We start from the raw sequence: 898,041 nt of genomic DNA, 5'->3' as shown, positions 1-898,041 counted from the left end.
TAACACGTTCGGCGGCACGCAAGGTACGATTTTTTGTTGCTAACACATTCGGCGGCACGCAAGGTACGATTTTATGTTGCTAACACGTTACGCGGCACGCAAGGTACGATTTTATGTTGCTAACACGTTCGGTGGCACGCAAGGTACGATTTTATGTTGCTAACACGTTCGGCGGCACGCAAGGTACGATTTTATGTTGCTAACACGTTACGCGGCACGCAAGGTACGATTTTATGTTGCTAACACGTTACGCGGCACGCAATGCACGATTTAATGTTGCTAACACGTTCGGCGGCACGCAAGGTACGATTTTATGTTGCTAACACGTTCGGCGGCACGCAAGGTACGATTTTATGTTGCTAACACGTTCGGCGGCACGCAAGGTACGATTTTATGTTGCTAACACGTTCGGCGGCACGCAAGGTACGATTTTATGTTGCTAACACGTTACGCGGCACGCAATGTACGATTTTATGTTGCTTACACATTCGGCGGCACGCAAGGTAGGATTTTATGTTGCTTACACGTTACGCGGCACGCAAGGTACGATTTTATGTTGCTAACACGTTCGGCGGCACGCAAGGTACGATTTTATGTTGCTAACACGTTACGAGGCACGCAATGTACGATTTTATGTTGCTAACACGTTCGGTGGCACGCAAGGTACGATTTTATGTTGCTAACACGTTACGCGGCACGCAAGGTACGATTTTATGTTGCTAACACATTCGGCGGCACGCAAGGTACGATTTTATGTTGCTAACACGTTACGCGGCACGCAATGCACGATTTTATGTTGCTAACACGTTCGGCGGCACGCAAGGTACGATTTTATGTTGCTAACACGTTCGGCGGCATGCAAGGTACGATTTTATGTTGCTAACACGTTACGCGGCACGCAAGGTACGATTTTATGTTGCTAACACGTTACGCGGCACGCAATGTACGATTTTATGTTGCTTACACATTCGGCGGCACGCAAGGTACGATTTTATGTTGCTAACACGTTCGGCGGCACGCAAGGTACGATTTTATGTTGCTAACACGTTACGCGGCACGCCATGTACGATTTTATGTTGCTTACACATTCGGCGGCACGCAAGGTACGATTTTATGTTGCTAACACGTTCGGCGGCACGCAAGGTACGATTTTATGTTGCTAACACGTTCGGCGGCACGCAAGGTACGATTTTATGTTGCTAACACGTTACGCGGCACGCAATGCATGATTTTATGTTGCTAACACGTTACGCGGCACGCAAGGTACGATTTTATGTTGCTAACACGTTACGCGGCACGCAATGTACGATTTTATGTTGCTTACACATTCGGCGGCACGCAAGGTACGATTTTATGTTGCTAACACGTTCGGCGGCACGCAAGGTACGATTTTATGTTGCTAACACGTTACGCGGCACGCCATGTACGATTTTATGTTGCTTACACATTCGGCGGCACGCAAGGTACGATTTTATGTTGCTAACACGTTCGGCGGCACGCAAGGTACGATTTTATGTTGCTAACACGTTCGGCGGCACGCAAGGTACGATTTTATGTTGCTAACACGTTCGGCGGCACGCAAGGTACGATTTTATGTTGCTAACACGTTACGCGGCACGCAATGCATGATTTTATGTTGCTAACACGTTACGCGGCACGCAAGGTACGATTTTATGTTGCTAACACGTTACGCGGCACGCAAGGTACGATTTTATGTTGCTAACACGTTACGCGGCACGCAATGCACGATTTAATGTTGCTAACACGTTCGGCGGCACGCAAGGTACGATTTTATGTTGCTAACACGTTACGCGGCACGCAATGTACGATTTTATGTTGCTAACACGTTCGGCGGCACGCAAGGTACGATTTTATGTTGCTAACACGTTACGCGGCACGCAATGTACGATTTTATGTTGCTTACACATTCGGCGGCACGCAAGGTAGGATTTTATGTTGCTTACACGTTACGCGGCACGCAAGGTACGATTTTATGTTGCTAACACGTTCGGCGGCACGCAAGGTACGATTTTATGTTGCTAACACGTTACGAGGCACGCAATGTACGATTTTATGTTGCTAACACGTTCGGTGGCACGCAAGGTACGATTTTATGTTGCTAACACGTTACGCGGCACGCAAGGTACGATTTTATGTTGCTAACACATTCGGCGGCACGCAAGGTACGATTTTATGTTGCTAACACGTTACGCGGCACGCAATGCACGATTTTATGTTGCTAACACGTTCGGCGGCACGCAAGGTACGATTTTATGTTGCTAACACGTTCGGCGGCATGCAAGGTACGATTTTATGTTGCTAACACGTTACGCGGCACGCAAGGTACGATTTTATGTTGCTAACACGTTACGCGGCACGCAATGTACGATTTTATGTTGCTTACACATTCGGCGGCACGCAAGGTACGATTTTATGTTGCTAACACGTTCGGCGGCACGCAAGGTACGATTTTATGTTGCTAACACGTTACGCGGCACGCCATGTACGATTTTATGTTGCTTACACATTCGGCGGCACGCAAGGTACGATTTTATGTTGCTAACACGTTCGGCGGCACGCAAGGTACGATTTTATGTTGCTAACACGTTCGGCGGCACGCAAGGTACGATTTTATGTTGCTAACACGTTCGGCGGCACGCAAGGTACGATTTTTTGTTGCTAACACATTCGGCGGCACGCAAGGTACGATTTTATGTTGCTAACACGTTACGCGGCACGCAAGGTACGATTTTATGTTGCTAACACGTTCGGCGGCACGCAAGGTACGATTTTATGTTGCTAACACGTTCGGCGGCACGCAAGGTACGATTTTATGTTGCTAACACGTTACGCGGCACGCAATGCATGATTTTATGTTGCTAACACGTTACGCGGCACGCAAGGTACGATTTTATGTTGCTAACACGTTACGCGGCACGCAAGGTACGATTTTATGTTGCTAACACGTTACGCGGCACGCAATGCACGATTTAATGTTGCTAACACGTTCGGCGGCACGCAAGGTACGATTTTATGTTGCTAACACGTTCGGTGGCACGCAAGGTACGATTTTATGTTGCTAACACGTTCGGCGGCACGCAAGGTACGATTTTATGTTGCTAACACGTTCGGCGGCACGCAAGGTACGATTTTATGTTGCTAACACGTTACGCGGCACGCAATGTACGATTTTATGTTGCTTACACATTCGGCGGCACGCAAGGTAGGATTTTATGTTGCTTACACGTTACGCGGCACGCAAGGTACGATTTTATGTTGCTAACACGTTGGGCGGCACGCAAGGTACGATTTGATGTTGCTAACACGTTACGAGGCACGCAATGTACGATTTTATGTTGCTAACACGTTCGGTGGCACGCAAGGTACGATTTTATGTTGCTAACACGTTACGCGGCACGCACTGTACGATTTTATGTTGTTCACACATTCGGCGGCATGCAAGGTACGATTTTATGTTGCTAACACGTTCGGCGGCACGCAAGGTACGATTTTATGTTGCTAACACGTTCGGCGGCACGCAAGGTACGATTTTTTGTTGCTAACACGTTACGCGGCACGCCATGTACGATTTTATGTTGCTAACACATTCGGCTGCACGCAAGGTACGATTTTATGTTGCTAACACGTTACGCGGCACGCAAGGTACGATTTTATGTTGCTTACACATTCGGCGGCACGCAAGGTACGATTTTATGTTGCTAACACGTTCGGCGGCACGCAAGGTACGATTTTATGTTGCTAACACGTTACGCGGCACGCAATGTACGATTTTATGTTGCTAACACGTTCGGAGGCACGCAAGGTACGATTTTATGTTGCTAACACGTTCGGCGGCACGCAAGGTACGATTTTATGTTGCTAACACGTTACGCGGCATGCAGTGTACGATTTTATGTTGCTAACACGTTCGGCGGCACGCAAGGTACGATTTTATGTTGCTAACACGTTCGGCGGCACACAAGGTACGATTTTATGTTGCTAACACGTTACGCGGCACGCAATGTACGATTTTATGTTGCTTACACATTCGGCGGCATGCAAGCTACGATTTTATGTTGCTAACACGTTCGGCGGCACGCAAGGTACGATTTTATGTTGCTAACACGTTACGCGGCACGCAAGGTACGATTTTATGTTGCTAACACATTCGGCGGCACGCAAGGTACGATTTTATGTTGCTAACACGTTACGCGGCACGCAAGGTACGATTTTATGTTGCTAACACGTTACGCGGCACGCAATGTACGATTTTATGTTGCTTACACATTCGGCGGCACTCAAGGTACGATTTTATATTGCTAACACGTTCGGCGGCACGCAAGGTACGATTTTATGTTGCTAACACGTTCGGCGGCACGCAAGGTACGATTTTATATTGCTAACACGTTCGGCGGCACGCGAGGTACGATTTTTGTTGCTAACACGTTACGCGGCACGCAAGGTACGATTTTATGTTGCTTACACGTTACGCGGCACGCAATGTACGATTTTATGTTGCTTACACATTCGGCGGCACGCAAGGTACGATTTTATGTTGCTAACACGTTCGGCGGCACGCAAGGTACGATTTTATGTTGTTAACACGTTCGGCGGCACGCAAGGTACGATTTTATATTGCTAACACGTTCGGCGGCACGCGAGGTACGATTTTTGTTGCTTACAAGTTACGCGGCACGCAAGGTACGATTTTATGTTGCTAACACGTTCGGCGGCACGCAAGGTACGATTTTATGTTGCTAACACGTTCGGCGGCACGCAAGGTACGATTTTTTGTTGCTAACACGTTACGCGGCACGCCATGTACGATTTTATGTTGCTTACACATTCGGCGGCACGCAAGGTACGATTTTATGTTGCTAACACGTTCGGCGGCACGCAAGGTACGATTTTATGTTGCTAACACGTTCGGCGGCACGCAAGGTACGATTTTATGTTGCTAACACGTTACGCGGCACGCAATGTACGATTTTGTGTTGCTAACACATTCGGCGGCACGCAAGGTACGATTTTATGTTGCTAACACGTTACGCGGCACGCAAGGTACGATTTTATGTTGCTAACACGTTCGGCGGCACGCAAGGTACGATTTTATGTTGCTAACACGTTCGGCGGCACGCAAGGTACGATTTTATGTTGCTAACACGTTCGGCGGCACGCAAGGCACGATTTAATGTTGCTAACACGTTCGGCGGCACGCAAGGTACGATTTTATGTTGCTTACACGTTCGACGGCACGCAAGGTACGATTTTATATTGCTAACACGTTCGGCGGCACGCAAGGTACGATTTTATGTTGCTAACACGTTACGCGGCACGCAATGTACGATTTTATGATGCTAACACGTTCGGTGGCACGCAAGGTACGATTTTATATTGCTTACACGTTACGCGGCACGCAATGTACGATTTTATGTTGCTAACACATTCGGCGGCACGCAAGGTACGATTTTATGTTGCTCACACGTTCGGCGGCACGCAAGGTACGATTTTATGTTGCTTTCACGTTTGGCGGCACGCAAGATACGATTTTATGTTGCTAACACGTTCGGCGGCACGCAAGGTACGATTTTATGTTGCTAACACGTTCGGCGGCACGCAAGGTACGATTTTATGTTGCTAACACGTTACGCGGCACGCAATGTCCGATTTTATGTTGCTTACACGTTCGGCGGCACGCAAGGTACGATTTTATGTTGCTAACACGTTACGTGGCACGCAATGTACGATTTTATGTTGCTAACACGTTCGACGGCACGCAAGGTACGATTTTATGTTGCTAACACGTTACGCGGCACGCAATGTACAATTTTATGTTGCTTACACGTTCGGCGGCACGCAAGGTACGATTTTATGTTGCTAACACGTTACGCGGCACGCAAGGTACGATTTTATGTTGCTAACACGTTCGGCGGCACGCAAGGTACGATTTTATGTTGCTAACACGTTACGCGGCACGCAAGGTACGGTTTTATGCTGCTAACACGTTTGGCGGCACGCAAGGTACGATTTTATGTTGCTAACACGTTCGGCGGCACGCAAGGTACGATTTTATGTTGTTAACACGTTCGGCGGCACGCAAGGTACGATTTTATGTTGCTAACACGTTACGCGGCACGCAATGCACGATTTTATGTTGCTAACACGTTCGGCGGCACGCAAGGTACGATTTTATGTTGCTAACACGTTACGCGGCACGCAATGTACGGTTTTATGTTGCTTACACATTCGGCGGCACGCAAGGTACGATTTTATGTTGCCAACACGTTACGCGGCACGCAAGGTACGATTTTATGTTGCTTACACGTTCGGCGGCACGCAAGGTACGATTTAATGTTGCTTACACGTTCGGCGGCACGCAAGGTACGATTTTATGTTAATAACACGTTACGCGACACGCAATGTACGATTTTATGTTGCTAACACGTTCGGCGGCACACAAGGTACGATTTTATGTTGCTAACACCTTCGGCGGCACGCAAGGTACGATTTTATGTTGCTAACACGTTACGCGGCACGCAAGGTACGATTTTATGTTGCTAACACGTTACGCGGCACGCAAGGTACGATTTTATGTTGCTAACACGTTTGGCGGCACGCAAGGTACGATTTTATGTTGCTAAGTGACATATCACACTAGCGGATTGCGAGCGGTTTCAAAGCGGAGCGGGTGCGCAACGAATACGTTGCGGGCGCGCAACGAACACGCCGCGGTTGCGCAGCGAATTCGTTGCGGACGCGTCATTTTGTATACTCTCGCACAAAAGCCAGCCCTTCCGCCTTGCCTAACTTCCATTCAATATTTCCATCGTTTCTGTAGCACTCAATTTTTTAACCGTACTGTGGAAATGCACTTACTTAACAGTTAACTAAAGATGTAATAACAACTGGAGTTGTTAGAAAAAGGTGCTATAAAATTGAATTACTAGGACTTTTAGAATGTACCATACATTCCAAAAGTATGTAACGACTGACCAGTATAATCTCTCCCATAGCAACGTATGTTATAAAGAGATTTTGTGAACCTAATTATGAGCAAAGTGATAGTGAGTTGCTGGTTGCTTGATAAAATTTTCTATTCACTGCTATTTATCTAATAATAAGATAGCCCTGTTTTAGTTAAGGAGCTTTAACATTTATTTCACTAATGAACTTTCTTAATGAGCAATTAAGTTATCTGATTGCATTTCGACCAAGATTTAATAGATAAAACAATACCCTAAACATTAACATGTTATGAAACTCGTAAAAATTAATGATCTCATAATTATTATACTATCACAAGTTATAAGTAACAACCAGCACGGATTCCATTTTGTTAATGAGTGTACATGACTGCGACGTAAACGTTGCGCATCTGCCACGCGTCCGCAACGAATTCGCTGCGCAACCGCAACGTATTCGTTGCGCACCCGCTCCGCTTTGAAACCGCTCGCAATCCGCTAGTGTGATATGTCACTAACACGTTCGGCGGCACGCAAGGTACGATTTTATGTTGCTAACACGTTCGGCGGCACGCAATGTACGATTTTATGTTGCTAACACGTTCGGCGGCTTGCAAGGTACGATTTTATGTTGCTTACACGTTACGCGGCACGCAATGTACAATTTTATGTTGCTTACACATTCGGTGGCACGCAAGGTACGATTTTATGTTGCTGACACGTTCGGCGGCACGCAAGGTACGATTTTATGTTGCTAACACGTTACGCGGCACGTAATGTACGATTTTATGTTGCTAACAGGTTCGGTGGCACGCAATGTACGATTTTATGTTGCTGACACGTTCGGCGGCACGCAAGGTACGATTTTATGTTGCTAACACGTTACGCGGCACGCAATGTACGATTTTATGTTGCTAACAGGTTCGGTGGCACGCAAGGTACGATTTTATGTTGCTAACACGTTACGCGGCACGCAATGTACGATTTTATGTTGCTTACACATTCGGCGGCACGCAAGGTACGATTTTATGTTGCTAACACGTTACGCGGCACGCAAGGTACGATTTTATGTTGCTGACACGTTCGGCGGCACGCAAGGTACGATTTTATGTTGCTAACACGTTACGCGACACGCAATGTACGATTTTATGTTGCTTACACATTCGGGGGCACGCAAGGTAGGATTTTATGTTGCTTACACGTTACGCGGCACGCAAGGTACGATTTTATTTTGCTTACACGTTCGGCGGCACGCAAGGTACGATTTTATGTTGCTAACACGTTCGGCGGCACGCAAGGTACGATTTTATGTTGCTAACACGTTCGGCGGCACGCAAGGTACGATTTTATGTTGCTAACACGTTCGGCGGCACGCAAGGTACGATTTTATGTTGCTAACACGTTCGGCGGCACGCAAGGTACGATTTTATGTTGCTAACACGTTACGCGGCACGCAAGGTACGATTTTATGTTGCTTACACGTTAAGCGGCACGCAAGGTACGATTTTATGTTGCTAACACGTTCGGCGGCACGCAAGGTACGATTTTATGTTGCTAACACGTTACGCGTCACGCAATGTCCGATTTTATGTTGCTTACACATTCGGCGGCACGCAAGGTACGATTTTATGTTGCTAACACGTTTGGCGGCACGCAAGGTACGATTTAATGTTGCTAACACGTTCGGCGGCACGCAAGGTACGATTTTATGTTGCTAACACGTTACGCGGCACGCAATGTACGATTTTATGTTGCTAACACGTTCGGCGGCACGCAAGGTAGGATTTTATGTTGCTTACACGTTACGCGGCACGCAAGGTACGATTTTATGCTGCTAACACGTTCGGCGGCACGCAAGGTACGATTTTATGTTGCTAACACGTTCGGCGGCACGCAAGGTACGATTTTATGTTGCTAACACGTTACGTGGCACGCAATGTACGATTTTATGTTGCTAACACGTTCGGCGGCACGCAAGGTACGATTTTATGTTGCTAACACGTTACGCGGCACGCAATGTACAATTTTATGTTGCTAACACGTTCGGTGGCACGCAAGGTACGATTTTATGTTGCTTACACGTTACGCGGCACGCAATGTACGATTTTATGTTGCTAACACATTCGGCGGCACGCAAGGTACGATTTTATGTTGATTACACGTTACGCGGCACGCAAGGTACGATTTTATGTTGCTTACACGTTCGGCGGCACGCAAGGTACGATTTTATGTTGCTAACACGTTCGGCGGCACGCAAGGTACGATTTTATGTTGCTAACACGTTACGCGACACGCAGTGTACGATTTTATGTTGCTAACGCGTTCGGCGGCACGCAAGGTACGATTTTATGTTGCTAACACGTTCGGCGGCACGCAAGGTACGATTTTATATTGCTTACACGTTCGGCGGCACGCAAGGTACGATTTTATATTGCTAACACGTTCGGCGGCACGCGAGGTACGATTTTTGTTGCTAACACGTTACGCGGCACGCAAGGTACGATTTTATGTTGCTTACACGTTACGCGGCACGCAATGTACGATTTTATGTTGCTTACACATTCGGCGGCACGCAAGGTACGATTTTATGTTGCTAACACGTTCGGCGGCACGCAAGGTACGATTTTATGTTGTTAACACGTTCGGCGGCACGCAAGGTACGATTTTATGTTGCTAACACGTTCGGCGGCACGCAAGGTACGATTTTATATTGCTAACACGTTCGGCGGCACGCGAGGTACGATTTTTGTTGTCAACACGTTACGCGGCACGCAAGGTACGATTTTATGTTGCTTACACGTTACGCGGCACGCAATGTACGATTTTATGTTGCTTACACATTCGGCGGCACGCAAGGTACGATTTTATGTTGCTAACACGTTCGGCGGCACGCAAGGTACGATTTTATGTTGCTAACACGTTACGCGGCACGCAAGGTACGATTTTATGTTGCTAACACGTTACGCGGCACGCAAGGTACGATTTTATGTTGCTAACACGTTCGGCGGCACGCAAGGTACGATTTTATGTTGCTAACACGTTACGCGGCACGCAAGGTACGATTTTATGTTGCTAACACGTTACGCGGCACGCAAGGTACGATTTTATGTTGCTAACACATTCGGCGGCACGCAAGGTACGATTTTATGTTGCTTACACGTTACGCGGCACGCAAGGTATGATTTTATGTTGCTAACACGTTCGGCGGCACGCAAGGTACGATTTTATGTTGCTAACACGTTCGGCGGCACGCAAGGTACGATTTTATGTTGCTAACACGTTACGCGTCACGCAATGTACGATTTTATGTTGCTTACACATTCGGCGGCACGCAAGGTACGATTTTATGTTGCTAACACGTTACGCGGCACGCAAGGTAAGATTTTATGTTGTGTAAGCAACATAAAATCGTACCTTGCGTGCCGCCGAACGTGTTAGCAACATTAAATCGTACATTTTATATTGCTTACACGTTCGGCGGCACGCAAGGTACGATTTTATGTTGCTTACACGTTACGAGGCACGCAAGGTACGATTTTATGTTGCTAACAGTTTACGCGGCACGCAAGGTACGATTTTATGTTGCTAACACGTTCGGCGGCACGCAAGGTACGATTTTATGTTGCTAACACGTTCGGCGGCACGCAAGGTACGATTTTATGTTGCTAACACGTTACGCGGCACGCAATGCATGATTTTATGTTGCTAACACGTTACGCGGCACGCAAGGTACGATTTTATGTTGCTAACACGTTACGCGGCACGCAAGGTACGATTTTATGTTGCTAACACGTTACGCGGCACGCAATGCACGATTTAATGTTGCTAACACGTTCGGCGGCACGCAAGGTACGATTTTATGTTGCTAACACGTTCGGTGGCACGCAAGGTACGATTTTATGTTGCTAACACGTTCGGCGGCACGCAAGGTACGATTTTATGTTGCTAACACGTTCGGCGGCACGCAAGGTACGATTTTATGTTGCTAACACGTTACGCGGCACGCAATGTACGATTTTATGTTGCTTACACATTCGGCGGCACGCAAGGTAGGATTTTATGTTGCTTACACGTTACGCGGCACGCAAGGTACGATTTTATGTTGCTAACACGTTGGGCGGCACGCAAGGTACGATTTGATGTTGCTAACACGTTACGAGGCACGCAATGTACGATTTTATGTTGCTAACACGTTCGGTGGCACGCAAGGTACGATTTTATGTTGCTAACACGTTACGCGGCACGCACTGTACGATTTTATGTTGTTCACACATTCGGCGGCATGCAAGGTACGATTTTATGTTGCTAACACGTTCGGCGGCACGCAAGGTACGATTTTATGTTGCTAACACGTTCGGCGGCACGCAAGGTACGATTTTTTGTTGCTAACACGTTACGCGGCACGCCATGTACGATTTTATGTTGCTAACACATTCGGCTGCACGCAAGGTACGATTTTATGTTGCTAACACGTTACGCGGCACGCAAGGTACGATTTTATGTTGCTTACACATTCTGCGGCACGCAAGGTACGATTTTATGTTGCTCACACGTTCGGCGGCACGCAAGGTACGATTTTATGTTGCTAACACGTTACGCGGCACGCAATGTACGATTTTATGTTGCTAACACGTTCGGAGGCACGCAAGGTACGATTTTATGTTGCTAACACGTTCGGCGGCACGCAAGGTACGATTTTATGTTGCTAACACGTTACGCGGCATGCAGTGTACGATTTTATGTTGCTAACACGTTCGGCGGCACGCAAGGTACGATTTTATGTTGCTAACACGTTCGGCGGCACACAAGGTACGATTTTATGTTGCTAACACGTTACGCGGCACGCAATGTACGATTTTATGTTGCTAACACATTCGGCGGCATGCAAGCTACGATTTTATGTTGCTAACACGTTCGGCGGCACGCAAGGTACGATTTTATGTTGCTAACACGTTACGCGGCACGCAAGGTACGATTTTATGTTGCTAACACATTCGGCGGCACGCAAGGTACGATTTTATGTTGCTAACACGTTACGCGGCACGCAAGGTACGATTTTATGTTGCTAACACGTTACGCGGCACGCAATGTACGATTTTATGTTGCTTACACATTCGGCGGCACTCAAGGTACGATTTTATATTGCTAACACGTTCGGCGGCACGCAAGGTACGATTTTATGTTGCTAACACGTTCGGCGGCACGCAAGGTACGATTTTATATTGCTAACACGTTCGGCGGCACGCGAGGTACGATTTTTGTTGCTAACACGTTACGCGGCACGCAAGGTACGATTTTATGTTGCTTACACGTTACGCGGCACGCAATGTACGATTTTATGTTGCTTACACATTCGGCGGCACGCAAGGTACGATTTTATGTTGCTAACACGTTCGGCGGCACGCAAGGTACGATTTTATGTTGTTAACACGTTCGGCGGCACGCAAGGTACGATTTTATGTTGCTAACACGTTCGGCGGCACGCAAGGTACGATTTTATATTGCTAACACGTTCGGCGGCACGCGAGGTACGATTTTTGTTGTCAACACGTTACGCGGCACGCAAGGTACGATTTTATGTTGCTTACACGTTACGCGGCACGCAATGTACGATTTTATGTTGCTTACACATTCGGCGGCACGCAAGGTACGATTTTATGTTGCTAACACGTTCGGCGGCACGCAAGGTACGATTTTATATTGCTAACACGTTCGGCGGCACGCAAGGTACGATTTTATGTTGCTAACACGTTCGGCGGCACGCAAGGTACGATTTTATATTGCTAACACGTTCGGCGGCACGCGAGGTACGATTTTTGTTGCTAACACGTTACGCGGCACGCAAGGTACGATTTTATGTTGCTTACACGTTACGCGGCACGCAATGTACGATTTTATGTTGCTTACACATTCGGCGGCACGCAAGGTACGATTTTATGTTGCTAACACGTTCGGCGGCACGCAAGGTACGATTTTATGTTGTTAACACGTTCGGCGGCACGCAAGGTACGATTTTATATTGCTAACACGTTCGGCGGCACGCGAGGTACGATTTTTGTTGCTTACAAGTTACGCGGCACGCAAGGTACGATTTTATGTCACACGTTCGGCGGCACGCAAGGTACGATTTTATGTTGCTTTCACGTTTGGCGGCACGCAAGATACGATTTTATGTTGCTAACACGTTCGGCGGCACGCAAGGTACGATTTTATGTTGCTAACACGTTCGGCGGCACGCAAGGTACGATTTTATGTTGCTAACACGTTACGCGGCACGCAATGTCCGATTTTATGTTGCTTACACGTTCGGCGGCACGCAAGGTACGATTTTATGTTGCTAACACGTTACGTGGCACGCAATGTACGATTTTATGTTGCTAACACGTTCGACGGCACGCAAGGTACGATTTTATGTTGCTAACACGTTACGCGGCACGCAATGTACAATTTTATGTTGCTTACACGTTCGGCGGCACGCAAGGTACGATTTTATGTTGCTAACACGTTACGCGGCACGCAAGGTACGATTTTATGTTGCTAACACGTTCGGCGGCACGCAAGGTACGATTTTATGTTGCTAACACGTTACGCGGCACGCAAGGTACGGTTTTATGCTGCTAACACGTTTGGCGGCACGCAAGGTACGATTTTATGTTGCTAACACGTTCGGCGGCACGCAAGGTACGATTTTATGTTGTTAACACGTTCGGCGGCACGCAAGGTACGATTTTATGTTGCTAACACGTTACGCGGCACGCAATGCACGATTTTATGTTGCTAACACGTTCGGCGGCACGCAAGGTACGATTTTATGTTGCTAACACGTTACGCGGCACGCAATGTACGGTTTTATGTTGCTTACACATTCGGCGGCACGCAAGGTACGATTTTATGTTGCCAACACGTTACGCGGCACGCAAGGTACGATTTTATGTTGCTTACACGTTCGGCGGCACGCAAGGTACGATTTAATGTTGCTTACACGTTCGGCGGCACGCAAGGTACGATTTTATGTTAATAACACGTTACGCGACACGCAATGTACGATTTTATGTTGCTAACACGTTCGGCGGCACACAAGGTACGATTTTATGTTGCTAACACCTTCGGCGGCACGCAAGGTACGATTTTATGTTGCTAACACGTTACGCGGCACGCAAGGTACGATTTTATGTTGCTAACACGTTACGCGGCACGCAAGGTACGATTTTATGTTGCTAACACGTTTGGCGGCACGCAAGGTACGATTTTATGTTGCTAAGTGACATATCACACTAGCGGATTGCGAGCGGTTTCAAAGCGGAGCGGGTGCGCAACGAATACGTTGCGGGCGCGCAACGAACACGCCGCGGTTGCGCAGCGAATTCGTTGCGGACGCGTCATTTTGTATACTCTCGCACAAAAGCCAGCCCTTCCGCCTTGCCTAACTTCCATTCAATATTTCCATCGTTTCTGTAGCACTCAATTTTTTAACCGTACTGTGGAAATGCACTTACTTAACAGTTAACTAAAGATGTAATAACAACTGGAGTTGTTAGAAAAAGGTGCTATAAAATTGAATTACTAGGACTTTTAGAATGTACCATACATTCCAAAAGTATGTAACGACTGACCAGTATAATCTCTCCCATAGCAACGTATGTTATAAAGAGATTTTGTGAACCTAATTATGAGCAAAGTGATAGTGAGTTGCTGGTTGCTTGATAAAATTTTCTATTCACTGCTATTTATCTAATAATAAGATAGCCCTGTTTTAGTTAAGGAGCTTTAACATTTATTTCACTAATGAACTTTCTTAATGAGCAATTAAGTTATCTGATTGCATTTCGACCAAGATTTAATAGATAAAACAATACCCTAAACATTAACATGTTATGAAACTCGTAAAAATTAATGATCTCATAATTATTATACTATCACAAGTTATAAGTAACAACCAGCACGGATTCCATTTTGTTAATGAGTGTACATGACTGCGACGTAAACGTTGCGCATCTGCCACGCGTCCGCAACGAATTCGCTGCGCAACCGCAACGTATTCGTTGCGCACCCGCTCCGCTTTGAAACCGCTCGCAATCCGCTAGTGTGATATGTCACTAACACGTTCGGCGGCACGCAAGGTACGATTTTATGTTGCTAACACGTTCGGCGGCACGCAATGTACGATTTTATGTTGCTAACACGTTCGGCGGCTTGCAAGGTACGATTTTATGTTGCTTACACGTTACGCGGCACGCAATGTACAATTTTATGTTGCTTACACATTCGGTGGCACGCAAGGTACGATTTTATGTTGCTGACACGTTCGGCGGCACGCAAGGTACGATTTTATGTTGCTAACACGTTACGCGGCACGTAATGTACGATTTTATGTTGCTAACAGGTTCGGTGGCACGCAATGTACGATTTTATGTTGCTGACACGTTCGGCGGCACGCAAGGTACGATTTTATGTTGCTAACACGTTACGCGGCACGCAATGTACGATTTTATGTTGCTAACAGGTTCGGTGGCACGCAAGGTACGATTTTATGTTGCTAACACGTTACGCGGCACGCAATGTACGATTTTATGTTGCTTACACATTCGGCGGCACGCAAGGTACGATTTTATGTTGCTAACACGTTACGCGGCACGCAAGGTACGATTTTATGTTGCTGACACGTTCGGCGGCACGCAAGGTACGATTTTATGTTGCTAACACGTTACGCGACACGCAATGTACGATTTTATGTTGCTTACACATTCGGGGGCACGCAAGGTAGGATTTTATGTTGCTTACACGTTACGCGGCACGCAAGGTACGATTTTATTTTGCTTACACGTTCGGCGGCACGCAAGGTACGATTTTATGTTGCTAACACGTTCGGCGGCACGCAAGGTACGATTTTATGTTGCTAACACGTTCGGCGGCACGCAAGGTACGATTTTATGTTGCTAACACGTTCGGCGGCACGCAAGGTACGATTTTATGTTGCTAACACGTTCGGCGGCACGCAAGGTACGATTTTATGTTGCTAACACGTTACGCGGCACGCAAGGTACGATTTTATGTTGCTTACACGTTAAGCGGCACGCAAGGTACGATTTTATGTTGCTAACACGTTCGGCGGCACGCAAGGTACGATTTTATGTTGCTAACACGTTACGCGTCACGCAATGTCCGATTTTATGTTGCTTACACATTCGGCGGCACGCAAGGTACGATTTTATGTTGCTAACACGTTTGGCGGCACGCAAGGTACGATTTAATGTTGCTAACACGTTCGGCGGCACGCAAGGTACGATTTTATGTTGCTAACACGTTACGCGGCACGCAATGTACGATTTTATGTTGCTAACACGTTCGGCGGCACGCAAGGTAGGATTTTATGTTGCTTACACGTTACGCGGCACGCAAGGTACGATTTTATGCTGCTAACACGTTCGGCGGCACGCAAGGTACGATTTTATGTTGCTAACACGTTCGGCGGCACGCAAGGTACGATTTTATGTTGCTAACACGTTACGTGGCACGCAATGTACGATTTTATGTTGCTAACACGTTCGGCGGCACGCAAGGTACGATTTTATGTTGCTAACACGTTACGCGGCACGCAATGTACAATTTTATGTTGCTAACACGTTCGGTGGCACGCAAGGTACGATTTTATGTTGCTTACACGTTACGCGGCACGCAATGTACGATTTTATGTTGCTAACACATTCGGCGGCACGCAAGGTACGATTTTATGTTGATTACACGTTACGCGGCACGCAAGGTACGATTTTATGTTGCTTACACGTTACGCGGCACGCAATGTACGATTTTATGTTGCTTACACATTCGGCGGCACGCAAGGTACGATTTTATGTTGCTAACACGTTCGGCGGCACGCAAGGTACGATTTTATGTTGTTAACACGTTCGCACAGTATTTTTTTGACCCTTCTTTTGCGACAGCCTAATTTTATTGAATGAATGTATGGATATATACATGACAAACGCAAGAGTAAAACTCCCATGAAGCTCACTATCATACTTTTCGAAAAAATTCAATCTGAATAAAAAGTACCGGTATTTTATATAATTCAATTTTAATTTTTTATTAATTTTTCTACCATTATAACACATTTTTTTGCATTGCGAGCGTCAAGGCTAGCCATAGGGCCAATTTTCGATCCATTCGGGGAAGAGCTGTGACTTCGCAATTTCGAGATAATCGCATAAATAACAAAATTTCATTTCTTTTTTTGTGACTGAACTTTTAAGAATAGGCAAATTATTTTTACTTCAAAACATAGTTATATGTATGGACTACTTCCACAAAAAAAACCGATCGCGAAAAGAGCGGGATTCGCGAGATATTAATTTCTGAAAAAGTACCGGTTCTTTAACGATTTTTTTGTATAAAATCCTAAATCACACTTTATCAATATTTTTATTTCATACTTTCATATAAAGGTAAGTAGGTACCCCAATTACTATTTCTTTTCTTTATTTATATACTTATACCACATTATACTATGAAGAGGATTACATAAATTTGTAAGTTTCCTTGTTTGTAAAATTATTAAAATAAACTTGACCTTGGATTTGGCAGGAAAAAATATGTAGCTAAGGGAGTGAAATGAAATGTGAAAATGTCTAAACTAAAAATACGTCATTTTCATTTGTTAGAATGAGTGAACTGTCTTCAATTTCAGTACAATATGATTCTTCTTCGTTGTGTTCATCTTCTTCTTCATTAAATTGAAATGGTTTCAACATTTCGATAACAGCAGAGGGCAAAGGCAATTTTTTCATACTGTTTTGGCGCATACTCAAACGTGTATTCGATATAACTGGATCGGACGATTCCAATGCCCTATGAAATAAGTCTTCCATTGTGTGTTTTCTGTCGTCTTTTCGGCTGTGATGTTCGCGGTCATATCGCCAATATTTATTTCTGGACTCTCCAGCTTGTTCGGATAAAACACCTACGGGCAGTACCGAGTTTTCTATAATTTCTTGGCCGTGAATAAGGATTTTGTGCATTGTCGTCGTCATGGGGTGCCAGTTGTAATTAGCTACATATTTTTTGGCTAAATTTCTGCAAAAAATTCCGAACTTCGTTGAGTCTACCGGTAGACCGCAGTTAATTGCCACTAAAATTACGTGTATGTCATCTACAAGCCATCTACTTATTCCTAATATGTCTGCAAATATGCCGCGACTTTCCTCATTAGCGAAAACTCTTCGAGCAGTATTTCCGTCATTAGTTGTTCCAGAGTTCGGACGTACAACATCTACTAGTATACCCAGACGATCCCGTATTTGCGCCTGAATTGTTTTTTTTCGGTCTTCAGTAATTATGCCCGCAGGTGACAACTTTGAGACTCGCCACTGTCTTACTCGGGGGTCATTTTTGTATCCCAAGTGGAGTAAGAACTCTAGAAATCTTATAAATGCATGAAGAGGGCTCAGACCATTTTTTATAGCTTCTTTATTAATTTGTGTAGAGAACGCCAAATCCAGGTCATTGAATTTAGTTGCTGTCAACCCGCAAATTGGACACCTTAGTTGAGAAAAGGTATTGTTGATGATATTGTACACCTTGCCATCTATTATACTTAATGTAAGATTACAAATAGTTTTTACTATGAAGCCTTTTGATGTGGCTGCTGCGATAGGGGACAAATTTTTTAATTGTTGTTCAACGTACTGTTTTTCTCTGAGAATAAGAGACTTTGACTCTTTTCTATATTGAATATGTAGAGGCCTGCAAGAGCGATATGATTGAGGTGTTGGATTTACCCAGAGAATTTGACTGCTGCACGTTTCCATGACCTTTAATGGTACGAAGGTTGTGGCAAATATAGTATTTTCATCATACAAAGGATCTTGGGGTGCCTTCTGCTTATATAATGATTGGCCTGTGCTGCCGTCAAAGCCCCAAGAGCCTTCAAATTTACAAGACAATTCGTCCAAATCCATTCGTTCGCAATACGCATTAATGACATCATCACAGAGACTTACAATTCTTTTAAATGTGTGTGCAAGCAGACCTTGTAGCGAAACAGAAGCTTCAACTTCATTTGCCAAGACTCCATCCTCTGGGTAACACTCCAGTTTTGCTTTTGCTACAAGTCTGTACGGTGGAAAAGCTTTAAAACCTCTTTTATTTAAATCTTGTTGTAAAAATTTATATGTTTCGACACTATATTTTCGGTCAATAAGTATACCAAGCGCTTCTTCTGGAGAGTATGGATTACTGTACTGATTTATTTTTGCCAACACTTCAGTTGATTTATTTGCAGACTCCAAACATATCTTTATCACAGCTTCTAAGTCATGGGCACTTTTTTTGCTTAGTTTTTTGTTGTCATGAGATTTAATGACTTTAGTAAATGATGAAATCAGTTTGCTGATGGTTCATTCTGAATCAATAATTCTAGTGATTTTTGTTTTCTAAGTTGCGTTCGTTTATGAAGTTTTGCATATTCTTCATCTTTATTACAACAGGCAATTTCACGCAAGACCAAGCGATGAGGATCGGGAACTATTGGGTGTTCATCGGCTACCTCAGATGGCACGTCCAAAACCATAGGCGATACATCCAAGACGGCAGGTGGTACATTCACAACCTCAGAAGGTTTCGAAATGACATCTTGAGGAAGATCATTTATAAAAGGCTTATTCAACCAAGCGTTATTTTTTTTTCGAAATTGTGACAAAATTCTGTTGCTATCGTTATATCTTTTCTCAACTTTGTTGATAAAACGGTTTATAGCAATGTTAAAATTTTTCTCCTGTGGTTCTGAAAGGGGTGTATTTAATATAGTTGCAAAAATCGATTTTACAAAAATATTCCTTTCCGATTTGGATAAGTCAAACGGTTTTCCATAGCGACCATGGAGTTTTTTACTCTCTTGATCCAGATATATGTATATATCATATCGAGTTAGTGTATGGCAGCCTGTTTCTACATCTAGCCTGTATGAGGCCACCTCCGAAGGATAAGAGGTTCCAGCTACAGCGTTATCCATAGCCTTTACGTATACAAAACTGTATGAATGGCAGTGAAAGTATTTAATCAAATAAAATAATTGGATTAAAGAAATTAAAAAACAAAGTAAAAAAGAAAAGTCAAAAATCAACAACCAATAAATGGCTTTACAAAACGAAATAGAAGATTTAATTAGGGTTTTGACCCACAACCAACCAACTGAAACGGTTGGACCGATAAAACCAACCGATTTTTCGTTTAAAGCGGATAAAACGCTAATTCAACCAACCTTACTTTTCAAACTACCAACTTTACTTTTTTTTACTTATTTCTCCAAACCAATTAACCCAACTCATGGAAATCAGCTTACATCTTATATGTAACTAACAAAACATTTCAATAGCGCGATTCAGCGCGCAAAAGCGCCCTCTAGTCTGGATTGCGAAAACTCCACACACCCCGATAATGTCAACTAATAAGTTGAAATAAATAGTCGTAATCTTGATATCTAGTGCCTAGAGAAAGCAATTTCAATTGATGGATGAGTTGAATAAAAAAAATTTGAACTATTTATTTTTATTTATCTAATTAAATGTCATCCGACCAAACAAATAGAGAATTTATTGAAAGTCTTTTAAAGCAAAAACATTTTTATTATAACACCTTATGTCGCGATAAACGCTAAATAACATCAATAAAAAAATAATTAAGATTAATTTGTAAATGATGTAATTTTACTGCATAAAGAAATTTTGTTTAATTTTAACTCAATTTTTTTTATAACTTTTTTATTTTTTATATTTTGTTATAGACACTTCAATTTACTAACAATATGTCTCATCAAATTTTCTGTAGTATTCCGTCATCTGAGAAACGCAACTCTATATAAGTTCAATTTATATTGTGGATTTTATACAAAAAATTCGTTAAAGAACCGGTACTTTTTCAGAAATTAATATCTCGCGAATCCCGCTCTTTTCGCGATCGGTTTTTTTTGTGGAAGTAGTCCATACATATAACTATGTTTTGAAGTAAAAATAATTTGCCTATTCTTAAAAGTTCAGTCACAAAAAAAGAAATGAAATTTTGTTATTTATGCGATTATCTCGAAATTGCGAAGTCACAGCTCTTCCCCGAATGGATCGAAAATTGGCCCTATGGCTAGCCTTGACGCTCGCAATGCAAAAAAATGTGTTATAATGGTAGAAAAATTAATAAAAAATTAAAATTGAATTATATAAAATACCGGTACTTTTTATTCAGATTGAATTTTTTCGAAAAGTATGATAGTGAGCTTCATGGGAGTTTTACTCTTGCGTTTGTCATGTATATATCCATACATTCATTCAATAAAATTAGGCTGTCGCAAAAGAAGGGTCAAAAAAATACTGTGGTTCGGCGGCACGCAAGGTACGATTTTATGTTGCTAACACGTTCGGCGGCACGCAAGGTACGATTTTATATTGCTAACACGTTCGGCGGCACGCGAGGTACGATTTTTGTTGTCAACACGTTACGCGGCACGCAAGGTACGATTTTATGTTGCTTACACGTTACGCGGCACGCAATGTACGATTTTATGTTGCTTACACATTCGGCGGCACGCAAGGTACGATTTTATGTTGCTAACACGTTCGGCGGCACGCAAGGTACGATTTTATATTGCTAACACGTTCGGCGGCACGCAAGGTACGATTTTATGTTGCTAACACGTTCGGCGGCACGCAAGGTACGATTTTATATTGCTAACACGTTCGGCGGCACGCGAGGTACGATTTTTGTTGCTAACACGTTACGCGGCACGCAAGGTACGATTTTATGTTGCTTACACGTTACGCGGCACGCAATGTACGATTTTATGTTGCTTACACATTCGGCGGCACGCAAGGTACGATTTTATGTTGCTAACACGTTCGGCGGCACGCAAGGTACGATTTTATGTTGTTAACACGTTCGGCGGCACGCAAGGTAAGATTTTATATTGCTAACACGTTCGGCGGCACGCGAGGTACGATTTTTGTTGCTTACAAGTTACGCGGCACGCAAGGTACGATTTTATGTTGCTAACACGTTCGGCGGCACGCAAGGTACGATTTTATGTTGCTAACACGTTCGGCGGCACGCAAGGTACGATTTTTTGTTGCTAACACGTTACGCGGCACGCCATGTACGATTTTATGTTGCTTACACATTCGGCGGCACGCAAGGTACGATTTTATGTTGCTAACACGTTCGGCGGCACGCAAGGTACGATTTTATGTTGCTAACACGTTCGGCGGCACGCAAGGTACGATTTTATGTTGCTAACACGTTACGCGGCACGCAATGTACGATTTTATGTTGCTAACACATTCGGCGGCACGCAAGGTACGATTTTATGTTGCTAACACGTTACGCGGCACGCAAGGTACGATTTTATGTTGCTAACACGTTCGTCGGCACGCAAGGTACGATTTTATGTTGCTAACACGTTCGGCGGCACGCAAGGTACGATTTTATGTTGCTAACACGTTCGGCGGCACGCAAGGCACGATTTAATGTTGCTAACACGTTCGGCGGCACGCAAGGTACGATTTTATGTTGCTTACACGTTCGACGGCACGCAAGGTACGATTTTATATTGCTAACACGTTCGGCGGCACGCAAGGTACGATTTTATGTTGCTAACACGTTACGCGGCACGCAATGTACGATTTTATGATGCTAACACGTTCGGTGGCACGCAAGGTACGATTTTATATTGCTTACACGTTACGCGGCACGCAATGTACGATTTTATGTTGCTAACACATTCGGCGGCACGCAAGGTACGATTTTATGTTGCTCACACGTTCGGCGGCACGCAAGGTACGATTTTATGTTGCTTTCACGTTTGGCGGCACGCAAGATACGATTTTATGTTGCTAACACGTTCGGCGGCACGCAAGGTACGATTTTATGTTGCTAACACGTTCGGCGGCACGCAAGGTACGATTTTATGTTGCTAACACGTTACGCGGCACGCAATGTCCGATTTTATGTTGCTTACACGTTCGGCGGCACGCAAGGTACGATTTTATGTTGCTAACACGTTACGTGGCACGCAATGTACGATTTTATGTTGCTAACACGTTCGACGGCACGCAAGGTACGATTTTATGTTGCTAACACGTTACGCGGCACGCAATGTACAATTTTATGTTGCTTACACGTTCGGCGGCACGCAAGGTACGATTTTATGTTGCTAACACGTTACGCGGCACGCAAGGTACGATTTTATGTTGCTAACACGTTCGGCGGCACGCAAGGTACGATTTTATGTTGCTAACACGTTACGCGGCACGCCATGTACGATTTTATGTTGCTTACACATTCGGCGGCACGCAAGGTACGATTTTATGTTGCTAACACGTTCGGCGGCACGCAAGGTACGATTTTATGTTGCTAACACGTTCGGCGGCACGCAAGGTACGATTTTATGTTGCTAACACGTTCGGCGGCACGCAAGGTACGATTTTATGTTGCTAACACGTTACGCGGCACGCAATGCATGATTTTATGTTGCTAACACGTTACGCGGCACGCAAGGTACGATTTTATGTTGCTAACACGTTACGCGGCACGCAAGGTACGATTTTATGTTGCTAACACGTTACGCGGCACGCAATGCACGATTTTATGTTGCTTACACGTTACGCGGCACGCAATGTACGATTTTATGTTGCTTACACATTCGGCGGCACGCAAGGTACGATTTTATGTTGCTAACACGTTCGGCGGCACGCAAGGTACGATTTTATGTTGTTAACACGTTCGGCGGCACGCAAGGTACGATTTTATGTTGCTAACACGTTCGGCGGCACGCAAGGTACGATTTTATATTGCTAACACGTTCGGCGGCACGCGAGGTACGATTTTTGTTGCTAACACGTTACGCGGCACGCAAGGTACGATTTTATGTTGCTTACACGTTACGCGGCACGCAATGTACGATTTTATGTTGCTTACACATTCGGCGGCACGCAAGGTACGATTTTATGTTGCTAACACGTTCGGCGGCACGCAAGGTACGATTTTATATTGCTAACACGTTCGGCGGCACGCAAGGTACGATTTTATGTTGCTAACACGTTCGGCGGCACGCAAGGTACGATTTTATGTTGCTTACACGTTACGCGGCACGCAATGTACGATTTTATGTTGCTTACACATTCGGCGGCACGCAAGGTACGATTTTATGTTGCTAACACGTTCGGCGGCACGCAAGGTACGATTTTATGTTGTTAACACGTTCGGCGGCACGCAAGGTACGATTTTATATTGCTAACACGTTCGGCGGCACGCGAGGTACGATTTTTGTTGCTTACAAGTTACGCGGCACGCAAGGTACGATTTTATGTTGCTAACACGTTCGGCGGCACGCAAGGTACGATTTTATGTTGCTAACACGTTCGGCGGCACGCAAGGTACGATTTTTTGTTGCTAACACGTTACGCGGCACGCCATGTACGATTTTATGTTGCTTACACATTCGGCGGCACGCAAGGTACGATTTTATGTTGCTAACACGTTCGGCGGCACGCAAGGTACGATTTTATGTTGCTAACACGTTCGGCGGCACGCAAGGTACGATTTTATGTTGCTAACACGTTACGCGGCACGCAATGTACGATTTTATGTTGCTAACACATTCGGCGGCACGCAAGGTACGATTTTATGTTGCTAACACGTTACGCGGCACGCAAGGTACGATTTTATGTTGCTAACACGTTCGTCGGCACGCAAGGTACGATTTTATGTTGCTAACACGTTCGGCGGCACGCAAGGTACGATTTTATGTTGCTAACACGTTCGGCGGCACGCAAGGCACGATTTAATGTTGCTAACACGTTCGGCGGCACGCAAGGTACGATTTTATGTTGCTTACACGTTCGACGGCACGCAAGGTACGATTTTATATTGCTAACACGTTCGGCGGCACGCAAGGTACGATTTTATGTTGCTAACACGTTACGCGGCACGCAATGTACGATTTTATGATGCTAACACGTTCGGTGGCACGCAAGGTACGATTTTATATTGCTTACACGTTACGCGGCACGCAATGTACGATTTTATGTTGCTAACACATTCGGCGGCACGCAAGGTACGATTTTATGTTGCTCACACGTTCGGCGGCACGCAAGGTACGATTTTATGTTGCTTTCACGTTTGGCGGCACGCAAGATACGATTTTATGTTGCTAACACGTTCGGCGGCACGCAAGGTACGATTTTATGTTGCTAACACGTTCGGCGGCACGCAAGGTACGATTTTATGTTGCTAACACGTTACGAGGCACGCAATGTACGATTTTATGTTGCTAACACGTTCGGTGGCACGCAAGGTACGATTTTATGTTGCTAACACGTTACGCGGCACGCAAGGTACGATTTTATGTTGCTAACACATTCGGCGGCACGCAAGGTACGATTTTATGTTGCTAACACGTTACGCGGCACGCAATGCACGATTTTATGTTGCTAACACGTTCGGCGGCACGCAAGGTACGATTTTATGTTGCTAACACGTTCGGCGGCATGCAAGGTACGATTTTATGTTGCTAACACGTTACGCGGCACGCAAGGTACGATTTTATGTTGCTAACACGTTACGCGGCACGCAATGTACGATTTTATGTTGCTTACACATTCGGCGGCACGCAAGGTACGATTTTATGTTGCTAACACGTTCGGCGGCACGCAAGGTACGATTTTATGTTGCTAACACGTTACGCGGCACGCCATGTACGATTTTATGTTGCTTACACATTCGGCGGCACGCAAGGTACGATTTTATGTTGCTAACACGTTCGGCGGCACGCAAGGTACGATTTTATGTTGCTAACACGTTCGGCGGCACGCAAGGTACGATTTTATGTTGCTAACACGTTACGCGGCACGCAATGCATGATTTTATGTTGCTAACACGTTACGCGGCACGCAAGGTACGATTTTATGTTGCTAACACGTTACGCGGCACGCAATGTACGATTTTATGTTGCTTACACATTCGGCGGCACGCAAGGTACGATTTTATGTTGCTAACACGTTCGGCGGCACGCAAGGTACGATTTTATGTTGCTAACACGTTACGCGGCACGCCATGTACGATTTTATGTTGCTTACACATTCGGCGGCACGCAAGGTACGATTTTATGTTGCTAACACGTTCGGCGGCACGCAAGGTACGATTTTATGTTGCTAACACGTTCGGCGGCACGCAAGGTACGATTTTATGTTGCTAACACGTTCGGCGGCACGCAAGGTACGATTTTATGTTGCTAACACGTTACGCGGCACGCAATGCATGATTTTATGTTGCTAACACGTTACGCGGCACGCAAGGTACGATTTTATGTTGCTAACACGTTACGCGGCACGCAAGGTACGATTTTATGTTGCTAACACGTTACGCGGCACGCAATGCACGATTTAATGTTGCTAACACGTTCGGCGGCACGCAAGGTACGATTTTATGTTGCTAACACGTTACGCGGCACGCAATGTACGATTTTGTTGCTAACACGTTCGGCGGCACGCAAGGTACGATTTTATGTTGTTAACACGTTCGGCGGCACGCAAGGTACGATTTTATGTTGCTTACACATTCGGCGGCACGCAAGGTAGGATTTTATGTTGCTTACACGTTACGCGGCACGCAAGGTACGATTTTATGTTGCTAACACGTTACGCGGCACGCAAGGTACGATTTTATGTTGCTTACACGTTACGCGGCACGCAATGTACGATTTTATGTTGCTTACACATTCGGCGGCACGCAAGGTACGATTTTATGTTGCTAACACGTTCGGCGGCACGCAAGGTACGATTTTATATTGCTAACACGTTCGGCGGCACGCAAGGTACGATTTTATGTTGCTAACACGTTCGGCGGCACGCAAGGTACGATTTTATATTGCTAACACGTTCGGCGGCACGCGAGGTACGATTTTTGTTGCTAACACGTTACGCGGCACGCAAGGTACGATTTTATGTTGCTTACACGTTACGCGGCACGCAATGTACGATTTTATGTTGCTTACACATTCGGCGGCACGCAAGGTACGATTTTATGTTGCTAACACGTTCGGCGGCACGCAAGGTACGATTTTATGTTGTTAACACGTTCGGCGGCACGCAAGGTACGATTTTATATTGCTAACACGTTCGGCGGCACGCGAGGTACGATTTTTGTTGCTTACAAGTTACGCGGCACGCAAGGTACGATTTTATGTTGCTAACACGTTCGGCGGCACGCAAGGTACGATTTTATGTTGCTAACACGTTCGGCGGCACGCAAGGTACGATTTTTTGTTGCTAACACGTTACGCGGCACGCCATGTACGATTTTATGTTGCTTACACATTCGGCGGCACGCAAGGTACGATTTTATGTTGCTAACACGTTCGGCGGCACGCAAGGTACGATTTTATGTTGCTAACACGTTCGGCGGCACGCAAGGTACGATTTTATGTTGCTAACACGTTACGCGGCACGCAATGTACGATTTTATGTTGCTAACACATTCGGCGGCACGCAAGGTACGATTTTATGTTGCTAACACGTTACGCGGCACGCAAGGTACGATTTTATGTTGCTAACACGTTCGTCGGCACGCAAGGTACGATTTTATGTTGCTAACACGTTCGGCGGCACGCAAGGTACGATTTTATGTTGCTAACACGTTCGGCGGCACGCAAGGCACGATTTAATGTTGCTAACACGTTCGGCGGCACGCAAGGTACGATTTTATGTTGCTTACACGTTCGACGGCACGCAAGGTACGATTTTATATTGCTAACACGTTCGGCGGCACGCAAGGTACGATTTTATGTTGCTAACACGTTACGCGGCACGCAATGTACGATTTTATGATGCTAACACGTTCGGTGGCACGCAAGGTACGATTTTATATTGCTTACACGTTACGCGGCACGCAATGTACGATTTTATGTTGCTAACACATTCGGCGGCACGCAAGGTACGATTTTATGTTGCTCACACGTTCGGCGGCACGCAAGGTACGATTTTATGTTGCTTTCACGTTTGGCGGCACGCAAGATACGATTTTATGTTGCTAACACGTTCGGCGGCACGCAAGGTACGATTTTATGTTGCTAACACGTTCGGCGGCACGCAAGGTACGATTTTATGTTGCTAACACGTTACGCGGCACGCAATGTCCGATTTTATGTTGCTTACACGTTCGGCGGCACGCAAGGTACGATTTTATGTTGCTAACACGTTACGTGGCACGCAATGTACGATTTTATGTTGCTAACACGTTCGACGGCACGCAAGGTACGATTTTATGTTGCTAACACGTTACGCGGCACGCAATGTACAATTTTATGTTGCTTACACGTTCGGCGGCACGCAAGGTACGATTTTATGTTGCTAACACGTTACGCGGCACGCAAGGTACGATTTTATGTTGCTAACACGTTCGGCGGCACGCAAGGTACGATTTTATGTTGCTAACACGTTACGCGGCACGCAAGGTACGGTTTTATGCTGCTAACACGTTTGGCGGCACGCAAGGTACGATTTTATGTTGCTAACACGTTCGGCGGCACGCAAGGTACGATTTTATGTTGTTAACACGTTCGGCGGCACGCAAGGTACGATTTTATGTTGCTAACACGTTACGCGGCACGCAATGCACGATTTTATGTTGCTAACACGTTCGGCGGCACGCAAGGTACGATTTTATGTTGCTAACACGTTACGCGGCACGCAATGTACGGTTTTATGTTGCTTACACATTCGGCGGCACGCAAGGTACGATTTTATGTTGCCAACACGTTACGCGGCACGCAAGGTACGATTTTATGTTGCTTACACGTTCGGCGGCACGCAAGGTACGATTTAATGTTGCTTACACGTTCGGCGGCACGCAAGGTACGATTTTATGTTAATAACACGTTACGCGACACGCAATGTACGATTTTATGTTGCTTACACGTTCGGCGGCACACAAGGTACGATTTTATGTTGCTAACACCTTCGGCGGCACGCAAGGTACGATTTTATGTTGCTAACACGTTACGCGGCACGCAAGGTACGATTTTATGTTGCTAACACGTTACGCGGCACGCAAGGTACGATTTTATGTTGCTAACACGTTTGGCGGCACGCAAGGTACGATTTTATGTTGCTAAGTGACATATCACACTAGCGGATTGCGAGCGGTTTCAAAGCGGAGCGGGTGCGCAACGAATACGTTGCGGGCGCGCAACGAACACGCCGCGGTTGCGCAGCGAATTCGTTGCGGACGCGTCATTTTGTATACTCATTTTGTATATTAACATGTTATGAAACTCGTAAAAATTAATGATCTCATAATTATTATACTATCACAAGTTATAAGTAACAACCAGCACGGATTCCATTTTGTTAATGAGTGTACATGACTGCGACGTAAACGTTGCGCATCTGCCACGCGTCCGCAACGAATTCGCTGCGCAACCGCAACGTATTCGTTGCGCACCCGCTCCGCTTTGAAACCGCTCGCAATCCGCTAGTGTGATATGTCACTAACACGTTCGGCGGCACGCAAGGTACGATTTTATGTTGCTAACACGTTCGGCGGCACGCAATGTACGATTTTATGTTGCTAACACGTTCGGCGGCTTGCAAGGTACGATTTTATGTTGCTTACACGTTACGCGGCACGCAATGTACAATTTTATGTTGCTTACACATTCGGTGGCACGCAAGGTACGATTTTATGTTGCTGACACGTTCGGCGGCACGCAAGGTACGATTTTATGTTGCTAACACGTTACGCGGCACGTAATGTACGATTTTATGTTGCTAACAGGTTCGGTGGCACGCAATGTACGATTTTATGTTGCTGACACGTTCGGCGGCACGCAAGGTACGATTTTATGTTGCTAACACGTTACGCGGCACGCAATGTACGATTTTATGTTGCTAACAGGTTCGGTGGCACGCAAGGTACGATTTTATGTTGCTAACACGTTACGCGGCACGCAATGTACGATTTTATGTTGCTTACACATTCGGCGGCACGCAAGGTACGATTTTATGTTGCTAACACGTTACGCGGCACGCAAGGTACGATTTTATGTTGCTGACACGTTCGGCGGCACGCAAGGTACGATTTTATGTTGCTAACACGTTACGCGACACGCAATGTACGATTTTATGTTGCTTACACATTCGGGGGCACGCAAGGTAGGATTTTATGTTGCTTACACGTTACGCGGCACGCAAGGTACGATTTTATTTTGCTTACACGTTCGGCGGCACGCAAGGTACGATTTTATGTTGCTAACACGTTCGGCGGCACGCAAGGTACGATTTTATGTTGCTAACACGTTCGGCGGCACGCAAGGTACGATTTTATGTTGCTAACACGTTCGGCGGCACGCAAGGTACGATTTTATGTTGCTAACACGTTCGGCGGCACGCAAGGTACGATTTTATGTTGCTAACACGTTACGCGGCACGCAAGGTACGATTTTATGTTGCTTACACGTTAAGCGGCACGCAAGGTACGATTTTATGTTGCTAACACGTTCGGCGGCACGCAAGGTACGATTTTATGTTGCTAACACGTTACGCGTCACGCAATGTCCGATTTTATGTTGCTTACACATTCGGCGGCACGCAAGGTACGATTTTATGTTGCTAACACGTTTGGCGGCACGCAAGGTACGATTTAATGTTGCTAACACGTTCGGCGGCACGCAAGGTACGATTTTATGTTGCTAACACGTTACGCGGCACGCAATGTACGATTTTATGTTGCTAACACGTTCGGCGGCACGCAAGGTAGGATTTTATGTTGCTTACACGTTACGCGGCACGCAAGGTACGATTTTATGCTGCTAACACGTTCGGCGGCACGCAAGGTACGATTTTATGTTGCTAACACGTTCGGCGGCACGCAAGGTACGATTTTATGTTGCTAACACGTTACGTGGCACGCAATGTACGATTTTATGTTGCTAACACGTTCGGCGGCACGCAAGGTACGATTTTATGTTGCTAACACGTTACGCGGCACGCAATGTACAATTTTATGTTGCTAACACGTTCGGTGGCACGCAAGGTACGATTTTATGTTGCTTACACGTTACGCGGCACGCAATGTACGATTTTATGTTGCTAACACATTCGGCGGCACGCAAGGTACGATTTTATGTTGATTACACGTTACGCGGCACGCAAGGTACGATTTTATGTTGCTTACACGTTCGGCGGCACGCAAGGTACGATTTTATGTTGCTAACACGTTCGGCGGCACGCAAGGTACGATTTTATGTTGCTAACACGTTACGCGACACGCAGTGTACGATTTTATGTTGCTAACGCGTTCGGCGGCACGCAAGGTACGATTTTATGTTGCTAACACGTTCGGCGGCACGCAAGGTACGATTTTATATTGCTTACACGTTCGGCGGCACGCAAGGTACGATTTTATGTTGCTTACACGTTACGAGGCACGCAAGGTACGATTTTATGTTGCTAACAGTTTACGCGGCACGCAAGGTACGATTTTATGTTGCTAACACGTTTTGCGGCACGCAAGGTACGATTTAATGTTGCTAACACGTTCGGCGGCACGCAAGGTACGATTTTATGTTGCTAACACGTTACGCGACACGCAATGTACGATTTAATGTTGCTAACACGTTCGGCGGCACGCAAGGTACGATTTTATGTTGCTAACACGTTCGGCGGCACGCAAGGTACGATTTTATGTTGCTAACACGTTACGCGGCACGCAATGTACGGTTTTATGTTGCTAACACATTCGGCGGCACGCAAGGTACGATTTTATGTTGCCAACACGTTATGCGGCACGCAAGGTACGATTTTATGTTGCTAACACGTTCGGCGGCACGCAAGGTACGATTTTATGTTGCTAACACGTTCGGCGGCACGCAAGGTACGATTTTATGTTGCTAACACGTTACGCGGCACGCAAGGTACGATTTTATGTTGCTAACACGTTACGCGGCACGCAAGGTACGATTTTATGTTGCTAACACGTTACGCGGCACGCAATGTACGATTTTATTTTGCTTACACGTTCGGCGGCTTGCAAGGTACGATTTTATGTTGCTTACACGTTACGCGGCACGCAATGTACGATTTTATGTTGCTTACACATTCGGCGGCACACAAGGTACGATTTTATGTTGCTCACACGTTCGGCGGCACGCAAGGTACGATTTTATGTTGCTAACACGTTACGCGGCACGCAATGTACGATTTTATGTTGCTTACACGTTCGGCGGCTTGCAAGGTACGATTTTATGTTGCTTACACGTTACGCGGCACGCAATGTACGATTTTATGTTGCTTACACATTCGGCGGCACACAAGGTACGATTTTATGTTGCTCACACGTTCGGCGGCACGCAAGGTACGATTTTATATTGCTAACACGTTCGGCGGCACGCAAGGTACGATTTTATGTTGCTAACACGTTCGGCGGCACGCAAGGTACGATTTTATGTTGCTTAACCTTCGGCGGCACGCAAGGTACGATTTTATGTTGCCAACACGTTACGCGGCACGCAAGGTACGATTTTATGTTGCTAACACGTTACGCGGCACGCAAGGTACGATTTTATGTTGCTAACACGTTACGCGGCACGCAAGGTACGATTTTATGTTGCTAACACATTCGGCGGCACGCAAGGTACGATTTTATGTTGCTTACACGTTACGCGGCACGAAAGGTATGATTTTATGTTGCTAACACGTTCGGCGGCACGCAAGGTACGATTTTATGTTGCTAACACGTTCGGCGGCACGCAAGGTACGGTTTTATGTTGCTAACACGTTCGGCGGCACGCAAGGTACGATTTTATGTTGCTAACACGTTCGGAGGCACGCAAGGTACGATTTTATGTTGCTAACACGTTACGCGTCACGCAATGTACGATTTTATGTTGCTTACACATTCGGCGGCACGCAAGGTACGATTTTATGTTGCTAACACGTTACGCGGCACGCAAGGTAAGATTTTATGTTGCTAACACGTTTGGCGGCACGCAAGGTACGATTTTATGTTGCTAACACCTTCGGCGGCACGCAAGGTACGATTTCATGTTGCTAACACGTCACGCGGCACGCAAGGTACGATTTTATGTTGCTAACACGTTTGGCGGCACGCAAGGTACGATTTAATGTTGCTTACACGTTCGGTGGCACGCAAGGTACGATTTTATGTTGCTAACAGTTTACGCGGCACGCAAGGTACGATTTTATGTTGCTAACACGTTTGGCGGCACGCAAGGTACGATTTTATGTTGCTAACACGTTCGGCGGCACGCAAGGTACGATTTTATGTTGCTAACACGTTACGCGGCACGCAAGGTACGATTTTATGTTGCTAACACGTTACGCGGCACGCAAGGTACGATTTTATGTTGCTTACACAATCGGCGGCACGCAAGGTACGATTTTATGTTGCTTACACGTTACGCGGCACGCAAGGTATGATTTTATGTTGCTTACACGTTCGGCGGCACGCAAGGTACGATTTTATGTTGCTAACACGTTCGGCGGCACGCAAGGTACGATTTTATGTTGCTAACACGTTACGCGTCACGCAATGTACGATTTTATGTTGCTTACACATTCGGCGGCACGCAAGGTACGATTTTATGTTGCTAACACGTTACGCGGCACGCCAGGTAAGATTTTATGTTGCTAACACGTTTGGCGGCACGCAAGGTACGATTTTATGTTGCTAACACGTTCGGCGGCACGCAAGGTACGATTTTATGTTGCTAACACGTTACGCGGCACGCAATGTACGATTTTATGTTGCTTACACGTTCGGCGGCTTGCAAGGTACGATTTTATGTTGCTTACACGTTACGCGGCACGCAATGTACGATTTTATGTTGCTTACACATTCGGCGGCACACAAGGTACGATTTTATGTTGCTCACACGTTCGGCGGCACGCAAGGTACGATTTTATATTGCTAACACGTTCGGCGGCACGCAAGGTACGATTTTATGTTGCTAACACGTTCGGCGGCACGCAAGGTACGATTTTATGTTGCTTAACCTTCGGCGGCACGCAAGGTACGATTTTATGTTGCCAACACGTTACGCGGCACGCAAGGTACGATTTTATATTGCTAACACGTTACGCGGCACGCCAGGTACGATTTTATGTTGCTAACACGTTACGCGGCACGCAAGGTACGATTTTATGTTGCTAACACATTCGGCGGCACGCAAGGTACGATTTTATGTTGCTTACACGTTACGCGGCACGCAAGGTATGATTTTATGTTGCTAACACGTTCGGCGGCACGCAAGGTACGATTTTATGTTGCTAACACGTTCGGTGGCACGCAAGGTACGATTTTATGTTGCTAACACGTTCGGCGGCACGCAAGGTACGATTTTATGTTGCTAACACGTTCGGAGGCACGCAAGGTACGATTTTATGTTGCTAACACGTTACGCGTCACGCAATGTACGATTTTATGTTGCTTACACATTCGGCGGCACGCAAGGTACGATTTTATGTTGCTAACACGTTACGCGGCACGCAAGGTAAGATTTTATGTTGCTAACACGTTTGGCGGCACGCAAGGTACGATTTTATGTTGCTAACACGTTCGGCGGCACGCAAGGTACGATTTCATGTTGCTAACACGTCACGCGGCACGCAAGGTACGATTTTATGTTGCTAACACGTTTGGCGGCACGCAAGGTACGATTTAATGTTGCTTACACGTTCGGCGGCACGCAAGGTACGATTTTATGTTGCTCACACGTTCGGCGGCACGCAAGGTACGATTTTATGTTGCTAACACCTTCGGCGGCACGCAAGGTACGATTTTATGTTGCTTAACCTTCGGCGGCACGCAAGGTACGATTTTATGTTGCCAACACGTTACGCGGCACGCAAGGTACGATTTTATGTTGCTAACACGTTACGCGGCACGCAAGGTACGATTTTATGTTGCTAACACGTTACGCGGCACGCAAGGTACGATTTTATGTTGCTAACACATTCGGCGGCACGCAAGGTACGATTTTATGTTGCTTACACGTTACGCGGCACGCAAGGTATGATTTTATGTTGCTAACACGTTCGGCGGCACGCAAGGTACGATTTTATGTTGCTAACACGTTCGGCGGCACGCAAGGTACGATTTTATGTTGCTAACACGTTACGCGTCACGCAATGTACGATTTTATGTTGCTTTCACATTCGGCGGCACGCAAGGTACGATTTTATGTTGCTAACACGTTACGCGACACGCAATGTACGATTTAATGTTGCTTACACGTTCGGCGGCACGCAAGGTACGATTTTATGTTGCTAACACGTTCGGCGGCACGCAAGGTACGATTTTATGTTGCTAACACGTTACGCGGCACGCAATGTACGGTTTTATGTTGCTTACACATTCGGCGGCACGCAAGGTACGATTTTATGTTGCCAACACGTTACGCGGCACGCAAGGTACGATTTTATGTTGCTAACACGTTCGGCGGCACGCAAGGTACGATTTAATGTTGCTTACACGTTCGGCGGCACGCAAGGTACGATTTTATGTTAATAACACGTTACGCGACACGCAATGTACGATTTTATGTTGCTAACACGTTCGGCGGCACACAAGGTACGATTTTATGTTGCTAACACCTTCGGCGGCACGCAAGGTACGATTTTATGTTGCTAACAAGTTACGCGGCACGCAAGGTACGATTTTATGTTGCTAACACGTTACGCGGCACGCAAGGTACGATTTTATGTTGCTAACACGTTTGGCGGCACGCAAGGTACGATTTTATGTTGCTAACACGTTCGGCGGCACGCAAGGTACGATTTTATGTTGCTAACACGTTCGGCGGCACGCAATGTACGATTTTATGTTGCTAACACGTTCGGCGGCTTGCAAGGTACGATTTTATGTTGCTTACACGTTACGCGGCACGCAATGTACAATTTTATGTTGCTTACACATTCGGTGGCACGCAAGGTACGATTTTATGTTGCTGACACGTTCGGCGGCACGCAAGGTACGATTTTATGTTGCTAACACGTTACGCGACACGCAATGTACGATTTTATGTTGCTTACACATTCGGGGGCACGCAAGGTAGGATTTTATGTTGCTTACACGTTACGCGGCACGCAAGGTACGATTTTATTTTGCTTACACGTTCGGCGGCACGCAAGGTACGATTTTATGTTGCTAACACGTTCGGCGGCACGCAAGGTACGATTTTATGTTGCTAACACGTTCGGCGGCACGCAAGGTACGATTTAATGTTGCTAACACGTTCGGCGGCACGCAAGGTACGATTTAATGTTGCTTACACGTTCGGCGGCACGCAAGGTACGATTTTATGTTGCTAACACGTTACGCGGCACGCAAGGTACGATTTTATGTTGCTAACACGTTCGGCGGCACGCAAGGTACGATTTTATGTTGCTAACACCTTCGGCGGCACGCAAGGTACGATTTTATGTTGCCAACACGTTCGGCGGCACGCAAGGTACGATTTTATGTTGCTAACACGTTCGGCGGCACGCAATGTACGGTTTTATGTTGCTAACACATTCGGCGGCACGCAAGGTACGATTTTATGTTGCTAACACGTTACGCGGCACGCAAGGTACGATTTTATGTTGCTAACACGTTTGGCGGCACGCAAGGTACGATTTAATGTTGCTTACACGTTCGGCGGCACGCAAGGTACGATTTTATGTTGCTAACACGTTACGCGACACGCAATGTACGATTTAATGTTGCTAACACGTTCGGCGGCACGCAAGGTACGATTTTATGTTGCTAACACGTTCGGCGGCACGCAAGGTACGATTTTATGTTGCTAACACGTTCGGCGGCACGCAAGGTACGATTTTATGTTGCTTAACCTTCGGCGGCACGCAAGGTACGATTTTATGTTGCCAACACGTTACGCGGCACGCAAGGTACGATTTTATGTTGCTAACACGTTACGCGGCACGCAAGGTACGATTTTATGTTGCTAACACGTTACGCGGCACGCAAGGTACGATTTTATGTTGCTAACACATTCGGCGGCACGCAAGGTACGATTTTATGTTGCTTACACGTTACGCGGCACGCAAGGTATGATTTTATGTTGCTAACACGTTCGGCGGCACGCAAGGTACGATTTTATGTTGCTAACACGTTCGGCGGCACGCAAGGTACGATTTTATGTTGCTTACACGTTACGCGTCACGCAATGTACGATTTTATGTTGCTTTCACATTCGGCGGCACGCAAGGTACGATTTTATGTTGCTAACACGTTACGCGACACGCAATGTACGATTTAATGTTGCTTACACGTTCGGCGGCACGCAAGGTACGATTTTATGTTGCTAACACGTTCGGCGGCACGCAAGGTACGATTTTATGTTGCTAACACGTTACGCGGCACGCAATGTACGGTTTTATGTTGCTTACACATTCGGCGGCACGCAAGGTACGATTTTATGTTGCCAACACGTTACGCGGCACGCAAGGTACGATTTTATGTTGCTAACACGTTCGGCGGCACGCAAGGTACGATTTAATGTTGCTTACACGTTCGGCGGCACGCAAGGTACGATTTTATGTTAATAACACGTTACGCGACACGCAATGTACGATTTTATGTTGCTAACACGTTCGGCGGCACACAAGGTACGATTTTATGTTGCTAACACCTTCGGCGGCACGCAAGGTACGATTTTATGTTGCTAACACGTTACGCGGCACGCAAGGTACGATTTTATGTTGCTAACACGTTACGCGGCACGCAAGGTACGATTTTATGTTGCTAACACGTTTGGCGGCACGCAAGGTACGATTTTATGTTGCTAACACGTTCGGCGGCACGCAAGGTACGATTTTATGTTGCTAACACGTTCGGCGGCACGCAATGTACGATTTTATGTTGCTTACACGTTCGGCGGCTTGCAAGGTACGATTTAATGTTGCTTACACGTTACGCGGCACGCAATGTACAATTTTATGTTGCTTACACATTCGGTGGCACGCAAGGTACGATTTTATGTTGCTGACACGTTCGGCGGCACGCAAGGTACGATTTTATGTTGCTAACACGTTACGCGACACGCAATGTACGATTTTATGTTGCTTACACATTCGGGGGCACGCAAGGTAGGATTTTATGTTGCTTACACGTTACGCGGCACGCAAGGTACGATTTTATTTTGCTTACACGTTCGGCGGCACGCAAGGTACGATTTTATGTTGCTAACACGTTCGGCGGCACGCAAGGTACGATTTTATGTTGCTAACACGTTCGGCGGCACGCAAGGTACGATTTTATGTTGCTAACACGTTCGGCGGCACGCAAGGTACGATTTAATGTTGCTTACACGTTCGGCGGCACGCAAGGTACGATTTTATGTTGCTAACACGTTACGCGGCACGCAAGGTACGATTTTATGTTGCTAACACGTTCGGCGGCACGCAAGGTACGATTTTATGTTGCTAACACCTTCGGCGGCACGCAAGGTACGATTTTATGTTGCCAACACGTTCGGCGGCACGCAAGGTACGATTTTATGTTGCTAACACGTTCGGCGGCACGCAAGGTACGATTTTATGTTGCTAACACGTTCGGCGGCACGCAAGGTACGATTTTATGTTGCTAACACGTTACGCGGCACGCAAGGTACGATTTTATGTTGCTAACACGTTACGCGTCACGCAATGTACGGTTTTATGTTGCTAACACATTCGGCGGCACGCAAGGTACGATTTTATGTTGCTAACACGTTACGCGGCACGCAAGGTACGATTTTATGTTGCTAACACGTTCGGCGGCACGCAAGGTACGATTTTATGTTGCTAACACGTTACGCGGCACGCAATGTACGATTTTATGTTGCTTACACGTTCGGCGGCTTGCAAGGTACGATTTTATGTTGCTTACACGTTACGCGGCACGCAATGTACGATTTTATGTTGCTTACACATTCGGCGGCACGCAAGGTACGATTTTATGTTGCTCACACGTTCGGCGGCACGCAAGGTACGATTTTATGTTGCTAACACGTTCGGCGGCACGCAAGGTACGATTTTATGTTGCTAACACGTTCGGCGGCACGCAAGGTACGATTTTATGTTGCTTAACCTTCGGCGGCACGCAAGGTACGATTTTATGTTGCCAACACGTTACGCGGCACGCAAGGTACGATTTTATGTTGCTAACACGTTACGCGGCACGCAAGGTACGATTTTATGTTGCTAACACGTTACGCGGCACGCAAGGTACGATTTTATGTTGCTAACACATTCGGCGGCACGCAAGGTACGATTTTATGTTGCTTACACGTTACGCGGCACGCAAGGTATGATTTTATGTTGCTAACACGTTCGGCGGCACGCAAGGTACGATTTTATGTTGCTAACACGTTCGGCGGCACGCAAGGTACGATTTTATGTTGCTAACACGTTACGCGTCACGCAATGTACGATTTTATGTTGCTTTCACATTCGGCGGCACGCAAGGTACGATTTTATGTTGCTAACACGTTACGCGACACGCAATGTACGATTTAATGTTGCTTACACGTTCGGCGGCACGCAAGGTACGATTTTATGTTGCTAACACGTTCGGCGGCACGCAAGGTACGATTTTATGTTGCTAACACGTTACGCGGCACGCAATGTACGGTTTTATGTTGCTTACACATTCGGCGGCACGCAAGGTACGATTTTATGTTGCCAACACGTTACGCGGCACGCAAGGTACGATTTTATGTTGCTAACACGTTCGGCGGCACGCAAGGTACGATTTAATGTTGCTTACACGTTCGGCGGCACGCAAGGTACGATTTTATGTTAATAACACGTTACGCGACACGCAATGTACGATTTTATGTTGCTAACACGTTCGGCGGCACACAAGGTACGATTTTATGTTGCTAACACCTTCGGCGGCACGCAAGGTACGATTTTATGTTGCTAACACGTTACGCGGCACGCAAGGTACGATTTTATGTTGCTAACACGTTACGCGGCACGCAAGGTACGATTTTATGTTGCTAACACGTTTGGCGGCACGCAAGGTACGATTTTATGTTGCTAACACGTTCGGCGGCACGCAAGGTACGATTTTATGTTGCTAACACGTTCGGCGGCTTGCAAGGTACGATTTAATGTTGCTTACACGTTACGCGGCACGCAATGTACAATTTTATGTTGCTTACACATTCGGTGGCACGCAAGGTACGATTTTATGTTGCTGACACGTTCGGCGGCACGCAAGGTACGATTTTATGTTGCTAACACGTTACGCGACACGCAATGTACGATTTTATGTTGCTTACACATTCGGGGGCACGCAAGGTAGGATTTTATGTTGCTTACACGTTACGCGGCACGCAAGGTACGATTTTATTTTGCTTACACGTTCGGCGGCACGCAAGGTACGATTTTATGTTGCTTACACGTTCGGCGGCACGCAAGGTACGATTTTATGTTGCTAACACGTTCGGCGGCACGCAAGGTACGATTTTATGTTGCTAACACGTTCGGCGGCACGCAAGGTACGATTTAATGTTGCTTACACGTTCGGCGGCACGCAAGGTACGATTTTATGTTGCTAACACGTTACGCGGCACGCAAGGTACGATTTTATGTTGCTAACACGTTCGGCGGCACGCAAGGTACGATTTTATGTTGCTAACACCTTCGGCGGCACGCAAGGTACGATTTTATGTTGCCAACACGTTCGGCGGCACGCAAGGTACGATTTTATGTTGCTAACACGTTCGGCGGCACGCAAGGTACGATTTTATGTTGCTAACACGTTCGGCGGCACGCAAGGTACGATTTTATGTTGCTAACACGTTACGCGGCACGCAAGGTACGATTTTATGTTGCTAACACGTTACGCGTCACGCAATGTACGGTTTTATGTTGCTAACACATTCGGCGGCACGCAAGGTACGATTTTATGTTGCTAACACGTTACGCGGCACGCAAGGTACGATTTTATGTTGCTAACACGTTTGGCGGCACGCAAGGTACGATTTAATGTTGCTTACACGTTCGGCGGCACGCAAGGTACGATTTTATGTTGCTAACACGTTACGCGACACGCAATGTACGATTTAATGTTGCTAACACGTTCGGCGGCACGCAAGGTACGATTTTATGTTGCTAACACGTTACGCGGCACGCAATGTACGATTTTATGTTGCTAACACGTTCGGCGGCACGCAAGGTACGATTTTATGTTGCTAACACGTTACGCGGCACGCAAGGTACGATTTTATGTTGCTAACACGTTCGGCGGCACGCAAGGTACGATTTTATGTTGCTAACACCTTCGGCGGCACGCAAGGTACGATTTTATGTTGCCAACACGTTACGCGGCACGCAAGGTACGATTTTATGTTGCTAACACGTTACGCGGCACGCAAGGTACGATTTTATGTTGCTAACACGTTACGCGGCACGCAAGGTACGATTTTATGTTGCTAAAACATTCGGCGGCACGCAAGGTACGATTTTATGTTGCTAACACGTTACGCGGCACGCAAGGTACGATTTTATGTTGCTTACACGTTACGCGGCACGCAAGGTACGATTTTATGTTGCTAACACGTTTGGCGGCACGCAAGGTACGATTTTATGTTGCTAACACGTTCGGCGGCACGCAAGGTACGATTTTATGTTGCTAACACGTTACGCGGCACGCAAGGTACGATTTTATGTTGCTTACACGTTACGCGGCACGCAAGGTATGATTTTATGTTGCTAACACGTTCGGCGGCACGCAAGGTACGATTTTATGTTGCTAACACGTTCGGCGGCACGCAAGGTACGATTTTATGTTGCTTACACATTCGGCGGCACGCAAGGTACGATTTTATTTTGCTAACACGTTACGCGGCACGCAAGGTAAGATTTTATGTTGCTAACACGTTTGGCGGCACGCAAGGTACGATTTTATGTTGCTAACACGTTCGGCGGCACGCAAGGTACGATTTTATGTTGCTAAGACGTTACGCGGCACGCAATGTACGATTTTATGTTGCTAACACGTTCGGCGGCTTGCAAGGTACGATTTTATGTTGCTTACACGTTACGCGGCACGCAATGTACGATTTTATGTTGCTTACACATTCGGCGGCACGCAAGGTACGATTTTATGTTGCTCACACGTTCGGCGGCACGCAAGGTACGATTTTATGTTGCTAACACGTTCGGCGGCACGCAAGGTACGATTTTATGTTGCTTACACGTTCGGCGGCACGCAAGGTACGATTTTATGTTGCTAACACCTTCGGCGGCACGCAAGGTACGATTTTATGTTGCCAACACGTTACGCGGCACGCAAGGTACGATTTTATGTTGCTCACACGTTACGCGGCACGCAAGGTACGATTTTATGTTGCTAACACGTTACGCGGCACGCAAGGTACGATTTTATGTTGCTAACACATTCGGCGGCACGCAAGGTACGATTTTATGTTGCTTACACGTTACGCGGCACGCAAGGTATGATTTTATGTTGCTAACACGTTCGGCGGCACGCAAGGTACGATTTTATGTTGCTAACACGTTACGCGTCACGCAATGTACGATTTTATGTTGCTTACACATTCGGCGGCACGCAAGGTACGATTTTATGTTGCTAACAGTTTACGCGGCACGCAAGGTACGATTTTATGTTGCTAACACGTTTGGCGGCACGCAAGGTACGATTTAATGTTGCTAACACGTTCGGCGGCACGCAAGGTACGATTTTATGTTGCTAACACGTTACGCGACACGCAATGTACGATTTAATGTTGCTAACACGTTCGGCGGCACGCAAGGTACGATTTTATGTTGCTAACACCTTCGGCGGCACGCAAGGTACGATTTTATGTTGCCAACACGTTACGCGGCACGCAAGGTACGATTTTATGTTGCTAACACGTTACGCGGCACGCAAGGTACGATTTTATGTTGCTAACACGTTACGCGGCACGCAAGGTACGATTTTATGTTGCTAAAACATTCGGCGGCACGCAAGGTACGATTTTATGTTGCTAACACGTTACGCGGCACGCAAGGTACGATTTTATGTTGCTTACACGTTACGCGGCACGCAAGGTACGATTTTATGTTGCTAACACGTTTGGCGGCACGCAAGGTACGATTTTATGTTGCTAACACGTTCGGCGGCACGCAAGGTACGATTTTATGTTGCTAACACGTTACGCGGCACGCAAGGTACGATTTTATGTTGCTTACACGTTACGCGGCACGCAAGGTATGATTTTATGTTGCTAACACGTTCGGCGGCACGCAAGGTACGATTTTATGTTGCTAACACGTTCGGCGGCACGCAAGGTACGATTTTATGTTGCTTACACATTCGGCGGCACGCAAGGTACGATTTTATTTTGCTAACACGTTACGCGGCACGCAAGGTAAGATTTTATGTTGCTAACACGTTTGGCGGCACGCAAGGTACGATTTTATGTTGCTAACACGTTCGGCGGCACGCAAGGTACGATTTTATGTTGCTAAGACGTTACGCGGCACGCAATGTACGATTTTATGTTGCTAACACGTTCGGCGGCTTGCAAGGTACGATTTTATGTTGCTTACACGTTACGCGGCACGCAATGTACGATTTTATGTTGCTTACACATTCGGCGGCACGCAAGGTACGATTTTATGTTGCTCACACGTTCGGCGGCACGCAAGGTACGATTTTATGTTGCTAACACGTTCGGCGGCACGCAAGGTACGATTTTATGTTGCTTACACGTTCGGCGGCACGCAAGGTACGATTTTATGTTGCTTACACCTTCGGCGGCACGCAAGGTACGATTTTATGTTGCCAACACGTTACGCGGCACGCAAGGTACGATTTTATGTTGCTAACACGTTACGCGGCACGCAAGGTACGATTTTATGTTGCTAACACGTTACGCGGCACGCAAGGTACGATTTTATGTTGCTAACACATTCGGCGGCACGCAAGGTACGATTTTATGTTGCTTACACGTTACGCGGCACGCAAGGTATGATTTTATGTTGCTAACACGTTCGGCGGCACGCAAGGTACGATTTTATGTTGCTAAGACGTTACGCGGCACGCAATGTACGATTTTATGTTGCTAACACGTTCGGCGGCTTGCAAGGTACGATTTTATGTTGCTTACACGTTACGCGGCACGCAATGTACGATTTTATGTTGCTTACACATTCGGCGGCACGCAAGGTACGATTTTATGTTGCTCACACGTTCGGCGGCACGCAAGGTACGATTTTATGTTGCTAACACGTTCGGCGGCACGCAAGGTACGATTTTATGTTGCTTACACGTTCGGCGGCACGCAAGGTACGATTTTATGTTGCTAACACGTTACGCGGCACGCAAGGTACGATTTTATGTTGCTAACACGTTCGGCGGCACGCAAGATACGATTTTATGTTGCTAACACGTTCGGCGGCACGCAAGGTACGATTTTATGTTGCTTACACGTTACGCGGCACGCAATGTACGATTTTATGTTGCTTACACATTCGGCGGCACGCAAGGTACGATTTTATGTTGCTCACACGTTCGGCGGCACGCAAGGTACGATTTTATGTTGCTAACACGTTCGGCGGCACGCAAGGTACGATTTTATGTTGCTTACACGTTACGCGGCACGCAAGGTACGATTTTATGTTGCTAACACGTTCGGCGGCACGCAAGATACGATTTTATGTTGCTAACACGTTCGGCGGCACGCAAGGTACGATTTTATGTTGCTAACACGTTACGCGGCACGCAATGTACGGTTTTATGTTGCTAACACATTCGGCGGCACGCAAGGTACGATTTTATATTGCTAACACGTTTGGCGGCACGCAAGGTACGATTTTATGTTGCTAACACGTTCGGCGGCACGCAAGGTACGATTTTATGTTGCTTACACGTGTGGCGGCACGCATGGTACGATTTTATGTTGCTAACACGTGTGGCGGCACGCATGGTACGATTTTATGTTGCTAACACGTTCGACGACCCGCAAGGAACGATTTTATATCAATTGCGGGAATAATATTGTTTGTGATCGTTTTTTTTTGTCTAGTTGTGTTATGTCAAGTTATTTATTTATCTGTATTTTTGTGCAGGAAATAATAGCGTCGGTCCGCGCTCGGGCCTGCAGTACTTGAACGCGTTCAAGGTGACCGGCGTTCGGCCATGTGGCCACTGGGAAGGGGGTTGTTTTGGAAAAAAGGGGGACGAAATAAAGAAATTTGAATTTGACGCCACGTTGTAGTTTCTGGGAACGGGGAAACGTCACTGAGTCGGTGTTGGAAAAGTGGGGACGCATCACTCTCCTCTCTCATCCTTACACAGGAAGTGTAATTGTGTACTTCCTGGAGAAATGGGGATAGGAGAGTGCGTCACTGTATAGTCACTGTATGGTTACTGGTTACAAGTAGGGGAAAGCGGGAGCTTCCCTGTCGTTATTGGAAAAAATTAAATATGTATATATTTATTTATTTTGTTTTATTCAGTAAAAAGCGTAAGATAAAATCAAGTATTAGTTTGTAAAAGAACAAAGATGATCCCATTGTAATCATTGTTAACTATAATGAATATGATAATATTACTTACTTACTACTTATTTAATAAATTTATTAAAAAATTACATGTTAGTTTATTTTTTGTTAAGGTCCCCTTGTCCCGAAAGTTTAGGCATTTTAGGCACTGAAAAGGCTCGCGTTGCGTTGCGCAGGGCTGGCGCGACATGAACTCCGGTGACCTTTGGGGCCGGCGAGCACGCTACAGTATAAATAAATCAGTAGTTTGGTTGGACTCTGGCGGCACTGGAATGGTGCGCGCGAGTACGTTTTTATAATATTTTATATAGAAAAAAAATAAGCACCCAATTATAAATTTATCCAATAATATCCGTTAAACCTGATTAGAAGATGAAATGTAAAATTTTCATAAAAATAGCGTTCCCGTATTTCACATAACTGAAAATGCTTGAAAATCTATGTTACTTCTGATTTTTTTTATCGAGTTAAATTATATAATAGTCCATTGAATGAGTCCCTCCAAGGGGGGTCTAGAGTGCGTGAGTTAGTAACGTAAGATGTTTCTTCGGAAACATGTCAAGAGTCCCTAGGTAATAAACATACTAAAACCCCGGGCCACTAGGAGGAGCCCCGGAGTGGGGGGAGGGGGGAAATGGGTCCATTTTTTCATTTTTCGCTTAAATCTCAAAAACGGTACATGTTAGAGAAAAACTTTCAAGGAAAAATTGAAAGGCCATAAAATTATCTACAAGTTGTACCTGAATCATTTTTTCCTATATCCTACCGTTTCTGAGTTATACGCAGTAAAACATGATTTTGGCTCAAACAATTTCAACATCAATCGATCAAAAAGTATTTCTTTCTTCCAAAAAACTCAAATGTGCAACTTGTGACCAGTACTGATAGATTGCTCTTAATTAGTTCTATAATTGGTAAAATAAACACATTCCTCCATGGAAGCCTTTAGGAGGAATCGATTGTCAAAATATTATATTAGGGCAGTTTGAGTTACTGAACTTGATCTTTTTATTTTTTTCTTCCAAAAAACTCAAAAGTGCAACTTGTGACCGGTACAGATAGATTGCTCATAATTAGGTCTATCATTGCTAAAAATACCAGATTCCACCACGGAGGCGTTTACGGGGAATTGAATTTTATCAGGGTAGTTACGATACATGAACTTTTTATTTTTTTCTTCCAAAAAGCTCAAAAGTGCAACTTGTGACCGGTACAGATAGATTGCTCATAATTAGGTCCATCATTGATAAAAATACCAGATTCCACCATGGAGGCGTTTACGGGGAATTGAATTTTATTAGGGTAGTTAGTTAAAAAGTTCATGTATCGTACTACCCTAATAAAATTCAATACCTCCTAAAGGCCTCCATGGTGGAATCTGGTTTTTTTATCAATGATAGACCTAATTATGAGCAATCTATCGGTACCGGTCACAAGTTGCACTTTTGAGTTTTTTTGGAAGAAAAAAAATAAAAAGTTCAAGTATCGTATCTACCCTAATAAAATTCAATTCCCCGTAAACGCCTCCATGGTGGAATCTAGTATTTTTATCAATGATAGACCTAATTATGAGCAATCTATCTGTACCGGTCACAAGTTGCACTTTTGAGTTTTTTGGAAGAAAAAAATAAAAAGATCAAGTTCAGTAACTCAAACTACCCTAATATAGTATTTTGACAATCGATTCCTCCTAAAGGCTTCCATGGAGGAATGTGTTTATTTTACCAATTATAGACCTAATTAAGAGCAATCTAACAGTACCAGTCACAAGTTGCACTTTTGAGTTTTTTGGAAGAAAAAAATAAAAAGATCAAGTTCAGTAACTCAAACTACCCTAATATAGTATTTTGAAAATCGATTCCTCCTAAAGGCTTCCATGGAGGAATGTGTTTATTTTACTAATTATAGACCTAATTAAGAGCAATCTATCAGTATCGGTCACAAGTTGCACTTTTGAGTTTTTTTGGAGAAAAAAAATAAAAAGTTCAAGTATCGTAACTACCCTAATAAAATTCAATTCCCCGTAAACGCCTCCGTGTTGGAATCTGGTATTTTTATCAATGATAGACCCAATTATGAGAAATCTATCTGTACCGGTCACAAGTTGCACTTATGAGTTTTTTGGAAGAAAAAAATAAAAAGATCAAGTTCAGTAACTCAAACTACCATAATATAATATTTTGACAATCGATTCCTCCTAAAGGCTTCCATGGAGGAATGTGTTTATTTTACCAATTATAGACCTAATTAAGAGCAATCTATCAGTACCGGTCACAAGTTGCACTTTTGAGTTTTTTGGAAGAAAGAAATATTTTTTGATCGATTGATGTGGAAATTGTTTGAGCCAAAATCATGTTTTACTGCGTATAACTCAGAAACGGTAGGATATAGGAAAAAATGATTCAGGTACAACTTGTAGATAATTTTATGGCCTTTCAACTTTTCCTTGAAAGTTTTTCTCTAACATGTACCGTTTTTGAGATTTAAGCGAAAAATGAAAAAATGGACCCATTTTCCCCCTCCCCCCACTCCGGGGCTCCTCCTAGTGGCCCGGGGTTTTAGTATGTTTATTACCTAGGGACTCTTGACATGTTTCCGAAGAAACATCTTACGTTACTAACTCACGCACTCTAGAACTTTTTATTCAATGGACTATGGGTATATTTCGATTGTATAAAACCGCAATGATGGCTAACAATTGTGAGGAGGAGGAATAAGGTGGATTATTCGGCCGTATTTAGCATTTATACGGCGCAGTCGGGGCTCGGGCCGATGGCCAATTGAATTTATGGCGTTACGGAATAAACTCGTCCACCATCCGTAGATATAGTCCATTGAATGAGTCCCTCCAAGGGGGGTCTAGAGTGCGTGAGTTAGTAACGTAAGATGTTTTTTCGGAAACATGTCAAGAGTCCCTAGGTAATAAACATACTAAAACCCCGGGACACTAGGAGGAGCCCCGGAGTGGGGGGAGGGGGGAAATGGGTCCATTTTTTCATTTTTCGCTTAAATCTCAAAAACGGTACATGTTAGAGAAAAACTTTCAAGGAAAAGTTGAAAGGCCATAAAATTATCTACAAGTTGTACCTCAATCATTTTTTCCTATATCCTACCGTTTCTGAGTTATACGCAATAAAAAATGATTTTGGCTCAAACAATTTCCCCATACTTACACATCTATCGATCAAAAAATATTTCTTTCTTGCAAAAAACTCAAATGTGCAACTTGTGACCGGTACTGATAGATTGCTCTTAATTAGTTTTATAATTGGTAAAATAAACAGATTCCTCCATGGAAGCCTTTAGGAGGAATCGATTGTAAAAATATTATATTAGGGTAGTTTGAGTTACTGAACTTGATCTTTTTATTTTTTTCTTCCAAAAAACTCAAAAGTGCAACTTGTGACCGTTACAGATAGATTGCTCATAATTAGGTCTATCATTGATAAAAATACTAGATTCCACCACGGAGGCGTTTACGGGGAATTGAATTTTATTAGGGTAGTTACGATACTTGAACTTTTTATTTTTTTTCTTCGGAAAAACTCAAAAGTGCAACTTGTGACCGACACCGATAGATTGCTCTTAATTAGGTCTATCATTGATAAAAAAACCAGATTCCACCTTGGAGGCGTTTAGGAGGTATTGAATTTTATTAGGGTAGTTACGATACTTGAACTTTTTAACTAACTACACTAATAAAATTCAATTCCCCGTAAACGCCTCCATGGTGGAATCTGGTTTTTTTATCAATGATAGACCTAATTATGAGCAATCTATTGGTACCGGTCACAAGTTGCACTTTTGAGTTTTTTGGAAGAAAAAAAAATAAAGGGTTCAAGTATCGTAACTACCCTAATAAAATTCAATTCCCCGTAAACGCCTCCGTGGTGGAATCTAGTATTTTTATCAATGATAGACCTAATTATGAGCAATCTATCTGTAACGGTCACAAGTTGCACTTTTGAGTTTTTTGGAAGAAAAAAATAAAAAGATCAAGTTCAGTAACTCAAACTACCCTAATATAATATTTTGACAATCGATTCCTCCTAAAGGCTTCCATGGAGGAATGTGTTTATTTTACCAATTATAGACCTAATTAAGAGCAATCTATCAGTACCGGTCACAAGTTGCACTTTTGAGTTTTTTGGAAGAAAAAAATAAAAAGATCAAGTTCAGTAACTCAAACTACCCTTATATAATATTTTAACAATCGATTCCTCCTAAAGGCTTCCATGGAGGAATGTGTTTATTTTACCAATTATAGACCTAATTAAGAGTAATCTATCAGTACCGGTCACAAGTTGCACTTTTGAGTTTTTTGGAAGAAAAAAATAAAAAGATCAAGTTCAGTAACTACCCTAATCAAAATTCAATTCCCCGTAAACGCCTCCGTCGTGGAATCTGGTATTTTTATCAATGATAGACCTAATTATGAGCAATCTATCTGTACTGGTCACAAGTTGCACTTTTGAGTTTTTTGGAAGAAAAAAATAAAAAGATCAAGTTCAGTAACTCAAACTACCCTAATATAATATTTTGACAATCGATTCCTCCTAAAGGCTTCCATGGAGGAATGTGTTTATTTTACCAATTATAGACCTAATTAAGAGCAATCTATCAGTACCGGTCACAAGTTGCACATTTGAGTTTTTTGGAAGAAAGAAATATTTTTTGATCGATTGATGTGTACTATGGGGAAATTGTTTGAGCGAAAATCATTTTTTACTGCGTATAACTCAGAAACGGTAGGATATAGGAAAAAATGATTTAGGTACAACTTGTAGATAATTTTATGGCCTTTCAACTTTTCCTTGAAAGTTTTTCTCTAACATGTACCGTTTTTGAGATTTAAGCGAAAAATGAAAAAATGGTCCCATTTTCCCCCTCCCCCCACTCCGGGGCTCCTCCTAGTGTCCCGGGGTTTTAGTATGTTTATTACCTAGGTACTCTTGACATGTTTCCGAAAAAACATCTTACGTTACTAACTCACGCACTCTAGAACTTTTTATTCAATGGACTATAATATATTTTGTTTTTATCCAAAAAAAAGTCAATAGATCAGACGTTTCTGTACTGTATATTTTTTTAGGATTTTAAATATTTCTCTGAAAACAACATGATTCAGAAACATACATTTGGGAAAACGGGCCCTTTCAACGCATGAAGCCGATCTATTATGTATTACCAACCTACAAGTTGGATCGGCGAAAATACTTATTACTAACCTATCTGAAACTGATTTTATACACGACACACAATCTTTCGTGTTATTAATAATTATTATATAAATAATTCCAAAATCTGCATATAAGTGTACAATACTGGCTCCGGCTCACGCAAAAACTACTGTACAGATTTTGATTTAATTATTTATGTACATATCTAGTTGTCCTCGACAACATATAAAAGTCTTAAAAATTATAATTTTATATAGCACGAAACTTTCCTCGATAAATGGGAAATCCAACACCGAAATAATTTTTCAAATCAGATCAGTGGACCAGTGGTTCCTGAGATTAGCGCGTTCAATCGTATAGATGTAGATTATTTAGTTAATGTACCTACTATTATGTTATGTAATAGCACAGACTAATAATAATACATACTACGTATACCAGTAATAGGGAAACTTTGAAATATTAAGGTCTAAAAATCAATCTACCTCAGAATATGTAACATTTTTTTTTATGTAACATTTTTTGAAACTAATAAAGAAATTTTTCATTTTTTTTCATTTTTTTTCATATAATATGAAATTATATTATATATAATATTTCATATAAGTACTACGCACAGAAGGTTCACACGAAATAAAACACAGATTGTACTGAATACACTTTAATTTATTCTATACTAATATTATAAAGAGGAAAGGTTTGTAATTATGTATGTATGTATGGTTTCCACGCATAAACTACTGGACCGATTTCAAAAATTCTTTCACCATTAGAAAGCTGCAGCTTCACTGAGCAACATAGGCTAGGTTTTATCCAGGAAATCCCACGGGAACGGGAACTATGCGGGTTTTTCTTTGAAAACGCGGGCGAAGCCGCAGGCGGAAAGCTAGTTTTAAATAAAAAGACGTGTGGCACTCGGGGACTGCCGCGGTAAACCTATTGCATAGCATGCCTTCAAGCCACACCTCCGTGCCCGTCGGAGTGCGGAGCGTGAGGTTATTTTCGTTACGGAATTTCTGGATTCGGTCCCCGCGCTCAAGGCCCGCGATAGAAGCTATGCAATAGCTTAAAATATGATACTTAATATTATTATGTGTTCATGTTATAGAATTTGTAACATTATAATTATTGCACGATTTATTCGTGATATAATGACGAACGTCCAAGTTTGCATTTATTCTTTATGGGACGTGCATAAAAAAACTAGCCCACAATATTGTTGTCGCGGAAGAATTCCAACCAATACCCGCGGCCCTATCATTAAAGCGGCTCGACGGAACACAGTGGGGTTTTAGTCGGTACGAAATAAGAATCCGACATAACCCACTGCTCTTCCCCGGGGGCCGTGGGTATCTTTGGAAGATTTCCCCACAAAAAAAGGCCACACTTGTTATAGTGTTTCATAAATAAAAGGGTAAGTAGGAAAATAAATGTAGAAACTATTCAATTTACTAGTCTATGATATATCTAAGGTATACTAGTGGTACTTGTGGTGGCTTCGCCCGTGGTACATATTTAGTATCCTATGTCCTTCTCCTGGCTCTAAACTACCTCCCTGCCAATTTTCAGCTAAATCGGCTCAGCCGTTCTTGAGTTATAAGTGGAGTAACTAACACGACTTTCTTTTATTTATATAGACTAGCTTCCGCCCACGACTTTGTACGTGCATCCCCGTTTTTCCCCGTTCCCGCAAGAATTTCGGGAAATCCTTTCTTAGCGGATGCCTACGTCCTAACATCTACCTGCATGCCAAATTTCAGCAAATTTCAACGTCCAGTGGTTTGGGCTGTGCGTTGATAGATCACTATATCAGTCACCTTTGAGTTTTATATATATAGATTATGTATAGCTGTAATTAGTATAATTATTGTGTAATAATTATTATTTAGATTTCTATGGTACCTACTTATAATTAAATGTGATCCTTGCAAAGCTTGCAGCAATACAATCCCTGTTTAAATTTATGAACCTTTACAAATAGACTCAATATAAAATATATATAAAATTATAACCGAACCTAGAATACTCGCATATTTGTTATATTAACTAACCTACTTCAAAAAAAAAGAGGAGGTTATCAATTCGGCCAGTATGTTTATTTTTTTTATTCCATTTTACTACGTTTAACATACATTACAACATTTATTAATAGCTAACCTATTGTATTCTCTGTCTACGATTGTATTCCATTTGGATTTGTTTTTTTCTCTACTAAATACCTGCCATGTCAAAATTTAAAAGAATGAGAGTTGAGACCTATAAACACAATGTAACATAATATGAATATTCTAGTAAAAAAGTACGTGTAAAGTATGTACCTATAAGGCTTTCTGTTGTTAATAGCACTTCAGTGCAATCTAGAGATAAACTACGATAACATGGCGCGCCCCTCCAAAATTCAAAACGTTTGAAAGTATTTGTGAAAGTATTTACAATGCACCACCAAGATTCACAACGCATGTGTGCGTAATGAGACGGCCGTCAAACAAAAACAAATCCACGGATTTGTTGCTCGACTAGTCACGCTCTAATCGCTCATTATTAGGGTGCACTCACACACATCAGTCACCGTCAAGTCACCGATGACTGATCGGTGACGGTTTGTGTACGTATCCACAAACACCAGTCACCGTCATGTTGTCCGTCAGTCACGTCGCCGGTTTGACTGAATCATTGAACACATACATCAGGTTAGTGAGTGATTAGACGTGTGTCACGCTAGAGAACATGTAGCAATTGACGGTAGCACGACGCTGACTGAACTGAGACGTGACGGCACCGGGTGAGTGGGGATAAAAGTATGATACATGTATGGAAAGATTATTTGACGTGCCTGACCGGGGACGTCACTGATAGATTTCGTGCCGGCGACTGTCGTGTGGGAACAGAGTCATACTAGAACTATTGATACATATTTTTTTTTAATCCTGTCCGGTGACGTGCCGTGACGGTGACTGATGTGTGTGAGTGCACCCTTATTAGTAATGGCGCTGCACTGACGTATTCTATGAAAACGACACGTGCGTTGTCTTGGGCGCTCGGCAACTTATGACACAGAACACTATTACTCCTAGCGGAGCAAATGCAATATCTATCCGCCTGCCGCCATTGCATTTGCGTCTGGCGACTGAAAAATGAAAATTCAATGATGGCGGCTAAAATGGCGATTGGCGTTCGAACTTCAAAATGTCAAATTAATGTTGCCATATTCCTATATCTATTTTTATCTGTGATTTTTATGTTATATATTATAGTCTGGCCGAAAGATGAGACTGGAAAAATGCGGCAAATACAAAAAATCATCCTATTATTGCAACTTAGGTTTTAGTTGGAAATATAGTTTCGATACTTTTATTTATTATTTTCTCGTACGAGTAAAAAAAAAAACAACAAACTCTTTAATATTATTATGCTATAAGTAATATAATACAGTTAAGTGATACAAAAAAAAATAAATAAATAAAAATACAATTAAATTTTATTTAATCAATATAATCATAATTAAATATGAAAATTCAGCCGCGAACGAAGAGTAAGAATCACTATCGTTATCTCTGATTCTTATTATAAACTCTTCCATTTATGCAGTTATTCCATCTCGTTTTTTGTACTGCTCTTCAACATGAATAACATGTTAGGGTCATAGAAGAAATCTCGTCAAGATACTGATTTTGTGTCTTTAAACATTCTCTTTGGAACAGATCATATTTTAATTTTTCAATCTTTACGAACACTTAAAAAGAACACAGGACCTCACATCGCATTAAGACATTCATATTAAATTTTAAGTAAAAATTACCGACAATGTAGGTAAAATAATGTGAATGCTGACAACACTGATTATGCCTAATTAATTTTTTGGAAAAAAAATGGCCAATTTTAGTCAAAATCTATTAAAGTTTTCTGAAAAACTTTTTTTTTTCTGTTATGGCAAGAAGGTAAAACTATTTGCCAGTGTCAAGTAAAAGGTAGGGAATCCATACACGGGAAAATAGGATAGGACGATATTTTGCAAGGTGATGAAGAGTTAGGCCACAAATAATACAAGTTACATTATAATATTACATATTATTTACATAAACTAAATAGAAACTAAAGAACTTTACAATCTGACGTTATTCATAAATATAAACTAGATATTATATTATTATTAAAATACTAGCTTTCCGCAGCAGTTTCGCGCAGCGCAGTCAAAGAAAACCCGCATAGTTCCCGATCCCGTGGGATTTCCGGGATAAAACCTATCCCATGTCCCGGGGTAAAAAGTAGCCTATGTCCTTTCTCGGGTATCAAAATATCTCTATACCAAATTTCATGCAAATTGGTTCAGTTCAGTAGTTAAGGCGTGATTGAGTAACAGACAGACAGAGTTATCTACTTTCGCATTTATAATATTAATAGTATAGATTTTTTAGGATACATAAATAGATATGACATACGAGTAGGAAGATCCTAAATATCCAAGTTCCGTGGTGAAAAAAAATTAACATTTTTAAGGAAAATAAAAAAATATATATGAAATGTTTTTATTTTTTACTAGCGCCGCCCCGGCTACGCCCTTCACCCTTGGTACATATTTACGTTTTCCGGGATAAAATATAGCCTATGCCCTATACGGATTCGGAAGAATCCCTCTAAGTAACGGTAAAAGAAATTTTGAAATCGGTCCAGTAGTTTTTGAGCCTATTCAATACATACATACAAAAATACAAAGGTTTCCTCTTTATAATATTAGTATAGACGTAGTATATTATTATAAGTCTGTGGTATAGATTAAAGACCTTTTAATATACTATAACTCTACCATTAATTAAAATATCACAAAATTCTCAATAGATTTTGAGATATACCTATTTTTGATGCAATGCCAAATATTATCCCTGGACTTTGTTGATGTCCTAACAATGTTTAAACGTGGGGTAAATTTAGCGCGAACAATGATTTATTTTAAGTAAAAAGGGGTAGTTGAATAAAAAAATTTGAACTTGATAGTATGATTGGTAAACAGCGTAATATATCCAACAATGCTTCTTTAAATCTTGAACTACTGAATCAGCATTTTTCGAATTCCCCATCCGTTCTTAATAACTTAAATAAGCAACTTACATTAAAATCGGTTTCAGAAACACCTGCACCAAACTATCCACCTTTTGTGTTTAAATGTTTTAGCGAGAATGATGTTAGGTGGGGTGTATTATCCATTGCATCGAATGCTGTTGGCAGCGACTGTATTGGCCGTAAAATGATTCTACCCATCCTAGATCTCATAATCCCGGTTATAACTCACATCCTTAACCATTCCCTATCCACTAGTACTTTTCCTAAGTCCTGGAAAGACTCCCATCTTATCCCTTTACCTAAGAAAATAAATCCATCTTCCTTGTCCGATTATCGTCCTATTTCTATCCTGCCTTTCCTATCTAAAATCATTGAAAAGTTAGTATATGAACAACTGCATAGATTCTTAAACCTACACGATCTCCTTAATCCCTTCCAGTCCGGTTTCCGATCCGGTCATAGTACGGCCACTGCACTTGTTAAAATAACCGAAGATATTCGTCATGGAATGGATAATAAAAAGCTCACGATTCTAACATTATTGGACTTCAGCAATGCATTTAACACTGTCGACTTTGATATACTGCTGAGCATATTAAGTTCTTTAAATATGTCGGCTTCAGTAAATGACTGGTTCTACAGTTACTTACATGGGCGTCGTCAGCGTATACGTATAGACGAGGTTGAGTCGTCATGGTGTGATGTTGGTGCTGGTGTCCCGCATGGCGGAGTCCTGTCTCCGTTGTTATTTTCAATATTTATTAACACTATCTCAAACAGGTTAACGTGCGACTACCACATGTATGCCGACGATCTCCAAATCTATACACAATCTGCCCTTGATGATTTACCCCAGGCAATCGTTTCGGTCAACAAGGACTTGAGCAGCATTGTAACTTGGAGTTCGGATTACGGTCTTCATGTGAATCCCTTAAAAACTCAAGTTATCATTGTTGGCAGCCCTTCCTTGATTGCAAGGGTTAACTGGGTGAATCTCCCTCCTATTTTAGTCGACGGCACACCTATTCCTTATAGTGAAGCTGTAAGGAACCTTGGAGTCTACTTAGACAACACTCTCTCGTGGGGCTGTCATATTAAGGAGGTATGTAAGAAAGTCTACGCAACTGCTGGATCACTCCGTCGTCTTCAAAATTTTCTTCCCATCCCAACCAAAATTCTGCTAGCACAATCCCTCCTTTTACCCATACTTGACTACGCCGATGTAAGTTATGTTGATATTTCCGTAGACCAATTAAACAAGCTCGAACGTCTCCAAAATCTTTGTATCCGCTTCATATTTGGTCTGCGGAAATATGACCACGTCTCTGAGTTTCGTTCTCAGCTTAAGTGGCTACCCATTCGTTTTCGCCGGGATGCTCATGTGCTGCAACTACTATATCAAGTTTTGTTTAACCCCAAAACACCAAAATATCTCAAGGAAAATTTTGTGTTCAGAGGAGAAAACGGAGACTCTGTCCGCTCATCGGAAATGCTCCGGTTAAGAATGCCAGCTCATCATACAGGCTTTCTGGGTAACTCCTTCACTGTTCGTGCGATTAAATTATGGAACGCATTGCCGGAACCAATCAAGAAGGCGCAATCTTTGAATATTTTTAAAAATATGGTTCGTGATCATTATTTTTCTCAGTTACCCTAGTATATAGTGGTGGACGTTTAATTAGAAACACGTAATACGATGAAGTAGTCATCAAATTCATTTAACATTTACATATTAACGTAATAGAGATTAAGTATTATTTCGTATGTAATAGAACACCCGTTTATCTAGTTTTATAAGAAAATGCTTTATTTTAATCAAACATTAGCTTAAATTAATAAAAATAAACAACATTAAGTGAAATATGATTTCTGAGTATTTTCAGTCTGGACAACAAATTAGAAACAGGATGCTTCGAGTGATCCAAAATCAAAACCTGTTGAAATGCCGCCAATATTCTTTCTTCTACAAATATTTTCACCGTTCTTTAAACATTCTAATCTAAAAGTTTCTGAAAATTAATTTGCTTTACAGTATAAATGGTTAAAGGTAAGATTTGTGACCCATCAACAAGAAAAATAATTTTAAGTTTACATTTTGACAAAAACTAGAGTTACAGGAAAATTGCAAATCATTTAGAGTGTTCGATAAAAATATATTCAATGGTATAGTTTATTTAAAAGAGCATGGTACTTCCGATCAAGTGCCTAGAAAAGCTCAACCATGAAAAACCGCTGCACGCGAGGATAGGCAAATGATTCTTTTGGCAAAGATGGATCCATTTAAAAGTTCAAATTCTATTATAAAATTAGTTTTTTCCGAAGATGAACCTCACAATGCGTCAATGAGATCGGTTCGCAGGCAGTAAATCGAGGCAAAAATTTTTGGGAGAGACGCCAGGAAAGTACAGCTTCTTACTAGGCAGTACAGGGAACGACGATTTTTCATTTACTAAGAAATTGCTAGTGGAAATTCCGCCAGTGAAAAAGTTTTATTTTGGGATGAAACTAAGATTCATTTAATCAATTTTGATGGCAAAGGATACGCGCGTCGTTCAGTTAACCAGGCCTTAGATAATAAATAAACAGTTCAGCATGGCGGAGGAAACATTATACTATGGGCACGTATGGGGTTGTTTTTAGACTGTTATAATCTTTATAGACAACATCGGCTTTACAACGTCGTGCCTTAGATTGTATGAGATTTTAACACGTTTGCAAAAACATATTTTCTAATAGAATTGACACCTTTGCGATGGATCCATCTTTGCGAAAAGAATTATTTGCCTATGCTCGCGAGCAGTGGTTTTTCATGGTCGAGCTTTTTTAGGCACTTAATCAGAAGTACCATGCTCTTTTAAATGAACTGTAGCATTGAATATATTTTTATCGAACACTCTAAATGATTTTATTTTTTCCTGTAACTCCAGTTTTTGTCAAAATGTAAACTTAAAATTATTTTTCTTGTTGATGGGTCACAGATCTTACTTTTACCCATTTATACTGCAAAGCAAATTAATTTTCAGAAACTTTTCAACGGAATGTTTAAAAAACGGTGCAAATATTTGTAGAAGAAAAAAATATTGGCGGCATTTCAACAGGTTTTGACTTTGGAACACTCGAAGCATGCTGTTTCTAATTTGTTGTCCAGACTGAAAATGCTTGGAAATCAGACTTCACTTAAAGTTGTTTAATTTTATTAATTTAAGCTAACGTTTGATTAAAATTAAACAATTTATTATAAAACTAGATAAACGGGTGTTCTATTAAATATGAAATAATGCTTAATCTCTAATACGTTAATATACAAAAGTAAATAAATTTGATGACTACTTCATCCTGTTACATGTTTCTAATTAAACGTCCACCACGTATATATTATGTGTAATATATTATATATTTATATATTTTATTAGTATATAAGTATATTATATTATTTTTATCTCTTCTCATATGCATGTAATCTATTTGTGTGTATGTATTTTATTTAATCTCTTAATTTTGTGGCTTGTATATTATGCTGTTTTTTACTTTATTTCATTTTTTATAACTCTTCTTCTTTTTATTTTTGTTCATATTTTTATTTATGCTCTGCCCTACTCCTATCCTTTACTTAATTTCTCTCTGTACAACCGGTTGTCTGGAAGAAATCGCTATTTAGCGATAAGGCCGCCGTTTGTTACAATGTATCCTAGATTAAGTCTCAATTTGTAATTTTTAAGAGCAATAAAGTAATAAATAAACGAGAAACGAGGGACGAGAAATAAGTATCTTCTGCTGACCTTTTATTTCCAGACAGTTTACGCGGTGAATTGAACTGACAGGCAAATTCATATTATGATCCCAATAACCAGGCAACCTGCCCTGGTTATTGCGATCATAATATAAATTTGCGAAGCCCAACCGTCAAATTTTTTATTGGCCTTAACCACCTTACCGCCTTGCCTCGGAAAACTACCAATATTTGAACTAGGGCAATATATTTACTATACTAACTAGGTACTTCCAGTGAACATAGTCTTGAAATTTGGTTTAACGCAAGGTCTTTAAAAAATTGCTAAAAACATACATTATAAAGTTACAACCTAATACGAAATAGGTTTGTTGAGAGCCCCCGGGGCGCGAGTCCGACACGTACTTGGTCAGTTTTATTTAAAAAGGAAAATCTTTACCAAGTAACCGGGCGAAGGCAGGAAAAGCGGTTAGTGAATTGTAGGTACATAAAAGAAACAGAAGAAAGAACTAATTTTAGATTTAAAGAACATTGTTCACATTTTTTCGAGAATGTACTTGAATATGTTCTAAATGAATAATTTAATAACATAAGGACGCGTATGGCTTTATCTCTCATACTTCAAAGCCATAAAGCGTCATTGGAAAGGTCTCACTTCAATAGAAGTAGCGAACACAAAAGACGAAAAGAGGGCTAGGTAATGGTAGACACAATGGAAACACTGTTTGGACTAAGACCGCCCTCACAATTGTGAACCGCGAAACTTATTTTATTCTTTACACTCATTTAATATATTATGATAGGTAGATTTTTAGTACTTATGTGGGCGCTATAGAATCTTAGTTTTCTTCACAATAACGACATAACAACGTTAAGTCCTTTTGTTTGTTATTTCACAATAATTATAGAAGATTTGCTATGGTTATACCTACATGGTGTATTTAGAAAATATTTATTTTCAAGACGTAGAGCTTGAAATGTACGAGTCTATCAGGATTCATTAATAAATCAGGCATATTTTTTATTCATATTTCAAAAGCACACTGTAACTAGTACCTGTAAATAACTACTAATAAATTTTTAATAACTCAGGCCCCGGAACCACAGACACAATAGAAAATCAAATCTATTGTGTCTGGGACCGATCGGGCCGCTTGGGGCTCAATGGGTTAATTTGTTAAATGCTACTATTGACATCCGGTGATAGCCAGAAATTATTACTAAAATGCATAATTTCCTTCAGAACTACTTACTTTAATGCAATATAAACATAGAGCACTAATAAGAACATAATATTCCTTTTTGATTTATGGGCTCCTTATGATAAAATTTCCGATAAAAATTTATTGTAATTTTATTGAGGTAAAGCACGACGGTGATTGAATATCTTCAGTGACAGTGAGTACGAATGTACCGAAGTTTGAAAATGATTCAAGAAATATTTAGTTGAAATACCAAACACTTGTACAGTTACAAATTATACATAACATAATATTTTTATTACTAACTTTATTTTTAAATTCCAATTGAATGCAAAGTAACATACATATAGGATATAATTTGTCTCGTAAATCATATACATATCATCAATTTTAACGTAAAACGTTTAAAATGTTTTTCATTTTAAACGTTTTATGGGTAATCAAATAGATGGTGATGATTTTTGGCCCTTATTATAACTGCATAAGGTAGTTAATTGCATGTCAATTTCTTTAAATAGTAAAGTAAATTGGTTATGTTTGTATGTGCAGGCATTGTGCGGGTTGACACAATACAGCGCGAGGCTTTGTGCCGTTCGCGCCATTGTCATCGGACATATTACCTAACATTTTCACATTATATCAAAACCCGCTGGCTTCTTTTCAGACACTTGTCTTGTTTGTTAAACCTTCAGAAGTCTCTTGAACATTTGTACATTTTCTTATAAGAATCCAAAATGAATGCTGAGGGATAGAAAAGAATGTAGAGTCAAGGCTCTACATTTCATATTTACATATAACATTTGGTAAAAACTCTACAAAAATGTAGATTATTAACCCTTGATACGTTAAAAATTAAAATTAACTATATGCACAAAATTTTCTTTGGTTTAAATTAAGTATTTTTTTTTATAAAAAGAAAATCAATAGAAAATTTATTGAATAAGTATGTCGAACGATATGACGTCTTAAAAATCATATGAATATATTATAGACTGGGGTAGAAGCCTTTGAAAATAATGAAAAGATAAAAAAAATCGCAGTCGGATGAAACCCATTAGAAAAGGAGGGGAATATGATAAAAATATAAGGAAAAATAAATTACGGTCAATCCGAGATCGGGAAGCGGGAGGGGGGAGCTTTTAAGAGAAAAAAATGGTTTCTCTCGATTTCCGACAAAACTACAAGTCCTATAGAAAAAAGTTCAATGGCAACGTTGTAGGTAATTAAAAGTTCTACAACTTTGGATTCACAATTTTTTCACATAACCTAAAAATTTAGGTGAAAAATTAAAAAAACCAAGTTTTTGGTCTTTTATTTCTATCTACTTCAAAATTTATTTTTTTTCTACAAAATTTGGTGGAAACTTACTTTATTATGTCCCAAATACACTGTAATTTATTTGATTGAAAATATTTATTTTTTCGCCTTATTTTGAATTAATACCAAAAAAACAACCTAATTTTCAATCGAAAAGTCACCCGTCAAAATATCAGCTTTTTTCAAAAACTTGGGGTGCCTTTTATTCATTGAAATCTCTACTTTCATATGGTGTAAAAAAAAATAAACACCACCATAGTAAATGTTCTCAGGAAATGCATACAAACAGTGTGATAATGAACTTTTACTAAATCAGGCACACTTCTTGAACTCTATATCTTCTCTTGTATCGGCTTTTCGGTAATATTTCAAAAGAAAAATAATTATCTGTTCTAAGTTTAATATTTTACAGCATATTCAAAAGCAAAATGATGTCGATAAAAACATTTCAGGTAGTTCGAGAAGTGTGCCTGATTTAGTAAAAGCTAATTCTCAGACTGTTTGTATGCATTTCCTGAGAACATTTACTATGGTGGTGTTTATTTTTTTTTACACCATATGAAAGTAGAGATTTCAATGAATAAAAGGCACCCCAAGTTTTTGAAAAAAGCTGATATTTTGACGGGTGACTTTTCGATTGAAAATTAGGTTGTTTTTTTGGTATTAATTCAAAATAAGGCGAAAAAATAAATATTTTCAATCAAATAAATTACAGTGTATTTGGGACATAATAAAGTAAGTTTCCACCAAATTTCGTAGAAAAAAAATAAATTTTGAAGTAGATAGAAATAAAAGACCAAAAACTTGGTTTTTTGAATTTTTCACCTAAATTTTTAGGTTATGTGAAAAAATTGTGAATACAAAAGTTGTAGATCTTTTAATTACCTACAACTTTGCGATTGAACTTTTTTCTATAGGACTTGTAGTTTTGTCGGAAATCGAGAGAAACCATTTTTTTCTCTTAAAAGCTCCCCCCTCCCGCTTCCCGAACTCGGATTGACCGTAATTTATTTTTCCTTACATTTTTATCATATTCCCCTCCTTTTCTAATGGGTTTCATCCGACTGCGATTTTTTTTTGTTTCAAAAATTATCTACTCTAGTCTATTAGTATAAAGTATAAACTAGGTTATTTTACGTTTTTCGCAATACTAGACGAGCCAGACTGAACACTTCAGTAAAATGCATAAGAAGTGCATAGATAGGGTGATCTGCGAGGCGCGAAAGCCAAAATGCGAAACCGCGAGGGGCGGCCGCAAAGGGTGTCAGCGAAGCGTAGTGCGCAAGGATTCGGCGCGGCAAAGCAGCAGCACATTCTGCCGGCCGGTAGTTTGACACAGTCGTTCACACAGCGCGCCTGAACAGTCGCGAGGCTGAATGAACTTTTTCGCTCGCACCGATTCCCGCCAAGTTATTCGTTTTTTGAAATTCCCTTTTTTGATCTGTGATTTTTTTTATGTGAGCAACATTGGTGGCGACGTGAGTTTTTAATTTTATTAGTGGTGTTGCTAATTGGAAAATTGGATTGGATTTACGGAGTAATATCGCGGTAAGTTTAAAGATTTACTAATTTATTTATTTCAGATTTTTTATAATGTGTGTATTTTCAGTACTTATTCCTGTTAATATTTCATTTATTCATAATTTAAATATTAATATTTATCCTTATATGATTCAATTAATTATTAAATCAGCAATTATTAAATCATTTTGCGTATTTGTATCATTAAATAATAAATATTATTTCGTGATTATCTACAATCATTGTCCAACTAGAAAATCTTTGGAATTTAAGTTGATATGAGCTTATTTGGCCTTTTTGTGATCAACCACATTAAGTTACTTTTATTAATTTTTAATCTCTTGTAAGAATCAAACTTGTGACTGTTTCTTGGTAATGAACGTAACTTTAGTTGGATTCATTAACTAAGGACGAGGACCAAATTGTTTTACACTGGAAGGTAAGTAAGTGTTTTTGTTAAGTTTTTTTATAAAATATAAATTCAAGTCATCGAGACTTCTTATCTACCTACTTTTTACATTGTACCTGAAATATCGTGAAATAATATCATATTTTCAATATCTAAATCTGAAAAGGGATCATCAAGGATGATGATCCTTGATATCATCATCGAGGTGATGAGGCTCTACATTTTTATTCACCGGCATTCCTATTGGATGTATACAAGAAAATATACAAATGTTCTAGAGACTTCTGAAATCAGAAAAATCTTAACTAAAATATTCGATAATATAAGAAAACTAAATTTCAAAGCAATACATATTTCTTTTTAAAACATCAACAAAGGCGAAAAAAGTACATAGATATACAAATGTTATTTTTGGGGTTAATAAATGAGATTTTAATTGGGCAGATACTATTGCGTACAATGTTGATTTATAATATGTAAAATGAAAAAAAACAATATTTGCTGTTTCGGCTCTTCCACCACCAGCAGCTCGTTTGTCATCTACTTAAAAATAATAGGTAGCAAACAATGCGAACAGTTGCAGTGCGCTGAATGGCGCCAACAGTAGCGATACAAAAGCCGATCGTGATCAAATCGATTGATGCGATAAAGTTACAAACAACAAAATAATAGCAGAGTCGGGGAATTAACGCTTCTATTGTGTTAGTACAATAATCCGCTATCTAGGCCAGGCTCAGTGCTGCAGACGAACCTTTTGTCTTTCATGTTCGCCGTTAATAATGGCGGGCACCGAAACAGCCGCGCACAATACCGCGAAATTTGCGCGTTTTCATTTGCAAGACAAAACGTGCTTTGTTGTATGTCCGCTCAATACTGAATTTATGGCGGGTGGACCAAGCCGTATTGACGGGCCGCTAACGAATGGCCGATGCATTTTGATCGCCATTCGCCCATCTCATAGCGAGAGCTATTAATACTTGCACCATTAACGATCGATGTGCTGCATTTTATATATAAAAAACTGGCCGAGCTTTAGAAAGCTCTTCGTCGACTCGAGACATACAACTTTTCCTAAGAAGGACGATAAAGTAATTCTTCAGTTCTGCTATACAATATTGATAAAGTTTTGCAAAGGATGTGAAAATGTGAATTGCCTTTACTGCCCTCTATTATCGTCAGAGTATTTTCCTTATAATATCCTTTTTTTTCGTAGGCATTTTTATTGATATTTTGCAATTGGGAGCTTATATTCTATTTCAGTATTTGTAAACAGTTGACAAACATATATAGGTCGTCCTTACCTGTAGATAAATATTGCAAAAACAGTAAGGGTAAAGCGATGATTTCAATGCATCAACAGTGTAGGGATTATTTAGAACAATATACATCATTAACTATCTATACCAACAACCAACACAAAGCCCAATCCATTACAAACTATACCTAATCTAATAAAAAATTCTTTATTAGAATTCCAAACAATAGAAACTAAATAGAAACTTAAAATTGGCTATAATAAGCGTGATAAAAGAATCGAGTAACTCAAAGAGCCATTGTAACGTCGTCGTCACTTATTGGAAAATATTCTTATTTAATAGATCCTTACCTAGATCTTATTATATAGAGACGGTTCTTTACATTCGTCCGAAAGACTTCAATAGAAAGGGAGGCGAAGAAACGGAAAGGTAACCGCAAAAGCTTTGCGTTCAGTCGGTTGGTCAGCCAAAGGATTGCTTACTCTTTGGGTTCTTCTAAATATTTTAATATATACTTTATACGTTAAACATTATTTAAAAGGAATGTGGAATGCACGCTTCTATATCTGTAAATTATATGTTTCGTTAGTATTTAAAAGGGTCTTATTTTTCTAGTTTAAGTTGGCAAATGCTTCTATAATTTGTTTAGAATTTAACGATATCACAATGCTTACTACGCTTGTCAACTTATTTCGTAATCCGAAATATTTAAGGTATTTTTATAAATTGCCTGCGCTTTATTTTAAAGTTACCGATTATGTATTCCCATATTTTCCTTTGCTTGAAGGAATTTCTGATAAAAGGTAAGGCTTGGTGATCCCTGTTGTTGGACATCTGTTAAATCTGGTACATTTAAACAAATATAATATTTAGTACAAGAAAACAAATACAATATCATTTCGCCGTTAACGATCTCTACATCTCTATATTGAATCTATAAGGCTAATAAAAGATCCTATATTTACACGCCAACATAAACACGTATCTCCTACATAATGGTTAATTATATTCAGTACTAACTGAATAACCACAGAGAAATCATCAAAACTGAACAGAGGCTTCCCCGCACAAAAGTTACTCTCAAGTCTTCGAGAGGTCGCGTCGCCACAAAAGCGTCGTAATTGGCCCGTACTTTTTCTACTTCCCTGAAGCATTCATAGCCAATGAAACGTGTGCATTTAAATGACGTTCCACAGCTTTGTGGGGGTCACACTAAAGTTGTTCGTGAAACCGCGTATACGACTTTTGTATAGCCCGCGTCGGAGGGACTGGTAAAAAGAACCTGCTCTTTACTTGTTAAGAACTCATTAGTCATGCTTATTTGAAAATGTAATAATGCAGTGTAACTTTGTTCGCTGTAATCTGGATGCAAAATTGAAATCATTAACGCAAAGCTTTCATTTATGTTTTACTTTTATAAACATTACCTACCTACACATATTATATCGAATCTTGTTAAAAAAATATTTTCTTCGTCATAATACAAATTACAACTGCACAAACAAATGATTTGAGTACATTTCTTAAATACCTAGTTTGAAATTCACAAACATCAAGAGTCAAGACATAAAAATATAATATTACATATTATATGAATGCTCCACGAGCTCTTTGTTAAAGCTCAATACCTTCAGGCTTCCACATATAAAAATAAATTTATGATCCATTGTTAGTATGAAGCACTAAATACACTTACGTAACACATCCCTTTTCTGCTATTCAATAGTCATCTCCCACCTCCCACTTCCATTCATTCTTCGTAGCTTTTGTACAAACGCTGAGGCTTTTTGTAACATTCCACTGAGAATATCTCGCTGACGAAATATTGTTACATTCAAATGTACGGGAATCTATCAATATTGAAACAGTATATGGACTAATGAAGTGTACCTATACACTTGTTGCTAACTAATAATATAGTTTCTATAGTAGACCTTAAAATCTCTACATCTCTATGCATACTATAAGTAGGTATTCTGCAAATGTATTTTAATTTTAACATGTATTAAAAAGTAATCGCGTTTATTGATCAATTCAGTCCACACAAAATTATGTTTTATTTATTGTTTCTGCGTCTTATCAAAATAAACATACATATCCAAAAGATGAATACATATGTAATGTGGAGACATAATTGTTAAAAAATCTATCAGGTGGCTACGCGTGTAAACCCACGAGGCGTAGCTATACAATATAAGTTGAAATTCGAATTTCCTTCCACTTCACTAATTCAATTTCGCGATTACATTGTCGCTGCCATCGATAATGTACATAAAAGAAGAGTATTAAAGTAAACAATGGTTAGTCACCTATTCGGGTGGGGAAAGGGGGTTTGGACGATCGGTATTTGGTGCTCGCATTGTCGTTGAATAACTTTTGTCCCTATTGTGTAGCTGAAAGAGCCACAAAGACTCGCGGCGTTGAACGTAAACCGAAATTCATCAGGCTGCCGAACTCCTATCTCTATAGTGTTTGAAGCTCAAGCGTCAAGTTTGTTGAAGGATTTTGTAAAGACCGTTCACGTTTCTTTGTATAATACTTCTATTATGTTATGACCTTTGCTGTATATTGATAATAGGTAGATACGTATCTTACCCATTCAAGTGTCTATACATTTGGAAATAACGCTATTCTTATTTGAATCTTATTAGTAGCTAATTTTCTAGTTTTGCAATATTAATGAATTATGTGATATAAATAACATTGAAACGCCATTATTTATATTTAAATAAAATAAATAAATTTTATATGACCATACCTACCCATTGCATTTTACACATTAACTCAAGTACCCATTCGTTAATGTTTCAAGGTTTTTGTCAATTCTATACAAAAAGATCTCTTGTAACCCTTATGCAAGTCGTGGTTTATCTCGGATTTATTGAACTATAATCTCTTTGTCTGTGATAATATTCCTACGCGTTGTTAATTTAAACTGACCCAATTTAGAAGCGTGTTTATATTGCATTTTGTTGTTCACGTTTAGTTTGTGTCATAATCTAAACATAGAATAGAATTTGTTATTATGATAATTAGGTACAAAATCAACCCTTATTTATAGTATGCCATGCCATCAAATATCTTGAAAAATATATTCGTAAGTACATCAGAATTCCTGAAAAATCGTATTAGATTTTAACAAACAACATCTACAAATGCGATGAGGGGTAAAAGGAAATAAATCACCAATAAACAAACTTAGGTACCTACCTATATTGCTGAAAAAATGACCTCTATTTTTAAGCTATTTAAGTGAAGCCAATGTCTCTAGAATAGCATTCGTGCTATTATAGCCGTAGGGTACGTGCCTACAGGTGGCACGGCAATTAACGTTTCTCCCAAAAATAAGCCCTAGTCTGTGCCCTAGTCAAGTAGCAGAACAAATAGCAATGTCTACCTGTACGTCACGTTTATATTTCCCGATTTTCAAGTCTTCACAAGTGTCACCTATTTTCCATTCTTTGAATGTTGTCCTCATTCTTTACATCTATTGTGTGATCCATAGCGAAGCGACTTCTAAAGTAAAGAATGTAAGAAAACTGAATGTTTGCGTCCGTACCTACTATACAATTTACCTCCATGATATATTATTGACGAAGACTACAATAGTGTTTTCAGAACTTCTATTGATAACATGAATGGTTCATTTGAGTGAAGAAATATACTGACAAATGAACTATTATATCAATATTCATTTAAAATTTTTGCTCTATCATATAAAAAGGACTGGAGAGTAGGTTCTAGTAATTTGGTCTCCAGTTTTTCACAAGAAGCAAAATGTTATTATTAATTTTTCAACGATTGAATACTAATTATAAGTCATGCCACAAGTGCATCTGCATCGTCACCTATTGAACCTGATTTATGAACGTTTTAAAAGATTTGTGAAATAAATTTTATGTATTGATAACATGAGTAACGAGGAACAATAGTACAATAATATGTAGAGAAGATGCAGAGTATTCAATGTTACAGTTATAAAAAGTCCAATCAAGCTCACCCACAAAATTTAGTCACATTACGTGGAATGTGCAATATTGGGCTATTCATGGATGATAATAACTTTGCGTGGGGTGTACGCATATTAACTGGGGGGCACGCGATGGTCACGGTACGTAATTTTACCATTTTTAGTATTATTCCTATTGTCATTTTTGTTTTTTATCTGATATGTTTTCGGTAATATGGTTGGAACTGTAGGACGAGGTGAGTATAGATACAATTTTCTTCTTATAATCGATCGCGTTGTGTATATAAAAGCAATAAAAACAGTCAAGTTTCAGTACCTATACATATTTGTGGGTAGAAAACCTTTTCCGATTAATGAAAAAGTCATAATTCGTATAAATACCAAAAAGGTGGTATAAATACCACCCTGAAAAACACTTGATATTTTCATTTGTAATCTATAAATTAAGTTGAAGCAAGTGACGAGACCCACATTGTTTGGTATCCTTTTTAACAGCTACAGAAAATTCTTATTAACACGAACGAATCTAATAAAAAAGCTTGACACTTCATACAAAAGAATTGCATTATTATAAGATTAGAAGATATCAACGACTGTTAGATGAACTTGATTGTGCACCAATAAATGCTATTAAGACGATGAACTTCACATGAATTCCAGTGTTACCCTTACACGGTTCCCTAGTTGGAAAAACGCCAAAGCTTTTTATCGTATGCCCTAAACAATAGCCATGAGACACAATAGTTGTGAATGGCACGCGATCATAGATTAGTCATGGCACCCTTATACTTCCACAGATTAAGACTTCGGATTTAAATAATAAAAGACGCTATTATTGCATAGATCCTTTAGAATGAAAATGAGTAATGAAAATGGGAAATAGGGTATAGAAGTTGGGAGTTGGGACGCTACAAAGAGCAGATTGATGCATATTTTTGGAGCCAGTGTTTCTATTGAATGTTTGTTTACCCTTTTTAAGACCATATAATTTTGTAATGTTATTATGATATATTCAAGCTATGTTTCGTAAGAACGATGAGGTGAGAGTCTGCATTTATAAAATATAAAAATTAAACGAGATAAAATCTATTAAATTTTGAACTTGTCATTTTCATCGTTTTTGGTTCGACTGTTCGATACACGATTTGGTAAAATTATACAATAATAACATCACTTAAGTATGTGTAGGAGGACGTCATAAGCAAATAGGGTAAATAAAGATGGAAGTCGAGGTAAATGCTTTTTAAGTGAGATCAAATAAAACAACTTCCTATGTCGCTGGAGCCTGAAGGACTTTGCGTATTTCACTTTTACCGATTAAACGCGTAATGGTAGTCGATATCTGTGTCGATATTTTGTAAATAAAAATAAACTTATCTAATATTCTTGATAAATTAGTAAAACCAGATGGTAAGTAAATAAATTTTTAATTGTTTCAACTAGGTATTTAAAAGAGAAGAAAGCAATGTATGGAATATTGTTATACCCTTTGAAGGTTCGTTAATTTATTATTTATTCATTTACAATAAGAACGGAACAAGAATTTGTAAGAAAAGCTACCTACCAGTGGCTTTACAAACGTAATCAAAGAAAGAATGTTTTAAAATTTACGTAAAGATGTTTTACCTCCTATAATACATTGTGCAAACCGAACTGAAAGGCGGGTTTCAGAATACCTGCGCAGTAGACTATATTACACACTTCATTTGTTTCAAGACTTAGCCAAAAGTTAGCATGAGCCAAGCTCTGAACAAAAGCATTTCGCCGCTCTAATTACAACATCCACGTTGTATTACTATATCATATTTGTCGACAATGGCATCCTTTATGTAGCAAACAATCGAGTTGCTGATGAATTTCGGTCTATGTCTGCGCCGTGTCTTTGTGTAAGCCTCCCTTTAGTGGACAACACAATGGAACAAAAGTTGTTCAATAGCGACGCAGCACCTAATACCCAAGCCCTCCCCTCATTGTTTCGGGTAATGTTCGACTTTTATGGATATTTTCAATGGATCGCTATAATCTGGTGAATGAAGTTGCGAACTCTTGGCCATTAATCGTTTCGTCGAGAAGTGGTTTCTGAGGTTTTGTGCTTGCTTATCACAATGCGAGTTTATACGCAATTAAATTATACAAAAAAGGTTAAAGGTTGTTTTAACGATTTCTATTCTTTTTAATGTTAGGTATATCCACATTGAGATACATGTACTACGTAGTACATATTAACTCAATGTATATCCACGACAAAAAAATACGTGGATCTGCGAGTCGAGTACAAAGAATTGTAATGTTCTTATTAATGCATGGAAAACAATGTAGGCTTAATGAAACTGTCGATGGACTTAGTGTGAACTTAGTGTAGGAAGCGTGCAGATTATTTTAGTTGCGTTCGCCGCTCAGATAACTCATAATGCAGTTTGCCGTTGAAAGCCACACTTTCCTCGATCGGATTTTCCACGATAATCGTGACAAAAGAACTTTGCGGACTATATTCTATGAAGTTGTGAGTTAACGCACACAACACACAGCCTATTCATATCGAGGCGACGGATAAGCGCCATAGAATATCGTGTTCATTCGTTTATTAAACAAAAGCGAGTAGATTTGCAGTAAATACACATACAATGAATGATGATAATGGAAATGCTTTGTATGGTGCGTTTGAATTCATAGATTTGTGATTTACGGACAATACTTGATTAACTGTTGTGAATATCACAATACGGATGATAATAACGCCGGTGAATTGATTTGTTAATCACGATTTTCTGATGACCCGCTTGTAAAATGGAAATCAGTATGGAATCGGACAGGTATTATTTGGCCTGATATTTTAACATCGAGGAAAATGTTCGATTTTATTTTTCTGTGCCATTCACTAAAAACTGAATATGTGTGAATTAATGTATAATATGGGGGAGAAATTGTATCTATAGGTATATGTATTGTCATTTGTCACAATATGGGGGTTGATACCGGAAACACTTCAAATGAAGTGCAAAGCAAACAATCAATTAGCGAATCGTTAGGGTGACAAATCAACATCGAGCTATGCTGCGCTGTACTGCGCTGTGCTGTGTTTGGTCAACTCGCTCGTCTAATATTTTAATGAGGATACAAACAAACCATGCTGTGCTGCGCTGTGTGAGGCTACGCTCTGTTTAAAAACGCAGCAGTCTCGAGCGAGGCGCGCTACCCGCCGTGCTGAGCCGCGCTGTGCCGAACTGTGCTATGTTTTTATGGAGCTCTGCCATGCTGCGCTGTGTCGAGCTTATCACTACATAGTATAAAATAAAGTCGCTTTCTCTGTCCCTATGTCCCTATATCCCTTTGTACGCTTAAATCTTTGAAACTACGCAACGGATTTTGATGCAGTTTTTTTTAATAGATAGAGTGATTCAAGAGGAAGGTTTATATGTATAATAACATCCATTAAATAGTGGAGAAGTACTGTTATTTTTGAGGTTTCTAATGTGATGTAAAAAATTACATTTATTCCGCTTAACATTGCAAACGCAGGCTGAACGCCCTACGAGCTTTATCAAAATAATGTACTAAGTATTTATACACATTGAAAAGGTCTACAGAAAAGTCCGCGATGGTATATGTCTATCTCTTATGGATAACCCACAATAACTTATTTTTGTCATTTACTTTTTACGACAAATAATGGCTAATTTTCGAAGCGATTTTAACCAATACAGCATTAATCCTTAACCAATACCTTGAATACATTGTTCATTTAATATATTATGGCCCTTTACACCGTATGATTTAAGTGAATATTTTCGAAGATATTACAGATTTAAAAATTGCGGGACGTAGCGTTTGCGGCGGTACCGGCCGGCCGCCCGGCTAAACTAAACTAAACTAAAAAAAATGTTGTGTGGTTTTATGAAACCACAGTAAAAGTGAAACTGTTCGAACGGTTCCGAACACTGCTTTGTGTAGCGCATGTCGCGTGACGGTCGGCTGCCGAGACCAAAAAGTTTGAGACGATGTAATAAAAGTTTCACTTTAAAAACAGAACTTCTTTTTCAAAACAAAATAAACTTCTAAGTAATAATAATAAACATATCAAAGCACACATTTATCTATGTTTGGCTTAGTTTTGAGCCTTGTCTGTCCATCTTTTCCCAAGTAAAAATCATGGGAACTTCAGATATCTCTTCATTGTCATCGTCTTGCTCGGTTTCGTATGTCTCTTCTTGTATCTCCACGTTGTCTTCCACCTCACTGTCATTTTCGTCTTCATAGCAGAAACAGAACTTGATTCTTCCAGCAACAATCTGATTTGATCATCGTTCATTTTGACATGAAGTATGGCCTAAAAAATTGGTCAAAATGTAATTTAGAGCAACATTCATACATATATTTTACTATACATACTTCATAAAGTATTCAAAGTCTTAAAAATATATAAATGTACAAAATATATAATATTAATACTTACACAAAAACTTGCACCTATACTCGCGTCGGTCTCACGGACCGATTGGCGCCAAATGCTATGACACGTGAACTTCTGCCGACCACGCCGCGACCTGCACTAAAATGAAGTTAGCCCCAAATCCGGAAACTAGCAAGGAACTCGACTTCACAGGATTTACCTGCATAAAAATAATTACGAAAATATGTTTCGTCGGTCTCACAGACCAACGCGCGAGTATAGGAAGGTTAAAAAACGTAGCTTAAGAAACACAGCACAGCACAGCGCAGTACAGCGCAGCATCGTTTAATTGTTAAAAAAACGTAGCTTATGAAACACAGCACAGCACAGCGCAGTACAGCGCAGCATAGCTCGATGTTGATTTGTCACCCTTAAGGAGGAATGATGGCGTAAAATTACACGTTGTTTGCAACAATTATAAATATCTAAGTAGTGTGTATCTAGTGTGTGCGCTGAAAACATGAAAATGAAGTAATTTGTTAAAAAAATCAGAAAATGCATACATTGGCGGATATGAAAGTATATAGGATATAGGATAGCTTTGCATAAATATTTTTTGATATTTTGTGTTGCTTGGTCAAATGCGAACATTTATATTTAAAATCGTCTAGTTGCTTAAATGACAGTAATGTTACTTCTACGATTTTGAAAGGATTAGAGCGAGCGCGCACGAGCAACTTTGTCTCCGCAACTATTTTGTCTCTCCCATCAATTTGTATGGGGAGTTGCGTCGCTACGTGCGCGCACTTTCATACTAGCCCATAGGTGGGAGAGACAAAATAGTTGCGGAGACAAAGTTGCTCGTGCGCGCTCGCTCTTACCTAAATAGTAGGTACCTAAGTGAGAGAAGACCATTGAGATTCTTTGAAGGAATAAAGATCAATATATGAATAATAATGGGAAACTGGTAACAGTGACATTAATGAGTTCATTGAAATCATTACTTATTATTAATACTTATATCAGAGGACTTAAAGCTGCGGATTGTTGAAGATGTAAAAAAAAAATCTAGATGTTTATTTAGATTACGCCTTCTGACTGATGTTCAAAGAAACAATCAAATCTTCTGTTTTTCTCATTAACACAACGAGTATTCGACAGTTTTACATGCTTGAAACTCTTATTGTGTACCATCATGTGAAGAATATGCTTTTCTCCTCCCTATATTCATTTGTAGTAAGCACTATTCAAGAAAAGCAAAACAATAGTGTTGAGCGTGGGCGTGTATGTTAAGAAGCATGTGTTTGTTTCAGTCTATTTACCTTAAGTCAACAATACATTACAGTACATAGTGATTGCGCTACGTTTCAATACACCACGTATCAACATAGATCACATCTCAAAGACAACAGATGCAAGTTAGGTATATTATATGAAATAGTAATGTTATCTAATTAGATCGCGACGGCACCGCGGTCTATTGTGGCAAGGACAATGAGTACTAATTCCTGATCCATGTAACTTGGCATTGTTCTCATGTTGACAGATTTTCCTATTATCATCCCTAACAATGTGCCCACTTGTGGTACATTGATAATTTAGTACGTGACTGATGTATTATCAAGCGCGGATCCAGGGGGGGGGGTCACGGGGTCATGACCCCCCCCTGGGCTAGGTCCACGACCTAAGTTGACCACTAATTTAATATTAACTTTTTTAAATTAACAAATTAATACTGTTCAATATGATGTTTTTATTGAATTTTGAGACATAAAAGTAATATAGAACAATGAAATCAATTACAAACGGTAACGGAAGAGAATATAACAAAAATTATAGAAAAAGTTTATAAGGGTCGACCTGTGGTCGTAATAACAGGTTTTTCGATTTAAAAAAACTATAACTGCGGAATAAAGTGTAATGGTAAAGTTGTATGTAATTAATTTTTTTTCTACAACTTTTGCTGTTACACTTTTCACACCAAACCTCAAATATCGAAATATCCCAGATCGTGGATAAGACATAAAATAGCAATTTTTTTTTCAAATGAACACTATAAAATACAGTCAAATTACAACAAAAAATCGGCCAAGTGCGCGTCGGACTCGTGCACCGAGGACTCCGAGCAAACATATTTTTTCATTATGTTGTACTTATCTTACAATTTTGTTTAAAGGATTTTTTTCTTTATCTGTGCTTGTAAGTGCTTTAAGCGCGTCACACACGGTGAAGATATTTTAATATTTTATCTTAAGATACTGTTATACATATTTTATATTACAGTATCTTAACGCATCCGGTATCAGCGTTCGGACCATCATTTTTCTTTTTGTCATTGCGTACTAAGACTCCTGTTACAAATGACCCACAAAATTTCGCGTCATTTGTAACAGGATGGCAGTTCTACAGGGGTCTTAGTATGCAATGACAAAAAGAAAAATGATGGTCCGAACGCTGATACCGGATGCGTTAAGATACTGTAATATAAAATATAACAGAATCTTAAGATAAAATATTATAGTATCTTCACCGTGTGTGACGCGCTTAAGTCGTTGCTTTTAACCAAATTTCAAGACTGTGTTCACGGGAAGTACCTTGTAGGTTTTGATTGATGATTCCCTTGCAAGTAGTTGCGAATTACAGAATATGCGGCTCTAATTGCTTTTTCTTCAGATTGCGTTGACATAGAATTTGAATTAAATAACAGATTTAAGTTATTATAGACCTGAGTTCTGATGTGAATATCAATTAAATACATGTAGACGTTCATGAGTAAAGGGATTGTAAGTTTAAAATTATTTAAAAATATATTTTTATTTAATTTAATTAAATAATTAGGGTTTTCGCAGTTATTACTACATCTGTGCTATAACACGATACTTTTTACTCAATTTCAAGACTGTGTTTACGGGACAGGGTGCTCCCTGCAGGTATTCATTCCCTTGCTAATGTCGAAATCCTACGGTCTAGGTCCCTTGATGCTGTGAAAATTTCAAACATTTTAGCCAACGCAATCAAAAGATGCAGCTGTAATTGCTGAAATTTTTCGACACTCCCTAAGAAATCAAAACCTACAGGGTATTTCCCGAGTACACAGAGTCATGAAATTTAGTACAATCAAACGTCTTATAACGCAGACTAGCTTACCGCTCGCGGCTTCGCCCGCTTGCTCTAAAACCTTATAAATTATATACTATTCCTCTTGAATCACTCTATCTTTAAAAAAACTGCATCGAAATTTGTTGCGTAGTTTTAAAGATTTAATCATACATAGGGACATAGGCACAGAGACAACGACTTTGTTTAATAATTGCGAAAAGCATGAATTTTTCCTTAGATTATAATATAAAAAAATATTTAAAAAATTTTTTAACTCACAACCCTGTTACTCATGAACGCTGATATGTATTATTATTTATTACGAATCAGAAGATACACCCGTAAATGCCGAAAAATTTCGCAAATTTCGACATTCGCAAGGGAATCAAAACTCAAAACCTACAGGGTACTTTCCGTAAACTCAGAATCTTGAAATTCGGTACAAAGCAACATGTTATAGTACAGATACAGGAATAATTGCAAAAAATATATATTTTTCAAGTTTGTCTGCCTGTGAAGACCCTTTTTCTCAGGAACGCGTGGAGGTATCAATCTGAAATTCATACCGAATACTCAAATCTACCGTTCCTTATAGCTGAACACGCAAGCAAACTTATAAGCCAACGCAATCAAAAGATACAGCCATTTATGCCGTAAATTATCGCAAATTTTGACATTATCGCAAGGGAATCAAAATCTATACGTAATACTTCCTGTGAACACAGAGTTCTGAAATTTGGTTAAAAGCAATGTCAGCACAGATGGAGGAAAAATTGCTAAAACATACATTTCATGCTTATCAAAATTCGCAAGTGTTGCCAGGAATCAAAACCTACAGGGTACTTCCCGTGAACACAGAATCTTGATATTTAATCTTTATTTAATAGAAACTTACGTCTTATAGCACAGATAAAGGAAAAATCGCAAAAGCATAAATTTCATATTAAAACATATAAAAATGTTTGTAAGTACGGAACTCTTGGTTCGCCAATCCGACTCGCACTTGACCATTTTTTTTAAATTTACGTATCAATTAAAATACCAAAATATAGCTTTTGAAAATTGACCACGTCTATGTGACCCCCCCCTGGCACTAAAGCTGGATCCGCCCTTGAACGAATGGGACAGATAATTTTGTGAACGCTTTGTCGTAGGATTTACCTAACTAACGTATTGAATTTGCTGCTTACTATTATTATATTAAAACTAATATCTTAGATATTAGTTTTAGTATAAACTAGAAAAGGAAAGCTCTGAAATCAAGCCTTGATTTGTAAAGGCCATATTGCTAACTAGTTTGGGTTATTTATTTGAAATCAGTTTTACCTACCTAATCTGAAATTTATTTGAAGTCGTGATGGTAATCGAGCTCTTAAGAAATTCGATAGCGCTAAATAATATAAAATGAAAATAAAACCAGATAAAAATAATTTGGAAAATCCAAAAGTGCACGCCTCATAATTTTTTTTTAATAAATATTTATTAATTATTATTTTTGTTTATTTAATAACAATTAAACCACATCGAATCAGACCCTGAAAAATGAAAGGGTTCTATTCCTGAGCATACTCAAGCGTAAGAGAGAAAAAAAGACTCGATTAGTAAAGTATTTCGGTCGCTATCGTGTTAACAAGAAAAAGGATCCGCACATACAGACACACGGACGTCCAAGACAGAACTTTTTTATACTGTTTTTTAACTAGTTTAAATAACAAAAATGACATCAAAAATATCATGAACGTTAAAAATAGTGTTTTTTCTTAATATGTGTGTGTATGTATTATCTTACAAGTGCAATGTATGATACATAAAGACATTTTAAGTTTGAAAAATCAGATGTTTTGCGCGAAGTGACAGTAGTACCCACCTCAACGCTTCGCTTATGAGGCGTGCAAAAAAATCAGATGTTTTGCGCGAAGTGACAGTAGTACCCACCTCAACGCTTCGCTTATGAGGCGTGCAAAACTACTTACTACGTAGGTCTCTTCATGAAAAGAGAGAATAAGAGTTCAATACATTAAGATTCATAACCGGGAGTCTTACAAATTAAATATGAATAGGACGTTAAAAAAAACAACCACCTATTTCAACATTTGTTAAGTACTTCCTGATTTGAAACTTGGTAACTTTATAATTGATTACGCGAGTGCAAATCAACAGCAGAGCGTGAACGATAACACGCCAATAACCAGCGATACATGATGACCCTTATCTATGAAATCCCTCATTGATAGGGTTGCCAAGAATGCTTTATTTGTTGATCTGAATCAATTTTTAAAAATACGAATTATTTTATAATCTGGTACCTAATGTGGTTCTTAAGCTAGTTAAAATATACAAAATATTACTAATTTTAGATTTTTTTTTATATTATTACCTATGTTTAGACTTTAAACTTTTAATACGATCCTGTGTCACACAGTGCTTTATATTATACCTACTCTACTCAATAAGGGTTGTCAACGAGGCAAATATGCCTAAAACCGTCAATACGCATGCCTCTATCAGGATATCTTAACTCTATGTCATGTATTTCCCGCAATTTTCTTCAATATCCGGGTCTTAGAATAAATTCAGTTTTGGATGTCATTGCCACTTGTAGTTCACTGACAGCCCTACGTGGGTCATTTCAATATACCCTCGGATAACAGCACGTATATTTGTTTCCTGACACGAGTACACGATATATCATTGATTCCGCTTTGATTCCGCTACAGGTCTGGTATTGTGACATGTATATGACAAATGGGTAGGTTGGACCTTTGTGTTTTAAATTTTATTATAAGTGTTCCTTGAGTAAAATAATAATAAATATTGCAGAACATTTTTTCAAACACGGCATAATCTGATCCCATACTAAGCTTGTGTTATGGTTTCCTAACAAATAATAAGACAAATGGAACAAATGTTTTTCATTGAGTCGGCACCGCTTGCGGGACCGCTTTTTCGACACCTCTCGAGAAGCTATATCTGAATGGAATTGGATAGATTATTATCATCTCTCTGACGAATAGACAGACTACAGAGGGACCCTTCGACAGTTTTTTGCAAATACTTTCACTAGTCTCGAAATAAATTTATCAAGCACTAAGGGCAGTGGCGTGCATTCCATAAAGACATAAAGACACTGCCTACCCTACCATTTACCAAACTCTGATCAATATTTAATATGCATAAATGAAATTCACAGCGTCATTAAATTTTATTAATTGCGCCATGTAGTTATGAAATAAAAATATATTTCAAATATATTTTAGATCCATCTATCGGTATTTTGGTAGCATTATTATCTAATTTCTATAACACCGGCTCGGCTCAAGTCACTATTCATGCGCTGCACTAGCGCCGCCACAGGACCCAGTACGTCACGGGACGGCAAAGACACAAACTATCCGTGTCTAAGTTTTTATATGTGTGCTCTGCGTGTCTACGCATATTTTATATGTGTGCGTGCCTATAAACACGGCACACTGATGTAATAAAACCACGCACACAAACACACAAGGTAGGCAGTGTCTTTTTACGAAGATATACGAATTAGGTACGAACCGAATTCGGAACTACATCGAAAGTCGAAACTGAAGTTGAATATGCGACCAATTTAAGAAGTGTGATAATGTATACAATTTTGTAGCGGTAAAGACCATCTGCAAATAGTATCATTATTCGTTTGTTTTGTTTTGGAAATAACAAACGTTTACTTTGAGGTTAAATTTGTTTTTTGAGAAAATTAATAATGTTTACTACGACAATTTGCAAGTGAAGTGTTTTGAGAGTAACTAAATAGATTATATATATCATCAGTGTATTTTGTAAGATAATAAGGCATACCTAATTTAACGAAAAATTCTTATTTTTGTTTTATGAATAAACTTTTATCAAACAGAGAGTGATAGGAAAAAGGCCGATCTATAAATGGATCTATACCGGAATTTGTAATACACAAAGGTAAAGTTAATCATTAATTACATAATATAGAATACTAGTTAGGATATCATACCTACTTTGACAATTATTTTATAGATAATATGACCTATGTTCGTGATATGTTTTCCATTATTTTGCGGAAATACTATGTATCTCCAATCAAATATCAGTACTGCAATATGAAATATTAGTTTTTATGACTTATTATCATTGCAATATTTCTGCCTACCCTGTCCAAAAACTCTGTGCACGCCCCTGACTAAGGGAAAGCCAATTTAACATCATCGATGATATTGTACCAGTGTGAGTGATCTAGGTTATCAATAAATTAATACAATATATCACAGATTAGTAACTAGTTACTCCGTAACAATATATTTTGACTTTATTCACTCTGTACCTATTCCTCTTGGCAAACTTAGCATTGCCCTTGGCCACGGTACAACCTGTGAAAAGCGGTTTGGCGTAGTACCACTCCAGGACTTTCAATCCACTACAAGAGTCCTCAGATTCCTGAAATATAACTGGATATACAATTGTTGCAATGTCATTATATTGTTGAATGCTATCCTATGTACCCGCAAGTAACTTCTAAGCAGTTCCGTAAGCCAATATCCTTTCCCTAATAAACTTTTATCATTCCACGATTAGATTAACCAAAGTAGTTGTTATTTTATTGGGCTATTGTGGAAGAAAATAGTAACTAATGAATCCTAACTTTTTTCATACAATAGTTCGGTGGAGCTCAACAGTAGCAGATCGAAGTCCATTGTTGGAGGCGACACCTAAAAGCATTGTGCCAAGCACAATCGCACCATTACCGCCTCTATTGTGACAATGTTAACATATCGTTATCTAGATCAAACGCCATCTATTGTCCGCCGACGGGAACTTTTGTGAAAGAATTCCTTCTTTTAGCGGGAGTTGGATGACTTGATGTGATACCGTACCTCACGACAATCGTCGAACAAGTGTTGACCTTAGGATTGAACTTCAAGATTCAAGAACACAATAGTGAATAGACTGTTCCAAGAAGAAATATACTATATTCGTCTCTGGAGTCAGCACATATGTTTGTATTGAAAGTTCTTTGTATAAAGGTAAGTAGGTACTTTTGTATGATACATACATACAAAAGCACAGCTTATACATTCTATATCCAGCTTATACTGGACACTGTTTTTTATTGTTTGATTTAAATAAAGTAATCATTGTTAGGATAAATATTATAGAAATTATACTTTGTAATGAAACAGATGGGACACCTTACCATAGTGATGGTTTTATTTCACCATAAGGATTTAATTTTATCCACAAAGCAAGTTAATTTAATAATTATCCTTACCTTGGCCAGCCTGGAAGGGAAGCGTAAAAGGTAAGCGATAAGGCCGCCACTATAGTACTGTATCAATCTTAATTTTAACCAAGTGTGGTACCACATTAAATTGTTAAATAAATAAATAAAAATTCAAATGAACCGCACTTCACTCACACTACAGAGACGTGTAGGTACTGTACTGAAATGAGAGTCGTTGGTTGGTGATGAGCATATTCAAGAGATCCAATAAAAAAGTTCGTAAAGCATTAATACCTATTAGGTAAATAAAACGAACCCTAACAATAAACATCGTCTATTGAATTCAAACTTTGGCTTTGAATACATAAAATATAGAAAGAATACCAACTAAACCTGACCCGTAAAATAATTTTAATTTCGAAATGATTTATAACTCCTATAGAGCCGATAGCCTAGCATAATAATCCTTTGTGGCACAAGTATGGAAGGATGACGCGATTGCTTAGGTGCGCGCTGACCACTGCCTTTGTTCACCACCACCACAATGACTCGTTAATGAGATCAGATCCATCCTTACTGGACAAAAGCCACCCCCACCCGTCCCCTTTATTTTATTAATTAATTCATTACAATAGAACCGAACCTGAGCTTCGGGAACTATCAACCTATTGTTCGACTGATAGTGACTTAGCAACACAGATCGCTAGGAATGCTGATACGTAATTGGATAATGAATAAATTGAATATTGTTTAGCTAGTTCTGCGCTTTGTTACCTATAACCTTAGTGTAAAATTGAGTTTCTCATTAATTCATTGGTTATAATTTTAGATAGCACAACTTTAAATACTGTCTGTGAAAATTTGTACGTCTTCTATTTCTTCTTCAAAGGCTCATCACAGGATATTTGCACTCTCAGACCTGGTATAGATATTTTAAATGAAAACTTGATGTAAACGATAAATCTATTTGGCTCTATCTACCTACTGAATTTCATTTAACAAGTTATACATTTAATTAGTTAGACGTATCATAGCAATATCACTACAAAGTATAAAAGAAAGTAGCTTTCTCTGTCCCTATATCCATATAGCTTTAATCCTTAAAAGTTAAAACTATACGCAACAGATTTTGATGCGGTTTTTTTAATAGATAGAGTAATTCAAGAGGAAGGTTTATGTATATAATTTATTGGGTTAATACCTTGTGCTAATGCACAGAATAGTTAATAGTACAGTACAGCCCAGGTATTAGGCACAGCGGGTGAAGCCGGGGGCGGAAAGCTGGTTTATTATACTTTCCTTACTTCGTTTATAATTTTTTTAAATTTAATCTAAATTATAATACATGCGGACAAATCCAATAAATGAAAAATAAAATATTGACTCATGCTGTCTGTACGATATGCTCAATAAACTTAATTTTTTATGTATTTATTTATTTTGCTTCATAGGTAGTGATTATAGACAAGACACACATTTTAACTAAGTGGTAGAGATTGCTTGTAGAGTCAGGGCATGTTAAGTTACATATGATAACTTTTTGGCAGTGAGTGGTGAGCTGATAATATTTGGAGACAGACTTCCTTGAATTATAACCAAATTGAGTATACAGTATACTAATTTGGTATGAGTGGTAATTAATGAAAAATGTAAAACCTTAAAATAGATATAACTACAATAATTAGTAGGTATCCATAATTATGTTAATATAGTGTTAAAATATTATTATAAATTGACGCATTAAAATTTTTATCGAAATTCGTCACGCTAGCATTTTTTTTTCACTTGTTTTTTAGTCTCATACACAGTTGTTCGTACCGCGCTCCAAACATTTGTACTTGCCATTCCTTCGCAATGAAAATGATTAGGAATGTGTAGTTTACATAATCAAAACTGATAGCAAAAACACATAGGTATTATTTTTCAACCAAAAAGCTAGTCCCTACAGGCTACTGCACTGATAAATCAGAAAATGCATTCGAAGCAAAAAGAGGGAAAAATCAAATTTCAATTTGAATATGGCAATGTAATAGTAAAAGATTGAATTTTGATACGTGCCCGCGAGAGCCGGGGCCATTGAAACTCGTCCGAGCGTGGTGGATTCTGCTTTTGGTAATATTTGCTTGAATGTGGTTTGCTTATTTCATTTACATGCAAAATATGTCTAATCTGCATCTTTAGTGAGTGCTTTGGAAATGTGGTTCGTGATTTTAGTCTTATATGGGTCATTGTCAAATTTTGCGCAGGTAAACTTGTCCCTCAAAACTTTTTTACTTCTATACCATTAAAAAGTTAACTGTCACTCAAAACTTTCAGCAAATACAAACTTAATCGCATTACTAATAATATGTTAATAAAATAAAGGCCTATTTTTAATTTTTTATTTTATTTTTTAAAGTAACATTGTGGTTTTTTCTGGTAACAGAAGGGTTTTCCATACAAATTTGACCTGTCCCAAGTAGCACTTCGTTACAGAAAATATAAAATAACTACAATTTCCAATATACCAACCCACATCAATTAAAATATTACTATAAACAGAATATTGTAAATATTTCTAAGAGTAGATTTTAAAACCGATCAGTGCTAAAATTTATTTTATAAAAAAATTTTTAACTTTGTCCCACGTAGTGTTTAGAATCGTGTGCTCTACTATGTTACTAAATAAATAATTACTCAAAATAGAGGTGGCGCTGTTTTCGACTTTCTATTAGCTTGAGCAAGGTTTCTGCAGCCATTGTGGTCGTTCGTTAGGTCGGGGGGAGGGGTACATTGAATTTCAGTCGACCGCATGGCGTTGAGCGTGCCGCGTGTTTTTATTCCGCATCAACATTGTTACCTCCCTATTAACGTAACTAAAACCGTTTTTTTCTATTATTTTACGTTCAATTTGTTGTTTAAGGGGTAATTATGCTCAATTTGAAATAAAAAAATAACTAAATGCATTATTCTATGATTTATGTCTTTTAGAATGTAAAATTTACAACTCTGTTATCATCATTCTGTTACTTAGCTCATGGTAACAGAGTTGAGTAAGCATGTATTCTTTAACTTTTGTTTGAAATTTTATATTTGTAATATTTTTTTTCTTAATAATCGGTTTCCTAAAGTAATTTTGAGTTGTTATATGTAAATAAATCATATATAATTAAATGTAACCTTGAAGATATTGTTACAGGATATTCTGCCGTTATTAACGCCCTTAAAATGCTTCTCACGCTAGCTGAGCAGCAAGCAAGTTAAGAGAAACATATCGCAGTTATTTACAGATTATATAAAATTGAAGTAACAATTACAAACAGTTAACAAGAGATACGAGACGTATTAAAAACAATGCAACAGAGAAAAGCGACAAAAGTCTAAAAATAAGGACGGCAATCCAGTAAATCCAGTAAAAACTATTAAAAAACGCCATGAAAAAGTTAAGAATCGGAAGGAAAAGTATGCTATTGATAAAATATTTGACAAGAAGGCCGTTAAATTCTCTAGGCAGGAAATACAAATTATAAAAGAGTGTCTTGCTGTGGATCAAAGTTTCATATGAAAAAAATCAGCCCACATGTAAGAAAAATGTTTTAAAAACCAAAATCAATCTTTTCGAACGTGAAAACATATCAAGAGTATGCAATTTATTCACTTATAGTACAAAAAGAACAACTAAGTTACTGTGTTACAACTCTGTTATTTTCGTGTCCCGAAGATTAAAGAACAAATTTACGAAATTTTGGAAAAGCTATTCAATATAATACTGCTATATTACAATAGGTTAATTTGCCAGTTAATGAAGCGGTTATATGTTGTAATTAGCTGTTAATTTATAGATATTTCATGGAGTTGTGTAGAATTTAAGGTTTGTTATTATTCATAAAGTAACAGAGTTGACTAAAACTTTAAATGAATTACTGTAAAACTTAAAAAAAGCTTGTACTTCTAATGGTGATTATAAGATATAAGAATGTAATTAATATAAAAACCAAAATATGTGCGACTGGCTTATTTAATTTTATGATAAAAGGTAAAGTATAATGATAACAGAGTTGTATTTTTTCACCACCCTGACGCACTAAATCTGAAATAAATCTTAAATTATTAGCTAAACATCGCGGCCAACTTAAATAAACCCTACTTCAGTTGTTTTAACAGGCACAGGCATAAAGAAAAGTTCAATTTTAAAATATTTTCTTTTTCATATTTTTGAAATCTGCAGTTACGTTTACCTGCGCAAAATTTGACAATGACCCATATATTATATGTAGGTATGTCTATTGTTGTATTGTCTTCATTTGGGAAGTATCTCGAACTATTCTTGATGAACAAATCAATCAAGAGCAATTATTCTGGTTGAAAAATCTGTGTTTTTTTCTGCTTATAGCATTTTATTATGTTAATGACATTTTGCTAACATCAGCAAATCTTGGAGTTGAGATACTTTCGACTTAAACAGAAAATTCTAAATACATACTACATCTGCATTCATAACTAGTACTATAATAAGCACAAAAACCACAAAAAGCTTTCAATTATAATTTTCTAATAAAAATGAACCCTTACATTCTATTAAAATTCATCCCTTTTTAGCCGATAGCACTATAGGATTCATAAGGCGTAAGATCAAACGTTGGTATATCTTTTTGCCCGTAACGAAATGATGCTCCATTCCGCTGGACTGATATGGACAAATAATAAAATATAGTTAGGGTGAATGTAGGTAGGCTTCGAGAATGGACGGTAATAAGTACAATTTTATAATGCCCATTTTGAAAGACACTAATTGACTCCTTAGACGCTTCAAAGATATTTTTTACAAAATATGTTGAGGAATTTCGTGGTAATCCAAACAAAACAATAATAATCCAACAACATAGGTAATAACAATAACTTTATGATGATTAATATTTAATCTATATCACTATGATTTATAATTAGATAGAGCCTATTGAGTAAGAGTTAAGCGACATGTTTATCACATCCTTTCAAAGTTCAAAAATGTGATGGGAACCTCCACTGGAAAAGTGACGAGGTGTAGGAGTAGCAATACACTTAGATGATAGTGCGTTATTTAATACGGACCTTTTTTTCTCGTGGTACCAAATTATAGAGCTGGTAAATTACATTTAAAAATTTATTATGGCTTATTAAATCGGAGTGTCATTATAACTTCCACTGGATAACATCATAGTGTCGTTGCAATCTCGAGCTAGACCACAATACAAGTAAACAAAGTAAATTACATATAATCATGACCCAGTGAGTGCGTTGCGCACAAAGCTCGTCAAGCAAGGCCATCACAGCATGTCAAGTTCGCGTACATATTTCGCTAAAGCGTCGCTACAGTAACAATAATGGCTGAGTTTCCATTGTTTGGGCCCGTGGCACATTACGCTTTTGTCTCTGCCCTCTCCCGTTCCTCACAATGCGGCCAGGAAACAAGTGAGCCTTTATTTCGCCTCTTTTTGTCTCCGAGTATCGCTGCTTATTGTCTTCATTCGATTGTTCGGAGCTCTTCAGAGGGCACATTGTTGTGGACTCCGTTGTTAGTGCTGAGCTTGCGGATGTTCTATGTTCTAAGTGCCGTTTGGATTTTAATATGCCGATAAGTGTGTGTTTACTCCCATATGTGCGGCCCACAGTATGCCCTTGCTGCAATTTGTTATATCCTGTATTAAATTGATATAATGAAGTTGAAGAAGATATAATGAAGAACATTTCTGGTTCTGAAAATATACTGCATAAGTGAAATAAATCTAATATGATATTAATTAGAATTATTTTGTAGCTGCCTTAACATATAAGGTATAATTCTTAGGTACAATTTTATTTTTTACACGTGGTTCCCCTCATCTTTCAACAGCGATACCTATAGCCTAATTATGTGCCATATAATTAGTCAGAAAGTGGTTCTTGGCAAGTGCCGACTGTTGTGTCGATGGTGCCGTCTTTATCTGCGAATGATACAAGCGCCAGCATCTCTAGTTAGCATTGTTCCCGCGGCCCTATTGTATAGGTGGCTTTGTTCAGGCACGCCCCGATTTTTCCTTTTCGCTTTCGCAGCGATGTAGCACTGGAAAACCAAGGGCCACAAGGGTTCCCTGTGATATTTCATGTTCGCAACGAATGTTTGTGGTGTCATTGTATTTGTTATAAATTTTAACAGTACCTACCAATAGTCTAGGTATACTAATTTATAGTTACGCTAGTTATGCTTCATTAACAGGTAAATACTAGTACTTACCTCAAATTAACTTTTGCTGAATATAAGCGTAGGTAATTGTTGGCGCACATTGAATGAAACTTTCAGAAAGCAATTTGCGCTCGCATTTATCACGTAACAAAATGCATAGAATAGAAGCCAAAGCGTCATAATGTCAAACGTTCTAGTGTGAGAATTGTTGAATATTCTCGTTGAGAGCTCTTTAGAAAACCGCCCCATTGCGTGTCCCTTTCCACGAAACTCCATTCATATTCCCCGCGTTTTCCATACACAATATTGCGACTTTGTGAGGCTGCACGCTTCTCAAGTCTCCAAATAGTCCATTGACGAGCGTCGAGCAAATTCGCTATAGCGAATTAACACTATTCACGAGAAGTTTTGAAAGAGGACTACTCTCATACAATTTGGTGGCATTCAAAGATTCACTCCTTAGCTAGCTCGATGAATACCTTTGTGGAAAATGTTCTATATTTTAGTTTGAGCACGAGTGAAGAACTAATTTCAAGAAAATACACGGAATTTTTGATTTTCCAGTTTTATTATAATTCATTTAAATGATGGATGTTTTGAGGGCACGTATTATAAATCATAACGTTGATAACATTTAAGAGATGAGCCTTATTAAATTAAAACATTTGGGTAAATCGTTATATTATTAAGTTCTTTCCTGTAATCATAATTACAAATTCACCTTACGTTAAACGTAAACTATAAATAATTAAACACTCACCATTTAACTTTGAGCAATAGTTTCTTTAAAACCAAATTGATGCCTACCCTCAATGGTGCAGACTCAACACCAAATTACCGAGTCATTAAGTAACCCTCGAGTAGCAAGGAACAATTAACTCCGCGACAATACTGTACCATTGTAAGGCTATCGTTCTAACAGTTGTTGCAGGCTTCTGAAAGAAGGCGAGTTCAGAACAAAAGATGGCCCAATTGTGTTACCAGCCACTTTCTCTCTCTCTCACTCGCTCAATTGGAATTAATACAATGGTAGAGTCAAATATGAATGATTTTTAAGAAATTTTTAACTTTGTACCTACAAAATAAGTTTTTCTGTAGAGATATAGAGTTCTTTTTTATGTGTAACAGACTTGAAAAATTCTAAAGTATTAGGTATGTAGTGTGTAGACTCTACTTTTCTGTATTAAAGAAGACCATTATTTCTTGTAGTTTTCACGTATCAGTCATTATTTTTGGAAAAGTTTAAAGATAGCTCGTATGGAGCTAATCAGCCCCTCGCTAGACATGACGGACAAGTTGGTAAAGGCTTATAATATATGAAACGCTATTGTGCGATTCCAATAGTATGTTACTATTCGCTTCAGATTGTGTAACCTGATGAAAATATTTATGGAAAACCCATGTACGAATAAACATCACTACAATACTGCTTTTCTGTGTGTTTGAGTGTAAAGATCTATAATAAAAATGTATCAATTAAGCCCTTATGAAAACAATATGTTTATCAACCTCTTATTAGCAATTCCGATAGATATCCATTACAATTACAATTATACTAATTATAATCTGTAGACGTTTTGACAATTGGTTGCCAACATCAAATTTGTATCCTTCAAAATTATCATCTGTAATCCGTTGTTGTTATATAAATATTACAATAAATGTTTAATATTTACATGTAAATCGTCGAAAGCGTTGACCATGTATTCAGTATTTGATTGGAACGTGTAGACATGCCTTTTCGTTTTAAAAAACCTCCATGTGAAACCACATATGTAGAGGAGATTGAACCCGATAGTGCTTCGAAGGGCTTGGATATAAAATGTTGCTTGAAAGCAGGAGTTTTCGCAGTCATATTAATAGCTCAGCTTGCTTGCTTCTTTATTTTCTTCTGGCAACGAGGTCCACCATAAACTTTAAAGCATATGCATTTTATATTAAATAGATTGTAATTTATTCGATTTTTATTAATTGATATTATTACAGCATTAGATTGATTATTTTTAGCTCTTCTACAGATCTAGGTCATGCTTGCGTTTTGGGCAGACTTTTCTTATCACTTTCCTGTGTCGGCTAAAGCCGATACTTATAGGCTTTATGGAGTAAGATTGATTTTACGAAAATGACCCGAAACCTAGTAACAGATTAACAGCCACCTTCCACATACTCAGTAAGATTTTTTTAAATTAGCCAAGGATAATTAATATGTTTCAATTTCCTTGTTTTATGTCGCTATTAGCGTTACAAAAAATTTTATATTTCATCAAAACATAAATATAATTGGTCTGCTACTTATTGGTTTATACTCTTAATTAAAGTAGGAATAAGTCAATTTAATAATATGATAGTTTCAACCTCAGGGTTCAACGTTTAGGTAGTTCGCCCGCGTTTTAACCAGATACAACGTACCTAATCTACCCATTATTCCAAGCACTAACTTTAAATTTATTTACCTCCCATCTAATATTAGTCAAGTACATACATACAGTTACGTTTACATAATATAATGATAGTAATAATATGTTTATATTCATGCTAATTGTACGTAGTAGAGTCCACAGATAGAGTCACTTTAATAGATTATTCTTTAGGTAGAGATTTAAATTATTTAGAAATACAATAAATACAGTTCACTAACTGTATTTATTTTATTTATACCCTAACACCCGAAACCGAATACTCTAACACTGAACCAACACTTTCTTTGAAAACGTTGGGAATTCGACATTAAATTTTTTGCAAATTGTGCATGGCATGTACAAAATCCAAAATATACGTGCAAAGAATGTATTATGATGATTAAAATTGATAAAGCTCTTCATAATTTACTCATTTATCCCTATATTTTCCACAAGCAAAGATATATAACTTGATTGTAAATTGAATATTTCTTAACCCTGGTTTCCAATGTGAATCTGATGAGTGCTGTATCAGTCTAATAAGCTCACGAGTTCGATTTTAAGCCTTGAATGTCAATAGGTACGGGAGGAAACGTGGTGTACTTAATCACGCTTGCTTCCAATTTTGCTCTATTCAACCGATCGCGACTCGTATCGAAGACCTATTTTGCTTTACGCAATAACGCGCTTCATTTTTATGGTGGTTGAAGTATGGTATCTAATCAAACATTTGGATAAATAGCTTTGTGGTTGATTAGTGTTATTTGCTTAGGTATTTATTAGTTAGTCGTTAGAAGGCTGTGGAGGAATTAGAGGACGTTTTATTAGGATATCCACGTGTAAATTGTACTTCAAATACTCTCTCTAGTATTCTATCCACGCGAGAAATAACAAAGTTATTGTTTTGAGCGTAAACATTGTTATTTTGGCGGAGGGAAGGTATATATTATGTATTATATAATATGATTGGTAACAATAAAAGAACTTTTACAATATTGTCACATTTCAATACAATAACTATTTCGATTTGTATTTTGTGTTTGATTGAAATGGAAGTGTAGGTATGGCAATTTCCTATTTTATCTCCTATTTTTCCTTATGATCAAAAACGTGATTACGGGCTATTATTATATAAAACGATGTCTTTTTCTACAATGGCAACACTGCGCAACCCGCAATATCTTTGATTCCCGCCTTTTGTACAGCTGATAAAAGCGACACTTCGCGCCCATCTGGTTGAATGCACCCATTATACCAACACAAAAGTGGATATTACAAACAAAACAATCGCTATCATTACCGCGGGGAACAAATGTAAATTTCGCCAACAACATGAAATCGTAATAACATTTTAAAAGTACTTATCTCAATAAATTGAATAGGTACTGTTTTTAGTATGGCTTTAACTAACAAGTACCGAGGTAAATTGCTGTAATAGTCAAATTATTATTATTTTGACTTTATAAAATCCTGGAGGTGGAATTTATTAAATGTAAAGCTGAGTTCAGTTAAGATATTTAAAGGGAAGAATGAAAAGGGAAAAAATTTTACTTTGAAGCCCACTACCTCATCATGGTTCTTTTATACTGAGTACCTATCAATTCTACTTAGGTACAGCTAGAAAATAATTAATAACAAATAAAAAGTGAAGCTTCATAAAGTTCTCAATCATTCAATTACAGTATCATAGATACCCGAACTGTACCAAACTAATTTTCAATAAATTTGTTTGGTTGTAGAATTTAGGAGATTTTTGAGATTAATATTCCAACTGCATATTTTCTTAGGCATATTTACATTTGCTTATTCATTTTTAGTTTTCGTAGAGATTATACATATTTTCACCTAACCATAATATAAAAAATTTAATTGAACATTAATTTGGCTCTACACTCCATGATTATGTATAGGTTTATACATGCAAAATAAATTTAGCCAGATCTATCCATCAGATGTCGCGATATGATTGTGAAATAGAAATCCATCAATCGAGGTATGTTTGAAAATATTGAGTACATTTTGAAATCTTCTATGGCTGATACTAATTATTTACCTAGAAGATACGTACTTTCCTACATCTGTGCTGAAAATGAAAGCTGAATATAGGAAAGCATCTACTAGTGAATACGAAAATAAGGTGGTTGCACAGAATTATCCTTACCGTAGCGTACCGTACCGTACCGTACCGTAGGGTAAACTCAAACTCAAACATTTATTCAATTAGACTTCTTCTAGAAGCACTTTTGAATCGTCATTACATATTTTTTACATTTTACATTTGTGTAAAACTTAATTATTAGCCGTATATTTACTATGTGAAGATTGATATTGAAAATGGTGATATTGTTTAGCGTCGTTTAATAGTTATCAACGAAAAACGAAAATTATACCTTTTCTTCTTATAGTTTTATATACCTATAGTTATAGTTCAGGATCCATCGCCAAGCCATCAAGCTAATTTTCCGTGAGTAGCTTTATTTTGATGAGACGCCCAATAATTTCTTGTACGAAACTCTCGATTGTGCCTTGTGGTAGCTTACAGAGGTAACAAGGATAAAATATTTTTGATTTGATGGTTCTCAAATATTTATTACGCAATTTGTAGGACAATATGTCTGTTGAATTATATAAATATTAAAAATTAAACTACTGAAGTGAAAACAAAAAATTCAGCTGGTTAGTAATCATTTATGATTACCTCGTTATCGATCACATTATCGATACACATTGGAAAGAGGGGACTCTTTGATCAAACCATAGATTTTGTAGCCTGTAGGACAAATATTTTTTCGTATAATTTAGATAATTATCTTGAGATTGAAACAGAAAAAAATCCAATTAGTAATAAATATTTGAGAACCATCAAATCAAAATATTTTATCCTTGTTACCTCTGTAAGCTACCACAATCGAGAGTTTCGTACAAGAAATTATTGGTTGGGCGTCTCATCAAAATAAAGCTACTCACGGAAAATTAGCTTGATAGTAATCAAGTGCAAAAATGGGCGATGGATCCTGAACTATAATAATAGGCATGATAATAGGTATTTAACGATGAAAACTTTGGTCGATGTCACCAGAAGGTCACCAGCGACTTTTCGAGTGCAAAGCTTCCGATTGCCATCATAATATTTTAAGATAATTTTGTATTTTTTGAGTGGAATATCAACTAGCGCCCCGATTGAAATATTTCTATTCATAAAAATTGTTTAGGATCATTGCTTTTATAAAAATTATATTCTATACCTGTACTGAAAAGTCATTCTACTAAATTTGAATTACTAAACTCTTACTACTTACTTAAATTATTTAAAAAATTATCAAACTTCATAGGTATTTAACGAAAAACTGCAAATAAAATAAACTACCTACAAAATTGTAATAAGTAGGTACCTATCTAGTGATCAATTTTTTCTATTCTTTAGATAATAACAAATATTTTTAAATAATATGTACCTTTACCTTTTCATTCTCTTTGCACATTTACCTATATCCTCGTGTCTTTCATCTATACTAATATTATAAAGAGGAATCAGGAAAGGTTTGTATGTATGTATGTATGTATGGTTTTCACGCATAAACTACTGGACCGATTTTGATGAAATTTGGCACAGATAATCTTTAGACCTTGAGAAAGAACATAGGCTACCTTTTATTGCGAAATATGTACCACGGGCATAGCCGGGGCGGACCGCTAGTAAGTAATAATTTTGTAATCTATACATGTCTTTATCTTTATTATTATAAAGCTGAAGAGTTTGTTTGTTTGAACGCGCGCGGTAATCTCGGGAACTACTGGTCCGATTTGAAAAATTCTTTCGGTGTTAGATAGCTCATTTATTGAGGAAGGCTATAGGCTATATATTATATCACGCTACGACCAACAGGTGTGGAGCCACGGGGGTGAACTCTAATAAACTTTATAAATCAACTAGCGAACCCGGCGAACTCCGAGTTTAAATACTAAACGAAATGTTACATAAGGCGCCGTATGTGAAAAATGATTCTCCCGGTTTTCTTTTGAAATGTTTCCTGAATTTTCTTTGCTACAAACCTCACGAAGCCAGAGACCTTTCCAACGAATGCAAATCCGTGGAAATCGGTTCGTGCGTTCTGGAGTTATAGCGTCAGGAAGGAAAACCCGACTTATTTTTATATAGTAGAGAAGATATAAGTCACAGATCACAGAAACTAAATATAAGTACAATTTTTGAATTGGGCTCTTTATCAAGTCATAGCAAAGTTTTTTTTTTTGCAAAGTTAAAACTTAAAAATGTACTTAGTTAGTTAATTAAAATACCTATTTTCCTATTTTTAGTTAAGTAAAAAAACTCTTTCATAAATCATGTTATGCAGTCACCAAGACTTATAAAAAATAATAATACATAATACCAAACAAGATATCATGTGATACAAAAAATAACATTGGCGCCACTTGCCAGTTCCTATACCGAGTACCGACCACCAAACTTGGAGTGCTCAAATCGTGCAAAGCGCCATCTATGTGCAATGGAAGTAAATTACGTTCTGTAAAATACCCTCTCAGATTCGAGTTTCAAACTTCCCTCAATAGATGGCTCTGTACCTCGTTTTATTTCTTAAACTATTTTGCTAGATGGCGGTAGGGTGCGACATGACATAAAAGTTCAAGGCAATTCCAATAGATGGCGGGTTTAAAACAATTCCAGTACTGTAATTCAAGTCTCAAGTGGTCACGGATGAATTCATTATGATTGTATACGTAGTATATTATTATTAGTCTGTGATTATGAGGATCCATAAAAATAATATTATGTTCTAAAAAGAACATTACACCATTTATTTAAATGTTAGTTAGAAATAATTTTATGTTCATTGTTAGGTTATTCAATAATTCTAAAAAGGAAATAGAGACCTAGTAAGAACAAAAGAAGGGTAAGAACTCTACTAAGTACTAGCACAGTACTAGGTAGGTACTTACCTATTATGCGTTTGAAAAAGACATCGATTTTCCTTTTTTCAATTATTTCCACAGGTTTACAATTTCTGCGTTACCGTCAGGCGTCAACGAATCTAAGCTTTTATATTATTACTAGCGACCCGCCCCGGCTTCGCACGGGTGCAATGCTGATACTAAATACACTACAGAAAAACTGTGAACGTTGTATATAAAAACATAGCGGCCCGCTCCGGCTTCGCACGGGTATAAAATATATAGCCGGGCGGCCGGCCGGTACCGCCGCAAACGCTACGTCCCGCAATTTTTAAATCTGTAATATCTTCGAAAATATTCACTTAAATCATATGGTGTAAAGGGCCATATAGATCTATATTAAATGAACAATGTATTCAAGGTATTTAATTGGTTAAGGATTAATGCTGTATTGGTTAAAATCGCTTCGAAAATTAGCCATTATTTGTCGTAAAAAGTAAATGACAAAAAATAGTTATTGTGGGTTATCCATAAGAGATAGACATATACCATCGCGGACTTTTCTGTAGACCTTTTCAATGTGTATAATACTTAGTACATTATTTTGATAAAACTCGTAGGGTTCAGCCTGCGTTTGCAATGTAAGCGGAAAAAATGTAATTTTTTACGACATCACATTAAAAACCTCAAAAATAACAGTACTTCTCCACTATTTAATGGATGTTATTATACATATAAACCTTCCTCTTGAATCACTCTATCTATTAAAAAAAACCGCATCAAAATCCGTTGCGTAGTTTCAAAGATTTAAGCGTACAAAGGGACATAGGGACATAGGGACAGAGAAAGCGACTTTGTTTTATACTATGTAGTGATTAGTCTGTGCTTTTACCTACATATCAAATAACTGAGCCAAAAGTAATTAAGTAGGTAAGTACCTAGGTATGTTTGGAAATTAGACAGTCCAAATCTTGATGACAATATGACAAAATAAATATTGATATTATGAGGTACTTATATATTATGCGAGGTACCTATATGATATTATATACCTATTAACATCATAATATCAAGTAGGTACCTAAGACACACCCCGGACACTCCATACAAATTAATGATCGTTTTGACAGTCACACTGTAGAGACTGCAAATGTGTGTGTTAACGCTTTATGGTTGGCACATTTGTGACTAGCGTAAAAAAAAATTCGCGTTTTTCTGATGAAATACATCCGTAAACAGCACAATATCTAACCATTTTCTACGAAAAACGATAATCACAAATCCAAAATAATAAAATTACTTTGAGTCAATTTGATTAATGTTGTCAAACTTCGTTGCGTATCGTCCTTGCAGAAAAATATGGCCCATTTTATGTCTGATCGCGCGGGGGTGAGGTAAGTTTAATTTTGGCGGGAGGCGGAGAGTGTCCGTTCTGTAGCGTTTAGCTACTATTATGTATTCTGTGCCTAAGATTAAGAATCCTCGGGCTGAAAGCTACCTAGGTATTACGTTTTGCGATTCACAGTGCACAATTAAACATAGGTCATGTCGCATCAGTCAAGACTTGACTTGAATTTCTGCTCTTGACTCTTGAAATTTACCAAATGACATTTTTCTCACATTTTTATTTTATTTTAGAAACAGTTGTCAATATGTAATTACATTACAATATACCAACAATAAGCCAACAATATACACTAATATCCATCGAGATAGTAGATACTATCTCTATGCTTATATCTTATATCCTTCTTATATCCATCAATCATTAAATATTTAAGTAATAGTAATCTGAAACCATAAAAGTGATAAATTCAACTTATACTAAAATGTACCTACCACAAATGTGCATACATTTAAACCTAAAAACAATTAAGTAATTAGTTAATTATTACATATCACCAATATAACAATAATGTTATGAAGGAAAAACAAGAGTGTCGACCATCTTGTGATTAATCGGCACGTATTACGTACACAAGGCCTTGTCGTAAATTCTTAGCGACATATTGTCTGACTGCTAGTTTATTTTTAAACTATATACCACAGCTATATACATTTACTAATGCATATTAAAATAATAAAAGCGGTAATTTAGAACGTTCAAAAATATACACAATCTTCGTTATTCACCCAGAACGTTCATTTTTGGCAGGGTGCCTGTCTTCCCCCCAACGGTCCAGGCCTTGTCGCGGCGGAGGGGCTCAGTAGCTCAGAGTTATGGCCCTCTGAGTGAAGCGAAAATGGACCAGCGAGGGGCTGAACGGCTGGTCTAGAGTCGGGGAGATTCGACCGGCCCGACGGCCAGGGCTAGGTGTGGCCCAGCGGCCGCTGTGTGCGGCGTGGGATGGCGACCAGAGGTCGTGGCTTGGCGGACCCCGTGTCCACTAGGCAAAGGTGGCGCTGAACGGCAGTTGGGGTTGGAAATCCTCGACTGACCCGACGGCAGAGGTCCTGTTTGTGGGCCAGAGATGAGCCGGCTTTTATGCGGCGGTGGATGGCGGCCAGAGGTCGCGACGCGGCGGGCTCGCTGGTTTAGCAAGCCACGCCGTGCAGCGGAGGGCGGGATCCCGACGCGTCATTGTGATGACGCGCGGAGACTCCTGCAGAGAGGTGTGGGGCGGCGGCCACTGTAAAACGGCCGTCTGCCAACTCGTAATCCGGTCCGTGGGGCCGGACCGAGGGCCGCCACCTCTGGTGAGGTGGGGGCTGCGAGGTAATCTCTATAAAAGTGCGCCGGAGGGTCCCCCGACGTGTATTTCACACATCGGAGGACCTTCCGGCGTGCACCCTCCGGCCGGACGGTGATGGGGTCGGGGGTTCGGGGGAACGCGGATGATGGAGCGGGGAAAGATCCATTGTCTGCGCGTTGGTGGCGTAAGCCTTCGTTCCAGCAGCCACCAGCGAGGGGGGTTCTAGTGGTGGGCCTGGAAACGGGCATCTGCTGGGCGGGACACGCGGTAGAGTCGTAACCGTTCCCGCAGTTCCGTCCAAAGCAGCGCGATGGAACAGAGTGGGGTTTTAGTCGGTAGGAATCCGACATAACCACGGCTCCATCCCCGGGAGCCGGGGGTATCTAAGAAGATTTCCCCACTATAAAAAAAAAAAAAAAAAAAAAAAAAAGGGTGCCTGTCTTACATTCAGAAAACGTGACGGTAATCACATGCTTGGCTAAAAAATACAAGTTTATTTCTGTATGTATGTATTTAACAAACAATGTTTGTTTACATTGTGTTGTTATAGACCTATGTGAATCATAATTTATTATGCTAAGTGGATTGCGTAACTGTATGCTTTGATTTACCTTGTATGTAAATATAGTCAGGTATGGTCGGTACATTAAGGGCGACTGCATAATAAAACGACAATGTTTTACATATAAAAATATTTATTAAAAACATTTTGGTAACATTTAATAAGAACACTTAGGTAAAAATAAATCGACCTCAAAATTATTTCAAAAGAACAGCCTGGACTGGAAGTTCACGGAGGAAGCCGGAACAGCAAAAAACTAAAATAAATAAAACAATGATAACACTCTAGGCAGAAGTCTAATTGACAACCAGAATTAAGGCATCGCAAGAATAATTATTTAAGTACGATAAAATACCTACGGCTATTATTATAATTACAACAAATAAAACGCCTAACGTCTATTCGTTCAGTAAGGTCCGCGCGGCGCCGTGCGGAGACCGCGCCGGCGACCTATACAGTCTCTTGGCAGAATTTATCGGAGTATTATTGCCACTAACATTATTTCACTCACGAGACATTTTGCTTGCCACTACGCCGTAATTATACAACTACTAAATACTAAAAACATCCCAATTATACGAAGCTATGTTAAAATTTTACCTAACTAATAATATTAACATCTTCGGCTAATTTGATACTAGAATGATATAACATCCTCTCATATTGTACTCTTAACATTACGCTTGATTAAATAATAAGTGAGGAATTAACATGTTACACATAATATTGCAAGCATTACTGAGATTGTGCATGTTACGTGATTTACAATTTACATGTAATTTGAAACTTAGTGTACAGGATGGAAGTTTGCTTATACTGTAGTTATCGAGGGTGGAAGGACCTCGGCCTAGACCGAGCTCTTACAAAAAGCTACATTAAAGGAACAGTCATAAAGATTAAATTACGAGCATTGGCACTTTCAATATTAAATCTTAATTACACTCTCGAAATAGCACTGCATATTAATCAACTTAAAAACTAAATTCAGATCAGTCATTTATGATATCACATCAAAATAAACAGGGAAAAATACATATGTGATAGTTTGGATATATTATAATATATATTATATTCTTTTTAAAAGAGGTATTAATTTTCTTAAGGGTTACTAAAATATTGAGCTCTGCGTCGCTCGCGACGCACTATATCACCATAATACGAGAACAACATTAAACCAATAAAAGTTTTGGTACTTGGAGTTTGTCTCCTCGTTAATTCTATTTCGCTAAACCTACATAATGCTTATCAGATATATGTAATACCGGCGAAGCGTCTTCTGCCCGCAGGCGACCCGGGGCCGCGTGCAGGCATCCGACACGTTTAGGGCATGCACCCGGGTTTACCCGGTTCCGAAAAACCCGGGTAAACCCGGGTTTTTTGATGATCTTGAGAACCGGGTCTGAATAGTATGAAACCCGGTTCTCCCGGTTCCGACCAAAATATTAAAATATAAAGTATTATTTATATTTTGCTGCATGATTTTAACAAATTTATTGTATCTGGCAACGTCAGACTCACGTGCATCGCGAAATTTCGTGCCACGCCTCAAACGTGGCTCCGATTGGTTGTCTAACTTTAGATGCTATAAGTTTCCTACGGTTGTATTACCAAAAAAAATTAGGCTTCGAAAATGACAAAAATTAGGCTACAGAAATATTTTTATTAGATTTCTCGTGAATTTGAAAAGCTGTTAATTTTACTGATTCATATTTAATGATCCAGTCATGTTTTTGTTTTTGGTATCAAGCTGAAATTTATATCGAATACTCAAGTCGTCGGTCCCTTTTATGTGAAAAAGTCGAACTCACAAGCCAACGCATCAAAAGATACAGCCGTAAATGCTGAAAATTTTCGAAAATTTCGACATTCGCATGGGACTCAAAACCTACAGCTGGGTACTTTTCATGTTTTTATGTGATATTATGATAACAAGAGCGCCGAGACAACCGTCAAAACGCTAAGGAATAGAATACGCTATCGATACAAATTGACATAAGCGTATGATGTTTTGCCTAAGGATTCGGTCACAATACCAACGACGACGACGACCACGAACAAAATTTTCATCCAGTCGAAATTAAATACATTGTGCAAAACTCAATAAAAAAAATTTTTTCGAGATCAATGGATAAAAAAATAGGTTTTTCGTAGAAACGGTAGCTCCTAGGAAAAAATGTATTTAACCTTTTTTATAGATAATTTTATGATGTACAATTTTGGTTCCAGGTGATTGTATGATAGTTAAACTTACCGTCTCGGCGAAAATCGCAAAAAAAAACTATTTTTTTATTAATTGACCTCGAATTAATTTTTTTCCGAGTACCGTAATGACGGGAGATTTAAATATTTTATTTTGAATAAATTTTGGCAAGATTTGAATTTTGGTCGTGGTCGTCATCGTCGTTGGTAGTGTGACCGAACCATTACCAAAATATCATGAGCTTATGTCAATAATTAGCGTTAGCAATTTCTATTCCTCGGCGATACTAACGTTTGACTAAGGACCAAGGTACTTTTATAAGACTGATAAATAAAGAGAAGTATTTAAATTTTGTTTCTTTATTAATTTAATAAAATAAGACACAAGCCGCGTAAAATAAAGGCCTATCAGGTACTTTTACAGTTACTTTTGTTTAATTTCGTATTTTTTCCGAAGTATTATAAAAGAACCGGGTAACCCGGTTCTACCCGGTTCTGAGCTCGATTTGGAACCGGGTTTCAGAAACTTGGAACCGGATCCGGTTCTGCATGCCCTAGACACGTTTCGCCTTCAACCCTTCAATCCCCATACAATTTTCATTATAAAAATACTGTCATTTGACTACAGTTCAAAGAGAAAAAATATTTATCATAAATACAAATGAACAATAGATAAACTACATCACACTATATAATATAATATCATGTATATGATTTGACTAAACAAAATAAAATGCATAAAATTGAAATGATTAAAACATCGTAAAAATATTTGACACTAACAATGGAAGGTACTAAATTTGATTATTACATGAAACAAAAAATAACTCATTCAAATAAATAAATAGCACAACAACCAAAATATTTGGCAATGCGGATAAAATAAACATTAACAACTATTACCCTCGGCTGCTAACTTAACACAAAATTGGAATGCAAATATTGCATCGCACCTTGGCCTCGCTGGGTGTAGGGCTGGGCCTGGCAAGCGGCCGCTCGCTGGGCCGATCATACAACTAACTTAACATCCACTACTAGAGCTACTGTGTAAAATGTGCGTATCGCTCCCAATACATTACTTTGCACTACATTCGATTTAAGTTTTGTCATATAACATTATTTTATTAACTTAAAATATTCTGAATGCAACATCTGATTTACAATATCCATAACGATCGCTTTGTATGCGTGTGACTGAGCAGAAAGCACACTAGATTGACTAAACATACCCAAGCGTTGATTGTATATTGATTGAAGAAAAATGTCATTTGTTAGGCAAATTATATTCATAAGCTGCATTCTGAGATCCATGCTATTATGTTCAGTCGAGAACCACTGAATCATAATTATATTAAAATAAAATTTTGTAAATTATTCACTTATTTGATTACAACTTATTTAGTTCATAGCCCAGCAATAGAAGAGGAAGAAAGTATAATATAATATTGATGACTCAAAACAATAAAAAACGATAATAAAAAGATAAAGCAATTGATAAAATGCAATGTATACTTGGACTGATAAGACGCTGATTTCAAAATGATAACTACTGGAAATAATCATGTTATGATTCAAATAATTATAAATTTTGTGGATGTTGGTCCCTTCCAGAAAATTGCCAAACCTCACAGCGAATTAAACATTATAAAGAAAATTTTTTGAAGACTACAACTGTATTGTCACATATTAACATTTTTTATAAAAATAACTTTGTGTGAAATATGTCAACATTATCATGTACAAATACTCCAGTTCCATTTTAAAGCTGTTCACAACATAGCAGAACCAAAGTTGCACAGAAGGACAGTATCAATTGTTAATAGTTAGTATAAATATGTTACACATTACTTACACATACTTTACGAGACTCACACTATTAAATATCTTGACTAAGTTAAAGAGACCATGGATATTACAATTTATATATGCATTTACATAGAGATATTTACCAGTCTGTTCACGACACTTACTATAATTTCACTAGAACCCAGTATCTGGGCACATCAATGACTTAAAACATTTTAAAACGGTCTGTAACAACTACTAATACCTTAGGACATCTAATCACTGTTTAAATTTGTGATGATATGCACTGATAACCCATTTGACTTTGTTTTATATGGGCTCGTCATATTTTAAATGAGCTGAAGCTTTCACACTGAGTAAATAGGAAGTAGATAGGGAGACATCAAGATTGTATCCACTAAATTATGCGATTACTATTATAATGTAATGCACGGACGGTACAACCAACAAACACCAATAATTAGACCTTAAAATTAACCTACAGCTTGGCTTAAATTCGTGCCTTCTCGTCATATCGTTTATGTTAACGAGAAGCAGACTTTTGGTTTAAACATGTCGATAATATCGAAAATGACTGTGGAATATATCAAATCCATAAATTAGCTCTAGGATACTCTGCAGTGGTACTTACAAAACAATATTTAAATAATAACTATTACGATTTAATGGTGGGAATAGCTCATAAGGAAAGTTTAAAATTTAAATATTGATTCAATAAATCCAACATTTGATTGACCACCTTAAACAATTTGATCTAAGTCACCAATTCATACAAATTGTATATTCCAACAATTTATAGAAAATATAATTTGAAATATTAAATAATTAAATTCTTTGGACAATAAATTATTAAAATTTCTAAGAGGAACTAATGTAGTGTACTAATAGTATAATAAAATTAATTTTCTGTCTTTAAATTAACTTACGATATGGAATTTGAGGTTTGAGTAGTGATCCCTATATGGATCTAAAATGCCGATTTCATATTTGTAGGTATATCATTAACATAATAAATATATAAAATAACCTTAACATTATCACACAATCAATAAGTTAAAACAAAAAAAAAACGAAAACATATATGCATCGTCACGCATTTATAGAATTTGTCAAAAATTGCTTTGTTTAAATTAAGATCACAGTTTTAAGTCACATTTAAAATGTAATTCTACAATTTCACGGACGATAACCATATACATATTCCACAGTCATCCATAGCAGCATAGACTCATCAAGACAACGTTATGGTTTATAATTTAGGAATGTCAAAACCAGCAACTTTAGTTTATGATAAGAAATACTAGTCACAAACATTTACTTAAAATCATAATTATTATAGTCTAGAGGCATTTCCTGGCAAATAGCTAAAGACAGGTCGTCATAGAATAATATTAATAGTTCCAACTAAAATTGCTGGTTCGTTGTCAAAAGGTGGTTGGAGCACCGTTTTGTGACTGCACCAAAAAGTATCTTGATGTGTTCTAGTTGCATTTTGTTCGGAATTTATGCTGACGCATGGTTTTGCTAATCTGTGGCAGCTACGACCCATGAGAAGCCGCAGTCGCGACAGGAGTCTTTTACATACTGTGTGCGTGTCCCATACGGCCCCAGGCGGTGGTATTGAGAGCGATTTGCGAAGAACAGTGCAGGGTTGTTGGGAGGCAGCACTGTCGCGCGGTAGTTCCATCGCGGATCTCTGAGATTGGCCATTAAATTGAGAATGTCACGGCCCCCGGATACTACTTTGACATCCTCTTTTCTTTCTTTTGGACGTGGCTGGGGTTGCACAACCGAATCAAATAATTTCTGAAATGTTGATTAAGTGTTGATTATTCTAATAAAATAAAACGCTTGATCGACAGACAAGAATGAAAACTATATTTTAAAAACCGAACATATCAAAACCTAACACACATCTTGCTACATGTCGCTACTAAATAGTTCGTATATGAGTGATATTGTCGATATAAAATAACACCCCTACTTATCACAATATTCACTAAACAATCATATACAAAATTATTCTATACAAACTATGCCAAGAAGCAACATAAATTTATAATGTTTTGCTGAACATAAACTTTTAGTAAGAATATCAGCTGGCATATCAGCTGTTGGCAAATACAGCACCTTAACAATTTTATCTCTTACTAGATCACGACAAAAATGATATTTAATATCGATATGCTTTGTACGTTTATGAAATGCTGGATTTGCACACAGCTTCTGCGCACCTTGGTTATCATTAAATATGCAAATAGTGTACATCTTATTGGTTATTTCAAATTGTAATTCTTTAAGATATAATGCTTCTCTACATGCTTCAGATAGACCAATATACTCTGATTCAGTGCTAGAGAGGGCTACACATTTCTGTTTTCTACACTCCCATGATATTACACCATCAGATAACAAAAAACACATTCCAGTATATGATCTCCTATCTTCAGAGTTAGAAGCCCAATCAGCATCTACATAGCCTGTTATTTCTGAATTACCTTCTTTACAATATTTTATTCCATAACATTTAGTTCGTTTTAAATACCTTAATACTCTTTTTGCATATTCCCAATGCTCTTTTGTGTGACAATTATTAAACTGACTTAAAAAACTTATAGAGTAACTAATATCTGGCCTAGTTAAGACTGACAAGTACATCAAACTACCAATTAGTTGTTGATAGGGCACATGACTATTTGCCCCTACTGGACCTTTATTTACATTTAATTTGACCTCCATCGGAGTATCAACAGTCTTACAATCACTTAAATTAAATCTGCTTAAAAGTTGATCAATATAAGCTTCCTGACTCAAAGTTACATATCCTTTATCTTTATTGAAGGTTACATTCATTCCAAGACATAATTTAGCTTCACCTAAGTCCTTAATGCTGAAATTATTAGATAAAATCTGTTTCAAGTTATTAGTTTCAATTATATCATTGGAAAATATAAAGAAATCGTCGACATAGACTGTCACAATGGTCTTACAATTATTAATATTCTTTGTATACATACATGGTTCTATTTTTGACCTTTTGTAATCATTACTGATCAAACAATTATCAACCTTTTTATTCCAAGCTCTAGAGGCTTGCTTAAGTCCATAAATGGCCTTTTTAAGTTTCAATACTTTATGATCTGAACTACTACTATTATAACAATCTGGCATTTTCATGTAAATGGTTTCCTCTAAATCACCATTCAAGAAAGCAGTCTTGACATCTAAATGGTGAACATCCATACCTAACTTTACAGACAATGCAAATAATAGTCGAAGGGTTGTATGTCTCACTACAGGCGAAAATGTTTCTGTGTAATCTACACCATATTTTTGGGTGAAGCCCTTTGCGACCAAACGAGCACGATAACGCACATTGTTTTCACTATCGTACTTTTTTCGTAACACCCACTTGCACTGCACTATAGTACCATCTTTTGGTACATCTACGAGTTCCCATGCACTATGATTCTCGAATGACTGTAGCTCATCCTGTACTGCCGCTAACCAATGTTCTTTCTCTGGACCTTCCAAAGCTTCCTGCAAGGATATCTCATCCATGAACATGTTGTCATCTTTTATACAAGCACTTGCAAATCCATATCTGTCTGGCTGCTGCCTACGCCGAGGACCAGATATTATGTTGACATTGTTCAATATAATGGAGTCTTCACTGTCTGTTGTACCAGTCTCAGAGCTATCTAATGTGTCTTCTTCACAAGGTACATATAGTTCACTGCTGTCATCTGTGTTCGAGCTCTCTGATTGTTCAAGTGAATCTTCCTGAGGTGTCAAGTCTTTTTCCTCCACTGGAACCATATTCACTTCATCTGAACAATTTTCCTGTACCTTCAGATCACTCTCTGTCTCCATCTTGACATGACCTAGACGTCGATGCCAAACTTCACTGGACACCATCACTGCAGCCGATGAACAACACTCAGGCATGTTTAGTTTATACACACCATTCAACAGACTCGCTGTAGCCACTAATACTCCTGCTTGGTTGAAAATCTGACATCCATTATTGTTGAATGAAACTTTGTTTCCTTTTGATATAAGTTGACTAACAGACAACAGATTTGTAGTCAACTTCGGCACGCATAATACATCTTCCATTGTAATATCGTATTCACAGGCATGCGTCTTTGTCGTAATCTGCACATCTCCAGTACATACTACTGGTATTTTATCTTTATTTGCCACGACAATTTCTTTGATCATAACATCTCGCGACACATTTGACAACCATTCTTCGTTCGCGGTAAGATGAACACTCGCCCTACTATTTTCAAGGTTATCGCATTGAATTTGTGGCTTGGCGTGGAGGGCATTGCATAAAATTCCTTGTAAAATTATTGTCGATATAAAATAACAATTATTAACATTGTTTATATTAAGTAACCATAAATCACATTGGAATATTTAATTTCAGTAGTTGATAGACGAAATTGGCACTAGCAATTGTTTACGCAAATGGATTAATTATATATTCAATCGTATAAACATATAAATACATCAGCACTTTTATAGTTGATAAAGATAATAAAAAACGTGTCAAACATAACATAAGGTCTTCAAAAATCTTTCCATTATCACACGTCAATTACACACAACATTGATAGCATAAGACGTTCGCCATTACGGAATATTATGAAAATAGAGAGGTCAAGGACAGGACGAACGCAAACAAAAAAGCATAATAATATAATTAGCTCACCTTCTCTGTGGTTTGAGGACTAGATGGCAAAGAGTCGCTGTTTACAGACTCTGATTTGAGCGAAACCAATGAGCCGATACCGCTAGATTCACTGGATACAGACGGGCTGGGGCTCGTTTGAGACTTTGATAGGCCCGCTATGTCTATGATATGGCTGAAGGAATTGAAATTTTCTGTCTCCAATCCCGATAAAGGTAGTGCAACTGACAATGCCATGTCTGGAAGACAAAAATAACAGTTGAATTTCGTTTACACGTGCATTTAACGCCACTGCGTGCTAATACAGCTATGTTGACAGAATCCAACGCGCCAAATTTTTCCGCTCACAATACAGCATTTTAATTATCACATTTAACTCTAATCGTTATGAGTATAAAAATAACAACAATAAACACTACATTACAATAAAAACAATAATTACCGAAAAGCGCAATTCCCAAAACGTACAAGCCTCGACGTAGCGAAAAGAGATCGAACATTTACGAAGTGAAGTTGGTTACATTACAATATTATCTCGCGTTTGCGTGTGCGTGATGTAGTTTAGCGGGCGGCAAACGGAAGTTACCAATGTCGGTAAAACAGTTTATTACGCAGCAAACAAAGAAAATTTCAACTAAATATTAAAAAGTATTTGTAATGTAGTTTTGATTACTGTTTGAAACAAACCATTTAATTTCATGATAATATTAAAAATTATTAATCGATCTGATAAGAAAAAAATGCAATCTTTGCATGTAAGCTAACGCCATCTATTGAAAACAGATAGAACTACAGCTACAACTCTCGTCTGCTCACATCTCTGACATTCCAAGTGAAATCGATGTTCCGTGTGAACACGATAGATGGCGCTTTATAACATAATTAAAAAATATTTTATTTTTAACTTGGTTTTGACAATTATTGTCAAAACCAAGTTAAAAATAAAATATTCAAACCTCGATCTGTGCACCTCATTATTACAGTACGTCTTGTTCTTGTAATATAATTTTACAGGGAAAGCTTGGAAAATATTTGTTTTGAATATAATGGTATCTAATGGGTAGGTATTTATAATTATATTAATTAACGAAATTATTTCGGTATCTTATATTATTATCATTTATATTATAGATGAATAAAATATTAAGGTATTAATAGGTATAATAGGTAGTGTATTTTCAAATAAGTATTTACTTATTCTAGTGTAGAAACCACATTGAAAATATATTTTATGTTTTTCTTAAAATATAATCTATAGGTATCTAGGTATATCGTATACAGTATACTTTACAATTTCAACGTACCTACCTACCTAATGGACAAAATTAAAAAAGCTTATTTATGCGCGTTGAGAGGAAACATTTGGTATCTTTGAATCTTGCCAAAGAAGTTTCTCTTCTTACACGTCGTGTGCTCGGCACACACGCTCTTTGCTTAAAGTTGTCAGAACTAAACTAAGATGATGATTTAGATGGGTTTACATGGCAGTCAACAGTAGATCTATCGTCTGTGGTCAACAGCTTTCAAATAAGTAAGTACTTACCTAAAAAAATAATTATTATCAAAATCCGTTCACCCAGTCAAAAGTTCTGAGGTGAGAAGTCTGTAAAAAAAATATCTATATATGTTCTAAGTATAAAATTTTACAGCATATTCAAAAGCAAAATGATGTCGATAAAAACATTTCAGGTAGTTTGTGAAATTTGCCTGATTTAGATAGCTCATAGTCAGACTGTTTGTATGCATTTCCTGAGAACATTTACTATGGTAATATTTTTTTTACACTATAAGAAAGTAGAGATTTCAATGAACAAAAAGCTCCCCAAGCTTTTGCAAAAAGATCATATTTTACGGGAGAATTTTCGATTCAAAATTAGGTTGTTTTTTTGGTTTTAAGTTGAAATAAGGCGAAAAAATAAATATTTTCAATCAAATAAATTACAGTGTATTTGGGACATAATAAAGTAAGTTTAGCTAGAGTAAGTAGATTCCCATTCAAACAATATTATATTTTATAAGAAGGTTATATAAGAAGGCTCAATTCATAGGCTGGTATTTTCTCAAAGCTCAATTCATGAAAAATATAATTATAAAGTTACCTACTAAGCATTGGCAGACCATTTCACCCGCGTGGTCCGCTCCTGTTGTTCTTAGCGTGATAATATATAGCCTATAGGCCCTATAGCCTTCCTCGGCAAATGGGGTATCTAACACCGAAATAATTTTTCAAATTAGACCAGTAGTTCCCGAGATTAGCACGTTCAAACAAACAAACAAACAAACTCTTCCACTTTATAATAAATACTAGATTTCCGCCCGCAGCTTCGCCCGCGTTTTCAAAGGAAAACCCGCATAGTTCCCGTTCCCGTGGGATTTCCGGGATAAAACCTACCCAATGTGTTAATCCAAGTTACCTTCTATATGTGTGCTAAATTTCATTGTAATCGGTTCAGTAGTATTTGCGTGTAATAGTAACAAACACACACACACACACACACACACACATCCTCACAAACTTTCGCATTTATAATATTAGTAGGGTTAAAACTGCTTTTTACATTATCTCTCTGATTAAATTTTTTAATTTATCTATCAAATTGAATACTTAATTAAATAAATAATAATATTACCTTCACAATCGTCTAACAACGGTTTAGAGCAATCTTTCGTATCCTCTCCCATCTCACGTAACCGTTGTATTAAGTTCTCTTCTGAATGATTTCTGAGAAACACGAAATATAAGGTTATTTAATACTAGCTTTACACCCGCAGCTTCGCCCGCGCATTCAAAGAAAAACCCGCATAGTTCCCGTTCCCGTGGGATTTCCGGGATAAAACCTATCCTATTTCCCGGGGTAAAAAGTAGCCTATGTCCTTTCTCGGGTATCAAAATATCTCTATACCAAATTTCATGCAAATTGGTTCAGTAGTTAAGGGGATTACAAGAGCTAGCTGAAATTGAGTGACTCGCGCACACATTAACACAATCGACGACGGTTAGTGGTTAACAGGCCTCGGCCGGTAGTGTCGGTACACAGGCGGTTCACGCACACATGCGTACGTTTTTGGTTTGGGAATAAGAATTTGCGATTTACACGAAATCTATTGATTGGACTAAAAAAATAAAACGAAGTTTTTTTAGTATGTTGCTTGTAGAATTATTTGCCGTAAAAACAGAATGATTGCATGTAGTTTAGTATGGTTTTTAAGTATCAAAAGATTTTTTTAGAGGTACCTTTGTGATTTTTTTCTATCGAGTAAAATAAGTTGTATTGTGTTTTCAGCACGATATCTAACTAGTATATATCCTGAAGAATATCATATATTTGTCTGAGATTTTTTACTACAGTTAATCATATACTTTAAAGCATTATAAAACTCGAGTTTTGCCTCGTTTAGCTCTTCTAAGCCCCTTAAGGCGTGATTGAGTAACAGACAGACAGACAGAGTTACTTTCGCATTTATAATATTAGTATGGATGCATACCATATTTAAATATAAATTTATTGTTGAATCGTTTCTATCGCCTTAAATACGTATTTAATCATAATTTATCTATAATATTATTTTTTATTGACTTATCGAAATTTTCCTGACTTATAGAAATTTTCCCCACAAAGAGAAATTTTGCCTGACGTATAGAAATTCTCCTGTCTTATCGAAATTTTCCCGACTTATGGATTTTTCCTGACTTATAGAAATTTTTGCAGCAGAGAAATTTTCCTCACGTATAGAAATTTTCCTGGCTTATAGAATTTTTCCTGACGTAAAGAAATTTTCCTGGCGTATATAGTTTTTCCTGACTTATACAAATTTTCCTGACGTATAGAAATTTTCCTGGCTTGTAGAAATTTTCCCGACGCAGATAAATTTTCCTGACGTATACAAATTTTCCTGGCTTATAGAATTTTTCCTGACGTATAGAAATTTTCCGGACTTATATAAATTTTCCCGATTTATGGAATTTTTCCTGACGTATATAAATTTTCCAGACCTATGGAAATTTTCCTTATAGGAATTTTCCTGACTTACCGTAATTTTCCCGACTTATGGAATAAACATTTTTTTGACTAATACAATTTTCCTTATCTATATAAATTTTTCTGACGTATAGGAATTTTCCGGACTTATATAAATTTTGCTGGCTTATAGAAATTTTCCCGACGCATAGAAATTTTCCTGACGTATAGAAATTTTTATGACGGATGGAAATTTTCCTGGCTTATAGAAATTTTCCTCACGTATAAAAATTTTCCTTGTTTATGAAAATTTTCCTTTCTTATGGAAATATTCCAGCTTATAGAAATTTTCCTGGCTAATAAACATTTTCCTGACTTATACAAATTTTCCTTATCTATATAAATTTTTCTGACATCTAGAAATTTTCCGGACTTATAGAAATTTTGCCAGCTTATAGAAATTTTCCCGACGCATAAAAATTTTGCCAGCTTATAGAAATTTTCCCGACGCATAAAAATTTTCCTGACGTATAGAAATTTTCATGATGGATAGAAATTTTCCTGGCTTAGAGAAATTTTCCTCACGTATAGAAATTTTCCTTTCTTATGGAAATTTTCCAGCTTATAGAAATTTTCCCTACTTATGGACATTTTCCTGACTTATACAAATTTTTCCTGACTTATCGTAATTTTCCCGACTTATGGATTTTTTCTGGCGTATAGAAATTTTCCAGACGTACAGAAATTTTCCTGTTTTATCGAAATTTTCCTGGCGTATAGAAATTTTCCTAGGATACGTTTTTAAAAATGGTTTTATACATTATTCGACGAATAAGTTTTAGCCGAGGCCGAGGATTGAAAAATCAGCCCTAAAACGAATAAAGGCACTTTCACATTTATAATATTACTAGAGGTCCGCCCCGGCTTCCATGTTTCGCAATAAAAGGTAGCCTATGTCCTTTCTCGGGTATCAAAATATCTCCATACCAAATTTCATGCAAATTGGTTCAATATACTTTAGGCGTGATTGAGTAACAGACAGACAGACAGAGTTACTTTCGCATTTATAATACCTATTAGAATGGATTAGTATAGATATGTAAAGTGATATATAATAATAGGTAATATTAAAAATCTATTAAGTACCTACCTACATTAAAACAATACCTAAGTACTTATAACCTAAACGGTACGTAAACCTTTCCGGCTCTATGACGAAGCTCTACATAAAGTTTAAGTTGGCAAAGCAATAATACCTAATTCTATATTATGTACTTTATTCTTAGTTAAGTAGGTACCTACTTATAAGTAGACAGTGACATCCATACTAATATTATAAATGCGAAAGTAACTCTGTCTGTCTGTCTGTTACTCAATTACGCCTAAACTACTGAACCAATTTTCATGAAATTTGGTATGGAGATATTTTGATACCCGAGAAAGGACATAGGCTACTTTTTATCCCGGAAATATGACGCAATCCCGGAAATCCGACGGGAACGGGAACTATGCAGCGCGGGCGAAGCCGCGGGCGGAAACCTAGTATTGTATAAATACATATTATGAATAAATTGAAAAACTTGCTACCTACTCATTTTTTTTTGGATTATCTCATCCTCTTTTATTTATTTCATGTTAATTAAGTCAATATTATGTAGATACAAATTTATTATGTAGACAGGTCTTTATAACTTTAACAATACGAGTCTGTGCCTAAAGTTTATTCTGAAACCTACTTAGACTTTCATATGTATTCAAAGCGAATATATTAAATATGTAACAAATCGCCATTTTCAGTATAAATTCCTATCTTAATATAATTCCGAGATAGACTCATGCATGTAAAATGTAATCACGTCGGCGAGCATCTCCGAGCGTCATTATGCAAATGTTTGGTACGAGTCAAAGATCGGAAATTCGGTAATTGCTCATCTCGGTGTTCCGATACGCGAATTCTTATTTCGCCACTTAGTCCGTTCAATAAAATAATAATAGTAAACATCCGTGCAAATGGCCGGCGGGCCGAGGGGCCGGCGAGGCGCGCGGGGTGGGCCGCGCGGGGGGGTGGAGTGAGCTTATCGATTCGCGCCCGCGCGACACACTGTATCTATCCTCTCATCGAAGCCCGTTTGCGGGCCTCACAAAGAAAGAGATAGGTTTCGCCGACTTTGATCCTTTTGTTTTTGGGCAGCGTCCGGCGATGCGGGCGGGGGCTGAAAAATGTGAAGGGGCGCTGATTGGCCGGGCGAGCCCCGCCCCCCGCCCGCTCAGCCTCCGCGAGAGCCTCCGGACCTCGTCTCAGTCAGCTTCAGTCTAAGGCCCTCAGTTCAAGGGCGGTTGTCGCAGTGACGATTTGTTTGGGTTCATCTATTTATAAACTAGCAACTTATAATAATACTTTCAAGGACACCACTAAACGCATTTATGACTATGAATATGCCAATCATAATTTGTATGAATAAATAACTGTGTTTTATTTTTAACAAATCTCTACAGGAGTCCATAAATATTACAATCAAGTCTGCACTCCATAGTCTATTTCCTTGTTCTCTTGCTCCACTTATGTAAAGAAGAAAATGTTATGCGATTTGTGTAGATTAGAATTAAAATTATTGTTATTCATATTGAAATTTGTATTTAAAATATGAATAACATAAAAAAAAATCATACAAAGCTTTATTATTTATCTTTTTATTGTTAGGTATATTTTTTTTGTTAATTCAGCTCTCCCTATTAGGCACTGACTTCCTGAATAAAAAAAATCAACCGCATTATACCTTATTTACTTTAAAGTTAATTATTATCAAGCAGTAAATTGATAAATAATAACACATCTATTTAGAGATTTCATTTGTACCTACATAGAGATATGTAGAGCTCAAATGCAACTTTCTCTGAATACGTAGGTTATATACGCTCTAATACAGTTACCTATAATCTGTTTTTCATGAGCCTATGTTCATATAATTATGACTAAAACATTTTTTGCTCTCATTATTTCTATTAAAACATGTTCTACTAAAATAAATTATTAATTCTTTACACCAATATAAATTATATACGCGCTGATACATTTTCTCTGTTTCTCAGGAGCCTGAATATTTTAGCCAATATGTTTACTGTACCAATCTATATCCTAGTTGTAAATTGGTATAGATATATAACTTTATTTTTGTGAAAATTTTGTTTGTAAAAGTTTGTTGTTGTTTCGGTACCTATGTAGGTTCCTACTTTCACGACATTTGGAAAATTTGTTGTTAAGTAGGTTGTTGGGTTATTTTGAGTGGGATATTTGCTTTATGACAATACATTTTTTTAAATATCTATCTTTTAATTATAGTGATCACAAATTATAATGCACTGATTTAAATAGTAATTAAGAAACAATTAAATAATTTCCAAGCTATTTATTATTTGAGAATTTATTAAATAATGCCAAAAATTGGCGAAAAATTCAAAGAATGGAAATATTCATTTACAATAGGTATCTACATAAAAAAGTTCCACAAGTAGATAGTAAAATACCACTGTCTTCTTAGCTGTTGGAAATTGTTACGTAGGTAATATTTCACAGCCATAATAATAAGCAAGTGTATCGACTGTGTTATACAACGTTAGGATGACATTTAAACTGGCTAGGCATATCGAATGTTTCAGGCTGTGTGATAACAAACGGGCCCCGGTGTCGCGTCGATCATTCCTCGCTTCGATGAAACGGTGTCTTTCCACGGAATTTGTAGATACGGTCCTGGAGTCGGTGCGAAACGCGGCGTTTTTGGAATGGAGAAGCTAATGTAATATTGGAATCGTAGATGAATACCGAATACGTCACTTGGTTTACAAATGAAATTATTTTTCTATCAAAATTTATTCAAACTAAGTAGATAAGCTTCCAATATTTATATCAATATCACAACCCCGAATCTCCAATCTCTCAATTAAACATTAAAATCATTATGATGTACTTATTACATTGTAGGTATTCTAAGTACCTTTTTTTTTTTTTTTTTTTTTTAGTGGGGAAATCTTGCATAGATACCCACGGCCTCCGGGGAAGAGGCCGTGGGTTATGTCGGATTCCTACCGACCAAAACCCCACTGTGTTCCGTCAAGCCGCATCAACGACGGGGCCACGGGTATGTGTAGAATTCATCCGTGACCCCATAGGTATTCTAAGTACCTACTCTACCTAAATAAGATTGTAGAGATACGGCTATTTATATAAAAATAAATAAATATGTGCGTAAACCTATTTTTAGCTGTGTAAAAAAACTCTTAAACTTGTACCGTTGTATTTCGCGTCTATTGTCTTATATGTTTATGAGTTATGACGTAGGCTGTACGGTCACTGATCGAGTTCGGTTCCGTGTTTGTTCACTCTGAGTTGTGAGTCGTGACAGAGTGACAGGTAAATGAACGCGACCATTCGAGACTGCGACATGTCAATATGATGATATATCTCAATGTACGCGATAAAATGTACCCTTTTGTGTCGCAATAGGATTTAAAATGCAATACAGTGAAGAATACGCGTATATCAAACCGTTCTATGATTTCTGACTGAGATTGATTTGTCCATTTTGTTTCGTAGTTCCGGAACGAAAATGCAATCGTTTTCACACAAAAAGAAACATAAGCGGAGTCAGAAATATGGAACTGAAAATTTGAATGTATAATCTTAACGTCGTTAACGTGTAAGGGTATATTTACCTTGTTTCCCTAAGCGACGAAATATTTAAATAGATATCCACGATCCATCCATGGCTATCTTTAGATAAAACGCCCCAATTCACATGCGTGAGCTGTGTGATGGATGAGTCCGACGATCAGTCCCTTGCCCCCCCTCCCTCCGAAATTTGCCTTCCTCACCCCCTCGCCGACAACAACCCGGCCTAAGTCCTGTAGGTGATCCATTACGCTGGCATTTTTGCGTAATCCTCGTTTATAAATATGAAATTGAAGGAAGACCTAGTGATGCTTAATCGACTGGAGGTCGGGGTCATCCCGTCCCTCTGTTGCGAATAATTTATGGCCTGCGGAAAAAATATCGAAAAAATCGTGTCATTTTACACCTCCTTCAGCGAGTGAACGATGAACGATCGAACGATTACTGAAAACAAACGTTTCAGATTACCGCAACGGCAAGGGGCAGTTAATCGGGATGCAAATGATAGTAATTGTAATCAATATATTGTGCAGTGATTATACACAAGGTATGCTCTGATTATAGATAATTATAGTTGGGGGAGGTTGGGGCTGATGAGCGATTTGGGTATTATTTGCGCTTTATTTGGGTATTTAATGCGCTCGAGTGACGACGCAGATATACGTCGGGTTATACAGCGTGTCCCCTGAGGGCTTCACCCTTCGACTGCGCACCGCGGACATTGATTTAGTAATGTTAACAGGGAGCGAATTTAAATATTTTAATAGCTGATTATTGCAAATGATTTGGATTGTAAATATACTTAACTAGTTATCGAATTTAGGGCCGATTTTTCAATGCTTGGATAAAACTTATCCGTCCAATAAAGTATTACACGATAATATTAAAATGTCACGTAAACTGTCAAATACGGGCAATTCGAATACGTTTTTAAAATTGTAGTTTTATACATTATTCGACAAATAAGTTTTAACCATAAGGATTGAAAAATCAGCCCTAAGTTAAAAAGTACACATGCACATTACATCTTATTGCACCAGACATAGGTACAGTTTTATAGTTCAGTTCTATTTTTTTTATAATAATTTAACACTACGTATTTCCTTAGGTTTATTATTTTTTCTTAGCATTATATCCCTGTCTATTTTCTCGTAGACTTAAGCGTTAGGAGTTAGTTAATTATAGGTATTATTTTAATGAGTAAGAAGGAAGTAAGAAGGAAGACATGAATACCTACTATGATGGGAAAAGCGTAGGTATAATCATTTAATTTTTTTTTTAAAACTAACCATCAAATATTCGAAATGCAACACAATCACCTAACGCTTATATACCATAACGATAAATATAAATTAGTCTATACATAATTGAGAACAATACACAGATACTGTTACCCGACCTGAGGCGCATAACAATCAAATTTCCACACGAACGGTCTCATAACAATATCCGACACTAATAAAGGTCTTAATCCTTTGAGCTGTACAATATTGTGTACTCTAATTGGCATTAAAGTCTGTTGAAAGAATTGAGGTAACCCCAAACAGGCGCTTATCACCACATCACCGAACCCTTGTTGCATCACAGATATAAAATATCGCCCCCAGGTATTAACCACTACACACCGCATACCTATTTTGTTTTACGAATTTCAATGTTTATGTGGCTTTAATGTGTATATGGATTGGTTATTTCCATTTGTATTGTATTTAAATACTTCTTACTTGTATAAATAAATGTATACCTAAGTAATCATTTTTGTAGATACTGAAATTCAGCGAATTCAACTTTATACGTAACTCTTTTTGCTAGTGGCTAATTAATGCACGAAGGAAATCATTGACATTTAAATCAATTAACAGTATGTTCAGGATTTTTTTCGAGAAATTAAAAAAAAAAAAACCAAGTCATTAATTAAATACAATAAGCTCTTATCCAGCGCACTGATACTATATTACGACATGAAGTTTCATATCTTTTAGTAAGATTTTTCAAAGCTTTAACTTAACGTTTATATTATAATATCATCGTCAAAAAGCTCCAAAGACACGTTTAATATAAGTACAGTAATCAAAAACAATCACGCTTACCTCTAATAATGTAGTAAATAGATAAAAAAGCTCCGATTTTGAAGTGATTGCGTTATAGCATTGTATTGTGGTACGGAATTGGCGTAATCTTCATAATTGTTTGCGGTGTAGGTACTCGCTCCACTGCGCGTTTCGTAGCAACGCATAAATTGGACTCGATCGCTTTGTTTGCTAAGATGTACACAATTCTCCAATAAATGTATTCGATATTATGGACATTGAATTGTTTCGGAATTAACTGTTTCAAGACGCCAATTAAAGGTTTTTTGAGTGTAACAATTTTCCTTGTAGAACTCTATAAAAACTCTACTATTGAAATTTTAAATTCGTAGTTTGAATTTATTTACGAATTTGAACTACGTTTAGTCAAGCTTAGTAATATTTAATACATCATTTTCGAACCATCATTTTCTGTTCTTACTTAGAGCATAAACGAATAATTTTTTCGTACAATGAGGGAAAAAGAAATCAATTGTATAGGTATCACAAAATGCATTTGTATGAAAGTCTATGAAAAGCTTATTATTGAAATGAGACAATCCATAAAATACATTTAATATTCCAAAACAATTTCTTACATTATACATCACATTCATCAAAACATTAATCTGAGATGATGGATCGTCAATACATTTCGCCCCAAACATGGTTTTTTAACAAGTGCGTATTTCTCACGATGCCGCTATAAAACAGTATGGTTAATTAATTGCATTATTTCGTGTTAGATAAATATTAATGGTTAACTATTAGGGGATGCTGCACCCTTCTAATTATTTACAGAGATCGTTTGTTATATTGTAATGGTTATATGAGTTATTGGATTAATTATCGCTATGATTGCGAGCGAAATTGGCAGCGAAATTTTACGTTTTTGTCTGTAAGATATTTGTAGAATGATTTAATTTATCTATGATTGAATTATTTACTTAATTATATGAAGATGTTTAACTATCCAATAAAATATTTTATTGTTGGGATATATTTTTGCTACATTTATCGAAATCGTATAAAATTGATCAAACAGATCAAAACAAAAAGAAGTTTTACACATACAATACACTTCGTTATTTAACCCGTTTATACGTAACATTTACCAGTGTGCCCGAACGTGACCATTGGAAGGAAGCAAACTAATCTTTTGTTTAGCTTAAACTGATTGTCGTAGAACGATGTAGCAGTCCCCAAGGGGCCTGGCGAGCCGCTGTCCGGGGCGCAGTATTTCACGAGCGGCTGCCCGTCTGACCTTTCCGACTCCGGGGACCGAAATGCCATCATGTTTTCATTTTTTCTGCAACGCTCACTCGACGACACTCGATTAATTTTTCACGGTACGCTTGTCAAAATGTGATTTAATATCGCACGCAAGGGTTGACCGTGCTTTGACGTACGATGCGTGCAGTGTGCACGTCTAGCTGGCTAGCTGCAGTGGCTACGTTTTCGTTGCGAACAACCGATTCTTTTGATAGTGTAGAATTGTAGGTAATAGTGAATGAATTCGCATTTATGATTTTCGGTTACGAGTGGCATTATCAATAACGCCAAAAATAGGTACCGCAATTTCCAATTTGCCGCGTCACTCCGGATTCCAATAGGAAGCGGGGATAAATGGAGTCACATTCCAATATGTCACGAGCGGGGTTCGACCATTTCGCTTTTCGGCATTCGGCATTCGCGGTTTCAGATATTCGCACCGAGGTACATTCGTGGAATAGTGCCCGCGCATTCCGAATCCGCACCCTAATGAGATCCTAAGTCCTAACGCTCAATACACACCGTAATTGCTTTCTCACTTGCTAATTTTATGAGCTAATTTTTTGGTCTGATTGGGAAATTTTTGTAGTACTAATGTGCTGTATTGGAATCTTATAACTTTATTGATCTATTGTCTCTGACAATACATATTTTAATATTCATCATAGCAATATAACGAACTGATTACTTAAGTGATAATTTTGATAAATATGTAAGTTTTTCGGGTAAGCTTGTAGTTTTAAAATTCCTACTCTACAATTCATTCCTCGATTTTCCAATGTAATTCCACTCATACCGTATTCAGCGCACTCATATCAATCTTTTACAAAACACAGACTAAATAAGGTGAAAGGCCCTACGCGACCCTTTCAGGGCCGCATTAGGCAGGCTACACACGAGCGGCATGCATGTCACGTCAATCGTTATTGCCTGTATATCGCCGCCATTGCCCGAACTGATTTGAAATATTTTCACGGAATCACTTATACGCCTCGCAAGCACGTTAAAAGGAGGTGTACGCAGTGCCTTAATATAGTAATGTAATTTGCATTGTTTTGGTATTCATGTGTAGTGCCTCATATTTCTTCAAATGTGTGACCACAGACATGTATATGTCTGTGTGTGTGACTCTACATTGCATACCTCTTGTATAAGTTACTTTATGACACGATCTTTAACATAGAACATTTCAGCTATCTTGTTTTGCCCATTGTGTTTTATTGTTATGAAGATCTAATTAGAGTTTAATGTTGTTCATAAATATATGAATCGAATTGTTACATCCAGTATAGAATTTTACACAATGAGACAACTTTTCGAGTTCCGACCTATGTATACTTGACCTATTCCTTACATTACTTCGTAGATAATTTTTAGTCAACAATGACAATATATAAACAAACACTTTCAATTCATCTATAGCTTCTATTGTTCTATATCTACTTTAACTTTTACCCACTGTATTATAGTGTCAAATTCAGTAAGTTGTATGTATTCGTGTCGCGTACGATCTAATGGGGTTACGATTCGTACCGGCACTTGTAGCAATCAGACCTCGCGTATTACATGTGCCCTTGAAGTGTAGGTGTGTAGGCTTTCTTACGATGTTAATGGTTGTATGTATTGTTTTAAGTGAATGATTTTCAGTAGCTTCTTTAAGGCGTTTCTTTTTAATAGACGCTGGAATATATGAAACTATTAAATTCCGTTGTTTGCTAAGGGAAAGAAAAAAATCGTAATGCCGACTGGGAATCAAAATGATGTACAAATGCGGTCATATTTTAATATCACAGTATACCTACTATCATTTTCATATTATGTTTTTGTTTTTGCATTTATTTCGAGGTTATTTATCAAAAATATTAAATAAATTAAAATAATTCTTTACCCATTGTACACAAACGTGAAATAATTAAAATCTGTATCCGTGTCAAATCCGAAAATATCATAAATGATTTAGGCGTAAATCAGAGAGCAGATGGCAACCGCGGGAGTCCTGTAGATTGGCGCGAAATACCTACAAAACTGTCATCGTTAAAAAATCGATTAAATCTTACGCAAGCCGACAGAGCCTTGAGCAGCTGTGCGCGTGCGCATCACCTGTCCCACGTGGCAAGAGATAATAGCGATCACAAAGCAACCGAAAACTCCTATTGTTATGGTCCTCACGCGCTTTGATTATAAGAAAATGGCAGTTCTATTCTTGGGCGCTGGGACACCTGTCTGGTAAATGGTTCGCTTAAATATTTGCATTTAATTACGTTTAGTAAATACATACTTTAGATTTGGATACTTACCATTCAATTACAACAAGGAAATTTTCAATATTCTTTGCTTTTACAAGGAGATAACTGTTTACATACAGGTATACGTACAACCTTTCCTATCTTTCCCTACTATTAGAAAATACCTACTCATTATCTTCCAATAAACATTTTCTAAAATTATAGAAAGTATTCAATTATGCTGTAGCTATTTTTAAAGGGACTAGGATTTTAAAAATGGCTATACATTCGTCCTAAATAATGTAATATACTTTCGAACTAAACTGGTCTGGAGTAAGTACCTAATATAAAATTTTAATTTATATTAAAAATTAGAACAATAAAGTAGATGCCAATTCCTAAATGTTTTATTTGCTAATTTTATTTCACTTATTATGAAACATACATTATATAATTTTAATAAATATCTATTCTTGAAACGTTTTCTATATGATCATGAGTCAAGTTTTTTATGACCTACACACTTGTAGATTAAACAAACCAGAAAACATCTGTATGTATGCTGTTTATTGTTTATCTTTTTAAACAAAAGGTGTTCGGTGTTCCCCAAAACCACTGAAATAATATATTACACAAGTTGCGTTTGTTACTACCGCTATTAATTCTTTTCATTCATTCATAGATCACGCACCGAGTTGCAAGAAGCTATACCTTTACCTGTACGATTTTTAATTTATAGATATTATTGTTTAACTGAAATTGAACCTTAATGGGTGGTTTTAAAGTTGTTTTATGAATGTTGTTAAGGTGCTAGAGTATTGTCCTGCAGTGCGATCGACAATTGCTTCTCGATTGTCACCGTTGATGTGAGTCGTATTTTAAACATTTTTACGACAGGTCGTATTTTATTAGATCGCCTGTCGAGGTGGCCCGATCTATATTACGGAGAAAAATGTATATAATGTAACTAATTACATTAATCTCTCATCAAATTAACATTAGCAAGGAATTTATAATAAAAACATATGCAAATTTCTATGTATACTATTATACAATGTTCCAGAATATACTTAATAAGCATATTTCCAGTTCACAATATCCATACTAATATTATAAATGCGAAAGTAACTCTGTCTGTCTGTCTGTTACTCAATCACGCCTAAACTGCTGAACCAATTTGCATGAAATCTGGTATGGAGATATTTTGATACCCGAGAAAGGACATAGGCTACCTTTTATTGCGAAATATGTAGTATGTACCACGGGCGAAGCCAGGGCGGACCTCTAGTTTCGTATAAATAGATATGTAGAGATATTTCAATCAATCAATGATAATTGATAAGCTATTTATCAATAATCAATTTAGATTTATTTTACTTATTTGAATTTATAAAAATATATAAGGGAGATTTCTTAATTTCACACAACATAAATTAAGTTGTAGTTTCAGTGGATGCATTTATGTAAAGCTTTTAAATAAATAATAAAAAATAATAATAATTAACATCTTCGAACATGATTTGCAAAGCCGAAGATTATAAAAACCTTTAAAACTTAATATCACTAGTCTTAATTTTTTTCACAATTTTCGTTCAAGTACACGTAATTAATCTTTGGTTACCTGACTTGCGAGCGCACTACGCAGAAACGCACAATGGTCTTTAAATTTTTTTCGGACTTCAAGCGAAGTTTTTCGGCACACATTCCAAAAGGACACCTGGTCGGAAACGAGCCCCGGGGGTCCCTGCCCTGATTGATAGAGGTCCCGTCGAAAACGTGATTTTCGCAACACAATACCAGAAAAATTCATGCTCGCTTGATTTGAAACGGTCGTCGGCGTCGTGGAGTCTGTAAAACAATGAATGATAGAGTTTGTGAATGGTGTGTGAAACAAAGATCCTTTTTCGTCTGGAAGTGGGTGGGCAGGATGGCAGGTGAATTGTTCAGTGCATCGCCAATTGGATCAATGAATGACGTCGCTTTGACAAAGGTTGTAGTAATGTTGGCTAAAATAAGAACATACAGTGTAATACTGCACTAAGTTCGAATTAAAAATATAACTTGATAACTCAATGTTGAAACATAACATAAAATCAACTCGCGTAAAGTTGAAGGCAACTACAATATGTGTAAATAATGACACGCCCCTTTCATAATTTATTCATCTAAACGCATGACACACATTTCTCATTTGCACCCCTTGAATTGAAATTTATGCCCAAGGAAGTAAACAGCAGGGCACCAACGCTACCAACACATTCATGATTGATCTCATAATGAATATGCAGATATGTTAAGTCAAGATAAGATCCCGCAAAATAAAGCTGACTCCCAGAGGAGTGATTGTCGACGCCTGCTGCCTACCTCAGTGCCAACCAGATTTTAATCTCAGATAACTGAAACGAGCTGTGAACATTTTACATAAATTCTAAAGTTACTACCTTGTTAACAAACTGCAGCATTTGATTATGAGATTGTTGATAAATATGCGAATTGTTACTGCTGTGGAAGTTAATTTGACTCTGAAGAATGGAACTGTATATGCCCAAATGTTATTGTATAACGTAATAAATTAAAAATTAATTGAAGTAAGCTTTAATTAATCTAACGAAATTGTTTTAACATAGGTATAACAATTTTAGAATGCACACAATATTAACACATTTCTGATTATTAAACACTTTATATAAACATACCTATTGTTAAAACCAAATTCTGTTACACTCCTAACACTAAATCATTTAAATGAACGCAATATTTAAAACTTAGCAAGATATAATATTTTCAACCCCTTCTAATTAATAGCCATCACTGTCTCTTCCACTCTTGAGGGCTGACAACGCTTTCAAGTTTTTTTAATATGCTTCCTCACCTCCGAGAAACAGAAAGGATAATTGCTTTTTTCCACTAGCAACTCTCAAGTATAGGAGTACTTCAATCTCGTTACAATTATGAACTTTCATATTTGGAGGATATTTAAAGAGTTCGTATTAGCTCTAATTAACGAAACATTTTGGGAAATGCATCGCTTAAGTTCGTACTTGTGTTCCAATTGAATAAAAGCAATTGTGACCGAAATAATTACCAAGAATATATTTTTTTGATTGAATGTCATAAAATTGATGTTATTTTTTACCAAAATTTGTATGTAGGTATGCAATTATAAGTTAATATGCAATTACTGACGTATAATAAAACATATACTTACCTACTACATTTAATATTTTATTGTAATTATATGGAATTATATGGCGTAATAAACTTGTCCTGCGTCTGGATATAAAATAATAAAGAAAAACCGTAAGACGTGGACAATTCTATAGGCTGAAAATTGAATAGTTGGATTACGAGATCTACTAGGGTGGGCTTCATCAGGGTTGACTGTAATATTGTTTTATTAATATAACTATATAATTAATTGTTTGTCAAGTCTGTTTGCTAAATGAAGTTAATCCATACTAATATTATAAATGCGAAAGTAACTCTGTCTGTCTGTCTGTTACTCAATCACGCCTAAACTACTGAACCAATTTGCATGAAATTTGGTATGGAGATATTTTGATACCCGAGAAAGGACATAGGCTACTTTTTACCCCGGGACATAGGATAGGTTTTATCCCGGAAATCCCACGGGAACGGGAATTCTTTGACTGCGCGGGCGAAGCCGCGGGCGGAAAGCTAGTGTTATATAAAATTGTAGGCAACATATTATAATATCGATTCACAAAATTATTTATTCATATTTTGAAATAATTCATTTCATAGTATAGTTATTGTATAAAAATTGCTTGACGATGAAGCAATTAACTAATACACTGTTAAAACAATAAAGCAATGAGTGTTAATTACTGAATATGCACTCGAACAATGTGATCGCTATGAAGTAATTTCCTTTTAAAAAATCTTTCCCCGTTCAACCCTAACGACAACTGCAGGTATTGTAGAAGACTCGCGGCCTGATTACTCCTGCTATTGTGTCTCAGACATAGGACGCAATTAAGTATTAGTCTGATTTTTTGTATACTTTAATACACAGGAAACAAAATATAAACCGAAAAATTTACTATTATACAACTGTTTAACTTGTTTACTTTACAATTACCTAAATACAATAGAACTAATTCTAAAATGAAAAATCGCAGAACCGAATTAGTAAACATTGATAAGTAAAACCGCAGACTTGTTAACAAGTGCAGTACCATTGCACGCCACTTAAGTGGTAAATTTGAGGAAGCTGTCATCTGAACACAGCTCGTCGCGATCGCTGAAGTGGTCTGCTAACGAACACGCGTGTCAAAGCGAAACACTTCATTAGGTGAGCGATGCTCCCCGCCCCCGGCCCGCGGCCCCTCGCCGCTCCTTGCTCCAGCCTCTATTTAGTGGGCGTCTTACCGACTCCGCTGCGCTAATTAGACGACGCCGACTCTCTTCTCATTAGTGGCGAAATTATGCAGTTTGCTGGAATTCGGGTTAAATGTGAGGTCGAGATGTCGAGCGCTCTGAAAAATATAAAATATTTTCAGGCCGAAAGATACCCGATAATAAACATCAAATTCGCTTTTATCTCGGCATTTTTCTGAATACCCAACCCACTAGAAGTGATATGGTACGGCACATAAATTTAATTAGAATAAACAAAAGAACGGCAGCTAATTAAAATGCGGAGCTGAAATGTGTCCGAAAATGCAAACGATAAAATTCCCTCCTCATTTAGGTAAACTGGCGAAAACCAGCATATTTGTAAGGGAACGTCCTCTCGGGCAAACAACGTTTATCTACAGCACATTGGGTTAATGAATAGGGGAGGAAGAATGAGAAGTAGGCATTATTTTAATTAGGAAAAAATGTTGAACATTCCTACGGAACCTAGGGGAACCTCGTGAGCGCGATGAGTAGGCTAGGGTAATGGATGCATCAGTGATGTTGGCTAACTGAGCAAGTTAATAAATTGCGCTCAATTCTGACGGTGCCTCTTTACAGCAAAGAGCTTGCATGCGCTGTGTTTTGGATGTAGGCAAACAGCTAGAAAATAAAGCTTCCGATTCAAGGGGCCGTGCACTAAAAATAAACAGGTGAGTTTAAGCTTAAAGTAATTCGCCATTAGTAAAATGAGGAATGTAAATCGACAACAAAATATTATGATTCGCTTGTTCTCGGTAGCGCTACTACGATGAGTAGAGGTTTTATGTAATTTAATGGAATCGGCTGCTACTATTACCTGTCCATTAGGCACCTAAATAAACACAACAAAGTGAGAAATTTAGCTGTGTTAACACCGCCCCACCCATTTTCTAACAAAATGGAGAGCGCGGTAGCGACAAAAAACGCCGCATCATAGTTAAATCATTTACGAAATATTGACAACAATAAGCGACGAGGACTTTAAAAAATGCCTGTTATTAATATTTGTTTTCTTTGTCCGGGACCACGTGTCCCCACACCTGATCTCTGCGAATGACATTGCCAAATAAAAAATTACAAAAAATATCCGACGCCAGGCGAAAAGAGCAGAGGCGCAAACAGACAACAGGCCGTTTGAATGATTGCTTCCCTGAAAGAGCGAAGTCCATTTTTCACAAGTGCCATTCACCGCTTTCATGTTACCTACGCACTGTGTATTTATGTATTTTTTTATTTATCGGCCTCCCTCCCGCGGCCCTCCGCCAAATTGATATTCCAAATGTGAATTTACGCCGTCCAATTTCTCACTGTTTTATTCATTTAGTGATTTCGCGATGGTAAACTCGCAGGTAGATGTGTTTAATTTCGAAATGAATGTTTATTGGCGCGTTTCCGTTTTGTTTTCCATGCTGTTACGCGATGTATGCGCTGCAGCGGACAGTGTTGGTGTCCGTGTCGTTATTTGTATTGTAACATTGCTATCAATTAATGCTTTACTGGTCAAATTCCTGACGCTAGTTTAATTGCGGAAATCGGACGTCCGAAATATTTGTAAATGTTTCTAGTGGATATAGATATTTCATATTAATTGCTATTTCAATTAGTTTTAGTCTGTATGCTAGGTACTCTAGAACAATAAATTTTTATTTAAAATCAACCTTTTTATAAATAGTTATTTGAAACTACTGTATTACTTTGAAAAAATCATTATATTAATTATATTAATTATATTAATATGTTTTGTGCTCAATTCAAATTATTATAAAAATTCAATAAGTTGTGTATAGGTGTTATAGTCAAAGTCCGATACACAGTCTCTTCGCGGAAGGACTGGTTTATCCTAGGTTTGGTCAAAGCCATCAGGCAATCCCCGAAATACATTTCAATTTCGCCCTTTGCCTGAAGTATTTTTAGTCAAACCCAAGAGCTCCTAACTTTTCAGTCAAACGTCGAAAGTAAATTATTCTGTTTCGGTTTTGGCCTAGTCAATCCTAGAAGCGACTGCAATTCTCGGTCAAACGTTGATCTGAACATGTTTGTCGTGCATGTTATTTGCACTGACAGCACACTTGGCGTAGACTATGAAGGCTTCGGAAGTAAAGTTACATGCATACGTTGTGCGCAGACAGAAAATATTAAAAAAAAAATAAAGAAAAGGCGATAGAAGGTCTTCAAGCTCAGGCTGATATTATGAAACAATTATCTGATCAAAAATTTCCGCCAATCGCGATTGGAAAAACTGTAACCTTACCTATTCCCAGCTTTGACAGAGCCAAAGGAGATGCTCGAAATGTTTTGGGTATCATACAAGATAAAACGGATGATGGTTTATACAGAGTAGGCACGAAACACGGGACAATAAACACACTTTTTTCGAGGAATCAAATAAAAGAATGCAAAGAAAAATTTCTTAAGATCGAAGATGTGCCTGACGTTCGGCTGTCTCTTAGAGAAATCAGTGCAAAGGATTCAAAATTTGGTGGCCAAGGCTTTATAAAATGCCACTGCAATAAAAAATGCTCTTCAAAATTATGCAAATGTAAAAGGTCTATTGTATTGTGCAATTCTAAATGTCATAATGCCTCACCATGCCAGAATAAAGATTAATTTTTCATTTTAATTACCTAAGAAATTATTAAAACAATTAACATTAATGCCTCACCATGTCAGAAAAATGACTAATTTGTCACTTTAATTACCTAAGAAATTATTAAAACAATTAACATTAAAGTTAATGCCTCACCATGTCAGAAAAATGATTAATTTTTCATTTTAATTACTTAAGAAATTATTAAAACAATAAACATCAAAATTTTAAAAATGTTATTTTTTTATACTTAATCTTATACAAACTAACCTCCGTATATTCCAAAGCATTTATTTATTTATTTTATACTTTATTGCACATCGTACAAAAGGCGGGCCTAATGCCACACGGCATTCTCTCAAAGCATCTCAAATATAAAAGTGAAAATCACGTAAGCTGACCAATCAGGTGTCAGAACTGGCAGAGTTAAGCGGTTCTTAAGACTTGAAAGCTACTTAAATGATAAAATGCTTCCAAATATACGAAGATAAGACACTTCATACCTATATCGGAGTTTGACTCGTCAAACCCCGATTTAATAAAATTGTGTTTTGACGTTTGCCTGACCAAATTAGTCTCTCCCAGGTTTGACGAAAATTGTTTAGTCAAAGGCCGAAAATTTACATTTGTTTGGGCTTTGACTAAGTCATTCAGTCTGACCTGAGGATTGACCAGTCCAACCTAGGAGCGCAAGAGCTTCGGAGTTTGCCTATAACATAGGTATAAAATAAACATTTCACGTAGGTTGCATCAGCAGCGTATAATAGTGGCTTATAAAAATCTTAACTGCGGCAAAATCATAGGTACTTCATAAAATATATAATGGATTAAACGTTACTCAATTTTAAAATAAATTATGTCACACATAATATAACCGAATTTTTATAAGCATTTTATGATCTCCAAAAAGCGTATAAGCCACATCTCTGTCCTTTCAGCTCATAATCGATTCATCGCAACCGTAACTCCCTGATCCAGTGTGATGTCTAATGACGTAAAAAGTATGTCCCCACTGTAATACTGAGGCCAATTTATAGATTATTTATTATAAATACGCAGATACAACAATATTTTAATTCGTTTTTGGTAGAGTCGTTTTATGTTAACTGAATTGTACCTATGTGAATTTATAATTAATAAAAATAGCATCTGCGTTTAATTTTCAATACGATATTATTAAGTGATTTTTTAAATAATACTTGCTATTGAATATAAACTAACCTAAAATAAATTTACGCATTATGTTCTTTCAGTGATTTTTGTCCTAAAGAATTTCGACTCTACATTTGCTCTCCTCAATATTTCTCTTTAATATAAAAACATGACAGTAATTTAAAAAGAAAACTTGGTTAAATATGTGTTTGGGTTATTGTTCAACAATGAGGATCCCGGAAATCATGACAAATAAAATGTTGTTTCTACACCTCACATGAACTAAACGTATCACCAAAAAATTAGCTCTCGATTTTAACCAAAAACCCGTTCTGCACTATCTAATCTATGCAGGTTATAGACAAGGCAGGGGTCGCGAAAGCACGCCGTCATCGGTCGGCAATTTGAATGTGGCCGCTTAGCCGCTGGCAGCTATGACTGATGAGGGAAGGGTGAAGATCGCCCGATCGCCTGTCATCCACCCTGTATATAATTTTGCATGTCCCCCCGCACCGAGGTCACGGCATTATATGGCTCAGGTGGATTTATTGACATAATAATGTCGCGCGGGTATGTGTGTTTTTTCGTCAGTAACGGAGTTACTCTAAATAAGTAATCTGTAATGTAGAATTCCATAATTCATTTGCATTGTTTAAATAACAAAAAAAGCGATCAAATAACACTATCGTATCTGTTTATTTCATAATAGAAAGTAAAAAAGTAAAAGTAAAAAATTATTTATTCTTTAAGACACGTACATCAGTCATAATACATACATTATTACATAGTGCTTAATACAGTTTCTTAAAGAAAAACGTTAAAATACAGGAAATAAAATCATTGGTTCCCGCACTAGGCAATGCCTGTCCTGCGGGACCGTGAAATGTTTAACATTAGAATTTTATAAACAGAGCGGCGATTATGTTATGATAATTATATTTAAAATTCAGATTTAAATTTAATACATAAACATAATACAGATTAAAAATTAAATTAGATTAAAAATTCATACAAACAATAATTAAATAAAAGTAAAAATAATATTAAGAATAAAAGGAAGGCCTAATGATATTATAATAATTATCTTATTAGTATTGCACTATGGCTATAGCAAAGGAAGCTTTTACTCATTTTCCTCCATGTTTTATTTACTGAAAGTGAGATTAGATTCCTGTATTTAAATAAAACAACACAAAAAGTGAAAGCCGTAAATGGCAGCGGTCATCATTGCTTCACGTAAATGTCTCGAATCCATTTTGCGATGTCGAACGCGCTTGGCTATGCTAATGCCTTCCCGTTGTGGCATTTACGGCTTATTGCTTAAAAGCAAGGGTGAAAGTAAATAAAATACAATTCATTTAATTGATTTTATTTCTTTATTATCTTTGATACGTTTTGTTTTACATTTCTTATCGTGAAATGTCGCTTAAAATGTTTGTCATAATATGCAAATGCAGTAGTCCGACTAATGTATTCGATATTGGATATAGGATCTGGTAGAGATTGGTAGTGAGAGCTAAAACGGTCGTCCGCATAAACTTTTCAAGATAGAACAAACACGAAAAATATATTCATAATTACGTTCTTCAGGTTTGGCATGTAATCTGCCCTTTTATACGAAATAGCATCTAACCTAAATATATTTATACACTATCCCAATTCATAACATATTTCGTTTTAACTTACAGTTGCTCCAATAACGCAAACTCGACACGATTCCCAAAACACCTAAGATAATGGAATGCACTCGAAGGCGAGGTGGGCAAAGTGAGGTAAATCTAACCACGTCCAAGGTGCAATCACGGCGTAGATTGGCTCCAAATATATAGCCGGGTAAATTTGCGAGCTCAACGTTGAATTGCAATGAGTCGTGGCGTCGACAATCGGGCAGGCCGTTTGCGGCGACGCCAATTCGTATTCATTCATGGCCCATTGGCGCCCGACTCTAGTATTCGACCATAACGTTATGCGAATTTAGAAATGTGTCATACGGTAATGTTTGGTCATCAGTCAAACGTAGATTATTGTTTACAGTTCATGTAGAAATTATGTATTTGTGTGATGTGATTTAGCGTTAATCTAATAAGCACGATATTCAGTGGTTTGATCTGTAATGTTTACAATTTTATTATAGTCACGTACGAAATATGTAAATTGAATATATGAATTTCAATAATTATACTGTATTCATTAAAATATCAAAACACTTGAAAAATTTGTTTTCGTAGATTTGAATAAACTTTTTTGATAATGAAATTAAACATACGGCAAATATGAAATCCTGAAAAGTGCTTACTTCTTATAAAATTAATACATGGCATTCGCTTGTTTCATTACAACACATGTGCATGAAAAACTTAAAACTGTTTCAATTAGCTTTTATTTAAACTCTAATTAGTTGATGCAGTGCACTTTTAACTTTCACTTTTAATTTAATAAATCGTCGCTCCGCTACATGAAAACATTGCAAAACAGACACTACTTCAGCACCGTGCTTACTAAGAAAATTAAGCAGTATACATAAGCAATAATTACCTACAGCTAATTTATTACCTTAAGATGCGATAGCTAATTTTCTCAAAGCGATTTTCCTCGCAACACCAAAGTTATTATCTGACTAAATATTATGATACAGCGCAAAATTTCGCCGTGGAAATAAATTAAAAACGCAACAACAAGGTTGTAACGAGCGGTGAACAAAGCCACCCAATAAATCAAGGCGGGCAGGTGAGGTAGGCGAGTGCTGTTTGTGCATTAAGGCGTGAATCGGGTAGAATGACCTTTTAATACCGAAAATTAACTCTAGTTATAACCGTTTTTCTTCTTAGATTCTTAATGTACATATCTAAAAAAAATGTATATTAAAGTTTCGAATATGATAAAGGGCATGGTTGTTTTAATTTGTTTATTTTACAATCAGGTTTTTTGGAAAAAAATCATGAACTGAGGTAGATTTTTGGACTTTAAACCAAAACGCTAAGTCAATATAACGTCAATTATTGTAGTATTTTTACAGTGTGTTTATGAAATTGAAACACAGGGCATGGTTGTTTTAAATTTTGATTCCATACCCAATTATCATTTTAAATAATTTTTATACGTACTTTTACTACGGTAGATTCGCGCCGGTCCCCCGATCCCGCCTTGTAAATCGTCGTCAAGGTCGCTAGCCCCTATTAACGCCTTAAGAAAGCCTTTCCACACGGCCTTTCTCGGCCCTTTCTTCGCGTTTTAAAAAGCAGTCGACACCCGATATTTTCGCGTAGTCATCGACATCACATAAATATTGGAAATGGGGCGGCCCCTTTTCTTGTCTTGTTCGAATAATTAATGCGCCATTCGTATCTATGTCGCGACTTGTTTTGTTGCCAGCAACGATCGCTGGAAATTGGCCGCACCAACGGGTTGCTTTATTGTTTATGGAGACTAATTTTCGTCTGTGATAAAAAGTCGTGAAGAATGTTTGTTGATATTACTTGTGAAGAAAATAAGTAGAAGAGGAGTTTCTTCATTTGTTTATAAGATATTAATTTTATAACTTATTTATGTTTTAATGTAAAACAATGTTAGCACTCACAAGCAGTAACTTCAGTAGGGATTGGAATAAAAATAAATTTATTTCTACATGTTTTAATCTTCCACTTTTTATGAAATATTGGGTTATAGGGATGTATTTCATAAGTGAAAGTGATACAAAACTTTTTCTTACTTTTACTTAACTCTATTTCTCATTAAAAAAAAGGGAAGCAGGAGTAAAACATGCTTTAAAATGTTTCAGATTCAGGTATTCTATATTAATATGTCCTCAACTTTTCATTAAAAATGCCGTTGCCTGTCACATTGTTAATTTTCTATCAATACCTAGAATTGGGAAATACATTAAATATAATGGTTAAAATTGTTTATTAGGTACGTAAATGTTTTAAAACAAAATAATATGACATTCACATACAAAACAAACGAATCTCTTATCGGCCCTCACGAAAGCGGAACGGAAACCTCAAAAACAAAAGGGCCAAATATATATCAAAGTGTTGTTCGCAAAAAATTGCCTTATCTCACACACGCAATTTGAGCCGACAATTTTCGTCGCTTCCTCTCATTACCCTGCCGTGATATATTTGCGTGTTTATTACTGCAATTACTTAGAGTAAATCTCACGTCCTTCCTCCCCCCCTCCGGCCGGAGGGTCGCGCCCTCCACCGCCATTTTACCCTCTTTCCGGCCGGCCCTGCCCTTAAGTCTTATGTACCTCGTAAGTTTCTTCGCGGACTCGGTAACCGGATTCAAATTGGGGCGAATTTAGTAGCAATTAATTATAGAGCCATGGAAGTGTCGCCAGTACTGGCCGTACCCTCGATTCCCGTTATTAATATAACGATTCTGAATAATTTTATGATTTAGTGACGGAAAAGGTCTATAATAATTACCGGGTTTAGCGACTTTTCTAAAGATTCGATGAGCGTGAAGGAAGTTCTGCTAATGATATGCGTGATTAAAATGAATATTAAATTATTGAAACTTAATTGTAAAATACTTCTTTGTCGTATAAGCCTAGAATATTAATATAGTATGTACCTACTACGAAATTATAAAATATTATTGCACGCCTCATAAGCGAAGCGTTGAGGTGGGTACTACTGTCACTTCGCGCAAAACATCTGATTTTTCAAACTTAAAATGTCTTTATGTATCATACATTGCACTTGTAAGATAATACATACACACACATATTAAGAAAAAACACTATTTTTAACGTTCATGATATTTTTGATGTCATTTTTGTTATTTAAACTAGTTAAAAAACAGTTTAAAAAAGTTCTGTCTTGGACGTCCGTGTGTCTGTATGTGCGGATCCTTTTTCTTGTTAACACGATAGCGACCGAAATACTTTACTAATCGAGTCTTTTTTTTTCTCTTACGCTTGAGTATGCTCAGGAATAGAACCCTTTCATTTTTCAGGGTCTGATTCGATGTGGTTTAATTGTTATTAAATAAACAAAAATAATAATTAATAAATATTTATTAAAAAAAAAATTATGAGGCGTGCACTTTTGGATTTTCCAAATTAATTTATATTTATTTTGGAAAGTGTAGGTATCGACATTGAAATTTATTGCGGAGGCGATGAAGGTAGAGCTTTATAATATGAATAAACACAATTGTTTTTTTATATATGTATTTACTTTAAAAAATTTTTACTATTGGCTTTAGCATAGGCACTTAATTTTATATAAAAATAGTAATTCGAGCCATACCTAGTGGCAATTTATCTAAAATTATTATAAGATTTAATTTAAAGTATATTTCTATTATAAAGTAAATGTGTTCCATATTTAATAATAAACTGACGAAAATTTTCATATATTATAAACGTTATTTCATAATTTTTAATTTACAGATAATACACAATTTCACTTTGATGTCTCCATAGCCAGGTTAAATATTAGATCAAACATTTCCTCCACTGAAACTATTAACTCGCAGTCCTCGAAATCCCTCAAGCATTTTGCACGTTATAAACAGTGACATAACAATTAAAACTGTTAAGTTACAAGTTATTCACAAGAAAATTCAACGCAGCGAGTTAAACCCAGATATTAATCTTTCGACGGCATCCGAGCGCTGGATTCGCCATTTTGCGCCTAAATATGATAAACTTTCCCCCGAATTTCTTCGCCCCCACCCGTTTCTTGGCGAGAAGAATGCCCCCTGTGGGGGGCGATCCCTCCCAAGCCAAGTCTTACGGCCCTGCTTTTAAACTAAGCTCGTTAATTAATTACAGCCAAGTCGACTGCCGAGGGTACTGGCTTACATAGCGTTATGTGCCAGTTTAATATCGCATTGCCTATGTATATGTTATATTGTAAACTAGCTTACCGCCCGCGGCTTCGCCCGCTTCGTCTAAAACCTAATATATTATATACTAAAACCTTCTTCTTGAATCACTCGTTCTATGAAAAAAAACCGCATCAAAATCCGTTGCGTAGTTTTAAAGATTTAAGCATACATAGGGACATAGGGACAGAGAAAGCGACTTTGTTTTATACTATGTAGTGATTAAAGCACAATTTTATCTATTAATTAACATAATTGAAACTCTAATGTGATGTATTTTGGACCTCGCTAACCTACGTATTACATTTACCTAATTACTTTGTCCGATCCGAGTTTAATATAGGTAAGTAATGTACGTAAATTTTCGTAAAATAATTATAACCTAAAAGTATTTTCTTTGTGAAATAATCATAATCATCATAAATTGACCTTGAATAAACCTCTAATAAATTTATAAGGATAGGTAGTTTTATTAAAGTTTAAACATATTCCACTTACGAAATATCCCAAGTTATTAATAAGAAAATTTATAACCTCAGTATTTTCTTCATTCACAACTCAAATACGCTGCTAATTTTAGCGCCATTTTTCACAACCACTTCTGGCACAAAAACTAAAAAAACACTATTGAAATTATGAAAAAACATACTCCGAATGAAAGAATCGTCAAGAAAACCTCCTTATGCAGATTTCTTTTTAATAATTTATGAGGGATTTTTTTATTTTATATTCAGTTTGTGGAGTATCTTAAGCAAGAGTGTTGTCGTTTTGAGGCCGCTGGCGTGATGTAATAATGTACGACTTATGAGTGAGTGTCGAGAGGTACCTACACGTGTACGTACATTGGTACGCACTCCCTCACTTGCTTATTTTAATGAGTACTTATTTTCGTTGGTTTTATTTATATTTCAAGTATTTTGTGCTTACAGAAGAGTTCTATGAAGGTGAGATGTTACTATACTGCATCATGCAGTTACATGGTTTTCAATTTTCATCATTAATTTCATGAAGTTATAAATCTAATTAAATACAACTAGTTGAAAAGCGTTTTTATTTGGTTTAAATTTGATATTTTATAATAGGATATTTTTAAAGAAATAGAACGGAGATGCGATACACACGTATTAAAAAATGAAGTTTCTATCTTTTCATGATTCTGTATTCAGAAGTATCATTTAACAAAAATAATAAAACAGCATCGATAAAAACAAAAGAAGTGATACATGGAAACGTCTGATACAAACCCATTGCTCAAATAAGTCTTAATTTCCTCTGAACGAAGTTCGCAGACGAGCGGCCGTTTCATTAAAACTTGTGTGACGTGTCATTAAGTTCCCGCTCGTGATAATTATTAATATTCAAATCATAATTTCGAGTAAGCGGAGTGAAAAAGCAAAGACGTGTCAGGTTATGAATAAATTAAATAAAAGTTTTCGTTGTGAAGTTGTTTAATCTGTACAAGTATGTTGGGTGTGTTTACATCGCTGTAACATGATCTTTGTGGGTAGTATCGTTTTGTGAACATAGACAGTTACAATGTAACTTTATTTGGCAATTTTAATTCAGGATATTGTCGAACTACTGTAGGTACTGTAATTAGGCAAAGGTAAACTTTTTTCGAAAAATCATGGACTGTGGAAAACCGGGTCTATAGTCAATGCTACATTAATTTAATTATGTTATGACATGCTATTTCTAAGTAATATTTCTAAGTAATATTCATTTCGGATGATAGAATATTTTAGATACAGAAACAATCGATGCAATATAATCGTTTAAAATAATAAGTGTAAAAGTTCATGAAATAGTTACAAACCTATTTCCATACATGCTTAAATTATATTCATATATTGATATTAAATATCGAACTCCAATATAAAAAGGCAATACCAATAAACATTCCACTTTACAACACAAATATCAAATGTTCCCTAATCTATTCACTGGCAATTTACCAAAACAAAACTAAACAGCTCATACAGTACATAAACATGCAATATTAACACGATTCGCGTTCAAGAGAGCGAAAAATAAAATAACACAGGATAGGCGCGGTTTCTCGCCTGGGGGAAGAGGTTTGTAATTTTTCTGGATATTTCATATTTTACTCGTAGACAGCCGCGGGCGTTACTACGACGTAGCGCTACGTCAGCGCGGAATATAATATACGTAGCGGTTTATTTGCGGCGAACATAATTATTGTTAATTGCTTAACTTGTATATAGATTTATTATACGTTATTTCGTTAAAATATTTATTATTCAACTGTCATGTAAGAGGTAGGTACGTTATATGTAGATACAATACGACTGTGCAGTCATAGAGCCAATGGTATTTCATTTCGAAATGTGGGTCAATTTTTATGAAACACGATTTAAATAGCGAGCGAATGAGATCATCAAGATATAGGTCGTGGATTATTTTTTTTACAAAAAGCACACAAAAAATCGATCGAAGAAAAAAGTGTTTCCCTTATATCATAGTTAATTGTATAATAAGATTTTATACATGGATTTTGGACATTTTATGGATGCAAAACATTATTAATCTACCATGATTTTAAATAGAACATAACAAGTAAAGCCTAAATAATGCCTCTTAAAGATTGTAAACGAAATAAATTTTTAACATAATAATATAATTATAAAGCTAAAATAATGCCCATTAAAGATAGTAAGCGAAAGAAAGTCGCTGCCGCGTGCCGTACCCGGGCCGGGTCCGGACTCCGGACGTCGGATCAGGAAAGCTATTACGCCCAAATGAATTCCCCGCCGTTTCCGGACCGCGACAAATCCGACACACCCAAGATCCTTTTTATCAGGGCTACTGTTTCTGAAAAATAATTTGATGGAACAGCTTTGATTGTTTATCTCAAGTCTGTTTTATAAATGTTTGTTTAGTAGATAATTATATTCATCGATATATTTACAGCATGATCTTTTTGCTCGTTACCTTTTGCCGTGGTTGCCTGGAAGAGATCACTACTTAGTGATACGGCCGCCAAGTTAGTTGTACTCTGTTTTTAGCTATAAGTAATTCTAAGGTTTCCTATTTGTACAACTAATTAAGTGTTAAATAAATAAATAAATACAGAATTTGAGATAGTAATTTATTATTACGTTAAAATAAGGTACAAGCTCGAATTCTAGCCGTGGAAAAGAATACAAGACATTACGTACAAGCGATTACGTAAGTTTAATAAAAGCTTGTTTAGATGAAATCTTTGTTGTTAATTGAATCAAATTAAATAAATTAAGAAAGAAAAGAACAATAATAGTCAAAAAAGGAAAATTAGGAAATAATACAGACTTTCAATATTACGTGACACAATAAAATGCAACTGATATGTATAATATGTAAATGAAATGAATAGAAAATATCAAGATTATTAATAGAAGTATCAAAATAATTATCATAAAATAATATCTTACAGTATTCTGGAAAAAATATTAACTTTAATATAAAATGTCAACCCTAAAAATGATCGCCCTCAGATTTGACGAAGCGGAATTTTAATGAAATATCTAGAAATCACTTTCACGTCTTTTGTTATTTATTCAATTCTCGTAACGATTTTCATAAATAAACTGCATTATTTCTTATGTAGAAATAATCATGTATTTTAGTTATTTACGTACCTAATTAAAAAAAAGCATATTGCCTATGAAGAGAATCTACTTTATACATATGTAAAATAAACTGTTGTTTTTACTACACTAAGATTGAAGATGTAATTTACTTAAATATGAAACATCAGCGTATCTAAAATTTCATTTGCTACATACAACAATAATGTTCTATCGTCATTAACAGAAATACTTTAATTAAGCCCATTATATTGTCTTCCATAATTAATTTCCATTTAACAAAAATATTTAAACAAAATTCCTTCCAAAACCAGTTTAAATATATTTGCTTCTGTCGCCATGAATATGGTAAAATGAATAGCCAGTTGCAAGGTAGCGTGTCGCGCGATGACGTCACTGTATTGTTACGCGACTCACAAATCAACATTTCCCTTTCGACCGACGCATCAATCTTGCTGATATGATTTATCGCTACTGTAGTTAAAATACCGCCCTCATTAACTCAACCGAACAGGTAAAAATGTCACATCGTAAAGAATTGCCTCGAAATTTATTGACAATTCCACCGATGTGGACAAGCTTTAATTGATTCGGATATCGCTTATTAAAAAAGGTACTTTTCGACTGGCGAGGATGCGGTCGCCATGGCAACGGAGGGGAGCCTCGTCATATTTATATGTATTTCGTGATAGCTTCCGAACTGAAAACAATTTGTGATAATATAACAGAACATTAACTAACAAGCTTCATTCAACGTTGTTTTTATTTATTTAAGCATAATCTTTTATTTATTTGTTTATTATATTTGTATTATATAATGTGTTTGTATTTTATATTTTGTATATTGGAACTGTTAACACGATATTACATACATAAACAATCTGTTTATACACATATACTTACTATATCAAATATATTTCATGAAAAGCGTGAAGAAATTAAACGGAAAATCAATTCGCGGAAATATAAAAGCCGCTTATTGGCAATCTTCTATTTTAATACAATGCTTATAAAGACTTCAATGAGGAGCGTTAATAGGAAAACTTTGAAGGCGGGTTCTAGCCGATTTCCATAAGCCCGTTCAGCGATCGACAGGTGACAGAAAAATAAATAGCTCTAATAACTTGCAACTCGACGGTTTCTAATTTGTTCTGTATCCAGTGAAAATATAAAATGAGTGGATATATTCGATCGGAGCTTTGGAGCGTTGAAAATTGGTTTTCTATTTGGCCTTCGCGAGCTCGGCTGACGTGGTGCCTATTTTTTCAGTTGTATTTCTTTTCACGAAGCTCTCTCGTTTTATGGGTCATGCGACTATGCGAGACTATTTTTAATGGACGCGTAGATACCAGTTTTCATTTTTCTCCCGGTGATAAATTGACTCCACGTTCACGATGAATGATCATATTTTTGATGCGGTTTCCGCTTTTGATTTTGTTCTCTTCGTTGTGTAATCACAATTCATTCTCGGAATTGCGTTTTCAAAGTAGTTTAATATGAAATGCAGTTTGTTATTTTTCTGTGGGACGTTTAGGAAATATGTTGGTATATTTTAAAGTACCTACTGTGTATTTGATACGTTCTATTTATGTAAGTACTGGTGTACACGTGTAATTAATTAACATTTACAATGTTTTGAAAACACAATTTAAATGTTTTTAACCATATTAAAATATTTTTAACAATTCCTTGCGGTATTAGAAGTAAACACCGCGGAGTGCGTTCGAACAATAGATTGTTAGGAGTCCAGGAAAAAAATTGAAAAAAATCGAACACAAATTCACGTTCAATTTAGCTTGATTTATATGCAGCGATAGTGGAAGCACGTATGCGCCGGCGCTTCCTCCGTGTTATTAGTTTAGCGAGAAGTGATTGGACGGCGCAGCACTCCGGTCGGACGTGACCAGACTCTGCCTAATGGATGGCTATGGAGTGCTTATGTTATCCCCGTAAAAGGGTTTCGTTTAGTCCCACTTCACGTTTAGAATCGAAATTTTTTCCTCAATGACAAATGCGCACGTGTGTTTCATTTCATTGAGTTGGTATTGGGTATGCACGACCTTCTTGTACCCACCTATAAGGAAATTTTATAACGTGGATAATAATATATATGGAATTTAGAATTTTTGAACAAAAAGTTAAGATATTAGAGTGACATTTATTTCTTACTTCACGTTGGTGAAGGAAGAAATAAATTATATTAATATTTATTATATACGAAACCTATAATTGCTTCCCAAAGTGATTCTTCAATTTTCCCATGGGTAATGGGTTATCGAAACATCAAACAAACGATGTACCTACTCTACGAAAAACATTTGTCCATGTTCGACATGTCAGGCAATTGTCGAAGACACTCGCTATCTCAAGCATCATGTCCTGCAAATTGATAAGATCAAGAGAGGGAGGGTCGTGGGCCCCGCAGCTTAGCGCAGCCATTACGCCGCATCTACGATTTGTCTCACAACTTCGTGGTATTATGGCAAATTTATGTCAAGTATTAATAATAATTTACTTCAGTTGTCGCACGGGAAGTTTGCCGGGTTCCGTCGACTTCGAGAACTCCAGACTTTCCACGATTAAATATTTATTCGACTTGCAATAGTAACTCGGCGTTAGCTTGTCAATGTAACTTTCCAAGTTTCGCTTTAATAATACGAAAATTTTTGAGTTAAAAGTGAGTTCGCGAGTTTACACTTTCGATAAGATTTTGAAAAGGATCTGTTCCTGTGGAATGAGATTTTTCTTTAAGGAGTTAGTTTATGTTGTAGCATTCGTTAAATCTTAATAAGATGCTTCTACTGACAACATCCTTCATTCGAAAAAGTCATATATAATATGTTGAATATTATAAGTGGGTTCATATTATTTCAGTTTGTTTATTTTGACCAATTACCTATATCTTACTTAGGTACTTTAAAAAAGTTTTATTCTGTTTAACAATGTGACATTAAAAAGTTCTGATACTTTCTAAAGAAACCAATACCTCAGTTGAATATAATTTTGAAAACGTATGTATTTTATAAAACAATTTAGTTATTTGAGCGTTAGGGATGAATCTCGAAGGGGGTTATTAGCTAAATAAATTTGCTCACCCAATATGCTCGGTAACTCGATTTAATGGCGATAGAATTGATTCATTCAATTATGAGGAATTTTTAGTGCCCCAGTGAGTGTAACTTTGGGGTGCGGAGCGAGGGATAGTTTCTCACGATTTCGTTACGTGCATGTGGATTTGAATAAAGATTTTTCTAATACTGATATATGTTTAATTTGAAATTGTGTGTATAAATATTCTGAATAACTTTGATTTTTATCGTGTTCTAAAAAAAATAAGCTTATTACTTTAGACTTAGACTTTGTAATCGTTAATGTTTATGACCCTCAAATGCCTTAAATACAATAACAGCGTTGCTCAGTCAAAAACTACAAACAATTTTATGTACCTATATCTTTATGTTGCAACTCTATTCAAGTCAGCATCCGGATATTATCAGACATCTTATCCTATATACCTTGTACATACTACACACTAGATTACCCAGCGTCGCCTAAATTTGACATGAATTTATGTGTAAACGTCACCGACCAAAACCATTAGTGCTGCTAATGCCGCCATTACCGGCGGGGGGGCATCTGCCGCTTGTTTTAGTTAATTTATTGCCTGCCTGGAAAGGTGAGCGATGTATATGAATGTGCGTAAAGATGTGTTTCATTGAAATATGGACTTGAAGTAGAGCTTTTGGTATAGGTATGTGTTGTCTGTTTGTTTTTGGTTTGATAAAAATGTTGTATTTACTCAAGATTATTCTTTAGATTGGATATAATATTATGTAGTACCTATATGGTTAGAATGTATTTTCAATTTTAGTATAGCTAAGTAAATTGTGATCGTAGATATTTTGTTTAGATATGGAGCGCATGTTGTGAAGCTGTTGAGAATGTTGTTTGAGATTTGTGTTGCATCTAAATGGCAAAACATGTCATATTTACTTATTTATACTGATGAATTGGACTAAGTATTCAGGGATTTTATTATGTTAAAACACTTATAAAGGCTAAAGTACATTGTCAGTATGTATTTAAAAAAAACCTTTCTATTTATTGCCGCACATTCGAAATGTTTATGTCCCATTTAAAAACCAAAAGAACGTCTTCTAATTAGAACTAACAAGTGGCCCAGTAAATTTTATTTCAATTACGATTGTTAACGGCATAATCAGCAGGCATTTGGTACAATCGTTGGGCAGGCTAATCCAGATTTATAGGAGCAGGGCCGGATTAAGGTGGCGTGAATTACACGTTTATAGGCCATAAAGAGTGATCCAGTGGCGTGCAGGCACTTCAGATTTAGTTACGATTTTGGTGCGCACTGTCTGAATACAGGATGCTAGTTTTTTCAAAGGTTTTAAATTAAATGTTATGTAGTTTTTGGGGATTGTAATTTAATACAAGAAATAATGATCAGATAAGTTTATGTGGGAAATAGGAATGGAATATTTTAGTTCTTAATCGTTTTACTTGTAATAATTAAATTGATTTAAGTACCGTTTTCGGCATGCAATTCCAAATGATTTTCTTAACCTTTAGTTATTATAAAATTTTATATTATGTGTAGAATATAACATAAGACACAACAGTTTTGTCAATAATAGGTAGGTAGGTACTTTTTTATTAAAAATAAGTAAATTTTTATATGGTAACTTCTATAAAATAAATAATAATCTACCTGTATAGTTTGTCCAGTAGTTAGTGGGCACGCATCTCGTTGTTCGCGAGTTATGGCACGCCCACGCTTCGCTCGCGCGCGTATGAATGACCCATTCAATCATTGCTAACTTATTTTTGTTTACTTATGCTGTCCGCTAATTATATGGATGTCTTTGCTACTAGTATAGGAGTTTAGTATTTTAAGGAGTAGGGTTTGAGAAATGGGGAGGAGATAATTAGTTTTAAGTGCTCCATTTAAGAAATATGCTGACAGTTCACTGTTTTTAATATATGGATGTTATTATGGAAGTTTGTAAATTTTTGAAGTTTTTGTAGATTATCTGATCATATTTATTTAATACAATAAGGGAAATGTAGCTCTATTCTTAATGTAGAGTCAATGTAAGTCAATATTCTATGCGTAACGAACATTGCTTCATCTTTAATTATATAATATTTAAAATCCATAGTAAAAGGATTTTTTTAATGAAATAAAGATATCTGTATGACGTCAATCTCATATAATGTTCAACACTACTGAAATAAAGTGTATAAAAAAGATACGTTACACGTGCTACACTTTGAAAAAAATAGTTTTCTGACTAGTTTTACTTCCCAGGTACACAGGAATAAAAAGGAAAAATGTTCGTTTAGCGTCGCTTTAGAAGCAGGATTTGGTATAAAAGCCTTGTGAGACAATGTAGCCGTACTTCATGTTTATGTGCTCATAAACATCAGAGGTCGTCTCACTTTATATGCTCAACATTTTTGCAATTTATTGCCGATTATTTGATATTTTGTTTGTATTTCTTAAATTGCTATCGCTCTTTGTATTTTCATACAAACTTGGTTATCACGATAGGTTTATTCCTGCGATAGGTAATATATAAATATGCCGTGTTTATGCGATATACGGCTTATACTTTCCTTGTGGGATGTCTCATTCACGATGAACAACAATTATTGCAAAATATTCATTCATTTTCAATACATCTTAAACAGATTGTGTCTTTATTTTATTACGAAATCAGTTCGCCAAATCCGTGGGTGGGGGGGCCAAGTAGCACAAATCTCGAGGAAAAATAAAAGAAGTAAAAATGACAAGACGTTATTTGCATCCCGCTAATGGCCGCTACCGTCGTAATGCGGGGGTAGATGAACAAATATTGCTTTATCCAGTCGCACAATTTATTCTTACAGGTTTTTATACGCCATTCCAACGGCTCGAGTCAGGAGGGAAGTCGAGATGGTGGCATTTAGATTTTTAAACGATTCACAAATCATTCCGCTTAATCGAGTGACCTTATTTGTTGTTTGCCTTATTTTTAAACGGTATTAGCTTATTTTGATTGTTTAAGTCGACAACTCTCATTAATTTTTATTAACTAAAATGAATGTTTTAGTTCTGTTCGTAACCCTGTCTACGTTTATACGGCATAGCGTCGCAGCTCTTATCTAAATAAGTACTACGCTTGTGCAATTTTCCTCTTTCACTTTTACGTTTTTGCTGAGGAAGTTTGTCGCGTGAAAATGACTCTTCGTAATCAAGTATACCAATCTGCCGCCTGTAAAATCTCAAATTGACATGGAAACGTTTTGCAAAAACAAAAGCATCCAATGCGTTTTTCGTGAATTATACGAAAAAAAATGCAAATTAAAATAAGTCTCAAATCCCAACTCAACCGTGTCGGAGCTTAATCTGCGAAGTGACAACGGCATTCTGACGAGGCGCCGGAGCTGGGAATTATTAAAACGAACGCCAACTTTTTCACTAAGCCCCGTCGCAAAGCCGTTTCAATTGCGCTGCGCTGAAGATAATTCCGACTGACGTCATCTTTTTTTTCAAATTCTCGACTCGGCTACGTTTCTCTGTGCAGCAATTATAACATTTCCACCGACTAGGAAAACAGAAACACGTGAGAGCGCGTCGAATCGTACCGTTAGTAATTTAAATTTAGATGGAAATTTAATGATGCATTCACAAAGGGCGCTCGTAAAGTCGGTTGCGAGATATTTTTTACGAGGATCTCGCGAACTATTGCGCGCCTAACGACTCCGAAGCAAGATCGCCCTCGCTTTAATGAGCGCCCGATAAACGTGTAAACTGCCTCGACCTTATTTAATGTCGATGTGAAATTGCTGAAAACGGATTCATTACCGCGCGTCAAACTGAACATAGGCTGCGATTGTAGAGTTTTTCTCGCCGCTGTTTTTGGTGTAGTGGGTGTGTAGCTGTGGGTATGTAGTGAATGAACGCTCGGGAAGGTAGACCGTGGCTATGTTTAATATATGAGGGCAGGCGACGCAGCATGGGTAAACACGAGGCAACCTTCGCTCCTGTTGGCCGCTGTTTGCTCACCGTTCTAGTCTCGAGAGAAAATATGTTTGCTCTGCATACCTAACTGCAACATGCTCTGAGCCAGAATATACCTGTTTTTCCTTGACATGTTTTCTTAGACATTTTGTAAATATTGTGGCATATAAGCTGTCGTTATTTTTTTTTATTTGGAAAGCAAAGAATATTGCAAGTGTGAAAAGCACCTATCATTTAACGATTATTTTTTTTGTATTATTTTTTGTGATTTATTTCAAGCGGCTATCAAAATGATATTGTACGAACCATCGAATGCGACTCATCAAATCGTGAACTTCTTTCGATCGATATTAGAAATCATAACCGATGTTTGTTGAAGTGCTGAGCTCCCGGCCATAATCCTCTCCGTAGCTCCACTTAACAAACGTATAAATAATATTCAAGGAGGGAACATATTCAAGGGTAGTGAGGGTAGTTTGACGGCGTAACGAATCGAAAAACCAAATCATCGAGTAGCACCCCTGCTACACCGCTACATGATAGTTTACAATCGAATCCATGGAGTCGATGTTGGTGCTTTTATTTTTATATTTTATTTTATGCATACAAAAATATTGCTCATTGTTAACGATACAACAAGCTATAAAAATCACATTGGTAAAGTATTTATATGTTGTTCTTGGTTGGTGTTTGATAATTTTACATTAAACGAATAAACCGAATTATAGGTAAATGTAATAAAAAATATTGAAAAATTTATAAATATACACTTAACAAATAAAAATAAATAATATTTGCTCATTTCTGTGTTCTGCATTGTGTTAAATAATGTTGAGAAAATTAATTTTTGACGACTCTATCACACTCTTGTTCTCTTAAATCTTTAGGGCTGCCCCTTAGCGGTCTGTTGAGAGTACTCGTAGTAGTTTTTTATATATTTTAATTTTAATTTCATATCGGGCGCTAATGGCGGGGCCGCAGCCCTGCGTGCCGAATCGAGCCAAATGTATTCATGCCGTAATAAAACTTAATGTAGCGGGTGAACTAATATTGTTTTATTCAATATTTAATTTTCAAATAAAAATTTGAGCAATTTTTGCGATTCATAAATTTTATTAAAGTGTTTGATGGGAAAGGGAAAGGCGAGATTTATCGTTCATGTAAGCGGAGTATCCGGCGATCGGCACTAGTTGTTATTGATATTTTGTTTGACATTCGTTTTGGTAAAGGGTAGTTATATTTCATGAATTTTGCTTTTGCGTCGTGAATGTCCATCCGCTATGTTACGATGCATATTGTTGTAGATAAAGTGGAGTAAAGTGGAGCTACATATAGTAGAAATAAATGTTAAATAAATTCTGACTTTTATAAATAAAAAATAATATATTTAGGGAGGACGACTTTTGAGTACTCTTGATACTTGGATATATATCTATATGAGGCTGTTCATAAATTTATCGAATGACGTCAACTTTCGAAACGTTTAAAAAGTCTGCTTTATTTTAAAAGTGGCGATGACCTATCCGTTAACCTCATTGCATACGCATGACATGTTAAACTGATGTAAAGCAGATAGTGTATCAAATAACCTTTAAGCCGTCAACCCTCACGTACTGAGCAAACACTGGAGTCAAATCAGCGCTAAGTTAATCCGTTTAGGTGTGCGAACCCACTTGATTAAGTTTAATTTATTTTAAAAATCAGCGCGGGCCGTACGCCGCCTACGGCACTGGGTCCCTTCGAAATACATTATTCAGTGTTTTAGAATAATTTTCAAATTCGATTACATAGGGCCGACCCTTCGTAAGTGGGTGGGCCGGGCGACGCGGCGGGCGTATTTAGCCAACACGGGGGTCTCGCGCGTGCTATGCTGATTTGAATATACGCCGCACGTGGCTCCGGGCCCGCGGCACCCGAGGGACTCCACTGATCATATTTCAAATGTCACCAGCGATGTCTCACTCAGATACTATCGCGCGATAAACGGCTAGAGACCGGCAAGGGTGGAATAGTGAGGTCTGGGAGCAATTTTTTACTCCGCGATTATCGCCTGCGTTTGACACCTAGATATTACTTTACGCTCAGCGCACTCGTACACTGCGTATAAAGGCATTTTGCGGGTAAGCGTAGTGTGCTTGAAGTTTATTGGCATGGCAATTTTCTTGATAAAAATTTTTCAGCTGAATTGTATATTTTAGCATAAACGAACATATTTTATGTCTAGTGTAATTCAAATAATTTATTAATAGATATTATCCACATTTGGTTTAATATGTACTCGATCCTTCTTCAACTTATGGGATGTTTAATTTTCTTAAATTACATAAAAAACATTTTATTATTTATGTGAATAACATCATGTAAATAAAACCGTGACTAGATTCCATCCATAAATCTAAACAAATGACACAAAGGTACCTAATTTTATACACAAAATATTTTCAAAAAGCACAAATCAATGAAGATAAACGCGATGCTAAAGTTGTGGCACATTTAATTTGCGAAAATTCTCACATGATGGTAGCATATAATCGGTGGGAGTGCACGCGCGAGCGGCGCCGCGGGTCGGCACGTGGCTTGCCACTCCATTACTGCAGCTCATCATAGCTACCGAATATTAAATATTTTTAAGCTTGAGATATTCCTGGGATTTGGTTGTGGTAAATATTAGAACACTTTTAAATTTGATAGAATAGATGGTACATAGTTGATATTTTGTGTCTCTATTATCAGGAAACAACTCATAGTTAAGTAAGTAGTTAAAAATTTCCAAAAATGTTATATCGAATTTTGGAATATCGGTTATATCGAAAAAATAATAAAGTAAAACTAAACCAAAGTGTGGCAACATTAGAGTGCAGGCAGAAATACACAGCAAATACTATTATTGTTATAAAGTAATGTAATATAAACAAATAAACACAAATCAGAATTGTTAAGAAATTCAATAACCGTCTACAATTCTTTGGATTGTCACCCCAATGGGAGAGTCCATGTGCATAATCGTTATTTGAATGCAATAAGGTTCATTTTCGAATAGCAAAGAGGGACAGGAAAATTTTCGTAATTTGGTACAAATCCCTTCGATTGAGGGCTAGCTCCCGATTATTACTTGAATCTCGACCTCGCTACACCATTCGATGTATTGCACTTTATTAAAACAAATACAGTGGAAGAATGTAGCCCTTAGTGGATAGAAACGCAATAGATTTTACGTATTTGTCTCTACATATAGTTTCATTAATATTCATTTAACGATAAAATGTGGGGTAGGTAAAATAAATATATTCGACTGCATATATACGTAATATGATAATGAATTGTGAGATATATTACGATGTTATAATCCGTTCTAAATTCTAAAAAATCATCAAAAGCGGTTCAGCAATTCCACAAAACGAAAATTCGCATTTTCATACACACCATCCAATATTGCACAGAGCTTACCATCCTCCAATCGGCCATATGTTGCGTGGAATTGATTATTTTATTATATTTTTATTTAGCATCCGCGGGGACGAGTGTTTAAGCCGACATTTATGATATTCTCATGTGGTTACAATCAGAGGGGTGTAGATGCGCTATTGTTTTCACCCTACTTCCCAATGATTGATTCATTCACTTTTGTTGCGTAAGTTTAAGACAGACGTTGTTTGATTTGATTTGGGGATATTTGTTTTATACGTTCGAGATGTAATTAAAAACGCTGGTGGTATTCTTTTTGGAATAACAAAAATAATGTTTAATTTGTCGATAATAATCTTTATTCTTGATGAAACAATTTCAGTAAAGTAATATATCAGCCCTTCTAACATAATACAACGAAAGTTCGCAAACAGCGAAACTTGGATATAAATACAAGTTTCTATACGTTTTGTATGTATAATAAAACTTTATAAAAAAGCTTCACCTGATTAGTATTTATTTTTGAAGCGCTCACAAGTTCTATATAAAATACTAATAAAAAACTCTATTTTTTCAATAAGTTGGGTTTTATAACTTTAATCTTATTGTTATGATATGATCGTTGTTAACACCGTAAAGACAGAAATGGAATCAAAACCAACGTCATTCAGCATCTATAAAATCAGTACAATGACGTACTTTCCGTGAAGTACAGTTCAATAACAGTATCGAGTATCGATTTAAAGTATCGATAACGTCGATTCGAATACTAACTCGATGCAATATTTTAAATCGCTCCCCATTGTATAGTTGATAGCAGATGAAAATGCTCGAAAGTGCGCCGATCCCCGTGATCCGCGCTTGCTTCGATATTATTTCCATAGCACAAAGGGACCCATCAAATCACGCATCGACCTCCGGGTACTGAAAAATGAAACTTGTAATCGGAATAGCTGATGACGATATTTTTTTATGCATCATTGGTTTACGTCAGACGGAACGAGGTATGTTATTGCGCAATCAATTAGTTAATTTGTTTCTGGATTGCTTTGATCGCTGATTAATATAGTTTTATTTAAATTCGTAGCTTTCAAATTAAATATTTTTAAAAGTGGTTCATATAACTGTGATGTGGGGATTTTCAGCCATATCGTATTATTATAAGGTACTTAAATCTGATTGAATAATTTTAAACATTGCAAACTTTATGTATGAAATAACGTTGCGTTATATGTCGAGAAGGTATAGATACATAATGTAGAGGCTGAGTGTAGAGACTAGAGGTTCATGCATATTCTATAAACTCAAACAAACTCAAACTCAAACATTTATTTATTCAATTAGACTACTTTTAGTAGCACTTTCGAATCGTCATTACATAAGTATTTTTAACATTTACCACCGATTCGGAAAGCAGTATCTATGGAGAAGAACCGGCAAGAAACTCCATAGTTGCTCTTTTAAAATTATATTGTCAATATTACATAATCTGTAACTTAAATCTAACTACATAATATATCATAATATGCCAAAGAACTGTCCTGTGGTTCTTACGCGACAACCCTCCATGGATTTTCATCTTCCATATATTCCTTAATGCTATAATAGGCTCTCTGAACTAATATATTTTTTACATAAGTTTTAAATTTAGCACTACCAAACTCTTTAATATTATGAGGAATTCTATTGTAAAAGCGTATACCTTGACCCATAAATGAATTTTTAACTTTAGCTAATCGGAAAAATGGCATTTCAATTCTATTTCTGTTCCTTGTGCCATAACAGTGTCTATCTCCTACTCTTGTGTGTACGTCGGCATTTTTGTGTACATGCAAAATATTATTAAATATATACTGTGATGGTACAGTAAGGATACCAGTATTCTTAAAGAGATCTCTTAGTGAGTCCCGAGCACGTAAATTATATATAGAGCGAATGGCTCTTTTCTGTAAGATAAATATAGTTTCTATATCTGCTGCCCTGCCCCATAGTAGAATTCCATAGGACATAATACTATGAAAGTAGCTGAAATAAACCAATCTAGCTGTATCTTCATCGGTGAGATGCCTTACCTTTCGGACTGCATATGCTGCTGAACTGAGCTTACCTGCAGCGGTGTTGACATGGGCTCCCCACTGTAGTTTCTCGTCCAATGTTAACCCAAGAAATACAGTCGATTCTGTAGGGTGTAATACCTCCCCGTTCAAGGTAATATTTCTGCTCAACTTTTTAACGTTAGGTAGTAAAAATTCAACACAAGTTGTTTTTTTGGCATTTAATAATAAATTATTAGCAGTAAACCAGTCGGATATGTGTAAAAGAGTACTGTTCACTTCGTCAACATTTGGGTCATGCCTATCCACATTGAATATTAATGAGGTATCATCTGCAAACAGAACTATTTCACACCTATCCTGTAAATAATAAGGTAGATCATTGATATATACCAAGAACAAGAAGGGTCCTAAAATAGATCCTTGTGGAACACCAATGTTAATTGACGCACCGCTAGAACGTTCTCCATTAACAACTACAGTTTGTATCCTATCATGCAGGTATGAGGCTATGAGGTTCTGAGCTTGTCCTTTAATCCCATAGTGATTAAGTTTACGCAATAATGTACAATGTTCAACGCAGTCAAATGCCTTGGAGAGGTCACAAAATATCCCCAAAGCATTTTTTGAGTTTTCCCATGCCTTATATATATGTGTTAGTAGTGCAACTCCAGCATCTGTGGTTGAGCGCCCCTTTGTGAAACCAAACTGTTTGGTGTGCAGCAAATTATTAGAAGCAAAGTGACTAGTCAATTGGTTTAATATTAACTTTTCGAATACCTTACTTAATGTTGGTAAAATCGAGATAGGTCTATAGTTGTTACAGTCTTCTTGATCGCCTTTCTTAAATAGAGGTATAACTTTACTAAGCTTTAGTAAATTAGGAAATGTACCATAGTCACAACACTTATTAAATATGAAAGCTAAATTGTTTGCAATATTTTCTATTATATTATTAACTAAATTTACGGACATTCCCCAAAGATCACAAGTGTTTTTTAAATTAAGTGTCTTAAATGCTGTAACAATATCATTAGCAGTTACGTGACGCAATTGAAATAATGTACTGCACCCCGCAACATGGTCCCTCAAAAAGGTCTCTGCAAGTACTGAAGACGAGTTTAAATTATTAGTAATGCTAGCAGGGACACTACTAAAGAAATCTTCAAAAGAAAGCGCAACATCAGCATTTTTGTCAATAACCATGCCATTATGTACAAGTTTTATGGTATTACTTGATTTGCTTTTACCCATTTCACCATTAATAATAGACCAAACTGTTTTAACTTTATTATCCGAGTCGCGTATTTTATCTCTGATATACAAACGCTTCGCAGTAAAACAAACAATTTTAAAAGTTTTTGAGTAATTTCTAACATATCTAAGAAAAGATGGGTCTTTATTATATTGCTGTAATTATATTGCTATAAATTCAATTTTGTAAAGACACATTCAACAATCATTGACAAACGATATATCTATCAAAGGCAAATTAAAAAACTATTCATTCATAAGTTTGATCAAATATAATCTTTACCACTAGCCAATAGCCATTTATACAAAAATGTGATAAAAACTGTGTCACCTAATATAAACATAACAAGAATTTGAATAAACACATTCGTCAATATGAAATCGTAGATCTGTCATGTGCAAATTAAAAAAATATTCATTCATAAGTTTGATTGACGGTGGTGCGTCGAGCAGCTCTGCGGGACACCTTAAGGGTTGTTGGGAATGCCACCGACCCGCCTTGTTTCATCATAGTGGGGTAAGACTCACTCGCAGGCGATCTCAATGCTGCCAATTTATTTGGGAGCAATAATATATAGGTACGTTCTTCTTATTATAACTCTATAAATATGGTCAAATAATAGGTAAGTATATTAATAAAATATGGAGTGTAACTGAAGTATAAAGTTGAGATTTAGTTTCGCTTCTTAGATAAATTATAAGCTGTTAATATTATATTGATAAGAAAACAGGGGTCGAAATTAAATCGTATATAAATGATTCAATTGTGTTGTTATATTTATCTACGTGTTTTTTCCTCAACGATATACTACATAATTGCTGGTATTTTTATGAATTTATAAAAACAACTTTAATTCATTATGAGATATAAGTAGAGGTATACACTAGATTTGCCAAGCTCATTAAGCACCTGTACCACCCAGGTACCTGACCACAGACTCAACACCCCGTGTGTTTGCACATGATTTCATTAGATCCCCAAAAATCTTTAGATCGGGTCCCTCTCGGATGAAACTGATAGATAATAGTATGGGGTCCGTTAATAGATGAAGCCTTATTTGAATATTGTCCCCGATTCGCGGGGGGTAGTGTAAATTAAATCGCTAGGTGCCTATTGTACTTATACGTGAATTTTATTAGGAAGAGTAATGAAATTAGATTTGCCCGGTTTGGTTTTCCTTTGATGGTGAGGTACTATGGCTTTACGGGAAATGTTGTTGTTTTTTCTTCGCGATACAAATACGTGGGCAATTTCTTGCAACATTTACAATGGAAATGTTTCAGCTAAAGTTTTCGCATTGTAATGTTACATTTTGAGTGAAGCAATGTTTTAATGTAAAAATATACCAACGTTAATTAAGTCACACAAAGAGGTATCAGTGTTCTGGATAGAATTAAAATTGTTTCTATAGACTTATTTGTAAGAATATTTAATCAAAATTCTAAACAACACACAGTGCAATACTTACCACTCAATAAATAGGTGTATGGGAAATGCAATAAGTGGCGAATTCTCGAATGTATTGTAATGTAGAAATGACATGACTTTTCTTTAAATAGGTAGGTACTCAGTTTTTTTTATATTTTTAACATATTCTAAATTCGTCATAGGTATTTAGGGCGAGTTCTCACAGTTTGAAAAATGAGGTACCTAGCTGTGATAGCGAGCGCGTGGCCACCCGCCTAATGAACTAGAACACGATAGCGTGTGCGCGCACCCTTCTTTATAAATAGAATTTTGAAGTCAAAATTTGATGATATTGTTTTTCCATAGTGTAACTATTTAACAATTTATAGGAGGAATCCAAAAGCATTTGTGTTGCAGTATTAAGATTGTATTACATTACAGTAATAATTGTAAATAAATAAAAAAACAGATCTGGAATATTGTTACTTTTTTGGGAGGTATAAATTACATATTACGTAAGAGGATTTTTCTTGTATTTTTTTTCAGAAATTTTTCTTTGAAAATATGTTATAATAATATGTAATAATAAAAATTACAAGCCCCTTAGTTTTTCCTTACCGTATTGAATTATCTTGTTTCGTCTCATTGTCTAAAATTACAAATGTGAAATATCCAATATGAAACTTATCCAAAATTATACGTAATTATATATTAGCCTTATTACATTATGTCTGACTGACGCACTCTATAGGTTTATTATGTATCTCCATAGGCTCCATATTTCCAAAAAGCAAGCGCAACATCTAATAGATATTAAATCTATATTTGGGCAATATTCTCGGAAGAAATAACAGATTGATGGGATGGAAGGATGTGGAGCGGTCGAGGAAAGAAATTGTCAAAATCCGGGCGCACATGGGCCAATAAGCTAAATTGAAATAGCTTCCAATACGACTCTCAGAGTAATTGGTTGTCGGAGCTTCGTTACGATTAGGGAAGACATTTTACATTTCAAGCGAATACAGGTAATGCGTTTAAATTGTTACTGTATTTGGGTTAGTTTGTCGAACTTATAGGTACGAGGAAGTAACAATAAAATGTTGTACAAAAAGTGAAATAACTTATAACACAATTTTAATAGATGAGTTATTACTTATTATATTTTATTATTCTATAATATAAAACTAAAAACTTCTGGAATTTGAACGAGTTTTCATAATGTAAGAATGAAAAAGAAAAAGTATGTATGAGGTATGTTTTATTAAAGGTAATAATAAATGGGGTTGTGAATCCACTGTAATCTTAATTCTAATATATCATAGTAAATAAGAAGATAAATATGTATGTTGCATTTAAAATTACGTGTGTCGACTAGGTATGCTAAAACGGCTTATTAGAGCAAAAGACCCAATTATATTTATAAATAAAAGAACTAGTAGCATTGTAATCTCAATTACTTCACATCATCATTTCAAAAATAATTTGATTCCAAATAAACTTCCATTACAACTACGTACAAGATGAATATCTAAAATAAATTGGTACACCGATTACATAAAGCATGAACATTTTCTCAAGCAGTGATTTCCTCAAAAAAGGGGCGCTTTCAATACATTAGCAAGGACATCTCAGTGCCGTCCTGCATTCATCTACTAAGTGAAGGCAAACTGCTTTGACGAACATTGCTAAACAGACGATTGAAGCTTGAAAAGGAGTCTAGACTTTTTTTAACTCCTTAAACGATTTGTGACTTTATTGGATTAGTAATGTAGGACAAATTGAATGTTAGAGGGATTGTAGCTGATAGGAATACATTGTCTTTCATAAAGTTAAATGTATATTATAGCACTTCCACAGTATTACATAAAGGAAATAATATTGTAATACTGTGGCACTTCTTAAAAAATAAGCAGTAAAAAGAACACAGTTTACTCTATGGATTTCTTTAGCTACACTTTATTTATAATTACTAGGCAATATTTTTAACTTTTCTATTTATACAGGGTAAGCTACAGGTTCCCTGAGAAATACAAACACGTTATTTCAAAGTAAGACTTCATAGTGAAAAATCTTATACAAGATAAGAATTCTCTTCATAGAGTTAAAGCAGTATATCAAATAGCAAGGCGACATATGGAAGGGTGTGCAATGGTGCATTAGGGTGGTCATAGGAGCCATTGACGTGGCATGTCATGCTTCATCAGATCGCCTGAACGTTGGCTTGTGGACTCACATACGTATTGATTTAAAGTATTATTGATTTACTGTGGTATTAAATGGGTTAACTGTCTATAATCTATATTGATGAAAATGATGAATTAACGATTTTACATTGAATATCGGCTCACAGTTAAAAGACGACAATGCAGACAATTTGCACACGCACAGAATGTATAAAAAATATCTTAAGAATAGGTGAGTCTGATTTTAAGAGTTTGTACTCAGTGACACGATACATAACATATACCTAATACATAATATCATATTAAAAATCAAAACCAAAGACAGCCATTTAAAACTTTTATTCACAGCACATAGTAGTATATTAAGTAGGTAAATAGAGATTTTACAGTTCAATATCCTCATAAAATTCCCATTCTTCGTTCCCAATCATTGAATATTAGGTATTTTTCCCGATTCTGATTAATTCTCGCTAGTAATTATTTCCCGGGCCCGCCCGCGGGGGATTTGTATAATCCTGATTGGCTGAGTGTAGCGAGTCGATGGAGTGTGGCCTCGCACGTGTCCTCCGCGATAGAAATGATCAGCTCATGTTAATTTTCTTTAAACATCACTCGGATAGATTTAATTTGGAGATAGGGATTAGATGCCAATGGGGATTAATAGCTCGTGAGACCTTGGTGATAGTTATATTTGGGACATTTATCTAAGTTTAGTATGACCGTACTACGAGAAATATTTTCAGATATGAGTTTGAGTACAAAACGTTTATTTTTAGTCATGTTTGGAATACATGATTTATAGGGATAGTAAATGATAGTTTCAAGCTTGTGAATCATGCAAAACCAAACTTCTTGCTACTGAAAGTTGTAGGTATTAATAATTAAACTGAAATGGAAAGCTCGGGTTGGTTATTATTGCAAACACTAACTGTAATATGTATTACGTCTCTGCATTAAAGATTTTCCATTTAAGTATTTTTTATAAAAAAAATATTTCAAGATTTCTACTAAATACTAAGTATGCTTAACATTGACTTTCTTCCATAAATCCATAATCTACATAACTCTACAAAAAACATGTTTACAATTACAAAACACGCAATTAACCGAACGCAATGAACTCGTCACGAATGTCTGTACAATATTTAACTGATGAAAACCAAATTAAAAATTCGCTTAGCAGAATGGTATTAAAGTTGCAGTGCAGGCCTGAGGGTTGCCGATAACGCCACAATAGGAATTTACCGTTCGCACCGACCCAGTGTTATTGCTATCCCATAACCCAATTAGTGGTGTATTTCTTAATGAAATTTCCAAATTATTTGTCAATTATTTGTATAAGTACGTTTAGAATGTGGTGCGTTTGGTAGTAGTTAGGTCATTAGATTCTGTTTTAGTGATAAGGTCGTATTTTTTATAGCAGACGTTACAACTTATGAGTTCTATACGTAGACGCAGGAACATTTTACATAGGAAGAGTTCAAAACCAATGTTGGTAGAAACTTTCCCTCTCTATTTTCCTACCCATTAATACGTTAGGTAACATTGCATAATATTAAATGTGGAACTACTCTAATTACTTCAGTAAATTATTGATACATATCTACCTAATATACGAATTGTATACCTACTCAAAGTTTTACTTGTGTTTGTAAATTCTTTTACGTGTACATTAAACTCCACACATTTTAAAAAAGTGAAACATAACATTTTTTGTTGGTTTTTACACAAGCAAGACATCATTTCAATATCCAACAATACTTGATATTAATATAATTATTATATAAGTACTAGGGTCTAGGTGTATGTCAAGTCATGCTCGGTCGGGTCCAAGACACCCCTTCGGTGTTCGCTCGGGTGAAACAAAATCAATTTATTTTTCCTGCACCCACCCCGTTGTTTCTTACCTGTGAGAAATTAATCAAGCCGCTGATAATATATACCTACATTTGATAATATTAGATGAGTTTTGAGTATAATTCCTAGTAAATAGAGTTCGTACTTCGAAAGCTGTTGCTTATCGAGATACACAGGAAGGTGTTTATGATTTACACACACATGGAATAATCTTTACTACTTAATTATTTTTCTTAAGTATTCTTCAAAAACCGTTTTTATTTTGATGAAATTTTTCAGTAATAAGTTAAACAGATGGTTAATACGAACTTTTGGTGATTAAAAGGTAATTAGAAAGAGAGTACAATAATTTATTTCGAAATACACATATAAAGAAACAATAATTAACAATTAATTTTGTTTTTTTCAGTTATAGGTACTCTAGAATAAGAACAAAAAAAATATTGGACGAGCATAAAAAAGTTCAATGAGCTTTATATTCAATATAACTTTAATTAGCTTCATTATTACATTGATAATTTTCTTGCAAATAACTTCACCGGTGATTTTATTCAATAAATAACTTCCGACCAATGAAGACATCCAAGTACCATCGAACGCACTGCAACTAGTAATTAGTTATCAATACCCTCGATCTAATATAACGCGTATTGAATTTAATCTCAGAAAAAAATCAAAGTAGAAATTAATTAATCGTCAAGTGCTCCCGGCGACCAGTAAAATGTTTTCTCATTAACGTCTCCACTAAGATTATTTTGCCATAAGCCCCCGCCGCATTACTAATCACTGCTTCAAACAGCGCCCCCATGCGGCCGTCGGCAGAACCCTCCCTTGGCCGAATTGAAAACGTATAGCACACACGGTATATCAAAGCAGTCGTAAACAAGCTAAGATTTATTTAAATTTAGAAGGGCGCCAACCGAACGCCATTATTGCTCACCCAATATAATTAAGAGGATTGCTCGCTCATTGTTCTATGTTCTGAGTAATTTCAAATTAATTTTTCTCCAATTGTTTGGAGCTCTACGTAGAGTATGAAATATTACATATTTTTATGTAATTATGATTAATTGTTAACACAAGAAGCTAGTCACAATTAAAACATATCTATTGAAAGTGTAGAACTTTCTTTCTGTATTGTTAAAAAGTAAACAGAGTGATCGACTTAATTCTCAATTTCGATTGGTTCGAAAAGCAGCAAAGTGAATTACTTGTACTATTTGCAATCGAAACTACGTACAACTGTACAATAAACGAACGGACGCTTGGAAACATTTTCTTTCGTTTGTTTCCATTCACATTATCGTAGAAGGGGATGGACGTACGGATTCTGCATTTAAAAGCAATATAAAAAACTTGAGCCTTTATTTCGCAGGATGACCTAAGTGGCCGGGCGGACCGTACAAAACCCCTCTTCTTACCTGTGTTTTTCCACTTATTTATCCAGTGTTTTTTTACATCGCCATTTGTTGGTATGCGCTTTGTCCGTTTGGGAAGATCTTGTTTTTTAACGAGTACTTAGGGTCTAATTAAAAGGAAAGCTCCGCACGGACAGCCGAGACCTTTTGATGCCCTCTGTTATAACTCGTATGAATTTAATTTACCTGGAGTTTGGAGTGGCCGTTTTTTATACATTTCGGAATAACATGAGTGGGCTTTAAAGATCTTAAAGATGGTAAATCTTCTGAATGATTATACTTTGAATTTGTTTTATTTGAGACAACATTATATAGGTATATGGACGCGTCCAGTATGTTGATGAGAATATTTTAATTCATCAAATGATATGTATAGATCAATGGTAAGTATGATTTTATATTTCTAATATTTAACATAACTACATATGTGTTGTTTTAAGTAAGCGCGAATTATTTTTTCCATGCATATAAATACACAAGCATCTACACATCAATATAGAAAATAGGTCACCTTCTACGACCTTTCTATAGAGACACTACTCTAGCGATTTTATATATTTCGTGCACCCTCTTATTTTTCTGAGGCATCTAAACAAAACCAAAGGCTTCCTTTGAAACGAACGCTTAATGTCAAGTACATAGACGCGAATGAATGGTTCTAAGTTCAAGGATATTTTTCAAAAGACAGAACTGATCCGAAACGAGCGAACAAGGTCAGTGCGTGTGCTTACATCTCCACACTGTATTAACGTTCGTCACACTTGTGTAGAAAGCTTTCGAAGGTTTTCGTGTCTAATCCACACCTCAGTTTGGTGTATTGTGAGGGACGAGAGATTAATTCGTGGACTAAAGGACAATGCTAGCAACTATATAAATTGTTGGTCATGGTCGCTAGTTATACTAGAATTGAAATGTAGGCCAAGATAGTTGTCGCGGAATTTGTGGTAAGGAATTTGAAGGAAGAATGCAATAATAAACTGAAAAACACATATTTTAACGAAATCTGTTGCATGGGAGATTCCTGCAAATAGTATTTGATAATTTATTCAATGTTGATTATTTTTGAAACAAGAAAATAGTTATGTGTATAAATTGCATCGTACCAAAACACTAATACTTAGGTATACAGAGAATTACACTTCACAAACTTGTCGAATTACATGAACAAAAAAAGGCATCATTTTATACGCACATCATTACCTAATGTTCATCAGGTTTTTATCTTTTGACATGTAATAAATCGGCTGTCGGCTCAGTAATGAGGAAAACATCGGTTTAACATTAACTTATGCCCATCGACACTAAATGTCAAGGAACGAATGACACGAGCCGAGATGACTTCTGACCAATTTCAGTTTTATCTCCAGTATGACAGATGGTGCTATAAAATTTATACATTTGGAATTACAGCGATCCCCGTGTAATGAGATAGCACGTGGCAGTAAGGAAGATAATATGATATTGGTTTGCTTCGAGAATCTTTGATTTATCGCTTGACTTTAGAACGCATTAAATCATCTTTATATGGAACTTAAAAAAACTATTAGCTTATTATTCGCGAACTTCAAGCTTTTGTGAACTGTCTAAGGAACTTTTATTATAGGTACTTTCATGGAAGTTTGCTTTTCATGTGACCACAACGCTACATTCATATTTTTAACTAATGCATATTTTTGTTTATAGATGCGTGAAAATAATCTTTTATTTTTTTACATAGAAAAAGTATATTTTCAACCTAAAAATAATAAAGTTCCCATAAAATTTTAGCACAAATGAAATTTAGAAGGCATAAATTATCGCGTATTAAATTAACACATCGACACCTACCTTTTGTGTAGGAATGCAAAAAGATGAATGGCTTTTAGGAATTTTATTTACGACGACCATTAATTACCTCCGTATCATTTTTTAGAAACAATTTCTGCTATGGATCGTCAACATTCCAAACATTCCAAATTGGGTAGAGTTGTCTAGAGTATCTAAAATTAGTCGATGTTGCATCAAGACTTGAATAGAAATAGTCTTATTCACTTGATTATTTAAAATGTTGTTTTTTACGCGATTGGAAGATTAAAAGAAAAAAAATTCGTTAATTATTGTGGCTCTTTTCAATCAAAGCCTTATTTTTTTTTTAATTCTACCAAATAATTTGAATTTTTAACATAATGGGTATCATCAAATACAAAATACAAATAAAAACATGTTGAAGGTTTATCCTTTACAGCCGATATTCCTACAAAATAAATTAAAATTAAACTACAACCTTACTTTCATATTTCGCGAATCTGGTAGAGCACCCAAAAAATATTTAGGATCTATAAAAAAACAACGCCGCGTGGTGCCACGCTGTCTGGATATAATATCGTGTGGGGTCTTTGATTTTTTTTCGGGCATTCTTTAAAAAGAACGCTATAAAATAACAATTATTAAAATAAAAATTTAAAATGTTAAATCACCCACTTAATTTAACGTACAAATAAATGAAGAAGGTTTTATGTTAAGTATTTATGAATAACGGTGATAATACAATAGTATTTCTTTATATAGCCGTATATAGTTAGTTCTTACTTAAAAGAAATCAAAGTTGTGACAAAAATCTGTAAATATGAGAATGAGATGCATGCTACGGTACTTTTAAAAATCCAATGTAAAGAACACCATAGTCTTAGAAATTCTTCATATTTTTAAGTTTTCCACATATGCCTGATACATGTGTTTTTAAAAATACGAGTGTAGTGGAAGTTTTAACATACCTACCACAATTTACAAAACAATGCTCTTACCATTATCGAAAGCACCTATTATTTTTATAAGAAAGCTTGTTTACTATAAACCAGAACAAGCATGTCACCTACATTAAGGGTACGAAAACAAACCTACTAATATATTGACAACAATTTTAATTGCTCTGTGAATGCGGTGCAATGACCTCACGTACTGCGGCACAACAATGGGCCAGTGTAATGACGCTGTTTACTCGTTTAATGTGTTTTGCTTACGTCTTTCCTATTATGTTTCAATTATTGTACCTGGAAGAGCAACTTTCACTAGTATATTGTAGTTTGAAAGTCCATCTTCCAGTTGGGTATGAGATGTTAAAAATTAAGGTACGTGGATACTATTAACAAATTCTTCAATTATAAGGTTCTACGTTTTAAGTAATTATTCTTCCTGTATATCTAGATCGATTAGATTTTATTTGATTTCTTTTTTTTCGAATTATTTATTTTTCTTTGACAAAAACACAATATTGCCTTTATTACCTCCACCATAAAACATTATGCTCCAAAAAACCCAATCAAAGGGATTTTCATAAAGATAAAATTAACGATTGTATTGACAATATATGATAACACCTCGACGTCGAGTGTATAATTGAAATTAAAAACAAACCATTAAACCATTTTAAACGAGAATCTCTAACAAGGACGCTTCCCTTAACCGGATCGGGAGCACACCTGGGTACTCGAAATTTACCCTAAAAGGTCCCAAACGACAATATGAATTATTATCATAATGTCATATGTGAATAACTTTGTTACAGAAAAATGAATTTTACCTCAGACAACACAGAGCTGTCATTTAGCTGTCAATGTCATAATCTGTAGCAGGGTATGGACATAAGTCATTCCGGAAGCAAGGAGATTCGAGATGGTAGATTTTAAAAATGGAACGTTTGATTTGCATTTGAATGAATGCCCCTGGCGACCCAGGTGCGCCGGTACAGTCAAACACCAAAACTTTTTGTTTATTTCCATGCTAGTTAGCAAAAATTAATATGGATGACTAATTGTAATCGACAGTGTCCGATTAGCATACAAATGTATATTCGACGTTCAGGAATTGAAATTGGGAATGGATATACATTTATTTATGTGTTAAGTATTTCTAAAATCTGAATTTGTCGAAGTGTACAACAAATAATCCACTTTAATTTTTTACAGTGATTGTTGATGTGACTGTACACTTATTATCTTGAGGAGTATGTTATTTTGCACGTAATCTTAAGTTAGGGGTGATGTTATAACACGTGTACAATACGCCTACTTACTTCTACTCATTTAATTCCAAATTTCATTAAGCCTGTGTGAAATAGTCATTCAAGATTTTTAATAATAGAATAATCATATACAAAATTACAAGTACCAAGATTTCAGCTACAATAATTTCGTAGCGGTCGTTGGTCCATATTTATTAGCGCTTAAATATAAAGTTAGTTACGTTATATCTTAATATAATTTAACAGTTTTGTAATAAAGAGGTAGTTATATTTTTATTAAATCTTTTAATTTAGTGTATTAAGTATATTTATTTATTACATCTAACTGACCTTAGTAGGTAGGTACTATATAAAACTCAAGAGAATAATTTCTAAGTCCTCAGTCCTTAAACGGAAACTTACGTATGTAATTTCTTAGATTCAGATTTCATAAACTTTGAACATTACACACATATAGGTACCGTAATTATCTCGCCAGCACGATCTCAAAGTGAGTACATACAAACATTCCGATTTCGCTTGGGAACGTAATAAGAGAAAGACTACACATAATAATTTTTATCTTTCAAGTGGGGCGTGTTGGAGGCGACTCGGTCTCTGTGCCCTCATTGTTTGAGTTTTTATTATTATCGTGAACAAAGCGCGTAAACGGTAGCACAAGTTATCGGTGCCTCTGATCAACCTTATACCACAGATAGTATAATACTGTACTAGTGCGTACTGATTTATTTTTTAGTAAGCCGAGATGCGTTTGTGCGGGCGCGATATGTGATACGAAATGGTTCATTCGTGTTTGATGCTTGAGTGATGTTACTCAAATGCGCCTTTTTGCTCAAGTTAAACTTGTGAAGTTGAGGAATACATATATTAACAGTCGATGAGTTGGTTTGGTTTTTAAACAAAAAGACGAATAGTAGAATGTAGAGAAAATGTAGAGTATACTCGCATGCGGTTATTTTTTTACATATTAATAGAATTTTTTTATTTATTATCTTAGCACACTGTCAATGACACTTCTAGATACATATATGTATTTTATAGTTTTAATCTTTGGCACTTGTTAAAGTTAAAATTCTGTTTGTGGACAACTTATTAATAAAAAACAGTATCCAAATTTTTAGGCTTTCGCTCAAAAACAATTTAGGGACAGTATATCTACTGATATAAGCATTTAAATAAGTATTATCTATAGATTAATTAAAAGTGACCGCATATAATATTATAATGAAAGTTAATGAAAATAATATACATATTTTGTTAAAATATAAATAAGAGAATAAAATTTTTAAATATTAACAAATTTTACATAAGTAAACAGTAAAAAAGAACCTTCATAATTATAAAAGTGTATTTTATAAAATAAGAAATAGATTTAGAAATCTTTTATAAATTAGAAAATAATATTAAGCGCCAAGAGCCCGCATGAGTCCTTTTATAATGAAACATTGTTGCTTTTATAATTACCTGCACAGCCTTATTTCAATAAAGAAAAAATATAAATAAAGAAATCAAACTAATTCTATAAAAATCTTTCGGATGTTATATTTCAGAGCTCTGAAATGGTAAATTATTTATTAATATTGGTTTTTAACTATATGCTATCTTAACATGTATTTTTTTATAAATTTTCCTTTGTAGAGTACATCCCACAAAGTAATAGAGTCAGATGCATTTTATATTTTTTTTTATTAAAGTAGGCATTCGCCTCCAACCTTCACTGTCTAAAGATTTCTCGCCTATAGAACGTATGTGTACGTTATCTCTTTAGCCTTTTGCCTTCTTCGCATAAATAGGTACCTATCTACTGCTATAAGTGGAAAATATCCAACAAATGAATAGGCAATACACCTCAAAATCAAAAAATAACTACATTTTCTAAAGGGAAAAGCGAAGCCAGCGCTGCAATCCCATTACATCGGGATAGACACAGCATCAAAATAACAAATGTTAAAAATAAACACGACGAATAAGTGTGATCTCAACACGGTGAAACTTGTTACTGGGATGCGGACTCTCAACTATTGACCTCGTTAGTTTGAACAAAGCACCACGTAAAACAACCGCGACACTCAACGCTTGCCTTTTCTCAAAAATAACTCATCTCTTGACGAGGTATCATTAAGTCGGGCTTTGCGTCTGCAACCGCTTGCGTTACGTTAATGGCGCACTCAACGATCCTTGTTTTTTTACCTCATTAACAAAACGTTTTAATGTTTTGCTGTAAATGTTAACGCATTAGACTTGTCTAGGCGGTAGGGTTGTTAATTAAACTCTATCGTTTCGCGGAGGCTCCATTGTCGTGAGCTCAGTTCAGCGAGCAGCCACGCTTCAATGGTAATGAAACAACCAATCGCTGGAATTTGTGATATACATCAAGAATCACCTTGTACCCTAATACATGCGTGGGATGGAATATTTTTCCATATCTAATGTTTTGTTTAAAGTTTTTCTATGGGGAAATTTGTAACAATTTATTAAGGCGACTCTATAACAGTTTCTATAACGAAATGATTAATTATGTGAGTATATAAGGTAGAAATATTATACTCAATTCATTATACTCGTAATGGGAAAGGCGAAGTAATAAGAAATTGTATTTATAACGAGCCCGAAAACATTTCTTGGAAAAACGACATAAATATGAACGTTGTTCTCTGAATATTCAAGAGCCATTACATATTAGACGCTGTAAAATTATTTAATAACTACAAATATTATTTCATAACACACATTAGATTAAAGCTAGACAAAGATATTATAACAAGTATTACATTAATAATTACAACTACCAGAATCTCAAAACAAAGCTGCACAGAACGTTCTAGAAAGCAATATTGCATAACTCGCCTAAGAAAATATGTGCGGACAATAATTTTTGATTTTCCCGGCCTCGGCCCTCAAGCCGGCGACCTCCAGCTTTGCTTTTAATTACTGAGGCCGCCTCGAGAAAATATTTAACCACGCGTCCGCACCAACCACCCTTAATTACTAATGAGCTTTTATTTCTCTATTATACTGCATATTACTTCATTATTATTAGAAATTTATGTGTTTTTTTATTATTTGTTATAATTGTACTGGATGATTGATGCCTTATCCTTATTTGCTGGGAAACACACACAATTCAGATTTAAATTAAATTATTATAGAACAAAGATTATTTATAAAACATGTGATAAATTGAATGTAGAGGCATTATATAAAATTGCGATTCTTATCACTGTGATCATATGAATTTAAAACCATTATTAGCAGAGGAATGTACAATAAAAACACAGCACAGACGTGTACACAAAAGCATAAATCCACGACACGAACACACACATAGTCGTTTTCATTTCAAGGAGTACATCTTCGTCGGGCGACGGAAAAATAAGAGGAAACCTCCGGGAGCAAATTAGAGAGGCTCGCTTCCGTAATAAGAGTGGACCCTGGGACCCTATTAACTGAGGCCCATATTGTTGTATTATTTTTTCATCTGCTCATATTCTCCGCTTTTGCATTTGTGTTTTTTAATTTCGTTTCGTAAATGCGCTCTGTTTAAGAACTTCACAAACATTCGCAAATATGCAATGCTATTTTAATCAACGTTACAACAGTTTTCTTTTATTAAACGACGTCGGTTTAGTTAGTTTGTTAGTTTTAAAAGTGTTTGTTGTGAGCGAAGACCATAAATAATATTTTGGGGATATCCAGCATACATATTATAAGAGTTTGCATGCATTTGGTATTGAGTCTAAAGGCCTAAGTACCAATCTTAAATCATAGCAAATTTAGTCTTACTGAAGCTCATATTATATCAAATAGTAAAAGATTAGAATATGTACTTATTTAAACTCTATATACCTACCTTCCTACCTATTGTAGGTAATGTCTGAACGTCTCGATACTCTCCTAAATATTCTTTTATAATATGTACCGTATGTGCGTTAAAATCGTATTTATTTCTTCAATATAGGTAATTAATAAACACTTCTAAATCCATCGTACTTTGTAGGTGATCCTGAGTGGATAGAGAGGGAATATTCGTTTGATCAAACGCCTACCAACTATACTAGCATTATTTCATCTCATTTGGCATTAAATTAATTAGTTATCGCAACCATAGCTCATAGACTGCACTCCCGCTTCGCGTTAATTTCATAGCAATTAATAAATTCGACAATTAATTGGTACAAAAAGAGGCGGGGTGTAGCTTTGGAATCGCAACGGAATCGCGGCGGGATCGCAGTAAATCACATTCGCACAATGCCGGCAGGTGGCGGCAGCGTCGCACGATAATGCTCGCGTTTAATTACGCGGAATAATTAGTGAACGGAATATTTTCCGGGCCCTAACTATCTCCGCCTTCTTCCGGCGATAACTAGGCGGTAATTGCGGATTAACCTCGCATTCAGAATTTAATAGGTGCTCGAATTGAAGCTCCACGCTCCCACTCGTACCCCAATAATGCTATTTGTTTAGTGACGCCGAATTAATCGCACACCACATACGAGATATTATTCACAACATATTCCGAACGCGCCTTAATGGATATCGGTCGCGAAATGTATCGCGTTTGCGATATTAAAAACGTTTCGTACGAGTGCAAGTCAATAGATATCGGGGAAATTTAATATGCGAAAGTGGTGTGTGGATTTGCAATATTTTAAACTGAGCCGCTCGGCACCCAGTGGCGATTGTTTTAGATCGCATCCTGCGGGAGCGGCAGTGTTGCAGGCGGCACGTGCTGGCGATGTAATTTGCGCTTTATGGCACGTGAATAATTCGCGATAATCCCTCACCCGACCCGCCCTCCCACCTTTCACGTAACCACGACGACGTTTGATCTGTGTAATAAAAACTGAAAAATAATAATATAAGCGCATTTGACGCTCACCTGCGACAATTCCTCCGAAGTGTAGTTATTGCCGACCCGGGGGTGGCTAGTTGAGCGTGAACTTTTGATATTGGCGCGAAATATTAATTTCTCAGCGCCAATAAACAGCCGAGCGTACGTAATGCTGGCAAATTAAGCTGAGTGCCTTTAATATTATTTCGTAGAAAATTTTAATTTATGGAACGATATTACCGCGTAGCGACGTCGATGGAATTTATTTTAGAGCTAATTATTTTGTTGTGAAATATTGAGGTGGCTATTTCAATTGTTAACGCTTTTGAATTACCAAAATAAGGCTTGATTTATTACCAGCCATAATGCAAAATGTTTTATAGCGTAATTGTATGTACCTAATTAAATTGCTAATTACAATGTTTAGAATCAATATTAGTGTTTACATGCTAACAATTAATCTCTAAAATATATCATTTACTTATTGGTTTGATGTCAAGTCTAATAAATGTGTTCGCATTGTACTACCTAAAATCTACACTGCTATGTGCGAACACATTGCAAACATTTATTCATCTTCAAACAGGGGTAAGAACTAAGAACAGGTAAAATACTCAAACATTTTTGAGCTACGTACAAAAACTGAATAATATGCAACCTGCTGGCAGTCGATTTGAATAATAAACAAAACGCCCGGTGAATTTCAATTCTGAAAAAGTTTTTGAACGGTACTGTTGTGGGGCAATTACCAATATTACTTAGTACCTAGTCGGGCTTTGAGCGCGCCAGATGGCGTTAGGGTGATGATTTAAAAATCACTGCACATTGTTCAGAGAGCAACTAATTGCAGGGAAAGTGGGGTCGAATGGACTCCGACTAAATCATTTACTAATAGAAACGGGCGGAATGTACGAGATGCGTTTTAGAGTAATCGGATGATTGAATTTGCGCAATATTCGATGTATTCATTTCATTTTGTTTGTTTCAGATTGGATTTGACGAATTGCTATTGGATTTACGTTCATGTAAGTATTGTTTGTGTTTATCATAGATTTCTGTTGAATATGTGTATACAAAAAACAGTATCTTGATATTTTTGATGTTGAACTTCCATGAGTCATGTAATCTTATAAATTGTAGTTTATATTAATGTAGTATTTAGCAATTTGCATGAAATATACCACTGTTTAATTGTAGTAAATCGTGATACTTAATAAACTATTAGGAACATTATTATCAAAGTATGTGTAGTACTATGTATAAGTTATAGTAGAATATTTAAAAAGAAGATGTCTACTGCATGTTAGAATGATTAAAGTACCTATAGGAATACCTGTAATTTACATTAAGTAATTTTGTAGAATTTAGTAGAGCTTGTAGTAATTGATTGTAACTAGTTGTAATATGTATAATATTGTATTATCTGTGCTATTATGTTACAATAGTACCTAGTAGTAGTATGTTAAAATGTAAAATTAACAAGTTAAACAGATCGTCATATCCCACACTAGATTACATAATTTAACAAGAGCAGTTAAAAGTGACCGTGTCGGTTGAATGAACCGAATTGGATCACTGAATAAATCTCCTATTTCCTGTGAATCAGATTCATTTCCTTTTTACTAGGTCGATGTACATTTGTCAATACATTTCGGGTACGAGGCCTGTAATTTGTCGATTGATTTTAATAATGCTAAGTGCACTTGTGTTTTTTGTGTTATGTGTTTTGTCTAGGAGAGAACTGCGAGTATTATGGTTTTGCCTCTTCATTGAATGCTTGATGCAAATTAGACGTATACTTTTATTACTTTAACTAGGTAAATATTATTAAAATTACTTTTTACTAAATATCTTAAGTGAGCTTACCTATAGATTGAAGACACTTAACGAAAGTAGTTGGATGGAAAAATTTTCGGCACGATTGTTGCTTCTCTATTACCTAATGGTCAAAGTAACTTGCACCTATATGTTTCATAACTTATACTGTTAATATTTTTAACTCATTAATATATTGATAGAATAAGTTTAATTCATGAATTAACTATCGATTTTGTTTGTTTAAATTATCATTACTTAAACAATAAAGATACTACAATAATTTAGCACCAATTTTCATGCACCGTCCAGTGAACCTTGAAACTGACGTACCGCTATCGTTCCACTCGATGGAACAGAACCCGCTATCCAGACCTGAAGATTATCTGAGAAATATCCTCAGCTTCCGCGCCATCGCCGTCCGAATGCTTTTTTAGCCAGAGCTTTATCACTTCCGTGGGGACGTGTACGACGGAACATGGACGCAGAGAAACTAGATTGTTTGTACTATTTTGGTTTCAACTTTTAAATAGTTATTGTATTGTATAGAGTAGTACTGTATTGTTAATTGTTTGTTATTAACTTTAATCTAGACTTTGTCGTGCATATAATCTAGAACTTTAAATCTTACTTCGTGTTAGTTATAGTTAATAACCACTGTTAAGTGCTTTTAGTACAGTAATTATGTAGTTCTTGTGTGTATGTCAACGTACTTTTGAATATTTAATGATGTGTGTTGTTTTGATAGTGTGTATGAGATGTACCAGACTTGTGTTGGTATATTTTGTGTACCTAGAACACATAATTGTAGAGTCAGTAAGGGTAAATGTAGTAATAGTAGTTGTAGTAGATTTAGATACTAGGTACTAATTTAACTGAACAATAAACGTAGGTAAATTATGGCACTAGAATATTTCAGATACCTAATCAAAATGATATTCAATTTAAATGCAGGTAAGAAATGGTATCAACTCAGTTCAGTATTTTTAATTTTTATATATTCATTTTCGAAGGTAGATAAAATACCACACTGTGAGATATGTAAAAGTTATAAGGACATAATTTAAATTATATTTAAGATCAAGAAGCTAACCATCTGAGAAAATTGTTATTTTAAAAGCTCATTGAGATTAAATATAACAACTTAATTAATGAAACTTAATACGACACTTAGACTCTACGAATAAAATGTCACATCTAGTAATTCTATCAAATGCTGGCTAGTGCAGAATGCAGGCATTTGATCACTTTTATAGCCGGATGCAGTAAAATAAATGTCGCGGTCCATCGCTGGCCCCGTCTAATGATACCCCACATATTATCTACTTTGTATGTTGGTATAGTAATGGATTGACCAACATACTCACTTGTATTGTTGTTGTTGTGTGATAGATCTGTATGGCTTTTTGATGATTTGAAGTTGTTTTATTCGAAAAAAGAAAATGGGACATATATATATTAAGGCGCTACCCGGCAATTTCGACTATGTTCAACCTCTATAAAGTCTGGTACAACATAAAGCACAATACCGAAAAAAATATATAAAATAGGATGGTCTTTGATCTTTAATTGCTCTCGAGGACTTTTTTCCAAAGTTAATAGATTTCTAGAAAAAAAAATGTGCCGTGGTCATCGATTTTTCCGCAAATACTCTATAAACTTCGTAACCTGCTGACTTAGAGCTCTGAAAATTTTATGTTTAATAAATTATCAGTTATACAACAGTCCCTGACGAGGATTTTTTGTTTCACTGATTAGTATCTTTTTAATTACAAAATGCGAGGAAAAAAGAAGGTGCAGCGGGAGAGGTTTGAGATCCGTCAAGTATCCTCAAGGTTATTAGCGCATGTAAAAGCATTAAAATCTCTTTATCGACAATGTGAAAGTAGTGGTGGTGTGTACTTTGGAATGAATAATTAGAACACTCGTGAAATTTTTTTCATTAACCAGGACCATAGTGTATGATATGACCAATTAGTAGTATGTAAAGTCAGGTTTTAATCACATCATACATCGTATTAATACAGCTAAAATATTATATAACAGTTTCACAGTTAACAATGAAGCAATAAACATGCAAGTTTGATTCAAACATTTGAAATATCAACACTAGCGTGGCTGATGTTCATAGGAAACCTACTTCAGGCAGCTAAACAGGAAATAGTTTAATGTTACGTATAAATCACAATGTACATGTAAATACATTCTTATACATGTTGAACGTGTTTCTATTTTGTGATGTGTAGTGTGGATGATTATATTTTAAACAATTCTTAGGTAATACCTATTCAATTTGTGAAAATATATTCACAAATTGAATTTCACAAATTGTGTGGTTCAAATTCTTTAGATCACAACCTCTTCGTGTATAATTTTACTTACTATGAAATAAATTAAGATTTAATTTTTAATTTGGATAAGGTCAAGATTTAATTTTGGTAAAAAAATACACCATCAGACTACGATTTTCGAAACAGAGCATACACGCTCAACACAGACGAATCAGAAACTAGTTTAGAATAAACATTTCCTTATCAGGCGGGTAGCTGGCGATCGGCAATATATTGCAGATTTCCTGCCCTGCTGGCGAGTAATGTGCTTCCGCCCAGCCCCGCCCTGGCTACGTTACGCACGGCCTGCCTAAACTTAATTTTACAACGGAGTGTAAATATGCTTTGATTTATTAGAATTTAGCTTAAATAAATATGCAATAATATTTTTAAGATAATATTTTCTGGTGAAGAATTCATGGTTTTGTGATACATATTACTTATGTCAATATTTGTTGAAATATAGGAATTTCATTTAACTAATCATATTCGTCTTTTTAATAATTTGTTAAATGTTACAAAACTTAAAATTGAACTCTGCTTTGTAACATTTAATAAATTATATTTTAATCTTTAAATAATTTTTTAATAATAACAATCACCTCTATCGATAGGTACCTATAAATATTATTTCTAGTGCATCATTATCAAGACACACGTTAAGACGAAGCATTTTATGTTTAACTGAACTTATCGTATAACCGTATATAAAACGCTCATATATCTCGGAAAATGTGCATCTTAGAGCGGTCATTTTTCACTGGTCACATTAAGGTCCAAGGCGGAAGTGGCGACCCTAAATAAATATATTCTATGGGTAATCGACGGTGAACTAGCAAGGGGCCATTTGTTACTTGATGAACTATACTGTTTTAATAGAAAATATTGACTGTGAAAATAATGATTGTTGTAGTTGGTACGAATTACATAGAAGTAAGATTGTAAGTATGGTAGAGCTGAAAAGTACAATTGACTATTACTAAAATGTCGATTGATTTTTTACTTGATTATGATTTTAGATATTAATAGATTCAAATAAAAACTACTAAACCGATTTAGTCTAAACTTATAAAACATCTTACAATTCCTGCAATCATTAGTAGAAGATAAGCTACGTTTTTGAGATAATGTTAAGTTGAGTTCGGTGATTTTATAGAGGACAAACGCCAACTTATTCAATACATACACATCAATTGAATTATTATTTAATTGTTTAGTTGAAATTATGTTCATTTAGATTTTATAGAAGTGAAACTTTTCTGCAGACACGCTCGTTTTTTTCATTTCAATTTTAACAGAACATAATAACTAAAAATTATTGAAACAGTTATTACTAACATATTAAAACATGGATAAATGATAAATCAATAAAACAATATTAATAACAAACATTTTGACACAAGTCGGTGTCATTCCGTGCCTCGAGCGTGACTCGTCACGCAATCTGTAATTTCCGCTCACAATTAATCATTTCACCTGATATTACTTTAATAACACTTCAATTCCATAGTTTATACGAAATATAAGTCCAATCAAATAAACAACGGGAATAATTGAAAATCTTGAAAAATTAATACATAAGTATATACTATATCATCATCTTAGAAGAATTATATGAGACTTGAGAGGGATCGGTTTTCATGCACACTTTATATGTACCTATTGCACGGGACTACGGTGAAAATATTAAAAAATACAAAGAATAAATCATTGTTTGTTTCCCAATTTTCAATTCCAAACATGACCAGACTTAATACCTTCCTTTAGTAAATAATTGGTATAAGAAATAATTACGCGCTTCTGTTATTTTTTTCCAGAAACATCAGTTTTTAATTATGTAGAGTAAATAATTTATGCGGATTAGGCCATTCAATCATCGATTGATAATTCTCAATTCGCACTTCCGATACAAGAACAACTCCCAACGTGCAAGACCGTATAAACTAATAAGCACGCACAATTAGTGGTCCCTACCAGGCACCACTGCCACGCGTGCCCTCAAGAACACTCCGCCGGCCACCGACTGCGGTTGCTAATTGCCTTATTGATTCCCTCCGTAACCGTATCGCTTGCTAATTATAACTGGTGCATTGTTATTGGTTAGGTACATTGAAAATTTTTATAGTTAAGGTATCGATTGCATCGAGGGTAATTATACATGATACATCTGAAAATTTCAAATTCATTTTCAATTTCATTCAATTTCATTTTTTAGCTCAAATTAAATAGCAGGAAGTCCTTTAATAACTGTGTAATGTGTATTACTTTTTTACTTTATTCACTATATAAAGGTCTCCGAAAACTTAATTCTAGTGCATCATTTATTAATTGATTTTATGTTGTTTCTTCTTTATCTCAGCGAAGAGTGCCACTGCAAAACAATATCCTGCCCCCCTAGTCAAGTGGCTTTCTGTTAGCGTAGCGTTCAATAGAATAGACTACGAATGTATGAGATTGACGTAACCTGTAGATACGTTTATCTACAGCCTACGTCAATCTCATACATTCGTAGTCTATTCTATTGAACGCTACGCTAACAGAAAGCCACTTGACTAGGGGGGATGAGCGTTATAGATTCTGCTCGACTATCACATCTCAACGGCAATCTTTATTTTAATTATACTAAGTAACTATTTTTAAAAAACACTTATATTTTACCAGATGAAAGATAGACTTACATATTTATATACAAAACAATTCAATGAAGCTATATATAACTTAACATCACTGGAAATTAAAAAATAATTCGTAAAGATCATTTAATTCAACACTTCATCCATTTCAAATCTAAATCAATCTCCGATCATGAACGGATATATTTTCTCTCGATTCGTAACGGGCCAAGAACAAAACGGTGTCTTGCTCTCTATAGTACTAGCATGATTGATAGAACTACGCATGATACCAAAAAACTCTAATAGCTGGCTTTAAAAACATACGATACTCCATAATGGCGGGCTTTAAAAATATACGATAGTCGTCACCTCGGAGAGCTAATGGCGTCGATATGTTACACGCATCAATCCTCTATTCTGTGCATGTCTGCGCGGCGGGATCTAATTAATTATGGTAATTAAACAGCCTGATATAGTGTTGCGGACGTGACAGTTCACTGGGGATTTTGTCCCGCTAGATTTTGGTTTTACAACTGATAAATTGGGTGGTGTTAGAGATTTTTGTGAAGTTTTTTTATGTGGTAGAGTGGTTTTAATATCGCTCTTTTAAAACGTTTTGTGGGAAAGTCGTATCGCATATTTTGCACTCGTAATATTTCCAAGGTGTCTAATATTAATTTTACTTGTTTATCTAAACAATCAAGAAAGTGCAAAGAATAAAAAAACTTAAGCAACTAAACCTAAGAGCCACTGACTATATTATTTACTGAAAGGACTTTGGTTCACGATCTGATTCTGAGATCTTGATGTCTGCTAAAATCTTACATGATTCTAAATTAATATACCTACCTGTATATAATTAATATACAGGCTACAGCTGAGTATTATGTATCGCTATAACAATACATTTATCTTTTAATTTGGAAATTAACAATGTTATAAAGGAAACACAATTTTTATTAACCATAGCACATACAAACATACACATACAAACCGTGGTACACAGTGATGTTATAGCAAGACAGAGTTATTATTCCCTGTCAACACTTAATAAATGAAGATGAAATTATTTCTCAGTACGTCTGCGAATGCAACGTCAATAGCGATCTTTGTACCTCGCATTCGTAGCAGAAAAAGTTCATACGCACGCCTGCGATTCTCCAACTCTGTAATGACGGGACTCAAGTTATAAGTGAAAAGTTTCGATTCTAGCGGAGTATCTTTCTAGTTTCGTAACGTTCATGGATACATGATTGAAGAAGTGTAAGTATAAATATTTCTTTTATGAATGAGCTTTTTCTGTTTTCAAATTCTTGAAACAATGCAAAGTTTTCTAATTTTAAATTAGATATAATATTCCGATGCTGAAATGGGTTATTTAAATAGTTGGTATTCGATTTGAATTTCCGATTTATGAAACCTTACAAAGAACTATTCAAACAAAAATAAAAACATTCGAATATTTTCAGACGTAACTAGTCCATATTTTTGTTTTCCTTACTCATATAATTGATTTAAATTAATTGAATTATGCCAATTTAAAATTTTTGAATAAAAGACACCTAAATATTGATCGGAAGTCTAATACAGTTTCAGCTCCATTTTTCCCAGTTACCCTGGCCATGTAGCGTCGCCTCTGCGCGTCCCTTGTAACATACGAGCACATTCCTGACGAAGAATGATGCTTTCGGCTGCTCGCGAGTAGGTAGTGCTTTGTTCGAGTGATTAAGTACCTCGGGACGGCGTTCCTAAGCCCTTCAGCTAATGAGTTGAAAGTCGGTATTAATCATGATGACGAACCGGACGAGCCCTGACGGATTGTGGGTGGTTTTGTTGACGGCTCTGAACTTGAGATGTTTACGTAAAAAAGTGTGATCAATGATCTTTCTGCGGCGGTGCCTTTTGGACACTTGTGGAATTTCAAATGGATTTACAGCATCTTAATATACATAAAAGTACCTATAGTATTTGAGCTTATTTACGTGACATGATAGGTTGTGATATGTAGGCCTTAATAAATAATCGTGGAGCATTTTCGTTGAGTGATGAGATCTGAAGCATCTTCAGGTATAATTAAATTTTCATAAGGCTTTTTAATTTTTATAAGTATTGAATTAATTTAATAATTCAGTATAGGTAATAATATAAATATCTTAAATAAGGTATCGTCGTTAAGTTATACTTCTCTAAAACAAAACAAAAGCAATCTTTCGAAAAACCAAGTTAACCTTCAGTATAATGAAGTAATTTATGACATAGCTGGTACTGTTTCTATTATAAAAGTATTCTATGGTGTGAGGGTGACTAGTAAGTACGTATTCAAAACATTGAGACGTGTCGCGCGCGAAGACGCGCGGATGACTGAGCCGGCGCGCAAATTAATGTTCTTTTTTAGGAGTTTATTTTTTAAATCACACAAAGGCAACGTGAGTAATGTCTTTTGGTTTTTTAACGGATTAAAATTTTATATTCGTCACAATTTGATCGGGACGTGATGGCATGTGACATTAACATGACAAATTGGCTAATTATTCTTAATCCGACCGAATCCTTTGTGTTACATGAACCGCTATGTGAAGGAAATATATTTTTTACTTCATATACCTATGTATTTATGTCCTATCTAGTTGATTAAAATTGTAAACCCGTATTGAAGTTAAAAAATGTTCCATAATTTAAATAATAGGTAAGGATATAATTTAAAAGGTGCAGAAAGTCCGTCTTTTCATTTATTCGGAGACAAAAGTAGCGTACCTATATGCGTAAAATTGCAAGCTCCGAGAATTTTGTATTCACATTAATGTCGCGTTTTATTATAATAATAACCGGAGACATTACCCGTTTAGTTTGCCACGAATGCGTACATTTTTCGTTGCAACCGATCTGCAGGTAAACCGAGGTCGAATACTTGGACTGACTGTTCTTAATATTATGAAAAAAAATTGAATTAAAATTAGGTTAGAAGGACAATGAAAATATTTTATTAATACCACAAATACACCAATTAACTATATTTCATTTTAAATGGAAAATAATAAATAACAATGAACAGTAAATCTGAATTATATTTCACGGTCACGTAAACATTCATGTATCGTTTTTCATCGTGTAATAATCTATACAACAGACTTCATTGAAATTTTCCATAAATGATTTTTTTTTAAAAGTACCACAAGTATCAAAACCATTTCGTCCTTAACGAACGTGAGCTGACAATAGTCAAGTAACGTGGAAACAGTGGCTGAGATTCCGCGCCATTCCGCGAATCCCGGAAAAACTGACGAATATGTCCCCGCGGATATAAATTAAAGTGAGTGGCGGTTTATGGTAATGCGCTCTTGTCATAGTTTTGTTCCACTGTTTCGTACCGTGGTTTGTTGCTATTTAAAACGGGAATATTTCCATGTAAAATCCACGTATATTGCTACGCTGCATGTGAAAATAACATGCACTTTTAACCTTTATCATGAATGCGCTTCACTCGTGGGTCTGAGCCTCGTGTCTCGTCGATCGATTTTTGTCAATGTTTTAAGCTCGTTTCTGTAAAAGGCATCATAAAAATAAGTCCATAAGCATGTTCGAGCTCAAATCGATATGTTTTCAATTTTATTAAAATACATACTTTCCTATCCTTATATTCATGTTTTTCCATGACTTAAAAGGATCCAATTTCTCTCAGATATACATCTAAAGACATAAAGTGGGAGAAATGGTATTAAAATAGAATACAGTATTACACATCTGTCCTTTGAAAGGGCATTTACTGGGATGGACAATAGGCAGTGCCTGGATCGGCGTCTTGTGAGAGCATACATCATGTATGTAGAACATACATGCCAATGCGCATTCACAATAATAGGTCATATGCTATAGCATTGTGGGCGTCCTGTGTAGATCGTTCTAGACGTTTGCGGGATATAATTAGCGTGAAACGATTAATTCCATATATTATATTTAGCTGGATTAAATGGTGTGTGGTGGTCCTAGAATTATCATTGAATCGGAATACTTATTTTCGTTGTGAATATTTCTAGAAAGATTTGTTTAATCTATTTCTAATATCTACTGAGAGTAGTGTGGTAAATACATAATCAGTAGTGTTTATTGTGATAAATGTGATTTAATAAAGAGTTGAGAGGAACATTGATCTAGTAAAATAACGACTATCACACTATACATATTGTACCTTCTTATAACACGCGAATTATCATCATCGCAAGGTACCCGATATCTCATATTCACAAACGCTATGACGTTCAATAGTCAATGCAAGTGAAACGAATGCTTAGGGCGTTAATTCAGCGGAGACACCCAAACAAGTGCTTTGTGAATCACCTGTTGGTTCAATAGGTCAATGTTACACAAGGAGTTTAGTGAAACAGACTTTTGTGGCTGTTGAATGGTACGCAGTCGCTATTGTGATCGCGGACAAAGGCGTATGCGCGATTGAATCGTTTGGTGCTTGCGTCTCCGGTGAAATTGAGAGTGCCGAAAGATTCGTATTGCTGTTGTATGGGTTGGCAGTGTTTAGTTGCAATTTTAATGGTGTTATGGATGTGTTGGAGTTGATTGTATCGTAATCGTAATTTCGGATAATGTAATTTCATTTTGGTTTGCGACTAATTGCAAATTAGATTATTTGGTAAAAATATATATTAGATAATAATAAATATGTTCATAGACGAAGTACCAACATTTGTCGATTTAAGTGTAGTGTAAAAATAGACAAGTTTGCAATATACCTACCAATCTAAGGTAGGTAGAGTCAATTGATTATTTAATGTATACTGTTTTTAATACTGTAGTTATCGTAAACAGGACTACACTCGATTTAATAAAGCCTTAAAAAATTAAAGAAAAATTTCACATAGTGTTTATTTCGTATCGTACAGGCTAACATATTTTATAGAAACACATACATATATAATCTTTTATATACATAGCGACTATAAATAAAACACATATATATACCTACAGAAAATAAGAATGCATTTTGCAATCGAATACACGATTTCATGCGAACTAGTCTAGTATCCGTCAAACGCGAACGGATTACCGGCATTCGATCCTACAAAAATATCTCACGGGCTGCAATAATATCTACGTAAACACACATTTATTATTCTCGAAAGATAATATTAATAAATACCGGTACCAATTCAAACATTTGCGGAGAAAACACGCTACTGCCCGCCGAACAATGGCTATGAGGTTCCTTCAAAACCACTTAACATGGGGCTGACAGGTTACTTCGATTACTATTATACGCCCTCAGGCAAGCAATTGGAGTTTATTTTTTGTCCATAAAAACATTTTTCTGATTCAGGGAGTTATATCGGTAAGCTGTTCTCACGGCTATATTCGCAGCTTTGATGACGTCAGACCTAGGGTGGACAGTATCAAATATTGCATGTAGATTTTTTATCATGCGTATTTGAACTCTTGACTAGAAGTTTAACAGCTAATATATAAAAACTAAAGAAGAATATTTATTTATAGCGTTGGGGATAAAATAATTTATTTTATCAGGAGAATTTTAAGCATTAACGTAGGAAATTGGAATGAATTATTATAATAATATATTGAATTTCGTTAGCAATATTAATTTGCGAAGATATTTGTAACATAGAGCCTGGCTTAATAACTTTGTGATCATGAGTCGATTCATCGAATGTAATGTCTAATATTGTTTATATTTATTTTAATAATGTTATCGACAAATGAACACAGAGTATAAGGAAAACAACACTACCATGAAGAAAATTTCAATTTTATTGAAGCTTTGTTACAGATAACTATTTTTGGGGTCTGTAATTATTAAATGTTTCGTTATTTAATTAAATGAATTCCTTTTCGTCTATATAAGATACTACAACACTATATAAAAATACACTCCTATCCCTAACGCTTTCAAAGAATTGTCTTATTGTTAGCAGAGATATAAATCCGTACATAACCAGAAGCCAACACCAAAATAGCTCAACGTGATGTAAGTATTGTTTCTAAATTATTACGTGCAAAAACTTCGGAATAAGTTACCGAGGGCTGTTTTGAAATGTAGCGACGTCATAGCTAATCGATCCGACGAACAATGACGTAACGGAGTGGGGGAACGTCCACGGTAAACATTTACTCAGAAATGCTTGGTTTCTTTCCTCCGCTTCATATGTTTTCACTCATAATGGGAGCCGGAGGCGATGTGGACAAATAGGGAATAATTTCGTAGTAATTATGGGTGGTTTAATTTTTTTATCTGGATTCGTGTATGGCATTGTTGTAATATTGGAATTTTTACACACTTAAATGTTACTTATATATTTAACTAAATATTTTAATATAAATAGATAAAACATATAGATGTTATAATTATGACTTAAATTTATATATTTTTTTGTTTTCAGGCTTCTTAAAACCTTTTGTGGTTGAGACGACCACAATTTTATTTCCTAAATACGTAATGATATTTTTTTATTGTAATAAGTACCTACAGGTTTTTCGAAAAGCAGGGATTTCAAAATAAATTAATATATATCTACTTTTTTATTACGATTACGTTTACGTTATCAAATACATTTATGTAGTGAGTGTTTTTATACCTCCAACTACAAGCTCTACAAGCATGTTTAGCAAGATATGGTCTACTAATTATTTTAGATTTAAAAACGCATATTTCTAAAATTTCACTATAAAAAATTGGTGACAAAAAAACTTAAAAAATAGAGGCGATTCTCAGCAGCTTTTCCGAGGGGTGGTACACACAGTTGCAGGTTTAATGAATTGCATTAATATTGCATTACCGGGTTAGTGGCCCCTCCTACGTAAACAATCATTAGTGCGACTGCACTGTTTGCAAACGAGATTTGTTTGCGAATACAAATTGACATTAAGATTTTTATTTGTGCCACTTTAGGATGATTCTTCGAGTGGCTTTGTGATGGTCGATTTGGATTTTGTTAGTTTTGGTATTTCTTATTCATTTTAGTATTTCTTGTATGTATCATCTAAATGGGAAATATATGAACTTCTTTACTTTCACGTATTCTAAGAGGTTCAGTAAATCTCCACGTATTCTAAGAATTTCACTTGTAATACTAAATTAATTATACCTCTCTATTACCTAATATTGTCAATACTAAATTGTTACTGATATATTATAAAGAAAACGTTACAGTTGTTCATCTACTTTCTACATAAACATCGTCATCAATACGTATAGTACCTACGTCATGTAAAACTTTTGTTGTAACATTTTTACTTAAGATGGTGCTGCTGTTATTTTGTACATATCCGGGATACATCGCCCATTTTTGCAAGTGATTACTATCAAGCTAATTTTTCGTGAGTAGCTTTATTTTGATGAGATGCCCAATAATTTCATGTACGAAACTCTCGATTGTGGTAGCTTACAGAGGTAACAAGGATAAAAAATTTTGATTTGACGGTTCTCAAATATTTATTACCTACGCAATTTGTAGGACAATATGTCTGTTGAATTATTTAAGTATTAAATAAGTGAAAATAAAAAAATCAGCTGGTTAGTAATCATTTATGATGACTTCGTTATCGATACACATTGAAAAGGGGGACTCTTTGATCAAACCATAGATTTTGTAGGACAAATATTTTTTCGAATATTTTAGATAATTATCTTGAGATTGAACAAAAAAAACATTCAGTTAGTATTTAATATTTGAGAACCATCAAATCAAAATCTTTTATCCTTGTTTCCTCTGGTAGCTACCACAATCGAGAGTTTCGTACATGAAATTATTGGGCATCTCATCAAAATAAGCTACTCACAAAAAATTAGCTTGATAGTAATCACTTGCAAAAATGGGCGATGTATCCCGGACTATAATCTTTAATCGGATCATTACTTCATCACCATAATATTGCTCGGTATATTATATTCCGTGCGTATAATTCTTCAGAAATAACTACCTGAAAATGTCAGTCATACGCTGCTGTAATATTACATCAACGACATAATTTACGTTCAAAGTCTGTCATTCAACTCATAGCGTTGTCTGACCAACAAATATAGTCTGCAGCCGGAAAATTGGACATCGCCGTCTGCCCAATCACACGCGACACTCCACGCAGATTAGCACTCTCCCCCTAACCAGCTCTGAAATACTATGAAAATTCCCACACGGCCGCTGTCCATTGAACCCTAATTCCGGCGTCACCGAACACCTTCTGCAGATAAAGCCGAATTGTACGTTGTTACGATTATTATTCGACCAAAAGCGATCAGGTATTGTAACCGTATATGGCTTTCCGTGCTTGTCTGAATATTATGAGGCGCGAATATTGACTTTGAAATGTGAAATATGTGAAGTACGTGTTGAATTTGTTCTTTGAATGCCATTCACGGGCGTTTTATGGTTGCAAGGAGATGTTTATGTGTTATTTTTAATGAAATTTAAATATAGTTAGTGAAATTTAAATTTGTTATTACTTATGCAAATCTAAAAAGATGTGGGTAATTTAAGAAATAAAAAGCATAATCTCGATATTCAATTTTTAATCAAAATAAATAGTCAATAAATCAAATAAAGTATAACCTTATCCTTACCATATATGTAATATATGTATGCCAGTACTTTTTGTAGGTACTACATACTTACACAAAGCAATCCCCTTGCCGTATCAACCATAATCGTAAACTGAAGCTTGATTCGATTCGATTCAATTCAGAAAGGAAGTCAAAGCTTGTCCGACTCCGGCTAAAAAACTAACCCACAGACGTGACACGCCTAAGTCGCCATCAGGTTGCGCCGTGCGTCCCGACCCATTGAAATCTTTATTTAGCATTCTAAGTACCGGCGGCTTTAATTTTTACGTTCACTATAACGTCCATACCATATTCACCTCGCGTTCCCACCACACTTACAGGTATGTACCTAGTTAATGGTGGACTGTGCGGAGTGGATCGACCCCGCCGGATTTTATGTGACAAGACGATCAATGGATATTGTGTCCTGCGGTCCAAAAGTTAGAGTTTAAATTTACCCGTCGAAGCTGATGAGTTACGGCGTTTGTTCACGAGACCGCGCCGGGAGAAGTAGTTTGCATAGTTATGTGCGCGTTTATCTAAGCTATATCGGGCGGTAGCGTCGACATGGGCTCGGCATTTGACTGGGCGGATCGACGCTTCATACATGTCTGAAACAATCAATTGTTTTAAGAGTTTATATTTTTTATGTATTTTATTATGATTAAAAATTTGTGTCTGTTTATGCTATGGAGAATGTGGACACAATAAGAATAACAAGTATTTGTATACAACAATAGCATTCTAGAAAGAAACTGTTTTTATTTTTTTTTTTAGGTTTATAAGTAAAGTAAAAAGTATTTTTTTCCTCTTTCTGTTTGATGATGAAGTTACGCATTGTCTGAAGTAGGAATATATTATATAAGATAACTTTAAAAAACTATATAACTATAACAACAAGAATACATTCACTTTTTTTTTCAATTCCCGATCAATACACAATCCAGCATGCAAAATGCAGCACAAATTAGGCAGGTTCTCCGTTGTATTGACTCCATTACCCTGCGAGGCTCGTATCAAGTATTTATAGTGTTTGAGGTGCTTCATAAATATGCAGCAGTAGGCGCTCGCCTTACACACCAGCTATTCAGAAGACGGGTTGCCGCTAGTTGCGAGCGGTAAGCGGGTTTGGTGATTATCGTATCATGTTAATGTTAATTGGGAACGATCATAGAAACAGATAGGTTTCCATAGATAATTAGTGTACAGTTTCTACATGACAAAGTATAAGAACAAGTCATGATGGATCTTAATTCTAAAGTCAAGATTATACCTACATCTTCCAATGGAAATTATATATTATCACTCTTTATATTGCTCTATTTAATATAATTTGAGATTATTATTTTTTATTCCTTCAATCAGTATTCTACCCCATACATGTAAACCTACCTGGAAATTACCGACAGGAATGAATCCACAGTCCCTACTATATATTCAGACTTAAATGTTACATCATATAATTTACAGGAGAACTATAATGATACAAATTTAAACATTAAAAGCTTTTCCATGTTCATAAAAATTCACAATCTTATCTTTGCTATAGATACTATACGATACTAACTTAGATCTAATAGTTTTCCATTGAAAATATGCATAGAATCCTAAAATTAGGACTTGGCTCTAGCTAGAGCAAATTAGTTTTTCCTCAGGTCGCAGATTTTAAACAGGAGATTATTTTTAAATCAAATCAACTTTTTTATAGTTTATAGTTTTATGTATATTTTTCTATAAAAGTATGAAAACGCTGTGCGCTCGTACGTTCCCCCGTTTCCTTAGCGGCACGGTTGGTTAGTTGCAACGCTCCGTGCGTTACCTCACTTTCAACAGAAACTTCGCGATGTATTTTCCTGTGCATTTTTTAGAGGATCGCTTTTGTAGGCTCTACTTGTTTTAATACTAAAGTAGTGTGAGATTTTCTCAATCCTGTTTTTACTAAGCGCTGTTTATTTTTTAACACTCCAACTTGTTAAGAAAACCCCGAGTAAAAGATTAATATAAGTATGTTTATTTTGTGTAAGGCTCCTCGTTTTATAAGGTTTTAATTTAACAAACTCATTAAAGTCGACGTGATTCTTGAGAAATGTTAAAAAAGTATTTAAGTTACGCAAACAAATTTAGCTGAACTGAAATAATCTTAAGATAAAGTTTAAAAAAGCCATGTTGTATAAGAAGGCGTCATAGTGATAAAAATAACAAAGTTATAACCGAGTGCTCTTTGTAATTTAGTGGCGAATAAAAAGTTATATATAACCTAGAGCAATGTGAAAAAATACGATTATGTAGATATTGAATGCCTCAATATTACTCACGACATAAGTCACAGGTATAACATGTTTTATTAACCAAAATACGTAAACATGTACCTGTAGGTTAGATGTTAACAATGGCAGCTATCTTATCAGGCCGCCCCAATACCCACTGATTGTACGCACTCGCGTAACCCCATTCACGCGGTTGACATCTCACCTGTCAGTAACCTCCGACGATAGTTATCGAAAAAACCCATTCCCGAACCACCGATTGTTGGATTTTCAAAGACCGCCCCCGAATTATAAAGGTTTGATAAACATATCAAAGACTCGCCCATTGTACAGTAAGTACAAGTTTTTAAGACATACGACACCTGTTTTTTAACAGTCTCACGGATTCAACGAGTCCTTTGTGTACACACAATCGGGACAAATATCGATTATCAGCATTCAATACGAATCGAACGAGGTTTTTATCGATTATGAGACCTCCCACGAGCGATTATGACTGCACAATCATATTCTGCTATTTCATAAAGAAGTATTTGTAAGAAACTGAAACAATTATAAAAACGGACCTAAATAGAATTTCGTTGTTGTCATTACCTAAATAATTGTAAAAGTTGTTGCTTAGCCCTTACAAATAATTGAAATGAATTTTTGTTTCAAAAGTTGTTTATAAAACAGAAATCTGGCATTCTGAGTTGAAAAGTTACGTCTTACTTCCAACTCCCTTTAATCGGTTACCTAATTTTAGATTCTCTTTGTGAAGGTTTCATAACGTGTCAGAAATACTCGAGACTTAGAAGGTTTGAAAAGTAAGAATATAACGATTCACGTGAATTCGAATCTTACGTAACTTTTATTTCAACGAAGCGAGTTTCTTTTTGGCAATTCTTATTTTGGATTAGGCTTTGGTAACCTTTATGATAACTTAATTATTACGAGTTGGTTTTGAGTTGTAATTTTCCATAGATTGCTGAAAGAGTTATATACTTAAGTAGGTACCTGTTATTTCTGCGTTAGGAAATAAAAAGATTGAGTTACGTTTATATTTGGGAGGTTCAATATGGGTTACAAGACTACCTACGAAACTTATCGCGATCGACGTACCTACATAACAAAGAGTGTATTAATCACAACATCGAAATAAATACATGAAGTTTTATGTTATTGACTGCAATAACTTTTACCTTAAATTGTTCATGGTTGGTCTTGTCGATTTTAACGAATCACTATAGGTACCTATGTTCGAAATAATTTTATTAATGATTATTATCTTATATTATAAATCTAGTTTTGAATTATTCTTCCAAATCTTAAATAACTAATTTTTAATGATTCTTCCAAGTTGTAAATAACTAAACAAATGGCTGTGATAATGAAGTGAACCACAGCAAGGGGTACACCGCAAGCACGTGGCCGAGTGTGCGTGACGGCGACGCGACGTGACGGAGTGCCGATTAGCCTGGCTCTGGTGTTTTGCATAACTAGCTGTATAGGTTGCCGTTTTTCTAGATTGAGAGGTGAATATTTTTTAAGTGATTTTTTTTTTCAAAGATTAATAAAGTTTTACATTGCATTGGCAGGATTGACGATTAGCCATGACTGTATAGGTTGCCGTTTTTATAGATTGAGAGGTGAATATTTTTTTAAAGGTTTAATTCAAAGATTAATAAAATTTTACATTGCATTTTCAGGACTGACGATTAGCCATGCCTCCACTGTATTTTTTGCATAAGAAGCTGTATAGGTTGCCGTTTTTATAGATTGAGAGGTGAATATTTTTTTAAAGGTTTAATTCAAAGATTAATAAAATTTTACATCGCATTGCCAGGACTGACGATTATAGCCATGTCTACGCGGCATATTTTGCATAACTAGCTGTATAGGTTGCCGTTTTTCTAGATTGAGAGGTGAAGATCAAGGATTTTCCTACATTTCATAATCCTGTATATTAATATATTTCCACTTAAAATTATGTCCCGTACAAAACAAAAATATATACGAGATAATATAATCAATATAAATACACCTATACATTATACGGTATCTTACCTATAATATAAAAATGAATCTCAAAATGTGTCCCAAAATCCAAAACTTGAGAACGGCTGAACCGATTTCGATAATTCTTTTTTTATTATATTCCTTGAAGTACGAGGATGGTTCTTATGTAGAGAAAACGTAAATATGTACCACGGGCGAAGCCGGGGCGGACCGCTAGTACCTAAGAAAATCGAATATGTATTTGTGATGGCAACATTTTAGTTACCTTTTAATAATTAAAATACGTTAATTTTTGTTTGGATAAATAAGATAAACAAATGTTATAATTTTTTTATTGTGTACTTAAATAATATTAATTAACAAAATAATAAATCAAAGCCAAATTAGAGGAATAGTTGAATAAAATCGAAACGGCGTCTTTGCAAACTTGAGCGAAACAATCCGCAAACTTGCTAACTCCCAAATAGTTTATCTTCGAACATTGCGGCGCAAACATTGAACAAAACAAGAACTTGTGACACCTACCTACTGTTTTACACAGATTCCTATCCTTAACTACACACTTGAGTGCTCTGTCTCGCTCCCGCTAAGAAAATGAAGCGGACCAATGAGGGGGTGGGGTGACACGCATTTCCGTGCCCGGCTCCAATCATCTGCTAGAACAAAGGAGTCGCGATTGCTACTTACCTACGAGTAGCTACAGCCCAGGGGCTAAGTAAAACTTCATTCCGGTCCTCGTGCGCGAAAAAACACCATGTGTTCTCATGCACACTACGTATTTCAGTGTTGTGTACACTTGTTACGATATATTACTATGTAGGCGTTTTAGTCTAGCGCCCGAGTAGAGTACCTACTTTGACAACGGCAAGGTTTGAAAACATCGCGTTAATTAATATATGTACTTTCATGTTATGCATTTTTAACATACGTTTTAAAACTCTTAATTTTCCTTATAACATGTACCTAAATGACTTAAAATGAACAATTCAATATTTATTATAACTATTGTACTCTCATCTTAGTTGAATATGGCTAAAATGCTAAATTAAAATAGCATTAAGCAAATTGAATATAAATTCGCATCAAGAGACTATTTGTCATAATTATCCTCGTCTGAACGAAACCGAGTACCTATTACACTTTAATTTGTTGAGAATACAAAAGTAAAAGAGGCATTATCCTGAATGACATCCTGTTACGGCTTATTTCGACTTCAGAATCCTCACGTCGTTAAAGGTACATTTTTCTTTCGCAGTGCTCATGTGTCGTACTCGCCGTATCCAAGGACCCTTCCTCCCGATTTTGTAATGCAAATCGAGCCTTATATGTCAGTAACAAAGCTGCAAATGTAATAATTTAATAGCAACGCGCTCGCTAAGACTAGGTACAATTTGACTATCGCGAATTTCCTGCGTGGCTGCAGCTTTAAAATGTTTGATGAGGCGTAGTAATCGCAATGTGAATTGTACTTTATATTTCCGTAAGAAAGTTTAGTTTTCCTTGGAGGTCGTTGAGACGGTGAAAACAAATCTGCGTAAGGTACGGGGTGTCGAGTAACTCGTGTTCTTACCCTCTCGCCTTTGTTCGGGCCGGAAGAGTACGCTAGAATTACATGCTCGAGTCTGATGTGCGCTTATTTTTTACGGCGCTGTATGGTGCTTCGAACTTAGTATAGTTATGCAGTTCAACGACTGAAGAAATAAGGGGGTGGTTGAGTAGGTAAACAAAACATGTTTGCAGTTTTGATTTAGGGAAACGAGAAAGCTATAGCTTTTATGAAAATAGAATAGGAAAGTTTGAATCTTACATCATTCCATTGTTTAAATATAGGGATGGGTTCATATAACATAATTTAACATACGGCTTTTAAATTTTATTAAAAAATTATACTTACCTAGGTATATCGCTTTATAAATAGGTACTAAGTATGTATAGTTATAAGTAGATTTGTAGCTTGAGTAATATTGCGTTTTATCGAAAGTCAAGCAAGACCTTTTTGTTGATTTTCCCGAAGGTCCAGGGTCGATTGGTTTTCATGAGTCGTCGGTACGCGCCGCGCCGCATACTGATATCCGGATTAAATTACTCACCCAACTATTTTACACAAAACCAAGGCCATAATTAAAGTCCGAAGCGAAAATGGGGGGAATCAAACGTCTTATCTGACCAGCGAGAAATAGCGTTTCTTCAGTGAATAGTTTCCGACTCTGCTTGGGAGTGAGCGGAATAAATAATTATTACGGCAATCTAAAGTTGGTGTTAGTTGCTCGAGGAAGCGATAGTTACTGAGATATCTAATGAATGAACTATCCGTTGCTTCTGATATATAATTCAATGGAGGTTGTCGTATTACCGAGAATTATGCTTTGAATACAAACTACGTTACATTTTAAGTCTTGATGCAGATCTGCGAAATTTATAAATTCATAAGAAAAAGGATAGGACAGAGAAAACAAGTTTTTAAGAATCTGATCAATGGAGAAAATCCACAATCTCATTACAAGTTAATTGATTTAAGATCTGTAATTAATTTGAATACATACCCTCGCATAAAATCAATAGGCACAAGGAAATACAATTCAGTATCACAGTGTCTGAAATAAACCATTCTTTGCATTGAAAGGGGAATAATCTCGGCATAGCAGCGGGGGTTTAATCAGAATCCGTGAATTGCTTTAAATCGAGGAAAACGCAGGAAATCTCTTTGTGTCGACAATTTCCCGACATGCGTGCGGATAATGTGTTACCGGCGCGTAATGACTTCCCTTATTAATTCGTAATATTGCCGCGTCTTGCGAGCGCCAAGCTTTCACTTTCCCACTATACTAGCGGTGTGTGGAAACTGAGAGGAGCGAGCTTGTGTCGTCTCAATACAACACGTTGGTTTGACCTTTGACCCTAAATATATATCTGAGATATGTACATTGAATAAGTATATAGCTTCTGACGCTCAACCGTTTTCGTGGTTTATTCTTACTGAAATAGCTAACAAAGACCTTTGTTTTTAAATATTTTTTATAAAGTTCCCTTTTAAAAGTTCGCATTAATTTTAACAAAATATATTGTGTTATACAAAGCTTCTTTGCGTAACACGTAGGTAGGTACAATTTATAATTCGTTATCCTCATCCTCAAATAAACTTTATACAACTTCGTTTGATAACAATTACTGACGCATGTAAACATCTCATAACATTCTGTTTCAAATACGAGATTGTAAAACATGAAAAATCATATAAATCAATACTTTACATAAACGTGTACATAAGTTCGCGAATAAGCGATCTCAAGTAGGAAGAGGGCTCGTCGCCATAGCACCGGAGGCAGTAAGAAGTTATTTTAGGGGAATATTACGCGACATCAGAGGCTTATCTTTACGGCAGGTGTTCCGTCCCCCCAGTGGGACAAATTCACCAAATATGTACCGACTTATGAGGATCATAGTGACGCCTGGGATCTGTTTATGAGATATGCTACATATTTTAGTACTGTCGTTAAAGTGTTCCTGTTCAGGAAAGTTTTATTCATTTTAAAATATGTATGTCCTACTAATATTATAAATGCGAAAGTTTGTGAGGATGTGTGTGTGTGTGTGTGTGTTTGTAACTATTTCACGCAAATACTACTGAACCAATTACAATGAAATTTAGCACACATATAGAGGGTAACTTCGATTAACACATAGGATAGGTTTTATCTCGGAAATCGGGAACGGGAACTATGCGAGTTTTCCTTTGAAAACGCGGGCGAAGCCGCGGGCGGAATTCTAGTATTTTTATAAATATCACCTTCATTTTCACTTCTTTATTAATTATTACCAATGGAAATACCTTCCTACTTTTATTATGAAACCGAAACTTTTTAACGAAAGTAAAAATCTAATTAAGAATTTCTTTTGCAATTTTGTAACTTGTTGTTTTACTCTCATAATGTGTTTAAATAATAAAAACGATTTTCCTTGAGTTGGTAATACCATGAACGTTCTATTTTAAAACATAATTGGACAATCGCGGTTAATATGCGATTAATTATTAGAGCTATAAAGGGGCTTTATTGATGTATATTTTGATATAAATTTGCTCGCACAAGGTAACTTACGTAAGGTACAAGCGATTCTCATGACACGTTCCCCGATCAAAGCTACAAGATTTCTCATTAATTCACGCCACTACACATGTAAGCGAAGTCGCTGCGTTAATAAGCAATTAAATAGATTAATAAAGATATTTACGGTATTCTACCAATTTACTATTCAGCCTTTGATTTGGCGCTTTGATCTTGAGAAGCTGGCACATAAATGATTTGTACGCATTGTTTTATTGTTTCGTGACATTCAACTTAATTCATTGTTGTGGATCTAATATGCTGATATTTGTTTGGTAAATATTACAGGAACCGATTACTTAATAGGTAATTAGGTAACTATTTTTTTAGTATAGAAATCTTCAGAAAATGTTACAACACAAACAAACAACCTAGTTCAGTAGCTTGTGGGTATAATGTACTAATGTACCTAAGAAAAATAATAATCGCTACTGTTTAAAGCGCGTCACACACGGTGAAGATACCTACTATAATATTTTATGTTAAGATTCTCTAATATAAAATATTACAGTATCTTAAGGTATCCGGTATCAGCGTTCTGACCATCATTTTTCTTTTTGTCATTGCGTACTAAGACCCCTGTAGAACCGCCATCCTGTTACAAATGACCCGAAACACTGACACAAAATTTCGTATCTTCACCGTGTGTGACGCGCTTTAAACAGTAGCGATTATTATTTTTCTTTATTAGCATAAACAATTACTTTATTTTCATTGTAACAAGCGCAGCGGTACGCCACGTATTTGTTGCGGTGCCGAGCAGTGAAATTCTAAACGTTTATTCTTTGTTTCATAACAGCATACAAAAGTTTGTGAAACCTAAACATTCAAATAAACTGTTGCGCACGTCAGTTAAATAAAAATTACGCCAGAGACGTCCCCAGGGAGCGGTTTCATTGTGAATGTGTCCACAATGAGCGCGCCTGATTGGCGGAAGGATGTTCTCACTAAATAAAAAATATCGTCGCGTCATTTCGTGCAATTTTCGTCGAATTTTCAAACGATAAAACCTGTCATTTCGCTGTTGACGCGCCTATAAAATATTCATGCAGACGCGAGAGATGAGCGATTTTTTCTTCGATTTACGCGTCGAAATAAGATGTCATTTTCCGTCTCATTAGCGGCGACTTGGAACGTCGTGGCACTATTTATACGCAAATACGATAAAAATGACGCCCGGCCGATCGACTGCTTGACACGCCATTGATAAATTGCGATCTTTTCAAATTTATATCATTTTTTCCGGTACCTTTCTTTCCCATTTGCAATTGATTGCCGTTTTTGGGCTTGTTCAGATATGACAGTTACGCATATTTTATTTACAGCCCTGACGACTCTTTGCATTAAGAGTGATTGCTTTAAAGGACATTTCTTCATAAATAAATATAAGATATCAGTTTCTTTATCATCGAGAAAACTTTTTGTTTATAGAATATGATAATGATTATATCATTTAGTTTATGCATTTGAAATACGACAGGAATATGAAAATCAAAATATAAACTTATCAAAGCTTATAACCGCATAACGATTTAACCGCCCACGAACAGAAGTCGGTTAAAAATTCAGATCTGAAGATGATTATGGATCTCCGTTCCGAATATTGCGTTATTTCACGATAAACATGTTCGGTTAGTAATAAGATGAGTGCAGGTGTCGGCACTCGTACGCTCATAGCAGCAAATTCGATTGGAATAAAACTCAGATAGTGGGAAGTGGGAGCGCTGAGCCATCTCTTTGTGGCGAAATCGGGCGGACTGGTTTATCTCGCCCGCTCACTTGCTCGCTATCGACAAGCAAAGGAATCTAGACTGATAATCTGGAAGCTATGACTGTCTATTGCTGTAATACGATGGGCATAAATGTTGAATACAATGTAGTTGTGGAAGATGTACTTGATTTATACAAAAGAAAAAAGAAAGCTATAAAAGAAAACGCTTGAATATCCTGTAAAAGACAGAAGAAATGTTACTGTGTGAACTGGAATTGTATTTGAAATAAAATATATATCTCTAAGCTTTGATCAGCGAATTGCATGTGTGTCCCTACAATACTAAGACTAACTTCTACAGTTTAATATTAACAACAAAACAATCCTAACTGATTATTGTATATCACGTTTGTCAGAAATCCCAAACATCCAAAGCTTCAAATCAAAATTTTTTACGTAAATATTCACTAAAACTTCAAGTGAAACTATACAAAAAGTGGCCTATTAATAAAATAATATCCACATTCGTATTCCGCAGTGTTTGGGCGGCTTATTACGGCCCCACATCGGGCGCCAGAGCCACGACAATATTGCGCTGCCCGTGTCCCCGACTAATCCGAGGATTCATTTATTTTTGACAACGCAATACGATTTTATCTCACGGCTTCTGATGCTGTTTGCCGTCTGTTATTATGCTCCCACCATATTCGGACTACTTATTTATTTACTTTATCACCCCTTGTTGGGGTTTGACTTTTAATAACCCGCGTTTAGTGGCTGATTCAATTTTGAGATTTCGGAATACTCATTTCGACGTCGCGTGTTGTCAACTTAATCAATATTTCATTACCGTTTGTTTTCATTTGTTGGTTTAAATATTGTGGAAGAATGCATTATGATGGTGTAAATCTAAAACATATCAGTAATAACATCTGAAAAATAATTAAAATTAGCGTAAGGCACTTCATGTTAGGTACCTACGCAGACAAATGGACTTTTTCAAACACAAAAAAAAATTAAATGTGAAAAATCTCTAAAAACTCTCCCATCTAGAGTTCAGAACTACACAAATCAACAATTATTTTAATTATTATATTCCCGAAAATCATCTTCACATATTTTATCCAATACATTGTGATCATGAATAATCTATAACATTTTCGAAAGGAGGCATTGCCTAAACAGCATGTCAGAAATTTGCATACCTTATTAAACTTCTGACGCGGACGTCAAGATAAAAATGAAAATGAGACACCTCAACGGAAGGAACGTCGAAATACTCACGGAACAATAGTTATTTTGGGTGATGAGAAAAAAGCGAAGGTTTTATTATGGAAAATACGGGTAAATACTTTGCATTTTCTTTATTTTCTCTGTCCTCGAGCAAGAGATCTGTTTTTTAATTATCGTGTTTGGCAATTAGTTTCGGGAAACGGCCCTTTTTTCCCTATTTCCTCCCATTCGCAGACAACTTGTCTACGCTTAATGAGGTAATTTATAGTCTAAATACAGCCGCGCCTAACTTCAAATTGGAGTTTTTCTTTTTACAGTGAAATGGATTCGTTTGAACTTAGCAGATACTTTTTTGGTGACCTCGTTAGTTTAAAATATCATTTAAAAGATTAAAACCTGAAATCAAATAAAAGAAATAACGTCCACTTATTTGCATAATATTTGCTTAAACCCTTTCAAGTCTAAATGGAAATAATTACTGTCGCAATTCTAAATAAAAGACAGTTACATCTGCATTTTCGAGAATGATTTTGCTTGACGTTTGGCAAGAGATGTTTTAAATAAATGAAAACATTTAATAAAAAGTATCCATAATGACCACGCTTAAATTGAAAATTCATTCTGTGTTCCACTTTTTGTACTTTTTGGATGTTATGAAATTTCGTTCTTTCAAAACAGTCGTTCCAAAATTTTGATTAATAGGCGTACAAAAAGCTCCCGAGCTCGCTTTAGTGCGGTTATAATTAGGCTTAAAGCGAGAAATTTAGTTCACTGTCGTTTATATTCCTTACTATACAGCTTAAAAAACCTTATCCCAATACATTGAAACCTAATTCATCGGGGAAGCGTGCTTTGAAGTGGGCAAACAAATTGCGAACACTTGACAGGATTCCAACAGCGCTGTTCCCCAAATGACACACCGGCAAGAGTGGGATTATATCGATTGAAGCCGCAAGAATTATGGAAAGTGACCGGATTTTGATTTGATAGTGAATATTGATATATATAATAGCAAGAAGTTTTTGTCGTGTGTTGCTGCATTGCATCATAAGTATGTAAATGTAATATGATTATTTTAATAAAAGTAATTTCAACTGCTTGTCGTGTTTGTTATAATCCTCATAGGTTGGTATAGGTACATTTACGTGACGCAAGTTGATAATTATTGACGTATGATGCATATGTTGCTAAAATTTTTCCTGTTTTCAGGAAATAATTTCGTGTTCCGAGGCTACTTTTAGCATATTACTGATTTTTAATACATAGAATATTACATAATCTTATATATAAAAATGAATCGCAAAATGTGTTGGTAAGCGCATAACTCGAGAACGGCTGAACCGATTTCGATAATTCTTTTTTTATTATATTCCTTGAAGTACGAGGATGGTTCTTATGTAGAGAAAACGTAAACATGTACCACGGGCGAAGCCGGGGCGGACCGCTAGTATATGAATAGAATTCAATCCCTCGGAGTTGTCAAACATAGAAACATGATTAAGAGAACCTAGTTACAACCTCAACAATTCGTATGCAACTGTTTCAACAGATGTCTTACAAGTACCAAATGATGACAATATCCGAACCGCAGTGCCCTTGTTTTTTACGGAGGGTTGCGACTAATCCGCGACGGAGCACCTATCATGTGGAGTAATTCCTACCCCTGTATTAGTGTTCTCGATTTAATGGGGACAGCTATTTGGAGATTTACAAGCTTCTTTATTATTTTCATCTATTTCTATTTCAATGTTTTAATTATTCACTACTACAGGTTTTGATTACGAGGCTTTTGATATTATGATTTAAGTCTGATTTATTTCTATGCTAACAAATTTAAAATAATTCTCTATAAATGAATGAAAGGAAATACCTGTCTTTTATCGTTAACAAATCTAATCATCGCTAACACAATTTTTATAATAATTAAGAAATTCAGGACCATTAAGCGAGGAGCTTTCGTTCATCGACAAGAGTGACTCGAATCAGGGAAATTAAAATTCTCAAACAGAGGGCATTTACACGAAATCCCGGCACTAAAACTCATATATATAGCTCGGCGGGCGTTGTAAAAAATCATTGCCTACCCTCGGCCCCAGCGAGGGGAAAATCTAATCTGTGCATTTTTTGCGGGACCGCGATGCCACAAAGAATTTCATTTCCCACTGTTCATCTATCTCTATTTCACTGACGGCTCAGATTGTTCTTCATCTTCCCTCCCGCCCGCGCCCTCCCGCGTCCTCCTTCCCCGCGAGGCCCTCAGCCGTTTTTTAGACTTCCTCGATCGGAGATAAGGTTAAGCGAACGTCGTCTTATTAGTGTTTTGTACGAGTAGGTATACGACATTCGCAGTCTCGTTTTAATTTATTACGGCTGCATCGCCTGTCTCCAGGTTTTTGTGCTGGTCCTGATTAAATTCCAAACGTCGTGACAACAAATAAAAAACTCAGATTAAATGAACGCAGTTCTTATTCAAATCTTCACAGTAAGTATGTACTCATACACGACTCAAGTATTCATAACAAAATAATGAATGTAAAAGTTTTCAATGCACAGTTTTACCTATGTACAAACATTTAATGCTGTAGCCATTCGTTACTTAAAATACGGAAGCTACCAATCATAAAAATTAAATAAATGATCGATGTCACACGAGTTTATCATAATAATGGATAACAAAGAATTCGATGAGCGAAAGTTAAACTATAATTGTGTTCCTGCCACAATCAAAATGAGCCTCCACGAAAAACAGCATTATACAATTGTATACAATTGACATTCAAATCTGTGGACATTGTCGCTTTGTGCTTTTATTGCCACTTATTGACGCGTAATTGTCAATAAATTCCTACGGGATCGGAACTTAATGTGGGTTTGGGTGAAAAAAGTTATGTTTTATTAATATTTTACGAGAGCGTTTAGGCCCGATAAGATCTGTCGTTGGGAAGTTTTTTCTTTCAATTTCCGTCACGATTTGTAGACTCATTATTGGTGAGGCGATGGGGGCGATAGGGGCACTGGTCGCATGCTATCAGACGCGATGTTATCGTATCTTAGCGACTTTCATCGGGCTTTCGATTGTCCCCGTCTCCTGCTTTATTGTACCTATCAAATGTTATTTTAATGACGATCGCTCGCTTTTTGAAATAAACAATTTTATTTGAAATGGTCTTACCGATCGTTCTGTGGTTCTTGTTTGTTATGTTGCAATTAAATTATCACGTGTTACTTCAAAATTTATTTAAGACATAAACCAAAAACAAGTTTCAACTGCAGTTTTAATGGTTTTTAAATAAACCAGATGATAATTTGCATCATAATTGCGTCGGTGGTAAATGTAAAAATTTAAATTTAATCAATAAAGACATATTATCTTATTCGTTTAAAAGCCAAGAAACATAAACATAATAATAAATTATAACTGCGCTCAAAAAAATAAGCTTTTCTCAATTTTTCCCTGTCACAAGTGTGTGTCTCCTAGCAAAATATTTCTGCCCTTATCTTGGGTATTATATTAACATCCAAAATTCAGTATATTAAAGCGCAATAAGAGAAGATAGTCATATTAGTGTGCGTGTATTGTTGTGACGTCATATGTAAGGATTAATTCAGGGCACGTCGGATGATATCTGATCTTAGGGTCCTGTAGGGGCTCACTGATACCGCGCTTATTATTTACTCGACCATATCATTTCATGATGAAGTTGCCGCTTATTTCAGCAAATTGATCGCTAAATTGTTTTATTATGGTGTAAATTATGTTTTATTTTATTGTTCTGATAATATTGCTGTGCTAGTTCATTTGTTTAATTAAATAAATTACCGTATTATAACTTGCTCTTATTGGTCAAATACAGTAGAGTTAATAGTTAGTAATTATGACATAAAAGTTATAAAATGAGGGTAATATTTTAAAAATTTTAATTTTCGTAATATAGCATGTTTTTGCTAAACAAACATGATTTAAAATTCCATAATTATAGAACTAAAATTAATATACACCGAAAATTTAACATCATTCATTAAACTGAAAGCGTTTCGCGGAATGTAGTGATAAAATTAATATTTTAACTATATTACGGTTCATTATTCGGGCACTCAATTTCGGCTTTAGTTAGAATATAGCACTTAAATATTTTCATGTAAACCTAACAAAAATTACATAACCAAAATGATTTGTACATCAAACAAACGGTTTGGTTGAATGTTGTACGCAGTCGGTACAAGATAAAGCTTATTAACCACGTCGCTCCTGATGACACTATCTACCCTCAATCAGTGCTAGGGCGATGCGTAATAGAAAAATGGTCGTCATTTTGTATTAAAGACTTCTGTCAACTAAAAATTTCGAAACAAAAGACTTCGGTTTCATTGTAAAAGTATATTTCACTAAAATGTTACTACACGTTTATATTTTCTAGGTATTTCCTGGTAATTCGATATTAGACGTTAGCAGAATACTTCATCACGTCAATTACATTGATTGATAGCATTCTTATACGGTACACGCCCACGAAAGGATAAATATATCCGGGTAAAGTTAAAGAGAAACGATGTCATCAAAGTCTGAAAAAACGTAAATAGTTTCAAAGGTTGGTCAAGATCTGCTTTGCTTGTATCGTAAATAGAATGACATCAAACAGCATTTTTTTTTCAATCATCAAATTGATCTATCCGCGTGCCATCTGGCCCGTGAGTAAAATGCTTTCGAGCGCCGTCAGCCGAGGAATTAATTCATATAAAACACATATCGTTTCGTTGAGAGGCCGGTATCACTCGATATACGGTCGATTGCGAGACATTGTTGCTGAAATGTGATGGGTTTTATCATTTTTGGCTGGTCTGTCGAAGTTTGTGAGGAAGGGTTATGTGGTTTAGTTTGAAGTAGATATGTGTTTTAATTAAATTTGTTACTTGTGTTTCCTACTTACTGGGTGAATTAAAAAAGTATAGAAAATATAATAGTGTAGGTACCTACCTACATCAAATTTTCGATGTATTTGTTGCGATAGTATAGAAAATATAATAGTGTAGGTACCTACCTACATCAAATTTTCGATGTATTACAACGTACAAAGAAAAAGTTGTATAGAAATCTCATGTACATTTGTTGAAGAAAAAAATTGTATTGTAGCTTGTGCATTTGTCAACTCTACACTGGTAATTTGAACTTTTTAATGATGCATTAACAAAAAACCAAATGAGACTTTTAAAATAATGAACGCGTATGGTTCGTACGATTTTAAAGCCTGGTCAAAATGCTGCATCAAAAGTTATTGTGCATAAAAATACTACTTTTAGTTAACATATTTTTAACAGAAAGCTACAAAACATTTCCGTATTCTGGCTCTGGAAAATTGTTACTTTTTCCTGGCGCAAGCTCGGGCGTCTGGCGTAACGTAGGGCGTGTACACACGTGCGCTCATCAACTAATGGTCCGTGCGCGCATTTGAACCGAGCCTACATTCACAAAACAACTGGCTGACTATAGTCGCAGGCCCGCTTTCGGCGAAAAATTATAACGTGTAAAACACGGCCTCTCCTTGCATTCCGCGCACGGGATTTTTATGAATAGCGCGATTATTATTCGCATTTTAAACTCGAATGCAGCGCTATTCTCCCCGAGACGTATATAGCAATATTCGTAACGAGTTTTCTCAACGCTGCTACCTAATTTCAGGTCGAGGGCGGCAGCGGGGCGATGAGTGTAGATTGCTATGCGGCGTGCCCCGCTGGCGTCCATTTGCCGTGCGCTGCCGTGCTGCAGGCGGACTATGGAATCAAACGCGATTGCAAATTTATTAACGGCGAGTCGCCGGTCCGCGGGCGCACGTACGCGTACTTGTTTTCACTCTTCGTGTATTTTTTTCTCGACGTGGCTCCGCTCTCCCCTTTTGTTCTCAAGTGGACCAGCTGTCATTATACGCCATGCTACTGTTATTTTTTTCGACGTTTTTATAGAGTTTTGCGTCGAGAGGGCGTTCCGTTCGGAAAAATGTTCGTTTTGCGTGCGTCCTGAAAAGTTTGCGTGCTGAGTGACGTCGACGCCGTCGATTGTAAATGTGTTATGCGATTTCATTTCATATTTAATTCTCGTATAGTTTAAGTGCGCTTTGTTTGTCGACTACAATACACGCTAGAGCCACGTTGAGATATTTTAATACAGTTTAATAACAATTTGTACACTTGAGAGAGAAATCGCGCAACTGATCGTCCAACCCCACAATTACACGACCGAAATGTAACATGTGTCATTGCAGTTTTCAAGTGGTTTCTGTTTGATAATTTAAGCGAACCCTTTCAGCTGTGGGTCCCTCGAGTGTGTAATCAATGAAAGACATAGTTTGCATCTACATTTGCGTAACGAGGATGTTTATAACAGTTCGGCTTGAGTAGGGCACACACGGTCTAATTGAAACCGTTTTAATTTGAGTTCGGCAAGCAAGAAAATTTTCATTTAAATTATATTCAAAACTACTCGAGGACTTTCCAATGCTTATATAATTAACACTTGAAAATATTGAAAATGTTTCCAGATTAAAAAACAATAATGTACTATCATATTTTTTTTTCTGAAACCTACTTACTTCTCAAACAAGAAACTAACTAAACAGAATATCTCTATCATTTACCATTACCTCCAAACTATTTTGCAATACTTTAAAACATTTGATAGTAACGAAAGGATGAGATATGAGACGCTCCATCAAATAATGTTGGCTTTTGTCGAGTCCGTTACTCGTAAGCGGTGTCATCTTTATAAGTAGAACATTATTCGTGAGACTCAGAACATTCCCTTGCATACAAATGACACTGAGTCACGTTTTTCACGGACGACTTATAACTAATTTATGTTAATTATTATACGTGAGTGAGACATAAATATGGGCATCACGTACTCGTGTGGAGTTTCTCGTTGCGAGATGGACAATAATACGAGTGTATATTTCCTTATATTGGTTCTTCAGCAGCTATATTCCGGTTTCAGGAAAATATAATGTACAAGGGATATACTATATATAAATAAAATGGCAAAACTATACTATTTTGATGGATGATAATAAATAAAAATATGGTCAAAGATTTATCATCATTTTACATTTCCATGTCACGAAAACGTGGGCACCTGAAAACGTCAAATCGTATGTTCTTTGTATAGTAATTATATAAACACGAAAAATCCTGTTTATATTATTACTATACAAATAACAGAATACATACACAAAATCAACCTACCTTGCATCTTCATAATCACCAGTCAGTCAGCATATACGCTTATATGAGTCCCAAATAACCTCGTGGGGGTTCATAGACCGCGATACACTTATCTCAATTTAGGGCTCCGAGTTCGTCTCAGACTGTAGTGTCAGAGATACAATGGAGCATTCCCGACGTCTTATCGATCTGCTGGGACGTCATCGATAGCTGGCGCAAAAAGCGTGTCAGTGTGGCGGACAAAGCCTTTGTGGGGCCGGACGCCGCTCGCCGTCAGCTTTGTTTGCGTTCGAAGTGGTGATGGACCTGTGATGAATATTCGTAATTAATAGCAAAAGAATATACAAGTAACAGAATTTGACTGTACCTGTGGAATGTTACGTCTCGTACTTTCTTTATACTTATATTTGCTACAAACTTTCATGAAGTAAGTAAGGCATTATTAAATTATCACAGAAATAAGTTAGGAGGCTATAAATCCTATAAAGTGGACGTGACCTTAGAATCTTTAAGACTCACTAATCTATTTGGGTATTTATAAAAAATGTAGAATCTATCTCCTGGTCATTGTAAAAATGTGTTAGAAAACTTGTTTCTGCGTAATGTAAACCATCGTATTATGTTTTTAACGTATTTGTGTTACTTCTAAAGAGGAAACGGCCTCTACATAAGGAATGATAAATCACAACTAAATTTGTATATGTGTACAGACACCTGAAAACCGATAATATTTATTATTTACTTGACAATTACAAATTTATTTAGCGTAAAATTTCAAGGAAAAATACGTATGTGCCTAGTTAAATATGAAAGCTAACATATTATATAAGTACATAGAGGCGAGAACGCTACCCTATCTAAGCGGGGACAAACTTACTTGAGGCGACGAAACTCCAAGATGTTTTCACTCAAAATAATAACTTCCAAGTAAATTTTTTGCGAAACTCGGTGTAATGGATTGTTGGGAACTTCGATAACTTGCGGAAGTTGCTCTTCGATTTTATTTTGCTAAGGAATTTTTTAGCCAATTTCTCTCGAACTTAGAAATCTTGCAGTCACCCTTCAGTGCCTGGCGCCCCAAGATTTTGTTGGTGGTTATCGTTGGAAAATCTTTTATTATGTACGAGGCTTGTTGTGAGGACGATACTAATTAACTATATTGGTTATAGAATCCAACCTTTTTAGGGTTCCGTAGCCAAAATGGCAAAAACGGAACCCTTATAGTTTCGTCATGTCCGTCTGTCCGTCTGTCCGTCTGTCCGTCTGTCACAGCCGATTTACTCGGAAACTATAAGTACTACAGTGATGAAATTTGATGGGAATATGTGTTGTATGAACCGCTACAAAAATATGACACTAAATAGTAAAAAAAAGAATTGGGGGTGGGGCCCCCCATACATGTAACTGAGGGATGAAATTTTTTTTTTCGATGTACATACCCGTGTGGGGTATCAATGGAAAGGTCTTTTAAAATGATATAAAGTTTTCTAAAAAACATTTTTCTTAAAGTGAACGGTTTTTGAGATATCAGCTCTCAAAGTCGTAAAAAGTATGTCCCCCCCCCTCTATTTTTATAACTACGGGGTATAAAATTCTAAAAAAAATAGAGGTGATGCATGCTAATTAACTCTTTCAACGATTTTTGGTTTGATCAAAGTATCTCTTATAGTTTTTGAGATAGGTTGATTTAACTGTAATTTATTATATTTGCTGCTACGGAACCCTTTGTGCGCGAGCCCGACTCGCACTTGGCCGGTTTTATTTTACAACATTTTTATTTGAAAAAAAAGACTAATGGTTAGTATACACATAATTACAATAAGCTCTGTTTTTTGCAATGCTCTAGCCATCGGCGTAATTGAAACATGTCCAATGGAAATAATATAGTGATTAAAATAACAATTCTTGTCCAAGATAAGATCTCTAAAAACAACAACACTACCTACTACATCAATTAAAGAAAGAAAAAAGTTCAACTCAACACGATAACATAATATTTAATTAACGCAAATGATAAAAGATGGCGGCTGCATTCAAAGAGAACAATAATGACCGCAATTATGAGTTCCAATCACATCATAATGAGCGTTAGATGGCTTGTCAGGTCCAAGCATATTCGTAAATGGAATAACTAACGTTTTCTACCGAGGTCGTAACCCCACAATATCTGTGCTTGGCACATTGATGGCGCGTAAAACAAATACCAATACTGAGCCGCGAGGAGGCGCTGGGGTGCGAAACTTAATAAAATTCATGTATCGGAAACTTATAGCCGTAAAATATTGTTTGCGAGGGCACAACCCTTGGCTTTCTTTTAAGAATGAAATTACGTCAAGATTCTGAAAAGTTGGCTAATAAAATTGACGCTATGACACGGAAAACGAAAACATTTTTATCGCATTTGTCTGTCTGTCAAGTTCTATTATATTCTTTATATTTTGTTCTCAACTTTCAATATCGGTTATTTTAATAATTGATTCATATATTTTGGTTTGATTTGACATCTATCGTCTATAAAACACCATAATAACTCAACACATTCATACCATAAACAAGCAATATAAATTGTAAACTTCGTGCATTAGTCCGGTCCCCAGATTAGCAAGGAAACGAGACACGTTGGCACCGACCACATCAGCATTAAAATAAAAATAAGACTGGTCATAAATAGCCGGTTACAAAGACAAGATATACGGTTATAGCTGGTCGCGCGTGCCCGCCTCCCGTTCCTAGACGTATTAAAAACAATCACTTTTCTATTGCAATCGTATTTTATCTGAACGATCTAATAAAACGTTATTTAAGGCACTGAAGACATTTATTTTATTATTAGAATTCAGATAGGAATTTCACAGAAACCTAACATATGACCTTCCCCTATAAAATGCTTTTCTAGACTATTGATGAAAAATTACGTAATAAAAAACCACTATATATATGTATTTTAAAGTGATTATGAAACCATGTTTAAAAATAGTTTCCAGCGACTTATAGCAAGTTATAGTTGTTGAAAAGTCACGTTACCCGAAGCTATCGGTCATCGTACATCCCTTCAAAAGGTCGTACTTCAGTTTGGTGTAGAGGACCAGAAATAAATAGCTAAGGCTTCAATCGCCGTCAACCCCTTACCCTTTTATAGCCCAGGTGATAGATGAATGTTCTTCATTACGGTTTGATATTTCGACAAAAATATGTGGTGTGAAATATTTTAAAGATTTTATATTGCTTCGTTGTTACGTGTGACGTCATTTCGAAAGTGATACATATTAATTGTGTAAAATGACAATAAGCATTATCATAAAGCTTTCATATATATATTACTATTATTTACCTAAGTATATAAAATTAAGTCTTGTTAGTAGAACCATTAACAACTAAAGATCGGGGGATGGATTTTTTATTTGTCAATTTGTAAAAAATGGTAAACCTGAGAAAAGATTTCGAAGATATCCCTTTAAGATATTGGTCAAATCACCATCAACATACATACGAAGCAATACATAAATTAATTCCAAAATAACATAAAACTCAATCCCAGTAAAGAAAAGCGGAGTAAAATTTAATAATGATCGCGAAAGCTCAACCGAACGGTCCGGAAGCTCGCACTCACGCGACACGACTTACCCATTTATTTTGCTAGAACTGCTTGACGTCGGACTATTTTATACTGTTTGTTTTATGGCAAATCAAGTATTGGACGTATAAATTCAGAGGAATTTACTTTCTTGTTTCTTGAGTTTAACAAAATCTTGCTCAAACCCACCTATGATAAGAGTCCACGTCGAATATTGGAAATGAAGATTGCTTTTAAAATATTTGTAAATTAGTTAACCAGAGACGTATTTAATTTCCGTAAAATGTAATATAACTTGTTTAATAATTTCCAAATGGAACAAATTTATCTGCGTATTTCACTTGTGGTACTTTCGAGAACACCATACCCAAAAATAAACATACAAGCTCCTCACAGTATGAGCACTAAAAATGTTGAGAAAATATTGATAGTAACATTGTGAATATTCAGTAACAATGCAGCTAATGAATTGATCGCGTGCTGGCCGAAGGGACGAATGCATTCGGATGCATTAACGCCGTTTCCGGGGTCGCCCTAACAAACCTACACTTTTTGGGGTCCCACTCATAAAAATGCTAACACAGATATAAATTCTATACAGAAATATTCATGACGTAATTTGCTTACTTAGAAGCTTTAATGATGGCTGAAATGAGATGGTTTTTCCGGAATTAAACAGTTCGCTCTAATGTAACCGAGAAGATTGCATTTTTGATGATGTTGGAATGGTTTTTTTTAAATCTAGGTATAATTTGCAGCAAGCAATTTAATTGAAGACTTTAAATTTAATATATAAAAAGAAACATCTCAAATACGTAAAAATGGCTTTAGTATTGTAGAGTATATTATAGATAACTAGCGACCCGCCCCGGCTTCGCACGGGTGCAATGCTGATACTAAATACACTACAGAAAAATTGTGAACGTTGTATAATATATAGGTATAAAAATATAGCGGCCCGCTCCTGCATCGCACGGGTATAAAATACATAGCCGGGCGGCCGCAAACGCTACGTCCCGCAATTTTTAAATCTGTAATATCTTCGAAAATATTCACTTAAATCATACGGTGTAAAGGGCCATATAGATCTATATTAAATGAACAATGTATCCATGGTATTTAATTGGTTAAAGATTAATGCTGTATTGGTTAAAATCGCTTCGAAAATTAGCCATTATTTGTCGTAAAAAGTAAATGACAAAAAAAAGTTATTGTGGGTTATCCATAAGAGATAGACATATACCATCGCGGACTTTTCTGTAGACCTTTTCAATGTGTATAATACTTAGTACATTATTTTGATAAAACTCGTAGGGTTCAGCCTGCGTTTGCAATGTAAGCGGAATAAATGTAATTTTTTACGACATCACATTAGAAACCTCAAAAATAACAGTACTTCTCCACTACTTAATGGATCTTATTATACATATAAACCTTCCTCTTGAATCACTCTATCTATTAAAAAAAACCGCATCAAAATCCGTTGCGTAGTTTCAAAGATTTAAGCGTACAAAGGGACATAGGGACATAGGGACAGGGAAAGCGACTTTGTTTTATACTATGTAGTGATATTACGACTTACGAATAGACAATATTATGTATCCTTGTGGATGTATATATGTAGTTTCATAATATGAAACTATGTACATGTCATGTTCAGCATATTTTTGAAACAACTGTGACGTAATAAACGCTTTGAAACTTTTAAAATATTTAAAATCGTCTCAAATATTCAATTAGGGCGGCACAAAGTTTGTAACAATTTGTCATTAACATACCCAAAAATACTTTTAAATTCTCGTTCTTGACGCGGGTAGCTTGATAGAAGGGTAGTGTTTCCTTTTCCTGAAAGGGCCGTGGGTGGGAGGGGGAGGGGGGAGCGGTCCTCTTTGTGTTGCGATAACCGGAACCGGAGGGCCCGAAGGACCGAGGGTAATGTCAACCGTGAGGCATTTTTTAAGTTTCTTCCCAAAGTGTTGATTATTCTCGCTGTTGGTTTATGTTTAATGTAATTAGTGTTGCGTGACGGTGTGGTTACGAGTGTTTGTTTACGTAGTAACGTTTCTGTTTATCTGAGGACAATTTCTCTTACTCATCTCACCATCAAATCATTTCCTTATACTTCTTGCATACATTTTTTCAAATTTTAAATTCGAAAAGAAATAAATTGTTAATGGATTGGATGGATAATTTGATAGATTAGGGAATTTGTAATAGAATAAGTTATTTTGTGCAATGAATCAGTTTTAGCTTTTTACTGTTATAGACCAACGACCTCCTGATTATGCTAAAAGTCTAACCAAGAACAAAGGCAAACTTAATTTAAATACGGTCACATATATCTTACTATAATATATGGAATATAACCACAAAACGAACAGCTAAATCAATTATCGCATTTTAAATGCTTTCTGCATTTAAGCAGTAATCGCGTATGAAGGTCCGTCAGCAATTGAGCAAATGGCTACTTTTAGTGGACAATAATATTTTTTAGTTCTGCCGAGTGCCGATAATGGCTACAATTTCCGACTATTAGCCGAACGATGGCTACACTTGTAAACGGCTAATGACTCCTTCAAGTGCACGTCTGACTTTCTATGTGTAACGGTTTCAATTTTGTGTTACTTTAGCCTTTTTGTTGTTGAAATATCAATTAGCAATGTCATGTTTTATGAGTAATCATTAATAAAAGTAAATAATATCACTGTTTTATATCGTAGCAGTGTAAACTTACTGTTACCTTTTTCAATAGATCTTGGAGGTGAAATAATCTATTAACGTACGTTATTTGATAAACTTTATGAAGAATTTATTGTTTTTCAGAAGACATTTGTAACGAGAAACTATTTTAAAACGGAGCGTTCAAGCATTAAATTAAGGTCTTTTGAGTCTATTTTTATTTTTGATGAAGAGAATCGTTCATCGTGACATAGATATAGATAGATTACGAATTAGGGATGAAAGTTAATAGTGCTTTACAGTCTACATTTCAGTTTTAGCCTAGCTCTACAAATGTTTGTCCTTAGTTTAAAAAAATCAATACTCTACATTTTTTATTTTCTTACGTATTGAACAATTTTTGGATGTATTTCCCTTCCATCTCACACTCTATTAAACTCCTCTTTTTCTTTCTTCTGTATCCAGCAATAGGTAAGCTGAAAAGTGAAAACATAAGAGAATCAATTAAATATGCAAATCTTAAAGGTTACACATTTCTTAATTTGACATAACATAATACAGATACCGGTGACTATAATGTTATCAATAACTTAGATTTTCATTTTAACGTGTTTGGGTTTTTAAGTAGATTTTTTTTGTTGTCGTCAAACTAAAAACATGAAAAATTTCCAGTATTTTACTAATCAACCTTTTAAGGCAATATAAAAACACATAAACAAGTGCAGTAATGAAACCTTGAAAAGATTATTTTCAAGTTTTCAATAACCTATGGAATCCACCGTACCCTATAGCTAAAATGACGTCGATTTAACCCGTAACCAAAACTAAAAGTCATATCAACAAAAGCGCCTATCCCCGTGACATCACACCCCGTATCCGAAGCAAAGCCACACTTTGATAAATATTTGCAATTTATTTTATTCCTGAAGCAATTTTTTGAGAACGCGTCGTAAAGAGGCGAAATGGCGTCGCGCGCTGTGATCGCCGAAGCGTCACTGAAGTTTGGCGGGAAAATAAAAACGCGTTTAACTTTGTGTTAATATTATATTGTGCCATTATTACGCCATTTATTATAATCCCGCGGAAGGGATGGGGTTGAGAGTTCGCGTTTAATGGACGTTTTGTTTGGGAAAAAACATTTTTAACGATTTTCAGCAAACCTACCGGAAGGGAATGATTTTCATAGCGATATTTTGTGTTTCATATAATTTGATTTGGGTATTGTTATGATAATTGCTTTTGGTTTCTAATGTTGATTTCAATGTATTTGAATATGAATGGTGTTTGACGTCAAATAGCTCATACCTATGCATGTTAAAGATTTATCATTTGTTTATATTAAAACGTTTCTTATAATATGTATTTCGTTGTTTTTACCTGCCATAAAATATATATACTGACCTAAAATAGGAATTAATGTTTAAAATTTCTTAGAATTTTATTAAGTCCTATTAAATCATAGTCATATATAAACATGCGGTTAGCGTGCTACATTATAACGGTACGATGAACACTTTGTACAAAAATCATTAATTATCATCGCAATCTAACCCTTTATGGCTTTAGCCCCGCGGTTAAGCCCTAAGGACATTCATTATACCTCAAAATGAGGTTAGTAATGAAAATCAGAAAACACTAGATGTATACAAACAAGCCATTGCTTGTACTGACTTTGCGTTTTTGCATATAAATAATTATTTATTTTATCAGTGTAGGTACATATTAGCAATTAATCAACAACACTAGAAATTAGAATAGGTAGGTACAATAACTTTAAATAGGTACAGAAAAATTTATAGTCACCAACTCCATAAAAGAGAAAAAATAAACTGGTTTAGAAAATATTTCATCTCTACAAAATAGAAAAAATTATGAAAGGCGCGAATCGGTTAACATTAAACTATCTCGTCACAAGCCAATTAAGTATAAATTAGCCACCGCTATATGTATACTAGATAACCTTCATAGTATCCGTAGCTGCGACATTGACACGTCTCTTCGCTGGATGGTGCTCAGCATAGCCGCCACTTGAACCTGTCGAGAGCCATCGTTGCACATTCATGCCTACCATGCGCTTCTAGTGGCTATATACCTGGGTTCGTATTAATAACCAAGTTACAATCAATGGGAGATTTGGTCACTGGAAAAAAAATTACAACGTCAAATGGTGCTTATGTAGGTATAAAATAAATCTGCTCTTTTTTCATTCGTATAGGTACAATTATTTATGATCTAAAAAGTCTTTGACATTGTGTAGGTATTTATTTCAATTTTCAACCATGTAAGCTTTTTCCTCTACTTTCATTCGTAGCGACCAAAGTTTATTTATAAGACTTGCTAACTATGTAATCCTTCATAACTAATTTTTTACTAATTTTTAGGTACTTGCCTTATTATTTTCGAGCACCTAATCTTATACTTAGTAGGTAGGTTACCTATATTAAAGTTAAGTATACCTAATTACCAATTTTATTATTAAATATTTTTATAACAAACTTAGGTAGGCACATGAAATATTTGTGACTATAGTTAAAAATCCTACCCTTACATGAATATAAAAATTACCATAGAATATCATAAACCACACATAACCCTACAGGGCATCTCAAGTAGCCGCGCGCCACCCACACCCCGACACCCTTCCCGGCAACCTGCAGAGTCTTTAATTGAATAATCCCATTCATTAATCATTACACCCCGTCTGGAGGTGAGCTTCAATTATTTTCAGTCAATCTACTGGATTGCTTAATACATTCTTATTACTTAGGTACTTACCTAGAAAATTTCAAAAGTTCCTCAAATTTTTATTGTAAGAAATGTCAAAAAAATTTACAAAGTTCAAAATCTTATAAATTGTTAATAAACAACTAGCATTGTGGTTAAAATAATTTATGTCGATGAATTTCTCTTAAATATTTCGATCACTATAATATGTTACATAGGTAATCTGAAAGGGCCGTACCTACATCAAAATCAAGACACCGAACACGTACCTACTCGCCAGTCGCCACATAACACGACCCGTGCCAGCCCACGCCTTACCTACCTTACATGCAGACAGGAAGCTTTACTCCTTAACGCACACAACCAATACTACACTATTAAATCACACGCACACAACTCATCGCCCCTTTGTCTTAGCTAAGTGTCAACCAATAAAAACAAAGGATTCGAAAATGGAACAAAAAGAGTCGTCCAATCGCGCCGCGCGTCACGCATGCTGATGCGCGGCTATTGGCTTGAAAAATCCGTTTAGCTCCGATGACTTTGGCTAGACGCCGAGATTGATCGGAGGAATTTTATATTAATTCTTTCTGCTGATTCTTGCATGTACACATAACTAGTTCATATGCATTGAAACGTTTCTCCGGAAGCAAATTTAATTTTTATGACCTAAAATCTACGAAATGAGAATAAAATATTATATACGTATGGGGGTATCTATAATATTTCTCTACAGCCTTTCTCATTATGTTATCAATATTCGTCACGAGTCCTTCGGCATTCAAGCCGTTATCACATCTCGTTTAAATGCAGACTTATGTAAGTAGACACCCAGAATAAGGAGAATGCCGCGTGTGTTCACGTGTGAACGAGGGCCGGGGAGCGGGGAGGGAGTCTTCGGAGGGTCATTTATCATTCATATCATCTTCGCTCCACTTCGCTCGCCGCACCGCTGTAAATAAATAAGAACAGACTCATCTTTTACAGTCGGAATCGACAATTGGAATAGAAGAAGCACTCTAATCACATGAGGATAGAGACGATAATCATTTGCGATGAACAGTGTCTTATGACGTTACATTAACTAGGTAATATATAGGTAACTATGCGTGTTTTAGACAGTCGTGTATGTTTTGTTGAATATATTTCTGCCAATATTTGTATTGCTTGTGAATCATACAATTAAGATGAAATTAATACTTTATAAATTCTCTCCAATAAAAATTATTTTGATAACTCTTAAGTTTCATAACAAATTGAAATTTTGAAATGGATAAGGTAAAGATGAAAATAAACTCCAGGTTAACATATTGATGTATCCACTGTTAAAATAAGTACCTACACGACTTAGATTTGGACCAGGTATATAATTATTAACCATACAATAAATTGAAAGATTCCAAACCTCAGACCAAATATTGGCTGTCTGTGTTCTTATAATAAACTATTAAATCTAACCTTAGGTGAAAAAGTAATATCCTAAAATAGATGTATTGTCGAATAGCGATGTATTGATAACAATTTGATTTAGTTATACCTTACAACCGTATATCGTGAACAATTGGGAAACCTTCTATTATCTAAGCATATTAGATGCTTACAGTACAAATAATTCCTTTCGCTCGTCTATAAGAAGATTAAGAACGATTGGATGTCCCGACGAGGTCGGTACGACACGATTTCCAACATAATGGTGAGCTATAGGTACTTAGAGAACGGTTCATCAATCTGGGCAGACCACTCTAGATCGATTACTGACCGCCTCGAGCGTCGGCTTAGGAATTGAAACACACCTAACTGTAACACAGACGCAATCACCGCATAAGACAGGACACGTTACATTAGTTGCGTCCCAGTAATTGAAAGGTAGAACGTGTATAAACTCAAATCGTTTGTTTAGTCCGTCATAATTGCTCGGCTGCACCTCTGAGCTGACGAGTCGCCGGCACAAAAACTCCTAAATCCAGTTCATTAGGGCTCTATTCACAGCCCACCCCTGGATGGAGATACGCGGTGATTACTGCAACCGCTCCCGATGGCTCACGAATAAAGACTGCATCATAATTTCACCAGATACACCCTCGGGACGGATAACGGGGAATATAAATCTTAATCCGCGATGTTTAAAGTTTACTTTCGAGCGACTTTCACGCATGCCACTTGCACAATGACATGTAAAAATAATGAACAAACTTACGCTTTCTACGAAGGAAGTTAAGTCTTGGTACGAGAGCGGGAAGAATTATTATCACGTGAGATATGATTTGTAAATTAATAAGAGGTAAAGTTTTGCGGGACGTCGCACCGGCAAGGTTGTCGCAGTTGTGATTCAATTTGGACGCTAATTTAATGACGTTGTCGCGGAGGCAAACAAATTGATATTCATATGGGACCACCGTCGCTTTCATTTTGTTTATATTTTTATTTTATGTCGATTTCCTTGCGTCATTAGTTGGAAAATATGAGCTTTTTTACTTAATGTGATGATTTATTATGTAGGTATTTAATTTTAAGGTGTGTGTACACTGGAGTTATTATAAACATGAATGCTGAATACATTTTTATTTCAAACTAAATATATTTTAATATATGAAAATGAGCATTTCAGCACTTTGCAGAATTAACTTTTCCTGGTGGAAAATAAGAAACCAAAAACCCAAACATTGCGACAAACATGATTCAAGGATTGATATCATACATTACGGTCAATATTCGCACCCCGGAACATGACAGTTCTCAGCTCAACGAGGTAATTGGCCTCGCTGACTGCGTCCGCGCATTGTTGGTGTCGTCTTTATTCAATTCAACAATTGCTGCGCCTTGTTTCGTAGACGTATTGAGGCTAATCTACTTAGCGTCCAAGTCTTGGTACGTCTGACATCATGGTAGACGTTGTTAGGTTTGAAATAATTCTCTTCAGATAGAGTCTTCGAGATCTCCTTTTTGATATCAATATTATATATCTATTATCAATATTATACTCCTTTTAGATATTTTGATATCAATATATATTTTCGATTTGAGTTGAGCATAATTAATATAGAGAGGTATATCATTATAAATACCTAACTCCTGTGTGTCCACCATATTAAATGTGATAATTCTGTCTATGGCCTAAATAAAGACTCAGTCTCATCGAGGGGTACCGGCCACCGGGTAAGAGTCATAACAATTAACACACCACCAAAAATTGCAGTTCCATATGCAATTTTGTTAAAAACGTAATACCCAATACCTATTAGGTAAATCGGCTTACATTGAAGGGGCGCAAGACACTAGGTATCGAGACTGCTAGGTACCCGTAAAACTCGCGCATTCAGAGGGTATTTAGGAGGCTAAGCCGAGCTGTAAGGTGCAGATAAACGCGGCCAAAATAATCCTCTTTGTGTAAAAATGTCCCCTGTCGCCCCCCATCGACACAACTTTATTAAAAAGCAAGTAATCTCCACTACTGGACTGGGTAACGCGATTATACTCTATAACAACTCACTATGAATGATATGAAATTGAATTTTTAAATCCGTTTGGGTTGATGACATTGTAGTTAATTTGGGCATATGTCGGCCCGTTTTTAGTAGGTAGAAACAATTTATTAAATTTAAATAATTGTATATTGAGTTTTACATTTTCTAGTTAGTTACTGCGATCAATTTATTGTGTTTAATACCTAAATTTGATTTCATAAATTACTAGATAACGGATAGATGTAAAAAATATAAAAGTAGGTACACATAATAATTATTATACCTATCTCGTTGTTCTAATACAACGAAAATTAAAAATACTTTATACAAATATCTTTACAAATTTCTATCCATTTTTCATCCAAATTTATATTAAATGCGACCAGTCTGATATTAAATCCTATTAGAAATACCGTCACGTCAATTCCAATAAGAATCACGTCCGAGATTAAAATATACGAATATAACGCATTATATTACGCGATTCAGGAAATAGGGAGGAATATCCTTCATTACGCGCACATCAAACAATCGTACCGTCGCCGCCATCTTAGCGGAAGTGACGTCACTGACGTGCCGCGATCTCTTTGATCTCACAAAAATAACGCTCATTCTCTAATTCTGTCCCTTGAAAGCCTCCGTCAGGTTTGCGTTTTAAATGTAATTGCTTTGCTATCATATAAGTATCCAAGTCATGTGATAAAAAAATAGAATAAACTAACATTTTTTTTAATAATTTTACAAAAATAAAAAGTCAGTAAGAATATCGTGCTCATCACACACAAAAAGCGATAAAAATTAAAAAAAATGACAAAATTTATACTAAGTATCCACCACAGTATCCACGCTACACCGCGACCGTACACGTCACCTTCAAAAGAAAACTCAAAAAATTAATATTCACACCAGTAGCCTAAGTTTACACTGACGAAGATTTGTTAATATTTTTTGTTTATCACCCACATCTCAGGACACCTGTGTAATCCTTTCATCGTACATAATATGGCTTTAATTCTCTTGATACGCCATGACACCTACCGCTTTGTACCACCGGTCCTTCCCTACCACAATTAAGGATATTCCATTGTCTTGATATGACACACTTTTTACTAAAACTGTTTAGAATAAAATGATTTATACGTTTTGTTTAGATTTATTGTAACTAGAGTGTCAAGTTCGCGGCTCCTCGTGTGAAGACGGTTTGGTGGTTGATAAAAAATAGATAAAAGGAACTGATTAAGGTGCTGTTAAAAGCATATAATGATTGAATTTTACGGATAAAATGTTATTGTAAGAGGATTAATAAAAAAAATGTGCTTTTTTTGTTTTATTACGTGACCGTCGTTTCTTATCCCTCACAACATAATATCACTAGTAGTTTTATTTCCAATTTAACACAGTATCTAAATTGCAAAATCTCCGTAGATGTATCCTTATGAAAATTAGAAATTCACACAGTTCCAATGGAAAGAATACAGGAAACCCAGAATTTCGTTATTTATTTTGTTATAATATGTTTGCTCTACATTTTATATTTTATAAAACCTATGTGTTTAAAAAAAATAAAATATGGTACCTTCTATTTCTGTATCATACACTTTTGTAAGACTTTTGTTAACCGATGATCTAGAACTAAAAACTGGATCATTCGTATTGTACATTCGTGTGAAAGTCAAATGTTGACGTTCGATATTTTGCACGTGTAGCGAACCGACCATTAACCTCCATCAAGTAAACTCCACGAATGTCATTTGCGATGCACTTTGTCTAGCATCTCACGTTACATGTCACAGCCACCCATTAGCTCTGACCTCCCTAACTTACCCTATGGAAACTTACCCTCTACGTCTTACCAGAACATTGCGGGGAAACAAAAATCCACCACGACTCAAATATCAAAGCGGTAAGGTCTCATATCTCTCGATGTTTCGTTCCCGAATGTTTGCAAATGAATCCTGACCCATAACTTGTCATTTGCTAGCGATTTCTCGCTATACAGAAATCTTAGTACATTTGACATGTTACATCGGTAGTTATTAGTGAGTGTCGGTTACAGCTTTGATATTATTGACGTTTTGTTTTGAGGAAATACTGATATTTTAGTTAACTAACATGCTCAATTAATGGATGTTGATAATATAAATAAATATCCTTCAAATGATTGCATTAAGAGTATAAATGATTTAGGTATTTATGTATTCTGGAATACACATTTTAAAATTTCTAACGTTACGAAAACATCACAAATTAATGACCGGGCACAAAATTACGTTTCCATAACTCGAGCACTCTTATTTAAATTGCGGAACGCAAACGTCGCGAAAGTGTCGGTGAAAAAATCACGAATTCCTTTACACGACAACTCCACTCTTGTTCAGTGCAATTCGAATAACAATATTATTCGTTCACCGCAGGAAATGACAATTATTTTTGGTCCAATCCTTAAGGACTGAGAGAATGTTTTTTCACACGGGCAAAATACCTTGAAGGACCCCTTTGTATGCGAGTGCACGACACACCGGGACAAAAAATTGTCCATTCACAAAAATAGGTTAGTCGCGAAACTTATACGATGCATCAGTCGCACACAGACTCATGTCAGCGATCGTTCGTCTCAACAATCAGCCTTATTATTATAACAGTAATTTTCAAATTAGTTAAGCACTACGTTCCTTTTAAGCGAGCCGTCTTTAAACTTAATGACATAAATCACGAACGTGTCATGTGAGTCATTGATGAGACTCGAAAGTACCTAACAGGTAAGCAATTTTAGCCGTAAATTGTATCTATAATTTTATCTAATATTCACACTATCGTTAAAACTAATTTATAGATAATCACTGAAGTAATAACCATCATTAGACATGACACCATCGAATTACGACCATAAAGAACATGAGAATCGGTGTTAATAATCTTATTCAAACGGCTAAATGATTAAAATACGTATATAATATAATGATGATGAGAAGTAAAGTTACTAAAGCATTTCATATCGTTTCGGGGCGGTACAGAATTAAAAATAAAAAAAGTACCTACGAAGGAACAATGCCACGCTGTCTGCCGGTGGACAGGTATATGACGGGGCGCATTTTATTGGTTTTCCGAAACATTCTCTTGCCCTATTAATAAATGAGTGGCGGGATAAAAACTCTTAGAATCCATTTGTCAGGAGTTCGGTGATTTATGGGCAAGGACTTTCTGGATTCCTAGAAGAAGACTGTTTTGTTCTATTTACTTACCTGTCACTATGATTTAGAGCGGGACTGGTAACTTTCGGTTTTGCCGCATAAAATACCTATCATTAAAAATTAATGTCGCATGGGTTTTTGATTCCCTATAAATTTAAGTAGTGAAGTTACGTAGAAACTTGTAAGTATATCAAAATTTCCAATATATCGTTGTATCTCTTGCTCACCTTCGATAACAACCGTGCTCAAAATAATTACAATTAAACACAATGATTTAAATGAGATTAAAAACAACCTTCATTTCCGTCAGAATCAATACCATTACCTAATCCAAATAATTTAACAGAAAAATCTGGTTTAAAAATATCGAATGGGACTTTCAATTTCACCGATAACTGTTATCGATTGTACCATAAAAAAGCAAATAACATGTTAGACATAAAACAGCATTCCCTTTCATGAACTGGACAGTTCACGGAGTGTTCGAATTACCGATATCGCATCGTCACGGCGATACCATCGATACGTCGGCGGTATCACACCGCGATCGCGCCGAGAAATGTGCTGACCTCATCTAGGTGTTACTTATCGATATTGGAAATGTTTTAGCATTACTTGCCATCGATTTGTACTTCAAAATTTATGAAAACCTCCAAGTATGCTCTAAATAATCACATTGTCTCTACATGGTCTCTACACATGACAAATAAATGTAAATATTGAACACTAGAGATTACCTCGTTATCGATACGATCAACATACTTTCCCAAGAAGAACTCGATCAGGGCTTATCCTCTCACGCAATACTTCAACACTACCCGGAAGACTATTGTTCAATGGACTCTGAAAATATAGAGATGCGCCAAATCTCTCGTCTAATCGAAAACGGTTCGAATTTTTGCACACACAAAAAATAGCTAATCCGCGGCTCCTTTGATTTAAACATAGACAAGGATGGATGCAGGTTTGTTTCACGGGATATCTTTAAAAAAGTTTCGGATTATCGATTTCTCCGAAGTGGATATGGCTTTGTGCTTTACGGACCGGGAACGAATTACTCGTTGAGGGATAAACTTACATACTTATTATAATTTTCGTACAAATTTTAACAATCTTGTTCCATAATCTGAGCGGTTACCTGCGAATTTAAGACCAGTTTTAGCATCGATGATCAATCTACAATAATTTAGACAGTATGGCTGTGAGGGTATCCGAAATATAGCTGCACAATTAATGATGCAGTCAAAGAGTCCGACTCGGGTGTACGGCGAAGCGTGATCGATCAAAATAATAATTAATAATAGATCGCCTTCGAGTGCTGACTGTGATGGATCCCGCCACTTAGTCATCGTCTTTAATTAAAAATTGTGGCGTAAATTAACGGTTACATTAAAAATTTTGTACTCTTCATTAACGCCTTTCTTTCACTGCTGTCGTACAATAACATTGCGCAATTTGAAATAAATAAGTGGATAGATTTATAATATTATTATAATCATTAATCAAGTTTTGCAAGAGCTAGCCTGAATAATATTGCAGCTTCCAATAGTGTTCCACTCGTTAAAAATGTCGCAAATCACAATTATGTTTGATTGTGAATGATTGCCTTGAGTTTAATTTTAATAGATAGGCAAATCTTTATTTTCGTTTTAATGCACAAAACAGTTTGATGATATTTGAATCTGATTTCCGATGAAAGAAAAGAGACTAGGTGGGTACTCGTAAATTCGAAAATTTCAATTAGTTTAGTTTAAAAGCCATCATAATATGACCTTATTAATTTAAAAGCCATCTTTCTCAAATGTTTTAATTGATGTTTTTATTGGTACATAAAAAGAGGACTACAAAATTGGTCCGAATTACTTTGGCGCAAAAGCTAGGCGTACACACGTAAGCATGAAAGGTTTGCGGTTAATACTAAAGTGCAGAGGTGTTGTAACATAATAAATGAGCGGTTTCCTATCAGCGAATGATCGATCAAAGACAAGTGCGTTAGTTGCAGTTATATAATTGGATTATCTTCGATGGAGTTTAATTGCTGAGCGCGCGCATCGGCTGATGGACGTACGCCGCGGGGCGCTCTCTTGCGACTGCGCCGACCAATTATATCGAGCTAGATATTATGCTTGTGGATAATTCTTTGAGTACAATAATTTTGTTGATACTTTTACTATAATATTATAGTAAGCAAAAATAAAAACACAATAATCTTTAACTCTAGCATAGGTTGCTATTGAACAGAAGTAAAGATCGTAAAATAGCCTTCTCTATATTTGAATGTTTCCCTATTTTGCATATTATCTTTCAAATTGTTATGAAGTCTTGTTTCTATTATGATATTTTTTTTAACTTAAATCTCATTATCTCAAATCAGATTTAATAATCTAAGTTTGAAATATGAGATATCTTACGTTGTTAGGGTGTCCTTTTTGTATTGATTCCGGAATCATGAATCCGGATTTTTTTTGTCTAATACCTAAATATATTCTGCAATGATTACTCTATTAATAGTATTAATATTTAGTTAATGTATAAAAAAATATAGAAATTATGAACTCGTAATTGCGAAGCCTTCCCAAATCACATAAGGTCAGCAAAGTCAAGCTCATCAAGCGTTTATCGCTATTTATAATATGTTACATTAAAAATTAAAATAATCACATAATAATAAAGTGTAATGTCCACAATAATAGAGTGCGCAAAGGCAATCTGCAGAGCGGCGGGAGGTGCCCGATCGAGGTAATGATAACGGTCGATCGGATTATTACATTACAACGGCCACTTCGCACCTTCTAGACGTTTACTATGAACATCGTGACCCTTCAGCATTTTTCTTTTCGATCTGGTCATCGAATCTAGTCATCATTTTAAGTTTTAACGTTTTTCTATCTTAAAATTACATAGGTATATCGTTCAGGATCAGGTTAATAATTAATTACATTACATCTGATTAATGATAAGTTTTCGTAAATTTTCATAGGTTAGCTTTTCTACGTCATTTGATATAAATGTGGCGAATACAGATTATCGTAAATGTTTAAAATTTTCTTCTTAAACTTATTTAGAGAAACCATCCTTTTCTGAGGAGTCAGTGTCACACATTTTCCGTGGAACCTCAAAGAGGTCAAACGGTAATTAGAAAGTCGGAAAACGAGACAATACTAGTTGGAACGCTCTTCCTGCTCAACTCGTTGAACGCTCACGATATAAGCGATCATGATAGACGCAACAATCGGTATCGTGCGATATGAATACTGCGTATTCGAATGGAGCTGATTAGCAGACGCGGCGATGAATGGGCGATCAGGGCGCCGCGGCCGCTGGCCAGGCCGACAAAGGCTCACGCACGGAATCCACAGACAATCCGCCGAGTATCGATCTCCCGCGACCCTTCGAATGAACCGAGCCTAGCACAATGCCGCAGCTCTTTATTATAGCATCTCACATTGTTGTCATTGTTATTATTATGATTCTTTACCGCTTTCCATTGTCGGCTGGCGTTGTGGCGGTGCTTTTTCATGGCCCGCGTTTAGTCTGGGCATTGGGATCGCGACGCTCGCACGCTTAGTCGCGGAAAACGTGTTTTCCATGTGGAAATTTCGATAGTTTTGTGGTTTTTGCTTTGTGTGCGGAATGCGCGCGCAACGCGCTGTGAGGATGGAAGCGATCTGGATGTCGCTCGTCAGCTGATTCTACGCAGAGGACATGTGAAGAGACAACAGATTGGACTATATGTTGCTAGTCAATGACGTTCTACTATTTTTGTATGTTTTCCTATAAATAAATAGTTGCTAGTGTGCCAAACACAAATATGTACCTTTATAAAATGTTAAGAATTTCCAATTAGAAATCTGCGCCAAGTTTCATCTGCCAGGTGTACCTACCTATTTTTCATTGATATTTTTACCATTTGTTTTTACGACTGCTTTATTTCATTCTTGTGTGTGTTGTTACAAGAGAAGTTATACATGGTTATACTTAAATCTATAAAGATTAAAGTCGCTTTCTGGATGTTTAATCAAAACCGCAAAGATCTAGTTTGAGTGATTTATTGATTGTTTTCATCGCTTAATGTATATTTATATTAAACTTTTGAATGTTGCAAAAAACAATAGCATAAATTTGCAATTTTTAAATGCAATGAATCGAGTACCGAACTTATACATAGATTTTAGCTTGTATGTCTATTTTTTACTCTAGGTATGCTATTTACAGTTTCACAATGTATTAATTGAAGCCTTATAAATGTGACCTTTACAAATCCAAATGTACATAACGCTCATAATTATACATTACAATAATGTTAAAGAAATAATTATTTTATTTAAACGTCCATGTATGTAATCGTTGAATGATGTGACCTTATATCTGTCGACTTACGTAGAAGGTCAATTAATTAATCCTGATTATGAATATACAAATGAGAAAATATGTTTTAAGCAATCCATACTAATATTATAAATGCAAAAGTAACTCTGTCTTTCTGTCTGTTACTCAATCACGCCTAAACTACTGAACCAATTTGCATGAAATTTGGTATGGAGATATTTTGATACCCGAGAAAGGACATAGGCTACCTTTTATTGCGAAATATGTACCACGGGCGAAGCCGGGGCGGACCTCTAGTAGAAATAAGAAATATAAATTATGAAGGCGATAGATGAATGATACACTTTTTGTGAAACTAAAGTAAGGAAGAAATACCTAGGTACCTATCCAAAATAACAAAGACTATATATTATATAATCGCTCAGCTTTATAGCAATAATTTCTCCATTTTAGAAAAAAAACATATACCTATACTTAGGTGGGTTTTAAATATAAAATCAAATAGGTATAGATATTATAATATATCATATTACTATATGGTATTCAAGTTCAATATAAGTAACATTTTAAAATAACCACTTACCTTTTCAGGATGTTCATACAATTAACTAAACAAATCAATCTAAAAGTGTAACGTACAGTAAGGAATAAGGACAAAGGATTGTATATATTTATTAAGCTAGGAGCACACGGCACAGGCACAGTTCAATGCATGTCACCATTTAATTTGCGGATGGCTCGCCTCCAAGATAGGCCTGATGAGTCGGAGACAGTGGCCGGAAGGACCCTCCCGCCTCCAACCTCCAGCCGACCCTCCGACGTAGATAATGTATGTACTGAGCTATTCAGACCTTACGCGTCACAAATTCTACTAAATGTTAATAAAACGAAATCATTTCAACATTTAACGCATAAATGACATCTCTTTTTAACCATTATGAAATGACGCTACTAAACCGCTTCGCCTAATTTATTTTAATAGCACCTAAACGATACAAATTTTTCTAATTTCATAAAGTTTTCACTGTACTATAGAAGTATAATTCTTGTTCAAATATACAGGTATAATGCTAAATGTTTTTAAGTAATTTTGACGGTTGTAAAAAGGATGTAAATTGTGAAAGCGAGCGCATATTCAATCAAGCAAATGGATTCAGAACGTTAAATAAAAATGTTATTTTCTATCAAAACATTTTGTATATTAAATGAATATTCTTTAATTTTTGTTAATATATTCTAATCTAAATTAAATGAATGTCTTTTATGTTTCTTTTAGAAAATAAGTCGAAAAGGTTGAAGCTCTTGTACGAAAAGCTATTTCGTAGAGACGCAGTCACTTATTTTATTCAGTAGTTTTGTATGAAAAAGGACAACCCAATTTCTTTATCTACGAATTTATCATGATAACGAATTTACTAAAGGAGACGTAATTCATTAAAGCTTTTGATATGTATTGTGTATCATTCATCGTTTTATTTAACGCATTTATATTGACTTTAATTATGCACCTACTTTTAATTCAGACGCGATTTGAAAAAATAATCAAGTTAAGCATACTAAACAATAATGCATTTCTATGTATTCATAATATAAATATATAGAAATTTTGTATCTAAGTTTTTTGTTAGATCTATGAGGCAGCTAGTCTGTAGAAAGAGGGAGGCACCCCCCTCACAAGGAGCCAAGATAGCACTTACGTATGCGGTCTTGTTTGTGTCCACTGCTCTCCTGTCCAGCCCAATATTAGGCTTTCATTAGCATACGGGTGATTTTCTTGTATAAGAGCGATATTTGTCTTCACAGTTTTATATTATTCATACTATAACGATGTAAAACAAACCTTTATGGTATTGTTTTTCTTCTTTTATGTCTATTAATTAAAATGACATGTACCTGTAAATTGAAGATTTAATTAAAAATAACTCACCTTTAAAAATTTATCCCATATTCACTCAATACCAAATTAGCAGTAAAAATAAAATGGCATCCGCAAGACGTACTTTTTAATTATAAAACCACCGGTAATGAAGAGCTGAAATAAAATTGCAATTAAAACTTAAAATTAGTCATTACGACAAATTGATAATTGGGAAATTAAACCAACGATTCCCGCCAACAATGCACGGCGGCCATATTGCGGCGTCGCGTCACCTCAGTGTTGCCAGGCGTGATAATTATTAATTTGCAGCGACACTCGCGCCACTCGCGGTTGTCATTAGTGACACCTGGCACCAATTAGGACGCCTAGAGTGTTTGATGCTCGCTTTTTATTTAACACCAGCAATTATTGAATGACTCGCGATGCGTTGTCACTAGTGGTTTTCAGTTGTTCGGAGGTGTGAAATTTTATTTTTTGCACCCAACATTCGATATTTTTACTGCACTTAAATTACCGTCGAGTGTGAATGAGCGCTTTTGTAGAATAATGTGATACCTAACTGCGTTTTTATTATAGTTTGACTTTTTTCTCGTTAGGTATCTACAAATATTTAAGTCATAACTAGGTACTTAGTAGAATTTTCTTATGAAAATGACATAAGACAATGCTTATTTAAATGAACAAGGCATTTATTTAATCACGCATTATTTATAACATCTTCTTGAATTTTTAATTAAGTATTTTTTTTGTTTAATGGTAAAAGTTACAAATTAATTAATTACCTTTTTTATATACCTACCGAGTGATAAAAAATAACACCTACCAGTCTTATTTTATTTTCTCGTAGTAGGAACTAGGAACCTACAGTAAACTTTACAATAGACTATCATACACATAGATATATCATACGATATGTCTATGTGTGCCTACTTCTATGTAGGTAGGTACCTATTTACCAAGGAGGTTTATTTATCAAAAAGTATAAGTAATTTTAAAAAAGCTAAAAAAATCATTTTTAATGCTGGTAACAAATCCTATGAAAAAATAAATGTATAAATAATAGGTATTTATAATGAATATTGAATACCTATTTTATTCGGTGCTTTTATAAATAGTGTGTAGGATAACATTGTATTTTTCCTGAAATGTTTTTTATTTAGATACATAATAAACTTAACATGCACTTGTCATGTTCAAATAAATGTTGTTGTATTATTTTTGCATTCACCCAACCACCCTTCCTCCATCCACTCCATACACTCCTAGCAAATATTTCAAATATGTGGTTAAAAGCTACCAACATTCAGGCATTAACCCATAAAAAAATATGTTTTATCTTTGTCTAATGCCTGCAATAAATCGATTACATAGAGCTAACACAGATGTTACAATAACAGTGAAAGTATCAAAACCGCCGACTAATTAATAATTTACAAATGAAGAAATATTTGCCTATTTTAAAACATTATCTCAAATACAGATATCAGTTACGGGAATCGCTTGAAACAATGGGTCCTTCTTGGAGTTAGTAACTCTAGAGAAATTAAACATTCCCAGAATTGTACCTGAGTAACCCGTCTCCTTTGTCTGTCCATTTGTTATGTACCGTTATTTATATACATACCTACAATGTTATGGGATAAATAAAACATTTAGGTAGTTGAATAATTTATGCCAATTGACTTCTGAAGTAAACTGTAGGTACATTTCAAGTGATTGAATTTTTTGAAGCATATATTTTGTATTTAGGTAGTTAGTTGCAAATTGCAATAAATTTCAATATAAGTAGGTATGTACATGCAGGTGTACCTACCAACAAGTTTATCGTATTATTAAAGTGACCCATAATAACATAGGTACCTACCTATGTTGTCTAGGTATTAGTTTCTTTTTTTTATTCATCGCGTTTAATTTTTACCTACCTATAGGTAGGTACATCTTCAATAATAATAGATAGGTAGGTAATACTCGTGGTAGATAGGTATCTTACAAACGCCAAAAAAAAATTTACTAACTACGTGAACATTTATAAAAACTTGTGGCAAATTTATAGACCTAGCTAGGTATACGAGTTTTCTCATAAATAACTCAATAAAATAACATAAAGAGAATTTAAAACTAATAATGTAGGTACATCTAATTCTAATAATCTAATTTAATAGTCAGACAGATTTTAATGTTAACAAAGTTAGTTATAAACAACTCAGTTGTTGCTATGGCAACACAGGTAAAAAAAGGTAGGTACATACCTACATATAACAATGTAAGAAATATAAGTAGATAGGTAGATAATATCCTTGGGCAAACTATTTTAATATTTTTTTTATTTCATTAAAAATAACCTTCTAAGGCAAAAAGTATGTAGTTAGATAGGTACCTACCTGCAGCTACCTACCTAGTCTAGTTGAAAAATTGTTTATTCAGATACTTAGGTATACAATTATACAGAAATGCCAATAGGTAAATCCTCAATTGTTAACTAAAAGAAATGATAAATTCCTTTTTTTCCATCAAGAAAGATTAAAGTTAATTTTCAAAACAGTCACTTATTGTAAGAGTTCAATGCTTTGTCTTGCAAAAATAAAAGATTTCAAATTATTGATTGTTTACATACCTACATTATGCAACAATTGAATGAGTGGCTGAATTGAGTAGTAGTAGCTATTGTCAGATTCTAACAAAGAAGTTTATTGTAAGTGATCATCAATGATTCTCCAAAACAATATAGAGTTTCATTCTTATCATTCTGGTGTTCAGAGCCTTGACCTTAGCCGTGCCAACTGTGTAAACTGTTCTATTGTTATTGAATAACTATTTTATACTTTAATCATGCGATAAGTACATTTATAAATGAAGATCATATTAAATTACTACTTGTCTTTTCAGTTGCTAGCTTATTTAATATCAGTTTTAAACATCTGAAAACATAAATAATGTACAAAAGAGCTCGACTTAGAAATTTCAATTTCAAATCACATACATTCAATAAAGAAAAAGATAACATATTGTTTACATCATAAAACTGAGGTCAAGAAGGATCAAACACCGTCGGCAAACAGAAATTGTGATTTGCATGAGGCGGTGCGGACGAGCCGTACGATCGCCTCGCTCGCCACGCGATTAAAAATGCAGGGCGCGGCGGGTGGGAGCGCGCGGGAGGGGCGGGGCCAGTGGAGCGCCGCCATTGGCGCGCGCGGCTCGCGGGCGGGCCCGGGGCTGCGGCGGGGGGGACTCCGCAGGCACCGCCGCCCGGCCGTCGACCACCTCACAACGCACGTAGCCTTCGCGCCGTACGGTATCGCGACACGTACCCCGACGCGCACCGCCGCGAGTCCATGTGAGCGACCGACAGTTCTCTTGTTGTGTACCGTGAACGAAGGATCGGCAAGCTGTACGCGCCGCAGGAAGACGACATGTTGACGATGGAGACGGATCTCAAAGGCGGCAGCCTGCATGCCACGGTGCCGCCGCATCACGCGCTCCAGCACGGCTACGGCTCGCTGGGCGCGCTCGGAGGCATGATGTCTCTGCCTCAGCAGCAGCCGCTCGGCCAGCACCAGCCGCTGCAGCACCACCAGCACCAGCCGCTGCCCCAGCACCACGCGCAGCCCCAACAACAACACCATCAACCGCCAAACAACAACAACAACACCACCAGTAAGAACTCTAACGCAGAACGGGTCAAGCGACCGATGAACGCGTTCATGGTGTGGTCGCGCGGGCAACGCAGAAAAATGGCTTCCGACAATCCTAAAATGCACAATTCTGAAATATCAAAACGCCTAGGTGCACAGTGGAAAGATTTATCTGAATCTGAGAAGCGACCGTTCATCGACGAAGCTAAGAGATTGCGAGCCGTTCACATGAAGGAACATCCCGATTATAAATATAGACCGAGGCGGAAAACGAAGACCCTCGCCAAAAAACAGGAAAAATATCCGTTAGGAGGTGGAGCGTTATTGGGTGCCAGTGACGCGCAAAGAACGGCTGCCCCGTCGGCGCAACAACCGCGCGACGTTTATCAAATGACTCCAAACGGTTACATGCCCAATGGATACATGATGCACGATCCCAGTGCATATCAACAGCAAGCGTATGGATATCCCCGTTACGACGTATCGCAGATGCAACAAGGCGGATATGGTGGCGGCTACTACGGAGGTGGCCAAGGATCTCCGTACCTCCCGCAGCCGCCCTCGCCCTCGGCGTACGGGCTGGGGCCCGGCTCACCGGGAGGCTATGCGCTGCCGGCGTCCTGCGCCTCGCATTCACCGAGCGGCTCGTCGGCCAAGTCGGAGCCCGTGTCCCCCGGACCGCCGGGGCTCAAGAGAGAGTTCGTAAGCCACGAGCCGACGGCGCAGCTGAAGCGCGAGTACGGGCACGTCCCGCAGGGGCACCCGCACGAGCAGCTGACTATGAAGCGCGAGTACGGGCAGCAGGACCTCAGCCACATCATCAACATGTACCACGTGCCCGACGAACAGCGGTACGCGGCGGCGGGCGAGCGCGCCATGCCGCTCATCTGAGAATCACCCTTCGCGTGCGACATCGACATCCCGCCGCTATGAGCGCGCGTCGCACGCCCAAGTGACTTACAATCGCGTTAGGACAGTGATCGTTAAACCCAGCCGTACATACTTCTAGGTATGTCAATTTATTTGTTTTATAAGTAGCCGGGAACGGCTCCTGTTAGTGTTGCGCGAACTGTTGACTTTAGATATCGGTCCGCCGTCGGCCAAACGTTCAATTTAATGTTGTTGATTAATCTTGTATTATATTACGATTATTGTATTTTTTCATGGTTTAAGTTAAAATATTCTAAGTTGTGTCGTGCGGACGGAAGGCTGCGGAGTGATATTTGCGTGAGAGACGATGTAGTGAAAGAGATTATTTGAATACCAAAAAATTTTTTGATCAAATTGTAAATATAGTGTTAAAGCTAGAGAAGTTGGAGTTAGTGGATAATCGTAGGTAGATAGTATTAAGACGTGCCACGGCGAACACTCGGACCCGTCGTGTATTGTACAAAGTATTTGTTATATCGAATCGAAAGTTATAGAGCCTCGAAAGACTAAAATATTGTAATACGAAAATGTACAGTGAGTGTTATATAGTCAGTGGACACAAAAGTATATTGAAAGAAGATGAAGTTATCAATAAACGACGCGTTAAAATTGTAATATGCTGTTTTGTTCCATTATCCCAAACAATTACCCACACAACAAAAAAATTACCACACACACTATCCATGAGTGATACAAATTTTAAAGTGATGTTATCTTTTAAAATATTTTACAGATAAAAAATGCACTTATCAATCGTATAAAAGATTTCAACGCGTCATACTACTCATTCTTAACATTCTATGATTTTTATTTTGTATGATAATAAAAAGAATAATTTTCCTAAAATCTGTAAATCTGTATTAAATTAAATTGCCTATATTCATGAGTTCTGCTCAATCAATTGCTTAATTTTACCTTTTAAATGCCCCTTTATTACGTTTTTATTGTGAAAATATTTTATATTAAGTATAAACACACAATTTGGAAAATTTAATACATTTAGCAAAAGTGCAATTTATTATAGTAGAGAAAAGAAAAGAAAGAATTCACATTTGAGAAATCTTAAAAGCCTTACAATACAAGTTAAGAAACTGCAATTTATTATTAAAAAAAACTGCGAAATCAATATATTGCATAAATACCTTTTTAATTTTAATACTATTATGATTGACATTATATATTCCTTACAGTATTTAAATTATTATTAACACAAGTTTAATTATCTCTATACTTGCAAACTGGTCAACATAGAAAACTAAATCAAATCGACGTAAGTTAACATGCAAATTTGGTTAAGTAGGGTATTATGTTGAATTCAATATATATCTGTCAACACAAGGGTTGAATTTAATCAAATACCTTCGTACTTGATAGATTCGGTCACTTTTCCTCTGGGAGATAACGCCGCGCCCCAGTGTTCATTCATACTACACACGTCAACAAAGCCTAGGGATATTTTGTGTTTTACAAATTATGCCTGGACTCTGTAGAAAATGTTTTTATTTTGCATAAAAGTAATAAAAAGTAAATAAATAATGAAATAAATAAATGAGCTATAAATCTTCCATTTAGGTACAATTTCACTAAATTATTCACAGATTTTTAGATATTTGTTAAATATAAAATATCCCAAGACTTTGTCGGTGTATTTTCAATTATGTGAATGATTTTGAGGTCTTTTAATGACTCACAAAATATATTAAATCATTTATTAAAATAACTGGTTTGTGGTGGTCTCAACCGGAATTTGTAGTTACCAAACTTATTACCATGACAAGATAAAACAAATAAAGTTATGGGTGTGTTTTACAACCATTTATTAAAATTTTATACAATTTTGGTTAATGTTCTTTTAGAAATTTGAAATGATTCATTTATTGCTTGCTTATCTGCATCAGTAAAATACACATAAGAAGTACACATTGAAAAAACATACAGTTTATTGAAAATAAATATTTTCAGAGCTTTCAAAAAGCTAAATTTATTTCCTATGAACATAGCTTTTTGAACTAATGGTTAATTAATTTTTTCAAGTATTAACGTCACTTGTTATTCAGACAAAATCAACATGTAGGTAATTTATTTTATCTTTTTTTTTTTTCATTTTCATTTATCAAAAATACAAATGATATTGACAATTTTAATTAAAACAAAGATTTACTAGTGCCACAACTTACGTAGTTACCGACAGATATGCATAACATATAAATCATAAATATGTGTTATATATCTTATTATAAGATGTTATAAAAATTACATTGACCGCATTATCATAAAAAATATTTGCCACATCTATGTACATACTATTAACTATATACGTATAGAAGAGTGGATATTATTAACATGATGAGTTATTATTAATTCATGTCTCAAATATCGAAACATAAAAACGAAACCCGGATAAGAACGCATTTCGCACCCCACCGGGCGTCGAACCCGCGGCCGAGGGTGGACAATCACGTTCCCACGGCACTACATTGTTTTCTCTCACGCTTGGCGACATATCACTGATTACTGTTATGCTCTTATCACGCAATGATTGTCAACGTCTTGTGGGTGTTGCCAAATTATAGTTTGAAGTTTGAATTACTACTATTTACTATCTTCATATTAATATACTTAGACTTCGTTATGTACGAAGATGCAACAAAAAAAAACTCATAACTTATAATAAATAAGTAAATATTAAACTTTCAAATCAATTAAACAGCTTATTTGCCTAAATATTGATAATTGATAATATATTTTAATCTACAAGAAAGTTGTTGTAGGCTCAACTTTAAAATAACTATATCTACCTAAACTAAATTATCAATTACTGAAGCTAAATGTATCATAAGCATCCACGCATGAAATTACAGTCAGATGAAATACTATACTAACATCTCTATGAAATATTGGCAATTACAAAAACGTATACTATTTCTCAACTCTACAGATTGAAGTTTCACAGCAAACTTTAACATGCGTATCGGGTTCCAATCTAATCTTAACTGCATCTGTTCGTACATCCGCTGCACATTTGCGTTTTTTTTTTCAATCTAATTTCCCAAACGCCGACGGGCAAACAAACTAGTGTTGTCACGTAATTTGTTCGTCAAACATTCGTATTTGTTCTTTAGAGATTGACACCGTCACCCTTCGTCCCTTTGTTTTTATGTTCCTTGTCAATATTTGGTCTCATTTGTCATTAAGTGGCTTCAAACGATTCGTCGCCAAAGTGAGTGGTGTTTGTATGTTTAACTTATGTGATATGTGATACATGACACCAGTCTTGTCGTATTTAAGGAAGCGTGGGTGGGGTCAAAGTTAGATTGACGCGTGTCCTGATGTAAATAAGATAAAATACTACCAGAGACGATGTTTGATACAAAATATGTTTGTGTGTTGATTGAAATTGTTGTTCGAATATTGGATTAAATTTCTAATAATAGGTACTATGAAAATGTATTCAATAGCTTCATTAATTTAATTAAATATTTCCGTATGTAAATAATTAAAGATTCAGGCACCTAGGTAATACCTATCTAAAAAGAATTAATCAATTTGGTAGTTAAAACAAAGCCTGTTAATGGAAAAATGTAACTATGTAGGTATGTACCGTGTAAATGATTATGCAAACTGCAAGGTATTAGCTGAAAGAATTTTCAATTCCCCGAAGAGTCGGCCATTCTCTATTTACTAAGAATTTGGCCATGTCGCAGTTGCTGTAAGGAAAAAAAATAAATGGAGTTTTAGCTTTAGTGTATGACCTTCTTGGAATCGTTGCTAACGGTACTTACGCCGTCCTATAGGCTACAGGTAGGCTTTTGCTGACCACTGCCGAGGCTTACGTTTTATTATGATGGTTTAAGTTGTTGTTATTAAAAATTTTCACAAACGAGAAAATAACTTGTAGGTTTGCGAAAATTATCTAGGCTTTAGTAATCCAATACATCTAGGCTAAATATTAATAATATTTAAAAATTTGAATATCTATGCGAAAATAGGTACATCGCAATAACTTGTTTGTAAGGAAAAATAAATAAAAGATTTGTAACGAAAATCTAATTAATTCTAATAATTATACTTTCACTGTGTGAAGTCTTAATTTCTTTCTTTCCGCATACCAGCACTATTTCGTCCAATAACCGATGAAAAATTTTGTATCCTATATTATGTTTTCTCAAATATTTATTTATTAGATAATAATCTATACTAATATTATAAAGCTGAAGAGTTTGTTTGTTTGTTTGATTGTTTGTTTGTTTGTTTGAACGCGCTAATCTCGGGAACTACTGGTCCGATTTGAAAAATTCTTTCGGTGTTAGATAGCCCATGTATCGAGGAAGGCTATAGGCTATATATCATCACGCTAAGACCAACAGGAGCGGAGCAGTGCGGGTGAAACCGCGGGGAACAGCTAGTTAATAATATAGGTATATCAGTTTTGAAAAAAATATCATAATAGATTTATTAAAAAGCAGGGTCGATTTAACGGTCTCAATTAGTTATAGATGATTCTCTTCACAAATCACTTTGCTTTGGAATTCCCAAGAAGCAAATGTCGATACACAAGGGTGGTCGAGTATTTTTTCTTTAAAAACGACACAACTTTTATCACACATTGTCTAACACGTTACAGAAAACACCAACAAAAATCAACAGAGGTTGTTCTCTTACGTAGTATTTAGTTTGTTCAAGAATATAAAGTAATACCTACATGTAACAAAAAAAATAATGTAATTAAAAAAATATCATTGATAAATGCTTAATAACAGTATACAATTTCAGCAACATACCTACCTATTACCTATTGATTTTTGATTTTACCATAGATAATATTAAGATAATATTATTAAATCTTGTATTAAAAAAAAGACGTGTGGCACTCGGGGACTGCCGCGGTAAAGCTATTGCATGCTATGCCTTCAAGCCACGCCTCCGTGCCCGTCGGTGTGGGGAGCGTGAGGTTTTTTCGTTACGGAATTTCTGGATTCGGTCCCCGCGCTCAAGGCCCGCGATAGAAGCTATGCAATAGCTTAAAAAATATTTATCAAAGTTATGTTAACAATATTTATACGTACCTAAAGATACCAAATAATCAGATTGATTAGATATCAGATTTACGGCTTCATTAAAATACCAATATTTTTCAAATAAAATTTTGATGATAGACAAATTTCTTATTTAGCCACAAATGTAAAACAGCCCGCGGTAGTCCAACAGAAAAGGGTAATAAAATTGTTTTTTGGAAAGTTTTACGACGGCAAGGGTACCTACGTACCGTGGGGCAGGAATTATAAAACAATTTGACTTTGACCATAAACGCGCCGCCGTGTTTGCCTAACTGTAATCGGTTTTGTTTTCAGAAATTACCATGTCCATGTCACTTTTACGATTTATTAACTAATGGTTGATGCTCTTTGTTTTGACTAAATCCGTTATCGTGCGGTCTGGGAGTACCTACATAATTAGCAATGGAAAAGATATTGCCAGTAAATATTATTAGATAAAAATTTAGTATCAATTGGTATGACACAAAACGGGTATCTGAAACAGAAATTATCATGTTGTCCAATCGCAATTTTAATTGAATGTATAAATTAGGAAGATAACCTAAATAACATAGATATAAAATAGTTTTTTTTTTATAATAATATAGATATAAAAATCTATTTTATATATCTATATTATTTAGGTAGGTATAGGTTTGTACAAAATTTTCAAAATTATCTAATAGGTATAGATTATAATTAGTATAGATGATCTAATCTTATGCATAAAATTCCATACAATACAAGTAAGTACTTATTTTCATAGAAACTCATATATATTCGTTATGTACCTACAAGTAGGTACAAATACCTTACAGTACATAAGTACCGACTTAACTTATGATCATATTATTTTAACATCCAGTACCAATTTTCACAAATTAATATGATGACGAAGAAATATTTATCTTGAAAAATAAATTATCAGTCCCTTGTCATGCAATCTTCAAATTCCTTAACTGGTTAATGAGCAATCAATGTTTATCTGACTGATAAACTTACTAGAAATGATAAGAAGCTTATCAGTGACGATTTCATGTAAGTACTTTATGACTTATAAGCTTACCTTAAAGCTTAAGTATTATTCATATTATTGAGCAATCACTTATGTCGTAGCATCTTTGTGTATAGGTACGAATAATCTATACTAATATTATAAAGCTGAAGAGATTGTTTGTTTGTTTGAAAGCGCTAATCTCAGGAACGACTGGTCCGATTTGAAAAATTATTTCGGTGTTACATAGCCCATTTATCGAGGAAGGCTATCATGCTTAGACCAACAGGAACGGAGCACAGCTTATAGTAAAGTATATTTTTTGTTCTTAACTAAACTAAAATATGAAAATACAAGAATATTTAGGTAATGGGTTATACATTTAAATGTAGGTTCGTACCTACTAAGAAATTTTGTTTTTTAGATAAGTATGTACTAATAATTATTCTGGCTTTCATGAAATTTCTTTATCTAATTTTAGGTGATACTATACGGCACACAAATTTGTCATAAATCATAATATCTTAATCTTTATATTATAATATTGTATTATCATAGTAAAATTTGCTTAATTCTTAAGAGAAGCCCCGATCAAAACTTCATATTCAAAAATCTACAAACTTTATCATGAATATAACGAAATACATAGTTTCCTTATTTAATTAAAACCATTAAAACACTAATTGCCAGAACTGTCAGCATTTTTACAGTGCCATCAATTAGTTGTCATCTTATTAAATAATTTATAGATTCGAATTTAAATTAAATGTTAATATCATTGAAATATGTTAACTTGATGTTGACATCACGTTTACGTAATGTGTATTTTTATGAATGAGAAGTTTATTATTATAGAATTTATATGTTTTACAATACATAATGTAAGACTCAAAAAATCAGCAGCAGCTAAGCTACGTACAGTCATGTGCAGCTACGAGTAACGTTGAAGATATTGCTTTTAACTATCATCACTACATAGTATAAAACAAAGTCACTTTCTCTGTCCCTATATCCCTTTGTATGCTTAAATCTTTAAAACTACGCAACGGATTTTGATACGGTTTTTTGTAATAGATAGAGTTATTCAATAGGAAGGTTTTAGTATATAATTTATTCGGTTTTAGACAAAGCGGGCGAAGCCGCGGGCAGTATGCTAGTTATAAATAAAAACAAATGGCCATATTAGTTTTGATTAAATTGAGCACAAACAAACTCCTTATAACATCAGTATAGATGTTATATTATACATCATCGAAGCAATGAAATTATCAAGACTTCGCTTTGTAATATTATTGGCAAGATCCAAGCTTGTCGAAGGACTACTTAAATACTGCATGTACATTGCTCGGTATTCATAATGCACTGATTGCGTGATCACTACGGAGATGGTAATGAAACACTAAAAGGTTTTCAAACTACCCTCCGATAGCGTAACTTAGGTAATAGCCGGTAGTTTTTAATGAACGGTTCGTACTTTATCATTTAACTTTGTGTTACGATTTTTATGATTTAAATATGTATAGATGTGTTGAGGTTGTTATATAGTATTTTGAATGAATTTGGTGTTTATTTTACCTAATATTATAGTAGAAGAAAACTTTTAAAAGTAGGTAAAGTTATGAACGGGTAACTATGTTCATAAAGTTATTTACAAGGAATGGTATTACCAAAAAAATTCCTGTAAGCCAACTAAACCACTCTATTTTACTACATCATAATCATTAGTTTTTATTTTATTACTGTCGTGGTTAAAATATGTATGCCCAATAACAACATTCACACAATCTGTTCACTAATAAACAATTAAATATTTTGTTTGTTTTTATACAGTTCTTAGGCTAGTCCATCAGGCAGAAACAAAAAACAAAGGGCTTGGGGCCACTCGTAAATCGGCCGATAGAGTCATTATCCAGGGGCGGACTTGAATAATTAAAAACAAATAAACTCGACACGGATTACCTTATCTTGTTCAATCTTGATTTATATTTTCGTTTTCTGATTGTTCACGGATATGACTGTGGTTTGTGTATAATTGATGAAAAGGACGTAGTTAGGTTTTTATGGCGATAATGTCGTTTAGGTCACGCTTGCGTGTCCGACTTTCTGTTGAGTTAATTTTAGTGGGTTTGATTTTTTATATTTTTTTTATATTAAATTCGCATTATAATTCAGTAAATATGTATCCAAGGACGTTTATTTAATCTTTATAAAACTTATATACGTATACAACCATTCAATCGATGTCTTATGTTTGTATTTATCTAGTTAAATGTACCTGCCTATTACAGTATAATAATTCTGAAAGTTTTTGCATAATCGTAAGTATTTTTAAAAATTCATATTCTGCGTCCCACCTCCGCTGCGCCGCGCCGTCTCTGTAAATTATAATTTACCTTCACGATATGCGATGAGTCTTAAAAACTATGTTTATATTTTTTATTAAAACGTTATTAATTCAAACTTGCTACTTTATACCATTACAATCATAATTTATCATCTAGCATCTCGAATAAAATTAATTTTCATATCAAAGAATTAGGTTTATAGGTGGATAAAGTTTGTATGTTTATAAATATATGGCACAACTTTGTCAGTTTTAAGAATACATGATTTACATATATCATCCCATTACACGCTTGTTATAAATAGTAAAAGTTGATCTGAATTTCGACATTCGACCCGCCCACGGCCCACGGCCGGAGCAACAACCAACATAAATCGGCCGAAAAACTCCGACAATGTTATTCTTACTTATCTCCAAATGAACCATAACAAATACGAAGAAAATGTAACGGAATTAAAACAACGCAATAGTTGTGTGTGTGTGTGTCCGAGTGACAGATAAGTGTTTGTTCAATTTATATGTGAAGGGTGCTCCACTCTGAGACGCGCCGGCGCCTTATGGGCTCACGACTGATCAATATTTTTATTATTACAACTATTATTTTACTTATATTATAATCTTTTATTTTATAATGTACAATTTTTTCAATCCTCATGGGTCGTGGTGATCGCCTCATCAGGTCAGACCTCAGCACCAGCTTGGTTTCCCGCAGAAATAAAAAAAAGCTTTATAGAATATTTATTTTTTCAGAGTGGTGAAAAATATTACAAGTTAAATCACTGAAAATTGTCTTTATAATGTGTTAAATTTAAATTTCAGTTTCGCTTCTTCTTGTAGGGTAGAAAAACAAACAAAAAACTGAATTTTAATTGATTGCGTTAGGGCAATAAAATCTATAGTTCCTTAAAAAATTTACATAACCCATTTAGATATTACAAAAGGTTTTAGAGCCTATTACTTGAGTAATATATGTCTGTAGGTATGTATTATTCTAGATACGATTGTATTAATAAACACTTCGTATAGTGTAACAAAATTAATTCACTAAACGGTTTAAGTAACGGTACGCCTGAAGACTCATCTCCTAGTTCCTCTCTCCTCCCAATGCAGTGTCTGTATCGACTAATTCGTCAAGCGATTTACATCTTACACTCTATTAAAATACAGGTGTAAACAGCTTGTATGCATTAAATACGGCAAGCTTGAAATGGTCGACGGTAAATAAACAGTTGATACATACGATACATTATTGCATCAAAGATGCTATCCTGTTTGTGATCAAAATGGCACTCATTGTTGTTATCAATAGAGGTGACAATAGCGTGAATCGATAGAATTTCTTATCGTAGTGGGTTAGTGGGCAAGAGTAGTCGGGTCAAACGTTTAGCAAACAGCTAGAGCCATACGGATTCGTTTTGCAGGCTATTTGTAGTGGCTACAACGAAATGGCTAGAAAAGCACTCGGTCCTTCTAACAATGTTGATCGTGTTTCGTTTCGCTGAAAACCTGGTGAGGTTTCGTTTAGAAAACTCCGTTTACTAGCACTCTGTAACTCCCAGAAGGAAATAACACTTACATTTCAAACTCATTCGACTGTTGCAAAATTAAATGTTTGAAACATTTTAAGAACGTGTGCACCTGACATGCAAATTTAAGTTAACTTCAATAGCTATCTATACATCTATACATATAATAAAATCGTAGGAAAGTCAAAACTGTACATTGAATATTTTTTTAAAAGAATACATAATCCATGATCTATAATCGATATAGAAGCCAAAAACATAGTTTTTAGAATTTTTGTCTGTTTGTCTGTTTGTCTGTTTGTCTGTTTGTCTGTTTGTCTGTATGTTTGTCCAGGCTAATCTCGAAAAGTACTGCATAGATTGACTTCAAATTTTGCATGAATATTACTAACAGGTCGGGTGAGGCTTTTTTAAACATATTATCATGCTATCACCTCCGGGGGAGGAGCTGTGAACCTTTTTTTTTCTTACGTATTCCGTGTATTACGACAGCGTACAATCTAAAGACTCATGTTTAAATGTTGGTTTCGGATAAGCCATGCTATTATCTAGCTTTACACAATAAAAACTATGTCATTTACGTAATTTGGGCAGAGAATCAGTTTAATGAATTTATTAGTATACAAATTTGAAACAGCGCCATCTATGAGATTTCGTAAAAATCAAATCAATTTACATGTTAGCACTACTGAACACAATGTTAAAAATTAATAATTTAAATATAATTATGTTATTTATTTATTTAACTCTTTAACCCATATCTTCCCTTCCCTATAAGGTGCGCTTATAATTCGTGTGAATATACTACATTTTTAAAAGTGAGGGTAGATGTTTATTATTTTACGTCAAACTAGACACCATTTCAGTTAATCTAATATTGATTGTGTTCATTGGTTACATTTTTAAAAATCTTCGTGTTTTAAAAATTCGATAACGAGGCGGGACTCGAACCAGCATTCTTTAGTGGTCGAATTTTATCTATTCTTTATAATACAAAAAGGTTAGTTCGTTGATAATTATTATTCCTTCATCATTTACATGTTGTAACTTTGTAAGTAAAAATATACTTTGACTGTTAATACTTTTGTTCAGTATTTACCTGTATGATTATTGCTTGGTAATTAATATAATATTTTCATGTCGTATACCTAATTAAAAACATAAGTTTGATGTGAAACTAGCTGGATTTATTTTTACACACTCACAGTCTTATATTTTGTGTTAATGTTAAAATAGTATAAATAGTGTATATCATAATATTTTTTCACAATTAAAAATATTTCCTTTTTTTTGATGGTGTTGGCATCGAATTAAACCGCGCTGTCGTTTCGTTCACAAAAAGTGAAGTTATGAGGACCGAATATGTAGCCGCCTCAACTTACGGAAACGAGAGTAACCTGCGTTGTCTGTTAGTTATTGTATAGTCGAATTTAACGTTACATGGAAATTGGAATCTAATTATATGTATACTTATATACTTATATTAAATCTGTAGAGGTCAATTCTGTACATGAAATATATTTCCTAAATAACTATCACGAGGTGATTAGGGATCGACACTGACACCAAAAATTTTTGTCCGTCTGTCTGTCTGTATAACCGTTATAGAAACAAAAACTACTCGACGGATTTAAACGAAACTTGGTACAATTATTTTTCATATTTGTGAGTAGAGCAGTAACTCCATTTTTAAGCTTTCGTCGCGTGTGCAACCTTAAGGGTTAAAGCTACACAGAAATCAAGTATGAAAGAAATGTTCTCCATATTATATAAAAAATATCTCCCGACATCATAAATGTCTATCTTTTATGGTTGAGCTTAGGAGTTCAAAGCTTTCTGATTATATTTGTCTACTAGCTGTGCCCGCGACTTCGTCCGCGTGGAATAGTGACTATGGGACCTATGACCATGGGCTCAGGGTGGGGCAACAATAATTGTTTTTATTTTCATGCTTCCACTCCCACGCCCACTCCCAGGCCCACGCCAACGCCCACGCCCACTCCCCTTCACAATTGGTACCTACCAGATCAAAGCCAGGGTAAGCGCCCCACCCAGCCCCACCGTGGCTACGCCCATGCTGAATTACTACTTAACATACAATTATTGAGTAAATACGTACTACCATAAATAATTAAAAGAATTGTTATTAAAATTTCTTACTAAACTGAGCTAAAAAACTTACGTACCAACCAACTTATTAAAGAAAATCAAGAAATGAAATGCCTAACCTATACCAAATAGTTACTACATAATATTGTAATTAAAAATTATGATTAGTATATAATATCGAAAATCAAAAAAGAAATGCCTAACTAATTCTACGTAAAATTTCTTTTAAATTATGTCATGTTATTTTTTAGGAACCAGGGGGGAGAGGAGCAAATTCTATTTCCTTCCTTTCTTAAATGGATGTTTTTAATAATGTATGGTGTAGCCACTGATCAGCTTAATCGATACTCAATTTTTATCAAATCCAGGAACAAATCCAAATTAGATCTTTCCTGTCTCACGCACGTAACTAAAGGCTGAAGAGAGAGAGAGCACGTAACTAAACCGTTTAGACCAAGAAAAGTGTATAGAAAAAGGAATAAATAATTTCATAAACTTCCCGACGATCTTTAAAAATAAATTATTATATCATTTTTTTCATTCCCACTTTTACCCCTATGTAGGTATAATAAGTGGATGAACCGATTTTGATACAATTTATCTAAGAACCAGCGCGGCGTCGGAAAATATGCTGCCTAACAAAAAAAAAGCCGCATCTAATTCGGTTTACCTGTTAGCCAGCTACGGTGCCATAGACAGACACACACACACACACATAAATACATAGCAGTCAAACACATAACACCCGTCTTTTTGCGTCGGGGGTTAAAAATATAATACGACATAATTTAAAGGACATTTTATGTGGAAAATTTACCTATTAGAAGTTTTGACCCCCCCCCCCTACTACCTCAGCTTACCCCCAAACCCTTGGGGAATTTTGATATGATCATCTGGACATGTAAAGGAATAACTGTAGCGTATAACAGATAAATTGCGTTTTATCGTACACTGTACAGTGTACAATAGAATGCCTTAGCAAATGTTCGCCGTGATTACTTATAAATTGTCATAACTTTTTTATTTATGAACCGATTGACATGAATTAAACACTAAATGTTAAATAAAGATTACCACAATACATTAGTGAAAATCGCATCTAAATCGGATAAGCCGTTTCTGAGATTAGCGTGCACAAACATACAGACAAACAGACAAAAAATTTTTTAACTACAGTTTTGGGTTCAAGATCGATTTAATAATAACACCTGCTAATTTTTTTCTACATATTTTCATTGTACAGACATCGCTTTTCCACAATTTTATTATATGTATTGATGATGATGATGATTGATGATTATAACACTCTCAGTCCGTTTTAACTTAATTTTTATTCACTCGCATCAGTGCCACCTAAAAAATCTTTATATCGAAATTCGAGCAAAGCTAAGAAAATGAGAAATAAGAGTTCTCAAGGATCGTTAGAGGTAAGAGGCTTACTATTGACCGAAAACAACATGTGTTATGCCGAGAACCTGAAACCGCTTCACAACGAGAATTGCGGCTCACAGCTGACCGCGAACGGCATGTACTATCCTGTGAGACCGAAACCTTCACTGAGATCGCAAATGGCATATTTTATCTCGATAATCTGAAACTTTTACTCAATATGAAGACCGTTTGACAAATGATAGGGTGCACCATAATATTATTCGATCTCTTGAAGATGAACATGAGCATAAGCAATGACTAGAGTAGGGACGCGAATATTACCATTATTTGAGACAAGATTATTTGAGACAAGTACGATTAATAAGTTTGTTTAATGAAAGATCAAGAATTAAATCTATTTGGTCTCTTGAAACGGACGAATAGCGAGAGGCCCGTCTTACTGTAGACAGATTTCGACAGTCTTAATGACTTAGAGGTAAACATAGAAGATCAATCTACGAGTTCGGTGGTGTGGTCCGACAAATATAAAAGTGGGTTTGCTTATAACCTCACAATTGATCATCTTCTGTATAGGCGATATTAACGTAGTATGTTCTTTTTGTAATGCTTTAAAGAGGAGTAAGGAGTCGGCTTTCGTTTGAAGATACACCAGAACCTTTGAAATCACTACTTTTAGAGGAACATGTGCAATCTAAACAGTTCTTAGACAATATTCGCTCTTATAGTAGTGCGTTTTAAATGATCCTTTGGTGCTCAACAATTATCAGAGGATCCTTTCATGCTTACTTTTAAGATACAAGGTCAAGTTTATAATTTGATAGGATCCCTTTTGCCTGAAGGCCAACCTAAGTTTCTTCAAATATATTTTGTATTCGACTACAACGAATAGTCGAATACAAGAAATCAATATTTCTCGAATTTAAAATATTACAATTTTTCCTACAGTAGGGCGACGAATGTATTTTCGCATAGTAACGGAGGGGAACTCACGGGGGGTCGAGTGACGCGGGCCACGTACCACAAACATGCTTAGTTTGTTGTACCGAGCGCGAAAGAAAGTCATCGTGTTTTTAGTAAAATTACTATGTAAACTAACGTAATTTAATACTTAGGTACATATTATATAATGATGCGCTCAAACTGTTAATCTACATTTAATTTAGATTATTATTTAAATTACTAAGTAATGTAGAATTTAAATCAAATTCACTCATGTTTTCCTCAGATTTTCGATGTCCTCCGATTTTAAGATTTTCTTATCAGAGTATTCAATTTTAATGTAGTTAATTTTTATAAGAGACAATTAAGAACATTCAAAAATAAAGTGTCACGTATTTTTTTTAAACGACGAATGACGAAAAACGACATAATCGCGGACGAAGTCGCGGGCAACAGCTAGTTACAAAATAACGAAACATCCACGTCGTTAAACAAACAAAAAACAACATCTGATGAATCGAGGATATATAAAGAATCAATAGAAAATTAATCAAACAGCAAACTTTAAAACATCGCTATGTCTTAACCGAGCAACTCGGAAGCATCTTCGGATCACATTCAAAAGTAATCGCCCATCAATCAACCTTCCCAATTCCAACAAAAAACTCTTTGTCGGAACAAAACCGCCAGTAATTGTTGGCGAAAAAACAAAAGTGGGAATTTATAACGAGATGAAACTTCTAAATCATTCCGTTTAGTGCGAAATTATAGTGTTTTAAACTGGACGTTTAGGTGATTTGTGCGTCTGTAATAGTCTTATATTGAGGTAGCGTGCCTCTGCCGAAACTCAATAATGCCGCAATCTATTAGCTGAACAAAAAGTGAGCTTAATTTCACACCTGTTTACCTTTAATTCCATAATAAGCAGGCCTCGAGAGTTTTTACGGATCCTGTAGTGGCTTTTAATTTTCACGGAGGTTTGTTTGCACAGTTTAAATTTCACTGCTTTTTCGATTTATTATTTATGCAGTGTAAATTACATCATATATCATTAATTTTGTGTAAATCGTCCATTTTACTCGAGCGTATTCGTGTCAATTATTGCATGATTGGCACAGTAATTATTGTGATGAAATTAAATGTAGATATAATATTTTAAACCACTATTTTGTACAGGTAATAAAAAATATACTCATATTTATAATGTAACAATAAAGGGAGAACTCAAATATTTAATCATAAATCATAATCACTACAACGATAGATAAATAAGTTGGTAGACACCTCTTAATATAATTGGATAGAAACCTATATGACTTATTCTTCAAGGCAAAGAATTCTAAACGAGTGTCTATTAGGTATTTAACAATATGTTTTTTTTTTTCATCTTACTCGAACAGAAAGATTGCAGAGTTTTTATATTCATCTTCTTAAACAAGATTGAATACCTTTTTCCAATGCCAGTTTGCTATTTATTATCGTCGTGGCAATAAATTACTTAGAGTGTACGAATCAGGAACACCATCTTTTATTAATTAATAATTTCGTATCGGGAGTTACTTAAATTTGGAAATTTATGAGATATATCTCTGTATGTTCTGAATGTTTTTAATACCACATAATAGGTATTATACAATATATGAGATTCAACATCTGAAAGAAAGAAAGAAAATACGTTTATTCGGCAATCAGTAAGACACAATCATCACAAAACATTAATAAAAGCAAAACAAAAACATACAAAAAAGAAATGGAAAACAATAATATAATAAAATAAAACAAAAAATAAATCAATGTAATATGAAAGTGCCCCCGTATCGCCAAAAAGGACCAAGTTCTGTAGCGTGGACCTATATGACACTGCTTCCAAAGATTACCCAGGACAAACAAGCTACCAATAAATTTTCCTGCATCTAATACCTATAGTCTACCATATACAATTGTTGACCGGCGAGTTAAACAACTCTGCTTTCCAAAGATGCCTTCTTGACACAAACCTTTTAAACAGACTTGTGTATCTAATATCTACCCACAGTTTCTCAAGTAATCATCAATTGCTGACCGGCCGCAGGACGCTGACGTCACAGCGTGGGTGCCGACACGTCGTCGTCACGCTCCACAAAGCGCGAGGTTAGCGCAGCCTTGGCGTCGCCTCACATTGCGCACCGGCTTAGAACAACTGTTTTTCAACTGTATGATCGGGCGATCAAGGAATCGGGTCAAGTGGCTTCCTGAAATGGTTACAAAAGGTGTAAATTAGCTTGCCATTTTATCTCCATACGTAAAGTAACAATGTTGTAGAATACCTACCATCAGTCAGTAAACTATGAAAAATCAAAGCAGTTTACTACTTATTAACTATACACACAACAAATCATAATATTAAAAAAAAAACATTCAAGACACCTGGGATAGCGGTAGGTACATAATATTCAATCATCGGGCATACTTGGTATCATCTGGTAAGTAATGCGATAAAGTTTTAATTTAATAGTTTCAACTCATTTGATATACATTATATAATTTTATATTATATACAGAATAAACGATAGAATTCTTGACTTTATTATTATTCTTATTATATTCTTGATCTAAATTGGGATATAAACAATCCAGAAACAAATAATATTAAAATTCACTTAATTAAAGACTCCACAATACCCTAAAACTGTCGCTTTAATAACTTAATTTACTTTTGTCTAAGTAATAACGACTTATTTTCGTCTCAATACACAGCATAACAAGCAGTACATTAAACATTACCTATCACAAAAGAAAATAATTCCAAAGAGAAATAAAATAATTTCACCATGGTCACCTAGAATCAGGTAGTAAAGAACAAAATGGCCAATAAAGTAATAAAGGAAGAGCAATGTCATAAATCGCATGTGTCTCGTCTTGGGCATGTCTAATGACTTGTCGATATTAAGACAATGGCTCAGCGTGATCCTCATAAAACTGGGCCCGTGACGACAGCGTCGTCCAAAATATTTATACGCGTGACAAATGTCCTTTTTGTCTCTAAAGGCCTGTCTCGCCGATTGGACATGGTCTTAGGTGCTCTTCGCTGAAAATATCCGTTCCGTATTAAATTTACTGTGAGGGACGCATGTCATGTTCGAACCTAAATGGTGTTTTTGGGAATCTTCTTTTGATAGTTATTTCAAATATTATTTTAGATTTTCATTAAAAAAATATTTAATTTGTAAAAATAACTCCCGGCTAATGAGAGCCCTGATGATAATTAAAATGTATGACATCTCAACTGTTATAAAAATAAAAGACTAAAAATATGGAAGATAAAATTTATTTTTCAATTCCTCTTAATAAAGATAAGAAACGACTTTGAATGAATATACATAATTGGTAAGTGTAAAACTTTAGCTCTAAAAGGGACAAGCTTTTATACGTTTGTTAAAAACAACAGCGCTGTAATATAAAAAGATTTGTAGCAATAAATATTACTCTTAATCTTGTCTTAATTAAGTCGTAGCACGTGCCAAAGCTCCGAGTATTCACATGTAGGCGTTTTATATAATCTCTGGCATTTGTCGTTTTATTTCGAATTGTAAGTAATAAATTCAGGCGGCGATGACCGATGGCTGTGAAAGTTCACACAATAATTTAAGTTTTTAACACTACGCTGCCACCGGCAGATGGCTCTCATTAGCCGGTAGTGCTAATATGTATCGATACTATAATATTTTGTAGTTGTTTTTCTTTTTGGAGATTGTAAAAACAATGTGTCATCTTTACTTTAAAGTTAAAAGACGTACGAACATAGTCCATACACATTACTACACAAGATAACGTTTACCAGGAATACAAAAAGCTCTATTCTTTTTATATATAAAAATGAATCGCAAAATGTGTTGGTAAGCGCATAACTCGAGAACGGCTGAACCGATTTCGATAATTCTTTTTTTATTATATTCCTTGAAGTACGAGGATGTTTTTTATGTAGAGAAAACGTAAATATGTACCACGGGCGAAGCCGGGGCGGACCGCTAGTACTTAATAAAGTTAATAACAATGAAGCAAAGGTAGAATGTACTGCATGTCTAAATATAATATGTAACTACCCATACTAAATTCGATAATGACTTAATCCCTTTCAAAATCTGACACAGGAAATAATACATTTCCGATACACCTAACAACACGTCACAGATGAGTACAGCTTAAATAATCTAATGATAAACCGAGTTTCGTAAGCGAATATTTTCTATCTAGACTCTTTAAAAAACGACCTCCATCACGAATGTCATTTGCACGGCGTGCCGTTGAAAAAGCAATTATTTCAATAGCCCGCGCCGGCACCCAGCGACAAAAAGTGGGCAGCACGCGCGCCGTGACTGGTCAGTGGTCGACAAGAAAGTTGGGAGACGAAGGACACTGCTGGTTTGGGTAAATACTGTTTAGAGTTACCGTGTACTAGGTGCATCGTGAAGGTAAGTAGAGAAAAGTATTTTGGGTCATATATGTTACAAGGTAAAACTGGAAAAGAGAAACGAATTATGATAACTGATTATATTATCTACCTATTAATCTATACTAATATTATAAAGCTGAAAAGTTTGTTTGTTTGTTTTTTTAGCATTTATCATCTCGCTAAGACCAACAGGAGCGGAGCACTGCGGGTAAAACCGCGGAGCACAGCTAGTGCAAGATGTATTGACAGTAAACATAAGACACTATTTTGTAGGTGTGGGTAAATTCATTTTCTGTGCAAATTGGAATGCAATAAATGTTATGTTATGAATTATGTTAGGTAAGTAATCCTCTATAATCATAAATACGTTAGCAAGATACTCATAAAATCTATCCTGTCTATAGCTATTCAAGACTATAAAATGTATGTCAACAAGTTAATCGATGAAAAATTAAATACAATTTATTCATTACAACAATAGTGCTTATCTTATTTTTAAATTCTCGGCAGCAAAAACTAATTGGCTTTCCACTCTGCTTGGTTTTGATAAACTTCAACAATCGATCGTCTATTTCCGCTCATCAATTAGCCTTTTAACGAATAATATTACAAGGTTAAACTGATTTTATAACATGCTTAACTAGGTATATGATCAAAAAATGTATCCTGTATTTATGGATATTGGAATAAGTGCTCGGTCGCTTAAGTGGCAAACTTTTACGAGTGTCATTGGGATGACAATGCAATAGGCATCGAGTGGCCATTGCCTCTACCACAGCTCACAAGTCACAATCAATGATTTTACTTCGAGTAGCTACGTATTTTATTCGTCCAAATTTAGAACATGTTTTGGACTTAAATAAATATGTTGTACACGTCTTAATGATTGATTGTTTGTTTAATATCATAGAAATTGATCCTAATCTGTCATGAAAATTCAGTTTTAATGTCTGTTCTAAGAACGTTAAAATACATGATTTAAATAAGAAATCACCTTTTTAAATTACATTAAAAACAAAGCAACGGTTGTCGTAACAATAAAAGCAATCGTTCGACAAACCACAAACACCCTTGGCACGGATTGTTACCGGTGTTACGTTGTAATGATCTAAGAAATACTTTTCTTGATACATTTTCAATTATAATATGAATATATTTAGAAATGTGCATTGCATTTGAAAGCATATTTTTGCATTTTCTTGCAGCATTTTAAACTACTTATTGTGTAAGGTAAACTGCGATTGATTTTTTCGCTTTCACGTCATAGTCGTTATCGTTTAGTTATAACTTATAAGTATAATAGCTGGGTCATTTGGTTTATTCCTGCTTGCGATACAGTGAAACAGATGCTCTATTTTCACTTTCTTATTAAGTACCAAGATTTACCTTTATAAGTACCAAGAAATAAAGTCTCCGAATTTAGTATGGTATACCTTATCTTAATTCATAAATATTTTCTACTTTAATGTCAAAAATGTTAAAATTCTTATAATTTATAAAGCTTTCTTGAGAACTACATTCTAAACTTAAGACTGACGTACGAAAAGTAGGTTAGGTAGAGTGTAGACTGATTAAAGGTCAGTTTTCCTTCAATGACCCAGAATTTAATACAAAATTTTTACAGATACGCTTTTTGGCCTTCAGGCAGATTTTTATGATGTGGTTAACTATTTATTTAGTACCACACAGCTGACGACGCCATAGTAATTTCCTGAAAAGATAGGTTTAGTTTCGAGTTAATTACAAAATTACATACCTACTAGGCTACTAAACGTATGGAAGAAGTTAATGCAATAACAAAAGAGGAAACAGCGGCTAGTGAAACAATAATTAAACTTGAAGACTGTTTAGTACGGCCACAACGAGCTAATCCATAGCCGACAACAAATATTTACTTATTTATTTTTATTTCATCTTAAACCTTAAATAAACATTCACTGCACAACAATGATTTCAATCACATCTGTGAAGATAGACTTTTAACTGAGAAAAAAAGCGCGCAAAAACTTTCTACGTTGAATTGTCCCATACCTAATTTCAGTTACAAAGTATATTCGAATTATATTAGGAGGCGACAAATAGAGCGGATTACTGTTATCTCGTGATTAATAGTAGGGCCGTAACGGGACGATGCAAGTGTGTCGCCCGCCAATCACTGCACTCTGCTTGTAAATTCTGTGCCTCCAGTGAATAAGGGAATAACTCAAAAACAGCACTTTTCAGGAGAGACAAAAAACTATATATCAATACTAAATCTTTATTAATTCAAAATTTTAAGCTTGTATGTGTAAGATATGATGTTAGACTATATTTTTACATATGAACACATATTGTAACAACCCCATAAATATACTTTTTTCGTGTTTTTTTGTAGTTGTGGCCTTATGAACAAGTACTTCATGGAATAACTCAATGTAGTCACATAATTTTTTGTTTACTCTTTGCAATATAACGACTTATGCCCATAAGCACTATGTTCATAATCGCACAACACGACTTATATTATTGCCATTTTAGGTTTTATAGAAATGATGTGACTTATTATGCTTGAAATTTGTGTACTTTATGACTCAATTGAGGCATTTTAGTGGAAAAACTATGCACGTAGCTTGAAAAACGAATGAAATCAACGGGTTTTTTTATCGTTATTAGATAATAAAAACAAAACAACATTTAGGTATTTATGCATTTAACCCTAGAAGTCCAATCTACGTAAATTTGACGTATGAACTCTTCTATATTTACCATCGAATCGCTGCAATATCCAGAACCAACTTATTAGCCGTCGAGACCTAGCAGTACATAGTTGGCTCATCCAGGTAAATTCCGCCATTTGGTTGTAAAGAGGATGTTGTGCGTCATTTTGACGTATAATTGGGCTTTTCGTTACTTTTAAAATTGTTTCAAATTTTTATTTTGTGATTTATTTGAATAATTTTTTTCCAAGTCACGTTTCACATGATATCTATAGTATTATACTATAGATTGAGTATAAAATGGGATCCAGACAACTTTATATATATACTAGGACGAAAAACCTTCAATTTTAGTAAATGACGATTATTGTCCCCCGCTGGATTTGGACTTCAAGCAAAGGGCTTGGGTGGCTGAAGATGTTGTCCGGAGTAAAACCGAATATGTTATGGGGTTTTGTTACCCATGTATAATGAAAGTCGTAGATTATAAAATAAACCTTTAATCGGTCTTTCAATAATACAGTACTATGTTGTTAATGCTATACAATGTTTCACCAGTCACCACAATGAGTCTAGTCTGTACAGGTTAGCAGGAGACAATCATTGAGTATTGGTACTAAATACGTATCAACTGCGTATTGCGTTTTGCGTAAGTATTAACTATTGTGTAAGTATTGAAAATTAATCGTCGAATCAATTTAAAATTCGATCAAGTGCGTTCCGTTTCGGAACGCCACAGATAATAAAATATAGATATATATAGTGGTATACATTGAGGATACAAGCACTATAAAGAGATAAGAGAAGCCCGAAAACCATATTCCTGTATGTTCAGTTAATACAGGAAAAGTTATAGGTGGTCAGTGGCGATATTTTACGGCATGATAAAGAATTTTAACAATTTCTATATCATATAATATCAAAATAATGTAGATAAATAAAGAAAAAACAATGAGCCGCAAAGATTGTATGAAATAATTAAGCACATATTTGAAGGTGCCTTGGATGCAAATACGACTTGTGGCACGCACTTTGAAGAGACTCTACGTGACAATAGCCCAATTTTTTCAAAATATGTGGTACCAGAGTATCCATAAAATGTTTACGAAAATGCAGGAACAAAGAAGTATCGATATTGCGGATTTTTTTCCTATAAAAAAAGGCAAATTACCAAAGCACAGTGGCTAAAACGCTATATGCGGAGAAAACAATATTCATAATTGTCAAGACTGGTTATAAATACTTTCTTTTATGCGACTATTATAGACTATAGTATTATTGTCTTGAGTATTGTAGTTAGATATTTTTTTTTAAAGTTTAAAAACGAGTTATTTTTTGAAAACTTACCCAATTATAAGAAGAAAATATAAGTTTAACATTTTTTTTGGCTTTTTTTAGATGATTCAATTATCGTTCTGTATTTATATAAACAAACAGTATAATATCATTAAATGCACTTATTAATGTGTTAACTGTATTTTTAATATCTAAGTATTGCAAAAAATAGTTAATTTCCATAGAAATATATTAGTATCCCAAGTTAACTGATAAATACCTTTTTTAAAAATATAAAGATTTGTTGTTGCAGATTTATTGAAAAAACGAATTAAAAATAATAAGGAATAGTGTGTGTTGTTTCCGTGCAGTATTCAAATAGACCAATAGCAACACGGCATTAATGCCAAACTGTCTCATGTCGTCACTTGAACCCATGACACTAAAAGAGTTGTTCCTTTATGCTCATGTTAGAAAAATGACACAAATGCGTTTATACTAAAATAGTGTTAGGACTGATGGAACAAAATGAATTAAGTCTTTATTCAAAAAGTATAACTACACATACGTCTTTGTGTTCGTGGGTACTTTTGACTCGAGACGAATAGTTCCTTTACGATTGCCTAAAATGATGGATAAGGTATCTTATACCGTTAATCACACCCTACTTATACCGTTTGGGTCATTCGAAAAAATGGGTTAGGACGCAGCTAGAGATATGACCTTTTGATATGTTGTGTATTTTGACGAGCTGAATCCAATGGTGCAATAAAAACCAAAGGGAATAACTCGTCTTACTCCCTTATTCACTGGAGGCACAGAATTATGTTCTGTAGAAAGCACTGGCGCGTCCGTTGACATCGTACATAGTATGTTCTAGAATTTCGTTTTTGTTCGACTTCTTTTGTATTTAAGACGTGAACTGGCAGCTAAGATTTTGTGTTTTTTATATAAAAATGAAATTATCTAAGAAAAAAGAATTAATTGTTTTGTTTTTAAATATCTGTGTATTTTTAATACGCAGTGGGTACTCTAATTGCCGTACGTATTTTAGAGAGTTCTCACTGAGTTTTGTCATGATACATAATATTATTAATTATACGGCTGCCTTCGTGTTAGAATGCAGATTTCTCGAATGTATTTGTTGTATGTAGTTGTTCGAATATTGTCAAGAAAACATTGTAGATTCCTCTCTATCTATTATTTTATTATATTGATGATAGAATTTGTAACTTCTTTGAGTTTATGTCTGAATGATCAAATTAGAAGAACAGAATTCAAACAAAACATAATATGTGCATTGAGCCAAGGCGCAAGTTCTGCGAGGTGTTTTAACTAAGCAATTGAAAGTACCGTCGAACGAAAAAGGTTTTTACTATTAATCAGCATAAAAAAGTCTGATTCATTTATCTCGTAGCGTCATAGACATAAATCTGAAATGCTCTAGACGCCCTCAGCCACGGAGGCTACTTAACACCATGCCAATTGCACGAAAGTGCGCTCTCCATGGCTTTTGCGCCATTCCTACTTGTAAATTATTTGCAAGTACTTTGGGAATATTTTTCTCGAATATCCGTGGAAGTCGTTATGTGGCAATTCAGGTAAAGCTCGATAGGTAGGTCACATAGAACATGCGTTGTCACCTACGGAAGAGAAACGTCACTGAACGTCGAACATGAAATATGATAAATGTTTCTCAGAGGTACGGAGTTGCTACACGCTTGTATAGTACTGGAAGCGGCCTGATGTTCATATAGGTATTCCGAGAGTTGATTGTACAAAGCCGAATGCATTTGAAATATTGATAACATTTTGCATTGATTTATTGATTCACGTACCTACCTACCTACATAGGTTACTGAGTTACTCTGTATAAATTAGCTCAAAGGAATAAAAAAAATCTTAGAATAAGCATATTATATGTATGATGGATTATATCTCATAATATCATAAATTCCTTTGTGTTGTGAACATTTTTTACATAATATGGGACTCAATGAATTTGTGCCCAACTTTCAGATTGGTACGTTAATAGTTTAATTTAATTTTTCCATGAATCATAATGTTAAATTGTTATACTAAAATAAAGTCACTACCCATATAACTATATAACAAACATACCAAACTACCATCACTGTTACCCATACAAACATGTTCACATCCAGTACTCTAACCCACTGGTATGCCAATCAGCTATACCCAATGCAGGTCTGACAGCGAGGTTAGAGCTTGCTGATTCCTTAATTGGCGTGACGTTTTGGTGTCACATTCCACAGTGTAGATGCTACTTAAGACTACCAGTGTGGAAACACCTTTATATTGCTAAATCGCGGTTGAGTGTAACGAAACTAACCTTACTTAATGTATTGGGAAATATAAAATGGTTTATGGATCTACCTAATGTATCGGCAGATTTATTATGTTTGGTTTATGTGATGGGTAAATATTATTTGTGGTTTGGAGCACTGAAGGTAATATGAGGCTTAATAATCTATGGTAATTGAAGGAATGTTACACTTTATACATAATTTTAAATTAATTTATATCTAGGTACTTGAACAATAATTTACAAAGAAAAGGTAAAAAATTGTCTATAAAAAAGCTTTTTAGTAGATAGTCTTGACAATTTGCTACTTCTTAGCCAGAAATAGTATGGTATTTCCCGCAGATTTACTTTTCATTGTTATCCTCTCATAATAAACAGTAAACCTTATTTATTACTCAATCAACATAGCAACGCCTTAACGTGTATTTGGTAAAATCCAAAAATGGACATAACATTGTCACGGTTATGAATCGACAAATGAATAAAACTATTATAACAACATTATTAAGCGTGTCTAAACATTTATTCCGACTGTAAATCCAACGTGCTAAAGAGGGCATGAATAAATTACATCGAAATCTATAAAAAACGTGTTTCAAAACAAAATTATTTGGACGAGGGTATCTCATTCACACATTAGTGACGCTACTCGCCGCGTCCGATGGTAATTATTAAAAAGTTACGTTCAGTTTTTCATTTTTTACGTTTTGTCGTTCGGAAATTTCGTGTGTCGTGAGCGTTAAGTAGTATTTATGCGATATCCAGCAGCGATGAGGTGCAAGGAACTCGGACAGTCTACGCAGACCTGCCTTTGGAGTTATTTTTATTAAAAATCGGAGCAGATATTGATGAAGGTGAAACAACTCTGAGATGTAGTGGCATCTTACAGCGAAATGTTATTAAAGTTGTTTGAAGCATTTTTAGGTTTGGTAACATAAAACTTCCTGATACATATTTTAAAATGATGTTTTGCACAGAACTACATATATCCATAGTTCTGTGATGTTTTGCCAATTCAAAAATGGGCCAAAGAAGTAATGTAACTCTTTGCTTCTAAGTATTGAATAAAGTAGGTATTATATATACGAGTATAGGGTACCAATAATTTCTGTTTTTATTTCAGTGTGTGTATTTATAAGTACAGATTTTTGTACCTATCAAGTAGCTGTTCTATTTTTATGTTCTCCAATTTACGAACAATAAAAAGTACTTACAAAGAATATTTTCAGTAGCAAATACGAAATCCGCCCATAAATCAGAAGCAACGTGTCAAATAGACTTTCCGCTATATAACTTACATTATCTTACCTGCCTCTGCGATATTAAAACATTTTAACTCTTTACCTCCTCGCGGCCCGGCATAAATTCAGCCTGGACACTTCGGAGCGGATCGCCAGGGCTAATTCTGTTTTGATTAATGCTCCTTGCACATTGCCACTCTAGCACACATTTACCAACTTATTATATGCCCCTAATTGTGGATAGATCGAATTTCAACTCTATGACGATGAAATAGAATTTTTAGTTGCAAAGTTCAGGTCTGTGCAGGAAAAAGGAACTTGGCCTGAATAATATGTAGATCCTAAAAGTATCTGGCTACCGAACGCTCGCGTTTCTCACGCAAGAGCCAACAATTAAATAAGCCTGCATGTTATATGATTAAAACAGTGATTGGTCAAGATTTGTGGCCGATACTTCATTTGCAGAATCGCTCCCGGCGGTTTTTTATGCATATTGATTGTTTTTGAGTTCATTCTTACTATTTTTTTTTGTTTCAACCATTTTATATCTCGTTGTTAAGTTACCAAGTTCAAAAATCGTAAAATTTCAAATAAAATTTACTAAAATGACCACCCCGAATTTTTTTTTTATTTTATTGTATATGTACCTAGTGATTGCTTGGCTTGGCTTGGTCTAAAATTTCTTATAATAATTATTTCAAAAGTTGCAAGAACAATAAATCTATTTGACATTATGTAGCTATTTTGTAACAATGACATTTCATTTAATTATCAGCATCAATCACACATTAATTTCGAATCATAATTACAGGTGAAACAATCATAATGTGATATCAATAACTTATATCATGTCTTCAATATTACAGAGCAATTATTCTTAATCCGAGCGACACCAAGGTGATTATTACGCAATCAATCACTCAATCTCGATACGTATCAGAACATTTATCTCTGAAATCGAATGGAAAAGGTATACATTTATCACAAACATCGTACGACATCCCTTGTAGCGTTTCTCGACATAATTTCATATAAATTACTTAAAATCAAAAGGGGAATTAGGAAGGACTAATGCCCGTTTCGCATGTTCACTCTAACCTTTACGTAACTTATTATTTCTAATTTAACCCTGTTTTGTAGTGGGCGGTATACGTTTAACTGTAATACGTCATCGCGCCGGGATGGCTATAATCGTTTAGTTATTATTGGAAGTAAATGACTTTTTCCATTTTGTATAGCCGTGCGACACAATTCACACGCTTGTTTTGGGTTGAGAAGACAGCTGACAAAATTGTATGCGAAACGATGTTTTCTATTTGCTCGCAATAATTTACTCCTTTTGTGTTCAGTTACGCAATAGGTATGACTTTAATGATGTTTGCATCATTTTTTACCGATGTAAATATGAGAAATGTTATAAGATGGATAGTAACTCATAAACTGCCCAATACAATATAGCCGTGCATAATTTGTTACTTTGTCATTAAATTCCAACTATGTATGTATTATGTAGGTGCGGATCACGTAGAGAAAAGATTAATTTAATAAAACGTACCTAATGACTGATACTGGTGTACTTATACCACTTAAAAAGCTTAAGAAATTCGAAATGTGTTGAAAGCATCCTATACAGGGGCCTCAAAGACTTTTTAGGCTTCAGTCTGGATGCATAAGTCACTTATCGATATATCATAATCAATTTTTTTACATTCACGTCATCATCAATACGAAATACCTACATAACGTAATTGACTATTACGGCAACGAGACATATCACATTACATTTTACATCAATACACGTAGTATCGCTTACTCGCAATTAATACCACTTCGCTTATAACTTCACCAGCTCCTAATAACCCCCTTCGATGCGTGATTGACGTTCGGTTTTAGGCAGCTAATGTAATTATATATTATATTTATAACGGAATTTTAATAGATCGCTCAGTACGGAGGCGTCCATGGGTCACGTGTAGCGCTACTTTGGCAAGACATATGTACCTACTTCCTCATTTGAATATTGTACCTATGTAATTTGTTTTTTATACAACGCCGCTAGGTTGGCCTTTATACAGAATATTATTAAAACAGATAAATAATTTCTGTAGTTCTTACCATCGTAGCTATCTTACTTAAAAACAAATGCTTCATTAAAATATATTATGGCATCACAACTAGCTTAATATTTATACATATTAAATCCTTTAAAACCCACTTACCATTCATCAAACGAATGTGCATTCATTCATTCATATGCATTATCAAGAAATTGTTACGTTAATTTTTGCCAATCGGCAACATCAACCAAAAATAAATCATAGGACAAATAAAAATCAAAACTATCCTAATTTGTATGTGAATAGAGTATAATTTTGAAGTACTTATCGCATTGCAATTTGTAACAAAGCTTTTTCAATCGTATACCTGGTGCAATACCTTCCTGGAAACAGTAATAGCGAACGCAGTAATCCTCTTCGACTGAATCTACGATCTGCGAAGGTAAATTGATAATTTTTAACTAGAAACAGCCAACAGGGCTGCTACACGTGTACAATAATCTACTTATAAGAATATTTTATTATTGCAAAGAAATCATGAAGAAATTAGGTCAAAATAAAAATGCGATTATGATATCATGTATCTTTTTCTTATTACCTAATACATTAAGGTTGTGATTCAGACCTAATTGAAATGTATTTAAATAACATTAAAGAAGTAAAAAACGATGCACGAAATTTGTACAAAAGGGGCCCTGCTCCGAAATGTATGTTTCTAAATCATGGTTTTTGGATAGAAATCATCATATTTAAAATCCTAAAAAAATATATAGCACAGATAAACGTTTGATCTAGTGACTTTTTTGGATAAAAACACAATATTAAACATTTGACTCGATCAAAAAAAAATCAGAAGTAACATCGATTTTAAAAGCATAATCAGTTTTATGAGAATTAGGGGAACGCTATGTTTATGAAAATTTGACATTTCATTTACTAATCAGGTTTTACAGGGAAGTTTTTGGATAGATTTTTAATTTAGCCCTTATTTTTTTCTATATAAAATATAATACGTAAAATGCGACTCGCGCGCACCACGTCAGTGCAGCCAGAGTCCAGCCGGACGTTATCGAGGGAGGACCTGTGCTAGTTTTGCTCCCGACCACGTTGCAGTCGCCGTTCGCGTATTAGAACCGAGCGGCGAGTAAAACGGCGAGCATGTCACGGTATAAATAAATCAGTAGTTTGATTTTGTTAGTTATCCTAGGATTATTGTTGTAAATATAAATTAACTTCTTATTCTATACTATTAAACGAACAATATTTGCATATTAATATATTTGTTTGTAAATACAGTGTGGAAATTTTCGATGGGCCCTGGGTGAAAGTACTAGAAATACTGGAGATAGCAAATTTCCTTTATTTTTAAAAAGAAATAGAACTGCATTCAAAGATTTTCAAAAATTTAGAATACACTAACTTACTTATTACATACTTATATTCAATTATTATTTTGCCTTTTTTATTTGTTTTACTTTAAATTATTATTACCAATATTTTCAGAAGAAAATAAATTAATGTATCCAGAACGAGAGTTTCATTTTAAACTTTAAATGTATGTATAAAATAGACCAAAAAATTTTTACGAGAAATTAACAATAAATTATCTTTTATATTGTTTCTATCGATTTGAATAATAAAATAAAATTTGAAAAAGGAATGTTTCTTTTCAGAAAAATTTGCTATCCCTAGTATTTCAAGTACTTTCCATTCAGGGCACATCGAAAATTTCCACACTGTATATATACAAACAAATATACAGGGTGTCCCAAAAAGTAGTGATGAACGGAAGCTGGGAGGTAGAGGACCAAGAGGGCTATCCGAATCACCCCCATGTGTGTTATGCGATTTTTCGTATTTTCGGAGTTATTACATTTTTTTCAATTTTTCATCTATCGCCGAGTACGATGAGATTTTTATTTATGGTGACGTGAATTATTGCGCTAGATGCTTGTTTTTTTTTGTGTGCTAAGCTGAAAGATAGGCCAATTCAGTATGGTAACATTTACTATCGTTAGATCTTCGAATGGAATAAAAAAAAGAATTAAATGCCAAGAAAGATAAAATTACCCAGTATGTTCATAACTTCAAGGGCCCATAAAAAAATAAAATCACATAAAAAAGGTTTTCCATTTGGCTTTTAAAAACTTGCTCTATCGATCAGGTAGCCACCATAAAAATTTCATTTTATTATTCTGAAGGCTTCAATCGAAAAATTGAAATCTAAATGTGGTAAGTGCAAAATTTTTATTAACATGATGATCATTAAAACCAATAAATAGGTGTTTAATTACCAGAATTTTTTTAAATAGCCCCGCTGTTGCTCAGTGCAAGTGCGACATCACCGTAAAAAGTTGTCTTTTAATTGTCTGAATGCTTTTTTATCATTTTTAATGGTTTCTTCTGCTACTATGAATTTCCGGGTTATTTTGTCCAAATTGGGGCATTCTCTCAAGTAGCCGAGGTCTTTTTAGTATCCCCATTGAAAAAAAATCAATGGGGTTTATTCGAGGGACCGTGGAGGCCAGGCTTTAAAGCAGGCGTCACCGGCGCATGCGCAGGCTGCAACGACCAATCCATCTTTCAGGGTATTTTTGCCCTTTAGCCTGGCCTCCACGGTCTCCGGACATAAACCCTATTGAATTTTTTCCGTGGGGATACTACAAAGACGAGAGACTGCCACAATTTGGACGAAATAACCCGGAAATTCATAGTAGCAGAAGAAACCATTAAAAATGATAAAAGAGCATTCAGACATTAAAAAGACAACTTTTTACGGTGATGTCGCACTTGCATTGAGCAACAGCGGGGCTATTTAAAAAAAATTCATTTTTAAACACCTATTTATTGGTTTTAATAATCATCATGTTAATAAAAATTTTGCACTTACCACATTTAGATTTCAATTTTTCGATTGAAGCCTTCAGAATAATAAAATGAAATTTTTAGGGTAGCTACCTGATCGATAGAGCAAGTTTTTAAAAGCCAAATGGAAAACCTTTTTTATGTGATTTTATTTTTTTATGGGCCCTTGAAGTTATGAACATACTGGGTAATTTTATCTTTCATAGCATTTAATTCTTTTTTTTATTCCATTCGAAGATCTAACGATAGTAAATGTTACCATACTGAATTGGCCTATCTTTCAGCTTAGCACACAAAAAAAAACAAGCATCTAGCGCAATAATTCACGTCACCATAAATAAAAATCTCATCGTACTCGGCGATAGATGAAAAATTGAAAAAAAATGTAATAACTCCGAAAATACGAAAAATCGCATAACACACATGGGGGTGATTCGGATAGCCCTCTAAGTCCTCTACCTCCCAGCTTCAGTATATCACTACTTTTTGGGACACCCTGTATAAATATGCAAATATTGCTCGTTTAATGGTATAGGATAAGTAGTAAATTTATATATCAACAACATTCCTACGATAGCAAATAAAATCGAACTACTGATTTATTTATACTGTGGCATAATCACCCGCCTTCATAGGTCACCGGAGTTCATGCCGCGCCGGCTCCTGCGCAACGCGGGCGCGAGCCATCTCAGTGCCTAAAATGCCTAAACTTTCAGTACAAAGGGCTCTTAAGGCTTTAAATACCGTTTTCCATATGTAATTGATAGAAACAGTCAACCCTAGACACCTGGATAATTTACGCGAAGCGATTAGCAATTTCATTTCGGCGTCACAAAGTCTGCCGAAAGCTGGATGCGCCGGAAAGGATTACGTCCACTTTTTGCAGATTAAACAAGGGTACCTGGAGATCAATCATCTATGTGTTTACTGTTTATAAGCCGCTGTTTTATTGCTTCCCCGAAATATGTACAGCTATGTAAATAAACTGAGGTTATTTTCTTAGTTATGTAGGTGTTAGATAAGAGGGATTGTGAAGTTTCCAATTCCGCAAAATACTTTACATAAAAATATTTCCAAGATAAAAAAGTTTAAATTACAAAATAAAAGGCTAATTTACTAGTTTATAAGGAAACAAAACATACATTGTTTGTTAATTATAAATTCATAACACTTTTATAACTGTAAAAGCTGCATTGATAAGTTACTATTCACACATAGATTTTAGGGTTATTTTATTGGTATGCCATGTAAATATTTTACACTGAATTATAGTTACAAAAACAAAGAATTGTTTTGTATGTATAATGGTATAATTTGAACTAGGGAAGAAGTAGAAAGGCCTAAAACATGACACTGCCAGAAAAACAACAAAAACACAAGTAAATTATATTTTGAGTTCCGTATACATTAAATCAATATCCAATAAAACTAATTTAATACTTCTTATTAATATTGCATTACGTTTATGTTGTTTGACATTTTATTACCGCAATAAAATAATATTCAGTAATAACTCACTAGGCCATGTTATGAATAAGTAAATGACTTGATTATGATTTTAATTAAGTGCCAATTATAATGTCGGTGGTCCAATGATATACGTTGTTTAGAACGCAGAAGTTTATCATAAGTTACATAATAAAGTTACAGTATGGTAACTCTTTAGGTATATGAATTCTTTTCATTTTTGGAATGGCATCCCAAGACTATTGACAGATTATTGAACGTGTCAAGGTATCGAATTAAAAGATGATTGTTAACAAATTCCCGCATCCCTCGAATACCGACATCTCACCTCCTTGACAAGACAAAACGTAAAAAGCCACGGTGCATATGACAAGATAGCAACCAATTACTGGTCTGGTGCAGTTGTTTATCGGCCGAGCTTACTCATCTTAGCGTAGGTACAATTCACACCATCATCTCGCAAGTGTCGGGGGTTTTTCGTTTTTTTTGGACACACTTCAATGGACGAGCGAACGTTCTGGAATCGATACGGTTAGTAACTTCTAAATTGTGTACTTTTTAACTAGCTAGATATCTGACGTGATGAAGAGGTGCTCTTACCGATTTGCGTTGTCAAAATTAGCAGCATTGAGGGACATGATTCAAATTATTACATCTATGAAACAAATCTTTTTATCTGTATTTTAATTAAGTATATATAGGTATTTAATTCTACCAAGTGTTTTTAATACCCTACTTTCAGTGCTTTTGGAATGTATCATGCCTTCAGAGTAAAAATATACTTAGGTACCTACTCTAGTTTCGTAAATTTAAGAAAGTTTAAGCTCTAGTCGTAGTTACTATTTTGTAATCTGAGTTATAGTTTACACGCTCTAACTCAATAATTGTACCATCACCACCTCATGGTTTTGTTGCTGATCGAGCGATGTCGAACGTCGGCTGCCTTCAAAGGTTTTGGTCTGCGCCTGCGCCGGTGACTCGGCATTTTGCTCTTGGACGATGTAAACTTTTCCTCAACGCCTATAAAATACTTCTAATTTCAAAATAAAATATCAAGTTTTGATTACCTTTAATCACTTTTAGATGAGTTTATTTATGGAAAATGAACTACAAACATTAACCTTTTAGTGCCGTAGTTAGTTTGGTATTCTACTTCCTAATAATTGCAGAGATATACCTAAAAGTGACAAATTTGTACCATATTAATAAACTTTATTAGCTCTGTCATTTTAAAAAATAAGTATAAGAAACTACTCAAAAAACGCTAAGGACATCTTCAATTACATATAAAGAGTCCCATTCGTCTACCTGATTTCAATTACATCCGTTCGGATATGCTAACAAAATAATCGAGGACTTCCTACCGTTACACCCAAACATACTCAATTTCGTCTGTAAAAAGCAACCACTCATTATACATATATAATCTGTGCAACGGAATGGGTTAAACTTGAGCGGGAGTTTCCGCTCCTTTGTCATTGGGATTAGACTGATCCCGATAGTATAAGATACTGATCAGCCATATTCCGAATTTAAAGACTGCTTTGTTTGTACAAGTCGTTAAGTTTTGCCCAAGTGTTTCCAAGTATCTGACTAAGACTTTTTTTACTTAGGACAAATCGTGAAACGCTTAAAAAATACAAAATCATTTCTCAAATTGCCACTTTATTTCACTATCAAAACTAAAAATTAAAATGAACAAACCCAAAAGGCAACTTTAATTTAGCAGAATTGAAACGCAATTCCGTGAATAACGTAAGTCGTAAGTTCGTAATTCGGCAGCCATTTTGTGTAAAACGTCAAACGTACACGTGCAACTGGTGTAGTCTTTCAGGCAGTAACCTAACCCCGCCTTTCGGTCTCACGGCTGAAGCAAAAAACGTTGGTAACTGAACACCGGCGGGGGTGTGCGATATGTCATGATTTTGGAGGGGGTCTGAATGTACCACGCTATATAGAAATTGTTTGTTTTATACAGGGTGTAATCGTTAAGTGTGCACAAGCGATTATTCCGTAACTATTGCAGATATCAAAAAACTTTAAACTGATATCGAAAGTACTTAACCTAATGAGTAAAATGGCCATAATAAATTTTTAAAAATAAAACGAGAAATAACCAAAAATGTTACATTAAACGCTCCCATACAATTTATTTCCCATACATTTTGTATTCATAGTAGATTTTCGAAGTGACGTCCTTATTGTGCAATACAATGAGGAGGTCTATTTACAGTTTCTAAATGAACTTCCCTCCAAATTTGCGAAGTAATTAAAGCAGAAAACCAAAAAAACAAAAAAAAAGCTAAAATCTTTCATATTAAATGTATAGGTTGATCCAAAAGTAATGATAATTGGGTATTTCCTGTGCACATAAAAATATAAAATAAATGTTTTATGCTTGCTCATGTAATCACTAAGTTATCACAAAAAAATTATATCTACAGGCCACGTTTCCAAGTATTAACATTAATTTTAATGTGAACAGTGCGAGCCAGAATGTTTCCCGACGAAAAGAAGATCAACGATTCGACATTTAGAGGGTGAATTTCTAAATTTTTAATGAGATCAGGATAATTTTTTGTCACGATTTGTGACCATGGGCGTTACCTGGGTTCACCATGTTTATGCTGAAACCAAGAAACAATCAATGGCCTGGATGCGAGCTTCCAAAGTGACGGTGAAGATTTTCAAAGTGAAAATTAGTGGGATAGATTAAAGCCGTAGTTTTTTGGGACGCTGAAGAAATGTGGAATATTTTAAGAAGGTAGCCACTACTACACGGGGCTCTTACTACACAGACCAAATTAAAAGATTGCGGGTAGGTTAGTAAGAAAAAGAGACATGGCAAACTTCGGTCTTGAATGTTGGTTCACCAAGACAACGCACCAGATCACAAAGCGTCAGTTGCGATGGCTGCCAATCAAAAATCGGCTTTAAAAATGCTTGAACACCCACCCTGTTTGTAAGATCTAGCTCCTAGTTAATTCTATCTCTTACCTCGGCACAAGAAACACCGTCGATACAAGAAATTTTAAGACGACAGCGAAGTGATGGCCGATTTTGAGGGGTTTTTGTAGATGAAGTCAAAGTTTTTTTTTCTAAGTTAAGGAAAAAAAATATCGAAGTATATTATCTAGTTAGAAGACTATCTAGAGAAATACATAATTATTTTAACTGTAATGACCTTGTTTAATATTGATTATCATTACTTTTGGATCAACCCATGTACATGGGATATTCATATCTCATACTAAATGTATGGGAGGGTTTAAAGTTAATTTTTTAGATATTTCTCGTATTATTTTTAAAAATTTATTATGGCCATTTTACTCATTAGGTTAAGTACTTTCGATATCAGTTTAAAGTTTTTTGATATCTATAATAGTTACGGAATAATCGCCTGTGCACACTTAACGATTACACCCTGTATAGCAGGGGATTTTAGGCTAAACGTTTCCATGTGAAAGAAAGGACTAAATTATTAATTTCATTAATTATTAAATTTAGTAACTTACAAACGTAGTTTGATTGAACATTATTCAAGGAGGTAATCAAAATATGCATTAGGTACTTTAGGCACGATAAGCAAGAGCCATACGCACCTAAGTAAGTATATATATTTAACAAAACAAAAGGAAAATATAATCAAAAGTTAAACAGAAGCATATCCATTCCACGAAAATCTACGTAACTGAAGTGTTTGAATCAATATTGTTCATTAAAAGCAGACAAATGAAAACAAGACATTGTGCTATAATTCGGGCAATCCCAAACAGTGGCTGTACACAATCACGTGCCAATTGTTATGAATGTTTACCACATAATTACGTTAATCGTCGCACAAAAGACACAACAGACAAAATGTTCGCGACTATTGATATTACAATATCACGCTTTTAAAACCTATCCAACGTAACGCGACCTCCGCGGCTACACTCCTGCGAACAAAAATGGTCCAGGGAAGGGTAAATGAACTGAACATCAAAGGTCTTAATAAAAAGGTTGAATTATAAAGAGCTATCGCGTGAATTGTACACTTGTAAAGTTGCTTTGTTACACGGCGCCTGGCATTGTGAGCTGACAATACAACTTGTAAGGAATGTTTTTTAGAAATACTCCATTCACGAAACTGTTAGATGCGTTGGTTTTGTGGCAAATTTGATAATGTAACCTGTTGCTTTATTCAATGAGAGTGAATTCATTCAAATCATTGACAATGTCGCTTTATTGCCTTTTGAGGTTTATCTAGTTCCGCCTTTATTGGTATTTTTATGTTAATACATTGTATATTGTAGCTATTCATTATTCAAGGAGGTAATCTTTTTGAAATTAACAATTTTAATATATTTGAGTCGCCTTTAACCTTTAAAATAAACACATTTTAGGTTAGGTACCTATATTATTGTAAGATTATTAAATTACGATAAATGAGAAGTCACACCTAGGTATGTTGTCGTCCAATTATTTAATCTGTATAATTATAATCACTTAAAAAACATTTCTGCATATTTTACACATTTTACTTTATTCATATTTTACTTTATTTCCCTTGAAAATAAATACGGGCAATTTTTTACATTTATGTATATTATCTACATTGAATTCTACTTATGTATAATCGTAATACACCAAACTATCATACTCAAGGTTTCACCCTTTTTATCTAAGTCATACATACCTACCTACAGTTTTAAACACATAAATCTACACAAACATCTCGCAATAACCTAAATAAACTCACCTATTTACTACATACATACATACCCACGTGTGTGTGCATGCATGCGTGTGTGTGTGCGTGTTCACGCATGCGCGGTGAGGAAGCTGCGCGTGAGATCCGAGGCGCGCAGCTGCGGCGGCCAGGTGTTCGGAGCCCCTCATGGCAAGTACTATCGTGGTGAGAAAGTGACTTGATTTTGGATGAACAGATTTATTTATGCCGTGTATGTAGAATGAACGAGATAATGTTGTTTTTATAAACTGTTCGATAGGATTTTGCGTTGAAGCGATATGTTGATTAAATAAAAATAAATGAATTAGTAAAATCGCGTGTGTGCTTATTTATTAAGAAGCAATTTTTTTAAGTATCAATTTTTCTAAAAACTATAACTGACACATGGTATATTATTGGTTTACAGTTACTGCATATTTATTAGATAGATGGATATTTTCCTTTTATCTTATTTTGTTTTAAACATGACACTTATGAAGAATAAATACAAGCTACGTGAAGGATAAGCTACGTGATGTTCGGCTTTCTCATAAAAATTTACTGTAAAATATTGAAAACGCACGCTAAACATAATATATAATTCAATACAATCATCATATAATCATATATTCATAATTATGAATACCAATATTTAAAATGGAAATAAAACACAACAACTTCCGATCACGACAGTACCATACAACCCCAACTAAATCTGTGAATGCTTGCGCAAACCCGCTTCCATGACATAAACAGTCCATCAAGTTTAGCATTTATTTCGACCACGCCGGGCCAAAATATACCTTAAAAATCAAATACTTACTCGGAACCCTCGTGGAACCCCGAGCAATTATCCTACATGTTTTTATATCTGATTCTAGTGTATTATTATTCACGGTTTTAGTTAATATGACGGAATTATTCAAATGCATGGAAATTATTTCGATATACTGGACTAGCGACGCTTTGTATGTTGAATTTTCCTACTATATTTAATCATGTTGTTTTGCCGCGCGTTTTAAGGTGATGAATTAATTTTTCTAACATTTACGGCCCTTTTCAAACCTTCGTAATTTTTATATTATTAAAGTTGTCGTGATGAAAATTCTTGACAAGAAAGTTCAATAGTAACACAATACGTCTACCGTTTTAGAAACATGATTCCATGATATTTTCTCGATAGAAAAAAAAAATACAAAGTTCTCATTGTTATTTTTTTTTAATCTCTGGCATCTTCAAAATAACAAACGTAAAGTTACGACTTTTTGGATATTAACTATAAAATATACAACCTATACGTCTACCGTGTTAGAATTTTGAAATATGCGATGGTTTTGAAATAAACAAGAAATACTTGAAATTAGCGCGCGACCAGCCAATATAGCGAGAGCCGCCCTGTACCTTCCTACCCCGATCGCTGCACGAGTCATTCCCGCTACGGCCGTCACACGGGGAACTTGTGTCGCTTGCGCAATCGTAAAAAAGGGTGACAACACGATAAGACAAAATGAGACAAATGGGGACAATAAAGAAAATAAGAAGAAGAAACATAAAGGTTGGAGGAAAAAGAATGCTTACAATTGGAACAAATTAATGAAGTAAGTTGGTTTTATTTTAAATTTGATGATAATTGTATTATAGACGATATTTGATATGTACCCCTGTTTTAAGTACATAACGAATGTGTAAGATTTTTTCATTTATAGCATAAATAATCTTTTCAGAAATCCGGAATCCAGAAGGAAAATAAACCCACTGATTGTTCACAATGTGAACCCACTCCTTCGTAGGTACCTTTATTCAGTCAAAAATGTATGTTATCAACGCTCTACTGGTTTTATCGCATGATTCCATTTTTAGCAAAAAGCAACAAAGTGCAAAGAAATAAAAAATCATGGTGAACTTAGTGGAAGTATGGTGGATGTAATATGGAACAGGAGCTCATTGGAGTAGTATTATATTTAAAAAAATACGAAAAAATTTCAAGAATTACATTTCTTAGTAGGTGGTAGATAAGTATGTTGTATAAAGAATTTGATGTTGATATTTATTTCATTTATACTTACTACACCTGTGCGGGAAATTGCTTAGTACTAAAACAGGTTTATATTCATATTTACATAGTAATGTGAGTTTTCATTTCGAAAAATTTTGTGTAAGTATATTAAATTGAGTTCCTGGGTGATCTGGAAACACAATTGGGCCCGGAAGATGGCGCTGCAGTCACTCCTCCTAATCACATGAACCGATTTGGATGAATATTTGTGTGCACATTGCATTGTTGTGGGATGATTGGTTGATTCGTTTTCACTTTAGCTAATATTATGTATTTTTGTTGTAAACTTAATTTAATGTTTATAATACATTATTTTTGGTATAAATAAGCCAGTGTTCGTCTCACATTGCTGTACCTGCCTACCTACCCTACCAGGGCCTAACTTTGTTCTGGCTATTTTATTTTGATTATTTGTAATGAATAATTACAATTATAATAGAGTGCAAAAAATAAATACTTACATGCGTCAATATATTTTGTGTTTTTTTTAAAACAATTTTTTTATTTAAAAAAATATCATTCCGACCGCGGCTTTGCCCGCGTGGAATTAGGTTATATCGTGAATCCTGTTTTATCCCACAGAAGTGTTCAGTTCGGATAAAAAGTATCCTATGTGTAAATCCAGGCAATTAGCTATATTCTATCAAAATTGGTAATGTAGTCTTGACGTGATTAAGTAACAACTAACAAAAAAATATACAAATTAACATCCAAAGTTTCGCATCAGTTTTACTGTATTAGTGATATCTTCCACTCTTGACTTTGACTGAGAAGAATTAGGGTTTATAACTTCTTTCAGAAATAGTACCTTTCATTTCTGGGCATGATGTAATATCTACGTCAGCATCAAATTCTATCTAAATCAATTCAGTAGTCCGCGTTATTGAGTACCATTTCATTTTTTCAAAGTAACAATATTTTTTGTTATTTTAAAGATTATTTATAACCTGTATTATTTTGTAATAAAGTTAACATTACGAAATAATAATAATTATTAATAATGTCTAAGTAGTTGTTAAAAAGAAGATTATTTGTTTATAAGCAAGAAAATAAAACCAATAAATCAACAATTAAATAAATACAGTATAACAATATTATAACTGTATGACGACTCCATACATGTTTGTCCCGAGTCGGCCAGCGGCAGCGCGGCGAGTTTGCAAGAATGACTTCGCGCACAGTCCGCGTTCGCGATAGCGAGCTATTAGACTCCGCCCGCCAAGCAGTGGATTTTTTTTTGTGTATCGTCTTAACGCGAAGTATTTTTTTAAAGAAATGCTTAGCGTTTTTGCTTTTTTTTACAAAATATAGGTGATGATTTTGTATTTGTATTCTGCATTTGGCTTGGTAAAAAGTTATAGTACCATTTACTAATCTGTGTATTGTGTAGTAATCGTTGTCAATATTGTAGATATTTAAAAATATTGAGAGAAGTCAATCCATAATCACAGACTGAGTTGTAAATATAACTGTAATACATTCTTGTTTTTAATTAAATAATTAGTTCATCCAGTTTATATAAATAGATGTACTTACCAATTTAAAATAATTTATCCTACAACGGTCCTTTACAATACGGCTTCCCCATACAAATTCAGCAAAACCAACAAAGAACAAGGAAATTCAAGAGTATTATTCAATGATTCAGAAAAACAACAACAAATTACGATACGTCATTAGCTCTAAGAACTCTTATTTAACTTATTTGTGGCTCTCATAATATAGATGCCTACAGGACATAAATAACATTAACATAAATTATTATTAGATGCACGTATAATAACTATAGTTCTATGTTTATTTTTAATATCATTTTGGTCTTTCATAATATGTTTAAAAACATTTATTTAGTTTCTTAATCTATTTACGCCTAATCCGTTTAAAACGCAATGTTTTAAAGTAAAACACACCTGTGTAAAACACACATAATAAGGTATATGAAAAAAAGATCATAGTGGTTGGAAATAAGCTTCCACTCTATGGTCGCAAAATCCTTAGAATGTGCTTTTAATTACTTTTTTAAACTGACACATTCTACGTTTAAATAGTCATGTATTTATTCAAAGACATTATTATTCTTGTTATAATTTATTTAAAATATAAAGACTCAGTTGGATCTTTTACGAATTATGAATACATAATTTGATTCATAAAAATTTAAATTCATACTCCATAAAGAGCTAGCCGTGCCTAATTGTATAATTTAAAAGTCCAAATGTTCTGATATTATATGCAAAGAAATTAAAATGCAATAAGATTAAAAGCTCGTTTATTATATTCCGCCTTTTTTCTATTAAGGATTCGCTCTTAAATTATCTAATTTAAAAACCGTTAGTTGAGAAACTCCTTTAACCTTATACAAAATAGATAGTTCATGAATATTTTTTCAATGATACCTACGTAGATATTGTAAGTTAATCAAAAGCTTTAAAGCCTTGTATATTCGACACAGGAATTGTTTCTTTTATTAGCTCTTATTTTATCTACGTAACATGATTAGGTACCTACTTAGCCTATAAAAAGTTGAGCATCCATAAGGAAGTGATAATTATTACCTATTACATATTAATTATTTTTGATTTTGCTTCGTAGAAATTGTATGAATAACCGACGATTATCCGACTTTTAAATTTAAAATCATGTTATTGAATATTCATGTTCATGAAACACTGCTACTGCACTGTAGGTACTTAGTACTGGATCATGGAAACTCTTTGTCTCAACCACAGGTCTCAACATTTTACAACACGCATAGAAATATCTTTGCAATACTAGTTTTTCCTAATAAAATTATATTCACAGCAGTGATGAATCACCCATAAGACACACGTACATTCATAAGATTTAACATGTAAATCTCTAAATAATTCCAGTGCACATTAAAGTCATAATATTGTAATTGCAAAAGTGTGGCGACGTTTTGTCTAATTCCCTGAGCGATTAGGAGCGTGCGAGCTCGACCCGGCCACACATGCTCATCTTTCTTTTGGACTGTATATCATTTATACGGCACGATCACGGTACGATTATGTATTAGTGAATACGCGTGTAGTAAATCTTTATTTATTGATTTTCTCCATAACTTGGAATTAAGTTTTGGGTGCTAGACACTTTCTGTTTCACGTTTTGACATTTTAGATAGTGTTATGTTAAATAGTAAATACTTAACTGTATTCTGATCTTTAAGGATTTGGCTAACAGTCACACAATTATTAATTAAAAAATGAAGAATTAATTGTTAAATGAAGAGGGAACAATTTTAAAGTGAAAGGAATGATGATGTTTCTTCGTAACTAATGCAAATTCGAAAGACATTAAAATATAAAAAAAACTTTCTAATTAAAGACACAACTACTGCTTAAATCATCGTAAAACGATATCAAAAGTATCGTAACATATAAAGCATCGCTAGCGCGTATCGCACGGTATGAGGACCGAAGCGCGAGCGCACGGCGATTTGTCGCATTTCACGGAGGTCACGGCGGCCGCGGCGGGTCACGCCCGCTAATGTCACGAGGAGCTTTCCAAACTCACGACACGCTAAACTCTTCCGATTATTGTTTCCCGTGTCGTCGACAGTTAAGTGCTTTTCCTCATTTCAGATTTATCATGAAGTTTCAAAGCTATTTGTTACGTAAACGTTTTCGTAGCTGCTATATTAAAACAGATCAAAATGAAAGTTTGTCATGCTTTAATATATTATATTATACGAGCTTCATAATTTAGGAGATTAGTAAACCTTAATGTGAATATTGAGGTAAAATATGACGTTAATATGCATAAGTATTCGTTCATTGTTTATCATAAATATCAAGAGAGGAACGCAAAATGGAGGTAGGTATTATACCTACGTGATATGCAATTTTCATAAATCAACATAATTGTTGACGTTAAACATATAATTATTATTAACCCTATCTTATTTATATCACATATTTGTGAAGCCTATAAAAGTTTGTAAGGGTGGATAGAGGCTTGTAAAACTCGAGAAACAAGCACTCTAGAAGGCACAGAGATAGACTATTGCGGGCTATAACATAGCCTCAGATAATATAATAGGTACTATATTGGTACTATAACTAACATTTTACATAGGCCTTTTATCTGACGTCCACGAAACCGCAGGAATAAGCCAATTAAACAACTTTTAATCAAGTCAGTTAAAAAAAACAAATCGAGTCCATCCTCCACACAACGATGATTTTAATTGTATCATGTCGTAACGCGGTGACCAACCTAGTGATTCGACCAGCAACCAGCGCACCCGTGCTTCCGTTTCCGGCGGCGCGGGCGCAGCATCCGCGACCAACAGACCGACACAATCTACGTGTGTGTTAGTTAACATGAATTTTAATGTGGCTATATTTCCTGAAATGGACTTTGACCTTGTGAGTGAACTAGGGAAAAGATAGAAAAAAATATCTATACTAATATTATACAGCTGAAGAGTTTGTTTGTTTGTTTGAATGCGCTAATCTCAGAAACTACTGGTCCGATTTGAAAAATTCTTTCGGTGTTAGATAGAATATTTATCGAGGAAGGCTATAGGCTATATATCATCACGCTAAGACCAACAGGAGCAAAGCAATGCGGGTGAAACCGTGGAGCACAGCTAGTATTCATATATATAACAATTAACATATCGTACAGTTTGCTACAAAATATAAAAAGTGAAACATGAAATCAACACATGCATATCCATCTTAACCTTATCTTAATCTTAATCTTAATACTATTATAAAGGCGAAAGTTTGTAAGGATGTATGGATGTATGGATGTATGGATGTATGGATGTATGGATGTATGGATGTATGGAGGTTTGTTACTCTTTCACGTAAAAACTACTGAACCGATTACAATGAAATTTAGCACACATATAGAGGGTAACTTGGATTAACACATAGGATAGGTTTTATCCCGGAAATCCCACGGGAACGGGAACTATGCGGGTTTTCCTTTGAAAACGCGGGCGAAGCCGCGGGCGGAAATCTAGTAATCCATATAAAATTCGCATGCGTCAGACCGCGTCGGATGGCTGCCCATTACGCCGTCCGTCCGTTTCCGACGCGCGACATCGCGACGGACTGAACAATGTGTGACAATGTGCTGACGTCACACCCTCCTAAATGTGATTTGTTTATGTTTATCACACCTATGTGCGTCAAACGTTACAAAACATGTATGTAGAAACAAAAAAAAATGTTGTGTAGGAAAATAACTAAGCTTGATATATAAAATAATAAAGCTAGACGTACTTAAACATCATTTACACAGAGCTTATGTTAGAGCTTTCAGTTTTAACTTAAACTTAAGTATATTTAATGCTTCATAGAATGATAAATAACGATAATCTGTGATATTACTTATCTTTGAAGATAGATCATCACATCTGTGATGAGGTTTCATTAGAACCATTGATTTAACATTGCAACATCCATGCAATCGGATATAGTACGATCGTCCGGCTAGGCTAAGACAGAACAGGTTTGTAAGGGGATATAGAGGATAGCTGGCATAGCGGGCACGCGCCCGCATCCTGCGCGAGATGAGACGCGTCTTCCGTCGGGCGGTTGCACGCGCGGCCGAGCGCGACGGGGCGACTGGACCGAATGGATGTGTGTATTTTTATATTTTATAGCAATAGCAAATAAAAACTTATATAAAGAGGGAATTGATAAATAACACAGGATCAAGTTTTCAGGTAAATTTAACATACCTAAATGTTTTAAAACATGTATGTGCACTTTTCTTAACGTAATGATGATGTTTGCTGCAGACAAGAAAGTGTTCGAAGCTTTTTGTGTTGACTTAAGTCCAAAACCATTATTTTAACTTGTTCAAATTGAAATTAGGACTAAGTTGACCTAACAAAAAAGTGCTGAGATAGGTACTTGTGTTTACGTTATATAGGTATGTAAAATTTATTCTTATACAAAACTAGTATGTTATACAGTAAAAACGTAAAAAGATGAAATAAACTGAGAATGCCACATTTGTTCTGCAAACATTTCGCATCCGTTTAAGTCAAAGAAATTGAATAGGAAGCCACTAAAGCTTACCTACTCTGAAAATAGTTGTGGAAATAGAAAAATTGCTCCTAGTAAAATATGCCCACGTGATAGATATACATAAATAACGTTCTGAATAAATTTTGTACTTCGTTAAAACTAAAACATAGATAGGTTTGTTCCTTCAACATTTTTTGTTCATTATTTTACTAGAAAATAAAAGAAAATAAATTGATTGACCATTTCACCTCAAGCTCCCCAATAGCTCACATCTGCATCGGTGTAACATTACTAGCCAGCCGCTGGACATCGCGCGCTCACCGTACAATCACAACCATTTGTTAATTATCCAACCATAGGGATGATAATTAGTACAGGTAGGTATCTTATTTTTATAATTCTAGAAGGAATACTACCTAGAGAGAGTTGAGTTCCAATGTGAATGACAAGGTCAAAATCACGTCGATTATCATCTTTGGTACTAGAGAAACAAAAGATTATCTTAATTATCTATTAGAAGTATACACAATCAACCATTATTGTCTAGACTACATTTATTTTAATTTATTTCATAAATTAATTATTGTAAATTGTAATTTAATTAGGATCATGTTTTCTTGTCAATATAAAGAAAAGTTATTTTACAGTGATACCTAGATACATAAATCACCACAAACAGCATTATTGTCGAGTATTCCATTCATATATTCCTTGAATGAAGACGCGCGTTGAAATCTTTTAAAAGTATCCTATTTGGCCCTTTATCATCGATTCCGATTTACATAATATGAAAGTGCTTGCGCTAAACTTTAATATTATATAAATTGGCTATTAAATAAACATTAACTATTGATGTAAAAAATCTCTTATAGTACAATGGACGATCAATGCGGTAGCTTCCAATTCATAGATGATTGCAGTCAATGGATATCAAACTTATTGAGATTATGTAAATTCCTTGACACGCGCTGTAGTCAAAAGTATTCATTTGTATCTTTTTGATGGGGTAGCAATAAACTGTACAATTAATTTGCATAGATATAGGTTTATTGAATATTGATGTATGCGAGATAATGAAAAATGATATGTATTTGTTAAAAGGACTAAAGGTCGGTGTAGTGCAACGGCAAAATTATTTTATTACGTGTAAAGTATCGTAAAACTGGATTACTAATAAACATATAGGCATAAACATATTAAATCATTAGCCACTTGAATATTATACCAAGGTACTCACTTACGATGAAAAGACAATATTGATTTTATTTACCTTCTTAGCTGTAATGTTAAAAACCAAATCTCTTCTATAGTTAACTTTTGTAATATTTTTTAGTGGCGTTACTCGAAATAATATCCAACCAATAAACCCACTTTTAAAGCCAAACATAAATTCAATACTTGAATATCTTTGTAATTGTGTCCCTATTTTCCATATTCGGTCTCTCAGAGGTAATGGATCTATACAAGGTTGTCTCATATAATCGACCTTTACCGCCTATTCTATTATCACCTTAAACTTACACGCCATCTGATAGCATTACGAACAATACATATTTAAATAATTATCAAAACAACTTAACAATGAACAGGTGGAGCAAAAAATTCGGGTTCATTGACACCACATCTATACAAACGTGTCATTTTAAAGTATTGTATTGATGAAAATTTTTAACGCATCGGCACCTCTTGGCTCTTTGTATTCGTATTATTGGCTTAATTGTTTGGCAATTAAGATGGTCATTGGGTCAAAGCCTTTATAGATCTGTTTGTTTATGATTATTCGATTATATTGTAATGAGTTTTTGTAGTGGTTATCTACAATATTAACTGAATCGCTTTCTTTTGGTGTGTTTTATTCTCTAGGTGTTAATGCTTATCTATTTTAAGTCTATGGAAAATAATATATAAGAAAACATATTTTTATTTTCATTTTTTTTATTCTTTATTATAATATCATAAAGAGAAAACCAAATAATATTTTATAACTTTGTACAAAATACATGTATCGTTTAATATTGATTATTTAAACACGTGCACATTCGTATTAGTTCAAACTTGAAATAAATATCGCACAACAAATTATTTCTGCTCTGAATAAATTTTATACGCATTTTAAAATATCTTTTGAATACGAACGTGAGATTTATGGCGGCGAAACCCGTTCGAAGGGTGGCTTTAAGACGAAGGGAGAGTCTCCCTTACCATTTTCTTATATTTTTTTCGCCCTGACAAACCCCAGCTGCTTTAATACATGTTATAAATAAAAATCGCGATTTTGACCCGTCACGCGTGTAAGGATCGCAATATTTCACAAACTTTGATTTACAATATCACCTTCCTTTATTAGCTTGTATTAAAGTTTAAATTTCGATAACAATATTTTTTAACGTGTGTTATTTTTCTTTTGGCGCATTCGGCACAGAACATCCTCTCTGCTTTGTCGTAATTATTATTAGATCAAACCGGAACCGTTTGAAACGGTAAACTAGTGTATTTAAATTGATACTACAACTACTATTTATTCGTAGTGATAAAATTACATAATCATTCCAATCTGCAAAAAAAATATTGGAATGTTATGAAAATTTAAAATCATTATAAAATTAAAATACGTACTATATGTATCCAAATATCTTACACTTAAGCACAATTAAAGAAGAACACATCTTTTATACTTGTAAATATTTTATAGTTCTAGTTGTATCAATAACAAATTTCAATAATAATGTCTGATACTAAGACTTTAAAAACAAACACACGACATCGAGAAGCTTCTTGAGCTATCAATTAGGTTTGCGATAGGCCCTTAATTGCAGTCCCTGATACCGCAGCCTTCCTGCACACCGTGGGAACAACCACCCCTTATAGCTGCAACCCTGGTACCCTTACGACATTGTTACACTCACCTTACAACTGTTTGTATTTAATTAATCGAATTACGCCAAGTTTTTATATCAATTCCGACATGGAAGTTTTTGAAATTAATATTTTAATACACACGATTTATTTTTCAATTTATTCTCATAAAAAATCGCAAATTAAAAAGCATTTGCAATACATGTTTTTGTCGTTCTCTTGTTACCTCATGAATTTTGCAATATCCTCGTAATGAAAACTATAATTTGTGATCGTACGACCGATCGAGTGTGAAATCACATCCACGAAACTAAATTAAACATCAAATGATGTAACTTACCGTCTCTTGATGTGTCTTACTCACTACGCAACGCGATGTCGCGCGTGAATGTACAAACTCACATTGGAGCACTTTGTGTATGAGTCTATATCTAAACCCTGAACAACAGTAAATATTATAAGATTAAGAAAACGCATATTACGCACTGCGGGGTCGTGAACTTTATATTAAAGTTTATGCTATAATCCAACATGCTGGCCGTTCAGATTGACTTAAGATCTATTCAGTTTTTGCATGTTCACCTCGAACATTCGACGGTCTTAACCAGTTAAGGTGGTTCTGCAGTCCAGACTGCAGAACCACCACTGCTCTGTAAAAAGAATAAAACATAGGTTTACGCCATGAGAAGGTAGTTTTTTTGCTGTAGTTGACTACATGTAAGGTTTAGATAAAACATTGCTTGTGAATAAAATATCGTTTGAAATGAATTATGATGCTGTATTAGTAGGGAAAATATAAGGTGCATAACACATTTCTGGATAATTTTAGTGATATTATTTCTAAAGTAAGGTAATAACAGCTATGATGGCGGTGCGGTTAAATGATTTATTATGTTACAGTATAATGCATGTTTTATTTACTATTAGTACATATAATAAATCAATAGAAAGCCACGGACAATAAAACGCACAGTCAGTAAACTACTCGAGCATAAGTTTTAAATATCATAGTAACAAATAACAGCGACTCATAACGAATGAACCAAAAAATAAGCCAGATCGTGACGTATTTTAGATCAATATAACGGTAAACTGTCTCAACTTTACTTTTGCAAAGTTTTTTCGAAAACAACGTTTTACACGCTTAATTTAATTTAATTTTTATTTAACGATCTCGCTTGATGATAATGGGATGTTTTCGTGAAAAAGATAACAATTAGATACCTGACGTTAATCAACAAATACCAACGTCTGCAGGCTTAGCTGTTCAATTTAATTATTTTTCAAAATAATCGGAACAAAAATCTACAAAACACGTGCTTTTTTACTGCTAATAGTGAACCATTTTTCTATATATATATTTGATTGTTTAAGTATTTGAACCGTAGATTTTTCTTATCCTGAATTTTCATGCAAAACATTGGTAGTTCATTAAAATGTTTTTTGGCATGTGTCACTTACATGATAATAATAATGTATAGGTATGTAATATTTTTCCGAGCTTGAGTTCTTACCCAACATTTCAGTATAGGTATCCTGAAATAAAAAACAAAAAATAGACAATTGAATGAATATTATATTCTACTACAGATACGTTATAATTTAGTTACTAGTAGGTATATCTAGTTTATCACATTTCACTCCGTACAACAAAACGGTCGCACACTGTCTCAAAAGCATGCCCTATTACCCAAAAATATTGTAATTTAATAACCCCATCGACCAAGTTCAACTGGTCCCAATCTATTCACTTGTGAAAATCGCACAATTGATCACTTGTCAACCGACACCCATTGTGAACGATCAATGCTATGCAAATTTTTATTATAAGAACTGTTTTCGGTCGTAAATCCGCAGAGAATCGCCAAATGTAGATTCGTATCATAACACGTGGTAATTTATATGGTGATTCCAAGATTCTAATGGCTCATTGCTTAACTAATCGTTTGTTCAGGTTGTAGATAATATCGCCCTACTTTTTAACTTGCTAACTTGTTGCTAAGAAAGGGAGGAACTGTTCCGTACGTTTTAATGGTGTGTTAACAATTGAGGTATGTTTGGCGATCAAGTACTCAAAATGTATGTTGAGTCAAATAAATATGATTGATGATTGAATATAAAACTCGTAAGTAAATGAAAATTAACAAATTATGTAGAATTTAGGTCAATTACTAGTAACTAACAAGGTCCAAAATACAAATCGAATAATTAACACATACCTCAAACATTAAGTACTTAACATTGCGATCTCAGCCTCTTTTTAAGAACATGAACATCCACAATGAGTTACTAAATGACCAATCCATACAATAGGTCCCAATAAAAAGCGATGTGAAGTTCAAGGCCGAATAATCGAACACACGATAGCACAAAGGGTGACCTTGGCGGCTTATCATAATAAAAAAGGTTCATTTACACTGCTGCAACTGTTATTTTGAGGAGCTATTGTGAGAGGACACAGCGCCCACACGGACTAACAGGTGTTGCATTGTTATATGCAAATTACACTTTCGCTCTCAGCCTATATGATTTTTGGGAGTAACGGACACTAGACAATAGCCAATTTTATTCAGTATGATCTTTAAAAGAAAGTAAAACTGATAATGTGTTTTTAATATCGCAGATTTTATTCGGAAATGCGCAATATACATTTTCAATCAATCTTTTAATAAATCGTAATATATTTAAGTACTTAGTAGGTTCATAAAAGTGAGCGTAATTTGACTGGAAAACGAAAGATAATTTATTTAAGTTTCTTATCTTTATGGTCTGTCCTGTAAAGTCTAACAATTTATAGTTCCTGAAGGCATACTTTATCGAGCAGTTAGGTACTGTAACGGATAATAACTTAATTGGCAATTCCGAACAGTATACAACTGAATCTATGAATCTTTTTCGACATTAATTAATGTCTCAGATATTTAATACATTTACATTAAATGTGAATAATGTAGATTTTCACTTGCATATCAATACCTATTAAAAATGTTTTTTTTTTCTGTTTCAGATTCGCGAAATTCGATCAACTGGACAGCAAAGCAACAATTGTACAATAGGTAATTTATCACTTTACATGTAACTAAGTTTAACACCTATAACGGTCAGCGAAACCAGTTGATACCCTCAAATCATAGCGAAATTTAAATTAAAACTAGTTGTGATGGACGGCTTGTTAATCGCCATTGTTGGTCTATGTATCGAGTTAAGGAGTTTACACGCCATTTAATTCGCATAAGATGACAACTGTCTATTAATACAGTATTATGTCTAGAAGGGAAATTTACGGGTAGCCGTAGCGTGGGAATGAGCTATATTTATAGAAGGGTTATTTTTGCACGTAGGTATCTTTATTTAGATATTTTATTTTATTTCGGGTTTATTTTTGTGTTTGTTTGTGAGTTTGTTTTCGCGTAAATGTGACCTTTGTTGCTAAGTCTTTCAAGGTCATGATATTTTCGTATATTTTATAATTAATAACGATCTTCTGTCATCTCGTGCACAAAAAGCTTGAACTTTTTGTAATAGCCTTTAATAATTATACATAAATTAAAAATAATACAAAAGCAATGATTTCTTGTATAGATACTTAACCATCTCATTTTTCAATCAAAAGTAGCAAATCTGAATAAATACTTAAATACACATGATTAAATATGTCCTCTAGATGACGGTGGTTTACAGTTGACACAGGTGCGCTCCAGATACGTACTTCATCTGTGTGTTTATGGCAACGTAACCACTCAAATATGTTGTTTCGTTATACCTACTTGGCAAATATGAGAACCTTATCTATACTAGCTGTGCCCCGCGGATCTACCCGCAGACAAACCTGAATTTCTATAGTTTGTGTTACTCTGGTACATAACTGTAGGTAGCTGCCAAATGCCGTTCATGGAAATTTCCTGGCACATAAGATCTAGATCACTGGCAAATCATCATCAAAATATGTTCAGTGGTTTTTTATCGGACGATAGGGAAGCTTTTGACCACGATGTCACATACTGGTTACCTTAGATTCTATCAATTGTATTTATTTTGCGACGTTACTAAATTGTGAAAGCTTATAAGTGATACCTTCATAATTTTAAATACACGGATACAAAAAAAAAAACATTTCTTCAGGGTACGTACACGTGTACGTTTGAGGTACCTCAAAGAAGAGCAGGTCCATAAACAATATTAATAAAACATACCTACAATAGAGTGATTAACTATTGTTAAAACATATTAAAGCTCATTCTATGTAATGCGAGTAAATTCGAAGTTTTCGTGACAAGTTCATTTTAATTTAATTACTTATTGTTTAAACACATATGCATATTTATTTATTTGTTTATCATTAACATCAATCTATTTAAAACATATTACAATATACAAGTCATAATTAATTTCATTTTTAAAGGGTAAGATGTTGGAAAATTTACAACCATAATGTAACTCGGTAACGTTTTCGCAACAATAAAGCTTTTTTTACATTATACAATGGCTTATTTTTAGAACCTCAGTGAAATTAACAAGAGATGTAATTTATTTTTCTCGACCATGAATTAAACAAAGTAATTTCATCACCTGGGTATTTAGAAGAAATTAAAATTAAAGGCTTCTTAGTAAACTGTTATAAAAATGTAATTGTATATGATTGGAGGCCGTAAGTGATTTCCAAAAAGGATGTAAAGAAAATATAACAATGAAATATAATTTTGTACGTAGGTATGTTAATATTTTGTTTATTATTTTAAGTAAAGTATCTCTAAATTACATATACCTACCTCTTTCCCTTTTTTATAATAAAAAAAAACTTTAACTTTAGAAAACTGCCACTTGAAAGCTAGATTAATCTGGAGTAACCTGGTCAAATACCTAATACAATTTTGATAGGTTCATATTCAATATTCATTTCTATTTTCTTAGCATGCCTAATTCAATGTCACGTTTGTTCGGCAAAAGTAAAAAGGTCATTGCCCAAGGTTTATTCCAATTCTGATACATCAAAGAAATGGTTCACTTATACAATATTTGATGTATGAAATGAGACGTGTCGGGGAAATAGGGAAAATGTGTACCTAATCCAAGTTCTACGAGAAGTTATAATTAAAAATGTTGTTTCTTCCCTTGTATTTTTATTAGGTGTATCTTACGTGTTTAATTAAAAATAATAAAACTTATCTAATATTAATTATTATCACGTTCTAACAATCTCTTGAGATACGAAACAGCACTGCCTTCTAAGTTCTAAATATAACGTTCTGAAAACTTATGGGTGTTAAAACCATTGTTATCTTGTGTGTAGGAATATACGCTCGTCCTTACGTAGTCTTTGTACTGAATGACGCAAGAAAAATGTATCTATTTACAGTTAATTAAATCTGCCCACGCTAAAGTAGAACGTTCGACACGCCTCACGCCGCCGCGGCGCTTAGATAACTTTTAATTAGTGAAAGGATTAACTTTACAATTTCTATTTTGATTCGCTCCATTATACTCTAGTTTCTCCAAAATCTACATATAGAATAAATGACTAGAAATAAATACCACTATTCCAAATCATTACCAAAACAATCCATCCATTTCACTTGAAACTGATAAGTTACTCTGTAGTCTATACAAATCAAATGGGGAAAGCATTTTCTAATCAAATCAAGAAATTAACATCAAATATGGCCAGCACATTATATTAATCTAATGAAAAGTTAGCATTAGAAAGGCAACTGCGAAGGAAATGCAATTTTCAAAGTCTAGCTCTGCGTGCGCGTAACGAGCACTCGTCAACACCTACCGATAGCATCGCTATGACTGGCTGGAAATTATTCCGAATGGTAATTACGGCGATTATTCACGGCCGGCCGGGGGCGGCAGCCATTTTTCAACAGTCACCATTCTTAATTATGAGCCGCGCTGGACGCCTGTCGAAGCTTTGAGCCGCGCCGTCACCTCGGGCCGACTTTTGCTATCGTAAGACGACGACTATTCTCAAATCGGACGATATATTTACGCAAATGTTCAAAATCTGGGTATGATCCTTCCTTACCTACATACATCCTTATATACTCTAACGAAATCACAGCTTTTGGAAAATCCTGGATTAATTTAAGAATACATGTTGTAATTTAATATTTAGTTTTATAGCATTCAATGTACGTTGTAATTTTTATATCTATATAGACATTTATGGAATAAAATTTCAAATAAAGAGTGGTCCATATTCCAAAACATAGAAACGTCTTTTGTAAGAATATACAAAAGTTTTCTTTTTTAACATCTTTATATTTATCTGTACCTTACATAGAAACGCAGCCCTTAAAATTTACTGACGTTTGAATCTCCTACAATTATCGCATACGAAAAGTCACAATGCTCTATGTGTAGAGCGATACAATAATAGCCCTCTTCAGTGAAACTCCACACGAGAACTTGACTAGTGTTTATTTATCGTTTTTGAAGGCTTAAGGAAGACAGATGGAATGTGTTTTTTACATGGACATGAGGTGTAAAATAAGATTTTTAAACGATATGTAAACACTGAACAGACGCGAGATGCAGTCTTTACAAACACTGGAAAGTAGTCCTAAAACAATGCCTTGTCAAAATTTATTTACTCTACATGTTATATTCTTAATTTATTGCTAAAATTGTTTTATTTATTATTTGTAACCAATGGATTAATATTGTGATCTATAAAAAAATACAGCAGTTTCTTTGGATGTTAATTATCAGCTAGACCAAAGATTCATCAAGCCATATCCATAGGCCTGGATAAGACCAAACACGAATGAAAACTTTAATAATGTGATGTAATAGTTAATATGTACTAGCCTGAGAGTATTTTATGTGTTGTGGCAGTAAATTACAAATATACCAATTGGGAATCGGATTCGAATTCGGATCCACAATTTTTTTCTTTTTCTCGTTCAATTTCTAACGGTGTGAATGTGCAGTGAACAGCTTTGGTGTATATCACACTAATCTTCTTATTGTTCTTTAGCATTCTCAAATTCGGTACAGAAACAATTTGTATTTATCAAGTATTCTTAACTTTAAATCTTTCAAAACTGATATATTGCAATTAATGCTACTTATAAGAATTGAAATTAGACACGATATCAATTAATTTGGATACCATTTCGACATATTATAACAATTGAATTCCAAGCCCAAGATGCCCATTATGCATCTTTATGGTATCATCGTAATATTTAACCTTTATTAATTTTGAGTTCATAAATAAAACATTACGTTATAAATGTGTTTTTAATAGCACTTATTTTGTTTAAAATTACTTCAAAAAGTTAAAATTTCACATCTTTTCTGTTTCTGTTTTTCGAGATGTTATCCTTATTTTTTCTTTGTTTCGATTTCTTTTCTTCTTAATGGAATTTTTATTAAAAATATGCTATGGCTTAAATTAGATGTTGACTTTGCCAATTATGAAATGTTACAGCCAAAGAGTGTTATAATCAAAGTTAACTTAAACCTGAACTCAAATCTTTATAAGGTCACACTTTAGTCTAACTTCCATTAGGCCTTACCCAAGTACGCAAATTGTTTTATGCAACGGTAATTTTAATCCAATTTTTTCGAAACTCAAGTTTTTGTTTATTTTACGACATTTATGTCTATATAAAAATGGGATAACAGTGTGATTAAAATTACAACCTCACTGAGAAACGACTTCCAGATAATAATTGAAATTGCCGTTTGGTCACGACCATATCAAGTACAATCGACATCAAAAGTCTATTTCATATTGAACCATCAAATTCCCTATGAATAACATCACAAACACTTTTCTCGAACCTTTTATTCAATTTATAAGATTATGTGAAAGGTCCAATTCTGAGAAATGCTACCCTATGAAGAATACAATTTTATTTAAAAATTGTGAAAATTTTATTGGTAAGACATGGCCAAAAGGTTTATTCTATTCGTTTTATCCAATTTCCATTTTTCATCCATACCCATATACGTTATCCTGGGTCTTTTAATCATCATTGTTCTTGAGAAAAATATATTTTACACAATTGCTCAGTCACGATGCGTCGAATTTGTGAATTTTATTGTATACGTCTTTTGTCCATCCAACATCACTACAATTTTTCGATCATTAAACATCTTACAATTTTTCCACTAAAAACATTTAAAAGGGGAATGCACTTCTCTACACGCGTGTACTCCCCGATTCCCGGGCGTGCTGACGCCGGCGAGTCTAATCGGCGTTTATTGGAGAAAACCGATTACTGGCGACCACGGCCGAAACCGTTTCAACATGTCACCATCACCAGTGACAGGCCACTGAAGAGTAACTATACGGAATACAAATTAATTCTCTCCATACTGGATTTTACGGCGAATTTTGGCGTGGTGAAAAGTTGATAGCTGTCGCATTTTAGTCCTCAATTTTCATATGCAAGATACAATGATCTTTAAGTTCGTTTCAGTTAATTACGGATACTACAAATTACCTACTATGTTGTTATTTGTAGTTAGTAAGAATAGTAATAAGATTAAGAAACTATATTGAAAGTTTATATTGCTAAGCCTATTAAAGTTTTTTTCAATCATCGCCTCCACGGTACAGTGGTCAGTGTATTAGCGAGTTTATAATTGGAGACCTCAATTCGATCTTCTGTGGAGGCTTATAGATAAATAACTTGGTGTAGCAGGGCACAGCTAAAATACTACCTACTATACAACGATTGCAAAAAAAATCATTTGGCTTTTCAAATATTCTTCCTATTTATTGAAAATCCAAAATACATTTTATCCACGAAAAATAGAGATTAATAAATTGCCGGTAGAATCAGAAACAATCAAATTATTAATGAAAGCTCTCGTCACAGCAATAACAAAACTGTAATCATGAGAGGACGTTGACTTGCCGTACTTATAGTTAGTTATGTGGTAACAAAAAGTCGAAAACAAACGCAATGAACATTGTGTAATTGAAACTAACATTTCGATATCGTAACTGGTAATTGATATTGGTTTTGTAAATCATTAAATTGATTGAAAACACTATAATGTAGTGTGCTTGGTGCCTGGCGCAAAACCGGGCCACAACATGCGGAGTCACGGCTTGCTTTCTGGTAAAAACTACAAAAACTAAATTATATTGATGGAATCGACTCCATTTGATTGATGATGAGTGAGCATTTTTTAATTTATTTCGAGTATTTCGGTCCTCACTCCCCGAGGTCGGTGCGGATCGATGTTTTGTTGTATTAGTTTATTTAAGGTTCAGTACACACGTTCTGTATGGAAATTCAGCAGAATGAAAGCTTTATAATATTTTGGTGTAGCAAAAATGGAATGTGTTTATAAAAGGCATTGTTCGGGAAAGGTTTTTGATTAGGCGTTTACTAAGTGATTAAGCGAAAACCAAAACTAGAATTTCTTTATCAGTAATCTTTTAAGAAATACTACTTTATATCAATTCGACACTCTAAATTATCACATAAAGTAATGATACTTAAACTTTAAATTAATTTACAATCGTAACGGATCCCCAATAAAAAGTAAAACAAGAGCCGCGTGGTCTCGGGCGGACGCGCGGTTTTTTCTAACCGAAATTTTGGCTCAGGTGTCTATTAATATTAATTGACGTTTGTGAAATTTGGCCTCTAATATACTAAGAACAATGACGATGCATACTTGCCAATGATTGATAAACGTGAGCTCAATTTCTTTTTAAAAACATTTAATTATATGGCGTTCGCTTCCAGGTTTAATGATATTTTATATATGTAGCTATATTCAAGTCGCATTTATGTGAATATTAGATTCGCTAATTGGATTGATTAGAGAAAGCTACAGCTGCTCATAGTTGAAACGTAAGGTTTTGTTACGTAGACCTTACGTAGTTTTCTTTAATCCTCATTTGTATCTATATATTATGTATGATTAAAAGATACTATAATGTGCAGATATAAAAACAAGATAGTTTTCGATTCCTCCGCGACTGCCTCTTCAGTCGCCTTTACTTGTTTAGGTTTTGCTATCATTCATCAAATACTGATTAAATTGTAGGACAAAATATATAGGCTTCATTGGGGAAGTAAATGTTTTAGTACGTAAATTAAGAACCGAATTTTCACCGGTTTAAAACCTATGACCAGTCTAAAAAATTTCATTTTTATGCCATCAAATGTGGCATATTGTAAATACCTTTACACAAACAAATAAAATTATATTTTTTGTTGTTTGCATCATTTTACAAAGTCTAATCTAACCTTCAAGTATTGAGTTAATGGTCCATACTTACAAATGGCAACTTTAATTGACAGGGTTCAAGTACATTTATAATGAATATCAAGTTTAGATTAAGATTATTATAATTAAATATTAAAAAATCCAATAAAATAACCTCCAATGTCATATCAATTATAAATATTTAAGGGAAATATGACCATTGGGTTTTCATATTTATTCATATCTTTGTGACGCTTTTGGTTACTGGCCTTCGAGTTAAAGAAATAAAAAATATTTAGGAATTCTGTAACAATTGTTTTTTAATCTTTTAGTTATGAAGGTTGTATGGTAGAGGTCGCTAAAAACTGCGTTTTTCACAAACAAAATTATACCTATTATTGCTGTGTCATGTTCGTTTGCATTTTCCATTCATCTTTTCTACTATTGAAGATATCTTAAATATTATTGATAATGTTTAATACTGATAAGTATATTGAACAAATATTATCTAGAACTAAAATACAGATTATTAATATCGTTGATTACGAAATATTTAGACATAATAACAACTCCTACTATTCTAAAACCAGTAAAGGACCACTTGAGGCAGATTGATGTTTTATAAAATAATAATTCGTAGGTATATTCTTCTTATTTTAAAAATATAAATTGTACCTTAAATCTAGGCCAATGAAATATTCAAAAACCTTGTTTATTTCAAATCTCCGTGTTAACTAAGTAGGTTAAAGTATAGAAAACGCGTCTTGATGATAAATCACAACTAATCGCTGGTCTCGTCATCCGTAACGAAAGATATTATTTAGTATTTTTAATTATTTACCCGTCCTTCCAAAAAGTAAACGCAATAGATCATACTGGAAGAGCTAGAAGATTTTTACGATTTTTCCAATTTTGATTGAAGGACCAAAGAAGGATTATAGGCGTCGTGGGAATCATTTGAATCAATGCATTGTCTTTAATCACACAACCTATACATACACTAAACATACATATACTATCAAATATTACTATCATTAGGTAAAACGCTTTAAGTTTGTCATATATTCTTTAACTTCATATCGGAAAGTATTGCACGGTATGAAAAGGCATTAATAAAAAGGGATATTTCACAAAATAGCCTCTTGACCTTGCATGTAATAGGTTTTGTTGTACAATTAAATGAAGGTAGGTATAACATTAAGTAAGGGTACCTAATAATAGGTACAATTTGTAAACAGTACACAACAATATAATTATAAATTCAATAAAAAATGTATTTCCTTGTCCCTTCCAGATGTTTATATCCTCCTCAAGGTAGCTACCGTCCGTGCGTGTTATAATGACTGTAATTTTAACTAGCCCTTGTTTTAATTGAGTTATGGTCACTTTCACGCTTATAATCTCTCCTCCATACCTATCTTATGTCTACAACCACTCATTAATTTTCAAAACTAATATGCAGCGCATCTATTACCCCATTATTCTAATGTGTTATTTTTAGTTGTTTTAGTTATTCTAAACATCAAATGATCTTATGACATAACTACATAATATAAAATAAAGTCGCTTTCGCTGTCCCTATGTCCCTTTGTATGCTTAAATCTCTAAAACTACGCAACGGATTTTGATGCTATTTTTTTTATAGATAGTGATTCTCGACGAAGGTTTTAGTATGTAATTTATTAGGTTTTAGACAAAGCGGGCGAAGCCGCGGACGGAAAACTAGTTGTCTATAATCTAAACTCTCAACTTTTTTACCCAACTGCCAAAATGTCACGGTTGAAATTCCCTTGCTACAATTACTTGCTCATTACCCATTAACCTATTTGTACACGTATCTTTCACATATTCGCCGTAATTCCCGTTAATAAAGCTGATTACATATCACATAAAACAATACGTTCTCACGCCGCGACACATGTATTTTGAACGTAGCTACGTAATAACGTAATGATATCAGTTTTATTATGCACGTGAAAGTGTCCTTCTCATGTTTATTTTGTGATTTTGCATAAATGAAAATCGGCTGTTGGAAATTTGGAGCGATTTCGTTTTAATTTGTGACCCTGTATCTTGTATCTATAATAACAATGTTTACTTTTTAATTTTGTTGTTAATAATAACAACAATTGTTGTATTTTAAAGCCTAGTTATACCTTTGTAATTTAGCAATAATATAGTCGCATTAGTAGGTAGAGCGGTAGTTTCCACGTTAAAACTTTCTTACCAGCATTCACTGTCACAGTGGAAGTAAAATATGAATTACGATAAACAATGATTACGCACAAGGCAGCGTATAGTAAGTAAGGTTTCAGTTACATAATGCCCCAAAATAAGTCTTATTCGATTTAGCTAACAATTTCTTTGTTGTTTGTGAAAAATCGCATATAATCTATTAGCTTCTGACGTTACATCGTGCGTCATAAAACGGAATAGGATACGAATTGAGGATATCATATTTTGGAAAATAGAGTTATAAATTCAAAGGACCGGTTATACATTGGTAGATATATATATAGTCTCTGTGTGACCAATTTATATTTTGTTTGTATAATGAAATTACATCTAAATATATCTATTTCGAAATTCAGACTAAACAAGTAAACAATCACCAAATACGCGTAAAGGAGTCCCAATTAAAAGGCAACAGAATAAATTAGAAGTGAAATATTGGTCGATAGTCGAATAACGAGCGGCGGACTCGCTTCCGAAAACCATCACGCCACGACCACGGCAGAAACAAAAAGACACTCGTCCCCACTGCACTTCCGATTGCTGTGCCAACGCTGAAAAATTACAAGCCAAGTGGAGTTAATATATTACGAACGCTGCAACACAAATCATCTTTTTGTACGAATGTTTATATGGTAATGGGGGTGCAGTGAGATTCAGTTGCAACTTCAATGATGATTACTTTTAAATTCTGTTAAAAACCTAGTATTGGCTGATAATTTTCTATTTCAATTCAATTAAAGATATTCTTCTTTTTCTTTTTTCAAATTTCCCTCTAGTATTTTATTTTTTACTATAGCCATAAAACTTAAACAAACTTATCCAAATTGTATCCAAAAAGGACCAACCGGGCAATGAACTAAAATTAAGATTTAAGAAATTAAGACAAGGACGCCATTACTCACGTCGTTTGATTTGTTTTTAATGCAACAACACGATATATGATGATGAACCGTAATAAACAATGCAATCTGTCATTAAATCTCAAGAAGGACCTAATTTAAAACCGCAAATGTTAATACAGTTGCACTAATTTCGCCCCTACATAACAGAATATGTCCTTCAAACCTTCCGAGAAGCAATGACGCACGGAGATTTTGTAAAAAATACAATTACAACTTTGTTGTTGCGATGGGTCGTTCGTGGAACAAAATACTGTTTTGTTTCCTAGCGATAGCCGCAGCAAATTGACTTGGCGACTTTCAACAATATTTGACGTATTTCTCTTTATAATTGCTGGACCACTTAATGCGTTTATTGCCGTTTATAAATCTTTTAGTATTGCTGCAGTGTAAATGTTTATGGTTAATTTAGATGTCTGCTAGATAGTTATCGACGTCTTAAACTAAGATAAAATCATAAAGAAATGGTTCACTGTTTATTATTTTGACGACCCGATTGGCGCTGATCATCACAACATACGTACAATTTCATTGTACAATATTATAATAGAAGTCATTGTTTTTGTTACGCACATTGCGTACTTAAATAAACTTTTATTTTTTGTAATAATTGACATTAAGGAGGTGGAATTTTTTTTTTCGGAAAGAAAAAAGGAGAACGAGATTTTTCGCCTCCTTATTTGGCCTCCTATATCCAACAAACATAAAAATCATATCATGAATTTGCTGTAACGTGAAATAAAGACAAAGAAACACTTTCGCAATTATAATATTAGGTAAAAGGAATTGAGAAGGTAGTGTACCAGGAAGATAAACACAATTTTAGTGTCACATTTACTCATCTTCCGTATGTACAACTTAGTTAAAACATAACTTGCCTCACAACACCTAACTCGCGGAAGACCTCACAATGTCATTTCAACCATGTTTCAACTAAACAATATTTCGCAATAATTTGTCCTCTGTCAAGTCTGTCATTATTGCCTTCACATATCACTCATCGATACGACATTGTAGCAAGTAAACACACGACTAATGCCCACTATAGCATTTAACAATCAGCCATAACAATCCTGGTTACATTTAATGTCTTCCAATTACAGTCTTCATCGGTTTAACGATTTCGCTGAGCGCTAACTATTCCAATTTTATGTTTGTACCGAAACGCGAATTCCGGGACTGTGTTAAAACATTAATGTTTGCAAATAAATATTCAATATGTAATTATATAAATACTAGCGTTTCCTTTAAGTGCCTATAAAAAACAATTTTAAGATGAAGATTGTTGTTAAATGTTTCTTTCCTCTTGATTTATTTGGTTAAGCTGGTGACTAGACATGGGTAGAATTGAAACGATACGGATAATTGTATCACTAATTTAATTTCATTGACATATTTTATACTACATTTGTCGTAATTAATTAAACTGTGAACTTAATTAATTTCTAAATTTATCTCTATTTTCCTCATTTCCTGGGCATATAATAAGTAAGCCTCAATTTTTAGTATTAAAGGTATTAATTATTAATAACCTGCTCTTTCCAATTAATTTGCCAAAATATTGAAGGTTTAAATTCTCTAGGCATTAAAGTTTTGCATTATAAAATACCGGCACTTTCATACAGATTCCACAATTTCACGTCGCATGGTAAGTACCATGATTTCCCAGGAATTGCATTTAATCCAGATTTGTCAGATCTAAACTGCTTTTGCACTTTTGTCTTGCTCACGGTGACTTACGAATTTTATTATCTATGGCTTAAAATGATATATGGCCGCTCTTAACTGGAGAATCATAAAATATTTTCTGTTTGTAAAATATTTCTGAAGCAATAAAGCAATAATTCACTACGGGACTACGGGAAAGATGGCGAGCTTTATTTGCTGCCATAAACGGCATTTATGGTGTACTTTTTTGCTGGCCGTACCTTGTGCAGATAAAGAGCGGTATAACACTGAAATTAAAGATCTCGTGAAATGCAATTACTTTTTAAATCTAATAATGTTAGCCATTTCCAAAGCTAAACCTTAATGTTTATCGTGGTACAGTGTATTTTACATTTACTTAAGTTAATTAGCTTTGCTCATCATAGGTGAAAAGCATAGGTATTTTCCATACCTAGTAATTTCAAGAAACTATCATCATTGTTATCTTGAAATAAATCAAAACCGACGAGAGGCATCGCTCAGTCGGCGTTCACACTTCGCTTGTGTGAAACTTTGGAAGTGTCGACGGGGGGCTCCATTAGTCAGCGTGATTAGTTCGAGTTATGTTTCAATGAGATGAATAATCGCCGGTAACAGAGACAAATGCGTTATTGCTCGTGCGCACCTGTACCTCTGTACCCTTTCCATCAAACGCACCGCGCTATCACTCAAAGACTGTGGTGTGAGGATGAAGTTGTATTCTCACTTGAAATACTTTCCTAGACTGTTTACTGTAAATAATAATATTATAATACCTAGTATGGAAATGTTAATGCTTAAAATTATGTCCCTTATTTATGTGTAGATACTATCTCTCTCGTGTATAGAGATAACAAAGAGCAAAAATATCGGAAATGATCTAATTATGAAAATAAAATGAAATCAATTTAGTTTCTTCACTATGCTCTTTTAATATGAGAAGCGAAATGTTAAATGAAGGTCGTTTGAGTGATACCATTTTTAAGTCCAATCCTTAACACTGCCCTTTAAAATTACTCCTTTGCTTAAAAAGCGATTAAAAAAGTAATATCGATGTAAGATCGTACATCGTGCGTCGTTTGAACTCGGCCGCTGTGTCCAGAAGATTTACAACAGAGGTAATAGCTACTGTGATAATATTGCACTATCGATATTGCCCTCCCTTCTCAGAATTGATATGTTTCATAGCGATTTTAATATATGCTCTAGATTTTAGATGGAGTTGAGTTAAACTGAATTTCCAAATTAATAGACCTGTCCAATCATAAATTTCCATAGTCGATTTTCCCTTGAGGCTTGATGTGTTTGGGAAAATGTTATAATATGTTATCGTAAACTTTATTATAACCACTATGACCCTAAGGAACTGTGCAGGTCTTCCGAGTTCCATCTTATTAAAAATACTCCTAGAGCCTATGATATTTTCGACTTATAACGGTAAAATCAAGGGCAATAAAAACAATGAAAATCATAAGGTTGAAGAACACCCTGAGGTGATCAAATCAATGTAATTATATCACCGGTAAATCAATTAAATTATCTTACTAGCTATTATACTCCAATTTGTTAACACAAACCAAAATTTTCAAATTAGCGTTTTACGCTTGGATAGTACGTAGTAGAGATCCATTAATGTTATACAACACATTATGATTTTAAAGCAATTAATCAATTTTACTTTTTAAAAAAATACCTCTGAAAATGCTCATCATGTCATTAGCTTCATTTCCTCAAATATATAAAATATGATCAGCATCAAATACTAAAGAGACGTGTTATGTGATGAAGGATACATCACTCAAGAGGTCCAGGTAGGGATGATACAAGCCGACTCATCAATTGAGATGCACCATAAATCATTGCGTTGTGATTAATCAAGTGCCAGCAACATTTAACTATCCAAAAGATATTTATGGGATAAGATATGACTGGTACTTTCTACTGAGGTTTTAAAGTTTAACATGTACTTGGCTTCAAATGCAAATGGAGTACTAATTTTTAGGAAAATCGGTCTATCTTCTACTACTATAATTAATTGTCATTCTTCACATAATGACAGATCGCGGAAGACATAATATATCAGAGAAACTCGAGAGCGAAATAACTTACTGTATCTAGTTATAATTTGTCAAAATATTTTTAATTCCTAAAGACGAAAGGTGAAATCAATATCATTATAACGAAAGTAAATCAAACATAATATTGTAATTTATAAGTTAGGCGACCAACTTCACGTCAAGATGATGTTGCGTTTTCGAGCGTCGGCCTCATTTGTAAAATGGGTTGTTTCTTACCTTTTTTATGTCTATAAATATTTTATGATACATTCCAGACTGCCATTCGATTGTAATCAGATTAATATTCATCGAACGCGATCAAAGGATAAAAAATATTAGGTAGGTACATTGAGTTATTTTAACAACTAAAAACATTCCGATGCTACAAATCACCTTATGATTGGACATTTGGACACATATCTCAAATATTAATGATATTTGTATTCATTTATGCAACTAAGTGCTTAAAATATCTTTGACTAAACTATAATTCCTTCGGATAACGTTGACAGTAACAATATCAGTAGAGAATTATAGTTGAGCCAATTTAATAGGCAACATTTGACGTCTATCAATTTTATCTTCATAGGGTGGTAACCTGCTTAAAAACATCGATTAAAGCGAATTAATCGATACGGACTTGAAACATTTGTCAATCGAACTTGAAACACATGTCAATAATTTATGATGATTTTTATTCCCAAGTAATCAATGCATTCGATTCTAGATGTCAGATTTCGATTTTTAGAGTAACGTCTCTGGTATTTAAAAAGAAAAAAGGTTTATTGACACAAAATTGTAGCGACGTCAGTTCTTTAAATAAGAAAATGTTTATTATGTTTAGAATGGTTAATCAGTAAAATCAAATCCTAAAATTATTTGCATCGGTCATTATTATTATAAATATGTAATCGTAATTGAAAAAAGTTAAGCAAATGTGCAGTTACAACAAAATGAAATATCATGTTATTCTATGTCGTCGTTACGAGGTTACGTTGTTGAATTTTGTTGAACTGTCAAATGTTGCCTATTAAAATGGCTCTACTATAGGTTCGGCTAGATTTATATGCAAAAGTAATAACAAGCACTGGGGTAAGTCCTAAGACGAATTCATCGCCGTATAAAAACTCTACTGAGAGCTTTGTTTCAATATGTGTAGGTCATGGGAATTAATTCCGAAATACGGCACCAATTTGTACGTAAATATCTTTGTAATTTGAAAAACAATGTTTTTTTTATAAATTAACATGTTCAGATTTATTGAGATTCCCTTGATCTGTAGGCTTATCGTGTAGTTTTTGCGCTAATATACATTCATATCGAAAATGAATACTAAATATTAGTCTTTAAAGTTCAAATTCATTTGAAGATAATGTAGATTCCAGTGAGGTTCGAGTGAGTCCATCCACGAATGTCAAAGTTATGACGTGTTAGATTGATTATCGGATGGATGTTAAAATACGTTTTATGACTTTTTATGACGAGCTTTGTGTATAAACTTCTTAGCAGATACGTTCTTGGCCACTATAGGTATATCTGTAGAAATGAGAAAATATTTTATGTTCATATAAAAATAACATAGGTACCATTAAAATAAGCAAAGTTTATGCGCCATTTCAAGTGTGTCTTTTTTTCAACGGTCATTTTATGTACTAAAGTGCGTTTCACGAAAGAGTTCCCCTGCCGTTATGTTGGCATACCTGACTGTCAAAAACGAAAATATTTTTTTTTAATCAAAAATGACAGATAATAATAATAAATAAAAATTTCATTTATTATACAGAGAAAATATTCTCCTTTCTTCCTAGCCTTATCCCGTATCTTATGGGGTCGGCTGCCTAGAAAGGAGAATGTTTTCTCTGTCATTTTTGATTAAAAAAAAATATTTTCATTTTTGACAGTCAGGTAAGCCAACATAACGGCAGGGGAACTCTTTCGTGAAACGCACTCTAGACATATTTTGAGGTCAACCTTGTGGGCAATCGAAAATTATTCAGCCACTAAATAGACAAGATAACTCGCATTTTTATTCTCGACTGTTATTAAAAAAAAAATTCTTGTTTAATTAGACAATTTGTTTGATAAATTTTATTTACTACACGATAGATACATTTTTCTTCGAACTACAATTCCCTGAAAAAAGCGTATCTAGAGTAACATGTCGAACTGACCAACCACATACATTCAACTTGCCTTTAACTTTCAATTACGCACATGTTGATATCTTCTCGCTATTCGTTAATTTATTGCGCAAATTGTCTGATAGCCGGTGGCATGACATGCCTCTACATATCCGGTAAAAATGGGTTCATTGCACGCGACCACCCATCGGCCCGTGACGCCTAAACATACTATCCAGTTTGTGTATCGTTATTTATAGGAGACACAAATCATAAACAAATTGATAAATATACCTGTATACTAACATCCTGGGTCCTTAATGCAAGGGTTTGCCAATTAGATATATTTAATGTATTGGATAGATCATAGAAGGCGCTCGCCTATGTGACTAATGATTTGATGTAGATAAACTCCGGGATAAATTGATCACAGATTCACAGTTAATATTGTGCATCTAGTTATTAGGCTAATCCAAGCCTATAAAATAGGTAGTAATTAGAAGTACTATATCATAAGTACCTTCTTATGCTACGGTGGTCAATGTGACCATTATAAAACTACAGATACTCTTGCTCTCAGCCTCTTCTTCTGTAGTATACAAATATATGTTGTACCATTCCAGATTATAACTTTTTTCTGCGTCAAATTGAAAGGACAACTAGTTAAAAATGATAAAACATCATCAATAGATCAAGTTTATCATTAGTGTAGCACTGAAGTCCAATTTTGGAGTCAGTTACACAAAACAAAATAGACTAAAATTGGACTCAGGAGATTCTTTTTACTTTCAATCTTCTTACTTTCAATCATCATTAACACCATCAAAAAATAAATAACAGATTTAGAGATTTACACTAGATATTTTTACATTAACTTGGAACCGGAAGCTGCTCCTACAGCGTAGTTCCAGTGCGATTCGTAGCGAACGTAAATCTTGTTATCCATTGGTAGGCGATACTTTATTTCTACGCACCTAATAATTAATGATTTTTATTACATGCTCAATATTATATTCTGACAAATTATTTAAATTTAAAGAAATTAACAACAGTTAGCATATCTATATTTATAAAACTCAAAGGTGACTGATATAGTGATCTATCAACGCATAGCCACTGGACGTATAGGGCTGAAATTTGGCATGCAGGTAGATATATGTTAAGACGTAGGCATCCGCTAAGAAAGGATTTCGCGAAATTCTTGCGGGAACGGGGAAAAACGGGGATGCACGTACGAATCATTTGATTCAGTCTTTTTTGTATACTTTACTACTAGCGAAATGGTGTCCTTACATAGATGAGTTTTATAAAATTTTACTAGTCTCTGGTCTAACCCTAACTTTGTCGAATCTTACTTTTGTAAGATTCTATAATCATGCCAAGTTTTCTACTTTCAATTATTATGAACTGCCCTTAAAACACATCTGCAACACATATATTTAAATAATTTATATAGTTAAAGGAAGATATTATTTTCACCGTATAAAAATATTATTTGCAAATCATAATTTGAAGGTATTTCAGTGACATACGTACACATTGAAATTGTTGTTATTTTATTTACATTTAAGATATTCAAAAGTAATAAAATAGTAATATCTTTATTCTGGTATAATGTTATTACAAAGTTGCAAAAAAGCTGGTTAATATCATAGCTTGACGTGGATAAACAGCATTGCCAACTTAACCATGTCACTTCCGGTTTTACCTAACTGTACTTCGTGTTATTTTTATATTTTTGATTTTTTAATCATTACTGAAGTTTTTACTTCGGCATTCGGATATTAAAGAATTTGTAATACCATGATATAACATATTGTTTTGTAATAGTAACGTCAAATTTATTTCGATTTTAAAATGCTGCAACCATTCAGCATAATGCTTTTTTTGTTTCGAACAATTAGTAAATAACTTCAATTTCAAGTTATATGAAACTGTAATGTACTTATGTATAGTACATATATGCTACATGTTATTTATTAAATTGAAACCCGATTTTTCAAATTTTATTCAGACCACGTACCCACTTGACAAGGCTGTCGAAAGTTCAACATTTAACCCATATCTACCCCTAGTATCTACCTTTTTTAATCCGTCATCATAAACGTCTAAAATAGACTAATAAACCGCCGCGGAAGCGTCTAATGACACGAACCACCACGTGCATCCCAATTTACCCTTTACATTATTACATATTAAACATGTTTTACCCCTCATTAGTATCGGTAGCGTGCGATTTAATACAATTTCTTTCACGAAATCATTTCTGGTTAAGGCGCCATTTGGCTAAAAAGGGTGGTTAGATAACACGCGCAATTTTCCTTTAAATAACTCATAACACGATTCCAACCTAATTACGAGCTTCGTGCGATTGGATATTGTTCATTATGGTAATTAGGTCGTTTCTTGCTCGTGAGAGATTCGAGTTATGAAATTGGAGTAAAAAATATGCTCCTTCGGTTTTTGGGAGACGTACAAATGAATTATGTTACGTCATGTCAAGTAACTTACTGTTTCATTGAAAATTCGTAAAGTACTTATGACTATGGGTGTATCAACGTTCACTTTTACTAGGTAGGTAACCAACTACCACCACAGATGTAGCACGTTGTTTCCGGGTCTGCAGTTGTTATTTCCACATTGGAAATGTGAAAAGAGAAACGACTTAGTTTGTCATATTGTTCCGGGGACCCTATTGCGTTTCATGTTAGATCCCCGCGTTCCTGTTATATGTTTTGGGATTATCCATCGTGGAGGCTTAGTGCCATATGCTTTTTCCCCCAAAAGACAGAGTAACCTATTAGATTTCCAATTTCCAAAAAATGTTAACTTTATCATAATATAATATGTTTTTAATACAGTTCAAAACGGTGTTTTACCTTCTATTTCTACCTTTCTAACAAAGGTAAATTATTATCGATACTTTGTACGGTTCTAAAACCTACGTTTGTAGGAGGTACATCGTTCATATCTTACCTGGTTTCCCATGCATCATTTCAAACGACAAAAAATTGTAAACATAAATGTGTCGTATTATGATGAATGGTTGTTCCTGTATTACGTTAAATCGTGGCTAGCTCTCCGCCCGCGACTTCACTCGAGTGCATTTCCGTTGTTCTGCTCTCAACATTTTCCATGCTTAAAAATCGGCATCAAAATTCTTTGCGTAGTTTAATTGATCTAAACATACTTAGGTACAGATAGCGTTAAGCGACTTTTTTATACTAAGTATGTGAGTTATTTTTTTATACATTTCAAGTTTCTGAGGCCGTATATACCTACGTATATACCTTTTATTCCCAGTCAATTTACGCCAACGTGAATTGTAATTCACGGCGTAATCTGTCTGGAAATAAGAGCAGAATTACTTTCAGATTTGATATCTATTCATGTTGGACAGGGAAATTTGTAGTTTGCTTAACAGTACAGCAGCATAAATAAAAGCTTGTTAAAAATGTAAGCAAGCATCTTATCAATATTCGCGTTCTAGAAACAATATCGCTAGACAGTGTGTCTACACGGTGCGCAGGCATGAATGGCCGGTACCCCGCGGCTCGTGAGTTATGCGCGGCCCCCGGGGTGCGCCGCTGCTTTCACACCTCCGCCCGCGTGTGGTCTTGCTTTACGAGACGGGCTCGGCTGCTGCGCGCGCGCGGGATGCTGTGTGCGAGAGTGGAACAGAGTCGATAGAAAATATGCTCATAGATGAATTGGGGATACATTTTTGCATATGTGGATGTTCGACTTAAAAAGACGCGCATCTTTAAGATCAGATAAGATTAACCTTAATGGTTCCCTAATTTTAGATTAATTTGTAACTAATTAAACAAACTGAAGAAGTAAATCAATTAATATCAAAATATAACCTGTTTCAGCTGCGATGAGTAAAAAATATATTTTAAATATTTAGAATTTGCATATAGGTCCCGTAAAATAATAAACCTTTTCTATATCCTTAAATTCAAAGGGTAGTACTGTACACTGCACAAAATTGTTGGTCCATTTATTTCTACAAAAATCACCTCTTGCATACCGCCGTCCAAACCGCACCTAAATCTTGCTGCGTACTACTAGACGTCCAACGCGGCCGATATTATAATATTAGTCGCATTAGTGTGTATACTTCACTTTGAAATTATTTTATTCCTCAGACTTATTACGACCTGCCGGCTCCCCGAGATACGATAGCCGCCGTGCTTTTTATTGGACAGGAAGGAAATTCTTACATTCAATATACTAGTGTTATTTATTCAAATGTCCAGGAATATCGATCCGGTAAATGCGACGCATTTTATAGTAGCCACGAGACATTGGAGATATAATGTTTCAGAGTATAATGTGACGTCTAAATGTGACAGTGGTAGATTCATGGATGAGTTAGGAGTATGACTGAAATCTGAGACAGATTCATTGGTGTTGCACACCATCTAATCTTCCTTAAACCTTTCTTATTATGATTGACTATTTATGCCAAATGCAAATTACTGATTCAAAAGACGATTCGTATAAAAATAAGCTCATAGATGTCCTTGATGGTTTTCTTTATAATATTTTTGAAGTGAAACTTTGAGAGTAAAATTTTAAGGTCGCGTCATGGCAATACCGTCACGTCATGGAGTACGGTGACGTTTTTCTGTATCTTAGAACCTTGCCAAAGAATTTTCACTTCTGACACATGTACTCTGCACCTAAGCTCTTATTTTTATTGGCTATGTAGAATATGATATAGAGATTCCTGGATGCGATTTTATTTGTTTTTGTTAAATATTTCAATTTTAGGGGCTTCTTATAGCTTCTTATACGCTACACTCGACACCAGGAACAGCAGTCTCTATTTTCAATAAATTTGTATAATTTACAATTTCAAAATCGTTCGTCTATTCCCATTTCCCATATCAGGTAGGATACCTGTGCAAAATTCATTCCCCTTCAAATTTCATGAGTTAATTATCTACTGATTATACATTTAACTGGGTACGTGCATATGCATCTTAAGCCTTATATCCACTTGAGCATGCTCAGGCGAATGAGCGGCTCATTTGGCCGAGCCGCTCTAGTGGAGACGCCTGAGCATGCTCGGGCCGCGCGTGCTCAGGCGTCTCCACTTGAGCGGCTCGGCCAAATGAGCCGCTCATTCGCCTGAGCATGCTCAAGTGGATATAAGGCTTTACGGTTTGCGGCTCGGCGGTTGCGTTAAGCCGCCTTATTTATCGCCGTCCCTCTGCCCGCTAGAGATTTATGCGGCCGCGGGAAATCACTGCGATTCTTTTATTGCACGCCTCATAAGCGAAGCGTTGAGGTGGGTACTACTGTCACTTCGCGCAAAACATCTGATTTTTCAAACTTAAAATGTCTTTATGTATCATACATTGCACTTGTAAGATAATACATACACACACATATTAAGAAAAAACACTATTTTTAACGTTCATGATATTTTTGATGTCATTTTTGTTATTTAAACTAGTTAAAAAACAGTTTAAAAAAGTTCTGTCTTAGACGTCCGTGTGTCTGTATGTGCGGATCCTTTTTCTTGTTAACACGATAGCGACCGAAATACTTTACTAATCGAGTCTTTTTTTTTTCTCTTACGCTTGAGTATGCTCAGGAATAGAACCCTTTCATTTTTCAGGGTCTGATTCGATGTGGTTTTATTGTTATTAAATAAACAAAAATAATAATTAATAAATATTTATTAAAAAAAAATTATGAGGCGTGCACTTTTGGATTTTCCAAATTATTTTAATTTTGCACGCCTCATAAGCGAAGCGTTGAGGTGGGTACTACTGTCACTTCGCGCAAAACATCTGATTTTTCAAACTTAAAATGTCTTTATGTATCATACATTGCACTTGTAAGATAATACATACACACACATATTAAGAAAAAACACTATTTTTAACATTCATGATATTTTTGATGTCATTTTTGTTATTTAAACTAGTTAAAAAACAGTTTAAAAAAGTTCTGTCTTGGACGTCCGTGTGTCTGTATGTGCGGAGGATTTTCTTGTTAACACGATAGCGACCGAAATACTTTACTAATCGAGTCTTTTTTGCACGCCTCATAAGCGAAGCGTTGAGGTGGGTACTACTGTCACTTCGCGCAAAACATCTGATTTTTCAAACTTAAAATGTCTTTAAATGTATCATACATTGCACTTGTAAGATAATACATACACACACATATTAAGAAAAAACACTATTTTTAACGTTCATGATATTTTTGATGTCATTTTTGTTATTTAAACTAGTTAAAAAACAGTTTAAAAAAGTTCTGTCTTGGACGTCCGTGTGTCTGTATGTGCGGATCCTTTTTCTTGTTAACACGATAGCGACCGAAATACTTTACTAATCGAGTCTTTTTTTTTTCTCTTACGCTTGAGTATGCTCAGGAATAGAACCCTTTCATTTTTCAGGGTCTGATTCGATGTGGTTTTATTGTTATTAAATAAACAAAAATAATAATTAATAAATATTTATTAAAAAAAAATTATGAGGCGTGCACTTTTGGATTTTCCAAATTATTTTAATTTTGCACGCCTCATAAGCGAAGCGTTGAGGTGGGTACTACTGTCACTTCGCGCAAAACATCTGATTTTTCAAACTTAAAATGTCTTTATGTATCATACATTGCACTTGTAAGATACACATACACACACATATTAAGAAAAAACACTATTTTTAACATTCATGATATTTTTGATGTCATTTTTGTTATTTAAACTAGTTAAAAAACAGTTTAAAAAAGTTCTGTCTTGGACGTCCGTGTGTCTGTATGTGCGGAGGATTTTCTTGTTAACACGATAGCGACCGAAATACTTTACTAATCGAGTCTTTTTTTTCTCTTACGCTTGAGTATGCTCAGGAATAGAACCCTTTCATTTTTCAGGGTCTGATTCAATGTGGTTTAATTGTTATTTAATAAACAAAAATAATAATTAATAAATAATTATTAAAAAAAATTATGAGGCGTGCACTTTTGGATTTTCCAAATTATATTTTTCTCTTACGCTTGAGTATGCTCAGGAATAGAACCCTTTCATTTTTCAGGGTCTGATTCGATGCGGTTTAATTGTTATTAAATAAACAAAAATAATAATTAAAAATAATTATTAAAAAAAAATTATGAGGCGTGCACTTTTGGATTTTCCAAATTATTTTAAATTTCGAATGTTTATTTGGTGGTCACTCTATAGTTTATAGTGCGTATAATAATGTTGGTATAGTATGATAGATAGTTCGCGTATAGAAACAAATAATATGATCACGTTGAACTACACGAGGTACGTTACCTTGAAGCGTTTACAATATTATCAAATTAGTTGGTCGTTTAAAAGCTCTTTTTTTGCTACTTTTATGGTTGCTCATATATTTTTCTGCAATACGTCTTTTATTTTATGTAATATTATTTGAAATCCCAAAAAAATATTTCATCACGCAGAAATAAAAATAAACAATAGCTTGAATAAGTACTTCTTATAAAAAACAAAACTAATGATTTCGCATCCCATTCTTGATATCGTTGGTAATGAATGCGGGAGTGCGGGGGCGTCGAGTGCAGGAGATTTATTGAACGGCTACTTGTATTTACTTATTTAGCATATACAGATAATATATTTTATTTCGGACATTCGAGCCCATACTCGTTCATGTATGCATTATAATTTTTGGAATTTAAATTCCGATCTTTTACTAATAGAATAGTTCTAACGATTATATTATAGTTTCTGCGATTTTCTGGAAGAATCCTATAATTCAGAAGTACATTAGGTATGTACCTATATCTATGAGAGAATAAATACAAATCAATTTGTTAGTAAAGCATGTGTAGTAAGTTCTTAGATTTTTTTTTTCACTGCAGGTATGTAATCGCCAATCCGTACCAACTTACAAGTTACTTTCTTATATACCCTTTAGCCTTCGCTTCTTTGGAATGATGTAGTGTTCATGTAGTCAAATAATTTAAAAAATACGTTAATTTTTAATTTTTATATTTTAATCATAAATCGCACTTTATTAGCAAAGATTATACATACCTACTATGCACACATCTCAAACCATAATTGAACTCCTCAGGCCCAGATATAATATTACAGCAGAGAAGATAGTGGGAAATATTACGAGCATATACAATCGGCGACAGGCGACAGCCAGAGAAATGACAGTGAAAAACGCGAACAACCCAAGCCCAGCAAGATTAAACCCCGTTCGTAGATTTCATTTGCAGATTTCATTCTCTTAGATTAAGTTGCTAGTGCGGCTCTTGGCTCATTGTTCAGTTTTCATGAGAACCTTATTGCATGCTAGTGGGGACGCTACTGTATCATACCTACGGGCTACGGCCAGTGTATAAAAGCAGGCCCTCTAGAGTGCAGCTAGGATATTTTTAATCTTTGCTTAAGGGTTAGCACATTGCGTATGAATGTTGTTATAATAATATGTAGATACTTCCAATTGAGTAGGGATATGAAATATTTAAAATTGCCTTGTTATTTTTCAAAATATTATATGATATATCCAATTTATACTTACAATTGTTATGCCGCAAAAGTTGAATAAGTAAAACCAAAAACTATACACATACCTACATACTTATACTTACGTTTCAAATTTACTCAAATAAAAGTAAAAACTTTAAAAAAATAACATATTTTATTATCATTACTTGCCGGTTTACATTATTGAGATAAACAAGATAATTTACTCATAAGCAAAAATGTTACATGAATATCAATTCAAAGTTCTACCTCACATCAACCACGACCAGAACTAATAATCACAATATCATAGTAGAGCTGAGTATCGATGTAACAGTTCAATACAGGCTGTACTGTTTAAGTGCAAGATTAATTGGGGAGCTATCCTATAATATCTCGCTAATAAGCACCAATATGTTAACGTAGCTGATAACAAGTTCCCCGTAAGCGCGGTAGGCTGGAGTATCGTGTTAAGACATTAAGCTGCTGTATGTAGATCCAATCTCGGTAAACAAATAGCGTCGCGCTCTGTAGGCGATTGAGTTATTACATCTTCCTGTTGGGCTACTTGTTTTTGTAGAATGCTTGTTTTATTAATTACGTGTCATAAATAATAAATATTTTATGTAATGCGATACGCAGGTACGATGCGGGCGATAGGACGCGACTCCATTGTGTCATTAGTCAACTTTTTATCGATGTATTGTTTTTCTTGTGGTCGTTTAATTTTTATTGATTTATTTGAGTGTCTTTGATGTGTTATATTTTTGGAAAATTGTAGCAATTGTAAAAATAGAGTAAATAATAAGGCCTGTTACTTAGTAGGTAGGTACCTATACTGAGTATTTTTATTGATTATATTAGTTACATAATAAGTATGTTTTATAAAAAAGTTTAAATCAGAAATGGCAGAGGATCTACTATAACTAGGTATCCAGCATTTAAACACTAAACCTAAAACCATTGAATTTCAAAGATTTTAAATGTTTCGTAGCTTTTAACTGGATTTTCAAAACTTTCCCTTCTAGATCTTTCTTAGTAACTACAGTGAAATATAGTTATTAAACAAATATGAAACTAAAAGATCTAGAACCGTTATCTTGAGGCAAAGAAAATCTAGCATTTATATTTTAACACTAACGACGCTTCATTACAAGTCATGACTGTGCAGGCGAGGGTCTCGTTATTTCTATCGGGACAAACTTTATTTCGCATTTTATTATGAAACGTCTATTTATATCCAAAAGAAAAATATTTTTTTTATTGTTTTAGAACAATATAGAATATGCTTTAACGTTATAATTTATTTTTTCTTATTAGTGAACAAAGTTACCTACTTACTTACCTACTTTATATTTTTTTCTGTAATCGATTATAATTAGCTCTTATCAAAAGTACTTTGTAATGTTATCGTATTTTCAGTAAAATAAGGAACTTATTCGTACGATAATGTATGTAGAGCACGTTTTGACTTTTTAGTCCGCGGGACTCCGGACTAGGTAGTTTTATAAATTACTAGCGGTCCGCCCCGGCTTCACCCGTGGTACATATGAAAAATAGATGTTGGCCGATTCTCAGACTTACCCGATATGCACAGAAAATTTCATGAGAATCGGTCCACCCGTTTCGGAGGAGTATGCAGACTAACATTGTGACACGAGAATTTTATATATAAGAAGACTAGCGGCCCGCCCCGGCTTCGCCCGTGGTACATATGAAAAATAGATGTTGGCCGATTCTCAGACTTACCCGATATGCACAGAAAATTTCATGAGAATCGGTCCACCCGTTTCGGAGGAGTATGCAGACTAACATTGTGACACGAGAATTTTATATATAAGACTAGCGGTCCGCCCCGGCTTCGCCCGTGGTACATATGAAAAATAGATGTTGGCCGATTCTCAGACTTACCCGATATGCACAGAAAATTTCATGAGAATCGGTCCACCCGTTTCGGAGGAGTATGCAGACTAACATTGTGACACGAGAATTTTATATATAGATAAGATAAGATTACAACTATTGGAGTTAAGCCATATTAATGATACCTAGTTTATATTCTCAATTAACACAGAGTTTCACATTATCTGTTTAAAGGAAAACAGGCGAGTGGCTAGTGAAATTTAAATCACATAACATCGAAATGTGTGAATAAATCATTCCCCGAATATGCCTAAGTGTAACCTGCGGGCTTCCCATACGAAATAAAATAATAATATGTATTGTACAAGTGAAACTCCAAGTTTGTCATTACCCGCCATTACCATTTACCGTCGCTAATATGCCACTGTAACATGACGAAATTATTTCACAAATTCCACACGTATTTTAAAACATACGTGCCTTACATAACTGCGTGAAAGTATGTAATAATTTACGTTTTTCATGTGGTATAAATGCCTCATCTTATTTCACATAATATAGCTATCTACCAACAATAAGTTAGATTTATTTTATTTATTGATTTTTATTGCGATATATTCTCGATTCATATTCTGACATTTTTCTTCTTGACTATAATTAATATGAGTTGCAAAAGCAGAGCATACCTTCTTAAATTCAGTTATGTGTGCTAACATTATTCAGTTAAGAACATTTAATTTTAATTAATTGCTGGTAATTATAGCTAGTAAAATAATATACCATGTACCGTGCAATGGTAACTATTTCATTAATAATTTAATCTGTAGTATTGCTGTATACTAAATCTTAATGTTATTTATGCTACACACTCCTATTCCTATTATACCAATTTATAAAACTCGATTTTATTTAAACTTCTGTTTGATACTTTGAAGTTCAGTCCGAAGAGCCACAAAAAGCGATATTTTGACGCTATTAATCCTAAAATAGTGATGGTTAACATTGATTAGGCACGTCACATTAAGACGGGGGTCTGAATCGCGACGTCCGAACACATGTCGATTTCAATCAGTCGATTAATGAACAACCTCACCACGGGTCCTCGACCGAACTCCTTTGAAATAAATGGATTCCGTTCTTAGCTTATTACTTTAGTTTTGGATATAGGTCATCGATTAGTCATAGCTTAGTATTGTGTTTTTGTTTTTGATTACGAATGTATCAGATTGTAGAGTTTGTGAGCGTACCTGCCTGTACGCTCTACATTGTATGTATACTGTATAGCCTATGTCTAGGAGATATCCGGAATACTTCATTAATAAAAACTGGGAATACTGTCACAATAACATTACAATTAGCTGTATCGATTCGATATATTTTAAGGTTAAATCATGTTTTTGAAAATAATACCAATACCATGGAATTAATAAGATATTTTCCGTTGTTTCAGATATCTCATCGGGTGTGTGACTTCAGCGATCGTTAAGGACAGACAAAAACTAGATATGAAGTTGTAAATTGTATAAAATGTTCAATCAAAAAATTATGTATTACGTTTTAATAATATTTCCATTGTTAATATGTATCATATAGTTTAAGCATTAGGTATTATGAGTTAGACGGATGTAAAACATCTGCATTAGTAAAAATTATAGAGTAGATAAGAAATACATTTAAAATGTGAATCTATAAAATAAATATTTTTATTAAATGTATTGTTTTATTTTGAAAAATATCCCAATGGCTACGTCACATGCGACGGACGTGCATAATAGGTATAACTTAGTCGAAATTTTTTAATAAAAGACAATTATTTTAAATATTATACTATACATATTTATTATTGTCCAAAACAGTGCATTCGCAACAAGAATCATATTCATTCAATAACTTTCGGACCAATCCTCGAAATAATACTCTCAAAAAGGGGTATCTGTATTTTCCAAAACGTCAAACCGAAATCACGAGAATGATTCGTTTCAGTCTCGCTTTGTCTCTATTAATGTGCACACGTCGTCACCCTTAGCATCACATTAAGAATAGATAAAAATGGTCCTGGTCACGCCTGTCTGTGTTATACGTCAAATTAATATTGAATTAATGATAGCTTGTTTTTATTAATTAATAACTTCTGGACTAGTGTTTTCTTTACCGATGCATAAACACAATAAGATTTCATAGAGCAACATGTTGACTACCTTATTCTTAGAAAAACTCCATCCCGAACCAAGCTGCTCGTAAAGAATGTTTGATTTTTTTTAATTTTATTTTACATACAAATACAAAATATTTAAAACTATTTAATTAGGTACATATTTATTTAAACCACATAATATTTTCATAACAGATTGTAAATTAGTGAGAAATTAAACTAAGATGCTTGTAATTTTACACATGTCGCACTCTTCAACAAAAGATCTTATCAAGAGGGCGTAAAAAGGAAACATGACTAATTACTACTAACTACCGCTACTAAACTATATTTTAATTCGCCGTTTTACAAAATTGTGTGTCCGAACAAATGAAACATTTTCATTACACTGCTGCAAATTCAACGCCTATAACTTGTTGTCTTGTTATGAAGCAGCAATGGATGTTGAATATAGTTTATGGTCGTGGCTTCGCTTTTGTATGAATGTTCCTTGCGTGAGTTGTAGGGAACCGATGTTGGTAGTCGACATATGGGCATGACCGCTGTCAGGTGGTTTGGAGGGCACCTGTCAATATTTTGAAATAAATGAAGAACTGACATCTAGACACCCAACGGAGTTCCTTGGGGTCAAATCAACTTGAACTGTAATCTTTATATGTAGCTCATAATCAGACGGTGTACCGACCTATTCACCATTTCTGGAGAAATTATATTTTAACTAGTAGTTAACAACTTAAAATCAAACCAATGTCAACAAGCTGACTATGACTGTACAAAAACTACCTATATGATAAATCTTCTCATTTATAAAGCATTTGAATTCTATAAAACTAAAAATTAAATACTTACCTAAACCCAAAATTAAATGAATCTGAAAATTATGTCTGAAGTAGGTTAGTATTAAAAATTTGTTAAATAGGTCAACACCATATCTATCCCAGCATTAATTCCCCAAGATTTCATATTCGTATCTGAGTCCAACGATCCAAAAAAAACTAGTAAAACCTAAGTAATATTTTCAAACTTCAGACGTGTCTGAGATAAGTGCGTCCTCTCACAGCATTCAATTGTCGCGAACGAATTCATTTCACAAACTCATCTTGTGAGCTCTGACTGGACCATAGATTACAATTCGAAAAACTCATGGAAGTGACTCCATTTTCATCTAAAATTAGATGGCGAATCACGAATTCCATTTTTTTCTATTTGGTGACTTCATAGTAGAATTTAAAATTTGGGACAAATAGTTTTTAATACATTAGTTACATTCTAATGTACGATCTATATTCTATACAGTATCTACACAGTACATTCAAATAATTTTCCTGAAATCGTTTTGCAATAAGAGATTGTTTTTAAAACACATACTTTTACTTTAAGGCTTACCCTTAGTCACTTAACCTTCCAAAAGCCGTCATATGAATCGCATACTGTGTATACAGTGAATTAAAACTGCAAAAGCCATAGTGAACCAAAGCGTGTCCGTTCTAGATGCATCTATTCCAGTGTCAGCGACGGCGGCGACGCGTGCCCGGAAGCGTCACGGCCGCGTGAAGACCGGAAATGGACAGGATGACCGGATCCTATCTCCGCTTGCCTACCTGCCGCCATGTTGTGACGTCACTCACTGTGAGATCGCTGATAGATTTTGGAACCGTTGTGTTGTTGGACACAAATCATTGTGGGGCTTTTGACGACTGAAAAAGGGTGAAATCACTTGACGGACTATTTACTTTTCTGATATTTCCTCGCATATTTTGTTAGAAATAAATAAACAAAACCTCCCCGACATGCGTATACCAATAACTCGTATATAAAATTGCATCAAAATATTTATTTGTACATCATAATGCGTCAGAAGAAAGCACTGAGTGCTTCGCATTGAATGAATGCGAACGTAAGAAGCTTATATTTTCCAGGTAGAATTCCAAGAAGCGGAGATTTTGAAAATCCCCTAAGCTAGGCTCCATTCCGAGACGGTTTGGAGGCAGCATCTACCAGTTATCATTGCGAGAGTATATAATTGTTGGCAATTTTATGTCTCCATTCAACCCATGAATAGCAACCATTAGTCAGAGCACTCACTGCGCCCTCCTCAGCTAATAAGTGCATTTCGCTTTACAGGACTCCTTAGTGCCATTTACCTACGTAGTTTTTAAAATGCCCAGAGAAACCATTCCGCATAAGCTAAATTGTAATACGGATTGTTTAATTGACGCCATTAAGCTATTTTGTTGCTTGAGTAATTAATAAATAGAGCAGTATGGCGCGGCTGTAGCACTGTTAACATTGCCCAATTATGTTTAATTTACAATTAAGGTATTAAGCTTTAAAATGTCTAATTTTTTATACATTTGTATTTTTTTTTAACAATACCTAAGTTATAATTTTAACAAGTAGGTATACCTACTTACATAATTGATTACATAGGTATAATATAAGCTTCTTAATATTCAGCGTTAAGGGAAACCATGCTTTATATTGGCGCTGAAAAAACCTAGATGAAACATGAAATTGAACTATGTACCTAGCTATTAGGTATTCTTGTTTTTTTTTTAATTAATGTTTTAAATCCATATTCATATCTACGCTAATAAGACAACTCTACACAAATAATAAGGACCCGTTAGTTAGTTACCCGCTTTTAAGGGATTGACGATAGGAATAAAGTAATTGTAGGAAAGGTGAGGTAAAGGAAACGGACCTCCATATATGACTAGTTCTGTCATTCTCACATTCTATTTCTTAAAAGAGATATTGAAATTTTAATAAAGTTATGGTACTAATATTATTGCATATTTTTTTTTTATTCTGAGACAAAATACTCGCATTTAAAAAGGTGTGTCCTTGGCAGTTGATACGTGATAGCGATCGTGCGCACCGCCCAGTTGCGGCTTTCTGTGTTTTCTCATTCGTACACCAGCTGCTGTCGATCATTACAAGCTTAATATTTACCGTATCAATAATTACAGTAATCATTCCTTACCGGTAACGATTATCCCCTCTTAGGACCTATAGTTTTACTTACATAAGGTACTTCAAGATTCGTATATTCATATTACTTAGATTACTACGTTAACATATATATTCCAACATACATATATCTAAAAATAACTGGCCAAGCCTGAGAATATTCGGTTAATATAAAATATCGGTTATATCGGTTCTGTGGTTTCAGCTATGAAACTTAGTAAGTATTGTTAGATGAAATCAAGAACGCACATCACTAGTCGCGGACACGTCCCCTCCCTAATGCTGGCAGATGTCAGTCGATTGCACGGGAAGAAAGCAGTGTAACGCGACATTCCTTTTGGCTAGATTAAAAACTATTAATTCATTTATAGTCTTTTTAATTTCCTATTAAAAAGACTATAAATGAATTAAAATTTTCTAGGTCCGTTGAGCTTTCGAAATAGATACCTACATATATAAATTATTAGATACGAAAACAATAACAAAGCGACGTTAACTTTAAGTTCGAATAACTATTGATAACAAAAAGCAACATAACTATTTATAACAGCAGCATAAATTCTAAAATAAATCAACAAAAAAAATGTGTGCGTGTACTAGAGTACACACGTAAGAAGTGAAACTTCTTTATGACCTTATTTTTCAAAAAATAATTTACTATCTACACTAATATTATAAAGAGGAAAACTTTCTTTGTTTGTTTGTTTGATTGATTGTAATGAATAGGCTCATAAACTACTGGACCGATTTTAAAAATTCTTTCACCATTCGAAAGCTACATTATCCACGAGTAATATAGGCTATATATTATCACGCTAAGACCAACAGGAGCATAGCCACGCGGGTGAAACCGCACGGCACAGCTTGTATACAATATTACAGAAATACGTTAGTCTAACACGCTCGTCGCTTCGCTCCTCGCTACCTATTTAAATATTTACACCAGCCGCTGCTGCAACTCGCTCGCTTCGCTCGCTCGGCTCGTGCGGTAGTTCAAAAATCAAAAGTTAACCTAAGATGCTCGTCGCTTCGCTCCTCGCTACCTATTTAAATATTTACACCGGCCGCTGCTGCAACTCGCTCGCTTCGCTCGCTCGGCTCGTGCGGTAGTTCAAAAGTTAACCTAAGATGCTCGTCGCTTCGCTCCTCGCTACCTATTTGAATATTTACGCCGGCCACTGCCGCGACTCGCTCGCTTCGCTCGCTCAGCTCGTGCGGTAGTTCAAAAGACCAAGGGAGACGCCAAAAAATTCGAGTTATATAGAGTTTTCAACTTGTAAAGGATTTCGACTTAGGCGGATTTTGATTGGACATAAAGAGTTTGAGGTTTATTCTTATAAATATTGAATTCACAAAATCATAATTGAACACCAATCAAGCAAACACGTGTTAACGTGAGTCATAGATTTATTATCGTATACTCCTAAAATGTTTTCTAAGAAACAATACTGTACTTACATTGTCGGCAAGGCGGTAACTTATTTTTGTTCGAACAATAGAGGTAATAAATATAAATTCCTAATGTCGAAATCTCGAAACAGTCAGAAATTAATGACGCACATAGTTGATAGTATATACATATTATGACAGAGGTTAAGCTTAAATAACTTGAAAAATAAATAACATGATCTCGCCCACGTGTTGGTGTTTTAAAAAATTCAATCAAAAACTGAGGTTAACTTTAAATACAATTTTAGAAAAATAAATACCACAATCAACATTCAAGTATTAGAAAAAATTGATACCATAATTCCACCCCCGTGTTAGTGTATTGAAAAATACAAACAAAAGTGAGGTTAATCATAAATTATAACTTAGAAAAATAAATACCATTATTACACCTAAGTATTAGAAAAATAGATGTAATTACTTATTTACTTTTTTTAGAAATTCACTGGAATTAGAATTAAAACAAACCCTTTGATTTTGCTGATCACTTTAATATAACATGTATTATAGTCACGACTCACGAGTACGGCGTAACGCAAAAATGTCACGAGTACGGCGTAACGCAAAAATGTCACGCGCGCGGCGTAACGCAAAAATGTTACACAAAATTTTTGTCCACCCCCGATAAAGAAGTTTCACTTCAAAAAGTTACACCTTCTCCTCAGCACATGATCGCGTGACAGTTCAGAGATTACGTAGCTACTTAATTGGCAATTTAACTTACATTGTACGAGTAAATCATTTAAATGATATTCTTCATTATTTCAATGGGTGTTATGCCACACAATGGCGGACCGAGGTAAGTCACGACTTAGTCCCGCGGGTGCCCACCTGTGCTCCCGAAATGAAAATTTAGTTATATTTTCTTAAATTTCAACTCATTATGGGTACACGACGGGATCGTGCATGGAGCGGCGTCTTTGAACATTTTGGAATGCTGAGATTGCAGTATGGTTTTTGAATGGAGATTATTAATTTACGTTCACTGCCTGATGTTACGTATGGTAATGGCAAGTAATGAGTGTTGTTCCGCTGTAGGCGAAGTAAATTAAACATATTTAAATTTCATCACACTTATAATAAAGTGACAGAATCGGGTACATGTATAGCCTCTTGGGCGTTTTCGTGTTCATCTTCACCGCGGCAGTACAGCTTTTTTTCTAGTTTCACAACCTCGCTACGAACCAACATGATCACGTAGAATTGCATTGCTGAAATAAAGACAAGTTTTTTTAATTACATATTATGCCTATTTTGTAATTTTTACTACCTATAAGAACTTATAACTTTTAATAAGTGCTCTACAAGTAGGTAAGTATGTAGGTAGGTACTTATTTACTGACTGATTATTTTCTTAAATACATTGATGTAAAATACATACAAAAAAGAATACAACAAATTATGTTAGCAAAGTAATTGAAAATGCATACCTATAGCGAATAATGAGACAGCACCGTCAATATAAACTCGACGAGATATAAGAAAGAACGTCGGCACCAGAGCGGCCAGGGACGTCGTCACAGCGTAGTAGTTGAACAGACGTAACATTGAGAGATCCTTCTAAAATATACATGTATTTTTTACATATTATTAAGTAGGAAACTACAGTATTCCTGTAGGTTTTATAATTAGTATGGCAATTAAAATTTGAACTGTTATAATAATTTTAAGTACCTATTTATTTTAATTAAATCCTATCCTATCTAGTCCTATCCTTCCTACTAGTAATATTAGAAATGCGAAAGTTTGGGAAGATGGATTTATGTGTATGTATGTATGTTTGTTACTCTCGCAAATACTACTGAACCGATTACAATTAAATTTAGCACACATGTAGAGGGTAACTTGGATTAACACATAGGATAGGTTTTATCCCGGAAATCCCACCAGAACGGGAATAATGCGGGGTTTTTCTTTGAAAACACAAGCGAAGCCGCGGGTGGAATGCTATTAGTTATTAATATATTTTTTTATTAAAAGGGACACTTTACCTTAGATCTGTACCTACCTATTTTGTATATCAGAGTTCTTTTAAACAGAATGTTTAATTATAGAATAAAAAAATATCCATTAATATATTAATAACAAACCTGATAAGCGGCTACTAAAAGTAGAAAGTTAAGAATGACTCCCATCCCGAGTATACTGAACAAGATGGTAGAGGTCAGGACCTCCACTGAAGAATCATTCGTTAGTGTGTACTTCTGCATCTCTGTATTTATTACCAGTACCGCCACCGTTAAGACGAGGAAAATCTAAAAAAATAAAAACCAACTTTTTCACAAATACCTAATAGGTGATTAGAAGTTTCTCGAACTATTCGCAAAAAACATTTCAAATTTTTGCCGCTTAATTACCTAGTTACAAAGAGAAATCAATCAGAAATATATTTTGAAAATCCAGAAAAAAATCAAAAGCTATAAGTAATTCCTATCATCATCATTTTTATTTTTTATAATTGGCAAAGAATACTTACTATATTAATGTATGCAAAAATTATAATACCAGACCGTAATGGAATACAAAAACAACACCTTTTTACATCTGGAACCTTCATTTTTAATTCAGTACAAAATCAATTAAAATCACCGTACACAAACTAATAACAAGTTGAATTAAATACGATTACGCAAATAACACTGTTTGAATTATTAAGACTGTGTACTAAAATATAGTCAAAGTTAGTTGCAAGCGCAAATCAATTTTATTTCTTTGTATTAAGAACTATAATCCAAATTCCGATGTGCAAAGATGACATATAAGATCATAAAATACATGAACCAACTTCAATAACCTTAAACAAAAATAATGTGATAAACGTGCATCAGTTCAATGACACATTAAAATGCAACAATAACTTGCAGACGACACTTATCGCATAACTTAATCCAATTAATATTCACGATTTAATTTTGTATAATACAATATTTTGGATTCCTTGGGTAAAAACAGACATCTTGTATTTCGACTGTTTTTTGAAGTGAAACTTCTTTATCGGGATTGGAAAAAAATTTAGTGTAACATTTTTTCGTTACGCGTGACATTTTTCCGTTACGCGCCATCTTTTTAATATCCCTACCACGCGTGATTCGACGTATTTCTGTAAAGTTGCTTATAGTAAATTATTTTTTGAAAAATAAGGTCATAAGGAGTTTCACTTCTTACGTGTACTAACACGCACACATTTTTGAAGTGAAACTTCTTTATCTGGGTTGGACAAAAATTTAGTGTAACATTTTTGCGTTACGCCGTACGCGTGACATTTTTGCGTTACGCCGTACGCGTGACATTTTTGCGTTACGCCATACTCGTGACATTTTTAAGGTCCTAAAGAAGTTTCACTTCTTACGTGTAGTACACGCATACATTTTTTTTACAATTATTATCTAGGGCCTAGGCCATTAAAATTCAATGCTTTATTTCTTTTTTAACATTAAATGAATAAATTCCATTGATAACTCCACTAATAATTGCCTCACATGTCCTTTCCGTTGATCAACAAATATATAAAAACAATAAAATGTCTCGAAGAAATTACAAGGCATCAGAAGTAATAAGACAATCGGTCCTAATTCAATCGACCGCGGCCAGTGTCTTGACAAGTTTCATAATTCACTTATTAATGTATATTGCATAATTGAGCCACCCATGTTCGACCCTCAACAGACTTGCGCAGATTATCCCCTCATCGTTTGTTTATTTTTCGTTCAATTACCATCTGGTTACTGCTAACGCTAATTCGATTAACAATATGTTTGGGTTAAATATTGCATTGCAATTTTCAGGGGTTATAGAATGCCAATTTGATGCTTGAAATAAATGAGGATTAATAAGATTTCTTTATAATAAACTGGACATAGCTATGTCTATTAGAGTTTTTAGCATTAGAAAGTAGAAACATATGTCTCTATATCCAATACCTACATAATATTGTAGGTCAATGATTAAAATAGTGAACAGTGAACACCTTGTGAACCTTGTGACTGTTATAGGGAAAAAATAATAGCGTCAATAGCGAGAACATTATTCTGCTATTGTAGGTATTTAATAAAATTGAATTGAGCTGGTGGTCGGTTCCCTGATGGAAAACGACCATCACTGCCCATGTACATGAAGCTAATGGGTTGTCGGCTTTTTAAGGAAAAAGGAATCATGATCATTTTAAGGGTTCCGAATCTCAAAAGGAAAAAACGGAACCTATAAAAGATCACTTTGTTGTCTGTCTGTCTGTCTATCAAAACCCTTTTTGTCAGAAACGTGTGGAGGTTATCAAGCTGATATTGATACTCAAGTCTACAGTCCCTTGAAGCTATGAAAAAATAAATTTATTATAGCCGGATTTAACAGCCGTTTATGTTGCAAATTTTCGTAAATTTCGACATTCGCAAGGATATCAAAACCTGGAGGCAAATAAAAAGTATGTATTATCAAAATCTCCTCCTCCAAACTCAAACTCAAACATTTATTTATTCAATAAGACTTCTTCAAGAAGCACTTTTGAAACGTCAATACATATTTTTAACATTTACCACCGATTCGGAAAGCAGTATCTATGGAGAAGAACCGGCAAGGAACTCCATAGTTGCTCTTTTAAATCATCTCCTTTTTTGAAATCGGTTGAAAATGAAATAGGTAGATTATGTTTATAAATAACTAGCGGTCCGCCCCGGCTTTGCCCGTGGTACATATTTACGTTTTCTCTACATAAAAACCATCCTCGTACTTCAAGGAATATAATAAAAAAAGAATTATCGAAATCGGTTCAGCCGTTCTAGGCCGTTCTCGAGTTACCTATGCGCTTACCAACACATTTTGCGATTCATTTTTATATATAAGATTAGGTCTTTTTTCGGTTTTTTACTAAAGTAAATGTCATAAAAAAATGTAGTTTATAGTATATTTCAGGCAAAAAGCTAGTTTTAAAATGAAAAATAATAATGATCAAAACATATTTAAAAAAATTGTATTATAGAATAGGTTTAATTTTTGACAGCTGGTATTAATTATCTACATTCTACACTGCGAGTGATATATTTTTGATATACTCTGTGCGAATTCGGAGTTACAGTTTCTCAATCTTTTTAATTCTTACGTGACTGAGAATAGTGAATTTTAGATTATATTTAGGGAAATATTGATATATTCTACTATAACAAGTTAAAGTTATAAATTACACATAATACAGGTAATAAATTTCGATGTTTTATATTCCAAATAACTTACAAACTTGACTCTAATGCGGTTTTGAGGTTATGTTTCAAAGATTGTAGGAAAAAATTCTACATAAATCTACTACACCCTTGGAATTTCATAATAAATTTAAAATTTCACAATAATTACTGTTTAATTTACTTTAAACAAGTAAAGATCGATTCCATGATAACTTAAATTTATCTACAGCAACGCCGATCAACATCAATATCCAAAAATTCCTTATTTACTTTATCAATCTTCAAATACATTTTCAGAATGGCTGGACAGCTTTTCAATCGCATCGGCCAACTTGGCTTGGGAGTTGCTCTGGTCGGAGGAGTCGTAAATTCAGCTTTATATAATGGTAAAAAATAATAAAAATCTTTCTTAGCTTTTATTCTGAACTAAATAATGGTAATAATCATAATTAAATAAAGGTCACCTATAGAAATAATATTAATGCAGTATGTGCCTACCTGTTTAACAATATTTTTGTTTTAATTTATGCTATAATTTCAATCACTATTCTTTCAGTCGATGGTGGCCACAGAGCAGTTATTTTCGACAGGTTTCAAGGTGTCAAAAACTTGGTAGTCGGTGAAGGTACTCACTTCTTCATACCCTGGATTCAGAGACCAATAACCTTTGACATAAGATCAAGACCTCGTAATGTTCCCACAGTTACAGGAAGCAAAGGTATAGTAAATTAATTTTATCAATATAAATAATTAATTTTATAGCTACTTATGTATTAGGACTACTACTAATGTGTAATCGGTGTAATCGTTAAGTGTGCACAGGCGATTATTCCGTAACTATTACAGATATCAAAAAACTTTAAACTGATATTGAAAGTACTATACCTAATGAGTAAAATGACAATAATAACTTTTTAGAAATAAAACAAGAAATATCCAACAATCTTACATGAAACGCTCTCATACTACTTTCAACTATTACTAGTACTTTCAATATCAGTTTAAAGTTTTATGATATCTGCAATAGTTATGGAATAATCGCCTGTGCACACTCAACAATTACACCCTGTATAGAACAAACTGATAATAAATAGTGTTAAATATACTAGGCCAGTTTTTTTGTAAGAAAACAATATGATTAACAAACACACTTGTACCTATGTAATTAATTTACAAAAAATATATCTATTAATTATCACATTTCAAAAGGGTGCCTTTTGAAAGGTGCCTATTTATCATTAATATCTTTTAATTTAATTACAATTAAATTTTTCAGATCTTCAAAATGTAAACATTACCCTGCGTATCCTGTTCAGACCAGTTCCTGACCAGCTGCCAAAGATCTATACTATTCTTGGTGTTGACTATGATGAGAGGGTGCTCCCATCCATTACAGCTGAAGTCCTAAAGGCTGTGGTTGCGCAGTTTGATGCAGGAGAATTGATTACACAGAGAGAGGTAAGATTTCACAGTTCCACCGCTGGACCACACGCCGTAAAAACCAGTTCCATCCGCACCACCTGGATGGTTGGCGCTCCACCACTGTCCGCTTCACCCGCAACGTCCATCCGCGTACGGTGAAACTGTGGAACGATCTACCACCTCTGGTGTTCCCGAACAACTACAACATTGGGGCCTTCAAGAAAAGAATTTATTTGTCCATAAAAGGCCGGCAAAGCACCTGCAACACTTCTAGTGTTACAAGTGTCTATGGGCGGTGGTGACCACTTAACATCAGGTGGCCCACCTGCCAAAAAAAAAAAAAATTTGCCCGGTCGTACACGGACTGCTTAAGCTGTCGGTTGTTGACTGCGAGCTGTCGCTACAAACCACGCAGTTGATGGCTTGAAGCGGTCGCGACTGCTCGAGCAGTCTTGTGTACGGCCACCCTATCTAACAATTTTCTCAAAAATAAGAGTTTGTCAAGTATTGTATAGGTGGTTAAAAAGGAGAAGGTATATAGATATCGAACAACCTTTAAACTTTAATTCATGAACTGTCAGACACATTACTACACCTTCCTGTTATGGTCATAGTAATTATATGATAATATGTTGAAGTGGGAAAATTCCTTCAAAGTTAATTGTACATTTTCTTTATAAGCATTTTCAATATGTAATATAAAATGTAGAATTAAAGATATGAGAGATCTTCCATAGTCATTTTAATAGAAGTTTACTTTTAATAAAAATATTTATGTACAATTTCTTTTTTTTAATTTCAATAATATATTATGTACAAGTTAAGTTTATGTGTAGTTAATGCTCATGAGAACATTAATTCCATTTTTTAATTTTTATTCATATTTATTTCAGATTGTTTCACAAAAAGTAAACGAGAGCTTAACAGAAAGAGCAGCCCAGTTTGGTCTCATTTTGGATGACATTTCCATTACACATTTAACATTCGGCAAGGAATTCACGCAGGCCGTTGAATTAAAGCAAGTAGCGCAACAAGAAGCTGAGAAGGCTAGGTTCCTCGTAGAGAAGGCGGAACAACAAAAGAAGGCAGCCATTATTACCGCGGAGGGTGACGCTCAAGCCGCTGTGTTATTGGCCAAGTCATTCGGCACTGCCGGTGAAGGTCTCGTAGAGCTTCGACGTATCGAAGCCGCCGAAGACATCGCCTACCAACTAGCCAAATCCCGTAATGTTACTTATTTACCTCAAGGCCAGAACGTCCTGCTTAACCTTCCAACACAAAACTAAATGTGTTCATAACTATAATTCATTACTGGTGTACAATAAGATGTGATTGGCACTGTGCAATTGCATTTGTAATTACTTTATTGATAAGAAAACTGCATTTGGAGATGTTATGGTTACAACAATAGACTGTAGTATGTATTAGCTTTATAAAAATTATAATTACCTATGCAATAAACTATTCTTTGTTGAGCTTTGTTTTTCTTTTGAAACATTTAATACTAGCTTATTTTCGTGTTTAATTATTGTAAGGAAAATTTACCAATTACCAAGAAAGGAAAATCATTATACAATATAGTTTTTTATTTAAACAAAATAGATTACTGCACTTATAGATGATTTAGATTTTATCAAAAAGATATTAATTTTTTCCTTAATATAATATCACAAAAATGCACTCCTTGCTTCTTACTGTAGATAAAAAAAAAATTTAAGATTTTCAATTACATATAGTCTGAAACATCATATTCATTTTCTAGCTCTGCAGATTTTGCATCATCCTTATCTAATAAATAATCTGCTTGTATTTTATTAAAAAATACATTTTCTCGAACACATGCTTCTTTTATATATTCTATTTCTAAGGAATTCATTCCTGCTGGCAAGGTTAACTTGCACAAATCCATATTTTCTTTGAAGTTTTTAATTAAACTATCAACTTCTTTTTTAAAATCGCTGTCCACTGTGTCCCTATCAGCCGGTCTGTTTTCCAATGATATCTTTAGATTATAATCATTACTCATTTTTTCTAGTAAATCAAATTCAACCTTGAGCTCATTATTATTGGGACATAGGTTTATGGCACGTTTGAGTTTTTTCTCAGCTAAGCCAAATTGTCCTATCATTCTCAAAGCTTTAGCATTCTGGTAAAGCACTTTACCGTTATTCCACAAACTTTCCAATCTATTCAGCTCATTACATGCAATGCATACTTTATATGGCTGCTTGGTTATATTATAACATATAGCTAGATTAGTGTATAATTTAATCAACAACTTCTTCTGTATTTCTTCTTCATCCTCATCTGCTAAGCGGCATCTGTGTAACATACTGACACCTTTCCTAAATAGTTGTATTGCAGAGGTATAGTTGTTTAATTTATGCCACTTTAAGCCTGATACATATAACATTTTTACTTCTTTGTGTACTCTTACAAAAGTGTTTGGCTCTGATAGATTAAGTGGTCTGAAAACAAAAAATATCAGCTATATAATTATGTTAACAGTTACCGAAAGTATTGAATGAAGTTAAATAATATTTACCCTTCTATTGGTGTAAGTATACTCTTCATTAATTTTACATAGAAAACACATTTTGCCTTAGGTTTAATTCTAGGAGGCACTCCCAGCTCACCATACATTAATTCATGAGACAAAAGGAATATTGAAGTTTCTCCAACTAACATAGACTTAACTGCGAGTAAAAGCCCAGGCAACAAGCCATTGTCTTTCAGATCTACCACCTGTAATAACAAGTATTAGATTATGTATATATTTTAAAAACAATGAAATTTAGACATGATACCAAAATGGAGGATTTTATAAACATTGATATCTTTTTTTAATAAAAAATTCCTACAAAAACTAACTAATAAGAAATAGAATTACCAACCATTGGTTTACATGGTTTTTGTATATCAAATGGGTCTGGTTCATTTTCCCAATAACCAGAAAATGCTATTGAAACGGTGCATCCTTCATGCAAAGGCATCCCCCCACCTTCTTCCAAAATCTTTTTCTTCACATAGCCTTGTTCATCTACATTCGTTAAATGTTTTTCAATTGTACTGAATGATTTCACTGGTTCACCAATAATATCAAGATCTTTATTTTTAGTGTCTTCATTTACTGTTTTAACATTATGGTCTAAATCATCGTAATCTTCATTTATTTGTAAAACAGATCCAGATGTCAATAACTGCCTAAAAGTATGTAATCAATTCATAATTATTATGTACTATGTTTAAGATAAAATGAAATTGTTACTATTTAAAATTAAAAGTAATTCAATAATATACTAGACTAATGTTTGGAAATCCTTACTTTATATCCAGTCCATTTTCTAAAGCTACAAGAGGCGCCGTTCCGTCCATTTTCATAAAAAAAAGTACCTCCAAGTGAAGAATTAAATCGCCTAAAGTTTCTTCTATAAATGTAAATTCTATCAACAACTGCTTATGAGGTAGGTACGATTAAGATGTGGTTTTGCAATGCAATAAAATGTTTGATGAAATTAAAAAGAGGATATATATATGATAATACTGATTTTACTGGTTTTTGTATATTTATAAGTTATACATACTTTGCAATGTAATGCAAAAATGCAATGCAAATGAGCCAAGTAACATAAAAAGTACTTTAAATATTGCTAAATTGATTCAAATTTCAAATTGGTGACAAGTTTATTTTTTACATGACATTCGCAAGACGCAAATGGACGCATCACGCATGTCGCATCGCATCACTCGCATACTGCAAAGTGACATTTATGCTTTGACATAATAAACGTCACTACGCACACGGCACAAGGTCGCTATGAAAGATGTCCCACGACGATTGACGAACCTTTAAGACCGAGCTTTAAGAACTCTAGCTCTGAGTATGAACTTAATAGTTAATGCTCTGAGTTCTTTCTTTGTTCTGAGCCACCACCGGCCACAACATTGCGACTATGAATTGAACACTAAAAAATTGGATATGATAAAAAATAAATCCCATTCTATACTTGCGCAGCGGTATGACGGCTTCACTCGTGATACATATAATATTATTACTTAAAAGCATTCTCGAATCACGGACAAATCTAAAGGTGATTTTTTTGTTAAAGCCATGGACGTATAAAAAAAGACAGACGGTATATCGCCTAAACATTGAGTGAAGCCTAGTAATGGCGGCGAAACATCCATGTGTGTGTGCCATGTTGCCATGGCAACAGCTGTCCTGATGACATTGGCGGCTGTATTTTTTTCTATAAAATTTGCCGTAATAATTTTGTCATTAAAACATAAAAGAAATAACTTACTTCCCTGTGGAATGTAATCCCTTGTGTTTTGTTATTTAAAATTGTACTGTTGCGACACCATTTAACCACGCAAGACGGCATTTTAAATATTTTTTGTGAAACAGTGACGCAGTTAATCAGTCGGTAGTTCACGACGTAATGGCGGCCGACTAGCTTACTATGGTGAGAGTGTGTGCGTGTTTATTGTCTTTACACGATCGCTAGCTTACTATGGTGGCTTCACGTTGTTTGTTCGTAATACGGCGTCCGTCTTTTTTATACGTCCATGGTTAAAGCATTAACTTTAGGATATTATTAGTACCTATACATAACGTATAGATAATATAAAGCTAATTATATCATTATATACACAACGGCTTAACTTACAACGTACAATTTAGCTGTACCTAACATTTTTAACCCATTATGAAATCAGAGTATAATTATTAAAACACACAAAAAATTACGTAGATATTATTTATTTAATGTTTAAAAATATAATCTGTACAAGATTGTAAATTAAAAAAATAATAATAAATATAAAATATTATTATTGCTTGCGTGTCTTCTGGTTTAATGCTTGTCTCAAAACAGCAATGTATGAAGAAATAAGGTCATCCATTTTATATCCTAAAGATGTTTCACATAATATTTTTGTACCTCGCATAAAACTCCCCATTGTCATATGAAAGAATGTATTCCCTGATGACCAATTCGACAATTGTGAAAATGGATATGTTACAAGTACATCCTGAAAGTAAAGATTTTTTTGATTACATTCAACGAGTTTTTCAACAAGCAATACATATTTAAACAAAATCTATAGATACTATATGCCTAACATTTTTGGATATACCCACCAGATCAGGATATAACCAGTAATAAAAATTTAAAGAGAAGAAGTATTAGTAATCCATTGACTAACCCGTGTTTGTGGGTGAATCACACTAACGCCTTGCTTATTTATACCAATAACAACCATTTCCGGGTACGTTGGATCCGACGTCTGTTTTACTTCAAAAAAAGCTGTACCAAATGTAGGTAATTGATAAATTTTCTTCAAAAATTGTTCTTTAGCCTCATTCTCCGTCATTTGTCCGTGCTTAAAATATGCCGCACTTATCGAAGATTTCCACTGAGAATTCGACATTATTTTTAACATATCTATGGGTACAAATTCTTCTAGCATTTGTGTGATTTGCGGTAATAATGACTGATCATCTCCAAATCTAGATCTGTAAATGAGAGCAGCTAATTCGACTAAATCATGCTTCGTTGTCTTGTGATAGCCACGCAAGTATTTTGGAAGTTCTTGCGGAAAATAAAAAATTTCATCTGCGTTCTTGTCTTTACCAGGAACTGTGTTTATCCACAATTTTTTCATGAAGAATATTTGGTAATTCATTTGTAGTTGGCCACCTTCAAATAAAAATGATATTGATTATAAATATAGCTATACGAAAAGGAGCTTATCAACCAATGATTTAATACATTACCTCCACGAACTGGGCGAGTCTGTTTCATCCATTCAACAAGTTCATGTATAAAATCAAAGAAATAGTAATTTTCTGGAACTGAAAAAACCTTATCCGCTATTTTAACGAATAAACTAAAGCCATCACTATTTCTCAGATTAAGGCGACCAGTTATCTGTTCGCACAAATCTCTCGCTTTTGTCGAAGAGTCAACTTCAAAAGCTTCATCTGTGTCATCAGGGAAATACACCTTATGATAAATTTGCATACTTCTGTGTTGTATAGCTTCCACCTCAACAACATACGGCGAATAAAATCTTGGTCCACCTCTTTGAATTTTAAATACTCGTTTTAAACAATCTTTCGCTATAGGATGTGGTCTTGTCTTTAGAAATTCAACTAATTCTTTCATAAGGGTTTGCCCACAAGCAAAAACACCTGTAGCTAGCCACATTAACTCCCATCCTCTTTCTTCACTCAACTGAATTCGATTATTTGTTAGTTGTTTCATTATTTGGCAGTAAATTTCGTCACGTAATGTAAGATCTTTCATTCCTGGCCTAAAAATGTCATCGGTGTATTCTGTGGTTGACCTCGCTTTCGGAGAAGGCATGTCACCCATATATTTCAAAATAGCAAAGAATGATGAAACTGCAGCCTTACACAATTTTTCGTTATCCATCAGCTTTTTCAATAAAGGCATCCTAATTGGTTCACGCGTGTGAGCCCATAAGTCACCCAATACAGATTTCTTAGCCATAGTGAGCGTTGATTGTTTGGATACTGTAGTTTGTATGTCATAGTTTTCCCTAAAGTGTTCCTTTGCATATTTTTCAAGTGTGTGCATTCTTTTCCGTTGCAGCGTGTTGTATTGAGATGTAACCTTCTTATCATTATTTATATTACCCTTCTTGAAAACTTCTAATATAGAGTTGGACGGTAATGAAAGCGTGGGCAATATATACACCTGTTCTGTGGGGAACAAACCCTCTTTTCCGTTACATAGTCCGTGTCCCCATGTTGCATTCATAAGCGTTTCACCATTAAAGTCTTGTAAGAGCGTAATTAGATCACCTTTTTTGTATTGTAAAAATGAAGCTGCATCACTATAACCTTGTGTATCACTTTGTGCAATGACATATATCGAACGCCTTTTCAGACCATCAATAAGATATATTATAAGTGAGCTCATTTCACTAGCTTCAACGCTTTGGAATACAAATTCTTCCTGTTCTATTGTTTTAATCGTCACTCTTCCAATATTATCATAATCTTTATCATCACTATACGCTACATATGTTACCTCAGCATACGACATTTCTAAAAGAATATGCTCTGATTGATCCACAATATAAATTCCAGTCCAATTGATTGCTACTATGACAATGTCTTTGTTTATTGAATCGCCTTTTAATTTTATGGCCTCAAAGAATCTGGAGAATAGCATAGGCCATTTTATTTTAGCAAATATTACGATGTCTTCTTTACATCGTAAAGGATCTACTTTAGATTGTATACTTTCGTTAGTTTCAAATGCTTTTGTAACGAGATGCTCCCACTTTGTTAACGCTGCATCATTACTTTGAATGAATTGGTTGGGTATATAATTGACAATTACTTTTCTCAGGACGTTTGGTTCAATATGTGGTCCATATTCAATATAATGCTGTTGTGCAGCAATCATAGCTAAGTCTCCTTCAGAACTGCAGCGGTATTCACCGAATTTTACTCCTTTAACAACTTGGTGATATATCAAAGTTGTAGCGACAGGATCGTCGCAAGGATTATGCCAAGGAGTGAACACTTCCTTGCGATAGAACAATCGCCATGGTGCATTCTTTTCTGGTGTACCTTGCTCTTTGGCATATTGTTCACATTGAGAAATTGCATCCATGATATGCTCTCCTTCACTGCCTAAGGACAATACTTTATCATAGAGTGTTATATAAAGCGAAAATCCAAAAGTATCAGTTAAACCAATATTGTCGGCAATTTGCAAGCAAACTTCTTCAGACGTTGTAGCTGAATCGGATTCAATTGTTTTTAATGATTCATCCATAAGTGTGACGGTCAAAAGTATGGGTTTTTTTGATTTTGTAGCTTGCAATTCGAGACAGCTGGGAGGTTGAGTTCTCGCACCATTTTTAAAAGTTCTCATAAGCCGTCCCTCGCAGTAAGGAGCATAACCAGGCGGACCATCCCTGATAAAGGATCTTAAATATTTGACAAATCTTTCTGAAGGTGGGAAACAGCCAACACACAATGATAATAATATCCAACCACGGGCGTAAGATGCTTTTGACGGATTATTTGTAAGCTGTTTACAAAGCTGACAAAATATTTCGTCTCTGAAACATATACATATATTTTAAGTAGTTACTTTAACAAAAAAAAAATAAGTTAACAATATTTACGATTAGTTTTTAATTGTTACCTTAGCTCTTTTCTTATTATTCCGTGACCTATAATGAAATGTAATTTTTCCAGATTAGAGGTACGACGTGAATTTAACCAATTGTTATACATCTCTGAAGTTTGTTCATCATTATATAATGACTTCATAAATTCTTCATCTAATTTTGACTTATTTTTTAGGGTCCTTTGTACTAATTTACTTTTAGTGTCACTGTTATCTTTTAAATATTCCTGAAATATATTAACGTTATTAATAAAAATAATAGTTTCTTTACAATTTTTTGGTGAAACTATAAATGGAAATTCATGAAATACATAATTGTAAAGAAAATATTAGATACTAAAAACCTACCTCAAATTCTTTGCTTTTCTGGAAAGCGCGACCCACCGTGTCGTTCAATTTTGTCATAATTGGTACATTATCTTTCTTATCATCAATATATTTCGGTTCAGCAATATCACCCATAAATCTCAAGATTGTAATCCACAAAGCATGTGACGCTGCCTTATCAACTGGGGACGGTAAATCGAGTAAGGAATGTTTCAGAGGTTTGCGAGAATATTGGTGGCTCATATTTCCCAAGAAATATGTCGCAGCAAACTTCTTGAAGTTAAATTCGTCGAATGGCTCTTCTTCAAACTCTTTCTGTAAGGGAATGTTTATGACGTCCACAATTGAGGGTTTCTCAGTTGTTTCCTGAAATAATATTAACAATTAATAATTCAACAAAATTAAATCTCTCTTGTCTATAAATTGTTTACATTTAATTATATCATTCAAATATTCAGTTCCAAAATAATTAAATGCTTATTTCTTGAAAGAAAGTCAGTAAAATCCGTGATAATCCATCGCCTATAAAATGTATATAAAAGGAACTTACTACACCGAATCCTGTCCCTCTAATCGTCCCCGCTGGCGTCGCAGTATCCTTTAAAAAACCAAACACATCATCAACGTATCTATCATCAATAATTGTTGTATTTTGCGCATTTCCATCCACGCCCAAATCTTTTCCTACCCACACAGCTCTCATAAGATCGGAATACTTTTTCTCATATTCATCCTCTCCCCTACTAGTATTCTGATTGTTTTGTTTTTCATTTTTAAATTCTGCCAGTTTCATTTTAATTAGATGCATCTTATCATTTATCATTCTTCGTACGAGATAACCTTTACATTCAGCTTGGAATTTTGTGAAGAAAACTCTCAAATTTAAGAATGTCTTTCTGAGTTCTCGCGACTTCAATGTAGCCTGTAATCGCAAATAACCGCGTCGCATAGCCAAATATTTACTTCGATATCCGCGCGCTCGGAAATGTTTTTGTACGGTAATCGCTGCGGCACGTAATCGTAAATATCTTCGTCGATAGATAAATCTCCGTCCATTCGTTTGAACCCTTATCACTGCAGCTATGAGTATTTTATGCCTTAATTCTTCTAACATACTATCGTGGTGATCTTTGAGAAACACTTTCGTGTGCCCAAGTCTGAAGTCTTGATCTTTAAGTACTTCTTCGCATATCTTTTTAGCAGCCTGTTTACAATCAGCTTTTTCTACAGGTGGTATCCCTGAAACTACGAGCCGGTAGCGATGTACAAATTCAGCATACGAATATCTAATAGGATATCCAGCTTGTCTTATTTTTGCAGTTTCCATTAACCCGGCGTAACGTAACTGACGAACACAAAGTGGTCGATCAAAAATCTGAAAATAGTTAATGCAGAAAATTAAATTGGTAATTCAAATAAATAGTTATTTATTTATGAATATAAAAAATAATGAAAAATCATACTCTTGGCTTTTTTAATTCATTTGGCTTGATGCAACGAACAAAAAAGGGGTGACATGCGTACAACGTTTTCATCAGCGATTCGAGTGATGCCTTAAATTGGTGACTCAGCGATAAAGTTTTACGACTTCCACTATGTCCAGTCACTGAATCCAAATCAAATATTTTCTTCAAGAATGTATTATTTGAATCTATTAACAGCTCCCGTAAGTCGGTTGTTAGCATGTCTCTATTCTTGTCTAAGAAACCTAAGGAAAGATATAATATATTAGGGGGTATATTTTGTTTTAAATTTCTTAATTTAATGAAGTCATACTAACCTTTAACGTTATAATAAACGTCGCCAGCAAAATGTTTTACACCAAACCTGTGGTCACGTGTTGACTTAGGAGACACATAACATTTTTTACTGCTATGGTTGCTGTTTAATTTGTCCAGTAAAGTTATATCTGTCCCTTTAGGGAACCTGGACTCTTCATCAATCAAAGATAACAAATTCATAGGTTTTATACCAATTACATCGAGGTTTTCTTGATTATCGACATAGTTAATGTTTGTCCATGTTATACCTTCTTTTTGATATTGTTCTTGTTCAAGTTTAAATATATGCCTTACAAAAAATTGTTGAAGGTTTTCATTTGCATAATTAATACAAAGTTGCTCAAAACTATTACTGTCGAAATTTTCAAAGCCAAAAATATCTAATATACCAATTGAGTTATTAGAGAGCCTTTCGTCCTTGTGTAATGTTTTATTTATATTTTCAACGATATAAACGAAAATGTGTCCATAAATTGCTTTAACTAATGCGTCTCTCCCCTCGATTGCAGAGGATACAGATATAGTGGAAACAATTTTTTCCCCATGAGCAATTAATGTTTTCCTTGTCAGGGCCTCGCATAATTGTGCTTTATTTACACCAAGTAAGCTAGCAATTCTGTTCGCATTTACAGCGTCCGCCACTTCTGATGATTCAATATTATTGGTGCTATATGACTTAAATTTTAAATTTCCCATGTGAAGAATACCTGCCAATAAATTGAATACGCCCCAAACTTCCTCATCTGCAAAATTCAATACTTTAAATGCTGATCTGATATCCGAAAACTCTATAGCATCATTTCGACCATCGCACGTTAACATATTTCCGGAATTAAGATATTCATAGTCTTGAGGTCTAGTAAGTTCCAGTTTCTTTTTTTCGTCAGCCGATAAGCCCGTCACAAGTGAGTAGAATATGTGGTAATTTCTCTCCCCTTTGTTTTGTCGGACGATACGAGATTTTTCCAGTAAGTACTGATCAATGTTACCTCCTTCTATCACACCCTCTTTAGTGAAATAAATATTTATATATTTTCCAAATCGGGACGAATTGTCGTTTTTTACCGTCTTTGCATTTCCAAAAGCTTCTAAAATTGGATTGGTCTCTTGAATTTGCTGTTCTATCCAAGAGTGCTTGCCACTTGCTGCTGCCAAATACTGCAGCAACAACTTTGTACTTTCGGTTTTTCCCGCACCACTCTCTCCACTAAAATTAAAATTTTGTTTAACGGTCTATTGATAGTTAACTTACCAATAATTAAATATTATGATGCTTTTGCTAATCAAAAATAAAGTTTATCATTGCAATTATAAGGAGATAATTGCACTGTGATTTAATTAATTCTTAATAATACCTGATAACAACACATTGATTTGAGCCAGATTCAACCAATTCTCTATAGGAATCACTCCCAATTGCGAATATATGCGGCGGCATGTCCCCAATGTTTCGTTCTTGATAAAAATGAATTTGATCCATCGTGTATATGGGCAATATTTCGTAAGGATTGATGGCAATTAACATAGATCCAGTATACGTCTAAAAACAAATAATAATTGTAAGAACAGTCCATAAACGATATTATCATGTTAATTGCAACCCTTGTTGCAACACAAGAACGGCTGAACTGATTATAATGAGTTTTTATTTGTTGGATTTGTATTCGACTGAATGAGGATATAAAGTGAAGTCCCGTGTCCCCGTAGTGGGGTAAGGGGCAGATGCATTATTCATACATCTGTTTCACTGATCGATTTTCTTTAGGGACAAGTAGGTGATCAGCCTTCTGTGTCCTGCCAGACCGAGACATTTTTTTTTCTTCGTCTCCACCGGGAATCGAACCCAGGACCCCTCGGTTCTACGCTCACGCGTCAACCACTGTACCAAGGAGGCGGTCAAAATGAGGATATAATGACTTTTAAAAATTTTAAAAACTTACTTCATACAATTAAGATGGACTACCCGGGTAGTGGCGGGGCAAGCAAAGTGTTAATATAACAAACAGCAAATCAAGAGGTACCTACTTCTATTTCCTACGTGTCAGTCATAGCTAAAATTAATGCGATTAGAATTTACGTACGTTATACGTTAGAATTTAAAATAGCAAACTATGGATAAGTACCTACAGCAATTGGCATTTTGAGCATCACAGTTTTATAAACTGCGTACCTAAATCATATTGATAGTTAATCCAGCTCTGTTTAATACGGTAGTATTAAAAAAAAGATTGAAACAGAAACGGAAACGTAAACATTACACAAATAGCTTTAAATATATATGAAATGAAATGAAATGAAATGAAATGAAATGAAATGAAATGAAATGAAATGAAATGAAATATGTTTATTGTGGATACATAGAAGATACAAATAAAATAAAACAAGAAACTTAAATCTAACTTAAATCTATGTTTGCCACAAAAGGCCTGCCACTCAGTGCGATACACTGATTTTCAGTGGTTGCCTTAGAATGCCCTGCTGACAGCGGATGTATGTTTTGCTCAAAACTGCGTCATGTTATTAAAAAATAAAAAATAAATTTATATATATATATATATATATACATCTATTTTAATATTATGATAATATACATATACTTTAAAATACTATAATTATTAATTTTAATATTATAAATTATAATATATACTTATACTTAGGAAATAAATAATATTTAAACATTAGTAACGAGATTATTGGATAAATACTTAAATAATAAATAAACACATAGGAACATTATTGGGGATGCTAAATTTTTTCTTGTTGACGTTTTTGAAAATCGAGAAGATATGACTTTAATTTTTTTTTTTTAAAAGAAGATAAGCTATATAAATGCTTCTTCAATATTTACGAATAAAGTTCGTAGTCTGTATTATAATCGACACGACTACACAAATTCCGGAAGTGCACCGAGTTAAGGCCGGCGAATAAATAGTACACTGTTACTGTTAAGATAAAAATATAATATACCTATTAGATACTTACATAAATTAGCTGTTCATTATAGCGTATATGCAGATTACGTAAAATTGTAAACTCTTGGAGTTCCCCCAATGTGATCATATCTTCGACGCTTGAGATCGATGTGGCATGTAAAGGTTTGAGAACATTCGACACTTCCGTAACAAATTTGCGTCCATCATCATCCCTCACTTCAAGTTTCCCTCCAGAACTGTTTAAAACCTTCACCGCGAGGGGTATGTCGAATTCGGACTTCCCCTCCGGTTTCAACCAGACCATATCCTACAAACATCATATTATCATAACACAATGCAATATCATGGGAAAATTATTAATTGTGAATTAATACTTACCGATAATTGTATGTGTCCTGCCATTTTGAGGTTTTAAAATATCCTTTTTATGTTAAATTTCATAGTCACCCCAGTACACAACCACCTTACCGCATGATATCACTATAAAAACTGACGTTATATTATCAATGTTCTAGATTACTTATCATTATTGTGTTCATGATAAGTTAAGTTATCGAAAGTATTTCTCGATACTAGATGGCTACCTATTAAAATATCAATGACAATGAAATTATTTTTGTTTTATAAATAATCTATAATTTACACTAGTACAGGATCCACCCAATAATAAAACGAATAAGTTTATTAATTAAATTTATTATTATAATTTGAATTACAAACAAACTTACAACTATTAGTTAATTTAGTTTACTTCTTTTTCTCTTCTTTCTCTTTCTTGTCTCCTTTTGCTTTGTCTTCTGACTTTTTATCATCCTTTTCATCTTTCTTCTCTTTCTTGTCCTTGGCTTCTTCTTTCTTTCCTTCTTCAGCATCTCTATTTGTGATTTTGTTGTTAATAAGGTTGTGCAGGGCAATGATGGATCTCACAAGGGCAGCAAGATATACAACAAGGGATTGGTCATTTGTTTTAATGTAAAGATTGTCAGCGAAGTTATCACTGGCTATATCGGGTAAAAGGTTGAAAATATCTTGCAATTGGTAGATAATTTGATGATTCATTGGGAGAGAGCCTTGGCCAACTTGTACTAGGTAATCTCTAATTTCGCTCAACTGTGAATGAAGACCTCTGAGCCCCAGTAGCTGGTTAGTTATTCGCTGAGATAGACTTCCCACAGTTGTATCCTTAATATCTCTTAATAGGTGCTCAACACCTACTTCTTCAGCCTCTTCCGCACCTATCTCACTTGGCACATGCTCAAATGTGCGTGTAGTAGGACTGCCATCATCATGAACTTCCTCCACTGCTTGGTAAGCCTCGGTTGGCAGGCCTAAGTCTTTTGGTTTGGCATCAATGATGACAAGGACTGAATTTGGACAGTACCGTCTGATCAATTCATTTATAGCAACATCATTTTGATGAAGTTTAGGCCCTGTGTGATACCACCCAACTACTTTCTCTCTTGCATTTACCTTTTTAAACATGCCATACATGTTTTCTAAGTAATCGTGATCCAAGAACCAGACAGATTTATCTTTGTCATCTTCATCAAATGGAACTGAAAACATAAAGTAAATCTTATTTATATATAAAATTCTCGTATTACGATGATAGTTACCATAGTCCTCCATAATTGAGTTAGGTCTACATATAATTATTAATATTGTTAAAAGCTACTTTTATTTGTAGGAAGTGTATGAAAATTCAAATATGTTTCAAACAAAAGATAACCTTTTGGAATATTTTATTATAAATCCATAAGATGTACTGTATATAATTCATACTACAATTAAAAAAAAATAAAACATCACTTATTAAAATATCATGTTTGATATTATGATTTCAGCAAAAGTTCACCAGCCTGTTTGTTTTGTGCAAAGTAACGATCTAAGTTTAAAATTTATTTTATAATTTAACAAACCTGCAAAACTGTTGGACACATCCAGTACTCCTTTTGCTCTCCAACAGCCAAGAAGTACCCCTACAACCCGCTTTTGGTTTCCAATTTTGCCCATACGATTGAAATGGTCAACAACACTAAGTAATACGAGTGGATGGACCACAACTTTAGTGGTTACAACTTCTTGACTAGGCATTGTTATGCTTATTGAATTTAAAACAATAAAAATGAAGTTTCACCGATTATTCTGTACGAATGAGTACCTACTTTTAAAAAATAAATCGGCAAATATTCACGTAAACGAAGATGAAACAGCAAACTAAAATTTGACAGTCATTACAGAAAAAAAAACGGCTTGTTTATGCCACGGCATAGACTAACTTATGTTGCGTACACACAGAATAAAAAAAACAGTTAAGCTGATAAACATGTGATTATTTGACGATTATTTGATATAAGATTGATATTTTCAATAAATGCAATATATAGTTTTCCATTGCTAAGTTGCTTTTTTATGTTAAACTAGCGGTCCGCCCCGGCTTCGCCCGTGGTACATGTTTACGTTTTCTCTACATAAGAACCATCCTCGTCCTTCAAGGAATATAATAAAAAAAGAATTATCGAAATCGGTTCAGCCGTTCTCGAGTTATGCGCTTACATTTTGCGATTCATTTTTATATTTTGTTAAATTAATTAAAGCAATTGCAATCCCAAATGTCACCGTCACCAGTGTATCTTTTATCGTAGTACGTCAATGTCGTTCTAAGTGTCACTGTCACAGCTGATTTTATAGGTTATATTTAATATCATTACCTATATGATCAATCTGCAAGATTTACATATAAAATAAAGTTAAATTCAACTAAATAACTACCATTTCTGGAATTCCCAATAATCTACATGAAAATGTCACATAGAGCCTTGACATTTGTTACGGGAAACATAAAGAAATTAGAAGAGGTTAAGGTTATTTTAGGAAACAATTTCCCTCTTGAAGTAACAAATCATAAATTAGATCTACCAGAATTACAAGGTGAGATCAATGAGGTTTCAATTCAGAAGTGCCGAGAGGCAGCGAGACGTCTTAACAAGCCGGTGATAATTGAAGATACATGCTTATGTTTTAACGCTTTACAAGGTTTACCGGGTCCATATATTAAGTGGTTTTTGGATAAATTGAAACCCGAAGGCCTACATCAACTACTAGCTGGATGGGAGGATAAATCTGCAGAAGCAGTTTGTACATTTGCTTACTCTCCTGGTAATCCTGAAGATGAAGTTATTTTATTTCAAGGAATAACTACAGGCACAATTGTATCTCCTAGGGGAACAAGAGACTTTGGCTGGGATTGTATATTTCAACCAGATGGCTATGATAAGACTTATGCTGAATTACCAAAGGAGGAGAAGAATAAAATCTCTCATAGATTCAAGGCATTAGATAAGTTAAAAACTTATTTTGCTCAAAATAGTAGCTAATTTTAATAAATAAAAGACAATAAAACATAGTTTAATCTATATTAAGGCAGCAATGTTAATGTACAAAGTATAATGCTTAAAATAATATATGGTTTTGATATAACATTTTTTGATGTTCTTGATTTATGTATACCTGGTGCTATGTAGGGTTCTAAATTAGACTTATTATAGTTTTTGAAATACCATTCCTTGTCAGCCTCATGTAGTGATTTAATTTTAGTATTATCAAATTCTGAAAACCTAGTCTTTGCTTCTCTGTTTATAACTGGAGAGTAGGTACTGCGTAAATCATAATGTTCTGCATGGGGCATATTGACTTTAGTTATTGTTGCCGCTCTACTGTTATTCCATTTTAAATCATCATTCTTTGGTAAGAGAACTGCAGATAAAGCTGTAGGCTGACTTTCAATATGCTTCTTCATTTGTGGCTTTGTTATTGAACCAGGAGTTGGTATAGGATTACTAGTTGTATCAAGCCATGTTGGTAGTAACATATCATTACTTGTATCTGTAGTTATAATTCCTTCCTTTTCTGTTACATGAGTTATTGTGAAGTTGGATTCCATCATATTGTATTTGCTTAAATTTGTTGGGTCACTGTTTTGCTCCTCCACATTCTTTGTTCTGTTATATGCTATATGAGTGCTATTATCTTTGTCTAAATAGGCTTGTACTTCATGAACTTCACTTTTTGTTTTCTTGTGTGTTGTGCTATTTTTAACAGTATTCACAGGTGGTTCTTTATCATATGCCATAAAACTTTTATTTACTGTTCCTACATTTGCATAGCTTATTTTACCTCCATCACTTACTACCATTTTCGTAGCATTTACATTTGTAGGATGTGGGATGGGTAGAAATCCACCAGATGTAGGAGGCAGCATAGGTGTGAAACCCCCTGTTTCAAATTTCGGTTGTTCTGTTACAGGATACTTTTTGTAGTGCTCTGGACCTTTTTTATCAGACCAATCTATTTTTCTGCCTGTATTCAATAATTTGCCCATGTCTATAGAAGGTATAGGCAAGCCAAAGAAGGTAAATCCACTATTAGATGTTGTTTCAGGGGGCTTTATGGTACTCGCCTTTTTATCAGTTACGTTATTCATAGCAGCATATAAAGTTGGCGTATTCCCGAATTTCTTTATGTTGTTAGTTTGATTGATATTATTGTAATCAATTAATGTTTCATTGTAAGGATAGTCCACATAGTCATCATAAAAATAATCTGATTCTTCTGGGGAAGGTTTATTGTTTATTTTATTTGCATGATACTTTTTTTCTATATGTGTAGCATAATCCTTTATTTTATCGAGAGAGGAAAACACCTGTGATGTTGCCAAATTTGGAAGTAATGCTTCATTTTCATGAGTCAAACATCTCTTTTCGTCGTTAACTATTGGAATATTTTTGCAGTCATTTCTGTCGAAAGGCATCTGTTTCACGTATGTACCATCCGCACATCTCGGACCTATTGAAGATGACTCAGAGAGCCAAGCTTTGAACCATATAATCCCACAATTACAGATGATCGGATTGCCTAGAAAAGTTAAAAACATTGAAAATTTTGTAAATATAATCTTATAATTAAAAAATCGTTACATTTTAACACTTACCATCAATATCAAAAATTGCAATATTATGTCTTAGCTTCATAAAATTATTTTCAAATACAGTCGTTAATTTATTATGTCGTAACGATAATACTTTCAATCTCGGCATAAAATCAAAAGGATGACCATTTATGGAGCAAATATGGTTGTTATCTAGATTCAGTTCAACAAGCCATTCCATGTATTGAAATGATTCCTTTGTGACCATTGTTAATTTATTAAAACTAAGATCTAAAACTTCTAGTGTTGTTAGTTGCTTGATGCCGGAATTTTCCAGGTTGGTCAGTTGATTATTACTTAGATTTAAATACTGCACATAAGGCAAATTTTCAAACGCCCTCATAGAAATAAATTGGAGTCGATTCCCTTGCAGTTCTATTATTTTTAATCTATTAAGATTAGAAAATACTCTGTCTGGTAAATCGATTATATGATTCCTGCTCAAGTAAATTGATATTAGGTTCGGCAGATTTGTAATTGCAAGAGGATGTATCACCTCAATCTGATTATTATCTAAATCAATAATTTGTAAGTCCTGTAGATTTTTAAATGTACCAGTGCGTAACTCAATTATCTTGTTGCTTGGCATTTTTATTTCTTTAAGAGTTTGTATATTATTAATGGAATTTCCGTCAAAGTGTTTCAAGTGGTTATTGCTAATATCTATTACCTTTAAATTGGACAGCATATTAAGGCTGCTGGGCAATTCATATAAGTTGTTTGAAGAAATGTTCAAAATTTCCACGTCCACAGCCTGTTTTATTATACTAGGAGATATACTTTTTAAACGATTTTTACTAAAATCTATAGCTGATAGTGCAGCATTGTCTTTTATTGCGATAAAATCAAAATTTTCCATATTGTTTCCATGCAAGTTTACTTGTTTTAATTCAGTCAGTTTATCGAAACTTCGCGGATGTACAGACATTATTTGATTTTCACTTATATCTAAAAGTTCTAGGTGTTGTAAATCGCTAAATGTCATAGCTTCAACCTGTTTCAAACCATTTCGTTTCATAAACAGCCTTCGTAAATTGTGCAAAGTCTTCATTCCACCATACGGTATCTTTTGAATACCGTTATTAGAAATATCCAATGTTCTCAGAGATGGAAGATCTAAATCCGGAGAGGGAGGTGCGGGTAAGTTTGTTATTTGGTTTTTCTGCAAATACAGTTGCTCCAAGCCACGAGGAAGACCCGGTAGGAATTCAACTAATCTGTTGGAACTTGCGTCAATCTCATATAAATTAACCAGATTTCTAAAAGTAGCTGGATGTACAGATATAAGCGCATTACCAGAGATATTAATATGTTCTAACAGAGGAGACTCCATGAACGTTATTGGGTCAATTATGGCTATTTGGTTATCGCTTAGATTTATTCTTCGTAAAGCTGGTAAATTATAAAATAGTTTCGGCTGAAGGCGTTGAAAATAATTCTTGGACAGATCTAATCCTTTTAAGGTAGGAAGATTCCAGAATGGTCCTTCGCTAATATCACTCAGTGAATTATTACTCAAATGCAATTCTCTTAATGAAGGCATAGCTACGATGGCATCGGTTTCTATAAAATTGATATTATTTTTATTCAAATGCAGGCGTTCTAAACTCGGATGTCCGCGAAGTGCACCCCTCGGAATATCCTGAAGGAAATTTTCACTCAAATCCAAAAACTTTAGTCGAGGCAAAGCGTCGAGTAATGATCGAAATTCTGATATATGCCTTATTTTGTTTCCAATAAGAGTTAATTCTTCTACTCCACTTCCAGATGGTTGTAGAAAAGATTCAGGATGAATTCTGATTATTTCATTGTAGTTTAAATCCACTATTCTCAATTTAGGAACACGGTGAAAGGATCCATGGTGTATGATATTTATATTATTGTGGGATAATAATAAGATTTCCAACATGGGTTGATCAACGAAGGCACCTTCACTTAATTTAGTAATATAGTTGTAGCTTAAGTTTAACACAGAAAGCATTGGCAAGTCTCTTGTTGCTCTACCAACCATTGAAGCGTCAGAAATAAAATTGTTACTAAAAGATAATTCATTCAATACCGGTAGTAGCGAAAGAGCTCGCATGTGTATATTTGTAATACCACAATTTTTGATTTCAAGCTTCGTGAGTTTTGGTAAATCATAAAAGGCATTTTCTTTAAGACTGTTCAAATTAGAGCTCCCTTCAATGAAAAGTCTATCCAAACTGGGTAATTTTTCAAATGTATGTTCTTTAATACTGCTTAAACTTTCTGACTGAATATTTATATATCGCAATCTGTCCAAATTTACCAAGGTGGGTATTCTTTTAAGACTTTGCGATTGAATAGTGATAGCTTGTAAATTTTTAAGTTTTGTTAAACTTTCCGCTGGTAGGCTTTTTAAATCATTTTCTACGATAAATATCTCAACTATATTATTTTCCTGTGTTTCAAGCCACGCTGCCGAAACTCTCTCTATTCCATTATGTCTCAACATTAATCTAGCAATATTTACATTTTGAAACACTTTTCCAGGTAGTGAAGGAAGATAGTTATTTTCAACTATCAACTCGTCTATTGGTTTTTTTATTATTTGGCCCACTTTCTGAATACCCTTCATCACTTGTATTAAGTCGCTGTGCGTGCACCTGAAATCAGATAAAATTTATAAGGAGTGCAATATAAATTAATTTATTATAAATATCACATCTCTTACCATATTTGAAGATCTTCGTTTCTACTTGTACAAATGCATGGTAGGATGCTCTCTGGCGCAGGACATAATGTCCCCAGACTAATTGAAGATTGTGATATCAAGAGAGTAAACCACAATAATATTCTTTTAGAATCCATTCCTTAACTTTTAGGCTTGTCATTGTATCATAGTCTTGATTTCTGGAAAGTTTACCTGAAATAGAATTACGTTTTAATACCTACTCTCATTTACTATCGGCAACCTCTTCCAATTTATAAGATCCATCTGGATAAATTCATACAGTCAAAGATAATTATTTCGCAAGACAACGAATATCTTTGCTGCGTTCTGCGAATACCAAAAATAAAGTAAGTGTACCTTCCTAGCCAAAATAAAATAACGGATAAATTATGTTTAAATGTTATCCGGTTGCGTCAAGGCCGGTGCCGATTAAAACAATAAAATCGGGAAACAATAGCCCGGTGGATCAACGTGATTGTTGGGTTACACTTTCACTATTGTTCTTATTTAGTAGTTTAGGTGTTGGGTCGGTACGTTATCATTAAATGTTACAAAATAAATACATACTTCCAATACGAAGACAACAAAGATACTCCAGCTACAAAAAAAATTGATCGATTAGTCTAGCTTGGCACGATAAAGATTCAGGTCTGCTGGAGTTCATGGATTCATGAACTGTAGTTTTTCACAAGGAATGAAAAAAATATTGAAAAATGAGGGTAATTATTATTTTCTCTCGTTGAATTAAATTAATTGCAATAACTACAGTCATAAATCTAAGTGTAGTGTATTTTATATTTATATTTTGTGATTAGTAATAAAAAGGAACTATTAGGTAACACCTTCTCGTTTTTGTGTAAAATTAAAAAGAGAACTAGAAACCGCAATACGCATCACAAACAATTTGATTGGTCTAGACCTTCTCTTATTTGTTCTTACTATCCACGTACCGTAATGTGTCACATAATAATCTACCTATATAACGTAACCCATATGCAGTCATTGAGACGAAAGATCATTGTGGTACAGTTACGCAGTTATCTCAAACTAACTGTCATCAGTGGCGACTGCATCCGTGAATACGATAAACATTTGATTATAGTCTTCTCTATGTATGGAGACTAATAATAGTACATACTATAAACTTGGCTTTAGAAAGCGCCATAGATACATAATGCGTTGTAATTATACGCACTTTGTGTTTGTTCTGGTGAAATCTTATAGTATATTAAAAGGTTGATATAATAAGCATTAACTATAACCCAAATAAAATTATGCATCATGCATTAAACCATTTGGCTACACGCCTACACGTGAGTTCCAGTTTATCTCTTCTACAGATGTACCTACTTCCCTATGCCTACTACCGTTTCAAAGTCAAGTTTTAAAATGCTGATACAGAAACTACGATTCATATTTATTATTATAGCTCAAACCTCCACTTATTATGCTGGTAGGTAACGCTAATTATTTCACTAAATTTAAAAACAACCTACTATCCTATATCCATATTATTATATTATAACAGATCATACCGTCCATATGTACTAAGGCACAAGCCTGAAGCCACAAGCACAGATTAGCAAATAGTTACTACATACTTAGATAAAATAAAACCGGCCAAGTGCGAGTCGGGCTCGCGCACAAAGGGTTCCGTAGCAGCAAATATAATAAATTACAGTTAAATCAACCTATCTCAAAAACTATAAGAGATACTTTGATCAAACCAAAAATCGTTGAAAGAGTTAATTAGCATGCATCACCTCTATTTTTTTTAGAATTTTATACCCCGTAGTTATAAAAATAGAGGGGGGGGGACATACTTTTTACGACTTTGAGAGCTGATATCTCAAAAACCGTTCACTTTAAGAAAAATGTTTTTTAGAAAACTTTATATCATTTTAAAAGACCTTTCCATTGATACCCCACACGGGTATGTACATCGAAAAAAAAAATTTCATCCCTCAGTTACATGTATGGGGGGCCCCACCCCCAATTCTTTTTTTTACTATTTAGTGTCATATTTTTGTAGCGGTTCATACAACACATATTCCCATCAAATTTCATCACTGTAGTACTTATAGTTTCCGAGTAAATCGGCTGTGACAGACGGACAGACGGACAGACGGACAGACGGACATGACGAAACTATAAGGGTTCCGTTTTTGCCATTTTGGCTACGGAACCCTAAAAAGATGAGAGGCAAAAACGATTTCTTACAATTTAGACTATAATATCATATCAAGCATGAGTTTTGTGTAACATATTTATTTGTAATTATAAATTTGGGAAATATGTACTTGTAATTAAAAACACATTTCCTCCTTTCATGACTGCCTGCGTCATGCATTAACATACTCGAAATCCTACATTATACTGATGTAATATAAATAATAATAGGCACAAATAATAACAATATTAGCTAAAGCAATATAAAACTACTGAAACTCTATCGCCGGGCAGAACTCTATTTTCATATAACACATTATTACGTGATTGCAGTAACCACAAGACCAAGAAATAACATTACAAACAATTTGTACGTGTATCAATTACCATAAACTTACTCACGTAAATCACTTTTACTTTTATTTCATTCACTTCCAATTTTCTGTAAATTTATTAAGACTTAAATATCACCGATCAGAGATAATTACGCAGAGCTGTCAAATTGTATCGAAGGATTGTAATAGAGCACTAAAAATGCCACCCTTGTTAAAGCTATGATAGACAAATACCGACTGGGATGTTGGGTGTATTTCGCATGCAAACACCAGACTTTCGGTTCATGGCTCGATGCGCACCAAGTAACTTATCTTTCACCATTGTGGCGCGTGCCACCAGCGCCAAACGTAGCCCCAACTAAGTATGGATGGAGATGTGTAAATTGGTATAAAACTAAAACTGTAATACATAGATATCTGTTTTTTATCATTTTTATGATTTTATAAAACAAAAATATTCAGTAGGTACCTATAAAGTCAGGAGCACAGGCTACAAAGGCTTTAATCATCAGTTCTCTAAGTGCTATTGCTGCCTAAGTGCAAGGTGGCGGATCATCGCACTTTTTTTCCAGTGCCCTGAACATTTCCTGTGTTTTCCACGAATGAAATAAATCCACATCACCTATATTTCAACATACGGAGATATATGAAACAGAACACATTTAATATCGTGTCTATTCAGTCACTAATCTTTGTCTCAAGTTACAAAATAAAGATTGCACACTCGTTTATCTAGATTAAATCCTTTGATGTTGTAATAAGGAAGGGTCGCACAATGAAATTGACATGTGTTATTTCACATAATTACTCTGTTCATAAAATTACGATATGATTATGATGTTAACTATTCCATAGAGAAATATTTTATGTGTATGGTTAGCTTATTATTTAAAATATATGCTTGATAATTATTGTAAATTATACAAAAAAAAAGGCGCGCATATTTATACCGCGCTTGGCAAAGAACTTTTTTTAAAAGGCTATTGCTGATTTTCCAACAAAGCAATATTTTAATACATTTAAAATTGAATAATGGGGAAAACTTTTTATAGAGAACAACTGATAAACAACAAATACGAGGTATATCCCAGAGTGAGTAAGCAGGTTCCTATCCACCTGAATGTAGGCGATGGCCTTGCGATGGCATTCCTATAGAGATAATTTTCTACTTGTATAATAATATGTAGTATTAATTTTTAAATTACTATAATAATTAGTTCATGATAGTCCTTATAGAATAAAGTGAAACGTAAATGGGCAATTATTTCTTTCTTCACTAATTTTTAGGGTAAAATTGCAGTAATAGGTAAGTAGAGATTGTCTAATCTAAAAATGAACGCCCCTCCACTGTGTTTACGCTCACATTCAAAGTACGTGTATAGACGCAATACACACAAATTGGTCTGCCTCATTGGTCGTTCAGTCCTCCAGTCCCGTCCATGCCCGAACGACAGGACCAGTTGGCCAACTAGTGCATAAATGACGCGATGCACGACAGAACGGACGTGTCATTCCGTACATAGCGCGCTCTCCCCGCCATACAATGCTAGGCACCTGAACTGATCGCCCGATTAGTTGACAAATCAGTGCGCGAGTGTCAAAGTTTGCAGTAGAATCGACGCGCGCACACATATAAAGTGGTTCAATAATTATTTGTCCTCACACATTGAAACAATTAAGTTTAGTGGAGGGGCGTTCATTTTTAGATTAGACAATCTATACCTAACTGCATTTTACCCTAGGTAAGTACCTATTGTTTTTCCACTATTAGAAATTAAAAATAATTAATTCGTGCCCGTTTTTCGCGACTACGTTTCGCAAAGTTTTAATGGGCAATTTATTATTAGTCAAAAAACCGGTTGGTAGAGCGTTGTTAGCTATTGAGATTCGTGTTTGTAAGGTAGATCGCGGAAACTTTACCGATCAAATTATTACATATAATATGTTTTGAAAAACTAAAGATTTTCCTCATTCCAATTATTATTGATTATGCTTCTTATTGAGATTTTGAAAAAGATATAGCGAAACGGAGAAAAGTTTACTTTCATTATAACTATAACTACCCAAATTCAGAAATATTATGAATTAACAATGAACTTTTAACTGTGTTTCTGTACTTATGTATTTAAATAGGTCTGTGAAAGTAAAAGCCACTCGATTAGAAAGTGTAAAGTGCATCGTACCTTCTGGACTCATACATACAATGCTCTCCTAACGCTTATCCTTACAAAATTTTATATTAATATTTTTTTTCTGACTCTGTTAACATCCAGACTATTTGGTGTACTGTAAAATGTATTCAATTGTGATATTTTGAATGTCAATAGAATTTAATTAGCATATGCGAACAGGTTTTTTTCATAGATAACCTTGTTGTTAACTTCAAACAGCACTCGACTCGAAACACCTTAATGTCAACCTCTCAAATTCTTATACGTAGAATTAGACACACCCACCTCGGCGAAAATGAAATTGATTAACCACGAACGGCTGTGCTCTGATAAGGATTGAAATAAAGTTCATTTTCCTGTAAATTTTACATATTCTAACGTGGAGGCTTGTGAAAATGACGCGACCTGGTATAACCAGTTCCATTTGAGGCTCTAAATCATATAAACCATTATTGCTTTAGTATGCTATGATCGTTTGTGGAAAGCGCATCTAAAAATTGCTCCTAATTATTAATTATATTTTTTAAATAAGCCATGACTTTTCTACGAAATTTATGTCAAAGGACTTTAGCAACGAATTTACGTGCATATTCTGTGAAAGCGATTATTAAGAAACCGCCAAAAATTTTGATTACCGGTAAGTCATAGATTGATAGGACAAGAAATATTTTAATAAACTAGTGCTTATAAAGGACATTAAAATTCTTAGCAAGTCTACATCAATATATCCTACTTGTTATACATATAAATAAAATGTTTCCAAAATAATAACCATGCGCCACGCCACCATAAATAATATGAAAAAAAAACAAACTCAGTTAACTATCTACTTAAAATATAATATTTAAACATCATATTTTTTATTTTTTTTCTTTCGAAAATATTGTTTTTGTACTTAACTACTTAATTTTTCTTTTTTTAGTAACTACATAATATTATCATTTATCACCTTTCACTGAAATTGAAATAGGTCGAATTATTTTATGAAAAAATTTCTACCGGATATTCTAATAGTTAGTTGAAAAAGTAAATTCATCCGTAAATTTTAATCAGCAACAGATTGTTATAAACATAGAGCTATAAAAAGAGAGGTAAAAGAAGTGATCCTATTTTCTAAAAGGTGTCAAAGAAAAGTATTAATTCTTACTATGTAGGAACTAAGTTCGCACGTGTAACTTTACTATAACTTATGCCTAAAAAATGTAAAAATAGCCATGGCCTTGAAAATTTATCCGGTTCCGAACCTACATTCTATACTTGATTATAGACAGTAAAAAAGTGGCTTCATAATATTATATAACACAAAAAATTTATTACATTCCGTTTGTGTGCTAGTTTTTACACGAACACGATGTTAATTATTTAATCGCAATATTTACGTCGATATATACCTAATATTTGAAATATAGGTACCTAATACTTAGTTGAATATTAAATTATTTCTTATTAACAAATTATTTTTGAAAATCAATTCACACAAAACGGTTCTCATCTTCTCTCTTTTATGTGTGGTCTATTTATTTTTTTAGGTAAAAACAATATTAACGATTTAGAACACGTGATAATTTTGATTTTATATAAAATATAAATCTGGAGTTTCTGCTGTGGTCTCGCTTAAATTTGATCTGACAAGTAGTTTTTTTTATCCTTATTATAACGAACCTTATTAACTTCGTCTGCAAGACTAGGTACCTATTTGAAAACAATTTTTTTAAACTTATAAATATGAATACCGTTTTCATATCTAATATCACAGAGCAAAAATAATGCCTGTTTGAGCTATGTAGACTCCTGTCCCTATGTAGGTGGTCCTTTTTGTAGTATTTGGTTCATAAAATTAATATGCATAATTTTGCCGCATAATCTTTATGGAAATCTCGTCATTTATTTAAATGTACATATTTAGTGTTGGAAAACATGTTATTTTTGACACGTGTTTATGAATGTTCAACAGCTTGTGATACAACCATAAAGGAATAAAGATAAAATGGATATATCCTCTAAGATGTTATTATTGTAACGTTTTTCATGGATTTAACTTAAAATTTGCGATTAAAGAATAGTTCAGAGGGATAAATATGCAGAGTCACAGTGATAAGCATACGTCGTAACATTTGTTTAATAATTAGATATTTAAAAAAATATAGTTTTTGGTGCTGGCATGATAACTTGGATATAAAAAGGTAGAAACACTAAGAAGAACGTTATATTGTTTGTCTGGTTGGAAGTTTTCTCAATTAAAAGTTATTTTATTTAAGACTCAGGCGCTACGTAGAGTCTGTGTAAATATTAAATACAGATGGCTTTATTGTAATAAATAACATTTACTTAAAAGCAGGAAGTACCTATACAGATGCGTCATAGAACTGCAGACTTTAGGAATATAATTTATTCACACGTTACCTAATTTAAGTAGTTATGTCACTTGCGTTTGGGCTGTTGTCTAGGTAAATGAATATGTAATACATATATGCATTATAATATTGAAGACGTTTTACACATGTAATTTCCCTGAAATTATGCATAATTATTTAGGTGCACTGATTTTTAAAAGACTTTTGTCTGTTCTGTTATCTGTACCATTTCTAACCCTGAATTGCCAACCCTGATATTATAGTATTTACAGTTCATAAAAGATGCATATCATGTTTACATTTGTCTCTTGAAAATACGACGTATTTATTACGTATAGAATGCCATGTGGATATTGTCGCGTAAATACCATCTACGTAGAACTTGAATAGCTGTTTATGTTGTAAAGATATCAAATTACGAAGCAGAAATGTGTTTAGAAAGGGAACCTACTTGAGATATAGTAACTTATGATCGGAAATCATAAAATTACAGTTATAAGTAGTACGCGTAAGAAATAAGATAGAGGTCTAAGAAACGTGCTCTTCAAAATATAGTTAGTAGAAAAATTTGTGCATTAATATACATTCAGCGTATTCACAAATTCGCATATATTAGGATACAACCGGATGTTTATATATATATAGCGATCCTTGTATGACGTGATAATATTATGTAATGTTATTTTCATTTATATTAAGCAAATTAAAGACGTAAAGGGAACCCTTTTAAGTTGAATTTTATTGCTATAATATAATAGACTACAGGCCCATGTTGAAAAAATTATGGGTCATTTGACCCACCACCTGACCTATCTAGAATGATATAAGAGCATAAAATAATAAGATTCAGCACTATGACGTCACTCGTAAGCTGTCCACCTGAGTGCAGGTGAGAATTCGAAAGTTCAGGTAGAGATTTTCTCCCCTTGTCTCCATGATTTTTGTACGGCGTTGCGGAATAATGGCTTAAAAGCAGTATAGAAATAGTATGACACAGATGCCGTACAAAAATGGTGGTCCACAAAGTCGGAATTTATTTTTATTTTTCGACAGTTGCCGGGGTAAATTTGGTCATTTGATTTTGTACGGCATCTGTGTCATACTATTTCTATACTACTTTTAATCAATTATTCCGCAACGCCGTACAAAAATCATGGAGACAAGGAGAGAAAATCTCTACCTGAACCTTCGAATTCTCATCTGCACTCAGGTGGACAGCTTACAAGTGACGTCATAGTGCTGAATCTTATTATTTTATGCTCTTATATCATTCTAGATAGGTCAGGTGGTGGGTCAAATGACCCATAATTTTTTCAACACGGGCCTGTAGTCTATAAATAGGCTATTTGTGTGTGCTTTTCTAGCGCCCCTTGTCATATGACGCCTAAATCGACCACTCCTCTCATTCTAACTACTGAGAAACTACCTTGAACTCATTTGAGCGTACATATATTTACTAGTTTTATTATTTACAGGTGGCCTCGGACAACTTGGTGTAGAGTGTGCAAAATATTTAAGAAGGAAGTATGGTCAAGAAAATGTTATCCTATCGGATATAATCAAGCCATCCGCAGAAGTTGTTAACGATGGCCCCTATATATTTGCTGATATTTTAGATTTTAAGGGACTCCAAAAAATAGTTGTGAATCACAGAGTGGACTGGCTGATACATTTCTCAGCTCTGCTTAGTGCCATTGGCGAACAAAACGTCCCACTAGCTGTTAGGGTTAATATAGAAGGCATGCATAATGTAATTGAACTGGCGAAACAGTATAAACTAAGAATTTTTGTACCAAGTACAATTGGGGCTTTCGGACCCGACTCACCGAGAAACCCTACGCCGAACATTACAGTGCAGAGGCCTAGAACAATTTACGGAGTATCGAAAGTGCATGCGGAACTATTAGGAGAATATTATTATCATAAGTTTGGTTTAGATTTCCGCTGTCTCAGATTTCCTGGTGTTATTTCCAGTGACCCACCTGGTGGTGGTACTACAGGTAAACACAGATTTATTTTACTATTTTGTTGTAGTAGGTATATATTTCTTAACCATTTACTCCGATAACATTACTTAGTTCTCGTAAGGTATTGAGTTACGGCAGACCCAGATTATCGTAAAGACATTTGTCAATAATTTAAAGTTATTGCCGATTAAATTACAGGCAACAAAAATTGCTATTTCATAATCACATCAATATTCCACATTAAATTTTCCAGATTACGCCATAGCGATTTTCCACGACATCTTACGTAAGGGCCACTACCAATGTTACCTGAAACCAGACACGAGGCTTCCCATGATGCATGTTAAAGATGCTCTACAAGCCCTCTCGAACTTCTTGGAAGCTCCAAACGAATTACTCAATAGACGTGTGTACAATGTCACATCCATGAGTTTCACTCCCGAAGAATTAGCTGAGAAAATAATTAAATACGTCCCTGAATTCAACATAACGTACCAACCTGATAGTAGACAAGATATAGGTAAGGAATAATGCTCCACTGCTGTTTTTCTTTGCTTGTTGTGATATTAAAATAATTAGAAATGGAAACTAAAAAAAAATCAAACAAACTATATATACTTTTTTTGCACAATAATATTAAGTTCTGGAATTATACCCAAACACAGGCTAATGAATAAATAACATCTTAACATCTTACTACTATCACTTACCCAGTGTCAACAAAGACATGGTGTAGATCGTGCTTTGAACAACGCCTCAAATGTTCGAAGCCGATTAATCCCCCTATCTTCTAGAATCCAGTCAGAGTTTAACAGTAGTAACAGAGGAATGCTCGCGCAGGCACTTTATACGAAGCCGCTTACTATAGCCCCGCATGTGTTGAACTGAGATACTAACTATAAAAAAATATTAATATAATCTTCCACATTTCTTACAAAATAAATATTTCATTTGATTTCATTTCAAATATTTCAATTCAAAAAATTGTGTTACACAGTAAAAATGAAGCTAGGTACTTGTGGCATAATTTTCATTTTGGATACTTACGTAATTTTTGAGTTAATCCAATACAAAAATACGGACATACTTCCTCATGGTAAGCATGACCATTGACCAACAAGTAATAACTACATTAAATTGTATGAATTTCCAGCCGACTCTTGGCCCCAAGTATTTGACGATAGCGAAGCAAGGAGGGACTGGAATTGGCGGCCCTCCGTGGACTTGGACAATCTTGTTGAGCTTATGATAAAGGAAGTCAAGGAGAAGATAGCTGCCAATGATTGTTAAAACTGTGTCATACGTGTCCATTTTACCACTTTATAAAACTGAATCTAGAAAGTTAATTGGTAAATATCTGATACTTCAGAATAGCACTTAAGTTGTAAAGTAATGTAAATAGATTTTCTTTGCTGGACACATTTTGAAGTGAAACTTCTTTAGCAAGTTGAAAGTAAAATTTCGAGGTCGCGTCATAGCAATACCGTCACGTTATAGTATATTTTGGTATCTTTGAATTTTGCCAAAGAAGTTTCACTTCTAGCATGTGGTCGGCAATCACGCCCTTTTTTATAACGAGCTTAAATAAAAGGACCTAAACATTTATATGCAAAATAAAAAACGTATTTAAACAAATGCATTTATTTTGAATCCAATAACCAATAAATCTTAATTACACTTTTAGTTAGTACGCCTTGTGTTTGTATACAAAATTTACAAACATATATCCGATATATCCATTTGTTACTTATAAAATATATATAATATGATAAAAATAAAGTTTCAGTGATGTTCACAATATTATGTAAAATAAAGTTCAGTAATAATAGCAACTCTAGATAAATTAATTATTACATGAACAAATATATACAATTTCTGCATGTTTAATGTTTATGCCAGCTCTAAGAGCCAGCGCGAGCCAGCGCTACCTCTGACAGTGCGCGCACGAGCAACTTTGTCTCCGCAACTATTTTGTCTCCGCAACTATTTTGTCTCTCCCAACTATGGGCTAGTATGAAAGTGCGCGCACGTATCGACGCAACTCCCCATACAAATTGATGGGAGAGACAAAATAGTTGCGGAGACAAAGTTGCTCGTGCGCGCTAGCTCTTATAGTAACTGTTCAAATAAATTTAATTCCATAGACAAAAGAATATATGCGTGTGTGTCGACACTCACACGCATACGCATGTGTTTGTGTCATGTTTTAAAGTATTTTTATACATTATATTCTATCCTTGGCCCACCTCGTCAAAGAAAATTTCTATGGGAATGAGAGGAAATCATAGTATAAAATCAATCATATGTGAGGATACAGGCACATCTTGGTGAAAGAAATCAATCGCCAAGATTATCACCAACTACTCGGCTAGCGTGGTGAAATATGGCCTAAACCATTCAAGAACTATTTTTCCCATTAAATAAATCTCCTATCTTTCAGACATAAACTAATCAATGCATATGTTTGAATTTTTATTGAATAAGCAAAGAAAACGTCTAGCACTAAAATATACATTTGATCGAAGTATTATGACCATTTACTTCTACAACGAAAATATGTGCATTCTATATTCACATTGTAAGTGATTTAGCAGATCTGCCTAGAACACTATTTTGAGTTAATTTAACTTTCAAACAATAAACTTATTAATTGTCACTTTTTTTTTAATCCCAACTGGTATCATCTGTTAAATTTTAATAAAACAATCTAAACTATAATATTAATATTATTTCCATTATGACTTAGATAAAAATATGGTAAGACTTGTAAAAAAACATGTGAACTCAAATAATGCCACCTCGAAACCTTATAATTAAATGTCCGAATTGTAATGGTCAAAATTAAAATATTCTACCTACTAAACAAATATTATATTGACTGTTCGTTTTAACTCTACAGCATATTGCACTATAAAATTAAAAAAGCATTACAACTTAGTCTATATGCTTAATTACTATCTAGCTTTACTATAGTGAAAGGTGAATTACGAATCACATACACATTCAGTCTTCCATATACTAGTGATCGGCAAAGGTGTCAGCTTATAGATATAATGGACAATTTTGTAACATTTATTTAGGCGTAGCTTAGTATTTACACAGGGTTAATTAGAATGTTCGCCAAATAATATGACACTTTACAATATGGATTATGGTGTTATAATATACTGTTGTTAATATTGCTGGTCATTGATAGTACTTGATAATGATAGTTTTAATAGGTATTCTTTAAAAATGAAATGAAATCAATGCGTAATATATACATGTTACATTCTAGAATACCGTTATCATATAAGTATACAGAAAGCAGATAATAATTTGACATTCAATATCTAAGTGGCAATCTTAGAACAACTAATATTCGCATGAAAGTGTACCTATTTCTTTATAATTAGTGTTTATATGTGCACCACTTTTCAAGATATTTTATGCAAAAAAGTAATTTTTATTTTCCATTAATAATTAATTGGAAATAAATTATGACTTTGTAAATTTGTTTCAAAAAATTGTAAACAGCGCCGACTTAACCAGCGAAAGGTGTTGGTCTGAAATTATTGTACGTAAAAAATATGTATAATTATAATCATATTATACGTATACAATTTCAATTTTTATTACATATTTGTACGTATGTAAGAAAAGGATAAAAACAAAAAAATCGTTACTCACCTCACAAATTCTGTTCACGCGGATTAAGAATGTGAGTATTTATAAAAAACACTTACCGGAATAACCTTAACCGGAGGAGAAAAGTGATGTTTCCTACATAATTCATAATTGACATAACCTAAAGTATTCAGATGATTTAAATATTTTTTGACAACGACTACTTACTCAAAATTCAAAGAAGACATCATCAGACATCTTAATTTTTATTCTTATTAAAAAAAATATAAAGTCAATAATAAAATCCTGCTTTTTACAACTCCCAACCATTGAATGGTTATAAATCGTTAAATACTCGAAAAACAATCAAAGGACTGAATATTGTTATCTACCTCTCTTCACACTATTATCTAATACATATCTTAAAGGAATTGTTAGAAATAAACTTGATAAGGAAATTGGTGAAAACAAAGTTTTTCATGGAATAATAATTTAAGCAAGCTGCAAGACTATATGAATATATTATTTTGCAGAATTTGTTTATCACCATAATCAATAATGCATCATAAGCAAGGTAAGGTAGCCTGATGAAAAGATTGCCTGGCAGATATCGCTTATAAGCGATAAGGCCTACTGTTAAACATTTTTACACTTAACGTTTATTTTGTTTCATATATGTATTTGTGTGTATACAGGGTGTCCCACTATTGGTATACTAAGCGCGAAGGAACTTGTAGTTTTGCATACACAGATCACGTAAAAAATACTTTTAAAAAAAATTACGTCCAAAATTTTTTGCTAAATTTTTCCTGAAAATCCATGTTTTCTTCTCTAGCTTCGCGTAGCCGGCATATACCGCTTCTCTAATATGAGCATTTTATCTATGAAAACATAATCTTAAACGATAGCTCACGTGCTGGTGGCAAAGTTGGGCGGCTCGCTTGTTATGGGTGTACACATAGAGTTTTAAGAATTCATCTATTTGAAAAAAAAATGCGTCTGGTATTTTTTAATTATTTTTTACGTACTCAGCGTATGCAAAACTATAACCTCCTTTGAGCTTAGTATACCAACAGTGGGACACCCTGTATATTTATTTAATAAAGCGTATTGTATTGTAGCCGACGCGGACGTTACCTATAACAATAGAGCGTCAATCCGTACCATATTTAGTTATTTTGTAAAACGTCGGCGAAATATATCTGCTGTATAAAATACTAATATTTAAATAAACATATACTTATAAATATTTATTGTTAAGCTCTTATCATTAAGTACATATTATCAATTAAAGTTGTTTCGTTGAACACATTCAAAAATGCCTGGATAATGTTAATGGGCATATGAATACAGCTATTGATAACAAAATTATGTGATGCGCTAGGTAATTAATAATTATACACATTTTGTTTTAAAATTTCACGCATAATGTACAAGTGACATGAACATATCAATGATAAATGTATATCCGATTAAATAGTTAGTACTACCGCAAACTAAACATCGATAAAAAGTCAAGGTCAATGTTAAAGTAGCGTACATTATTAATACAAGAATTATAACCCATAGCGGTCTTAAAACATCATAATGTAAGTTTGATAAAACGTAAAAGAATCAGCTGGTTGAATAATTTCAGCTTTTCAAACCAAACAGAAAAGCAATGTGCCTCGTTAAAAAAATAAATTGTTATTATTACATTATATTAAAAATATAAGTATAAAATTGACAAGGCAATTATTGCACAATTATTCTATTTTACGCCAATTAGTCCCGAGCCAAAACAATTATTTTATGCACACAAAAGCTACACGAGTATAAATTATCGAAATAAAGCAAAAATTAATGTACACGTATATGTTCATTATTAGGCCGTTTAAGGGTTACCTATATGTACAATATTTTATTGTTTTCTATTCAATAAGACCACATTTCAACCAGTGTTGTATCTTACTCAAAGGTATATTAAAGAAACTCGATTGGAAATAATGAACATCTTAACCCAACCAAAATTTAAAAGAAAACGTCTTAACCCAGATCTATATCTCTACTATTTAAGTATTTAGGGTCAATGGTGAACCTTACGCGTAGTCTTGAATAAACTATGTGCTAACATTCCTCAGAAACTAATTTAGAATCGTGTGTCAATCCCTGTATCTCTTAGGACTACTATGGCAAATGTTCAACCTTGCTAAACATTTTTAAAAATCACCAATAACAAAATATCCAAATTATTGATTTAACGCAGTGATGTAACAACTTGTGCTTCAACATTTACGCGTACGGCAAGTATCGCAAAAAAACATCATTACGAATAATTAAAATCCTATACAAAAAAAACAGCCAACAATTTTATTTCTATCACTAGCAATTTTCAAACTCCTACGCAACGTTGTAAACCACGAACGTTCTAGCAAAAATAATTACCTCTTTACACTAAAATTGACTCGAGTACACTAATCGGACTTGGCGTGCTGCAACGCCTCCCTGTTCATGTTGAGCTCTTTGAGCCTCTGACGTAGTTGTGCCTTCTTCAAGTTTGCCATGATCTGCGTCGACTGGTACAACCAGGAACTCTGAAAGTTTTGTTTGATCGATTAACGTTACGTCTTTAGCGTTGCATGAAAAATTAGAAGGCACCGACTTTTTTCGCGTGGTACCAACTTGCGAAAATTATGTGATAAACATCTCATTAAAGTTTGCGTAAAAACGTTACAAGCTTACAAACATTCTCACAGAATTTCGTATTCACAATAGTAAAATAATAATAGGGAGGACAGGATGTAATAAATTAGTATCTTCGTCTATGATTGCCATAATAGTTACATTTTACTATTTAATTATGCTTCATAGTTACAATTATTAATGGGGTAATTATTTTTAATTTTGTGAATTTTGTTTGTTCTTACACCATGTTAATATGAAAATTCATTATTAAATTAGGCATCATTTATCACGAAGTAAAGTTTAGCTCGTGACTTAAAATATCGTACAATCGTATTAGTGATGTCACTTCTATTTATACCAGAAATTATTTATATAAAATAATCTAATATATATTATAAAGGCGAAAGTTTGTAAGGATGTATGGATGTATGGATGTTTGTTACTCTTTCACGTAAAAACTACTGAACCGATTACAATGAAATTTAGCACACATATAGAGGGTAACTTGGATTAACACATAGGATAGTTTTTATCCCCGAAATCCCACGGGAACGGGAACTATGCGGGTTTTCCTTTGCAAACGCGGGCGAAGCCGCGGGCGGAAATCTAGTTCAAAATAAAGCACGATTTGAGTAGGTAGAAGCACAGAAGGAAGGAAGGAACTAGTGATATGAATTTATAATTGTGGTTATAATTTAATAATCAACACTAATTGCTTTTTATGTATACCCTACTTGTTTTATAATAAGCTATTGTATGACCTTACGAAAATTTATAAGGATTTGAAAATATGAAGGTAAAAATACGGCCAATGGTGTGCCATGAGTTACATAAATAACAAGAGAAACAATCATGAATTAGTTGATTTGGTTAAATAGGAGAGAATAGTGAACAATAGATTTTTAAAAGAACAGCTGAAAGCTGATCATATATTTGGCGGATTCAAATTCTACAAGGAACTTACGAATAGATACTTAAAAAGAATTGCTAGAAATAAGCGTATAAATAGCTACTATGGCTATTGGCTTATTTAAATTTTCGTAATCTTGCAATAGAATACACCTCTTAGTCCACTGAATGAGTCCCTCCAAGGGGGGTCTAGAGTGCGTGAGTTAGTAACGTAAGATGTTTCTTCGGAATCATGTCAAGAGTCCCTAGGTAATAAACATACTAAAACCCCGGGCCACTAGGAGGAGCCCCGGAGTGCGGGGAGGGGGGAAATGGGTCCATTTTTTCATTTTTCGCTTAATTCACAAAAACGGTATATGTTAGAGAAAAACTTTCAAGGAAAAGTTGAAAGGCCATAAAATTATCTACAAGTTGTACCTGAATCATTTTTTCCTATATCCTACCGTTTCTGAGTTATACGCAGTAAAACATGATTTTGGCTCAAACAATTTCCACATCAATCGATCAAAAAATATTTCTTTCTTCCAAAAAACTCAAATGTGCAACTTGTGACTGGTACTGATAGATTGCTCTTAATTAGGTCTATAATTGGTAAAATAAACACATTCCTCCATGGAAGCCTTTAGGAGGAATCGATTGTCAAAATATTATATTAGGGCAGTTTGAGTTACTGAACTTGATCTTTTTATTTTTTTCTTCCAAAAAACTCAAAAGTGCAACTTGTGACCGGTACAGATAGATTCCTCATAATTAGGTCTATCATTGCTAAAAATACCAGATTCCACCACGGAGGCGTTTACGGGGAATTGAATTTTATCAGGGTAGTTACGATACATGAACTTTTTATTTTTTTTCTTCCAAAAAGCTCAAAAGTGCAACTTGTGACCGGTACAGATAGATTGCTCATAATTAGGTCTATCATTGATAAAAATACCAGATTCCACCATGGAGGCGTTTACGGGGAATTGAATTTTATTAGGGTAGTTAGTTAAAAAGTTCATGTATCGTAACTACCCTAATAAAATTCAATACCTCCTAAACGCCTCCATGGTGGAATCTGGTTTTTTTATCAATGATAGACCTAATTATGAGCAATCTATCGGTACCGGTCACAAGTTGCACTTTTAAGTTTTTTTGGAAGAAAAAAAATAAAAAGTTCAAGTATCGTATCTACCCTAATAAAATTCAATTCCCCGTAAACGCCTCCGTGGTGGAATCTAGTATTTTTATCAATGATAGACCTTATTATGAGCAATCTATCTGTACCGGTCACAAGTTGCACTTTTGAGTTTTTTGGAAGAAAAAAATAAAAAGATCAAGTTCAGTAACTCAAACTACCCTAATATAGTATTTTGACAATCGATTCCTCCTAAAGGCTTCCATGGAGGAATGTATTTATTTTACCAATTATAGACCTAATTAAGAGCAATCTAACAGTACCGGTCACAAGTTGCACTTTTGAGTTTTTTGGAAGAAAAAAATAAAAAGATCAAGTTAGGTAACTCAAACTACCCTAATATAGTATTTTGACAATCGATTCCTCCTAAAGGCTTCCATGGAGGAATGTGTTTATTTTACCAATTATAGACCTAATTAAGAGCAATCTATCAGTATCGGTCACAAGTTGTACTTTTGAGTTTTTTTGGAGAAAAAAAATAAAAAGTTCAAGTATCGTAACTACCCTAATAAAATTCAATTCCCCGTAAACGCCTCCGTGGTGGAATCTGGTATTTTTATGAATGATAGACCCAATTATGAGCAATCTATCTGTACCGGTCACAAGTTGCACTTTTGAGTTTTTTGGAAGAAAAAAATAAAAAGATCAAGTTCAGTAACTTCAAACTACCATAATATAATATTTTGACAAACGATTCCTCCTAACGGCTTCCATGGAGGAATGTGTTTATTTTACCAATTATAGACCTAATTAAGAGCAATCTATCAGTACCGGTCACAAGTTGCACATTTGATTTTTTTGGAAGAAAGAAATATTTTTTGATCGATTGATGTGGAAATTGTTTGAGCCAAAATCATGTTTTACTGCGTATAACTCAGAAACGGTAGGATATAGGAAAAAATGATTCAGGTACAACTTGTAGATAATTTTATGGCCTTTCAACTTTTCCTTGAAAGTTTTTCTCTAACATGTACCGTTTTTGAGATTTAAGCGAAAAAGTAAAAAATGGACCCATTTCCCCCCTCCCCCCACTCCGGGGCTCCTCCTAGTGGCCCGGGGTTTTAGTATGTTTATTACCTAGGGACTCTTGACATGTTTCCGAAGAAACATCTTACGTTACTAACTCACGCACTCTAGAACTTTTTATTCAATGGACTATCTAGGCTAGATCCTAGAGGTGAGCCTGATTAGAATCAACTTAATTATTGGGTTATAATACGTTCGTTGATTAAAGAGGAATTCGCATGTTGTGATAAAAAGATTTCTTTTAGATAACAAGTTTTACATTAAAATAATTCGAGATAATACGATTTGTTTACAATATTTTATCTCTGGTAATAAAACATACATTTTATTTCATTTTTCTTTTAAACAGGATAAAGTAAGGTAAATTAAGTAAATTAAACTTTATTAAATTATCATAATTAACCCTTTAATTGACTGCGTCATTCCTGAACTGAAGTCTATACCACTGAAAATAACTTTGTTTAAGAATTCTAACTAAACATAAAACAATTAAAATGCAAAAATTATTGCGTAGGACGAGTTTCAAATCTGCGTGTTGTGAACATTGTTAATTAATAATTAGTTTGTTTACGTATTAATTAAAGACTAATTTTCGACAAACGCTAGTAAAAATTAAAATTCTCAAAATTAAAAATAGTATCCGCCGCTATGTTTTAATCGAGAATGTATACAATAGAGATGGGTCTAACATCGGTTTCACCGAATACAAGCATTCGGCCGAATATTCGGTAAAACTTTTACCGAACCGAACCGAATATTCGGTATAGCTAGATACCTATATAATGGACTAAGTTATTATCTTTTGACCAACCTACTTTTATCTATACTAATAAATATAATATTATAAAGCTGAAGAGTTTGTTTGTTTGAACGCGCTAATCTCGAGAACTACTGGTCCGATTTGAAAAATCCTTCGGTGTTAGCTCATTTATCGAGGAAGACTATAGACTATATATCATCACGCTACGATCAACAGGAGAGGAGCCACGGGGGTGAAACTGCGCGGAGCAGCTAGTCTATCTATACTATCTATACTAATATTATAAAGAGGAAAAGTTTGTAAGTATGTATGTAAGTATGTATGTATGTATGGTTTTCACGCAAAAACTACTGGACCGATTTCAAAAATTCTTTCACCATTAGAAAGCTGCATCTTTACTGAGCAACATAGGCTATATTGCATTTTCAAAAAAATTAGAGATCCTTACCAAAAATGCAATAATGTAACCCAAGGTGTAAAAAAATCCTCAATAAAACTTCTGTCATCGCGTGCGCTGCGGAATCTATTGAAGATAGAACAAAAAAATGTTCTACGGTATTATAGAATGGATCAATATCTACAAGAAAGTCCGCGATACCATATGTCCATCTTCAGTAGTTATGTTACTACAACAACTTTTTTACGTTTTCAAAGTAAATAGAAGTGCCGACAGTAATCAAACCATGTTATCCATACACATATATTAATCCTTATCCCATTAAATGATGTTTTATTATAGACTGTTTCAATACCAGCAAAATACTTTTTAAATGAAAAGAATTGGATATTCCATTCAAAAGATATAACGAATTTTTAAAAGTGTCAATCTACAGAAAATAGTAGGTATACTGTTCGAGCAGGCCGTAGTGCGGGGGTCACGGAGGAATTCTACCAATATGCGTCTTGACGGAACACAGTGGGGTTTTGGTCGGTAGGAATCCGACATAACCCACGGCCCCTCCCCCGGAGGCCGTGGGTATCTATGAAAGATTTCCCCACTAAAACAAAAAAAAAGGCCTTAGTGCGGGACGGGGTAAAGGTGATTTTCATGTGATTAAAAATTAAACCTATAGTCCGACCTATAGTAGACTTTTCACTGTAACGATATCGCTATCTATGCGTGTGAAACCGCAGGGCATTGCTAGTTCAAAATAAAGCTTCAGTGACTACAAAGCAGAGAACTACGCTCTAAAATACTTACGTCATTACACTGCAACTGTTCTACACTGTACACTCAAATTATGATACTACACGGGTCTTAACAGTAAAAGTTTTGAGTATCACTTTTCCAAACATACGGTGATTCAGCAGAATATTCGGCCTAATATGAATATTCGGTAAAGCCTCCGAATATAAAACGAATGTTCGGCCCATCTCTAGTATACAATACATTTATAAATGGGTTTATATAATGTTAATTGATACAATGTGTCATGTATATATCGATGCAATCTATCATATTATTATCTTTAAGAACGGATACTCGACCGTTATCTATTATAGAAAATGACTTCACGAATACATTTAGATCCAGGAATAGTTAACGTGAAATGTATTTATGAAATTATAGGCTCATCTCCAAAAATAAAGGATTAAAAATACTATAAAATAACGTCGGTGCCTTTAAATAGAATCAAGTGCTTCAACCTTTGAAAGTCCGAGTGTACGCATCGCCGGTTGCTTACAAGGTTATAAATAACAACGCAATCACATCCAGTTTAATAGTACGTTACACTCGTGACTCGTTTATCCATTTACAAATCGAACAACAGCTGTTTTTTAATGTTTTCTATCAGTCAATTACGATTTGGATTGGGATAGGTTTACTGAGCTGTATAATATTTGAAAAGTACGGAGAATAACTCTTGTATTTTTCGCGTCGCACATTTTTTATATTGCAGAAGAAGTTATCCTTAAAGATCTGTGGCCTTATTCACAGACGACTTTCCGATGGCAAACATATCGGAAATTATAAATTTTTATACCCATATTTGTGTATCAATACAACGGGTTCCCAGGGCCGTCTGTACCCCATTGTTGGTCCCTATAGTCTGGACTACTCACTCGAAAAAGAAAGTCATTATCGTGTTATCAACGATTCTCCAGATAACAGTGAAGTCTAGTCGCAAGAAATGATGAATGATTTTTCTAAGATGAAGGAAAGAGTGGACGTTTTCGATGCAATCGCAAAATATACTCTACAGTCACAATAATATTATGTGCCATCAAGTTACAGTGTTTATCATAATATACTTTATATATAAAAATGAATCGCAAAATGTGTTGGTAAGCGCATAACTCGAGAACAGCTGAACCGATTTCGATAATTCTTTTTTTTATTATATTCCTTGAAGAACGAGGATGGTTCCTATGTAGAGAAAACGTAAACATGTACCACGGGCGAAGCCGGGGCGGACCCAAGGGCGGATCCAGCCTTAGTGCCAGGGGGGGGTCACATAGACGTGGGCAATTTTCAAAAGCTATATTTTGGTAATTTAATTGATACGTAGATTAAAAAAAAAATTGGTCAAGTGCGAGTCGGATTCGCGAACCAAGAGTTCCGTACAAACATTTTTATGTTTTAATATTAAATTTATGCTTTTTGCAATTTTTCCTTTATCTGTGCTATAACACGTAAGTTTCTATTAAATAAAGATTAAATATCAAGATTCTGTGTTCACGGGAAGTACCCTGTAGGTTTTGATTCCTGGCAACACTTGCGAATGTTGATAAGCATGAAATGTATGTTTTAGCAATTTTTCTTCCATCTGTGCTGACATTGCTTTTAACCAAATTTCAGAACTCTGTGTTCACGGGAAGTAGTAAAATACCTATAGATTTTGATTCCCTCGCGATAATGTCGAAATTTGCGATAATTTACAGCATAAACGTCTGTATCTTTTGATTGCGTTGGCTTATAAGTTTGATTTTTTCACAACTTTAAGGAACCGTAGATTTGAGTATTCGGTATGAATTTTATCTTTGTCTTGACAGGACAGGCAGACAGACAAACTTGAAAAATATATATTTTTTTGCAATTATTCCTGTATCTGTACTATAAGATGTTGCTTTGTACCGAATTTCAAGATTCTGAGTTTACGGAAAGTAACGTAAGTAACGAGTAAGTAGTAAGTTTTTTGAGTTTTGATTCCCTTGCTTGAAATTTTTCGGCATTTACGGCTGTATCTTCTGGTTCGTTGACATAGAAGTTTGATTTTATTATAGCGTAAAGGTAAGACTTGAGTTTTTGGTATGAATATCAAGTTAATACATGTCAGTTAATACAGCGTTCATGAGTAACAGGGTTGTACCTAAGTTAAAAAATTTTAAAAATATTTTTTTTATATTATAATCTAAGGAAAAATTCATGCTTTTCACAATTAGTAAACAAAGTCGTTGTCTCTGTGCCTATGTCCATATGTATGATTAAATCTTTAAAACTACACAACGAATTTCGATGCAGTTTTTTTTAAAGATAGAGTGATTCAAGGGGAATAGTATATAATTTATAAGGATTTAGAAAAAGCGGGCGCAGCCGCGGGTGGTAAGCTAGTCTGCGTTATAAGACGTTTGATTGTACTAAATTTCATGACTCTGTGTACTCGGGAACTACCCTGTAGGTTTTGATTTCTTAGGGAGTGTCGAATTTTGCGAAAAATTTCAGCATTTACAGCTGCATCTTTTGATTGCGTTGGCTAAAACGTTTGAATTTTTCACAGCATCAAGGGACCGTAGACCGTAGGATTTCGACATTAGCAAGGGAATCAATACCTGCAGGGAGCACCCTGTCCCGTAAACACAGTCTTGAAATTGAGTAAAAAGTATCGTGTTATAGCACAGATGTAGTAATAACTGCGAAATCCCTAATTATTTAATTATGTAAATTAAAAAAAAAAAATTGGTTGTTTGTAAAGTAGGTTTACGATCGAGATGTTTACGTGATAACGTCTTATTGGTGGCAGCGCTCGAGATGAGACGGGAGATCGGTCCGTCTCTCTCTCGTTATACCTGCGATCGCGCTCGTGAGGTTTTGGTGTGACACAAGTTTCTGAACATGTCACCCGACTAAAACGATTTTAAAAACGTTATCACGTTAAAATATACATGTATTTAATTGATATTCACATCAGAACTCAGGTCTATAATAACTTAAATCTGTTATTTAATTCAAATTCTATGTCAACGCAATCTGAAGAAAAAGCAATTAGAGTCGCATATTCTGTAATTCGCAACTATACCTACTTGCAAGGGAATCATCAATCAAAACCTACAAGGTACTTCCCGTGAACACAGTCTTGAAATTTGGTTAAAAGCAACGACTTAAGCACTTACAAGCACAGATAAAGAAAAAAATCCTTTAAACAAAATTGTAAGATACAACATAATGAAAAAATATGTTTGCTCGGAGTCCTCGGTGCGCAAGTCCGACGCACATTTGGCCGATTTTTTGTTGTAATTTGACTGTATTTTCTATTGTTCATTTAAAAAAAAATTTGCTATTTTATGTCTTATCCACGAACTGGGATATTTCGATATTTGAGGTTTTGTGTGAAAAGTGTAACAGCAAAAGTTGTAGAAAAAAAAATAATTACATACAACTTTACCATTACACTTTATTCCGCAGTTATAGATTTTTTCAAAAATCGAAAAACCTGTTTTTTGTCCTTAAATTACGACCACAGGTCGACCCTAATAAACTTTTTCTATAATTTTTGTTATATTCTCTTCCGTTACCGTTTGTAATTGATTTCATTTTTATATTACTTTTATGTCTCAAAATTCAATAAAAACATCATGTTGAACAGTATTAATTTGTTAATTTAAAAAAGTTAATATTAAATTAGTGGTCCACTTAGGTCGTGGACCTAGCCCAGGGGGGGGTCATGACCCCGTGACCCCCCCCCCTGGATCCGCGCTTGGGCGGACCGCGCTAGTATACTATACTAACAAATCAAGCATTGCGCAATGAGAACTTATATCTACAAATACTTTAATTACGGTGATAAGGCTGATTTGCGATCTCAATATGTTCATTAATAAAATAAAATAAAAGTATAATTTTTCCCCCTGTGTTTAAACACTGAATATGCTAGACAGTGTAGGGTTCTAGGTAGGGATGTAACGATACCGATACCGATACCGATATTTTTTGAAATGAAATGAAATGATTTATTTGTATGAATTGTGGTTACAAAGCAAAGTTATAATAAATTTCACGTCCGCACAATTCGCCATCAATTGGCATACAAATATTTAAATTTTATAATTTAAACTAATTCACGTGAGTTATTATTTAAGCAATATATTATTTACATTAGTTCATTTTACATTATAAATTATAATATAGCAATATGACAATTTGATTATTACATTCTATTACATTATACAGTGAAACCTGGTTAAGTGAGACATCAAGGGACCTGCAATGTAGTTTCACTTATAGAGGTATTCCACTTACCCAGTGTCTCAGATATACAGGTATAAATAAATATCTGTCTCATTTACAGAGGGGTGATAACGACCGTAGCTTTCGTTTTGACATTTTTCAAATAAACATCTGTATGATAGTAAAGCGAAACTAAAACTGAAGGTAATTGAAGCTCAAAATTTGTACTTACGTACTTGGAATTACGTGTGGAATTTGTGGGTTGAATAAGAATGAGTAAACATACAATGATATCTCAGTTACAGAGGTTTATGCATATAAAATTTACTTGCTGTCTCAGTTATAGAGGTAACTATGATGATAAATCGAAAGAACAAATCCCAGATATAGAGGTTTACCTCGTCCCACTAACAGAGGTAATTCAGTGCCAAAGTGTTGGGACCTCAGCATGAGTTCCAGTTATGGAGGTTGCTCACTTATCCAGGTCCCACTTAACCAAGTTTCACTGTAATTGATTTCTTACGTCAATTTTGTCAAGCTAGGTTAACATTTTTATTGTTTCGGTAATTATAATCTAAAAAATTCGTTTAAGGAATATAAACAGTGATTAATAAGCCACGCTTTTAATTTTTTGTGCATTAAATTTTTTGGTAGTTCCCTTATATGTTTTGGTGTATGGTTAAAAATCTTTACACACATTACACTTGCATTCTTTTGGTAGAGTGCTTTTTTATTAAATTCTTTCTTTTCTTTTATTTTTTTTTTGTGTGTGGTGTCTCTCAATGTTAGCCAGAAGGGCTTCTACATTTTAACGCGGACGCGGGGGTGAACTGAAGGTTCACCCTGGTAGCGACATGCACAAGGGCGTCCCCCCTTGACGGGGACCACGAACCTCGGCTTGAGCTGTCGCTTGAGTGGAGGAGGCCAGAAGGGCCCTAATCGGACGGGCGCTCACCCGGGTGGGCGCGGGAACGCGGAACAAGGGACCTCGTCTTCGCCGGCGAAGACGGTGTACGCTTTCTGCTGTGGTGTGTGCGGTGTCGCGGTTGGTTCGACGTTGGGCTTCAATCGCCGAGTCTAGCCGTGCGTTGGCTTTGGTAATGTCGTCGTCGGAGTCGTCCAAGACGTGTCTCGGCCGCCTGCGACGACGAGTGGGATCGGGATTCGCGACGTATGCGATGGCCTTTGTCACCAATGGGTTGGGGTGGTTTTTAGCCTTGTCGAAGTAGCGCTTAGACGCTTGCTTCATCCATTGGGCTATGGTGGGGAGTTCTAGGTCCCTATGTAGGTCCACGTTACGCACGAACCAGGGCGCTCCAGTCGCCGTTCTCATGAACCGCGACTGAATCGTCTGGAGCTTGTGTATGGAGCTGGGGGCGCAATGCGCGAAAACTACACTACTATAAGTGAGGATTGGACGGACCACCGTTTTGTAAAGTGTCACCTTATGTCTAAGGGACATTTTACTGCGACTGTTTATAAGGTAATAGAGCCGGCTAAGAACATAGCTGGCTTTCTTACGGACTGCCTTAATGTGGGCTTTAAATGACATGTGTGCGTCTAGAGTGACGCCTAAGAATTTGGTGTGCTTTTGCCACGGAATGACTTGGCCATAGAGTTTGACACTATCTATGGCCTCGGGGCCGCCGCGCCTGAAGAGCACGGCGGCGCTCTTGTCGGGGTTCACAGTGATACCCCATTTGCGAAACCATTTGCCTAGTGCATCGGTCGCGGATTGTAGGAGTGGAGTTATTCTTTTGCGGTGTGGACTCGACACGTAGAGTGCCGTGTCGTCCGCGAAGAGGGATAGTTGCACTTTATCGTGCTTTGGGATGTCGCTAGTGTATAGCGCGAATAGGAGGGGCGACAAGACGGAGCCCTGAGGGACTCCGGCCTGGATGGGACGTGAAGACGAGAGCGTGCCGTCTAGTCTGTAGCGGAAGGACCGGTTAGACAAGTAGTCTCGTATGATGAACACGAGACTGTCTGGCACGCCGAGAGTGTACAGTTTGTAAATCAAACCGTTGTGCCAGACCTTGTCGAACGCCTTCGCTACGTCAAAGAAGACCGCTCCCGTTCTGTGAGGTGTGAGGCGGGTGAGGCCCGCGAGAATGTACTCCGTGATGCGGTGTACTTGGTGAGGACATGAGTGAGCTCGCCTAAAGCCGAATTGTTCGTCCGGGAGCAGCTTTTTGGCAATGACTGCGTCCCAGAGGCGTTTGGAGATGATTCTCTCATAGATTTTCCCCAGAGAGCTGAGGAGACTGATGGGACGGTAACTAGATGCCACGTTCCGGGGTTTGCCCGGTTTGTGGATCCCGATCACAATTGCTTCCTTCCACTTAGCGGGGAAGGTACAATTGGCCAGGAGACAATTAAAGGTGGCTACTAGGAGAGCGATAAGGGCGGGCGGCAGGCTTTTTAGAGCTCTATTGGGAATAGAGTCTCCGCCTGGGGACTTCCTATTGGCAAGTGACTTGATGAGTGATTTTACTTCGGTGGCCGTCGTTGGTGACAAGGGCTCGGCATCGATACGAGGGGTTTCGGTAAAACGTGCGATCTCTTGATTAACTACGTTAATGTGAGTCGAGTCGGTCATGTCGAGATTGGGGGAACATTGTTCCTCTAAACTGTCAGCTAAGCATTCGGCCTTCTCAAAATCGTCAAAAGCGGGAGGTTGGTCAGGACGAATGAGCGGTGGCGTGGCGGCAATACCATCAGATTTGAGAGTCCTCGCAAGCCGCCAGTAGGCAGTGTGCGAGGGAGAGAGATCGCTAAGTAAAGAGTCCCACCGCTCGTTGCGTAATTCGTGAATTCGCTCTCTTACCTCTCTCTGTAAGGAACGAAGTATCCTACGGTTTTCGTCTGTCGGTGCTCGGTCGTAGGCGCGCGTCGCCGCGTTCTTATCGCCCACCAGCCTTCGTACGTCCGGAGGCAGATCCAACCGGTGGCCGAGGCCAACGGGGACCCGCCGGGACGCGTATTCAATCTTGGATTGAATGTGGCTGGTGACCGAGGAGACCGCGTCGAGCGCCTCTACGACCGTGTCGATTTTGTCAGGTACAGACTCCAGCTCTGGCGAGTCGACGGGCTGTAAGGCCTCGTGCAACTTTCGCCAGTCTACCTTCGTCATGTACTCTACGGTGGTGCTATCGGGGGGACCCAGTTCGAACAACACGGGCCTGTGATCAGAGTCGAGCTCGTGCAACGTTTCAACGGAGCGCAACTGTAGCGTCACGTTCCGCATCACCGCCACATCGAGCACGTCCTGTCTGTGTCCCGTGTTCTTCGGAAAGTGAGTCGGTTCTAAGGGGCCTACAATCGTGACGTTAAGTAGGTCAGTCAGTCGGTCTAGTCGTTTGCCATTGGCATTCTCGTAGGAGCTATTCCAGTTCCAGTGCTTGCAGTTGAGGTCGCCGGCCAGAATGACCGAGTCGCCCAGTGCAAGCAAGGCTCTGAGATCGCTCTCCAAGATTGCCTTTGACGGTGAGAGATAGACCGAGGCGATTATTAAATCATAATCGATATTAAATCAACCGATACCGATATTTTTTTATTAAATTCTTTCTTTTCTTTTATGTTTTTGCATTGTATTCATTCATATTGTTTTATTTCTGTTTCTGTAATAGTGTTAAGGAAGAGCAGAACCTCCTGACACAAGCATTTTATTTGCTTACTAGGAGTGTTCCAATCACAAATTTGTTTATGTAAAGGAAAGAAATAGATAATTTTGAATTTTTTTAATTTTTAACGTGATAACGTTTTTAAAATCGTTTTAGTCGGGTGACATGTTCATAAACTTGTGTCACACCAAAACCTCACGAGCGCGATCGCAGGTATAACGAGAGAGAGACGGACCGATCTCCCGTTTCATCTCGAGCGCTGCCACTGCATTATGTTATCACGTAAACATCTCGATCGTAAACCTACTTTACAAACAACCAATTTTTTTTGATATCAAATAATTCAAAAATCCGCGCCCAATGAACGATGCGGGAGGCCGCCCGCGCGTGCGCACTTTGTTTTCTGAAAAAACTCTACCAATTATAGTAAACTTTTATTAGGTACTGATTGTATCCCCCCAACGGTCCAGGCCTTGTCGCGGCGGAGGGGCTCAGTAGCTCAGAGTTATGGCCCTCTGAGTGAAGCGAAATTGGACCAGCGAGGGGCTGAACGGCTGGTTTAGAGTCGGGGAGATTCAACCGGCCCGACGGCCAGGGCTAGGTGTGGCCCAGCGGCCGCTGTGTGCGGCGTGGGATGGCGGCCAGAGGTCGTGGCTTGGCGGACCCCGTGTCCGCTAGGCAAAGGTGGCGCTGAACGGCAGTTGGGGTCGGAAAGCCTCGACTGACCCGACGGCAGAGGTCCTATTTGTGGGCCAGAGAGGAGCCGGCTTTTATGCGGCGGTGGATGGCGGCCAGAGGTCGCGGCGCGGCGGGCTAGCTGGTTTAGCAAGTCACGCCGTGCAGCAGAGGGCGGGATCCCGACGCGTCATTGTGATGACGCGCGGAGACTCCTGCAGAGGTGTGGGGCGGCGGCCGCTGTAATACGGCCGTCTGCCAACTCGTAATCCGGTCCGTGGGGCCGGACCGAGGGCCGCCACCTCTGGTGAGGTGGGGGCTGCGAGGTAATCTCTATAAAAGTGCGCCGGAGGGTCTCCCGACGTGTATTTCACACATCGGAGGACCTTCCGGCGTGCACCCTCCGGCCGGACGGTGTTGGGGTCGGGGGTTCGGGGGAACGCGGATGATGGAGCGGGGAAAGATCCATTGTCTGCACGTTGGTGGCGTAAGCCTTCGTTCCAGCAGCCACCAGCGAGGGGGGTTCTAGTGGTGGGCCTGGAAACGGGCATCTGCTGGGCGGGACACGCGGTAGAGTCGTAACCGTTCCCGCAGTTCCGTCCAAAGCAGCGCGATGGAACAGAGTGGGGTTTTAGTCGGTAGAAATCCGACATAACCACGGCTCCATCCCCGGGAGCCGGGGGTATCTAAGAAGATTTCCCCACTATAAAAAAAAAAAAAAAAAAAAAAAAAAAAAAAGGTACTGATTGTATGTGTATTACTTAAAGTTTAACTGACTTCGTAAAATAATAATACATACCTACTAAAATAAATGGTTTTGTTGTTTTTTGATTTGGCATTTTTATTTAAAAGAATACGATTAACAGTTGTCTCTGTTAAATGTTGGTAACTTTTTATGCATAATTCACTATTTATTTTTCTACCAAGCCATCGATATCGGTATCGGTATCGGTATCGCCGATACATTACTACAAATATCGGTATCGGTATCGTATCGGCAAAATCATGTATCGTTACATCCCTAGTTCTAGGTAGGATTTATTAAGACAGTACATAATATAATATATTGGCAGCGACGTCCCCTCCACATTATTGTGTTAGAACGTCGCAACTTATTTCTTTTAGTACGCACTCATGATGATTTAAACAAATATTATATGAGAAACAAAACATTTGAGCCAATTCATTGATAAGAAACCTTTAAAACAAATCAGATACTATTTTCTAGTATTAGATTTCACGCGATAATGAATAAAACGCGTTTAAAATCCGTTAAAAATCTTTAATTTACAAATCAGATACTTACATCATTTAAAAAATAAATTACTTACTTTAAATGTATCGATCATAATATTTTGAATGATAAACTTAGCAAAGATTTCAAAATTCCATTCTAGCCTTCATCTTCTCAGAAGTTATGAGAAGTGTTAGTTAATAGTATAGTACTTATAAATATTTTCCTAAAAATTTCTGTTATTTTTTTCTCTACAATATGAACCTTCCATACCTCAAGGTCAAGGTATTTTGCGAATATTTTCGCTTAGCAACACTATTGGGCGATTCATTTCAATTTATAAAGCAAACCGTTTGAAATGTTAATTCCGTCAGAACAGTGAAAATGATTATATTTTGTTAGATTTACAAATCAGATAAACTATGGTCCTAGCTTCAGTACCCCTAATAGCAGACCTTAACTTTATATCCCAACGTATAATATTATGTAAATAATAAATAATTTATGCATAGGTATTAATGACCTTTCGATCGCGCTGATCTCTTGGCATAGTCTGCCGTTACTGGCCCACAATCACATCAAACAGAATGTCACACTTGTTAGCTTCTTTCAATGCTCATGATGTGTACTAACTACTAATTACTAAACGCCTGATTGCTCTTCTGTTTTTGGATGAATGCTATAAGATAAGCATCGCACTATTGAACATGTAGGAAAAACATTGTACATATTTAAGTTTTTACTAGCATAAGGTGCTGGAAGGTGCTCAATTCGTCAAGCTACGAATTTCGAGTAAAGAGCGGTATATACATAAGGGATATAACTTAAGGGAAGCGCGGTCACCAAGCTGAATGCTAAATGATATATTGAAATACATAATATAATCATTTTTTTCGCCGAGAGTTTTAAATATGATATTTCATGGTGTCCAAAGCTAGTTAATATACCTAATACATATTTAAATGAACACCTTGCTGTTTGCTTTTTCCATTAAATATGATAATCTAACCTTCAAATGAGGTGTAAACTGTAAATAGTGTGGATATCAATTTAAGGTGTGGATATAGACCACATTTCAAGTTATATGCTTCTTATACAGATTTTTGTTAATTAATTCATAACCGTTTAATACTGAAGATGATAATAAAATTAGTGGCACCACTTTGATAATTACAACATTCATTTAATCAAAATATTCTCAGATAACCTAAATGTTTATTTATATTATATTATTCAACAATTTGGTGCCAATAAATTATTATTATCTGTATGCAAACCAGACAGAGAGATAAATGACTAAACAAGTGAAAACAAATATGTATATTGGCGAGCCATCACCTAGACAAAAGACACAGGTGCAAATCCTTCAAATAATCTAGTTACATAATAATTAATTATATCCCAAAAATAAGTTCCATTTACATATCTTATTTAGTTCTTCAGTGCAAGTTACCTTATTAAGAGAATTAAAGAATTACTGTTATAGGGTTTCCAATGTTGAAACAAACCCATATATGATTACATGACTTATACATTTAGATTTATCACGGTTTTATTTCTAAAAATGGTAGCGATAAGCACTTTACTTCTACAGTAATTACTGAGACATTTAAATTATTTTAAATTCGATAATATTAGTTCTTTTTTAATATAAGTGAGAAGATAGTAGTACTTAGGACTACATAAATTTTTATAATAGCTGATAAGTCAAAATAAGGACTTAATAAAAATATGAAAAATTACTTACCACCATGATCATGCAGTTCAACAGTATTGGTATACAGAATACCACTGATATGAACAGTCCTTTGCTGTCAAAATATTGTTGTCTTGAGAATAACATCCAGTTTCTCGCCGCCACTTCATTGATACTTTCAGAGAAGTACACTAAAAGTACTGAAAATGTTGTTATTCATTAGTTTTATTAAAAAAAATGTAAAATCTACATATGTATACTTATTGTTTTCATCAAAATTGAATTATAGATGAGTTGTTTTTTTTTTGTTGGTATTGTACAAAAAATGTGTTTAGCATAATCACAACATAATCATTCCATTATCTGTTGAATAATCTACTTAATAGTTATGAATTTTTTTTTCAATGATAATCAGTCTTTAATCAAAACAAAATAACTAAAACTATACACAACATAACATTTTTTTCAAACAATTGTGACTTAATAATATATTTAAGCAGGTTTATATAGGTATAATAACCAAGCTATTTTTCATACAATGTGTTTGCATAATAAGTTCCACCTTCTGACCTTGACAGTTTAAACAGACGTTAATAATTACTCAAGGAAAGAAAATTAATGCAGGTCTGTTGCTGATTTACAATCTTATATTTTAAAAATGTTTTTAACTTGAAGTAGGTGTATGTAGGTATTATGTTATTTAATAATATATGATATTTTAGATAGTGACTTTAAAGTAAACAAATTTATGCCAATCTAATCTCAAACTAAATCAGATTTTTTAAAAACAAAGCATAATGCAATACACGTAGTGCTTAAATAAATATATAAAAGAAATATAGAATTCAAAACTTTAGGCACAAGACACTTAAAAGATTATTTGCTGCATAAAGATGTTGATACCTATAACACCAATAATATAGACCAATAATTATAAGGCATACATCTTATAATTGGCATATTAGTTTTTCACTTGAATAATTTTGATGTAATTACTACTATGAAGTAATTGATATTTATGAATAAATAAATAAACATTCAGTGTAGTGGAGAACTCACAGAGAGTTATGAAGAGCACAATTTGAAAGTTTCCATAGTTCCTTGTTGAAAAGCAGGTAAATGTGACCAGAACATGAAATGATAGGAGGGCCATTAGCCAAGGGTCACGCCATTCAATCTGAAACAAAACATTCACAACTCACCTTCAACAACATTTTTTTTTCAATTTTTATATGAAAAAAAATGTAGCTAGATTAAAAAAATATGGATTTTAAAATTATTATTCTTATGACATCTTTGAATTTGGAATTATAATCAGATATTTTTATTACTAGTGAAGTGAAGCTACCTGCGGGGTTAAAATATAATTATGCAATATACTATTAATGTAATGTAACTCTTAAATTGAAAACAAGTAGTTTTCTTGAATCTTATGATGTTAAATATCTACCTATTTCATCCACAAATACAATAGAATAAGTTTAGCATTAAATATATCAAAACACAATATTATCACCTTGTATTACTATGATGCACGAACATAATATATATTTGATTATTCATAAAAATTAATTTACACCCGAAGGATACAATTCTTATGAAAACACAAATACAAATTTCCAGTTACTATAATTGTATACTCACACTTTTTATGTACGAAACGAAATCCGAAATTTCGTTAACTTCAATAGGTCCTTCCATATCCGTTGTTTTTTCTTATGAACAAAACTTTATCAAACACTTTTTATTAACTTAGTACACCTTTTAAAATATGTCACAATATGAAATAAACACTAAACAGTCAATTCGTGTACAATAATCACTAACACTGGTTAAATCAATTTATTTTTATTCAACGCATTTGCGGTATAGCTACGCCAATATCTGATGTCAATAATTATTGTGGACTGTCAGGCGTCAGCCGTCAGGACACGATCACCACAGATTCACACTATTCACAGAACAACAGCTGTCACTGGTTACAAATCAAAACTTAATCAAAATGATAGTCGCTGTGGCTGTGCCGTCTAGCTCATAATAATATAATCAAAATCATGTTTAAAATAAAGATCCTTATGTTACGAACAAAGGATTTGTAAAACCGTGGTCAACAAAACAAGATATTAAAAATTATTCAAATCAATACTAAAATTAAGACTAAAATTATAATATTTAGCGTTTAATTATTAAAAAAATTGTAGAGTACCTACATATTTTGTATAAGTTGGAAATATAGCTGCAAATATATATTATGGGTATAAAAATATATTTTTAAATAAATTTACAAAAATATATATTTCAAAAAAGTTTTTTTTGTCTTGTAACTTGAATCTTGATGATGTTGTTGTCATTCCTCATTCCTGATTGTTGTTCTTTGATCAACGGCTGCATATTACATTCGATGTCCCCGAATTTCATTATTTTGTGCTGTTTAATCGATAGCTGGTAGTGGATTTTCTTAACAAACTGCTTTTCTTTTCCATCAAAAATGCGTAGTTTTTGTGAAAATCGAAATTGAAAATGATATTTTTTAAGGTTATTTTTGTACTAAAAACGCAACTTAAAGTAAAATCTTAAGCCATTATAGTATCAAAATGTCTAATTATCACACTCACACGCATTATTTTTAAATATATTTACGTACCTATTACTTTATTTACATATTACAATTTATTTTGTCAAAATAGTATTTTAACAATTTAGTATAGCCAAAAATCGTTCCATATTTTGTATTCACAACAAGCCACAGATAACACAGATTAGTTAATATGACGCAGATCACAGATTAGCAATACAAATATACTAGCTTATCATAGAGTATAAATGATACATTTTAATTTTTAATGTTTTTTTTATAGCTCACTTGCTTCAGTTTTAAAAATCGATTAACTTTTACTTTTAGTATTCAAATAGGTAGCGAGGAGCGAAGCGACGAGCGTGTTAGGTTAACTGTTGAACTGCCGCACGAGCCGAGCGAGCGAAGCGAGCGTGCCGCGGCAGCGGCCGGCGAGTGCCAGAAGCGACTTTAGGGCGATTCCCACTCAAACAAAAAAAAACTACGTAGGTTTAAACAACCTGTTTGTATTTTATTTATGTATCGTAAAATTTTTGTTATTATCAAATGCTATCTAAATTAAAATTACGAAGTGTCTAGTCGTCCGCTAAACGGATGAATAAAATAAATTAGTCGTCCGATTACCGGATGAATAAAATAATTTAATCGTCCGATTATTCGGATTACTAGATAACCTTTTAACACTAAAGCTAGTTGGGTTGGACTAAAGCAAAGGGGGCTCAGGACTTTTGATGGAGTTGGTGTCATTTTAACACCTATTTATTATTGTTTTATCGTAAAGATTACGCTAATATAAGCATGTTTTATAGGAACAACTTTTCTCTAAAATCAAAAATGGCCGAGATATTCGCCCTCAATTCGTTAGGTTAGGTTTAGGTTAGGTTAGGTTAGGTTTCTTAAAAAAAAAACTACACAGAAATAGGAGCCCCGCGAAGCGGGGCTCCGTCGACGCGCAAAAAAAATCAAGTTTAGGTTAGGTTAGCCGTTAGGTTAGGTTAGGTTAGGTTTCTTAAAAAAAAACTACACAGAAACAGGAGCCCCGCGAAGCGGGGCTCCGTCGACGCGCAAAAAAAAATCAAGTTTAGGTTAGGTTAGCCGTTAGGTTAGGTTAGGTTAGGTTTCTTAAAAAAAAAACTACACAGAAATAGGAGCCCCGCGAAGCGGGGCTCCGTCGACGCGCAAAAAAAATCAAATACCTACGTGTGCCCTCCTCCCCCCTCTCCTCCCCCCACAAAAAACCTATAATACGTGCGGCAGTTCTCTAAAGAATTATTATTTTATTCATCCGGTAATCGGACAACTAATTTATTTTATTCATCCGTTTAGCGGACGACTAGCGCTGTCCTTAAAATTATTTTTGACAAATTCATTTTAAAAATCACTTTCGAATTATATTTATTATCTACAATTGTGAATGCGTCATATAACATTTATTATCTATAATGGCATGTCGTAAATACGTGGTAAATACAAACTTACATTTTCCAGGTAATATAATTTAAGAAATTGTTATAAATAAATTAATAATACGGCATTATATTTAAAAATATTGCCTGTGTGCGAGATTACTAGAAGTTTTAATACGACAATGGTATAAAAGTGTCGTTTTTAGTACAAAAATAACCTTAAAAAAAAAAATTTTCATTTTCGATTTTCACAAAAACTACGCATTTTTGTTGGAAAAGAAAAGCAGTTTGTTAAGAAAATCCACTACCAGCTATCGATTAAACAGCACAAAATAATGAAATTCGGGGACATCGAATCAAATATTTAACCTGATCAACTGTCATTGCATTTCTACATCAAATGCCAAATTACAAAAAAGCTTGTATATTTTTGCTGATAATGACAAATTTTTCATAAACTGAATAAAATGTGATAGCGAAATAAATCTTGAACAAGTAATAAGTTGTTACAGAATAAAAGTATTTTTAGTATGTGTAGTGCCACGCAATTGTAATAATATTTTAAAAGAAAAAAAAAATAACAACGCAAACTTTGACCGGTGCTTCAAAATGATCTATTCTAGAATTATTTGTGTTCTTGTGATATACTTACTAAATTGTTTTATATGTGCTCAGTCCTTTGGAACTTTTAAATCTGCAAGAGAACGATACAGAGCAGATTTAGGCGAGTGTGGGCCGTTTGAAAAGCAATGTTCACATTTGGACGATGATTTAGCTCTACTTTCTTGTGCACTCAATATAACACACAGTAATAAAACTCAGTTACCGTTTATTTGCCAACATAAAATATGGTTACATCAATCAGAACTCTTGGACAATGTTTTTCTTGAAAGCAAAATAAAAACATCTTGTTTGAATGAACCAATCATTTTAGATTGCTTGAATTCTGTAGACAATATCATTGACTGTGTTTTAAAACGAAAACCTAGTGTCAAAGATAAGACTTGTTGGAAAACAATAAACAAAATTGAGTCTTTAATATTTAATGATTGGCAAATAACCAAAAGTTTTTTGAAGAATTGCTTTGATGACATACAAGCATTATCATGTGGGCGAATACCCCCAGACCCAAGAAGTCTTTCTCAAATGCACACATTAAAATGTATTCAAAACCATGAACAAAGTTTAAAGCCTGAATGTCAATCTGAAATAACTGTACTTCAGGAGATGAAATACAGTACCCTCCAAATGGATAAATTAGTATTTGCTGCATGTAATTTAGATCAGAAAAACTTTTGTCCTGATGAAGTACCTGGAACACTTTCAATGTATAAATGTCTGATTAGACATAAATATGAGAATGGTAATAGTTGAATTTATTTAAAGAATAATTATTAATTAACTATATGTTTTTTTTCTTGAATCATAGTTTAGGTAATTTAAATTATTTTTTTTTTATTTTTAGGTATGTCAAAAAGATGTCAGGACCAACTATTTTATGCTCAAAGAAATATAGTAATGAACTATAGAATGAGTAAAGGTCTGGTTAAATCATGTAAAGAAGACATAAGAAAATATCATTGTCGTAAAGGTGTCGTTGATGACAAAGATGTGCGTCTTGCTCAAATTTTGCTTTGTTTAGAAAATGTGGCAAGAAATGAGTCATTGAGAGTAACACCAGAATGTATTTCTGAAATGACAGAACATAGAAAGATGCTCATGGATGATTACAGACTTTCACCAGAGCTAATGCAAAATTGTGCAAATGACATTACAACTCTGTGCAAAAGTGTTGAAACTGGTGGAAAAACCATACACTGTCTTATGGAACATGCAAGACCAAAAAGACGTAAGGACAAAAGAATAAGCTTAGCATGTCAAAAATCTTTGGAAGTATTGATTCAAGAGGCAGATCCAGCTGAAGATTGGAGGGTAGATCCTATTTTACGTAAAGCATGCAAACCAGTTGTTGATAGAGCCTGCAGAGAGGTCAATGGAGGCAACGGTAGAGTTATGTCCTGTCTAATGGAAAAACTGGGCACTGCACTAATGAGCCCAGATTGCGAAGCTGCTTTGATACAGATACAATATTTTGTGTCAAGGAACTTCCAATTAGATCCACAGTTATACAAAGCTTGCAGATATGATGCAGTCACTCAGTGTAAAGCTAAATTGCAGTGGGCTGATGCCAGTGAGCATCAGTCACAAAAGGATCCACTAATTCTCCCTTGTCTTTATAAATATGCTTATGAGTCTGAGTTGAAAGGCATGTTGTTGCCTGCTTGTGAACAACAAGTCAGAAGAGTAATGCAACAAAGGGCAATAAGTGTTGACCTACTCCCAGAAATAGCTGATACTTGTATAGATGACTTGGCAAATTTATGCTTTGAAAATACAGACAAAGGTGAAGAAATACAATGCCTGCAAAGCAAAATAAAAGAATTGGGACCGAAATGCAGGGAGATAGTCACAAATTTTACAGAAACCCAAAGTGGTCACATAGAACTAAATGCAATAGTTAGTTCTAATTGTAGAGTACCTATAGAAAAATTATGTTCGTCTGAATTGAAGACTAAGACTGAAATGGATGATGGCATTTTAGATTGTCTCATTAGACGAAAAAGTGATCCAGAAATAAAAACAAATTTAAAATGCAGGGCTGCTATTGAGCATGAACAATTGATCTCATTGAAAAATTATAGGTTTACAAGAAAATTTAAAAATGCATGTAAGTCTTATGTATTAAGGTTCTGTCCCAAAGCACAAACAAAAAGCCAGGTTGTGACCTGCTTGAGTGAAATAGTGAGAAATGATACGATAAGTAAAAGAAAACATACAATATACAAGGAATGTCGCCAACAATTAAGAAGTCAGCTCTTTCAACAAAAGGAAAATGTGGATTTAGACCCTGAACTTAAAGAAGCTTGTAAGAAAGACCTCTTTGAGTTATGTCCTAGAATCCCACATGGGGAATCAGCAGCTTTGGAATGCCTACAAACAGCAAAAACTAAATTAAGCGAACCTTGTCGAAAAGCTATATTTGTTGTAAGAAAACAAGAATTCACCGATAATGCAATTGATTATCGTCTTGTCACCACTTGTAGTGATATGATTGATTTGTATTGCCATAATACTGATCCCTCCACTTTACTGGATTGCTTGAAGGTAACTTTAAACTCAAAAAACATCATATATTACTTTTATTCTAGCAAAATGATGTTAATTCAATATTTATCCCATTTTTAGGCTCATCGAGAAGCAGCAGACTTTGATAAGTCCTGTAAATATGTTGTGACGAATAGAATGATCGAACAAAATATGGATTATCGTTTCAATAATAATCTTCAGAATGCTTGCAAGGGAGATATACAAAAGCATTGTTCACAAATTATTTGTAAGTATTCCTTTATTATTAAAAAGAAAAGAACACCTTATTCATAAAAGATTGAATTTCTGACATATTATCGTTTCTTTATTTTATTTCAGTAAACGAACCACAGGAGGAATTACAAGGAAAAGTCTTATATTGCTTAAAAGAGCAATTTAGAGCTTCGAAACTTGAAAAGGCGTGTGAGAATGAATTGGCCAATGTACTTAAGGAGCAAGCATTGAACTATCGCCTTGATCCTCTGCTTGGAAAATTATGTAAAGCAGAAATACAGACAATTTGTGCCATCCCAAATGATTCAATAACTAATTCTGATGGACAGGTAAGTTTTTTTTTAAGCTATTGCATAGCTTCTATCGCGGGCCTTGAGCGCAGGGACCGAATCCAGAAATTCCGTAACGAAAAAACCTCACGCTCCCCACTCCGACGGGCGCGGAGGTGTGGCTTGAAGGCATAGCATGCAATAGCTTTACCGCGGCAGTCCCTGAGTGCCACACGTCTTTTTTTATATTTTTGAGCTTGAGCTCTGATGCGAATTTAGTGGTTTTCGCGTGATAGAGTAACAAACACAAATTCTTACAAACTAATATTTTTATCTCTAGTGGGATTAGTAGGATATTGCAGGAATTTTTATTTATCTTGCCAGTAAATATTATTATCAGCCATAAAAGTATCTGCATGATTTAAGCGCTTAAAATTTATTACGAAAATTACTGATAACGTACCTACACGTTTTATTTTATTTTTGAATGAAAATAATCTATAACTATCAATTATTTTATTTTCATTCAAAAATAAAATAATTGATGGTTCTAGTGGTTTGTGTGGTTGCTATTATCATTTATGCATTTCTTTTTGTTATTCCTTGATATGTTATGATAAACAACATTCTTTCCCTGCAGGTAGAAGAGTGTTTAAAAAATGCTCTTTTAAATCGTAAAATTGTATCAGCTGAATGTAAAAGAGAAGTAGTACAAATTATAGAGGAAACTGAGGTGGATATTGAAGCGGATCCACTACTGGAGCGAGCTTGTGCTTTAGATTTGCTTAAATATTGTAAAGATTTGGAGCATGGCTCTGGTAGACGTAAGTATAATTAATAGAGAATACGCCATTTTTTTTAAATAAAGAAACACCCAAAATCTAGTGGTATATTTTTATGAGTGTCATCAGTTGCTCTATAGTTGAAATTCGACCTTAACTATAAACGCAGCGTACAACAGTGATTGTGATTTGGGTGTAATAATTTTTTATTCATTACATTTTTTATGCTTATTAATAATTTCATACTCGTCTGTACACGTAATTTTAGAAAAATTTTCACATACACATGAAATTAATATTAATTTTTTCAGGTTTGAAGTGCCTAAAAATAATACTCAACGACGGTAATAGGAAACTTGAAGCTGAATGTGAAAAAGAATTATCTAGTAGACTAGAGATGTACAGATATGTTGCAGCTGTAAGTAATGGATATCACTTTATTCAATACCTTTTTAGTTTCCTGAATCCGTTGTATTAATAATTTAATTATTTCAGGTAAATGTTGTTGAAAATCTGGGTGATGTTTACAATGAAATTTCAACATCGCCATCAAAAAAATATTTCTTAGTTGTAGGCTTCTCAATTATAGGTTTAATTTTTATATTTGGTTTGTATTGTGGCAGAGTAACAAAGAAAGCTATGTATGTAAAAAGGAAATAGATAAAATAAGTATATAACTCAATTTAGTATTAATAAATAAATTGCTATCATGTTTAAGTATTTTTTATTTATTAAAAATTTTCATCAAAATCCATTTCTTCTATATTACTTTGCTCATTCTTGATGATAGGTTTGCTTTCCTTTTTCGGTTCCAACTTAATGCCGCCTTTGACCATTTTTTGACTTTCTTCAAAGTACTGATTGGGATGATTTATCCCTAAACCAAGATCACTGTTGTGCACTGCATCAAAGTATTTACTGCACGCTATTTGATAATGACCTTTCTTTGCCATTTCAACAACTTCATTGATTGCTGAAACAATAATATAAATAAAAAAAATTTAAAATATAAATACTTGCAAAATCTGAACATTTCATGTTATTACAGTACAAAATGAATGAAAATTATCCCAGTGAATGTACTATTAAAATTGGTTCAGTTGTTCAAACCCCCAAGCAAACAATAAATATAAAAAAAGTTATTTATAAAAATTACTAATGCTTGAAATGATATTTTGAAACCACCTCCATTTATCAATATAGATTTACCTTGACCATCATATCCATATCCTTTTAATTTGTTTTTTAAATTACTTGCATCACAGTGTTTAAATGGACAGCCATGGCAATCACCAGGACCCACATTGCCATTAATAATTCTTAAACAATTTAATGGGGAGTAATTCTTTTTACTACCCTCTTTACCATAATTGAATCTGACATTATAAGCATACTGCTTTTCAAACTTATCTAAATCCATTATCTTTGTGAACTCGTCGCGCCAGAACTTTAAGGAATCTTCTAATGTCACCCCTATGCCCTTTAGGAACAAACCATACTGAAATCTGCCTCCATGTTTCAAATGATGAGCCGATCTTAGATTCTCATGCAGTTGGCGCATACATAATGGGAATGATTTGACCGAAAGTGAATCAATACTTTCAATTGGAATAGCAGCTTTAGAATCACTATAATCATTTCCTGCATATGACTGATGCAATCCCTTCAATAGACAAACTAATCTCTCATCCTGTTCTATTTCACTCAAATGATGGTATGCAATTGCAAGACTTTGTTTTAAGTGTGCTCTATATTGTGCTGTTAACACAGATATGAAGTCTTTGTGTGGAATGTATGCATACCCTCCTTTTATATAAACCTTCCTAGCTCTGACTAAATCAAGAACTTCATAAAATTTTACTTTGTAAAATTTCATATTATCAATGTTTTGATGATGGGTTGATTCCCTTAGATTTATAATAACTTCATTTTTTTCTTCATCTGATATATTTGTATAATATAGATGGTTAAGGGTGAAAAATTTGTCAACAGCATCACTGCTCATGGTCATAAACCGCATCCTGAATAATTCTAATTCCCGTGAAATAAACCAACGCCTGAGTTCTTCAGTTCTGCAATAGGCAAGTCGAAGTATAAAATGAGCTATATGATCTTTGCGTCTTGCTTCTAAATCAACTTCTGATATGCCACAAGCGGATTTTTCACACAACCTCACATAGTACTTTATTCCCTGGTTCCGTAATTCACTTATAACAAATTCGTTCCATTCATCTGAATACATTCGCAGACCTTTTAAAGTAGTTGCAGTAGCTAATGTTCTTAATAATGTAAGCCTTTCTAGAGCTAAAGTTTCAAATTCTTGCAAGCTTATATCTTCAATAGGGGGAATTTTATACATTTGTAAATCATGAGGATATGTTTCTATGCGACTTCCTGTCACTGCAGTTTTCACAGACTTTCTTTTTATTTTAAAATCCATTTTGAAATAAACACTTGATAATCCTTGTACTAAGTTTAATAGCGAATTTTAACTTTATTGAATAGTTCAAACCAAGTTCAAACTGTTTAATAGTGATCTATCATTATCAATTGGCGCCAAATTTGTTGACAGTTGAACAAAACAAAGTCATGTGACAAATGTGTGACAATTGACATTGACTTGTACATATTACGTGCTCTGTGGTACCTACATATTAGGTATATAAGATCTGTGACTGTTCTGTAAGGGCGTATTGGCGTCAAGAAGCTTATATCTAATACACTGGAGATTTCGGTATGAACATTTGACGTGTAACAAGAAAATTGTTGTGTTCTATCACTTTCACACCTAACTTGGTATTGCCACTGTTAATACGAAGTTTTCCCAAGGCTACTATGTATGCTGTAATATTCTGTGCAAAAGGTTAGTTTTTGTACATGAGTTTGTTGATAAATTGCCAACAACGTCATTCAGAAGCATTGTTGGATGAGACAATTATTATTTATGCTAAATAAAATAAGTATCTGAACCAATTATTAAAAAGCGATACTCCCTGATTATGGGTAGTTACCATAATAAAATTGTAGCAACTCTAACTTTGACAATATGGCATAAGTGTCAAAAAAATTGCGTCGCTTCGAATATTTAAGTTAATATTGTTGCGTATTTAATAAATATTTTCCGAATATTAATAATGTATTGCATTGTGAAAAATTGCAGAAGTTTTTGGACACCAAATTCTGGCCTATAATTTCACAGGCAAGTGTATATTTACGTTATTTACAATATTCCTCAATACTCATGCATTTACCTATTAAGAATCATTTTAATGGCAAAAATCGTCAAATTTATCATCATTTTACTAAGCAATCATGTTAAATAAGTTCTTTTCCTAATACTTTCATCATTTTTCAACAAGTTTTCAACAAACAAATTTAACAAGTAAGGTAACCATGATGATGGGTTTTTACGGATAGCGACGATAATATATTGCTAAACAATATTATGATGAACATTTAGAACACCATTTTAAAAAATTTTATACTAGATGATACTAGTAATGAAACAACACACGACATCGGTATTGCACTCACATATTGTGGTTTGTTCTTTTTTACATTGAAATTTATACTTTTTAACCTAATATTTTTTTGTTTCACGTATTTTAGCTTTCCAAAAAATGAAGTAAAAAGAAATATATGTGCCTATCAAGGGTAAAATTACTGAGGATTACGACCCAGAAAAAAATACTGCCATAAACAGTTTTAATTTGATGTTTTTGGCTTGAAGTTGACCCGTTGAAGCAACGTGTTTAAAAAGAAGATCTGAGTAACTTACAATTTGGTAAACAGCATCTGAATTCTGATGCAAAACACAACTTTCCTCTATTTACAAAGGATGTTAATGATGTATATCGGTTAATATCCAAGCTTTGTAGCCAAAAGTTATCAAGCGTTATTTAAAACTATCATTCTCTACCAATTAAAATTGTATGTCGTATGGCTAGTCAGAGAAAAGTCGAGGTGGTGAGGCTGGTTGTGTTTCAATCATTGTTGTTGTTTGTCGTTAATCACTTGAGTACCTAGTGCCTAGTGGAATGACAGAAGGTTTTGATAAATAATTTGATAGAGGTGATAATTCTTGTAAGTCGACCAGTAATTATAATAAAAATACTGTTAAAAGTATATGTCGTTATTATTTATAGACCATGATTTTTAGTTTTTTCTATTTCGAAAAATCCTGAATATACAAACCAGTGTGGTCACCCACAGAAAGAGACAAAAAACAACACTGACGTCATTCAAGGTTATATTTTCTTGTGACAAGTTAATGGTCATAGTGCAATCTCCAGTGTATTAGATATAAGCTTCTTGATTGGCGTATACAGAAAGAAAGCTGGAAACTTATGCGCTTATAAGTTTCAAGCTTTCTTTTTGAATACAGCCTAAGAGGTAAACCGCAAAACTCGTGCAATGTGATACGTTCTGTAGGACACATACGATTATGAAACTACATAATATTATAATATGCCGTCAAAGTAAAATAAGTGCCTACATTATAGACCGTAAATTCTATGTATTAATTGTGGCGTGGAATTGCGTTGTATATACCCGCGAGCATATTAATCTGGGATTTAAATCGGTCGCGTGATAAAACCACAAATGAGGCCGCTTATTTCGCTTGCCTTGAAATCAAGCGGTTAATAACTGCGCGGGAGGTTTAGCCATAACGTAGTGCAGCTTAATCCTAAATTATGTTTTCTTTTTATCCGGAGTTATTGATGTACCAAAATTGAAATTAAATTCTTCACAATAAATTATAGTCTTCATGTTTCGAGGACTAAATAGATTTAATCCCAAAAAAACAGTTTTAGGCCGCGTTTCCATCCTCAAGAAAGACTGTCGGACATTTCTTGCGGAAGTTTTCTTCCAGATGGATACGCGGCCTTAGCGCTAAAGCCAGACCATAGACAGACAGAGAAAATTTTTTAAAGTGAAACTTTTATTACATCGTATCAAACTTTTTGGTCTGTGTAGCGCATGTCGCGTGTATCGCGGCTGCCGAGTAGGTATACCTACTCGGCAGCCGACCGACACGCGACATGCACTACACAAAGCAGTGTTCGGAACCGTTCGAACAGTTTCACTTTTACCGTGGTTTCATAAAACCATACAACATTTTTTTGTTTCGTTTTCGAGTAGATGAGTGAATAACGCTTCGCTTATAAGTGCTTATTGTTTGATATTTTTTGTAAAAATAATTTATATTAGAGAATATTTAATTTTCAGATTTATTTGGACCACAGATTTGGACATTACGGTCATAGACGAAATGATATTCATGACAAACGTCAAATCTATAATTGTCATCTGTCAATTCGTCAAATGATGTGTTCTCGTGTCACAGGTTATTTGAAATCAGTATTTGTGAATTTTTAATTCATTCTTTGACTATAATTATGCACGACATGTGTTAAGCCATGAACATAGAGATATTTGCTAAATAACTCTTGCATTCAAACATATTGTTTAATACAGAGTTTGAAAATGGTACTCAACAAGCAATCGTCATTAGACGATTTAGTCCAATACACACAGTTGTTTAAGCCGGTGGCGACTGTTTTACAAGGAACTATATTGCCCTTTTTGATTATTTATCCTATCATTTTCTACTGCTGGATATTTGTATACGGTTTCAATGAGAATTTCGAAGCAGGGTTTGTAACAGTTGCTGTTGTGGCAACTATTCAAATTTTGATTTGCCTTTGCTGTTATTGGAGTGTTCATATACAATGTTTCCTGTCTTGTTCACCAGTAAGTTAAATTATATTAGTTCTTTTGGTATGGCAAAATTTTGATGAGTTACTGAACTATAGGTTATTGTTTCAGGAAAGTGATCCTATACGAGCTGAAATTGTTAAAGTAGTTCCAACATCTAATAATGGCTTTCCAGAAATTGTTAGACTACATCATACAAAGGTAATAACAATGATTTCCTTATATTATAAATTAAATAATTATAATAATTAATGTTTGGATATTCTGCTATCCTTTAACCCATTGACCACCGTGTGATTCCGGGACTGAGGGATTAAATAATAACTATATATTGACTAATGTGATTTCATGAATTTCATTTCAGTCAACAAAAAAAGGCAGTCCCACCCCAGATGTATGGTTTGTGTTTCAAAAAAGCAAATATCTATATGATTGGGATAAGAAATCTTTTCACACTGTTGAATTTCCTGTCAACAAAACTTATGAAGAATACTTGGAATCTAAGGGCTACTTGGATGATGAGTCTTTGGAAATTGCAGAGAAGGAGTTTGGCAAAAATGAAATGATTATGGTACATTACTTTTCTCTTATATTTTATTTCTAATCTGTAAGAAATTAGACCTAAATTTGGTTTATGTCTCTTTTAGGTGGTTCCTGAATTCATGGAACTATTCAAAGAAAGAGCAACAGCCCCGTTTTTTGTGTTCCAAGTTTTCTGTGTTGCTCTATGGTGTCTGGATAAGTATTGGTATTATTCTATATTCACTCTTGTGATGTTGGTCATGTTTGAGTGCACACTGGTACAACAGCAGTTGAGAAACATGGCAGAAATAAGGAAAATGGGAAATAAGCCGTACAACATCAACGTCTATAGAAATAGAAGGTGGCGACAAATAATGAGTGACCAATTACTACCAGGTGATATAGTTTCCTTGACACGCTCTGGTAATGATAATTTAGTTCCATGTGACATTGTTTTAATAAGAGGTTCTTGTATTGTTGATGAATCCATGTTGACTGGTGAAAGTGTACCCCAAATGAAAGAACCCTTGGAAAATGACAAAGACACAAAACAGAATTTGGATCCTGAAGGTGATGGAAAACTGCACATGCTCTTTGGTGGAACTAAAATAGTACAACATTCCTCACCAAGCAAGAATGTGACATCTGCTCTCAAAGCTCCAGACAATGGCTGTATTGGTTATGTTGTACGCAACGGATTTAACACATCACAGGGAAAGCTTTTGAGAACAATTCTCTTTGGAGTTAAAAGAGTAACTGCAAACAATTTGGAAACATTTGGTTTTATACTGTTCCTATTAATTTTCGCAATTGCTGCTGCAGCATATGTGTGGATAAAAGGATGTGAAGACCCTGAGAGAAACAGATATAAACTATTTTTAGAATGTACTTTGATATTGACATCTGTAGTGCCTCCAGAACTACCTATAGAATTATCTCTAGCTGTGAATACTTCTTTATTGTCACTGTCTAAGTTGGCAGTGTTTTGCACAGAGCCATTTAGGATCCCGTTTGCTGGCAAAGTGGAAATTTGCTGTTTTGATAAGACTGGCACATTGACTAGTGACAACCTGGTTGTAGAAGGTGTTGCTGGTGTTGGGGATCATACAGATGCTACTGTAATACCACTTTCAGAAGCACCTATGGAAACTATTCAAGTACTGGCATCATGTCATTCTCTAGTTCAACTTGATGATGGTGTAGTGGGGGATCCTTTGGAAAAAGCAACTCTGAAAGCTGCAGAGTGGAATTTAACGAAGGGAGATGCTGTTGTGCCAAAAAAAGGAAAGTCCCCAGGCCTTAAAATTGTACACAGAAATCATTTTGCCAGTGCTTTGAAGAGAATGTCAGTAGTGGCCAGTTATCAGGTCAATGAAAGAGGTTTTGTAGAATCACATTATATTAGCAGTGTAAAAGGCGCACCTGAAACTATAAAGACAATGCTGAAAGAAGTTCCTGAACATTATGACCATGTCTACTTGACTTTATCAAGAAGAGGTGCTCGGGTCTTGGCACTGGGTTATAGAAACTTAGGAAAACTGAATTCTCAAGAAGTGAGGGAGTTGTCAAGAGAGGATGTTGAATCAGATTTGACCTTTGTTGGGTTTGTCATTATATCCTGTCCCTTGAAAACTGATTCTAAGAAAGCTATTGCTGAAATAGTGAATGCATCTCATTCTGTGGTGATGATCACTGGTGATAATCCTCTTACTGCTTGTCATGTAGCGAAAGAGCTTAAATTTACGCAAAAAGACGAAGTTCTTATTCTGACTAAAGGAGTTGATGATTGGAGTTGGAAATCAATTAATGATAATGTTGATCTCTCTGTTCAACCGTTTAAAACATCCAAAGAATTGACTACCAAATATGATCTGTGCATAACTGGGGAGGGGCTTACATTCCTGATTGAAAGTCACTATAAGTTTCTATTAGAGATAATACCATCTATAAAAGTGTTTGCAAGATTTGCACCAAAGCAGAAAGAATTTGTTATAGTTACATTAAAGTCACTGGGATATGTGACATTAATGTGTGGTGATGGTACAAATGATGTTGGTGCCTTGAAACATGCAGATGTGAGTAGATTTTTACATTATTTATGTCAAACTTCCTTATATACTGTCAGGATAGGAGAAATTATTAAATAGCAATAATTTAGCATGTATATATGAATACAGATAATTTTAGTTCAAAAATGTGCTAAAAATTGCACATTTTTGAACTAAAATTATCACAATACAAATATTGCCCATATTAACAAAAATTAAGTACCTAGTACTGATTTAATGCCTATATTACTATAATTTATAATTTTTTAGGTGGGTGTGGCCATATTAGCCAACGCTCCTGAAAGACCCCGCGAGAAGCCTCGTGAACTACCACCTCCAGAGCTAGAGATCCGTAGACCACCAGGTCCTCGTGACCCTCGCGCGGAAGCCAGGGCTGAAGCAGCAGCTCGTCTCCGCAGAGCCATGAAGAAGCTAGAGGAGGAAGACCAGCCGCAGATCGTGAGACTTGGTGACGCTAGTGTAGCCGCACCGTTTACTAGCAGACTGTCGAGTATTTTTTGCAGTGAGTTGTGCTTTCTTTTCTGTGGTATTGAGATTATTTTGACTTAAATATCAATAATTATAATCATTTATACACAGTAACGTTTATGTGGCAGCTAACTACCTTAATAATTAAGAGTCTTATTAATCCGTCAGTCCTTGGATCACAGACACAATAGAAAATCTATTGTGTCTCGGCCCGATCGGGCCGCTCGGTGGTCAATGGGTTAATAGGGCAGTTTTTCTAAGAAAAAGAGACATTCAATTAACAGCCTGAATGTTATTCAGTCATTTAATAAAATGACTAAGCTTATGATCTAATAAAGTGTAAAATTTTCTTTTATTTGCAGTAGTAATTGAGTTTAAACCTTATCACTTGATTACAAAATTGATAAGTGAAACAACTCTGCTTCTAACCCTTAAATATGAAGGCTAATAAATTAATTTCAAAATATATTTTGCAGTATGTCACATAATCAAACAAGGACGCTGTACACTGGTCACAACACTGCAAATGTTCAAGATCTTGGCTCTAAACGCACTGATATTGGCCTACAGTCAGTCTGTATTGTATTTGGACGGCATCAAGTTTAGTGATACACAGGCAACCCTGCAGAGTTTATTGCTTGCGTCGTGTTTCCTGTTCATATCACGGTCTAAGGTAAATTATTATACTATTTTCCTTAGTATTAAGTGTAATTCATACATTTATTTAAATTAGAACCTGATTTTAAGTTCAGATTTCTAATAGATAAAAAAAAAAACTCTAAAAAGTAGATATTGATAAAATTATTTTATTTACAGTTCTTCACTTTTTATAGTAAATTTATTCTGATATTCATGTAAAATCTTTTGTCCTCAAATGAATAAGTAACAGTCTAGAATTATGAGTGCTTGTTTATTGTTTACAATGCAACCAAAATTTAATAAAATAAATTATGTTTGGCTGTTTGCAGCTGCCTTCTGCCATATTTTGCCAATTGACTTTTATTTCATTTGACAAATTAAATTTTATTCTAGTTAACAGTTATGTGTAATAATCGTAGTAATCAACCACAAACGTATTCAAATGTTATACATTTAAATTTTAAACTGAAAGAAAATATACTAACTGATACTAACCAATGCAATTCTTACAGCCACTAAAACAACTGTCGAAGCAGCGTCCTCTACCGAACATTTTCAACATGTATACAGTAATGACGGTACTTTCACAATTCGCAGTTCACTTCGTATGTCTCATATATTTGGTGCGGGAAGCGACGTTGCGATCACCAGACAGGTAAAGAGATATTTTTAAGCTATTGCATAGCTTCTATCGCGGCCCTTGAGCGCGGGGACCGAATCGAGAAATTCCGTAACGAAAAAACCTCACGCTCCCCACTCCGACGGGCACGGAGGTGTGGCTTGAAGGCATAGCATGCCAATAGCTTTACCGCGGCAGTCCCCGATTGCCACACGTCTTTTTATAAATTTCTAGCTCTTCCGGCAAACGTTGTTCTGCCTTACTCTTATCACTTAGGGGTATCAAAAATAGATGATTCTCCGACCTACCCAATAGGGACACAATATTCATCAGAATCGGTCCAGCCGTTTCGGAGATATTTGTTACCTATATAAAATAGCCTAGCTTTGCTCCGCGGTTGTACCTGCAATGCTCCGCTCCTGTTGGTCTTAGCAAGATGATAAAGCCTATAGCCTTCCTCGATAAATGGACTATCTAACACCGAAATAATTTTTCAAATCGGACCAGTAGTTCCCGAGATTAGCGCGTTCAAACAAACAAAAACTCTTCAGCTTTATAACATTAGTATAGATACACATGCTTTAATGAAATTGATGATTCAAAATTATAACATAATTGGACCTTACAACATCTGCCTCTTAAGAAATATACTTACTAGTTTTCCGAAAAAAATAACATCCTTAATTATTACAATATTTTTTTTACAGGTAAAAAATTATATCTATCTTGCTACAGTGTCCGAAATTACTATCTAAGCTATATGATGTCTCATGACGTAAATTTCTTCAAAATTATGTCATCTAATATTCAATTTAAAAGGTCCAAGAAACAGCGTGATATTTTTGAGGGAATTTACGTCATGCCCTTAAATTATTCACTCATATAATTAACTATACAACCATAAACCAAATAATAATAAAACTATTATACACTTATTATTATTTTTTTGAAAATAATTAATTTTTTAGAGATACAACACCAAAACTCGACATGGACCTGGCTGAAGATGAAGAGCGTCCGTTCCAACCCGATCTGCTCAACAGCACTGTGTACATTATATCAATGGCGTTGCAAATATCTACGTTCGCTATCAATTATAGAGTGAGTCTAATTATTGTGATTGATTTTTATGTTCTATCTAAACTTGCCTTCGGGATCGTTCAAGTATGAACCAGCCCCCCCCCCTCCCCCATTTTTATGTACCCCAGTAACATATTAATAACTCAGGCCCCGGTACCACAGAAATAATAGAAAATCTATTGTGTCTGGGACCGATCGGGCCGCTTGGGGCTCAATGGGTTAAAACAAAATCATTTTATTTATTTCATTTATTTCTATGTATGTAAAAATAAAACGAGGCTTGTATGTTTCAAGAACGAGGTCGTATATTTCGGTGAAAAGAAGATGGCAGTTTTCTCGAATATTCAGAAAACTTCATTTATATTCTTCACTTTTAGTGGAAAAAATGCACATCGAGAATGTAGCTTGAAGATGATTCAAAGTAACATAATAACCATTCCTGTGAATGTCTACAGATTAAATTAAAAGACGTCTAAAAAAATTAGCTTGTCCTGCATAAAATTGTTCTTAATACTGAAATAAATTCGATTTTATCTTAACTTCTAAACAGGGTGAGCCGTTCATGGAAGGTCTGCGCGACAACAAGCCGCTATTGTACAGTATCCTTATATCTGGTGGAGCGGTGTTGGCGCTGGCCGCTGGCGTGTTCCCGGACCTGAGTAATATGTTCGAGATCGTGTATTTCCCACCTGATGTGAGTATTCTAAGATATTTTGTAGACCAACAAAGTATGTTAATACTCATTTAAATTGTCAATATCTACATTTTTAACCCGTTCCATGTCTATTTGTGTATCACGCAATATCACTATTTGTGTATTCTATTATGTTTGTTAGAGTATGAAATGCTCATCTATACTTCTATACTAATATTATAAAGAGGAAAAGTTTGTAATTATGTTTGTATGTATTGTTTTCACGCCTAAACCTCTTAACCGATTTTGATGAAATTTGGCACAGACAATCTTTAGACCCTGAAAAAGAACATAGGATACCTTTTATTGCGAAATATGTACCACGGGCGAAGCCGGGGCGGACCGCTAGTAAAATATAAACTCGGAGTATATTAAGTTAGTAGTGCAGTTTAAGTATGTTACCTGATATTTTTTTTTCACTTGGTCATTCCACGATTAAATTGTTTCTTCTATCTTGTTGACAGTACGTAATTATTATATTTTTTTGTTACAGTATCGACTAATTTTAGTACAAGTACTGATAGAAGACATGCTGTTCGCGTACTTGGCGGACCGCGTGTGTCTATGGTTGTTCGGTGAAGGGAGGGGCTACGTATCTACGTAGCATAGACAAGGGCACGCACACATCGATATTTAAAGAAAATTATTTATTTTATATACATTTCCAAGGGTATGTCACTTTCACACTGTATTGGTGTGAGTTTTTGTGACTACCCGCTCAAATAAGATGTGCATTTAATGTATGGATGTGTCAGTGGTATTTTATTTATGGTAATAAATGTGTAGTTAATTGTCTTGCTAGTTTTATTCACTTCATGTCATGCGTGTATTGGTAAATATAATATACATAAATGTAAATAATATTAAAATAACTGTATGAATAATTAGATAACTACCGGTATGGATGTTAAATTCCTGCTTTGAATTATTAATTAAATAAAAGAAAAGTTTCACGCAATATGTACATATATTTTAATTAATTTAGGGTCATAATTACATAATGCCTACCTTAACTAAACTATTGTTTTCACATATTACCTTAGCGTTCGACTTTCGGAAAAGCAATAGTTTATTATTGACTATATTGTACATGCCCTCTTGTCTTGCGTTTAGCGTCCGTAGTATCCGTGCCCGTGGCCTCCTAGATTCCATGAGCCGTCAATATGTCCGTTGTAACCGAGTCCATCGTGGGACAAACCGCTAGCCCAGTTGTATTGGTCGTATCCGACGTTATTGTAGTTGTCGTATCCGCTGTTGCTGGTCGCGAAAGATGTCGCGTGTGAAATGGGCGTGTGTGAAATGGGCGCGTGTGAAATAGGCGCGTGTGAAATAGGCGCGTGTGAAATAGGCGCGTACTGAGTCACAACGGGTTGGGCGACCTGTGGGTGAACCGCTTGGCCGATCCGTCTGACGATCGCGTTGAAGCCCGATACGGGATCGGCGGTGTAGTCGACTACTCTCACGGTGCCGTCGGGCTCAGCTAGAGAGTACGAACCCCTGACGTAGCCTCCGTCGCGGGTTTCCGACTGGTGCTTGTTGTCACCCGTCACTGGGTCGTTGACGGCGTAGTTGAAATGGTAGCGAGGTACGGCCTGTAAACACAAATCTTTATAAATCAAATGATTAACAATGTAAGGGTAAATTGCTGCTAAAGAACCTTAATAAAGACAATAAGAATTTCTTTACCTACTAATATTTCTGCTCACCGTTTGGGAGAGTAAAAAAGATTATTTAAAATGGTATTTTCTCTAAGTAACTACTTAATATTATAGAAGAAACTTACATCGTAGGTGGAATATCCGACGTCGCCGTGATATGGAGCTGCTGTAGCCACAACGACGAGACACGAAAACTGACAAAGAAAACATACTTCAGTAATATAATGCTTAATAAATGAATACGTGCATGTATTGTTCATATTATCCGCATTTTTTATGTGTAATTAATTAGGTTTAATGGCACTGTTTCCTTGTTTTTTTAATATGCTATGTTATTAACTTTTCCGATAATTCCACCCGATAGATTTCTGAGAATCTAGTTATATATTCTTACCGCGACAAACGAAAACATTTTTCACAAAATTTCTCACTAGTATCACGTTACTAAACGTACAGTTGCAGTGTGCGATGCTTATTATTTGGTCCGGTTTTATACTAGTTACGGCTCCTCGTTGGTTAATTCCTAACTATCCTTCAGTTCACGCTTATTGACTATTCGTACTACAATATTTTCGTAATATCATAAGTTTTATTTATAACCACTACTTACTTACCTATCATGAATAATTGAGTTGAGAATAGCTGATGCGCATAAGTGGCTCCAGTTGGATTTACGTTTTACTTACCTAGTTACATTTCATTAATGAAATACACAAAACATCCCACTAATATCTTGTTACTTATGATACAATTAAATGTAGTACCTAATAATTTATATTATGGCTCGTATAAATAAAAAAAATTAGAAATGGTTTATTTCGTCTCCAAATTTTACAAAATATGGAGTAGTTAGTAAGTTTAAGAGAAAACCTGTGTCAGGAGGACCTGCTCTTCCTTAACTTATTTTCATGAAAACATTAAACTGCTTATAACGTAATATTTATTTATACTACTTAATTGCTTAAAATTAAAATTTTCCTAGTTTACAAATCTGTGTGGACATTAAATATGCCAATTTCTTTCTTCTCACCTCACCTTTTTTATAACGGAAATTTATTTGAGTTCTTATTTCTTATTTTATATTTGAGAAATAGATCATATTTTATGAATAGGTACATCAGACATTTTTGGCAATAATTCTGGACATAGTGTTGATATGATTCATTAATTTGTAACAATGAAACAGATAATGTGAAGTAATGTTTGATTTATATTCATTATACTTTGAACTGTAATTACAGTAAGTATAAACAATTTTGCTTGTCAAGTTTAACAATCCAATTAGTTAATTAGGTTTCTGTGGTATGAAAATGTTACGCAAATATCAGTCAATGAAATTGTATTCATTTATTCGCAAATTAAATTAACAATTTCACAAATCATTTCTTCGCATGTTAATTTAGAATTGAGGCAAGTTTTTAACGATTCTAAATGTAGCAATGTTATATTTTCCGCTAGGACGCGTACATTTACGGAGTCGATGATGAAGTTACTACGACTAATGAATTCAATTGTGCATATATTTTTGTATAATCGATGAATAATTGTATGTACCTACCTACTGTCATAATGATTTGCCATATTTGGTGTAATTTACAATACTGGTGGTTATTCGTACGTTAAAGTAAACCAACTGGAGTGCAGAACCATATATTACCTAATCTTAAGTTTATTTAGGCGTAATTCATAAAAACATTATGTTTGAAAATGCAGATTTTTATGAGATGTTGAATGTGCAACATATTTTTTTTTAATTTTGTAGCTCATTAAATATCCAATTTTCAGTCTGGAATAGGTAAATGTTGTTTGTTAGTTTTCTTTGGATCAAACTTCTAATTTAACTAGGTACATATTAAAGCAAATTATAATAGCCACTTATAAACACATTGAACCTAACAAACCATTAATATAAGGCATAACATTGTCTAATCTTTTTTATGTATTTATTAATTAGTTTATTCAAGGAACACAGTTCATACAACTAAAATAATAAAATCAAGCATCCCTATAAAAATACACTATTTCTTTCATACATTTTCAGTTATTTATATTATTTGATACGTCTAGTACTACATTTCACAAAGTTTCACAATTTGCTCGCATTTAATTCTCTAAAAATATAAATAATTAAATCATAGTACGACGTATACAAAACATAAAGCGGATAATTAAGCAATTTTGCAAGCAAATTGTAATTTATACGATGCAATTGCAACTAATTCGGCTCCTCTCGACCGCCTCATTACCTCTTTTCAGTGGAAACACTCTTTCCACTCAGACTTACACAAATTCACATTTGCAATCAGACCTCGGAGAAAAGTTCGAGCCACCCCGCGGCCGCGCCCCGCTCCACGCCGCCTTTAATTAACAGAAAGTGGTTCATTAGAGCTTATTCATTAAAGCAAGGAGTAATTAGCGAACTCTAATGAATGCTGTAATAATGTAAGAGCGGCCGCCACGGACTGCGCTCGACTTCTAGATTAATCTAGGAGCTGAGTATAATTTAGTAATGGCGTTAATTTATTAGTGATTGCGGGATAAACGATCTATTAAAACTTCCAAATGCCGATGCGAATACGTTATGATGTGATGTTATGCAAATGGCACGTAATTAATAAGAAATTGAAATAGTTTCTACTGTTAGATAATACTTACGCTAACTATTCGTAATCGATATATGTTAATGAAATATCGTTATTTATTGGAATTCGGAACTAACAATTATCTACACGTGTTTATGTGGAATGAAATAAACTAAGGATTAATATTAACAGACTTCTATGCATATTTATGAAACAAACTTACACGTTAGCGGATGTTACGTAGAAATATATTATTTTAAATAATATAGATATTATTTAAATATTTATAAGCGTAAATAGCAAAGGATAATGCTAAGAATAGAACTAATTTATTATTTAAGTATGGGTAAATGAATGAATACTTTTGATTCTATATAAAGAAAAACACAACAATTATATTATTATATGTTACGGCTAAAGGTAGGTGAGAACATAAACTTAAGATTAGCCGGCTAAACTTAGGTTTATTTTCGACGAGGTGTTAATGTTAGTTTGTTCTATCTTTAGCCGGCTAAACTTAAGTGTAACCGCAGGCCCGTGGCTAAAAATGTCGGGGTGGGTAGATTTGGTTACTATAATACATGTAAGGAACAGGGCGAGTGTTTTCTGGCACTTCGCCGGCTGCTGCCGCAGCACGCTCGCTGCGCTCGCTCGGCTCGTGCGGGTCTTAAGAGTTCTAACCTAACCTAACCTAGCCACCAGCTTTCTGCCCTGAGTCGGGGTGGGTAGATTTGGTTACTATAATACATGTAAGGAACAGGGCGAGTGTTTTCTGGCACTGTGCGGGCCCCTCAAGCCCTCCACCGGCCCGGCGCTAACCAAATCTACCCACCCCGACATTTTTAGCCACGGGCCTGCGGTTACACTTAAGTTTAGCCGGCTAAAGATAGAACAAACTAACATTAACACCTCGTCGAAAATAAACCTAAGTTTAGCCGGCTAATCTTAAGTTTATGTTCTCACCTACCTTTAGCCGTGACATATATATTATAAATTTGTTTATTTAATAAAGATTATATTTTCTTCTCCTTGGTCATATCACTACCACAATATAATTAGGATGAAATTCGAAAGCTCGTGACTTAGTTCATTTATTCACGTAGATTTCTCTATGCAAATATCATTAAATTACATACACCACCATAGCCACCAATTCTTGATAAGTCTTCAAAGTTTAAATAAATTAGTACTTTTAAAGTGGGTTAAAATCGACACTAAAGAAACACATACTGGCGAAATTAATAAAAAAGCGTGTTAAAAATTATAATCCCCTGTTTTATTTGCAATATATTAACTTAGTCAATTAATCTAAACAAGCAAGTCTATCCATAAACAGACTTAATTAGGTTGGCCTTTTATTACTCTAGTCTACTATACAACGATAGTTGAGAAAAAATGGCCTTTAATTTATTTAAAATAAATTCACCAACTATTTTCCTACATCTCCATATATCTCTATTAGTACACGTGCCCAATTAGCATAAAGAAAACAGAACAAGGATCTGTAACAGCGGTCCTGAAACGACTTGTTATGTCGTTAGGTAAATTTTCTTGCGTTATAGCATGTTCCGTATGCCTGGCTGGACCGTGGACAAGTATAATGATGTATGCTGAGATTATTAAAGTGTACCTATCATTATAAGTCGTGCATGAAAATACACGGCGGACATATTGACGGCAACGCAAAGTACATATTATATGATGACGTAGTTGTTGTTTGGTTCTGAGGTTGATAGTCGATACAATTCTATGAATGTATTCAGTAAAGTACAGGAAGTAGAAAGAAGGATTCGTGTGCGTAGGAGTGTACGTTGGATGGAAATTACTTCCTATCACTAGAACGTTATTTCAATTTCGATCTTATGTAGGCATGTGTTAATGTTTAACGTTGGAAAACTTATCGCGTGATCTGCGTTGCGTTGATTAATTATTTGCGTGGTTTTATGTTTTAAATTAACGAAGAAAGGAATTATTGTTTTATTAGTCTAATTAATACAATGATTTTTAAAAGTAAGAAATAAGAGATAAGAATTATGTCTGCAAATATGGTTCATATTATCTTCTTATATGTATATAAAAATAAATCGCAAAATGTGTTGGTAAGCGCATAACTCGAGAACGGCTGAACCGATTTCGATAATTCTTTTTTTATTATATTCCTTGAAGTACGAGGATGGTTCATATGTAGAGAAAACGTAAATATTATGTACCACGGGCGAAGCCGGGGCGGACCGCTAGTATTATAATATAAATGTAATCAAGTGTAGAGTAATAGCATTTAAGCGACTAATCGAGCGTTCCTCTTAAAATGTCCGTAAGTGTACGATATGTTTTGTAAAAGGGTCAGTAAATAACTAAATAGTAACAAAATACAATTCCAAATAGCGAAATCTATAAATCAACTGAGAGAATAAGTACCTATCTATTTTTTTACATGAAACACTAATATTTGTCCCCATAGTTTTCTTATTTTATTTAGGATTTAAAAATTTATTTTGATTTTATTGTTTTCACATGATACAATATTCATCTTCGATACGTAGCTATATATAATATATGAACTACATACATAGTTGATCTTTTATCAGTAGAATGTGAAATTACAGTAAATTTTCTAATGGATGATTTATTTATTCTGATATTACGTTAAACATACTTTAGTAAACGAAACGAGGCAAATTTTGTTATTGAATTTTCACGATAAAGTTACGCTATTAAAAGTTCAAAAAGGGATGTTTTTTCCTCTATGTACCTAATAATTTAAATGTCTCCTTATTACAGTAAAAAACTAACACACACAATTATAATTCAACAATGTATCCAGTATGTATGATTAATCAGGTTTTTTATATTGTAATGATACCATACCAATAATTTATACCAATTATTCAATAAACATTTCTTAAGTTCAACAAAGGGGAAAATGAAATTGCAAAATTCGCAGTATGATACGAGGTTGATTTTATTTGACGAAAAAACAAGTCGATACGCATCGATTCAGCAGGTTATTGTAACTGAATACTAAGACAGGTTCGTGGTAATGAACTTTGTGAGAATATTAAATACTTATGGTCAATTGGATTTGTAATAATATTAAAAAAAGGGCTTGAATTTGGCTTGAATATACCTACTTCTTTAAAAAACTAGCTATATTCATCTCCATAGATATTAACTTGTGTGATACGTCGTGTTAGTGTATTTTTATTTCGTACATATCAAAAGATTGGCTTTCTTATGGACGGTGCAAATCGCCAATTATTTTGCTTTGCATGTTTTGCCGCCATTTTTCTGTGGAACAAAAACAACTGTCAACCACTAGAACACTTCCAAAGAACTTGGGTCATCTGCAAGCCGAAGGAAGACGTTAGAAGACATTGGGATTCAATTTAATAATGATGATTAAAAAAAACCTAAGCAACGAAAAAAAATATTACAAAATATTTTTATTAGTCTTTACTAAAGACTTTGAAGGGAACAAATCTTAATTTTACTTCATGAATTTATAGAAAATATGTGTGAATGTGTGAATGTCGATGGGTATTTACTATTTATACAACAAAGTTATATCCAATTTAAATCGTGAATTATAAAAACAAGCCATAAAATATTTATAACTATGCAATTGAAACCCCGCAACTAATGTTTGCTCACTAATTGAGATTGACCTTTGATTGGCTAGAAAAAAAAAACATTATTTCTTGCTCCACGTCTAGCCTTCTGCTAACAAGGCAAGCCGCAGGCGACTATTGATTAGTGACCGGCGTTGCACCCATCATTCATTCATAGCGTCCACACGTCACTCAGGCATCGCACCGTTTTTCGCCTATTTTCGTCTATTTTCGCCATTTCGCGCCGGATCGGGGTACATATTTGATGCTGCATCTGCCAGGAAGGAAGCTGCGTTCGGTAATTGGTCCGGCCTGCGGTAATATTATTCGGATCCATTAAATCACGTGGAGATTTAATCTTGCGCTCATACAATTTTAATGCAAATGTTGATGTATTAAAAATGTATCTTTGGAGCGCAAAATACGAATACAACGTTTGGCTAGAGAACCTGCTATACCTTTATTCTGGTCTGCGTTTTAGTTGTTTATATCATACATTTTTCAACGTTCGTTCGTTCGTTTAACCTCAGAACTTTCGACTGGGTGAAAAACTAGTACCTACCTTCCGGTTTTGGTAGGTACCTACCTACCATTTGAAAGCGGTTTATTTTTTTTTTTGTTAAAAAATAATTATTATTTCATTAAAACACCTCACCTCTAAGTTGTCATAAAAGCTTTTTTGTAAAATGCAGACACTGTGAACAATTCATTTAGTATGTAATTTAATCAAACTGCATTTATAAAAGGTTTACCTTTAAACAATTTTGATCGACCATCAATAATGTATTTGTAACACAGACCAACAAAAAGGTAAGTAGGTACCTACGTTTTCTTCTTTAAATAAACATTTACATTTCGCTTTTATTGTGCTACAAACATCGGGAAGTTACTGAAATCGCACAACATTATTTAAAAATGTTTGCGTATTTATTTCCTTTCAAAATATTTATTCAGTGAAGCGATCATACAATGCGATAATCCAATTGTCGCAGTGTCCAAAACTCGTGCTCAATACGCGAAAAGTGCTTTCAAATGGAAAAAATCTGTACATGCTTATTCTATCATTATGTAAGTGTATCGTGTACAATTTTCCTTTATTTTATTTTTATATGCTATTCACAAACAAAAGGTATTCGTATTTTTCAATTTTATAACATATTCGATGTTGGAACACACTTGTCTCGATTGAAAATATATATATACAAATGTTTGTCCTGCGCTTGATCTGTCCCCGAATCTTCGAGAGGGACGCAATGTGAAATGCACTTGTGTTTGGACAAGGCAGTTGGTTCACATAGGCTAGGGATCTCCACCTAGTTGCCCGTAAAGAAAAGCAGTGAGATTAGAGATACCTATGTGTGAATGTGATTATATTCGGCCCCGTAAGTTTTTAGGTGACTTCACTGTTTCTCGAAGCGCGTATGATATTATCAATACTGTTATGGAATCAGTGGTTCTTTTTCCCTGGTTATGCTGTATGCATTATCTATATAATTCGTACTTTTGGTTTATCGCATCATCGCGTTTGGCAGTGTAATAGATACCTACTGTTTCTCTAAAAAAACGTTCAACTAGTCCATCATCGAGAAATTAATTAACCTCATTTTTTGCTTTGGTCGCTTTGCTCTTTTTTTAATCGGAACAATGATGCAAACTTAATTCAGAAAATAAACCAAAACAATTATTCAGCGTACCCTTTTTTGTTCAAGGGATGGCATACTATTGAAATATATTTAAATAATAATTAAACATCCCCACTAATTTTATCATGATACCACTCAAAAAAGGCTTTGGCGAGGCTTGTTTACATAATCATTCAATTTGCAATGTTAAACAGTGCCGACCATCTGGTTTCTTGCTTTTTAATTCAATATACTGTAACTGTGCTTTTTTCTTAGCCGAATGAGGTAACTCAGCATTAAATTATAATAAACTTAATTTTTACTTTGGCTTTTCATTTAACAAAGTTGTAACCTCATTTGCCATATAAGTGCGACATTAAATGTGTGTTGAGTCGTTGAGACAAGTTAAATGTACAAATTTCACCTCAGTTCCATTCGGAAATTATTTATTTCTTTATTAAACGCTTTATCGAACGAAAACGAGAAAAAACCGTGTCCAATTGATTAGTGGGTTTAAAAATAACTGCTTTAACGACTGCAGTTATTTTTGCTTACATATTCAATAAGGCGTGTAAAACTCATTCAACCGTATACGGATAAATTTTATATTTTTGTTAAGGCAGTGTAAAAGACTGGGCTCAGTTCATTTCTTCATGAATTGGAAATATTTATTTCAACAGAAAGTGCAGGGCATAGCTGCTATACTGACTTCAACACAACTCTGTTCTCATATTTTTGAGATGAAGAGGTGTGATAGATCATAGAGGGATAGCACAGCAATAATTTATTGAGCGTATATTCCAATTATAGTTTCTTCATTCAATTGTACAATAATTATTCCCTGGTGAACCACTCTGATAAAGGCGATTAAAAAAGGTTAATTTTATGTATTGTATCAGTTCACCGTTCTTGTCTGATGCTTATCAAATAAGATACATAATATTAATTGAAGTTATCTTTTTACACAAATCTTTCTAGTGATCCTTTGTAGGTACAGATACTTAGTTACAGTTTAATATGTAATTCGATATATTTAGCCAAGAAGATGCTTCAGAATAAATCAGTTCTTCGAATAAAACATAGTATAATAATTCCTACATGATTGTATCATTTTCTATACATATACACAAGATCATTTTTTTTTAAATCGGTTCAGACGGGATCAGTAGAGTTATATGATGATTAAATTAAAGGAAATGGATGTTTTTCATTTTAAAATGTTTTGTTTGAGTATATTGTTGTACTATTTTGTATCTTATTTTCATTTTTGATATCAATGACATTGCGTCATTCATGAAAATTTGTGAAAATGGTCAGCATCTTTCATCGATATTGTCATGGGTAGGGAAAGAAAACAACACAATTAATTTACAAAATTTAATTTCTCCTGTCGCCATAACTTAGGCTAGATGCAAGTTCTTTCTGTATAGATAAATGTTAAACTGGTAACACGGTAATTGTCTACGTGTATATGTTTATTCTTAACTTTACAACAAGAAGATATTTCGGAGACCACCAAGTCGAATCGTAAATGAATGGCAAGAGTCACTAAACGCTAACATTATGTACGAATGCAATTATACAATACAAATCATAAATGATCCTACCATCTTTACATTTCTCCTACATACAAAGAGTTCATACTTGTATTTCTTGATGCACTGACACTAAATGTAAAACATATGAAATATGCACGATGTTTTAATAATGTACCTAATAAATGTTAGCGTTTAATATTACATATATACGATATTGTAAATACTTTAAAATTTGATTTTATCAACGAATATAATAGTAAATTGTAGTATATAGTACTATATACACAGAGAACATGAGTAACTCGAGATAAATTTCATTGATGTTGGCATTCCGATTATTGCTACCAATTTTGCGTCTTAGAAGGTACAAGATGTGTCTACTTAAGTCTAAAACGTTTATGCTAGTATGTACAAATTTACTTTTATAAGACGCTATTCGAAGTTTAAGTAACAGCTCGTCAATTAAAAACGAAATAACAAATTTATTCGAGAAATATTTACATAGTAAGATTGGAAATCACAGAGTTGCGTATAAAGAATTAAAATACAAAAGGTACTCTCACTGGCAAGAATTAACATAAACCGTCACTTGGCTAATATTACAAAACGTGTACTTCATCGAAATAAATGATAACGGAAGAATAGTCATTGTTTATAATCTTTCATAGTAAATTCCATATAATAATAATATAAAATAATTTATTTAATATTAAAATTATTTCGTTAATACAACATAAATTACACAGTAGAGTCGGGTACAAAATGACAAGATATACAACAAGCGTAGCTCCACGTTACTGCTATTTTACGATATGCAATTTCATTTCCATTATTATCACTTTAAATACAAACAACACGCTTGTGTTTAACACATTCCTTAAGATTCTAAGTAAGAGAATCGAATGATTTATAGAGCAGAGTAAATTTTACATAAATTGCGATTTCACAACCAAAATTAAATACCAGTACAACCGCCATATTCAACGCGAATGTGAATGGTACTACACTCGTCGATATTAAGGGATCCCATAGTAGCATTCACATCGAGGTTTGACTATGAATTATAAATTAACAAGAGTCGAGACGTCGCGCGGGAGCGTGTGACGTCGACTGCAGTTCTTTAGTCTTTGCACAACACTGTCACTCAGAGTCGTCGTCGCTTGCTGGTTTGCGAGGTTTGAGAGACGTGGTGAGGTCGAGCGCTGGCTCCATGGTGCTGGTCTCTGGAGTTGGCCTGAAGCTGTGACTCGGCTGGCCGGCGTACGGGGGGTTCCAGCAGCTCGTAGTCGCGTCAGGTTTGACACTCGTTGTGCTCAAGTATGAGCAGGCCATCATCTGAAACAATGGAATTGAAATTTAATAGACATTCTAGAAGTATAAATTACATTTCAAATGAAACAAGTCATTTATAAAATAATTTACATTATTCAAATAACAATATGACAGACATGTATACAGTATATATCCACAATAAAAAATGAAACAGTAACATAATCTAACAAAGTGTACCATAATAATTTACAAGAGCAATTTGGCACGTCAAAGATCATCTTTATGTATATTGTGAACGCAATCTCCGGGAGTAGATTGAAGTAAAACAGAGGTTACATAAATAATGAAATATGTAGGTGGTGTTATGAGATGAGGCCTAAAGAATTCGCGAGTGTCGGCTCGTCTAATCATGCTAATAGCCAATGCGCAGCTTCCCCCGCTTTAAGGCTTTCACGCTAATGTGGATTGTGGAGCGAGCGCAAGAGCAGTTGCCCTGAACGGGAACTTCACAGCTTTTATAAGTACCAGATAGGTTTAAAGTTTCAAATGTTTTTAAATTCGAGGATAAAAATGTTTCTGTCTATTTAAACACGATAAATGTTCCTGTTTTTAGTACAATTTTTTTATGGGTTCATTAATTATCAAAATAGAAACTGGCTAAACTTCTAATAATAATAAACAAATATTTATGTTCGCTTTCTAGTTTCTATACCGCTCGAAGTTATTTTTTGGAGGTAAAAGGATTCCGAGCAATTTATGGGCTCAATAGACTATTATAACATTTTCATAGTTGATGTTGCGAACAAAGGTCCCCACACAATTGGCAATAGTTCGCGGAAACAGCTGCGCGTATACCGAGTGTTCTAACAATGATATTGTAACTTTAATATTTATTGCACTTGATGAACTCCGCGCAAGTTAGTGCAAGTAACTACCTACGTATAACCCGGCTTCGGGCACGCTATCCTCGCATAAAAAGACACGTATGAGACCATAGGTTTATGTGCCTTCTAAGTGCCTCAAAACAATGTGTACGACTTAATTAACCCGGTGCTCACAGTACGTATAGTGCATAATTAAACCCTTCACGTAAACGCTTTGGTTAATATGTTTAAGCGTCGCTATTGCTTTAGGAGACCTAAACTCTCCTATGAGAATAAACAATCGCTACGGGCGGCTCGTCCTGAGTTTCGCCGCACAAATGAATTAGTGGTGTTGTCCCCCCGCGCTGCCCCCGCCCGGTCTCTGCATAGGGCGGGGGTCATGTTGCGATTAAAATATAATTAGGCGCTCGGCAATTGTTTCGCCATCGAGCCAGGTGGCGCGGCCCGCTAGGTAAATTAAATAGCCGTATAGAGTTTCCAATTACGCTCGCGCGGCCGCGGCGATCGCTTATTGTCTAATAATGCCAATGAACAATATGGGGATCTTGTAGCTGATTAATTATAACGCGGGCTCAAGTCCGCAGGAAGCAGTCGGCATTTGATTGATACAGTAGGCGACGGGGGTCGATAACGCACGTGTAACGCGATATTAATTACGATCGCTGAGACACGGCAATAAATCACGCTCACCTAGTACTTTCGGCAATAATGAATTCAAACGGGCCGTAATTGCGTACCTAATTACAAGTGGACGGGGTTTAATTTATCACTGTCGGATTATGAATTAGAAATGGCGTTAATTAAACATGCATAATATCGTGGAGGCGACGTATTGTCGTGGACGGTGCGCCGCGGGCTACGCCGCGTAACAATTAGGTTTCAAACTAATACGGACGCTATTGAAACTTACCCGGCCGTGTGTGCTATTCTCTGCGGCAAGTGGATACAGTCGGCCGCGGCGGTACAAGCTTTCCATGGAAATTATCTGTTTGTGTTTTGGAATTTCTGTATTTTACATGATTTATCAATTAGGCGAGCGTTGTATTATGGATGCTCCCAATGAATTTAGATCTGTTTGAATAATGCGGCTTTTCCATTGAATTATGGCTACTTTAATTAAATAAGTTGGTAGTATATTTACTATTCATTGATTTGTTTAATATTTCAAGAGCTATGTTGCAATAAAGATTGGATATTTGGTGTACCTATATTTTGGAAAACATTGATCGAAAATTTTCATGAACACTATAAAAAGAAATGTTAGGTAATAAAAATAAATTTTTATTAATTAAGAAAAATACATTAAGCTCATTATTTCACATACGTGAGGAACTAGCCTTACACCAATACAATTTTATTAGAGGTAAACCATTTCATTACACGGCTAATTAAATTAGTTAGTTAGGAGAGAGGCCCTTGGGCGTTTCTTGTACACATAACACTATAATTGGGTGAGCCTTATATTCTTTATTGCTCTTAGTAAACGTGTTTAATATCTAACTTTAGATTGAGAGTAATGAACGCTGTACGAATGACCTTAGAAGACTGAGGTTGTTTGTTTTGTCTTCTACACTAATATTATAAAGAGGAAAACTTTGTTTGTTTGTTTGTTTGATTGTAATGAATAGGCTCATAAACTACTGGACCGATTTTAAAAATTCTTTCACCATTCGAAAGCTACATTATCCACGAGTAACATAGGCTAGGTTTTATCCTGGAAATCGCACGGGAACGGGAACTATGCGGGTTTTTCTTTGAAAACGCGGGCGAAGCCGCAGGCGGAAAGCTAGTATTAGATATATTTGATTTCTCATAGATTTAAGAATAGGTAAATTAGCCACCTGGTTGAACTAGTATTTCTTAATGATTGGATTATAGTCGGACGTATACAAGCTTTGAAATAATCATAGACTGATCAGTGAATTATTGCCGATAATGAGCTGATAACTATATTATTTTGTTATACATTTATTTATAAACATAAAATTTTTGTTGTGACTTGTGAAATGTATTTGTGGTGTTTTTATTAATACATATATTGATTCTAGATACATTCTACATCATATTACACGCTAGAAACATGGAACTACAAACTAGGAAAAAAATAAATCAATAATTTAATGTTATGCTTGCAATGTTAGATAGATAGATTATATTATAATATTTTCTTCATGTACACGATACGTTGATAAAGAAGCTGTCAAGATCCGAAGCAAGTTTAATGGGTAACCTATTAAAAACTCGAATTTCTATTACCCGAATCTTAAAACCCCGAAAACGGTTGTTAGAACTTATAAAAGACAGATGTAATGAATGACAAATTTTTAAAATACCTTTTTTAATTTCCCAGATGAATCAATTTCCAGATGCACCAAAACCAGATTTTTAAAAAGTATTTTTTTGTTTCCCGTATTCTCATAATCCAGATCTCATTATTCCAGATTCTCAGAATACTTTTTTTTGTTTCCCATCGTACCATTTTCCAAATAAACTATTGCCAAATTTTCATAATCTTTTTATTTGGTTCCCATATAATCGTATAACAGATAAACTATTGCCAGATTTTCATAATCTTTTTATTTGATTTCCATACAATCGTGATTATACCTTTACTATCGACTGAAAATAAATATTGTCAGTAAGTAAATTTATTGTTTTACTTGTCCATTACAGACCGGATTTAGTGTCAAAGTCGACTCAGTAGGTTAGGTTTGAACTACGACCCCCACGCTAGAACTGACTCGCTATTGTTTTACTTGCCTATTACAGAAAGGTTTAAGTATCAAATTCGACTCAGTAGGTTAGGTTAGGTTTGAACTGTGACCCCCCATGCACGAGCCGAGCGAGCGAAGCGAGCGTGCCGCGGCAGCGGCCGGCGAGTGCCAGAACCGACTCGCTTTTGTTTTACTTGCCCATTACAGAAAGGTTTAAGTGTCAAATTCGACTCAGTAGGTTAGGTTAGGTTTGAACTGTGTCCCCCCATGCACGAGCCGAGCGAGCGAAGCGAGCGTGCCGCGGCAGCGGCCGGCGAGTGCCTGAACCGACTCGCTTTTGTTTGACTTGCCCATTACAGAAAGGTTTAAGTGTCAAATTCGACTCAGTAGGTTAGGTTAGGTTTGAACTGTGACCCCCCATGTACGAGCCGAGCGAGCGAAGCGAGCGTGCCGCGGCAGCGGCCGGCGAGTGCCAGAACCGACTCGCTTTTGTTTTACTTGCCCATTACAGAAAGGTTTAAGTGTCAAATTCGACTCAGTAGGTTAGGTTAGGTTTGAACTGTGTCCCCCCATGCACGAGCCGAGCGAGCGAAGCGAGCGTGCCGCGGCAGCGGCCGGCGAGTGCCAGAACCGACTCGCTATTGTTTTACTTGCCCATTACAGAAAGGTTAAAGTGTTAAAATCTATTCAGAAGGTTAGGTTAGGTTCGTGCTGCGTCCCCCTGGAAGGATTACGTTTTGCTGGATATCGTTTATTTGAATTTCAAAAATCTGGACATTGTTTGTCTGGATATCAATTAACTGTATTTCAAAAATTTGTGTTTTAAAAATCTGGCTTTCGTGCATATGGATTACGGTCATCTGGATTTTGTGCATTTAGATTTCGTATGTCTGGAACTCATTCGTCTGGATTGTAAAACGTCGAACAAATAAAGAAATGGGCAAATGAAATTCGGAGTTGCGATTATATGGCAAACCAAACTTCGAAATTTTAAAATTCGGGGTTATGAAAAAATGTCCAAACGTTTTCTGGATTATGATATTCGGAATATTAAAATTCGAGATTAAGATAGGTAACCAGTTTAATGGTGTTCAGGTGGACTCAGATGTCGATCATTACAGATGCAGTGTGAGAGCTAGAGTCTGGGGGTCGTGGTCAGGGCCCGGGCGGTCAGTTTGTGTAGATTATTTTAGATAACGTTAAAAATGAATTAAACTAGATATTACGGGTTTTAGAGATTTTGTTGAGAATTTAAAAGCTAAAGTTACAGGGAGGGAATAGTTTCCGAAATTTGTCTATTGTAATATGTTTCATGTAAATACATAAAAATTAATAATCATGCCGTATCTCCATTCTTCATAACCGATGTATTTTCTAGGTGAAATTAATTGACAAATTTTTACCTCGAATTTACCTATAAATTTAGAATATTTTTCTATATTTTACTCTGATTTTCAAATCTCTCATTAGATAATGTCTATCGTCTACTACTTCTTATAGTTTATACGATGTTTCTAGACAACCCGATTACATTGTTAACCGTCCACTCGGTTCCACGCACGACCATAATGGCGATGTTGAAATCGGTCCAACGCGCTCAATAGTGTACAGGACTACAGCCCATCGGTATCCCATTAACTAGTTGGACAAACATAGACGTATCCCCGGAATAAAGACGGGACACTATTATACGACCAGTTCCAGAAAGCCATTAAACCTGTCTTTATGTTTACTTAAATAAAGCACTCTATTAAGGGTTGGTTTATTGATTGGATCAATGTTTTGTATGGGATAATAACACACGTATATTTTTAGGCTGGGAAACACAGAAGATGACACATTTGTGTTTGTATTTGTCTTATGTTAGGATATATATTTCTGTCCTACAATTATTGCGTTATAAAGATGGCATTTGTTCAAACTGTTGTTTATTTAGCGTCTATAAAGTTTATTATTTATTTGTTCTGGTTTACGTCAAATGTGATATGAATGGGTTCTTTTAGGGACACATATTTCTCTAAATGACTTTTTACACAATAAAATATAAATGTAGTTCTACATAGTCAAATAAGTAACAATACCATTGTTCCTTTCTGCGATATCGACAGTTTCCACAATTTACCTAATTCGTTTGATAAACAACGTCGCAAATTTTCCATAGTTTCCCGCCAAAACTGAATAGATACAAACGGTAAACATTAGGGACGTCACACTAAACGGTATCAAAACTGTTTATACAACGATGGGACCAAGTTCGCGAGACAATGCCGCGACCGCAGCTAAATAATTTAATAGTGCTCATACCGTAGAGCCAACAATCGCCTGCTATTGGGCTTTGCGTTTGCTAAATTGTACTAATGTTTGAATAATTGATAGGTATTTTGTATATAATGAATGTTTGCATTGTTTGTATCTGTTGTGGAGGTCGGCTTCTGTCCGATTAGTTTGTATGCGATATTGTAGGATAATTGTTTGGAGTTTATGGGGAATAATGTCATAGTGTTTGTTTTGTTGCCAATTACGACAGTTTCTAATATTAAGTACCTACTCGATTATAATTACTAAGTTAATACTTAATAAAGTTAATACTTAGTAATTATAATCGAGTAGGTACCTAATATTAGAAACTGCCGTAATTGGCCACAAAACAAACACTAATATTCCCCATAAATAAATGGCATATATTAGTTAAGTTAATACTTAGTAATTATAATCGAGTAGGTACTAAATTTTATAAATTTTATAAGGTATAAGGGTAGGTATTAAATTTTATAAGCATTACAAATATTTCCCAAAACTCAAAGTATTATGCGTAGAAGCATATTTCTCATATAAAAAGTTTGTAATTAAATCTGAATAAGTATGAAGATACTCGACCAGGCCAAGCTCTCAGACGGTAATGATCACAAAAGTGGTCAACTACAAACAAACTTGATACCTGAAGTTATTTTTACAGAACTGAAAAAATAACAAGCGAAAAATAATTACAGAGACGGCGAAGTTTCGAGAGGCCGCAGATAATTATTGAGGAGGTCCTTTGTAAAGTTTCGCTAGCCTGTAGTGCTGATTCTGACGTCATCTATCGCCATTTGGTCTACATGGGTTCTAAACTTTTGATCTAGATAATTATATAAATATTACAGAAACATTGGCGGTAGAGCTCGGTACAAAGAACTGTTTTCACAAAATTTAATACCTACGCCATTTCAAGAGCTTCTAAGAAACGGATTATATTATTTTAGAAGGTCTTCATTATAATGGAATTGTTCTGAATTAAAACATGTTTTGGTGACCTCAATTTCGCAGTATAGTGCTCGGTTACTGAGGTGAAAATTATCAAATCTTCTTTTGTATAATTTTATAAAGATGTATCTAAGGGCGAATTATAGGAGCAAAGTTTTATGTAGCAAATAGAGATTTGAAAAATTCTCCCAAAATAATATATTTTATGCTTGAAATATAAATTGGTCTGTTGTTATTACTTTTTTATATCAGTAATATATTTGCTATTAAAATTACTTTACTATTCTATAATGGAACTGAAAGCCTATTATATTGTGAAGTTAATGTTAAATTAAATAAGTTTAATAAATCATAGCCAAAGTTTTCCCACAAATCCGCCATTATTCCAAGTTAGCCGCGAATACAATTAGGCATCCGTACATTCGTTTATCAGAGATATAGCAAAGAGAGATACGGAGTGATAATACAGGGTGGATATAAATTAGGGCGGCATGGGGTAGGTAGCGTGCAGGCCGGCCGTTTGTCGCGTCGCGTGCGCGCGCGCTCATTCCGTATTCATGCCGCCGCGGCACGCGATGCGATAGCTCCTCGTGTACGCATTAATCATCGCTCGTCTTCAGTTTCAGGATGCCCGCTTTATTGATATCTTTGTACGGTATGTGTGACAAACGTTTACGTTTTCATTGCTTTGTAAATACAAAGTCATTAATATAAAAATTAGTTTGTCGACGATAATGTTCTTACTTAATTAATTATTCCATAAATGCACGATAAACCTATTCAATTCCCACAACATTATTTTAATTGAACATTAATAAATAACAATCCAGTTGCCATCAATTTGAATAATTCCCAATAAGCGTTCAAGTCTTTACATGAAAGCCGCAGTTTCAGTAACAGTTTATTATTAATAAAATTGGGTCGGTTTGTGTGCGGCTCCGGCGGCGCAGCCCGTAACGATGCCCGCTCGTTATCGGCCGGCCGGTCAGCGCCGCGGAAAATTCGCCCGAAACTGACGCGCGTGAAAATTTAATGAACGGCCGGACGCTAGTTAACTAAAAGGTAAAGTGCACCCTCTTGACGTGTTCGGTAAATATTAATAGTGAGTGTGCTAGCGTAAGCCATTAAAAATGCACGAGTCCGCGGACACGGAGCCCCGGTAGTGTTCATTAGCCTCTTTACACGCGTCCCTCCCAAATTAACTATCGCGATATGCATTCGACGTTCGCTCGATGACACAACTTTTCCACCGGCAACGCGATGCCGTTTCTTTCCGCCGGTTACGCTCCGTGATTATCGGATTCGCCCAATAAAATGCGACGTTCAATATCCAAGTTCCGCGAGCCCGTTCTCTCCGCGCTGGAAACACTTCCTGAGCGGAACAAGTTTCGTATCCAAACCATTTTAAAACTCTTACGACCACTATTAAGGATAATAGAAACTGTCTAGCTCGAACGATGAGTCAAGGAATTATGTGTTCTGCTGGAATGATCGAAGTTAGACGTTCGTTTTGTTTTATTTTGCGGCAGATTAAGGAAATCGGGGAAGGTTTGAGTGAGGGGAGTGTTTGTTACAGAGTAATGTCGAGGATCGTTAATTATGTATCGCAAGGTGCGTTGCCGTTTCAATTCGAAACGGTTGGTCTCAAGCTCTCATGAACGAGGTCAAGGGTTCGCAGCTCTCAACTTTTAAGGGCTGCCAAATTAATGAGGCACTCCTTTGTAATAAAGATATAACAAGAACTGCGCACGCGAAGCCTACTGCCTTCGATGTCATTAGAGGCGTCGCGAAGTCTCGACGTGAGTCGTTATCGCTTCTCTAAACAACTGCGCTTTATTATTTTCAAATGAATTTCTCAAACTAAATGATAGGAAGGAGCGTCGTTAGTGATCTTAATTTAAGGATGCGACCTTATAGTTAGATATTCACTGGTTTCTAAGGGCGTCAAATATAGTAAGTATTAAGTCGGGCGTTTCTTTATAACTAAAATAAAAACAAAGTAAAATATGTATCTTAAAAATATGTGTAGTTGTATGTGATTTTTTATTAATTAACTGAATACTGAGGATATAAAAAGTTTTCATTCATTTGTAAATTGTTTCACAAATTCTTTCTCTACGCCGCTACGAAAGAAATAAACAGCATAGCAAGAAGCTGATTTCAGTTGTACACAATTAAATGGAAAATTAAAATTCGAACAAAAAAAATTACTTTTTATTCTACATACGTTTTTTTATATAGTAGTAAAATAATAAACTAAATTTTTGTAAGAGAGAACCAGAATAATGAAAATATCATAATGAAATACCACCATCATGTCTATAACATTTAACTTTATTTATTTCCACCTCAGTAAACTTTGATTATATTACAAAATACCTAAGTTAAAGAAATCTAGACAAATTACTTATCTTCTTATATATAAAAATGAATCGCAAAATGTGTTGGTAAGCGCATAACTCGAGAACGGCTGAACCGATTTCGATAATTCTTTTTTTATTATATTCCTTGAAGTACGAGGATGGTTCTTATGTAGAGAAAACGTAAACATGTACCACGGGCGAAGCCGGGGCGGACCGCTAGTAATTAATATTTTTGTGATAAGTGTATGAAATAAGAAATTGTCAATCAGCTACTAAAGATGTAACCCATAACTAGACATCGGATTATATGCACTAACAAAATGCCAAAATATGCATGCAAATATGCACTAAAAAAGGCCGAAATATGCACTAAAAACGACTGATATGCCTAAAATATGCACAATACAAAATCAAAAAACCTTTATTATTTTATATATTTAAATCAAAGATTGTACAAATACAGTGAAATTTTCATGAAATTTAGTATAGTTTTTGTGCCAATATACAATTAGGCATTTTTACCTAATTTTCGAGCGCAAATTTGTGACGTTTGTCACCCGCGAGCCCAGTGTTGCCACCTTAGACCTTTCCGGGCTAAATCTAGCCCTTTTTTGGAATTCAACCCATGTTTTAAGTTTTAGAGTAATCTAGCCCTATTTTGAATAGCTCAAAATTTACTTAAAATGGAGCCCATTTTGTAATTTTTCGCCATTTTACCATGCCAAAATAGGGTTTGTTTACTCGCTGAGCGTTCTGATTGGCTAATAAAGGTTAGTCGACCAATCAAAACTCCCGTTACTTAACGAAATATGCACTATTGGGGAAAAAGGCTAAAATATGCACTAACGCCGTAATTAGCGAGTTTTATGCATTTGCATATGCAAATATGCAAATGCATATAATCCGATGTCTACCCATAACATACACGAACTACAAAAACGCGCAGTTTATACGTCATGATCTCACGAATCGCATTCCATCAGTTCGGGGAGAGATTACCACAGGGTGGCTTGCGGCCTGGGGTTTCTAAGTCGCGGCTAATTGGATGAGCCCGGCCAGGCCCAATTAGCACCGCTGTGATTCATTTTAATCGAGCTCTCATCACTGCGCTCGCGGATTAAGCCTTACAATCTCACTTTCGCTATGACATAGATCTCGATACCTGTTGCGAGTGTGGAATAGTTTCGTTTGATTTGTACGAAATTGCGTTCGGAAATGAGAAAATTATAATATTATACAAATATGATAAATATAAAAAAAAATATGAATGATCTCTATCAATGTTAATTCTCTGACGACATTTTCGTCTTGTATGAAATACAAAAAACATACAAAACAGAAATACTATTTTTTTTATTTTAGTTTTAGTAGGCATAATATTTATAAACAAATTGCATCCAGTTTTGTAGAAATATTAATCAGTAGTGACTCATACTGAAAAAAATAAAATAAATGAATACACGTAACCATTTCAAAAATATCAATCACATTACCAGGTTCCAAAAGTTCCCACCAAAAGAGAACACCAATAACATTTCCCGCCCAAACAAATGTTAACCGATATTATACGAACGCAGCACTCTGCACTAGGCAGTACGCAGTAGGCACGTATCCGTCAATCCGGTTACGTTGTTCATAATGCTCACAAGATTGAATTCGGCGAGCCTACCGTTTTCCATTGCGAAATGCATTCAATCGACGCATCAAGTCGTATACGTCCATTAACGGGCGAGTTTACAAAACACGGTGCGAGAGAGGGACGACAAGAGAAACCACTTCCGCGATGAGATGGCGCACTTCCTGTGATTGAGCCGAGCCCGTGATATCCTTTTTTCCTCGCAATAAGCTATTAGTGAATGCTTAAGTGCATGCGCTTTAAGAAGTGCCATAAAATGTGTTCCCCAAATATTTATAGGCTATCATATGCATGGACCAATTTGTCTTAAATTACTTGGACGTATTTTTTGAAATGAAAAATTTTTTCTGAAAGCCTTTTTATCTCAACTGGATATTATCATTACAAAACAGCGGAAAGAAAAAAGGAAACGACACTGCAATACACAAAACACAAACGCAAAATGTAAATTAAGAGCCGGTAATAAAGTCTCTAAAACAACACTTGTCTTAATGTATATTGTCGAGTCTAACAGAGTAGACCATACGAGCCGTAAGCCTAACACAATCGTATATGCAGTTGTCGGCACCAGAAATGAATGTTGTACCACCCTGTGTAATTTCCACTGCAACCCGTCCCCATCTCTCTCGCTCAGCTAAGTAATGACTTAGATTCATTCTCAGATAAATAGCAAATTGAATGTGTTGACTGCCACTATCTTGTTTCAAATAAAACTTAATATATTAAGTATGGACGTTGAATTATAAATAACATCAGACGAACTCGGAGAAATGTGCACTTAATGAAACTATAGTCTGTCTATAAGAACTTTTACCACTCGTATTTAGAAACGTAAGCTCGTTCCGAAATGGAAAAACAGGTAATTTTGGGTGCAACGAGCATCGTTAAGACTATGTTTTAAAACTAATTCCCGCGGGTAATAGCCGGTTGCACCGATAACCGGCGAACGTTTACAATGTTTTGGCTGCTCGTATTTTTTGGTTGGTTTTACGGTCGGGGAATATGAAAAGTTTTGAGAGGCTCTCGCGGCGAGGCGTAAAGGCGGTTTACGATGCGTCTTCAAGTTGAATGCGCCACATGTTTGCGTGTAGCGCTGAATTGCTGAATTTCCACGCGGTAAAACCGCATTACACATGCTATGATCTGACCATGAAAATTTTAAACGCTGCAATTCAAACTAAAAGGTTTTCTGTGGCGGCAGTAAAAAGGATAACGTTGAGTTTTTTATGGAATTCACTTTTTCTATTTACACGAGCGAACGTTTGTTTACTTTTAAAAGACTTTAATAGGGTCCAGCTGCAAAAATGTTCTCTAAACCGAGACCGCATCTTATAAATTTCCGATTAAATTTTGGATACGAGCGCCAATGAACACAAATTCCTAGAGTCGGTCCAATAAAGGACGCCGTGCAGCCGCGTTAGGAGCCCATAAACGAACGTATTATCCATGTAAGGCGGAATAGCCGTTGCACAATTAATTGTTTCATTTTGGGAAACAATTCCCGCTCCTCATTCAATTAAGAGCGGCGAGTGCGGGCAGAGGGAGACGTCGGGGGCTCTCCCGCTCATGAGACGGACGTATTAATAGCGCCTGCAATATTGATATACTCGTATCGTATCCTACCTACCGCCCGAATACGATATTGTTTGTTAGCGAATTCGATTTGTGTCGATCATAAATCTTGCGCCTTATGTGAATTTCGACTTGATTGAATTCGCACGGAGGGACATTTCTTGCCGAACGTAATTTAAAAACATTTATCTATTTGTTTGTTTCATTTCGTAATTAGCGTGTGTGAGGCGAAGTCGACGCGGGACACAATTAGCAAAAACACACAGACTTAAGGTAGACAAATACTGGAAGCGAGCTGCGAGACGCACGATGGCATGCTCTCTGAATTTTATATCATGCATTCGTTATTCATTGTGTTTGTCAAGAAAATTACTGCGAACCTTTTAATATAACTTGTAGTCGCTCAAACGGGGCTACAAATTGGAGTTCTTGAACAAGTTCGCAAGTCACGCTTTAACCTTAGCGATTATTAGTACCCGCGTGTCAACTGGCGAACAAATTTAATTTGCCGCTGTATTATGCGGATCATTAAGCGTATTGAGTTATATTAATTAAACAAGTTTTAATTTAAAATAATTGCTGCCGTAATTTATACCCGGGTTGACTTTAATCAAAACAATAATACGAATATGAATGAATAGAGACCTTAATTTCTCAGTTGATTTCGGCCTAGCATAAGCGTGTTTAAAAACATAGAAGAAAAGCTCGATTCATTATTCAAATAAGCAAATTTTAAAGGATCGTAATACATTAGAGTTTTTAATTAATTAAGCTAATGTATGTAATTCAATTAATAAAAAGATATGTGACGTAGCGAGGCTTTCAAATCAGCGTTCTTAGTTGAAGATTCGAGAGCAATCTGTTAGATTGGTTCATTAAGACCTCCATTAGTGGAGTAATGAGTCGCGATGCATGTTGTTGGGACGAGTGCGAGCAAACGAACGAGTACTCAATGAAAAAAACGCGCGGAAAACGCTCTGTATACTTAAATCTTTAGGGTTACGCACTTTTTTTACTGTGTAGATCACATTCCCATTATATTGGGTCCTATTAAAAATAACTGGCTCATTATATGTTATTAAGAAAACGTTTTTGAATATTTTTGTCTAAACTCATAATGAATATAGGTAGATTATTGTTACTTTTCGTCTAAAATAAGTATTCAATGATCGTAGATAGCTTTGTACGTTCATAAAAAAAAGTTTTAAAGTGAAACTTTTATTACATCGTCTCAAACTTTTTGGTCTGTGTAGCGCATGTCGCGTGACGGTCGACTGCCGAGTAGGTATAAAGCAGTTCATAACCGGTTCGGAACCGTTCATAAAACCACACAACATTTTTTTGAGAGGTAATTAGAAAATATTCTCTAAGCAGTAGATAATGTAGGTATATTAGGACTAAATCAAAATAATTTCCTATACACATTTCTACCACATTCCTTTACCAGCATTAAGCAATCTATAGCCACACAAGCGTCACGGCCGTCCGTGTATAAAGCGCCTGACGTTTAAGACCAAAATTAGCTGCAGCTTGGAAGATTCCGAGTATGAATGCAGGTCGGGTGCTGTCCATTAGCCTAATTGGAGAAGCGGGTTGTGGTGCCACCTCCTCTTTGTTATCGTCGTGCTATTCGACTGGATAGGAAACGAATAACGTAGTGGATTCGCTTGTTTAATTTTATAACGGTTTGGTGTGGTATATGGGATATTTTATATATAAATTAGCTATGTACGTTTAGGGTTATAACGTTTGAAATATGTTTTTTATCAACCGAGCTTATTAGGAATGTTTTTTGTAATTAATTATAAAATGTGCGTAAAATAAAATTAGGTCGTCTCTCTCTTAGGTAATCTCGTCGCAGTATCTTTTATGCATAGTTAATTCACAAAATAGGAATTTAATTTTATTATTATTATTGTTTATAAAACTATTGCCGTTTTCGGCCACATTTATTACGTAACAAATTTTGAATTAAATATATAAAAGCTTCACGAAATATCAAAAGTTGAAAAATGAAAAATTGTTGTATTTTTTTAAATTAATAGGTACGCCAATCTCTTTAGTTAAACCTACAAAAAGTATAAAACGAGCCAATCACTTCATTAATATTTCATATATTCTTTTTCGCCGCAGTGCTGCGAATTTTATAAGGAAATAGGTCGCAGATTGTAGGCGGTAACAGCAACTACATATTTTATATCGCAAAGTGGTAGCGGGCTGGAAGCAGGCATCTTCAATACTTTGGTCGCACTGAAAGTTCTCCAACGCTGTTTTTTATTGCGCGAAATTTAAATGCATTTTTGATGTAAGGAGATGACATGCGGACGTCCGCCCTGCGCCCCTCGGCTACGTCCTATAATTTTCCAAGTTGGACTTCACTACGGTATTAAGAGTTGATTGCTTCAAGAAACTTGAGACATTTTGGCGTATTCTTTAGATTCCCAGGATGCTGCGGTGCGATGTTCGTCTTTGTTGTACATAATACAGTAAGCAATAATTTGGAAAATTTTCAATTTTGTTTAGACCTTACTGCGTGTTTATTTAATGATTATTTTTATGAATTTCCGAGGGAGCTTTTCTAAGGTTGATTAAAATATTTTAGGAAGAGAACTTTTAGTATAAGTACCTATCGATTTATTTAAAGAAATATAACGGTATATTTGTAATTAAAGAGAAGTATTGAGTTGGGCCTGTGGGCTGTGACACGACAATACGTTTAGAGGCAGGTAGCAGCTCCACCACGGATTGACTTCCTCCAATAGTTTTTAGCGCTTGCTAAAAGGATTGCCGTGTTCCATTGACGCTTCTCCGTAGTTTTCCTTGAGTTCTTATTTATGGCCATTTTAATAATAGTGTTCTGTATTGCTTTATGTTTTATATCAGTAGTATATTTTTTTCTGTATGTGTTTGATGTTAGGCTGTGAATGGAGCTTTCATATTCAAAGACATTTTCCTCCTTCAAATAAATCCTGAACCTATTACGCAAATAGTATAAATACGAAGTATTTTACAATTTAAAAGCTTAAAATTTTTTTATTGATCCAAAAATAAACTTAACAAAATATTTGCACTAAAGATAAAACATATTATTATGAAAGTAAAAATATGCAAGAGGTGTGGGCGGTATTTAATATATAGTCGGTAACATTGCCGTAATCGAGCCGTGTAATAATTAGTTCAGCCGCAAGTGATTGTGCGAGGTGATAGCATTGTTTTCGACCAACATTTTTGCATATTTTCAACGCCCGTCGGAAATTAGTGGTCGATGCGTGCATATTTTTCGTTGTGGGGGAATATGTAATATTATTTTTAAGGCACCTGCCGTTTATTGGGTTAAAATTGTGAAAGTTTGTTTACAACAATACATTACGTAATTTCTAATGTTTAACAAATAAACTTGAAAATCAAATGTGTTCCTCATACGTACTAAATCACAGAATCAGAGTAATAAAATTCTCCACCGAAATATCGTATCAATTACGAAGTGGCTATGAAATCGACCATAAGCGTATTATTCGACAATTTAACAGAAAATTAAAGTAGAGCCGCAAACCGCGGACGTCATTTCGCTATAGTTTGTCCAATTTATCAGTGCCCAGAGTCGTTGGGAAATAATCGTAATCGAAGCGAGCATTGCGCCGAACAATATGGGCCGATGTCGGCCTCTCTAATTGGCCCTTACCTGGAGCGCACTCGAGAATGATAAAGCCCCCATTAGGCCTCCCCCACATTGGGCGTAGGCCGAGCGTACGCGTTTCCTGAGCGTGCTGCCGGCGTCGGCGCGGCGCGGACGTCGCGTCAGCGCGCCGTCTGTGGGGCGCGGGCGTCGCGCCATCGAACGCTATGCAAGCGCTGCGCAAGCGCCGCGCCGACGCGACGTCGCGTCTCAAGCACTCGGCCGCCCGCGCCGTGCCCCTCGCACTCATGGATTGTGTGCGGGGGGCACGGGCGGCCGAACGCCCATGGAACGCGACGTAAGCGCGGCGTCTGCGCGGCGTTGACGAAGCGCCCGCGCGGCGCTGGACAACGCGTAGCCCGCGCTCCACAGACGGCGCGCTGACGCGACGTCCGCGCCGCGCCGACGCCGGCAGCACGCTCAGGAAACGCGTACGCTCGGCCTACGCCCAATGTGGGGGAGGCCTTAGCTGCCCTATTATTTACCTACTCGTCATTAGCGTAGACTTCATTAGGATAACGAGATAACGGAGCCGAGACTCGAGTGGGGAGCCCGTGCCGTATTTTTGGTGTTTTTGAACGGGATGACAAGACATTTGTGAGAGCTATCGAACGACGGACGCAGGCCAATTATTGCCGGCTTATCCTTGAACGTTAGCGCACTTAAAATGACGAATACTCGAAATTTATGACGCGCGAAACGGCCATAGAGCACCGACGCGCGTGTCATTAAGATTTCGATCGTAACGCCGAAACAGTGTGGTTTCATTGAGCCCACGTTCGACAAAAAACATGCCGAATTTATTGTTAATTATAAAACTCTGGCGGTGAACATTAACTTGGAGATACGATGGCCGATAGCGGCCAGCCTATTTATTTATTATTTAGATATCCGCCGGTGCGGTCACGACTCCATATTGTTTCGCTGTAATGGCATTAATGACCTCGGTTAAAAGTTGAAGTGTTAATTTGATTTAAAATTATGCCCGCGATTACGATCTTTACGTGCAAGTTTTACCCTAAGCTTTAATTACGATCCCTGATGGAATTGCTGTGATATGTTTTACCTTCATATTGCCGTACCTTAAACTGGGCCACGATGTTATAAGTTAATACTTTTTGCAATATTAAACAAAAATAAAGAACCATTTTTTCTAGACACTTGTTTTTGTTTAAGCGAGACAATTTGGTGTTACATTTAATATTATAAATATTCATTAAATTTTATTTATAAGCGTGTAAAATTACTTTTCGTTTCCGTGTAAGAAAATGAATGAATAATAAATAAAAGGCAAAGAAGCTCGTAAAGAAAAACGCTAACTTATAACGATAGTTTAGTAACAAGTTGGAAGAGCGGAACTTTATGTTATGTTGTCTCACATTAATTATTCTATTACTTGTTTACCAATTCAACGGAGGAAAAATTATAAATAATTTCACATATTATTTTTTAAACTATATATTTATTTATTTATTTACTCTTTATTGTACAAGAGTCTTATAAAATAAAAGTACAACAAAACCATTCAAAATGTACAAATGGCTCAAAGCCATCTCTGCCAGGCATATATATTTTTATTTTATTTTCGTATATGTTTATTAATTTTTATCGTGGCATCTTATTTAAAATTCGGCTTATTTAGATAACGCAGTATTCGATTTATTCTAGAAAAAAACAGATATTATAAAACATGTTTTTTAGGTTAAACCCAAAAATGGTACCTTATCTATATGACTATTTATTTCGTGCAGCATAGTTGATAAATATACGGTATTAACTACCACGTAGGGCTAATAGCATAATCAGAATAGTTGACTCTATAAAAAATTAATTACATTAGATATAACGTTATACAGGCTCCATTCTAATTAAGGCAACCTCAAGTAACTGTTACATTTCATTACGTCTAATTACGTACCTAAGATACACTTTATTGGCTTATTTACATTAAAATCGCTAACGGTTTGCATAATTTGTCACTTAAGCTAAATACTTGAGCTATTAAATAGTAGCCGAGATAATAAAATACACTACTATATTAACACGAGTACGGAATACATTACAAAACATAACATTTTGATTTTGCATTCATGGGAACTTTATTAAAATTTTATTGAAATCTTGATATACTAATAAGTTTTATTTTAAACAAACAATACTTAAAAAATAACAGAATGTAGATGTCGATATACGAAACATGGTCTGTAAAATATTAAATTTTTAGGTCATATCAAATCAGAAGGGATGGTGTTACCCTTTACATTTTTACCGTACAATCTTCTATGGCTCCTATATGAGCTAAAGCGTATTCATACCACGTATAAATGACAGAGCATATGCAACTTTCTAAGCGGTACAAAACCAAGTAAATAATCACGCGCATTCGAGTTCAAGAGAAAGTTTTAATGTCGTTAATGAATTACATTGAAAATATAATTAATCCATTTGAAGAAACTCATAGAGGTGAGGAGATAAAAATGTTAATTAAGAGAAAAATGATGTAAAAAATAGTACAAGTAATGAGGCTCGGAGGGCGGAGTGACTTACGAGTGTCGGTTGTAACCGTCGCATTAATTAGCATTCCGCTAATGAGGAGTTATGGCGCTCTAATGAGATCACTTCAATCAGACGTATTTATTAGCCCCGACAATTATTGACGTGCATTTGTTGCTGGGACATTCTGGAGTTGCTATTTTATTAATTTATATTTCATTTTGTAATGCCGTCTGGACGTTTGGACGTTTTCAACATTCCTGGTGTTATTGATCGATTTATAGACGTCTTTTCGTTCGAAATGTATATATCTAAAGATAAATAAGGAGTTTATATTAAAGCTTAACCATAATACAGCATAAATAAATTATAGCAAGCTGTACTTGTAAGTAAAAATACAACTCGAGTCGAACTTCATTTTTCAAAGTACTACGGATAAGTGTGAACCGCTGTTACAAAACCGCGCAAAACAAAAGCGTCTCCACTGGAGGGGCCGTAAAAAGACGTTAATAATATTCGTCAAAGCACTCTGGTTACATTAAATCAATTTGCCCTTTCCGCGCGGTAAGTAGCGAACGGTGTAATTGATAAGTTGAAACCCTTGTAGCGCGGAGGCTACACTGCTGCTACGAGGCGCGGCGCTCACATGTGTGTACCGACTATTCGGATGTTCCCCCGAATTATGTGTACTATTTCTTTATTTGATTAGTTGTATTGCGTAATAAGTTGAATTAACTGAATAACGGTCTGACTTCTGCCATTATTATTGATATTTCTATAGTTGATGCTAAGGAAATTTGCTACGAGAATGACGTGAAAGGATTTTTTTGTAGAATTGTTTTGGTAAATTTTAAATTAAAACCTATTTTTTTTAATATTTGTTTTATCATAGTATTTTTATGTGTAGATAATATAATAGAGCGTAATTTCCTAATTTTTAAAGATAAACATTTTTATCATGAAAAATATGCATTATAAATGTTTATTCGTACAAGATTAAATATTAAATGATAAAAAAGAATTTTATTAATGATTTATGTAAATGTGATATTTTATAAAAAGGAAAAACACTTTAAAATAATAAATTTAAAAGAAAAAAATTTAATTGATTGAACAAAGTTGAAAATTTTCCATCCTCTGATCAGATAACACAAAAAAAAACACATTTAAAAATCTGATATTTTCCTGTATACGAGGAATTTTAAGAGCATAGTATATCTATGGGTACCTATATCTATGTTTGAAAGTAGAAGGGGTTTAAAAGTGAAAGCAACCAGAGACAATCTTATACAACCACAATCAATTCATTTATCTTTAATTTGTATATGTAATTAATCATTAGCGTGTACTTAATGAGGCTCACCTACATATCAATGTAAGATTTATTATACTATGCTATGCGTGTTGTAATCAAAACAAGTTAGAGTTATTGAGATAAGACCTTATTGATACGAATTTGAGTGAAATATATCGTATAGTTTATTTATTTCTTAATTCTTAATATTTAACTAAATCTATACTAATATTATAAAGCTGAAGAGTTTGTTTGTGTGAACGCGCTAATCTCATCAACTACTGGTCCGATTTGAAATCACGGAGCGGAGGAGCAGAGCAACGCGGGTAAAACCATGTGGCATGGCTAGACTAATATTATATTTACGTTCAGAAATAAATTTATAGGTACATGATTTAGTACTAGATTTATTCATTAGCAAGACCCTTCAATCAGACGGTGTATGGACTGTAACCAACGTAAATTTTCTAAACCTTACGTTGAATATAAGTTAATTAACGATTTAGTTCTAAATTAGCATTTAAATTTATAAAATAAAAAATTCACTTGGCTACAAATTTTAATTAGAGCTTTCCAGTACATTATATTCAAGTATTGCGTAGGTACGTAAAAGCACTTGCCCAGTTTCTTGAAAACTTTAACTAAATATAATTGCTGTAGTAAAAGTATTTATATAACAAATAAAATACATTTTATCAAAACTTTCTAAATTATAAGTATTTCATTATTGAAAAACTCTTCTTATAACTCTTTGAATATAATTTGACATTTCGTATATTTAATAGGATCCAAATAACTTATAGAATACTTTTATTTTAAAGAAACAATAGTGTGGTCATCTCCTATAAAAATAAATAATCCGTATTGTTATTTAATTTTACAACTGCAACTAAAAAAATAAAGCAGTAATAATTTATTAATCTTGAGAATTATCTTCGTTTCCAACTTATTTTAATGTTTCAATAACAATAACAATAATAAAATTTACAATTACTTACTATTATTTATTCAGTTTCGAGCAGCTTTTTACCCTCCACTCTTACAATCTATTTTAAAACATATTTTGCGAATAAGCGAAATGAGCCAAAGCCGCGGCAACATCAAGGTACCTATGATTTATTTATATTCAATTTCCAAATCGGACAAGGACATGTATAAAGGGAGTATAAAGGAGTGCAGTGGAACAGATCGCACGACAATATCCTAATTCAGTCGCGCGAATGTAATCCATTAGTGCCCCCTCCTCAGGGCCTCCCTTTCCGCGGCGGTCTGTCATTCATAAACCTCCATATCATTTGTATTGGCACATGTTTCATATAACTAATGGACGGGGACACATTAAATACAGACATCTGCTTATTGCAATCAACAATATCGATATAAAAATCTGAATGTATTTGACTGCGTGTAAATCAACGTTTTATGTAGAGAGTGCTGATTGGTGAATTGGTTAACAAATCGGGCTGTTTTTGTCTTTAAAGTATCAAGTTTTTCGTATTCCAGTAAAAAAAAAAATAGGAACGATATCTGTGATTTCTCTAGAATAGATCCAGCACAGATGTTATTTAGACAAAATTATACTATATTATGTTTCTTAAAATAATGTATTTAAACAGCTGTATCAAGGTACACTGTAATCATATTACCCGATTTGAATTTAAGATAGACTTAATTAAAATTTCCTATGGCGATTACTTTCAATTAAAACTTTTTACATAAAGTTTTCATAAGAATGTTCTAGAGTGGTAATGAATAGCGTCTATTGTAATTAGCGAGTGACCTCGACAATTGTAAGATTATCTTGCCAATTATTGTGAGCGGAACACGATCTTTAAATTATCTTAATTGATCTCGGTATGTCGACGAGCTTATTTAATAAATGTGTAGACATTTTCACGATTATTCACGTTGCGTTAGCGGGAACTTGTTTTTAAACAATGTTTGAATAGTCGACGACTTTAATTAAAACAAAAACCGATCTATGTGTTCTCCGTAACTTTAGTTGAGCATAATATAATACGCCTTTAACGTCGCTTCGAGCATTTTAATGGGAAGCGTTGATCAAGATTTTATTAATGAGTATGTGCAAATTAAATGAGCATAACTTATGGATGTAATAGCGAATACTTCAAAGAGTCGTGAAGATTTTTTGCTTTCATTTAGGAGTAGAAAAAATCTCTGTATAAAATAAGTTACTTTATCGCTTTTGTTTTTGTAAGATTTGTGGTATTGATCGTGATAATAACCAGTGATTGTAATATCACTTACGGTAACAACATAAGCGCAAATTGTGAAAGTTTAATTATTATATTGTTATAAATTAATTCCCAACTGGCAACCCAAACCGAGGGGGTGGTTATAAAAATGAGCTGAACAGCGGATTTGACACACTTTCCGTTGGGCTCTCGGACGTAACGGTCGTTTTGGTTGTGCTTAGTTGTGTTAATAATTATTTGAGTCGATTATTATTTTATTGTTGAAAAGTAGACATATAAAGTCATTTTGTAAGGAATAAAACTTTTCTAGGTTAAATTTAAAATCGTTAAGATCAGAATTGGGATTGCCACGCGTTTTAGACCGTTTGCCATCTAAATTTAGTGCTTATTAGTTGTTGTTCAGTTCAGTTGTTCAGTGTTGAAAGAACATTATCTCAATTCTCAACCGTAGCGAAATAACATCCGTTGCGTCCTGTGAGCGGGAGTCATTAAGTACCTTGGGGCTATTGATTAGTCATGGTCAGGTTAGGCCGAGTCGGGGAAGCAAAGTTGTTAAGAAAATAACTAGTTGCTATGATAATAACAGGTGCTACGGGACAGTTCTCAACATGCTACGTGTTGAAGGAGGCAACAAGGGTTCCCAGTGGTACGATGTGCTGTGCGCTGGCAATGGCACGTGCGCTGTACATCCACTGCGCCGCTGCAGTTGCTGACAACGGGCTTCCGGGCTGCTTGCAACCAATCTACGGCGCCGGGATGCCTGCGTGAACGAGGAACGACGGTAGCCACTCACCGCTGCTGTCGAAGACTTTGTGTTTGTGGTGCTATTGTTTATAGACCACTTAGAGAACATACGAGGGTATGGGTCTCTGTTTTGAAAGTTTGTGGTGCTATTGTTTATAGACCACTAGAGGACATACATGGGTATGGGTCTCTGTTTTGAAAGTTTGTGGTGCTATTGTTTATAGACCACTAGAGGACATACATGGGTATGGGTCTCTGTTTTGAAAGTTTGTGGTGCTATTGTTTATAGACCACTAGAGGACATACATGGGTATGGGTCTCTGTTTTGAAAGTTTGTGGTGCTATTGTTTATAGACCACTAGAGGACATACATGGGTATGGGTCTCTGTTTTGAAAGTTTGTGGTGCTATTGTTTATAGACCACTAGAGAACGTACAAAAGGTATGGGTCTCTCTGTTTTGAAAGTTTGTGGTGCTAATGTGTTTAGGCCACTTAGAGAACATGCAAAATGTATGGGTCTCTGTTTTTTTACAGGTTGTCGCTTATGAGAGCACTTGGAGCCACTGTCGTTACGACGGTGTATTACATTTTGAGTTTTATCTATATTCGTGTTAAGTCTGAAGGTATCTAATTCTGTAATAAGTATTTGCTTTTTAATACACCTTGTCTATGGCCGCTTGAGTGCACGCTTGCGTCCATGGCACTGGTAATGGTAAAATAGAGATGAAGGTCATTATTCGTTCCCCTGCATAAGATATACGCTTCAGACTATAACGCGAAACTAGGTTGATTGCTAACAAGTTTCCTTTATGTTCCTGAGACAGCGCTAAAGCGATGTTGAGTAGATTTCAAGGGATGAAGCAAGCAGGTTGGATGGATCTGATGTTACTTGCTAGTGGTAGAAGTCATGCTGCGGTCGAGGACGACGCACTGTCAGGAACGGCCGTGTTATAAATTAATTCCCAACTGGCAACCCAAACCGAGGGGGTGGTTATAAAAATGAGCTGAACAGCGGATTTGACACACTTTCCGTTGGGCTCTCGGACGTAACGGTCGTTTTGGTTGTGCTTAGTTGTGTTAATAATTATTTGAGTCGATTATTATTTTATTGTTGAAAAGTAGACATATAAAGTCATTTTGTAAGGAATAAAACTTTTCTAGGTTAAATTTAAAATCGTTAAGAATATAATTTTAATGGATTTAATATGAGTGTTAACGATGTGAAATTAATGTAAACACGACCGTTGGGGCCGGAGACCGCATAGAGGCGGCTGGTACGTTAATTAATTAATAAATAAGCCCCGTGAATAATGGCCCTTGTGACAGGCGAAACTTTGTACTTATTATAGATTTTTAATTATTTCTTGTTCCAGTTAGAAATTTTTATATTTATGTAGTAGTCTTTTTTATACACATTTCTATGTTACAACTACAAGCACATTATTAAAAGATTAAAAAGCTCATACATATATCGATCTATTTTTACACAACTTTATTAATATTACTACTCCTCTATAAACTCCATAAACCGATAAAATATTCACCAAAACCTCAATAGTAATGAATATTCACTCAACGTAATAAAAAGAACGCTTTGATAGTATTTACAATTAATTTTATTAACACGAAATGTATTACTTAACTTTCCATTCGGATGTTTGCCCTTCGCAGAGCTTTAATACATTCCACCTATCTACACAGACCCCAGCAGATAACGTTTTCAGAAAAATTAAAGAAAGTAATCAGCGGAATTACGTCGGCTACTAAAATATGTATTCGTCATAAAAGTATGAGCCGACTTCTGAATAAATATTCATTATGACGGTTCGCGTAACGTTTTAGTGGAATTAAATGCTATTATCAGATACGATGCGATGCTCTCCGCCGAATCAATCAAGTACATTTGTTGTTTCGAGACGCATCAATATGTATTCATGATTAATAGCTTTTACATTAACTCCTGATTGTTATCGATCGCTTTCTTTTTCGTATATGCATTAGGGATTCTTGCTCATCTTATATGTACCTAGTTATGGCATTCCGTTGATGACCCCTGCAATTCAAATGCACATTTTTTGTTATATTTAAAATATAGCGTATAACGCGACACAAAAGTAAATAAAACAAAAGCTTAACATCCACAAATACGACTCGGCTCTTTAAAAAATCTGTAGGTTTTTATTTCTTTGTAACTTACGATAAAAGGCCTCATTGTATGCGAGTTAACCACGCTTAAAAACTTGAGTTATTACTTTTTAAAATCAATGATATATAGTTGTGGCCGATTCAATTGAAAAGCCGGTATTTATGGCGTATAAGAAAAGCATTTAGCAAAAACCGGTGTAATTTGTCGAAGACGTCGCTCAATATGTATGAGTTGTAAACAGTAGTAGGGGCCTTCATCCGACTGAAAGCTTTCATTCGACACTAATTAATTACTCAACTCGGTTTCAATTAAATTAACCCGAGAACGGGCATCGACACGCAATGAATCGATTGCGGGCTACGATTGAGATCGTTAATGTCGATCAATTTTCCTTGTTAGCGATCGATAAAGTTATTAGGCTCGCAATGCTATATTGCTATTCATAGAAATACCGATTTTTATTCTTTGAAAGCTTGCAATTAAAATCTCGAACTAACTACTTGTAATTGCCACTTTGAAACAGGCATCGACTATATAACCACTTAATTAATTTATTAACCTTAACGATAATTAAAGCCGAGCAAAATAGCAAAGAGGTGCTTTAAATATGTAGCACTAAAATTAGATTGCCCCTCAAACTTTAACAGAGTTTTGGTCGATACCCAGTGGAGAGGGACGTTTTAATTACGGCGTTTAAGTAAAAGCGCCGCATCTAGCTAGGTGCATTACAGAGATTCAAACCACCAAAAGCCTCCCACTTAGCTAATGAAACATGTTCACGTATAGTGTTCGAGCGTCGTCGCAGAGAGGCCTTCCGAGCATTGTGAAGGGAACGCGATTCGGCGACTCGAGTCCGCAAATCCTCATTTACTTGCATTATTTTAATGGAGCCATTGTGGCCGGATGTCCTTTGTCGCGTGCAGCGGATCCGGCGCACCGGGCTGTGGGAAATGTGCCGGTGCATAGTGCATAAGTGCATCACTGGCCTGGTTCGGCCGGCCGGTTCCGATGTCGGCATAAAGCGCTCCAAATTTAGGGATTCAATGACTTCCTCGATCCGCGTATCAAAGAGTGAAATGTAGGTTTATTGTAGTCGTAATGACAGAATAGACGCGTCCGGAAACGTATCCATTAAATTAATTGAGTGGAGCGCAGTCGTTCGGGACCGCGGAGTCCGTGGAGGGATCTCGGTCTTCTAATGGCTCGGCTTCCCTAATAAGCTAAGAGGTTGTCTTACTCGTATAAAAATGCAATCGCCGGGCCTCCGCTCCGCTGGCGACGTCGTACAAACTTTTCAAATTTTCCACCAACGCTGCGGTATTAATTTTAAATTAGAGGCGGAGACGTAAATTGTGCCCACATGTGAACGATTGGCGATGATTAAAGTTCTTGAGTTTTTAACTTTTAATAATTACATTTTCTTTCAGTGATTTAATTTCATCTCAGGATATTTTTTTTCCTTTTCGGTATTTATTTTCTTCCTATTTCGTATTCCAGATATTAAATTTCGTTCTGTTTTGAAACTGGGTAACATAGATTCAGGAATATAATCTTGAAAATATTTACATTTTTCTAAGCAAGCTCGTACATTGTGAACTTTTATGGATCATATGACGTAATTATACCTAATTATAGCCCCACACAAACATAATCAATGCAATAAAAAGCAGTTCCTATTCGTTACTAAAACGTTCAATCAATTTTAATCATAGGCGATTGCTTTAAAAATACAATAATGAGTATAATGCGACCTTCCTGTCAGTGGATTGATTAATTTCTAAGCCAACCAGCATCGCAATAACTAAACCAGACACGGAGTGGAGCCCAATGAATAAATTAAACACTAATTTCTTGACATACTTTGTTTGAAGCGGATTACCTTGCCCGTAATGCAATTTATAAAGTTTCTGCTTGGACTTTAGGTTGTTTAGGTGGATGGTGGTGGAGGTATATTTAATAATTATTCGTTCATGATTTGTATCGCCATCTAGTTTAAAAGTATTGTTGGATAGGATTTTTTAATTACTACGAGTAATACGAATATAACGTTCGATTAGCGGTTATGGATTCTTATAAATTATATTATATTTATATTTATTTACATTAATTTATCAATTTTGATAAAACACCGTGTGTTAAACTACAAGCGTTATTCAAGCAAGAGAGAAATCAGGTAAAGTCACATTATATGAACATTCCTATTTCACAGATATTTTTTCGCCAGACATTCAACCTAACATTTAGAGAAGAAGAAAGATGTTAAAAATATAGAAATCTTATTTCAAAGGATGTTTAAATTAAATTGAAATACGCAAACATCCCCGTTTTCATTAAACTTACTAATTCTAAGAATAAATTGTTCACAGATCTCGGTAATGGATCAGCCACAGCAAACACTGATTCTGTTTACAACCGCATTTAACTGGAAACTGGTAATTAGTATGAAAATGATTAAGGCGAGAGTAGATCATTAGCGGCACGCAACGGTAGCGGGTTCGATGCCCGGCCCGATCTCACGAAGGGCGTCGGTTTCAACAAAAACTTTGTACCTACTTTTAATTAGTTTTCTTACGACATTTTATTTTCAATTTTTACTCGAAGACAAAACAGTAATAGCGCTCTTTTAGTAATTCAGATTTCGTGATGAATTATTTAAATTATTGTTCTGACATTAAAGACACGCCATCGCTAGAGGGTAACATTCAGTTTGAAATAACGACTGCAATTAGATGCAGTATAATCGCATTACGTTATAAAAAATAAACACATTATGCATTGTAATCATTATTTGCACGTTAATTGAATATAATGAAGAAGCTGCGCAAACAACAGATCGGATTTTATTCGTCTAAGCACCAATATTCGAAGCGAGTAAGAACTTTAATAATTAAAGCGAGTTAAACACGTAGTTAGGTACTTGAGCGCACTCACTTAGCCTTTGACTGAAGATCACCTGTCCAGCGCACAGATCAGAGGGACAGAGTTAGCCCCGAGCTATGCCCTTTGTGAAAAGATTCCCAAAGCGACTTTGATGTCGAGCCCAGCGGGTAATTTGGAAAAACGTTATTTAATTACCTTTCGACAAGTCCGAGTTATCGCGTTACAAAGCCGGAACGGTCAAGTCTTTGAGCATTCATTTTTACACCAGCCAAAGGTGCTGTCATGTCCAGCTGTTTGCCAATTAACTACGCGCTTTGACCACTACGTACAAAGTAATAGTTGGCTCCCGCTCATTACCGCGCACTCCCTTTATGGGGATATTAACATAACTAATTGCTTCTTGTTGATCATAACTTTTTCATGCTGAATTATTAGAAGAGCAATTAGACGGCAAAAACGGATGATGCATTTATCGCATTGTTTAAAATTGTCATAGTCAATTTCATTTCATTTTTTCGAGACCAAAACGGGCATATAATATCAAGCAATAATATCTTAAATCTTTAAATATCTTAGCAACATTCAAGTAAATTGAATGGACAATAGTTTTATTACTTACAAAATAAGTTACCAAAATAAGTTGAGAGTACTTAAACTTTGGAATTGGTTAACAGTGCATTTTGAGCGCCGTAAGCAAGCAGTGTGTGGTGGCGCCCGCGGCGGTTGGCCACTGGTCGCCTCCGAGATAATTAACTCTATGAACTATCCGAGAAGCACGCCAATTAGAAATTTGCTTCAGAGCCTTAATAAATATCATTAGTCAACTATACTAAAGAAATTCATCAGTTTTGATAATTCTATTTTTCTAGCTTCAGGGATCATGCCATCCAGAGTTTAAAGAGATGAAAAAAAGAACGCAAAGTTTTTGTGAAATTTCCGCCACTTCCATCTATTGAACAAATTTTTGAGAAAAAAAATAATTACCCAAAAATAAACATAAAAATGGTCATAATAATTTAAACAGCATATTTAAACATTCGAAATTCGTCTTATCGTAATCTTGCCTAGTTTTTGATGTATAAAATAAATATGATACGTTACACAATCAGCAAAAATAGTCATATGGACTATAAATCACCTAAAGTTAGTTTTATAGCGCATTAATTTAATTAATGGACAAGATTGCAAGAATTCAATATCACGCATCAGGTTATACGAAAATAAATCAATCAAATCTTTATATATTTGATATTGAGTGGGCAATTGTATATTTAGCGTTCCATAAATATATTTTTAAAAGGACAAACGATGTTCCTCAGTAATAAATTTGTTTAACTAGATATAATCCGATTATATTCAACACTAGCTGTGCCCCGCGAATTTACCCGCGTGGCTCCGCTCCTGTTGGTCTTAGCGTGATGATAAATAGGCTATAGCCTTCCTCGATAAATGGGCTATTTAACACCATAAGAATTTTTCAAATCGGACCAGTAGTTCCTGAGATTAGTGCGTTCAAACAAACTCTTCAGCTTTATAATATTAGTATAGATTAAATTCACACAAGATTAATAATTATGAAGTTTAAAATAAGCGATGGTATTCCAACTTTGTGGGATTCGCTCGAGTGAATAGCTCATATAAACAAAGCTAGACTTATCCGCTGTTCAATGAACAGGCTAATACCGTGTCTTCGCCACTTCTTTGTGGTTCATAATTTATAATTGAATTTGTACTTTGGTAATGAGCCTTTCTAACTGCATGTGCAAGGTGGAATAAAGGATTTCGCAATTTTAATTTTATATATTTAAATGTATACGTAATAATTTTTGTTATTTGTTCAAGATTAATAAAATTAAGTTTTACTTGCATTTAATGTAATTATTATAATTATTCTCATAGATTAAAATAAACATATAATATGTTATAAATTATTCGTTTATGTAAATTATTAATCATACACTAATTTTATACAGTTTTACTTACTTACAACATTTGTTTGTATAATTACGAAATTAAGGATATTTACGAAAATATATTAAGCAAAATGATTTTGAATATTACCACATTATCTTTAATATACTTACAACATAATAAATAATTTAATTTAATTTCAGAACATCCAATTTTTATAAAGTTCTGTTTATTCACACTTTTAAGTCCTCCAGAGATGACATGCATTTTGTTTTTGTTATGCAAATAAAATAGCTTACCAAGTGGCTGCGGTAAAAGCTTCTTTTCAACGACAATATGGAACCAGCGACGAAATATTAACTTTGGTGAACATATAACTTATATTTTTATATTAATACGCAGTGGGTGTTTTTGTATGTATGTTAGAGTTTATCGTGGAAGTGTTGCGTTGATACGGGTGGATTTGTTTTTGTATTACACTTCGTAAAGGAATCGTGATATGTATAGGATGAAGTAGTCAAGGGTAAGATGGTAAAATTTGTATTATCTGAGTAAGCTCCAAGCCAATGACAATTGGCAAGAGACCGCTCAGGACCGGGGAAGGTGGAGTTCTCGTCTCGGAGGCCAAGACCCACTTCGGGGTTTCAGCGCCACAGGAGTAAGTAAGTAAGTTTGTAAAAGTTACAAAAACTTAAAGATAAATTAATATTTCAAAATATATTAATTATAAAAAGATTATTAATGAATAACAATTAGTTAAAGTATACATGCGGACACGACATAAAACTGTCACAGATTCAAATGAATGCAATCTAACTCAGGTAACAGACGATCAATATTAATTATTTCTTAACGTAAACTTTGAGTCACGACTTAAGCGCTAATTAATTAAATAAAGGTCAGAGCGTGTTTCTACATTTCACGCGATCATTAGTTGAGATGTTTAAAAGGAAAAGGGTAACCTTAACGAGTGTTTATTTATAGATAATATAAGATGTACCGTGTTTTATTGTTTCTTAGCTTCGTATCGGCTTCCATTGTCATAAGAGGTGTTTCTATATTGAACAGCATGTTATTTTCAGATCGCGAATTTAATAAATTTATTAGTTGTAGGTATGTGTTGGCGTGCTAATAAAGCTTGACTTATTGCACTTAAAATAAATAAAAATGTAGATTTATTAGATTATTTTCTCTTAAGAAAGAGTTTGATTCAAGATAAGATCTTTTAATATTACTCCGTAATTAATAATTATTTTCAATACATAGATAAATATTAAATACGATGATCAAATTCAATACCCATAGTTTAGTCAACACAATTAATTAAAGAGGGTCCAAATTAACGGGCTACCATTCTGCATAACCAAGCTTTACAAACCGTGAATACAATTGATATAATTAATATAGAATATAGTATAATGTACGTTCAATCGTGGCCTATTTCAATTTATAGACGGGACGATAATTGTGTCGCAAATTGCCCATTTAGCAATGACAACCGAGTAGGTGTCAGCATTAAGAGTTCTAACAGACGAACGGCAAGTTGTGAACGGCAGAGGTTACTTCACCCGTCGCCACATCGACGGCAGCAGTCAATATGTCGACGGCTGCCGTCGACACGCAAAAACGGAACGGCGTCAAACGTCAAACGCTTGCAGTTTGCCGTCGACGTCAAACTGCAAGCGTCGCCACGTATTGACTGCTGCCGCCGATGCTTCGATGACTGCCGTCGACAGCTGGCGACGGCTGAAGTAGCCTCTGCCGTTCGCAACTTGCCGTTCGTCTGTAAGAACTCTAAGATATAACAAATAGAAATAAACCATGACTTATTATGAACCTCGTTTTCGAATAGAAAGTTGTGAAAGGTTTAAGATTTATAACAAAGGGAAGGCAGATAAGACGGAAAATATTAGAAGTGTATAATTTATTGATATAATAGCCTAAATAGCTGGTTGCGTAAACAGAATTCGATTATCGACTGTAATGGCTTGGTGGTAGATAGAAGTGATTTAAAACTTTATATCTTGACAAGGTGATTTTGCTGCAGTACCTAAGTTATAGATAATTTTGTCAAGTGATATCTTGGTGTCTCCAGGTGTTAGCTGAATCTGACGTTTGCATAATCAAAACAAAAATATGAAAGCCCTATACCTAGTCTATAGTACAAATTACAATACACAAAATAATTGAGTATACTATCAGAAAATATAGTATTTCTTTTAAAGATATGTATGTACCCACAAACATTCAAGCATCTTCTCAAAGTGTTTACAATGTTAAGTTTAAATACTAAAATTTGAATTTGAAAATTTATATCGTAAAAAATATCTTCTATACAAATATTTATAAATGTATGTAGTAAATAATGTACATAAAGCATACCTCTTCAAAGTCCCTGTGCGAGTGTTGCGCAGGCGCGGGCGCTCATTCCCGCGACCGCCGCGGGCGGCCCACCTTGCCCTTGCGCACGGGCGCGCCGGGCGCGGCGTTCGCGCTCTTCATTAGCTTCTGCCAGTCTTGCTCGCACACTAGGGACCCGGCTAGCATGTAGTACCTAGGTACAGGAAATATTATGTGGGTTTAACTATTGAAGCAAACTTTTTTTGGTGGCAGCACATGAGTAGAAAGACGGAACAGAGACTAAGCTTCAAACAACCGCGCGAATCGATTGCACTACTACAAGTACGCGGGGCATGTGTGTGTGACCGCAGGCCGCTTGTCGCGTACGCAGCGATTCTGGAAAAAACCGGTTTGCGCTTGCACAGGCTGAGGACAGTCTCAGGGTTGATACGACGCACGTTGTTTGTTTTATTAGTTGCAACTTGCAAGTTTGAATATTTTAATATAAAACGTAATATTTTATTGTTAAAAATGGTTGTTTATTGTACTGTGTGTATGAATAATACTAGAAAAACTAAAAATATATCATACTTCAACTATCCCAGGGAGTACAATAGGTGAGTAAATATTTTGATTATTACTTTTTCAAGTAAGTACCTACTTGCGTTTATTTTATTAGGTCCTTTTTTAATAAGAAGAGAATTGTACACGGTGTGTTTTTACCTTTCATTATTATTACAAGTTTAACATTTGTAAGTATGTATGTAATTGTGTGTAATTATAAAACTATTTAACAAATGTTTTGTTTAATTTGTCTTAACCTATTGTGACAACCCTACCAAAATAGGTAACAATTTTGCACGTTCTTAAGAAGCTTAGTCTCTGTTCCGTCTTTCTACTCATGTGGTGGCAGTCAGCAGACTAGGAAACTAGTCTGGCAATTGGAAGTTGTGTTTGTTATAGTCAGATATTTTTTTTAGCTAAGGATAGTTATGGTAGGAGATTAGGGTACCGGCTAGCATGTAGTAGTAGGGTAATGTTGAATTAGTTTTATGGCAAGATATTTTTTTTTCTTAGTTTAGTTTAGCAGACAGGTTAGGGAGTACCTGGGTAAATTGGATGTGATTAGCTATTGAAGCAAGCTTTTTCAATTACAGACTTGGTCGCATACTTAGGGAATACTTGATATAATACCCACTAGTAAATGTATATAAGTATTTAGTTTTCACGTGGTTAAATGAATGTATCTATATGAGATTTTCTAGTAGGAACATTATATGTAATTTATAAATGTATGAGTGAATTTGGTAGTATACAAATCTTAAAAATCCTACATCTTACATACATATTATATTTACCATGAACATGGAAGGAAATATGACTATGAAAAGTGAAAACCATTTTGTCATATATTTTTTGCTTTAAAAGCTTTAGCCGAATGGTATTGGCGTATCGATTTAATATTGTATTTAGGTACATTGTTCTGTGGGCAGTTGAAAAAAACGTTTTAAGTTAATATGTACTGTACAAGTCTATTGCTTTTTTTATAAAACATACAACTTTAATCTCGAAATATAATATGGAAAATTTCAAAATTGAAGTATCAAATGAATGTCAACCATTTCATTCCTTATTTTTATTTTATAATATGTATAGTACCTACTGTATACCTACGTCTACTTTATGAAATATATAGTTTCAACATACCTATCACCCTGCATAAGGTGTGACCCGCATTTGGAACACGCGAAGCACTTTATGTGGAAGACGTGTAGAGGCTGCTGCGGCGCGTTCGTCCGCATCACGAACTCGCTCGCGGGGATCGCCTGCCCGCACGCTGCGCACGCGCCGCCCGTACCGAACATTCTGGAACAAGGAACATTGTATTGACGTTACATGGTTTAAGGTACATTACAAGTTATGTAGTATTTAGTAATCTGTACTTATAGTAAAATGGAATTTTTGAATGTATAGGGAAATAAGCTTTGTTTATAGATATTTTGAAGCAACAAATTATGGGATGATTGTGCTTTTTATTTACGTACATTATTATACACGATAAACATGCTATAAATACTAATGAAAGTTATTTCTATTTATTTTTCAGAACGAAAATATATAGTTCAAAATTAAAGCTCATCCCTATACAATATTCAGTCCAGTACCAGTCAGGAAAGTATGTACAGTGTACTTAAATAAAATATTGTTTATTGCTAAGTAATTATTAATAAGTAAATACTATAAATAATGTAAAACAATTAGATTGATTTTAGTCTTGATATTGAGGTCTTTGACAAGTTTAAAACCTGTATGTAAATGCTATGAAAATTATTAAATCTCGTGTAATAATTTAGCCAATTTGTCTTTAAACGGTCCGTAATATAGGTCTGTATAGGTACGATTGTACATGACAAGGCTCATATAAATAATGGTCCCCAAAATGGCTTTTTGATTTGTACATTCCCAACCCTTATAACTCGAATGAGCTGGAATATAACTGGTCAAAGCCTTTACAGAAATATCGAAGGAAAGCTTTCAATTTATCGGTTCACTTGAGAATGCTAAATTTAATGTTAGTTTGATGTTAAGATAGCGGTAACGGGTAACAAGCGCACGATTATTGCCTCTAACTTTGATAAATGGCTAATAAAGCAATGTAATGACAGGGGTGATAAATCATACGGACGAGAACGTGTAGATAATACTGGCTTAAATAGCAACAGTTTGTATTGCGGACAAATTATTTTGTAACAAAAATTACGGCGAATCATAAATAATTGTTGCCAATGTTTGGCAACTGTAGTACTTAGTTCAAATCTAGACTAATGGAGTATATATTTAGTTAAAAGCTAGTAAAATTGTTATTTTATGAAAGAAGGGATTTTAAACGAAATAGCACCTTGACTTGTTAACATGCGTTTCCATGGTAACGCAATGGACTCAGAAACAATTTATTTCTCTCAACAAGTAATTATTACAATTAATTATTACCTATATGAATTCACTTCAAACTATACTTTTGGAAATCTAAAGACCTTTAATAATCTAAGTTATATTTGCGCGCCGAATTAAATTAAAATCACAATGGAAGAGAAACACTAGGTTAGTTTTAAGCATACTTTTTGCATAATGTTATGACGCTGGTAGAAAGAGATTGCAGGGTAATTTTGCTAACGAGGCTGTTTTGGACATCTTAAAATGGAACGGGTTATTAAATTGTTTTCCCTTCAAACAAATAATAATATTATCCAATTATCACTGTTTATACTTATTTGATAATTTGTAAAATAAATTAAACACTTAATTTCAAAACTATCGTCTACTAAATAAGTGATTTAAAGGAAAATTAATACATACTAATTAGTATTCATCAAAACGGTTATACAAAATCTACAAGAATTTTTAGGCTATCACAACTGTTGTTTCCCTATACACTATCGCGTTTAACCACTTGTCGAGTATTTAAACGCTATCCTTATTTAGTGCGGAAATAAATCACAATGACCATACACGGTTCGGTTTTAGTTCTATTATATTTCATGCGGACGTAAATGCCGCAACACGGGGTATAAATCTTATGCACACATTTCACGAAGGTAATATTCGAATTAGTATATTTTGGCGTATTTTTTAAATTTTATAACTTTAGTTTCTGGGTCTATTGTGGTTTTAATATGCTTGTTCTGGATACCTATATAAAATAATAAAAAATGTGTTCATTTTCCCGTTTTTATTGGGATTCTAAAAAAAAACGGTATGCTACGGTAGGTAGATAACAATTTATTTTATTAAAGTAAAGGTAAAGGTGTTAACAGATGTGAGATGCCACATGTAGGTATTTTAATGCTCATTCAATTTAATTGCTTTTGAATTAACGTTCGTCTTGAAACAAAAAACCGACAGCCGAAGTCAATTAAGAAGAAGTTAATTTGACTAGTGCAGTTTATTGAGCGGCCAACAAACACGGAACATGCATGAACAACACGGCAGGTTCGCATACAATGTGGACGATATTGCAACGTGTCAATTTACTCAAAGTAACCCTACGGCTGTGAGAACATCGCTGCAGCTGTTTCCCGTTTAATAGCCCTATTTAATACTTAATGAGTAATTATTGCAATGGCCATTAGCGGCGCGGACGTCCATATTATTTACAGCCGGACGGAATATTAATAAATTGAAACAATCCGCCCGAAAGCAATCAAAATTTAATTACCTGACTCTTCGTTCTGAAATTATTTGTGGCGAACATCGCCAATTTGAAAGTCTTAAAAGATAAATTCACTTCAATCACTCGCAGCAAATAGGATTTCGTTTCATTTACTCCGGTAAGAGCGTTTTCAATTAAGGAACGCCCGACAAACAGTAGGTATCGGTGTATGAAGGTAAAATTAATTAAACCGAGCCAAGACAAACATGTACGAATCTATTTGTGTTGGTCGCTCGCGGGAACTGATGCGATACATGATATAAATATGTCAATTTATAAAGTTATCGCATACGTGCTTGGCGCGTAATCGACTAACGGCTTTCTGCGACTTGAGCTGCCTTCTTCATTCACATTTCCAATATATAATGATGCCAATAATTCAGTTTGAATAAGACCTCACAGAAAACTTATTTTAAACTGTTTCAATTCAATTTAACATTTTGTAGTTTCATAAATTTGTACGATATTTCAAATTTTATGAGAAAAGTAATGTAATATCACACAACGAAGACAAACGACAATAAAGACCGTACGAAACTTTCTGCTGCTTATAATTCTAGAACTTAACATTTCATTAAATAACTTACGTATTATAGTACAAAGTAATATGAGGGACGTGTATGAATTTGTTTTATTTATTCGGCCGTAAATTCCGTAACTTTAATCAACTTTCTTACATTACGAAGGGCTCGGAGCAACTCGAAACTGATAAAAGGATTTAGTTGGAAACCTTTCGCATTCGTGATTTTATTTACGCACGACGCAAAATTACAATTTCTAATCGGGAATAACTTTAAGGTCTGATATCGATATTAATTAACGTGTGCGTGAATGAGGAAGTTTGTCTCTAGTCGAACTTTGCTCGCCCTCGTTACGTGTAAAATTGAATACGTTGTGAATCCTCATTAATTTAAGATGAAGACTGTATCTTGACATGTTATTTTATTCATTACGGGAACGTCTCAGAACGAGTGTTGTATACGTGTCGACTTCAGATTGTTGTAAGGAACATAATTTAAAAGCTCTCAGCGAGATCATTAGTGAGAGAAATAAGAACAGGTGAAAGGATTCTATATAATATCGCTCGAATCCTAAGTGTGAATAAATGAATTCTATTATAAATAAATAAGGTATTCACCATAATTGGTAACAGCATCGAACGAGACGGTAGTTAAATGTTTCAGTTATGAGTACGTAAAGTTATGTTTGAATTGCTAAAAAGGTATTGATAAACTGCATCGTGTTTTATTTGTCTTTCGTTGTTCAAATTTAATAGCTACTGAATAGTATATTTAATTGACAACATTCACAATGCATACCAATTAATTAAAAGACGTCTTTACACTACTCATATAATGAATTCATTTAGTCTGTAAACATCCCATCACAAAAAGTGGAGCCTTATTAAAAAATAAACGCAAACTCGAGTTATTCGGGTAAAGCGCGCTAATATGGAATCAGTGACGTAATAAGGCCGTGATCGGGATCGATTGGGCGCCGGGCCGCGGGACTTGTTGCTTCCGATCATGGGGCGAAGACGCTGAGTGCCGCTTCATCTGTCAATCTGGGACACTTGGGATGTGCCAGGATTTGGCCTGTTTGGAAAATAATGTGAATGGAGTTTGTCTTTTGATGCGGGTTTAGGGTATTGTTTCCTCAATGGAGAATTGATGGTTTGTCAAATATGCAACGTGTATTTTTTTACGATCTGTGAACGCACAAATACTTCTATCTTCAATCTACTACTAATATTTTCTAATAAATAAACACCATTTTAAAGGTAGACTGGCTCATTAATCATATTCGAATATTATAAAAATATTAATTTTATATTTTCAGGATTTCATCCAGCATCAAACAGAAAAACGAATAGAACTCAAAATCGTATGCACTCTAACAAGTCGCGAATCGCGAAGATTTAACAAGTTACGCTAGTTACCTCAACTAGGCATAAAGTAGAGGTGTTATCGGATGTCGTTATAATCACAATGCATGTTGGGAGGTATCGAGTTCGCACGTCGTTAGCGACACTCGTTAGGCGCGTGGCGGACAAGCCAAGAATCCGCTAATGATTCAAGATGAGTGATACGGTGACGGGAGGAGCGAGAGCGGTTTGGTTTACGCTCGAGGAATGTGTAAGCGCGGCTTTTTGTTTCATGGGCCTCGTCACAATCGAAAGCGTTGGCCCAATAAATGATCGTCGATGTTTTCTGTCGTTACGACGATGACGAATAAAGATCTACAATGAAGGCCGATCATAGATATTTAGGCCCTCTACACTATCGTGAGTGCCATTACTCGCTCAACTCTGAGTATTTTGAAGAGGGCTGATTAATATCATTCTATTGCAACTTAATCAGCGTTCCGAGCCACTATTCTCTTTTCATAAATAAAATTTATAAATCGCTTCACTTATGAATGTGAACTTAGAAACGCCGTCTGCAAATCTTACTGTTGACAAATGACTTAACTTACACTATAATTAATAGGCAAGGAACATTATTAAGACTTTTAATAAAATCAAATTAACTGTTTATCTTGTTAATTTGCAATTTCAAATATAAAGAGACATAATAGTGACATATTTTGTGTAACGAGGATAATTTCGACGTGAAACCCCCGTAAAAAATAAATTTCATTTGAGTTAATGAATTCAATTAATGCAATCACCACGTCGGTGGTTTAATTAATTGCAATAATCTTATATATAAAAATGAATCGCAAAATGTGTTGGTAAGCGCATAACTCGAGAACGGCTGAACCGATTTCGATAATTCTTTTTTTATTATATTCCTTGAAGTACGAGGATGGTTCTTATGTAGAGAAAACGTAAACATGTACCACGGGCGAAGCCGGGGCGGACCGCTAGTTTTAAATAATTTTAAATAATCCTTTAAGGATTTAATTTATTTGATATACGAATGAATTAATTCAAGTTAGCAGAGCACTTTCAAAAAATATAAACAGAAAAATTATAATGACGTCAACAAACTACCGGGTAGCTGTGAAGCAATCTAGTATTCAAATTGACATAGCTAGTAAAACAACAGAGCCTCCGGACTAAGTTCCATAAACTCGTTCCCAACTCCCCTACACACTCTATCGGCGATTTTTAATTAAGTCCCTTGCGAGCGTCGAGCAAAGTAACACCATCAATTCATTATCCTAAACTCCGGCCCGATTGTTCCTCGCTCGCTACTTACGCAAACTTTCATTTTAATCAAGCGTTTAATTAAAAATTATCCGAGAAAAACAAAATAAGCCCGTTAGGGCGGTCTGAAACTAATTAAGGCATGCGATGAGCCGGCCGACAACGGGCCGTGAGGTGAGCGTTCTTTAATTAAACGCCTTGTTCCAGTACAGCGGTCGCTTAGCGAAACTATTAGTGAGGCGTGGAAAAAGCTCACAAGTGTTAGGGCGGGCTCCACTGATTGCGGCTCTCCTGGCCGTGTACTCATTGTTTGTCGTTCGTTTACAGCTCTGTTGCAATCCGCTCCCGCTGTGTACTAAGATGTTTCAGCGGTTGTTAACTAAAGAGATACGCAGGCTAATCATTCGAATAATGCTGTCATATCGCGTTTTCTTGTACATTTAATCATCTGGTGCATGTTGTACCAGATGATCCTGTAAGTACTGATTATCGCTTGTGACTTAGAAACCTTTTTTCATTAAATAGTCTATTTATTAGAACATTTTTCGGTTTTAAGAAAAGGAAACATTGATAGTGTTCCTTAAATCCACATACAGTCTATATTATGTAGGTAGATAAATTGGTGCGTAGCACAACAGCCTTATCCAATAGCTATAACGAGAGTTGGTTCAAACTTTTCTAATTATTGTTAATTACGCAATTAACTTGCGCTAAAATTGATTATCCTATATCCCTTGAGATTTTAGACTTTATTAATAACCTTCAATTAATCAATCTTATAGAATAGTTATAGCCAGTATTGTTAAGCGAATCCGTTATGCCTTCTATTATCTATTTCTATCTTCTTGTCGTATTAAAGATAATTGATAGGTCATTAAAAACATCTAACACATAATTAATGCTTATATAAATCAATTAATATTTATTGCAAATACAACAAGCATTTTATGAACAATGAGAGAAACAATAAATCTGAAATGCACTCATTTCGAGCATTTAGCTCCAATCGAGCCATTATCCTTATTTGCTTACTTAACAATAGCATACTGCACATAAAACACTAATTATTACAGTCACAATTAATTATAATAATAGGCATCGGTCAAACCCATCAAAATTAATTGGCCGCGAGCTCGCGTATTAATTACACCAATTATCTGTAACACTCATAAATAATAATAAATTATTACACGTAACATTTGTCAAAAGCCGCGCTCATACGATGAGCTAATCGACTATCACCGCTAATTGCCCCCGCCGCCCCCTGCACCCCCCTTGCCCCGCGTCCCCGCGCCCCCGCCGCCCCACCGGGCGGTTCCCCGCCAACTAATTAGATAAGTTTGCAACTCCACTGTACTTCTGGCGCCCCGCTACCGGTAAGCATCAATCTTTTTAATTAAACATTTTTGACGCTGCACCGATTAGCCATCGAACTCGTTTCTATGCTAATATTAAATAAATTCATCATTTATATGCTTATTATTGTCGGTGCGGCAATAATTGAAGCAGCCGTCTGAGTTTTTGACTTTTAATTAAGAACTAAGCATAAAATAACGTTAACTGAATATTAAATAAACAGAGATGTTATTATGGCAGTTAATTAAGATTCGAATGTTTTATTTGATTTCAATTATATTTATGTTATTAAATTTCAATACGTAAACAAGATGTTATGTTGTCGACAATAATTTAATAAGTGTTATAAGTTATAACATTTTCCTATTATCGAAAATACACGTGTAAAGCATACAGAGGCGTGTCATGCAAACACTGAGCAAAACGAATGTGGTCCTATTATAGATCAGCGGGAAACACTATATCAAGAAGTTACAATAGCACATTGTCCGTCGCTCAGGCTGATTAAATAAATAAAGGGGTGCCGATGCGAGACGATCGCGCAGATATTATCGCATTTCGCGACATTTAGACATGACGGAGGACGCCAAAAAGACCTCTAAACCGAACACGGTAAGGGCCTTAATAGTATCGGGTAAATATTGCAGCTATCTAATCGGTAGCACGGGCTCGAGGGCGCAGCGCGACACGAGATCGAACCTTATTCTGATTGTTTTCGATTGCGTCTCGCGCGGCACACGTCTCGTTAGCTCGCCACATCGGGACGGAGATGGATGGCGGCCGGTAACTGGGACGGCGAAGGATAGCACTTCATTCTTCATCGATGCGAGCTCGATGACGCGTGAGCTTGAATAATTGCACAAAAAATAAACTGCATAATAGAGAAGGCTGTTCAATTAAGCCAATTATTAACTGAAGCACTGTGAAGCGTTTAGAGCGGATTCATATTTTTGCATCATAAATGAATCTGTGCACATTTAAGCGGTGTCCGGCGAGGATCGTTAGGGTGCTTTATTTAGGGTAAAGGGCCCAGTAATTGGACAGGCCGGATGCAGCACTCCCAGGTGCTCTGCTGTGCATGCGCCCTTGCGGGACGGAAATGAGGGCCAATTTAAATTTCTCCTGAGTGGAATTGATTAATTATAACAAATTTGAACGAGATTTCAAAATAGCTTTTCATAAATCTATAGTCTTAGGCAAGATTTTATTTGACTAGGAATCTCTGAACCGGTTATTATTTACGATAAACCAATATTGTAATCCGATCTTTATAAGTTGCATCTATGAGTGAGTAAACTGAAAACACAGTTAAGAAGGAAGTTCTTAATGTAATTTAAAGTACACACGCAATACACTACAATATACATTATTAACATAACGTGCAGGTGCTTGCTCATATTGCTATCGACTTTCGTTAATACCTCATTAACGATAAAGATTTCATTAATTAATTTCAAGCAATCAGAAGATTTAAAACGCAAGAGGCTAGCTCAGTTAATTAATTGATTCAATTACTTTACAGCCCACGCATATGACACTAAATTATTCAATACTATTCATTTATACAATCATAATAATCTTCACGTTATAATAATTAGATAATTTCTAATAAACTATTTTCTTAATACAAGTTATTTAAAGAAACGTGATGACAAAGCTCTAGTAAAGCTTTCTTATAAAAAAACATAATAAACTTGATCACAAAACGAGTTAAAATTACAGTGTTAATATTTTCCACGATCTCAACGAGGTCTATAAGCGAGTTTATTTTTCAAGATAATAAATTATATCGGCCGATATCAGAACCCATTCCACGGATACCTACAGTAATGAGGTTGTAAACAACGATCTAATTAAACTCCTTAATCGCAAAACTCAAACGGTTACCGCTTTTAAAACAAAACCTCGCAATTTTCAGAGCGACCACCGCGTAAATAGCCCCCGTTCTATCGGCCGATCGCGGCTCATTACCTGCAGCCCTCCCTAATTAGACACCCTTCCGTTCGCACCCCACTGACCTTTCTACCTCCGAGATTGTTTTCAAATAAATCCTTTATTTTGACCCGTTTAACTCCTAATTACCGCTGTCCAGGATTCTAACAGGATACAATAAAAGAACCTACCGACACCTCCCTCAACGAGATAACTGAGATATTACGGTATATTGTATTTTTTTAATGCAATGTCGCATTAAATAGCCGGTGGCAATAAATTTTGCATTAGAATAGCTAACGATGTCGTTGACTCTCAGTAAATACGACGCTAAAGTCTAATGTAATAACTCGCAAGAAATTAGTTCATTAAGAAAATGATTTCCTTTATCCATTTGTTCAGGTTGGATTGGGCGGCAATCTAATGTGACCTTCGAAAAAATTCCTATACAAGTCACGTGGTCGCAGTTCAATGAGACAGCGGGCCCGGCGTCGCGTCCCAACTCCCAATACAAAAGGGTTTTTTTCCCGTAATAGACATCCCGACATCATTAACGTATCGGCGAAGTTAGCCTCAGTTATTCGCTAATGTGACAACAACAGAGAAAGTCCGCCACAAATGAGGGACCATCTTTTTGGCTTAGGTCTTGGGTACACGTGGAACTTTGAGTTCGGTGGTTGTACAAATGTTCTTATAAATCAAAAATTGAATAATAGAATTAGAGGAAAATAGATGTGAATGATTACGTACTCGATGTAAAAAATTAATTTTGTTAATTTTACTTTTTCTCGTAAAGAGAATCATTAAACAGAGATAATCCGTATACATAATCATAAATTATACAAGCTACTCATAGATCGATAACCGTCTTAACTTTAAGTTAATAGAATATTTTATTAATATCTTCGATAATGACGGCAATAACATGCTAATAGCTAAATTCGTACAAGAACCACCATTAAACGAAAAGAAGTCCGTAAAAAGAGTATCTATCGATCATAAGTTAAGCCATTATCACACTAATGAAGTCGTACTCAGTGTGTCCCAGTTGTAGGGGTGTATTCTAATCGCGCGTAGCGTAGCCCGTTTTTGCGCTAACGAACAGGTTGCGTTAAGGCGACGTCGGCGAATCGAGTCGGACGGGGAATTTCGCCTCATTAAAAGTTGTGACCTGCAGAGGAGGCAATTTAGAGTCGCGACTTTGTCTGAAACTTATTAAAGATCCGACTTCACACTATCACTCTCGATATTCGCTCGTTTATTTGGCTGGAACACGTTTGGGGCATAAAAAGCTAACTGTATAAAATTTCAGTCGATATTTTTACTGCCTAATACGTGAAAATAGATTATGATATGCACTGAAACGTTTCCAACAATTAATACGCAAGAATGCGCTACGGTAGCGCACAGCGGTCACCAGACGCGTCTATTTCGAAACTTTCTAGTACGTAGTTCATCAACAAATTCATTATGTCGTAAAAGAGCGTGCGCGAGACCGAAATATCGTGGGGATCGTAAAACCGCTCGTAAAGACGTTTGTTTACTAATTCGAGTGGGGCAGGTGGGGCGGCACGAGGGATGCTGCAAATAATAACAGCACTAATATACTACACATAAAATTGAAAAAATTCTGCGCTGAAAACGGCATGCGGGGACATTGCGCGTGCTGAGCGCCTAGGCCCTAGACGTTACAACTTACATTACGACTGTTTTTGTTCTAGGTGTCTTTATTAATTACAGAGATAGCTGTAATTAAAGTTGTGTAAGAAATTAATAAGGGAATGGATGCGCGTTGTTATGGCCATTTAGTGGAGATGTATCATATATGGTACCTTGTCTGTCATTTGTGACAACCAATTAAATATAATCCATACTAATATTATAAATGCGAAAGTAACTCTGTCTGTCTGTTACTCAATCACGCCTAAACTACTGAACCAATTCGCATGAAATTTGGTATGGAGATATTTTGATACCCGAGAAAGGACATAGGCTACCTTTTATTGCGAAATATGTACCACGGGCGAAGCCGGGCGGACCACTAGTTTATCATAATTCTTAGAATTTCAATTAATTGTCAAACAAATAATAAAAATGAACCGAATTAATAAAAATGAACTTGTCATATTAAACAAACTTAAAATTTTTTATTCTTCTAGGCAAGTTTTAATGATTTTAAACCGTCACTGATGTGAATTTAAGACAAGTAACCGATTTAATTTACGACATTAATACACTTATCTATCTACATCAGAAACGTCTCATTATATCTCATTACCTAATTCCCACTGATATCCAAGTTCAGGTATCAATAAGCGACTCGTTGAAAGTTGGGTAAAGCGGTAGTTATGCCAGGTTAACACATGAGGTTAATTAAGATCAGGCGTATCGGAACCAGTTGCCACTTGACGCGAGTTAGTGAGGCCTTAATTGACGCGATTTGATCGTCATCACACTCGTATGTCTAATCAAATTTACTTTGAAATATGGATGGTGGAAAGTTGGTTTAAATGAGTAGTAGTAGTCGAAGTTTAAAAGATGGGACAACCAATGTTGATTTGAGATGTAGATCTAATACAAAATATAGGTATTAAATTTTACACCTCTTTCAATTTTGTAACTCGGAGAAGAGCATGTAGGCGCATAGACAATCAATTTTATAAACATTATCAAAACACGAATACTTAAATTCTAAGTCCACATACCTTACCTACTCCAATCTCTGAATTCATTTTTACTCAAAAAAAGCTTAATTACATGTCCGACATTTGTTCATTAAAACGTAACCGTTTTGTTTTAATTTTAATTATGTGAAAATGAGTGTAGAGAAAACGATTTAACATAAAAAGTTACAAAAGATTCCCCAAATGCAATGAACCCACTTTTTTAATTGTTACTTTTTACACACGAAACAAGAATGTGAGAACAGTACAATGCTACTTGGAAAGCTAAAGGCACTGGATCAACACAAACAGAATATGAAAAACGGATTAAGCCTGTCAACACTTAAATACCCTTTCTGGAATTTCAATATTTTTTTTCCAAACATTTGGAATGACAAGTTGATACTACTCCATTCCAATTGAATCTCGGCTAGTTGTATTAAAAATTCCTTTGACAATGCCGATCCAATAATGATTCGTGTACGACTGACGCTGTCATACTTGCGCCAAATTTTCACCTGCGATTTTTTTAATTTTTTTGACGGCTGAGCGCCGGGCTCTGTGTTTATTTATTAACAAAATTCGTCTCTACCTATCGTCTCGTTCGCTTTCTCGCAGTGATCTAATATAGGCTGTGACACAATGAGATAGAGTTTTGTTTCGTTCGGTGGATGGCGCAGAGCGCTTTTCCACCGCGCTGGCATCGTTTACGAGGCTGCATAGGCGCGACGCAGCAATGCGCCCGTGTGCTCCACCCATATCAATTTCGAAAAGGTTTCCTATCCTATTCGGTCGGCACGTGGAAATTGCATTTTGATCGTTTTGCGTGTAAAACTGTTGCCCTAAATTAAACGCTTTAATAATAGAATAGAAAAAAGCGAAACTTTCGATTCTGTTGACGGAAGCATCTGCACGTGAAAATGGCGCGGCAGTTTAATATTTGATGAATTAGTCGCTCGTAACTTTAATGTAAATATTGAAGCGTATCGGTGATCGACCGCGTCAATGGTGTATCATTAATTACAAACGAGTTCCAATTAGAGATAGTGCAGTTACAAATCAAATTTAACTGAGAGTCCTGTGCGAGAGCCGTTCACTAATTAGAGTTGCGGGCGAGGTGCCTCCTGCGAACTAATCAGGTGGCTAAATAATGTAGTCGTGACGGCGTCGTTAGCGCTCGTGAGACAGACGTTATTAATTAACATCACTCCGGCCCTCCCCCTCCCCCTACACACATATCCCCCACCCCCGGCTGCCCCATTCTCTGCGTGCATAGGATCGTCTCGTCTACGATATTAATTAATTGGAAAACTTAATAATCTATTATCACGTTTAGTGACGTATTAAAACTCATACTGTGTGTTCGTTGCAGCTTTTAATTAAGTACATATTTTATATCCTGTAATTACTGTTGATCACGATGCGATTTTTTTTATCCACATTCTCTTCAGAGCGTGCTTTTCTTTCCTGATAAAGTGTTTAAATATTCATTTTTTGTTTACCCGTATTCTGAATATGAAAGATGATCTCTTGAAATGTGTCGTGCGCTAGATTTGCAAACTGCAAGACTCCAATTAAGAAGCCGAAGTCAATTTACGTAACAAAGACTTCGGTACAAGCGACATGATTGAAGCATCTCCTGAATTTCTCTCCTCTTGAAACATGAGTATGTCAACTCGGCGACGACGCTACATGACCGTCTACACTTACATCGTTCAATTGATTGCTACAAAATAACAAGTTCCGTACGAATATCGGTTTAGTTTTTATCTGCCTTCAACATTGTATTTGATGCTCCCGATCGGTATCTTCATTCTGCTTTCATTGTTTCCTTATAATTTAAAGTTAAATTGTAGAATATTACCTGGCCTGGGCCTCGATAAAATTTTACTGTTAAGTAATTTCATTAAAATTGTACACGTTAATAGGCTTTTATGAGGCTGAAATTTTAATATAAATAAATTACATAATTCGATTTGGGTGCACTATGCTGGTCTTGGCTGGAGGGCGCGCTTCATGTCGCACGCAGGAGCCGCGCTAAATTCATCCTGACAAATGCTCCATTACTGTCCGCTTTTACGTACAGTACGTACTGCATTATCTGATCCTATAAATGAAATGTAATTTAATTTCATACAGACGTAACAATTACCAGCATGTTTTTCACTGTGATTTTTTTTTTGTTGGATTATTTTATTTCCTACATTGGAGCGTTTCCTGTTTAATGTTATATAGGGATTTTTAATAAAATATTTTACAATAAGTAAATATGTATTATCACATTATAAATAGTTAATTATCATGTCGCTGTCGTTAAGGCAATAATTGATGAAATGAATCATTTCCTCTATTACGGTAGGCAGCGGTTATGTTATTAAGCGAGGTCGCCGAGTTCGTTTAGGTTAAGGGAAACACTGGTATAATTAGAGCTTGTTACACGATATTACCTTATTCAATTTTGCATGATACTAATTAGCAATAATTATTTAGTTATGATTTATAACAAATGTACATAGCAACTGTGTTAAGTCTATTCTCACTGAATATAAATGAAGAGCCAATCTGTAATAGCGTACCCTAACGATATAACTAACTTAACTTCAAAGGTTTGTAGTCTAGTGCAGTCTGGTTCCGATCTGTACAAGTGGTCATCGATAATCAATTTACACATACATCATACGGCCACGTCCATGTTTAGACTTTGTGGCGGCGCTGCGACGGATATACAAAGAGACAAACGAAATTAATTGGTCATGTTGGCGTAATCCAATCCTCTCGAAATACGCCTTGAATGGACCATGGCAAGAAACTTTGTCAAAACTTGCCGGTAAATTGGTTTTGTGTATCGTTCATTCGATGCACTGTGGCTTGCACACATTTGTTGAACTCGTCGAGAGTGCAGTTATAATAAGAACGATTTGCTTTCTTTCTTTTTGAGTATCTAACCAGAATCTTAAGCAGAGCTCTCCATACAATATTGGTGTATAAACCTTTGGCATCTTGATGAGAGTTTGTCGACATCAATTTACGTACAATGTCAATTTGCACAAGAGAAACGTTCAGAGCTGGGACACAGTGCCTCATTAGAGGCGAGCGGTTGCAATTAAAGCGTGCGTCTTTTGCGTTAACGAGCGACCAAAATTGGAAGCTCGGACAAGAGCTTAATAAAATATATTTGGACGTCGTAATAAATATTTAGCACGATAATATCGTGTAATACGTTCGAACAATGTTGGCGGTTGTTTATATTTGATTGATGGTCCATTTAACAGCCTGTATACTGATTATCTGATGATACGGCCTCCCTGATTGGCTCGTTAATGTCGGGACTATTTGATATTTATAATCATTACTTGAAAAATCGTTTTCTTTATTTATTTAAGAGAAGACGTAAAGTGGGTATTATTATGGAAGCGAAGTTATTTATTAAGCTGGTGATAATAAGTTATTTACTCGGTTTGATGTGTTCGATATATTTGGAAATTCTTTTGTACCTATTTTATATCTGCTCTTCAGTGACTCATTGTGTAAAATATATTTTAATGCAAAAATAAAATTGTGTGTATTTAAAAAATAATTTGGAAAATCCAAAAGTGCACGCCTCATAATTTTTTTTTTAATAAATATTTATTAATTATTATTTTTGTTTATTTAATAACAATTAAACCACATCGAATCAGACCCTGAAAAATGAAAGGGTTCTATTCCTGAGCATACTCAAGCGTAAGAGAAAAAAAAAGACTCGATTAGTAAAGTATTTCGGTCGCTATCGTGTTAACAAGAAAAAGGATCCGCACATACAGACACACGGACGTCCAAGACAGAACTTTTTTAAACTGTTTTTTAACTAGTTTAAATAACAAAAATGACATCAAAAATATCATGAACGTTAAAAATAGTGTTTTTTCTTAATATGTGTGTGTATGTATTATCTTACAAGTGCAATGTATGATACATAAAGACATTTTAAGTTTGAAAAATCAGATGTTTTGCGCGAAGTGACAGTAGTACCCACCTCAACGCTTCGCTTATGAGGCGTGCAAAATGTGAATGACTAAATACTGAACTTTTTAACGCGTTCATAGCGTGTTAAGATAATATTACTCCTATAAATTCCAGACCACACGAAAACCATATCCATAAGCAATTCGCAAAGTTATAAGTTGCAAATGTGGCGAGTTAACAATGAAAGTGTGAGGGAGTAAGAAGTTGGTTTTAGAGGCGGCTCGTTAGCGGCGGCCTGATTGCCGATTGAGCAGCAATTGCCTTGATTGACGCAGCCTAACGAACCTGCTTCAAGAGCCTGGACGTGCTCGTCTTTCGCTGGGAGATTTTTACTTCATAAGGCAAGTTTTGAGGGATCGGTTTCTGGGTATTGGTGAATGTTGATCAGCTAAAGTGTGGTGTAGTGTTTTATTGTTTTATGTTTTACAATCCGATCTACTATGTATAAGTAAATTATTACGCACTATGTATTACCTATAGTTTTTCTTTATTAATTTTATTGTTGTATGTATAAGGTGGCGTTATCTATAGTATCATACGTAATACGTATGATACTATAGAATATAGATAACGATGTATTTTTATTCCTTTAAGGAAGTGATCAGAAAAATAAATAAAGCTAGAGTCATTATAATAAGATGTGTGTTATTATTTGAAATGGATGGACAAATCCGCACTTTAATACATCCACCAAGTTAATTCAGACTTTGAGAATTGATCAGAATTGGTCAGTAATTCCAGTTTCGATAACAAAAGAGAGTTGCATTTTTGAGAGTTTTATTAAGCACAATTCGTAAATGGTCTCTTGATGAAGTGCCACGAATAGCGTCAAATAAACAAAAAAAGTGAGTTGCTGTTTTCAAATGCTAATTCGAAAACATGCCGCTGAATATTTCGAGTTTCAGTCTCACTGCGAGTTTTCTGATTGCTTAAAACTTCAGGAGAATAATTTTGTTCGATTGAAGCGAGCGAATCACAACGGATTGAGTTTCATAGTGTAAACGTGTCAATTTTCGTTTTTAAGGATTAATATGCAACTATTTTGAAGTGATAATAATAAACAGCTATTTTCGGGTATCTAATTAAATGAACGTAATTTGCTATCTACATTTACTACTACTTTTAGGTAATGCTCAATTATTTTATCAGCACAATTTTTAATAGAAACAAATTTTTAGAAAATGCAATTTCAATATACATACATCTGTGAATAATAATATAATATAAGTATAGGTATTGTTTGTGCGCCATTAAGGGCAATCAAACAACCCGACACACCATTAGCGGGACTAAATCTTATCCTGTATGCTTAACAATTGAGAGGAGAAACACTACAGAATACTCTGGCTCACGGCGCTATAATCATATTCCTGATGGTACTTTTAAGATGGGGATTAATCATATCCAATATGTTTACACAACAATTATCCGGCAACAGCATGCGTACACAGTAATCAGCCACGGAACATCAGCAGCGTCGTTTAGTCACAATCCATCATGCCGGGACAAAAGGGGGATGAGCGCAGCATTTGTTTGCGTGAGGACGTTAATTTCGTTAAGGAGTCTCAATCAGGGAAGACGTGTAGTCGCCGCGGGAGCGATTCGAGCGAATTACCTTACCTGGAGGCGCGGGGGCCGACTCGTTAGTTGTTGTTTGCCGAGTGACGCGGGTCAATCAGCAGAGACATGCACGGAACCGCACTTCTTCAGCCCCCTCCCCCCTTGCCGCTCGTTAGGCCGCGCCGTCTCTGTCAACTGTGAGACGAGCTTTATCGAATCTACGACGCACGAGCGTCGCGGTCGGCCCACTCTTCTCTCCTAGTTAGGTTCACGACCGCCGGTAAACAAGGGAAATCAGTGTAAAATGAATTCGTATTTCCTTTTGAATTCCGGCGCATGGATTAACTCGGTTACGTTGCGTGAAGTGGATAATGCGAGAACGATTATAGAGCGCCGTGGAGAAAGGTGGACTTGGCTAATTGGGTCGGATTCCTTGCGTATAACTAATTAGCGCGGAGGTGTCTTGCAGCTGCGGTCCACGTGCGAGCGGCGAGTCCCACCGGCGCCTACACTCTACACCCGTACGATACCAATTACTGCACAGTTTTTATAACATTTTTCACATCATTCTAGTTAAAAATACTTTAATTAAAGTTGAAGTGTTTGTCGAACTTTTATGCTTACAATATCTTTAGAGTTTCATGTTGAGCAAACAACTTCTTTAATTAATTGCTTCCCTACAATTTTTACAAAGGAATACTAAGTTTTTAATAGGAGTTATATTAATTTTATCTATTCTTAACTTTTCATGATATAATTTAATTAAGACGTAACAAAAACTACAAGAAATTTATGGATAAATGTAATTAAATGTGGTTCACATATCTGGGCTCATCAATCTAAATCCCGCTTGGCTCATGTATATCTTTCACGTATCAATGACAATAAACATGAAGTTTCTTTGTTTAAAAATTACTAACGCAACGTGATTTATAAATGAGAACAAACGCGGGAGGTACAACAACAGCAGTTAATTAGTGACGAAATAAACTAAAAACTTTGCTACCGTCGACCTAAATTAGCCCTTAACGTTTTTTAACGTCTCCAATTTAGTCGGCTTGAGAGATTCCGTCGATCGGCTGCTGTGTGCAAAACTGTACTTTTTGTCCCACACTCAGGTAGAAATACAACGGCTTAAAGCATTTTCATAACAATGCCCGCGGCTTTCTCGGTATTCTTTTTTTGGTTTTCAAAACGTTTGACAGACACGCTATTGTCATCGTTAGATGACGAACTAAAAACTTAACTTATTGACAATCGATGGGAAAGATCGGAGGCATCGGATGCCAGAATCGAATGTGGCACTAATTAAATTTTTCAAACATGGTAAAGGCACGCTATCCCTTAATCACTTGGAGTGGACTCAGTTTGAATTAATACAGTTTATGGAGTAATTGAGGCAAATTTATAATCTCATTACCGTCAACTGCTTTTATAGCATGCGATGATTACAATAATGTTAACATGTTTATGCATTTCAATGTTTTGCTTGCAATTCATTCAATACTATAAGGTATAACTATGGCGTTATTGCTGCACTACCTTCTTTTATTGAGTCTATTTGCGAAATTTATTCAGTTACAAGTTAATTTAGGTTAAATGTTAATACAACAACATTAAGTAATATAACAAGTTTTTGTACGGAAATTAATTTTTATAACGTTGTGTCATAAACATGTAGAGAATAAATATAGAAAGAGCTTTTTGTCATACGCCAAAGTATGTAATTATTTTAAAAAGTCATTTCGAAGCAATAAAACTTATCCAGTTAAATGGAACTCGATCTAATAAATAGTGCAGAAACCTAAAACTAAATCGTAAAGTGTATTTTTACATCGGTATCTGCAACAATTTATTCTGTGAAATCAGATAACTAGCTTCACTGAGAAGCCAATTATTTTGTTAAGTTTTCTTTTTCTTCTCTGCCAACGTATTCGGAATAATAATCACTTTACACTGTTAGCATTATAATTCCAAATAGTTATTTTAAGTTTGTCGATGTAGTAAATCTATTAAACTAAAATTCGTGTAAAGTATCATATTCATATTATTCACGTGTACTGCACATTGCACAATCATCCCGATAGAGAGAAAAAATTAATAACGAGATGTGATCAATATGATTTAAATAACTTACCTCGTGTAGTCGCTTTTGCATAAAATCATTCCGGATTTGAAGTAGAACGATCTGCCCATATCCGCGAGTGCTTGCGCGCAGCAGGCGCACTTTAAACAGCCATGGTGCCAGTATCTGTCCAGGGCGTGGAGGAGGAACCTTTCGACGATCTTGCCACCGCAGCCGGCGCATTCTTTGAGAGCGGGGTTGTTGTTGTTGTGCGGGTAGTCGTGGCCGTTGGAGAACGCCGCTTCGGGGGACGGCGGGTGGGGCGAGCTTAGCTCCGCGTACCCGTGGTAGTGCGGGTTCATGCTCAGTGCGCTCGCAGCCAGCTTGACGGTTGGAGCGGGGACCGCTCGCACTGACCACCACAACTACACGCCCTGCAACAATTCAAACACACGATTAATAATAATCTCACACAGAACCGTTTTGATGGACGAAGATTAAAATATTTTATGCATCCCAGCTCTACGAACCTACAAACAACAGACATGTGATCATATACGTCGCGAGAGGATTTGTGTTTATGACTCGGTAAAATATGCACTTTATACGTCCTGGAATGTAATGTGGAGGTTAGATTATGCAAACTGCTCCATCTGTTTAAATTCTTGCATAGCAAATATTATAAAGACTTCATTTTCGCAACGGTTTTTACTCTAAACAATTTCTGTTTGACCTTCCGGGTCGGCGTCGCCATAGGCCTGCGGGCGGCCGCGTTTATAAAATTTTCCAATTAACAATTTGGTACAATTAGAAACGGGGCGGGGGTCGGCGCGGGACGGGGTGCGTCAACCCGATCCAATTAGCCAGCGGCCGGCGCAGCGGCGGGACGTCTCAACGCTGTCGCCATAAAACTTAATTAAACGTTTTAAAACAAGTATTCATTAAAGAATAATCAAGCTTATGTAGTCATAAATAACAGGATTGTCCCGCGCAGAACGGGTGCCGTAATTAAGACTGCACAGAGTTGATCAAACGCACTGATTTGAAACTACCCTTCATTAAGAGAACGCGAGGCGGGCGCGGGAGCTTCCGCTGCGGTGCAGAAACTAATTAAGAATAACGGACGCTTTAAAAGCGTAATTAATTTAGATTGTAATTCTATTTCTCCGGGAGTAAAGTAGACAATTATTTCAGTAGCCCTTTCTTTTGAAGCGATTTGCTTTGAATCTAATTTGGTGTCCGACGTAATAAAAGGTTGTAGGTGCGGATTATGTTTTTGTAGGTTGACGTGTACGGAATAAAACATCGTGGGCAGAGAAGCGTGTCGGGGTTCGTGAGCGATCTCGAGTCTATGGCGTAGAGCACAGAGTCATTACTGGTTGTCGGGTATGTCTAATGAAGGTTATAAGGTATTGGTGGCGTGTAAAACATAGCACGGTCGACTTGCGTGCGTACTAATGAGCGGCGTCGCGTGCGCCTATCGAACTTCGTTAAATCGCACCCGCGGTACGCGCGCCTTTAGGGTTGTCTGTTGCAATCCTATTCATCTCTCAATTTTGCTCAATATTGCTCAATTGGCATTTCAGAAAATACTATGTAATCATACCTGCCAAAAAATATTATAAAAAGAAAGCATAGTTTAAAAGCTCTATTTCATTTTTATGTCTGAACTTTATGTATTAAACTTGCGAAATAACTTCATATCAAGTTTTTATTTTATGACACACATTTTGTGAAGTTGACAACCCTGGATGCATACCAAACATTAACGACTTGGTTTCGGTGATACTTTGAACATGTGTTTTGTTACCATTGTATTTGAGATTATGATTTGAGAACTGTGATATAGGTATGACAGCTTTCACTTTGAATATTTCTTACCTATGTTAATTTAAATATAGATCTTTAATTAATTTCAAGGAATGCAGTTAGTAAATAAGTGTTTTCTGTAAATATATAACATTTAACCATAAAAACAAACCAATTAATTATAATTTTCCTATAATTTGATAAGCTATATGAACATAAAAACAATAACAATATGACAACAAATTATTTCGGTATGAAATTTACTAAATAATCTTATTAACAATATATTTTAAGACAATAAAATAAAAAATAAAAATAATTTTCGCATTAAAGTGAAAAGAAGATAAAATGACAGTTTTTTCAGAGCACGAAACAATTGTGTATAATTACACAAATTTATTTTATCGCTTCACCCGACTCTCGAGCAAGGAAAAATGAAATGTATTCATAAATATTTTGAGTCTTATATCGCTTGCGTCAGGCCAAGTTGTGCGTGTTTAGGCAGGGGGTGGCCTGGGAACCTGGGCAGGTGCCATTTTCATTATTCAAGCCCCATTGATTGGATACTTTGTTGGCGTTTAAAAATCTTATTAGCAACCGCCCGACAACAAAGAGGAACGACGAGCCTCCTCACAACCCTCTTATTTACCTGTTAAGTGATTTTTTTCAATTACAGCGATGAACTGCACATTCAAATGTTTGTCGAAAGTGTAAGTCATCTTGTTAGACGTTTTATTAAGCTCCCGTTGAAACTTTGCGTTTGTAAGGAATGACGCGATGACTGGCCACTTTGCGAAATGAACTTTTCATTGCCTTAAAGAGGTTGGAAATCTTACTTTCCACTAATTTAATAGGCGATAAAGTTTGTATATGAGTTCTTATAATTGTATGGACAGGTTATCCAAAACATTATTCAGAAGATTTGAAATAGGAACTAAGTAGTTAAGCAGTCTGTGAACTCGGAATATAAAACAAATTACAAACTCTTCGAATTGCCCCTTTTATTGCACTGATAGTAGATTAGTTACTTGTAATATGTATTTTCTTCCTTCTCTATAAGGGGACAAGAAATGTCTAGGCGTATTTAAGGTTAAAGTCTTGTTCAATCGGTCACCAGCTTTTACCCCGGGTTAAGAACAACAGCGGCGCGCGAATAACGTAATTAAGGAGAAACCGCCGGCGAAATTAAACTCGAAAACGGAATGAGAATGTGAGCCTAATTAGAGCTGGTGGCGGGAAGACGTTGCATCGCCCCGTCTCATCCCCACATAGGGTTACCAACTCTGAGTATACCTACACTAAAAATTTTCCCAAAAAATTGGCAATTTTGGACTTTTTATTGTGTGATTGTGCTGATGGTATGTCTCAACTAATGTTGATATTCTATTCTTATAAAAATTGTAAATACTAATTGGCAAAATCATAGTTCGAAGTTATGTAAATAAGCCTTAAGTTTAGATAGTACAAATTATTCAATTTAAGTTATATTGACCTGTAACATTTTTTTTAAATTTGGATTTTTTTTCATAACCCGTATTCATATGTACGAATGGTAACCCTATCCTTAAACGGGCCCGGACCACAGCGATCTTAGCTAAAATGTAGCCGTTATGGTGATATTAAAGATGATGCCACGTTATTGTCAACTTAATACGCGATTATATTATATTAGCATATCGTGGACGTCCTTTGAGAATTAACGACGTAATTCCTGTTTTGTCCATTATCGTTATTTCAGCAGTAGTAGTTAGTGTAGTAGGTGTAGTAGGTATTTATATATAGGATCATCTCAAATAATCGCGTTATAAATATTATGTTTAATTTGAGTATATTTCAAGATCTAATTAATAATTGACAACGTCTGAAACATCTCAATATGTAATCTTTTAATCATCGTTTAGAATTAATTTTAAAGAATGCTTATTTACTTCTAGTTCTTACCAATTTGAAACATTCGCGATCATATTTAGATACTACAATAAAACTACTCCAATAAACCATTAAGTCGCTAGTCACTCGAATATATAAAATTGAGTACTCGCGTCAAACAACTCGAGCCGCACTACTGCAAGCATAACAATTCGTTTTCTCTCACATCCATACTAATTAAAAACTGCGGACAAATTGGAGCCCACTCCTCGCCCACGGGAGAATAAAATATCCATGCCATTGAGGCTGCGTCCGCTATTCAATAATTTTATCCAATCCAATGAGATTTTAACTTGTCTATGTTGTCGCGGGTTATTAATTAGAGAATGTCATGCTACGTTATACACGATGTTTTCATGTTGATTTTAAATGCTTAGCTGTTTGCTTTGGTGAATTTTTGGTTATATGATTTAATTAAACAGGTTTTTGGCATGATAAATTCGTTATGTTCCTTATGCTGTTGTTTATTAGTTCTTAGATTGTTCTAAATAATATGAAGATCATATCATAATTAAATTGCCGTAGCTATTAACATATCACGTTACATTTCTTGGATATTCCATCAAGGCGAGTTTTTTTTAATTGCCCTGTGCTGCAAATTACCTACAAATTACAAAGTTAACGGATTTGTAATATCTATCAATTAAAAAAAAACTATAATATGAAGTTTAAGGTTTTATAAGACGAATTTGCTTAACATATACAGGGTTTATAAGTACAGAACACGCGGTAAATGTGTAATATTATTTGCATATAATGACCGCTAATGTCTCGGGCGCATTATTCATCGGACGTGACCTCAAAATGGCTCGAAGAACCGTTGAATGTACCATTGCTTTATTCTCTTAAATTTTTCTTAAGATTGATTGTGATAATGTCTTGATTGATTAGTTTAAAAGCCTTAATTTAACTGACATGTTATAACATGTTTTAGTTCGTTTCTATAGAAACGAATTTTGTTTATTATTTTAGTTTCAAATTTTGAAATGAAAACTAAACAAGATATTGTATTTTACCTACATGGAAAGTTTTTCCTATGTTTATAAGAATATTCAAAATACATGCAGTTTAGTAAAAAAATACGATTGTTTTCAAAATACTGAACATTCGTAATACGCTCGTCACCTTGGCCCAATAAAACTGTTAGGTTTTAAAGTAGTGTCCGTATAGATGGCCTTAGAATGCTCATTTCCTTATTCATCAAGATCAGACTGTAATACCTATCCTGCATTCATTTATTTACATCCGATGATTAAATACGACTTTTTATAAAGAAATTGGTTCAATAAATAAATGTGAAAACTCATATTATAAATTCGAAAGTTTGTAAGGATGGAAGTTTGTTACTCTTTCACGCAAATACTACTGAACCAATTACAATGAAATTTGGTAAAGACCCAGAATACGATATAAGGTACTTTTTATCTCGGAATCCCGCAGGAACGGAAACTATGCGGGTTTTTATTTGAAAACGCGAGCGAAACCGCGGACGGAATGTAGGACCTACTTAGATATAGGTATATTTTAAAAACATGGTCAGTAGGTACATATTGTGTATTGAAACTTATAGATTACAATAAGCTATGTTTACATAGGGTAGAGTAAGTTGTCACGGCTGTATATTATCTTGTTGTTCTACAGAGATAACGCATTCCTTTGATACCAAGCTGTGGCCACTTAAAAATAATAAATCATTACGTCATTTTGTTTTTAAATGTGTAATAGATGTAACATGTCAGTTTTTACGCTGCTATCTACAAGAGATTAGAAATATAATGAGTAATATATTAATCATAATATGATAACTATTATTGAATAGAAAATTACCTTCTTTAATATTTACAATTTAAAATAAAATTAAGAAAATATATATAGAGAGATTTAATTATCCGCACACAAATGAAATAACAAGGATTTAACACAGTCATAATAATAGACGCAAATAAAAAATAATTTAACATTTAAATACAATTTTATAGTTGCCAAGTTACGTGTGATGCATGACAAGTGGGTCGTTGATCGCTCATGGGCCAAAATCATTGTCATCAAACAGGTATGTGACGAAATCAGGGTAATGACCATATAAGTATAATGCCAGAGAACTTTCCTTGTCTTATTCTTTACAATTATTATAATCATTGTAACTGCTAAATTTTAGGAAATACATAACTTTTACAATAACTAAACTTTTATAAAACAATAACTTTTTATAAAATTTAAACACGGCAAAAAGTTAGGAACAACAATTTAAGATAGAATCGAGATAAGTTTATGATAAATTATACTAGTTATACCATATTTAATATACAAAAGATTCAACGTTAATGACTGAGAACATATAAAATTTTTAATATTATACCAAGGTCTTTTAGGTCTTTTGGGGTAAACGCTTTTATAATTAATTATTTACCAAGCTCAATTTAAGGTTCCATATTTAGCTGGCATGTATTTTTTGAGACTATTGAATGAGACAAAGAATCATAAGTTGATATTTGTTTTCATATTCTGAATTTTTATTACTCGTTTTATAATATCTGAATTAGTTTTATATATATTAAAACTATACTTTTCGTAATTATATTAAAAGAAAACAGTTTATTTTCAAAGAGAGCGTTATCACGGCCTTCCTAAGTCTTGTAGTTGTCATTGCTGATACGAAGTCAGCGATAAGAATGCATTTATTGTTCAGACAGTCAATGCACTTTGCACAATCTCAAATCCATTAGCAAATAACAACACAAATAACTAATTAACCAGATTGTATGCATTACTGTCAATATTTGTGTTTTTATTCTTTGACATTTTGCTGTCTTTATTTGTAAATAAATTTCGTATTTAATTACACAAACCTACAGATGAAAACAGAATAATTAAATGTAGATCTTACATTGAAGAATATTTAAAGAAATTAAAAGTGTAATTATATTATAATCCATAGCATTAAAAAAGATAAATGTCGAGTTAAGAAAGATACACTGTATTCACCAGTTTTTAGTTCATAAAGAATACGGAAAGCTATGGTACTGTATTATGCATGATATTTAAATGACTGGTGAAAATGAATTTCACAAAATAACAGTTAATTTAAGCGGTAAATAACATCCAACCGTTACTGCGCGTGCGATGTCAACCGCGACATTTGATATTATAACTGGATCGGAGCTTTTTTGAAACAAGTGTACCTACTGTAAATGAGAAATAGAATTAAATTTAACGGGTCTCAATTGTAATCTGCGAATATCGTCTGCTTCTAAAACGCTTCGGGCAAATAAAATAAAGCAATCGATGGAAAAAAACAATCCGCAAAATAATTTATGTGATTATAAAATATAACAAATCACATTCCTCTTGGCAATTTTGTCTCATAATTCTCCTTTTACATTGTAATTTATGGCGTACAGATTATTAATAATGGGCGATTAATTACGGGGCTTTGAAGATATCGTATTGCCCGGGGCTATTGAGAATATAAAAGGTTCAATTATAATAAATGTAGCTAATTTCAATCAAATAATACTACTAATTAGCTGACATCGGCGTTCTTTGAGTGCGGCTAACAAATGACTCAATTGACGTTGTTAATAGTCTGGCCAACGTGGTCATTATAAGTCATTCGGGTTTAAGTCACGACACACTCCTCCAACAATTAAATTTAGATTTAAAAAGTAATAATTTCTCACGGAAAATTATATGAGTGAAAAGATAGATATAAAAGATAATATATTTTAGTTTAGCAGTAAACATTTTAGTTGAATTTTCCATTTGACCGTGTTTATGAATATTATGTGTTATAGTTATATCCTATAAGTATCCTATAGCGTTTTCGATGGGAATTTACACTTTCCAAAACAATGCATTTAAAACTACCTATTACTACAAATATAAAGCATATTCAATTATAAAAATCAATTTATTAATTCTCATGCAATTATTACAAGTTTATATTTCAGAAAGTTAATTATAATTGCAAAGAACTAACTCACGTCGAAATTGATCATGAAATAAAAGAAAGTCAAATACTATTTAAGAATTTCTAATAGAAATCGTTCTTATTACCATTCATTATGAATATAATTTACCGCGGTTGAACATCGGTAGCCGAAGTGGCATTAACTTATTGCTAACGTTACTAACCCAGTTAAAACATTTTATGGTAATGTCACATGCAATACTTTTTAATCGATTTAATCTTTAAAGAAAGTTACCAAAGTGTAAAAATTAAAAAAGTTTAAATTGTGCTGTCTATTTTTAACTTAAAGAAAAAGTTAACAGGTAGTTTAGAATTACAAAGCATCGAGTTTTTATAATTAAAAATTAAAAACCTTCAAAACCTCATTATTACAAGGTGACCTTTATCATTTTTAATACTGACATCTCAGTTTATCTATGAGTTAGTGGCGTGTGAGTCATTTTAAATATATTTTTCAAATGTGAGAGGCTGCAATGGGTTTAAGAGATTTATTTGTTTAATACTTTTAAAATTATGAATTCACTATATGGTCGTAAGTACATATGCATATTACATTCGTCATCTAAGGTTAAATATCCATTCCATTCGAAAATTCAAGCTAATAATGAAGGCCATAGTATAAGTTGTTTTTGTAACGTTATCGCAATTTTAATAGTTTTCTAAACCAAAAATCCAATCTCTTAGCACCATGATAAATAATGAATTTATTTAAGAAATCAAATATAGCTGTATAGAAGTGTAGTGCAGTCCACAGAACAGTAAAGTCCCACGCAAACAATCAAAACGGATTAATCGAAGGTGCCTCATTAGCTCCAGCCGGAGGCATTTGTGTCATTCTATCCAAATGCTTTGTTTTAACTAATTAGACTTCAGATTCTGTTCTGCTTATATTTACAACACTCATTAAGCATTCTGCCATCATATTTGCTTCACGTGTAAACAAAGTTCAAGTCTCCTTTGCGGTCCTTTGAAACTCTTATTATATTAATTCTTTGATATTTAAGATCATTATGCTGCTATTACTTCGAGGTATTCTATCGAAAAAGGACATCTAATTCTATGAAATTTTTTATACGGGTTTTTATTTAATAATTCATGAAAATCGGCAAGTTCAAATGTTTCGAAGATTTGCATCGTGGTAATTATATTTCAAGGATTTTCATGCGGATACAATATCTCAATTTTATTCATACAGTTGTACAAACAATGTTGTTTTCAATCCATGCCAATTAAGCGTTTAATGTAGAAAATTAAGTCAGACAACGTCAGTTTTGAATTAACATAAAGTATTAGTCAATTATTTTTTATTAAGATTTATAACCGTTTAACATAATATACCACAGCGTTACCAAAAGTGATGCGTGCCATAAAGTGGTCATAAAAAATAAATCAGTTCTAGTTTATGGATAAATGAAAGAATGACGGATATTTTTTGTTCTTGGTACGAAGTGACATTGATGGACAGCGCGGCCAGCACTGGTGGGTGGTCTAACCGGAATATTAACTGCTTCTAATTTACCAGCCTTTTCTCTCAATCGTAACTGAAAATCCGTTTGAACTGTCAGATTGTACGTACGAGATTGGCAGGTAACTTTTTGCTTTTTGCTCCTAATCCAACAAATGGGTTACATTATTTCGATTTGGGTATCGATATGATTTTAGTAGTTCATGCGCAGAATTTCTGGAATGCCACGTATTTGATCCGGGTGACACGAAAATTGAAGGATCACATTTCTGCAGTCAACAGGTAGGTACCTACGACACACATTAAATAACTCAATGTTAACACGAAGTTAAACTATTAAGAATAAAACCGTTTTTTATTGCATCCATATATATACCTACAATTTTCAAATACATAAAAAGGGAAGAATAAAAATAGAATTTTAATATGTTCCTTTAAGTAAATATATTCTAATGTAAAGGGATTTAAAATCACTAAATAACACAACACTAAAGACAGCAGACTAAAATATTCCGACAATAGAAAACATATAAAATATAGAAATCTAACGAACAAAACGTACTGCGGGCATTGTCCATCACGCTTCGTCGCCTCTGACGTATGGATTAAAACATTTGTAAAGTATTACAGTATAAGTGATAGCGGTACCACAATTGACAGGACGTCGCCAGGTGGCCCCCAGCATTTTTACGGCAACCAGATTTAGCGACCTAATTAAATTCATATACTAATGTGTTATTTATGTCGTGGACATAATCGAAATCGATGCCAAGCTTTTATTAATGGTTATCATTTGTGGGTCTATTTTAATTATGTTTACGCACGAGATGGATTTTATTAAAAATTGGCTGGAAGTACTTTGTTGGTTGAGTTAGGTCATAGTAAAATAAATTATTTGATACATAAACATCGTCATGCCGTATAAATAATGCTTACAAAGCTCTAAATCAAGACAGATTCGAAGTATGTATTAATTAACATTGACAGTGGAATCACAAGATACGGCACTGCAAGTAAACACGACATAAATTTAAAAGTAGTAATGAAGCGTTATTGGTATGATAATAAAGCTAAATTGATTAGCGGTGGTCCCGCGCAGGTAGGCCGCATTCCTGACCCGGCCCGTCCCTGCATGTTTGTCATAATGCTAACAGACACAGTATTAATAAAAAGTATTATACAAGTATACAATTCACCTTGACGACAGCCGGCTAGAAATTCTCTCTCCGAGAGAATACACTCAATATTTCGGTTTTAAAATAATTGCATCCAGCACAATGGAGGTAATATGCATTTAGGTTACGCTTGCAGCAAATGTTGTGTTTTCTTTTCGAATTTCATACAATTACTACGGCGGTTTTAATTTATTAACATCTTGCGTTTAAATTAGCCTCTAAGTGCAGTTATTTAATGAAATATATTACATATAGCAATTGCAATGTTCATTTACTTATAGATTTGACAAAGTATTATTCTGAATTCGTTTGAAAGAAAACATTAGGTATAGGCAGGTACTAAATCTAGATTTTGGGCAGTCGAGCAGTTTGGCCTTCACGTCACGTTTACATTCTAGCAGAAGCTCTAATTACTATTTTTAAATTATGACATGTAAATCATAGGAAATATGCGCAGGCGCATGCTATGAAAATGAGCGTAAAATTAATATTAGGTCAAGGATGCCATCAAAGTAGCACTTGGCTTCAGACCAGTGTGTATTTAATGACACTGAGAAAATATTCATTTAATGCAATTACCGCATAGATGATGTAGTTTTTTTAAGTCACATTTTTTTTCATTATTGATTGAAGGATTTTATCATTTTCAACGTGAAGCTGATGAACTAATTCTCTAAATAGGTAATTCATAATATTCAGAATTAACATATTTTATGTTTTCATTTCATTTTACTAACATATTTTTCTACTAAAATATTTTTCATACTTCCGATACAATATTTAATTAACATAAAATAATTGCAATGTCATTTACACATATATTAAACAAAAAATGTTGAAATAGCATGATAAATAATTAATAAAAACTAATTTAAAATGAAACGTTTTAATTGTAGAACCCTCTCACATAATGCCCTTTATGAATAATTTGTTAACCCCCCGATTCAACCCCATTTTCATTATAACTAATTACATTTTCTAAATTCTACTATTGTATGTAATGTAAATGTTAGGTAACCAATCAGTTATATTAATAACGTATTGAAATGGTAACGTTTCATATTTTAATGTAAAAAAACTTTTTAATTGCCGAAATCTTTGTATGATATCACATCAATTGATTTATTTTTAATTTATAAAATACTGGCCTTAAAATCAACGTCATATATCATCTAATTAATAAGATATTAAATGATTTTCAGAACGTCCTTGTGGCATACAATTTTAGTGGAGAGCGATTATTTTATTGACTGAGCGGCTGCGTAGGCGCAGTAGGTATCCCTACAAGCCGTAAATATATTACGAGCAGTCATAAAAATACATCTAACATATTTCCAACACTTTGATTTGACCCGTTTACACAGATCAAAGCGGATAAATAAAGATTATCAAATCCAACGTCATAAGTGCAAGAGAATTTTTATATTGGTGAGATTTTTGCGCCACTTGCTTATTGAAGCTCGGCGTCAATTGGCTAATTAAATACGATAGTGTGATGTTTTGTGTCGATGAGTAAATCTGAGTCCAATTCGTTGGACATTTATCGAAAATTTTAATTAACCTAATGATATTTTTTTCTTGTATTTTTTAGCATAGCTTTCAAGGTATTCCAGGGACAAGTCTACATTATTATAAATGGACCAACACAAATATATCAAAAGATGTGTAAGCAATAACTTTTAAAACTTCTTCAAATAAATAACAGTCCACTCTTCTTTATACGAGCTTCAAGCGGGATTAATCAAAAGATCGAAGTCACGTATACGGCGTGGAGTCATCGTCTCAAATCTCAATGAACTATCTTCGATGGCGCACTCATTCACCAAGATTGGTCGCGCACTGATTACCACCTGGCCACTTCAAGTCTTATCTAGTTACCGCAGTACGACCGTACGACGCCGGACAATCTACGACCAGCCGATCTGTCGCACGCCTCACAAAAAGTGCCCACAGCTCGTTTTGACCGAATTTCCTCTTTCCATTCACACCTTTTTATGAGTCTTTTTTCATGAATGAAGTCGTGTTCGGGATAATTATTGAATTTCGCCGATTCGTTACGAATATCGATGAGCCGGAAGCCTATTGGCGCGGGTGATTGCATCGAGTGAACAAATTCCGAAGATCAGAAAGTAATTTTATGGTTTTTAAAGACAATTTCTGTTTTAATCTCTTACTTATGATGATTTATTTTTTCGTGCATACATTATTGTTGAATCATACGATGAAATTAAAAGAACAATTTTACGTTATAAATCCGCACTCTGAGTATGTTCATTCAAACAGATTGCGAGTGAATTACCAATAATATTACATTGATTGTTAGAAACTTTGATATTAAATATTTAAGTAACATAATGATTTCTCAAGAATGCGAACTTGATCTAGATATTAACGGCTCAGTAAACACAGCAATCATAACCGGACCGAACTATAATAACATCGTGAGTATTCTACAATGTACACTCTAATTAGTTCTCAATAACTGTAATATGTATTGTATAATATATTTAGTACAACAAACAGTTCGCAGCCGTCCGCGTCGGGTAGATATTAGAGCGGTATTATAAAACGAATCAGTGGTAATAACGCAGGGGATCTAATTAAATTGCCGCCGATAATAATGGCACTCGGCTTCCCCTAGCAGACCCCTCGACATTTATTATTCCTGCAACAGTTCCCCGGAACCGCGTGCTCCAGTTTGTTCAACATGGAAATGAAGAATTGTATGTGCAAGTAATGACTTTCATTGAAATCTTGCCGTTTGTCTGATGGAGTTATCATCCTTTAATTGCTCTCCATTGAAGCTCGGCTAATCAACGTGGTTAGTGTGCTTCACTTTGTTTGTTGCGATGTTTATCGTAGATAAAATATTTTAATCATAATTAATTGTATACAAAAATGCAATCGAATTCTCGTTAATATGTGATTAATTAAGATAAGAATTTTTAAAATTTTCGACGGCAAGGTTGCTTTTAAAACTAGATTATACAATTGCGTAAGATGACGAGGGATTTGTGTCAAGCGATTTGATTCCAGCATTGTATTAACCCCGATTTCGCACGTCCTGCACCGAACTGTCGAATGCAATCTACGGTAATTCATACGCACACCTTTATATTGTTATATCTCCATTTCATTGCTCGCTTGGGACTACATCTGCTCCACCCCACCCTTCCCCCTACGTCCATTAGTGTTTTGTGAATGATTTAAAAGCTCTTTCGGATAACTACTCTGTAAGTGAGTAATTTAAGACTTGCTTCCCATTTTATCAGTGCTCCCTAATTTTGAGTGCGCATTAAAACATTATATGACGGGAATATAGCTGATGTTGGCGTCGGGAATGATTCGAAGTGCTTTTAAATTTTTAATCTAAAAACATCCGTGGAATAAAACACGGATGTACTGCATTAAATCAGCATAAAAGTAAATGTTTTCATTACATTACCTTCAGCTATAAAGGGCAATACATTATGAAAATCTCAATGCCGATATGAACAGCATTTAGCTTGAGTGCTTTGTGAGGCCCTTCTAATTAAGTAAAGGTTAGATTAGATTCATAAGAGTAATGAGTAAAGAGCGAAGTCCAATTAATCAAAACCGGGTATTTACAAAATGTATGAAAAGATTATTAATAAACCATAACATAGTAGTTAAGTTCTTGGAACTATTTATACCTACAAATGTGAATAGCAAATAACCTAAATGGACTAAATGGTCTTGAAGCACTAGGGAAAGTTCAATACTCGGCCCTAAAAGAAATGACAGCGCGAAGTACAGGTACCTATAGCTACTTAGTAGGTTGTTTAGGTAACTATATAGTCGTTTCGACAACTTGTTTCACAATACGGTCACTGGTAAATGCTTTGCTGGTGAATATTATTTGTACGTTATTGCAATCATAACATGTATTAATTGTTGGGTATCGTTTAAAACTCCTTACATATTTTTTTTTCATTTGGTACAGTGAATACCTTCTTTGAACTGATCTTTGAGAAATAAAAATAATTACAGCATACGTCATCCAAAATTAAATTTATTAAATTAAATTAACAAACTTTATGAATCAAATTCGATATAACCGAACAATTTACGCATATATCATAGAAAATTGTATTGGATAAATATCGAACTCGAATCCATTTCATAAAGCCGGTGTTACGCTCAATAATTTATAGGGCCTGTAAAAATGTCTGACAAAAGGAATAACCCCCTACCATTGGGAAACGGAAGAAAATCCGTCATCTCCCACTCGTAAATAATACGCGTCGGTACATGCAAATGAGTGTTATGTTAATTTATCGGTGGGATGGGGCGGTAATGATAAGATAAGGCTTTTGTTGTGGCAGGAGATACGCCTCGTGGGTCGCGCCGCGCCGCGACGCTGGTTCTGTTTGCCTGGATGTATACCAGCTAGAAGAATTCAAAGCTTGGTGATACATGTAAAATATGATGTAGGTACGTACCTATTTGTGAGTAAGTAGCACATATTTTGTCTTTAATTTGCACTATGGTTAATCTGTTAAATAAAGGCACTTGTAAAAGTTGTGTTTTGAATTTACAGCCATGATCCTAGATATTACTCACAGTATTTACGCGAAAGCACCCGGGTTTCGGATGTCGCACGCAACACGAGCATTAAAGTACAAATAAATGACTCATAAATGGGCAATCATACATTGTCTACAACAATCGTATCAAATAATCGTCAATAGATTTACCATCGAGATATCGCTTCATAGGCGCTAATAGCCCAACAATTCTCGAGATAAACTTCGCAGAATCGATTGTCGCTAAACGATAGCTGTCATCGTGTATCGACAATAGAGTAGATTGGGGTAAATTGCCAGATAAAAATAATTTATCTGTGTTTGTGTAGTTAACGAGCGGCGCAGCGGGATTCCCTCACCCCACACTTCCCCCATAGACTGTACGACGCCGTAACTATTATTATTTTAATCATTTCTATAAGACAAATCTGTATTCACATGTGCACTATCATAAATAAAGAATATCGGTTTTAAATTGCGCATACGCAATGAGGCTTTGTTTTGAGTTGAGGTGAGTAACAAAGAAATGTCAAGTATGCTAATGTTCGAGGACATAATAGTTTGCCTTCACTTCTAAATATGTGAGAACGGTGACACAAAATTGTGTATTCTTTTTCGTGTTACTGGAAACACGTTTTGAATGAATATTTCAAGTACATTTAAGAATTGTATACTTCTCGTATATGAGTAGGTAGGTTCAATATAAGTTTGGTACTAACTAACAAGGGATTGTAAACATCATGATTTAGCGTTAATATAACAATATTAATAAGCAAACAAAAATGATTCATAGTAATAAAGCACATAAGTGATAAGTTACAAATACATTAGCGAGTAACCGTCATAATATTGATATTAATAATTTATAACCAATTGGTTCGATTCACACACATCTTCGCTAATTATTATGATAAACGCAAAAGAGTGTTCTGTTAAAAGGATTCAATAAAAACTGAAAAGCTCCATTAGATAATATTTATAATGAAGTACTTAATACTGCAAATATTAACCTATGCCTAATAGGTATCACTATTTTATCATTTTTATTTTTTTAAATATGTAGCTAAAAATTGCTTCTTAATTGAAATACATTTGAACAACTACTTACATAGACCTTATAGCATTTAAATGACTACATGTATATCCTAATTCCTATCACAGAATTCTACAATACAGAATGAAAAAATCGCAAATCAAATATCCACATAAACATTTGTATTTCGTAACAAGTTCGCAGTAAAAAGATGCGTAATTGATTACATCGACGCTCATTTGGCTGATTGTATGGGACTCCAAATTGCGTATTTAACACACGGGAAGGACCCTCGTGAACGTTGCCAATTTAGACACCCCACTCTCGCACTTATTGAACTTATATTTAAATAACTTTTATATCTTCCATGTATACAATGCTTAATTATAATCTAGCTTAATTAATAAAGCAAATACATACATTTGTTAACGAAAAAACCTCTCCCTTAAATGACTAATTTTCGACTAATAACGTGATTAGGCCGCCTAATAAACTATACTGTTTTTTTTTTGTAACTATACATCTAATCTAATATATATTATAAGGGCGAAAGTTTGTAAGGATGTATGGATGTATGGATGTATGGATGTATGGATGTATGGATGTATGGATGTTTGTTACTCTTTCACGTAAAAACTACTGAACCGATTACAATGAAATTTAGCACACATATAGAGGGTAACTTGGATTAACACATAGGATAGGTTTTATCCCGGAAATCCCACGGGAACGGGAACTATGCGGGTTTTCCTTTGCAAACGCGGGCGAAGCCGCGGGCGGAAATCTAGTTAGCAATAAGTTTCCCATATGTATAGTTTTATCGAAGAGTAATATATAAATAAATAAAATAAATAATTTTCAACGATCAAAAAGCGTCACAATTTTCGCGTTTATTATAAACAAACAAAAGGCTTATAAACTTATTAAAGAAATATATGTTTAATATATTTAAACTTTCAGATTTTAAAAATATATTTCAGAGAAAAAAAAATATAATGTATAAAATAATAATGTGGTACTTTATCAGCCAACTTGGTGATCAAAATTCGGTGTAGTGGCCTGTAGTCTGGTCGTGCTCCTGAAAGGATTTGTTTATAATAAAATCGTTGAGTAATTGACAAAATTTCAAAATTATATTGAGAAAATATGAATGCAAAGACACTCGCAAGACCGTTCTTGTCGCATGTCTATTTGCACTAGTTGTTTTAAAATAACATACAAAAATAGACTTCACGATTTTTTTATGATAATGATGTAATAGTTGTGTCGGGTATATTAATAAACAATATTGCTTTTATCTATACATCGCTTCAAGTGCCAATTTATTATGTTAGTACATATTTAAATTTCAAATGAACGCAATCAATTTAAAATGTGTAAACTTTTTATGTAAACAGTGTTATTTTACTAATATGTATTAGGAAAAACATTTATTTTTTGTTTGAAATGACTTCATAATTGTATTTAAAGTCAAGACATAGGTACATATCATTTCTACCTCTAATATATAAAGTTATTAGATGTTCAATTATTTAAAAGTCCACACTACGGAGAAGTAATAATAATAAAATAAGTATTTGACCTATGTGAAGTTGGCAACTAACTGAATAAAAATGAGTGTTTCTCAATTCTATTCGATTGTACTAGGTTTGTACCGGATTGTACCGCTATTTATTTCGTTTGTACCCCAAAGGGGTGGGGAGAAACATAGGGTCGTAGTTATATGGCAACTAACTGAATAAAAATGAGTGTTTCTCAATTCTATTCGATTGTACTAGGTTTGTACCGGATTGTACCGCTATTTATTTCGTTTGTACCCCAAAGGGGTGGGGAGAAACATAGGGTCGTAGTTATATGGCAACTAAGTGAATAAAAATGAGTGTTTCTCAATTCTATTCGATTGTACTAGGTTTGTACCGGATTGTACCGCTTTTTATTTCGTTTGTACCTCAAAGAGGTGGGGAGAAACATAGGGTCGTAGTTATATAGTTCGCTGCTAACTGAATTAAAATGAGTGTTTCTCAATTCTATTCGATTGTACTAGGTTTGTACCGGATTGTACCGCTATTTATTTCGTTTGTACCCCAAAGGGGTGGGGAGAAACATAGGGTCGTAGTTAAACTGAATAAAAATGAATGTTTCTCAATTCTATTCGATTGTACTAGGTTTGTACCGGATTGTACCGCTTTTTATTTCGTTTGTACCTCAAAGAGGTGGGGAGAAACATAGGGTCGTAGTTATATAGTTCGCTACTAACTGAATTAAAATGAGTGTTTCTCAATTCTATTCGATTGTACTAGGTTTGTACCGGATTGTACCGCTTTTTATTTCGTTTGTACCTCAAAGAGGTGGGGAGAAACATAGGGTCGTAGTTATATAGTTCGCTGCTAACTGAATTAAAATGAGTGTTTCTCAATTCTATTCGATTGTACTAGGTTTGTACCGGATTGTACCGCTATTTATTTCGTTTGTACCCCAAAGGGGTGGGGAGAAACATAGGGTCGTAGTTATATGGCAACTAACTGAATAAAAATGAGTGTTTCTCAATTCTATTCGATTGTACTAGGTTTGTACCGGATTGTACCGCTTTTTATTTCGTTTGTACCTCAAAGAGGTGGGGAGAAACATAGGGTCGTAGTTATATAGTTCGCTGCTAACTGAATTAAAATGAGTGTTTCTCAATTCTATTCGATTGTACTAGGTTTGTACCGGATTGTACCGCTATTTATTTCGTTTGTACCCCAAAGGGGTGGGGAGAAACATAGGGTCGTAGTTATATGGCAACTAACTGAATAAAAATGAGTGTTTCTCAATTCTATTCGATTGTACTAGGTTTGTACCGGATTGTACCGCTTTTTATTTCGTTTGTACCTCAAAGAGGTGGGGAGAAACATAGGGTCGTAGTTATATAGTTCGCTGCTAACTGAATTAAAATGAGTGTTTCTCAATTCTATTCGATTGTACTAGGTAAACGAAATAAATAGCGGTACAATCCGGTACAGCCTGAAAATCAGCGCTGTTTTTGTGCAGCATTTTGCTGAGGCTGTATCCGTTTGCTAATCTTAAGATAAATTTTGTAATGTTGTTTTGGCTGTGTTTTTTGCAATAAATTTATTTTCTCTCTTTCTTTCTTTCTTTCAAATAAAAAGCGGTACAATCCGGTACAAACCTAGTACAATCGAATAGAATTGAGAAACACTCATTTTTATTCAGTTAGCAGCGAACTATATAACTACGACCCTATGTTTCTCACCACCTCTTTGGAGTACAAACGAAATAAAAAGCGGTACGTTCTGGTACAAACCTAGTACAATCGAATAGAATTGAGAAACACTCATTTTTATTCAGTTAGCAGCGAACTATATAACTAAGACCCTATGTTTCTCCCCACCTCTTTGGGGTACAAACGAAATAAAAAGCGGTACAATCCGGTACAAACCTAGTACAATCGAATAGAATTGAGAAACATTCATTTTTATTCAGTTTAACTACGACCCTATGTTTCTCCCCACCCCTTTGGGGTACAAACGAAATAAATAGCGGTACAATCCGGTACAAACCTAGTACAATCGAATAGAATTGAGAAACACTCATTTTAATTCAGTTAGCAGCGAACTATATAACTACGACCCTATGTTTCTCCCCACCTCTTTGAGGTACAAACGAAATAAAAAGCGGTACAATCCGGTACAAACCTAGTACAATCGAATAGAATTGAGAAACACTCATTTTTATTCACTTAGTTGCCATATAACTACGACCCTATGTTTCTCCCCACCCCTTTGGGGTACAAACGAAATAAATAGCGGTACAATCCGGTACAAACCTAGTACAATCGAATAGAATTGAGAAACACTCATTTTTATTTAGTTAGTTGCCAACTTCACATAGGTAAGTATTTGAAATGTAACAAATCGTTAGTGTAAAGTTGCGAAGTATAATGGGTCAATTGCTATATTATCGCTGTGCAAATAATCCCGCCCTTTTTTTTTTTTTTTTTTTTTTTTTTTTTTTTTATAGTGGGGAAATCTTCTTAGATACCCCCGGCTCCCGGGGATGGAGCCGTGGTTATGTCGGATTCCTACCGACTAAAACCCCACTCTGTTCCATCGCGCTGCTTTGGACGGAACTGCGGGAACGGTTACGACTCTACCGCGTGTCCCGCCCAGCAGATGCCCGTTTCCAGGCCCACCACTAGAACCCCCCTCGCTGGTGGCTGCTGGAACGAAGGCTTACGCCACCAACGCGCAGACAATGGATTTTTCCCCGCTCCATCATCCGCGTTCCCCCGAACCCCCGACCCCATCACCGTCCGGCCGGAGGGGGCACGCCGGAAGGTCCTCCGATGTGTGAAATACACGTCGGGGGACCCTCCGGCGCACTTTTATAGAGATTACCTCGCAGCCCCCACCTCAACAGAGGTGGCGGCCCTCGGTCCGGTCCCACGGACCGGATTACGAGTTGGCAGACGGCCGTTTTACAGCGGCCGCCGCTCCACACCTCTCTGCAAGAGTCTCCGCGCGTCATCACAATGACGCGTCGGGATCCCGCCCTCCGCTGCACGGCGTGGCTTGCTGAACCAGCGAGCCCGCCGCGCCGCGACCTCTGGCCGCCATCCACCGCCGCATTAAAGCCGGCTCCTCTCTGGCCCACAAACAGGACCTCTGCCGTCGGGTCAGTCGAGGCTTTCCAACCCCAACTGCCGTTCAGCGCCACCTTTGCCTAGTGGACACGGGGTCCGCCAAGCCACGACCTCTGGCCGCCATCCCACGCCGCACACAGCGGCCGCTGGGCCACACCTAGCCCTGGCCGTCGGGCCGGTCGAATCTCCCCGACTCTAAACCAGCCGTTCAGCCCCTCGCTGGTCCAATTTCGCTTCACTCAGAGGGCCATAACTCTGAGCTACTGAGCCCCTCCGCCGCGACAAGGCCTGGACCGTTGGGGGGAAATAATCCCGCCCTGCACAGATTAGATAACTCCATAAGACATCAAACTTTGTGAGAAATAGCCTTTTAGCAATAACGTTATACTGATATATAATTTACCGTTTTAATAACCTGGTTTACATTAAGAACCAACTTTGAACAAAAACAAGTTGACGTATTTTTCCGCGTTTCATTAGGTATTGCATTTTTACTTCTCAGTTCCTTTACAACTATTCATCATATTTCTATATGTGGTCACTAATTCATGACTTCATTAGAACGTGTGCGAAACATTGCATAAATTTACAATTAATAAAGAAACATAATCACAGACAATAAATTAAAACAATCCAAATCAATAGACATAATCTATATCTATTATTGGGAATGAATAATCAAATAATAGAAGTGAACAGCACACTACAATTTGAGTGGAACACGGAAACGGTTTGTCAAAATTTGTATCATTTAATGAATGCGCATAAATTGATGAAAACGGTATGATTTTGCAGGAAGCGGCCGGTAGCCATCTATGCACATCTAAATTGAGAGTAATCGCTCGTTTTAATATAATATGCGTCAGCTGCAATCTATTTGCAGGCACACCGGCAAATATTCGCAGTTTTTACTATTGTTCATTATGACTTTGTAACTATCACAGCGAAACGTGATTGAAATCGTTTTTGTTTTAATTTTTTGACATCCTATCTCGAGAGTTGATTACAATGGTTAAACTATGCCAAATCTTGTTTGTTTTTTAATGAAGTACAATAAATAATTTGTGATAACACAATCAATATATTATGTTCTTAAATTTTTAACCATTCATTTATAGAAAAGATTTCAATACAACACTTTTAAAACCGGTTCAAAACTGGAAAGACACTTTTGCAATGTATAATTACCCACATCGGAATGGAGGCCCAAACGTGGACGAATGTGACTTATTATTCCACAAATATTTGTCGTGTTTATCATCTGTGTCCTCAAGTGGTATCTGTCAATGGGTCAAGGACATCGTCACTCGTCACCATCTTCACAGATGCCTTGTTTTACTCGACAGATAAGCCGTGACGACGTGGCGCAACTCTATGTTGTCATACTAGTACATGTACATAGTTCACTATACCGGAATATTTATACAAACAAATTAAGCATCAAAAACAACGCTAGATAGAAACGCAAGTTAATATGGATATTAATTTTAATTGATTAAAAGCTTAATGGGGCTGAATAAAGTATGGTTATCAATGACTCAGCCATAAAAGCAAATAATACCATTGTCTTCATTATTATAAAATTAATATCAGAGATGACTCAGCCATCAAAATAAATCAAATTAGACGCTTCACTATATAGGAAACAATGAAACAAAGTATGATGTTAAAAGTCGCAATTAATGGAAGACAATGAGGCAGAGACTAAAGACTGAAGTCTCATCAATCAGCGATTCAGCTCTTCTATCTTTGCTTGTTACACATAATTAATCATGAAATATAATTAAAATTCTCGATGACACGCCACAGTCCGTAAATTTGTTTGAAGATTAAAGGACACGGAATCCTTCGATCATTCTTGAAGTTAGTCCCGGCCTTAGCAATGTTAATTGAAATTTTAGTTGGAATTTTTAATGTCGTCGCGAACGCTTTTAATTTTAGTTACCTCGGCGTTTTTTTTTTTTTGTATACTTCTTAGGTGTAGATATTAAGGCATATTGTTTTTTAAATGGAGAAATATACAACGTCAGGGTACGTGGTTAATAAAAAGGACGTTTATAGATTTTAATTTGAGAATTTTACTTTCGAGTAAACTTCCCAGTTAGATCGAGACAGAATAACGTACAATTACATTACTTTCTTCTGAACTATAAAATGATTATAGTTGTAAATTCCTTTACAGATTATCCCGACAGTTATGGCATATCATCTATTCAAAGTACCACTTACCATCTGCTCTAATTGCATTCATATGTTTGTTACTTTCATACATTATTCGCTCCGGTAATCAATTTTTCATTGCAATGTATGTTGTTATCAGTATAAGTGGCCGTGCCTTGTCAACACCGTAAAGTAATATTAACGAGTGTGAGATAATGTTAGATTTGAGGCGCCTGCCGTCTGCCACACTGTAATTACCTAGTGACTCAGCACAGCTTTGTTCAGCATAGGATCCGCGAACAAACTTGTTTTAATTAATTTCGTGTCTCGAACAAGCCTGAAAGCTGATTGTTATCTACTTAGTTGCTGTTAGCGCTCCGGACTCTGATAATGAAGCAACATATTGTAAAGTTATGATGTTGATGGCGATTGTCTTCGTAGAAGGATCTCCTTAGTTAAAGTGGGGTCTTATGTCCCATTATGGATATATTATGTAGTATATTCGTTTAGTAAGATAGGCTTTTGTAAGTCAAATTGGACATTGGAGCTTACGATAAAGTAGTCCTCTTCCGCTCGGATTGTGTTAGTGTTCAGACGTGTATTTTGCTGCGCCGCTTCTTTAAAACCGGTTTACCTTGACTACTTAAACTACGGACTTTTTCAAAAATGTCAAAAGTACAAAGATCCCCACCCGGTAACAAAGTGCACCATGTCTCGTCTGAAAATGATATTACTAGACTTGATCCCGAAAATACCTTAATTGGAAGAAGGCAAAAGAGGCTTCGTACCGATGTTCACTCCTCCGAGGAGAAATCTTTGAAAGAAGAACTACTTGCTATGCTTACTACTTGGAAAAAGGATCAAGATATGACATTCCAAGCTATGAGAACTGAAATTGCTGAGTTGAAACAACAGTTAACTGGAATACAACACCAAAATACAGAATTAGAAAAATCTATCAATTTTTTGTCACAACAGTATGAAGATATCAAAGCAAAACTCTCCTGTATGGATAAAGAAAGGCGTGAACAAGTGCTACAGATTTCTACTTTGGATAATAGAATTGATGATATGCAAAAAAAGGCGAAGTTCACAGTTTTGGAGTTTCGTAACTTACCTCAAGCACAACAAATAAAGTCTGAGACACAACAAGATTTATTTGATATTGTTCAAAGAATGAGTAATGCATTAAATATCGAATTACAAAAATATGACATAAGGGATATCTTTCGAATAAAAGGAAAATCTGGTAATTCAACAATTATAGCAGACTTTACATCCGTGTTAACTAGAAATAACATTCTAAGTGCAGTGAAACAGTATAACAAAGATAACTCACAAAAATTAACCTCCTCGTCTATTGGACTACCCGGTCCAAGCTCACCAATATTTATATCTGAGAGTTTAACAGACAAAGACAGAAGACTATTTGCTGTGGCGCGTAACAAAATTAAAGAATTAGGTTTCAAATTCTGTTGGACAAATAAGGGAAGAATTTTTGTGCGTAAATCTGAAGGTTACCCTCGCTATGAAATTAAAACGGACTCTGATTTGTTAAAGTTAAAATCAACCTGACTATATTATTATTTGTGCCAATTTACATTTGTATTGTTTAGTTTTCCAATAATGTATTTTAAAGTCTTAGATATATTTTTAATGTACTTTTCTCAGTGTATCCAAAGCCTTATCACTTACTCATTACATTATGAAATTATTTTACATCTACCCACACTAACTCGCATAGCTACTTATTACATTCTGTACCCTATTGCAAAGACAGAGAATACAACTACCATGTTTAACTACACAAATCGTAAAATTATAAATTTCTTCATTACTCAAAACAAGCGTTTATCTTTACAGTTTGAGTGCATTATAATATTATTTGTAGCCTTCAATAGTTTTGTGGTGACATTACATATATATTACACTAAAGTGTTATTAAATTATTTATTTGTATTGCAGTTTGTTAAACATCCAAAACAGATTTCGATCTCTTCACTAATGCTGTGGTATAATATTATGTTTGGCAAAAAATCAAAAAAGTTAATTATGGATTATTTTTTGATACTAAACATAACAATTATAGATTATTCATTTGCTTTGTGTTTAATGGAAATTAAAATTCAGTCATCTTCATCATGTGTGTTCAACGGTTACGGGGCCTTGAGATTTAATTTTATAAATCATGATATTTCTGGTAAGTCAAGTTGTTACCTCGTTAATTATTTTTTATTCAAAGTTCAGTTGCATAAAGATAAATGTCGTTTCACTAGACTTTTGATACCAGAAAATGACATAAACTATACTTATAACTTGAAACAGTTTATGTTAAAAATCTATCGATATAAGTTATTGGACCTGTTTGTGAGTATTTATTCATCTTACTCGAATAACATAATTTTATATCCAAATTATTTATTTGTTACACAAATTGCATTTTACCAAATTTCCGTCTTAAACTCATGCCTAAGGATTAATTATTACTATTTTCTAGTGACAAATTTTTATTCCGGCCTAATGTTCATCTGCATTCTTACTGTGTTCGTCACTTATGTAACGTATATAGTGTTATTTTTTAAGGAACGTAAAATTAAAACCATTTATAATACACCGCTAACTAAAACTTATATTGTATATCGATTTAAATTATTTATTTTTATTAAAATTATTGCGTCTTGTCTTGAGGTTTTTGTTATAGATACATTGTGTATATTTTTATTTCAAATTCGCGGCGATTAATGACTACATAAATAATTTGGACGACACCTCCTTTTACGAAGCTATATCTTGCTCCCCTGAGGATTGCTCCCACTTACTGTCTTCTGATAATAATCATCTTAACCTTACAATATTATCACAAAATATACGTAGCATCAAGGCGAATTTTTCGGGACTTGTGACTTTACTAGACAGAGTAAAAGTATGGTGTGATCTTATTATTTTATCTGAATGTTGGCTATCTTGTAATCCTATTATTCCAAATCTGGATGGCTACTACTCCCATTCAACTTCTTGTAACTTTAATCAAAACGACGGGGTTATAGTTTATTATAAAAACACAATAAAAGATGTAAAAATCGTTGAATTTCATATTGACGAAGCTAACTGTTTGCTTATATATATTGGCTGTGACTTAGTTATATTAGCGTTATACAGACCCTATGCTTTTCAAGATCCTTCAAATTTTCTAGTCTCGTTGGATAAAGTTTTAGCTGACCTAAAATCTTATCGGAATATTGTGTTGATTGGTGATATTAACATTGATATTAGGCCTAATAATACATCCAATCACACATCATCTTACCTCGAAATTCTTGGGCACCACGGTCTCTTTCCGGGCCATTCTTTTCCTACTCACGGACTAACGTGCCTTGACCATGCCAACATTAAGACTCGTTCTCCGGCAAAGATTTTTGTTTTGGAATCAACTGTTACAGACCACTTCGCTATTGTATTGTGTTTATCACAAAAAAAGCGGAAAGAAGCAAATGACTCACTTTTCACCAAAATAAATGAAGATAAAATAACTTCTGCTCTAAACTCAATTGACTTTCACCCTGTTCTTTCGACCCTAGATGCTAATCAGGCGGCAGACGTATTTATAGAAATTATCACCTCCGTTATATTATCCTGCTCTATTGCCCTTTCATTACCCCGTAGACGTAGGCCTATCAAACCGTGGGTAACTCCAGGATTATTGAGATGCATGCGTCATAGAGATAATCTTTTCAAAAAACATAAAAAATCGCCAAATGATGATTTATTGAAGCTGACCTATAAGAGATATCGCAACTTTTGTAACGCGTTATTACGTAAAGCTAAGATAGATTATGAGAAACTTGAATTTGCTAAGGCAGGCAAAAACTGTAAACAATTGTGGAAGGTCATTAAATCTGTTATTGATTCCAATAAACCGCAATCTACAGCTCACTATCTAATATCTAAAAATGAGTATACCTCTATCTGCGCCATTAATAATTATTTTGCCAACGTTGGAAAAAACTTAGCGGAAGCAATCCCGTCTTCACAGCATAGTTACGTTGCTCCTGCTCACCACTTTGAATCTTTTGTTCTCTTAGCGACGGATGACAATGAAGTCCAGAATATCATTAATTGTATCAAGAGTGACTCCTGCCCTGGATGGGACGGTATCTCGTCTGCTTTTTTAAAAAAACATGTTAAAGTTCTTCTTGCCCCACTTACCCATATTTTCAATCTATGCCTTACTACCGGTACTTTCCCTAACGCTTTCAAAAAAGCCCTAGTGCTTCCAATTTTCAAGTCTGGGGACCGGAACTGTGTCGAAAATTATAGACCTATTTCCATTCTTCCAGCTATGTCCAAAATTCTAGAAAAAATTATAAACAATAGACTCGTAAATTACTTAGAATCTCGCAAACTTCTTTCGACTAATCAATATGGTTTTCGTAAAAATCGGTCTTCCACAGACGCCGTTAACAACTTAGTAAATCACCTTGTTTCACAAATGGACAAAAAAAAAAAATGTATGGTGTTGTTTTTGGATCTTGCTAAAGCTTTCGACACAGTTTCGATCCCAATCTTACTGTCTAAACTGGAGGCCCTTGGAATAAGAGATCTTCAATTATCGCTGTTTGAGTCATACCTCACTAACAGAACTCAATGTGTTAAAATTGGATCTCTTACAAGCTCCGAGCACCTTATTTCTTATGGCGTGCCACAAGGCAGCATCCTCGGCCCGAGCCTATTTTTAATTTATGTGAACGATTTGTGTGATATTAGATTGCAAAATGGTGTAATATTCTCTTATGCAGATGATACGGCTTTGGCTTTCTCGTCTAAATCATGGCTTGAAACTTATAATCTTGCACAGCAAGGTTTCAACTCCGTTTTACATTGGCTAGATAACAACTTGCTGACCTTAAATGTTAAAAAGACAAAATTGGTAACTTTTTCAATACGCAATGACATATCTGATACTAATCACCTCCAAATTTTGGTTCCTTCTATCACGAATCCATCGAATCCAGCTGTTATTGAAAGAGTATCATCTATCAAATATCTCGGCATCATTGTTGACTCCTCGCTAGCTTTTAAGGAGCATATAGAAACTGTTGGGACTAGGATACGAAAACTTATGTATATTTTTAGGCAACTACGCTCATCAGCTGACAATTCAATTATGAAAATGGTATATATAGCGCTGTGCCAGTCTGTTATTTTGTATGGAATTGAATCTTGGGGTGGTACATATAAATCTTATCTAATTCAGCTTGAACGTGCCCAAAGGGCAGCTTTGAAGGTTTGCTTTCATAAGCCTCGATTATATCCAACAGCAGAATTATACAAATTATCTCAAGTACTAACAGTTCGCCAATTGTTTATTCTTAAAACCGCTTTAAAACAACACAGTTCCACTCCTTATAATCCCCTTACTGAGCGTCGCAATTATATAGTAGCTCCGACAATTAGATTAAATACATCGTTCAGTCACAGATTCTTTTTATTTCTTGGCCCTTACATTTATAATAAACTCCAAAATATTCTATCTGTACATTCATTAAATTATCACAAACTGAAAATATTACTTGATAGCTGGCTAAAGGGACTTTCATATGCAGAGACTGAGACCTTTTTAGATTCATTTATCTAATTTGTTCACATTAAGATTTCAGATGCACACGCACTCAAACTCACTCACACTCACTCACACTTCACACTCACTCAATCTTCACAATCACTCACACTTCATCCGGGTACACTTTTGCATGTTTAATTTTAGTTTTTCTTTGTATTATTTTATTTTATATATATTTTTTTCTTTTGATAATGTAACTAAAGTAATTTGATTTTTAAGTTACATACATATTTGTCTAAACTATAATGTTCTGTTCATCCGAGTGGTGGAGACCTGGTGACCCATATTACAGGTTTTACACCTACCATGGGCACCAGCTTTCCACACCTGTTGCCTGTTTAATGTTATTATGTTACTGTACATGTACTGGAAAGAAATAAATGAATTTATTATTATTTATTATAAAGCTATCAAAATTGCTACATAAAAGAAAAAAAATATAAGCATCAATTGATAATAAAAAAATATTCTAGAAAGGAGATTACGCAACTGCTGTGATTTCACCCCAAATAAGATCATTTAAGCCCTCTGAAACTTCTTTGACTTGCATAAAATTTAATAATTTTGTTACGACAAGGTTTCTATGCTAAAATCAAACAAATATAAATACGAATTTACTATAAGATAAACTCCAATTTATTGATGCATATTCCTATTGATAGTTATCCTCCATCTTCCTTAGTGCGTTTATAATTTCACCAAGTTGGACGGACGTGTTTGGGGCGCCGGTTGCCATGGCAACGGGTGAATTATGCACTGTCCAAGGGACTGTCTTTATATCGTTAGTAGCAATTCGTTATGGACAGTAATTTTCTAATATATGAAGGCACATAAGAATTATAATACCAACTAATGAAAAAATTGAACAAATCAAAATAATTTTTATCTATTTCTTAATATAAATCAGAATTATTAATAGATATTTATAGTAATCGAGTTGTTTAAACTGGTTCTTGTTATTAATGTATTTAATGTAAACATATATTTATTAATGTATTATGAATAAATTTATGAGACAGATTAAAATACTTCTTTGATAATAGTAGTCACATGTTTCATTCGACTAATATTAAAATTAAAATTGACACATCCAAATCGCTTACAACCCATTCAATGACAAAACAAACTATGTATGTATAAACATTAAACAACATTAAACTTATTCATCATTAATTTTAATAACAACCTTTTTGATACGCCTTTATATTATTTATTGATTCTTCAAATTATAATTAGTAGCAATTACGATATCAAATTCTTGACCGCACCACAATTTAATACCATGACTAGCTAAAGTTGATTGCCCGCACACAGAGTCCGTATCTAAGTCATCACGGTTTACATGGCTGCGGAAGCATGGAGTCTCTCTGCTAGCTGGCTCATAACACAGCAATGGACTAAAAAACTTTGACTAACGCTAGGTGACTAATAGTATACCTAAGGATGAAAGGTTAAAAAAGGTTCTCGCATTAATAAACGAATTATAAGTGGCTGTTATTTCAAATGTAAATTTTAATAACGTTTTAGCTGGCCTATGATTATGATCGCACGTGATAGATTCGACGATGGAGATTTTCCTATACACGTTTGTGTATCCTTGTTTGTTTAATTGTGCAGAGGAAACCAGACGTCACTTTCTAATCTCCTTATAATGTATCATCATCACCGACTATTATTGCGAACCGTTTCAAGGAAATTTCAAAACAAAACGTTCGCTTGTCGAATACTTCCTTTTCCTATGTAATCGTGTTTGAATTAGTATTTATTATTGAACTAGATTTTAATGAGGTCGAAAATCTAAATATATGAAGAGTAATGGATAAGTTCCTTAAATAAATTGATAACTCCAACGGTATCTTACAAAGCAATGACCCTTCATAATTCGTTAAATATAATTTTAGGGACCCTAATTTATTTGTACAATTATTAGTTTCCGTAACAGGGGACCGTCATTCAAACAGAACAAATAAACTGTGGGAGACTTTGTTTATTTTTGTTTAAGACTAAATTGGTTCTTCTGAGAATACGCGGTAAGATCGGTAATCGCTAAGTAAATAAGTGAACACTATGCCCACCAAAATACAGAATCCTTTTGGAAAAACTAACATTCCAAAGGCAATCTAGCAATACATAATATATATACATCCTCAACCAATTTGAGTTTATAAGATTTTATACAATTAAAGTGGCACGCCCTCGCTTCGGTTGGGAGAAAAGAAAAAATATACGTTTTAATAAAACAACCAGTACAAATTGACCTCTCTGATGTATGACAATGTGAACGTCAAAGAGACCAAGCTGTTATTCCGGATTGAGACAATACAGTGATTTTAAAATCTAGCACTTGATATGCATAGTTTTATTAATAGTTTGAGTAAGGAAAATATGAATAAGAGGGAGCGCGCACGAGCAACTTTGTCCCCGCAACTATTTTGTCTCCGCAACTATTTTGTCTCTCCCACCTATGGGCTAGTATGAAAGAGCGCGCACGTAGCGACGCAACTCCCCATACAAATTGATGGGAGAGACAAAATAGTTGCGGAGACAAAGTTGCTCGTGCGCGCTCGCTCTAACATTAATTATGATTTCGGTTCGATTAGTCGCTATTAAAAGATAAGCTTTATCAGACAAAATAATATTGAGATTAGTTGCAATTTAAGCTTATAGTGATAAGTTCCATGGAAATAACAAGAAATATTAATTAATATCTATTGTAAGATTCGCTGCCAAACGCTGTGGCCGACTTCGTAGTTTATAACCTGTAATCCAAACCAGTTTGCCCAACGTGGCCTGAGCGGAGAGGGTATGATACCAAAGCAGGTGTACTGAGCCTACTGACTCAATGAGAATTCCAATTCAACCATATATAGCCTTTAAAAGATTTATTTTACTCGTCGTTTCATTTAAATAATGTTCCACAACAATTATGCGACATGCCCGAATGTAGGTTTATAACGTCTTGAGACTTTCCTACGGCAATTGAATTGTTTGTCAGAATGTTCAAAATATATTTGTATATTTTTTATTTAGACAATCGTTGTAATGTTTTAAATGTTAAAACAATCCTATTAATAAAAAAAACCCACATTTTGATACATTTCGAATGTAAGTTTTTAATGTATACAATTGTTGGGTTGTACCTATCCACGAATATAAAAATACGCCACGTGAAACGGATACGGTTTTACAATATGTAGATAGTTGTTTTATTATTATTAGAAGATCTTTAAAAGTATTTTGTAAAGTGAATTTAAAGAATGCTAGACAAATGTTTCTTGTATCAAACAGTAATAATGGATTCAAGAACAAGTTTGGGGTGGCGTGTCTATAACGCATCTTTAATAATTTAGCGGCCCGGGTCCCTGCCGGCCCTACTTGAATAATGGATGCAACGATAATATGAGTAGACCGTCTGAATATTTTCATGCATATGTCTATATTATACTTGGATTATTAAGTAATGCATTATAGACGTTCAGCGTTTACAGACGATCTCATGGTATGGTGAGATTGTAGAATTTTGTCAATAATATCATTGATTGTTTGGTGTTTATTGTAGAACATTGATTTTCTTGTTAATTACGTTTAATTAGTGCGGACATACTTTTCTTGATTCACAATAATGAACATTTTATTAAGGAAAGCAATATCTACCTATAGTCTTCATTCTTCTACAGTAGTCTATATTCTGTTGCTTTATCCGTCAATTAAATTTAAAAAATGTTAACAAGCACAAACACAGTCGTCTGACGTCTCTAATTGGGGTTAGAATTATTGGTTGTTCTGTTATTATTTCTCAATTTGACCGTTAATTTATAGACGTATCGTATATTTGCATGAGGGTGCACTAGAATGCATTTAATTCGTTAATAAATCAGACGGCGGGGGTGGTCGGGTTCATTAGATAGATCGCCTGGGGCCTTCCGGGCTCTCCTGCCCACTCCATCCGTCCTTCTGTTGCTCCATACATTTAATTTGGCAAGGCTAACGCGTGATAGCCATTTCTTGAAATAGATATTTCACGTCTACAATAAGATGAGGGTTTCCGAAGTTTTGGCGCTACCCAATCATTAATAACTTTGGTATCGATCTTAATTCAATCATAAGCAATTGACGATTATAATTTTCCGTGATCCGTATTCGAACATTAACAAGCGCGCTTATTAAAGGCTTGAAAAAGTTTTAATTTTATCTTCTATTAAAATAGTTGTACCGCGTTGAAAATCTTACTTAAATAAGTTATTAATTGGCTCTCATAACTCGAGCTTATCGCTGGCATAAATTAAGGTAGATATTCGCGCGCGGGCGCCTCGTCCACGCACGTAGTAAAACTTTTAATTGCATTCGGCTCTGTCAGTGTCGTCAACACTGAAAGTTATGAACACCCCAACAACTATACTCATTAAATACATAAAAATGTTTACTAAACTTATAATAGAATGTTTAAGGACGACATAAGAAAGTTTTTTCAGCAAATTAAATTGTCACTGTTTACGCAGTGGGCAGGGTAAACATAAAACAATAGAGGCCAGGACCGGACGAGAGACTCATTAATTTAGATGATTGTACAATTATCTAAATATAAGCGGAGCGAGACGCCCATGCGGGGGCAGGGTGTAGTGTACTTCAACCCGAAAAGGAGGGAGGGGAGCGGGCACTCGTTTTTAATTAAACCGGCGATGAAATGAAGTGGTCCATGTAATATTACTTATATATATTGTAAAAATTAATTTCAACTTATCTCGTTAATAAAGTTTTTATAACACCCAGCACAGGAATTTCACTTTATTGCCATCTTTATTAGTTTGTAATAGTTTGACGTGTTTACATTTATTAAAATAATTTATGGCTTCGGGATATGGCATACATTCTAGCCCAGTATTCATAACTTGAGTAGCTGCGAGTACTTGGGCAATAGGTACAATTCTTAAACTCCGCTATATTGAAGTCTCTGCAGAAGGGTTGTACGCCACGGTCCGCTTCTTTATTTGTTTTTCGTTAAAGCTTTAATTAAAAGTGGGATTATTTTAAAGAAAACTGCTGTTCAAAGTAAATAAATCTGTGATGGTTTAATTATCTCTTTGTAATTGAGTTTTACCTTGTTATTACATGTTTCATTGAAATTAACAAAAAATCTGTTGTTGTTAGAAAGTATTCTGACTCTGTTTCATAAATAAAGCATTGTGATTCGTATACCTACCTACCTCAAATATCTACGTCTGTAGAATTTGCATAGCATAGGAAAGTAAACCCTCGTAAGTCCCTGTAACTAATAATAATAATGTAAAGTACAAAGGCTGCCGATGCTTGTAACGTCAATGTTTTTGCTTTTAGTTTATGACGTATTGTTTAGTTTCTAAATAATAGTTGATGTTGTTGGCTGGGACTTGGTGGTGTCTCGAGGCTGCACGTGGTGTTTGTTCGATGTTCCGTGATATATTCATCTAAATTCTATTCGGCTGTTAAAATATTTTTTAATGTAACTTATTTATTACTACAAAAAGCACGCAACGCAACAAAATTTGATACTTAATACAAGCAACTTCACTACAATGCAGGACTATTGTTTATTTTACCTGAAGGCTTTTGTCCTCAGAGGTCCGTTAATCGTAAGTCCAGGTTTGGTGCCTCGTGGGGCCGCCGGTCTCCGAATCGACACGATTCACCAAACAAAAAAAATCAACAATAACAAAAAATTCACTAAACTTGTTAACTTAAACTATTCCACCGAAAGTAGTCATGTACTTTTTAAGTTCGACGGAACAAAAGACTCAATGCACATAAACTTTCTAACAAACTTTAAAACAAAAACTGTGTGTAAAGAGAACTTCGAAAAAAGTAGTTGTTTATGGGGATCGACGACACTTCCCCTCGCAGCGATTCGGTTGCGACTGAAGCACGCGGTCGCTCGCGGTGGGGAGGGGAGCGGAGAAGGGGTCTCCCGGCCCCGCGCCTCACCGTATTATTTGATTAATTCGCCTCCCCTGTATACTCGGCAAGTCGTCATTACGACGATGAACGTTAAGTTTTTAAATTTTGAATAAGAGAAGCCACAGCCTTCACCTACACTGTTTAATTATTTAATTGAATTAATTAAGATCTACTGACATAAACCAAGATTAGACGTTAATAAGCAAAAAGTTGAAGGATCCGTCCCGTTCTTGGTTAATTACGACGACCGTGATACTACGGCAAAAAATCCTGCTTGAAATAATGAGTAATACCAACCAAGAAACATAAGTCCCGCTAATTGGAGTGCATTTGCATACTGAAGTTAAATAAAGTCTGAGTGAGTTATTTTGACGTAGCGAATACCGGCAAATGGCGGGTTAATAAGGAAGGAATAATAAAGTGTATAATAAAAAATGTTACGGTAAAATATTATGCAGTTTATTAAGCGGGTGACACTAAGGCTTTTTATCGTTTCCATTGTTGGTGACAAATTAATGAAGTAAGTAATCAAGATTAATGGCCTATTCATCAAAGTTTAACTTGCATTAGGTAAATAGGTAATATTATTACAATCGTCCTTATTAAGTATTAGTAGAATGTAAATAAATAGGTACAAGTGATAATTAAAATTTAAAATATATTTCAATAACAATTCAAATTATTTTTTACAGTCGAATAGGTATTTTTGTAATTTTCACTTTTATACCTACCTACTTATAAATTCAAATACAACATTGTAGATTATTTTTTAACCTATATAAACCTACCTATCTAACTATCCTTAACCTAATTAATATTTAACGAAATTATCACGTTAATCCTATTAAATATTTATTTTCTCCTTATTTCTTATTTTTGTTCTACAAAAACAACAAGACAAGCTCGATTACGTTATCCACAGAAAATATAAAACTATAGGTACTAGCCGAAACTATGTGTGCTAGAAACGAAATAAAATTTTGTTACCTTTTAAAATTTCTTAAATTAATAATTAAAAGAGAGATTGACGACAAACGAAAACACGAATGATACAGGCAAATACCTACGACAATTTGATGACAAATGATTAAATAATAAGTAATAACACCTAAACATAAAAGTTAGTTAGTAATGCAACTTTGCAAGATATTTTTTTTGTATCTTACTGCCCAGAGTCCAGACCATAGACAACCTAAAATTATGATCGAAAATGTATTTCCAATCTATAAGTCAAATGCCTCTACACAGAAAATTTATTACACGTTTCGTGTCGGGTTACGAGGAAAGATCAGGCTTTAAGAGTTAACTCGGTAATTTTAAGAATCATTGAGCCGATACGCTTTGCCTTGATTGGATCAGCGCGGGCGCATCTTTTGTGGCCAATCGGTAACATATACGTGAGTAATGGTGGAGAATAAGTGTCTATTGTTTCTGCTGCTTTTTTTATTTAAAGAAGAGATACATGTTGCATGCAGTTTTAAAATTTTATAAACGGATTTAAGTAGTTATTATGTTATGATGATAAGGTGGATGAAATCTATCGCCTTTTTAATATGTGCCATGGAAGTCCATGCAGTATATTATACAGATTCATAGGGCATTTTTTCCAGCTGTATCGTGTAAGACGGAATGCTAGTTTCAGCTATTTGTTCCAAACGCATTGAAATTAGAATAGAATAATTAACGAATGCACAACTTGATTCTAGGCTATATTTTATCTAGTAATTATATCAGCACAATCAGTAAGTTTGCGTGGTAACAACTCACTATCACTAATATCTTCACTTAGAAGTTACATACTAATATCCTTTAAAAGTTTCAAATAACAAAGAATATCTTATTTATATTATTCCACAGAATATATAATATATACGGTAATAATAAAACTGTAACTCCAAGAAACAAATTATGATGTATGCAATGAACATACAGGGTTAACGTGTTTCAGCGGCACGCCGCACGACCGATATCCGCTTCGAAATTAATCTTAGTTTAAAATTAATGGATCTTATTTATCACGGGTATTACGTTTGGCTGTATAAAATGCTAATTGATGACTCATATAATACTCTAGATATGATGCCTTCGTTGTGATTGTTCTTTTACGAATGAATTAATAAGAAGCGTGCGTTGAGTTGAGTGGAACAGCATTGTGTAAAAAAATATTATAAGTATAAGAAAAATGCATGAGATTTCACTTCTAAGTTGGTATATAAATATGTATATAAAATAATATAAATGTACATGAAAATTTTGAAAATGCCTTTGGCCACGTTTGCGTAAAAACTATCGACTACCCTATTTTTTCAAATAATTTAGATCGCGTCCATAACAGAAAATGGTCACAGTAATGATAACGTGGTATGATGTGTCGTTTACATGAATTGAATTGAATCACAGCTGGCAGCTGGCTAGGCGTTGTTTTTCCTCCTATTAGGCAACTCTTTATTATTTATTGTTTACGTTCTATGATCTATCTAGTATAGTATTATATTATCTGTGGTTCGAGGTAACTCGACAAGTATATAGTACCTACTATAAATCACACAGGCCTCCTAGAAGGGTTAAATATTTTTTTTCAAGGATTGTGGCAATGGCAAAGTGGATAATGTGCAGATAAACTGCCATGTAAAATATTTTTTTACACCCAAGTCCTAGTATCAAACATTAGAGCTTTTTTGCAGTTGGAGACCATAAACATTGATACATACCACTGCGTAATAGATACAAATGTAATTATTGAGTTTGATAAAAAAAAATTATAAATGAACAACAACATTTTATTACAAATTTAAATTTGTCAACAAAATAGACAGATTAGACTGTCCGTGACCTCGTAGGAAGTAGAAGATAATTAACTTGTTATTTCATTAAAATTTGTTTTGTTTCTTTTTTTATCTAAATCTAAACACAAGGTAACTTTCCTAGTGCGCTAATAAGTACATAATAATATAAGTAATATAATTTTATTATAAAATATATTGATTTTTAAATAAATATGTAGTTAGCTCTACTGTGAGCTCTACCGTCATTTTCCTCATCCATATTTTTCATCTTTTCAGCTAGAGATAAATACGAATAATCTCCTTTTGTATATCTATAAAAAAAGCGTTGCAAAATAAAATTGAAACTATAGGATGTACTAATGAATATGTCCAAAAGTTAAGTAAAGTTCATATTAAGGGGTTTCATATTGTGTTTACTTTTCAACAAACATCGCGCACTCAAAGCTAATAATGGTAATCATAAATATTATAATTTCTGTTTATAACTAAACAATGTTGCATGTAACCTTATACCTCGACGGTCGGAATATTTATTTTCAGATGAACAACTTTGTATTAATTATTTTGTTGTCCTGAGCTCAAATGAATCATTTTTATGCTTTGGTTTGTTCGAATTTTCTAAGTAGGTAAGTGAAATACCTATTAAAAATTTTAAGACATTAAAAAAAATTAATACTTTCTTTCTTACTTAGTATATATCCGCCGTGAAGTCATGCACGCTATGTTTTTATGCGCTTTTCAACAATCATTTGTACTATTGTAGCAAACAGAGCCATGATTTTATTGAAAAAAAGAATCTCTATATAATAGTAGGTACCGAGCTACCAACCTGAAAGCTAGCTCATTCATTTCGTGTTTAACTGTATTAATTAAAAGTCAAATCATATCAAATAAGGTTAATTAAAGTTCAGTATTTTTAATTTCATGTTATTACGATATTACTTTTAAACATGAAACCTTAGTTACTATAACCTATAAGCAATAATTTATGTTATCTTTTGAGGTCTCTGTAATAAATACACAATGTAAGCAAGCCATAGAAGCAATAAAACTATGATTGTAATTGTACATACTACAATTAAAATTAATGAGTTTCAATGTCAATGAATTCTGTGTTCAGCCATCGGATAATCTTCAATCATTTTGCCAGGTGAATCTAATATTATAGCTCTTCCGTACCGACTCCAAAAGATGACACAATACGGTTGATTTTAAGCCGTGCAACTTAGGACAGAGCAATTCATTTGTAGATCTGCGCCTATTGAGCCTAAAATGAAGCTTAACCGCACATAAGTGAAGTGTAAATTCTGCAGCCTGCATGCAAACAAGAGTACAATTAAGGCAACGGCACACTGCATCTGCAGTAAGGGCGGGCATCCAGCTTCGTCCGTCACAATGCGCCAAATGACGGCCGCCCCGTACGCAAATGAAGAATATTGTCGGACTCTCTGAATGCTCCTTAATGATGTACCAAACGCCCGTGTGTTAGACTTCACCCACACAGCTTACATTTGCGTGATTGTTAACTTGTTAATTTAGCATTATTGTACTGTTTTGTCGATTGCTTTCAATGTGTTTCCAAAAGATTTAGCCATCTTCACATACCCGTATGAACTTCGGGGTGTTTTATGTTTTTGTTTCCCACTGAATGCTTATAATGAAAGAATATGGTGAATAAAAGAGTTTCGCTTTATAAACACGTGAAAAACATACCCATAAACTTACGAACTTATAAGGATTTAAAGCAGCTGTTGGCTATTAAAGCGGAAAAAAATATTACAATTTCCATTATTACACCTACAGTAAATTCAAGAAATTGTCTATCGTAATCAGATAAACAACAACAACACCACAATTACTTCAAACGAAACTTAATATTGAGTTTATTAAAACAGCTGTTACTCAACACGAGTCAAGCAGGTGGAAAGATTTACTGTGTACAGTTGACCCAGACCTCTGCCTGCAAATTGCCTTTACAAAGGGAGCGATGACGCGGCGCACAAAACGTTTGACCCCACGACTTAGCCTCCACACTACAACTTAGTATATTACAATAAATAATATTACCAATACCGTTAACCTTTATATCGAAAATAAAACAAGATACGCAGTGATCAACGTAATTGGAATATTATCTGAAATGACGAATGACTGCCATTACCCTCCATCACAATTCGGTTAATCAATCAATGAATTTGTCGACCACAATGTCGTGCATTAATGGAGCAGGTAGCGTGGAGCTTTAGTAGGCATCAGTGCGAGTCCCTGGATCTTGAAGGATGTGCAAGGCGATGAAATTGGCGAGACAGGACCGACCGGCTTAGCGGCTTCATCGAACGAGCGCGCATTACATTCGATTGTAGGGCCTGTGCGGCCTAATTGCCAGCATTGTGTCGGCATGCAGATGTGAATGGGCTTTGATTTGGGCCCGGGGGCGCGGGGCCAGGGGACAAATCGCTCGTTACGGCTGCAGGTAAACTTTCATTGAGCGTCGGAAGGCGTCGGACGTGAGAGGCGGCGGACAAAATGCCCTCGTTATTCGCCGCCGAATCACTCGCTCATTGTGTTCAGGGAAACGGTAGACGCGGTCGCCGAATAACGAAAAAGACTTTAATGAGGCGTGTGAACGCTCCAAATGAACGATTGTACGAAGGACTCGCTTTAGTGAAGGATTTATATAAAGAACTATGATTAAACTTTGTTACAACTTACAATTGTTAGCAAATTATTTATTTTATTAGAATAAGAGATGCGCCGAACATGCTTTATAAAATATATTATACTGTATATAAATAATAATTTGATAATTTAAAAAAATGCCATGAACATTAGGTGTAAAAAGATTCATATTTGGCTACTTGTCGGTTCATCTAACCACCTGTTGTATTTTGGGAGTGTGAGAAAAACTGAATGGTGGGAGACCGGGAGATACCTCCACCCTCTCGAGCTACGCCAATTAAAACATGACTGTTAGCTTTTGTCATGTAGCTGGGTACATTAGAGCCATCGTTAGTTTGTCATACGAATAAGTCGTAATTGCATGGCCAATCTGAAATAAAAATATTATAAAATAACTTTGTACAGCTGTCACGATTAAATTATTATGATTAGGTACTGAAAATGAAAAATATTTTATTGCGAATACAAGAATACTCTAGTTTGATATTTATGATTATTATAACAAAATAATTAAGGCCAATAAAAAAGAGACATAAAACCGTTTTGTCCCTTCGTTTGCTGGTTTTGCACCTTGCCTAATTGCCTTTTACTGGTCAGTGTTTTTATAATTTATCTACTCAATATAATAACACAAGCTGGAAGCCTTTGTCATTGAGTTTTTTAAAATGGAAATTTACCTCGAAATTTAAATGAAATGCATTTTATGTATATTATTAAGGGCAATATAAAAAACAAGACTCTAATTATTCATGTAATATAATTTAAGTATTTTTACAATCATTAAAGGTATAGAAGAGGTACCTACATTTTCCAATTGCCTGCAAGTTACCTCTATTTTACTGCATTAATTATTTGTGCGCCATTTTTAAAAGTGTTGTTTTTTTAGATATATTTTTTTATGGACTCTAATAAAAGTCTAAGTATAAGTTTTAATTGTAAGGTATATACTATATCGTGTAGATTTAAATGTAGGCATATTTTTAATAAAAAAGAAAACATTTATAATCTCGTGAACGTCATACGAGTATACTCTGTTCTAATCAAGAAGTTCTAATTCTAATGCGTGAATTTGCTAAACAAATCTAATATTGAGTTGTCAAGAAAAACATGATCATATTTCGTTTCTCATAAAAAACTAGAAAGACTACAAAACCAAATTGCAAGCACATCTTGTGTCCAACGTTAGCGCCGCAAGCAAATCCTGTCCACATGTACATTTATATACAAACCACAGAATAAATAATAGTGTATACTACGTAACAATACTAGGTCATTTCTGTTTTTATTTCTGTATCTTCTCATTACTGGGACAGGTGGTTCAAAGCCTGCGGCATAACCGCCTTCTGGCGGTTGAAACATATGCACCCTAGTCCGTGTATCTTACAAAAATTTAAACTATTTAGTAGTATGTAAATGTGTTGAGTATAAAACCATGTATTACTAATTCATTGACAGTTCAGATTGATTAAGCTATAAAGTGAAAGATACTTTAATTTAAGTTTACACGGCAATCATTTTAAATTTTGGTCATAAATTTTCCAACTGACCAACTTTTACTTGAGTTATTTCAATAATATTTTACTCATGTAGGTAATGGACATCGACATTGGTAGAATAAAATTGAAGTAAGTTACTTATTTAAGGGAAGTGCAATAACTGTATGACAAGGAAAGTAAAAATAAAATAGATCTTTGATAATAATCATTACGTGTTTATTCTTCTTAATCGTATTTTTTATGTGTGTATTAAAAAAATAAATACATAATAATAAAATTCACTTAGATTAAATGTGTAGACAGATTTAATGGCAATTCACTCCTTATCTGAGTAATTTGCAATGCCGTGTATTATGTATGTCAGCAAAGACATACATTTCAAACCCAAAAAGTAAAAGATACAACGTGAAAAAGTGAAGCCCCGTGACCCAAAGTGGGGTAAGGGGCAGATGCATTATCCATACATCTGTTTCACTGATCGATTTTCTTTAGGGACAAGTAGGTGATCAACCTTCTGTGTACTGTTAGACCGAGACATTTTTTTTTCTTCGTTTCCACGCGAGAATCCAACCCAGGACCCCCCGGTTCTACGCTCACGCGTCAACCACTGTACCTAGGAGACGGTCAATATAACGTAAAAGCTCAGTAGGTATTGACTGTGCAGCGAGTAAAAAATGCCGTCACAGATAATGAAAACATTTTTTTTAAGTAGGATTTTTTTTTTAATTTGTTGATAATTCTAAATTTAATACACATTATTTTGCAACTGTTTTCTTTTCGTAGGCAGACTATTTTAAAGGATACAAAAAATGATTTTGTTGGATGTATTCATAATAATTATTATAAAATTAAAAATTAGTTCCTAAAAATTGAGTTGCTGAAATTATTGCCACTCACATACCGGCCGGATGCAAAAAATGAAAACAAACTCTCAGAAAGACATATACTGTACTAGCTTTCCACCCGCAGCTTCTCCCGCGCAGTTAAAGAAAAACCCGCATAGTTCCCGTTCACATGGGTTTTCCCGTTTCCGCGATAAAACCTATACTATTTCCCGGGGTAAAAAGTAGCCTATGTCCTTTCTCGGGTATCAAAATATCTCTATACCAAATTTCATGCAAATTGGTTCAGTAGTTAAGGCGTGATTGAGTAACAGACAGACAGACAGAGTTACTTTCGCATTTATAATATTTAGTATGGATATAGGTACTTACTACTTACGTACACAACGAGGACATTTACACGTGGAGGACTACGAGTATGAGAATAAAATTGTTGACAATAGAGCATTAAGCGTGAAAAAAAGAAACAAAAGTATAATGTGTTCAGTCATTGTTTAGTTACATAAAAAATAAAAAAGTTAACTCGTGTCAAACACTTGACACCACGATTACGACACTCGGTGAAGATTTATTTATTTTACCATGTTCTTAAGTTTCATGGTAATAAATTTTGATATGAATTCGTGTAGACTGTAGAGCATAATATTTTAAGGAACCTTTTTTTTTTGTTTTGTCACATTTGTTAGCTAGTAAAAGTAAGTAATGTATGTTTAATGATACCATAATAAAAACCACTGAAATCTTGGACTAATAAAAATTCTAATCGATTACTTTCTATATTAATTATTGAACGACCTACTTTCATTGCACTACTCTGAAACATTATTCGTTCTACATTGCAAAAACGAGCATCGATTTGTATTCACACATAACGAAGTTTATACACCGTAATCCTAGCTCACCCAATCTAAAATACGGTCAATATTTCATCTCAAAGTCCGCTCAAACGTTCGTACTGCGGTCGGGCCTCACGCGTTCCACTCCTACAATTACGCGCTTGTGTCATATTTACAGCCCAGGTAATTGCCATTCAATTACGAAGAGAGCCTGCTGGGCGTGCGAGCGGGACGTCCGAGCCCGATCCGTGTCACCCTCTCGCTCGCCCGCGTCGTGCAGCCGGCTAGCTATCAATCATCGAACACCCCCCGCTGGGCTATAGGGATGGGAATTCACAAAGAGTATCTCGGAACAATGCTCGATAAGTGGGCAAACGACACGGTAAATTGATTTGAAAGTGTATCGATTTTGGATGTTATTTAACTAGATTAATTTGGCTTGTCCTTTTTTGTTGTTGTGACACCGTAGAAATTAAACGTTATAATTGGAAATAAGGCGAATATTGGGGTAATTTGTTTTGAGTTTATGGACAATACCTCACCTTTTTATTTTTGTTTTGTTGAAAATTTAATTACAATTTACAATACAATTAGAATCCCATGCATGATGTAAATAAACCACCTTAAATGAATATGGAAACGAATTAAAATATTGTTATGCTGATACTACACTCACTTGCTGTATTTTTATATTTATTTCTTAATTAAATTTAAATTAACCGCTTGTAAAACACATTGGAATGAAACTAAGTAATTATTTCCTGTTGAATATTTTTCAACTTCGTTACAACTTTATTACGTACACATTTTCTATAACTTTTTAACATTAAAATAATTTCAAGGTTAGGTGTAATAAGTGAAAAAAGAAAGTTGGACAAAAAGTATCGATAACGTTGTACATCCCTAGTAGAGCTCTTGGTTCCAAGTGCCACAGGTATGCAATCTTTTGCTTTTATGCCTTCACCCTATTGCACTTTAATTTGATATTCGCTCCAATCTTTTAAACCGAGTATAATTCGATTCAAACATTAATAATGTGAGTTCATTTTTTGCAAACAAAAATATTTATGATTTTGCTCATCCGAAGTACGTAGATACCTACGATTGATTTTAGGAATACTGTTTTTTATACCGCACTCAAGTTTAAAGATTTTGACCTCAATCCCCGGAAGATAAAAGGTTAATAATTATAAGACCAGTAATTCTTAATAAAATTAGATTTGTTGAATTTAGAAAAGTTAGCGAGTCTACAAAAAAGGAAAATTCTGCAACCATTACATTGTATATGTATGTACTTATTTAGGATAATATAGCTGTACCTACGTATTTATAATATTATATTTGTCTATCTACAAAAGACAATTTCTACAAAAACAAAAAGAAGACATAAATTATAATTCATTTTATAATGACTCTATTTAGACTAAATATTATCTTGCTAGCCTTGCACTTTTTTCCGTTTTATAATTATCTTAATTACTATAAAAACATAGAAAAAATACAAACCATAAAATATTAAGATATTAAAACAGCAAAAAAGAAATTAAGCTTGTATAATAATCAGTTTAATTAATATAATTAAAAATAATTTCAATGTGTACAGATTCGTTCATTATTAGGCAACGTTCATGTAACAAGGCGAACCCGTTGATTAATTAGCGAGGCTAATTAGCAGGCACAAGTCAAGTCATTAGTAAACGTAATTGAAACAAGCAAGACTCGGACTTTTCCGAGAAAAACCTCCGATTAATTTACCTACAGCGAATAGTTAACCTCATCTCGCAATTTGAATATTAAACCTTTTCATATTTTTTTTTTCAGTTCGCTCGACTCTAAATGTAATTTGAATTTTTGTAAATTTAACTAATTACGACGTAAATTAATAAACGAAATATTATTTGTGCCGTTCTTCAGACGCCCGTCTGCTACACGTGAATATAGCTTAATTAATGTGATACAGATACGTAAGAAATCTTTATAAAACCGTAGTACGTACATCTATTTCACTAATTGGCTTCGTCACACCAGTCAACAGGATCCGATTTCAATTACCTTTGCTTTGATAACTCAGTTCTGATAATGTTTGTCAGAACTCAGTGATCTACGGTTTCGGTAAACCGTGGTTAGTATTCCTAGAACACCATAGTATTTATTTGTATGGACATTGGACGATACAGTTGTTAAGCTTCAAAGTTATAAATTATATGAGGTTATTGAGGGCTTATACAGCAATTAGACGGCTTTGATAGTGTTTACTTTCAATTGTTTCGTTCAAAAACCCATTGCTTGTTCAAAGAACAATAGCTCTACGTCTTTGTTATCTGTTGCGTTCCTATCTACGAAATGATAGATCGCTTTCACTTCACAGCGATAGTGTGTCAGCACAAAATTCATTACAACCAACATTAACTTATCCAATTAAGTGCATTACGCTTATCTAAGCCCTCTCATTATGGTAAGTAATGGTGTTGTAAGTGGTACGAATGGATGCTTCATTATTTAACGTCATAGATCGGGCCCTACGACAATCGGTTACTCGGGGATTAGGGCTGCTACAAATAATTACAGATTATAGATACTATGTTCATCCTAAACGAATCAGATAGCGTACGGATTGGATAAATAACATGATCAAATATAGATAAACGTGTGTATCTTTTTTAATTGCTTAGTATCAATAAATCATTTGTTTTGTCTGCACAATCGATACGCGTCGTTGCGTTGTGAGGATTGAAATAACTATTTAGTTGAAATCAGGTACAATTCTGGTAAAATTTCTTCAGAGCTTACACTTATTTTATTGGAAGTTATTACGAAATAAGGATACAATTATTTTGTTTTATTTTAAAAATGGATAGTCGATATTCAAAATATAAAAAAGTGTAAAAAATATAAACTAGTGTAAAATATAAAAAATATATTTTGTACGATATACATAATACGAGTATACTTCAGTAACCCTAAACAAGGTGAACAAACTATGCACGCAATTGTGAACCTTATGTCCTAAAAACAATAAAATTACTTTTTTTAACCAAGCACTTATCCGTCGACACTTGTAGAGAAAGCTTGGTTGATATTTCAATCGACAATTCATAAAGTGTACAATGCAAATAGAGTATTTCAATAGTGTCGTTAATTATTTAAAAGATAGCGAAGGTGGGAAAATGTATTTTTTGCTGCACTTGTTAGAGACAATTATTGTTAGAATAGACATAGTTTTCTTTAGCAAGGCATGTTTATAGTTTATGTAATACACAGTCTACGATATTTGTATGGTACATATTAAATTATCTGTGGTATACGATGTTGCCCGGGTAGTACAGAGTTTTTACTCACAAGATATAAAGCTTGAGTAGAATAAAGAATGTAGATATCTATCCTGAAAAAATATACAAGAAATAATACAAATGTTATATTGAAAGACTGAGAACACAACAGAAAAAATAAATTTATTTAAACCACTTGTCTTGATATTTTGAAGTTTTTATTTCTATTTTTGACTTACTATTAATATTGAAACATATTTAAATTTTTAATAAAAAGCACTTTACCTTCTAACTAAAGCTCCGGCAAGTATCATCTTACTCCAAGACAATATTCAAGAACATAACAACTCAGAACATGAAAAACAACGCATTCAACTTTAATCAGATAAAACCAGATTGGACAGAAGTTGTTTTTAAATCAATTTTCAATATATTCAAAGGATCGGGTTACACTGTATAAATGCAATAAGTAAATATCATTTTTAAAAACCACTATATTTTATTATCATACATTGATCGTTCAACCTTTAATAATGTAGAGGCACGTAAAAGCTCTATTTTTACCTTGAATTTTATTGACCAAGACGTTTTATTTTTTAGAAATAATCCATTTCAATAATGCAAACTTAAACGACACTTAAATAAACTTAATGCATACTTTGAATTGCGAACTTTTGTCGATCTTAGAAATTAATAAATAATTGAAAATAATTTGAATTTGAATTTAATATGTATTTTTTTAGAAAGATATATTTCAACGTTGGCTCTGAATTTTGAACAATAAATAATTTTAACTACCAACAAGTGAAATTTTGTTAGATTTTATTCATAAAAATACAGCTTTTATTTTAATTAAAATAATTATGAATATTCTTATCTACGAATTAAATAAAGAAATTAAAATCAAATATCCTTATCTTATTTAAGAAATAAAATCAAACATCTTATTGACCCCACGGACTTATAATGATCATTTATATTCAATTATTCATGCACCGAGCAATGTCAAAACAGGACATGACTTCGTAATTAACGTGTATTCATTAAGCAAGATATATAATTTTATTACATTTTATACTTAATTAACATTATTCTCTTTAGTTACGTGACTGGAACAATGTTAATATTTTAAACGCATGTCAAATTGTATTGAAAATGCAAAGATGTGCCTTTTATGCATACAATATTTACAATGAATAATATTAGTCTGCACAGTTATGCATGCTTGTACAAGACATGGTCATTTGCATAAATGTTTAACCAAGAAATACCTACTCGAACCCATACATTATCTATACTAATATTATAAAGCTGAAGAGTTTGTTTGTTTGTTTGTTTGAACGCGCTAATCTCGGGAACTACTGGTCCGATTTGAAAAATTCTTTCGGTGTTAGATAGCCCATTTATCGAGGAAGGTTATATAGGCTATGTATCGTCACGCTACGACCAACAGGAGGGAAACCACGGGGGTGAAACCGCGCGGAGCAGCTAGTATTAATATATTTCATTATTTAGATGTTACGTAACCCTGTGTTTTTTGTTTTTATCAGTGTGTTTGAGATACACTGGAAAAAAGTTATATAATTCTTTTTATCGAGACTATTTGTCGATAATTCGATTTACGTCATTCATTTATTGCATAAGAATACATAAGCATTCATATTCACCTAGTTATCTTAAATTATTTATTAAATTAATTATGTATTCAAAAGTCGCATCATAAATGAACCGTGGGAATAAAATAAATACAACATATTTTATAATCTTTATTTAACTCGGATCAGAAGACTGGAAATCGAACCAAACTAAAATTGCCTCCGTACCTACGTCCATGTTAATTACGTAGGTATGCAAAAAAATTACACCAGAGGTCATTGAAATGTAATGGCGAATATTCAAAACACCATAAAATTTAAAATGTAATATTAACAAAAACATAATGAAATAAATTGAGAACGTCGCGGATGCGGCCCACGGCTCGAAAATGAATCTAATTACGTATTTGCATATTAAATGATATTTACCTATCAGGAAATATTTCAAGCGAGTCCAACGCTCGGTCTCAGTAATTAAACTTAAGGCTTATACATGCGCTAATAACCTTGACCATACTAGACGGATCTCAAACCTCTCCCGCTGCACCTTCTTTTTTCCTCGCATTTTGTATTTAAAAAGATACTAATCAGTGAAACAAAAAATCCTCGTCAGGGACTGTTGTGTAACTGATAATTTATTAAACATAAAATTTTCAGAGCTCTAAGTCAGCAGGTTACGAAGTTTATAGAGTATTTGCGGAAAAATCGATGACCACGGCACATTTTTTTTCTAGAAATCTATTAACTTTGGAAAAAAATCCTCGCGAGCAATTAAAGATCAAAGACCATCCTATTTTATATATTTTTTTCGGTATTGTGCTTTATGTTGTACCAGACTTTATAGAGGTTGAACATAGTCGAAATTGCCGGGTAACGCCTTAAGCTTTTACTATGGTAATGGTATTCAATTAAAGGGAAATTGCGCGTAGTTACTTGTTGATACTAACTTACGATTGGTTTCTTCCGTTGAAGTTATTTTAATAGTGAGTAGTTAGGTTGCGCGTCTCGCGTGAAATTTTTGCATACGTTAGTAAGTCGTTTTTATTTATAGTATTTAATTGTATCATGTTTGTTGAGTGTTGCCATGGTCATTTACACATTTGACTTTTATCTCATCTCTCATTATTTTTTAAAAGTTTTTGATACGTGATTACAATGTTAGATAAACAAAAGTTCCACAAGAAAATTATTGTGATTATAAAGATGGAATCGTAAATAAATAAAAATATTCCGAGACTCATTATAGGTTTTCACGGTCATAAAACTATAACAATTTTGTTATAATAAACTACGTTAGCTGCGGTATGATGCTTAATTATTATCTTGATAATTTTCGTTACAATTATGTTAGTTATTCACATTAAATTAAACGATCCGTACACATTTAGGTATATTAAAATAAACATCATTTATATTCTCTGAAAAAATATAATTCCTTCAGACAAATTTCCTATTCCTTCAGACAAATTTCATCTATATCCATTCAGCCATTCCTTCTTAATCTCTTAACAAACATCCATCCCATTTACAATATCAAATAAGATCACAAGAACTATATTCGCATATCGATCAATACGCACCCCAATCAGCTCCATCAAAACTCGGGCTCATTACTCAAAATCAATTAGCGTTATTAGTGCGGCGCGTCTTCGTTAGCCCGTGATGGAGGGTAATTTATTGGCATCTCTTAATTAGGGATAAGTCTAATTGGAGGCTTAGTCGTAACGAGGCACTCGAAATCTGACGTTCCGGCAAATAAATTGGTCGGCCGTAGCGGCCCTAGCACGCACTCAAACCGTTCTATTGCCATGATATTTTGACGCGCCAACTCTTGGTGTGTGGAGAAAGCGTTTGGTAATTGGTTATTAACTATTACTCCGTTGTTGTTAATTAGCGGCTTTAATTGCGTTTACCTGTCTTGGATCTTAATGAGGATGATAGGTTTATCTAAATATGATGCATTAGATACTTTGTCGATGCATTAGTAGTATGTTTGCGTAAGATCTTCTTTTCTTCAAGAGACAAATCACAAAATATTATTTTTCTCGTCTATCAGGTATTTAAAAAGTAAGAAGGAGGAAATGACAAGAATTTAATAATCTGATAACTTAATGGAGATTGATAATCGAGTTGTTTTCAATTTCCCTGGTTCTAGGTCTCCCCCACATTTTGTGAAACAAGAGAGTAGGTTTTTTACGGGATGAATCTGTTTTAGAAATGTGATCTATAAGCTGATATTTTTTGCTCTTCCACAAAAAGAAAATTGAATATATTATTTGATTTAAATTAGATACGCAGAAATATTGTGGGCTGTATATGTATGTAGCTAATGGTGTACGAAACAATCTATACAAGCGAATCATTTTTGTTACAGATATAAAAAATAATATCAAGTGTTTTATCTACAATTTTCTTCACATTACCCAAACTACGTTACTTCTAATTGCCCAGACCAGCTTGGCAAAATAGTTACCATTGCTAAAAATAACAACCAACACTCTTCAAGTTCAAACCACAGATGATTACAGAATTGATTTAAGGATGGTTATAAAAGTGCATTTGTGGCTAACTTCATTGCTGAACGATCCGGTCGGTGCCCAAAGCAATATGAAGAAAAAACACAAATAAAAGAGTAGAGACAACGGCAACATCAAGGGTATGGATGTAAACTGATATTTTGTGATGCGCCTCGTCCTGGTATCGTCGATGGCCCGAAAATATGATCTGTATATGAAATATCATATATATGCTATATTATGTAAGTATAGTGATGTATACTCGAAAGTTTTACGCATACTATTAAAACTCTGGTATAGTTTTAAACTAGGAAATAAAAGAATGGGCTTATTTGAAAACAGAATACGCAGACTCATGTATTTTAGAATAACTTAAAAGTGGCGGTTGATAGAAAAATAAAGTTAAAATCGAATGAAACCAACGAGCTTTTTATCTTTAGTTTCATTTTGACTGAAACTTATTTACTCCCTATCACTTTTCCCCTTTGGTTTTAATTCTTATGTGACCTAATTTTGAAGTTTTAAAGATTATAGAAATTTGCGTAATCTCATTCTTAAGTCTTAACAAAAACTATTGTATAAAGTCAAACAATACAATAAATTAAAACCAATGCTATTTTATAACACAACAAGAAAAAATAAATCACATTTTCGTAAATTTTCCATAAACTTACTGTTGTTCACAGAAATGATTAAATACCAAACAATGATCAATAACCGCAAAAACAAATCTGTTAAATACAATACAATATCTATGTAAATAATTATAATAAACGACAACGATTCGAGCATTAAAAGCCCGCGTTAAATGGAAAATTTCCCAATAAAAGTTAGCGAAGATTCCACGCATTATCCCCTCAGAACTTCGTCTCAGACTAATGCCCACAATGCTATAATGCATTTAATTTAATAATAACGTAATGAAACGTCTCGTTCTTAGCGCGAGGGGCGTGGGGGGACGGGGGGGAAGGAACCGGTCTCCTGAGGTCATCGCCTGCGAGCCTTCCGCGAGTTGCCAGCATAGACCTCATTGAGTTGCCCATTTATGTAATTATTCAAACGAGTGTGATCTGGGACAGTTCAGCACACTGCGCCTTTTTAAGACATCAGTTAAGCCGTGGCCTAGCGGATTGTTCACATTAACCTATTATGGGATGGCAGAGGCAACTTTTGTTTTTATTTCTGTTATACAGGATTGTATATAATTTTATATTTGGATTTATGTATCATTAAACAGAAATTAACGAATATGTTCAGGAAACTTGGCGAACTTTGACAAATATATTAATGTACGCTATCATTCTTTAATACCGTATGTATAAACAAGGCAATATAATTATAAAGGCGGTGAGTAAACTTATTATTCATTCCACTTATGAATATCCAATTTAAAATTAACTTGGAACGCATTAAGCTCTATTAAAATCGATCCAGTATAAGTAAAAAACGCGCTAGCAACCCGACGACACTAAAGAGGAATCGAGCGAGCCGCTCGCGCATATGTTAATGCTCCATTAAGATTATACTAATTGAAAGCCAATAAATACAACGGCTATGAATATTAATTTTATTTGGCTTCGCGTGGTTACTTCCAAGGCTCGGCCGGACCAGTTAAATCGCGTGCGATAAATTGCCGAAGCCCATTTATATTATAAACAATTTTTACAACAAATATTTGTTATTTGCAACCGAGTGCTTTCGACCGTTATTTTTGAAATTAACTTTGGTTACAATTAGGTTTATAAAAAGACTGAACTTTTCGTGTCCGTATTTTATCTTAATCAAACGCGTCGCGCTCGTGTTAATTTATTAATAAATTCGCGTAATTTATAGTTGACCGGATAATATTTATAGCGAGTAATCGCTAATTGTAATTTCACGGCTATAAATCGTCCGCAAAGGTCAATAGAGTGTGTTGCGCTTTATCTGAGATGTGTATGACGTCTCGATTCCCGTCAATCTCGCTCGCCGTCGATTACGCAGGACAAATCAATTACCGCTCGCATTCCGCCGGCAGCCGACCGACGAATTCTCTGTCACGATCCTATCGCCCAACGACCACCTCTCGTCCAATATGCCACGTCGTCAAGCAACGGAATTCGGGACATTGCGCGGCTAACTAGCCGATCGAAATCCTAGATTGGCAGCTCCAGATCGATGGAAGACGCACTTCAATCTGCTCGCTGGGCATTCCTCGCATTCATCGAACGTACACGCTGGATAGCGTACAGTTACCTGGGCTCCGTCAGATTTGACCACGTCAAGAATTCCGTGTTCGAATCCTGGCCCGGAATGTTATCAGTGCGTCGTATCGGCACTCGCCGTCGGACATGTCAGGCAACATTTGTAAACCGCTATTTATATTGAACGCATTCATTAAAACATTACGAGTGTAGCTTCGAGTTCTCCTCGATCGCATCCTTCGTTAATGAGTTAATTGGAAATGATTTATTGATGTGTAATTGTAAATTATTGTTATTAAAGCATTTATTATGTCGACGTTTCACATATGCATTGTGATTACTGTCATGAATATTCAGATAATTCCCTTCGTAAAGCACACAATAAGAATAAAAATGAGTAGGTAATCGATACCAGGTGGAATTGCGGATGCAGTAGAAATATTTTTGAAATTTACTTTATTGAATGTCGAATTGAATTGTGCTGATATGAAATAACAAGCTTTTCCTCTTAATTTTATTGCTAAAGGGCAATAACTACACGCAAAGTTTGATTTCACAACGGTTGACAGTCATAAGCACGCGGGTCAATGTTGTCTGGTGCGGTTTTAGTCGCGGCGAGGTCGACCATCTCCTAATTATTTTTAATTTTATGTCGCAATTGGCTAATCTTTGAGAATAGCGGGACCGAATCATCATACTTATTTCGAATTGAATCTTGAATGTATCTAAGTGTGATTTCCGTAAATCTGGAATAATGCGGTACAACATCTAATACATTTGGGGAACATGTATCCCGTAGCCTAGTATCAGATCCTGCGCCCACGCGGAGCCGTCTCGATTTTATGTTAATCGAAGAGCCATGTTCTTCGTTGAAATGTACACAGGTTTAAGTATTACGGTACATGGAGCTACACAAATGTATTAAACGCGCCATTATCCACAAGCGAGGACAATTTCACATTTACGACTCTATACTGACACCTCGTAAATACTTTATTGATTCTATCCCGAGCTGTACTCTATATTATCTTTAGCACTTCATAAAGGTTCAGAGGAAATAAATTGTTGTATTAATCAAATGTAATGGCTTACTCAAATTGTTACTTAAAACACAATTGTGTATAATTTTTATTGAAAATTAAGTTTTAAGTGTAACAATGACCCCTTTCTGTAGAATTATTATAAACAAAGAACTAGAACTTATGAAGGTTACATCCTACACTTTCACGGTGAAGCAGTTTCTTTTAATGCTCGATTATACCGATAAAAGTATAAGTTTACATATTTTTTTATAGGTTTATGTCTTTTTAATTAAATCCTTCATCCTCCGTACCTTCATTGTTTTCATTTTCAATATTTAGGTCGATTTGAAACGTTTTCCATACGCCATAAACCACATAAAACTATCCACTAAAAAAATTAAGTTTGGAATAAATCATGCCTAATGCCAAAGGCGAGTAAAGACCCTTCACTTCAAGGGCTAAGTTTTATTTAAGTACAATTTAAGATAATTAAAAAAATATTCCGATGTTTCAGGTATGAAATATTATGTAAATAGTCTAACACTTACTTGGTATATACATTTGAAATAATACGAAATGGAATTACATAGGCAATACAATAATTTCTGCTTATATTTGAACAGTAATTAAACAATTGAAACAAAACAGGCAAGGTAAGCATAAGGGCCTCCAGCCCAAATGCCTATTAATTAAGAGGGTTGAACCGCTCTGCCTCTAATTAACTGAAGACCCTGGCCGCATTCAGTGTAATTAGTTTCCTAAGGAGTGCTGTTCTCACGCTCTCGGACCTAAAATACGTGGAATTATATGAATTTCATCGATCCAGCTTATTTGTACAACAAAAGTTACAAAACAGAGTTAACACCGCGCGAAGCAACTCGTAAATCGTCGCAGCGCGCAATGCATGAGTGAGATGTCATTCTTGTACCGTCATTACCAGCGGTCAGCTGTCGCAATTTGTCCGCCCGTACGTGGATGGTGTATTAACCCTGTGTCTACAATAATTATTAATATTGCTTTCTTATCTCTATTTCATTAACTTTAAATTAATTGCATTTTCTTCTCACTTCATTGTTGTATTTTATGCACCCATTACATTGTAATCACTTGCTAGATAATCGCAAAACGACCGGCAATCGAATTAACAATTCGACATTGTAAAAACAAAGAAAAACTTAATAAGGACTTTCCAAACAACAATACTCCGACGAGGGTGGTCGAGAATCTTTATTAAAATCTCGAGCGAGTAATAAAAGCACAGTTAAATGCGGAGAACTCTGATGAAAATATTAATTAATGTTTCGAAATGGGAAACATGTTGCTAATTAAATGGCGATATCGCATAAAACGTAATTAGAGGTCGGAACATACGTTTCTCACGGGGCGGGCGATGCCCCGTGCCGTACCGGGCGTGCGGCGTGCGGCGTGCGGCGTGCCGGCAGTGCCGTCCCGTGCATCTCCCGCGGAGGAATGCGCCGGCCGCCGAGACGTGCTCCCGCAAAAACAGGTTACGACTCCGTCATACATACTGACATTCAAATACATACGTTTCATTTTAACTTTTTGTTACGACTCCTCGGAGCTTTAAATATTTATCGCTTTCGTCGTAACGAAATCTCAGTCGACGGTATCGATACTGAAAAATACTATGAATTGTCGGAGTTTATAATATAAATTCCGCGAGCGAAACTATGAACATTCCGAAGTCGCTGCGGGCTTTATTAAATGCACTGACTGGCAACTATTAGCAATTATGATCGACGCCTGAATGGGCGGCGTAATTAAAAAAGTCAATGATCACTTATTGTAATTAGCGGTGTATCGAGTTGCCGACAAAAAGGTAATTGTTTCCCGACGGCTATCAATCTAGCTGGCTCAATGGATAACACGTGCGACTCGCCGCCGCCCGCCGCTCGCGCTAGTCACTCTCTCTCTCCAACTCTCTGACGACTGACACGGCTTTTTGTTAAGAAAATTATCGGTATCTGAGGGCCGGCTTATTCATTGTAATAGATATTGGTTTGAGGCATTATCTTCTTATAGTAATAAAGTATTAAATTATATACTTACTTATTTTGATGTTGTAATTTTGTATAAGATTTTATACACTCTCTTTGTACAAATTATTTAAACTCGAAAAGATTTGGCTAAGACAACACAATAGTACATTATTTTGTGTTTGCTTTAACCTTTGGCATGTACAAGCAAATCGATTAGATTACACAGTTGCAATAAATTTTAATTATAAACTTGGAAACTCCCACAAATGATAAGCTCACGAAGCAACGATCATTACAAACGAAACAGATTTTATCCACAATCGAACGGCAGAAGCCCACTTATTTCATAATGAGGTTATTGCCTAGCATTCTGGTCCTTATCTGTCTAGTTTCCCTTAGCGAAGAGCAGCGCCAAATTGGCGTGGAGAGGTCCGCGGGCGAAGCGATGGGCCCACCGATACAGCTAATTACGGGCCGCGCGCTGATCTATTTGGCCAGATCTGGCCGCTGACGTGTGAAAATATCCAATTAATTAACGCGAAACGTTCGGATCGCGGCAATCTACTCGCGTGCTATACACCAGGTCAGCTCCCCGGTTTCAATTGCACGTTTCCTGAACGGGTGACGGAATAATGATGTTGAAGCCATCATTTCGAATGCAATTAGTTTTGATTTTAGTTGGCTAGTAATTGGCGAGTTTCGTTTATATTTGCGAATTACTAGTGATATATGCTTTGCTATGCGCGATTGCATTACCACACCCGCATTGGTAATCAGCGGTCAGTGAAAGCTTTTACTTAATTATATCATACTGTCGAAGATCGATTTAGACTCTGGGCTTTGATCTTCTTTTTGTAGAAAACCTTCCATAATCTATCCGGGATTTTATATTAATAAGATGGCTCAATATTTTGTAAGTATATGTTTATTTTAATTCTTATACGAGCAAAAAAACAGATAAATTCCTATTAAAACGTGTACCTTATAAATAATTACTATATTTGCTACAAACGCGAATTAAACGATTATACCCAATACCTACAAACATCATTAAAATGCCTAGAAGACCCCAACAATTTGTCCGTATGTAACATTAAATTTAATGAAAATTCTAATAAATAAAATAAATAACAAAGTTCGATAAATTGCACAATTATCTAGTCGCTTAGATAAACAGCAGTAAGAAGATGCACTCGCAGTGTAAGCGAGTGTTAATAGGCTATTAACCAGAGCCAGTCTAATTGGGCGGCGCAGGCGCATGCAGCCGCTTGTCGATTCTAGTCACGCTAAGCACCTCGAAGCTATGCTCCGTACATGCGTTTGAAGTAATATACAATGTAAATTATAATAAATTAAAATAAGAAACTATGCAAGATACAACACTAACTAGATACGATAAAATCTTGTAGGGTAATGTATTAGTTGCGTACATGGGCATAATTTTATAGGAACTAGAGGGAGTAATTAAATATGAAAATTATTATTTCGTGTAAGTTTCTGGCTCATTTATATGGATAATTAAAAACAAGTTACAACATAAAAATAAGTGTAATGTAAAATGGTACAAACTTGACATAAAAGCTTCACAAACTGCAAACATTCAAGTGAAATAGGTTCCAGTTACCTAACATCTATCTGAAACATTTTAAACCACAATAGTTGAAACGAACACTTAAACGAGTAAATATTGTTAATTAAAGCAGATGGAAAGAGAATACGTTGAAAGTCCATTAGTTAATAGAGTCGTAAGCTGAATGACGTGACGTCGCAGGGCTGCCGTCCACTCGTTTTAATTTCCTGGCGACGGATTGTATCGCACTCCAACGAAGAACCGCAATCCATGCATTTTGGATACAGTTTGTAGCTACTTTAGCCATTTATCTAGTAATGTAAAGAAGATTAGCTGTGTATTTTTTGAACTATTCCTTTCTTATACTAATAAAACTACTTCTTTCTTTCTTTACTAACAAATTTATTAAATGAGCTTTTGCTTAGCTCTACGTTGTGTGAAGGCAAATACCGATTACGGTTTATTTCGGATTTAAATTAAAATTGATAGGCGGAAGGAAAGACATTTGCGATTAGAAGCCTTTGGCAGCCATATACTAGTGCTTTGTTGTTTGATAATTTTAAACTTTCAAGTTTCATATATATTTTTTCGTAAATTAATAATTATGGTTTAGCAGAACGCATGAATGTCAGCTTCATTATGAATAAACAATATCAAATACAACGGAAAATCTAGTCCACACTTCCCCATTCCCCAATCTATCCAGTATATTACCCACCTATCTACCGATAACTTCTAAACCCACCTACATTATAAACAGAACATTTACTTATGATTATCTTAGCAGCAATTAACAAGCGGTGAGCGCAGACAAGCGGTTCCCAGTAGCCCGCGCGTCGGCGTTTAATTTCCTGACGTGTACGTTGCTTTTCATATTGTAATGACTTACGCCTTTTAAACAGTAATTTAATCGATATATTGATTCTTGTTTCGTGCGGTTTGGTAGTACAGCATGGGTTCTAAGCTTTTAGTCAATCATGCGATTAGAATTTATGAGAATTAAACACCAGAGACTATTATCTTATTTTAATATTTTGACGATAATCATTAAAATAGAACATTTGATCGGTACTTCTGGCTTTCGCAACCGTATCAGGAAACGCTCTATCTTTTAAATTTTCGTTGCTAATATTTTTATAAGCTGTAATACCTATGCTGTTTCGTAAGGTTAAATATATTTAATGGTAATATTATATGGTAACTCTTCAAGAAAAACCTCTCTTATCATACGTCTAGATATCACAATCTGATCATAAGTCTCATGAAAATATTTATATTTTAAAATATTTATTGATAACATCAAAACATAAATACTCTTTAATATTAATCAATGCCACTATCGCTTACAAAGCAAATAATCTCGGAATCTTAATGATAGTCAGTAGGATAATCTGCATTGTGTCGGAAGAAAGTGGTCGAATGACGTTTAATTTCCTACGGTTTGTTCTGAACCACAGCTCTTTTGCTTTCTGATTCTGATTAAATTAGCGCTGTAGATAGGCATTTTATATTTATATAATATTGTTTATAGATTGAAATTCCTACTTACATTATCTCATTCGATAAATAATGATGCTACGAAATACGAATTGGAATCTTAAAATTTATTTTCTGTTCATCCAAATTTAGACGGACTGGTTTTGTTGTTGGTCTTCGTATATTCACGAAATTTTTATTATTTAATTATTCATATTATAGAATGACAATTAGAGTAACCTAATATTGTATAAATAAGAAACAAGCATGCAATTAAAAAAATCATAAATCAAATGTTTCAAAAGCAACCCTCATTTGACAACACATAGCTACAAAATTAGCGATAAAAACTAAAGAAAAAAATAGGGCACCAAATTGTAATGAAGTACGATCGAAAACAGCCCATGGAGCAGACACGAGACAATGCAAGGTACATTGGTCTGGTTGAGCGAAACAGCGAAGTAATTTTCCCGGGCCCCTTTCATGGAACTCGTCGCGTGTTTGCTAGTTAGAATTCGGGTGTAGTTCGAAAATTAATCAGAGCCCATTGTGGCCGCTTTGTCGCGGACTCTGGTGCCAATTATTGGCTGCGCAGCGCACTCGCGTAATTGAACCCGCCCTGAGGCAGTTTCCAACTCTGCCAGCTCTAATTCTCCAACTTTTTCCGTGGAAATTGTTGGAAATCGATTTCACCAATCATTTCCGTCATATGTAGAACGTGTCCCGCTGGCGCTCGATTGACCGTCCTTATGAACTTTCATGAGTCGACAAACAACATTTTATTTCAAAACAATCGATTTACGTTCAGTCGTGTGTTATTGATTTGCAATAACAAGCGGACATAACAAGCATTAATAGCCCTTAACAGCCATTCATTTTATTGTTATTGATTAAAACTCTTAATGACCGGTAAAGAGTAGATAAATAAAAATTGATAACACGTTGAACGGTAATTACATTTAACTTCCAGCGATGAAAGCGATGAAAAATCTTCACAATCAACAAGATCACAAGTTGTTAAAAATCAAAACTGTGCATAAACCGTGAAATAAAGTTAACAAGCACATCATAAGCAATCGTTTGCAAGTGAAATAAATCGCACGTTCCCATTTAAAACATTCGTTCGGAAAAATTTAATAAAAACGTGTTTCGGCCGGAAGCCTCGCAATTTGGCCGGCTGTAACAACCTGCGTACAATCTACTGATTGATTACAATAAAATAATAATTTGCGTGATAGTGCAAACTGATGATAACTATTCATTCGAAAATCGTGCGTGCTGTTTACACATACTCTCACAGCAGATATAATAATATCAAGTCAAGGGATCTCCGCATTTATCTAATCTTCGTGATTGTTTATGGAAAATGAATGTTCATTAATTGAAGTCAAATAGAGTTATGTAATAACTGAACTCTACGCATTTACTGTCTTCATTAGTTTAGCGACCCTTGCAGGCCTAAACGTGAAATTGAAAATATATCTCTTTAAGGTTAAATACCTACTTGCGTGTTTTCTAAAACAATGACCTTTCCATTCACACTTATTTAAATTTAATTAATGTTTTAAAATTCCAAAAAGCAACAATACCCCGACCGTACTTAGAGTTCCATAATGCGCATTACTTAACATTTATAGGTGTATAAAAACAAACAAAACGAAAGGCTAAGTCCTAAATACCGCGTAATACAGGCGAGGGTTAATGAATTTAAACGTATAATAGTCGTAGGGTAAGCATAAAGCGAAGGCATTAAAACAATAGCGAGTGTAACGCGCTGGTAACCGCCGCCAAATTTGCATTCCTCATTGTTAAAGCACATAAAAATTCTCTCATTAACCTGGGGTGGTCAGCAGCCGCCCGCCTTACTGTCCACTGTGACAGCGATGAGCGAACTGCTCGCTCGCTACAACACGGTGCGACTTTACCAAACAGATAGGTACTTTTAATAGAATTGAACATTTACCCTAATACTAATAATATGCCCATGCCCAACTTTTTATGTTGGACACTAATTATAAAGCTAGGTATAAACTTAATATGAAGAGTCCGCAAAAAGAAGAAAACTACTTTGTATGTAAATTTATGATCCTAATACCAAATTATAATAACATAATACATTAATGTAATTAATATTACTTTAATTGTTATTGTGAAGCATGTGTGTAGCCAAATTACAATATGGCATGATGTATAATTTTCATTAGAGTTTTTTAATTATGAAGATACACGAAATGGATTTGTATTCATAACAGAATAAAAAATCCACTAGCACATTAATTTAATAACTGAGTAATTTTAAATTATATAATGAGTATTTTTATTATGTAAGAAAAACAAACACAATTAGGTATTCCATCACTTAAACTGGGAACCCCTGTTTTTTGTAAGTCAGCACAAGGATAACGATAAAAATAAAATAAATCTTTATTAAACTAGAATACACTGTTTTAGTTTAAACTGTTATAAAACAATACATACTAATAATAATACTTCTATAGAGCGAGCACCGTGTACCTAACTAAAAACCTTCAAATAATTGCTCTTGTACAAGTATGCCGAACATTAAGAACACAAACGTCGCACCCTCTCCCAGCGAGGCGGTAGTATCCAAAGATCTGGCCGCAATTCGATACTTGGCGCCTGCTTCCATTACAGTCTGCTTAACATACCAGCCTCACGTGCATTCCCGAGCACGTGGCCACTTTTTACCGCCATTTATTGTGACCGCACTTCTGTAATTGAATATTTTCGTCTAACTACACCTTTTTTCGTTAGGTACGAGACAGTTTAATGGAAGTTACTGTGTGGAATCCATGGGTTCTACACTTTTTGGTGTTTAGACGCAAATTGTTCATACATCGTTACTTATTCGAAGTCAGCAATACCTATAAAGTCTACTTATAATACGCGTTCTTTTTATACTATGCTTATACAATAGTGAGGTCGCCACGATAATACCTACGCTCTAAAATAGAATGGCTTATATTTTTAAAGTTATGTCATAAACAAGGAGCATTTTTCACCAGTTACACTCATTTCTTTACAAGAAATGCGATACTCAGGACTCGAACCGAAGACCTCATAGTTGAAAGACCAAGCCTTCATGCCACGGAGCTTTTCAAAGTTACCGTACCATTTTAGTTATTTTATAGTTTATTAATATATTTTAGTGTCATAGTATCATTATTTACTGTTCAACATTATATTGTTGGATCGATCGACAGAAAAGTTAGTCATTTACATTTCCATTAGGTACTCCAAATGTGACAAACCTTTAACATATTTTATAACGATATGGGATTTTAATAAACCATCATTTATTTTGTTTACCGATTTAATATTTATGTTAAACTCGATAAAGGTTTGCGTTTACTCGATTTATTTACCAAGAACTACACAGATTAAGGCGTAAAATAATAATGAGTTAAGACGCGTACTGAGCATATTCTTAATATTAAATCAGTTTCCATAATAGCAGGCTTCTCGGCGACAAAATTCAAGCCACTACTCAGCGTATTGTCCCATTCACACAATTTTATGCTCCATATTAAAATAATAAAAACTTATGCCTCTCTTAATTAAATAATTTAGCGGCGGGTTGAGCAGAGATATGTAAATTGTTTTAGGGGATAGATCAAACAACCCTTTTTTATGACTTTAATATGCGGTCTCCGGGTGGAAGGGGGTCGTGAGAAGCGGGGAGGAGGGGGCGAGGTAAGTTATGAAATATTTAATAACGGCGCACACGATTCCATTTGAATTACTTTCGAGGAAATGACGATGTATTAGGCTTGGGGCACACCGGGCCCTTGGACATTGATCCCTTTGCGATTTGTAATAGGTTTATATGCAAGATTTCATAAAAATAAAAATAATATTTAGCCTGCTGACTGTCATGACACATAAGTGATTTAGGTATGCTAATGTTCTGATGTGAATTTATTGATTATCAGAAATAAATGTTTATCTGCAATTTATTGGCTTTTAAGTGATATCAATATACTATAGCAGATAATTTAATGACGATATAAAGTTGTGTGTGTGAACATTTCAGTAAGAAATTGTTTACGATAAGAATTAAAACGATGTTGATATACCGTTATGCAAAGTGTTTCTCTTTTGTACTTAAGTGATTTAAGGGGCCCTGCTCCGAAATGTATGTTTCTAAATCATGGTTTTTGGATAGAAATCATCATATTTAAAATCCTAAAAAAATATATAGCACAGATAAACGTTTGATCTAGTGACTTTTTTGGATAAAAACACAATATTAAACATTTGACTCGATCAAAAAAAAATCAGAAGTAACATCGATTTTAAAAGCATAATCAGTTTTATGAGAATTAGGGGAACGCTATGTTTATGAAAATTTGACATTTCATTTACTAATCAGGTTTTACAGGGAAGTTTTTGGATAGATTTTTAATTTAGCCCTTATTTTTTTCTATATAAAATATAATACGTAAAATGCGACTCGCGCGCACCACGTCAGTGCAGCCAGAGTCCAGCCGGACGTTATCGAGGGAGGACCTGTGCTAGTTTTGCTCCCGACCACGTTGCAGTCGCCGTTCGCGTATTAGAACCGAGCGGCGAGTAAAACGGCGAGCATGTCACGGTATAAATAAATCAGTAGTTTGATTTTGTTAGTTATCCTAGGATTATTGTTGTAAATATAAATTAACTTCTTATTCTATACTATTAAACGAACAATATTTGCATATTAATATATTTGTTTGTAAATACAGTGTGGAAATTTTCGATGGGCCCTGGGTGAAAGTACTAGAAATACTGGAGATAGCAAATTTCCTTTATTTTTAAAAAGAAATAGAACTGCATTCAAAGATTTTCAAAAATTTAGAATACACTAACTTACTTATTACATACCTACTTATATTCAATTATTATTTTGCCTTTTTTATTTGTTTTACTTTAAATTATTATTACCAATATTTTCAGAAGAAAATAAATTAATGTATCCAGAACGAGAGTTTCATTTTAAACTTTAAATGTATGTATAAAATAGACCAAAAAATTTTTACGAGAAATTAACAATAAATTATCTTTTATATTGTTTCTATCGATTTGAATAATAAAATAAAATTTGAAAAAGGAATGTTTCTTTTCAGAAAAATTTGCTATCCCTAGTATTTCAAGTACTTTCCATTCAGGGCACATCGAAAATTTCCACACTGTATATATACAAACAAATATACAGGGTGTCCCAAAAAGTAGTGATGAACGGAAGCTGGGAGGTAGAGGACCAAGAGGGCTATCCGAATCACCCCCATGTGTGTTATGCGATTTTTCGTATTTTCGGAGTTATTACATTTTTTTCAATTTTTCATCTATCGCCGAGTACGATGAGATTTTTATTTATGGTGACGTGAATTATTGCGCTAGATGCTTGTTTTTTTTTGTGTGCTAAGCTGAAAGATAGGCCAATTCAGTATGGTAACATTTACTATCGTTAGATCTTCGAATGGAATAAAAAAAAGAATTAAATGCCAAGAAAGATAAAATTACCCAGTATGTTCATAACTTCAAGGGCCCATAAAAAAATAAAATCACATAAAAAAGGTTTTCCATTTGGCTTTTAAAAACTTGCTCTATCGATCAGGTAGCCACCATAAAAATTTCATTTTATTATTCTGAAGGCTTCAATCGAAAAATTGAAATCTAAATGTGGTAAGTGCAAAATTTTTATTAACATGATGATCATTAAAACCAATAAATAGGTGTTTAATTACCAGAATTTTTTTAAATAGCCCCGCTGTTGCTCAGTGCAAGTGCGACATCACCGTAAAAAGTTGTCTTTTAATTGTCTGAATGCTTTTTTATCATTTTTAATGGTTTCTTCTGCTACTATGAATTTCCGGGTTATTTTGTCCAAATTGGGGCATTCTCTCAAGTAGCCGAGGTCTTTTTAGTATCCCCATTGAAAAAAAATCAATGGGGTTTATTCGAGGGACCGTGGAGGCCAGGCTTTAAAGCAGGCGTCACCGGCGCATGCGCAGGCTGCAACGACCAATCCATCTTTCAGGGTATTTTTGCCCTTTAGCCTGGCCTCCACGGTCTCCGGACATAAACCCTATTGAATTTTTTCCGTGGGGATACTACAAAGACGAGAGACTGCCACAATTTGGACGAAATAACCCGGAAATTCATAGTAGCAGAAGAAACCATTAAAAATGATAAAAGAGCATTCAGACATTAAAAAGACAACTTTTTACGGTGATGTCGCACTTGCATTGAGCAACAGCGGGGCTATTTAAAAAAAATTCATTTTTAAACACCTATTTATTGGTTTTAATAATCATCATGTTAATAAAAATTTTGCACTTACCACATTTAGATTTCAATTTTTCGATTGAAGCCTTCAGAATAATAAAATGAAATTTTTAGGGTAGCTACCTGATCGATAGAGCAAGTTTTTAAAAGCCAAATGGAAAACCTTTTTTATGTGATTTTATTTTTTTATGGGCCCTTGAAGTTATGAACATACTGGGTAATTTTATCTTTCATAGCATTTAATTCTTTTTTTTATTCCATTCGAAGATCTAACGATAGTAAATGTTACCATACTGAATTGGCCTATCTTTCAGCTTAGCACACAAAAAAAAACAAGCATCTAGCGCAATAATTCACGTCACCATAAATAAAAATCTCATCGTACTCGGCGATAGATGAAAAATTGAAAAAAAATGTAATAACTCCGAAAATACGAAAAATCGCATAACACACATGGGGGTGATTCGGATAGCCCTCTAAGTCCTCTACCTCCCAGCTTCAGTATATCACTACTTTTTGGGACACCCTGTATAAATATGCAAATATTGCTCGTTTAATGGTATAGGATAAGTAGTAAATTTATATATCAACAACATTCCTACGATAGCAAATAAAATCGAACTACTGATTTATTTATACTGTGGCATAATCACCCGCCTTCATAGGTCACCGGAGTTCATGCCGCGCCGGCTCCTGCGCAACGCGGGCGCGAGCCATCTCAGTGCCTAAAATGCCTAAACTTTCAGTACAAAGGGCTCTTAAGAAGATTGTTTATTTACTGCTTTCTAAATTTAAATTAGATATCATTGTATTCCTCTTGTTTCTATATATATAATATCATTGATTGTATTACCATAAATTAAAATCAAGTTCATTACATTTAACCTGACTGCGAATTATTAGAAGCAGTTTTTAAATACAAATAAACACACATCGTTGCAGTTTCTATAACGTTCAAAAATGACAATAATTATAAAAATCACGTGCGTATGAAAAAGTCACATATAAATAACAGACTCAAAGGGCATTATATATCGCATTGAATAATTCAAGAATGGAATTTTTTACACTTGCGCTCGTTGTGGAACCGGTATAACGCAAGTCGCTTCACTGTCTCAAATACCGAGGGAGTGTTTTAATTAATGTTCCTCGACAAATTGCGAAAAAAGCCGAGTAATGACGTCACATGGCCCGTGTGTGTAACGAGGCTGATTACTCTGACGAGTTGTCGTCAAATAGCTCTTTTATGCCGATGACTGGCAGAGTAAGGGTGCACTCACACACATCAGTCACCGTCACGGCACGTCACCGGACAGGATTAAAAAAAAATATGTATCAATAGTTCTAGTATGACTCTGTTCCCACACGACAGTCGCCGGCACGAAATCTATCAGTGACGTCCCCGGTCAGGCACGTCAAATAATCTTTCCATACATGTATCATACTTTTATCCCCACTCACCCGGTGCCGTCACGTCTCAGTTCAGTCAGCGTCGTGCTACCGTCAATTGCTACATGTTCTCTAGCGTGACACACGTCTAATCACTCACTAACCTGATGTATGTGTTCAATGATTCAGTCAAACCGGCGACGTGACTGACGGACAACATGACGGTGACTGGTGTTTGTGGATACATACACAAACCGTCACCGATCAGTCATCGGTGACTTGACGGTGACTGATGTGTGTGAGTGCACCCTTAAGAGGCATGTAAGGAGACTCGCGGTATAATGACCTAATTATAATTTAATCTTAATTAAGCCTTTTAAATTTCGTTGGCAGCTTGCTACAAATGTATTGCGCAGTGATGTTATTCTTTTTGTGGGGTACTTACATTTTTAGAGTTACTACTTAACTAACTTATTATATGTACTATCATCGTAAACATCAAACGCGTCTACGAATTTTGTAGGATTATTTTGTCTGCACAATTCCTTCGTGTGAACCATTTTTTGCTTTAAATTGTAACTATTTATAACACATCATATTATATAAGAGCAAAAAGATGCTTTAAAATAATATACAATGTATGATTGCGGATACGGAATACATTATTTATTTTTTATTGTTCAAAATGGTAGAACAAATCTGAATCCTTTTAATAGCTATATCAACTCATATGAAGGAGACCAGTTAATATCGCTATTAATTTGTTTGTGTAATATTGAATACATTCGAAGCTAAATATGGAACGGTTTTAATACAAAATCATGAACATAATAAGCGTAGTTACGGCAGATAACATTACAAATCGGTAAGGTCAATCTCAATTGCCAATAATCGATACCTCACGAGATAATAACAAATAAGATTTTTTCCTCATATCTTTGTCTGGGAAGTAAGAGGGTTCTCACGGTCGCATTTGTGTATCTTATTTTATAATAATGTTGTTGAAACTCATTATGAGTTATGTGTTTTATTGTAACATTGTTTTACTTGACAATGATTTTGTTTTAAGGTTGTATTATAGTATATTCTCATCGATATTATATCATTCTCGAATGTTAAGTACACGTGTGAGAGAAAAGTGAACAATTGAATTGTTCTAATTTTTACTGTCATTTGTTGATAGAGATAGACATTAGTCGTGATATGTTCTACAATCTACATCAATGAGATAATTACGATACAGTTCTAACCCTCAACGAAAATTTCTGTAAAATTTCCACATTTTTAATTTTTTTTCTGTTATATTAGCTCAGTTTTGAGTCATACTATGCTGTTTTATGTCATACAATTTGAGAAGTTCATACAACAATGTCTTAAGATGGATGGCTCGTAGCAGACCTGCATTTTAATAGTCCATAATTGCATAAACGCAACGCACTACCACGTCGCTTATTTATTTAAGGGTGTGGGTTTATATTGATTTAAGCTAATGTCACAAAATATTTATTCATTGCATTTGCTGTAAGATATTATGAAGTATTGTTCAAATATACAAATAACTAAACACCTATTTATTTAAGTAATCTATTAAATAAAGATGAGGAATATAGTTAATGTAACTACCTATTTAAAATATTAATTGTTGAAAATGATAATTATTTTAAATTGTTTTATAATTTCAAAATTTATTGCCCGTTGAGGTGTATGATGCACTCCTTGAATTTAAATTAATTTAAAAAGTACTAAAACTTAGTTTTGTGCTTAAAATAGTTACCTGTTGCATTAAATTAATTTTAAAATTTAATTTACGCAATGTACCTACCATTATATCAGCTTAATATCTACTCGGTCTCCTTGCAAGGGTTGCTTGCGTGCGTTTAATATACTGTATATGTCTTACTTATATGAGAATCACATGACAAGGTATTAAATAATCACGTAGGTAATTAATTTTATTTTTGTTAATAAGCTATTCATAAGTCTGTTGTACAGAAATAAAATGGCGTAAGAAATCGAAACAAACGCATGACGTCATCAACTCCTCTTATCTCTACTAGCAAGCTCCACTAAATAATCAACACTCACAATCAATTACAACACTGGGCGTGAATCGAAACAGCGCCGTAAAATCATTGGCAGATAAATCGATTGCTAATTCGTAATGGCTCATTGTTTGTGGCTCACAAAGAAACAACTTTCTTTTACACAATACCTCATACAACTGAAAGAGCCTTTAGTTATTTTGGTATTCAATTATATTCATGTTTGTGTTCGTTTTACATTCATGAGTGTTAGAGTTTGAGATGCAACTTGGATATTCTAAACATTTGATAATATGTTAACTATTCTTTATATTATATGACAAATTATTTTATTCGGGAGAGCCGATTTGCTTAGTCTATAGCAGTCAATGATCACGTACAATGTACATATCTAACAGTGATCCAATATTCTTGAGATAAGTCAAACTCTTCAATTTTATATTATTTAAATGGGTCCAATGGTCCTGAATTTAGCGCGGCCTTACGAACAAACAATAAATAAACATTATGCACCTATTTGTGCATAGATGTAAATTTGTTGACATTAACGAAATAACTGTTATCTAAATTTCATGCATCTAGATTATAGACCGAAGATTATGGCAATTTGATTATCACTAAACTGTCATTATTTAAATGCATGATCCCAAAATAGAATGCTAAAAACCCCATACATAATACGTATCTTAATAAAGTATTAAGACTTTAAAATTGAATTTTTATGCAGAATATTTAATTTTCACAGTTATCCTTTCATTAAGAACGGTGCATGATTTTATGCATCAACTAAGTAATACATGTAAATTTGTATTTTTATGATCTACACAAGCAGAATATAAAATCATATTATATAATAAGATAAGATCATTTAATCAAACGTCAGCGTTTTACGGTCGTGGTTAATGTTGCTGACCTTTAGAACAGCAGTAGCAGGAAACAATTATTTTTATATGAAAAATATTAAAGCGTTAACTACAATTTTATAACGAAACATGTACATTTTAAATTGTATTTATTGTTTTACTTTTTTTGCTACAATGAGAACTAATCGAATGAAGGTGAAGATATTCGCACGAATTGATGTTAAATTTATTTATTGTAAATACAGCTATAAAATCGCAATGCAAATAAACTAACACTCACTTGTAAATATACGCCAGGATACAAGATAGCCAGCGCAAACATAAGGGCGTGGACACATAGCACGGACAGCGCGTGGGCCACAACATGGCCGCCTAACAACTTAATAAGCGGTTGTGCGTGATTTACGCGGGCCCGCGGCGCCGGCGCACTCGTACCACCATATTTATACTAATTTATGACAGATAAACATCGATTATACAGTACTGCTTCGAGCACTAATAAATATAACACAACTTTGTTACCTTTGAGCACAAAAATAAATAACACTCGCGGAAAGTTCAAACGCCTCATTAGCACAGATAAATCCACGCTGACGTTTCGCTTCGACTCGAATTAGACTCGAACGGTCTAATCACGCTGCACCCAATAAATTTTTCGTATTATATGGATCGTAAACGGACTACAAGTATGCAATTGTATGGTGTCATAGGCCATAGACCCCACTCGACGCGAGAGCGGAGTTATGGCTCTCCGAATGGACTCGACACTAACAATCGTGAATCGAAAATAACCGGAAAATTTCTTCAACTCGTCTAATGGCTTATTGTTGTTTATTTTATTGTTATTATGGCGTGTCTTGTTGTCATGTACATTTTAACTGCCATTTATATCTTGGGGTTAAGGTCAAGCCACACGTTAGAAGTTCTATGCTCTGCAGAATTTGCAATTGCTATTTTACTCTTAAGGTTATAGGGAATAAAGTTTTTAACCTTTTCAACAATAAATACATTATGTCTTTGTTATTACCATTAATATAAATACCAATCTAACTCACTTATAAGAATAGTAGGTGTAAGACCTTTTTAAAGCTCGGATGGATAGCTTTAGATAATTATGGTCCTGTATACAGGGTGTCCCGTAAGTAGTGGACCAACGGGTTATGGGGAGTAGAGGGACTTATTATCTAACAAAAATACTAAAATTTATTGTCCTAGACCATGAAGTTTTTGATTTATGCTTTATTTTCAAAGTTTGATAAAAATATCATCCACATAAGCTTAATATGAACTTTTACCATTTCTGTTTTTATTTTATTCTTATTTTTTTTGTTCAAGGTTGTTAAGAATACATAAGTCTTCCTAATTAAAATGATACTCAAGCATAATTAACAACAACAAGAAAATTAGACCAAAAAATAGAGCAAAATTTTACGTTTTAAAGTTTACGGACTGAAGTTTGGACAAAGCTGGTGTAAAAAAAATGTATGGTAACCCTGTGAAACTTTATTTTAAAAACTTCTACATCTCATACAAATTACAAAAAGGTATAATTTATGTGGTATAAAGTATTTAAAAAATGTTAAATTGGCGTACAACATTCAAATTAGAAATTATCAGGTAGTGGACTCATTAAGTTATTCCGAGAATTATTGCCTTTATGGGCGCGCGCTGGAATTATTTTTGGCCAATCATAGACGATACTTGAACCCACTATATTTTCTTTGACTTTCAACTATTTCAGTGACTTGCTTATAGCTCGGAACTACACGCGTGTTTAGCTTGATCCCGTCATTACGATATTAATCTTTGTTGAAGTACGATTGAATTGGACACTGATTTTGCTTGTGATTTGGATGTTGTTCGACTTTGGTTTTTTGAAGGAAAATGCCTTATACATACACTCCACGTGAATATGCAGAAAAATGTTTTTTATTTATGGACTCAGTGATGGTAATGCTCGACAAGCAGCACGTGTTCATCGTGAGCGTTTTCCCGATGATCACCGATTTTTTCTCAGAGTAAATAACGCATACCATGAAGATCGTATTCCTGGAATTAGAAATCGAGTAGGAAGGCCTAGATCAGTCGATGATCGTCTAATATTGACAGAAGTAGAAGAATATCCTTCTACTAGTACTCGCCGTATTGCTAGACGCACTGGTGTACCAAGAAGTACAGTGCATCGCATATTGAAGAGAAGTAATTTACACCCGTAGGCCGTATCATGTACAATGAGTGAGCAAGCTTAATACCAGGTGATTATCAACGACGAGATGCTTCGTCGATGCCGACAGGATCAAAAGTTTTTTAAACTCAATAATTTTTTTTTAACATTTCTGCATTTTCACGTGGAGTGTATGTATAAGGCATTTTCCTTCAAAAAACCAAAGTCGAACAACATCCAAATCACAAGCAAAATCAGTGTCCAATTCAATCGTACTTCAATAAAGATTAATATCGTAATGACGGGATCAAGCTAAACACGCGTGTAGTTCCGAGCTATAAGCAAGTCACTGAAATAGTTGAAAGTCAAAGAAAATATAGTGGGTTCAAGTATCGTCTATGATTGGCCAGAAATAATACAAAATAATTCCAGCGCGCGCCCGTAAAGGCAATAATTCTCGGAATAACTTAATGAGTCGACTACCTGATAATTTCTAATTTGAATGTTGTACGCCAATTTAACATTTTTTAAATACTTTATACCACATAAATTATACCTTTTTGTAATTTGTATGAGATGTAGAAGTTTTTAAAATAAAGTTTCACAGGGTTACCATACATTTTTTTTACACCAGCTTTGTCCAAACTTCAGTCCGTAAACTTTAAAACGTAAAATTTTGCTCTATTTTTTGGTCTAATTTTCTTGTTGTTGTTAATTATGCTTGAGTATCATTTTAATTAGGAAGACTTATGTATTCTTAACAACCTTGAACAAAAAAAATAAGAATAAAATAAAAACAGAAATGGTAAAAGTTCATATTAAGCTTATGTGGATGATATTTTTATCAAACTTTGAAAATAAAGCATAAATCAAAAACTTTATGGTCTAGGACAATAAATTTTAGTATTTTTGTTAGATAATAAGTCCCTCTACTCCCCATAACCCGTTGGTCCACTACTTACGGGACACCCTGTAGATATAACATGTTACGTGTGTACATTTTGTGTTACAAATCAGTCATAAGAACTCTACCAACAAAATAAGAAAAAAAAATGTATTTATTCCACTAGACGTTTACAATCCCAGTTTAAGATTGTCTTTTTTTATTGTTACATCCACACTTCGTGCGGTAAAGAGAATAGAAAAAGAGCAATAAAATATTGATACATTAAGATTTCACCGTATTTCGACTCGACTCCGGTTAATCGACTATGAATATTACGAAGTCATTGTTAGATAGCCAATATTATGATGGGAACTTAGTTCTGTACTTACTCTCGCATACATTACCGTCTGTTGGCCCGCACTCTTCGAGAATATTCTGCTATTCACTTGAATCTAATTTCATTTACATAATATGAATTTACATCATGCCGTATAAATATTATGATTATATTAGTTGCAATTTTTAAAAGATTTGCAAGAAAGCTTATATATTATTTATATTTTATTGTGAATTGTAAAGTTATTAATTGTATCTTGCCTAGTTTTCTCAAATGAAAAAATACCTACTGCCTACAGTCAGTAATTAGGGAAAACGACACAAAAACTTAATACCAATATGTTATTTTTAACTTTTATTCTTTATTGTCATCTATTTCAGGGTCTATAAATTGTTAACTTGTAGGTACATAGTTGTACATTGTTAAGATAAGAATAGTTTTGTTGCTCTTATTATTAAAAGAATAAATAATGTCGCGAGGCAAATATAACTGCATATGTTATGTACATTTCAATAACTTAAAAACATATATTATTACCACAATTAAACCGCAACACACAGAATCGTGTCCAAAGAGTTAAGCGGAACGTTAACAAATGAATCTTAAATTTGTCAAGTGGCATAGGAAGAGCATTATCTCGGTAAGGATCGAGACCTCTTCCTCGACAATGGTTCCTCCTAACGAGGTCCTGCGAACGGACGGGCCATTAACGGTCACTCCACTGCGGTGATTATTTTATTATAAAAATACAGCATTCATTATGGATTGTGGATTTTAAAAGGAAATCGAATAACAATCGAGAGAAGGTTTTAATGAGAGGGTTGTATGGTTTAGTTGTAATGATGCTGTGTTAGAGTTAGATAGCTTTTACGTTTTAAATTTTAATAAATGTCTGAATGGATTACATAATTTGTTTAACCCTAGAACACTAACCTTATTTTTCACCGTTTAATACTAACCTTCGTCGCTTCGACTACGCTTTTTATTGGAGGGGATTAAGGGGTTTAATTAAAACAATATATTTGTAGTTATGTTTTTATTTTAAGGACAATGTATTAATCTACATATAAAAATATTAAAATACTTATATTACCATATTTTTTATTCAAACAGTCATCAAAATGAGATCATAGTTTACATGCTTTATGAAAGTTCTTAAAATTTTTGAAAAATTCGTACACATAATATATACCACTAAATTGCTCGAAATAAACTTTTAATTGTAAAAATAATATCTGAAAAATTAATAAAAAATATAATTTTGATAATAGCTTAGGATCTAAAACATTTGTGACACACATCAAGTTTGTGTTCCGCACACAACGATTTTTTGCACTTAGTGCACCTATTTTTAGTCTACCTTTGCTTTACGGTGGGACATATAGCATATTTATGTTTCTTTTATTTTGCTGTGGAGGGACATAAGCATCATTACTTTGCTCAGTCTCATTTATAACATTCATATTACTTCTTTCTGGCATGTTTAAAATTTATGTGATTGAGTCCGGCAGAGTATCAGTAATGTCATCAGTAATTATACCTGAAAACATGGAAGAGGATCTAAAATATCTTGAAAAAACCGTACAGGCCCTCGTGTTATGTTTCTATGTTCCTTGAAGGCCTTCTGCTTTGTGACCTTGACTATTGTGGTGACGATATGTGTTTATCTTTCCCAAGAAGAATGGTACGTGATGGTCTTATAATCAAATCACTTGGGTCAGCTGAAGTGCTACGTTTTTTGTCTTCAATGTCACGTGGGCAGATGTATTACTACATGCCTCATAATCTTGATCTGGAAATTTCTCTTTATTTACAATAGAAACTTCATCATCACCCACTCCATTTCATGCCTCATCAACCTCAAAATGGTCTTCAGGCTCTCTCGCAGATGAATTTTCCTCATCGCTTTCGACTTCTAATAATAACACATGAATCGTATCTAAAAAATAAAATAATAGGCACCATTATAAAAGATAAAATAACGTAATTTTAACTTAACTAAATAGTACGAAAAGTTACGTTAATACTAACCTTCGTCGATGTGACGAGCCATGGTTGCTGGTACAGCGCGTGTGGACCTTCCACACACAAAGCACTACCGTCCATCGCAAGAGCAATGGGTCGGCTGAGATTAGCTGAAGTTAGAAAACCATACGGTCGCGCGCGTAAAAGTTATAGCGATTTTTTTGGTGACGCGTCGTCGAATCGACGAAGGGTAGTAATCTAGGGTTAAAAGAACACATATTTGTTGAAATTTTCTTGAAAATGAACAAAATGCAGTCATATCTGTATCAAGACCCATATAAACAATATAAAACCCATAAAACCCATAAAAAAAATAACATGATATAATAGGTTTAGCTTGTACTTTCATATAGTAAACATGCCCATACATAAGTAAGCTGGGAAACCATTTACAATACGACACGTTCGTAAAATGAAATCATTTTCAAATTTCCACGCTAGTAACTCAATGTGGTAGAAAAATCGTCGATACAAGATTGTACAGGTAAGTACAGAGATCATTGTGTTTGTGCGCCCGGCTACGTGAACCGGCTTATTCCGTCTCCACGTTTCTCCCAATACCTCACTCATGTGGAAATATTCAAGAAAAGGGACTGTTGGTGACGATTTGTAAGTATTCCGTTGGTTCTTATATTTTTCGAGACGTTTCTGTTGAATGGAAATGTTTACGTTTGATTGAAGAGGTGCGGTTATGCTGTGGTTAAGTATCTATACTAATATTATAAAGCTGAACAGTTTGTTTGTTTGGTTGGTTGTTTGATTGAACGCGCTATTCTCGGGAACTACAGGTCCGATTTGAAAAATTCTTTCGGTGTTAGATAGCCCATTTATCAAGGAAGGCTATATGCAATATATCAACTCACTAAGACCAACAGGAGCAGAGCACTGCACGTTAAACCGCGGAGCACAGCTAGTTTTAAATACATAACATGAAACTGCTTTGTATTGTACTAGCTTTATTGCACGTGGATTCGCATCCACTCAATTGGACACCAGTAGGTGCCTATACAAATTTCAAAAGCTTTTTTATTCAACCTGTTATATTATCCTGTTTAATATTTATTTGTCACAAAATAGTCAACTTTCAGCAATTCCATGTCTATCTCGGTTCGATGGTTTTTACATAACAGACAGAGTAAGAGGCTAAAGTTAGTATAGACTATATTTCATGTATATGGGGCATTTCACGCGAAGCGGACACAGATTTCAGGGTCAGGTTTCAGATTTCGGTTATATTTTAATAAGTTACACCTGTATATATCCTCGGTATGTATACGAAAAATTTTTGCATTTAGAAGCTTAGTTTTCAAAATACAGGTCTTTGAAGATGTCAGTAAGCGCGAGGTATGGGGGACTTTGAATGTAATTATCAATTCAAGAAAAGTAATTTTTAAATAAATTGATGACTGAATAATATACCCCATTAAATAAACTTTTTATCCTCGTATTTCGAATTTCGAATTTATATTTAAATTCCTTAGAAAAATAAAAAAATATTTTTCTTTGTAATTATTTACAAACTTTGCGTATTTTTAAATTTTTTTAAGATCATTAAATAAATGGCTTATATTATGTTTAAACTTCATGCAAAGTTCTAGAGTGGTCATCGCAGTACTTTAGAATCTACATGTATTATAATGGTGAAGCGCGGCAATATCCCCATACTAGCGCCTAGCGCGACGCACTTCAATATTCATACAAACGGGGACAAAAAATAAATTCGAGAAAGTTGAATTAAATGAGGTGTCAACAGATAGGTCTTTAAAAATTTTATTGGAGGTTTATAAATAAGTTTTATGCTAAAATAAATAATTGACGAGATATACGTATTCAAAGTCGTAAAAATGTCATATTACTTTACTGAATAATTTTTTTTTAAGAAAACAAAAGTAATATTTTCTTGCTTGTTATTTACCACTATAAAACCTTATTAAAACCTGAAACGGTGTTATTAACTAACTATAATTAAATAAATACTGCAGTCCGGTGCGCTAACCAACTAGGCGCTAGTATGGGGATATTGCCGCGCTTCGCCATTATAATACATGTAGCTTCTAAACTACTGCGATGACCACTCTACAACTTTGCATGAAGTTTAATCATAATATAAGCCATTTATTTAATGATCTTAAAAAAAATTAAAAATACGCAAAGTTTGTAAAAAATGACAAAGAAAAATATTTTTTTATTGTTCTAAGGAATTTAAATATAAATTCGAAATTCGAAATACGAGGATAAAAAGTTTATTTAATGGGGTATATTATTCAGTCATCAATTTATTTAAAAATTACTTTTCTTGAACTGATAATTACATTCAAAGTCCCCTATACTTCGCGCTTACTGACATCTTCAAAGACCTGTATTTTGAAAACTAAGCTTCTAAATGCAAAAATATTTCGTATACATACCGAGGATATATACAGGTGTAACATACTAAAATATAACCGAAATCTGAAACCTGACCCTGAAATCTGTGTCCGCTTCGCGTGAAATGCCCCATATGTTAGTTCACCAATAGTATGAAATATAAAGTATAAAATAAGTCCACAATGAGTCTCAACTCTCAAGCAATATGTCAAGATAATTTTTAGTTGGATTTTAGAAATTTCGGTTTTCAAATTCTAAACCTAAATTTCAAATCTTAAATCTTATTACCTATATAGTAGTTATGAATTAGTAAGTAGATTCTAATGTCACGGATGAATTCTACACATACCCGTGGCCCCGTCGTTGATGCGGCTTGACGGAACACAGTGGGGTTTTGGTCGGTAGGAATCCGACATAACCCACGGCCTCTTCCCCGGAGGTCGTGGGTATCTATGCAAGATTTCCCCACTAAAAAAAAAAAAAAAAAGTAGATTCTAATGAAGAAGTTCTTAACACCAAGACCAAGTACCTACATATTTAAGCTGCATTCGTATAACGGTGCATTTACATCAAACGAACACAGAGCTAGAGCTAGAGCATTCTTTCGTAATCTTTTAGTGCAAACGAAAACTCGTATTCAGTGTTATTTAGTACAATTACATTGCACGCACTAAGATCAACGAAAGTATGCTCTACGCCTGTTGACACTAAAAAAAATTGACATAGTGGGGTTAGAATGAGCAATCGCTCGCTTGATTTAAAATTTAAATGCACCGTAAGAATAGTTACCCAAAATAACAAGAAAGGAGTAATCCGTAACGTAATAAAGTATAATTAATCAGTAAAGTATAAAATTAAAAATACAAAATTTCATAATTTAATTTATTTATTTTGATAAAGGTAATTTATACAACTTAATGGAACCGGGACAAAAACTGAGAGTCTCTCTCAAGAATAATACAGCTCTCTATTCATGAAAGAACTAAAAAAACCTTTTTAGTATCCTTTGAATTTATTAATTAATAATTATTACAAACAATTTTAATTAATAACAATTAATTCATCTATTAGTCAAGATATTACCTTAATAATGGATTGCACTTAATTTAATTAATTGAGTTATAATTATTATTTATCTAAACTTTAATATCCCAATTACAATAGAAACATACATTTCACACATCTCAGTAATTACGCCAGACGTATATCGATACCGCATCAAACTGTCTTTAATAAACCCAATTAGGCGGTAATAAAACTATAATCCCACTATACAACAAATACAAGGTGAATGTCTGAAATGCGTATTAATAAACAACAACGTATTCATTACCGTGCCTACGATAAGAACGAACCGTGTTATTACCGGCCGGCACCGGTCGTTTTCGATAATTCATAATGTATGTTAATTATGGTGCCTCCTTTGCCCCGAGACTTCCCTTGCCCTGCGAAGATTCATATCGACAAAAAATTTTAACATTTTTTTATCATATAATTACCTGTAAGTAGGGCATGCACCCGGGTTTACCCGGTTCCGAAAAACCCGGGTAAACCCGGGTTTTTTGATGATCTTGAGAACCGGGTCTGAATTATATGAAACCCGGTTCTCCCGGTTCCGACCAAAATATTAAAATAATAAGTGTTATTTATATTTTGCTGCATTATTTTAACAAGTTTATTCTATCTGGCAACGTCAGACTCACGTGCATCGCGAATTTTCGTGCCACGCCTCAAGCGTAGCTCTGATTGGTTGTCTAACCTTAGATGCTATAAGTTTCCTACCAAAAAAAATTTGGTGTATTACCAAAAAAAAATGTGTGTGTGTACTAGTGTACACACGTAAGAAGTGAAACTTCTTTATGACCTTATTTTTCAAAAAAAAATAATTTACTATACTATGGAACTTTACAGAAATACGTCGAATCACGCGTGCGGTAGGGATAAGAAAAAGATGGCGCGTAACGGAAAAATGTGACACAAAATTTTTTACAACCCCGATAAAGAAGTTAAACTTCAAAAAAAAATTAGGCTTCGAAAATGACAAAAATTAAGCTACTGAAACATTTTGATTAGATTTGTCGTGAATTTGAAAAACTGTTGATTTTACTGTTTCATATAATGATCCAGTCGTGTTTTTGTTTTTGGTGTCAAGCTGAAATTTATATCAAATACTCAAGTCTTCGGTCCCTTGATGCTGTGAAAAAGTCAAACTCACAAGCCAACGCATCAAAAGATACAGCCGTAAATGCTGAAAAATTTCGCAAATTTCGTCATTCGCATGGGACTCAAAACCTACAGGATACTCTCACACAGAGCCTTTAAATTTGGTAAAAGTAACGTCTTATATCACGCACAGATAAAGGAAAAATTGCTAGAAACATAAATTTTAAAGTTACAACATTATAAAAAATAGGTTTGTTCGGAGCCCTCGGAGCGCGTGTCCGACTCGCACTTGGCCGGTTTTTTGCTTTACAGTTTGCAGTTAATCAATAAGGTTTAAGTTTATATGTGATATTATGATAACAAGGTACTTTTATAAGACTGATAAATAAGGAGAAGTATTGAAATTTTGTTTCTTTATTAATTTAATAAAATAAGACACAAGCCGCGTAAAATAAAAGGCCCATCAGGTACTTTTACAGTCAGTTTTGTTTAATTTCGTATTTTTTTCCGAGGTATTATAAAAGAACCGGGTAACCCGGTTCTACCCGGTTCTGAGCTCGATTTGGAACCGGGTTTCAGAAACTTGGAACCGGACTCGGTTCTGCATGCCCTACCTGTAAGGATGTAAACGGCTAATGACTAAATGATAAAATAATTGGTAAAAGTATCTATCTCTATTTATTAGTTGTAAATTAGTTTATGAAATTAGGTTGGTTCTAATCAAGCAATAAATGGATTTCTCTCATGAAGAAATGCGTCCTCTGTCGTGTTTTATAAATATTTCTAAATAATAAAAAGCGATAAATTATTTAGTTGAAATATGAATGTTAATAATATAGCGTAGTATCTCCCGGGTGCAAGCAATTGAGAGCCTGCAATTAGGGAGCCAGCCGTAGGTACTTTGATTCGAAAATTCGCAGTGCGCACAAAACATTCGCTCACAACACTTTTGTGTGTTTTTCACGGCTTCAACGAGTGCGATACTGAAAAGCCTCAGGCTCCTAATTAGACTGAAGTCGGACGTGCCAATTAATTCAAGTTTCAGTCGGAAACTTTGCTGCATCAATTAATTTTCATAGTTAATTAGCAAGCAGGCCCGGACAAAACCGCGTCTGCGAAAGAAAGGCTAACGATGCCTGCCCCAGGCCCCCAGGCCGCCTACAATGCACCAATTACATCAGCTTTGTTGCCTACAAGAGCGCGGCTATCACGGGTCCATTCAGGCCGGCGCTCTCTAACCATCTGCAAATATTTTGTGGATTGCGCCGCACACGGCTTACCGCTTACACCCAATCTCCGAGATATTCAATTCGTTTTCAATGGACCACAATCTGTTTATGTCATGATTTATATTTTATGTATGTATTTATGTATGTATGTATGTATGTATGTGTATGTATTTATCGTATTGAATGATGATTTGTAAAGGTTAACATTAATTGTTTAATTGCATTAATCTGAGTTTTATATAAATTAATACCCGGTAGACGGTAGTCGATATTGTCTTTTTTAATTAATGTAGAGTCGAATAGGTTACTCACAGTTGACTAAATCTAAATCTTCTTTCAGTAGTAGAACAGCTGTTAGTATTGGGTGATGCACAATTATTGTCTTCTTAAAATTCAAGATATATAATTGACATACCTATAACAAGAAAATTAATAACACATCGTGTCGAACAATATGAAAATAGCAAAGCAGTCCCGCGAAAACAAGGCCGATGTACCGGGGAGAATTTAACAACAGCACACAGAACTCCGCGGCATTCGGCAATAACTCGCTACAAATAAAATTTTAACCTCTGCTTAATATCTGCCGGAACATTTCGACGAAGTGAACCCGCTAAATTGACAGACAGTAAAATATTTTATTCGCGTAATAATTTCATTTGTAAGAAAAACAAGGCGGGCGCGCTTCGCGGCATCTCTCGAGCTAGTTAATCTGTTAAGCATTTGGGAAATAAACTTCAGTTATTACTCATAAAATTTGGAAATTAAGGAAGGTATATTTATACTTCGTGTTAAAGGAAAAAGTTCCTTATTCTGTGTTGAATAAGGCTCAAGAATTTACTATAGTACAATGTTTTATGGTATGTATGATTATACGGCTGTGACCATGATGTAAGTAGGTAATGTGGATGTTTGGATGGCCACATTTGATTTTTGTTTTGTTTAAAAATAACCGATAAGTAGTTTTTAAAACCATATAGCAAATTATCGAAATAATAAAAAAACGGCTGAATTTGTAGATAAGTTCACATCAACACTAAATACAACTACGAACACAAAAGACTACCCGATGATATCATAATTAGGTATGTATTTAAGAATTATTTAGAATTTCTCTACTTCTATCCCCCACATCAAAATACACAAACCTGCATCATAATAATCATTAGAAGCAAACGTTTAAAACCCACGACAGTCAGTCGCAAAAAAACTACAAATCAATTATAACACATTTCTAATCAGCACAGACGGATTTACCGGCGAGTGACGAGCGTCGCCGCGAAGCGACCCCGCTCGCTTTGTTTTCGCCCGCGCTATGTCATTAGTGGAAAAATCTCGATATTTTTGCAGGCATCGATTATTTTTAATGGGCCGCCAACGGCTTGCTGTATGCTCGCAATAGAATATCTGTGAACCTATCATCTTTTCACATTTATAAGTACATATATTCACAAGTAAGTATAATATTTTAAATTGCGAAACTAAGTGTAGAGATAAAATGATATGACGTTACATAATTAGTAATATTTTAATAACAAAAAATACTAATTAAAGAATCGTTATGAACCCAGAATAGAATCTACCTACCAGTTAAATAATTATAGATTTACAAAATCTATCTGTTTATTCGCTTTTATAAACTTGGACTATGTTCATTTATTTTCTTCATAATTAATAATTATATAATTTTTCACGTTATTATTTCATGTAACCGACTAGAGGTAGACTGTGAGGTATATGACGAATAATATGACAGATATGCAATAATTTTTAATTATGTAACAATTGATTACCTATTTGCATGCAAAAATAAACTAAAACTGAAACTAAACAAATATAGAATCTGCTTTAGACGCAAACCTACAATATTGTAGTCGTTAAAATAAGTTTGAACGTAGAGATAGATTTGTTTGTGAGTTTGGAGGTCTGGTGCCGCGGGCGCAATCATTAAGGAATCATTAAACGCTAACGACAACCGCCCTCGTGTCCGATGGCGCGCCATTTCATTCTAAGCACGCCTCACTAAACTGAACTCTTTGCTGTATTTAAAAATAAAAAATAATTTATTTAAACTTTTTTTTATTTTGAAAATAGAACGCGCGCTGTTTTTGTTAACCGCGACATAACTAATGCATTCTCGAGTGTAATAAATCATTGGTAAGTATTTTCCTGTATTATACTCATTAGTGGTTATTTAATTATATTTCTATGTTTAAATAATATTTTTAATACAATATAAGTTATAATAGATAAGTTTTTTGGTTTATAATAAAAACATAATTACGCTCTTAAATATTTTAGAATATGTAGATAATAGAAATTATAATTATATTAAATTTATTTCAACCGTACAATTTATTTAAAATTTATTTTAATTACTTAATAACTAGTGAATTAAAAATCTAACATTTTTAAATGAATATAATAGATTAACGTTTAATATTCTTATAAATTATATTATTTACCATAAAAAAAATTATCCAAACACAACTGACAACACCCATGGGAGTCTCTATGACCTACTTAAACAGTCAGCAACCACGTAAAACGATACACAAAGATCATAACGTAGAACGTATCGCTCCAAACAAACCAAATTGCATCCCGTACGTTTATATGACACCGATTTATCAGTAGAGCAGATAGTTAGAGTGAAAAGAGTGCTAACAAAGTCACGCGGCGCTGGTTGTCGCGGCAAGCAAATGAGGCGCGACGCTCACTGCTAACTAAACCAATCGGCCGTACTGCATGTACATACGGGCGGTTCGAACGCGACGAGTATTTCAGATTTATATATGTAGAGTTATAATAATTATGTTACAAGTAAATAGTTTGATTTTGTTTGGATTGTGATGCGTTTGAAAGACATTGAGAATACAACAAAAAAATTGGTGAATATAAAATTTAATAAACATGAATATTCATTTTTTAATTGATACATTTCTCTGTTTGATATTGCAATTTTACTACTATATTGTCAGTTTTATTATCATTATAAAATTTATATTTATCATAGTCATAAAATTAGCATTTTATTATCTAATATTAATTTCATATCGACATTTTACAATTAGTGTGTTTGGTATTCTACACGATCATAATTCATAACATGAATAAAAAATATTTAATTATGAAAGAGATTGATTATAGGATTCTTTGAGCTGTATATTTTTTACATACAACACGTCATATCAGTACCTACCTGTACAGGAGCCCTAACTGAATTTTCAAAATAATTTCGACAACTTTAGTTCCAGAAAATAATCTGTATTTAAGTTTTAACGTCAATAAAAAGTATTTTATGTATTTTTCTACTTCTTTAGATACAACTATACATTAAGCCTATTAATCGTTTTAAAATATTAAGAAACGCAGCATCTCGCAACTCTGCCGCTCGTCTGCGCGTTCATTTAGCATCATTTGCGGGGACTTTTATCCCTCATCTAGTTTTAATGTGCTCGGAATCCTTTCGTATTCACTTGTTAGATGCAGTTCGCTGTAAAATCAGGTAGAATATCGTGTTTAAAGTTTTCCATTTCTAATGACTCGTATTGTTCTTGTAATCTTGTTGAACATCTCGTTAGGTTTCTATGGCTATGAGCATTTACTGTTCTTGTATTAGATTAAGGGTAGTTCAAATTGTTTGTAAATGAACCTTTAAAAGGGGATTCCCCTTGATGGAACAGGAATTGAAGTTTTAGAAGGTTTAAACTTTAAACACACATACCTTCGTTATGTGGCTGTATAAACTGATTCTGAATACACAATAGATACGTACTCTACATTTCAATTAGTAATAGCATATTTTATATTAAGTTAACATATTCTCACTTCATTCTATAATCTATTCTTTGATTGAAATTAGCCAACTAACTATATTTTCGTCTTACGCAAAATGAGTGTCTACAATCTACTCATAAAACCTACTTCTCATCTCATAAAAGTAAAATGTAAAAATCTTCACAAATATTTGTTATCTGTATCATGACAAAGTCTCCCCAATAGCATAAAAGATCACATTAATTGTACAAATTAGCATAACGTCAGTCCTATTAATGTAACTGGCCACGACGGACGTATCTGCTCAATTTTAAGTACTAATTCAGCGGCACCATTAGTGTCACCACTCATAATATAATGCTGGGCTAGTGTCACACGCACGTGTCGGATCAAGTGCACTGTTTGGATAATGCAAATCGCTTGAAGACCCATTGTTTGTAATGGACTAATGGTACTGTTTTATGAGTTGTATTTATTGTCCTTTTATTTATTGCCCTATTATTTAAATCGATTTATTTATGCCTCAAGAAATATAAAAATTAACTAAATTAACACAGAAAATGAAAGTTGAAACAAAGAATAAATAAAATAAAACTGCTAATTAAATGTCTAACAGATTCCGCTTTTAATTCATTATTCACATAATGCTCAAAAGAAAATTTGGAAAGCTTAAATTTGAATAGCTTTTGTAGGCTATGTAATAATTGGTTATTACTTATTTTTATCGTTTAAGCTTGATTCAATCAGTTAAGTTCATTTGGGTTAGATAAATAAATATAGCAGGATATAAAGGGCTGATCTCGTCTCTACTCTCTACAAGCAGTATAACAAATCCAAGAGAAAAAAGCATTCGCCCCATACCCCACTTTAGGGTATGTAGGTACTTTTTAATTCAAAGATTTGAATTCTGGTTGATCCTTCGTGACATTATAGATATAGCAATGTTATTAATTTAATTAATTCACGTCATAAAAGGCGACTTTTAACATCAATCAGTATCAAATCTATTTTTATTTTAAAAATCATACAAATCTTTAACAGCTATCTGACCTATAAATTAGGTAATAAATTTCCAATAAAACCTATCAAAATAATCACTCATACAAAATATACCCACATCATTAAACTAGAAGATCTTTGCCAAACTTACGAATCGTGCACAGATACAACTAACAGCTACCACAGAAAACAGATAATATATCGCATCGAGTGAGCGTGTAAATGCATCAATTTGCATGATATCGGTTAGCACATAAGTGTGTCATGCCCGCTCTAATCCGTCACCGTAACGAGCGGGTTCGTTATCGCAACCTCATTAAAGCGCTGCAGCTTGGATAATGTTTACAAGTCATTTACAGTGAAACTTGGTTAAGTGGGACCTGGATAAGTGAGAAACCTCCATAACTGGAACTCATGCTGAGGTCTCAACACTTTGGCACTGAATTACCTCTGTTAGTGGGACGAGGTAAACCTCTATATCTGGGATTTGTTCTTTCGATTTATCATCATAGTCACCTCTATAACTGAGACAGCGAATAAATTTTATATGCATAAACCTCTGTAACTGAGATAACATTGTTTGTTTACTCATTCTTATTTTACCCAACCATATATTTTACTAGCTTTCCGCTCGCGGCTTCGCCCGCGCAGTCAAAGAAAAACCCGCATAGTTCCCGTTCCCGTGGGATTTCCGGGATTGCGTCATTTTCCCGGGATAAAAAGTAGCCTATGTCCTTTCTCGGATATCAAAATATCTCCACACCAGAGTTACTTTCGCATTTATAATATTAGTATGGATTTAATGATCGCACCTGTATAACTGAAATAGCCTGTATTCTCACCTATGTTAATGGAACCCTCTGTAAATGAGACAGATATTTATTTATACCTGTATATCTGAGACACTGGGTAAGTGGAATACCTCTATAAGTGAAACAACATTGCAGGTCCCTTGATGTCTCACTTAACCAGGTTTCACTGTATAAATATCAATGTGTAAAAGTGAGCGTTACTTTTGTGAGATAGTTTTGGTGTTCAATTTATGAAGGTTTGATTGGTAGATATAGAAATATCTAATAAGTAGGTACCTACTAATGAGAATTTTTTTTGGTAATTTTTATTCATGTAAAGATAATTGTGATTAGAAATAATTGAAGTTCATTTTTAATCATAGATATATAATAAATGTATCATCATCATCATAAAAATTAATAAATTATACGAGTAATTAAACTCTAGTTAATATTAACTTCGCAATAATACCTACAGAACATCTTAATTTTATTTAAAAAATACTTTGATACAAAAATGGTTATTATAATTAAGTAATTAGAATAAAATAAAATTACCAACAAAGAATTACAATATTTTATTAAATATAATTCATTACTCCAGCATTTTTATATAACGTAACTGAATAAAAAACGTACGAAAATTGAAACGCTCACATTTCAAGTGCAACAACCTCACAATCAAAACAAGCGCTCTAACCATTACGAAAAGAACTTTTTCAGCGAACTTTCCAGAACAAATGGCATTTGAAAGAGACCATTATTAGAATCGTATGTGAAAACGATCACCGCAAATGCCATAAAAAGGTCGTATAGCCAATAAAACCTCTACAGTCAGCAATGATGCTTGCGGGGGAGCGGGGGAGCGGGGGACGGTAGGACATGGTTTGGGCGGGAGGACATTTTTATCCGGCGCTAGGAAAAACTGCACGATACCAATTGGAATAGATGACGATTGATTTGTTGGGTTTTTTACGTTTTTTGTGACGCTGAATTTAGATGTGATTTGCTTTGGCGTTTGTCAGTGGAAAATTAGATGTTGAGGTACCAAAGAAAAGTGTAAACGCAATTGGTGAAAGTGTTAATGAATGACATAGCTCTACTATTTTATTAATTATTTTGTAGTTGTATATTTAAACTTGAAAAAATTTTCAATGTGATTATTTAATTATTAGGTAGGTACCTATTTACTAGAATGAAATAAATATTGTATCTGAAAAATAAGGAAATAAACAGATAATTAATTAACAAATTAAATTCTATCAAGGGTTTTGTATGTTTCCAATAATTATTTGACGATGATTAATAATTAATTTGACGATTTTTCATAAAAATTATAAAAATCAATCTTAAATCTTAATATTAAAACTTACGTAGCGTGCGTGGGCGGCCGTGCAAAGTAACAAGCGCAGAGTTTAGCGCTCAACACAAAAACAAAACAGAGTCTGTTATCAGTTCGGAACTTCGAGCATCAATCGAGAGCGATGCAAAGTTACTCAGAGATTCGAGCGCGTGGCGAGCTGCGAATGTCGCGTCAGATAAGCGACTGAAGCCCTCGCAGCTAACGCAAACTATACCGCGCCGGTGGGAGGTTCCACATCCCTGGCCACGCCCACGCCCCGCCCACCCGCAACCACACCTACCTGAATTAATAAAGGCGGCAAACACCGCTGGACACGCGGACAATACTGCATTGTCCTATGTCCAAAATAGTTTCAATTAGAATCGAGGACAAGGCACAAAAGCTTCACCAAAGTCGCTTTCAAAACAAAATTGACCGGTACATGGATATAAGCAACGCTGCAACCAACGTGCTATGACTTAGCAATCGCATGGGACAAAGCTTGTCTCTAATTTTAACTAAAACTGTTTATATTACAAGGTTAAAGCCAAAAAAAAATTGTCGCAGAATATAATATAAAACACCAATTACAGAAAATTACTAAACAGAAAATAATTTCTTAAAAAACTGTAAATAAATAACATTCAATAAACAATTACATATTTTATCCTTGACATTTTCAGAACGTCTCTAATATTGTACAACATCATAATATTGTCTCCTTAAAAATGAATTTTCATAAAATAAATTCTGTTTTTGATATTTAATTGTAGAGTCATGTTAAAATGAAATTGTAGATATATTTTTCGAAATTATTTTTCTCTTGTGATTTGTATAATTTATTCATAGACAGTAAATATTTGTAAATAAAATATCTACATTGTTTGTTTTTCTGTGACGGCGTACAAAAAATAATATTTATAACATGTACACTATTCAGAATATTATCAACTGAATACCACAAAGAGAATAATAATAATTGTAGTTACAAGAATTTACATTGTAAAATGTTTTGGGGACAATAGTCCCCTGCAAAGAGGTTATGTATCACATTCTAGAGCTTCAGGACAGTTTCTGCCACACAATATTTATATTTACCGACTTACTTAATAATAATAATAATAAGGGCGTAGGGATGTGACGACCCCATCGCCCACGGTTGGAATATCTATTGTCTATGTGACAGATATTCCACCCGTGCAATCAGTCAACCCGCAGGACACCTTGTGGCGGGGTGTCGGGGAGTAGCGACCCCGCGGGAACCGAGTGCTCCTGGGGGAGGCCCCTGTCTTCATCTCCGGCTCGCCTTTACCGGCCGGTCGGAGTGAAGCCTGACGAGGACAGGACCCCCACCTCTGGCTTGCCTTAACCGGCCGGTCAGAGTGGAGTCGCGAGAGCTTTTAGCTCGAAGGGTGGATGCGAATCATAAGTGGCGAGTGGGCACGTGATGCTGGACCCTCAGGGAGTGCGTGATCGTAGTTTAAAGTCCAGGGACGCCTCTCCACCCTTAGCTGCTCGCAATATGTTGCCCCCTTGTCGCACTATTGCAGCGACTTATTTCGGGGGCCCATACAGTGAGAGGGCGAGTCACCACCTGCCAACATATTTTTACTTTCTTTTAGTAGAAAGGCAGGTGCCATAGTTTCCCATAGTCCCCAATACCAGTCCATTTAGCATCCCAATCCATAGCCCAGTTATTAAATTTCCATACCCTGCAATAGTCCTACATCGGCCGTGGACTGCCTAGGACTGTATCTCTATATAGTGCAGTCATGGGCAGGCTGCGGCTGGTGTCCCACAACACATTAAAATTCTCGAAAGGGCCTCTGCGTGTTGGATCCGTGTCCCCACGTAAGCCTTCCAAAGATCCGGGTACCGTCCTTCTGGTGGTACCCGAGTATTATGGAAATGAGAAACATAATAATAATATTTAATATATATAATATATAATATAATAGATAATATATGATTATAATAATATTATAATATATAATATTATAAAGAGGAAAGGTTTGATTTTTTGTTTGTTTGTTTGTTTGTATGAATTGAATAGGCTCCGAAACTACTTGGCAGATTTGAAAAATTCTTTCACTGTTGGAAAGCTACATCATTTCTGAGTGACATAGGCTAGGTTTTATCCCGGAAATCCCACGGGAACGGGAACTATGCGGGTTTTTTTTTGAAAACGCGGGCGAAGCCGCAGGCGGAAAGCTAGTACTTAATATTATCGAAACTAAAATAATTAAAAACTCTAATTTATCAAAATTTTGAGGGAAGCATACGTAACACTGTTTCAAACTAACACAGGCTTTAATTTCTTCAAATAATATATTTATCTCATTTTAAAGTTTTTATTAAGGACTAGCTGTGCCCGCGACTTCGTCCGCGTGGAATAGTGACTGTATAGTAGTTACTACTTAACTTTTATTGAGTAAACACGTACAACCATAAATAATTAAAAGAACTGTTAGTAAAATTTATGACTAAACTGAGCTAAAAAATAAAAAAGAAATGCCTAATTAATTTTTTACGTAAAATTTCTTTTAAATTATGTCATATTATTTTTTAGGCACCAGGGTCGAGGGGAGCAAATTTATTTACCTTCCTTTCTTGTATGTGTGTTTTTAACAATGTATCGTGCAGCAACTGAGCGCCGAGACAAACGTCAAAACGTAAAGGAATAGAATCCGCTATCGATACTAATTGACATAAGCGTATGATGTTTTGCTAAGGATTTGTTCACCCTACCAACGACGACGACGACCACGAACAAAATTTTCATTCAGTCGCAATTTAACAAAATTGTGCGAAACACAATTAAAAATAAAATATTGAAATTTCCTGTCATTCTGGTGCCTGGAATTTATTTTGAGATCAATGAATGAAAAAATGTATTTTTCGTAGAAACGGTGGCTCCTAGAAAAAAATGTATTTGAAGTTTTTTATAGATAATTTTATGATCTACAATTTTGGTAAAAGATGATTATATGATTAACTTACCGTCTCGCCGACAATCGCAAAAAACCTATTTTTATATTAATTATCCTCGAATTTTTTTTTCTTTTCGAGTAGTTACCAGTATGACGGGAAATTTTAATTTTTTTTTAAACCAATTTTGTCTGGAGGACAATTTTGGTCGTAGTCGTCGTCGCCGTTGGTAGTGTGACCGAACCATTACTAAAATATCATGAGTTTATGTAAAAAATTAGCGATAGTAGTTTCTATTCTTTAGCGTTATTCTATTCTCTGACATTAGTCTTGGCCTGCTGATCAGCTTAATCGATACTCAGTTTTTATCAAATCCAGCACCAAATCCAAATCAGATCTTTCCTGTCTCACGCATGTAGTAATTAATTACCGTTTAGACCATGCAATAAAAATTAAATTAAAAAACACCCAACGCAACGAATAAAAGTGCATAGAAAAAGGAATAAATAATTTCACAAACTTCCCGACGATCTTTAAAAATAAATACCATCTATACTGATATTATAAAGAGGAAATGTTTGTAATTATGTATGTATGTATGGTTTTCACGCATAAACTACTGGAACGATTTCAAAAATTCTTTCACCATCAGAAAGCTGCATCTTCACTGAACAAAGAAGGCTAGGTTTTATCCCGGAAACGGCCGCAGGCGGAAAGCTAGTTTTAAATATTTATAAAAATAAAAAACAAAGTCGTCGGGGCTGCCATGCCATCATTATCATAATACATATATCATATTTTTTCTTTTATAATGGTACTTAATTTTAAAGATCGTCGGAAAGTTTGTAAAATTATTTATTCCTAAAATTTTTTCTTCATTGCGTTGGGTTTTTTTTATTAAATTTTCTTTTATAATTTAATTTTCTTATTTTCATGTAATATTTTCAAGTGAGCGAGACCGAGCTATCAATTCTACCTCCATATTACATTCCTACATCATATTGATATCTATAAGCTTTTTGCTCCTTGAAATCTTTTAAGTTGGGCCGTAACCGTGCACAAATTGCAATGGACCACAGTGGCAAAAGAAGTAGGAAGAAGGTATATTTAGGAAAAAAAATTGCCAAGGGCCAGGCCCATGTGGCTATGAGTAGAGTTCAAAATTTCCAGGGTGTGGCTATCCTCTCGCTCCCATGTCCCCTCTTCTTTCACAGACTTCCCTTTCCAACCCTAGTAAATGGCAGAACCGATTTTGATGTAAACCATATCTAATTGTATGTATATGTACACGTCATATCCTGTCGTTTGATGCTCCATTTGGTTTATTTATCCAACAACTGTCACCTCTAAAGTAGGACTGTTGATATTTTTTAAAATATCGGATTTTCGATGTATCGATATTTTCAAATATATCAGTATCGGAGTTCGATATATCGAAAAAAATATCGATATTTCGATATATCGGCTTTATTTAAAAAAAATCGTAAGTCAGCTCAAAAATGATTACACAATTTATAGTCTAGTAGATTTATTAAACAAATTAAATTATGAATGTACATAAGTATTAGGTTATAGTTCTTAGTAATTACTTTTTAAATTTAAATAAGACAATTATGTATACCAATACCAATATTTTTCTGTAAGAGTTTTTAAAAATACTCTTTGTTTTAAATATGTTCAGCTGTTTGGCTACTAAGATTGTTAGGCACTGAAAGATTGATTGAAGAAGCAACTCGTTCAGATGATAAAAAATTGTCAAGCGACTGCTAACATTAAGTTTACGATGATTTTTTAGATTAAATAAATTACGGAAAAAAAATTATTAAAAAAAATATCGACCATCGATATCGATATTTCAATACCGAACTATCGATATATCGTCCAAAAAATATGAGTAATAAATATCGATATTTCGAAATAATAATATCGATATTTCGATATATAGATATTTTATCAACAGTCCTACCCTAAAGTGCCCTATATGTAATAAACGGATGAACCGATTTCTATAAAACATTACTAACTACATAATTGTAATTCACACGTTGCCCTTTCATATTTTGATATGCCGCTTGAGTATATTATTTCACCACATTCGATTATTGTTCATTCCCACTTTTACCTCTGTAGTCTAACAAATGGATAAACCGAATTGGATAAAAATATAACTAACTGTACTTCACCCGTTATGCACTTTCATTTGATATATGTCTCTTAGGTATATTTGACAAAATTAGTTTTTTTCATTCCCCCTTTTATCTATATATAGACTGTATAGTAAATGGATGAACCGATTTTGATTAAATACGTCTTATTAAACTTTACACGTCATGCCCTTTCATTTCATATGTCACTTGAGTATAATTGACAAAATTCATTTTTTTATTACCGCTTTTATACCTATATCAAATACATGGATGAACCGATTTTGATAAAACGTTCACTTTCATTTAATATATATATCACTTAGATTCGACAACTTTAATTTTTTTCATTCCCACTTTTACCCCTATAGGTAGGTATAATAAATGGATGAACCGATTTTGATACACTTTATCTAAGAACCAGCGTCGGAAAATATGCTGCCTAACAAAAAACCGCATCTAATTCGGATTACCTGTTAGCGAGCTACGGTGGAACAAACAGATACACACACATAGCGGTCAAACACTTATCACTCATCTTTTTGCGTCGGGGCTTAAAAATATATGTAACATACGACATAATTTAAAGGACATTTTATGTATAAAATTTACCTAAAAATAAGCATAATTTTAATTTGACCCCTCCCCCCCTACTACCTCAGCTTACCCCCCCACCCCCACCCCACCCTTGGGGACTTTCGATATGATCACCTGGACATTTTATAGAAATAACTGTAGCGTATAACAGATAACTTACGTTTTATCGTACACTGAATAATAGTGTACCATAGAATGCCTTAGCAAATGTTCTCCGTGAATACTTAAATGGTCATAACTTTTTTATTTATAAACCGATTGACATGAAATAAACACTAAATGTTAAATGAAGATTACCACAATATATTAGTGAAAACCGCATTTAAATCGGATAAGCCGTTTCTGAGATTAGCGTGTTCAAACATACAGACAAACAGACAAACGGACAAACAGACAAAAAAAATTTTAACGACAGTTTTGGGTTTGGGATCGATTTAGTAATAACCCCTGCTAATTTTTTTTTACATATTTTCATTGTACAGACACCACTTTTCTAGAATTTTATTATATGTATTGATGATGATGATGATGATATATACCTACAAATGCCCTAGCCGCTGTCTATCTATATCAGACAACGGCTACGAAAAGATGGTAAAATACCTTAACAGTCAATTTACTATCTTGTCCTAAAATAATTTATCTGAATTAATATATCTCGAAAAGATCTTTAATATATCTTGAAAAGAAGACATATAAGATAATGTTACAATTTTAAAATTCCCTTAAAATCTGGGAACGACGAGTTCGACGGGTTTTTTTAACAAACAAAAAAGATTTTGGCGAAATCTGTAAGAAAATAGATTTTATTATTCATTCATAGGTAAGTCCTATGCAAAAACACTCGTTCATTCACTTATGATCAACCCTATGATAAACCTATTGTTAACTTAGTATTTTTTTGTGTAATCATAACGTAGGTAAATTGTAATTTAAATACCAAGTCTTTTAAGTTGTTTGATGTCTCTTTCACTTTGAACACAGCATTTTATCAAACTAGTCTAATTACCAACTTTAATGTATAAATTAAAGGTTATTTCCAGGTTTAAAACTAGGTTTTCCTAATTGACTTGATCTAGAAAACAGATAAAAGAGATTTGATCAGTGGTGAAATACCTACCAGCATTCCTAAACTTCAAATAAATTAGGTTTCAATAATAGATTTGTTATTCATGCTTTGTAAACATTTAATAATTACTTGATTTATGAATACTAAAAAATGCTAAAAAAATCAGATATTTCATTCAAAAATATGCAATATGCACCTTCTTGACTTTCACCGTCCACGTGCCGACTAACATTTTCATATTTTTTTTATATTTTATTATACTTAATCTACAATTTACAATTTCCTTCCTAAAAATCAGTTGCTTGTGTTTTATCTTATATATAAAAATAAATCGCAAAATGTGTTGGTAAGCGCATAACTCGAGAACGGCTGAACCGATTTCGATAATTCTTTTTTTATTATATTCCTTGAAGTACGAGGATGGTTTTTATGTAGAGAAAACGTAAACATGTACCACGGGCGAAGCCGGGGCGGACCGCTAGTTTATCATATAAATCTAAATTATAGAGCCTCGGTTTCTAGGAGTGGCAAGAAAATACGTCGTTATATTGTAGAGTGTAAAATATAGAGTCCAATTTATAAATCTTCCGTTTAACGCAATATCCTACGAGAGTTGTGTACATTTTGAAGTTTAAAGCTTTAATAGTTTGTTCAGTTGAACTGAATTTTAATGAAAAATTTTGATAATGTTATGTTTCAAATAGCTCATACCTACATACATTTCCAAAAATTTCATAAACCACAATAATAATATGAATAAATGAAAACTCACATGTAAAGTAAAAAAAATGCCTGTCTAGTTTTATTTTGCAGACTGTTTCTTTATCCTTTTAATAGTATAACGTAACGTCTCGAGTGACGCAAACATTTTTTCAAGACCCAAATATAGAGCACCCGTGTTACCTTGACAAGCTTTTACAAGTATCAATTAAAAAAAATCAGACTCAATATAAAAACAAGCATTTGCATATGTATTAAATTATAATAAATTATATTAACCTATGTTTAAGTATACCTAATTCCTTTATTTTACAGATCACAGTCCGCTAGTTGCAATGTACGTAAGCTTTAGTAGCCACCGGCTCGCTCGAGCAAATAGCCAGTCTAGCTTCAAATATCTGTTTGATTTCAGAACAAACAACCGTGGGGAAGAAGTTGATCTCTCGACGATTTTCACACTTACTTGATTTATCTAAGGGTGTTTACAGAGGAATGGACGACGGACTACAGTGTGTGCACTGTCCGGATATTTTGAAATGTTAGGACAGAAAAGAGATTTGAAGTAGTATCTTTAACGATAAAGTGCAAATGTAGGATTCGATAATTAAATTGTAAAAAAATAATCCAGTGTTTTATTATCTTTATAAAGTGTTATATATAAAATTTATTATTTATTTTAGAATATTTCGTCACCTAGACGTCATTTGTGTCACTTACCTATTACAAGAAGAGATGAAAAATTTGCCTTTCATTTTATATGCTTATACATAAATTTCTAATAATAACAGCATCCTTCTCAATAATTTTTTCACATTCTTATGTATCTCAATATAAGAGGCCTGTCGAAGACATCATATCATACGCTCATCATCAAAGCATCATCATACGCTGACGGTATCGGGATTAGGATTGATAACTAGCGTCAATCATTCAACTGGTCGCCTCATGAATCTCGTCTAGAGAACGTGAGAGCACATGTCCTAGTATTCTCCACCCTATCATATAGCTTAGTTATTTGAAAATATGTTAATAATTAAAGACACTATATTAAGCAACTTAATTACATACTTAACATAGAATATTTTTTGACATACGACTGTAGAGTTTACATAAATCGCTCAAATTCTAAGATAAGTCGTCATGGTCGTCGTATACATTTACGTCATCCAAATTGATTGTTATATGTGGAACAAAGGACACTAAAACATCAATCTGCAGATTGTTGTGGCAGGATATTCATAGAATATCTGGATTTATATTCCAACAATAGTTGCATTAACATAAATGTGCACTGACAATGCCACACAAAACCCGAACAAGGCATGCAAAGAAGTAAATAAAGAATATAATATTTTACGAAATAATACGGAGGAAGCGCTGTTTGTGTCAGTTTTGTAGTTTTAAACATCTTTTTGTATGGGTACATTACATTTGTGGGTAAAATATATGATGGGATTGGATGTTGTAAATAGTGAAATAATATAAATAATGTAAGAAACTATGACATTTGGCAATTTGAACAATCTTAAATCTTCTAGACGTGTATGTAACAAGGTCTTTAAGGACTTTAGTTCTTTCCCCATTAAGTGTCATTTAAAAATAATTATTTCTAATAGAATACAAAGTTTGATAACAATGTAGAGCCACACAGTGCTAAGCGACTACCTAGTTTTTCTGTATAAATAAGGATTATAATATATTTTTACATATTTTGTACGTAAATTTCTATCTGCCTACTAACGTTGTCTAAATAAGCCTTACAATATAACAAAGTCGGGCGGATCTTCCAATTTGATACTGAATATCTGTAAAATATAACTCCATTGTGTCACCGTAAGCAAACAGCCGGAGACAATGCAAAATGTTCGGTCACGTGCTCCAATATTTATTTTATCAATATTCAAACGCTTACGATGTCGCGGCGTTAGTTTGTCTTCTACCAACCGAATATTGAAAACCATTGAGTTGCGAAGCCACGGTTGAAAGATTTCTTTACATTTTGAATAAATTTTGGTGGAATTATTAATAATGTTGCGACGGAATAAGGTAAAGCTTAATTCTGTTTATTTCAAAATTATATTATTTCACATTTCGCATTCTATTTAAGAGACATTATTTTTAGAAAAAGTATTTAATTTTCTTTCGGGAAAATAATTATTATACTTACTGAGAAAACATTTGAATTTGTAAAGCAGAACATTATATCTATAGTACTTATTAAAATATAATTTAAGCCATTTTTTTATTCATATAATGTATATATTTTTTAATAGAAAAAAAACATTTGATAAATCTCCTATTGGTATGTGTATGCACGCCCGCACGCATAAGTGCATGTGACTTATTATAAAACCTAATAACATGTGTGTCGTTACTTAACTGAACAATTAATAACCATTAAATAAAACACAAATTTTTCCATATATCTATATTTTTAGCATACAACACTAAAATGCCAGAAATACGTTAATACGTTAACGAGGTGCCATTCTAAGCGACTTTTTCCACAGAGCCGCGCCGCCCGCCGAATGCTAAACAGAGCAATTGACATTCAAGCGGCGACTAATCGACCGGGAAATACACTTGTCATACATTTAACGTGGAATTTTTATGATTGAGGGTAACAAATGCATTCGCTATTGAATATTTTTCTGATCGGATGGAGGATTTGAATTGATTTGAGGTTTACGTACTGTGTTCAGACTATTTTCTTCGAAATTGGATTATATTTGTATTGTCTTATTCGCATTGATTGGTTGGACTGTTTTGCACATAATAATAAGAAAATGCTTTCTTTTGTGTTGGTAATATATGTTTTTTTAACTCAACATTGCAATTGACACAATTAAAATATGATCTTTTTGTAATAACTTAAGCATGTTTGCAAATATTTATGACTGCTCTTACCCAAATTTTGATGTAATCCCGAGAGGCATTATCAGGACCCTAAAAGGAAGTCAAATGTCATGTCCACGTCCGAAAGCCATCATTGTCGAAACATAACTTTGGGTAAAAATAAAGCGAATATATTGTATTACCTTACGTAATTCTTGGAGATCTCTCATGTCTATCAAATTATTCAGGGTTTTCACTGAGCTTTCTTCAAATTATATAAATCGTTTTACTAATTCGAAATTTTACAAAATTTGTTAATTCTACCAACTAGATAAATGTAAAATGGCTACACTTTAAATAATTTAGTTAATTAAAAATTAGGTAAAGTGTTTGAGATATCCTCAAATATAAGAATAAAGACGAGATGTAATCGTGATAATTGCTACTTTAATATATTTTCAGATTGTTTTCAATAAAACTAATTAATCCCATATAATGTCCCTCAACGCTACGTCGCGTCACAGCCCTGCGCTACGTCTTCCTTCGACTGACAGCCGGCGACATATTTTATTCACATCGCACCGCCCGTAATTCAGTCGATGCAGATAAATTGTTTTACCTCGCGGTACCACGAGCCACGTCCCGCAACTTTGGCGTTTGCATGATGAGCTCCTTTTTTATGCTCGAATAAAATTGTGTTAGCCACCGGCAATGGAGCGACGTGTGAACGGTGGATTCGCAAGAAATTGTTTTCGGGAAGCCTGCTTTGATATTTATGAAAGTTGGCATGTCGTGGCATCCGTTTGAGTGAAGGGTGCACGATGGATTTTATCCTTTGGCCGGTTTGAATTATAAGTTTCCTGTATGTTGAGTATTTTATAAGAAACCTTGTTAGATAAGCGTTGTACACATTCGCGTACTAATATTGTGAATAACTTAATATCCTGAATACACAAGGAAAAAAAAAACATCTGAACAAGAGCGTTATACAAACCTCAAATCAATATTTAAGTTCCACTAAGAAATGCTTGCCTATTGTTGAAAGATATATGTTCTTGGATATGAGGACAAACTCGCGTGAAATGTTAAACCACTTGAGTCGTTAATGCTATTGACGACAGTGTCGACAAACTGCCACTAGTTGCAAGAGGCAAGAGCATATCATGTTCACAGGTACTCAAGTACGTTCGCCGCGGGACCACAGCCTCCGCTATCAATATTAAATCCGCTGGCAAACAGCTCGCGACTGTAAACATCTAGGTTTATTCGACATTCGTGTCTCGATTAACAGAATCTCAATGATTGCTTAATGTGTTTTGCTGCGGTAAATTCGCACCGCAGTTAATCATACAGATCGACTTATTAATACCAGAGGTGGTGTAATGTTTGTCTAGCTAGAGGGAAAACCATTTGGCTTGAAGGTGTCTGAGGTATATTGATTGTTGTCTGAATCTGAATTTACTTTGTTATACTAGGTACATATTAAGTTTAATTTTAATACATTATCCAGAAATAGATACAATTTTGTCAAGACAATATTCTGTAACGCTCTTTAGTAAATATATTGGACATTATGGAATTTAACTGTCTACCTTTCGCTATTTTACAAAGGATTATGTTTATTTTGAAAATAATGCGCGGTTGCGGCGTTCGGTGCAAATATTTGAAGACGTAGTCAAAGGCAGGCTTTTTGCGATGGTCCTTTGAACCGACCGCGGTCTGCGGTCAGATAAACCGATTAGCTGTGCTCGTGCCACGTCCTCCAAACATAAACTTATTATAATCTATACGCTGATAAATTTCATCAAGTTATGACCGCATGTCAACTAGCTACGGCACTGCTACGTCAATGTTTAGATTGGATGAGGCTTCTAACAAAGCTAAATCGAATTTAACTCAATACAATATATTGGGTCAAATTCGATCTCGATGGAGATATCTGTTTGTCAGTTTATTTGCTTTAAATTCGCCTTACAGATAGGTGTGATACTTACTGACACTTTGAAACTGTTTCTAAAAGACTGTATTTAACTTATGTAATAAAATATTTTTTACAAAATTTATTTGTTTCATTTTAATTTTAGTTTTTTTTATCATCCCCATACACTTGATAAAGTTCTTGCCTTTTACGTGACAAAGGAAAATAAATTGATTTTTACATCTAGCTTTTTTACCAATCATTGAATTAGATATCCAAGATAAAACATAATACTAAAAGGGTAGCAAAATAAAAAAACTATTACGTACAAAGGACAAACACACACAATCCTAAAAACAACATTTCCGTCGAGTTATTCCATGTTATGTTGACTAATTCAGAACCCTTGCCTCGCGGCGCTCAGCGGTTAGGTGTAACTTAACGAACCTCTCTGAATCTTTAATACACTTTCATTTAATGCTAGTTGTAAACTTTGAAATGGTCGTTTTATACGAATCCTTAAAGCGGATAACTTTGAAGACGAATTCTGAAAGTGACCCGTATTTTCAGAGGGACGCGGATGGGTTAATGAAATCATATACGGAACACAAGCTGTGAATAGTTTTTGGGTACACGTGTTAAACTTTTTAGCGTACCAAATTTATATTTAGTTACATTCAAATACAAATTTTGCCATCATAGGTAAATTTAAATATAAATTATTATTTTGAAATCTCTAAATGTTGTCTTAACCTAATTTAACGGACAATACCTCCTGTAGCAAAATACGAATCAAATTCAATTATAATAATTGTTTAAACCAACACAAATTAATTGTCATTGACGTTTAAAAAGGCTTTTCTGAGGAGCTCTGAAATTATCGAAGCAAACCCTTCTAAGAACCAAGAGCGGAATTAATTCCATTACTAACACAAACATCTACCTTCACGGCAGGTACTTCTCAAACGCAGCACTCGGTTCCCTAATTCACAAATTAGATTTCGCATAAAGCCTATTTTAATTTGCGCCGTCGCTAAACATTGCGAGCTCTTTAATGTTTAAACGGGTGCACAAACTCTCGCTATTGACTCTCGCAGGGCCGCGGCGACGGCCGGCTAACGTTCATGTACAAAACAAACATGTTCTTGGTGACGCGACCCAGCGGCAGCGGTAATAAGCTTACCGACGTACCGCCCGCGTCTCCGCCCTAACAAATTATATTAAATTCTTTTGTTGGTCCACTTCGCCGGAATGCCCAGTTATTGTGTGGACTTACGGGATCAAACCCCAATCTCAAATAGAGATTTTCCTTTGAACTCCTGGAAACAACATGTAGCCATATCGTACAGTAATACATGCACGAATAAAAGTTAAAAGGGTAACAAATAAATGCTGTGTGGATCAAATTATGTGAAAATCAAAATGTAGAGCTTTTAAAAGTTTCATAATTAAAATGTGTTCAGAAACAACTGCGCACCTATTCATATTAAATGCGTATAATTAAATTTAATCAGACAGTTATAAAATACGCACATAAAATTAAGACGTTGAAATCTGCGCGCTCACCCTCAACGAATTTAGAATAAGCCGCGAGCTTCATTTCGGAAACATTACTCTCTGTTCAACAATAAAACTCATTAATTCGCTCCTGCGGTCGCGTTTTATAAATGTTTCACGTATTAATAAAATTAACAAAGCAGTGTGCGCGAGGGCTGTTTCTAGACAAAAGCGTTGGAGCGAAGTACAATAGAATCTAAAATAAATACGTGGACTTGGCAAACAGACCGTTCAAAGCGTCCACCTGGCTGCGCGCGGCCAGAGGACGGACTATTGAAAATTAAGTGCCTGCGACGGACCTCAATTAATGCCCTCGAGGCGTCTGCCCGCCAGAAACTGTCCTGCACTTTATCGACTAAATAAGGCGAGACTGTAAATGTGAAGATTTCACTGTTAACAAATATATACTTTAATTGAGAAATTGATAAGATTATTGTTATGTATTAAAATCGAATACATACATTATTTTTATTGCTCAGCTAGTTATATAGTCGACATTGTTATTTGAAGACAAATCGATATAAATGTTGTATAGCGAAACATAAAAGTAAATTTCATTTCAAATTGTTCACAGCGGAGAGGATGTTATTATAATTATTATTCATTAGTTTTTCTATGTAATGTAAACCTACGGTAATAAACTTCGATAGTGAAAACGTGATACCTACATAGCTGACTAGTATCAATAAAATCTACAGTCTACATTATCTGGAGTGTAATCTTTAAAACTTATTTTAGTTGACTTTTTTGCCAATAAACATCAGTTTTGCACTCGTAAAACTTGGTAAGTTTATGTTACCAATTCAGAAAACTTCGAGTCCACGTTTCTTTTAGCACTCGATCCGAAAGGACCCTCATATTGGCAGATCTCTATCTCAATCGTCCATTTGGTGTCGACAAACCGCTGCTTATCACTGATCACGCCATTTTGTCGGACTTGCAAAAAATTTCAACGACGACACATTCGATATAGTAGACGATTTACTTTTACTGACTTGATTTTTGTGAATCGATTTTTTTGTAGTGATTATGGTAACTAGTTATACAAAATATTATTAGAATCAACGGAATATGTTTTATTGCAACAGCTTAAAAAAAATTAAATTTTGTACGTTTAAATTTATTTTGATCCAGTACTTTGCATGTGATTTTGAGATATTTTAAAATATCTGATCAGTTTACGGCAAAAACACATAGTTACCTACACTAGATATGAATTGAAAAAGATAAAAATAATTAGTTATACTCTATATTTATTTCATTATGTATTTTGTATTCCGAATACAAATAAAGATATAAAAAGTCAGTCATAAACACGACAGCAGGAGGTCTATAGAGATGTGAGTGAACAATCATGGGATACACCCCTGCTATGGATTTTATTGCCATTCGTATTGAGAGCTAGAGATTTACTTCGACACGTTGAAAATTCGTTTATTCCTTCTTTATTGTTATATTCGTGTTCATATTTGGGAATCAAACACTTAACATTATTCAATTAACTATCAAACGAATAGATACTACTACCAAGTGCAAAAAATGTGACCAACGGCATATTCAATAGGCTTTTACTTTTTAGTATAAAATTCTTTAATTTTGCAAAAATCCTATTGTCTAATAATTACAATCTGAATTAGATATATTTCTTTGACAAAATAAAATCAAAATTCTGAAATATTATTACATTATCACTAAACTACAGCACCTACTAGCAATCGTAGTCTTTAAAACATTTCTCAGATTTATCTCAAAATAAATCCCAAGCAAAACTTCACTGAAAACCGTGAACAATTTGTTTATTCCCACAAGACGCTTCACCATATTTCAGCAAGACATAGGTGTATCAATTCATATACATCAGGTAACATTAGAGCGATTTCCTCAGCCTTTGTCTGCACTCAACGAATTACGAGGAAAGGCGAAAATTTAAATACCCGACGGGACTGTTTTACATGTAAGAGATGCACTTTGCATGTAATGTGGCGATTAAATGAGGCGACAAGGCATATCAGGCGATTACAAAGCTCTACGAAATGTTGTTTTTTCTACGCGGTACTACGATATTTTTATAAAGTTTGCATTTGCACGTGTATTTTAAATGTGGAATGTTTTATTCTTTCGAGTTTGGTTAAACTGTTGGCAGTTGTTTTGAAAATTTTGTTACGACGTTATTTTATTATAATAGAATTTGGACAAAAGTGCTACGGTGCTACGCAGTATAGTAGAGAGTGAATTTTTATGTTATCTTATTTCTTAAGATTTGTAAGATCTGATAAGATGGCTGAAATTATCTATAAGCAAACGGCAAACTCTTCCAGATATATACCAGCAATCGACTGTACCTCGAAAAAAATCATGAGAAACAATTAACACCAAACACAGGAACCAAAAATTAATTGTTTTTTAAATCGAAACTCCTCCACATCTTACTCGTTCATTCACAGAGCCCGTATTCGTTTGAGGGTGACACTCGCCACAAAGGTGCAAAGTGCAAAGGGAAACTCAATTAAAACAACGCCGTTCTTGTCTCGACCGACTAACATTGCCAGACTATTAGGCTCGGTCTTTGTGCTCGTGTTAATAGCGCAGCTTATGTGCTTATAATAGAATACACACTCATACATCTAACTGGCATTCAGTTATGGAAATCTCCGATTTATGGAGTGGAAGGTCTGGTGGATACTTTGGAAAAGCTATTAAGCTACAATCTTGCTATGGGTTTAATAAGAATTTTTTAATTATCTTTAATTGGCAGTTCAAACGTAACCAGTAACTTTATTTTAAAATTATCTGTAAGAAAAGGGCAATTATCTATCTTGCATTTAATTAATTTCAAAAATATTCAACCTTCGGGATCGAAGGGTTTAATACTCTATCCTATATCTAGTTAATAATAATACTTATTGATCCTGGTATCTATACTAAATTAAATTGTTTGCAAATTTTTACATTAATATTTGACACTAATTGAAAAACATTAAAATCTCATGAATTTTGCTCGCTCCTAAAATTTATCAGCCTCCAATCATTTCCAGCTTATACAATAATAAAAGGTATTTCTAACAATCTAGAACTTTTAATCCTATCACATTAGCGTGATACCCACTCAGGGTAGTCCTTATCTTTTACGCGATGTGAACAAAACCACATAAGCTCCTAAGAAAAAGATAAGAATGAAGTTAGTCTCAGTCACGTGGCGGTCACAATTTTTATAAGGGGCGTAAATGGGCGAGGGTGCTGACCAATGGCCTTCGAGGGTGGCCGCTTGAAACGATAAGGAGCGAAAAAATTAACACTTGAGCTTGGACAAATCTTGTAAAAAATCCGCTGTTTTATCTTTATTACGAGATTAGTTGAACTGGCTGGTTCGGTCGATTGCTTTTTCGATTTGTGTAGATTCGTGGACTTCAATTTGTGTTGCTTTTGGGGAGACTACCTAAGCCTGAACTATTGTTTGGTTTTTACTTTTTAGATACTTATAAACTGTTACTAATTGTAATATGTAATATAAAAAATATGACGTTTATAATATTATGATAGACAAAAATATAGATAGATATAATATTATAACAGATAATTAGGTTCGCAGTGCAAAGATTTTTTGACGAATCAAGCCATTTTTTTATATTAAAGAAATCACATCGAGATTAAATCGAACGATCGCGATTACAGTAATTGAGTAATTGTATATATCTAAAACAAAACCTTTACCTACAATAATTCACACAAACAAATTTAGTACCAAAAGAATTAACTTGTACCGTCTTGTACCATTGAACAGCAGGAATAAGATCCAAAAGTTTTATGTCTGTAAGAAATATTTAAATGTCGTTAGTTAAAACACCTTTCCCGTCTCGGTGGTGTAATTAATTTGCGAGTTGGCTCATTAATTAATTGGGCGTCTACCGAGATGGCCCGCGTGCTTTTTATGAGAACAATAAAATAATTTGCGTAACTGTCGCTGCGGGTGGTGTTAGGCGTTCATTTAAGATTACTATAAACATGGATATAACTGTGTATATTATACTAGCTGTGTGCCCGCGACTTCTTTCAACTTTCAAAATTAACGAAGTTTAAATGTACTTTATTGGACGTGTATTTGTAAAAAACTTTTCTTAGTACCTACTCACGTGTGATCTTATAAAAAAGATGTGATGGAATGGCTCTATTCTAATTTTTGTTGGGATAATTGTTAGTCATTGTGTCAGTTTTGAATTTGATAGTGTTTCAGTTTGTATAAGGTAAGTATCTGGTGAATATCATCCTCGTCTTCTGATACTATTTATTTTAACCTACTTCCATACTAATCCACCTAGTATAATTGTAAGCAAAAAGCTCCCAAAGCTTTAATCTTAGTATTTTTTTCATTTTCGAGTCAGAGTTCGAGAAATCAAAACAACCTCTTAAATAGTGTAGGTACTGTGTACACTGCACAGTGTACGCCGTACACAACAACTGAAATCTGAAAAGCGGTAAGGAAGCTGTGAAGGAGCCTTACTTTTATTTCCAGAACACAATTAAACTGTTCTTAGGCCAATTGAGTTTACGACGCGGCTCTACCGACGGCTTTTCGACGCCGCTATCGGATTTACGACTTTTTAACTGGGAATTTGAAAATTTCCTATTTTACTACTGAGAAATAAAAGCTTCTTAGATGGAAGTGCGGAATAAAACATCTTTATTTTAGCTATCTCTTGTTAAATGTAAAATGTTCGATGAACGCAAAATGTGAAACATATAAATATCTTCAAAACTTCTAGATTGTAAAAAATATTAGCGAATTATACAATTTAAACCCCGACTAGCAAAATTTAAAAAATTGAAAAGCTATGCTAGTTTTTTTATTATCAACATAACCATTATGCCTAACAGAACACGATTAGTTATTATTCTTTAAACTACCCTCCTACTTACCATATCTCCAACTACCCACATTTAATGCGTTCTACACCCTAATGCAACTTTCAATTCAAATGTAAAACAAGCCAACTTCCCAGCCACCTGTATTTACGTGACTCCCCATAATTTGATAACTTCCAGTTTTACGGAACAAATTGTCGCACGCCTTAAGAATATTTCGCTTGGAACGACGAACGAATAGAAATTGAAATAATTACACAGTTTTGTGCGTATATTTATTTATTAACAAAACGAGATTTTTACAACTTGTATAAAGTACTGTAATACTTATGGTCCTTCGTTGGTCAAATTTCAATGAAATTCACAGGTACCTTCATTTTCTTGAATAGTTATGGAGGTAGCTGGAAAAATACATTTTTATACTTTTGTGACAGTCAAAAAATTTAACATTTATACTAGCACCAAACAATGATTATCATAATTAAACAAAGTATATTGAAATCACACATTTGGCACGTTTTACAATACAAATGCATTTTCATTCTTTATAATAAATCTAGGTAAGTAATAAACAAAACAGAAACCTTTGAAATAAAGAAACATTACATATTTAAACAGTTTGTGTGATATTTGATACATTTTAAAGTTATTTTAACGACAAGAAAAGTATTTTTTATTAAGTATTTCATTTTAAAAGATTCTTGGATTCTAAGAGTAGGTAGTACCTCTTTTCAGATTTTTTTAAAGCAAATGCTTCGAGAATATCCTAGCATATAATTATGAGCACCAAAAATATTATATAGTATATACAATTTTATTCATAAATATCCTCCCATATGTTAAAAATTAATTATTTTAAGTACTATCAAATACTGTTACTTTAAGGCACGCGTTGTTTATTATTATAACTTATGCATAATGCAATTTATTATTGTCTGTAAGTACATTGTTGAAATATAATATTTTACAAGACGGGTTTTTTTTATTTGACTTACATTTTAGGCCATGATGGTTTAGTTAATTATATTATAAGTAATTTATATTGATTAATTCGAGAAACCATTCGATAATTTTACTTATTTTTATAAATATAGTGTTATAATTGATTTTGAAAAAATCTAATTGGTCCGTTTTCTATAACTAAATTATAAAAGGAATGAACTGATAACTAATATTCTAAAATACATAATACTAAATTGATATTTAACTGCATTTCTAAATATCAATTATTTTAGAGACTACTAAAGAACCAATATGGAAATATAAAATATGTTATATTAATTATGTGGACTCGCTAAAGCATCAAATACTCTAAATTTCTTATAAAATAAACTTACATAAATAGTTATTTTACTGCTTGTCCTTGAAGAACAAATACCTTACAACTTAAACATACTTAATTATATTATTTATTAAATTTAATCATACAGTCACACTTACGAAGAATTTACAACAAAAAAACATACTTAACTACAATTTTAATTAAATACATAAGTAACTTTCAAACATTTTCCGGTTACTTAGCTTATGTCAGCGGAAAATATTCAAATCTAGGATTAATTATTCTTGTCATTTTACAAATAAATATGGATTTAGTAAGAATAATTGCCTACTTGTTATCATAGAAAAAATCTGACATACTTAATTATTAATTTAATATAATATTTTTATTTTGTAAATGTTATCAATTTCATAAGAACGAAGGCGTTTACACACATTTTTACACATGTCATACATTAAATTATAATACATTCTAAACAAATTACATACAACAAACTCAACAATTTAATCACAAATCAACCTCTTACATATTACTAAATACTTATTATAATAATAACCTTCATCTAGTCTCTGGAGGTCTTTCCATCTGAAAAATAAATAATAAAAAGATTAGCAAGTTTATGTATTATCAGTATCTGCTTTGAAAAGATTCGAAGGATGTAACATTTCGAAACATGGTTTTGTCTAATCTCTACTATACATTTTTTCTATAACAGCTAGAAGCTGTTTGAATATTAATTAATTTTTAGGGTTCCGTACTTCGGAAGGAAAGAAAACGAAACATTTAAAAGTTTCACTAACGAATCACTATGATAATAATAATATACAGGGTGTAATCGTTAAGTGTGCACAGGCGATTATTCCGTAACTATTACAGATATCAAAAAACTTTAAACTGATATCGAAAGTACTTAACCTAATGAGTAAAATGGCCATAATAAATTTTTAAAAATAATACGAGAAATATCTAAAAAATTAACTTTAAGCCCTCCCATACATTTAGTATGAGATATGAATATCCCATGTACATGGGTTGATCCAAAAGTAATGATAATCAATATTAAACAAGGTCATTACAGTTAAAATAATTATGTATTTCTCTAGATAGTCTTCTAACTAGATAATACTTCGATATTTTTTTTCCTTAACTTAGAAAAAAAAAACTTTGACTTCATCTACAAAAACCCCTCAAAATCGGGCATCACTTCGCTGTCGTCTTAAAATTTCTTATATCGACGGTGTTTCTTGTGCCGAGGTAAGAGATAGAATTAACTAGGAGCTAGATCTTACAAACAGGGTGGGTGTTCAAGCATTTTCAATGCCGATTTTTGATTGGCAGCCATCGCAACTGACGCTTTGTGATCTGGTGCGTTGTCTTGGTGAACCAACATTCAAGACCGAAGTTTGCCATGTCTCTTTTTCTTACTAACCTACCCGCAATCTTTTAATTTGGTCTGTGTAGTAAGAGCCCTGTGTAGTAGTGGCTACCTTCTTAAAATATTCCACATTTCTTCAGCGTCCCAAAAAACTACGGCTTTAATCTATCCCACTAATTTTCACTTTGAAAATCTTCACCGTCACTTTGGAAGCTCGCATCCAGGCCATTGATTGTTTCTTGGTTTCAGCATAAACATGGTGAACCCAGTTAACGCCCATGGTCACAAATCGTGACAAAAAATTATCCTGATCTCATTAAAAATTTAGAAATTCACCCTCTAAATGTCGAATCGTTGTTTCTTCTTTTCGTCGGGAAACATTCTGGCTCGCACTGTTCACATTAAAATTAATGTTAATACTTGGAAACGTGGCCTGTAGATATAATTTTTTTGTGATAACTTAGTGATTACATGAGCAAGCATAAAACATTTATTTTATATTTTTATGTGCACAGGAAATACCCAATTATCATTACTTTTGGATCAACCTATACATTTAATATGAAAGATTTTAGCTTTTTTTTTGTTTTTTTGGTTTTCTGCTTTAATTACTTCGCAAATTTGGAGGGAAGTTCATTTAGAAACTGTAAATAGACCTCCTCATTGTATTGCACAATAAGGACGTCACTTCGAAAATCTACTATGAATACAAAATGTATGGGAAATAAATTGTATGGGAGCGTTTAATGTAACATTTTTGGTTATTTCTCGTTTTATTTTTAAAAATTTATTATGGCCATTTTACTCATTAGGTTAAGTACTTTCGATATCAGTTTAAAGTTTTTTGATATCTGCAATAGTTACGGAATAATCGCTTGTGCACACTTAACGATTACACCCTGTATACTAGTAAGTTAACATAAGTGAAGTCCCGTGTCCCCGTAGTGGGGTAAGGGGCAGATGCATTATTCATACATCTGTTTCACTGATCGATTTTCTTTAGGGACAAGTAGGTGATCAGCCTTCTGTGTCCTGCCAGACCGACACATTTTTTTTCTTCGTCTCCACCGGGAATCGAACCCAGGACCCCTCGGTTCTACGCTCACGCGTCAACCACTGTACCAAGGAGGCGGTCAAGTTAACATAAAGTGACCCAAAATTCACTGTAATAAATATTATATCGTTGTTTTCTGATAACAACGCTGAACGCAGATATATTTATCGTTTGCCGTAGAACCTACAAATTGAAAATGTTAAATTTAGTTGAATACTTCACAATGTTGTTGGCATGTTGATACTAACTACATAAGCTAACTACCAATTGCTAATCATAAAATGTGTAAATCTCGAGTTTTTTAAATATTACCATAAAATCAGGCAAGTATGTTTGTCCGTCGATTTCTTCTACATATTTTTAGTGTATAGCTTAATTACACCTTACCTTATTAGCAATCCTGCCCAAAATAAGCGGAGAAGAAGGAGCAGGGGAGTCTATCTCCTTCACAGCCAATTTTCTTCTAATTTCCCCCGCTTTTTCTATACATTCTGGTGGCAACCACCTCCATATAACTGGGGTAAATAATTCTGCGTCCATTTTGGTATCATCTCTTTTGTCAAAAAACCAGCCAACTATAGCCCCTACTGTTAGTGTAGCGAGGAGGCCAAGAGGAGCTATCCAGTGATAGGATATCCGGAATAGGGGGAAAATTGTTTCTGGATCCTGTAGATAATAAATTGTTTATTTGGAGTATTTGTGAGTAAATTACTTTAGGGCCGATTTTTCAATGCTTGGATAAAACTTATCCGTCCAATAAAGTATTACACGATTATATTAAAATGTCACGTAAACTGTCAAATACGGGCACTTAGAATACGTTTTTAAAATGGTAGTTTTATACATTATTCGACGAATAAGTTTTATCCAAGCATTGAAAAATCGGCCCTTAATAACAATAGTTTCTGCTTCCTTATTGAACTAATTACAATGTGGTTATATATTACCAATCGTTATTTGCAAAGTGAATAAGAAGCAAACATATGACAATCATAAATATCTACGGACTCTGACGCAAAATAATAAAAATATCCATACTAATTGAGTAACCAAATCTAACATGCCTATCATTCTTAGTTAACTTGGTTTGTTTAAACTTATTTTTAAATTTGAAAGATTTACAAGAAGAGTCTGCAAGGGCAAGCAACGGTAATTTATAGATTGTTAAGTATTTATAATAGAAAAATAAAATATCTTACAATATTAGTATTTTCCATAACAATCGACGCGTTTCTAGCGCACGCCGCATCAAATTGTAGCGGTGGAGCGCGTAATCCTGCTGCTGCTGCTGCTTGCGTGCCCAGAGATGTTACACCTGTATGCAAATATGGATTGTAAGTGTATGGGGATAGGTGCTATATTCCTTTGGATACATTTATTTGATATTTAGTTCTATAGCATTGAAATGTTCTAAAAATGTTTTTTTAAGGAATAGAAAAATATCAATATCGCGGTGGCATTCAAAACCACATCTAAATTTGTTTGAGGGAATTTTCTTTATTCTTTAGTATGTTGATGCGCGATGTTCTGTATAAGTACAATGTGTTTTTTGCGGTGTATTCTATACAGTGTATTCTATGAAATGTGTTCTATACCATATGTTCTATGCAATCTGTTCTATACAGTGTGTTCCATAGAGAGTGTTCCGTCCAGTGTGTTCCGTCCAGTGTGTACTATACAGTGTGTTCCGTACAGTGTGTTCCGTACAGTGTGTTCCGTACAGTGTGTTCCGTACAGTGTATACTATACAATGTGTTCTCAATAGTTTGCATTGTACCAAATGCTCTATAATGTACGAGATCACTACGTATTGATAAGGCCGCCAAGTTAGTTGTACTCTGTTTTTTTAGCTGTAAGTAATTCTAAGGTTTTCCTGTTTGTACAACTAATAAAGTGTTAAATAAATAAAAAAAATGTGTGGTTTTATGAAACCACGGTAAAAGTGAAACTGTTGGAACGATTCCGAACACTGCTTTGTGTAGCGCATGTCGCGTGACGGTCGGCTGCCGAGTAGGTATACCTACTCGGCAGCCGCGATACACGCGACATGCGCTACACAGACCAAAAAGTTTGAGACGATGAAATAAAAGTTTCACTTTAATAAATAAATGTACCGTCAAATGTGGCTACTTGACCTTTACTTGGCAACTTGACCACACCTTCCGTTTAACAACAAAATATCAAATTTTGTAGAATTGAAAGCAAATTGACCTAACGTATCGATGTTGGTAGGTTTTTAAAATATAAATTGGCAACATATTTTAATTTTAAAGCGGTAACGCTGTTGGTTCTCGCAATATAACGTATCGAAGTGTGACTGTGACTAAGGATCTTTTGCCGGTGTCAGTATTATTATGTTTGTAGAGCTTAAACTGCACATCTCAGGTGAGTACAGTTTTGATATGTTGTGTAATAAACCCTAGAGATTGATTTTACAGTGGGAACTATCCAATTTTAGGCTCATCTGTCGAAATATTTGCTTGGGCATTGATGCCTCAGGTTAGGTCAAGTTGCCATTGACCGCTGCGTGGCAACTTGACCGTCGCCTAGGGTTGACACAAAAAATAACGTGATTGCATTTTTTCCTTTTTTTAACTGTTTCGAGTTTTGCATAGTAAAATCAATAAATTTGCTGCAAATTTCGGACAATCCAGATACTTATACTCTCTTTGATGACAACGATTTAGCATATTTCTAATGAAAAATAAATGTTTCCTTACCTATTAATAAATACCTATAAGTATTAAGTAATATACATATACATATGTATTAAATTTAGTTTAATAAATAAATAGTTCAATAAAATTTGTGTCTTGTTTGTGACAACCCTATCCGACATGTAACGCTTTGTATGAAATCATTACAAATCCCGTGGCAACTTGACCAGGTAGCCAGAGCCTAACAGTTTATTGTAAAGCTTCGGGCTGCAATATTTAAAAAGTCGAAGACTTAAAAAGTAATAGCAACTTAGCCTAAAACAAGAATGTTAAGCATCTACCTATGAAAACTGATGTGCAAGGTCAAGATACCACATCAGTGTCAACTTGACCTGTATTATGTTTATTTGTAAATAATGTCGGATTCAATATATTTTAAAGAAATACCTAGTAAAAGTGAATGATGAAATCATTCATGACATGAACAAATCATAAAATGTTAATAAAAGTTAAACATAAATAAGTTAGGTAAGAAAAAGTAAAAAAATGTGGTCAAGTAGCCACATTTGACCGGTACTACATTACAATATACTATAGTCGAGCCAATTTAATAGGCAACATTTGACGTCTATCAATTTTATCTTCAAAGAGAGGTAACCTGCTTAAAAACATCGATTAAAAGTGAATTAATCGATACGGATTTGAAACATTTGTAAATCGAATTTATTAATTTATGATGATTTTTGTTCACAAGTAATCAATGCATTCGATTCTAGATGTCAGATCTCGATTTTTAGAAGTAACATCTCTGGTATTTAAAAAGAAAAAAGGTTTATTGACACAAAATTGTAGCGACGTCAGTTCTTCAATTCAGAAATTGTTTATTATGTTTAGAATGGTTCATCAGTAAAATGAAATCTTAAAATTACTTGTATCGGTCATTATTATTATAAATATGTAATCGTTATTGAAAAAAGTTAAGTAAATGTGCAGAACTAACAGAAAGAAATATCATGTTATTCTATGTTGTCGTTACTAGGTTACGTTGTTGAATTTTGTTGAACTGTCAAATGTTGCCTATTAAAATGGCTTTACTATACATACCAGCAAGTAATGCCCCAGCGATCCCACCCGCAAGTGCACCCTTCGGCCCGACCCACCAGCAGCACATGCCCAGTGTGAATATACCGCACGTCGCACTTGCTGCTATGGCTGATAGGGCTGTTGCCACACCTGGTAGAAATATTAACAATTAATAATGCAAATAGATCATGTCTTGAGTTTCGAGTAGGAAAAAAGACCGGATAGGAGGATAGGATGTGGACTGCCGTCAGAAGTTAAGACTGTATTTGAACTTTTAAACTATTTAATTTGTTGAAGCGATTGCGATGATCGAGTGTGAAAGCACGTCATTGACATTTCATCAATTTTTTCCCCTAAAAATTGTGGCTCACTGCTATAGAAAATTTTCACATGAAAAACTATTGATATTAGAAAACACTTTTATTTATCAACGACTTATTTATAAAATCCCCCCCCCCCCCCACTCACCCAGCACGCCGCCCAGCTGCTGGATGACGACCAGCATGAGCACCGCCACGAGCGCCAGCACGGCGGTCACGGCGCGCGCCAGCACGCCCTCCACCAGCGGCCGGAACCGCACCTTCAGCCACCCGTGCAGCAGATCCTCCACTACCACTAGCGCACACGCGTTTAGCACCGCTGATAGCGAACTGGGACAAAAAAATTGGTCGTCTGTAAAGTCGGTTACTGACGATAGTTGAACGTGACAACGTCTGATTGTGCTTCTTTGTCGCTCGTTCCGCGCTCTCGCTTCCACTTCAAGCCTTACATGGAACGCCTCCGAGCGAGGTAACGCCGCATGAGTCATGTTTTTTCGTGCGTGCAGCCGGCTCTATCGAATTATAAGACGTTGTCACGTCAAAAAAGACGTGTGGCACTCGGGGACTGCCGCGGTAAAGCTATTGCATGCTATGCCTTCAAGCCACACCTCCGTGCCCGTCGGAGTGGGGAGCGTGAGGTTTTTCGTTACAGAATTTCTGGATTCGGTCCCCGCGCTCAAGGCCCGCGATAGAAGCTATGCAATAGCTTAATAAATGAAAAAGTAAATGTTAAGTACCTATTGTAAAAAGTATTTTGGAAACTTTGTCAAAAGAACGCATAAGTAGCGCGCGTCAGAGCGCTAACCTGAGGCCGCCGCGCCGACGCGCCTGATGCACCGTCAAATAGAGCACCAACGCTGTGATGCGCGCTTAGTATGCATTCTAGCAGACAAAGCCTTAAATTGGATCACTACTTGGGGACATTTTATTTAAATGGGATGATTTTAATATAAAATTGAGATCGAACTTCAATCTCTTAAACCTCAAAGCACAAAAAAAGTATCTTTAAAAACTATAACTTTTAAATTAACACTCACCTCAACCCAGCTCCAAAGACGCCAGCTAGAAAGACCCCTGCCAACCCCGGCAGCTTCTGCGTCTTCGACACATAAGTAACAAAAGCTGGTAGAAGTCTATCATCCACCAATGGCGCCCCCCGGGGGTCACAACCCCCTTGCACCCAGGCCGTCCAAGCAGCCAACCCACACCATACACAGAGGCTGATTGCGAACATTGCGCCTATGCAGAATATTCCTAACGCGCTGGAATTCGAAAAATCATGTGTGAATCATATTAAAGACAGTTAATTTTACCCGACTACGAAATATGGAGGGTTATGTTTTTCAAGTGAATGTATTCTTTGGCACGCCTTATTGCCCAAACTGCTGCCAGTAGAAATCGACACTAAAAAACCCTAAATTCGCAAAGCACGATGTAGTTCTGAATTTTTGGTATGTTGTTTGGATCAGTTAGGGTGATGTAAATCCCAATTTGCAACTTCGAAAAAGTTGTGCTCGCTGCGCACCACGTGATAAACTGCGAAAATTTTGGACTTTTTTCACTTTTTGCTCTAAAAGTCATAAACTATGCGTTTCCGACAAGTATCATTCAGTACATAAATTAAGGTTATTAAATTTGCAACAATTTAAGCCTAATTACAGCTCTCTAAACCGTATAACGACTAAACTGTGGCCATTCGAAGATGGTTCATTTTTCCCGAAATATTGAAATTTTTAGTTTTGCTCCCGTTTGAAGCAAAATATTGGCAAAAACCGCTCGTTCTATGAGAAGGTCGTATAATAAAGTTGTAGTGCATTTAATTTTCTTTCATTAGAGCATAGAACAAAGTCTTAGAGTCTTTTTTAAATCCTCAGAACCCAAAAATGTCCCGGAGTGCATATATTCCTATCTTTCTAATAACAGGGAAGAATGCCAGTTTTCCTTGAATGAACTCATTGATCAAATCAAAGGCGAATACAAACCTGACATCAGAACTGTCAAAACACACCCCCAGAATCACTTTGGCGAGTGCAGCTTCTTAGTTAAACATTTAATTTGCGTATAATCTTTTTCCTACTTTCCCAAATTTTGTAATTTTGTTTTTTAGTTTTTACCTATCCTGCAAATGAAAAAGTATTATCCTTTTTATGATTTTATATGCCCTCAGTTTCAATTCTTTAAAAATCTATTTCTACCTTCTTTTTGTTTTTCAGATATTGTGAGTGAACTATTTGTCTCACAGACTTTGTTCTATGCTCTAATGAAAGAAAATTAAATGCACTACAACTTTATTATACGACCTTCTCATAGAACGAGCGGTTTTTGCCAATATTTTGGTTCAAACGGGAGCAAAACTAAAAATTTGAAATTTTCGGGAAAAACTGACTATCTTTGAAAGGCCACAGCTTAGTTGTTATAAGGTTTAGAGAGCTGCGGTTAGGCTTAAATTGTTGCAAATTTAATTAGCTTTGTAATTTTGTTAATTACCTATCCTGCAAATGAAAAAGTATTATCCTTTTTATGATTTTATATGCCCTCAGTTTCAATTCTTTAAAAATCTATTGCACGCCTCATAAGCGAAGCGTTGAGGTGGGTACTACTGTCACTTCGCGCAAAACATCTGATTTTTCAAACTTAAAATGTCTTTATGTATCATACATTGCACTTGTAAGATAATACATACACACACATATTAAGAAAAAACACTATTTTTAACGTTCATGATATTTTTGATGTCATTTTTGTTATTTAAACTAGTTAAAAAACAGTTTAAAAAAGTTCTGTCTTGGACGTCCGTGTGTCTGTATGTGCGGATCCTTTTTCTTGTTAACACGATAGCGACCGAAATACTTTACTAATCGAGTCTTTTTTTTTCTCTTACGCTTGAGTATGCTCAGGAATAGAACCCTTTCATTTTTCAGGGTCTGATTCGATGTGGTTTAATTGTTATTAAATAAACAAAAATAATAATTTTTAAATATTTATTAAAAAAAATTATGAGGTGTGCACTTTTGGATTTTCCAAATTATTTCTACCTTCTTTTTGATTTTCAGATATTGTGAGTGAACTATTTGTCTCACAGACTTTGTTCTATGCTCTAATGAAAGAAAATTAAATGCACTACAACTTTATTATACGACCTTCTCATAGAACGAGCGGTTTTTGCCAATATTTTGTTTCAAACGGGAGCAAAACTAAAAATTTCAATATTTCGGGAAAAATGAACCATCTTCGAATGGCCACAGTTTAGTCGTTATACGGTTTAGAGAGCTGTAATTAGGCTTAAATTGTTGCAAATTTAATAACCTTAATTTATGTACTGAATGATACTTGTCGGAAACGCATAGTTTATGACTTTTAGAGCAAAAAGTGAAAAAAGTCCAAAATTTTCGCAGTTTATTATTTGCGTATAATCTTCTTTCCTACTTTCCCAAATTTTGTAATTTTGTTAATTACCTATCCTGCAAATGAAAAAGTATTATCCTTTTTATGATTATATGCTCTCAATTTCAATTCTTTAAAAATCTATTTCTACCTTCTTTTTGTTTTTCAGATATTGTGTGTGAACTATTTGTCTCACAGACTTTGTTCTATGCTCTAATGAAAGAAAATTAAATGCACTACAACTTTATTCTACGAACTTCTCATAGAACGAGTGGTTTTTGCCAATATTTTGCTTCAAACGGGAGCAAAACTAAAAATTTCAATATTTCGAGAAAAATGAACCATCTTCGAATGGCCACAGTTTAGTCGTTATACGGTTTAGAGAGCTGTAATTAGGCTTAAATTGTTGCAAATTTAATAACCTTAATTTGTGTACTAAATGATACTTGTCGGAAACGCATAGTTTATGACTTTTAGAGCAAAAAGTGAAAAAAGTCCAAAATTTTCGCAGTTTATCATGTGGTGCGCAGCGAGCACAACTTTTTCGAAGTTGCAAATTGGGATTTACATCACCCTAACTGATCCAAACAACATACCAAAAATTCAAATCTACATCGTGCTTTGCGAATTTAATGTTAATTTCCACTGGCCTATAAGGTTTTACGAAGTACTTAATCATAATAGGATTGGTCAGTGGGCGAAATTCGACCTCATTCTTACAACTCTCACCCGCGTGCCACTACACGTGTCGCGGTGAAATATACATACATTGTACATCGACGTATGATTTAAATCGTGATACGTAAAGGAAATCCTATCAAATACGTTAGAGAAATGACCCTCAGTATACATGGACATGCCCAAGACATGCCATATCTACTGTGTTTGTAAATCAATGATTAAAACCCATTTTTTCCTTGTGTATTGCTTAGCAATATCAAATTGAAATTTCGACTCATGATGTTCGCACATCATCAACAATAATGGTTAAAGATTAATATAGTTAATAGTTGCTATATTGGAATATTCCAACAGCATTACTTACAATCAAGAGGTTGTTTGATCAAAAAAGATAAATGTCTTACCAATGGAGTAAAACAAAACAAATTCATAAAGCCTATAAGTGGTAAGAAGTTTTATAGTGCATTAACATTTCAATACAGTGGAGGAATAGTGTACCTAGGAACTATACTGTGACCTTCGTGTATATTGCATATGGTTATCCTGAAAAGTATATAGGTACACGCAAAAGTCAAAAACTTACGCAATCGCCTTCCTCTTAGTGGGCAGAGAGATATACCGTTGCACCATAGTTTGGTTGACGGAATTGAAGCAGGTCCAATACAAGAAACCGCCAACAATCGCGCCCCATCCCGTTTGACGCTCGTAGGGGGAGAAACTCCAGCTAAACGCAAAATATTAAAGTATAAAACAATAATTATTCAAATTGTATGTGTCCTGCATTGCAATCTACAATCAGTTGTATAAAAATGCAGTTAGATTTGAAGATTTAAATTTCTATATCGATTTTCACTTAGACCAGAAAAGTGACAACTTGGACAGATTTTTAAATAATTCCAGTTTTTCGCTTTTACTGAGCCTCATCACGTAGAATCTTATTAATCTTTTCTGTTCTTATTTTCATAACATTTATTTTCACTTTGAAACATTTCTGACACTGCCCCAAAATACAAGAACTGGTTAGAAACACCGGGACAAAAGGTTGGAAATATCGGAATACTGTGGATTCTAGACTAGAAAAGCCTCGTGGCCTTTCTAGTCTAGAATCCACAGACAATTTCTAGAAAAACCTTACTCACTTGGACAAATGCAGTCTCCCCGAAACATCAGCGGTATCAATGACAGTGGCTATCCCCCCCACCGCCAGCGTACCGGCTGTCCCCATCAGCACTATGCCGATGAACATTATCCCGGTTTGTACGGAGTCCGTCCATACCACCGCGCGGAGACCTCCCTACACCAATAATATATGTAAATCTTATGTTCTAAGATCTATAGGAACTTAGATTTATCTATAGGATATCCCTATCTAATACATATATGTATATAACATTCTCGTGTCGCGGTGTTTAAAGTTATAGTTCTCCAAAATGGCTTGACCGATACTCGTGAAATTTTCTTCACTCTGAGGTAAGAGTAATTCAAGACAGCGTTTTCCGGGTCAGTTAACATTTAATAATATAACAATAACATGTTCCTGTTCCACGTCTATTTAAACTTTAACGATCGGACTTTTTAAAGATGTCCTACTTCCAGAAGCTTTTCCATACGAGATACATCTTTATATAGAACTTGGAAGAGGCATTATTTTTAGAAGGGACCAATTAACTTGAAATAGTCTCGGTCAGCACGGTTAAAAACTGCATTTTAACTTTTAAAAACGAGAAATTTTACAGAATCTATATAAACTAAGGCGGTGTTCCGTGTTAGGTACATGAAAATAAAGAAGAGCAATTTAGGATTTTGGAATACATGAAATCTGTCTCACCAAAGTATATTATATGAGAGACGAATAAAACTTAACGATAGGTACCTATACATTCTTTTCTCACAATATCAAAAATTACAAATATGTTGCTGGCCTTTTAGGGAGATATAAATAAAAACGCATAACTATATCGATAACTCCAATGTCATTACCGTGGTGCGGTACATATGGCCCAAATTTTTTGCTCACCATGAGTACAACCTTGTTTTTATTCTCGAATACCTTGACCCAATGAAAATTGAAGTCTGATGTGGTATACACATATTATTAATACGCAGGTTAAAAATAACTAACATCATATTGATGAAACTAAACACGTTCAGGCCAAAAAGACAAAGGAAATTATTCCTTACGACTTCATAAAACAAATGAAGTATTAACAATACCATTACAAAGATAATGTGATTTTTCAATCTGAGCATAATGTGGCATAAGTTAAAATATCACCCAACAAAAATAAATATATATTTTTTGCATCTTATCGAAAAATCATTGATGTCAGCGATGAGCGAATTCAGTAAGTTTCTATACTTGTAAAGATTCATTTCATAAGTTTTAATAAGAAGATGGAAATTTGCCATACTTTTTGTCATACATTCGTAATAATTTGCATAGATATTTTATATAAATATATACTTACTAATGCAGTATAAAGGCCGCATATTAATACCATCGCTCCGCCCACGGCGAAAACATTGAACCCTGTCACTGAAAATTAATTGCCATATTAAATTAATAGAAACATTCCTAAATGTGGGTATTAAAAAAACAATATATCAACCAAAAACCAAAAATATATGTCTAGATAGAGCAAGAAGATTATTTAAATTAGTGCAACAATATAATTGTTAGGGACAACCCGAATGTTCGTGACATTTGAAGTTAGGTACTACAAATACCTAGTACTAAAAAGCTCACTAATTTAAAAATATAATATTATGCTTTATCAAAAAAAACAAAAACTGCTTGAGTATGATTATATTTATACATATGGATAAAAAATCAATGACCTTACATTGGTTAAATGCCAAAGCTGGAACATATATCACCATCGGCAGAAACAGCACCTATGGACAAAATGATATATAAATATATTTTGCATTGATAGATTAACCTAACGACCTTACTAAATACTCTTCAGCGGTAAATATAAGAAGAATAATTTTCTAAGAATATTTTTATCTTAGTTGTAGATAAGACAAGGACATCTGGATAATCTAATTTCTTAGAATATCCTTTTGAATAGATCACTAAAATTTGTTTTTAAATAACTCTTTTCAAAAAATAAACTGCATTTATTACGTCATAACATGCTGTGAAAAAAATGCACTTAAGTAAATACTCATTACAAAAGTAAATAATTTCTTTTATTGATATACTAATTAATTGATTTCAAAGTAAAAAAAATACACATATAATTGTGTATGCTTATATTAGGAGGATTAACAATGTTAATCGGATACAAAATATGTAATGACCTTTAGTTACTTTGACATTGTTAAGGACACTGTATAACGATCTTGCATCGTAAATTATTTCTTGAAGTCAAGTAATCATGACTGATGGTAATCTATCTGATTATAACAAGGCAAAGTTGATATAAGCATACACAATAATGTGTGGCTGAGTGGCTCTAGTCACATGGAAAGGAAGTTCCGAATTATAAATCATAGGTTTTAAAGAGCCTATAATTATTTGCTCTACATTATAAATTATATTTCATACGTTGTTTAATTTGCGCAAGGTGTAGAAAATTTAAATATGTTTTTTCAACATTTAAAAAAGTTGCCTACACATTATACCTCAACGTTACATTATATCTCTAGGGTTGTTATAAATGTGAAACTTCATAGGAAGTTTAGTAAGCTCGATACTTGTGAGCCGTACAAAACCATAACAGGCCTATTTGCTTTATTAATAAAAATTATCGTCAGACATAAAACGAGAGGAAAATCATCGATTTAATTTGAATTTACTTTTGTACCGGTAAAGAAAAATGTAAAATCAACGAAACTATTAGGCAATATGAATCACAACTACTCCCTAAATAATTCCATCAACATTTGCAGCTAACATCCTCTAATAATATGTACCTACTTTAAAACTTCCGCATAGTACAAAACACTAGACAAACAATAATTATGACGTATTGGACAGTATGCGGTCAATTGGATCATTACAGTACTCGCCCACGTTGCGTCTAACGTGATGTGCTGATTTTGCTTTCAAATACTCAATTGATAGATCATAGATGTTGCTATTGTTTTGTTGCAATTGCTATATTCATACTGCACAAGTTATTTTATATAAACCTAGTGGGTTGTACATACATATTAGGAAAAACCCACTAGGTACCCAATGCAAGATATAGGTACAAATATTATTTAAGTTCAAAGAGTACCTAGGTATAGCTTTATTCAAAACTAGGTGCGCTCCGCGGTTTCACCGGCGTGGCTCCGCTCCTGTTGGTCTTAGCGTTATGATATATGTATATAGCCTTCCTCGATGAATGGGCTATCTAACACCGAAAGAATTTTTCAAATCGGACCAGTTCCTGAGATTAGCGCGTTCGAACAAACAAACAAAGAAACTCTTCAGCTTTATAATATTAGTATAGGCAATCGCATAGAAATTAAATTCAGTACTTTGAAATTATAATGATTTAACCACCACGCTAGAAAGCGTCATTATTAGCATACTCTTTCTTAATACTCCAGAACTGAGAAGTAACTTATATAAAGCAGAAAAATTAAATTCTCGAATTTTGCAATCTTTCGTTTTATTGCAATCATAAAATTGCAATATCCAATTCTTTATTTGTATAAAGATTGCTCGTAAATGACGATTGCTAATCTCATGCTTCAACAATGTTTATCGATCATGGGCTATGATTAACAACTATTTTTGTAATTATTGTAAGGAGACTTCTTTATTTTCCTCTTATTATAAACAAGTTATTGAAGATGCTTCGAAAAGAAAATCCCATAAAATATATCCATTTCTTTGCATAGATTCATAAATTATAGAATATACCTACAGCTCTTTTACGCTTACACTCTATTCTCTATACTTTTTATTTTTATTACTACGTCAGTCGCTCCTAATAATAGATATTAAATGATAACAATGAATATCACGAGACACTAAATCCCTGAATAAATACAACGCACGGCTTAATTAGCCTTTCTAATAATAGTAAATCATTAAAATAACAATCTTGACATAATTTTTATACAAAAAAAAATCGTGACGAAGTTTTAGACACCTGCGTCCTATGCCTAACTACCTACCTACCTACCTACCTATACTACACCTTACCGAGGTACTACGTGCTAATACCTAAAACCACAAACAATTTTTCCATTAATTTTATTTTTCTAACATTAACTTTCATTTCATTTTATAAAAATACCTACATAAAATCGTAAAAAATCATTATTTCTTTTAACTATGTTTAATTCTTTTAAGTCCATAGATCGATAACCAAACAATTAGTTGTTTGTGTGACGTCAATGAGCAAAGTCCACTACTGAAGAAGCGAATGACCCACGTTATTGTAAAATGAATTGCTGATTACGTCTTATTACCTCAAATAACCTGGCACGGATACATTTACATGCAAATTACATATGTTTTAATGGTGCTAACCTACTAACATGATATTGTCGGGTTATGTAATTTTGAGTTTATATAATTCGTAGATGTGGACGTTAAAATATAGTTGTAGAGGCTGCAAACTAAACTTGTTCTTAGCTATAAAAATTCACAATACAATAAAATAAGAAGTTATTACTTATCCATTATTGTTAATGTTTCCGTTAACTATATTTTAGTATCAAATATTAGGTTTTTTGCTGTGCATATAAGTTTGAAAATTATTACACGTCAAATATTAATTCTAGAGCGAGGTTTTTCCCAACAAAATATTTATGAGACGTGCATACAAAAATAAATAAAACAAAAAATAATACGTACTTCGTCCAAAAGAAACAAAATAGATGCAACGGCTCGCACATGTCGATTAAAACGCAACTGTAGATACTGAAATAAAACAAATGCGTGAGTAAATATAATTGCATGCACATGAAATAAGGAAAATAAATATATCAATAAATTGAAGGTAAAACTTAAAGAATATCATGTACAAAGTGATAGGTACATGCTATTTACTTGAAATAGTTATAAGCTTATAAAATACAACGTAACATCTTGCAAACATAACTAATGCAAAAGTGCTTGTAAATGAAGTATTCAATAAGCACAGATGCAATTTTTTATAATTAAAAGTAGATTAAGGAAGTAGAAACGTTTAGAATGGCCTTTGCTATTTATTAAAAACTATTTAATTTATAAATCTACTGCTATACATAAAGGTAAACATTTCCTGAAACATCAATAACTTTGCCATTCCACCTACACAAAACTAGACCTTTGTTTCGTTAGATATTAAGACATTTTCTCTATATGAGCTATTAGAACATTGACCCCTGACCGTCATCACCGCATGCGCAATGAACAAGATATGTGACTGGATTGGATCACTGCCCAATCCATCTATTTGCTATCAATACTGCGCACACAATTCATGAGAGTAAGGACGAAGTCATAATCGTCAAGACAGTACCAAAATATTGAGTATTGACACCTCTGACATCGAAAATGTTATAGAATATAGGTACAAGTTTTGTTCAAATTACATTAATACAAAGTACCTATGTTTATTCCTGGGTGTAAATAATTTATATTGTTTTCCAGGAAAATAATGTTTATAATATTAGTTGAAAAATAAAACTATAAACAAACTTCTCTACAGAGAATTATCATCACAACTTATATATTATCTGTAGTAACTACTAAGTAGTAACATGACCAAAATAATCATTCGGATTATTGACAATACAAAATCCTACATTTTCCTCAACTATTATCAACGCACTTAAAAAAAGACATCTATCGATGACATAATTGTTGATCAAGTTCGAAATAAGATCATGATGGATGACGAGGATAACATAATGGTAAGTGATTTTGTTATGATAACCCCCAAACGTTGCAATTGATGTGCAGATAAGATAGCAAATGACATAATCCATCTAATATTTTTAAACAAACTATCCTCGTGTATTAAACACGGAAGAAATTGCATATAGATAACACATGTTACATAATAAAGAATACAGTCCAGAGATATAATAAATTGTAACTTGGTAACGGCTCTACAATAACATTTAATGTCAACATAGTTTTATGAATCAATGTAAAGTTAAACACTGAGTGCTAAGTTAAACTGATCTCGTATCTTTATTTAATAAGTACCTACTTCATAAAGGTACTAAAAAAGTAAAAAAAAGTAACTAAAAATAGGTGTAGGTACATGATGTAAAATCAACAAATGACGTGATGTACATAATTAGAAATATTAAATACAGCCTGCGTAAGTACATAAGCAATTATTTTTGACGTAGCTGTAGGTATATTATGATGTGAGGCTAATCATGAAATAACTCAAATAAGCTTATATTCACAATTAAAAAAAAACATGAATTGCTCTTTTCTAAGGCGAAATCGAAATAAAGGAACACTTAAATTAAGTATAGTGAAATTTATTTATACAGCCAGAACACTGATCATGAACTTAGAAGAACCTCTTAGAATACTTTACCTCATAAGAAGACGATAACCTCAAAGTGCAGAATACTGGCAGATACACGGTAGCAACAACAAAGCAGCTGAGACACACACCAACAATCACCAGCCAATACTGGGTACCATAGTTGTATATCTCTGCTGGAGTACCCAGGATAGTGACTCCTGATACGTAACTGCAACAAGGAGTTTAACTGTACATTTGTTAACAGACTCCATGTAAAATGTGCCTTTTTCGGGGGACTCCCCAAAACTTTTATCTCATCTTTTTTTTATCTACACTGAGTATCTTACAATGGTCACAGATTTTCGCATGTTGCAAGAGTATAAGAAACAATTAAGTTTGAATTTATACCACGATGCTATTTTTAAAATAATGTGGCGTACAATTTTTCAGATTAGTCTTAACAATATTATTATTACGTCCATTTCGTTTTTTTTTAGAATTAAGAACATTTAAATGAGTTCGTTATTCATAATAAATTATTGATTAAACGATTTTCTAATGATATTTTGAATATAGCGTCATTATGATGCATTTCTTGCGTCATTTCATAATGATTTACATTACAATGTCTTAGGGCGCGGGCACACGATGCGTTGCGGCGCCGCACCGCAAAGATTTCACCGTGTCAGTGGGCACACGAGCGGTGCGGCGCCGTAACGTTTTTATGTCGCAGCGGCGTCGTAGCAGCGTTGCACAGCGTGTCCTTCCTTGTGACGCAAAACAACTGAGCGGTGCCGCTCCGACGTCGCACCGCATTCACCCCTCCCCGCCTCGTCTTGGTGGTTACAAGTCCGGTGCGGCGCCGGAGCGCATCGTGTGACATGCCACAGATATTTCTATGTAAGACGACGCAGCGACACCGCTCCGGCGCCGCACCGCCGCCGCAACGCATCGTGTGCCCCCGCTCTTAGAGAGTTGTCATTATCATTACAAAACATTTGTATCTATGTGCAAACTGCAAAGTAATTATTTTACGTTTTACAGTTAACTTAAAATTAGTTCACAATAGTATTTACTTATAATCTAAATTGAAAGCCCATAGAAATTAACTTCAGCTAAATTTACAACAAAAAAGTTTACAACAGTATAGAAAATCTTAGTTCGACAATTACCTGGCTATCAGCGACATGGCCACTGGGAACGTGGACATAGATTTGCCTCCCAGCAAATAGTCTTTCAGATCTACAATTGCTTTGGACCGTGAGCCAACAGCACTGTACCATATACCACCAGCACAGGAGAAAGCACATAGCACGCCAAAAGCCACATAGTCACCCACGCCGAAACCTCCCTCGGTCATTGTGAACCCCATTTTGGATCTGGAAGAATAATTATCATTTAACCTTTAAACAGCGGTAGAAGAATGCTAAAACAAATAAAGCACTGGTAGAAATCTGTCTTATTAATATACTAGCAATTTGCAAATTAAAATCTATTTTTAAATTAAAGAAACAAACTTTCCTTTTCCTATTTGCATTGAGTAGCATAACTTTATTCTTTACGGAACCGATTTATGCGACTATCTAGACGGCTCAAGTAGTTTTGATCATAAAGAAGTGTTTTATGCTCAAAACTTTTGTTTTTTTTTATAAAAGGATGTAGGTATGCATACAAGTAGTAACTACTCATTTAAGTTAAAGAATGATGATTCCAAAATTTAATATTCACGACATTTAAATTACTCAATGAATATAATTACATCGCAATTACAATAAAATTTTTAATTTATACATAGCTTACTGCACATCCGCAATTAATATTATTTAGGTATTGTTTATTTTTTTTTATTTTAACTAATTTCCGTCACCAATTTAATATATGTACTTCAAAATCATCTAACTATCGACTGTTGGAAGCAGCTATTAGAAAACAATCAACCTTCCTTCTGATTCGCACGAGACTCCAATAGTTCAATATTCAATACATTTTACTGCAGATTCACGACACACGATATTATCTATGATTAAATCTTAAAAGATATGAACTTGACCTCGACGAGTCCAAAGTACGTATCTTTTTATAGAACAAATTTACACTGAACAATGAAGACAATATGCTGTTGACATAGAATTACATCAACATTCTATGGATAAACTTCCATTATTACCCACGCTTTTATAGTTATAATAAAAATTGTCTGAATGTAACTACAATAATGATGACACACATTTTACATGACATATTTGCAATTAGTATTGTAATAACTTCCGCCACCAATAACTGGCTCTGATTAAAAATATAGTTAAAATAATGTAACTTGTTTCATTCATGTGTTAATTCTTTAAACACTCGTTTGTGTCTAAGGAAAATATAAAACATTTGTATTTACATAAAGGTTACAGCACTCAAAACGCGTATTAACAACAACAAAATTGTTGTACCTACCATCAAAACAAGTCCTTTGAGTCCATGACTAAAGAAAAATTTTCCAATCAATATACGAACACAGGCCGTTAATTCGAATTAGTTAGAGTAAATCTTCCTTTTGTAACACACGTGTGGTAAAAATATAGATATCACTTATGTATAGTAACTTGAATGTATTGTATGTAGGAGCTATTTTATTCTCATTCATATTTAAAAGCCGATTTCCTTGAAAATCCAAATGTAAATATAGGAATTATTGCAATTTTGATTTATGTATAATGTAAGTAACAGGTAAAATTTAAATATACCTATATTCAAAGTATCAATGTTAAATTCTTGAAACAAATTGTATTTATTTTATAAATTTAAAAGAAAAGATTTTTTGTCTAATTTTTTACAGGTTATTAGTTAATCATACAGATTAATTTATAAATCTACATAGATTACATAACGATAGAACTCAATACTCTATTTTTAAAAGATATTGCAGTAATAATAATTGCCTTTAAGCAGTAATAATTATTGCGTGTAAGCAGTAATAATTATTGCCTTTATTTTATCTCGATTTCAAATGAATCTATTTGAGTGTTTTTTTTTCGAAACTTTTATACATACGTCGATATGAATTACATATTGGAAATAGCAGCAGTCGTTTAGCAGGAGCATAGTAAAAATTAGCAATAGAGAAGCAGGATAGTAAAAATTATCTCAGCCTAAATTGAAGCGAAAAACTTATTTTCCATCTCACGCAGGAGACTGAACGTGTTTGTACAGTCAAGGGATGTGTATTTTTTTTTGGTATACCGTTATCAAAACTTTAGAAATCGCACAACATGACTTCAAATGTAGATTATGAGCACCATATAAGTAAAATTTGAAAAGCATACCTATTCGCAACACGAATATGTACCTAATGATAATTTTTAACAATAAATAATTAATCATTAGAGGTTATACGAAGACATGCAGTCGCAAAAACTTTACTTTGTATTCAATATACCTACTTACACAAATAAAAAGAAATTAAGCTGCATAATGTTATGCTACTCTGAGATGAAATATTTAATTTTAAAGTAGGCCGCTGCATACGTGACGGGAAAATACCTCGGACGGGACGTGAGCGGGACGGGCACGTGATTGCCTCGTTCACAACGGGAACGTGGTGCAAACGCATACGCACCGTGACGTGATTCTGATCTAACGTGCTAGTGTTGTGAACAACGAAAGATGGATTTATAATAGTTTAATTAATAATATATTTAAGATTATTTATAATATTTAAATTTATAATAGCTGCTATAATTTTGTAATGGGATCTAGTTTTGTGTAATATAAAATTATTTATTGTAATTTACAATATATTTGCATGCTCAATTACGAGCCAGAATGTTTAAGAGTCTATGTAATATGTACCTGCCTAACATCTTTGTAATCTACATTCTGCAAATAAAATTATTTTGGCATTTTACGTAATTCAGAACACGATGAAGTGTCACAGGAATCATCATAGGTAAAAAGGACTATAGTTAGGAATACCACAATATTATATTCATTAAAATAACACTAACCGTTTTCACTGAATGATAATTCCACAGCAACTTTACGCCATAAATAATTTTTATATTTTGTGTCTAAATATTGTGGGTTCGCTATACTATACAACGCTGGATATGAGCGAACACATTCGATTAGTTTTTCGTCGTCCATTTTCGATACTTGGAAGGCGTCACTACTAATCTCTCCGGCACGAACGGAGCGACTGTGCATACGTAGCGAAATCACGGACGGGACGGGGCACGTGCGGGACGGGACGTGCTAAACATCGTCGGCGACGATATTTTTCCCGTCCACGTTCCCGTCCCGTCGATGTTCCCGTGACATATGCGTATTTGGATACATTTTGTATGCAACGATGTTTCCAAAACTTCCCGTCACGTCCCGTCCGGGTAAAATCCCGTCACGTATGCAGCGGCCTTAATCTGTATTCGCGCGATTTTTAATACGTACTACTAGTTACGTTACGTTATACGTACACTATATATGGAATTGTGATGAAAATTGGTTACAGCATTGTACCAGTTTCAGATTTCCTAATAAAATTAAAAATTTTATATTACTTTCCACCGGACCGGATGAAAATGAAGAATAGACAAACTGATTACCGAAGCCGTGTGCGATGTGTTATGTAGTACGTGTAGCTGTGCTGTGAGTTCTTGTGAGTGTCATTGCAACTCCGAGAAAAAATAAACGATTTGATTTTGTTAACCAAAATTCTTGTTTGGCAGATGGTTTATGCTTATAGGTGGTAATAGGTAGGTAGGTGTAATTGGATTAAATTAAAACCAAATACCTACCTACCTAGTTAATAAAAGTGTTGTTTTGAAATATTTTTATATTATTATTTCAAGCAACAGGTGAATAAATTACACTAAGTACATGCCTACTCCTACATAATATACCTATAGTACCTATAAAAGGTATGTATATGTTTTACATGAGCTGTAAGCTTTGCAGCTGGTTGGTATAACTATGGCGAAAAATTAACTACGTTATAGGTATGTATTAAATATAATACCTAATCAATAAATCACGAATATTATAAAAAAATGAATTTGCAGATATACCTATCATAATATAAAGCGGTCCCATTTCTATTCTATAAAACCAAACAGCCTAGAAAACCAACAACGATAAACAACATAATATTATAATCTAGTAGATAATTATATAAAAATGAAACCCGTTTCGCGTTGTCACGGCATCACCATGTGTACGGCTGAACCGATTTCGATAATTCTTTTTTTAATGTTTGTGGAAGTCCAAGGATGGTTCTTATGTAGAGAAAGCGTAAATATGTACCACGGGCGAAGCCGGGGCGGAGCGCTAGTCATATTATAATTCTTTTTTATTTCTAGATCATTACTAGCCTTCACTGTTATTTTAATACATGAAGATAAATATTAATATTTTCTTCGTATGCATAACAAACAAACATGAAGGTCAAAAAGAATAAATGTCTAGAAATCCTCTCGACTTTTAATTTGAAACTAGTTTTTTCGCATACCAATGTGTGTTTATCGTGAATATTTATTGTTTGAATTTATGAATTAGAGAAAATAAGAATTTATAGCAAATCTTCTTTCATTTTAAAAAATGTGTGTCAATTCAATTTGTCAATACCTTTGTAATTTTATTATTTATCAACACGATTTACAACAGATGCGGAAGTAGACGGTGAATTCTTCACATAAATGGTGTTTTGCCAATGATGCGAGGGCACATGCATGTATCGGCACATCGGCACACAACAATGTCAACTAGTCGATACATTTAAACTACTTTCACTCCACATCAGAAACACAACTTTTATCGCGGGAACTTAAATATTATGAGATACAACACGGCATTTCACATTCAAATTTCTATAAAAACTGCTCAAATTTCCCGCGTCCATAAGTCACTGATTAAAATGTCAATTGTCAATGTCACTTCATCGTTTCACTTCACTATAATGTCATACAAAATTATCACTCGCGAAATTTTCAGATACGATGCCACAGTGTGCTTTAAATAATTAAATAAAATCGTTGCAAGTTGTTGTATCGACTCATAAAGTCATGTATTAAAGATTATTACTTGCTTCCACGTTTTTTTAAATAATTACATTGTGACCTGTATTGTGACACACACATCGATAACCAGCTGTTTAATAAAACACCGTATACAATTCACTGTTCACAATTCACATCCGAGATTCGACAATCGCGTATAATAACGCCATCTATGGAAACTCATACAAAACTTCCGAGATTTTGAACTGTTTTATCGACATACGTATAAAACGCGGTAAAAGTTTAATTATTGAACTCTATAGTAATAAAACGATAACATAAATGAATTAAACATAAAATTATGTATATTATTTGTACTTTTTTTATTTTGAATTAATGAAAAAAATATAATATTATCTATGTACTGTTATTTTTATTTCCTTGTCCTGAAAACTTAACACAATTAATAAAAAAAAAATGACAATTTCATACTTCGAATTTGGAAGTAGAACATGAGTAGAACTGTTTAGGGCATTATGCAATGCACGCTTAATAACCTAGTTGTTCAATCAATAATATTTATTTAAACATATTATGCCACCAAAACCGAAAGAAACTGTTAAAAAGCCTACCCCGCAAGTAGCAAGGCCCAATATTAGCGATGCTTCTCTTAACTATGTTCCTGAAGATGCAGTTGAAGGTATGACATATTATATTACTCATAATCTAAGCTCATAATAATATTATAATAACTTCTCTTATTTTATCATCGGCAATATTTTATTAAATTTTCCTGTTTATCTTATAGGATACCAAGACAGAATAGAGCACGGAATAAATTGGACCCTAAGTGATAATGCTGGAAGGTATCATAGAAAGAAGTGCCTTCAAGAAAATATCTCGCAATTACCATTTTCAACCGCATTGCAGAATAAAATAAATAAAAGTATACTTAGTGGTTTCTTCGATGAAACAAATACTTTGAGCTTAGAAGAGCAATGGGAGATTATGTTACCCATAACATTGTGGGATAACGAAAAATTCGCAAACGAAGAAGGAAAAATATGCTTTAACAATTGCAATTGTATCACGGATAATATGATTCAGCTTATTAAAAAGGCCGTCAAAGTTAACGATCGAAAATGTTTGAAAGAAGACTTGAAACGGGTCACTGTGTTGAGAGTCAATGATATTGAGGTACTTTTTTAGAATTAATTACCTTAAACACAATTAATGACTAGATAATAGAAGATTTTGAGGCAAATAAAAAATGTAAGGTGTTATATTTTTATTTCGTTTAAAAGTGCATTGCGACTATTGTAGATGACGGAGCTGGATGCAGAATTATTGGAATTTAAAAATCTCATAACACTAAATTTGGCCTGTAACTTCATTGATAACATTGATGCAAGTTTTCTACCTCGAAGCTTAAAACTGCTTGAACTTCAAGCCAATCGAATAAATAATCTTGATCATTTTGCTGAGTATTTACCAACGGAGCTCACATACTTGGGATTAAGCAGAAATCTATTAAATGATGGTAAGGCGGTATTTAGAAAATAAACAACTTGCACCAGAAATCTGCCGGGAGATCCTTTTCTCACTCAAATCAATATCTTACCTAACTCAAGCTTTATAATTTCAATTCTGACCAAAATTCTAAGGACAATAGCAAACTAAGCCGCAGGATTATCTTTGGCAAATTTTAATGAATCAAATTTTAATGTACTTATAGTCTTCAACGTTTAAATTAGATATCAGATAAAATCGTACAAATTAATATTATTTTTTCCTTTACAAGAGGTCTTCAACAACAATAATAATTGATTTATCATTGTAAATTATTGTTGTTAAAATGTTTTAGAGGGCATCCAAGGTGTAGCTCGTTTACCTCATCACATCACGGTTCTCGATTTGGCCGACAACGACATCTATGATCTAAACTCTGTACTCGAACCTTTGGCGCAACTGCCATGTTTGACGTCTTTACAGTTGGCGGGAAATCCGTGCTCGGTATGTTAATTTCTTTCTAATAGATGGCGCTATTACAAATCCTATGCCAATGGATTTCATTAATATATACAATTTCTGCATTTTTTATTATTTTATTATACCAAATTAGGTCTACTTTGATAAATATTGAGATGTGTGACTTTACCAAATTTTTACTCCTACATTATGCTGTAATTCGTGTTTGATTTACACGACTATGCCATTTTTTTGTAACAGGCGTAGTTTATTATTGTTGCAAAGACTATCATTTGCTGCTCCGCATTGGAAAAAAATTTCGCACTGGGAATTTCATTTACTAAGGAAGGAGATGGGTTTTATCAAGTCACGCTACTCCAGTCACCATAGCGGAGCATCGATGAAAGTTGCAACAGTATTCCTTTAGCAAGAGCCTAGTCCCTAGCCTCTATAGTGAACTGTGAACGGTTATATTTAACAAAGACTAGGCTCTTAATTTGTTACGACCGCCTCCTTGGTACAGTGGTTGACGCGTGAGCGCAGAACCGAGGGGTCCTGGGTTCGATTCCCGGTGGAGACGAAAAAAAAAAATTTCTCGGTCTGGCAGGACACAGAAGGCTGATCACCTAATTGTCCCTAAAGAAAATCGATCAGTGAAACAGATGTATGAATAATTCATCTGCCCCTTACCCCACTACGTGGACACGGGACTTCACTTAGGCTCTTAATTAAACAGCTGATATAACCATATAGGTGTGTGCCGCATACGCACGCACCACACTAACCCGTTTCCCGCGTCTCCAATGGCTGGACTGTCGCGAAGTTCTCCCCACCGACCGGTCTGCAGAACCTTTTGAACCGCATCCGGATGATCTGCGTTCAGCGTACTTTGATTTCACCGTGTTTCGTGTTATATCTGTGCCACAACCGCCGAAGCCAGAAAAGGTACATGAAAGTTACTCACTTATTTATTTATTATTTATTATTTATTTAACACTTTATTGTGCAAAAAACAAAATATACATAAAGGTTACAAAAATAAGATTAGAAAGCACAAAGGGCGGCCTTATCACTATGCAGTGATCTCTGCCAGGCAACCACGGGGAGAAAGGCAAAGAAGCGCAAAAAGTTGTCGGACAAAATAAAAACATATTTTTAGAATAGGGTAGAAATAATAAGAGAACACAATAAAATATATACACATTTTATACAGTACATGATATAAATACGTAAAAATGAACAAAAATAAAAAAAATATATAAATAATAATATTACTAATATTACCTAAATAAATATATGAAATACAAATATATCATAAGATACACATACATACATACACATATGCATACTACATAGTAGTAACTATATAAATATTAAATATATATAATATATATATATTAAATAAATATAAATGTCTAAATAGAAGTATACTACATAAACTAATCCGAATTATAGGCAGTTAAGAGGAAATGATTACGGACATGATGTTTAAAAGAGGATAAGGAAGGAGCAAGTCTGATTTTTAAAGGTAGGGAGTTCCATAACTTGACGGCAGAGACAGCAAAAGAACCCGCATAAAAATTGGTGCGATGAGAGGGAATACACAAAATAAGTTTGTCAGCTGATCGAAGAGAGTAGTTTTCGCAGTGTTGAAAAATGAAGTTATTCTTAAGGTAGGAAGGAGTGGAAGGATCGAAAAGGATACGGTATAGTAATTGAAGACAGTGGAGATGATGTCGGAGGCGAATAGGGAGCCACTTGAGGCGTCTGCGATAGAAAGAGACATGGTCGAATTTGCGAAGGCCGAATACAAATCGAATTAAAAGATTTTGCAGACGCTCCAGTTTCTCCATATTCTCAATCGTAAGGTCAGGAAAACACACATCCGCATAGTCTCGACTATAGGGAAGAGAAGGGATTGAGCTAACATAATTTTTGTTGGAATAGGCAAAAAGTTACGTAGACGCCGAAGAGTACCCGATGCCGCATACACCTTACGACTGATCTCTTGTAGGTGGTGAGACCACGATAGTGTTTGGTCGAGATGAACACCTAGATTTTTAACCACCTTACAATAAGGAATTGTTACTCCACCAAGGCAGACACTGGGTAAGGCGCCCCAGTCAATTTCGGAAACGAGATACGGACTTCCCATGATAATCGCGTGACTCTTTGCAGGATTGATTTTTAGACCGTATTCGTCACTCCAATTGACCAGGGTTGCTAGTTCGGCATTGATATGTCGGATAGCACTAGGTAAATTGTTGAGCGAGGCCTGGGTGTAGATTTGTAAGTCGTCAGCGTACATATGGTAGAGAGAAGTGAGGCGCGAGGTTAAGGAATTTATAAAGATAGAAAACTTCTTGAGTAAAGTAAAAAAAATTGTCTAAAATAACTTTCTTATAAGTACCCCACACCCCTTTCTCTACATACATATTTTTCTTGTCTTTAAATATCTCTATCGCAATATAAGACTTCCTTCCGTACACTAAAAGTAGCGTATACCTAGAATCCATAGTTACTTTAAAAAGTTTCTCTTTTACACATTTCATTGAATTTAGGTAGTTGAAATTTTATTTACACACATTTCAATGCAGGGTGCCACAACAGCTTTCCACATTGAACTAGAACTACCTTTGTTAGATTCTACTCGAAGACAATTTCTAATGTTCCGTCAAAACGAATCTCTAATTGAAATGATGCCTCCACCAGAAGATGAAGACTGGAACTTCTCCAAGCAAGCTTCTGCTGTGGAGAGCAAGATGATTCTTGGTGCTTATTTTATTGTTTCTACATACGATTAAATTTACCAGACTCAAAACGATTATTAGCATGTAGTCCAAATACATTAGAAAATTAATATTATTTAAGATTCGTAATAAACCAACTTAAACAGGTAATGACTAGTTAGCTTATTGTTCTAATTTGTTAAGTGATACAATAATTAAGATCGTCGACATATTATTATAACAATTTCAAAGACACGATCCTTAAAACTCTAACTCAGACAATTATTTATTTAATTTGTCTCCTTCTTGCACATTGCAATCGTCATAGCTTCATTTATCATATAAAAAGTTTCATGTAACTAAAAATAAGTCTTTCCAAATTCTCAAACATATATCGCACGTGCTATTCAAATAACATCCGAAATCCAAATAAAGTTCACACAGCAGATTATGAATGAGTTAAGATAATAAACTGATTTATTACTTTGCAGAACCCGAAGCGTCATCTCACGCGTCTGATATTTATAACCGTTTAACTACCAAGAATTCTCGCATAATTTGCCATTACACCACATTTGAGAGTAATAAAGTGCAGTGGAATAAAATTATGAACTTTCAAGAGCCCACTGTTAGGATATTTTGTCCTAATCTAACGGCTCTGCGGGATACATTTAGGACTGTCGTCACGATACGATTGATATATTCAATGGTAATGAAATTATCATCATCTAAGATTTAATTTATGGATGTTTAGACGTTCCTGTTAGAATTGTTTTTCTCTTTAAATATGCGGTGTTTCCGAAAACATGTGCAATTGTGGCCTTCTAAAAAAAAGTCTATAAAATGTCCATACAAAGCAAGCAAATCATGTTCAGTAAATACTAGTAGATAACCATTTGGATGGTGGTGACTGGTGATCGATTATGAAATAGTTATAGTTCTATTTCGTTTTGTTCGGGTTTTTCAATAATCTGAAATCAATTTCTTCCATAATTAGACATTCGCTGGCAAGCCAGGTAAACCAGACAAAAAAAGCGCAATGTCGCTAAAGCCTCCAGGGGAGCAAAGGGTCACTTTGGCCACAATTAAATGCGCACTCAAGAGGCCCGACTGGAGCCAGCCACAGCATTTCCACTGGGACGACTCGCTGGGCACAGAAGATGCTATTCACTGGGGGGATGGGGACCTTTCTGTATGTTATTATAATTATAATTATTACAAATATCAGATATCTTTATCGTCTATCTTGAATGGAATCTTTAAAAAGTCGTAGTGTATTCGACATTTGTTTAGGTCATTTTCAATAATTTGGCCAATTTTAATGAAAGTTCATACCATTCAAAGCAGGATATATCGGTATAAAATTTAATAATTAATTTGACTCTACTATTAGAGGAATGAAATTCATTCATTAAATTATTGTCCAGGTTTTACAATATAGTTTAGGCGCAGTGAAAACAGCGAAAGGCAAGCCAGAAAACGACCCATCTTCCTCAAGGCAGCTCCCACCAGATAACTTGACTTGCCACTTTGGTTTCAGTATTGATACTGTACGATCTTGAATTATTGTGAAATATGAATGAATAAAAATAAATTAAATTGAAAATATTTTTTGTTTAAAACTCCTGACGTCATGTCATTCTGAACAATTTCTACTTTAGTACATACGCACTTGGTACGCACTACGCACACATAACACGCATAAACAGACTCCATCATAACACTCGAAACATATACATTTACAGAAAGTTCTTGCAAAAGTTGCAAAATAGTTATTCTAATTCGACTTCAATAACTGTTACTTAACATTATGTTTTCTTTTGACCATTAAGAGTGACAGTAACACGCCCCCCAAACAGCAATCAAGGCATATTTATTTTCCATACGGCACTTCACACTAAGCATCCACATCCTCAATTCAGTGGTGACTCGAGCTAGGGTCACGACCCGCGTCCAGTCTTTAGCCATCTGTCTACTGCGGTATAACTTACGTAGCAACTATTTACTAATCTGTGGTTAAGGCGGGAATGGCGGGTCACGAGCGTTGGGGCAATCAGATCGAGTATCTGCTCTCGTGTTTAGGTTATGCTGTCGGCATTGGAAACATTTGGAGGTTCCCCTATCTGTGCTACCGGAATGGCGGGGGTTTGTACACTTTCTGGTTAAATTATACAGGGTGTAATCGTTAAGTGTGCACAGGCGATTATTCCGTAAATATTACAGATATCAAAAAACTTTAAACTGATATCGAAAGTACTTTTACTAATAAGTAAAATGGCCACAATAAATTTTTAGAAATAAAACGACAAATATCTAAAAAATTAACTTTAAACCCTCCCATACATTTAGTATGAGATATGAATATCCCATGTACATTTTTATCTGCAATAGTTACGGAATAATCGCTTGTGCACACTTAACGATTACACCCTGTATACATAGAGACTCGGAAGTTGGAAGAAGAAGACGAAAATAATGTTGATTATGTTTTATTTGTTGTTTCTGGTATTGACTTAATTAGCAGCATTGATATAGTAGTATAATTGAACTATTTGTATCTCCCAGTTAAAAGACACTTCCTAATTTCAGGTGCGTTTTTAATCCCATATCTCTTAACGCTGTTTATTTGTGCAATACCATTAGTATTTTTGGAAACGACATTGGGACAATTTGCTAGTTCAGGATGCATATCAGTATTCAACATCAATCCACTGTTCAAAGGTAAATAATATCCATATTCACAATTCACATCCATATCATTTGAAAACAAACCAATAAAAACTTTTCTAATAAATGGTCAAACTACATATAAAGGTACTTGGGTCGACTAAAGACTTTAATCACTTATGTATGAACCCAATTAAAAATCACAGCAACCTTTATCAACACGTGCTCATATCTTCTTCAATTACACATAATGATTTCTCCATATCCCCTTCTGAATTATCAAGTGCATGTCGCAACTGCTCCACTTCTGATTTATTTCTGCCCATCCTTTAGCTGTATACAATTTGTCAACAGGGGCCGGCTACGCGGTGATAATTTTAAACGTTATAGCGGTAACATACTTTGCAGTCATTATGTCATACCCGATTCTGTACATATATCATTCCTTCAGCTCGCCACTGCCTTGGCAAGACTGTGATAATTCATGGAACACTGAAAAATGCGCGGAGGTAATGATTCGAATTGATGCTTTTGTAAATGTCTTCGTGTCTAGCAAATATTGTAAATATCATGATAATTATTATTATTTAAGTATAAATAATAAGGGTTAGGTACCTATGCGTATGTACGCAATGGGCATGATGAGATAAATTATTTTAAAAACAAACATTATGAAAAACCAAAGAAGTACACTTAAAAGAAAACACTGATAGAATATGTATTGAATATGATAAAAATTTCTAGATTACTAGCACTTCAAGTTTATTATTCAATGGTACGGCATCGACACCAGAAGATGAATTCTTTCAGTAAGTATAACTGTCATATAAATTTTACGATAGCAGCCGAACGAGGCACTTTCAATATTACTTTTCATGAGTTTCGTGATGACTTGTATCGTATTATGATAGCATAAACAGTAGCGACTTGGACCTATTAAACAAAGAAGGCATAACCGTCAATGCTAAAATAATATTTTCTTATATTAGATAGATGAATATATCTTTCAAATGCGAATTCTTTCAGTATTCGAATCCTGCAAATGTCCCCAAGTATATCCCAAATCGGTGGAGTCGTTTGGCCAGTGTTCTGGTGTAATGTGATTTCTTGGATTATAGTGTACCTTTGTATTTGTAATGGTGTAAAAAGCGTGGGAAAAGTAAGTCAGAAGTTTAATTTTATATCAGCGTCATTATTTTTACTTGATTTAGATCTTCTCTTTGAAAAAGGCTCAAAACTTTTCGTTATATTATTCAAATTTATGGCCTGTGTTCTTTAAACTATATACCTTACCATATTTCATTGAATTTTCCAGAATTAAAAATTTATATATTATATTAGGGTGGTAAAATAATATAATTTTTTGTTGATACCTCACAGATCGTATACTTCACCGTTTTGTTTCCATATGTGGTATTATTTGCATTACTAATACGAGGAGCTACGTTACCAGGCGCTTGGCAAGGCATCTTGTATTATGTATGGCCCGATTGGAGCCAATTAGCTAAACCAAAGGTACCTACTAATTTCCTAAAATTGCTCTCTAATATTTATCGATGATCAAGTAAATAAAGTTGGTCACTTTTGTGTTGTTCTTCCAAGTGCTGCACAAATTTATAAAAAATAGCCGAATCCCGCGCCCAAAGCCCACCTCACTATTAAATAACAAAAATGTATTCACAATACCCTCCTTGTTATTCTTGTGATTATCAGCCAAAAATTACTTTCTTTTTAGTAATTTCGTTTCCATTTTTGTGATCTTTAACTGGATTGTAGATTGGATCAAACTCCGGTCGTGTAGAATCTTCCGTCCCATAATACTGTGAAAGGATAATATGATCACAAGCGGCATTTTAGCTGATCTAAAGATTGGAGGCAAATCACGAAAATCGGTTAGGAGAACCGTATTAACCTAATTTAAAACTAGTATGAACTGGATAATAATAGTCACATAAACTAAATACGAATGGCTATTAAAAATCGATTAATATTTTTTTTATATGTGTTAATTAATTACCATTTTACTTATCTCTATTATAGGGTTTTCCTTTGTGTTCAAAGTCACGTTTTAGTATAATGTTTACAGGTATGGGCAGATGCAGCGACCCAAGTGTTCTTTTCTGTAGGCCCTGGCTGGGGAGGATTAGTCAGCATGGCCAGTTTTAACAATTTCCATTACAACTATTTACGGTAAAGTATCTTTTATTTAGAAATTAAAGACTTTTTAACGTGGTCACGGGCGGGAGACCACGCCCGTGACCACGCTCGCTGTAAAGTGTACGAAACGTCGGGAAAATAATAGAATGAATAAATCGCGTTTAAAATCCGTTAAAAAGTCTTTAATTTCTAAATGTATAATACTCGCGTAACATCAAACATCAGAAAATACTATCTTTTATTTATGTAATTCCATCCTTATGAAGGTATTTAAATATTTATAATTGTTTGCCATGGACAAAACAAAAAAACTAATGAATCAATAAAGTGCATGTCCTATATTATTCGCCGATGATGTGTGAAACTAGCTACTAGCTAGTTCTTAGTTAGTTAAAACTTAAAACATAGATTACAGTTCAATATTTTTTATACTGTTCCTTATATTTTGAGTAAGTATAATGTGTTAACACATAATATTCCAGATCGTCCATAATAATACCAGTGATAAACTGCGGCACGAGTATTCTGGCGGGTTTCGTAGTGTTCTCGGTGCTAGGTTTCCTAGCGGATCGGGCTGGTGTGGGGATAAGTGAGGTTGCCTCCGCGGGCCCGGGGTTGGCCTTCGTGACGTACCCAGCCGCGGTGGCCATGATGCCCGTGCCTAACTTCTGGGCGATCGTGTTCTTTGTTATGCTGTTCTTCTTGGGTATTGATACGATGGTCAGTTTTGAGATTTTTTTTAAGTATGTATGTAGTTTGAACGGTTTGGTTGAAATATGAAGAGATTTTTTGATAAAAGACATAAAAAAAATAATGAAAGAAAACTATTCGCAAGGCAGGCAATTAAGATAGTCCCAAATATTATATAATATTCAGTTGGGTTGGATTTTTTTTTGTGAATACTTTTTCACATAAAATGTTTAATTACCTACTTAGAATATTCGTTATAAAAGAACTAAAGCACGTCGTGAATAAGTCAAAAAAAACATCATTTATTTTCCGAATAAACAAGTGGTTCAGTTCAGTCATATTTCGTTGCATATTTCTCAAAATAAAATTTCAATTTGTCAGAACTATCCAATAGGGTACAAATAGAAGGCTTGTCAATCGCTTGCGTGCGTGTGCCAAGTTTCAGTGAATCACAGCTTCGACTTATTCACTTCGAGGAAAAAGCTTTCGTGCGATTGAATACGATAAAACATTTTCTTTTAACCAGTAACCGTTTAGTGTTCAAATGCTTTGTTAATGCTTTTTGCGTTACAATTCTATTAGTTTGAGGGTAACTTTCGGAAATGCTTTATTTTAATAATGCTAGCAAAAAGCCATACATTACGGGGACTCGGAAATTTTTCTATTTTTGAAGTGATACTTCTTTATCGGGGTTGGAAAAAAATTTAGTGTAACATTTTTTCGTTACGCGCCATCTTGTTTTTATCCCTACCACGCGTGATTGACGTATTTCTATAAAGTTGCATATAGTAAATTATTTTTTTGAAAAATAAGGTCATAAAGAAGTTTCACTTCTTACGTGTGTACACTAGTACACGCACACATTTTTTTTTAATTTTCTTGATTCTTTTTACCAAAAAAATGTAGCTAAAGATTGTGGGCTAGTGACTAACTAACTACTTACCAAATACAAGATGTCTGCAGTTAGTCAATATGTTTTATGTTTAGACAATCAGCCAAACCCATATCACATTTAATTTATACGAAAAGGGTTCAAAACCGCACTGAAACCTGTATGGAGCTGACCACATGAATAAAGCCCAACTGAATATCATATTACATTCTATACAACATTGAAGAACTATAGTAGAGCCATTTTAATAGGCAACATTTGACAGTTCAACAAAATTCAACAACGTAACCTAGTAACGACAACATAGAATAACATGATATTTCTTTCTGTTAGATCTGCACATTTGCTTAACTTTTTTCAATAATGATTACATATTTATAATAATAATGACCGATACAAGTAATTTTAAGATTTCATTTTACTGATGAACCATTCTAAACATAATAAACAATTTCTGAATTGAAGAACTGACGTCGATACAATTTTGTGTCAATAAACCTTTATTCTTTTTAAATACCAGAGATGTTACTCTAAAAATCGAGATCTGACATCTAGAATCGAATGCATTGATTACTTGTGAACAAAAATCATCATAAATTAATAAATTCGATTTACAAATGTTTCAAATCCCTATCGATTAATTCACTTTAATCGATGTTTTTAAGCAGGTTACCTCTCTTCGAAGATAAAATTGATAGACGTCAAATGTTGCCTATTAAATTGGCTCGACTATACAACCTTTATAAAATGTTAGTAATAGTTTTCCTTAGTTAGCCTTCAAAAAGTCCATTATATTATAATAATACACTAAACAAAAGTCATCATTCATTCATCATACAATCATTCATAAAATTTGTCCCACATTTTTATGTATTCTATTTTTTTCAGTTCGTAACTATAGAGGCAGTGATAGCGGGTATACTAGACGAATTTCCTCAACTTCGAAGGAGGAAAAAATTAATAACATTTTTAACTTGTATATCGCTCTTTTGCTTGTCTATCTTATGCACAACAGAGGTAAGTAAGTGTTTATTACTAAAGATATATTTTTGTGGCTAATTATATAGTTTCATGTCTATTGCAAGCTAAAGATAAGAAATAATAGTATATAAGATCTGTCCATTGTACATTTTTAATATGCATATTTTCTTCGATTCCTTCATTAATAAAATACGGTCACCAACTATAGTGACCGTATCTTAAACTCATATTCTTACGTCATGTAACTTACACGGTTTTTTTATTTTACTACTTTTTAGCTTACTTAAAGCAAGCTTTCAGTCTTTCTTTTTATATACTGCATGTCTGTTAGCAAAAAACTGTAGCTAGTATAAAAAAATCTTCGTTACCAAGTACTACAAACTGCCTTCAAACAGCATTACATAATTATTCTAGAACTGCACAATTACCTTGATCCATATAACTTCCCCAGAGTTCAGTGACCGCGTAAACCGTGACAAGTGAAACAATGTTGCTGGAGTTTGCAAAATTATTTGTCACGTGAAGTTTGAACTCATGCAACCGAGTTGTCCTGTTTGCTTGGCTTGATTTATTTCGTGTCGAAATGAACACGGCATAAGATATATAGCATGTATTGTTTGTTCCCTTCAGTTTTGACACCCTAATAGCACATAATAGTGGCTATGTGTTGAATTACTTAATTTATTAAGGCAAAGGAACTTCCTGAAATATCGAATTTATAAGAATTTTGCACGCTAACGATGAAATAAGTCTTCAAAATCTCATTTTTCTTAAATTTAATTTGACAAGAATTCAGTGCACAAAGTTTACATCTACATTTCTACACTAATATTATAAAGGGGAAGGATTTCTTTTTGTATGTAAATACTGGACCTTTTTTTTTTTGTCATAAGAAAGGTAGATTACCCAGTTACCTACATAGGCTATTAAATTTTCCTTTAAAACTAACTTCGAATCCAATAACAATTTACAAGTTTCTCTAAGCAATGCTTTTGTTTGCACGCCATTGCAATACATTACCTCTATCGATTTGTACTTTTACGTTGAAACCTACCTCAACATACAAAATATGGCTATGATGGAAGAGGAAGGTTTTGGTATATAATTTATAAGGTTTTCGAGCAGTTAACGGCCGACCAATGTACACGGTGTATGAATACTCACAGTTCACAGCGCGGTCGCGGCTTCAAGCCGTCGGTCTCAAATGCTTGAAGCAGTCCGTGTACGGCCGCTTAGACAATGCGGGTAGTGCGGAAACCGCGGTCGGAAAGCTAGTCAGTCTATAAAAAAATGTATGCTAAGAAATATTCCCCAGGGTGGTCTTCATATTATCAGTCTCCTGGACGCCCACGTGGCTATAGCCAGCGTTCCTCTGGTATGTGGCTTAGAGCTAATAGCCGCGGTATATACATATGGGCCTAGGAACCTGGCTGATGACGTAGTGTTCATGACTGGAGCACCGTTGAATAGAATCTGGATGGTATTGTGGAGATATGTCGTGCCGGTTTTGTTGTTGGTAAATAAATGTTTTTGGATATTTATTGTATGTTCTTTAAAATATCTATGCAAGCTTATCTCAGAAATTGTAGTTCAAATTGAAAAATATTATGTGTTGTTTACCTACACAGATTCTATCCTATTGACCTATCTACAGATTTATTTTCTGCCTTTTAGAAAAACATTAAAACCTTAAACGACAATGACTAAAAGACTAATTTGTAAATCTATAATCAATCTATAATTATAATTTATTTTAGATTATAACATCTTACTCGTTGCGAGAAGCGACTGTTCTCGGGTGGTGCGTCGCATTAGCGTCTGTGATCTTCATCCCCGTATATGCAGTGATACTCGTATTAAAAACTAAGGGATCTTTCCTACAGGTATAATTATTATAAATGAAAAATTGTGTTTGTGATTATTTCATAGGATAGTTAGTTAGGATGCTATATGGTGTGACTATTTTTACCAACATCTCATTCTCATGGGAGCATTCTTTGGGAGTAAAGCCGAGGGCGGAGAGCTAGTTCACAAATATATTCAAACAATTCAATGTTTCCATTTATTGATAATTTTTTTAGTGCCGAATGTGTTTTACCATGCAGTTATATCTCGATATGTATTTAGGATAGCTATGCCATCCTATAGCTGTGTGATTTTCGGCACATCAAAGCTGATGTTGATGTACTGATTTTTCAAAATAATGGATTGTTAAAAATATTTACCAAATATCCAACCTGAAGGGGTTACGAGTTTATCATTTAAGTTATAGGTGCAGTTTAAAAAAACATTGGAGTGATGTAAACTTGGTATAAGCTATTTGTTTCATTTTAAGGTGGTAACATGTAGATTATTTTTTATATAATCAGTTTAATTATATATTGCTAAATGCACTTGTACGTGTGATACAAAATAAAATTGATGGAAACATACAATTAGCCTTCAATACAATACAATTAGACTTCAACTTATGTTACCTCAGACCATGTGCTACAGTAAGTCGGTCCAGTAGGTTTTGCATCATTTATTTAATTATATTAATTAAAAATTAATAAAATTTTCAGCGTATACGAATAAATTGCCAGCCAAACAAATTGTGGGGTCCAACTGACCCTGAAATAAGACTGCGTTGGGAAACTTTGAGAAAAAAATCACTTGTTTTAGAAGCAGCGTCTGATAAAAATACATATTGTGTTAATGGATGAATTTATGTATGCATATAATAAATGGATTATTTTTTCTTATACCTCTTTGTTTTTCCTTTTTGAGAATGCTTTATTTTTATAATCACTGGAACTGTTAGGAAATTTCTACCACCACTTTCCTTGAACAATACAACTTGGACCTCTTCAAAGCTAGGGTGAATCAAAGAAGGAGCATAGAATGCTCCTTCTTTGATTCACCCGGTAGACGTGCAACCAAGTAGGCCACATTACCGCTTCTCATCAGGTGGGATTGTGGCCAAACTTCTGCCTATTGATACTAAAAAAAATGTATGCGTGTACTAGAGTACACACGTAAGAAGTGAAACTTCTTTATGACCTTAAAAATGTCACGAGTATGGCGTATCGCAAAAATGTCACGCGTACGGCGTAACGCTAAAATGTTACACTAAATTTTTGTCCAACCCCGATAAAGAAGTTTCACTTCAAAAATGACCTGTTGAAAGATAATAGGTTCCTAATTTTCAAATGCGTCTCCGACCACATTTTTCTCAAAACGAATTTCGCGTTATCGGTCCCACTATGACCACGACGTGTTATGAGCATTTTTTCGCTCAATGCACGATTTCAATCTAAAGGCTTAGATATAAAAGATATTATTTAATATGTGAAAATATATAATAGACACGGTTACAAATTATTTCTAGTTCCCTACAAATCCTTGTCGAACCATACACTACAGCCTGTGACTACAGCAGTAGTACCTGTGGTAGTACCACAGGGTAGTACTGAGCAAAAGAGCAACTTGAGCAATTAGCATCTATCACGCACCTATGGGCGTATTCAGAAAGAAAGCTTGAAACTTATAAGCGCTTATCGGAATATCGGTGCTTGTCATGTTCATATATTTTCCTGCGCGGGTTACCAGCGCTGACAAGCGCCGATAAGCGCTTATAAGCGCTTATAAGTTTCAAGCTTTCTTTCTGAATACGCCCTATGATATGATTCAAATATGATTTATATATTGCCACCTCCGTAGTCCTTATAAAACAACAACTGTCATGTAGAAATTTTGACAATATTTACACAAACATAGTTTTCATTGAAGTTTTGGAAAGGAACAAAATTTTTGTGCAATTCTAATTTAAATACAATAAATTTACAGTGATCAAAATTAAAAGTTAAATTTTAAGTAACCAGAATCGATAAAATTGAAAATGTCGGACAGTAAAAATGACGCCAAACAAGGAGACGAAAAAGATAAAAGAGTTAAACTACAGGTACAAATTTAACTATCTACTACTACAATTTTTTAAATAAACTTTAGTATTTAGTTTATATTCATCATAAAAAAATTGCCTATCTATAAGAATATACACTTAATACAATAAAGATGCCTTATAATCTGGTAGAATAAAAAAGTTTAAAATATTTTTCAAACAAAAACATCACAAACGTACCTTATAACTCAACTCAAAATCATTACTATAAATGTGTACTTCGAACCCTCAAAGGTGGAAGGTGAAGATGAATTGGTCGAGGGTGAAGGTGGCCGCAGGAAAATGAAACGCTTCCAGCTACCAAACCTCCCTCGGTGGTGGCAAGCCAAAATCATACAATATGCGTAAGTCATCTAAAAAAAACTCTTTCGAATGTCTATACTTCTCAAGTACTGTCAGTTCTGGTAAATGAAATTATAATTACACGCTATAAATTCCAAAACCTGGAATGGGCTGATTGGTAGGTACCGTAGGTTAATGATGCTTGTACACTCAATAATAAATAGGAGACATCAAATAGGTACCTACTATTAATAGACCGGGAGATACTGACACAAAATTTCGAGTCATTTGTAACAGGATGGTGGTTCTACAGGGGTCTTAGTACGCAATGACAAAAAGAAAAACGATGGTGTGAACACTGGTACCGGCGGTTTAGTCGCGTGGGCGTTAGTCGAACTCGTCGTAAAAATAGCGAAAATCAAACGATTTGTAACACAAAAATTTTAGAATTTACCGATAGCCCATAAAAAAGAAGTAGGCGGTACTGTCATGCCATACTTTTCCGGTGTGACTTACAGCCCGCCATACCGACGCAAATGTGTTGATTTAAAAAAAAACAATTCAACCATTTGTACCAGTCTAACTTTTGCACAGGTAACCATCGTCGTCTAGCCATTTACGAAAATCACCATACCATACTTTTCGGACGATTCCAAATGGTCGCCATACCGCCGAAAATCTGCAAAAATTTTTTTTTTCGCCTAACTTTTTGTACCAGTATTGCATTTAGATTTTTGGAGAGTATTTGATAAAATGTGACCATTATTATATTTGCCATACTTCTTGTAGGGGGAAAAAGTGCTGCCATACTTCATAAATAAATTTATTATTAATTTATAGAAGTGAAGATTTCTACCACCTAGATCTTCGAAATTTTGTATTTATATTTGTTGAACCTCAAACTTATAGGAAAGATTAATGCCATACTGTTACAAATCGTTCAAAATACGAATAAAATCATACAATAAAAAAAAATCTTATACACATTCGCCACCTCTCACAGGTATGGCATTATCACACTTCTATTTAGAATCATTCAGGAGTTGTTGAAAAAAAAATTTAGGGTGTTACAAATGGTTCGGCGAAAAAAAAAATTTGCAGATTTTCGGCGGTATGGCGACCATTTGGAATCGTCCGAAAAGTATGGCATGGCGATTTTCGTAAATGGCTGCACGACGATGGTTACCTGTGCAAAAGTTAGCCTGGTACAAATGGTTGAATTGTTTTTTTTAAATCAACACATTCGCGTCGGTATGGCGGGCTGTAAGTCACACCGGAAAAGTATGGCATGACACTACCGCCTACTTCTTTTTTATGGGCTATCGGTAAATTCTAAAATTTTTGTGTTACAAATCGTTTGACTTCGCTATTTTTCCGACGAGTTCGACTAACGCCCACGCGACTAAGCCGCCGGTACCAGCGTTCACACCATCGTTTTTCTTTTTGTCATTGCGTACTAAGACCCCTGTAGAACCGCCATCCTGTTACAAATGACTCGAAATTTTCTGTCAGTATCTCCCGGTCTATAACTGGAAATCGTTATAAAATCTTATATATAAAAATGAATCGCAAAATGTGTTGGTAAGCGCATAACTCGAGAACGGCTGAACCGATTTCGATAATTCTTTTTTTATTATATTCCTTGAAGTACGAGGATGGTTTTTATGTAGAGAAAACGTAAATATGTACCACGGGCGAAGCCGGGGCGGACCGCTAGTTTTTCATAAAAACATTGTCTAAACCTATCTTCATCAGAACCCCTCTAACCATTTCCAACTGGACCCTGCGGATATTAATAAATAATTTGGAAAATCCAAAAGTGCACGCCTCATAATTTTTTTTTAATAAATATTTATTAATTATTATTTTTGTTTATTTAATAACAATTAAACCACATCGAATCAGACCCTGAAAAATGAAAGGGTTCTATTCCTGAGCATACTCAAGCGTAATGAAAAAAAAAGACTCGATTAGTAAAGTATTTCGGTCGCTATCGTGTTAACAAGAAAAAGGATCCGCACATACAGACACACGGACGTCCAAGACAGAACTTTTTTAAACTGTTTTTTAACTAGTTTAAATAACAAAAATGACATCAAAAATATCATGAACGTTAAAAATAGTGTTTTTTCTTAATATGTGTGTGTATGTATTATCTTACAAGTGCAATGTATGATACATAAAGACATTTTAAGTTTGAAAAATCAGATGTTTTGCGCGAAGTGACAGTAGTACCCACCTCAACGCTTCGCTTATGAGGCGTGCAATATAGTATCGATAAGAGAGGTTTCCAAATTCTTAGAATTTGCAAGTAATGTAAACAAAATTTATACGTATTTCTTAAGTTTTATTGCATCATGTAGACTATTACTGATATCGAATTTTATTTTGGTAATTTTGTGTTATAAGGTCGCAGAAGTACGAAAATATTGTTAATCCAAAATATTGACTAAAATGTACTAAAGATAGTGAGTATAGTGACTGATAAGAACGATTCGCTAATTGTTTAAGTTTTTGAATAAAAACGATATCGTTTGTTGTGATACATACAAAGTTATATAAAATATTTTTTTTTCTAGATATGGAATGCTGTTTATATTTATATTTTATATAAAACATGTAAATAAAGCACATGTCTTATTCTGATGTATTTAAATCTTCTTGTAATATATAAAATTCTCGTGTCTATGTCAGCCCGGAGTAGAGGACACGGTTCCTCACCTGTTACTCGAGTGCCCAATTTTTGCAAGCAATAGATATGCTATTGAGCAAAAATTGGGCATGGCGATGACGGGTTGAGAATCTACCTTCCGCTTTGGGGGACAAGTGTAAGGATGTGTTCTTACAATATTGTAAGCATATTGTAGTCGTAGTTAACCAAAGAAATAGTGTGTGATATTAGTTTAACTGTGATAAAGGATTAAGTCGAGTGTTTTTGTGCCGTGTTTTTATTGAATTTTCACTAAATAATTTTGATTTAATTTTATATTGTAATTTAATTTAAGTTCTTATAATTTTAATTGTACATTATTTATATTTATATTATGTAAGTAACCAGTATGTTAATATTTCAAAAAAGTCTCTGGGCTATAATCCAGAGGTGGCGCGAACACCCTATGATGACGGGTGCCTTTAAAAAAAACTACCATAGGTACTTAAAATCTTTCACGTTACATAATGTAAGACTAATTTGACATACTTCCTATAACTTTAATTACTCTAGAGTCTAGAGCGAACACCAACTGAAAATATCCTAGCTGAAGCTTGTGTATTCGACCGAGTTAGTTTTTTCGGCCAACCCTTACTAGGTATTTAACGATTTATGCTTTTTTACGAATGAATTGGACAATTAGATGGATAAAGTTAAATATATTTTTCTCGTGTTATGGAACACGAAGTACCCTTTAAACTTTCATAAGCAGTATTTTATTTTACAAAACGCTGTTAGTTTTACGACACAAACACTTTTTATCTTGTGGATAATAAAAAATGGAAGATAGTCAAAAATACACGTGCTTTCAAATATTATGTTTGATGTTTTGATGAGTAGATATCACATTCTGAGAGGATGTTATTATATGAATACTATGATTAGATTTATACTCTCAGCGGAGCGAGGGCGGGGCCATAATTATCAGCATTATTTGTACTAGCCGCTTTTCCCGGTTTCACCTGGGCTGACCCGGAATAAAATATAAGTAGTCTATGTTACCCAGTAAAAATTTCCCTCCCTGAAGTTGAAGTAATATTTGAACTCGGTCGGTTGGTTTTTTAAGTTAAAATGTAACAAACAAACAATGAAAGAAGTATAGGTAATAGTCTACTTGAGGTCCGCGGCTTGATTCGCGAAATACCGACCATACCGAGTTCAAAGTAGCGTGCGTGGTAACGAGTGTAGAATAATATCTCTGTGCCAATTTCCATACAAATCCGATCTATTTTTACGTGAAAGAGTAATAAAAATCCATTCATCCACAGATCCACCCATGTATTTTTAGAAACATTCACGCTTTTAGCATGACTTGGACTTTCTGACCAACAATAGCAATGATCTTTACAATCAAATTATATTCTCATCTATACTAATATTATAAAGCTGAAGAGTTCGTTTGTTTGTTTGTATAAACGCGCTAATCTCGGGAACTACTGGTCCGATTTGAAAAATTATTTTGGTGTTAGATAGCTCAATTATCGAGGAAGGCTTATAGGGTATATATCGTCACGCTACGACCAACAGGAGTGAAGCCACGGGGGTGAAACCGCGCGGAGCAGCCAGTAAAATATATGGATATTTGGGATTTTATGAATACTTGGGAATAAATGCAATTGCACGTGCCGCGTTCATTGACAAAATTGTATGTGTGCATTATATGTATATTTAATAATTATATGGCTTTGAATTTTATCATAATACCTAGCGACCTCTGACTATTTTATCAATTTAGAACGTCACAATGGCTATTATCGGCTATACATACTTGCGTCTTCCTCATGTTAAGCATCCTAATTTAACATCACGTGACGAACTTTATCAAATAACCTCGTGTAAAATTAATTGATTGTTTTTATTCAAATTATTGTTTAAATAACGTATTTGCATAAAAAAGATACATATAGCTAATTAATATAGAGCAAAAAGTAAATCATTCTATTTTTTTCCCCGTTGAAGTTTTGACATCTTTGCTAATAGATTCTCTGTTCGGTTTCGGTTTCAGTATTCCAACTATTTAGCAAAGCGGCGTCAATAAGCAAATCTAGCTGACCCGGTCGCAGCCCGCGACGTTGGCGCCATCCGGGTCACCCCAGGTAAACCGCTACGTAAATTTGCCATGGGTCGCTAAGCTACATCATTATACAACATTAAACTATTACGACCGTTTCCCATTTTAAAACTAGAACACATGTGCCTATGCACCTGTATCATTAACGCCGACGACCTCGTACATTGTGGTACATCTTCAATTCGCACGCTATTCAAATGTTTGAATTAGCCGTCCATCAGTTTGGTGAGCAGATTTAATTAAAACGGCTTTTCAAACGCGAGTGTCGATAAACTTCGGTTTATGCGAGGAAAATCATCAGTGAAAGGTGTCAGGGTGCAAGATTAATGTTCGCGTGTGGAACACGTGGGGTGTGGATCGGGGTGGCTCGGGCCGTTTGCCACTTGGCGACTATAATGGAAGCAGTCATTGCACCTTGAGCCGCGCGTCGAACAGCTTGCATTAGACAAAAAGACAATGCAACGGACGTCGTCGTATGCCTCTGAAGGGTTCTGGACTACGATAGAGCTGTTAGCGGGCCGGGATAGAAGAAGATCAGCTGGCGATGTCGATGATACGCCTTATCTCGAACCTCCGGCTCGAGTCGCGTCCGCTCTCAGGTGCCTGTCTGTTTTATCAGTCTTCTTTGCACTTTTCTTATACGTAGTTCTATATCATATTAAGTGCGACCCTATTCAAAGTGATATCAAATGTTATTGCCTAGATTGCCTAATTAGTGTTTATTTTAGCGTTCAACTCGCAGGAAGTTGTAAAACTTGGTCACAACGTAATAGACATTTGACACCCATTCGTCTTGCTGTATCAATTCATCGTAATAAATTCAATCAAAATAAATTTTTATTCAAACTATTCTCAAACTTAGGATAGACAATTATTTACAAAGTTAAATTGTCTATTACACGGAGACGGATGGATCCCAAACCCTCATTAATCATGATGAAACTTGCGTGTGTCTCCCTGTGAGATCACTTGACCATCTTACCACGTATTGTTATGATTTTTACAAAAAAGATAAGAGTCTCGCGTCATCATTATGAACTTCCGTTTGTTTACTTTAATCATCGTCGTGCGAAATCACTGACAATAATTAGTGATAGGAGAAAATTCTTGGAAGTCTGATAACATTATATCAATAATATTTGTCATAAGTTTGAAAGAGATATATCAATTTTAAACAGTTACATAATATGTCTAGTGAAGTTACTTTACGCAATATGTGAAAAATAGAGCAATAGATAAATATTTAATTATTTTAAACTACCAAAACAATCTTAAGTGAAATCTGAAAAATGCTCTTTATTTGAGAGATTACTTTCAACGTGTCCTCATTGTTCTAATTATAACTTAAAAGATCGCTTTTGTACGTAAAGAAAAACAATTTTTTATTACCACTCCTTACTACAGTGAATCTGATACGAATATAACTATGTGTAAACTTCTGTGAAGGCGAGAACGTAATTCGGTAGAGTATACTTGAACGTTTAGGAAACTATTAAACTGTGACGTACTTTATGAAGACTTTATTTTTAAAAGTATCACGTCTTTCCATTTTACTGCCGACAAGTCTTAACAGCGGCTCGGGAGTTTCTTATTAATCTATAAATCGAAACAATTTATGCACAGCCAGTGCATAAACATTTAACATTCTGTCTTGTCTGTTGAGATTGTTCTACGATTATGTTGATCTATAATTGAAAAAAAAAATAAGACATTTAACGAAAATTACAGTTAACTTTGAAATATAGTCATATAGAGACAAATGCGTCATATTTATTTAATAGACTGGGGTAGAAGCCTTTTAAAATAATAAAAAGATAAAAAAAATCGCAGTCGGATGAAACCCATTAGAAAAATAGGGGAATATGATGAAAATAAAAGGAAAAATAAATTACGGTCAATCCGAGTTCGGGAAGAGGGAGGGGGGAGCTTTTAAGAGAAAAAAATGGTCTCTCTCGATTTCCGACAAAACTATAAGTCCTACGGAAAAAAGTTTAATGGCAAAGTTGTAGGTAATTAAAAGTTCTACAACTTTTGTATTCACAATTTTTTCACATAACCTCAAATTTAGGTGAAAAATTCAATAAACCAAGTTTTTGGTCTTTTATTTTTATCTACTTCAAAATTTATTTTTTTTTCTACGAAATTTGGTGGAAACTTACTTTATTATGTCCCAAATACACTGTAATTTATTTGATTGAAAATATTTATTTTTCCGCCTTATTTTGAATTAATACCAAAAAAACAACCTAATTTTCAATCGAAAAGTCACCCGTCAAAATATCAGCTATTTTCAAAAATTTGGGGAGCTTTTTATTCATTGAAATCTCTACTTTCATATGGTGTAAAAAAAAATAAACACCACCATAGTAAATGTTCTCAGGAAATGCATACAAACAGTGTGATAAGGAGCTTTTACTAAATCAAGCACACTTCTCGAACTCTATATCTTCTCTTGTATCGGCTTTTCGGTAATATTTCAAAAGAAAAAAAATTATCTGTTCTAAGGATAATATTTTACAGCATATTCAAAAGCAAAATGATGTCGATAAAAACATTTCAGGTAGTTTGAGAAGTGTGCCTGATTTAGTAAAAGCTCATTTTCACACTGTTTGTATGCATTTCCTGAGAACATTTACTATAGTAATGTTTATTTTTTTTACACCATATGAAAGTAGAGATTTCAATGAATAAAAGGCTCCCCAAATTTTTTAAAATAGCTGATATTTTGACGGGTGACTTTTCGATTGAAAATTAGGTTGTTTTTTTGGTATTAATTCAAAATAAGGCGAAAAAATAAATATTTTCAATCAAATAAATTACAGTGTATTTGGGACATAATAAAGTAAGTTTCCACCAAATTTCGTAGAAAAAAAATAAATTTTGAAGTAGATAAAAATAAAAAACCAAAAACTTGGTTTTTTGAATTTTTCACCGAAATTTTGAGGTTATGTGAAAAAATTGTAAATACAAAGGTTGTAGAACTTTTAATTACCTACAACTTTGCCATTGAGCTTTTTTCCGTAGGACTTGTAGTTTTGTCGGAAATCGAGAGAGACCATTTTTTTCTCTTAAAAGCTCCCCCCTCCCTCTTCCCGAACTCGGATTGACCGTAATTTATTTTTCCTTTTATTTTCATCATATTCCCCTCCTTTTCTAATAGGTTTCATCCGACTGCGATTTTTTTTTTGTTTCAAAAATTATCTACTCTAGTCTATAATTATCATGTTTGCATTTATATTTACGAAGAAACGTGATCCGGCGTCTCCACTTTTCCTTATTCGTGACAAAACTTTACATTGAGGAATAAAAGCAGCCGCTCCGGAGATAAAGGTTATGTTTGGAGTCTTCAGGATCTTTAACTAATATTGCAAAAGAAAGTCTCTCGATTTTATTAGAGTACCTACTTTATTTTTAATAGAGTTTTGTCTCCGATAGAGTAGATATCAACATTATAATTTTAAATTTATTTATAAATCTGTTAACTAGATTAATTCATAATTATTTATTTAAGACAATAAATAAAAACCTGATTCAAAAATGTAAATATTATATTAGTTTATAAACAAGGAAAGAAAATAACCAATATAGCATAAACAATGGTATGCGGAGAGCAAAGCTTTAATAAAGCTTGCTATTTTATTATTGGATTCCATAAACAATATTAAATTGGCTAACAAATTTGTTTACGCAATAAATAGTCAAATATACATTACGATGCTTATTACGAGTAATACTACTATTTTCTCGTGAATTATCTTACAGCTCTTTGAATAGTATTAAATATATTTGCTTCTGTATTGTTTGTTGTTGTTTTTTTATCGATATACTTTATTCAGTGGTATTAAGAACTGATTAATGATTCATTTTATTATCGAAAACAGTTTGTAAACCATGTTTAATCTGATGAAATAAGTTAGGTACGTAATCAAATACAAAATATATTTTAATTTTTTAATAGCATGAATTTAAAAACTTTTATTGATTTCTACCCCTATCGTAAATCATCACAAAAGTGATGATCTACAAACAAACGTAAAAAAGATATTCCCTTTCCCAAAAGTAGGTTATAATAAAATTGTTTAACCATACAGTCAATGATGTAAGATCGCATAGTTGGCAGTGTCAGAAAGCTTCCGTTTGCCTTCTCAGATCTAATTCATATAACACACCACATTGACGTAATGCCCCATAAAAATGTGTACTATTTATTGGTTATGACTCAAGTAGAGTTTCATCGTTGAGATCCAAATGAGAAAGTTCTTGGCGTAACGCTTACAATGTGATTTATGACAACGCAACATAATATTTCATTGCGCTTGTTAAATAAGCATTCCAATGGGTAATAGACTAGTCATATGTTTATTTCCTAACTCGCAATGGCTATGATATCAATGTGTTTTGAAGTAGAACTTTTTGTAATCAAAAGTTTCAGATCAATGTAACAGCAACTTTTTGTAATCTGTTTTGTTGTTTGCGTTGCAAACCTTTATTAGATCAACTATTGGAGCTTTTTCATGGAAGCACCCTCATACCTCATACATATTATAATTACAAATTAACATGAAAATACTGGAAAACTGTGTCTTATTTATAACATTATCATGTTTGTATTAAATTTTCCTATATCATTATGGTCCAGGATCTCCCCTATAACAAAAGCTCTACTTTTTTAAAATCTACTTTAATTAAACGGGATCGGATGTTAAATACCAAAAACATTTATAACCTTGCCATACAATTACAATATGATGATCTAGACCTAGTTAAAAATAAAGATACAACACGCACGGGGAAATTCTGAAAGAAAAAACCTGTACTCTATACTACGTGACTGCAAACCCGCGTCAAACGGATGACGTAGACGTTGCGTCGTCTCGGGTTATTAGACCGGGAGATACTGACACAAAATTTCGAGTCATTTGTAACAGGATGGCGGTTCTACAGGGTTCTTAGTACGCAATGACAAAAATAAAAATGATGGTGTGAACGCTGGTACCGGCGGCTTAGTCGCGTGGGCGTTAGTCGAACTCGTCGGAAAATAGCGAAAGTCAAACGATTTGTAACAGTATGGCACTTATTTTTCCTATAAGTTTGAGGATCGACAAATATAAATACAAAATTTCAAAGATCTAGGTGTTGGAAATCTTCACTTATATAAATTAATAATAAATTTATTTTTCAAGTATGACAGCACTTTTTCCCCCTACTAGAAGTATGGCAAATATAATAATGGTCACATTTTATCAAATACTCTCCAAAAAGCCAAATGCAATACTGGTACAAAAAGACAGGCGAAATAAAAAAAATTTGCAGATTTTCGGCGGTATGGCGACCGTTTGGAATCGTCCGAAAAGTATGGCATGGCGATTTTCGTAAATGGCTGCACGACGATGGTTACCTGTGCAAAAGTTAGCTTGGTACAAATGGTTGAATAATTGTTTTTTTTAAATCAACACATTCGCGTCGGTATGGCGGGCTGTAAGTCATACCGGAAAAGTATGGCATGACACTACCGCCTACTTCTTTTTTATGGGCTATCGGTAAATTCTAAAATTTTTGTGTTACAAATCGTTTGACTTTCGCTATTTTTCCGACGAGTTCGACTAACGCCCACGCGACTAACCCACCGGTACCAGCGTTCACACCATCATTTTTCTTTTTGTCATTGCGTACTAAGACCCCTGTAGAACCGCCATCCTGTTACAAATGACTCGAAATTTTGTGTCAGTATCTCCCGGTCTATATTTAGAAGATGTTGAGTGTAAACATTCTGAGAGACTGAAGCACTCACTAATGTAATTTTAAACGGCCGTTGAAGGAAACACCTTGATCACCGGATAAACAAGCTGGAGTATGCCATATTGTATCCAATAACTTCTCGAATATAGACATTTTATTGTATGTTATTAAGTTTTTAGTCAAGTTAATTTTTTATGTTTGTTTTTATCAAATTATTTTTATGTATTTCATACCATGTTTACTTCAATTTTATAACTGTAAATAATTAATGGTACAAAGTCCACAACTCGGATGATAAAGAGTAAATAGTCCGACATGCGAGGTCCGAAAAGTGGGCTCTATATTAATTCGTTACTGCTATGGAAACAAAATATTTAACGAAAATTTCAAACGATAACCTAAGTTGTCTAAGGTCGTTGTTTTACATTGAAATACAAACGAAAATATTTTAAGGAGATAATAAAGGCATAAAAATGTTTTCAATTTTAACATATGCAATATTATCTTGGATTTTAAAATACGCGTATAAGGTTAATATTTTGGAATAACTAAATATATTGTCAACATTGACGCAGATTTATCATTTTATGTTATAAAATAGGGTTTCAAATGTTATGTACCTAGTACCTATACCTACCTTCATAATTGTAAGATGCACCATCATCAAGAAAGACTATTTATTTATTCTAGCACATAAACGTTTCACTTACACTTCATCAAGTGTAAGTAGCAGTATGAAAGCAAATAAATATACATAATTACATAGTCAATATAAAAATATGAGTATGAATTCTTCTTTTTTTTTCACAAAGACAAAAACGCTTTTACGGTTTACTTTTAACAAAATTAAACTATGTTCATACTTATTATTATAATATTATAGAGCTGAAGAGTTTGTTTGTTTGTTCGTTTGAACGCGCTTTTCAGGAGCGTAGCAATGCGGGTGCATAGCTAGTATGATATAAAAGCTAGTCATGATTTAAATTGGCGGGTACGATAACGTTTTGCAGACAATTTGTCTATTTGAGCTTTTTGAAAGTCACAAGCTTCATTATAAAGGTTGGATTAATTTCTAGTGCCCATTAAAGTTGCAACAATATTTTATAAAGCCTGTTTCACAATGTGATAGTCAATTTATGTAATATAGAAATAATTTGATGGATAACAGTTAGCTTAATTATAACTTAATGATCATTCCTTTCTTTTACGATTGTTAATATACTTTAATTACAAGTAAATGTCTTGTATATATAGCATAGAATTGTATTTTGCATAAATTATTTGTTAGATTTCTATAAAGAATAAGAACTATCATTAATCTATAGACAAATGTTACGCATAGTTTTATATTCAAGAGGTAGTTCGTTAAAATTACTACAGAACAAATAGACGATTGATAAAGAAACATGCTTCAGAGCTTTTCAAGGTCCTACAACAGACTAGATTGGAATTCACAAATAGTACAATTGAAAGTCAAAGCCCAATTATGAATAAATCTCACAAATGCTCATTACTAAGTCATGTATGACCCTTTGAAAAGCGCTTTGTCACGAAACCTAAAGGTTTGTACTCATAGCTAAAAGAAATCGTATTATCAAAATATAAGACTCTTTGTTATCTACTAATAAATTCATTTCAACACCGCAATTAGTGTAACTTTATTTTATAACGGACTAGATTTCCGCCCGCGGCTTCGCCCGCGTTTTCAAAGGAAAACCCGCATAGTTCCCGTTCCCGTGGGATTTCATAAAACCTATCCTATGTGTTAATCCAAGTTACCCTCTATATGTGTGCTAAATTTCATTGTAATCGGTTCAGTAGTTTTTACGTGAAAGTGTAACAAACATCCATACTTCCATACATCCATACTTACAAACTTTCGCCTTTATATATATATTAATACTAGATTTATATAATATCTAGTATTAAGATTCTCGGATTTTAAGAACTGTATCAAAAATATTGAATAAAACGATTAGAGGAAAAGAAGCATTACTTATGGGCTTTGATTTCAAATATGTAAAACATCTGTCTCCCCATACCATAGTTTATGAAGCGAATCGTTTAAACACATTTCGCTCGCGGTGTTTCATCGGATTCACTCGCGAATTCAATAATAGCACTCCATTAAATTTCATTTCCTGATTACGGTCGTAAAATGGTGTAGCTATTGCTTTATCAAAGAAAGCGATCGGGTATAAACGCTTCCTTAGACGCGAATTTGAACATGATGTGTTGGCTGGGGTCGTGCCATACTGTGCCAGGGCCATCGTATAGCACGGCAATGGTCTCAACTATGACACGGGCGTCAAAAGTACTAAAACTTTACGGCGAAGGAGCCAAACGTTGAGTATCAGCAGCAGTGGTGTTTCTAGTTTGTATTCAAAACGAACGGCCAAAAATCGGAACGACCCCAGCGGTAAGTTTATTGTTTATATGTGGGTTAGTTTGTATACGTATTATATGCGTGTTAAGTGCTAATGGGGTGAAGTATGTAGCATTGATAGACTACAAAATGCCGATTATTTTTCATGGCGACACCCTGTTAAAAATTACAGATAGGAAACACTAATAATAAGTTTAAGTTTGTTTTTAAGATTATAAGATTATCTGAGTAAAATCCGTGTAATTTTAAGGCTTCTATCGCCTAATTAACCGTATTATGTAATTAGATCTTGGTGTTAATAATTCCATTAAAGCGATCCCAATCAATACTTTTATTGTCACTACACCATATAATGATTATATATTTGTCATGTGTTAATTGGAATATTAATTTTCGTATTAACAGCTTCGCGCATCCCCATGTCCGCGCCCGCCTCGAGAAGCATATGGGCTCGAACCTGGTGCGGCTCACGGATAAGAGCTACATGACCGAGTTGGAAGAAAGGATCCGTGCAGTCAACGAAGAAAACCTCAACAAGAGAATATCTAGTAGAGTCGTAAGTGCCACGTATTAAAAAACAAAATTATCTATTACTAATCTAACCGTTTTCATTAATTGCTTATATTTATGAGTAGGTCGCGACCTATCGATACATAATATGATAAACCTGTAAGATAAGAGTAGTTCAGATAAAAATTAAAAAGATCAAAGTTGAAAAATATTTCGAAATGCATTAAATAACCTAATTCTAACCCGCAGCTCGATGAAATGGAGAGATTGAAGCGTCTCATCCTAGTTGGGAAGACGCCGCTCAAGGAATGTCCTCCTGAGTTGTATAACCATCCTGTTTTCGTGTTTTGGAGGATGGTCAACAGGGAGGTCGCCAAGGCGTCCAAGAAACGTGCGGATGCTTACTACAGGAAACTAAAAGCTTCACAGAAATTCGATCAAGTATATCACAGATATACATTTTCTTTTATGTAACATCTGACCAATCTAGATATTTCTAATATATAATATTTTGACCTTTGTCCCTTACTGGTACCTACTGCAAACTAATTTGAATTTGAATTTTTAACTCTTCACAAATGGGATTTGAGATAACTTTGTATGACTCGCATTGTATTATATAATATTATTTATAGTTAGAAAGGGATATAGTTCTCAGTACTCTTGTACTTAATCGCTTCAATATTTATTGTATATAAAATATAAAGAGTTACTTTAAATATTTTGTCAAAACATTTGTGAACTATCGTAAAATTCTGTTGTTATGTTAATTCTTAAACTTGTTTCGTATACAATAATGATTTGCTTGTATTTTCTGTCCAGGCTCTTGAAGAGGAAGCAGAAGCTGAGGTAGCGGAAGAAGAAAATGAACAATTAAGCGCTGAACAGCTGCTCGCTAAATGTCATGAAGAATTAGAAGAACTGAAACAAGCTGACATCGAGAAAGGAGTGCGCTTCACAGACGAGCAATTTGCCGTGCTGAAATATGAGACAAATGATGTTAAAACTTTGAAAAGCCTTACAGTATGTTTCTTTTTATAATTTATATATATATATATATATATATATATCCACATATCACCATACATATGGTTATGTTAAGTAAATTCAAAACGTGTTTAAATAATAAATAAATAAATACTATTATAAATAACAGAAAATGCAAAACATAAATAGTAACTTCATGCATACGAATATACTTCGTAGCTATTTAACCAAAATATATCATATTCATTTATTGACAAAATTAATTCTCATGTACCGATATCAAAGTCGTACAAACTAAAAATGTAACCAGGCTAATCAAAAACATTGCAAACTTTAAATAACTATTTACGAGACACAAATAAAGTTAACAATGAAGCTTGTGATTTAACTGCATTAAAAATGTCTGCCGGCGCTGAAAAGACGACACTTAGTGCATGCCAAAATGTAAACCCGAACAACATAAACATGTTTTATTGGCTACACTAGAATCATAACAATTGATAGAACAATCTGGATGAACTCATGCGGCCATTAAGTCTGGTTGATAAAACCATATCGAGACCCTAATAATCATTGAGTATATACTCGATTTCAATCCGGATCACCTTTGTTATATCAGACCTATGGACGGCTTGTGTCGAACCGGATTGAACCAGATACTGCCCAGTCTATCATGACCCTTAAATAGTTACACAGACTGATAAGCAATGTGATACATATAATACTCGTGTATGACTTGCATTTAAAGCCAAGCTGATCATTCAAGTGAACTTTGACTGGGCCCTATAACGCCCTATCTATATAAATTATGCTTTTTCCCTATTTTTTTAAAACTTCTGAAAAATATAGTTTAATAAAACTGTTCAAACGATTATTTTTTCTTATACGAGTAATGTAACATTATCTTGACAACTTTATATTTTCATATAACCAATTGGTTAAAGTATTTAACAATCTAGAGCTTAAATAAGCTTTTAATTGATCATTCTTAACATATTCATTGAATTGATATTATCATTCATAGTTGGATACATCATTCTGTGTAAACCTTTACATATTTTAAAGAACAATTTAAAAGCATTTACATTTTACGTTCAATAATCCACCAAAATAACTAGTCTGTAGGGGAGACCGAGGGGTTTTGAAACAAAGGTGAGTTGAAACAGTCTCGATTTCTCCGAACTTAAAAGTGTTAGCGATCTGGCAACGTCTTTTTTAACCAACTCCCTCCACCAGCTATCGCGTCAGTTCATGCCGATGACGTCAGTTCATGCCGATGACGTCAGTTGTGCAGTTGTGTAGTTCTGAATGACATGTGCCGAAAATCGTAAAAAGTAAGTATTTCATGATTTTTTACGATGCTCGTACTTTAATATTGGTATTGTTTTTTGGGTTGAGTTATATACGTTTTAAAAACTTATTATCTATTGATTCTTGAAATATACTTGGTAAATTTGATTTCTGTGTATTTACTGCTTGGTCGTGATTTGAATAAAAATTGGGAGGTTTTTTCTCACCGAGGTGATTTGAAACAGACTGTTTCAACTCTCCTTGTTTTCAATTTAATATCTGATTTTAGCCAAAAAGTACGAAGATTATCGGATTTTATTGTTGATTTAATGTGTTTATTTGTTTAAGCATGCCTACTGGATGAACTAAAGCAAGAATAAGTTTAAAACCAGGCTGTAAAACTAAAAAGGTTAAGGTTGTCAAGAAACGAAGATAGTGATGAAGAAGAAGAGGAATCCTGCTGTATTTGCTGTATGGAATCATATTCAAATAACAGATCCAAAGAAAAGTGGGATCAATGTCTGAAATGCCAATTGTGGGCTCATGAAACTTGTGCTGGTGGAGAACTTTGTCTTTGACATTTTGTAGATTATTGTTCCTTAAATAGTTTATAGTATGTACTTATTGTAATACATACTTAAATAATTTGGAAAATCCAAAAGTGCACGCCTCATAATTTTTTTTTAATAAATATTTATTAATTATTATTTTTGTTTATTTAATAACAATTAAACCTCATCGAATCAGACCCCGAATAATGAAAGGGTTCTATTCCTGAGCATACTCAAGTGTAAGAGAAAAAAAAAGACTCGATTAGTAAAGTATTTCGGTCGCTATCGTGTTAACAAGAAAAAGGATCCGCACATACAGACACACGGACGTCCAAGACAGAACTTTTTTAAACTGTTTTTTAACTAGTTTAAATAACAAAAATGACATCAAAAATATCATGAACGTTAAAAATAGTGTTTTTTCTTAATATGTGTGTGTATGTATTATCTTACAAGTGCAATGTATGATACATAAAGACATTTTAAGTTTGAAAAATCAGATGTTTTGCGCGAAGTGACAGTAGTACCCACCTCAACGCTTCGCTTATGAGGCGTGCAAAAACGAGTGATTATTAACTATTTTATGTCAAAGATTTAGTTTTATAAAAATGTAAAACATTTTGTTGATTTGACTGATTATAATTGATGTTACGCATGTTAATTTTTGGTTATTTAGGTGTTTATTATTTGTATTAGACCTACTTGACTGAAATGTCATTAAAATATTACTTATAAAAGTCGTTGATTACTTGAAAATATAAGTTTTAATTGAAACCTTTGAATTAAATCATCATTTTTATTTTGCAGCTCCTATTACTCCCCAAAATCATTATGTTTTAACTCTCCTCGACCTCTGTTTCATCTTACCTCGGTATGAGGGGAATTGAAACAAGTTGACTTGTTACGATTAAGTCAATTTTTAACCACCATCTTTAACGCTTACCGTTTATTTATGCTAACCATTCGGAAGTGTATAAAATAACCTATCGATTGATACCAGTACCATCAGATTTCTGATAATAGTATGAGTTATATCAAACAAAACGTGAAAATTGTTTCAACTCCCCTCGGTCTCCCCTATACATAAAGTCAAATTATAAGTTTGTTTTCATTTGTTTTATTATTGTTTGTATTGTGTTTGTGTAACAATTCAAATGATCAAATCAAGGTTAATATGCATAATATGCACTTAATAACCTTGTAATAGACTGAAATACAATGAGATGATTAACCTATTACTCATCTGTTAACTTTTGGATTATCACTACATAGTATAAAACAAAGTCGCTTTCCCTGTCCCTATGTCCTTATGTCCCTATGTCCCTATGTCCCTTTGTACGCTTCAATCTTTGGAACTACGCAACGGATTTTGATGCGGTTTTTTTTAATAGATAGAGTGATTCAAGAGGAAGGTTTATATGTATAATAACATCCATTAAATAGTGGAGAAGTACTGTTATTTTTGAGGTTTCTAATGTGATGTCGTAAATAATTACATTTTTTCCGCTTACATTGCAAACGCAGGCTGAAACCTACGAGATTTATCATAATAATGTACTAAGTATTATACACATTGAAAAGGTCTACAGAAAAGTCCGCGATGGTATATGTCTATCTCTTATGGATAACCCACAATAACTTTAATTTGTCATTTACTTTTTACGACAAATAATGGCTAATTTTCGAAGCGATTTTAACCAATACAGCATTAATCCTTAACCAATTAAATACCTTGAATACATTGTTCATTTAATGTAGATCTAAATGGCCCTTTACACCGTATGATTTAAGTGAATATTTTCGAAGATATTACAGATTTAAAAATTGCGGGACGTAGCGTTTGCGGCGGTACCGGCCGACCGCCATTGCACCCGTGCGAAGCCGGGGCGGGTCGCTAGTAACTAATAGGTTTTATGTAGGTACTTTCGCGAAAGATTTACTTCATACACTAAAGTTGTAAACATTTTTGAAAGAGATTTGAAGTTCAAACGTACACTAATGTATAACTTTGTTAAGCATGATGCTCATACATTTTATTTTTGAAATGAAATATTTTATACGTTATGAACAATGGACATAATTATCTAATAATTATATTCTCTTTTTCAGACCGTAGATGAATTGTATGCTCTGGCGGATAAGATCATCGGCACAAAACGTTTATAAATAAATATCAACCATAAATATTCAATATACTGTAAGCAGATCTATATTTAATTATATTTTTAACTCTATTTGTGTTTATTGCAAAATGTATCATTAGGTATAAGTATATGTCATGTTCTAGAAAAATAAATTTTATACACCCAATAGTATGAATTCATTTTTTTTATTATCACTTCATTAAGAAATGAATTATTTGCGTAAGGCGCAACTTTCGAATAAAGATATAAATTATGGCAAGTGTGCGTGGGTAAACCCTCTTAACCAAGGGAAAAATGAAACGATTCATTAAATCTTAAAAGCCAATTTATTATACTTATATCTTGAATGTTTAAAAACCTTGACTAGATATTATTGTTTTAATTTCAGTTCTATTATTCAACATTTCGACAATAATATGCTTATTACAGCGGAAATATAACAATGCTACGACAAAAACAAGAAATAAATATTACACATCTTTTAGATTTTCTGACAAATTATTTTTGCCGAAAACAAAGAATATTTCGTTATTATATATCATGACACTACTTTCGGTACTTATAGGATCTCCAGCAGCGTGAAAACGAAAATTAGAATCATTTACAAGCATATTTTGCAAATTAAAATAAAGCCTACAACATATTAGTGTCACAAGTGACTCTTGGGTCTACGGCGTAGCTGCGCGTAGATGAGGCCTGCGGGCTTGTCTATGGGCTGGTAGATGTAGTGGCGGGGGTCTCCCTTCGTCACGTTGGCGGGGAATTTCGAGACGTCGATATTTAGATAATGTTTGTTCGGCATGGTCATTCTTATCCATGTTATCTGTAACAAAAATTGAAAAATGATTAGTGGCTCAATTAATGACACTTAATTAAAATATGATTCCCTAATTGCGTTACGAATTTAAGACAATTTAACGATCTTCATATTGTGTTAACGAGCATGGCCATAAAAATTAAGTACCAAATTCTATTTTTAGTAGTTAAACATTGTTTTTGATGACAAAGAATTTGAGTTCATCGATCGAGTTTGATGATCACCTTTGGTTCATACGCGAATTATATTGTTTTCATTACGAGAACTGATAAAATTGTCGGCAAAAGAAGAAAAGAAAAATTGTAAGCGTCTCCCTATAATACTAGCAAACAATATTACGTAAAAAATTTAAAAAAAGGTTAGGGAACTAATTCTTAAAGAAAGAATTCAAAAGAATTATCGGCTATTATAGTTGGGGAAAGGTGGGGGACAAATTATTCTTTACGTCCAAGAATTTATATTTTTTTACATAAATCTATAATAAAAAATTAAATATCGCTTAATTGCGCAGCCGTAGAAATGCTATAAACGCAAAGCTATTACACTATTAAGTATTTACTTATCAAAGTTTATCACCGCACGCGCCATATTAATAAATTCATGTTGTACATTGATTTGTTGTTTAATGTCGATAAGATGAATTTATGGTCAACAATTTATTTTTGATACTAGAGTCATATGACCAATGAGTAAACAAATATGTAATTTACTGTGAAATGAGAACGTGTAATCTTTTGTTTGTGAAAAATATAACGGATTTTATATGTATTTAAGATAATTAATGTGCCAATTAGGCGAATTTTAAACAGCTTTGTTGTTCACGATGTTTTCCTGTTGTATATTTATTTTATTGGTATACATTCTAGCCTCTAATAGATGCAATTTTCTATTGATTACTTCTTAATTGAATACATACCTCAGATACTTTTTCTAAAACAGTTTTCTCGGCTTGATACAGCGTGTGTTGTACTGAGGGAGAGTATACGCCGACGTCGGGAGGTCCGGCGAATTTGTCCAGGATCGCATCTTTGACTGTCAACCACGCGTTGTCAAAGTCTGCCGTCCTCATGTTATCGTACGTCCATTCTGCTTCCACGACAGTACTGTAACCATTGTAAAAAATTAAAAATAATGAACATTCACAATAAGATAATATGGTTCTATTCTACCATTTAGAGCATAGCGTTAATTAACATAATGAGTAAAAATTACCATTTAATTATTCTAACACGATTACATAGAGATACATATTTTTGAAAATCGTTATAATTGATAAAATAATAGTTAGTAGCAATAACAGTAATATGATGGTAACGAAGAAAACGATTTAAAAATGTTTTATCTTTTGAATCAATACTCTCGACCTAAATCGAAATAAGAACCAACCTGAATATTCTTTCCGCGGCATCGGAAAGTGTTGTATATTCATCTTGGACGAAATCCACAAATGCTGACTGAGTAGTCTTCAACACTCGAAGACCGCTTAAGCCAGATTTAACTTTTACCGCCTCTGCCATTAAAAGAAAACATGAATTAATAATTGGTTCCATATTTAACATTACATGACAATAATGATTTTAATACCATTCGTTAAAGTCCACTTGTTGGTAAAAACTCACCATGTCTAGCCTGTGATACTTCACACCATCTCGTTGCTATTGGTGAAAATATGAAAGCGTGGTTATGAGGCGCGCCGGCCTGGAGTCTCTCCCATGGGTATTCCATTACATGGCACTTGGCTTCTACGACTTGTCTATATGTATAAAGAAAATGATTCACAACCACAGCACCGAACTCTTCGGGAGTTTTTATTCCATATTTTTTAGCGAGAACGTAAACTGTGTTCTTCTGCGAGTCAGTGGCTACGACTTCCTTATTGTCGCCAACAATATATGCTGATTCTGAAGACAGTTTTAATTCTGTAGAAACTTCAAATTCTCTTATAGCGTGTATGTCACCATCTCTGTGTACGTGAAGTAATTTTACTGAGCTTTTTCCATATCCATGGTCACTGAGTTCGAAGCGACCGCCGGTGTCGGCCGCAGCGGTGGCCGCCGCCGTCGCACCGCTCGCCGGCAATGCTGGCATACCTTCACCCGAGCTCGAGTTAGGTTTCGCATAAATTCTGGAATATTAAAATATTATAAACATATTTTACTCCATGATTTTACTTTAATTTTTATTATAATCCAATAACTATATTTTCCTGTGGCTAATATTATAATCCAATTACCTACTACACATAGTGTGTTGGTGTTGCATTTTTTACAATTTAACGGAGTTATGAAAGCAAATTAACTTATTAAAATATTCTATTAATATTATACTGCTGCAGTCCAAAATTATTATAAATAAAAATATACCAAATTTATGAAATAAACATTGTATATTTTTAATTACCTGTTAGTACTTGTCCACGGCATTTTTTAAACTAATTCACTACTTTATTTTGAGCGTGTGTAAGAAACGCCATCGGCACATTTACACAAGACAGACTGTGATAAATGACATCTCGCCAGCTCATTTATAAGAGTAACCTGTCTTATCAGTAACGAGCACGCGACTAATACGCAAACTGGACGATTGCTTATCACTAAATTTAACTTTATTTAAGTTCATAATATCGGACATAAATAAAGACTATTAACGGTTCTACATCAAATTTAGAATGAAAACCAGAGTATCGCTAAACGCACACTTTTGACTTAAGCATACATACATACGAGATAACTAATTTGAATACATAAATTTTATTTGATTTAATTTAAGCTTAATTACATTGTTCCGGTCAATTATGTTTAAATCTATTAATTGTTAATCTTTATGTTGGAACAAAGTCCAATATATTAATTTTATGGAGTGCATCAATTATGTAAAACCCAGGTTTATCTCGCGTACATTAAATTAAACATGTGACCAATAAAAATATATATTTTATCAATTGTGTACACTCAGTACTTAATTTTCCTAAAATAGCTATTGACATCGTTATCTCTGCGCAAATTAACCAATAAATCATGAACGGACAATTATGAACACTAACAAATACATGCAAATAAATTTGGGACATGCGTAATTAAGTATTCTAATTATTTATAGGATACAAGAAAAAATAACTCTATAAAAACTTATCGAATTGGGTCATGCTCGTGCGATACCGGCAACGTTACCGGCAATTGTATTTAAAAAGACGAGATATTAGAAAAAAATTGAAACTTAATGAAAATATATGATCTAGATTCTTGAGCTTAAAGCTCATTCATTATTTTGTTTCTAGTTTCTTACCCTTTAGAGTTTAATTATTATTTATATTTAAAGGTTTCTAAATTGATTAATCAATTGATTTATCAAGAGATAATTCTCAAGTAAAAACTGAAAAGTTATAGGAATTAGTCGTCGTGTCAGAGCGGGGGTATTTCCTCCTCTCAATAGATCTCCATGCGTCACTTTTACAAACAATTTTACACCTATTATGGTCATTTCATAACTGAAAATAAGATCACAAATATATTAGGAAATTAATAATTATGTACTTCTCTCTTCTAATTCATTAACTCCATTTCTTACGTTTTTTCGAAAAATATCGAGCGTGTAATGGCCACCTTTTCGATTTTCCAAATTATTTATCATGTGTTATTATTTATAATAGACTCGATCATTATAAATAATCAACCTTTACTCACATTAGACGTTTAACTACAAAGCATAAATATGTACAAATATGTACCTAGCAGTATAATAATAGCCTGCCAAGTTTATTGACCCGGAACAAGATATTTACTTAATTCTAATTTCTAATCTAACAATTTTATGAAAGATCATAAATAAACTTTAAGTTAAACTTTAATAAGCAATTAATTGTGTATAATATCATTATTTTTAAAAAAATCTGTTGTCTTTCTCAAATTTCAAATTTCAAATTTATTTATTTGTTTCACAATTTTTTACAACTCATATAAATTGTAGTAAATCCCTGGTTAACCCACTAGGAAAAACCTGTGCGGGGTCAACCAGTGATTTCTATTTAATAAAAAACATACTGCAGCTTTTAAATCTAAGTATTTTCTAATACTTAGATTTAAAAGCTGCAGTATGTTTTTCTTTTAGTCAATAAAAATACAATATTAATACTCTAGTGATGTACTATTAATACTATTTTTACTGAAAATGAAAACAATATTAATGTATATTCCCATTATATTAACGCAGCTATAGTTGAGCCAATCTAATAGGCAACATTTGACGTCTATCAATTTTATCTTCGAAGAGAGGTAACCTGCTTAAAAACATCGATTAAAGTGAATTAATCGATACGGATTTGAAACATTGGTCAGTCGAATTTATTAATTTATGATGATTTTTATTCAGAAGTAATCAATGCATTCGATTCTAGATGTCAGATTTCGATTTTTAGAGTAACGTCTCTGGTATTTAAAAAGAAAAAAGGTTTATTGACACAAAATTGTAGCGACGTCAGTTCTTCAATTCAGAAATTGTTTATTATGTTTAGAATGGTTTATCAGTAAAATGAAATCTTAAAATTACTTGTATCGGTCATTATTATTATAAATATGTGGTCGTAATTGAAAAAAGTTAAGCAAATGTGCAGTTCTAACAAAACGAAATATCATGTTATTCTATGTTGTCGTTACTAGGTTACGTTGTTGAATTTTGTTGAACTGTCAAATGTTGCCTATTAAAATGGCTCTACTATAAATAGTTTGATTTTCATGTATGGCTAATTGCTGAATATACAACATAAAGCTTTTAGTTGATTTTTATGACTGTAAACTAACTATTCACAAACATGCGATAATCTTATAGATACCTACGTGTAAAATAATAAATAATATATGACTCAATGACTGTATTATTCTCGTACATTTAATAACTAAGTAAATGTTATATTTTTGATAATTGCCTTAAGCTTTTAGGGCAATAAAGGTTACAAAAGGTCATATTTGTGTCTCCCACTCACGTGTTTGCACATGCCATTACTGATAACATTATCTGTTCTTATTTGTTTTTGATTTCTGACCTTACTATTAGAGTAAAAAATAGATATATCAGCTATTTATGACATCATACTCGATAACATATAAAATCAATCTAAAAGTAACATTGGAGGAACATTTCGCCAGGAGTGGCACGCAATTTTATAGTCACCTCGTAACGTTTTATGTGGTTTACTTTTTATATTTACTATTTTATGATGTTCAATAGTATGGAGGTATATCATTATATACATATTATATAGAATAGGAGGTATACATAGAATTTATCATTTCAAATTATTGTATTGCTTAGCTTTTGAACTACATACTAAAAACATCGATATATGAAAAAAGTACCAGGCATATATTAGTGCCCAGTGTTCTAGCCGAACATTTTTTATAAACAACATAGGGTAGTTTATTAATGATAACATTGCGGGTAAAATTTCGTTTTATTTAGCAATATAATTTTACTGCTATCCAAATGTCTGTTTAAATAACTATACAGATGAATAAGTATCTAATCAAGAGCCATAATACCCATCGAAGTGTGAAATTAATGAGTGTAGTGAATGTTAAATATGGATACGCTTTATCTGTAACCGCTCGCGTCGGATATAAGCGTCAGAACGTAAAGAGAAGAGTGTATAGTTGCGAAATATAATAATAAGATTGGGCGGGCGGCACGCGCAGAGGCGCAGTGTGGCCCGACGTTGTCGATAAATTATCGTCTTTATTAGTTAGAGATGTGTTCTGTTTCAGTCTTATATGTAGTAATAGCTTTATATGAAACATATTGATTGGAATTAAAGAGTTATATAAGGTTGAGTGAGTAAAATCGAGAAACTTCGAAAAAAATATATCGGTCGTTGAAGATATGATATGAAAATTCGTCCTCTCCTAGATATGATATTATAAACAAATCGTAAATATTTGTAAACGAGTTATCATGATTTATTTAGGTATAGAAACACTACATACATAATATGATGTGAATATTTAATTGAATACACATAAGAAATTCTCTCATTTTATTTTGGTACAACTCAAATGTAAAATATTGTTTATTTCATGAGCAAATGTGGCATGAAGATATCAATAGAGATCAAAAATATCTACATTATAGATGTTTTAGATCTCTATCTCATTTCGTCTACCTTTGGACAAACTCTTAGTATCATCATTGATAAGTATTTATTTAATAAGTCCATATAGCTCACATTACATATTATGAACTTAAATAATTTAATTAGTAAGTACATATAATTATTTATAGTATTGTGTTAGAATGAATCATCAAGCCAGCAAGCTTTAAATTCAAAAGACTTATCGCTGAACAAAGTACAAATTTTAAAGTCAAGCGTCATTCATATCGACAAATCTTTGAACATCACTGGGATAGCGGCAAAGCGTAGTGCGCAGGCGCGAAGGCGGGCGGCGGTGTGACGTGCCGCTCGCAGACAGCTGACGGTGCCCGCGTGACGCACGAACGTGCCTTACTCCGCTTTACGGCCCGGGCCACGCGTTGTCTTGGTGATCTGTGGTGATGATGGTGAGAAGGAGCGGCCGCTACACTGTCAGTTGGAGAGGCTTCAGAGACTTCTCCGCGAACAAGCCACCAGACGACGGTGAGCGTCTAACAACCGTATGAATCCGATAAATCAGTATTTTGAACGGATTTGAGCGACTGAACGGATAACGATTTACTGCGGTATCTAAAGGTTACGAAGTACTCGCTTGTTTCTTTAAGGTTCTCACTGGAATGTATGCCAATTTTGATTTTAACTAGAGACACACATAGATTTAAACGATAGAAAAGCGGGAAAATTTAAAGAATATTTTTTTTTTATAAATGTATGCACATTTTAAATGGATCTTACATAAATTAGAAATAAAATAAATATCCCTATGAGAAGTTTAGAAAAATAAAACGATTCTCAAATGCTCTCAAATGCATCAGATGCAATGCTCGCTTTGTCTTCAAAATAAACATTTTTCACGGAAATACCTAAAAATAATCTGTACTCATTTCGATGTTATCACTCCCAGTACGTTTAAAATTTATGAAAGTTAATGAAAAAATAGTTGTCAGTACAATACGGACAATTCGATATACAACGGAACCGTACACGTTCTCTAACATTACGCAGGACCTCATCAAAAATCTCTTTTCTATCAAAATTGCTTCCGCAAAATATATTGTACACTTTAGTGGTTAACGATTGGTAAATTGTAATGTTTACTACATTAAAAGCATTATAAATAAATTTTAATGGAGCGTACTATTTCTACAATCTGTTTATATTCAAATGTCTTCATAATTTTTATTCTCTCGATGGTAACACGTGTTACGAAAGGGGGTTACCGGATCCATTTTCAGAATTAAGCAATGAGCTAAATGTCAACCTAACCTTTTTAAGCGTCTATATTTGTTTCTACTGCAGGAACAAGAGCTTCTTAAGGGATTAGTAGTAAAAAAGTTTAACGAGGGCGGGTTGATAGATGTCACATACTGACTACCTTAGAAGTTTTTGATTCCTGGATATGCCGGTTGCGCGTTACGATGTTTTTCTTATTTGATTGGTAAAAGGTGATGCCCAAGATAAGGTCGCAATAAAGTATAGATAATTAATAATAATTGATTTAAGTTATCCTCATTTTTTATATAAGATGTAGTTAAGCCACAACTCTAAAATTTTAAATTATATACTTACATTCTTAGGGTATAATATACAAGAACCTATTCGTATCCAGCCAGTCGTTATTTAGAGACTAGAACATTAGATATCTATTGTTATGCGAACTATTTATTTGTGAACTTGTCAACAATGTATGCAACTATGCATTTTACGATTTGAGATAATATTTGCTACCACAGAAACAATTATTCTTAACGTACCTAACAATGTATAAATAACTCGTAGATATTGATTGCAAGAGACGATTGAATTTTACTCGTTTGTCATTAATTTCAAATCGAAAAGCGATAATTTAAAATCTCACACTACAATAGCCCGAGCAACTATGATATTATCTGCTAAACTAAGCTAATTTACTTACATCATACATTACTGCCAGATGTTGCGGTACCTAGAAGATCATCAGCTGTTAAGCGACCATCAATACGGATTCCGCCGAGGCCGCTCGGCTGGTGATCTTTTAGTTTACCTAACACATCGATGGGCGTCTACGATTGAGAGTAAGGGGGAAGCTATGGCAGTCAGTTTAGATGTAGCGAAGGCATTTGACCGGGTGTGGCACAAGGGGCTCCTCTCCAAGTTGCCTTCGTACGGCCTTCCTGAGAGACTTTGCAAATGGATAGCCAGCTTTCTCACGGCAAGAAGCATCAAGGTCGTTGTCGACGGATCGTGCTCAAAATCCATGCCTGTGAATGCTGGTGTCCCACAGGGTTGCGTGTTATCGCCTACGCTATTCCTATTGCACATCAATGATATGTTGCGAATACGTGATATACATTGTTATGCGGATGATAGTACGGGTGATGCCGCTTATGCCGGCTTTCCAAATATCTCTCAGGAGCAAGTGGACCAGCACAGGAAAGAACTTGTGTCGAAAATTGAGAAATCGCTAGATGAAATCTCGATATGGGGGCAGAATAACTTAGTTGTGTTCAACCCCTCCAAAACACAAGTCTGCGCTTTCACCGCGAAAAAGAAGCCCTTTGACGTTGCGCCCCAATTTCAAAACACTCTCCTTAAGGCCACGCCTTGCATCGGAATCCTCGGGGTCGACATTGCGAGCGACGTTCAGTTCAGGGGTCATCTGGAAGACAAAGCTAAACTAGCTTCAAAGAAACTAGGGGTGCTCGCAAGAGCGAGACAGTATTTCATGCCAGCTCATCACCTACAACTTTATAAGGCCCAAGTTAGGCCACATTTGGAATACTGCTCTCACCTCTGGGCTGGAGCACCCCAATACCAGCTGCTTCCTTTCGACCGCCTGCAACGTCGAGCCTCTCGAATCGTCGACCGACCCGAGCTCACCGATCGGCTGGATCCGCTAGCACTGCGGCGTGATGTCGCATCACTGTGCATATTTTACCGGATATACAATGGAGAGTGTTCTGATGAACTTTTTGGATTGATACCAGCTGCGCAATTCCAACTGCACGACACAAGCTTAAATACCATCCACACCACCTGGATGCGTGGCGTTCGTCTACAGTGCGATTCTCGCGACACTTCTTACCGAGAACCACGCTGTTGTGGAACAAGTTACCTGCTTCTGTGTTTCCTAAAAACTTTGACATGGGCACCTTCAAGAAGAAAGCCTACACATATCTGAAAGGCCAGCAAAACGTTCGCAAAGTCTCCGACAGTGCGAACGCTCATGGGCGGCGACGAACCTCTAGAAAGTGAGTCGCCTGCTCTTTTGTTGGAGCTAACATAAAAAAAAAAAAAAAAAACATCAATTAAAAACCTCTTTTTGATTCTTCCGAATCTCGACTGGTCTATATAATAAGGCTATAAGATGCATACTGCATAGCATGATAATAGCTAAGAACGACTGTAAACCTCATATGATATTTTTACTAAATAAAATATCTACACTATGCCAGTTAAATCGTAGGTATCTAGATTTTAAGGCCACACATGATAGGTGCCGGATGACTCTAATGAACTGTGACCTCAAGGGTCATGCGACATAGGCGAGTTGTATAAGTATTAAATAATCAATCTCATTCGCCACTACGATGGCGGTGAAAAGGAAAAAAACAAACTGGTACATATATCATTAAATTAAAGTGGAAGAAATTATTAAAGCCTTGAAAAAAGTTTACAACTAACTTTTTCAAGGATAAGTTTAATAGAACAGACTATATTCACGGTTTATTACAGGTAAAATATTATACACTTAGGTACCTACATAATATGTGGTTTTAGCCTTTTCTTGGTCATAGCTGTTGACAAAGATGGCTTTTTTTTAGATTTTTGTCCGTCTATATGATTAGAATGGTATCGTGTCTTTATAATAGTCTTTATACATAATATAAATATTATATACAAAGAACAATTCCCATTGCTGCTGAAAGCTACATACCTACACAACTAATTAAACAAGGATTTACCATAATCTACTTTTGAGCAGCTGTATACTAATTCTGAATTGCCTGGGTGGGATGATACGGCCTACGCGACGGGAGCAGTTTCAGGATATTATCGTTTACGAAATTAAATAGGCAAGACTGCGTAAATTATTAATTAAATAGGAGAGACAAGTGAGGCATCTTTTAAATTTTAGTCTTAGTTTGTTCAAATAATCTCATCTACTATTTTTCAGAAAAGGAGGAACAGAAACCTGAAGAAGATTTATCTAATCATGAAGTTATCTTTTTACGGAGCATTGTTGAAAGTCCTGACTTTGCTAGAAAATATGAGGCATGTATCTAACAATTACTTAATATAATCGATACCTATCTACAGTAAATCTATTTTAATCATTATTAAATAAGATAATTTAATCATTATAGGTATTGATCGTATCACCATATAATGAAAATATGAATTTGTGGTTCTTCCCTTCATATACGTACAGTTTGCTTGGGTATTTATAGTAAAAATGAAAATATTATTATTATATAATTTGTATTAAAATATCATTTTAGTGTTTTAAACGCAATGCAACAATATATAAATGTTGTTATAGTTAATCTGTGCCCTAAATACCAAGCTTACTTGACAGATGATATGACACATCGCAAACACTGTGTTTTACTGTGTCGATGTTTTAGGTTTGCACTGTGCTCGTTTTGAGCGAATCGGGGATAGGAATACTAACCTTATTCCTTGCACGTAAGGGTTAATGTAAATTGGAGTTATTTACTGTCTAACTTGGTATTGGAAATTTATATTTGAATTCGTATTGTGTTGTGAAGAGAAGGGTGTGTTCGATAAGTTTACGTTACATATTGTTTGAAAAACAATATATAAATAAAGGTAAAATTACCGTGCGTATATTTATTTACTTTTAAACCACGGCAAGAATAGTGATTTAATATATACGATGTATAATCAAAGTGTTCTCATTCAAGTTTTTAATAAAGAGTGCCACGCCTAATCTTGTTTTGATGCACTGTTGCACTAGTATCTTGTTTGTTTTATTGTCTTGAACTATTTTTCACAGTCGATCGATTCAGAGGAGGACTTGAGAGTGAAGCCCGTCTCCTTGGATAATGTAAACATTATACGTTCACTCAGTGAATATCGAGGTAACAACATTCGAACTATTGAACAAGCAGAACTTGCTATACTACTGTCGAGAGTACATTTTAAGGTTTGTATTAAATAAGTTATCATCAAACATATTATGATATAAAATAAATCGGTATGCCTGATACGTAGTTACTAGAAAAACATTGTTATTTTTGTAACTATTTATAGTGGATATTATTCGTGTTTTAGGCGCTTATAGATGCCCATGACCAAATTGGAAAGATTTGGTTAGAGAGAGGATCAGGCGTAGATGATAAAGTAGAAATTAAAGAGGGTGAAAAAGATACAGCGGAAGCATTAGATCCAAGTGCAGAACAAAACGGAGATATGCCTGTAGAAACAGTTAAAGTTGTAGGCCTTAGAAAAGTACCTGGACAACCATTGGGTTTGACTGTGAGTAAATATATTTAGTATTTACTATGCATCATTTAAATATTAATTTGACTGCATAAACTTGTGTGTTTCTTTGAATTAATTAAGGCATTTGAGACATTTAGATTGTGATAGGAATTATATTTCAATTCAAAATATATTAGAAAAAGGAGAATTTGAGTTTATATGTAGTTCTTAAAGGAATCAATTTCTAGACCTCCTCATCCTTTTTCTATTTAGTGTATTTATGAAATTAGAACTATCATTCATACCTATATTTAAAAATTAAAACTAAACCTTTTTACAGGTGACCACCGATGAACATGGTCAGTTAATTGTGGCTAGGATATTAGCGGGCAGTGCAGCTGCAAAGCAAGCGTTACTCAGTATTGGGGATGTGTTGCTTGAAGTTGACGGTGTGCAAATAGATTCAGAGGACCAGCTCAAGGAAGCTGTCTCTAAGCCCAATGACAGGGTGACCTTGAAAGTGGGACCAAACCTCAAAGATAAGAGTGCTCAATTAACTAATAAACTAAGTGTATGTATTTTGTTTTATATTCTCGGTATGGTTTATAAGTAGACTAGCTTACCCACGGCTTCGCCCGCTTTGTATAAAACCTAATAAGTTATATACTAAAACCTTCCTCTTGAATCACTCTATCTATTAAAAAAAACCACATCAAAATCCGTTGGGTAGTTTTAAAGATTAAAGCATACAAAGGGACATAGGGACAGAGAAAGCGAAAGCGGGTTTTATACTATGTAGTGATGCTTGTTCTTGTTGCCGCTATATTAAAATAAAAATAAATTCAAATATAGTGTAATTCACCATTTTTTGTGTAATATACAAGGAAACTAGAAATAACTTTTAACTTTCCCATTATTATTAAATATTCAATTACTTACAATTTTTTTATATTTTTTCAGTGTTACGTAAGGGCTCTATTTGACTATAGTCCAATAGAAGACACACTTATTCCATGTAAAGAAATAGGATTAGAGTTTAAAAAAGGTGACATTTTACAAGTGAGTATAACATTTACTATAATGTGATAAGTATGAGGTCGATTTTTAAACATTGTTAAATACATTATGTAATCTGTTTAAACAGAAATGACAATACTTGAAAATTTATAATATTAAGGGCTGATTTTTCAATGCTTGGATAAAACTTATCCGTCCAATAAAGTATTACACAATAATATTAAAATGTCATGTAAACTTATAAATTTATATATTTTTCTGTTCTTTATAAATTTATATTTATTAAGCATTTGAATGCCATAAAACCAAAAATATAAATTCAATGTCATGTAAACTGTCGAATATGGGCAATTAGAATATAGTGCCACAAACTTATCTGACCCGGTGACAGTGTCACTGATGTCGCTTTCTTAGTGCTTTCTTATATATATAAACAAAATATTCCGTATGAAAAGTCTGTGAAAATGTGACATTTCAAAATGGCGGCACGTAGTTCCAGTTTTTGCCACCGGGTCAGATAAGTTTGTGGCACTGTATGTTTATAAAATGGTAGTTTTATACATTATTCGACGAATATGTTTTATCCAAGCATTGAAAAATCGGCCCCAAATACAATATTTTATCAGGTAAATAATAGTAGGAAGAAAGAATGACACATTTGGTTAAACTTATTTATTTTATTAATGTTATTATTTGTTTTTAGATATCTGATAGAAAAGACCCAAACTGGTGGCAAGCAAGTCATGTAGAAAAGCCTGATGTAGTTGGTTTAATACCTTCACCAGAATTAGAAGAAAGGAGAAAGGCTTATGTACCTCCGGAGGCTGATTTTGTGCATAAGATTAGCATATGTGGTGCTAGAGTAAGTTATCATTGACACCTAATTGACTAACTTCAATTGATTTTACATATACCACAATAGTAATAAATTTTCATATCCCATTTTTATTTTTCAAGATTTTTATATAATCTTAACTGTACCTGAACTAGACAACAAGCATCCAATGAAAGTTAAGGCGACAGTCTCATGAAATTTATGAAATATGTCTGCAATAAATTACACTGCATTGAAAAAAAGTAGTCATTTGGACTGCTCACAGATGTGCGATGGGCAAGCGAGAGAAAACTGCCATTTTGCTGATCCATAGAATTTTCTCCTGCCAAAAGTTATGAAAAATGGCTATTATAGAAATTTACATTTCATAAATCATTGTTCACTTCTAGATATCAAGAAAGAAGAAGAAATTTGTTTACGAATCCCGTTCAAGCGTGCAACTAGAGGGCGCGGAACTAGCCCTATACGAGGAAGTGGCTCGCACGCCGCCGTTCCTTCGACGTGTATTAGCACTCGTAGGCACAAGGGGTGTGGGGCGAAGAACGCTCAAGAACAAGATGATACAAGAACACCCGGACCGATTTGGTGCTGTTGTTCCACGTAAGTGTACTTTTATAAAAAAGTTAACAAAAAATGAACAAATAAGGTTGGGTCGCCTAAGATCGGACGCATATGCCGAAAATTTTATACGTACTGTATTTTTTATTTTATTTCTCATGATTCGATGTCGTTTTTCTGTTGCGGTCAACTGTAAATTGATGACAAAAAAATATTGTTTAACCCCTAATTTTTTGGTTTGCGTAGATGCTATCTATCTAAGCAAATTTAGAGCCTAAAAAGCAGTCTTTTTTCGACTTACCATAGTGAAGAAAATAACAGTTCGGCCGAAGATCGGACTATGTAGTATCTTCACTTCTATGCGTTTAATAATAATGTTCACATTAGGAAAACATCCGGACTTACGTCCATACATTGAGCATCAATGATTGAGTCAGGAAATTCCTCAAAAAATTTGACAAAGAAGTTTTTCTTTTTTAATGCGTTTTTTTAGTCCGGTCTTCCCTCCTCATCCTAATTAAGTTTCTCAAACTTTTATCCTCCGTGTTCTAGGACTAAATAATGAAAATGTACCTAAGGTCTGATAGTCATAGCGTCAGTTAATAATTATTGCGCATTATTGCATAAGGCGCAGTCAAGAGCTAAACTTCGGTCCGATCTTCGGCATTGGGAGGGAAGATCGGATCTTGGGTTGTGAACGTCCTAGGCGTAATCAAAATATACAGATGGAAAGAGGATTCGCTAATTCTGCCCCAAAATAATTAATTACATTATTTCAATGAAAGTACTCTCCACAATGAGCCATCAAAATTTTGTAGGTAAGATCGGATCGACGATTTTCGCCACAAAATACACCTTTTCTGCTGAATCACCTGTGTACACGTCCCGTCTGGTCGCTGGCCGGCCGCAGAGTGAAGAGAGGGGCAGAACAAAATGGCGGATCTAGTAGTGTTGGTAGCAGTAGAGAATATTGCCTAGTTTGCGAGTTATTCCATGCATCCGATCTTATGTCACATCCGATCTTAGGCGACCCAACCTTAATTAACCCAGTTGATTGATAAATTTTAGAATTATTAAAAAAATGTAATAGTTTATACGAAAAGCTGTGGGTTTGTTAGTAGGACTATTTTAACGTTGCAACAGAGCGATTTTAGAGTATCATTTTTACTAATAAGTAACGTAACAAAGCTTATTTTTTCTTTTCTTTATTGTTCAAGTGTTCAAAGTTAAATACTACTTTATTAATTCAATCTTTAAAAAAACATAATACGTTATTCACAGACACATCCCGCCCTCCCCGACCGCTAGAAGAGAACGGCGACTCGTACTGGTTCGTGTCGCGCGAGGAGATGGAGCGCGACGCGCACGCGGGCCGCTTCCTCGAGTACGGCGAGCACAACGGGCACTTGTATGGCACGCACTTGGACTCCATACGGGCTGTTATAAAGGATGGTAACTATACACATGTTGAGTAAAATTATTACTTATTATTATTACTATCTGGCGCGGTGACCCCAAAGTGGGTCTTGGCCTCCGACAGCAAGAGACGCCACTTATCCCGGCACGGAGCGATGTTTTCCCAGTCTCTTCTGTGCATTGCCACTAGATCGTTGGTTACTTGGTCTGCCCAGCGATACTAGGGCGGCCAACTGGCCGGCGGCCTGAAGGACGTCCCAAGTAAGCCCGCTTAGCAGCACGATCATCTTCCATTCGCATTACGTGGCCTAACCATCGTAACCTGTGCGCTTTCACCTCTCCTAAGATGTTCGGTTCGTCGAAAAGTGTCTCTAGCTCCTTATTTGTTCTCACTCTCCAACTGTCGTCACCTGAGCGGATCGGGCCTAGTATTTTTCGGAGTACTTTGCGTTCCGTTACGAGGAGTTTCATTTCTTCCTTTTGGGTGAGCGTCCAGGTTTCGCAGCCGTACATAAGTATCGGCCTTATCACAGTTTTGTATATTCGGAACTTTGTACGTCTGCTTAATAGTTTGGACACAAGTATCTTGTGTAGGCCTGCGTTACACCGCAAAGTGTTCACCGCAAAGTGTTTGCGGTGAGCACCGTAGTGCTCACCGCAAACACTTTGCGGTGAGTAAAATTGATAGTTTTAAAATATATTCTCTTCAATTATTATAAAAAAAATTAGAATACGTATGAATTAATAATTAATCTCATTGTTTGACAATAGATTATAATATCAATATCAATAGATTATTATCAAGGATGGTAACTATACACATGTAGTGAACAGGCCCCTAGAACATTATTTTCTGTGTAGTTAAAAAAAATAACTAAACTAACCCACCCCTTTATCTAAAACAAAGACTGTGCTTGAAGACGTCCAGTCACGAAGTTGAATGTTACATTCAACAATTTGACGAGTTGTCCTTTAGTCATTTAATTAAATGACGTTCATTGGAACGCGCTAGCCATTCAATCGCAACATTCAAATAGCAGATTCATCCAGATGACTACGACATATACATAACAAAAAAAAATACTGCCCTAACAATCAGGAATGTTTTACTTTGCCTTTAGTGTAGTAAGATTTCAATTTAGGCCCAGAAATTTTAAAATTTATCCCTATTAAAAAAATCCTCAATTTCAGGCAAAATGTGCATCCTAGACTGCGCGCCACAATCACTAAAGCTTCTACACAACAGCAGTGAGTTCTTACCCTTCGTGGTGATGATCGGCGCGCCCGGTATCGACCAACTGCGTAACCTTACCTACGCGTCCAATAGGAATCTGACGGTATTTATATGGAAAAAGATTGTCTTATATCTAATTAGCTGTCTTGGCAAGAATTTTTGTACTTAGATTTTTCTCCCTTATGAAGTTATGTAAACTTGCATTGGTATTAATTATGAATTTGTTTTGAATACAAGTTATAGTTTTGCTAGAAAATTTATATAATATTGTTCGTATTTTGAGTAAAAGCTGCTCCCGATTTAGCATGAATTTTGTCCCTTTAATTTATTACATAGAAATTTAAGTCAAAATTTTGATTTTCATTAAATGATTGATAACTAACAAATGCGTAGACTTACTCTGCGTGCTTGGTTTTGCATCGAAAAATTTGTCAAAATATTATGAATACTAGTATTGCGATTTTTTTTACCAGTATTTTTGTTTCTGGCTTGTAATATGATTTAAAAAAAGTGCTGCATTTACATCTAGTGTGAGTTTTGATACTAATAAAATTTTTCGACATCTCTCACAAATATCAAAGAATGTGTCGAAACTTTTATGTAATAGTTATACTGACGATTAATTCGTCCTTTATTAGTTATATTATTCAAAAATAAATATCTTTTTTTTACATACATTTACTTCATAATATGTAAATAAACTATTATTTACATAATCACACACAAATGAATATTTACAACAAACTCACACTATTTGTACAAAGCATTTAGTGTACGTATGTAGTGGTAGTGTAGTAAGTGCGCATGTCTGTGTAGTTCGACCGGCAGAGCTCGATCCGCTACAGCTCGCGGCGCGCGCGAACGCTCGAGTCGCTTGCGTCGCTCTATGAGGTTAGTATTATAGGTTCTGTTTTTTTTTTATGAGAAATTGAAGGTTTTGTCTTCAATGAAATGTTAAAATTAGTTTTATAGTTTGGTATTAATGTTCCTTTTTATTAGAGAATTTGTGATTTGATTTGTGAATTTTTGCATTTTCGCTTGTTGATGTTGTTCTGGCCCGGCTAATTTGTTAAAAAAAAATAGAATTTACATGTTTTAAAAATATTAATGTTAGTTTATTTAGATTAAGTTATTTCCGTATATACTGTTTACGGTTTATGAACAATGATATTATAATCTATTGTCAAACAATGAGATTAATTATTAATTCATACTTATTCTAATTTTTTATAATAATTAAAGAGAATTTATTTTAAAACTATCAAATTTACTCAACGATTGAGCATTTATCACCTTAAAAAACTCATTTTAATTTTTCTGTGTCCAACGTTTAAAACAGGAAGAAGATCTGAAGCAAACACTAGAAGAGAGCGCACGCATACAGCGGCAATACGAGAAATACATCGATCTTGAAATTGTTAACACAAACAACGATACAACTTACTCTAAAATCATGGACGCCCTCCATTCCCTTTCTACCGACCACCAGTGGGTTCCCGTTAGCTGGATTTACTAACACCTTTATGAATGTAGCATTTTCCTAAGCTGTGATAACGCGTGCGATTATAGAAGAACTTAGTGTATCTGTTAAAATAATAGGCAAGATTGAAAGCAGTTTATAAGCTGTACTACGCAATCCAACTAAAAATAGGATCGCCATATTGCCATATTGTGACTTCATAGCTGTTAATTCAATAATCTAAGTTGAGCTATAACCTACATTATATCGTATCTCAATGTTAGGGTAGGGCAAAATAAAATAAACTGCTATTGACTAAAATACTTTATTTTTCAAATGGTATTTTATAGAAAGGTAGTTGAAAGTTGATAGTTCCTATTCTTAGTTGGATCGCATTATAACTGCGTAAATGCGTTTATGGCTGGCTACTGGCTACATGTGCAATTTAAAGATTTAAAAGATAAAGCAAAGCTGGTCTTTCGCTTTTTATGTTTCATACAAAAATAGGTTTACTATGCTGGTGCATCGAAATAGCTGTTAACTTTATATCACAAAGCATGTTTACATTTCAATTGTGTAATGTTCATGGCTCTTAGATAATAAGACGCATAACTTTAATACCAACGTATTAATTCACGCGAGTGTCTTTAAAATTTCACATACGTTTTATCTTCTTCGTACGTTTTATATGAAGCACAAAGCTTACGAAAATGCTACCGCTAAAATTTCGCAAACGAAAAATATTTAGCATTTAATAGAACTTCCATTATATTATTGTGTCATTTATTACAAAAATTCGAACTTTTTTGAACTAGAGAAACCTTATAGATTTCTCTGTTTCACACACTGGTACCTATTCAAAAAGCAAATTGAGATTGGTTTAAACAACATCACATTTTTAAGGCATCCAATTAATTTATTTATACACGTTAATTTGCATAAATCTTCATTGTCATTTACTTTACGGTATGTTATAATTAAGATTCAATACTTTGCTTATAACTAAGGACAATTATAAATGATTAATTGTATTATAGAAGAGTGGATTACTTTCGAATTTACGTGAATGTGTTTTAAAATAACAAAAAGAATGTTAGTAAATAATTTCCTGGTGAATCTTAAATAGAAGCCTATGTTAGAAACGTTATTATAAATTTAATTAGAAAATTTTTCATGGTGTACTTTGGTTTTTGAAATTATGCAGGAACACATACGATATGTATTAATTAGTTAAGTCTGATGCCATAAAAATATTCTTATGTTTATTTATTTATCATTCCATGCCTTTTTCACATAATGTTACCATTTATAAAAACATTTCATTAACCTTTTGTAATCTTTCTTAATAATTTTGTTACATTTGATTGTAAAAGATTATTCTCTATATAAATAGCAATAAATAACGAATTATTCACAAGCTTCACAAATGGTGTTCAATTTCCCACCAAATAGAATCTCGTATAACTAGGATATTGTAAGCTCCTTTAAAATGTGTGAACGAAAGCACATAAATAGCCTTAAATTAAGGACTATGTGACATCTTGTAATTGAGTATTTTAGCCCTCGAATTATTATTTTTTTAACATCAAGTAGAACGTAGTTAAAATTAATAGTGTTTGTATTAACAATTAATTGTAATGTAAGAGTTATCAAGGCCTAAATTAAGTTTCGAACTTATGTAATTTAGCTATCTGATTTGTACTCTAATTAGTACTTTTGCATTTAATTATAGAATGTTTAGCATTTGTATTAATGTAGCATATAAATTTCACGAATAGTTCATAGATATATGCTTATTATTATGTAAAAATAAAGACAGTGCTATCACATTAAATGTAATCATGTGATAAACCAGTGTAATTTTAGGATAGTAATAATCAATTTAATATGTAATTAAAATAGTAATTACTAATGTTATGGCTTTTGCAATTTTTTAAATATTTTGCTATTGAATATCAATGTATAAGTTAAGCTTCAAGTTAGCTCGTACTTCATTAAGAATCTCACATTCCGTCCATTTTGTTTTGTTATTTAGCTACAGATTTTATTGTATCGAGAATTTTTCAATATACTTTATGTAAGTAAATGGCTTTTTTATTTTATTTTACGCTTTATTTTTTTTTTAATTTGATATTTCTAATAAATCACATTGCTGTTGCGCTACAAATTCGTTTATGTTTTTGTCAATCCTCACATGCAAAAAGTATTGGGAAAATAAAACAAGCCTTCATTACTCAAATCATTTAATGACAATATTTAATTTCCATATTCGTTTACATTTATCTGTATGTATGAAAGAAAAAACCTTCAGTTAGCCGGTCTTGAATTATTCTTGTGATGTCTTGCAGAGGTCTTAAATATGTTAGGGTCGATGTGGTTTAGCCCAGTCTCACTACCGGCAGATATCAAACTAACGTCCGTGTCCGTTTTCTCCAGAAGATGGGGCGCGAGTAGAAGAAATAGTTGCTGTAACAATAACAAAACATTATATGAAAATGATAGAAGTAATAATAATTCCATTATGCCTTTCACTTTCCAGAAATTCAGCACAAAATAGGATAAACTATGTACTAGGCTACTAACACAATTTTTTCTTGAAATAAGTAATGAATATTTTAAACTCAAGAATTCACGAAAAATCACTAAATATATTCTACTAGCTTTCCACCCGCAGCTTCGCCCGCCCAGTCAAAGAAAAACCCGCATAGTTCCCGTGGGATTTCCGGGATAAAACCTATCCTATTTCCCGGGATAAAAAGTAGCCTATGTCCTTTCTCGGGTATCAAAATATCTATACCAAATTTCATGAAAATTGGTTCAGTAGTTTAGGCGTGATTGAGTAACAGACAGACAGACAGAGTTACTTTCGCATTTATAATATTAGTATGGATATTATAATATATTATAATATTATATAGTATGGATAGTATGGATACCTACTACCTATAGTATAATATAAGCAATGCAAGAATCAAAAGCTAGGTACATCGATTATTAGAATTTTTTTAGCATTTTCTTTTTATTAAACATCGAACATTCGTTACCTCAGCCCACGGGATGAGTGGCAAATTAGCGAACGCTGCTTGCCAGCCCGGCAAGCCGAGGTGTACCAGAGCCATTCTGAAATAATGCGTGAACGAATCCGCCAACCAGCCCCAGCCGCCTTCACGGGTAGCCAACCAGACAGACCACGCGCCGCCCGTGTAAATCAAACATACCTAGTTTTTTTTTTTAATTTACATGTTGAAAAACTTTCGAACTATGTAGTTTGAACACGAATGATAGGCAATAAGAAATAAGTTTATACTAGTTACTTACAAAAAAAAATAGGGATGCATAATATGCATGGCAGAGGTGTGAAAAACCATTGAATAGCATCATCAAATTAAAGAAGTTATAGCAACATACTACCTACTCAACAACTACTAGGCCGATTTTAATGATTCTTAAGTCTTTCTTTGTCTATATTCTAGTAATTTTTCATCTTAAAAGGATGAATACTTAGAGCATTAAGAATAAAATATGTACATATATTATGATCTATTAGGCTACTTATAAACATTAAATTTTTGACTATGAAAAAATACGGAGGGCGATCACAAGTTGGCATAATTTAAAGTATGTAGTTCAAAGAGAAGCTTAAGGCATAAGCTCTTACTTTTCCAATATTCCGACATGAGTCCAATTCAAAAACTTTGCTTTTTGTATTGAGAACGGGGCGAGGCCCGGTAGATTGTCTGGTGAGAGAAAAGTCTAACAAATCTTTCAGAGCCGGTGATAAATAAAGTTCATTCAGCGAATTTACACGAATCGATCCAACTGGTAATATTTCATCAGCTGTAAGTTTATAAAAATAATTATTTGAAAATAATAAGTTTTATTATGAAACTGCTATAATTAAAAATTATTGCACCTATAATTATTATAGAACATGAATAAATCCGTATTCGGTCATATACTTAATTTATTCACTATGAAATAGCAGGCTTTAGGTACTTAGAAGGACCATTTTGTTAAACGCAATAGCGTACTTAATAAAGTATTCTGTGATATGAGTGAGATTTTTTTGTGGACAACGATTCCTTTTTATTTTTCTGTTTGCGAAAGTTTCATTAAAATCGATACAGTCGTTTTTAGGATAAGACAGACATACATTTTCATAGGTCTTGCTATATTAAAATGGATATTGGAGACAGTATTCCCTTTCCTGAATATTTATAATGCCATGTGAGTTGAAATCCGTCTGTTGATAGATAAAAGTTACGGAGATCATCAGGTAATATTGCCGAATGCTTTTGTTCCCAATTGGAAAGTGCCACGCGGTCACATGGAGGTCGTCTTTCTACGGCAACATTTGAAATACGAGGATCTGATTCTAAAATAAGGACACAAAAACAAAGATCAATAAATACGTGATTATAAAAATGGTATCATGATAAAAATGTACATTACCTACATGGTTAAGTTTATTACTAACTGCGCCGCGCAGTTTTACCCGGGGAGAATCACTGCCAACTATCATGCAAATCCGTTCAGTAGTTTTCGTATGAAATACTTTTAGAACATCATCATTATTCATTCCATTTAAATAAATAAGAATATGTATACATATGGTTTAATGGTTGTATCTGTGTCGCTAACATAGAATACTATAAGATCAGCTGACGCCTGACAATTATTGACACTGACTGATTGTCAAAAATGTCAAATGACAGATGATCCTCGGTGATCCTCGGCGTGTGGTCCAATCTTGATTATAACCTTAATAATTCTCAAATTTAAGCGATTTTATTTAAAAATAGCACCAGAAAAAGCTATGACTAGTGCGGCAAATAATAATGCGGGTGTGTGTAACATTAAAGAAGAATTTATCATTCATAGAACTGAAAAAAATATTGAAATAATAAACACCGATAATGTAGCAAAAAGAAAGCTCGACGACGAAAATGTTGACTGTGATATTAAAAAGGCAAAATGTAATGATAATTCTTGTTTAGGAAAAGTGAAGAAGAGAGGACAAAATAAAGCTAGACCAAAAACTTATCAAGATGATAAACAAAACAAACCATGTCCAAGTATTATTAATGTTTCATCAAAAGATGAAACGAAACCTTGTCAATACGCAAATTGTAAGTTCATTCATAATTATCTGGAATATTTAAAAATAAAAAAAGAAGATATAGGACAAGAATGTCACGTTTTTAATCTTAGGGGAAGATGTCCACGCGGTATTGCTTGTCGTTTCGGCTCTAAACATATTTCAGACGAAGGCTACAATATAGTGGATGAGGAGAAGGCTAAAATGTGGTTAGAAGATACGAAAAATACCATGCAATCATCTTTACAAATACAGTTACAAAAAAGGAAATATGACTTCTCTTTGGCTGAAAAATTAGTGAAAGCATTAGATGATGCACGGAAAGCAAAAAAAAACGATCCTAATTGTGATAAAAAATCTGTATCTAATAATGACAGCGATACTAAAGAAAAATGTAGTGGACCTATAACTGATGAGGACCTGATAAAGTTATTACCAAGGGAAAAAAAGGAAGTTGATTGGAGGGATAAGTTATATTTGAGTCCACTTACTACAGTGGGTAACCTCCCATTCAGAAGAATCTGTAAGTCATTTGGTGCTGATGTAACATGTGGGGAAATGGCACTTTGTGAATCCTTACTAAAAGGGACTAAACAAGAATGGGCATTAGTCAAAAGGCATGAATCAGAAGATCTATTTGGTGCCCAAATATGTGGAAATAATCCTTTTGCAATCACCAAAGTTGCTCAACTTTTACAAGAGAATGCAGAATTAGATTTTATTGACCTCAACTTAGGATGTCCTATAGATTTAATATATAAAAAAGGTGGTGGCACAGCTATGATGCATAGATTACCAGCTTTGGAAACTTCTGTAAGGGGAGCTTCAAGTTTATTAAGTATTCCATTCACTATAAAAATGAGAACTGGGGTTTATCAAGATAAGAAAATAGCTCATACCATTGTACCACAAATGAGAGAATGGGGTGCTTCTCTCATTACTTTACATGGCCGATCAAGAGAAGCAAGATACACAAAAATGTCAGATTGGGAATACATTGAAATGTGTGCAAAAGCAGCTTCTCCATGTCCTCTCTATGGGAATGGTGATATTTTATGTTATGATGATTATATACAGCGAAAAGCCTTAGCACCAACAGTTCAAGGTGTGATGATTGGTAGGGGAGCACTTATTAAACCATGGATTTTTACAGAAATTAAGGAACAGAGACTTTGGGATATAAGCAGCACTGAAAGATTTGAGATTATTAAAAAATTTACAAACTATGGACTAGAACATTGGGGTTCTGATACACAAGGTGTAGAAAACACAAGACGTTTTTTATTAGAATGGCTCTCTTTCTTATATCGCTATGTTCCCGTGGGGCTGTTAGAAAGACCACCTCAAAAGATTAATGAAAGGCCTCCTAGTTATTTTGGAAGAAATGATTTAGAGACTTTAATGGCATCTGGAAACTGTTCCGACTGGATTAAAATAAGTGAAATGCTTCTGGGACCTGTACCTGAAGGCTTTATATTTTTACCAAAACATAAGGCTAATTCTTATTAGAATAGTCTCATTTCATTGTTTAATAACCAACTTAGCTGCTTTGTTACATTTGTAATGTTTAAGAATGTAAAAAATATATGATGATGATGCATGATGTTTATAGTACCTACTATTAAGAAATTATATTTGTTATATTATTATACATTATTTACTTACCAAGCAGTTTTGTTACACCTAAAGTAATATTTTCGTAAAAAGAATCCTCCGACACTAAATCTACGCAAAAGCTCATTTTACAGATATAGGTCTATTCATGAGAAATTTTGATAACATAAATCAATAAACAAGTAATTCCAGTTTCTATAGTAACAATGACAATATTACTGATACATATTATAACACAATAATCATTGAGATATACATGGAGACGACACCGCCTACATCACTTATGTTCCGCTCAACATACGCCACATGACGTATGTTGAGCGGTTTTTTTTAATGGTTTTAAAGTGAAACGCATCAAATATGCCTTCGTGTGTGTTACGATATTGCACAAATAATAAAAATAATACGGAAATGTGCAAAGGAATAACTTTCATCGGTAAGAACCTAACTAGATAATAATTTTTAAAACTTAGTTAGAGCAAAAAAATGGCGCACAGATTTTGTTCGTGGTGTCTCCTCCATACGTATAGTAATATTATCTCAATGACAATAATATGTATATGTAATGCTGTGATGTAATGTGTGGGTGCTGTGTCAGTTTGAAATATTAGTTCCATTCTTCCTATCCTACTTCCTACTATAGATCAGTCAGAATCGACATTGAAAATCGAGAATTTAACAATAATTCCAAAAGTTTTCAAACTTCGGTCAAGTGAATGGTACATTGGGACGACAATTAAGGTGAGTATCGACTTCGCGCTCCAAGAGGTCGAACATTGGCGCGCGCTCCAGCCGCGTGAAATGGATACCAGTTTGGAACGCGCGCCAAAATGTTCGTTGGAGCGGTCGAACGCGGAGCGGTCCGTTCCATCGGGTGTCGGTTTTTTACCGCGCATCAAACGTGGCGCGCGCGCCAATGGAGACGGGTTTGTCGTATTTTTTGTGTTTGTTGCGCTCCGAGTAATAATTATGGATATAATATATAAATAAACAAAGTTGCCGTAAATTAATTCAGCTATATGGTACGAAAGAAGTTTTGTCGTACAGTAAAATTTCTTCGCATCATAATAAATCGCTTAGAGATCTTCTCTAAGCGATTTATTGGTTGGAGAGAAATCAGTAGTGAAATAGGAGTCCCTGTGCCGGAGTTAAAGAAAAAAATGCTGCTGCTGCTCGTACACGACTAGCTTCCATGATGAACGGTCAAACACTGGAACAGTTGCCACGCGCGCCAGGTGCGCTTAGTTGATATACTTCAATTATTTGGAACGCGCTCCGCGGAACGCACTCTCGGCGCGGTCGTTCATGGCGCGCGCGCCAGGAGCGCGAAGTCGATACCCAGCTTAAATCTCATTTTGCAACCTTGTCCGCAGTCCCGAACATTGTTAAAATTGCAATTAAATTATTTTTTTGCTGTATGGTCGTGAAAAAAATTCCAAAAGTTCTGCAAACTTGGGGAAGTTTTCGATATAATATTTCATATCACGTATTAAATTTGCAATCAATCTAAGTGTACGGAACATTGTTAAAATTGCAATTAAATTATTTTTTGCTGTATGGTCGTGCAAAAAAATTCCAAAAGTTCTGCAAACTTAACACAGATATCGGAAATATATACCGAACGGTTGTATAAATTTGCAACCTTTTTCGTTGACCGGAACATGTTTATTTATAATTATTTTTAATTCGTGATCATTTTTTCGAGTAAGGTGGTCTCGGAATAATTACAAAAGTTTTGGAACTTGGTTGCAAACTTCGAAAACATCTATTCTGGTGCAATTACAAATTTGCAACCTCATTCAGTTTAATAAAAAAAAAAAAACATTAATATTCAATATTAAAAGATGTTCCGTACACTGAGATTGGTTGCAAATTTAATACGTGATATGAAATATTATATCGAAAACTTCCCCAAGTTTGCAGAACTTTTGGAATTTTTTTCAGGACCATACAGCAAAAAATAATTTAATTGCAGTTCCGGACTGCGGACAAGGTTGCAAAATGGGATTTATTGTCGTCCCAATGTACCATTCACTTGACCGAAGTTTGAAAACTTTTGGAATTATTGTGAATTGAATGTCTAGACTGACTGGAGTACTAATATAAAATGTAATAATAAATGTGAAAGTTTGTGAGGATGGATGTGTGTGTGTATGTTTGTTATTCTTTCACGCAAATACTACTGAGCTGATTACAATGAACTTTAGCACACATACAGAGGATAACTTTGTGTTATAATGGGTAATAACTTTGGGTTATATGGGGTAATAAAATAATAATTAATTGCTTAAAAATGTTTTTATTTAATATTAAGATGTTACATACTTATCCTTAATTAGGTTAAGATCAAATAATTTATACCACTCGGTATTTGTATCATGTTCAAAGGTAAATATGTACAAAACAGTCAATTTGGAATTATAATATGAAATTAAATGTGTACTTAGATGCCACGGATGGAACATAGAACCTTAGAACAAAGAAACTAAGTATTATGTTGAAATGTTTTACAAATGTGAATTAAAATTATCCCTAAACAACCTATATGAATATCAAGAGTATTCCATACATTTCGTATTCATAAATGCGTCCTTCATTTTTTATTTTTCAGAAGTATATAAAACGTGACATTTTTATTAAACCCAATACACAGTTGTAACTTATAATTATTACAATGATTAATAATCAGTTTTGTTTTATGCAGTACATATTGAAATTAACACAATGTTATGAATGTAGTGTTTAACAGAAAAAAATTTATGTACCTATTCAATTTTTTCAAAATTTGCATTTCTATGCTACAAAATAACACTTTTTTACACATGGAATGAAGTTGTTTCTATCTTGCTCAGTATAATATATTTGTTCAATGAACTGTCTTCTGTCGTATTTTAGTTTTATCGCCTCCTACGGCGCCGGGAATCTCCATTATACCCGTTTTCTGTAAACAATGAGAGAAAGTTTTTTACATTATTATTTTTCATTTTCACAACTTCCATTAATAGACAAGAATACAGCATAAAATGACGGTAAGGACATTATGTTTATGAGTATTATTGCAATGTTAAAAAGTTTAAAATTTACTAAGTATGGTTAGAGGTGAGACTGCATTGGTTTTCAATATAACAAACCTCAATCGTATTCACCGGCGCTGGCGGTTGCCCTGGCGGTCATTGTGGTATCCCATGGAGCCATTAGCCATCGCGCCATTGCTCTGATCCAATCCGTCCCCGTACGGTCTGCCGGGGCCGAAGTTTTGTTGTCCATAATAATCCATGCCCATATTGTTTTGATTGTAATATTGATCTCCGTTGTCTTGTGGATTTCTTTTATTTTTGTCTCCGTAAGAACCGAAGGCGGTAAAATTCGCGCCCTGCGGTCCGACGAAGTCGCCGTTCTGGGGGAGCATGCGCGGCAATAGGCTCCCATGGGATACGTCGAGACCGCCAGGATCGCCGGGCGCGCCGTGGCCCAGGCCGCCCGAGCCGAGGCCCGCGCCCGCGTAACCCGAGTCGGGGCCGTCGCGTCCTCTTCCGCGCCGGCGCCGGTCGCGGCCGCCGCGCGCGCGGCCCTCGTCGGAGCCCAGGCCCCCGCCAGAGCCCAGGCCCCCGCCAGAGCCCAGGCCCCCGCCAGAGCCCAGGCCGCCGTCGCAGCCCAGGCCCCCGCCGGAGCCCAGCCCGCTGCCGTAGCCGAGGCTCTCACCTGAGCCTTGACCTCCGCCGTAGCCTTGGCCACCGGAGCCGAGTCCTCCGCCGCCGTAATGATTCGAGCTCTCTAGCCCGCCAGAACGTCCTCTTTTTCTGGAATCTGACTCTATGCCACTTTGTCCCAAACCAATTTGCCCATAACTTTGTGTATTAGAGGGAGCGGGAGCCGGAGGAGGGGGCGGGGGTGGAGGGGCGCCCCAGTTGGCGGCGTTAAGCATGGGATTTTGAGTGAAAGGCGGGGCCATCATCATGCCATATTGATCGGGAAAATATGTCGGCATGACGAAACCTTGCCCGTTCATGGCGGCCATGGGAGGCATGCACATGTTCATTTGAGGATTCATCGTCATTAAAGGTGGAATGACATTAGGTTGTTGTTGGAAATTATTTACATTTTCAGGGGGGGTACTATTTTCTTGATTGTTACTCTTATTTCTAGATTCATTTCTAGGCGGAGGAGGTGTCGCATCTTTCGTATGAGATTTATCATAGAGGTTAGGGGGGAGCTGAGGGCCTATAGGCGTGGGCAAAAGCGGTTTGGGAGTAGGCAATAAGCCTTGTGACGGTATCTGATTCACAGCTGGAGCGTCCTTTATAGGGCTGCACTTGCCTGATCGAGAGCGGCTTCGAGAACGGGAGCGGGAGCGTGAATGGCTTCGCGACGACTTGGAGGAGCGACTTCTGGAGCGACTTGAGGAGCTGTGTCTGCGGCGGCGCCGGTCTCTCGATCGGGAGCGGGACCGCGTGCGGCGGCGCCGGTCCCGGGAGCGGGAGCGCGAGCGCGAGCGACGCCCGCGGCGGTACCGACCTCCGCGCCCACGGTGACCTGACCAAACATATAACATTCATTAATTATTGTGTATCAGTATGTGATGGGTGATAAGTGATAACAATATCTTTGAAATTTATAAAACTCGATATGATTGTTAATTGTCATACGAAATATATAATTATGTAATATTTTACTTTAAATATTTAACTTTACACAATTTGGCAACTTAGTAAAAAAATTAACTTACGTCGCCCGCCACCGCTCCCTCGCTCAGCTAATTCTTGTAATTTAGGATTAACCACTTGTTTCGCTTCTTTTAAAACAGCGACAAGATCCCCAGCTTTTGCAGCATTGGAAGGTGTAAAAAAGGTGTATGCAGTGCCAGTCTTGTTTGTTCGTCCCGTTCTTCCAATGCGATGCACATAATCCTCTGAATTACTGGGGTAGTCAAAGTTTATTACAAACTTTACATCATCAACATCTGCAAACAAAAATGTGATTATTGAGTGAGACATTAGTTTTACTCAACATGAAATAAGACTAAATCCCGAAATAGCTTTCAATACATACCTAAACCTCTGGCAGCAACATCAGTGGCTACAAGTATAGGAGCTTTCCCACTCCGAAAGTCTGAAAATATGTTATTCATTTAATACAATATTTTTGAAATTCAATTTTTCCCGCACCTTGAAAATCAAACCAGCCAGCCATCCATTGTACTATAAAATTTTTAAGTAGGTATAAAATACTCACTGTATACTTATAAAAATATTTTTGAAATACACTGTAATACAGATATACATATATAATACATAAAGTTTTATTTCGAATACGAAAATGCTTCTAGATTGAAGAACAACAATTTAATTTGGATTCCATTCAAAATCTTTCATCACTAATTCACTGGATAACAAGTTTAAAATAATTTGTGCAGGCATACTGTTTGGGCCGGTTATATATTTGAGTAGCTTTTTCCATTATGATACATCCAGCTTTATATAGTGCAAGTTTCAATATAAAATTAGAAATATGTTAATGCTATCTTAGCCTCATGTCTAAACATGTTATGTTTAGATTGTAATCTTTTAAGATAAATAGTGGAAATACATAAATTATACATATATATCGTAAATATAAAATGATTCTTAGAACTCAACAGTCATGTCATGCGTCTGATCTCAACGCTATCTCAATAAACTTACTAATAAAAATAATCCGCAAGTTACAAAATGGCGCAAAATAACTATTAAGGAAAGTGGGCGTCCGGAAGCGCTTGAAGCGCAAATGGACGCGAACGGCGAGGGGGCGGCGCGCGGTGAGGGCCGAGCAGCGAGCGGCCGCCGCACCTCGCCGCTAGCGAGAAGCGGCGCAGTAGCCGCGTGGCAAGGCTCAGTGCATTGGGCTTAGCCCCGGCAACTAGACGGACGCGGCGCCCTTCGCCCGCGAGCCGCCGCCTCCGCCGCCTGCCGCAGCCCGCCACAGCCTGCACATGCAGACATGTTCTCAGATACTGTTCCCACTGCACTACATGCACCTGCCACACCCCACTGATCGACTGACCTGACACCGCTTCTCTTAACTCGCTAATTTAATATCAATCTTTAATTACTGTTTAATCTTTATTTTCAATCAAATTTCAAAGCTTTTAAGGATTTCAATCAATATAAAAATAAAAGAAATAAAAGATTTGCAGTCTTTTACTAGTCACATCAGTCTTACCTTGCAATACCCAATCTCTCTCATTTTGAGATTTATCTCCATGTATACATACAGCTGGCCACCTGAAAATATTAAAATTATATAATCCAGTATTTTCATTTGACATTTTAAATGTAGCACGCAATATCTCAATACTGAAATTGTATGAGAAATTCCTACTTACCCATCCCTTTTCATTTTTCTAGTTATATCATCTACTCTGCGTTTTGTCTCGATGAATATAATAGTTTTATTTTCCTTTTCTGCCATTATTTCTTTAAGAAGTGTACTTAATTTTGTTTCTTTTTCATATTCCATACACACATCAATGATTTGTAAAATATTGTGATTTGCAGCTAATTGCAAGGAACCAACATTAATTTGAAGGTAATCTTTTAAGAATTCTGAAGCTAAACTTTGAACTTCTCTTGGCCAAGTAGCAGACCACATGAGTGTTTGCCGATCTGGTCTTATCTGTTCAATTATTTTTCTTATTTGAGGCTCGAACCCCATATCTAACATTCTATCAGCCTCATCCAAGACCAAATATGTGCATCTTTTTAAATTAGTTCTTGAACTTTCCAAGAAATCTAATAAACGTCCTGGGGTAGCTATTACAATTTCTACACCAGCATCCAAATCTCTGGCTTGAGGACCTTTTGGTGCCCCTCCAAATAAACATGTGTTGTGAATTTTGGATGTATTTGCAAATTTATCACAAACTTCTTGTATTTGTTGAGCCAATTCTCGAGTCGGAGCTAATACTAATGCAATAGGGCCATCTCCTCGACTAGATTTAGGCTGGTTATTAATGTGTACAATAGCTGGTAAAATATATGACAATGTTTTGCCTGAACCAGTTGAAGCTATTCCTACCATATCATTTCCACTTAAAGCTATTGGCCAACCTTGTGCTTGAATTGGTGTTGGTTTTGAAAATCCCATTTTATCAATTTCATCCATAACATAATCAGGGAATCCAGCTTCATCGAATGTCAACGTAGGTTTGGGAATGTTTTTACCCTTGAGAGTGATTTCATTAGAACTTCGCCAAGCTTCGACTTCGGAATCGGGTCTTTTCTCAACATCAGGATGAGGGATGTAAAAATCTTTCTTAAAAGGTTTTAATCTGCTAAGGTCCCATTTCGGTTTTCTAAGATTAGCGCCCGGATTGTTTCTCCGCCCTCCTCCGCCATATCCGCCGCCGCCGCCGCCGCCGCCACCACCGGAACCGAGACCATAGCGCGGACTACGACTACGACTTCTACTCCTACTCCTGGTTCGACTACGACGTCTATCGCGACTACGATCTCTAGAAATTTTGAAACATATTTAATATCCTGGGACCAGACTAATTAACAAGAGTAATTAATGCAATCGATATGCGCAAATGAATGTTGAAGTAACGTAATTATAAAAAACAAATCGTTTACCTGCCACGACCCATACTCTAAGCGATACCTCTGTTCTTTAAAACTGAACTTAAGTATACTTATAAAGATTTAGAACTATAATTATTGCTTTTCATAGGAATTCAACACTTCAAAACGAATCGGCGATAAATTAATCGATGCACACCAAGACGCCGCATGTAGAATACAAAATGGCGACGGAAATAGTGTTGCCATTAATCAATTTCCCACGGCCGCTGGGCGCTGCTGCTAAAAAATCACAAAAAATATCAAATAGGGAACTTTTAAATGTTTTTCCCGGGGAAAAATACTCTATATTAATTACTAACGGTCCGCCCCGGCTTCGCCCGTGGTACATATTTCGCAATAAAAGGTAGCCTATGTTCTTTCTCAGGGTCTAAAGCACTAAAAATTGTCTGTGCCAAATTTCATCAAAATCGGTTAAGAGGTTTATGCGTGAAAACACAGGTGAAAACAATACATACATACATAATTACAAACTTTTCCTCTTTATAATATTAGTGTAGATAGATTTATTTACCACATTATAAAATGCCTCACTTGGCATGCTAAACTAATAGCTAAGAGCCTATACGCACTATGCGGGTAGCCGCATTGCGGGTAGCCGTCCGGCTGATCGCAAACACAATTATGTACGTAATATTCATTTCTATGCGCACTGCGATGCGGCTACCGCAGACCGCACAGTGCGCATAGAAATTAATATTACGTACATAATTGTGCTTGCGGTCAGCCGGACGGCTACCCGCAATGCGGCTACCCGCATAGTGCGTTTACGCTCTAAAAGGGCTGACAGACGTACAAACTTTAAAACCGCGGTTTTAAAGTTCGCGTACTTACTCGGCTCGACGTCGGTGACACACGCAAAAGCTTGGTCAGTAGCTTCTCGCGTGTCACCGATATCGAATGTCTCTATGTCATCAACAGAGGGAATTTATGTTATTCAGGAATTAAATATAGACATTTTTAATTTAATAACCAGCACTTATTTTTAAGTAAATAGCATTCTAACAAAATAAATGTTCAAAAATTGAAGGATATATTTTCGTTTTTACTATTATATTTTGAGGGTACATTACAAAAAAAGAGCGTGTGCGCCGAGCCTACGCGTCAGGAGTGAAACTTCCTTGGCGGGATTCAAAAATACCTTCGCCAATATTCAATTATATTATATTCATTCATATTAATTATATTAAATTATTTTCATAAAACTAAAAGAAGAAGACGAAATTAATTGAACTTTTGCACTTAGTAACACCTATTATAGCTAGACAGGCTAGGCTCGCGGCTCGCGGCGGTGACAGACGTGCGAGCGAAGGCGGGCTACGAGTAAAATTTCAAACATGTTGGATCGTCAACGAACTTACTCGACGGTTTTTAAGTACGCGTACTTGGGGTGACACACGAGCGAAAAAGGTCGTCGAGCCACAAGTTCGCGTACTTACTCGTACGTTTGTCACCCCTAAAAGATTAAAAAAAAAATCATTTGTCGCATTTTTTTTTTCAAATATAAAAATAATACACGCGCGCCTGCGAGCGCGCCTGCTTTTCCTTAAAATATATTACTTTGCTATCTTTACATTAAATATATAATGACGAATCGTAATATATTATAATATATACGTGATCAAGACGTGATCAATTAAACAGCACACCTTTCCATTATTATAATCACTAATTTTCGGTTGAAATAATGCTAGGCGTCCATTAGAGGCGGATCGGGCCGGGCCGCATCGCAACGGGCCGTCTCTAATGGACGCGCTGTTTGCTCCTGCGTCCACCTGTACGGGGCGCGGCGGACCGCCTAGGCGGATTTTATCTAACAGACGCTCGCCGCTTACATCCGCCTGCCTGCGTCCACTAGACGGGTCGGGGCGGGCCGGGCCGCAGCGCACCGCCGGCAGAAATCCGCCTGCGAAGCGATATCCGCCAATGTGTTGCGGCCCGCCCCGACCCGATCCGTCGCTAATGGACGATGTTTCATACAAAACATAGGCCGGCGTATTTTTGCGTTGCGATGCGGCCCGGCCCGATCCGCCTAGTGGACGCCAGCCATTATACAACTGCGTTAGATTTTTAAGTTCAAGCACAACAATTATTTAATAATAAATACTCGGAGCAATTAACTAGCCTGGAGAAGTAACGTAGACAGAGAATCCAATAGACACCGGCAATGCGTGTCGCAGAAAGAGATAAAAAAGAATACGTCACAATATTTAGGGTTACCATGTGAGGGAAAATTTACCCCGCAATTTGTAAGATACAAATCTCTCAATATCATTATTCACATAACATAAGTGGATAATAATGAGATATCCACATTACATACTTACATGTTTATACTAATATTATAAAGAGAAAATGTTTGTAATTATGTATGTACATATGTATGTATGGTTTTCGGAGCGCAGCTAGTATATAATAAACATATTACTTTTAGATGGGTAATACATATTATGTATATACACATACCTATATATTATAATATAATCCATACTATATAATATTATAAATGCGAAAGTAACTCTGTCTGTCTGTCTGTTACTCAATCACGCCTAAACTACTAAAACAATTTGCATGAAATTTGGTATGTAGATATTTTGATATCTGAGAAAGGACATAGGCTACCTTTTATTGCGAAATATGTACCACGGGCGAAGCCGGGGTGGACCACTAGTATGTATAATATATATCATTATCATAATCCCATATAAAAATGTGTATGTAATGATAATGTAGATGAAAACTCGATTGTTCATTATTTTTTATAAAATAAAATAAAAAAAATAAAAGAATGTTTATTTTCGTAAGTATTAACAGATACACACGTTAATTATATTGACCGACCCGCGAACGCGCAAAAAAAAAACGAAATTTACTTAATAATAATTTATTGTAATAAAAAAATTACATTTAAATTATCTCTAACTTAATTAACTACGTCCCTCCGGTTCAATGTTGGAAGTTGGAACCAAGAGTGTCCATTGTCTTCGGCGGGGCAGCGTCGCGGTGGTGGTGATTGCCGTAATACTTTCTAACCTTCGGTTTTGGTTTCCAATCTGTTCATCCTGTAGCTACAATCCAAATTTGTCGTAAATTATCCGGTTCAGGAAAACTGGAACAAGCCATTGAATATTTCAGATATTTAATTAAATACACACTGCAGAATATATATTATTATTTCCCATAATAGTGGGTAACAATTTGTAGAAAAGTTGGCAACACAAAATTTTTTAGGTTAAAATTTATAATTGTTATTTTTGTGGTTTTTAAACAATGTATTCAAGTCAACAGCACGTGATACACAACATATTAACACGCTGAAATATCATGAAGGCCTATAAACTGATAAAGAGTTGTATACTTACGAGTGAAAAGACAATCCAGGCATTTTCGTTCCACTATCACTTTAATACCCTTTAACGCTACACCGCACCATGGTATTATTTTATAAGGTATTAACAGTAAGTCTAAATCATTAAAAACCAAACATACCATGAATTACGTAACTTAGAACATGTAAAAACTATATTTTTAGGGAAGACGATAGTTAGCTGTCAAACTTTGTTTAGCAAAGTAGGTTTCTTTTCTTGAAAAAAGTGGCACGCTGGGTGAAACAAAAAATTTTATCGTTCTTTCTCATTTCTTTACACAACACCGGCATAAGTTGCTCTTTTTCTTGTGTGAATGCGACATAAACTATCAATTTGTCTATTGGTTTCTCTGTCTACGAGAAGTAACAATTAATTGAACATTAATAACACTAGTTTGGCCCTTTTAACTTATGGCAAAATGTCATGCGAAAAAAGAGGACCGATATATGTCAGCTCGACAGTTTGAAATGACATGGCTCCATTTCGTTTTGTTTTGATCACCAGTCTGGTGATCATCGCTTGGTGATTTTAATTATTGTTTTTAAAGTGAAAAACGTGTTTTTTAGTTTCATATGTTATTTTCTGAAAAGATAATTTACTAAAGATTACATGGCTTGTGTTGTTTACGGCTGTAAAAGCCGTAGTACTGGGAAATCGGATGAAGATAGGAATTTGTCATTTCACAGGTTAGTGTTTTGATCAATTATTTTGTTAATTGTGTTATAAATAAGTGAATTTACGTTATTTTCATAATCATCTATGTTTTATCTAACCGTAATCATTGAAATGAAATCATAATCAGCTTAGTTTTTAGAAAAAATGCAAAATATAACTTCCATAGTGTTGTGCAATTATCGATACTTGAGTAGGAACGAAGTATAGATTGTCTAATCTAAAAATGAACGCCCCTCCACTGTGTTTACGCTCACATTCAAAGTACGTGTATAGACGCAATACACACAAATTGGTCTGCCTCATTGGTCGTTCAGTCCTCCAGTCCCGTCCATGCCCGAACGACAGGACCAGTTGGCCAACTAGTGCATAAATGACGCGATGCACGACAGAACGGACGTGTCATTCCGTACATAGCGCGCTCTCCCCGCCATACAATGCTAGGCACCTGAACTGATCGCCCGATTAGTTGACAAATCAGTGCGCGAGTGTCAAAGTTTGCAGTAGAATCGACGCGCGCACACATATAAAGTGGTTCAATAATTATTTGTCCTCACACATTGAAACAATTAAGTTTAGTGGAGGGGCGTTCATTTTTAGATTAGACAATCTCTACTTCATTGATAATGACTGCTTTAAGTTAGGAGAAAAAAAGGTATTTAAGTATGGATTTTATTGTTATTTGCAGGTTTCTGGCTTGAGAAAAATTAAAAGATGTTTGGGTTAAAGCTATAGCACAGGGAAAATTGGAAGCCTTCAAAACATTCTCGGCTTTGTTCAAATCATTTCGAATCAGACGGGAAGAAAAGTAAAGTGCTTTGCAGAGATGCTGTGCCACAAGTTTACGGTGGCATCTATTTTAAATAATAAATATTGTAATTTGGTAATTAAGTATCGAATTAAAATGTTGTAAAAAAAATTACATGTTTATTTGTTTTATTTGAAAAAAAATATTTTAAGCTAGAGGTGCCCCGCGTGTTCTCTGGGAACAAACAAACAATTTTTTCCCGTGGGAATGAGTTATTTTCCCGCGGTAAATTGTAGCCTATATGCTATGCTGATGTTTAAACTATAAATTAAAATTTAATTGTAAAGTTTAATAAAAACTCATTCAGTAGTTTTTACGTGAAAGAGTCCATTCTTATATATTTTCGCTTCTATAATATTAGTAGGATACGATTATTGATTTGTAAAATGATCAACCAGGTGGAAGTAAGATATATACGTATAATTCTATGAATGAATCTATGAAAGCAGGAAAAAATACGTACCTTTTTACGAAACCATAAAAACAACCTAAACCGAAATACCTAATAATATTTTTTTATAAATACCACTACCATACAATGCAAGGTAGTCAGTACGCATCGTAAAATATGAATAATTCCAAATAGATTCGTTTAAATTATCTCAAGCAATTTTATAACTCAATTTTTTTATTTATCGATATTTTAGTATTCGATAAATTTGTGGCAAGCACTACCTTTTTAGAACAAAAAGTGGCTACATGTAGATTTGAATGCCAAGCCGATAACAGTGTGTTGTCTCTTTCTATCGCACTAATTAGGGTATTGAATAAAAGAGAGCCACTATATAAGAAACGTTCAATTAATTGTTACTTCTCCAGGCTTGTTAATTGCTCCGAGAATAAATAAAACCTAATATGGTTACATAATTACTAGTGAAGTTGATTGTATACGACATTCGAATGAATTTTGAATTATTTATCTTCATTTTTCAATATTTTCTGCACGTTTTAATTTTTAATACAATATTCGTAAATCGTAGACCACTTCATTTAATAATCATGATTTTATTTTGTGGATATTGTGGATTTTAGATAAATATCGTACAATTTTATTGAATGATTAGGATCATCAAAAAGTCACTTGAAAAGGAACGTATTCAGTCGGGATCCATTTTCTGTTGTTGTGACATTTTGGATTTTACTGTATTCGGGTTTCAGCACCTAGGTACCTAAAACTAAACTTCTTGCAGGGCAGTGGGACTTTGTGAAAAGAATTTGCAATGGAATAAATAATTTAATATCCATCTATAAATATATTGAAACATAAAGCAGTGATGAATAGTTACATTAATGACTTATGAAAGAAATGTGATTTACGCTTTCAGAATATACACAATGGGTTGAAAAGCAACTGTGTGCGGCATTTACTCTTCACTTTTTATATACACGTTATTTTACAGGTCCATTTTACAATCATCTAATATCAATTTATCGAAAATGGAGTTAGATGTATCACCCGTCGAAAGTATGGACATGGAATATTCAGACAATTCCTCTGAAAATAAATACTTGACATGCAGTACGAATGAGCAATATACTGTCATTCGCATTCCACAAGATAATGAAAAGCCTAGTAAACATTCCTCCAAAAAACAGTCGAAACGAAGGAAAAAAAGTTCTAACCACTCCAGGCCTTTACCAAGAATCATAGTTAAACCTTTACCTCCACCTCCACCAGCCGAAAACAGAGAATGGACGGCCGCGTCAACATGTACTGAACCATCTTCATCAAATAAACCATCAACAATGCGGGAAGTGTTGGCTAGTATCCCAGGTTTCTGTTTAAAACCAAGAAAAAGAAGTGGAAAAAAATTGTCCACAGCTGCTCAGTTACAACAAACTAGAGAAGGTTGTATTGACTTAGAGACACCAGACTCTATACTTGTTAACACCAATATCAGGCAATTATTAAATAAACATACATTTTCACTATTGCCTCCTTTGTATCAGTGTAAACTTGGACAATTACTTCCCAATGTTGATAGAATTAGTTCTTCAGGAAGGTTAAGTTCATCTAGTCTTAATAATGAATTTTTTGCGCGTGCTTGCTTAGAATGGCAAGAAAGTCTCTCTGGAGGTGAATTTACACCAGAAAATCAGCAGAAAATGAAGACTGAAGCAGAAAAAGAAAAGAGTAAAATAGATCCTTGGAAACTTAAGCATTTCGAGCCATTTTGGGGTGAAAAATCAAGAAAGGAAAAATCTTCAACAAATGTAAATTCAGAACGACCATCATTAAAAACCACAATAAAACTAAGACCAACGGCATCAATAACTAGTAGCAGTACTGTACCCAAAGTTAAGAAAAGTAAATCATCAAGTAATAGCAAGAGAATGCGTTCTGTCGGAGCTGTGACACGCTCATCCTCAAAAGTTGAAGAAAATGATGAAGATTGTAGCATAGCAACTAACAAAACTGTTGCTCCAATACCAGATTTGTTGCCTATTAAAAATACTAGGGGACACAGTCATGGCTATGTTGAATATCCAATAGATTTTAGTTTTTCAGATTCCTCTGTAGTTAGAAATGAAGATACTGTATCAACTACACCTGTTGATCCTCTTCTACTTCCAGACAGTGAAAATGAAATTAAACAAGATCTAGATATGACTGTAGTCAAAATAGAGGAATGCAGTACATCAAAAGATTTTGAAGAAGATAAGTGCAATGATTCTGATAATAATTACACTGAATGTAGTAAAAGATTAAGCAGTGATGATGAAGAGTACAGATTTTCAAAAAGATTAAGGTATGATGAAGAACCCACAACTCCTAAACACTTTGAAGAAGTAAAGTGTTCAACTTCTGATACTGACTCACTTGAAGGCATAAAGAGAATAAACAATGATTGTGATAAATATTCATTTTCTAAGAAAATTAGATTTGAAGCCAATCCTACTAATGACACAGCTTTCATTCCAAAGCATGCAGAACAAACAAGTTGTAATGGTTCTGACGTAGAGACAAATGAAAATCCAGATCAATTATACCAAAACAATGATAATGATTACCCAGAGCATGATATTGGTGACACTAACAGTGAAGACAGCAAGGCTACTACATCTGCTTATGAATATGATGAACGAAGTGTTTCTTCTATGTCCAGCTTAAAAATAGAGGCCCATCTTAACAATGTTTCTATCGTAAATGAGTCTAATGACCATGAAAGAGACTATGAAATCAAACAAGACCAAGAAAGCAATAATTTAAGCTCTGAGAGAGAAACAAGAAGTGAAGAGTCTAGAAATAAATTTGTACCTGAACTGTCTGAAAACAGTGAAAATGTTTACATGAATAACATTCCCACACAACCTGAAGCATCTCCTAAAATAACTAAAGATGAAGTAGATGAGGAATCCTATGAAAATATTGAAATGATAAAGGACACTGATGATAAGACACTGGTTCATCAGAATGTGGATTTGCAAAATGATGAAAATGCAAGTGTTCATAAGTCTCCTGAAAAATGTAAAGGTGTACAAGATGCTCCCAACTATTATGATGAACATTTTAAGGATGCTGAGTCATTTATCTTAGAGACTGGTGGCTTACCTATTATTACATCTCGTAAGTGAAACAATATATTTAAATAAAATATACTTATATTATATAATTTATGTATATCTAGTAAATAGGTACATTTTAATTTTATTCAGTATTAATAAATTTCGTAACTACTTTCGCAACTAAATATTATTCAGTTCCATTGATAAACATTCTTAAATATTTCAGAGAGTGAAGATGTAAAGTATACACCACAGCCTAATTTCATGGAACTGACATCTTATATGAGTGAAACAAGTAAGTTTTATTCAGATGACAATTGCAGAATAAAAACATATGTAGGTAGTTGTTAATTTGTATACTAATTTGTCAGTTAGTTGTCATTTGAAAATTGCTATGGTACTTTACTGAAAATATTATATTTTTTATGACAGTGAATCCTTATTTTAGATGTTACTGCAATAGTCACAATGCCAATGACACAGACTACTTCCTTGCCAATGATGGAAGTGACAAATACATCAGTAAGTGTGGCTTTTTATTTTAACTATTCATTAATTGAAAAAGTTCAACAGTAATAAGATTTATTAACTTTTTATAGATGGTATCATACCCTGAAGACATGCAAGACCCAGCCAAACCTAAAAACTCTTCAATTTTATGGAAATCAGAAAATGAATGGGTAAACAATGAAAACATAATAACATTACATAATTTTTCCAACATGAACACAGACAGTGCAAAGTACGTGAGTGAAGACTCGAAAACAAGTATAGAAGATGTAAATATGAATGATGAGAATTGCATGTTTAAAGAGGAGAGAGATGCTAATTTTAATATGGAGTCATCAAATTCGTCGGAGAGCTGTCAATCAATGAAAGACACGTTAAAGCAAGAAACAGATGCGGCACCTAGTTTAGTGTCTAGTACAACTGTAGCAAATCCTCAAGTGAATTCTTCAGTGACACACACAGTTAGATCTTCTGGCAAGAAATCAAAATCGGGAAAAGAGTCGAGCAGGTAAAAATCTGTTGTCTCCACATTATCCCTGTAATAAAATACAATTTACTATGTTGTAAGAATAAAATTGAATTGGTTTACATTTTAATTGTTTTAGGAGTCGCAGCACAAACAAAGTGCCTCCAGGAGCAGTGAACCTTGAAAGGAGCTATCAGATATGTCAAGCTGTAATTCAGAACAGTCCAAACCGAGATGCCCTGCGGAGTCAGTTAAGGCCTCCCCCGGCGCTACTGACGAGACCCACGCGGCAACCTCGCCCTCCGCCTCCCGTTCTAGTTAGACAAGTGTCTGGAGCTGTGATACAACACAATGAGGTAATTCACACTTTAAAATACCATACATATAGCTAGTTTCGTGTTTTACAGAGACACTACTCAATATTATATGTAATTCGCACACGCGCAGTTGCGCGTATATAGTTACATATATGCATGAAGTCCATTCATTGTTTTCATCTACTTGATAAGAGCGTAATATCGATGAAGTTTTTTGAACATAATATGGTAGACGACAAGTTTTGTTTCTATAATAAATATTTCTTCTTCCTTTTCTTCATTTATAATTAGAACCTAAACCTAAAATGAATTTTTAATTTAATAACAGTGTAATGAATATCATTATTGTATTGTTTGTTCCAGATAAATGAGAATCGGCCAAACAATATGGGTCAATATATTCTAGTTCAAAGAACTCCGAATGTTGCGCCTCGAGCATCTAGTGCGCCACCCACCAATCAGAATATAAATATTGTAAGTTACACTATTTCATTGCTTGCTCTAGAAAATGATTAGATAATAATTTTTTTACACAATATGTATAATTATAAAGTACTATAAATAATGTTTTTTTGATTAATTTAATAGTTTCAGTTTACTTATTTGATTGAAACATGAATAACTTAAAAAATTTAAAGAATTTGATGTAAATGGAAACTTATCAGGATTTCAGGAAATACAGCTATTCATATCATTACTTCAATTTTATTGTTGTATTAAATCCTGTCTGTCTTTTTATCTATTATGCTACCACGTCACGATTTCGATCAAAGATCGATCTCTAAAAGGTCGAAATGGAGCATGAGGATTATTGTTCAGAATTTTTCCACTAATACAAAGTTAACTTAAAAATATTTTTTCAGAACGTAACACGATGCAGAAGCGTGGGCGCGGACGATTCGTGCGTGTGCAACTTGCGCGCAATGATTCTGTGCAAGAAGTGCGGCGCCTTCTGCCACGACGACTGCATCGGCTCCGCGGAACTCTGCCTCACCTGTCTTATACGCTGACCACACGAGCTCGTCCGAATAACTTGCCATATCCAAGCAATAGACTGATAATTATTTTAATTTTGTGTTAAGAGTGCAGTGATACATTGGACGGTAAAGTGAAATATGAAGCCAAATGGAATGTAATGCGGTTGTATGAACGGTGGTGCTAAATGATTTAAACATGTCAAGTCTTCACTTGTTTTCGAGAACATTTTAGAACGGAGAGTGGCATGTAGATCAGGACTGTCTCTGAGACACTTTTTATTTATAATTCGGTAAAATAGTGTAAATAAATTGTATCATTTTGATAATAATCACTAGAATGCGAGTGCGGTAATTTTATGAATGAGCAAATGATCCAACAGCGATAGCACTGTGGGATGTCTAGGTGCAGTACTAAAATATGTAAAAGATATATTTATACAGTGTATATTTCAAATTAATTGTACCTTTGTTAGCAATACCTAGCTTGTGGATGGATACATATTATGTAATACAAATTGTTTCTTATTATAGAGTCATTAATAATTGACAAAATTGTACGGGAAATATTTATACATGTGCACAAATGTTTTGTAGTGATATTGTTTAAATAAAACAAATAGGTTATGTATGTAAATTTCACATGGGGATCTATATATAATTATGATTCTAACAATGAATGGTTATGCACCGAATCATAAATAATATATTTTAAGGTTTATGTTTGGATATCTAGTTATTAGAATAAGATAATTTTTTTAAAGCATCACAATTTTTTAAGTTTTCGCTGCTTTTCATATCAATATAATGGTACTCAAATCTAAAGTCAAGTGAGCTTGGGGTTTTCGACAAATGTATTGCAATAAAGTAAGATTGTTTATAATCTTACTTTATTGCAATACTTCAGACTTAAATGATTACTGAAAATGTGAGTACATTTAAAAATACTTTATTGAAAGTATTTTTAACTAAGTACATAAAAATTCGTTCATTTTATACATAATATTTTTTTTAAATATTCCCATATAAAGATATTCACCAATTACAGTAGAACGCCGACTATCCGAATCGCCAATTATCGCATCAGTCCTTAGCATATATAAAAAATTAAAATCAAGTAATTTCTGTTTTGCTTTGTTGTTACAAGATTGAAATCACTGGAGTTCAGATAAATTTCAAATGATATTGTTGAAAGCATGAAGCAAAATCACGCAAAACAACGCTAGACACTCCATATTGCGCTTTTTAAAGTTTATTTTATGTGTAACTCTTTGTTTTTCTTTATTACCAGCCTATGTCCGGTTATCCGAATCGATCCCGGTCGCAATTAATTCGGATAATCGGTTTCTACTGTATAAGAAAATTAAAAAGGTGTAGATAGGTTACCAATACAACATTCGATCTTCAAAAACGGCACTCTAAAGCCGGCTCCTCACGTTCCTGCCGCATGGGCAATATTGGAATTGCACCCTTATTTGTGATGGGTATAGACAAACAGGAGCAATTTTTTAATTGGCCTCTTTGGCTTTTTAATTGCTCCAACTGCCGTGCAACCGGTATTGCTCCTGCTCCAAGTGTGTGAGCTTTACATGGCATAACATGATTCAACTATCGTAAAGATCAACCTCAGAAAGAAACAACTGAAGTAAACTGATTTTATTTCCAAAAACCTATCTACACCTTTTTACTTATAACATCATTGATATCCTCTGCATCTTTCTTGATATTGCATAAGGAAATATGACATTTATTATGCTGATTTTCAATTTATCATAATTGTTTAAAATTATATATATGTATATTAATTGTACTGTTTTTTTTTGTAAGTGTATGTACAGATATTTATTGTCCCGAGAAGGCTGATGAGTGTAACATCGGATATAGTTTTAAGCGATTGTGTAGATTTAAATATATAATTGAAGCTATCTTGAAAAATTTACACTTCTGTGCAAATTTTCAATCATTTATAAGTAAGATTTTGTTAAATTAAAAATGCTAAAATATATGACACTCAGTTTTTAATGCAAAGTTTAGTGTACATTGAACATTTGATAGTTTCACACATATATTTGTATTTGTCCTTATATATAGTACAGAAAATTGCTCATTGTGGTTCTAAAACCACCTGTTTCTTATATTTAAATAATAATCTACAAATTATTTTATGATAAAAGTAATGATAACATTAGCGTACTATTAAACTCGCAAAATATTAATGAAAATAAGTTTTGTAACTCTTATCTTTGGATAATAATAGACTGAAATTGGTGTGGATTTCATACTTGCAATTTTTTTATACTTACCTAAGAATACTTTTTTGAAAAGAATTGCTGCACACATTCATGCATCCATACTGAACTTATTTTACCTGACCTTAGTTTAACAAAACATGTAGGTACAAGTCAATAGATGTGCGCTAACACATTTTGTCCCATATATTGATAGACATGGCTCAGCTGAAATATGCATATTTTTTCATATCGTGTAGGTGAGCAATAAATACGTTTATAAATAAAAAATAATTTAAATTGGTTGCGATACCTCGCTCTGATTCGCGCAAGCGAACTGTTGAGCATAAATACAACTTTCCGACATCACTAATCGGGGCCTTAATGTCCGGCCAGTCGAGTAGACTGGTCGAGGGTCCTCTCTCTTTCGATGGAGTAATTCCACCTTCTTTGCTTCACAAATTTATTAACAGTTTAACTGTTGTGCCTGTGGCCTTACCGGCCGAGTAATCAAATATCACATCGGATAACGCATATTTTAAAAATTATTTACGGCTCACCTATACCTAAACTAAAGTGCCATTTTATACAAATATTAAGTCTTCGAGAACTTGCGGCTTTCTGCAATTATACAAATATTTATACCCTAGGCTAAGCTATGTGAACATAAGCATTTTCATAGTACATATTAAAATTGTCCCAATCAAATTTTCAGACCGATACTTTATTTCTTATCTTTTTTGGTAGGTACCTACCTATTTGCATATTTTTTTGTTTGCGCGTTTTCTAGCTTCTGTAACAAGCGGTCTTAATGTTGATTTTATTGAAATATATTTTTGACATGGAGATATACTTGCAAATGATCGTGAATATAAAACGTTTTTCTGTATTTAGTTATAGGGTATTGGTAATTTTATACCTGCTCAGTAAATATGTTTTTTACGAAGTAGTTTTGTAATGTTTTGCACTCTGTGACAATCTGCGTATTTTCTTTTTTGTCCTGTTTTTTTTTATCAGCTTAATCTTTGTTCAAAAAGAAACGTTTTCTATTGTAAATATTCCAAGGAACCATGGGTTTACATTTCCTTGCCTTGTTGACACAACGTTTATATTATTTACAAATTATACATACATACCAAGGTGCACTTGCTGCTACTGTTTTTTGAATCTTCTGAAAATATCTTCATCACACACGTATATCGCCCGGCAAACTTCTTGGCCAAAAAGTAGCGTGGTGGGGGAAGCTTGCGCATATAAAAATGTACTAAACTTGATGCGCAAACTTCCCCCACCACGCTACTTTTTGGCCAAGAAGTTTGCCGGGCACTATACTGATGTACAATAGCTTGACCGCAACCGCTGTACCGCACCCCAAGTATGTGCGGTGAGGCGGGGACCGGGTAAGAAAGAGCACGAGTTAGAACTCGGAAGTCGGAACCATGTCGGAACTCTCCCCCGCCTCGCCGCGCACATACCTAAGGCGCGGTACAGCGGTTGCAGTCAAGCTATAGGTACAATTTAATCACTTTCAATATTAGGATTTTTTTATAGCAAATTTTCTTTTTGAAAATATTAATATGTAAACATGGCTTATTTGATATTTCATTAATGCAGCGTATATAGGCATAAGTATCATTTAAAATCTTTAATTTTCAGATGTAACGTCATTACCGACAATTTTTATGTTAGGTATCTAAAATATTAAGTCTTTTATTAGAATACATTCTATTATGATTACTCGGTAAAGATCCGAAATATCAAATAGTGTTTCATAATTTCATAAATCATCTTAATTATCAATGAATAAATAATTGAGAATAATCCTATAAACTAGTATTTAATGACGTAAATTTTGGGGCATTAAATACCTTGGACTGTTTATTTTTAGAAAACAAAATTACAATATAATTATGAACCAGTGAATTTATTTATCATCAAAATTTATTCACTGATCACCCAAATATTTCACATGAAAATGTTGGTGGGCTTGCTACGCTCGAAGGAATTTATTTAAAAACAGATAGGTTTATCGGAATACGTATAACAGTAATAACTAGTTCTATTTAAGTTTTCACACCATACATTTATTATGTACAAAATTCGCAATTGTTATTTATTGGTATAAGTTAATTTAAGCACATGAACACTTTCTCTAATTAAAATTATGTTCTTTAGAAATTTTGCGTTTTATTTTTTGGTACATATAAAGTTCTCTTTCTAAAAGAAGCACTGTTTTAAGTCCATTAAGTTACCCTATGTATTTCTGGATAGGTTCATTTTTTTAGAAAATAGTACTTAAGTATTAGTATCCTACTTCCTACTAATATTATAAATGCGAAAGTTTGTGAGGATGTGTGTGTGTGTGTTTGTTACTCTTTCACGAAAATTCTACTGAACCGATTACAATGCTTATTTCTTTTCGGATGAAGTGATTTTTTTATGTGTGTTATAACCTCGTCCTTTTTCACAAATATCCATTATTTATAAGCTTGGGTTGTTGAGGAAGTGATTATGAGGAAGAGGAGGAGGAAGAGGAATTTTCACACACAAATTTAGGGGATGCGGATGAGGAAGAGGATTTTTTTGAGGAAGAGGATGCGGATGAGGATGAGGATGATAGGAAATTATGTATAATCAAAATTATTAAAAAACAAAAACTTTTAAAATTAAAAATTAAAACAAAAGCCATTCTCCTGTCTGTACATATTGATGTTTTAGGGTTAGGGGAGGTTAGCTCACCCGATCGCGAATTTACAAAGCCTCTAAGTACTATACTATTTGAGTCACGAGCCGGACTCAGATCTGAGCTTTTGTTTATGCATATTACTCGAAAAAACCTAATCTACTCAGTGCCAGAAGCGACATTAGGCGATTTCCACAAAAAAAAAACTAACTGGTAGATATTATGTAAGCTTAAACAACTTGTTTGTTTTTTAATTTAAAATGACTTTTGACATTCGATTCATCATTTTGATATCTTTGGTAAAATATGTTTCTTTTGAGTATGAGAGAAAATGTTATATTATTATCGAGAGAAGTGTTAGGCGCAGATATAAATATTTTATAGAGTAAGACTCTACTCTTGTTCGTTAGTAGAGTCCTGCCCGTTTTCACCAACATCCCCTATACTACCACATAAGTATGGGACCCTTTACTTAAAAGGTCCCCTAAACTAGCCCCTATATAAAATTGCGTTTCACCATCATTTCTATCCCCTAACTAGGGGTTACATAACTATGTGACGTTTTTTTTTCGATGTTAGTGATTGTTTCACTTGTAGACTTATCGATACTTTTAAATAATATCGTTTTTCATAAAATTCTCTGAAGTTTTTACACAAATAGATGTAGTTTATGATAAATAATGTTTTCATAGCAATAATAAATATAATTTCATTCATTTTTTTAATTAATTTAATATTTTCTAGCATTTTTACTCTGTATATGCATAACGAAACATGCATTTAATCTGTGGTAACTTGTATTTGACAGTTGGTTGACATTTATGTTTGTTTTAATCTCATTATAATCGCCTCTTAGCTTCCGTGTTATTTTTAAATTTCACAAATAATTAAGTTGCGTTAGACAATCGATTATCATAATAAAATGGCTGAAAAAAGGAAGCGTAGTCAAAATTTTACAGTGGACGAAAAAGATAAGTTGGTGAAATTGGTGTGTATTTTTAAAAACATCATTTTAAATAAAAGAACAGATGGTACAACCAACCAAGCTAAGAACGAGGCTTGGATAAACCTCTGTTCTCAATATAATGCAACGGGAAATATGTACAGGTTAGTTAAATAAACACAAACATGCCATATTTTATCATTTAATGATAACTACCACATGGTCAACAGCTATACATATTATATATCTACATTTTATCGTAGGAGTAAAGATGCTCTCATGAGAGTCTGGGAGAAAATGAAAAGCGAAGCAAAAACGTACAACTCTAGAAACAGGAGTTGTGCAACTGGAACCGGTGGAGGACCCTCAACTATAAAAACAGACCCAATATTAGAACAAGTCTGCGAATTAATGGGTCGAGGTTGCAGTGGTATTGCTGATGTTCTAGACTCAGATTCAGTTATCCCAATTTCATCCATCAATGTTATTGATCCAGAAGTGACCAGTGAAGAATCGCAGGGTATAATTTTAGACGCTGAACTGGTTACGGTAAGTACTGCTAGATATATAATTTTTATTCAATCAACAATTTAATTATAGGCAATATTAGTACTGTATTAAGTTAATAAAGTGTAAAAGGATTTTTCTATCTTTTCTTTTCTTCTTAAATTACTTTTTCACTTAATACTCAAGCCGATCAGATCTTGACAAACAAGATGACTCTTTTGTATATAGAAAGAGGACGGGCTACTTATGTTAATTATATAAAAAAGCTACATGTGAGTAAAAGAAAAAACGTTTATTGGTACACACCAAAGTGCACACAGTAATACAGAAAATAAATAGTATAAAAGAAAAGTATAAAATTTAAAACTAAACAATTTTTAAAGTACATTAATTTGTTTCCAGAACATGGGTATAAATGAAGTTAAGGGAGACGAACACAATGTAGTGAACACACCATCATGTTCTAATATATTAGGAACTCCTCTTTGGAAAAGGCGTAGACCAATTCTCAAAGAAAATCACCATCCCCAGACGGAAGTTGTGTCTACCCTGTGTACAGGATTCAGGGGGATAAATGAAAAAAAAATTGAAATTGAAGATTTAAAAAAGAAATTGCTGGAAGAAGAAATAGAATTTAAAAGAACCTTACACAGTTTACAAATAGAGTCAGCAAGAAAAGATTTAGAAATAAAAATAGAAGTTCTTAACCAAATAAAGGGTATGCTATTATTAATTTATTTCACGTAACAGGTTTTCAAAATAATTTGTAATTTGTAGTCTTCTGTATCCATATGTGTTCTGAGATGTGATGTTGGTAATGTTTCCTATTTGCCCATTTGTAATGAGTTCCTCTATATTAGGAACATTATTTTCATTCACCGGCTCACGTTCTTTTCTTAAAATACATATATTGTGTAAAACACAACACGCAATAATAACATTTATTGCATTTTTTAATTCCAGTCTTATACCAACAGCTAACACAGGAAAACGTCGTTTTAAGACTCCATATTGTCTTTCTACCACATTCCTGGTTTTTATGTGAGCCTCGTTGTATTTCTGCTGACCTCTTGTCGTAGGATTTAAATAAGGAGTCAACAAATGGTTCTGAAAAGAAAAAAATATCTGCTGTTTTATAAGTTCATAATATTATAATTTACTTTACAGGTGGAAACTTCAATCTGAAGAATTTATTTGGTGTGCCAAAGAATGACTAAATAGAGAAATTGTATTTTTTTAAATAAATTGATTATCTATGACACATGGATTGTATTTATTTCTATACATATTTTCCTTTTATAAATACTTGTACTTGCTTAACTATTTTACCTTCAACGGGTATCCACTGTCACCCAGTAAATAGCTGTCAGTAAAGTCTCCTCTTTCAAATTTTCTATATGTATGACTATTTTGATAAATAGCCGAGTCATGTGTTGAACCTGGCCAACGTGCCACAACATCCCTTATTAATAAATTTGCTGATGCTATTGTCTGAACATTTATGGACATGTATCCCTTCCTGTTCCTGAATAACTCTGCATCATCGCCACCTTAAAAAAAAAATACAAAACGACATTATTTTGTGTAAAATACTGACTTGTTAACGTAATAAAGTTTAGTCTTGAAGTTTCACCTGGTGATTGAATTTTCACATGTGTACAATCGATGCAGCCAAGAACATTAGGGAATCTTGAAATATTATAAAATTCCATCTTAACGTTTTCTTGCTCCTCACTTGTATTAGGGAAGTTGACAAACTCTGGTCGTAGAGTTACAATCGCTGCAGATACTCGCTTTATTATCCGACTGCAAGTAGCCACACTGATACCACCCATGTCTGCCACAGCTAACAAGTGACTCCCCGTAGCATAAAACCTCAATGTCATTAATAATTGATTTATTGGAGATATAGAATTATTTCTGAAATAAAAGCAAATGAAATAGTTAAGGACAGCATTTGTAACTACACAATTTTAAAAGAAAATATAATCGTAGCGTAACTAGAAACAAAAAAAAAATACCACGCGCACTATTATAGCATGTGCATAAATACAAACCTATTTATAAAAGCTTGTAATTAGTAGATTGTACTCACCTATTATCAGGAAATTCTAAGGCGTGTTCAATCTTTTCCAATAAATACAACACTGATGATTTACTTAACCTATATCTCCGAAAAAAATCAGTTTCATCAAAACTTTCGAAGTAATTTGGTCGTTTTCGGTATATTTTTGGTCTACGATGGTTATTTACGTCGAATATAGTCGAAACCGTGTCTAAATTTTCTAAAAACTCATATAAATCACTATCCATCTTTGTTTCTTAAAGGATCACTTACTTATGTGCCGGTTTATGGGCCAAAATGTCGGCCTCCTAAAGTTAGGGGACTTTTTAACGTTTAGTTGACCCCTAATGGCTGGTGAAACAGAAACCATCTTTTAACGGTCCCCTAAGCATGTTTAGGGGATCCCATAAACTTAGGGGATGTTGGTGAAAACGGGCATAAGACTCGTAACTCAATTACATACATATATTAGTTTAAATAGGCTTTGTAAATTCGCCGCCCGATCGGATCAGCATCCTCATAAATTTCCTCAAAATTTTGAGGAAGCGATCTAGCGGAAGAGGGTTTTTTTATTTTCATTTTTGAGGATGCGGTAACGGTAGAGGAACCCAAAATATTGCGGAACTTCCGCATTATGAGGAAGCGGAAGAGGAATCCTCAACAACCCTAATATTATATTGTTATTATATTATATTGTTATTTGTTAGCGTTAGCTACTATTCGGCTACTTTTAACCCTATTCTGTGATATTGCGTTCTTTGGAAATTGGACACATCTTAATAGTCTGGAAAAAGCGATAAATTCAAAAAATCTACGCAACCATAACTTCATCGCTCATGCATTACATCTAAACCTTTAAACCATGATCTAAGCACTACATTAGCTGAAGAAAATTAATTAGTTTCATAAAAAATTGAAGATCAGGTTTTTACCTAAATATTTCCTAAAACCAAAGAGATTTTTTTGCACCTGCCAACCCACATGCCAACCTTATTTCACACCAACGCCCCGGCCGGCCCCTCTGAGTGTCATGAGTCATCCAAATGGTCCAAGTACCAAAAAATCCCCATTCCCCGCACCAATCCTGCATCCTTATTCCTTCATGAGTTCATGACCTTTCATGACGATTTTCATCACATTTTCATACTATTTCCGTAATAGCAATTCTCACATTTTTCTGTCAATTTTTTTTTTTCTGTTATGGCAAGAAGGTCAAAGGTGTTCATAAACAAAACTAGAATACACGTTGAAGCATGAAAATGAACCAATCAGAACAGAATCTTACTGTAGTTTTGATGAGGTTATCCAATCAGCACCCCGGATATATTAGGCCAGTGGAAATTAACATTAAATTCGCAAAGCACGATGTAGATTTGAATTTTTGGTATGTTGTTTGGATCAGTTAGGGTGATGTAAATCCCAATTTGCAACTTCGAAAAAGTTGTGCTCGCTGCGCACCACGTGATAAACTGCGAAAATTTTGGACTTTTTTCACTTTTTGCTCTAAAAGTCATAAACTATGCGTTTCCGACAAGTATGATTCAGTACATAAATTAAGGTTATTAAATTTGCAACAATTTAAGCCTAACCGCAGCTCTCTAAACCTTATAACGACTAAACTGTGGCCATTCGAAGATGGTTCATTTTTCCCGAAATATTGAAATTTTCAGTTTTGCTCCCGTTTGAAGCAAAATATTGGCAAAAACCGCTCGTTCTATGAGAAGTTCGTATAATAAAGTTGTAGTGCATTTAATTTTCTTTCATAAGAGCATAGAACAAAGTCTGTGAGACAAATATTTCACACACAATATCTGAAAAACAAAAAGAAGGTAGAAATAGATTTTTAAAGAATTGAAACTGAGAGCATATAAAATCATAAAAAGAATAATACTTTTTCATTTGCAGGATAGGTAATTAACAAAATTACAAAATTTGGGAAAGTAGGAAAAAAGATTATACGCAAATAATAAACTGCGAAAATTTTGGACTTTTTTCACTTTTTGCTCTAAAAGTCATAAACTATGCGTTTCCGACAAGTATCATTCAGTACATAAATTAAGGTTATTAAATTTGCAACAATTTAAGCCTAATTAAAGCTCTCTAAATCTTATAGCGACTAAACTGTGGCCATTCGAAGATGGTTCATTTTTCCCGAAATATTGAAATTTTTAGTTTTGCTCCCGTTTGAAGCAAAATATTGGCAAAAACCGCTCGTTCTATGAGAAGGTCGTATAATAAAGTTGTAGTGCATTTAATTTTCTTTCATTAGAGCATAGAACAAAGTCTGTGAGACAAATAGTTCACTCACAATATCTGAAAAACAAAAAGAAGGTAGAAATAGATTTTTAAAGAATTGAAACTGAGGGCATATAAAATCATAAAAAGGATAATACTTTTTCATTTGCAGTATAAGTAATTAACAAAATTACAAAGCTAATTAAATTTGCAACAATTTAAGCCAAACCGCAGCTCTCTAAACCTTATAACAACTAAGCTGTGGCCTTTCAAAGATAGTCAGTTTTTCCCGAAAATTTCAAATTTTTAGTTTTGCTCCCGTTTGAACCAAAATATTGGCAAAAATCGCTCGTTCTATGAGAAAGTCGTATAATAAAGTTGTAGTGCATTTAATTTTCTTTCAATAGAGCATAGAACAAAGTCTGTGAGACAAATAGTTCACTCACAATATCTGAAAAACAAAAAGAAGGTAGAAATAGATTTTTAAAGAATTGAAACTGAGGGCATATAAAATCATAAAAAGGATAATACTTTTTCATTTGCAGGATAGGTAATTAACAAAATTAAATTTTCTACAACTTTATTTTATGACCTTCTCATAGAACGAGCGGTTTTGCCAATATTTTGGTTCAAACGGGAGCAAAACTAAAAATTTGAAAATTTCGGGAAAAACTGACTATCTTTGAAAGGCCACAGCTTAGTTGTTATAAGGTTTAGAGAGCTGCGGTTAGGCTTAAATTGTTGCAAATTTAATTATCTTTGTAATTTTGTTAATTACCTATCCTGCAAATGAAAAAGTATTATCCTTTTTATGATTTTATATGCCCTCAGTTTCAATTCTTTAAAAATCTATTTCTACCTTCTTTTTGTTTTTCAGATATTGTGAGTGAACTATTTGTCTCACAGACTTTGTTCTATGCTCTTATGAAAGAAAATTAAATGCACTACAACTTTATTATACGAACTTCTCATAGAACGAGCGGTTTTTGCCAATATTTTGCTTCAAACGGGAGCAAAACTAAAAATTTCAATATTTCGGGAAAAATGAACCATCTTCGAATGGCCACAGTTTAGTCGTTATAAGGTTTAGAGAGCTGCGGTTAGGCTTAAATTGTTGCAAATTTAATAACCTTAATTTATGTACAGAATCATACTTGTCGGAAACGCATAGTTTATGACTTTTAGAGCAAAAAGTGAAAAAAGTCCAAAATTTTCGCAGTTTATCACGTGGTGCGCAGCGAGCACAACTTTTTCGAAGTTGCAAATTGGGATTTACATCACCCTAACTGATCCAAACAACATACCAAAAATTCAAATCTACATCGTGCTTTGCGAATTTAGGGTTTTTTAGTGTCGATTTCTACTGGCCTATATGCAAACTTCTAGAACCTTTATGATTATTCAACATTGACAAAATATGTCAATTTTGCGATTTGACATGTAGTCAAATAGTGTTTTTCTACGGCAGTTTAGCGAAAGATTGTTATGGAAAGTGCGTGTACTTGCATACCTACGCTCTACTCCGCTAAGATTCATAATTACTTTCATATTTAAAGTGAAATTATTATTTTATTATGTAGAGATCCCGTCTATAATATATTTATGCTCCAAAAATGTCGACAGTGCTTTTGGCCGTTGTTGCAGTGATCTTGTGTGTACTTTTCCGAATTTTGAATGTGAATAGTCAACCTCATAAGCCTCTTATTTATGGCCGAGATAAAAATTTCATTGAAAATATTCTATTCATTGCTCCGTTTTTGAATGAACCGTAAGTAACATTTATTTTGTATTATATTTTTATAAAATAATTCCTATAGAGTATGACAAAAATATATTCACTTTTAAATACATAATTCACTTAAATTATTATCACTCAAAAACATATGAGTACTTACCTCCAATGATCTATGAATTAAAGACTGGTTATACATATTTTATAAGTTTGAATTAACAGATACCATATTTCTTAAAAACAAAACTAAATAAAGATTTGATTTAGTGTTATTATTTATATGTGATTCACCAAATAACACATTTGTTTTTATCTCCAATATATTGAAAAATGATTTAAAATCAGAATGTTGAAGGCATATTTTAAATCTGTTGCGATTTAAAAACCCGTTCCCGTAGGATTTCCGGGATAAAACCTATCCTATCCTATCCTTCTCGGGTATCAAAATATCTCTATACCAAATTTCATGCAAATTGGTTCAGTAGTTAAGGCGTGATTGAGTAACAGACAGACAGACAGTTACTTTCGCATTTATAATATTAGTATGGACTAGCTGTTCCGCGCGGTTTGATCCGCATTGCTCCGCTCCCGTTGGTCTTAGCATGATGATATAATATAGCCTATAGCCTTCCTCGATAAATGGGCTATCTAACACCGAAATAATTTTTCAAATCGGTCCAGTAGTTCCTGAGATTAGCACATTCAAACAAACAAACAAACTCTTCAGCTTTATTTTATTGTAAAGCAAATAAATATTGTCAAATAAAAATAGGACCAATATATACTAGTACATTGTATGTGACATCATTTCAATCTATACAAATTAAATGATGTAATACTAATAACAAGTTATTATTACTGGTGTGAGATATACTTTTAACTTGCAGTATATTTTCATTATCAAGTAGGTTGATAACAATCAAAACTGTGTAGATAGATCAAGTGTATTGTAAAATATATCAGTATTAATGCATTATCTAATATTTATGCATTACTAGCTTTCCGCCCGCGGCTTCGCCCGCGTTTTCAGAGAAAAACCCGTTCCCGTAGGATTTCCGGGTTAAAACCTATCCTATGTCCTTTCTCGGGTATCAATATATATCTATACCAAATTTCATGCAAATTGGTTCAGTAGTTCAGGCGTGATTGAGTAACAGACAGACAGACAAGAGTTACATTCGCATTTATAATATTAGTATGGATTATAGTTAGTCTTCTAATAATTAATTATACCATGCATATAAACATATCGCAAATGTTTATGATTGCATGTTCTTGGTACAATTACTTCCATGGAGACATTATACATAAGTATCCTACCTTCCACAATTCTATTCAAATAATCATCAATTGTTGTGATGCCATTCAATTGACATGGCGTATGTTCGAAACATGTGACCAGTCTGTCAATCTAGATTTTATGCCAATTGATGTCAATTACACTTTTGCATTGCGAAGAGAAAATGGGCAATTTAAGAATTTCAGATGTAGTATATGATTCCAAGTTCAATTGAGTATTTGGAATTTTATAGCTACCAGATGATTATGAACGATTTTGTGTTAAAGATAACGAAACTATGCATTGAATCCATTTATCATTACTTTTATTCTATTAAGTAATAGGTAAGTGTTAGGATATTTGACTTAATATTTGAGTCTATAAACAATCCAATAAATGTTGGATTAAATGTCTCATCTTTTCATTCAATATGCTAGTTATTTTAATTATTAAATAGTTAATTTAGATTTATTTAAATTAATTGACTAATTATTAATAAAAAACCAGTATGTGATAATGTCAATAGCAAAATGAATGTCATTGATTGAATCAAGAAGCTAATATATCTAATACACTGGAGATTGCACTATGACCATTAAATTGTAACAAGAAAATATGACGTTGAATGACACCTGTATGTTTTTTTATCCCTTTCACACCTAATTTGGCAAGTCGGTGTATTAGATATAAGCTTCTTGGATTGAATAAGTATTTATATTTTTAATCATAAGTTACTGTCTTGTATAATATATATTTAAACAATATTGGTCCTAACAACTTACTTAAACTTGACTAATTTCCTTGCGGAATTTCTTTATTACAATTCCACAAGGAAATTAGTTAAGTTGTTACTGTATGATAATTTTATCTCATGCATAATCTATTATTTTGTTACTCTCACAAACAAGATCCAATGGTTATCAAAATTGTTTGTTATATATGTATTTACAAATACCTTCAACATTCCAACTAATTCAGTCGTAGAGTCATCCGAATTCACTTGCCTTGTCTTGTTGTTCTTCGTCTAGCTAAAAAAGGATTTGTGTTTCTAATTGGTAGACGAGACACTGCAACACATAATTATCATCTTTTGATCACCTCGGCAGGTTATATGCTGATTACAGGTCCTATAAATATTTCAACAAAAACTCAAAGGTTCTTAATTATTAAATTTCATAAAGATAAAAATATACATTGTACATAATATGTATAGAAGGGAATTGTCTCATAAACATTGAACATTCATGTCATTCTTACAATTGCTATTTATTAAAAAATAAAATACTTTGAAGTTATTTTACACACACATTTATATGTCTTCCATTGCTTTAGCTCTTCTATCATTAAAAATGTAATGGAAGCCGAATGACCTTGTGCAATGGAAATATTCTATTTTAATTGTTATAATATTCATTTCTCCGAACCCAAGTGTAGTTTGTATTTCTTCGCTCTTAGTTTAGCCGGATTTGTTTACGCGCAAACAGATGTCTTAAATACGCTTAAAAACACGGCGATAATAATTTGACTACACCCACGCAAATGCATGAGGTAGCGATTGATATTTGAAAGATATTTCAATCACAATAGTTGTGGTTCAGCAAGCTTATAAATACATATCAATTTCAATAGTCATCTCGTATTAATGTCGTTCGTTTTATTGCAGTTACATACCGACACGGCTATGGGGATTCAGCGGCCACGTGCAGACTATACTACACAGTCTGATTGGTCGTGTCCGTTGTCCTTGGCCGATTGGAGCTAGAATATCTCTAATCTTGCCCGATCGTTCTACTCTCACTTACGATTTGTATGAACCAGTCGGCGCGGAACATGAAGGTAAGAATCGGAGGGTATTTTAATATTTTATTAAAATTTAATAAAACACAATGACATCGCAACTACATGTTATCTATTGTAAGGTGACGTTAACTTTACACCGACTCTACTGAGAAAAATGTATTAAGTCGTTTGCATTTTTCTTTACAAGTAATTAAAATTGCAGCATTGCTTATATTTATGCAAATAGGATTATAAATTAATATAGTAAGTTGTCTGTTATGAAATAATTTGACTTGTGAAGGAAAAATGGAGAAGATAAAATTGTAAGGTATAAATCGATCGAATGCGAAGGTTTCAGTAGTTGTTTTTTTCTGATTTATTTCTGCTTGGAAGTGAGCTGATTAGTTAGGAAGTAACATTTAATTACGTGTTTACGTAGTGCATAATATAAATAATATAATCGTTTGTTTCCGGATTTTTATATAAAAATGTTGATGTTTTAAAAATATTTCCGAGTCAAGAGGAAAAAAAACATATTCGATCAATCTGTTTGCAAGAAAACTGAATTAATAGAGGTGGTTTTGGTTCAGCAAGCAATATTAAAAAACTTTTTTGAATTAATTAAACATTTTATAAATATAAATACACACTATTTTAAGCAATTTCCATTATTATATCCAATTTGGACGGCATAGAAAGTTGAAAGACTTGATTAACAAAACCCAAGGTGCAGCGTTTCATAAGCCAATCGTGTGATTTTGAAGGTTCATTAACACTGCTATAATATTAAGTAAATCTATAATTGCACTTAAAACATACATATGAGAAGTAGATATAATTGCCTTGAAAAATAAACTGTTAAAAATTATTTAAATGTTCCCTGTATTGTTTAATTATAAACCTTCGCTTACAAAGTATACCTACAGCAGATTTCTAAACAACGATAAACGCAGGTGTATATTAATACAATGAATATTTTACGCTGGCAACTAATTTAGTTAAAAATCTAAATCGAGCAAAGCCAACGAGTTAAATTAATTAACCTTTGTCTTTGTCAAGCTCCTTACGACGTGATCGCGGCTCTCAGCCCGCCTACGTTTACCTGTATCTAGTACCTACTCGTAAATTTCCTAATACAAACTGTTAATGTTACAATGTGAAGGTCTCTGGCCCTTCGCATATTTAAGGGTCAGCTATGATTTATGGACGAAGTTTGATTCCGTTTATTACGTAATTTTTAAACGTTTTTGACGAACATAGAGATGGCGTGTATTGAAAAATATGATTTAAATTTATTAAACGCAATCTGTCTCAAAATAAAAATAAAATTACCCATCAACGGGCCATTCCATTACGACATCAAAGACAGTTAAAATAAATTAGAATGACCTTATATTTTTTTCGTGTTTTTCTTATTAGAATCTCATACAATTTTGGCTCCATGAAATCTAATCTATTAGAACATGATAAAATCTAAAAATTTGTATCAAAACAATCATGTTTTATTAGATTTTCAATCACCTCCATAACTTCCCATTAACAATATTTATAGCTATAACGTAAACGCAATAAAGACACTTCATTTTTCCCTAAACAACATTTGGGTGCAGATGACGTCACGGTGGCAATCTGTCCCGGCATCGGCAACACGTCGGAGAGTGTGTACATACGTACGTATGTGCATTACTCGCAACGGCACGGGTACAGGTGCGCTGTGCTCAACCACATCGGAGCCCTAAATAGCGTGCCTGTTACGGGAACTCGGATATTTTCGTATGGTAAGTGTGTAGTTTTTGATGTGTAAAGTTTGAGTGATGCTCAATTTGGCAATTATATTGCATTTGTGATTTGCAATATAATTACTTACATAAATGCCCGTAAATTACATCGATCTGAGAAACTAATATAAAATTTATGGTAGATTCAGCAAAATTGGACATATGATAGCTTTCTTATGTTGGTAATGTACCTACTACCTATATACCTATACGTATAGAAATAATCTTCATAACAAACAAAACCATGCAGATATTTGCTCATGGATGTGTGTACATAGACATTAGACATGCTGTAACTAAAGACAATTCAGGCTTGTTTCGGATCACTTATCATTGTAAAACATTCTAATGTTTAATTCTACTAAAAACTTTCCTGATTAATGTTGATAAGATACTTTATTACCATTTCTAACAGACGTGTTCACAACAAAAAACATTCTGAATCCAAAAAAATTAAAATTTTGAAAAATAGTAAGTACCTAACTAATCCAATAGAGATATATTCTGGCGTTATTCATAAATATTAATTTTATTTATTTATTTATTTTTTTATAATGATTTCGTTATTCATAAATGATTTCACGTTTAATTCTATATTATGAAACTCTTAAGATATTCTTATTCAATGACTCAGTCTATTGTTTGATGCATAATGAGAAAAAATAACAAACACATTCAGTGATCAGTCATACATTAGTGTTATTTTGACACCGCTTGTTTGCGTTTTGTTTACTGTTGAAAGACCAAGTGGGATTTCAATGTCAATACCACCCAATTCTTTTTGATTGTTCTTATAGAATACTAGCGGTCCGCCCCGGCTTCGCCCGTGGTACATGTTTACGTTTTCTCTACATAAGAACCATCCTCGTACTTCAAGGAATATAATAAAAAAAGAATTATCGAAATCGGTTCAGCCGTTCTCGAGTTATGCGCTTACCAACACATTTTGCGATTCATTTTTATATATAAGAAATAGGTACATACATACATTTTTTCTATTAAAGTTGTACACCTATGATGGAATGATGAATCACTTATATGCAACTATGACCGAATAGACTACAATTATGGCAAAGTATGAGTAATTAAATATTTTATAGCCGCAAAATGACACATTAAGAAAAAAATGTTTATCTTTAGAAAAATAAACACCTTTCTTACCGGAAGCTTATGTTGATTATTTTTCAAGTTCAAACACTATTTACGTAAGACTGTCTTTATACCATAATCCCGGAAAATGTTAAATATGTATCCTTGTTGTGTAGTCCGATGATCTATAATTAATTAAAAATTTATAACAGTAGTTATGTGTCGATTAAAAATTAAGATGTGATGTCATCTCTTGTTGCTTCAAGCTTGTATAAACGAACACGCGCAGGCTTGACTCATGCTAACCAAAAGGCTATATAATAATTTAGGTGTTGCATTATGTAATAATTATTTATAGTTCAATGTTGAGGCTTCGGACATATCTTAGTATGACTGTCCTGTTTGAATTTGCTTCTATCAATTTTTAATGACCGTGACCGATCGATACTCTTGCAATCGATTCAGTTGCCTTTGTACTTAAAAATAATTTCATGTTTATATTACCGGTCAATGCATATTTACACGTACGTGTTTTATAATACATAACTTTACATAAATGATTTATTTTATTTGATTTTATATGTGTAATTCAGTGAAGGATAACATTAAAACAAACAAAGGCATTATATATAAAATATGATAATAAGTAATAACTAATAAGTTTGTATTGATTTATAGAAGAATATTATTTAGGTTAAAAATAAGTTACTATTTCAAAATGATTCATTTAAATGTAGTCTGATACATTTTTTCTTATTAAAAACCGAGTAGTGTTAAATGTTAGTATTCCAACGGTAAACATACTTTCACTTGGCGCTGGAAATAAGTGAAATGTTTAACAAGTAACAAAGCAACTGAAGCAACTATGTATCTATGTTTCATAATACGTGCTAATTATTATATTTCCTCCACACTATAGCTCTATTTAACACCGTTCAGCAAACATCGCATATTCGCAAAATAATTTCCAAATAACTCGACTATCACGTAAGTTAAACATGTCATAGTTATCTACAAGGCTAATGATCTTTTCATTGTCCGTCGCGGCGGCTCGTAATGTTCGAAACGATTCGATTTATCTCAAAAACTCATTATTGTTTCAGGTCACACAGATGACTTCAATTACATGATAGAGAATCTCATGGAGCGATATCCCGGCACGAAATTGATTCTAGTCGGCTTCAGTCTCGGCGGAAACTTGATTACGAAGTACTTGGGCGAGGACAGGAAAAGGCCAACGAATATCATCGGCGGGATCTCAATTTGTCAGGGATATAATGCTATCGAGTGAGTATTGGAAAATTCGAGATACGTACGAGAACGTATTACGAATGTATTTCTGTCGAAAACTGTTTCGATAGACACACATTTACCAATATTATTCGAGACGTAGTTCTTAGGGTAATCTCTGAGAACATAAATATATGTAAATGGTATTACTTTTAGCTGGTATTTCGCTTACTAGATAGATAGAGCCTACTTTAGTTTTTAATATTTTTAGTGCGTTATCTAATTTCCAAGAATTCGATTGACAAGTGACTCATCTTCATACGCAAAATAACTGACTTATAATATTATTGAAAATAAGGTATATTAGCACGATTGCGAGGAGATATTTGAAATAAACAATAAATAATAATTAGTTAATTTAAAAAAAAGAGGAATATGCCTATAGCATTTAAATTCAAAACATTGCTGGCTTTACCGTTGATATAAAAATGATAACCCGTTGCTCGAGTTTTGTATTGACTATTGGGCTTATCGCAAAACTGATATAAGTGAGGAAACACACGAATTAAAATGTTTTAATTATTTGGCAATATAATATGCAATGCTATGTTTTACAATTATTTGAGACCACTGAACAACTCATATTTTGCTACATAACGTTTTAAAACATGACTCCTTAGGTTCTACACCCTAATTTAATATTAAAGATGCTTGGCCTTGTTAAAATAATATTTTTAGGGTATTTAAAACGTCATATAAAGTACCGTAGTCCTGTACATAATAATATCAGCAACAATTGTCTGTCGCTGTGTTTCAGACGTATAATTATCTCTTTTTATTATGAAGACTGAATTAACGGTACAAATTATGCACGCGCATAAATTACAATAGGAATTTTAGTCGCCATTTCGTAAGCTGTAGGTATTTGTTGTGCAATATTATAACAACTGTTCTTCCAGACAATTACAATATTGCATACCGATCACCGGCGGGAAATAAATATCCTGATTCCGGTAAAAATATTCAATGTCACTACTCGTAGAGTAAAAATTGTAAAGAATGGTTGTATAAAAGAAACTGTATTTTGATATCTGTATCTAGCAAATAGTGTGTTTCTTCACAATAGTATTTTTTTTTAATTTGGTTCAACTATAACATAATAATATTTTGTATAAACTTGTATTTTATTTACTAGCTGTGCCCGCGACTTCGTCCGCGTGGAATAGTGACTGCATAGTAGGTGACTACTTAACTTTTATTGAATAAACACGTACTACCATAAATAATTAAAATAACTGTTAGTAAAATTTATTACTAAACTGAGCTAAAAAATAAAAAATAAATGCCTAGTTAATTTTCTACGTAAAATTTATTTTAAATTATGTCATATTATTTTTAGGCACCAGGAGGGAAGGGAGCAAATTTATTTTTCTTCCTTCCTTGTATGGATGTTTTTGACAATATATCATGCAGCAACTGAGCGCCGAGACAAACTTCAAAACGCAAAGGAATAGAATCCGCTATCGATACTAATTGACATAAGCGTATGATGTTTTGCTAAGGATTTGTTCACCCTACCAACGACGACGACGACCACGAACAAAATTTTCATCCAGTCGCAATTTAACAAAATTGTGCAAAACACAATTAGAATAAAATATTAAAATTTCCTGTCGTTCTGGTGCTTGGAATTTTTTTTTGAGATCAATGAATGAAAAAATAGATTTTTCGTAGAAACGGTAAAATTATCTATAAAAAACTTCAAATACATTGTTTTCTAGGAGCCACCGTTTCTACGAAAAATCTATTTTTTCATTCGTTGATCTCAAAAATAAAAATTCCAATCACCAGAATGACAGGAAATTTTAATAATTTATTTTTAATTGTGTTTAGCACAATTTTGTTAAATTACGACTGGATGAAAATTTTGTTCGTGGTCGTCGTCGTCGTTGGTAAGGTGAACAAATCCTTAGCAAAACATCATACGCTTATGACAATAATTAGTATCGATAGCGGATTCTATTCCTTTGCGTTTTGACGTTTGTCTCAGCGCTCAGATCTTTCCTGTCTCACGCCTGTAGTAACTAAACCGTTTAGACCGTGCAATAAAAATTAAATTAAAAAAAAACCAACGCAACGAAGAAAAGTGCATAGAAAAAGGAATAAATAATTTTACAAACTTCCCGAAGATCTTTAAAAATAAATACCATTTTAAATATTTATAAAAATAAAAATGTTGTGTGGTTTTATGAAACCACGGTAAAAGTGAAACTTAGGCACAAAATTATCGTATTTGTACGATAATAATTATCGTACGGTTCCGAACACTGCTTTATACCTACTCGGCAGCCGACCGTCACGCGACATGCGCTACACAGACCAAAAAGTTTGAGACGATGTAATAAAAGTTTCACTTTAAAAAAAAAAAAGTCATCGGGGCTGCCATACCATCATTATCATATCATATACAATTATATTTTTTTTATAATGGTACTTAATTTTAAAGATCGTCGGGAAGTTTGTAAAATTATTATTTATTCCTTTTCCTTCGTTGCGTTGGGTTTTTCTTTTTAATTTTTAAATTTTTAACTTCGGTTTCTTATTTTCATGTGATATTTTCAAGTGAGTTTTTGACCTCTACCTCCATATTACATTCCTACATCATATTGATATCTATAAGTTTGTTGCTCCTTGACATCTTTTAAGTTGGGCCATAACCGTGCACAAATTGTAATGGATCACAGTGGCAAAAGAAGTGGTATCTTTAGGAAAAAAAAATTGCCAAGAGCCAGGCCTATGTGGCTTTGAGTAGAGTTCAAAATTTCCAGGGTGTGGCTATCCTCCCGCTCCCATATCCCCCTCTTCTTTCACAGACTTTCAACCCTTCTCTTTCCACACCTAGTAAATGGCAGAACCGATTTTGATGTAAACCATATTATCTAATTGTACCTATATGTACACGTCATATCCTGTCGTTTGATGCTCCATTTGGTTTATTTATCTAACCACTGTCACCCCTAAATGTAATAAACGGATGAACCGATTTCGATAAAACATGTTGCTCTTTTATATTTTGATATGCCGCTTGAGTATATTATTTGATCACATTCGATTATTGTTCATTCCCACTTTTACCGCTGTAATCTAATAAATGGATAAACTGAATTGGATAAAAATATAACTAATATTTTTTCCCACATTCCCACTTTTACCTCTATATACCTAGGTATAATAAATGGATGAACCGATTTTGATACACTTTATCTAAGAACCAGCGTCGGAAAATATGCTGCCTAACACGCATCTAATTCGTATTACCTGTTAGCGAGCTACAGTGGCACAAACAGACACACATAGCGGTCAAACACTTATCGTCCATCTTTTTGCGTCGGGGGTTAAAAATATAATTTGACCCCTTCCCCCCCTACTACCTCAGCTTACCCCCCCACTCTTGGGGACTTTCAATATGATCACCTGGACATTTATAAGGAAAAACTGTAGCGTATAACAGATAACTTACGTTTTATCGTACACTGTATAGTGTACAATAGAATGCCTTAGCAAATGTTCGCCGTGAATACTTAAATGGTCATAACTTTTTTATTTACGAACCGATTAAGACGATACACAAAAAAAAATCCACTGCTTGGCGGGCGGAGTCTAATAGCTCGCTATCGCGAACGCGGGTGTGCGCGAAGTCATTCTTGCAAACTCGCCGCGCTGCCGCTGGCCGACTCGGGACAAACATGTATGGAGTCGTCATACAGTTATAATATTGTTATACATTTATTCAATTGTTGATTTATTGGTTTTATTTTCTTGCTTATAAACAAATAATCTTCTTTCCAACAACTACTTAGACATTATTAATAATTATTATTATTTCGTAATGTTTACTTTATTACAAAATAATACAGGTTATAAATAATCTTTAAAATAACAAAAAATATTGTTACTCTGAAAAAATGAAATGGTAATCAATAACGCGGACTACTGAATTGATTTAGATAGAATTTGATGCTGACGTAGATATTACATCATGCCCAGAAATGAAAGGTACTATTTCTGAAAGAAGTTATAAACCCTAATTCTTCTCAGTCAAAGTCAAGAGTGGAAGATATCACTAATACAGTAAAACTGATGCGAAACTTTGGATGTTAATTTGTATATTTTTTTGTTAGTTGTTACTTAATCACGTCAAGACTACATTACCAATTTTGATAAAATATAGCTAATTGCCTGGATTTACACATATGATACTTTTTATCCGAACTGAACACTTCTGTGGGATAAAACAGGATTCACGATATAACCTAATTCCAAGCGGGCAAAGCCGCGGTCGGAATGATATTTTTTTAAATAGAAAAATTGTTTAAAAAAAAAACACAAAATATATTGACGCATGTATTTATTTTTTGCACTCTATTATAATTGTAATTATTCATTACAAATAATCAAAATAAAATAGCCAGAACAAAGTTAGGCCCTGGTAGGGTAGGTAGGCAGGTACAGCAATGTGAGACGAACACTGGCTTATTTATACCAATAATAATGTATTATAAACATTAAATTAAGTTTACAACAAAAATACATAATATTAGCTAATGTGAAAACGAATCAACCAATCATCCCACAACAATGAAATGTGCACACAAATATTCATCCAAATCGGTTCATGTGATTAGGAGGAGTGACTGCAGCGCCATCTTCCGGGCCCAATTGTGTTTCCAGATCACCCAGGAACTCAATTTAATATACTTACACAAAATTTTTCGAAATTAAAACTCACATTACTATGTAAATATGAATATAAACCTGTTTTAGTACTAAGCAATTTCCCGCACAGGTGTAGTAAGTATAAATGAAATAAATATCAACATCAAATTCTTTATACAACATACTTATCTACCACCTACTAAGAAATGTAATTCTTGAAATTTTTTCGTATTTTTTTTAAATATAATACTACTCCAATGAGCTCCTGTTCCATATCACGTCCGCCATACTTCCACTAAGTTCACCATGATTTTTTATTTCTTTGCACTTTGTTGCTTTTTGCTAAAAATGGAATCATGCGATAAAACCAGTAGAACGTTTATAACATACATTTTTGACTGAATAAAGGTACTTACGAAGGAGTGGGTTCACATTGTGAACAATCAGTGGGTTTATTTTCCTTCTGGATTCCGGATTTCTGAAAAGATTATCTATGCTATAAATGAAAAAAATCTTACACATTCGTTATGTACTTAAAACAGGGGTACATATCAAACATCGTCTATAATACAATTATCATCAAATTTAAAATAAAACCAACTTCTTCATTAATTTGTTCCAATTGTAAGCATTCTTTTTTCTCCAACCTTTATGTTTCTTCTTCTTATTTTCTTTATTGTCCCCATTTGTCTCATTTTGTCTTATCGTGTTGTCACCCTTTTTTACGATTGCGCGAGCGACACAAGTTCCCCGTGTGACGGCCGTAGCGGGAATGACTCGTGCAGCGATCGGGGTAGGAAGGTACAGGGCGGCTCTCGCTATATTGGCTGGTCGCGCGCTAATTTCAAGTATTTCTTGTTTATTTCAAAACCATCGCATATTTCAAAATTCTAAATCGGTAGACGTATAGGTTGTATATTTTATAGTTAATATCCAAAAAGTCGTAACTTTACGTTTGTTATTTTGAAGATGCCAGAGATTATAAAAAAATAACAATGAGAACTTTGTATTTTTTTTCTATCGAGAAAATATCATGGAATCATGTTTCTAAAACGGTAGACGTATTGTGTTACTATTGAACTTTCTTGTCAAGAATTTTCATCACGACAACTTTAATAATATAAAAATTACGAAGGTTTGAAAAGGGCCGTAAATGTTAGAAAAATTAATTCATCACCTTAACATGAAATAAACACTAAATGTTAAATGAAGATTACCACAATATATTAATAAATAATAATAAATCGCATCTAAATCGGATAAGCCGTTTCTGAGATTAGCGTGCATAAACATACAGACAAACAGACAAAAAAATTTATAACTACAGTTTTGGGTTTGGGATCGATTTAATAATAACCCCTGCTATTTTTTTTACATATATTTATTGTACAGACATCACTTTTCTAGAATTTTATTATATGTATTGATTGACCACGCGCAAGGTTACTAATTTCCACTACATCCTCACGCAAATCGTCAATTTTTATGAACATTGAATCTGTAAATAAAAAAAAATCAAAAGATAAGTACCTAATTTTATTAAAAAGCTACTAACAAATAAAGTTTTATCAAGAACTAAAGTGACCTTCTTTGGGCGTATAATATAGTCTTGTAAAAGTTATACATAAAAATAAAATTTCATCATTTTCTTATTTTGTCATAACTTTAACTAATTAAAAACATGAGTCTAACTACCTCTATATAAAAGCTACAACTTACCTTTTGTGGGAACGCAAGAAGGCGAAAATTAAAAAAAAGCCGAAGATTTTTAAAAATGTAACCAATGAACACAATCACTGTTATCTACTATTACCCAAAGAGAATACAAATACTGCGTCTATTACCTATATAACTGTAATGGTGTCTTGTTTGACATCAAATAATAAACATCTACCCTCACTTATAAAAATTTAGTATATTCACATGAAATATAAGCGCACCTGAAATGGACTCTGGGAAGATATGAATTATTTATTTAACTTAAAAAAAAAAACAACCTCACCAACATCATAATTCATAATATTTAAATTATGAATTTCCAAGGAGCGTTAATATTATGTAAATTGATTTAATTTTAATGAAATCTCATAGATGGCGCTGTTTTAAATTTGTCTTTATACTACTAAGATTCATTATACTGTTTCTCTGCCAAAATTACTTAAATGATGTAGTTTTTATAGTGTAAAGGTAGACAATAGCATGGCTTACTCAAAAACAACATTTAAACATGAGTCTTTATATTGTACGCTGTCGTAGTACAGAGAATACGTAAGAAGAATAAAGGTTCACAGCTCCTCCCCCGCAGGTGATAGCATGATAATATGTATATAACAGCCTGACCCGACCTGTTAGTAATATTCATGCAAAATTTGAAGTAAATCCGTGCAGTACTTTCTGAGATTAGCCTGGACAAACATACAGACAAACAGACAAACAGACAAACCGACAAACAGACAAACAGACAAAAATTCTAAAAACTATGTTTTTGGCTTCTATATCGATTATAGATCATGGATTATGTATTCTTTTAAAAAAATATTCAATGTACAGTTTTGACTTTCCTACGATTTTATTATATGTATAGATTACCGCCTCCTATGTTATTCCACATATTATAAGGAGGAGTGAGTAATCCCATTATAAATGAGGCTGTATCCTTGCTTTAGATTGTTTACATTCGAAATAGCGAATTTCCCCATACTATCACCATGTTTATAACCTGTGGTTTGTAAATATATCGTAGTAGGTAGGAATACATTAGCATTTCCACTTAAGCTAAGTTCAAGGCCGCTACTCAAATTTGTGAATGCCTTAATCGTCTGTATCTAGCTATTAGTGAGATCATAAACCCAAATTATGACACAATAAAGTGATTGTTTAGTAATTTTTCGGTGTGAATTAGGCTTGGCTGGCCGGGAAAAATATGTAGGTACATAGGTACTGAATATTGATTTCCCTCCGAACCGCAAATATTTGTATCGTATTGCTTTTTAACTTAATATGCTTCTTAAATAACATATTTACCATTAGGGGAAGATTCTTATAATCTTTTCCCATTTACCTATATAAATATTAAATATGTTTTGCGACTTATTATCAAAAGGTATTTATATAATTTTATAAACTTACGACGCAGATTTTTTTATAATACGGTAATATTTCATATTGAGGTCGAACATGATTTCTCTGTAAACATATTTTATTTATCAGTTGTTATTATTAAATTAAATATGCGTTTTGTTTTTATTTAAAATTGGATAAATATTCATGCCAGATAATTATATAGGTATTATATTTAGGAGCATCGAGTCTGTAAATATATAAAAACAATTAAAAGTACAATTTAGATTTTTAGTTTTTACGTCTTCTATTGGTTACCTATTTATGTTTTTGTTAGGATATATTCATTATATGGTTCGATTTTAACATTATATACAAACGAAAGCAACAAAAATGAGTTTTAAGTAAAGGCACTATTTTTGGATGTTTAAAAATTAAAAAGATTTTATTTAGGGCAATGTCGCTCGCCAGTTTACCTTGAAGCTAATAAAATTTTTCGTTTGCTCACTTTATATAGAAAAAAATCTCATATTCTCCGATTGATAAAAATTAAACAATTTATAGTTTCAATTTAATAACTCAGACAGGGAATCATAGACACAATAGAAAATCTATTGTGTCGTGGACCGATCGGGCCCTTCGGGGCTCAATGGATTAATTCTGATTTCATGTTAGTAACTTAAAAGAAAAAAAAAATAGTTATAATAAAGTAATATTTTATTTAAACTACCTAACATATGTTTGTTACCACATTCAATTAATAATGACAAAGTGAATAAGTGACCACAAAATTGGCACATGTACTCTAATAGAGCGTTTCTCACAGAAATCAATAGTCCCCTGTATGATTCATTTTACGCTCCACGTTCTAGAATAAAATGTAGGACTTTGTATGTATCAAGGGCTATCAAATATCTTGCTTACAATGAAAACATCTTATCGATTGTGTATTAATTTGAACGGATAACAGCGATTTGCACACGAGTATAATAACTACGAGTAATTAGATATAATTTAATTGAACCACATGTTGGTTTTAAATTTTAACCCTAGTTTATTATTGTGGTTCAATTTTAAATTATGATATACCTAGTCAAAAATAATTGCCAGACTATGTAAAAGTAAGCAATGAAAATTAAAACATGTCATTTATATGTAAATTGTTAATTGCCACTTCCAATTTATTGGTCACTGTGGTTAAGTGTTATTGTTAGAAGAAGTTGGTTCTATCGGCGATTATATTGACATAGAATTTAATAAAATTAATTTTATCGTTGGGTAAATACATAATATTGTACCTAATATGAAATGAGTATATGAAGCGTTTAAATTATAAATATATAAAGGTTTTAATTTTTTTTTCTCAGGAAATCTTATCGAAAATATTAACACATTCTTGTATAATACTTTCCCCTTACGTAATCGCATTATTATAACAACCGATCTATGTTCGATACATATTACATTAATTGTAAAAGCTGAAGTGACAATGACGTGGAAGCTTCTAGATATTATGATAACATTGATTATATAGAGATACCGTGTTCGATCGATTTACATACTAAATTATTTTATTATAAAAGAATAAAAATATTGCAGGTATTCCTCCTTCCTTCCCCATAATTGAATACATAATTCAAGCTTATTTACTGAATTGAGCTACGCTTTATTCCTATTTTTAATTGCAAATGTTCAAACTTACTTATATTTATTTAAACACAATGGACAACGAATTTTAATAGGAAATGTAGGAAGTGACATATATTTTAGTCTGTAGATCGAAAGAATTTTAATTGGCTCATTAATTCATGTATTTATTTGTTTTTGTATAAATTATATTTAAAATGTTGTTAGATCTTGTTTTTTTCAATACCATAACCATAATATGTATTATAATTAATATGCCTTATTGACCATAGATAGATATATAGACCGTCTCTCTTATCTTATTTTTTATATTTATTTATTAACACATACTACGCATTTGCCCTCAAAGATATGTATAACCCTATGTATAATAGCGTCTCAGTTCTAGTTAATATTTAATTTTTTTATTGGGCACACTAACAATAAATCGATGTCGAATTCCAGCACAATGGTATACCTGCTCCAATGGCAGAACTTCCGTCGGTTCTACTTATACATAATGACGGACAACTATCGCAACATCATCACGCGACACAAGCGAATGCTGCTCAGTCCAGAGATGAAGAATAAGTACAGTCTGGATGAGAAGATGATTGTGTCTGCGGGTACTTTGCCAGATTTGGATGAGGCTTATTCTAGGTGAGGGTTAAATACTAACGAATGCGGATCCGAGTTGCACAGCCTTGTACCGCCTTCTCCTTTCCATGACTTTAGAACTTCGCAACGAACGGCCGGATTCCACCCCTTCGTGGTTGACATCCCTCGAGTGCGCACCAAGCGTTATCAAAACACTTTTCTGATCAGAACTACGAAGGAGTGGAATTCCCTTCCTCCTACTGTTTCCCAATGAGTACAATTTGGATTTATTTAAGAAAAAAGTGAATAGGCTATACCTCTCTGATCAGCCCCCCTAGACAAGTGGCTTTCTATTAGCGTAAAGTTCAATAGAATAGATTATGAATGAATGAGATTGACGTAATCAATCGTCGTCGTCGTCGTAATCAAACGTCAATCTCATACATTCATAATCTATTCTATTGAACTTTATGCTAATAGAGAGCCACTTGTCTAGGGGGGCTGGCATGCTAACCAAGTGGACCGCATCTGCGCTTAACATCAGAAGAGATCGCGGTCAAATGCCTGAACAGTTTTTGAATAAAAAAAAAATAAATAAAAATAACTATTATTATAAGTTTTATAAGCTAGTAGTAATCTATATATGTATAAACAGTGGGGCAAGAACTTTATACCACTTTTTGCGAAATTGCGTTAAAAACATGAAATTTTGGTACAATGAAATGAAATGAAATGAAATGATTTATTTTGCAAGAAATTCATTTCATTTCATTTCATTACACTGATAGTTTATAATAGGAAGGAGTGTTGTTTAAGTGTATAAAAACAACACACTTCCAATCATGAATTTGCTACAATTACTCATATAATATACTGTTTTGTTTTGCTACTCAGACAAAATTGTTTTATTTTTATTTACATTATGAAGACAGATAAATAATTTGATTGATGTTTCTTTCACGTGCACTTTATTTGACCCAAGAAAGATAGAATCTTATTTAACTCATTTTAAAGAATGTTTAATATATTTATTATAAAACTAGCTTCCGCCCGCGACTCCGTCCGCGCGGATGTCGGTCTTCGCGTGGATGGTTTATTTCTCCATTAACTCTGACAATGACATCTTATTAATATCTATTGGACCCAAATACGGCTAGGCCTATAATAATACGCAACGTGTGTTCGCGGTTCTACAGAACAACGTCTATGGATAAAACTGAAAAATTAAGATAATTTTTTTTCTACGTATTTTTCCAGGATAAAAAGTATCCTATTTTACGCCCAGGATAATAAGGTATAATTATACCAAGTTTCATCGAAATCGAACCGTTAGTTTTCACGTGATGTCTTCACATACAGACAGACAGACAGACAGACAAAATTTTTTTTAATCACATATTTGGGTTTGATATCGATCCAGTAACACCCCCTGCTATTTATTTTTTCAATATTTTTAATGTACAGAATTGACCCTTCTACAGATTTATTATATGTATAGATTTACTTCAAAGTACACTTTATTTATTTATTTATTTTATTTCTGTTACAGGAAAGTATACGGGTTCAACTCAGTGACGGAGTTATACAAGTGGAGTTCCTCAGCATTCTACCTCGAGAAAGTGAAAACGCCGATGATATTTATCAACGCACGCGACGATCCCATCGTTCCTGAACCGCTCTTGCCGATCGTCAGGGAGTTTGTCAGTAAGTACCTATTTTCCGATTAAATTTTATAACAGACTTTTTAAATTCGTAAAGACAATAAATTTTTACATTATACACTTATCTTTAAACTGTAGGAGCTGCTTTAAATTTACTTGAATTATCACTGATGTACTTATAATTTATGCATTATGCAATTTGATTATGTATTAGGCATATAACATAATTGCCTACCTTGATAAGAGGGTTAATTATTTTTAATTAAAAATCCATTATAACTATGAAAACATGTATGAAGTTTTCAAGTGAATTCAAACTAATAAATTTTCCAGGTTCGCAAGATAAGAAGATGTTCCTAGAACTAGCGCACGGCGGTCACTTGGGTTTCTACGAAGGCGGGTTGCTATATGCCAACCCTGTGACGTGGCTCGACCGAGCTCTAGTCGGTCTGGCCGGCGGCTTGCTAATGGCGCACAATAAATGTTCACCAAAAGACTCGCTAATGGCCGCCACAGAATACGTGTCTGACGACGAACCAGATCTCATCAAATCCGCCACAATCCTCTACCGCGACCCCTTCGAGAAACACGCACAACAAATATAATTGACATTCCAAATCAAATTTAAAATTCGAATGCATTTCCGTTCCAACGGCGATTTCGCGTGGAACGTTCGAGATTTGTACTCGTGATTGACTGTTGCACGATATTTATTAATCGGCTTGAGAGTTTGGAAAATGTGCCTAATGGTATACTTTAGTGTGCCTAGAAATTGTTCATAATGAGATTATTTTTGTTGTTATGACAAGTAACGATACGAATGTTTTTAGTTATTATTTAAATGTTATCTGTAAAATTTTATTTAATGTGCACTAGATTTTAAAGTTGCACAATAATCGCTTACACATAATAATTCCAGTACAACTGATATATTTATTATTTTATGAAAACGATAAGTAGTTGATAAAGTAGTTTTTCCTATATTGTGATATATTTGTTTGATTAAATTTTAAATCAGCTTGTTATAATATCTGCGAATAAAAAAATGTATTATATTGCATTTATCTACTTACATAATTCTACATAATAATATTAATGTTTTGATTTATTATTTATTTAAATAGCTTATAATTTACAGTAAATACATTAATATTTATTGTGATATAACTGATTGAAATTTTTAATGTAAATATATTGTCGTTTATACGGAACCATATATGACACAGTTTTTAATTATTGTTATACAACCAAAGTACTTGATGCAAAGTAAACAAAGGACGGGTGAAGTACTAGCAAAATAAATATTTAAATTAAGGCTATTCTCACTTTCTTTCCTACATAATTTAAAATAGGTCAGTTTCACCACTTGCTGATAAAATCACTGTTAACTTTTGCAGTTGATACTTTTTGATTCTAATTTTCATACATTATGTTGTCTTTTAACTGATAGATTACTTGTATAAAACAGAGCCCATAAGTTGTGAAACTGGCTATAAAATGGATAAATTTACTAAGTCGCGGTTAAGTAAGTAAACTAATATACAAGGAGTGTTGTATCGAAACCAATATTTAGTTACCGAGATACGGTGTTTGATATGAGTCACGGCATTATTGGGAATACGTCATACTGTTGACTCAGATGTGTAATTGCAGGCGAATATAGATTTATGAGATTGTGCATTTATATGATTATATATTTTTTACCAGCTTTAACGAGCTATGTTTTTTAAAATTCTAATCGGCAAGGAGTTTCGTATTTTTCTACAAAATAAGTGTTATGAGACAAGGAAATGCGTTGTTTGATCGTATAAATGCATTGAATTCCATTAAAATTTCCTTTGAACTTTTCCAATAATTTTTAAAATGTAAAAAACCGCAAGCATTTTCAGTTGTAATGTTTTATAGCGAAATTTGTGTATTGAGAAGTAAATTCAAGCTGGTGATTACATATTGACGAAATATATGATGACGGTGATAAAGTTGAAAAAATTGTATGTTAAAATGCGAGTCGTGTTTTCCAAAATGTTTACTAGTACATATAAGTTATACATTCCCACCGCTAGTTACAAATTGGAAACATAGTTAATGCTGTTTTATTGAATGATTTGAGGTAAACTATTGCATATTATTGCTCATAATATATGAAATTTTACTTCTATATTTATCATCAGAGCCCTATTTCTGAGTTACAACATAAAAGTAATAATATGCCATGGTTCACTCGAATGGCCTGTCTAAAACATGCGTCCAATATATTATGGGGCCTAGAATGGTCTAGAAGTTGTGATGAATATCAAGAATGAATATTGTTGTGAGTACAAATTTGTTCACGTATGAGAAAACTTTGTTATATGGGGTAGATGTAGCTTTGATTGTGAACAGTTTAATGATCACAGAGTAATATACGACATAATCAGAATATTGCGTACTTATAGTAGTGTTGTTGTATAATAATTTATATGTACAAGTTATAATTGATTATGGTAGAAGATCGGTATGACATGGTTGTATAGTATGATTGAATAGTTAATACATATTAACAAAATAGATGCGGAAGAAGGATTTTGTCCAAAGTCTATGTATGAAAAGAGAAGTTAAAACATTGTTGATTAAAAGTTCTACCATCATCAATTATAATTCTTTAAGTCCAGCGAATTTTGACTCGATGTAAAGCTTCGTGATAACGCTTTTTGCTTTGGTTTAAATTAATTTACAACTATCTTAATGTGTATATGAAGTACCTACATAAAAAACTTGTTTCAGACATAGTTGATATTTTTTAATGTATGTATAATCGATAATAAGAACAGTACACGCAGGCAGCTGTGTTGTGTCTTCAAGCACTTTAGTCAATTTTAGCTTTGTAATAATTCAATAACAATATTTTAATTCACTTCAGATACATATGGAATCTCTTTTATAACTGTATTCAAATATCTCAATATCTTTTAGATTGTGTCTGTTATCTGTAAGTACCAATCTACTCTGTTTTTTATGTAGTTATTTATGTACTTAGAAAACCAAAATTTTTGTGATCTCACGATTGTCGTGAAACAAGCCTAAGCGTAGCCGAAGGCCTACGTGTAGATATTAAATGAAATGGAAAATGTATTAAAATGTCCAAATGGTCGTAGAGCGACTAATGTTTTGAGAGCCTTAAGATTTGGCCTGTATAATGTATATTATGTTATTTAAAGTAATGTACCGCGGTCATCTCGTTGATTGCGGATTTTCAATTGATGTTCAAAAAAATAAACGAATAACTTGATGAACGTTTTTCATTTATTATTACCTCCTAAACTAAGATACCTAAAGCCTCCTAATAAGCATAGACAAGTGCATAATAATTAATAGGTAATTGCACCGCGGATGCTTGCTTCTTCGTTCCAAACCCAAAGTATACACGATCAGTACGCAAAATATAATTAAATATACAACACCCCTTATAGTCTAAGATCCCACCGCAGGATCAGTGCGTTCATCGGTTTTTTGCTGAAAACCGAATTTTTATGTACATTTATAATTAGGAGAATATATATCGACTAGGTTGCCAGTCAAAATTTGGCCGCAAGCATGTTTAATTAAAATTTTTCTAATCGATTTTTGGGAAAAAAATTCGTTCACTTGTTTTTTGAATAAAATGTAGTCTACATCACGTCAAATGATATAAAAATTCTAAAAAATCACGGTTGCCGCTTTTCACCTGGCCGCAACATCTTGGCAGCCTGGTGCAAACAGGTATGATTTCGATTCATTTTTACGTTCATAACGCACATTTATGAATCATATATCAAATTAAAGCTAATTTTTTTAATATTTATTATCATATATGGTTGCCTAATTAAATCCGGCCGCAAATAAGGGTTGCTGGCTTTTAAAAATTATAAATATAGGATTAGTGCGTTCATCGGTTTTTTTTCTGAAAATCGAATTTTTATGTATATTTATAATTAGGAGAATATATACTATCGACTAGGTTGTCAGTCAAAATATGGCCGCATGGCCGCATATAAATTACCCTAAACAGGATTTTTTTAAATAAAAATACCAACTTGTTCGATAAATAAGTATATTTCTAAGTCAATAATATAAAATTTTAAGAGACGGGTGAATTTACGCTGCCTTATATATTAACAAATTACATCTATACTTATATTACTTTGTAATTGGAATAATAATGACGTATAAAGAAAACTAATAAATCATGGTACTTATTATAAATTAAAATAATTGAGGAAAAATAAAATAGTGAGCATAATTGAGATTCTGTGTTAAAAATTAGTCATATTATAAACAAATACAGCTTAAAATATAACGTTAATAAACAATAGAATTATCGTAATAACGTTATATTTATTCCAAATACAAATATCACAACATTTTTCTTAAAAATTACATTCTCTTTACACATATAATCTTAGCAAATACACATCAATTTTAAGTATTTTAGCAGCATAATATATGTACTCGTTATTAATTATAATACTAAAATCAGTGCCAGACCATATATTTTAGGAAATCATTCAAAATATAAAGGAGATCAATAATACAATATTATAAATTTTACATTCACTTACTAATAAAAATGTCACAAGATAATAAAATATGGCCACTAGGAGATTAAAAGGCTTAACCATAATTTTTGTAATAGCCAATAATAGATCATTCGAAAAAAGACGCAATTTTATGTACAAATTAATTTTCACAGAATATTATTTTGAATAAGACGTAATTCATATTATCCACTGAAAAAAATATTCTATTATTAATGTTATAACATTCTAACTAGAAATACGGAACTGGTATTTTACAGTCTTTCTTTACAAATGGGATAAATCTGAGTATTTAATAATAAATTAAAGCTTTTATTTTACAGAATATGTAGTGTATAAAATAAATTATGTAAATGCAATCAAATCGTGACTTACATTACTATCATATAGTCAGCATATGGATGTTGGATCCCCTTCCATAGTGCATGCTATGTTATCTAATTTATGAGCTAAGTGCATTTTATTTTCTAGACCTAAAACAATTTGTTCTCTATATTTACTAACGTAGATGTACAATTCTTTTAAAGCAGATAACGTATCAAATTCATTCAACTGTTCAACTGAAAGCTGTTGCATTGACGTACTTAACTCTTGGTCTGTTACTTGAGGTAACTGCGATACGGCCTGATAAAAGTGGATAACCATATCCCTGTATGATGGCAAATCTTTTGCAAATAACAATTTATTAGACGGAGAATCTTTACAAAGCCGATGTTCGGATAGAGAACAAGCGTCCATAAATGTTTGGGCAATCACTGATAGTGATGAATCAACAGTTGCCGTTTTGTTTATATCAAATATGAAATCAGGATTTTTAATTAGGTTGACCCAAAACCTTAGGGGTAAACTGTTAGATTTCCATGCATGAACAACTTCTGGATTTACGATGCCGTGCGTTCGTGCAGCGTCATCGAATAAATCAAATAACCATTTAACTGCTGGGGGTAGTACTTCATTAACAGTTAATATAGTTCCGAAGAAATCATCGACAAACTTGTGCACCGTACCTTTTGTTGACAATAATCTAGTCAGGAAAATTTCTGGGATGGCTTTATGACTATGTTCTGAAGATTTATTGACGATATGTTGATATTCGATGGGTTTTACTAAGTGAAAGTAATGCACGTTTTGATCAGTAATATCATTTTTGTAAACACGTATGTGTGAATTTGTACAATAAATTCCAGTACAATTTTTACAGGGTATTTTATATGGCGTGTTAAAGCTATCATTTTGCCTGGGGATAAGGGACATGATGGCCGATTCTTTTACTCCATAATGGGCTAGCGTATTTAATTTTCGCCAACCATTTAGAGTTTTAGTAGTGACATCTTCATCTTGGAGTGTGACATGACCACCTCTACCATGTCGCCACTCTAGATCAACTTCATGGACGGACGGACGCATACTGAATGGTGTATTCTTAAATAAAGCATCTAATATCTTCGCTTTAACTTGGGATATACTATCACAATCTAACACTTTGCATTGTACTTTATCATCAAAATCATCTTGTATTATGTGTAAGGTTACAATTGAATAATCAATTTGTTCTTTAAGCAGTTTCTCTTCTGATAACGAATACCTAGCTTCGTGAGTTATAGCATCAACGACGCCTTTTTCTATTTGATGCTTTATTGCTTTAAATAAAAGGAAAAGGGATGATCCAGCGTAATCTTTAAGGTAGTAATACATACAGAGTGCCATCCAGTTAGTGAGCATTTTTTCTACAACACTCTCTGTTCTACGCAACATTAATTGTGGATGTTTTGTACATACTGATTTATCAATAAGACGCATTAAAAGAGATTTAAGAATATCAGTTGCATATTCCATTTTGCCCATAAGTATAATCATTAATAGCGATGCTACATTTACCTTATCCCTAATATTGAACGATTTTTGTGATTCTAATGTATCTATAAAAGACAACAAAAAACATTTATTGTTCAATAGCTGTTCAAATTGAATCATAGCAGCGTCGTAATTTGTTCTTGGGGTGTTAATAAATTGACGCTGGACATTAAGTATAGGGTGATCTGATACACCGGGGAAAAATACTTTCATGACGTAATTAACGTGATCAAGTGTTGGAATACCAGAATGCTCAAGATCAGCAGCCAAATCAGACATATCTGTTTGTAATTCTGCAAAAGCTAGTTTACATTCTAATCTCACATTGCTTTCGAGAGTATCCATTTGTATTTGAATCCTTTTATATTCGCGTTCTGCCTTTGTACTGCGTCTTCTATACATGACTAGAACTATCATAAAAATTAAAACCAAGAAGAATGTGCCAGCCGCAATACCAGCAATTGCTTCTGGAGGGAAGTTATAATTTCTTAATAATTCGTAATGCAGATATCCTATAGGAAATCTTAAATTCCTCCCAATTTTAACAACCACTAATGGCAAATTAATATCATTTATTTGGAATCCATTTTCATCTGTATTTGCCGGTTGAATTTCTGGAGGTGTGCAGAGCAGTTGTTGTGTTGTAAGACTTGTAACATTGCAAGGCTGAGTACCTATTGTTACTACTACATCCGACTCATCACTGGCTCTTATTAAATTCTCTCCTTCAATGACTAAAGGATCACCTTTGTATGATTTGATTCTATTAGGAAAATGATAAACATGTGGATCCTCTACAAAAACCATATGTGTTCTTGGTGGATTAAAATATTTTTCCAAATCATGCATAGTTTCAACATTATCCATTACAAATCCTACTTTCATAGCAATTTGGGGAGTATTTGTTTGTGACTTTGTGGCTTGTAATATATCTAAATATTTCTTGTTAATTGCAGGACTGGGACATTCCATTTGGTTGGAATTAAGAACAACACAAGGTGTGGAGTTTACAGGAAGTTCTTCATTTCCATAATATAATAACATAAGAGGCTTTTGAATAGTATGCAAATTAGTGCCATGAACTGTTATCATTCTTCCACCAGAAACAAAGCTCTTTAATGGTTTTATTTCCATTATTGTTGGATCAGCTATGTAATTGAATAAATCACCATACAAAGTGTGATTTGCATTGTCTATGGAAACTGTTAAAGTATGTATTACACGGGGTGTGTTGGCTTTTGGCGTAATACAAATCAGTCTGCTGTTAGACGTTTGTGTTTTATTAACTGCACATGCAAGTTCATCCAAAAATGCAAATACTGATGATCCTATATTGAGATGTTGTCCGCCTATTGCTAATTGAGTACCTCCTGAAACTGGACCCAAATTAGGATAGATGCCTTGAAGTTTAATGTTTTTGTAGCTAAACAATACAGATGATTCTGTATATCCAGCATCATTTTCCACAATAACTGGTAAGATTGCAGATCCGTTAGATGGTCCAGTCCTACAAGTTATACTAACAGATACCTCAAAGTCAACAATATCACAAAGCACATCCCCAATGCGAACTTTTCCCGTAACTTCTTCAACTCGTAAACCAAGATTGCTACCTTCTATAGTTAAAATAGTTCCACCTTCCACTGGACCACTGAGGGGTTTTATCATATCAATTCGAGGCTTAGGACATTCAGTCACAGGACTCTCAAGACAAGATTCACTGTAAGAACAAGAATTACCACACCATGTACATTGATAAACAGTGTTCCTTGTTATACAAAGTGAGCAGTCAGCATGGTCTCTGTGAGAGCCTAATATTTCACATTTGTATAGTGTTATTGTTATAGTATCGATATAATGCTTATGGTTCCAAAAAACTTTCACACTCACATTATATTCACCAACATCTTCTTCATATGAGTACATAGTTTTATCACACACTATAAAATGATTTGACTCTACTCTCGCTGGTAAAATCATGTTTGCCAATTCAATGCTAACAATACATTGGAAACCTGTGTGACCAGGTTGCAAATGAGGCAAATTTTCAACTTCAAGTTCAAGTTCTTTTGGTACATTATTAGGTAATAATATAGGTTTTTTATATTGCCTAATTCTTGGACAATGTCCAATGCCATGGTTCAGCAACTTTGTTGGATTATTTTCTCCAGAAATAATGGTTCTCTGACATACTGAAATGTCATGTGTACATTTATTATCATAAATACACCAATTACATGCCCATTCACTCATTATGCATGAATGACAAGTTGTGTGCTTAGAACAGTCATAAAAAGCAAAATTACGAGAAACAAAATCCTTATTTGTTTCGGATGAATGAACAGACAAAGGTACATAAACATGATCTTGATTTTGGGCAATTTTTGGCCTGTGTTTAATATCTGGAGTTGGACAAGCAAGACCACTTGATGTGACAGCTGCATCAATTGCTGGTGCATTTCCAAAAACACATTTATATTTAGCGCCGAATGGTAATTCAGGTAATGTGCGAATTACTAACTGAACAGTAGTAACTTCATTGACAGATATTCGGTCCGGTAGAATTTGCTCAAAATCAATACACTGTTGTCCCGTATATTGAGAAAGCCACCTAGGGGCGCTTTGTGTTCCCTTTTGACACATATTTTGTACGGTGCATCGTTTTTCTAAGGAACACCAGCCACAATGGGGGTCATTTGATTCTAAACATGAGGAACAGTTGCTATATTCTGCACATTTCTCTGTGGGTATTTGAATAATTGTATTTTTAGCTAGAACATAGAGGGTTTTCTGAAATGGGGACAATGTTGTATCAGGCAGTATTTTTTGACCTGGTAAAAGAATATCTGCAGAATATTGTATTGCCTTATCTGCATCTATCAATACCTTTTTTAGATTTCCACTATTTGTGCCTAAGAATGCTACAGTATGCAGACCAGTAACAGACATAGAAACTGATGTTATTAGAGTATCATTCCATTTAATTATTGCCATAGTTTTGATAGGATATAGACCACTTATTTTTAAACCTACTTCACAAAAGTTAAGTATATTCCCAACTGATCCTACACTGGGACATTTACCATCTGATATCATGCCTGATATGTATCCCATATTACGTGCCTTAGTACTACCATTAAAACACATATGAACATTTTCATTGAACTTAATTTCTATCTCTTGCAAGGAAAATACACAAATAGCAGACTTTGACATAGGTTCATTACTAATACCTTTAGATGGACTAAATGATGCTACTAGAATTGAATCACCAGGTTCTATACCTAATTGTGTTGCAAGATTGATTCCAGCCTTAGAAATTTTAGCATCTTGTACAAGATTATAATTGACAATTTCACTCTTACCATCACTAGATTCTTCTTTAACATGGCACGCTAATGTTACTTCTGTATAGCTATTGTAGTTGTCATCATTAACACAAGTCCTCGCTAATCTTGACACATATCCAAGCTCTTCATTTCCAGCTAGGTGGGAATGCTTTTGAATAATTAGGAAATAGGCATAGTCACTTGCATTGAACCCATATACATACTGCACTAAAAAATTATCTCTGTATTTCACATCAATTTGAATAGAACTCTGTTTGGAAAAAGTTGATTTTGCCAACTCTAACGACATCAGGTCACGGCTGGATATTGCAGGAACGTCATGCCTGTATTCTCCATTATTTGTGAAGGTAGTTCCTACATACAATACATTAAAACGGTCCAAGGACGTATATCTTTCAGGCCCAATAAATGCGTAAGTGGAGGCTTCTGCATCGTTGGCTGCAACACTTTCAGGAACAAAATCAGCTTTCGCTGATAAATCACCCAGTTTATATTTGAAGCACGACCCTTGCGCCAATGATCCGCAAGCTATTACTATCCTTGACTCGTGATCTATTACTAATATCTTATTTACATTATCACTCAACGTAGTTTGTATATCAGTCGACGGGCACCCACTTGCATGGCACATCGGGTTATCAAGTTTTGGCCCTGTTCGAATTACGTGTAGAGGTTTCAAGTCTGGACTTAGTTGATGTAGCCAGTTTATAGACCCAGCATACACTTGACCACTTACTCTATCAACAGCAAGATGATTAAATTGGAATGTCTCATTTGAGTGCATGGGATATTGAGATATGAAATCAAATCCATACACCATTGTGCAGCGGAGCCAAAATGTTATGACTAATAATGTCACAAAAGCAGCCATGATCACATTTTAAGTTCTTCTCACATAAATGTATTTAAACTTTTTCACAACCACTACTGTTTATTTTTCGTTTTCAACCCATTTTATGTTTAAAAAAATAATAGAAAAGCATTCATCGATGCCGTCGCCGATGACATGGTATAAACAATAGAATACTTTTTTTAGTATGGTATTGGTATGGTATATTAATTGGACTATGACATTTATGCAGCCCTAGTTGATTTAGAAAGGTTCTTTTTTAACATTTATCTTGGAGATGAAATATTTCTTAATTAATAACAAAAGAAAATGTTTGCATAATTACTCGTTAAGCAAGTTAAATAATTTTATCTTTTTTTACTATTTATCCACAACTAAATCAAAAGTAGACAGTAGTGATGAGTTAAGTTACTCGTTCAAATATTATTTTTAATACAATAATCACAGGATTAATTATATTCTTATCAGATATTAAAATATAAAGGACGCAATAATAATTATTTAAATTATTAAGAATAATTATTATCGATTTTTTGTTTGTTCTATAGTCTATGTTTATGAACGAGTACATCCTTATTTCTCTTACAAAGCTTCAAAATCCTAGATCGGCCAAGATCGGCATTTTGATTTTTGCCATGCCAAAATAGAAGAAATAATAAAATTTACAAAGTAACTTTTGATATTTAGTTCTTGTTTTTGCAGCATAATGTAATAACTAATCGCTATCAGTAGTATTGGCTATCGATAAAAATATCAGTGTCGAATGCCTTAACTTTTGTACAAAATACAAATTATTTAATAAATATTGAACCTAACGTTTTCAAAAATACTTATAAATTAACAATGTGATTATTCTGAATTGGAGAACATTGTTAAACTTCAATTTGGTATCATACCAACTGAAAAATGATGACCACAATGGCAGCCGGAGGGCCGGGGGACCCGCATACTCAAATGAATACATACCGAAGCTATGTAACCATGCTTGCAGACCCGGGAGCTAAGGATGAAATAAAATTAAAAGCGGCACAAGAGCTAAGCGAGAATTTTGAGGTAAATCTTCCTTCTAAAAATTTTAATATTACCTTCATTTTGTAATTTTGCATATCCACTTTCAAGTCATAACACCTTCTATTACTAGTTACAATATTATGTTACTTTTAGCAATAAAAATATCTTACTTTCTTGTTTAATTATCTCTGTAACACTAAAGTTAATTTAAGCTTATTTATTACTATTTCAGGTCATTTTAAGTTCTCCACAATACCCTCAATTCCTAGATCATTCATTGAAAATATTCCTTAAAATTTTACAAGAAGGTGAACCACACTTCATTGCGGAATATAACATCCAGCAAGTGAGAAAACTCATTCTGGAAATGATACATCGCTTGCCCATAAGTGAAACACTTAGACCTTACGTTAAGAGTATTTTAATTTTAATGTTAAAATTGATGGAGATTGAAAATGAAGAAAATGTTTTGGTTTGTCTCAAAATATTTATGGAATTGCACAAACAATATAGACCCGCTTACTGCGCTGAAGTAGATGTGAGTAAGATAAATGTGAAATTGAAGAAAAACAACTAATATTGTAATTTTGCTGTATAATTATAATATTTTGTAAATTTCAGATTCACAAGTTTTTACAATGGGTTAAGGCTATATATTCTGACTTACCAAATCATTTGCCAAAAATATTTGAACCCAGACCATCTATAAGGGTTAAAGATTTATCAGAAGTGAATATTGATCAATTACTACAAGAGACTTATACTACAGCACCTATTCATACAGAAAAAAAGTTGTTGGATGGCAGTGTTGTAACGGTAATGCATATAAATACTTATTTAATAAATATAATAATGTTTTATCAAATTAGAAGGCATAATGTAAAAAACATTTATTTTTGCAGTACAATTTGATACCAAGGTCAGTTTTATCATTGAAAGTTATACAAGAACTACCAATTATAGTGGTTCTAATGTATCAGCTATACAAACAAAATGTTCATCAAGAAGTTAGTAATTTCATACCTCTTATTATGGAAACTATTACTCTACAACCAACTTCAACACTTAGGTAAGAAACATTGCACTTATATACTTTTTTGTCAAGTTATAAATCATACTAAAATGGATTTTTCTTTTGTTCTTTACAGACAGTCAGCTACATTTAATAAGGAAGTTTTTGTTGACTTCATGGGTGCTCAAATAAAAACTTTAGCCTTCTTGGCTTATATAATTCGGATATATCAAGATACCATAGCCAATCATGCTACTATGATGGTCAAAGGTATCATTGGACTATTGACATTATGTCCACCAGAAGTGGCCCATCTTAGGAAAGAATTAGTTATTGCTACAAGACACATTTTGGCAACAGATTTAAGACTGAGTAAGTAATCTTTTGCTTGTCTCAATAATAATTTAATATTTTACTTATATGCATAATTGCAAAAGATTTTATAAAAGCTTCCAATAAAGAAATGCATTAATAAAAAAATGTATGTGTATACTAGAGTACACACGTAAGAAGTGAAACTTCTTTATGACCTTAAAAATGTCACGAGTATGGCGTAACGCAAAATGTCACGTGTACGGCGTAACGCAAAAATGGCACGTGTACAGCGTAACGCAAAAATGTTACACTAAATTTTTGTCCAACTGATAAAGAAGTTTCACTTCAAAAAAATGGTAACATTGTCTATTTTTGTATCATTAGCTTAACAGCTTAAACATTAAAAAACAATCTCTTTATTTTAGAATTTGTCCCATACATGGAGCGTTTGTTTGATGAAGAGGTTTTACTTGGTGGGGGATGGACGGTGCATGAATCATTGCGTCCTTTAGCATATTCAACATTAGCAGATTTAGTGCACCATGTGAGACAGCACTTACCACTTTCTGACTTGGCAATAGCCGCTCACTTGTTCTCCAAAAATGTACATGATGAGTCCTTACCAACAAGGTAAGAAATAAACTTAATTCTAAAGGCAGGTTTCTGAATTGAGCATTAGAAATTAGAAAATATGCCATGCTTTTTAAATAGTTTGAGACATTCTCAACGTCAGAAAGGGACAGTAAGTATTGTATACCTATTGCTGACTTTGTATTGAATGACAAAATTGAATTAATGATTGTTTCAGTATTCAAACAATGTCTTGCAAGTTATTACTCAACTTGGTGGATTGTATCCGACAAAGGTCGGAAAGTGAAAATGCAGCAAGTACTCAACCTCAAGGAAGGCAATTGTTGATGCGTATTTTAGAAGTTTTTGTTCTGAAATTCAAAACTATTTCTAAATTACAACTTCCAGCTCTTATGGCTAAATGGTAAGTTTTTCTTGTAAATATAAGATACTTATGTATGTTAGACAAAAAATAAAGGTTTTGTGGCTGTTAAAAATGTTGTCATAAAACACAATGAAAATATATTTGTTTCAAGAATTAACTGGATACAATTTATTAACTCTATTTTTTAGTAAACAAGCAACCCCAGTAACAGTTCCTGCAACAAATGGGGCTACCCCGACTACTCCTACTGCGACTACACCCAGTACATCCACTGTTGAAGTTAAAGTGGAAGATGAGAAACCATCACCAGACTTCTTAGATGGCATCAATAAAGCAGAGGAAAAGTCTAAAATAGGCTTCCCAATATCACAAATGAGCAACTTGAATGTTGGAGATTACAGAACTTTGGTAAAGACGTTAGTGTGTGGTGTAAAGACAATCACATGGGGATGTGCTTCTTGCAAGGTATGAAATAAAATAATACTCTTGTGTGTAATATAATTTATGAACTTGAAAATTACAGCGACTGCATAATTTAACTAAACAACTCATTTTTTATTTATATATTTATTTTGTAATAAATTAATATCTTCCTTTTATCACATCAACTGTAATCAGCTTACCGCTTTGTCTTTGATGCCATACTCACAAATGTATTAATCAACAATAATTGACAATAACACAAAAAAAGACGGGTTGTACTCCGGGAGTGCCGGCAGAAGTGAAAACTTGATTATTAACGTTCAGCATGTTTGATATTTTGGAATCCGTCTTACGCATGGAATATAAGGGCTAAAAAAAAAAAAAAACATCCGTCTTACGCTTTTTCGATCAGGCCACGTATCCTGACGCGAGTTTAAGATTTTATACCCAACGCCGCTAAAGAAGTTTTCACTTCAATAAAAATCTATCAATTATCCCCATAGCAAACGACCACAACCGGTGAGGGCACCACAACCAGTACCATAACAGGCCAAAAACAGCTAAGCGCTCGAGAAACACTCGTCTACATCCGCCTAGTAGTGTGGGGGCTACAGTCCCTCGATATATACACGTTAGCGGCGCCGCGGCCGCCCGCACACCCGCCCGCACAGCCACATGTCAGGTCGAAGGAGGAGAAGGAGGTGCTCGAGCATTTTAGCGGCGTGGTGAGTTGATTTTTGTCGTTTTTAACATTGATAAATTATTTTTGGGTTACCTATCTTAATCTCGAATTTTAATATTCCGAATATCATAATCCAGAAAACGTTTGGACATTTTTTCATAACCCCGAATTTTAAAATTTCGAAGTTTTATTTGCCATATAATCGCAACTCCGAATTTCATTTGCCCATTTCTTTATTTGTACGACGTTTTACAATCCAGACGAATGAATTCCAGACATACGAAATCTAAATGCACAAAATCCAGATGACCGTAATCCATATGCACGAAAGCCAGATTTTTAAAACACAAATTTTTGAAATACAGTTAATTGATATCCAGACAAACAATGTCCAGATTTTTGAAATTCCAATAAACGATATCCAGCAAAACGTAATCCTTCCAGGGGGACGCAGCACGAACCTAACCTAACCTTCTGAATAGATTTTAACACTTTAACCTTTCTCTAATGGGCAAGTAAAACAATAGCGAGTCGGTTCTGGCACTCGCCGGCCGCTGCCGCGGCACGCTCGCTTCGCTCGCTCGGCTCGTGCATGGGGGGTCACAGTTCAAACCTAACCTAACCTACTGAGTCAAATTTGATACTTAAACCTTTTTGTAATGGGCAAGTAAAACAATAGCGAGTCGGTTCTGGCACTCGCCGGCCGCTGCCGCGGCACGCTCGCTTCGCTCGCTCGGCTCGTGCATGGGAGGTCACAGTTCAAACCTAACCTAACCTACTGAGTCGAATTTGATACTTAAACCTTTCTGTAATAGGCAAGTAAAACAATAGCGAGTCAGTTCTAGCGTGGGGGTCGTAGTTCAAACCTAACCTACTGAGTCGACTTTGACACTAAAACCGGTCTGTAATGGACAAGTAAAACAATAAATTTACTTACTGAGAATGTTTATTTTCAGTCGATAGTAAAGGTATAATCACGATTGTATGGAAATCAAATAAAAAGATTATGAAAATCTGGCAATAGTTTATCTGTTATACGATTATATGGGAACCAAATAAAAAGATTATGAAAATTTGGCAATAGTTTATTTGGAAAATGGTACGATGGGAAACAAAAAAAAGTATTCTGAGAATCTGGTATATTGAGATCTGGATTATGAGAATACGGGAAACAAAAAAATTCTTTTTAAAAATCTGGTTTTGGTGCATCTGGAAATTGATTCATCTGGGAAATTAAAAAAGGAATTTTAAAAATTTGTCATTCATTACATCTGTCTTTTAAAAGTTCTAACAACCGTTTTCGGGGTTTTAAGATTCGGGTAATAGAAATTCGAGTTTTTAATAGGTTACCTTATTTTTGATATTGATATATTATTTTATTAAACAAAATTTTAAAACATTGACATCTATATTTCCACCTCATATATCAAATGGCTTCTCAAAACTGATATATGAATTCAGGAGTTACAGTCAACTATATATGTAATTATTTTCAGTTTTATGAAATAGAAAATTTCTTTAGAAAAAAATATTAAGTATTTTTGTTCTTTGTCTTTTCAGTTCTCTATGATGAATCCTCAAACGTTCCAAGAAATTTTCACTGCAACTATATCTCACATGGTAGAGAGGATAAATAAGAACACAACTTTACAAATCATAGCTAACACGTTTTTATCTAATCCAGCTACATCGCCAATATTTGCGACAGTACTAGTAGAATATCTTCTAAAGAGAATGGAAGAAATGGGCTCGAATATAGAACGATCTAATTTATACTTGCGTTTATTTAAATTGGTCTTTGGCTCCGTCAGTCTATTCCCCACTGAAAATGAGCAGATGTTACGACCTCATTTACACAGCATAGTTAATAAAGCTATGGATTATGCTATGACGGCCAAAGAGCCTTATAATTATTTCTTACTTCTGAGAGCTCTATTCCGTTCTATTGGAGGTGGAAGCCATGACTTGCTTTATCAAGAATTTCTGCCACTATTACCAAATTTGCTGGAAGGCTTAAATAGGCTACAAAGTGGACTTCACAAACAGCACATGAAAGATTTGTTTGTTGAACTATGCCTAACTGTTCCAGTTAGATTGAGCAGTCTGTTGCCTTATTTACCTATGCTGATGGATCCACTTGTATCAGCGTTAAACGGATCACACACATTAATATCACAGGGTCTTAGAACTCTAGAATTATGTGTCGATAATTTGCAACCTGATTTTCTGTATGAACACATTCAACCAGTTAGAGCAGATTTAATGCAGGCTCTGTGGAGGACTCTACAAAATAACGAAGTTGCTCGGATAGCATTTAGAGTTCTTGGAAAGTTTGGCGGGGGTAATAGAAAAATGATGATTGAACCGCAAAGATTAGAATACCGAGAAACTGATGCACCACCGCCAGCTGTATTAGCATACTTCCAAGATCAAGCAAAACCAATCGATTTTGAAGTTGATAAGGTTATAGAAACTGCATTTTCTGCATTAAAATCTAGCACGACAGATCCATTCTATCGCAGACAATGTTGGGAAGTACTTCGTTGCTATTTGGCGGCATCTCTCAATTTAGATGATGATCGCGCTACTTTACAAAAACTATTTAATCATCCCAATTTCCTTGATGGGAAGATTCCACCTCAAAATGGACCTTACTATAAGTGTTCTAATTCTATTGTGAGAAATACGCACAAAACGGCACTCACAGGAATGTTTGTTGCTGCAGCAATTAAAGAACTTCGTCATCACGTTTTACCAACAATGGTTTCACTCGTACGCCATTACACTTTAGTGGCAATAGCACAAGAGGCCGGTCCTTTTGCAGGATCAGGAGGACCAAAAGAAGGCTTAGATGCACTGGTATTAGTAGATGCAATTGCTGTGGTAATGGGACACGAAGAAAAGGAACTCTGCAAGCCTGGTCACTTGGCGCTTGTACTGATGATAGAGACGGCAGCAACTGTTCTTGGAAGTAAAGAGCGTGCATGTAAATTGCCCCTTATGGAATATTTGGCTGAAAGAATGTCGGCCCTTTGCTATGAGCGTGCGTGGTACGCTAAATTAGGCGGATGTATCGCTGTGAAGTTCATGTTCGAGAAGATGGCGCCTGAATGGGTTTACAAGCATGTGTTTACATTTTTGAAGGCAGTTCTTTTCGTGATGATGGATTTGACTGGTGAAGTATCATCTGGAGCTTTAGATATGGCTACCGTGAACTTAGAACGTTTGGTTCGCGTTTGTGTGACGGGGCCCGGGGGACATGGTATTGAACAAGAAGCAGAAGTAGCCGCTGCGAGAACGCGCGCTCTGCACGATGTGTTACAGGAACTTGTATTGCAAGTTACGAGTCCACATTTATTAGTCCGGCAACAGGTAACTTAATTTGTAATATTTACGATTATTTTGTAATGTTTTGTGAACAAATTTTCTTATTGTGGGATTTTTATAGGCAATGAAATCTTTGGAGCTCATAGCACAACTACAGAATAAATCCGTTACGGATGTCATGGATCCGCACAGAGAGGTGCTAGCTGACATTATACCGCCAAAAAAACATTTGCTCAGACATCAGCCTGCAAATGCGCAAATGGGTTTGATGGACGGAACAACATTCTGCACAACTTTAAAGCCCAGACTCTTCACAATTGGTAAAATATATTTTATCTTTGTACCGAAATACGTGTTTTATACCGAAATACGTGTTTCCTAATATCTTTGTTTATTTAAATATTTTTTTTAACAGATTTAAATATAAACGAGCACAAAGTGTTCTTCCGTGAGTTGGTATCATTATGTGAAGCTGAGGACTCGATGCTTGGCAAGCTTCCTTGCTACAAAGGTGTGCATCTCATACCTTTACGTATTTCGGCGTTACGAGCACTGGCCGCATGCCATTATATACAAGAGAAATTATGCCGTGAGAAGATATTCCAAGTGCTTTACAAATCGCTGGAAAAGAATGACACTGAATTGCAACAGGCAAGTTGAATATCTAATGTCTTGTGATCTGTGCTAAAAATTGTTATGAATAATAGCAGTATTTTAAACCATTATTTTGTGCTCCTAAATTAAATGATCTGGTAGTGAGTAGTACACGTTAAATAAGTTCTATCTTGAACACTAATTTTAAAATTATATTTTTTTCTTTAGGCTGGATTTGAATGCATGCAAAAGTTCTTATCTGGATTCCAAATAGACATGGAGATGGTACACCCAGTGATGCGCCCACTGTTACTAACTCTTGGTGACCATAGAAATCTGAGTGTTAACGGCGCTAAGAGACTTTCTTACTTGACACAGCTCTTCCCTTCAACGTTTAGCGAGAAGTTGTGCGAACAATTGTTACAATTGCTCAAGAAATTGCTTGATTACTCTATACAAACGAATAGAGGTGAGTTATAAACTATGTTCTCTTTATCCTACAAAATAAGTAAGAATTGTTGACCACTTAGTATAGGGTAGCCGAAAAGTGCAAATGTGTTTGTAAAATGATATTGTGTGATAAATTTACCTTCTTGTTTCTAGGTGGTAACTTCCTTCAAAGTGTTTCAAAGAACATGGAAAATGAACAGAAGATAATTATACTGATTGGAATATTCCATCAAATACCCGCCGCTTCACCCCGTTTTATCGACGTTCTTTGTCGTTTGATATTCCACACGGAAAAATCACTAATGATTGAAGCTGGTTCACCATTCAGAGAACCACTTGTTAAATTTTTACTAAGGTAAGAGTGAAAAATATACCGTAATAATAATACATATCGCTAATACCCTTGTTTTTGATGTTAATATTATAATAATTAATAATTATAATTTATCTTCTCCATAGGTACCCAAAAGAGACACTAGACCTCATAATGAGCGACAACAACATCAAGGACCAGCAATGGAGTCGCTTTTTAATATTTTTAGTCAAACATGAAGAAGCTGGTCCTGCATTTAGGGAAGCTTTACAAACATCAAAGAAAGCTAGACTATTGCAACTCTTGGCTGCGGCTAGTGGGGGAGCCGGGGCTAATATATCACCACCGGATAAATCGGAAATGCAGTTCCAGGCGATTCGAGTCATCTCCCTGTTAATAAAGTTTGACGATCAGTGGCTGTCCACTCAACATGATCTAATTGAACTGTTGAAACGTATTTGGTCAAGCAATCAATATCACGTAAGACACATTCTTTTCATTCCCAATTTGTATTATTTTTTAACTTAAAAATGTTTCCTTTAGTTCTTTTACAAAATGTAATAGTAAAATATAATACCATTTTTATTTTCAGGATATTCACAAGAGAGTGGAACATGTCGAGTGTAGCCACTGGAAAGAACCTAAGCTGATAGTGAAGATTCTGTTGCACTACTTCTGCCATCACCCGTCCAACATTGATCTTTTGTTCCAGTTGTTGCGAGCCTTGTGTGATAGATTCATACCTGATTTCCAAGTATGATCTGCTCTTTTTCTATTGAACATAATATAGTTTATTTTTCGCGTGATTTAGACATCTTACCTGAATTATATTGAATGTTGCAGTTTCTACGTGATTTCCTGGAGAATACCGTGGCACAGAACTACACGGTAGAATGGAAGCGATCAGCGTTCTTCCGTTTTGTGGAACACTTTTCTGGTGACGCTATGTCCCAAGAGCTAAAAGCAAAGGTGTTGCAGATGATTCTAATTCCATGCTTTGCTGTCAGCTTTGAGAAAGGACAGAAGATTGTTGGCGGTCCGCCAGCGCCGTACCAGGATAATCCAGATAATGTTGTCTCGGTGTTCATTAATAATGTAAGTGAAGTGGCACTTATGTCTTTGGAGATCTTTAGTGGTATTGGATTGTATCATAAAGTCGGGTTAAAGTAATAACTTATTAAGTAAAATTAGGCAGTTATTAGTTTTCAGTGCCACAGTATTCAATATTAACTTTAGTTAAAACTTTAGACTGAGTGGAAATCTTATCTATTTTTTAGGTAATAGATCCAGAAAACCCATTCGCCTGTTCCGATGCAGTGCGGATATCGTTGCTACAGTTTGCGTGCCTGTTGCTCGAACAAGCTTCAGCTCATATTCATGATGCAAATAATAAAAAGCAAGGAAATAAGTTGCGACGATTAATGACATTCGCTTGGCCTTGTCTTTTGGGAAAGAATTATGTCGACCCCGCAACTAGGTAAGGTTCTATTTATTATGCTTATTTCTGATTTCTAAACAATTTTAACCTTTGTGTAGTCAGTAGAAATGTATAAAAATTATTCATTTATAATTTTTATTTGCAGATATCATGGGCACTTATTACTGAGTCACATTATCGCTAAATTCGCAATCCACAAGAGGATTGTGTTGCAAGGTATTAATTTTAAAATTTTTAAACTATGTTAGCTAATAATATTAATTTCTAGTTGCCAAATGATATTGTCTTGGGTAGAGAAATAAATATAGGTTTCCTCAGTTATTCTGGTACACTTTTTATACGGATTTTGTATTACACATCTACTTAAAGTGATGAATGGTATAAAGTAATAACTATCTATAGGCATTTTCCCACCTGATTAGAGTGGAATTGTAAAATAAACAACAATTTATCCAATTAAGGGCCGATTTTTCAATGCTTGGATAAAACTTATTCGTCGAATAATGTATAAAACTACCAATTTAAATACATATTCTAATTGCCCGTTTTTGACAGTTTACGTGACATTTTAATATTATCGTGTAATACTTTATTGGACGGATAAGTTTTATCCAAGCATTGAAAAATCGGCCCTAAAACTTTTTAGTTCATGGATACTAACCGATATTCTCGTTGCAGTATTCCACAGCCTGCTAAAAGCGCACGCGGTCGAAGCGCGCGCAGTAGTACGAGCCGCACTGGAGATCCTCACGCCCGCGATGCCGCAGCGCATGGAGGACGGCAACACTATGCTCACTCACTGGACCAAGAAGATCATCGTGGAGGACGGCCACTCGGTGCAGCAGCTCTTCCACATACTGCAGCTCGTCGTTAGGCATTATAAGGTGGGTCTTTGGTCACTCTACGGGAAGATTATTTTTTCTGGCGATCACTTTTCGGTAGGTTATTGTTTTTTGTGACCTGCAATGTCAAATTAAACCACTTATACGCATTTAAAGATGTAGAAATTACGCAAAAAAATAACACAAATAAGCCAAGATTTTAAGCCATTATTGACCTCGCGATTTAGGTAGCATATAGTGTTACTGTTATCAAGAATATCCAAACATTTTTGATTTTTCTTTCTCATTTAAAAAAAATATGCAGTACACATTTTTTAAATATTTTATATTTGTGATAGGTTTACTACCCAGTGCGACACGCTCTAGTGGGACACATGGTGGCGGCCATGCAACGTCTTGGCTTCTCCGCCACTGCGTCCTTGGAACATCGCCGTCTTGCTGTCGACCTCGCTGAGGTGGCGCTCAAGTGGGAGCTGCAGAGGATACGAGATCATACCCCTGAAGATCATGTGGTATGTGCAAACATAATTTACTTAATTGAACACATTGCTATATATTGCTATTGCATGTGTCGTGTCGTGTCAGCCGTGGGACGTCCACTGCTGGACAAAGGCCTCCCTCAGGGTTTTCCACCTCGCCCGGTCACCGGCGGCCTGCAGCCGGATCTCATCCGGTGATTCTTAGCACCCCTTGCCCCGCCGTTACCATGGCCGCTACCGTAGCCAGGAATAGCGGGGCTGCCGGGTACTAGGGGCCTGGTTGAGGGTGTACTCATCATGAGGGGTATGATGCCATACTCGCCACGCTTGGCAGGCGGGTTGGCGAGCGCAGTGGATATTAATGTCTAGTTAAGTCGCGGAACGCTGCTGCCCGTCCCGGTTAGGTATCCCTTAGTCGCCTCTTACGACACCCACGGGTAGAGATGGGGAAGTGCTATTCTTAAACCGGCACCACACGGCATGTGTATGTGCATGTGTATTATATTCAAAAAACATATTTGGTAAATACAGAAAATTCTGAAAGTAAAAGATATATTTTGACTAAGACTTATTATTATTTAATGTCCCGTTCATCTACAATTCTATTCGAATTCAATTAGCTTTAGTTAATTAACTTTTAGTGGAATATTATTTTTTCTTAGTATTTCGTATTGTTAGAAGCGTGAATCCAATAATCTGCTTACATTTAATAATTATTTTATAAAAATCCAGGTGGCAACATCACCAAGCGGCGCAATGAAGCGCATATCGTCCGAAGACAGCGGCAACGAAGCGCGCAAGGCCCTAAACACGGGCTGGGCGAGTCCGCAGGCGTCGAGCTCTCGCGTCGAGCCCGATGCAGCCAAACCGCTCGACAGACAACACGTTGACGTCGTTGTCAATCTGTTGCTAAGACTCGCCTGCCAGGTACTGTACACGTGGTTTAAATGGTCCTTCGAGACGTTAGCTATTGCACGCTAGTGACAATTATGGTGGGATATAGTGAGGAAATACTGGTGGTTTTGGTTATATCGCTTTTAATAGCTGCTTCTTTTCTTCTTTTGTTGCTTTTGATTTTTGAGTTGATCTTTTCTCTTGTTTTATTTGTTTATTTCATTTTAATTTCATTTGTAAATCTATTCATCAGTTAACAATTTCTGTTTCACTATGCATTTCTCCATTCTCTTATTTACTTCTCCCGTTATTTCATATAAACATTGTAAATCTTTTGAAAATCTACCCATATGTTGTTTAGTTCCCTTTCTCTATTTTTTCAACTATTATTTACTTCTCCTTTCATGCAATATTTTAAACAATCCATCTTAATCTCTATTTTTTATTTCCATTATCGCCCGCATTCCTCCACACTAGCGTACGCATACACGAATATAATATAAAGCTTGCAGTTTGCACAGTTGACGTCCCCGTCGCAGGTGAACGAGACGGCGGTGGGTGGTGCAGCGGGCGCGACTACTGGGGCCAGTGCGGCGGGGGGCACTGCGCCGGGCAGCGGGGGCTCGCCCGCCGAGCAGCTGTCGCGCCGCTGTGTGCTGCTGCTCAAAGCGGCGCTCAAGCCGGATGTGTGGCCGCACCTTTGTGAACCGAAGCTGGCGTGGTTGGATAAGGTAGAGTTCAAATTGATTGATGCTGTTTATAATTTGTGTGTTTCACAATGTTTGTACAAAATGTATTATTTCATTATTCATTATTATGACATACATGTAATGTATTTTGAGCAATTTTCTGTAATGTAATTATAAGGCAATGGTTGTCCTTGTTTACGTTCTATAGGAATAATTTATCATTAGAACTTAACTGCATAACCTTACTTAATTTTTACATTACTCACAAACGTAAGAAAACCATCATTTTAAATATTTTCACTTACACAAATATCTTCTGATTTCAAAAGTAACACTCAAACTATCTTTAAAATCCTAAAGGTGTTCTCGAGCGCTGAAAGCAACGCGGGCGCGTGCGCTAACGCGTGTACAGCACTTGAACTCTTAGTATTCCTACTGGGAGTGTTACGTCGAGAACAAGTGCTCGCAGCGCTAAAGCCGCTGCAGCGCGGGTTGGCTGCGTGTGTGGCGTCGACTAACCCGAAGATCGTGCGCTTGACGCACAACTTACTGGCTAAGCTCACCGCGCTCTTCCCCACGGAGCCGTCTGGTGCTGCGCAAGCTTCTAAGGTAAATAATAATAAGAAATCACAACGACAGTTTTCAACTACTATTTATCATTCTAGGAATGAAATAATTTTTTTTACAATCTTTTGAGTTTTTCACTATTTTTCACAATATTTTTGAAAACATGTAACAATATATTTTAATATCTTTGATTTTTAATTTTTAGTATGAAGAATTGGAAACACTATACGCGTGTGTAAGCAAATATGCCTTCGAGGGATTAGCAAATTACGAGAAATCGGCGCCGGGAGGCGGTGCTAACTCGCTGTTGGGACCATTAATGATGTTAAAGGTAAGTAAGCCTTATTATTTCAATGTTCTTTATTTTCTACCCTACATATAAAGTAATTACACAATATATATCTATAATCAATTTTTATTTACTCAGGCGTGTTGTACATCGAGCGCCGGATATGTAGACCGGCTGTTGCTACCGCTTATGCGTGTATTGCAACGAATGGCCAGGGACCATGTAGCGCCTAACCCGGACACCGCTACTTCAGACTTACTCGTGAGACTTTTTTTACCTATAATGTTTTTTAAGTGTATTAATTTTTAAATTAATAAAACGGATAAAGTTTCAAATATGTACTTACAATCTACAATAACATTTAGCCTTGATACTGATTTTTTTTTTCTCTAGATTTTAGCACTAGATCTACTGAAGGCGAGAGTGTCAGTAATGCCAGTAGAAACCAGAAAGACATTCATTGGAACAATACTGGTTGGCCTTATTGAAAAAACTAATGATGCAAAGGTGAGTTACGAATTACGATAATGTGTTTTTGAGTTTGACACAGTTTGAAATCATAACCTTTTACATGAATATTATGTAAAATTTTAGTTATTTAAAAATATTTTCTCACAATGCGTTTATCTATTTATAGTGTTTTACTTTTAACTAATTAGACTGTATATTTTTAGTGTAATTTGTATCTTGTGTAATTACATAAAATTTATCATCTGAACACACCTTTACGCTACCATAATTAAGTGTTAGTGTGTATTATTTAATCACTTAATTTAAAAATACCCTCTTCCAGGTAATGAAAGCAATAACCCGCATGGTAGAAGAGTGGGTGAAACACCGCACAGCGGGTGGTTCTAGTTCTGCAGGAGCCGCTCCTTCACTTAGAGAGAAGTCGATACTTTTGGTCAAACTTATGCAATATGTGGAAAAAAGGTTCCCAGACGACTTGGAGTTGAATGCACACTTTTTGGATCTGGTTAATTATGTTTATAGGTGAGCTTTTCTTTACATAGGAAAAAAATAATAGTCAGTCAAAATTATAATTTGGATTTATAAGGGAACTGTTTTTTTAGGCATTTTTATACCTTGGAAAGAAAAATGCCTAAACGTATTTATTAGATAAAGTTTAATTCCTTAGCAGACACCTGTATTGTAATAATCAATTTTATTTCTCTTTCGTCAGGGATGATCAATTAAAAATGACTGAACTATCAATGAAGCTGGAACCTGCTTTCCTAGCGGGCTTGCGTTGTTCCCAACCTCACATTAGAGCTAAATTCTTTGAAGTGTATGACGCGAGTGTTAGACGTCGACTTTTTGATCGGCTGTTGTATATCGTGTGCTCGCAAAATTGGGAACATATTGGACAACATTTCTGGATTAAACAATGCTTGGAGTTGCTATTAGTGACCTGTGTGTCAAGTAAGTATTCAAATTCAATAAAAAAGCTTTTTAACATTATTTGACGAAGAGACCAAAGTCTCATTTTACAGTCAATTTCTAATGATCGCAATGTTCAATATTTGATATCCAACTTTTATATTATCATTAACAAATGTATTTTTTTTTTATTTCAACAGGTACCCAAATTAGACTATCCAATACAAAATATTTATTGCCAAACATAACGGCGGTTATAAACTCGGCTGATAGTGAAGAACGGAAATCATTTGCGATCTTTAGTAATGTGAAAGAAGAGTCATCAGATGGCTTCAGTGATTCACTTGATCCTGATAAGGAAGATGTTTTGGATATGGATTTAGACTCCAGTTCAAATCAAAAGGATGACTTAACTAAGAATGTGCCTAATAGGTAAGTGAAGGAAATAGAAAAAAAATTATGTCTCAAGTGAATGATAGATAAAAAAAACAACGTGAACAGCCTCGTGAAATTATTCCGCGCGAGATTGCTAGTGTCGAACTTCAGGCGAAAGTTCGTGTTTTTTATTCAATGATGTTAGTTATGATTTTTTTTATCTATACCGAGAATCGTAGAAGTTTTATACAGTATACTAAACAGCACCTACATTACTAATAACGTTCATACTTGCAGACAACGTGCACTCAACCAGATAGTGGCCAAACAATCCGAGTTCGTGGAACTCGCCCGGCGCGTGCGCACGGAACAACTAGTGGCGGCGGCCGCGCAGCTCTGCCACATGGACGACGCGCTAGCACACCACACCTGGCTGCGGCTGTTCCCCAAGCTGTGGACTACATTCGACGAGCGACAGCTGCCGGTACGTGACCTTTTGACTTGTTACGTTTTTAAAATCGTTTTAGTCGGGTGACATGTTCAGAAACTTGTGTCACACCAAAACCTCACGAGCGCGATCGTTGGTATAACGAGAGAGAAACGGACCGATCTCCCGTCTCATCTAGAGCGCTGCCACCAATAAGATGTTATCACGTAAACATCTCGATCGTAAACCTACTTTACAAACAACCAATTTTTTTTATTGTTGGGAAATCTTGCATAGATAACCCAGGTTCCCAGGAATAGACGTATATGACTTGCGCTCGTAATTTGACACAGCTCGTTGAGCTCGCGTGGCGCGTGCGCACAGAGCAGCTGGTGGCGAATTAATAACCTTTTTGTTTAGCTAGTAAAGGCTTTATTGATAACCGTCTGACATTTATTCGTTTTATGTTATAGGAAACTATTTTTATATTCTTATCCCAAAACATTGTACATTGAACAGAGAAATAGTTCGTGTATGGAAAGCAATTCAAGACGTAAAAAAACATAAATATAAATACATTTATAATATTGAATTGTTAGTTAACCCATTGAGCCCCAAACGGCCCGATCGGTCCACGACACAATAGATTTTCTATTGTGTCTGTGATTCCGGGGCCTGAGTTATTAAGTGCAAATTTAACTGACGCAATCCATAAACTAATATTTTTATTCACAGACAATAATGAATGAGATCGTACCATTTATTATATCCGGGGTCCACGTGATCCAACGCGACCAACCGTTGAGTGCTCTCAACACATTCATTGAAGCTTTAGCGCGATGCAATCCTCCAGTTTCTATCAAACCGTAAGTATTTGTTCCCACAGCATTATTCTTAAAAATTTTGACACTATGCCGTATTTTACCTATGTATTCCTCTTTTGCAGACCAATGATGAAATATCTCGGAAAAACTCATAACCTCTGGCATCGCATGACCCTCAATATGGAACAGATGGCTATCGATCAAGCGGCGGGAAAGCCTATACGCGATGCGCTTGAAATTTATGATTATGATGTAGAAACAACTACACCATCTGTAACTATTACTTACATATTAATTTTACTTAAAATATAGACTAAATATTCAATATTGAAATGTAATCTGTAATTTTGCTTTTCTCAGGAAATCATGGATTCATTGAGTGATATGTATGAATTGCTACAAGAGGAAGACATGTGGTCAGGATTATGGCAGAAACATGCCCGATATCGGGAGACCAATGTAGCTATTGCCTATGAACAACAGGGTTTCTTTGAACAAGCACAGGTAAGCCTGAAAACAATTTGTTTTTTACATACACATTATAGATAATTTAAACGTTCATGATGCCTAAATTTATTCCTTTTTATGAGTTGTAAATTGTTGTTTATATTTTAGGCGGCATACGACGTTGCTATGGCAAAATTAAAGCAAGAATACGCGACCAACCCTTCATCATATAACATGCACAAAGAATGCACGCTATGGACTCAACATTGGATTAAATGTGCCAAAGAATTAAATCAATGGGATTCTTTATTGGAATTGGGTTTAACGAGAAATGTTCGCGACCCGTTTTTGATACTGGAAAGTTCTTGGAGAAATCCAAATTGGCCTACAATGAAAGAAGCACTCGCAGAAGTGGAATATAATTGTCCAAAGGAATTGGGTGAGTGATATTTTCTTTTTCTCATATTGCAACTCGTAGTCAATTGTATGTCATAGATTTCAGTATTTCTCTTCTTATTTACTTTTTTTGCTACGATCAATATTTTTTATATAATAAAGTTATTCTTATACTGGTTCAAAGTATTTTTTCTATATCGGTTCTAATAATGCTAAAGTCTAAACTCGATAAAGGTCTTACGTTACGTTCATATGGTTGCAGCGTGGGTGGTGAACCTGTACCGCGGGTACCTGTGCATCTGCGCGGGCGGCGAGCAGCAGCTGGGCGGCGTGGAGCGGCACGCGGAGGCGGCCGCGGCGCAGTGCCTGCGCGAGTGGCGCCGCCTGCCGCGCCTCGTGTCGCACGCGCACCTGCCGCTGCTCCGCGCCGCGCAGCAGCTCATGGAGCTCAGCGAGGCGGCGCAGATACACACGGTGGGTATAGACCCGTGCAATTACACGGACCTGGATGAAGTGAGACGGAGCTCAGGTAACGTGAGTAACCGTGTGGCGGCTGAGTGCAGTCGGCGGCGCGGATACACACCCGGTGAGTAGAGAGGAAGCACAGATACATAACGATGTAACACTAACGAGTGTTGTTGTGTGGTGGCCAGCCAAAGGTGGGTAGCGTGGAACGTTACGGGGACGCACTATCTGAACCGCGTCAATAGCAATGGAGACACTATCTATGCCACCTCAATGCCCGTGCGGGATCTTTTAGCAGGATGCAAAACGGTCAAGTATTCTCGTCTGCACTGCCGTCTAGATTTCCAAAATAAAATTAGATTATTTTTTGCCTTTAATTTTTCTGGGCAATAATAAGTATGATTATCTGATGCGTTCTTGATCACTATAAAAATAACACAAAAGATAAATAATATAACATTTATAATATTAGAGTGCTTAAAATTTTTTTTCTTTATAGGGCTTAGTTCACAGCCGGCCCACATCGCTACATGACATGAAAGCAATAGTGAAAACGTGGCGCAACCGCCTGCCAGTGGTAGCAGATCCGCTGTCTCACTGGGGAGCTATTTTCACGTGGCGACAGCATCACTATCAGTTCATCGCTTCACATTATGACTCGCAAGCGGATCATGCATCCAACCATAGCATGCTAGGCGTGCATGCTAGTGCTCAGGTAAATACATAAGAAATTCTTCACTACTGTTACATTGCTAAAAAAAATTCAATAATGTAAATAACTTTTTTGTTTTGTTTTTTTTTTTCAGGCTATAATACACTTTGCCAAAATAGCGAGGAAACATAACTTGTCCGGCGTGTGTCTCGATTCATTGCATCGTATTTATACAATACCAAGTGTTCCCATAGTGGACTGCTTCCAGAAGATTCGACAGCAAGTCAAGTGTCACATACAAATGTCTTGGACGGAAGGAAAAGATGAATTGCAAGAAGGCTTGGACATGATAGAATCGACAAACTTCAAATACTTTACGAAAGAAATGACGGCTGAGTTTTACGCGTTCAAGGGACTGCTTTTGGCTCAATTGGGCAGGTCTGAAGATGCGAACAAAGCATTCGCAGCAGCTGTTCAACTACATGACACATTGGTGAAGGCTTGGGCACTTTGGGGTGATTATTTGGAACAAATCTTCATTAGAGACCCGAGACAGATATCAGCTGGAGTGTCGGCCATGACGTGCTTCTTGCACGCGTGTCGGCATCAGAATGAATCGAAGTCGAGGAAGTATTGCGCTAAGGTATGTTAAATTTTTATCTAATATTTACTGAATATTCTTTACTTACCTTGTTTCATTTAAAGATAATATGAAGAGCTTTCCAAATAGATTCGAAAAAATTTCTTTCTACGTTTTTTTTTATCAAAAATTTAAATTATTAGAATGGAACATTTTGAAATAAAATATAATGTTTTTAATTTTTATTTAATTTATTTCTTATATAATCAGGTATTATGGATGTTGAGTTTCGACGACGACAAGAACAGCTTAGCGGATGCGTTGGACAAATACAGCGTTGGTGTACCGCCGGTACAATGGTTGCCATGGATACCACAACTGTTGGCTTGCCTTGTCCAATACGATAGTAACGTGATACTCAATCTGTTGAGCCATGTGAGTTTCTTATTTTTTTAGGGTTCCGTAGCCAAAATGGCAAAAACGGAACCCTTATAGTTTCGTCATGTCCGTCTGTCCGTCTGTCCGTCTGTCCGTCTGTCACAGCCGATTTACTCGGAAACTATAAGTACTACAGTGATGAAATTTGATGGGAATATGTGTTGTATGAACCGCTACAAAAATATGACACTAAATAGTAAAAAAAAGAATTGGGGGTGGGGCCCCCCATACATGTAACTGAGGGATGAAATTTTTTTTTTCGATGTACATACCCGTGTGGGGTATCAATGGAAAGGTCTTTTAAAATGATATAAAGTTTTCTAAAAAACATTTTTCTTAAAGTGAACGGTTTTTGAGATATCAGCTCTCAAAGTCGTAAAAAGTATGTCCCCCCCCCTCTATTTTTATAACTACGGGGTATAAAATTCTAAAAAAAATAGAGGTGATGCATGCTAATTAACTCTTTCAACGATTTTTGGTTTGATCAAAGTATCTCTTATAGTTTTTGAGATAGGTTGATTTAACTGTAATTTATTATATTTGCTGCTACGGAACCCTTTGTGCGCGAGCCCGACTCGCACTTGGCCGGTTTTATATCCTATATTCTAGTTTACAAATAATTGTAATTGTATTTAGATGTGATTGAATTCTTTCAACAAGTACCTTATAAGTATTTCTTTTTTTCAAAAAAATATTTTCATTTGACTTAAAAGCAAATCTTATCGTAATTTAAAGGTTGGAAGATTGTATCCTCAAGCTGTATACTTCCCCATACGCACATTGTACCTGACACTAAAGATAGAACAACGAGAGCGGCATAAGACCGCCGAATTGTCTGCTCATCTACCATCTACATCCACGGTTTGTATAAATTCAATATTATGGTAAATTCTTTTTGATTTTTTTCTCAATTTTGTGTGTTTATTTGGTATAGATTTTTTTAGCATTATTAATTTTTCATGTATTTATTATATCGTCTAAAATGAAAATAAGTATAGACCTATAAAATAAACTGTTGCTTATGACTGTCTATAGGTTCTGGTTCTGTCTAGCTAGATTTATGAAAACAAGAAAATATGTCAAAAAATATGCTGATGAAATAATTTATAAGTTTTTATCTTTATCTACTATTTTTTTTTTTTTTTTTTTTTTATGTTATGGGAAGGCAAACGAGCGGACGCACTGCCTGGTGGTAAGCAGGTTGCGTCGCCCATAGACCATAACAGAGGTTATGGTTGTTGCCTACCAGGATTAAGGGATTTGGAAGGAATTAGGGAGAAAGGGGCGAGGATGGGAGGGATTAAGGATAGGGGAGGAGTGGATGGGTAGGGGATAGGAAGGGATGTGGGCCTCCGGACCCCTCACTCACCGTACGGAACGCGACAGTAAACTGTCACTATGGCGCCGATATTCTGTGAGGGTGTGGTACCTTCCCCGGTGCGAGCGTGGCCCAGTTCGTGCCGAAGCATGCTCGACTCCCACTTATCACTTTACTATAAACAATGAAATCCCTTGTCTTGCCCATGATTTTAGTTTTGAACAACCTTTCCTCAATTCTACCATCTATATAACTAATACAGGCTGCAAAGACCAACGAGGGGGGGTCCACTCCAAGCAGCACGAGCAGCGGCGGCAGCGCGGGCGCGGCAGAAGCGGGGCCGATCAAAGCAACACTGCCCATGTGGCGCTGCTCCAAGATCATGCAGTTACAGCGCGAGATACACCCCACTGTGCTGTCCTCGCTTGAAGGGATCGTGGACCAGGTATATATAGAGAAAAATACAGCATTTCGACTATCACAATAAAAAAAAAATACAATATATTTACTCTGACTAAAAATGTGTCTATTTGTCAATTATCGACCAATTTGGTGATTGTTTAAATCAATCTTTTTTGAGCGAAAAAAATTAAATATTTACTTTTTATTTATCACAGAATTGAGTCAAAAAATGCTTCTTGAGAAAATACAAAAATATACAATTGTATGCGCGATAGTTTAGTTGAAACTACCATTGATAATGTAAACACAAAAGTTGTGATGATTATCTATCATCTAAAACTTACAATTTCACGCATAAACAGCTGATTTTATTTAATAAAAAGTTTCTGCATGAAATTTGTAAAGGTCATAGTTAGTAATGTGTATCAGTACAATCTTCACTCGCGTTCCACCACGACCTCCAGTCACTACTTACTAAATACTAATCCATTAAAAGAGCAACTATGGAGTTTCTTGCCGATTCTTCTCCATAGATACTGCTTTCCGAATCGGTGGTAAATGTTAAAAATACCTATGTAATGACGATTCGAAAGTGCTACTAAATAGTAGTCTAATTGAGTAAATGAATGTTTGAGTTTGAATTAACATGTATCCCATATCCCCAGATGGTATGGTTCCGCGAGAACTGGTACGAGGAAGTGCTCCGGCAGCTCCGCGCCGGGCTCGCCAAGTGCTACGTGGTCGCGTTCCACCACCGCGCCGCAGTGGGCGTGGCCACCGTCACACCGCACACGCTCAACTTTATCAAGAAGGTCGTGTCCACGTTTGGCATTGGCGTTGGAATGAGTGAGTATAGTTGTAGTGTACTGTGTAGTGTATGTGTGTAAAATCCACCATTTTGATAATGGGGGGATGCGTTTCATGTTCATAGACACAGAACATATAAAAGAGGTTAGAATGGCAATAATTCGCCGTTCCTATAAGAACCGGTGTCGCCTGTGGGTGTGACCAAGTCCGTGCAAGTCCGCTTACGCACATATTTGCAATTTCAAATCTAGCCAATCATAGCGTCGCGCGATCACGCGATTTAAAATGGAACGAATCATACGCATGATGATGATGTGAGCAGTGCTCATATCCTTGGCGCGTCTGCCCCGCCTACAATGCCTTTCTAACCTCTTTTATATGTTCTGTGTTCATAGATGATCAGCAGCAAGAAATAATAGATAGTTTTGAGTTATTGAATAGATTGTTTATTATTTTTATCTCTATCGTTATATTTGTCGAATAAATTTTTTGAAGACATTTTATGGAGATGCTGATTATACCTAGTGATGCGCATGAAATGTATCTTTAATAAGACTTAAATTATATACAGGGTTTCACGTATACATCCCGTAAACATAAGTTCCATTGACCACAGTAGTCTACATATGGGACACCCTGTATATTATAATGTGACTATACACGTGGTATTTTATAGTTATAAGTTTCGATTCCAGTGGTTTTCATTCGCTAAATGTAATACAATGGTAAATTTGTTCGGCTCTTTCATATTATTTTAACGAGCCAGCTATAAACTTCTTGAAAATAAATAATGAAAAGTATCGCTACATATTGGCCTAAAAGATGAATGTTTAATTCGTAATTTAGAAATTTATTTTGTGTTTTTTGTAGAAATAAATTTTATTTCCTGAAAGTTTATTATCAACGTTTATTATCCGATGAATATCTATCGAAGGGTAATTAAAACGTTTTATACAAAACGAAGTTTTATTAGTTAACATTATTTTTATCATAAATTAATTTGAAGTTTAATTTCAGAGCATTCTGGGAAGGTGAAGGTCGATTAGTTTTTGTTTTTTCCTATTAAGTTTTGATTTCTAATATTGATGAATAGCCAGGATAATCCAAATTTCAATTTCCTCATTAACATTGTGAGAAATTTTGCGAAAGATATATTTAATTCTAAACCAACAAAAAAATAATTAATTTAATAATTTTGGATTATTCTGTAGTAGATAATATACTAACAATTAATTGACATTACTAACATTTTCTTTGAAATATTTCATTCAGGCATTATCGATGGAAGATAAAGCATTAGATTCAACAAGTAAAAGCTCATCTTACCTCAATGCTTGCAGGCAACAAACATTTTTGTTTATTTTTTTTTGTAATGTTGCTTTCTTCTTCATTAATTATGATTTTAAGTTGATTTGATTTTATTAGAATGAAATAACGTTGCACTAGGCTCACGTATTTATCGAGATCAATGAAATATTATGCGAGGCACTCGGATTTCATCGAAATCATTATTTTTTTAGCAGCTTCTTTTAAAGGAAACTGTGTGTAGACAGAAATCATTACATTTCTATTTACACCATATATTTGAAAGTGATATTATACCTAGTATTTTATTTTATTAATATTAATCTACATATATACTGAAATTCCTCTTTTAAATTCTCTTTCATGCTGCTATAGCAGACTATCTTAGTGGGTATATCAAATTAAATATGTGTCTGCATCAATTATTTGCAAATGTTATTGATTTATCCTTTATACGTTATGTATGTAACCGAAAGTGTTCCTATCCCATGTTGAGTTAAAAAGTGATTATTTAAAAGTTTACTCACGATATGTATTGCACATATAGTTAAATATCACTTTGTCACAATCCAGTAGATTTTTTATGTATTCACGCTATGCGATTTTACGTTTTTATGTTATTTTGCGGCTACACACCCCTTTTGCATTAGTGGAATGAGCTTTTTATGGAATACTTTGATGTGTGTCAATTCATTGTTGCATATGCGAGCGTCGTTATACACATACTCCATTTTGTATGTCTACAGAAAGTGTTACAAGTTCTGTAAGTGGTGCATTCTCTTCAGCTGCATCGGAGAGCCTCGCGCGGCGCGCGCAGGCCACGGTCCAGGACCCCGTGTTCCACAAGATGAAGACTCAGTTCACCGCCGACTTTGACTTCACCCAGCCCAACGCCATGAAACTGCAGAACCTCATACAGAAGCTACGCAAGTGGGTCAAGATCCTAGAGGCCAAGACGAAGGTGCTGCCAAAGTAAGTAGAGTCGGGCTCGAGGGCGACGACGAGGTAAATACGCTTATTATCTTTTGTGCCGTCCCTTAAATCTAAGGTTATATAGAATAAAGTAGTGGCTTGTCACTTTAACACTCACTAACACCTAACGCTTGTAATTTAACGCTCATTCATTTCCGATAATTGATTGATCAATTTTTTATTGTATTTTCTATTTTTCCCCATTTTAGATCGTTCCTAATTGAAGAGAAATGTAGATTCCTATCGAACTTCAGTCTGAAGACTGCGGAAGTGGAACTGCCAGGCGAGTTCCTCTTGCCCAAGCACACTCACTACCACGTGAGGATAGCTCGGTTCATGCCGCGCGTGGAGATCGTTCAGAAACACAACACGTCCGCTCGCCGACTGTACATTCGCGGTCACAATGGAAAGATTTATCCGTACCTGGTTGTGAACGACTCTGGGCTCGGAGACGCAAGGCGGGAAGAGAGGGTATTGCAACTGTTGCGCATGCTGAATCATTACTTGGGCAAACAGAAGGAAACTTCGAGAAGGTTCCTGCACTTCACGGTGCCGAGAGTCGTGTCGGTGTCGCCGCAGATGCGTTTAGTGGAGGACAACCCAAGTTCGTTGTCCCTGTTGGATATCTATAGAACTGAATGCGCGAATAGGTAGGTTCTTTTTTTTTAAAAGCTAAGTTTTAGATCTATTGAAAAGTGAAAAGGTGCTTGATAGTATATTACAAGAATAATTGATAATTTAAGTAATAATTTTGAAATGTACGTACATAAATATATTACTATCGTGAAATTCATAATTTATTTACGCATTTATAACTTTGACTTTATTACCACATTTCATCGTTGCCATTGTAAATTTCTAGATAGATATTTGTGCAGTTAAAAGTAAACGTATTATATAACATAGGGGTGTGGAGTACGACGCGCCAGTGGCACGTTACTACGAGCGATTAGCCGCTGTTCAGGCGCGCGGCTCGCAGGCGTCACATCAAGTGCTACGAGATATACTGAGAGAGGTACGTTGTCTCACAGAAAAACTTACAAATAATATCTCTGTAACTATTCTAAATTCGACTCCTTCTAAATCTTATAAAAAATTAATGTATGACTATTCTAAATTCGACTCCTTTTAAATTCCTATTTTCTTCTGTTATCGCGCTTTAATGATTTTTGTTAGCTATAGCAACATTTTTTTTAACAAACAATCTCAGCAAAAGCAACAACATTACACCCTAAATGAATTTATGTATATCGTTTGCCATCATACACATAAGCTACATAATGTACACGTGTTGTTCACCATCATACACAATCTTCATATTCCGCCCGTGCGCAGGTGCAAGCAACAATGGTGCCCCGCGGACTCGTCCGCTCGTGGGCGGCGGGCACGTTCCCCGCGCCCACGGACTACTGGACGTTCCGCAAGATGCTCACACTGCAGCTGGCCCTCGCCGCCGCCGCAGAGTATGCACTGCACCTTACGCGGCTCAGCCCCGATCAGCTCTACGTGCATCAGGACTCTGGGCTACTCAATGTGGCGTACTTCAAGTTCGATGTCGACGATGTTACAGGTGTGTATATGTGCTCTTAGTAGAGCTGCTATAGGTAACGTTCCGCAAGATGCTCACACTGCAGCTGGCCCTCGCAGCCGCCGCGGAGTATGCACTGCACCTTACGAGACTCAGCCCCGACCAGCTCTACGTGCACCAGGACTCTGGGCTACTCAATGTGGCGTACTTCAAGTTCGATGTGGATGATGTTACCGGTGCGTATATCTGCTCTTAGTAGAGCTACTATAGGTAACGTTCCGCAAGATGCTCACGCTGCAGCTGCCGCTATATCCTAAATAATAACACGCTCTAGCTAGAGTAAGAGCTCTACCTAGAGAAGTTTTTTACTGAGAGGTTTTATTCAAAATTTTAATCATAAAATTCATGCTTTTTCTAGCCGTATTCTAGATTTCATCAAGTCTTCAGTTACGACGTTAAAGTTAATCTAAACGCTCTACCGCTAACTACTAATGATCAGTTCGTTATCTTAGGTGCGCAGAGACACATAAATATATGAATAAATATATAATGAATACTCACTGTTAAAAAAATAACATTAACAACAATTAAATACGATGTTTATTAATTGACGGAAAAGCATTTATTTGTTTAGTTTGTAAAATAATTAAAATATAGGAATAATGCATGATCTTAATTAGCTACGCCCACTTTACGTTATGAAATGTATGCGCATGCGCACGTTTGTAAAATTCAAATAACACAATGGTTCTTCCAATTCCAATTAAAATGAATTAAACAGCATAATTAATACTCCGTCCTATTCAACTTTTAGTCCAGTACAAATGGACACATAAAATGACATATTGGGAACACGTAATATTCACTTTGATTGCTTCATAGTGTCACTTTACTTGAATTACGGTTTTGATGGAAGTCGTGTGATTTAGGGCATGCGGTATCTTTAGGAAACTTGTTATATCGTATATGTATATGAACTGATTAGCGATTTAGTTAAATGAGATGAGTAGGCAACTAAGCAAACTTTTATTTGAATAATATGAAGTAATTACGGCTTAAGCTTGATCCTCCATAAATCAAACATATAATAATTGTTGATGAATAACAATATAGGTACTACATATACTCTTAAATACTTTCATTTCTAAGAAACTGAATTGTATTTTAAAAGCGAGCTATTTCAAACTTTCGTAGTACCTTAAAATCATACTGACATAAAAAAATAAAGAAACCTTATTTAAAATAAAATAGTATAATATAAACTGGACATGAAAAACCTTACCTATTGATCTAAGTCAAATAAAACCTTTAGAAATTTGTAATCAATAAATAGAACTAAAAACACGAATAAAAACTTGTAGCGTTTGATTGGATATTTATTACTTTTGCATTTTATGGTACTTAATTACAATCATTGTGAACCAATGTGCCTCCCGCGACTTCTCTCGCGAGCATTTAAAATTCCCATTCGCTATTTCAACGCCTTTCATTATTTTCCCAACAGAAAATATTTTGTCACTACCCAAAAATTTCCATCCATTATTTTAATAAAAAAAAAAAAATGTAAACGTAACAGACTAAAATACATATATATTAATGTGAATATTTATTCACTGAAACTGTAACTATCAATGACAAAATACCAATTAAACGAAAGCTTAATAAGGCTTCTAAGTACTTTATCAGTTATTACTAAATAGTCCTTGGATCTAGAAAAGTAATATAATTTTTCTTGAAAGCTTTTTTACCATTGCCAACTTAAAACCAGTAGCCGGTTAATTAAGATTCATCCGAGAATGTGGAGCGGTTTTTATGTTATGTAGATAAATACATGGTACATACTAAGGACGATTGATAATTCTCAAATCAATTTATTTTTTTATGGCAAGCACAATCTGGTGGCTATTGAATTTAAAATATTCATACAGTATTTTTGAATTCAATGAATTGGAAATACATTTAGTGTAACAAATAATTGTAGAAGCGCGAATGTATCCTATTATTTTATGGGTTTATATTAAAATTTTAAAAATTTATTGTTCTCGGAGATTGCTGTAATATGTATTTATTTTGAGAAATACAAATCAAACAGACATTAGTTCTGACACATAATTTATATTTAAGGTAAAAATTTCCACAATTTATTTTAACGATTTATACCAAATCCGCAATAAAACCGTAAAAATTGTTTTCATTATATTTAAGTTCTAAAAGAATATAAGATTAATGGAAGCCCGACAACCTTGCATTCCTTAAACAAGTTTTGCATTTTTATTCTTTTACATAGACTCACTCCGCTTCATTTAATGTTATTCTTTTGAATGTACTTTTTGCGCCATTAAATTTAGCTTTAATAACTGCAAGACGTCCTGTCTTATATTTATATTGCAATATCGATGTCCACAAAACTTTACTGCGTATCAAAGGAAGTTAAAATAATCAAAGCTCCAATTTTATATAACAAGGTCGTCACTAGCCGTGTTGTGCAATCACATGGGTGTATGATATTTTATTTTTATACTATACATGATCTGTAACTTCTGTAAGTAGGTATATGTTCCAGTGGCTGCCGGATGTATTCGCAATAACTTGCATAATTGAGCAATTTAAATAATAATTAGAAGCTATATTGCTATAAGTATGTAAATGTTTTGGCTTATTTTTATTTTAATCCACCATGTCAATGTGCGATCAGCTTCAAGGTAAAATATACACAAACAAACGAATGCATATTAATAATTGTAATCTTCCATACTTAAACCAATAATCGGTGCTTTTTATTTCTTTTAAGTTGGTTGCAGAACTGCTTTGTCGTGTTCTTGCTGCTCTTGAAATAGAGCGATATATTGAAAAAGATAAAACATTAATAAGGTTAATCATGGATTATTTGTGATCATAAGAACGGTTATGTTTATTTATTTTGTGCGATAATAGTGAATTGGGATAATATGTTTTATAAGTAGATATGACTTTTCAATACATATAATTTTTTTAAGGATGTTATTGAAGTTAAAGAAAAAAAATTAAGGCCTCAATTACTTTTTCTTGGAAACCTTCAGTCTACTTTTTCATAAATTAAAATAAAACTACATTTAAACGATTTGAATGTTATCCGCATCCTTATTGATTAGTGCGCGAGTTATCAATCCCAAATCTACAGCCTGCAATACTCGACACCCAAAGCTCTATTTTCTTTGATAAAACTTTTACAACAATAACAACATATGACATTATATTCCCCACAGGTGAACTAGACGGCAACCGGCCTGTACCATTCCGACTCACACCAAACATATCGGAGCTGCTCACTACCGTCGGAATCACTGGCCCGCTCACAGCATCCATTATAGCGGTCGCTAGATGCCTGGTTACGCCTAACTTTAAGGTAATTATTAGTAGCTGGTTGTAATTGAGATAAAATGATTTTACAAAAGACACACGCACACAAACACGCATGCACTCACACATATACATACACGTCAAACTTATAACAACCCATTATTCTAGGCTCTGGATCTATTATGGCAAATTCAACTTTTAATAAATGCATCTTAAAATTTGAAGAATAAAAAATAGACACAAGTAAAATTTTTAAATTTTATAAGTACACAACGTTCTGGATTACAGATATTTTTTTTATAATTCTATTTTAATAGATATCGTTAGTTCACTCTATCATATGTACAAGTATGGCAATTATTCTGTCATACAAAGAGGCACTTTATTCCTATTTATTTGTAGGTACAGATTACTGTGATGCTCTGTGAACTACGTTGTTGTGCCAATGAGTCATACATCTTGACTATAAATTTATTTAGTCTCATTAAAAAAAAATAGATACGTGTATATTTTTTAAGATGACGAAATTAACATAGACACCTGGGTTTTGGTTCACAAACGACTCTTTATATGACAATTCCGGCTTCGCATTTATAAATTTCATTTCAAAATTAAATTGGTTGTATCCGTGAGAAATTAAAATTTTCGTTTCCAATTGAAATTTTTTAAACTTCCGATTACGAAATGTTTAAGTAGATATTTTTCACTCAAAATATTTTATTGAGTGATTACTTACACAAATTTGATGCAAGTAATAGAATTGCTCAGGCAATTCTAATGAAATATAGGTAAAAAATATGCGTTTTAATTTTGGGTATTTTTTTTTTTAAATAAAATACAGTGTACTTTTGTTAATTGGCTATTCATTTATTAAACCACAATTAAGTTGTAGATTGCTACACTTTTGCAATAAATAATAGAAGAATAATCAATTGATTTTTTATTATACTTGTTGGACATTTTCGAGGAAAATGAAACACAAGTATCTATTATAAAAAGCAAGAGATGTTTATTTTTACGCGTTCATTTGATATCTAATAATCAAATAATACTTATCTAAAATAATATTGAAATTTTACAAAGTAATAAACCCATTCAACTTATACATCATTTTGACTGTTTGCTAAATCAAGGGTTTGTCTTAATAAGTCTAATATTATTTACCTTATTAATTATCTCATAAAGATTTTTAAATGCTGGAAAATTTGGTTGTCTATAAATATTGTGTGACTTTGATAAAGGTTATAGTGGCAATGAATATTTTTGACATTTACTCGTGTTGGAGTATTTTAAAGGAAGGCATAATGCAAAATGCAAATTGAATGTTCATTGATTTATTAAAGGTTATCCTGTTTATAATTATTATTCACATCACTTAACCTGTCTAACTTTGTAGGTTGTCGGTTAAATGTGCAATATCGCAGATATTTTAAATGTTTGTAATCGAATCTATTTTGCTTCCTGTCATAATCATTAATATATTATTATTTCTTTTTTTAAATCAATCTGTTATGAAATTTGTAAATTATGCAAATGTTACTTCATTTATAGATACGACTAATATGAATATTTCAATCAATTGTATCAATTTCTCCTTTCAATGGATAATATTATGGATTTCAATGTTAATCATAAGTACTTTCGCAGATACAATCCATCCTAAGGACGATACTTCGTGATGAAATGGTGACGGGTTATCGCAAGCGTTTGGAAGACAAATCTGGCGTGCCCACCCCAGGCACCTCTACAGAGAACAAAACCACGGAAATAGACAACGAGACCATAGTGAATATGGTGAACAAGGCGGTGACAGTTATCATGAATAGACTGAACTCTCTCGCCTTGTTCGACGGACCAGACAGCAAAGTGGCAACCCTGGTCACTGCTGCCAACAGCCATGACAACCTCTGCCGAATGGACCCAGCGTGGCACCCCTGGCTCTAAACTTCAATATCCTTGTTATATATTTGTTTTTAATAAATATTGATAAGTTAGTATAAAAAGTTATACATGTTAAGGATCTGTTAGTTTATACAAACGGTAAGTATTTTATATTTAAGATAACACTATGTTTTTAAAGATTAAAAAGGGTATGACTGCTAATTAAGTGAAGGACAATCGTGGAATTGGACTTGGACTGTGATCTCGTGTAACTCGAAATTAAATACTATCACATTATCTGTTATTTTATTTCACATCCCTCATCCCTGTTTTTGTGTCATTTATAAATTATAGCATGTAAGCGCGAAATTGTTTGTAGTATACCTACATATTATTATTAAACGTTAACATTTTTACTACCTCAAATGACAGTATTTAAATACAATGTACATTTATACTGGAGAAAGTATTACTAGGTGAACAACGTTTCATCAAGAGTACATCTCACTACGTTGGTACGTCTTTGCAAAGAAATCAAATAACATTCGTTCACTTTCATTCATTTGAAACGCAACAAGCGACGGTCGGAGAACGTACGTCGATCTCACGGGTGTGTTAGATAGTAAAACCGATTCTATCACATAAACAATGTGAATGAAAGCTTTGTAATAAAGGGGTATCTGGGGAATATTGAAGTCTCTATTATGGCACGCCATTGAGCTAGTCATAACAGTGTATGAGGCAATAATTAATATTTTTTTATTGATAAAGCCTAAAGGCTAAAAGAGCTTTTAATGGAAAAGTTATTTTATGCAATTGAGATATTTTAAACATAGCCTAATGTGATAAAGACTAAATTCCCAAATAAAAATGATATAAATAGTGATCTGCAAATTAATGTTATTGGTGATATTATATCATCACACAAACTCACAAAAAATTGAAGTACCTATGTTGGCAAAAAAAACAATAACAACAAAAATATAATCATTTTTATGTTGTTATTGTTTGTTTTGTTACCGTTAGGCAAAGGACGTCATTCATAGATGTCAATGCAAATATAGGGTCCTAAGCGTTAGGTTGATAGGGTAGGTTCTAGGTAGGTGGTTTCGGCGGTCGGATGGCAGAGGCTCGGCGGCGGGTGGCGGCGGGCGGCGGCGGCCAGCGGCCGGTAACAGGTCGCGCGGGGCGGGTTGCCAGGCGCGGTGTCGGCGGCGCGGGGCGCGGCGCGCGGGCGCCACGTCGCCGGCCCCCGCCCGCCGCCCGACCCCCGCCCGCCGCTGCCGCTTCGGTATATTCCCGTGTCTCAGTCAGTCCGCTTCGCGGCGTCCGTTTCATTGACGGTGTGTAGCGCCTCTCGCCCTCTCGTTGCAAGTATCCGACCTCTGGATCAGACCGTTTGTGACATTCGACAACCCCGCCCCGTGCTTTTTCCCGAGTGGCATTTCGATTAGTGCGAAGAGTGCATTTACTGTGCACGACCGGCGACTCCTCCCGCCTTTATTTATGTTGTCGTTGTGGTGTGGTGAATATTTGTGCTGTACGGACGATAACCGGATTATCTGTGCGCTCGAGTTTGTGGATATTATAAACGATCTGCGGCTTTTCCGCGAAGGTGAGTGAAATTTTCTCGTAACGTATGTTGTCGTCGTACAAGGGACGTCGTAGTGCTACGACGTGGCGGCCACCAATATACAGTATACTACATAAATCATGGAGCGAGCTGGATGAGACGTAGTTCCTGTAAATAGTGCATAAAATATTCATTTTATCAACATTACAATTTCATCTAGCAGACTGAATCATTTTACACGTAGACACTTCGCATAGATTGTTGACGTGACGTCATTCATTGGCCAGGACGTAATTCTTGGAATTCGAGATCAATCGGTACTGTATCGCTAAAAGCCGGAGGCACCGGTTAGATTCTTGTTAGAATCGGTGTTATCCCACTATTCCATATGGTGGACGGAAACGAATAGGTAAGAAAACATGGAGGAGAGCGGGCGTAGGCGCGGGGCGGTGCGCGGCCGGTCAAGCGACCGCATTCCATGTGGGATGCAGGACTGTACGCAATGTCAGTGTGACTCGGAGTTTGCCGCTCCTGCACTGACCAATGCACATTTGCAACACTGTATCCGATGGAATGTTCGTGTGCGTTTCGGAATAATTGTACTATTCCTATGTTAATTGTGGGCGTTGATTGACATGACGGCGCAAGTCTCGTGCTGATGCCACCCACGTTACAATATATTAAGACATCATTAATTAAACTGCATTCATTTATTATCAAGTTTTAGGAACTATCCTAAATTATGGAATTTTCTATGAGGAATGTTTTTAAATGGTTTAAAGCTAAGGTTTGATCGAGATACGCTTGTTTATTGTGTGGCTTTTTGTAAACAAACCAACCTAACCCAACTTAGGGTTTCCATTATTCCATATGGCCTGGAACCTTCTTAAGTGGTTTTAACAATTAGGTACCTACAATTTGAATGTTTTTTTTTCGGAAGCTAAGACTTACAAATTAATAACTTGAAAGCCTAGATACTTATCTTATATATATAAAATTCTCGTGTCACAATGTTAGTTTGCATACTCCTCCGAAACGGGTGGACCGATTCTCATGAAATTTTCTGTGCATATCGGGTAAGTCTGAGAATCGGCCAACATCTATTTTTCATATGTACCACGGGCGAAGCCGGGGCGGACCGCTAGTTTTATTATAAACATTTCGTTTGAAATGTTTGATGAATCCTCATCTTGTCTACAATTTGAAGTCAATAATAAACATTCAGTAATTTAACATCATTTTAACATCAAAGTAAGCACAAGTCGATTTAGAAAGTTGTCGCTATCTAGGTACCTATATGTTCAACTTCGATGTGATGTGCTAGCTAGATAGGTATTATTATGTCGAATTGTGATCGATGTTGATGTCGAAAATTCCAGTACAAACAAGTAGACGTACAAATAGATAGGCAGGTACCTACTACCTAGTACCTACGAGACTAATTTTTTTGTATTTGTGGAAAGCTTAGGTACCTACATACCTACGCTACCTACCTATACAGTATACATATTGAAAATTAAAATTAAAGCTCTTGCGATATGGATGCCTAACTCCTAAACCTAGCCTAACTTAATCTTAATCTACCTAACTAGGTATTTGAAACCGGATTTATGTTATGTTTTTGCCAAGGAGTAGGTATTGTTGGATACAGCTGATGGATGAATAAATGAACACAAAAAACATATTAATTTATGTACCTAGGTAGGTAGTCAAAAAATAATATTTAGTTAATAATGTTAATATTATGTAAGTACAAAAATATGTAATGGTGGTACCTACCTAAATCATAAATGTTAAAAACTAAAAAATATGAAATGACGATTCGAAAGCGCTTAGGGTCATTGCGCCTGTTCGCGTCCACATGCCTATTCGCGTCCATTTTGCGGATATCTTTTAGAAAATTCACGAAAATAAGTATACTTTAAGGACGCATATACAAATTGACGCGCATCAATTTTACGTTTTGAGTCTTACTACTACACGTGCACGGCTCACACACACAGCGAAATGCGAGAAACGACGAAATTATGACTAAACTGACACGACTTGATAATTGAACTTATTTTTATTGCCATGTTTTTTTTTTTAATTTACTTTGATTTGTTTGTAACGTTGAATGGTCACAAAAGTAGATACCATTTACCTAATTTCATTGGACAGTGATTGATTGGTAAACAAGTACTTGCCAAAGTGTACTTCGAAGACGGCTACTGGAACTAATAGATGATTAGAGCTACGTGTACCAAGTTTGGGCTCATTTTGTTAGTTATGTTGAGACCTTACCTCCGGACTTGATGGAGTGACCTGAAGGTGTACTTCGAAGACGGCTACTGGAACTAATAGACGAGTAGAGCTAGGTATGCCGAGTTTGGGCTCGTTTTGTTAGTTACGTTGAGACCTTACCTCCGGACTTGATGGAGTGACCTGAAGGTGTACTTCGAAGACGGCTACTGGAACTAATAGACGAGTAGAGCTAGGTATGCCGAGTTTGGGCTCGTTTTGTTAGTTACGTTGAGACCTTACCTCCGGACTTGATGGAGTGACCTGAAGGTGTACTTCGAAGACGGCTACTGGAACTAATAGACGAGTAGAGCTAGGTATGCCGAGTTTAGGCTCATTTTGTTAGTTATGTTGAGACCTTACCTCCAGACTTGATGGAGTGACCTGCAGGTGTACTTCGAAGACGGCTACTGGAACTACTAGACGATTTGAGCTAGGTGTGCCGAGTTTGGGCTCATTTTGTTAGTTATATTGAGACCTTACCTCCGCAATTGATAAAGTGACCTGCAGGTGTACTTCGAAGACGGCAACTGGAACTAACAGACGAGTAGAGCTAGGTGTGCCGAGTTTGGGCTCGTTTTGTTAGTTATGTCGAGACCTTACCTCCGGACTTGATGGAGTGACCTGAAGGTATACTTCGAAGACTGCTACTGGAACTAATATACGAGCTGAGCTAGGTGTGCCGAGTTTGGGCTCGTTTTTTTAGTATATAATTTTGTTGTGGTATCAAATGCAAGTGGGTTTTCGAAAACTAGAAAGAAAATACTTTTATTTGGCACATACATATACTACTGATAGGTACTTGCAAATACTTTTTAAGTTCCAATATACTGAAACATTACTATAAATAAAATGTTGTGTGGTTTTATGAAACCACGGTAAAAGTGTTCGAACGGTTCCGAACACTGCTTTGTGTAGCGCATGTCGCGTGCTGAGTAGGTATACCTACTCGGCAGCCGCGATACACGCGACATGCGCTACACAGACCAAAAAGTTTGAGACGATGTAATAAAAGTTTCACTTTAATAAAATCTATCAAAAATCTTATATCATACGTATATAATATGTATCTTTATTTATATCTAACTAGCGACCCGCCCATGCTTCGCATGGGTGCAATGGCACGGCCGCGGCGGCCGGCCGGTACCGCCGCAAACGCTACGTCCCGCAATTTTTAAATCTGTAATATCTTCGAAAATATTCACTTAAATCATACGGTGTAAAGGGCCATATAGATCTATATTAAATGAACAATGTATTTAAGGTATTTAATTGGTTAAGAATTAATGCTGTATTGGTTAAAATCGCTTCGAAAATTAGCCATTATTTGTCGTAAAAAGTAAATGACAAAAAAAAGTAATTGTGGGTTATCCATAAGAGATAGACATATACCATCACGGACTTTTCCGTAGACTTTTTCAATGTGTACAATACTTAGTACATTATTTTGATAGAACTCGTAGGGTTCAGCCTGCGTTTGCAATGTAAGCGGAATAAATGTTATTATTTACGACATCACATTAGAAACCTCAAAAATAACAGTACTTTTCCACTATTTAATGGATGTTATTATACATATAAACCTTCCTCTTGAATCACTCTATCTATTAAAAAAAAACCACATCAAAATCCGTTACGTAGTTTCAAATATTTAAGCGTACAAAGGGACATAGGGACAGAGAAAGCGACTTTGTTTTATATGTACTATGTAGTGATGATAGCTGTGATAATATAATGTATTAATCTATTTATAATCAACTAGCGGTCCGCCCCGGCTTCGCCCGTGGTACATATTTCGCAATAAATATAAAACATAGCCTATGTTCTTTCTCAGGGTCTAAAGATTATCTGTGCCAAATTTCATCAAAATCGATCCAGTAGTTTATGCGTGAAAACCATACATACATACAAACCTTTCCTCTTTATAATAATACTAGCGACCCGCCCCGGCTTCGCACGGGTGCAATGCTGATACTAAATACACTACAGAAAAATTGTGAACGTTGTATAGGTATAAAAATATAGCGGCCCGCTCCGGCATCGCAATTCGCACGGGTATAAAATACATAGCCGGGCGGCCGCAAACGCTACGTCCCGCAATTTTTAAATCTGTAATATCTTCGAAAATATTCACTTAAATCATGCGGTGTAAAGGGCCATATAGATCTATATTAAATGAACAATGTATCCATGGTATTTAATTGCTTAAGGATTAATGCTGTATTGGTTAAAATCGCTTCGAAAATTAGCCATTATTTGTCGTAAAAAGTAAATGACAAAAAAAAGTTATTGTGGGTTATCCATAAGAGATAGACATATACCATCGCGGATTTTTCTGTAGACCTTTTCAATGTGTATAATACTTAGTACATTATTTTGATAAAACTCGTAGGGTTCAGCCTGCGTTTGCAATGTAAGCGGAATAAATGTAATTTTTTACGACATCACATTAGAAACCTCAAAAATAACAGTACTTCTCCACTACTTAATGGATCTTATTATACATATAAACCTTCCTCTTGAATCACTCTATCTATTAAAAAAAACCGCATCAAAATCCGTTGCGTAGTTTCAAAGATTTAAGCATACAAAGGGACATAGGGACATAGGGACAGGGAAAGCGACTTTGTTTTATACTATGTAGTGATGCCACTTTGCGTTGTAATTTTATAACTCAAGAACAGGCTCACCTATCCAAACAAAATGTTTAGGCTTTTTTCAGACTATTAAGTACATGGTTTATGTGAAGTTTGGTAAGGTAGAGTAGTGTATAGTATGGTAGAATAGGGTAAAGTAGTGTAGAGTAGAGTAGTGTAGGGTAGGATAGATAGGGTAGGGTTATGCAGGGTAAAAGATAAAAAAATGGATAAAACTCAAGAAAAACAATTCTTTTTAATTAATTCTTAGTTTTCATTATATTACTATGGCAATTTGATGAATGTTCCTGTAGTATGTATATTATGCTGTATATTTCTTTTGAATCTTGGATCGGTCAATTCTGGAAGGAGGCTGTTCTTATAAAATCGAATTAAATGTGTCTTCATGTTCTCCTTCAAAAATTGATCGTCATATCTTTCCGGTTGCCCTTCGGGTGTATCATCACGACTACCTTCACGTAGCTCTAATCGTCTATAAGTCCCAGTAGCCGTCTTCGAAGTACACCTTCAGGTCACTCCATCAAGTCCGGAGGTAAGGTCTCAACGTAACTAACAAAACGAGCCCAAACTCGGCATACCTAGCTCTACTCGTCTATTAGTCCCAGTAGCCGTCTTCGAAGTACACCTTCAGGTCACTCCATCAAGTCCGGAGGTAAGGTCTCAACGTAACTAACAAAACGAGCCCAAACTCGGCATACCTAGCTCTACTCGTCTATTAGTTCCAGTAGCCGTCTTCGAAGTACACCTGCAGGTCACTCCATCAAGTCTGGAGGTAAGGTCTCAACATAACTAACAAAATGAGCCTAAACTCGGCATACCTAGCTCTACTCGTCTATTAGTTTCAGTAGCCGTCTTCGAAGTACACCTTCAGGTCACTCCATCAAGTCCGGAGGTAAGGTCTCAACGTAACTAACAAAACGAGCCCAAACTCGGCATACTTAGCTCTACTCGTCTATTAGTTCCAGTAGCCGTCTTCGAAGTACACCTTCAGGTCACTCCATCAAGTCCGGAGGTAAGGTCTCAACGTAACTAACAAAACGAGCCCAAACTCGGCATACCTAGCTCTACTCGTCTATTAGTTCCAGTAGCCGTCTTCGAAGTACACCTTCAGGTCACTCCATCAAGTCCGGAGGTAAGGTCTCAACGTAACTAACAAAACGAGCCCAAACTCGGCATACCTAGCTCTACTCGTCTATTAGTTCCAGTAGCCGTCTTCGAAGTACACCTTCAGGTCACTCCATCAAGTCCGGAGGTAAGGTCTCAACGTAACTAACAAAACGAGCCCAAACTCGGCATACTTAGCTCTACTCGTCTATTAGTTCCAGTAGCCGTCTTCGAAGTACACCTTCAGGTCACTCCATCAAGTCCGGAGGTAAGGTCTCAACGTAACTAACAAAACGAGCCCAAACTCGGCATACCTAGCTCTACTCGTCTATTAGTTCCAGTAGCCGTCTTCGAAGTACACCTTCAGGTCACTCCATCAAGTCCGGAGGTAAGGTCTCAACGTAACTAACAAAACGAGCCCAAACTCGGCATACCTAGCTCTACTCGTCTATTAGTTCCAGTAGCCGTCTTCGAAGTACACCTTCAGGTCACTCCATCAAGTCCGGAGGTAAGGTCTCAACGTAACTAACAAAACGAGCCCAAACTCGGCATACCTAGCTCTACTCGTCTATTAGTTCCAGTAGCCGTCTTCGAAGTACACCTTCAGGTCACTCCATCAAGTCCGGAGGTAAGGTCTCAACATAACTAACAAAACGAGCCCAAACTCGGCATACCTAGCTCTACTCGTCTATTAGTTCCAGTAGCCGTCTTCGAAGTACACCTTCAGGTCACTCCATCAAGTCCGGAGGTAAGGTCTCAACGTAACTAACAAAACGAGCCCAAACTCGGCATACCTAGCTCTACTCGTCTATTAGTTCCAGTAGCCGTCTTCGAAGTACACCTTCAGGTCACTCCATCAAGTCCGGAGGTAAGGTCTCAACATAACTAACAAAACGAGCCCAAACTCGGCATACCTAGCTCTAATCGTTTATTAGTTCCAGTAGCAGTCTTCGAAGTACACGTTCAGGTCACTCCATCAAGTCAGAAACTAAATATGAAATTTATAATCCCATAAGTATAAAATCTATAAATAAAATAAATGCGTGAAGGATCAAGTTTATTAGGTGAAATATTTTGTATTCGTACAGTGATCTTTTCGTAAACGAGGAGCTGCTTACAAGCGTCACAGTGTCTACTCACAACGGCGGCTGAGCGCAGACTAAATTACTAAAATATTTCATTACAAATTGTGTTGCAATAATTCAAGGTAGTGACAATTAAAATAACCCTTATTTCAATGCAATAAGTATCACGCGTTACAGCTAAATATGTGAAAAAATAAGATTTGATTTTAATTTTTTTCTCAGCCTATTTGTAACATTTTGATAGTTTTATCTAGTACCTTTTTGAGTTAGACATGTCTACTTACTTAAAATATTTTTAAATAAATCAATTTGTTTTATTAAATACAAGAAAAATGTTCGTTTATTCAGCACGATATTGTCAATTTTGGGTGAAGAGGCAACGGAAATTATTTTTTTCAATATTATAAACCAAAATTTTCGACTTAAAATTTAGTACCTTTTAAAGATTAAGGAGTAATCTATTTATGGTTATTTTTAGTTAAATTTGGTTTTGTACTATTTCGCCGCAAAATGCACCGAAAAACTGCGTATTTTTGTCAGATTCGTAAACGCGTCCTTAAGTAAAATTGTAATAAGAAAAATTTCCGATAATACCTCAATGTATAAGAGACATGCACACGTATTCAAAATATGCCTGCGCACCGCCTATCCTATTTAAAAAAAATATTTTATTTTGGCTATTAAACGAGAAAGCTAAAACGCGCGGGATTTTGAGAAAAAAATAGTGCGCAGCGTCGCGTTTGACGGTAAGTATCTTATTGTTAAATGTGAATTTTTGAATATGTTACTGTTTCTTTACTTTGCTAACAAAACATGGAATAGTATGGATTATAAATCAGCTAATTTATTTTACAATTAATAGCAAAAATAAGGTGGACGCGAATTACTACACCGAATTTGTACAACTTCCATTTTGCGTCCATGGTGGGCGCAAACTATACCTATAGTGCATAACAATAGAACATATTGCGTCCACATTGTTTTTCATTACGTAGCAATGAATTGTTTGTTAAAATATGTAATTTAAAATAGACTGTAAATTTTTGACTAAGACTACAAGTTGATAATTAAAATTTTCATTCAAATTAGCTAATTTTTATGCTATTTTTTCATTTTAAAATGGGTATTCTTAGAATGAGACTAGTATCTTTGAGAATGGGAGTCAATAAGTCTGTGGTTAAGAAAATAATATAAACAAAAATGAAATTTAATTCATTACAATTTTACAAACTAAAAAATAGGGTAGGTAGGTAGGTAATCTTAATAGAACTGATTATTATTTATTTACAAAACGTAACTTTGTTTTTTTGTTAATTTTTAGTTCTATTATTGATGAGAAGATAAATATAAAAATAAGTTTTTCCAGTTTCCTTACAGTGAATTATATTAATAATATGTTGATTTTAGGGTTCCGAACCTCAAAAGGAAAAACCGGAATCCTTGTAGATCACATATCATACATCAGTATCACTTTGATATCCGTCCGTCTGTATGTCCGTCTGCCGGTCTGTCTTTCTGTCAAGACCCTTTTTCTCAGTAACGCGTGGAGGTATAAAGCTGAAATTTATATTGAATACTCAAGTCTACGGTCCCTTGAAGCAGTGAAAAAATCAAACTTATAAGCCAATGCAATCAAAAGATACAGCCGTTTATGCTGCAAATTTTCGCAAATTTCTACATTCGCAAGGGAATCAAAACCTACAGGGTACTTTACGTGAACACAGACACTTGAAGTTTGGTACGAAGCAACGTCTTATAGCACAAATAAGGGAAACATTGAAAAAATAATCATTTACAGTTAAAACATATGAAAAAAAACCAGGTTAATACGGAACCCTCGGTGTGCGAGTTCCATTCGCATTTGGCCAGTTTTTATTAAATAACTATATTCGTAAATAAATAATTTATTAAAATCTAATTTTTATTTGCATTTATCTGATAAAATATCACCCAATACACTCTTAATTCCTTTTCTAAGCTGGTGGACGCGAACTGGTCCACGGGTGGACGCAAACTGGAATTTTTGGACGCGAACTGGGTAAAACGCCTAATTCTGCCATTTGTCTAGATAAATAAAAACCACATGATATTTCCAACACAATTGAAAGTAAATCTTAAAATAGACTATGTAATGAACACGTTACATAAATTTTGAGTTGAAATTTGTTCTGGAACATTTTTATTTTCTCCTTCAAACTTTCCAACTGCACTAAGTGGACGCGAACAGGCGCAATTACCCTATAAAAGAAGTCTAATTGAATACCTACATATTGAATAAATAAATGTTTGAGTTTGAAAAAAACACGATGTTTGATGTTATTGCTGCAATAGCGATTGTTGCAGAACATCTGATGCAGTTGGTCAACCATGAATTTATTGCACGCCTCATAAGCGAAGCGTTGAGGTGGGTACTACTGTCACTTCGCGCAAAACATCTGATTTTTCAAACTTAAAATGTCTGTATGTATCATACATTGCACTTGTAAGATAATACATACACACACATATTAAGAAAAAACACTATTTTTAACGTTCATGATATTTTTGATGTCATTTTTGTTATTTAAACTAGTTAAAAAACAGTTTAAAAAAGTTCTGTCTTGGACGTCCGTGTGTCTGTATGTGCGGATCCTTTTTCTTGTTAACACGATAGCGACCGAAATAATTTACTAATCGAGTCTTTTTTTTTCTCTTACGCTTGAGTATGCTCAGGAATAGAACCCTTTCATTTTTCAGGGTCTGATTCGATGTGGTTTAATTGTTATTAAATAAACAAAAATAATAATTAATAAATATTTATTAAAAAAAAATTATGAGGCGTGCACTTTTGGATTTTCCAAATTTTTGTTTATATGATAAATAATTATATAGTTGTATTATGTATACAACATATACTTAGGTAGTTGAAAATTAGAAAATATTATACTAAAGCAACTTTAAAATGGTTGTTATCAAAAATCGATATTTCGCCCGTATTCCCTAGTGGGCTAGTAACTAGTGAGATACCTACGTCACGTAGGCAATCATAGGCATCCATATCTTGCTGGGTATTTTTAATTCCCATGTGGTTAGAGTCAACATTATTACAACAATCCGCGTAATATTACTAAATGTGAATAATCCCTTGTAAAACCCCCAATAATATCTACAGGTAAATTAGCTTGGAGAAATTTTTGCATATGTAGTGGTGTGTATATTACTCAGATCTTAGAGCGCGTTTCCACTATATCGTTCTGGCCTATACAAAAATGTATCCTAATATTACTATTTAATTTTATACTTATTCCTAGCAACACTTTTGTTTTCAATAAAAACAAGTTTTTATTTGAAAGAAAATGGTTTTGACTTTATAAAAAAAAATATATCATTCAATTTTACGTCCTTGAGCAAACGACAAGGCGACTACCGTGAAACAATAAAATATCGTGTCCATAATAATTTGTTTCATAATTAATATTTGACCATAATAATTACGAAACAAAACAAATAAATAAATCGTCACTTGATAGTGGAAAGTGGAAACACGCACAAAACCAGAATAAACCAGTTTACGCTGTCCGCAGGTGCCACGTGCAGTCGTTTGGTACCGTTAGAACATAAAGCACATTTCATTCAAAAATTATAATTATTATGTACGTAGTTTAATTGATAAATTTTGTATTTGTTGATTGTTGTTATTATTGTTATAATATTTGTTGAAGTGAATTACATGTCCCGCAGCCGGAGGCCCCAAATGAAAACTCAGATGTACTTAAAAACTACATTTAATAGCTAAAATGAGACTTTTACACCCATGTCTGCACGATGCAGACCGGAGTTAAAGAATGAATTTATACAGTTTAATAATTATAAAGACGTAAGCTTGGATGCTAACTAAGGGAAATCGCATCCACATTCTATTCCCGTGCGAACGGCGTATTCAGCAGTTTTGTATGAAGGCAGGGCCATAACTAGTGTTTAATTTGTGTGTAAGTGTTGTAACTTTATATTGTTAATTCAATATGGCTCCAGTGTTAAAACATGGTCGAGGCAAGCCTTTGACTTCTCAAACTAAAGAATTAAACTTTAAATGTCGTTTCTTTTTCAGGTTAGTAAATTTTTCATTTTAGTAACATTGTTAATGTAAAAGTTATATGTATGTTAAATGTGCAAATATTAAAATAAAGTCTCATCTTTTTCAGAGGAGAAACACATATAGTTTAATTTAAAATCCCTTATATATATAAAATAAAAACTAAAAATAAAATGTTGTTTTATTTTATTTGCTGACCATACACTACTACAAACGCAAAAATTTCTCCAAGCTAATTTACCTGTACATGGTAATATTATACTGCAGGGGCTCGTCTCGTTATTACGACCAAAACATGATCGAGCCAATGAAAATAAAAACCAAAAACTCAAATTTAAAATGAATGAATGAACATTTAAACATGTTTAAATAATTTAATTACCATGGTCTATTACCTACAAATTTCAAGGTTTTCGAATAGCAATTAGCAAACCACTTTTTTCTAATTTATTAATGGCATAGGTAGATAGTTTGGAAAATCCAAAAGTGCACGCCTCATAATTTTTTTTTAATAATTATTTATTAATTATTATTTTTGTTTATTTAATAACAATTAAACCACATCGAATCAGACCCTGAAAAATGAAAGGGTTCTATTCCTGAGCATACTTAAGCGTAAGAGAAAAAAAAAGACTCGATTAGTAAAGTATTTCGGTCGCTATCGTGTTAACAAGAAAATCCTCCGCACATACAGACACACGGACGTCCAAGACAGAACTTTTTTAAACTGTTTTTTAACTAGTTTAAATAACAAAAATGACATCAAAAATATCATGAATGTTAAAAATAGTGTTTTTTCTTAATATGTGTGTGTATGTATTATCTTACAAGTGCAATGTATGATACATAAAGACATTTTAAGTTTGAAAAATCAGATGTTTTGCGCGAAGTGACAGTAGTACCCACCTCAACGCTTCGCTTATGAGGCGTGCAATAGATGCAACACTCGTTATTTGCCACGGCACAACGCAGTGTAAGGAATACTTATAAGTTATAACTACTAAAGCAAGTTCCTATTTTAGTTTAAATAGAATAATGACAATATAACCACAATCTAGAAACCATATTCACACGATAATATGTTCAATATGCGAATGTAATATGTAGATATAAATTGCTTGCAATTTGTGAAGCATAATATGTTTTAGCTATAATTTAATTGAACTTTAGTGCATATATATTGAATGATAATTGAAAAAGTAATTTAACATTAAAATGGCGCCCCATTTCATCATAATTAATCATGGGTTCGTAACATCAACCATTTTTCCGTTAATTGATAGAGACCGCAGGGTTCAAACACCGCCTACATCACACAATATGTGTTTATTTAATATTTATTATGTAATTTAAATACTCATAACTATAAGTATAGTAGGATAATGATTACTTAAATTGGTCAATATTGTAAGAATGATGTCAAGAAATTATGCAAATTTTAATAAATAAAAATGCAACGCTCTTAATCTTAAAATAAATAGCAATCGTTTTTATGTAAATCAGATAAAACCACTAACAATCAATTTACATAAAATGTCAAGGATATTTGTCATTTTATACACCTGCCATATTTACTTCCGTATTTGAATTTTGAGAACGTGCCTGTAATTATTCAATCAGAATTTTTACACAATAATTTATTACGTAGGTACATATAAAAATAATGTTAAAATCGTTGATTAAAAACTCAGTAGGTATGTAGTATCATTATTATAGTTTGTAATTTCATTTATCTGTCCTAAAGATTATTAACAAGATTCTACCTATTGCAAGCTCATAATATAATATTATAACAGCAATGGAAGACGCTACACGAGAGATGATATGGGTTAATAACATTAAAGCTCCACTATATCATAAACTAATTCATAAAAGTAAAAAAAAAAAATAGTGTCGCGACCGCAAACAAAACAAAGAGATGTGGTGATAACGCGGCGAGTTCCGAGAATTAACAAAGGAGCGTGTTTTAGCTATCTAAAACGAGATTAAAGGTCACCCAGATTGTGTAAATTTGACCCGACACCCGGACACCACGACAGATAATATTTAAATAACACAGTAACAAGATACTTATTAAACATCATTATGTGATTTATGTTTTTTTGTTATAGCAAATCGTATTATAATATGATGGGCGATGTTATTTAATGAATTAATGATATACGCATGAATAATTAATTGATTAAATAATCATGCATATGTCATGCATGTCGTTTTTAATTTTTTTTTTCGTGTTAAGTAACTGATTTATGTGAATTAAATAGTGTTACAAAATATAGACGTTAAATAAGATGATACCTTATAGAATATGTACTCGGATAGACGTATTGTCTTCTGTTTTGGTCAGGAAACCTTCGAGCAATAATTGCATTCCGCGGTGAGACCCCTCTCACCGGTGCGCTGGCACAATGTGCTGTAAATTGCATCGCGAGGACGTCGTCAGTCCTCTTAGCAATTTACTATGAAACATGTCCTTGTCAATGTCCATAGTGTACTAAATTAATTTTCCAACAATCCATTTATTGTCGGGCCAGCGTTAAATTCAATTACGAAATCAATTTTCAATATAATTCGATTTCGTCGAAAGCTGTGGACGTTGTCACAATTTCAGGATTAAAGGCAGAATTCGGCAATTGGTTTAGTTTACACTAGGTTTGTACTTAGATGTTGGAAGGTATAGGAGCGAATAACGGTTCCAACTTCCATCGTGTTTGCAGAGGCAAGCCCGTGCGCGTGTGCGTGCGGCGTGCGCGCTCACACGCTCGCACACAGACGCAAAACGCTCACTCCGTAGCAGGGCCGTTGAACCGAATACTCGAGGAATTTCTCTACACCGCAGTCACAGTCGCCGTCGCTATAGTAGAAGAAAATTACTACGATGGGGGAGAGATATATTTATATCATAATATGCACATTTGTAAATATATATATTTTCTTAACAGAAATGTAACAAAATAAGTAATAACTACGTACAATTATCTTTTTATAGAAAGCATAGAAAAATCTACTAGGTAGAGGTCTAGTAGATAGGCTTCTAATTCATGTTGTACAAAGTTAATTACTGTAAGCTGATTCATAATTAAAAAATATTCATGAAATTAATGATTAATCATAATTAATGACGTAATAAATCTCCGAAGACAGCCCTCTTTGTAACACAATGGGTTATTTGTTAGGTAACTAGCCATTGTGATATCTTTATTCAGTTGCCTTATGAAGTGTTCTAACATCGTGTTCATCAAAATATGACACCTACACAAATTAAACTTGCATTAAATAATTAAAAATAACCCGGCCATTGTACACATTCTTGGACATTGTAAATTGCGATATCTATCGGTTACAATTTTAACAATGTAGCATAATTATGCTACAATTGTAGATAATAGAATTTTAAACAAGCAGCACGTACCTATTTATTACAAAGTGGCATAACTGTGTGCTACTGACTATTAATTTTAATATCCTAGTTAAGTAAACGAGAATCATTTAGTTTTATTAAGGTATAACTTGAAGATTTATCATCAAAGTTCTAATAATAGTAACTTTTATGACTGGAATATCCATTGACAAGACATCTTCGTAGTTCGTACATACCACCGAGATCACGACGCACGTCGCGGTAAAAGCTAGTGCAACACTAGCTTTATGTATCAATAGATAAGTTGCATAAATGAGCATTCTCTTTCATAGTTTCGACATTAACCAGCGCATGAGTTGCACATTGCCCACGTTGCACAAACATCCGCTTAGATGACAATCAGCACTTTTGTTTTGAGAATTAATTCGCAAATCCAAATTACGAACAAAATTTCACTAAGGAAAATCCTCAAATTACAACAGCGTCAGGTTTAGGAGAATGATGATATATGCTAATAAAAACATATCAATAAAACATTTTGCATAACCATAAATTTATTTTAATCATAAAATTTTCCAGCAACAAGTTGCCAAAAGTACCACTTAAATTTTAATTGCTACTACGTTAAACACTTTACTTTCACTAATTAGTACTTTTTATATTTATTTACGAGGGCTGACGATAAATGTTTTAATTTGAATAAATTGAATGTAATGTTAAAATCAAATGAATGGTAGAATTTACTTTCCAATTTAGTGTATCTATGTTAGATGGTTGTTTTGGCATGTTAGTTTTAAGTCTGTGTTATGCGGGTTGTGAATCAGTATTCTACATTATCTGAGTGATAGGGAGTCTGTGCTGGGTGCTGATCGGTTTTATGTCTGGTGGTTGGAGGCGGCTGATGGCGGGCGAGTGAACGCCGCGACCTTGGGCCCGTGCCGGCTCGCGGACGTTCGTTGAACTTCACGCCCCGCACCCCGCGCCATCGCAACCCGTTCTGCTGCGATTATGCGTAATTTTCCTAAATTAAATTTAGAATGGATTTCTTACTAATAATAGACAACTTAGTAGTCATTGTCGTTGAGTCATATTTTTAATTTCCACGTCCGTGGTTCAAATAATGAAAGTACACCTAACCAAACTTAGATGAACAGACCGTACATAAACTGATTTTTTTTGCTGTCATCACTTCACTTTACAATGTAGAGTCGACGATCTAGATCGTATTAAAAAAGTAGCTTCGTGTAGTAAAGTAGGTAGTTAGTTTGTATGTGTGATATTCTTAATATATTGATCTTTATACAATACCGTTCATACTTACTACTTTATACTTACTTAGGTACTTACTGGAGTGGCGCCGGGACCCAAAGTGAGTCTTGACTCTTGGCCTCTGGCAATAAGAGCCTTTTGCACGCCTCATAAGCGAAGCGTTGAGGTGGGTACTACTGTCACTTCGCGCAAAACATCTGATTTTTCAAACTTAAAATGTCTTTATGTATCATACATTGCACTTGTAAGATAATACATACACACACATATTAAGAAAAAACACTATTTTTAACGTTCATGATATTTTTGATGTCATTTTTGTTATTTAAACTAGTTAAAAAACAGTTTAAAAAAGTTCTGTCTTGGACGTCCGTGTGTCTGTATGTGCGGATCCTTTTTCTTGTTAACACGATAGCGACCGAAATACTTTACTAATCGAGTCTTTTTTTTTCTCTTACGCTTGAGTATGCTCAGGAATAGAACCCTTTCATTTTTCAGGGTCTGATTCGATGTGGTTTAATTGTTATTAAATAAACAAAAATAATAATTAATAAATATTTATTAAAAAAAATTATGAGGCGTGCACTTTTGGATTTTCCAAATTATTTTTTTTTATAGTGGGGAAATCTTCCAAAGATACCCACGGCCCCCGGGGAAGGAGCCGTGGGTTATGTCGGGTTCTTACCGACTAAAACCCCACTGTGTTCCGTCGAGCCGCTTTAATGATGGGGCCGCGGGTATTTGTTAGAAATCTTCCGCGACCAAGGCAATAAGAGCCTCCATTTTACCACAGTTGACAGAAATATACGTACAATTTTACTCTATCCTGCGCCCGCTATCTCTTGTCAGTTTTGGATTTGAAGGATTTCTTCATACTTACTATAAATAACTAGCTGCTCCGCGCGGTTTCACCCCCGTGGCTCCACTCCTGTTGCCCGTGGCGTGATGAAATATAGCCTATAACCTTCCTCGATAAATGGGCTATCTAACACCGAAAGAATTTTTCAAATCGGACCAGTAGTTCCCGAGATTAGTGCGTTCAAACAAACAAACAAACAAACTCTTCAGCTTTATAATATTAGTATTAAAATTTGAGACACAATCTCATATTGCTGATTTACAATAGTAACAAACACCAAATAAACACATTTTCTATTGAACGAAACTAAATTATGAATATACAGCACAAACGGCAAAAATTAATAAGATGACTTCACTTCCTATCCGACCCTATCCGAATTAATAGGTACCTACTCGCACAATAATTATATTTGCTAATTCGTCCGTTGGATTAATAAACATGTCACCAATCTATACTAATATTATAAAGCTGAAGAGTTTGTTTGTTTGTTTGTTTGTTTGAACGCACTAATCTCGGGAACTACTGGTCCGATTTGAAAAATTCTTTCGGTGTTAGATAGCCCATTTATCGAGGAAGGTTATAGGCTATATTTCATCACGCTACGGGCAACAGGAGTGGAGCCACGGGGGTGAAACCGCGCGGAGCAGCTAGTATCAAATATACATCCAACAAAAACGTGTCGTATTGGCGATGCTAATACTATTACAATTTTTAATTTATTTATTCCTTAACCATTCAACATATGGGCACATTAAGTTATCTGTGGTATGGGGTAATAGGTATTGAATAATGTAGACAGCTTAATTTCTAGTTAATCTCATACCTGATATTTATGAATTATTAAACTGTTTACTAGCGATAAAAATATTTTTCATGATATTTAAAATGCCATGTAACATAGTATGAAGTAATATGAGTCTGTACTTATTTATAATAAATAATATTATAAAGAGGAAAAGTTTGTATGTAAGTAAGTACATATGTATGTATGTATGGTTTTCACGCATAAACTACTGGACCGATTTTGATGAAATTTGGCACAGATAATCTTTAGACCCTGAGAAAGAACATAGGCTACCTTTTATTGCGAAATATGTACCACGGGCGAAGCCGGGGCGGACCGCTAGTTTATAATAAATAATATTGATGATATATAAAATAAGCGCTTAAAGATGAGTTTGTTTTTATTTTTGTCTTGAGTCTTCTGGGCGGGTCCAGAGTCCAGACGTCGAACGATGACCGATCCTTTTGCTAAGCTTTAACAAATACCTACCGTAAAAGATATTTCGTAAAATTATAAATTCTAGTCAAAACAATACACGTACAAGATGTAGTTGGAGTATTAAATCAGTATTATTGTTCGATAACAGTTAACTTTTCTCCGGAACTAATCATCCCCTTGTGATCTAGTAACTAGATAGTACTTGTGCCACTATGATGTTAATAATGTTAAGAGTGAATGTGCATATGCACGTATAAATGACTGCCTAAAATTTAATGTGATAACTGACAATTAAACAAAAGTTTGTTTAGAATTCTGTGTGGATAATAAGTGAAACCTTGACGTGCCGTTTGTTTACTGCTATCGAGCTGACAACAAATGAAAACTAGTGATATATCGTCAACAAGTCAGGCTATTTAAAACCTTAAAGTTTCTCAGGCACATGCATTCGTGGCAACGAACAGGATGTCAGTTGGATTTTCCTCATTGAGACGGTGACTCGGCGCATCGACGGTGAAACACGTTTATTATTTACTATTTGCGTCTGCATCTCAGATATTATATGCCCTAAAACAGGTTACATGCTTATTTAAAGTTCGCTCTCTGAAATTAAAGATCATCACGAATCATTTACATTCACATCAGCTTCTTTGCTGATTACTGGCCTTCATTTCAATCTTCGCACACAAGACCAATAAATCTTACGCAATTACAAAACATGATCGTTTAAACTGCCCAATGTGTTGTCATGCGCAATAGAAACGAAATGAGAGCGTTTATAAATTATAGCATTAGTGGTAATTTGTTCGCACGATGAAACGAATATGAAATGATAAAGTGAGAAATAGAAATGCGAGTGCACTTGCGAGCTGTGGCTTCATTTCAACGATTGTAACCGCTGTTAATGACTTGTATCGCGCAGGTAACAAACTAACGACAGATGTTTGCGATCTCTCCGACGAGTAAACACTTTCTCCGACTGCACTTCATTTATGAGCTCAAGTCACGGTGCATTAGAAGTTAATTTGAGAACTGCCGTCAACCACGAGTAACTAAGTACTGTAAGTGGAATATTTCAGAATTATGGGAGTGCTGAGTGCAGCGACACCAGTAGCGTTTATTGAAGCTACTTCAAAGTGCACATCTAATGGAAGCTTAAACATGTCATTTCAAATATCATTTTGTGCGTTTTTTTTTATTAAATTAGTTAGAGTTTAAAATATATTAAGTTTATTATGACTATATCTAACATAGCAATTGCTGCCCGCGTCGTCTCAATTATAACCTTCATTGCGAACCAGACTATCTATAGGTGAAAACAGAAGGAAAATCGGTGCCGCAGGTAGTCTTTTTAATTTATCAATAAGAGTGAATTATGATACATATCCGTTGAAACATCAAAATCTATAATGATAAACGTACCCAATTAAATTGTATTCGTAATGTTGACAATACACTAATTTGATAAAATTTTCTATTTTTTAGTTCAGTTTTCTATAAAAAGCCTGTTTTTAGGGTTCCGTACCTCAAAAGGAAAAAACGGAACCCTTATAGGATCACTTTGTTGTCCGTCTGTCCGTCCGTCCATCCGTCCGTCCGTCTGTCTGTCAAGACCCTTTTTCTCAGGAACGCGTGGAGGTATGAAGCTGAAATTTATATCAATTACTCAAGTCTACTGTCCCTTGAAGCTGTGAAAAAATCAAACTTCTAAGCCAACGCAATCAAAAGATACAGCCGTTTATGCCGCAAATTTTCGACACTTGCAAGGGAATCAAAACTACAGAGTGCTTCCCGTGAACTCAGAATCTTGAAATTTGGTACGAATCAACGTCTTATAGCATAAATAAAGGAAAAATTACGAAAACCATAAATTTTTAATTACATCACATAATATATTTTTTTTTAATAATTTTAAACTTACTATCCATTTCCTCATAAACGCGTAGAGGTATTAAATTGAAATTCATACCAAATACTCAGGTCTATAACCAACTTTGTAAACCTTGCAGGTTTGTACGGAACCCTCGGTGCGCGAGTCCGACTCGCACTTGGCCGGTTTTTTTAGTTTCTTAAACTATTATTATTATATAAAAAAAAACTAAAATCCTCGTTGTAACAAACAACCTTTTTGGATTGTGATTCATGTTTTTAATGTGTACCTACAGGTCAAACCTCTTTGCAGACCTAATTCATTTTACCATTATAAATTTATAGACCTAATTCAATTTACCATTACGTATTTTGCATAAGATATCGAATATTATTTGATATTTCAATCTTTATTGTACCAAAGTACAGGCATTATTGTATTTACGTAGATGTATGGTACCTAATATTTTTGTTTATGCTTTGAAAGGTTCAATCGTGAAAACAAATTAGTACGCCTTAATGATGTAAACATATTTTTGATTACATAATATTTATGATTGAGCTCAATGACCTATTAATGATGTCTATAGAAGTCTATGGTCGATAAATAGGTAGTTATACCTATGATTTGAGAATAACAATTTAAATTATCTTCATTTCTAATGACTAGGTATTGAAAGAATTATCGATGATTGTAAATTTATTGTGTAAATTGTTCTACTACCTAAAATAAATATGTTACGATAAGACATGTACATATTATGTATGCACTACCTACCTAGACGTATTAAAATGTAGCACATAATACTATTTTTCTATGGGTAATTCATAGACTAATCACAAGAAAACACGAGTTGAATTTGATGATAAATGCTAATTTAATCAATTTTAAACATCTACACGATTTTAATAATAGAAAACAATAACCAAATGCCATTAATACTGGATAAAATGTAGGTGTGTAAAAGATTTGTCGTGTATTCACTATTCATAACTGAACAGAGATGTAACAAGTGGTGCATCGTGGATGCTGTGCGATCGATACGGCGGCGGGAGGCGCGCGCGGCCGCCCACGGCCCTGTAGCTCGCTCTACAAATAGCCGACCTCCCCACCCTACCCCCTAATAAGGTTATTACTATCCCCCTGTTTACCTGAGCTTAAAGTGCATATTATCATTATATAATCATACAATACGAATTCACATATTTTATATCTCGTGCATTTATTATAAATCCGGGCAACGCTCGTGCAAGTTCTAACCACATCTTCCAGTTATGCAATAGATATAGAATAGTAAGTCGGAATTATCTCATTCCAGTCAAGGAGGTCTTTTCATTCTTCTCTTTGACACCGCTTTGCAAAGCGTTTCACTTTTGTACGCTTTGATTCGGACTATTTAATCAAATGCACGGTCTTTGAAATTAAAATGGTTCGCCATTTATTTGATGCCATCGTTGCTCTTAATCTTCGGAGCCATAACAATTCTGAGAATGAGTGAGACAATAGAAAAGTGAGGCGTTTATTAATATGATCGTAAGTTATTCGCGAGTTGAATTCATAGTTTGAGTTGTTCGAAATGATGCCACTTACATCACTATTGGAGGAAGGAACTCAGATAAATCACGTCGACTTTCACCGAGTCGTTAACCTGAAATGTAGTTGAATATATTATTACTAGATGCTATAACAGCTATTATGCGAATAAGGATAATCAAGATAAGTGGGATTCGTTAACAATTAGTGAGCATAATTTAACTGCAATAGAGTGCCAGTTTGATTTTTTAATAGTTTTTGCAATCCGTAAATTTAAATCGAAAAATAATAAAAAAAACCTAGAAGACGACGTTAAATATTAGTAGGTAATGTGATAATAATTAAATATGTACGTAAACAAGGTATACCTAAATAGGGAGAAGCATCTGAGTAAACTAATTTGTTGTGATGAAATAATGAAAATGACCTATGTTGATGTCCGACCCAGTTTTTATATTTATTTCTATAGTCGCACAAAGGATTCAATAGCACAGATATGCAATTAACTTAATATTGCAAAGTTTAATGTCAATACGCATGTTAAGCTGTTGGTTTCGAAGCCACAAAAGTGAATAGTATTAATACCTATATGCAGGTACCTATTGTGCACTCCGTAAGTAATATATAGCTCTATTAAGATAACGGTTATATAAAAAATCCTAATTATAAATCATCATATCTATGCATCCTTGAAACAATTAGGGCATATTCAAAAATAGCAAGTCCTATCATTCAGGACAAGTGTTGAGGACGACGTTGATTTTCTTACATAGTTATACCTGTGGTCTTAGATTACAAAATAAAATACAGATGGAGCATGTCAATCATTCATCGCCCTTGTCAAAGAAAATACGAAATCAAAAACGAATACGTTCCTCCGCTAGTGCTATAGCGATTCTAGTGTCATGCAATACGTCAAAAGGGGTTTGATATTTTAGTAAAAAAATGCTGTCTTGTGATATTAAAACGCTGTAAAACTTGTTCCCGAAAACAAACAAAAAGATAAAACATCGTTTTACAGATTTTCTGTAGATTATTTGGCTTATTTAATTTTGTATACAAATAATAATTTTACAAATACGAAGGAATTCAAAACTTCAACGTATGCTGCCAGTATTTTGAAAATGAATTTGCCATTTTTAGGGGTAAAATGGTTAAAAGATATTCGGGGTAGTGCTGTTGGATTTTTCGATCGTGAATGTGATTATTTGTATAGTGCAATAAAAGTTCATGGTCATTATTAGATTATTTTAAAAAGCATTATACATTTTTTTGTTACTTTTATAAAAAGCGTCGTTTTCGCTTGCGATTTAATTCATGTGAACACATGATGGATATGATGAAAATAAAATGTCCCGCATTCTCGACTAAAAACTACCGCTATTCGCATTCATATGTTTTGAAAAATAAAAACTTTTTTTAATGTAATTTATTTAATAAATTTAATGTAATTTATTTAATAAAAATTGAATAAAATTATTTTGTCCATGTATAACTTTAGTAGATAGGTGATAAAATAATTTTTACAATATTATAAAATAATATCAAAAACCCGAATTTATATTAAAATAAAAATTAAAACATGACTGCTAATAATTTATGTAGCCTACGTCACTACCACCACAGCTACCTTCATAATTCAGATGATTGCAATGACACCTCATAAGTCACAACTCAAAATCGATCCAACAGTTTATATACTGCAGGGCGTGTCAAAGAAATATTATACATACATACCTACACTCGAAAAACATAACCCTCTTTCTTCCGTAGTCGGGGAAAATTTTGGGAAAATTTTCAATATCTGGTAACATAACACCCACACAGAAGCACCGTGTACGTACAGTGCAACGGCGAAATGACAGCACACATAGCTTTATGGAAATGACGATAAATTATTCGGTTTAGTTCGGCAACGCTCCATCTGTCTTTTATTTTGTAATCTAAGCCTGTGGTTATACTTATGTGAAATATTCCTACTTAAAGGCTTATTACACTACCCGATATGAAGGGCCCTGCATCTAGGGTGGGCGTGTTCACTAGTTAGTGTGGCGCTTATTACACTTCTCTGCGAATTGGGCCCTAACTCAGTTTATACGCGAATGTCTAGAGAGATAAACGTATTGTTGCATTTTACATTATGCCGCCGTCAGTCAACTTTTTGAAGTTTCGATAAACTTCAAAAAGTTGCTGTAGCAGTGGCAACCGTTGACGCAATAACAAATATTAAAAAAAGAAGAGAAAGATCTGGGTGAAAGAGTATTTGCGGTTATGTGAAAAGCTTTCAAATATGCAAATACTAAGCGTGCTTGAACCGGGAGTTTTAATGAATTAATTAGAGTAGGTGCAGAACAATTTGAACACTTGTTGAGTTTTAAAACAATTAAATAAACAATTGATTTAAACAATTTATTTATTTGTTAACATGGCGGTGTGATCACAAACATTTGGAACTTCCCTTTTAAGTTATATAAACCTGTAGTAGGGAAGTTTGGTGACACCTTACATACAAAAGCAGCCACTCCACGCACTAGTCGCGCGGCAACTGAGCTCCCTAACCGCCCTAAACGTTATTACATTACCCAATCTGCAGGGCGCTTAGGGAGCTAGGCAGATCGGGCAGACCCGATCGCCCTAAATCGGGACACTAACTCCCTAAGTCTTATTACACCACTCTTAGTTAGGGTTAGGGTCCCTAAAAATTGGGTGGTCTAATAAGCCTTTTAGTCTTCTGCATCAAGTATAACATTGTATATGCTATATGTATAGGATGTAACGAAGGATTTGACTCACAATCTTATGTTTGTCTGCAGGTACGTATGCAGGTAAATGAGCGCGTATTGGAAGCCATCTTGTTGTATGGTAATGTAGGCTTTGTTTTAAGAGCCCATTATACTGAAAGTTTAGGCATTTTAGGCACTGCGAGACGGCTCGCGCCCGCGTTGCGCAGGAGCCGGCGCGGCATGAACTCCGGTGACCTATGAAGGCGGGCGAATACGCCACAGTATAAATAAATCAGTAGTTCGATTTTATTTGCTATCGTAGGAATGTATTTGATAAATAAATTTACTACTTATCCTATACCATTAAACGAGCAATATTTGCATTTTTATATATTTGTTTGTATATATACAGTGTGGAAGTTTTCGATGTGCCCTGAATGGAAAGTACTTGAAATACAGGGATAGCAAATTTTTCTGAAAGGTAACATTCCTTTTTCAAATTTTACTTTATTATTCAAATCGATAGAAACAATATAAAAGATAATTTATTGTTAATTTCTCGTAAAAATATTTGCTCTTAGAAATAAAAATATCATGGAATCTAACATTTTTATTGTAGAATCAACATCATCTCAACATAAAGAACGCTTCTGGTTTATTGGTCTATTTTATACATACATTTAAAGTTTAAAATTAAACTCTCGTTCTGGATACATTAATTTATTTTCTTCTGAAAATATTGGTAATAATAATTAAAAGTAAAACAAATAAAAAAGGCAAAATAATATGTAATTGAATATAAGTATGTAATAAGTATGTTAGTGTATTCAACCAACTTAAAAAAGTGTGACTATTTTACAACAAGGTAATTTTTAAAACATTTTACAAGGTAATTTTTTTAAATCACTACATAGTATAAAACAAAGTCGGTTTCACTGTCCCTATGTCTCTATGTCCCTTTGTACGCTTAAATCTTTGAAACTACGCAACGGATTTTATAGTTCTTTCGATTCCCGGTCGAAGAAAATGAATTTTTGAAAATCTTTGAATGCAGTTCTATTTCTTTTTAAAAATAAAGGAAATTTGCTATCTCCAGTATTTCTAGTACTTTCACCCAGGGCCCATCGAAAATTTCCACACTGTATTTACAAACAAATATATTAATATGCAAATATTGCTCGTTTAATAGAATAAGAAGTTAATTTATATTTACAACAATAATCCTAGGATAACAAACAAAATCAAACTACTGATTTATTTATACCGTGACGTGCTCGCCGTTTTACTCGCCGCTCGGTTCTAATACGCGAGCGGCGACTACAACGTGGTCGGGAGCAAAACTAGCACAGGTCCTCCTTCGATGACGTCCGGCTGGACTCTGGCGGCACTGACGTGGTGCGCGCGAGTCGCATTTTACGTATTATATTTTATATAGAAAAAAATAAGGGCTAAATTATAAATCTATCCAAAAATTTCCCTGTAAAACCTGATTAGTAAATGAAATGTAAAATTTTCATAAACATAGCGTTCCCCTAATTCTCATAAAACTGATTATGCTTTCAAAATCGATGTTACTTCTGATTTTTTTTTGATCGAGTTAAATGTTTAATATTGTGTTTTTATCCAAAAAAGTCACTAGATCAAACGTTTATCTGTGCTATATATTTTTTTAGGATTTTAAATATGATGATTTATATCCAAAAACCATGATTTAGAAACATACATTTTGAACAAGGGCCCCTTAAAAACTTCTTATTGTTCCGTCCCGGCGGCGCGTAGACGGAGAATCCAATAGACACCGGCAATGCGTGTCGCAGAAAGGGATAGAAAAGATTACGTCACAATATTTAGGGTTACCGTATGAGGGAAAATTTACCCCACAATTTGTAAGATACAAATCTCTCAATATCATTATTCACATAAGTGGATAATAATGAGATATCCACATAATGATATTATGTAGATACATACTTACATTTCTATACTTAATATTATAAAGAGGAAAGGTTTGAGGTAGAACGGACCATTGAACTGTCCTGTGTTGAACTGGAGCGTTACATTATTGTTTGCGTTTATAGACCCCCTTCCAGTGACTATAATATGTTTGAGACAGTCATGGAAGAAATATTAAAGCGTTTAAGTAGGAGTAAAAAAAAAGTTATAGTATGTGGTGATTTTAATATTGATATACTTTTACAAACACAAACGGCAACACGAATTGTTAATTTGTTTCAGTCATTTAATCTGTATAAACTTTTTAATGAACCCACACGAATTACACCTACTTCTGCAACTTGTATTGATAATATATACTGCGACTGCATCTGTTTAGAGAAAAATATTCTCAATACACTCACTTCGGATCACTGTGGCCAGAAAGTAGTTTTTGAATGGGATTGCTTACCTGAATTTAAAAGAATTAATGTTAGGCCTATAACTAAAAAAGGCATTAATAAATTTAGAGATAATATTAATAAAAACCTGCCCGTACTGAATGATCAATCCTGTCATAATAATCCTTGTGAAATGTTTAAAAATCTTTTTAATTTAATTCATAATGAATTTGAAAAAATATTTAAAGTTAAATTTTTAAATATTACCAAGGATTTACCATTTAGTAAATGGGCGACACCTAGCATACATAGGTGTAGGATCGTTCTTTATGAGTTATATGGTATGAAGCAATATAATAAAGACCTATCTTTTCTTAGATATGTTAGAAATTACTCAAAAACTTTTAAAATTGTTTGTTTTACTGCGAAGCGTTTGTATATCAGAGATAAAATACGCGACTCGGATAATAAAGTTAAAACAGTTTGGTCTATTATTAATGGTGAAATGGGTAAAAGCAAATCAAGTAATACCATAAAACTTGTACATAATGGCATGGTTATTGACAAAAATGCTGATGTTGCGCTTGCTTTTGAAGATTTCTATAGTAGTGTCCCTGCTAGCATTACTAATAATTTAAACTCGTCTTCAGTACTTGCAGAGACCTTTTTGAGGGACCATGTTGCGGGGTGCAGTACATTATTTCAATTGCGTCACGTAACTGCTAATGATATTGTTACAGCATTTAAGACACTTAATTTAAAAAACACTTGTGATCTTTGGGGAATGTCCGTAAATTTAGTTAATAATATAATAGAAAATATTGCAAACAATTTAGCTTTCATATTTAATAAGTGTTGTGACTATGGTACATTTCCTAATTTACTAAAGCTTAGTAAAGTTATACCTCTATTTAAGAAAGGCGATCAAGAAGACTGTAACAACTATAGACCTATCTCGATTTTACCAACATTAAGTAAGGTATTCGAAAAGTTAATATTAAACCAATTGACTAGTCACTTTGCTTCTAATAATTTGCTGCACACCAAACAGTTTGGTTTCACAAAGGGGCGCTCAACCACAGATGCTGGAGTTGCACTACTAACACCTCATTAATATTCAATGTGGATAGGCATGACCCAAATGTTGACGAAGTGAACAGTACTCTTTTACACATATCCGACTGGTTTACTGCTAATAATTTATTATTAAATGCCAAAAAAACAACTTGTGTTGAATTTTTACTACCTAACGTTAAAAAGTTGAGCAGAAATATTACCTTGAACGGGGAGGTATTACACCCTACAGAATCGACTGTATTTCTTGGGTTAACATTGGACGAGAAACTACAGTGGGGAGCCCATGTCAACACCGCTGCAGGTAAGCTCAGTTCAGCAGCATATGCAGTCCGAAAGGTAAGGCATCTCACCGATGAAGATACAGCTAGATTGGTTTATTTCAGCTACTTTCATAGTATTATGTCCTATGGAATTCTACTATGGGGCAGGGCAGCAGATATAGAAACTATATTTATCTTACAGAAAAGAGCCATTCGCTCTATATATAATTTACGTGCTCGGGACTCACTAAGAGATCTCTTTAAGAATACTGGTATCCTTACTGTACCATCACAGTATATATTTAATAATATTTTGCATGTACACAAAAATGCCGACGTACACACAAGAGTAGGAGATAGACACTGTTATGGCACAAGGAACAGAAATAGAATTGAAATGCCATTTTTCCGATTAGCTAAAGTTAAAAATTCATTTATGGGTCAAGGTATACGCTTTTACAATAGAATTCCTCATAATATTAAAGAGTTTGGTAGTGCTAAATTTAAAACTTATGTAAAAAATATATTAGTTCAGAAAGCCTATTATAGCATTAAGGAATATATGGAAGATGAAAATCCATGGAGGGTTGTCGCGTAAGAACCACAGGACAGTTCTTTGGCATATTATGATATATTATGTAGTTAGATTTAAGTTACAGATTATGTAATATTGACAATATGATTTTAAAAGAGCAACTATGGAGTTTCTTGCCGGTTCTTCTCCATAGATACTGCTTTCCGAATCGGTGGTAAATGTTAAAAATACTTATGTAATGACGATTCGAAAGTGCTACTAAAAGTAGTCTAATTGAATAAATAAATGTTTGAGTTTGAGTTTTGAGTTTGTAATTATGTATGTATGTATGGTTTTCACGCATAAACTACTGGACCGATTTCAAAAATTCTTTCACCATTAGAAAGCTGCATCTTCACTGAGCAACATAGGCTATATTGCATTTTCAAAAAAATTAGAGATCCTTACCAAAAATGCAATAATGTATCCTTAATAAAAATTCTGTCATCGCGTGCGCTGCGGAATCTATTGAAGATAGAACAAAAAAATGTTCTACGGTATTATAGAATGGATCAATATCTACAAGAAAGTCCGCGATATTCCATTCAAAAGATATAACGAATTTTTAAAAGTGTCAATTTACAGAAAATAGTAGGTATACTGTATAATTCAATGAGGAGGCGTAGTACGGGACGGGGTGAAGGTGAGTAGGGAAGGGATATTCGCAGGAACTACTTTGATTCCGATTTGAAAAATTCTTTCAGTGTTAGATAGCCCATTGATCGAGGAAGGCTATATTGTACCGTAACACTAAGACCAACAGGAGTGGAGACACGCGGGTGAAACCGCGGAGCGCAGCTAGTATATAATAAACATATTACTTTTAGATGGGTAATACATATTATGTATTTACACATACCTATGTATTATATAATATGTACATATATCATTATCATAATCCCATATGAAAATGTGTATGTAATGATAATGCAGATGAAAACTCGATTGTTTATTATTTTTTATAAAATAAAATAAATAAAATAATGTTTATTTTCGTAAATTAACAGATATACACTTTAATTATATTGACCAACCCGCGAAGGCGCAAAAAAAACGAAATTTACTTAATAATAATTTATTGTAATAAAAAAATTACATTTAAATTATCTCTAACTTAATTAACTACGTCCCTCCGGTTCAATGTTGGAACCAAGAGCGTCCATTGACTTCGGCGGGGCAGCGTTGCGGTGGTGGTGATTGCCGTAATACTTTCTGGAACCGCAGGTGTGCGCGATGTCGCAATCGTTACTGGGTACAAGTCCTTACTGGGTGGCCTTATGCATCTTCCTATAATCAATGCGTGTTATATGTACTTAACAAAAAACTAGAAATTTCTAAGAAAAAATTTTTTCAAGTTAACAAAACACTAGAAATTTCTAGTTTTTTGTTCAAGTTACTTAACTTGAAAAAAATATTATAAACAAAGTATTAACATTTTTTAAACTTTTATGGCGCGATCTTGTTAAGTATATTTATATGAAGGGCTCCAAAAAGTGAAATATTTTACCGACAATTATTTAAACATTTTTTTTAATGTGCAATAAGGACGGAAGTTCAAAAAAATTTCGTTAGTTAACATTTGTCTATAAATGTAAAATAATATATATAATAAAATAATATAATAATAAAATGTCTATAAAAGTAATAAAATGCACAAAATAATGTTTTTCTACAGGTGATTAAATTTTAAAAACATAAAACATAATATAAAAGTTGAGACTTTAATTGATAAGATTAATATGCCACTAAATATTTACCAGAATAGGTACAGCATAAGGATATAGCATTGTAAGTTTTTTCTTTTGGATCAACATTTTTTTCTCAAATTGGTTGCTGCAAATTTTTGATGACGGTTTTGGTTTCCAAGCTGTTCGTCCTGTAGCTACAATCCAAATTTTTCGTAAATTATCCGGTCCAGGAAAACTGGAAAAAGCCATTGAATATTTCAAATATTTAATTAAATACACACTGCAGAATATATATTATTACTAGCGCACTATGTGTTTTTAGGCCCGAAAAAGTTTCATTCTTATTTTATTGGAAATATCTAAGGAGCTTCTCTTTTTAAATGCACGAGTAGAACACCCAGAGTTTTATTTCAAAAACACGATTTTTAAAAAAATATTTAAAATATTGGAATTTTCGCGGCCGACTGAGCTAAATAAATTCGTATAAAAAAAATAGATGCACTAGATAATTTATTATGTTTCTAATATATGTAGTGATTACAGGCGCAAATTATCCTTTTTTGAAATTTTCGATATTGTCGATAAAGGCGAAAGTATTGTAATTTTTACTGATTTTCGTTTTTATTTTTTTATATTATATGCAGGCGTTAGTAGAAGCTCTGTTTAGTACCAAAAGAAGCCTTGAACTGAGGGCTACATATGACAAAATACCACATTCTAACCACGAAGTTATTACGAGATATAGATTTTCAAAGAATTCAATGTCAGGGTTTGACTTTTTCTTTATTAGGGACAACCCTGACATTGAATTCTTTGAAAATCGATAACTCGTAATAACTTCGTGGTTAGAATGTGGTATTTTTGTCACATGTAGCCCTCAGTTCAAGGCTTCTTTTGGTACTAAACAGAGCTTCTACTAACGCCTGCATATAATATAAAAAAATAAAAACGAAAATCAGTAAAAATTACAATACTTTCGCCTCTATCGACAATATCGAAAATTTCAAAAAAGGATAATTTGCGCCTGTAATCACTACATGTATTAGCAACATAATAAATTATCTAGTGCATCTATTTTTTTTTATACGAATTTATTTAGCTCAGTCGGCCGCGAAAATTCCAATATTTTAATTATTTTTTTAAAAATTTTGTTTTTGAAATAAAACTCTGGGTGTTCTACTCGTGCATTTAAAAAGAGAAGCTCCTTAGATATTTCCAATAAAACAAGAATGAAACTTTTTCGGGCCTAAAAACACATAGTGTAGCGGTCCGCCCCGGCTTCGCCCGTGGTACCTACATGTTTTTAACTATCCTATCTCTCAAGTTGGATCGAACTGCACATGGTGTGCGAATTTTATTATAATCGGTTAAGTGGTTTAGGAGTCCATTGAGGACAAACATTGTGACACGAGATTTATATATATTAAGATTTCCCATAATAGTGGGTAACAATTTGTAGAAAAGTTGGCAACACAAAATTTTTTAGGTTAAAATTTATAATTGTTATTTTTGTGGTTTTTAAACAATGTATTCAAGTCAACAGCACGTGATACACAATATATTAACACGCTAAAGTATCATGAAGGCCTATTAACTGATAAAGAGTTGTATACTTACGAGTGAAAAGACAATCCAGGCATTTTCGTTCCACTATCACTTTTACACCCTTTAGCACTACACCGCACCATGGTATTATTTTATAAGGTATTAACGGTAAGTTTAAATTATGCAAAACCAAACACAATGAATTACTTCTAACTTATAACATGTAAAAACTATATTTTTAGGGAAGACGATAGTTAGCTGTCAAACTTTGTTTAGCAAAGTAGGTTTCTTTTCTTGAAAAAAGTGGCACGCTGGGTGAAACAAAAAATTTTATCGTTCTCTCTCATTTCTTTACACAACACCGGCATAAGTTGCTCTTTTTCTTGTGTGAATGCGACATAAGATATCAATTTGTCTATTGGTTTCTCTGTCTACGCGGCGGCGCATCATGCACTTCACGTGTGTTCCTGCTCTCACACAATACAAATTTTACATCCCATCTCTGTTGAATACTTATAACGTTTAATAGGATTATAAACCCTTGAACGGTAAGAAATTACGTCTCAATAACTTTGTTAAAGGCCGAGGTATTTCTGACGCCGCGCCGGATTAGGCATGCAGAAATATTATACTCAAATTACACAAGATACGATATTTACATAATACTTTATTAGCATATATTACACAGAGTAGTTTGCATAGGGTCAATATAAAAATAATAACTAACACGAAGTGACCAGCAGTATGATGAAAAGGTCAATATGTGACAGGAATATGAATGTAATCATAAGCTGGGCGCTGGCTCAAATAAAAGTCAATTATAGGTTGAATTGTGCCAATTGTTTATCTATTTATGTAAATGTAATTGGTCCAGTGCTCGTTTACTGTGTATATTATTAAATTTATCAATGGATGTTGTGTTATCTTTTTGCCCTTTGACGCTCATTGCAAAATGCTAAGTGAATCACTGGCAAAGCCGAACATTACATAGAAAAACATCTGTGTTGCAAATGACATGTGTATACCACGTGTCATGTATGCTATTATCTCCACAATAAACACCGCGTTTAATTGCCTCATTATATACAACATTATAAAAACCTAATGGCGTGTTTAAACTTTATAAAAGCATATAAGAGGTGAAACCAAAATTTTATCATGAAAATTATTAATAAAAAACTTTTAATGTAACAAAGTAATTCTCTCTTACAGTATCTTTTTAATATTTGAGACTTAAGGATATTGCAGAGAGGATGAGTAATTATTTATTATATCCGTTTTTAATGAATTAAAATCCATGCTAATCCTTAAACGAAAGTCTAGCGAGATAATTGCAATTTTTAGATGGTGCAACACTTGGTGCATTTTCGAACGATTAGCGTTCGAAAATGCACCAAGTGTGTCCATTATTATCAAAAATATATTCATGTTCGTCTATTCTAAACTCAGTTTAAAGTCTATATGTTATACCGTATACGGCTATTTAAAATTATGTTACATATTAATCTTGCCAAACCTAGATGATTGGTAATCAAAATATAGGAATTATTTAATATTTTTCGAGCAGTTTTATACAAAAATATGGAAGAATTTTCTATATATATGTATATAAACTAACTATTTCAAGAACCTATTTCCAATGACGAAATAAATACTAAACATTGCAATGTTAGTAACAAAATGCAATAAAATGTAATGATATCGAATGAAACACGACAAATGTTCAAATAAATTCGCGTTTACGTCAAACCAAGTTGCAAGCAATTAAGACTGCTATTATAGAGTAGCATTGAAATTTCTAGAAAAATATTTAGAATATTAAGATTATATACGCCACTTATGATCATGAAATCGAACATCATTGCGTGTTCACTTGATTGAATCAAACGAAAGTGGGACAATGCACCTAAACTATAACAAGTGTGTGAGGCGTCGTCGATTGAATTAAATTTTGAGTAGTAAATATACGATACGATGAATATATTATCATACATTAAGCTCGCGTTTAATGTGCACCATAAGTTATAAATTGATTTATAAAGGTAGACACAATAAACAAGAATGCAATATAAATGCGATAAGCCTCATTCATATTCACGGAGACATCAAAGGGCTAAGTAAAACATTTGCATCTGGTGTTCGCACAGTCGCCGCGACAGCCGGCCATTTGGAACGGATCCTGCAACATCACTCAGATACTGACAGCTCTCGCCAGATTGAGAATACGAGATTTGTGCGTGAGTGCTGTGCGCTGTGCTATATGCATATTTTTAATAATGTTACACGTTACTCATTAGCAGTTAGGATCTGAAATATGAATATTTATGTCTCACTTGTCTATTCATGATAGAGTAGCCAGAGCACACCAATAAATATGTCAAACATGTTTTAGATGAGAATAACAGCTGAGTATCAGCTGACGTAGAAGTGTTTCTGTTCACGTCGTTCAAATTGTCCGATTGTCGACGGTCGGGTGAGTTCATCGCTCAAGCTATTCATAGTACGTATATGCAAGCTACACTGTTGATAGAGTCGCCTATTGAATCCGTGGCTCCGGCCCGCCCGCCGGCGCAGCCGTGCGTACACAATTGAGAGGCCACCACGGTACGATTGGAGATTGCTTCTGGAATGTATGAGATATTGCGCTCAGTACAAACATATTTCCACATAAATTGGATTAATCAAACCGCATACAAAATATGCGAGGTAGATATGTCAAAAGAATTTCATTACTTGCACGGATATTGAATTCGAGATTAAATATTTATCTAGGTATTCGGTCCGATTGTAAAATAGATAAGTTGAATTTATATTTTTGGTTTTATGGCATTCAAATGCTTTATAAATATAAATTTATAAAGAACGTTTATAAATAGTAAATAAATAGTAAATATAAATTTATAAAACCAAAAATATAAATTCAACAAAAAAGGTCGTGTTCCATCGTTACAATATTGTATTCACTGAAAAGTGCTTCATATTGGTTGAAATGGTTGTTAATCATCTCAATAGATGGCGCGCGGTGTGTCCCTTCAGACACATAAAACTGAAAGAATAGAATAAATTCGATCACTCGGGCGGGTCACGAGTGGCTGAGTTGGTGAGGCATCCGCCCCGGAATGGCGCGAAGGATGCGGGTTCGAGTCCCGCCTCGTGATCGAATTTTTTCTATTCTTTATAAATTTATATTTATAAAGCATTTGAATGCCATAAAACCAAAAATATAAATTCAACAAAAAAGGTCGTGTTCCATCGTTACAATATTGTATTCACTGAAAAGTGCTTCATATTGGTTGAAATGGTTGTTAATCATCTCAATAGATGGCGCGCGGTGTGTCCCTTCAGACACATAAAACTGAAAGAATAGAATAAATTCGATCACTCGGGCGGGTCACGAGTGGCTGAGTTGGTGAGGCATCCGCCCCGGAATGGCGCGAAGGATGCGGGTTCGAGTCCCGCCTCGTGATCGAATTTTTTCTATTCTTTATAAATTTATATTTATAAAGCATTTGAATGCCATAAAACCAAAAATATAAATTCAACAAAAAAGGTCGTGTTCCATCGTTACAATATTGTATTCACTGAAAAGTGCTTCATATTGGTTGAAATGGTTGTTAATCATCTCAATAGATGGCGCGCGGTGTGTCCCTTCAGACACATAAAACTGAAAGAATAGAATAAATTCGATCACTCGGGCGGGTCACGAGTGGCTGAGTTGGTGAGGCATCCGCCCCGGAATGGCGCGAAGGATGCGGGTTCGAGTCCCGCCTCGTGATCGAATTTTTTCTATTCTTTATAAATTTATATTTATAAAGCATTTGAATGCCATAAAACCAAAAATATAAATTCAACAAAAAAGGTCGTGTTCCATCGTTACAATATTGTATTCACTGAAAAGTGCTTCATATTGGTTGAAATGGTTGTTAATCATCTCAATAGATGGCGCGCGGTGTGTCCCTTCAGACACATAAAACTGAAAGAATAGAATAAATTCGATCACTCGGGCGGGTCACGAGTGGCTGAGTTGGTGAGGCATCCGCCCCGGAATGGCGCGAAGGATGCGGGTTCGAGTCCCGCCTCGTGATCGAATTTTTTCTATTCTTTATAAATTTATATTTATAAAGCATTTGAATGCCATAAAACCAAAAATATAAATTCAACAAAAAAGGTCGTGTTCCATCGTTACAATATTGTATTCACTGAAAAGTGCTTCATATTGGTTGAAATGGTTGTTAATCATCTCAATAGATGGCGCGCGGTGTGTCCCTTCAGACACATAAAACTGAAAGAATAGAATAAATTCGATCACTCGGGCGGGTCACGAGTGGCTGAGTTGGTGAGGCATCCGCCCCGGAATGGCGCGAAGGATGCGGGTTCGAGTCCCGCCTCGTGATCGAATTTTTTCTATTCTTTATAAATTTATATTTATAAAGCATTTGAATGCCATAAAACCAAAAATATAAATTCAACAAAAAAGGTCGTGTTCCATCGTTACAATATTGTATTCACTGAAAAGTGCTTCATATTGGTTGAAATGGTTGTTAATCATCTCAATAGATGGCGCGCGGTGTGTCCCTTCAGACACATAAAACTGAAAGAATAGAATAAATTCGATCACTCGGGCGGGTCACGAGTGGCTGAGTTGGTGAGGCATCCGCCCCGGAATGGCGCGAAGGATGCGGGTTCGAGTCCCGCCTCGTGATCGAATTTTTTCTATTCTTTATAAATTTATATAAATAGATAAGTGCCAATTTTTTGGCACATATGTTCCACACCACTTTTTTGGAACATAATATGTTCCAAAAAAGTGTATACCACTAAGAGAGAAGAGTTTGAAATCGAAGGCCGCCAGTTCCGTGTGCGGCGTGGTAGCCTGATGGCGTGGTGGCCTGGTGGTGCGGTGTCGCAAGCGAAGGCGCGGGCCGCTCACCTCGCCGCTGTCTACAGTCTACGGGTCACGCGCACCTTCGATTCCTTTCTAAAGTGCTTTCTACATCTATGTACGGTCTGCATCGCTTCAAAGCACTGTCTCACCTTCATGCTTTTCCAGGTGAATTATATTATGTTTCAATGCAACCGAATGAGAATTCGTCGCGGATGTCTTAACACTTCTGGTTGCGACTCGCAACCGAATACATTTATTTATTGAGCGCGGTTGCTTGCATTTTGCATTAACATTCCGATTGCGGTACGTCATTTGATTGCGCTTCAATACGGTGCCGGTATGATGATAATACCGATAGCGTCGTCTACATTCTTTGTATGACATTTAATGAATGTCGTATTCAATATTTTTGGAGGTCACGATTCACGATATAATGTGTAAATGCTTTGATATTAAGAAAATTGAAAGTGAATAGAGTTGCACAACGCGATTGTCTTCGACTCGTCTACATCGTGTAATTTAACGAACAAGAATCGAGAGGAATCGACTCCTGTTACGCGGCCAGCTAATTACAGCCCATTGCTGTATAAATCCCATTGCATGTCGACAGTAATTATTAGAAAGTTCTGATGACGTAAAGTTATTTTCTTAGCCCTTATTCTTTTAAGCGTTGTACCTACTGGCGAGTGGCGGTATAGTGTAATTTGTTTTATATAATAGTAAATGGAATTGCATAGTTTCTTTGTACTCTCTGGACCGTGATTCCGGTGTAAAAAGAATGAAAATGGAGACACGCGAACGATTAATGAATACTCAAGGCAGACGAAACATCTTTTATGTGAATGTCAAAAACCTCACTACACTGGAGTGAACCACTCATCGACATGGAATGCCGCCAACTTTGCAAAGGCAAAACACAAGTAACAACGGTATATTAAAAATCTTAGTGATATTTCTAAATACACAAAGGTTACTCAAACTTTGAAAAATATTTTTAGGGCAAAGATCTGTGTGTTATTTAATATTTTTGTTATTAATAGGTTTAAACTTTAACCTAGTCGATCGATACCGAGGGGCAAAATTAACTAAAATTAAAAAAAAAACATTGGTTATGAGATGTTACGTAATTTATAGGTAGGTACATTTTTGTTTGAGCATCTTCACCGAGTAGGGACCTATCTATAGGGTATGTCCCTAGGGTATGTCTTCGGTCTGTTGTGTCGGTGATGTTTTATGATTTTGTTAAATTGTTAACAAAAATACATAAGTAAACAGAATTCTTTATGTTCCATCTTCTTTATCAATTGATTTTTGCGCGTGGCTGGCATGTTTGCTATCTCGATTATGTAGGTATGTTTGGCAGGATATCTTTTAGGTTAAAGATCTAGGTATAATAATATATGGTATGACAACAAGTATGCTTTTAGCATGCGTCAGACGTCCAGCGCCGCGTCGTGTGAACCTCAAGTTTACGCCTTGTTGCGTGGGTGACTCATGTAGGGTCTAAATTCTTAACCACATCCGAAACACACATATAATATTATGTTATTCTGAATTACTCCTATGCACTAAGATATTCCTTAGATATTCATAACGATTTTGTTTCGGCAACTATTTTCATTCATGGTATAATTTAATTGCACGCCTCATAAGCGAAGCGTTGAGGTGGGTACTACTGTCACTTCGCGCAAAACATCTGATTTTTCAAACTTAAAATGTCTTTATGTATCATACATTGCACTTGTAAGATAATACATACACACACATATTAAGAAAAAACACTATTTTTAACGTTCATGATATTTTTGATGTCATTTTTGTTATTTAAACTAGTTAAAAAACAGTTTAAAAAAGTTCTGTCTTGGACGTCCGTGTGTCTGTATGTGCGGATCCTTTTTCTTGTTAACACGATAGCGACCGAAATACTTTACTAATCGAGTCTTTTTTTTTCTCTTACGCTTGAGTATGCTCAGGAATAGAACCCTTTCATTTTTCAGGGTCTGATTCGATGTGGTTTAATTGTTATTAAATAAACAAAAATAATAATTAATAAATATTTATTAAAAAAAAATTATGAGGCGTGCACTTTTGGATTTTCCAAATTACATATTTTCTATTCTACTTGAGAAAATATGTACTTACGGGGGCTACTTTTACAACGCGTGACTTGATAGATACATTGATAACGCCATTGTTATAAACAAAGAGAAAATCGCGTGTCATTACATATAGACCGGGAGATACTGACACAAAATTTCGAGTCATTTGTAACAGGATGGCGCACAGTGGATCCAAATTCAAGTTTCATGGACCTAGGATTCAATATCGGTCTATCGCGCTGATTTTTTTTTTCAAGGCAGATAATTGAACACCGATCAACTTTTTCTAATGGTAAAAATCCCCTAGGCGTATAGTTTTTGAGAAAAAAAATTGTTGAGTTTTTTTTGTATGGAGAAAAATCTTTATTATTTTTTTTCTCGCGTTGCTTTAAATTACGAATGCTTAGATTCATATATTAAGTAAGTCCGGATGATATAGTATCCAGAAAAAAATAAAATATCTGCATCGACTTGCAGCCCCGCGCAGGAATGATCGATAAAAATTTCAATTTTCCTATGCTCTTTTCTCATGTATTACCTGCGTTTTGTTGCTCAATACTTGCTTATTCGTACTCCTTGCATGACATTAATGAATATTGAGAACATTTCAGCCCACTAAATACGTTAAGTTATATTTTTATATCTTAAAAATTTTCAAAAACAGGCAATTATAAAATAAGTCACAGTACAACGTAACCCGTGCCTAGAAACCAATTAGGTAACGACAACAACCTATCTGGAATGCGGTGTTAGTCCCAGTTAGTTCCGAGTATATAAACAACCTCGTTAGTGCCCAATCGTTAACGATGTACAAGTACATAAACAACCTCGTTAGCTTTAACGAGGTTGTTTATATACTTGGAAAGATAAAGAGATGTTAAAACAGCCAAGGATTTGTCTTCAGGAATGTCTTGCTTCTTTTTAATTAACAAAAATTCTGATACACTTGGTAGTATCAGGGTATTTTTCCAAATGCTCTAAAATGTTCCCAAAAGCTGCTTTGCCGTGAGCTTTTAACTTTTCAGTAAAGCGATAAAAAAGTTCCTCTTCATTTTTTTCACTCATAGTAGAGTCGGATCGTCGTTTTTTTTTGTTTATTGCTCAAATCTTGGAATGGAACTCTAGATATCTTTTCAGTGGATGTACTTGCTTCAGCAGTGGACGTTGATGGAACTGATTCAACTATAAAAGAAGAAAAGTTGGTCTGAGTTTCTTCATCTACATCCGCACAATCACCAAACAAAACATTTAAGTCCACCGAATCACAAGTAGGCCACTGGATGTCAGATTCCAACCACCTTTTATTGTTTTCCCGAGTCAGAAACGTCTTCAGAGATCGGCTTGACTCAGACCATTTTTTCGTTATAATGTGTATAACTACGAGAAAAATCTTTGTGTTTACTGCGATCTTCTTCAGACAGTTCATATGGGATTTTTGAGATGATAACTTCAAACAAATGGTTGAAATTCTTCAAATCACCAAATTTCCTCATAATCAGGAACATATCCAAATTAGTACTCAAGCCAGCCATTGTATAGTATTCGTAAATGTCGGAAATATAATGGAGCTCAGTTTAATGTGCGGCTTATTTATATAAATTAAGAGTAGGTACTCAGGTACTAAGGGCATGCAGGATTAAATGCGACCGAGTATATAAAGTCAACCTCGTTAGTGCCCAATCGTTAACGAGGTCCAAGTACATAAACAACCTCGTTAGCTTTAACGAGGTTGTTTATAATATAAACAACCTCGTTAGCTTTAACGAGGTTGTTTATAATATAAACAACCTCGTTAAAGCTAACGAGGTTGTTTATATACTCGGAACTAACTGGGACTAACACCGCATTTCAGATAGGTTGTTGTCGTTACCTAATTGGTTTCTAGGCACGGGTTACGTTGTACTGTGACTTATTTTATGCCTGTTTTTGAAAATTTTTAAGATATAAAAATATAACTTAACGTATTTAGTGGGCTGAAATGTTCTCAATATTCATTAATGTCATGTAAAGAGTACGAATAAGCAAGTATTGAGCAACAAAACGCAGGTAATACAAGAGAAAAGAGCATAGGAAAATTGAAATTTTTATCGATCATTCCTGCGCGGGGCTGCAAGTCGATGCAGATATTTTATTTTTTTCTGGATACTATATCATCCGGACTTACTTAATATATGAATCTAAGCATTCGTAATTTAAAGCAACGCGAGAAAAAAAATAATAAAGATTTTTCTCCATACAAAAAAAACTCAACAATTTTTTTTCTCAAAAACTATACGCCTAGGGGATTTTTACCATTAGAAAAAGTTGATCGGTGTTCAATTATCTGCCTTGAAAAAAAAAATCAGCGCGATAGACCGATATTGAATCCTAGGTCCATGAAACTTGAATTTGGATCCACTGTGTGGCGGTTCTACAGGGTTCTTAGTACGCAATGACAAAAAGAAAAACGATGGTGTGAACGCTGGTACCGGTGGCTTAGTCGCGTGGGCGTTAGTCGAACTCGTCGGAAAAATAGCGAAAGTCAAACGATTTGTAACACAAAAATTTTAGAATTTACCGATAGCCCATAAAAAAGAAGTAGGCGGTAGTGTCATGCCATACTTTTCCGGTGTGACTTACAGCCCGCCATACCGACGCGAATGTGTTGATTTAAATAAAACAAATATTCAACCATTTGTATCAGGCTAACTTTTGCACAGGTAACCATCGTCGTGCAGCCATTTACGAAAATCGCCATGCCATACTTTTCGGACGATTCCAAATGGTCGCCATACCGCCGAAAATCTGCAAAAATTTTTTATTTCGCCAAACTTTTTGTACCAGTATTGCATTTGGATTTTTGGAGAGTATTTGATAAAATGTGACCATTATTATATTTGCCATACTTCAAGTAGGGGGAAAAAGTGCTGTCATACTTGAAAAATTAATTTAGTATTAATTTATATAAGTGAAGATTTCCAACACCTAGATCTTTGAAATTTTGTATTTATATTCGTTGATCCTCAAACTTACAGGAAAAATAAGTGCCATACTGTTACAAATCGTTTGACTTTCGCTATTTTCCGACGAGTTCGACTAACGCCCACGCGACTAAGCCGCCGGTACCAGCGTTCACACCATCATTTTTCTTTTTGTCATTGCGTACTAAGAACCCTGTAGAACCGCCATCCTGTTACAAATGACTCGAAATTTTGTGTCAGTATCTCCCGGTCTAATACGATATAATCACACGTGAGGTAATGTTTGTGCCTCCATTCCTTCTAATATTATAATGTAGCTCAGAGTTATATTCAGAAGGATAAAAAAATATTTAAGTAGGTACCTGCATAAATATTTAAATTTTAAATCATATGTTGTAAGTTCTTTGTCTCTAAGCCTGCTTATTCTATTAGTTAACCATTTTGGGCAGACATCGTTAATTGTCTTTATATCGCTCTAAATCAAGCCGGACATTACTGCTAGCCCCTCGTCCGTTTTATTGACATTCGGTCGGCTCGTGTCTGAATAGAATCATAATAGTCTTAACTATTTACTGAGCCGTTTATTGTGTAAGGAGCTGTTCGTTCAAACTTGGCTAGATTCTTTGATATATGTATGATTTCGAATATTTACGTTATAGTTTTCACTTTTCAGTTTTCACCTTCAGTAAATTAACATACGGAGATGTTATTCTATTATGATGTTATCTTAAACTTTTAGAATTTTGCCTATATGAATTTTGTTGCCCATGATATATAGGTAATATGTTATCTAGTTTCGCTATATGGTTCTTGTCATGTTCTTGTATTTTGAAAACTTCGTCGACGTAAGTAGAAGCAGAAGTTTACGCTTCTCATCTAAAATATAAAATAATCAATATCTAACATCACTATAGGTTAGGTCTTTTCCAGAGTCAAAAAACAAATATAAACAAATAATAAGAAATCCGATCATATAAAAACGATAACAATGAATCACGTTCCTACAGTAATCTAATGTCATTGACATTATCGCGCAAAAATATTTTGCAAACGTGCGAAGATTGTTTATTGTACTTCTATCGTATCGTATCTAGTCAGAAGTTAGTGCGTAAGGTCATTGCCGTTTACACGTCGCTCCCTCGTGGCCCGCCGCGACCCTCATTTTAGGCGTTACTCGCTGTAATTACCAACCTCCTTCGCATATCTCTCAATGGAAATGAAAAACGTAGTGAAATGCTCGTGCCAGCGAACGTTTACCGTAAGACCATTGCGTGCAATAAACGGATAACCGTCGACTGCCTACCTTGAACTTGTTCGTTAAATATTACGAGGAAATTATTTTTTGTTGCCGTAGACGATTTTTTGTCGCATTGAACTTGAAGTTGGTGGATTTTTAAATAAACGCTATATAAATTTGGTAAGTTTATGGTTAGCAAAATGTGACAAAATTCTCAATTCACACACACAAATACAAATAAAAACTGTTGAAGCCAGTAATTAGAGATAAAAACTTATAAATAAATAATTGCATGCCTTTGCGAATAACAAGGCAATATTTTGTATTTATCTCGAATATCTAGGTTCTAAAAGAATTATAAGGAGAGGGGAGCTGCGCTGACGCAGAGCAATGTAATGTAATTGATCATTGCTTGTGCGTGGGAGCTACACCTGCTCTTTTACTATTTAGACCAAGGTACAACAATTCTATACGCTTGCGTGCATAAATAATTGCTTGAATTACATCAACACATGAGAAAAACACTTCTGAGAAAGTTTAAAACGTAAATACATTTAGAAAGTATTCGTGTTTTAGCAGGTATACAAATAAAGATGCAGGATTATATTCAAAATGATAGGAGAATCGTTTATGAAATTTTAATTACAACTTGAGTGCAACAAAAAATGTAGCACACACTCGGTACAGTTATCTATCGTAATTATGTTCAATAGCCGCGTCCAGACCGGCTGAGCGCGGCTCGCGAGCCGCGCTCAGACTTCCTGCTCGCGAGCCGTGGCACCAGAGCTATTTGTGAAAAGTTCCGAGCCGCGCTCGCGAGCCAAGGTGAGCCGGTTTGAGCATTCAGTTTATCTCCGTATAACGATGGAAAACCACGTTTTATTAGCTGTTGTGTGCTGTGTTGTCTGGATATATCATAAAAAAAAGAAAAAAGAAACAAATAATCTAGATTAAAAAATTGTACCAAAACCGAAACCAATACGGTAACAGTTTGTTAAAGGAACAGGAACTCGCTTGTTTTTATTTAAATGATCTGGATCTTTCGAATCCCATAACATTTTGAAGCTTCCGTAAAGTTGTATTAAGCGAATACTGTCTTCTTTATCCATTTTTGATTCTGGCTCGCGAGCGTCGTTATGTCCGTCCACACCGGGCGAGCAGCTCAGACTGAGCCGCCTTTGAGCATCGCCAAAAACCGACAACGCACGGCTCGGGGCTGAGCGGCGCTCGACCGAGCCAACGTGCGCCCGAGGAAGCCTGAGCGCCGTCCACACCGGCCGAACTATTGGCTCGCGAGCGGGACTCGCGAGCCGCGCTCGGTCGGTCTGGACGCGGCTAATGAACATAACTGAGTCTGCGTGAAATATGAATTCTAAACAGGTTTATAACTCGCAGGACGCAGTCTAAATATTACGAAATATCTGGTTTTGGTATAAACTATAAAGTGAGTAAATAAAGTTTTAGTTTTAGATTGAGTAATAACGTGTTATAACTATATATATATAGTTCATAAATTCAAATAAATATAAATTTGTATGTAACTACAGTCTACAGTAATATAAACGAATGCATAATTTATTCATTGTTCGAAAAACTTCACCATTTTCCTCAAAATCGTTGATCCATGAATCAAGGTGCATTTGTAAATTGTGACTAATATGTAATTCTTATAAGTTAACTCATTCTGTTGTCGAAAATGAATGGAGTGGAATATGTATTTGTTCAAGAAAATATTGTTTACAGTCGAACCGCTTGCTACATCCAATAATAAAAAGAATACCGCGACGCGTGCGCATGACTTTCAGCCACTTCCCCGGAAATAAACCTTATTGAGGTGCTCTCATAATGTTGGTGTTACGTTACAGATAAGCATTGCCTCTATTATCTAGATAATGACTACTTCCCTTTTTATTACATAACTTTAGCTTTGTGATGTTTCATTGGACCATAATTTTTAATCAATTATGTATCTATGTCGATTCTTTAATTTAATTTAATAAACGTGAAAGAAATTAATAATAAATTAGTTTATATAGAATAAAAAAAAATATTTTATTGTACTCACCAAAAAATAAGCTAGAGAAAAGAGACACGGCTGAGACTATATTTAGAAAATCAATATCGTACAATCCCATAAAGCTTACTTTAATAAAAATTCCAAACAAAACTACCTCTTCCAAAGTAGGTACTAGGTAGGTATACATTCATTAATCATTCATAAAATTCGCAAAGCGACATATAATTATGTAATAAAATGTATCATTATCATCTCGCAGCGGAACTAATTACCTCCGATTACAAATATTTAACTTGAAAAGGGATAAGCGACGCTATCCGCCACCCACGCGCCATGTTTGCGTCGTGTTGGAATGGACATGGCGGATTTATGTTCTTTCAGAGAAATATATACATTAATATTTCCACACGAAGACCGTATTCATTCACAACAATAGCGTGAATGAGTTCCATTAAGGGCTACTAATTGACCGACACCCGTACAATGAGGTGGACACGCCATGCCATTGTAGTTGTAAAACATACATACCCCATCGTACTTTAATTACAGTAGGTGAGCACTATAAACGACGCGGACGTTCTATTATGTTTACCGCCTATTAAAGATATTTTTGGTGGTATCGGAAATTTAAAATTTTCATTAAAGTAACTATGTCATTGTTTGCGAATACGAAACGTGGCGTAGGTGGCGCTATCTCGGTGACTCGACGGAAGAGGCGCCGTATCCTGCGGAAGATAAGCTCTGAGCCTCATCTGCGACAGCGATCCAATCGATACTCTATCCCCTTATTATTAAAAATCACTTTACCTTGCCTCCTCCGTTGCGTTATAAATATATTGCAACTCTGTATTTGCATAGGTGAATAACATATTACCAATACGCGATCTGAATTGGTTCGATTTCAAAACTTCGCTATCGATGACGTGAGTGTAACACTTTACTAACTAGGCATACCGCATAATGCTAATGACATTTTTTCGCGCTGGGTTGTTGTGATTGCGTGTGCGCATTCTATTCTGCACATAGTAAATAATACATGTGGCCCGGTTCGTGCTCCATTTACGTTATCATGGTGGTAAAAATTTGCTATGTCCGATATTTACGACACGACAAGATTGCAACGGATAAAAACGACAGGTTATTTGTAATATTATGTGTATGCGTCGTTATAAAATTAATGCACATTCTCGGCCACGCGTGTTCGTTATCGCGCTGTTAGCCGTCATTAAATTGTTATCTCTGCTCTAAATATTTGACTCTACTGTATCAGTCACAAAAATAGGTAGCGGTTGCTTCATTCATTCCTGCCGATGGCGACGTTTGAATTAAAAGGAGCGACCGTTACGAACCGTCCGTGACGTAAGGCCGAAGTCATATACTAATGTGTGTGAAGATTATACGTTTTTTTATAATGTATGCAATACGCGCAAGTGATTTGTATTCAGAGCAGGTGCCAGGGAACATGATGGCGGGCGACATTAGCTGCGGCGTCTGACTCGAGTCGCGTTTCGGAGGTCGTTGGACGACCCCTGTAACGCGAGTCGCCACTCACTTAACAGACGCGCACTAAACAATTATTTGCACATAATAATAAGTAGCAAAACGATATGCGTGTATCTCATATACGTAATGGTCAATCCGCTTGTGCTTCCTTTTGGGTGTTGAAATTGATCCTTGGTTTTATGATAAATAATATACAGGGTGTCCCACTTTCGGTATACTAAGCGCAAAGGGACTTGTAGTTTTGCATACGCTGAGTACGTAAAAAATAATTATAAAATTCCAGACGCATTTTTTTTTAAATAGAGGAATTCTTAAAATTCCATGTGTACACCCCCAACAAGCAAACCGCCCAACTTTGCCACCCGCATGTGAGCTATCGTTTAAGATTATGTTTTCATAGACAAAATACTCACATTAGCGAAGCGGTATATATGCCGGCTGCGCGAAGCTAGAGACGAATACATGGATTTTAAGGAAAAATTTAGCAAAAAATTTTTCGCGTTTGTTATTTAAGTATTTTTTATGTGATCAGTGTATGCAAAACTACAAGTCCCTTCGCGCTTAGTATACCGAAAGCGGGACACCCTGTATAATCACTGTCAGCATTTGAATAATAATACTATTGTTAAATTAAAATTAAAATCTATCGGTTCTTCCAAGGAAGCCCATCGCAAGCGAAAAGTAAGCAAAATTTAAGAATGTTTTTCGGGAAAATTACATTTCGGATAACTTGCAATGAATCGTAAAAATGACAGTGGGGTGGGTAACGGGCACATCATCATCACTACATAGTATAAAACAAAGTCGCATTCTCTGTCCCTATTTCCCTATGTCCCTATGTCCCTTTGTACGCTTAAATCTTTGAAACTACGCAACGGATTTTGATGCGGTTTTTTTTAATAGATAGAGTGATTCAAGAGGAAGGTTTATATGTATAATAACATCCATTAAATAGTGGAGAAGTACTGTTATTTTTGAGGTTTCTAATGTGATGTCGTAAATAATTACATTTTATCCGCTTACATTGCAAACGCAGGCTGAACCCTACGAGTTTTATCAAAATAATGTACTAAGTATTGTACACATTGAAAAGGTCTACAGAAAAGTCCGCGATGGCATATGTCTATCTCTTATGGATAACCCACAATAACTTTTTTTTGTCATTTACTTTTTACGACAAATAATGGCTAATTTTCGAAGCGATTTTAACCAATACAGCATTAATCCTTAACCAATTAAATACCTTGAATATATTGTTCATTTAATATAGATCTATATGGCCCTTTACACGTGAATATTTTCGAAGATATAAAAATACAGATTTAAAAATTGCGGGGCGTACCGTTTGCGGCGGTACCGGCCGGCCGCGGCCGGGCCGCTATGTTTTTATATACAACGTTAAAAGTTTTTCTGTAGTGTATTTAGTATCAGCATTGCACCCGTGCGAAGCCGGGGCGGGTCGCTAGTAATATTATAAACTAAAATGTGATACGTAATTATTAGAGAAGTCGACTTTGCAGCCAGATAAATGATTCATTCGGCGACTTGCCAAATGATAACGGTTGCTATTTGTATTGTGACAAGACTAGGCTATGAACAACTGTGTTATGAAGTACCAAATAGGTACCTACGTATGCAATGGGTTTATGTAAAACCGTAGTGCTTCATAAACATTATCTTTTATATACAACGTGTATTTACCTTTGTGACTCAGACATACATATTTGAACAAATGCTATCATGCCGCTATCACTGCACTTAATTGTTAGAAAGTTATGTGAAATGTTTAATTTGTCGTGTTGTAATTAATGATAACAATTTTAAGTGGAATAGGTAATTAGGCGGGAATATTATCTGTAATCTTATATATAAAAATGAATCGCAAAATGTGTTGGTAAGCGCATAACTCGAGAACGGCTGAACCGATTTCGATAATTCTTTTTTTATTATATTCCTTGAAGTACGAGGATGGTTCTTATGTAGAGAAAACGTAAATATTATGTACCACGGGCGAAGCCGGGGCGGACCGCTAATAATATGAATAATATTGATATTTTTTATTATTCATATTATTAGCATATTATTATTTTATTTATTAAATTCTATTATTCTATATCACACTCGTGTACAGATTTCTATGTATTTTTTATAAGCTTGCTATTTTAATTTGAGGCTATTGACCTGTCGAGCTCTTACGAAATAAATAATATAACCACATTCTACATAATAAATAATTCTACGTAGGTAGAAGGTAACTTTGAAGATCAAGTCTCCTTTCACCGCCTGTTTACGTTCTTCGAAACGAAATAATATTTCTATCACTCAATAAGAATATTAATTATTTTATATTTCTCTCTTATTTGAATGTACGCGATAAGTTGATAGAAAAGATGGTATGGTATGGTATGGAGCAAATTAAGTTACTAGAATAGTCTGCCATATGGAACAAATACTTTAGAAGCTAGATATTATGCTAGAGCATCCGGTAATAAATAAATAAAATATTATAATATTTTATAGGAAAAAAAAAACTTCAGGGCATTAAGCCGTGTCCAAATAACAATTAAATTTTCATTACGACCTTGCCATTTGCCTTTCAGATTCTTATAATTACCTGGTTGGCCTTCTCTGGAAGCTGTGTTAAATGTTAATGTCCTGTTTTGTAAAGCTCGCGAATTATTAAAGAATGCATCGGCTCCTCTCGGAGGCTTCGATTGTTTTTGGTTTCAATGGCCGCAGTGGACCAGCGTGGGTTTGTTTCTCGATGTCATTTCTAGATAAAGTTTGTTCTTACTTCTATGGCATATTACTTGAGGCTGCTTCTGATCTCTATGATGATTTTTATATAAGTAGGAGGCCGTGCGGGTTGATAGTTCTATTATAGATAACTCCCAGTCGCGTCATTGGCCTCGATCCAGGAATAGGCCATCTACGGTTCAAGTGCACGCCATTTCCGGTTTAAATGTGCCGTAGTATGCCTGGTTGGCGCCAGGATAATTGTGTAAATGTAATTTTGTAAGTCTGCTTCATTTATACACATCAATACATGTACTACATATTAAATTGAGATTTGTAACGCGCATAACGCAATTCGTCCCTATATCAATCATGTTCCAGTAACAAGGGTGTCACCCGAGCTTTTTACTCTTATGAAATTTCCTTTCGCATATTTATGCGATGATTTATTTATATTTGCAACATTTGATAGTTTATCGAAGTAATTAAAAGCTCTTTTACATAATGTAGGCATTTTTGTTCTAATGTGAAAACAAAATCACATAAATTATAAGTGAACTAATAAATCATCATGATTAACATTTTATCTTATTTATGCCAAAGTTATATTTAAATGGTAGAACGAGACACGGCAATGTATTAATTTGATACATGATATCCGAATGACAGAAATCCAGTAGGCGTATAAAGGAAAATACCTGTTTTTCAGCAGAACCGTAGGATACAATAACGTCAATGCGTGGGCGCCGCGTCGACCCGGGGCGTCCCGTGGGCGGCCCGGGGAGCCTGCGCCCTGAACCAATTCTACCTACCCTGAAGTGGGTGGCTATCAGTAGGTACCTTCTCTACATCTATACCATAAATTACGTTTAATTTAATGACAAAGGAATTGTGTGAAATAACGGAAAAGCTTTTTAAGACGACGTTTATTTGCAGCTTTAAATTGATCAAAAATGTATTTAGTTATAATATAAATTCACAATGAGACATTTTTTATATAATATAATTTTATTACATGGATATTATTATAAAATGATAAAGGCATAAACATCAGACTTGAGAACAATGGCAATCCATTAATGAAATGAAAAGGTAGTATTCCGAAAAGACATCACATTTTACATTTTTAACAAACAGTTTTCTTACAAAAAATGTATTTTCAAATTTCATGTACCAAGTATTATATGAACAAGAATGATCCTATCGTTAATCATCACAACGCTCTTTTGTTTATAAAAAACAGATAACAGCGACTCTGCAATTCATACTACAATATTCACTCAGAAGTCTGAAGTACTCGTCCAAAGATGGTGAAACATTGTCTGTTATTTTAGTGGATGATCCAGCAGATTAGATAAGTAAAATTTTATCATGCAACACAACCGCTGTTAATCTGATAAATTATGTAAACATTGACAACACAACTTATTAATATCTTTTATAAAATTGCAGGAAAATTTATTCAACACTATATTTTTATATTTTTTCAATTCGTATCATGCATGATATGACTTATCATAATTACAGGAAAGTTTTTATACACCGGTAAATTAAATATATTACAATAAATAAATATAATGACGCAAATATAACTCTATACTGATTTCAAAAACATACTCAAATATAATACTGACGTCTGACGCTCAATAAAAACAAATCTACATCGCGTTCGTCAAACAGGGATTACACTTGAGTCCTCTTATTTGGTTTGAAATTGGGGATCAAGCAAGCAAAATTTATATTTCGTTGAGGAAATGGATGCAATATATGAGTCGTTAGTTCGTTACACACTATCAATATCAAACGTTGACTTTGCGGACTAATAATGTGAAACAACTATTGGACGATGAAATATTGATCAGAAATAAAAATAATCTTATTGGTTACCAAAACGGTACAATATTGTGGCATTGGTTATTCTAAACGCTATGTTCCAATTAAATGTCTATATATTTTTGTTATTACAAATGAGAAAGAGAATCCCACGCAATAATTTTCATGTGTGTGTATTCTAAATATAGGCCATTTATGTATATGATATTATAATTCACAAACGTTACACATTTATGTTGTATTTCATCGTTGAATGTTCTCATTTATCTACATTGGTGTACCCGTGTACATGGAGATACTACGTAATACGTAACGTTACTTAGTATTTAATGCTAGGTGACAGTATAATAATTATTATTGCACGCCTCATAAGCGAAGCGTTGAGGTGGGTACTACTGTCACTTCGCGCAAAACATCTGATTTTTCAAACTTAAAATGTCTTTATGTATCATACATTGCACTTGTAAGATAATACATACACACACATATTAAGAAAAAACACTATTTTTAACGTTCATGATATTTTTGATGTCATTTTTGTTATTTAAACTAGTTAAAAAACAGTTTAAAAAAGTTCTGTCTTGGACGTCCGTGTGTCTGTATGTGCGGATCCTTTTTCTTGTTAACACGATAGCGACCGAAATACTTTACTAATCGAGTCTTTTTTTTTCTCTTACGCTTGAGTATGCTCAGGAATAGAACCCTTTCATTTTTCAGGGTCTGATTCGATGTGGTTTAATTGTTATTAAATAAACAAAAATAATAATTAATAAATATTTATTTAAAAAAAATTATGAGGCGTGCACTTTTGGATTTTCCAAATTATTTCTGTCTCTGCACCATAAAAAGACGATCGCAGATCATGCTTTTGATATAAACCTACATTCAATTCAAAGCAATAGTTAAGTGTTAACACTAGGTATGTAACGATACATGATTTTGCCGATACGATACCGATACCGATATTTGTAATAAAATATCGGCGATACCGATACCGATACCGATATCGATGGCTTGGTAGAAAAATAAATAGTGAATTATGCATAAAAGTTACCAATATTTAACAGAGACTCAACTGTAAATCGTATTCTTTTAAATAACAATGCCAAATCAAAAAACAAGAAAACCATTTATTTTTGTATTATTATTTTGCAAAGTCAGTTAAACTTTAAGTTATACACATACAATCAGTTCCTAATAAAAGTTTACTATTGGTAGTTTTTTCAAAAAACAAAGTGCGCACGCGCGGGCGGCCTCCCGCATCGTTCATTGGGCGCGGTTTTTTGAATTGTTTGATATCGGTATCGGTTGTTTTATAATCGGCGATACCGATATATCGGCTTGCCGATTATATCGGCCGATATATCGGTATCGGTATCGGTATCGTTACATCCCTAGTTAACACATAAAATAGTTCACAGAATCTGAATCATACACTTTATTCTCAACTGGCTCAAGTTTTACGATGGAGCTATGATATAATGTTAATATTATTTCAATTTAAATATAACTATTCTAACATTTGAAATACTGCTATAAGATATAATTTAATGCCTATTTCAGTCAAATTATCAGGTAATAAAATTAACCAATCGTTAATGTTAAATTGCTGGTATTTGCTTAAATAATTATTTAATCTCGTAATTAAGCTACCAGTCAACGAAGTGAGTATATTAATTTATAAATAGGTATATAGTAGGCCGGTTCGTGCCGCGTCCTCACATTCGCTATGTTAATGAGTTCGCAGAAGTAAACGTCTCGACTCTCGATTCAAGCGAAGCGTATAGATAACTTCCTTTTGCATTTCTTGACATTTGGAAATTCCAATGGAATAATACACTTAGCGATTCCGATAAAATCACGAGCCATATTCTATTGCATTAGATAGTAGATAGGTATTAGGTACGTAATTTGATAATTTCGTCTTATCATATACCTTAACTAAACACTGTAACTTGTGAATTGAATGCAAATAACCACATTATTAAGTTAAAACTTTAATCTTGAATTAGTAACACTTTAAAGTATCATAAATATTTAATTTTTTATTTTATGGATCTCCGAATAAAGTGAAACAAAAGAGAGATGTAGGTACGTGGTAACAGTGCCCAGTGGTAATCACGATTGAAAGATAACTTAGATTTTTAAATACTTACTAAAATTCAGTATAAAACATTAAATATTGTTATGTTAGTACAATGGACAATATTATCTTAAAAATGTATAAACAACATTACATTTCATCCATAATGAGGAGATAAGACTGAATTAGTTTTCATCACAGATGTACCTACTCTTTGAGTCTTGTTTGTTTCAAACTGTATCATATTAACAAGAAAAATGTTATTTTACAATTACAAATACATTGTTAAGATCTTAATAGAGAATCGTCATAACTGTGTAAATGGCGATATGTGCGTCAGCAGCGAGATTAGGTATTCGATACTCACGTTTCAATTATCCGAACCCCGATAGGACTATCATAAAAACGTATCCGCTAAATTGGCTATGCTAGCATGAAATCAATACGGATACCAAGTATAGAAAGTTTTTGTTTTGTTTTCTTAACGTCTGCATACGCCAGTAACAATACGAAGCTGCATTCTTCTCTATATTATTTCATAATTGCTAATGACCGCGACTTTGCCCGCGATTGTTTTTAAACCTTCCTCTTTTTCCGTTAGAAACATTTCCTTAGTCATTATGTTGAAGTGAAAGTCTTCTTATTGGAATTCCATTCATTTCGTAAAGAACAAACAGACCGGCAGCCAGACAAATTTACTTGCACATTAAAATAAACATATTAACCTTGAAATGTAAATACTAAATTCTATACGTGTTAACTACCAACAAATATTTTGACTATATTTGCGTCTGCCGTCGTCCATGACCCTGCCGGACGAAGTGGACAGAGAGATATTTACATAACAAGAGGACGGAATCCGGCGCGAACGCACCATCGCCACCTCGCCGTTTATTCAATTAAACATAATCAACCGATGAATGATCGTCTCAATATGCCTAACTTCTACGTACTTTGAATAGAGCATCGAACAATGTAGTTACGTGATTTTTGGGCTCTTTCAAAACGCCTTTTGATCCCTTTGGGATTACCTTTATACATTCAATCTTGTTCGTTGTTCTTAACACTTTTAATCTACTTCAACGTCAGTTAAGGCAAAGGTAAATAAATACCTAATGCTAGTCATTATACACCATTTCTGAGATCGATATCCACTTGGGAGCGTCTCTTCAACGTTGTAAACAAATTATCGAGCTATTCTTAGAAATTGCATATCAATAACTATTTTACAGAAGACTGATGGTTTTTTCCTCGACACGCCACACCTACTAATTCAATAGGTACGTTATGTAAATATATATTAACACTAAAAAATTAATTATGTTCATCATTTACCTGAAGCTCGTTTAGAAGCGAGGGGTTGGTATAAACATTGCGAAAGAAATATAGCAAGTTTGTAAAAAAAGAAACCCGATTGCGTTTAATAAGTTTAACATAAAATTGTAAAACAAAACTTTGAAAATTACTTCTTTCCATAAGTACGCAACTCTAAAGCTTTTGAAGACGTAGTATGGCTTCAAAGTCGGAGTTCAAAACTTTATTCTTATTAATTTTTATTTATCCATTATAAACTTTAAATAATTTGGAAAATCCAAAAGTGCACGCCTCATAATTTTTTTTTAATAAATATTTATTAATTATTATTTTTGTTTATTTAATAACAATTAAACCACATCGAATCAGACCCTGAAAAATGAAAGGGTTCTATTCCTGAGCATACTCAAGCGTAAGAGAAAAAAAAAGACTCGATTAGTAAAGTATTTCGGTCGCTATCGTGTTAACAAGAAAAAGGATCCGCACATACAGACACACGGACGTCCAAGACAGAACTTTTTTAAACTGTTTTTTAACTAGTTTAAATAACAAAAATGACATCAAAAATATCATGAACGTTAAAAATAGTGTTTTTTCTTAATATGTGTGTGTATGTATTATCTTACAAGTGCAATGTATGATACATAAAGACATTTTAAGTTTGAAAAATCAGATGTTTTGCGCGAAGTGACAGTAGAACCCACCTCAACGCTTCGCTTATGAGGCGTGCAACAGTCTAAATCTAGGCAAAATAAAAACGACACGCCTATGTAACCGAGTATGTACCATAATTTACTCGAAAACCATAACTCGTAAGTCATAACGCTCCTTGTTGTAGTTGGTTAAATATAAAAATGTGTTTACTATAGGTACATACCTAGTTTGCGCTTAAAAAACGTAGTTTGTTTACCGAGTAAGGAAACGCTTTATCAGAACTTAGTTTCTTGTTACTGGGGGAAACCCCGATTGCATTATCGGCTCGAATATCGTAAATTCAAGGGAATTTAATATCTGTCTGAAATAAGTAGGACAAGCAGATGGTCAACTTCGTAATTCCTTCGTAATTCATATTTTTCTCCATTAGAATTACTTCAACTCATTTTAGCAAAGGTCAGCCTTTGAATTTGAAGATGTCACTGATTTAGATTAAATTTCTAATAAGTTTATTATCCAATAATAAGAATATGAAAAAACGTAAAGGAACATTTTAAATGTACTAGTAAAATACATGATAGAATATACGTAAGCCGTTCCATCGAGCATAAACAGACGTCAAGATACTGATGCCATAATCACTGACACAGATTGTGGGCTCATCGACGTACAAGTCGTGAAACTCCATGACAGCAAACCATTTAAAAGGCAAATACCGTCACGATGCGCTTACGCGGATGTCGATTTTTGTTATGCGGTTAATGTAATTAGACCCCGATTAATGTTCTTAATCCTTCTTTATGCCATTATCTATGTTTACGGAACCGACTTCAAGACATATAAAGGGCATCACAAGTTTTTCTGTGCTTCTTATTTGCGGCAATCATCTTTTTTCTGCATGATAAGACAGAAACATAGGTCACTTGTTGAGCTTGAGCTTCACTAGGTCATCAGCTATAGCAGATGTTATAACACAGGCAATACGTTCAACCACAAGCTCCGCTGCTTAACCTACTATACTCACACAAGTACCTACCACTGTTTTATGTGTGGATAAACATATTAATAGCCTTGTTAGATCATTAATTGGTTATGAAATGCCCATGCATAATCCCTGATTGTATCTTTGCAGATTGACGGACGTGTGGCACGTGTGCCGGCGCCACGGATGCGTCGCGGGCGGCGGCGTGCAATGAGCTGCTAGAGGTAGCGATGGTGGGCGTGGGCGTGGCGGAGGGGGGCGGGGGTGCGGGCGGCGCTCCCGACGGCTACTACGGCGAGTACTACCCGCCTGAACCGTACTATGTGCCGCCAGAGATGTGTCCGCACCCGCAGCAGCATCCGCAGCATACGCACATGTGCACCATGCACGCTGATTACAGTAAGTTGTAATGCTGAATGAACCACCTGACGGTGACGCATAGCCACGTCACCTACTTAATATATAGCAAGAGCAAAAGGCAAATGTCCAACTTTTTCAGTTGATTTATTTTTCTTCAGAACTTTGATGTAGAGTGCAACTTTTTAATTAGACAATGAAAAGTGAGCGATAGAATAATAACTTATAAAGAGTTTATATTTTTAAGCTTAACAAGTTAAGAGCACAGAATGAGTAACATAGCATGAAAATCGATCAGCACTATGTCAAAAAAATTGTTGATATAACAATAAATTATTCTGGAAACGATAGCTGTCGTCCTGGCATGTTTCCTTGGTTACATGCTAACTGCAAGTTGTGCAATTTTTTAAAAAATTCTGCAATGCACAGAACTCACAGCTTACATTGCACATCTTTATATCTCAGTAAATAATTGAAATAAAATTTATCACAAAATATTAAATAGCAAATTACAATTAATTATACATATAAAGTGCGCTTACTGCGAATTGTCGAATCATTCGAATATGCGAATTTACGAAGCGGAACAGACGGCGTCGATGGCAAATTGAGACATGCCACGCTTGGTGTCCCATGTCTTCCGTTGCCATACAATAAGCTCTTGTTACATTGTTACATTACACGTTATATTATTATTCGGCTTTAAAACTGGATAATGTAAGAAGTATAAATTTTAATGAAATCTGAAATCAAATCACTTGATATGACATAATTAAAGTATTTTTAATTTTTGTAAACAAAAACCAATTGAATAAGATAAGATATCTCGTTATGCTTACGTAAATGCAAAAAACAAAAGCAAAACTGAGATTAGATACTTAATTCTTACAATCCATTAATAAATCAATAAATCGTTAAAGTGATTAAACGATAGTCTATCTATTTATTATTTAAAAGGTATTTTCCAGTTTCCGAAAAAATATTTAAATATATTTACTCTCTACATAGAGTTTCAATTTCATTGCAAAGCTAATTTACTTCTGTTATATTAGTATATTTAACAACTGTACGACGTTTTTTTCTACCAGGTGTTAGTCTACCAGCAAATGCAAATTTTGCTCACAATATCCTTTTCTGTTATTATATAAGCCTAATATACTTACCAGGTGGCATGCCGGTGGTGACCTCAGCAGCCATGATGCCGCAACTAATGCCGCCTGTCCTCGACGAAGGGATGCGCCACTACCTGGTGGCCCACCCCCACGCGCAGCACCCTCACCACGGCCATCACCAGCCTCACCACCCGCCAGCCCACCATCAACCGCCGCCTCACCATCAGCCACCACACCCATATGTAAGTTCTAAGTCGGAGAACCTGGCCATCCGTGGGATTAGAATGTCCCTTAATACAACCCTGCTGATGTTATGGACAGAGACTCTATCCTATATTAACCTATTGGGCTATTCACATATCCTTAGACAAGATCATAATTAAGTATATCTTGCTATCTCCCGCTGATGTATTTTTAACACGCTTTAACTTCACCTGTAGGTATGTTTGATTAACCGACTCCTGGTCCTGGAGACTCGATTTTGACCCAGTTTAAACGGACAGATTTAATTCTAACTTTCTACACTTTTATCAACGATGGGTGAAAATACAATAAATTCACAAGTTTATCTAGCAAATCGTATATTATAAGTATTAGTAGTAGTAGTATTAACTTAGTATTTTTAAACTATAAGTACTATTAACTTTTTTTTATTCTAGGTACATTAGATTCTGTTACGGCATTGCTTCGGTGGCTTCGCTATTGTCAGTGGTTACATCTAAAATTTAGAATATGAAAGCTAGGATAGATTTATACGAAAAACAATTTCCAAAAATTCGAGGAAAATTCTTTACCTTCATTCAAAATCACAATATTTTATGGTTATCACGAGTTTATGTTTTTATTACCTACAATCTTACGCATTGAAACTCGAGTATAAAAATCAATGTTCAGATTTTTACTTTATTAATTTTGGTTAAACCTGTAGGTATAGAAATATGTGACGAGATGTAGGTAATGTTTTATGCCCAGTTTTATGAAATACATTGCATAATTTTTTGTGTAATCCAGAAATTTTAATTAATTATCAGCTAATGCACAGATCTAATGTACCTTATGAACCTTACTCTATTTACCATTACCTACTTACCATACCTTACTTACCAGTCATTAATGCAAATTAATGGTATTTTTGAAAATGAGATAAAGAATATATCCTTTATTAATTAACTCTAAGATATTAAATTTCATACATTTGTTTAAATTCGTATTTTCTAAAAATCTTTTAGCCCTTTGATGACAGCCCTTGCCCCTTGCCCATGCCTAAGCTACCTATATTTTAATGTTGGTATTATTGTAATAGAACCCCCAAATTGCCATTTTATACTTCCGGAAATGTTTTCCCTAGTTTTGGTAATAATTGGGTAATTTAGTACCACATTTATGTAAAATTTCTTTTAATTAATCTAAGCAATGAATGTTATAAACAGCTCAATATAAATAAGAACTACGAAAAGGATTTATTTAATTTATCTCTTTCACGGTATCAGTTTATTCTAGAGAGTTTTAAATCACATCACAATTATATTATTTCATATGTATTTGACCTATGAAATAATATAATATCTTATATGATATGTTTCACCTATGTAAACATTCACTTCGTTTATCGATTATATCGTGAACAAAACGTCAATACATAGAAATAATACAACCATATAAAATGAACGGCTAAGTATTTGCATTTTCTACTATTATTGTATTATCTGATTTTGGCTTCGTTTTACGGCTGGTAACCTTATCGGTAAATATTGTACAAGTTGGCACTACGTGGCACTGACGTCCACACTTCACTCCGCATTCTTGACAAGCTTGACTGATATCAAGAAGCAAAATTATTGTAGTTTTTATTAAAAATGTGCGATTCTAATGAAACAAACGCTGATAAAGAGAAAACTAAGGTCGGTGGTTAATAAATACAAAAAATATAGCTTTTCATTTACAAATATGGGGATAAAATCTAAAATTTTAATAGCCGTATGTTTGTTTATGCCGTGGTAGTGTTTACAAACATAAAACTAATCTTTCGTAACACTTTTCTAATCTGTGAATAATAATCCAGTTATAACTACGACAGGTTTCTTTTATAACAGTGTTGTAGCAAAGTGAATAAATGTTTTATGTTGTGAGCTATATTGCATTTGTTATTTAAAATTCCAGGGTCCAGCAAACGGTGCAGGCGCTCCCCAACACTTCTACGGGCCAGGCTACACGGCACATTTTCACCATGTGCCACCACACCACATGCAGCATTCACCACCTCCCCCTATTTATCCAAAGGATGAAAGGACTCAACGCCAATACACAAAATTAAAACAAAAATTAGAGAGGAAGCAGAATAGTAGGAATAATGGGACAGGTGTGTTTGTGTTCATAAACAGTAATGTTGACTGTTCAGTCTTTATTCAGGTTTTTTATGCTAATTTAAAAAAGTGTGTAATCAGTATTTTTTATTTGATAATGATATTACAAGTAAACTTAATTCTGCTGTCATTATTTTATTATCATGTTTTTATTTTAGTAAAATTCCATTTTATTGCTTAATTTCATTATAATATTTCGTCTAGCAACAAAGCAAGCAATGTAAGTTTTCTCATGAATTTAAACAAATACATTGTAAATTTTTAGAAATAAGCTCTGGGGCGAGCACACCGTCACTGTCTCCTCGCAAGGAACTGAATGGTCGTGGGGGCGGGAGTGGTGGTGCATCATCGGGAACATGGTCTGAAGGGGAGGGCTCCTCGGCGGGCGCTTCGGTACAAGGGGATGATGAAAACGACACTCAAGCATTACTTGATCTGTTGTCGGCCACAAGAACCCCACAGGTTAGTGTTGTGACTTTTTTAAGTCATAACATAATAATCTAAAGATTTTACATTATTTAAACTTAATATTGATAGCTGCTTTTTGCGAATCAACCATTTTAATCTAAATAAAAAAAAGATCTTGAATACTTTACTCAAAAACTTACTTGAAAAAGGATTTTTATGTAAACATTATTTCCAATAGAAAATTCATTTTTATGACCTAGTTTGTAAATCCTCAATTGTATAATATTTACGTTCCAGGTCAGTGACATGACACCTACAAGTGCTCTTGTGCAATGGAACTCGCCAATACCCGAAGGAGTCACATTACCAAATGTGGAACTGACATATGACTTGCTGCTGGGCGATCGGGGACGCTACAAAGCTATATACAGTGGACCCTCATTGTCATGCAGGTAACTATTTCATAATATTTACAAGAGTTGATAGATTCTAGGAAAGTGGTAATAATTATTACTTTTAAATATTTTACAACATTTAAAAATTTATTTTGGATGAATTTTCTAGCAATATAAAAAAAGTTAAATTTATTTTGTGTTTATGTAGTTCATGTTATTGTTTTGAACTCTTTTTTAAATTTATGTAGTAGATGTAAATAAAACACGTTTTTATGCAGTATTACTTTATTCAATAAAAAATAAGTTTTATATAAGCTTATTTTAGACAATGTACATTTCACAATTATGCTTACACAATGTATATTTTGATTTTTTCCAGGGTAAGGGATCTAAGGCCAGGCTGCGAATATTCAGTATGCCTGCAAATTCGAGCGGGGGAGCTGATAGGAGCAGCGAGCGAAGCGGCCACGTTCCGCGCTCCCCCCGCGCCCCCCGACCGCCTGCCGCCCGCGCGCGTCACGCAACGACAACGAACGTCGCTCCTGCTGCGCTGGCCCTCCATCGCGGACAACGGCGCACGCATCACCCACTACATACTCGAAATGGACTCCGGCGAGGGCTTCGCCGAGCTGACCCGGCCGCGCACGCGACAGCACACCGTCAACAACCTGCGGCCCCAGACGCGGTACCGCTTCCGCATCGCCGCAGTCAACGAGTGCGGGCGCGGCGAGTGGAGCGAGGACACCGTGGTGTGGACGGCCGGCTCGCCCCCGCCCGCGCCCGCCCCGCCCGCGCTCTCCGACGCCAGCTCCACCTCGCTCCGACTCAACTGGGAGCGTCGCTCCGACGAAGAGTTCACGCTTCAGATGGACGACGCGGCGCGCGGCCACGGCTTCCTGCCCGTGTACAGCGGCGCAGATTGCACTTACCTCTGTGAGGGTCTCCGCAAAGCCACCGATTACCGATTTCGTCTGCGTTGCGAGACGACCGACGGTCAGGGCCCGTGGTCGATAGAGGTGACCTATCGAACGCTACCTGAGAAACCGGGCGCTCCCGGCCGACCCACCATCAAAGGAAAGGTGCACTCCCGTGCTTTTAGACTTAAATGGGAACCGCCCAGTGACGATGGAGGATCTAGCATAGAATCGTACACGCTCGAGTTGGACAGCGGGGAGGGTTACAGATGCGCCTACCAAGGCCCCGAGCGAGAAGCGCACTGTGATAGACTGTCACCGGGAACGTCGTATCGCGCCAGAGTGCGTTGCGTTAACGTGGCGGGAGAGAGCGACTGGTCGGTCACCGAAACGGTTTCAACGGAAGCGACTACGCCCGGGGCGAGTAACGCTCCAGAATTGGTCGCCGAACCGCGGGCCACACTCGCTTCGATAAGCTGGCGACCCCCGGAGTGCACGGGCGGCGCTCCTATCACAGAATACCGCGTTGAACTCGCGGGAGACGACGGATTAGTGCGGCTCGCCCACACGGGGCCGCAGTGCGACTGCACGGTGCGGGAGCTGGTGCCGGGCTGCCAGTATCGACTGTGGGTGACGGCGTGCAACTCGGTCGGCGCCGGACCGCCATCTGCGGCGCTCCGCTTCGCGACTAGGGCTGCGCCCCCAGATGCGCCCGAACCGCCCATCGCCACGATAGAGAGCGCAAGAAGCGCCCGTCTCGAGTGGACACCCCCTGCCTCCAACGGCGCGCCGATCGTCGACTACCACGTCGAAATGAGCGGGATCAACGTCGACGATTCGTACGCCAACGTCTACCACGGCGCCGAGACGACCTGCGTAGTCGAAAAATTGACCCCGTTCACGCCATATTTCTTCAGAGTGTGCGCCACCAACGCCGCCGGGCGCGGCCCGTGGTCCGCCATCCGCGACGCGCTCACGCCGCGCGCCCCGCCCGGCCCGCCGACCGGCCTGCGCCACGAGGCGACCGCCGACTCGCTGCACCTGCACTGGCGCGCGCCGCCCGCGCACGGCGCCGAGGTGCTCTCCTACCGCGTCGAGGTCGGCGAGGAGGCGTTCGACACGGAGGGGCCGACGCCCGAGCAGCTCGTGGAGGGGCTCGAGCCGGACACCGCGTACGGCGTGCGCGTCGCGGCGCGCAACGAGCTCGGGCTCGGCGAGTGGTCGGAGGAGGCGCGCGCGGCGACCCGCCCGCGGCCGCCGGCGCCGCCCCGCCTGCGGTGCGCGCAGGCCGCGCACAACCACCTGCGCCTCGAGTGGAGCTGCGCCGCGGAGGGCGCGCAGTACTGCGTGGAGATGCGGGCGCCCGACGCGCGCGACTTCCGGCCCGTGTACCGCGGCTCGGCGCGCTCGTGCAAGGTCAAGAAGCTGCGCGAGGCGACGACGTACTGGTTCCGCATCCGCGCGAGCGACGAGCGCGGCGGGCGCGGCGCGTGGTCGGCGGCGGTGCAGTGCGGCACGGTGGCGGCTCCGCCCCCCGCGCCGGCCCCGCCCAGCGTGGCGCCGGCCGGCCCGCGCGCCGCACTCGTGCACTGGGAGCCGCTCGACGACGCCGAGTTCGTGCTGCAGTGCGCCCGCGCCAAGGATGCCGTCTATAAACAAGTGAGTGCCCAGCGATTTTGTTTTACAACATTGCTACGTGTTTTCTTATAAACAAAAACTCACAAATTTATATTAGTGGACTTAGTAAAGATTTGTAGAGCTTTTTTTGTAGAGAATAACAAATTAAAACTGATTAAAAAAAAGCTCAAAAAATTATGAGTTGTAGAGCTTTTTTGTAGAGAATAACAAATTAACACTGATTATAAAAAAGCTCAAAAAAATATGATTTGTCGAGCTTTTTTTTGTAGAGAATAACAAATTAACACTGATTATAAAAAACTTCAAAAAATATGATTTGTAGAGCTTTTTTTGTAGAGAATAACAAATTAACACTGATTATAAAAAAGCTCAATAAATATGATTTGTAGAGCTTTTTTGTAGAGAATAACAAATTAACACTGAGTATAAAAAAGCTCAAAAAATATGATTTGTAGAGCTTTTTTGTAGAGAATAACAAATTAACACTGATTATAAAAAAGCTCAAAAAATATGATTTGTAGAGCTTTTTTGTAGAGAATAACAAATTAACACTGATTATAAAAAAGCTCAAAAAATATGATTTGTAGAGCTTTTTTGTAGAGAATAACAAATTAACACTGATTATAAAAAAGCTCAAAAAATATGATTTGTAGAGCTTTTTTGTAGAGAATAACAAATTAACACTGATTATAAAAAAGCTCAAAAAATATGATTTGTAGAGCTTTTTTTGTAGAGAATAACAAATTAACACTGATTATAAAAAAGCTCAAAAATATGATTTGTAGACCTTTTTTTGTAGAGTATAACAACAAAGTAACACTGATTTTAAAAACGCTCAAAAATATATCTTATGAAAGTTTAGTAAAAGAAAAAGCTTCAAGGCTCTTCATATATTTCTTATCTACAAAAGAGCTCTTTGAAGTATTTTCATAGTTTCTTCTACTAAAATTTAAGTTTCAATATACCGTAATATGTTCAAGACCGAAAACTAAAATTAAAGTTGACGATGTTATCATTTTAATCACTCATACCGTCCGTCCCGCAGGTGTACTGCGGCGCGGCGACGCAGTTCCAGCTGGAGGAGCTGGAGCACAGCGCCGAGTACCTGGTGCGCGTGTGCGCGGTGCGCGGCGGGCTGGCGGGCGCGTGGTCGGGCGCGGGCCGCGTGCTGCTGGCCCCGCCCCCCGCGCCGCGCCCCCGCCGCGCCCGGCCCGCGCGCGCGCTGTCCCCGCGCCACGCCGCGCTGCTGCTGGCCGCCGCCTTCCTGCTGCTGGCCATCTTCGTGGCCGCGCTGGTGCAGCGCCTGGTGGAGCCGAGCCCGTGACGCGCGCTGGCGGCGGCGCGCCCGCGGGCGCTCGCCCGCTTCTAGCCGCCCGCCCGCCCCGACCCCCGCCCGCAGGGGCTCGCCCTCGTCGGTACGATCCTATACCTGTGCGTCGCGTTCGAACCTCGGGTCCTGTTCGGTGTTGTAATGTGAATTTTTCAAAGATTATTGTCGTTCGTCGAACGCGGGGAACGTCTCCGCTCGTCCGTAGTCGATCGCCGATGCGATGAGGAGGGTTTCGATCCGGGAACAAGGTACGGTGCAATTTTTATAAACCATATTGACACTATTTTGGTCGCGCGGCGAACGTCGCTTTTGGAGTGCAATTATTGTATTTAGGTAGGGGCTAGCCGGTAGCGATGGTGTCCGAATCGATCGTCTCGACCGTACGGACGAGGGTACGCGTCGCCATCTTTTTATATGTCTCTGTGACTCGACGCAAAGTCTAAAATCTATTTAAAGTCGTCGAGATTCGCCCGCCAGTTCCGCTTTGAGTGTCCCCTCGCTTCCGTACCGTTGCATGTGAATCCTTTGAATGTACATAATTAGCGTAACTACATATATTTATAGCCGTCTCTGGATCGATGTGCGAAGTCTCGCTTAGTGTAAACGTGTATCTTAATTTCTAATATTTTCGTATATAAATGTTCTCTAAAATATTTTAAGCGAGCTCAAATCGTTGTTCACGTTCGTTTTGTATCGGATCGATTGTGACGCGGCGTATCGCGTCTCCATGGCCTAGCATTTTTACGTGACGTTCAAAAGAGTGTTGTCCAAACGCGCTGTCACCCCCTACTTATAGGTGTTTTATACGTATGTATGTGATGTTGCCATTTCAAAAATGTAAATTGTATCTTAGAAAGTGTTGCAATCTTTGCATCTTCGTACTTTCTCTAACTTTTGTATCTAGTCTGTTCTCGATTCCGTTATATTAGCATCGTGCGTTTGGTATATTTTATGAAAATGAATTTTTATTTATAGCTTTATGAAATTGCACTTCCGATGGATTTCATTCGTCTTCATAGTTCTGTATGTTTTTCAAACACTTGATATTTTTATAAAAGTTTTTAATTGGTCTGTTGCGTATATTTTATCATAATTAAGCATAGCAAATTAGTAAAGAAGGTGCTCTAATAATAAAGTTCAGTTAAGAGGGACTTGGCCCCTCGCCTTGCAACGAGTTTCCAGTGTGTGTGCTGTGATCATCTCCTTATGCGATTGAGACTGATTTTTTAAAATAAAATGCTTTCTGTCTATAGGATTGTTTTAAAGGCTTTCGTAACCGAGTTTTAAGTAACAATTTAAGTATTCAAACTTCCGACTGAGACGTTTGAAGATAGTGGATTCGGCCAACTATTGTCTATTAAGGGCGGCACGCCGCGCCGTGGATGTTATATGTCAAATTATAATCATATTTCTTAATATTATTTGTTAACTTCTATGTACCTTGTAACATTTTATGCTAAATATTAATTAATTTGTTTTATTAATAGAACATGACGTTTATTGATGACATTATTGTAATATAGAGTAATTATTGTTTATAAATTTAGAGATTATAAAATTTATTGAGATTGTTACCACCCGGTATTAATAAGGAATTGCCGAAAGCGACGTAATCTTGTAAGGAAATATATTTCACAAAAAAGTAAAAAAAAATAGGTCAAAATCCATGTATTGATGTTTGTTACTTTAATTGATATATTAGAAAAAATATTAACAGATATTCTTCTAAATATAATTTTCAATGAAATAGTTTCTATGTAGATAAGCGAAGTAAGTTTTTATTGTATTCATTTATAAATGGAAGTTATAGGAAATGCATTTGCAATTCACATTGATGTTCTTAGTGTCATTATTCACGAATAATAAATGTTGTTTGATTATGTGAAATAATGTGGTATTATGGTAATAGTAATAAATAATATTGTAATCACATAGGCCTTAATGCATTAAATGTCTACTAGCTCGAGCCGTCAGTGTAACGTTTCATTTGTCTTGGACAAGAGCTTACCATTTGTCTATATTGTAAGGCTTATATTATACTTGCTGTACGTGTATATTACTTCTGTGATCAGCTTATTCTATTCTTTCTATATGTTTATAAATGTTATCATACACATTCCTAGGCGTTTTCTTCATTTCAAAATATAGTGACGTCGTTGTTTTATGGCAGGGATAACTTCGTGCCAATCCACGTGTAGTTCGTAGTTTATCGGCAGCACAGCTGGCGACCGCGTTAAATATCTGTTTTTATTTTCGGAAATTTTATAATCATTATGTGCAATTGACACTTTAGTTATTATATGGCTTAATATATTATAATATTTATTATTTTTTTTATTAGAAAATATTATATCAGTGAATTTATAGCTTTGTGAATAAAATGGAGGAATCGTTGTTCCTATATAAATTTTATATATTGTACAAGACACCGATTGCAATCAAAATTATTGTCTACTACAGTGAAGCATTCCAACTTTATTCCACTTGTAAATAGGCCTAATTAAATGACTATTAATGTACATGTTTCTTTCGTGGGAATGTAAATATATTTCTGATGTTTATGATTTTATGCAACGTGTGTTTCGACACGGCGATGTATGTCAACTGAAACTATTATTACACTATGTTAAAATCATGTTTTTTTTTAATGACACGTATGATTAATGGGGATAACATCTCATATTGTATTTGTGTTTGAATTAGTAACGTATAACGAAATGTATATGTTTATAATATAATATTTGATGATGTTATGTATACAATTTATTAAACGTGAATATATCAATAAAACTATATTTTGTGTACGACAATCTTTTATTTTATTTCAAGTAAACACCTACTACTTCCTTATCCTTTTATTAGTATCACTTAATTTTGTTGTAAACATCAGTATCAATATAGAAAGACTTTTTTGAATTTTGAATTTTCAAATTTTGTACATACATTTAATAAACGTACCAAAACTTGACCAAAACATATAAAGTGACATTAGACAAGCCGAAAACATAGATAAGATTTTTGTCGACATTTAAGTTATTATACAACTTACTTAAATACTAATTAGAAACATTTAAACTTAAAAAAATGTAAACACTAGATGGTACTACGAATTACGACTTAAAAGTACCAAGAACACGATCTAAACGACTAGAAGATTTTTGTACTATGAGTATTGGACTTACAACTATCTCAACATAAATAACAAAGGCATTTAAAAGTGTAAAAATCTAAAAAATATTTCATGTGGACGGAAAGGGTTGACACATAAGTATGTTCTCGCTGTAAACGTGTGTGAAGTTAGTGTAAGTTTCCTGCTTCGTTGAAATATGGTCGATACAACCTCGGAAGTTCTCCGGGAATATTTTCCTAACTTCGTAGATATCTTCAGTTACTCCACCTGTAATGCATCAAATAATAAGACATACATAGACCTTTTATTTTGCAGTAGGTAATTAGGTTCCATTTTTAAATTTCCAACTTCTCAAAAATGGTCTAGACAGTGAAAAGACTTTTACTTTCTTTTTTTTTTTTTTTTGAAGATCCAAATGGAACAAATTAGGTCTAAGATAAGACGGCACAATTAATCCACATGCATTATTTTTATTTTTTTAAAGGAATAGGACAAAACCATTGCCGTACAATATAACAACACTAGCAACTTTTCTTACTTCTTTTATTAAGCAGAGTTTTCTAATTAGCGATACAATAGAGTTTGAACATTACTGTCTGGAAATAAGGCGCTGTTTGAACAAAACTGTCTGGAAATAAGGCGCTAATTTCAATAAATGTCTTTGTAACGATGTATGGACTTTTTTTAATGCTTTTTTTATACACGATTGAGAGCCTAGTTTAAACTAAGTACGTCTATGAACATACCAGATATTTCTCTACTTCTATACCTAAAATACTTACCAATAAACGTATCAACTTCTACAAATTCATGATCATTACTACACGTTTCATCCACATACGTTTCACCATCGACGTTCAGATATATTTTAGGTCCCAATTTAAAGACCACGTTATGCCAGTCTCCGTCCGCCATAAAGCCAGATTGGATTATCTGGGAGAGAGCTTTTGGCGTATTGGAGTAATTTGCTTCTTCATCGTTACAATGTAATGATAGGGCCAATTTTAGATAGCCGTTCTCGAGGCCTAAACCTACGTAGTTGATCCCCTGAAATGTAAGAGTTTGTAGTATTTTTGTAAGTTGTGGTTTTCTTGCAATACAAAAGTAAAATATAGTAGGTAATACGAGTAGGAACTTTGGTAATTTTTCTTTTAAATTGATTGAGAGGAACTAGTTACATACAAATAAACAGAAATAAATATTAAAATATCAAAATACCTAACTACTCATGCCATTGGGAGTCTATGCACTTTCAGCGCTAAACCACTTTACTAATTTAGATAAAAATTTGAAATGAAAATTGTTGGTACTTAGTATGTAGTTTACTTAACGAGTAAAGTTTCAAGGTCGTGTCATGGCAATACCGTCTGAATTTGAATTTTGCCAAACTTCTGACACGTGTGCTCGGCACGTACGCTGTTTTTTTAAGTTTTGGTCGTGGTGTGATAAGAACAGCAAGAACAAGTATTATTTACCATATTCATCCACAGCAACAAGCCGCTTGGCTCCGCGGTGGTGAAATTGAACGCTATATACCCGGGGGCTGCCGGTAACGTGAGTTGTTCCGTGCGACCGGTCGGTGGTCGCGTTAGCGATAGCATTGCGTCCCCGTCGAATTGCGGGATTGTTACTGTTATTTCTGTAAATGAGTTTATGTTGTATATTTTTTAATGTTGGTAATAAAGAGCATGCATTTAAAAATTACCTATGTGTTTTATTTCATTCATTTTTTTTACCCTGACAAACATTAAACATGTTAACTATATACATTATTACCTATATATTATATTTTATTTGAAGTAGTTACAAAAACAGGCACTCATTGAGAATATCAGCTTTTTCTTGCAGTTTCATAAAATTTGAATCTAACTATATACATATTACATACATATAATTATGTGTAATGTGAGTGCGTCTAAGTTTATGTATGTGCGTGCAATGAGTACGGATGTATAGTGTGCCACGTGGACGTGAATTTCAGTGTTGAGGTGTCAGGGTGTTAGTGCGAAGTCACGACTTGCGAGTCTAATCTATACTAATGTTATAAAGCTGAAGAGTTTGTTTGTTTGAACGCACTAATCTCGGAAATTACTGGTCCGATTTGAAAAATTCTTTCGGTGTTAGATAGCTCATTTATCGAGGAAGGTATAAGGCTATATACCATCACGCTACGACCAACAGGAGAGGAGCCACGGGGGTGAAACCGCGCGGAGCGGCTAGTTTAAATATAAAATAATAGGCGCATAACTTTCGTGCGAAATTGTACCCATGAGCACACTCCGTACGTGGCGTGTACTGTATGACTGTGTGCGTTTTACATGCACACGTTGGTACAAACGCAGTAACGCACCGCGCTCGCAGCGTTCCCCCGCTCGCCCCGCGGGGCACACGCAGCGGCGCGCGCGGCAGCGGCCAGACGCGCACGAGCCCGGGCTGCACGTGGCGCGCCGCCCGCGGCAACCGGCGCATGTACCGCACGAATCTATGTTCTGGCCCGCTGCAAGTGTAAGGTGCTCTTCAACCAAAGATGTGCGAGAATGTATAGCCACAAAGCAGATATTAAGAAGAGATGCTGTAGGCAATGTTGCCTTGATGCCATCAGTGTGGTCCTGACGTCACAGATTCTAGTTCAAGCTATTAGAAGGCGGTCCTGGCGGTACATTGCGTGACGTCCGCCTCACCTCCGCGCACTGGCTTCACCCGATTCTATATAGAAAACGCCATCTCTTATACGCCATCTCTTCTTCGTATCTGTTTTGTGTGCGTAGTAATGTATTTGTTAAGAACCAATAGTATCGCTTCTAACGCTAAATAAAGCGATATGATTGGTTCTTTACATCCCTCGCTACGCGAGGATGCGTTGTATGCACATTTATGGTGGAAAAGCACCCTAACGGTGGGAATAAATAAATAAATAAAAGACAAGACAAGAATATGACAACACACTTCATTTTCTTTGGTCGAGCCATATTCTCATTGACCGAGCAACTTCGCGTAGCAATTATTTCGCGAAGTTATCTCGCTCTGTATCTAATAATAACTCGATTTTATTCTTATCACATACAACATTAAGGAGAAAGGAGACGATTTTTTTTGTTTGGAGAATAGGCCCACCTCAATTTCTTAGCGTATATTAATGAAATGTGTGTTAATTTGTTCCTTGAAGTCCCCAGATTACAGTGGTGACATTACTTTTACATGTTTTAACCGGAATCCTTAGAAACACGATATGCAAACATTTACCTCATTCCTACATAAAAACTAACTGATAATGAGCGATTTGTCTTGGGTCACACATCCGAATAATTGGGTACAATATATTTAAATGAATGAATAAATAAATATTAGAAAACATCACATACATTGTCACTATTCCAAGCTCGGAAATCGGAAACCGCGAAGTTACCACAAACACACAGACCCGAATTGGTTATAAATAGTATAGAAAATAAGTGATATAAGTGTGTGTACCTCAAGTTTCTGGACCTTATGCGATTTTAGCGAATGGGAAAACTGATTAAATAAGAAATTATTAGTTAAGTAGGTAGGTAGGTACGTGATTTATGACTAGGAGTAGGTACATAATATTAGGATAGGTAGCCATTTGCACAGCTATGCTATTATTCATGTTCTATTGTAATAATATTAAACGCTCTTAAGTTGTAGCAATTATATTTTAAAATAGGAAATAAAAACATTGTTATGTTAAAACTCTGAACAACGATCATATGGAACTGCCATATGCATGTACTTTTCCTGCATACCTAAGTAAACAAATCGGGGTACAAACATGGCGGGCTAGGGACGTTCACTTGTTCGTCTAGTCGATAATATTGTATCGATTGATGATAGAGTTAAGAATGGGTAATTCAGGTAATAAGAATTTTGTCTTTTTGAATGATAAGTATGCAGTAGGTGCTTACCTAGTAAGAGGTACTTCTTTCAACAAAATAAAAAAGATAACTACTTCTATCGGGCAATCGTTACTCGGTAATTCGTGATTCGGATTAACCATTTTGCAATTGTACCTACCTACTAGGGATAGCTGTAGCACAGTATTACCATATTTCCTATAGGAAATAATATTGTAATACTGTGGCTGTAGTGTGTAATCAATACATTTTGATATTTTCGTTCTGCAGTTTTATATGAAACAGCTGATTTTTTTCGCGATTGACAGGGTTTTCTTTATATACCTATGTATCCTCACTAATCCTATCCTATCACTTCCTACTAATATTATAAATGCGAAAGTTTGTGAAGATGGATGTGTAAGTTTGTTACTCTTTCACGCAAATACTACTGAACCGATCACAATGAAATTTAGCACACATATTGAGGGTAACTTGAATTAACACATAAGATAGGTTTTATAATATTATAAATGCGAAAGTGTGTATGTATGTATATTCCGTTTTCACGCTAAAACGGACAAGCCAATTTTGATGAAATTTAACATCGGGTTTTATTTGACCGGAGCCATCCATAGGGTACTTTATTTATTTATTTATAAGCTTTATTGCACACAAACAGAAAATACAAATTTTACTTAATAGGACATATTTAGTCAAAAGGCGGCTTTATTGCTCCAAGCAATTTCTTCCAAGCAACCCATTCGATCATAAGAGCATTCTTTACCCGCGACTTCGTTCGCATGTACGAAAATAAAAAAGAGCAGAGCCGCTGGCTAAAATACATGTGAGTGACTCAAGCAGATGTTCAAGGGCAAGTATAGTTAAATAACAAACACAATTTTTTCATAAAATAATTTATTTAAGTTATAGTGGTTACTATATATGTTTAGGTACATGCGACAGTAGTCACAGATGCGGCAAATGAGCTTGGCCATATACAGTGTGGAAATTTGTTGACGGACCACTTCATTTAAACATTTAATTTTCTTTCTCTGTTTCTCCACTTTTTCTTCTATTTTTTTCATTCTTCGAGTGCTGAAGCCTAAAACATTAAATAAATTTTAATTATTGATAACAGTTCTCATAATTATACACATGAATCTCAGCATGTATGACTAAGACTATGAAAAAGTTACGTATTGAAGTTCCCTTTTTTTAAACAAGAATTATTTCATATAGGTTTTCTATTCAAGAACTGCTCTTACCAATTCAAGATCCTTGGCATCTTGTGGATGTGAATAACCTGAGCATGATGGTTGATCAGTAGTATTTGATATGTCAATTAAAGCAAATTGAGATGGATGGTCTGCCTGAAAGAGATAAAAATGTTACATTAGATATGGTCCCAAGTAATAATAAATAGATTGCTACAGAAACATGGACTCAATGTTTGGTAAATTGTAAAACTTTTAGTATTTTTTTTTTATTAAAATAATTTATTGAACAAACATAGTGTATTATATACTTATGGAAAGTGTAGCTTTCCAACAACGAAAGAATTAAAAAAATTGGACCAGTAGTTTTGAGGTCTTTTTGTGCATACACAATCAAATCTTTCCTTTTTACAATATTAAGTATAGAAAAAGTTTGAGACGATGTAATAAAAGTTTCACTTTAAAAGATTTTAATAATGTAGGTAATATCTTAAAAACTAAAAAATAACTCAGTAGGTTTTAAGTACCAGTCATCACACCACTTGTCTCATGACAGTCTAGGTCTCTAGAGCATTATGTCAAAAAAGATATTGTGAAGCATATAGCAATTAGATTAATCGGTCAACAGTAAGGGGGTACAATTTCAATTACTACCTTGTACCTAAAAAAAACAAACAGGATGAGCTAAATAAAATCTATACTATAATATTATAAAGCTGAAGAGTTTGTTTGTTTGTTTGAACGCGCTAGTCTAGGGAACTACTGGTCCGATTTGAAAAATTATTTCGGTGTTAGATAGCTCATTCATCGAGGAAGGCTATAGGGTATATAATATATATCACCACGCTTCGACCAACAGTATTGGAGCCACGGGGGTGAAACCGCGCGGAGCAGCTAGTTGTTTAATAAAAAGATAGATGAATTATTTACCTTTGCAAATACTGTTGGGATAGCATCATCTCTCAATCAAACAATGTTTAAAGTCTTATTAAATGCGCTCTCTTCAAAGTGCAATGAGCACACATTAATGTTTTTAGTTCCTGGCCGGATATTTTCTATGCCAATCTTTTCCAACCATGCCTTTCGCCGGGATTCGTTACTTGGTAAACTAAAACGAGAAAATATACAACAATATATAACTTCGCACGTAATTAATAAACAAATTAATAATTTATCGATAAGGTGTTTATGCGATGATGTTCGACACTAGCACTCATGTTTATGTTTTCGATGCAAATGAAATAAGGAGAATATTGCGGGTTTCTACAGCTCATAATAACTAAGACGATTAAATGTAAAATGATTAAAAGATTTCTATACACTTGATAATAAATACACTTTAATATAAGCAACAATTTAACAAAATGTTAGCCACTTACCGTTGAAAGGTTAGATTCGGCCTGTTTTTGCTTTGGCATAGGCCACAACCTACTATAGAACACTTCATGGTACCTATTATTATTTTCAATTATACTTATTACACTCGATTATGGTCGAAAAACACTGGAAAATCATAAAAATTTCACAATTACATCTTCTCACATGTAAACAAAACCGTATACTAAGATGGCGTCCGCGCAGCAAAGGTACATCGATGCCAATGAAGAGAGCGCTAATAAAAAGAGTGTAGATGCTTTTTCTAAGGTAAAACCACTGTTGTGAGAAAGAGATGGGTATATCATTATTATTTCCGCGTCAAATTGAACAATTACGGCAGTTCCATAGGATTCTTTGTTCTGAGTGTTAAAAACATTACAGCTACGACAGGAAGAATCTGACGTCTATCAAAGCAGCCAATAGATGTAACGTTTCGTTACACGGATTTTTTTAGCTTAGTAGAAACAAATTGTTTTATTTGATTAATTACAGGATTTAAAATCGCTATCAATCACATTCTTCCATATAAATAGGAATAAAAACAGTTTCTAAAGTGATTTGTTTAAGGCAGTTTTTTTTCGCTTTTTGGTTTTATTTTCATTCTATCGTTAAAAACGTTTCGTTCCAGTTATTTTTAATGTTGGCCATTGTTCTTGGTTTCTAGACAGCACTACAGCAGGGATGATATCAAAATATAGCTTTTTAATTCGATTTCATGATTCCGGTTTCGTTTGTAAAACAACGAAGCTTCAAAATTCATAATATAATTTAATATTTTTACACGTTTTTTTTTATTACTATACGTTACCGAGTCTTGGTGGGCCCACAAAAAATAATCTCCTTTCAAAATATTGTTATCAATATTAAAATAGATATAGATTACATTTTAATCAATAACTTCATAAAATACATAATTTGTTGTCATTTTCCTCTATAACTTTGACGCATTTTATTTCATAGAAAAAACCTAGCGTAAAGTTTTAAGGAAAACCGCATTCGCTAATTGATAAAATGCAAATTGTAATATGCAACAATGGAAAATCATAATTCACAGCTTCACCTACATACATAATAAATGCATACCTGCAATATTCTGCGGTTCCAATGCCAGTAAAATGTTATTGACGTGGAAATTTCTAAGACAACCCTTATAAGATTCAGGTGGCCCGAGCATGACATCGAAAGGCAGTGTCGCCAAGTCTTCAGCACCACCTATAATTTCATATTAACTTATTGTTTTATAAAATATGCAATAAATAGTTAAAAAAGGTATTTTGTTTTCATTATTACAATCCGTATCGTTGCGTCGTTTTGCACGCGTGCCATCGCGGCACCGATAGTACTGCATTTACAGTAGTTACGTAGGTAAATTATTATTTTTCTGTATTTTGACGATTCAAAAGCGCTTCTAAACAAAGTCTAGTTCAATAAATAAATGCTTGAGTTTGAGTTTACATGACTCACCCAGCACAATCGAAGCCTCGCTAGCAGTATGTGGATAGGCGTGTGCGACCATAGGCTCAGTAGTAAGAGCCCCATCCACCCACACGTAGAGCCGGGATCCGTACCGGCCCGCTCTTACCGCGTGCCATTGAGTCATGGACAGAACAATGCTTGAGCGGACTAGCGATGTTAGTCCTGATAAACGATCTGGAAGACGAGAAAGTTTTAATATTTAAAAATTTACTCAATAAAAACTATCTTCAAAGTCTATCTTCGCTATCATTAACCATTTGCACCTTAATTATATTAGGTTTCTCTAGAAACTTTGTTTCTACCTTTACTTTACACTTATATGTCTACAAAAATACTAACTACGGGAAATACAAATATATATTTTGCTCTTCTTTTCTTACAATCACATTCTAGAAAAAATTCTCTGTATTCTTTAATTAAATCAGAATACTAAAATCTAATCAGAAAATGAAATCACTTAATAAAAAATCCATGCTTACCAGTCCATCGATATTCCAATAATCCCCCCTGTAACGACAGAGCTGTGTAGAAATGAGGCGTCTCCACATACGCTATCAGACCTCTCTCCTTAGTTGGCTTTATTTCTGCTTCAAGTGCTAGAGTCACGCTAGATATAGCTCGTGGATGCAGTTTGAGGTACGAACGCTTGCCCGTGAATAGAATATCGACTGGAAATAATTCTGGAAATAAAAAAATGTAATATCATTTTGCTATTATTATGATGATGCTCTGATGTGTGATTCATTTTGACGTTAGTATTCAACGTACGATATAACCAATTATTTCCTATAGCTCACCATTTTCACAATATGTCCCATTAGTTCCATACGGGCAATCGCACTCAGGCTCATGAGCTGTGACGACGCAGCGGCCATGACATGTTTGCCCTGAGAAGTCGCACTGACTTTGCCGACTAGCACACGTTGAACCGAACCAACCCTCGTTACAGATGCACCTGATTAGTGAAAAATCTATTGTTATCATGTCATAATTAGTTTTAAAACAATATTTCAGTATTATTTTAGTTAAATGTATCTATATTAAATGAACTTCTCTGCTACATTTAAGAAATTAACACACTGCCACGCATCAAGCTGCCTGTTGCGTGTCAACGCAAGTACGCGCGTAGTTGCGTTTTTTGGTTTTATTCGTCATTGACTCATTTATCATAACCATGCTCATTTAGAATTACGCGCGGAACATTGCGCCTTAAAGCATGCATTCATGTACTCTACTGCGTGTTGCCTGGTAATGTGTCAATCGCCTTTCTTACTCGTAAGTAGCTGGTGAGCCGCGAGTGTATACACCATCTTAAGCGTGGCATGGTAAGCGTGCATTGCGCGACCTCACCGACCCTCCCACCTCCCACAATCAGTGGCACCTGCTGTGCAGCGGGAAGTCGTGGAAGTGTTCAGAGCAGTTCCACAAGAGACCAACTCACCCGTACGTGGCCGGCGAGTGTATACACACGCCGTGGGGCGCGTGGCACGAGGAGGGCGTGCAGTGCGCGACCCCGCACTGCCCCGCGCCGCGCCCCCCCGCCCCCGCGCGCACCGCCGGCCCCGCCACCTCCCACACGCAGCCGCGCCACCCGCTGTGCAGCGGCAGGTCGTGTGGGAGATCGCGGAAGTGCTCGGACGGGTGCCCGCCTGTACATTCATACTTAGTCGAAAATTGAAAACAGTGAGGGAAATTCAACGAACGCTTCAGAAGCTTGGCATTGGCCAATATAATTTAACACATTTGATATCTAAATACAAGAAGACTTTAGCTCTCATTACTGATCGACTAAAATTAACAAATGAATACAGGAAAATTTTGAAATATCAAAACATAGGTTGTGTGGTTTTATGAAACCACGGTAAAAGTGAAACTGTTCGAACGGTTCCGAACACTGCTTTGTGTAGCGCATGTCGCGTGACGGTCGGCTGCCGAGTAGGTATACCTACTCGGCAGCCGCGATACACGCGACATGCGCTACACAGACAAAAAAGTTTGAGACGATGTAATAAAAGTTTCACTTTAAAAATTAAACAAAAAAGCGACTTTTCAAAATCTTACAAACGCAAGAACTGACCACAGACCATCATCAATATTATTCTATCAATTTGCAAATTAAATCAACTTTACACATTCTATTGAATATTCCATAACATGTCTCAAAATGAAAAGTACTCGCCTATAAATATATACGGCAGCACATTCATCTTGGTATCATGCGCGGGCGCATTGCCGGACACGTTGTACCGTCCGTCCACACTGAGCCCGGCGGTGCGGCCGCGCCTCCACACGCGCACTGTGTGACCGCCGCGACGGGGGGATAGTGCTCTGGAGGTGAATATGCGCCGGGAACCTAACGATTTCGTAATTCGTAGTACAAGAAGTATAGTCAATCAATCGAGTGTCTTTTTTACTAGTCTATTGTGTACATTTTGGATAAAGTATGTTAAAATAAATATTAATTTGACATAACTACTTATTTGTTTTTCTTCTATTCTTTTCTTTTTATTTAATTTAATTTAAATGAATTTAATGAATTAAAATAATATTCTTATGTAATACTTGAATACGAATTTAAATATTAATCACATAATCTATGCCGCTCCGTTATAAATTATATTATATTGTTAATCGTTTTTTGGTCCCGCAGGACAGGCTTCGCCTAGTGCGGGAACCAATGAATCTCATAATTATATTAATATCAAATTATTAAATTAATTAATATTGTGAAATACACCATATATTATATATTGTTTTATTTATTCTCCATCACTATCGCACCATAAGACCATAAGATCCTTATAATGTATTAAAACTTCATTTAGAACAATAAAGAAAATTAAATAAATAAATTCCTTATTAGCCAGCGCGAGTGTGATGCAGTCATGTCAGCATTATGCTTATCAAAAGTCATGAAAAAACTCAAACTACTTTCTATACAGATGACGAGGAAAGTACTTAAAATGCAGAATGTTTTACTCACCACCTCCCATATTCCAAGTGAGCATAATGTATCGTTTCACAAAAGTCAGTGCCAAATGTTGACTTTTGGAATCGTGACGACCATTTTGCCCAATAAATGCCAAGAGCGCTATTTGGTCCATGTCCTCCGTTTGGAATTTTAGACGCAGATCGAAACGATCAGAATTCATCGCTTGAGATGACAATGGATATATTATGTATGCCGATTTTCCAATCGTTATAGGAGCTAGTGCTGCACGGGCTATCTCTACATCTGAAATATTGATGTAGGAATAAGTACATTACTTGGAAAATAAATTGCTCAGTAAGATTGGCCTTAGTATTTCAAAAGCCTTTTTTCGACAATAATACGTACTATATTCGCAGAAAATTCCATGTTTTCCAAAAGGACACATGCACAGGAAACCACTGCCAGGATGTCGGACACAGCTGCCGCCATATTGGCAAGGATTGTTGTCACACACTGAATGGTTACAATTTACACCCATCCATCTGCAATTTCCAGAAAAATTCAATTAGAATGTAAACTTCCTCCAAAAAGTTGAACCCCATAACCCTAGATCTTAATAAAATATAGTTATATTATATCTTTGTCAGTGACCAAAAAAAGCAGTAGTAGTAGTTCCGGAAATGTATCTTACCCGTTAGCACACAAGCAGTGATATCCTTCTCCATGTTCCTTACAAATCCCGCCGTTTAGACAAGGTCCAGATAGGCATCCTAATGAAGAGCATTCAGTAATTTCACCGGCATCCAAGGCATCCCCAAATACGGACCGTTTTTCACCATTTACCTAAATAAAATATTTAAATTGTTAACCCGTATTTATTCATACTTATACCATTAAATTCTATTAAATTCTATAGACAGGTTTGAAAAACTTACAATCAAATCCTTAATACATCCAACAAAAGGCATATGTTCGCTAGCTTTTGCATGTGCATTACCAAAAACTAATGTGCTATTGTCATTAAGAATAGTGATGTTGGCAATTTGGCCGCCACTCATAGCCACTGTGTCATTGAGACGAAGGGTTGCGTTACAATGCTGCTCTTTTGAATATAGATCTAATCTGAAAAGAAGACAAATATTTATCTTCTCTTTTATCCAAAACGATGTATCCAAATACTCTCTTTTTTTGTTTTTACCTGGTTTCTATTTTCATCGGAAAACCTTTATTGACGAAAGTTTTCAATTCACTCAATAGCATTGTCTGGTAACCACAGGAGAATTTAAATTTGAGTAAACCCATATTCATAAAAAGCTCCATATACACCCCCTTCGCTATATCTACATGCATTAATTCACCGTCGGTTATTAAAGTTTTTGCATTAAATTCTATATTTAAAGAAGTGGAATTTTTGATGTGGTGTACTATGTAGGAATTTCCACTAAAAGCTGCTGATGTGATAAGAATTGGCTCCTCGCAATACCTCCCACTATAATTGAATGTACAGTGACACTGAAAAATAAATCACCTAAAAAGTTAGAAAGTCTTAAAGTTCCAAATATTTTGGAAACGATTGATTATATTAGATTACGTCTTGCACCACTTACTCTTATACCCTGGGGTCCATTAAAACACGTTCCACGATTCTTACACACATTAAAGGTACACTCCGGATAATCAGTGGGATACAGCTGTGTACTATCAGTCACAGTACTTATTTCGTATTCTTCTGTAGTTCCATCTGTTAATGTAGATTCAGTAGTGATGTGGTCATAGGGCATATTTGTGAATAATTTTTCAGTAGTTATGTCTTGTTTAGTTGTAGAATCAATGTCACGACCTTCAGCACTGATTGTAGAACTCGTCTTTTGCGTTGTAATTATAGCTTCAGTTGGTTCTGTAGTAACTGTTAAAGTTGTCTGTTGATCTGTTTTTTTTTCTGTATAAACAGTAGGTTCAGTGCTTTTAAATTTTTCTTGTGTTGTTTCGAAATCTGCTATAGTGCTTATTTTCATTGTGGTGTTACCGCATATACCATTACAATCTGTAGTAGTCTCTGTTTTGGAGTTATCAGAATCAATGCTTTGAGTCTGTTTGGTTAGTACTAAAATTTCAGTCGTAGTATCCAATTTTGATACTGTTGTATCTTCTTGTATCGTAGTTGAGGTAGTTGATAAAGTTTCCGTAAACCCTCCTTTTTCCGTCGTCGATATAACGTCTGGTAATGTGCTGGAAGTTCCTTTTGTTTCAGAATCCGTTGTAACTCTTAAAGTAGTGAAATCCAGAACAGGAATAGATGTAAAAGTTGTCGTATTGTATGAAGTTTCAGTAATGGAAGATATATTTGGACTATCAGTAAATAATGTAGTTAAAGCAATTTCTGTAGTGATAGGAAACCGTGTTGGATTGACGTAATCACAGTGGTAACTATTATCATCTAGTATAAGGCATTCACACAAGCTTCCAGTAAGCCTCGGTGGACATGAACATGTAAAGTTGTCCACGCCGTCTATACAAGTCCCTCCATTCATGCATCTAAGGAAAAAAAAGTAGAAGTTACATCATATTTCATAATATTATATTTACTTACATTTAGCTGTTAAGAAAAGGACAACAAAACACAGACATTTAATAAATTTTTTTCTTACCTTGGTCCTAACAAACATTCGTCATATTGCAGTTCACAATGTTCCCCGTGGAAATCTGGGACACAATAACATATTTGCTCTCCATCTTCCACGACGCACAGAGCACCGTTGCTACAAGAGTTGTCGTCGCAAAACTCTATTTGCGTTTCACAACTCTTGCCTGTAAAACCTGTTCAATAACGTACGTCGAGTTACTATCAAAATGTTTATAAAATTTTGCGTGACGAAAAGCAGATAGATAGAACCTAGCCAGCTAGAGCTGACTCGAGGCATTTTATCATAAGAACGATAAAAATACAGATTGGAAAATTAAGCTATGTGAAGAAAATCAATAATCAAAAATTTACCATAAGTGCAAGCGCACATGTAGTCAGCATGAGCATCGATACAGATTCCTCCGTTTTGACAAGGATTTGATTCACACTCATCTATTTGATCTTCGCATTTTGGACCTGTCCAGCCTATTCAATCAAATATTTCTAATTAAGTACATGAATTGAGATTTTAATAAACAATATCTATGTATAAGTATGTGGATTTTAATTGTTTGATCTATGTTGCAAGCAGTTTTGCATATGTTATAGTCAAAGTCCGATACACAGTGTCTTCGCGGAAGGACTGGTTTATCCTAGGTTTGGCCAAAGCCATCAGTCAATCCCCGAAATACATTTCAATTTCGCTCTTTGCCTTAAGTATTTTTAGTCAAACCCAGGAGCTCCTAACTTTTCAGTCAAACGTCGAAAGTAAATTATTCTGTTTCGGTTTTGGCCTAGTCAATCCTAGAAGCGACTGCAATTCTTCTAAATTATTAAAACAATTAACATTAATGCCTCACCATGTCAGAAAAATGATTAATTTGTCACTTTAATTACCTAAGAAATTATTAAAACAATTAACATTAAAGTTAATGCCTCACCATGTCAGAAAAATGATTAATTTTTCATTTTAATTACTTAATTATTAAAACAATAAACATCAAAATTTTAAAAATGTTATTTTTTTATACTTAATCTTATACAAACTAACCTCCGTATATTCCAAAGCATTTATTTATTTATTTTATACTTTATCGTACAAAAGGCGGGCCTAATGCCACACGGCATTCTCTCAAAGCATCTCAAATATAAAAGTGAAAATCACGTAAGCTGACCAATCAGGTGTCAGAACTGGCAGAGTTAAGCGGTTCTTAAGACTTGAAAGCTGCTTAAATGATAAAATGCTTCCAAATATACGAAGATAAGACACTTCATACCTATATCGGAGTTTGACTCGTCAAACCCCTCAGAGCAATTCAAACCCCGATTGAATAAAATTGTGTTTTGACGTTTGCCTGACCAAATTAGTCTCTCCCAGGTTTGACGAAAATTGTTTAGTCAAAGGCCGAAAATTTACATTTGTTTGGGCTTTGACTAAGTCATTCAGTCTGACCTGAGGATTGACCAGTCCTACCTAGGAGCGCCGGAGCTTCGGTGTTTGCCTATAACACATACACCGATCATTTTGCTGGGTATATTTTTCCTATATTACTTAGAACTAGAAACTTCTCTTGAACCACTTTGGTCTGATTTCAAGTCTTACCTGGTAAGCATCTACAAAAGAACCTATACCCCGGTCCTTCCACACACTCCCCACCATTATAGCATCGGATCTCTTCCGTAGCGTTACACACAGCAACATCATTCTGACAATGCTCTCCAGAGAAACCGGGCAAGCAGTGACAAACATAGTCGTTGGTCATGTCTATACAAGTGCCATTGTTGAAACACGGATTAGAATCACATTCGTTGTAGTTGGTTTCACAGTTGTCTCCTGGAAATTTAGAAGAGGCTTTGTAGCTAGATTTAGTAACCCAGGAATAGGTATTTTCAAGAGTTTTCCTAGCCTGAATTGCACGATACTTAAACACATATGTATTATTTTTTATTTATTTCCTCCAACAATCAATATTAGAGAATATCATTCTAGAATGCAGATTTGTCAAATGCATATAACTAGGTAAAGGTAAAATACATATTATTATACAAGTATAACACTTTAAAAGAACCACATATCATAATTTTATTAATCACACATACACAGACACACACACACACACACACACACACACAAACACACACGCACACACTCGCACTCGCACTCACACTCAAATACTCATACACACACATTGCATGCCTGAAATTTGAATGTTTTTAATTCCGGTCTTTGTACTTTATTATTTTTTGTTTTTGTGCATTTTTTATTTATTTATAGTGTAGTGAAATTTAAATTTGTATAGACTATAGTACAATACTGGCTATGGCTAAGTCTAATGTGGAAGGCGTCGGTCGTCTCTAGCACAGGTTTATACCTAGTTGAGGCGATCGTCGAGTTTGTATTATTTTATGTCACTGTATTGGTACTCAATAAATGATTTTTATTTTTTTTATTTTTATTTTATTTATTTTTTTATTTTTATATTATGTTTCTTCGCAATGGCCGTTTACGGCAGGTGGAAATGTTACTAATTAAAAGGTCAAATTTCAGCACTGCACTAGACGCTCGGACTATTATTTATTTTTGAATCGTCATTGTCGTGTGTTTATTTAACGATCTCGCAATAGGTCACATTTTAGTACCTAAGTGTTTGGTTAGTAGTCAATATGTAACTTTCTATTCACAAGGATATAAAATATACATATGTGTTTATTAAAACCAAATGAAATATATGAACGCATTTTTATTTTCGAATTGAAGTAAGTTTTAACAAGTTTTCCGTAATACAGTCAAAATCAAAACTGTCTCGCCTTTCTGTTTGAAGATTTTTACAAAACTAGGGCAAGTTGGTGACCAGCCTAATAATTGTACCCTTAAAGTTCCAGACTGTTTTTTGTTTTTTACGGGATTCGAATCTACGGTTCTCTGTGTTTTGAACGTTGATTCTCATTACAGAATTAACATCAAGCAAAAAAATCACTAAGCCTCTGAAAGCTGGCTTACCAATGAATCCTTCAGCGCAAGTGCAGTTGTAGGTCGCTACTCCGTCTATACAGGTACCCTCATTCTGGCAAGGATTCGACCAACATTCATCCCAATTCGTCTGACATTGTACTCCTGTGTAACCGTCGGTACAGTAACAAGAATACGTACTGAAATGTGTTAGTGTGTAGTTATAGATTATTGATCATTTAAAAATACAAAAAAAAAATGCTTGTATTGATAGATATTTTTATTTATGTATTTTTTCTTGGTTGTCAATTTTAGAGCTCTTTCTGTCCTTATATACGGAAGTATAAATTAATACTGAGAACTTCATAATATTTTTTATAGAACTATTGCGAGGACGTTGGTTCGATAAAAAATTATTATGCACTATTCTCATTTCCGTCTGGAGTTGTTGACTTGTTTTTTTACCATTTTTTTACTTTACGGGTGGCTTTATCAGACGTTGTACCCGGTTTTTAACAAATAAAAAATAAATCAAGCTCGCAAAAAACTAAGGCAAAAAATCATAAATTTTCCATGCTTTTTTAGATTTGTAAAATAACAATATAATGTTTGTCGATCGCCGTTTATCAGCTTCACTCTGCGTGTACGGTGCATGCTCATAGTTCCAGTATCGTAGACCGTATACAAAAATTTCAGTAAGAAAAATTATAAAAGTTTTTGCACCAATCATTAGATATTAGAACTTTCACATCCATTTGTAGGTGATAATATATGAAGTTCATCGGGTCATTTAATTAGTATAAAAAGGTCATATGACAATAAATGATAATAATAATCTCAATAATCTTACCTATTGATATCATCAATACATATACCGTGGATGCAAGGGTTGTTGAGACAAGCTAATCCCGCGGTTACCACCGGTATTAGTATCAATAGACACCAACTGTTTCGTATACCTTGCTTCCGTATTTCCAAAAGCATTTTGGAACCTTCTACAATTATCTACTTTTTATTAATTCCAGTCATGATAAATTAAAGCTCTGCAATTAATTAAAAAAGTCTTCTTACAATGCAGATAGCTGGTTAGATGGCATAATAGTAAGGTACAATCCATTTAACTTGATGATGTATTCATTGGTCTTGAACTAAATGGTGTAAAATCCATACATTGTAAAAAAATATAAAATTCTTGTTTTAAAATAAGATCGTCGATGTTCCACTTGCTCTGATAATTAGGTACTTACAATTTCGAAATTAATCAAAAAGTCCTTAGTACACTTGAACATTACCTCTGTGCTCTCGAGGATTAAGGTGTTCTGTTCCAACAACTTCTCTCACGGCTTCAAAAACGAATGTTGAACTTAGAACGATGTTTATTAAATTCGACCTACGACTAATCTATTGATACATTAATGATAAACAAGTTGTAGCTTATAAAAACGGGTTAATGGCACGTAACCAGGCTTACAACAGGCGTGGTCTAGGTTGTCATGGTGACTGGTAAACACAATAGTTCACTTTGGGTTAACTGCTCTCAAATTATTGATATAATTCCCATAGGTGTGTGGCCCCCGGCCATCGAATAAAACAGCATTTTAGTAGTAGGTACATGAATTTAGTACATGATTATAAAATAATTGTAAAAACACACGCAGTTTATGTAGAAAACACACGGTAGTACACTAGGATACACTTAGTTATTTATACTTTTAATACGCTTGCAAAGAATCTCGACCAAGCTATCCCCGGGTTCACCTGTGGTACATAATAATATTATCTATACCTATATAGCAGGATCAAGTAAATAAATTATATCCAACGGTAAAATAATTTTTAAAATCGGTCCAGTAGTTCTTGAGATTAGTGCGTTCAAACAAAAAGCTCTACTGCTGTATATTATAACACAGCTCAACAAAAAAACAATTTTTTTTTGTTGCTCTGGATATTTCTACAGATTTATATAATTCAAGTACCCAGTTTGCGAATGTAATCATTAAAATTATTTAATTGGCTCTAGTTTTTTTTTAATTTGGATTTTCATATATTAAATTTTCTTACGGCCCTTCAGAATACTAGTTAATAACAAGTGTTTATTTTTTTGGTGAATTACGTTTTCTGCACATTTATTCGCTCAGACATAACCCTATTCTATAAAACTGACAGTAGAATATCAGAATAATAAATGATTTCTGTAAAAAATCTTTTTTATGGACAACAATGTTCGGTTTGTATTTAGTTGAAGAAACCCAGTAGCACTTAGTCAGCAAAGTGGATAGGTATACGAAATTCCCTTGATGTTTGTATTAATAGAATTAGACAAAGCAAATTATTTTGGAATAATTAATAAATATGAGAATTTAGGCCTTTGAGGGAATCTAGAAGTAGGTATAAGAAGAATACCCGACGGCCCTACAGGACGGGCGTGTCGAAAATTGATAAATGATGGAAATTTAACAAAATTTTATAACTGATGCTGAATGTAAATTATGGAGAGATATGGTATTGGTAAATTTAAGGTAAATTTAAAACACCAAATTATAAAGAAATTGCACAACAGTTGTTAAAAAACTTCATTATTTTACGAGCAATTACGAACATAAAGCTACACTTTCCCCACAGTCTCCTGGATAGATATCCAGTAAATCTGCGAAATTTCTGTGAGAAACAGGAAGAACGCATCGAAAAAGAAGTAAAAATTATGGAATAAAGGTATCAGGGTATATGGGGTCGTCACATGATGGCAGATTACTGATGGTCCATAACAAAACTATTGTCCCAAAATTAACTAAGAAGAGAACCTTATAAAATCTATTTCCTTGTACTTTTTCATAAGTTTTAATGATTTTTCTCTATTTTTATATCCATTTGAATTAATTAAATACTAAAACAAAACAATAAGTAAAACTTTGTAATAAATAAATGATGTTAAACAAATATACCTTCTATTTCATGCTGTGTTTTAGAGTCTAATAAGAAAATAAGAATTAAAAAAAACTAGAGCCAATCTACCAAAACCATTAATAGTTTTATATATAATATGCATTAAATTATTCGAAACCACTTTCACATCCAGGGCAACAAAATCACTGTTGACCAGTGTAATTTATTAGGTATGTTTATTTAATAGATGTTACGATACATTGTACGATACAAAAAATTATACGTGTTTGTGAAAACTGAAAATGCGAATACGCAGTACGCATAATGATACCTACTGTCGGTAGTTCTCTAAACTTCTACGTTGGAAAAATATAGTATAAAAAGGAAAGAGTTTTTTTTTATAAAACATGCGTGCTAATTTCCACGTCCATGAGCTTTAAAATAATTTAGGTTAATTTTATTAATATGTACCTACCAGGCTACCACTAGTGCTACTAGATACTATAATATACTTTATGCTAGGAAATGATTTAATTAATAGAGATACAACACACTTTTTTAATTTACATAGGTACAGATAGGTAGGTAGATATAGTTTTCAACGAAAACGATTTGAATTAAATTTTTTTACAACGCGTTATAAATAATCGAGATCTTTATGAGATCTTTACATCTTTTCAAGTTACCTTTTTAATGATTTTATCTTACGTTCTTTCTTCATTGCATGAATACTATAATTAAAAAAAATGATTATTATAAATATTGCTATAAAATTATTTAATTTAAATTTATGAACTAACCAATAAATAAATTAACATTTTGTTACGAATAAAAACAGGGGCTTCCATTAAAATTTGAAGTTCGAACGTTCCGTGAACCAGCCAGTGTGGAAATTCTTATGTAAAAGATAAAACCACGAACCTATCCATTGTTTTTTCTAGGTATGAAAAAAATTAAAACAGCTCATATTATTTCAGTTTAATTTGTACTGTTAACGTTTTTAGTATTACTAGTACACATTAGATGGCGTCGTTTTAAATAATCACCACATTACGTTGTTACGAAATTAAAAACAATTATTTCCTAAGAAAATGTAATATAGTAATAAAACACATTTACTAAATTATTTTCTACATTAAAATTTATATTAATTTTTATGATATGAAAGATCATTTCTGTTAGTTTGTTCTTTATTTCCGAACGTAAACCCGAAACGTCAAGAGCTGGAAGGTACTTGAAACTTGAAGGTTGAGCAACTTGAGCAATTGAGCAGTGCCATTGAACAATAGTTTTGCTTTCGTTCCCATTAGAACTTTGCTTTGTCAGTGTAGTTAGGCCTTTTTACTTAGATCACTTTAACATTTCTATTGTTCATTATAGTAGAAATCATTTTCTATAACTAATCACTTTTCTTTATGTGAAAAAACTAAATTAATTCAGTTGCAAAAATGGATCCGGGAATCCTTTGTTTCCACCATTGTGATCATAAAGTTTTTTGCACCATTATTCCTGAGAAATGCCCTGTTTGTCATCAAACACTCGACAGATATGACTACAATCTGTTACCCTTTAGGTATGTATGATAGAATTATTAGAAAATATGTACTGATAGCATACTGGAAGTGTTTTGTTACTAATCATACTATATTTTTCAGAGTGCCCTATCCTTTTGTAAAAGCTTCTCAGCATCCACGAGCGATAATTATGAAGCCAACACACGGGGACTTCCTCAAGTAAGTTATCCTTATAGTGAAAACAATTGTTATAATTCTCATTACCAAGAAAATGAGTCACATCCCTTACGATGCGTAACAAACGACATTGTTTCAGTGACTACTATAATTCTAAGGATTTACATATCGGGGTGACTAACTCCCAAGGGTGTGTAATTGAGTTCAGTGAAGAAGGGATAAGAGGTGTTGATCCCTTGACCAAAAAATGGAGTCAATGCAACACTAGTTCAGATTGGGACCAATGTTTGCTATTAGAGCAATTTGATGAACTGTGGAATGAAATTTGGGATGGTATTCTTATCAAGGTATTGCTTTTTACAATATTATTTGGTTACTTATTTTCCATCTATAGGATTTTTTTTATTGTTTTCTTTTATCAGATAAACATTAAAATGTTAATACATGCTAGTGATCCAAATCATAAAGTTGAGATTATTTATTATCTAGTAACTTAAATAGTCCAATTTCAAACCTCTACACTATTTACAGGTGAGCTCAAGCCCCCTCTGGGAACCTGAGAGGTATAATGAAGAACGTCACAATTGCTTCACTTTTGTGTTAGCTTTTCTAAGAGCATTAGATTGTGGTGAGCTCTCCGAAAAAGCCCAAGACCCAAAGCTATTCTGTAAACAGTATGTGGTGCCGAGAACATCTGCTGCTGGTAAATACATATCTCTGTACCGTCAGCTCAAGAGACAAAGCTACTTCATACAGAACCAATGATAGCTTTATGAGTTTTGTATATATTTATTATGATTTTCAGTATTACCTGTGATTGATATTAGATTTAAGGGCCGTGAAATACTGTGCATTTAATTTACCAAAAGGAAAGCTTAATGTAATTTATTACTTACTATATTATTATATTTAAAATGTTATTTTCAATGTGCATTATATTTTTATTAATTAATAAATATAATTGTAATTAATATTTATTGTAGGTTGGATGATGTTATGTAGAGGTCTAAATCAGGCTGTGTTAGTACTTTATGTCGGTGAATTGTTTTTTTATTTAATTTCCGATATTTCTATCATTCCATCCGAACGATGATATAAGCAAAATTTTATTTATATTTGTATTAAAATAACATTCTTCATGCTATTATAAAACTATATCACTGTCATTCATTTAATAACTGTATGAATACATTTCATATTGCCTTTTAACAGGAGTTTCACTCCGAAGTTTAGGTATGTTTCGCGCTGTTGCCGACTGAGTTGGTAGTCGAGCACGGGTTCAACCCGCGTTCAACCCGCCGGGTTGTCTGCCACTGCGCCGTTCGCGCGTTTCAGTACTATTATATATTCTGTGCTTTTAATCACAATACAAATTTATCATTCATACATTCTTAATCAATAAAACTACTCTTAACTCACATTATAGCCATCCTTAAGGGAATTGTCATTTAGTAGTCAATTAGTGTTTTAGATCCTTTTACAAATAATACTTAAAGAGTGTACATTTCTTGTAGTTGCTGGATATACTCATGTATTTTATTGCACTATCATTCTTCCTTAATACTTAATAGGTTTAAAGTGATCTGAAATTTTTAAGCCCACTTATTGGAATTTTTGTATGAACACTATTCAGTTATAAGCTGAGAACTAAATAGTAAGTTTCAGATCTTCTATTAATCCAAATTCTTCCAATGTAAAACAGTACCCTTTGATATAATATTATGTGCGAGATGTCTACAATTTTGCAATCATTTAGTGTGTGTCAAATGGTAATGATTAAAGCGGATTGGTTATAATTGTATGAGAGATTTTGATAAACAGTTTTTGTAGTATTTTTACTGGAATAGCTTGTAATTATGTAGTGATATCTGTCTTGTAGAATTTATGTTAGCTGGACAACAGGGTAGAAATTGTTTGTGTGTATGGCCTACTGACTTTTTTGTATGCATATTAATTGAAGTTGATTCACACTAGCAATAATTAAAGCAACAATTTCTATCCTGTTGAATGTATGGGATTGAGTCCCAAAAACTTTCTGCATTATGCATACTGCCACATTTGGGACTAAAATTTAGATATATTTAATGTGTCTATAAATCTTGTCTAATACTCAGTCTTCGAATTAGGATTAATATTAAGTGTTGTAAGTGATATTGTCCTATTGTAAATCTCGATGGTTCTCATAATACGCCCGCAGCTCTAGTTGAGTCTTACTTGCTCAAATTTATTAGTAAATCTCGAATTATTTGAATCTTGCCCTTTCATTAAGTACTCAACTAAGCTGGTGGGATGTTCCTACAGTTATATCGAGAATTGAAATTACGGATTTTTAAGGCAAATTTTCTAGGTGCTATGATAGGAATAAAATATTTGTTCATAATTGTTGTAGTTTCATTGAAACATCCTATGACCTTTTAATGTTTATTTTATGCATAAAATAATCTAGTTACATTAATAATATTACACAAATACATTAATAATACAGTTTTGAGGTAAAATTAATCTACGGTGTATGTATAATTAGGCGGCAACTTTAACTGGTGCAGATTCTAGGCCCACCCAGAAGACCGCGCCGTTGAGAGCGATGGTAGCCCTATAGGAAAAGAAAATAATTTCAAAATATTGAATTCATGCACATACGTACCTTTTTACACATTGTAGAAATAAGAACTTATAAAAACTCAAACATTGTGTCGAAAAATTCAGATCTTTCGATTGAATTAAAATTACGGGTAGACAGATATTTGTAAATCTAACGATAGATTTTACTATACATAAATGAGCAACAAAGGTTAACCTATTGAGTAGCTTTGTGCGATATTTATGCACGTTCTATTTAAGGAAATAGCCACACCACATAGAATATAGGACGCGACATTCACTAACAGTTACTTAAGTTATTTCGACCTATCTAAATATCAGACAGCAATAATAGATTCTACATTTTACATGCTCATATAAATTTCATGGCAGATCTCGAGCATCAAACTTAAAAATAAAATCATCTAATATTAATTGTTAGTAGTTTTAATTAGGTAAACTCCTAATTACCTGAACTTGATAACATCATTCAAAGTTTTTGGTGGAGTCCAGGTGAAGGTGACAGTCTGCTTGTCGTCCTTAGCATCGTGTTTTTTGTGGGTGATTGTGTCCTGCAAAAACATTTACATTTATAGATAGGCATTAGTCATTACTGAAATGATATGGTAGCCTAGCTATGATTGATGATTGTAAGGTAGCATCAAGGCAAATTAATAGTACACTAATCCAGTGTTTACTTGATGTTTTATTGCATTGACCCGAATGTATCTTGGTACTAATTACATTGCGTGTGATTGTAACTTTACAAACTTTGTTTAGATATGCAAATTATGCACATCGCTTTGTTTTATGTAGCATACGTGCGATTCGATTATAATAATTTAATGTACTATGTTAATTACCTGTAAAATAAATCCACCGACACAATCATAGACAGCTATTCAAAATGTTATAGGGAAAATATCAAATAAGTCACGTTATTAAATCTTTACCATTGCTCTATGCTGTGGATGTGCATAAATAAACAGGTAATTAGTACCTATACCTACATAAATCGCCATCGGTAAATTTGTCACTTTGTTTGTTTCTTCTTGAATGATCTTGATCTTGGAGATCTCAATAGAATATAAAATATAGCATTTGATTAAATAAGCAAGTAGTCAAACTTTTTTTTCAGGATAGTTCATTAGCTTTTTATAGCTAGTTTAAAACTTACGTACGTACGTACTTAATTGATGAGTAAGTATAATATTTTTTATTCCTTTAAACCGGTACCTTGCAACTAAACATAAGGTACTTATAGGTAAATTACAACGTTGGAGCAATTTTGCTGCAGCACTGAAACGTTTGGGTGAATGTGGAGGTCCAAGGCCTCGCAACAATAGCGATTAATTCTATCTAATAAAACGGCAAACACTCAACTCGTATAAAAATGTAAACGATTACTTATTTTTACTATTGAAAAGCGCAAAAATTAAAATATTCAAATTATTTGATCTACATGTAAACGAGTATACCGCAATCTTTTGTATACCAGTAGGTATTATAAAGCTGAAGAGCGCGTCATTAGCTTCATTTTTTGTTATTTTTTATCGTACTTATTTCAGTATACCTAACTACTTTTTCGAATTGAAAACAGGAAAATCACGCAAATATTATATATCCTTTTGAGCATTGATATTCTAATTAAAATATCATTGCTTTTGAGCAGTCAAAGCTGCGTAGGTATTTTTTTTAAACTTTAACGGTCATTTCCTGCCGTAATAGATACTAAATTCCTGCCCTCGCATCAATATTTTTTTTTACTTCTTGGTAAAGCCATTGACAAAAATATTTAACCATTGCATAGATACTATAAAGGAAGTAAATAATTTATACTGCATAACCCTGTCACATAAGTCCCGCGATCTTGACCTTGCTTTATAAGCCTTTAGTTCCTTTCCTGAGTTCAATTATGTTACTTGGGCTAATACAATACAGCAAACTATTTAAATAATATACTACCTAGTTGTTAAGTCGTGTTGCTATGAGGGTCGCTGACTTTTAATTACTTATTTTCCACCTTTTGTTCACTATTTTTGTCAGTAAAGACTTTAAAACCTACCCAAAAGTTAAGTTTATCATACAGCGAGGTTCTGTTTATAAGAATACAAATAGCTAAACAGGTTTTATTATTACTAAGAAACCAAAGCAAAATAACCGTCAAATGGAAATTTAAATAGGATTCTTATCAACCGCCAAACGTTAGTCGTTATGGTCTGAGTTAAAATGCCAAATCAAGATTTAACACACTTGAATACCATCTAGCTAATTACAGCCACGAATTATGTACGTAAATATAAAGTACGTAGGACGTAGGTAATATTGTTTTGTGATAAGGACGTTATCTAAACTTAAAAATCTTAATGATTTGAAATAACGAATAAAGATGGCTTGCGATTTGCATTTTCGTTACAACTTACATCCAATGTCAAAATGTACGTAAAAAAAACATTAGGAACAAACAAACAAAAGAACAAAATCATAGACAGATCTCTTCTAAGTTTTAACATAATGTTATAAATCTACAATTTTTTTCGGTTTTGTAGGACCTATCTCGTACCTATATTTTGCAGCTTTTTTGTTGTTTTGTGGTTGTACAAATACTAAAAACCGCCTTTTGTAAAAATTCTACGTTTCTGTGTAATAACAATAAGTAATGTACTATTATATATTTTTACTTACCCCTTCATTATCGCATTTCATGACTCTTGCCAGGGAGTCGTTGGCGTCAACAGTGAAGGTGCCAACGGGCTTGTCATTGCTGGTTCTTGCCTGCAGCATGATACCACGGATGGTATCGGAGGCAGACTTGCCGGAGATCGTTATTTGCATGGGTGTACCGGCTTTGACAACCTGTGTGGTTAATATTGGGAGTTAATTGATGGTAATTAATTGGTTTTACGATCAGGTTGTAAGGAAGAAATTAACGATAACTTGTATACGTAGTATATTATTATTAGTCTGTGCGATAACTAATTAGTGTATAATTTCTACAAATTTTAAATTAAATAAAAATGTTTATATTTATAAAATCTTTTTAGGCGTACTTATTTTACTTTTCGAATCCTTAAACAATTTATAGTTCCAGCCACGTTAACCAAATAATAAAACTTAAATTAGTTGTACTAGTTTATATTTTTAATAGAAATAACAAAATATTATCGAAAACTACAATTAACACAATAGAAAAATAATTCAATTAATTCCATCAAAATATTTAAGCATTAATTATTACCTTAGTGCTTGTAGTGATAGTGTAGGGCGCCGGTCTCTTCTGTGGGTCCACAGGATGCCTGGGGATCATGTCCTGGCAGGCACTTTCCGGTGCACCGGCAGAGTACGCGTTCGCGCCCATCACAAGCGCAAAAGCCAAACAAATGTAGGTGACCATCATCTTGACAGATATTCTATAAACACACAATAATATATAGGTATGTGATTTATTAGTAAAGCTAAAGTTCGTCTCGAAATTGTGCACGAAAGGGGGTCACGGTCCTTACTTCTTCAATCCTAAAGTTCTTGCAATGCTATACAGGTTGTGTTATGAAACACATCTGATTGCTTAATATTTAAATTAATTTAAAATTATTATTTGTGACAGGTGTTAAGTTTATGAATTTTTTTAATAATTTAACTGTAGCGGTTCATTTGATCGATACAAATTATTATTCGCGATAATAGAAACAAAACATTGGACACTTATTGTACATATAAAAAATAACAAATTTTCGCTAGTAGTAATGCAATTCGGTGCATCAGTCAAACAAATTTAAAGACAAATTATAAATTTACTTCAAATAATACTGGACATCCAAAAGCAACGAGGCATCAATTAAACAGAAGAAATTATGATCGTAATGTAATGCATATTAAATAATAATGCATTGTGTATAATTACAACACATATTTGTTATTGAACAAATGAGTTTTAATGGTGATTCTAAAAGCGTATTTTTTACCTTTAAACTTATTCGTGCGCGCGTCAGTGCGTGAATGGTAAGAACGTAGCGACCTCGCAACTTTTAAGCTATATATTGGTTCTTACTCGCAATTGGACTTGGAAGGGCAAAACCACAAACAATACTCATACTGACACTATTCATAAAAAATCCAGTTTTTCCCCTGTAATCTGTAAAGATGACCGAGAGCTTAGTGCTTATATTATAATTTATATTGCAGCCTTTATCCCTAGTTATTTATGATTTTATATTAAGCCTCTTTAAGCTATATAGATCTACGAAGTTATATTGTACTAGCTGTGCCCGCGACTTCGTCCGCGTGGAATAGTGACTGTATAGTAGTTACTACTTAATTTTTGAAGTGAAAAATTCTTTAGCGGCGTTGAGCACTTTTTCTGTAATGGGTATAAAATCTTAAACTCGCGTCAGGACACGTGACCTGATCGAAAAAGCGTAAGACGAATACCATTCCAAAATATCAAACATGCTCAACGTTAATAATCAAGTATTCACTTCTGCCGGCACTCCCGGAGTGCAACCCTTCTTTTTTATTGAATTTAAAGGAAAAACACGTACTACCATAAATAATACAAAGAACTATTAGTAAAATTTATTACTAAACTGAGCTAAAAAATAAAAAAATAAATACCTAATTAATTTTCTAGGTAAAATTTATTTTTAGGCACCAGAGGGGAAGGGAGCAAATTTATTTTTCTTCCTTCCTTGTATGGATGTTTTTGTTAATAAATCGTGAAGCAACTGAGCGCCGAGACAAACGTCAAAACGCAAAGGAATAGAATCCGCTATCGATACTAATAATTGACATAAGATATGATGTTTTGCTAAGGATTTGTTCACCCTACCAACGACGACGACGACCACAAACAAAATTTTCATCCAGTCGCAATTTAACAAAATAGTGCTAAACACAATTAGAATAAAATATTAAAATTTCCTGTCGTTCTGGTGCTTGGAATTTTTTTTTTTTGAATGAATGAATAAATAGATTTTTCGTAGAAACGGTAGCTCCTAGAAAATCGAAAAAAAACTATTTTTTATTAATTGACCTCGAAATTTTTTTCTTCCGAGTACCAGTATGACGGGAAATTTTAATATTTTATTTTGAACAAATTTGGTCTGGATGAGAATTTTGGTCGTTGTCGTCGTCGTAATTTTGGTAGTGTGACCGAACCATTACTAAAATGTGATGAGCTTATGTCAATAATAATTAGCGATAGCAGTTTCTATTCCATAGCGTTTATTCTAATCTCTGCCGTCTTGGCCTGCAGATCTTTCCTGTCTCACGCCTGTAGTAACTAAACCGTTTAGACCGTGCAATAAAAATTAATAAATACCATTTTAAATATTTATAAAAATAAAAAAACAAAGTCGTCGGAGCTGCCATACCATCATTATCATATCATATATTATATTTTTTTTATAACGGTACTTAATTTTAAAGATCCTCGGGAAGTTTGTAAAATTATTATTTATTCCTTTACATTCGTTGCGTTGGTTTTTTTTTTAATTTTTAAATTTTAAACTTCGGTTTCTTATTTTCAAGTAAGCGAGACCTACCTCCATTTTACATTCCTATATCATATTGATATCTATAAGTTTGTTGCTCCTTGACATCATCATCAACCGTGCACAAATTGTAATGGACCACAGTGACAAAAGAAGTGGTATCTTTAGGAAAAAAAATTGCCAAGGGCCAGGCCTATGTGGCTTTGAGTAGAGTTCAAAATTTCCAGTGTGTGGCTATCCTCTCGCTCCCATATCCCCCATCTTCTTTAATAGACTTTCAACCCATTCCCTTTCCACCCCTAGTAAATGGGATAACCGATTTTGATGTAAACCATATTATCTAATTGTACCTATATTATGTACACGTCATATCCTGTCGTTTGATGCTCTATTTGGTTTATTTATCTAACCACTGTCACCCCTAAAGTGCCCTATATGTAATAAACGGATGAACCGATTTCGATAAAATATTATTAATTGTAATTCACACGTTGCTCTTTCATATTTTGATATATCTACCGCTTGAGTATATTATTTGACAACATTCCATTATTGTTCATTCCCACTTTTACCGCTGTAATCTAATAGAAGCTGTAATGGATAAACCGAATTGGATAAAAATATAACTAATATTTTTTCCCACATTCCCACTTTTACCCCTATAAAGGTATAATAAATGGATGAACCGATTTTGATACACTTTATCTAAGAACCAGCGTCGGAAAATATGCTTTAACTACAGTTTTGGGTTTGGGATCGATTTAATAATTTAACCCCTGCTAATTTTTTTTACATATTTTCATTGTACAGACATCACTTTTCTAGAATTTTATTATATGTATTGATGATTGATGATTGACCACGCGCAAGGTTACTAATTTCCACTACATCCTCACGCAAATCGCCAATTTTTATTAACATTGAATCTGTTAATAAAAAAAATCAAAAGATAACCGTACCTTATTTTATTAAAAAGCTACTATAAAATAAAGTTTTATCAAGAACTAAAGTGACCTTCTTTATAGTCTTGTAAAAGTTATACCTACATAAAAATAAAATTTCATCATTTTCTTATTTTGTCATACTTAACTTGAACTAATAAAACATGAGTCTAACTATATAATTATAATTATAAAGAATAAATACAAAAGTTACAACTTATCTTTTGTGGGAACGCAAGAAGGCGAAAATTAAAAAAAAAGCTGAAGATTTATAACAATGTAACGAATGAACACAATCACTGTTATCTACTATTACCTATATTAACTGTAATGGTGTCTTGTTTGACATCATCTACCCTCACTTATAAAAATTTCACATGAAATATAAGCGCACCTGAAATGGACTCTGGGAAGATATGAATTATTTATTTAACTTTAAAAAAAACAACCTCACCAACATCATAATATTTAAATTATGAATTTCCAAGAAGCGTTAATATTATGTAAATTGATTTGATTTTAATGAAATCTCATAGATGGCGCTGTTTTAAATTTGTCTTTATACTACTAAGATTCATTATACTGTTTCTCTGCCAAAATTACTTAAATGACGTAGTTTTTATAGTGTAAAGGTAGACAATAGCATGGCTTACTCAAAAACAACATTTAAACATGAGTCTTTAGATTGTACGCTATCGTAGTACAGAGAATACGTAAGAAGAATAAAGGTTCACAGCTCCTCCCCCGCAGGTGATAGCTTGATAATATGTAGCCTATAGCCTGACCCGACCTGTAAGTAATATTCATGCAAAATTTGAAGTCAATCTATGCAGTACTTTTCGAGATTAGCTCGGACAAACATACAGACAAACAGACAAACAGACAAACAGACAAAAATTCTAAAAACTATATTTTTGGCTTCTATATCGATTATAGATCATGGAATATGTATTCTTTTAAAAAAATATTCAATGTACAGTTTTGACTTTCCTACGATTTTATTATATGTATATAGATATCCGTTCCTTTTGGTACCTGAATATATAAGAAATAAATACTAGTAAAGTGCTGTGCTTTGATTCCAATTATCAACCTACTTCAAAAAAGGAGTAGGTTCTAAATTCGACTGCTTTTTTTGTTCTGGTAGGTACCCAGAACTTTCGACTGGGTTAATCGATTTTGATGATTCTTTCTTTTTATTGGAATGCTGATATGCCTTCTCTGGCTGGTTGGTCCCATTTACATTTTATCCAGTTCTGACCATTTAAAAGCAGTTTAGTTTTCTGACAATTATTATTTTTTAATTGATTAATATTTTCGCCAATGCTTTGCATGTCCAAGACCAACAATATATTAAACAATAATGTAATATCTTCTCTTTATTAAAAACAACATTCAATATCTTTTTATTGCATTCATTAGTTTTGAATACCTATGTATAAAAACCACATAAAGTAGGTACCAAATAGATATGGAACAAGGGGACTGCTTTCTTTTTTCAGTCGAATTTATTCATCCAGATTTTTATTTTAGTTAATTAGAAAACTGCAATTTTACGCAATACAATTAACATAATATAAAAAATGTTACTATTTTCGTTAGGCGATAATGATAAATTTTATTCTAACCTTGTCCTTGGCCAATGCTTTTAGTTTTATATTATTTACCAATACTTATAGATTCGTTGTAGGCCGTTAACTCGTTTGCCTCTAATATTTCGACTGTCAAATTTGGTAGGAGTTAGGACACCTGCACATCATCTCCTCCTGCATACTGCATAGGACATAGGTTAATAGGTACACCTATCCAGGCCATTAACGATAAAATGATAATAATGGAAATAGGTAGTTAATTTAAATTTCGTCATCGTCTGTATTATTATTATTACCTACTAACTACTTCCTTTTATTAACTTGCAATTATGAGTACTTAGGTAAGAATAGTAAAGCTGTATGTGAAATTACGCTACTGCAAGCAAAGTTTACATTTTTTAAGAAATGCAATAGGTAATGTTGCGCTGCAAAATGCACGAGGAAAATAATTTTCCTGTTAAATAAGTAGTTGTTATACTCTAGATCTGTTTATGCACTAAAAAAGGAGGATACTTTTCCAGTATCCTTAAGCTTACGTCGACACTACGTATGTAATATGTTATGTTCTCTTTACAAGAAAATTAAGTCATATTTTATGAAATGTGCATCAAAAGCAACCCATCAGTCTTCTCAATGTTGTGAATGTTCGGCATCGGCCCCCACCACTGTCCTAATCATATTGTGTGTGTTGTGAGTTGTGACGTTGTAATAATTCTAATGAACGACTGCCGCGCGTTTTCACCCGAGGATGAACCCACGGGAAAAGCAATTTTCTATAGCTTGTGTGTGTATATTCTGGATGCTCTACATCTCTCAGTTCTCTAGCATAGCTATACACATGTACACATTGTCGTTGTTAGATTTTAAAAACTCGTGCAAATTGTCTAAAAATTGTGATCTTAACATGAATAATAATTTAAATTACTTATAATCTATCGAAGTGTACCTAATCGTTCGACGTATGGTATGGATTAAATCTACCGCTATTTATATTTTTATCTAATACATAAGTAATATCAATACTACGATATTATATTCACTAGTCTATACCTATAAAGCTTTGTACATACTATTAACACTTTAATTTAATTTAAAGTAATTTCTAAGTAGGTGAAACATGTGTTTGATAATTTCAACAGAAAAAAAAAACATATTATTCTAAACTAAACTTTGGGTTTTAAAAATTATAGAGCAATAGAACCCAACGTCTTGACACCACGCTACCAGTAGTTATACGAAATGTTACATGATATTTGCTTTTTAAAGCTTTGCATTTTATAAAATTACGTCCTCTATGAAATTCAATATTCGGTCCCATTTCAATGGACTACACGCTATGTATAGAGATGATAAACAACCATCTCAACCTATTCAATGATTACAATTTACAATACTGTATCGATGGTAGTACGGCATAATATATGTACATGAAGTCTATGCAATAATGACTACATTTTCATAACACGGTTTTCCCCTTTTTTTCCTTTAGGAAAAGTGTCTCCAATAATGAATACGAACACACAGTTACTCATTTGTAAAATAATGTGCGGTAAGTACTGTAAAGATATGTTTTCATTGTGAAATATATTTCTCTCGTTAAAATAATGAGATTAGGATCATATAACATATTAGGATATAATGTAGCACTGTAAAAGTTGTAACTAAATTCATAAATGATAAAACTTAAGTATGGGTTGGGTTGTTTATCGAATAGTAGGTTGCATATAAAAAATGAGATTGCAAAAGAATATTCAAATACGAAATTACCATATAAAACAGAACTTACAAACGGTTATGGTAAGAGTCATGGGCATAGCTTAGGCATAGCGATGGATGAAGTTTAAGGGGTTGAAATCTCAACCGAAATATGTTTTTTTTGTAACCGTCAAATATCATTGACCGTACGATAGATGTCACTAGTTGTCTATATTAAAATAATGAAACGCTAAAATATATAATAGACGTTATGAACCAAAGTATATTTAATTAAATAAATTAAATGAATATAAAAATAATATTGATTTTATGGCTGCACCATAGACTTCAAAGAAGTTTGATTTCTAAAATGCTAGATTTCCAAACTGTTTTATTATATTAAATGTCAATCTCTTTAGTCTATGCTCGACGGGTATGGTGGACGATTTATCAATATTTTTCGTAAATTGTTTGGTGAATTAGGCGGGAAGTTGATTTCGGCAAAATATAAGCAAAATGAGTGTCCAAGAAGATGTAATGAAAATACAAAAGAAATTAACTAAAATGACTTCGGATGACGGAACGGTAGGTTCACAGCTTCACATAGCAATAACGCGGTATATTATTTGTGCCGACAATACCATTTATTTACTCCAAATAAAGATAAATCTTTAAAGAGAAAATTGAAGAATTCATTAAATGTGATTATAATAATATATCCCGCGTAATTTCTAGTGGTTTTCATTCCGAACATCGTCTAAATACTATTAAGTCAATTTCATCTAGATATATCGTCTTTTGTTCTAGGGTCAGGAAGAAGCATTAGAGCTACTGAAATCATTGCAGACGATGGCTATAAATTTGGATGTTTTGACCAAAACGCGAATAGGTATGACAGTTAATGCTTTGCGTAAGTCCAGCAAGGATGAAGAAGTAATATCTCTATGCAAAACTCTTATTAAAAATTGGAAAAAGTTTTTGTCTCCCAGCACGCCGTCCAAAGAGTCGGGAAGCTCATCAAATTCAAAATCAAAAAAAGATTCAAGCAAAGACAAGGATAAAAAGGATGATAAGGAAAAGGAGAAAAAACTGCCGGCTTCATTCCCACCACAATCCAATACAACTGATGCGGTGAGGTTAAAATGCCGAGAACTTCTTACACAGGCTTTGAAAGTTGATGGAAATACTTCTAACTCATGTGCCACTCCAGAGGAACTTGCCGAAGAGCTGGAAGAATGTATTTATGCTGAATTTAAGAACACTGATATGAGATATAAAAACAGAGTACGATCCCGGGTGGCCAACTTGAAAGATCCTAAAAATCCTACACTAAGAACTAATTACTTGAATGGGGTGATTTCTGCTGCTCGTTTGGCCAAAATGACTCCTGAAGAAATGGCCAGTGATGAGATGAAGAAACTAAGGGAGAAATTCATTAAAGAGGCAATTGATGATGCTCAACTCGCTACTGTACAGGGTACTAAGACCGAAATGTTAAAATGTGGAAAATGCAAAAAGAAGAACTGCACATATAACCAGCTACAAACCAGGAGTTCTGATGAACCTATGACCACCTTTGTGCTCTGCAATGAGTGTGGTAATCGCTGGAAGTTCTGTTAAGACTGCTTTTAATGGTATACTTGCTGTATCCCTTCAAATGGTACACATGTATCAGGATATTCATTCTACTACCTATTTTATTAATTCCCATGATTGTATGACCTTTCTACTGTCATTGACAATGAAATCGTGTTTAGTAGATAAGGAATCCTTAGTATAATAAATTAAATGCTTTAAGTCAATTTTCCTTTTCATTTTTTTGATTTCTTATTTATTCGATAGGATTTTACATTTTAGGATGATTGAAACTAGATGTCCGTAATCACATATTTATTTTGTCAATATTTGTTTATGACAACGGGAATGTGTCCTTTAGGACAAATTATAATTCTAATTAAAATTAACATTATTTTAGTTTTTCTTATAACATCTTAAACTATGATTTATACATAATATTAAGTAAAATAGTTTTAAGTAGTGATATACTTAATATAGAAACTAATAACAATTTGGTTATTTCTTATTGTCTGCATTTAAATTTTAAAGTAAACATTAATATTAACTTAATACTTATACTGTCATAAGTATGAAATATGCAAAATAAAAATAAATGCTGTACTATAAAAATTTGCTTTAGTCTGATTTTCAACATATTTTCTTATTCTTATGTTGCATTTACATCAAACGAGCCAATGCTCATTGTAACCCAATCAATCCAATATGGGTAAAATAAAATCTTTGTATACTTAATTAAAATAAAATAAAATATTTACATACTTCAATTAAATCTTATTATCAGATTGAAATGGCATTATTTCGGGAACTTAACTGACCTTGTTCCTTCGTCTGATTGACAAATCTTGTATTTATTTAAAAATCCAGAACTTGAATGATAAAGATTTATGAACTCATCCATTAGAAAAATTCCTACTAATATTTTATTATAAAATTTCAATACTTTGCATAATTTATCCATTGTTAAAGATTTATTAAAACTACGGAAAATATTTACTGGCCTTATTAACTACTTGTTTTAAGAGGAGGCTCCCTAACATAATTTCTGGCACTGAGAGACCGGTTACGGTACTAGACGCTAACACAGCCGTAATAAAGTTGAATATCGCGTGCTCTCTTTGATCGCGTTCGAGCTCGAAAAGTAAGTCTCAATTCTTATTTCGTTTATAACTAAAGTAATAATTGATTGTATGTGTCAGGATTTTGATTGTATGTGTCAGGCACACATACAATCAAAAGAAGAGAATATTAATGCAAATTTACATAAAATTTAGGGAGCCTCCCCGTTGAAACTTTAAAATATAGTCTGTCTCATATTTTGTCTATTCTATTTCCTAAGATGGCAAGCTACACTTTGGCGAATAGTATAAATCGACATAAATATCACTTTTTGAGATTAATAGATATTATAAGATAAGTGATATTACTAGTATTATACATACTAAAAACAAATTAACATTTTATATAATTCTACACTGTCATATAAAATTTATAATAATACACATTATGATTCTCCCATCAGTTCACCGGTTTGAATTTTGACAAAAGTTTTTTCCCCATTACATGGCATTCTTTTCTGGTGTAAATCAATTTTTATTTCGGTCTGATCTTCATCTTCTACATCTAATTTGTTTATAGTGAAGCTTACATCTTCGTTAGCAATATAGCTTTCTGCTACCAAATTCTTCATATAATGAAAATGAGTTTTCAAATGTTCTCTGAGGAAATGTGATTGTATTACAACCAAATCACAAAACGAACATTTATTATTCCCCCCACTATAAATTTCTGTTTCGTCGTGTCTTTTGTAATGATTATGGAGAGCATCTTGCCGTTGATTAGTGTAAGGACACAATAAACACATATGTATTTTTCGATCTTTTGTGGGTGATGGATCATTAGCAATTATCTCACTACTGTTAATAGAACGTTTTCGCTGCAGTAAACGAAGTGTTTGTTGATCACTAATTGAAAATTGTTGAAAATCACTTTTTGGCCTTTTTGGCATAGTTTTGATAGCTAATTTGATGTTTTCTTCTTTGTTATCTTGTTTTCCCTCCAGGACGTCGCTTTCGGTTTCCGTCGATCCACTTGAACCTTTTTTTCTTTCCGCCTGTGCTTCATCGTTCATTTGATGTTTTCGCATGTGTTGTACATAATTTGCATAATATTTTACCGAATAATCACATAACTCACATTTATATCGTTGTTTTGAACCATGCAGTGATAAGTGAATTTTGTATTGTTCACGCTTTTCGAATGCTGAAGGACATTTGTGGCACTTGTACCTTTTTTCTTTTTGTCTCCCATTTTTCAGATATGTTGGATAGATAAATTCTGGATTACCATGCATTAAATATCCAAATTGTGGGTCGGCTTGCAATACAGGTGGGAAGTGATCATTTGGTTTAACTAATTTATCTTTATCCGTAAGCACTCGTTTCTGGGCCTCAGTTTTTCGTTGGAATAAGTCTGTTCCGGACAATGGTATATTTTTGTAATCCATATCATCGCCAGATTCATAGTCACATGCAGTTTTACCTTCATTTTCGTGTAAGAGTTCATGTTTTGCGAGGTTCCCAATATTTTTTACTGTATAACTACACTTTTTACATTTATGGTCCCCTTCTCCTCCGTGTAAACTCACGTGGTAGTTTAATGCAGAAGTTTTAAAGAATTTAGCTGGGCATTCCTTACAGAAGTATTGTTTTGGAGTGTGTTTGTTTTCTCCAGATTTTTTTGTACTTTCTGGGTACTCAAAGTTTTTACTAGGATTTGAGACTACCCATGTGCCTTCTGATGAAACTTGACAATGTAGAAATTGAATACGAGGTTCCTTATGGGCTGGGTGCAACTTATGCATAAATTTGAGCATTTTGGATTTGGTATTATATTCATCCGTGTGTACAATGTTATGAACTTCAAGTTCACTTTCTTGAGGTACAGAAAATTCACACGTCTTGCATTTATACGGAAACGTTGAATCATGGAACTTATCGTGAATACGGAGTTCATTATCTGAAAAATATCTAGCGGGACATTTTTGACAGAAGTACATCGTTTTAATTTCTTTATTTTCCCCAGTGACTGCATCGTCACGTAGAACATCATCTGGATTATTGCTTTTTTCCTTTTCAAGCACCTTGCGTAATTTAGCTATCTGTTCTTCATCTGATATATCGATATCAACTGGACAATAAATACGACCATATATTTCTCCATGAGATTTAGAATGTTCAGCTAATCTAGTTTTATTATCACAGGTAAATTTACATTCCAAACACTTATATACGGTAATATCGCTGTTTTCGAAAATAATGAAATGAATTTGTTCGTGATTTGGTATTTTACACTTTTGAGCATTGACGTACGAACAGTAACGACACTTATACATTTTGTGAAATTCGTCTTTGGCTGATACCCAGACATAAGGGATGTCGTCAGTTTCATTAGATTGTTCTGCTTCGTTATGAATTGAACTAGAAGACATTGTCTCAAGCTCTATATCCGATTCACCTTTTTTAGAGACTATTCCATGAACTCGTAAATGTTGATGGAGTAAATGTCTCTTGGAAACACTGTAATTACATTCAGTACATTTGTATGCAGTATCTGTTGGGTATCGGTGGAATTGTTCGTGATACATAAATTGAGATTTACTATTAGTTTCATATGGACATTCGGAACATTTGTGCCTTTTAGCAGTCGATGAAATATTAAAATTTAACTGAGAGTTCAATGGATCAGGTAGTGGAGATTTACTTCCTAAGGCCTTTGAAATATATTCTTCAGGGTCATTCACACCGTGCAATACCAAATGTTGTATGAGTTCTTGTTCATCTTTTACGAAATAAGGACAAAAATAGCATTTAAATATCGATTGAGGCGATGGTTGATGATGTTGTAAATGTGCCGCAAGCAAGTTTTTGTCGGTAGTTGTAAAGGGGCACTTTGAGCATTTGTCACTGCTGATTTCGTTAGCCGCAGCGTTAGGGTCCGGTTTCGGTTTCAATGTAGTAATGACGTTGATAATCCCATCGTGTTTCAAACGGCAGTGTCTCTGAAAATGATAATGAATAAATTACTAATATATTATCACAATATGTATTTACATTTTAATATGTTTACTTGATCACGATTCCAATTTTGTAAAGCACACGAATGAAATAATTGAAAATAATTAAAAGCTTCCAAGCGCTAACGAGATGAAAAATGCATTAAGTATTTTCTGAACAAATCGAGTGTTTGCATTGGTTTCGTAATGTTTTTCAGCGGTTTTACCTATTTCTTCTTTTTTACGGGCTCGATGACTTATGAGAACTTTTTTTGGAACGTACAATAGTCAATATTTGTTTATTAGTTGCCAATGAATACGATGAAAACATATTATATTCATCGGGAAAAAAAAATTTAAGAATGATCTACTCACTTGTATGACGTGTTTCCAATTAGATAGTTGATTGCAATGCCCACATCTGTAGGCCAAGTCTGCTGGGTCTATGGCAATTTCCGCTTTCTTTTGTTGGGACTTTATATCTCCAGCACTATCTTCGGGTCTAGAATGTTCGCGCACATGTTCCAGTAAGGCTTCTTTTGACGAATCTCTGAAATTAAAATATATTTTTTGAGTTTTCAGAGATATGTACTTGCTTAATACTAAACACGTGGCTTACTATTTTATATTAAAAAAAAAAATTAAATTGATCGAATACTCTGTGTCGAAAACAACAAATAATTAATCTTTCTTCGTTATAATATAAGTCCCAATTCAGTTAATGGTCTGCTAAAAATTAAAAAAATAAAATAATTCTTACTCACTTGTAATTGCATTTTTTACACTTCCAAATAGTTTTTTTAGGTTTCTTTAGACTTGCATTTAAGTTATCAGAATCATATCTATATTGATTTTGCTGTGTTTGTAAATTAAGTGGTTGCATTTCATATGGAGAATTCATGTTATCACTGATATCTTGTAGTGTATCTTCGTCTAAGGTAGTATCCATAGGCGTATGCGGATCGACGTAATGAAATTCATTTTCTCCTTTATCATTAAGAACGGGCATTGCTAAAAATTTATTATATTTGCTATAATTACGTCTTCCTGTTTCATCAGTCATGAGTACTTTAGCTTCAGCGTGGTCTGGATCCCTAGCTGATTTTAATTTTATATGTTTGGTTATATCCCATCGCCAGTTTGATTTATATTTGCATAAGGAACATTCGAAAGGTTTCCTATTTAGATGTGCAACTATATGAACGTGAAATCTTGAGGCAGTGGCTGCCCAAAACATACAGTGTGGACACTTAAAAACTTTCTTACCAACTGCTTGGCTAGGTGATAAATTCATAGTTTCATTATCATCGATAAGATCAGGGTCAAGATGTTTATTTTCTGGGAGTGTACAATCATCATTGATATTAATGCCAAGAGGCGTATCGAATTTATTTGTGTCAGTATCAATATTATTCCAAACAAATACGACATTTTCCATTGGATGGGGTTCAACTTCTTTCTCAATAGAGGATGAAGCGGCTTCATTACTATCCTGATTATGCGCTTCTAGATTTTTCTCGTCGCCCCCTTTAACACTTCCACACGTTTTTAAATGATTGATTAAATCTGCGCTAGACTTACATCTATGTCTACAATTCTGGCAACGTGTAGAACTCAGGCTTTGAAGTAAAGTATTACTTGAAGACCTATTTGACTGTACTGTGCAAGTTTTTTCATGGACAGAATGTTCAGATAGGCATTTGCTTTCAAATCCGCAATTTTTACATATTAGTGAACCTTTTTCTCCTGTTTCCGTTAAAAGTCGTTCTTTCAATTTGTCAAAAAACGACTCATTCTTTTTACGGCTGGTAGCTTCTTTGCCTGGCAAGCTATTAACAGGAGTTAAGGTTATATCAATTCCTGAATTATCTTTACTGTTATTTTCTATGGCCTCTGGACTTACTGATTCTTTAAACTTCTTTGCAGGTGGTTCACCTGTTTGAGACTTGTTGTTAGGTGTGGAAGCATTCAGAGGTATAAGCTGCGGTATAGGTCTGGGGATCTTCTTGCTTTGTTTTTTGGTTTCGTCAGAAGTTGTTTGGGTTGGGGAATGTTGGGGCAGCTGCATGTTTTCTTTTAAAATGTCTGATGTCGTGCCTTCATTTGAATCACTATTGCAATTGATCATTTCTTTTCCTATATATTGTAAACCCATGTCCTGTAAAGAGAGAAAATTTAAATTTAAATAAGCGTGTTTAATAATCATTCCAATATAATAGTTAAATATTAAACCAATTATAAACAATTAATAAAACTAAAATAAGTAGGTAATATTTATTTTAGTTCATCAATATAATAAAAGATGTTTTAAAAAATCTTTAGATATCATACGGTTTTCTTTAGAATCGTAATGGTTATAAATGTAGATACTGAAATAGAATACTTAAATAAAATGTTTTTTTTTTACTTAGTATGGATAAAATCTATGCAAATAATAATATAGGTATCAAATAAGATCATTAAAATAAAAACATAAAAATAATAAGTACTCATAAGTAGGTATAGAAAACTAAAATCGTTTGTTCGATTAAAAAAAAATGTGCTTAGTATTGTGTACAGTAAGTACTTAACTGTACAAAATAAGCCGGGACAATCAAAATTTAAAAAACTAATACTTCAGTTTTTATAAAAAACTAATACTTCAGTTTTTATAAAAATATATCATAAACGGTTTTATTTCTACTAGGTAAAAATAAATAAACAATTTTTTACGCATGCTCTGATTGTAACGACTTTTTTCTAACCAAATGTTTATCTAATTATATGTATTATATTTTATCGACTGCTTATAATATAAACTGTGATACAATTATCAATACTATTAAATTAATAAATTACAATATTTCATACTACATTAAATATCAATTCCTCATTACTAATATGAATTTCTTAAAGAAATAAACGTCAATCAGCTGATTTTTTATCATATTTAAGTAATATTGGTATGTATTTAATGCGGCAGTGATAATACGAGTACAACAAATTAAATGAAACTGTTCATTATAGGTATTCCTTTATCTTTGCAATCAATACTAACATAATAATGATTAATTACTTATCATTGAAAAGTTACGCTTAAAGTAAAATGTAAAAAAAGCCATAACACAAATTATCCGATTAGGAGGGGTTGGTCTACGATAAAAAAACATCGATTCATGCATGTCACACAAGCGGAGACAACATGCACACACGAAAGCATGATGCAAGAGTGCGCGAGAGCCGAGCGGAGCCCAGCAGCGTAATCACACCACAGCTACAGTACTGCGTTGATAACAGTGTGTGACGTCACCGCCGCTGCGGCCTCACGGAACGGGCTTCTGCATTAAATCCGACACTTACCGACGCACACGGCGACGACTGCGAGTCGCAACTCTCTTCCTCCTTCATAATCAGCGAATCCTCGTCTATATCATCCGCTCCGGTAGTCAGGTCACTACCGCCCACCCGATTGCGGCGGCAGTTTGACCTCGCTATTCCCGCATGTGGCGAGTGATGATTTATCTCGTGAACAGTCATACTTTGTCTGATATCGGTTGTGAAGTTGCACACCGTGCAGTGGAAGCTTCCGCCGCCACCGTGGTTCTTCATGTGACGGTCTAAGTTCCACTTATAAGGAGTTCGGAAATCACACACAGTACACTTTATCATTGGCAAAGAATGATATTTAACATGTTTAGTATATCTTGTTTTTATATGTGTAACGTAACTACATTTTTGGCACGTATAGAATTTGTTGTTTGTTTTTGATTCCTTCTTGGTATTACTAGCCATGTTATGTTCTTCAACGTAATGGTTGCGATCGACTGATTCATCGTTGCAGTCCTCGACATCTATTTGTATGTCATCTATTTCCTCTATCTCTTCGAGTAAATCTTCCATGTTTTCGACTTTTGGCTCCGGTTTCTCAGGAGATACAGAGTTGTTTATATCAGATTCCGATTTCATATGAGAAGTCATTTCGTGAACCATTTTTACGTGTCTTATCAATTTTTGATTATGACGTGAAGCATAAATACAATACGGACATTCGTAAATCTTAATTCTTTCAAAGTGAACGTCCCGCGAATGCAAGAGATACGCGCGTGGGTTTTGCGTATAAAATTTGCATTTAGTGCAGCTATAATTCCTCTTTATTTTACAATCCGGCAGTTCAATGTCTTCAGCGGTGTCCGAAGAGGCCTCTGATGAGGCATCACCTAACATTCGGCCTTCTAGGGAGCGCACGAGAGTCGCGACCTCGCCAGCTTGCGCGCTCGGCAGCAAGGACATCTGTTGTAGCATACTCCGCTGCAACAAAACAATGGTCGAAGTCGGTTAAACGTTCCGAGACGTGAGACCGGGGCGCGCGGGAGAGGCGAGGGGTCGCGGGGCGGTGCAGCGCGGGAGGAGCGCTACGCTGCAGCGACAGTGTACGGAGCGCGAGGCCGTCGCCGGCAGAATGAGGCGACCGGCAGGCAGGCGACCGGCAAGCGCCGGTGGCGGCTGGCGGTCGGCCCCGAGGGCGCGTGGGTGCGGGACGGGTGCGGAGGGTCCGTCACTCGACATGATGCTTCAACGTTTTTCATCCTCCGTAATACTGGGCGAGGTTAGGGAAACCAGTGCGACGAGCGACATCCACTCGGTCTGATTAGCGTATTAATACCACGAGCCGGCAAGCAGTTAAAATCGCGCCTATGCTAGTTGTATCGAGGTTATGAATTTATGATACATTGCAAATGTTACCGTGACATTGGCAATGTTATGACATAAGCCCGGGTCATTAACACGTAAATTATAAAAACAATCATTGCGTAAAACAATTTGGTTTTCAATAAAGAATACCATTATGTGAAAACGATATTCTCTACACTACTTAAGATTATAATGATATATATATATATCATTATAATCTTTAAGAATATTATAAAAATTAAATATATTTAAGAATATTATAATGATAATAATTAATTTACCTGGAAAGTAATTTGAAAAAAATTGCAAACATTACCCTAAGACCACAGAATACATAATAGTAGCTAAACGCTACAGAACGGACACTCTCCGCCTCCCGCCAAAATTAAACTTACCTCACCCCCGCGCGATCAGACATAAAATGGGCCATATTTTTCTGCAAGGACGATACGCAACGAAGATTGACAACATTAATCAAATTGACTTAAAGTAATTTTATTATTTTGGATTTGTGATTATCGTTTTTCGTAGAAAATGGTTAGATATTGTGCTGTTTACGGATGTATTTCATCAGAAAAACGCGAATTTTTTTTTACGCTAGTCACAAATGTGCCAACCATAAAGCGTTAACACACACATTTGCAGTCTCTACAGTGTGACTGTCAAAACGATCATTTTGTATGGAGTGTCCGGGGTGTGCTAAGACATTACCTATCAAACATATGTCGCTGAATGAATACTTTAGACATTTTTAAACAAAAAGTTTGTAAGTCATACCCACAGATCACAAAAACTAAAGGAAGAACATAATAGATCTCTATGGTCATATCATAAATTTAATAAAATAATAATTATAATTTACTAGCAGTCCGCCCCGGCTTCGCCCGTGGTACACGTTTACGTTTTCTCTCCATAAGAACCATTCTCGTACTTCAAGGATTATTAAAAAAAAAAGAATTATCGAAATCGGTCCATCCGTTCACACGTGATCGTAAGAGAACATAATAATATGTATTATAATGATAGAACCACCCACGATTAAACAGTACAAGAAATGACATTTAAGTTGAAAGTTTATTCTATACAGTATCGATTAAAAATGAATGGAGGAATAAACATATTTACTATGAACCAAAATCAAACACATGCAGCTACTAATTTTACTAATGAATTAATATTAAAAATATATTTAATGTATGTCTTTGTATAAAAAGAAAGTGTTAAAAATAATGTAAGCGCGCAACATGATTATTGATAAACTATTACTTATATTTATATTATCTATTTAGAGGAAAGAAAAAAAAGGAAAGCAAGTATTCGATATATTATTCACGAAACGTGTGATAGGACTCTGATAAGCAACACTTACAAAAAACTGCTATACTAAATGGTTATATATTTGTTTGTGTTGGTAAATAATTTTGTTTAAAATTCGATGTAGCTGCTATTAAATTTTAATTAATTCCTAACTATATCTTGAGCTTTATTATGGTTTATACGAAAAAAAAGCATTTACTGCCTAAGAATATTTGCCGTTTGCGTTATAAGCTCTTGTTTAATTACCTACCCACTTACTTTATGAATATGAAATTATTTTTTTAAGTGATCTCATCGTACTCAGCGATAGATGAAAAATTGAAAAAAATGTCATAATTCCGAAAATACGAAAAATCGCATAACATACATGGGGGCCCTCTAGGTCCTCTATCTCCCAGCTTCCGTTCATCACTACTTTTTGGGACACCCTGTATGTACTTAATACTTATATACTTATCGTTTTTGCAAACGATAGCACACGTGAAAGTCTTTTATCTCATCTATGCGTTAGACTTAGAGGAACCTTTTGCATTATACCTACCTATATAATTATACTGTACCTAAAGTCGAAAAAGATATTTTGTGTATCTAATGAAACATTTTTTGCACTTTTTAAGTACTGAGAAATGGATACGGACTGTTTACAAGCATAATACTCTGGTTTACGTAAAGTTCACATTAATCATCTAATAATTACTTTTTTTTTGTTTATAAACAAGGTAGTTATCCAGCTTATTTATACTGCGGTGCCACTATATACTTTATAGATTAGTTCAAATTTATTTCAAAACAACCTTCTCTGTAGGCCATAGGGTTATTGTTACGAAGTTTAACAAAAACTTTTTTTTTGTAGCTTATTTTTTTAGTCTACTGTCCGATACTTAGGTCCGATAAAGTACAGAAACGTAATACTTATTCTATTCCTTATTAAACCTTAGTCACATAATTTAATTAAGTTTATCTCGTTACAGAGTCTGCAAAAAGGTAATTACTAATTACGAAAACGATATAGGTATCAACCTCGGTAAGATTTTTTTATTGAAAATTTACAGTTTAGTAAGTAAGAGTGGTATAAATATAACGAAAATTTATAGGGTCGATTTCCTGGAATTGACCCAAAGATATCCGTATAACCTTATCACGTTTCTCTTTAACAGTCTTGTAGTATCTATAGTAATCGACTAAAAGTTTAGCCCTCGCTTTTAAAACGGCAATCATAATACATAAGGTACCTATTATGATTGCAACGCATGCAAGTGGCAGGGTGAGGTACTTATATCGAGAACGAGTCGTGTGAAGCACTCATTTGAAGCAGCTGGCGGACGTCCTGATGGGACGACGAAGAGGTCGGGGCGCGGGGTGCGGCGCGCGGGCCGCGGGAGGAACGACCATGCAGACAACTCGACAGGAAACGGCCGGAGAAGGCATCTCAACCGGAGCACAATGGAGCGGCGGCGCGTCGCAGGGGGAGCCCTCGCAATCGATATGGCGTCGCTAAGGTCCGTTGGCCGCTGCGAGCAGTTTGGAGCGCTGCTGAGGCGGATGCCCCGCGCGCCCCTCGCCCGCGCTCGTCCACCACACCTGCTGTGTATTTATAGCGGCACAGCCGGCGCTGGGGATGCAGGGATGTCGGTAACCACGGACTTCTACCTACCTATACCATACGCGGCATACCAGCGCGCCCGTTGCGGGTGATGACCGCGTGTTTATTTGTCACAATGAATGTAAAAATAGTTGGCTCATTTAGCAGCAAGTGAACGTTTGCAATGGGTGTCTGCTATGTAGACTTTACGACCACACGCAGAATGTATTGAAATAAAAGTTAGGATTTCAATTTATGAAGTAATGAGTGACTAAATCCCTTCTTGGTTTTATTTCATAGCTCTTCTTCAACATTGCAAATCCGAATAGTTACTTTATAAATTATAATGGTTATTGTCTATAAGTAAACCTTAAAATCGGCATGAACTGAAGCAAAAAACAACACGCAACGTCAATTAAGATGTATATTGCACCAAAGCGTTATCGGTTATCATATTGACTATAATATAAAATAACAGCCAACATTCCTTTCACTCTCGTCTCTTTCAAGTTCGACTCCCCCATTGCGCGGAACATCGGGCATATCAAGTCATTTGGAGTTATAGAGGACGCGAGTAAACTTTTGCTTTCATTTGTTTGTCGCTCGTACAACCGCACCAGGGCCGGGGCCGGTCTGTGCTTGAGTTACTGCTATGATGTGTTTGGCCCAACAAAAACTTTATAACCATATTATATTTTTATACAGAATATTCAATATATAAAAAACATCGTGACACTCAACACAATTTGCATTAAGTACATATGTTAGCGACAATAATTAATCATTGTGAAAGATTTCTTAAAAAGCTCTATTTTGTGTAAATAAATGAAACCGAATTTGAGACCTGTTGATATTAGAATTATTATAAATGATTATTTATTAGTAAATTAAAGTAAAATGACAAAACATTCATAAACACAGATACCTACTAAAATTATCCACTACGTCTAATATATTGACAAATTATGTTATGTGGATAATGTAAAGGAGCAATGTATGTATTTATGAGCTGAGCCGACGATATGTCCGCAATTAATTATTATATTGTGCATTATTGCTCGCACGGTTTAAAGGGCACGCAAATAGTACCTTAATGAGCACTTAATTGTATTAATATGGAAATCTTCATACATGACGGATTTGTTAACTTTACAAGCAATACATATTAAATAGCTCTCAAGAATTATAACTGTAATTAATAGGACTTTTAAATTGAAGAAAATTAAAAAATGCAAGTTCTGTCATGTGGGCGGATTAGGTTTGTCAAATTTTTGCGTATAAATTATTACCTATGAGCTATGAGTATTATAATAGCTTATCTTAGTATCGTATCTACTAGTATTACGTTGTACATCTCATATAATATATCATATTTGGTAAATATTCCATTGAAAAGTTACATTTGGGGTTGCATTTTTTAGAGGACGCAATTTTATTTTTTTGATGTGTAGGGGGGTTCAGTGTGAAGCTATCACCAAGTTTGTGGGGTCGCCACCCTTGTCCCACGGCCGCCATCTTGAAAATAGCGGTTGAAATGGTTTTTACGATATATCTCTTTATCTATTTATTTGATAAAAAAAATTGTTAACATTGTTTGTTGCAAATAAAATTCTCTACAACTTTGGTTCAGTAACTTTTTGTCGTAGAACTATAAATAAAAAAGTTATAAGCGAAAATGTTCAGAAATTAGAGATATTTATATTTTTCAATAAAACTTTTTTTTATCATTTTACGAAGAAATGATATCAGACCATTATTGTAGATTGTTTTTCGAGGAACAACTTTTATATACAACATTTTTTCATTAAGTAAATAGCTAAGATTTTACAGCGCTCCGAAGTGAGTACTATTTTTCAGTACTCTTAACTATAACTATACAGTATACATATATTATGTGTGTACTAATAATAATTTGTCATCAGTAATTGTTTTTAATATTTTTAATAATTAATAATTAATTTTGCAATATTATTAATAATTAATTATTGACTGAACTGACTTGAAGTCTGGAAGCGCGTTTTTTTTACGTCGAAAAGCAGGGCTGAAATGTTCTGCAGTGTGCTTCCATTGTTCTGGAGTCTGGGAAAAGAGCCAATAGCCATTATATGTATAGTTAGGAGTACTGAAAAATAGTACTCACTTCAGAGCGCTGTAAAACCTTAGCTATTGACGTAATGAAAAAATGTTGTATATAAAAGTTGTTCCTCGAAAAACAATCTACAAAAATGGTCTGATATCATTTCTTCGTAAAATGATAAAAAAAAGTTTTATTGAAAAATATAAAAAGCTCTAATTTCTGAACGTTTTCGCTTATAACTTTTTTATTTATAGTTCTACGACAAAAAGTTACTGGACAAAAGTTGTAGAAAATTTAATTTGCAACAAATAATGCTAACAATTTTTTTTATCAGATAAATAGTTTAAGAGATATATCGTAAAAACCATTTCAACCGCTATTTTCAAGATGGCGGCCGTGGGACAAGGGTGGCAACCCCACAAACTTGGTTTTAGCTACTCACTGACCCCCCCTACACATCAAAAACATAAAATTGCGTCCTCTAAAAACTGCAAGGTTAGGCCTAAAAAATGTAACATTTCAATGGAGTAAAAGATTTTTCATAATAAAGGTTGGACTTTGGTTTTGCTATGAGTAAGTGTGACGTATTGCGAACGTAACGTAGGTTTTCCGTCTGAGAAAAAGCTTTTTTCCTTATTACTTATGATGTAATAGTGTGTATAAACGATGGAATCACAGATTACTAAATAGTAACTACATAAGTAGATGCTCAGCAGATATTGTTAGCACGTTGATCACATCTTACAACATATAGAATGTAATGTAGAAATTGCTACTCTATCGCGTATTTTCCTGCAAAAGCAGGGTGTTGGGTCGGGATGAAACACGAAATAAACAACTGCTATGTAGGTATTCGTGTTATAGATGTGTGGCTTAAGAGATGGCGTCATGCTCACTGTTCTTGTAGGAGGTTGAGTCGGCGCAGGCATTCCGAGCGTGACTAACCACAGTCGCGTATAAGTAGAACTGGCATGGCCTGTCATACCAGTCACCACTTTGGGTACTTCATACTTTAATATAAGTCCATCCGTCTGCATATAACTGCACATATCATGCCTAACATATACACAGTTACTATTGTGTATGCATTATTCAGAAAAATTTCTTGTGTAGGTAATGTGCATTGTTGAAATTAAAACCATTACTTATTATTCTTATTATAAGATTACCTATATTATCTAACTTAAGAGTCTTAACTTCCTACGTTTCATTATTAGGTCAGTAGGTGTGATGGTTTACCCACTACCTATCAATACAAATGATTACACCTTTTATAACCGTACTTAGTATAAAACATGAACGATCCGCTCGGTATAGGCGAACAACAGGAAATAGCTTGAACATTATTATTCAGAGGTATCTGGTAATAACATGTTAGCTATCAGTAGAGGCGGTGTTGCAGCGACGTTGCGGATTTTGCGACGCAAATAATTTGCGCGCCAATTGACCTTTCGTCGGGCGGTGTCGTCGGCGCGGTGCGGCGGCGACGGCGGCGGGTGCGGTCGCAGTTCTCAGCTTCGCCAACACAAGCTATATATAGCCGCGACAACACTCCGCTTCCAACCGAGCCGAACACCCGCTAGGGGCCGGCTACGTAGGCAGTTTCCCTTTATCGCCCGCCCGACAGCCTCTAGCCTGGTATTTACGGTACCGCCGTTTGAACCGTCCTCATTGTGGAGACTAGCGATGGGATGCCAACCCACGCCTCCCTATTGAGATCAATACTCACTGCAAATGGTAGTTCAAGAACATCCAAGAGTCTGTAGGTACATGATAGTTTACTGGACACTTGAATATATGTATCATAGTAAACACATAAAACAAGACAATGTTATATTCATAATATATCAGTACTTATTATGAATTTATGACGCATTATTAAGACAATTTCGTAGCATAGGCTTTCCCAATTCTTGCTACCTATATTATGAGTCTATTGGGTTGCATGTATAGATGTCTGCCAAGGTCTTTATAACGACGAATTATCATAAATATGGGTGAGGTTTGTATAGTGTTGAGACGGAGTCTCGTTTACGATGTCACCGGTCCGACTGGTAATTATTGTAACCTTGAAGACGGTGGCTACTAATCAGTGAGTCGCGCGTCAGTCGAGATCGAACAATGAAAGGAGTCCAGTTCGACGGCCATCATAGCAACAGCGTTCTTAAATGGAATTCATACCAACCGTCGATCGGGTGGCGTGCAGCGTGCTCATTTAAAGATGGCTACGATAAGGCGCAATGACGCTCCTCGGGCGCGGGCGTCGTGTCGGCAGCGCGCGTGTGTGCGTGCCGCGCTGAGCCGGTGTGCTGACGCCGTCCCTGGGTCTCCCGTCCCGCGCACCCCGCACCCCGCACCCGCACGTTCCGCAACATGTGCGGCTGACGGCAACTGCGAGTAACTCCGACACCGCCGCCAGCTAGCCAACACAACAGCCGAGCGCAACACGCCCGGAGATAATGGCTCTTATCAAAGCACCAGATATCAGAGGTGCTGTTCGCCCATTCGGATGTCATGGACGCATTCTGATCAACACTTTATATGACCGCAGTCACGCGGCGTGCTTGATCGGTGACTTATGATTCAACGAAATCAATGCAGCAGTATCCTTCAGTTGTTATTGTTTTCCGCCTACATACCTACCTATATAATTAAGAGAATCACTTCTTTCCTTAGTGAAATATGTAATTAGTAGAGCACTTACTACTACATATAGTTGTATATTATTAGCTATATAGCTATAGGTATAAACAATTTACATAATATATAATAACTATTTTTAACAAATATTTTATTCATATATAAATAAGTAAGGTATTTCCGCAGAATACATTTTCACGAAATATATTGTCTTATGTTCTTGTAATGTTAAATAGATTGCGTAACACAAAAGATCCTCATGTGAGCATTATTGGCTAAAAATCTATGCAGTATACCTGCGTGTATAAGAGACAGCTGAAAGGTAGCGTAGCTAGGTAAAGGGACTATATCGTGTCGTAAGAAGCCGTTGAAGTAACATAAGCGCAGCAAATTATCAGGGTCGTGCCTCGTGCGACGATGTCGGTTGTTACAAGCATGCGGCGAGTGCGACCGCTGCCGCTACCTACGCGTCCGTCTATACATACTCTATCTATATACTACTGATAGCTATATACCGACAGCTACTCGTGTAAACAACTGCCGAGCGTTGCTTACTCGTAACATCGGAAAAATACGATCGCGGACGTAGCAAAGGACAGCCACTTTACAATGTTCTCCGGCATAACATTTCAAGAGATCAAAGGTGCTTATCGAAGTCACTGTAGTGCGTGAAATTCTGTATAACATTGCCGATTTTGATGGTATATGACAGCGTAGGATCTTATAGCTTGGTGAGATTTTTATACCGCCGCGCCGGTGGCCTGCCATATTAAAGTGGAGTGTTTCAAAACAAGTTTCAATGTGTGCAAGCGCAAGCAGCCGGCCGCCAGCTGCTATCGTGTCAGGTGGTGTGTGGCCTCGCGGTCACCTCACACAAGCACTTTGCCACCTCTAACGCGTTTGCTCTAAATAACAGTTGCAAGCAAATATCTATTTAGTACATGCTGTTAACGCAGCAACACGAACTACAACATAAGGCTGTTGGCTAACTCTTGTTTCTTCATAGTGATATTAGAATGGTATTTGGTACATCTGAACATGAAAGTACAAAGCAAATAGTTTTTCAATAGTTTACAATCTTACAAAGTTACAATATACTGTACAAAAAAAATAATAAAAAATCCAACATACATATTATGCTTCACATGCTTCTTTTATATGTACATTGCAATTTAAATAATATCGATAGATACATGCTATATTAACTGCACCCGCAAACGTAGAAACGATATAAACCATTAAGTAGTATTCAAGAATATTGATTCTATTCATTTAGAAAGACATCTAGATTCTCTATATACAAAAATGTATAGTCACACGTAGGTCACATTAGGTGCTGCAGCGCTTGATCAGCGAGGTCACTGTATCTATATTGTACAGTGCGTCGCCCGTCCACGCTACAAACGACAATACAACATATGGATTTGGTGTCGACCGAAAGCGACCACGCATACATTACGTGCCGCCTACAAAGCACACGAGCGTCTATCTGTAGGTATCTGCACATGGATTATGTTGTTGAATATAGCACTGGCACCGCATGCCGCTCTTTGTTGGCCGGGCGATGGCTGGCGCGAACACAGCCGACCTCTTTTCGTTTCAGTGACGCAGATAGGGACGACCGACGCTATTATATTCGACATAAAAGTATCCTGCTTTTATTAAAAAGTGAACGTACAGTTGCTTCAGACTCGAATGCTCAATGATATCAACTTATAAGAGTGTTTAATAATAACAGTTTATAGAAGTATCTTTAAGCAGTTTTCACGTACATTGGCTCGAGTTTGTTGACATGAAATTCAAATTGGGATGTTGCCAGTAACATGCGAGTCGTACGTCCCAGTATACAAGGGATGTAAGTAAACAAGCTGTAATAAAGAGGCGTACGTGTGAGCGGTAATAGGTTATCCTATGTGGCTTCAGAATCCCCTGAGCAAGGCTATCCGTTGATAACGTTATCTCGGTTGACTTGCGGCGGTGGCAATACAGCGTTAGGCATCTTGTAGTCAACAGTATTTGTCCGAAACACGAAGAGAATGCGTGAATGCCATATCTATTGTTTTAAGACAAATTTACGTCCGAGTATATAAACGAGCAGACTGTTAACTGTATTACGTTAGCAACGAAAGGAAAAGACGATTTTAATCTTGAATTTTAATATAGCTCTCATAATTATCAAAATATCTAAAAAAAATATCAGTCGTGTGTAAATAGTCTTCATTAGTCTGCCCAACACTGTTTTATAACGAAATAACAGCAATTTTAAATGACTCTACTTCTCTACCACAAACTCTACATTTAATATTTTAAAGTAATCATGTTATTTCTGTTTAGGCACTCTACATTAAAAAGTAATCGCATTTCCAACACAACATTTTCTTCTATATGTAGGAGGATAACAGGAAGGTAGCCCCCGTCGCCCTCCGCCCCCGAGGATGACACGGGAGGTCGATCCGGCCTACACGCGAAGAATTCGACCTTTATCTACATTTCACATTTATCCCAGCATTAGAGAAGACATTTCTAGACTTTTCCCCTTGAATTGGATATAGCAAACGCGATAAACATATTTGATGCCAGCCTCGCAAAATAATTCTATTACTTTTTATAGACTTCTAGAGTTCATTTGAAAGCTTCAAGTATTCTTTCTTATCATTTAGTAATACTACGTCATAATACCCTTTTGTTTGCTAAGTGCATTTCAACCCTCAGGCTATGTAAATAGACTCTTAATATGTGAAAATATATATGTGATAGATAATAGTTCAATCAATACAAAGATTCACGTGGCATCTCGTGTTATGGGCACTCAGTATATACCAGATAATATTCCTAAAGATTATTACGATGTGTGGTGTATGACGCCGCTGTAAGTTCTTACAGATTAAGACGTGATTAATCTTACATGTGTGGCGACGATAAAGTACAAGATAATTGTGATATTGTTACGATATAACCACGACAAGAACGTTCTTAAATGTTACTCACCAGTCACCATTAAAAATATGATAAGGATTGCATCCTATTGCTTATTGTTGTTAGTTATTACTCAATAGTAAATTTTTGAATTTAATGCCAGCGCCCAGCAGTTTCACAGGTGAATTTAAAAAACACACATTCATACGACATATAAAGTCGAGTGTTTAAAGGATAAAGACTTCAAAGTCTCCATTATAGAGGACGGATCCATTATAGAGGACAAAATATTTCGAATAATTAAAACCTGGCTTAAAATAACACTTGCAAATTCAAAAGCTCTAAAAGGACTCTTAAAATGTACTACAATCTACTTCTCTTTTAGAAACGTGCATCATACGTTTCTAAAAGAGAAGACCTTAAAACATTCTCCACTGTAAAGACTCTTGTATGAAAACTATTTAGTATTATATCGGGCCACGTTCACTGTTGGTGGAATGAGCCTTTGAGGTGGAAAATACCAACTGACCATTACAACTTATTGGTTTATGCTTTTATATAACGAAAATATAACACACGGAGTTGCCTATATTTTTTGTAAGTAGGTATACCTAGCTATAAATTGTACATAAATTGATTTTAAATATTGTACCAAGTACTAATTACTATTTGATTGTTATGTAGAGGTTAGTTGTAGTATTTTAATGCATCTACATTTTATGTAAAAATTAATACGTTTTAATATTAAATAACGTAGTATAGTTACCAAATATAATGTGACAGGCAGGTTCATCGAAAAGAATTTCGCTTTACAGTTCGCAATTGAAATAAAAAAAATATACTTCTATTACTATAATTCTTACCTAATTGTTGTTGTACCGCCACAAGACCATAACTGAAGGCGGCTAATGTTCACGTTGTACGCCATTGACTAATTGGGAAGCTTCTGTAGAACTTAGAGCATAAACTCGGTCATTCTGTTTCTTAAAACATTTCTTAACAGTTAAGTTTTCCTGTGACCTCCCTCTGCGTATCGCATGAAATCTTGTTTTGATTTTACCATCCTATTCATTTTTAAATAAAGAGTGCGTCTGATACAGGCTGCAAATTCTAAGTCATCTTTTTAAAAACTATATACATTCGCCGGGATAAAATATTTTGCTTACGGACACAATTTTTTGGGAATTCAATCCTTTGTCGGGTTTGATCGCCGTTTTCGTACAAATACTACGTTCCGCTGGATCGTTTTCTGTCAATAACAGAAGAGTTTTCATGGTTTCTCTCAAGGTACATAGAAATATTCGACTAAATTCGACAAAAGTTAAAATAGGCTCCATGGCTACTTTATGTTAAATACTATTACTGCCATTTAATTCTCTTGATCACCCTGTTTTATTAAAATATCACAAAAATCTTTAACACCGATTGGCGCGAAAATTAGAAAGCTCATTGAAAAGTTTTCATATAAGTGACAGATTCCAAATTCAAATGTTTTTTTTATTTTTTATTATAACAGTATTTGGGGCCAGACTATAGTAAAATAATTTCGCTTCTCAGATAACTAGGTATTTCGTAAATAAAGAAAGTTTTCTATAAAAGAAAAGACAACATGAAAACGCTAGGTGTACCTAGTTTTGTCGAGACGAAGTAGCTTAGCTCTTACGAAAACTCGCACCAAAAGTTTGTAAGCTTTTGAAGCTTCCAATTCACATACGAATCAAATTTCGACATTAGTATGATAAATAATGCGTGAGAAGTTTGCATAAGAATAAGAAATTTTCTATTGTACATTGCTTGTTATAAGGACAAAGTATAAATTGCATTCATATAGCATCTGTCAAGATTGCTATTTGCTTTGGTTCTACATAGATGCAATACCACCTGCTAAGGTTGCCATATATGAATCGCAGTAGCCTGACACATACAGATCCATGCTAACAATGATACAGCAGATGTCACATTAGCAAGCAAGACATACATTTAAAATTTTAATGAGTCAAGGAAGCTTATTTCTTGACGCGCATTAACCATAGCTTTAATCGACATTAGAAATTACAATATAACGCGCGTTCTAACATTCATTCATAAACAAAATAATTCATAACAAATAGATAAAATTTAGAGATACGTTTGTACTTAAAGTATTATAAAACATTGGACTTTGTTTCCTCATCATAACTCTCCATTCGTAACGTAATTGTATCAAAGAGACGCTGAAATGCTCAATACCTCATAAATATTATAATAGGCTAAAATTGGGTTAATATTTTAGTTTACGAAACGATTATCATAATATATTGTGTATTCTTTGGGTTACCGTAAAAAATTGCAAACGTAATGCACGAACCTGACAAGGGAGGGAACCCACACAGTTGCTGCCGTTGCAAATTATATAATGCGTCACGCTAATTCGATTTTTAGAAGTAAAACACTTCTCTCTTCTGTAAAATGCCTTTTTGTATATTAATTAATAGGTATAGAGCATGAAAATAATAATAATAAATTGTCTATACTCGTATATAGTTGCATCAGATCTCTAGATTTTCATCTGAAATGTTATTTAGTTCACAAGATTCAATATGTAAATATATCAAAGTGCACAACACCTCGGCAACAAGCAACAAGTATTGCGAATCGTTTACGTTTCAATCTTCGTTGCATATCCAATATCGTACTAGACCACTACTGTACAGCGTTGAGAAAATATGAGAATACAAAATTGTACGTCGTGTTGGTTTTAACTTTTAACAAACAACGCGCGGTCTAATCGTAGGAAATTAAGACAATGCCACATGTAGTAGGATAAATCGAGGACATTGAACGTGCCGCAGATAATATAGCTAGTGTAGGATTCAGTGGCTTGCAGTAAAACGAGAAAGAGCTGGCGACAGCTGCATTGCAGCTGCCGGCGTCCGATGGCGATGTTACCAGGGCATATGTGAATTATTCAACCACCGTCTAACATATTACACAGGTGACTATGTATAGCGGATAGTAATCATATTTAAGATTACGCATTCCCTTTTTACCTCCTGTATAAAGGACGAAAAAAGATGTAACGACCGCCCAATTGTTATGTAAGAGATAGGAATGTGTAATTATTGTGTTTTGTGCATGTTTTGAGCTTAATTAATATATCAGTAATGTAAAAAACGGTTTACTATATAAATGTAATTAATTTTGAAACCACATTTTAATATTTGAATATGATAAAAATTGAGATTTAGGAGCTTAAATTTCAATCATATTATGTTTTAGGTATTATTAAAAAAATTAGAATTAAACTCGCAATATTCTATTTACTGAACTGTATTTCAAGCTTTTCTACCTGTTTATTATTTCAACCGTAATTTTGTACGTAATTTCATAGTCCGGACTTCGTGCATAACTTTTCAGCCAGCAGTTGTTGCATCACGCCAACATTCAAGGAATCGCTTCCACGAAGCAGTGACTATTTGCGACAATTATCAACATACGTAGGCCCTGTTGCCGCTATATTTGCCATTTTAAGTGCTATCCATCGACCGATTAGATAGGTATGGACTGTATCTACTGTGAATTCAAACAATATCAAGATTCATCTTGTATGACTTTATTGTACTAACATTGTAATATTTTTAATGGAATACGTGATTTAATTTATCATATTACATCTACATTGTATGATATTTAATTATAATACATAAATGACAATAACCATTAACATTAAACGTTTTGTCCACATCACATTAATAGGTGTTAGGTTTACTTAGAAAGAAGCATAATAAATATTACAATTTTATTCAATTGTTTTATGGAAACATTGTAATAAAATGTAATGAACATTAATAACTATTAATCGTTATAAACAAATAAATATAAGAATAATATTGTAATTATTAATTATATACACATTCATGAAAGTAACCAACTGACTAGTTAACAGCATCTATTCACAGACCACATTTAGACTGAACAAGAAACGTAACTACGATTTTGATTATATAGTTTTTTAGCGAATTTTTCTCTTTGATTAGACTAGTAAGTATCTAGTAAGTAAACAAAATTTACAATAATAATGATGAATGATATTCCATTTTTCTCTCCCATCTATTACTTTACAAACCATCGTTTATCATAGAAACATAATATTTTAAAAGTTAGAAAAATCTTTTCTGTCGCTGCTTCAGTTTTTCTCAGTTATCGCCTGGCGAGACGATTTACGTAATGACGGTTACGTCCTTGTTCGGTTTCGTATCTTCCGCCTGGAAAAAATCCCACGAGATGGTAATAGCGGCAAAAATTCCTGTCGATTTTATGTTTAATAGCTTGCCTCACAAATATAAATAATGAGCAAGTTGGATGCGCGGCCGTATTCGAATTTTTATTTACATTTAGCGAATAGTGATTTCCGAATTATTTTTCATTGTTGGATATACTTGATTCCTAGTCCCCAATATCAATACGTTTAAGATTTTATCAATGAATACCTAGTACTTTGGAATATAAATTATTGTATTTGCAGATGTATAAGTTTTATAAATCTAGTTACTTTTCTCTAGACATTATAGGCTAAGCTTTTAACTTTTTTATATTTTATACAGCTAAAAGTCTAGTTCTCAATTTCTCATTGATAATTTTAATTAGTAATTTAAGCAAATTCTTGTCGGATTTGTGTTTGAATAATTTTTGTTTTGATAGTATACAATAACTTATGAATAGTTCTTATAGAACTCTTGAACGCGGAATTCGTTACTCTACAAAAATGAAAGAAGGCTTTATGAGAACAAAACTGATTTAGTACCTACTTACGTGTACTAAATCTAATATATATTATAAAGGCGAAAGTTTGTAAGGATGTATGGATGTTTGTTACTCTTTCACGTAAAAACTACTGAACCGATTACAATGAAATTTAGCACACATATAGAGGGTAACTTGGATTAACACATAGGATAGTTTTTATCCCGGAAATCCCACGGGAACGGGAACTATGCGGGTTTTCCTTTGCAAACGCGGGCGAAGCCGCGGGCGGAAATCTAGTCTATGATATAGATCCCAAGATCTAATAACCGTTAACATTTTATTGATCTGTTGAATTCGTGCAAGCAAAGAATTAATAAGATAATTTAATAGGTGTGTCAGGGGCGGACCTGAAACTGGCATTGGCATGATCACGAGAACTTGTCTGTGCGCTGACATGAAACATGCCTTTGACCGTCTCATACCTAGCGCCTATGAGATGTACTAATTAGCCGTTTGAGCTCTCAAATGCACGATTATCCTATGTTCGATAGCAGAATTTTGAATGAACAGTTTTTCGTTATTTAAATTCAAATTCGAAAATTTACGGACACGTTAAAAAGACGTTTTATATTACGTTAATACATAGCGACTCGGATGGTTAATTTACTTTGCGACGGCCTCAACGTGAAAGCAGCAGATTTAGCAAATCCTTGGAAGTCCCGGGTCGACCACTCCTGCGGGGAGCGCCACCACCCTACCGTCACCCACCCCCGACTTTCACTCTCTTGTGCGTCGGGGATCTCGACCCTGCTACGGCATTGAAACACTGTTAGTGCGGCCCCCCGAGCACGCGGTATTATGCCTACCGACACCACGTTTAGGTGCTATTTTAGCGTAAATTGAATATAACGAGGCCGTGAGCAGTTCCAACGATGCGACTAGGGTATACTAAGTACCATTACCGTGGCAAACAATTTTAGGGCGTGCCATATGTTCCATAAGGGCGAGGATCGCGTGTGCCAATTTCATAACACGCAAAACACTTTGCTGGCGAAGACAACACCGGACGAGTGCCGGATCCCTCGGCAACTCTACACCGTGGTTCGTTCGTTTCGTAAGCGTAATTTTCAAACTATATTTTGCGATCTTTGTTGTATTATGTTTCAGAATAAGAACGTCGGTTGTTGAAGTCACGCGGTGTTGACGTCGACGTCATTGTAACAACCAGCTTGGACATGCCTAAGAATTAACAGCTTATATAGGTAAATCACGACTACCACATCACTGGCTACTTGTACTATCATTGTTATATTTCTGATATAAAAAATAAGAGTTCTAAAGTGCGAAAAAAGATACGTTAAAGCAAAACAAGTAATTCTGATTAAATGCGCGGTATGGAATTGCCGGTATTACGTTGGACGCGGCCTACGAAGATAAATCTAGTAAATAAACGAGATGCGCAAGCATGTCCGTATCTTTATATACCCATACCTACTAAATAACATCGACGCAAGAGCAAAGCAAAGACGGAGCAGATCCCGAGGTCGGTCGCATTTGCGCTGTCATCGAAGTGAGTCCGCGACCCTATGGCTCTCGCGATAAGGCGCACATCGCCGCGCGCGCTTGCTGACCTCACCGTACGCCGACAAATAATAAATATGTAACACTGATAAAGCCGCAGAAGCGTTGACCGGCAAGTATTTAGGGATTCTCATTCGCCATACACCGAGCGGCTAGATCAGATGGTCTTTGCTGGATGGACGATATCGGAGAAGATCATGTCGGTGCATATCAACGGCCGTCTCTTGGTACCCAACTGTTATATTCGAAACGGCGGAGCGCAGCGCTTTCTAGCTAAACAAAGAGTGTAATGATGGAGGTAAATAACATGAAGGTCGCGTGCAAAACTTACCTGCGTGCGGGCGGAGATGGTGTCGCGCGCTGCTCGTACAACACTCGTGTCGGGTGGCGCGCGGCTGACTGGCGGGCAGCAGCGAACATCGCCGCGGCAGCAACGGCCCCCTCCCGCACCCCGCAGCGCGCCGCTGCATTCCGTACGCTTGCCCGGTCCCCGGAGCCGTCGGGAGAGTCGCCACTTGTCACTTCAAATAACAAGCAAATCATGATTGCTGCATGCCTAACCCGACGTCGCACCCCGGACTTGCACGCACTACACACGCCACCAGTCTTTAACCTTTGCGTGACCGTCACGACTCAAACCTACACGATGGCCTCGCTACCCGCCAACTATTCCTACTTATTCACACTGCTGCTGTTTCAACTCATGTTTCATCGACGACCACATAATAGAACGCATTCAAAACATCCAAGATTATACTAATTAGCTAATTATCACTCGCATAATGCGAACAAAACAAATTATGTATGTGCTGGTTATTGTTAATTACCGACCTAATCGAAAGGCAACTGTGAGATTGATTCTACATGTGAAGGCGTTAAAATACCATAATTTTATAATATTGTTACATACAAAATACATAGTAAGTATAGACTATCCATTTCTATCTATTATTAATTAATGTAAGCAAGCAATATGTGGCAAGTGGCAACAAGCGGCAATTCCCATTATGCTGTAGTCATTAACATGCTTATAATATGTCAACTCGAATTAGTTAATTATAAACTACGTTCATAAACTTGGAGTCTCGGAACCAGAGCCTGTCTCATTAACAACGCCTTGTAGGAAAGACGAAAAACTAGACGCTCTAATAACAATTGTTTTCTCCTTACCAAACATAACATAATAATTACTGTATACATTGTATTGTGAACTCATTACACTTGTGATAATTTGTAAGGAGCGGGTGTCTGGTATGGATATTAACCGGTATGTAATATAGCGCCCTATTATCTTGAAGTAATATTGAAAGCAACACGCATTAGGTCTATAGTCTTCCTATATATACTTAGAGCTTTTGAAAGACGATGCATTTTAAATAAAAATTTGAAATTTTTACTTTTCAGGCTATATTTTGAATTTTCTCACTTAAAAGATTTTTCTCACGTTTAAAGCAAGATATCATTTTTATTTATACATTTAATAAACAATATTATGGTACCAGAAACATGAAGCACAATTAGCGACCTTATCACTAAGCAGTGATCTCTGCCAGGCAACCACGGGGAGTGAGGCAAAAAATCGAAACATATTGTATTCAGAAACTTTGTTTTTTTATTTTGAAAATATTATATTATATATGTTGAACTGTACTGAAAGAATTTACATTTTAAATACATATTATATTATAATGGAACTCTAGCACATAAAACTACATATTGTGTTTTATTGATGTGCTTACGAAAGTACTTATGAATTATAATTATTGATATTTATTATCTATTATGTTACCTTTAATTCATCTAAGTGGTAAATATAATCTTCAAAAGTATTACATTGAATATTCACATAATTAGGACCGGCACCTTCGTGTTCTGAGGGGGTTACGAGTTACCATTACTACAGCAATACGTATCTGAATACTTGTTAGATTTGAAAGTTAGATATACTATCTATGTATCAGTCTATCGTCTAGATAGATGTAAACAGCAAAACGATATGAGAAATTCGTGATTCGATCCTGAAAAAACTGTTTTTAAAACTATCCGTTAAAATATGACTGGTGTCGCAAATACTACATGAAAATTTTCAAGATTTTTTACATACTGTATTTTTATGCAGGTCCTTCTAAATACAGTAAAAGAGATCTTTTATATCACTAGATGTACATACTTAGTATAAAACTAAGTCGCTTTCTCTGTCCCTATGTATTCTTAAATCTTTAGAACAACGCAACGGATTTGATGCGGTTTTTAATAGATAGAGTGATTTAAGACGAAGGTTTTACTTTATTAGATTTTAGCCAAAGCGGGCGAAGTAGCGGGCAGAAAGCTAGGTTTAATATAAAGGAACACGGAAATATAATATACGTTTCTGTTAAACTATGTACATTTGACATCTCTACATACAATGATGGTATCGTAAAAGCTTTGCACAGTATTCTGATTTAATAATCTTACGACTCAAATTTTCTCAACTCAAACCCAAACTCTAATACTACATATTTATTAATTCAACTAGATCCTTTAGAAGCGCTTTTGAATCGTCAAAATACATAACTTAATATTTACCATCGGTTGCGAAAGCAGTTTCTACACAGAAGAGCCTGCAGCAACAAACTCTGAACTAACTATTTTAAAATTACATAAAAATTTCTATCAACATTTTTCATATAAAATAACGATGTCAGCTTTAGTGGCTTTAACTTGTTTTTATTTTTTTTTTATAATTCAGTATTTAAGGTATTGCCTTAAATTTTATTACCTGTAGTCCGCAGCTTCGACCGTGTCACGTAATACTGTGGGTTGTGACCGCGTGTTCTAAATAAATTTTCATGGATCACTTTCATCCCCTATGGCCTATGCCTTTGTGGGTATGGGTAATATTTTCCAAAATCCTTTTTAAGCGGATGCCTACTTCTTAGTGGCTATCTGCATACCAAAATTCAATGACCGATCGGTGAATTAGTTTGGGCTGTGCGTTGATAGAACAGTCAATCGACCTTTGCTTTTTAGATAGGTATGTATTAAGATTTTTTGTGTTCACATTACACACATTCTCCTTTGTCGGATTTGCCTGCAGCCATTCACTCAACTAATACTGATCTCGATTTTATCGTTAGGTGGAGCAAGCTGTATGGCCTTAAAATTAATCCCCACAAAACGCAAACTATTATTATTGGAAGTCCGCAGTTTATGTCTAAAATTGTATGGGATAATTTACCATCTGTTTACGTTGACGACACTAAAATCCCTTTCAGTCAGTCTGTTAAAAACCTAGGTGTCCATATAGATTCTACACTTTCCTGGCATGAGCACATGAAACATGTTAGTAAAAAGTTATTTGCGGCATACCACTCCCTTAAGCGATTACGAAACTTTCTTCCGATTCCGACCAAAATTTTGTTAGCGCAATCACTCCTTCTTCCCATCCTCGACTACGCTGATGTCAGTTTCTGTGACCTAACTGGAATCCAGCTTGACAAGCTTGAGCGATTTCAGAACTTGTGCATCCGTTTTATCTTTGGATTGCGCAAGTTTGACCACGTCTCCGCTTATCGTCACAGGCTGAAATGGCTGCCTATCAGATATCGCCGGGATGCTCATGTGCTGCATCTATTGTTTGGAATTTTATTCGATCCCAGAACCCCGCCCTATTTAAAAAATAATTTTGAATACGCTCGTAATCATGGGTTGAATTTGAGATCGAACGATACTTGCCTCCTTAATGTACCTATACATAAAACAAAATTTGTTAACACCTCATTCACTGTCAAAGCTATTAGACTATGGAATCAATTACCAATAGCCATACGCAAAGCTAGATCCATTGATGTTTTCAAAAACATGCTCTTTGATTACCACATGTCCTTAATTAAGTGATGACTTTATATATTCTTTCTCTTATCTGTATTTATTTATTTTATTATATATTATATATATTATTTTCTTTATTGTTGTAAATTATGTATTATTTATATTCCTACTTTCTTAGTATTACTATATTATTATTATATATATTGCTTTGGTATGCACCACCTACTTTTATTCTTTCTTTGTTACTGTTTTCCTTGGTTGGGTTACCTGGAAGAGATGGCTCTGTAGCCATAAGGTCGCCTATTGTGCAATTTGATGTATATTTTACTTAATGTTATTTCATTTTTTTGGTGTGTACAATAAAGCTTTCATTCATTCATTCATTCATTCATTCATTCATTCATTCATTCATTCATTCATTCATTCATTCAAGATTTTTTGTGTTAAAGTTATGCTTGATCGTGCATCAGAGCTGTATCATGAAGACCTTCACGTACTATTTTGCTTCATTCAACCTCCTTCGCTCGGATATGTCTTTGAATGATCACATTTATGTGATTCATAGAATAGCAAAAAATATATATTTATTACATTCAAAGTTGGTTAGATATATATAATCTCATGTATAGTTAAAAATCTTGAAAGAAAATACTCGTAGCACAGACTAATAATAATATACTACGTATACAACTCGTAGTGTATAATATATGATAATATTACTAGGAATTAAGATTTTACTCAAACGCCATCTATTCGTTTCTACCCAAATTATTTAAAATCCGTCTGAAACAACATGGCGTATGGTGTAAAGCTCAAAAGAAATCAGTTATGAATAAATCAATGAATAGGTAGCATTATTGGAATAATTTTACACAAATTTCTCAAATGTTATCAATCACGATATGTGTGATCAAACAGATCAATAATTATGTTTTCATGCAAACACTGAATAGTTAGGCAGTAGGCGTAGTATATTATTTCTAGTCTGTGGCAGTGAGTACCGCGTATCCAGAATAGTCTTGGAATAGTGTTTAGAATCTGTGTTTAGAATAAAGAATGATTTCTCTTTATTTACGTAGCACCTCATCTATTACCTGCATTAATCTTTACTAATAATATTATAGTTAAAGAGCGTGTTTGTTTGTTTGAACGCAGAAATTTCAGGAACTACAGATCCGATTTGAAAAATTCTTTCGGTGTTAGGAACTTAGGAAGGCTATAATATATTGGCTATATATCATCATGCTAAGACCAACATCAAGTGGAAAATGTGGAGATAAAACCGCTGGGCACAGCTAGTTACATATAAATTCATTAAAAAAAACCAATGAAACCATATTCAAATGCGAGATATTAAATTGATTAGAGAGTTTTAGTTCTAACTTCATTGCCCATCTTTTTTCTCAGGCGCTATTTCTCGCTGTGAGCATTATTTTTGAATAGATACCTTAGTTAGTTCCTCCCAAGTTCCTTCAATTCGTGGTAGGTACTGGGTGTAAACATCTCAAGTACCTATGTGTGCTCTTTTAAAAGCTCTTGAAAATTCAAGGAAATCCATGACACGCATTATTTTCGTATGTTTTATAATATTACCAAAATAAATACAAAATAATAGTTATATGTAGTAAAAGAACTAAAAGTTTGTTTTTTCTCTCTCAATTTTTTTTTAACTTTGAACCAGAAAGACGATATTAAGTATAATATTATTAATTATTATCATCGTATCCTGTGTTGGGCATGATATACCTAAGGGATTAGTCTGTGCTAAGGGTTTTAAGTTAAATAAAACATGGTTGCTTAGACATGGTTGATTGTGATATATTTATCAAGTTCTGACTCTTTATAACACAGACCAAAAAGTAATGGTACGGGTAACGAGAGCTATATATAGCAACGTTTTAAAAAAAAGTCATTTTAGTATAGTTGGGTTTTTGATATACTGTTTCTCTTGCTATTTCGATTAGACAACGGTTCCATGTTGATGGAATTTCACTTATTTCGAAGACATTTTAATTATTTTGAAATAAAAAATTGCGTATGGCACCTATTTAACAACGAAAAAAACGTCTGGCAATAAAAAATTATGTCTGATGGATCTATCTAAAGGCAAAAGATTAAAAATTACGCGTTAATAAATGACTTTAAATTAAGGATATTTTCCTGTGCAGATAAGATGCGCACTAATAAACGCAACCACTGCGGCCAGCCAGACAGCCCGCGGACTCTAACCGAAATAGGAAGAGAAAGAGTATATCAAACAACCAAGTATTCTAAAATTCTCTCTTGTATAGGAGGTAGCAACGATTATATGGGTGTTAACAATAAGGAATCCCGCAATAGATGGCAGCACTTGTTCTTGATGCATTCCCATTGTGGTTTCTTTAGTAAATAACTTCTAAGCACATCGACACGTATTTTTTCATATATTACTTGTGAATGAAGTTATTGTTTGTGGTACCTTTCATTTGATAAGGAATATTTACAAACTAAGCAGGTAAGTGGTCACAAGAGAACCTCTCGGACATGTAACAAAATATCCATGTAAAATATAGTTTTTAGGTTTAAAAGGTTCTAACTTGTGAGTGAGACCGTTGATTACGCAACCAAACAGACAATAATTAAAAAACGTACGTACTACGTACCTACGTATACTATAACAGCATTTTTTACAATTTTTGTCTGTTTGTGTGAACAGCTGGACCGGTTTTAACAGGATTTTGACTGACAGTGGATGTAACAAGGAGCTACTTTTTATACAGATATTCCCACAGGAACATGAGGATTTATGCGAAGACTAATTTACGCGGTTAAAATCGCGGTAAGCTGCTAATAAATTAGTAACAATAAAAAATAAGTAACGAATCCCGCAATAGATGGCGGCACTTGTTTATGAACAATCTATTGTATTCTCATAATTTTATTATAAGCACATTGAATACACACTATAATATCTTTTCTTGGATAATTAATTAATTGTTCGATCGATCGTATCGAATGACCGTTGATTTTTATTATTATTTTAGAATGAGTGAATCGAATCTTTATAGGTCTTGCAATCAATTAAAAATAATAAGTCTTATTAAAATGTATATAGGTAAATTTATAGTGTATTGTTATGTTGCTCCTGTTTCTTGACAGATTTTGAAGAAACTTTTTAGGATATGAAGATAAGTAGGTATATCAATTATATCAAGGTTATCTGTACCGACTGCAGTGGTACAGTGGTTAACGCGTAGAACCGAGGGATTTTAGGTTAGATTCCCGGTTGAGACGAAGAAGAAAAAATATACCTATTGGTCTGGCAGGACATAGAAGGATGATCACAAACAATTGTCCCTCAAGAAATTCGATCAGAGAAGTATGAATAACGCATGTGTCTCATGCCCATAGAAATCTAAATAACAAGGCCTCATTATTGGACACGGGCTTCGCTTTTATAGCAAGGTTAATTTGCTGAGGCATTTGAGGTGTAGAAACATCAACATAGGATAATGGGATGAGGAATTGGGGTAAATAAAACATAACTTAATCGATTTTTTTTATTTTATATACAAATATAAATTTTCCCTTACGTTTTAAAACTTACACTATTTTTAAACTTATTTCCTTATACTATTCTGTACAAATTTTGTACGATGGTAAGGGCAGTGCGTGCGGAAGAGATCGCAATTTTTCAACATTATGGCGAGTGCTTGAATAAATACTGTGCTTTTCCTGAATATATGGATTAAAGGATGTTAGCTGTTTAAATAGAGGTGATAGAAAAAAGAGCTAGGTTGATTTAACCGAACGGATTTTGCTAGAATGTAAAGTGGTGCTTTTTAGAGAGAATCACAGGCGAATGCCACGGTTGGTGCTTCCTACGTAGTTGAGGAGCTCTTCGGAGTCTTCGCAGACGAAGGGTTTCTCGTGATAGCAGGCAACGTCGTGCCAAGCGATACCATCGTTGTACACGTTGTTGAGGATGCTGAGGCAGGATTCGGTGGTGCCGTTGATGTCATACTCGGCGTTGTCAGGTTGACGCGCCTTCTTGTGTCCAGTTTGGGACCATGGGTTGTATCCCCAGCCGTTAGGGATCTGAAAATATCAATTGATCAGGTTTTGGTTTGGTTTTTATGGAGATACCTTCGTCTTTTAGTAAATCTACTAAATAATTTATTTTTCATTAGATTGAAGTTGATATATTGATCACTCTGTATTAGTTATTTTGTTTGTAAATACGAAATAAGAAATCTGTCATAAATGCATATTTATTTGTTAGATCAAAACAACAAACCTGGTTTGTGGGTGATATCCTTTCCCTGTTGGCAGACCAGAACCATCCTAAGAGGTTCTTAGGCTCAAGATCTCTACGCGATTCGCAACCTTTGAAGTCGCACAAACGGCCCGATGTCCAAATGTACGGTACATCATCTGTAATAAGAAGTCATTAATTATGCATGCATTCGTAACAACTTCAACCGCTTCTATTTACTTGCTGTATTTGGAATAAGATTTGTAAACTTTGGTAATAATTTGTAAACAAAATTCCTTGAACGGCTTTTGCAACTCACAGTTAAACATTGCAATTTGCAACTATCTTAACTTGCAATTAAGATGTTATATTTTTTGAATAATTTAACTATAAGGTCATTTATATTTCCTAATAAGTTCTTACTTTGCTGAATCAGTTTGAAGATCAGATTGTTTTCTTCTTGTGTTTCCATAGAGACGAGGTCCATGCAGTATTCGCGGCAGATGTTACGCGCGTCCAACCAATCTACCTTCCTGTTGGCGAGGGCTGGAACATGGCCGCTATAGAAGTAGTTGTGTCCACGGTAAGTGAACTCCTTTGGTCCTGTAAATAAATAACAGTATTATTGTTATGAAAATTTAATGCTCCAAATGCAAAGAATCACGTTATTTTCTTGCTGATCAAAAATCAAAAAATGTTTTTATTTGTAGGAACTGTTGATTATTTTTCGTAAAGTATGCAACTAAATGGAAAATGTATTTATTGAAGACGATGCTGATTATTGCAAATCCCAAGACTTACACCTATCATCATTGATCATACGATGCGATCGCAACTGACTTGGAAATGCATTGACAAGGTTACACAACGACGTGACCTCACGCAAGTGAGAAGCAATGGCATAAATAAATAACTGAATAACAATTTAACAGCTAGAAGCAACGATGAACGTATAGCATTGCGCTAAGTGTCGACCCTCAGATAGCAGGTCATGTACCCACTGAGCGACCGAAGCACAACCACGGTCATGACATTGAAGTTTTGTGGCCGAATTCAATAATCGTGCTAAACTGTGACCAATGTGTTGAAATACTTCAGAGGAACTCGACTTTACATAATCAACGGTCCGTCCGACCTTTCCGTATTTTGTAATAGCGTCTGGACATGCATTATCGCACCAAAATACCCGGTACTACACTCGTTGAGGTGGTAATAAGAAACTTTTTGTTGATCCAATGACTTCCAGTGACCGTTTTTTTTGAGAATCGATTTCAGAAATCTTTGCAATCACCTAAGTAAGTTAATATGTGGGTATTTATTTACATATAATACTGTTGTTATTTGAAATAATTTAAAGATAATAAAAAATATGACAACCGCGCCACAGTCAGAGTTCCGAACGTTTTTTTAACAATAGGTACCTATAAAATTATCTAATTAATTGTATACAATAATTAAATTCTGCTTTTTTTTTGTTTGGTCCTGACTGTCTAAAATAGTATTATAAAAAAAACAGCAATTTGTGCCTTCGGCCCTTCGCCTTACTTTTTATTTTACTGGTGGACCCACTTTTAGTTTTCCTGTGAATTAACATGCGTACATTTGTCATTTAAAGTGAATCAGAAAGCTTCAGAAAATAACAGATAGGTACGTAACGAAATAAACTGCATTGGTAGGTATATACATCTCGAATCGAGATGAGCGACGCGTGCCATCTCTGATCCGGTCGGGGCGCACGGATCGTCCGCTATTTGCTTCTAAACTCCCAACCAGGCCAAGGTTCTCAGCCGGATGTACTTTTTATATCTAAACACCAACGAGATGGCGCTAATTTTTATTAAAATATACGACTCATAAAATTCAAACGTTGAAAACAACATTATTATATTGATAATGATGCAGTTTATAAGCATATAACATTTCATTGTGTCGTATACTTATAACAATTTAATAAATATTTTTTGTATTTAAATAGAATGATAATTTATGAATATTTATTAAGTTTTGATATTTAGGTAAATTTAGAAAATGAAGATGGGTGGTTTTATTATTTGAGAAGATTTACGAGATTACGAGGTAAGGTATCGTCTATAGTCTATGTTATCACATAGATTACACATGAACCTATCATAAGAAGCTCATTCATATTCTAATGAATGTTTGCAAAAACTAACGTGAAAATCCCACGGTAGAGCTTTAGTCGGTGAGTTGCTGACAACTTATGTAACTTTCAATTTATTGTGCTCTGCAAATAGCTTTATCACAAGAATTTCTAGTCCATATTATTTCATAAAACATAATAAATTCGATGAGTGGGCGTGTCGATTTATATAAATACTATAAATCTATCGATAACTGCCGATGATGCCATTTGAATAGCGTTTTTTGTATTGATTATTATTGACTATCCATAAATAGGCAAATTTTATTGAATTTCAAGCAATTTATGGTGCCGTTTAAATTGATAGTATTATAACAATCAATTTGAACATCGAAGGAAGTACATACGAAGAAATATTGCAATATTGTTTGATTGTAATGGGTTATTAGTCGGTTACTTTGGCGTGTTGGACGATTATTTCGAATGAGGGGACCTTGCCGCGCCGACAGACAGATGTGTGAACTGTGATTGTATGCTGATCAAGCACATTCACAATGGAAATATACAAATACTTTGTAGTCTTCTCACGGAGCCTGACAGCTACCTAGCATTGTTTCTTTAAACAATATTTGGATACATTCGAAATGAGCATTGGTCAAGTACATTATATTTATTGCGAATCTAAAGAATTTTGAAACGAAAAATGACTACGATTTATAAAATACATCGAGTTTGTTCCTAAATGATATCTTCGGTGAGCAATGAAATTGTTTCAAAGTTTACCTTTAATTTAAATAAAATATCTTATTCATTTTATGTAAAGCTACAAAGATAGAGCAATAGATAATAATAAAATAAGAATCGCGTATAAAATATTTACTCATCAAATGCATTTATTTTAAACAAGTTCAGCAGCTCATTTATGTGTATATTTTATCGAAATAAATTCTAAAGGTTTCGAAGCGCAGTTGGCATAATGATAGATGTCTAACTGATAGTTATTTTGAAAGCCTTTGTACTATTGATGATTTACAACCTTTACCTTACCTTTAGAGAACTGACGAAATAACCATCGATAAAACACGCTTACAATTAAATTGAAGGTTGAAAATGTTAAACTTTAGATGGCATACAGCAAGTTTATAATTTAACTACATACGTATAAGATTTAGATAGGAATACTCAGTTATTATCAGGCATCCAGAGGATAAATATCTCAACTAAATAACGTAATAATCAACAATGTAAACATCAAAATAGTAAAAAGGACGAACAAAAAATTCTATTTACAAGGTTCATAACAACATTTCTATAATTACCTACGTACTTCATCAAATACATAATAAACAAAACAATTTTCTCTAGGAAGCGTGGAAGTATAAATTTGTCTTCCATGATAGAACAATACGTATTTGTTATGGTTTACGATATAACTTGAATTTCTAAAACACTTTCCTTGACAATCAGTCACCGTGAAGTTCAGTGAACACAATTTCCCGTGTATAATTTACTTGTCGCATAATATGAATGAAAATATGGGTCTTAACCATACGTGGTGCGAAAATATATCCTATTTATTCTGTGGTAGGACATAAACGTAATTAATTTATTGCCCTTGCATTTATTACCTTTGTCACATTATTATGTTAATTAGAAAGTCTGTGCACGCCTCATCCGCATGCATCTATGATCTAGATACCTAGTTCCGTAAACCTAAGACTGACGGCAATGTTTATCTTATTCATAGTCGAGTACCTACATGCAATCTTGATGGCTACACACATATATATGAAGATTTTAAATTATGTAAATATATCAATACTTCCCACTGCTAGATACTTATTTTACTGCGACGAGGGTGCTCTACTTCACTTTTTTCACTTTTTTGTCACCAGACATTTAATTTCACTGTATTTAAACCTGATGTTGCGGCTCATTTTTTACATCAATTTGTATTATAGGTTAACCGCTAACCATAATTCAGGTAAATCAGTCGGATATTTTATATTTTTTTCGTTTGAGATATAATCTCTACAAAAACATTCAAATCTCTACATTTATCTTCTCGTCTGTCTATTTAAACTTGCAGATTTTTAACATAAGCAAGATTATGATTATGATAAAGATTAACATTATTATTATTAATCTTATCTTTTCAATTAAATGTTTTGAAGTGAGAAAAATAAAACCAATTTATAGAATCTTCATGGTGTCAGAATATGACATCTTTAGTGCCGTTGAAAATCGGATCATACTTCACGAATACCATGTGCAACCTTAACATTTACAAACCGGTTATATTATTCTCATTACATGATTCATTCATTTTCACTCTCGTAACCATTGTGTAATGATTTTCACCTAGTAAGCAAGCGTAAACAACTTCGCTTCATAATGGGCTAATGGCCCTTTGTATGTGTATTTCAATCGTAAAAGACCTAAAGATAGCAAACATTTAGTGATCGTAAAACTTGTATGTTTGTTGCAGTGGATGTTGAAGTCATTGAGAATTGTTACAAGTTAAATATTAATTGATTTAAATTAATATAAAAACTGTTAAAATTAAAATACATACTTATATCATTCTTTCGTAGTAAGTAGTAAGTACATACAAGTCTTCCGCTAAACGAAATGGTGTGAACAATATCCATTGAAATGAAGAATTAAGAGTAAAGAGTAAGGCATATTATGAACATGATTTTCAGTCCTTTCAAATAAGGACCTGTTTAAATCAAGTAGATAATCTCTAGAAAATTAGAACGTAGAATTACAACATTGCTTGAGGCTGGTGTCTGTAGCAATTACTACTATACATAGATAATAATCGTCGTAATCGCTGTCATCTACAATCCTTATTTGTTAAGCAATTTAAATATTGAAGTTACTCACTGCTCGCGCATTTGTCGGGCACTGGTAGGGAGAGGAAGCGGCCAGGCTTCTGGGCAGCTGCCAAAGCGGTCAACGCTGCGGCACATGCCACAACCAACCACGCCTGCATCTGGAACAATCGATGGTTTATTATTATATACTGTAAAAATTATGTGCAGGCACTAAAGTCAAAATGACAATTCTTACTATAATTTAAGTGCTTAATAATATATAGACGGACTTGGTAAGCTCTATCGCTACAAAAATAACATATATGTAATAAAAAATATTATTTCTAAAATAAACTACGTTATTTAATTATATACAATTCTTAAGGTTCAATAGATTACCACTTATATACTCTAAACTACAGGTATGCGTTTGAATAACAATAATATTTGTCGTAGAAATTAACGTATGTTAAAGGTCAAGAACGTAGTAAAACATACTGAAACTCATAATAGTTGACGTTACATCTACGAAAGAATCTCCGTCACAAGACCACGCCCGATAATGCATTCCTATAATTACTATAAACAAATACGAGACTGGTTCAGTCTTCGAAGAATTTGTTACGTAAGCGTAATGAGATCTTTTTTAATTATATATAAATATGCTGGTACCTGAAGACGGTGTTTAAATGCCAACGAGGTTAATAGATATTTAATAGGCCGTCAGTATCGCAGTGATGAGCTATCGAGCTAGCCTCACGGTTGACTTTTAGATCTAGTATTTGCTGACGAAACTCTGGTAAACTAATCAAATCTTAATAGGCTTGTAAATTTGTGCAGCGTGATGAAGGGCTACCAGTTTTTACAAGGGAACATTCTAGAGCAGTAAAAAAAAGAATTCATTCAACTGAGTAAACACGTATCAATTTTAGGACATTAGACTCATTTGTATCTGTACCTATGGTTATATTTTTTTTAAATATGTACCTATATGAATTTACTTATCACATTGAATTCAATGATTAACTAGGAGAATTCATCGATAATAAAATAAAACTCATAGAGTAGGTAAACAATTGTACTATTACCTATCATGCAAATTAATATTCTGTAATGAAATAATCGGCAGCTAATTTTAGCATCCATGTGTGAATTGCATGGTAAAGAATTGTCTTCTTCTCACATTCCTGCGCTATAATTTATAAAGCCCTCAACTCGTATCATAAGATGAAGATAGCGTCGTTTTATTTGTTAAGACGTTGATGAAGTGGCGCCGCGTTGTTATCATTACGTAAGTGGCCGGCCGGTCCACGCCCCGGAGTCGCTTCAGGCGACACAGCTTGACTACAAACATAATAACGAAACACTTCGACCTAATTTATAAACAGGCGTAAAGTTTAACCGTGTCACAAGCCGCGTGACATAAGTAAGCAATCAATGATTCTCTCTTTTCACTTTGCTTATTGTATTTTAACGAACGATGTTCGTTAGGCATGAAGCCTTCCTTGCTCCGTAAACGTCAACGAGTATAATCTGTTGACTAACGTGGTACGATGTAATCCACGTATGCTAATATAGACTTCATGGTATCATCTTACGAGCACAAATGGCATGATCAAACACCCGGAAACAGGTGTTGTCAGGCGGATTGCGAAGGAGTCAGATGGTATATGGTAACCTTGACACGCTAAACGACTCTTAATGTATGTAGGTAATTGTACTAAGCAGTTAATTACCAATCTAACCATAGATAAAGCAAGATCACGTCATCGTGACAGGTAAGGATCGATCGGTTTGGAGTAAACTTATTGATTAATTCCAATATTCTTCTTGTGCTATAAATGGTATTAATGCACTAAGTATCATCTAAACGACATCATTTACGATTCAAAATCGATCTGATGTGTTGTTTGTGTCGTATGCAAACAATATGCATGAGATACCGGTTGCCAGGTATTCTGAGCAACTTGTTAGATAAATACTTGATATGCTTTGATAATGAGTAGACTACGTCATAGTGATTCATGTAGGTACATGGTTTGTTCGAGAAACAATGTCATCAATGTAACTCTCGATCGAACTTCTCTTCGAAATAACTTTATGTAAATATGAAGTTCTATCAATCTAATTATCACGAAACAGTTGCTGAGGTTATGAGCCGATAATAATTCACATCTGCCGCAGAATGCTTCCAATAGCTATAAACAAATACGAGAATATATCGAAATACCACACGATAATGTCAAGATGACCATTACCGGAGCACATCATTGTATTTACGAGTCTATTGCACAAATCGTGGATTCAAGCGAGGCTCAGGCACAATGCATTTCCACGGGATTTTGCAAGCGGCTCGAGGCCGGCCATCCGTCAGACTCGATCACGATCCTGCGGCATCGTGAGCTGCTCTGTACACTCAATAAACCTTGCCAAATGGATCTTCTTAATAAATTACATTTTTAACATTCACATCCCTATACAGGTTCTAATCACGGAGGTCTTAAGCAATCCTATATATATCTTATTAAAAAGTTTGTCGGTTTAGTCACCAATGGCCAACACTTAACAATATTTAAACTATCAGACTATGTATCGATGTAATCAGAATCAGAAGGGAATATAATTAAATAAGAAGTACGACATGTATTCAGTATTACACGTATTGTTTAAGAACGTCCCACTTTCAATACAACTTGTACAGAGCAAAAAGACTATTTCAACAGATGCCACTTGTTTTGTATCATGTCTGTTGTAGCAGGTCATGTTTAATAATGTTATCGCAACTGGCTCATAAACCTAAATATATCAGTCATTCCATTGCATAAAGCATCTTATTATTTAATCCAAACCAATTTAATCCAATTGTTTTAAAATGCAATAGCAAATCGATATTTGATACGTGGCAAGCATGGTGTTTAAGGAACTTATACTAACTGTCCTTAAATATTTGACTACAGTTAGTTTATAGATAAAAAGACAACGATTTAGCAAACTCCTAATTTATATTCTGGTCATAGTTGACCCGTCATTTGCGTATACGATACTATGTGCTCATCATTAAGAGAAACTTTTATGACCATTCAACGTAACATACGCAAGAAAATCCGTCAAATAAGTACTAATTATCTTTTCAATTCCCATTTCGTACTATCATATCATATTATACAAAATTAAATATCACAGTTTTATTGCTTCGTCGACGAAATAGTTAAATTATTATAATCGCTATTTTAATTTGGAGAGAGACCGTTTCATTTGTCTAATTTATTTTAAGAGCTATTTTTGATTAATTTTCAAGATTAATTAATTTGTCGATTGATTGTTTTGGTGAATCTATATATTATATAAACTCAAAGGTGACTGATATAGTGATCTATCAACGCACAGCCCAAACCGCACTGGACGTATCGGGCAGAAATTTGGCAATTTGGCATGCAGGTAGATGTCAGGACGTAGGCATCCGCTAAGAAAGGATTTCTCGAAATTCTTGCGGGAACGGGGAAAAACGGGGATGCACGTACAAAGTCGTGGGCGGAAGCTAGTCAACAATAAATGCTATTAATGTGTTACAGTTATCGTAGAACTGAAGTTTTCGCACAAAAATAACACCAAAAACCAAAACCAACAAAAACAATAAGAAACCGTGTGTACGCAACGGCAATCAAATGATATATGAAATGGTGTTGAATTGTTGCAAAACAGCAAAAAACATGGGAACTTAATGGTGATCGTTGTACAGATACACGAGGACTCGTGATAGGCGACTGGTGAAACACCTTGTCATTTGGCTCATGCAGCATGCAACTTGTTAAGGTGCGTATAAATTTAGCGCGGCAGCCGCGCGAGCCAATGTTCGACCAGAGTTGACGTTCATTTGCTGCGCGAGCCAATATGTAGATATATTTTAAGTTGAACGTAGTTGCCGCGCGCGGCAGGCGATCCATCACGAACATCTCTTCTGTAGGACGCCAAAAGTGTAGTCATTTTCTTTTTCAAGTCAGGAATAGGTATATCCATTTTCTTACTGATTTCTACCCACGCATCATACCTCAGCGATTTATTGTGGTATTGGGAGGATTTGCTGTTCCACAAAAATTCATTAGCGCCATACAATTGTATTAGTAAACGGCACTTTTCGTTGTCCATTTTTACGTATACGCCGCGCGAGCCGAATCACCAAAACTACAAACCGTCCACACGGCGCGCGAGCGAACGCCTGAAGCTCCTTTGATGCGGTCTCAAAAACCGACAGTGAGCGGATCGCCCCGCGGCACGTTCGAGCGCGGCAATGTTCGCGTCGCCGCGCGCGGCGATCCCGTCTACATAGTGCGCGGCCGCCGCGCGCGCCTATGTTCGATGGTTTGCCGCGCTTAGTTTATACGCGGCTTTACTTGTTACCTGACGCTAAAAACTCGTGAATTCAATTTGCTATGATACTGTTATTAGTGGCTGCTGAGCGGTGCTCGTGAATAAGCACATGTCATAATATTATACTATGTAGATACTTCACATTATTCGTAACCACAGATTATATGAGGCTAATAGCCTGTAGAAAATTTATTTGCGGGCAATGAAGTGATCCGCTTTATTAACGAACGAGACTTTTTTTTATTATTCACTAATAAACGCTAAGAAAAAAAGCTCTACAGCGGCGGAAATATTGTACTTAAGTAGGTGTCAAATTAGTGAGCCTAAGCTCATTAAAAGATTCTGAAAACGCTAGATTAAAATTAGGTTATTTTTCTTATATTCTTTATTGTAAATTTTATAGTGTGAGGAATAAAGCAAATAGATACACACACATAGATAATCGTATATCCATACTAATATTATAAATGCAAAAGTAACTCTGTCTGTCTGTCTGTTACTCAATCACGCCTTAACTACTAAACCAATTTGCATGAAATTTGGTATAGAGATATTTTGATACCCGAGAAAGGACATAGGATAGGTTTTATCCCGGAAATCCTACGGGAACGGGTTTTTCTTTGAAAACGCGGGCGAAGCCGCGGGCGGAAAGCTAGTTAAAAATAAAGGAAGTCCGCATATTCCGTATAAAAGCGGTACAAACTTAACGAATGCATAAACTATGAAAAAATAGGTTTATAGCTTCAAACAAGGATGAACACTTTTAACATAAAAAAGCCTTATAAGTACTCATACTTGAACATAATGCATAATACTTAATACATTACAATTAGTTCAAACAAATTTCATACAGTCTCTAATTTATTAAGCATTCAGCACCAACGCCACCCTTGTTATACCAAATATAACGTTAGATTGCCAACACTATTAATATGTGTGTTATGTTTTAAAACAAACAAAGCCTCGTGACACAATTTATGATGACATCTATCAAATATTATCGCAACGTATTATTTCATCGGTATGTATTGCGAAACAAAGCTTTTGGGTTGCTAAATAATCCCAATCCTGTGTCTAAGTCATTATGACACTAATATCTAATGACTGTAATGTTCTATCCACATGATTGACTCGGCTTCTAAAGATCTTTGATCAGCATGTGATTGCTTCAGAAATAAATACCGTAGACGTCTTACGCGCATAAACGACATCAACGCGCTCATGTTGTAATTTGATAAATTGATATGGTAAACGTATTTGTTATAATAGTTGTAAATATTTCAATTAAGGGCTGATTTTTCTATCCTTGGTTAAAACTTATTCGTCGAATAATGTATAAAACTACCATTTTAAAAACGTATTCTAATTGCCCATATTTGACAGTTTACGTGACATTTTAATATTATCGTGTAATACTTTATTGGACGGATAAGTTTTAACCAAGGATTGAAAAATCAGCCCTAAAATAAATAAGAATAAACTGAACAAGTTGTTAAAGGATATGTCGTTATCTAAAATTAGGTTTTATATTGTGTATCCGATAAAACCGAAACGCGCAAAAAGCTTATTCAATATTTTGTTCAATTAAAAGTGTAGGTACTACATATGTGAAAATTTTACTTTACGTGTATTAATAAATTAATCATAACGGTTATATTTTAACATTAATGAAATGAAAATTAGATGTTTTTTCTTAAAATATATCGCAGTTCATATGAATAAAAAATATAAAAAACTGGAATGAAATACGAAGCTACCTTTTTTATTATTATTATACTGGCTCGTCAGTAAAGTACCTTGAGTCTAATTAAGGAAGTGCAAATAATTATCTATATTATCAGCACTAAGTAAAAAATAGGAATTTAATGTTTAATAAAAAAATTAATAAATATTAAATCATCTACGATACCGCTTCATGTGTATATTTTATAAAATAAACAGTCATGAACATAATAATACGCTATAAATATTTCGATAATCTCACAGAGCTGTTAAAAATAATGTAATTCGTGCTTTTAAATTCCCAGCCAAAGTACATACAATCAAGTCACATTATTACCATTGTAATTACAAGGTCGCTTTGAATGAAGAATCATACGCATCTCTACATCTATTATAAAGCTCTGGCACAATAGCGGGTCGCCAAACAAATTCCACAGATTATACAATAAGAATAGAATAGAAATAATGTGCTCATTTATAATGTTTCGTAGTACCCTTGAACCATTGCTTAACGCTTGACCTGGTGTATGCCTAATATATAAGATACAAATGAGTAAAACATTTAGGTTAAAACTAGCTCTTGTAACTTGTATATTTTTCTTCTATTTTAGTTTATCAAAATTATCATATTTCAAAACGAACGGTCAACATTTTTGGGATGTTCATTCACGTGTTTAAATGTTGTTCTAAGAGATTGCGTTGGACAAATTATACCGAGCTTTCAGATTAAAAATTAAAGTCTAGAGTTCTACAGTGGTAGTTAAACCTACATGGCATTCACGAACGTTTTTTGTTACATTGAAATAAGCATGCCATTTTCCCGGTTAAAATGAAATATAAAGTAGCAATGTATAATCGAACTAGATTAATCTGTTTCTAGCTTGCATCGAAAACAAGAACAAACTTATATTACACTAGCAATGCCCTGCGGTTTCACCCGCATAGATAGCGATATCGTTACAGTGAAAAGTCTACTATAGGTCGGACTAAAGGTTTAATTTTTAATCACATGAAAATAACCTTTACCCCGTCCCGCACTACTGCCTTTTTTTTTTGTTTTAGTGGGGAAATCTTTCATAGATACCCACGGCCTCCGGGGGAGGGGCCGTGGGTTATGTCGGATTCCTACCGACCAAAACCCCACTGTGTTCCGTCAAGACGCATATTGGTAGAATTCCTCCGTGACCCCCGCACTACAGCATGCTACAGCCTGCTCGAACAGTATACCTACTATTTTCTGTAGATTGACACTTTTTAAAAATTCGTTATATCTTTTGAATGGAATATCCAATTCTTTTCATTTAAAAAGTATTTTGCTGGTATTGAAACAGTCTATAATAAAACATCATTTAATGGGATAAGGATTAATATATGTGTATGGATAACATGGTTTGATTACTGTCGGCACTTCTATTTACTTTGAAAACGTAAAAAAGTTGTTGTAGTAACATAACTACTGTAGATGGACATATGGTATCGCGGACTTTCTTGTAGATATTGATCCATTCTATAATACCGTAGAACATTTTTTTGTTCTATCTTCAATAGATTCCGCAGCGCACGCGATGACAGCATTTTTATTAAGGAATTTTTTACACCTTGGGTTACATTATTGCATTTTTGGTAAGGATCTCTATTTTTTTTTTAAATGCAATATAGCCTATGTTGCTCAGTGAAGATGCAGCTTTCTAATGGTGAAAGAATTTTTGAAATCGGTCCAGTAGTTTTTGCGTGAAAACCATACATACATACATACATACATACATACATACATACTTACAAACTTTTCCTCTTTATAATATTAGTATAGATATACGAATATATCTACTAATTAGGATGTAATTGAAGCTTTAAGAACTTCATGCGAAATCCAAAGAATCTTTTCAGATAATCCTAAATCTGAAAACATTGCGTAAATTTAACGGTATCGTTAGTAGCAATAATTTTTCTCTCATATTTTGTTTATCTTGTGTTTAATAAATTTAACAATGAAGCGCAAAATCCATGAAAATAACATCAATATCTTCTTGTTGACACTTTGTAAAGTGCATTTTAGTTATCTATATTTAACACTACAATGGACATGTTTGAAAAGGAATAGATTGAAATAAATATAATTGTTTATATTGTACAAATTCCTCACATAACCAAACACATTTGAAAGTGGTTCTGGATTAAACGAAAGTGGTCCAAATCAACGTAGGTGAGGTCAACGGTTGCTAGGAACCGATAAATTATTCAAAATAAAACAAAACAACAAAATTTAATATTTCTTCATATCATATGAATAATTATAGTCATATATCCATAGAAATCTAAATAACAAGACACATAGAAGGGCTATAATGTCATAATTCGTATGAAAACCGCTGTCGCCAAAATCAACACATTCAAACCGAAAGCTAAACAGTACACACCAGTAAACTATGCCTTTTATTGGACAGCTTGATTTTAGTGAAAACTAACTTATCTATTAAATTAAGCTTTTGAATATGTATCCTAACGCACGAATTTACGGTTTATTTTAGAATAACATCCCTAAGTATATGAGACTTTTTGCTCCAATACGAACAAACGTGATAATAAGAATGGTCGACTGTGTCATTCATTGTTATTTCGATTACTATGGTGACACTCGTAATACTTGTAAATGTTCTATAATTTTAAGGAAAAACGGCATTATTTCTAAAAAAAAATATTTTCCGATGAAATATTATTCCTTTATAAGTATAACTACAACTTGTGGAAGAATTTCCGCAATGGGAATTGCTGAAACACACCATGTATACACTCATACGTCTCCAGAGCAACTGAACAGTGACGAATGCACTGGTGATGTGCAAATCACCTGAGTGGCGACAAGGTCACGCACGCTTACGACTTCTAGTGTCTTGTTATTTAGATTTCTATGCATATATCTCATTTAATTTTTTTTAATAATAACTAAATCAAGTGACACTTATTATTACATTGATGAATTAACATTGAAAGTTAAGATTATGGGTAAAGTTTATACGATTACATAATATTATTTATTATTCAATATTAAAAAGTTGTAATAAAAACAAAAGGAAAAACTGCAAGTTGTATGAAATGAATGCAAGGAAGAAGATTAACCAGTTCAATGACTTTCAAAAATGAGAAAAATCGTTAATATCACGACCGGCTTTTCTATTTTTAACCACATGCAAATAAGTATTCGTGTTACTTAATTACCTACATTAAATAAAGAATTCCTACATTATTATCACGCATATTATAAACTTATAAAAATGATGTTTTTATTATAAATATTTATGTATATATGTCTTTTAATATCTGAATTAATTTTAAGAGCTAAGGTCAATCAAAAATATTTTATTCTATCAATCTACGACCGGTTTCTCAGTTTAAAAACTCTACATTACTTAATTTTATGTCATATAGGTATTTGAAAGTATACATCGGGTATAAGATCAATGGACCTTCGAAATATTATGAAATTTGACTTTGATTTAATATTAACTACTGAAACAAAATATTTCAAGACGTTAAAATGTAAATTACCGATAATGTTATACATTTAATTTAAATATAAAGTATACATTTAATAATAACAATATTAATTTAATCAATTAATTCATTATATTAAAACTTACAAAGTTCGAATATTATGTTCTACTCCTATGAAAATATATTGAATAAAATATAAATAAAGTTGGGATCAAATAGCAAATAACGAAAGTCTACGATTTTATAGACATGCATCGTATGAATATTATGGAAACCACCAAGAAAAGGGCTTTATTATTTCAGCAATACAGTGGCGCAATTCGGCTTGACATACATACACGTACGATTTTCATTTTAATCTGCACAAACAACCACAACATAATATTAGGACTATAATCGAAACTATCGCTTTGAACTTATTTTCTAAGTGCTTTTCGCGGTCTATAGGTATTTTTAAATTTAAAAAGCACAAAAGAAAATCCTAAAATCTTCATCATAATGTATTTTTAAATGGTATATTATGAATATAAAAAATATATAATCAATTAATTCTAAATTAAAACTATATAATTGTAATTATTTTCATCACGTTAAGCTATATCGTAACTTTGACCGTAAAAGCTCCTGAATGATAATGGCTGCTCTATTTCTTTCGGTATCCCCTTTGCATGCAAGTCATCCTCGCTTCCCGATTCATCCCTCACTATCCTTAATTGTAAACTTACCTTGTAATTTGATAAAGTAAATATGACGGCGGGACACACACAGGCACTTTTGTAATAGCACGCAGCAGGTTTTGACGATGACTTTTATAGTGAACGTAGCGGGGATGCGCACGTGATGGTGTGGGGACGGCACGACGCTCACACACCAACAAAATCTGACCTCTGGTCAACGATAACACTATATAATTAAGCAGCATCTAAATCTTCAGCAAACATGCATTACAGTGGCAGTCCCTGGTGGTAGGAGTTGAATGGAACTGAATGCTCAATCGCGTGTATAAATTCGTTACGCTCGTTCAAGTGTTTGGTGTTGTATAATATATTGTTATATTGTGGGATAATATTTAGGTTCAAATCTGAAGTTAATCGGGGAAGAAATTAAACTCACTATAATTTAAAAGATTTTTCGCGACCACAGACATGTTATAATAATATATTGACTATTAAATTTCCAATGATAGCAATGAACCTAATTTGAAGAATGAGCCTTGAAATTTCTTATTTTTTGTCTAGTAAAAAAATAAATTATGATATTAATAATAATGAAATTGCATATTTTCGTAAAATTTGTAAATAATGGACTGACAACTACCAATTTTCAGTGGGTAAGTTTAAAGACGAATAAAAATAACATAATAGGTAACTATTAATTCTATAACAGCAGCATAGGCATTAATGAAAGCAAAATTATATATTAAATCTATTTATGCTGTGAAACCCACAGTTGTTTTCATTGCCTTCTATTTTCTAAACTTCCCTTCCATTAGGAAACTTTATTAAAAGTTCAGACAGTAATTTTCAAATAAGTAAATAATACAGTTAGAGTAACCTTACGTTTACGTATATATTTAAGCATGGTATGGTATGCATATTTATAAACAGAGACATTATAGAAAATTAATAGTTATTAAAATCACGTTACAAGATCTATATTATATATTATCTCTATAATCATAATATATAGATCTATAATATTCATTTATAATTTTTAATACCAAGTTCTTCCTTCGATTACTTTAATTATATTATACTTACGTATGATAATAAACATAATATGACCTACGATGATTAACCGTTTGAGTAAATAAAGCTTTAGGTTTAAAATGGCACGAGCCGATGATATACGACAGTGACCTTAGATCGAAATTATACAATGCTTGTCAAACTTAAATACTAATTCATTATTATCGCGTTGATGAGCGATATTCTCACGCAAACAATGTACATACTAGTATATTTGCAGTAGGGCATTTTATAACAATGTGATTTAATATACTACGGGTAGTTACACGTATTACATGTAAGTGCGAGATAAGTATTTGGTCATCTTCGTAATTTTAGATATTGTTATAAGAAGTTTGATTTGAAATGTACAAAGCTTCGTACGTATAATATTATATTTATTTATTCTTCATGAATCAAGCTCGAAGTACATAGTACCATACATACAATGTGAGTGTGTGAAATGTAGAGCTCAACAATTAAATAAATTTTAGTGATCCGGCGTACAGGATCAAAACCCTGTCGATCGTCGAGCATATCTGTTTCTTTTAGACACACCGAATATTATAAAAATGATGTTAAAATAATAATAAAACTTAATAATAAAACATGAAAATACTTAACTATATTTTTATTTTATTTACCATCATTAATTTATTAAATATTCATTTAAGAAAAAGTTCTGATCGGAAAACTTTTGAAATGTGCAAGAGGTTTTTGGAGGTATTATGACATATTTCAGATTTAATGGATTATAATACGATAATATCAGAGGAACCCTCAAAAATACGAGCACCAATACGCACTTGGCAGCTTTTATATGAAAAAATGACAACATAATAAATCTGTTACTCTACCTTATAATTAATGCAAGGAAAGATTAATTGGTTTCAAGTGAATCGATCATCTTAATATACTACATAGTTGCAGTCGTTGATACTGAATGTTTATTCACGCAAAGCTATCATAATGAAGATATATCGATATTTTTTATCATAAACAGTAAGTTCTAGGTATTTTATAATAAATTGTAAAATAAAGGCATCCTTATCGGAGTCGTATTTGTTTGCATCCAAGATAGGAAAAATAAAAAATGTATACCTACTTAATAACAAAAATTTCGAATATTTAAATGTATTGCAAATTTTAATATATCCTACTTATATACTTTAGGTAGGTACTAGGTACCTATATTTAAAGAAGGAACTGACACACTGATTAGCTCATTGCTCTAGAAAATCGACATTTCGCATAAAGGTTGACGTAGGCAAGTAAGGGATGAGATAATCTTAGACTAACAATGTATCATAAGTTTACTAGTCTATTGAGATTATGTGTATCCTTTTGTAATAGATATACAATATAAACATATATGTATATAGTTAGAGTTAAAAATAATATCAACTACGAAGAGTAAGTCCCATTGGAGCAATAACAAAAGATCGACCCCGAAGCCGACAAATTCAGTGAATTATTGCTAGAATATTATATAATTCGGGATGCAAAAATAAAGAAAAACTAATATTTTTTTAAGTTCAATTCTTAGCTTAATAATAAGGCAGAAAAAGTGTAGCGAGACTATACTCTGTACTCTTTACATATTGTAAGAACTAAACTTTATAAATGACAAATTATTAGAAGAAAATTTAAAAGACTTCATAATATACGTACTTAGTATACGTATATGTACCTAATATCGACTATTTATATTAAAAGTACGGTAAAACTGTGAGATAAGGTAAATATTGAACCTTATCGAAATGATCTCATTTGCTTTTTAATGGTACTAAAAAGTTTAAATATTCATGTAGCTTCTTAATGTTTCTCCGTAACATCACGGCCTTTGGATTTAAGTGAGTCATTACGAGTTTAGCCTCACGAATTCGATACAATTTGATGTTTGTGTAGCTGCTATTGGCCCTGAACTCTTTTGAAAATTATACGCTAGGTCCTAGCGAAAACGCAATCGGGATGTTCATAAACAATTACAGCATTAATTTTAACATACAAATACATATCACTTATAACGTGATCTTATCATGAAATATTTTTCGTAAAAGTCGGCAATACACTAAACTCAAACTCAAACTCAAACATTCATTTTTATTCAATTAGACTACTATTTAGTAGCACTTTCGAATCGTCATTACATAGTATTTTTAACATTTACCACCGATTCGGAAAGCAGTATCTATGGAGAAGAATCGGCAAGAAACTCCATAGTTGCTCTTTTAAATAATGTCAATAAATTTACACTACATTTAGTCTTCAGGTATTATTTATTGTTGAAAAATATATTACATGATTTTGCAAAGAAAATGAATAAAAGCCCAAAACCTTTTGCGAAACTATATACTTGTATAATAAAACTTCCGCAAAACTTAAAAGCTTCATGACAAAGCTTAATACTTATTAGAGCAATTACGTTCAAAAGGAAACAATCACTTCCATAAAAAGCTGTTTTTTATTTATCATTTTCGATATTATTTGAGGAAGAGATTGTATTACTTTCAGGGATAACAGCTTATAACATCATTATATCGATTGCTTCTGATCTCAAATAGCTGATGATCTCAATACACAGCAATTAAACTGAATACATTTATGCAATTCATAATTTACTTGGACGCGTCGTCCTTACGCATCGATGAGTAGAGCAGACTAATATATCTATGAGCATATTAACAATTTTAATAATACGGCAAATTTTAAATGTATAATCATCATAAATTTAAATCAATTAAAGAATGAAAAATTAATAAAGCTATCTCTCCGTCTGGGATATGGTATCATTGTCTAATGATACCATTGAATGAAAGAATGTCCTATTTTTTCAATTAAGTTTTATTATCCTCGAGTAGATACCTACCTACATATATTAAATCGTCATCGATTATTAATACAGTGAAACTTGGTTAAGTGGGACCTGGATAAGTGAGAAACCTCCATAACTGGAACTCATGCTGAGGTCCTAACACTTTGGCACTGAATTACCTCTGTTAGTGGGACGAGGTAAACCTCTATATTTGGGATTTGTTCTTT

General features: G+C 34.9%; 39 protein-coding genes and 6 long non-coding RNA genes across 56 annotated transcripts; 22 read left to right on the top strand and 23 right to left on the bottom strand.

Moving 5' to 3' along the window:
* The first annotated feature begins 63,341 nt into the window (after nt 1-63,341).
* On the top strand, nt 63,342-308,270 carry LOC149490715 (uncharacterized). The gene is made up of 4 exons (XR_016317216.1): nt 63,342-63,555; nt 169,505-169,541; nt 280,100-280,148; nt 308,067-308,270. It is a non-coding gene; the product is annotated as an uncharacterized LOC149490715 (long non-coding RNA).
* On the bottom strand, nt 84,480-85,576 carry LOC149490719 (uncharacterized). Its single transcript, XR_016317192.1, has 2 exons — nt 85,276-85,576; nt 84,480-84,536 (listed from the first exon to the last, which is right to left on the bottom strand). It is a non-coding gene; the product is annotated as an uncharacterized LOC149490719 (long non-coding RNA).
* Nucleotides 101,374-107,913, bottom strand: LOC149490718 (uncharacterized). The gene is made up of 3 exons (XM_089707747.1): nt 107,769-107,913; nt 107,348-107,565; nt 101,374-104,433 (listed from the first exon to the last, which is right to left on the bottom strand). The coding sequence occupies exons 1-3, from the start codon at nt 107,824-107,826 to the stop codon at nt 104,152-104,154; spliced, it is 558 nt and encodes a 185-aa protein (XP_089563873.1). The 5' UTR covers nt 107,827-107,913; the 3' UTR covers nt 101,374-104,151.
* Nucleotides 227,469-229,377, top strand: SoxN (SRY-box transcription factor soxNeuro). The gene has a single exon (XM_089707737.1). The coding sequence runs from the start codon at nt 227,611-227,613 to the stop codon at nt 228,721-228,723; it is 1,113 nt and encodes a 370-aa protein (XP_089563863.1). The 5' UTR covers nt 227,469-227,610; the 3' UTR covers nt 228,724-229,377.
* On the top strand, nt 267,282-268,840 carry LOC149490716 (uncharacterized). Its single transcript, XR_016317702.1, has 3 exons — nt 267,282-267,770; nt 267,897-267,958; nt 268,033-268,840. It is a non-coding gene; the product is annotated as an uncharacterized LOC149490716 (long non-coding RNA).
* A 5,977-nt stretch (nt 308,271-314,247) lies between the features above and the next one.
* LOC149490714 (uncharacterized) lies at nt 314,248-315,818 on the bottom strand. Its single transcript, XM_089711129.1, has 4 exons — nt 315,667-315,818; nt 315,281-315,445; nt 314,621-314,750; nt 314,248-314,401 (listed from the first exon to the last, which is right to left on the bottom strand). Exons 1-4 carry the CDS (start codon nt 315,745-315,747, stop codon nt 314,265-314,267), a joined length of 513 nt encoding a protein of 170 aa, XP_089567255.1. The 5' UTR covers nt 315,748-315,818; the 3' UTR covers nt 314,248-314,264.
* A 2,407-nt stretch (nt 315,819-318,225) lies between these two features.
* Nucleotides 318,226-321,258, top strand: Phb1 (prohibitin 1). The gene is made up of 5 exons (XM_089707722.1): nt 318,226-318,375; nt 318,659-318,747; nt 318,918-319,079; nt 319,638-319,819; nt 320,677-321,258. Exons 2-5 carry the CDS (start codon nt 318,660-318,662, stop codon nt 321,067-321,069), a joined length of 825 nt encoding a protein of 274 aa, XP_089563848.1. The 5' UTR covers nt 318,226-318,375; nt 318,659; the 3' UTR covers nt 321,070-321,258.
* Nucleotides 321,259-321,351: 93 nt separating this feature from the next.
* Nucleotides 321,352-323,541, bottom strand: LOC149490712 (inactive peptidyl-prolyl cis-trans isomerase shutdown-like). Its single transcript, XM_089707716.1, has 4 exons — nt 323,109-323,541; nt 322,678-322,987; nt 322,329-322,528; nt 321,352-322,251 (listed from the first exon to the last, which is right to left on the bottom strand). Exons 1-4 carry the CDS (start codon nt 323,162-323,164, stop codon nt 321,510-321,512), a joined length of 1,308 nt encoding a protein of 435 aa, XP_089563842.1. The 5' UTR covers nt 323,165-323,541; the 3' UTR covers nt 321,352-321,509.
* A 1,007-nt stretch (nt 323,542-324,548) lies between these two features.
* On the bottom strand, nt 324,549-333,532 carry LOC149490711 (myosin-VIIa-like). The gene is made up of 11 exons (XM_089707715.1): nt 333,380-333,532; nt 333,051-333,308; nt 331,424-331,608; nt 330,068-331,275; nt 329,751-329,995; nt 328,838-329,662; nt 328,309-328,653; nt 327,976-328,187; nt 325,563-327,889; nt 324,992-325,485; nt 324,549-324,817 (listed from the first exon to the last, which is right to left on the bottom strand). Exons 1-11 carry the CDS (start codon nt 333,401-333,403, stop codon nt 324,617-324,619), a joined length of 6,324 nt encoding a protein of 2,107 aa, XP_089563841.1. The 5' UTR covers nt 333,404-333,532; the 3' UTR covers nt 324,549-324,616.
* A 149-nt stretch (nt 333,533-333,681) lies between these two features.
* Nucleotides 333,682-335,247, bottom strand: Rpn8 (regulatory particle non-ATPase 8). Its single transcript, XM_089707712.1, has 2 exons — nt 334,921-335,247; nt 333,682-334,557 (listed from the first exon to the last, which is right to left on the bottom strand). Exons 1-2 carry the CDS (start codon nt 335,093-335,095, stop codon nt 333,749-333,751), a joined length of 984 nt encoding a protein of 327 aa, XP_089563838.1. The 5' UTR covers nt 335,096-335,247; the 3' UTR covers nt 333,682-333,748.
* Nucleotides 335,248-335,647: 400 nt separating this feature from the next.
* LOC149490709 (inosine triphosphate pyrophosphatase) lies at nt 335,648-336,483 on the top strand. Its single transcript, XM_089707700.1, has one exon. The coding sequence runs from the start codon at nt 335,800-335,802 to the stop codon at nt 336,376-336,378; it is 579 nt and encodes a 192-aa protein (XP_089563826.1). The 5' UTR covers nt 335,648-335,799; the 3' UTR covers nt 336,379-336,483.
* Nucleotides 336,404-343,492, bottom strand: atk (artichoke). Of its 3 annotated transcripts, none has more exons than XM_089707689.1 (4): nt 343,240-343,492; nt 340,684-340,875; nt 337,992-340,615; nt 336,404-337,915 (listed from the first exon to the last, which is right to left on the bottom strand). In XM_089707689.1, the coding sequence occupies exons 2-4, from the start codon at nt 340,818-340,820 to the stop codon at nt 336,420-336,422; spliced, it is 4,257 nt and encodes a 1,418-aa protein (XP_089563815.1). In that variant the 5' UTR covers nt 340,821-340,875; nt 343,240-343,492; the 3' UTR covers nt 336,404-336,419. The 3 variants fall into 3 exon arrangements, with proteins under 3 accessions (XP_089563815.1, XP_089563805.1, XP_089563797.1); XM_089707679.1 differs by having other exon boundaries at nt 343,251-343,491; XM_089707671.1 differs by having other exon boundaries at nt 343,255-343,491.
* Nucleotides 343,493-344,609: 1,117 nt separating this feature from the next.
* On the bottom strand, nt 344,610-394,876 carry LOC149490702 (uncharacterized). Of its 2 annotated transcripts, XR_016317205.1 has the most exons (4): nt 394,710-394,876; nt 394,441-394,509; nt 393,623-394,249; nt 344,610-344,909 (listed from the first exon to the last, which is right to left on the bottom strand). XR_016317205.1 is itself a non-coding variant. In XM_089707909.1 (3 exons), the coding sequence occupies exons 1-3, from the start codon at nt 394,725-394,727 to the stop codon at nt 393,767-393,769; spliced, it is 570 nt and encodes a 189-aa protein (XP_089564035.1). In that variant the 5' UTR covers nt 394,728-394,876; the 3' UTR covers nt 393,606-393,766. The 2 variants fall into 2 exon arrangements, 1 of the variants encoding a protein (XP_089564035.1); XM_089707909.1 differs by lacking the exon at nt 344,610-344,909 and having other exon boundaries at nt 393,606-394,249.
* On the top strand, nt 345,807-351,314 carry Tdh (L-threonine dehydrogenase). The gene is made up of 4 exons (XM_089707873.1): nt 345,807-345,995; nt 349,188-349,712; nt 349,933-350,199; nt 350,833-351,314. The coding sequence occupies exons 1-4, from the start codon at nt 345,893-345,895 to the stop codon at nt 350,967-350,969; spliced, it is 1,032 nt and encodes a 343-aa protein (XP_089563999.1). The 5' UTR covers nt 345,807-345,892; the 3' UTR covers nt 350,970-351,314.
* Tmem18 (transmembrane protein 18) lies at nt 354,378-374,343 on the bottom strand. The gene is made up of 4 exons (XM_089707948.1): nt 374,080-374,343; nt 373,495-373,612; nt 372,487-372,635; nt 354,378-355,858 (listed from the first exon to the last, which is right to left on the bottom strand). The coding sequence occupies exons 1-4, from the start codon at nt 374,134-374,136 to the stop codon at nt 355,739-355,741; spliced, it is 444 nt and encodes a 147-aa protein (XP_089564074.1). The 5' UTR covers nt 374,137-374,343; the 3' UTR covers nt 354,378-355,738.
* Nucleotides 376,793-381,560, top strand: Glg1 (Golgi apparatus protein 1). The gene is made up of 7 exons (XM_089707653.1): nt 376,793-377,779; nt 377,882-379,581; nt 379,663-379,810; nt 379,903-380,126; nt 380,707-380,890; nt 381,160-381,266; nt 381,344-381,560. Exons 1-7 carry the CDS (start codon nt 377,026-377,028, stop codon nt 381,506-381,508), a joined length of 3,282 nt encoding a protein of 1,093 aa, XP_089563779.1. The 5' UTR covers nt 376,793-377,025; the 3' UTR covers nt 381,509-381,560.
* Nucleotides 381,556-383,354, bottom strand: LOC149490704 (DNA primase large subunit-like). The gene is made up of 2 exons (XM_089707662.1): nt 382,058-383,354; nt 381,556-381,821 (listed from the first exon to the last, which is right to left on the bottom strand). The coding sequence occupies exons 1-2, from the start codon at nt 383,286-383,288 to the stop codon at nt 381,580-381,582; spliced, it is 1,473 nt and encodes a 490-aa protein (XP_089563788.1). The 5' UTR covers nt 383,289-383,354; the 3' UTR covers nt 381,556-381,579.
* On the top strand, nt 386,166-393,451 carry LOC149490703 (endoplasmic reticulum transmembrane helix translocase). The gene is made up of 10 exons (XM_089707835.1): nt 386,166-386,602; nt 386,678-386,767; nt 386,931-387,137; nt 387,214-389,163; nt 389,407-389,659; nt 390,102-390,298; nt 390,777-390,919; nt 391,852-391,984; nt 392,514-392,657; nt 393,151-393,451. Exons 1-10 carry the CDS (start codon nt 386,336-386,338, stop codon nt 393,259-393,261), a joined length of 3,495 nt encoding a protein of 1,164 aa, XP_089563961.1. The 5' UTR covers nt 386,166-386,335; the 3' UTR covers nt 393,262-393,451.
* An 8,614-nt stretch (nt 394,877-403,490) lies between the features above and the next one.
* LOC149490700 (LIM domain transcription factor LMO4) lies at nt 403,491-545,374 on the bottom strand. Of its 2 annotated transcripts, none has more exons than XM_089707897.1 (5): nt 545,239-545,374; nt 458,064-458,425; nt 438,757-438,915; nt 437,092-437,263; nt 403,491-405,000 (listed from the first exon to the last, which is right to left on the bottom strand). In XM_089707897.1, the coding sequence occupies exons 2-4, from the start codon at nt 458,351-458,353 to the stop codon at nt 437,134-437,136; spliced, it is 579 nt and encodes a 192-aa protein (XP_089564023.1). In that variant the 5' UTR covers nt 458,354-458,425; nt 545,239-545,374; the 3' UTR covers nt 403,491-405,000; nt 437,092-437,133. The 2 variants fall into 2 exon arrangements, with proteins under 2 accessions (XP_089564023.1, XP_089564018.1); XM_089707892.1 differs by lacking the exon at nt 545,239-545,374 and adding an exon at nt 491,918-492,246.
* Nucleotides 481,388-482,296, top strand: LOC149490701 (uncharacterized). The gene has a single exon (XM_089710311.1). The coding sequence runs from the start codon at nt 481,388-481,390 to the stop codon at nt 482,294-482,296; it is 909 nt and encodes a 302-aa protein (XP_089566437.1).
* An 18,719-nt stretch (nt 545,375-564,093) lies between the features above and the next one.
* Nucleotides 564,094-589,208, bottom strand: LOC149490699 (sodium-coupled monocarboxylate transporter 1-like). Of its 2 annotated transcripts, none has more exons than XM_089707645.1 (14): nt 588,700-589,208; nt 584,265-584,471; nt 583,162-583,321; nt 581,475-581,540; nt 578,515-578,566; nt 578,140-578,207; nt 576,811-576,965; nt 576,255-576,395; nt 572,644-572,868; nt 571,755-571,936; nt 571,308-571,436; nt 568,746-568,861; nt 567,927-568,212; nt 564,094-565,686 (listed from the first exon to the last, which is right to left on the bottom strand). In XM_089707645.1, coding segments are annotated over exons 2-14 (1,782 nt in total). In that variant the 5' UTR covers nt 584,465-584,471; nt 588,700-589,208; the 3' UTR covers nt 564,094-565,684. The 2 variants fall into 2 exon arrangements, with proteins under 2 accessions (XP_089563771.1, XP_089563766.1); XM_089707640.1 differs by having other exon boundaries at nt 564,094-565,702; nt 567,934-568,212.
* Nucleotides 589,209-589,594: 386 nt separating this feature from the next.
* LOC149490698 (uncharacterized) lies at nt 589,595-595,342 on the top strand. The gene is made up of 9 exons (XM_089707633.1): nt 589,595-589,770; nt 589,879-590,267; nt 590,394-590,610; nt 590,935-591,083; nt 591,792-591,983; nt 593,636-593,810; nt 594,259-594,476; nt 594,765-594,959; nt 595,195-595,342. The coding sequence occupies exons 1-9, from the start codon at nt 589,665-589,667 to the stop codon at nt 595,327-595,329; spliced, it is 1,776 nt and encodes a 591-aa protein (XP_089563759.1). The 5' UTR covers nt 589,595-589,664; the 3' UTR covers nt 595,330-595,342.
* A 268-nt stretch (nt 595,343-595,610) lies between these two features.
* Nucleotides 595,611-603,879, top strand: LOC149490697 (sodium- and chloride-dependent glycine transporter 1-like). 2 transcript variants are annotated; one of them, XM_089707621.1, is made up of 12 exons: nt 595,614-595,912; nt 596,357-596,488; nt 596,789-596,943; nt 597,179-597,243; nt 597,461-597,593; nt 597,815-597,949; nt 598,521-598,624; nt 599,074-599,311; nt 601,062-601,190; nt 602,470-602,670; nt 602,912-603,037; nt 603,719-603,879. In XM_089707621.1, the coding sequence occupies exons 1-12, from the start codon at nt 595,795-595,797 to the stop codon at nt 603,857-603,859; spliced, it is 1,677 nt and encodes a 558-aa protein (XP_089563747.1). In that variant the 5' UTR covers nt 595,614-595,794; the 3' UTR covers nt 603,860-603,879. The 2 variants fall into 2 exon arrangements, with proteins under 2 accessions (XP_089563753.1, XP_089563747.1); XM_089707627.1 differs by lacking the exon at nt 602,470-602,670 and having other exon boundaries at nt 595,611-595,912.
* A 6,189-nt stretch (nt 603,880-610,068) lies between these two features.
* Nucleotides 610,069-623,925, top strand: LOC149490696 (uncharacterized). Of its 3 annotated transcripts, none has more exons than XM_089711114.1 (5): nt 610,069-610,185; nt 618,691-618,841; nt 619,045-619,236; nt 619,618-619,818; nt 623,733-623,925. In XM_089711114.1, the coding sequence occupies exons 2-5, from the start codon at nt 618,731-618,733 to the stop codon at nt 623,787-623,789; spliced, it is 561 nt and encodes a 186-aa protein (XP_089567240.1). In that variant the 5' UTR covers nt 610,069-610,185; nt 618,691-618,730; the 3' UTR covers nt 623,790-623,925. The 3 variants fall into 3 exon arrangements, with proteins under 3 accessions (XP_089567240.1, XP_089567224.1, XP_089567231.1); XM_089711098.1 differs by lacking the exon at nt 610,069-610,185 and adding an exon at nt 610,356-610,759; XM_089711105.1 differs by lacking the exon at nt 610,069-610,185 and adding an exon at nt 617,960-618,318.
* A 149-nt stretch (nt 623,926-624,074) lies between these two features.
* On the bottom strand, nt 624,075-627,104 carry Uro (Urate oxidase). The gene is made up of 5 exons (XM_089707613.1): nt 626,985-627,104; nt 626,204-626,709; nt 625,971-626,094; nt 625,501-625,687; nt 624,075-624,590 (listed from the first exon to the last, which is right to left on the bottom strand). The coding sequence occupies exons 1-5, from the start codon at nt 627,005-627,007 to the stop codon at nt 624,417-624,419; spliced, it is 1,014 nt and encodes a 337-aa protein (XP_089563739.1). The 5' UTR covers nt 627,008-627,104; the 3' UTR covers nt 624,075-624,416.
* Nucleotides 627,105-631,014: 3,910 nt separating this feature from the next.
* On the top strand, nt 631,015-634,989 carry LOC149490694 (uncharacterized). The gene is made up of 2 exons (XR_016317547.1): nt 631,015-631,206; nt 634,880-634,989. It is a non-coding gene; the product is annotated as an uncharacterized LOC149490694 (long non-coding RNA).
* A 461-nt stretch (nt 634,990-635,450) lies between these two features.
* vari (MAGUK p55 subfamily member vari) lies at nt 635,451-643,872 on the top strand. Its single transcript, XM_089707581.1, has 11 exons — nt 635,451-635,546; nt 635,723-635,872; nt 636,001-636,204; nt 636,491-636,721; nt 637,111-637,209; nt 637,871-638,029; nt 638,392-638,602; nt 639,842-640,012; nt 641,168-641,313; nt 642,027-642,101; nt 642,550-643,872. The coding sequence occupies exons 3-11, from the start codon at nt 636,139-636,141 to the stop codon at nt 642,724-642,726; spliced, it is 1,335 nt and encodes a 444-aa protein (XP_089563707.1). The 5' UTR covers nt 635,451-635,546; nt 635,723-635,872; nt 636,001-636,138; the 3' UTR covers nt 642,727-643,872.
* Nucleotides 643,873-644,909: 1,037 nt separating this feature from the next.
* LOC149490691 (tubulin polyglutamylase complex subunit 2) lies at nt 644,910-649,572 on the bottom strand. 2 transcript variants are annotated; one of them, XM_089707601.1, is made up of 5 exons: nt 649,433-649,572; nt 646,883-647,044; nt 646,328-646,512; nt 645,714-645,887; nt 644,910-645,135 (listed from the first exon to the last, which is right to left on the bottom strand). In XM_089707601.1, the coding sequence occupies exons 1-5, from the start codon at nt 649,506-649,508 to the stop codon at nt 644,977-644,979; spliced, it is 756 nt and encodes a 251-aa protein (XP_089563727.1). In that variant the 5' UTR covers nt 649,509-649,572; the 3' UTR covers nt 644,910-644,976. The 2 variants fall into 2 exon arrangements, with proteins under 2 accessions (XP_089563727.1, XP_089563719.1); XM_089707593.1 differs by lacking the exon at nt 646,883-647,044 and having other exon boundaries at nt 644,912-645,135; nt 646,328-646,506.
* On the top strand, nt 647,400-649,431 carry Dus3 (Dihydrouridine synthase 3). Its single transcript, XM_089707571.1, has one exon. The coding sequence runs from the start codon at nt 647,486-647,488 to the stop codon at nt 649,274-649,276; it is 1,791 nt and encodes a 596-aa protein (XP_089563697.1). The 5' UTR covers nt 647,400-647,485; the 3' UTR covers nt 649,277-649,431.
* Nucleotides 649,573-652,512: 2,940 nt separating the features above from the next.
* Nucleotides 652,513-657,188, bottom strand: LOC149490690 (uncharacterized). The gene is made up of 6 exons (XM_089707860.1): nt 656,992-657,188; nt 655,743-656,870; nt 655,580-655,641; nt 654,431-654,490; nt 654,108-654,341; nt 652,513-653,914 (listed from the first exon to the last, which is right to left on the bottom strand). Exons 1-6 carry the CDS (start codon nt 657,003-657,005, stop codon nt 652,524-652,526), a joined length of 2,889 nt encoding a protein of 962 aa, XP_089563986.1. The 5' UTR covers nt 657,006-657,188; the 3' UTR covers nt 652,513-652,523.
* A 2,677-nt stretch (nt 657,189-659,865) lies between these two features.
* Nucleotides 659,866-660,733, bottom strand: LOC149490689 (uncharacterized). The gene is made up of 2 exons (XR_016317214.1): nt 660,360-660,733; nt 659,866-660,106 (listed from the first exon to the last, which is right to left on the bottom strand). It is a non-coding gene; the product is annotated as an uncharacterized LOC149490689 (long non-coding RNA).
* Nucleotides 660,734-662,951: 2,218 nt separating this feature from the next.
* On the top strand, nt 662,952-672,025 carry Asx (transcriptional regulator additional sex combs). The gene is made up of 7 exons (XM_089707558.1): nt 662,952-665,413; nt 665,579-665,647; nt 665,801-665,874; nt 665,952-666,370; nt 666,468-666,684; nt 667,009-667,119; nt 667,509-672,025. Exons 1-7 carry the CDS (start codon nt 663,283-663,285, stop codon nt 667,653-667,655), a joined length of 3,168 nt encoding a protein of 1,055 aa, XP_089563684.1. The 5' UTR covers nt 662,952-663,282; the 3' UTR covers nt 667,656-672,025.
* A 1,372-nt stretch (nt 672,026-673,397) lies between these two features.
* Nucleotides 673,398-675,241, top strand: LOC149490687 (uncharacterized). Its single transcript, XM_089707883.1, has 4 exons — nt 673,398-673,637; nt 673,737-674,022; nt 674,383-674,698; nt 675,148-675,241. Exons 1-4 carry the CDS (start codon nt 673,453-673,455, stop codon nt 675,195-675,197), a joined length of 837 nt encoding a protein of 278 aa, XP_089564009.1. The 5' UTR covers nt 673,398-673,452; the 3' UTR covers nt 675,198-675,241.
* Nucleotides 675,242-679,718: 4,477 nt separating this feature from the next.
* On the top strand, nt 679,719-702,095 carry Hydr2 (abhydrolase domain-containing protein 2). The gene is made up of 7 exons (XM_089707547.1): nt 679,719-680,048; nt 682,955-683,127; nt 684,681-684,848; nt 687,041-687,224; nt 697,035-697,229; nt 698,716-698,870; nt 699,161-702,095. Exons 1-7 carry the CDS (start codon nt 679,894-679,896, stop codon nt 699,430-699,432), a joined length of 1,302 nt encoding a protein of 433 aa, XP_089563673.1. The 5' UTR covers nt 679,719-679,893; the 3' UTR covers nt 699,433-702,095.
* A 796-nt stretch (nt 702,096-702,891) lies between these two features.
* Nucleotides 702,892-709,600, bottom strand: PlexB (plexin B). The gene has a single exon (XM_089707536.1). The coding sequence runs from the start codon at nt 709,453-709,455 to the stop codon at nt 703,771-703,773; it is 5,685 nt and encodes a 1,894-aa protein (XP_089563662.1). The 5' UTR covers nt 709,456-709,600; the 3' UTR covers nt 702,892-703,770.
* A 412-nt stretch (nt 709,601-710,012) lies between these two features.
* Nucleotides 710,013-741,547, top strand: Nipped-A (Transcription-associated protein Nipped-A). Of its 2 annotated transcripts, none has more exons than XM_089707525.1 (48): nt 710,013-710,487; nt 710,678-710,983; nt 711,067-711,261; nt 711,348-711,514; nt 711,594-711,829; nt 712,198-712,402; nt 712,581-712,766; nt 712,916-713,192; nt 713,654-713,875; nt 715,393-717,204; nt 717,281-717,479; nt 717,575-717,810; nt 717,982-718,222; nt 718,357-718,558; nt 718,663-718,996; nt 719,109-719,270; nt 719,360-719,611; nt 719,794-719,993; nt 720,100-720,170; nt 720,633-720,838; nt 721,135-721,308; nt 722,008-722,202; nt 722,709-722,900; nt 723,219-723,467; nt 723,631-723,756; nt 723,853-723,975; nt 724,108-724,221; nt 724,508-724,707; nt 724,898-725,136; nt 725,295-725,526; nt 725,767-725,953; nt 726,632-726,762; nt 726,843-726,993; nt 727,081-727,224; nt 727,336-727,606; nt 727,826-728,037; nt 728,528-728,743; nt 728,835-729,323; nt 729,531-729,695; nt 730,434-730,559; nt 731,279-731,461; nt 732,084-732,264; nt 734,277-734,502; nt 734,712-735,152; nt 735,409-735,517; nt 735,838-736,072; nt 739,276-739,415; nt 741,017-741,547. In XM_089707525.1, exons 1-48 carry the CDS (start codon nt 710,341-710,343, stop codon nt 741,311-741,313), a joined length of 11,604 nt encoding a protein of 3,867 aa, XP_089563651.1. In that variant the 5' UTR covers nt 710,013-710,340; the 3' UTR covers nt 741,314-741,547. The 2 variants fall into 2 exon arrangements, with proteins under 2 accessions (XP_089563651.1, XP_089563644.1); XM_089707518.1 differs by having other exon boundaries at nt 722,691-722,900.
* A 998-nt stretch (nt 741,548-742,545) lies between these two features.
* On the top strand, nt 742,546-809,962 carry LOC149490682 (fibronectin type-III domain-containing protein 3A-like). The gene is made up of 8 exons (XM_089707847.1): nt 742,546-742,865; nt 798,792-799,040; nt 800,165-800,352; nt 802,271-802,469; nt 802,739-802,935; nt 803,179-803,333; nt 803,656-805,849; nt 806,874-809,962. The coding sequence occupies exons 2-8, from the start codon at nt 798,872-798,874 to the stop codon at nt 807,150-807,152; spliced, it is 3,381 nt and encodes a 1,126-aa protein (XP_089563973.1). The 5' UTR covers nt 742,546-742,865; nt 798,792-798,871; the 3' UTR covers nt 807,153-809,962.
* On the bottom strand, nt 772,134-774,450 carry LOC149490683 (THAP domain-containing protein 6-like). Its single transcript, XM_089707507.1, has 3 exons — nt 774,411-774,450; nt 772,863-773,028; nt 772,134-772,392 (listed from the first exon to the last, which is right to left on the bottom strand). Exons 1-3 carry the CDS (start codon nt 774,431-774,433, stop codon nt 772,381-772,383), a joined length of 201 nt encoding a protein of 66 aa, XP_089563633.1. The 5' UTR covers nt 774,434-774,450; the 3' UTR covers nt 772,134-772,380.
* A 1-nt stretch (nt 809,963) lies between the features above and the next one.
* On the bottom strand, nt 809,964-827,747 carry eys (eyes shut). Its single transcript, XM_089707823.1, has 21 exons — nt 827,565-827,747; nt 826,766-826,914; nt 825,368-825,598; nt 824,137-824,250; nt 823,790-823,958; nt 822,749-823,676; nt 822,340-822,653; nt 822,077-822,263; nt 821,833-821,984; nt 821,547-821,683; nt 821,193-821,444; nt 820,389-820,562; nt 819,651-819,858; nt 819,007-819,164; nt 818,689-818,889; nt 818,198-818,383; nt 817,817-817,945; nt 812,639-812,785; nt 811,764-811,927; nt 811,071-811,335; nt 809,964-810,555 (listed from the first exon to the last, which is right to left on the bottom strand). The coding sequence occupies exons 1-21, from the start codon at nt 827,696-827,698 to the stop codon at nt 810,398-810,400; spliced, it is 4,557 nt and encodes a 1,518-aa protein (XP_089563949.1). The 5' UTR covers nt 827,699-827,747; the 3' UTR covers nt 809,964-810,397.
* On the bottom strand, nt 814,388-817,097 carry LOC149490681 (uncharacterized). Its single transcript, XR_016317159.1, has 4 exons — nt 816,736-817,097; nt 816,287-816,464; nt 815,408-815,512; nt 814,388-815,244 (listed from the first exon to the last, which is right to left on the bottom strand). It is a non-coding gene; the product is annotated as an uncharacterized LOC149490681 (long non-coding RNA).
* Nucleotides 827,748-830,853: 3,106 nt separating the features above from the next.
* Nucleotides 830,854-833,668, top strand: LOC149490679 (MKRN2 opposite strand protein). Its single transcript, XM_089707488.1, has 4 exons — nt 830,854-831,170; nt 831,253-831,330; nt 831,428-831,635; nt 831,820-833,668. The coding sequence occupies exons 1-4, from the start codon at nt 831,046-831,048 to the stop codon at nt 832,051-832,053; spliced, it is 645 nt and encodes a 214-aa protein (XP_089563614.1). The 5' UTR covers nt 830,854-831,045; the 3' UTR covers nt 832,054-833,668.
* Nucleotides 833,669-833,695: 27 nt separating this feature from the next.
* On the bottom strand, nt 833,696-837,879 carry l(2)34Fc (reeler domain-containing lethal (2) 34Fc). Its single transcript, XM_089707493.1, has 5 exons — nt 837,831-837,879; nt 837,107-837,278; nt 836,554-836,724; nt 834,340-834,440; nt 833,696-833,881 (listed from the first exon to the last, which is right to left on the bottom strand). Exons 2-5 carry the CDS (start codon nt 837,263-837,265, stop codon nt 833,809-833,811), a joined length of 504 nt encoding a protein of 167 aa, XP_089563619.1. The 5' UTR covers nt 837,266-837,278; nt 837,831-837,879; the 3' UTR covers nt 833,696-833,808.
* Nucleotides 837,880-844,004: 6,125 nt separating this feature from the next.
* TfIIS (RNA polymerase II elongation factor) lies at nt 844,005-845,846 on the top strand. Its single transcript, XM_089707478.1, has 2 exons — nt 844,005-844,170; nt 844,393-845,846. The coding sequence occupies exons 1-2, from the start codon at nt 844,102-844,104 to the stop codon at nt 845,203-845,205; spliced, it is 882 nt and encodes a 293-aa protein (XP_089563604.1). The 5' UTR covers nt 844,005-844,101; the 3' UTR covers nt 845,206-845,846.
* A 599-nt stretch (nt 845,847-846,445) lies between these two features.
* LOC149490676 (uncharacterized) lies at nt 846,446-871,170 on the bottom strand. Of its 2 annotated transcripts, none has more exons than XM_089707469.1 (5): nt 871,055-871,170; nt 852,554-853,501; nt 849,979-851,372; nt 849,590-849,764; nt 846,446-849,220 (listed from the first exon to the last, which is right to left on the bottom strand). In XM_089707469.1, the coding sequence occupies exons 2-5, from the start codon at nt 853,493-853,495 to the stop codon at nt 846,665-846,667; spliced, it is 5,067 nt and encodes a 1,688-aa protein (XP_089563595.1). In that variant the 5' UTR covers nt 853,496-853,501; nt 871,055-871,170; the 3' UTR covers nt 846,446-846,664. The 2 variants fall into 2 exon arrangements, with proteins under 2 accessions (XP_089563595.1, XP_089563590.1); XM_089707464.1 differs by lacking the exon at nt 871,055-871,170 and adding an exon at nt 854,597-854,619.
* Nucleotides 871,171-878,061: 6,891 nt separating this feature from the next.
* slf (C-type lectin domain-containing protein slf) lies at nt 878,062-894,158 on the bottom strand. Its single transcript, XM_089707455.1, has 5 exons — nt 893,998-894,158; nt 883,761-883,869; nt 879,194-879,373; nt 878,813-878,949; nt 878,062-878,613 (listed from the first exon to the last, which is right to left on the bottom strand). Exons 2-5 carry the CDS (start codon nt 883,867-883,869, stop codon nt 878,368-878,370), a joined length of 672 nt encoding a protein of 223 aa, XP_089563581.1. The 5' UTR covers nt 893,998-894,158; the 3' UTR covers nt 878,062-878,367.
* Nucleotides 894,159-898,041: the final 3,883 nt, after the last annotated feature.

This window comes from Colias philodice, chromosome 2, assembly GCF_061535455.1.
Source record: "Colias philodice isolate Cphi_HAF_F1 chromosome 2, ilColPhil1 Martin Lab GWU primary, whole genome shotgun sequence".
NCBI classification, from domain to species: Eukaryota; Metazoa; Arthropoda; class Insecta; order Lepidoptera; family Pieridae; genus Colias; species Colias philodice.
This window is presented reverse-complemented; position numbering and strand designations above follow the sequence as displayed.

What these genes read in the sequence shown, in the direction of transcription:
- LOC149490701 (XM_089710311.1), top strand. Translation starts at nt 481,388, where the DNA reads ATGTCAAAAGTACAAAGATCCCCACCCGGTAACAAAGTGCACCATGTC.
- LOC149490700 (XM_089707897.1), bottom strand. Translation starts at nt 458,353, where the DNA reads ATGAACCCGCACTACCACGGGTACGCGGAGCTAAGCTCGCCCCACCCG. An exon ending in TGCAAAAGCGACTACACGAG is followed by an intron (nt 438,916 to 458,063) that starts GTAAGTTATTTA and finishes TCCTTGTTCCAG; the next exon opens with AATGTTCGGTACGGGCGGCG. An exon ending in CACCTTATGCAGGGTGATAG is followed by an intron (nt 437,264 to 438,756) that starts GTATGTTGAAAC and finishes TCCTGTACCTAG; the next exon opens with GTACTACATGCTAGCCGGGT.
- LOC149490696 (XM_089711098.1), top strand. Translation starts at nt 610,617, where the DNA reads ATGCAACGGACGTCGTCGTATGCCTCTGAAGGGTTCTGGACTACGATA. An exon ending in CGAGTCGCGTCCGCTCTCAG is followed by an intron (nt 610,760 to 618,690) that starts GTGCCTGTCTGT and finishes TCGTATTAACAG; the next exon opens with CTTCGCGCATCCCCATGTCC. An exon ending in AGAGAATATCTAGTAGAGTC is followed by an intron (nt 618,842 to 619,044) that starts GTAAGTGCCACG and finishes TCTAACCCGCAG; the next exon opens with CTCGATGAAATGGAGAGATT.
- Phb1 (XM_089707722.1), top strand. Translation starts at nt 318,660, where the DNA reads ATGGCTGGACAGCTTTTCAATCGCATCGGCCAACTTGGCTTGGGAGTT. An exon ending in AAATTCAGCTTTATATAATG is followed by an intron (nt 318,748 to 318,917) that starts GTAAAAAATAAT and finishes CTATTCTTTCAG; the next exon opens with TCGATGGTGGCCACAGAGCA. An exon ending in AATTGATTACACAGAGAGAG is followed by an intron (nt 319,820 to 320,676) that starts GTAAGATTTCAC and finishes TATTTATTTCAG; the next exon opens with ATTGTTTCACAAAAAGTAAA.
- LOC149490699 (XM_089707640.1), bottom strand. Translation starts at nt 584,464, where the DNA reads ATGGGGTTCACAATGACCGAGGGAGGTTTCGGCGTGGGTGACTATGTG. An exon ending in GCAGCTGGGCGGCGTGCTGG is followed by an intron (nt 571,437 to 571,754) that starts GTGAGTGGGGGG and finishes TATTTCTACCAG; the next exon opens with GTGTGGCAACAGCCCTATCA. An exon ending in TGGGCAGGATTGCTAATAAG is followed by an intron (nt 565,703 to 567,933) that starts GTAAGGTGTAAT and finishes TTTATTTTTCAG; the next exon opens with ATGGAAAGACCTCCAGAGAC.
- Tmem18 (XM_089707948.1), bottom strand. Translation starts at nt 374,136, where the DNA reads ATGGAAGGACCTATTGAAGTTAACGAAATTTCGGATTTCGTTTCGTAC. An exon ending in TGTGCTCTTCATAACTCTCT is followed by an intron (nt 372,636 to 373,494) that starts GTGAGTTCTCCA and finishes CAACATTTTCAG; the next exon opens with TACTTTTAGTGTACTTCTCT. An exon ending in TGAACTGCATGATCATGGTG is followed by an intron (nt 355,859 to 372,486) that starts GTAAGTAATTTT and finishes CAAAACTTTCAG; the next exon opens with AGTTCCTGGTTGTACCAGTC.
- Glg1 (XM_089707653.1), top strand. Translation starts at nt 377,026, where the DNA reads ATGATCTATTCTAGAATTATTTGTGTTCTTGTGATATACTTACTAAAT. An exon ending in TAACTAATTCTGATGGACAG is followed by an intron (nt 380,127 to 380,706) that starts GTAAGTTTTTTT and finishes CTTTCCCTGCAG; the next exon opens with GTAGAAGAGTGTTTAAAAAA. An exon ending in GGAGCATGGCTCTGGTAGAC is followed by an intron (nt 380,891 to 381,159) that starts GTAAGTATAATT and finishes TAATTTTTTCAG; the next exon opens with GTTTGAAGTGCCTAAAAATA.
- LOC149490702 (XM_089707909.1), bottom strand. An exon ending in TCGGATATTCCACCTACGAT is followed by an intron (nt 394,250 to 394,440) that starts GTAAGTTTCTTC and finishes TTGTGTTTACAG; the next exon opens with GCCGTACCTCGCTACCATTT.
- LOC149490709 (XM_089707700.1), top strand. Translation starts at nt 335,800, where the DNA reads ATGAAAATGTCACATAGAGCCTTGACATTTGTTACGGGAAACATAAAG.
- LOC149490697 (XM_089707621.1), top strand. Translation starts at nt 595,795, where the DNA reads ATGGCGGGTCACGAGCGTTGGGGCAATCAGATCGAGTATCTGCTCTCG. An exon ending in GTGCTACCGGAATGGCGGGG is followed by an intron (nt 595,913 to 596,356) that starts GTTTGTACACTT and finishes TCCTAATTTCAG; the next exon opens with GTGCGTTTTTAATCCCATAT. An exon ending in ACACTGAAAAATGCGCGGAG is followed by an intron (nt 596,944 to 597,178) that starts GTAATGATTCGA and finishes AAAAATTTCTAG; the next exon opens with ATTACTAGCACTTCAAGTTT.
- LOC149490691 (XM_089707601.1), bottom strand. Translation starts at nt 649,508, where the DNA reads ATGAGCTTTTGCGTAGATTTAGTGTCGGAGGATTCTTTTTACGAAAAT. An exon ending in ACTCACATGGCATTATAAAT is followed by an intron (nt 646,513 to 646,882) that starts ATTCAGGAAAGG and finishes ATTTTTATAAAC; the next exon opens with TTACAGCTGATGAAATATTA. An exon ending in CATGTCGGAATATTGGAAAA is followed by an intron (nt 645,888 to 646,327) that starts GTAAGAGCTTAT and finishes AAAAAAAACTAG; the next exon opens with GTATGTTTGATTTACACGGG.
- eys (XM_089707823.1), bottom strand. Translation starts at nt 827,698, where the DNA reads ATGCTTTTGGAAATACGGAAGCAAGGTATACGAAACAGTTGGTGTCTA. An exon ending in CATGTGCGCTTGCACTTATG is followed by an intron (nt 823,959 to 824,136) that starts GTAAATTTTTGA and finishes GTTATTGAACAG; the next exon opens with GTTTTACAGGCAAGAGTTGT. An exon ending in ATGGACCCCAGGGTATAAGA is followed by an intron (nt 822,654 to 822,748) that starts GTAAGTGGTGCA and finishes TTTATTTTTCAG; the next exon opens with TGTCACTGTACATTCAATTA.
- LOC149490712 (XM_089707716.1), bottom strand. Translation starts at nt 323,164, where the DNA reads ATGAAAATGGACGGAACGGCGCCTCTTGTAGCTTTAGAAAATGGACTG. An exon ending in GAAAATGGACTGGATATAAA is followed by an intron (nt 322,988 to 323,108) that starts GTAAGGATTTCC and finishes ACATACTTTTAG; the next exon opens with GCAGTTATTGACATCTGGAT. An exon ending in AAAAACCATGTAAACCAATG is followed by an intron (nt 322,529 to 322,677) that starts GTTGGTAATTCT and finishes TTGTTATTACAG; the next exon opens with GTGGTAGATCTGAAAGACAA.
- LOC149490690 (XM_089707860.1), bottom strand. An exon ending in GAGAGATTGGGTATTGCAAG is followed by an intron (nt 654,491 to 655,579) that starts GTAAGACTGATG and finishes ACATATTTTCAG; the next exon opens with ACTTTCGGAGTGGGAAAGCT. An exon ending in TGTTGCTGCCAGAGGTTTAG is followed by an intron (nt 654,342 to 654,430) that starts GTATGTATTGAA and finishes TTTTGTTTGCAG; the next exon opens with ATGTTGATGATGTAAAGTTT.
- LOC149490711 (XM_089707715.1), bottom strand. Translation starts at nt 333,403, where the DNA reads ATGGCAGGACACATACAATTATCG. An exon ending in CGTTTATTATAACGTTAAAG is followed by an intron (nt 329,996 to 330,067) that starts GTTAGTATGACT and finishes ATCTTTCCTTAG; the next exon opens with GTTTCTTAGACAAGAATAGA. An exon ending in ATAATAAGAAAAGAGCTAAG is followed by an intron (nt 327,890 to 327,975) that starts GTAACAATTAAA and finishes TATATGTTTCAG; the next exon opens with AGACGAAATATTTTGTCAGC.
- LOC149490683 (XM_089707507.1), bottom strand. Translation starts at nt 774,433, where the DNA reads ATGCCTGGATTGTCTTTTCACTC. An exon ending in CCTGGATTGTCTTTTCACTC is followed by an intron (nt 773,029 to 774,410) that starts GTAAGTATACAA and finishes GGCTTTTTCCAG; the next exon opens with TTTTCCTGGACCGGATAATT.
- Asx (XM_089707558.1), top strand. Translation starts at nt 663,283, where the DNA reads ATGGAGTTAGATGTATCACCCGTCGAAAGTATGGACATGGAATATTCA. An exon ending in ATCTTATATGAGTGAAACAA is followed by an intron (nt 665,648 to 665,800) that starts GTAAGTTTTATT and finishes TCCTTATTTTAG; the next exon opens with ATGTTACTGCAATAGTCACA. An exon ending in TCGGGAAAAGAGTCGAGCAG is followed by an intron (nt 666,371 to 666,467) that starts GTAAAAATCTGT and finishes TAATTGTTTTAG; the next exon opens with GAGTCGCAGCACAAACAAAG.
- LOC149490703 (XM_089707835.1), top strand. Translation starts at nt 386,336, where the DNA reads ATGGTACTCAACAAGCAATCGTCATTAGACGATTTAGTCCAATACACA. An exon ending in ACTGTCGAGTATTTTTTGCA is followed by an intron (nt 389,660 to 390,101) that starts GTGAGTTGTGCT and finishes TATATTTTGCAG; the next exon opens with TATGTCACATAATCAAACAA. An exon ending in CGTTCGCTATCAATTATAGA is followed by an intron (nt 391,985 to 392,513) that starts GTGAGTCTAATT and finishes ACTTCTAAACAG; the next exon opens with GGTGAGCCGTTCATGGAAGG.
- Uro (XM_089707613.1), bottom strand. Translation starts at nt 627,007, where the DNA reads ATGCCGTGGACAAGTACTAACAG. An exon ending in GCCGCGGAAAGAATATTCAG is followed by an intron (nt 625,688 to 625,970) that starts GTTGGTTCTTAT and finishes CAATGGTTACAG; the next exon opens with TACTGTCGTGGAAGCAGAAT. An exon ending in TTTTAGAAAAAGTATCTGAG is followed by an intron (nt 624,591 to 625,500) that starts GTATGTATTCAA and finishes TTTTTGTTACAG; the next exon opens with ATAACATGGATAAGAATGAC.
- LOC149490718 (XM_089707747.1), bottom strand. Translation starts at nt 107,826, where the DNA reads ATGTTCGATCTCTTTTCGCTACGTCGAGGCTTGTACGTTTTGGGAATT. An exon ending in TTTGGGAATTGCGCTTTTCG is followed by an intron (nt 107,566 to 107,768) that starts GTAATTATTGTT and finishes TTTGTCTTCCAG; the next exon opens with ACATGGCATTGTCAGTTGCA. An exon ending in GTCCTCAAACCACAGAGAAG is followed by an intron (nt 104,434 to 107,347) that starts GTGAGCTAATTA and finishes TCAACATTTCAG; the next exon opens with AAATTATTTGATTCGGTTGT.
- TfIIS (XM_089707478.1), top strand. Translation starts at nt 844,102, where the DNA reads ATGAGTGTCCAAGAAGATGTAATGAAAATACAAAAGAAATTAACTAAA. An exon ending in TGACTTCGGATGACGGAACG is followed by an intron (nt 844,171 to 844,392) that starts GTAGGTTCACAG and finishes CTTTTGTTCTAG; the next exon opens with GGTCAGGAAGAAGCATTAGA.
- vari (XM_089707581.1), top strand. Translation starts at nt 636,139, where the DNA reads ATGCCTGTAGAAACAGTTAAAGTTGTAGGCCTTAGAAAAGTACCTGGA. An exon ending in ACGGGCTGTTATAAAGGATG is followed by an intron (nt 640,013 to 641,167) that starts GTAACTATACAC and finishes CCTCAATTTCAG; the next exon opens with GCAAAATGTGCATCCTAGAC. An exon ending in CGTCCAATAGGAATCTGACG is followed by an intron (nt 641,314 to 642,026) that starts GTATTTATATGG and finishes ATGTCTGTGTAG; the next exon opens with TTCGACCGGCAGAGCTCGAT.
- LOC149490676 (XM_089707469.1), bottom strand. Translation starts at nt 853,495, where the DNA reads ATGCTACAACAGATGTCCTTGCTGCCGAGCGCGCAAGCTGGCGAGGTC. An exon ending in AGTCGTCGCCGTGTGCGTCG is followed by an intron (nt 851,373 to 852,553) that starts GTAAGTGTCGGA and finishes CTCTCTTTACAG; the next exon opens with GACATGGGTTTACAATATAT. An exon ending in ATTGGAAACACGTCATACAA is followed by an intron (nt 849,221 to 849,589) that starts GTGAGTAGATCA and finishes TATCATTTTCAG; the next exon opens with AGACACTGCCGTTTGAAACA.
- Nipped-A (XM_089707518.1), top strand. Translation starts at nt 710,341, where the DNA reads ATGATGACCACAATGGCAGCCGGAGGGCCGGGGGACCCGCATACTCAA. An exon ending in AGGCGGCGCAGATACACACG is followed by an intron (nt 728,038 to 728,527) that starts GTGGGTATAGAC and finishes TTTTCTTTATAG; the next exon opens with GGCTTAGTTCACAGCCGGCC. An exon ending in TACTCAATCTGTTGAGCCAT is followed by an intron (nt 729,696 to 730,433) that starts GTGAGTTTCTTA and finishes CGTAATTTAAAG; the next exon opens with GTTGGAAGATTGTATCCTCA.
- atk (XM_089707689.1), bottom strand. Translation starts at nt 340,820, where the DNA reads ATGGATTCTAAAAGAATATTATTGTGGTTTACTCTCTTGATATCACAA. An exon ending in AACGAAGATCTTCAAATATG is followed by an intron (nt 340,616 to 340,683) that starts GTAAGAGATGTG and finishes ATCTGATTTCAG; the next exon opens with GTGCACGCACAGCGACTTAA. An exon ending in TGCAATTTTTGATATTGATG is followed by an intron (nt 337,916 to 337,991) that starts GTAAGTGTTAAA and finishes TAACTTTTCTAG; the next exon opens with GCAATCCGATCATCTGTAAT.
- SoxN (XM_089707737.1), top strand. Translation starts at nt 227,611, where the DNA reads ATGTTGACGATGGAGACGGATCTCAAAGGCGGCAGCCTGCATGCCACG.
- LOC149490687 (XM_089707883.1), top strand. Translation starts at nt 673,453, where the DNA reads ATGGCTGAAAAAAGGAAGCGTAGTCAAAATTTTACAGTGGACGAAAAA. An exon ending in GCAACGGGAAATATGTACAG is followed by an intron (nt 673,638 to 673,736) that starts GTTAGTTAAATA and finishes ATTTTATCGTAG; the next exon opens with GAGTAAAGATGCTCTCATGA. An exon ending in AGTTCTTAACCAAATAAAGG is followed by an intron (nt 674,699 to 675,147) that starts GTATGCTATTAT and finishes TTTACTTTACAG; the next exon opens with GTGGAAACTTCAATCTGAAG.
- LOC149490704 (XM_089707662.1), bottom strand. Translation starts at nt 383,288, where the DNA reads ATGGATTTTAAAATAAAAAGAAAGTCTGTGAAAACTGCAGTGACAGGA. An exon ending in ATATGGATATGATGGTCAAG is followed by an intron (nt 381,822 to 382,057) that starts GTAAATCTATAT and finishes TTATTGTTTCAG; the next exon opens with CAATCAATGAAGTTGTTGAA.
- PlexB (XM_089707536.1), bottom strand. Translation starts at nt 709,455, where the DNA reads ATGGCTGCTTTTGTGACATTATTAGTCATAACATTTTGGCTCCGCTGC.
- LOC149490679 (XM_089707488.1), top strand. Translation starts at nt 831,046, where the DNA reads ATGGATCCGGGAATCCTTTGTTTCCACCATTGTGATCATAAAGTTTTT. An exon ending in ACACACGGGGACTTCCTCAA is followed by an intron (nt 831,331 to 831,427) that starts GTAAGTTATCCT and finishes ACATTGTTTCAG; the next exon opens with TGACTACTATAATTCTAAGG. An exon ending in GGGATGGTATTCTTATCAAG is followed by an intron (nt 831,636 to 831,819) that starts GTATTGCTTTTT and finishes CACTATTTACAG; the next exon opens with GTGAGCTCAAGCCCCCTCTG.
- Hydr2 (XM_089707547.1), top strand. Translation starts at nt 679,894, where the DNA reads ATGTCGACAGTGCTTTTGGCCGTTGTTGCAGTGATCTTGTGTGTACTT. An exon ending in GCTCCGTTTTTGAATGAACC is followed by an intron (nt 680,049 to 682,954) that starts GTAAGTAACATT and finishes GTTTTATTGCAG; the next exon opens with TTACATACCGACACGGCTAT. An exon ending in TTGGATGAGGCTTATTCTAG is followed by an intron (nt 697,230 to 698,715) that starts GTGAGGGTTAAA and finishes TTTCTGTTACAG; the next exon opens with GAAAGTATACGGGTTCAACT.
- LOC149490714 (XM_089711129.1), bottom strand. Translation starts at nt 315,747, where the DNA reads ATGAAGGTTCCAGATGTAAAAAGGTGTTGTTTTTGTATTCCATTACGG. An exon ending in TTTTAGTAGCCGCTTATCAG is followed by an intron (nt 314,751 to 315,280) that starts GTTTGTTATTAA and finishes TGTATATTTTAG; the next exon opens with AAGGATCTCTCAATGTTACG. An exon ending in TGTCTCATTATTCGCTATAG is followed by an intron (nt 314,402 to 314,620) that starts GTATGCATTTTC and finishes TCTTTATTTCAG; the next exon opens with CAATGCAATTCTACGTGATC.
- Rpn8 (XM_089707712.1), bottom strand. Translation starts at nt 335,095, where the DNA reads ATGCCTAGTCAAGAAGTTGTAACCACTAAAGTTGTGGTCCATCCACTC. An exon ending in TGTGTCCAACAGTTTTGCAG is followed by an intron (nt 334,558 to 334,920) that starts GTTTGTTAAATT and finishes TTATGTTTTCAG; the next exon opens with TTCCATTTGATGAAGATGAC.
- slf (XM_089707455.1), bottom strand. Translation starts at nt 883,869, where the DNA reads ATGCAGGCGTGGTTGGTTGTGGCATGTGCCGCAGCGTTGACCGCTTTG. An exon ending in GCCCGACAAATGCGCGAGCA is followed by an intron (nt 879,374 to 883,760) that starts GTGAGTAACTTC and finishes ATTTATTTACAG; the next exon opens with GACCAAAGGAGTTCACTTAC. An exon ending in GGATATCACCCACAAACCAG is followed by an intron (nt 878,614 to 878,812) that starts GTTTGTTGTTTT and finishes TGATATTTTCAG; the next exon opens with ATCCCTAACGGCTGGGGATA.
- LOC149490682 (XM_089707847.1), top strand. Translation starts at nt 798,872, where the DNA reads ATGGTGGGCGTGGGCGTGGCGGAGGGGGGCGGGGGTGCGGGCGGCGCT. An exon ending in TAGTAGGAATAATGGGACAG is followed by an intron (nt 802,470 to 802,738) that starts GTGTGTTTGTGT and finishes GTAAATTTTTAG; the next exon opens with AAATAAGCTCTGGGGCGAGC. An exon ending in GGACCCTCATTGTCATGCAG is followed by an intron (nt 803,334 to 803,655) that starts GTAACTATTTCA and finishes GATTTTTTCCAG; the next exon opens with GGTAAGGGATCTAAGGCCAG.
- LOC149490698 (XM_089707633.1), top strand. Translation starts at nt 589,665, where the DNA reads ATGCCACCAAAACCGAAAGAAACTGTTAAAAAGCCTACCCCGCAAGTA. An exon ending in TGGCGGGAAATCCGTGCTCG is followed by an intron (nt 591,084 to 591,791) that starts GTATGTTAATTT and finishes ATAACCATATAG; the next exon opens with GTGTGTGCCGCATACGCACG. An exon ending in AACCGCCGAAGCCAGAAAAG is followed by an intron (nt 591,984 to 593,635) that starts GTACATGAAAGT and finishes ATTTCAATGCAG; the next exon opens with GGTGCCACAACAGCTTTCCA.
- Tdh (XM_089707873.1), top strand. Translation starts at nt 345,893, where the DNA reads ATGACTTTTCTACGAAATTTATGTCAAAGGACTTTAGCAACGAATTTA. An exon ending in ACCTGGTGGTGGTACTACAG is followed by an intron (nt 349,713 to 349,932) that starts GTAAACACAGAT and finishes TAAATTTTCCAG; the next exon opens with ATTACGCCATAGCGATTTTC. An exon ending in TGATAGTAGACAAGATATAG is followed by an intron (nt 350,200 to 350,832) that starts GTAAGGAATAAT and finishes ATGAATTTCCAG; the next exon opens with CCGACTCTTGGCCCCAAGTA.
- Dus3 (XM_089707571.1), top strand. Translation starts at nt 647,486, where the DNA reads ATGACTAGTGCGGCAAATAATAATGCGGGTGTGTGTAACATTAAAGAA.